The sequence below is a fragment of the Camelina sativa genome, chromosome 16 (genome assembly GCF_030686135.1).
Source record: "Camelina sativa cultivar CO46 ecotype springtype chromosome 16, ASM3068613v1".
Taxonomy (NCBI): Eukaryota; Viridiplantae; Streptophyta; class Magnoliopsida; order Brassicales; family Brassicaceae; genus Camelina; species Camelina sativa.
The window spans coordinates 21,782-1,084,606 of NC_141895.1; the positions used below are offsets into that span (position 1 = coordinate 21,782).

Consider the following 1,062,825-nt stretch of genomic DNA (forward strand, 5'->3'; position numbering starts at 1 on the left):
GTAGAGCTGTGCAACAAAGCACGCCGAGAAATCCTCAGCATGTGCCAGTTTTGAAACACATCGAGAAAGGCAAATCATTTTTCTTTTTTCTTTCTCAGTTTTCGATTGGGGCTGTATCTTCTGAATATAATAATAGACTATTGGTGTGACAATCATTTTTAAAAGAAAAACAGAGAGGGAAGAAGCAGGCTAGGCATATGGGGTATGGTCCTCACAATTATAATATTTCGTGCACATATAGTCTATGATAGATTTAATATACAACAGAGAAAAAAAAAACAAAGACATCCCCTTTCGATCAAACTAACATTCTTGTTCATCTTTCTTCTCTTTTGCTATGAACTTACTTACATGCATATATACGCATTTATAAATAACTCCATGATTAACTAAAAGATGCAAAAAAACCGAACCAAAGATAAAAAAAAAATTATGAAATGTATGGACAATGAAACGTACCGCCGTTGAGCCATAGAAGCAGAGGAGAAGAATCCTTAGACTTGGACGCTTCCACGAAATAGTAGAAAAAGGAACGGCCCGCGGATTCATTGACAGTGACATAGCCGCCGTATTGATCGAAATCAACGGGAGGCTGTCCGGGCAATCTCCGTATCAGATCTCTCTTTCTTAACTTTTCGTGATTCGAAACACTCGGCAGCGAAGACGGTTTCAAATCCTTAACCACCTTGAAATGGCTTGTATCCATGGTGGACGAACCCACCCCTCGCTTCGACAGGTACAGGCGGCTCAGAGCGTGCACTTGGTTGCTGCATTCGATTCGAGACGACATAGACAGTAGTAAGAGTAACAACACTGATGCGATTACAGAGTAGCCCTGTCCTTTCCTCGTCATCTTAAGTGAAATATAGGGTATGGGAAGAAGGAGAGAAAGAGAAAGTTTTGGTTTTGAAGAAGAGACAGTTAAATGAAACACGAGTGTGTGTGGGGGTTGGGTTTGCTTCTTTAAACAACTTTCTTCTTGTTTTTTTGGGTCAATTTTCATTTTAATTTTTATTGTTCACTCATTTATGTTTGGGTCAAAACCTCTTACTATATATATATTTGGACGTCAATTTAAATTATTGTATGTTTCATCATTTATGTAATACTGTAAGAAGTTATCTACTATTAGTATTATTTTCTCTTGGAAACTTAATCGACAGCAATGGGTGACGACCTATACTAATCTTCGTTGATATATACTACTACTGTACTGTATATGGCCTTTGATTATTGGTTTTTAGTGACTATTTCTCCTTTTTTTTTTTTTTTTCTTCTTACAAACTATAAAAGTTGGGAGGAATATGCATTCTTACCCTGATAAACTAGCTAAAACCAGATGAAAAGAAAAAAAAAAAAAAAAAAGGGAGGAGAAGATGTCAACGTCTCTGAGCGATCATGTTATGCCATGTGACCGTGACTCGATAACCTGATGTTTTCACACTTAATTATTCCCTCTATTGTTGTTTCTCTTGTAACACATATATTTGATTTTTTTTGATAACTATGTGAATTTTCATTAACTTGAAGTTGCAGAAAGATTACAAAAGCCTTGATACATCTCCCATCCCTTGCCCAGAAAAATAAAAACAAGAGAGGAAAAGCTGAAGAAATTGAGTAGGAATACCTAGTCAAACTTTAACGAGAGCAAAAGCAGATCCTTAAATTTATTTTTCCTCTTTTTTTGCCAGAATGGCATCTCTGATTTGTCTGTCTAGACCTTTGAACAAGATCTGAGCCTTCGTTGCAGAGTTGTTGTGATATCGGTTGTTTCGTTCCCTCCATATAGCTTACAGAGTTGCTTGGGCCGCTAGACGACGCAAACATCGTGGTACAGTGCGATCGTTTATATCCAGCCAGGCGGTGAATGCTTCCCAGGTGTGAAAAGAAAACGGCCTGTAACCAAGCCTCCTAGTCACTACAGACCAAATTTCCTCACTGACTTCACACCGAAGGAACAAATGCTCTCTTGTTTCTCGGTACAACCCACATAAGCAGCAGTTAGGCTCGATTTGAAGTCCCCATCTAACCAATCTATCTCTAGTTGGTAGCCTATCTTGGTGCGTTAGCCACATCATGAAAGCATGTCGAGGAATACCTCCTTTGAACCAAACCTGCTCAGTCCAATGAGGTGGATCCTGTCTTGGTCGCAAAATTTCCCATGACTTTTTGGTAGAGAAAACTGAGAGTTCCTCTGTGTCGCAGACCCAAAAGTACATGTCTGGTTCATCAGTGTCAGGTGGAACATTTATTGTTGTAAGAAAAATATGTAGTTCCTCAGCCTTTGGTGATCTTGTTGGTCTGAGATTCCATCCCATCGAGACCAAGTCTGCGCAACTTTTGCATGGATTGGAATTCCTGTTTGTGCAGGACCCGTGGGACCTAGATAATCAATTAGCGAGTCATATGGTGTCCAAGAGTCGTACCAGAAGCTAAGTGTCGAGCCATTACCCAGTCTCGCCTTTAAGAACTTTCCTGCAATGTGCCTGAGATTCAAGAGGGTCTTCCACGTCCAGGATGTAGTCTTTCTTGCATCGATGGACCAGAAACTAACATCTTTTATTTTTGTGTTTTTCATCCAGATAGCCCACAAAGAGTCTGTTGCTGTAAAGAGTCTCTAGATCAATTTTAGACACAGAGTCTTATTCCACTGAGATAAGCTTCGAAGCCCTAGACCACCTTCTTGTTTAGGGAGAGTAAGTTTGCAAGAGTAGGCGACTCTTGCTGTATCTTTTTTAGTTGCGTCCCCACCCCACGTGAAATTTAGTTGTAACACATATATTTGATGTTAACTGCAGGCAAGAAAAGCTCACCGTTAAAAAAAACCATACATAGAGTTACACGCATGATATATCCACGTTGGGATTAATGCTCTACAGTCTACAGTGAATATTTTGTTAATTTCGATCTATTTTTAGTTCCCTTTGTTATTTATTGTTTCATTCGTCTTCTCCAAGTAAAAAAAAACCTTTGATTCTACAGGAATGTATAAAACTATATATATAAATCTTGAACTGAGAAATGATACGAGTGGAACATGGGATTTTCGTGTCCGAGAACCCCACTGGCCAGATCCGATGTTTCAGCACATTCCTTGACAGTTATATTTCGATATTTTAACAAATCCCATTAAGCATTGACCACTTTTTTTAAAATGATCGATCGATGATAAAATAAGATTAAAAAAAAAATAAGACACTATTGGGCCTAGTTGTTGCGATTCAAAAACTTGGGGAGACTCCCTATGGGTTGGGCCCAAAGTAGGTGGGTCTTAGGCCTGAAAGATAAGATGGTGTGACGTGTCATGAATAGAATGGCTCACAGAACCTTAGGCGAGTGTCCGAGATTACCCTTACACTTACGAGTTACGAGGGCGAGAGTACAGTTTCAGCCCTCTGATGAGATGTTTCATTCTAATATAATATATCTATAATGGTAACTCCTCTTCCCTTGTAAATTCTTCTTCTTCTTCATCGTTTCATCAGATCCCAAAATTACAAATTCAGTCAAGTTCGCACCCCTACCCTAAATCCAATCTCCGATCGGCCGATTGATTCCACTCCTGCTCCTCCGTTATGGCTTGCATCAAGGGGGTGGGCAGATCCGCCTCCATCGCCCTGTCTCCCGACGCTCCTTACATGGCCGCCGGAACCATGGCCGGAGCCGTCGATCTCTCCTTTAGCTCATCCGCCAATCTCGAGATCTTTAAGCTCGACTTTCAGTCTGACGATCGCGACTTGCCTCTCGTGGGGGAAATCCCCAGCTCCGAGCGCTTCAATAGACTCGCCTGGGGTAAAAGCGGATCTGGATCCGAGGAATTCTCCCTTGGTCTTATTGCCGGCGGCCTTGTTGACGGAAATATAGATCTATGGAATCCTCTTTCTCTGATCGGGTGCGTTTCCTTTTTTTTTTTTTTTTAATTATCTCTATTGATGACATGAGCCGAGGAAGCATGATCAGTGTTTAAAAATAAATAAATAAATAAATTCCGAATAAAATGTTGGTTCATCTCACAATTTTTGCAGCAGCTCCCAGTCCAGTGAAAGTGCACTCGTTGGACATCTTTCAGTACACAAAGGCCCTGTGAGTAGTTGTCTCCCTGCATATTTCTGGTTGCTTAACGCCATCACTCCTCCTCATTTGATCTTTACTTTTTGGCTTTTGTATTTTTTTTTAGGTTCGTGGTCTTGATTTTAATGTTAACAACGCAAACCTTCTTGCTTCTGGGGCTGATGATGGTGAAATTTGCATTTGGGACTTAGTAAAGCCTTCAGAGCCCTCTCATTTTCCACTTCTCAAGGTATGTATACCTCCACGGAACAGCAACCTTCGGTTTTTCCATTACCTTTACTCTCACAATTGCACCCAATTCTTTCGAGCCAAATTTTGCAGGGTAGTGGTTCTGCTTCACAAGGTGAAATCTCTTTTATTTCCTGGAATAGAAAAGTTCAACAGATATTAGCTTCTACCTCATACAATGGGAATACTGGTGAGTATTCCCTTTCTCTATCTGATTTATTACTAATTTCATTTCTCTCTACTTTTTTATTATTATTATTCTGCTCCTGCTCATCCTTCTTTATTTCCCCTCCCCCCCCCCCCCCCCCCCCCCCAGTAATATGGGACTTGAGGAAGCAGAAGCCTATAATTCAGTAAGTATTCATTCAATTTTATTATCGAGGGATCTCTGTACCTGTTATCAAAACGTTTGATCTGGCCATTATCAATCAACAGCTTTGCAGATTCAGTTCGACGCCGGTGCTCTGTTTTACAGTGGAACCCTGACATCGCTACTCAGATAATTGTTGCATCAGATGACGACAGTTCACCTACTTTCAAGGTAAGGAATCATTTAATGCCTTACTTCAAGTTGTTCCGATTTGGTTCTTTTAGTGATGTAAGTTATCTGCAATCAGCTATGGGACATGAGGAATATACTGGAACCTGTGCACGAGTTTATTGGGCACCAAAGAGGTATTTTCATATCATTGCTATTACAAATTAAATTGGTTTTTGTTTTCAGTGCTTCTCTCTCTATTTTGGTATCATTTTCTATGGTGGTGAATGGGCAGCCCTGTAGATCAGCCGTTTTAGTTTTTAACAAAGCCAGTCATTTTTTGGTACCATAATATTGTAGTCCTCCTGTCTTCATTCTTTTTCTAGTGTTACGTCTTGGTGGAATGTAGTGGTAATACTTCTTATCTGTCAGGGGTAATTGCAATGGAGTGGTGTCCAAGTGACAGCTCATATCTTCTTACCTGTGCTAAGGACAACCGAACGATATGCTGGGACACAAATACTGCAGAGGTAGTGAAAAGGAATCGATAAAATGATCCAGATTTGCTAGGTCTGCTAATTAGTTAGCTATTTTCCATTTTGACTGAATTTGATCCAAACATATCAGATTGTGGCTGAGTTACCTGCTGGCAGCAATTGGAATTTTGATGTTCATTGGTACCCAAAGATACCTGGAGTTATATCAGCATCTTCATTTGATGGGAAAATTGGCATCTACAACATCGAGGTATCTTGGTAGTTTCACCTTCATTTTTTTTTCCTTATGTGAATGTAAACAATGTATGAGGCATAATAATTAATGAGCCTGTGAATATAGCCCTATTGACTGTTTTCCTTCCTACAATTAATTTTGATTTTGGTTGCCCAGTTTGTTGTTCTACTGGAGATCGAAAGCTTTAGGATTTAATTTTATGTACTTTCCATTTGAGTTTTACCTTATTAGAAGAAATACATGTCGAAACTCTTGATCTCCCATTTCCCCACCTAGAGTGAATTAAAAGATATGTATTCAACATTTTTGGTGCAGGGTTGTAGTCGCTATGGTGCTGAAGAGAATAATTTTGGTACTGGTATTTCCATTTACACATTCTGAACATTTTGTGTACTATTAATTACTTTTATCGTTTCTATGTTGGAGGATGAATAGCAAGAGAACCAAATTCTTATAATCCTCTTTCTGCAGCTCCTTTAAGAGCACCAAAATGGTATAAGCGTCCGGTTGGTGCATCTTTTGGATTTGGGGGAAAGCTTGTATCGTGTCATGCTAAGGCTCCTCCTAAGGGTGCTTCGAGCATTCTATCTGAGGTAGGTATATAGAGATAATTATTTATTCTGTTATACCCCTTTCGTCGTCAATTCTAATTTGACTAAATCCCATGGTCAGGTTTTTTTGCACAGCCTGGTAACAGAACAGAGTTTGGTGAGTCGAACTTCTGAATTTGAAGCTGCAATAGAAAATGGAGATAAGACTTCTCTAAGGGGTTTGTGCGAGAAGAAATCTGAAGAGACTGAGTATGTCCATCCTTGTGATTGATAATGTTCATATCCTCCCTTTGGAAACTCATCAAACCACTCAGTTTTGGACTGTTTTGATTCACTGGTTTTGTAGATCCGAAGAGGAGAAAGAGACATGGGGATTGCTGAAAATCATGTTTGAAGAGGAAGAAATTTCAAGGACAAAGTTGATCAGCCATCTTGGCTTTACTTTGCCTATTGAGGAGAAGGATCAGGCAGTAAATGGGCTCTCCTCAGATCTGAATGGCATAAGATTAGAGGATACTGTGGCGCATGCACTGGAGCCTGAGGACAGTAACGAGGCAGCTGCATTTGCTATGGACAATGGAGAAGACTTCTTCAACAACTTTCCTGCTAAACCGGATACACCCGTATCTACATCTGCCAAAGATTTTATGCCCCCTGACACAGATTTTTCTGTCAAAGGAGAAGAAACTCAAGAAGTGCAAGAAGAAGAGGAAGAAAGTTCTGACCCAGTATTTGATAATGCGATCCAGCGTGCTTTGGTTGTTGGAGATTACAAGGAGGCGGTGGATCAGTGTATATCTGCAAATAAGATGGCCGATGCTTTAGTTATTGCTCATGTTGGTGGTACAGCATTGTGGGAGAGTACTCGTGAGAAATATTTGAAGACAAGCAGTGCGCCGTACATGAAGGTAAATGTATATTCCTTTCCAACTTGATATGTAGGTAAGTGCCATCTGCATCCCTGTTTGTGGTCGCAAAATTTATAAAACACTGTATGTTTCAGGTTGTTTCTGCGATGGTGAACAATGATCTCAGGAGCCTTATCTATACAAGGTCACATAAGTTCTGGAAAGAGACTCTTGCTCTCCTCTGTACTGTAAGTTTCTTGAACTGAGTAAAAAATACTTTCAAAAGAAAGGGAATTTACAATCCAGTAATCCATAAAGGAAATGTGATCTGCGTTTACATGTCATACTGAACGAATTGCTATCACTTCAATTCTTTTAACTACGTAATGTGATATGTTATTTCTGTGAACTCGTGAACCAAGATGAACAACTCGTCAGCGTGACATGATGCATTCCACTGCTATGCTATTATGGTCACTATAAAACTTCTATGTAACGAATGCTGATCTTATATTCATTGGCAAACAGTTTGCACAAGGAGAACAATGGACCACGCTGTGTGATGCCCTTGCCTCAAAGTTGATGGCTGCGGGTAACACTTTGGCTGCAGTTCTGTGCTACATTTGCGCTGGCAATGTTGACAAAACAGTAGAAATTTGGTCAAGGAGCCTTGCAAATGAGCGGGATGGAAGATCTTATGCTGAGCTGCTTCAAGTGTGTATCACTTTCTATGTTTTGCGCATAAATTTTGTTGGGCTTCCCTGCTCATATTTTTTTTGCCCTTATCTTATAATAGGATCTTATGGAGAAGACTCTTGTCCTTGCTTTGGCAACTGGCAACAAAAGGTTCAGCGCATCTCTATGTAAACTCTTTGAGAGTTATGCTGAGATACTGGCCAGCCAAGGGCTTCTTACAACGGCAATGAAGTACTTAAAAGTTCTGGATTCTGGTGGCTTGTCACCTGAACTTTCTATATTACGTGATCGTATTTCTATGTCTGCAGAACCTGGTGCGTATGCAGTTGTGTTTTGATTAATGTTTAAAAGAGTTAGGATGATAATTTTAGCTTATCATTTTATATTGCATCTGCAGAGACTAACACTACGAACACTCAGCCTCAAAGCACCGTGCCATATAATCAGGTTTTTTTTTTTTAATAAAATTCTGCAAGTAGTTTTAAATTGGAACTTAGAACTCTCTTGAAATCCATTGAGCTTTTACGGATAACATACTTAGCCTTTACTTTACTGTGGCTTAGGAGTCAACTCTGGCGCAACCAAACGTTCTTGCTAACCAATATGATAATCAGTATCAGCAACCATACACGGATTCATATAACCCATACGTCCCTCAATCTTCACATCCACCCATGCAGCAACCAACTATGTTTATGCCTCACCAAGCTCAGCCAGCTCCGCAGGTTTCTAGACTTTTGACTCTGTTGCATTTCTTTTTCTCATTTTTCCTTGCATCATCATGCATTAACGATATCCTTATCTAGCAGTTCTCAGATGTGTAGATTAGAAATTTTTCCGTTTATCTCATTTATTTGTATGAGGGTATTGGTCAAGCTTTTGAGATATCACGGCATCTGTAATATGTATTTGGTGCTCAAATGCATAGTCGCTTTATTGTGTGAATTTTTGGGTCATAGTATCAGATGGATTATAGGTATCTGGTTCGGTGGCCTTAAAAACAAAAAAATACTCCTCAAAACCGAACAGCTCATTCTTAAGAAAAGGATAATGTTGATTTGCTTAGTTCAATTATGTAGACTCTAAATCCTAGGTCGTGGAATTATTTGTGGTGGGAAACCTATAACATCATTGCTTTGGCCAACTTTTTGACTATGGTGTCTATATGCAGCCATCTTTTACTCCTGCAAGCAATGCTCAGCCATCTATGAGAACTACTTTTGTTCCTTCAACCCCCCCTGCACTGAAGAATGCAGACCAATATCAGCAGCCAACCATGAGTTCTCATTCGTTCACGGTATGTGAACTTTTGACTCCAATGTGTTTGATGTTTCCCGCAGTAGTTTAACTAAGCTAACAGCTAATTCATTAGGGACCATCTCACAATGCATACCCTGCTCCCCCGGGTCATGGTCCATATGCACCTTCTGGCCCTTCACAATTTGGGCAATATTCTAACCCTCAAATTCCCCAAGTTAATGCCCCAGCACCTGGGTCCATAGGATTTACGCCCATGGCAACTCCAGGAGGAGTTGCTCCAAGATCTGTGCAACCAGCAAGTCCTCCAACACAACAGGCAGCCCCTACACCTGCAGCTCCGCCACCAACTGTTCAAACTGCAGATACTTCCAACGTTCCAGGTATGTGAACATCAGCACTATATCTGTTTCGATTCTGACAAAAGTCATATATTGACCACCTCTCACAAACTGATCCAGCCCACCAGAAACCTGTGATAGCAACGTTGACTAGGCTTTTCAATGAGACATCGGAAGCACTGGGAGGTGCACGTGCGAATCCTGCCAAGAAGCGTGAGATAGAAGACAACTCAAAAAAATTAGGTGCTCTGTTTGTGAAACTCAATAGCGGAGATATCTCCAAGAATGCTGCCGACAAACTTGCACAGCTTTGTCAGGCTCTGGACAGCAATGACTTCAGCGCAGCCCTTCAAATACAGGTAAGCTAGTGAATTCATCTCTTCTCGTTCCTTGCTATTTGGAGTTTACTAATCAGTCTTTTTTTTTATCGACTCAAAAACAGGTACTTCTGACGACCAAGGAATGGGACGAATGCAACTTCTGGCTGGCAACACTAAAGCGAATGATCAAGACCAGGCAAAATGTGCGGTGATTATTTATTTTCTGGGTTAAACGAAAATTTTATAAATCTAAAGGAGGGACGTTTGTATCAGACTCCTTTTGCTTTCTTAATTTTGTTCTTTTAAAACGGCGTTGCTGCTCCAGTCTTTCTCATTGGTGAACTCATCTGCTGCATCAGTTACTATTTTGTTTAGATAAGATAGAGATGATCAGATTGCTTAACATTCTCATGTTTTTGGATGTTACTTTACCCGACAAGTTTGTTCGTCTCTCTTTCTGTGAATTTTGTTAGATTTTTTTATTCTTGGTGTTATATTATTTCATAGAGGAGCAATATGGTTATCCACTTGTCATACTCGAAACATGAACTAAGAAAAAGAAAAAAAAAATAACGTCAACCGCTTTGTACTTCGCAAACGCCTTCTCGTTGATTTTGCACCTCTTAAATTCCGGGAAGGAGAGCAAGACCCCAGTGGCGAGCATGAACAAGACGGCAAAGTCTTGGTTAACGGTGAGGGAAGACTGTTGACGAAATTTTCTTGAGGGTAACTCTTCGGGGCTCACTGTTACCTCTATTACATAACCTTTCTCTCGTTTACAGAAGAGACATTTACAGAGGGACCCTAGGTCGATGACTCACTATAAATATCAAGGTCATTGTCAGAGCTCGGGATCAGAGAGAAAAAAGCAATTATTATCGTATTAACTGCGATTAGATCTTTGATTGTATTTTCCGTAAACTCTTACCTTCAATTCTATGTTAATAGAAGGATCAGCTCCGATTTATCCCCATTAATATTTGTATTATTTATATTGTCGATTTCATACATCAACAGTCGGGAAAGGAAGACATCGTTCCAAACGAGGGCCCATGCATTTTCCTATATACCACAAACGTCGAGAAAGCTACCGGAGCTGATACCCATTTTCTGGGGAACTCCAACCATTTTAAACTTGCCTTGTACGTGGTCGGCTGCAGGATCTCTTGACCATCAAGTTCCATCGTTTCCCTCCAAAAATCATGAAGTGAGGCGGCCATGTAGGCCTCGTTGAAGTGAGGCCCTAGCTCTAGAGACTAGACTCAAAGCATAATGGAACCAGTCTCTTTCTTTCTCAACCCATATTTTTGATAAAGATTTGACATTTATAAATTAACTCACTATTCCTTTTATTTTATAATCCAATTCGGCACGAACAAACCGGGAGGGGGGATAACGCTTCAGTCTCTTAGTACAACAATCTGATTGCGTTTTTATAAGCGCTTGATTAAACCATTCTTTAGATCTAAACAATTATTTCTTTTGTTTATCATGATTCCAACGAATATGTTTAAGTACAAATCTGCGTAATATACCTTGGGTAAGAAAACAAATTTGCAAAAGGAGGCATTTGTGATCAACGCATACATAGCCCCTCCTTGAATATACGATATGCATATGCATCATGATTCTCGGTTAGTTTTGCGGATGAATTTTTTCATAAATGTCAAAATAATACTATTTATATTGGGATTTTTAGAGTTTTTGTTTAGTTTTGATACATATATTTTAGATCAATATTTAAAATTAATATGGTTAAGATTAAAATTAAAAAAAAATTAGATCAAAGCATGGTTATTTTAGTCATTATTCTAATCAAATTCATTTAGATGAAAATGTAAATAAACCAAACAAACACATTTCCATTCAAATGCATCATCCAAATGAACCATTTTTTTCTTTGTTTGTTGAGTCATTTGACATTCAAATGATTCATTTGGATGAAGATTTTGAATGAATGATTTGAATGAAAATGCTAAATGGTGAAACGAACATGACCTAGGTAGGTCGGTGGTTCATGGATGATTAGGAAAAGAAAGGAGTATTTTTTTACTAAGTACAATATGACACTCTTAGAGCATGTACAATATGAAAGAGGTTATGAAAGTCTTCCACCAAACCTTTCAATCAAGAAAAAATATAATAATAAATTAATTTAATAAGAAGAATTCTCAAAAAAAAAAAAATTGAAAATCTCTCAAAGTCTCATGTTTGAAAGTGAAAGACTCTTAGACCCAGATGTGGAGCAGAGGAGGAATCCATCAATCATATGCTTTTCGAGTGCCCCCAGCTCGACAAGTTTGGGCCCTATCGTCAATACCATCCCCTCAAATGGTATTCCCATCATCATCCATATATACTAATTTGGACTTTCTGTATGGGACAGGGAAAGATTTCGGTGCACTAGAGCAAAATCTGAGAATTTTTCCTTGGCTGATGTGGTACATTTGGAAAGAACGAAATAAAAAGTTATATGAGAACATTTCAGAATCTCCATTTGAAACTCTTGAGAAAGCAAGCCATGAAGAGGAAACTTGGAGGTTAGCCAATAATCGACCTAGTGCACCCGTCCTGGGAGAAACTAGCGCACCCCTTTTCCACAAGATTCTCTTGTGTGCTTTATAGATGGTTCATGGCATCCGAAGGAAGAATGAAGTGGAGATGGGTGGATCTTATTTGTCGGGAATAATTTGATCCATTTGGGACTCAAGGGATCGCGCAGAAGCCTCTCCCCACTACATGCAGAGCTGGATACCCTCACTTGGGCAATGGAGTGCTTGCTGGCCTTGGATATGAAGAAAGCTTTGTTTGCCACAGATTGCATGGATCTTATCACAATGACGACTTCTGAAGAGGATTGGCCTACCTTCACTTCCGAGTTGTCGAATTTAAACTCTTTAGAGATGGTTTTCTAGATTTTAATATTAGATATATTCCTCAGAAGGAAAATACCCGGGCTGATATGCTTGTGAAATGTGCAAGAAGGCGAGGGTTTTGTTTCTCCCATGTAATTTCATCGGTACCCAATTGGCTTTCTCTCGAAGAAAGTTACTTCCGATAAGTTATTGTATGGGGTTAGATCGACAAAAAAAAGAAAAAAAAAAGACTCTTAGTGCAAGTCCAACAGCAGCAACGCTGTAAGGTTTCTTAAATATATATATATATATATATATTAATCATATATTTATATATTTATTTTTTATTAATAGTAACCATTAAAAAAGTAACACCAAACTATTTGTTAAGAGAAACGTTTCTTGACTAAGCAACTTAAGTATCAATTCTCTCATTTTTTCTTCTCTCTCATTATTATATACTCCCTCCGTTTCAAAATATAAGATGTTTTAGATAAGTTTTTTTGTTTCATAATATAAGATGTTTTCAAGTTTCTATGCAACTTTTAGATTAGTTTAGTATTTTATATTATGCAATATTGTTTCTGATTGGTTGAACTTGTTAAAAGTAAAGACTTCTTAATCTCTGTGCTTTAGTTAAAACATGAAAACATCTTATATTTTGAAACGGAGAGAGTATATATTTTTAAACAACGCTGTTGATTAGCATCTCCACTGGAGTTGCTTAATGGGTTGTTCAATATTTTTATGGTCCAAAAATAAATCAAAAACCTCTAAATATGGTTTATTTAACACATAATCGTTTTTTCAAAGAGGAATCAGAAGCAATCCATAAGACACGATAAGTGTCAAACTCTCGTTAGGTAACGAGAAAATACAAAAACAATCCCTTGAATCGATTGTTAAGATATTGATACATGGATTATACAAACTTCTTACCTAATACAAAAAACAATCCCTTGAATCGATTGTTAAGATATTGATGCATGGATTATACAAACTGCTTAACTAGGCTCCTCTTAACCCAAAAGCCAACAGAGAGAAGATGGCTCAGATCATGTTCGAGACCTTCAATTCTCCAGCTATGTATGTCGCCATTCAAGATGTTCTATCACTTTACGCCAGTGGTCGTACAACCGGTTAGTACATTGTTGACAAAGTTTTGTTTTCTGTTTTTAGTCACTATGTCCTATGTCTTATTTGATCACAGTGAAATGATGTTCTTTAAGTTTTGTGTTGGACTCTGGTGATGTTATCCTTCGTCTTGACCTTGCTTGTCGTGACCTCACTGATTACCTTATGAAGATCCTTACCGAGAGAGGTTACATGTTCACCACAACAGCAGAACAGGAAATTGTGAGAGACATCAAAGAGAAGCTTTCCTTTGTTGTTGTGGATTATGAGTAAGAGCCCCTCCTCACCAAGCGTATGACAACTTCAGAATATACACCACTCATTGAACGAATAAGAACAAAGTTTGGCAGTTGGACAGGGCGGTACCTCTCTTTCGCGGGTCGGCTCCAACTTATTAGCTCGGTAATATATAGCTTGACAAACTTCTGGATGTTTGCTTTTCGATTGCCCAGTGTATGTATAAAGGCGATAGATGGTATGTGCTCTGCTTTTTTGTGGTCGGGACCTTCCTTAAATGTGAAAAAAGCAAAGGTTTCATGGAATGATGTGTGTCTCCCCAAGGAGGAAGGAGGTTTGGGTTTACGCTCATTAAAGGAAGCTAACACGGTGAGTTGCTTAAAGTTGATCTGGCGACTTTTAGCATCAAATTCCCTCTGGGTTGTATGGCTTCGGACTTACATGCTCAGACAAGGTTCTTTTTGGTCTCTTAAGGCAAACACTACTTCTGGTTCCTGGATGTGGCGCAAGCTACTTAAATATCGCCCTTTAGCAGTCAATTTGGTTCGGTATGAGGTTAGGAATGGAGAAACAGTCTCCTTTTGGCATGATAGTTGGTTGCCACTGGGATGCTTAATTAACATTACCGGGCCAAGGGGTACTATTGATATGGGAATCACTCTCCATGCAACGGTAGCGGAAGCTCTCTGTCACCGCCAACGAACGCACATAGTGGAACACCTGAATCAGTTCGAGACAGCTCTGGCAAACATTCGCAGCAGAGGACTTGTTGAAGAAGCAGACGTAGTCCTCTGGAAAGGCAAAGGTGGTCAATTCAAGACAAAGTTCACCACCAAAGAAACCTGGGAGAATACTCGACACCCGAGGCAGAGGGTGTCGTGGGTGGCGGGAGTCTGGTTTTCTCACGCCACGCCAAAGTTCTCCTTCATTGTTTGGTTAGCCACTCTTAATCGCTTAGCAACCGGAGATAGGATGCAACACTGGCACACGCAGGTAGATATCTCCTGCTCTTTGTGTCATGCACTGCTGGAAACAAGAAACCACCTCTTCTTCTCTTGCCCCTACTCGACTGCAGTTTGGATAGGTCTCACCTCGAAGCGCCTAGCACACCAGTTCTCCACAGACTGGACAACAAACTTGGCTCTTCTCGCAGTCACTTCCTTGGAGAAGACAACTCTGTTCTTACTGCGGTATGCTTTCCAGGCATCCATCCATATTATTTGGAAAGAACGAAATAATCGCCGCCATGGGGAACCATCGATATTACCTGCTCTGTTTCTTAAACGTCTGGACAGGCTTATCCGCAACCGGTTACTCTCTCTTCCAACTAATGGAAATCACTTGGACTACATGGCTAAGTGGTTAGCAACACGCTAATTCATGATCACAAGCTGTTCTTGTTTGTAGATTACTTGTTCTGTTTTAAACTTTAAACACTTTAAACAAACACCTTAAGATTTTGTAGCACTTGATGTAAAAACGTTTTTTTCGAATAAATTTAATATTTTATTCAAAAAAAAAAGATTATGAGCAAGAGATGGAGACCTTAAAACCAGTTCCTGTATGTAAAATATTTTTGTTTAATATTTATGAATTATGTAAAAAAAAAATTAATGTAATATATAAGTAATTGAAATAATTGTTTTGTTATTTTAGATTATTTAATAATTTTAAAATTTTTTGATAAATAACAAAATTTGATATATAAAAAATAATAAAAACCTTAATAGGAATTTTCTAGTGGAAGAGTGATTTTGTTTAAAATTGTTATTGGGTTGATTTGTTTAGTTTAATATTAATTATATGATTAATTTAATTATGAGCATTTATATGAATTTCTCTAATAGAAATGGTCTTATAACAAAATAATACTATTTCATATTATTTCTTTTATGAACAATAAGTTCTTAGCAAAGATTTCCATTGCATGTAATCTTATGTGTGAGAGAGAGCGACGAAAATAAAAAGAAGTAAAATACACATATCTTATTTGGCTGGTGATAATAGAGTTTGAATGGTTGGATCAGACAAATACGTTGGTGGGATAAACAGTTTTTTTATTTACCATTAATAATGTCTGTGGTGATGTGAACCCAAAAAATAAAAGAAAATAGTTGCGGACCAATCACACACCATTTTTTACATATAAATGGAGTTTATCCGCGACAGTTTGTTGTCCAATTTTTTTTTGGTGGACACAGTTTGTTGTCCAATTAACCGCTGACGAATTTGTCTATTCCAACAGCCATAACGCCTGCAACTATTCAAACCCATAACGATGGTGGTTTCTTTCTAAAAAGTAAAAACCAAATGAGGTAAACAACGATGATAATAATGATTGCATCTGCATGGATGATAGATTGATAGTATAATGTATGTGTTGTTACTGGCGTGTGAGGATCACACCAATGGTCCGGTGTGAGAGAGAGGGGCTTGAAATTGAAAGCGAAGAGAACGTGCAAATGCATTCATCCTACTCAGATAGTCATATCTCTCTTGTTACGTTTTTTTTTTTTTTTTTTTTTTTTTTTTTTTTTTTTTTTTAATACCTTTATATTCCATTCAGTCCACAAGTTGGAATCATACAAGCAGTGCCTCCTTTGTTGAGTAACACCTACATAAAAGATAAACATTACACATCTTAAAAAGCACTACTAGTGGAAAACTCCAAACCAAGTAACTAAAAGGGTAGGAGCCGGAGGAACAATCCGTTGCTTGAGCGTAAGAGGACCCAAGTGAAGTCTGAGGATGGTTTTAATTTCAGATATCAGAACTGAGGCTGGTCTCGAGATGGCTGAGTGAAGTCGAGTGTTGTGTTCTCTCCAAATAAGATAAACCGAGGCTTGATAGGCTAACCGAAGGATAAAAGCTATGTTTTTATCCCTCAAAGGACTCTTCAACCACCGAGATCTAATCTCAAAATCAGTGGGAGAAGAGACTTGAGCCTTATCAACAAAATACTTCCATACTTCTCCAGAATACAAACAATCGAAGAACAGATGCTGACGAGTCTCATCCTGGTTGTTGCAAAGCAGACAAACTGAGAGAACCGAGAAACCCCACCTTACTAGTTTATCCCTTGTTAGGAGTCTATGACGTGCATTAAGCCAAGTGATAAATGAGTGCTTTGGAATCCTGCCTTTGATCCAAACTGATTTGAACCAATCCACTTTGATACCTGGTGGGAATAAGAAATCCCAAGTTGCCGCTGTTGAGAAGACATCAGAGGCGGGAGCTTCCCCAATTTTCCAGAGAAACCTATCATCTGCATTATCGTCAAGAGGCATCAGTGGCGGAGTGGAAGGGAGGCAAGCTTTGAGCAGTTGTATGATAGGGCTGCGACTACGGGTGTTTGAGATCCACCATTGACCGTGAACCACCGCATTCACAACGACAGAAGAGAGTGGCAATCTTGAAACTCTAGGTCCCGAGGGTCCCGTAATCTCCAGTAGAGGTCCCAAAGAAGACCAATTCTCAGTCCAGAAATTACAGGTTATCCCAGAACCAATCTCACACACGATAAACGGTCTAGCCAAAGGTCTGAGTTTACAAAGTCTCCTCCAAATCCAGCTTCCTGAGGCAGAGCCATTAAGGTCCCAAAAGCAGTGATTGCCTATTAGGTGTCTTCTTACCCATGAAACCCACAAAGAGCCCCCTTTAGCAAAGATTAACCAAATCAGCTTGGGGCTTAGAATCTTATTCCAATGAACCAATCTTTTCAACCCTAGTCCACCACTTTCCTTAGTTGTACAGACTGAATCCCAAGACACCTTCGCTCCCCTTGCTGATTCAGTTGAACCCTTCCATAGGAACGCATTGCACATAGACTCAATCTCTTCCAATAAACCATTAGGCAGAATGAATATAGATGCCCAAAAGGTGATGGTAGAATAAATAACTGACTGGATCAATTGAGTTCTACCTGCAAATGACAATCGTCTAACAGTCCAAGAGGTGAACCTGGCCGTGATCTTATCCAGGAGAGGCTGATAATCTTGTCTAGACATCTTTTTTGTTGAGAGGGGGACCCCTAAATACTTGACTGGGAATGAGCCCTGAACAAGCCCTGCATTGTCAGCTATCTGCTGATTTGCTGAGTAATCCCCTCCATCCAAGTACAACGTTGTCTTGGCTCTATTCACCCCTAATCCAGATTCAACCTTGAACTCCTCAAGAATTTGTAGAATACCCTCCAAAGAGGACTGCTGACCATCGAAAAAAATGAGGATGTCATCAGCAAAGCTCAAGTGGGTAATTATCGGGGTTGAGCACATAGGATGAAGACCAAAGCGATTATCCATAGCTCCTTTATCCAACTTCTTGGAGAGGGCATCCATTGCAAGCACAAAGAGCAGAGAGGAGATAGGGTCACCTTGACGAAGGCCTTTCTTTCCCGGGAAGAAGCCTATGAGCTCACCATTAAACGCTATACTGAAAGACGGATTGGTGAAGCATTCCTTGAGCCATCCAATGAATTGCGGAGGTAAGCCAATGGCTAACAATACATTCACCAAAAACTGCCAATTGAGATTATCATAGGCTTTAGCTAGATCCACTTGTAAACAACCTCGAGTAATGGGACCAGTAGCATGGAAGTTATCGACCAACTCTGACGCAAGGAGAACATTCTCACAGAGATGTCGACCTTGGACAAACCCCACCTGGTTTCCTTGCACTGCATCCGAAATGAAAAGCTTCAACTTTTGTTTAAGAAGTCTTGCTATGACCTTGTAAAAGGTGGTGCAACAGGAAATAGGTCTAAATAGAGGAATAGTATCTGCTCCCTGAACCTTTGGGGTAAGAGTAATAGCAGTAGCATTGAAGCTTCTTGGCAGGTGACCCGACGTAAAGAACTCCTGTACCGCTTGGACTACTGTTGGACCCTGAATATCCCATGTTTCCCATAGAAACTCTACTGGAAACCCGTCTGGTCCTGGCGCTTTAGACTTTGGCATTGAGATAATTTTCCTTCGAATATCACCAACAGATGGAAGAGACACGAGTTGATCTGCTACCTCAGACAGACACCTGAATTGAACCAAATCTCTGATCTCATCCACTGATAGTGGTTGAACCTCAGTGTTCTCTGTGCCTAAGAGCCCTTGGTAATAAGCTACTATATGATCCTTTATTTGAGCCACATTGTAGATTATCTCATCATCTTGTCCTCGAAGAAACTTAATACAGTTACGACCCTGGTTAGCAATAACCGACTTAAAGAAGAAAGCCGTGTTAGCATCCCCTTCAGCCAGCAAACGAATCCTGGACTTTTGTCGATAAAACGACTCCTGAGCACTTGCAAAGAAAATCCACTTCTGACGTGCTACAAACTCAGCTCGAAATAAGGAATCTGATGATGATCTCAATAAGTCAGCCTGAATAGACTCGAGATGCTCCAAAGATTCCTTCGCCCTCTGCTGGATATTACTAAACCCCTCTCTATTTAACTGCTTGCAAGCTTTCTTAAGATTCTTCATCTTTTGAGCCATAGTGAATAGAGCGGAACCAACAGGAACCTCCATCGACCATGCTGATGCCATAACTTCTTTGAACCTAGGGTGAGTAGATAGAAACGAGAAGTATTTAAAAGATTTTCTACCCCTCTCCAATGGAGCACATGTATTAACCAGAGCTGGAGAGTGATCGGAATCACCTGGAGGATCAAAAACAGCGATAGCTTCTGGAAAAGAGTCTCGCCAAAGGTCATTCACTAACACCCTGTCTAACTTCCTCAAAACCGGGTCATCCTCCTGATTATTCTTCCACGTATAACACACACCCCTACTAGGTAGATCTGACAAAGCATTCTCTGACAAGCAAAGGCTGAAATCCGACATACCCGAGATTGGTAAGGGATGTGGAAGGACCGAATAATGCTCATTAGCAGTAAGGATTTGATTGAAGTCCCCCATCACCAACAAAGGAGAGTCTCTGGCTGGAGATCTTTGAGCTATGGAAGTGAGTTCCTGCCAGAGGTCCCGTCTTTGTATCTGAGTATTGTAACCATACACAAAAGCAACTGCGAAGTTCTCTTTCGTCTCCGGAATGTACACACCACATAACATTAACTGAGTAGACTTATAATAGCAAATGACTGAGATAGATGGATCCCAAACCACCCAAATTCTGCCATTCTCCGCAAAAGGGTAGTTATAATCTCCTCTCCACCCTGGAAAGGAGGCCCGCAAAACTTGATCCGCATTATCCTCCGAGACATGCGTCTCCAAAATACTACCCAAAAGAGGTGTGTTTCTAGACATCCAACTTCTAACAAACCTTTGTCTAGAGAAGCTATTTAAACCTCTAATATTCCAACAAAAAACTTTCGTCATCCACAAAAACCCAAAAGTGAAGGTAGAGCTAAGCTCTTTCAAGGATTAGCAGCCACTAACCGAGGAACTACCTCGATTAGGCTGAGAACCTGACGCAGGAGAGGAAATCAAATATTTCTCTGGACAAGGCTTCCTGTATTGAAGCTTCTCCTCACTCCTTTGGATACCAAATTGTTTCTTTGACTCCATCTTGGCAAACTTTCTGACACTCATAACTCCCGGCATTGAGCTCTGCTTCTCACTTGTACCCTGAGCTTTCTTACCCTTTCTTTTCTTTTTTGAGACAGCCTCAATCCATTGATCCTCTAAAGTGAATTCGTCAACCTGCTTAACTTTCTCTTGCACTACCAGAGTCTTAGAAACATCTCTCTCCTTGATCCACGCCTTAACAATCTCCTGAGTTGTAGTTGACATGGAGTCATCACTCTTATGTTTGACAACTCGCTCGATTGGAGGGGTACTTCTACTTCTTTCTTTTGCTTTTACTGGAACAGGGACTACATTCTTTGGAAGCTTAGTAGGTCCCGGAACCTCTGTAGGAGAACCCGCAACACTAGGCTCCTCCTTAGATTCACCAGGTTTTGGTTCTAAGTTACTGCTCGTCAAACCAGCACCAAGCAGAACTTTTGATTTAGCTGTCGCAACTCCACCAGCCTTGAATCCTGCAGTAGTAGTGGATCCAGGCTTCTTCTTCATAAGCGGTTTGATACAGCGATTTAAGAGATGGCCAAACCTATCACAGTTACAACACTTCGGAGGCAAACGTGGGTATGAAACATTAACCATGACTGAGTTCATAAGCTCATCTCTTACAATAATTGTCGTAGGAGGGGACTTATCCAGAGAAATTTCCACTTTTACCTTAGTGTTTCCAAGATAATATGGATCGAGTCTTGATTTTTCCGTGTGTAGTGGCTCGCCAATAGCACTCGCAATCACGCTTACACCCGAGAATGAATACATTTGAGGCGGGACATTATGAAGTACTGCCCAAGTCGGCACCGTCGTGAGTTCTTGCGCCTGGAGAGAAGCATCAACAGACCATGGGTACACGTTAAAAGCACAATTCCCAGCCTGCCAGTAACCCACTTGAAGAACCCAATCCCGAGTCTTCACACATGGAATCAGAATGAGGCAAGACGTTTCCGAGACCTGGCGGATGGTTATGTTTCCATACTTGCCCCACACTGGATTGAGATTTGAGTAAATTTTTGCCGAAGGAGGGATTAAACCATGGAAATTAGCCACTATGTGACCCTTCCATTGATCAGCAGTCTGGAGAAGAATTGAGGCAGGGGCTTGGACCACTGGGATCCCATCTTCTATAGTAACCGGTGAGTCAATCTTTTTCAGGTTGCGTAGAGAGGCCTTAAACCGCTCCGCCTGAGTCGGAGTTGTAGACTGAAGTACAGTCTTAGAAACCGAGTTCGGAATGGAGGAGATTTGGGGAGAGATTGGAGTTGCGGTGGAAAGGGGATCTAGGGATTGCGACGAAGGAGGAGAAGAGGAGTCTGGGGGATCTGGCGGATCCGACATCCTTAGAATAGCAAGAGATGTAACGCGACAAGAAAGGAAAAGAAGGGAGAAAGTGGAAACTTCTCGGCGAACGGCATGAAACCGAACCCCGGCAACGATTTACGAAAGAATCACCAAATCGCCATAAAGGTCTCAGGCACACTTATCGAGAGAGAACTTTTTCCAAGCAAACATATCTACGTTTCTTTTTTTAGTTTTGATTTGAAGATAGAATAATAATTTGGATATAATGGCATGCATTTCATAATTCATACTACTACTATATCATACGTGCTGAGGGTGAGTGGTTATATAACAACTTTATTAACTTACGTATCGACGTCATTATAATGATTGATCTCTCTCTCTTTCTAACATTCATTCATCATTGCCAACTTTATAATACTAAAGAATACTACTCCACTGCATCATACTGACTATTGAACGCATATGCGTTTATCTTTCCAAAAGGAGAAGCATTTTTGTAGCACAAAAGAAAAAAAAAAGATAATTAAGCTTTAAGAGTATAAATTAAAATGCATGCCTCGGAATATAGTATGAAACACGACAGAAAGGTCAGATCAAATAATACGTCTGCAGAAAACTGTGTTTGCAAGTGTTAATAAATAAAAGTGTCAAAATCAGAAATACAAATTCTGTTGAATGCTGAAAAAAACAACAAGCTATACTAATTTTTCATTAAGGAAAATAAAATTTATATAAGAGAGAGAGAGAGAGGGGGGGGGATCGGAGTAATCGATTTTAAAACTCCAAAGTTTGACCACTCACTTGGGAGTTGGAGCCTAGAAGACACAGTCACTCCACACTTCAACTACTTTTAATTTCCCCAACATAACACGAGGGAGGAAGCAACTTTGATTTTTTGCAGGCAGGAAATTAGAGAGGCAGGAAGAAGCTTAGGTATGGACTATGGAGTGGAGTAGTACTGGAGTGATGATATGGTAAGGTAGTTGAGAAAGAAAGCTCTTTTAGCTTTTGCTTAAGTCCAAGACGAGAAACCAAACATCCTTTAATTTGGACACAAACACAAAGACAACAAAAGCAGTGTTTCTTTCTTTTTCCTTGCCAACCCAAAGATAAAAGAGAGAGAGAGAGAGAGAGAGAGAGAGAGAGGTGGTCTGGCCTCTCAGAGTGTGTGTGTGTTTCCATGGATGTGTACGAAGCAACTGGGATCGTGCTCTCTAGAATCCAGAGCTTAGACCCTGCTAATGCTTCCAAGATCATGGGTCTTCTCCTCCTTCAGGATCACGGAGAGAAGGAGATGATAAGGTTAGCTTTCGGGCCTCAGAATCTCCTTCATTCTGTCATAGCCAAGGCCAAGAAAGAGCTCGGTCTCAATGAGCGGCTTTCTTTCTTTGATCGGAGAAGCGGCGGTTGCATTTCCCACGATCTAGGGTTCGGATGGGGACAGTGCTCCAAGTCTGTTCCGCCGAGACTTTCCCATCAGCTCACCGGCGGCCTTCGTTTTCCATTCTCCCCCAAAAGTGTGAACTTGCAGCAGAGTGAATCACAAAGGTTGGAGTTTTTTTTTTGATAAAAATTATTCACTCTACCTTTTTTTTTTATCATATCTTGATGGGATACCTGAATGAAATTGTGTAGCCGAGCCACTGATTTGATGATGGGAGATGACCTTAAAAATTTGGGAAGATGGAGGCCAGAGCGGATCGACCTCTCGGCCATGGCCTGCTCGGCATCTAGGCAGATCTATCTGACTTTCCCGGCTGACAGTGTCTTCAGGGAAGAGGATGCTTCCAACTACTTCAGGTAAAACCTTGTTTGGAAATGGAACCCAATTCTTAATTCTTCTCGTTAGATATATTTGTCTATTTCAAAAAAAAAAAAAAAAAAAAAAACAATGTTACGTTGGTGCAGTACCTTCGGGCCAGTTCAGGACGTGAGGATTCCGTACCAGCAGAAGAGGATGTTTGGGTTCGTTACCTTTATGTATCCAGAGACGGTGAAGAGCATTCTCGCCAAAGGGAACCCTCACTTTGTGTGTGATTCCAGGGTTCTTGTTAAGCCTTACAAGGAGAAAGGAAAAGTCCCTGACAAATACAGGTACACACATACTTTTGCTCTTCCCATGACTATATAGCTTGCTTCTTAATTCTGATGCTCTGTTATCCTCTTTGTTTTCTCTTGTGCAGGACTAAGCCATCGCCGGATGGATCCCCGACTGGCCTTGATTCTATGGATATTATGGGTCTCCAGCTTGGTAAACAGCTCTTTGTCTTTCATATTCCCCTTCCCTAAGAGTTTGGTTGGTATTGATTGGATTGTGTGTAGGGGGGACTGGGAGGGTTTTTCATGACAACGCTCAAGATCTGTTGTGGAAGAGTAGGTTGGAAGAACGAGCTCTTGAGCTTCAGAGCAGAAGGCTGATGAATCTGCAGCTTCTAGACGTCAAGAAGCAAATTCAACTCAGTTACGACCAAACACTGCTTGTTTCTCCACGATTAGGTTCGGTTTTGCTCTGATTGGGCAATTTACGCTAGTCTGAAAATGTGTACTAACCTGTTCTCTCTCTCTCTCTCTCTCTCTCTCTCTCTCTCTCTCTCTCTCTCTCTCTCTCTCTCTCTCTCTCTCTCCTGCAGACAACTCTCAGCTGGCAGTTTCAAGCAACCAGAGAGTATCTACCAAAGAGAATGATGAGGATATAATCAAACTTCCAGAGAGGTATATATGTTCTAGGAGTTGCCAGTTTGATAATCTGTTTTTTGAGCTTTAAAGAAGATATGAGTATTTTTGTTTCCCGTACGTATGTTGTACAGCTTGGAGGATGATAGATTGCCAGACAGCCCATTTGCATCACCCACACACCATTTTCTGGAATTTGACAAATCTGGAGCAGCTGCAGACACTAACGGTTCAGGCTCATCGTCGCCATCTTTTGATCACGATGAGTCTACTACATTGACAGACTCTCGCAAATCCTATAACGGCCAAATGCCGAGCTTATCAATGATGGGGATGTTACCAGGCAGCAGCGGACCAGCCTGTCGCGTTGGGATCTAAACCCATTCAAAATAACTAACCAGAGGTAGGTTGTAGTCTGATGAGAGAGATAGAGAGGAGTAAATTGGTTATACTAATGAATGTGGAAAAGAGTGTACATGTAAAAAATGTCTCTTTTGGCATGTCATTACAGGAAGAGAAGAAGATTAACCCAAAAAAAAGTGATGAGCAACTACTGAGACGTGGATGTAGTAGTAAGATAGAAGAAGAGAGAAGAAGATGGGGAAGGTTGTTTGTTGTACCATTTAGAAAGACTTTAGTAGTAAATGAGTCCGTGAATGTTATGGAATGGATGGACCACAGCACAGGTGACATTTAATATTATAATCATATATCTAATAATTAGGACAAGAAGAGCGTTTGTCTTTTGACATTCAACCAATATATCTTTTTCTGTTTTTTTTTTTTTTTTTGGGACAAACATTCAATCAGTAAATGATATCTAAAAAGTATATGCTAAGTTAAGTTGTAATCACTCTCTTTATCTAAATATTATCCTATAATTTAAAAAAGTAAATCATTCAGAACATGCCATGTGGCGAGCAATCCCACTACTTTTGCACTTCAACTGAGTTGAATGTTTTCAACTGTGTTGTCTCCACCTCATCTTTTTTCTTTTCTTCAACACCCCATCGCATCTCTTCAACTATTGAATTTTTTTTTCAACGGTTTAAAACTACACCATTATAACTAGTCTTAGTTGGACTTGGAAACAAATAAATGGGTTACTTTTCTATCACAAGGTTTACTTGTCAACATGGTCTCACAGAAGCTATATAATGTAACTAGGATCTCACCCACGCTACGGGAGAAAATTTTATATACATGTTCATTCTAAATAACTGTTTAGTATAATATGGTTGTATCTCTATATTAGTCTTATTTATGATTTTACATAGAAAACATTTGGGGGATACAATATACAATTCATCCACATAATAATATAGTATGTATATTTTAAAAATGGACCAATATATTGCACTGATGTTGTGATTGGGCTTAGTTGGGCCGAAGTTTTGTTTTAGAGTTATTTAGAAATTTCCAAAAAAACAATCGGGCTTCATACGTGGGGGTTTTAGTATTAAAAAAAAAAGCTTGGAGAAGACATTAATTTCCGATCACCCTCCCCAGAAGAACCGATCGACTGCTTTACACCGTCTCTATTTCTCGAATCATTTCACAATCTCTAATCCTTTTGGAGAGAATTGATTGAACCCCGATTATTACCATCACACAGTCCAGTCCCTTTTCTGTTCTACAGTTTTGGAGACCCAGTCATACTGAAGAACAACTAAATCTGCAATTCGAAGAGAAAGGAGAAACCTTTTGCCGTTGAATGTTTTCTTACACGGCAAGCACATACATCATGATTTCGTTGTAAAGTCTGAGTATGTGCGTAAGAAAACAGATGGAGATTGATTACACAATATAGTACGTATCGAAGGACAAAAGTAGGTTAACCACGGCTTTGGTCGGAGGAATCTTTCGTAGTTCGTGTTTGTCGTTTTGTAATGGACGAGTAAGTAATTCCATTTAATCGAAAAATCTGTTTGGGAAATATTGGGCCTGAAAGTTAAAGAGTATAGGTAAGCCCAAATCAATAGAACCCAACACAAAAGGAAAGGAAATAGTGTGTACACGGCTACATCGAGTCATCGACGATGAATGTGTGTAGTAGCAATTAGGGGGGGGAGAGATATACATATACTACTGTATATTATCATCGGAATCATTATCAGTATGTACAATCTTCTTCTTCACTTATATATATATATAGAGTAATAGAGAGAGAGAGAGAGATAATTTACTAGAAAGGGTTGCTATAATCTGGGGGGTCATGATGAGGAGTAAGAAGAGAAGACTGGTGCCTTTGGAAAGATTCTGTGGCCAGGCGCAAGTATTGCCAGTGGATCATATCTAGATTTTCTCCTGACAAAATCATCCCACTTGGCACCGAAATGGGATCTCCACTCCTCTCTTGTTGTGTAATGTGGCAGATACTGCTTCAACCCTATACCTGCTGCTTCACTGAATTCTAGTATTCTTTGGTTCCGCTTCAAAATTTGTTCAACTCCATCCTCCTTGCCTGGAACTGCCGATGTTAGGATCGCCACTAGGTAGAATATCTCTTCCTCCGGTGTTACTGCTGATGTTCGGTTGTTCCACCTGCACAAACACACCCAACATTGCTTTTTCTTTTTCTTTTGTTAACAACTTAACTAACTAACTAATAGTATTTGATCCAACAATTAGTCTTTTGAGATTGAACATATTCTTATTATCTTTCTTACTTTGCTTTGTTCACCGGGTACACTATGACTGGCCCGTTGCTTGTATCGGTTAGGATGTTCCCGAATACTCCTTTTGCAAATTTTTTCACTGTGCTTCTTGGTACCAGGAGGTTCAGCCATGGATGCGGGACCTCCCATTGCCCTTTCGATCGAAGTTTCACCTCTGACACATGTACCCTGTCCAAGAATGCTTCATATGTTACCTCCGATGTAAACAGTGTCGACGAGATGTAGCTTAGTTCACTTAATGTTTCTTTGACTCCCTGGATTTTGAATGTTTCAAAAGACAAATAAATATTTAGTTTCATTGTCATCTATCCAAGATTTCTACAATTGCTTGTATGTCTTCTCACCTGGCTGATGACATCTTTGTCGTCGAGCTTGAAGTAGTACTTGGCTACCTCCAAACAATACAGAGTCCTTCCATCAGATTTGAATTGGCTGGCCTGTAAAGGGTCCTCTGGGGTGAAAGATAACCTCCAGTTGTTTAGGAGTCCCGTCCGGTTTATTATCACAAACCCTTCAACGTAGTCCAATTTGTTATCTGCAGAAATTAGACGCTCTTGGTCCTGGATAAAGGCAGAGAAATCCTGGTACAACACTCTTACCCATTTTACCTGTTCATTCAATTAGTACAGTAGCTGTATCAGTTATCACACCCCACCTCTTTTTTTGTTTTTGTTTCTTTTTTTATAAACAACTTAAGTTTACCATGGTTGGTGCTGCTTCCAGTGCTATTCTTGCCCGTGTTATGATGCCAAACTGACCTAACCCACCAAGAACACCATGAAATAAGTCGCTGTTCTGCCTCTCTGAACAGTTTAGGATCTCGCCTTTTCCTGCAGTCAATAGGACGCATCACATTAGTGAGTATACATACATTCATTTACGGCAATATCTCTCCCCTCAGTTCTGCCTCTCTGATGCTTTCGAAACAAAAATCACGATGATATGCTTTCTGCTACTTTAATCTTTTAAGTAAGAACTAACCTGTGACAACCTCCAGTTGATGAACATTGCTGATTTGTGGTCCATGTCGGAATGCCTGGCCGCTGATTCCAACATTGGAAAGAGTGCCACCTACAGTTAAATGTAGGTAATCCGTCCACGACTTTGGTGCAAGGCCGTACTTGAGGGTCTCATGCAAAATGTTTATCCACAGCTCACCACCGGACACATCAACATATGGAGCCGGAACATCATCCACACTGTGGACCTGCAGCTTCTGGGGATGGAGAGATTCCATGCGTATAACAATCCCATTTCTTGTTTGTGCTTGGCCTTGGAGTGAGTGTCCACGACCTCTCGCTGCCACTGTAAGCTGTGAATGAGGGCCCATCATCCAGATGTGCCGTATCGCTGAGGCGATGTCGCTTACCGATTTGGGATGTAAGACCGCCAGAGGAATCAACTGGTATCGATTTCCAAAATCTTTGGAGGCCTGATGGACATGTTCAAAATCCAAGTTGCCTACTAGGGGAAGGGCCTTCAAAGAAGAAATGTTGCTAGAGAAGCAGCAAGCTAACTTAAAGGCTATGCAGCTGAGAAGCAAGATGGTGAAGCTTCTTACTATAAGCATGGTTCTTTTCCTAAGGAGGCATGCATGTAGATTGCTCATATGGATGGCCTCTTGATTTTCTGAGAGACAAAGAGTATTGGAACCAAAGATGTAAAAAAGGGGTTTGATCTTATTTAAAACGCTAGTGTGACTTTGAATGGCCGAGGCAACCAATATTTTTTTTTGTTTGTTGGTTGTGAGAATCGGAATGGGGACTGACTGTCTACGAAGGGTTATAAATAGCCTTTGAAATTTCACTTTTTGAGGTGAGAGTGAGAGGCCTTTTTCTTTCTTTGTTGGTTGGCATAGAGAAGCCATAAAAGAAGGAGCCTAGTTGAAGGAAAAAGTCACAAGAAAGAAAGAAAGATCTCACGAATCTTTTTTTTTTTTTTTTTTTTGATAACAGTTACACCCACAATCTTGGCTTTTTCGAAGAAAAGGCAGACAAGATCATACCATAACACACTTTTACTTTGAAACTTACCATTTGAAGGATTACCTTATTTATCCTCTTATCTCATAGTAATATTTATCCCTTTTCCCAGTCGTCGTAGGTATAGGTACTTTGCTTTTTAGGCAGAGAGAGAGAGAGAGATGTGTATATATATATCTGTGAGTGACTGTATGCCACACTTTTTTTTTTTCAGGCTTTTGACTCGGATGAAGCGCAAAGGATTGGTGCCTGATTCATCTGACTGTGAGAAAAAGAGTGGTGATCACTCAACTGAGGACGTGTAAGGGAAAAAATCCTTGTGCTCTCTGTGGGAAATTAGGAGGCAATTTCAGTATTGTTGGGACCCAACAACACAATCCTCTGTAACCCCAAAAGCTAAATGACAGCTCAAAGCAAAGCAAAGCAACCAATGAGTAAGTCTTCCTGTTACTGATTTAAAGGCCCTCCCATTGCTGCAGCTCGCTATCTGACAAAACTAAATGAATCATCCCTTCTTTTCTTAAATTCTTTTGATCAGACATTATTATTATGATCATTAGCTTTAAAATTATGTCTTAGCTAGTTTTTTACTTTTGCTAAACATCCGGCAGGTGGATAACAGAGAGGGACTCACTGCTTCTTCAGACAGAATCATCTGGGGGGTGGTCCATGACCATTTTTGTTCGAGGGGGTTAATTTGTCCCTTTATTTTTATCCTTGGTTTTTATTAAAGGCTACTACTATCTCTTTGGCAATCAGAGAGTTACTATCAGTTTCCTCAACATTAGGATCATGGATCAATGGCGCTACGGTGTCAGTAATAGTAACCAGAAAGGTATAATGTTATGGAGGATTAAAAAAAAAAAAGAGAAGAAAAGAGAGAGAGACTGAGACTCGGTGACAAGAGGTGGCCCAGTGAAGATTGTGCACCCATAGTAGAAATCTCGGGTGTAGCAGTAGTAGGGTCAGAAAGAGATGATGATGTGTTCCAGAGTTTGACCAGTCCAGTTTTGAACAGTGAAGAAAGAAGTTGGGTTCTTCTCAACTCATTCATTGGTGCGGTGGTGGGCATTGCAGAAAGCAGAATGAGGTGTGAACTGAAAACAGAGTTGGTGGTAATGGTTGGTCTCTAGAAGCAGAGGAGAAGCGACCAGAGAGCACTAGCGGGAGAGTCGTGGGGCATAGCTTGTCCCAAGCCATCTTGGTCCCAAGATATATAAAATATGCCTTGGAACCATTTGTCAGCCAAAGGGTCGAAGGGACGGCTGTGGTGGTGTTGGAAGTGGACTGGTCCACGACTGTGACCCCTGTGCTAACTTGTCAGCTTAAACTCTAATTGGTGCGTCCTTCCCACCTTCACGTGGCTTTGTTCCCATTAACGTATAAAGTGTGTTTGTGTCTACCTCGCCTCGATTCCTATCGTTTAGAAGATATTATTATATGATTCTGTTTCTCACAAAGAAAAGAGACTAGTAGTTGGATCCGTGTCTTGCTACTATACTGCCTTTGCGTTATATTTTGAGGAAAAAATATATATATATATATATATATATATATATCACGAGTTTTTGTGTCATCTTGTGTTCTCTTTCTCTCACTCTCTCTACTCACAAATATTAATTGCGAAAAGACTAGTTAGGTCTGAATGGGTCACTAATGAAATTTTGGGATAGAATATGATTGGGAATAAACGGTCCATTTGAAGCCCACAACACTTGCAAAGTCTAGTCCGATCCGAACCTCAACACGTAAGGGACTACAAGTTGCTACAAAACATACGAGTAACGTACACACACGTAGCAGCAATCTTGAATCATAACTAAATTTTAACCGGCGGTACATATATAATTTTTTTATAATAATTTTTCTAAATTTTAAAACTGTTTAAATATTTTAAATAAAATTAGGTTTTTTTTTCTCTATTTTACTTTTATATAAAACCTTTTTATGGTAGGTATTGAATTTTTTACATTTTTCTTTTCTATAATTTTAACAAATTTAAAATTGACATGTGTCAACATCTGAATGATACAATTGATACATGTCACGATCTTGTTAATGAGTAATTTTAACATCAAACTTTATATAATAAGATGTTGTATTTATTTGTTAAATATTTGATGTTTTATAAATAGAGTAATAACTAAAATTTTCGGTTGTTGTGCGGCTAAATATTTATATTATTTTTTTACCCCGCAATACACTTCATAACTATTTGTTTGTTATATTTAGTTTGTTTTGTTTAGTGTTTGAGATTCTATTTTTATTTTTAATTATTATAACAAAACATAAGGGATCTCAATACATAATTAGTAATTTTTACGCTGTGATTAAGTAACGATTTTCCTAATGATTTAATTATTTTATACAATCTTAGTTAAATCAACTTGATTTTATGTCAAATATTCTAATATTTGTAGTCTTGATAAATAATTAAATGAAGATTTAACCTGTGTTAATACAAATTTAATAATATTTTATTAATTCCAATATGTTCTCTTTATAACTAATCTACTATACAACCACATTATATAGTATTTTAGACTTTTTTAATTTTGCGTTTTCGTAATAATTAAATTTTTTATTAAGTTTATATATGTTAATTATAAAATTTAACAAAATGTCAATCGAAATTTTTCTTACGTTAAAAATCAAAGCTCACAGGTTTTGTAAAACAAAATGAGAATCAAATTGTTGTTTTCATTGTTTGCGAAGGATTGAGATATAGAATATTTTTAAAACACAATAGAATGTGTGGTTAAATATACGATAGTTTCTATTTCCATATTTGATTGTTGTTATTTTTTAGTTGGAATGAAATGTAAAATATTAAGGAAACAAAATCTGAATTAGTAATGTTAGTTTTGGAAATTTTTTAGAGTTTAATGTTGAAAATAACTTTTTAAATAAACAAAACTAAAAAGTCATAATACAAAATATACTTCAAAAATATTACAAAAGAAAGGAAAAAATGATTGTGGCCTTTAGCATTCAGTGTATGGTTTGTCTTGTAGTCGCAAGTATGTATGATGCACGGATGATGGATAAATCACCATTAACTTTCACACATATCAATTGATAATATACTAAAAAAAAACCCAAAAAAAAAACATAAAAAGAAGCACAAATTAAGACCCATCATCACTCTCTCATGTTTTCGTTGGACTGACATGGTAGGAGGTGGGGGTTCTGTTTCAGACATTTGTGGTCTGGTCAGAGATTTAAGCCTAGTTTGTATCAGAAGAGCAGCCTCCTACGCAGCGAGTCAGAAGACCTGTTAAGAAAAGCCAAATGGCGTATGGTTTCACCAATGAGATCTTTGAATACGAGGCGTTCGATGTCAAGAACCGCTTCTGACATGTCCAGCTGACGATCTCGCCACCGGTCCTCTGATAGATCTCTTCCAAGGACACCGCACACGTATCCCACGAGGTCATCTTCCTCTGCCTCTGTGGACGATTTTGTCTTTCTTATCTTCTGATACTCGGACCAGATGACTTGCATCTTATCAGCCTCTGCCACCATCATCCACGGTGGCAACCTGCATCTCCGCCCAACAATCTCTTGCACTGCGTCGAAGATGAGCCGTCTTTCCTGAGCTGCGGCTCTGGAGGCGCATTTTCCTTTGAGGTATTGCTGCTTTTCCAGCAGGGAGAAGATGTCGGACTCCTGTGGAAGGCAATGGGAAGCTCGCAGGATATCGGAGATGTATACATATTCAGAGTCTGACGATGATGAGATGGAGCCACCCCAAGATTCGTCTTCCGATTCTGTCAGAAGATAAGGTAGAGTTAGAGTTAGTTAACGCCACAAATATTAGAGTACTGTAGATAGATAGAGAGAGAGAGAGAGAGAGAGAGAGAGTTGGCTAGTACGTACCAGCAGTGAAAGCAAGGCTGCGTTTCATGACGGGGGATGGGGAAGAGTCCTCGTGGTATAGTGATGCGTCAAGAACCGAGACGGGGCTCGGCTGTGAGTCGTCTGCGGCTTCAGCAGCCGCCATCTCGGCTATGCTGTGGAGCAGCTTGTCGCATCTCTCCAATAAAGTTTTGCCTTGTCTGTTATAATCGTCAACCTTCCACATCTGCACGAACGGATGCATCCATCAGTTAGAAGATGCAGCTAGCTAGCTAGCATAGTAGAAGCTAAAACTAGGAGGATAGGATAGGATGGTTCTGCTTTTTTACCTCTTGGGAACATACAATACTCCTGGGAGAAGACATGGAGCGTCCCGTTTGGAGAGGTTGGGGTCTCTGCCAAGGGAGGGGAGAGACTCTCCTCTGCTCCTTGAGCGTCGTCGGACTCTTGACGCTTGCTTTGCTGGCCTGATCCCGCCTGGGGCTCGGTGTGCGGGGTCTAGATCTGATGGCAGAGTGAGAGGGGGACCTAGCAGATACATCATTCACGTGGTTGTGGATTCGGGTGTGATGATGTTTGTTAGAACTAGAAGAGTGCAAGAGTCCTTTGAGCCTGAGAGCTTGGAGAAGTTGCTTCAAGGTTTCGAGATCGTTTGGGGGAGCGCTGATTTTGGAGGCTCTGTCCGAAGGGAAGAAATCACCGGAATCGAAGAAAGGCTTACGGCGTACAGCAGAGGAGGGAGGCGGGGGATCTTCAGGAGCCTTGTTGACATCATGGAAGTCGAAAAAAGTGTAGCCTCTGGAGAGCCTGGACTCGGAAGCAGATCTCTGGAGAGGTAGTTGGGGCAATGGCTCTAATCCCATGAGGCGTGCGATGACGCTGGGGGAGGAGTCGGGTGGGGCCGGTCTGGGTTTGAGGGTACCTTTGGCATCGAGGACGGCTCTGCTATCGAGGGAGAGGCGAGGAGCTTCTTTAGAGAACCTCCAGGGAGAGGAAGAAGAAGAAGGAGATCGTCCATGAACTTGATCGGGGGGAGGGAGCGGCGGGGATCTGGTGAGAAGATGAGGGGAATCAGGGGACGACGGAGAGAGGAGCAGGTCAGGGGTAGAATAGACACTCTTGTTCTTCTGATATCTCGATTTAACAACAAGAGGGGAACTCCTCTCGGAGGCGGAGTAAGATTCAGGGCTCTGGACAAAGATAGATTACATACATACATAAATAATTAGAGTAGCTTTGGTTTGTTCCTAGTTTTAATAAGTTATTTATTGTTAAGGAAAAGAAAGAAAGAAGAAGATTACTACCGGCGGAGAGGAAGAGGAGGAGGAGGAGGAGGAGAGACGCTTGGGAGAGAGGAGATGAGGCCGATCAAAGATGTTGAAGAAGCCGGCCATGCAACCGCCGATTTGCTTCTCGAGAACTTGCTCGTTCACGCCAATGCTCTTGTTGTTGTCCATCTTCTTCTTCGCATTCTTCTTCTTCTTTTTGTTCCGGCGATTCTTTGGTTACCAAAACAAAACAAAAAGGGAAAAAAGAAAACAACAACACTCTCTCTCTCTCTTTCTCCCTCACTCTCTCCCGCTTTTCGGCTCCTCCTCTTTAAAGCACGACCCAAACTAATAAACAAAACCTTTTAGTATTATTTTAATGAACTCTCTCTATTAAACCCATCTCACTCTCTCACTCTCTCTCTCTCTCTCGCAGTCTCTCTCATCAACGTCCTTGCCTTTTTTATTAGTTTACTGACAATTTTCTCTGCCTTCAATTTCCATATTATTTTAGTTGATGGCCGGAAAAGAAAACTTAGAAAAGGGTTTTTTTAGTAAATTGCACCCAGTTCTTCTAGTCAAACAACATCATCATTTATTAGATTTCGTTTATTTTTCTTCTTATTTCTTTCGAGGCATGAGAGAGAGATCGTAACCAAAAGAAAAAAAGAAAAGGTGCGAAAATAAGTAAAGGTACGGAACCGAAGATGGGAGAATAAGTAGACCCCATACAGTTGACCGACATCGACGTGGCACTCTCATTAGAAGACATGACACAACAAGTATGACCGTTAACACTCTCTCTCTCATTCCCAACTCCCAAAGGCAATGCTCTTCTTCTTTACTCTTTTTTTTACTTAAAAGTTACGGTTTCTGGCCAACCAATTGAGAGCGCTAACCCTTCCCCCTTGCCCTGAGTTTCCGTTCAGAATCGCAAGACAGACATTGTTGTTTTAGTTATTTTTAGTCCATTCCATTTCATCAAACAAGTTACTCGAGATTTACAACTTCAAAAGAGAGAGAGAGAACGGCTATCTTACTTATCCTAGTCATTTTAATTATATAAAACCAACCAAAAATCATATACTAGTATTATTATTGTATTGTTTGGCTTTATGTGATTGTTGTGAGCATGTGACTGAGTCTCTCTCTCTCTCTCTCTTTATAATGCATATATGTTTCATCACGAGCTAAGTGCTTGAATCTATACATACAATCAAATATTTTTATGTACTGTGCAGACTGCTCTCTCTCTCTCTCTCTCACTACCAGATTTCCTGCACAATGTAACGTGCTTCCTCCGTCTGCTCAATCATATTTTCTATTCGCCCAAGGCAACCCCATTTCTATCTCTTACTTTCTCCTTTCATTCACACATTATGTGTTTCATTACAGTGAACTCTCCAATGATGTCATCAGCTCTGATTTTGACCAATTAGACTAGTTGACAGATATTCAAAGGTTGTCAGAGTAGCACTATTTGTTTATTCATCTCTAAGTTGAGGAATATTTAGGAATGCATAAACTCTCTTATATCGGAATAAACAAAAACCGTAAATGATACTTTACTAATGATTCTCTATCATTTTATAAAAAGAACCCTCACAATTGTTTTTTTTGTTTGTGACACTGGAACCCAAGAGAAACAAAAAGACCAAAAGGAGGTTCTACTTTTACAGACACCTACAGGTAAAATTATCTGTAAAGATTGGAAATACATAAGTTGAGAACAGTAATAAGTGGTGAACACAGTAGTCAAAAGAGAAGAGAGGGGGAGGCATGTGCTATGTGTTCCAATTATCTTGTATCTAAAAATAGGTGCGACAGCATTTCTGAACCTCGAGAATGTGTGCGTGTGTGTGTGTGAATCTGAATTATGGAGGAGGGTGGTGGATGTGGACAAAAGTTACAAAAATATAAAAAAAGGGAGACAGACTTAACGGTCTTCAAGATCTACCCACTTATTACTCATTAGTCCCCAAAAAATCATTATGCACATTTCCAACTTCTTTCAACAAACTTAAGGAAAAGAAAGCGAGAAGCTGAAACTCCATTGCTCGCATGTCAGATTCAGATCTTATACATACACTGTAACGTACGTGCAACTAAGCCATTCTATGCCAATCCAATGCCCTCATTAATCTGTACGCTTTTTTTGCTTTTCTCTTTAAAGATATCTTAGCGAGAAACTATATGTAACATTACTCTCTCCTCCTGAATCAAAGTATTAAGCATCTGCAGCCATCTCCTCCATTTGGTCCTTCAAACCAACGGTCCCATCCTAAGTTCAAAGGTCCAATGGTTCTGCCAGCCCGACAGCATTAGTCAGAGTTATTCCGAGTCAAAAAGAAGAAGACTATAGAGTTGCAAGGTTTAGAAGCACTCACAGTGGCAACAGAGGGTCGGGTTCTTTCTCGATGGAACAGAGCAGCCTGTGAATCAAGGCAATATAAGTTTGATTGATCAGCAATCAACAGCAAAAAGTTTCCAGTCAAATCCAGAGAATAATAAACCTAGAGGAGCTAAGAAAGGACTGAGTTTCCCTAACTTACTCTTCACACACGTTTGATACAATATCGGTCTTCTCGACCTCTACCAACTCTTTCTGGATACAATATAAGATGAAATAAATTAAAAAAAAATGGAAAGAAAGAGTTAAAGGCTACTTAAATATCGGTTATTAGAAGCAAGAAGAGGTGTAAAAGCGTCCAAGGCCATCGTCTAAACTTTAACAGGGCTGGATTGGAGTACTGTATATATAATAGAACACATAACCTTATGAGATAAGTAATACTTGTAGTACATCATCCCTCAGGATAAGAGAACCATTAACAAAAAAAATATATATATAGTGGATCCAAAGAGAAATCCAGAAAGTTTCCAATAGATTTGATTTTGAGCATATTAGAGTAAAGAAATCAGAATTGTAACCACAAAAAAAAAAAAAAAAAAAAAAAAAAGAAGCTCAGATTGGAACAGATCTGCTGTGCATCTTATTAATGGAATCAAACTCTCCATCAAAGAACTAATTTTGCATTCAGAGGAAAAGGAGACTAACTTAAAAAAACAATTTTTACCTAGTTTCCAAGAAGACACATAACATACACACAAGTGTCAAATCCTCAATTAGGAGGAGGAAAGAGATGTAGTAAAGTAATACCTCTAAGAAGACGAGTTCCTGTTGAACGCGAGCAAGGTCAGCAAGGATCCTGTGCTTGCCGCCGCCGCCGCCGAGAGAAACAGCTTCCTGCTCGTAAGCCGGTGTTTCCTCCATCTATCGATATCTATCTAAGCAGTGGAATCACCAATTCTCATCGCAGATCTGACACACACAAGCCGAGAAAAGTATTCACTCCGTACAAGTTTGAATTGTCGTCGTCGTCGTCGAAAGAATAGACTCTCTCTCTCTCTTTCAATTGACTCCTCTGATTCTGCTGCTGATGATTTCACTTTTCTTTTCTTTTTTTTTTTTCTTTTTTTGAACAAAATGATTTCACTTTTCTCTTTAGCATTTTTTCTTTCTTTTCTCCAAAAGTCACGTGCTTTTTTTTGTGTTACATTGGTGGTATTAAAAAAACCCAAAAGGCCCAACCATTCTTATACATATGGGCCCATGGGCCGCAGCAAATGAGTGTGTGGTTAACGCAACAAACAACGTTACCTGTTGTAATAACGTTTTAAGTAAACAAAAGAGTGTCGGTGTATACATGTGGTTGGAGTCATCACATCATTACTGACCGACTCAGTAAGAAGTAAGAAGTAAGAAGAGGGGGGGTCTAGTCACTACTAGTAGGATAAGCTCTTTCTTCTTCTTCTTCTTCACCTAACTCACTCAACGGATCTGTCATCCATGGCTTCTTCTATGCTCAACGGGGCCATTACGTTCCCCAAAGGTTCAGCTTTCCCCGGTTCCAGATCCATTCCTCGCCCGACCTTACTCTCCGTCTCGCGCACCACCACCACCACACCCAGACTCTCCGTGGCAACCAGATGCAGCAGCGTCTCCTCCTCATCATCGCGGCCTTCGGCGCAACCTAGGTTCATCCAGCACAAAAAAGAGGCTTACTGGTTCTATAGGTTCTTATCCATCGTTTACGACCATATCATCAATCCAGGGCATTGGACCGAGGATATGAGGGACGACGCTCTCGAGCCCGCCGATCTCAGCCATCCCGACATGCGCGTGGTCGATGTCGGCGGCGGCACTGGTTTCACAACTCTGGGCATCGTCAAGACTGTCAAAGCTAAGAATGTCACCATCCTGGACCAGTCCCCGCATCAGCTGGCAAAGGCAAAGCAGAAGGAGCCCTTGAAAGAATGCAAGATCATTGAGGGAGATGCTGAGGATCTCCCTTTCCCCACCGATTATGCCGATAGATACGTTTCTGCTGGAAGGTATGCACTATCCCAATCATTGCTCCATTAATTTTAGTAGCTCCTTTCTCTTATCCATTCTCCTCTTTGTGTTGTTGTTATTATCAATCAATCAATCAATCAATCATCACAGCATTGAGTACTGGCCGGACCCTCAGCGAGGCATTAGGGAAGCCTACCGGGTTCTCAAGATCGGTGGTAAAGCCTGTCTCATTGGCCCTGTCTACCCTACCTTCTGGCTCTCTCGCTTCTTTTCTGATGTCTGGATGCTCTTCCCCAAGGAGGAAGAGTACATCGACTGGTTCACCAAAGCTGGTTTCAAGGACGTTCAGCTTAAGAGGATTGGCCCCAAGTGGTACCGTGGTGTTCGCAGGCACGGCCTTATCATGGGTTGTTCTGTCACCGGTATCAAACCTGCCTCTGGTGACTCTCCTCTCCAGGTTTTGTCCCCCGGCCCCTACCTCTCTCTCTCTCTTTTTTTATCACCTTTTTGGCTTCTTCTCTCTTTCATTGTGCTAAAAAAATTTGCTTGCAGCTTGGTCCAAAGGAAGAGGACGTTGAAAAGCCTGTCAGCAACCCCTTCTCATTCTTGGGACGCTTCCTCTTGGGAACCCTTGCGGCTGCCTGGTTTGTGCTAATCCCGATCTACATGTGGATTAAGGATCAGATCGTTCCCAAAGACCAACCCATATGATCCCCATCTGATGTAGTACATGAACAATGTATCATTGTAAACCATCTTGTGGTGAAGAAAAATTTGAGTCCTATCTATGAACAAGCGGAATATCATGAACCTTCTTTCTTTACAAAGATCGACCGATTCCCTAACTCTCAACTCTGCCAACATACTGTCTCTATCAGTTTGAATTTAATAAATGTCCACAACTTGTAAAACAACAAAGTATAGTAGTAGTAACATATCCGACCAGCATATGGAAATTACAACAAAAAAAACTTGTGCAAGTCACCAGAAACCAAATAGAAGAGTGTTCATCAATCGGCATAGCTAACCAGACCTCTCTGTCCGGATGGAGAGGTTGGGGGAGAAGGGCTGAGTGATTCTGCAGGAGAGACGGGTCCTCCTTTGATGGAGGATCTCTTTGGCCCGAGCCGGGATTTAAGGTCTTCGCTAATTGGCTGCCTCTTTCTAGGGCTCCGGCTAGGGCTACGACGCCTTGGGCTCTGGCTCCTGCTTTCTTCTCTGAAACGTCTGCGGTACCCATCTGGAATCCGAGAAGTGCTCCTTCTCCTTCGGTTATACCTATGCAAGACAACACTGCTTTCAGAGGACATCCACCATTGCTTTGAAGTCATTCTGATCAGAATGATTTGCTTGACCAGAATTAATTTCACAAAAAAAAAGGGGTAAACAATTTTAACGTAAGTGGCTCTAGGTGCTGGTTTACAAGCTATATATCGTCCCAACCCAAAGTCAGAATATAGAGAGATTATAGAGTAAACCTTGGAGGGCTCCTTCTTCTGGCTGGGCTTCTAAAGCGACCCCTCGGTGAGCGGTCAGAGTAACTCCTGTTGCTTGGATACCTTCAAAAGTAAACAAAACCAGGCTTTAGTACAATCAGCAGACCTGTCTTCCTTTGCTGTCACTTGTAAGTATGAATAGATTACGTTACCTATCCATGTTCCTGTCTTGATAGCTTCTTCTGTCCGGCCAATGTTGAGAAGGTGAACGCTCAGGAGAAGGCGTATGGTACTTCCGAGCAAAGGAATAGCGTTCGGTGAATCCACGCCCCTTTCGGATGCGCTTTGGCACACCGCTTGGAGATGGACTTCTGGTAGATTTTCCCACAATATCCGCTGTTGGCTTCTCATGAGGACTTCTGCTTCCATTCCCAAGGTCTCTCACAGGGCTCCTACTAGGACTTCTGCTCCTGCTGTTTTGGTTTCTCCTACGAATTGGGCTCCTACTCCTATATAGCAATAGGGAATGGCGAAGTTTGTCAGGCACAGCAAATCAGACACCAAAATTGCAGAAGCAAAGCTTGAAATACATAAATTCAGGGATATAAACCTTGATTTCACTGAGTCATCCAAGTCAGCGTGTTGATCAGCTTTGGTGGCCTTTCCATTACCCACAGGTTCATTGTTCTTCAGGAAGGAATCTGGTTCCTTTCTCAGAAGGCCCTTCTCTGCAGGACTAGAGTCAGCAACTTTTCCTACAAGCACAGTTGTCGAAAGTTTTCCACCATCAGTTCCAAGAAGAGTGTAAGATTCGCATATATGCATATCGGCCTACTTGCAAGAGGTAATGCATATGAACTTCGGATACAAAAAGTAGTTGCCAAATAGGTTGAAAGAACCAGGATGCATGTAACAGGCACACTTACCTTTAGCTTTCACTGACTTTCTGGCTTTATCATGGCCCACTCTCTCATCATCGGAACTGCTGCTACTCTCGGTGTCACTCGAACTGTCCGTATTTCTGTAAGGAAATACTAATAAAATCAAGCAAAACAACTGGCAGCGGATAAATTAAATTACCATGAACTAATAAGTCAAACCTGCGCCGAGGTTTTCTATCTTGCCGAGCTTTCTTTTTCCCATTTCGTCCTTTAATCTTTCTTTCCCCGCGTCGGCCTTTGTGTCTCTTTGTTGTCCTCTTCCTACGCTTCCCATCACTGGAAGAACTAGACTCATAGGAGGATGAATATGTTTCTGATTCCGAATCTGAATCTGAGTCGGAACTTGAGCTATATGAATCCGACGAGGAGTATCTTCTTTTTCGCTTTATCTTTTTCTCCTTCGATTCTTTTTTGTGTGTCCCCTTAGGTTCACGGTCAGATGCATCTCCAGAAGATATGCTCTTGTCTGATTTTTTTGATTTCCCTGAAAATCAGTAGTGTATCACCATCATTAATCTAGAAACTCCACATTCAAAGATTAACTTCATTACCTTTTTCTCTTTCATAAACATCATTCAAATATTAACTTCATTACCTTTTTCTCTTTCAGAAAAATCAGGTGCTCTTATCTAAGACGTTTCTCCTGAGTCTATTATCTCAACTGAGCTAGTAGGTTTGCCATCACTCGTCCCCACAAGTTCCATTTTCTTGATTACTGTCATTCCCTCAACAACTTTGCCAAATACAACATGCTTCCTAAAATATGATTGAAAAAAATCAGTAACCTTGACAATGCATTAAACCTTGTATGTCATTTACAATGAACTTGAATTTCACAAAACGAAAAAATGTAGGAGCAGACATATACCCATCAAGATGTGGCTGGCGTTTAAAAAGTATAAAAAATTGGGATCCGTTAGTGTTTGGGCCACAATTTGCCATCGAAAGGACTCCAGCTCCATCATGGTCTAGTCTAAAATTCTCATCTGTAAGGATAACATGGATAAATTGAGAAAAGAAGTCAACTTCACAAAGCCGGAAACAGAGAAAGCGAAAAAGCGAAATTATACCTGAAAACTTCCCACCATAGATGCTCTCCCCACCAGTGCCTGCAAAGCAACAAATTTGGGCATTACTATAGGTAAAACTGAGTACAACAGTGATAGCACTCCAAAGAGTATCTGCTGATAAAATAAACACCATTACTTCACTGTCAAACGGATGAAAGAGAACCCTAGTACATTTTTTCTTAATCACAGTGCTATTGTTTTTCATCATATGAACATATAAACTAAGCTTCTTGTGTCAATTCCTGAAACGTTTGTGTTAATTAACTACAAACTAGATAATCTCTGCGTCCACAGTGAATATATCACCAAAAAAACATATGTTACCGTAAAGAATGAATATAGTGATGTCATGTAATATATACACTGGTGTGGAAAATAAAATAAATTCATGTGTAAAGGATAACAAGTTTGAAGATTACCGTTTCCATTAGAAAAATCACCTCCCTGCAAGAAAGATAACTAAAGTGTGAACAAAGAGCTTGTTTTTAATTACAAAATGATAGAGCAAATTTTCTAGGACAGCAAAAACGAAAAAGAAAAAAAGGTAGAAAAGCATACATACTTGAGCCATAAATCCTTTGATAACTCGATGGAAAGATGATCCTTTGAAATGTAGAGGCTTGGCGGTGGTCTTTCCAACGCCGGCCTCGCCTGCAACAACAAGTAAAGAACAAATGAACTGTGAAGCCCATAATCTTACAAAAACCAAAGCAAAGCAGGGTCATTTGCAATCTGCCGAGACAGAGATAGATGTTGTGAGCAAGTCTAAGGTACCTGTACACAGGGCACGGAAGTTTTCTGCAGTCTTGGGGACAACATCAGCAAAAAGCTACCATTGACACAGGAGAAAACAAAAAAAAACATAAGAAGCTCGAGACAGAAACGAACAGGGGAAAGCAAAAACAAAAAAAGCAGAGTGCTGAAATAATAATACCTCAATAACAATCCGTTCAACTGGATCCTCACCAATTGATACATCCAAGAAAACAAAAGGATTCTTCTTTTTAGTCATCGCTACAACAAAGGAAAATATCCGTGAGAAGTAGAAAGCAATGGTGGTCTACAAAGTGTAGAATAAATCCCCAATAATTATACATTGAAGCAGGGGAGAATACAACAAAACTTAACAAGTGGTGATGAGGTGCTGCTCGATTGAAACCAAAATAGCAGATCTATCAAACTTATATCGCTCTTATTAAAGAAACTAAAACCCTAAATAAACCCTAAAAGAAGTAGAGTCAGAGAGAAAGATGAATGGAGTGCTCCTTGTTCGAGAGTCAGATATAATACTAATGAAGCCCAGTAAGAAATAAAGCGAGGTCGGGAGACACCTACCAACTCTAAGCGGAGCGAGCGAGCGAGCCTGAGACTGAAACGGAGACGGTGGTGATTGATTATGAATGAGAAACGAAGAGAGTAGAACAAAAGAGAGAGGAAAAATAAATGTATAATCTTAGTTTAAAACTTGTATTGCCACGTGTCGAATCCATTTAATGTTAAATTTTTATATAGGCTAGCTAGCGGCCTCATCATCGAGCCCGATGGGCCTCCAAATTGAAATGGAAGATGATGATGACTACTCTGCGGCCGCGACTACCCTTCTCTTCGACCGTCCGATCCCGCTGCTCGGGGGACCAGTACCCGCCGGTGTTTCTCATGTTCTAGCTTTCCGATCTCTGGATTCATGGTCAGCCGCTTTCAAGCGCTGCGAAACCCTAATCAAGGAGCAGTGCGAGGAAGGTGCTAGGATTGGGTGCGCCGTCTCCGCCTCCAAGAACTGTAAGCCGCCGTGGTGGCGGGGCTCTGGTGACATGAGGGAGAGAGACAAGTGTGAAGAGCGGGAATTTAAGGCATGTGTGGCTGCCGCCATGGGCAAGTGTGCGGGCTTCGCCAGAGACAAGTGTTCTGGAGCGTTTTTAGAGGCGCGAGTCGCGAGTGAGGTTGAGGGATTGGTGTGGCTAGCGTCAATGCCGGAGGAAAGCACGTGGCGTCATCTCATGGGGCTGGCTTCTGGTTTAGTTTGTTCAGATTCAAACCAAACTCTTAATTAGTTGCAGGCTGATGATGATTAGTTATGGTGTATTCTGGTTTAGTTTGTTCAGATTTCATTTAGATGATATGATAGGTCGTCACAAACAGGCTCTTGAGATTTTGTTAAGCTTGGTGCTACTGCTGCTACTCTAAATGACTCTTGTTTCTTAATATCCCTACACATAACTGCGTGATCAGCTTCAAATGTATGTCACTGAGCTACCAAAGCCTCTTGTGTGTTACTCTTCCTCTCTCTGTATACGTTATGTTTCGTCTACAACCTCTAGCCTTGCCAACTGCAAACTTTGATGATATTATGAGGAGTTTCTTAGTGTTTGCTTTGCCAAGAATCCTCGTTGATATATCGTCTTGATGTTGAATCTGCAGAGCTCTTTCTTTGGTGGTCAGCGGTCACGTCTAGTTTTAGTGGAGGTCAACTCATTTTGTGTTTTTACAAAGTCAACTACTGCTGCTGCTTTTTTAAGTCTTGCTGTGTGTCGTCACATGAAAAAGAAAGAGATGAGGCTCGCATTTCTTGACAACGAAAATGGAAACTGCTACGAAGTTTCGGGGATGAAACTGATGATAAGCCTTCTTCTCTGTCCTAGACGATTCTCACACGCTACTCTCTATTAATATATTCAAACAACCTCTTCTTTTTTTCTTTTGATTTCTGTAAAAATGGTTTTGTGGAAAGGTAGGAGTGACAAACTCGGTTTTGTTTCGTTCATGAATCAAGTGCATATTTGAGTAGTATTAATTCAGTTAAATAGATATAGGAAACAAGTTGGTGTAGAAGATTCAAAAGCTCTAATCCTTTTTTTCCTTTCTTTTCCTTTTGCTATTATGGCCATTACTTATATTCGTCCTTGCGGACTAAGCATTCTGCAAGTTGGTACACGCACGCTATTGCTCATCGTTCTACAATGACGGCTTGTCCACACCACACTAGATTGTTACATCATCATATGGCTGTTTTTACATAAATTACCAAATCTCAGATTACCTCTTTTCGTTTTTTTTTTTACAATGGTTCGAAACCCAAGCAAGAGCCAATAGATAAGTCAACAGACACGTACAAAAGGATGTGCGGCCCATGTCCTTTGATCGACATGCCTGCGTCTGCGTGTTTACAACGTGTTTTGAGTGGTTACACCGCCTGAACAAAAAATAAACTAGGACGAGTTAAAAATTAATACAAGAGACTTAATAGTTTTAAGCAGAAAAAGTGTAATCCAAAGGCGGCCAAAAATAGATTTAAATATTAGAGCACGAAGCTCATGGTTTTGAAGAGAAATCATTTCTAGCTTCCGAGTCTTGAGTGTCTTTCAAGTCACACCACATATAGACGAGAGACTCTTTTATTTCCCCAAAAACTCTCTCTTTCTTTACACACAAAAGCATATGAGAGACCTCCATAAATATGATTGCACTGCTCTCTTTCTCAACCTTACCACCCCCAGCCTCAACAAGGCCCAAAGGCGTTGGCGTTTTGCCTACGCTGCCATCTACTCTGTGAGGGCTATGCTTTCTCTCGTTAAGGAGACGGTTCCCGCAAGGATTGATCCAAAAATATCTGATGACTCCTTCTCTCTCTCCTACACAGCCCTCGAGTCCACTGATGGAGCAAAGGTCAACTCTATGCCTCTCTCTTATGTTCCTGACATCGATCAGGAACGACTTGTGGAGATCATGAAGGGTAAGGACTTACCTGGCATCCAAGCGCTGGGTGGCGTCGCGGGTGTCGCTACTTCCCTAAGGACAAACGCCACCAAAGGGATCCATGGGAATGAGCAAGAAATCAGCAGACGCCGTGAGCTCTTTGGCTCTAACACCTACCATAAGCCACCGCCTAAAGGACTTCTCTTTTTTGTTTATGAAGCTTTCAAAGACTTAACCATCTTGATCTTGTTGGTCTGTGCCACTCTCGCCCTTGGCTTCGGAATCAAAGAACACGGCATCAAAGAAGGTTGGTACGAAGGCGGAAGCATCTTCGTAGCAGTCTTCTTGGTCATAGTTGTCTCTGCTCTCAGCAACTTCAGGCAGGAAAGACAGTTCGACAAGCTGTCCAAGATAAGCAATAATATCAAAGTGGAAGTCCTTAGAGACAGCAGGCGGCAACATATTTCCATCTTTGACGTTGTTGTTGGTGATGTTGTCTTCTTGAAGATTGGAGATCAGATTCCGGCTGATGGTCTGTTCTTGGATGGGCATTCACTTCAGGTGGACGAGTCTAGTATGACCGGAGAGAGTGACCATCTCGAAGTGGATCTCAAGGATAATCCCTTCTTGTTCTCTGGCACGAAGATAGTTGACGGGTTTGCCCAGATGCTAGTTGTCTCCGTGGGTATGAGTACCACCTGGGGACAGACGATGAGCTCCATAAACCAAGATTCTAGCGAGAGAACACCTTTGCAGGTCCGTCTGGATACGCTGACCTCCACCATAGGAAAAGTTGGTCTTACGGTGGCTGCTCTTGTTTTGGTAGTATTATTAGTCCGTTACTTCACAGGGAACACAGAGAAAGAGGGTAAAAGAGAATACAACGGGAGTAAAACACCTATTGATACTGTGGTTAATTCCGTGGTGCGAATTGTGGCAGCTGCTGTCACCATTGTCGTGGTGGCTATCCCGGAAGGCTTGCCATTGGCTGTGACTCTGACGCTGGCTTACTCCATGAAGAGAATGATGTCTGATCAAGCTATGGTCAGAAAGCTCTCGGCGTGTGAGACAATGGGATCAGCGACAGTGATATGCACAGACAAAACAGGCACTTTAACACTGAACGAAATGAAGGTAACCAAGTTTTGGCTTGGCCAAGAGTCAATCCATGAAGACTCTACCAAGATGATCTCATCTGACGTTCTCGATCTGCTTTACCAAGGCACCGGTCTAAACACGACGGGAAGCGTCTGTGTGTCAGACTCAGGATCAACGCCTGAGTTCTCGGGCAGTCCAACAGAGAAGGCTCTTTTGTCTTGGACTGTGCTAAATCTGGGAATGGATATGGAGTCAGTGAAGCAGAAACACGATGTTCTCCGCGTAGAAACTTTCAACTCAGCAAAAAAACGAAGCGGAGTTTTGGTCCGGAAAAAATCTGACTATACAGTCCATGTACACTGGAAAGGAGCCGCTGAAATGGTCCTAGCTATGTGTTCTCACTACTACACGAGCACTGGGTCTGTTGACTTATTGGACTCCACCGCAAAGAACAGCATTCATGCAATAATCCAAGGTATGGCGGCCAGTAGCCTGAGATGCATTGCCTTCGCCCATAAAGTGTCGTCAAACGACTCGGGATTAGAGGAAGATGGCTTGAACTTGATGGGAATAGTGGGTCTGAAAGATCCATGTCGTCCTGGTGTCTCAAAAGCTGTTGAAACTTGCAAACTAGCGGGGGTCACGATCAAGATGATAACGGGAGATAATGTTTTCACTGCAAAAGCGATAGCGTTTGAATGTGGAATCCTGGACCACAATGACGAAGATGAAGAAGAGAGCGTTGTAGAAGGTGTACAGTTCAGAAACTATACAGACGAAGAGAGAATGCAGAAAGTTGAGAAGATCCGGGTCATGGCAAGGTCATCTCCCTCCGACAAGCTTCTAATGGTCAAATGTCTGAGACTTAAAGGCCACGTGGTAGCCGTCACAGGGGATGGCACCAATGATGCACCTGCACTCAAAGAAGCAGATATTGGACTGTCTATGGGAATTCAGGGCACTGAAGTGGCGAAAGAAAGTTCGGACATTGTCATTTTAGATGATAACTTCACATCCGTTGCTACAGTCTTAAAATGGGGGAGGTGTGTCTACAACAATATCCAAAAATTCATACAGTTTCAGCTAACGGTGAACGTTGCAGCTCTTGTGATCAATTTCATCGCAGCAGTTTCAGCCGGTGAGGTCCCTTTGACCGCAGTTCAACTGTTGTGGGTAAACCTCATCATGGACACTCTGGGAGCTCTGGCTCTCGCCACCGAGCGACCCACCAACGAGCTCCTGAAGCGAAAGCCAGTTGGCCGAACAGAGGTCCTGATAACAAATGTCATGTGGAGAAATCTCTTGGTTCAGTCATTATATCAAATAGCCATACTCTTGATCTTGCAATTTAAGGGTATGTCTATATTCAACGTGCCCAAGGAAGTGAAGAACACACTCATATTCAACACTTTCGTGCTCTGTCAAGTTTTCAACGAATTCAATGCAAGGGAGATGGAGAAGAAAAATGTATTCAAAGGACTTCATAGAAACAGGTTGTTCATTGGAATCATAGCGATCACTATCGTACTTCAAGTCATTATGGTGGAATTCCTAAAGAAGTTTGCGGACACAGTAAGGCTTAACGGGTGGCAATGGGGAACTTGCATAGCGATTGCATCTCTTTCATGGCCCATTGGCTTTTTCACAAAATTCATTCCTGTTTCTGAGACACCGTTCCTCAGTTACTTTAAGAATCCAAGATCCTTATTTAAGGGTTCAAGAAGCTCATCTCTCAAGAAACCTTGAGAAGACTACCATAGTAGAAGCTTACCATTTTACAAGATTCAAATTCATTAGCTGAAACTTTGATGGTTGCCCACCAAGAGGTGCATTTACGAGGTTTTGGCCACTGACTTCTAAGTTCTTCTTTCCAGTTCACTTTTATAGAAACATTAAAGAAGACTACTAGGTTGGTTTAAGAAGATATCTGGATGGCTTAAGAAAACTGAAGAAAAAACAATAGTGCGAGTTTGAATTTTGGCCTACCCATTGGTGGGTAGTAAGACTAGCCTTGGTTTATCTGCTGTACAATGGAAGGGTATATTACACCGTTTGTACTTTTAAAGCTAAACAAGTAGGGAAGTTTTGTCTTGAGGTGAGGATTACATACATAGAGCGTGCAAGTTTGTCTGGTAATGTTTGGGTGAATATGTGAGAGAGAGACCATTTTGGTTTTGTACAGTTTTCCTTTTTCTTAAGACGTTTGGCTTCTAAATTCTCTTTAAAACACTAAAAGTAGATGAATTTAGGGTAGATAAATAACGCAAAAACATGGAAATAGAAAGTGGAGAGGGTGACAAAGCAGGAGAAAACAGATATAACCCCTACAGCGGTTTCATATAGTGAAATGTGTGTTTGGGAGTTTGTTTTTCTTTCAACAGCCATGTGGAGTGTTTTATCAGTGACTGTTCCTAAACCAGGAAGGAGTGAGGCTGTCACAGCATGACCTAGCTTGGGTTTAAGCAAAATATGTTTCCACATTCCTCTATTAACCAAAGATAGATCATGCTGGCAGCTTCACTTGTTCCCTTGTGGACTTGTCTTCAAAATAATTGGACAAAAATAAAAACTTAAAAAAGTTTCGTTCGATGAGGAAGTTGTAAACGTGGAAAACTGAAACATATGTGATGGCAATGAAAGAGCATACAGGAGATGAGAGAAGAGAGGGATAATGCTTTGTGGTTTGAGGCGTTATAGATACTTATAGAAAGAGATGAGAGAGGATTTGAGGGACAGATGTTAAAAATTTAAAGAGATGGTTGGGTAAAAAGGAGAGAGACACCACGAATTAAAGAAGCCTTAAACAGTGAATTAAAAGAAGCATCATAATGCATACAGCTAAGAGAGGAAGAAAGAGAGAGAGAGAGCGAGAGACAAAATCAATAGGGCTATGAAGAGATTAGCGCCTCGGCCCTGCATACCTATATCTCCACCACCTGTGACCCTAAATATACTCCTTTATTGTGATACATCTCTTTCTTTCTCGAATATATCTCTCTCCCTCTTTCTCGCGTACACAGTGTCGTACCTGATTTTAAATCTAGACCGTCAAGAAGCTTCACCAAGGTCCATGCTTAGTTTGACTCCGCGTATCTAAAAGACCTCATCTTTAGGTTTTGCATCAACCACCCTCCTATGTTTCCTCCTGCATTAGGTATCCCACAAGGCCACAAAATAAGGCTAATAAACCATCATTCTCTTTAAGCAATGCAAATACAAAGACGTAAACAGTAAACAGCTGAGGTTTGTGGAGTGTGTTTAAATGCAGATGAATATAGGTGGAACATATGAAATATTAATCCACGGGTTTGGGTAGGTGTGGGTTTAAAAAAGCAACTAATATATAACAAGGAGAAAAGAGAGGTCAGTATCTTGGAGACATTTACTCTCAAAAGACTTACTAGGTCTCTGCTGAACAGCCTAGTTAGACGACTCTATCCCTGGCTTGGTGTCTAGGTCTCTGCTTCCTGCTTTTAATTACTGATATGCCTTTACTTTTTTCCTCTTAATCAGGTCTCCATCTTCCCTGTTACATTGAAAGTTTGAATTCCCTTGCAATTCTCTCTTTCCCTTCTATGGTTTTTTTTTGCAATCGCTCTCTTTCCCTTCTATGGTGCAATACAAAGGAGGTCATTATACTCCTCAAATGACGACTTCTTGTTGTTCTTGGTGGGACACAGGCAAATAACCATATGCAAACCTTATGAAGCTATGTGAAGCTAAGTTACATAATAATCTTCGTCTGGACTGATGAATATATGCTTTGGCAAGTTTTGGTCACCAAAAATCTCCGCAAGAACACAGTCCACTTTCAAAATGATGAAATCTATTGGCGTCCCTCATCACAATATCTCGTCTGAATAACTCAGAGACCAGCTTACAAAAAATATGGCAATCTCTACAGACACGTAAATTTTTGGTGATCCGAAGACAGGCTCTATCAGGTGTTCTGAGCAGACCAAAAGCAATTGCTAGCCTCTCACTGTGTCCATGCAGCATCTGAACCTTCTCCCCTTCATCTACATTATGCAGAACAAACTTTGTATCGGCTAAATAACCTGCTTCCTTCTCCAACTTCCTAGTAACCTCCGACAATTTCTCATATATCTCTTTGGTCTCTGGGTGAGACTTATCTCTTGCTGTAAATTTATGAACCTTGCCATCTATCTCAATCCAACTACATCCAGGGTGTTTCTCCAATCCGCTTGCTTTCATTTTTGCCCTCACTTTTTCTACATCGTCCCATCTTCCTTGTTCAGCAAAGACATTAGATATAAGCACAAGATTCCCCGGATTCTTAGGTTCTAGCTCAAGGAGCCTCTGAGCTGCTATCGCCCCAATTTCTTTCTCTGAATGAGATCGGCATGCGGCAAGGAGTGCACACCACACTTCTGTGGTCGGTTCTGTCTTCATCATTTTAACGAATTCAAAGGCTTCCACTACACAATTTGCACGACCCAGCATGTCAACCAGACACACGTAATGTTCAGGCCATGGTTCCAGTTTATATTCATGGTCCATGAGCTTGAGAAACCCTCTACCCTCTTCAAGCAGACCTGCATGGCTGCACGCATGAAGAAGAGCCAGAAATGAAATGTGATCGGGCGAGATGTTTTCATGCCTCATTTTATTGAACAACTCAACAGATGCTTTTCCACAGCCGTGCATCCCATATGCATTGATCATACTTGTGAATTGCAGTAAACCTTTCCTCTCTATCCCATCAAATACAACCTTTGCACTCTGTAAATCTCCACAGCAAGCATACATATCAACAACTGCAACTGCAATGGACTCCTCTAGGAAAAAACCCTTGCGGAGTAAGTAGCCATGTATTTCTCTACCTTTCTTGAGGGCAGATAAACTTGCTGCAGTGGACAGTATACACAACAATGCTACAGAATCAGCTGACAAACCAGTTTCAACCATGCGTCGAAAGATTTCAACAGCCTTGTTTTCGTTACCATTTAGAGCACTAGACGAAATCATGCTAGTCCAAGAGACAACATCTTTACCTTTAATTGATTCAAATATTCGAGTAGCATAGCCCATGTTCCTGCATTTTCCGTAAACATCTACCAACTCATTCTGTATCACAGTATCAAGTAAACCTTTTCTCAAGATGTGACAATGAATCTCTTTGACAATGAGCTCAGATTTCAGCAAACTACAAGCTCGGAGGATGCTTCCCAGCATCAATTCATCAATTTCCATCCTTTGCTTAGCAACATTCCGAAAGAGTTGTAAGGCTTCTACATGGCAATCATTCTGGGCATAACCAGCAATGACTGTAGTCCATGAAATAAGATCTTTTTCATGCATCCTAAGAAACACGCGGCCCATATAACATGTGCGGTTGCATTTTGAGTACATATCTATCAACGTGTTTCCAACCTGCAAATTAGAATTCCAGCCATGTTTAATGACGTAAGCATGCAATTCCATTCCTGCCAACAGATTGCTTAATCTTCCTGACGCTGCAATGACACTGGTCATCGAAACCTCGTCGGGCTTGTGGCCAGCAGCGATCATATCACAAAAGAATCCTAATGCCTCCTTGCACATGAAATTGTGAACATATCCCTTAATCAGAGAATTCAATGTCACAACGTCAGCGTTGTCCATGTGACGAAGAATCCTTCCTGCCTCGAGCATTTTACCACACCTGGTATACATTGCAATCAAGGCGTTGCAAACATATAGTTCAGTAGAAAGATTTGATTTCAGGACAGCAGCGTGGATCTCTTTGCCTGTGTATGCATATGAAAGACCTTGACAGGCTGTGAGAGCCGAAACAAAAGTGTAGCTGTTGGGGGCAGGACCAATGATCTGCATTTCTCTGAAAAGCTCTAAAGTCTCGGAAGATTGGCCAGACGAGGAAAACGAAGACATGATAGAATTCCACAGAACAGCGTCTCCTTTATCTTGGGATCCATGAAACAGACGCCTTGCAGCGCTTAGGTCATCATTCTTAGCATACATGGAAAGCAACGCATTGACAACAAAATCAGTAGAACTGTATCCAAGTTTAACGAGCAGAGAATGAAGCTCAGTGCCACTCCGGGAATCTCTAAGGTTGCCGCAGGCTTTAAGCAAGAGAGGAAAAGAGTAGAGATGGAGAGGAACGCCCTGGAGGCGGATATGGCGGTAGAGAGAAAGAGCAGACGCAGGTTCATCATTGGAAAGATAGGCTCCAATCATCGCATTCCATGCAAAGGGAGTTTTGTGAGGCATTTCGTCGAACACTTTCTCTGCGTCATCCACAGAGCGACACTTGCCGTACATAAACACAAGCTTACCGGCCAATTCAAAAGCGGGGAAAGTCTTGAAAATGCGGGAATGCAGCTGCCGGCCTTGAGAGAGAGCTCCGAATTTGCCACAGAGCTCAAGAACGGAGGCATAGGCTTCCATTGAAGGGTCGTCGTCCAGCCGTCGAAGAGCTTCGTACAGGCCACCATCGAAACAAGAGAGGTTCAGAGAAGAGACGAGTTGGGCGGGCTTTACGGGGTAACTGAGAGGAGCTGGGTTTGTCCGAAATCGGGGACGGCATGTCGGAAGATTAGCATGGGGAAGAAACGTGGGATTCGAAATCGCCGAAGCAGAGTACATGATGATTTTAGAAGAAGAGACGGGGACATTTTTGCTCAATAGCCTCATTTGTTGTTAATTATTTAAACTGCATATCTTTTGTTTTGCTCTCTTCAATCGCAGCCCGCCCGTAGATGATGATGATACAGCCGCCATGGAGGGTTCAATCAAATTCCTTCATTACGACGACTCTGCTGGGTTCCATTTAAATTTTATTCATCATCTCTTCTTCTTATTCACTCAGATAAGGTTCTGATATGGGCCAGGCCCATTAAAATACGCAATACAATCTCGGTCCCGTTTCTGTAAATTGAAAATTTTCGATAAGAAAGGACGCGTGATCCAATCAAGAAACTTTTTATTATCTAACTATCTTTTTACCCTGGTGTACGACGCGTCTATTATTTTTTTATATAAAATATTATTAATTTTTTTTTGATATAAAATGTAGTTAATTATGCCATGAATTCATTACTTAATTAATAGTATGTGATAGAAGCACATATTATAATGTTATATTAGTAATATTAAAATATGACACTAATATTAACTTGATTAATATAATTTATAATAAACACATTTTAGCATATTCTTATTTTGATTCTCAATTGATATTATTGGATTGATAGTGTACATTTAAAGCTAATACGATTTTATCAAATATGTAAATGTTTATTAAAGGCAAATTAGATTTTTCCTAAGATGTTTATTAATTTGAATTAATTGTTATATTATATGGATGTGATTAAGAGGATGTGATTACAGATTTTGTTCTATTAATTTTTTTTGTCAAACTCGCCCCTAAAAATTCGACATTGCAAATTAGATCCTAAGTTTATAAAATGCAAATTAGATATTTCCTAAATTACAATGAGCATTGATTGGTTGTTATATTATAGGTATGTAATTAATAACAAATCGTCCCAAAATATTCAGCATATTAAGTAGGATTCAAATAATTGAATCGGTTATAAACATTAACTATATATATATATATATTTAAATATTCGTTTATAAAAATTCAAATCACATAATATGATGAAAAAATCTAAATATTCTATTAACTTTATTTTTTAAATAGTAATTAAAAATTTAAATATAAGATTAAATATGTTAGATTATATTTTAATCTAACATATTGATTTAAATTAGGTAGATATATTTTAGGAAATTAATATTAGCATATAAGGAAATGATTGTGTTTGATTGCAAGGATTGTAGAAAATTTAGTTAGTACTTGTTTAGATATAAAAATTAAGAGAGAATGACACAAAAATGTACTTAAAAATGTTAAGATAGATAAAAGAGTTTGAACCAAAAAAAAACATCGATATCATAAAGGTTGGCAAATACATCACAAGATGAATTCATTTATTCGCAAGTTGTTGCTTTGACGTCGTGGGAGTGAGAGAGAGAGGTGAACGTAGATTATGTTTCTTGCACGTCATCAATTAATCATGCACCTACATCCACTTTCTCCAAAAATATTAACACTCACACCCACTTTCTACTACTCATATACTTTTCTCAAGTTTAATTATATATTACCCTTCATTCTTTCTAACCCTTTCTATTTTTTTTTCTCTCTCTCCCTCTCTCTCTCACACACAATTATTCAACCAAACAATACATATTCTTTCTTGTTTTGCTTTTGCTCATCCACTCAAAGAGAAAAGTTTATTTATGTTTCTCTATCTTTCTCTCACATTCATTTTCTAAAGTTTTCAAAAACCATTCCAACAATGGTGGAAATATAGAGAAGGTGAAATCTTTAGATCTTTTTTCTTATCACTTTAGATTATATGAAATTCGATCTGGATTTTCTTGGTTTTATTGTGATTTTGTGATTCTACTGATTAATTGTGGTCTTGTGAGCTTTTTAATATTGAATTTGTTTTAGTTCGATCTGTGAAAAAGTTTGAGTTTTGTTGTGTGAGTGTTATCCATTACTTATATTGTATCCATAAATAGTTATATATTTGGATAAGTTTGACAAATAATGTATCCACAAATATTGTATCCACAAATAGTTATCCATGTGGACAAATATTGTATCCACAAATTGCACTATAACCCCATATGTTTACATATGAACATGTTGTCATAGTCACCTAAATTGATGTGTAATACTTATATGCTGTATGAATAAACACAAGTAATTATCTATTAAAATTACTGCAATTGTCTATTCACTTATCATTGAACAAATGTTCAACGACAAATGGATACTTTATAATCTAAAATTTCATCAAAAATATAGCAATATGTATCTTAAAATGTATAAAATATATAATCATAACATATTGTATATAAATAAATAGATAATTTGTTTTATGATAACCATTTAAAGTGTTAATAACAAAAAAAAAAGAGAAAATAAGGAGAAAAAGAGGAGATGGGCAAAATTGTCCAAAAAACAAAGACACCTAAGCATGAAACTTAAAAAAGTATAGTGAGTTTGCAAAGTAAATTTTTGTGAAACAATTTGAATGCAAAGTGGGGATGGGTGGAATAAACCCTATATAATCATTAATGCGTTGATTTGTCTTTCATTTGACATCTATTATCTTTGGTGTAAAGAAGCCTAATTAAAAGTCAACGAACAAAAAATGAGGAAGATGATCAACTTCTCAGCCATTAATATCCTCGTATTGATCTTATTGGTTTCCACAGGTACGTAACATATATTCCATCACTTTCCAACTCGATCGATCTCGTTTTTACATGTTGCTGCTAATTATGTCGCACACATGGCACACCATATAGAATTGATGGAGCAAGGAGAAGCGCAAGCTCAAGGATGTGAGTGGGAGTGCAAGCATCTACCAAACTTCCCGTGTTGGTTAAAGGATGCAGGAGAACGCCTTTGCCACGACTTGTGCAAGTACGAAGGAGCCATTGGCGGCTTTTGTGTCTCTGACCCCCACCGCTGCCTCTGCCGCAAGGCCGGCTGCTCCTGATTTTAATTAATTTACCCTCATCTTGTCATATTCAAGCAGCCGTTTTACACGGAATAATATAACAACATACATATATGTCTGATATCATATCGAGTGCTATAAGGATTGGATTGTGATATTTAATAAATACGATGGTGTAATGTAACCCTATGTTGTATAACATACACATCGTTCATTTTGTTGGATCTCCACGATCACAATACTATTCTCTTATTCTCTCTAATCTCTGTATATATGTTTCGTTTGTTGATTACTAAACCGGACATGAACCCATGAAAAACCTAACTAACTTTGCTTCACATTCGCCTCTTCTTCCCCGGAGTTGTCGTTGCTCAACAGTAGCTCTTCCCAAAACCCGTCGTCGAGCTCCCTCTCCACGCCATCAATCCGTTGCCGTCCATAGCCTTGCATCTCTAGCGCCAGAGCCTCCAGCTCCGATACGTGCTCCACCGCTTCCGTTTTGACCAAGTTAGCCTGATTAATCATCGCAGCCTCCTCTATCCCTGTCATCTTCTCAAGTAGCTGTTGCAGAAGCGAAGGGTTCTGTGCCGCACGCCTCAAGAAGGACATCATATGCCTCTGTTTCTTCTCTGCACCATTAATCCTCTGCTCCATGGCTTGGATGCAGCCTCTCGCTCTCTGCTCCTCCTGTCTGAGCCTCGATATCTCCATCATTAGGACATGACTCTCTTCTCGGAGCTGCGGAGCCTCGACGCTGGGGTCATGACACTCGGATTGAGAGTGGTGGAGTGAAGGAGGGGCAGAGGAGGAGGCTCGTCGCTTTATGCTTTTGAGAAGGTCTCTTTGACCCATCAAGAATCCTTCATTCATAAACTCCCATCTCTCTGTCTCGATCTTTCTGAATCCCTGCGGGTCAATAAATAATCAATTAATTGGGTAAGTTTGGGACCTCTTCTTTCTTACTGTGCATGTCAGTCAAAAATCATTATCTTCAGTTTTCTATTTTATTATTATATCCATCCTAGTCCTAGGATAAAGAAAGTTTTCAGAATTTGCGAAAACATAATTCTCATTCAAAACTTTAGCTTATACCATTACTGAGCATAACTTTATACGGCCGGAGTTGTCGGTTTAAACAACAAAATTCACAAATTAAACAAGAGACAAATTATTTACCATTCTGCAGTAATTGGAGGCCGAACGCATCATTGAGGTCCTCCAAAACTATATATAAGATGAAGGGAACGTAAAAGTGAAAAGAAAAGAAAACGTAGCAATGTCTAGGTGGAGGAACAGAGATACTTACATAAGTGTTAAGCTGTCTGACAAAGCTGGAGAAGTTGTTGTGTTTGAAGTATAGAGGGAGGATAGTAGCCGAGAAGGAATGTGGATCCCAGACGACAAAACTGATGCCTCCCCTGCTCCAAGACACAATGTGGTTTATGTTTGGATCATTCACCATCTCGTACGTCTTTGTTATAAACGGTGAAGGCCCTGGTGGTTCCTGCATAGGCACTGGGGGCATTGACCGCGGTCTGGAGCTTGACGGCGGGTCCATCTCGTAGCAATGCTAATGCTAGATCTCAAATGATCTATGATTGGATTTTCTGTAAATTGTAATCGAAGAGAGGAAACAAATCATTTGGGTTCCTGAACTAGTGAAGACAGAAAGAAGAAGAAAAAACAAAAAGGGTCCAAGGAAAAGAGCGGGAAGTGCAGTCTTTTTTTGAAAAACAGAGTACTCTGCTTTTCGTGGTGGTTAGTTTAATGGCAGTTGAAGGAGGAGATGTGGTGGAGACAATGGCCACGTATGTAAGTTAAATACATATATATATGTATATAGTGAACCCCAAATTCTTTTTAATCACATAGTAGTGGACTTCGAACTTTCTAGAATACAAGAGGATGGGTACATATCATCCTTAGAACGTTCGGGAACATATACTTTTTGAGGAGAGTAAGGTAAGAATCCCATGATGTAGTAGTTGTCTAATCATGTTAGTATTTTTTTTTAATGATTTTAAGTTTTAAACTGATGGGTCGTGTGAGTTATTACTTAAACAAGTTTATCGTAGTAGTACAAAATTAGCCTAGGGAAGTAGAAAACACGATATACACAAAAACTGATTGGTAGAATTATGGATTTTTCCAAAAAGCAGTAGAGTCCAAAGTCCCGAACTCCCAAGTCTAAAAACGTGGCGGAAGACAAAAGTGCCACGTTGTGTTTGATGTCTTGTAGAGTGTGCTTTATGGACATAGTGACCCATGTGGCCGTGCGCTCCAGTCGATGCAACTTGGATTTAGCTGTATGAATTTATTATAGTAATTGTTAGAACTTATAGAATATGAAAAACATACATACTGGCATAGACGATTGTTGATTGTGTATTTGTGCTACTAACTTACTACTAACAAACTCAACACAAGAGAACATTCCAAAAGTTCCTCTGATCACACTACTCTCTCCTTCGTTTTTTATTTTTTTATTTTGTTCATGACAAAACTTGCGGGAACACCAACTTTATTGCCACGTAGTCCGTCCTAGTGAATTTAACAGCAAGTGGAGTGGGCTTTCAACGAACCTTTGGATCATATTAATGAGTCCAAATATCATGAAGCCCAACAGTGCCAAGGGGGTCAATTCAAACTCATCCTCCTAGTTAAGCTAGTCGTTCTTTCCAGAGATAAAAAAACTCCTACCTCCGGGCTTCGGGACGGGGTCATCTCCTTATCCTCGAGAGTTTTTCTTCAGGTAACAACAACTTCCATATATCTTGAATTATTATTGTTTATATAAGCAGTTCGTAGTTAAAAAAACAAAAAAAGAAAAGGACAATGTTGAAACGAGAAACAACAATAAAATTGATTTGGTTTTAGAGTAGGATCTGGGCGGACTTTCGGTTAAAATTGGAATAAACTAAAAAGAATTGCGAACTTGATTTTTTGTATTAGATCTTTTGTGGAAAGTAGCTATTAAATTACATTGTTCTCATTGCTTTACAGATTTTATCTATTTAAACTTGAACCCTCAACTCACCGTTCTCGCCTCCATAAAAATCTTGCTCACGATCTCTTAACTTTATTCCGTGAACGACTCAATCTTGGCAACAGAATTCTCGTCTTGGGCTCGCTGCAGGCCCACTATCAGATCCGAATAATGTTTTCCTTAACGGACTTGTTATGGGCCTGCAGGTCGGCCAAACCCAACACCAACAGACAATGACATCTTCTTATAGGCTTCAATACCTCAAGAGCAATTTGATTAGTAGAGCTTGACATTTTTGACCTTTTAAGCTGATTAACTCTTGCTCCCCTCTTATTCTTTTTTAAGCATTTGATCTCTTACATCCATAATACAGAAGATCGTTACCAGTCCTCGCTCGGCGATGCTGATTGATCTATTTTCAATTGTTTGGTTTAGCAACTTTTTGTTGGTTTTGTTAATATCCGATGATTTGGTGTGTGTGTGTGTGTCTGTCAGTCAGATGATGATGTCCAAAATCAGATCAAGTATGCTAATAAATCTAGGGTTCCTTGTGTCTGTCTTCATCGTCTTCTTCTTGGCGATTAATTGTGGAGGTGAATCACCGACGTGTTTGGCGGTCTACAAACAAGGCGGAGCACCAGCGGTTTTTCAATCACCCAAATGCCCTCGTTGGAACTGGGGCCCCCGACGAACTCCTACTACGACTGGTCTTTGCCATACGGCAGCCATCCAGGGTCGGAGAAATTACCAAGAGGATCGTCTTCTCTGTGCCCTTGATCTTCGCATTCCCTTTCCCCGTATGTACCTCCCCCGACCCCGAGAAGATCTGCTCTCGAATTATCTATTTTTCTAAGAAAAATTGTTAATTAAAACTATTGTTGTTGTTGTTGTTGATGATGGTAATTTGAGCAGGCAAGTCTGGAACCAAGGATGTTTCGGTTGGCATTGCAGCTGTTTTTGACGGTCATAATGGTGCAGAGGCCAGTGAGATGGCTTCAAACCTTTTGTTTGATTACTTTGCTTTGCATATCAACTTTCTCTTGGACGCTACTTTTTCTGCTATGACTAGCAAGTCCATTGGAAGATTACCTACTCATCCAGACCAGGGTCTTATTTTGCATGGCCTCCTTACTCACGATTTTAAATTGCAGTTGAGTTCTTTTTCCTTTTTGGTTTCTCTATCTTTTATCAAGTAGTCATTTTCCGAGATTTGTGGTTTTGTAATCTGTGGCTTGTCCTCCCCTCATTGTAGAGTCCCCATTTCCTTGCAGGTTTCCAGACTCGTTCCCACTTGATCTTGACGATTCTCTTCACTTGGATATCATCAAGGAAGCATTGCTGAGAGCCATCCATGACATTGATGCCACATTTACTAAGGTACAGTGCATATCTTCTTCTACTCATTCCCTCAAACTTTTCCTTTTCAGTATCATCATGATAAGGATATAACCAGCCACACTTTGTTGTTTTTTTCCTCCAGGAAGCATCTACCCGAAAGTTAATTTCAGGTTCAACGGCTACTGTTGCACTTATCGCAGATGGTCAACTTATGGTCGCTAGTATCGGTGACTCAAAGGCACTTCTGTGTTCTGAAATATTTGAGACTCCTGAAGAAGCTAGAGGTTTGCCAACATCTATTTCTACAACCAAGTTGCCTAATAACAAAATCATCCAGTATTTGTATTCATTTATAAACATTTTGTTGCAATGGTGTTTGTTTATCGCAGCTACTTTGGTGAAGTTGTACAGAGAGCGAAGGCGCAATCGAGGCTCCTCGCCATCAAGGTTTTCTGACTTTAAACTGGAACATGGCAATGGGCTACTGCGTTTTATTGCCAAAGAATTGACAAATGACCATCACCCAAATAGAGAGGATGAAAAGATTCGTGTTGAGGCTGCAGGAGGTTACGTCACTGAGTGGGCCGGTGTGCCACGAGTGAATGGTCAGCTGACTGTCTCCCGTTCAATTGGTGACCTTACTTATAGAAGGTAGGCATTGCTTGTTGTATCTTGGTGTCTCTCTGTACCGATGATCATGATGATTTCTGAAATTCGTGTTTCTCTTAGTATACTTACTTTGAGAGATAAAGTGAGAGTTTTGATATCTATTTCAGTTACGGTGTCATCTCGGCACCCGAGGTGATGGACTGGCAGCCTCTACTGGCCAACGACAGCTACTTGGTAGTGTCATCTGATGGCATCTTTGAGAAGTTAAAGGTGCAAGAAGTTTGTGATCGTCTGTGGGAAGTAAACAATCAAACTAGCTCTGGAGCAGGAGTGCCTTCATACTGCTCAATTTCTTTGGCACACTGCTTGGTTAATACTGCTTTTGAGAAGGGAAGCATGGACAATATGGCTGCTGTTGTTGTTCCTCTAAAATCGAATCAAGTTACCCAGCTCCAAGGGAAGGAGCAGAGTATGAATGACAAAAATGAAAAGATTGCTGCAGCACTACCCAGTAACAACTGTGCGCTTCCATGTCAGTTTCTTTGATTACAATCAGCATCCTGGTTATGAAATGTAGAGTTTGAACTTCAATGATAGTCGTTCATACAATCTCATGTTTGGCTAATCAAGTTTTTGACTTTCAACAGTGCCTAACGGTATAAATTTGGGTCCATTGCAATCGAAACAGGCTCAGCCACTTGCAACGATGTTTAACAGGTTATTGGTAGGACCAATTGACACACTGTCACTATTCCCATATTCAATTTGTTCCTAAGGCATTCTCTGATAAATGATTGTGATATGCATTATCTCACTTTTATGTATAACAATTGATTTTGATTGCAAGAATGAGTGGGCGGGTCAGCTCTACTTTTTTTCTATCAATCTTCACGAAAATTTGCATTATTGACCTGGAAAATGTTACAACTTATCTGATATGGGCCATGCTCTTATGCCAGGTTGAAGTTAAAAATGGAAGTTTTTGCCGCTTTTATATGTCAGAGAACCTTATTGGGGCGTCTCAAGGGAAACTGGATCATTTGAACGGTTACATGGGTGACTTACCTCAGGTTTTACCTGCATCTGCCGAGCCATTCTCTGGTAAATGAAAAATTTCTCAGTGGAATCCTCTTTTATACCAGAAATCTTAATGTTATTGTTTTTTGGTTCCAGTCAACTATCATTTAGTTCTTTTTGGTGCATCTGAATTTTTTTTTTGATAAAAAAGGCTGGTGTTTGCCTTCTGGAACGGCTACCAACGAGAATCGAGATCAGTGTATCAATCCTGATAGCTTTGCTACTTTCCTTGGGTTACTTGAATCTGTACCGTTACATGGGTTTGGTGCTAGTAATGGGACGGATGAGATTCCATTTCCGGACTCAAGGTGCATTTCTTTTTCCTTGGGATTGGTCAGTTTTTTTATTTCCGGACTCAAGTGTCTTCTTCTTTTCCCTTGGTATTGATAATTTATTCCTCTTTCACATCATCGTTGATGACTGAGATCCTTTTACTTGATCTTAGTAGTCCTGTGATTAGCTGCTACCTACACCGTATCATTTGTTCTTTCAAATTCTTGGTTTTTCTTCAGTGCACTTGGTAGTCATTGCAAAATTTTGGAGGGGAATTTGCCATTGTTGTACGCATGTCATGTCTTCCTGTTGCCTTTTGGTTAGATGGTTTCCTCAAAGAAACATGATGGTCTAATTTTAGTGTCTCCATATTATGGAAACAGTTATGTTTCACAATAGAAATAAAAATTCTAATAAATTGCTAATAAATTGTGTAAATTGTGTGATCATGTGATTTTTTAGCTATGTGCTGAAGAAAAAATTTGGGCGTGGTGCATTTGGTGAGGTATGGTTGGCATTTCACTGGAATTGCAATCAAGGAGATAATGGTACTAGTTGGAACAATGAAGATGTGAATACATCAAAAAATGGTGTTCATTATGATACTGATGGTCCTGATAACTCCTTCATTTTGAAACGGATTATGGTACGTGTTCTTTTTGGGATTTTTTTTTCCAAATTTTCCACCGAAAATGATGTGCCTGCAATTCTCTTCACTTTTCTCTGCCTTTGGTTTCTTAAGAGTGATGGTGACAAGACGTGTATCTGTGATGTGGGCATCACTTTGGTCATTAGGGGGTGGAAAAAGTTCTCCAGTGTTCATTGCTTATTACATAAATTGCTTCAACAGAGTGGTTCTTGCATAAATTGAGTAATTAAGATCTGATATTGGTTATTCATTACGAGAGTTTGTTCTCTGTTTGTCATGTCATCTATCGACCTATATGAGGAATGCAAATCCTTTCTCAAACTTAATTTCTACATTTTCCCACTATTTTCCCTAAACAGGTAGAAAGAGGACCAATTGTCTATCTAAGTGGTCTAAGGGAGAAGCATTTTGGTGAACTGTTTCTAAATGCATACAATAAAAGTAGGAGTTCTTCTGCAGGGCAAACGTCAAGTTCTAAACCAGCGTCATCAGAACTGGGTCTCTCTGAAGAGGGTTTGAAACATATTGCTAGATACTTAGAGTATTTTGAATCTCGATATAATGACATATGGCTTGTGTTTCACCACGAGGGTGTGTCTTTATCAAAGCTGATTTACACTGTGGAAGAAGTAGAGAATGGTTCTGCTGGTGAAAAGGCTGAAGAGGCAAGTCACGGGCAGATACTTCGTCCGTCAAAGTGGTGGACCTGGTTGAAGACGACAGAATCAGGAAAAGAAGAAATGCGGAGAATAATATGGCAATTGGTATGTGCATAGGAATTTGAGATTGTTTTGATTTTCTTCCTTTGTTTGACAGGTGCATCGTGGGAAACTAATTATATGTGTGCTTACTATATTACTTTTTGCTTTATTCTTCTTTTTCAGTTGCTAGGTCTAAAGGCATGCCATGATCGCAATATTACTCACAGAGATATCAAACCCGGTAAGAAACTTTTTGATGTTTTTGATAGTTCATAAAATGTACAATCTGTGACACTTAATTATTCTCACGAAAATTAATTTACAATGTTCCTAAGAGAATATGGTGATATGCCTTGAAGACATCAAGTCAGGCAGATGCTTAAAGGGTGTACCAAATGGAGATCATAACTTCAAAACTAAAATGTACTTAGTTACAGTTTATTTTACTAGTTTTACTCCATGTATTTCTACTTTGCTGCAGCACTTAAGCCTTTGGGTCCTCTCTTCTACAATTTCTTGTTTCCTGGTAACTGATGGTTGTATATTTTCTATTTAGGCGCATAATCGACTTTGGCAGTGCACTCGATGAATATACGGTGAAACATTTGTATGGGTCAACAGGTCCTTCAAGGTATATCCTTTTCTTTGTATATATTTGTGAAATTTTACCTCCAGTTTGTGAGTCCTGATCATTATAGTACTTTGGATTATCTTGAATTCAGAGCAGAACAAACACATGATTATGCACCACCAGAAGCCATTCTGAACAGTAGCTGGCACCGTGGGCCAACCAGCTTGACATTAAAGTATGGCAGATACAGCTATTTTTACTTAAGCGTGGCTGCAATTGGCCCCGCAAATGTAGATGTAACAACCATTTTTCTTGCAGGTACGACATGTGGAGTGTTGGGGTTGTGATGTTAGAGATGATTTTAGGATCACCAAATGTTTTTGAGATTAGTTCTGTTACACGCGCCCTTTTGGATCAACATATCAGAGGTTGGAGTGAAAACTTTAAAGAGCTTGCATACAAGTAAGTTTGATTCAGGAGTAAATAATATTGCTTGAGATTTGACCACCACAATGCTCTTTGGACAACTATTAATCTGTTTATATTTTTCGGTAACAGGCTTCGATCCTTTATGGAGATGTGCATCCTAATCCCAGGTAGCTCTTTAAAACATGGTGGCGCCAGCTCAAAGCAGGTAAAAGACAGTTTGTTCTCTTGACTGACTATCGCTATTTGATATTTATGGTTTATTTTGACACGTCTCAAAAAGTCAATTTGATCTACAATTTACGAGATTATGTTTCTGAGATATTCTTGCTAAGCACATTCAGCTTTTTGTTTGTAGTGATCCATGCATGTTTTATTGAATATATTATGTGATGTACAGGGTGGGATTTCACTTGCGTCATGGAAATGCTCTGAAGAATTTTTGGCGGAACAGATAAAGAGTAGAGACCCTCTGAAGATTGGGTGGGTTTGATGATTTCTTAACTTGATTTGTCCATTTGAAGTGTTGAAAAGGTCTTTGTTACATTGTTTGAATGTGGGAAATGCAGGTTTCCTAATGTTTGGGCTTTAAGGTTGGTGAGGGGTCTGTTACAGTGGTACCCTGTGAGATTCTCTGTCTTTCTCTATACGTTGCCGTTTGTCCTTATAGCAATGTTGTGAAATTGGGGTTGCCGTGTTGACACATTTGGATTTGATATTGTGGGAGCGCAGGAAGACAGATTAAACATAGACGAGGCTCTGCAGCACCCTTATTTTCAACCTCCTCCCGACTACTAAGTGTAAAAAATAGTAAGACATCTTCTCTTCTAATAACTAAACGCCTTGGTACATTCACCTAAAGGTGAGATGAGTCTCCTCCTTAGAAGATCGAGAGTGGTGGCTTGATAGAATGGGAAAAATGTAGGCTGTGCGTTTCTTTCGAAATTTGAAGCCAGGCGCAGCCATGGAAGGTTGTCCAGAAAGAGACGAGGAAGATTATAGAACTGTTGTAGCCTGCCTGTCTTATCCCTGTAAATAAATTTGAAAAACCAGAAATTTTCACTTCCTATGTTTGTAAATTGTTGTCCATATTATTTATTGAGAATGTGAAACTGAATCCTATATAGAATGGATCGTAACATTAGGCTAAGAAATAAATACGAAGATGACGTCGGTTTTGATATATTTCTTCTTCAACGTGTTACAAGCACCGTGGAGCTCCGGCGGTGTTCCGATGAAGAAAAAAACAACAATAATACGTGGACGCGCGGAATCATTATTTAAGTTGATGGCTTTTATTAGATGGGCCTGGCCCATATTTGAACTGAAGAAACATCATCGTTAACGTAGTTTGTTGAGATCTCTCTTCGTCGGAGAGGCCCACCCCCCCGGGGTGTAGAATATTCTGAGAATTTAATAACACGTGTCAAGATCTGAGCCGTCCAATTATTAATTTGTACATTGCTGGACGTATCGGGAAGGTTCTCCTCGCCGCCTCTTTGTTCTACATGTTGAAGAAATCGTCGGGAATCTGAAGATTAGTAGTAGTTATCGCCGGAGTTGACATACACACACGAAACAAAGAGAGAGAGAGATTGGGGAAGATGTGGAACAACAAGTATGATTTGGAGTCGGCGCAGACGCCTCTGTACCCGATGATGTTGGAGAGCCCCGAGCTCCGTTGGTCTTTCATCCGCAAGGTCTATTCCATCATCTCCATCCAGTTGCTCGTCACGATCGCCGTCGCCGCCACCGTCGTTAAGGTTCATTCGATTTCTGTCTTCTTCACCACCACCAACGCCGGCTTAGCGCTCTACATCCTTCTTATTTTCACTCCGTTGATTGGTACCTTTTTTTTTTTTTTTTTTGTTTAATTTTCTCAATCGGCTTAGCGCTCCGCATCCTTCTCTCTCGTGTTCGTGTTCCTAATATGCGTTTTGGGGTTGCAGTGATGTGTCCGTTGTATTACTATCACCAGAAGCACCCTGTCAACTATCTATTACTCGCGATTTTCACCGTCTCTCTTGCCTTTGCGGTTGGCTTGACCTGCGCCTTTACTAGCGGTATGATCCTCACTCAACTCTCGAGTACCCTAACTTGACTTGATCGATTGATTGATTGATATTTAATTTGTGGTGGAATGAATGAACAGGGAAGGTCATTCTCGAGGCTGTGATTTTGACCTCTGTTGTGGTGATATCTCTTACTCTCTACACTTTCTGGGCTGCCAAGAGAGGCCATGACTTCAACTTCCTCGGACCTTTCTTGTTCGGTGCCGTCATTGTGCTCATGGTCTTTTCTTTCATCCAGGTATCTCTTCTTTTTTATCTTCGATTTTTCCTGCTGAAATTGCTTGCTTTGCTTTACACTCTGTTTGTTTTGGTTGAGTCTTATATATGCCTTGTTGTTGTGGTGGTCTATACTATGGCTGCAGATTCTGTTCCCTCTAGGTAAGATCTCAGTGATGATCTATGGTTGTATTGCATCCATCATCTTCTGTGGCTACATTGTCTATGATACCGACAACCTGATCAAGAGGCACTCGTATGACGAGTACATCTGGGCTGCTATCTCTCTTTATTTGGATGTCATTAATCTCTTCCTCTCTCTCCTCACTCTCTTAAGAGCTGCTGATAGTTAAAGCACTCTACTTTCATCTGTTCTAATTCTTTTGTCTGCAGAAGGTAATATTTGGCTTGTAAAAAAAAAAGGTTGAACGGTTGTAAAATGACACATGAAGCCAATAATAATATATTGTACTTGTTAGCCTTTTAAAAAGTCATCTCTCTTTTAATCAATGGAATAAAAGGATATTACAAAAGGGAAAGTCTTCTCTACTCCTTGATGCTTAAACCTATTCTTATCATATGAAGTTCGACTCTATGTTGTTATTAAGGTGCCATCCATTTGGACATAGAACTTTTCTGCTTCTTCTCTGTAGCAATGGCAAGAAGCCGGGATACCCCCTGAGTCCATATATCGTATTCTCTTTGGTTTCTGCACTCAAATTCAATTACCCTCTTTGTTTCAGTCTTTAACCCGAAGTAGTGTTGATGCTTGTCTCCGTTAAAGAGATCCCTGCCAGCCCATGCAGGTATATCCTTTTTCACTTCAAGCACCATATCTGCAACACAAGTCAATATCATACAGTTATGACTTGTATTATCTTCCCAGCTTTTGTTCAAAAGCCAGCTATGGTGTAATAAAGAACTTACGTTTCTTCTTCTTTGTGAAGGTCCCTCCGACGTGTTTACTTTTCATTTTCAGCACAACTTGGCCGGCTTTGTTGATGTAGACAGAAACTATCTTCCAGTGGAGATCACCTGCTTACAAAACTTCAAGGTTAGCGACCTTTTCTGTTTAACTCTCTGCTGCTTACTAAGTCATTTATACGAGTGTAAGTACCTCCACGAGTTCGTTTGAGGAGCTCAGTGCCTTTAGCTAGTAGTTCCTGATTGCAGACTCCGAAGAAGTCTTCCCCAGCCATAGGTAATTCTCCACTAAAGCTGCTATCGCTATGCTTTGTGTCAACCTGGCCACACAATGCTGAACTTGTTCCTTTCTCGGCTGGTATCACAGCTGCTATGTTCCACACTTCTTTTAGTGCTCGTGCCTTGAGTGTAGCAGCTCCTCGCAGAGCTGCAGAAAGTTGGCGAATTCACATATGGAATCTAGACAGAAGGAAATTTGACTACGTTTTAATGCAATACCTGTTGCAGCAGCTGCAGTAAGCGTGACAATATCGTCATGGGACTTAACATTCACTGCAGAGCTCACAACGGATGCCAAATGATCCCTTTCTGCGCCCATGATTTCTGCGGCCTCCACACACTGAGCAGCCACCAGAGCAGCGGCAGAAGCCATGGCCATATCAATTCTGGCCATCTGCTCGTTTTTACCAGGTGAGGAAGCTGCTGTCGCTGCAGCTACAGCTGCCACAGCAGATGCAACCGCTGCAACTGAAACAGCTGCATGGACCTGTGCATTCTGAGCTCTACTCTCTTCTTTCTTCTTTTCCTTACGGTCTTTGAGCCACCTACCAACAGTCTTTGGGCCTGTTCCAGCCATTGGGGTACTGCTCCCGTTTCCGGTGGTACCACCACGGCTGCCTCCTGTGCCAGAGAAGAGAGGCTGTATGGTGTTGTGGGTGCGAAAATACTGCATCAGTTTTTTTGATTTAGATAAACGGAGTTAGTAAAAATGCTAACAAGTTGATCGCACTACATTTGACTAGAAATGCAAATGGAGTTGATAGCAGTTCCCGAGAACTTTCCTAAAACGAGCGAAACATGAAGGAGCTCTAGGCGTTACAGTCACATTCCTATTCTTGTGTCCAAATATGTCTTTAAAATCTTTTTTTACGTATTCCAGTTCATCGAAGTAAACGTATTCCAGTTCATCAAAGTAAATGAATTGGAGACAGAGCATTAAAAAAAACTTGGAATTGGATATCTATCAATCTAGCGATCGCTGACAGGCTTTTAGTGCGGTCTTATAGTCCCAAGACTCAGACGGCTAATCCCTGGCACTTGCTTAAATTAAGGCAACGACCCAATTTAAGGAGACGCTCTACCAACTAAAGATTGGTCACCCACCCCAATACTATATAATAAGTATATTCCCTATAATTAAATGTACATACATGGATGGATCTCAATTAGTAGTAAATTGGAGGGAAACAACATCTATCTATTAGTAGACGAATATATAATAGTACTACTGTAGTAATTTTAACTTGTGTGGGTGAATAAGTGAGTGAGACAAACTCTAAAAAAAAAAATTTAAGTGGGGGGAGTCAAAGTCAAATCTGATTTTGTCTGTACAAAAAAATTACTACTAATAAAAAAAAAAAAAAAAAAAAAAGGATTTTTCTGCGACTCTGCTTTCACTTGACTGTACTTTTTCTCTTTGACTCTTTTTTTTTTTTTTTTTTTTTTTCTGTGCTTTTGATAAATGTTAACAAACTCTAAAGCATGCGACTTTGTAAGTAAAACATACTTTATTAGCGGGACTCGTAAAAAGATAAATCTAAGGATTAGAGACACTACTGGTGTATAATGGAACAAGCTAAGTACCTTGACAACGTCGTCGAAGTCGTCAGAGGGGGAGATGGGAGGACTGTCTGTCTCCGTGAAAGAACCACCGCCGTTGAGTGGTCCGCTACTGTGTGATAGTCTCCCCGATGTTAACGGTGACACCTCCTTCATTTTCAAAAACCAAAACCAAAAACAGAAACACTCCTCATATCAAGATCGCAGCGTAGGTACAAAATTAATTCTACAAGAGTGTTGTCCAAACCTTCGTAAGCCTTACCGATTGAGACATAATGCGCTCAAGAACAAGCTGTGAAGTGGCGGAGGCAGCGAAGGAGAACTGGCTACTGACACTAGTATTGTTCTCAGGCGGCGGACATTCTTCTTTTTCAGGGTTCGTCGCTTCCTCCGGTATTGGAGTGTTGATGGAGGAGGGAGCTCTGTTGGTGGCTGAAGCTGACTTGGCGGTTTGGAGAGCCCTGGAGACTTCCAAGGCAGAGACGCTCCAGGATCTAGACAAGAACTCCATTGGGCCTCGTGGGCTTTCCGGTAGATGAGTACTACCGGCGCCTGAAGAAAACATCTCCGGACGGCGAGAGCTGTTGATTGGGTTCGGTCGTCTAAGTTCTCTCTCCATCCTCTCTCTCTCTCTTAACTTGACTCTTTCTTGACAAGGAAACTAGTCTAGTTATATGAATTGGTAGACAGAGGAACGTTTAGGTGTTTTGCCTTTTCTTTTTCTTCAAAAGAAAAAAATATAAAGTGAATTATTTCGTTGAGAGTAGGACTGGCTGGACTGACTACTCTTGACATTATTTATATATAGTCGCTGCGTAAATAATTGGATACCACAAAAAGACGTCACTTTCCAATTATAAGAGAGGCCAATTGTTTAATAAAATTACTTTAAGACATATCAACGAGTCTTGAAAAAAAAGTTCCTTGTATTTATTTGGCTTTAAATATTATATTAATCAAAATAATCACATTACTAGTGTATGTGGATTAAACAACCATCTAGATCTTACGTGGAGGTGTTCAAAGATTAAAGATGATATTACATTATGGATTGTACTCGATTATAGATCAAATTGTTGGTTAAACTAATGGATTTGGCTTAAAACTTGGTGAGAGAGAAGAGAATATGGGGAGCAGGACAAGATCCCATAACATAATAAAGAAGTGAGACGAAACGACCGTGTTTTTTGTTCAGTCTCCTATAACTTGGTCCCTCAGCCTTTACTCACTGTTCCCTTTTCCTTTGGTTTTGAAACACAAAGCTGCGAACTTTGCGTACATTCACATATGCTTCTGTTCTGCCTTCTGCTGCTTCTGCTTCGCGTGCTTTCCCTTACGTCACCTTCTTTCTTCTATTTCTCTCTCTCTCTCTTCTTCACCTCATTTGCAACCCTTATGTTATTCATTCATCCCAATACTATCAAATTATATATCCAAGGTTCTCCTCTAGACATTTAAACTTATGAATTTTCTTTTGTTTCTCTTAATACATCAATCTTAAAACGCATGTATATATGTATATATATATATATTCTGATATTCAAAGTATCATGTACAATACTTGTTTATATACCATAGGCACTTTGAAAGAAACTATAGCTAGGTGGGTGACCACTTAATAAAGATACATCCTTTATTCCCTTTTGCTCTGTCTAATTCTAGGGATACCCATATAATTTTTCCATTCTTTCTCTTTTATAATCCCTTAGAAAAATGTCATTTTGTCTCTCTGATTATTCCTTTGCCTGCAATCATTGTTCTTGTTTGGACGTTTTGTATTTTATACCAAATTTTTTAAAAATGGAATGTGTATCTGCACTTTGAATGGATGAATGATGAATCCTCTTTTCCATTTTATTGTTACTTTAAAGTACTTTTGAGCTACTATCTTCTTTTGCTTTTGATTTCCTTACACACATATATATATTACCTACACCATATCCGTTTTCTAAGGTTTTAGAGTTAGGGTTTTGAAACCAAGGTCACTTTCGATGAAAAAGCACCTCCAAGTCAAAACAAGCATCTTTGAAGGGAGAAAGTTTGAATCTTTGTTTTGAATTCACAAAAGAAAAGATTTGCGAGCAAAACCCTTTTTATCGATTTGATCTACACGTACACACCATTCATGAAAAAAACACGATAAATCACAAAATGTCAAGAAAAAAAAAAGAAAAAAAAGATTGATTCCCTAAAGGAATCTGTGAAGAGGGGATGCAGCTTTTACTTTAATTACACCACTTTATCTTAATGCGACGCTTGCAAAAGCAAACAAAGAAACAAAGAGATGTAAGAATGGAACAGCATCGGGGGAGACACAACAGGAACATAAACTGAGTCACAGAGAGAGACTAGAGAAGAGCAAACGAAAGCATGTTTGAAAGAGAGAGTTGCTTTTGACTGTGAAAACGATGTAACAGCTTTCACTGTTTTTTGGCTCCAACATCGAAGTACACAAGACGAATCCCAACTCTCACCCTTTAATCTATCTAATCTCTTTCAGAACTAACCCTCTTTGGCTCATTCTTCTTGGCTTCAACTAACTCATTACCATGAACTAATTGACCTGAAATTTGACAACCTAAAGACTTGACAACACCTATCTACCTGAGAGGAGGGGTTCATCATTTGCACATGTCTCGCTAGCTAGGACGGGCCACCTATCTATTAGATTGCAGACCACTCCCTCCGTAGTACTGCTTTGTTGTTTCTCGAGAAAACTCGGCAAATGTCATCCCATCCCTTACCCGAGACGATAGAGGTGGAACGATTTTCTGAATATCTGGATTAGGGACCTCATCCTTATCAGAGAGCTGACTCTGTAGAGAATATGACCTTAGATGTTCGATTGTATATTCTGAGACAGAGAAAGTTTGGCTCCACTTTGGCTGTAAGAAGACCACAAATGTCTCACGGCTTACGTCGTCCAGCTTCTCTGGTTTGCACACACAGCGAAGGGTCGACCGTAGCTTCCCTTTGGACAGAATATCAGCAGACTCTCCAATTTGAACAATAAAACTGTCTTGTGGAGTCTTGACCATGTACAGCTTGTTCTTGCTGGGATGATAGATCTGCAGATAAGAGTGGCCGCCCATCAAAGTGCATTCCTGGTAGGAGGAATACCAGGACAGAAACATAGGATCCGTGAGAACAGTAAAGATGCCATAATCGTAGTGCCACTGTTGCCACAGGTCGAAGTGACTCCCATTCAAACCATCCCCGTTTCTGCTCTTGCTTGATACTCGTTTACCAGATTGGTTTATCCTCTCGGCGGTTTCTCTGAGAGCACATTTATCAGCAGCAGAGTGGTAGTGTATAAGACGTGCTTTGGCTGTGCAAGAATCCAGTAAACTATCCTCAAGGAAGCCTCCACCAATCTCCCTGTCGCATAAACGAGCAATGGACAAGCCTAATTCCCTCATACAAAAACCTAATTCCTTAAAGGCAGTACCAAGATTTGTGAACTCATCATCATCATTAACCTCCTGCAAGTCCAGTGTAGCGGCAGGCTCATGGAACCACAGCTTTCCCGGTGAAGATTTAGAAGTGCGTTCATAGTTGAGCTGCATTGCAAAAGACGAGACATCTCGTAGCGGATTCTTTAGAGAAACGTCGCTACCCAACCGGTGCTCCTTCAGCCAGTAGTAAGGATGAACGGACGAACAAACAGAACCATCAGTATCACTAGGTCAAAGTTCCAATTCTTGAGAGAGAGATAGAGAGAGCAAAGCAACAATCGTACCTTGAGAATGCGAATCCGCTTGTCCGGATCAAGAAGAGCCAGCTTCCGAGCCATAGGGAGGAGTTGACGGCGGAGAACGGCGGAGCCGAGAACGCCGGTGATACAAAGCAGGCCTGGACCGGTGGGGCCAAGAGCTGACATCACGGTTCTCGAGATGCATTGGAAGCGTTTACGGTCTCTCGGAGATTGAAAGCGAGATGACAAATGAAGAAGGTCCGAGAAGGACACTTGAGAGGGTTCGAGAATCTCTGTTTCTGCCATTTCACTTTCTTTGTGTTTGTGTGGTCCTCCTTCTTTCCCCTATTTACCAAACGACCCGTATATTCTCCTCCTAATTCACAACAATGTCCAAAACAAATCCACTAACGCACGCAGTGGCCCAATACGGCCCAACAAGCTTTTGACAGCCGGATAACAACATGCCGTTTTAGGAAGTAACAATCGAAAGCATCGCCGTTTTTTTATTTATCTATATATATACATTTTTTTGAGACATTTATGAAATAAATACTGAAGTTCATACCTATTTACAAGAAATGTCATTGGCATTAAATTTTACAATTATTTTTTACTTTAAATATGAAGATTGTCATTTTTCCTTTTTTAATTAACCACCAATTTTGTTTCTCCATCATAATCTTCATTTGGTAATATATAATTTGGAAATTTATAATAAATTGTGTGATAACAATTGACAAATTTTCCGAGCAATTTTATGAAAAAAAAAAAATTATGAAAAGGATGAATGTTTTATATTTTATCTAAGAATTTACTCCATATTTTCAACTATATATATAAATTAAAGTTAAAATTAGTGATAAATTAATAAAAATTAAATCTTGATATATCAATATACTTTCTTGGTCCCAAATTTTTTTAATGGTTCTGCTTAAGAATCGGTAAATTAATAACTCTATAAGTGAACTTTATACAGTATACACTTTTAAAAAATGATGAATATGTTTTATACTTACCAAAAGTGAGAGATGCTTTGGATAACATATTATATACACATATTTTAATCAATCAATTAAAGTTTATAAAAGTAAACAATTAGTATAATTCATATAAAAAAACTAACTTACTTTTATTTTCATTGCACACATAAACTAAATATACTAAAGTGTTTGATTATTTATATATGAAACTAACAAAAATAGAAAGCCATTTATACTGTAATGATATTATTGAAAAACTACAATATAATTAAAATACTACTATCTCTACAGTGAAAACTAAAAAAAAACACTTTTTGACGATTTAAATATTTAAGAAACTGTATGATATTGTTTTTCCTATATTATCAAAAATACACGTTATACACCTAAAACATAGAAATTAGACACTACATAAAATACTGTACATTTACAAAATATAAAAATTAGTTACATATATATAATTAATCTATCAAACAAAATACATTTTGCATTTTTTTAAACAAATTTAGGCCTCGTGGCTGAATATCTAGTTTATAATATACACAGTTCACACTGATAGGGGGACGAGCAAAGGACAAGTGAGAGAAAGCGAACTTGTTGAATGTGGTTGCTTCATCTACACGGAAGCTTCTTTGAAGCTTTTTGTTAACCAGATGGCCGTCTCCCTCGGAGACACCCTCTCGGCTCCAAAGGGTTTAAGCAAAACCCCAAGCTCATCGTACCGTTCTTGTTGCAAAAGCCTTGCACTGAACTCCAGCAGTCCCTCTAGAGCCTCCGCACGCTGCTGATACGAAGACGTGTCAAACCTTCTCTGTTTTATCTCCGAAACTGACCTTTTCTGTACAGTACACTTGTCCTTTGTGATCGAACGGTTGGCATTTTCCTCACCATGATCAGGCCGAGGATGCGAAGATAATGAGCGCCGCCCACCTAGTGCTATCTCGATATCCTCAGGGAATTCAGCTATCTTGTCGAATCTTGGAGCGTTCACAGAAACATCTGGCGAGTTTAGGCCACAAAGAGCTGTGATATCCGATTCATAAGTCGTCTTAGGATTTTCCACGACCAACGGAAGAGATACTCTCCTCTTCCTGTCTTTAGGATTTGATACCTACACGACAAAGTATAGAGGTCACTCCCTGCTTGTATATATCTCAAGAACCTGAAAGCTTTTATTTTTCTTCTTACCTGCAGTTCATGTTTGGAGACAGTACGTGGCGCCGTTTCAAGCCTCTTTGACATGACAGATGCTTTGGCTGAGGTCCCTGCAGCCACTCTTGGTGTTCCGGCTGCACCTGATTGTTTCTTGACTCCCTCCTGCCTCTGAGAAACAATCCCTTCTCTGACGACTCCAACAGTTACTTCTGACACTTTTCTTACATTAAACATTGGTGAATGAGATGCTTTTCCTGAAGAAGACACATAACCTGCTTCTGTATCAGAGATACTCGGATTCAATCTTCTGTCGTTGCTAAACGAACTCCTTCTTTCCTTCACTGTAGCGCCCCTCTCAGGAAATTGGAGCGGAAAAGTGCTTCGTCTGGGACTCTCCAGCTTCAGATAAACCATACTGATGTAAGGCTGAAGATGAGGATGGTTAAGCAGCTCCTTAGCCTGCAGCGAGATAACAACGATGCTTATAACTCAATTAAAATTTAACCTTACAAAAGGACTACTCAATCATCAAAAAGCAAATAAGCTTTATAGGAGAAAACATACACTAGGCCTGAGTTGAGGATTTTTCCTCAGCATGCTTTTGATAAGGCCTCGGCTGCGCAGATAAGGGAGGGAAAGAGGTTGGTACAGCAAGCCAGCCGGTTAATGATAAAAGAGAAAAATGATTTTAGACTTACAATGAACCGGAATACATGGCAGGAATAGGATCCATTATCAACTTGTATATTTTGTTGATCAATGTCTGCACATCCTACAATCATGATACACATTTTTTAATTTACATCATGTTTTTTAATTCCTCAGAAAAATGATCAACAAACTTTAAGGATACTTACGGAAGCTTTGAATGGAGGTTTATGAGCAGCCATTTCATACATGCAGCATCCTGTTAAATGCCAGGATGATGTATTAAACGTTAATAAAAAAAAAAAGTGAAGAAGTGTATGATCATAAGTAAGAAAATGAATGAAGAATATATGGTTAATACCCAAAGACCAAATGTCCGACTTTGATCCGTAAGGTATGTCAGTAAGAAGCTCAGGGCACATGTAACTTGGAGTTCCAACAACCTATAATAAAACACAGTGTGACTCTTCATATATGTATGTGTCTCAAAAACAGCACAAAATTTGCTAGTGTCATTTATTCAGAACTTACAGAGGATGTAAGGTCATCAGAAGTCAGAATCTTAGCGAGTCCAAAGTCACCTGAGACCGGAATGGGGATGCGTTAATAGCTGACAAAGAGGCCAAGGCAAGTGAATCTAAAAAATTACCAAGCCGTATGTCTTGCTCTTTTGTCAAGAATATGTTAGAACACTGAAAAGACATGTGATTGAGAATTATTAGATGTTTGGAACAGGAAAGGAGCACAAAATTTTGGAAGTCAAATCATATCTAAGCGGGTTACCTTGACATCACGGTGAATAATATGGTTGGAGTGCAGATAATCGAGTGCCATTAAGAGTTGGACAAGCCATTGGCATAGTTTCTGATATGGTTTAGTGGGTTCTCTTCAGGGATAATGCCAGTCATAGAGTGTAAGAACGGGAAGAGATAAGCAATGAAAGACAAACCTCTTCAGGGAAATGAACACCACATGCTCTTTTTATGGTTTCTGTCCTGCAAAATTCAAATCCAAAATATATATAAGCGCCCATTTCTTCTAACTTATTGAAGTGTGGTTTATATATATAATGGGGGGAAACTATTTGTACATACATGTCTCCGCCTTCACAATATCCAATAACGATGCACACATAGCAACCCTTGAAACAAGAAAGATAGATGATAAGTAGAGAAGGCAGCCAGAGAATTTCATGAGCAAAAGGAGAGAAGGAGAAGAGACCTTTTCAACCCATGAATCTTTGTACTCTACAACAAATGGATTGCGGACAATAGAAATGAGCTCCATCTGAAACCATGAATAAGGGGGGGGGGGGGGGGGGGGGGGGGGAAGGGTCCAAACTCATACATTCATAATCTTAAACTCCAAGGAGAACAGAATAAAGGGTGGAATAATAGAAGAAAACACACAAACCTCCTGATGAGCTGATCGGCGAGCCCTATCAGACTGGCGGGCGAGACGGATCTTTTTCAATACGTATCTGTAAAACCAAAAAAAAAAACAGAATCAAAGAAACTAGAGCAAAATAGAATGACCAAAGAAATTAAGACGCAAAAGGCAGAGAAATAATAAGAAACGAGAGAGATGATACTTGTTTCGTTCTTGTTTGTGTCTGACAAGAAGAGCAGAGCCAAAGGACCCTTTCCCGATCTGCTCCAAGACTTCATACCGCTCCATAGAGAGACACGCTTGCTAATAATTTCACCACAAGACGGACGTCTTCAAACAAAACAAATTTTAGTATAACAAAACAAAAGAAAAGAAAAAAACTCTTAAGGCTGTTATTTAGATGAAGAGAACAACTCTACTGTACAGAGTCACGGAGAGAGTAGAGAGATACGAAAGTTGGCATCAATCACAGAGCTACAGAGAAGAGGGGAGGCAATCCAATCAGTGTCAAAGTCATTGCACCAAAATAAAAATATGAAAAACAAATAAAGAGTAGCTTTCAGCGAGATTTATGATTGCTATCAACAAACAGTAATCATGAAAAAAGGCGAAAACCAAAAGAAAGAGTAGGAAACAGCTCCGATGCCGTAATGATGCACAATGTCCAAAAATATTACTATATACCTCTTTTGGAGCTTCTTCAATCGTACCGACACGGCGACACCGTGGTCGATGAGCAGAGAATCAATCTATTTTGTAAAATGGAACCTTTATCAAAAAGATGAAATATATAAAAATCATTTTCTAGAGGCCAAAAGTTGCGTGTGAGAGAGAAAGAGAGAAAGAGAGAAAGTGAGAAAGAACCTAACCTGACCAGAGAGAGAGGAGACGACTCGTGGCCGTGGGAGAGCGGCAAACTTAACAGTTTCCCATCTACGTTTCGCCTTCCTTTTAAAAAAAATCAAATTACGTTTGAGATTTTCTCTGAATTTTCTCAAATCTTTTTATTAGTTTTATTTAGATAGAGAAATTAAATAAAAACAAAACTTTGCCTTTTCAGTTTTTTTTTTTTTCTTTTTTTGTTTTCTAGTAGCTAAGCTGAAGTAGTAAGGTACAACCATTTTCTTCTGTATGCGATTATTAATTATTTGTAACTGAAAAAAAAAATCATAGAGCTAAAAAGCAAATTAGTAATTCAACTACCAAAAAGAAAAGGAAAAAAGCAGTCCCAGTTAGCTACACACATCGCTACCAAAAAAAGCAAAGTATATTTCTTAAAAATAATGAACGATTTTTAAAAGTAATCTCTATTTAATTGTTGGTGTTTTAAATTAATAAATTAAAGAATCAACCTGGGCCCTATGCGATCATATTGGAAAGCCCACAGAGAGGAGTCCAGCAAGCAAAGGCTATCGACGTTTAATTCCCAATTTTACCCACTGGAGTCCGGTGCCAGTACCCACACCTCCTGGGTTTGTTGCTCTCCGATGGCTCCGGCGGTGAAGAAGAAGAAGCAGCAGCAGCAGCAGCCTTCTTCTTTGGATAATAATAAGAAGAAGAAGAAGAAGAGAATGAAGGCAGTTCCTCTGGATCCGGAGGCTATCGACTGCGACTGGTGGGACACTTTCTGGCACCGTAACTCTTCTCTCTCAGGTTTTTCAGATCTGCTCTTCTCTTCTCTGAGGATTTCATTAATTCAGTTGATCATCTCTCTCTGTTAGATGATTTTAGCTTATAGATTGCAGCTCTCTCTCTTTATATTTTCCAGTCCCGTTAGATGAAGATGATGCGTTCAAGCACTTCTTCAGGGCTTCCAAGACCACCTTTAGCTACATTTGCTCGCTCGTCAGGGAGGATCTCATCTCTAGACCTCCCTCTGGGCTCATCAACATCGAGGGTAGGCTTCTTAGCGTTGAGAAACAAGTCGCCATTGCTCTTAGACGCTTAGCTTCTGGTGATTCTCAGGTCTCCGTCGGTGCTTCCTTTGGTGTTGGCCAGTCCACTGTTTCCCAGGTTACTTGGAGATTCATCGAGTCTCTCGAGGAACGCGCCAAGCATCATCTCCGTTGGCCTGATTCCGACCGGATCGAAGAGATCAAGTCCAAGTTCCAGGATATGTACGGCCTCCCCAATTGCTGCGGAGCCATTGACACCACCCACATCATCATGACCCTCCCGGCTGTGCAAGCCTCCGATGACTGGTGTGACCTCGAGAAGAACTACAGCATGTTCCTTCAAGGTGTCTTTGATCACGAGATGCGATTCCTCAACATGGTCACCGGCTGGCCAGGCGGCATGACCGTCTCCAAGCTTCTCAAGTTCTCCGGCTTCTTCAAACTCTGTGAATCCGGTCAGATTCTAGACGGGAATGCCAAAACTCTTTTTGAAGGTGAAGAAGGATCCCAAGTCAGAGAATATGTAGTTGGAGGGATCAGTTACCCGCTGCTTCCTTGGCTTATAACTCCTCACGACGACTGCGATCATCCCTCCTCTGATCCCATGATGGCCTTCAACTACAGGCATGAGAAGGTGAGGTCAGTCGCAGCTACGGCCTTTGCGCACCTCAAAGGAAGCTGGAGGATTCTGAGCAAGGTTATGTGGAGGCCAGACAGAAGGAAACTGCCTAGTATAATACTGGTTTGTTGTTTACTGCATAACATCATAATCGACTGTGGGGATTATTTGCAAGAGGATGTTCCTTTATCTGGTCATCACGACGCAGGTTATGCAGACCGCGTATGCAAATGCAAGCAGACTGACCCGCTTGGTAGTGAGCTGAGAGGATATCTCACTGAGTATTTGCTGAGGTGAGGATCCTAACCTTCAATATATACCAGATTAACAGCATTGCTTGATTCAAATAATATAGTCAATTAGACCCTCCATGTATAAGTATAATCGACTCATCCTCAAGTGTGTGATTTATTAACTAGTCACTGTTGTTGAGAGGAGTTGATAATTTCCCAATGTAAAATACTGTAATGTTATTTTATTAGAAGTTGGAGTTTTGAGTTGTTGGGGTGCCATCAAATTATATTAGCTATATTTGTCTGACTGCGTTGAAAAGTTTTATGATTCAAAAATCCAACAAAAGAAAGAAAAAAAAGGTATATGCTGGTGGATGCGTCTCGGTTTTTGGTTATTTGTGCTCACAAGTAACGACGGACGAAGATTCCCAACATATTCACATGACAAACTATATAATCTTTAACAATTACGTAATCTAATACGAATAATCATATATCTATATAAATAAATACTAGTAATCTTGGAGAGAGTCGTGATGCGGATGCGGTCAAGTTATGAATGAAAGTGGACCTTTTTTGGGTTTCGATAGATTGCGTCAGGAACCAAAATAAGTTGTTCATTTCTCCACGTATAAAAAATGATCGGAAATTCGAATGTAAAATGTACAAGAAATATGAGATTTTGAAACTTGTCATGTTACAGACAATGTACAAACATCTATGATAGATAGGTGATCTAAAATCATGGACTAAAAGAGAGACATATATCGGAAATATAAATAAATTTTGGCAATATATATATATATATATAGTATAGTGTAACTTCTCAATAATTGGTAAACAACGAAGAAAGTATCCTGATAACAGACCGTTGCACTGCTGCGCCAAACAAGACGGTGAAAGAAAACGCGATTCAACGGCGAAAGACAGACAGGAACAAAAACTATACTACTACTAGTATGTTGTTTCGTTTGTGCCTTTTCAGAGAGTTTATTGTTTTTTAGGTTTTAATAATAAATAAATAAGTAAAAGTGGAAAAGGGCATAAAAATTGGGAGAATTTGGCCGGTGAAACAGTCAAAAAGACGTATACGGACGGAGAAGATTTGGTCTCTCGCTCACCCAAAACACTCCAGGCAGCGATCGGATTAGATTGGATTGGATCGGATCGGATCCTCTCTAATCAAACAAGTATTAAAGAGTGAGTTAGTTTGTGGAGACCACCAAAGGCACCAAACTCTTTCAATCAATATAACTTACATACTTGTGTTGGGTTCTTTCGTCTACTAATTCTTTTCTTTGTCTTCTTTTGTCTCTCGGTGATTTTCTTTTTTTCCCTGTTGTTGTTGACCCCTTTCTCTCTCTCTTTGTCTCTCCACCACATGTTTTTTGGAATTTCTCACAAACCCTAGAGAGAGCTTAGCATTTTTTGTCCTCAACTCACACTGATTGAATTGAACGAACAGCTTAATATAATTTCCTCGTCCCTTATTCTGATTCTTTTGGATCACTTCAGTTTTTATTTTCAATTATTCTTATTGGTTGGTGGGTCTTCTTCTTCTTCTTCAAGCTCCCCAGCAATGGCCTCTGGCGGCGGTGAGGCGGATAAATCTGTGGATCCCAAATTAGGCGGCGTTGGGAGCAGAAGCGCCGGTGAAGAACGATACTTCAGGGCGGATACTCTTGACTTCACTAAATGGGATTTGCATATGGGTCAAAGCTCTACTAGCGCCGCCGTCACCAACACCAGAACTCCTCCTCCTCCTCCTACTCCTACTCCTCCGGCGGCGGCTATGCAGGAATGGGAGATTGACCTCTCCAAACTCGATATGAAGCACGTCCTCGCTCACGGCACCTATGGCACTGTCTACCGCGGTGTCTACGCCGGCCAAGATGTCGCAGGTCCCTCTCTCTCTCTCTCTTCTTTTCTTTATATTCTTTCTTTAGGATACCCCTCCCAATCTGATTTTTATTTGTTTTGATGATTGCAGTCAAAGTGTTAGATTGGGGTGAAGATGGTTACGCCACTGCAGCTGAAACCAATACTCTGCGTGCTTCCTTTGAGCAAGAGGTCGCCGTCTGGCAGAAGCTCGATCATCCCAACGTCACAAAGGTAATTACATTTACAAAGCCACAAGACAACCAACCCTTTTGACTACACACTACATGTTTTGTTTTCTTTATAACAACTTCTCTCTCTCTCTCACACACACACAGTTTATAGGAGCATCCATGGGGACCTCTGATCTGAAGATCCCCCCTCCTGGTGATTCTGGCGGACGTGGTAACGGTGGTGCTCATCCTGCGCGGGCCTGTTGTGTTGTCGTTGAATATGTTGCCGGAGGCACCCTTAAGAAGTTCCTCATCAAGAAATATAGGTCTAAACTACCCATCAAGGATGTCATTCAGCTCGCTTTGGATCTCGCTAGAGGGTAGTAAATCTCTCCTCTTTTGCTTTTTCTTAATGTTTTTTAACGCCTCATTTGTGCATTCTGAAACTATTCACACAAGAAAGATCCTTTTATCTCTTCCTTGTTCTTGTCATCTCAGGATGAGTTACCTCCACTCCAAGGCGATTGTACATCGGGACGTGAAGACAGAGAACATGCTGTTACAACCTAACAAGACGCTCAAGATTGCTGATTTTGGGGTTGCTAGAGTCGAAGCTCAGAACCCTCAAGACATGACCGGTGAGACTGGAACACTTGGATACATGGCACCTGAGGTATGTATGTTTGCCCTATATATAGACCCAAAATCCCTCAGGGCATGTTTGTTATGGGGAAAAACTAAGAGGTTAGCTTCTTCTGTTTCTGGTGCATAGGTTCTTGAAGGAAGGGCTTACAACAGGAAATGCGATGTCTATAGCTTCGGTGTATGCCTCTGGGAAATATACTGCTGCGACATGCCCTACGCTGACTGTAGTTTCGCTGAGATCTCTCACGCCGTCGTTCATAGGGTTAGTTCGTCTCTCTATCTCTCTTTAAATAAAACCTCTCCGATGTTACTGTATATGTTAAAGCTATAATCAGGAAATCTAATCGCCTCACTGTTTGTTTTTGTTTGGTTGGTTGGGTGTATGTTGCTCTCAGAATCTGAGACCAGAGATTCCGAAATGCTGCCCAAGTTCGGTGGCAAATATAATGAAGAGATGCTGGGACCCGAATCCAGATAGGCGTCCGGAGATGGAGGAGGTGGTGAAACTGCTGGAAGCCGTAGACACAAGCAAAGGCGGTGGAATGATAGCTCCAGACCAGTTTCAGGGGTGCCTCTGTTTCTTCAAACCTCGTGGCCCCTGATCCCTTTGTCTGATATTCTTCTTGAGAGAGCTGCGTGATTCTTTGGGTTTTGTAACTTTTGGAACTAGTGTGGGTTTTTTTTTTGGTTGTCATAAGAATCTCTCTTTGTTTTTGTTCTGCTCTCCATGTAATTTATTACTAGTACTACACAGAGTAATCGTGTAACGTTGATTTACCATGATGTCAGTATGTAAAAACATTTGGTAAAGCGATCTGATAAGAAGAGAAACAACTAAAACTTACCACTGGAGAAGATTAACATTGAAAAAGGTCTAATAAAACATAGATTACAAAACAAATACGTAGTAGAGAAGTAGAAACAAACAGAAAAAAAAAAAAAACATAACTATATATATTTTTGGTAGGTAAGTCCAGATTTATTTGTTCACGTTTCTCGTATCACACAGAGTAGACGATTCAGTGGTTGGTAGGTGGCGAAAACTCTAGGGAAGATGATAACCGGAAGCTCGAAGGCGTCTTTTAGCTCGATGAAAGAGTTCCTGAAGGAGACGGGCGGGTATGCGGTAATAGACGGCGGGCTTGCGACGGAGTTCGAGAGACATGGAGCAGATCTCAACGATCCTCTCTGGAGCTCCAAATGCCTTATCACTTCTCCTCACCTCATTCACACCGTAAATCTCTTTTCCCGTCTTTCAGTTGGTCAAATCTGAAATCGAACCAAAAGCTTTGTGCTTTTCTTTTCGCTTTGTGTGTGAATAATGGATAATCCCTTGGATTTAGATGATTGAGGGATGAAGTAAAGCATTCTCATTTCCATTGACGGTGAATTATCAAGCACATATAGAATCCCACTTGTGTGAATCCTAAACCCTTTTGGTAGTTTTGGTTTATACTTTTATTAGATATGTGGATGGGTTTGCTTAGCTGCTTTTGTAATTCTTGATGGTGAGCAGGTGCATCTCGATTACCTTGAAGCTGGTGCTGATATCATCGCCAGCACTTCTTATCAGGTTCTTCTTTCTCCTCATCATCTCATCCTTCTCTCTTCTCCTTTCTGGACACTAATAAAACAGACTTTGTTGGATTGATCGTAAAATTTCTTAACAGGCCACGATTCAGGGGTTTCAAGCAAAGGGCTTTTCTAGAGAGGAAAGTGAATCTTTGCTTAGAAAGAGCGTCGAAATAGCTTGTCAAGCTCGGAACACTTACTACGACAAATGCGCAACTAGCTCCTCCTCCATCGATGATATCATTCTTATAAAGCGGCCTATACTAGTTGCGGCATCAGTCGGTAGCTACGGTGCATACTTGGCTGATGGATCTGAATACAGGTTTGTAGATGATTTGAGAGTTTTTGCGTTGGAGCCTGTGGATGGATTCCATATACTTTGAGCTTTAGACTTTTGCTTTCTGTGGGTTCCATTTATTTTTTATAAACTACCTTTTGTAACTACTGTTGGTGGTTTTGTTATCAGTGGAATCTATGGTGATTCCATCACGCTGGAAAAACTCAAGGACTTTCACCGCAGACGACTCCATGTTCTGGCGGAATCTGGTGCTGATCTTATAGCATTTGAGACCATTCCAAACAAGATTGAGGCTCAGGTACACTGATACTGATGGTTCCTCAGCATCATGACATGTTGGATCTTTTCATATCCCCCATTATTATTGATGCTATTTAGCTTCTGCTGGGTGTTTTAAGTTTTGGTTTTGTTTCTGTGATATGCTGCAAGGCATTTGCTGAGCTGTTAGAGGAGGGAGATGTGAAGATTCCTGGGTGGTTCTCATTCAACTCAAAGGATGGCGTGAACGTGGTTAGCGGGGATTCCATCAAGGAGTGTATCGCCATAGCTCAATCTTGTGACAAAGTAGTGGCGGTTGGAATCAACTGTACCCCTCCAAGATTCATCGAGGGCCTAGTTACTGAGATAGGAAAGGTGCGGCTTGGATCCACACTCATTAGGTATTTGTATTTGTATCTGTAGAGACACACTAAAAGGTTTTGCATAAACTTGTAGGTGACAAGCAAGCCCATACTAGTGTACCCAAACAGCGGAGAGAGCTATGATGCTGATCGGAAGGAGTGGGTGGTAAGTCATATATATATATGTATGTATATATATATATATATTCTATTTTATTTGTCTTGAGAGACGAAACGAGCAAAATGCAGAAAACAAACACACATAGACAGATCTCTTCTGAGTTGCTTAAAAACTGTTGCAGGAAAACACAGGAGTTGGAGATGAAGACTTTGTATCATACGTGGAGAAATGGATTGATGCAGGAGTGTCTCTTCTGGGAGGTTGCTGCCGCACAACACCAACCACCATCAGAGCCATCCACAAGAGACTTGTCAACCGCAGATCTCATTAGCTCTCGACAATTCCACTCTCTTACTATGAATCTCTGGAATTTTGTACCAAAATATCGTTTTCCCTTGTAGCCAAAAACAAAAACCAAAAAAATAATGTAGCCTGTTGGTGCGTGCTCCTCCTACTGATCTCTCATTTTGGCTTGCAGAAAACAAAATACTAGTCTAATGGGTTATTTGCCCAAACAAAAACAAAAAAAAAAAAATGTCTAATGGGAAATACTGGCTTGTATCTCTGATGAAGGGACCACTTCTCATCTATCATTAGAAACTTCAATAGCTTCTTTTTTTGAGATTTATATCTTTCAAGTGTTAATAAAGCTAGTTTTTATTTTCGCCAATTTGATGACTTGTAATCCTTCATAAGAATTTTTTATGTTCACGCACACCATTGTTATTGTCATTGGTGTGGTCAGAACGTTTTTTTGTTTGCCGTCAGTCACAATGTTTAGTTTAGTTTCAGATTATGTATTTAGGTTGATATATTATTCATGGGTTGGAGGAGCATTGTTTTTCTACATTCCATTGCTAGAGACCTTCAAACAATTTCAAAGTATCTTTCTTGGTGTGAGATGTTGGATGGATTAGCGTTGGGAACGAATTCCTCGTCATTCATCCATTTTGGATGGATTGTGAGGTGCCAAAGCTTCGGTTCCCTCGTTATTTGGTGTACTGATGAGAGCGTACGTATAGAAAGTCCTCAAAGGAATGGTCAGGCACGTTCAACAAGCTTGCGTCGTATGCCAAGATCATTAATTTGAGAGTAGCTTTCTTTATTCTGTTACAAACAACTCTCGGGACTTCCCAATGGCTTTGATCGAATAGAGTATAGGAGGTAGCAACTTAAGGCTTTTAAATGTAAAAAAGATAGAGATGTACACTGCACTATATACTGTTTCATCATTTTGTTCATATGTGAGAGAGATGTCAATGCGCTCGGGTTTCAGGGAGCGTTGGACTTGTAGTTGTATCGTACGGCTGGGGAATTATGAGATTTGATGAATAAGACCACACATTATTTTTGATGTGTGATCGGCTTTTCTGAATTTATACTACCAGATATACAATACAGAAAGAGATGAAAACAGTAACATCATCCTTTTTAACTTTTTACCCCTAAACCCTAGCTAATAATAACCTCCTCCATGTTCATGAAAGTGATGTTTTACCCACACATCCAAAGGACTTCAAAATTTCTTCTTTCAAAGTTAAAAACTTTCACATCGCCCCATCCTTCCTTCCAACTTTCCCCTTCGATAAAAACCTGAAAACGTGTTACTTCGTCGCATCTATCAACATTTGTTTCTTTTGCATGTGTGACATAATATACTTGGAAATTAATTTGTTTCTACCTTTAGATAACTTAGCATAATGATGAATTTAAATATATTTTAAAAAAAAAGAAAAAAAAAAAGAGAGAACGTTTCCAGCCAAAAAGTTCGTAGATAATAATTAATACTCGGATATTAATTTATCTCTACTCATTTGAGATAAATTATAATAATCCAAAAACAGGCTTACCAAATCATTCTTAATATTGTTCTAGCTAAGGTGTTATCATGAATCTTTTATGATACCCAACATGTGCCGAATATTAGACAAAGTCGCCTTCATTAACAAAATTTATTATTAATTAGTACTATATTATTCAATAGTATTACACTATTGTATTGTTTTAATACAAAGACAATTCACAACAGAGAGATAGACACACACACACAAAACAGCAACAACCTTGAAAGTTATTTTTCTCTCAGTTAAATAAATACGAGTTCGTATTTCCGGTATCTTTTAATTGCAATGTTCGAATTCTTTATTGTTGGGTGTACTTGTGTGTGTAGTTGACGTACCAGAATAAACAATGGTGACCATTAAGTATTTTAACTCTTTAACTAATCAGTACGTTTCTCTCTAATCAGAGAGGACTCATTGGCATTTAACAAAAACAAAGCGTAATTATATCATATAAGTACTTGTTACAACTGGCACAGGGTTTCGTAGAGGCAGATAAAGTAATTGAGCCTTAAATTATTTTTTAATTATAAAAGAAAAAGGAATGGCTGTTGAAATATACTCCCTCTCTATCAAGATTTTCTAGTATTTTTTCTTGTATAATGATTTTCAGTATACTTTTATCAATTAATGCTAAGAAATTATAAATTTCAAGAACCTGAAGATTTAAAAGTTTGATGAAATACTATTGGTTAATAATTATAAAATATTTTATTATAAATAGATAATATACTTATTGTTAAACATTAAATATTTTTCTTAATTCATGTAAAAATTCAACATTATCTATTGTGATATAGAGGGAGTACTAATGTGTATATCATTATTTATTATATGCTATATTTTGAAAGAATAATTAAAAAAATGAAGATAAAAATTACGCTAATTAGTAAAACTAAGTATTGGTCTGAACAAACAGAGACGGTCTCCCACATGCAGCATGTGTCATTTTAACTTTACCTTACAACATTTATACTAGTGCATAAAAACTCACCAAACAAGGTCTTAAAAGTGAAAACTCGATTTTATTATATTCATATAAATTTTAGATAAAGCAAAATCCGAGGGCATTGGTTGGTCCCTGTAAGTTAACCCTACAAGATCCTAGTATCTTTTTATGTTTATAAAATAAACAAAAGTTAGCTCATATATAGATTCATGTATAGCATTTCAATACTATTAACTTTGTGTCTTCACTGTCTTGTGTTTAGACAAATATTTCTGGATGAGACTCGAGAGTCTACCCAAACCGTAAGGCACAGTGATTTAAACCGATCTTATGTTCGTTTCGTATAGTTATATTATATATGTCACTCATAGGCTATATGTAACATGACATTGTATTCTTGCAATGGCTAATGGGGATATTACACGTTTGAATGAGATGATGGTCCCTTAGACATTTAGTCTAGATTATTGGGTCGTCAAATTAAAAGAAACCCCTCCTCTTTTCCACACAACAAAACTCAATTTTATAAAATCTCACATTTTACTAAAAAGTGCCTTACAAATAAAATTTGGTAAACGTGTTAGTGCCCTTTTCTATGACAAACACACACACACACACACAAATGTAGATGAACCCATATATATATATATATAAAGTGACATATATGTTGCTGTAGTTGTTGTCTCCCGAAACCTCAAACTTCACCCTTTAAACATGCATCTACCATATAGCTCACCAATCCACTCCCTCGATTTGCTTTTACTAAATATATGTTGGCGACATATTCCCAAGAATTGAGATATCTCGTTTTTGTTTTGTTGCGTTTGTTTGAATTGCCAAAACCGGGATTTGTATTTGCAATATGCAAAATATGGAATAGAATAAATGAAAAGTGTCCATTTCCTTTTTTTTAATAGATATCATGGATGGATTGTGTACCTAAAGTAGGCACATATATATGATATATTACTGTTTGATACCATATATATACTTGATTTGTGAATTTCTAAAAAAGTGTATAACATATATTCTTGATTATGATTTCACAATCTACAAAGAGTAAATGTTGGAGGAATTACAAAAAAAAAATACTACTTAAGTATTTGAAGACTAGAAAAACAAAAAAGGAAACATAATAGCTGGAATTGGAGGCAGTAGTCAGTAAACTAGTGAAATACCAAAAAATCAGAGCTTGGCCTTGGAGGAGGATATATATATATATATATATATATACCAAAATTAGTATTACCATAATAATAAAGATAAAGTAAACATATATTTATGGGAAGAAAATTAATAGTAATATACGACAAAATCAATGAGAGAGATATGAAAAGGAAAAAGTCTGAGGGGGGGGGAACTGCAATAACTATGGACTAGCAACTATCAAATTTATTTAGTAAAAAACAAATTAAAAAAAAAAAAAAAAACGGGTAAATGAGAAAGTTACGACCGGGTGGGTTAAAAAAACCGGAAACAGGAAAAAACGGGTACAAATCGGATTTATTAATTTTCTTTAAAAAAAAAAAAAAAAAAAGAAGGGTCGGACCCACAATTTTTAGTACTAAAGATGCAGAAGAAAGAGAGAAAGAGAAAGAAAGAAAGGAAGAAGAAGAAGAAGAAGAAGGTCTGGACTCTGGAGAGAGACAATATCGTATGGCAGTTTCATGATCCGTTCCTTTTGTTCTTTAGAGAGAAAGAGAAAATACATTTTTCCAGAAAACAACAAGAAGATCAAGAAGAGGAAAAACCGGGTTGTACCCGAATACCCATCTATCTCTCTCTCTTCACCCGGCCGGATTCCAAAGTTGTTGTCTTTCGTTTGCCTCCCCCTCTTCCCTTCCCTTTCTTGTTCTTGGAGAGAGAGTGAGAGATAACAAAACACCAAACCAACAACCTCTCTCTCTCTCTCTCTCTCTCTCTCTCTCTCTTTCTCTCTACTTTGCTCTGTGCCCTGAAACGAGGGCTCCTTTGTTTCTGCCCCTTCCTAGGATTTGCAACACTTAGATTAGATTAGATTCCCTAATCTCTCTCTCTCTCTCTCTCTCTCTCTCTCTCTGTTTTTATATAACAAGTGGTCTCTCACATTGACCTCTTTGTATTCTCATATAATTCGTCACCCATATATATATATATATATATTCAGTTTTAGTTTTTGAATCAGAAAGAGATCTATACATCTCTCTGTTGTATGAAGCTCAAGAACAATGGGTGAAGGTAGCCTCAAGAAAAGCAAGGTTTCTTTTTTATTTCTCTCTCTCTCTCTCTCTCTCAGTTGACTATGTGTTGTTAATTCTTCTTCTTCTTCTCTCTAAATTGACTACTATATGTTGTTGTTAATGCAGCTTTCATGGCCGAAAACATTGGTCAAGAAATGGCTAAACATCAAGAGCAAATTAGAAGACTTTCACGCTGACGACTTGTTCGACAGAGGAGGTAAACTAACTCTCGGGCGGAATTGTTATTATTATTAGGCTTTGTTTACTCTTATATGTTTTTTAAAAAAATTTTAATAGTACTAGTAAAAAGTTTTTGTTAACAGTAAGTAAGTAAATAAATACTAGTGTGTCTTTTTTTTCTTGTCTATGAATGTGATGAGAATGAGAGAACACACAACAGCTTTATATAACTCATCTTTTTAATATTATATATAGATAAAGGAATACCTTTTTTTTTTTATATATATATTTTTTTGCAGGTGAAGGTGGAGGAGATAGGAGGAACAATGTCATTGAAAGAGAAATTGGTATCCCCCCACTCGTCATTACAAACCAAACCAAACCAGTGCCTTTTTAAAATGGTTAATTAAAAAGAAATTGGTTTTGCAGAGACGACTCATCCACGCAAGAGGAATAGCGGAAGAGCCAGACGACGAAACAAACCCGAATTCGATCCACCACTTCCACTTGATCATCATCTTCTTAGGTAGGTATCTTTCTTTCTTTGGGAGCCTTTTTGTTTTTTGTTTTTTTTTTTTTTTTAAATAATACTAAATTTTAACACACATTGACATTATTATTATTATTATTTTTTTTTTTATATAAAAAAGGGTATTTACTGCTACATGGAATGTCGCCGGAAAATCTCCGCCGAGTAATTTAAATCTGGAGGATTGGCTTCACACTTCTCCCCCTTCCGACATTTACGTTCTTGGGTACCTCTTCTCTCTTCTTCTTCTTTCTACTCTCTTTTTATACTACTATTGTATAATCTCCATCACTCTCTCTAAAGATTTTAGTTTTTTTTTTTTTTTAAAACAGCTTCCAAGAGATCGTTCCTTTGAACGCCGGCAACGTCTTAGGCACTGAGGACAACGGCCCCGCCAAGAAATGGGTCTCTCTCATCAGACGCACCTTAAACACTCTCCCCCTCGGTACCTGCCCTACTCCTTCCCCTGTTCCCCACCCGGTCGCCGAGCTCCACTCTGACTTCGAAGCTGCTGCTAACTCCTCCCTCTACCACCGCACCAGGAGCCTTAGGATGGACACGTCTGCTTCATCCCTGCACCTTCACCGTAGGTTCAGCGTCTGTGACCGTTTCATGCCTGACGATTTCTACGACCAGAGCTTCAGGTATTGCTCCTCTGACGACGACGACGACGACGAGCCAGATTTTCCTTCTCATCATTGTCACTATTCCCCTGTCTCGAGGACTGGGTCCTTTGTAGCAGACGAGAGGGACAAGGGAAGAGACAAGTCCAAGTATTGTTTAGTCGCCAGTAAGCAGATGGTTGGGATCTTCTTGACCGTTTGGGTCAAGACTGATCTAAGGGACAGTGTCCAGAACCTCAAAGTGTCTTGTGTTGGGAGAGGCTTGATGGGTTATCTTGGAAACAAGGTACTTTTCCAGATTCCTTGAGCTTTTTTCTTTCTTTCTATTAACCTCCCAAAATCCTTCAGCTTCTCTAAAAAAAAAATGTTGGATCTTTTTTTAATGTGAAGGGCTCGATTTCGATAAGCATGTCCGTTCACCAGACGAGCTTCTGCTTTGTCTGCAGCCACTTGACATCTGGTCAGAAAGAAGGCGACGAGCTCAGAAGAAACTCTGATGTTTTGGAGATTCTAAGGAAAACCAGATTCCCTAGAGTGAACAACGCAGGGGACGACAAGTCTGAACCCCAGACGGTTTTAGAACACGAGTGAGTTATCATCAATGCTCCTTCCTCTTCACTTGTTTGACTCTTGCAATCAACTCAAAAAAAAAAAAAAAAAAAAACTTCTTTGTTGTGTGCGTGTGTTTTTCAGTCGGGTAATCTGGCTTGGAGACCTGAACTACCGTATAGCTCTTTCTTACCGGTCTGCAAAAGCCCTTGTCGAGATGAGAAATTGGAGAGCCTTGCTTGAGAAAGACCAGGTAAGTTAGTTCTACATTTCAGGCAACCTTTCAAAATCCCAAGAAGTTGGACCAATTATTGTTTTTTTTTTTTATCTAAGAGTGTCAATTTTATTGTTACAGCTACGGATAGAACAACGAAAAGGTTGTGTCTTTGAAGGCTGGAACGAAGGGACTATCTATTTTCCTCCCACTTACAAATACTCTAACAACTCAGATATATACGCGGGAGATGATCGGCTTCCCAAGGCCAAGAGACGGACTCCAGCTTGGTTAGTATACTTGTTTCTCTAGTCCTCAGCAGCATGGAAACTTGATGGCATATATAAATACTGATAGTTTGATTTATCTTAACTGAATGAAGGTGTGATCGCATACTCTGGTACGGGAGTGGTCTTCATCAGCTGTCATACGTTCGAGGGGAATCAAGATTCTCGGATCACAGACCAGTCTACAGTTTGTTCTCTGTAGAGATTGAGTCGGTATGTAGAAACCGTATAAAGAAAAGCTCCAGTTACACCAGCTCTAGGATCGAAGTTGAGGAACTTCTTCCTCAGCGGTATGGATATAACCCGTACTGATTCATCATCATCGGTCCTAAATCCGTTTGAAGACAGATCCCCGAAGGAGGTCTCAAATTAATGTTTCTAAAGCCAGAACCAAAACAAAAAATAATTGGTAAATAAATATTTGATGATCATGGAATATGTTAAGTTGTGTGTTTCTAATAATATCATCTGGTCTTGTGGGATTTTTCAGTAGTCGGAGGTTTGTGGTGGACTTTTGACATGCAGAGAGTCATGGAACAAAACGCAGATCTTCTTGGTCAAGATCTCTGTTTCTCGGGTTAGAACAGGACAAGATTCGAGTGCCAAAAAACCAAAAAGAGAGGAATAAGAGAGTAGTAATAAGGTCTATAGGTATTCAGCAGATCAAATACATATATATATATATATATATATATATCTTTAGGATTATAGAGAATTGACCAGTCATTAGCTTCTTTTCAGACCACTAGTTTTCTTCTCTAGATAGACGACACACTAGTAGTGTAGGATTCGTCAAACTTGTGCATAATGAATTATATATGTGTATGCTTGGGGATGTAAATTGTAAAATGGATTCTTTGTAAGGACCAATGGGTTTAAGAAGATTTGGAAAGTGCAGATTATCAGTTTCATGTCCTAATAAGATTTTATCACCCTGCCCATACACACCTATATATAATATTGGGATTAAACAGAGAAACATATGCAAAAAGTGTCACCACAATGTGTATTTTTTTTTTTTGGTCAACTGGAATTATATTAGAAAGGATTAAAGCTTTTTACATATTACTACTACAGATCCAAAAGGTACAGAAGCCAAAAAACACTACCCACATTTGGTCTGATACTACTCTACACTCCACTCAAGATTTAGATCTACACAAAAGAATATGCTTATCACGAAAGCCATATTACCAAAAACTTTGATTCAAGCAGCAGCCGATGCCCTTTCTTCGGCAAACAACCCATCTAACCAAAATGGAAGACTCCTAGCAACATACGATTGCAGTCTACCTTCGTCAGTCACACTTTTAGCAATCAATGCAGCTCCTCTGTTTGAAAAAAAGTTTTCCAAAAATAATTTTCACTTTTTAAAGTGTTTACACTAAAAAACCCACCTCCATAGATTGATATCTAAATGAAGGCCAAACTACCGGATTAGTGATCGCTTTAACCAGACAATCATCCTGCAGTGCGAAGATCACATTCTCTACTCTATGACTATTCATATTATCGATGGCCCACAAGAGACCTTGAAATTGAGCATCCTTTTATCATTGATCCTTGAGAAAGTTGTCTTGCTGTGTAAGAGTACCACTCCTTCATGATCTCTTAACACCCAAGCACAACCCGCCAATCTATTCCTAAGAGACCAAGAGATTCCAATATTGCATTTTAACCAATCTAAAGGTGGCCCTGACCACACCTTTTTTCCTTGGGCTACCTCTCTACTCTTAACCAACGAGTTCCTTCCTGCACTATTCGATTCCGCATCACTTTCAGTTGATTCTGGAATTTGAGCTTCTGACCATTCCAACCAATCCTCTTTACTTTTACCAATAATTTCATCCGGAGCAAAGGATTTACCATCAAAGGATACTAGGTTGCGGTTTTTCCATATCCTCCATAAAATCTAAGGAAAATTTTTCCTAAACTCCTCATGCCACAAAGGGTTTTTTAAGTTTGTCACCAAATAATGAAAGTTTGAGAAGACCGAACTGGCTTCGAAACCCCTTTCCGGAGAAGGAATTCCAGAAAGTACCCAAATTTGTCTGGAAAGGGGGTAAGAGAACAAAACATGGTTGATCGTCTCTTCCTCCACACCACAAATCTGACAAATGTCTACCATCTTCATCCCTCTTTTCTTCAGCGCAAACGTAACAGGAAGAGCACCCGAAAGAATTTTCCATAAAAACACTTTGATCTTCGGATCTGTTAGTAAAGTCCACACTTGAGCTTTTAAGGAATTTGTTGAAGGTTGTTGGGTCGCCTCTACCCTGATCTGGAGATTTGCTGAGTGAGACAATAGCCAGTACGCCGATTTAACTAAAAAATCACCACTCTTTGTTATATTTCCACGAGAAAAAATCCTCAATCTCAGTTGTCGGCTTTATTTTTTGAATTCTTTGAATATCATCTAGTAGGAAGTGGTAGAGTAGGGCTTCTTGATCCCAACCCCTTCAAACTCTATCAATCAACTCTGAAACTCTCAAGTCAGGGTTGAAAAAATTATTTCTTCTCCAAGGTGCTCTTCTACCTTCGTCCTCAATCCAGTCATCTAACCAAACTCTGATTGATTTGCCATTGCCTACATTCTTAACCAATCCCTGAGATAAAAGATCTCTTCCAAACATGATGCTTCTCCATGCATAGGAGGGTCGAGGCCTGAGAGTAGCATTTAAAAACTCACAATTTGGGAAATATCTGCTCTTCATCATCAAAGATACTCTGAGGATACTGAAGGATTCTCCATGCTTGTTTCGCCAAGAGTGCTTGGTTAAAGGACTGAATATCCCTGAAGCCTAAACCTCCCATCGCTTTAGGAAGACATAACTTTTCCCAACTTTGCCAATGAATACCCTTAGTATGCTCCGCATTACTCCACCAAAAATCTGCCATGGCACTCGATAGAGTAGAACAAGTGTATTTTGGTAATTTAAAGCAAGACATCACGAACACGGGCATTGCTAGGGCTACAGATTTGAGAAGGACTACTTTACCTCCTTGGGATAGGAACCTACCATACCAACCAGAAAATTTTGCTTTCAACCTATCTTTAATATAGCTCAATAATTCCACTTTTGAACCACTAAAGCTTTCTGGCATACCCAAATACGTTCCTGCTCCCCCTTCTTTAAAGATTCCCATTTTTGATTGGATTGCAGTCTTCGAGACCTGAGTTACCCTTGTACCAAAGGTGATTGACAATTTGTTGAGATTAATGGATTGACCAATAGCTGCCCCATACTTAACCAAAGCGTCCTGAAGAAATGAGACATGCTCCAAATCAGCCTTGCACATAAAAAGGCTGTCGTCCGCAAATAAAAGGTGATGAACTTCAGGTCTTTCCTCCGAAAATTTGATGCCTTCTAGTTTTCCTTCTCCTTGACCTTTATTAAGTAGATACGCCAACCCTTCTGTACAGAGAACAAAGAAAAAAAGTGATAAGGGGTCACCTTGGCGAAGACCTCTCTGAGGTGTGATCATACCAAAAGGCTGATCATTAATCAGTACTGAGAAGGTCATAGTTGAGATACATAACATAACCTAGTTCACCCATCTCTGATGAAACCCCAAAGCAGTCAGTAAAGCTCTCACATAACTCCACTTGACTCTATCATATGCTTTAGACATATCTGTTTTCACTGCAATGAACTGAGAGGAGATGTTTTTATCTGAATTGAGGTTGTGTACCACTTCATGGGCCACCAAGATATTATCATTAATCATTCTCTCTGAAATAAAGGCAGACTGGTTGCTGAAAAAAATCACTGGAAGTAACGGTTGCATCCTTTTGACCATAATTTTAGAGATCACTTTATAGAAAACCGAACATAGACTTATAGGACGCAGGTCACTCATTTCCTCCGGGTTCAGGGTTTTGGGGAGGAGTCATAGATGTGTATAGTTCCACTCCACTGGAAATATACCCTCTTCGAAGAAGGACTGAATTTCTTTAGTTACCTGAGCTCCAACCGTTGACCAATACTTTTGAAATAATAACACAGTCATTCCATCAGGCCCCGAAGCACTAGTTGGATCAATCGAAAAAACTGCATCTATAATCTCCTCAACCGTAATTTTTTCAACCAAGGAATCATTCATCTCCTGAGTGATTTTAGCTGGAAAACCTGAGAACCACTACTGAAATGATTGAGGATTCGAGGATTTAAAGAGTTGATTGAAATAAGTTGCGGTCACTTCACCTTTTGCCGCCTCCGATTTCTTAAAACCCCCATTGACATCTCTCAGTTGGTCAATTCTTTTGCGATCCCTATTACCTTTGACTGCCCAATGAAAGAACTTTGAGTTTCTGTTTCCAGATTTCAACCATTTCTTTCGGCTTTTTTGCCTCCAATACTCTTCTTCGTTGAAATACGCCTTTGCTAATTCCTTCTTTAGCACATGGATTCTCTGCAAATTAGGCCTACGTTGCGACTGAACTGCTTCCAACATCCTTTCTAGGTGATGATTATTCTTTTTCGAGTTGATACTGTTCTTATTTTTCCACGAGCTCAACCCCTTTCTACAATCTCTCAACCTTTGAGAAACTAGAAAGCCCCTATAAGATAAACCAGGTTTCCACGCTTCCTGATAGCCTCCTTGACTTCTTTTCTAGTAAGAAACCTTTTATCAAAACGAAATTGCCCTCTGTAAGCATCTTGAGAAGCCATTATCCCCACTAGAACCGGTCTATGGTCAGAACCTCTCAAGTCAAGAAAGGCTTGATTGGAAGCTAGGAAAACATCATTCCAGGCTTTGTTACCAAAAGCTCTATCTAACCTACACTGAATCCAATGATCCCCTCTTCTTCCCACCCAAGTAAAGTTATTTCATGAACTTGACAGCTCCATCATCCCACATGCATCCAACATCTCAGCAAAATGTTTAAAAAAGGATTCAGGTCTCCTAGGTCCACCCCTTTTTTCACCATTATTAAGAATGACATTGAAATCCCCTACCATACACCATCTCTCCTTTCTCTAAACTCCAAATCTGGACAATCTCTCCCAAATAGCATTTCTCAGGGAGTTATCCGATCACCATACACACACGAGAGGAAAAAATTAGATGCTCCATACTGAACTTGAACATCAATCAGGTTCTTATCCTCATACAAAAAGTCCAACTGTATACTACTTTTCCACATAAGAGCCAAACCACCACATTTCTCTACCGGCTCCACCGTGAATAATCTATCATACCCCAAAAGACATTGAATATAAAACAAGTTATTTCTACTATGCATAGTTTCTATTAGGAACAAGATCTCAGGAAAATGTTTTTTACGCATTTCCATGAGACGGGGAATCACCAAATCTTGAGACCGTCCCAATCGTTGGCAATTCCAGCTTAGAATGCTCATTACGCATTGGGAGATCCCTCACCTAGGATCACCACCAAAGGATTTAGCTTTAGAAATTTTGCAGAGCTGTTTCCTTCATCTTCTGCTTTTCTCTTCTCTTTTTTCCTTCTCACCAATTCCACCTGGACCATTTGATTCTTGATAGGAAGCTTAGAATTATTGGCTACATATTTTCTTAGACGAGAAGGGGGTTTATTCCTAGCTTTCGTCTTGCTTTTTGAAATAGAGCCGGAAGGGCCAGTTTCAAAAGAACCCAGTCCAGAACCCGTAGCTCTAACCTGAAATGGTTGAGACAAAGCCAAAAATTCACTAAACGCATGATTACCAGCCGATGGCTCGAATTTATCCCCCAAAGCATTCTTGACTCTCAGCAGAGTCCACCATTACAGTAGTGTCCACAAAGAAACCAAAAAACAATACCCTTATCCTTGTTTACATCCAAATGAACCACCGGGGCATTTTCCATTCGGAGAACCATTTTCTTAGCAATGGGATCTAATTCCGCTTCACTAACCGATTTCCTAATTCTGGCTATTTTGATGGCTCTATCTTCATTATTGTTCACCAAAATGTATTGCCTCATTCCTTCTAGCACTTCAGAGGCAATCCTATTCCTACCAGTGGCAGGATCAATCTCCACCTGATCCTCTCTCAAAATACCAAACAGGGGATCAGATTCTTGAAGAAACAATGGTTTTGAAAATCGTGGACTAGGGATACCCGACCTACGCGCTTCCTCTTCTAATCTCTTTCTATTCGCCAGGAGGGGGCAGGAATCCTTTTCATGAGTTAGTCTTTGACACTCGTAGCACCTTTTTTGAATTCTCTCGTACTGGAACCTCACGAAAGTAGAACCACCTCGAGGTAGACTAACTTCTTTGGATCTACGCAAAGGTCTGGCCACATCAAAAAGAACCTTAACTCGCACAAATTCTTGCAACTGAGGTTTGTCTGGATCAAAAGCTACTTCTTTTACTTCGCCAATCAGTTCACCTAAAGCCGTGATGGCTTTGAAAATATAGAAGTTTAGCGGGATATTCCAGATTTGCACCCATATTGGTATGACTTGCAAATAGTTTGCCGGAGAATGTTCATACCATCTGTCTACTGCCAACGACCAATCATTATAAGTATGGGCTCCTTTTGCTAAGACCTCAAGAAGGTCATACTCATTATCGAAAATGAATTGAAATTGTTCCTTTGAAAGAGCAACACCCCTCATTCTTCCAGGTTTCTGCCTTTTCCTAGGCATGACTCGAATTAAATTCACCATTGGCTGACAAGCTGGATTGAGAGTTCTCCCAATGAGACTTATAGCATTTCTCTCCATAGACATGTAGTCAGGAAGATCTGGCATAACAAATGGTAACTCCTCTTCTTCTTCCAACGACATCGCCATCAAAGCTTTGTCCATTGCCGACGGCATGCTTCAAAGACACCAAACACCTGTTTCACTTCACTTAGGGACTTTCCAGATCTGACCGCCCAACTATACCAGACCAAAACAACCCGCGGAACCTTAAAGAGATGGTAGAGATTTTCTTCACCCAGAAAAGTAAGAACAATCAAACACAAACAGATTACTGTGACTGAAATTTCACCAAAACAGGTTGAAACGATGGTAAACAGGAGATAGCGGCTACAAGAGAAAGTGTTTTCCGGTCTAAAAGTTCACTTTTCAACCTAATCAAAAACACTAGGTGAAGAAGAAGATATTAAACCCAAAAAAGGGTGGTTTACAAATCCTTTTTTATGTTAGTCGTAATGTCACCACAATGTGTATACTTATTGGATTCTACAAAGTGGCTTAATCTTTCCCTAAGTTTGGAAGATTATTTATTAACTAATGTTATTTTCTTGTCACAAGAGTTGTCTGTATATACAAACTTACAAAATGATTATTTAAAATTTAAAAAAAACTAAGAAAAACGTTTTAATAATTCAGATTCTCTAAAACAAAACACCAACAAAACACATAAAGAATTTCTCCTAATTTATTTGGGCAAGAAAATGACAAATAAATGATACTAGTATATATTCTTCTGTTTTTTTGAAGTTGGTAATTGGTTGCAAGTATGGGGGAAGTTTTTTGTAAAATGGTAACTAAGCATATAAATGAAGTATTCAGACGAAAAAAAAAAAAAATTCTTCTGTCAACAATAATATATCTAATGTATATATTTCCGTGCATTCCAATGTCCCTTTAATAAAAAAAAAGAGGTCTTGTTGTATTGTATTGTATTGTATTGTATTGTATTGTATTGTATTGTATCTAACAACAACGCGCCTGGTTAAAGCGAGTGAAGTAAACGCAATTATATGATTGGGAGCTCCTTTACTCTCTCACTCTCTCTCTTGGATTTGTTGGGCCTTTAAAAGTTTACAAGATTACTCACCACGTGGGTAAACTTTATTTTACGAAATTTTGAACTCAGAGATTGTCTCCTTCCCCCGCCCCACACACACATGACACACCCGCTCGGTTCAGTATCTTATCTATTCTACTAAATTGCTTTCGGCCGGAGCTTCGTTAGGGTTGTATACTGTACTCCCTCCGTTTAATAATATAGGATGTTTAGAAAAGTATTTTTGTTTTATAATATATGATGTTTCCAACTTTCTATCCAACTTTTAGATTAATTTTATATTATGCAGTCTTGTTTATGATTGGTTAAACTTTTAAAAGTAAATATTTTTTAATATGCGTGCTTTAACTAAAACATTCTATATTTTAAAACGGAAGAAGTATTATCTTTTTGAAATGATACCGACGTATGACTCGTAGATAGATTCAAACAATGAAAATACGAAGAGAAAAATATACTAATTAATATACCATGGTTTACTTACTAGTTACTAGTATTATCTTCTTAACAAGATACATATATATCGAGAAGTTTTTAAAATTAAATCGAAAATCAATTAAGGAAAGGAAGAAAACAATAAGAAAATTACAAACACATGAGGATAGAAAATAAAGTAGGTTAACCGGTGTAAGATCTTGGGCGGTGTTCTGTACGGACGGAGACGAAAGTGATGCTCTAGATCTCCGACAACAGATCTGAGCTCCTCTTGTCCTCCTTTTCTCATCTATTCAATGCTTTTCAAAGGATCTTTGCTAATTCGGCTTAGATCTACAAGTTCTTCTCCTTCTACTTCTCCAAGTACAGCTTTTATCAGAGCCGCGTCTCTCTCCTCTCAATCCTTATGAAGCAGAAGAATCACTCTAGCATTATGCTAAGCCCTATGGATGTTTCTCTAGCAAAATGCTAAGTCTTTTTCTTCATTTATTTGCCTTTGGTTCAAGGATTACCTCACCTCTCTGGTTATGGAAGGAACAAGACATGTTTGATGATAAGGATTGCACAAGTCCCCTAGGCTACTCTTACTTCCACCTTGTTTCCACCATGGTTTTTGGTGAGATCTTCCCTTACTCTGTTTTCTCCTTCTGCCGGTTAGCCAATGCAAGTCTCAGTCTGAAAATTCTCAAATGGAGACTATCTCCGCCTATCTATCTCTGGTCCCTATCACTGCAACGGAGACCTCCTAACCGGAAGATAGAGTCGTGGCCTTTTCTCCTCCCCGATTTGCCTTCACCGGCCAGATCCTTCTCAATTTATGTCTCACTTGGTGTGAAGGAATGCCATCAACCTCGTCCCAACTGCTGGCCCATGCCTCTGTTGAAGCTAAATCTCGATCTGGTGAGCTCTTCACCGGTGGACATGCCATTTCGACTGTCAACATTTTTAAGAAGGCCAGATCTGGTGAGTTCTTCACCGGTGGCGATGAAACCCGTGTTAACTCGGCTGATTCTGTCTCTCCCTTCTCATCAATCGAGCATCTGGAGCCAGTTGGTGAATCGAAGGGCTCCAACTCTAGATACACCCTCATGGAGTAACCTGAATTTCAAAGTGACGCTTCCATCGCTGAATTTCTCTAAATTATTTAGCGAACAGAAGCTTGGTCATGGGTTGGCGATGAATTGTCTCCAATATTTTCAAGTTAATTCATTTTGGTGGACCTCTACTGCAAATTATTTGGCGTGGGATAATGATGTATTAAAGAGGATGAGTTCAAAGCCCAATACCATTGGCCAATTTGTAATAACTTCCTCACTATGTGAGAGATCATTTATACAATCTTCCTATAAGGAATGCTTACTCTTCCAATGTTACTTATTATATCATGGTCTCAGTGTGCCATTGCTAGAGCTTATAATCAATCGTTCCAAAGTTAGTACGGTGGGGTTTTATTCTCCTTCTGGAACTAATAAATGAGAACAATTGCATGGAATTGCCAAGGGGCGGGAGCCAAACTGACTCGTCGCCGACTGCGTGAGATGTGTCGGATGTACTCACCAGGCTTTTTATTTCTGTCGGAAACCAAAAACGACAAGTTTTATCTGCAAAAAGTGCAAGCAGATTTAGGTTTAGATAACCTTCAAACCGTTGAGCCTGAGGGCACTAGCGGCGGTTTAGCTTTATTGTATTCGAATGATTTTCCGGTAAAGTTTTTATTACTAGATGACCGGTTAATCGATATCGAAACAATTATTAATGGAAATCGGGTCTATATGTCATTTATTTATGGTGACCCTATCCCTGGAAATCATGATTATGTTTGGGAAAGACTAATGCGTATTGGAGTCTCGAGATTTGAGCCTTGGTTTATTATTGGAGATTTCAACGAAATAACAGGGAATCATGAAAAAAGAGGGGGTAAAAAAAGATCGGAAGCCTCCTTTCTACCTTCCGTGCTATGATTGATTCATGTGGGCTCATTGATTTCCCTTACCAAGGAAACCAATTTTCGTGGATTGGTCAACGGTCAAATGGTAAGATTCGGTGTCGCTTGGATAGAGCCATGGGAAATGAAGAGTGACACAATATATTTTCCCACACTAATGTGGAGTACATGAAGATGTGGGGTTCGGACCATCGTCCCCTCCTTGCATCTATTCTTACACGTCCAAAAAAGTTTTTGAGAAGGTTTATGTTTGACAAGCGCTGGATAGACAAGCCAGGCCTCAAAGAGGCGGTGGTAGATGGATGGGGAGGGGACGACAATTCTGTTGAACGTTCCATCTTGAAAAAGATCCAAAATTGTAAAAGAGCAATCTCCATTTGGAAGAAAAATAATCAAACAAACTCAGAAAAGATGATTAAAGAACTTCAAGAAAAGATTGATGAGATATATGGAGATGATCAAGCATCGTCGGAAACTCTCCTCAACCTAAAATGGCAGCTCTGCGAAGCCTATAGGGAAGAGGAAGCTTATTGGCATCAAAAAAGCAGAGAACTTTGGCTTGCAGAAGGAGATCAAAATACAAAATTCTTCCACGCTTCCACAAAACAAAGGAGGGCAAGGAACAAGATCATTGGCATCCTTAATCAACCTGGAGTCTGGGTTGATACAGAAGAAGGAATAGAAAAAGTAGTTGTGGAGTATTTTGACAATCTCTTTTCATCCTCGAATGCGAGCGACCCTACCTTGGCCATTAAGGATGTACCTACACTGGTCACACCTGCTATGAACGAGCATCTCACTAAAGAAATATCAGAAGAGGAAGTCAAACGAGCTTTGTTCTCCCTGAATCCGGGAAAAGCTCCAGGACCGGATGGGATGACTGCTTTGTTCTTCCAAAAATTTTGGGAAACCATAAAAGGCGATCTCACTAAGATGGTGAAAAACTTCTTTAGCTCTGGAATTTTTGATAGCAAGCTAAATGAAACAAATATATGTTTAATCCCGAAAGGAGAACGACCTCGTGAAATGTCAAATTTCGCCCTATTAGCCTCTGTAATGTGAGCTATAAGGTGATCTCAAAAATTTTAAGTTTACGACTTAAGAAGTTTTTGCCGGAACTTATATCCGAGACCCAATCTGCCTTTGTAGCAGGAAGATTAATCACAAATAATATCCTCATTGCTCAAGAAAATTTCCATGCCCTCCGTTCCAACCAGGCCAACCGACAAAAATTTATGGCAATTAAGACAGACATGAGTAAAGCTTATGATAAGGTTGAATAGAATTTCCTAAGAGCTTTGATGGAAAAAATGGGGTTTGATCAAAAATGGGTGGGTTGGATAATGTAGTGCATTACTTCCGTCTCCTACCGTATTTTGATCAATGGGGATCCCAAGGTACGGATTAGGCCAACACGGGGGATTCGTTAAGGTGACCCAATTTCCCCATATATATTCATACTTTGTACAGAGGCGCTAATCGCTCAGATTAAGACTGCCGAAAAAGAGGGAAAGATCCAGGGATTAAGAATTTCAAACGCAAGCCCACGGGTTTCCCACTTACTTTTTGCAGACAACAGCTTATTCTTCTGCAAAGCCGATCCTCAGCAATGCAAGGAAATTATCGATATAATCCGCTTTTATGGCGAGGCATCTGGACAAGAAATAAACTTCTCCAAATCTTCCATCATGTTTGGAACCGAGGTCCCGTCTCATATACGTCAAGAGATCAAAACTATTGTTGGGATATCACAAGAAGGAGGCATGGGTACATACTTGGGTCTCCATGAGAAGATTCATGGGGCAAAGGCACAAGTCTTTGCATTCGTGAGGGATAGACTCCATAAGAAGGTAAACTTATGGACTTCGAAATCTTTATCCAAGGGAGGCAAGGAAGTCCTGATCAAATCAGTGGCGCAAGCAATTCCGACATATGTAATGTCGTGTTTTCTCTTACCAAAAGTTATATGCTCAAAACTAACTAGAGCGATAGCTAATTTCTGGTGGAGCAATAAAGCAGACAGTAAAGGACTACACTGGATATCATGGGAGCAAATGTGTACTCAACTTTCGGAAGGTGGGCTAGGCTTTAGAACGCTAGAAGAATTTAATCTTGCCCTTTTGGCAAAGCAACTATGGAGATTGTTGAGATATCCAGATTCCCTTCTTAGCCGAGTTCTAAAAGGGAGATACTTTCGATATTGTAGTCCATTAGAGATACAAGTATCAAATCGACCTTCATATGGTTGGAGGAGCATGTTGGCAGCAAAGCATGTTCTTTCGTATGGAATTCGCAAGACCATAAGCTCAGGTTTTAATACGTGCATCTGGACTGAACCATGGATCCCAGATACGCCAGCACGACCACCCCAAAGTTTAACTAATGAGAGAAATCCCTTGATTTGTGTTAACATCTTGATAGATTTTAACACAAAAAAGTGGAAAATTGAACGTCTTCGGGAACTCTTCTCCTTGAAAGAAATTACCCTTATTTTGGGGATTAAACCGAGCTTGAATGCCTCGAGGGACGACTATTCTTGGACTCTGACAAAGTCTGGAAATTATACCGTTAAATCTGGATACGAAGCCGCGAGAGCCATCTCTCGCCCTGCCTGCGACTTCCCTTCTCAGGGACCTAGTGTTACGACACTTAAGGCGCAAGCATGGAAGTTAAAAACATCACGAAAGCTTAATCATTTCGTGTGGCAATGTGTGACTGGGTGCTTGGCAACATGTCAACGCCTGCATTATCGTCATATTGGTAGAGATAAAGATTGTCCTAGATGTGGAGCGGAGGAGGAAACTATAAACCATATGCTATTTGAATGCCCCCCAGCACGTCAAGTATGGGCTTTATCGACAATCCCTTCCCATCCTATGGTGTTCCCTTCACCTTCCCTATATAACAACCTCGATTTTCTATATGGGCGTGGTAGAGACTCTGGTGCAACTGATCAAAACTTGAGAACGTTCCCGTGGATGTTGTGGTACATTTGGAAGGCAAGAAATAAGAAAGTATTTGAAAATATCTCCGAATCTCCGCAAGATACACTGGAGAAAGCTATCCAAGAAGAAGAAGTTTGGAGAAGAGCAAATAACAGAGACTTAGCACCAGCGGTAGTAGAAGCATGCATACCTTCGATCCCAATTCCTCAAGAATCACTTGTATGCTTTATAGATGGATCTTGGCATACGGAGGTGGATAGGAGTAGGCATGGCTGGATTGCGTCTATCGGTGATAGAATCATGCACATGGGGCTAAAAGGATCACGCAGAAGCTTATCCCCATTACATGCAAAGTTAGATACCCTTATTTGGGCTATGGAGTGTTTATTAGCGTTGAATCTGGATAAAGCTCTTTTTGCTACGGATTGTTCAGACCTCCTAAGGATGACGTCTAATATCGAGGATTGGCCGACCTTTTCATCAGAATTGAAAGACTTTATTCATTTCAAAGATAGATTTGCTAATTTTAGTATTAGATATATTCCCCGAGAGGATAATATCCGTGCCGATAAACTTGCGAAATGTGCAAGAGCACGAGGTTTCTGTTTTTCCTATGTAAGCTCGTCGGTACCTAATTGGCTCTCTCTCAAAGAGAGTCATCTCCGATAACTTAATATATGGGGTTTGACCGTCAAAAAAAAACAAGATATATATATCCGACGGTTAGATATTTTGGTCGGGGAGGAACGGCGGAGATTAGAGAGAGGCTAGGACTACCGCATATGCCACTCACTTTCACTGCCCATCCTCCTCCTTCCCTTGTTTATTTCCTTTCTTGTCTTATTATTATTTAACATTTCCTTTTTCTATAGTGGAATACAGAACTACGTCACGTACCAATATTATTATAATATGAAATTGTGTTGCTTCTATATGGTTTCTCATGGGTCTAATATATAAATCGCCAAATGGATATGATGAGGAAGATCCTATTAACTAGATCACAACCACATGCTATGTCGTAACATTACTCGACCCTTTCTGGTAATAAAAGCACCATATCATTCATTTTTCCACTTTGATCTCTATTTAGTCGCTTTCATTTTCTTTTAAGTTTTAACCATCATATATATATATATATATATATTTATTATACATTGATCCATTTGATTACAACTAATAATACACTGATCAATACATATGATAACAACATGTAATTAGAAAGACTGTGACACATTAACTAATACACCCAACATAATTATATATAGGACTCTAAGCTTGTAGGTAAGTTTCATCATAGCAATTTAGATAACGATATATATTTCCATGCTATCACTCGAAGCTTCTAATAATTGTTTTAATAACTTAGTTATACTATATTGAAACGGATGATTGATTGTTATCCTAATCAGTGTTTGATTAATGTTGTTTTAATTTGTGTTTGATCTCTTGTTTTTTCTTGTCAGAGTATTGGATCTGTTGTTATTGTTAATCACAATTATTTATATATATATATGGCTCTCTGTTATTTAAAAGCTCTTTTTTTGTCAACACTATCTATATATATATATATATATATATATATATTAGCTATGTTATCAATACTTTTTTATTTTCATAACAATCAGATTCATATATGATACATCTACCTCCATGTGAATCCCTGTCGATTGGGATTTGCGAGTTAATCAATCATAAAGTAGAAAAAACAAACAAAACACACAAAGTAAAGGCTCTTCAAATTGATTGTTCGTCAAGTTGGTCACAACTTATAGCATATGATTTTGACTCTTGGACGCTTCCAGTGACACTGATAGGCAGTAGGTTATATTGGCGATAAAAAAATGTATTTATATATACCGGTGGGTGAGTGCTGATTAATGGAAACTTAAAATAATTCATGTAATTACAAATTTGAGTTGTTGGCAGCACACACTATGTTATTATATTATATATTGTATAGTACTTTAGTTAATTAAGATTTAAGAACAAGTCGTAAATCTCATGGTAGGAAAATGCGGGGACAATGTTGATATGAACCTTCACAAAACACGATTTGACAGGTTTCCTTTTCTAATCTAGAAAGGATAGAGATAGATAAACATTTAGAACAATTCTGAATGAAGATTGATCTTTATCAAATATGAGTTTTATGACTTTCTCAAGTTGATCTTTATCTAGAAAAATTAGACCTGTTTTTCTGTTCCCATCAAAAGAGATGCATAGTTGTAAGATTAGCTTCAAAAAAGTTTGCAAACTTAATGAAAAGAAAAAAAAAATCAATCTTATATGTTAGGTGAAGCAACAAAATATACAATTAGAGAAATTAAGATATAAAAATAAGTTTTTAAAAATAGTGGTTTTATATAGTATATGTATATCATTGCCTTGGTCGAAGTTGAATAGAAGTTTTGAAGTGCCGTTCCACGTGGAGATGAAGCTCAACGTCAGCGTCTGCAAGAGACGTTGACGTCAGTGGATATAGAACTTGCATGTAAACTGAATGGGGAGTAGTCGAGAACAAGTAAGATGCGACGTGTATGTCTCTTTTTTACATATTTGTGAGCCACTACAAAATGACACCGTATCACTAGTGATAAAACAGACTTTTGAAATGGGGAGTGGTCTGAGTATAGAAGTGAGATGCAAACGTGCATGTCTCTCTTTAACAAACTATCGAGCTATTAGAATAGTAGTAATGAACAGAACGTGGCATTATATATAAATATATATATATTATATATAATACAGCTTTTGGGTATTGAAATTGACCAACGAACTAACTAATTATACTTTTGAAAGATAAATAGAAGTAAAATGGCAGAGAAGTGGTCAGAGTCGTGCATGCGTCATAGAATTGATCCAACCTTTTTTTGTCAATAGATACAGAAAATAGCAAGCATTATTACAGTTATAATTAAGAGATTACCATAACAAGTAATATAATATACATAAAACAGCAAACATTATGACGTCACCTTCTTCTATATTCAATTGCCTCGACGTTTGCTTCTGTTCCAAGTTTCCTGTCAGTGCCTAGTAATTAAACTACGTCAGATGAGATCATTTGCCTATATTATTAAGCGAATCTAACTGCACCCACACGAGGCCTAACAAATGATACGGTCCAACACTTTTTTTTTTTTTTTTTTGGGAAACCAATTAATTAAATTCTTGGATGTTTGGTCACTAAAATAAGCTGATAAAAGAAAGAAAGGGAAATTATATTGGCTATCGTCATAGGTCCAAATAACGGGAATTAACGCCATGACTCTGGCGATTTTGCCTTTGTTATGTAAGAATCTAGGATATTCTTTCATCATATAATATATCCTTACCATATTCAATACCAGCAAAGGCTATTTCTCTAAAATTCGAATAACACGCATTAACAGCCAAAGATTTAGAGGCGAAGAAATAAATGTTAATTACGCGGTTCCAGCTTTAATTAATTTGTTTACTGCAAAAACTGTATAATGTTTTTAACCGCAAAAGAAAATTAATTTTGGTATATAAAGACGGGCCAAATGTTCCAACTCGGTCGCAAAGGACTTAGGGTTGTTAAATAGTAGGTTAATTACAAGTTTTGCTTAGTACTTTGGTGGGAGAAGCGTTGGAATGATAGGCCTCAATCTTAGGATTATAGGCCAACTCAACGATGCCTCTTTTCACATATATTTGTATCTATGGGATCCAATACATACACGGCCCATTCATAAGCGCTCTTCTTCTGTTTTTGAATCTCTTTTATGTTCAGTTAGTCAGACAGTCATCATCATAAACAAAGCACGCGCGACACATAAAAATTAAAGTAGCATTCTAAAGCCTCTGTGAATGAATTCACGAGACGGCCAAAAGACTAATTAAACAAACGCCCAAGACAAGCCTTTATGATTAATAAAAGGTAAAATCAGAGGCTGTCACGGCTCAAATACACTAAAGAAAAACACCCTTGTACACCATCAATTGGTTTGTTCAACCACTTAAAGAAAAGAGAGTAGTACGTAGCTAGTCCTAGAAAGAAAGAAAAAAAAAAAGAGAAAGTTGACCGACACAGATGTAATAGTAATGCCGATGCCAACTTGGAGAGTGAGTGGTAAGCCAATAAATTCCCCCTAAAAAAAACGAGACTATATAATGGGCTTGGTGCACTCGTCTCCATCTACACTGATGAAACAATTGAACATGTACACGTGCATAGCATCACCATGACTGCATATCATATATAAAAGCGTGATGACGATGAAGTGTTCCTGTCCAAGGCTTCATCATTGGACGTTCTTCTTCCCTTCTTAGGGTTTACTTTACGTCGAGGAAATTCGATAAAGATGTCGCATGCCATCTGTTTCGCTCTGCATTCTTTGGAACAGAATGCCCCCAAGTAGCTGCATCAAATCAAGATTGTAATCGGAGTGAAGATATTAATAATTAGAAAGTGAAGATCCTCGACTATCATGTCATTTCCACGATCGAGTAAGTAAAAATATATAGTATAATCGCGGAAATTATATAAGAATGGAAACAATGAAGTAGTGCTGACCCGTACATGAAAACGTCCTGGTCGTGACGTAAGCTCTTCTTGCAGAAACGGCATAGGTCAAGAAAGTTGCTGAGGTGAACCTGATCGGCAGCCGCCATATCTCTCTGATCAGGCAACCAATCCGAAAGGGCGGCGGTGTGAGTATCATCAGGATGCTTATCGGAGAAGCTCGGGGCTCGCGGTCTCTTGCTCGGAACAATAAGATCTGTCGTCATAGCTTCCTTGGTTGGTGGGTGTGTTATGAGAGATTTCGACTGCAACAACCAAAATTAGGGTTTTTGGGAGATTCCTGCCAAAGTTTTCCTCCAACCGTGTGTCGTATTTAAAGGTACTGTAGATGTGCACCAATCAGAATCCAAAGAATAGACGCGTCATCAAATCAATTGGGTACGATCCTCTACGCCCAGGTGTACGACTACCCATGTGGTATTTCTTTTGTGAAGATTTCTTACCTTTTTTCTATTAATGGGCTTTTCTTGGAGCGAGCCAGGCCTGTGTATTAATGGGCTGATAAAAATGATGCCACGTCTCCCATTTTTTGATTTGAATCTCTAAACTCTTGATTGATTGGTGATGATTATATTCATCTACATACATATATGCATTCATTTTCCAAGTTTTATTCTTTTCTTTTTTCTTTCTATATTTTTGTTTGTTTTATGTTAGTACATTTGGTGGTGGTAATCAATTGTAATGTTTATGTCATTTTTCAGATTCTAATTAATAATAATATTCAAAAGATCATATATAGTATATGATATGTTGACTTTATTATATATAGGTTTGACTAATCACTAAACCAGAATCGGACATCCAAATAATACTATAGTAACCAACAAAGTTATAAATAAAATAACATATATTGAAATGAAAAAAGATGGAAAAATATAACAGTTTGTTATTTAATTAAAAACAAAATGCGTCCAATATATAGTAACATACTGCATTGTGTGGGATGTTTATGTCAATGTAGATGGTTAATAAAAGAAAAGCAATATTTGCTATAGGAGTAAAAAAGGTAAAATGGTACAAAAGGAAATGTTGGTAAGATGTACAGTAGTAATTGAGATTTATGACAATATATTTTGAATAGGGAGAAAGCGTATACGAATGTACCGGATCTCAGGAATATCCCAATTGGACATTCGTTTTCTTTGTATCTCAGACTTGTAACTTTTCTCAGGTGAAGTGTTAACCACCTAAAGAATGTTGATTGATGAACGAAAAGATAGGCATGTCAATTAGGGTCAAAATTCACGGGCTAACCCAGCCCGATCCTGAAAAACATCGGGGTCGTGCTTAAATATGTATGTCCAGAAAAAATCGTGCATTTTGGGCTCAGCTCGTTCGGGCTATAGAGTTTTTAGGGTTTAGTCCGTTCGAGCTATAAGGTTTTTAGGGCTTAGTCCGATCGGACTCGGACCGGCCCGAAAAGCCCTTAAATAAATATAATTGTACTTTTTGGTTAATATTTTTGTTTGATTGCAATATTTGATTAATAATTTATTGCAAATAAAGTTTATTTTATATGAATTATATATATTTTTTTATTTGGTTAAAGTATACAAATTTATTTGGTTTTAAAATATTTATTTTAGATTAAGTTGGTTTGATTATAGACGAGCTATTTAAATTTTGATTGATTTCTTTTATATTGTACCTTTAAACATTGATTTTTAAGAAATGTTAGAACCTTAGAAGTTTGATTTTTTGATACGTTAGAAAAACCCAAAAAGCCCAGTAACCCTATCTTGTTAGGGCTAGACCGAGCTTTAAAATATAGGCTCGAAAATATATTGGACCATGCCAAACAAAACTCAAATATAAGTGGGTTTGTGGGTTTTGGGCTGAGTCTGGTCGGGTCAGCCCGATTGTCACCCCTGCAAAAAGATAATAATGTTGAAACTTGAAAGGAACCAAAAAAACAAAAATAATAAATGGTAACACAAAAGGATTACTTTAAAAAAATAAAAACGGAGAAATAAGTAGAAAATATATACAAATAAAAGCACAAACGACGTAGTTTCATCCATGAAAAGAACAAGTTGTTCTTCCTTTGCTTGGCTTGCTTGTTTGTTTGGTTCCATATGAGCCTCCCTCCCTCCCTCCTCGTTCGTTTTGTAAATTGGGATTGGATTTTGTATTCTCCTCCTCGGAATCGTCTCTCCGGCATATTCATTATCTGACTCTCTCTCTCTCTCCTCCGACATCATCATCTCCCTCGTCTTCGTTGGGTTTCTTCTTCTTCAGGTAAAATATATATCCTCCCAATCGGGTTTTCGTATATTTGGGTCGGTTACTACGTTGTGCGAATTTGTTCTTCGATCTTTTCCTTTTTGTAAGTTCCCTCTATGTTTTCACTTCTCTCCCTCTGTTGCATTGGATTCAAGTCTCAATGCTCTCTCTCTGGTCCAATCTTGATCTCAAAATTTTTTAGGGTTTTCTTCTTTCTCAATCCAATTTTATTTATTTTGAAATCCAATTATTTGCTGTGTGTGATTGATTATGATTATGATAGCGCAGTGACGGTGAAAGAAAGAAAGAAAGAAAAAGATTCGCCCTTTGAGGAAAAAAAAAAAAAGCTTTACTTCACATCACCGTTTCAGTCTTTTAATTCTGATGTATCAATGTTGTTGGCATTCATATTTCATAATGTCTTGAATCTGATAGAGATGATGATGACCAAATCAATTTCTATGTATCTGTTTTCAGATTCTGTAAACAACAATGTCTGGCCTGCTCGATGGAATCCCTGACGCTGTTGCTCTTAGATGTCTTGCCTATGTGCCACTTGACCTTCATCCCAATTTAGAACTTGTCTCTCGCTCCTGGCGTGCAGCTATTCGCAGCGATGAGCTCTTCAGGGTCCGCAAAGAGCTCCGATCTTCTGAGCATCTCCTCTGCGTCTGTGCCTTCGATCCTGAGAACGTTTGGCAAGTCTACAGCCCCAACTGCGATCGCTGGCTCACTCTCCCTCTCCTCCCTTCCAGTATCCGCCACCTTGCCCATTTCGGTGCTGTCACCACTTCCGGTATGCTCTTTGTCTTGGGCGGGGGCAGCGACGCTGTCGATCCCCTTACCGGTGATCACGACGGTACCTTCGCTACCGATGAGGTCTGGTCTTACGACTTTTTACAGAGACGCTGGACTCCTCGCGCTTCAATGCTCGTTCCCCGTGCTATGTTTGCCTGTTGTGTTCTTGACGGCAAGATTGTTGTTGCTGGCGGGTTCACCACTTGCAGGAAGTCCATATCTGGAGCTGAGATGTATGATCCTGATCATGACCTCTGGACTTCGATCCCGGATCTCCACCGGACGCATAACTCTGCCTGCTCGGGTCTTGTGGTTAATGGGAAAGTTCACGTTTTGCACAAAGGCTTATCGACCGTGCAGGTTCTTGAGAGCTTTAAACTCGGATGGGCTGTGAAAGACTACGGCTGGCCGCAAGGTCCGATGGCTGTTGCTGAGGACGTGCTTTACGTGATGAGCCACGGGCTGGTGTTCAAGCAAGAAGGTGACACGTGGAAGATGATTGCGTCTGCCTCAGAGTTTAAGCGGAGGATTGGAATGGCCATGACGAGTTTGAGTGAGGAGGTACTGATCGTAGGAGGAGTGATTGGACCTGATAGGCTCAACTGGGACATCAAGCCCTTATCAGACGTAGACGCTTTGACGGTTGGGAGTGATCGTCCAGCGTGGCGGAAGGTGGCGCCGATGACAAGGTGTCGTGGGACGATCCTTGGCTGCACACAGTTGACAATATGATGTGATCATCCTTCTTTCAAGATGACATCTTTCTGTTTTGTATGTCTTTTGATTTTTCTTCCTGTTTGTTAAATGTTTTTTTATTGTTTTTGTTGAGACAGGTAAAAAACGAATAGCTCTAGTAATTAGATTTTGATAAAAATATCATCCAACCATACCGTTTGTTATATTTTCAAATAAATCTTACAGTTAGCCTGATTTTGTGTTAATATCCTTCTCTAAACAATCCTATCCCATTACGTACTATGATGATCAAAAATTTCTTTTGTTCTAAAAATAAATAAAGCAGTCCATATTTTATAGATTTTGTAATTGGCCTGTTTTAGTAAGGTTACAAATCATTGATTGGGCTTATATGTGGGGTTATTATCAGGTTATGTCTGTACACGTTGCTCATTTTATTTCGGTGTTGGGCTTAAACAACCAAAAAGAGCAATGTGGGTTTTAAACATGATATTTGTTAGATATGGGCTATGCCCCTATATGTCTACTCGGCCCAACAAAACTTGACAGGACAAAACAAGTTGGAATTCTAACCCGACAGAAGGAAGGAAGCCCAATAAACTAAATGGGCCGATCTCAAATGGCAATCTCGGAAATTTGCGATGGAAATCTAGAGAATCCTAACTCAACATTCGCTTATAAATAGCTCGAGATATTTATTGAAAAGAGGATTTAAACCTCCAACATTATCTAAAGAGCAATATTCTTCCTCAAAACCTAAGTTTATTATCTTTTTGTAATTCGCTCTTTATTTTGAGCTTGTCTTACTATGGTTGTCAACTTGCTTGTAAGTTGACGAACACAGCTCGATTCTTTGTTAGTGACGACCTTATTTCTCATTAATAAAAGGACATGCTCCGCTCTTACCCAAAAATCTTGTTTATTAATATTGTGCAAACCTCGATACAAATAATATTTTAAGCGCTGATATAAGAAAATGGACCTCTCCTTTGTTAACTTGCTCTTTCTTTGCGTCCAAAAAGTTTCTCTTTGCAAGATTAGAAAGGCCACAAGGTAGCCAATTTTTAAACCATGATCGGAAATAATTTAACATCTTCATACCAACAGGCAACAACAGAAACAAGTAATCGTAATTAACTGTAGTTTCTTTTATCGCAGTCAAGCAAAAATAATTTGCTAAAAAAAACATAATCTAGAATATAGAGCTTATACAAATTAAAAAGTAATGATTTTAAAATATAGCCTTTAACATTCTAGGTTAACGAGGAGTAAGGAGTTAAGTCAAGTTTAACGCAAAGCCCGGAATTTAGCAAAGCTTATCTTGGTATTTAGTGTGATATGACTCTGATATCCTTGATAAACACATATTCCACTTGGTCACGTAGTTAATGAATAACCATGAGTAAAAAGATGATGAGTCGTCAAAGAAATCATGGTGTTGAAAGAAATATTTGAAAATTTCTCCATTATCGAATCAAATGGATGATTAGTGCTGATCCCACCCTAATATATCTATCTATATTAATTCTAACCCCCACGTCAGGTGATTTAGAATTAAATCAATTTTAAAGAGTCACGTCTATGTATTGGATTGGGCGTCAAACTTTGCTACATTGCATATGTTTATGGTTAGTACGTCGTGTGATTAAGGGCAGCATCAGAAACGTTATTGACTGGTTATTACAAATACAAATACGGAATCGAGGGACACCTAATATTCAATGGCATATATATCTATATCGATGAGTAGTCGCTATTTGTTTCTTATTCTTTGTAAGAAATTAATCAGATCGTTATCTATAGAAAGAGAACAAAAGCAAATCCATTTGAAATAGAAATATAACAAAATGGCAGACCCATTGAGGCAACAAGTAAGAAGACCTTGAAGCAATGAAAACAACCAACATTAATTTATATCCCTGTGTAATACATAATAGACAAACAAACATAACAAACATACAAATAAATGTTGCATCGACGGGGCCTACAAATACACGAGTAGAGAAGAAAAGGCCAAACTATGATTATTGCGTCCCTAAATAATATGAATACGTACGTGTATAATAGAGAAAACGCGATTATTGATACGTGAATGAAACCGTAGAAGCTAGCTTAGCTAGGAGCCACACACACATACTCCTGTCTTTTTCATGTGGGTACCCTATTTTCTAGTAGCCCAGCCCCACTCCCTATCACTTACATACTCCCTTTATCGTAATGAATAGTTATCCGATTTCTTTGGTCAAACAAAAAGTAGAAAAAAAAAAAAGTTTCTTACTCTTTTTTTTGTTTTCTTTACCAATAGTTTCATTTTGTTTTGTGTTAGTTTAGCACTTATTAGCATTTTGTTAAATGAGATTACGGGGCCGATTGATTATAGTATAATCTTGCGAATTAAAGGACTTTTACTATCCCTTCTTGGATCTTGGTATCATTCCCAAAAAAAAAAATTATGAGGAAGAAACGAATTTATTAGTTATGTTATTATAAAAAATGTGTACATTAAAAAAGAAAAATACTAGGATTTAACTCGCAGTACACCGCGATACTATATTTTTAAAATTTTAAATACGTATATTATATTTGTTTGTTATTTTGCTATTGTTTTATTAATTTTTAAATTATATACCTATAACTATTTATTGAATCTATGGGACGATTTTAATGTTCATATATGATTTTAAATAAAATGGTTAGGTTTTTTTGTTTTTAATATAAATGTTACTATGTTATCTAAGTTTTGACCACGGTACACCGCTTGATTGTGTTTTTTAGGTAGAATCATATAGAGATATGTGAGAAGTAATAGTTATTTTATGTGTTTAATGTATATATAAATTAATTATTTTTATTTTTAATTTATCAATTAAAATTCATTTTTATAAAAGTAAACAGATCATGTTACTATGCAGTGCATCTATATATATATATATATATATATGGTGTTTAAAAGAGAATAACAATTAATTTAGCCAAGATAATTTAGGGAAACTATATTATCACATTCAACAAATGTAGAAAATATTAAATGAAAACTATTAATTAAGCCGAAATAATTTGGGGAAACTAACAGATTTTTTCTCTAAAGATCTATTAAAATAGGTTTGAAGATTTTTATGGGATTAAAAAGTTAATGTGTAGAGTTGTTTGTAGAAAAATCGAAATGTATAGTTGTCCAACTATTTATGGCAATAAACGTATCAAATTAGGTAGATTTAAATAGTTCCATTAATTGAGTTCCTACAACATATTATTTTAGGAAAATTGTTAGGGGTTAATGTTGTAAATAAGACATATTAAATAAGCAAAACTTGAAGGGCATAAACCAAAATGTACTTAAAAAATAATGATATAGATTACTACTTAATAAGAAGTTGACGAGCTTAAACAATGACAAAATGCGATAGTTAGATGGGATTCGAGAAAAACAAGATCAACCAACAATAAAAGTGGTTGCATCTTCCTTACATGGACTGGACGAGTTTTTTTATAATCAAATCAGTGTGATTAGTGGAAGTATATATTATTATACGGAGTAGTATAAAATTTGTCTTCAAAGTAAGTAATAACTAGGTTCGGACCCGCACGTGCGGGGTTATGTTTATAAACAACATTAATTTTGTATATATAATCAAACTTATACTAATTGAGATTTTAGTTTGACATTTAGTTTGGTTTATTAATGTTTGAAAATTGAAAATAATAATGATTTCACTAGTATCTTAAAATTTGGAACAACGTAACGGTTTGACTGGTAACAAACTAAATCAAATAAATGAGCTGTTAGATTCTATTAAATTTGTAAAATATCAAATTGGATATATAACCGCTAACAGCGATGAAAACCCGTTTGAAACATATACAAATATTTAGGGATGGTCGTAACTCTCTTTTCGTTTTGTCATGTTCCATTATGTCCTACACTCGTTCTCAAATTCTCGTTGCATAACAGAAAGCATTCCCAATATGGGACATTCCGGATATGAGACATTCCGGATATGGGACAAATTTCCGATTGAAAATGGGAGGGGACTAGACGGATACATAAATTCTTGTACTCCCGTATGAAATAAACATAAATATAATTCATAATATTTCTATATATCATACGTTTTAATAAAAATATTACAAAATTAATTGACCTCTTTATTCTTACTATTTTATATATGTTTCACCTATATTAGATTATGTTTTTTTAATATTTTTAACTGTAACAGAACATATTTTATGTATTTTTTATTTTTATTTTATTTTGAACTTATGCTAGTTCAATTGAAAATAGTAAGAATTATTTATTTAGTATGTGTAAACATATTTATATAGTATAACATTATTAACCCAAAATTTTGTCATTTTTATTTATGAATATTTGGGTGTTTGAGTGTTAATCTGTAATTTAAGATTTGAATTAGAAATTTGTATACTATAAGATTTACTACCATGTGTGTTTTTTGTTTTCTTTTCAATATACATTCCAAGTTATAGTGCCATTTTAATAAAGACCGTTAACATCATATATTTTGAAAAAATAAAAATAATATAATTTAATACATACAACTGATTACAATATAGTCATGGAAGATTAATTATACTTATATAGTTTATGTATACGTATCCCTTGCTGGTATCAAAAGTTAATTAATGTTAATGCAAAGCTCAACTACATACTCTAATAAGAATTTCTTACAGAGGTTTCTTAAATAAATCTATAGAAAAACTGAATAAAACAAACACTAATATAATATTTTGTGGTTTACCGGGTTCATATAAAAAAAGTGGACTTTTTTAAGCAATCAAATGTAATTTTCTTGTTTTGTAGATGCTATGTCAATTGGATGAACACCCGTTCATACCACAATCATCCCTTATACACAATCTCTAGATAGAAAATTGTATGCTTTCGAAAAAGATCTTGATTTGTATATGCTTATTATATACACAACAAAAAATTATAAATTTAACAAATCATAAGAATCATAAATCATAAACTTAATAAAGAGACATTTTTTTTTGTGCAGAAACAAAGAGATATAAACAAAAATAGTGCTAAAGTGGTGTATATGATATGTGAATGTTAGGTCGATTACTCTATTCATAAGCTCGAAAGAGTAAACATTTTTGCCTTTACGTTTAAAACTAAAAAATCTGTATAAAATCTTTTAAAAACTTATTTAGTTTTCAGTTAATGCATATACAATATGTTTGAATGTATCTGGATAATTAGATTTGTATTTTGAATTAATTGTCTAGATTTTCCTATTAAACCGATGAGAGTAAATATATAAGGTTAGTTTTAGAAATTTGGTGAATAATTACTGATTTTCTTTCAAGATTTCTTAAAATAAATCATCTATTTAAAATTGAAGTTAAGATATTTTCATAAATACTATTCGAAATTAATGAGATTCATTTGTTATAGAAATCTTGTTAAATAGTGAGTTACATTTTTGGTATGTTATAAATTGCGGAAATCTCTTATTATTTTCTAAAATTTTAATAACTTTATAAATTCAAAAAAGTATTAATAGAAATAATTTCATTTTTATTATAATATTTTTAATTTCATTTTGTAATCTTGTTGGCTTTAATTTTTTTTATAGTGACGGTATGTTCTAATTAAATTTACGGAGAAAATCATTAGTTTAATATTTAATTTTGAAAAATATTTTGAAAAGTTAATATATTCAAAATTAATTATTTATTATTTATATCCATATGAGAATAATATATGAAATCTATAACCAGTTATAAAAAAAAAAGTTAATCATTTATTTTTTTAATATTGTTACTATTGTTTTAGGGAAATTTAACTTATTTTTTTTTATTGTGTATGTAAATGGGTCTATTTGACAATAGGTATATATATTATGCTTTTTTTTTTTTAATACCTAATTCTGTTTTCTATTTAATAGTATAGATAGATGGTGTATATCAAATCAAGACCCCTTCTTCAATCAACGTTTAGTGGACAAATCACACGTGGCGCTTAAGTAGATCTTAATTATTGGATTAAGCAAAGCAGGTGCAGGTGTAGGCCCTCCCTAATTCACATTGAGTTTTTTTTATATATATCCATGCAACGGTTTAAAATTATTACTATTAGACTCATTAGGATTCCACCAATATAATTGTTTGAATAAACATTTTTAAAAATAACGTCGTCTCTGATGCTTTGATTAATCAAACAAGTAATCCAAATGAAAAATGAATTATGATTAGAGAAAGACAAACGAAATAATGACCAATATGCCGTATATATGATAATGGGTACAAATTGTAAGAATTAATACTATACTATAGAAAAGGAGAAATTATGATTTTTTTTTTAAAATAGAAAAAAGCCTGCGTTTACAGAGGCCCAAACATCAATGCACGAATAATGTAAGTGTACCTAGTAAACAAGTAAAGTGTATTGTACCACAAAAATACAAAATTGATTTATCTTTTTGCTTATGTTTTCAATCATTTAAAAAGTAAAAAAAAAAATAAAAAAAATTGTCCAGTCCACAATGTTGTTACACGAACACGACGACAGTAAAAAGTACGATATACATTCATTCAACCATATAAAAAATGTATAGAAGAATGAACGAATGGCTAGAGAAATGTGTAAATGTAAATAATAAATGTTGAAGGGTTAAATCCACAACGTCCCTTCTCTCGAGATGACTTTCTTCTCTCTGTCTATCTCTCTTTCGAATAAAGAAAAGAAAAAGAGATAAGGGGAAAGCAACTTTTAATCTGATTTTTGTGAAAGAGGAGAGGATCATCATTTCATATATCACTCCGAGTGAGAGGAGAGAGTCCCCATATGAGCAGAAGAAGCAGTCAGAATAATTGTATGTACCAAATTCTCTCTATTCACTCTTTTTCTTTCATTTAAAAGATATTTTAACTCTTACAGTTACACAACTTACAAAGCAGCACTGAAATCCTCATTTGCTTTCCATCTTCTCTTCTCTCTCTCACTCTCTACTTACTCCTCCATGGAAGCTACTGAGTTATGATCCTTGCCCTTACCGGATCTGACGGCTCTTTTTCACTATGCTGAGAAACAAACCTAGAGCAGCCGTGACGAAGAAACAACAAGCATCGTCGTCTCTAATGGCTGATCAACCCCCACCTTCTTCTTCTTCAAAACTCAACAACACTTGCCACTCTTCATCTTCCCTCTTTAGCTCCCCAAAGTTTAGGTTTTTTGCTTCAAAGATGACTCCTTTTGACTCTGATTTCTCTCTCGTCAGCCCTACCTCGATCCTCGAAGCTAGCCCATCATTCTTCTCCTCCAAAAACACTAAACCCACTCCCTATTTCGAGCCCACGATCCCTAATCCCCAAAGGTTTCACCCACCTGACACCTTTGGCCTCGCCGATCTCGTCAAATACGGAGACAGTAGCAGAGACCACTCGAGTAAACCTGTCAACAAGATGGTCCTTTTCGGCTCTAAACTCAGAGTCCAGATCCCATCAGCTGATTTTGGAACTAAAACCGGGATGAGATACCCTGCTCATGGTCATGGACAGGGACAGGGACAACTCAGTCCTTGTGTCCAGGCGAAGAAGGTCTTAGCCGTGAGCGAGGTTGACCAGACGGAGGACTACACGCGCGTCATATCTCACGGTCCAAACCCAACCATCACTCATATCTTCGACAACTCTGTTTTCGTGGAGGCTACTCCTTGCTCTGTTTCTTTACCACCACTAGTAGCCATGGCGATGGATACCGCCAAGAACACGGAGACTTTTCTAAGCTATTGCTTCACCTGCAAGAAGAATCTTGACCAGAAACAAGACATCTATATATACAGGTCCGTCCACAATCTATCTCTATCACTATATATATATATATATATATATATGGTCAGACTGACAAATCATGGAGTTGCAAAACTAAACTTAATAGCAATGGTTTGTGGGTTGCAGAGGAGAGAAAGGGTTTTGCAGCAGCGAGTGCAGGTACCAGGAGATGCTTCTTGATCAAATGGAGACCTAGTAACCCTCTCTCCATCTCTTCTACTCTCATTTTTAATGTTTTCTTGATTTTGTCACAGCATCATCCTCTTCTTCTTTTCTCTGTTTTTTTTTTTTTTTTTTTGTGTTTTTGTATTTTTTTTTGTGTTTGTTGTATTTCTTCTAGTCATAACCTTTCTCGCCTGCAGATATGTGAAAGATAGAGAGAGAGCTAAATAACTTTTTTTTTTTTTTTTTTTGGTCTCTGTGAGTGACTTGGAGAGCTGAATAATATCATAAATTTACAGAATACTGAGATCTTAATCAATAACTCGAAAGCATCAAATATTTACTATGACTCGCTCTTTGCGTTTTTTTTGCTTTTTTTCAACTTAACATTCATTCAAGATTACAATGTTTGAGACAACAAAGGCTGACTGATAGAGCCTCAACTCAACATATGAACTTTACAAAACCGGCACACAAGCCACAAAGATATGGAAGATAATCACAAAGGATTCATTGAGAGACTCCTTAGTTAGCGTACTCGTTTTGAAGATGTGCAAGTGGTTCTATGCGTCTGTTAGAGACAGTGTAGTTAATTGCTATCGAGCCATTTCCCTTCATTTTTAATTTTGTTAACCGGACCGGAAAGCAAACATCATTCTGAACCCTCAAACTCATTTTTTTATCGAGAAATGTTTCTACTTTCTAGGAAGCTAATTGAACTCTTGTTTCATTATGTCATGTGACACGCACGTTTTTCTTCATAATGAATAATCCAGTTTGGTTTAGTTTATAGAAAGATCAATTGATTCGGTAAACGAGTATAATTTTCTCATGTTAGACCCGTAGGCTTTATCATCCGTTATTAGTCCGGCCCCAAAAATACGGGCTTAATATGGGCCGTTTCTAATATAGTCGCAGGTAAATGAGGTTAGTAGAGAGTAGAGACCATATGAGAGGTTACATTAACGTTGAGGACCCCCTGATAATTTTTTGAAATAGGCTCTTAAGTTTCAGTATTAGAGCAGCTAGAAGCCCAATTTATAAATCCAATTCTGTTTTTTTTTTTTTTTTTTTTTTTTTTTTCTGTGGTTGATGAAGGGATCCAATTAAGATGATTTGATTGTAATATTAGGAACTCATATATGCAACATGGATTGTAAATATTTTGTTAATGGTGAAGTAAGTAAAGTGCCAATAAGAGTGATGAGAGGAAACTCATATGTGTTCAGTCAGGTTCCTCCATACTTCGGCATTGGTCCACAGAAACTTAAATTAAAAGTGGCAAGTCTAAGTATTCTTTGTTGTGAAAGTGATTTTGTGAATAAGGAACATATATAGGAAGAAACAAAGTTTTCGTAAGTAAATTGAAATGTACATATCCCTTTTGGGGTTCCCGTGACACCATGCATCATTGACCCTCTTTCATTTGCAGTGTTACAGATAAAGGAATATAAATCTTTTTGTAGGTAAAAAAATGATTTGTCGTAAGAAAAAAATGTTACAAACGAATATCTATCTCTCTGATGTAATGAAACTGATCTTTCAATAGAAAGATGGGCTGAATCCGCCAGAGGTTCTCTCGTCCGTATTATGTTCATTGTCGTCGCTACACGACAATAACTCTTTTTTTCCTTTGGGTGCAGTTTCTAACAAAACAGTAAGTAACACACAAGTTGCCTTTATCTTTAATTTATTAAACAAATGCTGAAAGAAAAAAAAAGAAAAAAATACTAGTACTATATATTATTCAAGAAGACAAGAAGATCTTAGCAAGATCCATGTACTATAAAAATTTGCCCCTGACTTCACTTTAAAATTACAGATTCGACTTCATTTCTCTAACCCAAAAAAAAAACTATTTAAAGCAACAAAAACTAAAAACTGAGAGAAGTACAAAAATCCACATGTGTGCGGTCAGGTCCTTATTATACACATGACGGTGGTGCCGATTTATTTTTAGTATTATTGCTTCACTTGTATTTGCTGCTTTTTTCTTCTTCTTTTTTTTTTTGTCAACCACTTGTATTTTGCTCTCTTCTCTATACAGTAATTATAAGTATGTTCTTTAGCTAACAGATGAGCTATGTTATTAATCAATTAAGAAAAAAAACAACAAAAACAAAAAACACTGTAATAGTTAGGTCGGTTCGTGTTAACCAAAGAAAAGAAAAAAAGTGGTTTGAATAAGAATATTTTATCGACGGTTCACTCATTATATATGGTCTATATAACTCGCATTATTGGATGCATCAAACATTCGACTTTATATATTTGATATTTAGTTGTTGGCTAGTTGACTCGTATTTCTTGCTTTTATTTTCTCCACCGTTTTCTTTTTACTCGCTTTGTCTCTAAAATATTAATTTCCTTTATCTCTAAAAAATTGATGTTTAGAAATTTTTATACATTTTAAGAAAACAATAATTACTGAATTTAAATATATTTTTTCTTTGACTACAAAAATATTATTTAATTTTAAAACAATAACAATTCAAAAATTTTAATCTTTTCAATAATTAACTTTTGAAATTTACAAAACATCAATTTTTGTGGGACAAAAAAATATTCTAAAATATCAATTTTTATAAAATAGAAGAAGAAGTATTTATTTATTTGGAGATTCTTGAAAGTCTCATAACCGACTTTGGTGGTGTGTGCTTTTGACGGATATGATATCTAAACACGACATCACAATTCACAGGCTTAGGGCAACCTCAATGGTAGGTTTTAGATTTGAGTGTCTTATGTACTGTTTAGAATTTTTAAACAATATATAATGTACTGTTTATAAAATAAGAATCCTTAAGCTCCTAATTAAAATTATCCCCTCCAATGGTAAGATATAATTTTAAATCCTTATTTATTTTTAAATAGCTTTTTGAAATTAAAATTTTTTAAGTACAATATTAAGAATGCAGTGATGAATCTGTGGTTATTAAAAGGGCATGATCAGTTAAGTTGTTTCTATAACGGAAGATAAACCATAGGAAGGAAACTTATGTCATACCAAAATACATGAAGAAAGGATCAAAAGTTTAAACCAAAAGGAGTTCACTAACACTACTACCTTTGTCTAAACCCAATAAGAAGAAGCAGGCTTCTTCAAATAAGAAGCAGCACTCAAGAGAGATTGCAATGTAGGACAAAGAACAAACATAACAGTTAAGAGACCAAACAAAACAGATGTCCCTATAGAACAAACATAAGTTTCTGCAGTTAAGAGACAAAACAAAACAGATGATGATATTTCAGAGTCTTTTCTCTTCTTACATAATCTCAGATGATGAGCAAAGTGAAGGTGAAGACTAATAAGAAGAGTCATGTAGAATTATCTGCAACTTACATGGTACAAAAAATTGATGGACACATAGGAAAAATTTGGGTATTGAAGTTTAGTCCTGATGGTAAATACTTAGCAACAGGAGGTGAAGATGGAGTTGTAAAGATATGGCGAATCACGCTATCGGATTCTCTACTCGCCTCTTTTATGCGACAACATGAACCAATAAGCCAACAAGAAGCATTGGTTTTGTTCCCTCAGAAAGCTTTTCATGTAGAAGAAACACCGTTTCAAGAATTTTATGGTCATACCGGAGATGTCTTGGACTTAGCATGGTCAGACTCAAACGTGAGTTAGTTTGGTCGTTTGTTCAAAATCTCTTTCTTTGTTACATTACTTATGAATCTGTCTTTGATTAGTTTGGACTTAGATGCTGATCAGTGAGGTTTGAGAATGTCTTGAGAAATGTTTGCGAGCTCGTCTTCTACCTTTTGGCGATAACCCTTGATGTGTTTCACATTCGATTCATTGCCTTTGCACTCTTCATTCTGCTTGATCGACGACATTATCCTCCACGAAGCTCTTCTCGCCTTGATTATGTGTCCATTAATCTTTTGTACCATGTAACCAACCGACAACAGATTCCTCTCTTCCACCGTCAGCTCGCTGTTCACTCTCGCCACTTTCTTCATCGTCTCCACCATCTCTGCACATTACAATATTACATCAAACCCTCAGTTTTTCCAGATATATATGTAATTAAAGTCAACATAATAAAGAGATTTTGTTACCGTCGTATCGCTCAGGTTGCTCGGAGAGCTTAGCCATATATACAAAAGTCTTTCTCTCTTTGTCGGATCATGGCGATGACATTTTGTTCCGATGATCTGTTTGAAAAACAGAGATCTTTATATAAGGGTTTGATCTCCTCCGATACAATCTCGGACTCGATTAGCCTCCACCGATTCAATCTCCGTCGCATCTCCTCCGACCCGATTGTCCTCTAATTCCATATCCTTTGATTCCATCTTCCATTGCCAATTCGGCTTTGATCTAGAGAAAGAGACAGAGAGATGGAGAGGAAGAAGAAAAATAATCAGTTGGTTTGGGCCAACAAATAAGTGACACGTAAGGTCTCTTATTCTCAAATCGAGTATACTAAATAGGAGGACCTCTTAATTTTTTTTCTTATTTCTGATTTATCTTTTTCCTTTTTTTAGTTATATACCTTCTTAAAACCCCCATTGGAGATGACCTTAATATACAATTATTGTTTGTTAAGAAAACCAAAACAAAAACTTAAACGAGAATACTTTCATCTTTAACGTTTTGAATCTCTCATTCGCCGCCAAAATTACTCGTTTCTGTAACATACACGCTGCAAACGTATTTTTTAAAACACTTTTTCGAAACTATTTGTGTTGGTTTCCACAGATTCATGTAAATGTATAAAAAAAAAAGTCAGACATGCGCGAGAACGACATTATAGCTTAAATCTTAGTATGCATAAAAGAAACTCAAAAAGTTTGTTCTACTTGAAATTGTCTTCAAAGTATAAAACAAAGATATACCCCAAAAAAATCTGTAAAATCATAATTAGCAGAAGATTATTACGTAAGCGGAAAAACCAAAAATTTACTCCTACTTTTGTCTTTAAAAAAAGTGTTAATACACATTTCACATAGATTGAAAAAAAAAACTAAGACAAATTTTTCATCAAAACAGTGTAAGAAAATTTTAAGAGATTAGTAACTTTTTTTTCTCCTATTTTTACCAATAATAACTCGTATAATTCATTATGACTATCATCAAAATCTGGATTGAACAGTGTTATCAAATTTTAATAAAATATTGTTATATGTATAATTAATACTTTAATATAATCACAGTTGGAGACTTGGAGTATTAAATACATGATGAAGAATGCCGCATTTGCATTTAACGGAAACGGACTGCGTGGAAGCACGCATTGATGAATAATCTAAACAGAAACATAACTTTAAAGCTTATCAATCACATTTGAAAGCAATCTTTTATAGTTTTGTGATTGCAGTTTACAATTCCGATTGTCATATGTTATCTTCAAAAATTTATCCCGCCTAATATCGTTATATTAGCTTTGCAGCAAAAAAAAAATGAAAAAGAAAAACGGTCGAGCTTTTAGTTTAAATTCATAGTATCACTTAGGCAAAACGCATAATTGATATGAATAATTTTTTTCTTTTCTTAAAGTGTGGCATTGGTGGGAGAATATATGGTCCCAACTAATTTGATGTTTGAATTCGTACATTCTTATTTTCTGCGTTTGTTTTAATCATTTCCTTTCTATTTATTATATCATTTACTTTGTGGAGTAAAATAAATAAATGCGAAAATATTCAACCCTATCATATTCACTTCCTTTAGCCGTACCATAGAAGATAGAACTCCAAGGAAATTTTCGAGATTTTTTTTTTTTTTTTGGGCTCAACTTCAACTTTTTCATTCACCAAAATGTTTGACCCATAGCGGCTCTATAGAGTATAATTTGGGATTATAATCCTGAAAAGAAAGTGATTCCTTTACTACTCTATCAGCCACACCATTATAAACTCTTGGAGAAAACATAATTTTAGCCTCTAAGAATCTTGGTAGCAATTCCTTGATCTCTTGAAGTATGGGAGCATACGCTGGCCAACTTTCATCATTGTTCAAACATGTTTACCACCGTTAAGGAGTCAGACTCGAAAATGATACGCACATAGTTTAATCTAGACAGCATTGATATAGCCATTCGCAGCGCTTCTAATTCCACTTCTATGACTGTCCTTGCTCGTCGAACCGCTTGTGCCCATAACCAAATGACTTCGCCACGATGATCACGAAGAACCCACCCAATACCACAACGAGTACTCTCATTATGCCAAGCTCCATCCGTGTTGCATTTAACCCAATTGTGCAGTGGAGGCATCCATTTGACAGGTTCTTTCATACCTTGTATGATTTGTCTCCTATTCGATTCCTCCTGGTCCTTTCTCGTTCGCCATTCCCCTGCATCCTCTAATGTTTTCCTCACCGTATCTTGAGTGTCATGAACCTTCCCACCGTATTTTCGAGACTTAGATGACCTCCACTTTAATTTTTATTTAACATTTAAAAAAAAACAATAAAATCGACGACAATATTAATTCCCTCGTCTTATGGAATTTTTAATTTTAAACCACTGCTAGCTATATTTAGAATAGACGACTCTATGGGTTTACCAACATACAATTTCTTAAAAGAGTTGTCTGTAATGGAGCAAAAATTATGTATAAACGAAGGTCCATCGACCATCATCGTCCATGGGTGACATTGTGATTACTTAATTAACTAAGGAAAGTTGAATAATTACGTGGTCATCATCAGAATGAACAGTGTCTTCCACCAACTTCTTTATTATATCATTAATCTTTTCATATATTTTGTTTTATTTATTTAGTTGTGCTCCTTGGTGGGATACGTTTTGCATGGCCGAACCGACAAAGTTGAAGATTAAAGATTAGTAAGCACTTCGCACTATAACTACAGTTTTAACTAATGTACAAATTACGATTATGGGTTTATGATGTTGCTGTGCCTTCAATCTACACTATTAGGGTCATGGTGGCTCTACCACCCACCCACTCAAATCTTTTAACTACCGGCTAATTAGCCAATCTCATTTCGAATAAAACTATTAAATCTGATCCGACAACTTAAAAAAATCAAATTAGGTGGGTAAGGATAATCTTGATTTATACCAAAATCAATTTAAATGAACGAGGATGGGCAAGACATGAGTTATTTAATTATACTCCTAGGTATTAAAGATGAATGATTGTTCTCCTTCAAATATTTCTTAATATCTTAGTTGTAAACCTACTGAAAAATGTCTCTGAAAAACAAGATGACAAAATTAAGTAATATGATTGATCTCAACGCAAATAAAATAAAAACAAACTTACTCATACGTCGAAAGATCTACAAAATATATAATGACACATAAACAATGGAACTTTAACATCGTACAAGTTATTTTACTATGACAGAAGAGATGTCTCATTACGTATTATATACTTCGGGCAAAGAGAGAACCGAAGGGATGAGGACAAAAAAAAAAATAAAAAAAGTTGAGGAATAGAAGGGATGAAAGTATGAAACAAACAATATTATGAAGACATTATTCCAATAATTCTCGTAATCTTATTGAGTATATAAACAATATTATCAAATAAATATATATATATATAGTGTTGTATATTGCATCTATTGAAAAAATGTAAAATTTTATTAGTCACATCCTTGTTAATTCAATGTATCTGGCTTACAAAAATAATAGTAGTGTCTAATTAATATTCGTACGTACTTCTATTTTATTTTTGTCAATCATGTGTGTGCAGATTCTGTAATCAAAATATCGAATACTTGACTTGTTTTTTAAATGCCGTAACTAATAAATAAATTTAATAAAAACATTAATTTTCTGAATCAAACGACCGACAAAGTTATACAACGGCTTTGGCAAACAAAACATTCTTGAAATTGTGGTTTGGATTTAAATACGGCATCATCAATATTATTTACAAATGAACTCAATCCAATTAATTTCAAATTTCGTCTTTTCTTAATTTTCCTTATAGTTATGTTTTGTTGACGGAGGAACAAAAATAAATAAAATAAAATAAAAATAAAATAAATAAAGAGTGTGGGATGCATTGAACATCAATAATTCCGTTGGACAAAGGGAAGCTTTCTTGTTGTATTATCCGAGATATATAATTAAAAAGCAATAATTTAGGTTGGCAGCGTATAGGACATCAAGTATTTATGCCATCAGAATTGTCTGCCAAACAATTTCCGAGATTTCGTTGTTTTTCAGGCATCTCGGTGTTCTTTTATAAGTTACCGAGATTGTTAACAGTGTTTACAGTCACATAAAATAGTATTATGTATGTCTTACATAAATTGATGTTTCCATAATTTTACACATATTAAAAAAATTAATTATTTTAAACTTTTTGTTTTTAAACTAATTTATAATTATTTTATGATAAAAAAAAAATATAATCTACTACTCATTCTGTCTCATAAAGATTAATGTTTAGAAATTTTTACACATTTTAAAAAAACAATGATTACTGAGTTTAAATATATATTTTTCTTTGACTAAAACGATATTATTTAATTTTAAACCAATAACAATTCAAAATTTTAAATATTTTTAATGATTACTTCTTGAAGTTTACAAAAGATCGATGTTTTGGGATATTTTATATTTTTAATGATTACTTCTTGAAGTTTACAAAACATCAATCTTTGTGGGACAAAAAAATATCCCAAAACATCGATTTTTATGAGACAAAAAGAGTAAATATTATGCCACTTGAAATAAAATATAAAGTAAAAAAATCATTTTAGTTTTTTAATCTAAAAGTCAATCTTTTAAAACAAAATTTTTTCTCTAAAACATCAATCTATGTGAGATATAAAAAGTATTGATTAGTAAAAATATAGATGCAAAATAATTCTAGAAATAGTAGAGTAAAATTTGGTAGAATACAGTATAGTATTTTTCCTAAGCTTATGTATATAATGTTCTAATGATAAATGAAACAACAAATCAGTTGAATTAAAAAAAAAAAAAATCAGTTGAGTTTAGTTATGGTACAACGTAAAAAGTAACTGATAAAAAGGTCAACAGTCTATAATAATAATAATTGAATGATGATGATAATATAAAATAAATAGGGAACTGAAGATTAGTGGGCGAGAGGATTACAAAAGGCACTATAAATGGAATTGATTTCATATATCTGGAGAAACAAAAGATTAAAATAATGCAAATTTGAGGAGAAAGAAATAAGAAACAAGGAGAAAGACAAGATATACATATATCTTATCACTTTTTTGGGGGGCATATATCTTATAAAAAAGAGAGATGAGAGAAGATACACGTCTGTCTTTTGTGTTTTTTTTTCCTTTTTTTTGTCATCTCAATTTTATTATTGAATTTAAAAAAGATCCTAAATTACCATTACAAGAGGCGACAGACAACTAGATATCTTCGCAGTCATAAGATAATGGACTACTGAATGTCTTCGCGGTCTTTCGTTTAAAAGAGGGAAACAAGCCTCAAAAATCGAGGATACATAATAAAATGAAAAGCAAAACACAAATATAACAAGCAAAGTCTTAGAAAACTGAAAACTAAAATCTACAATTGAACAATGGCACGAGAAACTGTCACAAAGCTTCTCTATAGAAACATTAAATGTGGGGAGCACCAATAAACAAAGTGTTTTTTTTTTTCGTTTCTTGAATTATGTTTTAATCTAATTTGTTGATGGTCAATAAATAGTTTTGAATTTTTTAAATTGGCAATGGTTAGCCAATACTTTTTTATATAATAAGATTTAATAAAGGCAAAAAATAAAGGTGAATAATGGGATGTTGTTGTGATGGGTGGGGAGGGGGGGATAGAATAAGAAAAAAAGGTGTAAATAGTAAAAGTTAGTTACAAGAATTTGGTATTAAAACAGTAAAAATAAGAAAAATGGAATAGAAAAGGCGATGGATGTGTTTATTAGACTTGCCATGTCCCCACCATCTTTACTACTCCTACTCCTCCTTCTGAATCACAACATTATCGAGCTGTATTTTTCTCTCTTTTTTTTTAATATATATATATATATATATATATATATATGTGTGTCAATGTAATTGCTTGAAAATGACAAGTTCTAGATTTGGAACACTCTGTGCTGGCTATCTAAGGAAAGAATATCTGTTTATTTTAATGCCCTTTTACTTTCTTCCCATCAGTGAGTGATTCATTCATATTTTTTATTACAAAGTTGAAAAATATATCAGAATTGCTCTTTAATTTGAAGTTGTCTCTGATCTAATTGGATATCAATATTGATCTGATTGACTTTTTTGTTTTCATGTACTTTTGGTGTCTGGAAAAATCTACTACACTTGATACAAAGGTAATTCGGTAGGAAAGCAAATGAAATGGGACAGTATTCATCGGGCCTTCTTGTTCCAAAGGGAAGATAACAAAATACAATCAAAAAGCATACTATTGCTACTACTACTAATAAGTACACTTTCATTCATTTAAGAGTATGATTATCGGGGTTGTAAGAGAGGTTTTAAGAGGAGTTTTAAGAAAAAGTAGGTGAAAAAATAAATCAGAAAGAAAAAAAAAAAGAAGAGCTCCTCTTATACAGCATACTTTGATACTGAATGGTTACTACGGACCCCACGGTTTTGTTCATTTGTGGTTTGGTCCACAGTTTGTTTACCATTCAACTAATGAACGCAGTAAAATGGACTAAAAAATATATATATATTAAAAAATTGAAAAAGTAAAAGCGGACAGAAAAATAGAAGGAACGCAGTTCAGAGCAGTCCATGCACACAAGAGCAGTGGTCCAGTCCACAGAAAAGTGGTTTGCTTTTTGACAACCAATCAAAATTTTTCTTTTCTTTTAAATTTAATTTTTTCTTATATTTGGTCTTTATAATTGGGAGAAACCAAACTTACACCATCCATTCCCATCTTTTGCTAGAGACTGAAAAATCCTCTAAAAAAAATCCTCTCAACATTTTTATTGTTTTTTTCAGCTTGTTACTATATAAAAAAAAGTTCTAACATTCATCAAGGTAAAGAATTATCCATTCAAATCATGTAAGTTTATCTTAAATATTCACTTGTTGATTAACTGTTTTTTTTTTCTTGCTTCATTATAGTGATGTCTTCTAGGAGAAGAAATACAAACACTGGATCTCAACCTTCTACAAGAATAAGGGTAAATTTCTATAAAAAAAATATTGTTTAATAATTTTTTTTCAGAAAACTTAAAGCTTGTTAGCTTGTTTTATGATAGATAAATGCTTTATACTAGCCTATTGTGAATATTTATGTATCAATAATTTATAAGTTTAGATTTTTTTTTATTCAGTTTAGAATTTTAAAATATTATCAAATAATTGATTAATGGTTCATAAAATATTATAATAAATATAACTAATACGGATTAATAAATTTTAAAATTAAAGTTTAAAATTAAACATATGACATATCTAGCTTCAATATTAAATTTAAAAAGAAAGTATATAACTTTTGAAATTTAAATGAGTAAATTATTGTATATTTTCATCTTTTATTAGTTTACAATTTCATAAATTATAATATTGATGATATAATATAAAATAATTGATGCATATCTCTTATAATATTTTAAGTTAGTGTAGCTAAAATAAAAAACTAGAGTTAAAACTTTTCAAAATATGACATATCTAATATTAAAAAACAACAATTAGAATTAATGATATATGAAATATATATGCAGAGAGTTGAACGTCGATGGTCTCCTGATGAAGAGAAAACACTACTTAACCTATACGATGAAGCATTAGGAATGAATCAATATAGGTTTAAAGATCCTGGCCAACCGGGTAGAGCATTTATAGTTCGTAAGTTCAACGAAATCTACGGTGAAAGTTTAGTATGGGAGACAATGAAAAATAAAATTGATCAATGGAAGAAAGAGTTCAAGCTTTGGAAGCAACTACAACATTATACTGGAATTTCAGTTGATAATATTACGGGAAAGATTATGGCATAAGATGGATGGTGGAATGATCGTGAACAGGTCCTTATTTTTTTCCAATAATTATTAAGATTAAAAATTTATAGAAAATTTTCTTATACAAATTTTTGATTTTAGGAGTTTAGCAAACTTGCACGTCTGAACCGAGAACCACCAAAAGATTGGGAAACCAAGTCTCGTTGCTTTGCTGTCTTAGATGTGGGTTCGCAGCGTCAGTATTCTGTGCAACAAAGAAGAGCTGAAATTCGGAATGAACAGTCACATGACGGTGATACCGATGATGGTTGGGAGCCAAATGAGGTTCCAGAAACTCAACAAAACGAGGAGACGTATCATGCGAACATTTATGATGATTCACAACCATCACATGAATTCTCACGTGAGGCTACCGAATCACAACCACCAATTCAGATACCTGATCGTAGTGGGCGACAACATTCAAGAGCTGATCCATCATCTAGCCGAAGAACTGGGTCAAGGGGACCTAGCGGAACACGAGCACCGCGTAGAAGGCAAAATTTTGAATCGACCATCCAAGAGACAATGTCGTCCATTAGAGACTTTCAAAAGGAAACCTATGAACGACTACGCCCTGGTGCCTTTGACCGCGAAGATTATACCGAGTTTGAAAAGGCGGTCGAGATACTTGAGTCATTAGATATTCCAAGATACAATGATTTCTACATTCAATGCCTCCAACTTCTGAAGACTGATCTCTTTTGGCGTAATTACTGGATGTCATCAACTTGGTTTCAGACCAATGAGGATAGGATATTGTTAATGGAGTCTCTAACAGGATTTACAAGACATGGTGAACATATAGGAACCACTCGCCCACCAAGTGGATCGTCTACACCTCGATCATCTGATCCATCATCTGCAGGCAGTATGTCTACGCATACAAGCCAAAGAACTCCAAGTATATCAATTGATCCACCTACTACTGGTTTTCGACAGTTTTTGGCACCAATAAATGTTGAGCATCGAGCATCTCCAAGATCACAAGTAGGATCTCCGAGTATAGGGATTGGTCAATATTCTCCAGGTTCAAGTTTTGGATCTCCAGGGTTAGGCTTTACCCGTTATACACCAAGACCACGAGTAGGATCCCCGAGCCTAGGGTTTCTCAATAATTCTCCAACTGGTCAAATGTTTCAAACACCAGGAGCAGTGGGACTATTTAACACTTTTGGACAAAACAACGCATCGACATCTCAACCTCTTCCTCGACAAAACTTATTTGATAATGACATGAGCGGAAATGATGAAGAGTAGTTTATTTTTTTTTCCACAAGAAGAGTAGTTTATTTCTGTGACAATTATGTTTGAAAAAAAAATTATGTTATTTATGTCAGTTTGATGAAGCACTTATGTTTTATTAATATGTTGTTTTTTTTTGATATGGTATTTGTGATAATTAAAAAAAAAAATTGGTAACTTATGTGATTTTAATGTTATTTCAGGCTTTCCGAATTTGTGAACTACATTCAAAAGGACTCCATAATTTATCTGATGTAGAACGGTTAGAATTATGGACTTTGGAAAATTAGCAAATAGAAGATCTTTTAATAAATCCAACATTGGATTATTATGAACAACAGTTTCACAAAGGACCATACCAAACCGGTGGAGGGTTAGGGTGGCAAAATCTTTGGAATCGTATTCAAAATGACCATGCTGCATGTCTACAATTATTAAGAATGTCATTTGCTGCCTTCACAGGACTATGCACTATTTTAAAAGAAAATTATGGATTACAACCTTCGATGAATGTAAGTGTTGAAGAGAGTACCGCTATGTTTCTACGAGTGTGCGGACACAATGAAGTTCAGCGAGATGTTGGCTTACGATTTGGACGAAACCAGGAAACTGTGAATAGAAAATTTGGTGAAGTGTTGCAAGCTATAGAACTTCTAGCGGCAGATTACATCAAGACACCAACAACACAACAATTACACCGGATTCCACAACGTCTACAAGCTGATAGACGATATTGGCCGTATTTCAGTGGTTTTGTTGGAGCTATGGACGGAACTCATGTGTGTGTTAAAGTAAAGCTTGAGCTACAAGCCATGTATTGGAACAGACATGACTATGCAAGCATCAACGTAATGGCAATTTGTGATATGAATATGTTATTCACATACGTATGGAATGGAGCACCGGGTTCATGTCATGATACAGCTGTCCTTTCACTTGCACAAAATGGCGATTCTGAATTTCCATTACCACCTACAGACAAGTATTATGTAGTTGACTCAGGGTATCCTAATAAGCAAGGATTTTTAGCTCCTTATAGGTCAACACGAAATAGAGTTGTGAGATATCACATGTCACAGTTCTATACTGGTCCCCCTCCGAGAAATAAGGAAGAATTGTTTAATAGGTCTCATGCATCTCTTCGATCTATCATTGAATGCACTTTTGGGGTGTGGAAGAAGAAATGGAGAATTTTAACCGATTTTCCGAGATATGATCTGGATATCCAAAAGAGAGTAATTATTGCAACAATGGGTCTTCATAATTTTATTAGAGTTTCAAATTTTACAGATGCAGATTTTGTGGAAGATTTTACAGAAACTCAAACTGAGGATCAAGACAATGCATCTTATGAGCTTGATGAAGCAGAGAATGCAGATGGACAACACATGGCAAACATTCGAGAAACTATCGCAACTATGTTATGGAAAAACCAGAGTATTTGATTTTATATTTGGGTTTGTAATTTTTTATATTTTCATCTTTTTATTATGTTGTATTAAGAAAATTTAAATTCTTAACAAAATTATAATCATATTTGAAGAATAGAATAAAAGTAGTCTAATTTGTCCGTCTTTTACCATTCGGTTCATAGAACCGCTTTTTGGGTCCGTTCCGACCGCTTTGTCCACTCTGACCGCTTTATTGCTGTTTTGTCCGCTGTGTTTGCTGTGTCCGCTCCGCTTTGACCGCAGTCACCATTCAGACCCTTTGTTTTCATATAAGAGGCGCTTACGTGTCAGTGCATGATTGGATAAAGAGTTTTATTGAGAACAAAAAAAATTTTGGCCCGATCGGTGTTCTTTCTCTTGCTCTCTCTTGCGAACCTCTCAAACCTATATGACCTGTCTTCGCCCTTTCTCTCCCCGACGAAGACACGAGCACACAAAAGAAAAAATCAAATCCTAGCTTAGCACCGTCGCCACCGAATTCGAAATTCCGGTAACCCAATCGCCGGAAAAATCCACCGCACCTGGCTACCGATATTGGTTCTCGTCGGATCTAGCTGCTTCCTTTCTTCGTCCAGATCTCGTACTCTATTCTACCTCTCAATTCGCTGTGGAAGTTACCATGGAGGCGATCGATGAGTTGTCTCAGCTTTCGGATTCGATGAGACAAGCGGCGTCGCTGCTCGCTGACGAAGATCCCGATGAGACCTCTTCTTCTAGACGGCCGGCTACTAATCTCAACGTCGTTGCCCTAGGGAATGTGGTGGGTTTCCTCTCGCTTTACCTGTTTCTTCCATGTGGTTGTATTTGGTGTTTGTGTGTTAGTTTTATGCTGTGATCGAGTGTAGATTTTGGTTGCCATATCGTGGATCTTGCGGATCTCGATGAGGTTTGTATGATTGTTCCCGTAACCTAGGAGTTTGGTAGGATGTGTTTGGTATTTGAAACTATGAGAAATCTATTTTAGAAAGTGTATGTGAACTTCTTATTAGATCGTTGTTGTACTTGTCTGTTGGAAGACAGAAGAATAGATTGCTCTGTGCTTGTGATTGGAACTTGTAAGCCTTGGAAAAGAACACTTCTTATGCTTAGAATGAAGTTATTTCACTTTTCTTGGTGGATCAGGGAGCTGGAATTGATTGATTTGCCTGGACTGGACCAGCGAATTGTAGACGATTCTATGGTAAGATTAGGAACTCCTTGATACCTTCGTCATCCCCCCAGTCCATCTGTCAACTATGGAGATTTTCAACATTTTTTTTTCCAGCATTCTGGCTGTAGGGCAACATCGATTCATTATCATCTTGTAATTTGTTTCTTTCCTCTCTTTTCAAGATTGGTGAACATGCGCAGCACAACGATGCCGTATTACTGGTTGTTGTGTTGTGTTGATATCTGATTTACAAATCTTTAACAAAACAGATGATGAACCTCTGTTTTCAAAGTTTTCAGAAACAGAAAATATAATTATATTTTTGTATGTTTGAAAATTAATTAAAATGCAATATTTTTTAATTTTATAAAATTTTAAATGTTTACACATTTATTCCACTTCTATTCTATTTAAAATTTTAAAATTTTAAAAAATAATATTTTAAAAAATAAGAGACCTAAAATAAGAATCTACCAATAAAAGAGAAAAATTTATCTAAGAGATCATAGGTTCTTATATTCCAAACAGTACACAATTAATTCATAAAAAAATTAAGAACTCCCCTTATATAAACCCCCCAATAAACTTGCTCTTAAGTCATTAAAAAAGAAAAGGCTACTTAATTAATTCGAAGATTGAAAATAAAAAAGAAAAGAAAAGGATGGTGATGTTGTGTTGGGGGGGGGTTAAAAAACTTAACCCTTGGAGTTTGGGGGTTTGATTACTAGTACTAAACATCATCATCATCACACGGACGGAGGGTTATATAAGATTTTTTTTCATATTTAAAAAAAGAAAAAGAAATAAAAAAAAAACAATTAAGTTTAACGGCCGTCAGCGAGAGGGTTAACGGCAGAATCCTTGCAAGGACTAGGAGGGAGACTTGACTTTCCCGAAGCAACAAGAAGACGTTGCACGAAACCCTCGATTCTTTCTCCGTTACTCTCCGTTAGTAACCTTTTCACTCCAAACGGCGCCGTTTCAATACCTCTCTCTTTCAGCAACTCCAACTCCTCCTCCTCCTCCTCTCCGCCGCCGCTCCTCCTCAAACCGTTCGCCTGCATGCATCAATGAACCATCAGTCCATCATCTTTATGTTATAATATGTAATACTACTAGTCTCCACTGTGAGGAGGAAGGTACCTGGATTCTGACGTAATCCGCACGGTTCCAACAGAAAGCGTTCCCGAGCATCTGATCCACTGTATCGGAAACGCCGTCTAGCACTATCTCCACCACACATGACGTCGAACACTCTCCGTTTCTCCCTTTATACGAGCTCGCCGACCCGTTTCCTAACGACAGCACCAGCAGGTCCTCCACGCCGTTTACTGTCGGGAAGTCTCCCTTGTTGTGCAGCACGTGCGTCACCGCCGCTGCCGTCGGGTTGTTCATCACCAGCCCTCCGTCCACGGCCGAGCAGCTCGTTTTCCCGTCCACCGACACCACGTTGAACGGCTTGAATAGGCTCGGTGTCGCCGACGTGGCCCGGCACACTTTCCACAGCTCGAAGTCGAAGCTCGGAGACTCAGACGCGCCGGCGCGTGAGAAAACGAATGGAGCTGAGGTGTTGAGGTCGTAGCAAGGAACCAGGAGGGGCTTACACGTATCCTTCATCGTCAGGACCTTCCCGTCCTCCCTCCTGAACGCGGCCTCCAGAACTTTCTCCATGCTCTTCCCGGAGTACCTCTTCTTCCTCCTGAAAACGCCGGTGTGCCTGACCTCAAAGAGGTCAGAGTTCTTCTCGGCGATGAAGTTGACAGCGTCTCTGGCGGTGAACATGGGTCTGCCGGAGCCGTCGTCGGCGACAAGGAGGGCGGCGAGGATGCCACCGATACCAGTGCCGGCAACAATGTCGAAGAAATCGGAGATGTGAGCGTGAGGGTCACGGGTCTGAAGGCGGATCTGGTGTTCCAGGTGAAGAAGAGAAGCAGCGGCGACAATGCCAGTGGTACCACCACCGTCGATGCTAAGGATACGAGTCTTCCTGCAGTGGGAGAGCCATTTCTGTTCAAGCTTGGTGAAAATGTCAAGAGTGACCTTGCTGAGATCCATCTCCATTTTACTAGTCTGCAGTTAGAGAGGAAACAAACCGAACAAGAAGAAGAAGTAAAGTAGTGAATGAATATTTTTGTAGAATCCTATGATATAATTGTAAACACACAAGAAAAAGGAAAGAAAACGTAAATGAGTATCACGCTTAGAAGCAGAGAGGCATTAAATTTATTCATTTGGGAGAAATAATAATGCCCTTTGCGCTCTCTCTGTCTCACTCTCTTCTCGGCAGTGAGTGACTGATGAGTAAATACAAAAGAAGAAGAGACTGTGTGTTTACTCGTCTCTCTCCTCGAGTGAGTGGATTCGAAGAGAAAGAAATGGGATTATTATGATGAGCAAGTAAGTAAGTGATTCAGAGATAATTCCGGAATTGTGAGTGGGTGGTTGTTACTTATATATATACCCCCCCCCCCCCCCCACTGACGGTGCAGTTTTTTGTTTCTTTCTTTCTCCTCCCCCCTTCTCTTTTTCTTTTTATTATTTTCCATCATTTACAAATATAATGGAGTCATGAGGATGATATTATTATTATTTTCATTCCTTTAAATGAAATACAGGATTTAAAAATATATATATATATATATATATATATATATTTTCTTCCTTTGGGCGTACAGTATAATCTAATTTTTTTTTTTGGTAAAACTAATCCAACTTATTCACGATTTATAAGGACAAAAAGAAGAGAACAAATAAACACACATAACAGGCAGGATTAAAAAAGGTAAGAAAACATTTTGATGGGGGGTGGTAGGGGACTGTCCTCGCACGTGTGAGTAGGCATGTCAGTTTGAAGGTCAAGGAGTAAGCGCGAACCTCGGCTGCATTACAGGCTCCGCTCCCGCTAATCACATTGTTGCCTCTCACTAACCCTCTTTTTTTTTTTTTTTTTAATTGATGCAAAATTTAACTCTTGCGTCTTGTCTTTTTGTATCTAGGAGGTCCATCATAAATGAAGGACGTGGAATCGACTGCGACGAACCGGCAAAACTATTAACTACACTATAAATTGATTGTTTATGATGATATCAATGGACACATTTACTTTTTAATTAAAAACCCACCCCTATCACAAATACTACAGTATTCGCTTTGATTTGGTCCATCAAATAAATACATTTCCTTTCACCTCACTGCAAAACCCAGACCATTGATTATCGTCAGTGTGCCCTATTCGACAGTGTCCTGGACTCAGGCCCAATTGTGTAGGCTCAAACCCATTTCAATATAGCCTACCATTGTTCCGTTTCTTTTCTTTTTTGGCAATTTTTATTTTAGTTTCAATTTGTATACATCACTTACCAGTGCCGGCCCGTAGGTGTATGACGCCTAAAGCACATCTGAAAATGATGCCCCTTAACTCCAAAAAAATTTCTTCTATCAAAAGTATATAACTATGTAAAAGATCACCAAAAAGTTCAGTTGTTTTAAAAACGTACATAAACCATCACGTAAATCACATGTTGTCAAAAGAAAAAGCATCGTCGGTACATGAGTCACCAAAAATAATCCTCCTTGCTTTCATGCTTGCAAAATCATCGATCAACTTTGAGTTGTCAAGCGTTTCCACCAAATCTTGTTCTATTGATAGCAACGCCAATCCATTTAATCGCTCTTGAGACATAGTCGAACGTAGATAATTTTTGATAAGCTTCAACTTCGAGAAACTTCTTTCTGCACAAGCAACTGAAATCGGAATTGTGAGCAAAATACGATAAGCAATCCATGTGTTTGGATAACAACCATCCATTCTTTTTAAAAACTCTAACACATCAACCGCTTTTGTAATCTCCTTTGGCAAGACTCCTCTTAAAAGTTTAAGTTCCACAAACAGATCCTTTCCTTCTATATCTGAATTCCCATCATGCTTGAGGGAAGCTTCAAGCTTCATACAAGATACCATTAACTCATCATCTCCTGCTGACTTTAGTTTCTTTAAACCGAACAAAAATCCAAAAATTTCTTCATAATATTGAAATTGTTCGAATCTGACCTCAAGAGACACTATAGCTTGATCCACTATGTTGATGAAGTACTCGATCCTAAAACTCTCCTCTGCACTTAATGTGTTACTTTGATCAACATGTTCTGCGTCTTCACCAAACTGTTTCTTTTTTTTTATCAAGCGTTTTGGTTTTTTATAAAAAGCTGGTTCAATATCCATTTGAATGGCAATTTCTGTAGCTTCTCCTTTTGCTTTCTGAAAACCAGTTTCTCTATAATCTTTCAGATAACCAACAAGCCCTCCTAACTGAGCAATAGCAACCTCAAGGTCCATGTCCTCTGACTGTATGGTTTTGCTTATAATATTGAAAGCAGAAAGCAAATCATACCATATTACCATTCCAAACAAGAATTCAAATCTTCCGATTCCATGTGTTTCACTCACTGCAAGAGACTCAGCTTCACTACGATGTCCTGGATTATCACTGAACTCTGCTAAGTAAAACAAAGCATCTCTTATCTTTGAAACTTGAAACCTTATTGGTTTAACACTATCAATGCGGCTTTCCCAACGAGTTTGTGACAATGGCTTAAGTGAAGTACCATTCACCATCTCTTGGTACACTTCCCAATTGTTGGTTGAAGATGCAAACAGGCAGTATATACGCTGAACAATGCCAAAAAATGAAACAGCTTTTTTGGATGATGAAGCCATATCACTAAGGGCAAGGTTGAGACTATGACATCCACATGGAGTGTAAAATGCCCTTGGATTTATATCAAGTAGTCTCTTCTGAACTCCTTTATGCTTTCCTTTCATATTTTGTCCGTTGTCATAGCCTTGTCCTCTTATGTCGTCGATATTCAAGTTAAGATCAGCCAATACATCTTGAAGAGTATTAAAAATCCCCTCTCCTCTCTTGTCTTTGATATCCAGAAATTTCAAAAAGAACTCTTCGATCTTAGGTGTCGCCGTCGAAATATCCACACATCGGATTAGAAATGTCAGCTGCTCTTTACGACTAACATCAGGAGTTGAATCCAAAATGACTGAAAAATACTTTGCATCTTAAATCTTCTTTACAATAATCATCCTTACCTCATTAGCAAGCAGTTCTATCAACTCATTCTGAATCTTATGGCTGAGATAATGGTAATGAGTTTCAACTTTTTCAATCTGTCGAATGTGTTCCTTCATTACTGCATCAAAGCCTCCAATCATCTTAATAAAAGCTACAAAATGCCCACTGTTTGGATCAGTTACCTTTTCCTTTCCACCACGAAATGCTAGATTTCTTTCCGCTAGAGTCTTTACTACAACAATTATTCTCAACAACACATCTCTCCAATGCTTCCTCTCCTTGTTAATTGCCTCCTGCAAATGCTTATCAATAGTTTCAGTTTTCTTCAATCTCACTTCTAACTCTGTCCAACGAGTCATGCAAATGATATGATGATGAGTAGTTTCATGACTTTTCAGCCTATGTGAAATATTTCTCCAATCATTGTAACCGGTACTTGCCAAAATAGTAGGATTTGCTTCTTGAGTGAATAATTTACAGCAAAAACAAAAGACCTTGTCTTTAGTTTTTGAGTAAACTAACCATTTTCTGTCTTGCTTCTCTCCATTGCTCATTTTTCTTGTATAAGTGGCATAAGTGAAACATCTATTAGCACCATCTCTTGGGAAAAGATAACCAGCGGGTGGTCTTGCGGGTGGACCCTTCTCAACCAAAAAAATTCTCATTCTCCTATCAATTTTCTCCCAGTTTCCAGGATCATCCATATCCACATTCTTATACAGACCCTTAATCTTATTACCTTTATCATGTTCTTCAGCGTGTTCATTCTCCAAGTTTTCTCCATCATCTCTTACAAGTTCTTCTACACTCTTTTCATCTGCATCTTCTTCAATAGTAACATGCTCATCAGCTTCCTTGTTTATCTCACTTCTAGCCGTCTCATCAGTTTGTGGAGGTTTAGTTCTTGTCACATACTTAAGAATATCATTGGTTTGAGATTTCACCAATTCATCTTGTCTATCTTTTCTCTTCCTATTCGCACATCCACTTGGCTGGTTCCGGATTCTATTTCCAGGCAGCATTTTCTACAAATCAAAATAAGATTTGAACAGAAATTGTCATTGAGAACACATAAAACAAAATTTAGCTTTTACTTTTAGTGGAGACTCCATGTACAGAAATTAACATAAACAGAAGTTGTAACAAATTAATGAATTATAATTAGTCTCAAGTCTTAATTACCAGTGGTGATTGATGATAGGCGGTGTGTGTTTCGGTGGAGACGGGAGATCAATGATGTTTGCTTAATTTTCTTCTGGTGAAATTTGGAAGAAGAAGAAGAAGCGGAACTGTCAAATAAAAAAAGTTTGGTGTTTTTCTTTTTAATTCAGTTGCTATTTTTAATCGTAGAATTTTTTATGTTAATATATAAGATAAAGAAATTTAGATAAAAGAGAATATTATGGTTTAGAAAAATAGGAAAAAAAATCGTGAATACAATAAACGTGGGATTTGAACCTCTACTCGAGAGAATCGAGCTAAAACAAAAAAGCACCACACCAAAGAAACTTCTACAAATTGATGCCCCTAAAATACTTATTATATTTGGCGCCTAAAGCCCTTGCTTTATGGGCTTTAGGTCAGAGCCGTCACTGTCACTTACTTTTCACACTTATAGTTGTTACAAATAGTAAAACAAAAATATTGGATAATACTAGTATTTTTTCATACGAGGCCACGCGACCGTTGCACATCAACCGACAACATAAGATCATTAATCATACCTAATACTCTTGATCATTATAAGGTTTTCAAAAAGAAGTAACAAAAGGAAGTGGCTAGGTAGAAAAAGTAAAAGTAAACCCACACACACAAAGCTGAAAATTAGGGAACCATAAGTAAAAACCAACAAAACGTGACCAAATATCTTAATCAATATTAGACCAATGCCACCAAAAACACGACAACACCACTCATAGCTGAAGACAAAGCCGTTGACACTGACGATGAAAAGGCACCGTTTTGAGCGGAATCCTCGGAAGCCCTAGCCGGAGATGGAGATGACCCGGTGGAAGGTGACGGAACAGGGGTAGAAGCCGGGCTGAGGCTGGGACTGTCTATGACGGCGCCCACTAGGACATGGAGCTTCTGAACGGCTTGGCAGTGGCCAGGAAAGCCGCAGAGGAAATAGAAGTGGCCCGGTTTTGTAAGAGCCACCATGTCGGATCCCGAAGTGTAGGTGGCCATGGCTGACGTCGCGTTGCACGAAAGGAAGTCACGGCGGCTCACTTGCTTCACGTTGTGAAACTGGCTATTGTATACAAATACTGTAAGACAAAGTGTAATATAAACCAAAGTTATCATTTGAAAGAATTCTCTAGCTAGCTATAGAATGAAAAAGAAAAAACGTAGATGATCAGTATGCAAGGTGTGATGTTAAATTACAGAGAGAATCTCCGGCGGTGAAAGTGTCGGATGAAGTCCATTTATTGTAGTCGACTTTGCCGAGAATTGTCCATCCTGCGGAGCCACCTACTTTGTGGACAGAGGCTACAGATTCTCCCAACATACCCATAAGTATTATCAACACTATTATTAAACACACACTTTCCCGAGTAAATACCATTTTTTTTCCTTGAACGATGAAAAGAAACTAGAGCTATATATGGAACCACCTTTGTTATATTTTTTTCCTAAGAAGAGAGTTGGGGAAATTTGCATGGAGCCAACGGGTACATATATACAGGAGGCCTAGCTATGAGACTCAATACCTAGACTCCCGTCCACGGTCAACGCTATGTCCGGTGGATATTGGGAGATATTTCGGGCCCATGTAAGCCCAAGAAATGATATCACTAAAGGGATTATAGTTAGCTATACATCCAAACAGGGCTCCGCCTTCCTTATCCCAAACAATTGGGTCGTCATCGTCGTCGTCTCGTCTCCCTCCCTTTCAATTTCATTGACGAACCAAAGAAAAAAAGGTTTAGTCACTTCGATTCTACGGCTACTCCCATGGCGGCTTCATTCTCTTCCACTGCTCCCACGACACCGGCCCTTCGGTTCAGAGCGAGTTACTCCAAGTCTCTCCTCTCTCTCCCAGGTAAACGGCGTCTCATGCCTTGGATTTCGTTTCTTCACTGTCCTTTTCTCATCTATTTGGCTCTGTTCGTTAATGTTCCTTGTAAACCTTCTTGGGTAGATTCGTATTTGAGGATAATCGCTTCAGCGAGATCTCCCTCCGCACGCTTAATTGCGTGTTCGTTAAAGACCGACAAGCTTGGGCTCGGTGCGGGCGTCCATCTCTCCGGTGGCCCCGTTGTTAAGCCGTCTCTACAGAAGAGGCAGGTTCCACCTTATTAATTAATTATGTAAACCAAATGTGGTTTTTGATGTTTTTGGTTTTGATTACAATCTCTCTGTATGTTCTTGTTTGGGAATTCTAGATTGGTGATAAGGTCTGCAACTATTGAAGAGATAGAAGCGGAGAAGTCTGCAATTGAGAACGATGTTGTATGTATTTCTCACATGTTTTTTTGGTTATTCTTTAGTCAGTGTGGAACGGATGAATCTCTTTGGATATGATTCTGGTTTTTTTTTTTTGTGCAATCCAGAAATCAAAGATGGAGAAGACCATTGACACGCTTCGTACCAGTTTCAATTCCATAAGGACAGGGAGATCCAATGCAGCTATGCTAGACAAGATTGAGGTATAAGCAAAGGTTATGGATCCTATTTTTACAGCCATATTTTGGTTCCACATATATAGAAATATAACTTGATGTTTTGTCTTTTGGTTTCAAGGTGGAATACTACGGAAGTCCAGTAAGTCTGAAAAGCATTGCCCAAATCAGTACCCCCGATGGAAGTTCTCTTTTGCTACAGCCTTATGACAAGTCCAGGTACATTCATTCCCAAATGGTTCTCTGTTGAAGAATTTTCATGTCTGCTTTTCTCTTTGTCGCTTCATGATACATCCCAATGTTTTAATACCCTTCCAGCTTGAAGGCTATAGAGAAGGCTATCGTCAACTCTGATCTTGGAGTGACTCCTAATAACGATGGAGATGTGATTCGATTGTCCTTGCCTCCCCTCACATCTGAGAGAAGAAAGGTATCTCTTCCTGGCAAACCTCATCTCTGTTGAATTTTCAATGTGCTGCTGCCTTACCTAATACCTTTTAATTGTGCTACTGCAGGAACTAGCAAAGGTTGTTGCAAAACAGTCTGAAGAAGGAAAGGTCAGTAGTAGTAGTGCTTACCTCTCTTTTTTTAGTCACCTAAACGTATTTGGGATTCTCAATATTTTCTAGAAAAGTTAGTTGTGCATAATTATGTGCTTAAGTGCGCTTCATGTTCCTTTAATCTTAGCCCATCTTTTTCGTTCTTATAGGTTGCACTGAGGAACATAAGGAGAGATGCCTTGAAATCTTATGATAAGCTCGAGAAGGTTCCAAGGGATTTTTAGTTTCTGTAATTTTCTCGTTGGGTATTCCTTGTGATCCTATTCTTGAGATTCGAGCTTCATTTTTTTGCAGGAGAAGAAGCTGTCAGAAGACAACTTGAAGGATTTGTCAAGTGATTTGCAGGTAAACAAACCACGCAGAAGTTTGTTTTCAATTAAAACAAAAAGGCTAGAACCAGAGAATTATTGATGTTTAAGTGTGGCTGACAAAACTTTGATGTTTTTGGTAATGGCAGAAATTAATTGATATATACATGAAGAAGATAGAAGAGCTGTGCAAACAGAAAGAGAAGGTATCAATCAGTTTTTTTTTTTTGTCAATGGCTCTGATCTACTTTAGTCTTTGATCCATCTTATAAAGTAGCCAGCCATTAATCACTACTACACACATGTATGAATCCACAGGAATTGATGAAGGTTTGACCATAATAATGGTTTGTAAGGAGGACGTAACTCAACCATCTGGTAAAGTCCTGCATTCCCAACTCCTTGGTATTAGGTTTTGTTTGTGTCAATGGCTCTGGTCTACTTAGTTTCTATTACTTTTTCTCTGATGTATCTTGGGGTACAAGAAATGCCTCTGGGAACTGAGAGCAACTTTGTTTAAGTCTACTTTCAGTTGTTGCAAAAGTTAGAAGAAGAAGCCTCATGTTTTGTTTTTATTATTAAAGGAACCCTTTTTGTACAGCAAACTTCTTGTTAATTTGGTTCAGCAACCAATTATCAAATCTTCTTGTTTTTGGCTTATTGGGTTTGGACCTAAAAATTAAAAAACACGTATATATATATTATACAATATTAAAACAATATGATAAAATAGGGCTTGGAGCGACTTCAAATGCATTTTCGTATTATTATAGTCACATGTCGCCGCATTGAGAAATCCGTCAAACCCGAAATCCATTATTCTATGCTTTCAAAGCATCGAAAATCAGTGGCTAATGAAATATTAATAAAGTACGAAACATTTGATTTGTTTAAGTCGATTATATTATTGTCTAGTTCGCTTCTTTTTTTTTTGCCTTGGTAGCTGGCGAATTTGACTTCTCTGCTGAATCTAAACCCCTACTATAATTAAAGAAAATTATTTTCTCCTTTCTTCTCGTTGTCTGTAAAACAGGAGTATTATTATTATTCATTGTTAATAATCCTTCATTTTCTAAAAAAATACTAGATCAACGTATTAAATGTTTAAGAAACATCTCTCGTTTCATACAACTTATTCTTTCTAATCTTCTAAATTGAAATGGGTTACATATTCACGTTTTTATATACATCTGGTGATTTCGGTTTTAAAAGGTCCAAACATGATTATCGGTTAGTTTATTCGTGGTTGTGACTTGTATGACATGCATGCATCAGCCGTATATAGATTTTTTTAGTCTATTCCTTGATATTATTATATGTGTAAAGATTTGCTTATTATAAGTGATCCCATAAACCGAGGTTTAAACCCATGATGAATATTTTAATCAGTAGGCTTCATGGGTGGAGTATATTTTATTTTGTTTGTGGGCATACAACAAAAAGCATCCGATATATAGTGTTATAGTATGTCAAGTGGCTGAGATGTTGGATTCCTTACATCGGAACTCCAACGAAACTTTCGTTAATTTGTGCTTTACAAAGTTAACATATACTAATAGAGGGGTAGGGTCAAAACATTATAATAAAGCACTTAAAAATTAATTATCTAACTACATGATTATAATATTTTTGTTTGATTCTCACTTCATTTAACGGCATATACAATTTTTCGTCAGTCAACACTTGATGATAATTAAATTAAACATTAGTTGAGATACCATCATGTATAGCTCTCTAGTCTCTAGACGAATATTTAATCATGCTACGTTTTTGTTTTATTTGCACTATCTTCGTCAATTACTGTATAGTCTGTATTCAAACGATTTTTTTTAATATATTATTTTATATGAGATACATTATTTGATTTTAAAGCTCGTTTGATATGATATGATATTAATAAGTAGTTTGAAATTCGGACCAGTCTCATATTTATAAATAAATAATAATACCCAAAAGTGGAATACAAAACTAGAATAATAATAAGTGCAATTGTCATAAATACCACTAAAATTAGTTTTTATTTTTAAAATATCACAATTTAGTTTTTTTTCTTCTAAAAATACGCTAATATATAATTTTTTCCAAAAATACTATATAATTGAATTAAAGTTCTAATACTAAAAACTAATCCCTAAATTCTAAATACTAAATTCTACCCCTAAAAACTATACTCTAAAACTAAATGTGTCAATGCAAACCTAAAAAAAAAAATTTACATCTTTAAAAATCAATTTTTATGTTTGTGGTAATTTTGAAAAAAAAAAAAAATTTGTGGTATTTTTGAAAACAAAAACTAAAATGTAGTATTTTTGGAAAAAAACTTTTTTAGTGATATTTAAAAGAATTTCTCTAATAATAAATAATAAAATAATATAGTTAGTTCATGACAATACTTTTATTTTAGATACTTGCTTGTGCCGTGGCCAAGGGTAATCTGAAGCCATCTCAATCCTTATGTAATTCGACACGTGGCACTATAAAATATCAAAAGTGCTGGCCTGCTTTTCAACTCGCTCGTAAGTGTATGTTTCCTCTATGGCTCTATACTCACGCGTTTTGGGTTTGCGGTGGCATCAGCATTGTTGCAATGACAAGTCAGCTAAACTCAGTGATCAAGAGTAATTAATTTACTACTAGTACTCATCTGATTATTTCATACTATATGAATGTATAAAAACGTTAGCACAATTAATATCGTTGTTAGTAGTATCAGTTTTCTTTGAAATATATATATTTTAAATTTCGTATAAAAAACAAAAATTAGCCCAAGAGTTTAGATAACTTTGTTAATGTACCGTACGTGGGTGTCGACCCGCGCGTATGGAGAGCGCGTGATGGTGATACAGGCTGTTAGCAATTTAAAAAAAAAATTAAAAAATTTGATCTTTTGAAATGTGCACTCTTTTTTTGTATTTGTTTTTTTGTTTTTAAATTAGATTTGTTAATACGATCATGGAGTGAAATAATATTATATAGAACCATGAACATTAGTATTATTCTAATGAAATGTTTTTGGGTGGGCAATGAAATCATTAATTATTATATCTGATGGACCTGGATAAAAAACAATTAATTTTTTTAAAAAAGCAAAGTCATAGAATATATGAATAGTAGTACAGTATATGATAATTAATAAATGTGTGACTAAACAACATTGAGCAGTGGCTTTATTCCCACAAGAAAGTGACGTTTCTTGCCATGCTGGCACCTCGAGATCACAGCCGTCCAACTTACGGGATGATCCAACGGCTTAGATGAAGACATTATGCTCATTTGAAGATCTGAACCGTCTCTTTACCTCCTTCCTGCCTTTTCTTCCATGGTGGGTAGGTCTTTTTTTTGCCTTTAAGCCGTGGACACAAATAAAAAAAAAAAAAGTTATAGGAGGAGACGACGAGAGATCACCGAAATATACATAAGGAAGCTTTGACGGAGTGGAAGATTTTTTCTCAGTTGATGGGAGCTTAGGTTGTTGTAGCCTTGCATGAATAATGGATAATAAAAACAGAGAAGCTCGAAGATCAACAACAACCATGGCGGCTTCTAATGGAGTAACAAGACGGAGACAGAGACTTTCAGGTATTTTTTTGTTTCCTTCCTCTTCTTCTTCTCCTTCTTTTCTCCTTGATTGTTCCCCGATTTTCTGATGGTTTTTTTTTTTTTTTGCTCTGGTGTTGTGTGTATCAGAGAATAGTCGTGAGCAGATGCATCAGGAGGTGAGGGATCGACCGGGGAAGAAAGAGCGAGATCCGGAATCGTTGAATCGGAGTAAGAGGAGACGAAGCGAGAGGTTCGCGCGGAGGAACGAGGGAGATTTAGAAGAAGAAGAAGATAGTTCGGATGAGAGTCTGGGAGACGACCATGTTCACCACAGGAAGAGCTTCCCGTCGTGTCGTATCCCGAGGCATGCGTCTTCTTTGAAAGTCGCCGATGAAATGATCGGCGTTCCTGTCCCGAGAAAAGCTCGCTCAGGTTTTTTTTTTTCTGATTCAACTTGCATTTTCGAGATAGATCCCTTCGTAAGGGTTTCTGATTCAATTCCGGCGATTGCAGCATGTATAAAGAGGTCGCATGACTGCCGGACTTCATCGGGAAGCGGTGGCGGTGGATTCGGAGAAGACCGGCGAAGACCTTCAACTTCTCCGGGGAGCTATAGCTTCGAAGTTGTTTCACCTTCTTCGAAGAAGGTCCGTTCCCGTTAACTATAACACTAACATTAGAAAATGTTTTAGATTACTAATTATAATCCGATAATCCCCAGATTGTAAACGGATCCAAATCGCGGATACCCAAGCCGCGGAAATCATCCGGCACGGTTGAGGACGACTTGGAGTTCGAAATAGCAGAGGTTCTATCCGGTTTGAAAAAGCAGCCTCTTCTTACCTCAATGAGACCTGACGATTCGGAGGTTAAAGGTATCACATTCACGCCACAGTTAGTTTCTTTGATATTAAATCTAATTCCTGAATTTTTTAGAGCACGGAATCAAATAATAGTATATATCATCGCTGCCTTGATTTAAATTTGCAGGTGCCAAGAAGTTGAAAACGGAAGGTGATGATTCCTCGTCAGGTGTAGAGATCGCTTGTATTGCTATAATCTGTGACTCATCGAACATTGATAAATCTACCACTGACGGGACTAAACCATCGTCAGCAGTCTCCGATATTCACAAGGAGAAGGAGAACGAAGTAAGGCAACAAACACGGACCATGTTGGATTCGGAGGTCTCAAAAGGGTAAATGAATCTAAGAAAAAAGATTAGATAAATTTCCTCTTTTTTATCCCATTGTTTTTGGAAATCTGACATCTGTTTTTTTTTTTCTTTTCTATTTTTGGATCTCCAGGGTATCAGAGGGTCCACAATTGGAAAACAACATAGATGAGAGTCATTCCAGTAGTAAGCTCGATATTGATCTCATGGTGAGATTTTTAAGTCCTTTTAAGTTTTTTAGCTTTATATATCGTCTGAATGCTGCAAATGTACTAAAGAAAGATCGTTGTCCTCTCAATAGGTTCCTCCAGCAGTGCCCTCCTCGCCAGGGAGAATTTCTCTTCTTCCATTGGTTTCTGACTATTGCAAGGCAAGTGTAGCTTTAAACAGCTTCTGTTGTTTAAGCATCTCCCCGTTAGGTTACTTTTTTTAACACTGTCTTGCTTAATGCAACAGGGTAATTCTTTAAACTGCAAAGACAAGATTGTTCTCAAGAATGAGAGGACTCCAGAAGAAGCCCAACAGCATAAGACTGAGAAACACGAATGGCTGAATCTCAATATAGAGAGACCTAACCAAGAGTCCGGCAGAGATTCTAACTTAAAATTACAGAATTTTGATTGGAGCCAACCCCAGCAGGCTACTTCTGGTAATCTACCTTGAATATGATTATGAATCACCAACCAAGTTCTGGTTGCTAAAGTTGATGATTTTTCTAGGATACACAAATTTACCTCGTCTGTCCTATGTCTATCTCAATTTCAGCTCAGCAGAGTTCCGTCTTACCTTTTCCGCTAGCTGTAAGCAGCTGGCCTAGCGGGCTTTCTCCCCAGGCGTGAGTTCTGAAAGTCCTAACCTGTCTTAGTTTTGTTTTGTCCTATAGCTTAATGGTCAGACCCTAAAAAGACAAAATATTTGCAGATATGTACCCGTGATACAGACCGGTAAGCCTGTGGGTGGGAGCAATGGATCGTCTACATTACTGCAGGTATATTCTGTTCTAGTTGCATTTGTTCTTCATATAATGATGATCCTGTTTCTTTTACTGGTTTAAGATCATGATTTGTTAATAATAATAGCAGGGTGCTCCTTTTTTTGCCTCTCAGCCTAGGCCTAAAAAGTGTGCAACACACTTTTTCATTGCTCGGAACATTCAGCTACATCAGCATTTCGTCAAAACAAGCCATGTCTCTACTCCAAACAAATGTTCTGTGTATCTTAGAGGTGATGACTTAAGCCCGGCCCCTGGAAACCCATCCTTGCAAGGAAGCTCTCCTGTTATCAATTTAAACTCCCAGGCACATGATGGAATTGCAGAAAATATTTCTCCGTCTGAGGAGAAAGCCTCTGAAAGAGTTCATTTTGCCTCGACCAGACAGAAGAAACCTCAACCACCCCCTCCATCAAGTAGTATAGTGGTATGTACGTCATTGCCTTTTTATCTTGTCACGAATTTGTGTTTGTCGTTGTATTTTTATCGATACTGCGAAAAGTAAAATAATTTCTCTCTTAACACAGCCTGCTCCAGCTTTCATCTTCCCCTCAAATCACCATTTGCAACCAGTCATTGTAGCTTCTAAATCACCTCTCCCAACAAAGAGCCCACGTGTGGCTTTTGGTTCAACATCGGTCAACTTCAGTCATCCAAGTTCATCAGCCAGCGAAGCTTCTTCTCCGTACTTTACAGTTCTTCCAAACAATGCATATTCCTTTCAACTGTCATCAACCATCAGAGGTGGGACTGCAAGCCAGGCGTTGCCTTACTTCAATGGGTCCTTTTATTCGCCGCAGATGTTCCAACAACCTCCTCAGCTTATGCAGAGACAAAGTCCATCTCAGAGGGAGTCAAAAGCATCAAGCTTTTCCTCATCATCCCACAGGCAACCGCAACCGCAACCACAATCGCAAGTAAGTGTGAATAGCCTTTCAGGCCAAGCTAATGTTCAGCAACACCGTCAACAGTCACAAAAGTCTGAGGCTAAAGCAGCTGGAGATAACTCTGATTCAAGGGGTAGCCACAATCAGAGTGAAGGCCCATATGGCCAGATCATGACAGCCCCTGTTCAGCAACAAAACTTTTCCATGTCATTTGCATCTTTTGCCGGCGGTGCTACCCCTGCAAATCTGAATTTCTCCTCCAATGGCTACCACATCATCACTGCACCTTCTGGTGTTCAACAGAAAAACCATCAAACAAATGACTCAAAGACTGGAGGTGCAAGCTGTTCAAGCAATGCCGAAGACCCGAAAAAGACTCTTCCTGGGAAGGCTCCAGTGATGATGAATGGACAGACGCTGGTTTTTGACAATCCATCGAGAACCCTCAACTTTGTTTCTGGTACTTGGCCTCCTCCTGCAGCAACGACAATAAATGGGGACTCTTCAGTGTTTACCCAGCATCATGCACAGAGGCAGAAGCAATCTGGTCGGAGTAAAATGATGACTCATTCGCAGGTTGACTCCGTGTCTGCCTCGTCATCCCAGTGGAAAAACCCTGCAAACTCATCACTCACGTCATGTAACCTCAAGCAGTTCCAGTCTCAGCAGCAGATAAGAACTCATGGACAGACTCAGATTTCTTTTGCAGCACCATCAAAGTCGCAACCTTCTCAGGAGCAACATGGGAGATCTAGTGGCTCTCCTTCAGTCATCGGGTCTGGTTCACATGGCAAAGCAGGAAACCACAAGGTCAGCAATAGCAAAACCTTGCCATTATCACCTATTTCTTCTTCTCCTGCACACGCACAGGAACAGACGGAGAATTCAGCTTCCGGGTCGACCAAGAAAACGTCTCCCGTTTGTGGAAGGACCGTGCCACCGATTATAAGTTCATGCCCAGGTCATCTGTCTGAGCTAAAGTACTAGTTTCATCGAAGCAGACGTATAAAGCCACAATTTTTTTGCAGTGTCTCTCTTCGAGTTTAGGCTATTCCCAGATGAGGTGATACCCTAGTAGTGGGTTAGTAAAAAAGTATCGCTTCTCCAGGGAGTTAACGCTTTGGGTCGGTATCTAAATTATTTAATGTGTTATGGGGTTTAATATCTTTTCGTTATGATTGGTCTAGTGTAGATATTTAGACTAACAAAAAAAACCCATTTCACCAAGCAATTTATTACAAATACATTCCTCAACATATATATCGTATAGAGAATCCGATAGAAAAGATGGCAAACATTGTTTTCTTCTTCTACTAGTGAACTAACTAGTTGTCGAAGGCTAGAGAAGCCACATTATCAAGAAAATCTTCTTTTGCATTCTTATCAAACGGTTCTTCACCAATGTACAAGTCTAAGATTGATCTACACAAGAGTTGGCTCTTCACACTCCCGACATGATCTCCCTCAACTGAAAAAAAAAAATGAGACAAAGAAGAGTTGTATAGAAGAATCTCTTAAGAAAGAATTAAATTCAGAAGCGAAGAGGTTTGTTTAGAAAGATAAGGCTTTACTTGCAACGCTGAGAACATGGCCTGGTTCTTTTGTCAAATCAATGGTGGAGTTTCTTGGAATCTTATACTCATCTTTGAAGAGGCTAGTGAAGCTACAGAGGGATAGATATCAAAAGTGAACTAAACTATTTCAGCAGCCAAGACACAACATACACGATGAAAAGGTGTAATTATGAGAAAACAAAAAAGTGATAAAAAAACCTTAGAAGCAACTGGTCGTTGTCAAGGCCACCGAACTTTTTGAGTCTGTTACCGACAGATTCTTGAAAAGCACTGCGGACGGAACGGATGCTGAGTTTGCCGTAGACAATCTGGAGCCTTATAGTCATCTTAATATCGGCTTGCATGAGATCATCCAAGAATGACTTGTTTCCCCTGATCTCCGAAGCTGGTAGATTTGCGTATTTCTCACCAACAAGCTTCTTCACATCATCACAATCAGCGTACACACCTGCCATCATCAACCAATCGCGAATGTAATGTAATGATCCCAAAACATATAAATCTACTAATTTCATATCGAAGAAGGAAACAAATAACTAAGAAGGAATTAAAAAAAAAAATTGAACCGAAGGCGTAGACATCGATGTTCTTTAATCCAAGTAAGCTCTTCTTCCTCAGGCCGACGCCGAGTAATCGCCGGGAATCTCCGATTGAAGCGGGGAACGAGAAACCGGTCTTGGGCTCAACAACGGATTCGGAGGTAGAGTCGGCTAGAGTTATAGATCCCCACGGTAACAGCAGAGACGAACGGTGAGAGGAGAAGGCCCACTCCAGAATCGGATGCCTGGGATTACGAGACGCCGCGATCGCAGCTCCGGCGGCTGCTGCAGCGCCAACGGTGACAGAGACTGCGACGGCGGAAACGGAGAATCCAGAGAATGACGTGGCACGCGGGGGCTGAGAAAACGAGAAAGGGAACCGAAACGAAACCATCGTCTTCTTCTTTTCTTGGTGTGAGTGAGTGTTGTTGTTGTTGTTTAGTTAACTTTCACTAAAGAAAACTCTTTTTTTATTTGACACGCCATTGATATGATTCGGCGACAATTACTGCTGCTTTTAATTCACACGTGTATTACACGTGATCTTCCTGATAGGCTCTATTTTCTTGGGCCTTCCTCGTTTACTTATTAAAAGCCTTTTCACTCGTGTGTATGTATATATTATTATGGGCTTCTACTCTCATTTTTGGGACAATTTAGAAGATATTAGCACGAGTTGGTTCTAAAAATGCCGACCAAAAAAAAAAACAAAAAACATTTTTAAAATAAAATATTATAATTGATAAAATAAGATTCCATTGCAAATATCTGAATAATAAAAAAATTAAAAAAAAAAAGCAAAAGGGTAGAAAATGAAAAAAGGGTTCTTACATGGGGTTTTATCAAAATCCAAATAAAGAAGGATATTGGAAGATGTATGTATCCACCACACTATTGGTGGTGTGGTAGCGTCTTATCTTGCTTGAACGATTGAGGTTCATTTAGAAGAAACTTATCTTTTTCATGACACCCGAGTTTTTTTTTTGTTTTCTAGTAAAAAGCCCAATTCAGCCCATAAGGCCCAATTAATGATAACCTTTCCTCTCACGAAATCTGGCCGTCGATTATTACATCGACGGTCTGAAACGCGACCGCTCGAGATATTTTGAACATTTTATTTTATCGCTGATTTTTTCTTCTTATTAAAGTAGTTGTTGAAGAAGATAAATCAGTGTGGGGGAGACAAACGAACGAGTGTTTAAGCAAAGAAGAAGAAGAAGAAGAAGAAGAAGAAGAAGAAGAAGCGATGGGGGACAAGTCAGTAGAAGCGCATTTCCCAAAGCTGGAGAAACCCACAGGAAAGAAACAGACAGCGACGGTGGTCGTGGGAGTGCTGGCGGTGGGATGGTTGGCGATAGAGCTCGTGTTTAAGCCATTGTTCAAGAAGCTGAGCTCACCAAAGGACAAACCCGATTCCGACAATACCACCGTTCCTCCTCCCCCGTCGGACGCCCTTTAATTTGTAGTTTTCTTCTACTTTTAGTTAAATGAAGCTTTGTTTACAAATCTTGTTGTGTGTTTTTTTTTCTTGCTTTTGTCTTTGTAATCTCTCCTTCGGTTCGTTTTTTTCTACTGCTTTCGATGATGCCTTTAAATTAATAATCTCCGCTTTCCCTTTTCAATAAAAATCCCCCGATAAGGATTAATCCCCTTTTTTTTTTTACTTAAATCGATTAATAATTATTAGCATTTGTTGATAGTAATTTAATAAATAATCTTTCATAAAATAATTTCATTTATTGGAGGCCCATTATGAAACAACGTTGTATTATGATGTTGGATAGAAATGAATCAATTGTTAATATTGGAGGCCCATTATGAGAGAAATCCGTGATGGCAAAGATATAAGCTTGCGGAGCACGTGTCGGGTCAACCCGAACTGATATATGGAGCACCCACGCCAGTTGAGGCCGGCAACACCATCAATATCATTCGTAGACTCGTAGATCATTTCCTTAATTCATCATCTCCGATGCTGGGTGGATTCGGTGGTAAGTCGCCTCCCGTAGGCCGTACAAGCCTCAGAATCGCCGTCGCTGGCGACAAAGGCACCGGTAAATCCAGCCTTATCTCTGCCGTCGCCTCCGAAACTTTCCCCGATAATGTCCCCCGCGTCCTTCCTCCCATCACTCTCCCCGCCGACGCTTTCCCTGACTTTATACCTATCACCATCGTCGATACTCCCTCCAGGTCTCCTCCTTCTTTCGGTTATCAAACATCATCACTCCCCTTCATTAATTGTTACTTGCATTCGAATTTTTATACGCAAATCTTACTGATATGATATCTCTCTGTGTGATGTTCCTCTGTCTGTTGCTCAGTATTGACAATAGGATTAAGCTCATTGAAGAGTTCAGGAAGGCTGATGCGGTCATTCTCACTTACGCTTGTGACCAGCCATCTACTCTTGATCGCCTGTCTTCTTATTGGCTCCCTGAGCTCCGCCGTTTAGAGGTTTTCTTCTATTGCTTCTCATTTCTATGCATAATTCATTCTTTTTTTTTTTTTTTTTTTTTTTTTTTTTTTTTAAGTAATTATTTTTCAGTCTATATAGTTATATTTATATGTATATATATACCTAGATCAAAGCACCAGTGATTGTGGTGGGCTGCAAGCTTGATCTACGGGATGAACGTACTCCCACCAGACTAGATGATATCATGGCACCAATCATGAAGGAGTACCGAGAGATTGAAACCTGTATTGAGTGTTCCGCGTTGACCCTTATACAGGTATCCGTATCTTCTTGCTTTTGCTCTCTCGCTTAAAATATCTTCTGATATATAGTTCTAAGATTAGGCTATTATTATCTTTTCGCTAAGAGGGAAAATGTTGAAAAGCCATGCAAAACCGTGCCCACAATTAGAGTTCTTGATGTGATTGAACCATTTCCACAGAGATTCGTTATTGTATGCTACTAAAACATCCGAATTATATCCTTCTTCTTTTTTTTCCAGGCCCCTGAAGTTTTCTATTATGCATCGAAAGCAGTCCTTCATCCGACATTTCCATTGTTTGATCAAGAAAAACATTGTTTGAAGCCTCGCCTCCGCAGAGCTGTACAAAGAATATTCAACCTTTGTGATCATGATTTGGATGGTGTCCTTAATGACGCGGAGTTGAATGATTTTCAGGTTTGCTTTCTCTGTTAGTCACTGATTATTGTATTCATGAAAGTTCCTCATCCTTGTGTCAATATGAATGCTGCAAATTTGGGTAACAGGTAAATTGTTTTGGTGCCCCACTTGACCCTGTTGAACTTATGGGAGTTAAGAAAGTGGTACAAGAAAGGCAACCAGATGGAGTAACTGATCTTGGTCTTACGCTTCCGGGTTTCCTTTTTCTTTTTTCTCTATTCATCGACAGAGGTCGTCCTGAGACAGCATGGACTATCCTACGGAAATGTGGTTACAATGATTCTTTAGAACTCAACACCGAGTTACTACCCGTTCCACCGAAGCAGTCTCCTGATCAGGTGTGTGTTGTTGTTTTAGATAGTACTTAACTACGATAATATCTCTCAATCGTTTTGTTACTTAAAGATATGAGAAACTGGCTGGTTGCTTTCAAATAATTTTTGCACTCTATTCCTGTATATCACTTGCAGAGCATCGAGCTAACAAACAAAGCTATGGACTTTCTGAGTGGAATCTTCCAGTTATATGATCTTGACAATGTGTGTATGATCATTTCTTCAATTAGATTTTGTTGTTCTCTATCACCTAAAACTTATTTTATCCTCAAGGAGCAGTAGTAGTTCTCTAATACTTCTTCGTTTTGTTGCTATTTAGGATGGAGCGTTGCAGCCAGCTGAGCTTGATGATTTGTTTCAAACAGCTCCAGATAGGTAATTTGCTGGTGATTACTTTTTGTGTGCTCTGTTTCCAATTCTTACCTCCGTAATCGATGGTTATCAACTGTTCCTCCAATTTATGTTTAGTCTGTGAGCTAAGCTTCTTTCGTTTGAATTTTGCTTGCCAATGTCTTCAATGCTCTTGTACATGAATGTCTAATATCTCCAGAATAAGTTCATTTTCATGTGCACTCTGCTCTTTTACAATTTCAGTCCTTGGATTGAGGCTCCTTATAAAGATGCTGCAGAGAAAACGTCTGGCGGAAATTTTACGATCAACGGGTTTCTGTCTGAGGTTTGTATGCTTGCTGTTGGGTTGACACTGAATTAGAATCAGGCTTTCATGGTCATCACTCATCATGATCAACTATCAAATTCGACATTCTTTACCATGGATAATTATGCTGTGTTATGTGTTAATGCAGTGGGCTCTAATGACTCTACTAGATCCTCGAAAAAGTTTGGCAAACCTGATATATATCGGTTACGGTCACGACCCAGCTTCAACGTTTTCTGTTACAAGGAAAAGATCAGTGGATCGTAAGAACCAGCGAACAGAAAGGAATGTGTTTCAGTGCTTTGTATTTGGCCCTAAAAAATCTGGAAAGTCTGCAATCCTAGATTCTTTCTTAGGAAGGTACACTTGTTATAAAAGTGCTAAGTATCCGTCTTATGATGTGTCATCGTCAATGGTTTGATTGTTTCTATGGGTTTACTCCTATTATATTTTCTAAGCTGTGTCTCACTTCCAGGAAATTTTCGAAAAGCTACAAGGCAACAATGGGTGAACAATATGCAGCAAATGTCGTTGATCAGCCTGGAGTTAGTAGCAATAGCCTGAACTCTTATGTAATTTGTCACACGTGGATGGTTAATGGGGTTTTTTGGTTCTAATTGTATGGACACATTTTGCAGGGTACTAAGAAAACCCTCATATTACGGGAAATACCAGAGGAGAGAGTTAAAAAGTTTTTGACAAACAAGGAATCGTTGGCAGCATGTGATGTTGCTGTGGTTGTCTATGATAGGTTAGCCCAAGAAATATTGTTGCACCTTGTATGTGTAGATGACAAGATGATGGACTTAGCAAGAAAATTTCGATTTTTTGCAGTTCGGATGTATACTCATGGAAAAAAGCTAGGGAAATATTGATGGAGGTAGCAAGGAGGGGAGAAGAGAGCGGTCATGGGACCCCTTGCCTTCTTGTTGCGGCTAAAGATGATTTGGATCCATATCCAATGTCAGTGCAAGAGTCTGATAGGGTAAGTAATGCATCATCACTTAACCCTAATACAGTATGATTCTATGCTCTTGATATGATTGATGATGATGATTCATCATAACTCGGATACCAACAGGTTTGCATGGAATTGGGTATTGATGTCCCTGTGTCATTAAGCATGAGACTTGGGGAGCCAAATAGTCTCTTCTCAAGAATCGTGAGTACAGCCGAGAACCCTCACTTGAGCATTCCAGAGACAGAGTCAGGGCGAAGAAGCAAGAACATCCGCCAATTTGTGAATAGCTCACTTCTATTTGTCTCAGGTTACTACTCTTCACAATAATCGATATTTACTTGCTTGAGTTGGGTGAAACCATTTTAAATTTTAATCATCCTTACTAAATATATTACTATATGAAATTGCAGTTGGTACAGCTGTTGGGTTTGCCGGATTGGCAGCTTACCGTGCGTATTCGGCAAGGAAGAATGCTTGAAGATTTGCATGCATATCTTCTCGTTCACCCCAAAATAATAGTACTCCGTTTTTGCGAGTAACTAACCATCCAATCTGACTGAACCTCTGCTTCTTTTTTCCGTTTTTCGTTAGTATTAAAATAATGCACATCTTTCAGGGAACTAATACTACGTTGGCATTGATGTATACAAAATAAACACAATTTTTTATACAAAATATTTTTTAGTAATTTTTGAATGAAACATAAAACGTTATTAGTGTGATAGATGTGAATTCATGTCATAATACGAAAACTAGAGCCGGATCATTTATAATGTAGTGTATTATCTTGTGCTTAAAATATATGTGTTTCAATTTACATTTTACCGAGTTAAGAGGTTTATCTAAAATACATTTATCTTGTGAGTATACATTTTTTTCCATACGATAATGAGATGGGATTTTAATAAAACTAAAAATTAACAACCATAAGACGTGGTTGTCGAAACATGAACAGAGAAATAATATTATAGACAGATTTATATTATAGTCGGTCGAAATATATTAATATGTATTTATTCTTCTAGATATCATATACATGAACCATATTTAAAATCTTTGTTTTTAATTTATGATTTTTAATTTTGTAATTTAAAATGTAACTTAACGTGTATATGTATATATATAGTTGGGTTATAATATTACAAATGTATTAATTAAATATTGGGCATGAAAGTTATTTCTAATACTTGTAAAATTGGGCTTCTTAGGTCTTTTAGTTTGATCATCTCATACCCTTCAATCTTATTCTCGAGTTTTCTTCTTCCTGAGTGAGTGAACAAATTTTTTTCCCCTCAGACAACTTCCAGTCGGTTGATCTAAATTCCAGATTTTCTCAAGCTCTCAACGTATGATTCGTAATTCATAACTTTTACTCAGATTCACCACATCTAAATTCAGGCAAATCATTTCTGGTTATATACAAAAGCGGGAAAGGAGAGAAGATTCATTTAGTCGAATCGACTCCAAGATGTGTGTGTTCGGGTAGACTAATCCGGGAATTGGCGAAATCGATTTTCACCCAAGAATTATAAGACACTGGTTAACCAATTCAATTGGGTTGGTAAGTTGTCTATGATTCGAAATTGCTTCAATTTTAGATTCTTAAACTTTAATTGATATAAACACTTTCTCTACTGTTGTTATATGTATTCAAATATCCTCCGAATACTATGTTTTTGATTGGAAGTGTTGCTTTATTTGTAAGAGGGAAAACTGATTGTTTTTCTTGTTTTCGAGAACGCATCAGGGTTTCAATTGATGACTATTTTCATTTGTAGACCGATTTAGGACCAAAGAGAGGAAAAATGAAAGGTAAGCTCCTATAACAAATTTTTGTTTTGAATTCAACATTGGTTCTTTGCAAATGTGTAAATATTCATCAAGGAGATATATTAAGATGGCAAATTTTTGGAAGATTTGAAATGATATAGCTAGGGTTCCAAAAGTTGTTCACTAATACGAATATAATGCTCTGTTTATGTATCAGCTTCGATTCGATTGTGAGGAGAATATCGCATTTACAGTTTGTGTGTCAAGTTATTCATATCAGAGTAGGAGATTTAGAAGAATACAGTTAACATGTAAGTATTTCTATATTCTAAAGGTTAGTTTATTTAACAATTAAATAGATTAAGATTCTATAATCTTCGTTATGTATTTTTAATAATAATAACATAATAAAAAAAAACTAATTCTTTGCTCATTTATTTTAGAATTCAACATGAAATGAAAACATACGAATAGGTAGTTAAAAATAAACAAAATGATTCTTCAGCAATGCAAAACACGCAAAAAATCAACCTTCTAATAATCCTCTTGCCACACATGCTTCCTTGTACGATGGATATACAACTCCATCATATGTCCTCAGATCTTCGTCACTTATTGGCCCTTTAAGAAAACGAAAAAGTAGTTTGATGCATAAGTTACCTTTAAATTTACTTGAAATAGAAGTTGTTCTTCGATTGTTGATTGTCCTTTTCCTTCTGTCAAAACATTTTCCTTTAGGATTCCATGAAAAAAACACAGGGATCTCTTCGAAAGTGAGTTGTCTTGCAACTTCACAGTTTAGGTTTAGATCGAACCAAGCCTTAAACATTGGATCTTTGATATCTTTTTTTCTCTCGGTCTTAGTCATAATGAAAATTGAAAAGATTTGCTTCGGTGCTGATTCCTGGAATGTATAAGGTAAAGAATATATATAGTTGTAAATTTTTAGGGTTTTGATATTGCTATTTTTTTCGTAATTGTTCTACAGTACTTTCTTTCCTACATATTGGGTGTGAATATTCTCATATAACTAATACACCACAACAATAGGAAAGAAAGTATTCTAAAATATCAAGAGTATTACTAAGTACTGATTTTTTATTTAAAAATGTATTTGGAAATAAAACTGTGATATTAAAATATTTGAAATAAAGAACAAATATTTTTGTGTACATTATACTATTAGTTTTTTTCAGTGGTTTTCCAAATTTAAGGACTTTTGAAATCAAAATAAGCTTCAATTTAAACTTATCAATAAAAGTTATCAATATCATAAAATAGTGTGAATAAATGTTTTTAAAAAATGGACAGAAATAAATTTAATATGATCCTTCTTTTTATAAATTTTGAAAAACTTCCTTGAACACGACGTTCATTGTTTGTCTCTAAATCTGACCATCTTCGTCAACAATAAGAACTTTCAATCTTTTCTTAGATGTCACCCTAGATAGCGCCACATATAATTGCCCATGGGAGAATACAGGTATAGGCAAATATAATCCAACTTCATTCAATGATTGCCCTTGACTCTTATTGATTGTCATAGCAAAAACTAGAGCTATAGGAAATTGCCTGCGCCGCATTTTGAATGGTAGCTTCGTATCAGATGGTTTGATAAATGTCTGAGGAATCAACACCAAATCACCACTTCGGTCCCCAATAATAACATAGCTTTCAAAACATGATCATCCATCTGTGTAATTTGAAGCCTTGTTCCATTGCATAATCCACCTTTAGGATCTAGATTTCTCAACAACATAATAGGAGCTTCGACTTTTAATCTCAAATTATGATTTGGTAATCCTGACATTCTTATACTATTTAAGAAGTCAGGAGTGAATATCGGATTATCTGCTGAATCTAAATCAGTTGGATCGATACTATCACAACTAAGATAGCTTATCTCTTCACCTGCAGAACTATGAATTAGTCCCCAATGCATTTTAAATTTTTATAACTTAAAATGAACAACGATATAATGATATTTCTAATTAGTAGATAATATAATGAGAATGATAATCGTACCAGGTAATTTGTCAAGCATGATTTGATTGATAGTATTAACGTCTTCATTCCTCGGTGCTAAAATTGCCCTCTCTTGAAAAAATTTAGGATCCTTCTTCGTTTGCAACAACTTAACATCCCCATATATTGATCTACTGATTGCTTCTATGGGATCATCAACATATGTTATTAAAAACTCAGCAGGGATATCTATTACAGCCTCTCCATCATTCGGTTATGCAACTTTCCCATCTCCGACATCTAATATCCACTTTGAAAACTCCTCAATATGTTTTGCCTCAACTTCTGTTAAATTTTCGTTTAGTAGACGCATGTTCTTAGTTAGCTTCAATAACTTGCAATGCTCCTATAAATAAGATGCATTTAAGGACGACAAAACAATCTCTGCTCGTCCTGCACCATTAATCACATGTAGGATTTGTCTGAAATCTCCTCCAAAAACAACCACCTTACCACCAAAAGGCTTCTTGCATCCTTTTCAAATACAATTATTCAGGCTTCTATCCAATAATAATTTGTGTGCGTTATTTGCGTGATAAGGAGCTAATTTAGGGATGTTTTTAGTTTTCCGGTTGAAAGAAATCAATACCCATTAAGATTCTGAATCGTGATTACCCAATACCCAAAAAAAAATCGAAAAAACGTTGAAACCGAGTAAAGTCGGATCTAATTATCCGACTGTCTAATTTCGGGTTATTTCTTTTATTTTGACCCGACCCAGTTAATTGTTAAGTCATATTTGACCTTGTTCTCTTTGTTTTAATGTTGTTGGCGTAGGGTATTTTCAGTTAAAAGGGAAGTTGTACTTCACTTTTATTATAGTAAGGATAGAGAGAAAAAGATATACTTAGACATGTTTGTTTCATGCTCATAAATGTTTTAGCCAAAACACGCATAATAAGTAATGTTTACTTTAAAAAAGTTTAATCAATCATAAACAAGACTGCATAAAATAAATAAATATAAAATATAAAATTAATCTAAAAGTTGTCTAAAAAATTGAAAACATCTTATATTATGATACAAGCAAAAATTTCTAAAACATCTTATATTATTATATTATTATGAACAGGGGGAGTATTAACTACTGCTAGCTAGTATTAGTATAAAACTGGTTTTGAAAAGAGCCCATATTGGCCCAATCTAGAAGGGGATGGTAATTAATGATATAATCACATAAAATCGCAAAGATGAGATGGACCGACCGTTAGACGTTATCTTGTACAATAGCCGTTCATATCTCTATCTTCTGGTTCTCTGAGGATCATAAAAAGAACAGACTACAAAACAAAGTCAGACCAAACAGAGCAAGGTCATCTTAACCCAACCAAAAGAAAAAAAAAAATGGCGGCTGTATCATCGTCCTCTCTGTTCTTCTCCTCAAAAACAACTTCTCCGATCAGTAACCTGCTGATCCCGCCATCTCTCCACCGCTTCTCTCTACCCTCTTCATCTTCCTCCTTTTCCTCTCTCTCTTATTCTTCTTCTTCTGCTTCTCTCTTCACATACTCTTTGAGAACTTATCGAAGGTCATCTCTTCAAGGGTTTACCGTTAAGGCCAGCTCCCTCGGTGAGAAGAAGAATGTGCTTATCGTCAACACCAACAGCGGCGGTCACGCCGTCATTGGATTTTACTTCGCCAAAGAGCTTCTCTCCGCCGGACATGGCGTCACCATCATGACCGTCGGCGATGAATCTTCCGACAAGATGAAGAAGACTCCCTTCACCCGATTCTCCGTAGGAGTTTACGAATGTCCCCTCTTTTTGTGAGTCTTTTTTTTTTAATCCGTAAGGTTCCGACCGATACATCTGTCTGTCTACATACAGGAAATTGTCAGCGGCGGAGGAAAGACCGTGTGGGGAAACCCGGCCGATGTTGCCAATGTTGTCGGAGGTGACACATTTGACGTTGTGCTTGACAACAATGGCAAGGATTTGGATACTGTTAGGTCTGCTTATTGATTCTTAGTATTCCATAAAAAAAGCCATTGCTTTTATTTTGAATTTCCCATTGATGATTTTTTTTTTTGCTGAACAGGCCAGTGGCGGATTGGGCTAAAAGCTCTGGCGTGAAGCAATTCTTGTTCATTAGCAGTGCCGGGATCTACAAGTCCACCGAAGAACCTCCTCACGTTGAAGGGGTAAAAAAACACAAACAACTTTTTTCTCAATTCTCACCACTTATGTCTCCTCCTTCTCCGATGTGCAGGACGCTGTCAAAGCTGATGCAGGTCACGTGTTAGTGGAGAAGTACTTAGCCGAAACTTTTGGGAACTGGGCATCGTTTCGACCACAGTACATGATCGGCTCTGGCAACAACAAAGACTGCGAGGAATGGTTCTTTGACCGTAAGTCTCTCAAACCCCCACTGATTGATGCTACACATCGACAAACACAAGTAAATATGGTAAATATTGTGTTCCCAGGGATTGTGAGGGACAGAGCAGTGCCAATCCCAGGATCAGGAATGCAGCTTACCAACATATCCCACGTGCGAGACTTGTCTTCCATGCTGACTTCTGCCGTGACCAACCCTGAGGCTGCCTGCTGCAACATCTTCAACTCCGTTAGCGACAGAGCCGTAACTCTTGACGGTATGGCCAAGCTCTGTGCTGCCGCTGCTGGCAAAACGGTTGAGATCGTTCACTATGACCCTAAAGCCATTGGGGTTGACGCCAAGAAGGCTTTTCCATTCAGAAACATGGTAAAACTAAACCCAATAAAAGCTCTTCTCCTCCTTCATTGATTGATTAGTTTTATAACCCTGTTATTGTATGGTCGCAGCATTTCTACGCGGAGCCTAGAGCCGCAAAGGATATATTAGGGTGGGAAAGTAAAACGAATCTACCTGAAGATCTCAAGGAGAGATTTGAAGAGTATGTGAAAATTGGAAGAGACAAGAAAGAGATGAAGTTTGAGTTAGATGATAAGATACTCGCAGCCCTCAAAACTCCAGTGGCCGCTTGATCAAAGGCCATTATGTTTCTTCCTTTGTAACTTCTACTGCAACCCTACCCTGTGCTCTCTTTTTTTCCGGCTTATATGAGATGGAGATTACTTAATCCAAAAGACCATTTGAATTCATAATCAAAAAAAGCAACAACAATTATGGTTTAGGAGCAGATAACAATTTCTTTTCAAAGGGAAATTGATTTGAAGACAGTTTAAGATCCTTACACACCTACTTCAATACGTTTATCATAGAGAGAGAGATTAAACTGAACCTACCTAGATAGCGACAAGAGCATCACATAACATGATTCTATTCCTCCTCTTGCTTGATTTTCAGACCTCCGAGTTTTGATTCCAGTTCGTTGTCTTCTTCGCCTTCCTCTTCTTCGCTTTCATCTTCAAAATCTTCTCCTTCAGGGTCATTGTCGTCCAAAAGACCAAGCTTGTCCGGACAGTCCTTGAACATATCATTTACCTCGTCAATACCTTCGTCAGATATATAGTTTCCATTAATGTTCAGCAGCTTGAAAGTGTGTTTCTTCACAAAAGTTTGTGCCAAGGCTCTTGCCCCAGCTCTTCTGATCATGTTGGTGCTCAAGTCAACTTCAAGTAACTGACCATGACCTTCTACTGCCTTTGCGATTAAGATAGACCCTTCGTCTTTGAGTTCATTCTCAGATAGATTCAGCTTTGAAAGAGACTGTTTTGAGGCGATGCAAGCTGCCAACTTTCCAGTGGAATTGACAGTAATATCGTTTCCAGCCAATTCTAGAACTTCAAGAGAAGGGGCGGACTTAAGTAGAGCTTCGGCAATCGCTTCTGTTCCCTCATCCTCCAAGTTCAGATAACTCATATAGATCTCAGTTAAATGAGTCAACACTGACAAAGTCTTGGCCAAGGCAATTCCACCTTCGACTCCAAACATGTTGTCACGAAGATCAAGTTTCTTCAAGTGGGTACAGTGTTCGAGTGCTTCAGCCAGCGCAACACCACCTTCTGAACCAATCCTTGTAGATGAACACCGGAAGTCTTCCAAAGATGGACACTGCCTGATAATCTCAGCAATGGCAATAGCTCCTTCATCTCCTGTCATGTTGTTATGGAAGTGAAGAACCCTGATTTTGTCAGTAGAAGGAAGTAGCTCACGAACTGCTCTTGCAGCATCCTCTGAAATGCCATCATTCATCAGATAAAGCTCCTCTAAGTCATGCTGAGACTTGATGAGAGAAGCAAACGCTCTAATTCCTTTTTCACCAAGAGCATTGTCCGAGAGATCCAAAAACCTAAGCTTAGAACCCTCCAAAGCAGATGAAAACATATTCATGGCTTCAAGTGCTTCAGCCTCTGGACGTCCTGCAACAACATCGGAGAGATCCACTTCAGTGAGCTGATCCTTGATGGAAGACAAAACAGTGGCAGCAAACTTGGCTGCTTCGGAGCCAAAACTCCTGTTGCTGAAACGGATCTTGGTAAAGGAGTTATGCGGGTCAGTCAAAGGCCTCAAAAGCTCACGTGCCTCGTCTTCATCAATGAATGCTCTACGGCCACATGATATATCAAACAAGACATCCCCAGTCTGCTTAGCCGAAACATCAGATTCTTCCTGTGGACCTCGCTTGATGACATCAAGCATGAGCTTACTGGATTCTTTAGCGTAGACCTGAACAGCAGAAGTGCCATCACCATCAGGCTCGTTCTGGAAGTGTTTGTTGGCGGTAGCAAAAGCCAAGTCTTCAATACGCTTGGCATCATCCTCAGCCTCTTGGAGACTCAAAAGACCGTACTTTCTGGAGAAGATGGAAGGGGTGGTGATGTTCTTGGTCATGCGCTCGACAAGCATCAGGCGGGTACTCTTACTGGGTGGCCACATCTTGACAGACAAAACACGGTTCTGCGTGGTTTTAACTGAATGATCCATGGTGCTTGCTTCTGGGATTTCAAGACAAAAGGAAAACATTACTCAATGAATCTGACATATACTTAATTCAAATTTCAAAAACAAAAAAAGAGAGGTTACGATGAAGATCCAGTCGAAAACGAAGACGGCATTGAAGAATCTAACTACATTTCCAGATGATTGTCAATAATACTAGAAAAGAGCATTTCCTAAAACTAAGGGTATAGATATAAACCCTAAAAATCAACATATGACAATGCGAAAGAGAAGTAGAAGAAACCTAATAGCGAGTGGAGAAGATGCGATAAAAGGATTAATGAAAATGAGAGAAGGAAGAAGACGGTACGTACCTGGGGGATCGAATTGGGGTTCTCTCTCTCTCTCTCTCTGCGACTACCACTACTTTGATGCCCACAATAAACGAAGCGGAAAGGAGAAATAAAAATAAGAAAAAAAGGTGAGATTTTTGTTTAAGAGAAGCGTGATTAAGAAGCAGAGTGAGAGAGAATCATTGATCCGCGTGACGGTAATGATGCCTGCCTTTCAAAATCAAATTTCAATCTTTTTTTTTTCTTCTGACAATCCCCAAAAACAAAACAAAACAAAACAAAACAAAACAATTTCAGGCATATTATTTTGAAAGAGAGAGAGAGCCAAACCACGAAGATTAGGGTTTATGCAATGACAATAAAGCCCCTGAAAATATAGCCCATAGAAAAGCCCATTAATACATGTAAGGCCTTAAGAAAGCCCAGTCTTATTTATGTATTTTCCTCAACTTCAATAATTATGCGGCGTACCTTGCTAATAATAATATTATTAAACTACATAAAAAATGCCCAGTTTTTTTAATAATTAATTTTAGGTAAATGAAAAAGACAGGCAGAGATGATGGAGGAGACGGTGGGCCACCGTCGCCAGCTGTCTCACCGACGGTGAACTGTTGTCGGCAGTCGACGCCTCTCTCTCTCTCTCTCTCTCTCTCACTCCTTGCGTTTTGTGTTTGTTTTGTTTATTTTTCTTTAATTTATTAGATTATTTAAAAAGAATAAATTAAAAGGCAAATCATATCCCTAATAATAATAATGGAAAGTTTCCTTCTTCTTCACAAATCATAAATCACAATTCATCTCGCGAGCTTCAGCAGAGCAAGCAAAACAATGGAGAAGCGCCGGAGATAGAGAGAGAGAGAGAGAGAGAGAGAGAGAGAGAGAGATCTGTCATCTTCCCAATGTCGCCCGGCATTCTCTAGTCCAAGATTCTAACTTCTTCCTGCAGCCCACTTGTTTCTCTCGTAAGTTCCTTCTTTCACAATCTGATACTGTTGTTGTTCTTGATTTATTGCTTTTTACTCTTTAAGATTTGGTTTTGGTGGTTTTAGGAGTCTAATTTAGTGTGGGGTTGTTCTCTCTCTCTCTTATATCATAATCATAGATTGCTTTCTTTGTTAGTTTGTTCCCCAACTTCCCCATTCCTGCCTATGTCTATTGCAAAACCCTAACCCCCAAGATTGGCAAAATCTTTTTTTTTATGCATCATTATCCAAGTTACCATTTTTTATACCGTTTCTGATTATTTGCAGAGATATAGTTATGGCCTCTCTCCCAACGGATCAAGGTTTCATTGATTCGGATGTATACCTCAGATTAGGACTCTTATTAGAACATGGCAAACGTTTGAAAAAGCCACCCGCAGTTCTGTCTCGTCTCGCTTCATCTCTTGAGAGATCTCTCTTGCTCTACGATGACAACAAGTTACTACCGATGATGCTTCAATCCCCTGAAGACTCTGTTGTCACCGATTTTGATGGCTCATCTCCCCCTGAGATCACCATTTCACATTACTTGGATCGCATTTTCAAGTACTCTTGCTGCAGCCCTTCCTGCTTTGTCATTGCTCATATCTACACCCATCTCTTCCTCCAGAGGACCCGATCCCTTCTCAATCCCCTTAACGTCCACCGCCTTCTCATCACTTCTGTCATGTTAGCCGCTAAAGTCTTCGATGACAGGTAACAACATCTCATCTTTCATGCTTGCTGCTGCTTGTACGAACTAATTAAGCAGGGGGTTATGGATATGTAACTATAGATTCCTCCATCTGTAGTGCAAGTTTCTTTTACTTCTTCATCTCAAGTTCGTTTTAGTAGAGAGACTAGATTGCAACTTTAAGATGTGTGTAGTTGATGCCACAACATAGATTCATTGATCTCTCTGGTGTTGTGCAGGTATTTCAACAATGCATACTACGCAAGAGTTGGAGGTGTGAGCACGAGAGAGTTAAACAGATTGGAGATGAAGCTGTTGTTCACCCTTGACTTCAAGCTTCAGGTTGATCCTCAAACGTTTCACACACACTGTTGTCAGTTAGAAAAACAATACACCGACGGCTTCCAAATCGAGTGGCCGATCAAAGAAGCATGTCGTGCCAACAAAGAGACTTGGCAGAAGGGGACACCTGACTCACTCTGCTCTCAAACGACTGCTCGCTGATCATGTGGCAAGAGTAAGATAGGATTTTTTGTGTTTTGTTAGTGGTGATTCTTTTGCAAGATTGATTGATTGATTGATTGTGACACTTTGTGTAGTAGAAAAACTTTATTAAAAAAAACCTACGAGCTCATTCTTTAAGAGGCGGTTGTTATATATAGTTTCCATTGATACTGCTTAAACTAAATAGACCTACATCAAACGGCAACTATTTCCTCTGCTGCTACAATTCACATTAGCAACCGGAGGTTCTGCTGGTTTGCTGTTACAAAGAGCATGGTTGATCTTGGATGGTGGTTCAGCAGCAGTAACAGGAGCCACCACCACCTCAACATTACCACAAGCACCTGAACCACTGGCTCCTCCATCACCGCCATTGCTACTCTTGGAGTCAGAGGACGGTGGTGCAATCGGAGACGGTGAGTCCCGCGAGTGGTCGCTACTAGGATCATCATGTGACTCCTTGAACGTTATTTTAGTGACCCTTTTCTCGATGATCTCCATATGTTTGATTCCACGTACGTTTCTATCAACCAAGTCCTGTAGATGTAATGTCTGGTCAGAGCCGTCAAAGCTGCTGACGTGGACCTGACGTTGGCAGGTTGATGGCGTGGCGAGCGGAGGAGGAGTTGCCGCTGAAATATCTTTAGGATATTCTGGTTCAGGAGGTTCCCACAAAAGCTCAGCTCTTTTGCCGGCTTTAGCTGCCATTGCGATAAGCACTTGTGGGTCGATCTCACTGTTCACTTGTATCGTCCCCTCGTTTGCATTAACCTTTATCGAATGCACCCCTGTTCATATATGCACCATATTGCTAATTGATTACAATCAAATCGACTAAAATAGTGTTACTGCATATATAGCAGAAACGGTAAATATGTGCATAAGCACCTTCAACTTTAAGCATGGCTCGTTTAACCTTCCTCGCACATCCGGTGCAACAATTGGGTTCCAGTTTCAGAACACGAGTCTGCTGAATGCAAAAAAAAAAAATGATTTACCATATCAATCAAAATAAATATTATGATCGACGATGTACAAACAAGCCTTGGTCAATCGTAAAAGGTAAAATAAGGAAGGAACCCGAAGGAGTGGGGAATGATTTGAAGAAGGATGACTTTCCATTCTTAAAAATAATGCAGTATGTATTAAGAAACACAAACGAACTATATAACGATTCTTATATTATTTGTAACATCATAATAAATATATGTATGTGTTCTGATAGCCTTGTTAGTTAGTTTTGAATGAATTTACGCGAGTACTTTTGTCAGTATCTTATACGTGTGCTATCGATATATACAATGATCTCAGCATAAATCTTTAAAGCACGCATATATATCTTCAAGATTTCTTTATTGATCATCAATGATCTAAAGCACGATATGATAATTTCTTGGAAAATTATCTATCAAGCGTGCTGGCTTGATTTACATTTTCTATGGAAAAAAAAATAAAGTTAAAGTTGATTATGACATAAAAAAAATGTTGAGACTTACGAGTGAGATTAACCGTTAAAGTTTGGATAGCTACGCTAATTATTCTATTTTTGATTTGTCGCTATTTTCTCTTTACTTGCACTACAGTGTTTCCACATTTGGAGCAACAAAATTGCAGGTTGTATCTCTTACAATGTGAATTGGGCAAATGATTACTGAAAGAGAGAGATAACAAAAATAAAGTTAATGGGCAAGGTAGGCGTGACTGCCTTATTGGTCGTCGTATAATTTACTCTCTTTTTGTAATCATGGTGGAGTAATATATATTTTTTGACAAACGTGGGTGATGGGTTAACATCAATCAATCATTAGCCTTCTTATCCCAATTTTTTTTTTTTTTTTTTGTCTTTGTATCTATCATGAACATTATAGCATAAATTAAAGAAGTGAAAAAGCTGGTGGCCACGAGTACAATCGAGCGAACTAGCACGCACATATGCATCACTTACCAGCCTAAAAAAACTTTTTGATTTGATTTTTTTAACACCGTTACCAAGTTTATTGTTAGATGAAAAACAAACGACGTAATATATATCTAAGAGTTCTTATTTTCATTTAGTTTATGAATTACTCCACATTTTAAAGTGAATAAGAATGAGAAAGATATAGCGATTATATTAATTTTATCTTAGATTTAACTTAGTAGTAACATTTTATTGATTTTAGGTTGATATATTCATTCTTTGCGTTGGACCTCTGTTATGTAAATTGATTAATCGAATGCAACTTTCTAAAAATATAAAGAAAAATTCTGAATTGTGTTGTTAATCAACTGATAAGATAAGACAACAGAAAGCTAGGAATTTAAAATAAACGCATAAGCTGGCCGGTTTAGTCCACCAATTTGATTAACACTTATTCGATTATAAATAGATAAGCATATAATACCAGAAGAGTAGATTTAGTAAACTAATGTACCGATCGGACAATGTATTGGCATTGAAGTTTATGATCAGTGAAGAGTATCTAAAATATATATAGCTCTAGTAAAATTGTATAGTTAAAATACAAGACAGCTTTAGTTTAAAATTCCCTTATTTACATATTCCCGTGTTTTTTTTTTTTGGGGTATATAGGACTGGAGGAATCAGATACGTCCATGGACGTGTAGGAGCATGCACATTGCACACATTACCAAGCTCACAAGAAGCAAAATTACATTCCAATAGCTACGACTTGTCGCTGTAAGAATAATCTTTTTAATTAAAGGCCCTTTCTCATGCCATTATATTTCTGATCTCAAGTGAATAAATTATAATGTAAAAAATAAAAATAAAAATAAGGTTCTCTTTATAAGGTTTTGCCATCTAAAGATTTATACGTAAGTGGAAGAAGGAGTAATAAAGAGACGTTCCCGGGGGTCTTTGGCCATTGCAGGTCGACAAACAATTTTGCCTCTCCGTTTCATTAATGGACGGTCCAATAGAACCTTTATATTGTTTTGTTTGTCAAACTAGAACCTTTATATTATTCTACAAGAAATAAAAAGACTCTATGATAATATCAAAATATATAAGACATAGAATCACATCTGCATCACTTTTTCTTATGAAATTTAATAAAACTAGGGCATATAGAATATCTATATCTATATAATATTTACTAGACCGATCATAAGGAATCATCATACCCTAATTTTTATTGAGTGTAATTAATTTAATAATGTCAATTCATCTAAATTAATTGCCGAGTTTTCCAAGATAACTTGTAAAAGAATATTAAAAAACCAAAACTAAGCTTAATTTTCTCTTCATATAAAACACAATTCATTTTTTTGATAAAAAATGAGACTTCTTCTTAAAAATTTCTGCCTCGGATAAAATCATTTTTTTGCAATATAAATAAATAAATCGTATCTTAACCTCACATCAAACGTAATGGAAGTTTACATTTGATTGAGACATTATCAATATATATCATCTGCACTGCAGGCGTATCAAATATTTGGCTACAGCCTAAAATAAAAATAGAGGAGAATAAAGTAAAAGAGAAAAAAAAACAACAGGTTTTGACCAATGAAAAAAAGCGAGCCAACTTGTCCTCTTATATCATTCGTACAGTGTCCAATTTCAAGTGTGTGACCCTATATATATATAAATCATATCATTCATGCAAAGTCACCTGAACATTTCATAAGTAGATATACAAGCCTACCAAACATTTCAAAATATTTAGAAAACATCGAAGGTTTGTATTGCAAAGCTTGGATATATATACCATCATGATAATGAAGATATCTATGGCTATGTGCAAACAGCCATTGCCTCCTTCTCCGGCGTTAGACTTCCCTCCGGCAAGATTTGATCGCAATATGCTAACTCTAAACCCATACGGTCCAAAGGATAAAGTAGTGGTCATCATGGGTGCTACTGGGACAGGCAAGTCACGACTCTCCGTCGATTTAGCCACACGTTTTCGGGCGGCTGAGATCATAAACTCCGACAAGATCCAAGTCCACCAAGGCCTAGACATTGTCACCAACAAGATCACGAGCGAGGAGAGCTGCGGGGTACCGCACCATCTCCTTGGGGTCTTGCCGCCTGAAGCAGACTTAACCGCGGCGAATTACCGTCAGATGGCGAATCTCTCCATTGAATCCATCCTAAACCGTGGAAAGCTTCCAATCATCGTTGGAGGTTCCAACTCTTACATGGAAGCTCTAGTGGACGACGAAGACAAACAATTCAGGTCGAGATACGACTGTTGTTTCCTATGGGTCGACGTGGCGCTTCCCGTTTTGCACGGGTTCGTGTCTGAGAGAGTTGACAAGATGGTGGAAAATGGAATGGTTGAGGAAGTTAGAGAAATTTTTGACTATTCGGATTCGAATTACTCGAGAGGGATCAAGAAAGCAATCGGAGTTCCAGAGTTTGACAGGTTTTTTAGGAATGAGCAGTTCTTGAATGTGGGAGACAGAGAAGAGCTGTTAAGAAAAGTGGTCGAAGAGATAAAGAGGAATACCTTTGGGTTGGCTTGTAGGCAGAGAGAAAAGATCGAACGGTTGAGAAAGGTGAAGAAGTGGTGCATTCAGAGATTGGATGCCACTCCGGTCTTCACAAAACGAAGGTCCAAGATGGATGCTGACGTAGCATGGGAGAGGCTTGTGGCTGGACCAAGCACCGTTGCTGTGTCGCGGTTTTTGCTGAACATTGCCAGCGGTCGACCGCTTGTGGAGGCTTCAACAGCGGTTGCGGCTGCCAGGGAACACGATATGTCGCGGTGTCTAGTGGCGTGATCAGTACTAACCACGTACGTAAAGATCGATCGATAAGGCTGGATTCGGAAATGCATGTGATTAACTTTTACGCCAAAAAGGTTTTTGAGTGATGATGACGTGGCAATTATCAGAAAAATATACACAAGACTAAAATGAGTGGGGGGAAATATACATATAAAATAAGCTAGAAAAATAAAGTTATATCTAGATATATATTATATATAAATATGCATGCATATCGTATATAGTATTGTCAGATACTGAAAATTTTGGCATAACTGTTATTCAGTATTATCATCTACTTTTTTTTGATGTAAGTGGGAATGCTATATTTGGAAAGTGAGGACTTACCCGCCTTGTAACAATTTGATTTTAATAATATAAACGACTAAGCTCTGAGTGGGGCTTATTAATATAGTTGGTACAATTTATAGTTATTGATGATACAATTTTGTTGTTTCTAAATAGGGAAATCTTATTCTTACCCGATATCAAAAAGAAGAATTGGAAAATCTTGACTGCACGCACATGTACATGCATATTCCGGAGTATAAGTTTATAGCTATAAACAATTGATACTGTCTAAACATGCTTTACAAAATGTTCAAATGGCACATAGATGATACATATTAAAGGAAGGAAGAAAAAAAAACTAATAGAAATTTAATTAGTATAGCAAGGACAAAAACTTGAAAGCCAATTACGTGTATTTCTTGTAGTAAAAAATGTTAGTTAGAAACTTGAAACTTCAAATGGTATGATATATACCATGAATAGAGTGTAAAAATATATTGTTTTTAAAAAATGATATTCGTGGTAAGGAAATCAGGAAACCTTCCAAAACATAAACCAGCTTGAGTGGGAACAAAAGAAGAAGAAGAATGAAGGAAGTAGTAGCACATTTAGCAATGACCGTACACAGTAGCACGCGCCTGAAAGCCGTACAGAGAAGGCGTTGACAAATTTGTGCAAATTATTCGAATCATGTGAGAGTGCCCACATCGCAACTTATCAATCTTCTTAGTTTTGTTTTTTTTCTTTCTTTTTAATATAATGCGTTCTTAATTGGAACCCATCCATTTTTATTTTGTTTTATATAAGGTTATTCTCTTTATGCCTCGTGTATGTGTAATTGGCGTCTCATAATGCTTTAGTAGTCTATCTAATGGCCGGCCCCCTCTCTCGCTCATTTTTGTTTATATCACCAAATTGCATTGCTAATGTTATATATATCTATATATTATATGTTTGGCAAACAAAATTCTATGGATAATAGTATTATCTTTCTTTTGGTATATCAAAAACGATATGTAGATGTGATTAATCCGTATATCTACTGTAAGTGGTTTTGAACTATATATATATAAGAGATATGTTCCATGAAAAAAAATAGATATGGAACAAAGTGCAAGAAGACAAATAACAACTTGCAGCAAGAAAAAAAAAAGGTTCGAGTAAAAGAATCACATCTTTTTTAGCATAACCCAAAAATTTAAATTCCAAAGATTGGTTTGGTCCCATCAATGCGACTTATGTAATAAAAAGTAAGATTCCAATGAATCTCCATCCTCCTTTGTTTAATATATATCATCATCATCTTTTTTTTTTTTTTTGTCATCTGTATTTTATTATTGAATCCAAAAAAAGATCCCAAGTTAACATTACAAGAGGCAACAGACAATTGGATGTTCTCGCGATCATTAGACGACGGACTACTGAATGTCCCCGCGGTCTTTAGCCGAAAAAAGGGAAACAAAGATACAAATTAAAATTAAACATAATACACAAATCTAACAAGCAAAAGTCTTGGTAAAACTGAAAACTAAGCTCTATAATTGAACAATAGCATGAAAGACTCTTACATAGCTTCCCTATAGAACCATTAAACATCGGGAGCACCGATAAAGCCGGATAGCCTCACACCGAAACATCGGGAGCACCAATCATCTTCTAGTTTTTTGTTTTTGTTTATTAGTAAGTAATACTACTACTCCATATATTATTTCTGTTGTCAACTGAAATTGCACTATATAGAAGAATTGATTCGGTTAAATTATGTCAAACGTAAAAAAATTTATATGTTAGTACTCTAGGAGACGACGTCCTTAAAAATCACCAAACGATCGATAGTAGCTAGTTTACTTACCCAAGTCCCACTCAGTGGCCAATTTTAATAAACGGGCCTGAAACAAATTTTAGAAAACTGCGATGTATAATTAAATATAAGCCTATAATAATCTCAATGCACTGCAAATTTCGGCCCATATGGAATGGAATACGAAGCAAGCGCCTACAGAGCCCAGAGCCCAATGGTGTTCACGACACCTGACTGAATGGTTTGGTTTCTTGACTTATATGACCGGTGAACGTACAACAATTAAACTAAACGGCGTGAATTAGAAAGAACTTAAATGACAACTAAGATGAAAACAAAGGTGCAGGGGTCTTGATTTTATCAAAGAAGACATGGCAGTATATATAGTTTTTAAAGAAAGGGAAGAGAATCAGCGAATGAATCGGCCTCCACAGACGAAAGTGACTATGCAGGACTCATCCACAAAGACTGTGTAGTTATGAATAGGTTTGGCTAGCAATGGCGGAAGCCGAACCAGAAGGTCGCACACGCACTCGTTATCCATTTGCTTCAACCATTTGCAGCACTCTTGTTGCGCAAATGTCTCTGCTCTGTGTCGATGATGGTGGTGGTGGTGATGGCGGCGGTGCCGGCGGCGGTGACGATCGTGGCTGTTGTCGTCGTTGTTGTGATGGTCGCCGTCATGATCATGGTCGTGATCGTGGTCATGGTGGTCACGGTCATGGTCACGGTCACGGTCATGGTCATGGTCATGGTCATCGTGATCACGGTCATGATCGTGGTCATCGTCATCGTCATGATCGTGGTCATCGTCATCGTGGTCATGGTCATCGTCATCATCGTGGTCATCGTCATGGTCGTGGTCACGGTCGTGGTCATGGTCATGGTCATGGTCGTGGTGGTCATGGTCAGGAGGTGGGGGAGCGATGGGAGGAGGAGGAGGGGTAATGGGTGCAGGTGGTGGGACTGTGTTCATTGGGAGATGGGAGCAGGCGTAGTTAGCCAGGGCGTATTGGGAAGCGCATAGTGGACGTGGTGGTGGGATCTGAATGACTCTCTGGCCTCGTGTGAGAGAGGAGAGAGCGAGAGCCAGAGTAGCTGCAAGAAAAAGTGTATCCATGGAGAGAGTGTGCATGTGTGTGTGTGTGTGCGAAGAGAGAGATCTTAGGTGAGTCTCTTTATATTATTTCAAATTCGTCGAGGAAGGCGCAAAGATGGTTGCAGAATGATTTTAGGTGATATTGAGTTATCCATTTTATTTGCGTGACTTTGATGTTAGGTTGCTTGTAGAGCTTTCTTTTAGGATGGTGTTTCACTTTGGTACAAACAACAACAGCAACAACCAACAGGACCTGTTCCAAATTCCACAACCAAATTAAAATTACTAAACTACAATTCAATAAGCTGCAACTCCAAATGCGTGACAAAAGAAATGTGATATAAGACATACTTGATTCATCAAAAGAAAACACATGCGAAGAAGAGAAAAGTTTCTTGATTAAGATCCGAAAAGATGATATACTCAAAACGAAGAACGGTTTGTGAAAATATACTCAAAACGAAGAACGGTTTGTGAATATGTATCATTTTGGTCACTGAAACTTGAGATGGAGAGGAAACAAGTGAATGATTGAGACAGATGATGATTAACATTTGATTATTTCTCTTCTTATTAGCCAAAACTCACAAACACCCTAACGAGTAGTAACGACCAAACCAGGCCAATTAAGAAGTATATGCCTAGATAAAGAAAAACAGAGGACATTTTCCAAAGGCTTGTTTGTTGATCGTTAGCTAATCACAGAGAGGCTCTATGGGTTCATTGCTTTTCCCTGCTAACAACAAGTCCCTATCTTTCTGAACTTGTTCCCTCTGTAGTTTCAGCCTATCTTTCCTTTCTTGCCATCCATCCTCTAATAAACTGAGGAAGTTATCCTTGATAGCAAGCAAAGGATCTCTAACAACAAGCTCATCGTCTTTATAAGCTTCTCTCAACACAGCAGTCTTGATCCCTCCTTTGAGCGACAAGTAGAAAATACCTGAATGGCGGGTGAAAACAGTGGAGAAGGCGTTAGAAAACCTGAATTCATCGCAGAACTTGCCAAGCGTAGGGACAGGGACCCTTTTCAACAGAGACAGAGAGAGCAACTCGTGCACAAGACCAACAGTTCGTTTCTCCATTTCCTTAGACGCTTGGTCTAAATGAGACACATCTTGATATGGTGATATGTAGTCTTGCTCTAACCAGTCCCTAGTCCACTCTCTCATCTCCTTCCTCAGGAAAAACCCAGACGGCAACTTCACATTGAAATTGGGGCGAACCCTGACACCGGTTTTGAGGGTCTCTTCTTCTGCTCTCAGCTCGATCGTAGACTTGGCGAAATCAGGGTTCCAAGAGACGAGCTCCAGAAAGGAGTTACCTTGTTCAGGCAAACCCTTAAGCCTGAAATAATTTGGGTATTTCTGAACCAAATTCACCAGAAAATCATTGGGAAACCCAAAATCCCTCTTCACGTGAACAAGCTTATCAGCAGAGATGACCTTATCTTTGGCCATCATAAGCAATTTGCAGAGCTTGGAAACAAGAAAGGGCTCGTTCTCGGCGTAAATCCTCTGTTCTTGGTCGAGGAAAGCCCTGAGACGAGGCGTGGCGCGGATGAATTGAACGAGGTCAGACTTGGGTTTGATCCGATCGTAGTAGATTTCGAACAGAGAAGGGTTCATATCAACAAAGCTCTTAGCTTTGAAAGTGAGGCGTAACCTCTCGCGGCGTTTCTCGAGGTATCTGAGAGGGATGACTTGACCTGGTTCGTTGAGCACTTCTTTCACCACACGAGCACACTGCTTGTAACGCTTGTCTTTCTCGATTGCTTCGTCTAGCCTCGTGTCTTTCTTCCACACCACTTTCAAGCTCGATATCGATCTGATGATTCCAATCCCTAAACTTGGATTTTTCTTGAGAGATTTTATGATTTCGTAAGAACTGGTTAAGCTTCTTCTCAACAACACCATTTCCTGATTTCTGATTTCGATTTCGATTTCGATTTCAGGAGAAAAACAAAATTAGCCCTTATCATCAAAACAATTTCTAAAATCCCTTCAACGATAAAAATTCTCAAATCCCCTCAACCGTAAAAAGATAATATTAACTTTAATAAAAGTTGCTAAAAGTTAAATATAATTAAAGGTTAAATATAATTAAATCAGCAAGTGTTTCCCGTCCCCTCAACTTTCCCCCGTCCCAAATTTCTCATTATGCCTCAACTAAAAAATAGAATTGGCTATAACATAACCTCGATTAGATAAATTAAGATGCTACAAATTCCAAAAATGCATTAATGTTTGCGCAGATAAAATAAAGAGAAAGAAAATTGTTGAGTCGACCTTTCATTAGTTGCGATGTCTAATTATTAATTTGTGGAATAGCTAGGTAGGTCGATTATTCACAAAATAAACCCATCAAAATGATTAATGTGAATGATCTATATGTTGTTGACTGAACTAAACAAAAAGCAAAAGAAAATGATTTGACAAGTAAAGAAGGATGATGATGAATGCATCAAAGAGTGGTCAAGCGCTCCTTCACGTACACCTTTTTCTAATATCGTACCCTCTCTTTCTTTAATTGTCTGCCACGTCTCTCTCTCTATCGTCGTTCACAAACAGAGCACGTGTGAATGATACGCCAATTATAATTGATGCATTACCGATGCAAAAAGTTCTCACTTAACACATGAGACATATTTTAGTATTTATCGTAACTGTAGTCTGTACCAAGTAAATGACGAGATCTTTCAGACTTCTAGACTAAAAAAATGTCATTTAAAAGTTCTTAAACTATTGTTAATAAACAGGTATTGGTACTTTATAAGAAATTCTGCTCATAGTTGGAAAATAATACTAAGACGAAACTATTGACGTGCTTTTGAGTGAAAATAATTAGTGTTTTGTAAACTTGCTGGTTGATGAATAATCTTAGACAGTTTTGTGTAATCTTGTTGTTTCTATATATTTATTCATAAATTTATTTACTGAGACTCTGGGAGATATATATCTTTGATCAAATTTCACAATAAGAAATTGTTTGTACCGGGAATTACACAGTTTAAACAAATAAAGATTTTGTGGGAAAGAGCAAGCAAGTTCTTTTATTAATCGGGGAAAACGTGAAATCGTCACTTAAAACGAGTCGAGATAGAGCTTGTTAGTTCACAAGCGAACTAGCAAGCTTAAAGGGACGAACTGAAAACAAGAATGAATTATACGAAAGACAATAGCAGTTTTCGATGCAAAGTGTTGCTCTGTAGGTATTGTCTGCGGGTCCGGGGTCCTTTCTCCAATAGATGTCTCGAGCTATTTATAAGCGAATGTAGAGTTAGAACACTCTAGGGTTTTCTGTGTGAAATCCCGAGATTGTCCTCCGAGGTTGGCCCATTTCCTTCTATCTCTGGTGAGTCTTTGTTGGGCCGAGTTGGCATATGGGGCAAAGCCCATATCCAACAATAGTCCCCCCCTTAGTCCGGCGAGCGAGATATTTCTGCGATCGGCGGGCGTACTTTGAGTCTTAACATATGCCTGCTCGGCGTTAGGCGTTCCAGACTGCTTCAAGAAGATCTAACTTTGTGTGGTGATGGTTAAAGCGACAGTTTTTGTTGAGCTCGGAGCTCGTTCTGATGTTGTATGCGTTGAGTGTGTTGTTCTGGAGCGCGAAGCTTGTATGAATGTTATGTGTCTTGAGCACGTCTTTGCGGAGCGTGGAGCGTTGAGCGTGGATCTCATCTAGATGTTATGCGCCTTGAGCACGTTTTTACAGAGTGTAGTGCTTGATAATGGATCTGCAATGGTTGAGGACGGAGTTGCCGCACATAGTTGGTAACCAAGGATCAAAGAAATTGAGCCAGACCGGCATGCGGAGATTGAGGTCGGCGAGCTTGAGATTGAGGTCGGCGAATGAGTTTGAGGTCTCCGAGATTGAGGTCGGCGAGCGAGAGAGTGAGATTGAGGTCGCCACCGAGAGTGAGATTAAGTTCGGCGCTGAGAGTGAGATTGAGCTCGACGCCGAGAGTGAGATTGAGATCGGCGCCGAGAGTGAGATTGAGCTCGGCTTAAAGGGAGATCACTGTCGTTGAGGTTGAGATCGTCGTCGTCAAGATTGAGATCGCCACCGAGAGTGAGATTGAGGTTTCCACCGAGAGTAAGACTGAGGTCGGCGAGAGTGAGATCGTCGTCGTCGAACGGGGTCGAAAGGTGAAGAGAGGTCGGCGGACAAGGATTGATGAGTGCTGAGGTTGGTTTTTGCGAGATCGACGGATTGAGGTCGGCGGGACGCTGCGCGATGCCGCGGAGTTCGGCAAATCCTCATTCCAGGTCGGCGCTTGTCCTACCATTGGGGCGAGCTCCGACGTCAACTCCTAAGATGGGTGTTCATGATGTGCGCTCGCATTCCACGTCCTCTCATGGGAGCGAAAAGGATAGTGCGGGAGAAGGTTTTGAGGTCAGTACCAAGCTGGAGGTAGGCATAAAACTGGAGCTCGGCACCAAACTTGAGGTAGGCGCCAAGCTGGAGGTCGGCACCGAAATTAAGGTAGGCACCTAGGTAGAGGTTGGCATCAACCTTGAGGTAGGCACCAAGCTGTAGATTGGCGCCAAGCTGGAGGTTGGCACCAAGCTGTAGGTAGGTGCCAAGAGACTCGAGTGTGAGAGCGTCGAGCGTGAGAGTGTCGAGCGTGAGAGCATCGAGCGTGAGAGTGTCGAGCATGAGAGCATCAAACGTGAGAGCGTCGATTGTGAGGGCGGCGAGCATGAGAATGGCAAGCGTAAGAGAGTTAGCGTGAGAGCGTTTGACTGTGAGGGCGTCGAGCATGATAGTGGCAAGCGTGAGTGAGTCGTGCATGAGAGCGTTTGACTGTGAGGGCGTCGAGCATGATAGTGGCAAGCGTGAGTGAGTCGTGCGTGAGAGTGGCAAGCGCGAGTGAGTCGACTATGAAGGCGTCGAGCATGAGGGCGACATGCATTTGAGCGTATGTTTGATATGCAACAAGGCTTTGTGCTTTACTGGAGTAAAGTGGTAGGCGAGACGGACTCGCCATACCTTTAGGTGTGGCTTTTGTGTCCGGCTTATTCTGTTGGTGTTTAGGGTTGGCAAGAACTTGCAAGCCGGAGCTTGGCTTATTAGTCCATGCGCCCTCAAATTAGTGCGAGACTTGCTCGGCTTTTTGCTTGGTTTCGAGATGTATTTTACGGGGCGAGACGTCTCTCGGCTTATCTTGTTACGTGTTTCGAATACCAAGTTTTAGGTTGGTAGTTGAGATGAGCTCGTCGTACCTTTTAGGTGCGGCCCTGGTGTCCGGCTTACCCTGTGGGTGTCCCGAGGTCGGCAAGAGTGTGCAAGTAAGAACTTGGCTTATTCAAACTTGACCGCCTGCTAGCTGAATGCGAGACTGGGCTCGGCTTTTTTTTGTGCGGATTATTTCACCGCTGCATCCATGTGGAACGCGTTTTTAATCGAACACCTGGCCAGGGTGACGATGTAGAAGCTGGACACTCGTTAAGACGGACTCGTTCGAGAGAGCTTATTTGACTTAGAGTACTCTTGCGAGTGTAATTTTTTTTTGTAAATGACTTCTTTTGAAGAGTTTGGTAAGTCGACAATAATCCGACTCCTACGTGGGTGGTTTGTCGTTGGATTGATGATCGGCTTGCAGGTAGTAGAGACGAGCTTGGTAAGTCGACAACATAGATAAGTTTGAAAGGTCAATTGTTTGCCAGATCGCCAAGTATGAATGTTGGGAAGATCAGAGCTAGTGAGGTCGTTTCTCGCGATATTGAAGATATCATAGGGTAGCGAATTGGTTTGGGTGAGGTCGATCTCGCCGAACTGAGCTCGGCGCCACTCTAAGGTTTCGTCAATCGAGAGACACCGTGAATATCCGACGGTCCTTCCTTTGAGCGCGGTATACGATGAATTTCCAGAAACGGGCGTGTCGCGAATCGAGGTGACGGATTATGGCAGTAAAATTTCCGTTTTACTTATTTATGTCTCCCCATCTCCACCTTTTTCTTCACTTCCTTCTCTCCATAAAAAGGTAACTTTCTCTCTCTATGCTTTTATTTTTATGCTTTTACTTCTTTCTCTCTCTACTTTTCTCTCCCCTTTGTTTGGTCACACATCCTTGAAGACCTAGCAGCCGCCGCCGCCGAGCTTCTCATGCGGAGATCGTCGATGGTCGGTGGACAGCAACATACGAGTTTTGCGAGCTCGGCCGAGAAAGGCGATGTGCGTGAATCCGGCCGATCGACGGAGATCGACGGGTCCCAACGGGGAGATTCGGAGGTCGGCGGAGAGGACGAGGTCGGCGAGAGGATGTTCGGAGGTCGGCGCCATACGAGTTTCGCCCGCCCGGCCGAGAAAAGCGGCGAGTTTGAACCTGGTTGATCGGCGGGAATCGAGTGCGGCAGAGTGAGCGAGATCGGCGCCCGGATGGTCGGCCGAGAGGACGAGGTCGGCGCCCGGATGGTCGGCCGAGAGAGCGAGATCGGCGCCCGAATGGTCGGCCGAGAGGACGAGATCGGCCCCCGGATGGTCGGCCGAGAGGACGAGGTCGGCGCCCGGATGGTCGGCCATAAGGTCGAGATCGGCACCCGGATGGTCGGCCGAGAGGACGAGGTCGGCGCCCGGATGGTCGGCCGAGAGAACGAGATCGGCGCCCGGATGGTCGGCCGAGAGGACGAGGTCGGCGCCCGGATGGTCGGCCGAGAGGTCGGCGCCCGGATGGTCTGAGATCGACGCCGTGTCGATTTCGTGAGTCCTGTTGAGAGAGGCGAAGCGTCCGTACCTGGTGGATCGGCGGAGATCGAGTGCGGCAGAGTGAGCGAGATCGGCGCCCGGATGGTCGGCCGAGAGGACGAGGTCGGCGCCCGGATGGTCGGCCGAGAGAGCGAGATCGGCGCCCGAATGGTCGGCCGAGAGGACGAGATCGGCGCCCGGATGGTCGGCCGTGAGGTCGAGATCGGCGCCCGGATGGTCGGCCGAGAGGACGAGGTCGGTGCCCGGATGGTCGGCCGAGAGAACGAGATCGGCGCCCGAATGGTCGGCCGAGAGGACGAGGTCGGCGCCCGGATGGTCGGCCGAGAGGTCGGCGCCCGGATGGTCTGAGATCGGCGCCGTGTCGATTTCGTGAGTCCTGTTGAGAGAGGCGAAGCGTCCGTACCTGGTGGATCGGCGGATCGGATCGAGAGGATTCCGGATTGAGCGGGGTGATCGGCGCTTTTCCGCCGAGAATGGTTGGATCCGGCGAGTTCGGCGTGGGAGATCTCGGATCTTGGCCTGGCGTCGGCGAGATCAGGATGAGGAATCTCGGAGCTCGGCCTGGCGTCGGTGAGATCGGTATGGAAGGCATGTCCGAGGCTGGCATAGCTGAGGGCGTTGGTCGACTTGATTCCTGTTTCGTATATATCTCCCACGAGTTTGATTCCGACGATGGCGACCCAGATCTTAGGATGGGAGGGCGCCGAAACACGGAGATATTGGGAGGTCGGCGTGATTTGAGCAAGTCCGGCACTCGCGATATTGGGTCGATTGGAGGAGATCACATTGAATTCGACTTTCGGGAGAGAGAGTGGCCGAGAGCTGTGGTCGGCCAAATATCGGGGATCGAAGATCGGCCCGCGTCAAGACCACCATCTAATGGAGTAAATTAAGTGAGTAACCATTGACCAATGTAAAATAACCAAAGAGGAAAGCAGTGAGGTTGGTCGAAGAACGCGGCACGACGACCATGTTGCGAATGGGATCACTTGTGACCCGGTTGGGATCGATGTGGGAGATCGACGAGGTCAGCATTTGTGCGCTCGACGCCGACCTTGACGAGATCGACATTACTCGCGACATTACTCGCGACACTCGCAGGGTTCGGCCAAGCGATGAGAGGGAGACGGGATATCGGCACAATAGTGTGTTCGGCACATCGATGCTCGGCGGCGACGAGCTTGGCGCGACTGATCTCCGAATTGCGGTTGGTTCTGATTTTGATGAAGGCGACGCTGATCTTATGTGTGGAGGTCTCGGTTTTTGGTCATCAGGCGATAAGGCCCCAAGCGAGAGAGATCGGCGAGGGGGTACGGACGAGGTCGGTATTTCGAACAGAAAGTAAGGTCGTCCTTCGACGAGCTCCCGAGTTCTAACGTATACGCGTGGTAAAACTCTTGCGGGAATCCAGCGTGCTTTTACCGAAGAGTTCGCGGCTTATAAAGACGTTTTTGATGATGTTAGTGTCGGTATTGGAGCGGAGTGTGGAGACTTCGATAGTTTGGCCAACGACTACAATTTTGCTGATATTCTCGAGTTCAGTGAAGATAGCGACATTGGTTTTGGTGGGAGTCCTATGGATGTCGTCCCGGCCGAGGATCCTGGTCCTCGTTCAGCTGTTTTGGGTCTTAATGCTGCGTCGATTGGTGCTAATCTTTCAGCCGGTCCGGCCGATCACGGTCCTTCGGCCGGGACGGCCACCTGCTTCCTGAAACCGGCAGTTTGCTTTGAGGGTGAGCGGTTATGCGTTAGAGTTGGCGAAATCGACACTATGGGTGAGGGGGTCGGCCAATGGAGGTCAGTGTGGCGTTGTACGGTGCCCTAGAGGTCGTCCCTGTGTGGGTGGCATATCTCCAACCCATGTCGGTACTTGTCTAACCGTTAGGGTGAACTCCGAGGTTGGCTCATAATTGGAGGTGGCAAGGTTGACTATACAAGTATATTGGAGGCGTATTGGGAGATATGAGCGAGAGAGGTCAGCAGGATATTCTCCAAAGAACAAAACCTAGTCGCCGCTCGTCACTTCTTTGCCGATAGTAGGTCGGCAGGATATTCCGTTGACCGTCGATCGAGATGACCTGATGGTGGTTGGCGGTCGCCCTGGTTCAGCCCGTGCGCACAGACTTTGAGGTCGGCATCATAAGAAACAAATCTGAGGTCGGCATAGGGCCACGAGGGGGAGAGAACTCTACAACGGGGGTCGGCGCAGGCTGCATGCGGATCTTCCTTGGAACAAGATCGAGAGGTTGAGGTTGGCGAGGATGGCCATCATGAGGTCGTCCCCAATCTCGACTTGGGCGGCGACCGCTCTCGAGGTTGGTCTCGAGGTTCGTTGGGTGGAGATGGCTCATAGGAGCAAGAGGGGAGGTCGGTATAATGAGTGTGATTCTCGCTTGGTTGGGAGCGAGGTAAAGGTCGGCTTTGCGACCAGGAGGTGAGATAGGCAAAGGGATGGTGAGCTCGAGAGTGAAGGCATGAACGCTGGTGAGATCGGCACCTCTCGTGAGATTGGTACATTTCGTGAGATCGGTATCTCTTGCGAGGCTGCCCGTGGTGATGCTTTGTTAATCGGAGGGCGGAGCGACCGAGAATCTGCCGATCTGGATCCGGCTAGCTTTGAGATCGATCGAGAGGATGTGGAGCTGAGCGGTGATGCCGACTTTGGTTGTCGCGAGCTTGGCGACACCTCTCATGAGGTCGGCACTTCTCATGGTGATGCTTTCGACGGTATCGATATTGATATTAGGGAAGAGTGGAGTTTTGGTTTCAGCAACAAGGGTTTGACCGACGATCGTGATTTTGACGACATTCTTGAGTTTGGTGAAAAGTGGTGGTTTCAGGGATCTTTCTGTGGCTAACGAGAGGCCTAATACATCACCCATGGCTGTTACTGGAGGTAGAATGGGCACTCTGAGCGCTCCCAAAGTCGATGGTGTCTCGGTGCTTGTTCTTCTATTGTTGGAGTCAGTTGATTTTATTAAGGTAAGCTTTTTTATGTTGTAGCGAGTGTGTCAAGTCGCTCGGCTGTTCGCATGTCCTGGCTAACGAGACTGTCGATGATAGTCTACATCAGATATTCGAAGTTGTTTCTGCGTCCAGCAAGCAAGGGAGCTGAGAGGGCGGCACCGTCAGTGAAAACTAGAGCCATGGTTTGGAGATGTTGGGCATGTGTGGCAACAAGAGGTTCTGATGGCGTATCGGGCGCTGGTGTAGAGGTTGTGTTGGTGACCAGCTGGTCTGCAGCAGGTCCGGCTTCAGCGTGTGCAGCTACGAGAGACTCAGAGGGCGCGTCGGGCGCTGGTGGAAAGATTGTGCTCGGCAGTGAGCCTTCGGTTGGGCTCGGCAGGGAGCCTTCGGTTGGGCTCTCCGAGGAGTTCGGCAGGGAGCTCAGCGGGGGAACTGTTCGTGTTCTCGTTCGCCCCCATCGCTGTTCCGTTGGCTACTCCGTTACTTCGTTGAGGTTTTCGCTGGGGTTCGTCATGAGTCTTGAAACTTCGAGGAAGTGAGGATCGTCGGTCTTGATTCGTCAAAAGAAGCGCTTTACTCTCGCCCCACGGTGGGCGCCAATTGTTTGTACCGGGAATTACACAGTTTAAACAAATAAAGATTTTGTGGGAAAGAGCAAGCAAGTTCTTTTATTAATCGGGGAAAACGTGAGATCGTCACTTAAAACGAGTCGAGATAGAGCTTGTTAGTTCACAAGCGAACTAGCAAGCTTAAAGGGACGAACTGAAAACAAGAATGAATTATACGAAAGACAATAGCAGTTTTCGATGCAAAGTGTTGCTCTGTAGGTATTGTCTGCGGGTCCGGGGTCCTTTCTCCAATAGATGTCTCGAGCTATTTATAAGCGAATGTAGAGTTAGAACACTCTAGGGTTTTCTGTGTGAAATCCCGAGATTGTCCTCCGAGGTTGGCCCATTTCCTTCTATCTCTGGTGAGTCTTTGTTGGGCCGAGTTGGCATATGGGGCAAAGCCCATATCCAACAGAAATGACTACATACACATAATTAAGATGTGAATAAGAGAGATAAAGTTGTTCCAAAGCAGTCCAAAAGTCTTGTTAGTGCGTGCTCTCATAATTATTGTGCAAGGGCTTTCTCGATGTCATTCTGTTTTTAATTTGCAGAAAGGAGAATATGAAGTAATCAAACGGTGGTAAAAGGGATTGATTGATATAATGAAGAGATATTATAAGAAATTAATAAGGGATGTAGAGACCTGGATGGAGAGAGGTGAAACAGTTGGGCCATAACGATCAATGACTTGACCATCTTTGGAGACCAAGAACTTGGTGAAGTTCCATTTGATCCTAGTTCCTAGAAAAGAAGGTTTCTTTGATTTGAGGAATTTGTAGACCGGTGCTGCGTTTTGCCCGTTAACACGCACCTACATAAACACGGTTACAAAACCATGCGTAAGAAGAGTATATATTACAGATGGAAGGAAAAAATTACTGTCTTGCGTTATTAAAGACTGCTTTAATCACAAAAAGGAGTTGCTACAGTCAGTATGTATAATAACAATAAGAACCTTTTGGAAAACGGGGTATTCGGCCTTAAACCGAGTACAAGCAAATTGATGAGCCTCTTCGCTGGTGCCAGGCTCTTGGTATAGAAACTGGTTGCATGGAAACGCCAAGACCACTAACCCTGCCACCACCATTCAACATATATCCAATTATTTTTGTTTTCAATGAAAAAAGAACCCCACGAGGTATGTAACCGATGAAACAAGGAAACCAAAGAGACAAAAAAATGACTGTGACCTACCTTGATCTTTATATTTCTGGTAAAGTTCCGTGAGCTGGGTGTAATTGGATTCGATGAGTCCGCTGTTCCCAAATAAACAAAATATTAGAACAGAAAGAAAAAGTAAAAAGACAGAACAGCAACAAGATCTCCAAGACGGACCACTTAGAAGCCACATTGACGACGAGAAGCACTTTCCCTTGATAAACGCTTAGGTCCGCATCCTTGCCGGAGCTATCCTAATTTCCGATCAACAAAAATCAAGAAACGATACATCTTCTCTCGATTGGATTAAAAAAAGAAACGATTCATAAATAGATAAAAAACCTTGACGGTGAACTGATGGATGGATTTCTCGGGAACTGATGATGATATAGAAGCACCCATCTAATCTCTCTATCTCGATTTCGCAAACCAAGGGAGGGAAGAAGTATTCCAGTTTTATGTTTTCCTCTTCTCTTCTTCACTCAAATCATTCATTTTTTCATCTTTTTTTTAAATCTTCCTAATCACCATTAGCTGTTAATGCGTTACAACCAAATCCCACAGCATACACACCTCATCATTTTTTTTTTAATTTTGTTTTCCTTTTTCTTCCTAACAGTTTGCTATTTTATTTAATTAAGGAACCTGTCCTGATTTTAGTTCGCGCTCCTCATTACACTTTTTAACAGAAAAAAGATGCTAGCTACACGAACTATTGGTTGGTGAATACATGGTCACACATGCCAAGTATACTATTGTATATTCAACTACATAAAGTATATGTATTCCATGGCCACATGCATGAACCATATGACGTTATGCGGTCAACATCATAGACATATAATTCAGTACACCGGTCAATTGACTTCGGCGAAGACCGATGTTGACTCCGGCGAAGACCAACGTTGACTCCAGCGTTGATCAACACTTAAAAAAAAATTCTAAATTAAAAAAAAAAATTATTATAGTAAATTATTTATGGGTTTTCATGATTAAAATAATTTTTCTATTCAATATCCAAATATTTTTTTATATATCTCTAATATATTCAATCTTATAATTAATTACTTTTTATTTTTCAAGCTAAAGTAAATAGTTAAATAAAAATAATTTATAATTATTTTCAAGATAAAAAAAATCGTTTATAATAATCTTCAAGATATAAAATCATTTCTAATGATTTTCAAGATATAAAAATAATTTATAATTATTTTCAAGATATATATATATATATATATATATATATATATATATATAAATCTCCCATAATCAGATTATTTAATTACTACAAAATCAATAAAATCAAATTCAACTACTATCATTAGAAAATAATATGCAAAATATTGAGTATATGACATTTTCATTTTTATTCTCTTTTACATAATTACAATATGTTAAATTAATTTTTAGAATTTTTTTTTAAGGTTTGGGTTCTCTATATTACATTTAGGATATATTTAGGAAATATATTTAAAAATATCTTTAGATATTGAATTAACATATAAACAACAACAACAAAAATTCACAATATTTACTTTTAACATATGAACATTTTCATTTTTACCCTTTTTAACACAATTACAATATGTTAAATTAATTTTTAGAAATTTTTTTAAGGTTTGGGTTCTCTAGTTTACATTTAAGATATATTTAGAAAATATATAAAAAATAATTAGATATTGAATAGAATATTTTTTAATTAATAAAAACCATTAATGATTTAATATAATAATTTCTAATTTTTAATTTTTAATTTTTAATTTTAGATTTTTTTTGGTCAACGCTAGAGTTAACGCCGGTCTTCACCGTAATTAATCAATCAGTGTACCAGATTGTATGTCTATGGTGTTGAGCTAGAATTAACGCCGGTCTTCACCGTAATTAATCAATCAGTGTACCAGATTGTATGTCTATGGTGTTGAACACATGACATCAAATAGTTCATACATATGACCATGTAATATATATACTTTGTGTAGTTGAATATATAATAATATAATTAGTATGTGTAACCATGTATTCACGTATACCTCATTTAGTTAGCCATCTTTTTCCCCTTTTTAACCAACATAATTTATTTATATCAATCACTTTACGTTTGTCCCTCTATAGAGGGAAATCTCCTCATAAACGCATACTAATGTTATTAGTTATTACCCACTAAAAAAAAAGTTATGTTTACAAAATTAAATGCCTAAATCAGTGTCAGGGTACTTACTAACTCTCTCTTTTTCTTTCTCAAATCTCTACAACAAATGGCTTTTACCATCTTTTTCACGACTGTTTTTTTTTTTTTGGCATTGCATTGCTCATGCTGTTTTGGTCAATATGTACACTACTCCTTTTTGTATATTAACATCTTCTCTCCAAGTGTGGCCAACAGACCAAGTATCCACCCACACCTAAATTTGTTGCTCTCTATCTTTTCCATGACTTGGAGCAGACAGCGGTTTCTGTTTTCTCCATATTCACCTTTGATGCCACGTCCCTGGATCTGCAAATCCACAAACACACTCTAACTTTATCTTCTTTTTATATATATATATATGCACGTTAAGAGCCAGCCATAGGAAATAGGATCAGATTTCCTAGACCTAAGACACAATTCCAGTTTCCGAAATGGCTGATTCAGTTTGTGGGAGAGTAAAGAATTAGTCCACTGAACAAACATGAGTTTCCATATTACCTCTCATTCCTACTGGAACTGGACCTTCCGAATGCGGCTTGTAGTGAAAAGAATGTCTATTGTTATATGCACGCGGAGAATGGCTCCACCTATTGTTCTGAAACCTTCCAGAGTCACGGTGATGGCCACTGTATGAGTCAGACTGATAAGGGCCTTTGTATCTGTCATGATATCGTGGGCCTGCAATATGAAAAACCATCCACGCCTATTAGCATGCATGAGCAAGGGCCTGTGTGCGCTGATATTTGTTCATATTTGAAAAAAAAAGAAGGTAAAAGGACTCCACCATGGGAAGAGGGCGGATGATATCTCCAATTGTCTCGATCCTCACAAGGTGCAGGCCTCATTCTCTCATGGCTATCATGGTAATTCCTTTCGTTAAATTCCGGTGTGTAATGAGATCTGTGATGGTATGATGGACCTTCTCTCCGCGACTTTATATGGTGATCTGGCTCCAGATATGAGTAATGATGTGATGGTGGAGGTGGGGGATGAGAAGATGGATAAGGCCTATGCTGGAAGTTAGAACCCTCCCCACGTGACAAAGAGCGGGAACTATAAGATGATTCAGGACTTCCGTAATGCATTGGTGGATTCATCCTTGGAGGACCGGCCTGATAATTTCCCTGGGATATTTACCAGAAATGAAATTTGTAAATCATGTCTCAATCATGGATATGTTTACCGCAAAAGATTCTAAAAGATGAAAAAGGACGCACATGCATGCTGGGATTTCTGCGGCAGTCAAAGCCATTTGAGTAGGAATCAGACATTGCACACTGAGCATTCTGCAAAGGAGGAGCTCGTCTAGATGGCGAGCTAACATTCTGATGTGAAGAGCCAGAGACAGGCTGGCAATTTCCAGACTCTGCAACATCAGCTTGATCTGTGAACGCACTGCTTCCAGCTTCCCAAGGTGGAGCCACGTCTTCCATTTCAAGCTCGCCGTCAACATCTTCCAGTATACGGGTATGCCTTTCAGTAATGGAGGGTGTAACATGTTCTTCAAGGCTTCTGGACTCATGTTCAGGGGTGACAGACTCAAAATCGCCCCCATCCGAGTCACTTCCTTCGTCTTCATCCTTAAGCATTGCAGGCATACAGAATCCATGAAGCTGGAGAGTTGAATTACTGAAACACAAAGATAAATTATGACGCTAGAGATAAAGAGATCAAGATCCCAAGACTGAATAAACTCAACTCTCACCTTCCATATTCATCCACCAGCATACCCTCCATATCTCTAACAGGGTCATCTAGCGCCCTTTCTGTTCGAGCGGAGCGCCGAGAATAGAGGCACACAGGAACGTTATTAAGTGAATCAAGTTCTCTTATATGGTGACGAACTATAGATTCAGGAAGGATCCGTCTTTCGAGCCAAACTCTCAAAACCTATATAGGGGCAGAAAGGGTGCGATTTAATATACCAAAAAGAAGATCTAAGTAAAATTATAGCATACCTTCAAGCACAACTTCCGGTTTTCTTGTGTGGTAGCTCCAGCTGGGACAGCAGCAGCCAATAGGCGAGGCAGCATAGCTTGAATGGATGAAAGATAAACACCACCAGCATCACCTGAAAAGAATAGTAATATTCACAAAGTTAACTCACCAGTGAGAAGTGCGAACCTCAATGATGCAACTAAGCAAAAACATTACATACGTTACTCACCATTTAGACCTTTGGAGCACTGAGCAATAGAATCCACAAGGAAAAATAAGTCCACCCTCCTTTGTAAATTTGACTCGCTTTCCAAAGTATGAGCCAGAATTTCCATTGCCTAATTCAAGACAGAGAGATTCTTAGAGCCTCATTAACAACATAAGGCAAAAGTCTGCAAACCTAGTGTTTTATAAATCGCACGAAAAGACAGTGCAAACAAGTTCCTTTTCTCACTAAAAAGGTAGATACGATAATAAGGCTTTCCTTAGTCCTATGCTTGGCAAGAGTGGCTGGATGCCTACAGCATCCTAAAATCAGCACACAAAACAATATACATAAGGGGTTTCTCTAATTCGTTGTAATACATAGAATTGGTTAGATTGATATGGTCTCAATTTGATTGAAGCAATTAACTATCTGGATAATGCAAATAGGTTTTTACTAAGGGACAGATCCAGGTACTATATTTAACAATCTATATGAAGAAAATTGTCTTCAATTGAATTCCACTTCTACATAACATGTGGCATCAACAAACAGATAAGATAAGAGCAGAGCACAAGCAGGGAGAACGTCACATACCTTTGTCGAAACACCAAATTTCGCCAATTCCATAGCCAAGCGAGTTGCTCGGCCAATGGTCTCCTTTGTCCTCACCAATGAGCCAAGTGCGGTCTCAAAGGAATCAATAGTGCATTGCACATCAGAATTAACAACTTTCTTCACCTGAGTTGCACCTGTTTCAACTTTGGTTTCTTCTTTGACAGTGTCATCATTCAATGATTTCTTCTCACCAAACTGAGCATTGGTCCTATGATCAGAGTTGTCCTCCATAGCACTTGCACTTTCTGCGGTAGAATTACGGCAAGCTGAGTTGCAATGCGGAATACCCCTTGCAGAAGAATCTGCAACATTAGCAGGAGATGAACTCAATCTTTCACGTGAAAGGTTCTCAGATACTGACATAGAATTGGTGGCTTGCACCTTCTCCTTCTGCTCATCAACCTCACAACTGCCAATGCACACGAACATACCATATTGTTAGTCAACCAGTTCTGTGAACTGAAAAACTAGATCAATATAGTGTCTAAAGAAACTTAATCTAATTGATGTTTGCTTAAACTCAATATGCCTATCCTCAAGATAGATTTAAAGCAATTGCAAAGTACAAAGAAAGAAAGGAATTAGAAGGAAATAGATTCTTTCTTTTTTGTGCAAAGAAAGAAATAGATTCTTATGTCAAATTTTAAAATAGTTAGATTCCTAGTCATTCTACATCAATCAAACTATGAGGACTTCATACATAAAATATTCAAATGTGTTTAGAAACAGAACACCTGATAGTAATTTCAAAAGTTATTCTAATGAGGAAAGCAATAAGAGAAACAACATACTATCAGACGTTAATATAGGAGTAGAGAAAAAATCAGTAGACTCACCTCCTTTCCAGCTCTCTGTTTTCCAAAGCCTCGTCACAGTGACTATACACAGTTTCATACTGAGGCTCCACTTCTTCAACAATCATTTCACTTTCAGTAGCAGAGAGGGCTGGATTCTGTATTGTGTGAGCTTGTTTCTCACTATCGAGGTCTTTATCCGGACTTCCTCGGGTTTCCTTCAGTAGAGTGTTTTCAGTCTCCTGCATGTTCTCAGTCTCCTGAGTGCTTTCCGCCTCCTGATTATTGACCACTGAACAGAACAATGGAGGAGGTTCTACAGCTTGGGACTTAACAACTTGGGTCATACAGTAATCAATTTTCTCACATTTATCATTAAGAGAATCTCCAACAATGACAAATGCATGGTCAAGAGAATCATACTCCTGGCTTTGATGTTGGTGGGGAGATTGAGCAGGTGCCCCTGTTGCTGTCATATCTAAACTCGAGCACAGACCAGGCGACTCAGTTGCAGATGAATCAACGATATCAGGATTTAAAGGGGTTTCGTGCTTCTCACTTTGACGTAAGCATTGCAAGCCAATAGGATCGGTCTCACTATTAAGACAGTTCCCGGTTTGTGATTCCTCATAACATCCCTGAACTACATCAGCAACATGAGCTTTTCCTTTTACCAAACTGTTAAGTTGATTAGAATGTGCTCGAGTTACTTCATCATCTAGTGTCATGGTAAACTCGTTCTCATGGAACTTGACATCAGTTTTTCTATATCCTACCGTCAAAACACCAGCCCTAGACGGAGACATTATGTCAGAAGGTTTCTCTATATGAGAAGGCACTACATCAACCATAACACCTGGGAGCTTAGCAGACACCTCAACGCTGTTAAATTCTTCGGATGCAGAAGTATCATGACCAGAAACAACATCATTTTCATGATTCACCAAAGGGTTTGTCTGCATGGCTGCACTTATTAAAGTGTTGTTTGATGATCTCTCTTCAAACCTTGAAGAGGCATTGACCTTTTCATCAGCATAAAAAGCTCTACTCATTCGGACTCTGGCTCGCTTTACCAGAGGCAAATGTTCATCACCATTATCTTCACAGGGCCTCTCAACCAGCCTTTCATGGGAATTTTGAGATCTTTGGCGGCTATCACAAGCATTGGCCCCAAGACCTTCTGCTTCAACTTTAGCAGGAGGGTCAATAACGTCACTAGTTTCACGTTTTCTGGTGGGCTTCCTCTTCTTCCTCTTAACGATGGTGCTAATTTGGAAATCAAGCCCTTGGTTGAGCTCATGACCTCCGTTACAACCCTCACCAACAGCATCAGAAAGAACGACTTTGGAACCAGAATCCACACCACTGCCTTCATTCCTACTATTATTGTCAGATTCAACTGTAGCAATTTCAGATGTGTTCTCCTCATCAGATCCGTGCAAATTTAGAGCTGATGAAACCACATCATCTGATTCAGAATGACCTGACCTTCGGATCCTCTTTCTCCTTCTTATAGCTCTGTCATCTATAGCATCGACACTCTGACCACCATCACTGCATTGAAGCATGGACCTTTCTGGTCTGTCCACTTCCAACCTCAATGAGATTTTAGAGTGCTGAACGGGTAATGTTATATTCTGCGGAGCACACTTTAGAGTCCGCACCCTTTCATTTCTTCTCCTTGAAGAGTATGTAGCTATCTCACATAAATCTTTAGCTGCTGCACTATCACAGGTTCCATTATGGGCTAGAGTGTTATGACGCAGGGCTAGCATTTGTTCAGCAGCTGAAGCATCCTCACTGAGAATAGTCAGTTCATCTCTATCATGACTAGAATTTGACTTATCAATTAGGTTTTCACAGGTCTGAGGCAGCTGTACAGTGTTCTCAGAACTTCCAACAGTTGATTCTTCAGCAGATTTAGGATCGCTAGCTTGGTCCTGATGCTTCAGCTTCTCAAAACTCTCTGTGATCTCCTTAACGGCACGGACAAAATCGGAACCTTTGGCATGCCGTTTTGTCAAAAGCGATTGCTTCTTCTCCTCAGTAAATGATTCAACATCAGCAGGATTGCAGAAAGCTCTGCGCATACACCAAAAAGTATTACTAACTGCATACGCTGGCATAAATAACATTTAAGATCTAGAAGGAAGAGAAAATAGGCACAGTTTACAACCTTGGACTGGTTCACTTAATCAATTATATTTGAAAAACAGGCAGCTGTGCTAAAATGCTTTCTTCATAATAATTAGTATGCACTTAACCGTGGGGATGGAAGATGCAACAAAAAGAACATTCACTAAATGTTGATGCTAATCTGCAAGTAAATGATCAAACAGTTTTCACTTTTCAGAGAATTCATCACACAAACTAAACAAAAGGCTTTAAGCAGGGCAAATGATAAAAAAAAGTCACCATCCAATAGATGTGAAACTCAACCAAAAATTGCTAAATATATGAAAAACAAGTATCACTGTTGCCAACTATCTGGAAAGTAGAAAATCCATCCAATCAAGTATCATTTACTAAAGAGAACACAGAAGTCCACACCAGGAATGATTCTGATTCTAAACCCAGTAAAATTAGAGTTAAGTGGTGTATGTTAGAAAAAAATTTGCCATACCCGCCGAACAAGTTAAAAAATTTATAGCCAAAACCAAGGGTACCAGCTTCTACATCCTAATCTAGTGAGACAAAAGCGACAGTTCATCACCTCATATGAGAATCATAATAAAATAAATTAAACTACTCAGTAGGACGACAATAGGAAGTCGCGGTTGAAAATGTTAGCATTTGCCAAATAAGGGAAGTATAAGCAGAAAGCAAACAGTAGATACGAGGGTGATAGTAAAGGCCTGAGAACTTACATCTGTTGTGTGCCAAAAAAGTGAACCAATACTTTCTTCCAGTCGGCTGAGTATCCCCATTTTTCCGGTTCGCTAACCTGAAATTAATTCCACAAATAAGGAGACGAGGCAGTGATCCAGAAAAATAAACTCGAACATGACAGGAAAGTGGCAAATGGGATTATCACTCGCAAGAATCAAATCATATAACAACAATTAACAAGAGCTTAAGAAGATGTTAGATTTATAACATTAAACTTGCTAAAAAGAGAGTAAAAAATGGGTGGCATCTACTAACAATAATTGAAAACGGATGTTCCTGAATCTGCTAAAAAAACTAGCCAACCATCGTCCTCAAAATATCCAAATCCCTTAGGCAATCGCTAAAATCTGACATAAACATCAACCTAGAAAAGGTCTTTCACAGGAGAAAAGGGCGAGACATGCAACTTCAAACCCTAAATTAACAGCGATCTCTACCGCCATATGATGAAACTAATGAGCAATTAAATCTAGCAGAACCAAATTACAAACAAAAAAAGAAAAAAAGAGAAAGCGCAAAGGGCAGAGAGATGCACATACCGCGGCAGGCCAAGCAGGAAAGCCTTTGACTTTGGCAAGCACGAGATCGCCAACCTTCCACTCCCGGCGAGCAGATGCAGCGGCCGCAGCTTTACCACCGCCTCTCTTGCGGCTCGGAGCCATCGGATTTCAGAAAAAAAACCCAACGAATATCAAATTAGAAAGAAAACTAAAAAAAAAAAGAGAGAGGTAAGGATTCTCTCTAACTATCGAAGTTAAGCCAAAATCGTAGGCGGAAATTAGCAGCTCGGCAGTGCCTAGGAGGGTTCTTCTCGGTGACAGATTCCACTAGAGGATTCGCAGGCATTGAAAAAAATTCCCCAACCCAATCGATACGGATTTACGCACGCAAGATTAGGGGGAAAAACAAATTGGTCTCGTAAACCCTAATTGAGATGAGCGAAAGAGAGAGAGATGAGAAGATTGATTGGGATTATATCGCTTTTGTGGAAGAGAAACATTCACACACGAAATAATCACCCCACCCCCATCGACAAAAAAAAAAAAAAGAAAAGGAAAGAAGAAGCTGGTTTGATTGGCACGAGTAAAAATATTATTATGTTTTTGTTAATCGTTCGGTCGGTGTAGGGTTTGCAAGTTTTCCATAGGCGTTGTCTAACGTGCGCCATACACGCGTAGGTTAACTTTATTTCCTTTTTTTCACAAAAGTTCCGTCTACTAGAGAGATAAGACTTAAAAGAGCGTATCTGGCTGGTTTGTACGTCTACCAGGGAGTGAGTATACTTACAACCAAAAAAAAAAACAAATCCACGTGATCCAACCACTCTTCTAAGCCCATTCAATTTGTGGAAGAGAAACATATAGGCTTCATAAGGCTTACTTGTAGCCCATTAATGGCTCAACTTCGTTATTTAAGCGTAACGTAAAGATTTTCGGAATAAAGAGAAGTTGTCGCGTGCTGCTAATTTAATTTCACTGGAAAAAGAAGAACGATATGGGGAACTCGAACCACGACTTTGACCATTTTCAAACAAACTAAAAAAATCTTCCTGTTGGATGTATCCTTGTGGGGGAGGGGGGCTCTTGCTTTCATGCGACTGCTTTGTTTGTGTGATTCAGATTGTGTCTCTTCTTAGTTTAGAAGATTACTTCGGAGAAATGCCACGTTTCTCAGCAACAAATAAACTGCGGTCTGAAGACACGTGTTCTTGTAAGATTTTTTGTTGTCCTTCTTTTGGTTTCAGAAAAAGACGTTTCGGATTCTCGTACGCGTCTCGACACGTGGCCCCTTCATCTCTTATTTTTTAGACCTTTGACACAAAACCGAGAGACGTCAGTTTTTATATATAGATTCTCTGTTGCGACGTATACGCAATCACCAATGGACACGCGTCCCACTAACCAATCAAATTTCGACACGAATTTAGTGGCTAGGAGCGCCATGGATCTCTTATTCTGGCGCAAAGCCACGTGTGTAATTCTCGAGCACCGGGCCACCGGATATAAATAAGTGAGATCACGACGCACGTGGTAGACCGCAATAAAACTCAATGCTTCTAGAGGCTAGATTCTCCGTCGTCCAGATGAACACGAATAGACGGTTGAGATCAAACCAACCGAGTCGATTGTCCAGCTCGGGTGAGTCAGGTATAGAGAACGAGCGAGTCTTGGTTCTCGTCTTCGAATCCATCAGCTGGGACATCCACATGCTATGCGCGGTCGCCTCACTCAGCCGCAGGTTTTGCGCAATCGCCAGACGAATTCTATGGCGGCGGCTCTGCGTGAACCGTGCTCCGGGGATGGTGGCGGCATTGTCCGGCGCAGATCCCAGCTGGCGAATCGACGGCGGATGGCACGCGTTAGCCAAGCTCATGTTCTTCTGCGGCGGTGGCGAGTCGACCCTGTATTTCAATCTGAGTCAACCGTCGCTAGGTCACTTCGCCTGCGAGTCCAGATTCTCCAAGACCTCCGGCAGATTCTTCCTGCCTAAGAATTGCCGGCGTGATCTCTTATACACAGGCTCGGCTCACAGGGGAAGCAAGTGAAGCCAAAGATTCGGGCCCAACATTTTAAAAACCTCTTTCATTTAAAAATCTGTTAAACAAAAGACCTTTTTTTTAAGGATATGTATAAAGTTTTTTTTTTATTACATGTAAAAGACCTTTTTCATTTGTAGAATATGTAAAAGACCTTAAAATATTAAGTGATGACCTTTTATAGAAAATCTATAACTTTTGTCATAGGTGAAAAAGACATATTTTTTAAATTTTGCGTAGGGCCCTCATTAATGTTGGGCCGACAATGCTTATACATAAGCGATCCCTGCGCGCATCACGCGGTGGGTGGAGACGAACACTTAGGGGTCTTTAGAGGGGTGTTTAGGGAATTTATGAGGTCAAAGACGAGGGAGTGTCTCGTGAGAAGACAGGCGGCGCTGGAGGAGAAGTTCAGGTGTCCGTATTGCGGAGGGCGCATGTGGAGCATGACGGCGGTGCGTCTAGTACCGAAGAGTGCAGCGCGGAGGCTGGGATCACGGGAAGGTGGGTTAGAGTTTTTCGTGTGCGTGAGCGGTCACTTGCACAGAACCTGCTGGCTCATTCCGCTTTCGTCGTCAGACAAAGAAGAGAATGGTGAAGAGGAGGACAACAGTGACGGCAATGTGATCTAGTCCAATGCCAAATGGTGGTGGCGTTTTGTCCACGTGGAATTAGGTCTCTTGGCGGGGCATTATTATATGCAAAAACCACATGAGGAGATGTCAACTATATTCATTCTCCTATGACATGTGGAGCTCACTAGTTGCTCGGATGATGGATGATGTGGATCGTGTGAGAAGATCTTCTAGCATACACTCTGTGCACCTACTGTACTAAGCTTATAATCGATTCGGTTGGTTTGAAGGTTTAGATTATCTTGGTACACTATCTGAATTTTTTGTTGTTGTAACATTAATTATTTGACTGGCCAATTATGACCAACAATGGCGCTATATACTGTATGATGTTTCAAACAACGAAAACATGGATCATATATAGGGTTATACTTTCCATATAATACTTGCTAATTTAACTGGTTTCAGTTGAGTACTTGCTTTTGGTTCTTCTTGATCACTTGCAGTAGTAAAACAATGGCTTGACACAAACAAACAAACAAAAAAAGTTGGACGATGATCGTTATTAGGTTCATTAATAGACAGGATAATATTAAACATAGCCTCTTCCCTTGTGTGAATTTTGCATACTAAAGTCGGTAGGTATAACGTGTTGTCCCGATTGCTGGAAAAGAAGCTAATACCAAAAATGCAGAGTGTTCCTCGTAAAAGTCTTAGGTCATGTTCGTTTGGTGAACCGGATGCAATATCTGGATGCAAATGCTTATTGTTGTTCGTTTAGTAACAATTAGGAACTCATCTAGATACAATATCTGGATACATTTTAAAAATTTATAAAAAAAAAACTGAATTTCTGGATGAGATTTTTTAGAGAGTTTGGATGAGTTTACTTCATCCATAATTTGTAAAAGTCAAAAATATCCCTATTTTAATTAAATAATTACAAAAATATTTTTTCTCAATTCTAATATACATACAACTCTAAAATTCCAATTCTTCACCCGCCAACTTGCAAAATCTCATTTTTCTCTAAAACCGCAAAATCTCGTTTTCCCGCCAAAACCGCAAAATTACATTTTCCCGCCAAAACCGCAAATTTTTGCTTTTTCCGTCAAACCGCAAAATCTCGTTTTCTTACCAAAAAACACAAAAACATGAAAACTCGTTTTCCTGCCAAAACTGCAAAATTTTGTTTTCCCGCCAAAACCGTGAAATTACGTTTTCCCGTTAAAACCGCAAAGTTATGTTTCCCGTTAAAACCGCAAAATTACGTTTTCCCGCCAAAACCGCAAAATTACGTTTTCCCGTCAAAACAGCAAAGTTATGTTTCCCGCTAAACTCGCGAAATCTCGTTTTCCCGCCAAAACCGCAAAATCTCGTTTTCTCACCAAAACCGCAAAATCTCGTTTTTCCCGCCAAACCGTAAAATCTCGTTTTCCCGCCAAACCGTAAAATCTCGTTTTCCGTCAAACCTGCAAAATCTCTTTTTCCCACCAAACTCGCAAAATCTTGTTTTTCCCGCCAAAATCGCAAAATCTCGTTTTTCCGTCAAAACCGCAAAATCTCGTTTTTCCGTTAAAACAGCAAAATTATGTTTTCCGCAAAAAAATGCAAAATTTTATTTTCTCGCCAAACTCGCAAAATCTTGTTTTCCCGCCAAAACTGCAAAATATTGTTTTTCTACCGAAAACACAAAATCTCATTTTTAAATATTTATTTAATATATGTGAAAATAAGCAAAAAAAACATAAGTAAATTTAAACCACTAAAACATATTCAACATAAAATAAAAGACTTTCTGGTATTTTACATATATTGTATCCAGATACAGATATCAAATTACAAAACAAACATAATTGAATCGAGATACAATTTATGGATACATAAACCAATAACACAAAAGAACATCATCTAGATGTTACGTCCAAATACTGCGTCTTGATACTGTATCCAGATATTTTGTCTAGTTCACGAAACAAACTGGACATTAATTATAAATGTGAGAATCATTTAGTTTTAAAGATCAGGTTTAATACTACACTGGTTCCAATGGATGCAGGTGTGTAAAATAACCAAATGGGGAAAAAAGAAAAAAAAAAAGCTTGATGAGATAATCGGTAGTGGAGCAGGCACTGAGGCACAGCACTAGTTCTGAGTTATGACAACAGTAGTAGTTGAAGCCTTAATAATCCTAAATCCATGAGCAGCCAATGCCACACAATGTTAACATCCATCCATGTCGATATAAATATATATAATTAGTAGAGAGGAGGAACGTTTTTGTGGACTTGTCCCTCTCCTTATCAAATGAAGATTTTACAACATTGTTACTAGATTTGGGTTTTCTTTTTGGAAGGAGTAAATATTGGATATATTTTGCTATTTAAAGAAATAGTTGAGGACAAGAAAGTAAAATAAAAAAATTGAGAGGGGGATTATTCCTTTATCGGCAAAACAAGGCAAGTCCGTTTTGTTTCTCCAAAGAAATGAAGATTTGATTTCTCGTGAAGGAATCAGTGGAAGAAGAAGATGATAGAGTTATATTTAGGTGGATTGATATGCCTAAGCGCCACCGCTCTTTATATTCTCAGTAAGCTCACAGACAGGTTAGGGCTTCTTTTTTTTTCCCTTTTGGTTACTTGTTTGTGTGAGAATGTGTATAAATTTCATCAATCTTTCCTGTGACAGTGATTTTGAGATGCTCAATCCAGCCACTAGGGTTCACCAGATCAAGGATTTGGGTATGTTCGTTCTTCCGCCATTGATTCAACTTTCTTAGTTTTGATGGGGTTTTTTTTTTTTTTGTTTGATTCAAGTCTTTGGAATCCTTCTTCTTCAGAGCAATTGCTAGCATTAGAGAGCAAGATCGTATCAGTATCAGGGATCGTTGGCTCTCAGACACCTATCAAGTGTGAGCGAAGTGGTGGCCTCTGTGTTTTTGTCAAGGAAACGGTACGTCTTATGGATTTTGATGATTTTTCATAGACACTAGAAGTTAGATACCCTTTCTCTCTCTCAGTTTCAGTGTGATTTTTGGCTTTTGTGTATGTATGTATCTTTAGGCACAACAAATTTTCTTGAAACGTAATTGGTGGTTTTCATGGGTTCAAGATAGTAACTGGATGGTTCCAATCACTAAAGAAGTCCCTTGGTACCTGGTAATCCTGTCTGTTGGATTCCAGTTTCAACTATTGAACTCGACTTGTCCTGTTTGGAATGTATTCCTTTTTTAAGTCAATTTTATCTAAAATAAGTAATAAGTGAGTAATATATGATAGTGAAATATATGGTTGTGAGATAGTTGAATAAATGGAGGGTTGTAAAATAAAGTAGAGAGTTGAATAAATGGAGGGTTGTAAAATAAAGCTTAAGGAATATTCTATGTAATATTCCCTAAGATTTGTACTATAAAAACCAAGGCTTGGTGAAGAGTTTCATACAAGTTGAAGTGAGTGAGTTTGAGGAAGAGTCTTAAGAGTTCTTGTAATCCCTTTGAGTGTTTTAATAAAATAAGTTTATCCCCTTGTATAAAAGATCTTTCTTATATTCTTACATAATCTTTGTCCAAAATACTTCCTAAACACTTAGCATTGATCCTAAAAACCTCCTAAGTGGTTGTACCACTATGTGTGTGTAATTGTGGTATCAGAGCCATGACAGTCTAAACTCTAGCTCTTCTCTTCCAGAAAGGTAATACGCCATAACGTTGTCTTCTACCATGCTAGTATGAAAGTATGCTCTGTGGTTGCCATATTAATGGATCCTCCACATCAGAAATCTAACTATGCTAAGAAAAAACGGTATGGAGAAAAATTTCTATGAGGTTGTAATGCTCGAAGTACCTTGAGGCTTTTAATGTTGCAATAGTTTTGCCTCGGTTTGCGTAGCTAAGCACCTCTTGATTGATTTCTCTATATTCGTAGTATGTAAAATAAAACAGGGAGACAACTTATGGACTGTTATTACTTCAATGGTTAGAAGAGAGTTATAGTATTCTGTCTTGGTTTCTGGTTCTATCCTATATTATGGAAAGTTCATCTTCTTTGTCTAAAACCCCTTCTTTTAGACGATCAACTTCTAAAAAGATTGATTACTTATATGAAGTAGAGTATGTGAGTGATGATAGCAAAGTTCCTATTACCCAACTCCCATTACTTAATCCTTACAAAGCTTTCACCAAACCAAATTCCACTTTTCCAAAAGTCATTCGCCAGGTGTTTGTCCCTAACAAACATAATGCAAAGGAGCTTGTTCTAGCCTCTCCGTTGGAACAACACCTTATCCCGGCGACAGAAACGGAACAGATGATTCCCCTCAGAATCAATGAAGGCATGATACATCATTGGCGAACTCAAGGATATACTCATCTTCACTATGGAGCAATACGTTTGGCGCTAACACTCCATGGCAGAAAAGGCTTACCAGTTGTAGCACGGGTAGCTCTCCTTGACACCCGATACAAGGAATACCAACATGCTTGTATTGCAACTATCCAGACAACACTAAACGCTGGCACTGTTTTTGTCACCCTCTTCCCAAATTTCAACGTGGCATTGGAAGACCCTCAAATATATCAGAACATGCAAATCCAGCTGCAAATCACAGGCGTTCCACAGATTGGAAACACATATGCGGCAACACTTCACCATCAAATGGCGTACAGAGTCCAGAATCATGCAATGGACTTAAGTCTCCCAAGAGACACTGAAGATGCACTACTCATACAATTGGAGTCACAGCATAGCCCGTCGTGCATCCATATTCCTAGACAGATTCCTAGAGATGAGCTTGTCAAGTTACTTCCAGAATCATGGGTTACCAATTACGAAAAACTCCATGACCGGAGTACCCCAATACAATCGATGGACTCTTCTATTCATAGGAGAAAAGATGGAGCTGTAGAGATTGCCTTCAAGCAACAAGAAGAAAATTCAAGACCAACGGCTTTCTGCACAGAAATCAATACAATTACTCCTTTTGAAGACACTCAAACCTTGGAGATCAATCCACGTTTAGATGGTGTTCCGATCTCATCCTTTGATTCGTTGGGAGATCCCATTTACTCTTTCCAAGATGAAACAGGCCACAAATTCTTTGATGTTTGCGATTGCCAACACTGTCAGATGAATAGTTCTGATGATGATGACACCCCAAGGCGTAGGAGAAAAAAGAAAACTACACAACAAATTCTCAAAGAACGATTTGAGTCTGGAGATCCACAAGTTGGCCTTCTCGGAGAACCAAGTGGCAAGAATTTTGAATACTATGTATTGTATTCAGGTGGCTCAACTCCCACAACACCTGAAAAAGAAGAGGTACAACTAAGTTACATGTTCGGACCTCCATCACAGCAGGATTCACCATTTCCATCCAAAGAGTTTGAAGAAAACAATATAAAGCACTCATGGAAAATCCGGAATCCAAATGTTAAGAATCCAGATGGTTCAGTAAAGCAGATCAGTGCCGCAGAAGCAACGTTAAACTGGCAGTCGGAGAACGCCGTAACCCAAAACCATCTATTAAGCCAGATTGACAAAAAGGTAACCATCATGGACCTTTCCATTAAAGAACTCACCAAAAAGATAATCTCTCTCCACCAAGAACTTCTCCACCTTGCAACTACTGTCTCCATGAACTCTCCCCTCATGTTCCAAAAAGAGTCGGAGCTAAAGTCCCTTAAAGCTCAATTACACTCCTTACAAAATGAAACTGACTTTCTTTGTGGTGTATGAATGAATGAGTATGGAATGATGATGTATGGAATGAATAGAAGTCAGGGTGTTTCAATTCCCCTTATGCAGTTGCAGTATAAGAGGTGTCAATCCTATCTGAGTGATTGTGAACAATTAAGATGTGCATATGAGTCTAAGTCAAGCCAATTGTAAAGATTGTTTGTCACTAACAATCCTAAAATGAGATATGAAATGCAGAAAGTAAAAACAACTAGAACAAGATACTAAATGCAAACAGAACAGACAAATTAAAGCTATAATGAAACTAGAACAGAGATAGATACTATGCTAATGAACTAATGCAAGACAAGTAATGAACAGGAAACTACGTGAATGCAATGGAAATGAAACAGGAATGAAACAAGACAATCACAAATCAAAAACACAAGTTCTGGGGATGAACTCGAGCAGCACTCGACCGAGTGTAGGTCGAGTACGTGGTCGAGCTAGACTTAGACGTGAAAACAGAGCAACAGAAGAAAAACAAAGCAATGCTAAAACTAATCAAACAACAAACAAGCAATGATATTTAGACTAAGATTTCAATAAACAAAGAAGGCCTTGAGGAGGGATTCATGGGCTGAGCTAATCATTGTGGTTATCTAACTTGGTCAACAAATCTCAAGCAAACTTTGAGCTGATCTCTAGACATACTATTCTAAGACATGTTTAATCCACTCTCATGGCAAGAAACAATCAAACCTATGCAATTCTAGACTTGTTCTCACAAAGTAAAGAATCTACACAAGCAGGCATTAAGCAATACATCTCAAACCAAACAAGACTCCTAATCTCTTAGCAAGCCTAATGGTAAGCTCTAGATCTAGCCTTATCTATGCTCCTTAGACATTGGTGTGATGCTAAGATGCTTGAAATCAAACCCTACCTTCTCAGATATAGGATCAGCATTAAGATCATCTAGCCTAGAAGAGATCTACAACAATCAAGCTTGACCAAATCAAATAAACCACAAGATCAACCCAGCCTAACCCATCCTCAAAGTCCTAAGCAAACTACTCACAAGTACACATGGTGAAATATGTCAAAAACCCAGAAAATAATGAAACTTGCATCATTAGAAAGATGAAACAGAGATCTACAATGTTGATGAAGAAATAAAACTCGAAATCTTAATATTTTGAAAGTTATAAAACCAACAAAATACAAGGATCTAATCTTTCTTTCTTAAACAAGTACAAAATCTAAAATAAAAGAAAGTGCAAAAGGAATAAAATCTAAAAAAGGTAAAAACTAGGTTTTAGACTCTCTAAAAAGCTGGACTCTTTGGTGGCTGCAGGTACAAGGGCTTTATATAGGAGATGAGGTGGAAGCCCTAAAAATACAAAAAGTCAAAGCAGTCAACGGCTCGGTCAACTCGACCAGTGCTCGGTCGAGTGGCTGGTCGAGCTGGCTTCTCTCGTGCATTCTCCACTCGGTCGAGTCCTCCTCAGCACACGGTCGAGTGGTGGTCGAGTGGTGCGGTCGAGTTGGACTCCGGACCTTGATTCTACAGCCTTAACTCTCTTGTTTTCTCCTCAGGACAGCTTCACTTCTCCTCAACATTGCTTCCATACTCCTTAAGCTCCAAAATCACCTGTTTATGCATGAAAAGATGCAAATGCAATGCAACTACACTCTAATGCATGATTAGTCCTAAAGCTACACAATAATGGCCTAAATGGATGGCAAAAGATGCAAAAGTTGTGAATAAACTAAGGGAAAACAAGGTAAAATATATGAACATCACAAAACCAACCCAAAACTCAACCACCAACTCCATATGACCTTTTTACACCATATCCCATCTACACACCACCTTACACAGCCCAAACACAACCTTTATCTTTTTCCCAAGACCCAAGTATTTTTGGAGCATCCTCCTTCTTACCAACAAAAGTTCTCTATGAACAACAGTCTACTAAAAAGAAAAAGCCAACAGAAAAAAGACCAGGGAAGGAAGCCATACTTAAACCACCCAAACCGCTTACCGAGACATCAAAATCTCAAGACCAACCCGAAGCCAGCAAAATGCAATTCATGGTGGAGCACGCTAATCCAATCACTGTTTTTCTCGAGAAGGTCACAAAACAAGAAAAAAGACTTTTTCAAGGAAGTATGATGAATAAGGTACCAACAACATTAAAAGATGAGAATGATGAGGCCATGATCCCACATTTTATGATGGCTTCACCTGCTGTGGTTGAAGAAGACATAGAGAGTGAAGGTGGAAACGTATATGAAGAAACCCAAGAAACTGGACAAGATCAGACAGAAGGAAACCCGCGGTTTAGTACAGAACCACATAAGGGTTTCTCTTTTGATGATGTTCCCCCTTCAAAATGGCGTGACAAAGTATATGAGATGCATGCATGGCTAACAGAACAACAACTTAACCCAGGAGCCACTTTACCTACATCGATTGATAAACTGGTGGCTAAATTCCAAGGACGTCTCAGGCAATGGTGGATAAGCCTAGGTCAATATCGACAATTACAAATCCGACAATCTCCAACAATCGATGCTTTGGTGGGACACATTCATAATGAATTTCTCGGCACATGGGATCACTATACTATCCAAGCAAGAGAAGAATATCTTAGCATGAGATGCTGTTCCTTCAAGAGGAAGGATCTTGAAAAACATTACGAGCGGATGTCAAAGAGATTCTATGCCCTAAATGGAATAGATGATGTCAACCTCAAACAGGCGTACCTGAATTCACTCCATAACCACTTGGAAATGAAACGTCAAGGGTATTGTCTCTCAAGAATATGCCTCTCAATCAAGCTTCACTCGGAGAAATATATCAAATTTCTCTGGCAGCCCTTGAAAAGCTATGCAACCACCAGAAGTTTTTCAAACAGCTTCAGGAACAAGGAAAACTTCTAGGAAAAGCATGTGATCGGCCGGAACTCAGTATCAAATGCAGAGAAAAGAAATGCCATTGTTCTACAAGTCATGGAAAAGAAAAAAGCTATAGAAGCAAGTGACAGAAGAAATATCCAAAGTTATCTTCTAGAAAGAAATGGAAATTCTTCAGGAAGAAAACTCAAAGAGGTTTCAAAAAATCAGACAGATGTTACATCTGCAAGAAGAAGGGACATTATGCGAAACAGTGTCCTAACAAGAAGAAGAGAGACAACCTCCTTGGCTACTTGGCACAAGTTGAAGATATTGACGACTCGGATATTGAATCCATCTTTTCCCTTGATGATGAACCAACTGATGATACAGGTCTTGCAATGGGTATGGAGTTTGAAGATGAATCTTCAGAAGAGGATACTGGAGATGAAAGCGATAGAGACGACCAGTTCATGTTGTTTGACCTCTACACATTCGATTTCTGCAAAGTAGAGCAATCACATCAAGAAGAATTGGTGTATCTAACCCAACCATCTCCAAATGCCAAGATCTACATCTTCCCAAGCAAGTATGATAAACCAATACCGGTCATTGCCTATTTTGACGCTGGAGCTGCTTCATCCATCATCAAATCAGACCTCCTCCCAGCTTCACATTGGAATTTATGTTCAGTCGCTTTCAAAGCAGCCAACGGCCAGATATTTCATATCTCTCTTATCAGCAAGCCAATATACATCCAACTTTTCCCCGGATACATGATTAAATCCAAAGTATTTGGTTCTGAACTCCCTGGAAAGGACTTTATACTTGGATTTGATATCCTCCATAGTCTTCGGAGAGTTTCGTGGCATCCCAAAGGTCTCAAGCACAAAAATCAGCTGCTACCTTGGACAACGGTGTCTCATCTATACCCTATGGAGATGCTTAATCCCATAAAAGAAGAAATAGCAAAAACATCTTGCGCCACCTCTCATTCGGAGTTTCTCACAAAGTGCTCATCTCCTTTATGGAAGAATCCAGATTTCTTCATATCCTTACCTTTCAAGAAGAATGAAGATATCAACCCAACTAAAGCAAGTCACCCAGGAATGAACCCAGATCACTACAATCTTGCACTCGAAGAGATTGACCAACTCCAAAAAGAAGATCTCATTGAGAAGACCACTTCACCTTGGGCATGCGAAGCATTCTACGTCAACAAACGGGCTGAACAGGTGCGAGGAAAACTCAGATTGGTCATCAACTATCAACCACTCAACCATTTCCTTGCCGATGACAAGTTTCCTTTGCCAAAGAGAGAAGTGTTATTCCAAAAACTCCCGCAAGCACAAATCTTCTCCAAGTTTGACTTAAAAGCAGGATTTTGGCAGCTTGGAATCAAACCAGAAGACAGACTAAAGACGGGATTCTGTGTACCAGATCGCCATTACCACTGGAAAGTCATGCCCTTTGGACTTAAGGTAGCTCCTTCACTGTTCCAAAAAGCTATGATCAAGATATTCGAGCCTATCCTCCCAAATGCACTGGTGTATATCGACGATATTCTGCTATTCTCCTCAAACATAGATTCCCACACTTCGTTACTGGCAAAATTTCACGATATCATACAGAAATATGGTATTATGTTATCAGAGAAGAAGATGGTGATTGGAGAAACGGAGATTGATTTTTTGGGAATGCACATATCCAAGGGAGAATACTACCTCCAACCTCACATTGCCACCCAACTCAATGAGTTTCCAGATGAAAGATTATCTTTCAAGCAAGTCCAACAGTTTTTGGGGATTGTTAACTATATGGCGGATTTCATTCATGGTCTTGCAAAACATAGATCGATTCTCTCTGCTCAACTCAAGAAAGATGCCCCTCCTTGGAGCCAGAAATGCACAGAAGCAGTGAAAGAATTGAAGAAAATTTCCACAACCTTACCAGCTCTAAAAATCCCATCAAAGGGAAGAAGAATTCTGTAGACGGACGCAAGTGATTGCTATTGGGGAGCAGTACTCTTAGAAGAAGACGAAAAAGGGAAAAGACATATTTGTGGCTACAAAAGTGGAGTCTTCAAAGATAGTGAAAAACACTATCATTCTACTTACAAGGAGATACTCGCTGTCAAAAGAGGAATAGAAAAAATTGAGTTTCATTTGGTGGGCCAACATTTCCTCATCGAAATGGACATGTTCTCCTTTCCAAAAATGATTCAGTTCAAGCAGAAGATGTTACCACAAGCTCAGTTACTCAGGTGGGCAAGTTGGTTTTCCCAGTGGAAATTCGATGTTAAACACATCAAAGGAAAAGACAACTTCCTCCCAGATTTTCTTTCAAGAACTCAGCGTCAAATCTCGTCAATAGTACCCATGATATACACCCTCAGTCCAGCCAATCCAACAGAAGATAATCTGCGGAAAATGATTGCCGATATGCCGCATGGAATAAGGGAATCATTACTCGACAATGTATTGATCTACAGAGGGATTGAGACACTGCATGGTTTTCTAAAGCTCTATATACACCGATATAGTCTTGATCAGGGTCCACTTCTTGGCCTCCCTTACCACACGGCCTATCCCTTCCTTACCACCATTCATATGAACCCTGCTCATTATGGCCGGTTTCCTATAGAGGCATACCTCCTACTTTGGTACATGGCAGATCTTTACACTATTGCGGTCCTCATCCATAAAAGTCAACTGCTCCAGTACTTGGCGAAATGCATATTGACCAGACAGAAGGCGCATTACAAATTATTATACAAATGGCTCACATTATTCCACGATGTTACCTGGTGGCAAGAACTTGTTCGTGCACAGCCTGAGTTGGATATACTTGTCACGTTCAGGATTACTACAATCCAAGAAGAACAAGACGGAGAAATCATTATCCTAAAGAAATATGATGCGAACGTTGAGACAAGCTACAATAATGATGCTTTTGCCTCGGGGAATTTCCATCAACGTGCAAAGCAAATTGCATTATTGAATGGATTTAATGAATCTGAAGTTGACCCTAATCTTCTTTGTCCTCACACAGCTCACTGGCACAACAGACACGTCTACCCGCTAGGATTCGCTGAAGAAATACGACAAGTGCTTGCAGGCTTCCATGATCAATACGCGTGGCCACAATCAAATCCAGATCATCCAGTCTATAGAGTTGAAGGAAAAACGTACAAGATAAAACGATACATTCCAGGCCAAAAGATCTACGTCACAGAAGTCGCCTCAGACAGTGAAGAAGACGACAACGGATAAGATAGACGTCGCCTCTCTTTTGGAGACAGGGGGAATACGTAATAAGTGAGTAATATATGATAGTGAAATATATGGTTGTGAGATAGTTGAATAAATGGAGGGTTGTAAAATAAAGTAGAGAGTTGAATAAATGGAGGGTTGTAAGGAGTGTAATTGAGCTTTAAGGGACTTTAGCTCCGACTCTTTTTGGAACATGAGGGGAGAGTTCATGGAGACAGTAGTTGCAAGGTGGAGAAGTTCTTGGTGGAGAGAGATTATCTTTTTGGTGAGTTCTTTAATGGAAAGGTCCATGATGGTTACCTTTTTGTCAATCTGGCTTAATAGATGGTTTTGGGTTACGGCGTTCTCCGACTGCCAGTTTAACGTTGCTTCTGCGGCACTGATCTGCTTTACTGAACCATCTGGATTCTTAACATTTGGATTCCGGATTTTCCATGAGTGCTTTATATTGTTTTCTTCAAACTCTTTGGATGGAAATGGTGAATCCTGCTGTGATGGAGGTCCGAACATGTAACTTAGTTGTACCTCTTCTTTTTCAGGTGTTGTGGGAGTTGAGCCACCTGAATACAATACATAGTATTCAAAATTCTTGCCACTTGGTTCTCCGAGAAGGCCAACTTGTGGATCTCCAGACTCAAATCGTTCTTTGAGAATTTGTTGTGTAGTTTTCTTTTTTCTCCTACGCCTTGGGGTGTCATCATCATCAGAACTATTCACCTGACAGTGTTGGCAATCGCAAACATCAAAGAATTTGTGGCCTGTTTCATCTTGGAAAGAGTAAATGGGACCTCCCAACGAATCAAAGGATGAGATCGGAACACCATCTAAACGTGGATTGATCTCCAAGGTTTGAGTGTCTTCAAAAGGAGTAATTGTATTGATTTCTGTGCAGAAAGCCGTTGGTCTTGACTTTTCTTCTTGTTGCTTGAAGGCAATCTCTACAACTCCATCTTTTCTCCTATGAATAGAAGAGTCCACCGATTGTATTGGGGTACTCCGGTCATGGAGTTTTTCGTAATTGGTAACCCATGATTCTGGAAGTAACTTGACAAGCTCATCTCTAGGAATATGTCTAGGAATATGGATGCACGACGGGCTATGATGTGACTCCAATTGTATGAGTAGTGCATCTTCAGTGTCTCTTGGGAGACTTAAGTCCATTGCATGATTCTGGACTCTGTACGCCATTTGATGGTGAAGTGTTGTCGCATATGTGTTTCCAATCTGTGGAGCGCCTGTGATTTGCAGCTGGATTTGCATGTTCTGATATATTTGAGGGTCTTCCAATGCCACGTTGAAATTTGGGAAGAGGGTGACAAAAACAGTGCCAGCGTTTAGTGTTGTCTGGATAGTTGCAATACAAGCATGCTGGTATTCCTTGTATCAGGTGTCAAGGAGAGCTACCCGTGCTACAACTGGTAAGCCTTTTCTGCCATGGAGTGTTAGCGCCAAACGTATTGCTCCATAGTGAAGATGAGTATATCCTTGAGTTCGCCAATGATGTATCATGCCTTCATTGATTCTGAGGGGAATCATCTGTTCCGTTTCTGTCGCCGAGATAAGGTGTTGTTCCAACGGAGAGGCTAGAACAAGCTCCTTTGCATTATGTTTGTTAGGGACAAACACCTGGCGAATGACTTTTGGAAAAGTGGAATTTGGTTTGGTGAAAGCTTTGTAAGGATTAAGTAATGGGAGTTGGGTAATAGGAACTTTGCTATCATCACTCACATACTCTACTTCATATAAGTAATCAATCTTTTTAGAAGTTGATCATCTAAAAGAAGGAGTTTTAGACAAAGAAGATGAAATTTCCATAATATAGGATAGAACCAGAAACCAAGACAGAATACTATAACTCTCTTCTAACCATTGAAGTAATAACAGTCCATAAGTTGTCTCCCTGTTTTATTTTACATACTACGAATATAGAGAAATCAATCAAGAGGTGCTTAGCTACGCAAACCGAGGCAAAACTATTGCAACATTAAAAGCCTCAAGGTACTTCGAGCATTACAACCTCATAGAAATTTTTCTCCATACCGTTTTTTCTTAGCATAGTTAGATTTCTGATGTGGAGGATCCATTAATATGGCAACCACAGAGCATACTTTCATACTAGCATGGTAGAAGACAACGTTATGGCGTTTAGGAAGATGGGACAGGTCGTGTGAATGTTGCCGAAGCTAACAAAATAATAAGCATTGCATTGAGGGTCGGAAGTGCAGTATTTGAAGAGTCAAAGCCGTCATCCGATTGCCTCAAAGGCCTCAAGGTCTTTCCTTTATTTCCAGTTTTACTTCAATTTGCTTTGGGTTTTCTGTTTCGTCAAGGCTAATGCAATATTGTGTGGCACCCTTCATTTGTCTACAGATGCTTGGAGTAAAACGCACTGAGCATGTCCTCCCAATTGGTACATGGGTTACAGTTGTTGGTGAGGTATGTCTGTTATCTGCCAGTGGTCCAAAATCTTCTTCTTATACTCCAATATTATGTTTTACATATCATTGTTGTTGTTACTTATCATGTTAAACAGGGTGTTAAGGACAGTATGGAGGTTTTCAGGATTCCAAAACCCGAGAAAGGACCTTTCTTTGTCTCACCTGTACCGCTCGATAAGATCACATCTTCATTGGTAATGTGGTCAAGGTTGTTTCTCTTCTCAGTATGCCTATTCCTTTCCTAAAAATCTGAGATTATAAAAGTTCTAAAACATCTTTTTGGCAGGAGGTTCAAATATGCCTCCATAGGTTAAACTGTTGTTGGTGTGATTCTGATTTCAAAGCCTGTGATTGAGTATATTCTAGAGAGAAGGCGGGGGCGATTGTTACGGATTAGGTACGTCGCATATTAACCAAACCCATATTCTTGCGCATATAATTAATTGGTCATTCCAAACTAACTGTGAAGCTATTTGTTGCAGAGTTGCTGATGCAGCTGCCAAGAGAGCCGAACTAGTAACTAGAGGTAAGTAGTATCCATTAGTGTTTGCAGTAACATGAGAATCCTTTTTTCTATGCATACGCTTGGAATTGCTCTGCTTACAAAAATGTCTCACCAGGATTGGGAACTCAGCATGAGAACAACTCAGATAGTAGTACAAGCAGAGATGGCGATGTACCAGATCTCTGTGTGATCTGCCTTGAGCACAAGAATGATGCGGCTTTTGTTAAGTAAGAATATTGTTTCTCTTTCGAAACTCATGATCCCTCTCACTGATCAGACTGTACGTAGCTTTTGATTATTCTTTTGTTTGGTTGCACTTGTAGGTGTGGTCACATGTGCTGCTGCTTAACATGCTCCTCGCACGTGAAGGCATGTCCTCTTTGCCGGAGACCAATAGAACAAGTATTGAAGATTTACCGCCTTTGAAGACATTGGACTAATCCTTCCCATCTACTATAGCCAAATTACGTACACCAACTAACAATCATTGAGTCTTGTCTATAAAATGACTTTGATTAGAACCATTTTGGCAGAACGTAACTGTAAGAGGGGAGCAAAAGCTAATGGAAAGAGTGACCTAATTACCTGAATCCCAAATGAAATTTCAATTTTTAAAAGAGAGAAATGGAATAAGAGTTGATTGATTCCGTGAAACAACATCTTGTATTGAAGAACTTGTACAAAATTTATACGTTTGTTTCCCACCCTAACGAACCTGATGGCCTCTCCGACAGAGGGCTGTCATTGACTAATTTTGTCTTTGTTAAGAGGTTGTTTTATTGTCCCACATCGGCTAGGAAGATAAATATACTCCTTTTCTCGCAAGTATAAAAGAGGGATCGAGCCCAACGACAAAATCATATCTTTCTCGGCCTTTTGGCTAAGGTCAAGTGTAGTATATGTTCTTATCAGTTTAATATCTGATATGTGGGCCATCGGCTCACACGATATTAACTCTATTTTTTTAAGGGGAAGAGTCCTCGGTATACTTGTGTAAGTCCTCGGTAACGAGAGAAACTTGCGGTGGAGAGACCCATTAGGCTGAGACGCGTGTGTGGAGCTTCTGTGGTCTCTCCTCCGATGAGATACCATGGCCGTTCGAAACACTACAGTTATTCTCACCCAAAGGACTAACTGAACGCGGCTTATGTTATGTTTCAATGACAAACCACCTTTTTGTCCTTGCGTACGTTTTGATATCTAATAGATTTAGTCAATTTCGCATCATCATTCAACACACGTGATTCACGCGATATGAAACGTGACAATAACAAAAGTGAAACATGGTGAGAAGTACTTTTATAGATCAACAAGTCTAAGTGTACAAAGAATCATTTTCAAGTTTTCGTCCACTCAAACCAAAACAAATTTCAATGATAAGGGAGCTTCATCTTTCAATAAAGAAGCGAATCTCCAGCTCCAATGGAAGAAAAACTTGCACAAAAGCAAATTGCTTTTTAGTTAAAGCAAACCAATAAAAAGAGTATGAAGAAGAAAGAAACTGTAGATAAAATTCTGTTTTCTTTTGATATAGTAAAGACAAAGACAATCACATTTTTCCAAAGCGTGGAATCAAAGCAAACCGATTGGAAAAAAAATCCATAATCCCCACTAAATATTTTCATATAAACCAAAGACCATAATTAAAACATTCATGTCAATTAAACAAAGAGAGAGGATGCACAGAGGAAAAGACGATGATGACAAGAGAGGCTTTTGTCGCTGGTTTTTCAGGTTAGTGGTCGTTAAACTCATGGCGAGTCACAAGGAAGGCAACTCTGTGACAAAGAAACTGATCAAGAACGAATCAAAATCAGATATCACTATTTATTTCAAGCAACGAGAAGACTCGGAGGACAACGCTAATCCCATCAATAATACCTCAGGCTCCGAGAAAGAGAGGGTGATCATGCTTGTTAATGGTAATAACGTCCCAAAGAAGAGCATATCATCGGGTGAGCAAAGCATTAGGCGATCTCAGAATGGAGCTGATAAATCACAGCCGAAGCCGCTTTTGAATGATATAAATAGGAAATCACATGCTTTCATTGAGAGTAGACTCGAGAAGATGCGAAAAGGCTTATAGCCAAGTTCATGATGACCTCTCTGTTTTGCACAGACAGACCCTTCTTTCTTCGCCTCATTATTCATATCATATACTATGTCTTAAGGAATCCTATCTAAGAGTTTCATCAATTCATTTATATTATTGCCTGCATATTCTCATAATTAAATTACATCTTTGTATGTATACTTGTATTTTGAAACATTATTTATTGCATACTATCAGATACTTGTATGATATAATATATAAGAACTTTTTTCAAAGGTGTTGCAGACATTTTAGTCGTCGTAAAGTGATATATATAAGAACTTGTATGTATTTTACCAACCATGATTGACAGGTTTCATTCTCCATACTGATAAGCAGGTTGGGGAATCAAATCATAGTATGGAAAATGTAACAATTTTATTATTCCCCTCAATTCGTTGTCCATGATGTGATAAGTTCATTCTTTGCCTAATTAGAGATGTTTGTACCTTAGATTCATTTCTCCATCTTTTATTACAACTGAAGAAATAAAGAACAAAGAAGAAAAAGACACCTGCAAATTCAATGCAATGATCATTTCAAGTCATTGGAACTTGTTTTGTCTCTGTTTCGTTATTTTTCTTCTTCTCTGAGTTGGATTTGGACACGACTATGTACAGGCTAAAAGCATGATGTACAAGTACAATGGCAGGAAAATCTTGACATACACGTACTCATAACACCCGCAGAATCTTGCATGTCACAAACCCCTCTATATAACACCAAATATTTTTTTATCATAAACCCATATGTAATCTTATAACCATGAGTAGTAGACGCATGGGACCAACAAAAGCGAAGGTAGTAGTCATTGCACTGATTTGGGCTATTCTGGTGTTGGGAAGTACAAAAGTGTCGAGAGTAATAGAAGATTTGGTGGTGGAACAGTGTAAGGCACCTCTGCAAACTGTGAAGATAGGTGCAAGAAAAGATGATGAGGAAGATAGAAATAGAGACAAGTGTGCAGCAAGAAGCGGAACAAAATCCCTTCTAGGAGGCATTCTACAAACCCTTTGAAGGAGTCTATCCACATTGTATGACGATTTGCCCCCCGCAAGAAGTCCATACCAGAAATGATGGCCATAAGAAAAGATGGTGTTACTAATGGGGAAAACGTTTTTCCTACACCGAATCAGAGTCCCACAAAAGATGTCTGTCCGGATGCATCACGTCCATGAGTATGGGCAACGAGCAAGTCTGCGAAACATCGCCCAGGAGGGAACTCCCCTAGCTGTAACTTGTACATAATGCTTATAATCTCTTACGAGGTGGATTTCTGAGGAAAAAGTGTTTTTAGATTGAAAACGAGTTCCTAAGCAGTCACGAGAGATCATTCCCAGCTTTCAAAAAAGTTCAAGAGATCATAAAATTTACACAAACTCCAAGAGCATTGTTATAGGGATCAGAAGAAACAAAGAAAAATGGAACAAACTGGATGAGCCGCAGAACATATATGATAATTAGTCTTGAGTCTGCTTGGAGATGGTCTTCTTAGAAGTAGCAGTAGAGGAAGCACCAATAGGAGAGGCGAGCTTAGCATCAGGAGGAAGAGTGTCTTCCATGACCTTAGGGACAGTGAAATTGAAGTCACCGAGGGGTGCGTTGTTGAATTCAGGATTGGCCTCAACGAAGGCAGCAATTTCGTTGCGACTCCTGAGCTTCTTGCCGGTAGGAGTGATGTAGTAGGTGTCCATCTTAGAGTAATCTTTCCTGAGAACTAAGCTGCGCTTGAAACCTTTAGGAGTCTTGGGGACACCAGGCTTGTCGATGACCCAAGTGCGAGAGGCATCGTAGTCGATATCAGCAGGGTCTTCACAGGAAGTGGCCTGCTTCTTGTGACAGTGGAAAGGGTCTTCGAGCATTTTGCTTCTGATGTCCTCGTACTCGTCTTGGGTATCAATGACCCTCCACTTGTGACACTTTTCGCATTGTGCAGCATAGGTATCAATCAACCTCCCTTGTGCAAATTCTTTCTGCAATCAAGTTTCAGTGTAACAACAACAACAACAACAACAAGACGACTCGTGTGTGAGAGAGAGAGAGAGAGAGAGAAAATAAGGTATTCCAGCAAGCGTCTAAGTAAAAAAGAACAAGGCTTCTTGTTAATTGAAAAGCTACGATACATCACATCACTCAAAGTCTAAAGAGGAGAGGGTGACCAAAAAGTTAATTCCAATTAAGATAAACATCGATAAAATGCTAAGACTAAACAACGAGCAGTAATTTACCCTCACAGAGTTTTTACAGACAAGAACTGTGGAGCAAAATAGTCTCACAGATCGTGAACCAAGAAAATTGAATACCCTAACGAATCCTATGGGCTTGTTTAGAATAAAATTTCTCCAACATTAAGAGATCTGAGAATCCTAGAGACTATTGAAACAAGAAACTGAAAAAAAAAAAAAAAAATTGGAGAATAGAAGAAGAAAATGAATTGGCACTCGTAAGAAAGCAAAATCTTATTAATAATATAAAGTAGAGTAGTAGTAGTAGTATCAAAGACTCTTCTTACCTTGGCTTTTGGTTTGGCTGATTTGCCGATCTCCTGCTCCATCTCTCTCACTTCCCAATTAGAGTTTTTTTTCGCAAATTACCTTCTCTTCTCTTCTCTTCTCTTCTGTCCCAAATGGTGGTATGCTTCTTCCTCTTTTTAACTCTCACAAATAAATGATAATCTCACAGCCTCTGCGAATGGGACTCACTGTAACAAACAAATCATAAATTTACACGTCGTCACAAGCGGATTGACCTTGGGCCTCAGGTCCATGTTGTTTGAAGCCCATACCTTTTCTTTTCTGCTACCCTCTTAACGGATCATCATCACCATACTTCTACAATTTCGTTTGTTTCCCCGGCAATTTTAGCATGAATCAAGTGAGAGATTTATCTTTTCCCTTTCTTTTTTTTCTTCCATTTATTGACTGACTCTCTCTCTCTCTCTCTCTCTCTCTCTCTCTCTCTCTCCACTGTTCTGATTCTGATTTTGAGTCTCTACTAAACTCTCTCTATCCATCTATCTAATGGTGACTGAGAGTGAGAGAATAAACATACACAAACACACACAAACGCAAGGGGATGATGTTGGGCTTTTAGCAAAAATATATTTATATGGGCCTATTGGTTCATAAGTAAAGCCCAATCCTTTTCCTTTCTGCTTCTAAACGGATCAGAAGACTAGTACAATCTCGTTTTCTCCCGGAAAATTAGCACCAAAATTGGAGTAAAAAAAAAAAAATCAAAGAGGAAGATCAGTGATTCTGTTGTTTATGATCATCATCATCATTATGTTGACTAATTCTCACTGTTCCAATTCTGAGTCCTTCTATTCCACGAACACTAAAGATCTCCGGTGAATCTACTGCCACGCTGGCAATCTCAAGCCTTCCTTCGCTTCTTACTCTCCTGTGATGATATCTCGGCCGTCCGTTACAATCCAGCGTCGTCAAATACGGTGGCAGATCTCGCTTCCTAGTCACGCTTCTTCCTCTCCTCTCTTCTCCTCGCCATCTCGACGAGTCTGTGAGCAGCGGCGGTCCACGCGTTCCCCACGGCGACGATATCTTTCCTCCTAGATAGAAACTGTTATAACTGTCAACATTGTTATTTACTCCAGACGCACCTCTATGTTCCCTGCACTCTTCTTCTGTATCCGGCGGCTCATCCGGATTGCTCCAGCGCCGTCGATGAGAATGTGTGGGCGTGCGGTGATCTTCTTCTTCGTCTTCTCCGGTGAGAATCGTAGATGATGACGTCATGATTAACATAACCGCACACTTTCCCTTTTCTCTCTCTCGCAACTCTACTACTACTACGTTTGATCTCACAACTCTTCTTCCGATTTTTTTTTTGTTTTTTTTTCAAGTCAAAATGTTTTGGGCCTCTAAATTTATAGTTTCTGGTGGGCCGTGTGCTAGAGGTTTTGCCAGCGTAACAGGTTTTTTTTAGTCATTAACGTAAACGCCCTTTATAACGGCGTTAAATAAGTAACTTATCTCATTACTTTGATTTTTTTTTTTTTTGTCCAACATCTCATTACTTTGATAAGCTTATAGATTGATATTGCAAAGCCCATTATGTGGCCCACAAGAATTCTTTAGACGGTCGACAAATGTCATCAACCATACTTTGATGAAAAAGCCTACCCAAACGTTATAAGTATAACCAGAAATAATACTAGTTAAACGATAATACGATATTACTATAAACGATAATATGATACGATATTACTATAAACGATAATGTGATACGATATTACTATACGATATTACTATAATAATAATTTCTCATTTTTGTTTCTTATACATTATTTTTGGTTATACGATATGCTGTGTCGTTTTATAAGAAAACGCGTTACTACAAATCCGTTTAGACAGTTAAACCGGCATGATAGTCTCCACTACTCTGGACTGATCCCTCTGAAAATCTGAATGACGAGTTGATGATGATGAATACAAAGTAATACAGTATGAGAGAGAGAGAGAGAGAGAGAGAGAGAGAGATAGGATGTATTAATGGAGTTTGGGATTTTCGAGGGGATGAAAAAGGCCTTATCTCTCGTGTCTTATTCCTTGAATCTCTAGGGGTTTACTAGGCTAAGGCTAAGCTAATAAAGACAAACGCATCGTTGTCTAATGCTTTTGTGTTTTGTCTCTTCTCTCTCTCTCTCTCTCTCTCTCTCGTTTTTCTATTTTTCTTCCATTTCCATGAAATCTCTGCACTATCTACTACACTTTCCATTCAGAGTAGCTCTGCTCTTTTAACTTCTCCCTAACATTATTAGTCTCTGATTTCTTTTATTTATATTTCCCTCTCTACCTCCTTTCTCAACTTTTACCTTTTTCTTCTTTTCTATAATCAGCTTATTTTGTTCTCAAGTGTGAATCGGATATTTTGTTTCATTTTGGTTGATATTTTGTCATTTTTATGTTCTCTTGGTTATACAAAAAGCAAAATATAAAAAGAATACTACTGAAATAGATTTATAGTTCAATCTCAGGCCAACAAAAATATCTATATGATCAGTTTAGCTAAAGTTATTCTTAATTTGTGTCGACCAAAAAAAAGAAATCAAATCATATTTACTAATACTGTTTTAGGTTCTTGATTGATTTCTTAAGCACAGTTTTGAGATATCTACGACATTGTTTGAACGAGTTTGATATATATATGCACATCATTGTTATATCTTCGTATAAATAATTGTAAACGTTCATCAATTTATTTATCTACCAGTACTAAATTTAAAACTTTTTCCTTCTTTCTTTTCTTCCCAAATAACATGATCGACACCTCCTCATTTCAACATCTCATATTTTAGTCGAACTGCCACAACCAAACGCACCACAGTCTATTAACTTCAAATGTGAACTAGAGGGAAGAAAAACAAAAAAGTAGTCATACACAAAAGCTATATTATTGATACCCTTTTGAAGCAAAATTAAAGATTCCTCATACCAAACCTTTAAGCTCAAAGTTAGTTAGATGATGAATATAATAAATTTTGTAATCTTGGATCTAAAGCATTGAATATAGTCTACAAACGACAAAGCCAATCCATTGACAAAAGAAAGAATCTTAGTGTAAACGACAAATTAATGAATTATGGAGAAATCAGAAGATGTTGATAAATCACCAAACATATTTAAGATTTTTTTGTCAGAATTAAAGACAACAAAACTAAATGGGAGCGATGCTTTGTTCCAAAATTGAAAAATCCAAAATTATTTTCCAAGCAATAAACATAAATTAATTTAGCATAAGCAAATTAACTATTAACACTAAAATAAGTTAAAAAGTAGAGACACTATCCCCAAGTAAATTGCCAAGACAAAATTCAGTACAAGACAAACGAGAGAGTCTTTGTCATACACGCATCAATGACCCAAAGTTTGGTCATAAATACTTTGACAAGATTAAAAAAAAAGGTTAAATTTTGAAAGATGCTAGGACTAAAAAAAAGTCAATGTTAATCGGGAAAAGAAAATCATATTCAGAGTAAGAAGTTACCTGTAAAATGTTTATTTATATCCTCCCTCTATGATTATTTTATTTTTTATAAAAGAAGACCATCAACTAAACAAAAGAGAAAATAAATCGCTTTTTTTCCTTTTTCTTTTCTCCAAGCCTAAAAATGTCCCTACCACTTGGCATCCATAGGAATAAGAATACAATAAAAACAATCACACATAAGCTCTGTTTATAAATAGTATATTTATAAAGAAATGTGTAAATATATAGAAACAAACATATGTAGACAAAAGAGATTGTTTTCTCTAAGTGGGGGTCCATGTTGATCCCCCCCAGTTCATAACCACTACAAGGAAACTCCAAAAATACTAAAATAAAATACATGCACATAAAAGAGGCAATAAGGCAAAAGATGCCAAGGAAAAACTAAAACTATTGAAAAAGGGAATAAATATAAAAGAGAGAAAAAAAAAAGATGGATGATTTTGACATTTTTGTCCAATCATTATTTAATATATTAATTTTGGTTGTGTAAGCTTTTTTCTTATTTTGGGTGGATGGGGAATTGGTATTGTGAAGCTTTTGCCTCAAATGCACACACAACACTTGTCTTTTCTCTTCTCTAACACTTATTTCCTCTTCTTTCTTTCTTTATACTTCACTCTAATGCCATTGCCAGTTTGCCACACGTCTCCTTAGGGTTTTCGCTTAGACCATTGGATCTTTAATTTTTTTTTCCTCTGTTTTGTTAGTTTTATATTTTTTTTTCACAATTGTAGCAAAGATAGAGCAATTGCTTGGTGAGATCGACGTTGAGAGACTCACAAGGAGATAAAAAAGAAGGTTGACTAAAAAGATTTGTCTTTTGTAAGCCAAAAAACTTTTTAATGCTTTTGAACTAAAACAAGAGGAAGGTGAGAAATTACAACAACAAACGACATGCTCGTTCTATTAATAGCATGCGAACACAAAAGGTAAATATAAACATACACAAATCCACACCAAGGATAAGTTTTTTCACAACATGTTGAAGACAAGTTAGTTGTCTTGTAATTTACCCTCTGTACCCTAGAAACCAATTAAAGTCTACCCATACTAGTACGCAAACAAAGTACCATGTCCCGGTTTTAGCCCTAAACCGATAGATGGCGATAACCGAAGTGGTCTTCCTTGAGGCGCAGCCAAGATCTCACAACAAGCCAACTTATTATGCTTCAGGAGACCGAGGAACACAAACACAAAAAACAAAAACCCTACTGAACACTAAACAATACTTGAGAAAACTGTACAAAAACCCATCATAGACAGGCAAACAAACCGATCCCTCTAGTGCTTCTTCTTCTTCTCTTAATGTATATATCAGCAACAAGTGATGAGTAGTTTGCTAGGGAGTAAGAAGCAAAGGAGTTGAGCTGGTATGAGAATCCTCAATGGAGTGCACAAACTTATTCAACTCTTCCATAAGACAGTGAAAGTGATCATTGTTAGGCAAGAAGTAAAACCCAATGGTAGCTTGCTTCAAATACAAGAGATTGACATCAAGACCAGTCTTCTTAAGGCCATCCACATAAGCCAATTGCCAATCCTGAACAAGATCTAAACCAGCAACAACGACAAGACTCTTGGGAAAGTTGACTCCTTTGAGGCTTTGACCTCTGGGGCCAAAGGGATTACATGCTGGATGATCTCTGTCTTCACCTTCGGGTAGATAAGCCCTCCAATACCAGTCACGATCTTGTATAGTGACAAAGTATTTGCCATCAAGGGTCTTCTCAGAGGGAGTCCTCTCTTGTCCACCAAACATAGGATGAAGGAGAATGTTACCCAAGACTTGGACACCTTCTTTGGTAGCCCTTACAGCAACATTGTGAGCGATGTTGCCACCAGAGCTATCTCCAGCCAAATAAACATAAACATTGGAGTGTAGACCACTCTGAAGCCAGACTCTGGACTTGACCCATTTGAGAGCATTCCAACCATCGTCGTAAGCACAAGGGTAACGGTGCTCGGGGGATCTCCGGTAATCAACGGAGACAACAACAACACCGCAGATGCTGACAAGGCGTCGGCAGAAAGTGTCGTAGATAGCGCTGTTGGCGGAGGAATGAGTGAAGCTGCCACCGTGGAAGAAAATGAGAACAGGGACGATCTCAGTAGTGCTGAGAGGTTCGGTAAGGTCGAGGGTACCGTGGCGGTGGTGGTGAGAGAGAGAAGCAGGTTGGTAGATACGGGTGAGAAGATTGGTGGAAGAGTCGACGTGGTCAAAGGAGAAGACGCCGTCGACGGGGAAAGCGTTGGCAGGAACTTTACGGTCGAGAAACTCGGCGAGATCACGGTTGAAGGAACCGTCAGGACGGCGGAGGACTTTGTAAGCAAGCTTGAAATTGGAAATGAGGACCCATGTGTTGAGTGGGACAATTCTCTACAGAAGCCCCAAATTAAAAACAAAAACAAAACAAATATTAGATAGATATGATATGATATGATATGATATGATATGATATGATGGGACGTCTTAGATTTTATTATACCCCTTCCTTCCTTCTTTGCTTCTTTGCTCATTTTTTTTTTTATAAATAAAACAAGAAATTCGTCCGTACGGGTGGGGGGGGTTGTGAATCCTATATAATTAAATATCTCTATGATCTTCAATTCAGTTAAAGGGATTTGAGCAAGAAAGAAGCAAATCTAAGGAAAACAAAAAGGAAGACTTTTTTTGTGTGTGTGTTTTGTGAGAAGGAGGAGCAAAAGAGAGAGAGAGAGAGAGAGAGAGAGAGAGAGAGAGAGAGAGAGAGAGAGAGGAAAGAAGAACCTTGCATTCGTTGAGGTTGACTTCGTTTCCACCAGCCATAGCCGCCGCCCACAGCAAAATAAAATAAAAACTTGAAACACTGCAGGAAGCAGAATTGTAATCTTCGGTGTGTAAAATCAATGAAGGGACGACCTCATTACCAATAATTACCCGTAGAGAAAGAGTAAGAAGAAGAAGAAGAAGAAGAAGAAGAAGATTTTTTAAAAAGGGGAGATGGATTTGAAACTTGAAAGAAACCCAGAATAGGAAAAGAGAGAGAGAGAGAGAGAGATTTAAATAAAGAGAAAAGAGAGAGAGAGAGAGAGAGAGAGAGAGAGAGAGAGCTGGAGAGAAAAGAGAGAGATGGGATGCAGCAGAGAGGAAGACGGAAGTACAATAGAGAGAGAGAGAGAGGGAGAGCTGAGCTGAGCTAATGGTTGGTTGGTTCGAGAGAGAGAGAGAGAGTCAAAGGTGCTGATGTTTGACAACCAAAAAAAAAAAAAACTACTGGTGATGGTTCGACTCTCTTCCTTCCTTTTTCTTTTTATTTATTTATTTACTGTTTCCGTATCTGGGTCCCACCCTCCACCCTTTTTTTTTTTTTTTTTTTGGTTGGGTTAACTTTGTTGACGATAAGGTAATTTATTGGTTTCAGTCGGCTGATTAAAAATTTTATTTGTTTATATAGTTTAATTAATTTATTTATTTTTACTAGGAAATACAGAAAATGTAAATTAAAAAAAAAAAAAAGCAAAGAAAAAGGGGGAGGCCACTGGCCACGGTGTAATACTGTAATGTGGAAGAGGGAGAGAGAGGATTGGGCAATTGGGGCACGCCAGTCCTGACACGCTCTCTCTCATAAGTGCTCCTTTTGACCATCCATTTTATTTTCTCTACCCTTTGTTTTTTCTTTTGTTTTCTCCCCCCTCTCCCCTAAAACTACTCTCTCTTTTTCTTTTTTAATTCACGTTTCATTTTTGTGAAATTCTTAGGATTATGTAAAGCTTATTAGTACTAACAAATTTTTAATTTTTTTTTGGTCATTTATAATGTTTATATTGCTCTTAATGTAACAAATGTTATTTTGCATTTTTCCTAGACTTTTGTTGTCTACTCGTATAAATACAATTATAAAATACGATCAATTGGTTCCATGTGATGGAAAATAAAAAACGAATGTAAAAAGAGAATCCATAAGCTAAGCTATATATTTGATTGCCAACAAAAAAAAAAAAAGCTAAGCTATATATTCGAGTTAAAAAGAAGAAGAAAATTTTAAAAAAGTTGCTTTAAAAGATCATTCATCATCTAATGATATAGAATACCAAAAAAAAACAAAATTAAAAAGTATGGTTAGGCAGCTTTAAACTATTTAAAAGATAAAAGACCACAAAAGTTTTTTTTTATCACTCAATGATGGTTTTTTGTTTTGGGTTTTTGTTATATAAGTGTGAATGCAAATTTGTAAATAAAATAGTAAACACAAAAAAATTAGTTGAAGGAAGGTGACAAAGAAAAATAAAAAGAGATATCCAGCGTGCGACCAACGCCATGGCATGTGGCGACAAAAGGGTTGTGCTGTTTTCTTTTGGTTAATTAAAACCCAAAAAAAAAAAAAAAAAAAAAACAGAAGACGAGATTCCTAAAGTACCCTCGTATCCTCTCTAAGATTTACGAGTAATTGCCACTATTACTGGCTTAAACGTGTTCTATTTTGGGCCGATGACATCATCCCCCTCCTTCACTCAGGGGACCCCCTCTTCTTTCAAAGTTTGGCTTTTCCACTTCTTCCTTTTTAAAAATATATATATATCTTTCTAAGATAGTACTACGATTATTTATGTGTTTTTTTTTCTTAAATACGTTAATTGGGATATATCTGTGCAGAGATAATTAATTTTAGCTATTTAGTACTACTTCTGATATAGATATATAATCGTTTATACGATTCAGAAGTAGTACTAAATTTCTTAAATACGTTAATTGGGATATATCTGTGCAGTTAACTACTTTATACGATTCTTGTATTAACTCAATTGTTGTTTCGTTATTTGTTTCTGCTTTTTTTCTTTTCTTTACTTGCCATTTGCAATGTGGCATGTTTTGTTTGACTTGTCGTTTTAAATCCTTTATCGGGTTGATATACCGAACAAAAAACATAAGTATATCGGGAGAAAATATATTTTGGAAAAAAAATAAATATACAAATTAGCCGCTCCAACCAAAATCCATGACTTTTTTTTTGGTATTACTAAAATGGGCCCATTAGGGGTAGAATGTGGGAATGGGCTTAGGATTTTGTCGTCTTTTGGACCAGAAGAGCGTGGCCATCACACGCCAGTAACTCTGTCAAAATAAAAGACAAGACCCAGATGTCGTCCTCCTTGACTTAACAAACAATAATATTAATAGTACCAAACCTTTGAATTTATTTTACTTGTGTTAATCTTAATTTTTTTAACTGCGATTCAATGCATTTGGACGTTCCCAGTAGATTATTGAACATGTAGTGATGGTTTTTTAACGAGAGTTTTTTTGCGGGTGTTTGAATCGGAACAAAAATCATCAATCAACAGATTAACACAAGTAAAATAAATTCAAAGGTTTAGTGAAGTATAGTAAACATGAAGAAGTTAAACGAATGAGAGAATTTGGGAATGGGAACGGGTCCTACTTTGATGGCTTCGCTACCCAAAAGAAACAAAAGAAACAAAAGAAACTTTGCCCAACCAACGACGTTAAATTTACAAAATATTGTTGCTTTTTAGTCTATCTTTCGGATTTGACAAATCAGAACCATGAATCTCTCTATGATGGGACCAATACAGTAGATCTCAGCCGTTGTTTTATCCCCATACATCTCTGATCTATTTTTTTTTACTGTAGTAGTAGTAGTATAATTGTACAACTACAAACATATAAAATTACCGGTTAATGAGACTTTAATTACTTTAATTACGCTATAGTCGCATGTGAATTTTCTACTGAAACAATTTTAAATCCTTGATATTTACCGAGTAGCTGAAAACAGACTGTACCAAGAACAAATTAGTACATAAGAATATAAATACATCATTGAATAAAGAAAGAACAAACATCAAAATAAGAGAACCTAATTGACTATGTTTTTTCTATAAATAACTTTTAAACGCTTACAAATCATTAAATATTATAAGATAATTGTAACGCTAGTTATCTAATATTGTTGTTGTTGTAAAATGGTTTTTATGGTTTTTTTTGAATGTAATGTTAAATTATATTCAAAAGTAAAAATACTGTTTTACAACTTGTGCATCATTCTGTTGGGAGAGTTTTAAAAAAATTTGCTACAAAATAGAATTTAATGTCTAGTGCCAAGCCAAGTGAAAAGATCAGTCTCATCACGCCTATCTCCCTTGAGACTGATTGCCAGTAGTTGATCCCTGATATGTTTGTCAATGCTTTGGATGAGTCGAAGGGCAAGTTTGGGGTTTTCACCGTGTTTCCGCCCATTTCTTTCCTGCCAGAGAGTATAAATTGTTGTTTGAAGAACAGAGGAAGCTAGAAACCTCACCATTCGGTCATTCCAGTTAAAAATTGATGTAATGATGGAAGCCCAGTTAGTGGAGAAGCAAGTCCCATACAACCGCTTTGCAATACCCTCCCAAATCTCTGAACTGAAGGTGCAGGAAAAAAACAAATGATCCTGGGTTTCAATATCATTATTGCAGAAAACACATTCTGCAGGGTTTCCCCTGTACCAGTTCGCCATCCGTTCCCCCGTGGAGAGCTTGTTTCTGATTGCAAGCCAAGTGCAGAAAGCAAATTTTGGTGTTGAATGAGTGAACCAGACACAATGGTACCATGGTACCTCGGCCGTTGCAGTGCGGATGCTGTTACAGGTTGCTTTTGTGGAGAACCGTGGATGAAATTTGTCGTTTTTACCTTTCCAAAGAAAAGCATCGGCCAAGGAAGTTCTTGCATTAAACTTCAACAAAAGTTCAGCTTCCATTTGATTATAGTGATGCAGGCGATGTCTTCTTCTACCATGTCTGTCCCACGCATCTGCAACTGTCATAGTCTTACTAATCCCCATATCAATGATACCTCGTTCCCCAGCCACATCCATCAGACACCCCATAGTAGACCAATTATCATACCAAAATGATGTGTGGTGACCGTTATTTACTTCAGATTTGCAGAAAAGAGTTGCTAGTTGTCGAAATTTGAGAAGCTTTCTCCACATCCAGGAACCAGCCATGGTAGACTGCTTTATACACCAAAAGCTTTCCTGTTTGAGGAAAGTATTTTTCACCTATTTAACCCACAAAGAGTCATCAGATGAAAAAATTCGCCAGATCAGTTTCAAACAACAAACATCATTCGTTTCTTTAAGAGACCGCAACCCCAATCCTCCCTCTCTCTTTGGTTTACAAACATCCTCCCAAGCAACCTTAGTTTTATGAGGATTCAAATCCGGGCCAGACCAGAGGAAAGCAGAGCACAACTTATTAATCTCCCTTGTACATTGTAGTGGAAGTCGAAAAGCAGAGCACCAAAAATTGCATATACTCCATAACACTGACTGAATCAAGTTTTGGCGGCCTGCAAATGAGAGAAAACGGGCTGTCCAGGAACCTATTTTCTTTTTCAAGTGCTCCAGAAGTGGTGAATAGTCTGAGAGAGTAAGACGTTTGGTGACTAAAGGCAAGCCTGAGTACCGAACTGGTAACTGGCCAACCTCAAAGCTGAACTTTTCTTTAATCTCCTAAGATGTTGTAGTAGACAAACCCCCTAGGTAAATAGTAGACTTCTCCATGCTTATCCTCAACCCCGATTGCTTAGTAAAAACGTCAAAAATTCCCACAATTCCTTTTATGGATCGAACCTTACCGTCAGAGAGAACCATAAGGTCATCCGCAAAGCTTAAGTGTGTGACACCAAGGGTTTTGCATTTTGGATGATAACCAAACTGCACTCCTGCCGCTCTGTCCAACCTCCTAGAGAGGACATCCATTATAATGACAAACAAATAAGGTGAAAGTGAGCATCCATGTCGCAAACCCCTGGAGTTGTTAAAAAAACCAGCTAGTTCCCGATTGACCTGAACCAAGAAAGAGGATGTTGTTACACAAAGCATTATCCATTGCACAAAAACAGGAGGTAGGTCCAATGCGGAGAGGACATTTCGCAGAAAAGGCCATTGAACAGAATCGAAGGCCTTGGAAATATCAATCTTAACAGCACATCGACTTGAAATTGAATCTTTGTGATAATCCTTAACTAACTCCGTAGCAACAAGCAGATTCTCAATCAGTAAACAGTCCTTAACAAAGGCCGACTGATTCCCAGTAATGAATTTTGGCAAGAGCATTTTCAGTCGATTAGCTAGGATCTTAGAGATGACTTTATAGATCACATTGCAACATGATATTGGGCGGTAGTCTTTCATTTCCCGAGTCTCAAACTTTTTTGGAATCAGAGCAAGAATAGTTGCATTTGCACTTTTGGGAAGAAATCCTTTGACAAAGAAAGATTTACCTGCAGTCACAAACTCTCCACCGAGAATGTCCCAAGTCGCCTTAAAGAACTCTGTTGTAAACCCATCAGGACCTGGGGATTTGCAGAGGGCATAGAAAACACAACCTTTTCCACCTCCTCCACTAAGACTGGTCGAACAAGTCTCTCCTTGTCCTCCAAGGAACAACGAAAAGACAAAAGATCTTGCAGCTCAGCAATTGTGGCTCCCTCAAAGTCAGTTGGAGTGAATTGTAGAAATTCTCTAAAATGTCTCGCTGCTTCCTGTTTTATCCCTATCACATCCGACACAACCCGACCATCCGGAGTTGTAATTTCCCGGATCTCTATCTGTGCTGCTCGAACCTGAACCGCACGGTGAAAGGTTTTATTATTCTGATCGCCAACTTGCAGCCAGTGAAGTTTAGACTTCTGTTTCAAGTATTTCTCTTCAAGACCAGCAACAAAAAACCAACGGTCATATGCATTCTTTTCTGCAGCCATCGCTATTGCAGAGGGATGTAGGAGGTTAAATTCCTGCTTTTCACAAAGCTGAGTATACGCCGCCTTAGTTTTAGCAACTAAATGGTTCATCGTATGCCTTGCCAAATCTCTCAGCTTTGGCTTCAAAGCCTTAAGCTTCTTAGTAAACCGAAACAGAGAAGAAGTAGACATGTGAATAGACTCTGTCTCCCCCCAAAAATCCTTCACTAAAGGCACAAATTCAGGCATGCCTACCATGGCATTAACAAATTTAAAAGGCTTACGACGCTGCCTTGGCTCCTCTGAGAATGATCGGAACATCCTCCTGCTTCAAATATACTGTAAGCCTGCGGATAAAACCCAAGCCAATCATCATTGACCAATACACAATCCAATTTTTTAGATTTTAGATCATTTTCCCTTTTGTTACACCAAGTAAACAAAGGACCTTGAGCAGTCAGATCCGAGAAAGAACATTAGTTGACAACGGACTGAAAATCACCAATCCCCTCCGTTATTCCTGGACCGTGTGCACCACGAGAGTGCTCTTCAAGAGCCAATGTTTCATTAAAATCACCAGGGCTTATCCCGCATAAGCGGTGAATCCTTATGATGACGCAAATCCTCCCATAAGGCTTTACGCTCATCCACCAAGTTCGACGCATAGACAAATGAGCAAAAAAACTCAGTCTCATCTTCCTCTAGTTTAACTGAACAGGTTATAAGTTGTCCCGTTTTATACACCGAAGTGAGTTTTACATTTTCACGCCAGACCACCCAGATGCGCCTTCTAGCGTTATGCTCATAATTTGACAGAACCGACCAATTCTTAAATAACTTTGCACCTAACCATTGTGTCTTCTGTTCTTTGACCCTTGTCTTAAAAAAACAACCAAACCGCAGTCCCGAATCACCAACCCATTTCTTAATGATAGAATGTTTTGAAGTTTTATTTAAGCCACGATCATTCCAAAAGAACCCAGACATTAAGCACGTTTGGAGGAGGTGATAATAAATACATCATCACCGGGACAAACGATTTCTATGGTTTTACCATCAAGCAAATAATATCACGCATAATTTTATTTCTTAGTAGTACTAATGAGCAATGATAATAAGAAAACAAGAGAAAAAAAAGATGTATGTATTGTTAATTTAAACTATAACAAACAAAATTTCATTTTCACAGTTAGTCTTAAAGTTACATGATGACAAAATATTGTTGTGGTATAAAGAACAAAAAAAAATATTAGTACTATAGTAAACATAAAATAAATAAATAAATAATCAAAAGGAGAACACGCTTAGGTATATGATTCGCTTGTCTATATGAGGCTTTCTTTAGTTTTGTCGTCATCTATTTTGTCTCTTTGGTACGTGTGCTCACATTTTCCACTCCTAACTTTTCCAAACTCTTGATATATTATTATAAATAAAACTTGCACTTATTAATCGTTTTCTCCCACTATTGTTTTGTGAATGGAATATCGAACTCAATTTCAAATAATCAGGTTTTGCAGGAATCATTAAACTTCGACACTTGAAGATGGATCCAAGTAAATAAATGGAGTTGAAAAATAGATAAAACGACCAAAATAAAAATATAGTAAATCATTTTGTTTTTTTATGAAAAGTTTCTGTAAGCATGATAATTAATAGGGAAAATGACACCCATACTCACTTTCTCCTAAAGTATTGTCACAAAAACCCACTTTCCACTCATGGTATATTTTCTCAAGTTTTTTGCTTATGTGTCCACTTTCTTTTTACATTTTTGCTCTTACTAAACCCTAAACCCTAAACCCTAAATCTAGGATTTAAAATTTAGAATTAAAGGGTTTTGTACTTATTTGGTCTATGTTGTGTTATGGATAATATGCTATGGATAAAGATCTAACCAAATTTATGTATGTATATTTTGTATGAATAAACACAAGTAACTATCTATTAACAATACTGCAATTGATTATCCACTTATAATTGAATAAATGTTCAACGACTGATGGATACTGTATAATCTAAAAATTCATAAAAAAATATAGCAATATGTATCTTAAAATGTAGAAAATATATAATCATAATATATTTTATATAAATAAATAGAAAATTTGTTTTATGATAACAAATAAATATATTTTACTTTGTTAAAGTGTTAACAACAAAAAAGAAGAGAAAAAGAGAGAAAAGAAGGAGAGAAAGAGAGGTAAGTTGTTAGTAAGGGCAAAAATGTAAAAGGAAAGTGGACACATAAGCAAAAAACTTGGGAAAGTATACCATGAGTGGAAAGTGGGTTTTTGTGACAGAACTCACACCCAAAGTGGATTTTCATGACATTTTCCCTAATTAATATATATATATATATATATATATATATATATATATATAAAGTTAGCTTTTTCTCACTTCTGGTGCTGCAACATCAGCAACTCCTAATTTAATTTTTGGGCCTATTGTTAAACACTTATCCACTAAATAGTTTATAATCAAATGCTTCAAAGGCCATATCAAATCCAATTTTTTAGATGCCTTAACAACAACCGTAAATCAAAGTAGTGACGATGTCGATCCTTCTTCCTCATATGTCGCCTAAATCTAATTACTACTAATAATTAAGCCATACCCTTTGATCTCTCCTCCTCCAATTTGCCGAAACGTTGTTTTCATCCCTTCTCCATTTCCTGCACCCTCTGATGAGATTGAAATCTCATTCGGTCGCAACCTAAATCCCTAGCCACAATTCAGATCGAGGTTATAGTGAAACAAAGCTCTATCGTCCTACCTTCTCCTTACAAGGTTGCTTATTTTATGTTTCCCTATGGTGTTGTTACTCAATCAAGATATGTCAAAGGAAGTGAATATTTTATATGATTGCCTTTTTATGTTTCTATTTTCAAAATTAAAACAATGATTCTTCTTTTTCCTATGTCAGAAATATAGTTCCATAAAAGAGCCACGATTCAAAGAGGAGCGAGATATAATCAAGCAAAAATAGGACCGAAGATGTAGTCAATAGAGAAAAAGTAAAAAAGTCAACAATTTAATCCTCATCTATCTACACACCCGAGACCATGGAAGATGCTGTATATCCGTGGGCTTATCGAAATTGAGACAACTATATGAGCCAACATCAGCATGCTAAATCAGGTTTATAATTACTGTCTCCTTTATTTTTTTTTTCTTTTCGATTGCAACAGTTCAGGTTTATAAATAGTCTCCTTATTATGAACATTAAAACATTAGTCTAAGAGATACACTTCAAATAACAAGTAACAAAAACTGGCTATATATATATATATATATATATATATATATATATATATATAACTAATACAAGTCATAGCTGGAAGTTTTAATATATTTTCAGTTTACAAATTTTTTTAGCTCTTAAAAAGTGGTAGCAATACACATATTTCTTGGTATTTGATAGAATTTCAAGCTCAGATAATTGTCTTTTGATGGTCTTCAGTTTTCCAAAAGATATTTTCACTATAAGCAATAAGCTCTTGGTATGTACAGTAGGCAAGTTATTTTTGTATAAAAAGCCTCCATCATGAAACAATTCCCAGTTCTATCTTCTTTGATCAATCGATCCTCTTGCCCCAACTTCTTTTCGTAATGAATTTCAATCTTCTTTGATCATTCATCTGGCATCATTATTTATTAACTTTCTTCGTTTTGCACATTTCATCTCCTCGCTACAATATACATCCAAATAGAAATTTGAAACGACCCCACATACAAAATCTCCTTCAAATCTGTTCTGCTATAGTCTCGACTGCCATCGTTGCCATTACCAATCCATTACGCATCTCAATAAATCACGTTGGGCATTCAAAGATCGAATCATATTCAAGTAAGTTTATAGTTGAAAATGAGTCTGATTAGTATGTTTTGGTAACTTGTGAGTCTCAAAGAAAGAATGCTTTCTAATGATGTGGACAAATGTGGATTACTGCAGGTTAAGGCTTAGAACTTCAAGCTTTTGTTGCCTTGATCATACATCATAGAGCATGTAAACAATATGATCCTAGACAAAAGCCCTTTACCATCGCAAGACGTTGATGATCAACAATTTATAGATCAACATGGTGAGGCTGAGATCTCTTTGCTTTTCTTTCAATTTTTTAGGCTCTGCTTTCAATATGATTGAAATTGATGCAAAGATGCAGACTTTGTTTCTTGCTTTAAGTGTTCAGCACATAATTTCCAATTTGGATGATAACCCTTCAAAATATGAGACATAGCTAACTTGATGTTTTCATAACTTTTGTGGGTTTATATAAAGTTCTCTATAATATAATTAAACATAAGCCTAATGTTTGTAACCCTGAATCAAGAAGAGCTCAAAATGAATAAGAAGAATCTATGAACTCTCTTTCGTCCTTAATATTCATTTTCTATTTTATGGTTTATGACTAGCATGCTTCATCCTACTTCCAAAAATTATGCTGGTTTATGTGTTGTCTAAGAATATAAACCTTAAATATGAACCGTCCAATTCTCTTCATTGATGCATGTACATATCAGAATATATTAGAGACCTTAAAATTGTACCATAGGTAGTAGATATAATTATTGGCCGAAAGGTCAAACCAGTTGAAATCACTGTTCACTACAAGTTCACGGTGTTAAAAAAATTGGTCAAATCAGGTAGGTCTGAGCATATAAGAAAATATAAGCATCCAGATATTGTTAAACCATTGAGAATTATTTACGAGATCATCATTATAAAGAAGAATTTTACAAAGTCTGATAACCAAATTATAATATGCAGTCATTGAAGGAAGATAAGTACCTCGCCATACTGAACGCTAGAAGACTAGGTTACCTACCGTGTATATGTAATCTAAGATACATGATGCAACAAAACCACACATGTTGTTTACAAACAATTAAAATCTCAAATATTCCACAACAAAACAAGTAATTTTGTTAAGATAAAGCGTTAGCTATAATCACATGAAAACAAGTGATTTTGTTCACTTTTATAGTAGTATATGTAGGTCATTTATATGAAAATGTTAAATACAATAAATCAATAACATCTGATTTTTATTGTAAAGTAAACTAAAACTAGATTAAATTTAAACATGAATTAACTAATTAGAAAATGTAGGTCATTTATATGAAAATGTTAAATACTGTACAATAAATCAATAACATCTGATTTTATTGTAAAGTAAACTAAAATTAAATTGAATTTAAACCTGAATTAACTAATTAAAAAATGTTAGTTGTCAAATATATTATCTAGCTCGGACTTTCTTATAGCTACTACTATTAAAAGAGACAATTTGAACCCTATAAGAGTGTCCACCTCTCCCAAATTGAAACTCATCTAAGAGTATGCCACAACACATTAAATAAATGGAAAAAAATATAAGTTCAACCCTATCATTATCACATCATTATAAATTACCAACCATCTATTACTAATCCTTAGATACAAATTTACAAACCTAAATTTAAACTAACCGACCTCTTTCGGTACAACAATTTTAAAAAAAAAAAAATGAACAAGAAGCAACCAAGTTTCTAATCAACTTAGTAGTATTAAAATACACTAAGTAAAAAAAAAACTTTAAAATGTCCAAAGTGAGTCAAGCTTTCTTTATAAACCAGCATCCCACAAGAAATATAGCTTAAAGATTTGAACTACTGAAGTTAAATTTCCAATCGTTAAGCGCAACCTCACAAAAACAACAATCAGTAGCAACCTCAGGAGAAGCAAACTAAATCAACATCTACAAAGCTTAAAGAAAGAGTTAGGAAGAAAAATTCAATTCACAGTTATGCCCACCGACTTCAGTTCAATAACAACATGTGCCTCTGCTATACTACTTCTATAACTAAACAACGAATCCTTTATAATTAAGAAATATATTTTTTTTTAAAAACTATATAATTTTAACAGGTTAATGATAATCTTGAATCAAAAACACAAACACAATTGTAATATATATATATATATATATATATATATATATATATAAAGGATTCACAGTTATGCCCACCGACTTCAGTTCAATAACAACATGTGCCTCTGCTATACTACTTCTATAACTAAACAACGAATCCTTTATAATTAAGAAATATATATTTTTTTAAAAACTATATAATTTTAACAGGTTAATGATAATCTTGAATCAAAAACACAAACACAATTGTAATATATATATATATATATATATATATATATATATAACAAACCTCTCCCAAAAACATCAACAACCTTAGCCATATCTATAACCAAATGTATAAGCTTTTGGTTGTATATAAACAATATTTGTCAAATATGTAGGGGAACAAATCTTTAAACTATAAATAAATATATAATCTTCCGATTTTGATGCAACTAATAGTAAAACATACCGCGCTACCCACGGTGTAATCTTTATATATAAAGTTTCTTTTCCTCACTCCTAGTGTTGTGACGTCAGCCACTCCCTCTGTTTAATAAGCCTAATTTTTTGACATTATCCACTAAGCAGTTTCTATTTCTTTGTCCCATATCTCTTTAAAAGCCCAATCAATTAGCAAGAAAACAAAAGATTGGGAAAAGAAATAAAGTCTGCGCTTACCATGACAACAAATTCAGAGCATACAAGATCAACATATATTGAAGAAACTTCCCACAAACCATCTTAAAATCAGGTCTCAAAGTATTACGACTACCAGGAGATAGATAAATGTAAAGAGGTTTTAGCTTCAAGGACAACTACATCATAGAAATACTCGGATTCAAAAAACTAGCCTATTAAAAAAATCAAAAGAAAAAACAAATCAAACGAGAAAATACAACCAACACTTACAGAGGATCAGGGAAACACAACTAAAACTCAATTAACATTATTCACCGGAAACTGACAAAACCATCACCAAACACAAAGAATGTAGGAGATGCACACACCATTAGTTCACAAGAAAATATGTAGAAATTCGAGTTCCACATTAAGTTCACGGTAGAACTAAATTTAATGACACAAAAAAATAAACACCCCAAAATGTAAAAAATAAGAGCACCATAGACACAAGGATTTAAGTTAACAAAACAAAATTCACATCCAATCGAAACACTCATTCTAGGGCCAACCGAAACTAAACTTACAACTAAGATCTCAAAAACAATGGATTAATTAATTAACACTCATATTAACCTGTAGATCGCAAAAATTGCTTATCTGCTATCCATTCACGAGGATATCCTATTTTCAAAGAGAACTAAGCTATTTTCACATCAATAACATACCACTAAAGACCCAATAGGCCAACACAATTTTAAGGTTTACAGAAAATAGGGCTGAACGGCTGAAACACAAAATAAAATCAATAAAAACAGAAATGTAAGTAATTGACATATTTTTCTTTTTTTAAAAAAGAAACCACTACCTAATCACTACAAACACAAAAGCATTGACAAAAAACTATACAATCTTAACTTCTAATTCTATTTTTTTTTTCAAAACAAAAAAAGATCAAGATGATTCAAATTTATTTTAAATAAAAAGTTCACTACATTATACTTGCTCCAAAAACCTAGAGGAAAAAATTAAACCAACAAAAGAACAAAAGGAAAATGTAGCAAAAAAAAATAATATACCAAAACAACCCAAAATACATCCTCATCTAACTCCAAGAAAAAAAAAGGCTTCTCTTAATACCAAAAAAAAAAGAGAAAGGCTGCTCTAGCTCCCTTCATAATGACAATAAATGATAATAATAATAAGAAGAAGAAAAAGTGACATGGACAGACTAATGTGTTTGAACGAGCTTTAACGCAAGTCTTCCCCACTATGAGACTTTCATTTTAATACGTTTTCGGACAAATATTTCAAAAGTGGAAGAAGACGACAAGAAGATATTTTGTTTGCTGTCCCCTCTTAATTTGTCGTCTTTTGTCATGAAAAGCAAAGTAACCGTCCAAGTCCAACATCGAAACGTTTTTGGATATTTTTAGAATTATGCTAGTAACAAATTGGGGATGTAGCTCAAATGGTAGAGCGCTCGCTTTGCATGCGAGAGGCACGGGGTTCGATCCCCCGCATCTCCATAGTTTGCTTTCAATTTTGTTAATTTAAGTTTTTAACGATGTGAATTTTGTATTGTTGTGGATTTGTAAAGTCACAAGCCGATAAATTTTGAAAGGGGATGTAGCTCAAATGGTAGAGCGCTCACAAATCCCCCGATTTTTTTAAAATAATAGCTTATCATGTTTTATGGTACTTGAACTGAATAAACCCATTTAGACCTTAACATTTCCAAACTTTTCTCCTTCAAATTTTCTTCATTTTATATTGCGTATAAAAAAAGATAATTTAAAGAAATAAGTAAAACTTGTACACAAAAATCTGAAGGATAGAATATGAACACACAGACTTGTAAAAAAACTAAGGAAGTGCCAAACTCTTGTAAGCTTGTCTGGTCTACGAACGAAGGCACTCACTCAAAAGTGCTAACGTTTGACAAGATCGATACTCGAGCAAGGCATACAGAAAGAGAGATAAAAGACGAAAAACTAAGAAGTAGCGGCCATGGACTCGATGAGCAACTCATAACCCTCAGGGACATGAGACTGGAGACGGACGCACTCAGCCAACGCAGGGACGTCTGATGATACGTCTAGAAACTGGGCAACAAAGAGAAGAAGATGAAAATCAGAGATCCTCTTCACAAAAGGGAGGCTCCTTGTTCGCTCCATATGTGTTTTCAAAGCCCGCATTGTTGTTTGAATGCTCCGGTTCTCTATCGGGAAGGTACACGACAGCGATCCCTGGCAGTTGAGCAACCAAAATACTCAATTATACATACAAAAAAAAAAAAAAAACTAAATTCATAATAGTCTAAAGTACAAAACACTTGTGCTTCCTCTATCAATGGCAAGCAGAAACATAATAGTTGGCAACTTATCATCCTAGCTAGTGGCTACTTAGTTAGCTAAATCAGGTGCCTAAGTATTAATCTTTCAAAACGACTCCCAGCTAAAAAATGTAAAATAGTTGTAATTTATAAAAGGGGGAGAGAAAGGAACCTGATGATCCAAGATCTTGACAACAACGAGGAAGAAATCATTATCGACTTCTTTAAGATCCTTGACACCAACAACAACCTCTTTCTTCATCTTGGAGAGCTTGGGATCATCATCAGATCCAATCTCCGTCTCAAACCATCCTTCCCTGAACAACCTAACGCACATATCACTCATCTGAAAAGCCTCGAAGTGGACATCCGCACCACCGTCCTCGTTGATCTCAAGCTTCACAACAGCAGTGACCCACTCCTTCAACTCGCTCTCAGCGTGAAGCTGAGCCGCAAGCAACACCTCAACATTGGACAAAGTGTACTCCTTCTTGTCCTGCGTCACGGTCTGGTTGAATATGAACCCAACCCTCCTCATCCCTAACCCCAAAGCAATCGCATCCACACGCTTCTCTTCAACAGCATCTCTCATGAGAATGAGCTTGTCCTCCATGCCCTGCTGCGGTGGCTCGTAGATGAAATCGACCTCAACCTGACCATCCTCAGAGACGTTCCCGTACATGAAGCCACCGCGCTTGACAGCGAAGGCGAGGGACTCGTTGACGTAATGCTGAAACGCATTGGCGCAACCGCGATCGAAGGAGACAGAGTCGCAGTGAGACGTCTCCTGGCGGCCGACGCGCATCTGACGAGCGATGAGATCTTCGACGGTCATCTTCTTACCGAAGGAGCCGGCGGGAGTGACGGCGGGACCACCGCGGATGGTACGCTCGCCTTCGTAAGCGAGGTAGAGGATAGAGCCGTGGGAGAGATTGAGAGAGGAGATAGGGAGGTTAGGATCGGTCATGTCGGTGAAGGCAAGGAATTCAGAAGGAGACTTGGCGAGGAGAAGGTTGCGATCGGTGGATAAGGTTTGGTTGTGGATTGGGATCTGAAGCTGATCTTGGATTAGGGTTTTGAGTTGGGAGACTGTTACGTGAGCTCCTCCATCTACGCTCACTCTCTCCAATCCATCTCTGCTTCGGATCCTCAGCATCGTCATCTTCTTCCTTCAATTTAGATCAAACCTAACAGATTCGACAAAAAAATCTCCAAACCTGCTTCGAGTTTTACTAATAAAAAACCCAACGAGCTTCGACTCGAATAAAACCTTGTAGGTTCAAATAGTAAGTACAAGTGCTTTTCTTCTTCCGATGGGAAACACGAAACGCTCTGAGATTCGTCGAACAAGGTTAGTTCCCAGTTCAAGGAAGAATCTAGAAGCACCCACCCCCAAATCCAATTAAAAGACAATTACCCTCAAAACGGCGGCGTTTTTTTTTTTTTGCTTCCACCCAATTAACTTTAATGGGCTTTACTAGTTAGCCCAATATGCTCGATAATGTTTTGTTGACTACTACCGGACCATTACCGTAATTAAATTTAAACTATATCTCCTGTATTAACGTTTTAGAAAAATAATTATAAATTCATATGCGTAAAATATATGTAACGACCATTAGTTATAACGAAAGCCTACCAGATGGTTTTGCTTCTTTTTAATTATATGCGGCTCTCTTTGTTTTAATTAATAAAAAAAATTATGGACGTCATGATGATGATTACATCATTTTACTTACCGACACAATTTTAAATGTACGAGTACAACACAGACAGACAGAGTTCGGAAGTTAGCTCGTGGGCTTTTTTAAATAGGCTTAGTTGACCTGATGGGCTTAGCCTTTCTCTTGCCTACTTAATTTGACTTAAGCAAAAAAAAAACGACAATAACCAGTTGGAGATGAATAAAAACGATACGTTGTGTTCGATTCAGAACAGAGTCTCTCAGTCTCAGATATGGGGAAAGAAAGACACAAAACCAAACCAATTATCATATGTCAACAACAAACGGGAAGCAAAGTACTAATTGCACCTTTGTTTCTTCTCTATTCAGATATGCCAGTTCATGTTAAGATGTTGTTCAATGTAACACCACCTTAAACGACACCAGCTTAACTGTGTATTTGGACTTGGACGAACTTCTCCGACTCGTTAGGAGATCCGTCATAATCTGAAGCTTTGTCTCATCTCTGCCTGGCTTAAGATGAATTTCCAAAAGTTCAAGACACGGCAATTTCTCCAGCATGTGCTTTATTTGCACCATCTCTCCTCTATCTCCTTTACACTCTCTTATCTTTATGACCTCAATATAGCAGGGCGATAGGAAAGTATACCCTTTCAAGCATTCGCAAACAGATTCCTCCTCATCCACACGATCATCATCCTTATCGTGCACACTTCCCTGTTAAAAAAAAAAAAAAAACGCAAGTAGAGATTGAAGATTTTACGAATACCTTTTACAGTGTCCTGTCAAGTTATTCTGTTTTTGCGGGTTTTGGGTCATACCTTGATGGTGAGAGCCTTAAAATTTTGGAGATTTCTTTAGGAGAACTTGCAAACCGTTCCAACATATGCTTCGTTCAGCTGGGATTGATAAATGGAACAGGCTTTCAAACAGATTCCTCCACCTCTTCGAGAGAAGTGCCGTGAACGCCGCGCCGCCTCTTTCGCCGACAAGAAGGACCCGATGTGGCAAATTATCTCGTCTGGTAGGATGCTGATCCTATCCATGCTTTCGCAAACCCTAGAACCCTAGTCCCTTTCGCTAAGTTAGCCCTGCTATGTAATGTACTCGAGGAGGACCGACCATCATAATTCCTCAGCACGCCTTATTAATATAGATTGATTTATTATCCTAAATTGATTTATTTGCTCTGGATTTGACTCCAAAACAAAAAAGATTTGCTTTGGACCGGTTTTCACCCCCAAATCAAATTAAATCCAATTAAAAGACAATTGATCGTCATCACCCACCCAAAAGTCACAATACCCTTAATGCGAAAGAAAACAAACAGCACCATAAGTAAGCAAAAAAAAAAAAAAAAAAAAAAAAAAACTTAGTAAACCAACTAAACCGAAATTGGCAACAATTTTGACCGAACAACTTAAAAATCGAACGGAGGAACAGACGGTTCAGGATTGTCTCTGATGAGCATCACCGTCTTCTTCTTCGCAGGAAGAGAGTGAGTTTTCTTTATGGCCAGCAAAAATCAAACCACTCCATCTCTCTCTTGTGCTCGTGGTTCCCTTTGACTTTTAAACACTTTCAATTTTATCATATCTCGACGATGGCTACACAAATCTCCCAATCGATACGGAGGTGGGAGGTGGGCTTTAAGTTGGGCTTCGTGAAATTAAGGAGTGGTGGACTTTAGTTATACAAGCCTAATAGGAGTTGTATTTAAATAGTTAACATATGATTCAAGAACGATCATAGGTCTTCTGAAGAACGGTCATAGTTCAAAAATTAAATTTAGTGTTTTTCCTAATTTTCGTTTTTTTTCTTTCTATAACGTATAGAAGAAGTTGAAAAAAGGTAAATTTCCATATTTCCATATCAGATATTTCATATAAATACTTCTCAACAATACTCGTCTTCAGTCTTCTTCACCAAATAGAAAAAAAAAAGTTTGAGCGAGCGAGCGAGCGAGAGAGAGAGAGAGAGAGAGCGTTCTCTAGCAAACGGCGTCGATCTATCATTGGGTCTCTCCCTCATCATCAAGTTTCTCTGCTCTCGTCGATGATGATTTTTGAAGGAGGAAGAACACAAATTAGGGTTAGGGTTGATGATGACTCAAACAACAACGAACGGACATCAATATGTGTAGGTTTAAAAATAAATTTATCTTCTCTTGTAAAGTAACAATCTCCTTCGTCAATTGATAAAACCTCGTCTCTTCTCTTTGTCTCAGGAGCAGAGGAGGATTTGATTGATATGATGATGATGCTCGGAGGCGTAGGAGAGCGTTTTTCATCCTCTCCACGGCGTCTCTGATTTGACCGACGACGACCCCAAATAAAAAGGTTTGAAACTTCTTCTTTTGTTTAGCCCCAAATAAATTTTGGCTCTTACAGATTAACAAACCATCTTAACGATGGCTTCTCTTAATTTTTATATGTGCAGATCGGGTATGGTTTTGAAGAATGTTGAAGAAGACGACTCAGACTGCTTTATGGTTTTCTTTCTATCATCAACTTTAAGTGAAGACTGAAATTCTGGTTCGTCCCCCATTATTACTACGGATGATGATCCCTTGTGATTCTTACTTCCCTTCAAAACTGATTCATAGCTTATTGACTCTGTTTTATTTTATCACTTGCAACTGATCTTTCTTTCTCCTTCTTCTCTCTTGCAGGAACAATGGCAAGGGATAAGCTATCAGCTCACACAGAGACATCGTATAAGCAGGTACGAAGCTTCTTTCTTTTCACCCTTGGGATTTAAGTTCTGAACTTTGTCTCTTATCTCAAATACTAACGATTGTTCTTCTGATTCATTGAGCAGATCTGAGAGAGATATGGACAAATCCTTTATCATTGACATGTAAGTTTTCTTTATTTGTTCTATTTCTTTCAAGTTTATTATTTATCCCCTAACCAATTCGTTCTGTAGTAATTGATGTAGATTTTGGCTGCTCCACCTTTGCCTGCAACACAAACAACTACACCACATCTGCTAGCTAGAATTTCAGGTATATACCATCCATCTATCACATATTATATATCATCACTTTTTAAAACAGGCAGCTCATAGCTGAATGATTATGTTTTGTTGATCTACGAGCAAATCATCTTTTATCTTCTTCTCTTTTTCTCTTTTGCAGGAATAATGGCAAGGGCTAACCAAGCCAGATCACACAGAGACGTCTTTTATTTCTTTAACGAAAAGAAGTGTTTAAGCAGGTATCAACCTTCTTTATGAATTTCTTATTCATTTTGTTGTTTAAATTCAGACTTGATAACTAACGATATTTTCTCCTGATTCATATGTGTGCAGATCGGAGATGGTTTGATGAATGATGAAGGATACTCATACTGCTTAAGGTTTTCTTTCTATCATCAACACCACAATCCATAAGTGAAGAGTGAGATTTTGGTTCACTTTCTTCCCATCATTACTACGGATGATGATTCCTTTTGTGGGTTTTCAATTTGGCTCTTACAAATTTAACTAACGATGCTTCTTCTTCTTAATTCTCTATGTGCAGATCAATGGTTTGAAGTATGAATTATGTAATTCGGACTTTGGGGATTTATTAGGGTTGATATATATTTTCTGGTTTTTCTCATTCATGTTGCTGTTTTAATTCAGAGACTTAACTAACGATGGTTTCTTCTAATTTCCCTCTTTGTGCAGTTCAGTTTGAACAACGATGAAGAGGAAGAAGACTCACACTGCCACGAACCATAATTGTTAGACTGCTTTGACGACGGCCAAGTAAAATAGGTTTTGAAATTCTTGGTTTTTTTGTTTTTAGGGTTTTCACTTTGGCGTTTTAACATCTAATTCTTATTCTATATATGTGCAGATCAGAGATGGTTTGAAGAATGATGAAGAAGACGACTCAGACTGCTTAAGGTTTCCTTTGTTGTTTCAGGGCTCTCTTTCTTCCCATTATTACCGATGATAATGATGCCTTTTTCTAGTCTTCATCACTTTAGAACAGACTGATCATAGCTTATTAGATCTGTTTTGTTAATCTACCATGAACTCATTATTTTTTCTTTCTCTTTCAGGAATTTCGTCTTTAAACATTGGCTAAGTAACCAGCCTGCAAAGAGGGAGGCAGAAATCTTCAATTGCTTTAACGAAAGATGTGTCTAACTAAGCAGGTATTATTGTGAAGCTTCTTTTCACTTGGATTTTATTACTTATACACTTGCGATTTTGGTTGTCTCTTCAGACTTCAAAAATTAACGATTGCTTTTCTGATTCATTGTGCAGATCCGAGGGGCGTGCTCACGGTTCTGATTCTTTCCTCCGATGGTAAAAATTCTCTTCTTGCCCTGTAAGTAATCTCTATATCCTCTCTTCCTTTCATTACTTAACCAATAGTAATCTTCTGATTCAATGTGCAGATCGGAGGTATGTAGTTTGGTTTGAAGAATGAAGTTCCTTTTCCTCCGATGGAGAAAAATGCTCTGTTTTCTCTGTAAGTAATCTGATATTACTAATCTCAGTTACCTCTCTTCCTTTCTTTACTTTGTTCTCTTTCAAGTTTACTCAAACCAATAGTAATCTTCTTATTCAATGTGTAGATCGGAGGTATGTGGTTTGGTCTGAAGAATGAATGGAGGAAAATTCTTTGTTTTCTCTGTAAGTAAGTTGAGATTACTAATCTCCGTTACCTCTCTGTAATTTTCTTTGTTCTGTTTCAAGTTTAGTCAACCAATAGTAATCTTCTTTTTTTTTTTTTTGGTTTATATTCAATGCAGCCAATTCTAATCCTTTTTTTTTGTTCTTACGGTTGCAGAAACTACATCTTCAAACAATGGCAAGGACTAACCAGCATGCATGAGACATCTTCAATAGCTTCAACGGAAGTTTCTAAGCAGGTACGTAGCTTCACAAGGTATCGTTTCTCCACCTATTGCAATATTTTTACTTAAAGAGTACTTGAATTCAGTGTTTTTTGTGCAACTTATGATTTGTGTATCTTTTGTTTTCAGTTGATGGTTTATTTTGCCTCTGTGTAGGATCTAAGCGGAAAGAGGATGTTGCTGCACAAGGTACATATCTTTTCAGTTGATGGTTTACTTTGAGGAATTGCGTTCAGTATTATATGCAGTTTAGGATATGTGTCTATGTCTGCTATGCATAGCTTTATTTCCGTGTTTATTGGCATCTGATTTGCTCTTATATTACCTTTCATTGTAGCCGGAATTGTTGTTAAGGAGAAAGTGAGTCAATATTTGAAGTTCTGACCCGCGGATGATGATGACCCTAACAACAACAACAACAACAACAATGTCTCTTCGTGTAAGTATAATTTGCTTCTTGTTAGATTATTTTCATTGAAAATAAAACGTACATCACCTTAGTCTCGTCTCTTGTCTTCTAACTCTTAGATGGATGATTGGAGGAGGACGACGGTACATGTTTATTTCCATGACGTTTCTATCATCTGATTTAACGAGGACCAAGTAAACAAGGTTTTTAAATTCTTGGGGTTTTTTTTTTTGTTTTTAGGGTTTTCAGTTTGGCTCTTACAGATTAACTAACGATGGTTTCTTCTTCTTATTTATCTATGAGCAGATCAGTTTGAATAAGGATGAAGAAGTAGACTCAGACTGGTTAAGGTTTTGTTTCTATTATCAACACCACAATCCATTAGTAAAATAGAACAGACTGATCATAGCATAATGAATCTGTTATGTTAATCTACCAGGAACATATTATTATTATCTTTTCCTTCTCTTGCAGGAATTTCATCTTTAAACACTGGCTAGGGAGGGCTAAGTAACCAGCCAGCATACAGGGAGACATCTTCAATTGCTTTAACGAAAGAAGTGTCTAACTAAGCAGGTATAATGAATCTTCTTTCACTTGGATTTTAATTCAGACTTTGATAACTAACGATGGTTTCTTCTAATTCTCTTTGTGCAGATCAGTTTGACTAACGATGAAGAGGAAGAAGACTCACACTTCTTAAGGTTTTGTTTCTATCATCAACACCACAATCCGTAAGTGTTAGACTGATTTGACGCAAGTAAAAAAGGTTTTGAAATTTTCTAAGGGTTTTCACTTTGGCGTTTCTATCATCTGATTTCTTATTCTATATATGTGTAGATCAGAGATGGTTTGAAAATGGTGAAGAAGACGACTCAGACTGCTTAAGGTTTTGTTTGTTGTTTCAGGGTTCACTTTCTTCCCTTTATTACGGATGATGATGCGCTTTTTTTTAGTCTTCATCACTTTAGAACAGTCTAATTAACTATGTGATCTGTTTTATTAATCTACCAGGACCTCATTATTTTTTTCTCTCTCTTTTGCAGGATTTTTATCTTTAAACAATGGCAAGGGAGGGCTAAGTAACCAGCCTGCATACAGGGAGACATCTTCAATTGGTTTAAGTAATGAAGTGTGAGTCTAATTTCCCTTTAAAGTTTATACTTTGTTACACAATTCGGATCGGATAGAAATACTGATGTTATATGGTTCCTTTCCCTCCGATGGAAAATATCCTCTTCTTGCTCTGTATGTAATCTCAATGTCTTCTCTTCCTTTCTTTACTTTGTTCTGTTTCAAGTTTATTCAACCAATAGTAATCTTGTTTTTTTTTTTTTTCAGTGCAGCCAGCTTATTGGAAGCTGTCCTAGAATTGTCGACACCACTATCATTAACAGACTTTCAGGCGTTAGGTTTTGTTCATGGTTTTCATTCATGTTGCTCTTTTCATTCAAACTTGATAATTAACGATGGTTTAAAGAATTATGAAGAAGACGACTCAGACTGCTTAAGGTTTTGTTTGTTGTTTCAGTGTACACTTTCTTCCCTTTATTACGGATGATGATTTCATCTTTTCTAGTCTTCATCACTTTAGAAATAGACTCATTAGTTATGTGAATCTGTTTTATTTATCTAACTTATTCTTTTTTTTTTTCTCTTGCAGGAATTTCATCATCTTTAAACTATGGCAAGCAAGGGCAAAGTAACCAGCCTGCATTACAGAGAGACATCTTCTATTGCTTTAACTAATGAAGTGTCTAACTAAGCAGGTTTTATGAAACTTCTTTTCACTTGGATTTAATACTTACGCATTTGCGATTTAGGTTGTTCATTGTTTCAGACTTCAATAATTAATGATGGCTTTTCTGATTTATGTGCAGATCAGAAAGATATGGTTTGAAGAATGAACGCAGTTTCATAATAAAAACTTGGCCGAGGGTCGTGCTCTCTCACGGTAGCAACATCAAACTGATTCTAGTGATTGATGGTCTTTGACTCAATACAAATTATACAATACGTCTTCCCTGTCCACATCTAATTCCCCTTTGGTAAGTGTTGGTCTAATTTGGCTTTTAAGTCAATTCTTTGTTGCGCAATTCAGATTAGATAGAGTTATTGATGTTTTTCTTTCTTTTGGAATCATGGGAGTGTTCATGCTGCTTTGTATTGTCGTACTGTTGACATTCCTCTTGACCTACTGGGCTCTGGTACACAGGTTTGATTGACAATGGACTAGACATTGTTCATTTTTGTGATTTGGTGGATACTTGAGTTTAGTTTTAATGTTTTTTTTTTTTTTTTTAATCCTTTCATTGTTAGGTATACAGGATTTGAAGAAGAAAGAGAATGAGCTTCCAAGCCAAAGAAGCTGAGCTCAAAAGACTCAAGCAGCACCTTTACAGTTTCTGAAGAAATTTTGTTTTGTTGTAGAGGCATCGTTTTAAACTTTTTGTGATTAAGGAAAGCTAAAGGTGTCTTGTGTGTTTATTTTGTTTTCAGGTGATGATTTATTTTGCCTCCGAGTAGGATCTGAAGCGGAAAGAGGATGTTGCTGCACAAGGTACTTGTCTTTTCTGCACCTGTTGCAGTACTGTTACGTAAAGGATTTGAATACAGTGTTATATGAAACTTAAGATTTGTGTCTCTGTCTTGTGTATCTTTTGTCTTCAGTTGATGATTCATTTTGCCTCTGTGTAGTATCTGAAGCGGAAGTAGGATGCTGCATGCTGCACAAGGTACATATTTTTTTGGTATCTGTTGCAATAATGTTACATAGAGGATTTGAATTCAGTGTTATATGCAACTTATGATTTGTGTCTCTGTCTTGTGTATCTTTTGATTTCAGATGATGAAATATTTTTACATATCTTTTGTTCTCTCTAATGGCGTTGATTTGTTAATCTACGATTAAATCATTATTTGTTCCTTTCTGTTGCAGGAATTTCATCTTTAAACAAGGGAGGGCAGCATACAAAAAGACATCTTCGATTGCTTTAACAAAAGAAGTGTCTAACTAAGCAGGTATTATGAAGCTTCTTTTCACTTGGATTTTATTAATTATTTACTTGCGATTTAGGTTTTCAAGTTAGGCTGTTATTTCAGACTTCAAAAAGTTAACGATGGTTCTTCTGATTCAATGTGCAGATCAAAGAGATATGGTTTGAAGAATGAATGCATTTACATAATAAAAACTTGGCCGAGGGTCATGCTCATGGTAACAACATCAGACTGATTCTAGTTATATTGATGGCCTTCGACTCAATACAATACTTCTTCCTTTCCCACTTCGAATTCCCCATCCATAAGTGTTTAGCTTCTCTAAATGGAGATAATATATGGCTCCCTATCTTTCAGTGGAAAAAATCCTTTGCTTGTTCTGTAAGTAATCTCTATATACTCTCTTCCTTTCTCTACTCAACCAATAGTAATCTTCTGATTCTGTAAGTAATCTCTATATACTCTTTTCTTTTTCCTTCAATGGAGAAAAATGCTCTTGTTTTCTCTGTAAGTAATCTCGATAACCACTCTTCCTTTTTTTTTTTTTTTTTGATAAAAATGTGAATTTATATTACCAAAAGGAACGTTTAAGTACAAAACTTAGGGGTTTAAAGAGGGCTGCTATGACCAAAAAAAAAAAAAAAAAAGCCATAGGAACTAATGAAAGTGCGTGGAGCTAGGAGTTAGAAGCCATGGGTGAACCATTGGGATAAAAGTCGTGGGCAGCCTTTGCGGTGAAGCCGAGCCAGGAGAGTGTCTCTTATACTGCGGTCAATCTGTGAGAAGAGAGCAGAGGGGGTGGCAAGTAAACCTTCGTGAAGCCTTGTATTCCTTTCCTTCCATAGCATATAGATAGTGGCTTGAACAGCTATACCTTTTAGAGTGGAGGAGAGGTTTGGAGATCGACATAGGAGCCAGGAGATCATTGTAGACCAATTGGCGAAGATACTGACATGCTGGCCAAGCCGCATTAAGATTTGTGACCAGACCGTTTCAGAGAAGGTGCAATGAAGGAATAAATGGTCTTGGGTTTCTGCTTCAGAGTTGCAGAGGAGACAAACAGGTGAGATGTTCATTCCCCAGTTCAAGTGCCTTACTTTCACTGGCAGACGGTTTAAGTTGGCAATCCAGAAGGTAAAAGCGTGTTTAGGGACACAATTTTTAAACCAGACTGCTTTGGCCCAAGCTTGAGGCTCAGCTGACGGTCTAATGAAATTCCAAGTTTTCTGGGTGGAGAAAGTGGTGGATGTATCTTCCCCCACTGTCCAGTAGTAGTTGTCTTTACCTCTTGCAACATTTGTTGGGGTCACAGTGAGGAGGTCGTTCCGCAGAGCAACAACCAAGAGGTTCCTGGTTCTATTGGAAGGAAGTCTCCATCTCTGGTTTGTACAAGCATCCGCCACTATTGCGTTAGTAGGAATGCCCAGAAGAAGCGGACCGTTTGTGCCCATACGATCACTAAGCACTCCCATGGGTGACCAGTTATCATGCCAGAAACTTGCACAGAGACCATCACCAACCTTACCTTTGAGAAGGGATTTGACGAGAGGTTTTAACTTCAGGAGTGAACACCAAATCCAACTTGAGCTGCTATGCGCAACTGCACTCCAGTAGTTTGTTCTTTTGAGATGGTGTTCCTTCATCCATGCTGCCCACAGAGAACTATTGTTGGTGAAGAGCAACCATATTAATTTCAGGTTAAGGGCTTTGTTCCACATGAGGAGATTCCGCAGACCAAGTCCTCCTTCTGTTTTTGGCAAGCAGATCTTATCCCAAGCGACTTTTGCATGAGTGCGCCTTGCTGTATCCCCCGACCATAGAAATCCATTGCAAAGCCTCTCAATGACTTTAATACAACCTTTGGGCAAACAGAAGGCTGACATCCAAAAATTAACTAACCCGTAGATAACATAGGAGATTAGTTGTAATCTGCCTCAGAAGGATAAGCATCTTACAGCCCAGCTGTTAAACCTTGCTGCGATCTTATCTGTGAGAGGGGAATAGTCAGATTTACGGAGCTTTTTGGGAAGAAGAGGCAGGCCTAGGTACCTGATTGGGAGATTTCCTCCCTTGAAACCTAGCGCTAAGAGAGATTCAGACAGCTCTTGATGTAAGCCCGCATGAAACAACTCCGTTTTATCCTTGTTCATTGCCAAACCCGAGAGACTTTGAAAGGTGTCCAAAGTGCTTGCAATAGCCTGCAAAAACGATGTCTGACCGTCGAAAAAGAGCATAACGTCATCTGCAAAAGCAAGGTGGGTGATCCGTGGGTTCCTGCCCAGAGGATGATAACCTATGTTCCCTTGTTCATATTTGGCAATGAGGAGTTTTGAAAAAGCCTCCATCACCATAACAAACAGGGGAGGGGAGAGGGGATCCCCCTGTCTGAGTCCTCTTTTGCCTTGGAAATACCCGCATAGACTACCATTGACCTTAATAGAGAAGGAGGTTGTTGTGATGCAGTTCTTGAGCCATTTCTGGAACACATGGGGGAAATCTGCGGTTTCAAGTATATCTCGAAGGAAGTCCCAGCTTACTGTATCAAAAGCTTTCCGCAGGTCAACCTTGAGCATTCCTCGGGGGGAAATTGAGTCACGATTTGATCCTTGGACCATCTCTGTTGCGAGTAAGACATTCTCAACCAGAAGTCGATCTTGAACAAAAGCCGATTGAGAGTTGCTGATCATGTCTGGGAGAAGAGCTTGGAGGCGTCGAGCCAGAATCTTGGACACTATTTTGTAAACCGCATTGCAGCAAGAGATCAGTCTAAACTCACCAATTGTATCTGCGCCAAGTCTTTTTGGGATAAGAGTGATCGCTGTGGCGTTCCATTGTTTGAGAATGTGGCCTGAGGAGAAGAATTCCTTAATCGCCATTGTAAGGTCAGGACCTATAAAGTCCCAAGTGGCTCTGAAGAATTCCCCTGTGTATCCGTCTGGTCTTGGGGATTTGCTCCTGGGAAGGGAGAAGGCTTCTCTTTTAATGTCTGCATCAGTTACACTGGCCTGTATAGAGTCTTTTGCGGCCTGGTCGCATTTAAAGGACCAGAGAGATCTTATCTGTACCTCTTCTTCCTCAGAGAGAGTGGGAGATGCAGTTCCAAGCATTCCAGAGTAAAACCGGATGCAGTGTTCCTGAATCTCTGAAATTTCCTCTATACGCTGACCAGATTCTGTCTCGAGGTAGTGGATTTGATTTATGCCTCTTCGACTATTCACCATTCTGAAGAAGTAGGCTGTGTTGCAGTCACCACTCGTTGCCCACTTAACTCGAGACCGTGGGAGGAGAAATTTCTCTTCTGCTAAGGCCAGTGTAAGCCATTTCTTCTGAGCTTGCTTCTCCAATCTAGCTAAAAGTGGATAAGGGTTTGCTAAGAGTCTTGCTTGATGGGCAGCCAGCTCAGAATGAGCTTCCTTGACGCGCTTTTCAAGGTCCGAGTAGTGTTCTCTGTTTAAGTCTTTGAGAACTCTTTTCAGGAGCTTGAGCTTCTTGGAGAATCTGAACATTGATGTTCCTTGAATGAAGGTGTTGTTCCAGAACTCAGAAACCCGCGGGAGGAATTCCTCATGCTGGAACAGGAAGTGTGACACCATAAAAGGCCCTTTGGTTCTGGTAGCAGCACCCAGTCTTAGGCAGCATGGACAATGGTCCGACATCTCCGGATCACTAAAATAGGCGTACGCCAAGGGGAACTCCATGAGCCAATTATCATTGACCAATATACGGTCTAATTTCTTGGCTAGCGGGTTGGCCTCCTGATTGTTCCACCATGTAAAGTCGTTTCCTCTGTAAGACAAGTCGGACAACCCCACATTCAGAAGGCATTATCGAAAATCCACCATGCCTTTATTGATCCTTGAACTGCCAGCAGAACTCTTGCTAGGGTTCAGAGTTTGATTAAAATCTCCCATTGCAACCCAAGGTTTACCGTTAATAGTAGGGTCCATAGCTAGCTTCTTTATCTCATCCCACAGTTGGTGCCTTCCATACTTACAATTTACAGCATAGATGAAGGAGAAGACCACCTCTTTAGGGGAGTTAGGCATGCATACAATGCAGGTGATCATTTGTCCAGATTTGGAGTGTATAGAGAGCCTGACTTTGTGGTCCTAAACAACCCAGATCCTTCCTAGCTCCCAAAATTCCAATTCGGAAAAATAGAGTCAAAATATCTTTTAGATTTCCGCAGCTTCACTTTCGTCTCTATTATGCTACCAAAAGCAGGCTTATTATGCCTGAGCCATTTCTTAAGGCTTCTACGCTTAACCGATTGATTAATTCCCCTAACGTTCCAACAAAAAGTGTCTATCATAATTATTGATTTTTGGTTTGGAGCCCTTCCCCGAAGATTTCCTGAGGATCTTTCTATCTTTTTTGGAGAGAACCTTGGAGTAAGGAGTGTCATCCTCATCACATCGCTCTGCGTCACTATCTGAGCTGTCGGAGAGGGAAGTATCAGAAGAGGAGTCCGGCTCTGAAGCATTTAGGGGCCTATCAGCAAGTGATTTCTTTGTGGGGTTCCTCTTAGAGCTGGAGGGACCCGAGACTGTACTCTTTGGGGGTGCGTTCAGTACTACCTGAAGCATTGGTTCTGAAGGTACCTTCTTCTTCTTTTTTGCCTTTTTGCTGGATCTTTTAGTCTTGCTCGAGTAATCAGAGGTATCAGACTCTTGGACAGGATGCATCTCTTCCTGTTGGGTCTTTTCCATGTGACGTTTGCCCTTTTGAGGAGTTTCAGGCCTCTTCTCAGAGGGATCGGGAACCTTTGCCTTCCTTTGCTTAGGACAGGATTCAGGAGAGTGAGCAGAGTACTTACAGGTAGAGCATGTGATTGGAGCAGTTGGGCATCGTCTGATACTGTGACCAAGTTCCTGACAATGTTTACAAATTGGAGGAAGCCAAGGGCAGGAGACTGAGACTCTGTGGAGTTCACCTGAAGAGAATTGGACATTTACTGCCTCTGGCAATGGGATTAGAGGGTTTATAACCGTGAGGACCTTACCGACCTCGAGGTCCATCATGTCGATGGTTGATTGGTGGCATCGAACCGGCTGACCTAGCATTCCAGCGATGTGTTCGAAGCCTTCTTCTGAGAAGAAATGAGGTGGGACTCCCCTGAATTCGAGCCACACTGGAACTTCGGTGAGCTCCGGCAGAACTGGGTTTAGACTGGGTTCCCAAGGAGCAACGAACATCGTTTGATCCTCGATAAGCCACATACCTTGGTTTAGAACTCTCTGTCAAGTGGTGGAGTTGGGAATGCGAATAAGAACTGTCCGCGGTCCCAATCTCGATAAAGAAATTTCCCGGAGGAGGTTGCTCCAGATTCCGTTGAGAATAGCATGGAGTGTTCCTCTTGGGGGGAGATTCCCATGGAATTGCCCAATGATGAAGGGTTCCCATCTTTTAAGATTTCGGGTGATAACTTCATTTGGGATTTTGACACACAACTCACCAGATTCAAGTGTGAACACCTCACCTTTCTTTGTCATCGTACCTGAGGGATCCTTTAACAGATCGACCCAGAGGGGTCTAGCTTTGGACTGGGCTTGGTCCTCCTGAGGGAGCGAGACTGAGTCAAGGATCTGGGTTTTAGATGTTGAATCCAAGGGAGGCGTATCTGATTTCGCCTTGGAGGCCGGGATAGCAACTCCAGAGGCAGAGCTATCCTCGAAAACCGGAGAAGTCTGGGACGAAACTGTGGGAGCTGGCGGTTCCTTCAGCGTCGGGGCACAGACTGACGGACCGATGGAACCTGCAGTCGGGGGAGGAGGGGGGCGGGAGGAAGGAGGCTTCGGTGGAGGTTTTGCCGGGGAACGACGTTTCTTTGCCATTGCGCGGAAGGAGGGATGTGCGGCCGCCGAGAACGGCAACGGCGGGAGCTAGGGTTGACTATCGCCTTTCGCCTTGAGGTGTTGAAGTATTCACTTAGTGTTTGTCCCGCCACTCTTCCTTTCTTTACTTTGTTCTGTTTAAAGTTTACCCAACCAATAGTAATCCTCTTTTTTTTTTTTTTTTTTTTTTTATATTCAATGCATCAATTCTAATCCTTTTTTTTGGTTCTTACGGTTGCAGGAACTCCATGGCAAGGACGAACCAGCATGCATGAGTCATCTTCAATAGCTTTAACGGAAGTTTCTAAGCAGGTACGTAACTTCTTTTGACCCTTAGAAAAAGTTCTATGTGTGCATAAAACACTTGATTTCATGCCATCTGACATGCATCTGTTTTCCTCGTACACAGAACAATGTTTGGAGGCCTCACCTTATGCTGCAAAAAATGCTAAGAGCTTGTCTTTATAAAGCAAAAACTACTGCGTAACTTGAGCAACAAAAAGGCAGCAAAGTTCAAAGCAATACCTTTGAACAGGAAGGTAGAAGGTAATATTGGAATGGTGTGTTTTATAAGTTTATGGTACTATTTACTGAATTTTTAATATTTATAGTGACCTTCAGTTCTACTCTTGACTGACTTTTTTATGATACCATATTTGTTTTGATTGTAGGTGGGAAGAACAGCAAAAGCTGAGGCATGTTTCTCTTGGATTCTGTGAAAGAGGTATGTGTGTGTATCTATTCCAACGATGATTTATTGACTCTCACTGATGGTTTGAAGAATGAATAAGTTTTATAACATATATATATATATATATATATATGTGATACGTAAATTTCTTACTTTTATCCTTGAATTGGTACTTGGTAATAATTATTTGATTCTTATAACAGTGGCTAGGTGCTCTTCTAGTCGCCTTTGAATTGTTATGAGTGTACAATGATTGTTTTTCTACATTCTTTTGGTATCAAGGGAGTGTTCCTTCTGGTTTGTATTGCAGCCTATCATTTTGGCTATGGTTGTACTGGTGACATTCCTCTTGACCTACTACCGGGATCTGGTACACGGGTTTGATTGAAAGTGGACTAGACATTGTTCATTTATGTGATTTGGTGGATATTTGAATTAGTTTGAATGATTTTTCGCTTTTTATCCTTTCATTGTTAGGTATACAGGATTTGAAGAAGCAAGAGAATGAGCTTCCAAGCCAAAGAAGCTGAGCTTAAACGACGAAAGCAGGTGAAACTTTACTCAAGCATCACCTTTACAGTTCCTGAAGAAATTTCGTTTTGTTCAAGAGGCATCTTTTACAACTTTTTGTGATTAAGGAAAGCCGTTGAAAGGTGTCTTGTGTATTTTTTTCAGGTGATGATTTATTTTCTCTCGTTGTACGATCCGAAGCGGAAAGAGGATATTGCTGCACAAGGTACATATCTTTTTTGCACCTTTTGCAGTACTGTTATTTGGAGAATTTGACTTTAGTGTTACATGCAACTTATGATTGATGTCTCTGTCTTGTGTATCTTTTGTTTTCGGTTGATTCTTTATTTTGCCTTTGTGTAGGATCTGAAGTAGAGAGAGGAAGCTGCTGCACAAGGTACACATCTAATATATTTTCTGCACCTGTTGCAATACTGCTACTTAGAAGATTTGAATTCAGAGTTATATGTAACTTATGATATGTGTGATGTGCTGCTGCCTAAGGTACATATCTTTTCTGCGCATGGTGCAATACTGAAAAGTGTAGAGTGAGATAATTTGGTTTTGTTTGTTTGTTTGTTGTTTCTCTATATGGATTGGATTGAAGATGATATATGCAGGGTTCCCATTATTATAGATGCTCATGTGGTTTTTTTAGTCTTCATCACTTTAGAACAGACTCGATCGTAACTATGTGAATCTGGAACTTATTCTTTTTTTTGTTTTCTCTTGCAGGAATTTTATCTTTAAACAATGGCAAGGGAGGGCTCTGTAGAGAGACATCTTCTATTGCTTTAAAGATAACATAAAATAAAGAGCTCAAATTATTCTACGTACGATGAACTGAAACACTATATATATAAACGGGAAAAAGGGAAGTAAAAAATGTCGAGAAATCACAATATTGAACAAAGGTATTTAAATCAATACATTCAAACACACACCCTGAAAACAAAGGTATTTTAAATCAATACGTTCAAACACACACCCTGAAATAATGTTATGTGTATACTACTAGTCATAAGTATCATTTTTGTTTTGTTGCTAAGTCAATCAAAAGAATACTATTAAGAAGCCAAACAAGCTTCCCAAAACACTCGGTTCTTTTCAATCTCACTAACCAATCTCTCCTCACTTCCCGTCGAAGATGAATCACGGTCTCTCCTCTCCGACCATCTCCGATAACTATTCACCTCTCCCTCTCCATCATCGTGATCCTCATTCTCTCCGGCGACTTCACCTTCTTCTTCTTTTTGACCAACCAGGTCCAGATCAGTTGACCTTCTCGTCCTTTGACTCGTTGACGACGGCTCGCACCTGCATGACTCAGCATCATCACCATGATCTTCACGACCTTTCGAATCATCGCCTTCGTGGCCATGTTCCTCCTGATGATGGCTCTCGGAATCCCCAGATGCTTCGAACAGAAAAAATGGTGACACTTCGACGACGTTGTTCTTCGTGTTCATTCTTCTTGATTTTTTTTTTCTTTTTCTTTTTCTTTGTTTCTTGGAAAATGACAAAAACACAGGCACAAAGCTTAAACAAATCTCTCTTAAATTACATGTGTAATATATATATCTAAGAAGATGGTAAAAGAAGAGATAACCTTGCTAAATCAGATTTCTTGGGCGCTTTAATAAAGTTATTATTTTTATAATCTAAAACCTAACAGAGAAATAGATTATGTGGGATTCGGTTTCTAGAAGGTATGCAATTTGTAAGTTGAAAACAGTCAAATAGAGTTGTAGTACTGTTCCATTAATTAATGGATAAACAAGCAAATTAATCTAATTCATACATATGACAATAGAAACTATTGATTTGATCCCATATATACTTGAATTGTTATCTTATTAGCAACTAGAATTATATTTTCACTCATTATCTTAATTACTATATTTCAAACAGAATAATGATCCAACAATACCTAAATTTGAGTTTCCTTTTCTTTCCTCTCTAATTTGTTTCATGTCTTCTAGAAAGTCTGAGAGACCAAATTACATGATCTGCGTACGTCCAAGTGTCAAAAATATGAGTGTTAGATTGTCTCACGCTAATAATGATGTGGCACAATAATTGACACAATCGAACGATCCATTCATTATTTAATAATACAAACATACTTTACGTGAATGCACAAATATACAAGTGTGACATTGTGAGCCTATACACGAACCCGACAATCGTGGTTTGGTAGTTAACGGTTGACTGGGCTATACTATACGCAGGCAGAAACTTGGGAGAAGATATGAATTTTGCTCACAGATTTTTTTTTTTTTTTTTTTAAATGGCTTTGCTAACTCACTGGACTTATACTTTACGGGCATATGCTAATGGGTCTCACGAGGCCCTTGTTATAATGAATACGAAACTATTATCGTTTAAAGCTTTTAGGTGATATATAAAGTAAAGTGATGATATTATCATGAATCATATGATACTAGAATAGATGGGGATGATACGAGAGACGAGTGGTCCAGTTTACATGAAATTAAATGGTCCAAAAAGAAAAGGCTGAGAAAAAATTATATGGTGTGTCTCTTGGAGGACCACATTCCTCGATCACGCCATTTATTGAATCAAATCTATTACATTATATAGTTTTGTTTTGTTTCTTTACTCAGACAAATATATTTCCAAATTAAATGCTTAAAGGTAGTATAAAGTATATACATATTTTCACAAATGAAATTGATAGTTCAGTAGCAGCAAAAGTATTAAAAGAAAAAAAAACATAAATAAGTGGTCCTATAAAAACTTTACAATAATGGCAAATGTTGTTAGCTCTCTTGCTAGTCCTCGTTATCTTCCTAAGCGCATGCAACGGTAACATATATGGCTTATACGTATTTTCATACTATATAACTAGTGATCCAGAACTTTTGTGTTTTTTTTTCTCCTTTTCTTTTCGTGTATCAAACAAACGTGGTAAATGCATTGCTTGACATCTTTCCCCTCTTTTCGTTTTCAAACAAAAAAAAATCGTAAAATCGAGTATTAAGTAATTTGTTATGTCGGTAGCTAGTTTTCATCTATTCTGGTTGTTCTTATCATAGTAATTACAATTGATATGACTCTTCTACTCCATCTGTTCCCCTGCGATTAGATGTATATACGCAGGTAATGAAATGATGAATTGATGATCCCTCTTATCAATCTATTTTGAACAAAATCTTTTATGTGAAGACAGGGTAATCAATCATATTTGACTATTTTAGTTGGATCAATAAATAGAGTTGCAATACTATATATCAAGTTTGTGTTTTTTTTTCTTTAACTTAAAATCAATTGATATTTGATAATAGATGAATTTATCTCTTGAATATTATTTTAGACCCTTCATAACTTTTAATGTGGTATCAAAAATAAAATCTCATTGCGATGTAGTATCAGTTATTCAACATGCAATATGTGATTAATAATTATGGTCCCAATGTCTTAATACGATAGATTTTCATGTTTTCTAAATCTAATATGATAATGAATATATCATATTAAGTATTGATTTCTTTTTCGTTTGTGAAAGGAATCAGGATACGTAATAAAGTTTCGAAAGGAGATTGTGAACATGTTAGCCCATCAGCATTTATAGTAGATGATGAGTGGAGGGAGTACTCCTGCTCATGGATCACGAATCGTGATTCACGATCAATAAAGCTTCCGTGATTTCGTTTGTGTGCGTTTTAAGTTGTTTTTGTTATTCAGATTACTATTGAGAAGATGGTATAGATCACATAATTCTTGGCTTCTTGCAAATGATCATAACCAGTGGCGAATCTACGTTAAGAGTAGGTTGGGCATGTGCCTTACACTGTTTATTAAATGTTCTGTAGTAGTTGTTGATATAATTATCTACTGGATCATTTGGTTATGTATTCCTCTGCATATTTTTGCTGGTGGAGTGTTTGATCCCTACATTTGTTGTTTTTTTTACTTTTTTGTATTATAATTTTTGGCCACATATTTATTAATTATTAGATATATGCCTCATACTAATAATTCTCTTGGATCCGCCCCTGATCGTAACTATATCCGGGGTTCATATTAATTTTACGATTTACAGTTTTGAGATGTCCGCAAACGCAAGCTGTTCATTTGTAACAATTTTGAAATCGTTCAATAACAAATAAAAAAAGTCAGTTAGCAAAGTTTACACGAGCCTATATTTTGGAATTTAAATATTGTTTCCTTATATAATATAGATGATGGAATCAAACATATGTTGCTCAGTCTGTTTTTTTTTTTTTCATATAGTCCGTGTGAACATAATAAAACAAAATAAATAAATTAGAAGGCTTCATAAAGGAATACAAAGTAAAAAAGAGGTAAAACATGAATTAAAAAAAAAACAATGTATTTGGTCGCTAAACCTAATACATTTGTAATTTAGTGGAACCACCAAACACTTCATCGAAATTACATCCCACCGAACCAATCAATATACACTTAATTCCTGGGGATGGATTTTGTTTATTCATTTATTTGAAAACTTTATAATCCCTGGTCTAACTCAATTTTACTTAATATTAAAATCTTAAATAAATTATAGAGTAATAAAATGATGTTTGGTTCGTTGAATCATAGAAAAACATGTTCATCTCATGGCCTGTTTTCACACTAACTTAATCTTTCACAAAACATAGGAGGAAAGAAAACTGTAGATTCTTTTTGAGATAGCCGTGAGTGATGATAATTAAGAGATGCATCTAGACACGTGTAATATAATGATTAGACATGCTTATTAAGATTTGTATTGAAAAAGTTATGATTGCTAAAAGTGTCCGTCAACGTTAAAGGAACCGACCAATGAGTTTATAACACGCACGTTAGAATTAAGATGAGAGACTGAACATTCAACATTGGATTGGATTCAAAGAAAAAAAGAAAAAAAAAAAAAAAAAAAAAAAGACAAAGATTTGTATAATAACTTTTTCGGAAAATCAACCGCAAAATTACAGTATAAAATATATGTAATAGCTTGAGGATTTCTTCAAGACCCTTACATAATTTTTTCCTTTTTCTTTTAGGCATTACTAGTTATGTTCGTAGAATACCTTAAGTTTAGTTAAAAGGGGTTTGCCGTTAAAAAAAAGGAAAAAGAATTGCATAAGCACATAACGTTTCACACATTATCCAGAATCAACACTATTCACTGTTATTTATTTTAATAAAACAAACTTTTAAAAAATTGTGATCGGACAAAACAGAAGACTCGACGTCCACCCCACCTACTCACTCCCCCCAACCCTACTTTATGGCCCCCACTAGCTCGGCCCATTGGGCCTTTCTTAACTAATGGCAAAATAATTACCGAATATTTTTCCTTTTTTTTTTTTTTTTTTTTTTGCCTGCTTTTTCTATATCAGTTTGTCGTTATTTAAAAAAACCATCCCCATCCCTTTTTTATAAAGTAAGTATTTTTTTTGTTATACCATTTATCGCTCCTTATTTAGCATTCTAACTTCTAAATAAATGGATATCTATGTATAATTATGGTAAACCAAAATGCGTTGACTAAAAAAGTATATTACATACCCACCTTAGAATGATGTGGTTTCCATGCGTAACCATGAACCATCCAATATTAATTAAAAGAAAAAAAAGTTTACAATGGAAAAGTATAGTTGCGTGACGTACATTTGCAATATGGAGAATAAAATAATACAGAAAAAGTTGGAAAACAAAAAAGTAATACTACTATAGTAGTAAAATCGTGTGATTGCGAGGGACACAAGTTAGAGAAATTATAAAGCGAACATATCACAATTTTAATTGGTCAGAATTTGACAAATCATATAAACGATATAGAGGAAGAGAACAATTAAAAATAAAATAGAAAAAAATGAAAGCGAAAAGGGAAGGATGGCTTCCACTAACGGAGAGGTCATTATATTCAACACACACATTGACACATACATAAACATAATCCAAGTTAGCTTTTCAAATCACGTGCCACTTTACTTGTACACCACCTCTTCATTAATCGCATAATCACTCATAATCATCATCTCTATCTTACATAAACACTCGTTTTTTATTATTATTCTTTTTAATGTCTACACATGCATGCCCGCCCCGCACATATACTTCTATGATTCTTAGTTTCTTACATAATGTAGTAGTATGATAGTATAATTTTTCATTCACAGTTGGATCTCTAATATCGCTTCTGAAGAAGTTTTTTATTTAATCTTAAAACATACTTAGGGAGATAATTATTACTAGTCTTATTATACAGCAAAGTGCAAGCTAGTTTGAGTACGAAACCCGAGGAGAAATAAGAGAGAGATTCGCGGGGGAGCCATGCGTGGGTTTATTATTCTAATCATATCCTTAAAATTTTAATTATTAATTAATCAATGCCCTCTAACTTTAATAGTATCCAATTACTAGAATTAATTAAATTGTAGTTTCCCTTTTCTCTGACGACATTTTTTTTGAAAACTAAATAAAATCATCGGGGTAATTACGTGCAAGACAACTCAGCTCCCCACTTCTCCCATCTGACCTCTTTGTTTTTTTTCCTAATTATCTCTCTCTCGTTACTACCTTTAATGTCCCCGAGCACTTATAAACTTAATTACACTGAAAAAATGGAAATAATCAGAATTATTTTCTTTTTAATAAAAATTATTCGTAAATACTCCAAAGTTAACTGTTGAACATTAGAAAAAAAACTAATTTTAACATTCAAAAGAAAAAAAGAGAAAAAGGTTGCCAACATTTGTTTAGAGTAGTAGAGTATGGTTAAAAGGCGGATTAACGGTCAGGATCTTGTGTAAGGTGAGGTTGAAAGAGAGGAGCATAAAACTGTTTGATTTGTGACATCTTTATTTAGAGAGGACAGACCTATCAACTCCATGCTGTGACACTGCCACCATAGCCCATCATACACTGTTTCTCCTCATCATACCCTTCCTTCGAATTTATATTTTTAACCCTGGTGGGTGGGAACGTTACATAGGCTTTGTGAGAGATGAAGAGGGGCATATTCGTCATATTTCCTAGCCTATTTCGTTTCCTTTTTTAGAGATTAAAACCGATGGACGTGCGACAAAACCCGAACTAATTTTATTTTTTTAGACCGATTCAGACAAACGAGGTATTGTATTGTATGCAATAATAATTTCAGATTAACTTATTAAGAATTGATGGTATCAACTATCAACTGCTAGTAGTAGTAGTAATTTTGTTTTAGTAACGATTGTGTGTGTGCATGTCCGTACACAGTAAAAAAGGAGTCCTAGATCTGACGGTCGTGATTAAAAAAAAAATGCGACGCTTGCACCTTTCTTCTGTACTGTTAATTTTTTATATTATTATTCAAAATTTTCAGTATCCATATTCTCTCTTTCTTTTGCGTTTTTTTTTTTATATTTTCATAAAAAGTTGCACACTTTCAATTATTGGATACTTCTTCCCTCGCGTAACTCTTTTCTTTTTACAATAATAGTACTAGTTTCGAATACAAATAATAATAAACTTTTTTTTTTCTGGACTCTGCAAAACGAAAAGATATTTATTATATATATATATAATAATTATCATATCCCACAAATTCTACGAAACAGATTTATGTTATGTTAATTAATTTCATCGTTCAACTGTGGTTATTACACTTTAGACACGTGAAAGAAACTACGACTACACTTTCTTTGGTCGAATTTTGTTACATTTGAATAAAAAATTAAGAAGTGAACAATAATAATATATCGAAGGTTAACGAAATAAATGGTGGGTAAATAAAACGTGAAATAAATAATTATATACTCCATGGACATAAAACAGTAGATTGCTCTCAGATGCTCACATCAAAGCATGATTGGACGGGTGTGATGTCATCATAAATATAACACTGTGGCTTCCTTTTTTTTTTTTTTTTGGTACCGTCAGATTCAAAAAAAGTTAAAATTATTTTAATTTTAATATTCTGTATGTGGTCCCCGCAATTTACGGGGCTTCCCCCCTCATATCCAGCCGTGCATCGCGTATCATTAGATTCCCTCTTCCCATACACCTTACCGCACCCTATCATCTTCTCTTACTCTCGCGATATAGTGAGAGACAGAGCCTACTACTACTAATATATCGTCTCTCGTATCGTCCCGTTTTCTGCGGCTGCTCCTTGTTCTTCTCTCTGGCCTGGCACAGTCGATAAGATAATCTCCCGCTTGCATTCAATCAGACGGCTGGTATTTGAAGTGTAAAAGACACGTGGCAAGATCAGAATCGACAATCACAATCACCGAAAAGGCTCACATGGATATGTTTGACCATGGTTAACCAATTTAACCCAACCATGGTTTGCTTTTTAACTTGACCTCCTCCTGCCTTCCTCCTCCTATCCCATCCTCTTCTCTTACCACTCTCTCTCTCTTCTTCTTCTTCTTCTTCTTCTTCTTCATCTTTGTTTCTTTCTTCTTTGAAACTAGTACTAGACTCTAGATTCATGGCGCCTCAGATCTAAAAACCTTTGAAACTTGTTCATCGAAGTATTTTATTCTCTGTCTGGTTTGACCGGGGGTTGGAATCGTCGCATTGAGATCTCGGGGGTTATTTGCAATGCAGAAGCGAGTAGCCTTGTCGTTCCCAGAAGAGGTGCTCGAGCACGTGTTTTCGTTTATACACCTAGATAAGGATAGGAACTCGGTGTCTCTGGTGTGCAAGTCATGGTACGAGATCGAGCGGTGGTGCCGGAGGAAAGTGTTCATCGGGAACTGTTACGCCGTGAGTCCATCGACGGTGATAAGGAGGTTCCCGAAAGTGAGATCCGTGGAGCTGAAGGGGAAGCCTCACTTCGCAGACTTTAATTTGGTGCCTGAAGGATGGGGAGGCTACGTGTACCCATGGATAGAGGCCATGTCATCGTCGTACACGTGGCTGGAAGAGATAAGGCTGAAGAGGATGGTGGTGAGCGACGAGTGCTTGGAGCTCATAGCCAAGTCGTTTAAGAATTTTAAGGTTCTTGTGCTTTCTTCCTGTGAAGGCTTCTCCACCGATGGTCTCGCTGCTATCGCTTCCACTTGCAGGTCTTCTTTCATTCTTTCTTTCTATATTTCCTCTGATTCTGATTCTCTCTTTTGTGTTTCTGTTCCCTTTTGCCTTTAGGAAGCATATAATTAATAGCAAATTGTTCGATTTGATTTTGTGAAATTCATTCATGATCTACGTAACTCTCTCGATTATAGCAAATTCTCATGTATGTGCTCTGGTCTTTGTGATGAATTCTTTTTCGGTTTGGGTCAAGATTTTGCGTATCTTATAGAAGAAAGATGTTTCTGAAGATTCTGAATAAGAAAGAGCCTCTCTTCATCTTTTTTTATATGACGGTGGTATTTTCTCGTTATATTCCTTTGGATTCATTCGCTCTCTCTAATGAATCTCCTGAGGTGGGAAATCTAGTCAATTTTTGCGATATATGTTTACTTTTCTTTTACTTTTACTTTTCCTTTTCTGGGCAACTTTTTTTTTTTTTTTTTACCTTGTTGGGAAACTTAGATATCTCTTTTTGGATTCCTCACTTTAGCTCTGTTTTAGCATCTCTGATAATGCTTCCATGTGACAAACTGATCTACATTGCATCTAATATATACAACTGCTATTAGTTATTTACGAGTGTATGCACATGAGTTTGTTTATCTATTAGGTCCCCTGTTGTTGCAATTTTAATTAATGGTCCCCAAGTTCTGTGATTGTGGCAAATCAATTAATTACATGATTCTTCTTATGCAGGAATCTTAAAGAGCTTGATTTGCGCGAGAGTGATGTTGATGATGTTAGTGGCCACTGGCTTAGCCATTTCCCGGATACATATACTTCTTTGGTGTCGCTTAATATCTCTTGCTTAGCATCTGAGGTCAGTTTCTCTGCTCTGGAAAGGCTCGTCACTAGGTGTCCCAATCTCAAGTCTCTCAAGCTTAACCGTGCTGTTCCTCTTGAGAAACTGGCTACTTTACTCCAAAGAGCTCCTCAGTTAGAGGAATTGGGCACTGGTGGGTACACTGCTGAATTGCGACCAGATGTTTACTCTGCTTTATCTGTTGCGCTTTCTGGCTGCAAGGACTTGAAGTGCTTATCTGGATTTTGGGATGCTGTTCCTGCCTATCTTCCAGCTGTTTATTCTCTTTGCAGTCGCCTCACTACTTTGAATTTGAGTTATGCAACTGTCCAGAGCTATGATCTTGTCAAGCTTCTTAGCCAATGTCCAAAACTGCAGCGCCTCTGGGTGAGTCCTTTTTAACATCCGAGTTTGGAGATTTAGGCCATTTTAGCTTATGCTCATAGGTTTCTTAAATACCGTGAATGATTTAGTGTGTAATGGTAACTGAGTATGTATCAAAGCCTCTTTGTTTTTTTTTCGTAACTGTGGTATGACTTATTGACAACAGGTGCTTGACTACATCGAGGATGCTGGTCTGGAGGTGCTTGCTTCAACCTGCAAGGACTTACGCGAGTTAAGAGTGTTTCCGTCTGAGCCTTTTGTCATGGAACCAAACGTGGCATTAACGGAACAGGGGCTTGTCTCCGTCTCCATGGGCTGTCCAAAACTCGAGTCAGTTCTCTACTTTTGCCGTCAAATGACCAATGCTGCATTGATAACCATTGCTAGGAACCGTCCCAACATGACTCGCTTCCGTTTGTGCATCATTGAGCCGAAAGCCCCCGACTATCTGACTTTAGAGCCACTGGATGTTGGATTTGGAGCCATAGTAGAGCATTGCAAAGATCTCCGTCGCCTCTCTCTATCAGGCCTCTTGACAGACAAGGTTTTTGAATACATTGGGACATATGCCAAGAAGATGGAAATGCTCTCGGTGGCATTTGCAGGAGACAGTGACTTGGGCATGCATCATGTTTTGTCAGGGTGCGATAGCCTGAGGAAACTAGAGATAAGGGACTGCCCGTTTGGAGACAAGGCGCTTTTGGCCAATGCTTCAAAGCTGGAGACAATGCGATCCCTTTGGATGTCTTCTTGTTCCGTGAGTTTTGGAGCCTGCAAGTTACTAGGACAGAAGATGCCAAAGCTCAATGTGGAAGTCATCGATGAACGGGGTCCACCAGACTCAAGACCCGAGAGCTGCCCTGTGGAGAGAGTGTTTATATACAGAACAGTGGCAGGTCCTCGGTTTGACATGCCTGGCTTCGTCTGGAACATGGACCAAGACTCAACAATGAGGTTTTCCAGGGAAATCATCACGACTAACGGATTATAAGACAAAATAAACGAGGTATATTTTTCATTAATCCTTGTTCATCATCCCGTATAATCTCGTTCCGGTTTAGGAACATGAGAGAGAGCTCGGTCGCCAATAATTTAACCATCAAGCCCCATGAGCAATGAATAAGTGGAGAGAGAGAGAGAGAAAGAGATCGAAGAGACCCTTTGCTTTTTTAATTTATGTAAGAATTTTTTATTGCTGTATGTTTGTTTGTCTACTTACTGAGAGTGGGAGATCCCTGGTGGGGTATTTTTCTTAAGAGGATAAGAGATTTCTATAAGACAATGTCAAAAATGTAACTGCTCTTCTTTGTTTGGGCTCTTTTATCCTTTTAAATGTTTTATATCTCTCTTTATCTTTGTCATTTCCTTTGTCCGCTTAGAGAAGAACTGTGTGCAGCCAGCCTCTGTTCGTTTCTGGAGCACCACCACTTCTCCAGAACCGACGAACCTTATTTTATTTTGTTTCTGAGCTTCTTAAAATTAGTAATGGCCACAGGGGATCGAATGGAGTGTTGGTCAAATGGTGGAGATGTGGGCTGTCTTTTGCTCTGCACAAGTGGAGACTCGAAACCATCTATTCTTCTCATGCTCTTATACTTCTGCAGTGGTCTGCTATTGGAAGGAATCTTTATAACACTCGGCTCACCAACAACTAGCAACAACTGGTGGATTACATCTCTGCAGATCACCCGGATCGACTTCATGGTTATTTGATAAGGAACACTTTTCAGCTTACTCTGCACTCCGTCTGGCGTGAAAGGAACGCTAGGCGTCATGGTGACCTCCCCCGCTCAGAAAATCAACTCATCGGCTGGATAGACAAACAAATTCGAGCACAGTTACTAGTTCTGGGGTCTCTTGGCGATAGACACTATACTGATGGACTCCAAGCTTGGTTTGCTACTAGGACCTAGGGGTCTTTCTTAGCTAATTCTCTACATACCTTTGGAAACTTGTTTTTAGATTCTCATTCTAAACCGCTTATGTAAAACGTTATTTTTCTTTTGAATATAATTTAACATTTTATTCAAAAAAAAAATTAGTAATGGCCCATTTGATTAAAAGAGGGCCCAAGATATTTGAGATAAAGAAACCACATGACACGAGGCGAGTGCCGGCCGAAAGAACCGGACCAAATTTTGGTTGCTCCATATCGAAGAGTATTATGTTTGACTGTGAACTACGTGACTCATTGGATCAATTTGATGTTTCGTTAAAAGTCGAAATTTTCATGTGTTATGTTACATGACTCATTAGATCAATCTGATGTAAGTTGTAACTGTTGTCTGTCAATATTGAGATACCATTTTTGATTACCACGGTGAATCCTTGTACTACTTCACATAAATACTTACGCCTGAATATAAATATTTGTCATTTCATTTCATAACGCCATATTCTGCTCTTTTGATCTTGTTATGTCCTCTCATTTGAGTTTAATAAAAGAAAAATTACAAAATTTTGCTTATGTGAAATGTTTAGTTATCATGATTTGAGTCTATTTCACATACTGGATCTTGTGGAGTTGAGATTCTACGAGTGTTGTATGAACCACAATGCCCGCACTTGTGTCCCAAAATGTGGAACATTGCTTTGCTCCCTTTGTTGCAGTCATTGCAAAGTATTGAAACCTGCAGACAGATTCTCGGTCGGATGTAAAATCATGAACACAAGGAAATCAAACCGTGAGGTGGCAAAACTTTGGATGTATAGACATTACCTCAAATTTATACTCAACGGGCATCTCTGTTGTGCTTATCTGTAAAGAGAATGTTGGTTGGTATTTACCTCACTGAATAATACATCAAATCCAAATTTTGATTGTTACCTCGAGATCTAGTAATTGCCACGAAGTAGACATATCCACCATTGACTTGGAACAAATGGGGCACCGATACCTGAGAGAGAGAGAGAGAGAGAGAGAGTATGTATATTAAGAAAGTATAAAATCCATATTGATACTGTGATGAACAAATTGGATCGGAGGAGAAGTTTCACTGAGATTATTACTGATTATTATTGATCATTCCGCTGAAGCAATCCATATGCATAGTATGCCCACAACTCATCACATGTGCAGCTTTTACCGAATCAAATAGATACTGCCAGGTTGAGTAATTTGCAAAAGTTAAATGCAATATGATGTTTTGAATCTAAATATTAGTTAGCGATATGCAGCACAATAGACCATCTAGAATTAGTTCAATTCGGACAAACCTCGCAACAGACAGGACACGAGTTCTTTGTGGAGTTCTCAATGCACGAGTGTTTATCGCGCAAGCCCACTGAATAACAAGCTCCTGCAATATTTACAAGATAAATAAAACAGGTGTAAACTCACAAATACGCACACACGATTCTATATTTGCATAAACGAATTTTGCAACCATTAAACTAGGTGTAGACTATTAAAGATCTGATACTGAGCTAGGATGGATCGAACATGTATGTGGAACGTCAAATTAAAATATCCTACTTTACCAAGAAGTAACCCAACATTACAATTGTCAGTTGTGGAGTGGAATAGATACTTATGTTCCTAGAGAACAGTTGATGGAGACAATTCGCAAAATCACACACCACCAATGTATTTGGAACTTGCTTTTTAAAGAAAGAAGCAAAACAGAATCCAACAAATGCAAGTTGATAAAGGTATATAACTACATACCACAGTTCTGGCAATGAAAGAATTTGTCAAGCCCACCAACTCTGAAAATTTAATAATACCTCAAAGATTAAGTCATGAGTTTATTATAGCAACAAGATAGACTATTATTATGTGGGACAAGTTCTTCTCAATATCTCTAAAGACCTCACCTACAAATACCACAATCAGCACAATGAAATTGCTCTTTCGAGGTCTGCAAACATAACAGGAGCCATATTACTACTGTTAGTGTGAGTCATCATAGCATTTGAAAGAAGAAAACATGTATGAAAGAAAGAAAGAAAGAAAGAAAGGATACAAAGAGCTCACATCGTCGTCAAAAAATTTGCAAATATTGCAAAAGTAGTCCCCCATAGAGACACCGCAATTAGAGCAGAATTGAGAAACCTAAAGATTTGAATTTTAGGATGATAATATCACAGATATATATATATAATTTGCAGATAATGAATAATAATACAATACAGAAACCAATCAATACTACCTCTTGCTCAGTTTGACATATTGAACAAACAACCTAAGAAACATAAAACACAGTTCTTGTTATCAGAATAGAGCCGAATCCCAATTGAGTTTTCTACTACCCTTAAAAAGGAGATTGAAACACAAACAAAGAATAAGGGTTTCAAATTCAATGAAACCTGTTTGACGTTTTGGCGGACCAAATCATGTCGTTCTTTAGGGTCAGGTAAAGAGTTCTGAAACAAACAAACAAACAAAACAAACAAGAAACCATGTTTTGTTGTGAGACAAAACACAACACACACCTCCAAAAAAAAAAAAGCCCTAGGAATGGAAAAGACAAAATAATTAGAGGAGGACAAAAGACAAACCGCTGATTCGTTATGGCAATGGCGGCATGGGAAGATGAGATTGCAGCAAGGAGCTCTGATTTTACATCGTCTCTTGTAATGTTCGCATCTGATTGAAACAAATGAAATTAGAGAGATTACTAAAATTAAAAAAAAAAAAAAAAAAAAAAAAAAAAGGAATCAGAGAAGATTCCGAGAAAAAAAAAATCAAAAAATCAGTATGGAATCTTCTGGGGAAAAATAACCCGAATAGGAATTTGCCGAAGTCTTTGTCTCTGGGAATGGTTGGAGCAGTACAAGAATCCGTCGAGTCTTCTTGGTGGAGACTAGCATTAGCACCACCCATCATCAGATTCACAGGGTTGGGATTTAGGGGTTCTTACCTTAATAACTAAAGCACCCAACCTAATTTTAAATACAGAATCAGAGACTAAAGTTTTGACTAATAATAATACACGTGTAATCTTTGTTTTGGATGTTCCCTCTTTCTCAATCTCACATACCATTCCTTCGTACCGTAACCGGCGGTACGGTTTATCACTTTATTTATCGTCTGATTTACTTTTTTTTTTTCTTTTCTTTAACAAAAAAATAAACTCCCTAGGCTAGTTACGTAAACTGTATTATTATAGCTACCAGATGAATATCCGTGCTATGAGCGACTTATGACTTACCGTTTTTTAAACAATTTTACTATTAATTTGGTTTTTTTATGTAGAATTTATCTATTTTTTAATTGTGGAAATCTTGAAAAATATAATTTTGATTTTGATATTTTTTAATACTTCAAATAGATTTTTTCATTTTGTAATTGAATGATTAGATAAATGCATGGACAACTTTGTTTTGAGAGCTTCAACATTTTACAATTCTTGTCTAAAACTTCTAAAAATATTTTTCCAAATGAAAGCTTGATATAATGAGACATATTTTGTAACAAAGAGTTTTTTAGCTTCTCACTTATATACTATGAAATACTAACATTTTAATTTATCAAGATTGCAGCTTAGTTAACTCTTTAATAGATATAATTAAAATACACATCTTCCTTCCATGTTAGCTCTTTAATTTCTTGAATATAACTCTAAAAATTTTTTATATAAGAATTTCATTTAATTTTTTTTAACAACTTCTAAATATTAGAATATGAAAACTCCTTCCTCTTTGTCTCTGTATTTTGCTAAACCAACATTCTACAATTTTATTCAATTATCTTCCATTTGATAATGAACAAAACTTCAATTTTTTTCAAAAAAATAAATTTTTAGGGACAAATTTTCAAAAATTTCTCTACATTATTAACAAATATCTCTATCACTGCTGCAACTCTTCAAACTATTGACAAAATTATAACTCCTAAACCATATATCCATAGATTCATGGTTTACGCCGAGAGGAAGAAGTGGCTCTTTGATTCAATCCCGATGCATTTTTTGTCTTTTGGTCATGCATCTACTTTCTTGGGATATGTTATAAGCCTATCTAAAAATTTTATGTAAATATTAAAACTGTTTTTATGATATAAAAAATAATAAAATACATAAATAGGTCTATTTGCTTTTAATGAGGATAGACATGTGGCACTATCTCCACTGTTGATGTGTCACTCACATGGAGAGAGTTGACCATTTTTCACAATATAGATTAGCTAGCCTAGTAGATTCAGTTTTGAGTGTTTTGTGTGGTTAATTAAAGTTGTTGGCATGAAGATCGAATCACTGAATTATCAAAAGTTAACTAGTGACCAACGTCCATGGGACGTTTAAAGATTAAGAAGATGGGTAAGTTAGTGAATATATGAATTAATGATCGTGGATGTTGTTGATCAGAGAGATATGAAGAGAGAAGGAGGAAGGAAAGGGTATGCTTTTCCCACGCGCCAGTCGTCCGAGAATATTTTGGATCCCGACAAAGACAGAAGTGAAGGTAGTTGTTACACGTCCCAAACAACTCGGAAGTTAAGTAAAGCTATTCCACACATCTTGCAAAGCCCCTCTCTCTTTTCCTTTTTCTCCCACCAATCATCCCTATTCTATCACTTTCAAGTGTATGCATGACTTATGCTGTTTTTTCTATCGATCTTATATATAGGGTTTAATTACACAATTAATACTCTTGTTTCATTAACAATTTTGTGTCAAATTCTAATAAAAATTATATATTGTAAGAAGAGCTATTCAATTTTCAAATCCAGCTTCTTAATTAGAATGAATTATTGACAAGATCAAAGGAAACAAAAAAGGCTGAAAAGAGAATTTTGTGCTTTGTTATCGTGATATAAAGTGAGAGCATGGGGAATAAAAAGTTCCTAAATATAACAACTAGATTCAGTCATACATTACATATTTCTCACGGGTTTTGTTTGTAGTTTATGAGAGATCATGAATAATTCAGATTCTGTTGAGATTTTTATATATGCCAGCTGACCTCTCAACTTCATATTATATATATCCAGTCATTGAGAGAGATGAAAAAACGTTATGGTCTTTGCGTGGTTTATAATTATTATACTTGTTTTTACATATCACAATATTCAATGGACATATTTCGTCTGCTCAGAGATAATAATACTAATTAAGTAGACAAAAAAAAAGGAGTAACAATTGATACAATACTAACAAAAATCAAGAAAATAATTACAGTCTTTACTTTTAGACGTTCTTTTCTCTTTTTTGGATATTTAACATTCTGTTCACTAGCTAGCTTTTTAAACAAATATCTTCCAATCAATATAATACATCCTTCCTAAGTATACATGTATCGTTATTTCTTGTTAGTACGTAGTTTCAAAATGTCTTCATGTTTTATCATGTGATAAATTAAGTTTGATATCATTTTCAACGACCTCCAAAATAATGTCATTAAAATCATTCAGAGAAAATGTGACTGACTAATATTATTGGGAATGCAAAAGTTAGAAGGAAACACAATACATAATAAATATATATGATCAATAATTTCCCAATAAAATAGATAAACACATCAGTACATCCACTGATTAGTTGAGCTGGAAATACAAAGCTAGCTAATTGATTTCTTAGGCATACTTAAGCTAGACAAAATATGAAAACTAGCTATATATAAATAAGAACCTGATACACATTTACGTGTGATCTTTCCATCGTTATTCTCACTATCCAGTTAACATATACTAAATATATATATATATATATATATATATATATTGTTTGAGCATATATATATCCATTGTTTTTCTAGTTGTGAAATGACTGATAGGGCTTGATCAAAGGAACGAGAGAGCCACTTAGGTGAAGCGACATGACATCGTTGGTCGAACCCACGAGCTTGCCACTTACAAAGACGGCAGGAACGGCGTTGGCGCAGCCAAGGCGGACTAAGGCCTTTTCGATCTCACGGCAGTCAGGATCGTTGTCGATCTCGTGGATAGTTGGTTGAACCCTAAGATCACGGAAAAGGATTTGCACGGCGTAGCAGAGACAACATGAGCTTTTAGTGAAGATCACAACTCCTTTCTCCGACGACATTCTCATCACCTTGTCCATGATCAGATTCTGATCCGAGGGCTAAGGACGATCGAAAAATTATACTATATCTCTAGGTATATATAGCTTTGATGTATGTTTTTTGTTCGTTAGAAACTCGATGATCTGCTTGGGCTATTTATAGGAAGGCAAGTAGTGCAAGTCTTTGGACTGGTCTTTTTTTCTTTAAACAGGTAATAGTAATTCTTTAAAAAATAGAAATTCAGATTCCCTCTGAAAAATTAAAGCGGCTTTGCGAGAAAAAGACCATTTGTTAATGTTCTGTTTTGGCTGAACAAGTTGTAATATATGATTTCATTTATTTATATTGCATAATATCGAAGAATTGGTACGATAACAGTAAATTAAGCATACGATTCGGGGGGTTATACATTGTAACGATTTCGAATCTTTGTGTCAGATAGATGAACAGTGTGGCATTACTGAATCTCATGGCAAGTGAGTGAACGCTACGCGTGTGTTTTCGTGAATGCTTTGCACATATGGGCCGTATATTGTATATGATTGTATATGTCCTACACTTTTTATGACAAATAAAGATATATTAAGATCAGCTGTAGTTAATCACGCAGCAATGAAATTAGGTAAGTTTGTTTTGATCTTGTCGACTATACAGAATTTTGAAGAGACCGACGAAAAGCTTATAGCAAAGGCATGTCTCTGTCCCTTAAATTATATAGCTTTCGTCGATATGAACGTCAATTAACGGGCACTACAAATTAGGAGTGAAGTTTTTGCTTTATTCGCTTGATATATATAGTGTCACTACAAAAATTACTTGTGCTTTAACCTTAAAACTAACAACATGCATCATGTTAAAGGCCAAAATTGTACTTGGTGTTGATAAGCATGATATTCTATTATATATTTTTAAAAAATTAATCATCTTTGAACATTCGTATTTACATTACTACTTTGTTTAATTTTTTTAATTAATAAATTTAATCTTATGATTATCTTTCAGAGTGAAGCTTATATCGAAGTGAAGTTTTTCGTTTATTCGCTTTTGATATATATATATATATATATACTTTTTTTTTTTCGGCACTAACAAATTTACTTTTGATTTAACCTTAAACTTATAACAACATCATGTAAAGTGCCAAAGTTGTACTTTCTCTCGTTTTTAAACAATTTGATTGACCGGTGTTGGTGTTGAACTGTTGATTAGCAGGATGATATACTATTTTTTCAAGAATTAGTGTTTCTCTTAACATTCGTAATTTTTTTGATATGCTTAAATTAAACCCTAGAGCTACTCTCTCAAATTAAAAGGTCACTTTAATACTTAGGGGTCGAATTCCACAAAGAATTAACTCTACACAATAAATTATAGAGTTTTATAATTAAGCTAAACAAGTTGATTTAAATAAAGAAAAGCAATGCAAAATATTAAATAAAACGGTTGTAAATTTAGAAGATCAAAAAGCTAGGTCCAGGGAATTTCTCAGAAAATTACAAAATATTAAATAAATAATTAAATAGGATTCATGCAATAAAAATCAGATCTAGAACTCTAAACTTTTTGGTAAAATAATTCAGTTCTCACTGCAATTATTATCTAAATTTAAAACCAGAAAATCCAAATCTCTTTGTAAAATTCCAAGTTAAAAATCAGCTTTAAGAACAAGTTTAGAAAAGTTCACAAAATTACTAATTCAAATCTCTTTCTAAAAAAAGTAATTTTGTTCATCTATGGTTTTAATCATGAAAAAAATTATATTCTCATATCAATTAATTCCCCTAAGATAATAATTCTAGGTGATCAATCAATAATTATTGTGAAAAACAACCAAGGATGAAGATCATAAAAGATTAAGAACCCTAAAAATCACAGATCTAATAAATCATAAAATCCCTGTGAAAAACCCTGAACCTAACAAGCAAACTACTCAAGACATATTCAATGAAGAACAAAACATGATTCTGAATAATAAGCAATTGAAATTAAAAGAGTAAAGATGGAGTTTATGAATTCTTCTCTCAAAACAGTTCAGATCTCTCTCCCAAAAGCTCTCAAAATCTCACAGGATTCCAAAAAATAAAACTTGCTAGAATAAAACTTTTGGGTTTGTAAAACCTAAAAATACTATTTATATGTCCTAAAACACGTCAGGGAATTGTGTTGCAAATATGGAAAACTTTGGCTGAATTTGTGAAACTTCCAAAACTTGATTCTCTCGTTGGCTAAACACGGTGTCGATCGATGCTAAATCAATGTCGATCGACACTCCCTCTCTGTTCTGACTCCAAGTTTGTTTCTTCGGAATTAATGCTTCAAAATGATCCGAATTGCTCCATCCTAGAAAACCTGTAACGACTCAAAAACATCCTAGAAAACAAATCAAAAGACTCTAAAATACTCCTTATATCATGGTTAAAAACCACAAAAACCATGATTATATATCATTTCTCTAATTATATTAATAAATATCTTCTTGTGATTATCGTTCAGTCTTTTTTAAAAAATAATCTGATTAGATATACCGATCGACAAATATTAATAGACACCATTGTAAAGCCAAATTAATTACTGCGAAACTATGTGGGTTTGTCAATATATTAACGCCAGATTCCTCCGATAGCTCATTAATTATAGGTCAGTGATTGAATCCTTTGGCCAAAAAAATAAGAATGAATAGCCAAAACGGGATTCGAGCTTTCGGTGATCGATCATATATATATATATATATCTATCAACTACGTAGTTGAGTATTCCCTTACTTCTTGTGCGCCCCTACCACCAACTTGCTTAAAGATTAATATTCGTTGCTCATCACACACTTACACTCATGTTTGATTCTGCTCTTGCCGTCTCTCTACAAGGACGTATCTAGTGTAGAACGGTCGTCCAGTCGCTGGTTATGTATGTATCGTATCATTATTTTGCAAAATGTTTTTTTTACCCTGACGATATCTTACGTATAAAACAGAATTAACTAACTGCAAAAGTTTGGTTTGTATATGTTTCGTATGTACTCACCAACCAAAATTTTACGATGATTTAAGTGGTCGAAACAAATTTAGAGGAGATTTCTATTTATTTATATATATGTAAATATATATATATATATCTTGCGTCACCAAATGATGGTTTAATGTGTAAACATTTTTGCAATCTTTCTATCACTCGATCAAATTTGCAATGCAACGTGAATCTTCGCCGACCACATGATTTAGACTTTTAGTTAGCGTTGTTCTATATATGTTCCGATGACTTGTGGGTGGAGCTTTTGAAGTGTATGAGATTCTCTCTTTTTTTCGATTCACCAAAGATAAGGGATCCTATAGTACTCACATACGTGTATGATTCGTTCTTGATAACCATCCTTTGTCTTGTCACGTCGTCGATCTATCAAGTTACCATCCCGATACTTTGCTATTAGATAAATATATACCCATTCGTTATAGTACGATAACACTAATCTCGATTCAGTAGTAGTGTTTGAGTTTACTTTTTACGTGGAAATCTACACTAATATTACACTGTACTTAAAGGTACAACTTGTCTTTTCTTCCGTACAACGTAAGTCAACATACATATATACATCGATACATGTATAGAAATTATTATAACATAGCAATCCATGCGAAGGAAGCAAAGCATTTTAATACATCTATGCTCCCTCCAGATTATGTATATTATAAATGCGCTTTTAGCACATCGATTAATTATTGACAGAATACATGTGCATATATACATATACATATATAGATAGGTGTATACATACATGCACGATGATCGGAAGCTATAACCATATGGCCTTAGCGTCTTTAAGCATCTGCTTGAGCGAGCCGTCGACGTGGGACGAGATGATATCTTTGGCTGATCCGATGTACCTTCCTCCAACGAAAACAGCTGGCACCGCCGGGTTTGATGAGCCGAGGGCACGTAGAGCCCGCTCCATTTCACGGCCTTCAGGGTCTTTGTCGAGCTCGTGGATCGCCGGACTAGCTCCTAGTTCGTAGAATAGCGTCTTAATGCTATGGCACATACAACATGAGCTCTTTGTGAATATCACCGCCGCTTTCTTCGACGACAAATCTCTTATTCTCTCCATTTGTGATGATCAAGAAAAGTTGGTTATCAAGTGTTGTTTTCTGTGATGAGAAAGGCTTAGGTTGTGTTGAACATATGCTTGGATCAGCCGTTATTTATAATGGTTATTGTGGAAGAATTTGGATTATTTTATTTTGGGCTTTTCTTCCGATAATAAAGATACAATGGACAAAATATATATATATATATATATAAATGTACCCCACACGAGATATATGTTGTAATTGAAGTACCCCACAAACAAAATTAAAATTTCCTAGAAAGAGGTTAAGTTCTTTGTGATATAATTTTGGATAAGAAAAAAATGCTTACCCTTGTAATGATTTCGGTGATGGAGACACTTGTTCCTGTTTAGTGATTTAGTTGATTTTTAATGAAATTGTTCTTACAATGGACTTATTATAGTAAGATGGGACTAATTAAAGTTATAATCTCACAATATATATTATATCAAAAACTAATAGAGAGACGAGTTTTATTAGTTTCGGTCCATGGCTGTCTTTGGCAGTAGCATCACGTACCCAAAACATTTATATGTTTTTCTTTTTTATAGTGGAAACGTGGAAGGTTAACAATTTGCTGTAATGTGGCATGAACAAAAAGGAGATAGTTGATGCGTTTTGTTAATAAATATAATAATGTCATTAACATAATTAATTGTATCTATAATATAAAGTCTAGTTACCTGAAAAAGATAAAGCCATTACTAGACAAAATCATCTCGTATATGTTGGCACTAAACGTGGACGACAAAAAAATCTATATGCAATAATAATTGGTAGATAGATGCATGAATTTCGTAATAGGATTAAATGTATATTATTATGATTATTAAAGCCTGAAAATGTCTATACACTATGTTTCCATATATATAGTTGTTACATTTAAAATTAAAATTTTGAAGTGTATGCAAAGAGAAAAAAAAATGAAAAGAGCAGAGATTTGGTGGTGAGTGGTGACAGTTGCGTCATCTTTGACATGGAGAAAAATCTGAGATAAGAAGTTTATCCAAATCTGACCCCACTCGACAAATCATAAATATGTATAATATCTGTGCGTGGGTAATAAGGAATAAATAATTTGACAATGTATAACAAAAAATTTATATATTCCAGTACCTAAATGATATATATGTAAATGTGTGTGTGTAAATGAAGATACTAGCCTATCCATGTGTCGCCTACTTGGTTTGTTTCACCGTAACCCATTTAGACATATATTCCTTTTTTCTCATAAACTGAAATCGACTATTTTATTGAAATTATTGGGTTGACATCTATGAAAAGAACCTTTTACGTTCATTGTTGTACAGTAAACAGTCAAACCATCGGTTCGAAAAATATATGTTTGCCAAGCCAATGCGATCCTATTACTATTGGGTTTGATTGATAACCCATAATAAGATGGCAAACACATTTTTTTTCTTGCCAAAATGGGAGTTGCCCTTTCCTAGCGTTTTATGGCCAAATATGCTTAGGCAACCAAAACTACAGTTTCAGTTTAAGACACTCACTCTCCTCCACTAGGGCCATCGAGAATCGGTCTTCAGACAAAACATATGAACATTTTTCGTATTTAAATATATTTTAATCTTATTTTAATTTACTATAAATATAAATATATATTCTTATAAATATCCTCACCTATGTAAATATAGTAGGTTAGATTTTAATATTTCCAGTTGTCGGAAAATCAAACTACGTGGCCCCTCATGCAAGTTTTTGATATTTTGTTATTTTAGGTCACACTCACATCTCGACCGTCCATATGGATTCGTTTTATCGATTGATTCTTTTTAGCTTTTTTTTTTTCTTCTTTTTTTGTAAATAACAAAAAGCGTTGACAGAATAACATATCGTCGTCACTACTTGCCAAGATTTTAGGTTCCAAACTGATTCGATAACACACGATAAATAATGATATTCTTCGTTTTTCGAAAATTCTATAAACCTTCTCACCGACAGAGAGGGCTCTGTGGATCAAGAAAGCCCACAAGGCTCGCTTTGACAAGGCCTTTTGACCCATAATTTACGTCGATCCTTAACATTAGCCCATTTTCCTTTTTTTTTTTCTTGTTCTTTTAGTAATATCTTTTGTCGCCTGAGAGCCGTAAACCCTAAATTACACTAAGCTTCTCAATTCTTCTCTCTCTCCTACGATCAAAAGGTATGAACTCGGAACCTTTCTCTCGCGTTCTCACTATTTGATATAGTCAATTCCTTTTTAATTCAACGGGTGCTCTAGCTTTTCTCTAATAGATAGAATGACATAAAGTTTGGTTATTTCATACAAAAATATATATCATTTTTTTTTGGTTCGGGGTTATGTTCTTCTAGTGTTAGGTCTCAGTGAATTTGGTGGAATACTTCTTAAGTAGTTGGGTGGTTTGGTCTTGCTTGTAGAGCTATTGTGTCCTTTGGATTGAATTTGTTTGCAGTCTAAACCAAATTACGTCTGGTTAGATAATTGGGTTTGTCTGTCACTTGTTCACTGGCTCTTCTCTGAAGGTTCTTGGTATCTCTCTTATCTTGACATTGTAGCTTATTTATCTATAGGCTTCTCATATGGCAGACAGTAATACATCTGGAGATAATGTATCCGAAGAGACCCCCTTGGATGCTTCACATGAAACTGTTGATGAGATGCTTGCCCGGCACAGGTAGCATTGTTTGGATAATTGGCAATGCGTCTTGCTTTTTCAACTTTATATCATCAAACAATATGAGTGATTGATGCTAAGTGTTGATGTTGTCTATTGCAGGCAAGAGATAAAACAACTACAGAACAAGGAGACAGAGCTGAAAAAGGCAGCTGCTAAAGGAAGCAAAGCTGAACAAAAGGCTAAGAAGAAGCAAGTCGAAGAAGACATCTCGAAACTCTCCACAAAGCTCAAGGAGAAACAGTTGAAAGAGCTCGGCTCGCAAGGTTTTAGCAGCAGCGGCAGCAGCATTGCCAAGGACGAAACTAGTGAGAAAAAAGGAGACATGGACACTCTAGTGAGAGCTATAGCCGGAGTCTCAGTCACTGCTCAGCAAGAGCACTCAAAGCCCAGCAAGAGCGTGAAGAGGCGCGAGAAACGGGCTAAGGAAGAAGCAGACAGAGAGCAGAGAATCAAAGAGGAGCAAAGCCATGTGACAAGTGATCGTATGATTGAGAACCAAAAGCTTGAGAAGAAGCTTAAACCATTGGGACTAACGATCAGTGAGATAAAACCAGACGGGCATTGCCTTTACCGTGCTGTTGAGAATCAGCTTGCCACTCGCTCAGGCGGTGCATCTCCCTACTCATACCAGAAGCTAAGAGAAATGGCTGCTTCCTACATGAGAGACCACAAACCCGATTTTCTCCCCTTTTTCTTGTCGGAAACTGTGTCCGAGTCGGAGGGATCTGCGGAAGAGCGGTTTGAGAAATACTGCAGAGAAGTCGAGTCAACCGCGGCTTGGGGAGGTCAGTTGGAGCTTGGAGCGTTAACACATTGTTTGAGGAAACACATAATGGTGTTTTCCGGATCGTTTCCAGATGTTATAATGGGCAAAGAGTATAAATCCAGTGATGACTCGAGTCTGATGCTATCGTATCACAGGCATGCTTTTGGTCTCGGGGAGCATTACAACTCCGTCGTGCCCATCCCCAACATCACCGGATGATGATGGACTTTACATCAAGCTTTTAAGAAAAGTACTTTTGTATCAAAAGTTTTACTGAAAATTCTTTCTTCGTTAAGTGTTTGTTGGATTTGCGAAAAACAATCTGTAACTTGAATTTTTTCCTTTGGTACAAGGGCGAAGCATAATCTATTATCTTCTATACAGTTGCAGGTTTTTTTTTTAATTACGTAGTAGCATTGTACGGAGAAAATGACACTGAAGAAAAACATATGATGACCTTTGAACAATATTGCGAGCCAAATTTTGGCAGACAGTTTTAGAGATCTAAAAGAGGGAATGTAAGGTACACAAGTTGTTCCTTCCGAATCTTTGGGGTTTTATCACCGCAAGAAGAAGAAAATCAAGAAAACAAGAGATGAAGAATCTATGCTTATTATCACCCATAAATTTGCTATTTCAATCATGGTGAAAAAATAGACACATGGCCTTACCACGAATCTGCCAAAGATTCTTTCATTTCTGTAGATTTCCAAATCTGGTGTCAGAATCATGCTTTCAAAACGCAATGAACAACAAAGACTCTTTGAGAGTTACTTAACCAACTCTCACATTTTAGATAAGTTGTGTGATTCAACCATGAAAAATGGTTATCACAATAGAGTAAAGCTAAAAGCAAGAACTGTGTTTGATATTACTCACTTGCTCTCTAGACTCCAGGTCATACTAGCAGAAAAGCAGCTCAAAGATGAGCCTTTTTCTTTGTTTTTCTTGCTTTCCGTTTCTTTAGAGCCTGAAACTTGTGGGGAATCTATTGTTGCTTGAAAAGATAGGCATCTAACTGGATAAACCATAATCCAATCTCCACCTCAGTGGATGCATCAAAAGCAAAAAGATATTACAAAGAAAAAAGAAAAGCACTATAGATTGTACATGATCATACTGTTGCATACTTCCCCTGGATCCGTGGATCGTGGATCATTACAAACCATATGGCAGGGATATTTCCGTAATTAGGAAAAAAAAGTGTACATGAACTGTATATGCAACTTGGTTCTGATATCAAAATCGAAAGAACCTAAGTTCATGCAGTTTTTAGAGAACGCCAAAGGACACATCACTAGTAGGGAAGTAAAGTAGTGACAAAGATCTGATTCATGCAATCTTACCATCCTCTACATATCCAACTCTATAAATAGGCTTACTTTGTAGTAGCATCAAAGCAAAAAAAACAAACATAAACATCCTTTAGTTCTCTCTCACACACAGTCACACTTAAGTCCTTACATTTGTATCATTATTACTGTACATCAAAATGGAAAGCGTTAAAAGTTTAGTTGCAGACAAACCAGTGGTGATCTTCAGCAAAAGCTCTTGCTGCATGAGCCACTCAATTCAAACACTGATCTCAGGGTTTGGGGCGAAGATGACAGTCTACGAGCTAGATCAATTCTCAAACGGTCAGGAAATCGAGAAGGCATTAGTACAGATGGGGTGTAAGCCCAGTGTACCAGCTGTGTTCATAGGACAACAGTTAATTGGTGGTGCTAACCAGGTAATGACTCTCCAAGTGAAGAACCAACTAGCAGCGTTGCTAAGAAGAGCCGGAGCCATATGGGTGTAACAGAAGACAAGAATGTTCCAAATGCAAACTAGGATAGAATAAGATGAGAGTGATATATATAGTTGTTTTTGCCTCTTCTTTGTGTTTTTGTTTTCTTTTGGGTCGGGTTTCGAGTTTCTACAATGCACGGATATGTTTTCAACAAGTGCAACTCTGTAGTTACACAACCCTAGTGCTAAGATCAAGAACTTGTATTTCTCAGTTACTATACTTGTTATTTATAACAACAATCTATGTAAAAGCACTTACGAGGAATAAAAGAGAAAGATTTGCTTTTTCATTGATTCTAGAAAGATTGTTCAACAAGAAGAAAGGCCTTTTTTATTCATCAGCCAAGAAAAAAGAAGAAACAAACAAAAGATTTGACTCACTTCTTCATCTTCACTTATAAATGTAATCTTTTAAAAGGCCATTCGCATGCTCTACCTCAGAATGTCTTCTCCAACAATCAACAGCTCTAGACACTGTAGCTTTGGCCTCCCGAATCTCTTGAGCCGAGAACTTGTGCTCTATGATTCCCAAAGGTCCAGGTTGAAGAACATTGATCACAGTTTCAGCTTCTTTCTCGAGTTGCCTGTTGTAATATTAAACCTTACTGTATTTCACCATAATAAACACACACACACAAATAGATCTTTCCTTGTACAAAGCATTACCCCAAAGTTGTAATCTAAACGAAAATAAACCTAAATTATTTCTGATAGAAATCAAAATATCCAAATCGTCAATTCGAAGAGATACACAGATAGAAATCTAATAGTACAACAAGGAAGAGAAGAGAAAACAATGGAGGAACCTGAAGCTCCCGGAGAAGGGTAATGCTCTAGCGATCCTGTAAATCGACATCGTCGCCGGAAAAAAAAAACGAAATTGACGACCTCACCACCACCGACTTTAAACAGAAACTAAAGTGGAATCAATTACCTCCGGATGTTTCAGAAGGTTTCAGTTTTGAGTCAAAGCTTCCATTGGGCCAAGTGAAACTGAGAATTAGAATTTATATGGGCTTTAAGGCCCAATAAACCATAAGGGTTTCTACTGTGGTGGCGACTGGCGAGAATGGTTTAGTACTAACAGCCAAACACATCTAAAAGGCTTTTCCTTTTTCTTATCCGGCAACTCCCGCGCCACTCGTCTTCTTCCACCTCTCTCTAGACAAACAATGAATAGCTCGATGACGACGAATCCTACGGCTCGAGCCTTCCTTCATCTTCACTCTTTACCTTTCACTTTGCGTTCGAAGCAGTCACCGGCAGGAGTATGTCTAGCCTTGTGGCCGCCTTCTCCGTCTCGCAGGACTCGGCGACTCGTCTGTATGGCCGTAAGTGATTCTTTACTCCCAATGTTCGTTTTTTTCTTTCTTTCAAAGTCTGTTATTTGTTCGATGATTTGTGTGTTGTGAATTTTAGGAACCTTACCTCATTAGGAAAATGGAGTCTGTTGAGAAGACATGGAAGGAGTTGTCGGTATGTTCTTACACTTCTTGTATTAATAATGAGTGTTTTTTTTTGTTCATCATCTTATGGGTTTTTAATTAATTGTAGGTGAAACTAGCTGACCCAGATGTTGTTTCGAATCAATCTGAATACCAAAAACTGGCACAGTCCATGTCCGAGCTTGACGAGGTATTTGCATATTCTTTTTAGTATTTCAAATTTGCAATTTTTTTCTAGGCTTTCTTAAAATTGACTACTTCAATTGTATGTAGGTTGTATCAGTCTTCAGGAGATTCAAGGACTGTGAGAAGCAGTTATTAGAAAGCAAAGGTATCTTCTTCAAGTCTTCTCCTTTATTTTTTCCTATGCTTTTGATTTTGTTTACCAGGAAGCTTGTTTTGATTGGTCTATTGCTTCAGTTTTGGCGAAAGAGGCTGGGGATGATGAAGATATGGCTGAAATGATAGGAAGTGAAATCGACTCTCTTTCTAAAGAAATTGAGGAGCTTGAAAAACAACTTAAGGTTTTGACCCTTTTTCCTTCAGCAATCTTAACTAGGTTCCATAGCTGATGTTATTTGGCAGCTAAAATTTGAATCCCTCTTTTGATTCGGATCCTTAAGTTGTATCATTGTGTTTGCTTGTGTCAGGTGTTACTTCTTCCTTCCGATCCTCTTGATGCCAGAAACATATTGCTCGAAGGTAACTGACTAATTCTGTCTTGACAAGTAGTATCATTTGTCCAACACTAGCCTTTTTTCTTGTAAAACTGCCTTTTGCTCGCACTTCCCTCCATTGTTATACTTATGACTTATCTACTTCTGGACGAGTCTGAACTTCTAGTTCCTTCTTCCTTCTGCAGTTAGAGCAGGAACTGGTGGTGATGAAGCTGCAATTTGGACTGGTGACCTTGTAGGTACATGCTTTCCTTTATTTTTTTTCTATCTGTTTCTGATGTCTTCTGATCGGGAATGCTTAGAATTTTTAAAAATTAAATGCAGTCTGATGGTAGTTCACCATTTTATTTCAACTCTATTTCATAAAAAAAAAAAATATTTCAAATGTGATTGTTCCTATATTTCATGGCTAAGAGAAGCAAGTACAATAAATGAAAACTTAGAGATTCTACAGTGAATCAATCTACCTTGTATTATTCTATTGCTTGCAGGTGCGGATGTATCAGAGGTACAGCGAGCGCAGCTCTTGGAAGTATTCAATGGTTTCATGCTCAGAGGTGAGATGCTCTGGTTTTTCTTTTGGCATTTTAAGGAGTGTGTTATAAAAATTGCAGTAGAGCATAACAACTTAGAGACATTTTACTCACACATACAGCTTTTAATCTTCTTACTTTTATAAGGCTGAACATGGGGGTTACAAGACGTGTGTGATGGAGATTAAAGGAAATCGTGTCTATAGCAAGCTCAAATATGAATCTGGTGTTCATCGAGTCCAGCGTGTTCCTCAAACAGAAACACAGGGTCGTGTACACACTTCTACAGCAACTGTAGCTATCATGCCAGAGGTAAACTAGCTTTCACATGTTGCATTTTTTGATATTATGATTTAAACTTGGTAACCAGTCCAAAACTGTCAACTCTGCTTTGTTTCTGTTGTTATTATAGGCTGATGAAGTGGAAGTGGTGATTGACCCAAAGGACATTGAACTTACATCTGCAAGATCTGGCGGCGCTGGAGGTTATGCTAAAGAAATTCACTTTCTGTTTCTCTTACATTTCACTTGCTGATAATACTGAAAAGAGGTCTTGGTACAGGGCAAAATGTGAACAAGGTGGAGACGGCTATAGATCTATTCCACAAACCATCTGGTATACGCATTTTCTGTACAGAAGAAAGGACTCAGATTAGGAACAAGGCTCGTGCTTTCCAGCTTCTGCGAGCAAAACTGTAAGCAACATTCAAGGAGCAATCTCTGTGCTCTTCTTCTTATTCCTCTATCAATTCCCACTTTAGTCTTTTCTTGTTCATACATTATATTTCTATATATTAGGTATGAAATAAAAGTAAGGGAACAACAAGAGAAGATAAGGAATGAAAGGAAATCTCAGGTCCACTTCATTTTACTATTCTTAGAGTCTATCTAAACTCAAGTTGATCATCGAATATTCATCTTATTCTGCTCTATGTCAATTCTTGTGGAAACAGGTTGGGACTGGAGCTCGTTCAGAAAAGATAAGAACATACAATTATAAGGTAATACACGGATTCAGAGCCTTGCTTTAAAACATGATGAATTCTGTTTTGCTTATGATGTCTGAAAATTACAGGACAGTAGAGTGACTGATCATAGGCTAAAGATGAACTTTGCGCTTCCAACATTTCTTGACGGTGCTTTAGAGGACGCAGTGCAGGTCCTAAACCTTAAACTTTTATGTTACCTTTATATTAGTTAATGTGGCGGACCTTAAAGAATGTTTTGTTTAATTCTTATTGCAGGCTTGTGCTGCTTTGGAGCAAAAGGAACTCATGGAAGAACTCTCGGAGTCTGTAGCTGCTTCTTCTCCTACTTAAGGATAAATCCTGAAACTATACTCAAATGAATACTTTGTACACACATGATAATTAAGATTTTTGTTTATTTATATATATCCTTGCATATGAATGATTTTATGAACAAATTAGCTGTACTGGTGAGCATAACTGATTGGACCAAACCATTCTAAAAACAAGAATTTCTAAAGTTATTACTTTTGCCGGAAACACAGTTTACAAATGTTCGGCATGCAAGTCTCGTAGCCTGATTGACATTAATCTGAAAACTGAAGAGAACTAGCTCTTTGGTTGTCTACAACAAACTGTCTTCAAAACTTTAAGCATTGGTTGGGGTCATTATAAACTAAAGTGATGACATGAGAAACATTATGATTTTGACAGCATCAATCAAAAACAGATGACAATAACGTCATAATTCACATTAAAAGGAAGCCTAAGAGAAACAAAAATAGATATTATGTTCTGTCAAGGGCATGGCTGAAGAGCAGAAACCTGCTGAAATTTCCGAACATACTTATCGACGAACACACAATCTTTAATCTTAAGAATCTGGAAATAGTTCAAATCTTCTTTCTTGACAAACCCTTTAGACAGCAGCTCAGAGATCACAACGTTCCTTGGTTTGATTCTCTTCTCCAAGCTCAGACCCAAAAGAAAAGGTTGCATAGCAATGGCACCAGGCGGGAGACCCACATTGTTAATGAGGTAATCCATGGTTCCCGTTATCTTCTCATCCGATATCTTCACACAATTTGGGAATCTCATGAGTGCCGCCACGCAATCGTCTGTGGACCAACCAAACTGTTTGTACAGTCCAAACTTGTGTTCCACAGCGAATTCACTAACATGGAAAAAAACCAACATAGCATGAACGAAATACATCTTTTTGGGGTCAAAACCAAAGTCGCGAACTCTGTTTAGGACCTCGTTGAACTTTCTCTCGGAGCAGAAGAACACGAGTGGACCATTTTGGACCAGTCTCTTGATGCTTTGGTCCCGGACTCCAAGATCCCGACAGAGGGATAGCCGTGTAGCCAAGTACTTCGCAGTGTCCAATGTGAAAATCCAATATCCACGTCTCAAGCATTTAAGAACATTTTCTTGCTCGCCGAGTATGCTCATGAGGGAATCATAGCAAGGGATCAGCCTGTTGGTCAAACTAAGGGACAGCGTTGTGGGACAATTTGAGATCAGTTTCGCCGTATCAGATCTCGATAACCCGATTGAACGGAAAAACATGAGCTTTGGTAAGAGTACAACCTCTGGGTTCACTATCAGAATACTGGGGAATGAATTGACAACCCTAATGATCTGCTCATTGGTGAAGCCACTGTTCTTGAGCAGTGTGAGTACAGAGTCTGGTCTTTCTGAAGATGACAACTTAACGAATCTGGACTTTGACTTGGCAGATTCCAATGACAACCCACATGAGTTCACGAGATATGAGACAGTAAACGACTTTAACCATGGTCTCTTATCTTTGGCAACCTCCTCTGTTTCCCCTCCTTCTGATACTGAACACAGTGTTCTTCTTCTCAGTAGAAACCTTAGCTTATGAGTGAGAAATTTCGAAACGGACACAGAGTCTCCGGAATTAAACGGACGCGAAGAAGATATCAGACAAAACCGTCGGCAGTATAACAACAAGTTTGACATGATAAATAAAACCCTAAATCCAAAAAACTCTCTTCCAAATCTCACCCTATAAAATCGAATGTGATAGCAACAAACGCCAGGGATTTAGGATACACCAAAATCACGGCCAAAACTAATGACAAAATCCTAGAAAAAAAAAACAGATCCGTTTTCTAGCCCAAATGCATTGGTTCTGGGAACAAGGAAAAGAAGAGGCTCACGGAGATGTTGACACTGCAACAGTAGATTGATCACGTTAAGAAAATCTCGCTGGCATTCGTTAAGCCCAAGTCCTGGCTGGCCTCGTGCGGTTTTAAAATCTTTCGCTGGTGTTTTTTGGCAAGCTCTCACTCAGGCCTTTTGGGTTTGGGAAGAGGAAGATGAATCAGATTGATAAGCAAATTACCATTCTACCCCTCACTGTATTGAGTAGAAAAAAAAAGAAAGAAGGAATTGGAACTATGTAATATATGAAGATAATATTATAAATTAGTAAATTACTAGGAACAATGTTAAATTGAAGAAAATAGCAACAGACAGAAAGAAACAAAAAAAAAAAAAGACACAAGTGTTAGTGAAGTTGGTGAACAATAAAAAGATGTGTTCGAGAGCGTGAGAGCACGCATTTAACGTGTTTGACTCCTTAACGTTGAGAGAAATATCTTTGACTTTGATATGAGAATTGTGCACTGTGTTGGACGAAACTACCCATTTACCGACTCGTCTGCTTTACTATTTTTGGTTCTTATCCACACGAACGATGGGGTAATTTCGTCAGTTTTTGGTCCTCAAGCTTCAGTCATATCCCCCACTTGTTGTACTTGCGTTACCTATGGTTAAATACGAAAACTATATTGTCGTGATGAAGCCAAAACTGCTTTATACAATTTACATAATTTTACAATTACTAAATGATCTTTTACTTAAAATGCGTAGATGCATATATAGAGGCGATCTTATATATTATGTGTTATAAATACGATGTACTTCCAACTTCATAGCACGTGGCATTTCCGTATATACCAGAGCTTCGCCGCTGAGTAGTGCAACCACTTTCTTACGCGTCAAAGGAGAACCCTGTTTTGTACTAGATAGTAGTTTTGTCTCTTTACGTTTTTGTTTGTTTGTTGACAACGGTCGTCTCTCTACGTTTAATTTTCTGTCTTCAGCTCTTCATTTCTTTATAGTAGTTTTTTAGTTTTCTCTCCTAACTTATTATACGAAGCAATCAGCCATCTTTAAAAAAGTGAGTGTTACGATTTATCGGAGTACATTTTTGTTCCTCATGTATTATCAAATTGGTCTCGAGATCCATAGGAATGTACCGATAAGTGATAAGTCACCTCTCTCGTATCATCATCATAATATGAAATTCGCCCCTGTTTAATGGATTACAGAAGAACCTAATGCTGTGGTTTACTAAATGAGCATAAAATAGCAAGTGGGAGATTTGCACATTTTTCTCGAAGCCATACAGAAAATAAACCATCATAATCAACGAATTAAACCATTATGCAAGACAACTTAACCAATTTTTTTATATATTTGTATGGCAGCAACCATTTTCTTGTGCATCTTATTTTCTATAATTAGAGTATGCTATGTAGATATTAATGCTGCATTTTTATGTACAAAAGTAGATTATGATAGCAGTATACTGCGAGGTAAGTTTTTTTGTTTTGTTAATATATTATTTTAATACTAATTTTGTTTATGTACTTTTTTGTTAATTTTAGTGATTTAGTATATAATCCACGGTATATCGCACACCATTTTTTGTTTAACAAAATCTTAATTAAATCAGTTTGACATATTTTATATTAGTGTTGTTAAAATAGTAAGATGAGAATTTAACCCGTATTAAAGTATCATATTAATGATATTTTATTTTTTAGTATTATTAATTCAATCTTGTGTTATTTTGAAAATTTAGTATGTTTAAACACTCATAATTTTAGACTTTTTCTTAAGTTTAGATATATCAATTATAAATTATAAACTTCTTAAAATTTTATTTACTATATACGGTAAATTTACTACATATGTATATTGAATACATACTTTTTATATCAATTGAGTAAAATATGTTTGTTTACAAAAAAAATCAAATCACATTATATGCAGAAAAAAATATATTTTTATTAATAACTTTTTTGGATGTGAATATAAATATTTTATGACATTACTGGTAAATATTTCCAAAAACATTTCTTTAAGCAAAACATGCTGCAAAAATACTAGTATAGATTCTATATACCATAATAATAAATTTAGATTGACACTGATATTTTTGAATTATTTATACGGAGATATATCCCTTATATATTAAAAGAGAAGCATTGTTACATAAAATACTGACGTGTCGCACTCACAGAGCTCGAGTCACTATTTCCTTTATTTGTCATCAGTTTCTAATAATAGAATATTTATATTTACATACTATTGTATTTTTTTAAAAATCCCTTATATATTAAAAGAGAAGCATTCTCACACAAAATGCTGACGTGTCGCACTCACAGAGCTCGATACACTATTTCTTTTATTTGTCACCAGTTTCTAATAATAGAGTATTTACATTTACATACCATTGTATTTGTTCAAAAATATAATTAACACCCAAAATTAAATTCTTATATTCTCTTTCTAACTTAATTATATCTTTTAATTACATTTTCATAAAATCTTTAAAATGAATTTTAAGAACTCTTTGTTCATATAATAAGATTGATATTATAATAATTTTTACGGGTTAAATTTTAATTATTTAAAAAAAATATATATATTTTTAAAAAAAATTATATATATATATATATACTACACAATCGAATTTTGATTCCAATTACCGATAAATAAAATAGATTTTGTAAATAAAAATTACTGTAAAAATATTTAATAATTATTTTATACCGCACATAGTGCGGGTTGTTACCTAGTAAAGTGATATCACAAAAATGCATAGTAAATGGAATATAAAGATGTCAAAATCAATGGGGGAATGTGGGTACCTTTACAAAGTTTACATGTACTTTATGAAATTTCGCCACATAACAAATACAATCTTGGAATTGAACCATAAATATATTTATATCATTAGTTTCACCTACGTGTGTTTGATTCCAAAACTAAATGAGTCTGACTATATTAGTGAAAAAAATGTGCAAGGCAAAATATTAACAGTTAAAAAAAATAAGGCACCATATATCTCTTTCACGCGCCTTTGTATAGTTACACATTTCAGACTACCAGCAAAAAGCTAGTATAGATATTTGATCTTATAAACCAAAAAAAAAAAATGAAAGTGAAAGGTCAGTTTATTTTCCATCATATTATTATTATTATTTTTGACAATATCATATACTCCTTCCGTTACAAAATATAAAATATTTTAACTAAAAGCAACGCAAATAAACTTTTTACTACATATTAGAAAATATTATATTAATATAAAAATTGGAAACTTCAAAACATACTATTATAAATCAAAAATTCTCTTTTAAAACATCTAATATTATAATATTATGAATACGAGAGGGAGGGAGTATATTTTAAATATTCTTATACATGGTTACTTTGATTATGTTTGTTACACGTATAGAAGAAAAAAATGGAAACATAATAAATAAAAATAAATAGGGAAAAAAATAAACCGCGGCTGCCCTATAACCAAAACCCGGGAGTTTCTTCTTACGTTTTTGTTTTTGGTTGGGTTGGGTTGGGTTTGGATTAGGGCTGGGGGTTGCTTAATTGATTTTACCCAGCGACAAAAGAGAGATCGATACTCCCTTTTATTTTTATTTTGTGATCCTTTTGGGGGACGCAATCAGAATATACACAATTCTGCTTTCATTCGATCCGATTGTTTTCCTTCAATTGAATTCGCCGATACTTCTGCTTAATTGTTTGTTGTTTACATCATAATAATTCTGGGTTTCTTCTACTTTTGTCTGCTGTGTATTTCGCTTTGATCGGACTTTTATAAATTCGATCCTTATTAGAGGTTGTTCGATTTGGGTTGGATTCGTTGATCCGTAAGATTACACTTTTGTGTTACGGTGTGTGTTTTTTTTCTAGGGAGGATTCGGGTCTGATTTGATTTTTTTTTTGGGGCTTTGGGTGATTGCAATGTTACAAAGGGGCTAGGGTTGTTTAACTCTAGGGTTTTCGTTCGAGGTTAAGCTACTAGAAGTATTAGATACTTAATCATGGAGGAGTCTGAACTTGAAGAAGGAGAGGCTTGCTCTTACAATATTACCAACGATTACGGTGGTGGTAGCATAGACCCTGATAGCGATCTCTCTTACATTGTGAGACCTTCTTCTCAGCTTATCTAGGATTGTATTTTGTATTTTTAATTGAGAAAACTGGAATTATGAATTGTGCAAGTGTTAATAATAATGTTGCAGTGTTTTCTGTGTTACCTAGTCTAGTCTCTTTGAATTATACATTGCATCATCACTTTGGGTAGTGATATATACTTGTGGTATGTGTATGTAGTTTATATGGTAATATACTTTGCTTGGTAGTTCCATTATGATTCAATTGCAACAAAACAACCACCTTAATTGCGCATTTTAGATTGGTCAATTGGTTAAACTTCAAGGATTACTATCTCTACCTTTTATTTGGAATTTTTTAGTTTCCGAATTCGCGCTGCGTTTATTCGATTGATTTTTTTACATCTTGTCGGTTCAAATTTTGCTGGAAATGTGTCCATAGAGAGATTTTGAAAGCCTTTTTTTTTTTTGTCTCTTTTATATTCACTTCAGTAGTATCCAAAAAACATAAGTTCCGTTAATGCGTCCTCATCTTAGAGTATAATCTATGTTTCGGCTGTTGACTTCATTTTTCTATTGTTTAATTTGAAGGATGAGAAGCTTCATCACATCCTTGGACACTTCCAGAAAGACTTCGAGGGCGGTGTTTCAGCAGAGAATCTTGGTATGTTGATGTGTGGCAGCAACTTTTCTTCTTGGTTGGTCCACAAAGTGTGAAACTAGTCCTTTGAATTTGATTACAGGGGCGAAATATGGTGGCTATGGCTCTTTCTTACCAACTTATCAGCGTTCCCCTGTTTGGTCTCACCCGAAGACTCCAGCAAAACCTCAGAGTTCTATAGGGACTAGATCCCCAAACAACTTACTAGGAGAGGTATATTGTTTCTCTTTGTCTGCGCTTTGCTCTTTGTAAATGCTGTAATGCTTACTCTCTTACCTTATTTCCTACTCTCAGTCTCAGAGTGGCAACGCAGCTTCGTCTAGTGTTCCTAAAAAGGCGAAATCTGGGCTTACTTCTTCTGGAAACCCCAAAAAATCAATGAAATCCAAGAAACCCAATTCTAGTTCCAGACAGGAATCTGCATCCAAGAAACCGGGTGTCTTCAGTAAACAGAACTCTCTGAAGCTTCGGATAAAGATGGTATCAGATGGTTTATCCACAGAAAAGAATGCTGCTGCGATATACAGTGGCCTTGGACTCGATGTCTCACCTTCTTTGTCATTAGATAATAATAGTCTTTCAGGCAGTGAAGGGATGAATGGGGAACCTCAAGGTTTTTCTCCTATGGAGTCTCCCACCAGTATTCTTAATGTGAGTTTGTTTTGTTACACCAATACTGAAACAGTCTCCTTTGTATGCTTATCGTGCTGATATGTTCGTATATGCAGGTGATGACTTCCTTTCCTGCGGATCATTGTCATTTGCTATCTCCTCTCTCTGATGATCTGATTCGATTCGTTGAAAGGGAAAAATCAGAAAAGGAATATAAGTATATATCTCCACCCAGGCTTTTCAATGAGAGTTCTTATGGTATGGCGAACGGTTTGGAACCTCAGAAGGCTGGAGAGAAACCATCAGTGGAGAAGAAGAAAAAGGTTGTGGAGAGGAGCAGTTTTTCTGCGGAGATGAATGTTCGCAGTAAGAAGGGCCTGTTCGATGGAACTGATACCACTGTCAAGGAGTCAATGGAAACAAACACATCATATCCTACTGCTGCGGAAAGAGAAACAGCCAGTAGTAAATTATTTGATGCATCCAAGGAAAACTACAATGGCACTGCTAGGGGCGAAATGGTGGGTGATGGCGACAGAAGATTGTGGGGTCTAAATAGCCATAAAGATCTTGGGACGCATCATGAGAATCCAAAGACAAGTTCTACTGGAAGTGTTCGGGAAGACAAAAAGACTAAATTTGGTGACGATGATGCTTCAGGATACCCAAGGAAAGTTGGCAAATACAAAGGAAGCAAGGCTTCTGAATTAGTCAAAAAGGAACTGAGTGCTTCAAAGCCGAAAAGTGGTCATAAGGTGGAGCCAGAACATCCTTTGAGAAAGCTGAAGTATGATAGGACAGATCAGGAGCCACAGTCTTCATCAAAGTTCAAGGAACAGCAAAGCTCTGTCGTTTTTGAGACTAAGATGAATGGTCAAGCTGAGAAGAAGGAAGTGGCAGCCTTGAAACCACAAAAAGATGGCAAAAAAGCAGAGGACACTTACAAAGACTTTTTTGGAGACATAGGGGACTCTGAAGAAGAAGAGGAACAGAATTGTTCATTTGCAGTAAAAGATAGTCGGATGTCAGAAAAGGGACTTCCGGCCTTAGAAGATATGCCTGAAAAATCAAGCTTCCCGCTGGCAGAATCTATGAATGTTGGTCCTGAGCCAGTATTGAGAACACTTGGTTCTGATGCTTCTCTTCCGAAAGATCATTGGGTTGCTTGTGACAAATGTGGACAGTGGCGGCTTCTTCCTTTTGGCGTCGTCCCAGAAGACCTTCCTAAGATATGGATGTGCACAATGCTTAATTGGCTGTGAGTTTTTTTTCTTTCTCTTTTATTGGTCCTATTATTTTGTCGGTGTGATAGATGAGGTGATCTGTTTTTGGTCCTACTTTTTTTCGGAATGAGGAACTAAGAAAAGTTGAATCTCTTTATAATAACGTGCTTTAGGCCTGGACTGAACTATTGCAATGTTCCTGAAGAAGAAACAACGAAAGCTCTGTATGCAATGTATCAGATCCCTTACCCTGAGAGTCAGGCTCCAATGCAGAGTAACCCCAGTGGCCCTAAGCTTCAGTTTAACCAGGGAGATGACAACACAAAGAAGAAGAAAAAGGGTTTCAGAAAGATAGATAATGGAAGGGATAAAGAAGGTTCTCGAACTGCAGAAACTAACAAGGCCATCCATATATCGGCAAGAAATGGTATTCAAAATTCGCATGGACTTAGCGATTTGGCCGAGGATGCGAGGCAAATAAAGAAACAGAAAGAGAAAGGAAAAACAGTGGATCACCACTCTGATGAGTCGAAAACCTTGAAGGTGAATAACAAAAGAAAAACAGATCTAGAGAGTTCTAAGCTGTCCAAAAAAATGAAGATTGAAAGTTTTCTGTTTCCTGATGAACCTGAACATGGAAATGGACGTCCTACCTCGAGTAGCGGTGTCCCTGTCACTTCCGCAGATATAAAGCCCAAGCCTCGAGTCTCCTCCAAAATGCCAAAAGAGGAAGGAGGGGCGTCAGACACGGGAAATAGCAATAGCACTGGGGGAATTAAGAAGAGGAAAGTGAGAGAAAGCCATGGTTCTAGGATCTACAGTGAGGACGAAAATCATGAGCGAAAGAAAGCTCGAGTTCGTAATGAAGAAAGAGAGCCTAGTTACTCTCAAGGAAATGGGAAGTTGGAAAAGAAAAACAGAAATAATTTGAAAAGAGAGTATGGACATGTTCAGAACTCAATCGCAGCCACCTCAAGTTCTTCTAAGATTTCTGATTCTCATAAACCCAGGAACAGCTCCCAGGAAGCTAAATGTTCGCCTGTTGAGTCGGTGTCTTCCTCACCTATGAGGATTTCCAACCCCGAGAAAGGTATATCTGCGAGAAAGAAGAAAGAAGAATCTGATGATGCTAACGTCGTTGCAGCAGGTAGTTTCAGAAGATTCTCAGATGCTGAAGGTGAAGATGGTGGTGGGAGTGATAGATCGCAAACGCGGATGAAGGACAAACATGGATCCCATGAGTCTTCCGTGCTTGATGGTTGGGATGATAAAGGATCTTTGAAAACCAAAGAGCGCGTAGATCCTTCTCTCGATGCTAATTATGAGAATGGTGGCCACAAGGATATACCTCGAAAACTGGATCATATTGTTGGTGAAGGAAAGCAGTCTAGCGATCATCATCGACGTAGCAATGATTCATTGGCAAAGAAGTCAGGAAAAGGTTCATCTTCTCGGTCCAAAGACAAGAACCAAAGCATTAGGTCTGATTTACGGGATGGTCCGAGACATATTGAAAAGAAAATATATGATGGTAGTCCTGACAGTAGAGCAGATATGGTCGTGAGACCAAACATTCCAAAACCTTACGACTCCGAAAGAGTATCAGAAAGGGGTAATAGAGATAGAGCAGATTTAGCTTCTCCATCAAGGCCACCATCCAGAGGTGTCCAAGGGGATTCGTCTATGCTTTCTGTCCGTAAGAAAGTCGATAAATGCAGCACATCAGCTGGAAATAATAATATTCAAGCTGATGATGTGACAAAGACAACATCCCAAATAAGAAGGAAAAGTGAGCCTTCTCCAAGCCCCTTACGAAAGGAAGTAACATATGCGCAGGCCGCCCATAATACTTTAAAAGAAGCTAAAGACTTGAAACATACAGCTGACCGTCTCAAGGTTTTCCTCATAATTCAGTTGCAGTGTAATCTCTTTTCTCTTTTGTATTCGCTTCTCATGGTCTTGCTTTTGTTGTTGTTGCAGGGTTCTGTATCAAACCTTGAGCAGATTGAGTTTTACTTCCAAGCTTGCCTTAAGTTTCTTCATGGTTCTTTTCTCTTGGAGATGAGTAGCAACGAGAGTGCTAGACAAGGAGAGACAATGGTCCAATCTATGAAGATTTATAGTAGCACAGCGAATCTTTGCGGGTAATTTACATTTGTGAGGAAAAAGGAAAACATCGTTCATTCCTTCTTTGCCAGTTGTAAACATTAAAATCTTTTTTCGTGATAGATTTTGTGCCCATGAGTATGAGAAGTCTAAAGATATGGGAGCCGCTGCTCTGGCTTACAAATGCATGGAGGTCGCATATATGAGAGTGGTTAATTCCTCCTACACAAGTGCTAATAGATATCGAAATGAATTGCAGACTTCTCTGCAAATGGTTCCGCCAGGTAAGCTAAGTTGGAGATAGCCAAATTAATTAGCCATGTCTTAAAATTCTTTCCCATTATAATGCTCTTGTCACTGCTGTTTAGGTGAGTCTCCTTCATCTTCGGCCTCGGATGTCGATAACGTGAACCATCCAGCAGCAGCAGACCGAGTAGGCACCTCAAGGGGCATCAGTTCTCCTTTAGTTGCTGGGAACCACGTCATTTCTGCGCAAAACCGCTCTAATATTTTACGTTTGCTTCAATTTGTAAGTGTATTAATGCCCCTTGCAAGTTCATCCCCCACAGATTTGTTTGTTAATTGAATGGAAGATGAGTGATTAAAACCAGGAAAGTCATAAACATAGGCCAGTGTGATTAATCTCGGCTACACCCTACTGTTTGTAGGCTCAGGACGTAAATCTGGCAATGGATGCCTCAAGGAAATCACGTGTGGCACTAGCAGCTTGTATTGAAAACTTGGGGGAGGCCCAACAACAAGGAGAGGGTATTCTATCCATTAAAAGCGCGCTTGATTATAACTTTCAAGATGTGGAGGGACTGCTACGTTTAGTGAAGCTTGCAATGAAGGCCAATGACCGGTGAAAGACAGAGAAAATGAGCAACTTATTTGCAAAAACTGAGAAGGGGCAAAGTTCTGATAAAAAGTCACTGCTGCCTTGCTGCTCTGGGTCCATTTCCATTCATTCACAAACGGCATTTCAGGATTTTCTTTGGATCCGGTAGTCATTTGTACAAACAAAAGAAGAGTTAAGTTGACAGAGTCCGCTTTGAAGACGTTTCTGGTAGACCAAGGAAGGATCTTGGCATTTGACTTATTCAGATGCTTCTCTTATTCTACCGAGGAAAAATCACGAAGGCAACATCATAACAAGCTTCCTTCCCAACGAATTACGCAGGAACCATGTATGGATTATACAGAGCAATGAAGATGTAACTTCTGGTACTGGATTTTCTATTTCCATGACAGTGAAAGATAGTTCTCCCAGTATCAGGTCAGTCATGGATACATCAATTGCAATATCTTTTTGGTTCAGTAAGTTCTTCTTCTGTCTGTGCTAATCTAATTTGGATGTGTTTCTGCAGATCTTAAACTGTTCTCATTCTAAATAAGCCCTGTAGGGTATTTACAAAGAAAAGATATAATAAGATTACAAGATTTGGAGTTATAGTAGCTTTCCCTGTACTGGGGATAGGCTTTCTAAATTTTAGGAGGTACGAAAGAGTTTCATCTATTCTTTTGCCATTTTTTTGAAATGATCTTATATTTATTTACTCAAACTCAACTCTGATGTTCGTTTGTTGCTCTTTCTCTTGGCAGTGTTGTCTTTTTTTTTTTGTTTGTAGATAATGAAAGTATAAGTTACAAATAGAGTTTTGCCGTCTTTCTCTGCCGGAGGAGCTTTCTCAGTCACTGGCAACTTCCCGAACTGATTTTCAGGTGAAGTTTTCTGGCAAAGTTCTGAAATAGGCTTTTTGGTTCTTGTAGCTAAAACAATGCGTTTGTTTTTGACTGGAAATTCTCGACTGAGTGTATATGTATGTATGCCTCCTCTGTTTTCAGTGGCGTTAATGTATAAATTGCACATTGTTCATCAAATATGATGGATATTTATCTCAATATAGAAAACTTATATGAGTGGGAATTTTACAATCCTTTTGATCATACACTAGATATTCTTTCTAGTTTCGTCTAACATCCAAAATTCAGTAATGTGTGTATTATTTAATCCAAACCAAACATTGGTGCCATTGTATCACCAAAAATCTCTGCAAGAGCAAGACCCGTCATTAAAATGGTGAAATCTGTTACAGTCTCTCACAACAATTTCTCTACTATAAAGCTTCGAGATCATCTTCATCACAAGATGACAATCTCCACATATTCTGAGGTTCTTGATGATTCTCACTGGAGTTCCATGCCTTGTCTTCATCAAGCAGAACGCAATTGCCAGTTTCTCACTGTGGTAAGACAAAACCATCTCTTTACCTTCCTCGTCAAGATCAAGTAAAACCTCTTTGATGTCTGAAACATATCCAGCTTCTCTTAGCCTGTGCATTATCTCATTGAGCATAGCGTAGATCTTTTCGCTCTCTTTGTGAGACTCGTCTCCTACAACAAACTCGTGAATCACTCCCTCTACTTCAACAGAGCTACATCCTGGAACTTTTTTAATGCCCTTTACCTGTAGAGAGAATCTGTAGTTACTTCAGAAACTGTTTTTAACAGTATTTAGCAAAGAGTTAAGGAGTGAGGACTATTTTTGGCTTGCCTCCATCTCGTGTCTAGTACGCTTAACTTCTATCCACCTCCCTGTTTTGGCGTAGACGTTAGAAAGAAGCACATAGGCTCCACTGTTCATAGGATCTAGCTGGATGATTCGCTTGAGTGCAGCTTCACAAGTCTTGATATCCCCAAGCATTCTCGATCCGCTTAAGAGAGACCCCCAAATGAGTACATCAGGCTCCATAGGCATAGACGCTATAAAGCTCTCTGCTTCTTCAATCAAACCAGCTCTTCCGTAGAGATCGACCATACAACCATAATGCTGGATTGATGGAGTGATACCAAATTTCTCAGTCATCATAGTAAAGTAAGATTCTCCTTCGTTTACTAGACCTTGATGTACACAAGCACCGAGAATGCCCACAAATGTGACAGAGTTTGGGTTTATGGTGTTGTTACCCGTGGCCATCTCAGAGAAGAGTTGGAAGCACTCATCTGTGAGACCGTACATAGCTAAGCAACATATCATAGCACTGTAAGCTTGGACGTCTTTCTTGGACCCCAAGGCACTGAAAACCCTTTTCGCTCTCTCGAGGCTTCCACATTTGGCGTACATATCAATGAGAGCTGTGCCTAAGACAACGTCGATCTCCACTTGGTATTTATCGATATAAGCGTGAACCCATTTCCCTTGCTGGAGCGCACCCAGTCGCCCACAAGCCGAGAGCACAGTGGACAATGTAAACTCGTTGGGCTTGACGACGAAAGCTTCGTTTGGTTTAGGTAATTGCATCTCTCGGAACAGATGAAGCGCTTCTTTGTATTTCCCACAGGTAAAGTAGCCGTTAATCAAACAGCTCCAGGAGATGACGTTTCTCTCAGGCATTTCATCGAACAGCTTCCGCGCATCATCGACCAACCCGGCTTTGGCATAGGCATTAACCAGCGAGTTCCACGCCGGTAAATCCCTCGAGACAGACTCATCAAAAACTCGCTGAGCTGAAGTCAAGTCGCCACAAGAAGAATACATATTGAGCAGAGAAGTTCGTACAAAGGGGTCTTGATCAAGTCCAAAGAGAAGAATCTGAGCATGAGTTCGGTGTCCAAGAGGGAGGTGAATAGGATTGTTAAAGGAAGGGAGAAGAAACGGAAAAGTGTGAAAATCAGGTCTGACGCAATGGTTGCGCATACGGAGGTAGACTGAGATCGGAGAATGTCGTGGAGGCGGCGAAACATTCTGAACAATGGCACGAATGATGATGTTCCATACGAAAGATTCAAGCTTTAGATTGCGAATGTGAAAAATCGGATTTGTATAAGCTATAATTATTGCCTTGCTCATATCGTCTCAACTCAAACGAGAGAGAGAGTATCAGAAATCGATTTTTAAATATCAAAACGGTTCTTGACAAAACCGAACTAAACCGGTATTTTAATTTGCAATAATGGGTTTCTCAAAACAAAAACAAAAAAAAAGGGTTTTGTTCTAATTTGGGAGAGAGGAGATGGAGGAAGAGTTGCTCTCCGCCGTGCCTTGCTCTTCCCTCGCCGTCGAATCAGTTATCCGTGTCGCGACGGTAATTAATACTTATATATACATTTGGAGTCATGTTTATGTGTGTGTGTATACATGTCTGAGATATTCAGCAGATTTTTTTTATTTTTATTTTGATGAAGCTCAGGCCGGTGGATTATATGGGTTTTGCGCCGGACCTCGTGACGCACGTAAAATAGGTATTGACATTTGCTTTTCATTGATTCAAATTATTCATCTCTTGAGTGACTTGTTGCTGATTTGCTTTCGCCAGGTTTAAGCGGCGTATCTCAGGCTTCCTATGTGGTAATAATCTAGTCTCTCTTGCTTCTTTATTTTTCCGGTTGGTTGCTGAGAACTTGAGCAATCATCTCAGAAGATTAATCTAGCTTGTGCTCTGACTTTTATAGGCCAAATCCATTGGCAGATTCGGATTTCAGTGCGGTAATTTGCTTCTTTTATCTCTCTGTGTGTGTGTTTTTTTTTACACTGCAGATTAATAATTTAGTGTTGTAAGTAACATTAGGCCTTGATACTCTTCTTGTCACTAGAATGCTGCATATGCTTCTTCTTTTTGAAAGATCATGATGATCTATGTGATATAATCTTAGCTCTAAGTTTTTGGATTAGTTGCTTGATCTGCTTCTCAGTTCCACTTTGTTCCGAATTCTTGAATTAGTGATTGCTTCTCATCTTTAGTGTAGTGATTGCTTCTCATCAGTTTCACTTTGTTTTTTTCGTTTTTTAGGTCTTGTAAGTGGTGTTTTTACTATGACCCATTGTGGGCTTCAAAGATATCGAGGCAAGAGTGATTGGGTGAATGCTTTGGTTGGAGGAGCTGTGGCTGGAGCAGCTGTTGCTATTAGCACAAGAAACTGGGCTCATGTTGTTGGCACCGCTGGACTCGTGTCTGCTTTTAGTGTTTTAGCTAATAGCACCAGGACAGAGCCTAAACAACACTAACTTAAAGGTGATTACAACAATTGGATTGTATCTATTTCGCTCTCTTCCTGAACGTGAGTGTAATTGGCTCCTCAGATCAGATTCCTTCTGATGCAGCCATAGACTAGTCACTGGATATTGAAACTATTTGTAATGCGCGACTGTTGGTTTTTGTTGCTTTCAGGTCTCTCAGACAAGTCCATTGATCAAGACACCTGTGTCTTGGGTATTGGAACGTGGAAGATCATACCGTGACTCTCTAGTTCACTCGAATTTAGGTGACTGAACCAGTGGAGGAATGAATGTTAGGGCTTTTCTATGTACCGCAATTTTGGTCTTGCCTCTCTGTTCTACAATGAAACACACCAAGTCTCTGTCAAACCCAAAACCGCATTTGCATTAGTTGCTGATTAAGTGTGCAATAGACTGAATAGTGTATACTGTTTTGCAAAGATATTTTGGTCATAAAAATAAAACTGATTTTTAACAGCCATTTTTAGCTGAATTGTATGTGTAAATTTAAAGTATTCAGAATCTAAATGTATTTTCTTCTAATTATTTGATAGCTTTTTGATGTTCGTATAATCACAATAATATTTAGGTGAAAATAAAATAAAATTACAATAATGTTACGAATTGAAGGTTTATAGTTCTTGTAGTTGTAACAAAAGATGACAAATCATTGAATTTGTTTTAAAATTAAGAGCTTAGAAAAGGTCATAAAATAAATTTATACGCTAAAAAAATTCTTCGCGTCGAGAAAAAGTAATTTACATTTTTTTAACCTTTGAGAAAGAGAGTGTCCAAAAGTGTAATTTAGCATAAATATATATAGGCTTTGAGGCAGCCAGGCCCCTTTATAAATAGAGTGTGATAACCCAAAACCCTAATTTCAGTGCTTTGCCGCTCTTCACCTCAGCCGTCTCTACCTCCAGAAGAAGAAATCGACAACTATGGTACGCCGATTCACTCCATTTTCAGCTTTCACTTCCGTTGTCGTTTGTTACATTTCGTTTGCTTTAGATCTATATGTCTCTTCGTTTCCTTTGAATCGTCATTTCTTCTTTCATAAATCTGGATTAAACTACTACTTGATTTCCCTGGAGACTGTAGCATAGATTAAGGGTGCGCTGGCTTAGTTTTGATTTCTCTAGTTTTTATTGTGGAACGCATCGAATTAGTCTCTCTTCTTCTACACACTATGATGTAGTGAGTCCTGTTTCTGATATGCTTATTTGCGTTTGTTTATGCGATGTTAGGCACCCAAAAGGGGAGTGAAAGTTGCTACCAAGAAGAAGCCGGTAAGCATTATCATTGTCTATTCTTCTCGTAATGTATCAGTTTTCGTTCGGTGGGTGGGTTCTGATTAGGTTTTGTGGTGTTTTTTTTATTTTAGGAGAAAGTTACCAACCCATTGTTTGAGAGACGTCCCAAGCAATTTGGTATTGGTGGTGCTTTGCCTCCTAAGAAGGATCTTACTCGCTACATCAAATGGCCTAAATCCATCCGTCTTCAAAGGCAGAAGCGTATCCTTAAGCAGAGGTTGAAGGTTCCCCCGGCTCTTAACCAGTTCACCAAGACTCTTGATAAGAATCTCGGTAAAAAGTCCATTTTGATTCCCATCTTGAGCAACTTGCTTTGTTATTTGTTATTAGAGACCCATGTGTTTGGTTCTTCTCTTTGGTTTTTTTGATGATCAGTTGGTTAACTTATGTCGTGTATTTGTTTGTTATTGCAGCGACCAATCTCTTCAAGATTCTTCTCAAGTACAGGCCAGAAGACAAAGCTGCAAAGAAAGATCGTCTTTTGAAGAAGGCACAAGCTGAGACCGAAGGAAGGACTTCTGATTCCAAGAAGCCCATTGTTGTGAAGTATGGACTCAACCACGTGACCTACCTCATCGAGCAGAACAAGGCTCAGCTTGTGGTCATTGCTCACGATGTTGACCCAATCGAGTTGGTTGTCTGGTTACCTGCGCTCTGCAGGAAAATGGAAGTCCCTTACTGCATTGTCAAGGGCAAATCTCGTCTTGGAGCGGTAATATAATTTGATATAGTCCCATGGATTCAAACCCCATTAGAAACAGTTTCTCTTTTCTTGACAGCCATTCTGATTAGTGTTCATTTTTTCTTGCTCCTACTTCCAGGTCGTTCACCAGAAGACTGCTGCTGCTTTGTGCTTGACCACTGTCAAGAACGAGGACAAGCTTGAGTTCAGCAAAATCCTCGAGGCCATCAAGGTAAATTAGCTTATGACTTAAGGAATAGTAGAGAAATCCTAAAAAGGGAATAACATATTCTCGTAGAGACTCCAAAGAAATCTTTTTCTAACGTGTGCTTATGTTGTTGGGGGTGGTGAATAGGCAAACTTCAACGACAAGTTCGAGGAGTACAGGAAGAAGTGGGGAGGTGGCATAATGGGATCAAAGTCTCAAGCCAAGACCAAAGCTAAGGAGAGGGTTCTCGCTAAGGAGGCTGCCCAGAGAATGAACTAAGAAGCCATCTCTTTTGTTGGTCGTTGTTATGAAACATAAGATGGTTCTGTTTAGCGATATCCTGAATACCTGTTTTATCTCCTTAACATTTCTGCTCTTATCTTTTTCGGATGTTATTTACACATTTCAGGATTTTATGCAGTTTTGTTTTCGCCTATCTCTGCTTATATTTTATTGAAACTCGTTTTGAAATTAGAACCGTATATTCTTTCTCGGGGTGGTTTGTAATTTTTGCAAGCGATAATTTTGCACAAGTGAGCGACTCATATGGGAATCGTCATCGTGGCTTTACAACTTTTCTTTCACTAATGTTTGATAAACAGATCATTATATTCATTTGAGCAGCAATATGTTTGTTGATATATGTAACGTAAGGTATTTTAGTAGATCTTGGAAATAGATTGAAAAGGCTTCTTGTAGATTTGGGTACCAATGAATGGGCTTCTCTGTCTGATTCGCGCGCCCATCATGTCAAAATGTTTTTCTAATTTTCCACTACAATTAAAGTTCTTTATTATTATTCCAAATAAAATTCTTTATTGTAACAACAAAGAAAAAAGAAAAGAAAAAAAAGTATATATAACCGCCTTCGGTCTTCCGTCTAAATCTCTCTCTCTATATATCTTAAACGCATATTCTCTCTCTCTTGATCTCTGATTGAAGCATGACGAAGCTGAGATTCGAATACGAATACGAGGAGGTTTGTTTCTTCTGTCTTTCTTTCTTTGATCGTCTCTCTTGACTATCGAGAGATTCTCTGCTATTACTCTGATAGGTTCGTACGTGTTTTTTACATGTTAAGAGTTATATATGTACACAGGAATACATTAAAAACTCGAGAGGTGTCGAGTTGTTCGCTTGCAGATGGGTTCCATCTTCTTCTCCTCGAGCTTTGGTCTTTCTCTGCCATGGTAACTTACTAACTAACTTATATAGGTTGAATCGTCCATTTTTTAAAAAAAAAATTTTTTGAGTTAAACTCTCCGAGGCTTTCTCTCTGATTTGGTCGATTCATTATATATTTCCTTCAAACAAAAAAAATAAGAAGAATTGGTCAAATTCAAATATATGTGCAGGTTACGCTATGGAGTGCAGTAGCTTCATGAGAGGTACTCTTTAATTTTTCCTTCTCTCTCTCCCACCCTCTCTCGTTTAATGCTCCTCTGCCACCCCCATACATATAATGATATCTATAGATTAAAGATACCATACTTAATATAAAAAAGGAAAAAACAAGAGACAATCATTAATTTTTCTAGTGTTTTGTTATAGTGGTATATGCGCCTATATGGCATTGGATAGAGTAATTAATTACTTATCAAATGAGATCGAGATTTTTGTTGTGGTATATTATACATTATCAACCATATTTCTGTTCATTGTATATCTCTGATCTCGCCATCTAATCCCGGATCTAATGTTATGGTAGCAAAGACAAATTAATGATATATACTAATTTTATAATTAAAAAAAAAAAAAAAAAAGTGTGCTGCAGGACTATATATATCTATGAGTATCGCCCTTTTGTCGGCTTCGTAGCTTTTGAATAACTTGTTGCTGTTGTTATCTTTTATTTTGGGGAAACGTTACACTATATCCTTATCTCTTGTTCACATTTTTTCGTATTTTTCTCCTTCCCTATAAAAGCCGGTGTGGCTGAGTTTGTTTATCTATCCCATCCCATATTCCCATGGTAAGTACTAACTTGGCGGTAACTAAATTCATACTATTAATTTATCAGATTAAGTATGGTACGTCTACTTTCTAAATTAAATTACCTCGAATAATTTATAAACGAGTGATTGTCTTTACCTAACTAGAAAAGACAGAATAGAATAGTCATAACTAGTCCCCACGGATATAATTATTAATTAGTTATGTTTCGCTTTTCCTTACACAACGAGAAACTCGTGAACCGTAATTAATTGTGATCTTTGACAACTAATTCTGCTTAACCACATTTGTCTTATTGAAATTCATATGTTGTTGTTGACTTATAATAAATAATATTTCTAACAGAATGCGGAATACGGTTGGCATCGGCGGGGTACGCGGTGTTTGGTATGGACTACGAAGGACATGGCCGGTCCAAGGGAGCTCGTTGCTATATCAAAAAGTTCAGTAATATAGTAAATGACTGCTACGACTATTACACCTTCATCTCTGGTACTTGAAAATGGAAACCAAATTACATTTTTGTTTTGAAGACTATATCGTTTTGGTTCCGTTTTGGATCATATCTCTCGGCCACATCTGTTTTTCAATGTCCAATCTCCATCAACAAGACTAATACCTAATTTTTAATGATTTTATAATAGCACAAGAAAAATACAAACAGAAAGGTAGGTTTTTGTATGGAGAATCAATGGGAGGTGCGGTTGCTTTGTTGCTTCACAAGAAAGATCCTTCTTTTTGGAACGGTGCCCTTCTCGTTGCTCCCATGTGTAAGGTCACGTCACGTCACGTTTCTTCCCTTCTTTATTTACCAAATCCTTACAATCATTCCTTTTATGATATCTAATTAAGACACTAATCTGATTAATTAAAGACAGCTTTTTCATTAGTTTGTGTGTGTGTGTGTGTTTGAGCAGATATCAGAGAAGGTGAAACCACACCCAGTGGTCATAAATCTACTAACAAGAGTTGAAGATATTATACCAAAATGGAAGATCGTTCCAACAAAAGATGTTATCGATTCTGCTTTCAAGGATCCGGTCAAGCGGGAAGAGGTATATTAATTAATCGAATTACTCAAGACATAATTCATAATTTAAAAAGTGTAGTAATAAAAAAAAACTTTGGTTTCTAAAAATGTAGATAAGGAACAACAAGCTGATATATCAAGACAAGCCAAGACTTAAAACGGCACTCGAAATGCTTAGAACGAGCATGGACCTCGAAGAAACCCTACACGAGATCACATTGCCTTTCTTTGTCCTCCACGGTGAAGCAGACATTGTGACTGATCCAGAGATAAGCAAAGCCTTGTTCGAGAAAGCAAGCACACGTGACAAAACCATCAAGCTTTACCCAGGCATGTGGCATGGGTTAACTTCTGGTGAGCCTGACGCGAACGTTGACCTCGTTTTTGCTGACATGGTGAATTGGCTTGACGTACGTACGGGAGACTCCGCTTCTCTCACTGTCACTCCCATACAAGAAGATCGTACCTGCAATGTTATTAAAGTCGTAAGTAACGGTCAAGAGAAATCTGAACGACCACAACAAGCTAGTAGTAGTCTCCTTTGTGGGTTAAACGGTGGTGGTGGACGCCGTTTGGTTCATCGATCTTCTATGTAATAATAAACTTAGAAAAACAGAGAAGAATCTGTTTTTATGTGTTTATTCTGTATTTCATATTCGTTTCCCAAAAGAAAACCATCAACCCGTGGAAAAAAGTCAAAATCTGTTTGTATTCCCCTCTCTTAGTCTTAGTAAGTCCCTTTAAATTATTATAATGGGCCAGAATAATAGTTGATAACTGAAGTATGGGCTTTACTCTAATTGGTTATATACTCTTTATGACCCAATAGTTGTATGGGCCTAAATTCAGCCCTCTTTAACCGCCGTTAATCTTGATTTCTCTTTTACGAGTCGTCGTCCTTGCAACACAGTGAGATCTTTGGAAAACGAAAGCGGGATTTAGCTTCAGCAGGTAAAACCCTAATTTCTTTCAATCTGATTTCCTCTGGAAAACAGTTTCTTAATTTTCTTCGTATTCAAACCTTTGCAGCTTCCACCGTCCTCAAGTCAACATGAGGTATTGGGTTCTCTCATCTTTGTCTCCTTATTTTTGTTCTTCTTCTTCTAGATTTTTTCTCAACACTGTTTTTTTTTTGTTGGTCGGTTTCAGTAAGCCAATGGACGAGGATACCAACGTAAGTTACTCTCTCTCTCTCTCTCTCTCTCGCTCTCTCGATCTATATGAAGCTCTTGTTTTAAACATAAAACCCTAATTTCGCTATTTGTGCCATGTCTTATGTCTAGATTTTTTAGTGCCTTTTGGTTCCTTATCCTTCTTTTTTGATTCTTACGGATTCTCAATTTGGAGATTGTTAATGAATTCCCTTTAGAAGTTTGTGTGTGCTAGTGAATAGAGAGACTCTGTCCTGAGAATTGCTAACTGATGGTCGTTTAGAGTTTTGACGATGTGAATAGTTGCTGGTTTTGAATGAGTACTTCCTGATGTTTCTTAACAAGGCAATCTTGTGTTGTTTAATTCTCTTTAGTATTCCTATAATGTGGATCTTAGTTTCTCAAAGCTTTGTACTTCTGTAGCAGGGAATGACCGAGGAATTTGTTGATGAATGAATACCTTTGCTAGTCATGTGGGTTCTGTAGTGGTTGTGCTCTACTGAACAGAGACACTGTCTTGAGAATTACTCACAGATGATCTTCTAGAGTTTTGGATGAGTACTTGCTTGATGTTCTTTATCAATGCAATTTTGTATTGGCTGCATTGTTGTTTCCACACTCTTTTCAGTTTTTTTTTTTTTTTTTTTTTTTTCAAGTGCGAATCCTAGTTTCTAATGCTTTTTGTAATTCTGTAGCAGGGAAAGACTGAGGAGGAGGAGTTCAACACTGGACCACTCTCTGTTCTTATGATGAGTGTTAAGAATAACACTCAGGTCTTGATCAATTGCCGTAACAACAGGAAACTCCTTGGGCGAGTTAGAGCGTTTGACAGGCACTGCAACATGGTTCTTGAAAATGTCAGAGAAATGTGGACTGAGGTAAAACTTCTGTATCCATTTTATGTCTCTGGTTCATGTATATAAACAAGTGCCATTCCTTACATGGGTTCTCTGGTTTTTTCAGGTCCCGAAAACTGGAAAAGGAAAGAAGAAAGCTCTTCCTGTCAACAAAGATCGATTCATCAGCAAGATGTTCCTGCGTGGAGACTCTGTCATTATCGTCCTCAGGAACCCCAAGTGAGAGTAATTGAGATGGCTGGCTCGTCGTTGTTCTTCATATGATAATTCTCGCTTCTTTTTGTTAAATTCTAATTGTTGCTTCAACGGATAAACAGGTTTTGATTACGAGCCTCAAATCTAGTAGTATTGTCTAGTATTTTTCACTTGTTCTATATTCTCGACTTCTAAAAAACGCATCGTTGAGAGTAATGACACTAAGTTTTGTAATAGCAAAAGACAAAAGTTTGTTTTAAAAATTGTAGTGAGGTCCATGAATAGTAGTAAGTAAAGGTACCAAATTCTTACTCTACGTTTACACGATTATCAAAATAGAAATCAAAAACGAAATAAATTTAAAAGAAATGAAGCTCTCCTCTCTTAATGTAGTAGTAGCTCTGCGCAAAGTCTTGCATTTTTGTTATCAACCCACACTACCAACCACAGTGGCTGCTACTTGATTCTGCGTTTGCTCAGGCTGAAGTTGTTTTGGTGGTGGTTGCAGCCGAGGAGGAGCCTTCCTTCTGGTCACCAAAGACACGTTGACGGAAATCTTTGACCATGAGAGGGAGTCCCTGACGAAGAGAGACCTTTGGTTCCCAACCTAAGAGCTCTTTGGCCTTTGTGATGTCAGGCTTTCTCTTGTGAGGGTCGTCTTCTGTGTTTGGTCTGAACTCTATGTTTGCGTTTGGATCTATCGTCTCTTGGACCACCTTCCAACAAAAACCAACCAAATCACAATATCAGAAACCGGGGTTATAGATTAGGAATCGGAAAAGGTATACATATATATATGTAGCCATAGAAAGAGACCTTAGCGAGCTCGAGCATTGTGAATTCACCAGGGTTACCGAGGTTAAAAGGCCCGACATGTTCTCCTTCCATCAATCTCATCAAACCTTCGACCTTTTGCATCACAAAACCACAAAAATCAGATTGATCTTACAAAATTAACAGCTAAAAAAATAACCAGGACAAAAGGGCAATAAAGATGAGAGACCCCATTCGGTCCTTTGTCACATGATAATGATACCCATCTTTCATAAGATTGCTGAGTGGGGACCATCTCTCAGAGATTAGGGTCTCATGTTTAAAAGCCATTGTTATTAGATCCCACGACATACTACTCACCAATTAACTACAATAACATGTGAGCTCACTTACACAAATTAACTTCCCTGTTTTCCAGCCTCTTATTCTACCCCCAGAATATGAATATGTATTGGAATTTGGAAAGGATTCTACACGCAAGTAAAATCTTTTACTCTGTGAATGTCACCCTAAACAGTAGTCTCCACTATATAGAAAAAAAGCTTAAAGGTGTAATACTTTAAGAGAATGAATACACAAGTGATTTGACATATTACCACCTATCAAGTATTTGTCTTTATTTCCTTTTCCACAAAGAAAGTAAGAATATATCTTAAATTGGACCATCCCAATAAACAATAGAAAAGAAAAAGATATTTGTATTGGCAAGCTGTAGTAGTATACTGAATAGTTATTTGAGAGGGAATGTGGGAAAGCCTTACCAGATCAGAAACAAACTGAAAACTCCTTGTCTGCTTCCCATCACCGTAAACAGTCAATGGTTCTTTCCTTAGTGCCTGTTCAATTATTATCAATTCAAACCATCATTACTCATAATGATCAACAAAAACCCTTCTTGAATGATTAATTAGTTTGTGCTACCCCACCTGTGCAACAAAGTTGCTAACAACACGTCCATCATCGATACACATTCTTGGACCGTAGGTGTTGAAGATCCTAGCAATCCTAACCTGTGACCATTCAAACAAGACACACCACAAAACTCAGTCACTGAATTCAATCTCTTCTTTGGCATCGATTACATAAAATTGGCTTGAAAGGGAGGGGAAAATGAAAAAAAAAGAAGAAGCCAAACCTCAACATTGGCACCTCTGTGATAGTCCATGGTCAACGTCTCAGCCGTACGCTTTCCTTCGTCGTAGCAACTACGGACACCTGTTCCCACAATTACAACACCAACCTCAGTCATCAATCAAAGCACAATAAAAACATGCACGTGTCGGTATAGTTACTGTGTTAGTAAAAAGAATAACTGCAAAAAGAATTATTTTCAAGCTCCTAGAAATTCAAAGTCGGTATATGAATGTTAGGCTAGAAGTTAATGTGGAGGAGGCTGCGTCTAAGGTAGAGACACGTAATAGAGCCGCACGATCACACAGACCCGTTATTTACGGTTCAATGGTTTGACCGTACAAAGATAGGGGACCAGATCTGAAAGGAACATGAGAGAAGGGGGGGGGGCGCACCATAAAACACCTGTTTTTTTCCAACCCTCTCTCTCTCCTAACGTGCGCATTTTCCGACACAGAAAAGGAAAGAAAGCACAAACGTCGTCGTGTCACGTGACGGTGGAACAATAAGGTTTGAGAAACAATCTCACTTTTCGTTTTCAGATTCCGATTTAGAGAGAACACAACCAATATGAAATAAACAAAACAGAACATTGATAAAAGAGTGAATGAATCAATTAGGGAAGATGATTACCGATGGGATTAACGTTGCCCCAGTAAGTCTCGACCTGAGGATGCTGGAGAGGATCACCGTAAACCTCACTTGTACTCGTAAGGAGAAACCTAGCACCGACTCTCTTAGCCAAACCAAGCATGTTCAGTGTTCCAACCACATTCGTCTTGTATCAATCTCTTAAGTCAAGGCAACCAAAAAAAGCAAAACCACAATTTCCCAAAAACCGAATCGAACCAAAATCAAATTAGAAAAAAAGAAGAAAGAGAAGGATATGATAGTCTTGACGGGATTGAATTTGTAATGAACAGGTGAGGCAGGGCAAGCCAGATGATAGATCTGGTCAACCTCAAGAAGGATCGGCTCGACGACATCGTGACGGATAAGTTCGAAATTAGGGTTACTGAAATGGTGCATCACGTTCTCCTTACGACCTGTGAAGAAATTGTCGACAACGATGACAGTGTCTCCTCTTGCCATCAAACGATCGACGAGATGCGATCCAACGAATCCAGCACCACCGGTGACGACGACTCGTAGTCCTTTGCGTTTCAATCCGAGTGGGATTTTCCCGCCTGTAGCTCCGATCCGGTTTAGGTACTCGAGGCTAGGTTTCCTCTGAGCCGGTACGTACGATTCGTCGGTTCTGATTCCGTAGCCGGAGAACGGATCCGAGTAAGGGGTTGATTGTGTGGGGCGAGGGAAAAGAGTGAAAACCAAAGTGGCGATTGCAATGCCAACGAGGACGAAGATAAGTCTCTGTTCACGGAGCAAGTAACGCATCGGACGAGTCACCATGAACCATGGTTTGATTGGTTTCGGGTAGTAAGCATCGGCGGTGGGTTGATCCGCCTCGTGTCTCCGATTGATCAGCTCGCTCGCCATCCGCAGCAATTGAATTCTCAAGATCTAACAATCAAAACAAAAAAACCAAATCAATCGTTAAGAAGATTTTTTAATTTTGTTTTTCTTTGTAAGGAAAAAAACAATCACCGAGTCGAACTCGCCGGGACCTGAGTCAGACCTTGAAAACGAGAGAGAGAGAGAGAGAGAGAGAGAGAGAGAGAGAGTGAAAAGCGAATCGGTCTTTGTGGTCTATTTAAGTAGCGGAAGCGTTACAGGTCAAAGGCCCCTTGCTTTTTCACTCTTATTACGATATTACCCCTCCTTTTTTAAAAAAAAATTTCATTCAACCTTTCCTTCAAAATCGGACATTAATATTATTGTTACTTAGTCCATTATTTGCAACAACAAGAAACACTCATATATAATTATATCATATGGTGTTTTTTTTTTATTATTATTAATAACTCAATTTGTAATTAAATGATTACGAAAGGTTTGTTAGGTTTGCTAATCTCACGTAAACAAAAGTCAATGCCGAACCCTAACTTAGCACTCAAAGCCAAATATTGGTGTGTGAGCTTTGAGTGATTTCGACGTTCTTTTTTTTTTTCCAACTTTAAAATTAATTTACAAACTACATAACATAACATAATATATTATATTTGTTAGTTGCGTTAAAGTATTTTAGCATCTGTCATAATGTTAAAGCATGTTTCTTCTAAATTCTAACAAACTAAACCGTTTTTTCTTTTTTTCACAAATCACATTCATAATTAACGATTTCGACGTCAGGGTTTGGGAAACGTGATCAAATAGTGCCTATGAGATTTAAATGTCATTGCCTAAAAAAGAAAAGAGACTCAAATTAATTCTGACTTAATTGTTGTTTTATTTGTGTAACTACAAGTTTCTTCCCAAGCAACCAAAAGATTAAAGGTAGTAGTAGATCCAGTTTAGTGGTAGTTCTATTTTGAGTTATTCCCTTGAGTGTACTTCTGCCTTCTGATTATAACATGAAACCTTTGCCAATTGCAAGACGCATGGTTTGGATCTAACGCGTACGTTAACCATGAGCTCCCTCCCTTGGCCACGCCTCCCAGCTCACAAAACTACATATTTTCTGAAAATCATATATATATTCCTCTAGGTACGTTGCTAGATATTTTAGACATTGATGAATCTTTGAACCAAAAAAGAAATCACATAAAACTTTGGATCCGGAGGTGATTACAAATTTTAGAAAGGGAAGAGCATATTGGCGTTTACGTTGACTTGTGATGCTAACCTGGCGGTTAGCTATGTCGCCCGCCCCACATCTCTTTCACTCTCTTGCCTAACTTTTTTTTGTATTCGCGATGGCTAGCAATAAATATAAATTATTTGTTTTTGTTCTCATCAGACCAACTTATTTGTTTTCTTATAAATAACAATTGAATTTTATTACCCATTATTTAAAACTAATGGAATAAGACTAGCTAACTATAGATTTAGGATGATCTTATCTCTCTTATATGAAACTCTGTAAGTGACAAAATAAAAGCATCTTTAAAAAAAAAAATAATATATTAGTCTTAACTTAAAGTATAAACAAATACTCTGTAGAGAATATAAAAAGGGTAGCAACTTTGAATCGGTACCCTAAACATAAGATTTGAAGCAACAATATATATGCTAACAAAACAATAAAATGAACTTTATTTGTATGTTCATCGTTTGGCGTTAGTAGTAAAGCAAAATCAATATATTTTCGTAAATATCCATTTTAAAAGGAATTAAAACAGTTTTAAGAATATCATATTATCATTCATCCTCCTACTTAGTTGAAACAAAGGCTACTACTTAGTTGAAATTAAAACGCTCTCATCTCTCTCCTAAAACAGAAAACCCTAGCCGCCTGAGTAGATCTGAGGGGGTTAAACTCTCTATTTGCCGTATGGCGACGTGATTGTTCTTCTCCCTCCCCCCAAGCAGTTTAGTTCATTTGGTCCTCACGTCAATCGGCCGAGATAGATTCATCGGAGTTTCAGAAGTGAGCAGGATTTGTTTTGCCGTCAGCGGTGGTGGGTTCTCCCTCATTGGACATAGTCGTGGATCCGGATCTGACGGAGGAGAAGTTCCGTAGTCGAGATCTGGTTTGAAGACGCCGGAGAGTAGCATCAGAGTTTCTCATGGTTCACTCGTCAAGAAGGACTTTGTGGCTATGGCGGAAGTCGGTGAAGGAGAGTTGGTGGTAGTGTTGTTAGTCTCGACGGTTAACGGTAGGTTCTTTTGGATCTTAGATGGTTGTTGCGGGTTCCGGTTGCAGAGGGTTGAAGTGAGCCGTCGGCCTCTGTAACTGCCGTGATTTGTGTCCGTCGGACCGGTCTGAAAAGATTTTGCTCATGGGAGTTCGGAGGCGCCAGATCTGAGAGAAAGAGGATAGATCCAATGTTTTCAGATTGCTAAGTTAGGATCTGTCAACGCAGAGCCGGGTTGTCGGAGAGTTGGGCATTCCGGGAAGTTTGTAGTGGGTTGGTGGCTCGTCGGAGAGGAACCTTTGACGGAAACCGGTATCTTCTGTCTTTGGTTTCTGATCCCTCGAAGTCGCCGCAAAACCGTGAACCTTGATTCCGCCGGAACTAGAGCTCTGACTCTTTGCTTCCCGGTCACATCTTTAGATTTTGAGCTTCATAGTTTAATTCAGCAGGTTCCGAGCTTTTTTCACTTTTCTGGCATGTTTTCCAGTCTCTCTGTTTTGTAACTGGATCTTCAATGTATTGTTTCCGGCCCAACCCATTAAGGAATGAATAAAAAATTTAGTTCTTGTAAAAAAAAAAAAAAAACAGTTTTAAGAAAAAAAAACTAAAACGAGTAAAATAGTCCTAGGAAAAAATATTGTCTACCAAAAATATCTTTTGTGTATTTGTTTATTACGTGTTGTCACCGACTTACTCTCACGTTTGACTTTTTATATGACAGGTTCGTCACTCGTTTGGGCGGCTTGGGCTTCGGACGCTCAAATATAAACAACAATACTGGACTAATAATATCGGCCCGGCCCAATATAATGACAATAGGCTCATAATAATATCGGCCCGGCCCAATATAATGACATCTGGCCCTTCCTGAATAAACCTTAAATAACTCAATTCAAATGAGATAGATTACACTTTTTTTTTTGTTGTTGTCTATATGATTCAACAATGAACCACCTTAATTATTAGAATCAATTACTCAAATATTATCCAAAATTTGGTTTATTACTCGTATGTTATTAATCAAAGAAAATTACTCAAATATTTAGTGTCCTGAATGTAATTATATAATTTACTCCTTTGGTTTAGTTTTTCGATTTTGATTAAAAAAATTAAAAAAAATACACATCACCAAATTAAAATACACATCATTCTTTTTTTCCACGTCACTAAGCATTTTTTTTTAGAATTCATTGTTAAATTTTTCTTGTTTATGTCAAAAAGGAAATCAAACAGTTTCCACTGTTCATAACTAAAAAAAAAAAAAACCTCTATCTCGTCTCTCTCCACCTTCATGCCCTAAATCTCTTTGTTAATCTCCAAACCCCAGTTTATCATTTCTCTTTTTGCTCTGATTTTCTCTCTTCTCTCTTCTTTCACTCTCCCTCTCCAAATCCCAAATCCTAGTTCGTCATCCCCAAAGCAAAACCAGATAGAAACTTTATTTTTTTATTTTTAGGGTTTTCAATTTTGTCCGTTATATATATATATATATATATATATATATATATCAATCAATTGTTTCGCTTTCTTTCTCTCCATCGGTTTCGTCATATCTCATTGATTTCTCGGTTGTCTTGTTACAATAGTAATTTGGAGACACTACAAGAAAAGTCCACATTGATAGCAATAGATTATAGCTCATTCTCTTCAACAGCTATGAAAAATATACTTTTTTTGTTATTACCATATAATAGCACTAGAAAAACGCTAAGATAAAAATTCATTAAATGAGAACCTAAAATCGTTTATTCCGCCAATACTTAGATGAAAATTTTCGTTTAAGCGTCTTTTAGATCCAATTTTTGTTTTTGTATCAAGAACCAAAAAATTTAAGTGCCACGTTTACAGCAAAAATAAAACATTATCCCTTCTCTGTACGAGAAGACGAACAAAACTTCTAGAAAAATTTTCTTCCCCAAATTGAAATCTAGGTCTTTTTGAGTCACCATAGACTCCACCGTGAAGCTCGTCGGCAGCCTCATTTCGCGTCCATTCCGATGTTATATCTCGGCGACAAAGTGATTAACACGAAGAGATCGAGAGCTTTTGATTCTCGTTGCTGATACCGGCGACAAAGACGATGGTTCTTCTTTCGAAGCCTTCTTCTTCTTCCTCTGCTTCTTCTCTCTTCTGTCTCGCTGAAACTTGATTCGAAACCCGTTCTGAAACTTGATTCGAAACCCGATCTAAACTCGATCCCAATTTGTTTGTCACATCTTTCACTCTCGATCCCTCTCAGTTTACAATCTCTTCTGAACTCGTCAAGGTTTCCCTTCTTCTCAATCATATTTTGCAAAGTAGTAGCTCGATCTCTCTCCGTCGGGTCGTCGCACGGTTTCAGATCCAATTTGCTTTTGATTTTCATGTTCGATTATTTGCCTATCACTTATCAGTCTTGCTATTGTAAGAACTCTTGTTGATTAGAAGTGATGACATGCCTTTTAGATTCTGTATGGAGTTGTAAGATGATATATTTCATGAGTACAATATCTATTGAAAGTGACTTGTATCTTGTTGCTCATGTTTCTTCTTTGAACCTCTGATTTTGGTTTCTCACTGTGAAACAGGGTGATACATTCAACAATTCTCATTTCACAGACTCAAGGAACAAATCTCGGTGACTCTTCTTCTTTTCCTGTTGAGAAAATTAATCGCCAAATTATATGAAGCTTTGTTATATGTATTCTTGATGGTGAAAAACTGATAATGTAAGCCATGGCTTAAACCGTGAGTCTAGCTTTGCTGATTGAGAATTTTCTGGATTTTGTGGTTTCTCTATTCATTATTGTTTTCGATTTTAGTCAATGATTCCGAGTTACTATCCAAAATTTGGCAACATAAGTTTATTGAGCCAATGAGATGGCAATGGCTATGATATCTGTTGTAGTTTCTAAAATTTGTGAAAGTTGCTGTCTGCTGACTCTTGGAATTGAGAGTTCCAGTTCTAGATTAGATTGAGGTCTTGTGATTGTTAACTGCAGGACAAGAAGTCGAGTACAAGAAGTCGAGTATAGACTTGGGATCATTGCTACAGGTTATACGTTCTGATCTCTAGTTTTTCTAACAATTTATGTCTTTGATTATGCCTTGTTGATTTAAGCTCTTTGTATAATATTTTGACTGGATGCTTTTCTTATAATATTGTCATTGGCATTCACTAGCCCTGTTTTCATCCGATGGATCTGTGATAGCATGGGTTGAAATCTTGAAGCTTTGTTATGGTCTAGGACTAGGTTTCGAAACAAGAAAAAGGCTTCGGCATGGTGATAGCTCTATGCAACATCATTTGCCAACCTTCGTGAGTGTCTTTTAGAGTTTACGGAATTTCCAACTTAGCACATTTAGTTTTGGATTTTAACGGCTTTTATCTACTGATTTTGAAACAGGAACACCAGAAAGAGAGTGAGTTCCTTTAGCAAAGAACAAGAAACATATAAATTAAGGAACTACACGAGAAGTAAGTGTCTCGCCTCATCTCCATAAACTCGTTATGTGCAACAATTTTAATGACTGTTGTTTTTCTACTGTATCTATGTGCAGCTTTGGATACTTGATTCATATATTCAAAGTGAACTAGTAGCTGTTCATTGGACTGTTTCAAGAAACGCTAAGTGAGCAGCTAAAAGAGACCCTTTGCTACAAGTAAGAAAAGCTTTGAAGGGTTACATGTACATGTCAAGTAGTGTTTCTATTCTTTTTGATGTTAGTTTTATTTTATTTAAGACTTGGTGACACTTTGTTATGTAAGACTTATTTTGGTTAATGTAATTTATGTTATGTATGTTGATTATTTTATGAAATGTAAAAATATAAATCTATTTAAATAAATTTTGAAAAAAAAAATTACAATAATAAATAAAATAGCATTAATTTTGTGATACAATAAAATATATTTATAGCATTCGATTATTGCTATGATATAGCTACGGTAGAAGCTCCTAGCATAGCGTGTAAAATGACTTATAACATTATCTTTAAAAATTTGAAAAGCGGGATAACATAGCATTTCTGTACTGCTATGGTATAATACTATACCATAGCATACGAACTTTTCGCTATCATATGTGAGGTATCTACAATAACAGTGGCCTAATATAGCGTTTGTAAAAGAGCTATGAATTACATATTATAGCGTTTCTCTCGTCCTAACAATGTACATATTTGTTGTAGTGAGAAAAATTGTTTTCCAGTAGATCTGAGATCATCTTTATATTCTTTGTCGTCTACTCTCTTGTTTTTTGTTTTTTTTTCTATAATCTCTCGTGGCTGCAAGAGAGTTACGCGATGAGAATCACTCTGTCGTAGTCTTCGAACGTGACTCAAAAGTCGGAGGTCTCTCGGTATACACACCTGAAAGCGAGGTTGACCCACTAAGCCTCGATCCAAATCGAACCGTAGTCCACTCGAGCGTCTACGACTCTCTTCGAACCAATCTCCCAAGAGAGTGCATGGGCTACAGAGACTTCCCTTTCGTGCCTCAACACGACGACGAATCTAGAGACCCGAGAAGGTACCCTACTCACAAAGAAATCTTAGCTTACCTTGAAGACTTTGCTAGGGAATTCAAACTCGTGGAGATGGTTCGATTCAACAATGAAGTGGTTCTTGCCGAGCCTGATGGTTTGAAATGGAGGGTCCAATCCAAAAACTCAGATGGGATCTCCGGTGATGAGATCTTTGATGTTGTCGTTGTTTGTAATGGACATTATACAGAACCTCGAGTTGCTGAGGATTTTTTGAAGGTATGTGATAGCATATTTTATATTCTTCAAGCTTTTGTTTATTTTTTCACATTTTCAAAATCCCATTAATTCATTCTCGGCTTGTTGATAAGCAGGCTTGCTTCAACAACTTCTCTCTTTGAAATGGACTGAGCCGGAACTTATAAAAATGCATGCACACTATCTGGATGCAATTGGTCCCTTCCTCAAGTATTTCCCAGATGCAGTTGGGAGTGTTATCAACAAATTATATATTTGAACTTCTTACCTCTCTTCCACACATTGTCAAGGTTTCCTACTATATTACATATTTTCAGTGATTGAATTTATCCATCCTTATATATACAAACAATATCCAATGTGCATTGCCTAGAGTCAAGAAGTGAATGAGTAAATTTATAGCATGTTTCCTTGGCAGGATCCAGTAACTAGTACTTCAAGAATTGCTAGAGTATGTATAAAACTATAAATTAATTAAGAAACACAGCTTATACAAATTGCCATCTTTCTATATAATATTGAATTGAGGCCATATGATTTATATCTCTGTTGTGAATTGAGGTCATATGATACACATTGAATTGAGGCCATATGATAATATTGATAAATATTAAATAAACATATATGTTATGGTTGAGTTATGTACTTCGTACGGCTGAGTTATGTACTTTGTACCACTGAGTTATGGTTGAGTTATGTACTTGGTACGACTTCGTTTGGTCTTTCGCGTAATAAATTTTCAAAAAGTGTTGTTGGGGAAACCCAAACAATAATTCTGTGCCTGCTCAGATCCACACGCGTAAAAAATTTATAAATTAGTTTTTTTCACAATATATTATACAAATTAATTAAAAAAATTGAACTCAAAATTCGAATAAAAAATAAAAAAAATTCGACGAAGTGACTAACTGATGGCTGAGTTATTGACTTACACGGCTGACTTATGAAATATTTGTAAATTTATATTATTATAACTCAATATTTAAATGTACAATTGAAATATGAATATTACAATTATTATAACCAATAAAAAGTAATAATTATATAGAAAGATTAATTTTTACACATTCTCACCTGAATGTGTTAAACATACAACACATGACGTTTAGGGGTTAGGGTTAGGGTTTGAGATGTAGGGTTCAGATGAGTAACATTATTTGTTTTTTGGTTTTTGTTCTAATGTGTTTGGTTTAAGGTGGTAATATGGATATACTAATATTATTACCATTTGAATATATTTTAAAAAAATCAAATTTTTTTTTATTATTTCTGGTTATGGGTCGGTTAGAGTAATATATAACCATAAATAACTCAAAATTTATTGTAATTAAGTAGATTAGCCTAATATAACCAAAAATAAGCCGAATATAACCGAAATTAACCAAACATACCAATTCAAAAATACCAAATTGGAAAATTATTTTTCGGTTCGGTTCGGTTTGGTCGGTTATTTAGTCATTCTAATTTGAGGGTTGACTAGGTTATGGTAAAGTTATGGCTGAGTTATGCAACAGTTATATTAATTTATTATATACCTTCTCGAGAATACGAAAAGTGTTGTTGGGGAGACGCAAACAATAATTATGTTTATTGTTAAGAACCACACGCGTAATAAATGAGATTTTAGCGATTTTTTATTTAAAAGGAATTCAAAATTTGAATTTGAATTTTAAATTTTAATTTTTTTTTAATAAAAGTATTTCTCAGACAATTGACTGATATGGCTGAGTTATCGACATAAACGGTTGACTTATGAAATATTTGTAAATTAGAATTATAATTATAACTCAAAATTAAAATATAGAATGAAAAAATGAATATTACAATCATTATAAGCAATAAAAAGTAATAATTATATACAAAGATTGATTTTTACACAGTCTGATCAAAATATGTAAAACATTCAAAACATGACATTTAGGGGTTAGAGTTAGTGTTAGGGTTAGGGTTTGAGGTTTAGGGTTCATATTTCCAACATTATGAGTTTTAATATAATAGTTTGGTTTTGGTTATATTGTGTTTGGTTTAAAGTGGTAATTTGGATATACTAATATCATAACCATTTTAAAATTTAAAATCTTTTGAAATTATTTTTCGGTTATTTCCGGTTATGGTTCGGTTAGATGAATATATAACCATAAATAATCCAAATGTTATCCAAATTAGGTCGATTAACTTAATATAACCGATAGCAAGCCGAATATAACCGTAATTAACCGAAATTAATGGAAAAAATAGTTTCTGGTTCGGTTCGGTTTGGTCGGTTATTAAGTCATTCTAATTTGAGGGTTGGCAGATTTATGGTAAAGTTATGGCTGAGTTATCGTTTAGGGTCTTCTCAATAATATGAAAACGTATTCTTCTTTCTTTCCTGGGTCTTTTGTTCTTTCAGATTCCTAATAAGTATTAAAACGTCTCTCGATGTCACAAAAAGTGTTGTTAGGGAAGCGCGAAAAATCACTAATTTTGTATCTGCTCAAATCTACACGCATAATATCATAAAGTAAGTTTTTTATCACAAGATATTATTGCAAATAATTAAATAATTATTATTGGAATTTAGAATTTTATTTTTCTAAAAGTATTTCTCCAACAATTGAATATTAAAATTATTATAACTCAAAATTTAAATTTAGAATGGAAATATGTCTATTATTAGGTTAACTGATGGTTTCCCGCCAAAATATCGCTTTACGGCTGAGTTATAATGAGTTATGGCTGAGTTATAGTGAGTTATGGCTGAGTTTTCACAAGAAACAATTTGAAAGTAAATGAATGATACATATGACTTGACGGCTGAGTTATAATATTTACAGGAAAACGAAAGGTCTCGTCGATTCATGTTACGGCTGAGTTATTGTGTTTTATGGCTGAGTTATCACGAGAAACAATATGAAAAAATGGCTGATATATATGACTTTACGGCTGAGTTATAATATTTACGGGAAGACGAAAGGTCTCGTTGACTCCACTAGTTTCTGTAGACTCTTTCGCCGAAAACTCTACACAGAGACGTAGCTGATCGGTTTTCCATAGCCCCAAAAAACATTGCAACTGTCGATCATTGGAGATAAAAACTGGTGGAGTATCATGCGCCATTAGTTTCAGTGCCTTGTTTGAGAACATGTAGCTCAGCTTTAGCTTATGGCTAAACGTGTTCAATCCTTAGTATTCAAGAACAAGTTTGTCGTGTGTTGTGCCTCCATCTATCTGCACAAATATACAACCTCTATCGTCGGTGTTAAATACATATCTCTGTGTCTTTACCCAATTACTGGAAACAACTAGAACCGGAACTGGATCCATGAAAGAAAAATGAAGAACAAGGTGAAGAAGAAGTAGAAGAACAAGGTGAAGAACAATGTGAAGAAGAAGTAGAAAGAACTAGGTGAAGAAGAAAAGTGAAGAAGAAGTATAAGAATAAAGAGTCGAACGACGTTTCGTATTGCCGGAGAAAAAAAAAAGATGACATGGAATGCTGACATGGATGCTGCGTCCGACGTGGCAAGTCATCCATCAAACAATAAATAACTCAGCCTATATAAAACTCAGCCACAACATGAAAAACATTACAGTAATTAAAAAAACATTACAGTAATTAAAAAGCATAAAAATTGATGTCAAATTCAGTCGTATCGTTTAATAAGTCAACCGTAACTGAATAACATTATAGTAATTAATTTTTTGTTAATAAGTCAACCGTCAAATGGTTGATTTGTATGATAAGTCAGCCTATCACGACTGAGTTGTACGATAAGTCAGCCTATTACGGTTGAGTTGTACGATAAATCAACCGTAACAGTTGCTCATAAGTCAGCCGTGTCGTAGTGATAACTCATCCAAACTTTTGACAACTCAACCATCGGGTGAAAACTCAGCCGTAAGGACGGTTGAGTTATAGCATAACTCAACCAGATTTTAATAAGTCAGCCGTAAGGATGGTTGAGTTATAGCATAACTCAACCAGATTTTAATAAGTCAACCGTAATGCTTGGTTGAGTTATGCTATAACTCAACCGTCCGTTCTTACTCAAATGTTTTTTTCCATAACTCATCTGCAACATTTATCTGTAACGCTTACGACTGAGTTATGGTTATACGTCAGCGATTTCTGATGTGAAATCTGACATAACAATGGTATTTTTATAATAACATTTTTTCCGGTTACATAAAAAAAAACACGCTGAGTATTTTAAAAATACCCGAAATATTCTAATAATAAATTTTTTTTTTTTGATTCTAGTAATATCACTTGGATAACAATTGAGTAAATCATCCTAATTATTATTGTTATGACAACAATTACTTGGATAACAATTGAGTAAAGCTTGGTAAAATTTTATGACTTTTACAGACCATTAGCCGCGAGTTTGTTAAGGAGTGCGAGCGAATTGCTGGAAATATACAAAGACGTGGTGACTCTCCGCCGAATCATCCTGACCGTTGATGACTTCGACGACGTCTTTTCAAACCCATCGATACACGTGTCCTTGTCCGTGAGGGAAGTGCTAAGCCACGTGGCGAGATCGCTCATCTGCTGCTGAAACTCGCTGGCTCTGAGTGTCCGGAGGCCGGCCAAGGACTTGTGGAGACTATCAAGAGAGTCTTGTAGCAGTTCTCGGCAGTCCGAAAGAGCGACGCGGTCGCGTTTCCCGACCGTTGAAAGCCGCGTTTTGAGAAGGTATCTAAGGACGTCCTTGTTGTCGGTTATGGCCACGGAGACACCGGCACGTGCCCATTTGCTGGGACTGTTCTTGGCGACTGATGCAAACGGCGATAACGTTTTAGCGCAGAGATCTCGGTAGTGTGTAACGCTACACGCGTTTTGTACGTAGCTGTTGCGTTTCGACGGTGATGATGAAGTTGGATTGAGAGAAAGGAGAAAGAAGACAAGTGCAAATGCGATAGAAGAACTCATGGAGTTTTCTTATGTGTTGTAAGAAGAAATATCTGTAATCTTTTATACAAAATTGGTGTCGACGAGAGAGATCGTATATATAGACACGTATAAATTTAATTTTGGGTTTCTGGTAGGTTTAAAAGTGAAAGTATAAAAAGTATGTATGGCGGTCCATTTTTAGTTGTCGGAGTTATGATCACAACGTTTCTAACGCTATGTTCGACGTTATAAATTGGTCGCAATTCGTTTGATTTAGTTAACTCCTAATTTGGTTACTTTTTTTTCGACAACTACTCCTTCCCAATTAGATTACTTATTAGGCACAAATATCAGATTTTTTAAAATTAAAAACCATTTTCAACAACTACTCTAACTAATAAAACTAGAGATCTCATTCAATTTGGTTTATTTATTGTTTAGGTAATCATTGGTCCGTCTAATACTCGCTCTACCAGGCGGATTTAACAAAGGTTGAAAACATTACCAGTAACTGTTTATAAATGGAAGATCATCTAGTTAAGTACGGCATAAGCTTGTAGTATCATTTACTAATGTTGTCATCGCCATGAGGCCCATGACCATATCTCGTCGGATCCTTCTTTTCTTAATTACTTTTCCCCCCTCTTCACGCCATAGCTACAATACTTTCGTAGGACGTGCGTGAGTTCTTATATACAACGTAATCACGTAATGCGTGAGCATTTATGAATACAGCTTCAAAAATTGAATTAAACTCACATGAACTGAGAGAACGAAGCATATATGGTTATGAAGGTTCACATGATTCCTATGAAACAAAAGACATGACTGAGACACTAATAAGAGAGACTTGGAACTTAAAACCATGAAGATCATAAAGGACTCCTGAGCAAAACCATGGACAGTCATGAATGGGAGGTAAGGAGAGAGAGAGAGAGAGAGGGGACTGTGTAGTGGTTTTCATTGCAAAATGAACCATACTTATGGGACCATCATGGCTTCACTCTTCTGGCATAAACTCCTTTTTTAAAACTTCCTACTAGACTCTGTGATATCACACAAGCAACTGTGACAAGGAGCACTATAGAGATAAGCCCTAAGCTGATGTTGAGGATAGTTCTATTCGAAACTTGTAGTAAGCAGTGACATGGATTTGAGTATGATACAAGAAATGGGTCTCTAAGACAATAATAATACAATGCTCCTAAGATCATTGATTCAAAAAATATGAAACTGAGTGTCTATAGGCTAACTCACACCAGTATCAAAATATAAGGCATGAACGTCAAATAAGATTCTGCAATTCTTAAACACTTAATAGAACAGAAATGGACGAGATTCATCCAAAAACGTATGTAAGGAGTTCATTTATTGATTAAATTTGGCTGTAAAGAGAGAAAACAAACTGAGGATGACAAAAAAAAAAAAGTTCCACCTTTCCGGATTAAACAAAACGAGTAAGGCTTAAGTGGCAATTTCAGAAAGTCTTTAAGTGTGGTCAAATCATTGAGACTTACTCATACAGTTTTTTTCCGAAGCATCTCCTCTGATGGAAGCTCCAAAGTAGCTCCTGCGTGATCCTGACTTGCTTTCACCTCTACAACACAGAAGCATTGGAAAAAAAATCAAGTTTCCAAGAAAAATCGAGTTTTTGCACTCACGCAATTCAACGAACAGATGGTGTGCAAGATAAAAAAGAGTGTAATGAGTAAAAAAAACGTACCGTATCCGCCGCGTTCGTTGAGTTTGGCCTGAACGATCATAGTGGAAATGAACTGCGTCGCCTCACGCGCCTCTTCGAGAAGGCGAGTAATGTCGGAGCCGGAAGCCACGTGGCGGTTTTCATCGAATTTCTTACGGATCTCGGACGCCGAAGCCTTCAGCATCTCGGTATCTCCGGCGAACGATTTCCTCGTGGCCCTGAGCAGGGCTCTGTACGCGATCAACGCTTCTCCGGTCACCATTTCTACTCCTTTCCCTTCTCAACCTTTTGTTCTCCTCCTCCGCCGTCTCCTTGAGGAATCGAAATGGTACCTTCTGATCGCGGCTTCGAGTTTCATTGGGCCTTTATGACTAAGCCTACCTTTTGGCCCATTAATGAATATTTCGGGTCATACCCGTTCTAGCTGGGTAAGAACCCGCATCGGTCGGATCCTTAGAGAATTTAATTTATCATTTACTGGGCGAATGAATGCGTATTTGCGTGTTCGTTCGTTCACTACTTCCGAGTGTCTTCACCATTCCCAAAGAGGTACGCTTTCTGAATTCGCTCATGTGTTCTAAAGCTTCAATTTCACGCCTTTTTTTTTTTTTTTGAATGATACGAAACCCTAGATCATTCAGTCTGCATCGATTCGAACAATCATTGAAATTGACCAACTCAGAAGCAGTATGTGGAGATTTGGTTTATATAAACCATACCTCTGTAAAATTAGTCATTTGAATCCTCAAATTAGCCATGCAAAAGTTTAATTGCGTTGTTAGTAATGTATAATTCGTTTTTTGGTTGTTCAAAGACTGTTAAGTATGGAAGAGGTTTGTTGAATTTGGTTTATATGCTTTTTGGCTTTATTGTTTTCTCTTTGTTGTTAATTTCTCCAGCTTTAGATAGAGATTAGAGATGGATCATGTATACAAAGGTCAGCTGCAAGCATATGCCCTCAAACAAAATCTGGAGCTACCCGCGTATGTCACTGAGCGAGAAGGGGCTCCTCATGCTCCTCGGTTTAGATCTAAGGTTACATTTTGTGGCCAGACTTTCCAGAGCCAGGAATTCTTTCCGACTCTTAAATCGGCTGAACATGCCGCTGCCAAAATAGCATTGGCTTCATTGACGCCACAGAGTCCTGAGGCTAGTTCCCCCCCACACCCTCATTTTTGGATCACAGTTTATGTGCTTTTTCAAAATCTGATTTTATCTTATCTATCATTTTTTTTTTTGTTTATTCAGGGAATTGATGTTGCATACAAGAACCTGTTACAAGAGATTGCTCAGAAAGGAAATTCTCTGTTACCAGTTTATGCAACTGTTACATCTGGTCCATCGCATTTGCCAGTTTTTACTTCAACTGTTGAGTTTGCTGGGAAGGTCTTCAGCGGAGAAGAGGCAAAAACCAAAAAGTTGGCTGAAACGAGCGCTGCTAAAGTAGCATTCATGAGTATCAAAACTGGTATGTATCTAACCTTTTAACATCCCTTGCTTTTCATTGTCTTATTTATTCCTTTAAAAATGGTCAATCAAATATTTCAAAATCAGCAAGTTATGTTATTTTTCAGTTGGTGCATGGTATGAGATAAGAAATGATCGGACTGTTTCTCATTATAGATTGTTTACCTCTGTTCTTGTGAACTGTTTTTCAAATTCCATTCAGCTGTAGACATTTTGACTAAAGTTAATCTTGTTAATTGCATCTGAGGTTCTTCTTGTCAATCTTTTGAACTTTTCTAGATCAGTATTCCTCTCATGATATTCTTCTACATGGCCCAAGTTAGAAATTGGGTCATGAGGGTGAGCAGTTTCACAACGAACAAATCATGAAACAACTTTTTTGTTTGTTTGTTTGTTTGTTTTAAAACCATTTTATTTTATTATCTTGATGCATATTCCCAATGTTAAAAAGTCAAACGAGACAAGTTGGTGATAATCTATGATGTACAGGGAACTCGAACCAGACCTCATGGCCTTCTTTGCCTTGTGAGAGACAAGAAGCTGTAAATTCAAATGTGAAGAGCATTCTACAAGAGATCCAGTCCCAACCTTCCCAGGTGGTGATGACCCCTGAAGCCCCAGCAAAGTGTATTAATGTGGATGAAAATGGTTAGTCTTCTTTAAAAGCTACCTCACATTAATAATGCTTTTGGTTTGTTTGTTATAGGGAAATCTCTCTTCCTTTGCTATGATTTGTGGTCCAGTCAGAGGGACGTATCTCCCCTTACTTAACTGCATGAAATGGATTCAAATTTATGGTAACTGGTCAAGATTGTTTATTCATTCAAAACTCATGCTCTACAATCTTCATTCTGTGCAGAATTTCCAGATCTTCATAATGCACCAGCCAGTAATGCTAAGGAGAGGAATGTTGCTTTGCGTGTGCCTAAGAATCCTACAAACGATGGCACTCTTAATGCACCAACTAGTGATTCTATGAAGATGAAAATTGCTGCTTCTTCATCGCCTATACCTCAGAATCCTACGAACCTTGTTGCTCGTAATGCACCAGCTACCAATGGTATCAAGAGGAACATTGCAGCTTGTACTTTGCGTATGCCTCAGAATCCCACAAACGATGGTAGAGAACTTTCACCATGTGTATGTGTAGATGAGAGTGAGAAGAAGAAGCTCATAATGGGAACTGGCCACCTGAGTATACCAACTGGCCAACATGTATTTTGTCGTCCGTGGAACCCGGAGATAACTCTTCCTCAAGACGCTGAGATGCTCTTTAGGGATGATAGTTTTATTGCCTATCGTGTCATGAAACCGTAAAGACATCAATATTTGATGCATAGTAAGTGTGGAGATAGAATGGTAAGCTACGCTATATCTCATCTGTTTGTAGAGAGATACAGTGTTTAATCGAATAGGTTTAGGCTTTTGTCTCTGGTTTTCTTCAGCAATAACCTAGTGCTGTGTAATGATATATAGATTCTAAGAAAATCGCAGTGAACTTACTATTTGTAAGAAAGCATCCACGGGATCCGAAAAGAACAATCTAGTCTTTGTATTATTCTCTCTAAAGTTACTAAACTGTTTTGTTGTTTATCAAAGAACACAAAAACAAGAGGGAAGAGTGAACTAACCTTTAAGTGACTGAAGAGAGGTTAGAGAATGGGAAAACCCAAAAAAAAATGCAACACGTCGGTACTGTAAGATATCTGTTATACGGTGATGGAGTCATCCAGTTCAGTTTCGTTTCGTTAGACAAGCGCAGCTGGTACTTGATTTTAATAGTGATCTGGATTCTGGAGGAATGTTCTTTTGTTTTCGTTTGTGATACTCAGTTCAGTTGTATCTTTCGCTCTAGAGGAATGTTCTTTTGTTTTCATTTTGATATTCAATTCTAAGAAGCAGAGTTTACTTTTTGATGACTCCTGTCTTTGGGTTGAGACAAACTATATATGACTGGTTTCTTGGCCAAAGTGAAGATTGATTCTTCAGCACACTTAGCTAATCTTTCTAGCAGTCGTGGTTTGGGGGTACAAGCACGATGAACGTTTCCTTGTTTTCAATCTGCTCGGTCATGGCATACCCAAGCCGAGATTCGCATCAGTAAAAATTACTGTAAAAAGAACAAGAAACAATATCAGATGGCTTAAGGAAAACAACAAAACTATTGTTGTAAGGGCTACAATAGCTTCAAAAAAGTGTGTAAGCAGGTTAGGCCTCCAATTATAATGATGCGTGCAAGGAAAATAAAGGCAATGTCAGATGGAATGAAATATAAAGTGTTTTATGCGTAGATACAACTTTTATATAGGGGTGAAAAGAAGCTTCAAATCTGCTTGCACACTTTTTTGAAGCCATTGTAGCCCTTGCCATGGTTTGAATATGAAATTCCTGCAACAGTAAGTAATGAGATACTTGCAGATTAGTCAAACAGTTTCATTAAGCTATGAGTCTGTTATATAAAGTCATGATACTCTCTCTCAGATGAAGGGTTTTTGATTTTGGGTGTTACCTTGTTATTTCTTGAGCTTGCCTTCATTTGTGTTGTAGCTACTGGTTCTAACACGGCTTTTTATCATGAAACAATAAGAAGTGTTAAAAGTAATTGACATTAAACGATAGTGATGGACGATTGTCACAAAACCTTGAGGTCTTCTCTTGGACGTTTCTCATGGTATATCATACATGGAAGTTTCACATAGTCTCTACTTTTGAGTGATGATCTCCTTGATCTGGTTCTAGGAACCGAAGCTGCACAAATAAAAAAAGATGAAATTTCTTGAATTGAGAATTTACTGGAGTCAACGCAATAACTAATTTGGAAAAAAAGCAGAGGATTTTGAGGTTACTTATAGAGTAAGCAGAGGGTTGTTTCCAACGTTGGACCATCTAGCTCTTGCCTTAGGTTAGCCCTTGCTATTGTGTAAACTTTCAAGATGAAATTTTAAGCAACAGTAAGAAATTCGATCCTTTGTAGATTAATATTAAGCTATGAATCTGTTCTAAACTGATGCTTATCTCTGATAAAGCAAGGATATGTACCTGAAAAATTGGCAGATGTGGTGTAACTTCTTTGATGGCGCAGTGCAGGCAAAGCTGGAGCAGCCAAAAGCTGCATTAAATAACAACAGAAAGCATTGGTTTCGTTTAGTTTTCTTTCTTTCTGAAGTATATTAGTACATATAAAGAAGGCATGAAATCAAGTAATATTAAGAATGATGTCACCTACCTTTTTTTGATGATTGCCTTTGGCTTGAGATAACTGTGTGACTAGTTTTATGGCCATAGTGCAGATGTATTCATCATCAGACAACTTTTAATCAACAAAAAATGATTCTTTAGTACTCATATGATCTTACATCGTCACTCTCACTCAGACCTGCAATCAAAACCATCAATGGTATCAAGAAAAACTCAGTCAATAGTTAAACTGACTATAATGAAATAATCTAACAGGGACTTTTTACTTACAAATGATGGAGCAGAGGATATAGAAGAACACGAACTTGTTGGGACACCTCTCGCTCTCTGACTTGTTTGCTCTCTTGTCGCCATTATAATGTTTCAACGTTCTGAGAGTTAGAAGAGAAGAAATTTCTGATCACACACCACAACTCAGTAGATTTAAAGCGGAATCATAGATTTAGAAGCATGAACCTCTCTTCTACGACTTGTGAATCATATTGGTAGAGCTAGCTAGCAGCTTTTCTCCTATAGAACCTCTACATGGAAAAGAGACGACACCAATTAGTTAGCCTCACTAGGAAGATCAGCAACTCGTACTTTGAACCTGAAATGAAACTTTCAATAACATGGCAAAATAATGTAGAGGAACTCCCCAGTGGCACAGTCCACCATCACAAAGCATATGAGAGGAGGAAGTACCTGAATAAACCACATGTCCAGCCTTGTGCATCAGAGGAGCCCAGACTTTGTAACAGACCCTAAAGAGACATCAAAAAGAGAAGCAAATCAGCGATCATAGCATCATCCACCAGAATGTAGTACATTAGAAGGACAAGTTAAAAAAATACAATTTCTAAAATCAAACCTCCCATAAAGTAATCCCATTGCCTCGAGGACTCTGCATCAAAGAGAGACAGAGATGTTTTCACTTGAAACCTGAAACATCCAATAAGAAAGATCAAAATCATGTTTGAAAAGTCCTTGATTAAATAATAATAAAAAAATAATAAATTGAGAGAGGGAGACCAAACAAGTAAGCAAAATCAAACCGTCGGAGGAGTGTAAATTCAGAAGCTGGTGGAGCGATGATTTGAAGTTGGATCCTCTTGTCACAAATCTAAACCAACAATACAAAAACGCCAAGTAATTAGTAACTAGAAGAAAAAAGACCAACACACCAAAGTGAAAATTCAAATTATAGAGATGCGTTTAGAGCAAGGAAACCATCAGAGCGCCTAAAGAAGTAGCATCGAGAAACAGTACCTGCAAGACGAAGAAAGAAACGGAAGGAATAAACCTATATAAAAAAAAGGTAAAAGATCTATTAAGAGGAAGAGGAAGAGCAAAACCCCTGAAGACGTAGCACAGAGAAGAAGCTTGACTATCAAAGCCATCATCCAAAACCTGAAAAGAAAAAGAAAAAAACAGAACATGTTAGAAACCAAACCCTAGAAAAAGACAAGCAAGTGAAAATACAATGATCGATTCAAAGAAAGACACCATATACTAGTTCATGCGTGTCCATCAAAGCCATCACAGATTGATTGATAAACGCATAATCCAAAACCTGAAAGTCAAAAAAAAAAAAAAACAGAGCAATTAGTTAGAAACCAAACCCTAGGAAAAATAAGCAAGTGAAACTAACAGTTTAGAAGAATCTCAAAAACAAAAGAACAAAACCTGTGAGAGCGAATCATCATAATGGGATCATCATCAACCAGAATCTACAAACAACAACACAAGGAAAAGTAAGTAAAATCAAACCGAAGAAGGAGGAGGAGGAGGATGAGTTTTGCCAATTCAGAAGCGGGTGGAGTGGAGCCTTCATAATAAAAAATGAGCGGATAAAAATCAAACCTAAAGATACATTTTAATATCGATTAGACACATGGTAGTATGGACAAAAACAAAATGAAGAGGAGAGAACATGTCACTTACCTGATTGCCAATGTTGACAGGTATGACATCACCCACCACAGTGTCATAAATTTGAAATTTCCACTCACTCGTCTTCCACCTCTTGTCACATGTGCAACAATTAAATCAATAAAGGAAAGAATTTGTGGAGCATCTCTCATCTGAATGTGTGTGTACACGACAAGAACATCTGGGAACACACAAGAAACAGAGTATTAAAATTAGCCAATATTAAGGTAACCTGAAAGTTAAACTGAGCAGAGATCATAAAGTTAAACTAAGCAGAGATCATAATGTTAAACTCCCACAATGTTTTCTATTTGAACCTCCCACGCAGTCAGTAATCCAGGTGCCTTCTCGATCTGCATCAAAAGAGAGACTGAGATGTTAATTCACGTATATGTAGAAATTAAAAAGTAAGAGATGTATTAAGACTTAAGAGGAAGAAAAAAACCCACCAAGACGTGTCACAGAGAAGAAGGAGTCCATCAAAGCCATGACTGATCGATCAAAGCATCATCCAGTACCTGAAATAACATAGCAAAGAAGTAAAAATCACATGAACATAATAAACAGCCTTGAACAATTCAATTTCGAAACTTAGAAACCAAACCCTGAAGAGAAACATTGAATGAGAGTGACAAGGATCAGTCAAAGCCATCACACGATCTGCAACAAAAGAGAGACTGAGATGTTATAAATTCACTTATATATAGAAAAAAGTAAAAGATGTATTAAGACTTGGGGAGGAAGAACAAAACCCATTAAGACGTAGCACACAGAAGAAGAGTGTCAATCAAAGCCATCACTGATCGATCAAAGCATCATCCAATACCTGAAATAACATAGCAAAGAAGTAAAAATCACATGAACAAAACAAAAAGCCTTGAACGATTCAATCTAGAAACTTAGAAACCAAACCCTGAAGAGCAAAATTGAATGAGAGTGACAAGGATCAGTCAAAGCCATCACATGATCTGCAACAAAAGAGAGACTGAGATGTTAATCCACTTATATATAGAAAAAAAGGAAAAGATGTATTAAGACTTAAGACGAAGAACAAAACCCATTAAGATATCCATGAAAGCCATCACTGATCGATCAAAGCATCATCCAATACTTGAAATAATCCAAAACCTGAAAAGAAAAAAAAAACAGAACAACAAGTTAAAAACCAAACCCTAGAAAAAGAAAAAAAAACAGAGACTAGTTCGTGTCCATCAAAGCTATCATCATCATCATCATCAAAACCTGAAAAAAAAAATGAAAAAAAAACAGAACAACAAGTTAGAAACCAAACCCTAGAAAACCCAATGATCGATTCAAAAAAAACAGCAACATCAGAAACTAGTGAAGATGCTGTATTAGAGAGTCAGAGGAACAAAACCACTGAATACGTGGCACAGAGAAGAAGCGTTTCCATCAAAGCCGTCGTCATCGATTGATAAAAGCATCATCCAAAACCTGAAAAAAGAACAGAACAACAAGTTAGAAACCAAACCCTAGAAAAAAAATAAGCAAGTTTGAAAAACTAATAGATAGATTCAAATAAAAAAAAATCAGAAACTAGTTTTAGAAGAATACTGGTCCAGCACCAACCAACGAAACGAGAGAGCTTGCGGAGAGACTTTACACTCACTACAGAGAGGAACGAGAACGAAGAAGAAACAAAATAGTGAGGAAGATGTGAATGAGAGAGCGCATTATATTTATAAACGGCCTAGATCTAATCTTATTCATGTTTTAACGGGTAAGATTAAGTCGGTAGTCAAACAAGACTCTTTTTGTCCAGCTGGCAATATTTCCTTTCCTATTTTTTGTTTTTGTAATCTAAAAGCATTCATGTTTTAACGGTCATCCGCATTAAACCTACGAATCCAGCCGTTAGCTAGAGAGATTCATGCTAAGCAGTAGTAATCAATCACCAATATAGATCAAAATTGGGCTAAATAAAAAAAAAAAAGGAAAACCTAGATTAATGAATCTAACGGTTCAAAAATAGAAAAGCAAATAATAGCTAGGTTAAATTATGACCGACATATACTAAATTCTCTATAAGAAAATTATAATGCTCCATTACTTCTTCTAATCACATCACTCATATCTTTTTTTTCTTTTTCTGGTTCTCTTTCGTTACTTCAAAAAGAAGCTGGGGTGGTAATCTTGTAATCCCGACGAGTCCATGATGTTGTTTTCGTCATTTATATGCTTTTTTCTTTGAATGTTTTATATACCGTCGGATCTAAAATACAATTGCATCTAATGGCTGTAATGAGAAAGCGGCCAAATATTATATGATGATTTGTTTTATTGTTTTAACCGTTGGGTAGTGCCACGTAGATTTAGGAAAAAATGTTTTTAGTTTTCCTTTTTGCTTTAGATATTTCCTTTCTGTTTTAACGATCTATTCACCGTCGGATCAAAAATATCAACTGCATCTAATGGCTGAGATAAAATATGATTTTTTTTTAGATATTTCTTTTTTTTGTTCAATGATGTATCCACCGTCGGATCTAAAATATAATTGCATCTAATGGCTGTGATCAGATATGAGTTTTTTCCTTTTCTTTTTTTTTTTTCTAATAAACCCGTTGGGGTTGGGGGACTTCGCTATAAATAAGCACAGAGAGGTCTTGTTGTCTTCTCATCTTCACTTTTGCTGCTGACACAAAGATTAGAGAGAGAGAGAGAGAGAGACTCTTCTTCACCACCTGAAAGAGAGACAAATAAAAAAAAGAGTAAGAGAGGCCAGGTTCGTTCTTATGCCGACAAGGAGCAAACATGTCTGAAGCGATCTGAAGATATAGCGAGAGAGCGTTGGTTGTTACGGCGACTAACTAGGGTATTGAACAGATCTGAGGTATTTTGTTTTCGCCTTCTTCTCAATTTTATCTATGAATTCGATTTTTTTTTTTTTTCTTTCTGATTTGATTGAGTTAGGGTTTGATTCGAAAGGAGTTTGATTTTTAAAAAGTTTGTATTTTTTTGATTGATTTGTTTCTCTCTTTTACAGGCAACCTGATTCTACTGATGGATGATGACTCATTCAACACGGTCTTCAAGTTACGCTCCACTGACAACAGAGTGAGTTAAAAGTCGGCTTCAAGTTTGGGTTTTTTTTTTTTTTTTTTTCATTATAGTTACGATTTAGATCGGAATGAGAGACTGATATTTTGTTGTTTTCTTTTTGCTTTCTTCATAGTATGAGAGGTGGTGATGATGCACACTATGTGACGCTGCAACAACAACGATGGAATCAAAAATTAATATCCTTTTTTTCTTAATCTCCCTGTAATTAACTGATCTCAAATTCCTTTTCTTTACTGTTTTCTTTTTCTTAACCTGTTTCAAGTTAAATCCTTTATTCAGATGTGGAGGTTATTGGATTATGATGCAGCTTGTGTGTGTGGTAAAAGTAATCTCAGAACCGTGGACAACACACTTATTATGCCCTGTGTAAGTATAATTCCAGATACTTGAATTTGCTTCTTCTTTCATTACTTACTCGTTTGATTATTTGACGTCTTGTTACGTATGGTTTTTTTACTTTTCAGGCCCTGTGTGGATCATCCCAAACCCAGTTGGAGATGTTACATGTCCTCCAAAAGGTAACACCTTTTTTTTTTTGTCTCTAATCTGCATCTGAAACAAATGAATCATGTTTACTATTCCAATGAAAGTAATGGCTCATGTTCACCTTCTTGCTTCCTCAGCCTGCAATCCAGCTTCTCTCTTTCTCTCTCCTCCACGGTTTGCCTTCCAACTTTGCTTCTTCTTCTTTTCTTTTCTTTTTTTTTCGTTTTGATCTCTATTTGGTGATTGATTTGTCTTCTTTGTGATGTTCTGTGCTGTGTAGCTAAGACGAGACCTATGGAGTTTGGTGAAACGGAAGGCTGTTGTTGGCCATGGAAGGAAGATACAAATATTCCTTGTAAGTTACTGAAAAGTTTATCATGAAACAGTGAACAACAATTATTCCTTGTAAGTAATTCCCGATACTTGAATGGCATCTCTTTACACTACTCAGTTTGATTTTCTAATGTCTTGTTACATTTTATTTTACCATGTTTCTTTCAGGCCCCCCCTGTGGATCATCCCAAAACCATTTGGAGATGTCACATGTCCTCCAAAAGGTAAAACTTTCTATCTCCAATCCACACACAGATTGAGTTAAAATTTGCTTAAAAGTTTTTTTTTCTTTGGGTCATTGTTACGGTTTAGATCAAAAGGAGACTGATATTTTTGTTTTTTTCTCTTTGTTGCTTCACTAGATGGTTCACTTTCTTTCATAGAATCCGGGATAATGCACACTATATGACGCAGCAACAACAACGATGGAATGGAGATTTACTATCCTTTTTATTGATCTCTGTAAGTGATTTAATAATCCTTTTCTTCACTGTTTCTTTTTTTTTTACATGTTTAAAGTTAATCCTTATTCAAATGTGGAAGTTATTGAATGTGCAGCTTCTGGAAATAATCATAGAACGGTAGATTCGAGGAGGCTGCTTGCTTGCATATCAAACTTAGTGGCCAAGGTTCCATTTTTTCTCTCTCTTTTTGGTAGTTGGCTTGGAAACATTTATCTTGACTGAAGTGTTGCTTATCATGGCTATGTTGCAGGTTGTACATGATGAGCTAGTGAAGTTGTGATGGCTGCTGGAGAAGTATCTGAGCTACGCTTTGCTAAACCAGGTCTTAAAGAGGAAGCCCTAGAAGACCTTTTCCTAAACAATTAAACTTGGTACTCTCTAATCTCACTCTCTCTATATCTTTCCATCCTTCTTCTTCTTCTTGTTTGCAAATTCTCATAATTTTTTTTCTGTTTTTTTGGCCATGGATTTATTTAGGTGATATTATGTTTCCATGGATGTTTGATGAGGTTCATGCCTTGAAGCCATTCAAATTTGCCGCTGATATCTTGGACAAGAAAGAAGATTTACCTCCATTATATGATAGTTGCTACATTAAAAATAATAAGGTCTGTTTCTCTGACTCTGAATCTTCATATCTTTTCTTTTTCTTGTGGATCCGACAATGTTCCATATGTTTTGGCATGTCTCTTTCTGGTAGGTGCGTGTTGTGTTGGCCATGGAAGATACATAACCCAAGGAGCCAAGTGAAGGGCCCCCAGCTGATGTTTTTTCTGTTGACTGGTGGACTCAGGAAAGAGGTTGCTTGCAGAGCCAAACTCAATTTACGTGTTTTTCTCTGCTTTCTATTTTACATGTTTTTAGTTTTCCCTCTCTCACGCAATTTCCCAGCAATTTCAGGTCCGTGATTAGAGTTCCTTGTACTCAGAGCTGAAGTCAACGGTGCTTTTCTCCATCGAGACATGTATGTATGAAGCCAGAACTTAGGAGAGATTGTGTCTGCTACATGTCGTTTTTCACACCTTCTTGCTTCCTCTACCCGCAATCCAGCTCCTCTCTTTCTCCTCCACGGTTTGTCTTCCAACTTTGCTTTTTCTTATTTTTTTCGTTTTGATCTCTGTTGGGTGGTTTTGTCATATTGTTTTTGATTTGTCTTCTTTGTGATGTTCTGTGTTGTGTAGCTGAGACGAGAGCTATGGATTTTGGTGAAACCGAAGAGTAGTGTTGTTGGCCATGGAGGATACACATATCAGATGGACCCAAGTGAATAGCCCAGATGTTTCGTTTGTTGACTGAAGTGTGGCTTATCATTGCTATGTTGCAGATTGTACATGATGATGAGCTTTTGAAACTGTGATGGCTAGTGGACTCGAGGAAGGAGGCTGCTTGCAGATAGTTATTATGCCTTGTAAGTAATTCCCGATACTTGAATGACATCTTTTAACGTCTTGCTACATTTAATTTTACAGTGAACAACAATTATGCCTTGTTTCTTTCAGGCACCATGGATCATCCCAAAACCAGTTGGAGATGTCAGATGTCCTCCAAAAGGTAAAATATTTTGTCTCCAATCTCCACACACAGATTGAGTTAAAATCAGCTTAGCGCTTTTTTTTTGGGGTCATTGTTACGATTTAGATCAGAAGGAGACTGATATATATATATATATTTTCCTTTGTTGCTTCTCTAGATGGTCCAGAACGTTGCAGCAGCTTCCTGCTCTTATCAAGGATGCATAGCCAGCGGTCTTAGAAATCCCCTGAGTAAGCTACTTAATTCATTCTATTCGATCCACTTTTTTACTTGGGAAATGATTTGATACATTGCGTGAACTTGTTTGTAGGCTTTCTCTTCCGTGTACAATGTTGATGAGTGGAAGTGGAAGTTAGGCGTTCTGTTGGCCAATGATAGCCAACAAGAAATTGTTTCCAAAGACAAAAGGGATCGATGGGATTATGAGCAAATTTCAAATCTTGCCAAGAGAATGGGAATGTACAGGTATAGAAACTAGACCTTTATCTTTTCAAAACCAATTTCGTATCTTGCACTATGTGCTAACCTGATTTCTTGTTTCATTGTGTTTTTGGTAACTTAACAGTGAGATTTATGGAAAGTGGTTGTGGCAAGCAAGGTTTCCTCTTTCCAATTACCGGCCAGATTTGGATGACAATCGACCACAACGGGAGGTAACATTGCCTCCCTTGGTTTACCAAAACCATAAGGCACAATTTATACTTGTAGTTTAATATGCTGAATTTGTAACGCATCCCATTTTGCAGGTGGTACTTCCTTTGTGTTAGCAAAGAAGGGTTCCTGCAGGAACACCTTGTGTTACTTTCTCTTAGAAGAAGTTGGTATTTGATAATATTTGGTCTCACTTCACTTAATTTTACTTCTTCTGATTCTTGGGCTCCCACCATTTGCTCCATGGCAACATTTGAAGGTATGATTGACAACTAATGTTTTGCTGCAACATTTTGGTTTCTACTCCCTTGTCTTGTTTATTTTTCTTTCTTTTTGATATGAAATCCATTTTTTGCAGTATCATATGCGGAATGCTGGTGATGCGTTCTTTAATTTGCTGAGGTCACTCGAGACAGGTTCTGAGTCTTCCTCCTTGACCACTTCAAATTCTCCTCATCCATAAGCTGTGAGTCTAAATCCGCCCTTTTAAAGTTTATTCTTCGTTACACACACAATAGAAAAACTAACAGATCTTATTTTTTAATGGTTTTTGTTGTTGCTTCTTCCTTCTCTAGATGTTGCAGTCTTACACAACGATGGTCAAATCCTATTCTGGAGATCGAATTGGCATTTTTTTCAGGAGTCAAGATCTCTATGAGTGATCTCAAAGTCCTTTTCTTTACTGTTTTTGTTTTGTTTTTTTATGTATACCCGTTTGAAGTTAATCCTTAATTCAGATGTGGAGGTTATATTGAATATGCAGCTTTTAGAAGGTTATTATGAAACCATGGACAACACACTGATACCCTGTAAGTATAATTCCCGATTCTTGAATTTGCATCTTCTTTCATTACTCGTTTATTTTTTTTGAATGTCTTGTTACATATGGTTTTACTTTTCAGGCCCTGTGGATCAACCCAAAACCAGTTGGAGATGTTACATGTCCTCCTAATGGTGAAACCTTTTTGTCTCTAATCTCCATCTAAAACTAATAAAACATGTTCACTATTCAGTTAAGGTTTCAAACTTTGATATACTTAATAGGATACTTTGGATTAACTAACCATGTGTTTTTTTCTTTTGTAGGTTGGAATGTTTCTTAAAGGTATGTGTGGAGCCTGCCTAGAATAACCAACTCTCGTGTTAGCTAAATCGTGCCAAAAGGTAAACGTATCAGATCCTAAATGCATGTACTGAATTATTTAGCTTTGTTGTCTTACTATATCAGATCCTAACTTGATTCTCCCTTACAGTGATCATTGTTTGAATTGCTGCAGCATGGCCAAGTTGTTTTTTGTAACAGATTGGAGCTCAAAACCGGACGTGGAGTTATTGAATATGATGTAGCTTCTGGAAAGATTATCATAGAACCGTGGACAACACTTATGCCCTGTAAGTAATTCCCAAAACTTGAATTGCATCTTCTTTCACTAATCGTTTGATTTTTTTTACCGTCTTGTTACATATGGTGTTACCATGTTTCTTTCAGGCCCTGTGGATCACTCAAAACCAGTTGCAGTCCAAAAGGTTAATGTATCAGATCCTAAATGTACTTAGTTATTTATCTTATTGTCTAATTGTATCAGATGCTCAACCTATTTTTTATACAGATGTTGAGTTATTGAATATGATGCAGCTTCTGGGAAGTTTATCAGAGAACCGTGGACAACACACTTATCCCATGCAAGTATAATTCCCGTTACTTGAAATGCATCTTCTTTCACTACTCGTTTGTTTTTTTCAAGTCTTGTTACATATGGTTTTATCATGTTTCTTTCAGGCCCCCTGTTGAAGATGTTACATGTCCTCATCTGCAAAGTTTGGGTTTTTTTTTTTTGTGGTCATCGTTACAATTTAGATCGGAAGGAGACTGATATTTTGGTTTTTTCTTTTGTTGCTTCTCTTGGTGGTTCACTTTCTTCACAGAATCGGGGATGATGCACTATATGACGCTGCAACAACAACGATAGAATGGAAAATTAATATCCTTTTTCTCGATTTCTGTAAGTGATTCATATATTTGTTCATTCTCAACTTACAATAATCATTAATTGTTTGAATCGCTGCTGCAGTATGTCCAAATTCACGTGTATAAGTGAAAATACTATATATTTTCTCAGTTCCAGATTTTATATGCATCACGTTTCTGTTTCAGCTCAGTTGGTTCATACTGTAGCTTTCCAGGTCCCTGTGTGTCGAAAGTAGATGGAATTTTGGGTGGTGGTTTACTCGCTGCTGGATCATATTTGAGTAAACACTTTATTACTTGTCATTTCTCATCTTTAAGCTCACAAGCATATTCGAAGTTTTTTAAGTGTTTTGTTATCTGCAGATTGAATTGTTACATGAGGCTTCCTTCAACATTGACGAATCTATAGAGGATGGAGATATTGATTCAGGATGCTAACGCAAAGGCGACAACAAATATGAGACTTCCACTGGTAATATACTAAAAGTCTTAAACTCTTTTCAAAATTTGTTTACGTCTTTACATTGAACCACATAAGAGGTTTCTCACAAAAAATGCAGGATAGAAAGTAAAATCATAATGTCATCGAAATTGACTGTCAGGAGACCTCTGAGATTGAAAGAAGAATATGTTGAAGGTTTGGTGTAATCCCCAATCGTCATTGAAAAATCAGTTTCTGAACAGCAGAACAGCTAATAGGTGCATTGAGTCAAGCTGCCAAAAAGGTGCAGCAGCTTCCTGCTCTTATACTTTAGCCAGCGGTCTTAGAAATCCCCTGAGTAAGCTATTAATTCATTTATTTTGTTCACTTTTTTAGTTGGGAAATGATTTGATACATTGCGTGAACTTGTTTATAGGCTTCATCTTCTGTGGCCAATGTTGATTAGTGGAAGTGGAAGTTAGGCGTTCTGTTAGCCAACAAGAAATTGTTTCCAGAGGCAAAATGGATCGAAGGGATTATGAGAAAATTTTAAATCTTGCCAAGAGAATGGGACTGTACAGGTATAGAAACTAGACCTTTATTTCGTTAGTAACTTATTTTGTATCTTGCACTATGTGCTAACCTTATTCTTGTTGCATTGGATTTTTGGTTCTAACTTAACAGTGAATTATACTTACAGGGGAGAAGTATGCAGAGAGCCTGTCAGGTATTACTGAATCACCTTTACCTCGTTCCACTTATCTTTCGAACAAAGAGTCTTTACTAAAAGAAATAGTTTATTTATTGATAGAATAATAGGAATCCCCTGAGGGAAGAACGATGCTGGAATTCCGGAAAAATGATTTAAGGACAAAGAAAGACTTCTTTAAGCTATTGCTCGGTACCAGGTGAAGGTACATATTTCATATATCTAGTAAATGTTTAGGTTTCTGCAAATCAGGTATCATAATTGCTTATCACCCTTGCTTCTTGGTTCCATTAGAAGGATCAAACAGGGACAGGAGCTGAAACGTTTTTTTGGTTTTGCATGTTTCCCGTCTCTGTTTTTATGAATGTGACCATCAGTTCTTTTGCTGATAGATTTTTGTTTCAACAGGGATCCTGATCTGGTTAAGAGGATTGGAGCAGCTACTGCAGTCGAAGTCAGAGCCACTGGAATTTCATACACATTTGCTCCTCGCATGGCAGTAAAGTTTCTGTATTCTGGATCTTATTATAAGTTCTCACCTTCTGCCAAAGTCTTATAGATCTTGCACTCTTTCATATCTTTGGTACTTTGGACATTTGTTAAAGTTTTTTCTCACTCGCTATTTGTAGGTTTGTAGAGATCCCAGATAGGGGTAGGTGTTATGAGAGGATCACAAAGTTGTGGAAGACTTGACAGATGTCAATCTTGTTTTACAAGGAGAGCCTCCTTCCAACAATAAGCATGGCGTTCCGTTTCTTGGTGGCAGGTAAAGCTTTTGCTAATTTGGTTGTTATATATGAGCCTTACATAAGTATGTTCTTCTTTTCATGCGTGTTATTTTGTCTGGGATAAAATTGCAGCATGTGCCAAGCATTATGTGGGAGATGGTGGGACAACCCGAGGAATAAATGAGAATTTCACGGTAACTGCTTTACCACATGCCTGCTTATGGTGATGCAATTTACAAAGGTGTTACCACAGTGATGGTTTCATAGTCAAGCTGGAATGGTTAGAAGATGCATGCAAATACTGAGCTTATCACAAGGTATCTTAAGGGTACCCTTAACATCAATGCACATGCTCTGTGTTCTGGCAGTAGTATTTCTAAATGAATATTGCCCTTTCTTGATGTATTTTGTAGAGTCGTGAAGAGAACCTTTTATAGAGCATGTGTGAATTCTTAGGTCAAGGAGTTGATTTTGAGTTCTAATTCCAACTTATCTATCATCTCTATGATTATCTGCAGGGTTCTTTTACTTCGGATTGGCACGGTGTTGATATGATTTCCTCACCACCGCATACAAACTACACATCTTCTGTCCGAGCTGCAGTTCAAGCTGGAATTGATATGGTTTGTGTTTCAAACTTCACAGACATTCCTGGACCGGGAACGGAAAATGTTACTTGTGTGCTAATGAAATAATTTTACATATGCAGGTCATGGTCCCCTTTAACTTTACTGAGTTTGCCAATGATCTTATGTCCTTGGTGATAAACAAAGTAATTCCTGTCACCCGGATTGATGATGCTGTCAGAAGAATCCTGCTTGTCAAGTTCACTGATGCTCTTTTTGGGACTTTAGTGGAAAACTTCCTGTTACATGGTTTAGAAACACTTTTTGCTTACGGGTCTGGTCTTGAAACCGAATCCGTTGGGAGCATTGTTGCTAGGTAAAATGCTTCACACAGCTTTATTGTTCCATCGTTTCAGTATGCTCTCTGACACAAGATTAAGGATCTTAACACCTTATTTTGGTTGCAAACAGGTCTACCGCAGCTTCTGCTACTAGCACAAAGCCTTGCTTGAACACAGTCCTTGTATCTGCTACAAATTGTCTACTTCTCTGCCCAAGGTATCATGACCAGTTTCAACTTCCGTTTTGATTTCTGTTAATAAATTGGTAAGATGAGGTAACTTTATATTTTTGTAGCTTAAGCCGTGTTCTGAGAAGATGAAAGCTACAAAAGCTTGGGAGTAGATAATTCATTCGGTTATCGGATCCCGGGAGTTTTTCGTAACGTAGTTTTGTTCTTCTAGCCTAGCAAAAGAGATCCTGAATCTGAGTCATTGCAACCTGGACCATCTTGAATATTTAAACGTTTCTTCTATTTACATGCTACAGAGAGTATAGACTGTTCTCTTCTTTCAATCCATCATGCTTGAAAATAAATTAAATTAACGTTGTGGGCAATAATGGTAAACAAAAGAAACGAAAGCAAGAGAACAACATTATGCTTTCTTTGTAAAAGAAGAAACATATGATGATGATGACCTGAATGAGACTAAAGAAGAGAGATTTTGATGAGCAGAAGAAGTCATAGCCGCAAAACTATGGGATTTTTAGTAAAATGTAGACATAAGCGGATCGAACCACACCTCAATAACGATGTCGAGAGACACTAGATAAGTAACCGGTATTCAAGTCGAATATTTATACCTATAAACAAAAATAATGAGAGACACAAGAGTAGAGGTAAGCAAAAAATATTAGGGAACAGCAATTCCATCCATCCAAATCACTGTTTCTGTGGAATTTGCCAAACGGAAAAGGGAAGAGAAAATGGCGTCGGGGTGTGGGAAACAAAAGGATTTCTGGATGGATTTTAGCGAAGACATGCATGTCTCATTGGAGAGAGTTCCTAAACACAACTTCTCATAATAACATCACTAGAAGTCTTGTACCTGCACACAATTTAACTACTCGATAATACACAAGAAATAAACAAACAGTAAAATTTGAAGCATGATTGTGTTTATAAGAAGAAACAAGGCGAGATTAAGTGATAAGAGGTTGTGGAAATTGGAAAAGCTTACGAGAATAAATAAAATTTAGTAAGATGTAGACATAACGGTGTGGAGAGACACTAGATAAGTAACCACCGCTATTCAAGTAGAATATTTATAACTATAACCAAAAATAACGAGAGACACAAGAGTAGAGGTAAGCAAAATATTAGGGAACATCAATTCCATCCGTCCGAAGATACTAGATATCGTAGATCGTTGCGGAGTTGTGCTAACACGTCCAGGTTGTAAATAGCTAAGTCCATATTGGTATCCAGATGTGCTGATACTCAGAACACATCTTGATTGTGAAGGAAGTGGGGCTAGATTTTCGACTAAAGGAGTTAGACCACTAATTGTCTGTATACGGATAGTATTTGAACAACCTCTTCTCACTGTCATGTAAGAAAATATTCCCTTGCTTAGAAACAGCAATGGGGGTGAACCACCTTTTCCAATATATCGGGGAAATAACTATGGTTAAAGTTATGAAGTAAGTCATAGTCCAAGTTTCTTCTTGTGCATCCATGCTCCATATCTCTAGTAGCCATTCAGGACCAAAACCTGTGTCGGAAAAGGCCAAACGGTCTTCAAGGTTCACTATCTGAGCTGCAGGGGTGTACCTAGACGGCGGAAGTGCAGAAACATCCCGGAACTCTTCTGTGTGAAGATCCGAAGCTAGTATCTTAAACCTATGCTTAAAGTCTAACCAGTAGATGGAACCATTGACACACGCCGACTTCCTTGTTGCTTCAACCTTGTAAGGAGCCGGGGTAAGTTTCCGCCATTCCCCAGTGTTAACATCAAGAATCTCGAAATCGTTGAAATCAAATAACATCCTCACTACTTTATAGCTCCCACTAACTTCATCCTTACCGAATCCCATCGCCCAGTATCCAGGGAATATGTAACGCCATACTTCTGCGATTGTAGTAAGTAATAACTTTTAAGACAAGGAAACGAATATATTCATTCTTATATAATAATAAATAAATAACGAATTTACGGGGAACGAGTTCGATCCCATAGTCAAAAGGGCCTGTAGGGAATCTAAGGAATTCTCCGGTGGAAGGGTCAAAACGTTGATTCAATCTGGTACAGGGATGCAAACCAAACAGTCACATGTCAACCAAGGTCGTGTGGTGGTTTCAAGGCGTTGTAAATAGACAATGTCGATCTCTGCGTCTCCTTGGAACCGTGGCTCTCTCCGACAGCAAGGATTTTGGGGTTCTTTTGAACACGCTTAAGCCTCTCCGCGAAACTCTTGGACTCCAGTATTTACTTCCATTGTTTTGAGACGGTTTTGCATCTGATTATTAGTTTCAAGGTCAGCCTAAGGAGTATGTCTTCCACCAGATCGGAAACTATGTAGATTGGATTAGGGTTTTCTTCTTCTTCTTCCATCTTTTTCTTGAGCAATAAGATATGTGCTGTGTAAGTGAACTCAGGGGTTTGTTGTGACAACGTCGACGAGTATTTATGTTAAAGCCCATAATACAAAGGCCCATTAAAGGATTAATTCGGGTAAACCCGAATGATATTCGGATCCTTGAAAATCAATCATCAGGCGAAGAAGAAGAAGAAGTCTCGAGAGATCTCAAGCGGAGAGAAGAAGAAGGCAAAAATGGCGTCGGGGTGGGGGATAACGGGGAACAAAGGGAGATGTTACGATTTCTGGATGGACTTCAGTGAATGTATGTCTCATTGCAGAGAGCCCAAAGATTGTACTCTTCTTCGTGAAGACTACCTCGAGTGTCTTCACCATTCCAAAGAGGTCCGTTTCTCTATCTTCCCTTTTTTTTAGGGTTCTTTCAATCCGTTCTCTGTGTTTCAGTAGTATTCAATTTCACGCTTTTGATCAGTCTTGCTGATTTTAATTTGATGATTCTTCGCCCTGTTACCAGTCGTCTTTACGAAACCCTAGATCAATCATGATTGTTTTTGAATCACCAGTTGGAACAATCCCTCAAAAACTAGTTGTTTCGTTTGCCTTATATGTCTTATTAGATGCATAAAAACATAAGCAAACTTTTTCTTGAAACTAAAAAAAGTCTCGTGGTTAACATGAATTGCATTCTCTCTCAAGTTTAAATGTGGATGCTTTCACTAGGTTGCTCGTAGAGATTAGGTTTATATTAACACCGCCGCTTCCCTTGTTTGAAATTTAGTTTTACCCCATGAACTATTTAGCTGTTAAGTTTGGAAGTTGAGGCTTACTCTTCAGCTCATGTCCCTGTTTGATCCTTCAAATGGAACCATTTGTCCAACTTTGACGTAGATGTTCTCTCTGTATTGACATCATGGACGTGTTAGAGAAGCCAATGAAACTGAATGTATAGGGTTGCTGGTGAAATTATGAGAACATCCAAAGCTTTGTAGATTCTTGGTTAGTATAAGGCTTATGGTAGATGGACTGATAAGGGAGGATGGCTTATTTGTGTATTTGTTGTAGTTCCAACGAAGAAACAGGATATACAAAGAGGAACAACGTAAACTAAGAGCAGCTTCAAGGAAAGGCGAAGATACCGGGGATGGGACTCCTACTCATCACTAATCTGAGTATTCTCCTCCTATCTCCAAAGTTTGCAGCCGAGAAGAAGAAGAATAAACAAAAAAGGGTTCTTGAAGATTTCTGTATGTTGATGTGTCAAACTTTGTTTGATCGTTTTCAGTTTGAATTTTGCAATGGATTTACTATCTTTTCTTGTCTTTTTTCCGCTGACTGAGTTGTAATATGCCTTTGGCTGTTCATCAAGCACAGACTCCTTCTTTCATGGTAATAATAATTACTCTTACAGGTATACTAAAAAATCATAATGTCAAATAGACATTAAAAACAGAACAGTAGATGGAATCATGAATTGGTCCTCTATAGATACAGTAGTTGTCATTGACTTTCTCTTAAGTCTTCTCTGCAATTTCTATATGTGTAAAGAGAAACACAAGCTTTTGTATTTTTATCTTCAGTAATAATAATTTCGAAATGGAGACGAAATCTCTAGAACTAAAGGTGATGTCAGCACAAGGGCTTAAGAAAGTCTCGAAGATGGATGTTTTCGTGGCCGTGAAGTTATCTGGCGATCCCAAATGCTCCGACCACCTTGAGCAGCGGACACAAGTGGCAAGAAACAGTGGAACAAGCCCCAAATGGAGCAATGATTTCATGAAATTCCCCATTGACCAAACCTTAGCTGAGGCTAACCGCCTTGTGATCACTTTCAAGATCAAGCGCGAGCAACGTGGAAGCGGAGAGAAAGACATCGGCGAGGTTCACGTTCCCGTGAAAGAGCTTTTGGATCATCTTGGAAACGATAAGACAGGTCAAAGATACGTCACATATCAAATCGGAAAATCCAAAGGCGATATTAGTTTCACTTATTTATTCACCGATCAGGTGGCGATTACTAGCGGTGGTGGCTTCTCACGATACCTAGCTCCCGAGCCGGTGCGTCCTGCAGCGACACACCAGCCTGTTTTGAACAGACCCGTATTGAGTCAGTTGCTTCCAAGCGTGGGATCGTTTAGCTACGATCACGTTCCTTGTCAGTCTCAGTCTCAGCCACCGTTTTATCCACCACAGGCTCAGCCGGAGATTCTTCCGCCGTCTTTCTTCCCCGGATTGTATCAGCCTCATGGATATCAGATGAGTTACATACCGGAAAGTCCACCGACAATGTATACATCTATATTTCCTGGCTTATCATGTCCGCCGCAGACACAACCGGGACTATATCCACCGACGAGCCCTTACAGATTTTAGCTTAACGGTCAACGTCTGTCTCTGAGCTAAGTCGTCGGTGAGGAGATTTGTAGACTTTTTAACTAATGATCACGTCCCCCTGCTTGTGTTTTTTTTTCAAACAATATAATGCTGTCTTTTTTATTTGTCTTTTAACAGAATCATAAAAATTGTTGCGTTATTGTAATTTTTGAAAATGTTGAAAATATTGGCATACGATTGGGAGAGTTATGTAACAAGAAGTAATTATCCTGATAACAAATTTGAGAGAGCATCATAATCTATGATACAGTTTTATTTTATTTGTAATTTTTCAAAATTTAAATATAACATAACATTTTGGAATGTGAATAGTGTAATATAATTTATATAGAAAAAGGCCAATAACATTTTTATATCATGATTCATGAGTCGAATCTTCTACTCTTTTTTTTTGGGTCGTTAAACAAAAAGAATCTAATAATTTGGTGCTATTCACAAATAAAATTAAAATTAATGAACTGTTAAAAGATTCAGTTAGAAAATTTTCCCGTAAAAATTTGGATTTTATCCAATTTTTGTTTGTTGGTTAAATAAAGAAGGTCGGAGTAGCCGCCTCAAGGAAAGATACGACGGCAACAAGCAAAGCACCAAGTCTTCTTCTTCTTCCTATTCCTCCCTCTTCACGTTTCTTCTTCCTCTTTCTCTCTTACGATTCCTTCTATTTCCGTCTTCCATGGCCACCGTCTCCTCCTCCTGGCCCAATCCCAACCCTAACCCCGATTCCACATCTTCCGATTCTACTCTTCCCTCTCACCGCGATCGTGTAGACGACACCGAGTCTCTCGATTCCTTCTCCTCCATGAGTCTCAACTCCTCCGACGACCCTAATCTTAATTCTGATCCGATTCCCAATCGCAACCACGCCGTTACTGGTCCTCCTATCTCTCCCCCTACGCCCAATTTACCGGTGACGCCTCCTCCGTCCGTGCTTCACCTCTCCTTTAACCAGGACCATGCTTGCTTCGCTGTTGGCACCGATCGTGGCTTCCGGATCCTTAACTGCGATCCCTTTCGCGAGATTTTTCGCCGTGATTTCGATCGTGGCGGTGGTGTTGCCGTCGTTGAGATGCTTTTCAGATGCAATATCTTAGCACTCGTAGGCGGTGGTCCTGATCCTCAGTATCCTCCTAACAAGGTCATGATTTGGGATGATCACCAGGGCCGATGTATCGGAGAACTCTCTTTCAGGTCCGATGTTCGATCGGTCCGGCTCAGGAGGGATCGTATTATTGTCGTTCTGGAGCAGAAGATTTTTGTTTACAACTTCTCTGACCTTAAGCTGATGCATCAGATTGAGACCATTGCAAATCCTAAGGGCTTGTGTGCTGTTTCTCAGGGTATTGGTTCTATGGTTTTGGTCTGTCCAGGTTTGCAGAAAGGCCAAGTTCGGATCGAGCATTATGCTTCTAAACGCACCAAGTTCATCATGGCTCATGATTCTAGAATAGCTTGCTTCGCTCTCACTCAGGATGGACATTTGTTGGCCACAGCTAGCTCCAAGGGTACTCTGGTTCGGGTGTTCAATACCATTGATGGCACCTTGCGGCAAGAGGTACCGTATTACGCTTTTCATTCATCAAAATCCTTTCTTTTTTTTGGTTTTCTTGCCAAATTTGTTGCTGGTTTAGTCACTGACTAGTGGTTTCTGATTCTGATTATGAAGTATGCAAAGTTGGGTAGGACTGGATTTTTATGATCTCATTTCATAGTTTCTATTATTAGCTGAAAGATGCAGAGAAGTTCGTATATATGTTCTAGGGTGACTGTTACGAGTTGGTTTACTTGCTATTGTTGGATACGTGTGTTTATTATGATAGTGGTCGATTTAGCGTTTTCTTCTCAGTGGATTTCTTTCGTTTTTAACCTCAAGTCCCAAATTTAGATGGTACACTACTCTTGATAGATTGCTGAGGGTGAAACATGTTGAAAAGGAGGCATCTTTCTCTTAGTGAGATGAACCTGTTTATAGTATCAAAACATTACTAGTTTCTTGATTAAACCCTTCAGCAAGTAATAGTTATTACAAAACATGTGGTGGTTTATGTTGCGGCTGATCTTGTTCCTTATGCTGCACAGATTCTTATATCCTTTCATTGGAGTCACTGAATTAAGTCGTTTTGCATCAATTCCTCCGTAGAAAAAAAACTCTTTATGCATTCATCTTTATCAGGATGTTGGAATCACTCATCATGTATAAGCTATGAGATTTTGTGATTCTTATTTTTAGGAAATCTCAATTCTGTTTGTGATCCTTATAACAATGCCATATGATTTTGGAGTCCATGGAACAATAATGCGAACATGATGATGTGACTGTACAGGTTAGAAGAGGTGCAGATAGAGCGGAGATCTATAGTTTGGCCTTCTCTTCAAATGCGGAGTGGTTAGCTGTCTCAAGTGACAAAGGAACCGTCCATGTTTTCGGTCTCAAAGTCAATTCTGGAGCTCAAGTGAAAGAGACATCACGTGTTGCATCTGAACTTACTCGCTCTAATTCATCTCCATCTTCGTCTCTTTCATTATTCAAAGGTAAATACTGCAAACCCAAAAGTCTGTTGCTTTCATTACTTAGCACATTGGTTGAGTAACCATGACTCTTTTGCTCGATAAGGAGTGTTGCCAAAGTATTTCAGCTCGGAGTGGTCGGTGGCTCAGTTCCGGTTGGTTGAAGGGACTCAGTACATAGCCGCCTTTGGTCATCAGAAGAACACAGTTGTTATTCTTGGCATGGATGGGAGGTAAGCAAAAAATGCTTGTAAATGCAGTTGAGTTTAGAGGAATCTTGAATTCTTTATTATTTGGTCTCTGTGTATTGCATATTTGATTTGACCGGACTTGGGTTCTTTGTTGTTTACAAACAGCTTCTACAGATGCCAGTTTGATCCGGTGAACGGCGGGGAAATGACTCAGCTTGAGTATCACAACTGCCTGAAACCGCCTTCTGTTTTCTAGAAAACTTTTATTCTCTTTTGTCCCTTTTATGTAATCTCTCTACTACTTCAGTAGTGAGATTTGGTGCTACGATGGTGTAATGTATAGTTTGTTTGTATAATAATAATCAATGGGGTCTTATAATTTGTAAAAACGTTTGATCGCTAACCAAAACTTATTCAAGCCTCATCCATTTGTGTCTTCCCCCAGCAAACTGGGAAGATTTGAGTACGTACGTTACCTACCTGAACCTGATGTCCTATTCGATATTAGTTAAAAATCCAAAAAACTATAATACAGTAGGAGGTTTCCTAGTGACATATTTGCACTTTAGTATCCAAACCGAAAGGATAAAATTCCATATAACTAAACTCAAACAAAACTGCTAGAGAATTAGCCTTTGAATGTAGTCCCTAAGTATATTGCTAGAATTCAAACATTCATATAAAAGAGTTGTCTATTATTTATCCAAAAAAACAAAAATTGTAAAACTAAACGAGAAGAATGCGCATCCAGGGAATCGAACCCTGGTCAGTACCGTGGGAGGGTACTATGATACCACTACACCAGATGCGCTTCTAAGATGATAGGCGCATAATATTGATTTTGGCTGACGTTAAATTTTGGAGCAATAGAGCTTTGTGCCCAGTCTTGGTGACTGTGTTCAAGTGTTTTATTTGTTTAACTAATTCTAGAATCCAGATTCACAAGATACACCATTTGAAAATTCACTGGGTTTTTTTCCTTATAATGGATAATTAAACCAAATCATAACATTACAGAGAAGAAGAACCAGAGAAGTTGCTTTGCAACTGAGTAGTAATATCTTGAGAAACAACATCAATCGTACCATTGAGAAAACTAGCGTACCAAGAAGCAGAGAGCTTTGGAGACCTCTTGAGACCAGGATCGCTGAAATTCACATAGTACATTCCGAAGCTCAGCTTGTATCCACCATCTATCTCATACAAATCCAACATCGACCATACGAAGTAACCTCTCGTGTCTGATCCATTCCTGATCAGTCAGAAATTGTTTTCAGAAACAGTGTGTCAAGTAAACCATTATTGAAGTGGGACATCAGACCACTAAAACAATCAATGCTAATATGATGAACTAAAAGATAAAGAAGGATAATAGTACTTGATGGCGTTGAGCACAGCACCAATGTAAGCTTGAATGTATTCAACTCTTGGTGTGTCCTGTAGCATAGAATCGTGTTTCATGGGTCTACCTATTTTAAGGAACAAAAAAGTGTGATTTCAAGAAGACAAAAACAGAGCAAGAAGACAAAATAGAATGAAGTGTTACCATTTTCAAGAATGTAGATTGGAGGATTGTTATAGCTCTGCTTTATATACTCGAGAACACCTTCGAGACCCCATGGAGTGGCATCAAATAGTGAATAATTCCCAGCGGCTGTCCAAAGAAGAATTTTTATCAGCTAAAAAGAGTTTCCAAGATGATGAAAATAAAACTATGCTTACAGATAATATATGCGCCAATGTCTGCAAAGAAGGCTTCGTTAGTACTGCTAGGAAAGATAGAAGGTGCCGGTTGGTTTGTGACGTAGACTGTTATGTAGTGAATAATTCCAATAAAGTCAGATGATCCTTTCACTTGCTCCGACTCTTCCTCTGAGAAAACCGGTAACCTCGACCCCAAGGTTCTCTTCATTTCATCCGGATAGTCCCCAAATACCAAAGGCTTCAACATCCTGAATTTTATCAACTTAGTCTTTCAGATTTTGTCCTCAAGTTATTAAAACAAAGAAAGCTTAATTCCTCACCACCCAAAGAGGAAAGCTTTAGCTCTTTCAGTTGCGGTTTCATCTTCCTTGGAGTTTGTGTAAGGAGATAACCCCAATGCAAACATACTAAGGCCTATGAATCCTCTTTGCTTCCTCTGCACCATCATTTGAACTGTGTTTATACGGGTTAAGGATTTTAAGAGCGAAAAAGATAAAAATAGGTATACCTTGTACTTTAGTTTATACAAATTGGAAGCGGAGGCATGAGCTAGCAAAATGTTATGGCCTGCAATATATGTATCCATACAAGAATTTCCGGTAGAGCAATTGGTAGGAGGAGTACAATGTCCAAACCTTCTTCCTTGGCCATAATAAGCAATGGCGAATATTGTAGCTTCGTTGATTGTAGTCCATAGCTTCACATCCTCCCCAAACTCTCTGAAGCAAACATCTGCAAAAGCAGTGAAGTCTTCTCTGCAATATAACAAATAAACAATATTTTTTAACTTTAAAAAAGTGACTTTGTTAGATCAGAATCTTCTTTGATACTTTACATGATTTTGCGGTTGATCCATCCTCCGTACTCATCTTCAAGAGACTGAGGAAGATCATAGTGGTAAAGTGTAGCGTGTGGCTCGATTCCTGTTAATAGTTTTGTCAAAAATTATCTTAGCTAGAAGCTATACTGAATTGGCTTTAGTTGGGGATCAAGTAAAAAAGCCTCACCATGATTTCGTAGTTCTTTGATGAAGTTCTTGTAAAACAATAGACCTTTTGGGTTAATGGGTCCTCTTCCATCTGGAAAAGTACGCAGCAAAAAAAAAAAAAAAAAAAAAGGGTTTTAAGAGGTCAGAAACAATCTCGTTAGTTACTAGCAAACAAAGAAACAAGGAAGAGGCATTAACTAGGTATAAGTCTTGACCAAGAGATAGAGAATCTGAATGCTTGTAAGCCCATATCTGCCATCAGCTTAACATCCTCCTGCAAAAGTCACAAAAACATCGAATTTGGAAAAACAGAGCTGATAACTTCTTTGACAAGTAAACAACAAAGAATATAAAAGAGAAACCTTGTATTTGTGATACCCATCACATGCTATATCTCCTCCAATACCTCCATCATCTGCAATTGTTTCAAAGAAGGGGTCTGCTCATATATATATATATATATAAACGCCAAATAATGGACTCAGAATTTAAAAACTAATCTAAACAATTACAACAGTGGGAGGTTGTATCCCAGACGCTAGGACTTCTTCCCTCTTCATCAGCAGCTCCTTCCCACTATTTCCAAAATTTCCCAGTATAAAAAAAAAAAAAAAAAAAACTCAATTGGTAGACAAAACAATAAAAAAGAAAAAGAAAAAAAGACAAGACAAATTGGCGGCATTGATGTAGCTGCAGAGTCGAACCTGATAAGCAGAAGTGGCTGCTCCGAAGAGAAAATCCTCTGGAAAATCGTTTCTGGTGAAGGCATCAATATTGTAGCTTGTTGCCAAAACTATGGCCAGAAGAAAACCAAAAAACAGAGATAAAGGTTTCATTTTTTATTTTCTTCTTTTAGTATGTCTGTCTTTAATTTAATTGAAAAAGGGGTTATCTTGGACCATTGAGTGACCCTATCTACATATATAGCAAAATATCTTCTTCTCTTTTTTTTGGGTGAAGTATAATATTTCCGTTATAAATTTACCAAATGTATTCCATTTTTAAATTTGCCAATATATGTTTGTAGTTTAAAAAAGAAATTTCGGGAAAAAACAAATTAGTGAAGTATAAGATTTTTTACCTTTTCGGTTCATGCTAAAATGGGTAATATTCATTGTAATTTACGAAGCAAAATGCCAATTTAGCTAAATTTTACATTTGGAAATTATTTTGAATTATTTTGTTTTTTTTTTTCCAAGATAGTTGCATTGTATGTGCCATATTGAAAGAAGAAGAGTGAGTGGAGTATGACCTCATGGACCATGGTACATCTTTGCGTTAGAATTGGTTAAGACGAGAGTCACGAGACAGTGAACCATTCTAAGTTCCAACAAAAAAAACAAGAGAATCAAATTCTACTTGGTGTGACCGAATATTTAGATTTTAACTGTTCTAGTGATTTATTTATCTTTATTTTTTGGGAACAAAAATGCTAGTTAACTTGAATTTTACACCAAATGAGCTTTATACGTTACGAGGCGCAGAATATTCTGTTTTACATATCATTTCATATCCAAATCTTATAAAAAACCATTTGCCAACTCACTTAACTGTTTCTCATAGAATAGATACATTAATTACAGTGAAGAAAAGCCTGAGAGGTTTCTCTGCAACTGAATCATACTATCTTGAGAAGCAACATCAATTGTACCATTGAGAAAAGCAGTGTACCAAGAAGCAGAGAGTTTTGGAGATCTGTTGCGACCAGGATCGCTGAAATTCACATAGTACATTCCGAAGCTGGTTCTATATCCAGCCATTAACTCATATACGTCAATCATCGACATTACAAAGTAACCTCTCGTGTCCGATCCATTCCTGATCAGACAAAAATATTGATTTGTTATATTTTAACTAAAACTAACGTTATATTGTGATATTTGACCACTTCAATGCTAATATAAGGACTAAAAGATGAAGAAGGAGAATCATACTTGACGGCGTTGAGCACAACACCGATGTAAGCTTGAATGTATACAACTCTTGGTGTGTCCTGTAGCATCGAGTCGTGTATCATCGGTTTACCTGGTGTGATTAGAATAATCTTAATTAAGAAGAAAATGGTGTGCTTTCAAACAGACAGAACAGAGCAAGAAGACAAAACAGAACGAAGTGTTACCATTTTCAAGAATGTAGATCGGAGGATTGTTATAGCTCTGCTTTAGATACTCAAGTACACCTTCAAGACCCCATGGAATAGCCTCCCACTTCAAGAAAAGCAATTGAGTAAGGAAAATTTCATGTTTCATGAAGATCAAACAAGAGTTTTTGGCATAACTATATGTATATATATACCTCGGAAAATGAAAAGTTCCCAATGGCTGTCCAAAGAAAGAAGAGTTATCAGTTAAAAAGAGTTTGATGATTTTGATGATGAAAGAAACCTAAGCTTACGGATCAAATATGCGCCCATGTCTTTAAAGAAGCCATCGTTCATGCTGGGAAAGATAGAAGGTGCCGGTTGGTTTGTGACGTAGAATGTTATGTAGTGAATAATTCCAATAAAGTCAGATGATCCTTTCACTTGCTCCGACTCTTCCTCTGAGAAAACAGGTAACCTCAACCCCAAGGTTCTCTTCATTTCATCCGGATAGTCCCCAAATACCAAAGGCTTCAACATCCTGAATTATATATCAATCTAGTCTTTCAGATTTTGTCCTCAAGTTACTAAAACAAAGAAAGCTTATATAATTCACACCAGCCAAAGAGGAAAGCTTTAGCTCTTTGAGTTGCGATTTCATCGTCCTTGGAGTTTGTATCAGGAGATAACCCGAATGCAAATATACTAAAGCCTACGGATCCTCTCTCCTTACTCTGCACCATCATATGATGAACTATGTTCATACGGAAGAATAAGGGTAAGGCTTTAAGAGCGAAGAAGAGATATCTATGTATACCTTGTACTTTAGTTTATACAACTTGGAAGCGGAGGCATGAGCTAGCAACATGTTATGGCCTGCAATATATGGTTCTGTAGAAGAATTTCCAGTAGAGCAATTGATGTATTTGTTAGGAGAACAATGTCCAGGCGGCGAGATTCCTTCGCCATAAGAACAAATTGTTGATGTCCAAATCGGTACAATTAGAGAGTTTTAGTTCGGTGTTTGGAGGATCGAAGTTCTCTTTTATATATGAATAAGTCGGGCTACAATTAATAACTACGAGCTATAAAACGACGAGAAGGAAACAATTATCAAGCTGAGAGCTCGTCGAATCGGTACTGCGAGAACCTGTTCTCTTGTACGAATTCCTTCCCCGTTTTTCGTGTCCTCTCACCGTACGCTGTACATTCACTATTTATAGATTCTTGTGTCGGTTCGTCATCTGAAAAGATCAAAATACCCTGCTCGACCTATTAATTTCCTTGGGCCTTTTCTAGACTGGACATGTTGTTGGGTTGAAATCCACCCCTAACACAAATGGCGAATATCGTAGCTTCGTTGATTGTAGTCCATAACTTCACATCCTCCCCAAACTCTCTGAAGCAAACATCTGCAAAAGCAGTGAAGTCTTCTCTGCAATATCAGAAATAAACAACATTTTTTATTTATTTAAATGTTCATATATATCTTTAAAGGTGACTTTGTTAGATCAGAGTCTTCTTTGATACTTTACTTGATTTTTCGGTTGATCCATCCTCCGTACTCATCTTCAAGAGACCGAGGAAGATCATAGTGGTAAAGTGTAACGTGTGGCTCGATTCCTGTTAATAGTTTTGTCAAAAAGAAACCTTTTAGAAGATATATATTGAATTGGCTTTAGTTGGGATCAAGTATAAAGACAGAAGGAAAATAAAGTATGTAGACATAAAAAGCTCACCATGATTTCGTAATTCTTTGATGAAGTTCTTGTAAAACAATAGACCTTTTTGGTTAATGGGTCCTCTTCCATCTGGAAAAGTACGCAACAAAAAAAAAAAGGGGGTTTAAGAGGTCTGAAACAATCTTGTTAGTTACTTGCAAACAAAGAAACAAGGAAGAGTCATTAACTAGGTATAAGTCTTGACCAGGAGATAGAGAATCTGAATGCTTCTAAGCCCATATCTGCCATGAGCTTAACATCTTCCTGCACAAAACACAATAACTCATCGAATTTGAGAAATACAGAGCCAGAGATTTTACAAGAACTTCTTTGAAACGTAAACGGCAAAGAAGAGTGAGTGAGAGAGAGACCTTATATTTGTGATAACCATCACATGCTATGTCTCCATTATCTCTACTATCTAAAATGTGATGTTTGTTGACAAGAATCAAAACAAACAAACAAAAGAAGGTAGTCATACGTACATATTAAAACAGGAAGAAAAGAAAAAGAAAAAAAGCTTACGAGAGTGGGTGAAAGTATCCCAGACGCTAGGAGTTCTTCCATCTTCATCAACAGCTCCTTCCCACTATTTCCATAATTTAAATTCCCCAACATAAAAAATGCTCTATGTTATGATAGATAGACAAAACACATTTAACATATATGAAGAACATAGAAGCAGAGTGGAACCTGATAAGCAGAAGTGGCGGCTCCGGATAGGAAATCCTCTGGAAAATCGTTTCTGGTGAAGGCATCAATACTGTAGCTTGTTGTTGCCAAAACGATGGCCACTACTAGAAAACTAAAAAACAGAGAAAAAGGTTTCATATTTCTTATTTCCCACTTCTAGTCGAAAGATTTAAGTGAAGGCAAATATGCCAAATGAATAAAATAATTGATGGGTTTTGTCGATTTTTTTGTGGAGACATGCAGACGATTAAGTAAACGAGTGACCAATCTTTTCTATTCCTTCTTCCACTCGTGGAAAAAAAAAAGCGATCTATGTGGAAGAAGACCATATCCCATAGTGACATGATTCTTGTTCGTGATGTGACCGACCTGCATTTCCATGTTTCTGTTAATTAGTAAATTTGCCAGCCCTAAATGTTAAAAATGGATTTTTGAAAACAATTTAATTGGTAAATTAAGATTTGTTTCCCCCCATTCGGTTCGAGCTAAATTCATTTGTGTTTTGCTGAACAAATAAGATATGCTAACTTTAGTTAAATTTTACATTTGGAGAATATTTTGCTTCTACGACCGTGACATGTGTGTACTAAATTAGAAAGAGAATAGTGGGTGGAGTAATAGTTACGTCTTGTTTCATTTGTGTACTAAATGTGAAGAAAAAGTAAAATATATGCGCATCCAGGGAATCGAACCCTGGTCAGTACCGTGGGAGGGTACTATGATACCACTACACCAGATGCGCTTTCTTAACCAGACTATCAAATATGCGTATTTCACTCCTGTATTTTCTTATATTGGGCCTTCATAAGGCCTACGACCATCGGACACGCAGTAACCTTTGTGAACGCTTCGTTCGAAAATACGACAACCAAGATAGAAGAATAATACTGTAGTCTGTAGGTGACAAAAACTATATATAAATTTTAATTTGAGCTAGTTTTAGATTCGTAAATCGGTTGGTACAACTTACAAATGACCACGCTCTTCATTTTACTTTCTTGACCAACGGTTGTAATTTTCCTTGACCATGCAACGATCTATACTTCTTCTTTTTTTTTAACTATCTCAACATTTTAGTTTAGGTATCCATATTTTCATTAAGTCATATTAAGTTACCACGTCTTTTTCTTTTTTAACCCTATCTTCCATTCACGTACACCTACTTGGATCGGTTGAGGGTACAGAACTATAATGTAACAAGTGGATCTATATATATTAACGTGTGATAATAACATATATTTCCATTCAGGCAAATCATGCTAATTATCTCACGCAATGACAAATGTTATATATGGTAGTTAGCGATTTCGAAAAACTTGTTATTAATATGCCATTGATACCAAAATAAGCTATTAACTTAGTACTCACGTATTACAAAAAAGAACTTAGTGTTCACGTATAGGGTCCTAAACAATTCAATTCTAACCAACATAATTATTAAATAAAAGTATTGTACTTAAGAAAAGAAGACTACGTACAACCCGATATATATATCATATAAATTGCAAAGTTCTTGCGTACATGCTTATGAAGACATAAACTAATAAAGAAAGAAAAGGAAAAAATATGTTAAATCCCTCTCTCGTTGTAGTCTTGCTTATTGCAATAGACGCAAGTCTGGTTAACTCCAGCTATCTTAGCTGCTCGGGGAATATATCAGCGAGCGATGTTGATCAAGTCCATTTCGCAATGAACTTGGAGTTCACAGAGGCCGAGTTCTTCTTAAAAGGGTCTACCGGAAAAGGACTCGATGTGTTTAACGCGACGCTTGCTCAAGGAGGACCACCCCCGGAAGGGGCAAAGAAAGCAAATCTTGATCCTATAACTAATCGAATCATCGAGGAGTTTGGTTATCAAGAAATCGGTCATCTTAGGTAAAACACGATCAAACTCGAATTTCCTTGATTGTTATGCATCATGAGATCGTTAAAATATAAAAAATTGTTGGTATTAATGAAGGGCGATCGCGGATATGGCGGGAGGAATTCCGCGTCCGTTGTTGAATCTGAGTAGAGAGAATTTCGCGGAGTTTATGGACAGAGCGGTTGGACGGAGATCTAACCCACGGTTCGACCCTTATGCCAACTCAATCAACTATCTCTTAGCTTCATACTATATCCCTTATGTTGGCCTAACCGGTTACGTCGGAACCATCCCTTACCTTTTATACTTCAATATCAAACGGGTAATCAACTATGCTTAAGTATTCTACATGTTTGTATACATGTTTTTGTTACAAGCACATGTATATACAGAGGGCTATATCCAAATAATACATGTATTATATGCACGACGTTATCGGTTTCACTTTGATTACAAGTGAGTTGAATAATTTGCTAGTACATATACGTTATTCTAGCAAAAAATCTATACATTAAATTCATATATAATAATTACGCTATAGCAATATAATAGCTAGTAATCGTTGTTATTTATATACAGTAAAACCTCTATAAATTAATACTCTATAAATTAATAATCACTATAAATTAATAAATTTTGCTGGTCCCAAGTCGGGCCAGTGTAAAAATTAACAATATTCGATAAGATAATAAGATAATAATTTTTTTGAAATCTCAATGTAAAATATGGTCCCAATAATATCATAAATTAATAATCATGTAAATTTATATATATATATATACTGATATAATAGTGTATGTTTCTCCTAAAACTCATTTCTATAGAACATTTGTAATGTTGTATTTTCAAACTATAATGATATCTCTAAAATATTTTATAACATGTCATACAAATAATTAAATTTTAAAGTTTTAATTTTTAGATATGCATCATTTACAATTTGATAATTAGACAGATTATTAAAATATGAGAATTAATATTATTATTATTCATAAATTTGAATTTATGTATGTCATGTGTATAAGTCAATTTGTTTATAGTATTTGTAATTTATTGTCAATAATGCTTTTTAAATATTACAAGTTCAATTCCTAAACCATAAAATTTATAACATCCGAAAGTTTAATCTTATTTTGCTATAATTGTTCCAATTCATAATTTAAAAAAAAAATAAACAATTAAAAATATATCTATAAATTAATAATTATTAATTTACAGTGTAAATTAATAATTATTAATTTATAGATAAATTAATATCACTATAAATTAATAAAATGTCTTGGTCCCAATATTATTAATTTATAGAGGTTTTATTGTATACAGCTTGTGGCGGGTCTATTGGGGGTAGAATCGGGTCAAGACGGAGTGATAAGGACGCTCCTGTATGAGAGACAATACGAGACGGTGGAGGAATACGGCGGAGTCACGGTGGCTGAGCTGACCAACGAGATATCTATCCTCCGTAACGAGCTTGGTATGTGCGGGATCAAGGACGAAGGCTTGTGCGTGCCGCTGTGGCTAGGTGCGGAGAATCGCACCACCAGCAACATCCTCTCTGCAGATGCTTACTCTATCTCTTATGACCGGACACCGCAAGAGATCCTCAGGGTTATGTACGGCACCGGAGATGAACACCGGCCAGGCGGGTTTTGGCCGTGTGGTGCCAACGGGAGGATCGCTAGGATGTTTCTTGATGAAGGGTCTTATGGTGATTGCGTTGCATGCTCTTCAGAGAAAGTGTTTTAATTGATACACACAACAATATAAAATAAAATCGGGATGAAGGTTGTAATATTATTCTCGGTAAGGTGATAGTGGTGATTACTGATTACTGATTACTGATTAGTCCATGTATCTTATTACTCTATCTATGTTTAATTTTAATTTTTTTTTTATAAAACCTTGTTTCTAGTTGTGTTAGATTATTCATGTGGGTCCCCACAAGCAAATTTGATGAGAGAAAAAAAAAACGCAAATTTCTTAAATCGTTCGGTGGGATCATCAGCTAAATTGAGAAAAACAAAGTAGAGATGAATGAGACAGTAGGAAAGATAACACGATTTTCCAGTAATGTATGAACTGTAATCAATAATTTCGAGTGACAATTAGGATGTAAATAACACGTATGCATTATTACGCCGCGAGACGTAAGAATACATTGTAATTGATGTGAACGAAACTTGTAGTTCTACTGATTTGTGTCATATGACTCATTTTTTATTTTAAAATAATAATAATCGTGCATTCCACAACGGAGTTCACGTGATGACCCTTAATAATAATAAAGTTAAAGAACTCCAAAGTCTTTTTTTTGTTCAAAGAACTCCAAAGTCAAAAACTAAATAAATACGCAATAATTCACCAAAAGAAATTACATCTGAAGTGGTTTGTCAACAAGAGATTGGCCCAATAACCCTATTGATCGCTCCGTACACACTGCTCCACATCAATGGGAGCTCATAAAAAGTCTCCCCAGATTATTGAATTTTGAATTAAAGGTACTACAAAACTAAAGGAAGAAAACAAAATGTGTCACACTTCAAGCAAAACTTAATAGTATTCCATTATATTATAGCACAATGTTTCCGGCTTTCAACGACTAAAACCTAAGTAGTGTACAATTTGTTAATAAACAACAAAATCTACAAGAACCAAAGAGGTTCTAGTAATTTTAACTTTACAAAAGAAAAGCTAGAAGATCATTCCCAAAGTGACTAATGATTATGATGAAATTTTAAGTCTACAATAAATTAACGAAGACAACTCATTAAAATGATTTTTACTCAACAACTAAAAGAAAACTACAAACAAATAAAAAAAATGGGATTAAACATAGCAATATATCCTCACGTCGTCGTAGTAGTAGTAAGCTTGGCAGCTTTAAACGACGGATGAAGCAGCCCGAACTCGTCCTTGGCCTCGAGCGGCCTATCCGTCTGGTTACGCGTGGGTTTCACGCGCCGGCTCCCAAGCGACTTATGCGTGAAACCATACATCTGAAGAATCTGATTGTCTCCGAAATTAAGCGCTCTATCCATCTGCCGCAGACACCGTTCAACCGGGTAATCTCCAAACTTACCGCACGGTTTACACCCGACGAAATGCGTAACGAGCGGCCAACGATGGTCTCCAAAACCCGGTTTATGATTCTCAATCATCTCCTCGTACCGGTCCACCAAAATCCCCCAGTAACCGTGCAAGTAATAGCCACTCTCTAGATACACTTTGCCTCCCCATCTCTCTCTCTCCGTCGCGAGAAGATAGACCATGGCGGACTGATCGTCAGCTTCGAAAGCGGGTCGGTCTTTAAGTTCCCGGGTCAAGACTTTACCCGCTTCTTCTCGGATCTTGCCTTTAGGGCCCATAGGAGCCCAAGCGTCAAGAAGATCAAGCGACCACTGCGAGTTCCTAAGCAAGAAACTTCCTGTGTTGAGACCAATCCAATTCTTCTGGTCATAAACCATCTCGCTCCAACCGTGCATCACCAAGTTGTAATCTTTATACCTCTCCCAGGGAAGCTCGAACACCATGTCCGTGAACATCGCGTCGCTGTCCATCCACCATAAGAACTCAATCTCAGGATGAGACAAGAGTAGTTTCCTAATCAACGGAAGCTTGGCCCAGAATCCAGCCATCTCAGCGTCGAGCAAAGCCATGTTGTAGAAGATCTCGATCCCGTGTATCCTACAGTAATCGATTTTGTTCTTAATCGATTTCAAAAGGTAATGGTCACCCACAGGATTCTCACACGGCTTAGGAGCTGAACCAGTGACAAGAAGAACCCTAGGCTTGTTTGGCGCCACGAAATTAGGGAAACTAGGGTTCTGTTTGAGCCAATCGAGCCTCTGCTCATCCCAATCAGAGATCTTTGGACCTAGAGAATACGGTTTATTATTAGTCCGGTCTTGAGATTTGTCGTCTTCATCGTCGACGAATAGCTTGTTGATGTCGAAGGTCTCGTAGCTGTTGTTCTTGTTACCATTATTGCCGTCTTCGGACGACGACGACGTCGTTTTGGAAGAGACCTCGACGAGAACACGGTGAGGCTCGCCGCGTTTACGGGTGTAGAAGAAATGCTCACGGATCTCTTCGATGTCTTGCTCCGGCGTACCGAACTTACCGGCTCCGATAGTGCCACGCAAGACGATGACGGTGAGGACGAGACAAAGAATCGTCACTTTACCTTGGCGCATGATTCTCTGCAATCTCCTAAACCGATACGCTCCTAAACACTTCTCTATCATCATATATAATCTTCTTCTTCCTCAACAGATCTGGTCTCGATTCAGACACATATAAATAAATAAAAAAGAATTAGAGGGAAATCTATCTATAATGTGTTTGTAATTTGTAATATTACGCGTTTTTGGAATTTATTTCTACCTCGTAAATGGAAAGGGATTAACGAAGAGATTTTTTTTCTTAAAAGCTTAAAAAAAGAAAAAAAAGGAAAAAGGAAAAGATGAAGATGAAATTTGGATTAAGGAAGTAAATAAATATATTGATTTAATACTAAATACAAGTATATATTATATAAATTTTTAAAAATGTCAGACAGAACATGCCTGCCTGTCTTGGACGCGTAAAAATCGGTGCCTATCGACGTATCTAATAGTATCTATCTTCTTCCCACACTAGTAGTAGTAAGCCAAGCCCCCTGTAGTAAACGAACACACACGCTCTTGAGCTTCCCTATATGATTCGTTTTATACTAATTGGGCCTTACTAATATAAAGCCCATAAAGAGTCCAATTACAATTTCTGGGCTAACATTAGGGGCATTTTTTTGTTTTTCTTCTTTTTCTCCGTAACAGAAAACGGTTAAGTCGTTGATGGAGAGGGAGTTAAAACAGGAAACAGAAGCTTTGGAAGTTCATACAAGTGTTAGGATTTAAAAAATTAGAGCACCAGGCAACTAATTGTAATTAATAATAGCCACTAAATAATTTTACGGTTCGGGATTAATTAACGGACTTTTCTAAGTAAGACAAAAGAAAAAAAAAAAAAAAATTACTAGTATAAATGATGTCTTCTTGTTAACATTTCAATTCAGGATTTAGAAAGATCATTTATATATCTTTTTAATCAATATTCTGAATTCTCTCTGAATCTAAGAAGGGTCTCCATTAACGACGGCAACAATGTACGACGTCAAGAGTTTTAACTTCTTGGCAGTGATTGTGATATTGTTTGCCTGTCGTTATGGAGACGCCACCGCTGCCAACCGAGGCTATATTAAGTACAAAGATCCTAAAGCGGCGGTGGAAGAGAGAGTGGCAGACTTGTTGTCACGAATGACGTTACCCGAGAAACTTGGTCAAATGTGTCAATTTGATCGATTCAACTACTCAACGAATGAGTTGGGGTCCAAGGGTAGCGGCGACGAAATCTTCACAAAGTACCTGATCGGTATGTGGTACTAGCTAGCTAGGAATATATATATATATATATATATATATATATATTTTTTTTTTTTTGTTTTGTTAATTATCTACCGAAGATTTCGAATGATGAACTTATTAATTGAAACTGGTGTGTACGTGCGAGATTACAGGAAGCTATTTGAGCAATCCATTTGATACCGGAAAAGATGTAGGAGAACGGATACAACTGATAAACCTTTTCCAGAAATTGAGTCTTTCGACGAGGCTCGCAATCCCTGCGCTTTACGCTATTGATGCGGTTCACGGTCACAACAATTTTATTAATGCAACCGTTTTCCCCCACAATGTCGGTATTGGCGCCACTAGGTATGTATAAATGAATCATATAGCTTATACAAAATGTGTCATTAGTTTTTTTTTTTCAAAAATTTAACGTATTTGATATGGTTCGTTTGTTGTAGGGATCCTGAACTTGTTAAAAGGATTGGAGCTATAACCGCGCTCGAAGCAAAAGCAACAGGAGTCGCTCAAGTTTTTGCACCTTGTGTTGCGGTAATTAAGTCGAAAATATACTCTGTCCACACACACACACACACACACAAAAAAAAAAAAAAGTGGAAAATAATATACATTTTATCGATCAACATAATATATATAGAGGTATATAAACCGTTTCTAACTTGGATTGAAAATTTGGATGAACAGGTTTGCAGAGATCCTAGATGGGGAAGGTGTTACGAGAGCTATAGTGAAGACACTAAGGTTGTGAATATGATGACCGAGGGTATCATCGATGGATTACAAGGAAATGCTCCTTACCTTGCTGATTCAAAGTAAAAAAAAAAAAAGAACTACTACCTAGCTAGTTTAATTTTTATCTAATTTTTTTTAATAAAGTTAACTAATGTGAAAAACGCGATTAGGATTAATGTGGCTGGGGTTGCCAAACATTTTGTCGGGGATGGAGGGACAACAAATGGAGTCAATGAGGAAAACACTGTGGCTGATAATGCTACTATCTTTGGTATCCATATGCCTCCATTTGAGATAGCGGTCAAGAAAGGGATCGCATCAATCATGGCTTCTTACTCTAGTCTTAACGGTGTTAAGATGCATGCGAACCGCGCAATGCTCACTGATTACCTCAAGAACACTCTCAAATTCCAAGGCTTTGTTATCTCTGACTGGCTGGGAATTGATAGGATAACAACGCCATTCAGAGCAAATTACACTTACTCCGTTGAAGCTTCCATTAATGCCGGCATTGATATGGTTGGTTTTTTTTTTTACTTTTGTTTCTACTTTCAATCAAGAAACGGATTCTTGGTATGTTAAATAAAACGAATTCTTGTTGCGTAGGTTATGATTCCATGGACGTATCCAGAGTTCTTGGCGACATTGACAAAACTAGTGAATGGAGGACACATCCCTATGAGCCGTATCGACGATGCTGTACGAAGGGTCTTGAGAGTTAAATTCTCTATCGGTCTCTTTGAGAACCCGTATCCAGTAGTGGAGAATGCCACAAAGCTTGGAAATGAGGTAAATCCAAAAGGACACAAGATTTTTTGTTTATATACATAATTGTTTATTAAAGAAGTTTTATTTAATTAAACATCTTAAACTGTTAATGGAAAATATATTATATATATAATACCATGTGAAATAATAAATTTAGGTACAAATTGATACATAAGCTAATTCGTCGTTTTTCATAAAGCATAAGAAGATAGATTACTACCAAAAAAAACTATCATGCAGATAGCATCAAACTATATAGTTAGTCTTATTATTGTACCTAACTGATGCGAGAATTTTTAATACAATGTTGTAGGCTCATCGGGCAGTTGCGAGAGAGGCGGTGAGAAAATCAATGGTGCTTCTAAAGAACGGGAAGCCAAACGGCGATAAAGTTGTGCCGCTCCCGAAGAAGGTGAAAAAGATCGTTGTCGCGGGACAACACGCACACAACATGGGATGGCAATGCGGCGGCTTTACTCTCACTTGGCAAGGATTCAACGGAACTGGAGAAATTATCCCCATTAACACAAAACTGCACCTTCCTACCGGTAAAATGGGAGGTAATACATACACAATGTCAGAGATGGACATTATACATATAATATCTTGGTTTTTCGGATCTTTCCTAATTATATTATATTCAAGGTTTAATAGTCTTAAGATAATATATTCACAGAAATGTCTACAAAATATATATATAGGAAGTACAATATTGGAAGCCATCCAGAAAGCAGTAGATCCCACCACTGAAGTTGTTTACGTGGAGACACCAGACCTAGAAACATCGAAGCTTCACGCCGACGCAGCATACACAATTGTGGTCGTGGGAGAAGAGCCTTACGCAGAGACGAGAGGGGACAGCAAAACGCTCGGTATATATGCACCAGGTCCGGACACGATTAGCCACACGTGTGGTAGTGGGATGAAGTGTCTAGTGGTCCTAGTCACAGGACGTCCGCTCGTGATCGAGCCTTACATGGACATGATCGATGCTCTTGTAGTCGCATGGCTTCCCGGAACGGAAGGAAATGGAGTCACTGATGTCTTGTTTGGTGATCACCCCTTTACTGGTACACTGCCTCGCACGTGGATGAGGACTGTTGACCAACTTCCGATGAACGTTGGCGACAAGAACTACGACCCTCTCTTCCCCTTCGGATTCGGAATCAAAACCTAAATCAATAACAATAACTATGTAACTATTTGAAGAAACATAATTGTATCACTTTCCCGATCAATAATTAATTACAATTTATGTTACATGCAATCCTATCCTAACTGAAAGAAACATACATATATATGGCCATGGAACTCGACATGCAACTTAACTTGTTCACAATTTGATGATTGAGCATACCTATTTCATTATGGGCTATAGCCCAATCCTTTACTTTTGTCTTCTCAATATAGAATATATGGGAACAAAAGGATTCTTATTTCGAGGGAATAAAACATAAGTCAAGGATTTTGTGAAAATGGAGAGTAGACATTAGACAAGAGACGACGTGACGGCAAAACGGGTCCAACCATGCACTATGCAATGTCGGGTACTGAGGTGGGTTGATATATTTCAGGAAAGGTGCTTTTTACAATAATAGAAATATAGGAAATTGTTTGATAAATGGTCTAATTTTTGTGTAATTAAAACGTTACAAACTCGGAAAGTTGCTATTTTAGATAGGCTATTATTTTTCCTGGATGACCTTCATAAACAATAAGTGAATAAACAAATAAAGATCCCCGTCAACTTGTAATTATGGGAGAGAAAATTATATGCAGTAATCCTAAACAATAAGTGAATAAACAAATAAAGTAATCATTTACAACCAATATAATTATGGGAGTCAGCTTTTTAAGTTGGCGAAAGTTTTGCTCTCATCAATCCTGTTTTCAACTTTTCATTCATCTATATTTGATTAAAAAATGATGATGATGAATAAATAATATCCTATGTTAAACTTTAAATATGTTGAATAAAATAGGCTTTATGTGTCTAAACGTGAATATGTTCTTCTTAATTTATTCAAAATCTTCAATAGAAGTTCATGTGAAAGACTTTTTTTCTCTCTCGCTCGCCTAAACCTAATAGCCCTCGCCGCTCAAATTTTTTCTCAGATCTGAGACCAGAGTGCGGTGGCTCCTCTAGCACCGGCTCTGGTCTCCCTGCTTTGTTTCTTCTCGTTTCTTTTTAGTTTTTGTATTAAGTTCTGGGAAGTTTTTTGGCCTTCATTTGGGGTTTCTATCTAGTTGATTCGATGTGTGATTTTGGGTGTCTTGCGGAAGCGGTCGAGTGTCTCTCATCTGTTTGGTTTGTGGCTCGTGCGAGGAAGATGGTGCCGGATCTGAGATCGACGGGGCTTTAGTCTACAGTTTAATTGCCATGATTTATCTTTTAGTCTCCCTCTTGGTTCGTCTCCTTTCTAAGAAGAGGCTCTTGTTGTGTGAAGTTTATGCTTGGTTCTATGCTTTAGATCTTTCTGCTCTTAGGTGGAAGTTGCTGGTGATGATAACTTCTGTAGATGAGTGTCGTTCTTGTTCTTGTATCAAGGCTCATCGAGGTTGTTTTGTCTCGCTCCTTGTCTTCGCGTTTCCGAATCTGGAGGATGTCGGATTGCGTTTATGGCTTCTAACTAGGCGCACCCTTGACGCATCAGTCGTCTCCGCCCCATCTGGAAATGCTTGAGGTTCTGAATTGAGCCTTTACTTGTCAGATTATGAAGTCATGGTTCTTGGTTCCGAGAGATCACCTCTCACTGTGATAGGAGGAGGCATTTGTGATCGATGTGGTGGCCGTGGGCAACATTGGTACATCTCATTCGCAGGAACTTCAGAAGAAAAGATCGATTTGTTCGTTTAGAACTAGTGTTTATCTTTTAGGTTTTATTGTTTATGCCTCTAGTTCTTAGTTGTTTGGTTTCGATCTCTTTCGTTTTGGCTTTTAATCTTTCTGTTGTGTAGTTTTAGTTGACTCCGGGGACTTATCCTTTGTCCGCCGGCCTAGCTTCCCTTATTTGGACTTAGACTCTGGGGATATATCGTTTTTCCGCCAGCAAAGTTGTATTTCTCAGTGTAACATTCCAAGTATTATCAATATAACATTAGATGACAAAAAAAAAAATTTATTCAAAATAAAATAGAAAGAAAAGACAATAGAGCAGACGAGAATCTATGTGCGTTTTCCATGAGTACATACGCATATATCCAAGAATATGGCGTTTGCCCTCAATGACATAAGTATTGATTTTATTCGTGATTAGGGTCACGCATGATGACATACCATTCTTACAAGATTGCATTGAAAAAAAACTTTAAAGTTCAAGTAATGTATTTTGACTTATCTGGGTTGTGTTAATTAGTCAAAATTAGCTAGGTTAAGAGAGTATCGTACGGACTGTGTCTTTGCCCAGATAAGGGAATGAGTCTATTGCGAGTTTCTTTACTCATGGTGCTAATCACTAACCGTGACACACCAAACATTACTGGAGCAGCTCCATGACGTTTTCCGTTTCTCTCCACATCCAAATTTGGTAGATGGGAGCTTTAAAAAACAAAAACAGACCTGTTTCTTTAATCTAGATAAAATTTTCATCAAATTATATATACACTTATTGATGATATATCATATAACCATCAAAATCATTATTATATTTTGTTAGGTTTAGACTTTTAGTGCTATTTGTTATTCAATTGTCAGAATTCATAACACAAAGAAAAAGAAAAGGAAAACACCAAAAGAACGAAACAAACGTCACATGGTCGGATGGATCATGGATAGAAATTATATTTTAAAAAAACAAGGAGAGATTTCTCCACTAAGTATAGTAGTACAAAATAATTTGTTCAGAAAGTGACATCCATTTTTCAACTCCCCGAATCAATGATTCGTTCGTGTCCACCCAAATTTATAACTGATCCCTTCTTCACACGTGTCCCTGCAAATACAGTATTCAGTGAATCTTTTATATCATGAAAAATACTAATTTAGCTACTCACTCTGAGTCACTTGTAGTCTAGTACGACTACTCTTGTCTTCTTTCTCCACTCGGCTGCCTTGTAGTTGTAACTTGCAAGTATTTTCCAACGGTTATAATTGTTTAATATATACTTGTAAGTATCATTGCATCATCGTAATAATAAATTCAGAGATAATTTTGTTGTTCGTGGAAGTTTATTGTGCGAGAGACGATGCGGTGGCTTTCGTCTTCTTGGGTCTCCGATCTCTCATGTTCTTCATCAGCAGTCATAGAGCCATCTTCATCTCTTCCAGCTCTAATCCAATGGCTAAGATTCATCTTCCTCTCTCCTTGTCCTCAGCGACTTCTCTCCTCCACCGTCGATCTTCTCTTCCTCCTCATCCTTGTCTTCTTCGCTATCCAAAAACTCTTCTCTTCTTCTTCTTCAAGAACCAACGGTGAGGCGGCTGACATCACAAAGCCTCTACTCGGAAGAAGAACACGAACCAGAACAACGGGGCTGTTGTTCAAAACGACAATCTTAGTAACAATACTCCTGTCGTTTTGCTCTGTCGTGCTCTGCGTCTTGGCTTTCACCTCTGTTTCTTCTCGGTCCAACGTCGATGCCCTCTTTTGGTTAACTCACGCCGTTACTAACGTCGTCATCGCCGTTTTGGTTCTCCACCAAAAAAGATTCGCATCTTCGACTCATCCGTTATCGTTACGAATCTACTGGGTTTGCAACTTCGTCGTCACAGCCCTCTTCGCCGTCTCCGGTATTCTCCATCTAATCTCCGACGACTCCGCCGCCGCGACTCTAAGAGCAGACGACGTCGCTTCGTTCATCTCCTTCCCTTTAACCGCCGTTCTTCTTCTCGTCTCCATCAAAGGATCCACCGGACTAGTAGTAACCACCAGCGTCACGGTCCCGGCGAAACGAAACGACGTCGTTTTAGATAAATCCGAGAACGTTTCACTGTTCGCATCAGCATCGTTCGTATCGAAAACGTTCTGGTTATGGATGAACCCGTTACTTAGCAAAGGCTACAAATCTCCGTTAAACCTCGACCAAGTCCCGACTCTTTCACCGGAGCACAGGGCAGAGAAGCTCGCGACTCTCTTCGAATCGAAATGGCCCAAACCTCAAGAGAACTCGAGAAACCCCGTCCGTACGACTCTCATCCGATGTTTCTGGAAGGAGATCGCATTCACGGCGGTTCTAGCCATCATCCGTCTCTGTGTCATCTACGTCGGTCCCGTTCTCATCCAAAGCTTCGTCGATTTCACTTCCGGCAAAGGATCGTCGCCGTCGCAGGGTTACTACCTCGTCCTCATCCTCCTGGTCGCTAAATTCGTCGAGGTCTTGTCGACTCATCAGTTCAATTTCAATTCTCAGAAGCTAGGGATGCTTATAAGATCCACTCTCATTACAGCTCTTTACAAGAAAGGGTTGAAGCTAACCGGCTCGGCTCGTCAGAACCACGGCGTTGGTCAAATCGTGAACTACATGGCCGTTGATGCACAGCAGCTCTCTGATATGATGCTTCAGCTCCACGCAATTTGGCTCATGCCTTTGCAAGTAACTGTGGCTATTGTGCTTCTCTACGGTACTCTTGGACCTTCTGTCGTGACTACTATCATCGGTCTAACCGGTATTTTCATGTTCATTCTCTTGGGGACGAAACGAAACAATAGGTTTCAGTTTAGCCTGATGATGAACCGTGACTCACGGATGAAAGCAACTAATGAGATGCTTAATTACATGAGAGTGATCAAGTTTCAAGCTTGGGAAGACCATTTCAACGAGAGGATTCTCAAGTATAGAGACATGGAGTTTGGTTGGCTATCCAAGTTTCTTTACTCCATCGCTGGGAACATCATTGTGCTATGGAGCACGCCGGTGTTGATCTCAGCGCTCACTTTCGCAACCGCGGTTTTCTTGGGTGTCAAGCTTGATGCAGGCACCGTTTTCACCACGACAACGATTTTCAAGATTCTTCAAGAACCGATCAGGACGTTTCCGCAGTCTATGATCTCTCTTTCTCAGGCTATGATCTCTCTAGGAAGACTTGACGCTTACATGATGAGCCGAGAGCTGTCGGAAGAGACTGTGGAAAGGAGCCAAGGGTGTGACGGGAATGTCGCTGTGAAGATCAAAGATGGGAGCTTTAGTTGGGATGATGAAGACGATGTGCCTGCAATTGAAAACATAAACTTTGAGGTTAAGAAAGGAGAACTCGCTGCGATTGTAGGGACAGTTGGATCAGGGAAGTCGTCACTGTTAGCTTCTGTTCTCGGCGAAATGCACAAACTTTCAGGCAAGGTTCGAGTTTGTGGGACAACGGCTTATGTAGCACAAACTTCGTGGATTCAGAACGGAACGGTTCAAGACAATATATTGTTTGGTCTTCCCATGGAGAGAGGCAAGTACAATGAAGTTCTCAAGGTTTGTTGTTTAGAAAAAGATATGCAGATTATGGAGTTTGGAGACCAGACTGAGATCGGGGAACGCGGAATTAACCTTAGTGGAGGTCAGAAGCAGAGGATACAACTTGCACGAGCGGTTTATCAGGAATCAGATGTGTATTTACTCGATGATGTCTTTAGCGCCGTGGATGCTCATACTGGTTCAGACATATTCAAGGTGTGAACACTTAATCATCTATCAGTTTTAAGTTCATCAAAATAAAATTATAAAGCATAAAACTTAATCTTCTTTCTTTATTTGTGATTATGTGTCTGCAGAAATGTGTAAGGGGAGCCTTAAAAGGAAAGACAATCTTGCTAGTAACTCATCAAGTAGACTTCCTTCACAACGTTGATCGCATCTTGGTACAATTCCAAGGAACAAAAAATGTAAACTTATTTGAGTTCAGGATTTTAGGAATTTGGTAATGAATGGTTCCATATTACAGGTTATGCGAGATGGAATGATCGTGCAGTCAGGAAGATACGACGAACTAGTGAGCTCCGGGTTAGATTTTGGGGAACTGGTAGCTGCGCACGAGACATCAATGGAGCTAGTTGAAGCTGGCTCAGCATCGTCCACTGCAGCAAATGTGCCAGTGGCATCACCAAGAACACAGAGAACTATTTCAATAGAATCTCCCCGTTTACCACCAACACCAAAATCTCCAAGTATACATAGAACTACTTCAATGGAGTCTCCAAGAATACTAAGAACTACTTCAATAGAGTCTCCTCGTTTGGGCGAGCTAAACGATGAAAGCATCAAGTCGTTTCTCGGATCCAACATCCCAGAAGATGGATCAAGACTGATCAAAGACGAAGAAAGAGAAGTCGGACAAGTGAGCTTTCAAGTTTACAAACTTTACTCAACCGAAGCTTATGGCTGGTGGGGAATAATACTTGTTCTAGTCTTCTCTGTAGCTTGGCAAGGCTCTTTAATGGCTAGTGATTATTGGCTTGCCTATGAAACATCAGCCAAAAACGAGGTTTCCTTCGACGCTACAGTCTTCATCCGCGTCTATGTAATTATAGCTGCTGTTTCCATTGTTCTTGTATGCATCCGTGCATTTTACGTCACTCACTTAGGCCTCAAGACTGCTCAGATCTTCTTCAAACAGATTCTCAACAGTCTCGTGCACGCACCAATGTCTTTCTTCGACACCACGCCATCGGGAAGAATCCTCAGTCGGGTTAGATAACTTTCTCCATTTAAAATATAGAAAACCAGAAAGATTTCAATTTAAAGACATATTAGTCTCTCATTATAATGTTTATTGCAGGCATCAACTGATCAGACCAATGTGGATATCTTCATCCCGTTCATGATAGGATTAGTAGCCACAATGTATACTACTCTGCTCAGTATCTTCATAGTAACCTGTCAATACGCTTGGCCAACTGTTTTCTTCATAATTCCGCTTGGATGGCTTAACATTTGGTACCGGGTAAGTGTGGAAAAGAGATGTTTCTGTTCTGATGCTAGTAGCTCTTTGATGTTATCTGTACAAAAACAATCTGATTGATTTTTGGATCCAACAGGGGTATTACCTTGCATCATCTAGGGAACTAACTCGTCTTGACTCAATCACCAAGGCCCCAGTAATCCACCATTTCTCAGAGAGCATAGCTGGGGTGATGACGATCCGATCTTTCAAGAAACAGCAAATGTTTAGGCAAGAGAATGTGAAGCGAGTCAACGACAATCTCAGGATGGACTTCCACAACAATGGTTCAAACGAATGGCTCGGATTTCGACTAGAGCTTATTGGGAGCTGGGTACTCTGCATCTCTGCTCTGTTCATGGTCTTATTACCAAGCAGCATTATCAAACCAGAGAATGTTGGGCTATCACTTTCTTACGGACTATCGCTGAACGGTGTTCTGTTTTGGGCGATATATCTAAGCTGTTTCATAGAGAACAAGATGGTTTCTGTTGAAAGAATCAAACAGTTCACTGATATTCCCACGGAAGCGAAATGGGAGATCAAAGAGAGCCGTCCACCTCCAAGTTGGCCGTACAAAGGTAACATTCGTCTCGAAGATGTAAAGGTGCGGTATAGACCAAACACGCCTCTTGTGCTCAAGGGACTTACAATGGACATTAAAGGAGGAGAGAAGATTGGTGTGGTTGGAAGAACAGGAAGTGGTAAATCGACTTTGATTCAGGTCTTGTTTAGACTTGTGGAACCATCTGGTGGCAAGATAATCATCGACGAGATTGATATCTGCACTTTAGGACTTCATGATCTAAGGTCAAGATTTGGTATCATTCCTCAAGAACCTGTTCTCTTCGAAGGAACCGTGAGGAGTAACAATGATCCAACTGAGAAATACTCTGATGAAGAAATCTGGAAGGTTGGTTAGCGATTTAAAAAGTTTAAACCTTTTTTTTTTCGATTCTTGATCCAACGGTTTATAAAATTTGCTCTGTTTTTTTATTTTACAGAGTCTCGAGCGATGCCAACTTAAGGATGTTGTTTCTTCCAAGCTCGAGAAGCTCGATTCTCTTGGTGAGTTAAAAAGTGATTTGTAATGAAACAGTTGACAGATTTTGTGTCGAGATGATGATTGTTAACATTGGAGAATACTTGTACTACTGTCACAGTGGCGGATAACGGGGAGAACTGGAGTGTAGGGCAAAGACAGTTACTTTGTTTAGGAAGAGTAATGCTGAAACGAAGCCGGATTCTGTTTTTGGATGAAGCAACTGCATCCGTTGATTCGCAGACTGACGCTATGATCCAAAAGATCATAAGGGAGGATTTCGCGGCTTGTACCATTATCAGCATTGCTCATAGGATTCCAACGGTGATGGACTGCGATCGCGTTCTTGTCATAGACGCAGGTAAGAAAACAAAAACGGAACACCCAAACCCAAGTTGTTTAGTTTACTTTGTGGTGGATTGTTAATAATGGAGTTGTTGTTAACGGGTGTAGGAAAAGCGAAAGAGTACGATAGCCCAGTTCGTTTGCTTGAGAGACAGTCTTTGTTTGCTGCATTGGTCCAAGAGTATGCTCTCCGGTCCGCCGGAATATGAGATCAACCTTTACTTTCTTTTTTTCTTCTTTTCGTTTCTTTTTGGTCAACTTAGTTGACTCAACTAATCTAGTAATTATGAATATGAATATGAAAACTAGTAAACGTTCTCTTTATGTAGATTTATTAAAATTCCAATAATCACAAGTTCCCTCCTTTGGCAATGCGCTGTCTAACTTTTTATGGGCGATACTCTTTTTTGTTACAAGTCTTTCAAAACTCCCTGATTGGTACTTACGAGTTGATTCAGTCAGTATCTTTGACGCCGAGAAAAGTTCTATAAGAAAATACAATAGAAGAGAGCTTGGGGACTCTTTTTATTGTGGTCGCAGAGATTCCGTAGGGAATATTCCGACGAAATAACATGATGTTAACAAGATTCATTTGAGTTTACTTTTTTTTTTTTTTTTCATTTCTTCAGCACATTATCTAGTTTTGGATTAGATCAAAAATATCCAATCCTTTATAAATTTACCTTTTTGGGTTTTCTCTATCAATAGATTTCATTAAATCCAACATACAAAAGTTACTCTTTAGTCTTTCCTTTTTCCCCACGGCTTGTTCGTTTGTTAGGTTCACGAATTTAAACTTTGGATCATTGCGTCTCCATAACCGTGTGGTGTGCTTTTTAGTTAGCGTTCAATTTGGAACTAACGAAATAATGTAAATAAACTGTAACCAAAACCGTATGTATGAAAAATATTAAGTATTTTATTGGCTTGTTCTGCATTTTTTTTTCTCTCATGGTATTGGTATCGCTTTGCCTTTCTGTTTGCTTAAAGCGGGTAACGTTTATTATTGATATATATATTCATTTTATAAATTGTTGACCAGAAAAAAAAATATGTTGCCTTACTTATTTATTCTTACAATTAAAAAATAAAATAAAAATAAAGGCAATAAAGTTAAAGTTGAAAATTTTAAATAAAGCAAATTGAAAAAGGGAGATGAATGAGCTGGCCACGACTTGTAGCGAAGTGTAACTTCACTGGCTGTTACATCATTTATTTACGACTTTCACACGGTTCGGTTGATTGTAAAATATCAGAGCTCCTTAAAAGTTGTACGTTTGTAAAATATCAGACGGCTCTGAGTTGCACTAAGTATTAAAATTCGATGTAGCTTGCACTAAAAATTACCTGGTATAAACGACAGTTTGATGTAGTGAATTTGCAGTAAAAAATAAATTAAACATTTTCTTTAAATGACTGATTGGTAACATTTTTGATGTATCAGGTGCGGTATCTATTAAAAATAAAAATAAAAAAATTATTAAGAAAAATAATATTTTTCAAATAGAATAATTTAAAATAGATAAATAAACATTTAATCTTACTAGTAAAATAGATAAATAAAATGATCCTATGTAAAAAAAATGAAAAACATTTGAGACATAGAAAATAAAAAGAGAGAAACTAATGACTACGCATTCCATAGCATATTTGCTATCTCATTTCGTACGTTATTCATATATTGGCCATCATTTGTTACCTCTTCTTCCTCAAGTCGATTAAGCTCGCCTTCTGCAAATCACTGTCCACGACTATCTCGAGCAGTGACATTTTCGTCTTCAAAATCAGCATCTGGAATTCTATGAAGCCTGATAAAATTATGAAGAACTATAGTAGCATGCACAATTTTGTTCTGAGTCTTGACATCATAACGAGGCAAATTGTCAAGAATCGTCCATTTTTGTTTCCAAACTCCGAATGTTCGTTCTGTCACAGAACGAAGTGATGCATGCCACCTATTATATAATTCTTTTTTGTTCCTCGGAGCACCTGCATCAAACTCTGAAAGATGATATCTGATGTTTTCTCTGCTGCTTCCTCTATATGGAGCTAGAAATCCCCGCTTGTTCGCATATCCAGAATCGACGAGATAATACTTACCTATAGGAGGTCTCGGGAATAAAGGATCTCCATCTATTGCATACTGCAACACCAATGAATCATGTGTGGATCCAGCCGCGCCTAGCCATGCATACTTGAAGATCATGTTTAAATCGCATATGGCCATTATGTTTAGACTTTTCTGTCCATTTCTATCAAAATACCTGAATGCATCACTACCTCCAACCATTACTTTGACATGTGTTCCATCAAGTGCTCCAACAAATCCACTAAAGAAAGGCCAATATCTTGAATCTTCTTGTAACTTACGAGGATAGTGCTGGAGTGATGTTGTTGTTGGAGTTTTTAAATACTCACATGCAAGTCTCTCTACAGCGTCCAATACCTCATGGAACTTTCGATAAGCAGTCTCTTGGGAATGACCAAAAGTCATTCCAACAAAGCGTTGAGATGCATTCTGACCGCATGTAACCAAAAATATTGCCACCATATCATCAATACTGATATTATCGGTACTTCGTAAGTTGTAACGTTGCTCCAGCGTTGTGCACAGGTTCTTGAATGCTTCCGGATGCATCCTTAACATGTTCATACAATTTACCGGCTTGTTACGAATCTGCCTTTCAAGGTTTTGCCAACCTAATCCTCGTTCTTCCGCCATTGGTTGTTTAGAAAAATAACGATTGTAATACTCCATCAAAGATTGCATTATCGTATCCATATACTCATCATCTTCTAGATTGTACAACTCTAGCAACTCGTCTTCTATAAGATTTTCTAAACCCCGAGAATACAACTCGTTTAATCGTATGACCTATAAATAGATGAGAATAAATAAAAAAAACTAGGATTAGAACTTAATTATTTTATTGATCATAAACCATGTAACATAAAGAAAAATAGAACTAATTTATTAGCATTGAACCCAAAAAAAAAAAAAAACTTAACCTAAAATGCATTAGAAAAAGGAATAGGAATATTATTAAAAGATTTTTAATCTTCTAGATTAAAAGTCTTCGTCTGACTCGATTCTCCATCACAACCCGTTTTCTTGGTTCCACCTTCATACCCTATCTCTTTGAATAATGACATGATCCATGTAAATAAAACCAGTGTTCTGATCATAGTGTATTCCAGTGAAATTTCTCAGCCTCTTATAAGCATTCCACTTATTTCTCAAAGCATCGTATTTGCTCTTGAAAGAATCCCACGGAAGATTTATCTTAGTTTGTTCCAAAAACTTTTCACAAATCCGCACTCGGCCGATTTCTTTCGGTAGCTTCTGCTTGTATCTAATTCTGGCCAATTCAACATCAAGAAGCTCCAAGAATATTCTGATATACTCATCATCCCATACAATTTGTTTCTATAATACACATTAAAAGATTAAATACTAAACATCCAACGTTTTTAAACTGCGTATGTGACATATTCATTACCTTACGGCGGGTACTTCCACTCCCACCAACATCCTCGCCACGAGCTGCACCACCTTCATTAGACATCTTCATCAAAACAAATAAAATATATTAGTAATATGAACTAATATTTTTAAAGATATATATAAACTCGATGGATAAAAAGAGTAGAAGAAAGAAAACCATACTACTGTTTCTTCAAAGTGTGCTTATTTGACAATAAGCTTTAGGCATCTATATATACAACTTAAAATTTCCGCGTACGTTTCAACGACGAATCATAGTAGGAACAACGTTTTTCGTTTGAAAGAGTTTGATGAAAACTAGAAAATTTTAGAAAAATCTTTGACCAAAGTTGTTTACGGGTGCTTAGCATAAAAAAAGAAACAAATAACAAATACTTTTTAAAAAAATAATCGTTTGAATCATTTAAAAAACTGATAACTCAACTCTAACACACGAGAATTTCCATGATGTTGAATAATCTTTTGAGTTAACAATTTTACAAAGGATATACCTCAAACTTGTACATCAACCATAACACATGATTATTCAAACTCAACTTCAAAAATATTAGTTTTGTTAGTGATTGGTAATATTTTTAAATAAAATTTGAGTTAAGTCCATAATTCAAGTTAAGTGAATGGTAACACATGTTACCAGTCAGACCCATTATCAAGTTGATGTATTTAGGGCATCTCGACTGGTGATTTGCATATGGTTGCTTTTAACTAAAATATTAAAAAATATTAAAAGTACATAACTAAAAAGAGAGAAATTAAAGCAACGTTGCTTGTATAAGCATTTTAGGAACTGAGAGAGAACGATACTCTCTTATTTCTTTCTTCTGAATGGTTAAATCTTCTTTTATTAATAAAATATTAAATATTTAATTTTAAGAAATTTAAATGAGTTGCTTATGAGTGAAAATGGTCTTAGAAGACCTTTAATCAGCCTGACACCCTAAACACTATTCCAACACCTTTTTGTGCGCTTTGTAGTACTTTAAACATTGTGAAATACTGATAAGTAATAACTCTTAATCGTTTTTTTTAATGAAACAATTCTTACTTTTTTCTGAATTATCCATTTTTTCGGTCTAACCCCTTTTCAAATGTTTCCTTTATTTTTTCTCTTTTTCATGACTATTAAGAAACCTGTCAGCTTTAATACAAATTTTGGTGGATAATCCTGTCAATAGTATTTCTTTTAATAAAAAGCTGATAATCTGTATTGCATATATTGATATTCGAATTGAAATTTTAGCTACTTTATCTGATAAACTAAAAATATAGAATATATAGTTTCTGTAGGAAAAAAAAAAAGATTGTAGTGTGCTGAAAAAATAAAGAAGAAAAAAAAGTAGAAGATGAGTAATTTTCATCAGACGTATAAAAAGTATGATATTTTCATGTTATCCCGCACGCGCACGGCACATGGGGTTGCATTAGCCTTTTTGAGTTTTTTCTCTCTCAAGTTGTAGAATGTTTTGACCAATGGCCGACCTTATCCTTTTTATTATATCGTATTTACTTTTGACTGACCAACCAAATAAAATAAAAAATACTCAACGTGGAAACAAGTCTAATTACACACCCTTTTCCACCCTAAACCAACGATATATATAAATTTTGCAATCCATGCGTTGTATTATAACTGAATATCACAACCGAAACAAGGTGAATTAGTAAGTTCTCTTTTTTTTTTTTTTTTTTTTTTTTCTGTCTGTCCTCGTTTTCAATTTATATATTGTCTAAAAGAAAAATATAAGTTACTGGTACGATAGTCAAAATGTTTATGCGTCACTTAGATCCATCCAGTCTTGGTTTGATGTACTAGTTTGCTGTTTAACCGTTGATTGATCAGCAAGGAACGCCAATGACGCCCAAAAAAATCAAACGACATATATCCACTCTCTCTCTCTATTTATAATGTTTTGTCTCCGACTATTGCCACATCGTCAAGAAAAATGAGGATTTTATGTTCTCCATCCTTTATATTTGGCGTTGCCGGATCTTGCCGCAACTACACCGAAAAGAACACACCCATGCATGTAATATTTATGTTACATATTAAGAAGCATGTGAGTGTTCGTGACTTGTGCAATCGAGTCCATCCCACTATACGCATATACGTGAAATTCCAGCCTATGTATAGTTTTGTTATATGCATGCTACTTTGTCTACCAAATGGACCACCGGTAAAGTAAGGTTAAATTGGAATATTCGTAGTGGCATGGAGGCGTCTAATCATTTTGAACCGCCAATGGCCTACGAAGTTCTTAGAAAGATGTTAGATATTCAATAGTACAATTCTCCAGAAAGAACTATTGAGTTATAAAAAAATAAATAATAGTTGTAATAGTGTTGAAAATGAAGGAAAGTGGAAATACGAATGCGAAAAAAAAAGAAAAGAAAGAAGAGTTCCAATGTTATTTAAAGGAGAAACAAGACCCAAAAAATAAAAAAGGGTGAAGGCATCAAAGGTCGTTGGCAAGGAAGGGCCATTTGAAAATCCTCTTCACGACAAAAAATTTAGTAGGTTTCTGATGTGTAAAACGGTCTTAAAGACATGTTTTGAAAGAGACTCCCCCCAAACAAAGCTATAGTGTTGACGGAAATTAAACAAAAACAAAATTAAAAATAATTATTAGAGGGAAACAAAAGAAGAAGAGCGAAATAAAGCAAAAGATTTATTATATCTATTGAAAAAAATAAAAAAGGAAGAACGAAATAAAAGAGCCGGCAGATTGGGACAGTCTTTCTCTGAGCATTTAAGCAAAACTAAAACTACTTTAAGACTTGAGTCCCCATGACTCATGGAGATCCAAAAGCTAATTCGTTACTAGATTTTATGGTTCGTTTCTGTTTATTTAGTTATGGCTTTTTTTAGTTTCGTTTCATTTGGTTTGGACCATATGCATTTTTCACTTATTACTAAGTGTGTTTATATTGCTATCTATCTACTATATCTTTTTCTTATATATATATATATATAGATTTTCAACATATGGTATTGCTGAATGTAAACTAGAATGATACATCAAAGTATATATATAAGATATATAGAAAGTCTGATATGCCTAAAATAAAAATAAAAATGACAAACCTGTAAGTTGAACAGTATTAAAATTAAAATTCTCAAAAAGAAAAAAAAGAAAAAAGGATTTGGTGAGCAAGATGTTAAAAATCATAAAGCAAACTACGGTCAAAGACTTGCTGAAAGTATGTCTCCACGATATTTTATGAAGAACTCACATCTAACAACTAACAAGTGGGTTCAAAGCTCAAGTAGCTATTACACGAATATATATATGTTCTGCGAAAACCAAAAAAAATAAAAGTCGCAACTCGTAAAAGCCTTGATCTTTTTCTCTTTTTTTTCCACTTTTTAAGTTTTATTATCTTTTTTTCTTCTTCATATTAGCAATATATACATAACTCGTATATACATATAACGTTAACTTACTTGAGTCGAAATCAACAAGAAATCCCAAACCAAAACAAACATATACATAATAGAAAAAGGAGATTACAATAAAAATAAAATAAAATAATAATAATAAAGAGGGCCCAATAATTCACATGAATATGAGTTTTGGTCGTCTATAAATAAAGAAGATTCAAACCCACAGAAGCATCAGCACATTGGAAACTTCTCACTCGCTCTTCTTCTTCTTCGTTTCACCCACTCACTTCCATCTTTCATTCTCTCTCTCTGACTCTCTCTCTCTCTCTCCCTAAAACAATGGGTGGTAACGTGTTTGACAGTAGCAAGACAATATGGGCAAACATGAACCATGGATCGTCACGTTACGCTCTTAACGGCAAAATCATGCTTGCTTCAGTCATCATCCTCTTCGTCGCCGTCATTTTAATCCTCTGTTTTCACAGCTACGCCAGATGGTTATTCCGCCGTCAAAACCGCCGTATTCGCCGCCGTATCAGTGCTCACCTCCGATCACTCTCCGCTGCTCGAGACCCCACCCAATCCTCCGCGTCCCTCTCTCCTCTCGATCCCACGGTGCTTGAGAAGATCCCGGTATTCGTCTACTCCGTCAAAACCCATGAATCTCCACTGGAGGAGTGCTCTGTTTGCTTGTCGGAGTTCGAAGAAGACGACGAAGGACGTGTCCTTCCCAAATGCGGCCACGTGTTCCATGTTGATTGTATCGACACGTGGTTCCGGTCGAGATCTAGCTGTCCCCTTTGCAGAGCTCCGGTTCAACCTGTACAACCGGTTACCGAATCCGAACCGGTTCCTGCCTTGTTTCCATCGGTTAAGCCAATTGAGGATACCGAAGCCGGGAGTTCGTCATCCTCGGACGAATCCGAGTCATCGACGCCGTCTTCATCCTCCGGTTCGCCGGTGAGATTTCCGACGGAAGCTTGTGAGAGAGCACCGCCGATTGATTTAGTCGGTATAATTGTGGAGATTCCGAGGGAATTTGAAGATTCTAATTCGGGTTTACCCGGAGATAACGGGTCGAATAATAACCGGGCTTCATTGAAAAGGCTATGGAGTATTTGATTACTTCCTCTGTTCTTGCAACATTGGACAGTGATTGAATCCGACCCGGTTCTTGGGGGGAAACGGGTGGGCATGATATTCGAGCTGGTAATTCGGACTCGGTGGGCGGGCAAAATCGTATTAGTGGCATGGAAGACGACACATGGCGTTTTGGAAATCCACGTGGCGATCACTGAGACGTTTGCTTTTACAGAGAGACGGCGTTTGGAAAAACAGAAAAAAAGCGAACGGAAGTGATGTATAAAGTAACGGAGCCGTTGATCAATGTATATACTGGACGGTGTCGTTTTAAGAGTAGGGAGAAGCAATCGCTAAGCGAATTACCCTCCCAGACCAAAATTATTCTCTTTGTTTTTTCTCCTCCTCTTAAAATGGTTGATTTGGAGACATGTAACTAAAATAAGTGAAGTGTAATCTCAACGGTTTAAGGAAGTCATGTGATCGAGATATTATCTTGTTTCTGTAATTACAAGTTTAAATCTCATTCATTAATTATTATTTTTAACCTTATGTTGGCCCTCTAATGTTTTTGTACAGATTTGTACTAAAAGATTAATAATCCATCTATTGTTTTTTAGTCAAAATGTTGTTTCAATCGTACAATGTCGGCCGTGTATAGTTGTGTTATGAGAAAATGGATACACAATGCAAATCATTCAATAATAATTTACTTGTAATAGAATAGTGGTTAATTACAATACAACTAAAGCAACTTTCCGAAATTAATTAATTGATAGTTATATATATGCAATATGTGGTATTAGGTAGGATGGAGTTTTGACTCTTGTATTGACACGTACACAAAACTGACGTGGACTCAAAGACTCGAAAAGGGGTGGACCATCCGACCGACTCGCGTGCGGTGTGCATGGGTTAAGAAAGAAAGTGGAATCTGATTCATTTCTTAGTTTCTTTTTCCTCTTAATAAACAAATTATAACGACGAGGCAGCTTTTAGTTTCAAAAGCTATTTTTTCGTGCACATGTCTCCGATTTTCATATTGATTTGTGGGGTCAAATTACCAATTACTTATTCCTTATACATGCATGTATAATGCATTGATATAACATATATGTCGACCAAAAATGTTTGATAGATGATATTTGACTCTCAATTCAACCCACACTCTTGTTAAAAGGGGGAAAAAGGGGTCGACATCCGTTACATTTAATAGACATAAGTCGAACGATTACCTAATTTCAGGTGTGAAGTCCAAAAATGCGGATTGAGTTCGGTACATAACGCATGGATTAATGATTATGACACAAATCCAAATTTATAAATTTAAATGTAGATTTTAATCGTTTATTAATCGATAAAAGTAGCCGTTACTAGTAATTGCTATTACTATAGGGCTAGTAATTTTTTTTTTTTTTTTACTAGCCTATAGGGCTAGTAATGCCGTTGCCCGTTGGTGTTATCTGGTGCCCACAACACGGCATCGCGATAAACACATATTTGAAGAGGACAAAATCAACATGTTGACACTAGACTGCAAGATCCTGCTGCACGATGTATACTAGTATTTGACAAGGCGCATAATATACGAATTTTAATTCTGTCATGTACGTAGTATACAAATGCGAGACTTTTTTTTTTATTATTAAGTGCGAGACTTGGTCGCACGACTAAAATAATGCTGCTGATTCTGTAGAGAATGTGAAAGCTTAATTCTCATTGATCAAACGTGTGTCTTATATATAGTACAAGAGATTGTGATATACTCAAATCTATACAAGAGTATCACATATATCATTTGGTATTATCCTATATTAATATGTCCCCTCCAGATGGACGCTGAGAAGAGAGTCCAATCTTGGAAATAAGCTGAAGGAAGCGCGCTCGAGGAAGCGGTTTGATCAAGGCATCAGCAAGCTGATCAGCCGAGAAGATGTGAGAGACACGAAGAGCCTTTGCCTGGACTTGTTCTCTGACGAAATGATAGTCAAGAGCCAGATGTATCATCCGGGAGTGGAAAACCGGATTGGCCGCCAAGTAAGTAGCTCCAATATTATCACAAAACATAACCGGAACAGCAGGAGATTAAAGACCAAGCTCAGTCATTAGACAGGTGAGCCACCTAACTTCAGACGCTGCATTTGCAAGAGCCATATACTCTGCTTCATTAGAGGACCGAGAGACACCGGTCTGTTTCTTCGAGGACCAGGTTGCTTGCCAAGATAGACAATGTACGCACCAGTAGAGGTGTAATCATCACGGTTGCCTCCCCAATCTGCATCAGAGTACACATGAAGAGAGAGAGAGGAGTCGAGGCTGAGAAAAAAATGCCTTTGTGAGGAGAACCAGCCAAATAACGAAAGACACGCTTCACAACAACCCAATGCACATCAGTTGGCTTATGCATAAACTAAGAAAGTCGGTTTACCGCAAAGGCGATATCAGGACGAGTGAGACCCAGATACTGTAGACTCCCAACAGTAGCACAATACTCAGTCGGATCAGAGAGAACAGTCCCGATAGCTAGCGTGAGAATATCCGAAGAGGACATAGGTGTGGCAACCGGTTTAGCATGAAACATCTTTGTTTTACGAAGTATATCAGTGATGAACTTTGTTTGAGTAAGGAGCAAACCAGCAGGAGTATGAGTAGCTTCCATCCCAAGAAAATAGGAGAGATTCCCAAGTTGCTTGAGAGAGAACTTGGCAGCGAACAGAGTGGTAATGCGAGTGATTTCAGCCAGAGACAAACCCGTGATTATGATATCATCCACGTAAACAAGAATGTAGACATAAGCAATGCGTGTGCGAAGGATGAAGAGAGATGCATCAGCAACGGAGTTCATAAAGCCAAGACCGAGAAGACAATCCTTCAGTTCGGTTCGGTTCGGTTATTTCGGTTCGGTTTAAAATCCCAGGACTAGAATTTATTCTGACCGTAGGGGCGAAGCCAAGGGTAGCAGAGGCAGCCAAAGATGCGGAGTTTGGCATAATTTGGTGTAGACTGAAACATGAGCTGGTACGGTGATGTGTTCGACAGGTTTGGAGTTGTGAGACGGTTGATCAAGTACACGGTTGTGGCAAACGAGTACGTCCAGTATGATGTCGGGATGCCGGCATGGGAGAGAAGAGCAAGTCTGGTTTCGACGATGTGACGATGACGATGCTCAGCAATGCCATTGTGTTCAGGAGTGTGTTGAGGTGTCGTTAGATGTGTGATGTCATTTGTGCCAAGGAAGTGTTTGAGAGCAATGTACTCTCCTCCATTGTCAGAGTAGAGGGTGGTGATAGTAGTCTTGAAGCGGTTTTCAACCAGAGATTTGAAGAGAGGAAATACTTGAGCGACTTGTGACTTTGTTTTCAATGGATATAGCCAGGAGTACCGGGTGAAGTGATCAACAAAAAGAACATAGTATTTGTAACCATCAACATAAGTAACTGGTGATGTCTAGACATCAGAGAAAATAATATCAAGAGGGCTTTTGAGACAAGAGTTGAGGGGGAGAAAGGCAATTTGTGAATTTTATTACTGGAACAAGAGTTGCAAATAAGAGAAGAAGACAATGCGTTTGAAAGTGGTAAAGAAAAACTAGAAATCATATGGCGAAGAGTATGAGAATGTGGGTGTCATAAGCAAGAGTGCCAATCCGCAAGAGAGGATTTGGAGCATAAAAAAGCAGAGATGGGTGAAGTGTGTTTCAGAGGCCATTCGTACACTCCCTCATTGGCCTTGCCGCTGAGTAAAGTTGTCCCCGTTTTGAGATCCTTCACCTGAAAATCAAAAGAACAAAATTGAACCAAAACATTGTTAGCTTTGCAAAGTTTGTTCACTGATATAAGATTCTTGTGTATTGATGGAACACATAGAGCATTATTAAGATAGAGGGAACGAGAGGTGGAAGGGAGAATGGTGGAGCCAGTGTGTGTGATCGGGAGAGCAACTCCATTGCCAACCGTTACACTCACACCGCCAGTGTAAGGAGAGTGTAGAGATAAACTGGAGAGATCACTAGCAATGTGGTGTGAAGCACCACTGTGCAGAAGCTACGGATACAAGTCATGAGAGGTTGCAGTCGTATGGTGTGCCTGACTAGACCATTGTGGAGACGGAAACGGGAGATGCGAAGCAGACGCAGGCCAAGGTAGAAGACCACGATAGGGAGATGCCTGATGAGGTGAGTATTGTTGGTGAGGAGAGGTGGAGATACTCTGCTGATATTGCGGTTATCGTTTGGCACCATGACCCTGCACTCCAGAAATCTGACACTTCCTAAGGTAGGGACGAGGTGGACGGAATCCTCCACGAGAGGGTGAGTAGCCACCATGAGAGTTGGAGTGGCCTCCACGATTACCAGAAAAGGAGCCACGTCCTTGCTAAGAACGGAACTGAGCATTATTTGCCGTGACACGAGCAGAGTTGGGGATGACTTCTTCACTATGCAGAGTGTTTTCACGATTGAAAAGCTTTTCATGGAGCTCATCAATGGAGATTGGGACATCACGACCATTGAACATCTCCACAATTGCTCTGTAGTCATCACCAAGACCACCGGTGATAACATCAAGCAGGTCTTCATGTTCCATGGCCGCACCTAGAAGCGCAAGTTGATCAGTTTTGTCAACGATGATTCGCATGTACTCATTAATAGACTTGTTGTCCTTGGTGAGATGCTTGATTTCTTGTTTGAGTTGTTTGATATGACCACTGGATGGTTTGCCATAGGTACGATGAAAAATCTCCCATACTTCACGAGACGTGGTTGCTCTTGCAACAATTGGTTGAACCGCAAGAGATAGTGAACCAAGAAGAGAACTATACAACATCTTGTCTTGGCGTTGCCAGGCGGCAAACTCAGGGTTAGGCACGACAGGACCGTTAGAAGGTTTGACTGTTTCTTTAGGGATACAGGAATCATCAACGATGAACCAGTGAAGTTCATCCGCCTCAAGGAGAGTACGAACCTGCAACCTCCAGGTAATGAAGTTTGTCGGGGTTAACTTGGTGATGTTTGACATATTGAGAGAGATCAGCGTGGATTTAGGACTGGAGGGGTTAAAGATCGAGGCTGATTCAGCAAATTCAGAGGAAGCTTTTTTTGCCATGAGATCAGAGAACAAAAAACAGAGGAGAAATGGAAAACAGAGGAAGTAGAACAAAGAGAAAACGAAGAGAAAAAAGTTTTTAAGATCAGATTTGCTTTAATACCATGTAAGAAATGTGAAAACTTAATTTTCATTAATCAAACGTGTATCCTATATATAGTACAAGAGATTATGATATACTCAAATCTATACAAGAGTATCACAAATATCATTTGGTATTATCACAAATATCATTTGGTATTATCCTATACTAATAGATTCATGGCGCTCTTGTAATTCATACTCCATGTATATTTAGTTAAAATAATGCTGCTGATTCATATTGTGCAATCCATCAATGGTTAATGACTAGAGCAATAAACTCGTTAACTAGACAAATCGTTGTTTATGTTTTCAGTAGACACGTGTTGTACGTAATGGCCATAAATTATCAAGTACTTTTACCATATAACTTTAATCATCCCGGAAGAATACTAATATTATTATTATGCAGTCGCATAATCAGACAATAAAATTCCCCACATAATTTAATATATAATTATATAAAATAAAAGCATAACCAAAATGATAGATTGCATTTGGGAATGCTGCGAAGCAAATGAAATCGGAAGGTTCGGAACAAACAAACAAATGAACATTTTCAAGGGAAAAAAACTCAAAACAAAAAAATATTGATTTAAGTGACCTCATATAATTAATGCATCATGAGCATGCAAGATGATCATCACGATCAATATTTGGGAGTGGCGGGAGCAGCCTTAGGACCGGTGTAGTAGAAAGGTCCGACGCTAAAGAGCTTCAAGTTTTTGTTGGAGTAGAAACGGTATCCGTACAACGACAAGGGAACTCCTGTGAGACCCTTGTTGACATTTGTCGGGTTATTGCAAGACTCGATGGGAGATGTGTAAAGCTTGACACGGCAGTAAGCTAGATCCTTGATGTCGGTCAACGACACGTGGAAGTAACCCTTAGAGTTAGTGGGATTGCTGTAGATCACAACCTCGTTCTTGTTTTTCCCATATGATGCTGGGTCGGAGCACACAATTTTTACCTTTGCTCCTACATGAATATAAATTAAAAGTTAGTATATGATTAGAGATTTTGTTGTTAATAGTAAATATTTAATCTGGAACGCTTAAGTATGTATTTTTTTATACCTAGAATAGGGTAGGTTTCGTAGCCGTTTTTGCATAGGATGATGCCATCAACCGCCTTAAGAATCTCTGGGACGTATGGTTTGGCTGGTGCAGTGTAGGTTGGTTTAGGCACATATGGAGGGGGAGGAGATGAATAGCTTGGAGACTTTTTGTAGACCGGAGCTGAAGGAGTAGGCTTGTAAACCGGTGGAGTGTAAACCGGAGGTGGGATAGTTGGCTTAGTGTAAACCGGTGGTGAGAGAGTAGGCTTGTAAACAGGTGGAGTGTAAACCGGAGGTGGGATAGTTGGCTTAGTGTAAACCGGTGGGGAGAGTGTCGGCTTGTAAACCGGTGGAGTGTAAACTGGAGGTGGGATAGTTGGCTTAGTGTAAACCGGTGGGGAGAGAGTAGGCTTGTAAACCGGTGGAGTATAGACCGGAGGTGGGATAGTTGGTTTGGTGTAAACTGGAGGTGAGAGAGTAGGCTTGTAAACCGGTGGAGTGTAGACCGGGGGTGGGATAGTTGGCTTAGTGTAAACCGGAGGTGAAAGCGTAGGCTTGTAAACCGGTGGAGTGTAAACCGGGGGTGGGATAGTTGGCTTAGTGTAGACTGGAGGAGGAAGGGTAGGCTTGTAAACCGGTGGAGTGTAAACCGGAGGTGGAAGGGTGGGTTTGTGTTCCGGTGACTTGTAAACAGGAGGAGATGAGGGAGAGTAGTAATCAGCAGTGGCAATGGTAACCAAGGAGAGGATGAGGCAAATGGAAAAGGAGGCGCGTGTGATCGCCATTGCGGAGCGTTTAGCTTGTCTTTTGCCTTAAGCTAGCTCCTTTTTTTGTGTGTTCTTTGTATATGAATTGGGATGAGTTAAACGACTTCATCAAATGGGGATTTATAAGAAAATGTTAAGAGTGATAACAATTTGAATAAATAATATATAAATGTTATCTTCGAATGTGACTAAATTAGTGATAATCATGTTTGGGATTCTCATAGTGTAATGCACGATCAAAAAACATGTTGGCCATTTACATCTTACAACCATGCACAAGCACAACACACACACGCCGACCAAAGGATCGGAGAACTGAAAAAGACGTTTAACTTTGTTTTTGTTCTAAGCATATCAAAACGTATCTGCCGTTCTACTAAATCAACATTTAAATATAAATATTTAGACAGATGATCATTGACCTTTTTGTGACATCTGAACCTAAACCCTTTAATTTTGATTTAAAAAGAAAAAGTCAAATATGCAAAAAAAAGAGAAAGATTAGACTTTGGTCTTGCAATTCGAAAGTAATCCAACAAAAAGGGCCAAATTGAACCTAAAAGCCCAAATTGAGAAGCCCAAAACATTCGAAAAATGAGAAGCCCAAAACATTCGAAAACTGGAAACCCTAATTAATGAAAAGAAAGAAACTAGTATATATATTTGTCGACGCCTCAGTTTCAAACTCAAGCCGTAGCAGCGGCCACTGACTGACTAATATATAGATCGGAGATTTGTTATTTTTATATCAAATTTCTCTCCAGTCTTTTAGGGTTCTGCTTCTTTGTCTTCAGTCGTATGCTTAGAGGAATTATTACGGCTCATAGGTAGTTTGATTTATGGTTTTTTTGAAAAAGGGCCTTTCTTAATCCCAGCTAAGTTGAATAACGTACTTATCTGATTCATGTGAGGCCTAAACCAAAGTTGCAAGTTTCGCTGATAATACCTTCTTCTTTTTTTTATATCCCAGAAGGTGTTTTATTAGTAACTCTGCTTACAATTTTTTTTTTTATTCCCGACCATTCAATCTCAATTTTAATTCAATGGTACTAAACTGTTTTGTTCTCTGTTTTTTTGTGTGATCGTATTATGCAGTTTATGGATCTGATTTTGTGATCGGTATGCATGTTGATTTTGTAGTCAAAATATTTTGATGCACTTGGAACAATACCACCATAAATTTAGACGCAATGAATATTTTTAACGAAATAGTCAAAACCATACCAGTATTTTTAACACATGTTGATGGCGTTTCAAGAATTGAGAAGTTTTGAATTTGTTTCTCAAGGAAGAAGCTATACGAATTTTATGCCTGTAAAAAATAGGGGTGGGCATATGGGTAACCCGGTCGGGTTCGGGTATTACCCATTCGGATTCGGGTATTACCCATTCGGGTTCGGGTAATGGAAAATAGAACCCATTGGGTATATTTTACTATTTGGGTTCGGTTCGGTTTGAGTATTACCGGATTCGGGTCGGTTTGGGTTATAATTTCAAAAACCCAGAAAAAACGGGTTTCATTCGGTTCGGGTAATGGATACCCGAAACCAATCAAAACCCAACCCGAAAAACCGAACCTAACCTGAAATACAAGAAAAAACCTGCACTTTACCATCAAAAAACATAAAAATCTAACAAAACATACAATGTATCTCCAAATTTATCATCCAAAGACTTAAAGAGATTAAAAAAAAGTGATAACCAATCGAAATTAGTATTACACAAATCCAATAAAAACTGAAGTTATTCAAAATGAAAATACAAGTCTGACGTGAAAGTGAAACCTAGAAGTAAAGTAAAACATAGAAACTGCAAGTTGTCTAGAAGTGAAACATGAACGATGTCTTTGATTTGATATTTCCTGAAACAAAATGAAACGAATGTCAATAACAAGATAACAAGAATGTGAATAATGACAAATGCAAAGACTATAAACTTAAACTAACCTTTCTGACTATTATAAAGATCATTTTTTGTGACTCATTCTCAAGATTAGCTGTCCAAATGTTTGAATTTTGGTTCATATTCTTTTAAAAAAAATAAAAACTGTAAGATTAAGAAGTAAAAGTAATAAAGAACAACCATTTTACAATCAAAATCAGATTCAAACTTGTAAAATCAAAAGTTCATAAAAAAATAAAACTTACCTCTCATAAATTCATCATCATACTCAGCTTCCAAAAGCAAATGTTGTACTGTAGAGACTCCTTTTTCATTGATATGAATTTCAGCTTTTAGCCATTGCTCAGTGCAGATCAACACTTCAACCATCTGGTGTGTTAAACAACTCCTATAAAGATCTAAAATTCTACCACTAGTGCTAAAAGCAGATTCTGAGGCTACCGACGACACTTGCATTGCAAGTATATCCTTAGCTATTAGTGATAGAACAGGGTATTTCCCACTATTGACCTTCCACCAAGATAACAAGTCGTATTCTGCACTTTTAGGAATACTTGGTTTCTCCACTTTATCTTTCAAGTATATTTCCAACTCATTAGAGGAACTGTGACTTCCTGTTTCCATCACAATCTCATCATATGCGTTTTTCATATCAAAAATACCTGCTTTCTTACAAAAATCAGGTGCAACTTAGTCTTGGGACTATGACTGAGAAGATAATCCTTGTGCCTGAGAAGATGACACACCACCAGTTTTGTTTAATAAGTTGTTTCTACTGTACTCATCATACAAATCCTTCAAAATATTACTCAAATCATCTGAAAGATGAGTAGACTCCACACTGCCTTTCCCATACAATGCATCAAAACAGAGCTCAGCAAATTTAGTTTTCTTTCTAGGATCAAAAACACTTGCTACTATCACAAGCCTATTCATTTCAACATGTTCTCCAAATGGATCCCAATACTTTCCCAACTTACTTAACATAGATAAAGCTTTCTTTTTCAAACCGTCTTCAGAATCTGTACTAAAGGTTAAGTCATTCAAGCTCTTGGTAACAGACACTATCTCATTATAGAGTTTATGAGAGGCAACATAATTTGAAGTTGAAAGAACCAATGTGGATTTATAAAATATGACAAGAGTAGAAACCAACCTTTCAACTTCAACCCAATCACTTGGCGTAGGTGGTCCAATCCTTTTACTTCCATCCACCTTTTCCAAAAAGTAATCGTTATACACTTTATCTTCAGCTTCCATCCTCTCAAATGCCAATTTAAACTTCATCGCTTGATCTAACATGAGATATGTCGAGTTCCATCTCGTTTTCACATCCAAAGGTACACTTTCCCTTTTAATCTTCATTGTCTCAAGACGCAAATCAAATGATTTCAGTCTGTTTGTTGTAGCTCTCACATATTGAATTCCATTGCGAATAGCAGCCACACTGTTGTCTACTTCTTGCAAACCTTCTCTAACAATCAAATTCAATATGTGAGTAGCACACCTTAAATGCATATATTCACCTTTCAATATCAATGCATCATCTCCAATCTGCTTCATTGCTTTCTTAAATTTAGTCATAGCAGAACTATTTGCTGTAGCATTATCCACTGTGATGCAGAACACTCTCTGTATATCCCACTCAGCTAGACACTCAAGAAGAACCTTACAGATTGTCTCACCCTTATGATCATCAACACTCTTGAATCCTATGACCATCTTCTTTAACTTCCACATAGCATCAACAAAATGAGCAGTTATTACCATATAACTGGCTCCAGTAGTGGTTGAAACCCATATGTCTGTAGTCAATGACAACCTCTGCCTATTATGCCCAAGAATCTTCTTCATAGCTGCTTTCTTACTAACATAAAGCTCCATAATATCTCTTGATGCTGCTCTCCTAGAAAGAGGTTTATACAACTGAGCCTTGGAACAAAAATGTCTCCAACCTAAGCACTCTATGAAAGACAAGGGTAACTCTGCGAGTATCAACATCTCATTAGTAGCTTCTCTAATTATTGCTTCTGAAACCTTACTCACTCTAAGACTACCACTAGCACTGTCAGAAGTGAAAACAGTTTGAGAAGAATTATTAGCATTCTGCCATGCCTTGTATTCTTTGCAGAACAATTCCAAATGTTTCTTCAAAGAAGAAGTGCCATTGCTAGAAGCACAACCCAAGTCTCTCCCACAATAATGGCATTTGCATTTCTCTGGTTTTTTTTTCCAGCTTGGTGAAGTGGTCCCAGACCCAAGATCTTGTCTTCGCCTTCTTAGCAGAACTAATACCTTCTGCATCATCACTAACTTGCTCTTTTCTCTTCCCTTTATTTTCAGAAGTAGGAGTCTGACAATTAACATCCGATCCATCTAATTCAACATTATCATCTGGAGGATTTGGATCATCATTAGAAGCCATCTGCATTTTACAAATATAAACAAACCAATAATCAATCTCTAGAATCTAATAATCGATAGATTAACAAAACTGTTAAAGAAAAAACAACACAACAAGATGAAAAAATAAAAAATAAAAAAATACACGACAACAACATAAGAAGTCAACAACAAGTGGACATAAAACTTTGCCACATCTTTGCCACATCCAATCTTCCGAGGCAGGAAACTTCTTTGTCTTCAAAATATATGTATAAACTATATAGGCAATATATTTTTATATAAAAAAAACAACACAACAACACAACCAATGCAACCGTGAACTGCTTGCCACCATTCATCTCTCACAGACTCACACAATGAGTTTTATTTCATATTTACGTATATATACTGAAGAAGTCTATTTTTTTCATGACTTGTGTTTAACAACAGAGAAGTAAAAAACCAAAGTATCTGCATCATTAAACTAAACCAAACAACCAAATACTGTATATGAAAAGTTTTGTGAAAAGAAAAAAGAACAAGTCTACAACAAGACTTTAACAATCTAACTTAAAAACAAAAGAATTTAATTTAGATTTAATTTCTATGATGTTTCGATTTTGTCTCACAGAGATTCAATTTCTATTCTATTTTCACAAAAATAAGAAATACAAAATTGATAACTTAACTGTAGAAAGAAGACAAACCTCTGAATGATTTCGCGACAAAGCTGACGGTGGTGAGTTTATCTCTTTCGACGGCGACGACAAGGTCTCTGACAAGTTAACACCAAGGGTTTCCAGGTTTGTTTTTGGGATTTATATAAAGATTTAAAAAGGATTGAAGCGAAGATTGAAACTGGAGAGATTTTAGGAAATTGAATCATCGACAAAATCGCAAAATCTTAACAAACTGATGAAATCCCTAAAATCCCTAAAGGCCTAAATGTTAAGTGTTTTGTTATTTCGGGTTTGTCGGGTACCCGTTTGGGTATCGGGTATTACCCGGAATTGAACCCGAACCCACGGGTTGATGAGAATGGAACCCAATAAAATTATTAAGACATACCTGTACCCAACCCAAACCGGTATTTTCGGGTCAGGTTTCGGGTTGGGTATTCGGGTACGGTTTTTATGCCTACCCCTAATAAAAAACATGGCATTACGATGATATTATTTAGCAGATGACAAGAAAGAAAATAGAACAAACAACGATTCAATTTCTCTTTAAGATGAGATTTCTCTACCAATTAACTTTGTTACTACTGTCAAAAATCAAAAGGTGATAGTTAAGTAAATATCGATCCATTCTAGCCAAAGCTCATAAATGGGAGGGTTATTACTTATTACTTTTATATTGTTTGGCATTAAAAAAATTACGACCGACAATTGTCAAAAATAAGAAGAAGAAAGATAATGGACCCAACAGCTATAATGGGGCTTAAGTCTTGGAAGCGCATCTTTAGCTCTTTCGTGCCTGTTAGTAAATAATAAGCAGACCAGGCAATGACATTCACACCAAATCATATTATCTCTCACCTCTCGTGACGTGGGATAAAAAAGAAGATGACGATTGTAAACGGTAAAAAGGTAAATACATTTTGTTACCGTTGTGACGACTAATTTTATTATATAAAGTTCCATGTCAAAATTACTAATTAACAAAATCGTGACATGTGTCAAATATATTGATAAGATATTGACACGTGTTAAAAATTAATATATCAATTATTTGATTTTTACTATTTTACTATTCCACGTGAATTAGGCACATTTCTATTTGTTGCAGTTGCAATATTTAGACTAATATTATTCTACGTGATATTGGCCACGTTTATAGAAACAAAATATGTCAATTATTTGATTTTTACTATTCTACATATTGGCCACGCTTTCTAGAAACAAAAAAAAGTTTAAAAAATATTTACCTATCACTGTAAGGAAATTGAGCATATGTCTTATTATATAAAAATGTCTACTAAGTGGTATCTCATATCAAATCAAAACTTTGAGTACAGTAGAAAATCATGAACATCAAAGAGACAGTTACAAACCATGCTAGTAAAAGAAAACGGGGTATCATGAGTGATGATTAGATTGCTATGATGGAAAATATATTTGCAGATGAACCTCATATAAAGCTGGATGTGTCAAATATATTGATTACATGTTGACACATGTCAATTTTTTTTATAAACGTAAGACGGCTAATTATATTTACAGAATTTTACATGTTTATATTTTAAAACATTTATTTCCCTAAAACAAAAAGGAAAACTAACAAACCTTATTATCTAAGCTTGATGTCAAAGTTACCCATTAACAAGATTGTGACATGTGTCAAATCTTTTGATTAGATGTTGACACATGTCAATTTTTTTTTCTGTAAACGTAGTAGGACAACTAATTATATTTACAGAATTTTACATGTTTATATTTTAAAACATTTATTTTCCTAAATCAAAAAGGAAAACTAACAAAATCAATATATTTTCCATTGTATGCTAATTATATTATATGTGGTTTCTTAATAAATTTTACAAGTGTAAGCAAAAAAATAATTTATTAAGCATGTATATTAATCAATAAATAATGAATAACAAAGTTAAAAAGAATAACATAAGTTATTTAACATAATTCGGATATAAATTGTATTTATCGTTGTAATATAAATTTTAATTGTATGTAAGTACACAAAACCTTGAAAGAATAAATAAATTAAAAAATAATTCAATACATGATTTGTATAAGTATAGTTTTACATGTTTTATTTTAATGTTTTAATGCATGTAGTAATATGAGAAACCTGAAAGAAAATAGAAAAATGCATTTGTAAGAATGAAATTTTGGTTAATTGATTAAAATTGACAAAAAGTATTACTTATGAAATTATGACATATAGAAGAATAATATTTAGGATATTTTTCGATTTCCAAAAATTTTGTCGATGTTAACTGATTTTTTTACTGATTATTTTTATTGTTAAATTTAAAATACTAACCAATATACATATTATCTCATATGTGCTCATATTATTTTTGTTATTAAAATTTTTAACTAATCCATGAAGAAGTGAATTATGGTTTTACGATGAAATATATAGTTAAATGTGATTACTAAACTGAATGTCTAACGATGAAATTTATTTTCGATTACATAGATTAAAAAATTTTCAAATATTAATATGTTTCAGTTAAAAAAAAATCATTCAAGAATATTAGTAATTTTTAATGTTTAATTTTATAATTTTAACACATGTATTTTTGTAATGCATATGTCAAAACATAAGATAATTTGAAAAAGAAATTATAAATTATAACTTCAGTTATTGAGAATTTCTCTGTATCTTTATATATGTTTTTATTTTATAAATTTTACTCATTAAAATTGATTATGACATAAGGTAAAATTAGTACTTATGAGATAACGACATAACAAATATATCTTAAATAATGTTGATTGAGTTTTTTTTTGCAAATTATATTTTGTTAATTTTTATTTATATTTTCTGTTCTTACTAAGATATAGATTTGATATGATGTATTTATTGTGTTTGATATAAAATATTTATTTCTATGCATTAAGATGAAATGTGTAACTAAACTTAAAATATTGTCCATTATGATGGTATAGATATTTAAATGGTACTTCGTATGCTATAAGAGTTTTTGGGTAAAAGCACAAGATTAATAAACAAAAAATATTATGTCATTTATAAAATTTCTACCAATAGGAAATATATTGTATAATTCAAATAGTTATAAATTGTTATATTAATAAAAATTGTATATAGAACTTTGAGAAAATATTATAAAACTCTTATATAATGGAATTGAGAGAGTTTTAATGAAATATGAGAGGTTCATATTCAATATTAAAATGTTACAAGATAAAATCTAAAAACATGTATGTTACTACTTAACTATTCTTAATAAATTTTTTAATTTTTATCCGCTTAATAACGCGGGCCTTATCTAGTAGTATACATATAAAAAAAAGAAAGAAAAAGGAAATAAGAGAAACATATCTCGTAAAATTTCACCGTTGCGATCAATAAATTTCCTTTTTTGTTTTGTTTGAAAGCCATGAGAGCTTATGACTACTGTATGTTGTGATCGCATATAATCTCAAAAGGCGTAGTAATGTCTGACAAGGATAACAGACTCTTGTACGAGATCCCTTTTCTCTTCTCAGTTCTCACCCTTTGGATCGCTCTCTTCTCTTCTCAGTACTAGAACCAAAGAGATTGATTGTGCTAACGAATCCAGACAAGGGTCTTAAAGGAGCAGTGGATAAAGCCAAAGAGATTGTTCAAACGCATATATATATATATAGAAGAAGTTGTGTGTTAGTGTTAGTTACTTAGGGAGGGATGCACAAGCAGAGAGGAGAGACAAAAGTTATATATACATATGGTATTTTTAGTTACTTACTAGGTGGGATGGGCACTAGGGGGAGAAGAATCTGCTGATCATCAAGTAGTGCTCCTTTAACAGATGTCATGTCTTTGCCTGGACTCTCTCCTGAAAGAAAAAGCCATAGCTGCTGCTGCCATCTCAATAAATATATTGGAGGTATGCATCCAATTCCTCTAGCAATTGTGGTATATGATGATGCAAGCTAAGTGTTAAAAAATTAATAAATACGTTAAGAACAAACCGTATTTAACATCCTATCTAATCTTATGGATAAGCAGTTTTGGTGTTGGAAGGCTTTACATGTATTTTTAAACTATATATTACATTTTGAAACTTAAGTGTAAATATGTTATATTGATAAGACAATTCTACTCATTTAAAATGTATATGTAAATAGAAGTTTTTTTGACAGACAACTCTAGAGACATTACATCATAATTCGTAAATAAGTAGTACAACAATGGCAATGGCTTGGCCATATCTTTATCCAACAACACATTAAATGTTTTTCTTAATTAATGTAAAAATCCTAATTTACTTATTGTTAAACATTAAATATTTTTTTAATTAATGTAAAATTTTAAAACATCATCTATTGTGATACAAAAGAAGTACTATATAAATTAGTGAGGAAATAATAAATTTGTAAAAAGAAAGATAACTTAGCTATATTTTTTCTTAATTTTGGAAAAGATAAACTAGTAACGTTAGCGAATCTATACTAATATATAGAGAAGATTTTTTTTTTTGCAAATTCTAATTATACCCTTTGAGTAACCTCCAAGGCTAAATGAGTAGCCTCCGAGTCTTTTTACAATTTTTTCTATCGGTCAAAAAAGTAGTTAAACCGTCAACCAAATATAATACTAATAAGAAGATATCAGTTTAATTTGTTGGCATTGATCCCTTAAAAGATCCCCCAATATATATTACTCATTATTGTGTTGTGTTGTGTTATGTGTATTATAATAATAATACATCATGAAATTTGATGACTACCATTTTCATCATCCAATTCCTCTAGCAATTGTGGTATATGATTATCCCCAAGTAACCCAAAAGAAGAAGTATGCAAGTGAAGATGGTACCAACTGCGTAAGCGACCGGTTCTCCAAATAGATAGCCGATTAAGCCGAGGTCAAAAAGAACCAAAAGTGTACAGATGCTAGCAACTTTGAACTTCCACTCTGACATCCCTCTTTCTACCGACACTTGCTGGATCTCTCATTCTCTCTCCATTTTCTCCTTTTTCTGTTTTCTCAGTCTCTCTGGCTCTCTCTCTCTCAAACATGTGCAAAACTATCTAGGATTGAAGTTTTTGTTTCTTATATTATATACAACAAGCGGCTCAAGTTGAAGGTAAATCATTTTTTGCAAATTCCAATTATACCCTTTGAGGAACCTCCAAAGCTAAATGAGTAGCCTCCAAATCTTTTTACAATTTTCTCTATCGATCAAAAAAATTAGTCCTGGGCGAACGGGTCGAACCGAACAAACCGATCCGAGAAACCCGACGAATTCGGTTCTCGGCACCGAGTACAGACATGAGCTGCAACCGATCAGCGAGAATGTTTTGCAATTTCGGAAGTCGGGTCGGGTCAGATCGGTAATCGGATACCGATCGGTTTTACCTAAACCGAGATTATGTTTGGTTCCCTATATAAAGCTAATGAGCTACTAACCTTATCTAATAATCGTGCCTATTTGTTTCTCCGCCTTCGTCTCTTGTTAAAGCGAGCAAAGTTCTCATTTTCCCGACATAATCAAATAGTCAGTAAGCAAAGATCATCTCGTTTCTTCTCCTTCATCAATTCTTCATCTTCTACAATCTCTTTTATTTTCTGAAACCTCTGTTATTGTGAAAGACTTGGGTTTCAATCCATAGAAGAGAATTTGTTAGAGGTAAAGCTCTTCTTCTTTCTCCTCAATCGTTTCTTCGTTTGTTTCTTTTCTGTATAATTTCTTTCTTAATCTTTATCAGCTCAGATTTTGAAGTTTAAACTCTTAAACCTAAAATTCTCCAAATCGATTTGTCAAATTTTAGAGTTAAGGGTTTAAACTTCAAAATCTGAAATTAAGATGACTTAATCTGGGGTTTGTGCTTTGTTTACTGTTCTTATTTGTTTATGTGTATCTATTAGTATTAGTACTAGTATCTATTGTAGCATTTTAGGTTTTAAGGATTGTTTTCAAACTTCCAAATGAGAGTTGATCGATTCTTCTTATGGTTTTGTAATTTGTTTATGCTCCTTGTATTGTGTAGCTGTATAAGTGTAACCATTTAGTGTTAGGGTTTATTTTAGAGTTTCTAAACTTCAAAATCAGAGATATGTCAAATGTTTTGTACTTTGATTATTGTCGTGTCTTGTATTTGTATTATATAGACAACTATTATCTATTATTGTCATTACTCTTTGCCATGAGGTACTTTGATTACTCTTTGCCACGACAACACAAGACTAATACAAAAACAACACAACTATAATACACATACAAAACCATTATTGTCGTGTCTTGTATGTGTATTATAGTTGTGTTGTTTTTGTATTAGTCTTGTGTTGACTGTTATGTCTTGTTTTTTTTTATTATTCTTGTGTTGCTTGTTATGTCTTTGTCTATTATATTTGTGATAACCCAGTTTTGTGTAACTTTTGTAGATGTCTAAAGAACACCATGAGAAAGACCCGCTGCTTGAACCTGAGGTTACTGAAGAGGTTGAAACTGGAAAGACGTGTAAAGCACCAGCATCTGCTTCTGCTAAGCCACCAAGACCACATAAGAAGTATTCTAAAAGATCAGTTGTATGGCAGCATTTTCTGCAAAGGGATGACGAACCCACAAAGAGCTACTGTATGTACTATGGTCAAGAGATGAATTGCGATTCAAAAACCATTGGCACTAGTCTGATGTTAGGCCACTTAAAAATCTGCAAGCAGTACAAGGATTATGATGACAAGGAAAAACAGAAGGTTCTAAGTGGTGATAGTGCTGGGAATTTGAAGGTAATCAAGTTTGATCTGCTGGTATTTAGAAGATCAGTTAATGAGATGGTTGTGGTAAATGAGTTGCCATTCTCCTTTGTCGAATATGAGGGCTGGAAACGCTTTTGTTCGAATGTCTTGCCTCTCTACAAGACATTTTCGAGAAGGACTTGTACACGAGATATAGTTGGACTTTATCTGCAAGAGAAAGCTGCTTTGAAGAATCTGTTTGGGGTTGAGAAACAACGGGTTTCTCTGACTACGGACATATGGACAAGTCCTGTAACCTCTTACAACTACATGGTGATCACAACTCATTGGATCAATGCTCAGTGGGAAATGCAGAAGAGGATTCTCAGCTTTAAGGTCATCACTGACCACAAAGGCGACACCATTGCAGGACAACTGATGGATTGCTTAGAAGAATGGGGTATTGAGAAGGTTTTTACAGTGACAGTTGATAATGCAAAGAGTAATGACAAGGCGCTGGATGTTTTTAAAGATGAGTTAAGGCTGAGAGAAGGAGAAGCATTAGTTATAGATGGGGATTTCTTACATATGCGTTGTTGTGCACACATTCTGAATTTGATTGTTGGAGATGGTTTGAAAGAGTCAAATCCGAGTATTGTTGCCATCAGAAATGCAATCAAGTATGTGAGATCATCTTTTTCTAGGCTTAGGTCTTTTGCAATGAGGTGTGAAACAGGAAAAGTCAATAGAGGTAGCTTGCCATTAGATGTTATCACATGCTGGAACTCGACTTATCTTATGTTAAATTCTGCTTTGAAGCTGAGAGTTGCGTTTGAGAAGATGGCGGCTGAAGACAAACTCTATTGTGATTATTTTGAGGAAATGGAGGAGAAGACAAAGAAAAAGAGAGTTGGACCACCTGTTGATTCTGATTGGGAGGAAGTTTCAAGATTGGTGAAGTTTCTGAAAATCTTCTACAAGTGTACTTTGACCTTCTCAGCTTCAAAGTCAGTCACTTCTACACTATGTTATAGTGAAATTGTGGACATCGAGAGGAGTCTCATTGCTAAGTGTGGCAGCTCCGATGAAAAGATCAGAAAGCAAGCTCATATCATGAGAGATAAGTTCGAGAAATACTGGGATGGATTGCATAACATGAATCCTCTAGTGATTATGGCAAGTGTTTTTGATCCTCGCAATAAGTTGAAGTTTGCTTCCCTCTGCTTCGATCAGCTATATGGTAAGGACACCATAGAGAGTAAGCACCTTAATTCTTCAATAGAATTGGCAATGAAGAAGTTGTATGAGGATTACAGTTCCAGGCTGAGCCAAGCAGTATACAACAAAGCTCCTACAATGTCTGACCCGCCTGTCATGTGTGACCTGTCGGATGATGAAGATTATGAGCGGATGGACACACTTTACAATCAGATGGTTGACTTAAGGAGAACTGAAGATGGCTGCAGTGAGTTGCAGATTTATTTGTCTGAAAAAACCGAGGTAAGAGCTGAAAATAGTTTGGGGTTGCCTTATGATGTTTTGAGCTGGTGGAGGTGCAATAGCTTGAAGTTTCCGATCTTGTCAGAACTTGCTAGAGATGTTCTATCAGTTCAAGTCTCATCAGTGGCTTCTGAGTCTGCTTTTAGTACAAGTGGCTGAGTGTTGGACCCTTATAGGAGTTCTTTAACTCTTTACATGGTTGAGGTTTTGATATGCACCCAACAATGGTTAAGGTGTTCATATAAATCAGAAGTACAGATAGCAAACTTGGTGCAAATGCTGGAAGAAGTTGAGTTTCTTGAATCTCTTGGTAAGTAAAATTAAGTCTCATGTATTCTGATTTTTTTGCTTTATAAAACTCTTATGTACTTATGATTTTGTTTCCTTGTGTAGATGAAAGGAATTCAGCGGCAGCTCCAACATGATTCATCATAATGGGAGTTTGGTATGTTTTCTTTACTTTTCCCTTGCATAGTTAAGGTTTAGTTTATTAAGGTTTGAACTGTTAAGAGTCTAAATCAAAACCTTACCAAGCTTAACTACCTAAGTCTCTACTCTTGTTTGATTTATGTCTTTATCAGATTCGCTAACTCTTTGTTATGGTTTTCAAATTTTCATGATGCGTAGGTAGGTAGAGGCTGCGTCTTTTGACTACTTTTTGATGCCGATAAGCAAAGCCTAATTAACAACGGACTGGGATACTACTGACTTTCATCTAAGCTGCTCTTTTGACTACTTTTGGATGTGGAGTTGCATGCTTATGTGTAATGACTAACGTGTTTGATGGTTCTATAATGATTTTTTGGTACAATGCTAGCTTAAACTTGATGCAATGCTAGCTTATCAGCTTATGTAATGGTCTCTAATGATTTTTTGGTACTTTGCTAGCTTACATATGATGTAATGCTAGCTTATCATAATGGTCTGTAATGGTTCCCAGATGTAAGACAAGGAATTGTCAAGTATTTATACTTGTTTTGGCTCTTTTATTAGGTAATTTCGGGTGGAATTAACCGAAATTTGAAATGTTTCGATTAATTTCGGAAGACAAATAAAAATCGATAACCGATCCGTATAAACCGAGTACCAACCGACCTGAACCAAAATCTGGTTCGGTTAAATTTTTTCAAACCCAAAATTACCTCAAAATCGAAAGACCCGACCCGAAAAACCCGACTTCACCGTTTGCCCAGGACTAAAAAAATAGTCAAACCGTCAATCAAATACAATACTAATAAGAAGATATCCGCTTAATTTGTTGGCATGGATCCCTTGAAAGATCCCTCAATATATATTACTCTTTATAAAAAGACTATTATTGTGTATTTGTGTTGCATTGTATGTATAATAATAATAATAATAATAGTCTCTTTGTTCCTTTGTTAAAAAAAAAAAAAAAAAGTCTCTTTGTTCAATATATATTTTTTTTCTCAAACAAAGGTGTGTGTATCTCTCTTGTTCCTAATAAATAGTACTAGATACGACGAAAAGAAGAATTAAAAAGACGTATTTTAGAGACGGTGTGTGTGTTGTCTATTCCCCAATCAAATCTCAATTCTTTTATTGGACGGAATGAAAGTATTTTAAATAAAGTATTTCTACATTTTTTACTTGCATCCCTTTTTTTATATAAAAAATATACTTTTAGGGGAAAAGAAAAAGACTACGGACAAATTGGACACCGTAACAACATCTACTTTACAACAGATGTTCAGCCGCTTGGATTATTATTACTTTCGAAAGACCAAATGTATCATCTTCTTTTTATCAAAATGACTAGTTTTACATAATCATGTATTAAAAATCTTCCAACTTACAAATCATCAATTATTAGTAACTCTGCTTACATTTTTTTAATTCCCGACTAATCATCAATCTCAGATTTAATTACTAGGTGGTACTAAACTGTTTTGTTCTCTGTTTTTTTGTGTGATCGTATTATGCAGTTTATGGGTCTGATTTTGTGATCGGTATGCATCCATGTTAGTTTAGTAGATTATTTGTATATGTTGTAGTCAAATACTTGTGATGCAGTTGAACAATACCACCAAAAATTTAGACGCAATGAATATTTTTAACGAAATAGTCAAAACCATACCAGTATTTTTAACACATGTTGATGGCGTTTCAAGAATTGAGAAGTTTTGAATTTGTTTCTCAAGGAAGAAGCTATACGAATTTTATGCTAGTAAAAAACATGGCATTACGATGATATTATTTAGCAGATGACACAAAAAGAAAATAGAACAAACAACGATTCAATTTCTCTTTTTGATGAGATTTCTCTACCTATTAACTTTGTTACTACTGTCAAAAATCAAAAGGTGAAAGTTAAGTAATATCGATCAATTCTAGCCAAAGGCCAAAGCTCATAAATGGGAGGGTTACTTATTATATTGTTTGGCATAAAAAAAACGTACAAAAAAAAGAAGAAGAAAGATAATGGACCGAACAACTATAATGGGCATTCACCTTAAACTATACTATTAAACTCAAATCATATTATCTCATCTCTCACCTCTCGTGACGTGGGTCGTGGGATAAAAAAGAAGATGACGGTTGTAAACGGTAAAAAGGTAAATACATTTTGTTACCGTTGTGACGACTAATAATAAAGAAAAAAAGGAAATACGAGAAACAGATCTCTTAAAATTTCCTTAAAAACTAAGTTTATGTGACCGTTGCAATCAAAAAATTTCCTTTTTTGTTTTGTTTGAAAGCCATGGGAGCTTATTACTACTGTATGTTGTGATTGCATATCATCTCAAAAGGCGTAGTAATGTCTGACAAGGATAACGGACTCTTGTACGAGATCCCTCTGCTCTTCTATGTTCTCACCCTTTGGATCGCTCTCTTCTCTTTTTAGAATCCACCGTGAGCTTCTCAGTTTCGTCGTCTTACGGTTTTATCACGTTTTTTTTTTAATCTCGGATGATTGATTCTCTTTAAAAGAGTTATTGTGTTTTTGATAATTTACTAATCTTAGATTTTGTGATAAAGTTTGATTTATAATGGGAGTATGTAAGCAAAAATATCTTAGGCAAAAATGGGAAAAACAAATAAATCAAAAATGGTCATTATGCTAAGAAATAGTATATCTTAAGCTAATAAATTTTTATATCTTACAGCCACGTGTTTACATGTGAATGGGTAGCGTTTTAGAGTAAAATGGTAAAAAAAAAACTTGCGCCTGATTTTTTTTTGTTTTCTTCTCTCTCTCTCTCTCTCGCGATGTCTCGTTATCTCCGATGGCGACAGAAGGGATCTTGATCTATCTCATTTGATTTTAGAGGAGAATCGAGAAGGAACTCTCTCTAATCCGCTGGTTATCATCTGCAAATCGGAGTTTGGTTGGAGAATCTAGCTTTTTGTTGCGATCGATGTCGCTGTTCTGATTCTTAGCTGTGACGAGAGACCTAACGTGCCGTTGAGAGTTTGGGTTGTTGGTTATGGGTTTCAGTGTGGTTTACATATGGCTTGTGTTTTTGTTGAGTATAGGCGGAGGAGACGGCGGCGTGGGAGAGGTTTGCGTCACCGCTCTTCTTCTTATGAGGATGATGGTCTCTTGGGTTTACGAATTCGTCGTAGCAGAATGTTTCGTTAGCTCAATTGGAGGATAGAGGAAGTACTAATATGTATTGATTTCTTTTTTAGCAGATTTGGATTAGATCTGTGCTTTGTTTGATCTGGAATCAGTGTGTATATACATTTTGAATTTGTGGAATCTAAGTTTTTTTATAGGTTAATGTTAGTTGATGCTGTATATGTATATGTGAATCCATGTAACTTTTCATGTGACCTTTTTCATACTGATCAAGAACAATGGTCGCAATTGATCTTTTTTTGCAGTGTCTTAGAGAAATTTTAGGCTATTTTGATGCTTCTTTATTATTTTTCTGAGTTTCCTATCTCTGAAATTTTTGTTTGCTGCTGTCTTGCTCATCTCCGAATCATAAAGCTTTTGGATCCCGTAGCGGTACTTGTCGTGGGTAATTAAGCTTTTTTTTTCTTCTTTCTTCTGTCCACTACTTTGGTTACTGCTTTGTTGTTTAACTTCTAATATTTGTGATCTTTTTGTTTTGTTTTGTTTAGTACTGATCTAAAACGTGAGGGTGGTGGTCGTGGAAACTGGAGAACTACTGAAGATGACATTGCTCCGTAAGCATCCTGGTCTTCAGTTTAATTTTCCATTCCATATGTCTTGAACTCTCTAGGCTGTTTAAAAACTAATATTTGTGATACATTAGAGCTACTGAGGAACCCACCATGGAGGTTGAGAAGAGCCCTGTTGCTGAGAAGCAAGGAGGTGAGGATGAAACCGCTGATGCAACCAAAGAAGCCGAAGAGCAAGCACAGAAAGAAGCTGAAGACAAGGTACCGTCATCGATTACAGCTATTGCAATATCTTATGAACTCTTATGTAAAGTTTTCATGTTTGCTAATTAGAAAAACTCATATTGTTTGTTGTAATAGGAGATGTCTCTGGAAGAGTTTCCAGAGTATGAGAAAATTCTGGAGGAGAAGAAGAAGGCTCGCAAGCCACTAAGGTCGAGGAAAGAAAAGTTGACACCAAAGTGTTTGAGTCCATGCAACAGCTTTCTAACAAGAAGACTACCGAGGAGAAAATCTTCGTCAAGCTGGTCCAAAATCTTATACAAGTTGCCGTAATGGAGCAATAGTTAATCCTTTGTATCTTTTTCAGGGATCTGACATGGACAAACGCAAAGATGCTGCCAAGAAGACCAAAAAGGTCTGCCTTTTTTCTTTTTTGCACTCTTAACGTAAATACTCCACAAGTAGTTCCCTCTGTTTAGATCTTTTTTGAAGCACAAACTGATTTAAGATTAGGAAGAACATGATTGTAAATTCATGTTTTACTTGTACTTAAAGCAAGTTTTTGAAAAATAATTAAGAACGTTTGAATTAAGAACTTTACCATTGGAGGTATATTTTCCACTTGTATCTTATGAAAGTTATTAGCTTTGAATTTGTATTTTATCTATTTAAAATAATGCTAACATATTTGTTTACATGTTTACCATTGGAGATGCCCTAACTCCTTAACAGTTTTCCCTCTCAGCAGGATTGGTCTGAGGCATCATGATCAACGATGTAGAAGACAGCAGCAGAGCTATATAAGTCTTAGGAAGGTTATTTTTGCAATAATTTCTTTTTTTGTTATTTGCATGTTCTGTGTCGCAAAGATTGTAGATTGCTAATTCGATAGTATCATCAAAGCATACGACTCTGTTAGTACTAGAACCAAAGATATATATATATATATATAGAAGCTGTGTGTTAGTTACTTAGTTAGGGAGGGATGCACAAACAGAGAGGAGAGACAAAAGTTATATATACATATGGTAGTTCTAGTTAATTACTTGGTGGGATGGGCACTAGGGGGAGAAGAATCTGCTGATCATCAAGTGGTGCTCCTTTAACAGATGTCATGTCTTTGCCTGGACTCTTTGCTGAAAGAAAGAGCCATAGCTGCTGCTGCCATCTCAATAAATATATTGGAGGTATGCATCCAATTCCTCTAGCAATTGTGGTATATGATGATGCAAGCTAAGTGTTAAAAAATTTATGTTAATGAGGATGGATTTAATTGAATCACTTTCAGGAATATGATATGGAATCCCTTAAGGCAACTGATGTGAACCGTTGACTCAGAGCAGCTATAAGGTACATATATGGTCGTGGCAGCTTCTTCATCTGATGATGATATTCCTCGGGAAATCGAAACCATATGTCAAATTGACATGCACATGTCTGAAGATGACATTGTAAGTAGTACTTTCTCCAGAGAATGTCTTTAGCAGAGACTGTGAATTCTGATGATGATCGCTGCAACAACATTACATTATGCATAGGACTAAGATTGATCAGAGCTGAAAGCATATCATCGTTCGATTGATTGAATGATCTCCATCGATCCCAAGAGAGGTATTAGCAGGTTCGTAATAGTCGTCTTTTAGTTTGATCTTGATGGGACGTAAATAAAGATGCTATCTCTGACTTTGATGCGTTTTCTTTTGTACTATGTGTAACAAACTAATGGCAGCTACTCTCTCTCGTTTATGGTGTCGAGTTTCAGAACAACCGTGACTCGCCTCAGGATGATTTTTTCAAAAATCATGTTTTGAATATTTTTTTGTTATTTCAACTAAAAGAATTTTATTTTACAAAAACGTTTTTATTAATAAAAAAAATATATTGTCAAACTTAAGTGTTAAATTTAAATATTTAACAAAAACGTTTTTTTTTGTTATTTCAATTCTACTCATTTAAAACGTATATGTAAATAGAAACACAACGTAATTCGTAAATAAGAAACATGGGGTTTTATTAAATATGGGGTTTTATTCGTAAATGAGACATTCTAGAGACATTTATAATTCGTAAATAAGTAGTACAACAATGGCAATGGCTTGGCCATATCTTTATCCAACACACACAACAACGTTCAACAACGTTGGTTGCTGCTCATAAATCATTACTAGATTTTAACCCGCGGTACACCGCGGGAAGATATATTTAAACTAAAATATGAAAATTATAAGCTGCATTTTTTTGTTAATTTTTGTTTAATTTATTTAGTATTTAAAATTGTATAAGTGTATTTTGATAGTTAATACTAGGATTTAACCCGTAGTATACAGAGAAATAATTTACTTTTACATAATCATAATTTAATCAAGTTAATTAAATATGTCTAATATTTTAATATTGATAAATACTTTTAATGAATAATTGTGTACTACCAAAATAATGATATTTCAAATTTACATTAATACTAATCCAAACCCGTGAAGCTATATAACCCTGTGAATTTGAATGATAGACCAAAAATAAAATAAGAAGTATTGAATCGAGAGAAAAGTAAACAAAAAGAGAGAGATAGACATTTATAAAGCATAAAAACTTTTAAAAAGTCAGCTATTTTAGACTGTTTTCCATCAGCAAAAGAACGTAGAGGTCACAATCTTATCTTTCAGCTGTGGCATGGGATGATGGGAGGCATAGGAACTGCTCTAGATTTGGTGATCACTCCATGACATCTCGACATATTTCATCACAGTTGTATATGTGCAGCTGCCAAATGAGCATAGCAAATAGGTCCATCTTTTTATGTTGCTGGTGATACTAACTTGAGAATAGGAGTCAACATTATTTATAGGTGGATATATTCAACTTACAGGTGGACATATTCAACTTAATCTCATTAATCACCACATTCAATTCTAAAATACTATAATTTTGTCCCAAATTTCTATATATAAAATCGTATAAAAACAAATTAATAACTATAAAATCGCATAATATATATATGGGAATATGCCAAGTTTATATTATTAGATAATTTTGATTGATTATAAGTCATTAATTTTTTTAATATGATTTTATATATAGAAATTCGGGACAAAATTATTGTATTTTAGAATTGAATGTGGTGATTAATTAGGAAGATAGAAAATCAAATGTAGCTGATTTATAGGCTCCTCATAAATTTATATTTTAAATCGATTATTGTAAAGAATTTGTAGAGAGATTTTAGGAGAATGAAATTTGGAAATTTTATTTCAGATTTAATAAAGAAACAAATTAGGAAATTTTTTTTTGTTTTATAATTTTATTAAAGAAAATATTAAATTACAATGGCATGAGATATAAATAATTCTCAACTTCAAGCCTTCTTTGCTAAAGTTGCTGTGAAAATAATAATATAGATTATTCATATTCCCTTATAAGTAGTTTAGAAAAACAATGGAGAAAAATAAAATAGTATCTCAACCCAAAACAAAACCATAAAATAACAAAAAACAAAACCATGAAAATATCAACACACTAGAAAGAAGAATACCAAACTACTAATACTAGAAGAACGAAGTCAAAGTCTTGTATTTTAGTTTGGGTACTCTTCTCCATCTCAATCCAATTTCTTCGACTCGTTTGTGGGTTCCACCACAAATTTGACCTTCATGGGGAAAACGAATACGTACGCAATTGTGAGAATGGCCCAACAAATCCTGACCACACAAGCCATCAACAAGACATAAATAAAACTTCATGTTATTATGTTTGCTGCAGATAGTTTGAATCTTTTAAATTTACTGTGTTGCCTTAAATAAAACTTCATGTTATTAGGGAGACATGGAACTCCCAACTCCCTTGACAATTCTGAGGCAATGTTGATCGTCAGTGAGAGAAATAAAATATACATATAAATTTCCAGAAAACACTCCCTTAAAATCAAACATAGAGGCGACATGGGTGATGGGTGCAACCTGTCGTTGGTATGTAGAGGAAATTAAAGGCGTTATAGAACCAAGAATAAAGAACAATTAAAAAAAAAAAAAAAAATCACATGTACAGTTGGGATCGAGAAGGTGACGAACATATATATGTACCTTCGCAATAAAATAGTTGAAGCAGTTTCTGTCGGTTTTTAGTTAGGGATTAAAGTTGGTTTAACTTCGTCTTTTATACATTTTATATTAAGGTGAACAAACGGGTATACAAATCATACAATATCGAGTGAATCGTTTTTAAAAAGGAAATATACGTAAAAATATGTGAACACACATGTGAATTTTTTTGGAAAACACACTTTTTCGTGTATATATTTTATTTTCATTTTTACATGCAGTTATATGTAATATACATATATATCATTTTTTTTTGAACTAAATATACATATATATCATTACATGTGAATTATTTGGAAAGTATAACGACCAGTTATCAATATATATAGTCTAATTGAGAAGTCAACTAATTATGCTCGCATGCATATATAGGTAAGGAAACAAGTTATATTTTTCCTTTTCTAATGCATAGATTTTTTTAACAACTTTAACAATTTTACTAAAATTCATCAATGAGATTCAAATCCTTTTTTATGTTTTTTTTTTTTTTTTTTTTTTCATTTTGACCATCCTATTTTTTATTTTTTTTTGTAGGTATATATAGTTAATTACTCGATAGTAAGATAGAGATTTTTGTCATTGTCCATTTGAATGAGAAGATGATTTATTACATGTTAACTTTAGGTAGACTATTTGACTGTTATCATTTATCACGTATCAGTTTAGAAAATGATGTAGTAAAAACTCTTAGACAAAACGAGACAAAAATAAAAGACTAGAAATGAGGTTTACCTGTCATAAATTCAGAAAAAATGGAGAGAATATGCTTTACAAAATTATGACTTACCAAAAAAGAAAAAAACGAAAATTATATTAATGTTATAAACCAGTTTACGGATGGACTCCATAATCAGCCCATACATGGTCCGTACATGGTCTGTGTCCGTCCAAGGCCATAAGGCCCATCTGCCTTATCCTTTTATCTAGGTCGGTTTAGTATTCCTAATATAATTGGGCTTTGCCCTTGACTATATATATGTAACCTCGAGTTTGATCAATGAATAAGAACAAGAGAATTCCTTCATTCGATTCTCTAGTTTACAACACGTTATCAGCACGATCGTTTCTAAAAATCCAGCTGAGTAAAACCCTAAAACCCTAACCGCTGCCGTTCATCTTTCTTCTTCCACCAAAACCCTAAACCGCCATCTTTCTCCTCTTTGTTCGAAACTAACTCCTGTTCATGAGCAAAACTGTGTTCGTGATCAAGTTCTATCCGAAACCTGTTCGAGGTTGGTTCGCGGTTCCGGGGTGAGTGCAGTACGTGAGCGGTGCAAGGAGCGGTTTGAGATCTGTTCGTAGGAAAGCTGTTTGCGGTTCTGTTCGAGGTTCGTGAGAGATATCTGAGGTCTTTAGCTCCCAGGTCAAAACCGGTCAGACCCTTTTTGGTGTTAAGGTAATATCGAAACTTATGGGACCATATAATCGAACTTGAATCTAAAACTATTGAACCTTAAAATCCTGCAACTGCACAAACTAATAAAAGGTTAAAAACTATGATTTCTATGACCCTAAAATCGGATTTGTTTGTCATGGATTGTTTGTTGCTTGTTTGTTTATTGCATGCATCATAAGTATAAAAATCAGATCATGTATACAATATCATAAAATCGGGTATTGCATAAATTGTTTATTGATGCATGAACCCTAAAATCGAATTTGGTAGACTTGTTTTAGGTTGCTAAAATTCGAACCTAGTTCCTATTAGGAGTAGGAAATTTTGCTAAGTTAAAAGAAAATTTAATCTAATGATTCTAAGAATTAAAATCGATTTAGGTGTTTGAGAAATTCAAACCCTAAACCAAAAGGTTTAAGAAAAATCGGAAATTATTATGCATAAAATAAATTTGGATAATTTCTAAATTAATTATAATTATTAACTTAAAAGTTTAAGGAAATATTTCCTAAAATTTATCATTATCCAATTTTAAGAAAAAGGAAATTTCTAAAAACATCTAAGAAAAGGAAATTGTTGCATGCTAGTTTCTATCTAGTTTTGTTTGTTTTTCATGCATACCAAAAGCCGAAAATAATAAGTGAAAGGCAAGGCATGGTTCGGTCTTAAATACCGCATAGCCTAAGGCATGGTTCGGTCTTAAATACCGCATGACCTATTAATTGATTGCATGGTTCGGTCTCAAACACCGCATGCTAATGATCGGTTGTCTATTTCTGTTCTATGCAGATGGCAAGGCTTAACAACCTAGACTATGCTGCCTTGAATGCTTCTGGAGACAACTATCTGCAATGGGCATTGGACACTAAGATCATGCTGAAGTCCAATGACTTATTTGAGTGCATTGAGGAAGGTTTTGAACCATCTGACAAACAAAAGTACAAGGCCATTATGCATATGCGCCATCACCTTGCTGAGAGTCTTAAGAACCAGTACCTCATCATAGAAGATCCTTTTGACCTTTGGACAGAGCTTAAACGCAGATACGGACACCAACGAACGGTGCTCCTACCAAAGGCTCAATTCGATTGGAAAAACCTAATGATTCAGGATTACAAATCCGTGGATGAGTATAACTCAGAGCTTTTTAGGATTGTCTCACTCCTTAGGTTGTGTGGTACTAAGGTCACCGAGAAAGAGCTACTAGAGAAGACATTGTCTACTTTTAGCCCTAACAACATATTGCTTCAACAACAATACCGATAAAAGGGTTTTGAAACCTATGGGGACCTAATCTCATGTCTACTGCTAGCTGAGCAGAACAATGAATTGTTGTTGATGAACAGTGCTATGAGACCTCCTGGTACAGCTCCATTACCAGAAGCACACAAGGTGGATGTGGTAAAGCAAAATCCGAATGAGCCTAAGGAGCCCAAAGAGACCAACTATGTCCACAGAGAAAGACACTATGGTCGTGGTCGTGGTGGCAGAGGACGTGGTGGTCGTGGGCAATTCCAGGCTAGCCGTTTTGACGGTAATGGCCGTGGAGGCCGCGGACGTGGTGGTAGGGGCCGTGGGTCCTTTAAACCACAATCCAAGGCTAAATATGTTTGTCACCGATGTGGTATGTCTAACCATTGGGCCAAGAATTGCAGAACACCTAAGCATCTTATTGATGCATATCAAGAAGTCTTGAAGAAGAACCCATAAGCCAACTATGTGCATCTTGATGGTGAAGATGACTTCGACCATGAGAATGATGATTCACTAGCATATGAGACTTCCGATTGCCTTAAAGATGATGACTAAATTTCGATTTTATTTTTGGTTTAATTTTATGATTTTATGGTAATGTATTGGATAATTATTTTGGTTTAAATTCAATGATTTTATTTCAATATTTATTTGCTTGTTTTATTAAAGTTTAAAACAAAATTATTGTCATTATAGAAATGGATGAGGATATGAATATACTAGTGGTGGACAGTGGATCCAGCCACACAATATTGAAGGATAAAAGATATTTCATAGACCTCATAATGAAAAGTGCCAATGTTAGTACAATTGCGGGTATAGCAAGCTTAATAGAAGGATACAGCCAAGCTCATATATTATTACCTAATGACACACATATTGAAATAAGTGATGCCTTGTACTCACCCAGCTCTAAGAGAAGCTTATTGAGTTTTAAAGACATTCGGTTGAATGGTTATCATATTGAAACAAAGGGTGAAGGTAGCAAAGAATTTCTATACATTACCGAAATTGTAAATGGACATAAGAAGGTCCTAGAGACTATACCTGCACTAGCCACTGGTTTATACCATGCTAAGATTAACATGATAGAAGCTAACTTGGCAAAGCACAAAATGTTCAATGAACAGTTCACTCTATGGCATGACCGGCTTGGCCATCCGGGTACGAACATGATGCGTAAACTGATTAATAGTTCAAATGGGCACAACCTTAAAGAGAGAAAAGTTATCCCTAAAAATATCACATGTATAGCATGTGCACAAGGGAAACTTATTATACGGCCATCACCAGCCAAAGTCCATAAAGAGACTTTAAACTTTCTGGAAAGGATACAAGGTGATATATGTGGACCAGTACACCCACCTTGTGGGACGTTTAGATATTTTATGGTTATGATCGATGCATCAACCAGATAGTCACACATTTGCTTGTTATCCACAAGGAACCTAGCATTTGCTAGGATGTTAGCTCAAATTATAAGACTAAGAGCACACTTTCCAGATTTTTCCCTTAAGACTATACGTTTAGACAATGCTGGTGAATTTACATCCCAAACGTTTAATGATTATTGTATGTCCATGGGCTGAGTGTGGAACATCCTGTGGCACATGTCCATACACAAAACGGATTAGCTGAATCCTTCATTAAACGAATACAATTAATTGCTCGACCATTGCTAATGAGATCGAAGCTTCCTGTGTTGGCTTGGGGACACACAGTTTTACATGCTGCAGAACTTATACGCATCAGGCCATCTAGTGAACACAAATATTCACCATCCCAATTATTAACGGGTCATGAGCCAGACATATCCCATCTCAAAACATTTGGTTGTGCCGTTTATGTACCTATTGCTCCACCACAGAGAACTAAGATAGGACTTCAAAGGAAGATGGGAATATATGTTGGATATCAGTCTTCCACCATTATAAAGTATCTTGAGCCAACCACAGGAAATTTATTTAAGGCCAGATACGCGGACTGTCAATTTACAGAATTCGAATTCCCTATGTTGGGTGGAGAGACTAGCAAGCTGGTTAAAAAATTAACATGGAATCAAACATCCTTGAATTGGCAAGATCCTCGGACTCTAGCCTGTGATGCAGAGGTCCAGAAAATCATACATTTGCAAAAGCTAGATATACAATTGCCAGATTCCTTTGTTGACCCAAAGAGAGTAACAAATTCGTACATACCAGCTTGTAATGCACCAATACGTATTGATGTTCAGAAGGAACACAATAATCAAGTTGCTACAGAGTCTAAGCCACGTTTGAAACAAGGTAGACCATTAGGTTCCAAAGATAAGAACCCTCGGAAGTCTAAAGGTGCAAAACAGACCGAGATTAAGGGAATTACAGAAAATACAGACATAGCCGCGGCAAAGCCTAAGGTACCAAATGAGGTTTGGGACGCTGAACCTCAAGATCCTGAAGGTGTTGATAATAATGAGATCTCAATAAATTATATCATGTCTGGAATTCAATGGAACCGTAAAGATGTCGACATCGATGAAATATTTGCATACAAGGTAGCACTTGAGATAAATGAGGATCATGAACCCACGTCTATATTAGAGTGCACTCAAAGTAAAGATTGGCTAAAGTGGAAAGAAGCCATTAACGTGGAGTTAAACTCTTTAAAGAAGAGAAGTGTGTTTGGTCCGATCTTAAGGACAACACCTGAAATAAAGCCAGTTGGACATAAGTGGGTTTTTGTAAGGAAGAGAAATGAGAAAAATGAAATCGTGAGATACAAAGCACGGCTTGTAGCACAAGGATTCTCTCAAAGACCAGGAATGGACTATGAGGAGACATACTCCCCTGTGATGGATGCAACAACATTTAGGTACTTAATAAATCTGGCTATAAGAGAAAAACTGGATTTGCGGTTAATGGATGTTGTAACCGCATACTTATATGGTCCACTAGATAATGAAATATATATGAGATTACCAGAGGGTTTTGAGCTCAAAGATAAGAGTGGTTCTCGAGAACAGTACTGCATTAGGCTGAACAAATCCCTTTATAGAGTGAAACAGAGTGGTCGAATGTGGTATAACCGGTTAAGTGAATATTTAGCTAAAGAAGGCTATAAGAATGACCCAATCAGTCCATGTATATTTATAAAGAAGTTTGCAAACAAAGGGTTTGTAATTATAGCAGTTTATGTGGATGATTTAAACATCCTTGGGACCTCTGGGGAAATCACCCAAACAGTCGAATATCTAAAGAAAGAATTTGAAATGAAAGACCTAGGCAAGACAAAATTATGTTTGGGATTACAGCTTGAGTACATTGGTAATGGAATCCTTGTGCATTAAAAGGCATATACAGAAAAAGTACTCAAGAGGTTTAAAATGGACCAAGCTCACCCATTGACCAGTCAATAGTTGTTAGAAGCTTAGACTTGGATAAAGATCTATTTGGTCCAAAGAAGGCCGATGAAGAAGTTCTCGGACCTGAAGTGCCATACCTCAGTGCTATAGGAGCGTTAATGTTCTTGGCTAGCCACACTAGACCGGACATATGTTTTTTCGTGAACCTCCTAGCAAGATTTAGTTCTTGTCCGACTAAAAGGCACTGGAACGGTATTAAACATGTGTTGCGTTACCTACAAGGGACGGTAGATTCTGGTTTATATTATACTAACTATAACAAAAAAGGTTTAGTTGGTTTTGCTGATGCAGGTTATCTATCCGATCCACATAATGGTAAGTCTCAAACAGGTTACGTATTTACACACGGTGGTACGGCGATCTTGTGGCGTTCTATGAAGCAAAGTATTGTGGCCACTTCGTCTAACCATGCGGAAATCCTAGCAATTCATGAAGCCGGACGAGAAAGTGTATGGTTGAGGTCGACGACTCAACACATCAGGGCGAATTGCGGTATGGTCGAGGACAAGGAACTAACCGTAATCTATGAAGACAATACGGCCTGTATCGCACAGCTCAAGGAAGGTTACATCAAGGGAGATCGGACGAAGCATATCTTACCGAAGTTCTTTTTCACACACGAACTACAAAAGGCCGGAGAAGTTCAAGTGGTGCAAGTGCAATCATGCGACAACTCAGCCGATCTCTTCACTAAGGCATTACCGACAACAACGTTCAAGAAGCTCATGCACCAGATTGGATTGCGGAGGCTTAAGGACTTAGAGTGATGCTTGGAACAAGGGGAGCAATGCGTGTTGTACTCTTTTTCCTTCACCGTGGTTTTGTCTCATTGAGTTTTCTTGGTAAGGTTTTAATGAGGCAGCACCCTCTAGCATATTGCAACGATCCCTTAGCATCGGCATGGTTATGTCATCCAAGGGGAGTGTTATAAACCACTTTACGGATGGACTCTATAACCAGACCCATACACGGCCCGTACATGGCCTGTGTCCGTCCAAAGCCATAAGGTCTATCGGCCTTATCCTTTTATCTAGGTCGGTTTAGTATTCCTAATGTAATTGGGCTTTGCCCTTAACTATATATATAACCTCGAGTTTGATCAATGAATAATAACAAGAGAATTCCTTCATTCGATTTTCTAGTTTACAATAATTAAATTATTTTTTTTGCAATCCTGATTTCTGAAAACTCCTGCAAACGGCATGAGAAACATAATGGCATCATGACTCACCATGAAGAGGTGGAAAATGTAAAATAAATTGTTGTTTTAATATCTGGTCTTTTATCCCCTATATAATAGGGTACATACTACGTACGTACGTTTATACGTGTGTAGAATTTGGATTATTTATAACGCGCATATTACACATTTTTTTTTATTATCATTAAGTCACAACTAGCCGGTCCATAAGTCAAATTCCTATATTCGTAAGAACCGGGATTCGATCCTGGGTGTGATAGTCCTTTCTACAAATGAACTTATCTCTTACTACTGCACTAAAATCACTTCACGCGCATATATACATTTATATTACATATGAATGGGGAATAAGTTTTACAAATGGAGTAATTGTTATTACAAAAGAGAAAATAATAAAAAATAAATAGCAAAAGGAAGATTTAGTAGCGTGTAAATTACACAGGGTGTAAATAATATTAATGAGCCTACGAGCATGAAGTAATGAGTGCACAGACTAGCTTCCTTACCTTTCACCGCCAATAGTCTATTGACACGTATCGTCATCGGTGCATTGAAATTGTTACGACGGCCCGGATTGAACTTTGAACGAAGGCACAGAGAGAACAAAAAAGCGAATTTTCACCTCATTGAGAATCATCCAACCACAAAATATCAGATTAAACGTCAAACCAAGCCCGGTCACAATGTGGTGGCCTCGGTAAGAGAGTTGTTTGCCGTCATGTAGGAGTAGATGATGTAGAGATAAGCATTAAACACAACAAATGACAAGAAAACCGGAGGTGGGATTGGCTTAGCGTAAACCGGTGGGGAGAGAGTAGACTTGCCAGATTTAGATTCCACAAGTTGAAAATTCAAATTTTATTTAAGTTTATGTAGTTTTAGACATATTTAAAACAATTAAGTTAGTGGAGGAATTGACTGTTTTTCCACATCCATATATTCAATTAATATTTTTAGTGAAGAATGCTACTATGTCCCTAATAGATTGATGTTATATGATTTTTTTGTGTTCCTAAAAGATTAATTTTGTAGATTAAAAACTAAAATCTCATTTTTACTTTATGTTTTTTCAAACATATCATTTATTTAATGATTCATATTTTCTCTATCTACCAAAAAGTAATTATAAATTCATTTATAAATAAAAACTAAACTTTTTTTAACATGTGTGATAATGCCAAACATCAATTTATTATGTGGAGGTTTTTGGTGTGAATAATAAATTTGTAACAAAGAAAGAAAGCTTAGCTAGAATTTTTCTTAATTTCTCAAAGTACATCCAAAGGGAAAAGATAAATAACTAGTAACATTACAAAATTTCTACTAATATATAGAGGAGAAGAAAAATTCTTAAAGAGAAATAAATTAAGACTAAATTTTTCTTAAAACTACATACTATTAGCTAGATCCTAGAGAGAGACAGACTCATCAGATCAAACAAAGAGCAGACCGTGTGTTCATTCTTGGATTTGAGACGTCTGATCATACTTATATATAATCAATCAAAATTCAAAACTATATGATCAGGAAAAGCAACATTACTAATTACTAGGTTCAGTCTTCAAATATAGGAATATCAATTGAATGTGCGTGTTGAATTCGATACTTTACTAATAAATTTCTTCAAGTATATTTTCTTGAAGTACGTACGTATACGGTACAATTTTTTCAGTCAAAGAAGTCAAACCATGAACGAGTCTGACCAACCAAATAATAGGTTTAGTTACGAACCAAATGGGCTGGGTGAATTTTAATGGACCTAATAATGACATGCATAGCCTACCAAGTTCAAGTAACGACTTAAACGGTTAAAATGATAAACGAAACGAGCTAATTAAAGAGAGGAACGCTAACAGTACACTCTCTCGTTTCTTTAATTTTTTTTATTATTAATTTGTTTTACAAAGATAAAAAATGTTATTGCCCTCCACACTTCTTTTTGCAATTCTTTTTAACAAAAAAAATTTATGGATAATTACTGAAAAAAAGGAAGTCTTTAAGCTAAAATTAATAGCAGAATATATGCTTTCCAATATTCAACTTTTCGTACGTGAACTATATACATACCTAGTTTTTTCGCACGCTCTTAAAACTCTTCTCTCTCTCATCCTTCTTTAATTCAATTTCTTTCTCTTTTTTCTTGCGCTTCAAGCATTCATAGTTTAGAATTGTTATCTTCGATGTCAGTTTCAGCTAACATACTCGATGAGAACTCTCGCAACTTGCGAAAAGAGGTTTTAGCTTGTGATGATGAAATTGAATCTCCTATCAACGATGACGACGAAGAGTTCCCGACGACGAGTATTAGGGTTCTTTTGGTCGATGCAGATTCCAATTCTTTACTCCTCATGACGAATCTCATGGCACAGTACTCCTATCAAGGTATCTAGTTCTTTGATTTAACTTTAGGGTTTCTTTTTATGTCGTTTCTTTGACGAATTAGGGTTTTTAATCAAGGGATTAGGGTTTTACTTTAAATTTTTGTTTGTGTAATTGAGGGTATTACATATATAACGGTTTACGTACGATTGTGTTTAATTTTGTGTTTCAGTAACGAAATATGACAACGGAGAAGAGGCCATGGCTTTCTTGATGAAGAGTAAGCATGAGATCGATCTGGTAATTTGGGATTTCCATATGCCCGATATCAATGGACTCGACGCTCTCAATACCATTGGTAAAGAGATGGATTTACCCGTAGTAAGTAAGTATATACAATTTATACCCACTGTCTTTCTCGATATATATAGCGCGCGTATATAATAAGGAAATCTCTAATCTTCCATATGTGAATTATTCGTGTTCAGTCATGTCTCATGACCACAAGAAGGAAACTGTTATGGCATCGACCAAGAACGGCGCGTGTGACTTTCTCGTGGAGCCGGTGAGCAAAGAGGTCGTTGCAGTTGTATGGCAACATGTTTATCGCAAGAGCATATCAAAATCTGGTTTAGATAAACCGGGTGAATCATGTACGGTTGAATCAGATTCGGACGAATACGAGGGTTTATTAGGGCAAGACAATCTACATCAGAGCCACGGAGAAGGCTCCAAGAACACTTGCGATCAAAAAGAAGACGTGTCTTCCGCCATGAAACCTCGGATGAAGTGGAGTGCTGAACTTCACCAAAAATTTGAAGCAGCTGTCGAAAAGATCGGCAGCATTGAGAGTAATTAAATTAATCACACTATATATAATCTATTTGCGTAGATAATAAGTTTCTTGATGATAATCTTACTTATTGCATTTGGCAGAGGCTTATCCGAAGCAGATTCTCAAATGCATGCAAGAAGATATGAATGTCCAGGGGCTCACTAGAAACAACGTAGCAAGTCATCTTCAGGTAATCAATATCTATATCGAATTTGTCTTTCTTTTTATCAATTATACTTTGGTTGTTTTTTTGTTTCTTCCGGGACAAGAAACCATTAGTCAGGGCTAACAATTTACAGCTATTGCGATGGCAGAAGTATCGTCAAAGTTCCAACAAAAAGACCAGCACTCCGCAGGAAACCCAAGAAGATCATTTTGACTGGTGTAACACTGGGCAAGATCCCCCTGATTTCGCAGCTTCTAATCCGCCTCTAAGCTCGACTAGAGCGCCCTATTTCATGAACGATATTCAAGCAGCTGCTATGCCTAGAACATCATATTTCACGACCGATCAAGCCGCACCACCGATCCAGTGTTTATCAAACGGTTACAACCTGCCGATGAACAACAAGAACACCTACTTCATGGCCAACCATGTGACTTATATTGACCAATTCCAGCAGCCTCTGCAACAACAGCAGTACCAATATCCTTGTCTTAATTTGCCCTCCATGCTAACCAAGCAAGAATCTGGACACGTGTCGTCAGCCATGGAAAATTCAGATACGCTCATCTATAGCTCAAGTTTCCCTAATTTTGATCACGACGATTATTTCCCACCAGCAGAATTCAATAACAACAACAATCCTGATCAGTTCCCACCTTTTGGATTAAACAACAATCGTGATCATCAGTTCCCACCTGCTGGAATGAACAGCAATCATGATCAGTTCCCACCTGCTGGATTGAACAACAACAATCGTGATCAGTTCCCACCTTCTGGATTGAACAACAACAATCGTGATCAGTTCCCACTTGCTGGAATGAACAACAACACTCGTGACCAGTTCCCACCTTCTGGATTGAACAACACTCGTGATCAGTTCCCACTTGCTGGATTCAACAACAATTTCGATCAAACTGGTCGAAATTGAATTCTCTTGTCTTAGGTGATCGTAGCATTTTCTATATCTACCCACTGATTTTTTTTGGTCTTGCACGTACGTAGGGGATCTTTTATTATATCCTACAAATGTGAATTGCAATACCTCGTTGCGATTTGCGTTTGAAGCATGCAATACTGTTTTTGTTTTCTTTTTGCTTTGGTCGAACCTATGGTTTAATATTTGAGTGATCTATATAATTTAATCACTCGCGTATATATATTATAGTTGATTTGATGATTGGGCAATGTCAATGGCAACATTCGTTGATAGTACTCACTGTTTTCGAATTACTTGCTTTTGTGTTCGGACGCTCAGAGTTTTTCAAAAGGTTTTTTTTTTAATAGTCAAAACGATATATATACTTACAAAATCCCAATCACGACGTTTGATATTGCTCTCTTTCCATCAACTATGTATCTAGATTCTAGCTAGACTGTATATCTATTGACAAGAAACAAAATTTACCTCTGTACATTGCGATTTCATTTTAGTATGTAGGCTCTGGATTTGTGTTGTTAACTTGTGAACCGTGATCATAATGAAAATTTAAGTAGTTTACTTTGAAAATTTCAGTTAAAGATACACTGTAATTTAGTCGATTAACTTTGCGATGGGCCTTGCGAGATTTTTCTGTGTGGGATAACCGGATAAGGATAAATACTATGGCCTAGTGGGGTATGTCTTATTTGGGATTAACACAAATTTTTACGATTAATTAATTGTTAAAAGGCCAAAATATAATAAACGAACCAACAAGTATTGTGTAGGTCATTCTCGATCTTGCTTATACAAGAAAAAAAAATCACCATGCAGTGTTTATCTATTTCTGCATTAAGCTTCATTAGCCGACCAAATTTTCCCAAAATTCTGATACATAGATTATGAAGAGTGAGTGTTAACGACGATTCCAATTAAGAACCAATGCAATGACCGCAAAAAGAAATTAACGATGGGGATATTGGAAGGAGAGAGTCAAAAACACAAGAGAGAAAGAGAGAGAGACAGCCTGGGAGAGTGACACGGAGCACATGGAACCAGCTGATTCCAGGAGAAGGTTACAGCAACTTGGCCACGTGGGATGCCAGGAGGTACACACACTTTTGTGTTGTGTGAGCCAAAAAAGCCAACAACAATAATAATAATAAAAAAAAAATTAACAAGCGTTAATTCATTGTTGTTTTTAATTAAAAAGTACTCAATTCCACATCACCCTCGAATACTCTATTTGTCAAAAAAGAAATATCATAAAATTTGCCCCCATTTTTTTTTTTTTTTTTTTTTTACGATTAGTATGATGATATTTGATCACCACCTTATCGTTATGGAATGGAATGGATGATTCCAAAAATCAAACCGAGTCCTTCCGTATCACATACGCAACTAAAAGGATAATCTAACCAGAACTTTTTCTTCTTTTCATTTTCTTCCCTCTCAAAACAAAGAGGAGCTGCCACCTTTGCTAATACTAGCTAGAAACTATTCAATTTAAAATAATACTACTTGCCTATGCTTCGGAAAAGAGAAAACGAATACTGAAACCAATGAATCATTCAAATAGAGATCCATCCAACTATGTTGTAACAACAACAACAAATGTCAGCACAAAAATACATATGGTGGTTTAAGTTAATTTAATCTGATTGAAAAGCAAAGTGCGTTACTTTTTGGTTAAGAACCAACCAGAGGAGGACAATCAAACAATCAAAGTGTGATCGCATACTATATCAATTTCAAAAGCTTATTATAATCAGTCCCTTCCACTAATGAAATAAGAAGAAGAGTCGAAGCACTAAAAAGAAACAAAAAAAGGTGAAGTAAGCAAAGAGACCGACACCATGTTTTATTTTTTTAAACTACGACATACTCTTGGAAGAGTCGTGTCCTTCTTCTGGCACTTTGGCTTTTGCCATGTTTTCCATCATATTCCGACTTTGAAACAAATCTTATTCCAATTTGAAAAGCATCTCCCGAAAGAAAAAAACATTATTGTAGACCAAGAAGAGGAAACAACTAGCTAGAGAGTGTCGGTGAAATCTTTTCAATCAACTTGTGTTAATTTGGATCAAACGATAAAAACTATATATATGGGAGACAGTTAAAACCATTTAGGGAAAAAAAAATGACAGAATCATATATATAAAAAACATATGGTAAAAAAGTCTGTACAACAAATCTGAATTCAGTATCTCCTATCTTCTTCTTCTTCTTCTTTTTTTATTTTTTTCATTTTTTTTTATTTCAATGCACAGAACAATCGAATAGAATACAGAGGAGGACGAAGAAACAAATTCCAAAAGTCTGTAAAAATCATAAGAGAAAGAAAAAAAATGGAGAGAAAGAAGAAAGAATTTAATTTTGTTTTCAGTGAATGAAGGAGAGAATTTACCAGCTGAGACTGAGAGAGAGAGAGAGAGACTATATAATATGTAAAAACAGAGATCATCAGCGTGAGTTGTGGTGTCCATACAAATCATAAGGTGCCCAAAGAGTATCAAGTGGACAAGGCCGTCTGGAATCTAACCGGAACCACGGTTTACCACTACCGGACCAATGAAGCAAGCTAACCGGACCTGGATGTAGATCTCTGCAGCTTCCTCTCACGTTATCTCCACCTAGCCCGTGCTGGTTCCACCGATGCTCTATCGGAGCCACCTCTCCGGCGAATACAAGCAAGAACGGTGGCAGTGACCCCAGCTCGTATATCCTCCTATCACTCTTCTTCTGGATCTCCATCCACTTCTCAATCACCTCCGTGTACCCCACGCGCCTCCATCTCTCTAGATCCATCACCATCACCCCCGTGTTGAAGTAGCACGGTTTTCTCCCCGCGAACGCTCCCGAGAACCGCTCGTCCGACCAGAACGCCGCCGTGAAATACTTCGTGAAGTTGGCGTGGCAGTACTCCGGAGCTCCGATGGTCTTCGATCCCAGCTTCGTCTTCCACAGCTTAGCTATGTCATCGACGACGACTAGATCGGAGTCTAGATAGATCACGCGGCGCACGCAGGGCTCGAGGAGACCAGCCAGGTAGTTTCTGGCGTAATTCAACGGCTGCTCGAGGGCTTGCCTGACGGAGGTCGAGATCAGGGTCCGTACGATCTCGGGATCGAAGTAGTAAACCTTGAACCTCAGCTCGGGGAAGGTCGAGCGGATCAAGGACTCAAGGCCGGTCTCGGAGACGAGGAAATGGAAGAAGACGCTCTCGGGACACGAAGAGTGCTTCAGGATCGAGTGCACGGCGGCGACCGAGCCACGGAGGTACTCGAAATCGAGAGTAATGGCGACGTGGACCAAGGAAGGGTTACAGACGCCGGAATCGATGTCGGCGGCGGGGCAATCGGCGGCATTGCGGAAGACGGGAGCTTTTCTGAAGGAGAACCTATGGGGCTGTGGATCGGAGGTTGGGAAGCGGAGGTAGGCGTCGAGATGAGAGGATCTGATGGCTTCAGCTGGTGGAAAAGATTGGAGAGAAGGAGAGAGGACGATGATGACCAAAGCGGCGGAGAATAAACCGGAGAATCTCATAATCCAAAGCATCTTCCTGAGGAGGAGATTAATATTAATATTAATATTACGTTTCTTCTTCTTCTTGGATTTGAAATCAAACCACCGATGGGCGGCGAAAGAGGCGATGGAAGACCGGAGAAAAGCTAGGGTTCCTTTGATGTCCGCCAGAGTTTTGTAGATGAATGCATCTGAAGAAGACAAGCGTAGGAATCCGATTATTATTATTATTCCTGGGGTGGGGTGGGGGGGGGGGGATCGAAAACTATATGCCGTGGGATCGAAGCGACCTGAGAGAGGAGGAGAGGAATCAAAATTATTTAGGAATCTCTTGATATCGGAAGAAGAAAAAAGGCGCAGGTTAGGAGGGGGCGGTGCTACGGTGCGCCACCGTCTGCTGTTTTAAGCCCTCCTCTCCTTCTTCTCTCTCTCTCTCTTTTAGGCTCTCTCTCTCTCTATTTTAGTAATTACAAAGAATGAAGAAGATGAATAGAAGAAGGAAGAAGCAGCAAAGGCCAAAGCGGAGAGAGAGAGAGAGATGGGCTCTCACAAAAAAGACTTATTCCTTCGATTTCTCCTTAGCCAACAACAAACAGATTTTGTGTATTCTTCTTATTATTTGTATGCCTAATCATAGAAATTTTTATGTTTTTTTTTTTTCGTTTTCTCGACAGCCTATTATTGTGACCTTATTTATATATCCATCTCTATTCAATCTTTTGATCTTGAAATCGACTTTTCTATGGAAAAATATCTTCTTTTTTTTGGTAGATAAATCTTTTTTTTTAAATGCTAATCATTACTATATCAAAATATAATCTATTCATATTTAACATACTGTAGTCTCAATATCAAAATTTAAATATTCTTAGTATGTATAATCTCAAATTTAATCATTAAATATTTTAAATTTTACTAATAACTACATTTATTAAATTAGTTTTAATAAACAGTAAATTATGGTTATTTAATATTAATAATCATTAAATTAATTTAATATAGTCTGAATATCAAAAATTACTATTCTAGTACGTATAGTCTCATAATTTTCATTAAAAATTTATTTTAATAATATTCATTTGTTTGTAATTTAGATTTCATAATCAGTAAACTATGTTAATTAACAGAGATTTACTGAATTATGCTTTATTATCTCAAATTAATAACACTTTAATATTAACTTGAATAAAATTTTCAAATTGTGTATTAATTATTCGAAATTTACTAAAGTTATGTTTTAGTCTCAAATTAATAAAACTTTAAAGTTAACAAAACCTATTTGTTTTCATTGCACGTTGATATTATGTTTTTTTTTTAAAGATAAATGGAAAACAAAAAATGCAAACCAAACGTAAACCAAAATCCTAATCAACCAGCCATCGGTTGAATTAGATATGAGGCCTATATGCATTTCTTTTTCTTATATAGCTGAACTTGATAAATAAATATAGGGTACAAGTGTCGTAAAACATTTAACTAAACCGAATAAAAAGGACAAACAAAGACTGAAAAGATTCATGAATTTATTGACAAATACGTGATTTATTACAATAAATGATAAAACTAAAATTGTTCTTCATGACATTAGCCATTTACGTGCTGAGACTACCCTGTTCGGCGGTTAATGTGTCCATCTCAACACCAAAACCATCTTTGTTTACCTTTGACCAACAACCCGGATAACCTGGTCTGGTCCGTTTAAACAAAAAGTATTATATTGATTGTTTACTTATACTAAACCAAAACAATTTAATAATTTATAACGTGGAGACGAAGTACAGTCACTAATTACTTCCCGGCTAAATACATTTGATATACAAGATTAAATAATATCCTAATCCAGTTGGAACAAGTAATTGTTAGTTAAGGATTCAGCACACAACCAAACCAATCTTTATTACTATAATTGATTGATTCGGTAACAAGATAACTTAATTACATTCATATCGCAAGCAATTAATTTGTTTTTAAAAAACTTTATATCTTTATTAATGCTGATAAAAGTGTAGATTTCCAGATCAAGTGAACCTCATGATTCATGATTTATGACTCATGAGTGGTAGATAATAGGACCGTTACTTTCCTGTGAACTTTTGAACTGTATTAATTGTTATAGATTTTTCAGATTTGGATCTTTAACCAGAAACGGGACAAAATAAAACGACTTGGATTATATATATATATATATATATATATATATATATATATATATATATATATCTGTCAATTGACTTACAAATTCGTTTATTTTGGGAAATTCTTTTAAAAATAGTTATCTAGTTTGCATATTTGACGAAACTATTATGTTAACAAATTATACACGAGATTATACGTGAGCCTCTACGTACATTTTTCATTTATCACTAAAATATCATTTTGTGATTAGCATGGAGAACACTGTCGGTAACATATATACGAAGTCTATTCAAAACCCAAAGACAATTATTTGTGTATAACCATCATATCAGGTACGTGTAGCCTACTTTACGCTTCGTCGTCACTTTCATCTTCTTCTTTTTCGAAAAAGAGATATATACTATAATTTTAATTCTATATTGTCCGAAATTATAAATAATATCCCAATATGACACTTGAAATTAGCCCTAGACATTCGGTTTGTTCGGCTAAATCGGATCGGTTTGTTCGGTTTGTTATTTATTCGGTTTTTGAGAAATTTTGTTGAATTGGACCGATAATTTATTCGGTTCGGTGTATTCGGGACTCAGATTAATCGGATCGGTTTTCTGAGAAATATTGCATTCCGAATTCAAACCGAATCTACACTACTTCGCTTATTATGCACCGAAGTAACCAAAAAAACTGAGCCTAACAAGTGTATGTATCACATCATTATAGACCCATATGCAACCATGATTTACAAAAGAATGGACCAAAAGCCCTCAGCCTAAATAACAGTTTGATTAGAATTGAATCAATACCAACTCATTGTTTAGGAGGTAGAAGCTATTGAATCAATACCATATCAAGGCTGCATTGTGCATGCTGCTTATCCGCATCAAAAAACCACAAAAGAGAGCAGCTACCACTTTCCTATTCCCGAGTTATGTTAACGCTGCTATTACACATCAAAAAGTACAAAAGAGCTACTTCCTAATTATACTACTACCTGTAAACATCAAAACAGAGAAACACAATAAGTAATCCAAGTTCCAACATTCAATAATCTAACTAGTATTTAGAAGATATAAATGGAAATACATAACTTATACCAAGCAAGAGTCACTGAGTATCATTTTTTGCATTCCGAGAATCTATACAAGCAAAACAATGGTCATAACTCATAAGTAAACAGATTGGTTATACACTTATATTAACCAAGGGATTCAAAGAATGCAACATCCTCCAACATCTGCGTCATGGAAGCAACATCAGCTTCTGCTTTAAAAGAGCACATGTACGATAGCAAAGAGAAATCAGAAGTAAACAAACCAATGCAATATAAATACAAATCAGAAGCACATTCAGAGTTAAAGTGATCACCTTAGCCATTGCTGAGTGAGCATCAATACTTCAACCATATAAGGAGTTAAAGAACTCCTATATGAATCCAATACTCGGTCACTAGTACTAAACACTAATTCTGAACCGACAGATGAGACTTGGATAGCTAGAACATCCTTAGCCATAGCAGACAAGATAAGGAATTTCTGGGTGTTACACTTCCACCATGAGAGGACATCATAAGGGAAACCCAAAGCAGTCTCCACTCTAACATTTGTTTTCTCAGTTAAGTAGATATCCAACTCACTGCAGCCAACTACTACCCCCTCACAGCCATCATCATCATTATCATCAGATAAGGCAGCCATAGTATTTGCTGCCTGTGATGCTTCGGGTTGCTCAACCTCAACAGGTATGCTAAGTCTGAAACTGTATTCCTCATACAGTTTTTTCATCACACTTGTGACTAATTTAGTAAGCTTCCTACACTCGATTGTATCCTTACCATAAAGTTGTTCAAAGCATAGACTAGCAAACTGCATCTTATTCCTAGGATCAAAGACACTACCAACAATAACTAGCGGATTCATAATTATTAACCCATCCCAATACTTCTCAAATTTATCTCTCATAATGTGAGCATGCTTCCTAACCTCCTCATCACTGTTTCCACACTTAGTAATTAAATTTCTTTCAATGTTTACAATCTCCTTGTAAGAAACAGTCGAGATCACAGTTGTGGAAGCCGAGAATGTCAAAGTGCATTTGTAAAAGACCTTGAGAAACTTCACTAACCTTGCAGCCTTTTCCCAATCAGAATACATTGGTGGTCCAACACGTGACTGCTTAGTCTTCTCATCATCTTCCAGGAAGTATTCATCGTACAACTTGTCCTCACTCAGCATCTTCTCAAAGGCTACTCTTAACTTCAAAGCTGCGGTGAGCATAAGATATGTTGAATTCCACCTTGTAACCACATCGAGAGGCAAGCTGCCTCTACACACATTTCATGTGTCACACCTGTAGAAGATTAAAGCCAAATCAGAAGCAAACAATCCAAAGTAATATAATTAGAACCAAATGGTGAAAGACTTAAAGTGTTCACCTCAATTGAAAGGACTTCAATCTCGTAAAAGAAGATCTCACATATTTGATGGCATTCCGGATAGCAACAATGCTGTTATTTGCCATTTTCAGACCATCTCCCACAATTAGATTGAGAATGTGAGCACAACACCTCATATGCATGAATTCACCATTGCTTACTAAAGCTCCAACTTCTTTCAGCATCAACGCTTCTCTAAAAACCTTCAGACCTTTGTCATTCCCCTTAGCATTATCAACCGTAACTGTGAAGACTTTCTCAATCCCCCAATCCTCTAAGCAATTAAGCAGCTGTCCTGCAATTGTCTCTCCTTTGTGATCCGTCACTATCTTGAAGCTAAGTATCCTTTTCTGCATTACCCAATTCTCATCAATCCAGTGACCAGTCACAACCATGTAGTTGACAGATGTGGATTGTGAAACCCATATATCAGTGGTTAGAGAGACTCTTTGTTTCTCAACACTAAACAAGTGTTTTAGCTCTGATTTCTCTTGCAGATACCTCCCAGCAATGTCCTTAGAACAGGTCTTTCTAGAGAAAGTCTGATATAATGGCAGAATGTTGAAACAAAACCGCTTCCACCCTTCAGATTCAACAAAAGAGAATGGCAACTCATTCACCACAACCAATTCATTAACCAATTGCCTAAACAGTTGAGGATCATACCTAATGACCCTCATATTCCCTTGATTATCAGTACCTAATGCCTTCTGACTCTCCCTCTCATTGAAATCCTTGTACAATTTGCATATACGAATGTGACCCCTCATCGAACTAGTCCCTGCTAGAACCGTATCACACCCTACTTCTGTCCTACAATACTTATAGAAACTATACTTATCATCCTCATTCCTCTGAATGAAGTGTCGCCATACCTCAGCCCTTTTAGGATACTTCCTCTTTGGCTTAGGTGGTAGAGCAGAGTCTGTTGTATTCCTTTTATTCCCAGCCTCAGCAGTCCCAGCAGCAGAGTCGACATTAGGGTCGTTCGGGTCTTGAGCATCCATCTGCAAACCATCACAGACTCTTAGCATTAGAGAAGTTCGAGCAAGTAAACCATCAAAAAATTTATACTCACAAGTCACAACAATCGATTAAAGCAACCCTAGTTTGTGTTTAAATCTCAGATGAAAACAATTACGACTAAATTTAACAACCCAGAAGACGAAATTATAAGAAACTATACCAAATTTTGGAAAATAAATCGATTTGAAAAAATTAGGGTTAGGTTTTTTTGGAAATCTGACATTAACGAGATCAGGGTACTAGAAATTAACAGAAACCCAAGGATTTAAAACGATTTCAATTATAAGAACATAGATTGAAAGGAATAAGAGTTTACCTTCTCGATTTAGGGATTAGGGTTCACCAAATCTTTCGATTTCGGGAATTTTCCAACAAAGATCTACTTATAAAAGACAACGAAGAATAACAGAAGAAGAGATTAAGAGAACGAGAGAAGAAATGATGATGATGAGTGACTGAGACGGAGTTTGGGTTTCTCGAAGAATCGCCTTCGTAGTCGGCTGCGTAGGGTTAGAAGGTTTTTTCTCGAGGGTGAAAGACTGAAAGTGATTATTAGGGTTAATGAGACACCATTTATACCTCGGTTTAGTAAAACCGATCGGAAATGAACCCCCAAACCGTAATTTCCCGAAACCGAATCCGCAAATTAATTTTCTCGATCGGTTCTCCTCATCCTTCTATCTCGGTCCCAAAAACCGAATGTTTCGGTTTACTCGGGTTGGTTTTTTCGGGTCTGACTGAAAGCCCAGGGGTAGTTAAAATGTACCACTCCTATTTGATTTTAAATTAAAAAATGGTTGTATATGACAACTATATTTGTTCCTTGTGAGGGACTAAGACGATTCATTTTACACAAGTAAACTCATATTTCACTATTGATAACAACCATGGATGGTTCATATGTCATTGTATAACTATATAGTATGTTTCAAAAAAAATATTAGAAACTGAATCGGACAATTCAGTACGAGTATGAAATGTTACGAAAATTGTAGAATCAATAAACAAATGTTTCATATTATGTAAATTGTTTTCTTATATGGACCGACCACGAAACTCCATGTGCCACACAACAAACTTTCAAGTAATTCATTCGTTCATTCACTGCTGAGCTAATGGACTTTATGCTCTTTGGTCAACTCTTTCTTGATTAATTTATATCAATTGGTTTATTAACGGGTAATTGTCATAAATACCACTAAAATAAATTTTTATTTTAAAAATACAATAATTTAATTTTTTTCCAAAAATATCATTAAAATATAATTTTTTTCCAAAAATACCACATAACTGAAATAAAGTTCTAATACTAAAAACTAATTTCTAAATTCTAAATATTAAACCCTACCCCTAAAAACTATACCCTAAAACTAAATGTGTCAACCCAAACCTAAAAAAAAAATCTATATCTATAAAAATCAATTTTTTGTGTTCGTGATAATTTTGAAAAAAAAACTTTTGTGCTATTTTTGAAAAAAAAAACAAAAATATAATATTTTTGGAAAAAAAAATATTTGTTATGGTATTTAAAGAAATTTCTCTTTATTAATTATTATATAATCAAAGATGCACATGTACATACACGTAACATAATTGAGAGAATAAACAAATTTGTAATTAAAATTCTTTTTATAATCTCGTTTTCTGGTTTCGTTAAGATGCTTTATTGAGTAAACAAAATGTTAAGATTCAACTATTTCAATATAATTAAATGTGTACAAATTTAAGAGGAAGCTATAGTGTTTTTTTTTTTTTTTTTAAAACATTAGTAGAAGTTGTAGTGCTTGTTTTATAAATTAAATAAATCTCAACGCACGGAAACGTTTAGACGCATACATTGGATCTATATATATATCGTGGGGGGACAAAATAATAAAGTCCACACTATTTATTTGCAAATGAAGCCGCTAATCACTTACTTGGGGTCACAACAACGATGGCTAATTGTATCCTAGGAACCCCGTGGAAAACTCGCTATGTTCATTGCTTGCTTGCGCCATAAGTAATGAACCTAGAAATTAGAAGTTTAGGAGTTGGCAAATTACTCTACATTTTTATTAACTTCGAGACGAAAGCATAGAGGCAATATTTATTGGGTCAGGACTTGATGTACTTCGAAGATCGATAGCAAACTTCACATCTTATGCTTACTTGAGTACATAAAGTAAGATTTAATATCAGTACAACTTTTATAATATCAATTCAGGCTTTAATGTATGAAGTGAAACTGCTACATATATGTGAATATACTCGGGGAACTAATTATAAAATAGCCATATACATATTTTGAAGGCCAATTATAGGCTCGGAACTTCATAAGCCCAAATATTTAGGATTTGACCCAATATGGTCATTTATTAAAAGAGAGTCATGCACAGTCCTAATTGTTCGCGATTAGTAGTATTGTGGTCCAATAAGTTAAAAAATAATACAAGTTGCGATTAGTATTGACGAGTCCAATAATTTTGTAAAGAATACGACTTAACGAAGTAACGGAACTATTCAAATGTATAGCACCGACAAAGATTAGCCCAAATATGGCAATATTCAAAGGTAATACTGTACTAGTGATGAATAGGTGATGAATATCCCTAACTAATTCTCCGTTTAATAGGATTCCTATATATACGTTTGTGTATCGTATTATACACGATTCGTATAGAGTATATATAGACCAAGGAGTGAATATGCTAGCTTTATCGAAAAAGGTTAGACCCACTAGTTCATAATGAACACATGATTAGGTATTTATTTAGGTTCAGGTTTTGTTAATTAATTCAATTACACATAATACGTGCCTGATTGCCGTGCTTTTCGTTGAATAAAACTACAAAAGTGGTCAACTTAATTTCCATTTAACAGTCAACAAAAATTAGATTAATTATAGGTTTAGTTTACTTATAGGGACGATTTTGATATATAAAATTTTGGACACATAAAAGACATGATTGGTATAACCGTACCGTAAATAATTACGATGTAAATGCAAAACTCTTATATTTCCAACAAAACTTTTGATAAATCAATGAAGAAAAAACGCATTAAATAAACATTACTCTTTGGACCCACACTCCACTATCTATTTATTTATCTTGTGGGGGGTACTATTTTTTTCTTCTTTATTATGTAAAATTTGATACAGATTAAAATCACAACTTCGCCCAATCAGCAATCTCGAAATAGTATTAAACAAATTTATGATTCTTCTTCTTCGTTGGAAATTTATTACTATAAATTATTTCTTTTAAGAAAAAGGATAATTGTTTGTATCATTACCTAACAAGAAACAAGAGAAGAAGAGACAGGAACAACAGCTGGTTCAGAAGCAATCTTGTTGTTGATATTATTATTAGGTGTGTCGCGGTGCACGAGATTCCCCTGAGACTGCGCCATCAATATCGACTTGTAAATCTCCACGAGCATTTTCTCATCATACTCCTTCATTGGACCCGACCCGAATACGGATCCACCGTATCCAGATGATCCGACAACCCGTGAGTTAGCCAAACGCATCATCATCTTGACATAAGAGTCACGTAGCCACACCAAAAACTTCTTGGGCGACGCCTTTTTCAGGATCCTCAGTTTCGGCACGATCTTGATCCTCCAAAACCGTTTCTTTCTTGTCGGATCCATTTTGACCCGTTTCCCTGTCCTTCGACCCGGTTTCTTCTCTGATGATGATGACCCATCAAGCTTCTCGTATCCTCTCCACCTCCGCCAGTACCTCTTCGGCGTTATCTCCATCACTCTTTCTCTCTCGCTATCTAGAGATGTGTATAAGTAATAATAATAAAAAGATAGAGTGGGGGAGACGAATGAGGAAATTAAAGAGAGGAAGATAGAGATATTGGTTGGGTTCCCTTTATAATAATGATGACTATGAGGAAGACCTTAAATGGTTTAATTAAAATCAGCTGTATAGGCAGCAGCTGCATACACGTGATTAGTTACACGCATCTATATGTATTTATTTATACGTAATAATATTCGGTATGATATTGATTGACATTTTTTTCATTCCCTTTTTAAGTTTATTATTAACATAACGATTATAATTAGTTAGCAATAAATCAAACAATGAATGATCATGTCTCGATTAATACAGTTTTTTGTGAAGAAGTTGTTATCCAAAAACGAACGGTTCGGATAGTGAAGAAGAGTGTATATCATTGATTGTTTTTGTGAACTAGCGTTGATTCCCTTTGTTGTTTAATCGACGATATGTGATTTCTTGTCATGAGGTCAACAAAAATATCTCAGCATTTGGTATTTAGTGTCTAACGAATATCGCATAATCTATATTTAAGTGTGAATCGATCACTTTTGCAATAATGGCGCTGTGTGAGTGTGACGATACTCTCATGGGCCATGTGACAAATCTTCTGCTTAATCCTAACCGTTGGATCACTCTTCTTCGTCGCAAGCCTGTTTGTAAAGAAGATTATAGAGGGTGAGATAGACACGCATGTGTCTGTTTTAGTGTAATGTATAGTCTCTTTTGTCTTGAAATTACTATATTTTACGTTAAAAATGTCTAAATCAAATAAATTGTAGCATGTTTTAGGTGAGGCTACATCGGTTTCACTCATATGTACATCAGTACAATATTAGTAATTATTTATCGTGGGAAACATTTGACTGAAGAAAACGTAATGGGAACATTAATTAATGAGATGATTGAGCTGTGATTTGATCAAATCGATAGATTCCCTCTACCACCGCATGCAGGAATTGCGTGCAACACTGTTTTCTTTACTAAAACTCATTTGCACATAGCTGCAAAATGCAATGCAACTAGTATCTTTTTCTGTTAAAGATAATTAATTAAAGTGACACATAAATAAATGATTAGAAACGAATATTACGCGCTAAGAAAACAGTTTTTGTAATCGGATGAATTTGTTGTACCCAAGACCTTGACTCTCAGACAAACAAACGTTGGCCATTTTATCCGTTTCCAATTAGTTCTGCTAAAACTATTAATGAACAGAAAACAAAAATGGTTGTGGTTTAGCAAACGTTCTCTAGCCCAAATCAGACCATGCAATTCTAGGTGGAGGGATGAAATCAGTTCTTATAAAATATACTCCCTCCGTTTCAAAATATAAGATGTTTTGGCTAAAAGCACGCATGATAAAGAATGCTTACTTTTAAAAAGTTTAACCAATCAAAAACAAGACTACATAAAACAACTAATAAAAAATATGAAATTAATCTAAAAGTTGCCAAGAAAGTTGAAAACATCTTATATTATGAAACAAACCAAAACCTCTAAAACATCTTATATTTTGAAACGGAGGGAGTATAACTAAAAACACTATAGACAAAACAACTACAATTAGTTATAGGCCATTCCATTATCCCATTCATTAGGTGGTGTCATCTGTGAATTGAAGGTTGAAAAGAAAGAAAAAAATTCGACGTGCTTGCTCTACGGCAAGGTTTTATTCTCTCGAGACGTCGATAAACTCTGATTATTTTTTTTTTTTAATTCTGTGTACACATATAATAAAAACAAGTATGTTACAACATTGTTTGAAAGTTGCTGCTGGTACAGTGGTATAATTCTGTGTACGCATATAATAAAAACACGAGTTCGACCCTTGGTGATGCATTTTTTTTTTAATTAAAAATTTCAAAACGACGTCGTATGATTTAACCTCAAATGTTAACGTGTTGCTAATGACGTTTAATTTTCTGTTAATTTTATAAACAACGTGCTAATTTGGCAAGTCAATGAAAAATTTGTTATTATATTTGAAAATCAACAAAAATTGAGTATTTATTTGGCTAGACCAGAAATTAATACTTTTTCAGGTAAATTCAGGAAAGTTTGGGTTTTTTTGGTTGAATTCTCTTTGTTTTTTGAATCAACTTGTTCTTGCTATGAGCCTAATACACTATTTAAACATTGGGCCGAATGTTGTTAAAACAAATACCCAAATGTATTATCATCGGAAGCCAGCTTACAAACCATCTAAAGATAAACTTTTCCACCTAAGATACATTACAAAGATACCATATAAATGTTATTAACATTTTGAAACTGTAAGGTAAATATATGGATTGATTCATTTTCCTTATAATTTCGTATATATACATATTTAGATGGAAAACTTGCAAAATATATATATATAGATTGTAAAGGCAAAGAAGAAGAGAATTAACAAAGTTACCATATAAATCACATTTTTTTTTCCAAGTTTTCTTTTATTTTTCTAAAATTAACCATCATTAAAAAAAAAAAAACGAGAAAGCGCCTCATCGATCGCAGAGCCTCTCACAATCTCCCCTTATTAATCTGTATCGATCCCAAAATCGAAGAATCATCCAAATCCATACTCTTACCGGTGCTTCTTCCTAATTCGGAAGGAGCTCTAGAGACAATGGACGGGTTCGGGTCGAACCAAAAAACACTAGCCGTTGATCGATGGATGCAGATCGTTAACGGTAAAGGTTACGGCGTTGGTGAATCAACAACAACACAAACCTACTCAACTCGACCCGTCTCACCAGACTTTCACCAGAGTATCCCCCCTCCTCCGGGTGCATCCACGACGACCGCTGCTCCGTGGAAATTGTTCGACGCGGAAACAAAGAGGAAGAAGAGAATCGCAACGTACAAGGCTTACGCTATGGAAGGCAAAGTTAAAGCCACCGTCAAGAAAGGGTTTCGTTGGATCAAGAACAGGTACTCTCAGATTATCCACGGATGATTTCATTGTATTCTTTGTATTTTCCGGCGAATCATGCCTTAAGCCTGTCGTCGGCGATAATCTCCGGCAACTTTTTTGTTTTGGTGAGATTTTCAAAGGAGTGTTTTTTGATGATAAAGCAAGACAACGTCGTTGTATGATTCAGGTCCAACACGGTCCAGATATGTGGCCCAAATTATGCATTTTTTAACATATTAATGAAGCCCATGGAATACTTTACTAAGGCCCATTTAAGTTAGTACGAATATATATAGAGAGGGTTTATTAAATTACACGAGCATGGGGAAGTGTGTGTTTAGTTTTTTGTTTTTATAGTGAAAGAGAGAGAAAGACCAAAGCAAAGCACCTTCTACGCACGATCATAGTTTAGCACGTGAAGCCACGTCTTCTCTTTTATTCGCTTTACCCATAATAACCTTTACTGGATTACAATAATGCCCCCCCCCCCCCCCCCCCGCTTGTGTTAATTATTTTCGTGTATTGTCTTTAATCATTTGTGATTTTCTCCAGATTCTGCACGCACTCTATTATTTTGCGCAATAAAATAAATTTGATGTAGTCATCATGTTCATGTAGAGAGAGAGAGATGTTAAGCAACAAAATTGAAGTCCAAATGAATTCATACGTTTCGAAATTTTAGTACATGAGCAAACAAATCAAATATTCAAATAGTATGATAAAAAAAATTTGAAATGGGTTTACTGATACGAAATAAATATACACGAACACAAACATGGATATTAGCTCATTTTATTTATTGAGAGATGAGCTAGATCTTCTATTTGAAAATTAAAATTGAAAAGTGAGTAGCTATAGCTTATGTCAGAGAAAAAAGTAGAAAAAGTTATATAAGCCGACTTGAATTGATTCTACTATTTATAGTGAATGTCACGATAGCATTGGTCCTTTACTCATTGAGTTATTGCCTAACAAAATAAATGTTAAAATGAAAACTAACGAGATTGGAAGGCCATAAAAGAAAACGATAAAAGAAGAACGACCTAAGATCCATCGATACCGTCGGTTGGCCTCACGTTGCCGACGAGAATCTTTCCTTTCTCTCCCCTCTTCTTTTCTGCCCTCAGAACTCCTCAATGTCACAATCTGAGTCACCAGATCCAAAGGAATTAACCTGCAAAGGACCAACCTTGATTCCAGATCTAAACAAGGTGTCTTCGGACCATTTCAGATCTGGAGCAAGTTTACTTTCGTCTTATCCACCTCCACCTCCTCCTCCATCCTTGTTGATTGAGAATGGTAATGTATCCCCTGACTCTACACCTCCAATTTCTGAATCTTTACCTCTTCCTCCTCCTGCGATTAAAACTCCACCGGTAATAGAAGATATTGAGCTAGTTTGGACAGAAAGGTTTGACACTAGTCTTAGGAATCTCACAAAGGCTGCTAAACCATCTTACACAGAGGATGGTACTCCGAGAGTTCGTGCTCCTGCTGCAGTGATACTTAAAGCTTCCGATACTTGGAAAGACCACATAGTGGCCCATTTCCATGGCAATCCTCCACCTCCTGGAAAAATATTTGTTGATCTTAATCCTATCTGGGGTAAAAATGGTCGTATAAACATTCGTTGTCTAGCGAATGGACTTGTGCTCATTTATATTCCTTCTGAAGCTACTTGGAAATGGGTTATAGAGGTGGGATGTTGGCAAGCGGGGAACTGCCTTTTCACTGTCACTGCCTGGTCTCCGACTACTTCACTCACTCCAGTTAAGCTCATATCACTCCCAATATGGGTTATTCTTAAAGACGTACCTCCTCAGCTATATTCTCTCCCATGTCTAAGTACAATTGCTTCTGGAATAGGAGAACCTCTCCATACAGAGAAGTTTCAGTTGCCTCCTCTGACTGCGGACACTAGAATCAAAGTCGAGATACTTCTCAAAAAGGAGCTCCCTCATTCAGTATTGGTGGAGGATGATGATGGAAACGAGATCAGAATTTGGGTTGAATATCCTCGGCTTCCGCCAAAGTGTGATTACTGTAGTGAGTTTGGTCATCTCTACCACCGTTGTCCTTCTGCACCAGCTATTACCGTATCAATATCAGCTCCTCCTATACCTACAAGGAGCACTGATGAAAGAACTTCGGTTGATGCTTCTAAGGTTACTGCAATCGCACCTCTGGCTAATGTTGCAACTCCTGCTATCAACTTAGGAAATCCTTCGGTGCAAGAGTTCAGACCTAAACCAACCCATCGATAGATTGAATCTCCTCCTGCAGACTCTCCATCGGAATGGACGGTGGTCAAGCGTAGATCGAACTCACCTAAGAAAACTGATACTGCGAACAAGGACAAAGCTGCTATAATACAGGAAAATAACACTGTAGTTATTGGTGAAGCTTCTATTCTAAGTCTCAGGTGCTATTGGGATCGACAGATTTGTCAAAGAAGCAGAGCACAGGAAGTTCTGTCCAGAGAGTTGGATTGACACAAGAGAAACAAGTGCATCCCGAAGGTTCTAATAGGAGGACAAGGGCTATTGGATCCTCATTGTCAGCCAATCCTAACAAGTCTAAGAAAGGGACTCAGAAGAGTGTTAAGAACTCCATCAATGGACGCCCAGGGAAGGGTCGTCCCCATCATCATGCTTGAAAGCTTAGCTTTCAACACTTTTTGCCCATTGATGATGAAGATACAACTTTTTTGTTATAATAAGGGGGTTAAATACCTCTAATAGACAACAGGAGCTTAAGAGATGAATTCAGTCTCAAAGACCTCATATAGGAGGCATTTTGGAAACTCATGTGAATCAGGAGAGTGCTAACTCTATTTTGACTAATACCTTCCCAGGGTGGAGATGGGATTCTAACTACTCATCTCAAGCAAGTAATGGAAGAATCTGGGTAGTGTGGGATCCTTCCCTTAAAGTGTTCATCTACAAAAAAACTGATCAGGTAATTGCTTGTGGCGTTTTTGATACTTCAACGAATCAGTCTTTCTCAGTTACCTTTGTGTATGGCCGGAACTGTATGATAGCTCGACGTGATCTATGGTTAACGCTTGAAGAGTTGCATCATTATAGCAGCCAACGTGATTTACCTTGGCTCGTCCTCGGTGACTTCAACCAAATTCTACAGGCACAGGACCATTACTCTATGCTTTCCTATCCGCTTCCTCTACGTGGTATGGAGGAATTCCAGGAGTGTATAGACAATTGTGGGTTGATGGATATGCCTGGTCGAGGATCTTCTCACACTTGGTACAATGGACAAGAGCTGAATCCAATGAAAAGGAAACTGGACAGAGCGATGATAAATGAAGCTTGGTTGGATACTTATCCTCAGTCAATTGCCCTTTTTGATGCTCCAGGTGGTTCTGACCATTCTCCTATTCTAGTCACAACCTCCACTGAAGTCGAGAGGAGGAAGGTACCTTTCAAGTTTTATAACTTCTTATCTACTCATCCTGACTATGCAAGTATACTTGAATCCGCATGGAACAGACCAGTTTTGAGAGGTACATCGATGTATGGACTTTGTCAGAAGCTTACGGAAGTTAAGATTGGTTGTAAGGCACTAAATCGAAACAACTTCAGCAATATTCAGGCTAGAACAACAGAAGCACATGAAGCACTATTAAGGATTCAATCTCAGGTCCTTAGCAGGCCAACTCAACAATTATTTCGTGAGGAGAAGGAACTAAAGAAAAAATGGTTGTTCTTGTCTTCGGCTGAAGAGTCATTCCTTAAGCAAAAATCGAGAATACGATGGTACTCACAGGGTGATTCGAACACGAGATTCTTTCACAAGTCAGTCAAGGCTCATCAGGCAAGGAACAGAATTTGCTACCTTCTCACTGATGATGATCACAGGATTTCAGAGGCGTTTCAGCTAAAGGAATTGATAACAGAGTACTACCAGAATTTGCTTGGAGTCAAGAATGATGCGGTACAACCGTTGTCTGTTCAGGAAATCAAAGATCTCACTCCATTCAGGTGCAACAATGAATTGGCAACCAAACTCCAACTTATTCCAACTCCTGAGGAAGTAACAAGCACGTTATTTTCCCTTCCTCGTAATAAGGCGCCTGGACCAGACGGATTCACTGCGGATTTTTTTGTTAACTCATGGGGATTAGTTGGTCATGATGTCATTGCTGCAGTCACTGAATTGTTCACAACTGGGAAGCTACTAAAGCAGACAAATGCTACCATTCTGGCGCTCATACCGAAGACTCTAACTTCAGAAAGACTGAACGAGTTCAGACCCGTTTCTTGCTGTAACACGATATACAAGATTATCTCAAGGTTGCTGGCAAGAAGACTAAAGCTCTTCACAAATCAAGCGGTTCAACGTAACCAGGTTGCATTCATCAAAGGGAGGCTGCTATGTGAGAATGTTCTCCTGGCTGCTAAATTGGTTGCAGACTTCAATAAGGAAGGACCTACCACCAGAGGATGCTTACAAATTGATATATCCAAGGCGTTTGATAATGTGGACTGGAACTTCCTGATCAACATTCTCAAGGCTTATGAGTTGCCTCTAGTTTTCATCAAATGGTTGGTTACATGCTTTACGACTCCATCCTTTTCAGTGGCTTTTAATGGTGAACTCATAGGATACTTCCCGGGGCAAAAAGGGCTAAGGCAAGGTGACTCGATATCAGCTCCTCTATTCACTCTGGTCATGGACATTCTATCAAGGAAGCTCGACTTGGCTACTACACAAGATTTGATCAAGCCTCATCCGATATGTATTGATCCTCTCATCACCCACTTAAGTTTCACGGATGATCTTCTTGTGTTCTTTGATGGGTCGGAGGTATCCCTCACTGCAATTGTACAAGTTCTGGATCAGTTCAAGAAAGCTTTGGGTTTGGGAATCAATCTGGCAAAGTCTTGCCTCTTCCTGGATGGCAACAATAGAGAGGAAACTCGGAGAATGGCATTATCTCTCAACCTAGTCCATGGATCTCTACCAGTCAGGTATCTCGGTGTTCCACTGATCACTCAGAAGCTCACTCCTTCAGACTACAGAAGCTCACTCAAGGCTCGTATCTCGGGTTGGACGCATCGCCACCTCTCCTTTGCGGGACGACTTTAGCTTCTACAATCATTTATCAACTGTACCATCAATTTCTGGGCCTCCATTTTTATTCTTCCAAACAAATGTATTGAGGAACTTGAACAAATTTGTAGTGCCTTCCTCTGGAAAGGAGTTGCAAACTCTGCTCGTGGCGCAAAAGTCTCTTGGGAAGTTGTATACACACCAAAAACTGCAGGAGGTCTAGGGCTTAGAAGGCTCATGGATTGGAACCACATATTTGGCTTGAAGCTAATTTGGTTAATCTTCTCCCAAGCTGGTTCTCTCTGGGTTTCATGGGTTAGGAAGCACCTTATTCGAGGAAGAAGCTTTTGGACTACAGATTTCAGATCCTCAGGAAGTTGGATTTGGAGGAGGTTTGTTAAATTACGTCATTTGGCAAGACCCTTCATTTCATGTGAAATAGTATCTGGCAATGAAGCCTTGTTCTGGCATGATAACTGGACATGATTGGGGCATCTCATTGATGTCATTGGAGATTCTGGTCCGAGAGTTACTGGTATAGGTCTACTCTCAAAGGTCTCCCAAGCCGTTAGGAATGGGGGATGGTCTATTACCCGAGGAAGGAATCCCCAAGTCCAACTACTGCGCGAATGTTTGCAGAATCATCATCCCCCGTTAGCTCGAACTGGTGGTGATGAGTTTGCTTGGAACCTAACTCCTGATCAATCCCTAGGTACGTTCTCCTCTCTTAAAACTTGGAGGCACTTGCATCCGCCTGGTGATACGGTTAGTTGGCACTCTCAGATATGGTTCAAGGAGAGAATTCCAAAGATGGCGTTTATGGCCTGGCTTACGGTTTTAAATAGGCTAACCACAAGAGACAGGATGCGGAGATGGAATCTTCAAGTCCCTTCCAACTGTCTACTTTGTCATTCAGGGGAGGAGTCTCGAGACCATCTCTTTTTCCAGTGTTCGTATTCAAAGGTTCTGTGGCTCGATTTTTTTGCTTCGTTCATACCATCTCAATCATCTACCTTCATGGGAACTCTGAGTTGGATCAAGAATCCTACCTCGAATAGGAAGCTCAATGTCATTTGCAAGATCGTCTACCAAGCTCTTATTTATTTCATCTGGACAGAACGCAACAGCAGACTACACTCACCCTCTTTCAAGTCCACGGATCAAATCAAGAAGGAGATACAACTATTGTTGAGGAGAAGAATCATTGAACTTGATAGCTCAAGCATTTTTACCCCAGCAAGTACTCTACAGGACATTTATCTCTATCTATGGTTCCAACATTTCCAGAATTACTAATATATTTAAGCTAGCAATCTCCTTATCTATATGGCTATTTATGTGAAGCTCTAGTGTAGAAACATTTAATCATATATAAAATAGTATCTCTTCTAAAAAACAAAATAAATATTTTTTCTCTGAAAAATGAAATAAAATATATGAAATAAAGATTGTAATGGGTAAAATCGTAAAACATAAATGTAAAAAATTCCAAAAAAACATATCGTAGATTCTTCTTCTTTATTCTATTGGATCAAGCCTGCCGAATCCTAAGCAACAACAACCATAGCATTACCTCTAATACATTATCAAATTCATCAACTAAAAAAACAATTTTATTTACCTCATAATAATAATATATAGTCATGCAAACAAACATGTCAGATAATTTAAACAAATTATGAAAAAAGATCGCGTATACTGTAATTTACTTTTCCTCTACAGGAAAATAGCATAAGAATATTATACAGAATAAATAAATTAAATAAAGGTTTTGAGAATCGCACAAAAAAAAAAATCAATAAATAGTGAGAATAAAAAATGTACAACATAAATACGTAGTATAACTCTGCTTCGTTAACCTCGCTCCTCGCGCTCTCTCTCTCTCTCTTTCTCTGCACCCAAAAAAAAAAAAACATTTTCTTGAGAAAGAAGCCACAACAGTCACAATCTTACTTAACTTACTACTACTATGGATGTTGTTGAGAGTTTTGGTCATGGCGATCCTGAAACGCCGCGTTTCAGTGACGACTTTGGTTCTGGCTCTGCTTGCTCCACCCCGTTCGTTAGTGCTCCCTCTAGTCCCGGTCGTGGTCCTCCTCCAGGATACTTCTTCAGCGCTCCGTCGAGTCCGATGCATTTCTTCCTTTGCTCTGCTTCTTCTTCTTCTTCATCCGAGAATCCTAAAAAGCTCAACTCCTCTTCTTGCGGCGACTTTGAGTTTGACTTCTCCTCGAGGTTGTCTTCGAGCAGTGGTCCTTCCATGACCTCTGCTGAAGAGCTCTTCTCTAACGGCCAGATCAAGCCCATGAAGCTCTCCTCTCATCTTCAGAGACCTCAGATCCTATCGCCGCTTCTTGATCTGGAGAACGAGGAAGACGACGAAGACGACGACGAAGATGCCAAGACACCAGACGGTGAGATGAAGCGTGGCAGAGATCTCAAACTCAGAAGCAGATCTGTTCATCGGAAAGCCAGATCTCTCTCCCCGCTACGAAACGCAGCGTATCACCAATGGAGCCAAGAGGATGAAGAAGAAGAAGAAGGAGTCGCCGGAGAGAGAGAGGTAAAGGAGTGTATTATAAGGAAGCTCCAAGAAGACGAGAACGTGCCTTCAGCTGAAACGACACCGTCTTGTTCAGCTTCATCTTCACGATCATCCTCTTACGGTAGAAACTCCAAGAAATGGATCTTTCTCAAGGATCTGCTTCATCGTAGCAAAAGCGAAGGAAGAGGCAACGCTAAAGAGAAGTTCTGGTCCAACATTTCATTCTCTCCTTCCAATTTCAAAGACAAGAAACTCAAATCTCCTCAGCCTGCTGCTGAAGAGAAACCGATTCAAGAAACTGTAGTTGACGAATCCAAGAAGCAGAAACAGAAACAACCGCCGGCGAAGAAAACTCCAACCGTCGGAAAACCAACCAACGGGATAGCTAAACGGCGAGGATCACAGCCGTCTGCTCACGAGCTACATTACACAACGAACAGAGCTCAAGCAGAGGAGATGAAGAAGAGGACATATTTGCCTTACAGGCATGGGCTCTTTGGCTGTTTAGGGTTTAGTTCCAAAGGTTACAGCGCGTTGAACGGTTTAGCCCGTAGCTTAAACCCAGTTTCATCCGGTTAAGTCATCATATCATTAGATTAAGCAAAAAAATGTTTCTTATGTATAGATTATGAATCCTCTCTTATATAGTATATGTCATTGTATTTTTCAGTTCTTAGATTTAATTACTATGATTCTCTTTTTAGTTCTTGGGAATGTATTCAGAATCTAAAAAAAATATTACAGTGATGTGTTGTAGTAAAAACAGTTTTGTGAGTTTTTTCTAGTTATCTTTTGGACAAGGTAGTTAAGGTAATGAAAACAATAATGGTGGGGTGGGGTTTTAGTTTGTTGAGACTTGAGAGAGAGAGTGCAATAATTTTTTGTAAGTACTCTGTGAGATCTGCAAAAGATAGAGATTAAAATAATTAAAATGAGAAAATTTGGAGGGAGAGGGGCCATGAGTGAGTTGTTGTGTTTTGGAGTAATGTGACTATGTGAGTGAAGGAGTTAAGAAGAGAGAGCATCTTCATCATCTACAATTCTACATGACCCATTTGTGGTTTGTCTTATTAACATTTGGTGATTGAAACTGCATCTTTCAAGTCTTATCTAATTGGCCTTTTGCTAAAATATTACTATATGCTTTATTATATTGTTAATATCACTCACTATCATCCCTACCATGAGTTTTATATGGTTTTTTCTTCCTTGTGTCCTTAGTTAAAATATCTACACTCTTGATTCAACAATAAGATATTTCATATTAGATTAGGTTGTGTTGAAATGTGAAGCAAATCTCCTTCATAACTATACTAAGATGAATTTGATTCAACAATAAGATATTTCATAATTACAATTAACAACGAATACGAACGGTGTCGTTTTTTGCTGCCACTGCTGCGGCAAAAGTTGTCGTTGAAAATAAAAACCGAATAATATATAATTTGACGTGCACGTATAGCTACTTAGCGATCCACCGCACAACATAAAGATTAGCTGTCTTATCTATCTGAAATATATTCAACCCACATGAACTTGTCTCAGTTTGGGCCCAAAGTTTATATATAAGCTCTCTGATTTTATACATTTTGCGGAATAAGAAAACGAAAGAAAAGGCCACGTGAGTTGTCGTAAGAGAAGAGTAGTAAAGAACAGAACAGAGGAGGTCCATACTTTGACATGACCCACTCCTCTGAAAAGTGAAAATCTCTCTTCATTTTTTTTGGTTTTTTGGCTTTTCTTCTCCATAAAAATCAATAAGCGTAATAATTTGCGACAGATTACATTAAAGACAGTCATGTCATGGGACCTTAATATGCTTTATAAGCAGACTAGCTTACTTGTTTTTATTTGTATCTTAACTCAGTTGATCAGAGATCATATCACAATATAATAATAACTCATGCAAAATTTTTAAAAAATATTTTATGATGAAAAAACACTATTAAAATCATTCATAGGATGGCCAGTCATAAAAAAAACATGGCCGTAATTTTTTATTTTATTATTAGACACTTTTTCCAGATAGTTTTGAAAGATATTTTTTTATTTTGTTTATTTTACTTTAGAATAATTTTATTTACAATCTATGATGTTTAACTAAAGCAATGTTTACCTATAGTAAAACTTTATAACCAACTTTATAACCACATCTTAATGATTCACGTCTAAAGTCGTACGAGTTTCAGAAATTAAACAAAAAAAAGAATATATTTAAATTAATATATTAGTGGAAAATAGTTTTATGGACAAAAACTATAAGTAACAACAAGTGGTGGAGGGTGTCACTTCAATCAATCGTCTACGTAAAGTCGTAACTACTGTACACTTCATTGCTTAGCTGTGCTGATCTGATCTGTCTCACACTGTTCCTGCGTGGGAACTTTCTATTTCCGATATCAAATGACACAAATGTAAGCTGTAATTTCTAATTTTCTTCAGTAAAATATTACTTATTTATATAGTTTACAAGTCAAAATTGGACTTTTTGAGAAAGTTTCAAATATATAGAAGCGGGTAAACCCTAGTTTTGGTATTTTTGTGTTCACGCTTCAACACGATCAGAAACTCCACCCTTCCGCTGGAGTTGTTTAAACTTACAATTAACATCGCCAACAAGAACAAAAACTTGTTTCTTTGTCAATTCTCAAATGGAAAGCTAAACGTACAGTACAGTCAAGGTTAATAATGGGCTAACCAATAAATAATAAGCTGTTTATAATGGGCCTATCATAATTAGGCCTAGACAGTCCCTTTCAGATAGGCTATCACTTGTAATAATACTTTTACTTGTTTTTTAATCTTTTCTTGATGACATAAATAGATAGCAAAACATATGAAGCCATAGAGTGGACTATGGAGATTACAAGATTGGAACCAGTGTAACTTTGGAGCACCGGAGTCCCACCACCATGACTGCATCAACACTTTGAAACATGGGGGAAGACAGTCCTTTTCACTACCGCAACACCCGCCTTAATTAACGGACTTAAAAATTTAACGCCCCCTGTAATTCATAATAGTTTCGTTACACTCCCTTACTTTTAAATTTTATCAAACCCCAATTCAATTGATTATCAAAGGAACTGCAAGACCTTAACAGATACCCAAGATCGTCATTAGGCTTCTTGGGAACATCCTAAACTAAAACCTTTAGCCCCTATCTCGAGCCATTGGATGGTTCTCCAGATGCATAACCGAATGGAGTAGAACTTCCAAGTCTTTTCCAAGGATGCGCTGCATAAGCAGATGCTTATCCAATTTTTTGCAACAGCGGGTGATTCTCAGACCCATTTCATCTTTAGAAGCTTCTTCGGCTTCTGGTAAAATCTCAGCCGTCCACTGAGAGTTATCTACCGTTGTATCTTTTAGCCTGGAAACAAAATTAGGAACAGCTTTAGGGAATTTTGTTTCAAAGAACCGAAAAAAAAAGACTTTTTATTTTCTTCAGTTTCACTTACTCTTCCAGTATAGAATCTGCCACGTTCCGTTTTTTCACTCGATATAAGACGTCAACAGTGTCCTCATTAACCCTAGCAAGACCCTCGAGAGGGCCAACCGACAAGCACATCGAGTGTATCAAAGAGTCAGCTGTTTTCGAGTTTAAATTCCCAATCCTTATAAAGACAACTGACGAGGGATGATTTGAGGTAGCAGAACCCTTGGAGCTGGATTCATTTCTCGGCTCTGAACTGGGACTGATTATGCTTTGAGACTTGGAATTGAGATCTTGAACAGGAGACGATGGCATGGTTGGCTTGGAAAATGAAACATTTGAATCCGTAACATCTCTTGCTGGTGAAGAAGTATGTGTTTCCGTCTTCCTCTTGCCATTGGTTTTCTGGTAAGAAAAATGGATTAAGCACACAATTACGAGCTTTCAATCTTCTTATATCAAAAATCTTGTCCAGAGAAAAGTTTTAACATAAATATGATAAATGTATATACCCAAGAAACTTCTGGCTTCTCAGTCAACAGCATTGGTTTGGAAACTGAATCAGAAGCTTGATCATGTTTCTTCTTCTTCTTCTTCTTCTTCGTCTTCTTGCTTTTAGTTTTCTGGAATAAAAAATAAATCAGCTCAATAAAGAAATTTTTGATATCTTTTTGGATAATAAACCATTGCAGCGAAAAGAACCTCATCCTAAGGATAGAGTGAATGAAAACTTCACTTCAGTAATATAGAAGAAAGAAGGAAATCTCAATGAAGAAGATTATATAAAGCTTACCTGAACAAGCTCTGGTTTCTTAACCTGTAGTGGCTCTGGCTTCTGAGTTAACATCTTCACAATCACATTCCGATCCAAGTCTTTTTCTACAGGACCCAACTCTGAGAATAAATCATCCTCAAGATGACTAAATAACGCAGGTGCAAGTGTTCTCACTCCTGAAAGTACTTTCACACAGATAATAAGAATCACCATTTTCAAGATCACAAAATTTATCATCTATTCTCTCAATCATCCAAGTTCTCTGGTTAACAAAAGCGTACCTACATCAGATTCTGAGGTATCAGAACACTGAGGAGAGCTATGAAATGAGCGGTTGAACAGTTTGATTCTTAGTCCATTACCAGTGCTACTCATAATCTGCTTTCCATCTCTGAATCTACCCAACAAGAAAAAAGTCCAATTGTTACTAAAAACCCTAACGAACGAAACAATGTCAAACAACCCAAAAGAGTAACAATTTACGGATTCAAACCTCACCTCTCTTGTAGAATACGTTTCGAAACCTCTGCAATTTCACCTGAGAAACACCGAATTAGACATTTCGTCAAGTTTAACATTCTCAGTGGATTCAATTATCTGAAAAAAAATCTCTAGGAAATGCAATAATTATTCAATTCAGGAAGAAGAGTAACGAGTAACGTACAATTTCTGGTCACCGAGGAGCTATTATAATACCTTCCATGGAACAAAGGATTAAGAGAAGCTCGTACTCTCGCCGCAAACATCGTCGCCGCTTCACCGGAAGCTATACACAACGGCGGATTTATATCTGGCCCTTGTTAATTGGGCCTGTAATAAAAGAAATATAAAAGACAATGCCCATTTCAGTTTTTCTTTGTGTAAAAAGTTAGTTCGACTAATTTTAATATTCATTGATTTTTCTATTTATTCAACCTAACTAAATTATAACCCGCGATACACCACAAGATTATGTATTTTTATATATTTTATATAACTTACTAAAAATACATTATGTTGGATTGAATATATGTTTTAAACTTTTTTACAATAATATTGAGATATTTGTAATTTTATTTTCTTGATCTATATAAAAATTATTATTTTCTTTTGAAATTTAATTAATAAAAATTCTTTTATTTTGGATTTTAATCAATCAAAGTTAGTTGTTGTGAAAATAAACATCTGTTAATATGTATAATACTTAGTGTAAAATTATTTAAATTTTATTCACTAATTTGAAATTAGTTAGTTTTGTCTATGAGTATGATGGAGCGGGTTAGTGTTGGTTTTTAACTTCTTTCATATAAAATTAAGTTTTAAATATTTTGTTTGTGTTTTTTGACCAACCCACAAAAATTTATAAGTGTACTAATATTAACCTAATTTCCATCATATACTTATGATTATTTTTAGTCTAAGTTTGGACCCATGGATAAAAAAATAGTTATTAAAAAATATAGTTAGTTTTGTATCTGAGTATGATGGAGCGGGTTAGTGTTGGTTTTTAACTCTTTTCATATAAAATTAAGTTTTAAAATATTTTGTTTGTGTTTCTAAATCAACCCGCAAAATATATATAAGTGTACTAATATTAACATAATTCCCATCACATTCTTATGATTATTTTTAGTTTAGGTTTGGACCCGTGGATAAATAAAATTTTCCATAAATTATTGTTGCTTTTTTAGTATTGTTATTGATATTTACACAGATTATATTATATCTATATATATATATTTGTATTTGACATCATAACTCTATAAATGACACATGTTTTTTAGTCAAAAAACATATATCATTTTGTGGAGGTTAAAACAAAAAATATATATATATATATAGTATAATAAAATCATACATTATTAGTTTATTTTTATATTTTTTCTACCCATTTTGACATCAATTGCTCTATCCATTTTAACATAGAAAATATTTTACAATTCATGTATAATGGAAAACATGTATAATGCCAAACCAATTAAAGAAAATCGAAATTGAATAAGGTAAGATACTATAGTTTTTTTTTTCATTAAAACATTTTAAAACTTGTAATTAAAAAGAAAAATAGAAATTGATGTTGTTCAGATATTTTAGGTAAATATATATTTCCATACTCGATTTTCCTAATTTAATTTTTTTTTAAAATTTTTGTATTAAATGTTTTAGTTACAATGACATATGATGTAAATATTGCCTAATTTTAAGTCTTCTTCTCAAAAATACTGTGAAAATAATAATATAGATTACTAATCAGAACATTAAAATTAATCAGATGACATAAATGATAGCAACAAAAAAAAGGAAAACCCAGTCATGGCTAAGTGGGCTAGGTTTTTTTAACCTAAGAGCAACAATATCGGTAGTATCTTAGGGAGGGGATGTTAAGCACTGTTTTAATTTTTTTATGAATTAATTGTGTTTGATTTTGAATATAAGAACCTATGATCTCTTAGTTAAAATTTTTCCATTTATTGGTAAGTTCTAATTTTGGGTCTCTTATTTTTGAAAATAATGTTTTTTTAAATTTAAAAATTTTAAATAGAATAGAAGTGGTATAAATGTGTAAACATTTAAGATTTTATAAAATTAGAAAATATTGCATTTTAATTAATTTTCAAACATACAAAACATAATAAAAACATTAATACATATTACAATAGAAGTGCAATTCATAAATGGAGAGAATGACTAATATTACAATGGTTGAGTTTTGTTTTATAACTATGAAGGGGAAGTCTTTTAATTTATAAGGTTTATGTTTTATGTACTTTTACAATTAGTTGGTTTAAATTGTGAAATTAAGTTGTACAACAACCACACATTAAACATCTCACAACCAACTAACACAAAACTTCAATGTACAACATCAATGACTAACTAGACTAATAGCTACACTAACAATTATTAAACACAAAAGCTTTAACCTCAAAAGCAAAAGAGAGAGACATATATAATAATTTGGCAAATTACTATGAATACCAAACAAACACAAGGAGTGGATACAAGAACTATACTTTGTTTTCTGTACAATCATGTTTAAACAACACAACCTAAATCGAACAAGAACTACACTTTGTTTTTTTACAATCATGTCTAAACAACACAAAACATTACTTATAAATTGGTACACAAACACAAACAACAACAAGTACTACACACAAACACAAACAATGACTAACTAGATACCTACACTAACAAGTACTAAACACATTTATCACAACCAACAAACAAAAGCTTTAATATCAATGAGTAACTCAAGTCATACTTTAACTCACATCAAAAAAATAAAGAAAGAAGAGACTGATAATTACCTTCTTTTATGGCCGAATAGGTAGCACACTCTATACTTCTCAATCCATCAATCCACTTTTGCCCATTTAGCCTAAAAACAAAAGAGAGACATATATCACAATTACACAAATTACAATGAATATCACAAGGAGTGGATACTAATACAACCTAAATCGAACAAGAACAATATACTTTGTTTTTTTACAATCATGTGTAAACCACACACAATATCACTTATCAATCGGTACACAAACACAAATAACAAAAAATATTAAACACAAACACAAACAATGACTGAACACACCTAATCGGAACACAAACATACCCAATCGGAACACATGCACACCAAGTTACCCTAATCCGTTTAAAGCTTCAATTATCAATCGGAACACAAACACACCAAGAACTCAATTTCTCGAACAAACATCAAAAACCCTAATTTGCGATCCAAAATCAAATAAACCTAACAGTTTACCTAATCATATTATTGTACTGAGAAACTTACCCTCTCAATCGAATTGATCCACTCTCTTCCGATTGAATCGCCTTCTCCTTCAATTCGCCTCTGCTACCATCTCCATGACGATTCAAATCGCTTGCCCTACAGTCGCCTCCGATAAGATCTCCGCCGATTCAAATCGTCTCCGACCCAACACTCCATTGATTCTTTCTTTAACCTCCGATTCATGGAGAAATTCCTTTGTCGGATCGAGAATTTGATCGCGACACAAAGAGAGAATGAGAGAAAGAGAGAAAGAGAGAAAGAAAAAAATTTCTGCGTCAAATATTTTTTTCCCCTTTTCTATTTTACTCTCGCCCAACCAAATAAAGACACGTACCGCCTCTTATATCCAAAATGAGTCTATTATATTAAAGGATCTCTTCTGTTTTTTCTTTCTTTCTGATTTATTTTTTCTCTACAAAACACTTAAAACCCCTCTAACAACCCTCTAAAATACTACCGATAAAGAAGCTCTAAGTAAAGTAATACTAACACCCAAGTAACTTTCTTAGGACTGTTTTTTTTTCTAATCTAAGTAAGGTAATACTAACACGGTAACACCCAAGTAACTTTCGTGGGAAGACGGAAGATGTCACACCAATTTGTTTGTAGTTCGTAGCTTTATACGATTTACATAATTTTGTATTTTAATTAGTACTACTCCTTCGAACTTTTATTAGTTATCGTCTAAAGTGGTTTCACATAGAGTAAGAAAACTATTAATTTTATTGTTTTATTTCTTTTAAATATAATTTCTAATTTTTTTATTAGTTAAAACATTAAAACAGTTGGATAAAATTGAAATATTTACAGAATATTTGCATTAATAATCTAAAATGACAAGTATTATGACACAAAATTTTAACTGACAATTAATAAAAATGGAGGGATTATTTATTTAGTAGTACGATGTCGGCACATGAAATGCGTCTGAGTTTGCAGTAAATTCGTAGGAACGGTCCATCCCATGAACTTTATAGAGATATTTTTCTATAGGCTATATAAATAAGTATTTTCTTTAAAACGTATCATACGGCTACCGGTATAAAAAGGGAAATAAATAGTAGAGACAATAGTGCATGGCATCACGTGAGGCATTATTGTAGTGACTATGTGACCAAATCTAATTACTTCTAAACGTAAGATAGTGACCCTCTTTTGTCTTCTTTTTTGGTACGTAAATACGTCTACTCTAGTTAATGAAGAAGATAACGGACCAGATCCAGCCACGTGGGGACTTTTTTAATCCGACCAATGAAAAAATGCATATGGTATCCAAGACAAAAGCCAAGCAGCCATCTTGTTTTCTTGTTCAAAATCCAACGGTTCTCCAATGTCGTTGGAGTCCTTTTGTCTGCTCTCAGATGCTTTTTCATCCCCCTGGAACAGCCACGACAAAACCGAATCAAGATCCTCTTTCTCGTCCCAAAGGGTTTCACCTTCTCTCCATACAAGGTCCCAGTCAATGAAGTCATCAGCCATCGACTCGATATTTTCATGCTCAGCGGAGGCGGAGCTCGTTCCGTATGGCTCAGAGTTTTCTACGTTGTTCGACTCAAATGAGGACACGTGGACAGCATCAGGCTCGTTTAGTGGAAAACAAGCATCGAATATGTCGTCATTGCTACACAAACCTCCATCGTCGCCATTAATGCTCGTGTTACAATAACCATCGTGTCCATAGCCACATGGTACTAAACCAGGTTCCTTGGCTCCACTGATGCTACTACTTGACAAAACCATTAATGCGTCTTCTTTGTTTCCCTCTCCATTGATCTCTATTGTTGTAGTTGGCAAAACCATTCCGTTTTTGTTTGTCTTTGTTAAGGATTTAGGGGTTTTAGAGGTCGGGATGAATTTGGGCTTCATGGCTGATCTGCTAGTTCCTCCGGGTTTACGCTTCGGAGGCAGAGGAGCATTCTCGACGACATCAGTGACAGTTGGTTTCCTGAAGTAACCGTGGAGTTTACGGCTGAGATGTGAATTCCAATAGTTTTTGATTTCGTTGTCTGTCCTTCCCGGTAGATTGCTTGCAATTATTGACCACCTGCATTTTAGCGTTAAAATTATCATATACAGTTTAGTATAAATGTTTTTATTAAAGTTTAGAACTTTAGTCATTTATTTCAAAGTACGATATAGACATAGATAAAAGTTACCTGCTTCCCAAAGTGGAATGCAACTTAACAATGAGGTCATCTTCTTGGGGAGTTATGTTTCCTCTCTTGAGGTCTGATCTCAAATAGTTAATCCATCTCAATCTACAGCTCTTTCCACATCTCTTTAGCCCTGTTTTAAAAATTTACTCAAATTCAAAAAAAATACCACGTCAGATTTTAAGGCAAAAGAAATTATAGTCAACGATTCTTCATTTTTTATCTTCTCCATGTATACAGCTGTTTTGTTTTTTTTTTTCTGTGAAGTTAGAGTGCATATATGTAAATAAACAATAATGTCTGAGAACAAGAAGGCAAGTTTGGTATATGACGACCACACAGTTGCATAACATTCTTAGAATATTACGATCCCAATATTGTTGATAGGAAAATAGTTTTTTTTTTTTTTTTAATTTTTTTATTGATAGTTCGATCGTCAGTTTTATCAACAACTAGCAAAACAGAACAGATCATTCTACATTAGCTGCAGAAAATAAAACGTTGATACATCTAAATACTTGTGTTATAATAAAGAAATTTCCTGTTCACACCTCCTACAGTCAACACCCGATACGTAAATTATTGAGATTTTAGTTCATTGAAAATTTGAAATTGATTATGAGTAAAAACCTCAAATTTTATAAATGTCAAATATACCACTTTTTTTTTATATCATCGAACCAAAATTTTTTACATTTTCTTATTTGTTAAAATCAAATTAATATGCCTTGACGAACTATTCATCAAGTATCTGCGATTACGACAACATTATATTCATTGTAGAGATTGATTAATTTCTCTATGCAAATATAAAAGGGTTAAGGGAAGATTCTCCTATATACTACTAAGTTTAAAAGAAAAAAAAAAGATACCACTTTTTTTTATATCATCGAACCAAATTTTTTTACATTTTCTTATTTGTTAAAAATCAAATTAATATGCCTTGACGAACTATTCATCAAGTATCTACGATTACGACAACTTTATATTCATTGTAGAGATTGATTAATTTCTCTATGCAAATATAAAAGGGTTAAGGGAAGATTCTCCTATATACTACTAAGTTTTAACAAAAAAAAAAAAAAAGAGGAATTCTCTTATAAGGGCATGTTTATAGGGAGATTAGTTTAGGGTGTTCTTAGAGTATAAATATTGTGAAAATAATGTAAAATCAGTAGTTAAGAACTTTTGTTAAAAAGTTAGTTATTGGGAGAACATGTTTAAGATCTTAATATTTAATAATATAATATTCTTATAGAAATTTAAGAATGTTTAATAAATACATAGATTAATGTTTAATAAAAAATTTAAGAATGTTTAATACTATTTAATAATATAATGTTTATTAATATTCTTAAACATATTACAATTATAAAAATTTATAAAATAACATTTTAATTGCAAACTTATAAAACTTTTATTAAAATTCAAAATACAATGCCATATTTTTATGAAACAAAAAAAAACATTGTAAATAAAATTTTAAAAAAAAACAAACAAACATATTACTTAATTAATTAAACAAGACAAACATTTTATTTAATTAATACATAGATTAATGTCCAAATTTATTCCATATATTTTCAACCAATCCGAAAGAGATACGTCACACAAGATCAGGCCCAAGAACAGTTCTAGAATAAGATCAGTGAGCCTGATCTTAAGTCCACTATTCAATTATTTTCATTTTTAAAATGCCTAAGAACACCCCATGTGTTCTCCCTATAAACATGGCCTAATGCATGCCTGCCTGCGATAGAGAGAGAGGGAGAGTATTGTATAGAAATAATTTACCGGCATTTTTGGGAAGAGAACGCCATGAGCCTTCGCCGTTAGACTGAATGTAGTCGGAGAGAATCTGGTCTTCCTCCGCCGTCCACCGCCCTTTTTTCATTCCTACCTTCTCACAGCACGGCGCTCTTCCCATTCTCTCCCGCGCGCGATTGTTAAGTTTCACTCACTTCACTTAACCCTTAAGAGTCAAGAGGTATTAAAGAGGAGTAAAGTGGCGACTGACGACAGCACAAAAAGTGACTGATTTGGTATTTAATACTTATATGAATAGGGGAGAGATGGGGGCTAAGGAGATGGCCGACACGTATCAAGTATTCAAGTGATAGGACGAGCCACGTTGGTCTATGTTGAAACAGAAGTCGTGGCTCATCCACTGTCGAGAGATACTAACCAGTTCAACCTGGCTCGTCCTTGTTTTACTAGCTAGATGCTATAGTTACAGTTTTTAAAATATGAATCTATACATTATATATATTTTTTTAACCTGTACCTTGTTTTAAAATTAGAGGGACTGAAACAGGATTATATGTCAAAGTTGTATGCATACGTAAATAAGACAATAGCAATTAGCAAAATAGCCATAAACTTTCCATCTTACTTTAACAAAAGAATATGTATTTCAATAGTCTCAAAACACGTGTGGGTATCTTAGATACTACTACTATATTATATTCCATCCTCTGCATCAATTATACTGTTAAATTCGGATTCAGTGGTAATCTTTTAACAATAATATCAAAATCGTACTTTTTATCAATTAGTAATTCTCTTCGAATAGTGGAAAAAACTGTGAACAACAAAAAAACTGTTGTCAGCGGTTTTTCAATGAAATGTAAATGGTATTAATGGGCTGGGACCAGTCGTGTGGAGACGTCTAATGACGACGTATAAAAAATTTCGTTCGTTGAAGACGCGAAGATTGAAAAGATCTGACATGGCATGATTGTACAAGCCACACTGTTAATGTTTCTTTGCATGCAAATTAACAAACAACAAAATATATTGATTGTACTTTAACCACTCTTTTATTTCATGTTTCAGCCTTAGCAACAAAATATATTAAGCATTTCTGTTTTTTTTTCGTTTTTTTGTATTTTGTTATTTTTTTAAAATAATTATTTAGATTTGATATTCTGTATTCATGCTCATTTTTTTTCGCTAAAGTGCAAATATTATATAATATGAAAGATGTAATGTTACAAAAGTTACAACCTAATAAGCTAGTTTCTCGGCAGAAAAAGGTTAAAAACAAGAAAGCAACAGTACAAGCTTAGATAAGCACGAACATCATTAATGATGTAACCATAATCCTATAAGCTTCTTGAAACGTTTTTTGAGGCCTCTTGCGAGGAAGGAATTCATGATTTCTCGATCAATGTCTTAGAAAATCACGGAAAGCAGCACGTGGTCTGGTTGTGGTGCAAGTTATTTCGCTGTTTCTAGATAGCATACATAATATATTGGACTATCAGCTTGCGGAGAGTAGGCCGTGACATTTTGTTCTTAATCTTTAGCCAGGAGAGCAAGTTTTACCAATTATGGAAGTTGATAGCAGATAGTTCCAACTTTCTACTCACAATGTGCCAAAGGAACAAAGCATAGTCATAGGACAAAAGCAGATGATCCCTAGTTTCCTGTTGAATGGAGCAAAGACCACAAAATGGGTTTATCTGCATACCCCAGCGATGGAGACATGAATTTGTAGGTAAACAGACAAGGGTTGCTATCCACATCATGAAAGCGTGTTTAGGCGTTGCCCCTTTGAACCAGGCAAGATCTGCCCAGTCCACCACCTCAACTCTTGGTCTTAACACGGACCATGTTAGTGAAGCTAAGAAGCCATTGCAATTTTTTTTTTCCACCATCCAAACATAATTGTCCAACCCCTCCTCCTCCCTTGGGATGGTTATGTTTATTAAGTGAATATGGATCCTCAAAGCCTAGTCAGATCTAGGATATGCAAGAACCCACCTATTAGAGCTGCAAACATCAAAGACTTTTGTGTTTAGATTTATTCTCAAGTCTCTCGGTCCGTCACTGCCAATAAACTTGATCATCGGTCCAAATGGTGTCCAGTTATCAAACCAGAAACTTGCTGACTTTCCATTACCAATGTTGCACTTGAGAAATCTCCCAGCCAATTCTCTCAACCTTAGTATACACTTCCAATTCCACGAGTAGTTTGGTTTTTCAATTTGGTTCCAAAAGCTCGTTGTGTTGTTAAAGTTGTGATGTTTGTGCCAAGCGACCCATAAGGAGCCACTAGTTGAAAACAGAAGCCAAATCAATCTTAGGCACAAAGTTTTGTTCCAGACCGCAAATCTCCTTAGCCCCAGTCCACCTTCTGTTTTTGGCAAAAAAACTTATGACCAAGCCACTTTTACTAGACCTTTCTTTTCAATGTTACCTGACCAGAGGAAGCTTGAAAATAATGATTTGATCTTTCTAATACAACCTTGTGGAAGGATGAAGGTAGAAATCCAAAAAAATGCTGTTTCAGTAATTATAGAAGCGATCAACAGTTTTCTTCCCGCGAAAGAGAAGGCTCTAGCGGCCCATGAATTGAATTTTGCTGTGATTTTCTTGAGTAAGGGAGCATATTCTGATAGTTTAAGCTTTCGACTTGTCAAAGGGAGACCCCATGTATTTTACAGGCAGAGAACCAACTGGGAATCCGTAGTTTGCCAGAGCTTCGAATTCAGCGTGATACAAGCATGCGTAATATAGGTGCGTTTTCTCGCTATTCATATGTAAACCTGACCAACCTGCAAAGTCTTCCAGCGTTTCGTATATACCATGCATCGTCTCCCATTCTCTCTATTCATATGTAAACCTGACCAACCGGCAAAGTCTTCCAGCGTTTCGTATATACCATGCATCGTCTCCCATAAAAAATATCATTACATCATTACATCGTCTCAAAACATCAAGTGAGAGATCTCCAAATATCATGCACGGGAAAAGGGCCATTTCGCACATGTACAATATCGAAAGTGCCAATTTCTACTTGTACAAACTATTGGTGCTAATTTATACATGTACTCAAATAAAATTCAAATTTCATACCCAATTTAAAAAATAGTGTCGATTTCAAAGTCAACATCAGCAAATATTAGTCAAACGCTGACTTAGATGACACGTCTATTGAGGTGGCATTGTATATCAAAACAACGTCGTTTTGATGTTATAATTTAATTCTAAAAACAAATGTACTACCACGGATCAAACTCTGGTCCATCAAGGGTTTTAAACTAACCTTTTACCATTTAATCCCACAGACTTATTCGAAAGGAAGGGGAACTTTAATGTTTATAACTATGAACCTTACTAGAAAAATTCATTGTGCTCACCGTTCTTCCATTCTCGTCGCTTCTTCCGGTGGTTTGCTCTGTTTCAGGTGCTAACCTCCATGAATCATCGACTTAAAGAGATTATTTTACTGAAAAAAATTTGTAAAATAACATGAAAGACCACCATGGGCAGATCTGGGAGAGGAGGAGCCAACGAAGCCGGATCTGGATGGAGAAGAAATCACAGCGGAGCACAACCAAGAGCAGCCATCGACGATACCAAAGAAAAAAGGAAGCGGAGCGAGAAGGATGAAGATTCTCGCCCAGTGGGTATAGTTATATACATAAAAATTACATATTATTCCGAATAAGGCTGTTGGATAATTTGGTAAAAGGTTTGCTATAAAAGCTTCTTGGACCAGGGTTCGAGTCTAGGGTCTTACTTTTAATTTTGAAACGAAATCACATCGTCAAAACGACGTCGTTTTTGATATATGATGCCACCTCACTAGCCATGTGTCATCTGAGTCAGCGTTTGACTAATATTTGTTGATGTTGACTTTGAAATCGATACTATTTTTTAAATTGGGTATGAAATTTGAATTTTATTTGAGTGCATGTATAAATTAGCACCGATAGTTTGTACATGTAGAAATTGACACTTTCCATATTGCCGAGGTCGGAAATGACTTTTTTCCCTATCATGCACATTATGTTTTTAATAAGTTTTTTTTTTATAACTATTATTACCCAGAACAAAAATCCGGTTTATTTATGATCTTAATTTTTGGTCCAAAAACCTACATAAAATTTTCGTTGATTGTATTTGGGCCGAGTAACCTAGACTTGTTGTACGTTATAATTAATCCAGAAGGATTAACATTGACGTTTTTAAGATAGCGTTACAAGCCTTCTTCAATTTTAATGGGCCTGTTTAGAGACGTAACATAAACGACGCCGTACCTTTAAAAGTCGACGAAAAGAAGAGTCAGCGGTGTTGATCCACGTGGCTGATACCTATTGGTTACGTTCGTCAGAGACTTAATCCTGATTGGTTAAGCATAGCAATGTACACGTAAACACGGCCACGATGCTCCGAATCCTAAAACTCGTTTTTGGAAGAGCTCATTCCGCGAAAGAAAGGGGAAGTGAGAGATTCGACTCCAAGGACACATCTGTGAGTAGGGATTTCATTGTTAAAACAAAAAAAAATCGAAACGAATCTCAGGTTAGGGGAGTAAGTAACCCTCGAAGCTAGGTGTCTCCTTGGGAGAGATCCGATTCTCTCTCCGTTTCTATGGCGATTCGGTGGCCGGAGCTGTGTATTCTATTGTTCGCTCTCTCTTATGCCATATGCGTTCTTGCCGGGTATATTCGAATCTTTCGAAGCATATTATTATTATTATTTAGTTAGTGCATATATAAAATGTGAATGCTTAAAAAAATATCTATATGGGTGTGATTTTCTTCAGGAAGAGTTACTACGATGTGTTGCAAGTGCCGAAAGGTGCATCGGATGAACAGATCAAGAGAGCTTATAGGAAACTCGCTTTAAAGTATCATCCAGATAAGAATCAAGGAAATGAGGAAGCTACTCGCAAATTCGCTGAGATCAACAATGGTGTGTGCAGTATTTTTTTTGTCTTGTATTGCTGCAACTTCTGATTCTGCTTGAAATTTGACGTATTGTGGTTGATGTAACCAGCTTATGAAGTGTTATCGGATGAGGAGAAGAGGGAGATATATAACAAGTATGGTGAAGAAGGACTTAAACAGTTTGCTGCTAATGGTGGAAGAGGAGGAGGAGGAGGGGGCATGAATATGCAGGACATTTTCAGCTCGTAATTTTTTGAATCTTACTGGCATTTCATTTTAACGTGCATAATGGTGACGCCTTAGGATTCAGCTAGAGGTTCAAGATTCAGGATCACTAGAATATATAATCATTCTATCTTTTCAATTAGCTGAGTTTGGGATCTGGCAAACATTGAAGTCGTGTGATTTTTATGTATGGATAGTGGATACAATTGAATTTTTTGTTATGTTTAGGGAAACTACTGTAACGTGAATAGTTCCTAATCTTGGATCATGTTTGTTTAAAGGTTGCACAATTGCTAATTTGCAGAGATTAAATGATGTGCTTAATAGGTTTTTTGGTGGAGGTTCGATGGAGGAAGAAGAGAAGGTTGTCAAGGGTGATGATGTGATTGTGGAACTTGAGGCAACTCTAGAAGATTTGTACATGGGAGGCTCTATGAAGGTATGTTAAGCTCCATGTCTGGATGCTTTTATCATCACTAATACATGGAAGTCGTCTGGAAATGGTTTCTTAGAAATTAGTGAACATTTCATAGTGTTATTTTAGACATTGTTTTACGTTCATGTGATGTTTGGTTAAAAGAGTAGATAGTTTTTTAACGTAAATGCCAAATTAAAGGACTTGCCTTAAGTTCTCAGTGAGGATGTTCCACATTGAACTATCAGGTATGGAGGGAAAAGAATGTGATTAAACCAGCTCCTGGAAAGAGAAAGTGTAACTGCAGGAACGAGGTTTACCACAGACAAATTGGTCCTGGAATGTTCCAACAGATGACAGAGCAGGTAAAGGACATATCTATTTAAGTTTCACAGATGGTCTTGTTCCTCCTAAAATCTGTTTAACGACGTATCCTCCTTTTCCTCTCAGGTCTGTGACAAATGCCCTAATGTCAAGTACGAAAGGGAGGGATACTTTGTGACAGTTGATATCGAGAAAGGAATGAAAGATGGAGAAGTAAGTCTCAAAATTATACCACCCTTGTTGTAAAATCATTCGATACTACATTTCATACTAGCTCTTAAACTCATTTATTTATGAGCTCGTCGACTTCTCCTGTTGAAGTTTCTTAATACCAAATACTTTTCAGGAAGTGTCTTTCTATGAAGACGGTGAACCCATCCTCGATGGTGAACCTGGAGACCTTAAGGTTAGGCTCTTCCCTTAATTTCACTGTCCTTTATTTCAAATTAACTTCAAAATCAGAGAGAATAAACCATTGTTGTACATTTGGCAGTTCAAAATCAGAACTGCACCACACGCTCGTTTCCGAAGAGATGGAAACGATCTACACATGACTGTTAACATAACACTGGTAAATAAATTCCACAGACTACTACTGTATCTCTACATCTTAGACCAACATTTGACTCATTTTCTGATCCTACCGAATTTCCCTTCTTTAGGTTGAGGCGCTAGTTGGTTTTGAGAAATCATTCAAACACTTGGATGATCATGAAGTTGACATCAGTTCCACGGTAACACTAATGTCCTTCACTCCTTCTCAAAACACATGAAACAGTGACCAACCGTTATATCATTTAATGGGTTAAATATTGTGTGACGACAGGGAATTACAAAGCCCAAGGAAGTGAAGAAGTTCAAAGGAGAAGGGATGCCACTTCACTACAGCACAAAGAAAGGCAACCTCTTTGTCACTTTTGAGGTTTTGTTTCCTTCTTCTCTCACTGACGACCAGAAGAAGAAGATCAAAGAAGTCTTTGCTTAGTGCTCCTCTCTCGCTTAATCTCTCTTTAGAAGTTTGGGGTTTAAAGAGGAGAACAAGCGATTGCTGGTCCCAATGTAACATGTGACTAGGTTTTAATATAGAAAGAAAGAAAAAACAATGGGGAGACAAAGACGAAGATGAGAAAAGTCACAAGGAGGTTTTGATCAATTTGTCATTTTTGTTTGCATTTGTTAATCATATTAGTGCATATTCATGAATCATCATCTACTTTGGATTATATTGATGTAAATCTTTGTCTTGAGACGACATCAATGCTTACACATACACAAAGCTACACAGCCTTTTTGGACACAACACAAACGGTCAGTTAAAATGTGGATTGATCATAAAATTTATATATTTAATATTACCCCTCCAAAGTTTTTTTTGTTTCATATATAGGATGTTCTTAAATTTTTAGATTAGTTTAGTATTTTATATTATACAATATTGTTTATGATTGATTGAACTTGTTAAAAATAAATACTTCTAATCCGTGTGTTTAGTTAAAATATGGTATATTATGAAAGGAAGGAAGTATTAATTAGGGGATGAAAGTTAGGTTTGAGTTGTTGTGATGAAACCGAAAGTCCCAACAATATCTAGATTTGTTCCAAGAAACGTGGGAGACTAAACAAGTTTCTTTAGGCGCTTTGTCATCTTCCACGTGTCCTCTCGATAAAGCCTCCACCTAGAAAAATCTCTTTAAAGTACTAAAAATTTGGGAACATTATAATATAACCCTAAAATTAATACAGCAAAGACTATGATTAACAACAACATTCCAAAGAAATAGTATAAATTATATCCAGAAATTGATACGCGCATCCATTAAGGCGTGTTAATGTTGGTTCACCTGCTTTCTCTACATCTACTACGTTGAGTATTATTTACACGTTGAGATTGAGAGAGAGAGAGATGTATCATATCTCTATCAAAGGAGAGATTGATCGGGCGAGGAGACTGAGAAAAAGACCAAAAACGACGGCATATTATTATTGCTACATTCATTCAAACTTGCACGTTACTACGCCGGTGTTTATATGTAAAGACGGGTCCGTATACGTATGTATATACGGTCTGTAACATAAAAACTAAAAAAAAGAAGAAAAGCAGAAGAGAGGGAACTCATAATCAGGTAAAAGTGTTAATGATGGAAGGTGTTTTCTTAAAAATGTCGGTGCAAGGAGTATCTCCGATGATTCCGGTGGGACCTTCTTTGATACGCGCCATCGGAGGAGGCTCTGTGAAGGAGGACAAATCAACGGCTGGATCTCTGCCGCTCAAGAAAACGGTGTCGCGTAAACGTCCTCTTGAGTTTCTTCGGATCACCGGTAAGAGAGCGGAGGAGAAGGGAACATCGGTAAGAGACGACGGCCCCGTTTTGTTGGAGAAACAGGATGATGATACAAGCGTAAACGAAAACTGGGTTTTCAAGATTTTGGAGGTTGGATCAATTTGGAATGGGAAAAGACAACGATCAGGTGGCGGTGGCGATGAAGAAGAGGAAGAGGAAGTTGCTGAATCGAAGACGAATAAGGAAGATTTATGTGAGGAATGCGATTTCTGCATGATCGATGAAGAAGAAGAAGAAGAAGAAGAAAAGGAGTTTGGTAGAGAAGAGTTCTCGGAGATGTTAAGCAAAATTCCTGTTCAAGATGCACAGATGTTTGCCAAATTGTCCTTTCTGGGGAATTTGGCTTATTCAATCCCTAAAATCAAGGTCACCAAATTCTCAATTCTGTGTTTCTGATTTGATTCTTTTTGTGTTTCTCTGACTTTGCTTTCCAATTTCCATTGTTTGTTACACAGCCTGAGAATCTGTTGAAGTATCAGAAACTGAGATTCGTGACTTCCTCCATTGAGAAGAGAACGAGTCTTATTAGGGTTGAGGAGAACAACAACATCAATAATAATGGCGAGGAAGAGGAGCAGGAGAAGAAGCTTATTAACCCAGCTGTTGCTTACAGAGTTGCTGCTTCTGCTGCATCTCGTCTCTTTTCCCAATCTAAGTCTGTGCTTCCTTTTGGATCCTCTAAACGTCATGACAATGAAGCTTCTCTCTTGGCCACTGCTGATTCCGTTACTGCAGTTGTGGCAGCCAAAGAGGAAGTTAAGCAGGCCGTCGCTGATGATCTCAAATCAAACCGTTCACCTCCTTGTGAGTGGTTCGTATGCGATGATGATAATACTGGCACCAGGTTCTTCTTTATTCAGGTAATGTTGTGATCAGAGTCTTTCATTGTCCAAAAGATGGATAGCTTAAAAAGTCTGCACTCAATATTTTTTTTGCAGGGATCAGATTCACTGGCCTCATGGCAAGCTAACCTTCTGTTCGAGCCAGTTCCATTTGAGGAGCTTGATGTGCTTGTTCACAGAGGCATATACGAAGCTGCAAAAGGCATATACGAACACATGTTACCGGAAGTTCACGCCCACCTTAATTCCCGTGGCAAGAACCGTGCTTTTCTCAGGTTTAGTGGACATTCTTTAGGAGGAAGCTTGTCACTGCTTGTGAACCTCATGCTTCTGATCCGAGGTCAAGTCCCGGCTTCTTCTCTGCTCCCAGTGATCACTTTTGGTTCACCTTGCATCATGTGCGGAGGCGACAGGCTTCTTCAGAAACTTGGTCTCCCTAAGAGTCATCTTCTCGGAATCTCAATGCATAGAGATATTGTTCCCCGAGCATTCTCCTGCAATTACCCTAACCGAGCCACAAAGCTTCTCAAGGCATTGAATGGAAACTTTCGAAACCATCCTTGTCTGAATAACCAGGTAATATATATATGAAGAAAACAAACATCTCAACTTGTCTGCTTCAGATCGTTGTTTCTTCTTGGCTTACTCTGTTTGGTTTCTTCTTATCTGCAGAATTTACTGTATTCGCCAATGGGGAAGCTTCTAATTCTGCAACCATCAGAGAGATTCTCTCCTCCACACCCCCTGCTTCCTCCAGGAAGTGGTCTCTATCTCTTAGCATCTAAGAACACCGACGAAACAGAAAAAAGACTAAGAGCTGCAAAGATTGTCTTCTTTAACTCGCCACACCCCCTAGAGATTCTCAGTGATCGTCGTTCTTACGGGTCAGAAGGAAAAATCAAAAGAAACCATGACATGAGCTCTTACCTGAAGGCCTTGAGGCATGTGATTCGGAAGGAGCTGAAGCAGATAAAGGCCGAGCGGGATCACTGGCGGCGCAAGTTCTTCATTATAAACATTTTATTTACTGGGAGAGATTCTTTGAAACTCATAACAAGATTTGTCGCATCAAGAAGTAGTCAACTAGTGATCATCTTCTTTCTCCCTATTAGATTGTTAATAATGAATGTCTATGGTGTGGTCTTTCACCATTCACAAGCACATTTTGGTTTCTTCAAGTGAAAACTTAGGCCTATTCTGTAATTGAATCTATATATATCACACATCAATTATTTTCAGAAAAGACAGGAACTATCTTAGTATAAAGAGAAAAATCGAGCATATGTTTGGAGTATTCTTGTCCAATTGACATAATCTTACAAAGGGAATGGTGAAGAAACGCAAAAGATTTATTCCATTGAGGGGGCATAAAAGCTCATCAGACCTTTGTTTGTAACAAGATGATGAGAGAATGAGGAAACTAGAGATTCAACTTCCCAGCTAGATACCAAGAATGCATAGCAAGGCTTCCAAAGGAGAAGATGTTAGCAAGTGATGATAAGCCGTGAATCATTCCAAACTTCTTGTTCATGGCAGCGAGCTTTGGGATAGTCTTTGCCTTTTCTCTGTTCTTGGACCAGCCAACTTCATCACCAATGTTATTTTCTCTCTCTACTTTGTGCCTTTGCTTCATCATCTACACACCACAAAGTAAGACCAAAATTGGTTGGTTCATAAGGATCTCTTTTTTTATTGAAGATGGTGTTTTGTGTATGATCATCACTTACATCGATGGTCATGGGAGTGAAGACGAACAAATTGGTGAGATTGAAAGCAAAAGCGGAAAGGAGGAACCCTAGCTGATACTTCTCGACCGCAGAAGATGACTTCCATGGATGCAAATAACCAAAAGCAGAGAGCGAAATCGCGCAGCAAGAACCAACCAAAGTGAAGTAAGCTGGAAACATCTTGCTCTGAAGATTACCAAACTGATGCCTCGGCAAATTCCTGATTCAATCGAAAAAAAAAAGGAATTTGATCGGATTACTACAAAGGGAGAGAATTCGATTAAAGAAGAAAGGATTCGTACTTGAACATGATGATTCCGCCGATGAAGGTAGCCCAGAGAGCAGCTCCCCAAGCAGTAGCGAAACTGAGCAGATGAGCTAACTTCAGGAAGATCGATAGCTTCGCCGAATTCTCTCCATTCGACAGTGATCCGAATGTCTCCGGCGAGAATATAACTCCAACGGCTAAGAACGCCACCGCTACTATGAAACTTGTGTACCAACCCATCGCCGATTATGTTTTTTCCGATCACTCTTTCTTTGTTCGCTGAGAACCAAAAAGACGACGACGCCGACACGTTTTTTTTGTTAACGCCAAATAATACTATTGAGTTTAGGTAGGTAGTAATTATCGCATTGACTAAAGTACCCCTTGACGTGTACATCTATCTATTAAGGGAAGACCCTTTTATTGGTTCAAGATCTTTATGTCAACTATACACTGTAATTATCGTATCAAGTTTCATTCAACGCCGCGAAAAGTATTATTCATTATTATTTTTTTTTTATAAAATGTGAATTATATTACCCAAGAGAAAGAGGTTATTTACAGAAGTTGTTACAGCCCAAAAAAAAATAAAAAATCATAGAAACAAAGATTTAGTAGATTAAGGAGGTTCTAAATGAGAACTATAAATGGGCAAACCATTGGGATAAGAGGCGACCACACCCTTTACGGTACTGTCGCTCTAAGAGAATGTCTTTGACACTTCTATCGACTTGGGAGAAAATCGAAGAAGGGAAGACCGTGATATGATCATGAATTCTGATGTTTCTTTCCTTCCATAGGTGGAACACTGTCGCTTGCACTGCAATCTTTTTCAAAGTAGTGGAGAGACCATGGGTTTTGGACAGAAGCCAAGTGATTAAGGTTGACCAAGATACAAAGCAACAAACTGGTCGACCGAGCTTCCTCAAAATAAGCTGCCAGACTTCCTCTGAGAAGGCATAATGGAGCATAAGATGATCCCTGCATTCAGTTTCAGAGTTACACAAAGGGCATTCAGGAGATACCTGCATTCCCCAGCTCAGGAGCCTTGAGCGGACTGGGAGCTTATCCAGATTTGCAACCCAAAAAGTGAAGGCATGTTTAGGCACATGGTGTTTGAACCAGACAGCTTTTGCCCAAAATTGTTGCTCCTTTGAGGGTCTTAGCTGATTCAAAGTTTTCTTTGTAGAAAATGAATTCAAAGAGCGATTATCTACTTCCCAAAGAAACTGATCATGGCCATGAGAGAGAGAGGGGGCTGGGACTGAGAGCAAATGATCTTGGATGCTGAAAACTAGCGGATTCCTGGATCTGCTAGAAGGGAGCCTCCAACCGTGAGAGTTTGTGGCAGCTACAACCTGAGCATTGATGGGGATTCCCAATAAGACTGGACCATTGTCCCCAAGCAGATCGATTAGGGGTCCTAGAGGAGACCAACGATCAAACCAGAAACTTGCAGAAGTGCCATCACCAATTTGACATCGGATCAGAGTTTTAGCCAAGGGTCTCAGGTTTAATAAGGATCTCCAGATCCAACTGGAATTGTTGTGAAGCTCAGCAGACCAAAAAGTGGCAGTTTTAATATGGCGCTCCTTCATCCATGCAACCCAAAGAGAGCCACTGCTTGAGAAGAGTAACCAAACTAACCTCAAGTTGAGAACCTTGTTCCAAGTTAGGAGATTCCTGAGCCTAAGACCACCTTCGGATTTTGGTAAACAGACATTCGCCCAAGATACTTTTGCATTGGTCCTCTTAGTAATATCCCCTGACCAAAGAAAACTATTACATAGCTTTTCCAAGGCTTTAATGCATCCTTTAGGCAAGGCAAAAGCTGACATCCAAAAGTTTATCAGCCCATAGATAACAGAGGAGATCAATTGGAGTCTGCGTGAGAAGGAGAGACACTTTACTGCCCAGCCATTAAAGCGATCAGCAACCTTGTCTATAAGGGGAGAGTAATCAGCCTTACCAAGTTTCCTGTGAAGCAGAGGGAGACCCAAATATCTTATAGGGAGAGAGCCAGATTGGAAGCCAAAGGAATGCATGGAAACTAAATCCTGTGGAGATAGGCCAGCAAGGAACAACTCAGTTTTATTTTTGTTCATTCTCAAACCTGAAAGGCGCTGGAAAGAGTCCAGAGTTTCAGTAATTTCCTGCAGAGATGAGGAGGACCCATCAAAGAAGAGCATTATGTCATCCGCAAAGGCTAGATGAGAAACCTGAGGCTGTCTTCCCAAAGGGTGAAAGCCGATTCTTCCTTGGTCAAATTTAGAAGCAAGAAGGTTTGAGAATACTTCCATGGCCATCACAAACAGAGGGGAAGATAGAGGGTCTCCTTGCCTGAGTCCTCTTTTGCCTTTAAAGTAACCACAAAGTTCACCATTAACTTTAATGTAGAAAAAAGTTGAAGTTAGACATTGCCGAATCCAGTTTGTGAAAACCGGAGGGAAATCTGCAGCCTCAAGCACCAATAGGACAAAATCCCAGTTCACTGAGTCGAAAGCTTTCCTAAGATCCATTTTTAAAAGCCCTCTAGGAGATACTGACTCCCTGTTAAAGCCCTGAACCATCTCCGTTGCTAACAGAACATTTTTCACCAGAAGCCTTCCTTTAACAAATGCAGATTGGGTATTGCTTATCATCATTGGTAAAAGCGCTTGAAGTCTTCTGGCCAGAATCTTTGAAACAATTTTGTAGATGGGCCGAAAGTCTCCAATTCTATCAGCTCCGACCCTCTTTGGTATAAGAGTAATGGCAGTTGCATTCCATTGCTTCAGAATTTGCCCTGAAAGGAAGAACTCTTTAACAGCTCTGATGAGATCATTCCCAAGAATATCCCAAGTGCACTTTAGAAACTCGCCTGTGAAGCCGTCTGGTCCAGGAGATTTGTTTCTAGGGAGAGAGAAAACTTCTCTTTTGATATCAGCATCTGAGACCTCTGCTAGTAGTACTGATTTGGTTGCAGCGTCACACTTGAAGGGAAACAGGGAACGGATTAAGTTCTTATCCTCCTCTGGAAGTGCTGGTGAGTCTCCACCTAACAGGTCCATGTAGTAGTTAACACAATGATTTTTAACATCAGCTGGCTCCTCAATCTTATGCCCTGAGTCATCTTGAAGGTAGTGAATCTGGTTGATTCCTCCTCTAGTGTTCACCATTCTGTGAAAATAAGCTGTATTTGACTCCCCACTCTCTACCCATTTTACTCTTGATTTCTGGTGCAAGAATTTTTCTTCAACCTCGGCTAGAATCTGCCACTTTCTGTGTGCTGCTTTTTCCTTTAATGCAAGCAAAGTTGAGGGATTGGCGAGAAGTCTGTTCTGACAATCTGTAAGGAACGAATGTGCTTCTTTTACTCTATTTTCCAGATCCGAGAAGTGCTCCTTATTTAAATCCTTGATGACCCTCTTGAGGTGCTTAAGCTTCTTTGAGAAAGAAAACATTTCTGTTCCCTGATGTTGGTCGAGTGCCAAAACTCAGTGACCCGAGGCAAAAACTCTGGATGTTGCAGCAGAAAGTGTGAGATCATGAAAGGCTTTTTAGAGGGTGTAGAATTACCAAACGCCAAGCTCCCAGGACAATGATCTGAGAAATCTGGATCACCAAAGTGACCATAGGATAGCGGAAAAACAAGCTTCCAAATATCATTAACGAGAATGCGATTCAGTTTTTTAGCAATGGGGTTCACTTCTCGCTTGTTCCACCATGTAAGATCATTACCTCTAAAGGAAAGGTCTGAGAGATTTGCGTTGAGAAAGCACTGCCTGAGCTGAGCCATCCCTTTAGATATCCTTGTACTTCCAGAAGAGCTCTCAGAAGGGTGTAGGGTTTGGTTGAAATCTCCCATCAGAACCCAGGGTTTGGAGTTAATAATTGGATCATGCGCTAAAGCCTCAATCTCTGTGCAAAGATCTTGTCGTCCATACTTGCAGTTCACAGCATAGATAAAAGAGAAAACCACCTCTTTTGGGATAGAAGGCAGCTTTACAATGCAGGTGATCATCTGACTTGACTTGGAATGAATAGATAACAACACTAACAAATCCCATATTACCCAAATTCTCCCAAGGTCTACAAATTCATAGTTCCCTTCAAAATTCCATCCTGGAAAAGTTGACTTTATATATTTCTGAGACTTGCGCAACTTAACTCGAGTCTCAATAATACTACCAAAAATAGGCCTATTATGCCTTATCCACTTCTTGAGGCTCCTACGCTTCAATGAGTGATTAAATCCTCTGACGTTCCAACAAAAGCTGTCTATCATAATTAATGATTTGTAGACTTTGGATTCTTCCCCGTAGAATCCTTGAGGTTTCTCCGTTCTTTCTTAGATAAGACCTTAGTGAACTGAATGTCATCATCCTCACTCTATTCTGCTTCACTTGAGCTACTGTCAGAAGAGGGTTGAGCGATTGCTTCAGAGGAGTAATCGGAATCAGATGAGGAAGAGTATTGTTTGTTCTGGTTGTTCTCCCTTTTCGAAGAAATAATACTCTTAGAAGTAGAAGCTTTAATAAGTCCCTTCTCAGATTGAGAGATGTGTCCTAGATCCAAGACAAGGTGTTTCTGGTGTTTTTTCTTCTTCTTCTTCTTCTTCTTCTTCTTCTTATGCTGGTCATCTGAGTTCCCTGTCTCTGATTGTTGCCGCTTTTCAATCCAAACGGACTTGCCAGCCGCAGTGTGGTTCATTCCCTTAGCCTTTTTAGTGGATTTCTGAGTTCCCTGGTCCTTAGCGGGTCCTTTTTTGGCCTTGGGGCAGGATTCAGCAGAATGAGCTGTATAACTACAAAGGATACAAGTGATAGGAGCAGTGGGGCATCTCTTGATACTGTGACCAAGCTCTTCGCAGTGACCACAAATTGGAAGCAGCCATGGGCATGAACCGTTACTCGATGAATCTCACCAGAGCGAAACTGAACATTAACCGCCTCTGGCAGAGGAATTAGAGGGTTAATGATGGTCAAAACCTTTCCTACCTCAAGGTTTGACATATCCAGGATAGAAGGATGACACTTGATTGGATGGCCCAATATACCCGCAACGTGCTTGAAACCCTCTTCCGAGTCGAAATAAGGTGGGACGCCTCTAAATTCAAGCCACACAGGGACTTCAGTAAGCTCTGGAATGGAGGGAGTCAGACCGGGTTCCCAAGGCGCAAAGAACATGGTTTGGCCTTCGATTTGCCACATTCCCTGACCCAAAATCCTCTGCCGGGTGTTGGAATTTGGAATGCGAATGAGGACAGTTCTTGTCCCTAGACGAGAAATGGTGATATCCCTCAGCCTGTTGCTCCAGATGCCGTTGAAGATAGCGTGGAGAGCTCCAGGTGAAGGAAGGTTGCCGTGAAATTGGCCAATGATGAACGACTCCCACCGCTTGATGTTACGAGTGATGACCTTGTCAGGGATTTGAACACAAAGTTCTCCATTTTCAAGAGTAAAGACTTCTCCTTTCCTTGTCATTGTCCCTGAGGAGCTCTTGAGCAAGTCAACCCACAAGAGTTTAGGAGGTGCCTGAGCCGAGTCTCTCAAAGAAGATGTAGCCGAGTCCAAGATTTGGGTTTTGGAACCCAGATCTGAGAAAGATGAATCCTTAGCGGTGGCTTTGAGATTCCCTGGTGTGGTTCCCGAGGAAGGGGTCTCGCCTGCTTGAGACACAGCCTTGCGAGGAGCAGAGGCAGCCGTAGCAGGGGCTGAGCTAGCCGGAGCAGGAGGGGAGCTGGTCGTCTCTTTCAGAGCTTGGATTGCCGGAGCAGCCGACAAAGTTGGGTGAGGGGAAGAGGGGGGCGGAAGAGAGGTTGATTTGGGGGTGGTGGTTTTGGGGGAAGTTTGGGAGGGAGTTTTGCCGGAGAGCAGCGCTTCTTGGTCATCGGAAAAGGTTGCCGTCTCCGAGATCGGCAACGGCGGTCGAGAAAGAAAGGGTTTTTACTTTTCGCCCTTACCTTCTGTTATAAACCGTAAGTCGCTCTTCTTTAACCATTATTCATTATTCATGTCATAATAAAATTAATCCTTTTAGCTTAAGTAATCAAAATTTACATTACGAGAAAATTAATCATAAGCTATCTAAACTTACATTACAAATAAACAAAAGAAACTTTAAAACACTTTATCGATTAAAAAAACTATTAAGATGTCCTCGATTTATTATCACTTTAAAAAATATTTAACATCCATTTTTAAAAATGATTTTTGTTAAGTCAAAACGATTTACATTAGTTTTAAAACATTTTTCTACATCAAACTTTATTTGATAAATAAATTTAAAGCTTAGCTAAATGTTAAAAAGAAACTATAATAAGTGAAAAAATCTCTTAAAGACACCAAACTCACACACCAAAAATATGAAATGCTATAAATACAATTAGTTTTCAACATATTAATATTTAACAACATTTATAGTTACTAGGAAACATATTTAAATTGTAAATGCTAAAAGTCCGGTTTATTTTTAAATTTTACGCTTAAATTTGAAAATATAATGAAAATCTCTTTTCAAAAAGATTAATTGAAAAATCTTAAGTGATAAATTTAAAATACATATAAACATGTTGAATTTATCACACCAAAACTTACGGACCCGTAAGATAGGACGGGATGTGAAGTCCAGATTGTTTCAACATATTTAAATTTTACACTTAAGTTTGAAAATATTATATATTAAAGAAAATCTCTCTTAAAACAATTTACTAAAAATTAAAATTAAAATTTTAATTGATTAATTTTAAAATACGTATAAACATGTTGAACCTACAACACCAAAGCTTACGGACCCTTGGAAGGGACAGGATGCGAGATCCGGTTTGTTTTCAACGTATTTATAAATTAATCACTTAAATTTGAAAAAAAAAATTATTTAAAAACGGTTTCTTAGAAAATAGTTGAAAAACTATATAAATTTAGTTTTAAAAATCAAAATCTAATTCTTAATTTGAAAAAGAGGTAAAAGAAAAGTGTATACCTACAAACCTCCTAGAAGATAGCCGGAACCGTACTGGTGACGTAATTGCTCAAGAACCTCTACACCAAAACTGAAGCCACCAAACTGGAAAAAAGGAAAGTTAACAGAGAGGAGTCTCACTCACTGCTCATCAAAGAATGAGTAAGATAATAATGAAAAGAAAAAGAAGAGAGAGACATAACCTGAGAGCATATATAGGCCATAGCATTGTAGGGATGGATCCGATCATCATCAGCTTATATGTTGGGGCATGGAAAATGGCTTTCTTTAGCTCAATGGACACACGTTCATCTGGATTCACAAATCGATACATGAAGAAGCTCTACCATCCAAAATACACATATCAACGCAGAAAAAAATTCCTCTAACTAACTAAAACCATCAAAGGCTGATATGCATATTCCCAAATTACAGAGCCTGAGACTACCATTTATTATTAGTAAAGGAAAAGATTAGAGAGGTAGACTTACGAGTAAGGTTCTTGGTGTCATCATCAAGCCTTTTGGTGTTGAGAGATGTGCGGCGTTGTTGGTTTCAGCATTGACAATAAACTCAACACACACATGCATACACACACAAACAAAATCAATGTTAGACGATGGAAGCAGCCGTTGTTAATTCATAACTCGAAATTGCACATAGAAAAACAAATAACAAAGATTCACGAACAAAAACCAATCCAGCAGAAGTTATCGACCTAATATTATAAACATAAACTAAATCCCCCCATGGTTTGTATTCAAATTACCATTCTGTTTTATAGAAGAGCGTTTAAAAAAAAAAAAAAAAAAAACACTAAATCACTAACCCGGTGTGATGACTCGGCAGATGGATGGAGTTCGTTACAGAGATCGATCTGATCATCAGTGATCGGCTTTTCTTTTTATATATACTTGAATGATTGATGTCTACTTTGGATTGGATGGAGACGGAGAATTCCGATGATCATCATCAGGTACATACCCTTTAAAAAAAATATAGATGAAAATTGAAAAACTTCTTTTTGGTTTAGGGTTTTGAAGAAGAAGGGAGAAACAGAGAGTTTTTTTTATTTCATTCTCTCTCAAGAAAAGGAAGAATGAATAACAAGCGTTGTTGAGAGAGAGAGAGAGAGAGAGAGAGAGAGAGAGAGAGAGAGAGAGAAAATTACAAAATTAAGAGGTTCAAAGAAAAGGGAATTGATATTAATCACAACGGTCATAACTTATTTTAAGGAAATTAAAGAGATTTCGCTCCTTGTTACTTCCTTTTTCTCTTATATATGTATTTTATATACCTCACAACGGTAACAAGATATTACTGTATTACTGTCTTGTTACCGTTTGCAAACAGTAATCTTTTTTGCTCTCTAGGAGAGAGAGAGAGAGAGAGAGAGAGATGATATGATGAGTTTAGTACACTAATAATTAATTAAGGTGAAGCTGTCTGCTTATAATTATAATGTGCACGAAAGAGCTAACTTAGCGCTTCCAAGACTTAAGGCCCATTATAGCTGTTCGGTCCATTATCCACAATACGTCCTTGTTGAAAAACAGAATAAATAATCCTCCTTTGGCTATAAATAGACTTGATCAGTTATATTGTTAGTTATAAGATTTTAATTAATTCATGATCATGTAAATTAGTCATTTTGTTAAAAGAAAATGATACTTTTGGTTTTTTCAAACCTTATAAACAATCCACGCCGTGGAACATTAGTTGTGTAAGTAGATGCTACGGAATCATCTTTTTACAGTACTACTAATGGGTAGTAGTCTATAGTACTAATGTCTTGTTTTACTAGTATAGTAGTATTAGATATATAGTATTATTTTTGGCTAAGAAAGTAGAGTCGTCATTGTTCGAAACATCATGTTTTTGGCCGTGCCATTTTTTTTTTTTTAAATGCCGTTCTCAGATGACATTTTAAATTAATATTCAAGATGGTCTTCAAATACGTACTCAGTAGTGGTTGTTGCCTGTTGGATGAGTATGACAGGTTCAACATCTTTTGCTTGTAAGTTGTAACTATTGTAAAAGGTACAATTGAGATCTGAAAAACTCGATCTAATTTCTGTCCTCCACTAAACTAAACATAACATATTTAGTTGTATTATAATACGAGCTTTGTTTTTGTTGGCTCGAGATGCGTTACTTATCATGGAAAAATAAAAATAAAACCCCATCTGTGTTCTTCTGACCAAAGTCGAGTACCTTTCTGTCCTTTATGTTATTCTTACTTTTCCATCTACTGTATTTAAAAATATCTGTTTACACACAAAATTCAAATACGATATAATAGTATTATTATTAGTACAAAAGATTTAAATAAGTAGAAATGATAAGCCTCACATGGATACACACTGACATCATCATATACAGAGATACCTGGCCACGACTGATCCTCTTTCCAATGTCTCCAACATCCTATACATCACGTGCTCTTTTTTATTTTTTATTTTTTACTCCCTCAACTTTATTATTTTCTCTCTCTTTCCCATCATGTATATATCTTTCTTAGCTCAACCACATTCGCCCAACTCAAGCTAATTTTATTTCGTAAGGTAATTTATCAAATCCTGCTCACGTACAACAAGAGTACATATATACTTAACAGATTTGTTCCCAAAAAATAAAATAAAACTCTTTCACTTTTACATATTACAACACCAAATATCCCGAAATAAACGAAACGCCAGATATGTACATGGACTTCTTATAGTCAAAATAAGTATTCTATATATATACAATACAAAAGATTGATGGTGATGTTAATTTAATGTGAGTAGGTTGCATAGTATTCCCTGTTGCATTTGTTGGATAAAACAAAATACTAATAAGTAACAGAAAAAATGTCATTAAAATCTTCTAGTTAGCATTTTAGTTGATTTAAATACCGAAGTCTTTATTTGTTGAAAAAAATCCTCATTCTTTTCTTAACTTCTATTTAAATCATGAAGTCTTGTTGATTTCGCCGTTTGAAGCACAACGTTAACTGGCTAGATGGAGATATTAAACAGGGTTAGTTAGGCGTTAATTGAGTTGGTAAAACAACGTCGTTTTTTCTTTAGTTACATCCCTAAATCAAACCTGGTTTTTATTTTCTCCCAAAATCCCCAAGTCACAAACCTTAATTTGCGATTTGGTTAAACAACGAAAGAACGCTCGACCATGATTCTCTTCGGTTCTCGATGTAAATATCCTCACACCGGCTCCACAAATGCACTTTGATAGCACTTCACGGTCGGACGAAGCAACCACCGAGCTAGAACTCATCTGAATCATAAATTAGAGTTTGTGATTTGGGGATTTTGGGAGGAAATGAGAATCGGTTTCGATTGGGGGATGTAATTGAAGAAGAAAACGACGTCATTTTACCAACTAACGGATCTCGTTAACACATAATTAACCATGTTTAATATCTCTGTTTGGCCAGTTAACGTTGTGCTTCAAATGGCGAAGTCAACAAAAATTCATGATTTAAATAGTAGTCAAGAAAATAATAAGAATTTTTTTCGATAAATAAAAACTTCGTGATTTAAATCAACGAAAATGCTAATTTCAGGATTTTAATGACATTTTCTCAATTTCCATCCGTGTGCGTGTGGTGTTCAAAATAATTGCATAGTTGTATACTTGTAGTAAGATTTTTTTTATAAATTTGGCTCCTATTTTAAAGTTTGTATGGAAGAGAAGGATGCTTGACCAAACCTAACTAAATTTCGAAATTTGGTCAAGATTCTGAGAACTAAATCCATCAGTTAACAATCGAAAAAAAATCTACCAAATTATTAAAAATACAACATCATACTATTTTCTTAAAAAATTGAATCTTACTGATTAATCCGTTACCAATGCCATTAAATGGCAGCCAAACTTTGTAGATAAGGATTCGTCGAACTAATTTAATTTCTCGTGCCAGACTCGTTTATCCATTTTAATCGTACAAATCTATGAGTGTCACCCGTTAAAATAATAAATTATCCGATCTGTATTCATATGGTATGTGTCACACTTCCAATGGAAAACTTGGTCCTAATTTTAACCTCACAATACTTTGATTTTATTATATTCGACAAGTAAAGCATTTTTCTGCACGGAAAGAAATGAAAGAGAAGATATTGGAGAAATTAAAAGGAGACGAATATTTTAAAGTGACATTAAAAGAAAAATCGTAAAGTGGAATTAAAAAAAAATCTTACATATATATACAATCAAAAAAATTCCCGGTTAACAACTGATTGCATCGTATTTCATTGGAATCGGTTGGTTAAAACCGGTCCTAGATAGTAAACTCCCCACAGCCGCAAGATCTCGGCAGAAAACTCCTTGAAACGCGTTTGAATTTCCCGGTTTAATTTCTGCACAACCGGTTTTCTTAATTGAACCGGTAGAAACAATCGGTTCATGTTCTTCAACCGTTTTCGTTGACGTTTGAGTTTGAGTCAACGCCACCATCTTCGTCCTCTGTTCCTCCTCTGCTATCGCCGCCGTCAAAGATGAATATCCTCTCTGAATCAGTCGGTAAAGCAACAAAGAAGACATCTTCGCTCGATCTTTAACGCAACTAATCTCGTTCTGGTCGAAGAAATCGCAACGTTCGACGAATGCTAAAGCCTTGTCAGGTTTATGCCTGAGACAGAGCAAGAGGTTGGCTCGATCAAGCTCCGATCTCGTGCAGCCGCGTCTAACTCCGATCAGTCCGTAATAATCAACGTTTCCGATTTCACCGTTAGCGATTTTGGCTTTGAGCTTCTTCGATTTCGTAGTCAACACGCAAAGTTTCCCGGGAATCTCTCTGTATTTCACATTGTGTCGTTTCCACGGTGGTCCGGGAAGTTTCCGATCACGTAAGATGGTGTTGTAGAGAATCTTCAAGTGCTCTAAATCGTGAAGTGAGTCTGGAAGACACCGAACTGTCTCCAGAAGAGCGGCTCTAGTCTCCAACGCGTGGATGCACGACGGCTCTAGAGCTAAGGTTTTGTTACAATCGGCGATGGCTTCCGCGATTTTCCCGGCGGATTTATAAGCGGCGGCGCGGTGCATATAGCAGTCGGCGAGGAATCCTTGCGGCGCAGGACGACGACGACCGTCGATGATTTTGGAGAAGTGACGTATCGAGTCGGAGAAAAGTCCGGCGTCAAAGGCGGCGAATCCGGCGGCGCGACGACGGAGGAGGTTTTTTGTGTGGGCGAGAAGGTTAGTGACGGTCTCGCATTCGGAGAGTTTGCGTGGAGGATAAGCATAAGAAGACGACGATGGTGATTCGGAGAGGAGGATAGAGACGCTATCATCGGACCAGCTAACACTCTGACGGCGGAACTCGGCGGTTGCTAGACGTTTCCCGGTTTGAAGTAGAACCATTGCGTCCTCCATTAATCCTAGGTGGCAACAAGCTTGTCCTAACACAACGTATCTGCAAATTCCAACAAATTAATTAATTAATTATTTATTATCAAAACTACACTCCTATTGGTCTTTAAAAAACATAAATATTTTCAAAACTGTAATCTTTTTGCATTAATAAAATTTATAATTCTGAAAAAAATGGATGAATGAACAAATTTCCTAATAATACTGAAAATTACCTCCATTGTTTATCTTTATCGCGGTTTTTAGAAATACCAGCCATGAGTTTCTTTTTTAAGTCAGAAACAGAGAAGCACTTAAAGGAGGAGTCACGGCGAGGAGGTGAGTCGGAGAGAAGTTTCCGGGAGAGCTGAGAGGAGGAGGAGGAGGCGGAGGAGGATGAAGAGTAAGAGCCGTCGTAGGAACTGGATGATCCATCAGATTCCTCGTTGTTGTTCAACATGGCAAGCTTGAGGCTTGGAATATAATCTTGAAGCATATCAACTACATCCTTGAAGCGACGAAGAAAGAGCAAAGATCTAGCTTTAAGCTCTAACGCGATTTCAGAACGCGGCGATATCGATAACGCAGCGTCTAGTAAATGAAGGGCTGAAGCAACGTCGTTTTGCTCCTCACTCGCTATTAAAGACCTTGCGTCCTTAATGTATTTATCAACAAGCTGAAACATTTTTGTAAAACAAAAAAAAGTTTTAAGTCTCTTTGAATAAATGAATGATCGATCCAGTGCCTATCATAGAAATTGAACAAAGATTTAGTGATTTGGAATGGGTTTTGTTTACCTTCTTGTGAGTGAACCACCAATGCTTCTTGTCGCCGTTAAGGACTTCAGGATAAACAGCCATTGTTTGCAGAGTTTGTCTAGAAAAAGGTTTTTGATATATATACGCTGATTGGGTCAATCAAAATTCTTTTTTTATGTGTTTCACTCTTTCCCCCAAATTCTTTGCTTCTTCTCCTCCAAGATTTGAGAAAAGAAAGAGAGCAAAGTGTTTTTATAAAGACAGAGAGAGAGAGAGAGAGAGAGAGAGAGATATGGAAACAGAGCAGTATAGGAGGAGAGAAGAGAGAGAGAGAGAGGGAGCGATGACAGCTTTGACCTGAGAGAAAAGTTTTGATCCTTCAAGTTAATAGCTGGCACCACTTCTGCTTTTATATTTATTCTCTGTTTTATTTGATATATATATTCTCTTGCCTAAAACCCTTTTAAGTTTTTTATCTATCAATCCCGTGTGTCAGAATCATATCTCTTCTAATTACTCGTTATCTTATTAGACTTTTTTTTTTTTTTTTTTTTTTGAACTAAAACTCGTTATCTTATTAGACTAATCCTCGTGTTTATCTCAGAATCATATCTCTTCTAATTACTCTTTTCTTCATGATGAATATACTTTTTTCCTAAATATATAATCTTCTAATCCTATTTCTCAATGTAGGCTGAACGTTGAGTTATCTACTTAGGCACGGTTTGGACTAATTCTATCTCAGTGAAGTAATCTCAATCAAGGTTTTGGATTTGTAGATCTATAGTAATCTCAATCAAGGTTCAGTATAGTAATTTGTGTCATGTTAACATCAAGTTTTTTCTAAAAATATATAAAGTGAGATATTTTTTACCGATTAAACAAAGATTACGAAACTTTAAAAACATTTGATTAAAATAGTAGACTGTGTGAGTTTAATATATAAATCATTGTGATTTTTGTCATATTCTGAAATCGTCATTGCGTGACGAATGATTGCATTATTTTATCACCCATCTCTTGGGTAATCATGTTCAATTATTTCTTACTATATACCTTAGCTTTTATTTTCTTCATTAGGTTCTATGGCTATTATTCTTTGCCAAACAAAATGAAAAATTTAGAATGATTATAATTAGATATTTCTAGAGATATATACATGATCGATATTTTAACTTTTTCCAATCTTATACCGTCGTGATATTACGTAACTAATTTCATCGGGTCACGTCTTGTGTGATTAATGTTTCACAGAAAATAGCATGCCATTGCAAATCATGTAGTAGAATTTAGTTTGGTCTCAAATAAATGCAATGTCAGTCAAGTCAACATGTATAGCAAGGTCTGAATTTTTTAAAATAATAATAATAATAAGGTAAATATCCAACCTTTAATTCCATAGGATTCTTTGAATAAACAAAAAAAAATTATATAGCAAGGGACGGTTAGCCATTATGATTGGGAACTGAATATAACAGCGATAATAATAATAATGCAACTCAGAAAAAAAAAAAATATTATAGGTACAACTTCCTTCTACATTTTTTTTTGACTTATAGGCAATGTATGTGTATTGGCTCCAATTTATTAGCCTTATATATAGTTTAGTTTAATCATTCGGAATTAAAATATCGATCTTTCATTATGTATTTCATTTTTCTATTCACACTTATATAAAGAAACAAATAAATAAAGTTTTTAAAAATACAGTTTTCCCGCAAAATCATATATTTTCCTGATAATTACATAAATTATAATAAATTTATATGATTTTTTATATATAATAGATGATTTTGTATATGTTTACAAACCAAAATTATATTTGTTTTCATATAATATGATCTCTTGTTTGAATTTTCCTACGAAATTGAACTAGTTGAGAAGTAGAGATAAATATCAGATGAGAACTATTATGTGTAGTAGTAATATACTATAAATAAAAGATAGTCTAAGCATATTAAATAGATACAAGCTAATTGGATGATACGACACACCGTGCCATTGGTTGGGACAACTGTGCCAGGATGGCTTTGGGTTAACAAACACTAGAAAGACGATTACGTGTTAATTTTTGTAGTTAACTAGTGTAAGTTAAAAAAGTGTGGGTCTACTTAAAGGGCAACTGTCCCCATTCTATAAACATGTTAGCATCTTATGTGGCATACCATGACGGCGTATATATATCATACTTAACGATACTGTTTATTTTTAAAATACATTTCGCATATATGAATATATGATAGTAGTGTATCATGTACCTACCCTTCATATTTTCATATATACACGTTAGTATATTTTGCTATCTGTAGTCATATATACAAGTATCTATATTAAGACCCAAAAACAAGATTTTTGCTAGTGCGACGTTTAAAAGTATTGTAGTACATGGAAACTTTCGACATTGCAGCGTATGATTGCATTGTCTATGTATGACTCTATCTCTATGGTGACTTTTACCGAGACATGGGTTTTATATAGAACCAAATGAGTGTCAAAGTTGGCGCAAACATTAAGATAAGAATCTAGTAGTATTATCAAATACTCATCCACTAGTTGTATAGTTTAAACGTCATTACTAATTTGAAATATATGACTTCGAGTAGAAAATAGAGAATATTGCGTTGGGAGATTAAACCAATCATCTAGTTTTGCTCAAATTCATACGATAGAGACCTCTTTTGGATCCAAAAGCTTTGGGTTTTGAACAAAAAATGAAACCAATCAAATTAAAAGTCAGATAGCTCAGAGGAAGGCACGTGTTCTTGGCTTAGATATCACGTGGGAATGAGTGATCCATGTGCTTCCCTTTATCCCAAAAACCAACTTAATATACTTCTTTGTGAATTTTATCTCTTCTTTTTCACCACGACGATCAGTAGTCAAAAATTTAACTTAGAGCCGATTCGATCGAATGACTTTCTTTATATTTTGGATTTTCCCATTCGAGCAGAAACTTAAAAAATCAAATTATTCGTTTGGTCACATCTTCATATGTTCATATATTCCATGGGAAAGAGAACCAGTCTCTAGCTCGGCTGTGCTTTGCTGAAAAGTGGCGAATAATAAAAAAAGAAACAGCAAGATTTGTTGTAACAAAGTATCGATCCAAGGAATAATTTTTAATAGAAATAATGCCTTTCAAAAACTGTTCATTGTTTTTAACTTTGGGTCACGTGGAAAAGAATCAATCCAATGGATAAATTCTGAAAAAGATGTACAAAAAGGGAAAGTTGCACCCTAATGAAAATTTTGTTAAAGAAAAAAAAATAATTGTTAAAAACCATACATAGTCCATAGACAGTAGTAGTATACTTGAGTCACAAAATCTAATCTATTAGCCTTATTGTGTTGCGACTTGAGCGTTTCAAAGCGGCTGAGATCAATCAAGGTGATTGGTGGGCTACTCAAAAAGCATGTGTGTTCTCTTTTGTTCTCTCAATTTTGTTGTGAACTATTATTGTTGTCTACTCTCTATTTTTAGTGAAAATAAATTCATGGTTATCCACAGATTTGTTTGTGTTCATTTCACAATACCTATAAAGAAGGAAAACAGACATAATGATAAGTTCACAAAGAGACATAACACATGTAAAACAACAATACATACGTACCACTCATGATTATGGTACATCTAAGTGTCAAATTGATTGGTCTTCAGGGTAGGACATTGTGATTGTTAAATGTCAAACTCGATTCACATGGGGTTCTTCTCCTACAGACATTATTAAAGTAGAGGTCTTCTTCATCTCTCGAATTTTCAACAAAAGCTAAGAGACAGCCATTGCCAAAGCCCCACACAGTTGTACAGTCACAGACACTTGGGTTCACACTTTTCATAGGATTCAAGTTTGGTCTGTAACTCTCTGTATACACTTCAATATTATATAATTAATAAGTAGTCAAAAATAGAAATCTTGTTGTATACAACACACACATACAATATACATTACTTATTCACATATTTCATTCTACATCTTGAATCGTAATCATACATTAGATATTAATTATAACAAGGCGATACCACTCACATTGTATATAGACAAGACTTATATATATATTTTTGATCTAGTCGATATATTGAGAAACCCATTTAAATCCTTCGCCGTAACCCATCTTTCTGACAATGCTGCACATGAACACCTCAAGGGGACGGACATTTGTTCCTGCCAAATTCACTTTACCTTTCCCCGTGGTGAAATTGGTGAGACCTAGATGATAACGGAGCTCGTCTTCTGATGCAGCGTATGGAATATCGATTTTGTTTCCAAGGATGAGGAAAGGGACATTTGCTAAAGATTCATCTGAGAGAAGGGCATCAAGCTCTTTCTTTGATTCTGCAAACCTCTCTTTGTCATATGCATCAACTAGGTATACCACTGCATCAACCTAATAGTACGAGAGACCAAAAAAATTAATGTTACAAACTTGAAGATAAAATATGAACAGGGCAGGTAGTAATTAGACATCACAGTCTATTGATCTATTCATTCAGTGGAATCACCAGCCATCAGAATGTAATCACAAGAGACCTCATGTTGAGATGCTCTATAGATACTTTAAACCTCCACATAGCAATCAATCATCATGTCATTGCAAATAATATCATCTAGAGATTTCAAACTAACATTCGCAGATTTGTTTCTTTGGGACCAAAAACTGGACTAATAAGCGAGTAGAACGCAACTAGTGGTTAGCACAGTGGCTACAGAAGAGAGTAAGGAGGTCACAACAAGGTAAGTCTATCAGTAATCAGCAAAATGTGATCAAGTGAACCTCATGATGCAACAAGAAGAAGACTATTATAGATTTGCTATCTTCTAAACTTCCAAGTTAGAGTCTTTTGAAGCTACCATTTGTAGAATTCACTTCAGCTCTACTACCATGTCAAACTGTATACGTTTTTTAGTGATTAGAGTCTACACATATATCGCTAAACTAGCATTATGAGAGAGAGTCTGAGAAGACTTGGCGAATTGATTGACCTAAAAATACTAACAATGATATAAAACAGCGAACACGAAGATGAAAAAAAACCTTAGCATAATAGTCCTTCCAGACTCTACGAGCAATCTGATGACCTCCCAAATCGAAGGCTTTGAACTTGATTTTGCCGATACTAAGCTCTTCCGATGTCGGATGCTGTGTCGGCTGATGCTGGACCAGTCTCTGAAACCCCCGAAATCAAACCACGATCAATCGATTGCTCAAATTCACTGACTAAGTAACAGAAACAAGATTTTAGAAAGCGATTACTCATCTCTGATTCGAAGAAGAAAACGAACCTCGTCCTTTAACATGTGAAGCAAGGTGGTTTTGCCGGCGTTGTCGAGACCTAGAAACAGTATCTTCGCTTCCTTCTGCCACAGTCCGAGAGTTGCCAGAACTCCATAGAACCAATCGACCAAGAACATCGCTTCTTCTTCTTCTTCTTCTTCTTCTTCGCGAAGGAAGGGGCTAGGGAGACAACTTTTCACGCAGCTTCGTGATTTTGTACATACGGCGTCCTTTTGGTTATTCTTTGTAAATAATATATAGTTTTGGGGCTTTTGTATGAAACGAACAAACAACTGGGGTTCTTTGTTGGCAAAGACAAAAGATTAAACCCGCGTCGTTTTAAGTATGAGTGCGTTGACTGGTGAGTGTTGCTGACTTGCTGTGTTGGAAACTTGGAAGTCAGATAGTATAATAACTGTATTAATTTTTAGTATTAACGACTTTATGTGACAACTAAATTGCTAAAAATATCAGCATACTGTATCTTTTTTTAAATAAAGTTATTTTCGTCGTACTGTGCCATTTACTATTCTTAAACCGTCATGTATTCATAATTGCATACGAAGATTGATTCAAATGTTACATCAAAGCAACATATATACAATTATATATAAAGAGATATGTGATGATGATAAGCTGATCAATTATCTTGAGGTTGCTTCTTGACGATAATCACAGGACACTTGACTCGTTTCGCGCAATACTCGCTCACACTCCCTAGCAATGCCCTATATATCAATGATACACATACACAAACCATATTAAATAAGGAAACCCATTAGATCAAAATGTTTTTTTTGGGTGTGTGTCTTAAAAAGATTGAATGAATTTACCTTTTGAAGAAGCCGTAGTCATGTGTACCAATCACTAACATATCAGCTCTAAGTTTCTGAACTGCGTTGCATATAACTTCTTTTGCATCTCCTCGTCCAACTCGTCTCTCTATTTTAATCTGTACATCATCAAATAACACATTTAGTTAAATTCACTTTCTATAAATGAGTAATCAAGCAAAGTGTTGAAATAATCGAAAGAAAGTAAGCTGGCTTACATCAGACTCAAAATCTTGGTACACGTTTCGAGATCGAGCCATGACTGATTCAACGAGCTCGTGTTCATATTTCATCAAGGCTGCAACCGGATCACCGGTCACTATAAACCCTAAAAAAATCGACCAAATTAAACAAAATCAATATTCTAAGCTAAACGGTATATATATATTAGGATAGTTAATAAAAAGATTAAAGGGGGCTAACCTGCGGCGTCAAGGGAAGAGTAAACGGGAAGAGGGGGCTTGACGTAGAGGAGGATGAGGGTATTGTTGGAACCATACGGAAAAAGATTGTCAAGACTCCATGAAAGAGCTTCCATACTCTCTTCGCTTTCGTCCACTGCTACGACTATCTTTCTCTCCTTCGTTTCCTCCATCTCTTTACTTTTTTTTTTATTAAAGAAAATATAGAAAGAAAAAAAAACTGTTTTCTTTTGCTTTTAATTATTATCAGAGAAGAAATATTTCGAAGAAGGCTTCTTGAGGGAAGAGGAGATTGCAGTAGTGTTTTCTATTTATACAAGTAGCTAGGCAAAACCAACTTGATTTCCCATTTCTGGAACTAAGTGTTTTAATTATTTAGATATTTGCAGACACTATATATCTTGTCTAATTCTAACATTTGAGAAATTCTTTGGTGTTAAACTTCTTTTAAATGTAAAGATAAGATATTAACTAAATATAGATAAAGACTTTATTTTGTTTGTTTTCAGATGTGAGTCCTATCTACAATTTGTGTTTTGTATAATCATGGAATTTCATGCATGACTCTTAAAAAAAAAAAGTCATATAACTTATCCACAATACGACTCTTTTTTTTTTTGGACAAACTAGTATATGACTATAAGTTATTATATATTATGAGTTCTACATTTTATTCTAAAGAAGAAATAGAACTCAATATTAATGAAAATAGAAGTCAATACTAATGAACTTAATCTGGAATTTTATTTTCCTCATATATCCCTTAGTTATATATATATATATATATGTATATATATATATATATATATATTTTAGTTAGTTATCATGGGTTATATTGATGAATGATGATTGATGATGTTACTACATTGATGATTGAGTGATCATGAATTTCAGTTTTGTAATATCCATAAATGTATACAAAGAAAAGATAACGTATACAGTAAGATAAGTTTATGATTGAAGCAAATACAAATCTCAAAATAATAATTGGTCCCCTGCCTCAAAAAAACAAAAAAAACTTGAGAAATTATCACAACCCTAAAATGAAGATAAGATGCATACAGATACCTTCCAACTCAAAAACAAAACGACACCCTTCATTAATGCTCCTTGTGAGTTTGTGACCCAAAAAGGTTTATATATGAACACGTAACCAAATTAATGGGCCGTTAATGGGTCATCCGAAGCTTCCAATCAATTAAGGCCCATATCCTCTGATTGATTTTTGCTCCGCTGTTTATCACCCAACTTCGCCATTGCTTAATCGCCGTCGAGCTTCCATGGCTTTGAGAAGAAGCTCCATTAAGACTCCTCGCAGCTTTCAACGGCTTCGTTGCCCCTTCATTCGCTCTCCTTCATCCAGCTCCGATGAATTTATTTCCGGGAGAGGAGAAGAGGAAGTTCGATTTTCCGGTGCTAGCTCTTTTCCCTTCTCTCGTCTGTTTCATTCTTCTATTTATCATCCTCCACTGCCACACTCGCTTGATATTAGTCTTGCTTTTAGAGGTTTATCTAGTGGTAGTTCTGATGTTAATGATTACGGAATTGAATCTGAAGACGAGAATGATGAAACTGAGGTCAGTTGTGCTGAGTCAAGTACTAGTAATCCGGAAGAAGTAGAGAGAGTCTGCAAAGTGATTGATGAATTGTTTGCGTTGGATAGAAACATGGAAGCTGTTCTTGATGAAATGAAGGTTGATCTATCGCACGATCTGATCGTCGAGGTTTTAGAACGGTTCCGACATGCTAGGAAACCTGCATTTAGGTTCTTCTGTTGGGCTGCAGAGAAGCCAGGGTTTGCTCATGATTCAACAACTTACAACTCCATGATGAGTATTTTAGCAAAGACTAGACAGTTCGAAACTATGGTTTCTGTTCTTGAAGAGATGGGTACGAAAGGTCTATTGACTATGGATACATTCACTATCGCGATGAAAGCTTTCGCTGCTGCGAAAGAGAGGAAGAAAGCTGTTGGTATCTTTGAGCTGATGAAGAAGTACAAGTTTAAAATTGGTGTGGAAACCATTAACTGCTTGCTTGATAGTCTTGGCAGGGGTAAGCTTGGTAAAGAAGCTCAGGTTCTGTTTGATAAGCTGAAAGAGAGGTTTACACCTAATATGATGACTTACACTGTTCTACTCAATGGTTGGTGCCGTGTGAGGAACTTGATGGAAGCAGCTAGAATCTGGAATGATATGATTGATCAGGGATTGAAACCTGACATTGTAGCTCACAACGTTATGCTTGAGGGTTTGTTGAGGAGCAGAAAAAAATCTGATACGATTAAATTGTTCCATGTCATGAAATCCAAGGGGCCTTGCCCTAATGTCCGTAGCTATACCATCATGATCCGTGACTTTTGTAAACAGTCCAGTATGGAAACTGCGGTTGAGTACTTTGATGACATGATTGATTCGGGGTTGCAACCCGATGCTGCGGTTTACACGTGTCTGATCACGGGGTTTGGGACTCAGAAGAAGCTGGATACGGTTTACCAACTGCTCGAGGAGATGCAAGAGAAGGGACATCCTCCGGATGGCAAAACGTACAATGCGCTGATCAAACTGATGGCGAACCAGAAAATGCCGGAACACGCCACAAGGGTCTACGACAAGATGATCCAGAACGAAGTTGAGCCATCAATACACACATTCAACATGATAATGAAATCTTACTTCATGGCGAGAAACTACGAGATGGGGAGAGCTGTTTGGGACGAGATGATCAAGAAAGGGATTTGTCCTGACGATAACTCCTACACGGTTTTGATCAGAGGGCTTATAGGTGAAGGGAAGTCGAGAGAGGCATGTAGATACTTAGAGGAGATGCTTGACAAAGGAATGAAAACCCCTGTGATTGATTATAACAAGTTTGCTGCTGATTTCTACAGAGGAGGACAACGAGAGATATTTGAGGAATTGGCGCAGAGAGCTAAGTTCTCTGGTAAGTTTGCTGCAGCAGAAATCTTTGCAAGATGGGCTCAGATGACTAGAAGGAAATTCAAACAGAGATACATGGAAGATTGATAACTTGGGGGGCGCATAACTGGATATTACAAGTCACTGGCTCGGAGAAAGCTTGTGCTCATTTGTAAGCTCATCTGCAAGTTTTTGTGCGAGAAATCTTGCTTCAATCAAGAACATGACTGCACTTGCACAGCTTGGATTTAACTGATCACATTTGGTAGCTGCTTCGAGCCAGCAGTTGAGGTTCTAATGTGGCACAACGGGGATTAAACTATTCAGTATTTAAATAGAGTGTCAAACATGTCTTTGCTCTTTGTATTGTAACATCTGAGTGAACAACACACCTCGTTTTTTTTTGGTGAAGGTGAAACGATTTGCTTAAAATTAATAATCAATTCACAGATTTGATTCACAGTTGTCGTGCCCTCTTATGAAATAAAGCATTCACAATGCATTCAGGACGAGAGAAGAGTTCAAAACCTCTGCAAACCATTAGATTAGAGCACACACACACAAAAAGAATAAGAGACTTTTAAGAGAAGAAAGATGAAACATCAATGTTTTCATAGGACAAACAAACACACAAAGGCTTTAGACAAAGAAGAAGAAAAAGAAGAGGATCATCTAGAAGTTAAAAAGATGGACAGGAAAACAAAGGAATCAGTTATTATGAACATCAAGGCAGGCAGGAAGGCAGGCATGGAGAAGCAAGAAGAGTGTGTATTGGGGGGGGGGGGGGGGGTCAACAAGGTTCTGAGCTTCTTATTAGGGTCTGGGGGATAGGCTTTTCCCTCAGCTGATAGGGAATTCCAAAGCACATTGAAATTTCTCCGTTTGAGCGAGGGGTAAAAGGGGATAGGGTTGTCATTTGTGATTAACATTATCGTTGAAGATTTTCCAGTATTTACAAATGCCCACCTCCCCATGCCATCTAAAAGAGCCGCACGTCTCGAATGATCGAGTCCTAACCGCGAGCCTGAAACCATAAAAGTTGGAGATCAAGATACACAACAACACATAATAATACACAAGTTAATTAAAAAAAAAAGAAAAAAAGAGAGAGATTGAATTCTTCTTCACCAACCATTTGGTACGCGATTGAGCTCGATTCCGGCGGGGTGAAATACATGATCCTGGATCTCTTGATTCGTCGCATTAATATAAGCCTTGATTGAGACCGTACCACGATGTCCCATTACCGCCAGTGCAATTTTGATGTTCCTCGAAACATCAGCAGCACTGAGACCATCAGGGATCTTGTAGAGACCTCGACGTCCCAGAAGACGCCTGCCTCTATGGAGTTTTTCCCCAATAAACCAAAGAAGGTGATAGTGACGATTTAGGAAACAAAAGACACAGTATTTGTCATTTCCAAAAAATTAAAAAAAAATTACAAGGAAAGAAATCTTACCGACGTATCCGCTACTAGCCATGGTATTGAAGGACTGATCGAGACATTTAGAGAGAAAGGGGCGGAACAATGGCAGACTAGAGTTGATCAACGGCTTAAAGCTACGGCATTGACTTATCAACATGGTGTTTTGACGACGGAGAAAGATCCGCTGCGCCGGAACAAAGGAAGACGACAGAGAGAGAGAAGCTGCTGTTGCCGCTGTGGGGTTTAGGGTTTTCTAATAGCCACCACCATTGACGACAGCGTAAAAAACTACTCCTTTAAACGGGCTATCATGTCCATTTATTTCTTAAATGGGCCTTCTTGTAGACCCTATAAGGTGAAAATGATTTGCTGCTTAAAAAATAAACAAATTCACAGATTTGCCAATTTTATTGTTTGCTCATGTGTTTGATTTGGAACCGGAGGTTTTATGAACCAGTTTGACAGAAAACATAGGATCACTTATTACTACTGTACTATATTTTAATCCGCGGAATGCCACAAACATATAATTTTTATTATAATTTATATTTTATATTATATCTATTTATTAAATATTGGATGTTTTGTAAATAGAATAATGACTAAATTTTCCGATTATTATGCGACTAAATATTTATATTGTTTTTTAACCCGCTACATATTTCATAACGATTTGTTTGTTATATTTAGTTTGTTTTGTTTAGTGTTTGATATTTTATTTGATTTTAATTATTATAACAAAAAATAAGGAATCTAAATACATAATCAATAATTTATACGTTGTGATTAAGTTACATTTTTCCTAATGATTTAATTATTTTATACAATCTTAGTTAAATCAACTTGATTTTATGTCAAAAATTCTAATATTAGTAGTATTGATAAATAATTAAGTGAAGATTTAACCCGTGTTAACACAAATTTAATAATATTTTATTAATTCCAACATGTCCTCTTTATAACTCATCTACTATAGAACCATATTATATAGTATTTCAGACTTTTTTTAATTTTACATATTCGTAATAATTAATTTTTTTATTAAGTTTATATATGTTAATTATGATATTTAAATAAATGTCAATCGAAGTTTTTCTTACGTTAAGAATCAAAGCTCACAGGTTTTAGAAAACAAAATGGGAATCAAATTGTTGTTTTCTTTGTTTGCGAATGATTCATATATTTTCAAAACACAACTGAATGTTTGGTTATATGTATAATAATTTCCATTTCCATATTGATTAATTTAATTTTTTTAGTTAGAATGAAATGAAAAATATTTAGGAAACAAAATCTGGAGTAATGTTAGTTATGAAAAATTTTAGGAGTTAATGTTGTAAATAATTTTTTAAATAAACAAAACTAAAAGGGCATAACACAAAATGTACTTCAAAAATGTTAATATAGATATAACATCCATCATCATTGAGAACCAGAGATACATTGAAGATTGATGACTTGGGGATCTTAACTGGATCTTTCAACTCATTAGTAAATGGTTCAACTTGTAACATGTTTACAATACAATACATATCTGTTATTTCATTGTAACATGTTTACAATAGTATTTTTTAAAGGAAAAGGTCTTTATTTAAACCTTCAAAACACATATACATATCTGAACATGCGTATGTGTCTATATATGTAAACCGAAGCATACTATAAGTGATAGTATTTTAGCAAAATTTTAAAAAGTAGCCAATTCTATTCTTTTAGATATAGAACTTCTGCTACACAAGTTATGGAAGAAGTATATAAACATACAAAACACAAGACTTAAAGAGACAGAAGAAGATGAAGAAGTAGGCTCAAGTGCAGAGAAAGAAAAACAAAGACATCTTTTTATGGTTTGGCACCCCTTAATAATATGTAAGCATCTCGTATCTTGCTAACATGTAAAGTATGGTCAAAGATGCTGGCTGCATTTAGCATTTGACAAACACAATATAATGAAATTTCCAACTCTCAAACAGAGAGAAACAGAAGCAGAAAAATTGCAAGTTGGAGAGTGAAAAGAACTTAACGAGAGAGAGAATAAAGAGCTTCTTGCTTGATCTATGGAGTTTTGCTAGCTTCAGCGTCCTTGTTTCTCCAGGGATTAAGAGCTTCTCTCATGGCTTGAGCTTCAGGAGAATGTTCCCAGGCCCGTTTCTCTGCTTCAATCACAGTAACCTTGTCGTCTGCAAGTTTCCATAACAAAACAATTTCATCAAAACCCAAACCAGTCTAATGTAGAAACTAAAAAAAAATGAAAGTACAAGTACACAAGAAAGTAAGAAACTTCAACATCAATAAGCTTTATTTCATCATCAAACTTGAGATTAAACTTAAAACTCCCCAGAGTTTCCAAAATCGATGAATTAAATTATTCACAGAAACCATTGCAATCAATTCTTGGTAATTCGGAAAAAAAAAAACCCTAAATTCCCAAAATCTAAGTGATTAAAATTAAAAGCGAGAAAGAATTGAAAAGATAGAGAATTTTTTACAGAAACCAGTCTTGATCATGAAGAACTCCATGCCTCCGCCTATAATAGCTGATCCAATCGCGATCTTCAAATACCAATCCAAAAATTTCGTCTTCATCATCTCCGATACTTCCCCGATGAAGAATTCAAAATCTTCAGATGAACATAAGAGATACAATTTCTCAAATACTTTCCCGATGAAGCAAAGGCTTCGAGGATTTTTAATATTTTTGCCCGGAAGGGTTTTTAGTTCATCACTGTTGATTTCTTCTTCTTCTTCTACATTTCTACTCAAAACAGCGTATTAAAAAAGGGAACATTAAAACGCTGTCGTTCGTGATTTGGTTCGACTTGTCGGTTTGGGAAAACCAAGTCAGGCCAAAAAAAAATTATAAATTTAAAGTGGCGGTTATGTTAAGAACATTTGAAGCGGCAAAACGAAATTATGGGACGCACGTGGCACGTTTTCATTGGATTAATCCGTAAAATGCATTGTAGTCCTGCGCACTGGGGGTGGAGGCTAGGGATTGAAAGAGTACAAGGGAGGGAGTGGAGGTCTCTACTTCTCTAGGGTTTGCTAAAAGTATGGATCGGATCAGCAATTTTCCAGACGAGATTATATGCCACATCGGGTCCTTTCTCTCGGCGAAGGAGGCCGCGTTCACCACGGTTCTCTCTAAGCGATGGCATAATCTGTTTACCATCGTACCAGATCTTCATTTTGATGGTTCTATTAAGGATGGAGAAACTCTTACGGATTTTGTGGACAGAGTATTAGCTCTTCCACCCACTTCTCGTGTTCACAAGTTCTCTCTTAATTGGTGCTTTGATGAGGATACCGAGCCTGCTCACTATGATCATATCAACCGTTGTCTACGTCATGTGCTCAAGCGTGGTGTCACGGTTCTTAAACTCTCGATAAATGGCGAAGAAGGTTATGCACTACCTTTTGAAGTTTTCACTTGCGAGAGACAGTTACTGATCTGTCACTAGGATGTGGTTTCGTTATTGACATTCTCCCTAAGAATTCTCTTCTTCCAGCGCTCAAGACCCTCTCTCTTTCTTACGTTCGGTTCCATGAGTTTGGTCGTTGTGCGTTCAAAACGCTTCTTGCTGCGTCTCCTGTGCTCGAGGAATTAACCATACGTGGTGTCAACTGGGAAATTTGGAAATGGTCCCGCACTGTTTCTAGTTCGAGCCTTAAGAGACTTACTATAATGCCTGAAGTGTGGGATTGTTTTGATGACTCTGATTTCAAGAGTATTAGTTTCGATACTCCGGGTCTCGCCTACTTGTATTACTCTGATTATGTTCCAAAAGAGTATCTAAATGTTAATCTCGACTCCCTTGTTGAAGCTACTCTCTATCTTTGTCCGGAAGAAAAATATATGTGGGGGACAGGGGATGAAAGGCGCTTCCATCCAATGAATCTGCTCAATTGGCTCAAAAATGTCGAGACTCTCAACTTGTACACCATTATGACTGCAAAGGTAAGTGTACTCTATTGATTTCAATTTCTATTCAAAATCTTACAACAACTTTAAAGAAACTTAAAAAGGGTTATATATATATATTCTCTATTATGGAACTATAGTGACATATAAGTATAAAAATCTTGCTAGGTATGCTTTTAATTGATTGGTTTTCTTATGTTCCAGATGTTTTATGTCTTCCGTGAAGCACTCCCAGTGTTTGAAAAGCTGTCTTATTTATATGTTAGCCTTTCTAACTTCTGTTGGTCTCCTCTGCCAATGCTGATCAAGAAATCTCCAAATCTAAAAACTCTCGACATCAACGTACGTATGACTGCAAACCCCACCAAAGATCCTTAATTAGATACTCGTGATTTTAATCTTCAATCTCAAATCTTTTCCGTCTTGTTTCAGGGTCCCTTGCACATTAAGAGATTTTATTACTGTGAAGAAGACACTGTTTGCGAGTGCGTGTCAGAGTATTCATTCTTATAGTCGAGTCCTTTGGAGGTCCTGAAGATAAATGAGTACTATGGTTCACTCGAAGAATTGATACAAATGAAACATTTCTTGGAGAAACTTTCATGTCTTAAGATGGTGGAAGTTCAGTCTCAAGCAACAGGTAAATATAAGCTGAAACTCGTAGCAGATCTGGAAAGGCTACCCAGAGCTTCATCCAAGTGCAAATTCTAGGTCCTTCCTAGATTTGCTTAAGTCTGTTGATTGATTCAACAACATAAGAACGTTTGTGTTTTTTTTGTTTTTGCATTTTCTCATCTTTAAGTGGTTGTTGTGTCGTTTTCTTTTTTCGTGAAATTAAAATACGTACCATAAAATTAGAAACCTAAACCAAAGTAAACCGGAATTTGGATTGGGAGGGGATGATTACAGCTGGCGTAAAATGATTGGCTGATAAACAATTGTATCCGAGCATTTATAAAATAGAGCAATTGATAGACAAATAAAATAGAACCTTTACTCTGCTTTCAAGAGACTCCGCTCTAGTTCTTCTCAAGGTCTCTTTGAAGATTGAATTCTGCTTCAGGGTTCTCTCGGATTTAGTCGTCTTCTACCACAATTTCTGCAAACTACGCTTCGGTGTTCTTGTTTCTGCATAAACGCGGTTTCTGGGTTTTTGGTTCGAGTCGCTAAAGGTTCCATTAGAGATTGATGGCGAAAAAGGATGGATAGGATCAGTAGTTTACCAGATGATCTTGTTGTTACTCACGTAGTCTCCTTCCTCTCGGAAAAAGCGGCTGCGTGCTTGAAGTGTACCTCCAAGAAATGGCGGAATCTGCTTACCGTCTTACCGAGTGCTGCTTTTGTTGGTTCCTACTCGTCTGAGCCACGTCTCAAAAAATTCGCTGATCGATTAGTACTCGAGATGCCATTCACCGTTTGAGGAGATTCTCTCTAAAGCTGGGGTCTTTGGATTTTGCTCAGTATAGTACTGTCAACGATTGTTTAAGAGATGCGTTCAAGTGTGGTGTCTTGGATCTTGGACTGGACGTCAACGTCGAAGGAGATTACTCACTGCCTTCTGAGATATTCACTTGCAAGAGCGTTGTGAAAATGAAGCTAGGGTCTGGCTTTGTTATTGACATTCTCCCTAGTAATGCTTTGCTTCCTGCTCTTAAGACTCTCCTTCTTGATTCAGTTCGGTTTGATGATACTGGTGGTTGTGCGTTTACAAGGCTTCTTTCTGCTTGCCCTGTTCTTGAGGAGTTAGTCATAGATGGATTTAACTGTGAACGTTGGAATTGGTCTCACACTGTGTGTAGTCAGATCCTTAGGAGACTTACTATAAGGCGTACATATTCAGAAGATGAAGATTATTATCAAGACTATGAGTTTGAGAGAATTAGTTTTGATACTCCCAGTCTTGCCTACTTAGAGTACGATGATTATATTCATGACGAGTTTCCAGTTGTTAATCTCGACTCCCTTGTTGAAGCGACCCTCCATTTTAGTCTGATGACTGCTTGGGATGGAACCGATCCAACGAATCTGTTCAAGGGTTTGAAAAATGTTCAGATTCTGCGCTTAGACACTGTTGACACGATGCTGGCAAGTGTTCTCTACTGAATCTTTCCTTACTCTTTGTGAATATGTTTCTGCAGCTTAACAAATAGTAAAGCTTAGGGAACCATCCATCATAATTTTGCTAGACACTGGAATGTTTACATTCTGATGACTGACTTGTTGTTGACTTTTTATATTCTGTTCCAGGCGTTCGAGGCCAGCATTAATACAGCCACAGTGTTTGAAAACATGTGTCATTTATATATGCCAACTGAAGCAGATATTTGCTGGCATGGTCTAAAAGTTTTTGTTACGAAATCTCCAAATCTGAAGACTCTGACCATTGAGGTATGACCGAAAGTCCCCAAAAAGTTCATTGAACAAACCTTATAATCAATACTCTTCTTATAGGTGGTAGTAGTCATAACAAACATATATATTTTCAGGCTTTGCACTATACTTATCAAAGCTATCGGGATTTAAAAACAGTTTGCGAATGCTTAGAGGACTATGCTTTCCTTTTGACCTGCCCTGTTGAGATCCTAAAGATAACCCAATTCAAAGGAAAGATCGGAGAAATGGTGCAAGTAAAGCATGTCTTGGAGAAATTGCAATGTCTGGTGCTGTTGGAAGTTCATGTCAAGGCAAGTAGTGGTGAAGAAAAGCTGCAGATTTTGGACGATCTCTTGATGCTTCCGAGAGCTTCATCCAAATGCAAAGTCGAGGTCAAGTTCGGTTTAGCAAACTAGAGTCTGTTGGCCTCACAACATGAACTTGTGAAATCACAGACGTGGTTCCTGTTTGTTGACATTAGAACTAGTGTTATTCTTTTTGCATCTTTCGTACACATGCGTGATATTTGTTCTGAATCGAACAGCTAGGTGTTTTTGACATCTCTGACTTATTAGTAGTTGTTTTGTGCCTAAAACACTCTTGAGTTTGTAAGAGACAGGCTGAACTATAGTTTCTCAGATATACTCCGGTCAAGGAGGATTTAACGTCCACAGGGATTTAGTTTTGATTGCTTGTTTTTAATTTTAAATGTCTCGATTGTTGTTATATGATCCTCTACAATTTGAATCTTGTTCAGTATGTTTGAAATTGAAACCCAGTGCAAAAAAAAAACCAATTCAGACCAAGTTAATTGGAACGATACTGTGAAGACCTGCAAAGGCTACTCAAGTTTCAATTTGTCCAAGTACAAACCTAAACCCAAATTAACCGGAGTTTGGATTGGGAGGCGATGATTACAGCTGGCGCAAAATGATTGGCTAATTAATTATTGTATCAGAGCATATAAAATCATCTCCAACGGAGGATCCAATAACGGATCTAAATCTAAAGTTAAAAAAAAAAGTAAATAAAAAAGACAAAAAACAAAAAAAAAACTTTGGAAGCGAGTCTTTAACTTTGGAGTTTTTGGAAGCGAGTCTAACTACATACGTGTCAGTTTTTGGAGGTGGGTATGTGTATTAGGCAAAAAAAAAACAAAAATATTTCGTTTCACCGTTTGCTCCGCCTCAGGCGACGGAGGAGGTTCTTATCCGTGTCCCCGGGGCTATTCTCAACCTTATCGACAAATCATACAGCGTTGAACTCGCGTGCAGTGATTTCACCATCGTTCTAATCATCCAGGGGGATAAGGTTGATGAATCGCACTAATTCTTTTCGATTCATCCGCCGAAGGAGGAAGGACATGGAACTGGGTCCCGATTCGGATGATGATATTCTCAATTACGAATTGACCACTGGTTCGGAAGGGCATGACAATGTGTTACCTGTGCTTGATCAGGTTTTGCGAGACTACAGTTGTTTTACAGAGCAAAGAATGTCTGAAAATGCAAAGGAGACGGGTGAAGAGGTGCTGGGAAGTTCAATGGTGGCACATACTTCGCCGGAGGAGCTTAAGGGTGAGAGGAAAGAAGTTGTGGAGGGTCAATTGTGTGGCGCACTGGACTACACTTGCGCTGATATGTATTGTATGGTTCAGTGGCAAATGATACTGCAGAGCAACTCCGGAACTAAAGCTAAAGACGATCTTGCTGATCCTATATGTGCTGCAGAGGTTAGTTTCTCATGGGCTGGTATGCATTGTATGCTATCTTTCTTCATTTCATTCACAAAGGATTTGCTTTTTAGTTTTTACACTCTGTCATAACACTCACTGTAATGTTATGCAGTCTCTGCGATTGAACAGCTTCAGTTTGTGACTTTTAAAAATTAGGGTTCTATGTTGAACTTAACTCCACAGGTCCTATTCTAACCCTTGCGTAAATTATTAGGTACTGAACTTTACAAAAAAACATTTCTCGTCAACTGTGTGGCTATGTTTACTTAGACCTTGTTATGAAATTGTGGATAGCTAATACCCGGTTTCCCTAAACATTTTGTGTATGTGCTTATCTTCTTGTTTCCTATGAATTAGAGCACAAAGTATGTAGTTTTACTTCAAAACAGATGTTTGTAGATACTGCAACGCTGTTAAGAAGTGTACTAAAATCTTATTATTGGTCATGCAGGTGAACCAGTTGCTTCAGGTTGCACCAAAATGCCAGAGCACGATCTCAGAGAGTGGATCAGAGGGAGTTTCTCAGCAGGATTTACAGTCCAATAGTAACATGTAAGTTGATCCTTATTTTACTTTTTGCATCCTGTATGGTGGTTGCAGACTATTCTTTTATTTTCGATCCTCTGTCATTTGTTTCTAGTGCTTTCTATCATTGTTGGGTGCTAATTTGTGTATCATACATGGAAGGTTTGCCTTTCGATTAATCTCTTCAATCTCAGTCTTTTCTATATGTCTTGTTTTGATATGAGTGAATGATGATATTTGCCTTGTGTGATAAGTATTCTATCTTTCACTTGTACACAAGTTCGTCAAAAATTTAATTTTTTAGACCCTCACTAAGTATTCTACCATTGGACTATATTAAAAACAATAAACCTTCATAAGTGTCTAACTTTTGATTTTGCATTTTTTCCAATTATAAATATAGTTGGATCTCATTTATTGGATCCAACCATTGGAAATGCTATTATAAAAGAGCAAAATTGATAGAAACATAAAAATTGAACCTTTGCTCTGCTTTCAAGAATCTAGTTCTTCATTAAGTTCTCTTTGAAGATTCAATTCTGCTTCAGGGTTCTCTCGGTTTTAGTCGTCTTCTACTCCAATTTCTGCAAACTACGCTTCGGTGTTCTTGTTTCTGCATAAACGCGGTTGCGATTATTTCTGGGTTTTTGCTTCGAGTCGCTCAAGGTTCCATTAGAGATTGAGTGAGGTCTTCTTGGTAGTGAAAAGGGTTGGCGAAAAAATATGGATAGGATCAGTAATTTGCCAGATGATTTTGTTGTTACTCACGTAGTCTCCTTCCTCTCGGCAAAAGCGGCTGCGTGCTTGAAGTGTACCTCCAAGAAATGGCGGAATCTGCTTACCGTCATACCGAGTGCTGTTCTTGTTGGTTCCTCCTCGTCTGCCATTAGTACTAAGGCAAGTCTCAAAAAATTCGCTGACCGATTAGCATCGGCTCGACATGCCATTCACCGTTTGAGGAGATTCTCTCTAAAGCTACAGTCTTTGGATTTTGCTCAGTATAGTACTGTCAACGATTGTTTACGCGATGCGTTCAAGTGTGGTGTCTTGGATCTTGAACTGGACGTCAACGTCGAAGGAGATTACTCACTGCCTTCTGAGATCTTCACTTGCAAGAGCGTTGTGAAAATGAAACTAGGGTCTGGTTTTGTTATTGACTCTCTCACGAAGAATGCCTTGCTTCCTGCTCTCAAGACTCTCCTTCTTGATTCAGTTCGGTTCAATGATACTAGTGGTTGTGCGTTTACAAGGCTTCTTTCTGCTTGCCCTGTGCTCGAGGAGTTAGTCATAGATGGATTCAACTGTGAACGTTGGAATTGGTCTCACACTGTGTATAGTCAGATCCTTAGGAGACTTACTATTCGGCGTGCATATACAGAAGAAGAAGATTATGAAGGCTATGAGTTTAAGAGAATTAGTTTTGATATTCCCAGTCTTGCCTACTTAGAATACAGTGATTATATTCATGACGAGTTTCCAGTTGTTAGTCTCGACTCCCTTGTTGAAGCGAAGCTCCATTTTAATCTGATGACTTATGGGAATGAAACCGATCCAACGAATCTGTTCAATGGGTTGAAAAATGTTCAGATTCTGCGCTTAGACTATGTTGACACGATGCTGGCAAGTGTTCTCTACTGAATCTTGCCCTTACTCTTTGTGAATATGTTTCTGCAGCTTAGGGAACCATTCATCATAATTTTTCTAGACATTGGAATGTTTACTAAAGTTTTGTTGTGCCATATATTGCATTCTGATGACTGACTTGTTGTTGACTTTTTATATTCTGTTCCAGCTGTTCGGGGTTGGCAGTGAAACAGCCACAGTGTTTGAAAACATGTCTCATTTATATATGCCAACTGAAACACATTTCTGCTGGGATGGTCTAAAACGTTTTGTTAAGAAATCTCCAAATCTGAGGACTCTCACCATTGAGGTATGACCGAAAGCCCCCAAAAAAGTTCGTTGAGCAAAGTAAAACGCCTATATATATAGGTACTCATAAAGTCTCTTTTACAGGAATTGCACTATCGGAATTTAATATCTGTCTGCGAATGCTTGAAGGAGTATTCTTTCCTTTTGACCTGCCCTATTGAGATCCTAAAGATAACCCACTTCAATGGATATATCCGAGAAATGGTGCAACTAAAGCGTGTCTTGGAGAAATTGCAGTTTCTGGTGCTGTTGGACGTTCATGTCAAGGTAAGTAGTGATGAAGAAAAGCTGCAGATCTTGGCGGATCTCTTAATGGTTCCGAGAGCTTCATCTAAATGCAAAGTCCAGGTCAAGTTCGGTTAAACAAACTAGAATTTGTTTGCCTCAACATGAACATTTAGATCTGATCAAAGAAACAGACGTGGTTCCTGGTTTGTTGACATTGAGGTGTTATTTGTTTTGCATCTTTCGTACATGATATTGTTCTGAATCGAACAGTTACATTTTTCTAGTCATCTCTTAACTTAGTAGTTGTTTTGTGCCTAAAACAGTCTTGAGTTTGTAACAGAGAGGCTAAGCTACAATATGTCTATTGTTGCTTTGATTGTTTCTATTTTTAAATGGCTCAAATCTCAAAATCAGATGAACTTAACTAACGCATACGAGAGAAACCAACGCTAATTATATCCTCCTCAATTTGAATCTGGTTCGGTTTGGTTAACTAATGTTTGAAACCCAGTGCAAATCAAACCAATTCAGACCAAGTTGTAATTGAAAAAGTTAGGGGTTTGAAAAACTCCCCTGTTTTATTTAGTTCCTCCTCGTCAGTCGTCACATTCGATCTGAAGATGCAATTTCGATTCACCAAGGCATCAACGTTCAAGGTACTAGAGATGAACAGATCGGCTCTAACGTCCTCTTTGAATCTGGTGTCCGCTCTAGTTTTCGTGTAGACAAGTAGTGGATTAAGCTGGTCTGTTTTAGGGATTATCTAGTTTTCACTCAATGTTGATTATGAGAGTTTGGATCCTCGGGGTCTTGCATATAATAACGAGAGCATTAGTTTGGTTGGATACTCAATGTTAGAGACTAGGCGCTTATTTCTCCATTGGAAACTGTAGTTTAACGGGTCGCTAGGTTATGCTAACAACTGTTGGTTTTCCCTGCCAGTTCTGCTCCACATCTAAAAACTCTCGTCATCGAGGTATTACCGAAACCCCGTAAGTTCATTGGATAAACAAAGTATTGAGAACTCTATAGGTCTCATAAATCTTGAATCTCAAATCCTTTGTTACAGGGTTCCTTGCACTATTCAACTTCTATTGATAAAGACGAATGGGGGTTAGTTTGCCCAGTGCGTGTCGAAGTATTCTTTCCTATGGTCATGCCATGTGGAGGTCCCAAAGATAAACAGGTACAGGGGAACTATCGAAGAACTGGAGCAAATGAAGCATTTATTGGAGAAACTGTCATGTCTTAAGCTGGTGCAGATTCGTGCTCAGGTAAAGGTTGACAAAAAAATGCAAGTCATGGCGGATCTACTAATGCTTCCCAGAGTTATGTCCAAGTGCAAAATCTAGGTCACCTTTTCAGAAAAAAAAGGTAACTAAGAGCACACTATATTGAGGTCATAAAGATAAGAGAGTGTAAAGGAGATAGAGGAGAGATGGTGCAAATAAAGCACATGTTGGAGAAATTGCCGTGTCTTGAACTTTTGGAAATTCATCTTAAGCCAGGAAGAGATGACACAAAGCTTCAGATTATGACGGATCTCCTAATGAGTCGGAGAAGTTCGTCCAAGTCCAAATGCACAGTTAAGGTGGTGTCGTCCAAATACACTGTTAAGGTGGAGTTACATTGAACAAAATCTTTAACATGAACTGGCATATCTGAATAGAGAAGAAACAAAGGTGCAATCAGTACTTTGCTTCCCGTTGGTTTGGTTTTGTGTCTTTCTTTCCCCATATATGAGAGACTACTGTTCTGAATCGAACACAACGTAGCGTTTTTATTAATCTCCAACTGGTTATTGTCGTTTTTTTTTGCTCAAGTCGAGTAAGTAGGCAAGAGAAAGGCTAAGCCCATTAGGTCAACTAAGCCTATTTAAAAAAGCCCACGAGCAAACTTCCGAACTCTGTCTGTCTGTGTTGTACTTGTACTTTTAAAATTGTGTCGGTAAGTAAAAATGATGTAATCATCATCATGACGTCATAATTTTTTATTAATTAAAACAAAGAGAGCCGCATATTAAGAAGAAGCAAAACCATCTCTATCTGGTAGGCTTTCGTTATAATTAATGGTCGTTATGTATATTTTAAGCATATGAATTGTGTGTTAGACATTGCTTTCGTGAAGGAAATATTCAAAATAAAGAATACTGTATATAATATACTCAATTATTAATACACGGGAGGGGAGGCGTATCTTGGGTGGGAATATTCCTTTGCGTGAAGAGACGGAGAAACTTCCCTTTAAAACAAAACGTGCTTCCCTCATAAAAATTCCAGGCTGGCGTCACAGCTAGCGTCAGTCTCCAATTTGTGTATTTTAAAAAGAAGATTAACCAAAAGTTACTATCTTCCTTTTTTAAAATTATTAAAAAAATAAACAGTGGACATCATCATCATCATCATCATCATCATCATCATCATCATCATCATCTTCGCCTTTAAAAGGATAGCTTGGGACTACTTTATCGCCTTCTTTCGTTTGCCCTTTGAATCTCATATAGAGACCTTTTATTGCGTTTTATCATCTTCTCGATTCAGCTAAGGATTCGATTGATCTATTCTTTGTTTCTCAGATTAATTCAATCTCCTCCTCTCTTTGATTCGTTTCCTTTCTTTGTTCTCTCCTCAGATCTAGATCTAGATCTAGGGTTTTCTTTTTTCGTCGGGGAATTTTGGCTGATCTAGGCTTTGGTTTTTGGGAATTCTGGTGAAAAAAATCAATAATAAAGGAATGAATATAGATTTTCTATGAACTACTCAATCCTGTTTCGTCGGATTCGAATTCTACACTCTTTCTCCGTCGTTTATCTCTACTACACCTACGTTTTCTCATGAAGTAATCGCTTTCTCCATCTTCTTTTCGTTTTTGATCCAAACTTTATTCTTTGATAGATTTAGAAATCGGGAATTTTCCAGTAAGAAGTATTTGGGGTTTTTTTTTTATAGGAGAAGAAGAAAAATAATATTTTTATTTTATTGTTTTTTTTTTTTTTTAATTTTTAATTTTCAAAAGTCAACGAAATGGGGTCGTTGCAAAGGCAGACAAGTCCAGAATCCGATAATGATCCGAGGTACGCGTCGGTGACGGATGAGAGGAAGAGGAAGAGGATGATCTCTAACAGAGAATCAGCTCGGAGATCAAGGATGAGGAAACAGAAGCAGCTCGGTGATCTCATCAACGAAGTCACTGTTTTGAAGAACGACAATGCGAAAATCGCCGAGCAGGTTGACGAAGCTTCTAAGAAGTACGTTGAGATGGAGTCTAAGAACAATGTCTTGAGAGCTCAGGCTTCGGAGTTGACGGACAGGTTGAGATCGTTGAACTCTGTCCTTGAGATGGTTGAAGAGATTAGTGGTCAGGCTTTGGATATTCCTGAGATTCCTGAATCTATGCTGAACCCTTGGCAGATGCCTTGTCCTATGCAACCCATCAGGTCTTCTGCTGATTTTGTTTGATTGCTGAGGATTGGTTCTAAAGTTAGCATTGAGATCGAGTCTTTGGTCTTCTTGTTGTTTTTTTTTTCTTGTGATGGTTCGAGTTTTGTAACAATTATTGTGTGTCATTAGTGAATGAGTCTTGTGCTGTGGATCCCTCAGCACAATTAAGTACTTTATGTCTCTTGTTTCTGCAGTTTCAATTTGTCCGGTCTTTGTTTGGTTTTGTAGCCATAGTCCTCTAGTCATGTGTCGTCTTGTCATGTAATTGGTGGCTAATGTGTTATTGGTGGCTAATGTGTTATTGGTGGCTAATGTGTTTCTTCTTATTGAATTCAAGGTTTCTTACTAATTGGTCTCTGCGCATATGGAACACCACCAAATCACAATGTTTCTTGCCCTTCGTATTGAGATTTTGTCCTTTGTATTCGTATGTGGAACACCAAATTACGATGTTTTTAGAGCTAATTAAGTCTCAAAGACAACATTCATATTACATTACATCTGCCAAATTGACAAATTTACAAAGATTTTGTAATAAAAGGAATCCTGAACATGACTGGATTACCTTTAGGTGTCGTAAGTACGGCACTCATTGGTCTCAGGATTGTCTTTGCAGTATTCCTCCAAAGGGTCTGAACCATCAGCTTTCTTCTTGTCTCTAGCATGGCTAGCTGCAGCGCTAAGCTCTTCAACCTCATCCCAAGCAGCTACACATTCTCCGCTCACTGGATCGTCTGCACAAGTCTTCTGGGCATCCTTAATGCTTTTCTCCACTACATCCGATATTCCCTTTTCCGGTCCTGCTTTAACCGGCCTAAATCTGACCATCCGGCTCGTTGTTCTTGACCCAAGATTCCACGGATTGTTCAAACGGACAGGACCTGCGAGATGAACCGGTCGATTCTCGCTGGTGAAGACAACACGTTGAGTTGCAATGTTAAGACTAGTAGCTATAGTTGCCATGTTTTGGATGGAGAAGTTACACACAGCCTTTGAATATTTTTCTTTGATAAAAGAAGATATTGGCGATAAAATGGGAGGGAACAAGATATATGAAGTGTGCATCGATTTAATTCTGTGAACACTATTTCTTATCTTTCGTTAACCAACAATAAAGCTCCACGTATTTGAATAATACCTCTTGTGATATTTATTTTTCGATGGAACTATGAAATGATATTTCTCGATAAACAATCTTTTTATGTAGCAGTACGACGTTGAAACTTTGCAGCCATCCAAGCCGTTTTCTAAGAACACTGGCGCTCGCTAGATATTTTATACTTACAAAAAAATGACTTCCTATGATCGGATCGATTGACAATGGTAAAAGAAACATAAAAAGTTGGAAAAATACTCATCCGAATGAAGGAAAAGTCAAGAAAAAGGTCTGAAAAACAATACGGCATGTTAACAAATCTCCAATCCTATCACAGATTTGTTTATTTCCTTAAAGCAACCATATTCTCAGGTCACTCATCTGAGATATCTCAAGTGAAACCATAAAAAGAAAAAACAACAGAAAAATCGAGCCAACAACAATTGAGTAAGAGCGAGTAGAGTCAGTCCCATTCACTCTTCAGCAGCGACAACACTGATCTCACCTCTCTCAAGCAAATCATAGAAAGATCTGGTTTTCCTCTGCTCATTCCAATGGTGCATCTTCCAGAGACCACCAGCAGCTAAACCAAGTGCCAAACCAATAACTAATTCCTTGACAACACTCGGGCCTTTCAGTGTGGCATGTGCAACCTTGTGTCCTGCCATTTCTTCTCAACCTACCACAAGTTTTATTAAGCATAGAGTCAATGTTAACATAATTGACAACTTCACTATGGTAGCTAAAGCTGGAAACTTTTTTGAAGAAACCCAATAAACCATCCATCTATACACACACACAAACACACTTTCTTATGGATCAGTTACGTTCTCCTAGTATGCATAAAACCTAAAGCTGGAAACTTTATTGAAGATACCCAATAAACATCCACCTATATACACACACACTCTCTCGTATGGATCAGTTACGTTCTCCTAGTATGCAATTTTGAGTCTATATATAAACATACAAATGTAAACTTCGATCAATTTACCATCGAATCTCCTCTCTGACATACTATGTTCGATGGAAGGTATCAAAGGGCACGGATTTATGACCAAAATGTTACAAGAACCCTAATTTACACAATCCAGATACTGAAACACGAAATGAAATAGGCATATCTATCCCGAAGAAATTGATTATTAATATCAAATAATCACAAGTCTACGAAAATCAAATCCAAAATTGCACCAATTTAAACTAAAAGTTTACCGATCCAAATCAGACCGATCCCAACTATAAAGAAGAGAAATCGATCCGAATCTGGTGAAAAACAAAAATCAATCGAAACTACACAATCCGCCACCAAAGATATATATATCTATCTTCATCAAGGGAAGAAATATGGACTATACCAGAGTCAGATTCTTCTTCGTCGACGAACGAGAGAGAGAGAGAGAGAGAGAGAGAGAGAGAGAGAGAGGCACGACGGAAATGGTGATTGAAGGAACCAGAGTCAGATTTTCCTCTATAATGAACTCCATTCGTGTATTATTGGGCCTACATATGGGCTTCACAAACCGAAACGTATGGGCCACTACATTCGTGTCTTATTGGGTCTCTTTTTCCAAAAAAAAATAATAAGGTGGGGTATTTATGGAAATTGAGAAAGATAAACCCTTAAAAAACTCCAGCGAGTGTCCCCACCCATGACGTTAAATTCCAAATCCAATCTGTCAAAAACAACAAACTAATTTCCTAATTGCTCACTTAATTCCAAAATTAATAAAATCATTTTATCTTTCCCTCTTTTGCTCTCTCACAGTCTCACACTCGTCTCTCCGTTTATGTCTTTAATTATTGTAATCTCATGAGCTCACGAGGTTTGTATTAGAACGTCATTATCGTTCATTTACCGAATCTCTTCTCCATACCCCACGAACTCAACCACCATTGTCGACTCCAATTTCTCTATCCTTTTCTTTCAAAATTTCAAAATCTCTGATTACAGAGATAATTAATGAGATTGTTTCCTTCACTAACTTGTTAAGAGTTATAGAAAAAAAAAAAAAAAAGAGATGGAGAGACAGAGGAGTTTCTCTGTGAAGTCCACAAGGGTTGTCTTAGCATTCATCATCATAACAATCTCTTCCGCCATTGTTTTCTTCTCCGCTTCCCTAATCAAACCCAACTCTTCTGATCTTTACTCAACCTCCACTGACTCTAACTTCCATATCTCCGATTTAAGCCCTAAAGCAGCCGTTTCCGTGGCTGACAATCTCAATTATTCAGTTTCCCCTCAAGCAAGCCCCCCGATTCTGACCTCTACCCATTTCCACCCTCCCGAAAACACTTCGAAAGTTTCCGTCTTTGAGCAGAAGATTCGCGGCGAGGGTTTGGTTGTTAAGGAAGAAGAAGAAGAAGACAAGGTGATTATCGCTAACTTAACTTCGATTAAAGTGATTGAACTACCGAGCAGCATCGGTGAAGAAGAGAAGAAGAAGAGAAGAATCGAAGAGTGTGATGTTACGAAAGGGAAGTGGGTTTACGATAGTGACTACTATCCATTGTACACGAATGCGTCTTGTCCTTTTATCGATGAAGGGTTTGGTTGTCAAACCAATGGTAGATTGGATCTTAATTACATGAATTGGAGATGGGATCCTCAAGATTGTGATGCTCCCAGGTTTTTTTTTTTTTTTTTTTTTTTTTTACTTTCTAATTTTGTTCTTTTCCTCTTTGGTTTGGGCCTTTTTAACAGCTATCTACATAGTGGGATTGTAATGATTGGTGTGATAGTGAGTGATTATGATACTAATTGGGATTCATAGTTCCCACTGAGCAGTTAATGGTTTTTGAGATAACGCTTTTAATCATGGTCGTGGTCCTGATATCGAAATTGTGGGCTATTTTTGGTATGTGTGAGTGTAGGTTCAATGCTACAAAAATGCTGGAAATGATTAGAGGGAAGAGGCTAGTGTTCGTTGGAGATTCAATTAATAGGAACCAGTGGGAATCTATGCTTTGTTTGTTGTTTCAAGCTGTTAAAGATCCCAAGAGAGTCTACGAAACGCACAACCGAAGGATCACCAAGGAGAAAGGGAACTATAGTTTCCGTTTCCTGGTACATGCATGACTATAATAATCTTAATGGACCATATAAGTGTATTTACTTACATTTGTGACTGATACGTACTAATGCTATGCGTGTGTACTTGTTGATTAGGATTATAAATGCACTGTGGAATTCTATGTTACTCATTTCTTGGTTCGTGAGGGCAGAGCAAGAATAGGAAAGAAGCGAAGAGAAACTCTTAGAATCGATGCTATGGATCGAAGCTCTTCGAGATGGAAAGGTGCTAATATCTTAGTGTTCAATACAGCACATTGGTGGTCTCATTACAAAACCAAATCGGGGTCAGTATTTTTTACTTTATTAAAACATCACAACGAAGAATGGAATCTAAGATCTTGATTGATTAGTTTGAGTTTGCAGGGTCAACTATTACCAAGAAGGAGACCAGATTCATCCGAAGCTTGATGTATCAACCGCTTTCAAGAAAGCTTTGCAGACTTGGTCATCATGGGTTGACAAAAACGTTGATCCAAAGAAAACTCGTGTTTTCTTTAGAAGCGCTGCACCTTCTCATTTCAGGTTTTGTTTTGTCCTGTCTCTCCTGTGGTTTTAAAGACCGATCATATTTCTCCGTTAGTTATCTCTATATCTCTTCTTTGGACAGTGGAGGGGAGTGGAACTCAGGAGGTCATTGCAGAGAAGCCAACATGCCGTTGAACCAAACCTTCAAACCGAGTTACTCGAGCAAAAACTCCATCGTTGAGGAAGTACTGAAGCAGATGAGAACACCAGTAACCCTCTTGAACGTTAGCGGTTTATCTCAGTACAGAATTGACGCCCACCCTTCTATTTACGGAACAAAACCTGAAAACCGGCGTTCAAAAGCTGTCCAAGATTGCAGTCATTGGTGTCTCCCTGGTGTTCCTGATACTTGGAACCACTTCCTTTATCTCCATTTGCTCAATAAACGTTAAAATACACAAGTTTGTTAAATGTAGACTAGGGAGGGATGCTCAACCCGGTTTGACCAAAGCAATACCATATTGAAAAGAACAACAATATGAAAACCGAAATGAACATACAAACAGAGAAACCTAAATTTTTTCGTTTTTATTTCATAATTGATTTGGTTTGGTTCAATTACCCGAGTATTTGAAGAATCTGCAAGTCTGTAACCGGTAATTGAACCAAACCAAAAAAAAACAAAGATAACAAATTGACTCTAGATAGAGATATATAACTAGACTTGCAGATTCTTAATATGTTTAAAACTTAATATAACTAGAATTTCTTTTTATACCAGGGCTGCTAGTTCCTGGTGTAACTACACAATGGGTTTGGGATAGCCTAGCTACTGGAAAAGACCTTATTCACCGAAACTCAAAACCTGATTTGTATGGTAACTAACTCTACTCAAGGGGTCGAAACTTCAGCGGAAGTTTGGTATCGTCATTGTGTCTTTGTTTGAAGTGAATATTTCTTTTTTTGGTTGTTTATTTGGTGTGTACTTTTGGAGTCTAAAAGATCGTTTATGTCTATCTAATGTGTTACAATATCCGGATGTGGACGTATGGGGTTTGCAGCAAGAAGGTCCCAAATGTGATGAAATGGGATAAGATTCTTTCAGTTACTATTTTAAGTATGGATGATTTAGATGCAAACTTTTGGAAACTTAGTCTACCTGCTTGTTATTTTAGGCCTATAGGTCAAGAAATGAATGTGTTGGTTTTGGGGTTTCTTCTTATTTGGTAGAGTCTACAAATGGCCAAGTTTGATATATATTGCTTTTTGAAATTTACACCTGATCGTCATCTCCTTGGTTAATGCCATCGTTGACACAAGATGGGGATATGCCACGTGGAATTTTTGCTTGCTCAAAAAGCAAGATCATTCCAACCCGAACACATCCTTTTAAGATCCTAACCACACCAATCGTCACAATCATATTATACAACCACCAGTTTACAAAATCATCTGTTCCTAAGTCAACGAGACTAGTATTCATATCGACGTCGATGGATAGCAATAACATTAAAGCTCTCTTTACCTTCGTTACGCCAACCAAAGCCTCTATTTCATCCCGAAGCTTCCACCACCATAAAGCACCGACACTAGCGGCCAAAGCCACTCTCTCTACCACTGTCTCTTCTTCTCTCCGGCCAAAACCGCTTTCCACCACCGTCTTCACGATCACTCGGTACCACTGAATCGTAGCCTCATGGAGACCAAAGAAAAACAAGAGTCTCGTCAAGAAATTGTGATTGTTACCGTTGACGACCCCGTTGACTCCTTTTGAGATCGTTACTCGAAGGCCTAATCCAACGGAGAATTGAAGAGTCAAAAGAAAAACCCACGCGATGCTGACACGTGGATAATAGAAACCGATCGTACGGTTAGTATCTGCGGAAGGTCTTCTTATTTTGGTGATCAAGCAGCTGTGGATTAGAGTATGAACGGTTACTACTGAAACAACGGCGTATAGTAGCAAATGGATTGTGTTGAGGAAGAAAGAGTCGGGGTTTTCCGGCGGCGGCGATGGTAAAGAGAGGATGAAGGCGGCGGAGGAGAGACGGCTAAGGAGGAGAAAAGAGAGAGGGAAGAGAAGGCTGAGAAGAGTGGTGGTGATTAGCCGGAATTGCTCAATCACGAGCTCCTCCGCCTCTCTCCACCGCCTTTCGCCGCCAATCATATTTGTAGACATGAGAGAAGTTAGTATAACTGTAAAAGGGACAAAGAGACAAAAAGCGGTTATATATATTTATGTTTGAAAGGGAAGATGAGGAAGAAGAGACTGTCACGTTAGGTTTTTTTTATTTAATTAGACCCATACATACCCATTATATATTGTTAATTAATAGGGTTTTCTCATCTTTTGACGTTTTAACAAATACTATATTTTGTTTAACGTGCCAATGTTATGAAAAAGGAAAAATACATTAAATATATACAAACAAACTCAAAACTCAAACGTAAACAAATTATAAAGACGTTGAGTCGTGACCCGAAATTATAGTAGAGAGTAGAGATAGTTTATGTCTATCCGATGTGCTACAGAATCCGAGTGTCAACGTATAGAGTTTGCAGCAAGAAGATCCTACTGTGTGTGAAGCGTGCAGGGATTTTTTTTTTTTTTTCAGTTAATATTTTAAGCACGAATTGTTACGCAAACTTTTGGAAGCTTCGTCTAGCTGCTTATTATTTTAGCTCTGCAGGAAGATATCCAGCTAATAATTCTTTAGATCAAGTCGCTGATGATCACTGCAGCAGCGTTTGTATCTTCTGTGGTCTATTTATCTCACTTTTAAACGACCATGAATGCTTTACATGTGTCCCTTATCATGCCCTCGCGAACGTCTTCAATCAAAGTTTTTATTTCTTTTTGGTCAACGAAGAGTTAAAAGTAATTAACATATTTTTACTTGTTCGTTGGCCACTGCATTGATGATTATTTGGGCAAGACCAACTTTCAAATCTCTATGCATACGGTTGCAACAGCCACATAAACCAACAAATCAACCCATTTCAACTATAAGCCAAAAACGAAGAACCGAACCTCTCTCTCAACATGGAACCAAAACCAAATCAGCGCAATGTGTCCAAAGGGATTAATAACCGTGTAAACCTATTGCTCCTACAGATTGTTTTCCATGGGTGTGAATGGAACGTTCCTGGGGCTAAATAGCCTATATGCAATGAAACCCGAAACAACTAGAGAAATCAGGGAAAACACAATGGCTGCAATGCTGGTTCCATCGCTAGAGCCCTTGACAGCTGAAGCAGTGAGACCCGAAGAAGATCCCGAGGAGATATCTAGCGGTATCCAATCACAGTTGATCGTGTAGTGTCCTGATCCGTGCCACGGTTTGCTTTCCATTGGGTACCAGAATGCAACTGACATTTTGGCCGGTGAGCCAAGCGTGAACTGAACATCCTGTAAATATCAATCTAGGACCTTAGCTTTAATATGAAGATGTTCTTCATAAATAACTCTATTGACCACGTTCAGTTCTACGGTATAAGATTTTTTGTTCCTAAAGTGTTTTGAGTTTTGACACATGTGGATTTGGTGTAAGATCAGTAACTACTGATTCACAGAGGTAATGCTGATTTTGAGAAAGGGCCAATGGTAACCAAACGTCATTGATCTGAGTAGAAGATTTACTGACCTGTTGGAGACGGTCCATAGTCCTCAAGGGCCTTGAGAACTCAAAATAGTAACTTCCTTTCTTGCCATCTGGTGTGTAAGGGCTGTCTTCCTCTACATAACCTGTTGAAAACATCAAAGGTTAGTAACCAGAGGAGATGCCTATGGCTAAGATATGGTTATAAACACGGAGACTTAATTTCATCTCTTTTTCCAATCAAAAGAATGATAGTATATCTCTGTTTTTGGAACATTTATGTAAGACTGACCTGATTGAGTAGTGAAGCTGCTGTGCCACCATGCTCCATGCCAGTCGTTCTGTGCGCTAGAATCATTTCCTGCCAAAAGAATATCCATGAGGATCACATATTTGTAATTTGCACAAAGAGATCACTCTCCAGTAACTAGCATCCAAATAGAAAAAAAGTAATTTATATTTTAAGGACGTCATACTTGAAGAAACACATTAGAGGGTACAAAATCTGAATTAAATACAGGAAGAGACATAAACAATTACTAAGCTTCCATGAATCAACAATTCCTAAGCAAAAGAAAAAAAGGCAGTTTCTGTTCTTGGTTAGAATTGTTTCAAAAGGGAATTACTACTCCACTAATTTCTGATCCAAAAAGTACCTGAGGGTCCAAGACCATCAAGGTAACGACAATGTGGATTCCACGCATAGATGTCAACTAAATGACCAAATCTGTTCATATGGAAAAAACACAGAGATATTCAATAAAGATGATAAACAGAGGTATAGATAAGCCACTTGATTACCATATAAAGAGCTAAACTAAATTCATTAAATTGGTACAACACCATATCAAAGTAGGAGAGAGACAGAACAAACAGTTTATATGGTAATACAAATGGATTATATTGAAACTATATTGCACTACAAATCACCTGTCACCTCCATTTCCTTCCCCGTTGTCTATTGGATTACCACCGTAAAGCCGCCCCGGAATAGCATTTCCAATGGAGAAATGCATAATATCAACCTCGAAGCCTCTGCAAGCCTTGCTGGTACAAGAGTCTGTCCCTTCTTTACAACCACCCATCTTGTGGAGCAGAAAGTTGACATCAGTTGTTTCATATAAAAAGTTCATGGATGTTAAATGAAATATTTGAACAAAACTACACTTAACCGCCTAAGAAACTTACATTGTGATAAGTAGCTTGATCCCCAATTTGGAACATGAAAGCCACTGATGGACACTTCTTGTTTTCACTGGATTTAAAGAAGCAAGCGGTTCACTACAAATAGTGGTAGACTTGCAATTGAATTATGTATAAATCAAGGATCATTGCAAAAACAATCTGAAACAGTACACAAATGTATTTTGACACCTCTGTATCTAAGAAAGTAATAGACATGCCATAGCTAGACAATTAGTGACTATATAGTAAGATTCAAGAGACCCAGGGTCTTACCATATATTACTTTTTCGTCGCAGGACACATATCCTCATAGGTCAGACGAAGTGACATCTACTAAAACAGTTACTATAGATCTCAGATAATGTATAGTTCTGAACTCCTGATAACCAGTTCTTGGATCATGCAGAGGTATAGAAAGGGGTTTTGCATTTTAGAACTGTGACTCAGATAACCAAAATATAAAAATACACACCTACCCTTTGTCATAAGCGTAATTTCCATCAATTTCCATTAGAAAGTAGATATATCGACCATCATGCAGTGCCTACAAAAAGAGATCCACCAACCAAATGTCAACAACGAAATCCAGATTTATCAATCGAATCAAAATGTCGCAATGAGGTCTGAATCACTAATCCTATGGTCAAACTCACCAAATAGATCTTGTCAAATCAGAAAATTTTCACCAAATCTTACTACAAGTAATGTCGCCAAAACCAATAAGTTAACGCAAATCCGATTCGAATCAACACATTACCTTGACCGTCATCTTCCCAGCGTCATACTCGTGATCGGCGTCTGGATCAAGTGCAGGACGGAGCGAGAACTCGGAGCCGTCAATGTCCTTCCAGTCATCGTTGCGACCATCGAGAGTGATAATCCCAGGTCTGAAATCGGCTGTGACCTGGATATCCGAGTCCGATTCACAACTCCATTCGCCGGATTCTTGGTGAGACGAGACCTTCTCCGCCGCGAAGATCAAGAGCAACGCTACAACCACGAGCTGAAGCATTTTTTGTTTTTCCGACGATTTCTCTCACTTTGGGGGGGTTGGGTGATTAGTTTCTTGTACAGTAGTTGACTGGCCAAATTTACTTGACTCTTCTTCAAACGGTAAGCAAATCCGACAGCTGTAATTAAAAAACAAAATTACAATAGTTTTAAGGCTCATTATGTTATTAACTGGCCTTATGAGGCCCATTATGTTATTAATGGTCTTTATATAAGGCCCATTTAATCATCAAGAGTCATCAAATAGAGAGAAGAGAACCAACCTTGTTGTTGTTAATAAAAACCAACAGAGATATTATTTAGATCGGGAGTCATCGGTCCGATATCTTGGATCCGTCGTGCTCCATTGACGAACAAACAAACAACACTCTTCTTTTCCTTTTTTAAGTTCAACCATTTAGCTCCTTCGCCGGAGCCTTCACATATGGCGGCTTCGAAGAAGATTTGCCATTCTCTGATCGTCTTCCTCGTAGCGATTTCGACTGTCTACGCTGTTTCCGCGGATTCTATAAAAGGCTGCGGTGGTTTTGTCGAGGTTTATCTCTCTCTTCTTTTTTTTTTCCCCTTTCCGGATTCGTTCTGATTGATTCCTGATCCGTTACTAGATAGTTTTTGGTATTGGTATATTGAGGATGTTTGCTTCCCAAAGTAGTAGATTCAGTTTAGTTGAGCCTGCTGCTTAAGTACGTTTACGCACTTCTATCTGAGATTTTGTAATTGGTGGTATGTTTTGATCTTTGGAAATTATCATGGGTTAAGTAGTGGGGGAGTACGATCGGATCTGGATTTATTAATTAACGCTGCTAAAAATTACTAAACGTGCAGGCGAGTTCGTCTTTGGTCAGGTCTCGCAAAGGAGCCGATGGGAAACTGGATTATTCTCATATCACGGTAAGTAATCATTTTGTTGACTGTTTTTTCTTTTTCTGAGTGAGTGAGGGTTTCAATGATTTGTTTTTTTTTTTATCCTCCTTCAAATTACAAGGTTGAGCTTCAAACAGTAGATGGATTGGTAAAAGACAGTACACAGTGTGCCCCTAATGGTTACTATTTCATCCCAGTATATGACAAGGTATTCATCGAACCTTATCTTTCTTTCTTCTGCGCCTGCGAGTAATGTATTTTTTTTGGGTCAATCGCTGTTGCATTCCTGCTGCAAGTGATTTATATGCTTTCTACTCGTAGGGCTCATTCATTCTCAAGATAAATGGACCTGAGGGATGGTCATGGAATCCAGATAAGGTTAATCTGTTCTCCATTTTTTTTTTCTGAGGACTATGCATCAAGAATCTTTCCAGACAAATTACAGGCTTTCTAGCTAGCTATTTACATTGAACTCTATGTGGCAGGTCCCTGTTGTCGTTGACGACTCTAGTTGCAACAATAATGAGGATATTAACTTCCGCTTCACCGGGTTCGTTTTTTTCTTTGTGTTTGCATCATCTTTTTTTCCTTTTTTCAACTTTGTTATTGGTGATTTGGTCATCTTTCTTATTTTTCATGTTTTAATCTTTTGTATATTGCAGTTTTACATTATCCGGTAAAGTCCTGGGAGCTGTTGGTGGGGAGAGTTGTGTGATTAAGAATGGAGGCCCAGCTCATGTCAATGTTGAATTGTTGTCTTTTGATGGATCAGAAGATCCCATCGCTTCTGTTCTCACATCGTCAGATGGGAGCTACTTATTCAAGAATATTATTCCAGGTAAGGAGTAAGATTTTATCATCAGTGTCTCTTTTTCTATTGATCTATCACTATGGCCTTGCATGTATGTAGTCGGAAATTTCCTACATAGTAAAATCAAATGTCAAGTGCCTAATTTCTAGGTGTCTTGTTATAATCAAATGACGAGTTTGTCTGATTGGTTGCAGGAAAATACAATATCCGTGCATCCCATCCAAATCTGCAAGTTGAAGTCCGCGGTTCTACAGAGGTCTTAGATCTTTTTGGTTTTTCTTTTTATCTTTATTGAGCTTTCCTGTCTAATATTCTCCTGGCCAACCTTTTTGCATTTGAGTACCCATGTGTTTCCCTACTCTTTTCTTTCCTATTGCATCCGATTCAATCTTGATAATTTTAATTCTACATGTTAATAGTAGAAATTCTCTGTTTACCTGTAGGTGGAACTTGGATTTGCAAATGGCAGGGTGGATGACATATTCTTTGTCCTTGGTTATGATCTCAAGGGGTCTGTTGTTGCTCAGGTAATCTCTTTATTCCTGTTTTTTTTTTTTTTTTTTCTTTGATGTTCATCAGTAAAATTTTAATGATGATCTTTGTTGGAAGTAGAGATTGGTGTATCATTGGTTTGGTTCATTTTCTTACCCATCATGCAGTTGCAGTTTATCCTCAATTTTTTGTGTTGGATAAACAATTTTGTTTCCTTTTGTAGGGAAATCCAATCCTGGGTGTTCATATATATTTGCATTCAGATGATGTTTCCATGGTAGATTGTCCCCAAGGATTTGGTGACGCTGCTGGAGAAAGGAAGCCTCTCTGCCATGCTGTAACCGATGCGGAAGGAATTTTCAGTTTCAAGTCCATCCCTTGTGGTAAATCATTACTCGACTATTCACAACCAATTCATTGGGCATTTATATGACTTTAAGCTTTAGCCTGATGAATTCTGTACTGTACAACACAAGTAAATGATATCCGGCTCTTAGTTTGTAATGAGCTATATTTTGGTCACTTTGATTTTTCTTCCTCAGGAAAATACGAACTGGTGCCACATTACAAGGGTGAGAACACGGTGTTCGATGTTTCACCTCCTGTGATGCCTGTTTCTGTAGAGCATCAACATGTCACTGTTCCCAAAAAATTTCAGGTCAGATAGAACAACTGCAAACTTTTATAACCACTTTATATATCTATTGGATTCTGCCTACATGTTTTTCCACTAAACATTGAACTGAATTCTCCTTTAGGTAACAGGATTCTCCATTGGGGGTCGTGTAGTGGACGGTAATTCAATGGGAGTTGAGGGCGTTAAAATCATAGTAGATGGTAGTCTAAGATCTGTCACGGACAAGGAAGGTTTTTACAAGCTTGACCAGGTATAATTTAATGCTACAATTTCAAGTTTATACGGTATACCTTGTTTCATCTGTAAGCCTGCTAAATTGTTTGCCACTCAACTTCTCCTAGTGAATTTTGGTACATGTTTCGAGGCTTCTAGAAACTAGAGTAATGGATATGGAAAGATTTCTTTAGTTTATGTACTAAGCAAAGCAAATGTACTTTTACATATTTCAAATATTTGCCACTTGGTTTTCTTTCCACCACCTTTCAGTCTCATTTTTTGTTGCTGTGATCAGTAGTTTTAATAGCAGGGAATGTAATATAATATTGTTTCAACTCTTAGGTTACGTCAAACCGGTATACAATAGATGCAGTCAAGGAGCATTACAAGTTCGACAAACTGAACAAGTTCATGGTATCGGTCTCACTTATTTTTTCTAGCTCGTTATATTAATTTCTCCAGATATGGCTTCACCTCACTCGTTAGAAGTTCAACAAACTAAAGTAAATTAAACTTGTTTGTGTAGGTTTTACCAAACATGGCTTCACTTCCAGATATCACTGCTGTATCCTATGATATCTGTGGTGTGGTGAGAATGTTTGGTTCTCGTCACAAAGCAAAGGTAAACTCCTGTACATAGTTATGTTTCTCTGTTACTTATCTCTCGTGTTTAACGTTTTAATATTTTAAATTTAGGTAGCTTTGACTCATGGACCCACAAATGTCAAACCACAAATGAAGCAAACAGATGACACTGGAACTTTCTGCTTTGAGGTTTGTTGATGCAGATATGTATCTCTACTAAATCTAGACAAAAGTTAGTTTTATAAAGTTACCTCCCTTGATTCTTTGGAGAGTTGTTTCTGGCTTATGTGGTTACCTCGCTCCTTTTCTGTTTATGAATGAGTTCTCTGTTTCTCACTTTATAACTTTTTTATTTATTCATTTTGGTTTTGCTATCATATATATTTCAGGTTCCACCAGGCGAATATAGGCTGTCTGCTCTGGCTGCTACACCAAAGGGTGCATCTGAGCTTCTGTTTTTGCCAGCTTATGTCGATGTTGGCGTCAAAAGTCCTTTGTTGAACATAGAATTTTCTCAGGTAATTCTCTCTGAACGACTCCACTCTTGGAACTGTTTTCGTAGAATCAAATTGATAGGAGTTGGATGAACAATAGACTTCCACGTTTTCAGGAGATTTTCTTTCTTTTAATTTCTTTTGGGTGTTAATGCAGGCCCGAGTCAATGTGCATGGTTCTGTTACTTGCAAGGAGAAATGTGGTCCTTCTGTCTCAGTGGCGCTTGTGGGAGTAGCTGGTGATCGTGAAAAGAAGACAGTTGTTTTAACCGACGAGAGCAGTCAATTTCTATTTTCAGACATATTGCCTGGAAAATACAGAGTTGAGGTGGGATGCATGGTTTCTTTTCAACTTTTTTTTCTCCTCTTGGGTACATCTATAAGAGAGACGGAAAAAGTGACGTTACTAGCCAAATACATTTACCAAATTGCTTGTCACGATTGATAAATTTAGGTCAGAAGCATTTCACCGGAAGCCACATCTGATGAAGACAGTTGGTGCTGGGACCGTAGCTCAATTGATGTGAATGTTGCAACTGAGGATATCAAAGGGATTGAATTTGTTCAGAAAGGTTACTGGATTAATATTATCTCCACCCATGAGGTGGATGCTAGAATTGTTCATCCTAATGGATCACCTACTAGTTTGAAAATCAAGGTATTCTTTTTCTGGTGGATTCTCCGTGAGTTTTGGCTGTTTAGGAAACTGTATTTAATCTCTGTCAAAACTAATCATCTTTATCATTTGTGGTAACTACAGAAAGGTTCACAGAAAATATGCGTTGAGTCACCTGGAGGACATGAGCTTCAGCTTTCTGACTCATGCATGTCCTTTGGGAGCAATTCAATAAAGATAGATGTCTCAAATCCACAGGTTTTAGTTTGTAATGTTTTCTCTTTTGTTTTAATATTCTTTGGCTTGTCCTTCATTTAGCATCTACATACTTTTCTTTCTGTAGCCTATTCATCTGAAAGCCGAGAAATACCTCCTCAAAGGTCTGATAAATGTGGAATCTAGTTCAACCGAGATTGAGTCTGAATTGCCAGAGAATTTCATTGTTGATATTCAAGACAAGGAAGGACATGTTATCAACAGTATTGCTGCCAAACTTACATCTGATGGGCGTGGCGTTTATGAGTACTATACCTGGGCCAGCCTTGGTGAAAAGATAAGCTTTGTTCCTCGAGATTCTAGGTATGATCTGCTTATTATGATGTCAGGGAAACTGTGAACTAGACTTCATATAGTTGGAGTCAAATGTCTCAGGAATGCGTCATAGTTCATAGAAGAGAAATTCTTATTTCAAAGTCCAACAACCAAAAGAGTGTTTGGGTGTTTGAATCTTTCTCTAATATTTTTGAAGCCATTTTTATTTTCAAATTACTTCAGCTATAGCTGTATTCTGTTTCAGGGGCGATGTGGAGAAGAAGATGTTGTTTTATCCTAAAAAGTATCATGTAAGTTTTAACTAGTAATGCTAGCCATAAAATATTCTATAATGGGAACATCAAGCTTAATTTGTGTTTGTCTAATAGGCTGTAGTGTCAAATGGCGGATGCCAAGCTTCAGTTTCTCCATTTACTGGTCGGCTTGGTCTTTACATACAAGGATCGGTCTCTCCTCCTCTTCCTGGTGTTCATATCATTGTTTCCGCTGCAAAAGACAGCCTGATTTCTTCACTTAAGAAAGGTGAAGTAGCTATTGAAACAAGCACGTCAGCAGATGGTTCATTTGTTGCCGGGCCATTGTATGATGATATAACATATGCTACAGAAGCTTCAAAGGTAGGTGTTTATTATACTGATAAATATTTCGTGCTCATGCAAGTGGACCTTGAGATGATGTTTTGCTTCACTTTTCTAATCTTAGTTTAGATCTCATGCATCCGGTTACGCTAAAAATCTCACTTGCATTCATTTGTTCTGAACCAATCTGTTCCTGATCTTGGCTTACATGTGCAGCCTGGCTACCATATTAAAAGGCTAGGACCATATTCCTTCTCCTGCCAAAAGCTTGGTCAGATCTCTGTGCGCGTATACTCAAAGGACAATGCCGAGACATTAATCCCTTCGTTGTTGTTATCATTAAGTGGCGATCATGGTTACAGAAATAATTCTATATCTGGCGCTGGTGGACAATTTGTATTTGATAGCCTATTCCCTGGAAATTTCTACTTGCGTCCCCTTCTTAAGGTAATTAAACCATACTCCCCTGCATTCTTAGCAAAGAAATGTTTTTAACTGCTATGACTGGCTATGATCTGATATATGAATCAGCAGCTTTCATTGGGAACATTCTGTAATGGCTTTCTCAAAACGTAAAAGTTGCCCAAAAGAGATAAAGGATGAACTTTCTGAGTATATATCGTTGTCCTCAGGAATATTCTTTCAAACCTTCAACAATGGCAATAGAACTGGGTTCTGGGGAGTCCAGTGAAGCTGTATTTGAGGCTTCTCGTGTTGCCTACAGGTTTGATCTTATTCTAAATCATTTCCCAATATTACTTCCTGGTTTTACTTACGTCAAAAGAAGTTGTTGCCTTAGTTAGACTGGAATAAGTTGTTTTCGGGCTCCTAAAACTTTCTCGGCTCATTTCTTTTAAGTATATATGATTGCACCAGGGCTCACTTCTCTGCTATAAAATTAGAGCAAAACACTTTCTTTGAAGCTTGTACGGTTATAACAATTCATAATGACCAAGTAATATCGCTCACTTCAAAATTGGTCACTTTTAAGTTTCAATTGAGATCTCATAGATCTCCACTATCAGCACATTCTGATTTTGGTCCTAAACTTCATTTTGCTGAACCATTCTCTTGCTATTTGAACCCTTAAAAGCATATTTGTAGGTTTAGACTACATTCGATATAACCTTTTTCATTTCTGTAACAATAGATACCTTGTGAATTCTGTTGCAGTGCAATTGGTAGAGTTGCTCTCCTATCTGGCCAGCCACAAGAAGGTGTTGCGATTGAAGCTCGCTCTGACTCCAAAGGATACTATGAGGAGACTACAAGCGATATTAATGGAAATTATCGACTGAGAGGCTTACATCCAGATGCAACATATGTTATCAAAGTGTCGAAGAAAATTGGTTCAAGCAACAATAAAATTGAACGTGCATCTCCAGAGTCGGTTTCTCTCAAGGTTTGTTTCTGTTTGTTCAAATAATATTCATTCTCATCATCCCCAATTCAACAACAAAATTTACCTGATTTTCTTATTATAGATTGGTTACGAGGATATCAATGGGCTCGACTTTTTGGTATTTGAACAACCAGAAACGACCATATTAACTTGCCATGTTGAAGGAAAACAAAACGAAGAACTAAACTCGAATCTGCTAGTGGAGATCAGATCAGCCATTGATAAATCTAAGATAGAGAATGTCTTCCCGCTACCACTCTCCAACTTCTTCCAAGTAAAAGGCTTACCTAGAGGTAAACACCTTGTGCAGCTTAAATCCAGTCGTCCTTTAATCTCCCACAAAGTAGAATCAGAGATTATCGAAGTTGATTTCGAGAAAAATGCCCAAATCCATATCGGTCCACTTCGGTACGGCATCGTGGCAGATCATCAGAGTCAGGTAAAATATATAATTCCCAGAAGAAAAAAAAAGTCTTCCACATTTTCATTAGACTGAATTTCTCATTGTGATTTGATTTGTATTGGTTTTAGGAAGTTACACCTGCGGCTATTTTGCCACTGGTTATTGGCGTTTCAGCAATTGCTCTGTTCCTCAGCATCCCAAGGTAATTATAATTTCCAAATTGTAACATTTGTAATATGAAAACATGTCCACAATTAGTAATCCTCACATGCTTATGAAAACAAACAAGGTTGAAAGACATATACCAAGCCACGGTTGGGATTTCGTCTCCGGGGTTCACTGCATCTGCCAAGAGAGAACCTCGAAAAGCTGTTGCTAGAAAGAAGACGTTCTGAAGAAATATTATTTTAATCTTCAGTTTTTTCCCTTCTTTTTTGTTTTGTTACATATATTTAGAGTGAATTTATTCGAAACTTGCAGAACTCAGACTTCTCTAATCCATTTACATTTTAGAGTAACATTTTGCTCAACGGTTAATTTAGTCTTTTTGTTTTTTTTACGCATTTCATTTCTTTTAAAATGTCATTTGTGCTAGAATCCTTTTCTTTCTTACTATTTCCATTCTGTTATCAGTTTCTCTCCATTACTCTGTAAGTCGGTAATAAATGAAAGAAGTTATTTAAATTTTAAATTTAGTTTCTGATATTGTACTTTTTCAAAAGTCATTAATTAATGCTCAATCCCTTATAGTTGAAAACTGATGATTAGATCACAAGATCATGTTTTTTTCTTATATATATATTTATTTTCATAATTTAATATTGTACTTTTTTCAAAGTAATTAACTCAATCCCTAATAGTTGAAAACTGATGATAGACCACCAGATCATTTTTATAAATAGTATTTATATATATAGCTGATTTAATTATAGATTTTCATAATTTTACATAAATTAATACTGTACTCTTTTTTAAAGTCAACAAATTAATTCTCAATCCCTTATAGTTGAAAGCTGATGAGTATAAGATCACTAGATAATATTTTTATCTTTAGTTTATATATATATATATATATATATATATTGATCTACAACTCTAAAATGATAATTATCGTTGGAAAAGAATGGAAGAAGACAAAATGAATCCTCAAACGATCACATCAGATGATATTTTAGTAGAGATCCTTCAATATCTTCCAATGAAACAACTTGCTAAACTCAAGGCCGTGTCGAAACAATGGAGATCGGTGATCGAAACAACCTATTTCGCCCACGAACGTCTCGTTAGATTGGGATTACCAACCCCGAACACGAAACTTCTTGTTGTACATCATCAAATGTCATCAGATTCTGACTCGACAACTTTGCTTTTGAAGACTTTTTCTAGAGATCACGACAACAACGGACGAATCAGTCTTTCTTCTTCGAGTTCTTACCCTTTCCCTGATAATCCAATCAACGTCGAATGTCGAGGCGAAACCACCCAAATCTTAGGAACCTGCGACGGATTGGTCTTAGTTGGGATCTACGGTTTTAGGTACATTTACTTAATCAATCCAACAACGGGAGTGCATCGAACACTGTCTCCACAATTATCGCAGTGGCCCAGAAATAATTATGAATTCCATACTCGCGTAAATTATCCAACGATTAGAAAGGATCGGACAGTTTTTCAAGGAGATATGAAGTTCTATCAACAAGGTACGTCGTTCTTTTTGTTCAATAATTAACTGATTATCATAGATTTGGATCTGATCATCACTATATAGTATCTGCATACAGTATATGTATAATATATGTAATGTTAAAGATGCACGATGGAGTTAAATATTAATATATCATGCATGAGAACAAAAATATCATCAAATATATATGATGATGATGATTGACGTTATTGCTTCTGCACGGACACAATTAATTAAGTAAATTGACCAAGTTTTCATTTGCTTTTTAATTTGATAAAAGAACAATTGACGAAGTTTTGTTATGTACAAGATTAATATTCATGTACATAATACTTGAAATGATAGATTACTTTACAGAGAGAGAATGTATAAAAGATATATATAGAGGATATACATATTTGACCATTCCTTTCCTTCCAACGTGTGTACATATTTTTGTTCATTTTGAAGTTAAATTATTGGCCCTAATGCCACTTTCCGTTGGATTTGGAAAAGACATTATTACAAAATCATACAAGGTCATTTCGATGTACTCGGAAAAAGACCATACACGTGAAATTCTATGTTTTAACAGCCGTTTCAATGTTAAAGTTATATCCCTTGATAATGGCGAGCAAAGAGACGTCGGTTGGTACAGATTAGATGACTACAATGTTTGCTATGAACAAACACCCGTCTACGCAAACGGATCACTCTTCTGGTTTACATTATATTGTTATACTCGGAGTTATAAAACACTTTCAGAAATACCTTCGCATCTGATAGCTATTGATCTACACACTGAACAATTTCGATGGGTATCATTACCAAAATGTTACACCCGTTACTCTCGTGGTGTGCAAATGTGGAGCCTAAATGAACGTTTGTGCTTATCAGATGTGCTAAACATACAATGTTCTTCAGGGTTAGACGTTTGGAGTTTACAAGAATCTTCTACTCAAAATTGGGAGAAATTATTTTCTTTTAATATTTTGGATATCAGTAGATTGGATGCAAAATGCTGGATGCTTGGTCTAAGAGCTGCTTACTTTAGAAGAATTGAAAAGGGTCAAGATCAAGTGTCGTCTGATATTCTAAGAACGGCTATTTGGTATTCGCCGACTATGATTTCTCCGTAAAGTTTGCTGCATTGATGTTGTTTCTACCTTCTCTTGATTTAATATATCAAAAGCTTTTGAGTTTTTGACATTAATTACAGTACATGTTGAAAGAAAAGTTGTTGATTATTTACTTGGAAAGAGGAAAACAAACAAATGTTTGCTTAGCAAAAAAGTATATTGTAAGTTCTATTTATAATTGGAATTAATTATGTGATATTTTAAAAATGTAGTATGTTTCTTATTGTATTTATTAAGAGCTACGATTGAATTCAAATTATAATTTCTACGTAAATAACCTTTAATTTTTCTACCCTATATATTTCTTTCCGCATAAAAAAAAAAAAAAAAAAAAAAAAACATTTTCCCTACGTTCATAACAAATTTGAGGACGAACAAGGTTTAACGACTACACAAAAAGAGAGGAAGAAAAAAACTCAAGAGTTAATTCGAATTTTGAATAACGTAACGTAAATAGTATCATATCAATGTCTTGACTCTTGACCTAAAGAAATTAAATAAAATAGTAATAATGTATCCCACACAATATGTAACCCCTCAAAATAAAATAAAAAATCTAACAAAATACGTAATACAGATAAAAATTAAAGCGACAAAGGTATAAGAACTGGGCATCATTTTGTATGTTTCTGAAAAGTAAGTTAAGATATATGTATTGGTGTGCACATGATCCAATGTTCGCGGTCATCCCTTTACTGGCGCACTGTGAGAAACACAGGTCGCATGTAAAACAAACGAAAGCGGATTACATACTAATCGTGTCCAAACCACACGCGCGCATTTATTAATTGGGACTGTTTTTATAACACTGTCCGTCCACCTACGATAGCCGGTCACCAGTTCAAGGTATTTTAATTAGCAAGAATCCCATGTGTTCTATATTCATCACTCCTCACTCTCTCTTAATTCTCTCTAACCCTCATTAAAAAATCTCTCTCTCCCCCTCGTTTTGTTTACTTGGGAGGTTTGGTTATGGAGAATGCTGGTGCTGGGGTGCCGTTTTACGATTTAGGGCAAACAAGGGTTTACCCACTCTTCTCTGATTTCCACCATCTATCGGCGGAGAGGTATCCGGTAGGGTTCATGGATTTACTTGGTGTTCATCGTCATTCCCTCACCCATACGCCGCTGATGCACTTTCCCACGACTACACCTAAATCGTCCTCGAGCGAAGCTGTGAATGAAGATCATGAAAAGAAGAGAGAGAACGAGGAGGAAGAAGAAGAAGAAGAAGAAGAACAGCAACATAAGACATATAAGAGGTGAGCTTGAGCGTTTGTTTTCGTTTTCCTTTTTTGAAGTTTATTTCTTTTTCACAGAGATCACTTGGTTCACATAAATTAAGAATCAGAGAAAAAAATTATATATATGATGCTTGCTGAACTATAGGGATTATAGGTTTAAAACAACTAAGACTAGTGAAAAGACGAAGTTGAAGGTGTCAAAAGTGTCATTCATCACCAAGAGTGAGGTTCTTAATCTAGATGATGGTTACAAATGGAGAAAATACGGTCAAAAACCTGTCAGAAACAGCCCTTTTCCAAGGTAATAATATTAAGCTTCCTAATTTACTGTGTGTTCTTTCGGATAAATAATTAAATTAACATTATATACGAGCTAGATTTACAAATTTTGATGGGTACTTTTTTTTTTCCCTTTGCAAGGAATTATTACCGTTGCACAACAACTTGGTGTGACGTGAAGAAGAGAGTGGAGAGATCATTCAGTGATCCAAGCAGTGTAATCACCACTTACGAAGGCCAACACTCCCATCCTCGTCCAGTACCCAAAGGAGACAGCCTTGGATTCAATGGCTCAGCTTCTAGAGCCCACTTTGGCCTCCCTACACTCCCTCCTCAGCTTTTAGATTACAACAGCCATCAACAACAAGGACAGTCTTCTTTTGGAGCTGGGTACATTATCCGGCAAGAAAAAGGATCTGATGATGATCATCATGATGATCCTGTAGTGAAGAAGAGTCGAACTCGGGATCTGCTGGATGGAGCTGGTTCAGTCAAAGAACATGGCCTTCTTCAAGATATTGTTTCCTCTCATATCATTAAGGATGAGTGTTAGTTAATCGCTTAATGAAGTATCTAGCTAGCTAGCTAGCTAGGTTTATTTTATCTAATTATCGTAAAAACAAACCATGTAGGGCAATGTTCGAGCTGTCATACGTATTTGATCATGATGAGTATTATGGGTTTTTTTTTTCTTTTCTTTTTTTTTTGTATCAAATGAGAGAAATTGAACTTATTTAATTGATATTTATTACTTTAACTTAGAGTACCCGCTTGATCAAAGATCAAAACACTGATTAAGCTTATATACTGAACCGCACCACATTTAGGTTACTTAATTATTTTCACATTTTGTGTGTACATGTATGCATGTCTTACTGATCGAGCAATTAGTAGTCACTCTAGTAGTGTGTGGATCGTCGAACTGATATCCGACCTCGAGCAATGTACAAGATTTTGAGAGCAATAACGCTATATTAGCTAGGGTTCAGTTAGGTTTTAATTCTCTATATATTATAGCTAGAGACGAGATATAAAGGTAAAGATAATTGATTGATTGATCTTTTAACAGAGAACGTAAATTCCGGGATTGATGATGCTTTTCTTAGTTATATCAATTAATTTTTGATTACTGACTTTTGAATACAGAGAAGCATATATAATAATTAGATGGTTCAAAGGGAATATTGATGTGGAAAAACAAAACTTATGTTGCATAGTATATTTTAGCTAGTATATATATATATATATATATTCATGGATCAAACAGGAAATGGGACGGATCAGTATATATCTAATTACGATGGGGAAAATAATTATTCACCACATACTTGTGTATTTCATGAAAGTCAAGTGTCAGTGTCATCTGCTATTTTAAACTTTAACGTTTTCTTTTTGGTTTTTTTTTATTCTCGTGGTTTCTTCTAAAATACCAAAACGACAATAAAGGAGTAAAACAAATTCAAATTCCGACCTAACCTCTAATTAATGATCATTTTACTTTTAAGAAAAGGACTATATATGACACTCTTCATATGCATGTTTGTTAAAATTTTGAGATTCGTTCCGTCTTCAAGCTGTTTGGAAGCAGTGTGTTTGAATTGAGTCAAACCTTATAAAGACCACATGCACACACTATATGACCATTTCTATATATAGAAATGTTTGGTTTCGTCCCCTTCTGTTCCAAATTTCATTTCGTCGATCGTGTCACATGGTCTTTAATTTGCTACAAGCTAAGTAGAGACAGACAATGGTTCGAAAAACCTAGAAAAGACAAGTACTTATCATATCACTACATATCTTCTATAAATTGTTATCAATAAAATTTAATAGTAATTAATAAGCTTTAAATAAAGATTTGAAGATTTTAAATATATAAAGTTAGTTAGATTTTATTTAATTTGATACATAGCAGTTCTGTGAATTTAAACTGGATCATTAGTAGATTAGATTTCTTAGCTATATTGTATTGTATTTTTAGTACATACAGATTTTTTCCTCTTTTATCTTTCTTATATCATATTTTTCCTAGTGCTTTTTTTTTCCTACAGTTAGCATATATATAAGAGACAGATAAGGTTTAAAGAAGGATTATTAAAAAAGTTGCAATTAACAAAAATTGAATCTTGTGTTGTCAATTGTCATACTCAAAAGAAAAAGAAAAAAAAAATGTCATACTATGTTCGTCATTGTGTCCGTCCATGGGAGCCGGAGAACATCACAATTTCTGGTTGCTTATGTTTCGGACCCAATACGGAGAAGACCAATGAAATCTTCAACAAAATTTTCACGGAAAACTACTCGGAGTCGGCTTTGAAAGAATTAAAGTCGGATCCAGAGCTAAGAGTGAATGTGATGGAAAACATCATAGCAACTTTCAATTGTCAAATCCATGATGGGATCATTAAGGAGAACATAGGTTTCGCTATATGGATGATCGGTGAATATTCATTATCGATTTCAGAGATCGAAAACGGATTATATGTTATCAGACGAAGCATTGGAGAGCTGCCTTTCCCTAATTCATCTTATAATGATGTTCTAAAATGCAATTGGTTCGAAGAGTGTCGTCGAAGGCTAGTCATCGATGGAGATGCTAAACTCCGAATGCAAGTAGCTATCGCACTAAGCAAACTTATCTATAAACAAAAAGTCTTTATTCGTGTAAGAAAACTCAGACAAGTACGAACGGAAGCTGTTAGGATAATAGCGTTGCTGCCTAAACCGGTCAATATGGGACGTGCGACTATCGATTTTTACAGCGGGGAAATAAGGAGATGCATGATATCTATATGCCATGGAGATAAAGAGCTTAAACGAATTTGTGAAAAGCTAAGTGGTGAGAATTTGATTAGCTTGCTTTCCAAGAAATTGCAAGAAGATCAACAAAAAGATTTGGATGACCAAGCGTTGTATCAGTTGGTAAGCAACCTTAATCATCCCATATTGCTTCTTCGTTATTAAACTAAATCCACACACACGTGTATATATATATATGGTTGTTTCGTTATTATTTAATTATAATTCTAATTTATTTTTTCTTAATTATTATTATGGCATAGGAAGCAATCTTTTTCGGGTCGAAGAACGATGGTCAAGCATAGGAGAGGCAATGTATGGTTTATATGTGTAATCAAGTCCCTACTAGGGAATCTCGGGTGGTGTGTTATTTTTAAAGTCGTTGTCCTTTTATATTTTAAGGCATCCTTCATGAAACATTCAATTTGATGCTTGCAATTTTAATCGATCTAATTTTCTTTAATTATTGTCTCATAATTAAGCGATTTATATTTGTTTTTTTTTCATTGCTCGTAATCGAGAGAGTTAAAGAAACAATAATTCAAAAAAAAAAAAAGAATTCGGAAATTGACGGAAAAAAACGAAACGACAACATTATGGGAAGATCCAAACCCGATCAAAATCCGATCCAAAAAACCCTATCCGAATCCGTATCCGAAATTGTAAAATACTCGAACGGGTTCTAAATCTCTAAATCCGAAAAATCGAACCCAAACCCGATCCAAACCGAAATTTGAATGGATATCTGAATATACCTACATTATTAATATACAGTAGTAATATATTAGTAATATTTATAATTTTAATAATATAAATGTCTAAAATATTCAGATTTTTAGATATTTTAGATAATTTGAAGTATTTAAACTGTTTATAGTAAATTTGAGTAAAAAATACTCTAAATTTTTCAGATATATTGCGTATTATTGAATAATTTATACTAAATTAGATACTAAAATTTTGAATTTTGTGAACTATGGGTAATCCGAATCCGAACCCGAAATACCCGAACCGAATCCGATCTGAACCCGAAATCTAGAAATACCCGAACGGGTCTTATATCCGAAATACCCGATCCGAACCCAAAAATCCGAAATACCCGATCCGAACCCAACCGAGTACCCGAATGCCTAGGCCTCTCAACAAAACGCGAAACTTAAAGCGGCGACGTTTAACTGAGGGGTATATATGTTATTTAGAGAAATCAAAGGTTCAAAAGGGAAAGAAAAAAAAAAGTTAAAATTTTTTGGAAGCAGTCAATTTCAATTCCCACAGGGCACCGAACGAACCCTAATAGCAAATCTGTATCGTTGAGTTTGAGCAAGCATCTTCTTGGGTCGCCATTAATTCGCACCTCGCAAGGTATGATAAACCCTAATTCTAGATTTTTTGGGTCTATACTCTTTCATCTTTTCTTTTCTCCGTCGCTCTTTAATTTCGTCGCATTGAGCTATGACATATGTGACAATCAGCGAGTTTGGTAATAGGGTTATTCGATTTCTCACATAATTTTTGTTTATCTCTATGAAAGATGTCACCTTTTTTTTTGATTTAATCGTATTGAGTTAATGAAGAAGTTTTCATAATTATTATGTTATGTGTGTCCTATGCAAAATGTGGCGTCTTTCTTCTTCTTCTTCTTCTTCTAATTCTTAGTGAAGTCTTCATGAGATTGATACTTGATTGAGACATTGTCTTTTCAGAGTCTTTCTGGGAATTGAAACTGAAACGTGTGTTTAAATTTTCAGATGGAAAGCACTAGATCGGACCCAGAGCTTGATGATGACTTTAGTGAAATCTACAAGGAGTATACTGGTCCTGTAAGTGCTGTCACAAACAACACTACCCAAGAAAAAGACAAACCTATTATCAAACAACGGTCTGAAGAAAGATGTGATGAAGAGGAGGAGCAACTACCTGACCCTAATTCTGTACCAACCGATTTCACTAGCCGAGAAGCTAAGGTTTGGGAGGCTAAGTCGAAAGCTACTGAGAGGAACTGGAAGAAGAGAAAAGAAGAAGAAATGATCTGTAAAATTTGTGGCGAGTCTGGCCATTTTACTCAGGTAACCCTCCTCTAATTTTTCTGCTTCTTGCTAGTAGCTAAATCCTTTTTTAGTGTTTATATATCATCTGTGTTGTGTTTCTGAATGTTGCATCATTCATATTTTGTTATATATTTTAGGGATGTCCATCAACACTTGGTGCTAATAGGAAGTCACAAGAATTCTTTGAAAGGGTACCGGCTAGGGACAAGAATGTAAGAGATTTGTTTACGGAGAAAGTTATTGAAAGGATTGAAAGGGAGACCGGCTGCAAGATTAAAATGGATGATAAGTTCATAATTGTTAGTGGCAAGGACAGATTAATCTTGAGGAAAGGTGTTGATGCTGTTCACAAGGTTAAGAAGGATGGTGAGATGAAAAGTTCTTCTGTTTCTCACAGGAGCAGATCCAGGTCACCTAGGCGAACTTCTGTTGGTCCACCACGTGCTCGAAACTCTGAACCTCAAGGACAGCACCTGCCGTCACATGGTTCATCATCAAGTTTCTCAGAGCGCTCTGGAAGGCAAGATAAGTTTGTGGATAATCGTGTGCGCGAAGAGAATCGTGTTCTTGAGAATCAGCGAAATGTTTACCGAGGATCACCACAAGGTAGGGACAGGATAGGATACCTTAGAGACCTGGTTATTGTCTCTTTTTAGTCTTGTCTTTAAGGAAGTTGATTGGTTGTTTTCCGGCTTTTCTTTTGGCCGATAATGTCATTTCCTTATCTTTATTTTGCAGCCAAAAAGGTAAGTCCTTATGTTCAAAGCATTTTGTACAGTACCGAAGTAAATAAATTATTTACTACACTTTTGCTCGATCTTCTCTCTGATTGAAGTTGAGATCATGTGTCTTACTGTAGCCGTAACCTTTCGTTTAGCCTCGTGGTCAGGCAGTTAACATTATTATTCATTTTATGAAGCTTATGGTAGTGACAGAGCTCGGAGTCGTTCCACACATTCAAAATCTCCAGGGAGACCACGTTATAGTGGATGGGATAAACCGTATGATAGGCAAAAGTCTGAGGTGAGTGGTTATAGGTCTGAAAGATGGGACCAAGAGAGAATGGGTGGCTCCAGCGACATTCAGGTGAGTCAACAGTTTGAACGGCCTCCAGTCCCACAGTCGTTAGAAGAACTAGAATTGGAATATACGAGGGATGCAATGGAGCTTGAAAAGAAACGCGATAAGGAAGAAGATGAGGAGAACATCAAGCATCGTGAGGTAAGAGATCCAGTGACTGAATGTGTTCCTCTTAGATTCCAAACCAAGTATAGGCTGGATTGAATTCTATCACCTCAGAAATCGCAATTCTTAGGAGTTTCAACTATGAAAGTTGCATGCTTTTTGCATTTTTAGTTGCTCATAGTATTTGGACGGCAGCGGATCTCTCAAAATGTAATTTAGTCCCCAGTCTCCTAGTGAAATGCAATTCCTTTTGAAGAACCTCACCTTCTGACATCAATTTGTGCGAGTTTATAGACAATCCGGGAACTGAGAGAGAGTTACATGAAGAAACAGGCTGGGCTAAGGGGTATGAATGCTAAACAATGGGACGAATTCCTTCAACTCGATGCTCAGAGACGTCAACAGCAAGCACGGCAGCAAAACTCTGGTTTGAGTTATGGTAACTATAGACAGTTTCCTCCTTATGCTGAGTTTGATGATGGATACTCCGCCAATCCTCCTCCCTATGGTGGAAACAATGTGCCAATGGATTCCCAGGGCAGATATCCAAACCATGTAAAAAACTATCCCTCAAGGAATCAAGACAACAATTATGGTACCGGTTTCCAACGCCAGAGACGTGAGGACTATGGAAAAGCCTACAATCGTTATTAGACCATCGTATCCAGATTGTGTATGGTAAGTTGTTTCTCCCATATGAAGACGAAAGTTAGTAATGTGCTGTTCTTGGAGTTTATGATTTTGATTGAGTAGCTGATCGAAGTGTTAACGGTGGATTCTTGAAAAGTCTGTCTTTGTCTCTCTGTACTTTCTGGCCTAAAATGCTATTTGAAAATTTCAGGGTCTGCTGAATGTGGATTACGACAAATGAGTCCAAATCGCACCTCCAAATATGTGGTAGGTAATCCGAATTCTGATTAGGTTGTACACATAATGTATCTTGGAGACAAGGCGCAAACAAAGTGTTGTTCCTTACTGGTGAGCCAGTCTCATATCTGGCAATGTTGAATACCGTCCTCGTCCATGCAAAAGAACATCTGTGATTGCTAGCTATCTGTTTCTCCTTTGGTTTGTCATTTTACATTAAGATATCCTGCTTAATTGTAGTGATTGAACCATTTCATAGTACTCATAGTTCGTCCTTTAGACATATTATTTTCTTTAAGATAAGTTTAAATTGGGAATCCTCTCTTTTACTTCTGTCAAAACGAATAATTTCTGGCCATGGTTTCCAAAGTTCTTAGCTTTCCAAGAGCTCACGTCGCAGAGAGATAAATTTTATTTGAGAATTTCAAAGTTGCCTTAATGTGGTGACATTGATCCCTCGTGAATCCAAAATGGCTATGCATTAGTTAAGTTTTGACTCTTCGTTTTCCTCTATAAAGGTTGCAACTTTTGCACTTCCCACTACAGATATAGAGCGCTTGGTATAGAGACTTAAATGCCTCGTGAATCCAAAAGGGTCGTAATAATTTGATGCCGTTGCAGCAATTAATTAACTATCGACTCTTCATTTTCGTTTCCAAAGGTGCGACTTTTGTAATTCCCTTCACGCCTTTATAAAGACAGACGCATCTCCCAAGCTTTACCCCACCTATCCTCTTTCTCTCCTTTTCTTTCAGATATGTCTACATCCATTGTACAAGTTGGATATCGATATGAAAGCATCAGAGCGACAGTAGCTAGAAATGACAGCGACATTAGTGATCATGTGCGGATATTCCTGTCTAATGACGAAAACAGGAACAAAATCATCGGTCTGGATACAGAACGATCGGTTTTACAATGTGGCATAGATTACCCTCCGGAGAGCAGACTCGTGGTTCTCCAGCTCTGTGATGGCCAGAATTGCCTAATAATCCCGGTTCGTTATGTATGTGGTAATAAGCTTCCCGTTTCTCTCACCAATATCCTCAATCTCCCAGAATACACTTTCATGGGTGTAGGTATTAGTAAGGCTTTGGAAATGCTGAAGAGCGAGTGTGGTTTGACCTGCAAGAATGCCGTTGATATCGGTCCTTCGTCGTGGACCTTGTTGAGCAAGTCTCTTGGTAAAATAAAACGTAAATCCCAGGAATACTTGTCGTTTAGGGAACCAATACCAGAAGCTATTTATGAAGATTGGGACAGTGGAAGTCTTAGCGAGAATCAGATCAAGCTTGCAACAGCAAATGCTCACTTGGCTTTCGAAGTTGAGAATATGATCTTAGAAAATACCTATTGAGTCAAGACGTCTGTTATCTTTTTTTATTATTATTATTTTATTATGTTAAACCGTCTGTTTGTTCTCTCCTTTGTTTTTGACTTGTTATGTTCGTAGAGTCTTTGCAATTCAATGGAATATTTTTGTCACCATCTTTAAATCCATAAGTCCACAAAGTCCTAGTATTTGGAAAGGTGGTCGTAACTTCTCAAGCATGACTCTCACAATTCTCAACGTTGGAACTACCAAGTACCAACCAAAGGGGTTGATCTTTCTCACACCACTCACAAGTCAAACTCTTTCAGGTCTAAAGCGTCTGTTATTTTTTTTTTATTGTGTTAAAGTTAAGCCGTCTGTTTGTTCTCTCCTTTGTTTTGTCTTGATATGTTCGTGAAGTATATGCAGCAATTTAATGGAAAATTTTGTCACCATCTTAAATCCATTATGGCCACAAAGTCTAATATTTGGAAAGGTGGTCGTAACTTCTCAACGTTGGAGCTACCAAAGGGGTTGATCTTTGTCACACCACTCACAACCAAAACTCTTTCATGTCCATGAAGGTACAACAAAATACTCGGCTGATAATCTCGTTATCTGTTGGGCTGAGCCTGACACTTTAAAACTTATCACAAGCCTATTATTATATTAGCCCACTTAACGAACACTTGGGCTTCTTATTTCTAATTAATAATTTGAGGGAGCTATAAGACGTTTTGTTAAGATGTAGGGTGAAATTGAAAATTATAATAAAACTTAAAGCCGCCTCTCTCTCTCTCTCTCTTTCTCTTAAATCAGGCGCTGCCGAACCCTAGCGTTAGCTTTCATAAATTCTTCCATTCTCTTCGTTCTTCTGCTTTCTGCTCTATCTCTCTCTCTTACGTTCGTTCGTAAAAGGGATGGGTACAGAGAGAAAGAGGAAAATTAGTTTGTTCGACGTTATGGACGATCCATCGGCTGCGTCAAAGAACACCAAAATCAATGGTCTTGCCGAGTCCGGAATCAGCAGTCTGGTCAATAAGTGGAACGGGAAGCCTTATTCCCAGAGGTATTATGACATTCTTGAGAAACGGAAGACTCTTCCTGTTTGGCTTCAAAAAGAAGAGTTTCTCAAAACTCTCAACAGCCATCAAACCCTTATTCTTGTCGGTGAGACCGGTAGTGGTAAAACTACTCAGGTAAAAAGTTTTCACCTTTTCATACTTTTTTGAATTTGATTCATCTCATTGGCTTATTAGAGAATGATTGATGACAAGTGTTTTGGTTTAATTTTAATTGGAGATGATTTAAAAGTTTTCATCTTTTCTTCTTCTTCTTCTCATACTTTGAATTGGATCAACTAGTTGGCTTATTAGAGGGATGATGTTAGTGTTAATTGTAGGTGATGTTTTAGAGAATGAAAAGCTAATTGTGATTTTTTGGTACAGATCCCACAGTTTGTCATAGATGCTGTGGATGCTGAAACTTCGGATAAGCGTCGGAAGTGGTTGGTTGGATGCACACAGCCTCGTAGAGTTGCAGCAATGTCTGTGTCTCGTCGTGTTGCTGAAGAGATGGATGTTACTATCGGAGAAGAAGTTGGTTACAGCATCCGTTTTGAGGACTGCAGTAGCCCCCGAACGGTCCTTAAGTAAGTATTGTTTCTCTCTCTTTTAGCTTCTCATTTATCTACTTGTGGACTTGTATCTAATTTCACTATGACCCAGGTACTTGACTGATGGTATGCTCCTGAGAGAAGCAATGACGGATCCTCTCCTTGAGAGATACAAAGTGATTATTCTCGATGAAGCCCACGAGAGAACTCTAGCCACAGATGTGCTGTTTGGTCTTCTTAAAGAAGTGTTGAAAAATAGACCTGATCTTAAGTTAGTTGTGATGAGTGCTACTCTAGAAGCTGAAAAGTTTCAGGAGTATTTTAGCGGTGCTCCTCTGATGAAAGTTCCTGGTAGGCTTCATCCAGTTGAGATCTTCTACACTCAGGAGCCTGAGAGGGACTATCTTGATTCTGCGATTAGGACTGTTGTCCAGATCCACTTGTGTGAGCCACCTGGTGATATTCTTGTTTTCTTAACTGGGGAGGAGGAGATTGAAGATGCTTGCCGCAAAATCAATAAAGAGGTTGGTAATCTTGGGGATCAGGTGGGACCTGTTAAAGTTGTGCCACTGTATTCTACTCTTCCACCTGCCATGCAGCAGAAGATTTTTGATCCTGCTCCAGAGCCGGTAACTGAAGGTGGTCCTCCTGGGAGAAAGATTGTTGTCTCCACTAACATTGCTGAGACTTCCCTAACCATTGATGGGATTGTCTATGTCATTGACCCTGGGTTTGCTAAGCAGAAAGTTTACAACCCAAGAATCCGTGTTGAGTCGTTGTTGGTATCCCCGATTTCAAAGGCAAGTGCTCACCAGAGATCTGGTCGTGCCGGTAGAACGCGGCCTGGAAAATGCTTCAGGCTTTATACAGAGAAGAGTTTCAATAATGACTTGCAACCGCAGACCTATCCAGAAATATTGAGATCAAACCTTGCAAACACAGTTCTGACCTTGAAAAAACTGGGTATTGATGACTTGGTGCACTTCGATTTTATGGATCCCCCTGCTCCTGAAACGCTGATGCGAGCCTTGGAAGTTTTGAATTACTTGGGAGCACTGGACGATGAAGGTAACTTGACAAAGACAGGTGAGATTATGAGTGAGTTCCCATTGGATCCACAGATGGCAAAGATGCTCATAGTCAGTCCTGAATTCAATTGCTCGAACGAGATTCTCTCAGTTTCAGCCATGCTATCAGGTAACCCCCTTACTTTTGTCTTTGTTGTTGTTCTTGCTAGCTCGGGTTAGGTATGTAGTTAAGGGTAGGCGTAAACTTGCTACCAGTTTCCATTCTGCAACTAGTGTCTAATGTGCATTAGAACTCATCTTTGTCTTCCATATGTATGATTGTCATTTAGAATTAATCATTAGAGTTAGGTTGTCATCAGCAGTCGCTAGTCTGGGTTCTGCAGACCCATGGTTAGGGGTATCCTAAGTAAGTGCTGATGCAGATAGTTGCAGTTTCTCAGTTATTCTCTCTCATGAAGCAAATGGTATCAGTCTCATCGCCTCTATGCATCTGCTGACCTCTTCCATGGACCTCTTCTGTTATTATATATACCAATTCTTTCTCTAGTACCGAATTGCTTTATTCGGCCTAGAGAGGCTCAAAAAGCAGCAGATGAAGCTAAAGCTAGGTTTGGACACATTGATGGAGATCACCTCACATTGTTGAATGTCTACCACGCTTTTAAGCAAAACAGTAAGTGATTACCCCTTTCTCTCCCTCTTTTGTTTGTAGTTGCTATAGACAATTAAAATTACCGTAACTGACTTGGTCATGTAAATTCTCACAGATGAAGATCCAAATTGGTGCTATGAAAACTTCATCAACAGTAGAGCGATGAAATCTGCAGACAATGTTAGACAGCAGCTAGTCCGGATAATGTCAAGGTTCAACCTGAAGATGTGCAGCACTGATTTTAACAGCCGTGACTACTACATCAACATAAGGAAGGCCATGCTTGCTGGCTATTTCATGCAAGTGGCTCACTTAGAACGCACTGGGCATTACTTGACAGTCAAAGACAACCAAGTATGTCAAAACCAATTCCGTTTATATTGTTATTTCCATTCTAGCTTTTTTTTTTTCTCTTGTTTTAATCTCATGGTTAAATTCTTGGTTGCCAGGTGGTTCATTTGCATCCATCAAATTGCTTGGATCACAAACCTGAGTGGGTAATCTACAACGAATATGTTTTGACTACCCGGAATTTCATCAGAACTGTGACAGATATTCGCGGTGAATGGTAAGTTCTTACATTTCCTGTTCTTGTTTTCTTTGGTTATTATCTCGTTGACGATTTCATTTCTGATAAATTCTTCCTTATTGACATGTGTATTCACAGGCTAGTAGATGTTGCTCGTGATTACTACGATCTTTCTAACTTTCCCAACTGTGAAGCCAAACGTGTCCTCGAGAAGCTTTATAAGAAGAGAGAAAGGGAGAAGGATGAGAGCAAGAACAGGAAGTGAAAGGAGAATCATATTCTCATATGTCCAAGTAGAACCAATCCATAAGAATTATGTCCTTATATTATAATTTCTTGTTGACCAAAAAGATTCTAGTGATTATCGTTTCTGTAGGTGTTGAGTTGAAACAGTTATTTGCATTTACTCGAAATGTTGTTCTTTTTAAGAGCTATAAAGATTCCCATTGCTTCGTCTCTTTCACGATTATCTTAGAAAAATCTGAAAGAAAAATGACTACTAATATTTAACGATTTAGGAGAAGTTATGACTTTCAGATGTGATTTGACAAATCTGAAAGATAAATGCGTTCAAGACAGTTCTACTTAACTTATTCAAAGTATGTTTTCTGCGAACATACAGAACTAGATTAGTCTTAAACACCTTTGATCTACAACTAGCTTATTTCCATGGGGCAGCGACAATTGCACGAAACTCCTGGTCTACATTCTGAACCTTCAGGTCAAGAACCTCGGCATGAGACTGCATCAGAGCTATCTCCTTGTCTAGTGCCACTTTCGCTTCCTTCATCAACACTTCTTGTCTCTGCAATTCAACAATATCTTGTTCACACTTCCTTCTTTTGTTGTCATTCTCTGTGATCTTTTCCTCAATAGCTTTTAACTCTTCCAACGCCGATGTCTGGCTTTCTTTAATGAACAAAAGCTTGGAGATCCGAGACCGATGCGTTGTAACATTGAACCCGTGTTTCTCTAGCTTGAGAAAACACTCGTCGATCCTGTTAATCGAGCTTATAGGATCGTCGACTTGTAGATTGTTGACTTTCTCTAACAGCGCAGTGAACTTCACCATTGTACCAATGGCGTCTCCTTCACGAAACTCTTCTTCGCTCTCTAGCAGTGGACTGAAATGTGGACGCTGTGGCACTGCTTTGAAGACCTCCATTGATTCAAGGACTTCCCAAAGCGGTGACTTCTTTACAAATGGCAGAGCCACTGTGGACTCGCTCGCTGGGGGAGTTTCCACAACAGAATTAAGACCTGGATCAGGAGTCGGAGATACGGATTGCCCTGAGGAATAAGATGAAAGAAAAAACACAAAATAATGAGAACTGAAAGCTAAAAGAGCATCAATTGTTTCAAAGCCGTGTATAATCCAGCCAGACCCGATGTTGAATTTCCACCGTGGATCCATGAAGCGAGAGGCCTATTATCATCAGACATATAGGCAAGTTCAATAGCCGAAGCCTTTGAACCATTACCAGCCACATCTACAAGTTATTATGCCAAGAATGTTTCAAGATTGCATTCAAACAATTGCCGCTAACTTATCCATGAAAGTTAAAGACAACATACCAGTCTTCTGCGTAGGGTCTGTGCTTATGAACTTACGTGGCTGTCCTCTTTTCCTCTTATTAACACTCTCTTTGTTTTTTGTCTCCTCAGGTGCCTGCGTAGAATCAATAGGATGAATGACCGGCAAAGTGCGATGTTTAACAGTGCGACTAACTAACTTTCACCTTCTCTCCAACAGAATCATTTGTAGAGCCATTTTGATTCTTCATTGCCTGAAGTTTCTTCCTCGGAGATGTTTTTCCTTGTGTTTTGACAGCTGGTTTCGTCAGAGTAGCTGCAGCTATGCCCAGGACCACCGATGAGTGAAACTCTTTTGCTAGAAACAGTAACACGTAGGTTCAATTTATGACACAAATAACTTCCAATAAGAATAACCAACTAACCATCATATGCGTGAAAGTAAAGAACTTCACAACACTTACTTGCTGGTATCTCCGGTTGGCTTGTGACTGGAGTGTTCTCATTCATCACAACATCAGCCAAATTACTCCCTAATTCTCTAGGTAACTGCTCCAGAAAAAAACACACAAAGTTAACCGTTATTACCCAAGATGGCTTCAAACAAGTTCAATTCTCTGAAAGTTTTAAACACACTGATTCAACTTAGGACTGTTAAAGTAGAGTGCAACTTGAAGTAGAGATGGACAGGGAGGAAATATATAACTCACAGCAACAGTTGCAGAGTGCGGTACTTCAGTCACAGTGACAGATACTCTACCAGCCTCTTCAACATCTCCATCATTGGAAGAGGCAGGAGGAGGATTCTGCATAGCAGCATTAGAAGTGCGTCTCGCCCTTCCTATAGCCAATGCTGTTTTCTCTCTCAAGGGAGTTCGAACAGTTACTCTTATGCGGGTTGAAGCAGCTGTTTCTTCTTCAATTGCATGGGAACTTTCTTCGCTATCTGAAACCTAAAAAATTTGGAACACAAAATCTGATTTCAGTGTTCTTTTCTCCCAAAAGATGAACAACACACACAATGGTGTTTTATGTAACAAAGAAGTGACTACCTTTTCTTCTTCATGCCAAACTCCATCTTTCCATTCTATTGAAGGTCTTAACTGCAAGGGGCTAAAATCTTTACTCTCCTTGTTAGGCCCCAAAACCACTGCGTAACTATTCCCAGAAAGAACTTTACTAACAACACCGGGACACCAACCAGACTCGATAAGCGCATCGACGTTCTCCATCAATTTGTAATCTCTTAACCCACAAGGCGGTGGTGAAGGTCGGATTTTGGAATAAGGAAGGCTAATCTTGTCGCAGTCGACCTTTTCATCACTCAAAGCCTTCAACTTCACCAGTAATTTCCCATCGTCGTTCTCCTTAATGGCTATAGCCGGAGCCCAAACATCCCCCAAATGGGCCACCTTGGTTCTGGCTTCTACAGACTTCCCAGCGCTAAAATCTGACTCAATCAATTGCTTCAACAACAACAAAAAAGAGGATCCTTTAGTGTTGAATCAAACATCAATGAAGAGAAAAAAACAAAAACAAAAAAAAAGAACTCAAAAGACACTTACTTGTTTCACGCATCGGAACCATTCATCACCTTTCCAAACCAAATGTGGACGCAGATCCTTCCGGTCAATCTCGATTACATCAGGTTCGAATCTGAGATACACTAAGAAACGACGATTTCCCAACGCTTTAATCACCGAACCGGACCACCAACCACCTCTATATGCAGCGTCGATGACGTCACCTTCCTCAAAATCGACCTCTGGAAACGGATCCGGCGGCGGGAGTGGACGAATCAAACGATGCACGGTGGTTTGTATCAACGGAGGAGAGTAGTCTTGCTTGAGGAGAGGATCCAAGTGACGAACAGAGAGCTTCTTCCGCTTCGATTTAGCTAGATTCTCTTCAAGCATGACACGATACCATACAGTCCCAGTAACATACTCATCATACTCGCAAGACGAGACCTCAATTTCAGAACCTTTAGAAATGGACAATTTCTCTTTTCTTCCCGTAGTTATCAACATGCCTTCCCAACAAAAACCCTAAGCAAACAAAACTAGTCTCTCGTCGAGTCGTCTTCACAAAGAACCCTAGAAGATGACCTAAGAAGAAGAAAGATAAAAGAGAGAGAGAGAGCTTTGGTGAAACCTTGAAAAATGCCGCTAAGATTAGTAAGATTTGAGTGTGTGTGTGTTAAAGATATTCCTTCCATTACTACATTAATTATTTTTGGTAAGATCCTATTAGTGCATTATTAATGTACAGTGGAAGATCTCTATAATGGTAGTTTAGTGAAGTAATTAATAATTCGTGTACGGGAATTGTAGCTGTTTGTATTTGTTTTAGTGCCGTTCATCCAATCCGATTTGTGGATCAGTTATAACTTGGCATTTTCTGTAAAAAATTAATACTACTAGACTTTTTCTCTTAAACGAAAATTTCTACTTAACCGCAATTTTTTATAAAATAATCTTCATTTAGTTCTCGTACGATTTCAGTACTGTTCAAATTTCGAAATTATATAAATAAATTTAATAAATGAAGAACCTAAGCGAAATTGCAATATCCGCCGAAATTGGGCACAAATTTTATAAGCGTCTGAATTTTAGGATGAAGAAGAAAAAAAAAACTTGTGAATTATTAAGAGCGAAGAACAAAGTATGAAGTGATGATATAAGTTTGAGACGAAAATAACAAAAGAGAGACGATAGAAGAAGACAGGACTCTCCTCGAATAGAAAAACCAAACCACATATTGGATTTTGCTCTCCCCTAAGCCTGCATTTAATTTAATCACGCATTTAGTTTAGTCTTTAACAACCAGTTTTTCACTAACAGATTTGAAAAGCTGTGAACTTTATATACCTTGTTTGCAATGTTGTTAGAGAGCCAGTCAAGTCCCTCATAAAGCCCTTCTCCGGAGGTAGCACATGTGCTCTGTATGTACCTGTTCAATTGATGATATAACATTAGTTCTTTAAGCTATCAATATTACGGCTGAATTTGGTTTAGCTCTCTTTGGCTCACCAGTGTCGTTGGCGGAGAGAGTGAAGCCCAAGCTTGTCAGTTATCTCAGCGGCGTTCATGGCGTTGGGAAGATCTTGCTTGTTAGCAAAAACAAGAAGCACAGCATCTCTCAATTCATCCTGCACAAGTCAAAAGGAAACAAAACAATGACTCCTTGCTTCATCATGTAACTAGAGAGAGAGAGAGAGACAGAGATATTTGTCTTGTTTTTTACTTCGTTCAGCATTCTGTGAAGCTCATCCCTAGCTTCCACAACACGGTCACGATCATTACTGTCCACCACAAAGATTAGTCCCTGGGTGTTCTGGAAGTAATGCCTCCACAATGGACGAATCTGAATTGAGCAATTGAAACAAAATTAATGTTATATTGGAAGAGCAAGAGTGTCATTCAGCAAAATGGGGGCACTTCATTGAGAATCAAGGATTTTAGCTTAAGTAATTTCAGAACGCTGGTAAAGGAAAATGTAATAACAATACCTTGTCTTGACCCCCGACATCCCACACGGTAAAGCTAATGTTCTTGTATTCCACAGTCTCCACATTGAAACCTAGCAATAAAAACTAGTATTGTCCATTCAACAGAACTAAAAACAATTAAGTACTCACTCTGTTAATCATACACAAAAACCATGAGTCAGAGATGAAAACACTTCAACAAGTACACACATACTAAATTGCAACTACTGTCTATTCAACATTTAAACTAGAATTCCACCATAATCCCTTGCGATAACAATGTGTCAATTTCCCATAACTACATGCGAGAAAGAAGATGCAAAAAGTCAGAAACTCACCGATCGTTGGAATCGTAGTCACGATCTCTCCGAGCTTGAGCTTGTACAAGATCGTAGTCTTACCAGCAGCATCGAGACCAACCATCAGAATACGCATCTCTTTCTTAGCAAAGAGCCTGCTGAACAACTTTCCAAAGGACAGCCCCATTTTTTCAAGCCTGTTATAGTGTTACGACATTATATCTTCAGTCTAAAAACACATACTCATTTGCAGAATTCACACAGATTCAAAGCAGTTTTGATGCATCTGAGATTACAAATTCACTCGGATCTCATTCGTATCAGGATGTATCGATCAAACAAACAACATGATTGAACAAAAAGAGAGATCTAAATTTAAAATTCAGATTTCAGGTGAACACCCGATCTGAACAAAAAAAAAAAAGATCAAATCTAGATCACTCTGTATAACAATCATGCAGATACAGATCTATGATCCCAAAGGAAACGAATCACACAAAATCATGTCACATCCATAAGGAAATCAGACGAATACGCACAGATCTGGTGACGAGGAATCACGATCGCGAGATAGATAACAGAAACAGATGATCGAGTAAGCAAAGAGAGAGGGATAGAGATAGAGATTCGTCGAAGAAGCGAGACTTACCGGAAGAGAAAAAGCAACGCCGAATAAGAAGACCTAGACTTACACTGTCGCCGATGGTCGTCCAAAGAACAAGAAAAATGGTCTTCGAACGTGAGAGGAGATTCGTGGAACGCAACAATTCTCTACTTATTGCCCAAAAAAAAAAAAAAAAAAACAAATCAGAATTATTTTTCGCGTTGTCAATTGTAAATATTTTACTATATTATCTATATGTTGGCTGATTTAAACAATTCGCGGGGATAGCTCAGTTGGGAGAGCGTCAGACTGAAGATCTGAAGGTCGCGTGTTCGATCCACGCTCACCGCATATTTGATTTTTTTGTTTAATTCGCATTCTGCTAATGAGCTAGATAAAACATTACAGTCAGGCCCATATTAAAACACAATTTTGTTAACTTTGGCCCATATAAACCATATAATATTTAGAAGTTGTACGGAATCATTTTAATACTCAAAACAAATTTTGACAAACCTTTGAGAACATAGCCGATCGGATCTAAAGATTGATTGGGGTTATTTTAAGCATTGCTTTGAGGATTTTTAACAATTATATAATGCTACTTGAAATAGTATTAGGCTATTAGCAATTTAGCATATAATTAAACATTTATAATTATTGACTTACAATTAAAGAATTTGACTTCCTAAGCCAAAGACATGGCTACATATATGTAGTACAAAAAAAAAGAGCTTAGATCTTGAATCTTGATTAAAAATTTCTAGACAGCAATAATTCAAACGAAATGGATTACGCTGTTCCTTCTCTACGATGCTTCTTCCTAACTGTATGTCTATCTCTTTTGGTTTGCTCTAACTCGGTAAACAGTTCCAAATCAAACAAGAAACTTATATTGATAAACTTCGGCGACTCAAACTCCGACACCGGAGGAGTTCTTGCTGGCGTTGGTCTTCCTATCGGACTCCCTCATGGCATTACCTTCTTCCATAGAGGCACTGGTCGTCTTGGGGACGGTCGACTCATAGTTGACTTCTTTTGTGAGTCCCATTTCTAGCTATATACGTTTCATATGTAGTGTGAATTTACTAAGTTTGGTTTAAAACATTGGATATATGATTAGGTGAACATTTAAAAATGACATATCTGAGTCCATATTTGGATTCACTCTCACCAAATTTCAAAAGAGGAGTCAATTTCGCAGTCTCGGGAGCCACCGCTCTTCCTGTCTTTTCCTTCCCTCTTGCCATTCAAATCCGCCAGTTCGTCCACTTCAAAAACCGTTCTCAAGAACTTATCTCTTCCGGTAAGTGAAATGTCACTCTAACAGTTTAATCAACCTCATATCAATAATATATTACTTAGAAGATATATGTGTTCATATTGACAGGGAGAAGAGATCTTATTGACGATAAGGGATTTAAAAACGCATTGTACATGATCGATATTGGACAAAATGATCTTTTACTTGCTCTATACGATTCAAATTTAACGTATACACCCGTTGTCGAAAAAATACCTTCCATGCTTCTAGAGATAAAGAAAGCCATACAGGTAACTTTTGTTTATTCCACGAATCTTTTAGATTTTTACATATACGTAAACTGTTGTTAGTCCCAAAACATATGTTATCATGGCTGATTTTGTAAATTGGTATACTGTGTGCTGAAGACCGTATATTTATACGGAGGGAGGAAGTTTTGGGTACATAACACAGGCCCATTGGGCTGTGCACCCAAAGAATTGGCGATTCACCCGCATAACGAATCAGATCTTGACCGGATTGGTTGTTTCCGGGTTCACAACGAGGTCGCAAAAGCCTTCAACAAAGGACTCTTGAGTCTCTGCAACGAACTGAGGTCCCAATTCAAAGACGCCACTCTCGTCTACGTTGATATTTACTCCATTAAGTACAAACTCTCCGCCGATTTCAAACGATACGGTGCGTATCGATCGCATTGATACATCTGCTTTTTAATTGCTAATGCGAAACCGGTTTTGATCGGTTTATTTGGTAATGCGAGTTTCAGGATTTGTGGATCCGTTAATGGCTTGTTGCGGTTATGGAGGAAGGCCCAACAACTACGATCGGAAAGCAACTTGTGGTCAACCCGGTTCAACTATTTGTCGTAATGTAACCAAAGCTACTGTATGGGATGGAGTTCATTATACCGAAGCTGCTAACCGGTTTGTTTTTGATGCGGTTTTGACGAATCGGTACTCTTACCCAAAAATTCCCCTCGACGGGTTTTGGTAGATCAATTTATCAAAACCAAATTCATTTATATTTAACCGGTACTGGTTTGCAAAGTTTGTTTCTCACTCATAAAAAAACTGAAAAATAAAGAGCATTATATATCGAAAAAACTTAGCCGTTCATTAATCTCATATATATATTAATCGGTCGTCCAACTATTTTTGAAGGTACTGTGATAAAATATGGCTAATTAATGATTACGTTATGAAGTGAGCCATACAATTATCACCATATTTGGCTTAAAGTCTTCTTACAAATTGAAAATTCGATTTCCCTTTTAATATAAAATTGGAAAATAATAGTTTTCCTCCTGTTGTTATTTGTATTCCGATCCTTCTTCAAGACGATGCTTTACGTTGAACATAGACTATGTATACAAATGTTATAGTGGATAATAAATGTTACGTATGGAGTCTTACTATATTTATGTATGCAGAGTCGTGCCTTATGCTTTGCAAAAAAGGCATTTATCTTAGGCCACACAGAAAAAATAATCAAACACAGATCACATTTTTATCTGTAAACTAGATAGAGCATTTTTTATGTAGTGTTTTAGGAAATTTTTGGAAACAAAACTCAACATTCACATATTTTTGTTTCTTTTTTTCCTTTACATAAGCTATTATATCTTACTCTTTAAAGTTTTTTTTTTTAAAATTAATAATTTTTCTTTCTTTTTATAACCAAAAAAAAAATCTCTCTTAAAAATAATATATGTGAAACTCCACTTTTAAAATTTGCCTTAAGCCTCTACGCACCTTGGCACGACACTGTATGTATGTATATAAATGATTTGGTGAGGGGGAAAAAAGAGTAAACAGTAAAGTTAATAATAATGTGAGATGCAAAGTGTTGTTGTTGTTGGAGTGAAGGTTGTAAAGAGTAAAAGAGAGAGCATTAGAAAGATGGAAAATGACCTACCACTTTGAGTTATTTTTGGCTTATATTAGTGTTTTGGTAAAGAATATACAATGAAATGTTCAGCTTTAGTTATATACTGTTGTCAATATATACATATCAAGGTCGACAAAAACTAATTATGATATGCTGTTGTGTTTTCTCTTTCGCCTCTCACATTTTTGTGTCTCTCCCTCAATTATTTATCGTTCGTTCATAATCAAAAGAAAAAAAAAGTCGTCTCCTACACATCATTATTTTCGGAATAAGTCTGACGGCACTTCATAAATTCACCGTACCTATAGACTATAGTATATGGTTAGTAAAATCTCTATATGGGATCGAAAGACAAAAAATTAGTACTATCGTATATATCATTTTTTGAATTTGTAAATTTGGTACAATGTTTCCATTAAATGTGAATATGGAAATGGGCGTATGATGATGAAAGTTAACGTGGTATCATTATAAGTTTCAACATGCAAGAACCTCGTATTGATGGAATGGGAAAGTGAAAGGCAAAGATTCCAGCCAGCTTGTATATAAAATATATCGGGTTGATGAAGATAAATTAAGCACATTATCAAATTTAAAACTATATACATAGTATTAAGTATAAAAATATAGCTTTGTGAAAAGAAAAAAAGTAGAAAAATATAACTTTCTGAAAACAAACAAAAGACATATCATGAGTGCATGATTGACTCTTTAATAATGTAGTTTTTGGCAATTAATATGTAAAGTTAAACAAACTAGCTAGACGACGATATTAAAAAAAGAAAGAAAATGTATGAGTTTGGTGGACAACTTTTACAAAATCTGATTAATAATCAATATGAAAGTTGTTGATCATGTAGTATATGAAATAAATATTTTGCAGCTATACGATTCTACAGAATGCATTAAATACATTTATCCACGAGGATTCTCTTGAATTCATGTTACTAACTTTAAAATTAATCGTTTTTTTCCATAAACTTTATTATGCATTATATATGTTCGTATATTAAAGACCATCTGACTGATCCCATGACAACTAATCCGTCGTTCGAAGCCTAGAATGGAAAGGTTAAGAGTACGCGAAGTTCTAATTTGGTGGTAGAGAATCTAAAATGAATTTCAATATATATTATGAGTTTACGATTAATTGTTTGTTATTTTACCAAAAGGAACTTAGGTTTACAAGAGTTTGTTACAAGCTTTTTGGGCCTAAAAGATATACAAAGCTATTACAGAGAACTAGAGAAGCTCAACTTGGATTACAACATAAAATAGTAACTTCAGAGATCAGCTAATCATTTTTGGTTTTCGTATTAATTTGCGCTATTGCATTTCAGATTTTTTATACCACAGCCCTTCACTTGGCTCGACAAAACCGTACCACCAGACCGGTATGTATACAGTTATAGTCGCCTTGTATAAACTTGATATGTCCACTCAGCAGTCCCGGCGTAAAAATATTAGATGGATGACTAAAATACCAATTAAGCACCGACTCTGATAAGTTTTTTGTGCTAATTGGTCAGTCAGAGTCTTCGATTTGTCGAAACATATAACAGCAACTCCTAAACCCGTCCAACCCAAATACTAAGTTTTCACTTTAATTAAATTACTTACTTACTTACTTTATTATTTTAATGTACGAGTAAACCAATCCACTGAAAACATTACACTAATGCCCTAAAGATGTTGAATAAGAACTCAACGTCATAGGCGATTTAATTCTTCAAATAATTGAGTTATTGACTCTCTTTTTAATCATGTCATGTATAAAGACAAGATCGAACTCAATGTCATAGACTCGTAGGCGAGTAATTTGTGGTTATTCGGTTACATGATAATCTAAATAAAATTCACGTAATATATATAACTCAATGTTACGTCATGTCCCGTCCTCGATCTTAATAATTTTAATCCGGGAGTATGGACACATATAGTAGTTGACCTTTTCTCGTATTAAGTATAAAGACAAATTTTAACAAAATACTATTTAAGATAGAACCTATATAAAGCAACATCTATTATTTATATATATATTTATATATATATTTATAAGTACATTCATTACAATATTACCAAGCAATCAAAATTTATTAATGCGTAAATTCATTTAATAATTGTGTACCTATGACTTAAAACTCGTATTCTAATGAAATTGAATAGGTTGGTTTCTCATGAAGAGCTTCAAGTGGCTGTAGTGTTTTTTAATAGATATTGTTATGAAAGTTTTCATACAACCAAAAACATGCAAATCAGCGATGCATATAATTGATGAGTTCTAATTTGTATCTATTTAAATATTATGATGATTAATCTTAACCATGGTAGTCCGAATCAAGAACACAATTACATATTTCTTATTTATTATACTGTAAATTATAGTATTAACTTTCAAAATGTATATAGTTATATTAAATATTTCGTAAATGACTAGTATATTTGCTATAAAAAAAATTGACGTTCTAAAGAATATATAACCACATCAGTATTTTTTTTTAAAAAGGTCCAAAAAATAGAAAATTGAGTTGTACATATATTTTGTTTAAATTTCTTGTCCTCTGGATAGAGAGTCTAGTTCTATAGACACTAGTTCATGATATTGTTTATTAGAAAAAAAGTTAGTTGGGAAATACGGCTGTGAATTGTAATATTCAATATTGTATTTCGTGGCTGTGAGATTGCGTAGAGGGCTAAGAAATGAGTTGTACATGGCACATGGCCCTCAACAGCTCTCTTGTTGGTTACATATACGTATCATGTATGTAACATATAATTAATGTGTAAAAAGATACAGTATACATATATATAGTATATATTAATCAATTAACCTATATTTTTTCTTGATTAATAGATTTTGATTTTATGATGATGATAATATAAGGAACAATATTACTCCGTTGCTGAATCATTGGAAGGACAACTTAACGTGTTAAAAATCCAATACCTAAAATAATTAACTAAGAGAGAGAGAGAGAGAGAGAGAGAGTTAATGAAAGCAATGCAGGTGATTGGATGATAATTAGGTCAATCCTGCTTCGTAGTTGTTTAAAGATGTTCGTATGTGTTTGGTTGAGTTTCTTACTATTACAACGTCAGTGTATGGATTAGATGTATATTATCTGCACCACCCTCCAAAAGTGACCCCCTTTACTTCTTTGTTTTTTCTTTCTCTTGCCTTTACAGAAAACATCGTACGGTTGCCTTTTTAAGAAGCAGGTAACGTATAAGTGATTCATTTCCTCACGTAGAAGATGATAAGAACTTTTTTTTTTTTTTTTGTGTTAAAGAAGATGATACGATCTTATTGTTAGTGGTCGATATATATATAACACTCCTACACTAAGACGTAGACGTAGTTTCCATCAGTTTTGGCACTTTAATTAACTATATATAGGCTATAGCTTTACCCTTATGTTAAGTATTACTGAATTAGCATATATATGACATGCATTATTTTTTCGAGAATAAACGGGTTTGAACATGAACATTGTTTGTACTCGAGATTGCACAACACTAAGTAAATAAAAAATTTCAGGGGAAAAGTGAAGTTGATTCTTTTATTAACGATAAAAACGTGAGGTCGTCACTAAAACGAGTCAAGATTGAGCTCGTCAGTTCACATGAGAACTAACAAGCTAATAATGACGAGCTCGGAAGCTAAAAGGAATTATACAGAAAATAATAACAGTTTCAAACGCAAAGTATTGCTCTCTGGGTATTGTTCGAGGGTCTCGCCCCTCTTCCAATAAATGTCCTCTCCTTTTATAGCGGATTGTTGACCTAGGGTTCCCATCGCGAAATGTCGAGGTTACCCTTGACGGAGTGTTAATGACTGTCTCCAAATTTTGTCGGGCCGAAATCACAATTAATCTATGTTGTTGGGCCGAGTGGCATATTGGGCGCAGCCCATATCCAACAATAGTCCCCCCCTTAGTCCGGAGAGCGGCAGTTCTTCCGCGATCAACGGACGTGCTTGAATTATCTATTAATATGCCTGCTCGGCACATATTACCTCGGGTCGCTTCTGGGGAACAAAATTGCTACAATGATTCTTCTGTAAATGCTAGGCTCGTCTTCTTGAGAGATACAATGAATATCCAGCGGTTTTTGCTTTGAGTGCAGTATTCAATGAATTTATGGAAAATGAGTAGATCGTAGATCGAGGTGGCGGATTTTGGTTGCTCCTATTCAAAACCCTAACAACCACTACCGAGAAAGCTTCTCATTGTGAGATCGCCTATGGTCGGTGATCGGCAGGATCTGCCGGTTAATCACCCTTGTTGGGGGCGCCGAGAGTTACAATCAGTAAATCTGAGATCGGCAGTCTCGGTGGGGTCGGCGAAGATGGTTGTTGTGAGGTATTGGAGAGCGGCAAGATGGTTCTGACGGGCATGAGAGTAGAGACGTGAATGCCAATTCTGTTTGCCCGAGCTCGGCGGAGGTCGGCACCGTTTCTGAGCGGAGGTCGACACCATTTCCACCGTTAACTTACGAGCCTTGCTTCAATTCAGTATTTGATGGTTCTGGTGAGATCGATCTGGACGAGATCGGCGTTGATTGTTTTAGGGGAATCAGAGGCGAGCTCGGCGGTAAAGTGGTTGATGGTTACGAGCTGGGCGGATCGCGGGAGAGAGGTCGAGATGGGTTGAGCGTCATTGAGCTCGGCATATAGCATGAGAGAGTTTCAGATGGGTTGAACGGCAATGAGCTTGGCGCGGTTGCTCGGCAATCTACTGGACTGAGCTCGGCGCAGTCGCTCCGCCTTAGTTGTGAGTCCGTTCTAGTGGATTTTGGAGGTTGGCGTGATTGAGAAATTGACATCGACCCAACATGTGTGATGTCAGGTCGGCAGATGGAGATTGGCAAGTGGAGATTGGTAAGTGGATCTCGGCGATATGAGCAAAAGAGGTGGTCGGTGATATGAGCGAGAGAGGAGGTCGGCGACTTGAGGTCGGCGAGTTGAGGTCAGCGAGATTGAGATTGAGGTCGGCGATGAGAGTGAGATTGTGCTCGGCGAGAGTGAGATCGTCATCGTCGAGGTTGAGATTGAGATAGGCGAGTGAGATTGAGGTCTCCACCGAGAGTGAGATTGAGGTCGGCGCCGAGAGTGAGATTGAGGTCGGCGCCGAGAGTGAGATTGAGGTCGGCGCCGAGAGTGAGATTGAGCTCGGCTTAAAGTGAGATCATTGTCGTCGAGGTTGAGATCGTCGTCGTCGAAATTGAAATCGGCGAGTGAGATTGAGATTGCCACCGAGAGTGAGATTGAGGTCGCCACCGAGAGTGAGACTGAGGTCGGCGAGAGTGAGATCGTCGTCGTCGAATGGGGTCGAGAGGTCGGCGGACAAGGATTGATGAGTGCTGAGGTTGGTTCTCGCGAGATCGGCGGATTGAGGTCGGCGGGACGCTGCGCAATGCCCCGGAGTTCGGCAAATCCTCATTCCAGGTCGGCGCTTGTCCTACCATTGGGGCGAGCTCCGAGGTCAACTCCTAAGATGGGTGTTCATGATGTGCGCTCGCATTCCACGTCCTCTCATGGGAGCGACAAGAAGATCTTTGATCGTCAATTTGAGGTCGACACATGTGATAGTGCGGGAGAAGGTTTTGAGGTTAGCACCAAGCTGCAGGTAGGCACAAAGCTGGAGGTCGGCACCAAACTTGAGGTAGGCACCAAGCTGGAGGTCGACACCAAAGTTGAGGTAGGCACCTAGGTAGAGGTTGGCATCAAGCTTGAGGTATGCGTCAAGCTAGAGGTCGACACCAAGATTGAGGTACGCACCAAGCTGTAGGTTGGCGCCAAGCTGGAGGTCGGCACCAAGCTGTAGGTAGGTGCCAAGAGACTCGAGTGTTAGAGCATCGAGCGTGAGAACGTCGAGCGTGAGAGCGTCGAGCATGAGAGCGTCGAGCGTGAGAGCGTTGACTGTGAGGGCTGCGAGCATGAGAGTGGCAAGCGTGAGTGAGTCGTGCGTGAGAGTGGCAAGCGCGAGTGAGTAGATTATGAGGGCGTCGAGCATGAGGGAGACATGCATGTGAGCGTATATTTGATATGCAGCAAGGCTTTGTGCTTTACGGGAGTAAAGTGGTAGGTGAGACGGACTCGCCATACCTTTAGGTGCGGATTTTGTGTCCGGTTTATCCTGTCGGTGTTTGGGATTGGCAAGAACTTGCAACCTTGAGCTTGGTTTATTAGTTCAGGCGCCCTCAAGCTAGTGCGAGACTTGCTCCGCTTTTTTCTTGGTTTCGAGATGTATTTTACGGGGCAAGACGTCTCTCGGCTTACCCTGTTACGTGTTTCGAATACCAAGTTTTTGGTTGGTAGTTGAGATGTGCTCGTCGTACCTTTTAGGTGCGGCCCTGGTGTCCGGCTTACCCTGTGGGTGCCCCGAGGTCGGCAAGAGTGTGCAAGTAAGAACTTGGCTTATTCAAACTTGACCGCCTGCTAGCTGAATGCGAGACTGGGCTCGGCTTTTTTTGTGCGGATTATTTCACCGCTGCATCCATGTGGAACGCGTTTTAAATCGTACACCTGGCCAGGGCGACAATGTAGAAGCTGGACACTCGTTCGTTCGACAATGTAGAAGCTGGACACCGCTGCATCCATGTGGAAGACGGACTCATTTGAGAGAGCTTATTTGTGATTAAATGTACTCTTGCGAGTGTAATTTTTATTTTTGTGTTTTGTTATAGTTGTGCCTTGTAAAAGGCTGCCTACGTACCCTTGAAAAGGGATCAAGCCATTCGTAGTTCAATTTGCGAAGAAAGAGCTCGGTATGACGAGCGTTCCTTTTTTTTTTTTTTTTTTTTGGCCTAAGGCGTCTTGTTATTTTTCGATTTGGCTGAGTTCCACGAACGGTTATATTGATGGATGGTTTGACCTTGTGTCTTTCTCTTTTTCTACCTCGATGTACTTGTTATCCCGGTGCAGTGTATCGTTGAGAGTCAGAGGCTCGTATATGATAATATCGTCCCTAAATTGAGACCCATATGCGAGAGCATTTCGGAGAGCTGATATTGCTGTGTCGTCAGCAATCGAGAGCTTCGAGACGATTCTTTTAAATTTCTCCATGAAGTCTCGGAGAGATTCGTCGTTCCGCTGGAACATGTTCCAGAGATCGGCGTTCGAGGCACCTCGAATCATAAACGTAGAGCGATGTTGGAGAAAGGCGGTGGTCAGCTCGTGATAGCTCCGTATCGAGTTCTGCGGGAGCCGGGAGAACCACCCCAGAGCTTTGTGGGCTAGATTCTCGACGAATAGCTGGCAACAGCCAGCTTCGTACTCTTCGTCGCTGAAATGAGCTCGGCTGATTGCAAAACTCATTGAAGTTAAAAACGGTTTCGGATCATTCTCGTTCGCCCCCATCGCTGCTCCGTTGGCTGCTCTGTTTCTTCGTTGAAGTTTTCGCTAGGGTACGTCATGACTCTTGAGACAGGATCGTCGGTCTTGATTCGTCAAAAGTAACGCTTTACTCTTGCCCCACGGTGGGCGCCAATTGTTTGTACTGGAGATTGCACAACACTAAGTAAATAAAGATTTTCGGGGGAAGAGTGAAGTTGGTTCTTTTATTAACGATAAAAACGTGCGGTCGTCACTAAAACGAGTCAAGATTGAGCTCGTCTGTTCACAGGAGAACTAACAAGCTAATAATGACGAGCTCGGAAGCTAAAAGGAATTATACAGAAAATAATAACGGTTTCAAACGCAAAGTATTGCTCTCTGGGTATTGTTCGAGGGTCTCGCCCCTCTTCCAATAAATGTCCTCTCCTTTTATAGCGGATTGTTGACCTAGGGTTCCCATCGCGAAATGTCGAGGTTACCCTTGACAGAGTGTTAATGACTGTCTCCAAATTTTGTCGGGCTGAAATCACAATTAATCTGTGTTGTTGGGCCGAGTGGCATATTGGGCGCAGCCCATATCCAACAGACATGTATTGACACAACGACAATACTTAATATGAACCAATAGACTACAAGCCATTAAACTATTCTATACAAAGTGAGATTTATGCATGGCCGGTTCTAGGGGTGGGCAAAAAAACCGAAATTCAAAAAACCAAACCGAACCAAACCAAATTAAATGGTTTGGTTTGGTTATAGTTAAATCTAAAAATCTGTTTGTTTTCATTTTAATTAACCATTTGGTTTAGGTTTGGTCTGGTTAAAAACCGTACAACCGAATGATTTTTTTGGTTTTTTATAAAAATTAGGATAATTAGATATAATTACTAATTAGTTTCTCAAGCTTATAAATTATTTTGTATAACAATATTGTTGGTGTTGGGTTTCAACAATCTCAAGGCCAACGGAAAAAGCCCAACATGGGCTGATTGTCTGCCGCGGAAGTGGGCCTGTCGCAAGCCCAGAAAGAGGATCCCGTAGGAGAAGGAACGTCGAGGTCAATCTCCGGAGGAAATCATGGGATACGGGCCGAGATCGTCGAAGAAAATGGAGAAGACAGTTCGAAGGCCGGATTAGTTTATATATGGGATGATAGAGATAGGAAAGAGATATGTGTAATCTTTAAGCTACGACCAACAAAAAAGTCTAATACCAAAGTCCAGTTCGTCATTCTTCTCAGTTCACTTCGATTGAAACCGAAAGTCCGCCTAGATTTTATCTCTCATTCGAATCAATTTATTTGTTGTTTCTCGTTTCAACAAATATCAATAATTTTTTTTCTTTATTGGGCTTTAATTATTGATCTCCTATTAATCTATCGAATTACAAAACCTTAACCTAAGTTTTTATTCCTTAACCTATATATATTCATAATTACTTTGATGCTAATTTTTAGTTATGTATTAACTATTTATGTTTTAAATGCATGAAATTACCGTTAAAAACCGGAACCAAACCAAAACCGAACCAAACTGTGATACATATAGTTTTTATATGGTTTCATTTCTGATGAAACCGAAAAAACCATAAACCGTAAAACTGAACCGTAACCAAACTGAATTGCATATGGTTTCTTTATGGTTTCATTTTTACAAAATCAAAAAAAACTGTAAACCAAAAAAACTGAACTGAAAAACCCAACGCCAACCCCTACCGGTTCTACAAAACTTTTGAAAACAATTAGCCGTCATTGTAACTTTCTTTTTGGAACAATGTGGACCTTACTTATACATTTTTAATACTAATATAGAAACTGAATATAATATATTAAAAGATATTATTTTTTGTAAACCACTATAAACAAGATAGACAGAAAAAAGCCGAAAATCAGAATTATATTCACTATATAGACGAACGGTATATTACCAGGAATACTAGTAATACAACCTATAAAGTATAAACTCTAAAAGAATTAAAAAAAAAAAACTATTAAATCTTGTAAAAATATGATGAATAGTATAACAATATAAAAGGTCAAAGGTAACGGTGGGCTGCATAAACAATGATTGTATTTATTGTGCAAAAAGAGTCGTCTTCGTCTACTCTCACCGTCGAAACTTTCACGCGCTTCGGCTTCGGCTAATGATTAGTTAATTAGTTTAATTTCCGTCATTATGATTAATATTAGAAGGAGGGCTATTATTATATATAACGATGCTTCGGCCTTCTTCTTCCTTGCCACCAAAGACATTACATTGCAATTCCCCCACAGCTGAAACTACTACTTTTGCCACTTTCTTGTCATCCAAACAATTTACACAGTCCCCTTTTTTTTTTTTTTTTTTTATCTTCATTATTGCTTCTCAAAGAAAACTCTCTTTATCATGTAAATTTGGTCTATGAATCGTTCCCAATCTCCATCAACGAGATTTATTCTTGTTACGAGCTCCTTAATCTTTGCTTCTGGGTCTTCTATTTGGATTTTTGTACATCTCTTTTCTATCCCCTAAACTTGTATTAGGAAATGTTCTGTAACATGGGTTTGTTCGTTTTCAAGTAGTCTCCTTTTCGTGTCTCCCCTCTCATGTCTTCTACCTCTTCCCCGGAGGTGTTTAACTAAAAGAAGCTCTCCAAGTGTTTGACGATTTGTCTGAGAGAAAAAAAACAGAGGAACTCAGAAACAGAGTATATTACAGAGAGAGAGACGCCAATCATGGAAGAGACTTTTGTTCCGTTTGAAGGTATCAAGAATGATCTTAAAGGAAGGTTGATGTGCTATAAACAAGATTGGACCGGAGGAATCAAAGCTGGATTCAGGTACTATATAGTTAGCTCAACTTTTCAAAATTTCTCTGTTTTTTCTTTTTAATGAGTTTTTTCATCTTATATGATTGATCAATACTGTAGGATTCTGGCTCCCACCACATATATCTTCTTCGCGTCTGCGATTCCTGTTATTTCATTCGGCGAACAATTGGAGCGAAGCACTGGTACTGAATCTTCTCCTCTGACATAAAGTTATCAGCTTTATGAATGTTAGCAACTTGAATCGGATTTGGTCATTTGTAGATGGAGTTCTTACTGCTGTTCAGACGCTGGCCTCTACAGCCATTTGTGGAATCATTCACTCCATCATCGGAGGCCAACCTCTGCTTATACTTGGAGTTGCAGAGCCAACTGTAATTATGTACACATTCATGTTTAACTTTGCCAAGGGGAGACCTGAATTGGGACGCAATTTGTTTTTGGCTTGGTCTGGATGGTAAAGTTTTCTCCTAATTCGATTGTTAATCTTGTTAAATAGTGAGCACGAGGTGGTGGTAATCTTGTTATATATGTGCAGGGTTTGTGTTTGGACTTCGCTGATACTGTTTGTATTGGCTATATCTGGAGCTTGTTCAATTATCAACAGATTCACCAGAGTAGCTGGAGAACTGTTTGGACTTCTTATAGCTATGCTCTTCATGCAAGAAGCCATCAAAGTAGCATGACTTCCATTTTTTTTTTCCGATACCAAGAAATTGTATTTTAATTGCCTCTAATGCTTTAATTGTACAATCCAGGGATTAGTGGATGAATTCCGCTCTCCTGAGAGAGAGGATCTGAAACTTCTGGAGTTTTTACCTTCCTGGAGATTTGCAAATGGGATGTTTGCTTTGGTTCTTTCCTTTGGACTTCTTATAACTGCACTTAGAAGCAGAAAAGCCAGGTCATGGAGATATGGAACAGGTAACGAAGCAGTTAGTCAACTTTTTTTTTCTTTAACTTTAATGATCTGGAATCTCCTTATTCTAAGGATCTTGAGCAATCAATGATCAATTAAGCAGTCATTGCTTACAAGTGGGGAGATCTCAGTCAAATATTCCTTGTTCTTGAAGACACTTAATTTCCCTTTATTAAAACACTATTCTTGGAACAGGCTGGCTTAGAAGTTTAGTAGCTGACTATGGTGTGCCACTCATGGTTCTGGTGTGGACCGGTGTCTCCTACATCCCAACAGGAGATGTTCCAAAAGGAATTCCTCGGCGACTTTTTAGCCCAAATCCTTGGTCCCCTGGCGCTTATGAGAATTGGACCGTTGTTAAGGTGTGTCTCTATCTTGAAATTTCAAACACACCCCACAAGAAAATATGACTAATGACTAGTGACTTTGATTTCTTCAGGAGATGCTTCAAGTTCCAGTTGTCTACATTATTGGAGCATTCATTCCAGCAACAATGATTGCAGTTCTCTACTACTTTGACCATAGCGTAGCATCACAACTTGCACAACAGAAAGAATTCAATTTGAGAAAACCATCTTCTTACCACTATGATCTGCTTCTTCTTGGGTTTCTGGTAAGAATCTGCAGGAAATAGTAATTGCTTCTTCTTCTTGGGCTCAATCTCCTAACTAACTCCACCATTTTCAGACCTTAATGTGTGGTCTACTTGGAATCCCTCCATCTAATGGAGTCATCCCTCAATCACCAATGCATACCAAGAGCTTAGCAACACTAAAATATCAGGTACCTTACTAACATCGATTGTTTTTTTTGGATTGTTTTCCCCTTTAGGCCTTGGATTTAAGCTTGTTGTTTGCTCTTTCCACAGCTGCTTCGGAACAGATTAGTTGCAACGGCGCGCAGAAGCATCAAGCAGAATGCGAGCCTAGGACAGTTGTATGGAAATATGCAAGATGTTTATAATCAAATGCAGACTCCATTAGTCTACCAGCAGCCTCAAGTAAAGAATCTTCTGTATAACTTTTAAAATTTTCAATGTAGTAATATGGTTAAGGGCTAAATGGAGGGTAAACTATCTCTTCCGCAGGGTTTGAAAGAGCTGAGAGAATCAACAATCCAAGCGACGACATTCACAGGGAATCTCGATGCTCCAGTTGATGAAACTCTGTTTGATATTGAGAAAGAGATCGATGATTTATTGCCAATTGAAGTCAAAGAACAAAGAGTGAGCAACTTGCTTCAAGCAATAATGGTTGGAGGATGTGTTGCAGCTATGCCTCTCCTTAAAATGATCCCTACATCAGTCCTTTGGGGCTACTTTGCTTTCATGGCAATTGAAAGCCTACCCGGAAACCAATTCTGGGAAAGAATATTGCTTCTCTTCACAGCCCCAAGCCGTAGATTCAAGTATAATCTTAATCTTTTTTATAGCCTTTTACTTTCTCAAGAATGGTTTACTCAACTACTTACCAAATTTGCAGGGTTCTTGAAGATAACCACGCGACATTTGTGGAAACTGTTCCATTCAAAACGATTGCAATGTTCACTATTTTCCAAACAACTTATCTTTTAACCTGCTTTGGTCTCACGTGGATCCCAATCGCTGGAGTTATGTTCCCTCTAATGATCATGTTTCTAATACCCGTAAGGCAATATATCCTCCCAAGATTCTTCAAAAGTGCTCATCTTCAGGACTTAGACGCAGCAGAGTATGAAGAAGCACCCGCTTTACCTTTCAATCTTGCAGTACCGGTAAAGGGCTCCATTACAAATTCAAATCAATATCCATTTTTCTTTAATTTCTTGAATAGTTGTTAACAGATTTTAGATTTTGCAGGAAGCTGAGATGGGATCAACAGCTTCGTATCCATGTGATTCTGAGATTCTTGATGAGTTTATTACAAGAAGCAGAGGAGAGTTTAGACACACATGTAGTCCTAAAGTTACTAGCTCAACTTCAACTCCAGTTTATAATCGTAATCTTTCTCAAGTGTTTAGTCCTAGAGTGAATGATTTAAGAGGTGAGATGAGTCCTAGGGTTGCCGGAAAAGGGCAAAATAGTGCAAAGCCGAGTCCGTTAAACCCATCATCGTCGTCAAAATGAGTTTAGCCATTATGGAGGCTTGATAAAACTGGAGGAGAGTATATGTTTAAAAATTAGTTGATTAACTGATCTTGGGTCTAATGCTTTCTTGGGTTTTCTCCTTTACCTATGTTTGTATGTTTGCATTTCTGCTTTTGATCTCGAATCATTGTAAAATCTCTTACTTACCCTGTGGAATGTCGGTAAATTATATACTATATATGTAGTTACTAGTAATAAAGGATCTTTTTATATTTATTTCTTCTGTGTCTGTGAAAAACAAACTATCAGTTGAACCAAGAAAAGCTAAATTAAAAGTCTAAACTTGCTTACACATTGCTTCAGGAAAACAAAGATTGAACATATCACAAATTTAACAAAAGACATATACTAACTATAGAGTATATAGCCACAACACTGTTATGTAGTAGTACAATAGCACCAAATTAACGTACTTGGAAGGGGTTTGAGGACCACACCATCATCATCATAACCTTACTTTCACGAAAAAGATAGCACCAAATCGAATGGAAACATGAAAAAGAAGAACGGCAAGAAAAAGTTAGTTATAAAGCTAAAGCAAAACCAAATATCTTTTTGGGTTCACAGAGAGTGGCTTTGGTTATGTAGTTCGAACAAGAGCGCACTTGCATGTGCTACAAAACAAGACAAGGGTCAACTTCTTGAGAAACGAATTTAAAGTAAAAATACAATTACTATTAGAACTGGAAAAAAAAAAGAGTTAAAAACTTTTGATCATTTTTGAAGTTCTCATTATTAGAACACACACAAAAAGAGTGGACTCATCGACCATTTGCTGATATCGACAGACTTGGAAATTTTATAGATCATTTTCAATAATTTTAATATAAATGTAAATATTTCAAACCATAAAAGGCTGTTATTATATAGCTAAATTTTGTTAAATACTTACAAGAACTGTTCTTGATAGAACATTTACACATTCTATAAACACTACTACATAATTTTTTGAAACAAGTTTTAGTGGCCAACAAAAGGTTGAGTAATGGAAAATTCTTGCTCATTTTTTTCATTGGAATAAGCCAAATGGACTTGACAGATCGGTGAGACTACAATAGTGATAACTAAACAGGCTTACGTCAATGTCTTTAATTCGTCAAGAGATCTTTGTCTTAAACTGTGTTTTATCCTCTGTGAGTTGGACCAATAACAGAAGTCCCATAAAAGCAAAAACCCTACGTACTCTTCAAGTCGCTTTTTGATGGTCGGAAATTAGATTAGACATTCTCGTTGACCATTTCCCACGTTTCGTCTTTGTCTATACCACAGTAACTTAACTTGATTAAAACCAGTCTAGTTTTGTCTCATGTTTTCTAGCTAGGTCCTCCGCTAATTTCTTTTTAAAAACGAAACATACTGAGTTCAATGGGCTATAAATACTTCAAGTTCAAAGTCTTATGGGCTTTCTTCTAAATTATAGCCCATCAAACGCGTTCGTGCATCGTCATCACTCATCATCAACGTGACGATACTGTCAAATGGTCTTAAGTCTTCACACCGACATAATTAACAGTAACACTGAGTCATATATGCTAATTAGTTGTTAATTGTTACTATTGTTTAGATATTTTGTTGCTAAGCTAAAAGACGAAGAGTTCTGGATCTAGATTATTTATAATTGGTTATTAGACTTTCCACGAAACACGTTTCTCATTTTAGCAACACGTTAGATCATAAGCATCTTGATTTAGTCTAAAAGAAACAATATTTAACACAAAGGCTGAAAGGCAAATAATAAAGCTTGACTAAATGCCAATTCAGATATTTTAATTTGCTTATAAGTTAGTATATAACGAAACAGTCAAATTGAGAAGAAAATAAAGACCATATATAAAATAAAGAATTAGGTGATGGCTTTTGGTCTTTGGATCATAACGAGCACTTAAACTTGTTGATCTGTATGCAAATGTGTAAAGATAGATGCCACTAAAACAAGTATAACAAAAAATAAATAAATAAAAAAAATCGAAAAAGAAAAAGGAGCAATGGCGTGGCATGACAAGTCGATAAAACTTGGGATCCGAGCACAAGTTTTAACGGTCCAGATTCATCATCTCACAGCAAAACGCCGCCGGGTGATCATACAAGTCAGGGGTAAGATCGTCAATTCACGAAAACGCAAGTGTGGACACGAACAAAGGCTTTAAAGATTCTGGTCGAGAGAGTTCTGGATTTACAAAAGTAACCCTGAATATTTAATCATATCACAGAAAGATCCCCTTTTTATTTCCAAGAGTGTCCTCTCGTCTCGGGTAAGTTCAAGGGTACGCGCGTCAAAGCTGGAATGACACGTGGCATAATTAGGGCTTAGTCTTAGCCGTGTGTGTGTAATCCACAAAACTTAAAAAGATAATATAATCTAACATAAGCAACCGACTCGGCACAGATAACCGCCACGTGTCAACTGTAATTAACCGGTTAACCAAGTCACCCACAAAATCTCCGAGTGTCTTATTTTTTTATATATTGAAAAAAAAAAAAGACCCACGCGGCTCAGAAATTTCGTCCCTGCGAGAGAAATAAAAACACACACGCCAACTTCGAAATTGTCAATCCTTCGTTGAACACAAAGTGACGAATTCGAGAGAGAACTAAAAAAAAAACTAATTTAATCAGAGATTTCGAGTAACAAAGAAAGAGAAGAAGAGGGTTTGATCTTGTTGTTGTTGTGAAATTGAAATTGAAACTGATTGTGAAGAGGAAAGAGACAGATGGTAGCAGAAGCAGAGGTTGTATTTCAACATAGTTTACCGGCGGTTCTGGAGATTGAGTTGTTCGATCGAGTTTCTTCCGCCGTTAAATCTCCCGTTTCTTCTCCTAAATTGGGTTTTACTCAGTCGGTTTCCGCAAGTTTATCGACTTCTCCTCTGGTTGTGGTATGTCTTTTGAAGTTGGTCCTTTTTTTTTTTTTTTTTTCTTTCTGGGTACTTTGTGAAAGAGAATTGAAAAGAAGCTGGTGGTTTCTGAAATCATAACCGTCAATCATTAGGAATATGGCTGAATTGTTTGGTAGGCATATAGGATTCTGTAGTATGATAAATCAGAGAAGATAGATGACCCTATAGGAATTTGAAACGGTTTAGGACACTTTCTTAGAGGACCTCTAGTTTATGTTTGTTTACGTGTCGTTGAAAAAAGTTAGATACTTGTTGTCTGAAACTTTAAAAGCTGGTGGTCTTGCTGGAGAAGCCCTCTGTTGTTTAGTTATTGTGTCTTGTCTTAACTGGTTGTGTTTCAATTATTGCTAAAATTGAGCATGCGTCTAAGAAAAAGCCTTTTAGTTTTTATTTTTTCATTAATTGGAGATTTGAGAACTCTTTTTTTTTTTTTTAAGTGTTTATAGATTTTGATTTCTTCTGTCAGGATAAGCTGTTATAATCACTGCTGAGATTTTGATCTATGTTTTCAATAACGTGTTGTATTTACCTTTTTGAAGCAGGGTGATTGTGATCCAAGTGTCTCAGATTATGTTCCGACCATCCGGTCTGGAAGCTTTGCTGATATTGGCCCAAAGAGATGCATGGAAGATGAACACATTCGCATAGACGATCTATCTTCTCAAGTTGGATGTCTCTTCGAGTTGCCAAAGCCTAGTGCTTTCTATGCGGTACTCTACAATTCTTATGTCTGATTTGTAACTTCCTTAAAAATCTTATGCTCTTTTAAGTATAAATTCTGACTTAAAGACTTCCTCTGTTCAGGTTTTTGACGGTCATGGAGGACCAGAAGCAGCAGCATATGTTAGGGAAAACGCCATTAGGTTTTTCTTTGAAGATGAGCAGTTTCCACAAACATCTGAAGTGAGTAGTGTTTATGTGGAAGAAGTTGAGAGTTCATTGAGAAACGCGTTTCTTCAAGCTGATCTTGCTTTGGCAGAAGATTGCAGCATCAGCTCTTCTTCTGGTACCACTGCGCTCACTGCTCTTATATGTGGAAGGTACGTCTTTCATTCAGTTTCTTCTCTAGTTGTCTATCCATCTCTAGGATCTTAAGAGATCGAGCTCTTGCATATAATAGATAATGACTTTTAAGTATATAACCTGTGATCTGATCAAGAAAAGTATGGGCGGTTGTCTTTGTTGTTGCTTTTGAAACTAGGTGTGGACATCGGTTGTCTGGTTAGGTTATTTTGGTTTATATATTTTGAGCGCAGTTTCATGGTTCTTGGTTTTTTTTTTTTTTTGCAGACTTTTAATGGTTGCAAATGCTGGAGACTGCAGAGCGGTTCTATGCAGGAAAGGCAAAGCGATAGACATGTCTGAAGACCATAAACCGATTAATCTACTTGAGAGAAGAAGAGTGGAAGAATCAGGCGGTTTCATCAATAATGACGGCTACCTAAATGAGGTCTTAGCTGTAACCCGGGCTCTTGGCGATTGGGAATTAAAAATGCCACACGGCTCCCAGTGTCCGCTAATTTCTGAACCAGAAATCAAGCAGATAACTTTAACCGAGGATGATGAGTTTCTTGTGATTGGATGCGACGGGATTTGGGATGTCATGACGAGCCAAGAAGCAGTTAGCATTGTTAAGCGTGGCTTAAAGCGACATAACGATCCAACAAGATGTTCGAGAGAGCTTGTGATGGAGGCTCTTAGAAGGAACTCATTTGATAACTTAACCGCGGTTGTAGTATGTTTTATGACAGCGGACCGATGGGAAGAGCCGGTGGTTCCTATGGAGAAGAGACGGTGTTTTAGTCTTACACCGGATGCATTCCGTAGCTTGAGGAATCTGTTGGATGGCTGAAACTGGTGTGCTTTTGGTGATTATATAATTGATGATGACGAATAACAAACCTCTCCCACGCTGCTATTGTATTTGACTTAAAAGGTTCTAAGCAGCAGAGAGAACTATTTCAAGATAAATTTGCATAAGATGTGTGCTTTTTGTGTGTGGAGTCTGTAATTACATTTTTGTGTACATATACTGATTATTGAGTGTGAATATAGTTCAAAAGAAGAATTGAAAAATAACATATGCAACTCAACAGATTTTAAACAGGCCGTTAAGCAAAAGAAAGTTAAGCTAAGCTATCACACATCAGTCATCACCAATTTAAGAAGTACTCTACTCATCACAAAACTTCTAAAAGAAACAACACTTCGGATCACTTAACAGTGGTGCCAAAATTTTAGAATCAAGATGTTTTCGTCTATTATCTGAGGGAGTTAACCCTGCTAAAACGCAAGTACTATAAACGAAGAATATCTTAATTTTGGATCATCATCAGCACCATTACTAAGCTAAGATAAATTACGAGCAATTGATAATTACCGTTTTAAGCATGCACAACATGGCTAGGATTTTGAATTGTTCTCAAAAACAAAATTAGCCAATTCGAAATGAAGAGATCATTCAAAAGTAATTGCAACCAACTAATTGAACGAACAGCACAATAAATATTGATTAAGAACCTAAAACATTTATCCATTCATAATCCAGAACAAACGATGTTCAACATTTGAATCCATAAACAACAAAAAAGCTTACAAAATTCCGAAATCGAAATGCTGTTTTTTAAGGATAGAGAGATAGAGAGAGAGAGAGAGATCTACCAGTAGAACAGATCATTCGTCACCTCCCTCTTTCTGGTAAACGTAGGTGAGACCACACTTACCACAGTAATGGCGATCGAAATGACTCGCCATGAAAGTACCAGCTCCACAAGTTGCGTTAGGACACTCCTTCCTCAGACGCTGAACTTTACCAGATCCATCGATTTTGTAAAACTGAAGAACCGCGAGCTTCACCTTCTTATGCTTATGCTTGATCTTCTTCGGCTTGGTGTAAGTCTTCTTCTTCCTCTTCTTAGCACCACCACGGAGACGGAGCACGAGATGAAGCGTCGATTCCTTCTGGATGTTGTAGTCGGCGAGAGTGCGGCCGTCTTCGAGCTGCTTCCCGGCGAAAATCAAACGCTGCTGGTCCGGTGGGATCCCTTCCTTGTCTTGGATCTTCGCTTTCACATTGTCGATGGTGTCGGAGGACTCGACCTCTAGGGTTATCGTCTTCCCCGTTAGGGTTTTCACGAAGATCTGCATCTTTTGAGGCTACGGCTGCACCCAAAAAAAACACTCAAAATGGGGATTTTGTAGGAGAGAAAGGAGACGCTAGGGTTTTGATGCTCAGTTACGTAACTACCCTTATTTCATTTGGGTATCTTTTTGGGCTTCGTTAGTCTCTTGGGCCATGGCCCACCAAAACTTAGAAAAGGAAAATTATAAAGGAATTTGGAGATGCAGGGACCCTGTGCCTCTCGCATGCAAAACGAACGCTCTACCATATGAGCTACATCCCCAGAGAAACAAATTGAACAAAGTTTAATTATTGGGAAAAATATCGTTAAAATCCCCAACTTTACATTTTCATCGATTTAAAGCATGAAGTTTGTGTTTGGAGGAAAAAACATCAATTATTAATCACAAATTCTCGTTGACCTAGCTTTTTGAAGTACAACGTTAAGTAGTCAGACGGAGAAATTAAACGGGGTTAATTATCCGTTAACGAGATCCGTTAATAGCAAAACGTCGCTGTTTATAACATTCTAAAACCCCCAAATTAAGAAATCGATTTTCAATTTCCCCAATTCACAAATTCTAATCGATCTCAATTTAAGAATCAAACCTCTTTCGTTTGAGACAACGCGTAGCAATCTTCTTTTACGGAGTTATTGAGAATCGATTAGAGTTTTTAATTTGGGATAATTGAAATCGATTAGGGTCGTTTAGCTATTAACGGATCTCGTTAACAATGAATTAATCCCGTCTAATTTCTCTAACATTGTGCCTCAAAAGGTTAGGTCAACGAAAGTTTGTCATCTATATATATCTATATATATATATATATATATATATTTTTGGAGACATTTAGCAAATAAATCCTGAAGTTAGAACATATTTACAATCATGCCATTGACATTAATTATTAATTTGTTTTTCTTTTAATTAATTAATATTAAGTTTTTTTTTGGAAAACAAGATTTTTCATCCTAATAAAATTTCTTAAACAATAGGAACCACTCACTTTTACATTAAATATTAAGTTTATAATTAGTTTTATGAATATTAAGTTTTCAATTTTACAAAACGATAGGAATTAATTCTATGAACACATACAATATTTTCTTTCTATAAATAACTATTTATTTAATTGTATGTTATATAGTTCCTATACTTTAAAACAATAAACCTCAAACAAAAATACTTTTTACACTAACTAATACTCTCTCTGTCTCACAAAAAGTGTCATTTTGATACATTGCACATAAATTAAGAAAAATTAGAATATACATATAAATGAATAATTTATCATTTTTAAAAAAAAAAGTTTTGGGTTAATGGTAAATTAGAAAATTTGTCACATTGGAAACAGATGGAATATACATGTATATTTGTAAAGTTGTACATTTTAAAAAATACAAATCAAATATTAGTAAGGTTGTAAATATCTAGTTTATTTGCAAATCAACAAACAATTGGTGTTTTTTCTTCTCTAAACATGATATTTTCTCTTTAATTATTAGTTTGGATTTTCCTATTTTTAATTCTTTTTCGGTATTTATTTGACTGGTCTCGATGGTTCGAAGACCTTTCATATTCTTCTTCTTCGTCTTTCGCCTTTAAGCCTGCCCTCTTTCAGAACCCTAGATCTCTCTCTTGCTCATCTCTTTGGAAACACAAATTCTCAAATTCTCAATCTCAAATTCAGGTAAGAGACATGGATGATAGCTGTGCCGTCTGCGCTGAAAACCTCGAATGGGTTGCCTATGGATCTTGTGGTCACCGAGAGGTTTGCTCAACATGTGTCGTTCGTCTCCGTTTCGTCCTTGGCGATCCTCGTTGCTGTATCTGTAAGACCGAGTCTCCTATCGTCTTCGTCACCAAGGTGATTGATTACTTTTTACTCTTCAATTATATATCCATGTTACCAATGTTATCGCAATTACTCTTTTTCTTTTTTCTTTTTCTTTTCAATCTGATAGATGGCTGGGATTTGATTATTTCTATTACAATGACTTAATAGTGAAGAAATTGTTGTAATTTTGTCATATATGTCTCCCAATGAATTGCTGTTAAGGGACTTTATGATTACAATTTTTGCAGGCATTGGGTGATTACACAAGGACGATCACTGACTTCTCCACCTTCCCAACAGCACCAAAGGAAGGTCGAGTAGTAGGATCCTTCTGGTATCATGAAGACACTCAGGCTTTCTTTGATGACTTGGATCAGTACAGGATGATCAAAGCTATGTGTAGGCTTTCCTGCGGTGTTTGTGACAAGGCTGAAGATCAACCAAGGGAAGGAGGACCTGGACCAAGACATCATCACCGGCAGCGTATTAAGAGTGTTGAACAGTTGAAGGGTCATTTATATCATAAGCACAAATTGCATATGTGCGGTTTATGTCTTGAAGGCCGAAAGGTGGGAGCTTTGAAACTTCATTATCTGCTGATTGTTTGCTATCTTGTATTTTCTCTTAAGTTTTGCTCATTTGTTTTACATCTGTGTGCGTCTCTCTCTCTCTACGTGGACAGATATTCATATGTGAACAAAAGCTGTATACTAGGGCACAACTGAACCAACACATACACACTGGTGACTCTGAAGTTGATGGTACTGAGAGCGAAAGGGGAGGCTTTACTGGACATCCTATGTGTGAGTTCTGTAGGAATCCATTCTATGGTGATAATGAATTATATACTCACATGACTACTGAGCATTACACCTGCCATTTTTGCCAAAGGTACTGGCTATTTGTATTAATGAATTTTTCATGTTTGAGAATGTGTTATCCCTATGACGACATTGAATTAACATATCCAATATAGGTCGAATTCAGGACAGTATGAATATTACAAAAACTATGATGACTTGGAGGTAACATCAACCACTTTCAGTATAGCTCAGTTAAAGTGTGGCTGCATCTGTTCTGATTCTGTTTATTTTTTGCAACAGATTCACTTCCGCAGAGATCATTTTATTTGTGAAGACGACTCCTGCCTTGCTAAGAAGTTTATAGTTTTCCAGAATGAATCAGAATTGAAAGTAAACACTTGTGGAGAATTTCTCAATTTTCTTTTCTTCAGTTTCGGTCTATGGATTTTTGTCAAGGATTTATATTTGTTTTTTCAGAGGCATAACGCTGTTGAGCATGGAGGTAAAATGTCTAGGTCTCAGCGCAGCGCTGCATTACAGGCATGTTACACCTTTTTCCATTGTTTTTGTTAATTTATCGTTATGTTTGCTTGCCTGTGTTTAACATTGCATTCCGCTCCAGATACCAACAAGTTTCCGATATCGACGTGGAAATGATCAAGAGAATCGTCGTGGAAGAGCCCGATCATTTCGTCGTGAGCCTGGTGATGATGATTATAATCATGCAGTTCATGAGGCTCTTCGTTTATCTGAGGCTGAGTATTCTCGGCAAGAGCCTGCTCCGCCACCCTCAAGTGCACCACCTGGATCCTCTGAGAACAACAATATTCACATAGATGATGCTGGTTCTCTTATTCAACCCATGGAATCTCTATCAACTACAGATATGGAACCCTCTTCACGATATCTACAAGCTGTAGGAAGCTCTGGTGGTGGTGGTTCACGTCTTGGAGAATCTGCTTTCCCTCCTCTTTCTGGTCCACCGAGATCTGGACAGAACTTGGAAAGTTTGCCTACTAACACCATGGCTGCTCGTCTAAGACGTCAAACAAATCGAACTACTACTGCTTCTGCTATTGCTAGTCCTTCTGAAGGATGGCCAGCGGTTAACCGAAGCGCAGCACAACCATCTATTACTACTGGCGGTAACTATTCTTCTTCAGGATGGCCAGCAATAGCGCGAACACCTATACAAGCCTCTAGTTCTTCAGTCCAACCTAGGTCTCATGCTAGAGTTTCCCAGCCTAGACCTCTGGCTTCTGCAGTTCCACAGGCTGTTCGTAATGCGAATAAGATTCCTCACTCATCCTCAGCCCCTGATCTATCTGATACAAGATCTCTTACGCCTTCTCCTTCTGATTTTCCTCCAGTTTCTTCTGCTGTTGTGCAAAATCGTAGGATATCACCCAGCACTACACAAGGATCTTCAAACACCCAGCCACCTCCAGATGTACAATCTGCCAACAAATCTTTGATTGAGAAAATGCGAACTGCACTTGGACATGATGAAGATGTTTTCATGGCCTTCAAAAATGTTTCAGGACAGTATCGTCAAGGTTCGATTGATGCAAGAACTTACTTGGAGTACGTGAATGGTTATGGATTGTCTCACTTGGTTATTGATCTTGCTAGACTGTGCCCTGACCCTAGAAGGCAGAAGGAACTCATTGATAACCATAATGCTAGTTTAGGTGGAGTAGGTTTAAAAGAGAATGGTCAGTCTGCTGCACAGAGCTCTTCTCAACCTAAAGACAATCAAAATTCAAAGAAGAACAAAGGAAAAGCTGTTAAGGTTGCTGAACCGAAAGAAACTGTAGCAGAGAGTTTTATGGATACAGTGAGGAGATTGCAATCTTCACAGAATCCTCATGAAGGAGAAGAGGAAGTAATTTCGAAAGATAAGAATACATATAGGTCAGATAAGGGCAAGGCACATGTAGCAAGTACCGTTGCTACGTCAACCTCAAGTAAGCAGCCACGTAAGAAAACTTCTAAGTTTCACAGAGTGCGGCTTGGGGATGGATCAATGGCTGCGTTACTAGATATTAACAATTCTAACCGTGAGGTGGAATCAGAAGCAAATGTTGGTAACATCAATAGTAACCAACAACAGTCTGGTGTTATACCAGTTCGTGGGGTTTGGCGTAAAGGAGGAGCTAATCTTTTCTCGTAAAGAAGTCTTCTTGTATGTTTCTTTTGGTTAATGACATGTGAAAGTGAAACTTCTCTCCTGTTTTTTTGGTCAGAGTGACAAAGTTTAGAGCAAAATTTTATTGATAATCGGTTTTTTTTTGGTTCGGTAATTTCTAAAAATAGTCGATTTGGTTTTGTAACATAGTAAATGATTATCAAAGACGAATGGAAATAATTTAAATTAAACGAACATACTTCTTTTTTTCCGAGTTTTATATTGAAAACTTACAATTTCATTTTTGTTCAACAGATATAAATGAAAATCAATAATAACAAATTCGAATTATTAGGTCTGAATATGAAAAATAACAATAAGTCAGGTCTTATATCTGATTTTGTTTTTAGTCAAAGTGTAAGAAGAATAGTTAATTAACTTTATTTATATAATCCTTTTTGTTTGTTTGTTTTTTTTTTTGACTAACAGCTTACAAAATTAGTTCAAACGAGCCAATGCGAAGGGAAATTGTTTACAAAGGTAACTAGATGCGGAACTGTTCGAACACGTCGAACCAAATTATCCGCTTTACCATTCTGAGTACGAGGGACATAGACTAAAGAAAACGAAGTAAACTCCTCTCTGTCCGCCTGGATGTCCTCCAGATAAGGTGTGAAAGCTGGCCACTCGGAAGGCAAAGACACCATCTTCACCAGATCAGAGCAATCAGTAAGAAAAACAACGGATTGGTTATCGGCTCCAATCATGCAACGCATTGCCCAAAGAAGAGCTTCGACCTCCGCATGAAGCGGGGAGAGACTGCGACGAAGATTTGAAGCTCCCATGGTAGTTTCATCCCCCGTGGGCGAGACACAGAACCATCCTCTACCAGCAAACGGATCCGTCGCTTTCCATGAACCATCCACAAAACAACGAAAACTCGAGGAAACTTGGATAACCTTGGGGCTCCGAATCCCCCAGCAGGAGCTAGACCCTGAAGAGGGTGATCCTCTACAGGCCCTGCGACCTCTGTCTGAGCTTGGAACCAATCTTTAGCCTCATCCTCCGCTAACCGAAAGATTGCTATTGGGTTGGAGTCCAAATTAGTGAAAAGTTTATCATTACAAGCTTTCCAAATATACCACAAAATTCATGGGAATCTATCCTGGAAAGGAACATCCTTGAACCGCCACAAAAGAAAATCCATATTTGTGAAAACCGATGCCGATGGAAAAACACCCTGGACCGTCGGGAACTGCGACAGTGCCCAGACCTGTCTGGCTGGCGGGCATTCAAAAAGTGTATGGTTTATCGTCTCCTCGTCACACACACAAAGGCCACATACTGAATCACAGTTAATTCCACGTTTCCGTAGATTAGCTGTAACCGCCACACAACCCGAAATTACTTGCCACATAAAATGACGTAGTTTAGGCGGGCATCGGATCGTCCACACGAAAGCCTCAAGAGGTACATAGTTCGGCCCGACCACCAACGGGGCAGCCGCATCCGTGGTGTTAGACCAAAGAAGGTGGTACCCTGACTTGACCGTATATTTTCCTGACTTAGTAAAATGCCAACCTAGCGAGTCCGGTTTGTCAGGCAACCGCAACGGTAAGGCAGAAATCAAGGCAACATCTTCCGGTACAAAAGTAGTCGAAAGTAAAGCCAGAATATAGGTGGTATGAGTTCTTATTTGGGAATTCCAGAAAGCCTAGGTGGCGCTAAAACGCAAATCTTTTCTTATGTTCAAATTGGACTGATGATTTCTGAAAATTTATTTGCTGGCCTGAAGCCCGTCCATACTTCTTGAGAATCTGAAGCACAACCTCACACTGCTCCTTTGTTGTTCGACAAAAGAACAAACTGTCATCCGCAAATAAAAGATGAGAAATAGCAGGACTAGCGGTAGAAACCTTAATACCCGTAATAAGCTTCATCTGCTCCGCTTTACGGAATTGTGCAATTAAAGCTTCCGTACAGAGAATAAAAAGATAGGGCGAAAGAGGATCCCCCTGCCGTAATCCCGGACAAGGGGTAATGGAACCATGGGCCTGACCATTAATCAAAACCTGATACAGGCAGAAATCAAGGCAACATCTTCCGGTACAAAAGTAGTCGAAAGTAAAGCCATGTCCCAGGAATTTGAGTTCCTGTCAATAAAATTTTGAACAGAGAGCAAAGGGTCAGACAACAACCCTGTGCCGATAGCTGGTCTCGGGGGTTGAGCAGGGATCCACAGATCATTCCACACAGAGATGGAAGCACCAGATCCTACCCGTTTAATAAGTCCTTTGTTAACCAGAGAGCGAGCTGAGATAATACTTCTCCATCCATAGGATGGTGAGTAAGATCTAATCGGATCCAAGGGATCCGAATGCCTATAATACCGACATTTAAAAACCCGTGCAAAAAGTGACTCCGGGACAGAAATTAATCGCCATAGCTGCTTGGCTAGCAGGGCGGTATTAAAATCATCCAACCCGCGAAAACCCAAACCTCCTTCTTTTTTATCAAGACATAGCTTGTCCCAAGCCACCCAATGTAAACCCCGCGATTGACCAGAGGAACTCCACCAATAATTGGAAATAGCACTAGTTAATTTCCGCGTAACCGTCTTGGGTAACCGAAAGCACGACATCACAAAGGTAGGAACTGCCGTTGCTACCGACTTAATCATTACCTCCTTTCCTCCTTTTGAAAGGAGGCGAGCTGGCCAACCACTAGCCCGTGATTGTAACCGATCCTGAACATAAGAAAAGATTTGCGTTTTAGCGCCACCTAGGCTTTCCGGAATTCCCAAATAAGAACCTATCCCACCTATATATGTGATCCCTGAGACCCCTTTTAACTCCTCCCGGAGACCATGGTCCACAGTATGTCCAAATTGGACTGATGATTTCTGAAAATTTATTTGCTGGCCTGAAGCCCGCTCATACTTCTTGAGAATCTGAAGCACAACCTCACACTAATCCTTTGTTGTTCGACAAAAGAACAAACTGTCATCCGCAAATAAAAGATGAGAAATAGCAGGACTAGCGGTAGAAACCTTAATACCCGTAATAAGCTTCATCTGCTCCGCTTTACGGAATTGTGCAATTAAAGCTTCCGTACAGAGAATAAAAAGATAGGGCGAAAGAGAATCCCCCTGCCGTAATCCCGGACAAGGGGTAATGGAACCATGGGCCTGACCATTAATCAAAACCTGATACTGGACCGAGGTAACACAACTCATAATCCAAGACACCCATTTATCACAGAAACCTAATTGCCGGAGAAGGAGATCAACAAAAGTCCATTCAACCCGATCATACGCCTTACTCATATCCGTTTTAATGGCCATGAACTTGCCCTTACAAGAAGGATTGGTGCGAAGACCATGGAACATTTCCTGAGCTATCAAGATGTTGTCCGAAATGAGACGACCCGCCACAAAGGACGACTGCATCGCAGATATTACGGACGGCAGAATCGTGCGTAACCACTGACATAAAACCTTGGAAATTATTTTATACCCAACATTACACAGACTAATCGGCCGTAATTCAGACATCCTAGTCGGCTTGTCCACTTTTGGAATGAGACAAATATTCGTCACATTCAACCTCTTATCAAAATTCCCGTCTTGCAGAAAGGAGTTTACCAATACGACCAAATCCACCTTAACCGTATTCCATGCTTTTTGATAAAAAAGAGCCGTCATCCCATCCAGATGCATCATAAATAAGGCATGTTTGATCTCCTGCTCGGAGACCTCCCGAGTTAAAAAATCATTACACTCCTGTGTTATCGTTGGATGGACCTCCGCCAGGATCTCCTCAAAATCAGAGGGATCCGAGGAAGTGAATAAATCCTCAAAATAAGAGACCGCGATATTCTGAATATCACCTTCCTCCGTCAACCAATTATCGTTCTGGTCATGAAGACCTACAATGCGATTCCGAACCAGTCGCTGCTTTGTTTGGGCGTGGAAATAACCAGTGTTATGATCACCAAACCGCATCCACCGACTCCTACTTTTTTGATACCAATAAACCTCTTCATCCCTATATGCCTCCCGCAGCCGCCAAGTGAGCTCCGCAAGCGCCTCCACCGTGGTACTGTCATTCTCTTGCACCGCTGCTAATTTCGATTTCAAATCTTCAATTGAATCCCTCCCATAAGGAACCTGCGCTTTCCGCCAACGGGAAATAGCCCGACGACATGTAATAATTTTATCCACCACCGTAGTAGTTGCTTCAGGGCCTGTGGAAGTTGCCCAGCCCTCAGCAACCACATCAAAAAAACCGTCCTTGTCAAGCCACTGGCGATCAAAACGGAAACCACTGTTACCACCCCGAAACCTATCCTCAAGAACAACGACCAGAGGTTTATGATCCGAAGCGATCATTGGTAAATACTCCGTAAAAGAGTTCTTGAACATATCATGCCACCCCTCATTCGCCAGAGCTCGATCTAATCGACAGCGAATCGGTTTCTTATCCCGCCATCCTTTCCAGGAAAGACTATCTCCAAGAGATGGGAATTCAAACAAACCACAATTTCGAATCATAGTATTAAAAGGCACGAAGGAAGAAGCATGGCGTAATTTACCACCCCGCTTTTCATGATTACCTTTAAGTTCATTAAAATCTCCAATTAAAAACCAAGGATCATCCCTGATTAAACCTATTCGTGTCAAACATTCCCAAACCAAATCACGGTTCTTGGGAACCGGATCACCATAAACAAAAGTAAGATAAATCAATTTGCCTTTGTAAACAACTTCCACATCAATAAGTCTATTGGATGCAAATAAAACTGAAACATTATTATTATTATTGTGATAAAAAAAGGCAAGACCGCCACTACAACCAACTGGTTCAACAGTTTTGAAATGAGAATAACCAAAATGACCAATAAAAAACTCTAAATGAGAAAAAGATTACTTAGTTTCAGAGAGAAACAGGAACTCTGGTCGATGCTTCTTCCATAAGTGCCTAAAATACCCAATTGTGGCTTTATTACCAAGCTCTTGACAATTCCAACTTAGAACCTTCATTTAGCAACCCTTGGAATTGGTGGCTTGGTCCCACCAGCGACCCCCTTCTCAACCTCCTGTGGCTTTGGAAGAGTAGACTGCCCAACACTAGCATTGCCCTTTATAGCTGGTCGTTTACGTGGAGTACAGACATAAACAGTCAGCTTCTTTGATCCCATGCCTTGGAGACCCAAAGCACCCTTACCTTTTCTCGTTTTTTCCACCAAGGAGGGGTCCTCATCACCCACAGCTGAAGGATCCGGATCCATCTTACCCGTATCTGCTGCCATAGTGGAGACATCCTCACCAGAGAGAGAGCTATCCCCCATGTCAGCTTCTCCCATAGTAACCTCAGCCCCAACCGCCTGCTCAGTAGCCGCTACTGGTTCAGTGACCGTGGACTTCGAACCGCCAGCAACAAACTCTGAGGAGTTGACCTCCTTATCTTCCAAACCCACCAACGCAAGCTCCTCCACCGCTAACAAAGCGCTCTCCTCACCACCGGTAGGAGAACCTTCCCCAACAGGAACATCCACCTCCATCTTCCCCAAAGTAATAACAGGTTCCGCAGAAACTGCATTTGAGTCCGAAAAAATTACCTCCTCCACTGGACGGGACAGAACCACAGGGACCGAACCATCAACCACTGGTGCAACCGGAGCAACAACCCCAATCTCCTGGAACAAAGCCCTGCGTGCCGATGGGACAATCGCAGGCACCCCCTCAACAACCTGAACCGCGGGTGGGATGTCCACTGCTGCAGACGGCACCGGAGGAGGACCGGTGGTCTCAGGAGACTCCCGGGTGGAAACCTTCTGCTGTACCTGAGGTTAAAACCGGCGCTGCTTAGTAACAGGCTCCCCAACTGCTGTGTCAGTCCTGACTTGTGAACCCCGACCCGCCTTACCCTCAAAAGGACGCTTACCATCCCCATGGGAACTCTCGCCCCTGGACCTATGTTTGCTCCCCCAACGAGAGCTCCCCTCCTGTCCAGAACCACGTTGTGCATCCGCCTTAACAGCACCTTTGTAACTCTGAAACCTTCGATCAGGCCTATCCTATGGAAGGACATTGGGACCATTGTCATTATCCTCCAAGGGTGGACAATGTTTCTCATCATGGCACATACTGAAGCACTTCCTGCAGAACCCAAAGAGACGCTCATAGCGAAGTGACACTGTGGTCTCCTCACCATTAAAGAACTCGATCTCCGTCTCAAAACACAGGGGTTTGAGCCCATTCACCGTCACTTGCACTCTGCCACCATCGATGTCTACCTCCACAACCGATCCCAGAGCCTCACCAATACCTCGAAACGTTGGAGCAGCCCAGAACTGGAATGGCACTCCCATAACATGAACCCAAAAAGTGACGGCTGACGGATAAGAAGGGTCCACCGTCGGCTTCCAACGCACCATCGAGACCATCCAGTTATCAAAGTGGAACGGAGCCATATTCATAACCTCAGCGATATCTGCCTCTTCATCAAAATCAAATTGGAACTTCCCCATCCCAAGGTCTGCACCCACCACCTTGCCTTCAAGATGCCAGAACCGTGGAAACATCACCAAAAGGGACATCATGTCTTGAGCTCGCGGATTCAAGCACCGACCAACTACTGTCTTCAATGAAACGAAAAAGGGAACAACACACACCAAGACAGAACACAGAAAGAAAAGTGAGATGATTCTGCTTTCGGGGATATGAGAGGCTTTTATACCCACACCAAGCAATAAAGCATCGAATCGCAACCATATCACAGCCATCAAGACAGAAAATCTTAATATCTCGCCAGTATCGATACCACCAGACTATTAATAGCACCCATGGACTACTCAATATACTGAAGAATCTGCGACCATAATGACTTACAATCTTCCAAGTTAGCAACAACCAAATCCACAACAGATACCAAGCCATTTGGTTTCCTTTTAAAACAAATCCGAGACCAATCAATCCCCAGACACACAACACGCAAATCCGAGTCCACCGCATTCGCCTCTGATCAAGCTTCAAACAAATCACAACCGAATCCCTTACCAGAATCTGTCGTCGCCAAGTCCGCTGTCCAACAGCTAAGTAGATCATTGGTAATAAACAACAGAATCGCTTGCCCAAAAGATCCCGAGAATCCCAATTAATACCATATCCCCAACCAGAGAGTAAGGCAACCCAATTGATACCAAAGAAATCCTCTCTCAGGATCCGAACAAAACGCAATTCCGCAGGATCCCAAATGAAACCAAATCCCCAATTTACGATTGAGACATCCCGAGTAAAACCATTAAAGCCTTCTCTCATAAACCAACCAAAACACAATCCCATAAGATCCCAAGATATCCAGTTGACATCGAATCTCCGATCCAACATTGAATTCGCCGTATTGAGACCATCATCACCTTCTCTCACCGCCCGAGTAAAACACAAGCCTAGAGTGAAAAGAGAGAGTTTGAAATTGAGTAATCGCGTCCAAATAGTTTTTCTAATCCTTTCTTTGTTTTTTTCAATTTTTTTTAATAAAAATTTTACTTGGAAAAAGAATTAATGTAGAGAAATGGAAATAAAAGTAAGCAACACATTTTTCTTTTTTCCGAGTCTTACATTGATAACTTGCAAATGTGAGATTACAAACATAGAAACCTCATTTTGTTTGAAAGATATAAATGAAAAACAACAACATATCAGGTCAGACACCCGAATTATTTTAGTGTAGAAGTATAAAAATCAACAATACATCAGGTCACACACCCGAATTATTCAGTCTTGAAATTCTTCGGGAATCCATTAGTGCAGAGATATCACTACATTCGCCGAACCTGCCTCGAACTTTGTCCCCACACGGTCGGCTTTTGCCTGGATACGGTTGAGGTGAGCAGCGCCAAGTCTCATTGGTTTATATAAATCCACCCGTTCCAGCACACGAGACATGCGAATCAAATTTTTCAGGAGCTGCATCTCATAAAATTCTCCACAGAAGTTCCAAACTTCTAAATTTTTGAGTGTGTTCTTCAAGCACGGGTGAGGTTTTCCTTCCAACCAAAATTCGTTTGCATCAATCTGCACTCTCTGCATTTGGACAGGGGTTCCAACAACGAGTTGAAAAGTCAGCGTCTCCAAATATGGACAGCTGTTGATCATGAACCTGATTCCGACAAACTCACGGGGTCGGAGTGTTGTCTTCAACACTAATCTCCTCGTTTCCATAACTGCTTTAAGGCGAATCGGGTCGACATTATCCTGAATCATTTGAATGAAGAACTGACAGATGGTAACTGTCTTAGCAGTTGCCAAACTGCAGAGGAGGTCACAAAATTGTGTTCCTAAGCCAGCATGGTATTGGCTCACCTGCCCAAAGTCCAGCGACACTTCATCCATTCCTCTGTTCACGTTCCTCAACATAAAGGAATGAACTCTGCCAGCATACTTGAAGATCAGAATGCTTGGCAGGTCAAGTGAGGTAGCCTGCACTGCGAAGACACTGTTCTTGAACACCAGCTTCATTAACCGGTTGTTAACTCCGGTTATTGCTCCTAGACCAACATTCCAGCAGTTCTTGATCTGCAGACACTCCAGAAGAGGGGCCCTTGGTAACAAAGACGTGATCATGGCAAGCGACATCCACCCGAAGTAGAGAAACTCTACTTTACCCGCTACTGCCAGCCTTGACGCATCAAAGCGGCAAGCGAGCAGTTTCAGCTTGACGAGTTCTGTTAAATGGTAGAAACTCTCAGGCATTTGAATCATGGTAGCTTCAAATGATGCTTCTACTTCATCTCTGTTCACCCAAAGCCGGTCTGAGAAATCAAGAACAAGATTTTGGACATGCGTAGCGGCTGCGAAATCTATGAGGGTCCACATCTCCACTTCATAACCAATCGGCCTGTGAAAGGAGAGTTCAAACGTATCAACGATCCCACCCGTGAAACTGGATACCCAATTCAAGGCGTAAATTACGAACTGCGCTCGTTTCTCATCTTCGTCAACCCACGCCGGATAGGTTTGAGTGATCACAGCCTCATGAAATGTGACATTTCTCGTCTCGCGACAAATGTGTCTCCAACGTTTGGACAAAACGCTGGTTCTGAGAGCTTCCTTGAACGTCAGATTGGAAATGATCAGCACGAGGAGAAAGTCCGAGAGAGTCGAGATAATGTCGAGAGCACCTCCTGAATCCATTGTTAAGAAGTTTTGGGAGAAGGATAAATGTAATCAAGGAAGTGATTTGCTGTGTTTTTTGCAAGTAAGAATTTGATGTAATCCGGGGTGAGAAAACAACGAGTGTTTCTAGTTCCTTTATATACGTATTTGAAAGGTTGCGACCGTATGTTTATTTTTTTGGCGGGTTACATTTTCACTAACCGCTCTTCTCTGTAAATTTGTCGAACGAACAGTGTTTTATTCTTGAAGAGTTGCAACTTGCAACGATACGCATTTTCTAAGCCAAAATAAATAAATAATTGTTCCCGACTGAGCCAATTATTGAATGTACTAAAAATGGGCTTTACAGTAAATATAAGAGGCCCAATAGAGAATAAATATTGATATACCACCGACCGCAGCAAGTAGCGTCAGTGGTTTTCTCGTAACACTTTACAGTAATCTTGTCTTCATCCAACGGCGTGAAGGGAACGTTGACTAGCTGTCAAACGTTGACATTTAAGTCAAGTTAGATAGAGAGAGAGAGAGCACACCACAGTCAGCCAGATAAAAAAAGAGAGCACACACCAAGCTTGCTTGCTTTTTTATACAAACTAGAAACCCTCTTCCTCGATTCCTTTAGATCTTCGAAACCTCTCTCTCTCTCTCCCTGTAATCTCTACTGGTTCCTCCTTTGGTCTCATTTGGATCTCAAGGTTTTGCTTCTCGATGATTTCTAATTCATGGTTTTCCCGATTTGATTGGATAATAGATTTCGATTTTTATTTTATTTTATCCTCTCTTTGGTTTTAGATTAGTGTTCCTCTGCCGCCCCCAACGTTTATTTTTTCTTTTTTTGAATTTGAATGTTTGTTAGCTTCGATTTCAGATTTTGGATCTTTGTTTAGATTCTCTAATCCCCGCTTTGTATTAGGTTCTTTAGCTTCTGTGGTTATGGTTTTTTTTTTTTGCTACAAGTGTGTACTAATCTGGAGATGAAATGGTTGCAGATAACAATGAGCTGTTTTGGTTGTTGCCGTGAAGATGATTTGCTTGGAGCTGCTGACTATGGAGGTCACAATATGACCAAACAATCTGGAGGTATTTATTTTGTTTCTCTCTTTTTTTTTTTTTTATCTTTATGGTGCTTATCTGTGTTCTTTGAATTGATTTTGTTTGCTTTTGATTTTGAGTGAATATAGGTAATGATGGAAGGCGCAATGGTTCTGAAACTGCTCAAAAAGGTGCTCAAAGTGTTAAGGTTCAGCCTATTGAAGTTGCTGCTATTCTCGCTGATGATCTGATTGAAGCAACCAATGATTTCGGACCTAATTCTCTTATCGGTGAAGGATCTTATGCGAGAGTGTATCACGGTGTGTTAAAGAGTGGTCAGCGTGCAGCCATTAAAAAGTTGGATTCTAACAAACAGCCTGATGAAGAGTTCCTTGCCCAGGTTTGTTTGGTTGATTATATATTTTTGTTGATGGATGATTTATATATGTCACATTGTCCGGCGGCTTTGCATTTGTATTTATGGGAGACACGACACGACCTCCTTGCAGGTTTCCATGGTTTCGAGGTTGAAGCATGCTAACTTTGTTGAGCTCCTTGGGTACTCTGTTGATGGGAATTCCCGGATACTTGTCTTTGAGTTTGCCCAAAACGGATCCCTTCATGATATTCTTCATGGTACATTGGACATGTTTTTTTTGTGTTTCACTTTCAGCTGAGATTGAGAGAGTTGTTTTGTTGATGTTATATATAACAATATCCTATGATTCCATCAGGGAGAAAAGGTGTGAAGGGTGCAAAGCCTGGTCCACTCTTGTCATGGCATCAGCGAGTGAGTATTGCCGTTGGAGCAGCTAGAGGGCTTGAGTACTTACATGAGAAGGCGAACCCACATGTCATCCACCGCGACATCAAGTCCAGCAATGTTCTTATCTTTGATAATGATGTAGCCAAAATCGCTGACTTTGATCTCTCAAATCAAGCTCCTGATATGGCTGCACGCCTTCATTCAACTCGTGTTCTTGGCACCTTCGGTTACCATGCCCCTGAGTAAGTTTCTTTTCATTTTCTTCTTCTTCTTCTATATCCCCACTGCTCAATCGCCATTCTCTCATATGCTTGTCTTCTCTTTAATAGGTATGCAATGACTGGGCAATTGAGTGCCAAGAGTGATGTGTACAGTTTTGGAGTTGTATTGCTCGAGCTTCTTACGGGTCGAAAGCCTGTTGATCATACATTGCCTCGGGGCCAGCAAAGTTTAGTCACATGGGTAAAAATACTAATCTCTTTCTTTCAAAGATGAACAATCTTGCATCTCTAACTTTTCAAAGATCTTACTAAACAGTCAAAACTGTGTTTTTGCCTTAGGCTACACCAAAGCTAAGCGAGGACAAGGTTAAGCAGTGCGTTGATGCAAGACTAGGAGGAGATTACCCACCAAAAGCTGTTGCCAAGGTATATAATAAAAAGAAACCAGTCTTCAACTAATGATTAGGACATAGCGCCAGTCTTGCTTAATTCTCAATAGTTTTGTGTTTGATGATCGTCTTTTGGTTGATAATGCAGTTAGCTGCAGTTGCTGCTTTGTGTGTACAATACGAAGCTGATTTCAGACCAAACATGAGTATTGTCGTGAAAGCTCTGCAACCATTGTTGAATGCTCGAACCGGACCTGCCGGAGAAGGAGCACATTAATCTTAACCCTTTAAGCCGTCACCGTTTAAATTGTTCTTTCTATTTATACTGGAGAAATAATTTCATATGACCATCAACATACTAGTTGTTCATAGAATTCTGACGTTGGTACTAATGATTTGACCATTAAACTATCATGTTTTGTTTTTAAAATATAAATTCAAAACAAGTGTGGGGAGTAATTGATATTTTTAAGTACACTACAAATTACAAAATTTGTGAAATGTGTAAGATAGAAAATAGGATGGACAGTGAAGACTAAAGACGTATACGTCGTGACAATTGGAAAACTGGAAAACGGAAGGAAGTTTCGTCGTTGAAAACAAAAACGCTGAGTCTTCTCCGTTGAAGTCAAGAGGTCAACGTACGTCAATTGGAGTGTAAGAGCATGGGCAATGGTGGACACTTGGTTTTGGTCCCCCAAGTTTCTTATTTTTAGTATGAGTATTAGTGTCTATTTGTATTTGGTCCCCCGAATAAATTAGTTATATTTTTAAAATTTAGAAATTTTATTCAACTTAAAAACAAAAACAAAAACAGAAAACATAAAACATAAAAAGAAAAACAAACATTTTATTCAACTCATAGAAATTTTAAAATTAATCTTCATTATCTTGAAGATGTCCAAATTTAGTCCAAATATGCTCAATCAAATCATGTTTTAGTTGGTCATGGGCTTGTTTATCCCGAAGTCTTGTTTGGCGAGTAATCGTAGTGCCGATATTTGAACCCACACCGGCGGCACCAACGGTATATGTTTGATCCACATGTTCTCCTTGTTGAAATTCAGAAACAATGTTTCGGTAACTGTATGCATGGCGTTCATCTTCGACAATCATATTATGGAGTATTATGCATGATCTTATAACATTTGCCATTTTGTATTTATCCCATAAACGAGATGGATTTTTAATAACGGCGAATCTAGCTTGCAAGACTCCAAATGCACGCTCAACATCTTTCCGCACAGCTTCTTGTTTTTTAGAAAAAAGAGAATTTTTCATACCTTGTGGAAGTCGGATAGATTGAATAAAAGTGGCCCAATTTGGATAAATCCCATCAGTGAGATAGTACGCCAAATTGTACTCCCTTCCGTTGACAACGTAGTTGACTTCCGGAGCTTGACCGGTTATTATGTCATCAAAAACATTAGATCGATCAAGAATATTAAGATCGTTCATAGTACATGGAGCTCCAAAAAAGGCATGCCATATCCAGAGGTCATATGAAGCTACCGCTTCCAACACGATTGTAGGTTTTCCGGTTGACCGTGAATACATGCCTTTCCAAGCAGTGGGACAATTTTTCCACCCCCAATGCATACAGTCAATGCTCCCAATCATCCCGAGAAATCCACGCTGTTCATTTTGATAGAGTAGTCTTTCTAGATCCTCCGGTGTAGGACGTCTTAGATATTCATCTCCAAACACTTGGATGATGCCGGCGGTAAACTCGTGCAAACATTTCCGAGCTGTCGAAGCACCAATTCGTACATACTCGTCAACACTGTCAGACGAACTACCATATGCCAATTGACGAATTGCTGCACTACATTTTTGTATAGGTGAAAGACCAGCCCGTCCGGTTGCATCCTGGGTTTGGCGGAAATATTCGATTTCGGTAGAGAGACGTTGTAAAATTCGCATGAACAATGACTTGTGCATGCGAAACCGTCGCCGGAATAAATATTCTGGCAATATTGGAGTGTCACTAAAATAATCATTCCAAAGATTATTGTGGCCTTCTTCCCGGTTTCGCTCGATAAAAATCCTTTTGTTTGGCTGGTTTGGTTCTGGAATAATATGCGAAGCATCATAAATATTTTCTAAATAAGCATCAAAATTATCACCATCATCTCCTTGGTAGTGATAATGAGCATCATCTGCTTGGTAGTGATAATGGTTTGAAGATGATCCCATTTGGAAAAAAAATTATTAGAAAAAGTAAACTTGTGTTTAAGAGATCAAGAGAGAGCTTGTATTGAGGATAAAGGAAGAAATGACTTGTATTGAGAAAAGTAAACTTGATCTTGTGATAGTGTGAATGAATTTTGCCAAATTGATATGGACGCATATATATAATGAAAGCCAAATTGATCTTGTGACTATTGATCTTGTGACTGATTCGTGGGTGTAACCCGTGATATTAAACCCCGTGAGTTACAACTTTTTCAAGTATATAATGCCAATAATCTGTGATATTAAACACGTGAAATGTGTAACCTGTGAGTTACCACTTTTACAAGTATATACTGCCAATAATCTGTGATATTAAACCCGTGAGTTACCACTTTTACAAGTATATGTCGCCAATAATCAGAACCCGTGAGTCTCAACATCTAAGTTATTACACAACACACATCCGAGGTATTACATGAACAATATAACAAGAAGACATAACACAGTAGCCATTACACCAACAACCAGGACATCATTTACATTTCTAAACCTATTCTCTTTACGTAGCTCAGAAAAAGCATTTTCTAACATAACCAGCTTCTGTTCTGTGGCATAACTCTGGTCCCTAACATGGTTGATAGCTGATTCATAGTCATTGAATAAGGTTAAATAATCTACCTTCTATGACAGCACTTCATATCGTCTATCCGCATCTCTCATCTCCTCCATTACAGCGACATCCCACCACTTGTGAATATGCATCTCTCCATCATCAACATTTGGGCATGTGAAGAACCTACAATAGATAACACAGTTATCATATATAGTTAAGCTTAAACTTCGGATACATTAAAAACAGAACATTATCGACAATCACACACCTTCTGTTGTAGGAGTTGGACAGAATAGGATGAGCTCCACAGTAGCAAACCTTGGGGAATCCATGCTCAACCTCGGGTTGAGGTGGGTATTGACTCGACTCAGCCGTGAACCTCAACGTACTCTCTGCTTCATCCATAAGAATCAAAGCCTCCGAGTACCTATCATTCTCATAAGATGAGCTCCACAGTAGAAGCATATATGATTAATACTCTCATTAATATTTAAGATGAACTAACAATCTGATTAAGTTGGTTAATACAATAGCCGAGTTACTAGAAATTAAAATACACTTATATTGATTTAGTTTGAAACAGGAAATACAAATCAAACAAACAGGAAATACAAATCAAACAAACAGGAAATACAAATCACATACATAAGCCGAGTTACTAGAAATTTAAGCAAGAAAAACAAACAACAAACACATGCTCTAATATCAGAAATACTAGGACACTATCTTGTTCATGATAACTTCTTCACTCGCATTCAAGGGTTCTTTTTTGGCTAAGAGAGTGTCTAGGATGGCCAGCTTCTGTAGTTTCTCCTTTTCAGCCAATTCCTCTTTCTTGACATCCCACATGCTCTTATACTCAGCAAGAGTCTTCATGTTTGTGGACTGAGCATTGTTCCTCTTCGCCTTCGCAGCCTTGATCCCTTCTGGCCTTTTCTCATACTCCTCAACATTGCAGCTTGATGATTGTGAACCTTCAGTAGCTTGTTTCCTCTTCGTTGCAGGCTGAGATGGGGGCGTGTTAATAGTGTTAAGGGATAGAAATTTCTGCTCAAACCTTAACCGAAACCAACAATGTTCAAGGTTAAATCTCTTCTTATGGTCAGCGAAGTAAATATCATGTGCATTCTTTAAGATATCATTTTCAGAATGACCAGAGCTGTTCAGTCTCTCTGCAGCTGCGAATGCCGCACAGAACTTGTTAGTTTGGTCATTTATCTTGTGCCAACGCTGCTTGCAATGTGTCACCAGCATCTGTTCACCACCATTTCTAGCATGAGGAGTGTCATCATAGTATTTTTGAATCCTTTGCCAGTAGCTTCCTCCCTTTTGTTGATTTGCAACGATGGCATCTTTTGAAATGTTGAGCCATGCGGAGATCAAGACTTCATCATCAGCAGGTGTCCATGTCTTTCTCTCCTTGCGCACCAATGGTGTTTCTTTAGAAAGAGTTGGCGCCTCAGAAGGTTGGGAGCTGTGAGGAGAAGGTTGGGAGCTGTGAGGAGAAGGTTGTGAGCTGCTCTGTCCAGAAGGTGGATAACTTTCCCAACGAAAGTTTTCATTTAAACCACCTTCTTCTTGACTGCTAAGCAGGTTTAAGTAAGAAGAAGACTGAAAGAAGGGATTCGTAGAATCCATATGAAGAAGCGAGTATAGAAGAGAAGTGATAAGCGAGTAAAAGTGAGAAGGGGTTACTAAATGAAAGAGATTTATGATGGAAATAGGAAGAAGATGGTTGGGGTTTAATAGGTTAAAAGGTAACTTGCAATAAGTAACAACACATAAAGACCAAACAACCAATGTCTAATCACAATTTATGACAAGTACACATTACAACTACCAAATTAAACAAGAAACTATGAACAAACCACACTAAAATAAATACAATCAACTACACAACAATCACAATTTATTAGAAGTACACATTACAACTACCAAATGAAAAACCTAATGTAAAAAATCAATGTAAAATCATTTTAGCAACCATACGAGTACTTATCACACCTAGTTCGTATACATGTCAAAGCAACCATATCAATTACACAACAATCATCAAATTTAAAACCTATAATAGAGTTTCTATATACCAATGATCCGTTAAAAATTAAGACAAAAAAACCAAAGTTTTACCAAAATCAATGTTAAAAACAATTTTAGCAACCATAAGATTTGGTAAACTATCAACGGCAAACGACACAGACACAAAGACGTTCATAAGATGAACTTCGACATACTTAACAACGAAGTTCATCTTACCAACGTCTTTGACAATAGAACAAATGTTATACTCATGTTATACAGAAACAAATCGACTTTTAGACAGAGACAAATCGATTTTTACACAGAGACAAATCGATCTTTACACATGAAAAAACAGAACGAGACCGATAACCCTAACTCAATATCCCTAATTCAATAACCCTAATTCAATAACCGTAATTCGATAACCCTAATTCAATAACCCTAATTCTCTAACCCTAATTCGATAACCCTAATTCTCTAACCATTATTCGATAATCAGTGATAATGAGAGAAATCTCCTATTGGGGGAAGAAGACAAACCTTAATTAGCACGATTGAACTGCCAGACAAGCTTCGGGAGACAGAGAAGATCGCTTCGGGAGAGAAGATCGGACCGCCGGACAAGATTCGAGACAGAAGATCGGACCGGCTTCAGGAGAAATAGAAGATCGGCTTCGGTAATTCGTCAAAAAATTCCGGTGAGAAGAACGGAACGGCTGCGTGAAATCGTCGAGGATGTGTATCGCGTTTGTCGTCGCCGTCGAGAGAAAAGAAAGAAGTTGAATAAATTTTTTGTCTCAAAATTTTTTTTTCGTTTAACCCTAAAGACACCCAATCAGAATGGAGCACGTGGCGAAGAAGACGGACGAAAAACGTTCCCAAATAAAAAGCGTTTTTTTAATTTTGGGCTTTTCTGAAATAAATTTAAAAAAATAAAAAACCAAGGACGGCCCAAATCATCACCCTTGCACATGGTCTAAGAAAGTAAACGGACGTAAACGAAACGGCGCACACGAGGGGCTTCCACTCAACCACTGCCAACAAGGCATTTAACCACGATTCTGGACCAATCAAAAACGCATGATTTGTAATTCCTAAATTACCCTTCATGATAACCGATATTTCAGGGATAAAATCGTCAAATCGCACTTGCTTCATCCGTCGCGGAATAAATAAATATAAGTAAGGAAGAGAGATACTTTAATAATAATTGAAAAAAAAAAAAAAAAAAAGCCCTGATCATTCCAAGATTCCTCTGACGATTCGAAGTAGCTAAAGCTTACTGCGGCGGAACAAGAAGATGTCGACGAACACGGCGGGGGATGGGGATTCCGGGGTGGTGGTGGCGGAGATGGCTGAAGGTCAGTACGTGAAGGCGAAGACGTCAGTGTGGTGGGATATAGGGAATTGTCAAGTCCCAAAAGGTCATGACGCTCATGGAATTGCGCAGAACGTTACATCGGCGCTTGGTAAGATGAACTACTGTGGTCCCGTTTCAATCTCTGCTTATGGAGATACCAATCTTATCCCTTTAGCCATCCAGCACGCTCTTAATTCTACTGGTATCGCTCTCAACCACGTCCCTGCCGGTATTAACTCAAACCCTAAACCCTATAAGTATCTCTCTGTGTTACTACTTCTCATCATCTTGATTTAATAATGATATCACTAATGCCTTACATACAGCCTCTGATTGGATTTTGAATTCTGTATTGAATCTTTTATTTAGGTGTGAAGGATGCGAGTGATAAGAAGATTCTAGTAGACATGTTGTTTTGGGCATTGGACAATCCTGCTCCTGCGAATTTTATGTTGATTTCAGGAGACAGAGACTTCTCCAATGCTCTTCATGGACTGAGGATGAGACGTTACAATATACTATTGGCTCAGCCTCTCAAAGCATCAGTGCCGCTTATTCATGCTGCTAGGACTGTGTGGCTTTGGACTAGCCTATCTGCTGGAGGATGTCCTCTCACGCCAAGCGAAAGCTCACAACTTGTTCTCAATTCCACTCTTCAATCTTCTTCTGTGTGTAGTTCATCAAGCCAACCTCTGGATTCTAACAACAAATCAAAGGTTAAATACGTTCCAAAATCATCAAATCAGCAGCCAAAAGTCCAGGAAAGTAAGCCTAACAATAACTACCGTCAGCAGCAACAACAACAACAACAACAGAACAACACTCAAGGGAAACCGTTTAAGAAAGCCCCACATGAGCTTTTTGCCAGTAGCCAGCAGCAGCCCTCTAGCAGACCTCCTCCCAATTTACAACCCCCTAGCAACGTTAACCCTTTCCCTGGTAATGTCATGAGTAATCATCCTCAGAATCAGTTACAGTACAACTATCCTCCTAGACCTGGTCCTCCTTTTCCTCCTAGACAACCTTACCCTAACCCTGATCCTTCTTGGAATAATAGAAATAATAGCATTCCAAATCATGCTCAAAACTATTATCCCAATGCTGTCAGGCCAGGTGCTCCTAATATGCAGCCACCTTATGGTAATGTTTTCCGCTCTTATCGCCCAGAGAACCTGCATCCTCCTACTGGTAACGGTGCCCATCCTATGCACGGGCCTAGGTTCTCGTCTCCACCTCTCTTGTCGGCACCTGATATCAGCAATCTAAGTCTGTCTCAGTATCCGAGTCAAACTCTAAATCGTCCTAACTTCAACCATCAAGTTAGGCAAGAATTCAGACCAAAGATGGAATCCTCATTCTCTCCTAGCTTAAACGGTCCAAATAACGGTTATCTTCCACGGAGTAGTAGTGCCCCAGTAACTCAGTCTACGTCCACTCCTGGAGTTTCGCCTTCTCAGCCTCCAGTGGTTACTGGGTCTGGGACCAGCAATGGTATGTGGGGAACGCAAGAGTGTCCACCACCATCTGAGTATGTTCAAGGCCTTATAGGTGTTATCCTACATGCTCTTAACATCTTGAAAACTGAAAAAGTTATGCCTACCGAGCCTAATATCTCGGATTGCATTCAGTACGGGGATCCAAAGCATCGTGGTACTGATGTAAAGAAGGCTTTGGACGGTGCATTAGAGCACCATATGATCATGGTGAATAATGTAGGTAAACTAAAGCTCTACATTGGCAGAAACGAAACTCTATGGAACTGTGTAAACCCTTTAGGGGGAAACCCTAAGAAATACCCAAAAGCAACTTGGGATAGACTACAAAAGTTTCTAACCTCATCTCCTGGGCGGGCAGCGTTTACAGCAACTCAGTGCAGGTGAGAATAGTTTTGCTTTTCTTAAAAGAACTTTAATAGTTTCTTTACCCATGTAGTATTGTAAAATCGTTTTCTAACTCTTTTCATTACATATATAGGTATGAAGCTGCACAAGTTCTGAAAAAGGAATGTCTAAAAGAGCTTACTTTAGGTGACATACTGCAGATCTTGAATATAACAGCAACCACAAAGAAATGGATTAGTCATCATCAAACAGGATGGAAACCAATTACTATTAGTCTTGATGCAGAGACCACAAACGAGACAGCAACCGAAACGGATACAGGTATCCAAACCGATGCCTAAAATTCAATCTTTGTTCCATGAAATATTGAAGGAGTAGCAGCCATAAGCAGAGCATATATGGGTACTACTTTTAATATTAGAGAGCACTAAGACATGGAAAATGGTGTTTTTCATATCTAAAACTTCAGAATGAGTTGATTCTGAAGTCTAAGTACTAGTTTTCTGAATAGTAGCAGCACTATCTTCTTTTCTTTTCATTTTACTTTGGTCGGTTTAGTCTAGAGGATAGAAGGGTAAAACAATTGGGGGTGGTTTAAGGTTTGGATCTATTAGTCATGTGTTAGTACATGGTTGGGTTCATAGAAGCCTTAAGCGTTGTCATCACCAAGAAGATTGCACAATTTCATGGTGAGAGAATGATAAACATGTGATTGGGAACCTCTGCATCACCTAAGTGTTTCTACATTAGTTACAGTTGTTTTGTTTCTTTTGGTCTTAAGAGGTTACAGTTAATTTTCGTGAAATCCCACTGTCGCTGGAGTGATAATATCTGTAATTTCTCCTCTTCTTTTCTTTTTAGTTAAATCTTATGTCTTATTCTGAACCATAAACTTCCGTTTATGTATTGTATATCATTTCTACGGGTACTTTTGATTGTTTTTAATCAAACAATTATGCGAACCAGTAGAATACCTACATGATTATTAGAAGTTGTGTATTATAAATTTATAAGCTTTATATAACATCATAATTTTTACATACAGTATCAAAGAACAATCTCAAAAAAGAGAAAAAATAAAAGAAAGGAAAAGCGTTGGAATAACAAAAATAAAATAATACAAAGCTTGCATACCCAACCAATGATTCAAAATGTAATGTTGTAAGAGAATCTGAATCATGGAAGAAAAGGATTGTGAGACGGGAACGTCTGTTTTTGAAGATTATAAGCCCTGCAAATGCCAAAAATATACCAATTGATACTAGTATTTCTAAAAAAAAGCAATATTGTTTACAATTTATACAGTATATAGCTAAGTATAATAGAATAATAAATAGGTTTGGCAACGATACACGGACCTGTTAGCTTTGACTCCACCAAGTCCGATGGTTCCTAAAACGATAAGAAGGAAAGGTGCGCCGATCAACCAAGGGTTGCCTCTTTTGGCAGATGCATATGCCCTTGGAACTCCAGTCCTGACAACCCTCGAATACACACCTTCGATGTTACAAAAACTCCAGTCTCATCAATGTGTGTGTAACCCACTAAGAAGACATTAGACATGTGAGAGTGTTGAGTAGTCTTTTTACCTGCTCTATAATATCTTTGATCCCTAACACCACCTGCAAACAGAGAGAGTGAGAGGAATGTGTTAATTACAATTAGAGACAATAGTTGAGAATGAATAGATATAAAATGCTATATTCTGTTGAAAAAAAAACAGAGTAAGCATGTCTTGATCTGCGGACTTGTAAACCCAAATGAGCTAGCATACAAGAGTGTATAGTAAGTAGTAGTATGTGATGGTCTCTTAACCACATTTTTCCAACAACAGAAGCTCCAAGGACTCTCAAAATCTGTGATATCAATAGCAAAACTATTTTAACATCTGGGGAACAAGAGAAAGATCCAGACTTGCAAGCACTACACATAATGGACCTTGTTTCATTTTTCATGCGGAAAGCTGATTTCACACGACAGGAACCTAGTAGTAGCTCTCTCATTTTGGGTAAATTGCAGACCTGTGGATTCTTCTTAACTATAACACCAAGGAAAGGTCAAATCAGAGAGAGAGAGAGAGAGAGAGAGAGAGAGATACCAGAGTCAAGGCAAGAGTAAGCTTCAGATATCTGCAAGCAAATTTAATACACTAACTTAATAAAAAGTTGTCTTGTAAGATTTGGATCCACCAACAAAACAAGAGAGAGAGATATCTGAAAGAGAGAGAATTCCTCAAACATTTATATATTAAAAAATCTATATATATATATATATATCTATATACACATTTTTGGAGACATTTATAAAATAAATCCTGAAGTTGGCACTTATTTACAATCATGTCATTGGCTTTAAATAATTTATTTAATAAACAAATTAACTCTACCTATATTCCATTTTTTATAGAAACTAAGTGTTTTGAAAGATAACAGACATAATTGCAAATGTATACAGATTTTATTTCGTTATTTTATAAGGAGGTGAAAGAAGAGATTCACTTACTTGATAAAAATTTGAAAAATTGATTGACAAAAATTGATTTTTAAACTCACATACTATATTTTACTTTCACAGGTTTCGTATGATGAGTTTTTGCGGATTAAAAATATTTGAACATGTTGCGTGATCCACCTAGCATTGCGGGTTTGGACTATAGAACCAACACTAAAACTATTAGTTTATTTTATATATTATAGATTTGTAGTCATACTTTGGAAAATTAACTGATAAATTATTTAGTGTATGAACTACCAAATATTACACATACTACAACACATTCTTAATATTCAAAAAAAAAAAAATTATACACATAAAAATTACACTAAAAACATACCATATAGACATATACCTCTATTTAATTATTGAAAACAAAACTAAGTATTTTAAAATTTTATATTCTATCTAATAACAAATTTAATGTAATTAGGTTGTAAACTGTATTAAACGTCAGAAGAAAAAAAAATATTCTAAACAAAATTATAAATTAATTTGATAAAAGTTAATTAATTAGGAATTTGAAAACTAAATAAATTAAAAATTATTATTTAAAATACAATAATTTATAATTTAGTCACACGGTGTACCGTGGGTTAAAACCTAGTATATATATATATATATATACATTTTCAGAAACATTTATGAAAAAATTCCTGAAGTTCTAATTTATTTACAATCTGCTATTCACATTTACTATTAAATCACTCACATAACACCCTACTCTCATTGAAACTATAAATAGTTCTTTTTCACGGCAGCTCATAACAACACCAAAACCAAAAGTGATAAACTTATACAGAAAAACTTTAATTAATATCAAGTGTTGTGTTTCTTATACAATCTGTACTCATTTATCTTTGTTTATAACTGTATCAGATTCAAGATCCAAAAGTATTGTCATGGTCATGTCACAACAAGTCAACAATGTAAGCATCTACACTAAAGATTTAAACTATTATAATTTGTCTCTTGATTTTATTTACAGGCTCCAAAGGAAAAGACTATCAAGAAGATGACATAACGCTAAAGAGCTTCTTTTTAATGGCTATTATGTTTTTTTATAAAATATGTTTTTGGTTAACTCTCATTCTCACTTCTAATGTTTATTTGTAGTGCAACTAAAGATGACAGATAGGTTTATTTATTTTGCATTCCACATGTAGTTTCTTACTGTACCTTTTAATTGTTTATGTTAAAAGTATGATACAATGAAGTGCATTTTTATCAACCTCCGATCATTTACAAAGCAAACATAATATTATTAGCTTTATAACGTACAAGATGAGCCAACATACTGTTTTGATTTCGAAAGGAGATTCACAGTTATTAATCTACAAAATTTGGATGAATCGAACAATGAAAGAAATCGTTGATTTCCTCTCTGACTTTTTTTTAACAGTCGGCGGATGTTTTTAAGGGAACCCAATTTTCCTTTCTTATTCATGTCTTTGAATTTTATTAATATTAATTATTTCCATATGTTTATATATCTCTCTCTTTTTATGTTAAAAATGTACATATTATACAAATTATCCTGGGGAGTAAATTATAGAATTAAAGCCTTCCAATATAAAGGAATAAATTATATATTAACTAATTTCATAAATAATAATTAGCATATCCGAATATGTGTTTGGAAATTATTCACTTGCATATTCTATCCACAGTTATATGTGCACTACATATATAATGTAAGTGTTCTACAGAGTAACATGATTTGTTTTAAAAACACACTAATGCGGTGCACGAGAACAACTAATTTAATTTATCAATTTCCAAATGAAAACAATTAATTGATATATACATCAAACCAATACTATTCTATATATTAAAAATACACAAATGTGATGGACTACGGGTCAAGACCTAAATAACATTATAACATTTATATTAAAAATCAAAGAACTTAATCATTTTATTAAAAATCATTAATATTAGTTATGAAAGGAATTTTTTCTTTTCATGGTAAAATATTGGATAAATTCAATAACTATTTATAACTATACCAAGTAAAAAATTAATAAACAACCACAAAACAACAAACAATTATAACATAAATTTAAAATTTAAATTTTTTAAAAAATATAGTCCCGCGGTGTACCGCGAGTTAAAATCTATTATATTTACAAAAAAAAAAAAAAAAATCAATGTACCAATTTAATTTGGTGTAGACAACAAAAGTGTAAAAAGATTTTTAGTCAAATTATCAAAATTATCATATTTTTCAATATACCTTTAAGACGATATATCTTATAGTATAATTTTGTTAAAGTTTTTTTCTGCCAATTTTTTTTATTTTTGTTAAAGTTTATTGGAACATACATATTGATAATTTAGGAACTGTTTAAAAAAATTCTGAGTATCATTTTCTAAACCTAAAAATTTGTAATATTATATAATTTATTTTTTGTTTATGCAAACTATTACAATTTAATCCATATTTGCATTAAATATATATATATATATATATATAGCAAAAATATATTAATTGCATAACCGTTTTAACCCTAAATCTAACGCGCAATTCACTCGCTACCATATGTAAAAATTACTAGAAATTCCTAATTAACTGCCAAATATAGAGGAACTATAAATATACAAAAGAAAACATGCATAATTCTCTATATCAAACCTCTCTTTCTCCCTCCGATCAATCCGCTCGCTCTCCTTTCCGATCCCTTTCTCCTTTCATACCAATCATCATCATCATGAACACTCCAATAATCAAACTTGTCTTTCTCTTTTTATCCCTCACCGCAACCGCAACCGCTGCATCCGTCAAACCCACTAACAACTACCTTTTCACACCTCACGCAAAAGCAGTCGCGGGAATATGATCCGTTATCCAAACTGACATGAGTCTTTGCTGCAAAACCCTCAAGCACGTTCCTACCGATGACCCCATCGAATTGATCCGAGCGTTAGCCGTTGCTGCTGAGAAGGCAGTGAAGCGAAGTGTCACTTTCCTCACCGAGAGCAAACCAAAACACAAATCAAGCGTGATCGCCACGACTGTGATCAACAGCTGCGAGAAAAACTTGAATTACGCCTTGGAAGATTTCGCTGATTTTTGGAAAGCTACGGGAAAAAACGTAACGACGTTGGCTTATAACTATTTTACTTGTAAGAAGGAGTTGATGTCAATCATGGGGTATCATTCGACTTGTTTGGATGATATTGAAGACAAGAATTTGCTCAAGGAAGTGGAGACTGGGATTGGAGCTGGGAAGAAGCTATCTAGTGATTCCTTTGATGTCTTTAATAATTTGAATACTATTTTCAAGACTTTTGGTATTAAGGTGAAGCTTAACGAGAACGACACTTCGCCCCGACCACCACCGTTGTCTGATTATTATTACTGATTTAAGGGATTCGATGTAATAATTAATTATAACCTAGAGCGATCGCGAATGGGAGTCATAGATGGCTGGTTCTGTCACGTATGATTTATTTTATGCGTTATTTGTGATGTATGTTTTATAGGTTTATTACATGTACGGACGGATTTGGTGATGATTGGAAAGGATATATTATATTAACGAATTGTGCATTTTTTTTTGTCTATATTATATTATTTATTCGACATAGTAACTAAAATATCTTCAATTTTATAAATAATGACATAACGTCGTCCACAAACAAAAAAAGTATCTAAATAGTTTGTCTTCAAATCGGTTAAAAGGTTGTAGTAACTGAGAATGTCATTCGATGCTGGCATGCACAACATCATCATAGCTCATTAGAAGAAAAACGTTTCCATTACGCAATCACCTGTTGTCCATCGACTACACCTTTCAGCCTGATCTTAGGCCCTGACTCACCCTCCGTGGACGAACCTTGCGGAGGAACCCAAGGGTTTACGGATGTCCATCGTGTATTAAAGTGGTTTACCGTTGTTAACGATTAACCGGCTGTTAAATAACCACCGTATATATATCTGGTAACTATAAAAGGGCTAACTGTATTATTAACATCTATATCGTTTTATATATATACACATTAATTTGCCTCCATGTACATTACGAGCTAGGAAGAGAATCACGACAAAGTCATTTACAAATGTGTTCTCGCTTGCTCCTTCTATTAATTATAGATTGGATCTGATTGGTAACTCATTAACAAAATGCAAGTATAGTGACAGTTAACCACATACAATAGCTCTTATTATGGTTGACAAAGTCTATTCATAGGAAGAGGTTGAATCATATTTCGTAAAATTGAGAATTTTCTACAATTATGATTTCGATTTTCACTTCATCACTTGTACAACTCTCATTTCGAATCTTTAAGAAAATTTAAGTCAAAACCCCCACAATCCTTTCGTTGTAAGAAGTAAGGACTAAAGAAAAGTATACAACTTGTGGTCACCAAAATAATATACCATTCATGCGTTGATATATACCGTCATAGACTATATATCAATATATCATAGTCTTTTACTAGCAGTATAATAGTGTCCATTTAGTTTAAAACTTTAAAGGATGAGAGCAAACTATCGACAAGAAGTTTTCGGAAATTTTAGTTTCGGATAGATCACTAAACTTAGGAATGAGTAGTCCAAAAATAAATTCACAAGATTAAAATTAGAGGATGTAAATAAACAAGTTACTGCCACACAGTTATTAATTTTCCTTCTTGAATTATTTATAGTAAATGAACTCTTGATCAGGACACAATCAAATCATCTTGTGGTCACCAATTTTCAATCTCATAGCCAATATTTTACCAGAAAATTTTCAGCCATTCAAGACCTTAAATCTCTCCCTCCATGCAAACCCCGGCCCTCTAATTTTAGAAACTACAAATCCTATAAGAATGTCTCCACAATGCACAACAATTTCCACCAGCCTCATTAATAAACCACCGGGATCTGTTTTAGTAACAAAACAATCTCCTCCCTCTCCTAGTTACCTCCTTAATAAAACCGGAGGGAGAGAAACAAAAAATTACAAAAAAAAAGGAAAAAAAATCAAAACAAAAAAAGGGAGAAATATATAAAAACCAAAAAAAAATATTGAAAAATGGCGGTTGGAAAAGTTGTGGTCTCTGTGGCATCCATCCTTCTGGTGGTGGGTGTTGCCATAGGAGTTGTCACGTTTGTTAATAAAGGCGGCAGCAATGGCGACTCCAACGGTCCCATAAACTCCCATCAGAAAGCTGTTCAGACAATTTGTCAGTCAACCACAGACCAAGGCTCTTGCGCAAAAACACTAGAGCCTGTCAAAAGTGATGATCCAAGTAAGCTCATCAAAGCCTTCATGATGGCTACTAAAGAGGCTATCACCAAGTCTTCAAACTTCACGGATTCTACCGAAGGAGGCATGGGGGCCAACATCAGCCCGACGAACAAAGCCGTTCTTGATTACTGCAAGAGAGTATTGATGTACGCTCTTGAGGATCTTGAGACCATTGTTGAAGAAATGGGTGAAGATCTACAGCAGAGTGGATCTAAGATTGACCAGCTTAAACAGTGGTTAACCGGAGTTTTCAACTACCAAACTGATTGTCTTGACGACATCGAGGAAGCTGAGCTAAAGAAGATCATGGGTGAAGGAATCGCTAACTCCAAGGTATTGACCAGTAACGCTATCGATATCTTCCATTCTGTTGTTACCGCGATGTCCCAAATGGGTGTCAAACTCGACGATATGAAGAATGTAACTGTTGGAGGGATCGGAGCCGGAGCCGGAGCCGGAGCCGGAGCCGGAGCCGGAGCCGCCCCTGCACGTCGCCTTCTTGAGGACACCGACGAAAAGGGACTACCCAATTGGTTTGCTGATAAAGACAGGAAGCTTATGGCTAATGCCGGACGCGGTGCTCCAGCCGGCGGTGCAGCTGGTGATGATGGTATCGGTGAAGGCGGTGGTGGTGGCGGTAAGATCAAGGCAACTCACGTAGTGGCCCAGGATGGAAGTGGACAGTTCAAGACCATTTCTGAGGCGGTTAATGCTTGCCCTGACAAAAACCCTGGAAGGTGCATTATCCATATCAAGGCTGGTACCTACAATGAAATGGTCAGGATCCCTAAGAAGAAGAACAACATTTTCATGTTCGGTGATGGTGCTACAAAAACCATCATTACCAACAACAAAAGTGTTAAGCTTAACCCAGGAATGACTACTTCACTCAGTGCCACCGTTCGTAAGTCCCCAAACCCTTATTTTTTTATTTGCATGGTTACATTGAGCCATTTTTACGTACTAACATTTTAATATGTACAACATGCAGAGGTTGAATCTGAGGGATTCATGGCAAAATGGATCGGGTTTAAGAACACAGCCGGTCCATTGGGACACCAAGCGGTCGCACTCCGTGTGAATGGAGACCGTGCGGTCATATTCAACTGTAGATTTGACGCTTACCAAGACACACTCTACGTCAACAACGGACGTCAGTTCTACAGGAACATTGTTGTGTCCGGTACAGTGGATTTCATCTTCGGAAAATCCGCAACTGTGATCCAAAACTCTCTAATCCTCGTCCGAAAGGGAACGCCCGGACAATCCAACTACGTTACAGCCGACGGTAATGAAAAGGGTGCAGCGGTTAAGATCGGTATCGTTCTCCACAACTGCCGTATCATGCCTGACAAGGAGCTCGAAGCTGAGAAGCTAACCATCAAGTCTTACCTAGGACGGCCCTGGAAGAAATTTGCCACGACTGTGATTATTGGAACTGAGATGGGTGATTTGATCCAACCAGTAGGATGGACCGAATGGAAAGGAGAACAAAACCACTTGACTGCTAAATACATTGAGTTCAACAACCGTGGACCGGGAGCTAACCCTAGTCAGAGGCTTCCTTGGATTAAGATCGCTAAGAATGCGGCTGAGGTTGAGCCCTACACCGTGGCTAACTGGATTGGTCCTGCTAATTGGATCCAAGAAGCCAACGTGCCCGTCCAGCTAGGATTGTAAGAAAACAAAAACGGGAAAAAAAGAAGTAAAGAATAAAACAGTATGTGATAATGTAAAGGTAACGATACGACATTGTCTACGGGGTTCAAGGCTCTTTTTGTGCTACTATATACATAAGATAAGGTTCTAGACGTGTTGACATGAAGTTTGTATAAGATTCCTTTTGTTTCACCTGCAAAAGAGAAACAACAAAGTTTGTTTCATTTAAATTATTTTTTTGGTTCTAAATCACAAATTTTCTTTATACCAATTTGATGTATTTTTTCTATATATATGTACTTGTCATTCATTCTAAAAAAAATTGATACAAAAAAAAAATATAGATAACCAGAATCATTTGCACAAATTTTCTATTTTTACACTTTTATGATTTTTTATAACTACAAAAATTAGACAAACCAAAGATTATTCCAAATTATATGTAAACATGTACTGGTTTTGACAAATGTTCATCTGAGAAAAAATATTATAAACATTTTGCATTGCTATTGTTTGTCTAGATAGATTTGCTAATTGTGGCAAATATTATTTTAATACTATGAGAAGGGTATGTTAACGAAAGCGAGCCTCCATACCGTAGCAAACTCTTAAGCCATTAGCAATTTCCGGTTTGATCAAGTCAACCATGTGAACCAATCCCATCTGTCGTGTTGGTTAGACCTGTCCTTAGTCGATAATATTCCGGTTGTTTATACATGGACTAGAGTCATACTACAAGAGGCATTGGCTAAAAGCACTTGTCTCTTACTATCCCTTCTCCGGTAGCTCGAAATTAGGGTTTTAATCAGGTGGATTATTGGTGGGGTGTTCCATAACACGTTCCTACGTTTCCTTTGCTGAAGAAAGGTGTACTTTTGAATTTTGTTGACGTAGAGTTCTTGATAATGATATAGAAGAACTAAAACCAGATCAGTTAGTTTGATATAATTCCGGTTCAGTTTGTTGAATTAAATTCAAAATTCTCTTATTTTGTTTTCGTTTCCCTGTTTCAGACAATATCTAGCATTGGTTGGAGAGAGCGGAAGCGGGAAATCAACTGTGACTGCGTTGTTGGAGAGATTTTACGACCCTGATTCTGGTCAGATAACTCTTGATGGAGTTGAGATCAAGACATTGCAGCTGGTATGGTTAAGACAGCAAACCGGGATGGTGAGCCAAGAACCGGTTTTGTTCAATGAAACGATCAGAGCAAACATTGCTTTATGGTAAAGGAGGAGATGCTACTGAAACCGAAATCGTATCTGCAGCTGAGCTATCAAAACGATCATGGCTTCATCAGTGGCCTACAACAGGTAACTTTAACCGCACCGAACCAAAATTCCAAAGACGAAAAGCTTAAACTAAGCGGAACTTGATGAAGTCAGAGCGTGGATGCATTGGACCGGGTTATCAAAATTACAACTGTATTTATTTTGCATGAGATTCAATCGTAATATCTATTTTTTCTAATACTATATATGTGGTAAACAAATAAATGATATTTTTTAAGTATATAATCATTAATATTTTTAGAAACTGATCTACTCAAAAGCTTTATTAACAAAGAAATAAAAAAAATGGGACAGATTTTTTAATTAGAGGAGGAGAAGTGTATTAGAATAATGATGGGTTCGAAAATGAATAAATTGTGTTGGAATGCGTTGGAAGATTCTTAATAACAGAGAGAGTAATACTATAATAAGATTTTTTGCTAATCATTGATAATAATAGTAAAGCGTTTATTTAATTTATAAAAAATAAAGGAGAATTTTTATGGTACGGTGTCTACTACTACTACGGTGTGATCTTGAGCTCTGTTAAGCTGTTTGTGGGACATACCGTACTACCGTAGACTGCATCTCTTTGATCAAATAATATTATATTTTAATCTGACGGTCAACATATAATAATTATTTTATTTTTTGTCAACATATAATTACAAAGAGTATACTTACTTAAATGTATTATTCAAGTCAGAAAGGGAAGAAAATAAAAACTCTAATTTCACTGTAATAAAATACTACTGTTAGTGTTAAGGCTAATTTTTAGTTTTTGTAAAACGCGAAGATTTCAGATAGTAAGAGCAAACCCATTGCACATTCTCAAATTAGCGTCTATAACTTTTAATAATATTAAAAATAGTATTAATCTAAATTTATGATCTTCATCTTTTTGTTTTTAGTTTTGACCCTCCCATTAGTCATCCCTAAATATGAGTGTCTTGATTCCAAACTCCAATTATGTATTCACAGTGTTTTAGAGACTGTGACACTACATACTGAAGAATCTTATAAACCTGCCCAAAACCAAAATCTTGTTTAGTTATAAAGATACAAAAATCATCACACAATGAAAACAGAGTTAATAATAACAAATTTTTCTACCTGTTGCAGTCTTACTATAGACAAAGTTGAATCATGAGGAAACAGCAAATGAGTATTGACAATCAAAACTTGTTGATGAGCATCGTACTGAGAGTACGAAGGAACTAATTCTACATGTAGCAACTGCGCAACTTTGTCACCACAATCGTTAAAAAGCAAATCCCTCGAGTTCACAACTCTAAAATAATCCTTATGAACAGCCGTAAGCAAACCTATCATCATCACCAAATCACAAATGAAAACGCCACATACACACGGAAACAACAAACATCAAAGCCAAGAAGATTGTCACAAAGTTAAATGCCATCGCCACGGTTATTAGTACGGCAGCAGTTTGGGACTCAAGAGCATCAGTTTCTTCACCAGCAGCTGACTCAGAACCTAACAAAAGAACATCAAACAAGAATTAACAAAAACTAGCCTTTTATGAATGCATTTTATGAACATCAATAATAGCCTTTTATGAATATTTCTCCACTAAACTCAGTTAAACATAAGAGTAAAGCAAAACGCCCAGTGAGATAATTAAGAAAGACCCATTCCACAGACCACAGAAAGCATGAAATTAACCTCATAGCCCAAAAGGTGTATGTAAGCAACAAAATCAATAAACTTTCGAGTAGAGGAAAGAAGAAAATCATGGGTTTGCTAGATAAGCTAGAAAACTCCGCAGAAGGAACCAAGACACTCGTCGAGTTCCACAAGCAATGGCGAGCAAAGCAAGCACCAATCTATATATAATAGCAAACCCATTTTTGGAGTCAACTTTAATCTAACGGATGAGATTGTTTCTATTATCTCATCTAACGGTTTAAAATTATTGATGATCCCAATAGTTGCAAGTTTTTTTCTTCCAATAATCATGTTTCTTCGTCGTACCCCCATCTTTTAAAAATCGCACCTATTAAACCCTTTGTTAATGATCTCAAAAGTTGCAATGTTTCGGTCCAACAATTGTGTTTCTTTGTTGCACCCCCAGCTTTCAATGTTGACACCGTTAGTTTTCACACCCTTTTGTTTTACACCTGTTTATTTATATAAAGTTGCAATGTTTCGGTCCAACAATTGTGTTTCTTCATTGCACCCCCCAGCTTTACATGTTGACACCGTTAGTTTTCACACTCTTTTGTTTTACACCTGTTTATTTATATAAAGTTGCAATGTTTTGTTCCAACAATTGTGTTTATTCGTCGTACTCCTAGCTTTCAATGGTTGCACTTGTTAGTTTTCACACCTTTTTGTTTCACACTTCTTTGTTTTCACACTCTTTGTTTTCACACTCTTTGTTTTTATATATATACAGATTTTTATGGACTTTGAAGAGAGTTTTTGTTCTTTGAGTATTATTAATGATCTCACCCTTTGTTAATGATCTCAAAGTTGCAAAGTTTTTGTCCAACAATTGTGTTTCTTCGTTGCACCCCCAGCTTTCCATGTTGGCACCCGTTAGTTTTCAGACCCTTTTGTTTTACACCTCTTTGTTTATATAAAGTTGCAATGTTTTGATCCAACAATTGTGTTTCTTCGTTGTACCCCTAGCTTTCAATGGTTGCACTTGTTAGTTTTAGCACTTTTTTGTTTCACACCTTTTTGTTTCACACCTCTTTGTTTTCACACTCTTTGTTTTTTATATATATATGCAGATTTTTATGGACTTTAAAAAGCGTTTTTGTTCTTTGAGTATGATTAAAGATCTCACCCTTTGTTAATGGTCTCAAAAGTTGTAAAGTTTCGGTCCAACAATTGCGTTTCTTCGTTGCACCTCCAGCTTTCTATGTTGGCACCCGTTAGTTTTCACACCCTTTTGTTTTATACCTCTTTGTTTATATAAAGCTGCAATGTTTTGATCTAACAATTGCGTTTCTTCGTCGTACCGCTAGCTTTCAATGGTTGCACTTGTTAGTTTTCGCACCTTTTTGTTTCACACTTCTTTGTTTTCACACCATTTTGTGTTTATATATATACAGATTTTTATGGATTTTGAAAAGAGTTTTTTTTTTTTTTTTTTGATAACTCAGGAGTGATCCAACAATTAATGATCACACCCTTTGTTAATGATCTCAAAAGTTTCAAAGACTCGATCCAACAATTGTGTTTCTTTGTCGCACCCTCAACTTTCCATGTAGGCACCGTTAGTTTTCACACATTTTTGTTTTACACCTCTTTGTTTATATAAAGTTGCATTGTTTTGATCCAACAATTGTGTTTCTTCGTTGTACCCCTTGATTTCAATGTTTTTACTTCTTAGTTTTTGCATCTTTTTGTTTCATAGTCTTTATTTTCATATTGTTGCATCTTTTCGTCGTACCCCCATCTTAAAAAATCGCACCTATTAGTTTTTCACTTTTTTTCCCTTCTATGTTTTACACCTTTATATTGTACACCTCTTTGTTAATTATATATAAACTTTTATAGAATACAAAAACAAGTTTCGAATTTATTGTTTTCTGAGTATTTTTTATACTTACAAGTTAATAAATAAAATCATAGATTTATATGTTTATATATTATAGCAAACTCACTTTTAGGGGTCAATTTAAATATAACTGATGAGATTATTTTTATTATCTCATCTAACTGTTTAGATTTGTTAATGATCTTAAAAGTTGCAATATTTTGATCCAACAATTGTGTTTCTTCGTCGTACTCCCAGCTTTCAATGTTCACATTAGTTAGTTTTCACACATTTTTGTTTCACACCTCTTTGATTATATATATATATATATTTTTTTCATGGACCTTGAAAAGAGTTTTTGTTACTTGACTATTGTTTAATACCTCCAAATTTGAAAATTCTGAGTATTATTTTCTTTCAATTTATTAATCACCATTAATTCACTCATCTTTGTCAAAAAAATTGGATTGTTTTATTTATTGATTCATCTAACTTTTGTTTGGTGTCGTTTTCCATCTAATTGTATTGCTCATCTCTTTCAAGTATTAATTTAGGTAATTAATTGTGATTTCTATTTTTCATAGATTTATTTTTTTAGTCAATTTGGTTGGTTGCAGTTGCAGCTATGACCTCTTTCTCCCTAATTCTCTTATTATTTTTTATAACTTTCGATAGAATAATGATTTCAATGTTATTGTATGTGAATATCTTTCAAAATTGATTATCTGAGTATGATTCGGTAAACCTAGATTTATACATCTTTAACATTATTCTCTTATTGTCACTGAATCGATTTTTCATTTATATATATATATATATTATTTTATTTAACTAATTTGGTTAAATTCATCTTAGTCATTATTTATGACTTTTATATTATACAGTTAAAAATTTACCAAAAAAATTTCACTCGAAATGTGAAATTAACAATGTTAATAATTTCAAGTTTTCACTTTCCCGTGCGGTAACGCACGGGCAGACATCCTAGTCTATAACAACATAAACACCAAGCAATGGTCAAAATAGTTGGTAATGTATTATAACACTTTTGGTGCTATAGTCGTCGCCACCACCATTGGAGCTCATTGTTTCTTCTTTACATTGCCAAGTTTCAGACCTATATATACCTTATACAGAAAAAGACCTCAATATACCTTATACTTAGCTTCAAACCTTTCAAACACATACAATTTCTACAAAACTGCAAAACGAAACACAATTATTGTTCGACTGTTGATAAAAAAAAAACAGAAACAAATAATATTATCTCCAATGTGCACAACAATAGAGAATTAGAAGAAGCTTCGTTAACAATTTAATCCTAGAACCTCTGAAAATTACAAAATTGGATACATAATTTTGAGTGAGCCTCACTATGGGATCTTATCCGACCTCTGGTTGGAGACGAAGCTGCGGCGCGACGATTGTGTCACCAAAAATTTCTGACCTAACAAAGAAGAAGTAAGCGGAATCAGAGAAGAAAAAGACGACTTGGAGAGATCCATTTTGTCTCGAAACCGATCACAACTTCGATTGGATTTTGATAAATCGATTATTGCTTTCGTCGTTTTGTTTTGTTCTGTTCGTATTGAGAGAGAGAGATGAGCAAAATGAAGAAAAGAGAAAAAACCAATGAATTCTTGACACGTTACCGTGTCTCTGAAGATCTAAAATGATGTGGGCAGAGACACGGATCACATATATTTTCGATTAAAACTTTAAACTTTTTAACTTTTATTATTAAAAAACTTGGACACATCCCAAAGGTATGACCGATGGGAGTGCTCTAATACGTATTTTTGTAAATTGTAATAAGCTATGTTCCAATGTATTCTACATGAATTATTACTTTTAGTGGGAAAGACAAAATGGTTCATCGAGAGTTACGCCACCAATCGTGCGAGTTGGTGCTTGGAGCGTTTGATGTGAATACTCTCCCCCGCATTTTAGGTTTATTGTTACAACTTAATTTAGGGGGTTATTGGATCCTTGATTTTAATGGATTTGAAATCCTTATAAGATTTGGAAATCCACATGGAATTCTATGGATTTTAAAATCAAATAATATGGATTTGAAAATTAATTAATGTGGATTTGAAAGTCAAAGAAAATGGATTTAAAAATTCTAGAGAATAGAATTCAAAAGTTAAAAAAGAAATAAAACTTATAAAAATAATCTCTCATGTAGCATTCTCAAGTGAATCAGTCCACATGTTTGATGCTATTGTCTCTCTCCACTCATTCGCATATTCTCTTTGTTGTTCTTGGGTTGTAAGTACTTCAGCATTATCATCGTCATTAATTTCTTCGACAACTTCTTCTGCACTCTCGATTTCTTCTGGAAAAATATCCGTTCGACAATACTTTCGCAGAAAATTATGTAAACCAACACATGCAAGTACAATTTCTGTTTGTGTCTTATAAGGAAAAGGAGGTGCGTGCTTAAAGATTGCAAATCGAGATTTGAAAATACCAAATATTCTTTCAACCACGTTCCTTAGGGATGCATGACGATGGTTAAACAACTCTTTTGCATTCGCTGGTTGTGAATTTTGACCAGAAAATTCTTGTAGATGATATCTGACACCATGATAAGGAGCTAAAAAGTTTCGACGATTTGGAAATCCACAATCTACTACATAAAACTTTCCTGAAGTATAATAATAATATACAGCCACTTGTCATGTTAAAAAAACATATTTACAATAGGAAGACATGTACATACCTTCTGGAACTGGTAGTCGATTAGTGTTCCTTGTCAAAGCATCATTTAATACTTTTGAGTCATGAGCTGAACCTTCCCATCCACTAAGCACATATATGAATTCAAGATCAAAATTACAAGCAGCCAACACATTTTGCGATATATCACCTTTTCTGTTACGAAAAGAAGGCGCTTTTTTTGTCGGTACCATTGCAAGGATATGTGTACCATCAATAGCTCCAACACAATCCTAAAAAAATATATAAAGTTATATTCTATGAAAGATAATGAAAAAAGCAAAAACATAATTGTATGGAAAATATACCTTAAAATACGGATAAAATCTTGTACTTTCTCTAATTTTTGTAGGCACTGTAATCTCAGACTTAGCCATTAAACTTGGAGCAATTTGATTTAGAGCCCGTAAAACTTTGTGAAAGTTTACACTTGTTGCAAACGATGACCTATGAAAAGTGTCTTTTGTACGACAATACCTTGAATTTTGGCCAACTATAAGAAGAAAAGTTGCAACCATTTCTTCAACACTAATATATTTTGTATCACATAGATTTGTATGCTCTCGGATATGAACACATAACTTTAGAAAAGTCTCGTGATACATTCGATACAACTGTTTAAAATCCGAAGGCTTTTTCTTTTGCATATTTTCTATATATATTTCACCTTCTCTTGTGATTGCACGTTGAATAGAATATTGCAATCGAGGTCGTTGGCATTTTCTCAAATATAGCATTTGAATGAAAATCAAGAACACCAAGAAAATAATATCACTATCTAATTCGTCATCATGTAATGCATCTTTTTCTCTTTCATCATGGACTTCTTGATACATGTTTGATGTACACCTGTGACAAAAAAGAGAAGGTTGAAAGAATAATTAACAGAAAACTAATAAGTTAGAAAAGACGCATTACTTTATGGATGGTGCTCTTTCTTCGTGTAGCGTCCCGAGGAAATCGAGGATATGAACGGTGCCGTAGTGAGAAAGTAACAGTTTGTTCATATAGTTATGGATTTTTTGTTTATGTACATTTTTACATTTTTCAAAGATACGAATATTCATAGAGAAAGTGTATTTTACGATGTAAGTTAAAAAGTGTAAGATTTCCAAATTTTTAATCAAAGATTCAGTGGTGATATATTACGAATTTTTTTGTGAGTCAAGGAATTGTAATATTTCTAATTTTGTAACTAAAAATATTTGTCAAATCACCAATTTTTCATATGAAATATATGGTAAAGAAAAACACTATATATTATTGGATCACCATCAATACTTCTTCATTATTATAAGAAAGAGTTAGAGCACCTACGTCTCGACCATATAGTTCTTAACTTTTTAGTTTGTAAGTGTCTTTGTTAACTTTTTTGTTTTTATATTACTTATTCTTTTAAATTTTCTTGTATTGCATGCTCACTTACGTCTCGACTATTTGTTGCTTGATTCTTTTTAATTATTATGTTATTTACTTGCAAGAAAAGATATACTAGTTATGTTTTTTTGTGTGTCACAGGTGTAGCACAAAACTTTAACCCAAAAAAAAACAATGAGTGAATCACAAGAAGATCGAGAAAAAAATCTTTACCTTCCATGGACTCCATAAGAAACAAAAACGTTAATAGAATTACTAGTAGATGGTGTTGCTGCAGGTTGGCGTGATTCAAGTGGTGCATTTAGCAAGTTTACAGTGGAAAGAAAAATATTGCATGTTATTAATGAAAAACATGGGGGTGGCAAACTTCATAAACACTACCTAAACAGAATGAAGACCTTGAAGGGAAAATACAATAGTGGTCTTGATCTTCTTCGTTGCAGTTCCGGGTTTGGATGGGATCCAAGTACAAAAAGGTTTACGGCTTCAGCTGAGGTGTGGGCTAATTATGTAAAGGTAAAGTATATAAACTTTAGCTTTTCTTATGTTTTTCTAATACAACCTTCAAAAGAATATGGAAGGTTGTATCAATTTTTTAATTATTTGGATTTATATATGGTGAAAATTTTAAGATAATAAGCAAATAAATTTTGAAATTTGTAATTATGCTAAATTATTTTTCTTTTTATTTAGGGGCATCCGAATTTCAAAAAAGTCCAAAATGAAACATTTGAAGAATTTGACGATCTCAAAATCATATTTGAGGACAACGTAGCAACCAGTGGAAATGCTATTGGATTAGGTGATGGTACGGATGCTCAAACAAGTGGAACTGCAGGAACAAAGCAAACAAGTTCTACTTAAGATTTTTCTATGGATGTTGAGGAAGATCATGAAACACCTTTGTCTTTTGTATGCAGCAATGCAAGGGGCTCTCTAAACAAACTACCTTTAAGAAAGAAGCATAGAAGCAATACTAACAATGTAAGTGAACCATCAAGTCAATCTGAAGGTTCACCAGATGTCCATGCAGAGATGAATTCATTGACAACAGTAACTCATAAACTCTTTGATCTAATACAAGAAAGAGAAACAAGACAACAAAGAGAAGCTGAACAAAGAGAGGTCGAGAAGAAAAGAAATAATGTATGGGAAGCTATCAAAGAAGTTCCTAATTTGGAAGAAAACGTTCGTTACGATGCAGTCAAAGTGGTTCACCAATTAGGAATGAAAGAAGTCTTTGTTAGCATGTCCACTGATGAGCGTTATGGTTGGATTAAGCGTAATGTGATGGAGTGATAATTATTATTAGGGGAACACCCTTTCTGCTTTCTCTTTATAAGTTGAATTATTTTTATTAGATGCTTCATGATTTTTTGTCTTCTAATATGGTTGGTTTGCTATTACGTATTGTTATGTCCGATATTATAGGTTGAATTATTTCTCATTCTTTATCATGTCCGACATTTACGTATTGTTATGTTCGTGCATGAACACTCTTTGCAAACCAACCATATTATGGAGATCATGCATGAATTGTTACAAGTATTGTTACGTATTGTTATTGTTACGTATTGTTAGTTTTTTTTTTTCCAAATCCACCCAAATAACTAGGTGGAGACCAAGGATTTCAATCTCTATTTTTATAAGTAAAATATATTTTCAAATCCATCCAAATCCAATATGAAATCAAATCCATACTCAAATCTTTAATAATGAATAAGAGGTGATTTTAATTAGGATTTAGAATTCATAGATCCAATAACACATAATTTTAATAAAGATTTTAAAATGAATGATTGAATAACACATGATTTAACTTGGATTTCTAAATCCATTAAAATCAAGGATCCAATAACCCCCTTAACATATATTCGTATATTGCACACAAACAAACATAGAAGAATAAGCTAAAATTTTGAAAAGAAAATAAGAACATGGTTTATATGACGTTGTGTTGGACTAAAAGATCAAATTTCATATCGGATAATTGATTTTTAAATTAAAATTTAGAGAATTTTTTGAATTGTATCTTGATCATAGTCTTAATTAATGCAATGGAAAAATAGTTCAACACTTCAACTCCTTACCCTACTTAGTACGGGGTTGTTGCTACTTGTTAGACTACTGAGAGGAAAAGAAGGTTTGAAGAGACCAATACAAAGAATTAAGGGTTGATCTAGTCAAGAACAACAAGTCATTGGATTTCTAGTTCAACGCAAGTTAATTAAAGGATGTTAGAAGCTGGTTAATTACCGATGACACATTTATTAAAAAGCTTCATCTTCCAAGGATAAAACAATTCAAGAACAAAACTTAATTGATCATCTTGTATTGACTTGAGAATGTTGAAGTTTTGCGGTACATTCATATTCTTGTGCAAAACAATATCGAATTGCATGGAGTAATACTCAACTTATAAAAATTAATTTATCTATTTACTCAAAAATAAATACTCATTTCTAAGCGAATTAAAATAACCATACTCCAAAAAGAAAAGAAAAGAAAAACTACCATACGTCCATACCCCAAACAAACATTGCCTTCAAAATTACTCCACAAATTTCTTAGGCTGGAATATTTTTTGTAATATTGAAGTTGTGTTTAATAAAATAAATATTTTTACATTGACTCATGAAAAGGATAAAGGAACTATATACTCTTCTTAGAAAGCAAAGAAGTTCTGAGTCATATAAAAGCTAAAATTATCATTAAGTTTTTTTTTTGGTTGAAGCATCTCCACTAAGCTTTCTCTAGAAAAAAAATGTTGTTTCATGGAAATAAATCAAAAATAATGCAAGAATATTAGAGACAAAACATTATGCATATTAACACAATAAAGTTGGGAAAATCAAATGGTCCAAAAGATACGACGCGTAACAACTCTATCAGTTGAATAATTTCGAGAATTTATTGTGAAGAAAGTTACACAACATATATTTCCAATGTTTGGTACAAAATGTCATAAACATTTTTAGATGAATCCAACTAACACCCTCGTTTATTTCTAGTACATTCTACGTTTCTTATTAGTATTTTTTAATAAATCATTTTGTAATAAAAAAAACATAGAAATAATGTAATTGGCCTCAAGAGATCGTAACTTCATTAAATTGTCCAACAAACAAGAGAATGGGACAAACTACCCATGCGTGTCCCATTTGTTTCTTTCTATGGTATTTTCGTGTTACATAAATATTTCATATGCGAACGTACACACGTATTGATGATATTTATGTTCAATCAAGTTGTTAAAAGTAAACCATTTGTTTTGTTTTTACTTAAAAGTTTTGTAAAAAGTTATGTCTCTTAGAATGTAACTGGCATTTGACAAGGGTTATAATAAAATGAAATACTTTTTCTTTGTAAATTATTTGTGGACATCCATTAAATCTTGTGTATCATTTATGTTTTGACTGCTTTATGCACTTAAAATTGGTGTATGATATAGATTATCATGGTATAAAAACGTTGTACCAGGAATATTTTCTAATCATGAATTATATATACAGTTTGGACATGAAGGTTCCCTTGTCGTCACGCCCAATGCTTACAAGCAAACATTGAGTAGATGTTAAGGGAAATTGATAGGGACCATCATGAATACACAACTTTGTGATGACATCAAATTTAAATAGGCCACTTGTTCATTCATACTTTCTATTCTAAGTATTAATCATAGTTTTTTTCCAAAGAATTTAATAATTTATTGTAGCAGCTGAATTTAAAAGACCAGGATCAATCTTATTAGTGGTTGTTGTTATCTAAGCTGGGTATGAAAATATTCAGAATAAATTGTAAAAGATTTTAATGTGTTTTAACTTTTAACTTTTTTTTTATCTGACACTATCATTTTTTGCATGAGAGAAATCTCAAATATATTCACCACCACCGTACATGTGAGAAAAAAAAGTACATTTAATGAAAATGAACAAGCCACACATCCTTTTATCTTATAAATCACAAGTCATCTGACCAATAAATATTTGCCAAATGGATTTTTAGACATTTAAAAAATTAACAAATATAAAATCAACTAAAAAAACTAAAAAAACTTCTTGACAGTTTTACAAACAATCCACGATCCTCATCCTTCTTCTTCGCTCAGGATCTCTCTTTCTATATAACCTTTATTTACCAGATTTGACACATAAACATCAAAAAAATCTCTCATTCGATCCCAATAAACCCTCTACTTCCTCTGTTTGAAAACCCTAATTCAAAATTGGGTTAGTTTATACAGTGAGTACTTTAACACTTTTTCACTCAACAATTTCAATGTTTAAGAGATTTGATTAAAAAAGAATTGATTTATGTATTGTTTGTTATAGGGGCGAGGAAGATGGAGTGTAGAAGATGATCGGAGCAAAAGTCTAAGCCAAAGTTAACAGAGGTATTTTGGCTATATATACAGTATATCTTTATCAATTGTTTGCGTTTTTTTCGGTACTTACAGATGTTTGATATAACAATAGAACAATACAATGAAAGGGAGACTCTTCAACTCCACTGCATCCTCTTGACGGGAAGAAAACATGCAAAACTCTGAAAGGTAACTTTTTCAAAATTCCTTCTGGCAAAAACAAAAAAGTTTACTTTTAAGAATGGTTGGAATAGTTTGAAATTTGATAATGCATTATGTTACCTCAAATTAATATGTGCTGCTGTGATTCTTCAACTATGCTTTCACTTCAACATGCTGTTTTGATTAGTTTATTTACTAGATGTTAGATGGTATAGTCATGTCTGATGTATCAAATTCCTCATCAATTACGGGTGAGAAGAGATAGAAAACAGAGTGATTCTGAAAACAGATGGTCAAACACGAGAACATAACACAAGCACCAGAGTGATTCTGGTTTTTTCAAATCAAACCCTTCACGCCACATACATTTTTGAGGTATCACATTTGTAATATGTCAAGATTTATATATCTTTTCGTTTTGCACATACTGTTCTGGGTCTTAATTTCAATATCATTTTGATTTATAAGTTGTGAATTTTCCAATTTTGTAGTATTGATCATGTTGTAATACATGGTTTGGTGGGAAACATTTTCGGTTGAAGAATATATGAACCACTTCAATGGAACAAATCGTGATTACTAAATTGTTAGATCGTGACCAACTCAAGGTAAACTGTCAATTAATTTTCCTTTTGTTCTCACTTATCCATGATCACATATTTGATCAAGTGGTCTATTATTGATTGTTTAAGTTTTTGAAGAAATCAAGCCATTTGCACATGTCATACATTTTGCCTTGAATACACCACTTTCCCATTCCTACGACTTATTTAAACAAAATAACATTTATAGGTTCCTTTAAGGAGCATATGAACTTATTTCTTTCCTTTGTTTTATACATCTCTTTTGTAGATTACTTGATATACACTTAATAATTTTCAAATCTCTTTGTTCTCTGTTGCAAACAGATACCTCTCTTTCTCTTTTGTATATCTCACTATCTCTACTTTTATGTATTTGTTTTTTTGGGCAGCAACAAAGTTAGACATAAGAACTCTTGGAGAATACCTGGGAAGTAACAACAAAACAGAAGAATTATTATGCATAAGATCTACAGCGTTAAGGTTCTCAAACATTTTTGTATCAAGCCGTTGAATCTGGTTCGAAGTGTGAAATCTCTAGACCATCCACCATGTTTCCGATCGCAGACACAATTGTTTCTTTTCTTACTCGCCAAGATTCGTGGGTAATATTAAGATGAGAGAAGTCCAAAAGTGAAGTTTGCCGGAAGAAAACAAACTTATCGAAAAGAAGAGTTCTCAGTGTGATTGTTTTACACTTTTACTTCTACACGTGTACTTATTCTCTACATCCCACCTAATTATATTAGCTGTCTCTTTTTTTCTCCCTCTCTTAAACGTTTTTTCATGAAATTTAATTTAAGTATTCTTCTCAAATTCTCTTAAATGTTTAGGCTTTTGTAAAAAATTTCAATTATTAATATTTAGTTAAGTATCAAATATTACGTCCGTGCATAGCACGGGCCATCGTACTTGTAATATTAATAATCGCCAAAAATCATAGAATAAATACACTTTTTGTTAATACTAGTATTTTGCTTTACTTTTTTTGTCGTTAAATTATTTTACTGGGATAGTTAGATTATTAATAAATTTTTTTCATTAAATTATTTTGACGTTCTTCTTTATATCATACATAATGGGCCTTACCTTTGGGCCTCTCTAGCTTATAGAGTTTTTGACTCGGTAAAAGAATGACGTCTCATATTGTTCCAACGTTCCGTTTGATTTGACATGTGACAGTAACACAATAGCAAAATATGAACGTTGTGAAACGGTAACATTTTCTAACGTTTGAAAATATAATATTTTACTGGGAAATAAGAACGTTGTAAAACGGTAACATTGAAAATAAAATATTGTATTGGGAAATATGAACGTTATGACTCTCTCTATAAATACTCCCCCTTCTTCGCCCTGAAATCTGAGACCTCCTACTCTAACTTGAATAACTTCTTTACAAATTTCGAATACAATCTGTTTTTAAATCCTTTTAGTTCTGTTCTTACCACTTGAGGAGCTCTCACTCGAATTTCTCCGTCTACACTTCTCATCACCGGAAGAGAAACAAAGAAAAGCATCCACGTTCTCGTACAAGGTAAATACTCTTTGTCTAATTCCTCTAGTTTATTTACCATTTAAGTGGTTCTTGACTTCTTGTGTTAGATTGTTTACCTCTTCTTCATCTTTTATGGAGTTGTTTTGTTGAACACCAAATACAAAAATGCTCTGTTTTAAAATCCATTTTACATAATATTGTTGTCTTGACTTCAACTATACGTGTGTGTCTAATGAACTTATTTTGTTGGCTATATAAGTGTCTTATTAGTTTTTTTTGTTGAACACCAAATACAAAATGCTCTGTTTTAAAATCCATTTTACATAATATTGTTGTCTTGACTTCAACTATATGCGTGTGTCTAATGAACTGATTTTTTTGGCTATATAAGTGTCTTGTAAGTTTTTAATAATCTGATTTATGTTTCTTATAGCTAGATATTATATGTTGTGTCTAAGAAAACATAGAATGAAGTTCTTTTTTTTTTTTTAACGGAAAACAAAGGAAGAATGGGTTTTGATTAGTAGAATTGACAAACGGAGAAAACGATTGTGATGAAAACTGATTTTCGTTAACTAATTTTTGCAGATGGGTTGAAGGAAACAAAGCCTTTAGGGACCGTGTCCAGCGTAAATCTTCTGCTTTGTGAAGTTGACAAGAGCAACATTCATAGCACTATTTGTATTTTTTTTTTCCTTGAATACATCCGTATGTTGTGTGTGTTTAAATGTGAATGTATAGATGTATGTATAGATGTATAGGATGTGAATATGTTTGTATAGATGTGTGTATAGGATGTGAATATGTTTGTATAGATGTATGTATAGGATGTGAATGTATAGATAGATGTATGAATAGGATGTGAATGTATAGATAGATGTATGTATAGGTGTATAGGATGTGTAGCGTAGAGAGAGAGGGACACACGAGTGTAGAGGGAATGGTTGCAGCGTAGAGAGAAGGACACACGAGTGTAGTGTCACTAAGAGTATGAATAGTTGGAGCGTATGAATAGTTGCAGCGGGGCGGATTAGTTATTTCGCATAAGAGATTGTTTGCTTACCAGGCCGTAAAATCAAAATATTTTTATAAAAAATCTAGAAATATCATATAAGAAAACGTCAAAAATGCAAAAAAAAAAAATTTAGTCGATAAAACTTTTAAATAAATGCCAAACAAACTTAGTCAAAATGAAAATGCCTAATATCAAACCAAAAATAAACTTTTAAGCAATATGACAAGCCCAAACAAACATTAGTTCAAGGTGTAATTTCAAATCTCAGGAGTACAAGGAAAATGAATGAAAATTGGCAAAAAAACAAAAAAAGGCTTAGTCAAAATGACCAAAGCAAATATGGACATCTCAAAGCAAATATGGATATCTCAATTGCTATAAAAAGAAATACAAAAAAAGACTCAAATAGGGAAAGTAAAACAAAAAAAATAGCAACTGAAGTAACTAGAAATAACTTTTTCTTGAAAAAATGGCCTATCGTCTATCATTTCATTTTTTGTATCCATAAAATAATTCATACTAATAAAAGAAAATTTAAACAACAGAAGAAAAACATTAATAATCCATTTTTCAAGTCGAGAGAGCATTTAAAAAAGTATTTTTGTAACCTATATTTCTACAAACTCCTTTTATATTTTACATAATTTCTTTTAAATAATTAACCATGCTTCTAAAGATTGAATGAACTTATAAGATTTATAAGATTTGTATTAAATGAACTTTGCTTAAAATAGATTTATAAGAAACTAGAAATAGCTTTTTCTTGAAAAAAGGGCCTATCGGCTATCATTTCATTTTTTGTATCCATAAAATAATTCATATTAATAAAAGAAAATTTAAACCATAGAAGAAAAACATTAATAATCCATTTTTCAAGTCGAGAGAGCATTTAAAAAAGTATTTTTGTAACCTATATTTCTACAAACTCCTTTTATATTTTACATATTTTCTTTTAGATAATTAACCATGCTTATAAAGATTGAATGAACTTATAAGATTTGTATTAAATGAACTTTGCATTTTGTCAAGTCAGTAAAGATTAGTTATTAGAAACTATAAATAGTTTTTTCTTGAAAAAAGGGCCTATCGGATATCATTTCAATTTTTGTATCCATAAAATAATTCATACTAATAAAAAAAAATTTAAACCACAGAAGAAAAACATTAATAATCAATTTTTCAAGTCGAAAGAGCATTTAAAAAAGTATTTTTGTAACCTATATTTCTACAAACTCCTTTTATATTTTACATATTTTCTTTTAAATAATTAACCATGCTTATAAAGATTGAATGAACTTATAAGATTTATAAGATTTGTATTAAATGAACTTTGCATTTTGTCAAGTCAGTAAAGATTAATTATTAGAAACAATCTCGTTCTTCCATGACACACGAATGAAATTCCTCAAAATTATAATCATCTCACAAAAATTCCCAACGAGTTTTAGATTATACAATTTGACTAAACCCTTTTGCCTAACCGACAAGAATGCTGATGTAATTGCGGTGGTTAAGAATAGAGTCATAGTGGAGAAAGGAAAGAATGAGACTTGAAACCAAAAAGTTTCAATGTTTGGATTCATTGAGAATGTTTACAGATTCTTGTGTCAGTAATACAAAAATGTTAATCATCGTCTTCACTTTCATCACTATATGAGACTAAGCCTAACCCTGTTAGCAGAGGTTCAGTAGTTTTACCTGTAACATTGCCTTTTACGGAATCTAAAGAAGTCCGGTCGATTTGGCTAGCTGTTTTTTCATTCCCTGGGATCTCTTCCTCTTCTTTCTCAGTCGCCTTAGCCTTCTTCAGTACTGGCTTGACTTTTACGATTGCCTTAAATGGACGAGTTGCAGGATTTCTTTTCCCGGTTGGTTTTTGTTCCTGTAAAAGAGATCAAGATATATATTATTATCTTGTGATTCAAAATGCTCAAATGAAACACTTGTACAATTCTATCGAACATTCCAATTTGAACCATTATGAGAGACACTCACCTTGGTGGTTGGAGCTGGTGGTGGCGGTGCTGGATCCTTAAGTTCGTGAATGATAGCTGATCGTGCTGCAACCGCTGCCTAAAAATTGAACCATAATACAGTCTTAATCTAGCATCTTTAACTTTGTTAATTGTGTGTTATTCAAGATTCAAAAAGAAACTTACCTGGAAACTACGAAGTTGCTCTTCTTCTTCATTTGCCATTTGCCGTTCATATTCCCTCTTTGACTATAAGCAAAAAAAAAAAAAACAAGTGCAAATGAGGCTGTTATAACCCCAAGGATTAAGTCATCAAGTCAAGAGCTTAACAATACTAACACCAATATCCACAATGGTCAAGCCATATTTAGTCCATTTACAATAAACTAGTTAAGTACTCTCACTAAACAGGCAAGAAAGTAATTAGCTATCCATGAAAAAAGAAGTTGCACACCATCTCCAGTTTATCAAGAAACTCAGTCTCATCTTCATCCAGAGCTTTAGGTGGTCCTGGAATAATCCCAAATAGAAAGAACGGCTTTAACGAGGCGTAAGGTATAGTTTCAGAAAGGAAGACTAATCCAAATTATCTCGTAAAACTACACACTACAAAGGTTCTTCTTAACATAAGAAGAACCAATCACAGCTTAAAACAACAGAATTAATACTAATACGGGTGCGCAAAAGTAATAATGAGACTCACTATGCTTGAATCGTTCATTAAACTCAGCGTCCTTCTTGTCTTTGTTCTCTTTCAAAATCTGGAATTGATATATAGGTCAAAGAACACATTTACAAGTGAGGAAGAAGAAGAACGACAATGGAGGATGGATGAAGGGAAAAAAACCTCGAAGAGAGCCCTGTCTCTCTGGAATGTTCCATCTTCAACTCTTTCACCTCCTTCTTTCTTCGATTCATCTAACTGCATCACGAAAGATTAAAAAAAAAAAAATTTTAATCGAATTTTAGAAAGCTAGGGTTTCGATCGAGACAGAGACAAGAAACAAAAAAAAAAAACCTGGTCCTCCGAGACGAAATTTAGTAACCTAATTGGTTTCGCTGTATCTTCAGCCATCTTCTTCTTCTTCCTCCTCCTCTACGCAAACAACTCAATCACACCGCAAACAACTCAATCACACCGCTTTGCGTTAAGTTCCGGTGAATCTTTTTTAACTCGCCGGATTCAACAAGACTCTTTCTCTCCGAGAAACCGCCCGATGGATGACGCGTGTCCGTCATAACTGCGCGATGGATTACACGTGGCATTATCTGATTAAAATCTCAAGAGTTTTAAATTCTCCAGAAATACCCATAGGTTTCCTCATCTATTTGGGTTTGACCCTACAGGTTTCATCTGTATCAATTTCGTACTTTTGACTCTTTACTTGAAGATTGCACTTTGAAGTAGGTGAATAAATAGACTAAGATGTCTAACGAACGAAAAGAAGAGAAAAATTATGTGTTATTACAAGTTTCAATTAAAGAAAAATTATTGGAATTTTACGAAACAATATTTGAAAGCAAGAATGTTTGAGGAATATAAAGGGGGGCATCATTTTATTTGCAATAATCATCATACAGTGCCCGTTAAACGTTTTAAAAAAACTGATAAAAAGAAAGGGCCTCTCAAGGTTATTTATTAGCTTCTTCTTCTTCTTCCATTGCAAGCCGCTCCTCCACAAGCTCATTAATAAAGTTACATCCGGAATCTTTGCCCGTGGCTCTTCCAACGCCTTATTGTTACACCGGATTCATGTGTTTGATCTATGAAAGAGTCTGAATGAGGCTCTTGTGGATTATCCACATATATCTATCTGCCACCAAACCAACATCTCTGATTAGAAGAATGCAATGGCTTAATCCCTTAATGGGTTTGATTCATATACAATCAAGCAAATATCACCTAGAACATGGAAACAGATCTAAAGTTGTTTGCTTTTACAGTCCACCATTTTACTAGATACAATACCAACAAGGTAAGAAGCTCTTGTGTTTAGAAATCTACTCTTAGAAGATAAGCAAGATTGTGAATTTGAAACATACCTGATTACTACACTGCGGAAAGGTTTTTACAAGTCATCTGATCCTTGACCAGCTCTGTTATTGCGTCTCTCAATCTCTCATAATCTTCTTGTTTATTATAAACCTGATGAGAAATCCGAACATACGCAGTAATTAGTCCACTCTCTTCGTCTTTCACTCCTTCCTCGCCATCCCTCAATCCGAGAAAATAAACAGGAACCTCGACTGAGTAATGCACCCGCAGATATGACCGCAACATAGTAGAATCTTCATCACTTTCAACACAGAGTATTGAAGGTAGACCGATCATAACCATCCCAACACACATATCAGGAGGTGACCCGAGATTTGTTCCCCAGGCATTAGCCAGCATCAAACCCATTCTAACAGCCTCATCATGGTTCCTAATCATTATCCCTTCAATCCCTCCCTCAAATCTGTTCACAAACTCCATCACAGATGGAACCACAAGCTGCGAACTGTAATCCCTAGTCCCAATCCAGGCACTCTCTATAGGCAAACCATTTCCAAACTCATGAGACACCACAGGGTGATGAACATCAGACTCAGAACTACGTTTCTTACAATAGAAAAACGCGATAGAGGGCGGGCAAAAGAACCATTTATGCAGGTTACTCACATAGTAATCAGCTCCGATATCTTTAACATCAACTTTAACACTACCAATGGCATGAGCAGCATCAACAAAAACCTGCTCCACACCTTCTTCTCTGCAGATTTGAACCAATTCTCGTACCGGCATCAAAACACACGGCATTGACGTTATATGGTCAATGATAGCTAACCTAATCGTTCTACCATTCGCCCTACCTTTCTCTAATCCTTGTCTAAACACCGAGATAATCTCCTCGTTAGAATTTACAGGAAAAGGTAGCCTAACCTCAACAGTAGAACCTCCCACACGAGAGACGTAAGCCTGAATCGACTTCTTCACACTCTGAAACGCACAGTGAAACATGACTACGGTGTCTTCCTTCTTGTAAATCCCTTCGGAGAAACACCTCCCCACTTTCTGAAGAACAATAGCAGCGGCAGTGGTGGCGTTATCAACGAGCGAGACCTCGTCAACGTCATCGGCGTTGATTAGGTCACTGATCACAGTTCGAGAAGCGAGGAGTCCACGACGGAGACCGTTGAAGTAGAACTCGTCAGGCTGACGGAGAAACCGAAGCTGCCACTCACGCTGCGCCTCGAGAACGGATCCAGGACAGCACCCGAAGCTTCCGTTGTTGATTCGAGCAATACCGGTCTGGTGGTGAGCGAACTCTGACCGGATATCTGACTCGGTTATTAACCCAGCGAGGCGCGGCTTCTTCGGTGCGCGGTGATTGTGATTCGATGAATCGCCGTTACGCCGCTCGTCCGCCTCCATCGGAAGAAGCTAGGGTTTCTTTTTCTCTGGAAATCCCCAAATCGAGAGAGACTGTGGTTGTTTTTTTTTGTGGGTCAAATCATTTCACTGTTGATACGTCATCGTCGATTTAGTGGTGCGGTAACACTTTTGCGCTTCCCGACAATTCAGAAAAAAAATTTCAAAATTTCAACATTTTATTTATTTATTTGACATGTGATGATCGTTTGCACCTTGTTAGATTTTTATTTTGTTAATCATAATATAGGTGTATAAAATTTCTCATTAATTAAAAATATTAGGATTTGGACCGTCATTTAAAATTTGGGCCTTAGTGGGCCAATATAAGGTAGGCCTACTATTAGACATACGAGATTAGCTGACGATTAATAAAATAGCTATTCATTCCATCACCTAACCATTATTATCAAATGGATCGAAGATTACGTTAGTTTATAAACTAGGGATCGGACCCGTACGTACCCTAGTGCCGGATGTTTTTTCTAAATATTTTTTTTCAAGATTTTGGATCTACACTTAGGTGTTTTGATTTATAACACATGAGTCTTATAGTAGCTTTATATTCTAAATTTAGTATAGTATTTATAATCCAAATTTTATATTGGTTTGATTTTAATCTAGTGTGCCAATATTTGAAATAAGATTGATTTCACATGGAACTTGGACTGACATAATGATGAATCCGGGTGAGTTGTTAACGAGATTGACCATTTAAATTTCTATCATACTTATAAACTATCAACGGGGAAAAAAATCGCGAAAATGAATTAAAATATCGTGAAGCAGAATAACCTAAATAGAAATATAAAAAGGATAAACCCCAACACGTTATACGGGTTGGGTTAAAAATTCACCTTATAAAAACCCGTTCCACGAGATTTAGAGGAGTAAATAGTTCCACATACTTGAATTAAAGACATGATTATAATATCGATTTTTGTTTGGACCTTAACCCACTTTTCGATTAGTTACGATTATTCTTTTTTAAAAAACAAAATACTCGAAATTAGTGTCAAAATTAGGTCTGGGCAAAATATTTGGATCCAAAAATCTGATCCAAACTCGATCCAACAAATCTGATCCGAACCCGTATCCAAAATTTTAGAATATGGTTGTAATTTCAGGTGATGGAGATTTCGCTGACGTAATCAACCATAGCAGGTTCCGAGACTACAATGTGATGCTTGTTCAAATCATACTGAAATCAAACTTGGATCTCAATCACCAGCTCCTCAACTTTCCACAGTTACCAATTACAGAACTGATTTGCCCAGCATACTCCTACTCTGTGGACTTCACCGCACCTACACCTCAAGCTCAAGCTCGCTGGAAACCAGAGTGGATCCATCACCTAACCATCATTATCAAATGGATCAAAGATTAGTTTATAAATCAACGTGATTATTTTTTTTAGCTTATTCCAAATTTTTTTATTTTTTTATTTCCTTTAATAACTAAAAAAATTGTTTACATACTCTCATTGGAGATGCCGTAAGGTACATATTTTGGCCAAAAACTCTTATCAAACTGAAAATTTACTTATATAAATATGATACTGTTTCATGTATAATTTAATGGTTACAACATAAACACAAAATTAATATTCATCCTGATCATAAATACTATTTTTCAGTGGTAAAAATTGGTTTGGTGTTCTTAAAATTATTATCATGTAATAGACTATTTGTTTCTGTCTAAATTTGTCACTCTCTTCTCTCAACTCTGTCTTTTAATGGAACCGTCGATTGTTATTAACATTGTTTCAACAATGAATACATGTGAAAAAATCTGGTGATCATTGAGTTAAAAAATGGTAAATAAATAAAACTATTAAGAAAATGGTAAACCTATAAGATTTAGGTAACATAATGATATTTTCATAATAATTTCTAACTTATATTGCTATTCGATAAAAGTCTGAACTAAAAAATCATAAGTATTTTGGTATTATATAGAAACAATTGATGGTCGTTAACTTGTTGTTAAATGAATTAATAAAAAGAGTCACTAAAGAGACTGAAATAAACAAAGTAAATTGAAGTATTTTATTAAATGATACCGGAATATTTAAAATTTAATTTTTGAAAACAATTGGATAAGTTGAGGTTGTGATTGGGAGCCATTGAAAAAGCGTTATTCAATTTTTTTTAAATCCGCACATGTGTCACCAATCAGGATTAAAACTGAAAATTTGTGTTTTAAGAAAAAAAAAATCAAATTTGCAGAATTATCCGTTGGATAATTTGATAGACCACGATTCAAAACAGAACCAGCTTTTACCCAGCGTTTTATAGAAAAACGCACCTAGTAGATAATAGAATGTTTTTTTTTAATATGCAAAATAAAGGGTCCGAATGGTAACCGCGGTTTTGGTTATGCGGGGAAAATGATATTACAGTGCAGTACGGTTCAACTGCGGTACGTGCGGGAGAAATATATTTGCGGGACAAGTGCGGTTTGTACAAAATAAGCGGTACAGAATAATGTTTGATTGGTGAAAAAAACTACTTGCGGTGTGGGATTATTAATATATATATATATATATATATTAATAATTAATTATTATTTTCCTTATTAATATCTAAACAATAACAGATATTTATAAACCACTAATACAAAAATTAATCAAAATATAAATTTAATTTTTTAACATATATATTGGTACATGCGTTGAATAGTTATATCATAAAAATGTACAATACATTAAAAAAATATTATCTATTACTTTGATTCTCCTATAACATATTTGCAATATTGTCTTTTATTTGCGTCATATGTTATCCATCTGTTATCTATGTTGCTTCTATGTCGTCTAAATCATGATCAAAATCTCTGTTGTTTATATTTGTCTCTGTCATTACACTTGTAAAATTTGCATCTAAGAATTTTGAAATTCTGATGAAATTATGTAAATCCACTGTAGCCATTACCACTCTTTTTTGAACATGAACATTATATCTTCGAAAATCAGAAAGAATCCTCCATTTTTTCTTCCAAACTCCAAAAGTTCTCTCAATAATAGAACGTAAAGATGTGTGACATTGGTTAAACAATTCATGTTTGTTTCTAAAAGGAGGACCAGAATAGAATTGAGACATATGGTATCTCACAACTCGATTTCATGATGATCTATAAGGAGCTAGAAATCTTTGTTTGTTTGGATAGCCAGAATCAACCACATAATACTTCTCTGACGGAGGCAAAGGGAACTCGGAGTCACTTTGTTGTGCTATTTGCAGAACAACTGTATCGTGGCATGAACCTGGTGCTCCATTCCAAATATATGTGAATAATATATTCAAATCACATATTGTCGTGATGTTCAATGATGCATTATCGTGTCGATTCCAATACATTCCATGTAACTCAGGCTTTACTTTTACGCATACATGAGTCACATCCATAGCTCCAACGAATCCACTAAAATATGATCAATATCTTCTGTCTACCTGGAGTTTTTCAGGTATTCGATAAAGTTCTTGTCTTGTCGGAGTTATAATATAATCGCATGCTAATAATTCAGTTGTCGTAAAGAACTTCTCTAAATTTTCTCTACACAGTTTCTTGATTTCGTCCAAATCTTAAACCAACATCTCTCTGAACTTCATTGTGCCCACATATCCGTAGAAACATCGTAACACTTTCTTCAATACTTATACTCAATGTTGGCTGTAGACCATAATTTGTTTGCAACATATTACACAATGTTGTGAAACATGGAAGTGACATCCGTAATAACTGAAGACAAGCTGCACCATCTTGATGTAGTCGACACCATATATTTCTCCATCCCAAACCTCCATCAGTTTGGACTGGTGCTCTTTGAAAATATCGGTCATAATAATTCAAAGCTGTTTGAATTACTAACTCTTCAAATTGTTCGTTTTCCAAATTCCACAGTTCAATTCTTTCTTCGTAACTTAGATTGTTAAGGTCTTGTCATCGCAACTGACATATACGAAATGCCTGAAATTCAATACAAACGATTTTTGTCATTAAACATAGATTATTTTACAAACATAAATTAAACAAAATTCAACATTAAAACTAAAATAAAACATCAATCATTTCAAAACATAAATGGATCGAAGATCCATAGTGCCGAATGTTAATAAAAAATGAAGATTAATAAAATATCTATTCATTCCATCACCTAACCATTATTATCAAATGGATCGAAGATTACATTAGTTTATAAACTAGGGATCGGACCCGTACGTACCCTAGTGCCGGGTGTTTTTTCTAAATATTTTTTTTCAAGATTTTGGATCTACACTTAGGTGTTTTGATTTATAACACATGAGTCTTATAGTAGCTTTATATTCTAAATTTAGTATAGTATTTATAATCCAAATTTTATATTGGTTTGATTTCAATCTAGTGTGCCAATGTTTGAAATAAGATTGATTTCACATGGAACTTGGACTGACATAATGATGAATCCGGGTGAGTTGTTAACGAGATTGACCATTTAAATTTCTATCATACTTATAAACTATCAACGGGGAAAAAAATCGCGAAAATGAATTAAAATATCGTGAAGCAGAATAACCTAAATAGAAATATAAAAAGGATAAACCCCAACACGTTATACGGGTTGGGTTAAAAATTCACCTTATAAAAACCCGTTCCACGAGATTTAGAGGAGTAAATAGTTCCACATACTTGAATTAAAGACATGATTATAATATCGATTTTTGTTTGGACCTTAACCCACTTTTCGATTAGTTACGATTATTCTTTTTTAAAAAACAAAATACTCGAAATTAGTGTCAAAATTAGGTCTGGGCAAAATATTTGGATCCAAAAATCTGATCCAAACTCGATCCAACAAATCTGATCCGAACCCGTATCCAAAATTTTAGAATATGGTTGTAATTTCAGGTGATGGAGATTTCGCTGACGTAATCAACCATAGCAGGTTCCGAGACTACAATGTGATGCTTGTTCAAATCATACTGAAATCAAACTTGGATCTCAATCACCAGCTCCTCAACTTTCCACAGTTACCAATTACAGAACTGATTTGCCCAGCATACTCCTACTCTGTGGACTTCACCGCACCTACACCTCAAGCTCAAGCTCGCTGGAAACCAGAGTGGATCCATCACCTAACCATCATTATCAAATGGATCAAAGATTAGTTTATAAATCAACGTGATTATTTTTTTTAGCTTATTCCAAATTTTTTTATTTTTTTATTTCCTTTAATAACTAAAAAAATTGTTTACATACTCTCATTGGAGATGCCGTAAGGTACATATTTTGGCCAAAAACTCTTATCAAACTGAAAATTTACTTATATAAATATGATACTGTTTCATGTATAATTTAATGGTTACAACATAAACACAAAATTAATATTCATCCTGATCATAAATACTATTTTTCAGTGGTAAAAATTGGTTTGGTGTTCTTAAAATTATTATCATGTAATAGACTATTTGTTTCTGTCTAAATTTGTCACTCTCTTCTCTCAACTCTGTCTTTTAATGGAACCGTCGATTGTTATTAACATTGTTTCAACAATGAATACATGTGAAAAAATCTGGTGATCATTGAGTTAAAAAATGGTAAATAAATAAAACTATTAAGAAAATGGTAAACCTATAAGATTTAGGTAACATAATGATATTTTCATAATAATTTCTAACTTATATTGCTATTCGATAAAAGTCTGAACTAAAAAATCATAAGTATTTTGGTATTATATAGAAACAATTGATGGTCGTTAACTTGTTGTTAAATGAATTAATAAAAAGAGTCACTAAAGAGACTGAAATAAACAAAGTAAATTGAAGTATTTTATTAAATGATACCGGAATATTTAAAATTTAATTTTTGAAAACAATTGGATAAGTTGAGGTTGTGATTGGGAGCCATTGAAAAAGCGTTATTCAATTTTTTTTAAATCCGCACATGTGTCACCAATCAGGATTAAAACTGAAAATTTGTGTTTTAAGAAAAAAAAATCAAATTTGCAGAATTATCCGTTGGATAATTTGATAGACCACGATTCAAAACAGAACCAGCTTTTACCCAGCGTTTTATAGAAAAACGCACCTAGTAGATAATAGAATGTTTTTTTTTAATATGCAAAATAAAGGGTCCGAATGGTAACCGCGGTTTTGGTTATGCGGGGAAAACGATATTACAGTGCAGTACGGTTCAACTGCGGTACGTGCGGGAGAAATATATTTGCGGGACAAGTGCGGTTTGTACAAAATAAGCGGTACAGAATAATGTTTGATTGGTGAAAAAAACTACTTGCGGTGTGGGATTATTAATATATATATATATATATATATATTAATAATTAATTATTATTTTCCTTATTAATATCTAAACAATAACAGATATTTATAAACCACTAATACAAAAATTAATCAAAATATAAATTTAATTTTTTAACATATATATTGGTACATGCGTTGAATAGTTATATCATAAAAATGTACAATACATTAAAAAAATATTATCTATTACTTTGATTCTCCTATAACATATTTGCAATATTGTCTTTTATTTGCGTCATATGTTATCCATCTGTTATCTATGTTGCTTCTATGTCGTCTAAATCATGATCAAAATCTCTGTTGTTTATATTTGTCTCTGTCATTACACTTGTAAAATTTGCATCTAAGAATTTTGAAATTCTGATGAAATTATGTAAATCCACTGTAGCCATTACCACTCTTTTTTGAACATGAACATTATATCTTCGAAAATCAGAAAGAATCCTCCATTTTTTCTTCCAAACTCCAAAAGTTCTCTCAATAATAGAACGTAAAGATGTGTGACATTGGTTAAACAATTCATGTTTGTTTCTAAAAGGAGGACCAGAATAGAATTGAGACATATGGTATCTCACAACTCGATTTCATGATGATCTATAAGGAGCTAGAAATCTTTGTTTGTTTGGATAGCCAGAATCAACCACATAATACTTCTCTGACGGAGGCAAAGGGAACTCGGAGTCACTTTGTTGTGCTATTTGCAGAACAACTGTATCGTGGCATGAACCTGGTGCTCCATTCCAAATATATGTGAATAATATATTCAAATCACATATTGTCGTGATGTTCAATGATGCATTATCGTGTCGATTCCAATACATTCCATGTAACTCAGGCTTTACTTTTACGCATACATGAGTCACATCCATAGCTCCAACGAATCCACTAAAATATGATCAATATCTTCTGTCTACCTGGAGTTTTTCAGGTATTCGATAAAGTTCTTGTCTTGTCGGAGTTATAATATAATCGCATGCTAATAATTCAGTTGTCGTAAAGAACTTCTCTAAATTTTCTCTACACAGTTTCTTGATTTCGTCCAAATCTTAAACCAACATCTCTCTGAACTTCATTGTGCCCACATATCCGTAGAAACATCGTAACACTTTCTTCAATACTTATACTCAATGTTGGCTGTAGACCATAATTTGTTTGCAACATATTACACAATGTTGTGAAACATGGAAGTGACATCCGTAATAACTGAAGACAAGCTGCACCATCTTGATGTAGTCGACACCATATATTTCTCCATCCCAAACCTCCATCAGTTTGGACTGGTGCTCTTTGAAAATATCGGTCATAATAATTCAAAGCTGTTTGAATTACTAACTCTTCAAATTGTTCGTTTTCCAAATTCCACAGTTCAATTCTTTCTTCGTAACTTAGATTGTTAAGGTCTTGTCATCGCAACTGACATATACGAAATGCCTGAAATTCAATACAAACGATTTTTGTCATTAAACATAGATTATTTTACAAACATAAATTAAACAAAATTCAACATTAAAACTAAAATAAAACATCAATCATTTCAAAACATAAATGGATCGAAGATCCATAGTGCCGAATGTTAATAAAAAATGAAGATTAATAAAATATCTATTCATTCCATCACCTAACCATTATTATCAAATGGATCGAAGATTACATTAGTTTATAAACTAGGGATCGGACCCGTACGTACCCTAGTGCCGGGTGTTTTTTCTAAATATTTTTTTTCAAGATTTTGGATCTACACTTAGGTGTTTTGATTTATAACACATGAGTCTTATAGTAGCTTTATATTCTAAATTTAGTATAGTATTTATAATCCAAATTTTATATTGGTTTGATTTCAATCTAGTGTGCCAATGTTTGAAATAAGATTGATTTCACATGGAACTTGGACTGACATAATGATGAATCCGGGTGAGTTGTTAACGAGATTGACCATTTAAATTTCTATCATACTTATAAACTATCAACGGGGAAAAAAATCGCGAAAATGAATTAAAATATCGTGAAGCAGAATAACCTAAATAGAAATATAAAAAGGATAAACCCCAACACGTTATACGGGTTGGGTTAAAAATTCACCTTATAAAAACCCGTTCCACGAGATTTAGAGGAGTAAATAGTTCCACATACTTGAATTAAAGACATGATTATAATATCGATTTTTGTTTGGACCTTAACCCACTTTTCGATTAGTTACGATTATTCTTTTTTAAAAAACAAAATACTCGAAATTAGTGTCAAAATTAGGTCTGGGCAAAATATTTGGATCCAAAAATCTGATCCAAACTCGATCCAACAAATCTGATCCGAACCCGTATCCAAAATTTTAGAATATGGTTGTAATTTCAGGTGATGGAGATTTCGCTGACATAATCAACCATAGCAGGTTCCGAGACTACAATGTGATGCTTGTTCAAATCATACTGAAATCAAACTTGGATCTCAATCACCAGCTCCTCAACTTTCCACAGTTACCAATTACAGAACTGATTTGCCCAGCATACTCCTACTCTGTGGACTTCACCGCACCTACACCTCAAGCTCAAGCTCGCTGGAAACCAGAGTGGATCCATCACCTAACCATCATTATCAAATGGATCAAAGATTAGTTTATAAATCAACGTGATTATTTTTTTTAGCTTATTCCAAATTTTTTTATTTTTTTATTTCCTTTAATAACTAAAAAAATTGTTTACATACTCTCATTGGAGATGCCGTAAGGTACATATTTTGGCCAAAAACTCTTATCAAACTGAAAATTTACTTATATAAATATGATACTGTTTCATGTATAATTTAATGGTTACAACATAAACACAAAATTAATATTCATCCTGATCATAAATACTATTTTTCAGTGGTAAAAATTGGTTTGGTGTTCTTAAAATTATTATCATGTAATAGACTATTTGTTTCTGTCTAAATTTGTCACTCTCTTCTCTCAACTCTGTCTTTTAATGGAACCGTCGATTGTTATTAACATTGTTTCAACAATGAATACATGTGAAAAAATCTGGTGATCATTGAGTTAAAAAATGGTAAATAAATAAAACTATTAAGAAAATGGTAAACCTATAAGATTTAGGTAACATAATGATATTTTCATAATAATTTCTAACTTATATTGCTATTCGATAAAAGTCTGAACTAAAAAATCATAAGTATTTTGGTATTATATAGAAACAATTGATGGTCGTTAACTTGTTGTTAAATGAATTAATAAAAAGAGTCACTAAAGAGACTGAAATAAACAAAGTAAATTGAAGTATTTTATTAAATGATACCGGAATATTTAAAATTTAATTTTTGAAAACAATTGGATAAGTTGAGGTTGTGATTGGGAGCCATTGAAAAAGCGTTATTCAATTTTTTTTAAATCCGCACATGTGTCACCAATCAGGATTAAAACTGAAAATTTGTGTTTTAAGAAAAAAAAATCAAATTTGCAGAATTATCCGTTGGATAATTTGATAGACCACGATTCAAAACAGAACCAGCTTTTACCCAGCGTTTTATAGAAAAACGCACCTAGTAGATAATAGAATGTTTTTTTTTAATATGCAAAATAAAGGGTCCGAATGGTAACCGCGGTTTTGGTTATGCGGGGAAAATGATATTACAGTGCAGTACGGTTCAACTGCGGTACGTGCGGGAGAAATATATTTGCGGGACAAGTGCGGTTTGTACAAAATAAGCGGTACAGAATAATGTTTGATTGGTGAAAAAAACTACTTGCGGTGTGGGATTATTAATATATATATATATATATATATATATTAATAATTAATTATTATTTTCCTTATTAATATCTAAACAATAACAGATATTTATAAACCACTAATACAAAAATTAATCAAAATATAAATTTAATTTTTTAACATATATATTGGTACATGCGTTGAATAGTTATATCATAAAAATGTACAATACATTAAAAAAATATTATCTATTACTTTGATTCTCCTATAACATATTTGCAATATTGTCTTTTATTTGCGTCATATGTTATCCATCTGTTATCTATGTTGCTTCTATGTCGTCTAAATCATGATCAAAATCTCTGTTGTTTATATTTGTCTCTGTCATTACACTTGTAAAATTTGCATCTAAGAATTTTGAAATTCTGATGAAATTATGTAAATCCACTGTAGCCATTACCACTCTTTTTTGAACATGAACATTATATCTTCGAAAATCAGAAAGAATCCTCCATTTTTTCTTCCAAACTCCAAAAGTTCTCTCAATAATAGAACGTAAAGATGTGTGACATTGGTTAAACAATTCATGTTTGTTTCTAAAAGGAGGACCAGAATAGAATTGAGACATATGGTATCTCACAACTCGATTTCATGATGATCTATAAGGAGCTAGAAATCTTTGTTTGTTTGGATAGCCAGAATCAACCACATAATACTTCTCTGACGGAGGCAAAGGGAACTCGGAGTCACTTTGTTGTGCTATTTGCAGAACAACTGTATCGTGGCATGAACCTGGTGCTCCATTCCAAATATATGTGAATAATATATTCAAATCACATATTGTCGTGATGTTCAATGATGCATTATCGTGTCGATTCCAATACATTCCATGTAACTCAGGCTTTACTTTTACGCATACATGAGTCACATCCATAGCTCCAACGAATCCACTAAAATATGATCAATATCTTCTGTCTACCTGGAGTTTTTCAGGTATTCGATAAAGTTCTTGTCTTGTCGGAGTTATAATATAATCGCATGCTAATAATTCAGTTGTCGTAAAGAACTTCTCTAAATTTTCTCTACACAGTTTCTTGATTTCGTCCAAATCTTAAACCAACATCTCTCTGAACTTCATTGTGCCCACATATCCGTAGAAACATCGTAACACTTTCTTCAATACTTATACTCAATGTTGGCTGTAGACCATAATTTGTTTGCAACATATTACACAATGTTGTGAAACATGGAAGTGACATCCGTAATAACTGAAGACAAGCTGCACCATCTTGATGTAGTCGACACCATATATTTCTCCATCCCAAACCTCCATCAGTTTGGACTGGTGCTCTTTGAAAATATCGGTCATAATAATTCAAAGCTGTTTGAATTACTAACTCTTCAAATTGTTCGTTTTCCAAATTCCACAGTTCAATTCTTTCTTCGTAACTTAGATTGTTAAGGTCTTGTCATCGCAACTGACATATACGAAATGCCTGAAATTCAATACAAACGATTTTTGTCATTAAACATAGATTATTTTACAAACATAAATTAAACAAAATTCAACATTAAAACTAAAATAAAACATCAATCATTTCAAAACATAAATGGATCGAAGATCCATAGTGCCGAATGTTAATAAAAAATGAAGATTAATAAAATATCTATTCATTCCATCACCTAACCATTATTATCAAATGGATCGAAGATTACATTAGTTTATAAACTAGGGATCGGACCCGTACGTACCCTAGTGCCGGGTGTTTTTTCTAAATATTTTTTTTCAAGATTTTGGATCTACACTTAGGTGTTTTGATTTATAACACATGAGTCTTATAGTAGCTTTATATTCTAAATTTAGTATAGTATTTATAATCCAAATTTTATATTGGTTTGATTTCAATCTAGTGTGCCAATGTTTGAAATAAGATTGATTTCACATGGAACTTGGACTGACATAATGATGAATCCGGGTGAGTTGTTAACGAGATTGACCATTTAAATTTCTATCATACTTATAAACTATCAACGGGGAAAAAAATCGCGAAAATGAATTAAAATATCGTGAAGCAGAATAACCTAAATAGAAATATAAAAAGGATAAACCCCAACACGTTATACGGGTTGGGTTAAAAATTCACCTTATAAAAACCCGTTCCACGAGATTTAGAGGAGTAAATAGTTCCACATACTTGAATTAAAGACATGATTATAATATCGATTTTTGTTTGGACCTTAACCCACTTTTCGATTAGTTACGATTATTCTTTTTTAAAAAACAAAATACTCGAAATTAGTGTCAAAATTAGGTCTGGGCAAAATATTTGGATCCAAAAATCTGATCCAAACTCGATCCAACAAATCTGATCCGAACCCGTATCCAAAATTTTAGAATATGGTTGTAATTTCAGGTGATGGAGATTTCGCTGACGTAATCAACCATAGCAGGTTCCGAGACTACAATGTGATGCTTGTTCAAATCATACTGAAATCAAACTTGGATCTCAATCACCAGCTCCTCAACTTTCCACAGTTACCAATTACAGAACTGATTTGCCCAGCATACTCCTACTCTGTGGACTTCACCGCACCTACACCTCAAGCTCAAGCTCGCTGGAAACCAGAGTGGATCCATCACCTAACCATCATTATCAAATGGATCAAAGATTAGTTTATAAATCAACGTGATTATTTTTTTTAGCTTATTCCAAATTTTTTTATTTTTTTATTTCCTTTAATAACTAAAAAAATTGTTTACATACTCTCATTGGAGATGCCGTAAGGTACATATTTTGGCCAAAAACTCTTATCAAACTGAAAATTTACTTATATAAATATGATACTGTTTCATGTATAATTTAATGGTTACAACATAAACACAAAATTAATATTCATCCTGATCATAAATACTATTTTTCAGTGGTAAAAATTGGTTTGGTGTTCTTAAAATTATTATCATGTAATAGACTATTTGTTTCTGTCTAAATTTGTCACTCTCTTCTCTCAACTCTGTCTTTTAATGGAACCGTCGATTGTTATTAACATTGTTTCAACAATGAATACATGTGAAAAAATCTGGTGATCATTGAGTTAAAAAATGGTAAATAAATAAAACTATTAAGAAAATGGTAAACCTATAAGATTTAGGTAACATAATGATATTTTCATAATAATTTCTAACTTATATTGCTATTCGATAAAAGTCTGAACTAAAAAATCATAAGTATTTTGGTATTATATAGAAACAATTGATGGTCGTTAACTTGTTGTTAAATGAATTAATAAAAAGAGTCACTAAAGAGACTGAAATAAACAAAGTAAATTGAAGTATTTTATTAAATGATACCGGAATATTTAAAATTTAATTTTTGAAAACAATTGGATAAGTTGAGGTTGTGATTGGGAGCCATTGAAAAAGCGTTATTCAATTTTTTTTAAATCCGCACATGTGTCACCAATCAGGATTAAAACTGAAAATTTGTGTTTTAAGAAAAAAAAATCAAATTTGCAGAATTATCCGTTGGATAATTTGATAGACCACGATTCAAAACAGAACCAGCTTTTACCCAGCGTTTTATAGAAAAACGCACCTAGTAGATAATAGAATGTTTTTTTTTAATATGCAAAATAAAGGGTCCGAATGGTAACCGCGGTTTTGGTTATGCGGGGAAAACGATATTACAGTGCAGTACGGTTCAACTGCGGTACGTGCGGGAGAAATATATTTGCGGGACAAGTGCGGTTTGTACAAAATAAGCGGTACAGAATAATGTTTGATTGGTGAAAAAAACTACTTGCGGTGTGGGATTATTAATATATATATATATATATATTAATAATTAATTATTATTTTCCTTATTAATATCTAAACAATAACAGATATTTATAAACCACTAATACAAAAATTAATCAAAATATAAATTTAATTTTTTAACATATATATTGGTACATGCGTTGAATAGTTATATCATAAAAATGTACAATACATTAAAAAAATATTATCTATTACTTTGATTCTCCTATAACATATTTGCAATATTGTCTTTTATTTGCGTCATATGTTATCCATCTGTTATCTATGTTGCTTCTATGTCGTCTAAATCATGATCAAAATCTCTGTTGTTTATATTTGTCTCTGTCATTACACTTGTAAAATTTGCATCTAAGAATTTTGAAATTCTGATGAAATTATGTAAATCCACTGTAGCCATTACCACTCTTTTTTGAACATGAACATTATATCTTCGAAAATCAGAAAGAATCCTCCATTTTTTCTTCCAAACTCCAAAAGTTCTCTCAATAATAGAACGTAAAGATGTGTGACATTGGTTAAACAATTCATGTTTGTTTCTAAAAGGAGGACCAGAATAGAATTGAGACATATGGTATCTCACAACTCGATTTCATGATGATCTATAAGGAGCTAGAAATCTTTGTTTGTTTGGATAGCCAGAATCAACCACATAATACTTCTCTGACGGAGGCAAAGGGAACTCGGAGTCACTTTGTTGTGCTATTTGCAGAACAACTGTATCGTGGCATGAACCTGGTGCTCCATTCCAAATATATGTGAATAATATATTCAAATCACATATTGTCGTGATGTTCAATGATGCATTATCGTGTCGATTCCAATACATTCCATGTAACTCAGGCTTTACTTTTACGCATACATGAGTCACATCCATAGCTCCAATGAATCCACTAAAATATGATCAATATCTTCTGTCTACCTGGAGTTTTTCAGGTATTCGATAAAGTTCTTGTCTTGTCGGAGTTATAATATAATCGCATGCTAATAATTCAGTTGTCGTAAAGAACTTCTCTAAATTTTCTCTACACAGTTTCTTGATTTCGTCCAAATCTTAAACCAACATCTCTCTGAACTTCATTGTGCCCACATATCCGTAGAAACATCGTAACACTTTCTTCAATACTTATACTCAATGTTGGCTGTAGACCATAATTTGTTTGCAACATATTACACAATGTTGTGAAACATGGAAGTGACATCCGTAATAACTGAAGACAAGCTGCACCATCTTGATGTAGTCGACACCATATATTTCTCCATCCCAAACCTCCATCAGTTTGGACTGGTGCTCTTTGAAAATATCGGTCATAATAATTCAAAGCTGTTTGAATTACTAACTCTTCAAATTGTTCGTTTTCCAAATTCCACAGTTCAATTCTTTCTTCGTAACTTAGATTGTTAAGGTCTTGTCATCGCAACTGACATATACGAAATGCCTGAAATTCAATACAAACGATTTTTGTCATTAAACATAGATTATTTTACAAACATAAATTAAACAAAATTCAACATTAAAACTAAAATAAAACATCAATCATTTCAAAACATAAATGGATCGAAGATCCATAGTGCCGAATGTTAATAAAAAATGAAGATTAATAAAATATCTATTCATTCCATCACCTAACCATTATTATCAAATGGATCGAAGATTACATTAGTTTATAAACTAGGGATCGGACCCGTACGTACCCTAGTGCCGGGTGTTTTTTCTAAATATTTTTTTTCAAGATTTTGGATCTACACTTAGGTGTTTTGATTTATAACACATGAGTCTTATAGTAGCTTTATATTCTAAATTTAGTATAGTATTTATAATCCAAATTTTATATTGGTTTGATTTCAATCTAGTGTGCCAATGTTTGAAATAAGATTGATTTCACATGGAACTTGGACTGACATAATGATGAATCCGGGTGAGTTGTTAACGAGATTGACCATTTAAATTTCTATCATACTTATAAACTATCAACGGGGAAAAAAATCGCGAAAATGAATTAAAATATCGTGAAGCAGAATAACCTAAATAGAAATATAAAAAGGATAAACCCCAACACGTTATACGGGTTGGGTTAAAAATTCACCTTATAAAAACCCGTTCCACGAGATTTAGAGGAGTAAATAGTTCCACATACTTGAATTAAAGACATGATTATAATATCGATTTTTGTTTGGACCTTAACCCACTTTTCGATTAGTTACGATTATTCTTTTTTAAAAAACAAAATACTCGAAATTAGTGTCAAAATTAGGTCTGGGCAAAATATTTGGATCCAAAAATCTGATCCAAACTCGATCCAACAAATCTGATCTGAACCCGTATCCAAAATTTTAGAATATGGTTGTAATTTCAGGTGATGGAGATTTCGCTGACGTAATCAACCATAGCAGGTTCCGAGACTACAATGTGATGCTTGTTCAAATCATACTGAAATCAAACTTGGATCTCAATCACCAGCTCCTCAACTTTCCACAGTTACCAATTACAGAACTGATTTGCCCAGCATACTCCTACTCTGTGGACTTCACCGCACCTACACCTCAAGCTCAAGCTCGCTGGAAACCAGAGTGGATCCATCACCTAACCATCATTATCAAATGGATCAAAGATTAGTTTATAAATCAACGTGATTATTTTTTTTAGCTTATTCCAAATTTTTTTATTTTTTTATTTCCTTTAATAACTAAAAAAATTGTTTACATACTCTCATTGGAGATGCCGTAAGGTACATATTTTGGCCAAAAACTCTTATCAAACTGAAAATTTACTTATATAAATATGATACTGTTTCATGTATAATTTAATGGTTACAACATAAACACAAAATTAATATTCATCCTGATCATAAATACTATTTTTCAGTGGTAAAAATTGGTTTGGTGTTCTTAAAATTATTATCATGTAATAGACTATTTGTTTCTGTCTAAATTTGTCACTCTCTTCTCTCAACTCTGTCTTTTAATGGAACCGTCGATTGTTATTAACATTGTTTCAACAATGAATACATGTGAAAAAATCTGGTGATCATTGAGTTAAAAAATGGTAAATAAATAAAACTATTAAGAAAATGGTAAACCTATAAGATTTAGGTAACATAATGATATTTTCATAATAATTTCTAACTTATATTGCTATTCGATAAAAGTCTGAACTAAAAAATCATAAGTATTTTGGTATTATATAGAAACAATTGATGGTCGTTACATCACTGTGATGACTTGCATTGGATCCTTGCGGAGTTCCCCAAATATTAAAGAGCCCTCCTGGTCTAGGTGTTTGTGGCATTTGTCCAGTTTCAAAATAATTTGTGAAACCGAGACTGGATGATGATGTTTGTTGAATGATCGGTGGAGTTTCTACTGTTGCACCATCTCCTTGACCTCCTTGACCTCCAACTGAAAATCCATATTGAACATTTGTTGGAGTCGTTCCGCTTGAACCTCCTTGTTGAAAATTTTGTGTTTGTCGCCATTGTGGAGCATTTGGTGGTGTCCCCACTATTGAACATTTGGTGATGTGCCCTACTGTGCATTTGGTGGTGTTCCCCACTGTGGAGCATTTGGTGGTGTTCCCCACTGTGCAACATTTGGTGGTGTGCCTCACTATGGATAAATGGGACCCCAAAAACCGGGTGAATTTTGCCCTCCGAAATTATTACCACAGAAGATGGACTTCCAGATGATATACCTCCTGAATGTGGACTCCCAAATGAATGGTCTGAACCTAACTGTTTTGGCACATCTTGGTTGTTCCGTGAAACCCCAGTCATAGCTTCTAATAGTTGTATCTTATCATCGTCGGTTCTTGCAGCTATATCAATGAAATACTTACGCCAAAATACTAGCTCCTTAAGTGCATTAATGCATGCCCAATAAAATCTAGTGTGTTTGGGAAGATCTAGCGCGATAAATATCGCTTCCGCCTTTTTAAATTCATCGTAATCATCTTGGTCAAATGCACCAGAACGAAGTTGTTGAAAACTTTGTCGTTGGAATTCTCTAAAGCCAGTGATGTTGACTTGTATTGTTGTTTCAAAGGATTGTCGTCTTCGACTTCCTCGTGAACCACTTCCAATAGAAACACGTGAGCTTCCTCCAGATCTGTGTGCACTACGTCCACGTCTATCGGTTGACTGCAAATTTACCCCACCTCGTTGTTGGCTTCAAGCAACAGAATTTTGGACTATTTCATCATCATCAATGGTAACACGATACACTTCTTCTTCTTCTTGCGTTTCAGAAATCTGTGTTTGTGGCACGTCACCGCTATCACTGTCTGAGTCATCATGGCCTTCTTCATCAATTGCATGCTCATGGATCAATTGTTCTCTTCTTTGAGGAGCAGAGTGTTGAGATTGAGACTGAACATCATGTAATGCGAGACATCGTTGTATCACAACCCAAAATTCAGGCGGCTTTTGGTTAAAGCTTTTTGTTAATTTGCATCTCTATAATTTTAAAATCAATTAGATTTTTTGATACATAAATTTTTAAACATAGGTTTATGAATAAAAAGATTTAGTGTACTTACATACTCCTGTTCCGTCCACCATGCTTCAGATGCAAATATCATGGATGTATCAGGATCAACCGTTATGCCAATTTTATGCGTAAGAAATTTCCACCTCTTGTAATTTTTTTTGAATTCATCAAGCTTGTTTTTGAAAAAAACCATAGGTTATATTCATGTTGAACGCTTGATTAAACTTTTCAACAATATACTCTCTACCGATAGCAATAAGATTTTTTAGAGTATAATTATTCATGGCAATTGCTTCATCGAACAATTGAATCAATGTTTTTTCCTGAATGTACGACCATTTGTACTTGTCTTTGTTCTACAAAATTTGTGAATACAATATTATTTAATTTTTCTGAATGTACAACTATTCTGTCAAAAATATTGTAATTTTAATTTAAAAATAAATTTAAATGTACCCGTATTGTTGTTTCCGTGGGAAGAATTGAATTGTCGGTGGGTGTTCGGTCGATGATTAGACGACATATCTACATTCAATAAAGTCCAACAATTAATTACTTGGTTTTGTTATAAATACATGATAAAACCCAATAATAAAAGTTGTTCGAAAACTATCATTATAAAAACAGCTATACAAATATTCGTTATATGTTTAACATGGTTCACTTGTTAAAATTAACAGAAAATATTAGAGTAACCACTTTCAAAATCATTTATTTAAAGTTGTAAATTTGTTTGGTTAAACAAAAAATGAAAGGACAACAAATACATACTGTTAATCTGGTCACTAAATCAAAGCCGCTTACCTTGACCGTATTTTTGACATTTTTATTTATTTATTTGACATGTAATGATCGTTTGCACCTTGTTAGATTTTATTTTTGTAGTCAGACTATATAAGTAAGTTTATGAAATTTCTCATTAATTAAAATTTAACGATTCATTTCAAATTTGGGCCTTAGTGGGCCAATATAAGGTAGGCCTACAATAAGACATGCGAGATTAGCAGGCGATTAATAAAATATTTATTTATTCCATGACCTACCCATTATTATTTTATTCAAGTTGCAAATGGATCGATTAGTTTACAAATCCATCTTTTCTCCATAACTATAGTACTGTATAATTAATTATGCCATCGAGCGTTGACTTACTGACCAAAATATGGGCTTGGCCCATGTAAATTTGGTATAGTTAAACGCTCTTTGCTCTCTCTACTTCCTTTATCTTTGCTGCTTCATTTTCATCTCCGCCGTCGTCTTCTCAGCTCCCCGGCGAAATTGGTTAGGTTCCTCCTCTGTTTAGCTCAATTGTTCTCTTATTGTTCTGTGAATCGATTGTGATTTTGGTAATCTCTCTAGGAATTTCAGTGAATCTGTACTCTTGATTGGTCTCGACACTCGTTTAGTTTCCCCTTGGACGTCTTTTAGTTTAATCCATTTGTTGTGTTTCTTATGTTCCGTAGCTTTTTAGTTTTCTCCGGCTTTTGTTTTTGTGTCAGATTGCTTGCTTACTCTGTCTGTCAGTGGAGAGTAACTCGATTTTCGTTTGACTAAAATCTCAATCGATTCACGGATCTTGAAGTAGCTTGCGATTTGCTAATTCATTTCATTAACTTGGTGGTGATTCATAACTTTGATTGTAAATGTATTTCTTTTTTGCTAATGCATTCAGAAGAAGAAGGTTGAAATGGATGGTCCAAGTGAAAAGAAAGAAAAGGTTGTAAAAGAAAAGGTTGTCAAAGAAAAGGGTGCAACGTCTGGTCCCGGTGGAAAGAAGAAGAAGGATGTCAAGAAGGAAACGGGTCTCGGACTCAGCGTTAAGAAAGATGAGAACTTTGGGGAATGGTATTCTGAGGTTTGTTTTTATGCTCAAGATGATTGTTTTGACCTTTTTTTTTTGTCCCAAAGAGGTTACATGACATCTGCTTTTCTTTATGTTTTTTTCCAGGTTTGTAAACACGAAATGATTGAATACTATGATATCTCTGGATGTTATATTCTTAGGCCATGGTCAATGGCGATTTGGGAGATTATGCATGTGAGTATCGTCACTTCTTTATTGTGTGTATCAATTACAATGATAGGAAGTGTTATCGAGAGTTGGAAATATAGAAAAGTTTGATCATTTTGATTTCATTCATTTCCATGCTCCCATTTCTAGGCTTTCTTTGATGCGGAACTCAAGAAAATGAAGGTCAAGAATTGCTATTTCCCTCTGTTTGTATCTCCTGGTGCCTTAGAGAGGGAGACGGACCATATTGAGGGATTCGCCCCAGAGGTGTGTATATCTTATATCTTAGAAGATTCTCTTTGTGACAAAAAGGCCTTCTTTTGACAGATTTGAATGTTTGTTTAGGTTGCTTGGGTTACAAAGTCGGGTAAATCTGACTTGGAAGTCCCACTTGCCATTCGTCCAACTAGTGAGACAGTGATGTACCCTTATTTCAGCAAGTGGATAAGGGGCCACCGTGACTTGCCTTTGAAACTTAACCAATGGTGCAATGTTGTTAGATGGGAGTTCAGCAACCCAACCCCATTTATCCGGTACGTCATTATCATATACTCCTTTCTACATTTTCTGTTCATCATGTTAGTACTTTTCTTCTTAAGCTAGTCATTGTTTCTGCTGTAAATATTCGACTTGGTTAGGGTTTAAATCTTCCACACAGAAGTTTGGTCGCCATAGCTTATTGCCTAACCTATTTAATTGCAGGAGCCGTGAGTTCCTTTGGCAGGAAGGACACACTGCATTCGCCACAAAAGAAGAAGCAGATGAAGAGGTAGGTGAACTTAAACACTTAAACTTTTGCATGTGATCCAGTCTCTCCCTTTTTTCCCTTCAAAAAAGGTTTATATTAAGCAGTTCAACAACATTTAGGAGAAGTCGTTTCATCGTACTGATTCTATTGTTCTTAGGTCCTTCAAGTTTTGGAGCTTTACCGTCGCATATATGAAGAGTATCTCGCAGTCCCAATTGTGAAAGGTATGAAGAGTGAAAATGAGAAGTTTGCTGGGGGACTGTACACTACAAGTATTGAGGTATGTAATCTTTGTGTTTTGTTTCAGAGACACTATCTTTTTTTTTCTTGCGGATTTACTCGTTATGAATCATTAAAACTTTGATTTTATAGGCTTTCATTCCCAACACTGGCCGTGGTGTACAAGGTGCAACCTCTCATTGTTTGGGTCAAAACTTTGCAAAGATGTTTGAGATCAACTATGAGAATGAGAAAGGAGAGACAGCAATGGTGTGGCAGAATTCATGGGCCTACACTACTAGGACGGTAAATACTTTAAATAATCTTTCCTCATCCGTTCTATAGCTGTTAACTTTTTAATTTTAAACCTTGTATAGATTGGAGTGATGATTATGACTCATGGAGATGACAAAGGCCTGATACTCCCTCCTAAAATTGCACCTGTGCAAGTTGTTGTGATCCCTGTGCCCTACAAAGATGCTAATACCCAAGGAATTTTCGATGCATGTAGTGCTACTGTATCTGCCCTGTCTGAAGCCGGGATTCGTGCTGAAGAAGATTTAAGGGACAACTACTCTCCTGGATGGAAGTATTCAAACTGGGAAATGAAGGGTGTTCCTTTGAGAATTGAGATTGGACCCAGAGATCTGGAAAATGATCAGGTCAGTCCGTTGAACATCTCCTCAATTTCTTCGAAAGTATATAGTAGTGAAGTACTTGGATTGCATGCCCATAGGCCATAGGTCAGAACTTGTAATGATGTTTGGTTTTCTAAGAAGACACTGATGTTTGGTTTGAATATGTAAACTTGTAATGTAGCTAAACGGAATTGTTGTATCTCTCGTTTGCATCCCCATAGGTCAGAACTGTGAGACGTGACAACGGAGTGAAGGAAGATATCCCAAGAGGTGGCTTAGTCGAACATGTTAAGGAACTGCTTGTGAAGATCCAGGAAAACATGTTTGAAGTTGCAAAACAAAAGAGGGAAGCATGTGTTGAAGTGATTAAGACTTGGGATGAGTTTAGCAATGCTCTTAAGGAAAAGAAACTCATCTTAGCTCCCTGGTGTGATGAAAAGGTACATTACGACAAAAAAAAAACTCTAATTCCATCTTCTGGAATCAAACTGTGAGGGAATGTAGTTATCACTCCTTTACAAATGAATTTCGTCGTTGCAGGAAGTGGAGATAGACGTTAAGGGACGTACTAAAGGTGAAACTGGAGCAGCTAAAACCCTGTGTTCTCCATTTGATCAGCCAGAACTCCCTGAAGGTTAGTGACTATTTCTTTTTGAGAAGTTTTTGTACAGAAAATTTAGTCCATCCCATTGGTACAAAAAAGCTTCAATGTATGTTTGTTTTCGATGGATGCAGGTACTCTCTGCTTTGCTTCAGGAAAGCCTGCCAAGAAATGGACTTACTGGGGCAGGAGTTACTAGTTACGAAAATGTTCATTTACTTTTTGTTGTAAAACACTCCCTCAACTCAAGTGCATTGTGCGTTGATTTGAAATTCTGAAGAAAAACTATTTGAGATTGCATTTAAGGATTTTATAATGATCTCGATAAAAATTAGTTATCCATCCGCTCTGTTTCTTCTTTTCTTTTTTTTTATCTTATTGGGTTCCTCCAAAGATTCTTCCTTTTCTTTAATACTCATGAGTCATGACCATATACATAATTTTTTCAGATGAGTATTTTAGAATCAAAACCAAACCACAAGCAAGATCATCTCTTAACTAATAGTAATTTTTGATAGAAGAAAGGAAAAAAACAATGCGTAAGCGGTGTAATACACCTGATAATCCGGTCAATGATGGTATGTTGGGTGAATTGGTTCTTAATAAAAAGGGGGTAATTAAGTACACAGTAGTAACTCCAAGTGACTCCAGTGGTTCCCCACTCCGGACCTCAGAAAGTCTCCGGTTCAACCTTCCTTTGGAATGGTTTTGTTTTTTTTCAACCTCATTATTTACACAATTGTATTTTGATCTAAACTCCTAATATAAAGCGGAAGAAGAAGAAGATGTGTAAGTAAAATTAGCAGAGTCAACTCTCACTAACGAGACACACGCCACGTGACACGTGATCCGTTATCTTCTTCTTTAAATTTTTGATATGTGAAACGACACCTTTCGTACATTATAACTGATGATGAACAAGGTGTAATAAAGATTAGTAAAATACTAATGTTAAGAAAAAAAAACTTTTCTTTTCTACAGAATCAATCAATCTTCGAATAATAGAAAATTTCATGTAAATTTTTCTCATCTTATTTTTTTTATATATAATACAATTTTCTATTAGTTCGGATCACATGAAATACGATGTTTCCTTCACCCAAAATTTAGGAAAAAAAAAAAATTGATTAGATCATAATACAGAGTGTTGAGACTAGTAGTAGTTTTCTCTCTCTCTGACCCTATTTGTCTCATTGTAACAGAACATCGAATAAGGTATTTCCAGAACTCCTAGATATCATCGAAGGTTCTTCTTCTTTAATTATGCTTTTTTTTTTAAAAAAAAGAAGTCTCTAATAAGATTTGCTCTTTAGTCTTTTCTTGGTATATCTTAATCTCGCCATTAATTATCGTACGGGAAGGAAGATAATGGGAAAGGGTACGGAGGAGAAGGTAGGAGGAGGAGATGGACCTACTGCTTGAATTTTGGCGCGGGGGGGGGGGGGCGCGGCACAAACGGTCTCTTTCAATGATTCCCTTGTCCAGTGTGGGTTCCCCAGTTTCCTCTCACCACTGTCCCATCTAATCACTCTTTCCAACTTGCCTACTCTCAAACCATGAGATAGAGATAGAGAGAGAACATTTCTTTCCAAAAGTTTTGATTTTTTTTCACCATCTCTGTGTGACTTAGAGTGAAGGAAGAAGCCTAATAAAATAAGATCTCTCAGATTGTTTGTCAAGATCTTTATTTTTTTTTTTTTTTTTTTTTTTTTTTTAATTTAGGTTTCCAGGAGAAGGAGAGAGATCACAGATCTTCTATTCATATGAAGAGATCTTTCCTTGTAAGTCTTTTTCTTTACAATTTCCCTCTTTCCTTCTTTTGACATAACTTTTGTCATCCCCAATCCTCTCTGTCTCTCTAAATCTCTTCATCTTTGTCTTCAAGATCTCAAATCTGGTCAGAAAGGTTGAGAAATTATTATCCTATTATTCACTCTTCAAAAAATTTCATCTTTCTTCCTGATTTGACGTTTCGCTTAGGTTATAGAGGTGAAAAATGTGGTTCTCACACCTAACTTTGCTTCCTCCAGTGTCTCTAGTGTGTGTCTGTTATCAGAGTTTCCATGTAGCTTGAGACTTGATAGAACATCATAGGATCACAATGTTAAATGTTCTCACTGTTTTGCTCATTGCTAAGTTTTAGAGATGAAATGTTTGGCTCTCACCCCCGAACTGTGCTTCTTATGTTTGCTATATCTATCAGAGTTTCCATTTAAAAGATTGAGATATGTTTGGTTTTGCAGTTCTTGTATGTGCTCCTAGTACATGCCTTGTATGGTGCTTGGTGTAATAGTGTTGGAGGAAGCCTGCATTGTGAATATTCCAATTTAGCGAATCTTCACCGGCCTCACAGCGTATCCATTACAGAGTTTGGAGCGGTTGGAGATGGCGTGACGCTAAACACCAAAGCCTTTCAGAATGCTTTGTTCTACCTCAATTCTTTCTCTGATAAAGGCGGTGCCAAGCTTTTTGTTCCCGCTGGTCAGTGGCTTACCGGGAGTTTCGACCTTATCAGTCACCTCACCTTGTGGCTAGATAAAGGTGCAACGATTCTAGGATCAACGGCAAGTCTCTACCACCTTTTACAATAGTTGCAAGCATATACCACTTTGTTATATGAACTGTGATCATCACTAATACAACTTTATTAAATTCTCAGAGCTCAGAGGATTGGCCCGTTGTTGATCCATTACCATCGTATGGACGTGGAAGAGAATTACCTGGTAAAAGGCATAGGAGTCTTATATATGGTCAGAATCTCACAGATGTAGTCATAACAGGTACTACTACTAGTATAGCATCTATATGAACTGAACCGATGATGTTAGCCTTCGATGTTGTCTGATGGTACCAAAAATTATAGGCGAGAACGGGACAATAGATGGGCAAGGAAGTGTATGGTGGGATTGGTTTAGAAATGGAGAGCTAAACTATACAAGACCTCATCTTGTTGAGCTCATGAACTCTACTGGTCTGATCATCTCCAACCTCACATTCCTGAATTCACCGTTTTGGAACATTCATCCTGTTTATTGCAGGTCAGCTCACTCTTATCATGATTCGATTTGTAAATTCCGCCAAATATTTCTTTTTTTTTCTAATGTTCTGATATGAAGTTTTTTTGTCTGAACAGAGATGTTGTTGTAAAGAATCTTACAATTTTGGCTCCGCTTGAATCTCCAAACACAGACGGAGTTGATCCAGGTGAGTTATCTTGTCAAATGTAGCAAAAGTACTGTTTTCAAGTCTGAAATTATTCTTCTCATTACCTTTGGGATTTTTTGTTTTGAATTTGCAGACTCATCAACTAATGTTTGCATAGAGGATTGTTACATAGTTACCGGAGATGATTTAGTGTCGATAAAAAGCGGATGGGATGAGTATGGAATATCATACGCAAGACCGAGCTCCAAGATCAAGATCAATAGGTTAACAGGTCAAACTACTTCAAGCTCAGGAGTCTCAATAGGAAGTGAAATGTCAGGAGGTGTATCTGAAGTATATATCAAAGACTTACATTTATTCAATTCGAGTACTGGGATCAGGATCAAGAGTTCTCCGGGAAGAGGAGGGTATGTCAGAAACGTTCACGTCTTCAACGTGAAGCTCGATAATGTAAAGAAAGCGATAAGGTTCACGGGCAAGTACGGTGAACATCCTGATGAAAATTTTGATCCCAAAGCGCTCCCAGTTATCGAGAAAATAACGTTTGAGAATGTTCATGGCGGTGGAATCGGTGTTGCGGGTCTTCTTGAAGGTATAGATGGAGATGAGTTCAAGAATATATGTTTCCTTAATGTCACTCTTACATTGAAGAAGAAATCGAAGAAGTCTCCATGGGAATGCTCAAATGTTAGAGGTTATTCACAGTGGGTTTCGCCGGAGTTTACTTGTGATTCTTTGAAAGAGAGTATATTCCCGGAACATCAGTCTGATTGTTTCGGGTTATCGGAAAATAATCATCTGGAGATATCAAGTGGTTTAAGTAGATCACCATGGTTGCTTTCTTGGTAAGTTACTGTCAAGTTTTGCTTGATTCTAAAGAAACCTCTTTCGATATCTCCTTCCAATTTTTTCCTTCAGAGGTTTCGTTTTCTTACAGTGATGCTTTCTTGTTTTTGTTGTTTTGTTGTAATTTGTAAATTTGTGTGCAGTGAGAAAAAATAATCAGAGTGGCTTAAGAGTTTTTGTTGTCTTTCTCTTTCTTTTTTTTTGTTTGTTTTTTTTTTGTATGGGCTTTTTAATGCTTTGGTGAGCGGAAACCAAGTGTAATATCTCCGACAGAGTCTTCTGGAATTTTTTGACAATTATTTTTCTATCTCAATTTCATTAACTATAACAAAACTTTAACTGTATATCATTGTTGTTTAATCAGTAAAAGTAATAGAAATTGATATGGAGATGGAAATTGTCTTGATTTGGTTAAACTAATTTTACTTTGTTACTTAATATTCTGTGACTAAAACTAGTACTAATGAACCAAAAACATATACATTCTGAATGATTAGTGAACTTAATTAAAAGGTCTGCATTAGCTAAAACTTGTTTGAAAAAATTGCCTCCTTACAAGTTACAACCGATTTTTATATAATGTAATTCATAGACTAGAAACGAAAATTTGAATAAAATCTTGAACAAGTGATTTACATCAGACAAAACTAACTTTTTCCCCACCACTGTATTGGTCAATCCTAGATTCAACACCTTTGCTTTTTTAAAACATCAGTAGTGGTAAGCTCTTGAGATCTTCAGTCTTCTCACGCTAGACAAGAACATCCTACAAAAATCAATTAAGTCCCCTTAATTAGATTTCTACATAATCATTATGTCCTTTGTATTAAAATTTAAATTTTTAATAAGAGATTAGTAGATAAATAAAACAGTACTTACTCCCATGGAACATCTCCAACCATCATCCAGTCACCTTCTCTGTCTGCGTACGTTAGTACATGACTCTTCTCACTACACATCTCTTCTTCTTCAGCCCCTGTTTTAACAAATTATTGCCATTAGATTTCTCTCTTATTTACCATCTTTATGATAAATAATGGTTTTGGTCTACATGCAAAGAAATATAACTAGTTGTTGGAAGGGTATCTATTATATTTAATTATATGATCTTACTCTGATCCGTTACATTCGTAATCGGGTAAATAATCAAATAATTCTCTCTTAACAATACTAAACTATAGTATTAGTCAACATGCAAAAAGATATATGTGAGTTTGTGTGTGGATATAAAGACTTACAAAGGATTGAGGCGTTGAACATGTAGTCGAGAGTTGTGATCAAATCATGGTATCCATTAAGAGATAGAAGATCGATCTTTCTTCCGATAGGAACTCCTTCCATGTTCACCTTCACGTAGAAGCTTCCGACGCTATTACACTCGTTTTGATCTTCTTCTTCCATGATCATCATTTCCTCATCAGCCGCACCCACTCCACCATATTCATGGTTTTCTCCACCGTTGTAATACTGTCCCGACGATGATCCGAAGCTGAGTCCGAGCCGCAGGTCCGTGCTTAGGTTCCGAGTATTACTCGAAGACACACCAAACGGGTTGCTTTTGCAGCTGCTCTCTATCGATGAAGACGGTGAGCTTCTCCCTCTTCCCATTTTTCTTTTCTCTCTCTCTCTCTCTCTCTATGATTTTATCTAAAACAAGTGATTAATGATTTGAACGTGTGTGTTATATATATATATATAGACGAGGAATTTTTTTTTGTTTTTGTTCGAAATAAAATATTGCTTAGAAGGAAGAAGTAATATTGTAATGGTCTTTCTGATATAAAGTGGAGTATAGGTTTTTATAGTATTAAATAAAAACTGGAGATGGTGGGATGATGAGACAGTGTTGTTAAAGATGTTGTCCATGTAGCAGACAAATTACACGTGTCAGTCGGACACTTGGTCAAAATGTTGGTTTTGACTTTGTGCTCGGATTTTTTTGCTGGGTGTGTTCTAATTTAATTTTTGATTGTTTCAATGTGTAGTAAATACTCGACTCCTAGTACTCTTTTGTTTTTTCTTACTAAAAAAAAGACGGTCTGATTTCTTATAAATACTACTAGTACTAGGATTAGTGTTGGATTTTACTAATTTAGTTATCTGATTAAATGAATTATCTGTTTTAAAAAATATGTAAATGAGTAAGATCGTGTGCTTTATTTGGCTCCATATAGCAATATATAATGAAAAATAAAAATCAAATGCTAGCCTTAGATTTTTAAAAAATTATATTGGATATATAGTATGCTGTAAACCGGATAAGAACATAATTTCTCAAATAAATACAGTATAGACCAAAGTACAAATTAAATTGTTAGAAAAACATTCATTAATCCGGCCTAAATTAATTCAAGTTCAATGCATGAGATTATCGTGACGCGCATTGATGCATTCGTGGGTTCGACAAACACCACTTCCATAATTAAGGGTTTTCATTCTTTTATAACCGAGAGACACTTTAAAACAAATGTTTTTCTCAAAGCACTAAAATACTACTCTAATTAAATGTCTGTTAGATTAATTATCAACTGCTTAACACGTCTCGTTTACGTCATCAACTCTCTAATAAGTAATGTTCTTTAATTATGACCCCAAAAAAAACAAAAAGTCTACGTGGATTCCATCGTATCCAAGCATGACAAGAGTTTGGGCTTCGCATGATTCTAATCCACGTCGCTATAGCATCAGTTTATCTTATAATCATAAAGCTATAGCATTAGCATCTATGGTCAAGTCCAACCACTACTATATTTTTTTCCAAATATTAAACCATCTTACGAACCTTTTGTGTAACAATCGACCAAAGTGAATAAAACTGTTGCTAATCTCCTACAAATCGTGATCAGAAATCTATTTTTAATTGAGGCAGATATTTTGCTTCCGTAGACTTCATCGTGTGATATGATGATTACAAATTTCATATAAAAAATTGCCAGAGACCAAAACACATCATATTGGTGTGTTATCCGTCGCTGGTATACAAAATAGTGACTTTAATAACTGTGTCTCTTTGGTTGGGATCAAGATTCTATTTGTGTATATTCATTGCATTTGGATATAAACATAAAACATATGTATATGGTATAGTCATTTTCGATTGATATATTAAACTTCGGTCACCAGAAAAAGTGCATGTTCCTTGGTTTTGTACGTTACATGTAATAAAGTAGAAGCAAAGAAACAAATAAAGAGATCGAGAAAAAAAGAAGAAGAAAGAAAAGTGAGAGAAGAGGGAGGCAAGGGAAGCATGAGTAATGAATGCGTAACCTTAAAGAGAGGAGCTAATGAGAGATGCTTCGCCTATGGACTAAGGACTGAGGATACGTCACAATTCTCACACTTGAAAACATATATTTTTGCAAGCACGAGACAGTAAACAGTAAACACCATCGACAACATTTCACATTCCCCACGTCACGTGCCTTTTTCCACGTGTTTGCTCACTTTGTCGCCTCCACTTCTACTCTTTTACAATCACTCCTTATAGCTTCTTCATGGCCAATCAATATGATTAGAACTCCTAGTTTTCTCTTTTATAATTGGAAGATTTTTTCCGAAGTTATTTTTTTACAACTAAACCTAATTCTGATTAGGTCTAAGTTAAGTCAATATATACATGCAACTAGTTTCTTATTTTTTAATTATGGTACTAAAATTTAAATTTAACAAATTACAAAACCTATATATGAATCTTAATCATCAACCGGCCTTAAGTCATATAGTGGTGTGATACGATCTTGACTCTTTTGTAAAGTGTTATTATCAATTAGCTAAATAGAAACACATACTGTACAAATCTTTTGAACCCGAAAGGCCGAAACATTAAAAGATTGACGTTAATTATCAGAATAATCGACATTTATTGCGTAGATACCGTTTGGTTTGAAGAAGCAAATATAGATTTTAGAAAGAAGGGAAAAAGAAATGGGTAGCTTGAACCAAAAAATAAAAACGGTTAACATGATTTTTAGAGAGAGGAAAAAAACAAGTGAAAAAAGATAAAGAAGAGATATGTTCCCCACCACCCCTACCAATATCATCACCATTCCTCACTTTTATTTCTTTCTTTCTTTCTTCTTCAAACCTTTCTCTACACCATTTTTTTGTCCCCTTCATTATATATACTTAATGTTATCGTCTACTCTTCTTTCGTTTTTGTTTCTAGATTACCAATATGTTTCATGTATTTGGTCAGTATTTTCTATGGATAGGTATAAACTTTATGAAAGCGAAAAGCAAAAAAAAAAAAGCAAGATATAAAGGGAAGTCGATTTATTGTAAGATTGAAGTAGATAAAAAAAGGAGTCAATTATAAGCAAATTAAATCATAGCAGTTTAAAATATAAAGAAAATGGAGAATGAGGTCTCGGAGAAAAATATTTCAAAAGGAAAACAGTAGTGACTCTCAGATTTCAAGGCACTCATAGTTTTTTAGTTTCAAGATTTAATGATAATGTCTGGTCCTTTTATAAATCATTAAGTTGTAAGATAGTTTTTCCTCTTTTTTGAGAGAAAAAAAAGATCTAATAATTTACTTTATGTTCATCATAAATTATGATAACTCGACTTTACTGCAATGTGTTTGCTTGTCAGTAAAAACATGGGCTGGCTTCAAATCAGGATGATTGCATGCCTCGTGACTCTTTTGTAGCCTCCCTTGTTAGCCAACTCATTCCATTTTCTCGTTTTCTGTTTCTTTATCTTTATAGTATTATTTTTTTTATTACAAAGTTGACCATACCAATATGCAAGACCAAATATTATACTAAGAGAAAGAGATCGATTTTGACCACTCCTCTAGTATATTTTAGGTTTAACATATAAATTATTTGCGGTTAAACAATAAGGAAAGTGTCTATATCATAAATATGTACAACACATTATACAGTACAGTGATACGCCTTCTGATCTTCTGTTTGACGAGTGATGAATGACTTCAAAACTACTCCCGTTATTTCTTTTTACGAGATATGTTTGCTCTATGTTTTTTATAGAAAATCTCTTTTCTGTTATTATGATAAAGAAATGATTGTGGAATTACGTCTACCAAATAGCGTAGTAATTAGAAATAAGAAATCAAGTAGTAAGTAGTACAGTATATACCTTATGGGAAAGTACCATTGATTTAATTAGAACCAAATAGCGTGTAGTTAAAAAAAAAAAATAGCGTGTAATTCAATTTAGAAACATCATTTAGTTTAAAAATTCAAATGCAAACAGCAAAATATTTAACCTTTTTTCCAATACTTATTGGTTGAATCTTCATCTATAATACTATTTAAAATCGCAACAAAATTTAACATTTTTTTAATTATTTATTATGAGAATAAATCGTACTACTTCCGATCCAGAAATTGTGTCTATTTCAAAACTCAACAATGTTAACTTTTGATGAAAAAAATTCTTATTACCTTTTTGACAAAAAAAAAAGGAAGAAAATGAATGTTGTAGTAGTATATATACCTAACCCCTACTAAAGTTTACAATGATCTTATTGGGTCGGTGCAAAAATCAGAAGAGGTATGTATATATCGATTTCCCCTTAAAACGGGAGCGAAAACATGTTTTGTATAATCAAATCGAAAGTTTAGAAAGTAGAGGAAGAGTTAGATATGGTCTCAAAAGTCTAAAGTAGTCTAGGAGGGCAATGTAATGAGGTAGTATTAGACTATTAGGGGGTGTATTCAAACGATGATTTTGGAGAATGTGATGGGATTTAGGAAATTTAGAATTTTGATAGATTTTAGGAAAGTTCATATGATTTTCTGTAAATTTCTTTCAAATCCCACCTAAAACCATGAAATTTGGATTTCTGTATTTTTAACTAAACAAATTCTCCAGAATCCTAAAAATTATTAAAATCCTAATCAATAGAACTGTTTTGAATAACATAGGATTTTGAAGTAGATTTTTAAATCATCAGTTCAATAACATTGGATTTTAATGGATTTTTTAAAATCTATAATTGAATAACATAAAAATTGTAAATTTCACATAAATCACTTAAAATGTCAAGTTGAATACACCCACTTTAGTGATGTTATTTTCATGTAATTAAGTATTATACTAGTAGTTTGTTTAAGCTCTAATTAATACATTAATGGTATATGAAAATGCATGGAAACTAGGTAAAAGCAAGATACGGGGTGTGTGCGTGCGTGTTACTACTATTGAGGTTTTACGTGCGTGCCTTTTGATAGAAGTATTGATACTATATTTTATTTCAATTATTTGGGGTTTTTTAGATTACGCGCTAACCCCGTGATTGATTTGGTTTTGTTTTTTTTTTGTAAAAGAAATTCCCCAAAATCTTAAAACATGATAATGATACGTGTGGGTGTGTGACATTATGTTTGCCTTTAAATTTGGACTCTTTATTGGCCTCATTTTCTTTCCAAATGACATTTGATTCTCCCCTGTCGATGCGTATTTAGTTTTCTTTTTGTTGTTTTCACATTGACAAGGTTAAAAGCCTTTATACGCCTCTATATAGGCCCAAACAATTTGTGCATGTGCTTGTTAGATGACTTTTGTTATTTACTCGTTAATATAACTTTGCAGTTTAATACAAGTCTACTGAAATACTATTATAATAATATTGAAGTACGATAAACTCTCGTTTTTTTTTTGGGAATAACTCTTTAACGGTCAAACTAGTTTTGTGTCGGCTTGGTTTGTGTTGACGACCGGTTACTACGTTGGTTAAGTGTTTGCGATGTACTTTGAAGTTCGAACCTCCGCCGAGTCTGAGAACACCAAAGATTATGTAATAGGTACAAAAAAGAGTAGATGACAGAAAGAGGGAGCACAAAAAAAAAACTGCATGGGAGTGAGTCACTGTATTGGAGAGGACAAATGTCTAAATACAAATGCAGAAGGGGACAAGGGAAAAAAAAAGGTACAAAAGAACCACGTGACTTTCACGTGAACTTCACGCTCTCCTTTTTCTTTTTTTACCACTTTTATGACTTGTCCCACTTTTCCCTTTCTGAAGAGAATAATGCTGCCAAAACACCCCCTCATGGGTCCCTCTCATATTTTTTGGTGGGCCCCGGCCCATTCCTCTTTGTCCTTGTACTGTGAATTGTTCTTCCCACAATCACGTGGGCTTTTTGGCCCGTTCTCTCTCTCTCTCTCTCTCTTCCCAACTACTGTTTTTCTTTTTTTGGTTTAAGGTGAAGATTTCATTTGAAAAGATACAACCTAAATACAATCTAGCCCATTATCATAGGAACATAAAACAGAGAAAAAATTATATATAATTACAGGGGATAGCTTAACCGACTAAAATAAAATTGGAGGAGGGAAAGACGTTGCAAGGTGGACTCCGGAAAGGAGAGGAGGCGGTTTCTCATGGTGCGGTCGACGGTGAGACGGTGGAGAAGATTCTTGCGTTTCGCTCTTGCCAGATGAGATAGATCACCGTTTGCAGGAGGAGCTTGAGAACGGTGGTAATATTGCGGGAATGCGGCTGAGTTATGTTAAGAATCCAGGTGGTAGCTGCAAGCGAGGTTGACGGAGGATGAGGAATAAATTTGGAAGCAAAAAATTCCCAGATGCTTTTCGAGTAAGAGCACTCGAAGAAGAGATGATCATGGCTTTCCACACCATGAGAGCAGAGGACACAAGCGGCTGGGATAGACATGCCCCATCTAATTAACCTGTCGCGAGTAGGAAGTCGAGCTAGCAAGACTAGCCAGGTGATGAAGGAGAATCGTGGCACATGTTCCCTAAACCATACTACCTTGGCCCAAGGAACATTTATACCATGATTCCTTATCTGCTCCCAGGTTTCCTTTGATGAAAAACAAGGTCGGAAGTTCCCTGCAGCGTTGCGCCACAGGAAGGAGTCACTACCTTTAGACGGATCAGGTGGAGACATTTATGTAAGAGCCACCATTAAAGCCTGTGAATTATCAGAACGAGCGGCAGGTAGAGCCCAGTTCCCTTGTCTTACAGCATCGATTACCTTAGCATCTCTCCTAAGGCGGAGTTGTTGTGGCCCGGATTCGCCTAGATGAGTGCTAAGCTGACCAAAGTCTGTCCAACAGTCATGCCAGAAGGACGCTGTGGCACCATCACCCACTTTGCATTTAAGATACTCAGCCACTGTGGACTTTAACTGTAGCATGCTGTTGACTACCTTGGAAAACCGACTTGCTTCGGATGTTTGCCAGTAACCCTTTCTGAGGAAAACATTCTCCTTTAGCCAAGCTACCCAAAGGGAACCTGAATTGGAGAAAAAATTCCAAATCTGCTTCAGCCTAAATACAACTTCAAAATCCTGAAGCAAGCGGATGCCAAGACCACCCTCTTCTTTGGGTTTGCATATGTCCTTCCATGCCACCCTGGCACCTGAAGCTGATCCCACTTTATTTTTCCAGAGAAAGGCCGAGCACAGAGAGTCCACCTTAGCGTAAAAGTGTTTAGGCAACACAAAGACACTGCTCCAAAAATTTACCATCCCATAAACGACAGATGAGATTAATCTGATTTTCCCAGCAAACGAAAGAGATTTAACTGTCCACGAGTGAAGTTTACTGGTAATTTTCTCCAGGAAAAGCTGTAAGGTTGCAGAGGATATCCTTGTTGGGTTTAGGGGGAGACCAAGATACCCAGATAACTACTGTTTTTCTTTTTCTTCTTTTGTCGTTCTGTATAATTTTGTTTGTTGAAAATTATCATTTTTTTTATCGATTTGTGAAACTGTGGTTTGTTGTTTCATTGATGTTTACGAAAGATATCTTGTCTTTTTTTTTTTTTTTTTGAGCAAAAAGCCCACGTGATTGATATTTTTTTTTTTGGGCAAAAGATATCTTGTTTCATTGATGTTTACAAAAGATATTTTGTCTATGTTGTGGCGCGATCTGATATTTCTGACTCATGTACATAATATATATATTTAATCTCATTTTTTTGTTTACTCTATAGTCTATAGTCTATAGTCCCTTCCCTTGCATTGAGAAATAACCCTTTTTTCTAATGCGAAATATATATATAGTAGAAAAAACTATATATATGAACAGTGGTACTACTGTACTCAGAAATTAATTGCACCTGAGAAAAATAAATTAAAAAAGATAATAATAATAACAGAAAGAAAATAAAAGGGAAAAGGAAACAAAAGCAAAATATAAGAAAGAAGAAGTGTGAAGTTGATCAACAACAACAACAAAAGAAAAGATTAGCTTTCACTTACTTCCTTTCCATTGAAGTAAAAAACAAAAAGCCTTATCATTCAACAAGACAACAACAAATATGACTTCCCCATCATCAGCCTTCATACCAAATTAAGTTCTTCTATTTTGATTCTCACACACACATGTATATATATTTATGTAGATGATCTTCTTACCTAGTGATTATTGTTTTGCAGGTTGAACGATCAACAGTATATGGAGCTTGTGTTTGAGAATGGCCAGATTCTTGCCAAGGGCCAAAGATCCAACGTTTCTTCTATCCACAATCAACGTACGAAAACAATCATGGATTTGTATGAGGCCGAGTATAACGAGGATTTCATGAAGAGTATCATCATCCATGATGATGTTGTTGGTGCCATCGGAGACGCACAGGTTGTTCCACAAAATCATGTTGTTGCTGCTCTTCCTGAAACGACCATGTTGGAAACCAATAAACATGTTGATGATTCAACTTTAATTGAGACTTTGAAATCTTCTTCATCAAAGAGGGTGATGGTTGATTATGATAACCGAAAGAAGATCAAGTTTCTACCTCCTGATGAGCAATCTGTGGTTGCTGAAAGGACGGTTGGATCGGAATTTGACGCTTCCTCCTCCGCAGGTTTCACTGAAGACAGTGAAGCATCCACGTATCTAAGCAGTGTATGTGGATTGATTCACAGATTTTGTTGGTTTGGTTTATCTGTTAGGTTCTTGTCTGTCTGAAGACAGTTTTTTTGTCTCAACGCAGAGTCTAGATGACGAGACAGATGATGCGAGGCCACGACGAGTTCCTGCAAGAACAAGAAAAGCATTGGTCAAAAGAAAACGAAATGCAGAAGCTTATGATTCACCTGAAAGAGTAAGTAATCTCATTAAGCTACAAAGCAAAATAGTGCATACTGAATCTGATACATCGGTATATAATACTATTGTGGAAAAACAGAAGCAAAGAAACGATATCAACAAGAAATTGCGTACTTTGCAGGATCTACTACCTAACTATCACAAGGTTTGTCATAAGAACCAAAATTTTTTATTTATTTCGAAAGAGATCAAAAGCTTTCTGGTTATTCCACCATTACTTACATTACCCTATATATTCAATGTTGTTCATAGGACGACAACGAATCGATGTTGGATGAAGCAATCAATTATATGACGAATCTTCAACTTCAAGTTCAGGTATAATAATAATAATAATAAATCAAATAACAAATTCAATCTAAAGAATGTTGTTTTAACCTGTATAAATCTAGGGGTTGCAGATGATGACGATGGGTAACAGATTTGTTACACCATCAATGATGTTGCCATTAGGGTCGCATTACTCGCAGATGAGTGTAGCAATGGGTATGGGAATGCAAATGGGTGCATCACAGTTTCGGCCTGCGCCTGTTTTAGGAGCAGGCTTGCCTGGGATTAATAATTCAGCTAATACGCTAACGTTTCTCAACCATCCTGGACTAATGCCAATGCAAAACTCTGCTCCTCCTTTCACTACAACGGAACAATGCTCCCCACAATCTGTCCCGCCATCGTGTGCTACTTTCCCTAACCAAATTTCAAACCCCACATTTTTGTCAAATTCAGATGGTGCAACACCCTACACAAGAAATCAAGGACCGTTAACAGATGGAGGAATTCTCTCTGATAAAAAATCTGTAAACCCGTGAGCAGATGAAGTAAACAGAGTGGTGATAGTTACCTGCTGATTCATGGCCTTCTTCTTCTCGAGAACACTAGAGCCATCTCAAGATGAATCGTACAGATCCACAAGACACTACAACATCAGAACAACTACCATGAAAGGATCTCCTCAAGTTTCTCTTTTTTGTAGTGCCAGCTTTTGTAAATCATGTAACATATATGATAGGAGCTATAAGACTAATAATCGTGACTCGCGAGTAATATTAATAAAATATGAGCTTCCGCTCTTTTTATGAAACAAGCTCTTGAGTTTTACACAAAGGAGTGAAGCTTTTGTTTCTAGGATCCCAACAAAAGACATAGCTTACAAGTACTCTAGAACGAACTTTACCCGGTTCTAATCTATTTACATGACACTGAGTGACTTTTCCTCTCATAGTACAACAGGAAGAGAAGAGATCGCACCAGAATGAAGATACTGTATATTGTTCAGCTATGCTGCTTCAAGAATCTTTTTTCCGGTATCTTTCATCCGAACTGGCTCAGTAGCTTGCTTTTCCAAAGTTTGAGCTGTATGTTCAGTTTGTTTCGTATTCCCAAGTTTAAGCTCTGATAACATCTCAGTCAGTGAATCTGCAGTATTTGAGGTCCCTGGTCCGACTTGGGAATTTTCGCTTTCAAGCTCCATCTCTAATTCCAATAATTCTTCTTCGATACTTTCTTCATCAATATCTGGATATGGAGCTGACTCTGCCACATTAACAATGAATCTAGTTAAACATAAAAGTGGATGGAGTAATCGTGTATGTATGTTTAAATGACAAAACACCACTCACCAAGAGCTTTTTCTACTTGCTTCTGTGATTCAATAGTTTCCTCAAGTTCTTCCAAATAGTCATGAACTTCATCTTCACTGATTTTGATGTCCTTCATAACCTTAGCTCCAGTTTTGATTGCTTCTGAGACCTGCCAAACACACAGAGATAGTTCTAACTCCATGATTGATACTATTACATAGACATAGACCCAAATATGACAAGTTCTCCTAAGGGTTTACCATTTTCGTCGACTCGGAATCTGTTATCGCATCCAACACTTCCTCTACTCTGTTCAGAAGTGAAGTGCATTTTTCTCTGCTCTCAGTCGCCAGCTTCAGTTGCCTTGCATGCCTTAGAGCAACTTTCTTGTGTCCAGACTTTAGAGATAACAGCGCTGATTTCTTTGACCTAAAAAAGGGGAAACGATTCAAATACACTTAAATACAATCTATTTAACCATATATGAAAAAGTAAAGCTAAAATATTTTTTCCATAGGTATGATCAATGTACGAGAAATTTAAACCATTTCGAAACAGATCAAGAATCAGAAGGTGTTACGTTTCACAACGCTGGTCCATCACTTCAAGTTGATCTTGAAGCTTTTCTGTAGTCCTTAGCAAGTGCAGAATGTCACAGTCTAATTTTGAGATGCTGGGAAGTGCTGCTTTTGATATGGACACTTTAACACCCTGCAAAGCATAAGTATATTGGTTTCGGACACTGAGCATAAGCCTTGACCTGAACAAAGTCTAATTTCCAAAACTTGTCAAATTGGTCTCTTTCTTTTATATCTTCACTGGAATGTGTAGTTAAACGAGAAACTTCTTGGACATCAAAATTCAAGCAAGATATTAACATGCCTTATTGACTAGATATATCTCAAGGAACCGTACTCATTTTAACTTCATAGATTCTATACTAATTAACTAACAAATCTCATTATCATAGATACATAAATAACCAACCTCAATCAGTTCTCCCCGATTGATAGAGATTTTATGCGCCTTTCCACACCCTGACAAGTGACTCAAAACAGCTGATGCCTCATTCGAACCGTTGCACAAACTCCGGAACTTCTTCAGAGTGACAACACAAGTAGAAGTCCAGTGTCCCTCAGATAATATATTCACCACATCAGCCGCCTTCTCCTAGACATTACAAAGACTTGCTTATATGAGCCACAGGCATGTACAATAAACTGAAAATTCTTCACCTATTAGCAAACGAGCTATACAAAGGATACTAACCACCTATAAAAGATAGCTTGAAGACTTATATAGTCAGCTCACACATTACAAGATAGCTAGTCTTTTCAATATCAATCATTACAAGACATATTCACACATAATAAATCATGTATCTAATTAAATCGCCAGACCCTTACCACACCTACATATCATTATTCCAACCAGACGCACCTTTTAAACTTCAAAACAAGAAAAAAAAAAGATGGTTAAAAGTGACAAGGAACACAGAGGCACCTTCAAGAGTGGAACAATAACAAGTTTATCTTCCAGAATCTCTCCCGGCTTCACTGACGGTTGAGCCACTAAGTTCCTTACTGTCCTAAATAAACGAGATATACGGCCACTACCGGGGTCATCAAGATCACTTATCCGCACCACATCACCTTCACTATGCATCAATAACTGAAAACGAGCAACTTGTTGTAATCAATCTCAAGAAGAAGACAAAAAAAAAAACTCTTTCGCCACTAAATACAGAAAACTCACCAGTACATGATCAACGCATAAAGGCGTCATACCTCCTCGTTCAAACCACGCGTTCTTCACCTTTGGAAACAAAAAACGATCACTTATCTCTACTAATTACGACACTAATTTCATCTAGAATCAAAAAGCGATGGACCATACCTGAACAGGATCAATGATGAACACCCCGAACTGACGCGAAACCTTGAGGATCAAATCGCGCCAAAACTGAAATTTAGGTTCCCAATCGTATCTCTGCCCGCTAAACGCCTTGAATCTGGCCGTCGACACCACCTCATCGTCCCAATCCGGAACTTCCCTTCGTATGAACTCCTTCACAGCATCCGAATCCATTTCTTTCGCTCAGATGAAAAATTTTAGGTCAAAATTAACAGCGATGCGGGATGAGAAACTTCTAAACTAGAGAATCTACAGGATCATCGACCGAATCCTTCGAATTTGAAAGTCGATTTCCCGCTGCAGTAAGTTTTTTTTATACGAAGATCGTCGTCGGAGAGAAAAGCCAAGTCCAAAAAAAAGGAGTTCTCGAATCCACATGCTCTGCTGTTTTAGATATTCGCTTTAGCACTGTGTGACGTTTTAAACAGGGTAATTAATGGGTTTATGCATCTTAAGAATTAGGCCCGGCCCATAAGTTAGAGACTAGGCTTTGACTTTCTTAACGAGACTGGTCAAAATACCGACGGCTATGGTAGCTCCGCTTGTTTCAACAACAAATCCACCATCATATAACTTAAAAATCTTAAGCTCCTCTTCTTTAATTTATCTTTTCCAAACTCAGAATTATTCAATTAACTAGAAAGCGACCAAATCATATTTTAAAAAACCTTAGTAAAACGTACAATGGGCCGGCCATTAGATGACCTAATACAAAATACACACTTGACACACGCTCATATCTTTTTCATTATTCTTTTCTAGAAAACAATTGAAAATATGAAAGTCAAGTAATACTAATTTGTCTTTTCTTTAGGTGATTATGAAAATGCTCAAAAACAATTTATAAAAGTGAGATCGGATCCACACGAAGAAGTGTGAAACTAGAAAAGAAAAGTGTGAAAGACACAAACGAGACAAGAAGGACCGTCCATGCCAAGAGTAAATGCGTTATACTAATTACGACAATGATAGTATGTTTTATCTATGCACACCACACAGCACACACCTGAGGGCTGAGGCAATCCAAATTCCATACACATATACATGTTTATCTACACACAAAAAAATATAGACGTTGTAATGGCTTAACTGATCTTGGTCTGGGATAATTATAACATGTCACGTGATTTTTGCATGTTAGTTATTGATTTGATGTTGATATCTATATCCGTTTTCAGTCCAGCTTTGTGGTCTATATCAATTATAGGTTAGCTTAATTAGTGCGTGTAGCCGCTAAACAAATATTAACAAAATTGATTTGCTTTGATTCGATTCGATTGCGACGAACTTGGTTTTGGATATCCCGAATCAATAATGTTAAACATTGGCAACAAATTTAGTCTAGCAAACCAGCTTGATATGCTCGTTGAAGCGAAATTATAGGTGTCATTAATATCAAATTATTAACTAAAAGAAAGGTAGTTTCGTGAATTTTTTTTATCTTATGCCGATACCGCGTTAACGGATAACGATATGGTTGCTTAGTGATGTTATTAACGGTCGATTAGTTAAAGCTTCCGATATTGGATTATGGCATTATGCATTTACAAGTAAGAAGGGGCCGGGTACACGTGTCACTTATTTATTTCTTCAGAGCGACGCGACGATGAACTTGGAAACTGTAGGGAATAATCAATCTCGTATTAAGGACAAGAGAGAAGACAAAAAAGGTCACTAACTACGTGATTACCTTGTTTAAACATTTAATGTTATAGAATAAAAATCTTCTTTCCGGTGGATTTTGTTTTCTGTAATAAAGAAAAGAGAGAGTCGTTCAAGCTCCGCGTTTATAAAGTAACGTTTCAATTAGAAAAAATAGTATAATTCGACCAACGTTTTTCAAATATGTATGTTGATGAGTATTTGATTTTGAGTAATGATCGAATCAAACAAAGTGAGTTTAGATAATTTACCCCACCAAAAAAAGGATTAAAGTATAAATAAACCATTGCAGTTTTCAAACAAAAAGAGGGGTAAAAGCGTAATTACCATAAATCCCGATACTTGGGGTATAAATGAAAGTGATCGTAAAGAGTTAAAGCACGAGTTGACTCAGTTTCACCATTATAAACGATACTAATATAGTGTGGACACTCCAAACGTCAGTCTCTTAAATTTTTGTTCTACTTCTTGTTCAATTCTCTCTCATGGCGTTAGAAGAGAGCTTAGTGACAGTTTCTTCTTTGTCGAGACTGTCTATATGCACGAACTCTGTTTACGTCGACGAAGACGAAGCAGCAGCAGCCACGAATAATCAGCAAGATTCGTGTGTTTTCACGTCGGTGGAGAGTTTCGTCGACGGAGCAGAGGCTGACGGAGAAGTTTCCGATGATGGAGAAGGAAAAGAGAACGTTCGAGAGTCTGATTCCGACAAAGAGTCGCGTGGGTTTTACTCTCTTCCGGTGACTCCATCTCGTCGGAGAAGGAAACTTATAGTCTCCGGCAAGTTAGATGCGAATGAGAGTAACAGCAGTAAGTGTAATTCGCGGAGGCAAAGGAGGGTAAGTAGGGAAAAGAAAATAAGAGGAGTTAACGGAGAGTGTGACGGCGGTGGGGGAGAAGGGTTGACGGTGTTAACGAGAGCTAAAGGAGGAGAGAAGTCGCTGAGGATGGGGTTAGAAGAAGTGAAAGCTTGCAGAGATCTCGGGTTCGAACTAGAAGTTCCGGTTCCGGGTCGGATCTCAGTGTCAACCGGGTCTAATTTCGATACTCAGACAAGTAGTGGCGGCAACTCACCCATCGCCACTTGGCGCATCTCCAGTCCCGGTAAATAAATAACACTACTAGTCAAATATAGATACTTTTTGTTTTATGTATGTTTTGAATTTTGTCGTCTCCGAGATAATTATTTACTAGGTGTTTGTTTGTTATTGAATTAGGTGATGATCCAAAGGAGGTTAAGGCGAGATTGAAGGTGTGGGCACAAGCTGTGGCTTTAGCTTCTGCTTCACGTCATCAAGCTTCTTAATTATATATCTTCTCTGTTTTAGTATTGATCACTTTTATCCAAGTAATAGATTATTAGGGCTTTTCATGTTTTTTTTTTTTTTTTCTTTTGCTTAGTGAGTTTTGAGAGATTTCACGAGTTCGTTTTGTGGGTTTGTAAATACGATAACAATAGTTGTGTTTCATGGACGATGGAAAAGTTTCTCCAGTCACTAGTGACATCCATTGAGCAGGTAAATTAATAACTTTGCGAAATATTATCGAGTTTGTGTATTTTAAGTAAATCTAACACTTTAGCACAAGATAGAATCTGCATTATGTTACCTCGCGTGCGCTTCAGTGTGGTGCAAAAAAGGTGAAAAGTAAAGTGATTAACAATTGGAATTTCAAAATACAACAAAAAGGGACATCTCAAAAGAAGAAGAGTTCATGATCGGTTTTTGAGATTCGGACGATTTGTGTTAAGAGTCCAATGAATAAAGGAATATGTTCTTTTTCTTTTCTCTTTTTGATATTCTATTCTATGTTATGACATGGATTTTGTCACTAACTAGATTCGACAATGGTTTATAGATAATGAGGTATGAAAAAAATGAGTGTTTCACTATACCTACTAAACTAAGAATCTGGGGATGAGTTTTGTCAACACTAGAAGGACCAGAGAGGCTCTAAAGAGAGGAAAACAAAACCTTGAAGAAGCTGAGATCTCTAGAGCTGACGGATTAAAACTGCACAAAGAATATATATGAAGAAAAAATTGATAAACATCAAAAGAAAGCTTATTACAATAGAACAACGAGGTCACAAAAATATAAATTATGATCTGAATCGATAAACAAAATGATTCTCATTTGAGATACACAAATGTTATAGATTTCGAAGTTAGGATAAATATGGAAGGATATTTCCAAGCAATAAGTTTGAAAGAATCAAAGATATGGGTTTCAACGATTTACTCACTCGAAAATCAGATTGTGACATGTTGTGTCGCACGGATAAGGACAGTCAATGGCTTTGACATCTTTTGCTCGGTCGAAGTACCAGTCACCTACAGATTCCGCGACTCTCTGATAGAAAGACAATTATGAGTAGAGTTTTAACAAACTTGTGATTAGGTGACTGCTAGTTGCTACATTGAGATAGAAAACGCATGAATGGTTTTGGAGGAGCAATGTTTACCTTTCCGTTTAGTTGGGGAGAATCTTGAGCAAACCAGGTGTCCTGTCTTTCAGTCTGACAATGCGCGAAGCAAGAGTTTATGAAAAGACCGTTCTGGTCAGATGTGGAGAATGAGTTTACAGCAAGCACCATCTGAGTTCTGAATTCTAGTTGGTGTAAGCAAAGAAAAAAGACGTGGGAACCATCAACATTGAGCAGACTCAGGATAGAGTAGAGAGTGATAACCAACAAGCGTGAATTTCAAAATTTACCTTGGAAGAATTGAATCTGTGATGAATTACAATGCAAGTGATCTGATTTGCATGCCTTCCAGATGCCGCCTGGGTCAGCAGTTGGAGGAGCTAAGCTCTCTTGGATCTGACAGAAAAAGTTTGAACATATGTTTTCTCAAGAATCAAACATTGTGGAAGAATGAAGCAATGAGCAAGATGAAAGACATGATTATTACCTGCCAAGAGTCATATGCTGTGTTGAGAAGAAACATTGGAGTTTTGATGTCCGAAATCAAGTTCTGAGGAAAGAAGCACTGAGGAAGAGAGAAAGGGCGGAAAGGATAATGTCAAAAGATTCTTTCAACCCTTGTCTACTGGAAAAATTTGCTAATGAAATAGTGATATTAATAAGAGTAAAATAGATATACCGAAGTAGGATCCAAATGGTTTGTACAAGTACTGGACAAGTCCTTTTGGAGATTCTATAAATTAACAGAGACATGGATATAAGAGTTACAGTAAGCTTAAGATAAAGTAAGTTGTATGAACTTTAGTCATGCCCATTTCATCAAATTTTGAATCTGAGATTACCTGAACCGTAACAACACCTTCGAACATATTCCTAAGCGAGTGGCCCCCAGAGACATCCACTCTGCAATTTCCATTAGAACATTTCAAATTTGGATATTTTTCTAAAGAACAAATAGTATTCCTAACAGAAAAGCCAAGTTGAATAGATTTACGCGTCCAGAAACATTCCAGCGTCACTTAAGCATTTTACTTTCGTGGAACTAGGTAATAGTTCCCTGAACTCATCACAGTGCAAGATGGAAGCTAATCCTCCAGCTGAACATCCTGAAAGCAGAGCCTGTGATGAATATTCACTTGCAACTGATTAGATAAGACAATAAACAGAACATGAACCTGAGCACAAAATGCAAAAATCTAATAAGACTCGATGAAATGCAAAGACCTGATTTGCTTGCTGCATGCCTAAAGACAAGAATTCTTGCATAGCCACTTGCCAGATTCGTTGTCCTCGATAGAAAAGTTGTGAACCCTACATAAAAGCCATTGTAACAAATCAGAAGACATGATCTAAGAAGAATTCATCAAAATCCTAGGTTTCATAGAAAAATATACTATTGAGTTTGACCAACCTCATCCTGACTATCACCAGAGAAAGAGGCACCATCGCAGTATCGCAACTTGATCCTGTTCCAATTAAAGAAGTCTGCAAGCCACAAACAGAATGAATACAATATAACGTGCATATTATACAGTTGCTTCATAGTAATAACACACATTGCACAATAAAAAAGTCATGGTGACAAACCAGGATTCTCTTCAGGTTTATTGCTCAAAATTCCAGTGAAGGCCAAAGCTTTTTCCATGAATTTAGAGGAACCACGCCGGGTAGTTTTGCGATACACACAGCTCCTATGATTATTACACCATCCTCCACCCTAAACCACTCATTGAGTTAAAAAAAAAAAAAACTGAAATCTAGCTTCTAATTACTTCCAAGTCAATCCTCAATAGCAGAAACTTGCATTGTTCACAAATCAAGCAGTAAAAAATGCACAAACCTCAAGTTGGATAAGCCAACTGTTAGCACCTGATCCAAAACCACGATCTAAATGGTAACCAGGTAGCGTCCCGTCTAAGCACACTGCACCAAATTAGAGTTGAACAAACCACTAATCATCATCAGAATTTAAATCAAACTCCATTAAATTTCAAATCCCAACTAAGAAAGCCAAAATCGAGACCGAATTGTGGATTAAGAAGGTCAATGTGATAAACATCTCTACAACAAGCATATCCTCAAATCCAATTAAAGAAGAAGGAAAGAGAGAGAGAGAGAGAGTGTGTCTACTGTACCAGCTCCTTTGGAGTCAGCTCCCTGAATCAAGGTGAGAGGCACCATAGGAACCGAAGACGCCATCAATTTATTCTCCAGCAACGATATCACAGTCTCAGTATCTCTAGGTTTCTGGAAACCATCGCTAGATCCGCTCCGAACCACCGCCGCGACTGAACATAGCCAGCACACGGCCACCGAAATCAACAGTAGACTCCTCATATCCCTCCGCCGGCGCAACAAGCCAAGTCCCGGAGCTCCGGGAGATACAGCGAAGGACGAACCGAGCGCGAAAATTTGGTTAAGAGATCGATTTCGATAGTAATGTGTTTACTCTTTTAATCAGTAGTACATAGAAGACAAAAATAATTTGAATTTGAAAATGGAAAAAAGGGTAAAAAGCAGACGAAGAAGCTTTTTTTTTTCTCTCGTGCGTCGATTTGTAATAATTTATAGTTTTATTCCGTCACGAAATATACTGAAGAATTAAATGTCTAAATCTGTATTTATTTGTTTGGAGTAGGAAGATTCATTCACTTAGGAAACTCTAATGTATGTACTATGTACCATTATTTTTTTATTTTATTTTTTTTCTTCCAGATTTGAGTATTTAATATTTTTAGATTTGATAATGGAGATTGACATTTTAAATCCCTGCATAGAACCATATGGAGGATATATATATATATATATATATATATATTTTGTTGTTGCTATTATTTGGAAAAGCAAGATACTGTTTGACTAATGTAGTTATGTGTGGCTAATTTATACAATTTCTTAGCAATTTTGTGTACAATTATTTGGCATGTACATAATATATTAATGCTTAAATCCTTAAAATAGTTATGTACTGTAATAATGGTGGCAAGTGCATGTTTGTGGATTAAAAAATCTTGTTCTTCCTCTTTTAGCGTTGTTCTCTAGATTTTTGTTCGGAAAAAAACATTCTCAATTAATTAAATTAAATACGTAAAAATAGATTAATTACGTTTGCTAGATTTTATTCGTGCCCTTCTGTCGGTCTGACGTGGCAGTCTCTCATTAAAGTAGTCCCCATGCCATTCTTACATTTTTTGTTAATGGGTTTTCCCATCAAATTAAATATATGGGACGCAAAATGTTTTGGGTCACGCTATGGGCCTTTCAAACCCAATAAAATTGATTGGAGAATTTTTTCTTGTTTTGTTTTTGTTGTCTTTTTTTGTTTTGACATCAAGATTGGAGGTTTTAAGGTTGCTAATTATAATTATATATTATATGAAAAGTTAACTAGTGTAACTTATTTTCCCCCTAATTTTGGTTATTATTTACAATATATGTTTCAACGGACGAAACCCATATCTATGAACTTTTATATGCGAGTATAATATTAGAGAACACACAAAAACAATCTTACTCTAATTAAGAAAATCAATATGTAAATTATTACACTTTTATACTGGAATGCGCATACTATAAACTTTCAGGCTTCAGCACAGTGTTACACTGAACTACGTTAGATTTACAATTGATGATTTTTTTTTTTTTTTTTTTACGGAATCTGAAAAGAAATTATAACCCGACGTAAGAAAATGAACACATGATCCATGTCAATAAATATGTTGCTAACCTAACTTCTTGGTTCTAGGTTTTTAAACCTTTTATTATAATAAAGAGTGCTCTCTGAATCAGCTAAACATTCGTTCGTTTGTATTAATTTATATGCAGATTTGATTCACTTTTATGGTGGATGATAATCATTTTTTATTTAATTTGGTTAACATACAACTATTTTTGATTTATAATCACAATACTTTTAGACTCACGTTTTTGTTATAAAAGAAAATTAAAATTATGTTTTTCATGATCAAACATTTTTTTGTTGCATGATACTTGACCTTTTTTTGTGTTCTGTCTACACTTGACATTTCAGAATATGCGACTGTTCACCTTTAATTTTACCCTTTGTGTTTGCATTATTTATAGAAAATGAAAATGGCAGGTCACGGAAAGTGGGAAATGACAAAGAAAATTATACGAATGTATACAATAAATAATAGTATATGCTAAACACATCATCTTATTATTTGCCTTTCATCAGCATATAAACAACATGGTGGATCATTATCATCATCGCCAAGTCACCTTCAACAATCATGCTTTCTGAAAATCATTTCATATTAATAATAATACACAAGCCATTGTAAACAGAAATAAAAATAGAGACAAAACCAAAAACATTTAAATAAATTATCGTATGTTTTCCAAACGATATAGATAATAATAGACCAGTGTTGAAACTCATTTCATTATTGTCTATCAGATACATTTATATTTAACTAAAAATTTATGATAATTGGCAAAGACCATAACAGATTAAGATAATAACCAAATATTTTATGTGTTATAAAAGACGTAATACATTAATATTTTTTCGAGTTGTGTATAAATACAGCCAACTCCTTCACATTGATCATAAGCTCTCTCTCACCCACACACCTTTCATTAAGTAATCTCTCGTTAACATCTTCCATTTTTTGCTAAATTAGAAAAATGGATGGATTTGCAGCCAAGTACGAGTGCTTGTTCTTTGGTAACACACATATATACACATCACCTTCAACGTCTTTTTTTTTGGTTTTTCTCTATGCAATTTCTGAAAAGTAATTAATCAAAAACGTTTTGTTCTTTAATTTGTTGTTGTTGTTGCAGATATGGACGATACTTTATACCCTTTGAGCATCGGAATCAACCTAGCTTGCCGAAACAACATCCAAGGTAAAGAGACTAACGTTTCAAGATCGAATGTTGCTTAACTATTAACGACTCAAGTTCTTATTTTGTTTGCTCTCTCTTTGTTATTTTGCAGAGTTCATGCTTAACCAACTCGGAATTGAAGAGAATGAAGTTCCAAAGATGTGTTTGGATCTTTACAAAGAATATGGAACCACCATGGCTGGTCTCAAGGTTAGCGATTTCAAAGTTCTCCATCTAAACCATACCAAGTTGTTCTTTATAACCGAACCAGACGAAATAACTACAACAGAGGCGTGTTTGCAGGTTCTTGGTTACGAGTTTGACAACGATGAGTTCCATGAATATGTCCATGGAAGACTTCCATACGAGAAACTTAAACCTGATCCAGTTCTCCGTAACCTTCTTCTCTCTATGCCTCACCGTAAAATCGTAAGTTTCTTCGAGCTTGTTCTTGTTCCTCATAATTCTCCACTGACTCCTTTTTCTCATTCTCTGTTTTTATCTTTCCCATCAGATCTTTACTAACGCAGACAAAGCTCATGCAACACGAGCACTTACCAGATTGGGTCTAGAGGATTGCTTCGAAGGAATCATTTGTTTCGAAACATTAAACCCTTCCTCTGACTCAAAGACTCAAATCCTCTGTAAACCTTCTGTTGAAGCCTTTGAAGCCGCAATTCGCATTGCAGACATTGTTGATCCACGCAAAACGGTAATAGATAAGTCACAACAAGTATCCTTCACAGTTTCCAGCTACCAAACTCAAACGTCTGTTTCTTTTTTTGTTTTCAGATGTTCTTTGATGACAGTATTCGTAACATCGCTAGTGCTAAAGCAACGGGGCTAAAAACCGTGTTTGTGGGGAACTCAGTGCTAGTTCCAGGTGCAGACTATGCACTAAGCAGCATTCATAACATAAAAGAAGCAATACCTGATTTATGGGAAGACAACAAAGATGAGAAGCTGGAGCCAATTGTTCAGCAAGCCGCAGTTGCAGCCATGGTCCATGCTTAGTCTAATAATATGAATCCCACATCGATTAAGAGAACCTTACTTGTACGTTTTAACTCATGTATCCGAAATAAAAGAAACAAAAGAACCAGAATATAAAAAATCTTTGGCTTTTTGATGGTTTAAAATTCCTCAACAGTCATCATAATAGCAAAAAACAGAACAAAGATCGCAATCACAATACACTGATCAATAGTGATTATAATCAAGCATCCATTGGGAGCTCTCCGCAAGCATAGATTCTACAACCTTTCTTGGGAACATCCATGGCGCGTGTCGGCTGAGACTCAAGAGTCCTCACAAGCTTCATACCTTCAATGACTTGTCCAAACACAACATGCTTGTTATCCAACCATGGAGTCTGCAACAAGAAGATAATCAAAGAACAAATCTGAATAAAAAAATTGTGAAGGCAAAACATATGAAAGATGAATAACTATAGATGAGGTGAAGAGTCACCTTGACAGTGCAAATGAAAAACTGGCTTCCATTAGTATTAGGACCAGCGTTTGCCATGCTCAAGATTCCAGGTCCAGTATGCTTCACTGCAAATGCGAATAATCAAAAGCATTAACACCTCTAAGAAACACAAGACAAAACCAGAACTACTTTTTGTTAATAAATCATAATACTCACGGGTGAAGTTTTCATCTTCGAACTTGGCACCGTAAATACTAATACCTCCAGTACCCTGTCAGGCCATATCGAACAAGACGATTTAGAAAGAAACATCAAATAACAAACAGTCTTATATGTAACCTTCTAAACTTACATTTCCCTCAGTGAAATCACCACCTTGAATCATGAAATCCTTAATAATACGATGGAAAGAGGAACCCTTGTACCCGTATTTTTTCTCACCTGGAAGATTATCAAAAATTCCTTTTAGACAATGGTTTTGTTTATCTACTATATAAAGTTCCAAACTTTAAACATCTCCAAAGAGACCAGCATCACACAGTTGGAAAGACAAAGAAGATCCTTTACCAGTACACAAGACACGGAAGTTTTCAACGGTTTTAGGGACAACATCTCCAAAGAGACCCATCACAATTCTTCCAGCAACCTCACCTCCAATTTCAACATCAAAGTAAACCTTGTTTGTCACTTTAGCTTGAGGTTCAATGACTTCTTCTTCTTCCTCCTATAAAACCAAGTTCAAGAATCAACAAAAATCCATAAGAAAACAGGACATTGATGATGACAAAATCAGGTTTTTTTGGGTGTGGAAATCTTACAGCAGCCATGGATTTAACACAAGCGGTTCTCTGGTGCTTGGTGGTGGTTGCACAAACTCCAGAAAATTGCTTAAGCGGGAAACTTGATGCATAGTGCAATCTCGAAGAAAATGCAATTCCAGAGGAACGAGCTCCGAAGCAAACTGATTGAGATGTTCGGTTTACGGAAGCTAATTGCGATTTAACACCGAACCCAATCTATAAAAAAAGACCAACCAAAAGAGATTTTAGACCAAAAACCCCAAAAGAACAGCAGCGAGAATATCCGATGGAGACAACTCACTCCACTTTAAACCAAAGTAGTCGCCATTGCTGGTAGAGTTAAAAATAAAATAAAAAGCATAGACTTTTACGAAAAGTATAGGATTAAGTAGGGAACCTGGGAAACAGAGCGAGAAGTGTGAACCATCTGCATTGTAGACGACGAAGCAGCCATTGATTTTGATAGAAGAATTCTTTTGTTGTTGGGGGAGTCTCTAGTTTTTGCAGATAAGAGAACCGCCTCGAGCCTTGTTTTTTTAAGTTAGTAGCAGATGTGGATTTGGTTATCCTAAGCATCTCTTACTAACTTACGCCGCATGATTACGACAATTAGGCCTTCTTTTTCATCCTTTTAGGCCCAGCCCAACAAGATATTCTCTTGGTTATTATAATAATTATACCATTTTAGTCCCGATAACTTATTACAGAACAAAGTAGGAAAATGAAACGTCCATGTTTTGAGACCGTTCATGTCTATCATCAGCTCTGCTCTTACGCTTTGTGTGATTTCGATTTTATCCGATAAAAAATTTAAGAAATTCCAGAAAATTGTTACAAAATACGTACATATTTTAACACTTTGCATATTTTACATACTTACTTAGGTCATAAGTGGAAAATTCAAGAAATTAGATTTTAGAAGATTGAAAAAAAGTTAACCTACTTGCCGCAAAATAAATAAAAAAACTAAAAAAGCCGATAAAATTAAAAATTAGTAAACAAAAAAAAAAAAAAAAAAAAAGGCCCCAAAAGTTTTGACTAAGGAAACTTTAAGCCCATTGATTTCAACATGTCAACAACACAGCTCCGATTTTGATGATTAACCCCCTCCTTGTCTTCAACCTTATTGTCACCGGAGTTTCGAAGCAGAGCTTCAATGATTTCCTTAAAAGGTATAATCTCATCACTCTCTTTCTCTTTCTTCTTCTTCTTCTTCAACTTTCTTCCGTCTTCTTTCCATTTCCCACCACCCCATTCGTACGACGGATCCATCCACGGCGGCAACACTCTCCTTCCGGCAGCAGTTGATGTCGAAGCTCCTTCCTTTTCCGAAACCCTAGATTCGATCTCTTTCGGCTGATTCGATGTCGCATCAACAGATCCCGGTGAAGTGGGAACAGAGACCATCACGATTCTTTCTTCGGAATTCGCCGGAAGAGCTGAATCCCAATCCCCCAGAATCTCTGAACTCTCTGCTTTATCTGAAGGTTTCTCCTCCTCCATTCTGACAAAAAAAAAGCTTCCGCAATTACACGAAAACCGGTGAACTGTTTTTGTAGGTTGTGTTGAAAGATGGATATAGAATGTTTTTGGGCTTTTCAACCTTTTTGGGCTTTTAAGTTGGGCCACATTTCAGATTTTGTCAGTTGATAATTTCAATTTACACTGAGATTATTTTTTTTACCTAACGGATGGGAACTTCGCAACTATTCTCGACATTCAGCTAACAACAATACATACATTTGTTTTTAGACGATTTCCATCTATTGAATTTTATGATACCCTAAGAAAAATCATATGATGATGAAAATATGTGTAACTCAATCGACTCAATCAGCAGTTTCAGTTTTTGGATTAGGTTAGATTGAGAATATTTCATAATATTTATTATGGTGGAAAAAATATACGTCCACTTCATTCTCCATTTTTACCTTTCATTTCTTCTCTGTATATTGACTAATTATAGTAAATATAGCTCAGCTATTCTCTATTGTATTATAATTTAATAATCAAATTTAATTAGTGTATAAATTTTGTAGAAAAACAAATATTTTAAAATATTATACTATATAGTAGTTGAATTTTTAATTTTTGAATTAATATTAAAAAATTTAAATGTTAAAAATTACATTTACTTGAAAAACGATTGAACTAGTGATGCCAAACTTACGAACCAAAAGCTATGCAATGGATAGGACACCAAGCTCGGTTATTCTCCATTGTATTGCAATTTTAACATTCAAATTTTTTTTATTAATCCAATCATTTATAACCATATTTAATTAGTGGGTAAAGTTTGTGATAATTTGTTTTCTAGAAATACAGTGGTTGAATTTCCTATTTTAGTTTTTTTGGTTGAATTAGTATTAAAAATTTAAATATTAAAATTACAATACTTGAAAAAAGATTGAACTAGTGATGCCAAACTTACGAACCAAAGACGATGCAATGGATAGGACACCAAGTTCGGTTATTCTCCATTGTATTGCAATTTTAACACTTAAATTTCTTTTACTAATTTGACCATCTTTTAACAATATTTAAGTAAAAATATCAAATTTGTAATAATGAATTTAAGTTCAAATAGAATCATTATAATAATATAAATGCGTGTTCAACTAACCTGAATCAACTATCTAGTAGGGAGAATGAGAAAACCTGATCCTTTCTTTCCGCGCATCCAAATTCCCTAGTAGACCTGCCAATATTTCATCATACGAGTAAATATTTGGATACATCAAACATGTAGGCCCTGTTCCGACGAGTGTTGCTGAAATAGCTGCAGCAACCGGAAAAAATGACGCAAACGAAGGCAAAATCATGATTGATCAGAAATAAAGAGTTACTGGAGATGAGATTTATTGTCGCTAGCTCCGGAAAACGAGTCGCTGCAATTTCCGGCGACCGTTTTAACTAACACGGCAACTGAAAAATCATTAATTACTCACCATTTGTTCTACGTCATGTGTCGCTCATTTCAAAAATCATTAAAAACAAAGTTATATTTGAGTAGCTGAAGCGACACTGTAACGAACAGGGTCGTAGTCTTAAAAGCATATACCACAATAATAGAAACACACCAAATTAAGCTGTGTAATAAGATGACATGACATTCATTAGTCCCTACAGATTCAAATTCACACACCCATACGGATAGTCTGATAGATCCTAATAATGCATACATATATCATCATCATTATTTCTCATTCAATACACGCACGAACTTACCTCAAACGAATAATGGAAACAGAATTGAATTGAAAGGATCGTTGAGGAATATGAGAGAACCAATTAAGACTTACGGGAGGTGAAAACGGTTTCTCCGGCGTAACGTAACCAGCTTTGCATGTTTGAGAGAAGAACCCAAGTCAACTACAATATAGCTCTAAACCTTCATCTGTCGTCCAACAGATACGATCAAAACCCGCGACGAAAAAAAGTAAAGCCCTTGACAAGACGAACTCATGCGAAAAGGATAAAGACGATGTTGTAAACAGAGTTTAGGGATGAGTGATACAAGAAAAGCTACCTCCGCCGTACATAGCTGCCGAGAACGCGGAAGGCAGAGAGCTTTTCTCTAACGGAGTTTCTATAAACGATACAGCCTCCAACAACATGGTTTGTGATACAGGCCCAACAGAACTCAGGTCCAGCTCAAGCCCATCAGCTTCTGTACCCAACTCACTCCAACGTTTACTTGCAAAAGAAGACAAAGACAGAACAGAACAAGTCAGAGGTTTGGTAAATGTTGCAGAAGACAAAAACAGAGGAAACAGAGAATCAACAGAAACTGCAGGAGGTCCCACAGTGACATTACAAAATAGGTTTGAGCTTCTAGGATCATGTGATATTGAAGACAACTCACACCAGCTGGACAAGTGTGGAAGGATCTAGACTTTAGGGGTTTAACATTGTATCCCTATATAACCACTATGTCTTTGTAAGAGAAACTTAAGGTTGAAGAAATAAGTAAACAAAGTTATTTCTATTTCTCTCTATCTTCTTCATGGTATCAGAGCCATGGATAGAAACATGGACCTCTACTCTACTCCTTCACTACACATCTCAAATTGCGTTACTCTAAAGCTCACTGAGCAAAACTATATTATCTGGAAATCCCAGTTCGAATCTTTTCTCCAAACTCAAGATCTACTTGGCTTTGTTAATGGCGCCCTCAAATCACCGGAGAAGACTATACCTATCCGCAACAAAGAAGGGAAGGTTGAAGATGTTCTCAATCCGGACTTTGAGAGTTGGTCCAGGTCTGACCAAGTCGTTAAGGCATGGCTGCTTGGCTCAATGACTGAGAATGTTCTTCGCCTAGTCGTTGGCGCTGCAACTGCTCAAGAGATCTGGGATACTCTAATTTCTCACTTCAATCGCACCTCTTCTTCCAGACTGTTCGAACTGCAATGTCGCCTGCAAAACTCTGAAAAGTTGGACAAAAACATGTCTGACTATCTTCAGAGCATTAAAGACATTTGTGATCAGTTAGCTTCCATTGGTGATCCTGTTAGTGAGAAGATGAAGATTTTTGCTGCTCTAAGAGGCCTAAGTCGTGACTATGAGCCAATAATCACTGTCATCGAAGACTCAATGGATCGAAGTCCTCAACCAACTTATGACAATGTGATCTCCCGACTAACTGGTTATGAGGATTGACTCCAAGGCTACTCCAACTCGTCTGATGTCACTCCACACCTTGCCTTTCACACCATGCGGTCATCCAACTTCTCAGGTAGAGGACGTGGTAGCAGAGGAAGAGGACGTGGAAACGGTTTCTCAACCAGAGGACGTGGCTTCCACCAACAGTTCTCAGGATCTCCTCAGTTTTCAGTCTCTTCTCAGTTTCCAAGCTCTTCTCACGGTTCCACTAAACCTGAGTTACCAGTCTGTCAAATCTGTAGCAAACGAGGACATAATGCTCTAGATTATTGGTACCGCTTTGATGAAGAGTATCAGAAACCGGAGGTTGCAGCTGCAGCTTTCTCTGCTCTTCATATCACCGATGTAACTGACGATGGTGCTTGGTATCCAGATTCCGGTGCAACAGTTCATATTACCAACACCACTCAACGTTTGCAGAAAGCTCAGCCTTACACCGGAACAGATACAGTCATGGCAGGTGATGGTAATTTTCTCCCTATAACTCACATCGGTTCAGCAAATCTACCTTCTACTTCAGGTAATCTCCCATTAAAAGATGTGTTGGTTTGTCCTGCAATAGTGAAATCTTTGCTTTCAGTTTCAAAATTGACTAAGGACTATCCTTGTGCAATCACGTTTGATTCTGATGATGTTCTTATTAAGGACAAGCAAACAAGGCATGTTCTGACAAAGGGAAAGGAAAATGATGGTCTTTACAAATTGGAGGATGGAAAGTTTAAGACGTTCTACTCTACCAGACAAATCAAAACCTCTGATGAAGTCTGGCATCGAAGATTGGGACATCCTAACACTCAAGTTCTCCAACTTCTTTCTGCGAATAAGGCGATTCAAATCAATAAAAGCACCACCAACATGTGTGAATCGTGTCGGTTAGGGAAGAGTTCGAAATTGCCGTTTGTTTCTTCTAATTTTCATGCATCCAGACCCTTAGAGAGAGTTCATTGTGATCTCTAGGGTCCTTCTCCTGTCTCTTCCATTCAGGGATTCAGGTTCTATGTAGTCTTTATTGACAACTTTTCAAGATATTGTTGGTTTTATCCTCTTAAGAGAAAGTCAGATTTCTGCTCTATATTCATCAAGTATCAGCTTCTTGTTGAAAATCTTCTTCAAAACAAAATTGGCATATTTCAGTCTGATGGTGGAGGTGAATTCATAAGTCAAAGGTTCTTGAATCAGCTGCAAGAGTCTGGTATACAGCACTATATCTCCTGTCCACACACACCACAACAAAATGGGTTGGCAGAAAGAAAACATAGGCAACTTACAGAAAGGGGTCTTACTCTTATGTTTCAAAGTAAGACACCTCAAAGTTATTGGGTGGAGGCTTTTTTCACTGCAAAATTTCTCTGCAATCTCTTACCAACAACCGCACTTGATAGTGATCATAGTCTGTATGAAGTTTTGCACGGCAAGGCCCCAAATTACTCAGCTCTACGCACCTTCGGATGTGCCTGCTACCCAACGCTTAGGCCATATGCATTAAATAAGTTTGATCCACGGTCTCTCAAGTGTATTTTTCTAGGTTACACAGAGAAATACAAGGGATATCGTTGCTATCATCCTCCTACAGGTCGTGTATATTTGAGTCGACATGTTATATTTGATGAAGCCTCATTCCCATTTGCGGATACATACTCTTCTCTGCAACATTTTGTTCCCACACCTCTGTATACAGCATGGATCAAAGGTTCTTGCAGCGGTTCTCAACTCTCTCCAGTCACTCCAGTTACTTCAGTCACTGAACAAGATTCAAGTGAACCTTTATTTTCTGCAGACTCTGCTCCCACTCTCTCAACTCCAGCTCAAGCTGATTCTGCAATTCCAGCTCCAGATGATTCTCCTCCCACTCTCTCAACAGAAAATGACTGTTCACCTGATTGCTCAACTGATAGTGATGAGGAATGTACTGAGTGTACGACAAGCTTAGACCTTGTTCCTATAGGCAACATCGTTCTCTCATCACCACCTCAGCTGACCACATTCGGTGCAACAGATCAACCTGAAACATCAACTGCAGAACTTCAACTGGCGTCGACTCATCCGATGATCACAAGATTAAAATCAGGCATTAGCAAACCAAATCAGCGCTATGCCCTTCTCTCTCACAAAGTATCTCATCCAATGCCTAAAACAGTCACTGAGGCTCTCAAAGACGAACGTTGGACTGCTGCTATGGGGGAAGAAATGGGAAATTGTACAGCAACAGGAACCTTTTCTCTTGTTCCTCCTCCATCTGATATGAATGTGCTTGGCTCAAAATGGGTTTTCCGAGTGAAACTTCATGCTGATGGTTCATTAGACAAATACAAAGCCAGATTTGTTGCTCAAGGTTTTAATCAAGAAGAAGGCATTGACTATCTTGAAATATATAGTCCAGTTGTTCGCACTCCTACAGTTCGAGCTGTTCTCCACATTGCTACTCTTCTCAATTGGGAACTCAAACAAATGGATGTCCACAATGCTTTTCTCCATGGGGACCTTACAGAAACTGTTTACATGAAACAACCTGCAGGCTTTGTGGATGAAGAACATCTTGATCATGTATGGCTAATGCACAAATCACTCTATGGACTTAAACAAGTTCCAAGAGCATGGTTTGATAAGTTCAGCAATTTTTTGCTTGAATTTGGTTTCTTTTGCAGCATTCCTGATCCTTCTCTCTTCATTTGTGCTAAAAATGGGGATGTTATCTTCCTGTTGCTTTATGTTGATGACATGGTGATCACAGGAAATTCCTCCAGCCTCCTCAACAACCTTCTTGAAGAGCTCAACAAACGTTTTCGAATGAAGGATCTCGGTCAACTGCATTATTTTCTCGGGATTCAGGCTCATTTTCACTCGGGTGGCCTATTTCTTTCTCAACAGAAATATGCGGAAGACCTTCTTATTACTGCAGCTATGTCAAATTGTTCTTCTGTTGCTACACCGCTACCACAACAACTCAACAAAGCTCCACATCAAGATCGACTCTTTGAGAATCCCAAATACTTCTGCAGTCTTGCTGGCAAACTGCAATATCTGACTCTTACAAGACCAGATATTCAGTTTTCTGTCAATTATGTGTGTCAAAAGATGCATGCCCCTACCGTTTCTGATTTTCACCATCTCAAACGTATACTTCGCTACATAAAGGGTACTGCTACAATGGGAATTTCTTTCAACAACACCACAAACTGCAAGATGAGAGTGTTTAGTGATAGTGATTATAGTGGCTGCAACAACACAAGTCGTTCCCCTGGTGGTTTTTGTACATTCCTTGGTGATAACATCATCTCCTGGTCTTCTCGCAAACAACCTACGGTCTCCAAAAGCTCCACAGAAGCCGAGTACCGAGCTATGTCCGAAGCTACCTCCGAGATCACCTGGCTTGTGAATCTTCTTCGCAGTCTTGGTGTCCCTCAGTTTGAAACACCTGAGTTGTTCTGCGACAATCTCTCTGCTGTGTACCTCACTACAAATCCGAGTTTTCATGCTCGCACAAAGCACTTCGCTAACCATTATCATTATGTTCGTGAACAAGTGGTTTTTGGCAATCTCATTGTCAATCACATCTCTGCAGATTACCAGGTTGCTGATGTCTTCACCAAGTCACTTCCGCAGGGTCCTTTTGAGGAATTGCGATTCAAACTTGGAGTCGTTGTGCCACCTACTCCAAGTTTGCGGGGGCGTATAAACGATGCAGCCTCCAATAACATGGTTTGTGATACAGGCCCAACAGAACTCAGGTCCAGCTCAAGCCCATCAGCTTCTGTACCCAACTCACTCCAACGTTTACCTGCAAAAGAAGACAAAGACAGAACATAACAAGTCAGAGGTTTGGTAAATGTTGCAGAAGACAAAAATAGAGGAAACAGAGAATCAACAGAAACTGCAGGAGGTCCGACAATGACATTACAAAATAAGTTTGAGCTTCTAGGATCATGTGATATTGAAGACAACTCACACCAGCTGGACAAGTGTGGAAGGATCTAGACTTTAGGGGTTTAACATTGTATCCCTATATAACCACTATGTCTTTGTAAGAGAAACTTAAGGTTGAAAAAATAAGTAAACAAAGTTATTTCTATTTCTCTCTATCTTCTTCAGTTTCGTCTGAGGGTCAAAGCGAAGCGGGGTTAAATAATAAAAAAAATTGGAAGTTATATCTGTCGACAAAGAAAATAAAAATGGAAATTACTCTTAATTTACAAAATATTACCGTTACATACTTCCTTTACTTTAAAAAGTTACCGTTGATACTTATTGTAAAGCAAAACCAGTTATGTATTAGTAATTAATTCCTATAAATTATAATATAAAGTATAAACCCAGACAATAGATTAGATACATCATACATAGGTCTATTTTTTGCAATGAATCAATCAAAAACAGTATAAATCTGATGAAATATGAACCCAATCCCACAAAATTATAGATATTCTGGAAACAGTTTGATCATCATCTTGAGAAGTTTTTTTGTTGTTTTAAAAAGGAAACACAAGAGATATATATATATATATATATATATATATATATTTCCATATTAATTTGATTTTACTAGTATATATATATCTCAAGTTGTATCTCTCAAAGTTTGTAATCCTATCATAGGTGGTAATGGTATGAACGAAGTTGTGAACATTTTGACCCAAAAAAGAAGAAGCAAAGGCTGAATTTAAACTGTGGGAAATCATTTTACCGTCAATCACCGTGATTAATTGTTGTCTTCTTTATTGAGTATATAAACCGTGATATGTGTAGACAATAAAATGATGCAAATCTCAATCTGATGACTCGGCAACCGGAACTACGTCGTCTCAATTTGGATTAGAGTATTACTACTACTTGGCATGATTGAAATAGACATGGCTTTCAGTTTTGGGTCTATGCTTATTATTATGTTCGAGTTTGGACTATTTTAAATTTTCCCCCCTAAAGGATCAGATTGACAGATATTATTATTGTCTACCGTTCACACTCCTGTTCTTCTTTCTTTATTGGACAAATCATTCATGAGACAAAAATTACTACAGTACCACCATTTTATACATGAAACTAGGTAACAACTCACACCTAGTGCAGTATAAAATAATTATTAAATATTTTTACTGTAATTTTTTTTTACAAAATCTATTATATTTATTGGTAATTGAAATCTAAATTTTAATTATTATACAAAATTATATCTATATATTATATTATCATATCATAAAAAGAAAGAGTTTTTAAAATTCATTTAAAAGATTTTATAAAAATGTAATTAAAGGATATAATTTAGTTAGAAAGAGAATATAATAATTTAATTTTGGGTGTTAATTGTATTTTTGGAAGAATACAATGGCATATAAATATAAATATTATAAAAAACTGATGATAAATAAAGGAAATAGTGTTCAGAGCTCTGTGAATGCGACACATCAGCATTTGTGTGAGAATGCTTCTTTTTCAATATATATATAAGGGATGTTTTTACTGTAATTTTTATTTACAAAATCTATTATATTTATTGGTAATTGAAATCTAAAAATTCGATTGTGTAATATATATAGATATATATAATTTTTGTATAGTAATTAAAATTTAACCCGTGAGAATTATTATAATATCAATCTTATATTATTATATCATAAGAACAAAAAGTTCTTAAAATTCATTTAAAAGATTTTATAAAAATGTAATTAAAAGATATAATTTAGTTAGAAAGAGAATATAAGAATTTAATTTTGGGTGTTAATTGTATTTTTGGAAGAATACAATGACATATAAATATAAATATTATTAAAAACTAATAACAAATAAAGGAAATAATGTCCAGAGTTCCGTGAATGCGACACGTCAGCATTTTGTGTGAGAATGATTCTCTTTTAATATATAAGGGATTGGGAAATTACATTTTAATACAGTTTCCAATAATCTTTATTTATATATTTGTGTGTGTTTGATAGTTTAATTACAAATATTTTCTTATTAAAGAAAAGTCTACAAATGACATTCAAGGGATATATTTTAATTTTTGAAAAGTATATTGTAACAGTTGTGCTCTTTGTTTACGAAATAAAAGAATTCTTCTTTGAGAATAAAATACCCCGTTGAGTAAAGAGAGAAATATGAAGAAAAAAAACCCCAAAACTGAGTTAAACATAACAAAGATTGAAACAAAACGTCAATGTTTTCACACACACAAAGATACTACGTACTGACTGCCGCGGGACATCATTCAAAAGTAAAAATTGATAGAAATAACACTACCGTTCCCAACACTGCATTCGTCTCAGGTAGGTTTAAAGGAAGACTTCCAACTTACAAGCATATCCAGAGCGTCCTCAGTCACATGTGGGACGCGGACAACGGCTTGAGGTGCATTTGAATCACGCCAATAACTCCATGCTAGTAAGGCTACCAAATGAGTATATTCGAACCAAGGTCCTCGAGAAGAAGCTATGGTATATAGGAGAATGTATGTTCCTTGTTGCTCATTGGGACTCTACTGGTGGTGCAAAAACTGACTTGGATGCTATCCCCATTTGGGCACATCTTAAAGGCATGCCCTTCGACCTAATGCACCAAAAAGGGATAAGTCTAGTGGCGGGCCTGGTTGGTGAACCAAAAAAAATGGATGAATTCACACGCAACTTGGTCAGTATCTCTGAAGCACATGTTAAGGTGGAAAGGAACCTAAATCAACTATTACCTTCTTCGGTTGAAATTGAATGATCAAATGGTGAAGTCATCACCATTGCAGTCGAATACCCTTGGATCCCTCCCACAAGCTCTCATTGTAAGGGGATCGGACATGTTGTTCGTTACTGCCCTAGTGTTGCCCCAACCTGGACTCCTGCACAAAATCCAAAACCAGCGTCAAATAGAAGAAGTAATGATCCTTCTGTAAAGGGTAAAGAACATGCGGTTACTTCTCCCACTACTACTGCTCCTGCGGCGGTTGATATGGCGGGTTGTTCCAGTGACCCTGCAAAGACTCCCTCAGCCCTGACAAACCACAACAACAATGCCACTCCATCAAAAACTGCTTCAATCCAGCCTTCTCAAAACTCTTTTCCTGCACCAATGGATATTTCCACCTCACCCTTGCCTCTGTCAAAGGCAACTGTCTCCAACCCTTTTGAAGTCCTTGCTGAACCAGTCTACCATATAAACCCACCCCCTCCACCTTCCTCCACAACTTCAACTAATCCGCATCCCACCCCCTCCCCTAACCCTTCCATTGTTTCCTCACCCCCGCTGGAACCTGCAAAAACTACCCCTTCTCTATCTGTGGTGTCTCCTCCCCCCATGGGGGAGACTCCTCACCACTCCTAAATCCACCCCCAACCCTTAACCACGTATATACAACCATTTTTTTGGAACATCCGAGGTCTAAACGATCTGGATAAACATCGACCTTTTTCTAACTGGCTTGCAACCCATAAGCCTCTTTTTGGTGCTATCTTAGAAACCCATATCAAGGAAACAAATTTGAACAGAGTTATGAACCTTACCTGTCCTGGTTGGCAATTTGTCTCTAACCATGCTTCTGATCTGGATGGTAGAGTAATCATCGTGTGGAAATCTCCTGCCAATATTACGGTTCTTCATCAATCGAGGCATATGATAACCACTGAAGTCACAATTCAGGGAGGGCATAGATTTATCTTCACAGCTCTATATGCTCCTAACTTAGGAGACGAACGAACTGACCTCTGGTGTGAGTTGATCAACCTTCAACAAAGACTCCAGGTGGATTCACAACCTTGACTTCTTGGAAGGGATTTCAACCAAATCATCCATCCAGCTGAGCACTCAAACCCGAATGTTGACCACTGGTCCTCGCGTATGATAGAACTTCGCGATTGCCTCCTGCAAATGGAGCTGTTTGATCTCCGTCATCAAGGTCCCTTCTTCACCTGGTCCAATAAAAATCCCTCAAACCCTATAGCAAAAAAACTAGATCGACTGCTAGTTAACAACCACTGGCTAGCTTTATACCCCAATAGTGTGGCTTCCTTCCTGGCTTCTGAAGTTTCTGATCATTCGTCTTGTCTTCTCAACCTGGAAACCTCCCTCCCTTGTGCTGGCACCAAACCTTTCAAATTCTTTAACTTCCTAACCTCTCATCCCCAATTCTTCCAAACGATTGAGACTGCATGGATCTTGGCTGGAACTTTACATCCCTTGGAAACAAGTTTAGCTGTTTTGAGTGCTAAACAGAAAACAATAAAGCGAGATATTAAAACACTTTCCAGAGATAATTTTTCGGATATTCAGACTCGAGTGCGAGAGGCTAACCTTTTATTAAACAATGTGCAGGTACAAGCGATGGCCACACCTTCTCCTGCCCTATTCCAACAAGATCGTGCTCTTCACACTCGATGGGAATTCCTCAGAAAGATTGAAGAAGCCTATTTCAAACAAAGATCTCCTATCAACTGGTTAAAAGAAGGGGACTTGAACACATCTTACTTTCATCGAGTGACTTTAACCAGAAACGCCTTCAATGCCATAAGATCCTTCTCCTCGACTTCAGGCACTATGGTGGATGACCCTCTAGAAATGAGTCGAATAGCAGTAGCACACTTCCAATCCATACTTGGTCCCCACTCTCTGCCACCAATCGCTGTCTCTCTTAACTGGCTTCAAAGTATTATCCAATACCGTTGTTCCCCTGAGCTGAAACAAACAATGATAAAGCTTCCCACGTTAGAAGAGATTAAGAGAGTGATGTTTAAAATTAATGGGAATAAGGCTCCAGGCCCTGATGGGTTCACCTCAAATTTCTACAAGACTGCTTGGGAAATTCTTGGCTCGGATGTTACTGGTAGCATTATGCAGTTCTTTCATTCAGCTTTCCTCCCGGCGGCTGTAAATGCAACTATCCTAGCCCTGATTCCCAAGTCCCCTGGTGCTTCTCTTATCTCGGACTTCAGACCCATATCCTGCTTGAATACCCTTTATAAAGTCATCTCAAAGCTCCTTGTCTCAAGGTTGAAGCCTGTTCTCCCTGACCTGATTCAAAAGAACCAAACTGCATTTATTAAAGGAAGGTTGTTAGTTGAGAATACACTGTTAGCTGCAGACTTGGTCAATGGATATCAAAAAGAAAAAGGACCTAAGCGTATCACTATCAAAGTAGACATTGCAAAAGCGTTTGATACAGTTAGATGGGAATTTATATTCGGTTGTCTGCGAGGAATAGAAGTCCCTGAACTTTACCTAAGGTGGCTAAAAGCGTGTGTCTGTACTCCGTCTTTTTCTGTGGGCTTCAATGGGTCTGTACACGGCTACTTTAAAGGATGTAGAGGTTTGCGACAGGGAGATCCACTCTCACCCTACCTCTTTGTCCTTGTCATGAATTGTTTATCAGTCATGTTAGATAAAGCAGCTGAGGAGGGTAAATTCAAATATCACTACAAATGTCAGAGGTTAAAACTCACGCACCTGTGCTTTGCTGATGACCATTTAATTTTTACTGATGGATCCCTTTCTTCTGTACTAAGTGTCCTCCAAGTACTAAAATCATTCGAAGAGGCCTCAGGACTTGCGATCAGTCTCCCCAAAATAAGTTTCTTTGCATCCGGACTGCATCAGCCTGAAATTGATCAAACCAAGGCAGCATCAGGCATTGCTCATGGCCAACTCCCTATACGCTATTTGGGTATTCCTCTATGCAACAAAAAACTTACGCTGCTTGACTGTGCTCCTCTCATCCAGCGTGTGAAAACAAAACTCAATAGCTGGTCGACCAGAACTCTCTCTTTTGCAGGCTGGTTGCAAATGCTAAATATTGTCATAGCTGGTATCACAAATTTCTGGTGCTCTGCATTGGTGCTGCCAAAGAAATGTATCGACACTTTGAACTCTCTTTGTGGAATGTTCTTATGGAAGGGTTGCCTTGAGGGACACCATTCAGCGCGAGTTGCTTGGAGCACGGTTGTCACTGCAAAATCAGAAGGAGGGTTAGGCATACGAGATCTAAAAAAGTGGAACAAGGCTTGTCTAGTTAAACTTATCTGGCTGCTTTTCTTTAGATCTGGGTCGATTTGGGTAGCTTGGTTCAAAGAAGTTGTCCTTGCTGGTAACTTGAGCAATTTCTGGGTCAGGAAACCAAATAGCCAGCACTCTTGGATAGCGAAAAAACTTTTAAAGATAAGAGAATAAGCTTACCTTTGGATAATGGTGAAGCTAGGAAATGGACGAAAGTGTCGCTTCTGGTCAGATCGTTGGTGTAAGCTAGGGCGAATGAGCGACTCCTTGAGTGGGGATCTGTCTATAGGTATTCCCAAAAGTGCAGTCCTGGCGGATCTATGGAAAAGAGGGAACTGAAGATTACCACCTGCAAGGTCGGAGGCCCAAGTTAGTTATCAAGCTGAATTATCGACTCTACAACTAACGGAGGAAGAAGACTCTCATACCTGGTGGATTAATGATCGAGTGAAGGACAGCCACTCAACCGGTAGGATCTGTTCAGCGCTAGGTGAAGAGTTGCCTTCGGTGCCGTGGCATAAGATTGTTTGGACCTCCAGAGGAATCCCCAAACACAATTTTTTAACTTGGTTGGTTGTATTGAACAGGTGCCCAACTCGTGACCGACTTTTGCAATGGGGATTGCAGGTTGACTCCCGCTGTTTACTCTGCGCGATTGGATCTGAAAGCCGTGATCATCTTTTCTTCAACTGCCCATACAGCTGGTCGCTATGGAGCAAGATCTCTCGCCGCTGCAACCATAACTCTGCACCTTCCTGGACTGGAACAATGAACGGTCGCATCAACTACAAAGGCTCCTGTGAAGCAAGGAAACTCCTACTAATCGCCTGGCAGGCACTGATATACTTCCTTTGGACTGAACGGAATCACAGGTTGCATCGGAACTGTTTTAAGCCAGCTGATCATCTCCTCCATCAGGTTGATCAGCTTGTGCGAAACAGAGCCCTTAGCTTCCGTGATTCCAACCCAACTCTCACCTCCACTCTGTTTGGCCTCTGGTTCGCTGGATCGCACAACTGAAAAGAATGTTACAAAACCCTAATCTCTCGACCTTTTGCGATCTCACCGAAGAGTCATCTCTCACCATTCAATGGATGATGACAAAGGTGGTTTGAAACGGTTTAATTGCCACCCGTTTTCTTTTGGTTTAATCGTAACTATCATGGTTCACTTATGGTTCATTTCTAATTCTTTCTCAATGGGTATTTTGTAATCGATTATATCTAATTGGACTTCCAGTATTGGGCTCTCTAGCCCTCTAAACATTTTATGTCTCAGTTTTTCAATTTGAAGACCCTTTAACAAAAAAAAAAAAAAAAAAACACTGCATTCGTCTCCATTGGGTTTTGCAACACTGCTTCGCTCCCTACACCTTCCGCTTTGCTTTTCAACTTTAGGTGATTTCGATTTTTTTATACGACATCTCCTACACTTCATCTTCAGCTTATAGGCAACACCGAGTGAGAAGCTTCTTCCTCTACAAGTGCAAGTACAACGACGACGTTTCTTCCGGTTCCGCATATTATTATTGTCCACACTTCCGCTTTGGTCGATAGGATCATCATCACCCGGTTGAATTAGGAGAACTTGGTAATTTTTCGTGGATTTCAAACGTCCAACAATCTCGACGAACTCATGAGAGGTGTCTCCCAATATTAGCATCAAAGTACACGGTTCTGGATGTTCAGCTGACCATGAAACAAGGTCTTCAAGCATCTTTTTCTGTCCCGCGTATCTGTGTCCTGAAACAAACAAACAAAACAAACATTAGAGATCTGATGATCAACATGTTAACATAATCATTAAAAAAAAATTAATTTAGAAGGAAATTAATTTATAAAACCTGCGGGGAAGTGATTGAGCTTAATGTCTCCAGCTGGAAAGTCATGACCAGTTAAATCACCATAAGCCCTTAATGAGAGAGGACCACGATGACCAAAACTCGTAAGATTCGATCTTATTTTCTCCAAAACCTCACCAGCAGGGATCTCGCACTGTTCTATGTCCCAAAAGACGTCTGTCTCAGCGGCAGCGAGATGTTTTTTTTTTAACAAAAGAAACAAATTACGAAACGGACACAACTAATCTAATCCAAATCTACAAACTTATGGAAAGAGGCAAAAAAACAAAAAATCTAACGGAGAAGATCTTACTTGCGTAATCGCCGAGGAACATATCAGACATGGTTTTTTTGCCGGATTGAACGAAAGAACTAAGAGACTATTTAGTTGGTCCGTGAGGGTTTTTTAGCTCTGTCGCTGCGGATTTTTTTTAGGGTTTTGGTGGTGTGTGCTAACTTCGATTCTACCCCCTTGGTAACACAAATACGAAACCAAGTAGCTGTGGGTAGTTTGGTAACTTCGCAAGTCAAGCATGACTCAGATTCATTCTAATTACCATAGAGAGAACAAGAGGTCGACTTGGACCAATCTTGGGTGGTGTTAACAGGCCACCTAAACTGGATTTCTCCATGGGCCTTGTTAACAGCTTGCGAATTGCAATGAACAAGCAAAAACCGACCAGAAGATAATTCAAAATATCGAATCAGAAAAATACGCAGAATGAGACCTTTTCATTCTTATTAATAACGACCGAAACTAATCTCAAGTTGCACGACCATAGGAGAGAGATTAGGAGATCCAAGCTAAATAAAAAATGATTTAAGTCTAACAAGAACCTAATGTTGTCAACTTATAAATGCTCAAAATGAAACTTAAATTTCAATCAGATTTGACTTGTTTGTTACTTTTGGACATACTACCAAAACATCTTACTTTGTTTCAAAAATCGAACATCCCATCGGTTACAATAATAAAAGCCTATACGATTTTCTATATAGAAAAGAGAACTGCGAAAAGGAGTTTGGTTGAGAAAATTAGTTTACCTTTCTTCGCTAACAAGCAAGATGATAGATGGCTGAAACTAGACTAAGTAACGTAAAAAATATGTATTCCGGGATATTCAAAATCCCAAAAAAAAAAAGCATACGTTTTCATGTTACTTAGTCTAGATCAGACATCTTAGTAACAAGTCTGAAAACCTCCACGAAAAAGTAGAAAGAGAGGGCCAGACAGAGAATAAAAGGGAAGAGATTAGGTTGAGAGGCGGCGGCTAACACTACAGAGAATGAAAGTACATCTCTGATTTTAACCTATGGACTGGTATCGTTAACACCTCCCGCTAATTTACGCCGGCGAGGATTTACCCCAAATGGGCCAATTTAATATTCTACCAGGCCCAGCCCAACAACATAAACGAACATGCTTCGTCCCGCCTCAAGAATTGGAAACTGAAACCTTTTTAAGAGTTTTTTAATCTCTGATCTGGAATACAATTCGGTGTATGTAACCTTAGAATTATAGATAACGAAAGCCAAAACTTAAAAGTTAAATTAAAATATACACTACATGTGTGTAAGAAAACGACATCACATCTCTCCAACTCTCTCAGTTTTGCTTTGCGTTTAAGTTAGTTTAGGTATGCATAATTTTCCCCCAACAAATTCAAATATATATATAACGATCCGATCGAAAACATAAACATATCATCAGAGTTGCAAATTGGAGCTTCAAAAATCTGATTTACTTGTTCTTCTACAGTAAGTAGTACATTATCAAATCATGAACTCGAGATGTTATAGCTTCTTCTTTGCTCTGTTATCATCTCTCACTGTGATTGCTCTTGCTTACGATCCTGATACGCTTCAAGATCTATGCGTTGCAGATCACACTTCAGGTATCTTCAATAATCAAACCTTGTGAATGACATAATACTATGAAAGTAATGTAAATGTCACTAATTATTTTGGATCATGTATGTGTATGTAGGGATCAAAGTGAATGGTTTCACGTGTAAACCGGAATCAAACATCACCGCCTCAGATTTTTTCTTCGCCGGGATCGGAAAACCCGCCGTCGTTAACAGCACAGCCTGGTCCGCCGTCACGGGAGCAAACGTAGAGAAGATCGCAGGGCTCAACACGCTCGGAGTCTCGCTCGCGCGTATAGACTACGCGCCTGGAGGTTTAAACCCGCCGCACACGCATCCACGCGCCACCGAAGTGATCTTCGTATTGGAAGGCGAGCTAGACGTCGGGTTCGTGACGACGGCGAACAAGCTATTCGCTAAGACGGTGAAGAAAGGAGAAGTTTTCGTATTCCCGAGAGGGTTGATTCATTACCAGAAGAACAACGACAAAGCCAAACCGGCGTCGGTGATCTCGGCGTTCAACAGTCAGTTACCGGGAACACAATCGATCGCCGCCACGCTGTTCACGGCCACTCCTACGATTCCGGATCACGTTTTAACGACGGCGTTTCAGATCGGGACTAAAGAAATCGAAAAGATCAAAACCAAGTTCGCTCCCAAAAAAGTCTAAAAATTTGTGTTAGTTATATATTTTTATTTTATTAATTGGTTTTAATAATTAATAAAGGAAAAAAATAAGAAGCTTTTTCATTAGAGTAAACCTAGCTGAATCAGCTGGAGGGTTTTAAAAGCAATCCATACGAAAGGAGCAAACCTATAAACAGAGATCTCTCTACAAAGCAAACACGGGGACATGGAGAGAAAGCTTTACAATTTTTTTATACACTAAAAGCTCTGTATAAAAACCAAACAACATAACTTTGCCTAGGTTATATATATTTTATATATGTATGTATGGACACTGAAACCCCAAAAAACACCTTTTATTTATCTATCCTGAGGTTATGACAGAGATGTCCAAGTTCCGGCCGTGACTTCATCCAATCCAAGAATTTCATTTCTTCAGGCGACGTGCAGTAGAGGTATGATCTGAATGTTATCAGGTAAAAGTAACGCCTGTACATCATATATAACAATCAGATTACTCGTTTGAATATGGAAAGAAATCGAAACTCAAGGTTTGGTTTCAATTGGTTAAAGACCGGATTGGAGTGAAAGTAACTACCAACCTTAAGGCTTTAACACCCATGTCCATGATGTACGAACGGTTTTCATCTTTTGTAATTGGAAGCTTGTTCAGTTCTTTACTGTAGTAAACGATGTCTTCTCTCAAATGTCCTGCACCAGCACACCTATAGAATGCCAAAACAAGAGAACGAAATCATGAGCCATGTAGTTAAAAGTGAAAGAAATTTGTCAAAAGAGATTGATTGATTGACTGATTCTATCGATACATACAATTCGACTATTCCATCTACGTCTGATTTGCTTTGCGGACCATGAGATAGCACTCTTATGAGACTCAGTATGTCACGGTAATCTCCCATACTCAATGCTTCTTCATCACAAGCCCATGAAGTCGAATTATCTTCTTCTAAGGTAGCAGAATTTGTGGTTAGTGTTGGTGTTGATATGAATTTCTGACCAGGTTGAAGTAGGAGACAAGTAATGGCCATTGCATACGAAACACCTCCAAAACCGGTGTGCGATACAAACAAGTAACTCCCAGCAGAACTGTGTTGAAAACGGCACCACAAGTTAAAACGGAAAAAGATTTGGTATGTATATAAAATTTGCAGATGATTGATACTTACTCGTCTTTACAGTACTGGATTGCGTCTACATCAGAAGCTAATGCGTCTTTTTCTCTGGTTAAAGGTATTCTTTGGTACGTTATGTTGAAATTTTCATCTTTCAGAGCAGCATATACTTCTGCAGGTGTCTTCACATTATCTGGTTGAATATTCTCCCAGTATCCAATAACCCGAGATTCATTTGATGCTGGGCTGTATTCTTCTCGATGCAATAGCATTCGACCTCCAGTCTCTCGAACTTCAGACAATATATCTTCTTTTAACCGTATTTCTATGCTTTCTACCTGCATTGAGGATACAAATCAATAAAACTGCTTTTGCAATTTGCATAATTTATTAGCTGCGTTTGAAACATACCACTGCACCCGTTATTCCAACATGCTTAAGGGTATCAACAGGTTTACTCAATTCTCTCAAGACAAAAGGAGTTCCATTGATGTAAACTACTGCTTCTTCTCTCAAGTCTGTTATTACTATCCTCTCTGTTGAAACCCCACCTTCTTCCTTTAGTTTGGTGCCTAAATAGGCGAGCATCTTTTTAGCGCCTGAAATTGTGGGAGTTGCCATGCTATAAACAGGGTATCTATCGACCTGAAATGAACGTTATGTCATGGTTAAGTATGATCATTTTTAAGGTTACCAGTAATCAGGAAACCACGGGTACAAACATCACATTTCCTTGAAGCCTACCTTGTATACATGAGGTGCACCGTTGATTTGCAAGCGACTTGAAGTTCTTTGGCCAGGAAAAAAGTACATTTTAAGAATAGAACCTTTTCCCAAGACAGAACCACTCCGTTCGTTGACAATTGACTCCATGACTGCATCTCCATGTTGCGATTCATGTTGTGCCCGCAGTTCCTCCTACATGAAAATATCTAAAGTTACAACACGCAAATAAATAAAAAATTATACAGTCTCCAAGCTTGAATAATGGGAAATTGGACTCACAGGAATGGTAAAAAATCGTCCAGGTCTTAGCCTTATGCTCCACTTCATTGCTTGCACCTCGGGCCTCTGATGCAACCAATTCTTGAACGTCACCTTAGATTCTCCTTCCACAAAGAATCCATCAAAAGCTTTGCTTCCTAAGTAGGCTGCAAAGGCAATCAAACGGAAGTATCTCTCCAAGTATTCAGCGCCACGTTTCAAGGCAGCACTCCTTACTCGTGGCTCAACATGTTGTTGGTTGAAAACCTTCCTGTACTGCAGAACAGCTTCACGAATATTTTGCAATGCAGAACATCTATCAATCACAGCATCTAACGCCTCACGGGATTCAACTCCATTATCGAATAACCTAGTAATTTTCCACAGCAAAAGGATGTCATCCATTCCAAATGCACGACCTTGTTCCTCCTCACTTCTTCGTCCTGAATTACGAGGTCTTTCTTCAGCGTTATTACTTCCACTTTCTTCACCACCACTTGAGGAATCTTCATCCACAATTTCATGGGTCAGAACATCATAAAGTACCTTGATAGGTCTCCCATAATTGATGCGGAGCTTCACTAGACATGCAATGACAGTTCCAGTTGTTGTTCTACCTCTCCCCATCTGTGAATGAAAAGGGAATTACTGTAAGTGGAACAGATAAGCTAAAGAGGATTACCAAACGTATCGAAATACACAAGCAGATTGGGATGAAGAAGAAAGCCCAACCTGGCAATTGAAGACAAAGGCAGTGTCTTTGGAAGCAGAAGCAATATTAGATGTCAACGTGTCAAAGTCTGAGCTTTTGGGCGCTTTACCATCAGTTATAGGTACGCGTGCATACTTAATAGGAAAACCATCAGCCTCTAAACATTTGTAGACCTCGAGGGGTGTTTGAACAGAATCAGTATCCACATTTTCCCATAAGTCAAAAATCTGTCCATCTTTAGTTTCATGAATGACCATTATTGCACCGTCGTATCGCTTAGCTTCTCTTAGAATATCCTCTTTTAGACGAGCCTCCATTCCTTCAACTCTATCTCGATCAATTCCCTACATAGACGTATTTATTCCAACCAATCCATAAGAGTTGACGATAAGTTGAGGCTAATCACACAAAGGTATTGCATCCAATAGTATCTGACATATACTTAAAACACACAGATAATTACCGTATATTCTAGCATGTTCTTATACGGTCTTTCAACTTCACGTAGAACGAATGGTTTCCCGTTGATATAGATAACAGGTTCTTCTCTCATATTGTGCCAGAAAACTGGCCGACCACCTCTAGAACTCCCAACCCTATCAATGACAGATCGAATACCATCTATAGTTGGATTAGCAACACCATATACTGGAAATCCTGGAACCTCCCTGAAATTCGGAGCTCCTTCCACCCTCTCTGGTAGATTTAAAATTTGACAGCCAGGACTATGATCGCTCTTTAGAACAGTTTGACTTCCCAGAACTGCCCCACTTCTAAGCGCAGCAACGACGCTCATCTCGTGAGGGCGCCCATCAGTAGATTCTGCAATCTTTGTCAAAGAAGGCTTCATAGCTGCATATCCAAGGGCACCCATCGGATCTCTTCTGAGCAACCTGGAAGAGGCAAATGAACTTACATAAGACATCTGAAGACACATGCATTCTGAAACACGAGTACCAGGCTAATTTTGGCATTCAAAGTCTAGTGTAAATAGGTAATGCAGGGAGCTACTTAGGAAAATTCTCTCAAATAAGTTGTTCTTCAACTGCTCCTATGGAAAACTGAGATACAACCAGATTTACAAGCAAACAGAATCATAACGAGTTACAAGCAAAAATAAACTGCTTGTCAGTACCTGCGAAGAATGCTATAGAGCTCTGGCCTAGCTCGCATCCAATCAGCAAAACTGACGTGGCCAAACGAACCAGATTGGAGGAAAGCACCCTCTGAATGAATATATACAGCAAAGCATATAAGGAAGTAATATCTCTCCAAGTACTCAACAAAAAATGAGAGTGCTGCCTCTCTCTTCTTTTCATCGGGTTGACGCAAAATACTACTGCGATAGGTTGCAATTGCCTCTCGTAAATTCTGTCAGTTAATTCATGGATAAACTTTAGACCTTTTACCCTAAGTGAAACCCCATAAGATAAAATACGGTTGCTTATACGTTAGAGTGTACTTAATTTAGGTATTAAAAACTTAACACAAATACCTGCATGGATGCACATTTGTCGATGACTTTATCAACTTGCCTTTTACCTTCTACACCACCCTAGAATCATGAAACCAATAAATTGTTAGAAGCAGCAGGACCATCAAGATAATCAGATGAAGACAAACGGAAAGGGACTAAATACCTCTAAGACTCTAATTAAACTTCTAACGACCGCATATTCCCCTCTACGAATTGCCTCCTCCGAATTCGGCAGGTTAACAGTAATATTTTCGCCAGCTTTAAAGATTCTCCCAAAAGAGTTGTTTCTTGGGAATCCTTGATCTTTATTCAACATTAAAAAGCAAAAAAAACAAAAAAAATGACAGGTTAATAGATACCATAATGAGCTGGCTTAAACACCAATCTGCCTGGACTAAACTATCTCTAAGCTATAATGTTTTCAAGAAATATGTGGTTCTTAGATATATACATAAGAACATGCTTGAGAAAGAGAGTTGAGAGATGATTATTTGGCTAATCGATCGTGTTTCATTTTTCTAAGAAAATAAACCACTTTTAGATGTGATACCCCAAAAGCGGGATAAAAGTAAACAATTCTACAATAAGGTATCCCCAATTCAGCTTCTTTTTCTGAATAACAATATAATTCACTGAAAGAGCATTCGTTATATTCTCTTCTCATATGCTTCTTCGCAAGTTGAGCGGTTGGACATGATGAAGTACCTGATGCTCCAGTACGTTTGAAATAGACCAGGGTTGCAATCACCATTCCAGTCGTAGTACGTCCACGTCCCATTTGACAATTGAAAATGATCTCCGTATTAATGTCAGCCTGAGATATCTTCCTAATCTGAAATCATACATGTGTATTAAGAAATGATTTGAGAGAAACATAGTAAGTGTAATATAGTGTTATGCTCCTAGCAAATACGAAATGGCAAGAGATAAGATCATTCAAGGTTGTCGACTTAGAGGAATGGCATAAGACTTACCAACAGATCAAAATCTGTTTCTTTTGGTGACTTTTCATCTGTTATAGGAACACGTTCATAGTCGACAAGGTATCCTTCAGCCTGCAGTTCCTCGTACACCTAGATCCAGAGTAGTGTATAAGCAAAAAGAATGATATGACCTGGAAATCCCACAAAAGGGTGTAAATATGAGGCTTCGTTCCAATGTCCTACCTCAAGCAGTGTCTTTAAAGAATCAGTAGAGACTGGCTCCCACTGGTCAACCATCTGACCATCTGGCAGTTCATCGGTGACAAGTATCTTATTCCCATATCTGTAAGGCAAATGATCAGATACACACCCAAAGCAAAAACAATTAAACAAATTTAGATCATTCAAGGGACCTAGTGGTTACCTCGATGCCTCCATGAGAATATCTTCTTTTAACCGTGCTTCCATTTGCTCTACCCTAACCCTGTTGATTCCCTGATCAGAAACATAAGCTAAAGGTCACAAATGAAAGGTTCCACAGATACACAAGTTTCTGATTTACTTTGTTAGTGGAGATAATTTGCAGCTACCCAACAAACAAATGTACAAAAGGCTATATTAATGTACAAGAAAAGTGTTTCCAAATGGAATTGAACCGTATATTAGGACAAAGCTTATGTACCGTGTATTCAAGATTGGTGAACGGTTTCTCCACATCACGTAGAACAAACGGTCGCCCATTTATGTAAACTACCTGCCAAATGATGTAGTAAATGACAAGTTAACAAGAAAGAATATTGAAGCAACAATAATGGCAGAAGCCTGGGGGGAAGATGGATTATACCGGTTCCTCCCTAAGACTAATCCAAAGAACTTTAACTTGTTTCCCGTCCTTGTGAGCTCCAATGTGCCTAAGAACATTTCGTATACCAACAGCGGTAGGGATTGCAACCCCATGTACACGTAGTGAATCAGCCTGTAACAAAGACCACAAAACCAACATCAGATAAGAAATTGAGATCACATATCTCAAAACCAGCTTTAGTAGGCAATGAGTTCTCGAGGTTTATAAGAAATCTGCATTCTGGAACACACAAGATCAAGTTCTAGAATACTATACAACCTAGCCGGAATCGAATGAAATGCCAACACATAGGACCTGTTTCTGTGATTCGATTTAGATTTTGATTCACAGATTCAGCTCACTTCATACATACAAATAAATGATTAATTAAAATTGGAGAATGGGAGGGAGAGAGAGACCTGACGGTAATTGGGAGCGCCTTCGATCTGAGGAGTCATACGCTTGTTCTGGCAACCTGGGAAATGGTCACTCTTAAGAATCGTCTTCTTCCCAAGTACCGATCCATCTCTCAGCTTCATCACCTGCTCTGGCTCCTTCGGTATCGACGACATCTCTCATCCAACAACAACAAAAACTCGTGGATTCGATCCCGTGTAATCCTCTCGACTTCTTCTTTTACACACACACTCTATAATACAATAAACTGTTGTTCGATTCCCGGTAAATAGACAAAAAAAAAGATCCTGCGCCAATGCGGATGGGAAGAAACGCTTGGAATATTCTTTGATTCGCTGACAACAAAAAGAAATCCACAAATTTTCCCCGACAGAAAGAGAGAGAGATGAAGGAAACGGATAAGGTCTGCGAGAGCGAGAGCGAGAGCGAGAAATGGAAACGAATCGGATTTTAAGAATAAACGCGGAGGATAATTCCAACCAACTTATTTAGTCTTTAGAACGGAGAGAATTATAACAAAGAAGAGACGAGCTCACACGCTAATTAGTAGTATGTACTTTCGATTTATATAGTCGTTATGTAAGATCTGATTATCTTCTATATATTGTTGATTAAAATACACAAAACAGAATTTATATAATTAAAACGATTCAGTTTTAGGAAAAGCAAAAAAAAAAAAAGCATAACGAGAGAACTATCTAGAAGCCTAGAGGGTTTTAAATAAGGAAATAGTAGTATAAATCCAAATGCTTCTTTTTTTTTTTTTTAAACGTATTTTCTTTGGGGATTCTATCCAATATCCATAACAGTATATACTATATACTACTTTTATTTGAAGTTAATTATTTTATATTTATCATGGTTCACCTTTTAAATTAATTTTTAAACATATATATATCCATATGAACCTAATGTATGTCATTTAACTTAATTTAATTAATTGTTACTGCTCTCTGGATCGGATAGATTCAATTTTATCCGGATTCAACACGTTTGTTTAAAGGCTTCAATTCAAGCCAACGATAAAAAGAGATAAGAAATAATAATTTGCTTACTTTTGTGTTGTTTATAAAGTTAACTTTTTACGTTATAACAAACAAAAAAAGAAAATATTTAAGTAACTTTACTTTAAACAAAAATATATAGAATAGTAATAAAGTAGCCTCCGAATAAGAAAGGAAACAAATTTTCGATTGGTCAGTAAATGAGTTGTGGGTCTTTGCGTCACACACAAACGTGAAAGGCGTGTCTTTTTCCTAAAATTGTTGTCTAATTATTTCCAATCCTGCGAAGATATTTATTTTCTCTAACGTGGATATTCATTCATTCATGAAACTTTCATTTATTTTCAAGACACCAGTTAATATTCCTATTTTATTTTCTAAAAATAATACTAATAATGTGGTTTAATTAATAGATATTGAGAATTTTTTAATCCTTGTTATCACTAATCGAGTTTTGAACATTTAGCATGTTAGTGTCCTGGGCGTGAGTCTGTGACCTATATATATATATATATATATGAACCATATTTATTAAAGATTTTTTTTAATTAGATTGTCGATTAGATTTATTAAAGATTACTAACATCATCTCTAAATTGAAATCTCTTTCTCCTTCGAACGTGAATATCTATCCACAAAAACAAAATTACTGATACGGATCCCTTCAAGTTATTACACAAAGAAACTTCAATTATACTGATAAGGATCTTTCGAAGATGGAATACTACACAACCGCGTGGTACCATTCAAAACGTATTGAGTATTGACAATGGATGTCAAAAGTATATACAAATGTACGTGATGTAGTATATCCTTAATGAATACATAACCATATCATTCGTAATTCATATATACATGCTCAACTATAATTTGACCAAGTACACTAAATCCATTGATATTGACAATATATAAAGTGGCAGGTCACACATATCCCTTATATATGCACAGGATTACGCAATATCAGGTATTGTTCAAGCCATATCTTCTATGTTAAGTATATATCTTGTAATACACACTTGCTGACCAAGTTTCAGCCTTGTATATATATTGTACATTGTCAGTCGTAATAGATTATCATTCTCCATTACCTTATATAGTATCAGAGCAAACGTTCCTAAACTAAATTTTCTTTTTCCGCAATCGACTTCTTTCTCTCTCTTACGCTTCTCCTTATTCATTTCTCCTTCTTGTTTCGATCATGTCTTCCACAGACACCAATATCCAAAACCCAGAAGTTGTTGCCACCACTTAAGTTGTGCCTATCACAACCGCATCGCTTCTCAACATCAACATGTCAAATGTGACCAAACTCACCACCTCCAACTACCTTATGTGGAGCCGCCAAGTTCAAACTCTTCTTGATGGCTATGATCTTGTCCCTTTTTTGGATCCAGCTACCGCCAAACCAGACTCCACCATCATCACAAATGGTGTCACCACTGCCAATCCTGCCTTCACCATATGGAAGCGTCAGGATAAGCTGATCTACATCACTCTCCTTGGAGCTATCTCCACCTCTGTTCAACCTCTTCTCTCTCGTGCCTCAACCGATGCTGACATCTGGACCACCCTGACCACCACCTACACCAACCTTAGCAGAGGCCATATTCGTCAACTCAAACAACAACTTGACGGTTGAAAGAAAGGCTCACGCAACATCGATGAGTACTTCCAAGGTCTTACAGTCAAATTTGACCAACTTGCACTCCTTGGAAAACCAGAGTCGCATGAAGATCAGATCGACTACATACTTGGTGGTCACCCTGAAGACTACAAGTCCATTGTTGACCAGACTGAAGCCCGTGACACTCCACCTACGCTCCCGGAGCTTCACGAAAAGCTTCTCAACCATGAGGTTAAGCTGCTTGCCTCTGCTCCTGCTGCTCCTCCCTCATTTCCGATCTCTGCAAACTTCACCAACCACCATAGACGTCCCTTTTCCAAGTTCAACAATCACCACCCCGTCCAGTCACAATCCACATGGCACAACTCACCGCAAAATGACAACCGCCGCTCTCCTCGTCCATACCTTGGTCGTTATCAGATCTGTGGCACACAAGGTCATTCTACCAAGCGATGTCCACAGTTCCAGTCTCCCTAGTCCCAGCGTCCCTTGCTTCCCACTCCACCATCTGCTTGGATGCCTCGTGCAAACCTTGTTCACACGTCCACCTCTAACCCGTGGATCATGGACTCTGACTCCGCCCACCACATCACATCTGATCTAGCAAACTTGTCCCTCCACCACCCATACAACGGTAGTGACGAGGTCCTCATTAACGATGGCACCGGTTTACCAATCGTCAATATGGGTTCCGCATCTCTCCCTTCTCCCACACGCTCCCTTTCGCTTACAAATATTCTTTATGTTCCTGATATTAAGAAAAATCTTATATCTGTATATCGTTTATACAACGCCAATAACGTTTGTGTTGAATTCTACCCTGCCTTCTTTCAGATAAGGAATCTCAGCTCGGGATCCGAATACTCCAAGGAAGGACTAAAAATGAACTCTACGAGTGGCCGATTACAACAGCAGGTGCAGCGTCGTACTTTGCCACTCCGACAGTCCGGTCGTCCGTCTCCGATTGGCACTCAAGACTTGGACACCCTTCTCTATCTATTCTTAAAAATGTTATTTCTAAATTTTCTTTACCGCTTTCAGATTCTGTTCAAAACCTTTGTCTTGCGTTGATTGCTTTTCAAATAAAAGTCATAAACTAACTTTCTCCGAAACGTCCATCTTCTCCACTCTCCCTTTGCAATACCTCTTTACCGACCTTTGGACCTCACCCATTACCTCTCTCGACTCCTTCAAACACTACCTCATAATAGTGGACCACTTCACTCGTTATACCTGCTTTTATCCCCTCAAACTAAAATCCCATGTCAAAGAAACCTTCATCAAATTCAAAGCACTTATTGAAAACCGGTTCCAAACCAAAATTGGAACCCTCTTTTCTGATAATGGCGGCGAATTTATCGCTCTTCGTGATTTCCTGTCCACTGCCGGAATCACTCACCTAACCACTCCCCCTCATACTCCTGAACACAACGGTCTCGCCGAGAGACGACACAAGCCACATTGTCGAAACGGGTCGCTGTCTTTTTCACAAAGCCAATATCCCAAACACTTACTGTTCTTATGCCTTTGCCACATCTGTCTACCTTATCAATCGACTTCCCACTCCCGTTCTTACACTCTCCTCTCCTTTTCACCGCTTATTTGTTACATTCCCAAACTATTCCAAACTTAAAAATTTTGGCTGCCTTTGTTTTCCCTGGCTCAGACCCTATCGCTCTCATAAACTTGAACCACGATCCACACCCTCTGTCTTCCTCGGCTACTCCTTAACCCAAAGTTCCTTCTTATGTCTTGAACCCACCATCAATCGACTATACGTTTCCCGCCATGTTCAATTCATAGAAAATCAATTCTCATTCCCTGCCCTCTCCGCGGTGCCCATCGTCTCTGAACCAGTCGCTGCTTGGACTCCCCATGTCTCGGCCGTACCGCTCACTATTGTGCCTCTCGTCGATGCCATTATGCCTTCTCCGGTCAACTCGAGCTCAGATCCCTCATCTACACCGGCGAACTCTGCTGGCGCTCCGTCTCCCGTCTCGTCCCCATCACCGGTTGTCCTAACTCCGGCTGCAACTCCTTCATCCTCCGATGTCTTGCCAATGTCTTCATCGACAAATCAAGATATCTCACCACAAAGAAGTGTCACAAATCGGCTCTCCTCTTCCAGCTCCTAAAGCCCATATACTTCCTCACATTCGTCAGGCCCATTACTGCCAAGCCCACCACCACACCCAAGTCTATCAACTTCCTCCACTCCGACCTCTCGCTCCGTGGAACCATCTGTGTCTCCCGATCCGGCGCCTCTTCCACTGCTGCAACCCGTCAATCATCTCCCTATGACCACACGCGCAAAGACAAGCATCATCAAACCCAATTCCAAGTATGCTCTTGCCATTTCTAAAGTCGATGTTGAACCACGCACTATACTTCAGGCATTGGCAGATGCCAAATGGCGAGATGCAGCATCCGACGAGTTTAATGCTCAACTACGCTACCGTACATGGTCCCTAGCCCTCCGGCTCCAGGTCAGAATCTCATTGACACCAAATGGCTGTTTTGACTCAAGTATTCACCTGATGGGTCTGTTCATCGCCACAAAGCCCGGATCGTTACCAAAGGATACAACCAACGTCTGGGAATCGATTACACTCAGATATTCAGCCCTGTCATCAAGGCAACTACCCTCTGCATTGTTCATCAGACCGTTGTGCACTATGATTGGCCGATCAAGCAGCTTGATGTTAACAATGCCTTTCTAAAAGGAACCTTAACAGAGGAGGTCTATGTTCGCCAACCAGAAGGATTCGTCGATCCCAACCAACCAAATCATGTTTGTCGCCTTCACAAGGCCCTCTATGGTCTGAAAGAGGCACCCCGGGCCTGGTACCAGGAACTGAAAATTTTTCTGTTGAGTGCAGGTTTCAAGAACTCATTGGCTGATGCATCACTATTCATTCTTCGCCGTGGAGCTGGGCTGGTCTATTTACTGGTCTACGTCGATGACATCATCGTCACCAGCAACAACAACACTCTACTGCACCAAACACTTCAGTCACTCGCAAACCGTTTTAGCATCAAAGATCCGGAAGACATTCACTATTTCCTTGAACTTGAGGCTACTCGGACGTCGCTACATACTCGATCTGCTCACGTGACACAACATGCTTTATGCCAAACATGTTGCCACTCCCATGGCCACGTCGCCGAAGCTATCACTCCACTCCGATTCAGCTCGAACGGACCCGACTGCTTACCGCACCGTTGTTGGTAGTTTACAATATCTCTCGTTCACACGGCATGACATCTCATTTGCTGTCAACCGCTTGTCTCAATTCATGCACCGACCGACAACAAATCACTGGCAAGCTGTCAAGCGGTTGCTTCGATACTTAGCCGGGACAACCGACGACGGGATTTTTCTCCATCGTCACAACATCGCATCCGTTCATGCATTCTTCGATGCAGATTGAGCTGCTGATCGAGACGACTACATCTCTACTCACGCTCACATTGTCTATATTGGTCACAATCTGGTATCCTGGTCATTCAAGAAGCAAAAAGGCATTGCCCGCTCCTCCACCGAAGCAGAATATCGTTTTGTGGCAAACACATCTGCAGAAATCCGTTGGATATGTTCCTTGCTAACAGAACTCGGCTACAACATCACGTCCCCTCCAGTCATATACTGCGACAATGTTGGTGCCACATATCTTTGTGCTAACCCTGTTTTTCACTCTCGCATGAAACACCTGGCCCTCGACTATCACTTCATCCGCAATCAGATAACCGCCGACAATCTCCTTGTCGCATACGTCTCCACAAAGGATCAATTAGCTGATGCATTGACAAAGCCTCTCGCACGTGCACCATTCCACCTGCTTACCTCCAAGATTGGTGTGTCAAAAGCCCCACCATCTTGAGGGGAGATGTAGAGGATCACCCAATATCATGTATTGTTCAATCCATATCTTCTAATTATGTTAAATATATATCCAGTGATAATAATTCACACTTGCTGACCAAGTCTCACCCTTATATATATATTGTATATTGTCAATCGTAATTGATTATCATTCTCTATTATTTTATAATATATATATATATTTATATGGTCTCCGAGACGACTCGTTTCACGCGTCCTGAGTTAAACACGATCGGATTCGTCGCTTTGTTCTATTTTTAATTTAAAAAAATGCTTCACACATGTTGTTAGATGACGATTTTCACGAATTCACGTACTAGTATACTTGATTGGTAAGAGTTTTAACAAGAACAAAAAAAACAAAAAAAAATTGGTAATAATAATAAATAAAGACGACAGCGCATTCAACACGGTCTAAGGAAATGATTTATTTTACTCTTCGGTCATTTATTAAAGAAGTTAACAACAACACAGTTGACAAGGGACATTCCAATAAGGTTTCGAATAATAGAGACGTGTCGTGCAAATGTAAAAGAAAATGCGGTGTCACTGTAGTAGTAACTAAAAGAATACTGTATATTTTCATTATCGTCGCACCGTGCTAAAAAAAGCAATTTTGTAACTTCTTTTATTGGTTCCCAGACGCATAATATTACATAAAGATTGAACTAAACTGATCGGTGTTGTTTATATTTATAAGAGTTACAACAATAATAGTAAAAGATTATAAAACTAATAATTTAGTTCAATTAAAAACATGTATATAGCATAGCTAGCTAGTAAATACAGTAGTATTTTACTATTGTACCCAAATGTCGCTATATAACATTATTATTATTTTCTGGCGCAGTAGTAGTAAATCTTTTAATAATATTAAAGAGAACATGTCAACAACTTAAGTGTGTATGACATATAGAACATGTTTAAATAATTGAAACCTGTCAGGTCACATCGAATTGATTGATTGTTTTAATTTCAAATGCGATTCTCGTGGACTTCAATATGTGGTTCACAAAGCTTTTTGTCTTTGTCCTCTTCTTCTTTTTTTTAAAATTTTAGTTTCTAGTTTAGTCATTAACAAAGTGTCAATCTAGTCATGTAGATCATTAACAAATTAAACCTGTGATCAAATGAAGAATCGAGCAATCAGTATTATTTAAATATTTGTGTTATGAACCTGTTAAATTATCTCCTATGATTTGGAAGATCGTTCCGGACCAACTGTGGACCACTTTTGTATACAAATAGAATTGGTCCGCAGCGGTCTGTAGTCCGCCCTAAAAATAGAGTGGTCCAGATTGCAGACGAATTTGGCCGTCCTGACCGCAGTTACCATTCAAACCTTTAGTTTGTTTCCAAAATACAAGGGTTATTTGATTAAAAATAACAGTTCACACTCCACCTGTGAAATGTTTTAAATACTAAGGGGTTCATATGCAAATTCTCCTAATTTAGTAAAATTATTTTTATCTTTTCAATATACACCATCGACCCGTTTCAACATCGTTTTGACCCGACCCGTTTGATTGGAGCAGACGCAGATAGATTTACGTTTTGGGTGTTGGGGGGGGGGAGCAGAAGATGGCGACCGGTTTAGCTCTGAATCGCTGTTCGATTTCGGTATGTAGAACGGCCGATACTTTACTTAACCGGCCAACGGTCTCCGTCGTCAGGAATTTGAAATTCAGCCGTCGGCTAATCGGGAACTGCTCGACGGTGGCAAATCCTTTTGTTGTTGTGGCGGATGACGACAAGTACGGTAACAAACAGGTCATCAGTCTCACTCCTCGCCTTTACGACTATGTCATCTCCAACGTACGTGAGCCTAAGGTGTGTGTAAAACTCTTATTTGGGTTTATCGTCTTCCGTTTCTCATATATGTAGAGAGCTTAAACTTGTTATCTGGTGTCTTGCTTGATTGTGTTTTAGATTTTGAGGCAACTCCGGGAAGAGACTTCCAAAATGCGAGGTAGTCAAATGCAGGTAACAATTTCACTGGATTAGGGTTCTTCTTCTGGATTCAGCTCTAGTTTATGCTATTTGTTAGAAATTTGTAAGTAGCTTCTAAAAAGAATGGACTATATATTGTTTTTGTTCTTGACACTACTGAGCTAATTTTGTAGTAAATTGCATTTGAGTTTGGCTGTAGGTGTCGCCTGATCAAGCACAATTGCTTGCAATGCTTGTACAGATTCTTGGAGCAGAAAGATGTATTGAAGTTGGAGTTTACACGGTGTTTTATCTTCTTCCTATGAGTTTCCTGAGCATTGTTACTTTGGCTTTGTGTCGTCCCTTGTGAGAATGTTGTTGAGCTTGTGGTTTTTGACAGGGGTATTCTTCATTGGCTGTGGCGTTAGTTCTACCAGAATCAGGGTGTCTTGTTGCCTGTGATAGAGATTCGAACTCTCTTGAAGTTGCTAAGAGGTACTACGACCTTGCTGGTGTCTCTCACAAGGTGAGGCCATTCAACTGTTGCGAAATTCAATGCTTTTGTATGGCACGAAACATTACTGTTTTCTACTTTTTCGTTTGCTGTTTTTAGTTACTGCTTGTATCTTATTACAACGTCAGCCCACAAGAACATTACGAACAACTGTATGATTCTTTTATTTGTTAACTCTAGTCAGGTTAATGTGAAACATGGTCTTGCAGCTGAATCATTGAAATCCATGATTCAGAACGGTGAAGGATCCAGGTATATACATTAAGCGTCTTTCATTGTAACATTGAGGGTGGCTCTATTTTAAACGATTGCCTAAGTTTTAGCTTTTATTGCTTGCAGCTATGACTTTGCATTTGTCGATGCTGATAAGAGGATGTATCAAGACTACTTCGAATTGCTTCTTCAACTTGTAAGATGATGAATAATACTAGTCTCTTTCCATAGTGGCCAAGTTAGCTTTAGCGGTTATCTCTGCTGGCGCAGGTCAGAGTTGGTGGAGTCATTGTGATGGATAATGTTCTTTGGCATGGACGAGTTGCGGATCCTATGGTATGCATCTTACACAAACACAACCATGCTCTAAAAGCTTCTCGAATAAGAAGAAATATCATAATTTACATATCCATAAATCAACAGGTGAATGATGCAAAGACCATCAGCATTAGGAATTTCAACAAGAAGTTAATGGATGATAAACGTATAAGCATCAGTATGGTTAGTGTTTTCTTGATTCTATCACTTTTTGCTCCCAAGTCCAAACACAACGAGCTCTTCAGTTTTTCACCTTTCTTTGCGCATTAGGTACCAATCGGGGATGGCATGACGATATGCCGCAAGAGATAATCATCAGGAAGAACCCACTTGAGTCACAGTAAACCTGATCCAAGAGAGAAGTTTTTAAACATGAAAGGATTGATGAAGCCGTGATACTGTATATTATTGTTCTTGTTGTATGTGTGGTTTAAAGTTTCAGGTTTTAATATGTAACTTCAGTAGCTGAATGTGTTCTTCTTATTCAGAAGTGTTTCTCCTTCGCTGTAATTTGATACTGTAATACTGTAACAGAAATTGGTGAACAAGAATCAATACAACCTCGAAATAAACGACATGATGTTTAATGGTTATAAAAAAACGGCGTGTAGTCTCTATAATATGCTTTACTCGGTGGGCGGACCAGCTGTACCACCAATTCAAAACAACACGGTTACGCAAACTCTCTTAAGAAAAATCCCCAAATCTCATGAAATTAGGGTTTCAATCATTCGAATCAGAACTTTCTACTCCTTTCACTACGAATCTCTAGGGTTCTTCTGGAGGATTAGATTTCTGGGTTTGAGAAACTCTCTCATCATCATCATCATCATCATCATCATCATCATCAATTCGATCGATTTCACGTGATGCCTTCGTTATCACTGAGCATTCCTTTCCTTTTCTTAGCTTTCTGCTTGATCGGTTTACAAGCCGCCGATGATCTCCCAGACAGATCCGGCGGCGGCGTGTGCCCCGGGGGTTCTGATCCGGGTGGATGCCCAATTAACTGTTTCCGGGCGGATCCGGTATGTGGAGCCGATGGAGTAACGTACTGGTGCGGTTGTCCTGACGCAGCTTGTCACGGCGCTCGTGTAGTCAAAACAGGAGCTTGTGACACAGGTAATGCTGGAAGTGCTTCTGTTCCAGGGCAAGCTTTGTTATTGATTCATATTGTTTGGCTTTTCTTGCTCGGGCTCTCTCTTCTCGTTGGTGTCTTCTGATCTTCTTGAGAGTTCATGGCGGAGTTAGGGAATGGAATTGATCTTATTTCTTTGTAACTTTTTAGTCATCACTTTACAGAGCATATGTGCCTTGAGATAGATGTCACACGTCCTGAGTTTTGTATGTGTAATGTTGAGTATTGTTTTGCTTTGTGTGCTATATATAAATATGTAATTGATTCTGTTTCAAATTCATTATATCAAGATATGATCAGACAGATGCTTAATACTTTCAACACCTATCAAAGTTCATTTTGGTTTCCTTTAGAGGATGAGTGTTTACTTTAGATATCTTCTTCGTTTGGTTTGTTTTCAAGTAGATACTTGATGGATCTGCAAATTGGTAGTAGTATTGGTTTGAGACCTTCTCCATGGAGGTTGAGCATATAAAGGTTTCAAGTTGTAGGCATGATTGTTCAACTTACCTTCTCTAACTCCAACAAGATGTTTCAGATTATCGGTTTTGATTGAAGGCTTTTCTTACAGTTGTTTTGAATAGTTGCTTAGCTCCCTTTCGCACTGGTAAATTGACTCCTAACCGAGTATGTAATCTAAAACATAGTAACTAATTATTGAATCAAAGTTTGTGGTTTTGGAAAGTCATTTGTCCCAATTGGTGTGTGGTTCACTGGTGTTTAACTTTATCCCACCCTCGATCAACGTCAATGCACCCGAGCTATTATAGTGAAATCTCATGATTTTACAACCTTCTGAACGTGGTATTACGAGAACTTTATCCGGACGATTGAGTTAGTAGTGTTATAGAAAATTTAAACCAAATTCCTGATCTTGGATATTCGAATTTCGAATTTTGGTTCTGATTACTGAGTTAGTAGCACTCGAGACAATGGAACGATTTACGGTTTCTTTTTAATATAAAAAGCAAAAGAAATCATTAATTTATGTCACTGTATGAATTTGGTAACACAAAAATGCCCAATAAGGAATACATTCCGTACTGTGCGTTGTACAAACAAGGTTAGTTTATAACATTAGTCGACAATAGCCATTATTCTAACTCTTATTGACCGTTAATTAACTTCCCGTTTAAACTAATCGGTGTTGAGGTGTTGTTTTAATTAGACAAGAGATCCTTAATCGAAATTGTATGTGACGCTCGACAAGCACTACGAAAGGACGATGCTCGAATGAGGTGGTGGAAGCCTGGAAGGGATGGCCGGCGAAGAACATATAGGCAGGGAGAAGTTGTCAACGATAAAATAAAAAAAAGTGTTGGTTCTAGCTAGGACTATATATAAGTTTGAACTCAATCAATTGAGAATCATTAGTTTAATACAACAAGACCGTGGCTTGATCAACGTCAAAATCACACCATGTCTAGATCATTAGCATGGCTAAACAAGAGTTAGTGTTGACGAACGGGTCTGATTAAAATGGCTTCTAAACGTCTAATGAGATAACTAGAGAGACTTGATGGCTAAATACATTATGTTAGGGATTTAGTTTTAAGGATTTAAATATTTTTACCGTTTTTTTCTCCAAATATTTATTTTTAGTGATTTTTTTGCCATGGAGACAAAAGATTGGATTTAAGGAAAATTTCATTGCCCATGTTTGCTCTCCAAAGTAGGATGCTAAAAAAACTAAGAATTTTGATAAATTTATCGCCAAGAAATGCCTTTTAAAATCGATTTGATTTCTCTTTTATTTATTGTTTTGTTTGTTTTGGGGGATACGTTGCTCATGATAAATCATTATCATTATTCGTAGCTCAGTCCTAATATCTCATATGCCCTTCACATATATAGGCAATTATACGATTACATTATGTAATCTTTAGGTACATAGCCCTCGCTGATTTCGATAGCCTTTTTTCACAGCTATGGTATGTATAGGCTGATGACTTTAGCTGACATGCTCCTGCTTTTTGCTTAGTTTAACGAACTACAAATGTTATAAATCTATAGATTTCTATCCGTTTTGCAAGTTAAGGCTCACAAAAACCAAACATGCATAAGACAAACAATGACACACAATAATAGCAATTCGTATACATACATACACATACATATATATATATATAATTAAAGAACAATTTTCTGATGATATATGGTGAAATAACGTCTTTGGCATACTTATAAGTTATAACTAAGATAACATGTTAAAACAAAGTGTTTATGTACCATACTATATCTGATCCTTGCATCGTATGTGTTCATGGTCACATATATAGGCTCACTTCTCAGTTTGCTGTTGAAATACCTAAATTTATTTCAACCCTTCAAAGAGGCTATAGTTTTTATTAATTGTCCTTATCATTCGTAAACTACCAAATTTTAATTTTATTGTGACATTCTAATATTACACTAAGGCTCAACAAATCTACTACACTACACCTATCAAAATATCTTTTTAACTCATCTTCAACTAGATATAGTGAAAGCCCTGTAGATATATAATGCACGATATATTAAGTATAATTTGTTGATGTTTGTGACTATATCTATGCACAAATAATGAAAAACAAGAACATGTATACACACATATACACTATATATAGGATATCATCAAATCAACTCGTCTATATAATCTATAACTATCATCACAATAATGTATAATATAATTAGTAGTTGAGTTAATTTCATCTTTAATTAAAACTCCTGTAATTACCAATGAAAAGCAGTTACAAGAATTAGTCATACGCATATAGTCATACCGAACAAGACCTAACATTAACAATCTCTGCCTGTATATATATGTGTGTGAATTGTGCAATGGTCCCAGACAAGAAACGAGTTTGTTAACTGAGAAAATAAATTTTAAATAAAATTCATTTACTTCTGCAAGCAACAGTTAATGCATCAGCAATCTCTGTGAAAACAGATCATACCTTTTCAATCTTACCTAGATGAAAAAAGCTCTTCTTTAAATTTTTTTTTTTTAAATCAGATATAAAAAATAAAAAAAATAGCCAATTTTGTCTCTGCCCATCTCCTGCAAGCTGCAAAATCTGTTTGACTAATTAAGCAGCAGCAACAGCTTCAGAAAATGAAAATGCAGCAGTAACAGTAACAAGACAGCAGCCATATACATATATATCAACCAAATAAAACTAAAGAAAGTAAAGAAAAATTGATAACCATTTAATGTAATTATATACACAATTCTACAATTACAATATATATATATATAGATATATATATATATACACATTTTCACTTTTTATAAGACAGCCCATATCTTCTGATTAGTTTCTGACTAGAGGGACATGGTTTTTTAAGTTTTACACTGATCCCTAGCTATCCAAAGTTCTGTTCTGTATAACACCGACCAACCAAAGCTAAATAAGAGACTGATCAAATCATAATCAAATAAAAAGACTAACTTTGTAAGAACCAAATTCGAATCTTGAACATGTAATTTCTTTGATAATACCATTAAAAAGACATTTCTTTGTGTCATATATATAATATATGTATAAATTATCATATATATATATATGTATTAAAGTAGTGATTAGTTTCATAATCATCATGTATCCAAATCAAAAGACAAAGAAGATTTCCCTTTCTTTGTAAAGAAGTGATGATCCTCAAGACTTGCAGCTTCCATTGCTACTAAAGACTCATCATCACTGCTCACTAACCTCAACTGGAGGAGAGAACCAGCACCCACCATAGACACGCTGCCACGTGGAATACTACCTCCAGAAGATGAGGACTCTTCCTCCGTACTATTCACACTTCCTCCACCGCCGCCTCCGCACTCCATGTCTACACCAAACAGCCTTAACCTCTTCTCTCCTCTCGAAGCCACTTGTGCTCGCCTTTGCATCATCACAGGCACAGATTCAATCACAGCCGTTGGATTAGTCCTCTCCATTGACCTCACATAGTAACCAATTCCTAGATCTCGTTGATGGAATCGATGATAGAGGTTGTGACTTTCGTAATTTGCCGGCATCTGAGGATGAGGGAAAGTGTAAAACCTAGGGAACATAGCTCCGGCGAACTGATGATGATGATGATGATGATCGGGAATCTTAGGTCGTCTCCTCCAATCGATGTAAAGCTTGTCTTTATTACCGGAGTCTCTCTGAAAAGAAACGATGTCTCCAGCGTCAAGCTTCTTGTCTTTGACGAAACGGCTCCAACCTTTAGTCATGACATAGCTTTGACTGCTGTTCCAATAAGAGTAACGAAACCTCCATGAGTTTCCGCTTCGATCTTCGAAGTTTAGAAGCAACCCTTTGTTGCTGTCGTTTGATGTGGAGTTGTCTAAAGGGAAGTATCTCTCCGCGTGTTGCTTCGGGATCACGAGTCGGTTTAGTTTACCAACGTCGCTTGGTGTTACTACTTTGTCGAACATGTGTTCTCTCTCCATCGATGAAGAAGCTTCTTCATTAATAGGTTTCTCTTCTTCTTGATTCATCATCATCTTCTTGTTCTTGCGGAATCGATCGATCTTGGATCTTTTCAAGATTTCCACTTCTTCACCATACCATTAATTCGAAAGAAGTCCAATCTTTTGGTAGACAAGAAAGAAGGAGAAAGAGATAAAACCCTAAAATTTCAGAATCGAGAAAAAAAGGAGGAGAATTGAGTATGGTGGTGGATGAGATTGACCTAATTATACAAAAATGGCAAGTGGGTTTCTTTTTTGGTTTTGCCTAACATCACTGAATATCACGATTCTCTCTGATCTCTCTCTTGTTTTAAAGCTTTCTCTCTCTCTCTCTCTACTGTTTATGGAGCAAGAAGCACTTCAATTCCAAGAAAGGAAAAGAAAAGTTAGGAACAATCTCTCAAGAACAAGGAAGGAGAAGAGAGAGAGAAAGAGAGAGAGAGCTCATGTAAATATAAGATTGATAGAGATATGGGTCGAGAGAAGAGAGAGAGGGAGGGAGGTGAGAAGGAAGGGGGGGGGACCCATGAACAATCTGGTTCTGTTCATGTGAGCTTCTTCTTGCCTTTTTCTACCATCCTCGTTTCAATTTTTCTCCATATGGACATATTCATTTACATTTATTTGGCCTTTTTATTTTTTTTCGTATTATGTTTTGATTTACAAACAAATATCTCTATTCGTATTTTACCATTCTCAAAATGTAAGAGAAATTTTTTTTATGACTACCCAACCAGTTCCATTAGTCATAGTCATATATCTATATATATGCAGTGAAAAATGAAAATATATAGAGGAACACAAATTATGTGTACCATCGATCTTTTTGGCTCTAACTACTATCTATATATAATTAGTAGCCTAAATAATATTTGAACTGAGAAAATGACCGAAATGGCAATACTCACAAGATCAGATTTAATAATATATGATATATAGTAATAATGTGTCATAAAATTTGTACATGAGAAAGATGTTACAGTTGTTTGGGTTGACAATTAACAGAAGACTATTGGATTTTTATGAACTGTTAATAATAAATGCTAATTATTGAGATCTGTGGTAAGGCTTTTTTTTTTTTTTTTTTTGGGATGGGTTGCCTCAGTCTGCTTTTACAAAGGACAAGATGACATGTCGTTTTATAGTTTTGGTATTTACTGTTGACTTTTTATTTGTTTACCCTCACTCTTAAAAAAAAAAAATCAAATATTCACAGTCACATCTATTTTAACTGCAAACAAATAAGTGAAAAAAAAACTCGTTTGTAAACCAGTAGGGTAGGATCTAGTGGTTTGTTAGAGCGAACAGAGGATGTGCCACATGAATCCAAGTCAGGAATCGAATTCATATTTACAAAAAAAACTGTTTAATTTTAGGTTAATTGCAGATACCTAGAATGGTAAAAAAATCATGTATACATGTGTATAGTAAGTAGTTGACAAAAAAATGTACGTTCGTTCTTATAACTGTATATGCATTATACTATGTGATGATATACAATGGCTCTCAAGTTTGAACCTAACAAGTTTACTATAAGAGAAAAGTTAGGACCTGACGACTTAAACTCATACCCATCTCTTTTGGGAACCATGATTACAATTACGGACCTAGCTAGATTCCGTTTTTTTTTTTTTAAAAAAAAAAATTTCTTTCTATATATTTGTTGTGCCTAATAGATAAGGTCTAAGTATTAAGGAGAATTGTCTTCTGTCTCCTCGAACTTTTTAAACTAGATGAAAGCGATTCATCACCATTCGCGATTGTGAAATGGTGGGCTAATTTCTTCTTTTCTTTTTTTGTCCCCAATTACTATGAATTTCTCATGCTTTCAGTTTCACTTGCAATTTCGTTGTTGTTAATTATAGTATTATTGCCTTACTTTTATGAAATGTTTGAGTTTATATTACCATGAAGCTGAAAATTGAAGAAATATTATTTACATAAAGAAAAAAAACAAGCATACAAAAGGAATACACATTTTGCATGAGATAGAAATTTATTATTACGAAGCTGCAATCTCAGAGAAGGATTTACACGTTAACATAAATCATGCTTTAATCTTTATTTATCATATCACGTGAAATATAAAAAATTACAGTGTAGTTCTCGTGGCCCGACCAGAGTATCTAGAGTTATAGGGATGAAAAATTATACAGTATAGTTCTTTTGTTATAATATTTTTCAAAACCAAACGAAAACCGATACAAATTTAGTTTTGTGTACAGCTCATTATTTAGACCGACATCACGTAACCATTACTACATAATACAGATATTGTTCTAGAACAAGACACGTGGTATACACTAACGACTTCAAATAAAAACTGTAAACTTGTTAAAGTTTCACGTAAATTCATGTTAAATCTTATCGTTATTTACGTACATGGTGAGTGGTCCTGAGAGAGACAAAGCATCATTCATGTCTCTATGGCTAATTTCGGCTTAATTAAGGGAGAACAATCAATTTAAGTAAGTCTAAATTAAGGCTTGATTTAAACAAAGGTTAAATGTTTTCTTTTTTAAAATATTGAAGAGTAGGTGAAATTCATGAAAGAACATTGATCAGTGTGGTCCAAACTCTCATCTCACACAGTCACACATTACATAATTGAGTGGTCACAAAACTTTCAGGCGATAACCTGTTCTTTTTTTGGTTTTATGGTTCTTCATTAGAGACTTAAAGTATATATCACCAATATATACATATTAATTTATAATTTATATACTAGTTTGATAGGTATATATACTAGTTTGGAATTACATGATACATTAACTCCCCAAAATTAGATTTTATTATTTCACAACAATTGAGCCGTCCATCCAAATATTACTACTCTATCTGGCTGGCGAGTGGGATTTTTTTTAGTGTTTATCTGCAAATTAATAATGACGAATAAAACAAAATTATTTCTAAATTCTGAAAACGGTGAAAAATATATATATGAATGTTAGAATTTAGGAAGAGGACGTCGTAGCGTCGCCCTTTTCAAAGCATATACCCTTGTAGCCACGGGACCTATCTATATTGTATATTTTTATTATTATTCTATAAATCATCCTTTTCATTCTAGTTTTGAATTTGAAATTGCACCCTCAGAAGCAAAAACACTTTAATTTGCCATATAGATAGATACACTATGATGCGGGCTTATCATTTATGGTGAAGACGATAACATATTGATAAACAATATATATCATAATGCAAAGTAGGAATTAGACTTAGAGAATCCGCTTTAGTCTTTTTTTTTTTCACTTCAGCTATTCACTTGTTGTTCAATACATTCGTTTCGTATGAGAAAACAATTAACGAAGTAGATACGATGCTATGCTTTAGAAGGAGAGTTATTTCACTTACTTGTTAAAAAAATTTAAAAAACGATGTGATACTCAACCCAAAAACTATTGTACAACTCAGAAATATCTGAAATCGTGCGGTTTAATTAGAAAACTAAAAAGAAAAGAAGATGGAGATTGGAGAGTGTTGAACAAAAAAAGAAAAAGATGGATAGTAATGGTGGAGGTATGAGTATGTGTGGAGATATGTGAGCTAGGGGTATTAAAAGAAGAGTTTAGGGGTAAGGACCACTACTTAACAATAGAGTAAACCCAATTAGCTTTGCATTGCACTTGACTCTTTTTTAATGTCTACTTGCTCTTTTTATATATTACCTTCTTCCACCTACACCATTACTACTAACTAACCCTATTTATTTTTATCCCACTAGAGTTTCTCCCTCATTTCAAAATTTCTATTATAAGAAAAGAAGTCTTTTATTGATCTTGTATAGTGTCTACATGTTTGTAAATCGAAGGAAGATAAGAAAGAACTAGCTAATAAATTAGGATTCGTACAAAGAAAGGAATATACAAATTTCGAAGATACTGATTTCTAACTTTCTCTATACGTATAACGTATACTATCATCGGTGATTACAATTTATTTTTGAACGATTGAATTGTGCATGTGGGGGCCGGATTTATCATAGTTCCATACATTATGTTGAAGGTAAATGAATTAGGGTTTCTCATTTTATTTTATTTTAAGTAATCAAATGTAGCTAGCTAGTGTTGGATATTTTGGACCGAAGCGACATGTAATGTACATCCGTGTTAATCAAATCTAGTATCATATGTTATATACTACCGCGACCATATTATGGGAGAGGAACGCAAAAGCAAAATAACAAAATCTTTTGATTGTATATGGATACGATAAGTCGGGATCAAAGAGGGTAGTGGTGAAATAAAATATAAAAAAGGCGGACCATTTTTATTTAATAGTAATAATAATAAATGGATGGTGCGATAATGGCGACAACATTTTCCAACTGTCATTTGCCCCCCCCCCCCCCCCCCCCCCCCCCCCAGGGTCTAGGACTCTCTTTCACATATCCCCGGCCAACCCTTTCGTCTATTTATTAAGTTAAATAGATAACTTAAATTAATTAATTTTAAACATTACTTTTATATATATATATAGCATGGGTCTCTTGGAAAATTTGTATATCGATTATAAAATCTTACCTTTGGTATCTAATTCCGAATTGCTTTTATTCTGATAGCAAAGGCTTTATACGTTTTGAACAATTATTATATCATTTCAGTGATGACCGTCAAGAATATTGTATATCTGAGAACACATCGACTAACCTAGTTAATTTTTTATATGTAGGAATCTTATATATTGAAAAGAACATATATAACCCAACGAATATATAAGACTATTATAGTTTTCTTTTATAATCAGCTAATTCCAATTGGGATATACAGTTAGAATGATCTATTAGACCCAACCAGATATTTAAGTAGTGAAACTATTCGTTTCGATATGAACAAGTGCAAACTCTATTATTAGATGGAAATAAAACCTTTAGTTATACCAATTTGAGACAGGTATTTAACAATAACAAAAAGAACAATTTTTTCATCTCTCAAACTTATCTACAAAATATCCAAAAATGACCAAGGTAAGTCTCAGTGCTACGTTGAAATTATAGACCGTCTAACTCAACATCATTAAACTCTTATTTAACACTGTTGAAATAGAGGTTGAAATTAACAACGTTTTATATAGTTTAGGTAGACAATTTGAATTTTAATACAGTCTAAATTGTTATTTGCAGGATGTTAAAGTTTAAGTATAAACAAGCGTTAGGCAAATAGTTAGGGTTGATTTTAGCTGTTTTCCGAATAAAATATAAGAAAGAAAAAAAAATAAAGATGGGATTAGAAATATATATATATATATACGTAGATGCAAAATATATGAAGGTGGGGTAAGGTTTGTATGAAAAATTGGATATTTATTATTATTTTTGGTTATATATGTATATCAAATTATTTTTAGCATTATATAAAAACATATACATATAACACGTGTTATGATCTTCACATCTACTGTTAAGAGTCTTACATATATACATACACTCCCTTTTGATATACTTACTCTGCAATAACTGCTAAAGTCAGCTGCTCATAATCCCCCAGCATCTAGCTAGCTATTTATACACATAACACATTCATGAATTATTGACTGCTTCCATAGTTAACCCCACTTACATGCACATGTCATATAACATAAGGGATGCCAATATGTAGCGTAGAGTTGGATCGGGACAAAATTCGCATTATTTTTAAGAAATTATTACTTCAGTTAAGCCTTCTACAACGCCTTTGTTTGTTTGCTAAAACCAAGTCATTATTGCAGTTTACCATGTTATTGATCGTAAATAAAACACATTTTGTTTGAAAATTGTCATTTGAATTAAGAAGTGACGTAACATACATACATTGATTGTCAACATTGGCTTCAAGTTGGAGATTCATGAATCTACTAAACACAGCTAGCTCAGATCACTTGTCACTCGCAAATTCACTACTACAAAATTCATTTGATCATGCATGGATTGTAATCTTTTTGGATATTAGTTAATAAAAAAGTTTTGATATGAAAGATTAGGGTACATATGAAAGATTGTAACGAAGAGGAAGGTGAAGGTGGTCCAACCAAATAAAGACGATAGATAAAGGATCAAAGAGAGACTCTATTGTCCCCCTTCTCAAATCTGATATATCTTTGTTTCTCAAAGTTTAGTCGCTTTCCCTTCTTCCACCAACACAACACTGCAAATTTTATATCTTTATTAGCCTTTCCATTCACTTAATTATTATTTTTCCTCTTAAGCGTAATTAGGATCCTAATGACGAGGATCTCTTACACCCCACATTTTGGTACATTCAGCTTAAAAAAAAAAAAAGAGATTGTTTCACTGGCCCAATTAATATGGGTGAACATAAAGCCCATTAGATTGTTACGTAAATAAATGTCTCCGTTTGGAAGCGATGTTTTAGTCTCGCTCTCTTCTTCTACGGCGGGTTGAATATATTATAACTCTACCCTGGTTTCCAAACAGTATTGGGCCTAATGGGCTTTTCTTATGGTTGCGTACCCAGTAGGCAGTAGCACACGTTAACGTGATAATTATTATTTTAATGACAAATTAGAGCTGGTCCCATTGACACAGATTATTATATCACCGTAGCGATAACTTTATTCATTTACATAATTCCTATAGCATATCCTTAAAATTATAAATATTCATATTATTTATACGTCCCTCAAGATCATCAACAAATCTTAGTTATATCTACGTTTTATTTTGACATTTAAACAACGTTTATGTGTAAGAAACATGTCGACTATATATCAATCCGATGGCTTCAATGGTGACAACATGATGGTTGGTGTACATAGATGTCGACTCTATATTGTAAGTTTGTAACTACATCTTTTGACAATACTGGTCTAACCCGTTTCAAAGCTTCCTTCTCTCTTCTTTTCAAAGGTGTGCTTATATCTACACTATTGTAAAAATATAAAATTTAATTATTTTCGAGTTTGATGACACATTCAACGACTAAATTATAAATTAGACGCCCATAGAATCTAGAAATATACTGGAACAAATTTTTGAAATGTTCTAAAGAGATATTCATAGAATCTATCAAACTAACAAAAATTAGTCAAAAAAAAAAAAAAAAAATAAAAGAAAGAAGAAGAAAAGAAACATATCTTGAGATATATATTGTTGAATGTTGTAATGTAAGTAACTAACTTATAGATTATTTATATAACCTTTTTAAAGAAAAGTTACAGTTTTGCTAGATTTCATAATTCTAAAATTTTAACAATTTTTATAAGGTAAGAATTAAAAAATATGAATATATTAAAAAAAGGGGTAATATTCTGAGATATTTCCTACGTATTTTTTTTTTTCTTTGTGGAATTTTGGAATTCAAGACGTCAATTTCAAAAGGTTTCTTCTGGACTACAAGTAAGAAACTCTTTGCTCATAAGCTAAAAACCAAATCTCAATCTCCTCTATACAGACATATACACACACAAACACATTAACAAAACCAAAAAAAAAAAAAATAAAAAAAATAAAAAAAATAAAGTTGATTGCTTTACTGTATATGTAATATAAAAAAAATCTCACATCGTCTCTCTCTCTCTCTCTCTCGTTAAACAAAAACAGTTCCGCTGTTCTTTAATCCGGAAAAGAAAAAAAAAAGTTTCGATTTTTCTCTGTTTTTTTCTCTGGCGACTGACTGTTTGGTTCAGGGAGGTTTAGTAGTAATAGAAACAATGGAGGTTGATTCAAGTAAGGATCCGGAAGTCTAACGGGTCAAAACCTGGGATGGAGTCGGCGCGACTTGTGGGTGACTACGAACTTGGCCCGAGAATTGGGTCAGGTTCGTTCGCTGTGGTGTGGTTAGCGAAGCATCGATCGTCTGGTTTAGAAGTCGCCGTCAAAGAGATTGATAAGAAACTTCTTAGCCCTAAAGTTAGAGATAACCTTCTTAAAGAGATTTCGATCCTTAGCACCATCGATCATCCTAATATCATCCGTTTCTACGAAGCTATCGAGGTTTTGATCCTTCTTCTTCTTGATCTAGACTCTTGTGTTAAGACTGAATCATCATCTGGGGATAATAATTGCGAGATTGTTTGTAATTTTGGGAATTTTTATTATTGTTTAGACTGGAGATAGGATCTTTCTTGTGTTGGAGTATTGTAGTGGAGGTGATCTTGCTGGTTACATCAATCGCCATGGGAAAGTACCAGAAGCTGTTGCTAAACATTTTATGAGGCAATTGGGTAAAAAACAAACAAACAATCAAAGTTATCTGCTTTTTTTTTTTCATGTTGGTGTAATTTGGAACCTTTTTGTTTGTTGATGTTTGAATCTCTGTTTCTTGTGTTGTGTATTATATAGCTTTAGGGTTACAAGTACTTCAAGACAAGCATTTTATTCACCGTGATTTAAAGCCTCAGGTAAACTTTTAAACTCTCTTATATTGTAGTTTGATGATTGCATTTGTAAAAAAACAGAGTAATTTATATCATTGTGTTCTGTTCTTCTTCAGAATTTACTTTTATCTTCCAAGGAAGTAACTCCACTGCTTAAAATAGGAGATTTTGGTTTTGCAAGGTAAGATTTAGATCTCATATCTCAAAAAAAAATATAAGGTTTGCTTTTCATGGAAAAAGGTGTTAGTTTGGTGATATATCATCCACCATTTTGGTATGTTATTTTTTTGATTTTGGTAGGTCTCTAACACCAGAGAGCATGGCTGAGACATTTTGTGGTTCTCCATTGTATATGGCTCCAGAAATTATCCGGAACCAAAAGTATGATGCTAAGGTAAGGAAAGTGAAGGAACTTCCACAATTCTTGAGAAAAGGTTTTATTACCTTTAATTTTTTTTTTTGTTTCTTCTCATTATTTTCTTGTGTCATGGATGTTTCAGGCTGATCTATGGAGTGCCGGTGCAATTTTGTTTCAACTTGTTACTGGGAAACCACCTTTTGATGGAAATAATCACATCCAGGTTTGTTAGCCTAAATCGATTGAATTGTCTCGTAATGTGAACTTATACTGACCTCCAGTATGCTTTGGTGTCTGATCTCTACAGCTTTTTCATAATATTGTGAGAGACACTGAGTTGAAATTTCCTAAAGATGCTTTAAATGAGATTCATCCAGATTGTGTTGATCTGTGCAGAAGCCTTCTCCGCCGAAACCCAAGTATGGTTATAGGATTCTCTTTTTGTCTGTTTTTTTGTATCAATCAAGTCACAACTCAAAATTTTCATTGAAAAATCTGGTCTTTTGACTGCAGTTGAACGCTTGACATTCCGAGAGTTCTTTACTCACATGTTCCTTCGAGAGCCAAGGTAATGTCTGGAAATTTTGACCAAACCACTCGCAACCTTCATTTATCAAAAAGCTTTAAACTTTCTCTGCTTAATCTTTCATACCAAATGTTGTTAGACAAGTGCCGGATGTTGAGCGTTCTGATACTACTACCTCTACGGGGAAATCATCTTTGCCCTCCGCACAACCGATTAGTACAAACCGTTTCAAATCAAGTGCAGAGAATGCATACAGACATGGGAGTTCCTCTAGTGCCTCAAATTCTCAAATTTTAATGCCACATCTCTCTTTTGAGAAGACTAGAAAAGACACTGAAGGACAAAGCTCATCAAACCAATTTGGAGGTTTGTTATTCGCATGTTGTGTCTGATCTTTGTTGCTTTCTATAAGTTCATATCACTCATAAACTCTTGCTTTCGTCTTTCGTGCAGTTGTAGACTCACTTGAGCTCATAGAGAGAGAGTATGTTCTTGTAAACCGTCCTTCTGCCTCTCTGGAAGGTTCATCAGATTGTTTTGACACATCTTTGCAAGATTCCGGGTTACCTAATTTCTTACCCAGGAATGAAAAAGTTTCATCGAGTTCACTTGAAGCACAGAGACCATTATCGGATGTGTCTGTTCCACGACCAGCAAGCGGATCATATCTGTTAACAGAAGTTCAACGCTTAACAATTGTCCATCCTCCAACTAAGCTCCAAGTTTTGCATCAGTATGCACAAGTGCTTACAGAATTAGCTCGCGAGATGGTAACTAGAACTTCTTAATTCTCGTGTCTTAAATGATTTAACATTATTAGAGCTTCTATAACACCGTTGCATACAGGGCAACACAGGACAGGTAAAGGAATCTTTTGCTGTTACTCTCGTCGTTTTAGCTGTCTGGAGAAAAGCCATAGAGATATGCGATTCTTGGATGTTATCCGTTGGAGGAGAGAATAGAATGAACCCTGATCCAACCACAGCTCCTGAGACTTCAATTCCAGATTTAAATTCACCTGCACCAGCTAAAACTTGGGTGACACAAGAGTTTGTTACAGCGTTTAACCAAGCCGAGAATACATCAACTCAACTAAACGAAACAAGTGGTTAGTACCTAACCATTAACCAAGCGATTCTCTGTTATGCTGTTTTTGCAATTACTTGAAGGCATCTCCTTCGCTTCATTGCAGCTGCCACTCATATGCCTGACGCCATGGAAACAATATACGAGAGGGCGCTAGCATACGGCAAGAGTGGTGGGGTAAGTATTAAAGATGAACATTTAGTTCTGAAGTCCAAAACTTTTGTGAAAAATTTCTCCTTTTTGACTTTAAAAACCATTGTGTTCTAAAGTGTGAAACTTTTGTGAAAAGTCTGAACTGATACTTGGTGTGTTGATTCATTTTGGTTTGTATTTCAGGCTGAAGAGTATTTGAGTAACAAAGAAAGTGCAGCAACATTATACAAGAAAGCAATTCTTCTACTCTCCTTTATAATCGAGGAAGCAGTGACCCTATCTCTAAACCCTCCTTTCTCATTAACCCCTGACGACAAGAAGAGGATTCTCTACTACATCTCTAACTTGCAGCATCGTCGGTCGCATCTTTAGCGAAAATCGGCCGCGGGCATTTGTACATAACAAAAACTTTTTGTGGCTCTGGCTTGAGTCAACAAGTCTTATAACAATTTGGGTTCCCTTGTTTTCCCTTGAAAATTTCAAAACGGTTACTACTCTATATTTGATGATGCTGTGACCAAAAAGTATTTGCCTCCTCCATTGCATAGTGCCAAGTATCAATAATACAGCTTAAAATACCCAAAAAACAAAAATGCAAACTTGTTGGTGCCAAGACTAGAGTGCCATTTCTGTTCCTACTTGGATGAGTTCGTTTAAGCATTCTAGGCTCATAAGGCTATATAGAGAGACTATATAGGTCACTATTAATTATTGACAATAATCGTGTCAAGTCAACCCTTAAAATAGAGACAAAAGTCAAAACCATAACTGATGAAATTATCATAAAAGGACACATAATAAGGTCAAACAATAACTGATCCGCCCCAATCTCACAAAATCATGATTTGAAGAACAGTCCAAGTAATATGCGGCCAACACAGAATTTAATTCCGTCAGTCAGAAAACGAAAGAACGAAAAAAAAACCCTAACTTTTTATTCTTTTTTAAATGATAAAAAAAAAGATACTACAATTTTGTTAGCTGTTTTATTTTATTTTTTTGGATTTTTATGTGTTTAATCAAATCGTCGGAATATCGAATATCTGATGCACCGCCGCCGTAATCTTATCGGCCGATTCTAACTCGCAGTCATCCTCCATCTGTTCCAAAAAACAAAAAGATTGAATTTTTCTTATCAAAGATGGGATTTTTCAATTTGGGTTAATCAAAGTAAATAAAAGAAATGGTTACCTTGAGTTGGAAGGAATAAGAAACAGAGGAGTGAGATGAAGATGTGATATTGAGATGAAGAACAGTGAGTCTAAGCTTTTCTAGTGAAACGATTCCTTCGAGAAGTTGTCCTTGTTTCTTCAGACATTCAACTTTTAGGCTGACGTGGTTTTGTATCACTGTAGCTTCGATTTTGGGGATGCAACTTTGATCTTCCCGAGTCGTCCACAACTCGTTCGACGAAATGCCTGAGAGATGATTACTCGCGTTTCCCTCACTGCTTTGTTGCCTTCTCTTTTGCGTTTCAAGAGATTGTATGATTTGCTCGAGGACCTTCACGTAGTTTATAGCTCCTCCTACTATAGACGCTTGGTCTCCCTGCAAGTACACATTTTTTGATTAGGTTTTTGACGAATAAAGGTTGAAACTTTTTTTAGGTTTTTTTTTTTTTGATTATTTACTCGTTGGATGTAGGAAGGTGGGAGAAGGGCACGGAGGGAGCTGATATGTTCGTTCATTTGACGCCGTCGGTTTCGTTCAACAGCAATGTGGTTTACTCTTTGATGCTCAATCTCTTCAATGTTTTTACTTGGTTTGGTCTTCCTCCTCCTTCTCTTTTCTCGAGCCATTTCTTGTGGGAGCAAGTTGTTGGTTTTGCGCTTTCGTCTTGAATTTGCAGTGAGTGGTGGGGATGATGTAGAAGAAGGGAGTGTCATGTTTGCTTGGCTTAAGAAAATTTCTTGGCTTGACAAAGCTTGATTTGTTCCTTCCATGGATGATGCTGAAATCGGGAAGCGAACGGGTGAATGAAACTCCGGATAGCGTTCGAGTTCCCAAGGCTCTTTGACGGTTTGAAGAGACAATAGCGTTAGAAAGTTTGGCTCTTTGATTGTAAAAAACGATGAGGGGTCTTCACTTTGCAGCATCTGTAGGAATGGAACTGTATCTTGTAAGCTTTCTTCCTCTTCTTTAATGGCAAAGCTTTGAACCTCGGCAAATCCTTGAACTTCTAGGCTTTTCACATCCGCTTTCCGATTCGAAAACTGCAAGAAACACAGGGGAATGAGGCGCATATGAATGAAAAAAGAAGTGTAATTTAGCTCTACTGCGGGTTTGTTTGAGACTTGGTGTGGGTTAGGACAGTGATAAACAAAAGTAGAAGGGAAAATGGAATGTTTTCAAAGAGAGGTGAAACAAAAATGATTGCAGAATTGTTAACAAACAACAAAAAGCATTAAATGCAGTATCTGGGCTAAGTTGGAATGAGTAAATGCAAGTCCATGTCTCTGAGTGTAGAAAAAATGATTCAAGGGAAGAGAGAAATTGAAGAAAGAGAGTAAAAATCTTTCTAAATTGAGCAAAAGATACATACACAGGGGTTGATGTGTCCTTGAAACCTCTCCATTTTGAGAGCGCTTGTTTGTTATGTAATGTAATGAACGCAGGACGAGTGAGTGATAATAAATGCTGAGAATCACCAAAGAGGCAGAAGAGGAAACTCAGGTACTATCTTCTGATTTTGAGCTTTTCTGGAATTGTAACTGTTAGCTTTATATAGAACAGTGAGTCCTTTAGTAAGCTATTGAATAGAGTGGAAACAGAGGAGCTGTAAAAAAAACAGAGAGGTAAGAAAATAGATGTATTTGGGGTACTGTAAGAGTTGGTGAGGCTGAGCAGAGCAAAGAAGAGATTATTGGTGGAGGCAGTTTTGTCTTGAAGTGAAGACAGACTTTGTGGGGACAATTCTAAATTACACAGAAGAAGAAGGTAAAAAGAGACATGTCATGGGTAAGAGAACTTCCTTTGGGTTTGTGTCATCTTTCTCATGATGTCTCAATCATTCTTTCTTCACTATTCCCATAGCATATCATAGATTACAGCACCACACACCATTCCTTTTTCTTCGAGGCTCAAAAAGCTAAACTTTATACGGAAACTATGCTGCATGCATCCATCATGTTCTAATGATTTACACCAATTAAGAGCGTTTTAATAGATGTAAGGTTTCTAAAGTCTGATAGTTTTGTCTTTTACTTTGCAACCGATACATATCTTATAGCTTGATTCAAATATAAGTTGACTCTAAACTCTAAAGATATTAAACAATAAAAGTCTTATCTATTAAATGCCTTGGGTGCTACGGCATTAAACAGTGTTTGTCCTATAAAATGTCCCAGTTTGTCTAGAATCTCACTCCAAACAGGTACCTTCATACCCGGTCTCACAAAACTTGAACAAAGAAACAAAACATTCGGCCTTTGCATACTTAACGAAGACCTTAGAAACCTTATCAACAAATTAAAACTGCAAAGAAAGTTTGGCTCATTTTTTATCAATTGTGTACTGGATCGGATATGGTTGTTAACAGTCACACACGAGCTATGGTTACTTGCTCTCAGGACAGTGATGCCCCACTCTTTTTTTGGTAGTTTATTATATTATAAAAGATATATAAACCCTAACGATCCTGATTCTTTTGTGGTATCTTAACACAAATCCCTAATCTCAAACAAAGTTGTCCTTTTAATTACTTTTTTTAAGGCAGGACAAAAAGAAACTTATTCATAAACAAAAAACAATGGCATATGTCACAACAATGTAATGGATATCACACGAGAAAGCGAAAAAAGATTGAACTTCGATCATGAAAATGACAGGAAACCAGAGAAATTAACCCCTTTTGTTGTTTTAACGCTCGATTTGTATCGTGACGTGACTGATATGGAACTCTCTCCATATGTAATCGATCACTTTGTTAAGAACCGTATCATCATCAGCTTCTGGTCTAATCTTGACATGACAAGAAACCAGAGTTTTTCCAACTGTAATTGCCCAAATGTGCAGCTCATGAACACCGACCACTTCTTCGATTTGCATCAATCCCTTTTCGAGTAGCTTCGCATCGATCTCTCTCGGTGTGCTCTCCATTAAAACTTCAAGTATGCCTCGAATCATCTTAATGGTCGTCCCTAAAACAATAACTGAAAAGACTAACGTGCAGATCAAGTCAATTACTTTCCATTTAGGGTCATACCAAATCAGACCCCCTCCAATCATCACCCCAATGCTCTGGATTAGATCACCAAGAACATGAAGATAAGCCCCTTGCACATTAATGTTCCTCCCTTTCCTTGATTTCTCCAGTAATAGCTCAGCTTTTTCCCCATCACCATGACCATGACCATGACTATAACTATGACCATGACTATGGCCATGCACATGAGTATGACTATAACCATGATCATGACTATGACCATGACCATGCACATGAGTATTACTATGACTATGGCCATGATCATGTCCAAGCACAAAAATCATTATGATATTTACAACTAAACCAAAAGAAGCAACAAGAACCATAAAGAAACCATCAACATCATCATTAGTCTCTTGAACGAGTCTAGTTACGGCTTCATAGACCAAAACCCCAGTGAGTAGCCAAATGAGCTGGATTGAGAGAAGAGCACCCAAAATCTCAATCCTGAAGAAGCCGTAACTCTGTCGGGGATTCGCTTCCCAAGAAGAAGCCCATAAGGAGAGCATAGAGATAGCAAAAGCACCAACATCAGTGAGCAAATGAGCTGCATCTGTTAGTATAGCCAAACTATTAGCCTTAAGGCCACCAACAACTTCTATGCTCATGAACAAGAGACCTAACACCGCAACGCAACAGAGCTTTTGCATCGAAGCAGCTCGTTCTTTAGCATCACTTGGAGAAGTTGAAAACCCACAAGCTGTTTCACCACAGAGTTTACTTCTTCTTGAGTCCATCTGCAGCATTAAAAAAAATGTAACTTTAGAGCTAGAATCAATGAACTATACGCAATTCTATGAATACAGTATATAGATTTGTTTACCTTACAACAAAGCAAGATAGTAGAAACTCAATTCAAGAGTGAGTTTAGAGTTTGAAACATGAAGTAGATATTTAAAGATTGGCGAAAACAGAGAAGTATAACAGGGACATGCATCCCACAACTACTACACGAGGATAGCGAGCAAAACAATATTTCACATTACAACATACGAAGAACAGAGAAGACTAATAATTAATTATAGTTAATTAGAACCCATGAAGTTAATGAATATGACAACATATTGATACCAAAAACAAAGAGTCAAACCCATAATCATGCGTAGTAGCATTATAAAATGCATATTTAAGTGAAGGCCCAATGTAACAATGACGAAATCCAAGCGACATCAGATTCTGATGTCGACCAATTCTTGATATCATCACATCGAGAGTGGAAAGAATCTGGAAACAAAAGCTATACTAATCTCTCTCTCTCTCTCTCTCTCTCTCTCTCTCTCTCTCTCTCTCTCTCTTCCCATATCGTCCACTCCACGACATTGTTTGTTTTTCCAACGAAAACTATCGAATCTAGCTGTACTTGTAATAAATAGTTAATTCATCTTTATCGTTTTCTTAAACAGGCCCATTTGAAAGTTATATAATGGGCTAATTACAAATGCTGGGCTGAGGAAGATGGATATACAGAAATAATAATAACTGCGGCTGCTATATTGCCTAGGAAAAAAAATTTGGTCTTTCTAGACGGTCTCTAACTTTGACTTTGACCAATTTTGAAAAATGCAAAAAAAAAAAACGTTTACATTATGTTATGTGAACTCAACCTCTATAGAACTACAAATCAAACTTTTAATAATCAATTCTATCTAACTAAAACCTGCTGATAACATTAATAATGTAAACGAGTTTTTTTCTAACACTTCGAAGTTGAGTTCACATAACCAAATTCCGAAATTAAGATTTACGTATATGGGATAGTTAACGTTGGTTTTATTAAAAGACTAAAAGTACAAAAACAATACATTTTTCCATTGGGTGATGCAACAGACAACAGTTTAATAGGAGTCTTTACACCTAGGCTTTGCGTAACGGAACTGCTTTTTCGTCTAAAAATTCTTTTAGAGATATCGATACAAAAGCATGATAAATAAATACTCGAACTTTTAAACAAATTGCAGGTATGTAAAACTTAAAAAAAAAAAAAACCAGAACGATAACATAATCATAGTTAAAATTCAAAGAATTTACATCAACGTAATTATATTTTACATTAGTAAAAGAAATCGATAATTTTGAAACGTCATATGTACGTAGGTGGAGTTCTTAAGAGTTACACCGTAACTGTGAATGAGCAACCGTGCGTGACCAGACAGACGTAAAAACTTAAATACATTATGATGGGTTGATCAGGGTATTTTTTGAACAGATGAAATAAATATATGAAGTTGTCGACTAGATTTGAAATTTGTCTGTAAGTTTACTAGATATTAAGATATTGAAGATGCAGTTGCAGTAGCAGAGCGCTGTTGGAACAAGGAGCTGTGAGGACACATGATTCTGTACCTAGGAACGGATGAGTGAGGTGTGACAAGGAGGCGTAGCTACGTGTCATTGTCTGTGTTGAAGATAAAGCAGAATTGAGAGAGAAGATATTCGGAAAAGATATGCGGAGAATATCTCACTCGACGGTTAAGGAATGAGAAACCTTGGCGAACAAGTATTTGCCTTAGACGAAGATTTGAAGATCTTCTCATTAGGGTTTTGAGAGGTATAGTATAAAAAGCTAAGGGAGTTTAGTCGTAAGTTTTTTAACACTAAGAAAACCTTTGGTGAGAGATTGTAAACTTCAAAGCTAATCAAACAATAGCTAAGAAGTGAGTGTTGTTTTTCTCTTAGATCTATACTAGAGTTAGTTAGATAGAATAGAGAAAAGTGCTTAGATTTGTTCTTGTAATCATTGATTTGTTTTATAAGAATAAATAAAGAAGCGTTAGCTTGGCGTTTTCCAAGCAGAGGTCTGTGGTGTAAACTTCTATACCTTTACACATATATGTGATGTTAAAGCACAATCGAATTTAATCGTTAACAATTTTTCAAAAAAATTATTGAAATTTACATGTAAATCGATCTTTAAATGCATGACACAAACATACTGTACCTTTTTGCTTCTCTTTTTTTTTTTTTTCCTTTTTACTATATAAAGAAAAACAAATATTGAAACTTAGCCTAAGTTTTGTGCATGAGATAATATGCTTTAACCAACAAAAGAAAAACAAATATTGAAAATGATCTAGAAACGTTATCAAAGTGTCGTTTATCTAAACTTTTACAGAATAGAAGACACATATATTATATTATTCCTCAGTGATGGAACCCAATCTTCGAGACACTAAGTAATTTCCACGCCGTTGCGACGGAACATCGTCACTGGAGCCAAGAACCCTTGCTGGCAAGCGACCTTCCATACATTCTTTAAGAATCAAGAAACCAATCTTACCACCGTCGTTTGATTGATCACCACGATGTGCCAAAGACATAAGCTCTTCCAGTTGATCTCTTCTCATCCTCGCTTTAACCCGTACAGTGCTTCTACGTTGTTGCGGCGACTCCTCCACGTGTCTTCCTCTTCCTCCGTCGCCAGAAGCCGGGTGTACAGCGCAGCTTCTCCTAAGAAAATTCCCCATTTCTTGATCTTCCTTGTATTTCAAGTGCTTACATTAAATGATGCGTGTATGACTTGTTTCTATATATAGGACAATAGAGAAGAGATTGAGATTGTTAGGCATTTTATATATAGGCGTGTGCAATTCGGTTTTCCTATTGTTGGGGTTGGGTATTTCGGTTTTGCCGTCAAAGTATGTCCAAACGAAAGCCGAGAAAAATGATTTAGTTTGGTTATATCCGGTTTCAATATTTGGTTTGGTTTTTGATAACCTTTTTGAAATGAAAGCAGCAATACACAGTTAACTATGTATAACCTAATATCGCCTTGATCTATTAAAAACGTACGTTATCCTTGAAAAAAACTAGTTTATTCGATTCGATTGCACTAAATTTAGTTTTGGTTCGGTGGTATATAAACTGTGGCAGTAGAATGTTATAGTAAAACCCGGTTAGTTTGAATGTGAAACCATTTGGCTTCATTTTTCAACCCGGAATTTTATAGAAAATGAGGAAGGAGTTTGAGTAAGAATGTGAACTACGATGCATGGGGCATGCGAGGTTATTAGACGGAATTATTAAGTGTTGTTCTGGTTCACGTATCTGCTGACGTGGAATCTAAGTTAATTAAATTACTATACTAAACAACACACAGGCAGGGTGTGTTTCACGCGTCAACTATCTTTAAAGTTTTCTCCGGGATTTTGTCACCTTAAGCCTCACCTATTTCTCGTTTAAAAAAAAAAAAAATCTTAGATCGAATGAAACCTCCCCTTTTTTCTGTTTGGATTTTTGTTAGGAAAAATTCTTGGGTTCATCTTTTTAATCAACCAATCAAACTGTCTGTCATATCATATTTATAAAATAAATCAAAATTAAAATAAAAAGACAAAACAAGTTAAGAAAACCAATAAATTTTTTATCAAGGAAATTATGTTGGTTTAGGTTTATAAAATAATGATTAGAGTTTAAATTTTACAATTGAACGAAATCATACGTCGGTTTGGGTTTACAAAAAAGTGGTTAGAGTTTAGTTTTAACAATTAAACAAAATTATATGCCGGTTTGGGTTTACAAAAGAGTGGTTAGAGTTTAGGGTTTAGATTTTACAATTAAATGAAATTATATGTCGGTTTGGGTTTACAAAAGAGTTACTAGAGTTTAGGGTTTAGATTTTACAATTAAACGAAATTATATATCGGTTTGGGTTTACAAAATAGTGTTTAGGGTTTAGATTTTAAAATTATGCAAAATTATATGTCGGTTTGGGTTTATAAAATAGTGGTTAGGGTTTAGATTTTACAATTAAAGAAAATTATATTTTAATTTGGATTTATAAAAAGAGTGATTTGAGTTTAAATTTTATAATTTAAAACTATAGTATAATGTTTAGAATTAATAATTTTAAAATTAATTAATATACATAATTTCATTCTTTAATCAATAATTTGTTTCCTTAAGTAAGAGGGGGTGAATAAGAGGGTTCACCCTAGGGGTGAACCCAACTATTGTTCTTTTGTTAAATTGTATCTATCTTTGTATAATTCAGGACCATTACCACTAATTAGTTAAGTCTGACCCGTTATGTAAGTGATGGTTAACCATCCTAACCGAATTAATTTTAACAAAGGAGAAAAAACAGTTTTGAGAGTTTTAAAAGAAAGAACAATTCATTACATATAAGCTCAGTTTTATTTAGGGTAAGGGTTTTCAAAAGAAAACATATAAACCAAAACAGAACCACGTTAAAATCTCAAACTTAACATTAATTCATTTCTCACTTGAAGTTTTTAAACAAAAAGAGTAAATCAAAGATGACAAAAAAAACAATAAATGAATAAAATTTCATCTGTATTTCTATAATTCATAATTCTTTGCTGGTATGTATAAATTTCAGCATGTAGTGTGAGAGACAAGTAAGCTAGTGGAATTTTAATAATATATATTCCACTATCGTGGGTTCAAAGCTCTCTTTAGTAGAACTCAAAAAACAAAAAAAATGAGAGTAAGTAAATATTATGGGCCAATGTCCGTCAGGACCCTTGAAATTAATAATGACCCGCCAAGAAATTGTTGGTACGTAATTGAGTGCACCGAAAGGTGGTGGTACTGTTTTTTTCTTTCGTCTTTCCATTATCTTTCTTTTTTGATCCTCCGTATACTATAAGAAGACAAAAATGTTATGTTGTTGTAGGACATGGATCCACAAGTTATGTGACATTACATTAATCAATTAGAGTAGAAACAACATGCAAACATATACTCTGTTTATCTTGAAAATCTTTTAAGATATACACTGTTTGGTCAATAGTTTAACACGTAAACGTTTGTTTTATAAATTTCGTGGGGTTTTCTCTAAGAATTTGGCTTCATCTGAATGTAAAAAAATAGTAAAATTCAACTGCAACTTTGATTAATCCTCCATAGTTTTATAAAGTTAAGTTTTAAAGTCTTTTTGTCTCTGTCGGCCTTTTCAACCTTTTGACCTCACGTGAACATTATTAACCCTATCACTTCCTTTTTAAAAGGGAATGGGTTAATAATAAGCATCATTTATTTTCTTTCTTGTAGTTTTGTTAGACAACCTTTCTCTATTTTGTATACAACCTTGCCAATTAATCTACAAATAAGGACTTCAAATGAAATAAGATGTGCCAAGCATTTTCAAAAATGAAAATACATTATATTGCCAAAGTACTCTACGAGTAGTCATATTACCAGGTACTCTGAAGTACCCAAAATCATAATATGATGATAATAAATTATCGCAAGTACAGGATCTTCGTTCCTTTTTAACCAAGAAAAGTGGTGGACCATCCACATTGTTTTTCTTTTTACTTCGTAATAAATTTTAATTTATACTTTATTTTTGTAATAACCTTCGTCTTAAACCCTTCTCCGTCTTGGGTTTTCTTAGGATTCCATACATTACATATACAAACAATAATAACTTGTTACTATTATATTCTCTTGTGAAAAAGAAAAGAAAAAAAACAAAATGGGTAACTGCGTATTCAAAGGCAGTGGTGGTTCTAGAAAATTGTACGACAAAGATGATTCGTTGATAAAAGTGGTGACTCCAAACGGTGGCATTATGGAGCTTCATCCTCCCATCTTAGCCGAATTCATCACCAACGAATTTTCCGGCCACGTCATCCACGACTCCTTAAGCCTTCGCCACTCATCTCCACCGCTTCTACACGGCGAAGAGCTCTTTCCCGGTAACATATACTACCTCCTCCCTCTTTCTTCCGCCGCCTCGACCACTCCACAGTACTCTTCCGAACAACTATCAACGCCGTACAGAATGTCTTTCGGGAAAACGCCCGTAGCGACGGCTATGAATGGCGGGGGAGGAGGTGGTTGTGGAGTGTGGAAGGTGAGGCTTGTGATAAGTCCGGAGCAGTTGGCGGAGATTCTTGCGGAGGATGTGGAAACCGAAGCGTTGGTTGAAAGTGTGAGGACGGTGGCAAAGTGCGGCGGAGGTGGACTTCACTCGAGGGCCAACTCAGACCAGTTAAGCGTTACGAGTAGCTTCAAAGGGTAATTAAGGTAAATTTTCCAATATGTGTAATTTTTACATGTTAATTATGTGATACTCTGTTTTCACGGTTAAGCTTTTAAATTATGTTGATTTGCGTTGGAGACTTTGAAGTGATTACATAAGTTTATAAACTATATGAAATTTCGACGACATCTCACATGAAACGATTAATTAATAAAATCCTAATTAGATTATTTAATCTTTCTCATTCAATGCTAAAACCTAAAAGAGTCTAAAAAGAGCAAAACAAACGAGAGGCACATAAATATCATATTGTTCACTCGGGTACTTTAGCTCTGTTGGGCTTATGTTGAAATGAATTGTTGTCAACTAATCATTTGAGTTTATTTCAGGCCAAAAGACCCAAATATGGCCAGAAACAGTTTAGGATTAGGTTTAAGTTATACACCCTACACAACTATTATAAGGTCCTGATATCGGTGTTATAACTAAGTACAGAAACAAGGAAACAATTGTTCCTAGACTTGACCATGTAGTTTGCTCAAAATAATTGGATCTTTTTTAGATTATCAGAACATGCCATAAGGCCCCATAACATAGGTTGCATAGAATCAAAATTGGATATGTAAAGCGTAAAAGCAGGTTTTCTCTTCCAACACATATATGTATATAGCTATGTGACTGATTCCTCTATTCTCTCGTCCAACCAAAAAGAACACTCCGGTTTGTTTATCACCTCCATGTATAATATTCTTTTTGGGTATAGTTATTTTATAATTTAATCATTTATGGGGAGCGAAAATTGATCATCATATCGTCTAGATATATCATCTATTTGAAAAGACAAACACACATGATTCAGGTTTACGATTAATAATTAAACACACATTTTTTAATTGTGAGACCAAGGTACGTACCTTTCTCTCGTGCAGGCAAAAGTATTTAACCACTTGATTACTTCGTCATGAGATACCTATTACCTAAGTGAGGAAGAATACATGTATTAGACGACAAATATTTTTTGATATCTAGCAATTTCAGCTGTGCTGGCTACATCAACAACCGGCAAACTAGGAAGGTATTAACATTTGTTTACTAAAAAATACCTTAAACGAAAAAATTCCTTCAACATTGGAAAAGATAATTTGAATTTTGGAATTCTTTTTGGTTATTATCTTCTTAGCTATCGCAATAAGATACTTAATTTCTACTTGGCCGTCCAACTGGTTAGAATCCGCATCGATAAGGCATTCACAGATTGGTAATCTTCATTATGCTCTTTAAATTCTATCATCGCAAGAGCAATGATGCAACACTGGTTCGTGGAGACTGTATTGTAACTTTTTTGTGCTTGCAACAATTGTTTTTAGACATATCCTATACACAGAGTTTCGGGTTTCTTTATGGCTTACAGTCGTTTAATTTGTTGTCTATTTCAAGGGAGGATTAGTGATGTATTTAGTTTTACATAAATGTTGTTTTTCCTATATCACCTTCGTGTATAATATAATATGTATATAACTGGCAGTACATAAATGAAGATTGTTTCGAAGTTGATCAATAAAATTAATCCCTTGGTCACTAGGTAAACAGATCGCTATCGTAACAACTACTAATATGTGAAAAGAAAAGACCAAACCAAACGAACACAATCAAAAGTCACCTTCAATCCTTCAACTTTAATATTAATTACGATTCCTAAATTTCTTAAAGTACGAATTTTTAAAGGTTTTTAAATCCACGTAAAAATTAGAATTTTGTACAACGTAACATAAAGTAACAAGAATCAAAAAAAAAAGTAACAAGAATCAAAACTGAACCACATTAATTTTTTTTTTTTTTTTAAACATAAAGTAAACAAACATAGATGCTGGATTTCCTTACATTCACTGGTTCGTACACAAAACAAAAAGGGCCATCTTCTCCACGGTCAGCTTAGTAAAGGAGACTCATGATACAATATCTGGATCAGCATTGCAATATTGGCTTGACAATGTTCGTTTCAAACTACATATTTTATAATTTACCAACCACATATAACTTTTTTCTTAATTATTCATTTTGTATATATAGCCTCTATACGCAAATACATTTTAGATTAGGCCACATGCGTTTACTCAATTTTGGTTTACTCAGAATTAAATTTAAAAAATCAAATAATATTATAAATATAAAAAGATCATCAAGATGCAAATAACATTAAGGCAACGGTAGGTCCTTTATATTTGAAGTATATAGGTATAAGTATAATCTGACAGTTCGTATGTCCATTTCACGTATTCTTCCCCACGATTTCTTACGATTTTCTCTAGCCCCACTGCTTTGATTCTACACTTTTTGGAACTTCCTGCGCAATTAGTATGCCGTAAGGAGACGTCGTCATTAGTTTATAAAACCCTTTGCAATTGTCTGCATTATGCTTGCAAGCCTGTTTTTTTTTTTTTTGGGTATCAATGTAAACATCATTCAAAGGTATTATCATAATTCATAAGTATTCTTATTATATACTCTGGATTGCAAAACCTTGACAGTGCTATATATTCACATTTTCCAAAACTATAACTTGTTAACTGTATCAGAAAGCATCCATTAACTCAATTTAATCTCATAATTTAAGTTAGTATGGCGACTGTTATCCTATTGATATCTTGTGTTTTAATGTAATTTTAGAGCTTAATTCTTTATTGTTTTGTGTATATTCATGAGCATTTAGGTTGTTTAGGTTGCATTTTGCATCAAGTTTGTTATCTCAGATGATGGAGTAGAGATGTACAAGGAAAATATGCTTTGGAGCCAAATAAATCAATAATTAGCAATATAATGACAGACACATATTTGGATGCACACAAGATGATTGATGATTCGGAACCAGTTTGCAGTCCCTCAAAGATCGACTCGTATGAAGACCTTTATTTGGGATTTAGCTCCAGATTTCTTCATCTAAGTTATTGGAAATTGAGTAAGCTTTGCAATGGAGGTGATTTCATGCCAATCAGATGTGCGTATAAAGAGTTATACCTGTTTGAGTGAGCGTATATACAGCCAAAGTGAAGACAGGAGCCACACGCGGCCAAGAGCAGCGGCCAAACGGTGGCCGAGTGAAGACCAGCGGCCATCCCAATCGGTCAAGAGCTGGCCGATGGAGTTCAGAAAGAGGAAGATCGTTTACAGCAGCGGCCAAACTCAATCGGCCAAGCCATGACCGTTGGAGCCAAGCGACCTCATCAATCGGCCAAGCCATGGCCGATGGAGCTCAAGAAGAGAAAACACCGTTTACACCAGCGGCCACCACCATCGGCCAAAGTGTGCCCGGCCATCCCAATCGGCCATCTCAATCAGTCAAAGCATGGCCGTGTGAGACCATCACCACACTTGTTTTAGTTTTGATCCGGGTTTGACCCGGTTTGAACTGGGTTGACCCGGCTCCCTTTTATTTTGCTATAAATACTCTAACCCTATTAAGGGGAGACTTATCTCTTATCTTTTATTTTTGGTTTATCTTTTGTTTATCTCTTGTTTAGCAGCCATTGAGAGTTTTTAAGATTGTTTACTCTTGGTTTGTTGAATGATGAGTACTTCTAAGTTTTTAATAGCAATTTCTCTTTCAAATCTCTTAATCTATAATCTCTGATTATGATTTCACAAAGACCAAACTCTTTCCTTTGTGTGATCATGATGATGAGTGAGTAGATCATTAGAACTTTGGGCTAGGTAGATTAGGGAGATGGATGATTGATCTTTGATGTCTAGAGCCTTATTTATGTGTTTCCTATCTTGTTTAGTATTAATAATGCTGAAAAGCCTTGATCAAGCTTGAATCTAGACATTAGGATTTCCATTGCCCAGAAGGTGTTTAATGAAATTCATGAACCAAACTATTCAAGGGCTTTGCACTCCTAGCCAATGGAAATTGATGATTAGGATGCTTAGTGGTATTAAGACTTGTTCTTAATGCATGCTAGCTTTGTGATTGCCTTTGGAAAAAGTTGATTATCACTTGATTTGTTTAAGAATCTCTACCATGGAAATGGATTGATTTGCATTAGTGTTCTTAGCCATAGGATTGTTCTTGATTGTTGCCTGGACATCTAGGATTGGTTAGCTATCTCCCAAGTCAATTACCTTGCCCAAAGTTCACTTGTTTTTGATTTAAAGTTTGTTGTTAATTGTGTTATGTTTCTTTTCTTTAATTTGTTTTGCTAGTTAAGACTGTTACAACAAACCAATTCTTGTTAAGAATAGATTAAACAACTTTGTGTATTCTTAGTGAATTGATTAATGCCGATTGTGGATTAATAATTTAATTGACTGAAATATACTACATCAATTTGACGCCGTTGCCAGAGATCGAACCCGGGTCACCCGCGTGACAGGCGGGAATACTTACCACTATACTAAGTTTTGAGTACCTGACTATTATGAATCTATATAAACTCAAAACCACGTTAAAAGAAAATCAGAAATTAAATAACCGTTTGTAAATTGGCCCCCACAAGATCTACGGCATACGTACAGACTTCTCTCACAGTTGTAAACAACTGTTCATCTAGATTAATTCACGTCGTCATCCTAACTTAAAATAATAAATACAGTAAGTTATTTTATTTTTGGCAAATCCACTTTCTTTTCTTGAACCACATGCACATAATGCGAATCTCAGACCCTTTTTTGCGATGTCAAACAAAAAAAAAGAGACCTTTTTGTGCAATGTTAATTACCTGCACATATATTCGATGAGGAGGTTGTGGATTCTCATGAGTAATATACTTCACCATTCATTAAGTCTATCGATATCTCCTCCCATCACGTTCTACGTACAAAATGGCCTCTGAAATTATTTGAACTCATATCGATAATAGTAGATTAAGCTACGGGGTTTGATGTCGTAGTTAACATCACACTTTTTCTTTGTAAATTCTTTGCAATTTATGAGAATAACAAAAGGTGGAAATGGTTGCAAAATAGCGTTCAACTCATTCATGTACTAAATAGAAGATGAAAGAGTCGAACAAATTTCATTTATAATTTGTTCATTTCTCCAGTTTTTTTAGTTGAATGGATTGAATAAATTTTCTAACTTATTCATCTCAAATGGTAAAAAATTGGATAAATGATAGTTCAACATATTCAACCCATTAATTTATGTCATCAATTTGCACCCAAAAATGACTAAAATGTCTTGTCTATAGAGATTTTTAAGGTCGGGTGTCATCGTAGCGATGTGGGCTTGCTTCCTACATTACAGTTGACAAGTGGATCCCGCGTGGACCATACTTTTACCCAATGGCTACGTGACCTGGTCCCACTGTATTTAGAAAACTATACCCTAAACAAAATTAAGGAGGACCATTACACATTTACACCGAACTAAAAGATAGCAAAATAATTTTAAATTTAAATTGCAATTAATTTTCTCTATTTTTGCATTATTGTATTTTTTACGGGTATATTACTGAATCATGCAAAAAATAGACAGTTTTTTAGTAGATTTATATAATGTGATCTCAAAAGTTGGCAAAACGAAAAGCTGAAGAAACTGGCACGAGCTACTTGGTAATAAACCGATCCACTGTTAGCCGTTTAGCCCATTGGTGGTATAGATTTCCCAAGCAAGTACAACATTCATTACGAGTTCTGTTTCCGGAATATAACAGAGATTTCAAATTATTAGAATAACCCCTTATATAGTCTTATTATGTTTATTTGTAACTGGCCGCTCATGCGTACTTACAATTTGACACCATATGAAAACACAAGATATTCGGATTAAAAAATAATACTCCCATTTTTAAAAGGAAAACTTGTTAAAAAGAGAATTAAAAATGAACACATGCATTTCATCATGCATGTACTTTTTGTTTTAACAGGTGATGTAAACAATATACACATATATTTTATTTATTTTGACATCGAGATATACACACATATATATATAAATAGACCCACTTTGGTTAGTTATAAACTCGTTATATGTTCTTCTTCTTTTTTTCTATCTTTAGCAATGAACATATCAGTAAACGGACAGTCGCAAGTGCCTCCTGGCTTCAGGTTTCACCCGACCGAGGAAGAGCTCTTGCAGTATTACCTACGGAAGAAAATCTCTAACGTCAAGATCGATCTCAACGTTATTCGTGACGTTGACCTCAACAAGCTCGAGCCTTGGGATATTCAAGGTTCATCATCTATCTTTGTTGTCTTGTTAATTATATCTTGCAATCTCGGAACGAGAGTATACATAGACTTTCTTGATTCTTGATAAAACGTAATATTACGGCTTCTATATATATTAAAGTATTCTTCCATTCACGTTGAGTCGTAGACAGAAGCTTCTACTGGTGATTTCATAATGAGAAAAAATTTGCAGTCAAAAAATACATATGCGCTGCTTAATTCACTGGATTCTTGACAATTATTAATATTTTAATTAGTTATAGTTTGTTAAAAATATATGCTATTTGGAAGAAGAACTAGAAGAACCTAACATATAACTCTTGTTTTTTCCCTGTGTAGAGATGTGTAAGATTGGAACAACGCCGCAAAACGATTGGTACTTCTTTAGCCATAAGGACAAGAAGTACCCCACGGGGACTAGAACCAACCGAGCCACCACGGTCGGGTTTTGGAAAGCTACAGGACGTGACAAGATCATATATACCAATGGTGATAGGATCGGGATGCGAAAGACGCTTGTCTTCTACAAAGGTCGAGCCCCTCATGGTCAGAAATCCGATTGGATCATGCATGAATACAGACTCGACGAGAGTAGTGTATTAATGTCCTCGAATCACGATGATGATGTCACCGTCGAACAAACATGTGAGGCCATAGGATGCGACGAAGGATGGGTGGTGTGTCGTGTTTTCAAGAAGAAGAGTCTTTGCAAAACCATGATTAGCAGCCCAGGGATATCTGTTAAAACGCCGTCGTTCAATGATGAGACTATCGAGCACCTTCCTGAAGCTATGGGGCAATCTTGTAAAGAGGAGATAGTTTTAGACCCTTTTTTGAAACTCCCCAACCTCGACAATAACTGTCATGTCAGCAAAGTTGTGGATCCGAGCTTCGTCACTAGCTGGGCCGCTTTGGATCGGCTCGTTGCCTCGCAACTAAATGGGCCTAACTCGTATTTGATCCCAGCCGTCAGTGAGACTTCAGAATCACCGTTCCATGAACTGAACCGGTCTGGTTATTATACCGGTTTAACGACGGATAATTATATACCGGAGATGGATTTGTGGAACGATGCAGAATTCGAGAGACCGACAACGTCATCGTCCAACCCATTGTGTCACGTGTCGAACGGAAGTGGATGTCGGAAAATGGAAGTGGCATACCAAAACATTGTGTAAAGATGTAATAATCATCATACCATATAGTTGTTGAAAGTTGAAAAAAATTACGATAAGAAGGGTCAGTTTGTGATAATTACAGTAGTTATGTGAAATCATTACAGATAAACAAAAGTTCTCTATGTCTGTCGTACACTTTTATATCATAATGATTCTATATTTTATAAATAGAAGAATATAGTTTTGAATTTGATTGGTCTTAGAATTTTTTTAATGTTTGAATCTTAATTATCAATCTATGACTAAAAGCAATTACATTTTCCTTTGCAACAATAATCACATGGGTTCGTCGACAAAATTAACTTTTGGAATAAGTAATTTCCAATTCCATAACATTCTTTTGTGTTTCAAACTTTCTAATTTTACTCTATTTATTAGACTGACTATTCTATTCACTAGGGAATATTTCTGCTAGGAATTGAAAGTCATATCTTTAGTTGGTAAAAATGCTTTGCTTAGTTTTGATGTTGAATAGTTTGCTCTTTTCATCATTAGAAATTGATTAATTACCAGTTAATCACCCCAACAAACATGGATTAAGATGCACCAAGGGGCTAATCATAGCTATATTAACCTACCAATCAAAGCTAATCACACTCATTAATTTATAACTATAGCATTTAAACCATATACTACATTATTCGTTCATTTTGTTGAATAATCTCTTTCAAGGTGCGGAATCTTACTTTTGAAGAAAAATGGAGGATTCTAATTATCACTTTTTTTTTTTCATCATGTGACGATGATATTAGTAAAAGGCTCGTTTTGACCTTTCATTTTCCACTTTAGCTTTATGGAATTAGATTCGATTTATTTTGATATTCGTCACGTTGTAAATATCAGACGTTACAGTTTACATGAAGATTTAAGGAAATTTTGGGGCATTAATTTTTCTTTACGATTTTCCTCAAGTGTTTTTGTTGTAATTGGGCCTTAATGTTGGAAATATCAAAACTATTTGGGCTGACCTGTAAGCTTTGTTACTTCTGGCTTGGTATTTACTGTACCAGGTGTATTAGTCCAGGCCCATTTTGCTAAAATATCAATTACGACGACGTTTCAATTGAAAGTGAGCGCAATTCCTTCTTATTACACACGCAAAGTGAGCAACCAAATTTTTGACAAAACAAGATATATCGGTTTTTATTTATAATTATTACTAAATTTTGTGCCTTTATATGATTTCCTGTCTACGAAGTCGAAGGTATGAACTAAAAATTCAAATAGGAATAAGAAAAGGCGTATTAGTATTTTTAGAGGGATACATCAATTATTGTAATCGATATACGTATTTTTTTATAAGATTGAAAAGTACCATTATTTAACAAATTAGTAAATGGGTTCCCACTAATGGTGACACACTCGACCGACAATTAAATCCTGGCCACTTGTTACAAGTCATGACTGATGATCATTTTTAGATTGAGTGGATTCGTATTTGTACTCGTTTGCTTATGGAAATTTGGGGGAATCTCCAAAAGTTCAAACAACTTCTGGCAAATATATGGTTTACTTGTTTTTTGTTCTTACTACTTTGGGTACACAGAATAAGACTGTAGTATTTTCTTTATGGATCTTAATTACAGAGATGCTCAGTTCCACATAAAAATCAATATCAGCTATTTAACCGTGTAATGATCCTAGTATTATATTTTTTTGTCATTCTGCCGGCTAGAAGCGATACACAAAGTCAAACAATAGAAATTACTAGTAACGTTGGGTGCCAATATGCAATAAAGAAATATAATACTAGCATCTTCTTGGACTTTCTTTAGTTTTCGTGCCTAGTGGTTGGTTAGATGGTAAGTATTGAAAAAGGATATAAAATCTTTGGCATTAACGCACGAGAGAGTAAAGCAAGACTCCGATTAAAAGAGAGAAGTACCCACTTTTGCCGACTTTGTTCTTTTCTTCCATATTCTTTTTCTCATCTTTTTAATTTTCAACCCTGTATTCTATAACTCTCTACGGACATGTTTTGTTTTATCTGTATTTCTGTAACTCTTCATGGACATATATATATATATATATATATATATTTGTTTTCGTGTCAATACAAATTAATGCGAGTTAGCAACTGGCCGTTACAGCAGAAAGATAAATTAAGGAGCATTATTGTCACTTTTGTTGCCAAAAAGTAACATAGTTAATTTGAAATCAACTGAGAATCTCTTCTTCTTCTGTTTCTCTTTTTTTCTTTCTTTTCTTTTTTTTCCTAACAGATACAAAATTAATTTAATAGTGACAATCCCATTGACACCTTTCAAATTTATACGTACGTCTCATTAGAAAATATCAAACGCAAATTGCCAAAACTTGTTCGTCATCTCTCGCTAGAATCATCATCACCATCGTGATCATCCTCAATCGGATAAACATATAACACTAGAAAACTTATAAATCGAACAATTAACATAACTTCACGTTTATTTATATTTATTTTTTTACACACACCACTTAAACTTCTACTCCTAATCTTGTGGGTTAGGCCGTGTTTGGCTCCACAACTCCACAAGATCAAACCCATTAAAAAAAAAACTAAATAAACCAAAGATAAAAAGGCTAGAAAATATAAAGACAATTTTTGTTTAATATCCATTTTGCTTGGTGGTTGAGTCATGATCAGGCTCATATATATCATATCATCATCAAGCTCTAAAACACCCAACAAGATGATTGTGGCTATGATGATGACGATGATCATCATGATGATTACTATGATAATCAACCGATCTCTCTCTGTCGATCATGTCTTGAACATATCGAAAAACATCCACATGGCAAGGGATTGTGATGGTACCTTTCTGCTCGAATCCATACTCTTCCTCTGCTTCCCTTAAGAGTTGCATGAACAATGGATGGTTAAAATAAAAAACAGGAACAACAAATCTTTGTTTCTCCTCTTCTTTTGATCCCACTTTGATTGCTAAACAACCTTTTGGAACATCTTTGATCCCTTGTTTGCTGTTGCTTCTCACGTTATTTGAACGATTTGAATGGAAGCTTTTGAGGGTTTTTTCTCCGGAACCCATAACTTAGAAGAGGAGCAAAAGCGAAAAGAAAAAAATGTAAAAAAAAAGTTCCGAGAAGATTTGGTTTAGGAAACAGAGGAGAAAGGCCAAGGGTCTACTAGTGGAGGTGGAGAGAATTTAAGAAGCCTTATAAAGTTTTTCATTTTTTATTTTTTTTTTCTCATAACGGAGATGACAAAATTTAGATTTAATGAGCGATGCTAACTGAAATAAAAAAGGTCAAAAGAGATTTTGTTTTTTTTTTGGTAAAGAGAAATCGGAATATTAAAATACATACCTTCCTTGCCACATATTTTGGTTACAGAATCTTTATAGAGAACTTCAGTATTCATTTTTGGTAGATCAATTCATTAAGTTGACCAAAAGAAAATATTGAATTTATTAATTAATACTAGTAAAATACTAATAAAATTATTCACAAAACTAGTAATGTCATTATAAATTAGATTTTCTCCATTAGTATGGGTCAGTTTATAGATATAGATATAATTTAAAACTAATAAGTTTGTTGTTTTTTTGGACTGCGGTATGGGTCAGTTTTACATTTTGAATATGCAAAGCTTATATAACACAACGACTTGGTCTTGATAAAAGAATTCAGTGATTCTGAAGAACTCTGTATGGTACATCATACATGAAGGCCCCTAGTTATGAGATAGCACGTACGACACAGTACATTTCCTAGGACAAACAATAATTCGCTTACTTGTTGACAGTGTGGCTTGTTGAGTCCTTAGGCCTCTTTCTAATACATCGAGTTGACCAAAAAAAAGAAGAAGAAACAAGTAAAACCAATTGAATGTTGAAGACTTGCAGAAACAACATGTGTACACTAAGGGTCGTGGCACTGGCACCAACAGTTCATGAGTTCAAATACATATTCAGTTGATCTTGCGTTACGGAGTCCTACACCATTTGAAAATTAAGCTTTTTTCCATGGGGATGTATATTGCTAATACACTACATAAATACAGAACAACATTTTTTGGTGAAGAATTAGTACTGTATAGTATTAAAGACAGAAAAACTAAACAATAAATATGTACGGAACATAAGAACAAAAAACATAATTTTCATAAAACGTAGTAAAAGTTTATATTATATTTAGTTTTTTACACGGAATCGACTTTGAAATCTTTTAGACTATATCAAAAAAAATGCTACAGTATTATACTATATAAATGTCAACGTTGATTTACATATAAATATATGAATATTATATATATAATGGTATGTCAAATTCAAATACAAGCAAAAGTGTTGAATACTAGACTAGGCCTATTGAATACATATAAAATCCAAAGTTGGGTACGATGCAATGAACAAGAAGAAACAACTTCAGGACATGCCCAAGTATGGAATTCATTTAATAATAGAGATATATGGTAAAATAGACATTTTTCAAAATATAATTGTAAAAGTAGTATAATTACTATTTATAATTAGCAAATGCCACAATTTTTACTGTTTTCTATTGTTCACAAGACTTTCCAACTCTCATCAACATTTAATATTTACAACACATATCATTGAGTCTTTTATTTTTATTTTCTTTTTAATTTTTTTCTTCTTTATTATATGCTCCATATAATCTAAAAATAAAAATGCTGACTAATTAAAAAAAATTCTAAATTTTTATAGAAAGAAAAAATTCTATGTTTTTTTCTTTATAATTGGATATTCATTTTGCTTGATGATTTATTTAATAATATTAAATATTTTTTACAGATTTTAGATTTGTACACCTAAGTAAGTGTACAAACATTTGTACACATTATCAAGTGTACAAATGAAAAATGTTTAATTCTTAGGGTTTCAAATGTTTGTACATATGCTTGTACTGCAATGTTTTTATATAAATTACATATGTAAAGTTAATAATGTGTACAAACATCTATACACATAATAATGTGTATAGACATCTGTACACATACTAAGGTATACAGATGCAAAAAATTTATATAATATATTTAAAAATTATTAAATAAAATTCATATCATATTGTAAAGAAAAAAAATATTTTTTTGTATCTAAGAAATTTTCTAAAAATAGATTATATTAACAATTATTTTCTCACCTACACATACCCATTTTTTTAATTTTCTCACAAAATCTATGCCCCACCATTTCTCTCTATCTCACAAACTCTTATACAACACCCTACTTTTCTAATTTTAAATAGTGAATGTATTAGTTTTCCAATTAACTTTCCAAAATATATTAATTTGCTAACAAACCCTTAATAATATATCTCATTAGTCATCGACTTCTTCATACGAGCTCGAGACGAATAATCCTTTCTTATTTGGTTAAATCTTATTTTCCTGCCTAAATATTTCCAGAGAATTAAGTGAAAGAGTTGGCCTAAAAGAAAATGACAATTGAAATTGCTTGGACAGAGTATTTTCGCATATACAAATGTTTTACGTTTATGTTGATTCATTTTCATGGTTAATAGTTTGGTTCACCATTGAGTGCTACATTTAACTTTAATCAGATAGTGAGTATAAAATATATAAGCAAATACATTAAGGAAAGATAAACTATAAATAACTATTTTTCGGAATGACAAAGAGTAGATATAGAATGATCAAAAAGCATTTTTTCATCGAAGTATGATTAGCTGGTTATAATGACTATAAAAGAAGACACAAGACTGGAAATAGATCATATCATTGTTTAATTTATATTCTAACAAAAAAGGACTCGAACTAACCTAACTACTTGTAAGAGTGATAGTATCAATAAATTACAAAATCTGGAGTTGGATACAAAATACATATTTTCATTCGGTAAAACGGCGAAAATATACCCCAACAATTTCTCTTTAGCTTTTCATGCCCTTGATACCCTGCAAATTACAGCCCCAACTCAAAATTAATTTAAATATCCTACATAAACTCCATCAAATTTTTCTGTTTCGACATCTGTCCAAACGGTGTTAAGCGAAAGATTAAAAGATGATTAGTCAGCTTTGACGTGGCACTTCAGCTTGACAAAACGACATCGTTTCCCACATTTCTTTCAACTCTCACTTCTTCAAATATTAAATTTTATCAAAACTGTTTCTTCCTCAAATATTTGTACTTCCTCAATTGGGGGATTTAATATCGATTTCTTCCCCAAATCGATTTGAGGAAGTGAGAGTTGAAAGAAATGTGGAAAACGACGTCGTTTTGTCAAGCCGAAGTGCTACGTCAAAGCTGACTAATCAACTGTTAATCTTTCGCTTAACACCGTTTGGACGGATGTCAAAACAGAAAAATTTGATGGACTTTAGATAGGATATTTGAATTAATTTTGAGTTGGGGCTGTAATTTGCAGGATATCAAAGTTGGGGTATGAAAGCTAACGAGAAATTGTTGGGGTATATTTTCGCTGTTCTCCCTATTTTCATTATGTGAAACATCTTTGTGAATTTGTATAGGACAATTCAAAACACAAAATATTTATGCCTAACATAAGTTGCAGATTATTATGCTAGTAGATTAGCAACTTGATTTTTTGTGGATTAGTTTTTTTTTGGTAGAATTTTTAAAATTTTTTTTTTTTTGGTAGAATTTTTGTGGATTAGTTGAGACTTGAGACAACGAATTTTTTTCACCAAAAAAATGGAGGAACTCAACCCAAAGCTGAAAGGCCAATGGGCGATGTGGAATTGTGGGAAAAAAATTAATTAGGCCCACTGGATGGATCAAACTGGGCCTTTGCCTTTACTTTAAAGTTCCGATGTTCGTAATATAAGGTATTGTTGACATTGTAGTTTCTTTATTACTTCTGTGAGTCTGTCTCTTTAAGATTTTGTTTTTTTAAAGTATGGGACATAGCAAGATACACACTGTACTTTTTATTCAGAACCAAAATTTATAAGAAAATATTTTCGGTAAAGTTAGTAGAGCATGGGTGTGTATATTGGCTTATTGAGGATTTTTGTCTTCCAAAATAATTCAATTTATTTTTTTTTGGCATAATGATGCGTACAATAGAAGAAAGAAACGTAATTACGAAATGGAACAAAGATTTAGATTAGACATCAAATCCTAGAGGTAGCTATAAAGATAGACACTGAAACCGTGGTTAGACGGAGAAAAAAAAAGAGAGGTCAAAGTCTTCGTTAATAAAGCCACATAGTAACTTGTTAAAAGAATACAAAGTCAAAAAAGACAAAATGTAAAAGTCATGGTAATTTGTGTAATCAGTCACTAGTGAAAAGATATCTTTTGGAATTCAAAAGGCAATTTTTTTTTTTTTTTTGAACTTAAAGGTTAAACTCTATCACAGACTGGTGTTAATTTTTAATATTTATCCATTTTATTTAATTATCTGTTTCTTTCTGTTCTGATCCAGCGAATGTCTAAAAGAAAAACATTCCATCGTTCCACCACACTTTTATATCCGTTCACTTTGTAAAAATTTTATTTTTGTCACAGAGGTAATGAAAATCAAAGAGTTTCACTTTCACTTGCACACTACATTAAACCAAGCGTGCAACAAATCAGTAATTTTTTGTCATTTTTATATAACTTGATCTTGTCATTTCTTAACATAAATTGTTGATTCTTGGGTTTGACGGTACTTGGTTCATACCTCCAATGTAGTTGACTTCGATTGATAGCATACAAAGTTTTTAAAAGTTGTAACTTATAATAGCACGATTTACTACTATTTACGGTATATTTTTTTGCTAAACTAAAAGTGGAGTTCCTGATACTGGGTGATGTATTAAAATTCGTCTTACGTTCAAAAAAAATACATAAGTGACTGTGGTATACGATAAGTCAATCAAACGAATAGATCAGAACAACATTATTACATATTACAATATTGGAAAATGTGAAAATATCCGATTAAGTTTCTTGATCGTCCATCCATGCTTGAAGCAACTGCTGAAGGCAAAGTGTTAGTGTGAATAGAACAAAACAATCACCCTGAAAGAAAAGAAGGAAATGTGGGAATCTAGAAATTTTAATTATCAAAATTTGAAGTAGCTAGATATGGTTAATGGAATGACGGAACCTAGTCTATGAGTTGTGTACCCACAAGAAACATAAATATATAGTATAGTACTAGTTTGAAAGATTCAGATCTAGCTTTCAGATCTAGTAGATCTGGTTTAGTTTTAGAGAAATGGGCGGATCTGAAACTAAAATAACCCTCATCATTAATAACAACCATGAATAGATCTACTCTCTGAATGCTAACTCGTTCCTGACATCATTAAAAAAACAAAACAAAACAAATCATTACAAAATCATAGGCAGAGGAAAAAAAACGAGAAAAAGTTAGTAATGATGAAAGACTTTTTCAGTTTATCACATGAGTCAGATTCCTTCATCATTACACCAATCTGTAACAAACAAAAAAAAAGAATCAAACACACCTGAAACTCAGAAGATCTAGAAGACGTATAATACGAAAAAAGTTTTGAACCAACATCAAAACTTTTTTCACATTGAACTAAATATAGATTGGATTAAGAAAAAAATGGAAACCCTAGATACGCAGCTGAAGAAAGGGACGAAACTTCTTAGTTGGTTCGGATTGAGAGGGAGTAATAATTGGGGGGAATGAAGCCTGGTCCGACGACACCAAAGCCCTAATCAATCATCAGATCTGAAACTATCCAAATAATGAGATTGTATTAGAACAAGAGTCCTCGAGCCAGACAACAGTCCCCTCAAAAGAGAAATCCCTCTATCCTTTTTTCAATTAGGGTTTTTTTTTCTAGAAATTTCTTATATATTTTTTCTATCTCTCCTGTGTTCGTCCCCCATCAGATCCGGCTGAGATCAAGGAAGAGAAAGAGAGAGAGAGATGAGTGAATGTGTTGATGAAGAGAATGATGAGAGGGATAAGTAAATAAGAAGTGGACTCAAGAGAGAGAGAGAGAGAGTAAGTAGTGGAGAGAGAGCCAAAGCTATACAAGACAAAATAAACATGGGTTCTGGGTGGCTAGGTCCTACACCTATTTACTTGTTTGTATATTTTGTATTTATGTTTTGGTCAAACTGTGTAAAAAATATTTCAAGTTTCAAGATTTCAACGTAAACATTTGGATTTACTTTTTGAGACATGTTAATGGATTTCTCATTTTACCATGGTTTTTTACTTGTTAAAGCAAAATCAATAACGTAGTCCATGTCCCTCATTGTCCTTGAATCTTTTTATATCTTTTTTTTTTTGTCAAACGAATCTTTTTATATCATACCCATAATATAATGAATGATGTAGAAGAATTCATTTTCTCTTTTACTTAAGCTTTCGTGACGACGATTTGACCAAATCAAAGGGGGGAAAAACAAGGAAGATGATAATCAGTGAGCGTGAAAAGGAAACAAAGAAGGGTATAGAAAAACGATCAAATCATAAAGATAAAAAAAATGGAATAGTAATATTAGCTAGTATACAAAGATAATAGTAGTAGATGAAAAGAAATGGAAAAGGGAATCAAAAGGAGAAAAAGGGGTTTGTCTATAAAAGTTAGTCAGAGGAGTGGTTGTGTTATTGATCTGCCCAATATCACCATTCTTCATTTATTGTCTCTCAACTTAATATTTTTCCATTTTCTTTCTACTTCCGAAATTAATTTTGCCATCGTTTCCTTTTCACTCTCCTGTTTCATTCAACTTTTATTACTCCATAAGATTATTAAAAAAACATTATTTAAATTCTCTTGATTATTTTCTAGCACATTTATCCTTTTTAGTTGCACACATACTGACTTACTGAGTATATATATCATATAGGCGAAAAAGTACGCGAGTTACATTTCATATATATTGGTAAATTTCCACATTTATTAAGACTAGCAGTTAATTAGACATAAATAAATTAACTAGTGTCAGCAAAATCTACTTAAAATTTAAACTATATCTTCCATAACGGTAGTTACTCTAAAAACGGGGAACAACAAAAAAGGAACTTTTCGAAGAAATCCTTTTTGCGAGACCAAAAAGTCTTTCCTTTTGTCAACCAGTATCTGCCTGTATTTGTGTGTATATAAATAATACTACTGCTTAAGAAATAACACGATAATTCATGCCAGTTGTTATATATAATTGATGAAAAGTATTACTATATCTATAAGATTTAACTATACTTTAGTTTTACGATATAAAGACTACAAATAATGTATGTGTGTAACATATAAATAAACTGTAGCAATCTTTGATTTAAATTACATGAGCGATCGTTATAGCATAATTAGAAGAATTCATTTCTTTTGGACCTCGTGATGCATTCATTTTTGTTATAGAAAAAGTCTTAACGTATTTATTGTCTTTTCATACATCACCAAATACAAACAGAAAACTTACTATAAATATTTTTTATAATTAACAGAGATTGTAGCGCTAGAGAGTGCCCGCGACATGTGCTGCGACATTTTGTTGGTTTCCTAATGTCCAAGATACCTAATGAAAAATCTTCCCGTTATATATATAAACAGGGGAAAATTATATTGCATTATATAACCAAAAAAATTTTTTAAACTATAATTTCAAAATTCGCATGGTCTATAATTATATGCAAAATTATTTCACCGTAGCCTCTTAATTAATATAGAGTTATTGACAAAAAAATGTAAGAAATGATATCAGTAATTTTATTAACAAGTACCTCGCATACATATAATATATATAACATATCATCTATAAATTCCTGTATAGTGCAAAAAAAGTTATTAGAGAAAACCAAACATCTCCTACGTACTGCAACCCGACTATCGATGGAAAGACACGTGACTAAACCACAAAAAAACAGGTATATGAGTTGGATTTCATCCGGTTCTTCAAGTTGTCAACGTAGAATCGAGATGTTTATAGTCTTTTTACACATATATGTACAAAAAAATGAAATGCATGCGTATGTTAGTAGTGTAAGCGTGGGGAAATACGTAGACTGTGCATGAGAATGACAAATGGAGAAGACGATTCTTACAGCTCCAATTTCAACGTTGTTGACAGTCTTCGAGAGTTGTGTTGTGTCTTGAAAGAGAGAAACCAAGAGGAAAACGTCAAATCCCCACGTTATCCCGCTCCTGCGTACATTCCTTTTTAATTTCGTATAAGCAAACAATTATACATCTTCTAGTATGCTAATCATCTGTTATACCTTACACATATATACGTGTCTGTCTCATTTGTGAAAAAAGAGTATCCCTTTCTAATAAGACTTAGCTTGTGACTTCGTCCAATATACATTACATAGGAAAAAAAAGTAGGAAATTTTTACGTTTTTGATCTAATCCTCAATTTTGCATCATAGCATTATAAATATGCACAAAGTGAATGAAATTTCCAGACAATAGAGCATACGTTTTATAATTATTTTGTTTACTTTATTTACGACATAATTTTGAAATTTCAAACTATCAACAACAACAGTTAAAGTAGTTTTACTCTTGATTCATATAGAACTGCGGAAATTTAGTACTATAATACTACCTTCTGTATTATTTATCAGTACTATACAAATATATAAATAAATACAGTATAAAACTCTAGTCCAGCTGCACTTTAAATCTGCAATTCCTTAAATTAAGAGAAAAAGGCAAAAAGAAATTACTAGTAAAATAGGGTAGGGGTAGCATTGTAATTAGGGAAAAAAGAAGGAAGAGCGAGAGAGTACAATAGCATTTAACGCCTCTTTGTTCGTATTCTCTGCCACTCCCCTTCTTCTCTCATTAATTACTCTCTCTCGCCTCAGATTCCAAACTCCTTAAATGATTTTTTTTTTAAATTGCACCTAATTCATTTTTAAAAAAATTAATGTCTTTGTGGTCACTATGAAAAGATTGGAAATTTTCATACTGGTAAAAATTAAAAATAGTACTATACTATATTATACTATATATTATAAGAAACATTCAAAGGTCTTTTGATAAGACGCTTGTCATAGCACTTTTTTACTGTTCTTTTTACCATGTCCTCTAAAACATCTCCATCACTCTTTTCATCTTTTACTTGTCTTCTTTTTAATACTAATATTTTAATAAGCATATCTACATTACAGTACTTGTAATCATTTTTATTTTGTGTGGGGTGTGTACGCGCAAAACAGTACTTGTAATCTTAAACCTAATAATGAATGAAAATTGTTACCAAGAAAGCCCATTTAGTCCAATGATTCAAGTTACCGCTGTTTTGCAATTGGTCCAGACAAGCTAAATGGGCTTTTAACTTAAATAGCTTCTCCTTTGGGTCTTATAGTACAATAATAGTCCGAATCCTAGAAGATTGTATAACCATACTCGATTCTAAGTGTGTTGCTGACATTCAAATATTTCATTTACAAAGAAGTGGCAAACGCACCGAACGCATCCCAACGGGCCAAAATGCCAATTTTGACGTGAGTTGTTTGTCAAGCCTAAAAAATGTTTGAATGTTTTTATCATATGTTTTGGTCACCTTAAAATGTAAAAGTTGCCAGTCTTTAAACCTTTTCAACGACATGATAAGAAACCTCTGCTAAGTACGATCTTAAACCTACTCAACAACCATGCCTTGCACGTGAGCCGAACACAGTTTCCTTTTAAACCTTCTAGACGAATCCTAAGCTTTCCGACACTCAAAAGTCGTTAAATAAGTAGCGCAAGATCGTGATAGAGAATTTAATCTTAAATTATACTCTATATGGTCTGTAGATAACAACAACAATAAACTGAAATATTAATCAAAAGTTCTTTTTATAAACTTTCACTTTTATTATAATTTCTTTGTAAAGGTTACTATCATCACATATAATTTGTTTTTTTAAAGACGGTGGTGAAATAAGTGTCTCTTCCTCATTGGATTGGCATCTTATCATGAACCCTACCTTGTCTTGAACAAGGTGAATTATATTAATTTGCATATGTATATAATATGTGTATCGGTAAGCTTTAAATCGATCCGCCTTTTTCTGTCTTTCATAACACCGAGCTTAGTCAACAATGTTTTAGTATCACATTCTATTGACGACACTTAGGGTTTTTTCAGCAGAAGCAATAAAATGTATAATACTTCAAACACTATATATCTCGAAATCAAAATTCATATTTTTCTCTTTCATAACCCCGAGCTTAGTCAACAATGTTTTAGTATCACATTCTACACTTGGGGTTTTTTTCAGCAGAAGCATTAAATGTATATTACTTCAAACACTATATATCTCGAAAAAAATTCATATTTTGTAGGAGAGATCCAAAAAAAGAAATAAAAAATTGATAGATGTTTCATAAGCTTTACACGCGGCTAGACGAAGAGGTTGGAAGAATATACAAAATACAAACAAGTCATGACAAGGCGCCTTTGAGAAAAAGTAATTAAACAAATATGGTGTAATTCAAACGTTTTTTGATGTTCGATTGGTTCGATGAATGAAAACTATATGTTTAAAATCCATAAAGAAAAAACAAATTTCGCTATATTTTTTTCATATTCCAAATGCCCACTATTGAAATTGCTCTTTAAATTTACCAAACTAAAAAAAAATTGCTCTTAAAATTATAAACTACTAAAAACGTAACTGGATTAAGAACCGGGCTGTATCTAAACTCGATCGAATTTAATTTCTTAAGGTTTTAACAAAAACAAAAACCATAACCAATTCATTAGGAAATCAAAAACTGGAAACAGAATTAGATCTCTCTTCGAAAAATGAAAAAAAAAAAAAAAAAAAAAAGGGTAAAGACATCTTCTCTTACGCATCTTATCAACAACGGCTAACATTTAATCTAACTTCGACACGTGATAACATTTCTCGGACGCAATATTCAGAGACAACCACAAAGTAACCACCACGTCATTTTTTTTAAAGTTTTCTTTATCAACTTAGCTTTCTGAATGGTGCCAAATGGCAATGGAACAGTGGTTGATCTTGACAACTTTGATTGCTACTTGTGTGAAATTACATTATCTTAATTCATTACATTGTATATACCAAAAAAATCGTCCTTTCCTTAGTCATTCTCTCCAAAATCAAAGTTTTCTGGAAGCACATTAATATGTATGAGTTTTTTTTTTTTTTTTTTTTTTTTTTTTTTCACTTTTTAATGAATGGCTCAAGTGACGTTGGATCGATGAAGCCGCCGGAGTTCACAAATGGCCAACTTTAATTTGTTGTTTGTGTTTAATAAGTCAAAAGAAATTTCCGAGAAGCAAGGTGAACGTAACCTTAAACTAATCATTAAAACATTTATTATATAAGTTGCGTTTGTCATAAATATTAGTAGTACTAGTTGCTTAAACTACAATTTGTCAAATGCCACGGTTGAGATAAGTATAAATATCGTATACACTCGTTACTCGTTAGTACTTATAGGAAGAATGCAAGAAAAGTTTAAATAAATAATAGGAACAAAACATTTGGTTCTATTTTTTTCTTCTTCTGAATGGATACATAATTGTTTGAAGAAAAAAAAAACTAAAAACGGCCATGGTAAAAGGAAACCAAAACTATATTAAGGACAGTTTACTTCTTTTAAGAATTAATCAAAATTGAGTTTACTTTTCCTTTGCCCAAAAAAAGAGTTTGCTTCTCAAATACAGTATTTCCTTTGTCTCATTGATGTTTTGGTATATTTTTTTGTCCCACAAATATTGAGGTTTTGTAAACTTCAAAAAATAATTATTGAAAATATTTAAAATTTTGAATTATTATTGGTTTAAAATTAAATAATACTTCCACTGTCTTATAAAGATTGATGTTTTGGAATATTTTTTTGTCCCACAAAGATTGATGTTTTGTAAACTTTAAAAAGTAATCATTGAAAATATTTAAAATTTTGAACTGTTATTAGTTTAAAATTAAATAATATTTCATTCGTAAAAAAAATATATATTTAAATTCAATAATCATTGTTTTTTTAAAATATATAAAAACTTCTAAACATCGATATTTATAAAACAGAAGGAATATATTTTTAATTAAAGGAAAGATAGATTTAAATTTAGTAATCATTATTTTTTAAAAATATATAAAAACTTTTAAACATTAATCTTTACCGGACATGACAAAGAGGATATAAAACAAAAAAAACTTTGAAAAGCCATGATCTCGTGATCATTTCTTGTTTTCCGTGTAAAGAAAGTAAACGTGTAGAGCATCGCGTAAACTTCAGTACGATATGTGAGGTGCAAAATATATCTTTTTGTTTTCTTTCTTTCTGTCAGCTATAAGCCTATAATTAAGAATATAAAGCCTGAAAGATAGTGAATCTAAATAAATTGAAGAGTTAAACAATACTTTTTGTCAACTTAATTATACCGCATACAATCACGAAATTAACTATGATTAGTCTTCTTTTGGGATAAGCGAGATAAATCAAGATTAGGTTAAATTTATATAATACTCTGATGAAAAGTCACGTTTAAACGTGTTTCACGTAACCGACCTCCAAACTCCAAAGGATGGCGTGCGAGTGACGACAAATTAAATCTCAAACGAAAATGAATAAATATTAAATCGTATTATGATTCGTGATGTATTCTAACACCCGTCGAACATCCTAATACGTGAACGTGGAATCTCGTTACACAATCGAATAAAATTATTGTTTAATAGATATGACTTTCTCTCTCTCTTTCGTAATGATTATCTATCAAATATTATCTTGACTACAAAAGTATCACAAGGCATTGGTATCACATGTGTTGTTGGTGCATGTTAAAAACATAGTACAATGATTTTAAATACCTTTTTCTACCCTTTTAGTTTATTTTAGCAAACGGTAGAAGATGAATCTAGTTATAATAAGATTGCTTAACACGACCTGAACGATACTTATTAAACAAATGCACATAGTAATCACTTCCACAAATGATAAAACATATGATAACAGATTAAATCTTTAAAAGAAAAAAGTTGGAAATTTTTTTCACTAATAGTTAGATGATTAGTTCACATCGAAATGAAATACGACTTAAACTGAAAGAGACATGAGACAATTCGTGTCGAGCCACAAATTTTGGACCTATATATTTTTCGCCCGTTGTTCCACAATATTTGTAAGGTACTTAATGAATTTTTTTCGTCTTGGTAAAAAAATTAATGGAATTTCCAAATCAAAAATAATAACAATCTGAGGCCCTACACTACAAAGCACACACAGTAACTCCCACATATATATAAAATGGCCAATATCAGCAACACAGAGATTCCAAAAATAAAAGAAACAAATAAATTCCAAAACCTTCTCTCCTAATTCGCAATCAAGAAACTTGCAAGATCTGGTAAAAACCATGGAAGAAGGAGATTTTTTCAATTGTTGCTTCAGCGAGACTAATAGTGGCATGACTATGATGAATAAGAAGAAGATGAAGAAGAGCTATAACCAGAAGAGGTTTAGCGAGGAACAGATCAAGTCACTTGAGCGTATATTTGAGTCTGAGACGAGGCTCGAACCGAGGAAGAAGGTGCAGGTAGCTAGAGAGCTAGGGCTGCAACCAAGACAAGTGGCTATATGGTTTCAGAACAAGAGGGCTCGTTGGAAAACAAAGCAACTTGAGAAAGAGTATAACATTCTCAGAGCCAATTACAGCAATTTGGCTTCACAATTTGATATCATGAAGAAAGAAAAGCAAGCTTTGGTCTCTGAGGTACATAATGATTCTATTGTCATCTTTATCTTTAATAATTTAAAATAGTGATGAAAACAAAAAAAATTGACATGATATATTTTTATAAAGTATAAACAAGAATATATGAATGTTGTGGTGATATTAACTAATCTCTATTTTTGCAGTTGCAGAGACTAAATGAAGAGATACATAATAAGCCTAAAGAAGAAAGGGATCATGAGTGTTGTGGTGAACAAGGGGTGGCTCTAAGCAGCAGCACAGAGTCGCATAATGGAAAGTGTGAGCCAGAAGTGAGGTTAAATCAAGGGATTGTTCTATGTAATGATGATGGTGATAACAACAACATCAAAACAGAGTATTTTGGGTTCGAGGAAGAGACTGATCACCATGAGCTCATGAACATTGTTGAGCAACCTGATGATAGTTGCTTGACATCTTCTGATAACTGGGGAGGTTTCAATTCTGATTCTCTCTTAGACCAATCTAGCAGCAATTACCCCAATTGGTGGGAGTTTTGGACATAAAAAGCATATAAGAAAATAGAAAAGTGATTAGAAAGAGTGTGGATAGTTTTGTAGGATGTTCTGTAATAAAAAAATATCTTGTTTTCGATCTATGTTTTGCTATGTTCAATAAAGCTAAAATATAAGTAGTAAAGTCAAAACACTTTCACATTAAAGTAAACAAACTAGATCACTGGAGATGAGCTTCAAGAAACTATTGAGAAGAAAAATAAGTTGCTTATGATGAGACGAAAGGAAAGTTTTGAACGAATCAATTGCAAATTCCAAATTCTTCTTATAACCATGTAGACAACACTACACTGCAATAACAGATATTTAAATGAGGATGAAGAACAGACGGGAACAAAAGTCAGAAGTAAGTATGTTATTGTTGCATCGGAGCTTCTTCGGGGGTGACATGATCATTGGTTTAAGTAAATTTTCTGACTCAACCCTCTACTACGCACAAACAAATAAGCTAAAAAGCATATTGATAATAAAAAATCCTAGTAAATCGATCCAATGCTGAATATTTATTACGGTGATTGATTCACACTTAACCTAAAATCTCTACGATATAACATCACGAAAAAGAGTAATAATGGTCAGTCACACTTACAAGATACTTTTAAGCGCATCGGTTTTTTACTTTTATCTCAAAACAGAGTAAGGAAGAGAACATCGGATTCTCGGGAGACAAGTTTAAGAGTCCGAAGACGAGAGAAACGCAGAAACCACGACAAGAGAAATCGAAAGCAGTTTATTTTACAAAGCGTTTTTATATAGTAAAATCTTCATAGTTAAAGACAAAAAAAATTACTTAAAAGTTAAACTTAACATATACTTTAAAGCTTAATTGAAATGTAAAATGTACATAAAAAGTATATCAAACTTATGAAACTAAAAATGACGAAGCCGAAAAACACTACATAAAAATGACAAAGCCGAAAAAATAACACTTAAGCTTAAAACTATTTTTATTAATAAAAATGTTTTGTATAATAAAAAATACTTAGTTGGAAATATATTTTTGTTATAGATAAACATGTTAAACTTATACACCAAAATTACAGACTCGTAAGTTAGAAATTACAGACCCGTAAGTTAGAACAGGATGCTAAGTCAGATTTGTCTTCAATATATGTAAATTTAACACTTAAGGTAGTTGAAAATATTTTTATTTGAAAATAACAAAAGAAAAATACTCAAAACTCAAAAACTTTAGGTGTTATATTTAAAATATGTATACACATGTTGACCTTATACACCAACTGACGGATCCGTAAGATGGACCGGATGCTAAGTCCGGTTTGTTGTCAACATATTTAAATTTTAACACTTATGTTTTAAGTTTTAATTTTTAGTTGAAAGTAACAAAAAAAACTTAAAACATGTTTTTTGAAAAAAAAACAAAAAACCTTAATTGTTCAATTTAAAATATGTGTAACCATGTTGAACTTATACACCAACTGACGGACCCTTAAAATGGGACGAGATGCTATATCCGGTTTGTTTTTAACATATTTTAAATTTAACATTTAAGTTAAAAAAAAATTTCTGAAATTTAGACAAAATTGATTTTTAAAACGAATTATTAAAAAATAGTTGAAAACCTCCTTTAAATTTAGTTTAAAATTTGAAAACGAAAAGAAAAAAACATTTCATTTTTTTTTGGAAAAAATCAAATATTAATAAGAAAGCAATACCTGCATGGCTGCATACAGCTTCTGATATGGATCAAAAACAAACCGGGACAGCAATTATAACTTGGCTGTGTACAAGCAATTAATAACTCGGTTTCCTTCCTTCAGCCCATCCATCCAGCTTCTTTGGAGTACTATACAACAAGTTAGAAACAAGGCGGTATTAAAACCTGCGGGCAAAAAAACAAGACGATTCTGCTAATGATTGGATTGAAGATAATCTACAGCTTATTGAAAATTAGAAAAATGGAAATTAAGAAATGAATTAATTACCTGCAGGCTGGCAGCTTCTTGTGATATGGACGAAAAACAAACGTGGACAACGTAACGTCTTGGTTGTGATTTTCTCTTCTTTCACCCAAGTTTGATGTAATTATCAAACCCACCAAATCTCATCTCAGTGTTGGCTTTAAGACGATTATAACAAACAGATATAAACTATAGTTAGATCGATCTTGTGATATGCTCATGAAGATTATGATTTATGATGATGCAAAATGTTACTTACTGAGATCATATCTTTAGCCCTGAGGTAGTAGTTTTGGCAGAATTGGGATGAGTTCACAGTGAAGATGTGTATTTCATGTCGATGAGTCTTTGAAAGGAGTTTGATGAGGCAATTCATCAGATAAAAGGACTATCCTTGTGTCTGGATATCGATACAAGACGTTGAGATTACCGGCTTCATGATCAAATCTTCCCCCGAGTGCTCCACAGTGGCAAGAATCTGGAACTGGCATAGGGAATAAAGAACAAAGTAAAAAATGTTCAAATCAATCTTTTCATAGAAACTATATAGTAAGAAGACAAACAAAAGCACATAGCATTATTGAAAGACAGGAGTGATGTTGAAAGATGAAGTTACTTTCTTGATTGGAAGCAGAGTCAAAAGATATACAAAAATGCATTTATAAGTATCTTGATCATCAGATTCATCTATGAATGACCCTTTGGTCCCCTGAAAAGGCACAAAAGGTACAAGAATCAAAAACAGAGAAGCCATGTTAGATCTAACAAAGACACAAGTTACACGTATTGGCTGATTACATTAAGAAGAACTCGATCTCCTTGAGCACATCCATCCAGCTAGCTTATTTGACGTACTACAACATATTTAGAAACAAAGCGGTATCAAAACTTGCGGGCAAGAACACACGAAGACTATCTAGATATGCTAGTGATTAAATTGAAGATAACTCCTATCAAAATTTGCCTATTGGTCTAAAGAAGCCTGAAATTAGAAAAAGCTAGGGCAAAGAAGAAATAAAACCTTTACCGTCTCGCCAACGATGATGGATGGTGGTATGATAGGCACCCAATACAGAGAATCTCTCTGTTCTGTACTTGTATCGCTTCTGGGAATCTCTGTCTTTGCTTCTCTATATTCGCATATACTGTAAACCCATAACAACAACAAGTTTCGAACTTATAATATAATCATCAATGGCGAAACGAGTACTACCAGCAACAATTAAAGGGAGAAGAAGCTGGGATACCTAGAAGCAGAAGAAAAGAGGATCCGAGATTTGGTGTTTGGACATGAGAACACTATGTCTTCTTCTTCGCAACGAGGTGTCTCCGTATGACATTCTCAGAGCTTATAACAAAGAGAGCATTTGGTTTTGATTGAAGAATGCAAATAAACAAAAGTTTCCTTTTTTCCTCGACGGTTATTTTCTTTTCCTTATTTGGGTTTGCAATTTAAAACGAAAAAAAAATTGGAAAAAGTTATTGTAGTTGAGAACGGTCAGGAGATCTGAAGCGTTTATTTTCATTGCGTTGCAACAACTGTGAGAGATCGGACGGACGGTGATTAATGTAAAATCTAAACGGTAAGTTTGAAAAGATTACGTTGTGGGACCGGGATAATCATCAAGTTTAAAGACTTTTCATCAGAAGACGAGAGAGAGATTGCTGATAACCGCGTTTCGCGAATTTAATTGATCACCGGTCCAAATTCGTAAATCCGGTTAATCTCTGAAACGGATATTGGGCCTATTTAAAATGGGCTTTTATTTCTTATTTTATAAAACTGAACCCTTCTGGCTTCTATGTTCGTGTTTCTCCTTCTCCTTCTTTAGTTCTACGGGAATGTTAATTATGTACTTCTGTTTGGATTTGTTCTTCTTAAATAATAAAAACAGAGTTTGAACAAAAAATAATAATAATAATAATATAACAGAGTTGGCACACTCAGAGAGATTAAGAGAAAAAGGCGTATCAGTTATATTTTTCTTTCTTTTTTTGTCTCCGGATTAATTCGAAATCTTGGACTACGTATATTAGATACGTAAGTGAATAAAATATGAAAACCACTGTTAAAAAAATCTAACCTTACACGTATATGACCTTACACATTTACCTTCAATAGAAGAAAAGATTAAAACCTTTATTGAATGAGAATAATTTACACAAATTATTATTGATGGGTGGGGAATGAGCAATTTAGCGTCCTCTCGTAATCCAAAAGGATAATTCTTACATGCACGCATTTGTAGTATATTTTGTTTTGTTGTTTAATCAGGATGTAGATTGATTGGTTATTTCTCTACTTTGATAAACTCCAAAGTTTAGGATTCTTTGTGTTATTTTTCCTTTTTCTTGTTTTTTGTTTGCTTTCTCCTAGTGACAAAGACTGTCAAAAAAGTTTATGATTCAACTCCTAGATTCGACATCAATGTTGTTTATATTTATATTTAATTTTCATAGCCCCCGAATATATATGACTCGGTATTTAATATTGTCATAAACCGCCAAAAATATATTATTGTAATTTATAAAACATAAAGGTGTCATCACTGGTGGACCTGAGTAAACTAGTGAAGTTCGAAGTGTGTGACATTACTGACATATGTGGATTCTGATTGTATGTAAATCTTAATAATATGTGCAATCCAGTTGCTTGGGATAACAAGAAGAGTCACACAGACTTGTATGCAAGTTGCGCCTGCAGTGTATATATGGCACCATGCTTTGACTTATCACATTTATCAAAAGTTCAGAATCAAATCTTCATATCTTCACGCAGAGACCGAATCTGAACCTAAAAAGCATGTGACTTAGGAGTTAGGAGTGGAACTGCCGAACTGTGGAAGAGAGCTGTGGACTCTTAATTTCTCGTTCTAATAACAACCTCTATATAGTGTACATCTCGATTTGCAAATGGGAATGTCAACTTCCTCCAGTACTTGCCTCAAGAAGTTGACCTATATACTATATATCTCTATATATAAAGGTAGACAAACAGTCAACAAACAATTCAAGAGAAAAAAGTTATCACACAATAATAGATACGATCCACATTATTAGTTTATAAAAAAAAAAGTGATGGAACTAGCTTAATGAAAACAAATTATATCAATTTTTAGCAAATGTTTGTGATTGTTTTTTACTCAATATAACAACTTCGAAATCATTTTTTCTTACTTAACTTAAAATTTTACATATGGTTTCACACGAAGCTGGGGTTATTCAAATCAAATTAGTGGTATTATATACAGTTTTTAAGCTTAAGATAAATAAAAATGAAAATCTAAAAAATGCTCTAACTATATATATTTCATCATTCACTAATAAGTTTAGCCAACCATTTTATTATGGATTATTTGTTTCGTCAAGTCAAAACTTCACATCATATAGTGGCGACATAAGAATTAATGTAAACATCTGAACAAGTGTAGACTTCCATATATTCTCTCATAATATAAATAATTATTTTGGAACTATTACAGAACCTTTCTGAGTTTTGACCTATTATTATATATCACACACACACCCACAAAGGAAATAAAGCGATTAAAAAATTCTTTGATTATTGATTAACATCATATAGAGAATCGAATATATTATCATTCAAGTTAATAAGCAAAAGTGGGTTAGGTCATCGAATATATATATGCTCATTGAGATTGAGGTAATAATTAATGCGTGAACTAAAAATAATATTAATTAATTATGAAATCTTCATTTGCAGTATTCTTCAGTACGTATTTCTCATGCTTCTCTTATTTGTCGTTAAGAGTCAAGTAGTCAATAGAAATTTTAAGTCATATGTTACGAAAAGAGTTCATGAATGTTGAATTGTACGGTGCGCGTGTATTTAAACTATTGGTTATAGATAAGTATGGTCTTAAGGGAATACATGAACCCTAAATCAGTTATAAAATAATATATTTTAAATTTTTTTTTGACCGGCAAAGTAAAACCAAATCAACAGATTATTCGATAAATCTAGGATATTGTATTCCCACATAAATTGGGCAAATCGATTGGCATTAATCTATGCAAAAGTATATATATATATATATATATAGGCTGTATAGCCAACTTTCTAAAGTACAAGGATGCTGTGTACCTAGCTACGACTGTCCACTGAGGTACCATATGAAATAAAAAAAAATAAAGTTAAATTACTCTTTGAAAGGCATGGTTTATGGTTTAAAAAGTTTAATTAATATCTAATCATATGATTATGCAATCATATGACCAACGGATTAAGGTATCAGTGCAAATTGCTCGTAGATTTTAGTCGTCACCTTTTGTACAAGTGGATCACTTATACATATTTGTAAACTATATAGCGTACCCACCATCACCAGTTGAATTATAATTTTTGCTTCTTCTGCATCTTTTATGCTATCTCGTGTCTCAATCAATTTATGATGAGTTATTATGGTATCGATTCTATCTACAATATATATATTTTAAACCCCTCGATATATAGTGGTAGTTTTGTAATCAACATGAACCAATATTAATCTACCTTAACATAGTTGTGATTATCACAAATGGTGGCACACTTGCAAATACTAAATAATGGTCCAGAGCGAAGATATGAATTGCTAAACAGAGAAAACAACATGTTTTTAAGAATTTGCCCCTCATGATATTGCAACAAAACTGAGACACATTTTGGTTGTTACTGTTTGGGCGTTGCAAATTTGCATTTGTTGCACATATGTTGCAAAATTTACAATGAACTAACTTCTTGCTATATATGTAGTACTAATGCAACTTAGTATCATAGTAAATATATCGCATAATTGTAACACACGTTTGCAACTCTAAATGGTTGCAACTTATTGCCACATAAAACGTGTAACAAATAACATTACAATTTTCCAACAAATTAATTTATTACTATATGTGTTGTAATATTGTAATGTTATTTATGTAGCAAATTAGTGGTGTAATTACAACGTTTCAGTGCAACTATAAATCATCGTAAATAAAAACTACGAAAATATGAAACAATTATTGTTCCATTGCATATTCGTAAGACAATTCATTTTACAACATTAATTTTAATTGCAGTATTTTGCTATTTCATTTGTTCAGCGAATTAGCTATTAATATAATATTTTTTATTTATTTTTTTCCAAAGTAAAATATATATCTTCATGATTAAAGTAAAAGGCATAACTCATTTTATTAGATAATCAAATATTAAAATATTACAGCAATGCATAAATAAAAAATAAGTACACAAATGATGTGAAATAGTCTTTCTAAAATATTTTTATTTCTTCTTATCACAGATGAGGTGTTCTTGATGGGTAAAAACACCTTAATCGGCCGCAATCCCTCCTTGAGCTTAGCCTTCATTTTCCATAAGACTCATCTAAATATATTTGTTAAAAGTAACAAAGTCAGTATATAATAATACAACAAAACTTATACCAATTACGACAAAACTCAATACTAATCAGAACCAATAATAAAATTGCGGGTTAATGGAGAACTGTGTTTACCTTTGGAGAAGAAATGTTGCTTGCTAACGTGTTGTAATGATAGTCAAGCACCTTCTTAAGCTATATATAAGCAAGATAAAATAAAATCGTATCTTTGATACTGAACTAGTAGATTAGACCAAATCTGTTAAAGTATTATTCAAAAATAAAATAAAAAAAATAATAACAAGACGAGCCGAAGAGGCCGCAACATTACTTTTAAATTCCACGCACAACGTAAATTTGAATTTGTATAGTTATCCAAATTATTAAGATAGGTGTGTAACGGTTGTGGGTGAGTAATGAGGACAAATACTAGCTATCATACTGATTATACTTTTTTTTTTTGGTAATGAAATATTGATTATACTTTATATGTATATATTAGTTTAAAGGAAAGGGAATGTGATTATATATACATATACGTATATGATTATAATGTTTGAGATGTTAAAGAAGATGGCATATTCGGGTGACTAACGTGGACCACTAAAGATGATTAATTGATTATACATATACAATATATGGTTATAGTGTTTGAGATGTCATAAAATTTATATTGCTTTTAGATACTAGTATGTTGTAATTCAAATATACAGTGATAAAATCATGACAACTATATTAGTCATAACATTAGTTTAGTGAGGGAAATATAAACTCTAGTTAAAAACTTATTTTAAAATAAAATAAATTGATTACAGGTTTAGCTTTTATTAATTATCCTTCAAAACTTAAAATGGTTTCATTGTTTGAAAAGCAGATAAGTGTTTAAAACTTATAATTAAAATCCATCATAAGCTTGTTTCAAGTCTATCCATTTCATTTCTACCACTTAATACCTGAAACAACATGAATATAAATAAAACGTTTTCTTAGTAACACTTCATGATTTTCCAAGTATAAGCAAAACGAATAATTGATATATTTAGATGTTAGTTTACCTTCTACAGTTGTTATTGAAACTAACAAAAGAGTTAATTGATTTAAGAAGAAGTAACATAGAAGTCCATTCAAAAAAAAAATGTAATATATATTTATATACATAATTTTTATAAAATATATATGTTGCGAAAGAGTTATAAATTGTTGTAAATACTTTGATAAAGATGTCACATATTTTGTCACATGTATATACTAAAATATTCTTGCAAAATAATCACAACTCATAATCGTGGAATATTTTTTGTAAATTTTGCAAGACATTTTCGGATGTCACAATAATATTGCTAATTTGTAACGGAAAAACGACACAAAAACTTTTGGTGTTATTTTGTAATAAAATTGTAATGAAATTGTGAGTAGATTCATCATTGTAAAAATATAGCAAAATTTGTTGTAAAATCTTAACAAATACAATTCTTGCAAAAATATTGTTACAATAGCACTATTTTGTTGTAGTGATACATTATCATTATCATGTAACGTTGAGTTCTTGATAAAAAGATGTGCCCCAGCCCCCTAATAATTAAGTAATAATATGACTTATCATAGTCATCAAATGACAAATTTCAGACAATTGTTATAATGTCTTCCCGTTTTAAGAGAATTACAAAACACGTTCGTTTAAAATGTAATTTGGTCCAAATATTTCCATATTAGATGGTAATTAATTATATAGAATTACCAAATTTTGCTCGTTGATATCACCTAAAAAAAACATGTTCTCTCAATATTTTATAATTATGAATCATATTTGTTAATATAGGGTGGAAAGTTGCAAACTTTATTTTCTATCCTTAGGACCTTACAACGCGGTATTAGACAAGGCGATCCCATCTCTCCCTTCATTTTCATCCTGTGCAGTGAGGTACTATCAAGATTATGTCTCAAAGCCCAAGCTAAAAGCAAGTTAACAGGAATAAAAGTGAGAAAGGAAAGCCCCAGAGTCAATCACCTGCTGTTTTCTGATAATACAATGTTCTTTTGCAAATCGGACATAGATGAGTGCTCAACCCTCCTACATGTCCTACACTAGTATGAAGTAGCATCTGGACAGCTGATTAACCCGCAAAAGTCAGCAATAACTTTTTCTGCAAGGACTGATATGGGGATTAAAACAAGAGTTAAAGACCAACTTGGTATACAAAAAGAGGGAGGTTTGGGAAAATACCTGGGACTACCGGAACTCTTTGGTAGGAAAAAGAGAGATCTATTCACCAGCATAGTTAACAAAATCCGACAAAAAGCTTGCAGCTGGTCCTCAAGATTCCTATCGTCTGTTGGAAAGTTAGTCATGCTGAAGTCAGTTCTAGCGGCAATGCCAACATATACCATGTCTTGCTTCAAGCTACCAAACTCACTCTGCAAACGAATCCAATCAGCATTAACAAGATTCTGGTGGGACAAGAATGAAGAAAAGAAAAGTATGTGCTGGGTTTCATGGAAAAACCTAACAAAATCAAAGGAGGAAGGGGGACTAGGCTTTAGAGACATCCAATGCTTCAATGATGCACTTCTAGCAAAAATAAGCTGGCGGCTATTGAACAACCCATCATCCTTGCTAGCTCGAATCTTATTGGGTAAATACTGCCATAGTACCCCTTTTCTTGAATGCCAACCACCGGCTAACACCTCTCATGGCTGGCGAGGACTCTGTGCGGGGAGAGATCTGCTAAAAGCTCACCTAGGAAAAGTTATAGGCCATGAAAATCAAACTTCCCTGTGGTATGAACCATGGCTATCCCTTGACACCCCAACCACTCCAATGGGACCACCGACAGAATCGTCTCAGAACTTCAAGGTCTCCAATCTTCTTCTCCCCTCGGGAGACTGGGACTTGAACCAAATACGACAACTGCTACCAATGTATGAATCTGACATCCTAAACCTCAGACCAAGCAAACTTGGAGCACCAAATTATTTTGCTTGGCTCCCAAAAAAAAACAGGTATATACTCAGTCAAGTCTGGCTACCACACTTGGCGAGCAACAGTATCAGAACCACCCCTGCAATCACCAGAAAATGAGATCTTTAAGTGGAAAAACGAGATTTGGGACATGAAAACTTCCCCTAAAACAAAGGTTTTCTTATGGAAAGTCATGAGCGGAGCCTTACCCATGGGAGAAAACTTGAAACAACGCAACATCAACCCAGATGCCCAATGCCCTTTCTGTGGGGAAGATGAAACAGGCACTCACCTCTTTGCGAACTGCTCTTTTGCAACACAGGTTTGGAAAGCAGCGCCTTTCAAGATCGCACCCGTTACACAAGGCATAACCTCCATTCGGGCCCTGATTGAGCAATCTAAAACCCTCATATGCCTTCCCCCTTGTGGAATCAGTCAAGGACCCCTTACCCCGTGGATCATATGGTCGATCTGGCTTGCTAGGAACAACTTGGTCTTCAATGGGAAACACATAAATCCAATGGAGGTTCTATCCCAAGCTATATTCGTGGCTCGGGAATGGCACCAAGCACAAACGACTACTCTGAAGCCTCCAATCAGGAACCCACCCATCCCAAACCATAGAACTAATCCGAGCGAGATTACTTGTCACACCGATGCCGCCTGGAACATCGAAACAAAAGCTGCTGGCTTGGACTGGATCTTCAACCCAATTGAACAACGATCGACCACACAAGGATCAACATACGCCAGAAATGTTCGCTCGCCATTGGTAGCAGAAACCTTGGCAATCCTCCACGCAGTCCAAATGGCTGCAGATCTAGGAATGATAAACCTCCACATAGCTTCTGATTCTAAACAAGCAATAGAAGCCATCAATTCGGGATCTCCAATCAAGGAAATCCATGGGATGCAGTACGACATCCTCATCTTATCGTCAAAATTTCAGAAAATTTGTTTCTCTTTTATTCCCCGATCTTGTAACAGAGAAGCTGATGCAATAGCTAAGTTTGCTCTAAACCAAGTTGTAGTGAACCCGGTTTAATTTCTAATCGAAAATCATCTTTTGAACAAAAAAAAATCCTTAGGGCCTCACCTGATTAGTACAATTTCACTTTTTATTGACTAGCTTCCATGCATTTACTATGTCTAAAATACTAAAAAAAATTCTATGATAATGCAACTTCGTCATTCGGAATGGAATGATATATCCGATCGAACATGTACGATCGAGAACAAATTATTTATGTTATTCCTAAACTGGTCGTAGCTGATATAGCTAGTCCATATTAAATATCAATGTTGATCCTGTTTGGACAATCAATGAACTGGCATCGACAATGTGACTTTGGACACAGCTTTTCTCTGCCCAGGTCCGGTATTCATAACTCTCTACCAATCAGTGGCGGATCTAGAATAATATATGGTCTGGGGCACAAATGATATTTAAATTATATAATAAAACATAATAAATAAATTTATATTTTTGATAATTTGAAAGCATATTTTGCATTTTCAATGAGCCAAAATTTTATAAGTATTTTTCTATCGGTAAAGAAAAATATTAGAAAAAATTAAGTAGACAAATGCACAGTTACATACTTACTATTGACAATGAAAATAATATTTAAAATTACTTATCTAACCATATCACACAAATTAAACCCTAAAATAAGAAATTAATTTAAAAATGATAATAGTTTTTAGTGTTACTAATTAACTAAATGCATTGGTAAAAAAACATAGAAGTTGAACAAATATAAAATTAACCCAAAAAGGAGAAAATAAATAGTTCAAAAACGGAACGGAGGTTTAAACTCACGACCATATAGTGTCACATAAGTGCCTATTTACCAAATGAACTAAAGGATACATGTAAAGCATTGCTAATGGTTAATTTATAAAAAGTAGTATGGGGCACGTGCCCCACCTTCTTAGACCCTAGATCCGCCCCTGCTACCAATCTCACCCCTGTTACTACCTCATATTGCTGCTTTGGCTGGTCTTTCCTATGCTAGAAGAGTGTTGGTTGTTTTAGGTCGGTTTGATGGTTGCTTGTGTGGCGGTTCTTTTTATGTGTTGACAAGGAACGACATTATGACCAAACCTCCAAGAAGCGTTGGTTACCGTTGCCTTAGCAACCATCCACCTCTGTACACCTGCCTCCTGAATCAATTGTTGTGATAATCTTATACCTCAGGGATACTTCTCTTACAAGGGTTAACATCTTTAGAAATAATTAACTCTGCTTGGTCTAGTCGGGTAATCCTCGGTAGCAGAACATTAATTTATTTAGATTGGATTGAGAGACAACTTGGTAGAGGCCAGTTGGATAATTTTGTTTGGATGGCTATAGTGCTGAGCGGTAACCTCTATTTCGATCCGACAGTTTACTTGAATCCGCTAGTTGATCCCTTTGTTCCCACATGCCACCTTCCGCCAATAGATCAAAAGCTCGAGTCTGATACTAAATCTCAGTGTCAAACCGACTACAAACTTTGTGTGGAATTCCTTAACTTCCATGACCATGAGCTTCATGTGAGGGAGAATCCACGTACTATGTTATGATTTGAGACTTTTCTCTTGCGATTCTGATTTGAAGCATCGTCTAGAGTCATGAGGTGCATCCCTAAATGCTTCAAGGAATTTGCTCCACAGTTGCTGAACTCTCTCATGTTGGCGAGAAACTCTTTAAGCGTCCTACCCATGGACCACTCATCTTAAAGCTCGATTGCATTGTCCGCTAGAACCCTTTATGACCATTCATTGGTTGAGGATTTCCCAAAGTTTGTCTTTATGGGCGAATCCAATCTGGTCCCAGTTCTCTAAACATTGGTAACCCCTCAAAAGTTGAAATCTCTTTGAAGAACTCATGGAGCCTTTATCTATATTTTAGTGTGTTTTCTTTGATTGTAAGTTGTATAAATTCACCTCTCTCGTGATGTTTTAATTTGAATGGAAGTGTTTTGACCAAAAAAAAAATCATGTTTTTCACAAGACAAAAATAGATGAAAAAAAACTTTAGTACCTGTTAACTAGATCAATGGTTAGGCACATCTCATACTACGAGCAGGAAATCCTGAACGCTGATAAAAAAGCATTGACAAGTACTTAACAGTTAACAACGAACCAAATTGCGGGGACCAGGTGGATACGAGTCATGTGACTTGTCTGATTCCTAACTAGACATTTATGCCCCTCCCTCAAATTGTCATGGGTCGAATCCTTCTATCATAGAGTTTGGGTATCTTGGTAATAAACACTCTCAAAGAAGACACGCCAAGTGCGCATTTTTAAATTGACCCACCATACTGCAAGAAGCCAAGAACCACGACGATCAAGCTCGTGGGACGTTTTGCATGAATCTAGCACGTGGCTAATTAATAAGCGAATGTTCGTGTGATTATTGATATAGGAAACGAGATCCAACGGCTAAAGTCTAGGAAGTGCAGTTGTGTGCATTGCACCACCCCCAGTGGTACAATATCTCAAACCGACAATGAAATCCACATACATAATCTATTTGTTGCCGAAAAAGAACGTCAAGGTCAATTTGTGTCCTAAGCCCTTACCTAAAGGTCAATTACATTGTTCTTTAATCTTTATTGAATAATTATATTTATTTATTTGTTAATCTCTATATTAACCATTTGTTTTTTGTTTGGTGCCTGTTGGACATTTAATTAAATCGCCATTTGTTGAAATTATTAAAGATACATGTAAATAACAATAGTTGATTTGTTTTTTCTTCTTCTTTTCTTTTCGAATTCAAGCTATGAATAACAAATCAGAATGTTCATTCACAAAACTAATTAATTTGGAATCTTTCTCTGAATATAGGAATATACTAAAATATAGTACTTTTCAGTTTCTACACTTGATTAGATGTCGTTTTCTACTCGTTTTTAAATAATAATCGATGAGACCCATGCTATTAATTATAACTTCAGCATAATTAGCAGATATGGGTCTGACCAACGGTTAAAGAAATACGAGAAACTAACTTGACGAAAAATGACATTTCAGTTTTATTTTATGTAGTTTTTAATTCTAAGTCTTGTAACTATATTTAGGATGTCGGAATTCGGAAATGTGACAGTGTATTGGACCATTGGTAATTGAGTATATATTAGTTAGAAGACCAGTCCTAGATAAAACCTATGCTAAATTTAGATGACAGAGTTATAATGTTTTCTATTGATCTGTTTCGAGTGATTAGAGAATACAATTTGGTCGTTTAAAATGATATTATTTTATTAGTTCATATAATAATACTTACAAATATAATAATAGATGTGGACAAACCATTGTTCAAGTCCTTGATTGCCCCCACGTCTTCGATAAGAAAAATAGGTTGAAAGGGTCAACAAGTTCGTTGATAACTTGAAATGATTAAGCTCTTGGAATAGTATACTTAATTCGAACTAGATATATAAAACGAATTATAATAAGATAGTTGATTTTCTATTCATAAATCTTGATCAAGAGCAGTTAAATGTTGATTTAGTTACATTCAACTTGAACATTGTATATATATATATTCTCTGTATATTATTATAACGTTATATGCTTAGTATCTTCTAAAAATCCTCTGAACAGTTGACTTCTATAATATAAATCGATTATCGAGCAGTCTCACAAAGGAATTTATATGGTTACATAATTTTTTTTTTTTTTTAATTGGGCTAACAATTACATAATGGTTTAAGAGAGCTCTTCTTCGATTACGACGTCGTCCGAAGGATTATACAAAGCGTAAGTGTCACGCGCCCTAACTTAACCTGCCATTTTACACATCTCTAGCGCATGGCATTGGCGGCGCTAGTAGCCGTTATATCTCATTTGGCAACGACGCAACTCAACAACGGTTATGATTTGTCTTCTACATTTACACTTTATTGTTTCTTTTTGGTGATATATTTATAATTAACATCAACAAAAGTAAAACTAACTACACTTCATATTACGAGTGAAAAAGTTTTATAATGCATAACAACGTTACGATCATGGAAAATATTATTCTTAAATGTTCAACATGCTTACTGTTGGTAAATTAATAAATAGTATGTAGTACTGCAACCGTGCAACATACAGATTATATTATTGTTGTTCTTATAAAAAAATCATCAAGTATCAAATATTAAAACTTGATGTCGTATGCTATGATCGAATATTTATATTAACTTGCACCGAGACTTCGGAATTTAGATATGCATTGTAACTTTCACTACAAGAAAACATGGATTTTACGACTACAATTGGCGACTATATATGTAGTCGTCATTTTTGGCGACTAAGTAGTGACTATTTAGCGACTATTTTACGACTACAAATATTTGGTCATATATTAGTCATTTTTTAACGACTGCATATGTTAGTCGCTAGTTTAGTCGTAATTTAGCGACTATTTTATGACTATATTGCACACCAAAATATGTAGTTGCTAAATAGTCACCAATTTAGCGACTAATATGCGACTTATAGTAAACGGTCGCTAAGAAGTCGCATATCAGTCGCTATTTAAGAAAATCATAATTTTCAAAATTTAATCCCAAACCATTAACCAAACCCCAAGACCTAAATCATAAACTCTAAATCTTAGAAATTAATTCATAATTCATAAATTCAAAACTTAACCCCAAATCATAAACCTATACACCAAACCCTGTACTTTAAACCCTATATCTTAAATTTTAAACTTTTATAATGTATAGTATATAGAAATTAAATTATAAACCATTTAACCAAAATATAACCATTATGTGTATAAAATTAAATCTAATCTAAAACTATTTAGTGTATATATATAATTTAATACTTCCAAAAACTATTTACTTATAAAATTTATTAAATTAGTCATTGTAAAATCTGAAACTAATTGTTGATAAAAAAAAAACATAAAACTATATCATTTAGTCTGGGCTTTGAGAGGCTTTTGTACCACTTTGGATTTTGATATGAATTGAAAATTGGCCAACAAAAAAAAGAAATAAAAATCAACAAACAAAGAAACCTTCACCAACCTGTGCCTCTATTCCTCACACTACACTTAGAAAAAAAAAATCATCATCACTCTCGAAACTCTTTCGGAGAAACTCTCACTCTCATTTCTTCGAATCGCGATGACTCTGTCCGGCCAAACCTCCGACCGTATCTCCAGATCTAGAAGGGAAACTGGTTTCCGTGGGAGAAGGTTAGTTTGTTCTATCTCTATTTCCCCCTTTAAATCTGATTTTGGGATTAGGGTTTCTGGTCTACGTTTGTAATGACCTTAATCTTCGAATTGGTTTGAAGACGACATATAAGAAGCAGAAGCTGAGAGGTGAAGCGGAGGAAGACGGCATAGAAGACGAAAAAGCTAAGCCGTGGATTTATCGACGAAATTAGAAGTTGGGATCTCAAAACCGGGAAAGATCTGCTTCGATTCAAGTCGTGTGCTTCTCCGGCGCACAGCCGAAAACTTGGGTCGACTAAAGAATCAATTTTTCTATCAAGCAACAATGGGTCAAGTTCTCTTTTGCTCTCACACCTATCCTCTCCGACGTTCTTGAAGGCTTAGTAGTTGCTTTCATTTGTTATCCCTTCTTTTTTTTTTTTTTTCTTGTTCCGCTGTAGGAGCATAGATTTTCACTTTGATTCTGCTGAAAACGAGTTTGATTTATCTGCTTGATATCGGTAGCCAATGCTGATGTGATCCACTTAGTTGCCTTTTCGCGTTTCTCATCCCCTGTGTGATTGCAGATGAGGGAGGATAAGAAGTAGAAGAATGATGAAGGAGAAGTGAGGGAAGGAGTAGCGCATCAATAGCTTTGTTGCCACGCGGGTATATCTCTTGTCATTTCTTTCAAATGTCTAGCTCCATCTGTTTTGGTCTCCATGGAGGTGGGTTTCTTTTCTTTCAAAAATCCTGGAACTGCTTTGTTATTTCATCTTTTCAGAATTCTTGAGTACTTATGTGCAAAATTGTTTTGTTTTTTTTTTGCTTTCTTTGGTGGGTTTCTCTCAGATCAAGTGTCAGCTGTTTTGGTTGAGTCTTGTGGCTTAAAGAACTTAAGGCTCAACTCGGCTCTCCTCAGTGTCACCAAAGTCACCGAAGGTACTCAAACTAAGCTCTCTAAAAGCATATCACTTCTTTCACAGAGTCACCTCAGTTTTGGTGATTTTATATGATAAAATCTGGTATGTGTGTGTGTTGGTGTTTGTGTTTGTGTCTTTGAAGCTTATGGTTTGAACATGTGATTTTTGTTTACTATATTATTTTGTTGTTTGTGATCAATAGACTGGATTTGGAGAAGCTTGAAAGCGGTTGGCTGGAAGAAGATAGGTAAAACCCTTATGTTTATTTTATTACTCTTGTATTACTCTTCAATTCTTTGAAGTCACATTGTTGCATGCGTAAACCATCTTAGGTCGAAGATGATGTTTGGCTTACAGAGAAAGCCACAGCCAAGCACACTCTTAGACAGAGCTCATGATGTACAACTTTATTTCAGAGCGTAAGGTAAACTTTCATTGGTTAAGACATTTTCTTATCCTATTGTATCTTTCGCTATTAAGGTACAATATATATACTTTGCTACTTATTGTTGTGAGACTTTTATTAAATCTGTCAAAGAGTCATTTGTTTAGAAGCCTCTGTTGTAATTTTTGTGAGGCTTTTTGTTGAATTTGTCAAGAGTTATTTGGTAATACCGATCTCTAGACACCTGTTTTATATGCACTCTTTAACTTGAGTCACCATTGTCGATCTTCTTACTCACACTCACGTTTTTAAGCTAGAAGACATGTTAGTTATAGTGAATTGCTTGTCCCGATTGTTTCTCATTTCTAGTCTCGATTTTGAAATTGTGTTATATTGATAATGGGAAATGAGTCCCCATGATACATTTTTTGTTTGTTTGTTCTGAAGAAATGAGTTGCTCTTGGAACATTAATGGGAACTACCTAGGCTTTAATGATGGAATACAAAGCAATTGAGAATGTGCTACAAACCATTTATTATGTAGTTTTTCATCTATTCTTATTTTTAGTTATGATTTTTAATTTTATTTTGTAATACAATTTTTTTGTAATCATGGTTTATAATAATAAATATAGTACTCAAAAAATAATGTTTTAAAACATTATTCATAATTTAAATATATTTAAAACAATTAATAAAATATATGTAATTTGTATAAATACTGTATAAATACTGTATAAATACAATAATGTATAAATACTTGAATACAACTATAGTCAGTAATTAGTCGTTAATTAGTCACTAAATTTGGTGACTACATTATGACTATTTTGCGTTGTCGTAAAATAGTCGTAACGTGGTCGCTAAATTTAGTGACTATATTATGACTAAATTTACGACTACGCAAAATAGTCGTAATGTAGTCGCTATTTGGCGACTAATTTTACGACTATTTATTTTAGCGACTCTCGATTTACGACTACTAGTTTTAGTCGCTATTTAGTCGTAACACACCGTTTAGCGACTAAATAGTGACTAATAGTGCAGTCGCTATTTGCCTGTTTTCTTGTAGTGTTTGTAAGTAAAAAGTAAACGTTGTTTTTGACAGCACACTCACTTGAAATTAATTCCATAACAAAACTATGACGTTAAAACTGTAAAAATGAAAAATTTTAGAAAACTATACGAAATATGGATATATATAATTTACACAAGGTACGTCAGTAAGCTAACAAAGATTACAATTTACAGATACAATGAATTCACAAGAGTGGGTCTATCAAGTTTCATCAGTTTTATTTAACGGCCACGAGAAGTCAAGTTAATTGCTATATGCATTACTGCCATTGCATTTACACCTCTCGATATTACGTTTTCAAATTTGTAACTGATTTTGTCAATAATTTCTCGAAATGAAGATTCATTTCACAGTCAAAATCTATCTCACATATAGAAGAGGAAGACGAAAAAAACCCGGAGCATATATATACCTTGTTTTATTAAAGGATAAGTTTTGTAAGTGGTGTGAAATCTTAATCACTTTTAAATTTTGCACTTTTATGTTTGATGTGTATTTGTCGAATAGATTGGTGAATAAAAGAGCCTATTAATTCATTGCATTTAATCAACTTTTTTTCTTGTGGTTGAAAGGACTCGCTTTTTAAAAAAAAAATATCTTAAATAAATTTGGTTTATGTTTAATCAAATAAAATAATTATCAGAACCCATGTTATAACACGATATTTCGGTAAACTTCAATTAAACAAAATTTTGGATACATTACATCAACATACGTTGCATATATTATTGTCTTTTTACTTTTAAATCTGGAAATAAATCAAAATAGCAGTTCTTGAAACACACATAAATACAATATTTAGCATTTCTGTAGCTAATTAATTAATATGAAAATTTTCAAATAAAAAAAACCTCCAACTTCAAATTTTATGTATTATATATATATATTTCTTTTCTTTTGATCAAATGTATTTTATATATTTCAAGTGAGCAAGCAAACGCAAACTTGCCCATATAATAATCAAATAGAAAGTACAATACTAAGAGCAAAAAAAGAATGAAGTAGACACAAAAATTAACATAAAAGACAACACTCGCCTTCAAATATTAAATTTTAGTTTTATAATTATTTAAAAAAAAAATAACAAGAGAGGATTCTAACTTTTTGGTCTATATAAATACCTGAAGGCACCGTTTCATCTTATAAACCCCACAGCAAAAAAAGACACTCTCCTTTCTCTCCCTATCTCTCTCTCTCTCTTTTTCCGCTGTTTCAATGGCCACTGAGCTCGACACCAGTAGCTTACTTTTGGCCCTCTTGTCCAAATGTAGCCTCCTTACTCAAACCAATCTCGCTCTCTCTCTTATCGTAGCCTCCCTTGCTTGTCTTGCCGTCTCTCTCTTCTACTGGTCTCATCCCGGAGGACCCGCATGGGGAAAATACTTCTCCCACCGCCGCCACCAAACCACCGTGATCCCTGGACCAAGAGGCTTACCTTTTATCGGAAGCATGTCTCTCATGTCAAACACTCTTGCTCACCGTTGCATAGCCGCGACCGCAGAGAAGTTCGGAGCCAAACGGTTAATGGCGTTTAGCTTGGGAGAAACTCGCATGATCGTCACTTGCAACCCTGATGTAGCTAAAGAGATTCTCAACAGTTCTGTTTTTGCTGACCGTCCGGTTAAAGAATCAGCTTATTCCCTCATGTTTAACCGAGCTATCGGTTTCGCACCTTACGGCGTTTACTGGCGAACCTTGAGAAAGATCGCGTCTAACCATCTTTTCAGCCCGAGACAGATCAAACGCTCCGAAACGCAAAGAAGCGTGATCGCGAATCAGATCACGAGGTGTCTCGTGAAACAGAGTAGCACCGAAGGTCTCTGTTTTGCACGTGACTTGATCAAAACGGCATCGCTTAACAACATGATGTGCTCTGTTTTCGGGAAAGAATACGAGCTTGAGCACGAGCATGAAGAAGTCAGGGAGCTTAGTGAATTGGTTGACGAAGGTTATGATCTTCTCGGAAAACTCAACTGGACCGATCATCTCCCGTGGCTCTCAGAACTTGATCCTCAACGAATCCGGTCTAGATGCTCAACTCTCGTACCGAAAGTAAACCGATTCGTGAACCGGATTATCTCTGACCACCGTGCTCAGGCTCGTGACTCGCCTAGTGACTTCGTTGACGTATTGCTCTCTCTCGATGGTCCGGATAAATTATCCGACCCGGATATGATCGCCGTTCTTTGGGTATGTACACGTGGCTTTTGTTGTTTTTTACTAAACATAGACAAGAGAAAAAAAAAATAAACACAAGAAACATTTTTATTTAGGTTTCGGATAATTTAATATGCCATTTTAAGTAATACTGTACGATGGATGGAACTAGAGTATTTGCAATTTGTGGTTTTTTTTTTTTTTTTTTTTTTTCAATAGGAGATGATATTCAGAGGAACTGACACGGTGGCTGTTCTGATCGAGTGGATTCTTGCTAGGATGGTCCTTCATCCAGATGTTCAATCGACGGTCCACAGAGAGCTTGATCAGATCGTGGGGAGATCAAGAGCCGTTGAAGAGTCTGACGTGGCGTCTTTGGTGTATCTAACGGCTGTGGTGAAAGAAGTCTTGAGGCTTCACCCGCCAGGTCCATTACTCTCATGGTCCCGTTTAGCAATCACAGATACGACCATCGACGGTCACCGTGTTCCGGCGGGGACCACCGCGATGGTGAACATGTGGGCTATATCACATGATCCACAGGGGTGGGAGAATCCCTTGGAGTTTAAACCTGAGCGGTTTGTAGCCAAGGAAGGCGAGGTTGAGTTCTCGGTTCTTGGGTCGGATTTGAGGCTTGCACCGTTCGGGTCGGGTCGTCGGATCTGTCCAGGGAAGAATCTTGGTTTGGCCACCGTGACGTTTTGGACTGCGACGCTTTTGCACGAGTTTGAATGGCGACCACCGTCCGATGAGAAGACCGTTGACTTGTCCGAGAAACTGAGGCTCTCGTGTGAGATGGCTAATCCTCTTGCTGCTAAGTTACGCCCCAGGCGCAGGTTTAGCGTGTGATCCTTCAAGATATTCACAGATACACTGGTAACTAAAGTGAAGAAATTAGTGTGAGACAAAAAAATAAAAAAAGAACAAACAAGGTGAAGCATACACAAAAAAAAAAAAAAGATACAAATAAAATAAAATTAAAAAGAAAAGAAAAGAATGGTTATGAAGTTTTAGAGTATTATAAACTTATAACATCTTGATACGTATTATTAAAGAAAAAAAGAAAAAAAAAATATTGATACGCGAAGTGTTTGGTGGTGTGAGGAGTGATATTTTGTAAATATGATTATAAACATTATTGTTACAAAGAAAGTTAATATTATTGCTTAATAATACTACTTGGTTATTATATTTTCTTCTCGTTTTTCCTTTTGCATTGTGGTTTTATATCATAATAGTACTTCATTTCCTCGTTTCGATAGTATTATCTAAAAACTTAATGGTTGTAATGTGGAGTATTATTAACTCCGAAATTGTGGGAAACGATCTTTGTTTGAACACGAACAAACCCGATCAAAAGCAAACATATAATAAAATCATCCTTTCATCCGGCCTGATCATAATACCAAAAACACATAATCGTAATAATGTGCCTATTTGAACAACAAAAAAAACAGTGATATTACATTATACCAATTCATCATAACAAAAGTAAATTCTTACATACCAAAAATTATATACGGGAAATTCAAATCCCATGTAACCTTGAATATTCAAAATATACCAAAAATGTTAACAAAAATAAATGTTTGCCGAATAAATCGAAGGAGTTGTTTTCACATTTTTTTTGCCCCAGCCAAAATTTATAAAAGATTCGTCTTTATAAAAGTTGCAGATTTGACATACCCTGTCCCTTATTTGTCTTTGTTTATATCTTTCTTTTTATGCGTAACGACCAATCAAAATTCTATTTGTCTCGTCACATTACAAAAACTATATAACGTGTGTATCTATTTACCTACAAAAGTACTCTATATATATAATTTATTTCCTTTTTTTTTGTCCAACATAAAGAAATCAACTCAAATGAGCTTCCTTTTTATTCATTAATAGAGTGGTCAGCGTTCACTCTATATAACTAAACAACCAAATTCAATGTAATAAATTCAACTCAATTTACGGTAACTTAATTTATAGGACGGACCGGCATGCCTTTATAACATGCCCAAAACTACTAAACATTTATAAGAGAATGGATTAATTACAGAATAGGGACTTTATTCTAGAAATTTTATTGAATGATGTCATTCTGTCTGGACTTACAGAAGTAGGTCTTTTAATTCAACTGAAATGATGAAACTGTCCCTATTTCACATAACCCTAAAATCTCTCTTTCTCTCTTCTTTCTGCTTCTCGACGCCGTGAATCAGTTTTTCTTTTCAGACTCTCAGTTCTACTCTCCGACAACTACATCTTCCTGGCCGCCAGCCATGGTTAAAAGGAAGAACCCTTTCTTCTGAAGCTTTCTCGGCCATAAAGCATTAGAATCTCAGGCTGTTGGATCTCGTCGCAGATCTGAACTCCGGTCATGAAAAGCTTCATCCGGCGTAAGTCAGCTTGTGTTTTCCACAACGATTCATCCTCTCTTTGGCTTCCAAACGAATAAGAAGACAAACCAATTACCTTCTAATTTAATTCATGATTTGTTAATCATAAAACTTGTAATTTTCGGATTTGGATTAGATTTGTAGATGAATTGAAAGTTTTAATTCAATTTGTGTTTATAATTGAATCTCTTGGGTTCTCTATCTATCATCCCCTTAGGGTTTAGTGTTTATGATTTGAAACCCTTGGGTTTACTAGATACTATCCCCTTAGGGTTTAGATTTCTTCATGCAAAACAAAATAGAGATTGAGAGAAGTTTTGAGTTTAATGGACTGCTATGGTTTTGGATTTATTGGATCAGAGAAACCATATTTTTGGTTCAAAGAGGTTTTGTGTTGATCGGCGGCAAAAAAATTTTTGGTTGTTGTTGCGTCGTGAAGAGAGGAAAGAGAAGATACAGAGGGACAAAACTGAAATTTTATCTAAAACAAAAAGACCTATATTTGAGAGTCTGGATGATCATACCTTTTTTTCAAAGTTTTGGGCTAACAAAACCTCTTTTCTGTAATAATCCCACATGTAAATAGATCTTAGACATATATCTTATATAATAAGAGAAGGTTTCTTTTAAACTTTGTTTGAGATGATGACATTTGGCGCTTTATATAGCTGACACGTGTCCTCATATTAATTTCATTTTATAATTTATTATACACAAATATTTAAGATCCATTGCTAATTAAATATGGCCATAATTGTCAACTTAATCCCTTGGTAATTAAAAAATTTACCTTAACAAACAAACAAATGAAATCTGAACTTGCAGCCCTTGTGTTTCTCTTCCTCTCATACGGTATTTAAATTAAAGCTTGAATTTAATTTTAGTTTTGCATTATGTTCTTGAAAATATAACCTCTTGCCATCAAAGTAAAATAAGCAATTTAATCATTGCTTTCTTATTTATTTTTAATTAAATATTAGTAATATGTTTTCCATAAAATTATACAATATAATTCAATCTCTGATTACTTTTATTATTATTATTATTTATTTATACTAGGAATCAACACTCCCACACACTAACTATGATTTAAAAAATGATACAACTTTAAAACAATTGCTCTCTACTCTACTCTAGAGTCACACTCTACTCTAGAGTCACAACAATCTAAAAATAGGATTGTTTTAGGGAAGCTCCATACTTTAGAAGAAACAATCTCTTAAGCTCCATACTTTAGAAGAAACAATCTCTTACTCAGCTTTAAAGATCTAGACGAAAATGTAAATCAACTACCTAATCCACACCACACCTATCTCACCTACTGAATATTAAAAATTTCCACTCTAACTAATTTTTTACTTGCTTTCAGGCATGCAACTCGCCTATCTAAGTTCGAAGATCTATTGATTCGGGAAAAGTAGTGTCTCTCTTTGGGAAAAAATTGTCATTGAAAGACATGTCAAACTTCTTACACTCTGGGCAGACTATTTATATTTGAATGCAACATCGTCAACCCAAATATTTTTTTAACTCCAACAATTCCACAAAAGATATTATATTTCATATATATCTGGTTAATTCTGTATTTGTTTTTTCCCTATTCTCCCACATGTAATATATATTGCTTCCAATTAAATCAATTTCTGTCTTACTTTTCACATCAGTTTTTCTTAATATTCTTAAAATAATCTTCTAAAATGAACAACAATCTTATAGTCTTTAATATTTTCCCCAGTAACTATTTCAAGTCAAGTAATGTCCCGTCAATTTTAGTTGGCAAAATTTATTTAGACCCAAAAGATTTGTACGTGATTGACCAAATAGAGACTTACGTCAGACAACAAGGATGGAGGCCAGGTAATATGACCAATTTTTATTTTATTTTTACTACTATTTGTATTACTTAAAACATCGTCTTAATATTTTTAAGGAACATTTTGTTTTTGGTGTCAAGCAAAAGTGGTTGAAGTTGTGTATTGCGCAATGGGTGGCATTACATTTCATGCACTAACTGTAATTTGAAAATGAAAAAATCTGGCTCGACCTTGACATGTCACACTTTCCCTCCATCCGAAGCTATGGGAATACTCCGGTGTGTTGTTTTCAATGAGTCCGGAGTGTGGCAAACCATTGTTTCATAGTTTTTTTCATATGTTATTTATTTTATTTTGTGTACGTACTAATTATTTGAAGGTACTATTCAAACTGAAATTCCCAACCCAAGTCACTTTTTTATTCTTAGGCCAACTTAGATGAATTGGACAACGAGGTGGCTCAGCTCATCAAAGACTTAATAGGGAAGAAATTGTATTCCAATGTCAAAGAGTCTACATACAGTTTCACGGCTCTATGTACCAGAGTTTCACTGTCAGTCTGTCACATCCATCAAAGACGATCAACACCACTTTCTCCTAGAACCTGAGACACACATGTGGAAAAAATTTCAACACGAAATCATAAACCATATACGCTTGAATTTTAACATTTACAATTTGACATTTTTCATAAACCATATACACTTGAATTTGCAAGGGATAAAGCATTGAAGAAACAAAGTTTTGCCAGATATTAAAATAAAAAACATATCTGTAATACAAATTTTGTTGTTGAAAAAAAAATGTAATTTATATTTATTTTAAATTTTAGTTTTGCCTTCACTCACTCAACATGAAAAACAAAGATGAAGGTGATTTGGCCCTTATCAATGTCGAAGAAAGAACTCCCCAAAAGGTGATTATCTCTAAGTATATTTAATATATTCACTAAATAAATAAAAGCCACTAAATAGGGTTTGATTGGTTTTTAACATTACTGGTCTAATGTTGACAGGAAATACAACAACAAAAGTAAAACAACTTTTGATGTTGGGAGAAACCAGCAAGCAAATCACTTGTCATTTCATCTCCAAAGGAAAGACAAATACAAGTCACATAAAAAAAAGACAGTACATATTTCAAATTTCACCGTATATGTATTACAAATTAGTAGCATCGCAAAACAACACATTCTAACTGTAGAATAGAGAGATATTTTACTCTTTTCTACATTTTGTTATTTAATAAATTAAACAAGACTAATAAATAAAATTAAACATCAAGGTTTGCTTTTAGTAATGGTGTGACACCCCAGTTTTAGAGACTTACGGAGAGGTTTAAAAGATTTGATTTGGCCACCTATGTCACCAAAGTGCACTTATTTTTTCGGTCAAGGGTCCTGAGAGAACTCCACAGTTAAGCGTGCTTATGCTGAAGTAGTCTCAGGATGGGTGACTTTCCGGAAAGTGATTGTTCGAACTGTGCGAGTGAGGAAAAAACACAGGAAAAGATCATGTGGTGATTTGTAGGGACAGTAACAAGTCTTTAAAGCCTCTCGGATATAGCAAACCGACCGTCGGATATGGATGGGCTCAAGGGCCTAATGAGAGGACGTGAGGCTCATTAAGGAAGGTGGGCCCATGGACTGGGATTGGACATGAGGCTCACTAATAGGTGGCGGTCGGAGCGTTACAAGTGGTATCAAAGCCGAACCTAGATAAGTGTGGAGTTGAGTTGGCTCACACTGTCGGTGTGACGGTCTTGATGCGCAATGAGGACGTTGCGATATGTTAGTGGGGGTGAATTGTGATACCCCGGTTTCAGAGACTTGCGGAGAGGTTTAAAAGAATTGATTTGGCCACCTATGTCACTAAAGTGAACTTATCTTTTCGGTCAAAGGTCCTGAGAGAACTCCACAGTTAAGCATGCTTATGATGGAGTAGTCTCATGATGGGTGACTTTTCGGGAAGTGATTGTCGGAACTGTGCGAGTGAGGACAAAACACAGGAAAAGATCATGTGGTGATTTTTAGGGATGATAACAAGTCTTTAAAGTCGACGTAGCAAACCGGCTGTCGGATATAGATAGGCTCACGGACCTAATGAAAAGACGTGAGATCCAGTAAGAAAGGTGGGCCCAGAGACTAGATTAGACATGGAATCCACTAAGAGGTGGCGGTCGGGGCGTTACAAATGGAGTATCGATTGGAGTTTTTTCAATAATTCAATACTGTATATAGGATTTGATTGTAAAACAAAAGTAAAAATAAATCCGTGCGTAGCACGAGGTAACTTGTAACTTCTAGTATATCAAGATGGAAACCCTAATCTATTTTTTGATTTTGGTCACATGGTTAATTTATCAAATCAAACAAACTAACCACTATTTACTACTAGTCTACTAGTCGACTACTAAATCTGAAAAAGAACAAAAAAAATAAAAAAATGCTATATGATTTTGTTTAATAAGGGAATATATTGACTGAAACACTTTCAAAGTGCGTGGTCGAACATAAAATAATTATAATAAGAGTTACAGAATTTATATTTATATATTACAAAGATTGTGACACATGAATTATTAAAGGCTGGTGATATTTTTGATCCAGTGAGAAGCAGGCACATAAGCATTAGGAAAGAACAAAATATCACAAGATTTGAAATTTTATTGGTCTAATCGTATATACAATTGAGAGATCTTAAAAGTAGACAAAGTATCTATAAAGAAACTTTTTATGGTCGAAGCATCTTCAATGGTTGCTTAGAGGTCTTCACAATGATGTCATGTATCAATAAAAGTGATCGTAAAAACTATAATGCCCATATACGTATTCCTAGAGCAAAACTAATCTTGTATGACAATTTTGTTTGCTTTTAGTCCAAGTATCTACAAAAAACCGACTTATGTGTATGAACAGATATTGGGCTTGAACGAGAGTTGATAAACAGTCTAGGCCATCAACGTAAACATTATCACATTTATTTACAAAGTTTTAGATCAAACGGGTTTAGACAAAGGGGTTTTAAATTAAGTGGGCAGGATATAAACGGACAGGGTGTAAACAGGCGGGGTCTAAACGGGTCTGGGCTACCCGTTTTAACATCACTATGGACATAGTGGTTAAACGGTTGTTTTTTTCTCCTGGGATTAAACTCTTATTTGTGGGCTTCAGAAAGAAATTAATCAGGCCGATTTCTAAAGCCTATGTAATTTTGATATTTTTAGTGGAAGACCCATTAAACATTATAAGCATATATATTAGAGATTTTTTTAAAAAAAAATTTAATTTCGTACTTTCATTAATCACGGACATAATGAAACAACAAATGAACATTTGCTTTCACTAAAAACGTAAAGAAATTAGGGTTGAAGAGGCCATAATGACACACGGACTACACTAAAACCTCTATAAATTAATAATGTTGGACCAAAACATTTTATTATTTTATAGTGATATTAATTTATCTATAAATTAATAATTATTATTTTATAGTATAAATTAATAATTATTATTTTATAGTATAAATTAATAATTATTAATTTATAAATATATTTTTAATTGTTTAAATTTTTTAAAATTATGAATTGGAACAATTATAGCAAAATAAGATTAAAATTTCGGATGTTATAAATTTTATGGTTTAGGAATTGAAATTGTAATATTTAGAAAGCATTATTGACAATAAATTACAAATACTATAGACAAATTGACTGATATACATGACATACATAAATTCAAATCTATGAATGATAATATCAATTCTCCTATTTTAATTATCTATCAAATTATCAAATTGTAAATGATGCATATCTAAAAATTAAAACTTTAAAATTTAATTATTTGTAAGACATGTTATAAAATATTTTAGAGAAATCATTATAGTTTGAAAATACAACATTACAATTGTTCTATAGAAATGAGCTTTAGGAGAAACATAAACTATTATATCAGTATATATATATATATATATTTACAAGATTATTAATTTATGATATTATTGGGACCAGATTTTACATGGAGATTTCAAAAAAATTATTATCTTATTATCTTATCGAATATTGTTAATTTTTACACTGGCCCAACTTGGGACCATCAAAATTTATTAATTTATAGTGTTTATTAATTTATAGAGTATTAATTTATAGAGGTTTTATTGTATATAAAATATATATTAGTACGTTACATTTACACAGACAACATAGAGACATCAAATTAAATTAAAGGAAGACGTCCGATAAAGTCATGGGTCATTTAATAATTTATGAAATGGTTTCGTTTCCATCCATAAGAAACTAAACTAGTAGTGAGAGAGCTCGTGGAATATATGCAGACTCAGAATAAAAAACACGTAACATTTAATCATTTTGATTGGTTTTATGATTTGATATAAACAGAATTTATAATTATCGTTTGTATATGACTATATGTTGTGTGATTTTTTACAATTATTATTATTACAGGCATAATAATTTAAAAAAATTAAAAGACAGGTTTAAATTACGAAAACAGCCCTGAGATTGAGAGAGAGAGAGGCTGAGATTGCCCGGAATTGGCTATCCTCGTCACCAAACACTCCCACTTTTTTCTCCTCCTCGACCAAAAAAAAATATCAACAGAAGATAAACGAAAAAAAAAAAAAAACCTAATCAATCAATCACAATATATACATACATCTTTTGGTCTATGTCTTCTTCTTCTTCATCTTCATCATCATCATCATCATCTTCTTCCGCACGATTTCAGTCCGCCAGTGTACCCTTTGATCAATCTCTCGCATTTGCCTCTCGATTCTTCGTTACTGCTATATTTGCTCTCGATTTATCCTCTAGGGTTCTTATTGATTTCCGCCCTTTCTGTTTTTAGAATCTTGCTCCCTTCGTCTCCCTCCTCGCTCCTCCTCCTCCTCCTAGGGTTCCCCGTCTGCGATTTCTTCTTTTTTGCCCAATTTTACGGTGCCTGAATTAGATTCTTACAAATTGTATTTGTTTCCTCTGGGGTTAATTTGTTAGATTAGCTAAGGTAGATCGAATCTTCTTTATTAGGTTCTCGGTAGCTATTAGATTTTGAAAGCGGCGATAGATAGATAGATAACAACGGAGGTTGCTTAATAGCAACCGTTAAAAAGCAAAACGTAACGGGTTGGTAAAAAAGGTCTTTTGTTTGGATTTGAGGGAGAGAGAGAGAGAGATAGGTTTCCTCCGAAGTTGGTGACTGTGACGGGAGAGACCTAATTTTTTGTTTGCATGGGTGAGCATGATTCATGGGCGGCTTCTCCGCCGTCACCACCTACTCTCTTATTTCCCAACGGTTTGTTGCCAGGCAAAGCTGCATCTGTCACAAGGCCGCTCGATGCTGAGCGATGGGCCAAGGCCGAGGATAGAACTGCTAAGCTCATTGCTTGCATCCAGCCTAATCCCCCTTCCGAAGATCGCCGCAATGCTGTTGCCAGTTACGTTAGGAGGCTTATCACAGAATGCTTCCCTCAAATTCATGTGAGTTTCGTTTCCTTTGGGGGAGGGGGGATTCTTGCTTTTGTTTAAGTTTACCCTGATGAGAAAAATGTGTTCTTTATCCATATCTGATCCTTTGACTTCAAATCCGTGTCTTACCAGATCTTTACTTTTGGATCTGTACCTCTGAAGACTTATTTGCCTGATGGAGATATCGACTTAACTGCTTTTAGCCCTAACCAAAATCTTAAGGATTCTTGGGCGAATTTGGTTCGCGATATGCTGGAAAAGGAAGAGAAGAATGAGAATGCTGAATTTCATGTCAAAGAAGTCCAGTATATCCAGGCTGAAGTATGCTTCTTTTATCTCCGCTTCTTGTTCTGGCCTTGATATTATTACAAGTAAGGTTCAGTCTCTTGATTGTCTAATTATTTTTTTACTGGTAAAATGTTTCAGGTAAAGCTAATTAAGTGTTTGGTGGAGAATATTGTGGTGGATATATCATTCAATCAGATTGGAGGGCTGTGTACATTATGCTTCCTTGAGGAGGTTAGCTGTCCACCAAAGACAACATACCACTTACTTTCTCTTGCTGAGTGATGTAGATCTTCTGATTTCTTTACCTCTGTGTTTTCTTTTCATATGCAGGTTGATCACTATATTAACCAGAACCATTTATTCAAGCGTAGTATCATATTGATTAAAGCCTGGTGTTACTACGAGAGCCGTATATTGGGAGCTCACCATGGGCTTATTTCAACATATGCCCTGGAAACCTTGGTTCTTTACATATTCTATCTTTTCAACAACTCATTTTCTGGACCCCTTGAGGTAGTGTCATTACAAAGCTGTCTTTATTCTGTCAAGATTGCTTCTTCAGTTTTCCTGACTGGATTGCTTGCATTTGTAGGTCCTCTATCGTTTTCTTGAGTTCTTTAGTAAGTTTGACTGGCAGAATTTTTGTCTTAGCCTCTGGGGCCCTGTTCCTGTTAGTTCACTACCAGATGTAACAGGTATATACGAACTGCTGCCCATCTTACTTTTGCATTACTTATGCATCATCACTTTTTCAAGTACTGATTGTCATGCTATGCAATTTTTGGCAGCTGAGCCTCCTCGAACGGATGTTGGAGAGTTACGAGTTAGTGAAGCATTTTATAGAGCTTGTAGTAGAGTTTATGCAGTTAATATAGCTGCCCAAGAGACACAGGGGCAGCCTTTTGTTTCCAAACATTTCAATGTTATAGACCCTTTGCGTGAGAACAACAACCTTGGACGCAGTGTCAGTAAAGGTACTTGCTTGGGTTGAGTGCTGCTGCCTATTCTTTATAAACGGGTATCATTGAATGCTAATTTGTGAATCTGCAATATGCATTCTGTGCAACTTGTGCCTTATTGCTTACTGGACTTGTTCTTTTCTTTATAAAGTATGAAGCAGAAGAGGCACAAACATGTTGACTTACGTACATGCTTGGCTTTTGTTTTTGTTGTCTCAGGTAACTTCTTTAGGATACGAAGTGCATTTACCCTTGGTGCCAAGAAGTTGGCTAGGTTACTTGATTGCCCTAAGGAGAATTTGATCTATGAGGTTAACCAATTTTTTATGAATACATGGGAAAGACATGGCAGTGGTCGACGTCCTGATGCTCCTGGAAATGACATATGGCTATCAAGACTTGGAGAGCCTGAGCCATATCAACAAGCTATAAATGTTAGTAATTTTTCAAGCAACGAAAGAAACCAAAATGCTGCCCGTCTTGGTGGGATTCATGGAGCTCGGAGTATGCCCTCTCAACAGAACAACGGTGGAACAGAAGTTATATCTGGAGTAACATATCAAACGCAAAAGAGTCGAGGCAACTCTTACCAACCTGCCAAGGAAGTAAACTCCAATCAAAGTGCTATAAATGATAAGCTTCAGCAAACTGCTAAGCCAGAAATTGTGGTGAATAATTTTCATGGTAGGCACCTTTTTGCCAGGACCCGGTCTAGTCCTGAGCTTACTGAGACATATGGTGAAGCTCTTTTACAATCACGTCGTAGTAGAGCCCCCGAAGCTGGGAAACGCCAAAGTAATACCAGGGTTGATAATATCAGGAAGAAGAATCTGGAGTCTGAAACTTTGTCAAGCAGTGTCAGATATTCGGCCGACTCAGCGTCAGTCAGGCATACTCCATCCCCTCGAAGTCCTGATAGTACTGCTGACATGGGCAGTGCAGTGAACAGTTACTATGATGAATTAGGGTCAGTTTCCGTGAATGAAGACTTCTCTGTTGCAGGGGAACAGGAAGACCAAGATTTTGTTAACTCGATGACATCTGTTACTGGGCAAGGTTTTAATGGACACTTTCCTTTCCCTTTTAATATCTCAACGGGTCATTTACCGTTTCCAATTACACCTTCTATCTTAGCTTCAATGGGATATGGTCAGAGGAATGTGCCTGGTATTGTTCCTTCTAACCTTCCTTTCGTCGAGACACCTTGGAGTACTAATGTGCAGTTTCCGCAAAACTCTGTTTCTTCACCATTTACCCATTATTTTCCCAGTGGATCCCACCCAATGTCAGAAAAGCCAAGCAACCCTGGTATTGACGACATGGGGTCTACAGAAGTAAATGTCGACGAGTCTGACAATGATCTGTGGCACGAACAAGAAAGGAGAACTCATAGTTTTGGACTTGAAAATGGTGGTTATCGAATGCATCAGGCAGATGATAAACATCTGTCATCTTCTGCAGAACGCAGTTATGTACCCTCAAGTAGGAAAAACCGGCCGACAAGGGGAGATGATTTAGAAAATTCACACTCTCCAGTCAGAGGAAGCAGTCAAATTCAGAGTGAGGAGAGAACTGCAGGCTCTAGATCTGTGTCTGGTGCTAGTTCCGTCCGAAGCAGGACTTCATCTGAAAGCTCTTGGGATGGGTCAACTACAAGGGGGTCAAAGCCAGCTAAAGATAGACGGAACAGGAAAGTAGTGTCTGGGGCTGCATCTGCACTGTATGGAAAAGGAAAGAGTGTTCCTGAGCACTCAATCCAGATTGATGATGATAACAGAGAATGGATTCCTGTATCTAGCAATGAAATATCAGATAGAGATGTGGGGCCTCGTGCTACTGTCCCTTCATTTCAAGTTCAGAGGAATCAAATACATGGTCATGAACTAGCTCAGGCAAGTGGATCAGAGTGTTCAGTGACCCTTGCTCCATTTCTCCTAGGCGGCATGCAACAAAACGAGGTTGATAATTCTGGATACACGTTTTATCCCACAGGGCCACCTGTCCCGATAGTTGCAATGCTTCCAATGTATAATTATCAAGCTGGTGGTAATGCGCCATCAGATGCTCTGGCAAGCCACAACAGTGTGGATGGAGGAGTAGAGAATCATGATCCGGGTAAAAGTTTTGACTCTTTCAGGGGACTTGATCAGTCTGATATAGTAGCTTCTTCGCACTCCACTAGACTTGGCTCTTCTGCAGAACAAACGGAGCACAAAATTGATATCCTCAATGGTGATTTTATAAGCCATTGGCAAAATTTGCAGTATGGCCGCTCTTGCCAGAATTCTCAACATTCGCCTGTGTTGTACCCTGCTCCTGTTGTAGTGCCACCTGCTTATCTTCAGGGGCGTTTACCATGGGATGGTCCTGGAAGACCTCTTGCCTACACCAATGTTGTAAATCAACTCATGACCTACGGACCTCGTCTTGTACCTGTTGCTTCTGTACAACCTGTTTCAACTAGGCCACCCAACATTTACCCTCGTTACACTAATGAAACTCTCAGATATCGAAGTGGGACGGGGACATATTTTCCAAATCCTGTAAGAAATTAATACCTTCCTTGAGCTTCCGTTATACTTGTGTGCATGTTGTGGTTAATCGAGGGGCAAATTTCATTTTATTTTTTGGTCTTGTGATGTGTTGATCTCTGTCCAATGGTCTTTTGAATTTCAACAAACCTGAGATATTTTCTAATGCTAAAACGGAGAGCTTTTACCTTGCGCTAAACATCTTTAATGAATATACAGCATGATCTGTCAGCTTCCCCCTAATCCCATCCAAGTCTGCAACTAATTTGGTCATGTTGCAGGCTATATGGTTCTGTATCTTTTCCATTCCATATATACCTGCCTTGCTTGTTATGCTATGCTCATATTGATGGCACGTTTTTGTTGTCTCCTTAACTGATTCTGTCCTGTCTTTCCTGTTTCTTTTATCTCCTGATCTAAAACTCATGACGGTTTTGGTTTGCCACACTTCTCTAAATTTGTGCTGAATTTGTTGCAGAAGATTTCTCCTAGGGAACAGCGGCCTACATCTGGCATGAGGCGTGGGAATTATGGGCATGACAGAAACGACCATCACAGCGAGAGAGAAGGGAGTTGGATTGCTGGTACAAAGACACGGGGTTCTGGACGTAACCACAACAATCGTAACCAAGCTGATAATAAGCCAAGCTTAAGACAAGACCGATCTGATAGGCATTGGGGGTCGTCGTATAGGCATGAATCGTCCTCATATTCTTCTCATCATTCTCAAAACGGTCCAGTTCGCACAAACACATCACAAGATGCTTCTGGAAATATTGCTTATGGCATGTACCGATTGCCGCCGGGCATGAAGCAAAACAGTGTGACGTCTTCAGAGGGACACAACGTTCCATCTGTCATGATGATTTATCCATATGATCAACACCATGAGTTTGGGTCTCTTGGACCAGCAGGTGAAGCGCCGCATATAAATGAAGAGGATCAACCAAGGTTTCGTGGTGGTGCTGCTTCTGCTGCTCATATGTCTTCACCTGATGACCCTTCCTCGCCTCACTTCCCCAGGTAATTTTGGTTATAAAGAATTCCGATTGCAGACAAATATTAGGCACTACAGCTGTGGAACAACATTCTTAATTAAATTAAGTATTTTAGACCTCAGATTTGCCTCTTGATTTTCACTAAACAGGGGGAAGTAACATTAATGCTTGCTCAAGTTTAGCTGCAATAAACTCAAGAACCTAGAAGAAACTGGAAGATCACATCACTAGGGTCTTGGAAATCAAAAGAAGGCAAAAGGTTGAGAAGCCGTGAAAGAAGAGTCAGGACAGGAGAGAGACTTCTGTTCAAGTCTGGCCGTGAGAGCAACAAAGAAGGAAACCAAGTCAAAGAGGAATCGGTAAGCGATCCAAGCCTGGTTTGTTCTTTGTATGTACACTACTATCAATCAAGCCATTACCGCCATGATGCTCGGTTTAATCATCAATTTCAAGGAGACTGCTGCTTGTTTTAGTAAAGCCCATATGGATGAAAAAACGCAGGAACTCTTTATCTCAGACATACGGTTAGGTAACGTTTCTCTTTTGGGTTTTTTTAGATTTCTTTCAATAGAAAATGTAACCCTTTTTTTTTGCCCACATAGAAACGATTAGAATTCAGGGCTCATCGTCAATGTTTCTACAAATTCAAAAAATGATTTCTCTAGTATTTTTAGAAAAAGCAAACAGTACATTTTTTTAGCTGTACGTGTAGCTTTATTTTGAAAGTTATCGACTTATCATTTTGACTTATGATAGAAATTTTTAAGAAATAATTTGTTGACTTTACCCACTTAAGCTTTGCTCTTGATGCTCTTGTATAGCAGAAAACTGTCCGTATACGGCGCCGTTTAAATGAAAATTAGTGAGGGTATTTTGCTTTTCGTTATAATTTGGGCCATTACTGGGCTTTTAGTAGACACAGGAAATATTTTAATAAATTTATCTCGGTTCGCCTCGAACTTGCAATTTTCATAATTTTCTTCTCAACTGACTGACTACAGTATATGGGAGATAATGCCAAAAACAATAAGTGTACGTCACTTTAACGTCTGAATTGATTACTCTAATACTACAAAGCAATAAATAATTTAAATATCCACATCAGAAATATGAGCCTAATTAATTAGTAATTTCGACGATGAATTAACTGGTCTCGTCACATTTGCAGATTAGATTGATTCACTTGTTTGTTCTCGCTAGATTGAGCTGAACGTGTATGATTTTTGGTTAAAAGAAGAAAAAGAAAAAAAGTCGGGGAAAAGCAAGTCTGTCAAACATTGCAAAACTATGTTATGTAGCTCGCAATCAGAAGATCTTTTTTGGTGCCTATTGACACACAACCTCTTTTGTTTTATATTTTAATGCATGATTTTTGTAGTTTCTCAAGGTCAGACGGACCACTCGTTGTAAGGGAATCAAATTTGATATCAATTAATATAGAGAGACTTCTCCATTAGCTAAAAAAAAGAAGAAGGTGGTCCTGGTGAAGAAACTGTATAATAATGGCATTCCCAGAAAGTTCCACAGAGCAGGCCATGCCCATGCCTATGCCTTCTCGTAACGCAACAAATCAAACAACTTGACGACCACTACACTACGGATGTCACGGTTTAATCCGATTTTATTCTCTTGGTTCGGTTTGATTTTGGTTTTTTTTTTTTTTTTGGCAATTTCACGTATTTTACCGTTTTACCATTTTTTTTTTCCTTTCCCTTTGTCTAGTCTAGTAAAGTCTTGATTTTGTTTTTTTTTTAACTGAGAAAGCAGATAGATAGACATAAATAAAAAAAGGGGGAAATATATTAACTGAGAAAGCGTTTTTATCTTTTATTTTCCTGTCTTCTACGAGTCTAGTCTACTCTTTTGGTTTGCTGCTCTCTTTTTGTAAAAAGAAAAATTAATTAAACTCTTATCTCTGCAACTTGGTCTCTCTCTCTCTCTCGATAATGGCGTACGGATACCTTCTCTCAGTCTCCGTCATCGGAGGTTTTGTTTGAACCGTCGGATCTTGTTTTACACTTATCTTCTTAGTGGATTTCCAAATCTTAGTCCATAAGAGTTGTGTCTCTCTCGTTTAGTCATCTATCGCTTCTCAGTGTTTATAAGAAAGAGAGACTCGTTCCGTGATTTGTTGGCCTTTTTTTTTTGTATAATTAATCAAAAATTCGTCGAGATAACTTTTGTTTTTGCGAGTGTGTGTGTGAGAGATTTTTTAGGGTTCGCTTAATCGCTACAGGCTTCGAGTTCGCGGGAAGGTGAGATTCGATTGGATCCTTTTCTTATTAGTTCGATTTTGATTTGGTTTGCTGCTCATTTATATATATATATAAACTTTTTACGCTTTTTATTTTATTTTACTACAATATTATATTTCTGAGTTCTTCTGTTCATGTGTGGTGGGGGGGGGGGTGTTTGTTCTAATTTTTAATTTTATTGTTCTTCTTTATGTTCATCATCTTCCCTGAAGCAGGTGATGATGCTGAGTAACTCAAATGCATGAATCTGTTCTATGTTTCTCTAAGATTTCATTAGCAAAATTAGAATTTGTTCTTTTTAGCACATGTTTTCTAGTTTTGCGGGATTAGGTTTTATAGTTTTGTTCTTTGTTTTGGATATTCTCATAATTCTTTGTTCTGATGATTTTTTTTTTTATTGTGAAAGAGTGGAGATGAACTATTTTGTTTAGTTTAGATATACTTTAGAATCTTGGGGGAACCTTTTTATGAAACAGTTTTACTATTTAATTAGATTAAGAGATTCTGTAGAGTGTGTGCTTAATTGGGATCTGAAACCCTTACTATTAAACAATGTTTGAGGAAGACTCACTTTTCCATGCTTGCTTGTTTCAATATTAATTTAACAAATTCACTGTGCCTAATGCTTTCACTTTATATATTATACTCTTCCTTTTTTTTTTAGCTTTGCTAATTTGTATTGTTGTTGCCCTACTAACTATGTGAATGAGAAACTATGGTCTAAGTATGCGCTATGGATGGCTAAAATGTTTTTTTTTTTTTTGTTTCCCCTTGTTACTCAGGTTTATATTTGGTTCAAAATTGAAACAAACTGGCCAAGATGTTGTTGACCTCCATGGCCTGCATTGTTGTAAATGTTGCTTAAGATAACAATTCTGATTGAAGAAGGAGGATGCAATCACTTTACATTCAGCAGTAATGAAGAACGGACAGGTTCTTCTTTTATACAGTCTTCTCTACTACCTTTTGTTATTTCTCTTGTTTTGGCTTTGTGCGCTTCAAAACCTTTGTACCTTCTGCTATATTTTCTTTTTGCAATTCCTTGCTTAAGGGTTTGGAAAATGTATCAGTTTCTTTACTAGCTATATACTAGTTCTAGCAATAGTTAAGCTGTCTCAGTACTTGCAGATTCTGATTATGAATTAAGTTTTTTTTTTTATTAGAAAATAGTTATTATCTAATAACAGTGTGCACAGGAGCTACAATCTTCCACTCAAGCTTCACATGAGTCTCAAGGTGAACAGAAACCCAACCAATCAATAGATGCACCTATACAAGATTCTGGTTCTGTATCTGCTTCAAGCAATGACAGTAGGAAAGTTTCAAGACAAGATATCGAACTTGTAAGTGCTCCTCCATGTCATTTTAACTAAAGAAAGCAGGCTTTACCTCTCGCTCTCTCTCACTATTTTCGTGTGTATATATATATATATGTGTGTGTGTTTCCTCTCCTCGGATATGTGTGACATACTACTAACATCTGATGATGATATACACTTTGGAACTGATTGATATAGGTCCAAAATTTGATAGAAAGATGTCTTCAGTTGTACATGAACAGAGATGAGGTCGTGAAGACCCTTTTGACTCGTGCAAGGATAGACCCTGGCTTTACAACCTTGGGTAAGCTTCTTAAGGCTCTTATCTATTTTTCTTCCCTTGGTTTCATTGCATCATAACGTTTATCTCAGTCTTGTAGTTTTGTTTTCATATTCTTATTAGCTTCATAGGATACTAGGTTGTTGAAGAGTGACACAATTTTGCATGTTCTATATTGTTGAAAGTGTAAATTAGATATATCATTAGCAACGTGAATCATCAGATGAAATTTGCATTTCTGACTCTCTCTCTCTCTTTTTTCTCTTTTTTCTTTGTGAAACCAGTTTGGCAGAAATTGGAAGAAGAGAACGCAGACTTTTTCAGAGCTTATTATATCAGGTTGAAACTTAAGAAGCAAATAATATTGTTCAATCATTTGCTTGAGCACCAGTATCATCTCATGAAGTTTCCACCTGGACCTCCAAAAATTCCTCTGGCACCGATACAAAACGGAATGCATCCCATGGCACCTGGTAATAAGTCTGAAACCCTATATCACCTGAAAACTTGTTTATTATTTATGAAATCACAACTAAAAGTTTTATAGATAACTTCACTGTTATTTAACACTGTTGTTTCGCAGTGCAGTTAACATGCCAATGGGATACCCAGTACTACAACATCCTCAAATGCATGTTCCAGGCCATCCCCATCTTGATCCAATGGGAGTAACGAGCTGCCATGTTGTAAATGGAGTCCCTGCCCCTGCGAATTTCCATCCTTTGCGGATGAATACAGCGAATGAGTAAGAACTAACTCGCAGTACAAGTTAACTTATTTTGGGTAGAATGATTAGTATCAGTTGATGGCATGTCCTAACCTAAATCTCCATTTTTCTTAATTAGTATGGTGATCGATACAACTGCGAATGATGCAACTCCTCAAGTGATTCCACCAAGCAGTGGTGGGATGCCTGAGATGGCAGCGAGTCCTGCTTCTGTGGCATCAAGTGGACACTTTCCATTTGCTGCTTCAGACATGTCGGGTATGGTAATGGACACTTCAGTGCTCGATTCTGCATTCACAGCTGACGTTGGACCGGATGAAGGAGGAGCTGGGAATTCCAGAGATTCCCTCAGGTCATTTGATCAGATTCCTTGGAACTTTAGCCTTTCTGATCTCACCGCAGATTTGTCAAATCTGGGAGGTAAGTTTCAATAACATCCATTATATTTTTCAGGGTCTAATCAGGAATTCTCAGATTCATAACGAGCTGATTATCAGATAAAGATATGTATGTTGCAGATTTAGGAGCCTTAGGAAACTATCCAGGCTCTCCATTTCTGCCATCTGATTCAGAGATTTTCTTGGATTCTCCTGAACAAGAGGGCATAGGTAACTCTCGTTTTCAACTTCTTCTTCTTCTTGCAGTGTCACCAGTCTTCATACATATCAGTAAAAATCCAAACTGGAACACTAATGGATATCATACAGAATCAGATTGAACTAAATTTGGGGCACCGTAAAACTGTAAAAATTGAAAGAAAGAAAAAACCCGAGCCTGAACGTCAAGTTTGGTTGTTGATATATTGCCATGCTCTATGATCATATTATCTCTTCTACTTTGATTATGATTGATATTTTGTAATTTTCTGCATGAATAGAGGAGTTTTTCGTGGATTCTGTGCCTGGACCTCGTTCTAATTCAGACGAAGAGAAGCCTTGAATTTGAAGGTAAAGGACCATACGCATAATCATCTTCAGAAAGACACCAAGCAGTATTAAAATAACAAATATATAGTTATTGATATCTCATATAAATCAAAGTTTTATGAATAAAAATGAGCCTGTGGGTGTAGTCTCCTTGTACCTCTATGACAGTTTAGTTGAATGAAGAATTAGGCTTAAACTTAGTTTCTTTTGTATTGTTTCAATTCTATCATGTAGTCGTATTTTATCTTAAATAGATGTTTAATTTTAGTTTTAGACAGAATGTGTGTTTTTTTTCTTTTCTTACATTCCGCGTCAAACCGGATGACATAATAAGGTTCGACTAGAATACAAAAATGGTACAGTGCAAGTGTCGTTGAAGTGAGATTTTTGTTTAATAACATCACAGTAGCTTAAAGGTTCCAAACTCTTCTTATTAAGAGAAAACAATACCAAAGTACTGCGTATAGTTCTACATAATGGGCCTAAGGGGCCGACTGCAAAAAACATCTTGTTCGATACCTTCCTTGTTCGTAGGTCAAAAGAGAACCATTTTGTTGGAGACTATTTGAAAAGATCATGACGACTACAACAAAATCATTATTTGTTCTTACAAATTTCCATCATATCCACGTAATGAAATTTCATTTCAATATTATTGGTCAAAATAAAGGGTTACTGCAATGGTTTAGTATGCATCTACCAATCTGAGAACATTTGTGTAACAAACCCCGTGACAAGAAATTTGCGAGAGTGTACATGCTTACCAGGTACGAAACACTCTTTTATTTAATAGTTGATTTTTGTGGTGCTAACCAATTCTTTTTGCAAAGAACATAAATATACTATACTAAAAGACTCAACAAATTAAAGAATCAAAATCTAAAGAATAGTGTAAATTAAATAATGTTTAATTACTTTCAATATATGTAGATTTATTCTGTTTTTGCTGTTGTCTTTTATTTTTTTCTTATTGTAAATCGATTCTTCCCTAGTTGTGAAAAGTAAATAGAATATATACAAAAGCTGGAATAAAATATTTTCCAGACTAAATGTTTTAGTATTAAGTCGAATGTATCTAAATGGAATTTTTTTTCGAAGGGCATGCATGTGCTACGATCATGAATCATATATATGTGCACACACTACAAAAGTTAATGAGTACAGAATTTTAAACCGACGTTAGGCCATGCAGCTCTTCTTTTCCTTTTTATTCTTCTTTTCATACAGCATTACAGCTCTTCGATCTTGTTTAAGAGTATACGAATTAAGAAATCTATAGCAATTGTGTGCCCAGTTTATGACTATCGCAGAAATCACATCTAGTGAAAACTCTTGTCTTGTCTCTGGTAGATTGGAATGATCTTGATTCAAATGTGATGTGATTCATAATGACGTTTGTGATTTCTAAGTTTCTAACTTGTGTTGGTAAATTCCGCATGGTTTGATATTTGATAATGTTGGCTATGGCAGAGAAAAGGTGTTTATTATATTTATTTCTTTTAGTATAAAAGTGAAAGATTAATGTATACAAAAGTATTTTCCAGAAAATGTATAAAGTTTTAGCCTTAAATATTTATTTTAGCTTAATAAAAGTGAAATACATTTATAGTATTTACTTCTTCTTTTTTGTGTTTTTTTAACCACAATCTACTACTCCCTATGTTCCAAAATATAGAATTGTTTGGCTAAAAGCACGCTTATTAAGAAAAAATTTAACACAAAATAACTCATTAATTGAACACATTAATTGACCACAAAAAAAGAAAAAAATAGAATGGATAATTAAGAATATTAAGAGACACATTTTATTCCACTTAAATAGGGGTTGTTAACAAATTACAAGAAAAAAATTTAAGATGCGAGCCATTTTTTTGTAAACACTTTGAAACTAAAGTTCAAATTTTTCACTATGGAGCCATATGAACCAAGAAACTCCAATTGTTTATCTCTATATAATTTCTTTGGTCTAACAATGATTTACCAAATTTTTCATGGATTACAATATTGATTTGAATTTTCCAATCCTAAATCATGAGGCAGAAGTTTTGATTGATTTAAACCAAATTCCAAGGATAGAAGAAGATGATCTTAGTCACGGCGATGAAGTTTTTGATCATCCTATTAATCATAATCCAGGTGAGAATCTTTTTCCATGTTTTTAAATTAGTTAATTTAAAAGTTTAAATAAACCAGAGATAATGCTTTTTGTATACGCATGAGTTTTTAGAGTTACAATAATTTTACAAGTGCTGTTCATCTTCTACATAGTTTTGTTAAATATTTTCTCTTACATACGGTAATTTTACAAGTGTTGTTTTTGTAATTTTAATTAGATTGAGTTACGTAGCATGACAGTGACTTTTTTTAATTATTGCAGAAAACGATGATCAGTTTCAAGGTGATACGATTCTACCAAGCGGTAGAAGAAATGTTTCTAATCAAGAGAGATGGGCAATTTTCAGTGCTTTGCTAGCAAGAAGTGATAATGGTAATCTCAACAGATATCATACAAAAGAAGTTTCAGATCTTTTTTCAGTGCCTATACAAATCGTACGGAAGATTTGGCGAAGAGCAAAAGAAACAGCTAAAGATGGAAAAGTTGATGTATCTCATAGAAGAACTGGAAATTGTGGTCGTAAGAAAATTGCACTTGATGTGGATAAAGTTGCCACCATTCCATTACAGAAGCGCACAACTTTGAGAACGTTTGCCGTAGCTATGGACATGAGTCTTGGAACATTACATAGGCGTAAGAAAGAAGGAGCTATTCGACGTCATACCAATCCGATCAAACCACATTTGAAGGAAGCAAATCTGAAAGGTAGACTAGAATTTTGCATTTCTATGCTCGATAAGAATACTCTACCTCATGAACCGAAGTTTGTTGATATGTACAATATTGTGCATATCGATGAAAAGTGGTTTTATATGACGAAGAAGACCGCGAAATATTATCTACTTCCGGTTGAAGACGATCCACATCGTACATGCCAAAGTAAGAATTTTATTGGGAAAGTAATGTTTCTAGCGGCGATGGCTCGTCCAAGATTTGATGAGGAAGGAAATGAGGTATTTTCTGGAAAAATTGGTATCTTTCCATTTGTTACTTTGGAAGCAGCTAAGAGGCGGAGTAAGAATAGAGATGCAGGAACTTTGGAACTAAAAGCATCAACTTCTGTTAAGAGGGAGGATATAAAGGCATGCTTGATTGAAAAAGTTCTTCCCAAAATTTATGAAAAGTGGCCAAGAGAAGATAGGGGAAAGACTATTTTTATCCAACAAGACAATGCGAGGACACATATCGCATGCTCGGATACAGATTTTCAAGAAGCAGCGTCAAGATATGGCTTTGACATACAGTTGAAGTCTCAACCACCGAACTCGCCAGATCTAAATATTTTAGATCTTGGATTTTTTAGTGCCATTCAATCGCTGCAACATAAAGCATGTCCAAAAACCATAAAAGATCTTGTTTGTGCGGTAGAAGAGTCATTTGAAAGGTATCCTACAAATCAGGTAAACCGTATCTTTTTGACTCTTCAATCTTGTATGCTAGAGATCATGAAAGTTGGAGGATCAAACAAGTACAAGATACCGCATATGAAGAAATCTACATTGGAAAGAAATGGTCTTCTTCCAAACAATTAAGTTGTGATGCTATGTTGCTGGAACAGGTGTTGAACATTCTCAGGTCGTCAAATTAGTAGAAATGGTCTTCTTTTGTCTATGTTTTTTTTCTGTTTGTGAACATTCTCAGATCGGATTTTATTGGTTGTAAACTCTTGATGATACCTCTGCAGTTCTAAGGATTTTATTACTTCAGCGACACTCTAAGGATTTTGTGTTCTTTTGTATACATGTATTGGGTTGTGATGAGTGAGAGAAGCTTATCCAAATATAGAAAAATACTCCACTAGTCCTCTACGTTCATAGCAAGTGGAACAATATCTAAAGAGAAAAAAACAAAAAACAAAAAAAAAATGAGAAAGAAAGAAGCATAGCCATCACACGAACCATACTTATTTGTATTGATGCATAACTACAAGTCTACACCAATAAAATCACAGTAAAAAATTGAGAAATAAGTAGATTTTAACTACTGTGGACTTGAATTGAAAAGCTATCAGCTGTCTTGAGAAATATTTGATGTTGATTTCCCCTGTTTCGATCCAATACAAAATCTTCAGCAATACAAAAGAAAGCAAAGCAATTTATCAACGGACTAGTCACTTTTTCTGCAAAAAAAAATCAATAAGATTATCTACTGCATCAAACTGCATCACATGAAATTTTAATTATGATACAAACCTTAGAATATGCAGGGAGCAATATCTTCAGCATATCCAATTTAATTTCTTCCCATGACTTTTCCAGATGAGAGGCTACTTCGTCGTAATACGGTTCGTCCAGATCGAATTGATGAATGGTCCCATAAACTGCCTTTTGATCGATTTAAGTTTTTTTGCTATGCTTTCTTTTTGTTCTGGTATTTCGGTGGGAGGAGTTTCTTCTTTGTTGTCATGAAAATATTTGTTTAAATCAAATTTGTGAGGATTTGATTTGCTAATGGGTTGAACTTCTTTTGATTTGCTTTCTCTATTTTCCATTTTTTTGTCTCAGATTTTTTTTTTTAATGAAAAAATCAGTTTCTAAACCCATGAATTTGAAAGACGATAAGTTTTGCAAAAATGGAATAATGACACGATAAGTTTCACATAAAATTGTTTGACCAAAATTGTTTTAATACTTGCATAGAAATCTGAAAAAAATCTATATTTTGGAACAAAGAGAAAAGCTAAACAATTCTATATTTTGGAATTGAGGGAGTATATTATTTGGAAAACATAAATTTAAATGTATATACGCTTATTGAGTTTTCCTGGTCTAGTTATTATTTTAAAATTATTTTTTGGGCTGTTTAAACTATTTGTTATAATGGGGGCTGGATAATTTACATGGGCCTGTACAATAATAATGGTATACCTTACCAAAGATATGGTTTTTAGTGGGTTTACCGTATTTGATATGAACATATTTAATAGCCAATATATATATATATATGTATAGTATAACATATAGTACAAAAACAATGTAAACTTAAAATTATATACTTTAAAAAGACTAAAATAAATTAGCAAACTTCCACGACAAACAAATGAATTAATGTATTTTTTTTTTTTTTTAATTTTAACTTTCAAATTAATTACTGCAAGAAAAAATCACTCATTACTATATGCAAGTGTTACGTCTAACATCACCCACACAACATGTGGTATCTCTCCCAAGAACATCCTCTGATTTGCATCTTAAATAAAAATAGTTCAGTTTATCCTAACATTTTAATCCTATATAGATAACATTATTATAGCATAGCATTCATAGACGATCACATTAACCATTAAAAAGATAAAATCCAAAATATAAAGTATTGCAAGTGATTAATTTTGTTTGTTACACAAATGTTCTTAGATTAATTCTATAAAACAAGTTTGGTTCAAAAAAAAAAAATGTTCCACAGTATTTTAATCACTTGCAATACTTTATATTTTGGATTTTATCTTTTTAATGGTTAATGTGATCGTCTATGAATGCTATGCTATAATAATGTTATCTATATAGGCAGCCCCATCTTAAATTAATATGGGACCTCTGTCAAAATTTAAAAAAACCTAAAAACCCTTAATAATTTTTTTTTTTGAAAAAATTGGACTTTTTTGCTTAAAGAATTTTTTTAATATTTGGGATGGACCCATGGCATTTGCCTACTCTGCCATGGGGTAGAGACGGCCCTGTATATAGGATTAAAATGTTAGGATAAATTAAACTATTTTTTGGTTTTAGTTTAAGCTCCTGTATAGATAACATGATAGTCAAATGTGATCGTCTGACTTTAAGCTCCTTAAATTTCTTCTTATCTACGCTTTTTGGTTTTAGTTTCTCCGATGATGAAGGGCTACCATGGCGGACTTGAAATCTCGATCTCCCATGGTGGACTCAAACGTATCTTCAGAAATGGTGGGTGATTTGGTGGTTTTGTTTAAGCTCTTTATGTTTCGTTTCTTTTTTCGTGTTTAAGGAGAAAAACAGAGACTGTAAGCTCCTTTAGTTTCTTCTTATCTACGCTTTTTGGTTGTAGTTTCTCCAATGATGAAAGGCTACCATGTGGACTTGAAATCCCGATCTCCCATGGTGGACTCGGACGTATCTTCAATGGTGGGTGATTTGGTGGTTTTGTTTACATAAATAAATGGAAGAATAATTTTCCTTTTTCCCTTTTGGTCATATGCGTGAAAAAAAATGTTCATTTTTACATGACTTTTATTATAATATTTTTTCTTATCTCCAACTTTATCTAAGAAAAATAAAATAAATATATATATATATATATATATATATATATATATATAAATTGGACCAATATAGTAATTTCACAATTTCTTTTGGATAATTGATTTAATTTTTATACACATGTGGAGTTTTTCTTTTCTTGTGTCTACGAATGAAACTGAAATTGGCATTTTTCTTGTGATATGTTTTATTATCGTGTATTATTATTATTTCCTATTCTTGGATATATAGAGGGTTGAAAGAAAAATTCTTGTGGACAAAAGAGGAGAAGGAAAATTGGTAAGATTCTCTAGATAGTTAATAATATTTTTACATTATACATACCTTAAGAGATATAGCGGCAAATTCACGGTTGAAAACAATGAAGAAAGACATATATAACTGATCCAAAAGCTAGCGGAGCTGTGTCAAATGATATACTAGAAGAAAAAATTCTCAAACATTTCCCAGCCAAGAAACATCTTGTTCGATATTTTTTCCAAAAAAAAAAGAAAAACATCTTGTTCGATACCCTCCTTGTTCTTCGGTCGGAACTACCTAGTGATTCTTTTTTTTGTTAAAATGATTGCTGTTCAAGAACCATTTTGTTGGAGACTATTTCAAAAGATCATGACGACTACAACAAAATTAATCTTTATTTGTTCTTACAAATTTCAATCATATCCACGTAGTGAAATTTCATTTCAATAATATTGGTCAAAATTCGGAATATTTTCTTATGTTGTTTTGCGAGAGTGCACATGCCTACCAGATACGAAACACTCTTTTATTTAATAGTTGATTTTTGTGGTGCTATTCAATTCTTTTTGCAAAGAACATAAATCTATATTAAAAGACTCAACAAATTAAAGAATCAAAATCTATAGAATTGTGTAAATTAAATAATGTTTAATTACTTTAAGCTCCTAGTTTCTCTGTGCAAACAAATCCAATCCGTCCTCATCCAGTTCTGGTGGGACGACAAGCCGGAGAAAAAGAAGATTTGCTGGGTGGTTTGGGATACTCTCACCTTACCGAAGTACGCAGGAGGTTTAGGCTTTCGAGATGTGGAAGTGTGCAATGATGCCCTCTTAGCGAAGTCTGCCTGGAAGCTCTTGAGCCAACCCACCTCCCTACTTGCGCGGGTTCTCTTAGGCAAATATTGCAATTCCTCTAGCTTTGTAGATTATTCATCTTCTCCAAAAATAGCATCTCATGATTGACGCAGTATAATGGTGGGTAGGGATCTGCTTCTCAAAGGACTAGGCTGGGCTGTGGGGACGGGAGATTACATAAAGGTTTGGGAGGATCCATGGCTATCCCTCTCTCAACCAAAGACTCCTTTTGGTCCTCCTACTGCAGCTACAACTGACTTAACAGTTCAAGAGCTCCGCTGCCCTGAATCCAATGACTGGAATGTGGATGTTATTCGTCAGATTTTACCTCAATATGAGGAGGATATAAGAATACTAGCTCGGTTCCTTCGAGGGTTTTTTTTTGTCTGGCTACCTGAAAAATCAGGCTCTTACTCGACAAAATCCGGGTATGCTCTTGCAAAAACGTTTCCCCAGAAGGATGATTGCACCAGGTTTGAGTGGCTTAAGCTTGTTTGGCAACCAAAAATTGTCCCCAAACTGAATCACTTTCTCTGGAAACTCGCCTCTGGGGCATTACCAGTTGGGTCAAACCTAACTAAAAGAGGTGTCCAAGGCGTTGCTGGTTGTAAACGTTATGGAGGCTATGAAGATGAGGTTCATTTGTTTGCGGGATGTGCCTTTGCAGGTGAAGTGTGGGGACTAGCTCCCTTTGTGAACCAACCTGATCATAGCTTGATCACATCCACTCAACAGCTACTGTAGGGTTTTAACCGACTGACATGCCTACTCCCTGTGGGAGTGTCTCATACCCCACTGACTCCATGGATTCTCTGGAACATTTGGACTGCTCGTAACCTCCTACTCTTTGAAGATTGTTCCTGCTCGGCAAAAGAAGTCCTCCTCAAAGCCATCGTAGCAGCTAGACAGCCAAGAAGCTCAAATTGTCATTCCCAAGACAGTACCACGCACCCTTGTGGCTTCTTTCACTCCTGACCCCCCTGACACACACATATGTTTTGCCGATGCAGCTTGGTGCTCGATGAAAGGTATGTGTGGCGTGGGATGGATTCTCCAGGACCCTTCTGGCCTGCAACTCTCTCAGGCGTCTTCCTCATGTTCTTTTGTGCCTTAGTAGCAGAGGTGTTGGCGATTCGCAATGCTCTGGCTGACATCACTTCAATCGCTCATCTCCATTCAATCCGATCCTTGAAGATCTTCTCAGACTCACAGTCTCTTATTAAGCTTATTAATACTGATGGAAGCCTTAAGGAACTCAGGGGTATCCTCCATAATATCTCCCGCCTAAAAGCTCTCCTTCCTGCTATCTCCTTTTCTTTTATCCCTAGACTTGATAATTCAGCTGCTGACTCTCTAGCTAAGGCTGCTCTTTATTCTTCCTTGTGTGTAATCAATTCATCCCCTAGTGGAGTGTAAACTTCCCAACTTTTAAGATTAATCTACGCGTTTGACCAAAAAAAAAATGTTTAATTACTTTCAATATATGTAGATTTATTCTGTTTTTGCTGTTGTCTTTTTTTTTTCTTAATGTAAGTCGACTCTTCCCTAATTGTGAAAAGTAAATAGAATATATACAAAAGCTGGAATAAAATATTTCCCAGACTAAATGTTTTAGTATTAAGTCGAATATATCTAAATGGAATTTTTTTTCGAAGGGCATGCATGTGTGCTACAATCATGAATCATATATACAGTATGTGCACACACTACAAAGGTTAATGAGTGCAGAATTAGAAACCGACGTTAGGGCCATGCAGCTCTTGTTTTCCTTTTTATTCTTCTTTTCATACAACATTACAGCTCTTCGATCTTGTTTAAGAGTATAAGAATTGAGAAATCTATAGCAATTGTGTGCCCAGTTTATGACTATCGCAGAAATCACATCTAGTAAAGACCCTTGTCTTGTCTCTGGTAGATTGGAATGATCTTGATTCAAATGTGATGTGATCTCATAATGACGTTTGTGATTTCTAAGTTTCTAACTTGTGTTGGTAAATTCCGCATGGTTTGGTATTTAATTATGCTCGCTATGAGCCTGGCAGACAAAAGGTTTTTGTTATATATATATATATATATATTTTAAAAATATAAGTGAAAGATTGATGTATACAAAAGTATTTTCCAGAAAATGTATAAAGTAAGCCTTAAATATTTATTTTAGCTTAATAAAAGTGAAATACATTTATAGTATTTACTTCTTCTCCTTTTTGTTTTTTTTTCTTTTACCGCAATTTACTATATTATTTGGAAAACGTAAATTTAAATGTGTATCGATATATGTTTATTGAATTTTTTGGTCTAGCTATTATTTTTTAATTATTTTTGAGCCGTTTAAACTATTTGTTATAATAGAGCTGGGTAATTTACATGGGCTTGTAAAATAATAATTGTGTACCGTACCAAAGACATGGTTTTAGTGGGTTTATCGTATTTGATATTTACATATTTAATAGCCAACATATATATTGTATAGTACTATAACATAGTAGTAAAAAACAATGTCAACTTAAAAAATATACTTTAAATAAACTAAAAGAAATTAGCAAACTTCAACGACAAAAAAAATGAGTTAATGTATTTTTTTGTCTGTTTTTGTTTTTTTAATTCTAACTTCCAAATTAATTACTGTAAGAAAAAACCACTCATTACTACATGTAAGTGCCACGTCTAACATCACCCACACAACATGTGGTATTTCTCCGTGGAACATCCTCTGATTTGCATCGTAAATAAAAACAGTAAGCAAGAGATGACACGTGTAAACAATAGAAAATGATCTGATGGTTCTGTGCATAAAACAAATCATCATTAATTAGCTTTAGCTCATAGGGCAATTCCACCTACGTTATATAGTCTATCTCTCCTCTCCAGTAGAGCCCGAGAAACAACATGTACAAATTGTGTGCGTCTGGGATTTATATATGGAGGAGTCACTTCCTAATTTTTTATGGGCTTTACCTGAAATTATACGAGGAACTTGATTTTTAAAATCTCTCACTCTTGCATTACTCACACAACATTACTTACTATATAATGATTTACTTACTATAGAAAGAAATATAATTACTTTTTTTATTCCTATTTAAAACCTAACGTTAAGAATATTTTTAATTAACATACTTATGTATTTATTTTAGATACTAACATAGTAACATATGTTGTTAAAGTTGATAAACATTTATATTAATTAAAAGTAAGCAAATCCAACATATACATATATATATATATATTATAAAAAACAACCTTAATGGCCTTATGCTATACTAGCTAATTAATGATTTGAATTCATTTACAGACATATAACAAAGTCTTGATTCACGCGCGTTCATACATATAAAAACAAGCAACTTTAGATGCGTTTAACGGTTCACCGCATACAAAAATATAATCAGACTTTGTAGTTTGACCTACTACCATACAACCCATAGGATAATAAAAGCTTGTGAAAACAAATTATTAAAAGTTATATTACTAATGAGTATGACGAAAATTCATTCAGCAAGTCAAGTGAGTGACTGATAAAGTAATCATACTTTGGGTTGAACAAAATTAAATGATAGGAGAGTGAGTGACCGTATGTATAGATGTGGTCAAATAATCCCATTGCCTCTCATTAGTAATTAGTACTATAGAAGATGAGGAGGATCGGAGACCAACTATTTTTGTATTAGTCCGCATAAATATTTACACTGTACGTTTGTAATGAGTCCCTTGTGCATATCTTGAAAATTCTGTTTTGTCTCTATTATTTGTTTGCTTTTGAGTTTGTATATATGTTTAATTATTGTTTATTCATTACTTTTGAATATAATAAGATTAGGCGCAAAAATTATCTATTTCCGTCAAAATAATAATCATATGTTAGTTTTTAATCAGTAAAACGCAGAAGGTAAAATAAAAGTCTATAACTTACGTCTAGCTAAAAGTTATCGATAAAGAATTAATGTATTTTTTTTTTCTGTTTTTGTTTTTTTTAATTCTAACTTCCAAATTAATTACTGCAGGAAAAAACCATTCATTACTACATGTAAGTGCCACGTCTAACATCATCCACACAACATGTGGTATCTCTCCGTGGAACATCCTCCGTATCTCTCCGTGGAACATCCTCTAATTTGCATCTTAAATAAAAATAGTTCAATTTATCTAACATTTTAATCCTATATAGATAACATTAATATAGCATAGCATTCATAGACGATCATATTAACCATTAAAAAGATAAAATCCAAAATATAAAGTATTGCAAGTGATTAAAATACTGTGGAACATTTTTTTTTTTTAAACCAAACTTGTTTTATAGAAACCAAATACAAAGATAATAGGAATCTCAGTTCTAAAAGTTTAAAGTACAACAGAAAAAATATTGTGGAACATAATATTTAGTCACCACGAAGGGTAATATTAAGTAGAGAGACTAATTAAAATATCTAATTCAAACAAAACATAAAGTCTGAAACACAAAAAACAATTGATTAAACTAAAGATGATTAGGATTAATTAAGCATTAAAGTAAACAACATCTTAGATCATCAAACACATTTTTCCATTGACTGGTTTAATCTTTGTGACAATGTGCTCACATATAGTCTTTGTCTTGCCAATATTCTTACATAGGACATAGCAAAATGGTATAACATATAGACGTCACTTTGTCTTCTTTCTAATAGAGATTTATAGACGTCATTACAAACACTAACCACTTTGCTACTTCTTGTTATATATGCAATTCACTTTTAGCTTTAATTTGTACTCTTCAAGCGTGATGGAATAGCTGCTTTATAATGCCTTATCTTCCATTGATATGTGTGGTAAGTTCTTCGTTAATTTCTTTCATTCTTTGTATATATAGTGTTTAAGGCTTAGTTATTTTGTTCATGTGTTTCTTCAAAATCATCTAAATAGGTGTTATATATTTTGCTCTTGGTGATTCTCTTCAGAGTTCTACAATACTTGTTAGGACCACTGGATTTGGTAGCTGAATCATATACTTCGACTTCACAAATTATTTAGTCTTTGTCTGTTCCTTTTTATGTGATAATCTTCTTGGACTAGCTAGTCCGCCATTCTGATTGATCAATGTTCATTCAGAATTATAAATACGCTATGAAGCTCATCACCTTTTTCTGACTTTTAGGTAAACTTTCATTTGACAAAGAAAAAAAGAAAAGAAGGTAAACTTTCTTTATACTTAAGACTTTTAGTATTAATTATGACTTCTTGACAAGAATGATCGAGGTAATAAGTGATTTACATTTTTCCCAATAATACTGGAGTTTGGATAAACATTATTTTCATTATAGAATGTTAATTATTTTATTTCAGGAAATAGTCTTACAAGAGTTGCAATTCGAAAGGCTTTGAAGAGTCACATATGGGCATAAATTATGTATTATGTATATATCATATTTTCTTAGACATTTATCTTTGTGTTATGATATTTGATTAACCAAATTTTTAATGGTTCGATTTTCTGTTTGTAATGTTTTAGTTAACTACAGTTTATTTTTTATTTAAAAAGTCTAATATATATATAAACCAACGTTTGCACATAAGGTCAGTTGAATAAGTGACTTTATAATGTATTCTTGCTTCTTGGAGACTTGGAGTTACATAATAATTAATCACGTTAACTAGTCGCTAAACATAAGGTTGACTAATTGACACAATGTTTTAGTCTGTTTATAACCGACATTAACCCCGCGTTGTGATCTAATGGACCAAACAGCTCTGTGTATTCAATATGAATGCGATGAAAGTATGACCGATCGTATCTAGACCCAATCATTTTCGTCGCACGGCAAGGTATACGCTCATAAGGTTTGGCTCGTTCTGGACCCAATCAGTACTTCTCTCAACGGCACGCATCATGCATGGCATCAAAGCTCATGTGTCTTGGGATCCAAGAAACTCAAATAATTTATCTGAATCACACTTTTGACGAAATTAGTGTTTACTGAATTCCCTTTTGTTTATGTCAAGCATAACTATTATATATGTGATGTTGCAACGGAAGTCAAGAGTCAAGAAACAAATATATATATGTGTGATGTTGCTCGTATCTAGTTTTTTGGCTCTCGAAAGTTAGAGTTCTGATTTTACGTACTGTTATATGGGATGAATCTCTAAAAAGATTAACTTTTTTATAAAACTTACACATGAAGTCAGTAGAAGGATGACAAATATATATATATATATATATATATATATATATATATATATGTTAGTAAGCTAAAGATACGTGTTTCAAAATTACAATGGCCATCTTTGCCTGGCCCTAGCTAACTGGATAATCAAAGGCCAAATATTATGGTTTATAAATATATACTGTATATGTATACCAAATTTTGTTTCAAACATGTATAAAGTTACCTTAATTTTTTGTTTTGAACAAATTCGTTGAGATAAATAGTATGTCAACATGTTGATTGAATTTTCTTTCTTACAAAAAATCTTTAAAGGAAGATATATTACAAGGAAAAGGATGGGAATGCATGCATATATGTGGAAGTTTTTCTTAAATGATTTTTTTTTTCTTTTTCAAATGTTGATATAATTTTCCTTAAATTTTCCTTTATATATTACAGAATATTTCCCTGATTCGTCTCTATTAAAAGGAAAGATATATTACAAGGAAAAAGCTGAGATGCATATATATATGGAAATAATACTTAAATGAGTATTTTTTCTTTTTCAAATATTGATATAATTTTCCTTAAATTTTCCTTTATATATTATTACAGAATATTTCCCTGACTCAGTCTCTATTAATAGGAATACGTAAGATACATGACGAATTCACTCAGTTGCAAACAATGAAGACAGGCATAACAAATCCAAACACTTGCGAAGTTGATAACATAGAAGAGATTCTTGAGCGTCTTCCGGTAAAATCTCTCTTCCGATTCAAATCCGTGTCGAAGCTATGGAGATTGATGATCGAATCTAACTATCTCGCCGAGAAACGTCTTCTCCGACACCCAAATCCAAAACTCCTTGTTCTTCGATTGGAAATATCTAGTGACCGTTGTTCAAGAACCATATTTTTGGCGACTAATTCAAAAGATGATCACAACGACCATATAAAAATCTTCATTCATTCTTACAAATCTCCACTTCCATATCCCATATATTCAATGTACGATATAGCTGGTCAAATAATGGGGTATTGCAACGGTTTAGTCTGCATCTTCGATCTCGGCTACATTTATCTGATTAACCCCGCAACAAGAAAACTCCGGATTCTTTCTCCCGAGTTTTTGCGAGCGTATACAGACCGAACGGGTACGAAACACTTTTTATTTATAGCTATAGATCAAATTTATAAATTACAAATAAACAAATGTAGTTGACTACTTGTCATAACAAACAAACAATGAGTATTTTTTTTCTTTCTTAGGTTGGTCGAATGAATTGCCAATTAGTGTGGGATTTGGAAGAGACATGGTTACAGGAACATACAAAGTAATTTTGATGTATTTATACGATCGTCATTTTATCAAGACCGAAGCCTTAAACCTCGAAAGTGGTGAACGAAGATACGTACACTTCCCCATTTTATACGATGAACTTGGCGATGATAAAAGATCAATATTTGCAAATGGATCGCTTTATTGGTTGCCAAAGCCACTTTCTCTTTTCACTAATAAATTAATAAAGCTGGCAGCCATAGATCTTCACACAGAAACATTTCGTTATGTGTCACTACCGAGTTGGTACACCAAATACTCCAAAAGTGTCTACTTATGGAGTCTGAAAGATAGTTTATGTCTATCTGATGTGCTACAGAATCCGAGAGTAGACGTATGGAGTTTGCAGCAAGAAGATCCTAGTGTGAAGTGGGAAAAGATTTTTTCAGTTAATATTTTAAGCACGAATTGTTTAGACGCTAACTTTTGGAAGCTTGGTCTAGCTGCTTATTATTTTAGCTCTACAGGAAGATATCCAGCTAATAATCCTTTAGATCAAGTCCCCAATGATCACTGCAGCAGCGTTTTGTATACGGAGAAATTGGGTTCTTCAGTCTAGTTTTTATGGTCCATGCTTTAAACAAATAGGATTCTCTATTTCTTATTTAGTTCAGAAAAAAAAAAAAAAAAAAATAGGATTCTCTATTTCTTCAACTAGGATGTCGGTGCGGGGAAAATGAAAACCTAAAATGACTAATATTCTTAATTTCACATTTTGAGTGGAAACTTTATGCTAATTTTTTAACTGTATAGTATAAAAGTCAAAATTAATCAACCAATTTAATTAAATAAATTTTTTGTTGTATATATAAAATCGATTCAGTGACAATAAGAGAATAATGTTAAAGATATATGAATCAAACCTTGCTGAATCATACCCAGATAATCAATTTTGAAAGATATTCACATAAAACAAAATTTAAATCATTATTCTATCGAAATTTACAAAAAAATAATAAGAAAAACAGAGAGAAAGGGCTCATAGCTGCAAAATATGATCAATGTGGGTATTAGATGGAAAATGACACCGAAAAAAGTTAGATGAATGAATCAATAAATAAAACAATCCAAATTTTAACAAAGATGAGTGAATCAATGTTAATTAATGAATTGAAAGAAAATAATACTCAAATTTTTTAAATTTGGAGGTGTTATCAAAGAACAAAACTCTGTTCAAAGTCCATAAAAATCTATATATATAAATAAAGAGGTGTAAAACAAAAATGTGCGAAACAAACAAGTTAAGTGATTATTAACAAATCTAAACATTGCAACTTTTGAGATTATTAACAAATCTAAACAGTTAGATGAGATAATAAAAATAATTTCATCTGTTAAATTTAAATTGACCCCTAAGAGTGGGTTTGCTATAATATATAAACATATAAATCTATGAAAAATTAGAAATCACAATCAATTACCTAGATTAATACTTGGAAGAGATGATTGCTACGGTATAAATGGAAAAAGACCCCAAACAAAAGTTAGATGATGAAATCAATAAATAAAACAATCCAAATTTTAACGAAGATGACTGAATCAATATTAATTAATAAATTGAAAGAAAATAATACTCAGAATTTTTAAAACTTGGAGGTGCAAAACAGTACTCAAAAAAACAAAAACTCTTTTCAAAGTCCATAAAAAACTATATATTTATAAAAATAAAGAGGTGTGAAAACAAAGAAGTGTGAAATAAAAAGGTGTGAAACAAAAATGTGCGAAATTAACAAGTGCAAACATTGAAAGCTAGGGGTACGACGAAGAAACACAACTGTTGGATCAAAACATTGCAACTTTGAGATCATTAACAAATCTAAACCGTTAGATGAGACAATAAAAACAATCTCATCCGTTTGATTTAAATTGACCCTTAAAAGTGGATTTGCTATTATATATAAAAATTTTAAAAAAAACACTCCAATAAATCAATTCTTTGATTTTTATTTATTAACTTGTAAGTTTAAAATTAAAATAATACTCAGAAAACAATAAAATCGAAACTTGTTTTAATAGTCCTTAAAAATCTATATATAATAAACAAAGAGGTGTAAAATACAGAGTTGTAAAACATAGATGTGTGAAACAAAAATGTGTAAAAATTAATAGGTGTGATTTTTGAAAGATGGGGGTACGACGAAGAAATACGATTATTGGAAGAAAAAAACTTGCAATTGTTGGGATTATTAATAATTCTAAACCGTTAGATGAGATAATAGAAATAATCTCATCCGTTAGATTAAAGTTGACCCCCAAAATTGGGTTTATTAGAAATAGAACAATACAAAAAAGAATAAAATAAACTTTGTATGCATGAAGGTTTATGTCTTTTTAGATCATTAATGTTATACTCTTTCCCAACTATATGTTCACACATATAATAATAATAATCTAATAGAGAATAAATTAACTTTATTCGTATTTAACCAAATGGACACTAACAAGTTCATAAGTAGACACTAACAGGTTCATTCGTAAGCTTTTGTCATTAGTTCGTTGAGTTCATAAATCTATTATATCTATTACAACGCAGTAGATATAAATACCTTGAATTGAAGATTGATGCAAGTTAATTAAAACCACTCCAATAAAACAATTCTTTGTTTTTATTTATTAACTTGTAATTTTTAAAAATACTTTGAAAACAATAAATTTGAAACTTGTTTTGTAGTCTATAAAAATTTATATATAATACATAAAGGGGTGTAAAATATAAATGTATAAAACATAGAGGTGTGAAACAAAAAGGTGCAAAGATAATAGATTTTTGAAAAATGGGGGTACGACGAAGAGATGCAAAAATTAATAGGTGCGATGTTTTGAAAGATTGGGGTACGACGAAAAGACATGATTATTTAAAAGAAAAAAATTTGCAATTATTAGAATCATTAATAATTTTGAACCGTTAGATGGAATAACAGAACTAATTTCATCCGTTGAATCAAAATTAACACGCAAAAAAGTGAGTTTGCTATTATATATAGATTAATAAATTTAAATTGGTTTTTTGATGTTTTTTACTTGTTACTTTTGTTAGTCTCTTTCAGTGTCCGATGTTTATCTCACTTTTGGACGACCATGCTCCATGCATGAATGTTTTACATGTGTTCCTTATCCATGAACTCGAAGGACGTCTTCACTCGGAGTTAAAAAAAACCTAGTAATTAACATATTGATTTCTACTTGTTGGCCACTGCTTTCATGATTAATACTTGGTAGGATTTCTCTACATATCGGTCCAACCTATATCCAAATTGGTCAAAAAAATCTCACATTCTCACTTTTAAAAGTTTTACATTAATTTGTTTAGTATAAAATAAATACCTTTAAAATACAACTAGAAAATCTTAATAAGATTGACATGGTCCACATATATATTTCGTTTCAATATCAATTATCTTTGCGAACATAAACGAAGTAAAAAGGCTTACACAATAACACGAGATAAGAATCTGTACAAAAATAGATTGTAAACATTGGTGTTCTTATTATTAGATGTTTTATAACCTAAATGCTTAAAAACTATTCACACAAGTCGCTGATTTTAGTTCAATTTCTCACAAGTTTCTTTGGTTTTTACCAGACGGCTTATTGTTAGAATCAGGACCCCGCTTGGCGTACAAGGAACCAGCCGCTGATACATCAGAAGGCAAAGAGACCGTAGCAGAGAGAGGTTGGAAATTAGTGTTTCCAACGAACCAGTAGAGAGCCCATTTGAGGTTGCAGAGAGTATACTTCAGTGCTTTTGTCCAACTCTCTTTCTTGTTGAAGCTCTGTGTTATCGAATACCCCTCCACTTTGTCATTTTCGATCCTGCCAAAAAATTGTTATATGAGAGAAACTTCAATGGTTTTGGGTTCGATCAGTGACGCAAAAGATTTTAGTTTTAGGAGAGTGGGGACTTGCTTGAATGGAAGTTTGAGGCATTTCTCTGGTGGGATATTGTTCTCTTGGTCCTTTGAATTTGCGAAATCAGTGAAGTCTTTAAGACACATCAAATACAGTGTCATGGCTTTATCGTACCGAGTGCTCCAAAACAAGTTTACAGGGCCAAACCTGACAGAGATCATTGAATAGTTTTTAGTTATAAAACGCTGAATAAACTACCAAGACAAAACTCACCAAAAGACTCGCGTAAAATCAGCACAAGACATATGTTTTAAGTTCAACTACAGTACAAGACTATGCCAATTAAGCAATGAAAATTACTTACAGCTCATAAGTCTCGTTGTTGCTGTCTACAATTCTAGGATAGCTCCCCATCGGCTGTATCTTAACTCGACATCTTAAAAAGGGGGTTACTGGTTAAGAATAAAACTTCATGAACAGTAAATAGTATCCAACAACAAGATTACGATAAGGAAAAGAATTGTGAGAAGATAGTAACAAGGATACTGAAATTTTGGCCGGAAATAGTTACACATCGTGTGGAGGAGAAGACAGGCTTGGCCCCAAGCAGCATTGATCTCATCCCACTCAACCTAATAATGTTTCATATGACCTAAGTTAACACTTTATATGAGCAGAAAGAGGTTATAGCGTATAAACATGCAACTTAACTTGCAAAGCTTACCTTTATGTTCGGGAGTAATCCAAGTCGAAAATTGTTAATTGTACCAAAGTCTCCATCATACCGTATGGGGAAGGCATCAATCAGTACGTTTGTCTTATTTAATAACTCTAAATGTGCTTGTGAAACTTCAATCTTTGCCAAGATTGCATCTCTCTCTTCCTGTTAACAAGACGTATATATAAATCTAAGAAACGAGTACTGTTACGCTGATAAAGCCTAAACCTTCACAGATACAACATGACTACAAAAACCTAATCAATTGCTATAAACACTAATACCACAATGAGAGAGAACTATTATCAAGAATCTGTGAAGCAAACGAACGAAAGCTCTGGACTCTCTAAAGTATCATTTAGTAATGAAATGAGGGAGGACACTAGGAATATCACCAGCAACGCACCTGATGGGCTATTAGTTGAAACTGAAAATTATTGAACTCTTGCCAATACCTATTACCAGAAAAGTCATAAAATCATGTGATAAAAAAAGAGATAGCAATATAAATGTATCGTTGGCCAATAAGGAAACAGTGAGAGAGCTTAACCGATCTTCGAGTTCGTTAAAGCGATTTCCCTTTGATTCGAGCTCCTTCAGTTGATGGTTCAACTCAGCATTTTGTTTCTCTGTTTCTTCTATAGCTGCAACAAGTTTTCTTTCTTCTTCCTCAATCTAAACAGAGCAGGAAAACAACAACAACAACAACAAACTTGTCACTTAAAAAACTATCTGCAATTCATCATAGAGTTACTTAAAACAATATGCTGAAACCTGAAAAAGTAAGTACCTTCTTTTTTTCCTTGAGAAAATCAGATTCACTAAGAACATCTCGTGTCTCCCCTTCTAACCGCTGAACGCAAGCTTCGTAAGCTTCCACGTCCCTCGTCACATCCTCAACTTCTTTTTCAAGTTTATCAGACAAAACCCTCATGCATTCTAAGCACAATGGCTGTTCAACCTAATAAAATAACTCACAAGCAAGAAAAGTATTATCATGATGACTTCAGTTTTATCCAGGAGATACAATACAACACTCTACAATACCAAGAATACAAAAACATCATATACCTGAGTCTGAGTTCTAGCAATATCAAAAGCTCGTGTCAAGACATTGATAGTGGCATTAAAGCCAGAATTATTCGAATGCAACGGACCGTTTTGGCCGACTTCAAGGTTGTGAGAAGCGGGTGAATCAGAAGCAGGCTCAGACTTATACACAACAACAAACGAGTCTTCCATAGCCTTTCCAGATTGGTTAGCATCAGCACCACGAGGACGTGGAGGAATGCCCTGAGCTTGAGGAGGCTTGTGTCGAGGTAAGACAACAAAGGAGTTGTCCATACGTGTTGAACCAACAACACTGTTAGCTCCATATCCTTGTCCCTGCATTGTTGCTGTATGTAACCAATCATATTAAGTTTTATAAACTAGAGAGACTTCTTATTAGATAGACTTATAAGTTTTATGAACACTGAAACTAACTAACCGGAAGCGGAAGGAGGAGAATCGGAGAAGAACTTGGCGGCGTAGGAATCGACGACGCCGACGATTGTAAGGGAGTGGTGACAGTTTTGGCAGACCCATTTAGGGAGACTCGGGTCCATCAGGATGCTCCGGGTTTTATCTGGGATCTCTTCTTTTCTCATCTCGCTTCCCAATTTTGAAATCAAATCTCTCTCTAGGGTTTGGATTTTCACCTTGCTCTCAATCAATCTGTGAAACAACAGTAAAGATTAAAAAAAAAAAGGATTGGATAAATCCAAATCCGAGCTTCACCCGAGAACCCGGAGATCGGCAAAATCAAAGCCTAGGAGGGAGGGGATAATCACCAAGGAACAAGGATCGAACCGAAGAACAGAGATAAAAGAGAGATTACTAAAGTCTCGTATTTGATTGGATTTTTAGGTTTGTAGAAGACATAATTAAACCAGAAATCTTAATTAATTAAACCAGATAGTATGAGAGATTGCCCCCAAAAAAAAATATATATATATATATATATCAAAATAAGTATGAACCGTCCAAATCTTAAAGAAAAGAAAAAAAACAAAAAGAGAATATCTCAAAAACCAAAACAAATAGGAGGATCCGAAAAACAAAACAAAAAAAATCCTAAAAGAGAACTTGTCCTCAAACGGGGTCTTCGTTGGTCGGCAGTCTTCTGAAGAAGTTCTGGAATGCGTTGGGCAAATCGTTGCGAGTACACGGGAATTTAAGCCACCAGATCATAACTACGCAAAAGGCAATCCTAAACGGGTTCAAATACCAAGCAATGTTAACGATGTACAGGATGATGTAACAGACGAGAGCCGAAACAACCGAAAGAAGTGGATGCCCAATTAGCAAATCAACAAGCGCTAGAAACCGTTCCCCTTGTTTCGCAGCATCCCCCAATAGTGACATCACCTGCTCCATAATCTTCCTCAACCTATCGTACCTCATCTTAAGAATGTTCACATCCATCTCCCCCGATGGAAATGAGTCCAACTCTTCTGCTAACTCGTCTCGTCTAGGTTGATTACCTCCAGTCCCCATAGCTTCAAATCCACGGAAATCAACGGAGGAGGAGGAGTGCCGTTCCGATAGCGCATTATTGTCTTGACCCCTGACGTAACAGCTAGAAGCACAATCAAAATCACAGCTAGCCACGAACTCGCCAAACACAACATCCAGTACTCCCAAAAAATAAACACTAAAATGATTCCAAATGCACCGGCTTTCGGAGGTAACTCTTTCCCGGATCTGATCAACTCAAGGGTCGAAACCCACCACGTTAACCTCTTATAGACTATGCAAAGCCTTCCATAATTAGCTTTCGTTCTTCTCATACTGAAATTCTTACTCTTCGGCTTCAACATATCCGACACGACTTCGCTTCCCAGAGGCGGCAAAGTATTCTCAAGATTCGCACAGTTCAAATCCACAGCTTGTGCTCTCATCTTGTCGACCTGATACATGGACACTGGAGACTTGTAATGAGTTTTAGGTAACATCCAACGGAAAGGAGCCGAAAACCATACGTACAATTCAGCACAATTAACATAGCGAATCGCGAGCTGAAGCTCTCCCATTTTCTTCAGCCCGCTGCTTCCCAAATTCATTATCGGATACGAGCAAGTGTAAATCCAGTCACAATGTACACGATTCAATGGGATCCTCACTTTCCCGATCGGGACATCTTTCCCTATAACCTGGTAGATTTTTCGGTTATCGTAGATCCCAAGCGTTACCACCGTACACTTTTCATAGACATCCCACGAATACTGCTCGTTCCACTTGGGTGCGACATTATTAACCACGGTTCGAGTCCTCGCCCATTTATTCCCATATTTAGCCACCACATAACTGTCGATGCCCGTTTTTTTCTCGTCTCTTCCCTTTAAACCGGTTGCCCCCAAAATCCCGATTTCCAATTTCCCGAGCACACCCGGCCATAGCCCTTAAACATAAGCTCTGAAGTCACTCGCGTATTCGACGCATTCCTCAGCGACGTGATAAGCCTGATCAGTCTCTAGTTTCATCTTGAGTCTGCTTGCGAACCTCCTCGAATCTCCTGCCGGTTCGACCTTAACCGGCATTTCAAGGTCATAGAACAAAACCGGTGCGGAACTTGGAATTTTAAGCGGAGTCATCTCTGAGAGCTTCTTCGTTAACATCCCTATGCATTCTTCGTGTTGTTCGTCGACTCTGTCCATCACCTTAATGATGACGGTTCCTTCTAACGGCTCTGATGCAACTAATATTAGATCTTGGTTCCATGACGGGTTCCTACCGGGAGAAACTCCGGTTTTGAGACGTACTTTATCTAGAGCTGCCGTCACGTATGCCGAAGGAGTCCGCTTAATATCGGAAGGTATCAAATCGTGACCTGAAACAATGGTAATCCTAACGTAACAGAGCCTTGGGGCTAGGTAGACCTTAGGTCGCGTGTTGATCACGTTACGTGGACTCACTTCAGAGGCGTCTGAAAACCAAGCCTCTGAATAAACCTCGTCAACTTGTGTACCAAACCAAGCCAACATCAGCAAATCCATGTGATGACCTGTTTGGGCATTCTGCATAGAGTACCACTGAGGCGCGATTCTTGCGTCGGGAGGAACCCTACTCGGAATCTCCGAGGCCAGTTTGAAGTTTCGCTTGCCAATTACGGTTTTGGTCGCATCGTCTATGAGAGTAATGGACAAGACATCACCTTTGGTTTTGTCGAAAGCGAACACTTGATTCCACTCCATATTTTGTCCCATTGGCAGATCTTTGGTCGAGGATTTGTAGTTTCCGAGAGTGATTCGACGATGGGGATTACAACAGTGTCGGCTACTTTTTTCTTGGCTTGGATTACTTCTAAGTAAAGAAACTCCATCTGCTCGACGAGGTCATGTGAAGATGTTGGGCCGCGAGGGTTCCGAGCTCCTCTTTCTCCCCCAAGCTTTGGAGAGATTTGCTTGACGAAGAAATCATCTTTCTTGGCAGCCATCTCTGAAACAACAAAAAAGAGAAAAAAAAAGAAATGAATATATAATACTTAAAAAAAAAAAAAGTTAGGAAAAAATCGAAAAAAACGACTCTTGCTTTTAATAAAAAACTATAACAAATTCTATTACGCATAATTTTAAATTTTATATTAATACTATTTTAAATAATATTAGTTGATACAATAAAATATTATATAATTAAACAAATTCTAAGATTTGAAAAATATGTCGTATTATTAGTATTAATAATTTTATTACTGATAGTATGATTAAAAACATAACTAGTCAATAAAATTAAAATATCTAATAAGTAATTTAATATGTTTAAAATATCTAAATAGATAATTTTATAATTTAAGATAAAATACAAAACGAAATCCTTTATATTCTAAAGGACAAGACACTCTATCAATAATCCTTGACATATATAAGTCAAAAATATATATATTTTGGAAATAATTATATATAAAAAAAAGGAATCGTGGAGAAGAAAACGTAAAAAGTAATACTACATAAATTCAGTTATAATAGGTCAAAAAAATTATAGGAATATTGACATTTTTCTATAATACTACATAAATTTAATTATTGTTAACTTAAATTCTACACAAATTAATTATAGTTAATTATAGGAATATAATACTACATAAATTAATCATAGTTAATTATAGGAATATATTACATATTAAATTTAGGGTTATAGGAATATAATACTCTCTACATTAATTATAGTTAATTAACTTTATGTAGTATAATTAATTTAATATATAGTATAATTAACTATAATTAAATTTAGTAGTATTAAATTTATGTAGTATAATTTAATTTAAAATTTTATGTTTTCTACGAAAATTAAATTCCTATAATACTACATAAATTTTAATTATAGAAAAAATGTCAATATTCCTATAATTAACTAGGTTTTTTTGTGTGGAATATTTGTGACATATTTTTTAGTTAATTAATGTGTGCCATGAAATTTTTAAATCGAGTACGTTAACTATAAGAAAAAAATTTCTAGATTCAGTTTATTTTTGCAAATTTTGGAATGCAATTAAAGATTTAGAACAAAAAAAAAAAAAAAAAACTTTGCTGTGCATCGGGTATAAATATAATGCTAGTAAAATAGTAAGTAGGAAGTGGAGTTACCTTTAGGACAGATCAAGAACGTGTTCGTCGCCGGAGATTATGTAACAGTCTTCGATCCTCGAGTTAGTGCGTGAATCTGACCACATCAAAACTAATTAAAATGGTAACCCAAATACTATAGGATTAATGGGATTATAGTGTTATGGTCGACCAAGATACAAGATTTACACAATATTTCCTAATATGTCGTATAAATTTTCTATAATCCCAAATTCACAATGTTCCAATCTATTGAAAAAGGACGAAATACGTGTGGAAATCATGCAAAAAAGATCAGCTCTTTCACACGTTAAGTCATATGTGACACAATGTCGATATACTCCTTAGTGAATTTCCGGAGATTGTGACCATCAAAATATTGAAACTAACGATTCGATTTACGAACCTGGATTGATACAGTCGGTGTTCGGAGATTTCACCGGAGCAGAGGAGCGATGATCCTAACCCTTTTCACGATGTTCCACGTACGATGGCTCTGAAGGATGCAATAACGTTATCTTCCTTAGGACAGATCAAGAACGTGTAGTTAGATCGCTAAACAAGTCACAAGGAGTTACACTACTAAACATAAACCCTGAAGTCTTGATCCTCTGACCGATATCAATACTTACACTTCATCAAGAGCACACAAAAAAAAAAAAAAGAAAAAAAAGAAAAAAATCATCACAAACCTGTGTGTCTGGATACAATGAAGCAGCGTATCAACAGTTTTTGGCTTTGATTATTCCTTATGATTACACATGCACGCATGCATTATATATATACATATAAAATATACACACAGTGTTGGATATAGAAACAGAATTTAGAGAAGTGGAATATTCATACATATAAAATATAAGCAAAGTGTTGAATATAGAAACATAATTTAGAGAAAAATGGAGTATTTTCATATTTTACATTAAGACTATGTTCAACCGTGATTTTAAAGGGATTTTAAAGAGATGCTTAACATTAAAAATAAATCAAAATACATTATAAATGTTAAAATCGATCCTAAATCGATACATTAAAAATAAAGGACCTTTTTTCTTCCTTTTCAGGATTTTGGCCAAACCAGATGATCAGGCCAGTTTTTTAAAAGCTCCTCTCTGGGAGGGAAGGCGGCTTATTCCACCTCATTCATTTGAGATCTTGCTTCGGCTTACATTCCCTGCTTCATCCGAGGTACGTTTTACTGTTTTGCAACTTACAAAACATAAACCTTAATGCGTCTGTCGCTTCTAATCACGAGTGTGGTCTTTAATTTGTGTGCACACAGCCTACTACAAGTAGGTTTAAGGCAATTTTTAAGTGCTATGTTTCTGTTTAGGATTGATTGCTTCACTGAATTTGTCAAGGCATTAATTGTATACTAAAATTCTCTTTTTGATCGTTGATTATGTAGAGAACCATAGAATCTCCATCTTCAGCTTCAGTTTCCTGCAAGCCCAAAACCTGTGAAAGAATCTGGAAATGTCCACGATGATAAGTTTAGTAGAGATGGTAAACACAACAATAGTGGATAGAAGCCATCTGTGAAATGGAATGATGTTGGTGAGTGTTATTGTTATGCTTATCTTCTTGTTTCCCTTTTTGATGCAATATGTGGAAACACACTTATGCTTAATTATTGCAGCTGGACTTGATGGAGCTAAACAAGCTTTACTGCAGATGGTGATACTACCGAGAGAACTCTTCATACAAATGTCTTATACCTGGACTTGATGGAGCTAAACAAGCTTTATTTTGTAGGATGCCGTCTCTCATACAAATGTCAAAACCTTGCAACTGTAAGACTCGAGAGTACTCTTTATAATTCATTTTTTTTAGGGTCTGATTTTAGCTAATGCCCTGTTTTTCTTCATCATCTTTGTTAATCTTATACATTCCTCTTGGTTTTTCTGGCAGCAGCGAGACATTCTCTGCTCTCCAGGATCATATAAAGCTTGCTCTCAAGTATTCAGGATCTTATACATTTCTTACTTATTTTTCTGTTTTTTTTCCAGGTTTTGGATGATGATGTTTATATCAATCAATGATGCTTTGTACTTAACATATTATAATTCTCAAAATATATTTTTTTAAATTTTAAGAACCCAGAATTATGATATACCATTGGAGCATACCATTTTACAGTTTTTCAAAAAAGTTTTTAACTTCATTATTTCTAAAAATTATAATTATAAACATACTTAAGCATCTTCTTATTGAACATGCTCTTAAGAAAGTGAAATCCTCTGTAATATAATCTTCTTTCCTCATCGCCCTTCAACTTTCCCAATTTTCTGAATTTGGTGTTTTGGCTTCGTTTCGACAGTTTGGAGATGCATCAAAAGAATATCTTTTAGCAAATCCAAGACTTTATATACATTCATGCATACAAAAGTTAATTGCACCCTTCATGGGTCGGAGAGGGATTACTCCGACAAACCGGGCAAGAACTATGCAACTTGAGCCACGCATCAATACATTCCGTATGGAAGCAATGTTCACATTCCGGTAAACACCTAACACTTTCTTTGGTTGCATATTCTGACAAACAAATGGAACATACAACATCATTTGACCCGGTCGGGAGTCTCCTACTCTCCCCTAACTCAACTTTCTTGTACGACTCAATAGTAGACTCATCGAGACCCGTCCTTGTGACTTCGTCGCTTGGCTGTGGCCTTACCGTTACAGATCCGGAAAGCCTTGCAACCACTGCGTGTTGTATCTGGGACGAGACTCTCTCAGAACTGCACATGACAAGACCGACACAAAAGGTCAAGGCGGTGAGCGGTCCGACTAGGGAGAGGCAGATTATCTTTAGTACTTGTAAGCCTGTGTTGTGAAGTCCTGTTTCGAAACAACAAAACGGGTCAACGGTGTAAGTTGTATGTACATATATAAATTCCAATGTTACGACATTCTCTCATGTTTGTTGCTATTTGAAATATATGATTGCTTTAATTAATCAAAGTCAATGATTTGATGTCATTATTTAAAGCCAACTAGTTTCATTTCTTTGATTAACACAACTCCTTGGATTTGAAGATTTCCACCATTCATTAATGGACTCTTTCGGAAAGAATATTCTCAAAAGTAGATGAAGTCGTTTCAAGTAGGAAGGTTGTGAAGGACAAAAGAAGAGAGAAGAATTGAGAATAATACGCACCAGAGTTAACAGAACTGAAGCATTGGACTTGGAGGGAAGTATTGTTTTTGAATCCACATCTCGAATTAGTCCTCCTCTCACAATCTCTGCAATCAGGGGAGTCCCATTTGAGCCACAGGTCTCGACTGTTTTGGCCACCAGGGAACGCCGTGTAGGCGACAGACCAAGAAAACGGAAGAGGTAACGTCTTAAAGATCTGACAAGAAGACGGCATCAAGCTGACAAGCTCCAACTGAACAACGAAGAAGGAGGAAGTGGAGTTACCAAGGCAATCGATGGCACTGAAAGATGCGGTGACGTTATCTTCCTTAGGACAGATCAAGAACGTGTAGTTACGAGGACGAAGAGGAGAGAAAGGAGATCTAGAGGCGTCAAAGTTAAGAAGCCGTCTAGCCAAGCAGTTATCAGGGTCGTTAAGGCGAATACGCTGCGTTTCATAATCAATCTCTCTGACCAGAAATGGTTCCGACATAGGAGGAAGCTTTAAGGCAGTCTTGCCACCATCTGTGCATAAAAGATTATATCCCGTGTAGCCACAGGACTCAGGATGATAAGGGAACAGCGAGAAAGGGAAACGGACATCGACGTAACCTTGTCCACATGAGGAAGTGTAGCAAGGTTTTGGTTGTGATGCGTTGAGGAGAGGGAAGATGATGAAGAAGAAGAAGATGAGATGAAGGAGGAGAGGGAGTTGTTGCGTCGAGAAGGTCATAATTGTGGTCCGGCACTAAGGGATAGGAAGATGAATAACTTACACTACTTATACAGACTAATGGAAAAAGTCAAAAAGACTAATTTGGCAATAGAAAATATATATATATATATATATTCTCTTGTATTCTATAACTATATGCAAATGGTATGAGTTAAGATAGAAGAAGAAGCTCTCTCAAGTCAATTCTCAGATAAGTCTAGCAACATATATTACATTGAAGAAGACAAGAGAATTAACATACCAGAAGCTAAAAGCTTTTTGATGGCGTAGAATCATAGCTGCTTCTGGGATCACGCAATCTTCAACCACATCGCTCTCTACACAAAAGAACATATTCGTATCCAAAAAAATAAAACAAAACAATCAACACATCAATGCAATATCCTAATCCCGAGATTCTCAACAAAGAGGGGGCAAGAGGACAGGAAGAAGCCTAACCGGAATGAGAAGAATCATCGATGAACTTTCCGGCGTAGGAATCGGCTCCGACGATTCGGATCCACCGCTTATGAATTTTCATCAAAAAGAAAAATCCCTAGATTGCGGACGGACTTCCGATCAACTAAACCCAATTTACTGAAAACAAATCCGTCCAAAATCTAGGGATTCTTCGTCTGATTTCCAAGGATGCTCGTTTCGTTTCTGATCCGTTTACCGCCTAACCGGGATGCGACTGATCAGTCATCAGTGGGTTCCGTCCGAATCTGGGGGTGAAATACTATACTAGTCTTCGTATTTTTGACTTGAAAATGGATTTTAGGCCCATATTAGTTTAAAGCCCGTTAGTATTATTGCCCTCTATTAGGTGACGCTGAAAACTACAACATTCACTCACTAAGAAAACGCGTACTTCTTGAAGATTTGACAAGACTTTAGGAACCGGCGAGATCTGATTCTGAAGTTGTGACGAAGGAGGTCATGGAGTTACCAAGGCAAATGAATGGGTTAGATTTCGAAGGAGGAGGATTTGACGTCTTCGTTAGGACAGCTCAACTCAAGAAGGTCAAGAGGAGAAAGAGGAGACCCTGAAGCCTCAAAGCTGAGGAGCCGTCTGCCTAAGCAGTTTATCAGGGTCGTTGAGGCGAATTCGCTGCGGTTTTATTTCTCGGACGAGACACATGATCCAGGGGGGGGGGGGGGGGGGGGGGTTTGAAGCTTTAAGTTAAGGCTGTCTCATTAAGATCGATGCAACGGAGGTTGATTCCTGGATAGCCACAGGACGAAGACTGCTTGGGAAATATCCAGAAAGGGAAGCTGACGTCAAGGTCCACATGAGGCACTGTAGCAACCAACGTTTTGGTTCTGAGGCATCTAGGTGAGGGAAGAGGAAGACGAGGAGAACGAATTGTTTTGAGAAAGTCATAAAATGTGTGTGGCTAGGCACTAAAAGGGAATTGTAAATTTGTAACTACTTGTAGATATATAATTAGAAAAAGTCAGAGAACAGTAATCAATATCTAATTTGGTAGTAATAGAATATGGTCGACATAAATCTTCTTATATTCATTGGTATGTGTTTCTTATACAAGAAGTTCAGTAACCCTGTCATACTTTTCTTATAAACAACTGTGAAGTTGTAAACTTATAATGAGCTAATTTATGTTTATCTTTATTTTACTGAAGAGAAAAGGATTGGAATACCAGATATACTTAAAAGCTTTGTGTGACTTGAAGACAAAGCACTGTGAAGGAATCAGAGAAGCTGCTGGGAGATTCTGATGGAAACAATGTCACCGTCTGTTCCTGCTTTCATTGTGTGGTACTTCACAAGGATTCCTGCAATTTAGATTAATTTGTTGAAGAATTGTAATTGTGTTTCTTTCTTCCTAGATAAAGATGGTTGATTATGTAATGTGATTTGGACTTGATACCTTCGTTTTGTTGCAGTCTCGTGTGAACAGCGACAGCGTGGGGTGCGATAACTGCTTTAGGTTGGGAATCATCTGGCTCTCCGGTCCAAGACTTGAGGTTGAGAATACCTATATATATAGAGGTTTCATGTGAGATGGAGAATGATTGAGGATGAAGCATAAGAGTGTAATTAAGTTACCTGAGGATGACGACTCTTTAAGGTGTTTGAGATCAAATATGGCTCCACAAGCTGCACTTGCGTCTTTCTGTAACTTATGAGATCCAATAAGATTGTAATCCCAGCTTCCATCTTTGTAGCCTTCACTGAGGAACAGTTCCATGTGCCTAGCATCAAGTGTTTGCATTGTTCCTACACAATAAATAGAAACACTCTTAATTAGTTGTAATTTCGTTGTACTAAATAGAGTAACATCAAATACTAAAGTTTCAGCAACAGATTAGAGTTGATTAGTATCTTTTACCATCACAGGTACTGAGGTCACAAACAGGGCAACGCACAAGCTGTAAATCTAAAAAAAAAAAGATAAGCCATGTTACAGTTTTTTTCCTGTAGTTTGACAAGATTCTGCAGATCATGAAAAAGAAAAGTTTGTTACCTGCAATCCAAATACCACTTTTGATGTCGTTGATGACACATGAACCACTGGATTGTAACATTCGGTCTATGGTTCCATCCCTTGGGACTTTCAGATGACCACTCAAACTCTCAGTCAGGAGCGAGCTTCGAGAGTCAAGTAGAAAGGCACCAATCCGCATCCAATCTATAATTACAGTGTCAAAACAAGATAGAAATGAGGCTGTGATCATCAAATGAAGAAGTTCAAAGTCAAAAGAGATCTGGACAGGCATGGTCGTTAATTTCAGTTTCCATAGAGAATCAACATATATATGGCCTGGTATCTATAATGAACATGATGACTTTTTGACAAATCAGTAGACTAAAGAGAGTATATGATGAACCCAACCCAATTCAGGGACTAACCAATATGCTTCTCCTTCTGACGGAACAAGTAAGAGTGACTCCCATCTGCAGTTTCCCATATTGTTTTTTTAGTTTACAATTGTATCAGAATGTAAAATTCGGAAGTTGATGTGAAGGTCATACTTACCAAAAGCTGAAGCATATATCTTAATCCAGCTGGAAGAAACGGGAAACGTCTCAGGGACCTGAAGATCACGCAAGCAGGCAAACCTCCAAACAATATCCTCCATTACGAGCTTGTTGAACCATTTGTTCGTTGCTCCCAGCATCACCAAGGATTTACCATCCAAAAACCTTGTTATGTATGTCCATACATCTTGCTCAAACCTGATTCAGCAGAGAAAATTATAAGATACGCTGAGTATAGGGACTTAGATCTAAGAAACTTGATTCGAAATTGGAAGAAATAGCGATTGATTTTTAAATTCTTTCTCAGTGGTATCTGGATTCGATTTTCGAAAACTGAAAGCGAAGGAACATGAAGAAAAACTCAAATCCCAGTTTCTATCAACCACACAATCAAGTAGAGAGATTGATATAAGCATCTGATTTACATACAAATCAAATTGATTCCGCGATTTCGTTCCCAGAAGGTAACGAAGAAGATTGATCGAACTCCATATCCTAGATCCATCCAATAGAGTAAGATTAAACACCGTACAAGCATTTCAAATTCAAATTGGAGCTCAACCCAAACTCGCACACAAAAACTATCCGAGAACAGATCTATTACGCTCATCAAATCCAAATTTCGCGAAGTATAGAGAGAGAGGTGGGGAAGAAAATTACCATGAGAAGCGAGGCTGGTAAGTATGAGCAGAGCACCGAGGAGATACACAGCCATGGATCCCTCTGAGGATCTTCCCGTTCTTCAGTTCGTTGCCATGAACGATTCTTCTCTTCACTCTACCATCTTCATCTCTCTGAAGATCGTTCTTATTTTCGTTGCTCTCGACCGATCGTCTCTTCAGTCCACCATTATCGTCTCCCTCCGGAGCTTTCCTCTTCCTACTCTCTCCTACAATTTCACCAGATCTCAACTTCATCTTCGTCTCTCTCTCTCTCCCTATCTCTCTCTGCTCACTCACTAGTCACTAGTTTGTTAAGAATTTGTTTCAAAATTTGGTTTTAGCTCTGAACCGTGTAGCTGTGATATATACCAAGCGAGGGAGACACAGCGAATTTTGAAAATTTTCATGTTAAATGACGTCTGTACCCCTGTAACAAACTTTGTGGGGCCGCCTCTTTACATTTCGAAATCGGCTTGAACTTAGATTCCGGTTTAGTATCAGCAGACGAAACCTAAACCAAGTTCTATATTTTTCTTTTTACCCAGTATGATTTGGCCTTGTTCATTAAAAATTAAGATCGGCATAGTAAATTCGACATAATTTGTAGAAACTTCGGTCTCGAAACTATATTCTGTGAAATGTTAAGAAGCTATAAACACTTGAACATTCTGGACCTAAACTAGGGTCGAAGTAAAGTCTTCTTTAGTTGCCTATAGAAGTTTTTCCCTTGAATTCTAGAAATTTACAAAATTTCCACGCCGGGAAATGTAGGCAGCGTGCACGCTTTAAACGGTGTAACTAATGAATCAATCGGAAAGAAGTCAGCATGAGCTAGCCACCGAGGGAAAAAACGGTTAACTTCCCATCACCGTCAGTTACTGCTCAAATTTGCAGCAAGTTTGAACGTTTGCAAGAATGGTTTAGACTTAAAAAAGACCTCTAGTTCATGAATTTGCGGCAGTTTGGAGCTTTACAAAGGCAAGGCACTTTGATTTCTTCAGATTCATCAACCTCAAAGAGATAATCATACCTGTAGAAAAATGGGTTTTCATTATTAAAGTAATCAATGTCGAAAAATCTGAGAATTCTATGAGAAGAGTAGCTGAATTGTTTTTTACGTAAGCTCTTCGCCAGCTGAGACAATGGTCTTTGCAATAAGGACGATTCTGTTGTCTTCGCCATCACCCATACTCACTATACGGGCATAGCAATTGGGCTTACACTGCACACGACATGACCATCGTTAATATTATTAGTTACCAGGCTTTGGTATCATGTGTCAGTTTACGGAACTTACTGAATGATTGATCAAGCGTGCTATGTTTCCAGAGTCTGTGGCATCAATCACTATCTCTTCACTTATCTTAAATAGCTGCGTTGTTAGACAATAAGTTAACCATTAGATGCAGCCAGCGGATAATGTTGAATGTAAGCAAGCAAATCACAACTTACGTAACAATCTTTGCCTTGAGAACGGTACTTTGCCTCTCTCAGATCTGCAACACTTCTCCTAACTTTCACCCCACGATACTCGATAATCTACACAAGAATTACAGTATCAGTAGTTTGTTTAAGATGCACATCAATTTGGCCATCGAAATCATGCATTATACAACATAAACTAAGTACCATTTGTCCTTCTTGAATATTTTTCTTTGCAAACAGACCCCATCCATGTATGCCAGATTTACCAAAGCAGACCCGCAAATTTTCCGTCCTCTGAAGAAGACATATTGTTAATAATGTTCTAGGATAATAAGATGAAGAAATTTTAACTCTTCTTGAGTCAATGTTTACCTGCAAATGTTTTAGCCGTTCTCTGAATGAGATAAAATCTGCTTCCTAGTGTAACAAGGTAAAAGGAAATTAAGATCTTGCTGAGATATCCAGAAAAAATGACCCAAGAAAGCAAAACACTGACATGAATCTAGCTCTGAATGAGAAACTTGCCTTAAAAGAGTTTAGATTCTCGATTTCACCCAAAGAATGATGGCTTGGTCCCTTAAGCCTATGGTATATCGCCTCCAGATCAATCTTCTGAAACATCAGCAGTAACAGGGATGAAATAGTACCATTGCCATGGAATACTTAAGAATGAAAGACTCTCCAATGTCCAAGAATAAACAAGATCCCCAGACGCATACCTTTGTGTTTGATCTACTATATATACGGCATCTTGCTGCATATTGAGAATCAATTACATGAGTCTGTTCGGATTGTGTTTGGATTTCGGAACCTGGAAGCTTTATCTTCTTAGTCATAACGAGTCTTGAACCTTTGGTGCGCCCATTTTGATTCTGAAGCAAATTTCTAGACCCAAATACTCCTGAGGGAGTGTGCACAACTACAACACTATTTGGATCTGGCTTCCTACATGGTGGGTAAATTGATACAGGCAATTAGTAGGTCCTCATATCACATAACAGATCAATTAAAGAACATGTCGGAAAAACAAATAACAAACCTGTGAAAAGAACAGTAAACGGATTTCCTGGTTCTCTGCAAACCATTTTTCTCCAGGCAGTGCAACTAAATTTCCACAGACAACAGTATCAGTTACATATCCATAAGAAGATTTTTTAAAAGAACACCTTTGTAAGGGAACTAAGGTGAAAAATGAAGATTATCATAAGCACACAGAGACCAAGCAGGTTAAGGACTAACCTCCATGTTGTAACCTGCCCGTGACGCACACATTGCGTGGAAGTGAGTGGCACACTTGCAGCAATGCACGCAGGAACCATGTGTCTGCTTACAAATTGTGCAAACCTAAAAGGTATTTTCAAAAAATATCAGATGTATATATATTATTAGATTCTAATAAAACATGTTCGTTATAATTTCCACATCTAGCATTTCGTTATACCTTTAAAAATGAATTAGCTGGAATTTTGAAAAGTCCAACAGCAGGCTCCATATTTTCATGATTCAGAAACCCAACTTCCGGTCGGAACCAAGCACATGTGACATGAACCCACAAACCCTCGACATCGCTTGGTTTTAAAGCACCGCCTGCATAAATGGAAGAGAAATTGTGTTTGAATATCATGACGGAAATAGAGATATGCAAATGAGTTAAATTTAAAGCACCTTTGTACCCAAAGAGAAATCTATGACTGAGTTTACTTAACTTGACCTTGTGACAGGACAGTCAATAATAAACCATTAATATTGCAAGATGGGGGGAAAATCGTAAAGAGAGCTAATTCTGCAGTAATACCTTTTACAGGACAAAGACAACACTCTCTCTCAATATCTGGTGTTTCACATGCTCTGCATACCCAGGAGGTGAGGTCCTGAGATTTGCTTACCCCATAGCATTCTTGGTGCACAGCCACCTGACATCTGAAGACATATTCATAAGATTGGTCAGACTTTCATATTTATGACCCCATGTTTGGTTATAAAACCGCTGTAGAATTCAGTATAACCAAAAATGCCAAAAATTAACCTGTTACAGATGATCATTTTATTTTCTTCCCAGTCTTCTACCCATCTGCATACAGCACACCTTTCAGTCGTCCACTTAGCACTGACTGGCTCATACTTTTCTGTGCATACAAAATAACGAGTAAGCAAGTTTCCAACCAAATTTGAATTCCAAAAGTAGGGAGCAGAGAGCTGAGCTTTAATCTACCTTGCAGCAAAGAGAGCATCTGGGTTTCTATAGTGTAGGTACTAAATTCTGCAATCTGTAATATATTGTTGTCAGTATTAAATCTCTTACATGCAAATTTCAGGGGTATATAAGGGCAACTTAATGAGAGAGTATAGCATAAGGGATGTACCCATTTTTCTAGAGGTAGCATTGTGTCTTTCACTCTTACGCTACACTTCCACTTTTTTGCTCTGCAGCCCGTATGCCGTTCCCATTCACTTGGTGACTGCTTCCTTGACCCACATGAACCACACTTGCACTCAATTCTGAAAACAATAGTTCCAAGATAAATATGTTGGTCTAATCTCTAAAACAACATTAGAATGATAACAAAAGCCTAGGATAAACGTGGAATAATAGTTTTCAGAGAAAAATTAGTTTTCCGATATTGTGTTTTGTAGTCATGAACATAGAAGATCCTTTCTAAATGAAGAAACTAAAATAAGGCTGAGATATATAAGACATACGCATGAAATTTTCTGATATATGTTCCTTCCATGCCATTACAGACTACAGTAACCTCATCAGGCAGCTCAGTCTCTGTCGCCTTTTCTGTAGACCTGTCCCAAAGAGGTAGTGAAAAGGAAATTTCGAAGATTAAAGAATTAGCAATAGAGAAATGCGAACAATCAAAGCAGGAGAGCATGAGATGTTAACAACATACTTGAACACTGAGTTATGTTCTTCTAATATTGTTGGCGAAAGCTCATGCTGCACCTTACAATTAGGGCAATAGTAATTGTTGTGCTCCAGTTCCTTAAGATAATAACCAAATCAGTGCAAACGTTCGATAGGTGTCTTATAATACTTAGAATCAAAAGTTAAAGATGCACGGAGATGCACCTTAATGCGTTTATTTGAAATGTTGTCGCATTCAGCATGTACCCATACATCACACCCATCACAACAAACCTAATACATCAAATCAAGTCAGCTACATAAATAAAATAGTTTCTAATCAGCTCCATATTTCACCAAACATGGTCACATATATATATTCTCACCCAATCTCCATCATCTGAAGGGTGCCATATTCTCTTGCAAATGCCACAACACTGATTGGATTTCCGCAACTGAAACAACAAATTTGGATTATTCCTTTTGGTAAGAGAAAACCAAAGGCGAAGAGTGAAGACATTTAAATACCTTTGAACAGTGTTTGCATAAAAGCTCTTCAGGTTGTGACCCTTTTGTCCTTTTTAGAGATTTTAATGGCATTACTGAGCCACAGCCGTCGCATGTCGTTATGTCTGCATGACATGAACCCTACAGAAATAAAATCAGCATATCGTTTTAGGGGACGCAACCCAATAACCGTTGAAGTGTCGGATACAAGTACATCATCACCAGATGTAGGTGGATATGAATTACACAAGATGCTTATGAAACTGACTGGTGATAGTGAAAGTAAGAACCTGTCCTTAATTAATTTACTTTGTCTTCCTAAATCACTAAAACAGCAAACTTGAAGATCTGACCCAAAAAAAAGAAGAACATGTGTCAAGGAAACGTACCTGAATTCTAGAAGCAGGCCCATACTCCTGGTCGGATTCCGTAGCAGAGGAATCTGGGCAGCTAATTTCAGGACGCTCGACCCCATTTTCAGCTAAAACTGCTTCCTCTAGTGCCTTCTTAAATTCACTTGGTTTGTAATTGTACAAGTTTGTCTGATCCTGAAATCTGAAGAGATGAATTCGAGATTAAGGAACAGACGCAAACAAACAATTAATTATGAAAGAATCAAGAAAGAGCGTCTCATGTACTTACTTGTCCATAAATTCCGTAAATGGATACATCATTCCTTGCCTGACCCATGCGTAGTCCTGTTAATGACCATAAGTTTCAGAAGAATTAAAGATCCGTACAAAAAAAGAGCATCAAACGCGAGCTAGAAAACACAGAGAGAGATTAAAGAATAGATACCCTCTGAGTTCCATTCTTGGAGTACCCAAAAAACATGACACATATTGCTCCAGGGACGCAATGTTTCAAGACCGGAGTAGGCGCTTGTGATAATGGATCGATCACCACAGCCGGCCATGCTGGGAATTTTTTCCCACACTTGGCCCAGACAAGATCGCCGACTGTAAAGTCCTCTGGTTTATACACGCCCTTACGCGTGGCGTCGGACTTCTTCTTGAGCATTCCAGAATTAGCGTCGTCGGAGGAAGACACCATGGGAATTTGAACATCCCAGCCATCAAAATCTACTTCGCTGCTGTCTCCGTTATCCTTACGAGGAACCACCAGCTTCGCGGCTTTGCTGCGATTCAATTTCGAGCTTCCACTGAAACCTTTGGCCTTCTTCCCCGAATACATGTCGTCATCATGGCTAGACTCCGTCGTCGACTCGACCTTACGACTGCTGACTTTCCATGAACCAACAACCGAATCGTTAAACCTTGAAGGAACCACTCGAACTCTGCCCCGCGAAGACTTGGACTGGTCTGAGCCCGGTTGAGTGGTCAAGCAGCTTGAGCTACTACTGGTAAGACCTTCGGGCTCTGAACATGGTTGATCTACGCTTGCTCTTTGTCTCTTCTTATACACCATAATCTCACCCTTTTTGCTCCCATAATCAATTTCTGAATCAATTTTGCACCTCTTCAGATTCTGATTCTCGAAGGTCTTCAAGGTTCGTTTCAAAATCATGTCCTAACTCAAAACGATTCTGGCCTACTCAACATACGCGACCATCCAAATTCCGATTCCAAAACCCTAATTTCATCAAACAAACAAATTCGCCGCTCGGACCTCCGGAAACAAAACAAAAAACAAAAACCTCGAAACGTATATCCAATAATACCTCTCGCAAATCGGCTCTAGTATATGAACCCAATGCGAAACCGCTTCTTAAACCCTAAATTCGAAAACGAAATCAAAATCCTCGGAATTCGTACGTGACGATAGAATTAAGAAATCGAACGACGGAGAAACAGACGACGGAGGAACAGACCAAAATACTCGTCGCGAAATTCTGGAGAATTATAAGTGTGTATCACTACGGAGAAGATAAAAAAAAACCTAAAAGCTCCTTATAAAAAAATCGACGGCGAAGGGAAACAAAAGAGGAGGAGGAGGAGGAGGAGAAGGATCTTTGTTAGTTTTGGGTTTTGAGAGCGTGTGTTCTGGTGAAGGAGACACAGACACCGTCGGTTTAATATTTTTTCCCAATTATTTTACGCTTAAACCGTGAAATCAATTCGCTTAAACAATAATGGACAATTGTTATAGGTTTTTGTTCGAAATAGACCACAATTTAGTTTTTTTTCCAAAAATATTATAAAAATATATTTTTTGTCAAAAATGTAACATAATTGAACTAAAATTTTAATACTAAAAACTAATTTATAAATTTTAAATACTAAATCCTACATCTAAAAACTATATTCTAAAACTAAATATATCAACCCAAACTTTTAAAAAAAAATTTTACATCATTAAAATTCAACTTTTATATTTATGGTAATTTTGGAAAAAAAACTTTTATGATATTTTTGGGTAAAAAATTATAACGTGGCATTGTTGGAAAAAAAAAATTCAGTGGTATTTAAAAGAATTTTTCATAAGTAAAACGAAAATTAGAAATCGAGTAATGCTGACGTGGCGGTTCGATGAAACAGTGTTTGGCTCCAGGGATTGGGGACGGAGGGAAGACTACGAAAATTTCAGGCCTACAAGAGCGCCAAGTCGAAAACTTCCTTTTCAGTTTATCCGACGTGGCACTTCACTAAATTTTTTTTTTTTGGTCACAAATTATGAGAAAAAAATCAAAAGCTTGTTGGGCCTATATACAGTATATGCGTGAGATACTTGGGTGCATATTGGGTCTATGCTTTTTCTTTTATTAATTAATTTTTTTAATTAATTTTATTTCCTTTTATTAATTGGGACTATAAACATGTGAGATTATTTATCTCATGATCAAAGTTTCTCATCTTTAGGGCAAGTCCATCAAAGAATTTTAACAGTTTCTTAAGAGTTACTAAAGTATTAGATGTGATTAAATTTAATTGTTTTTGTATGTTTTAGTTTAGAATCGTTGTTTAGATAAGATGTTTTTGGTAAGTTTAGAAACTGAGGTGTGTCAGTTTCTGATTGGGTGAGAGAAAAATACAATTTTCTTTTATTTTTTTTGTTAATTGAATTTCTCTTTCATCTCTCTCTCGTCTTTTTTTTTTCGAACCACCTCTCTCGTCTCTCTCCTTTGTTCGACAGAGAAAACAACAAGACTCTCGATTTGGATTTTACCGGCGGTGATTCAGTCATCAATCATATTAGGTATGGGAGTGATGCATGCAGGAGATTGTTGTGAAGAAGGACATGATCTTGGTTCATCGATCCGGCAGCCCTTTGTTGACCCAATCGGATTTTAAATCTCCAACGGAGTAAGTTTTTTTTCTTGGTCATAATCCAATTGATTTCCTTTGGATCGACATGCATCAGAATTTTAGGGATGTGAGAAGAAATTAGGTTTCAAGAAATTAGAATCGATATTAGCAAAGTTTGAAGGTGATAAAATTGATTTATGGTTCTATGATGGGAAGTTATTAACTGGTAACAAGTCAGTTGAAGATTCCGGGTTTGTGAGGTAGTTTGTTTCTGGTTTCTCAATTTTACTTCATTCGTGAAACTGAGTTGATGTAGTTTTGTGTCAGCGTGTAACACCACAAGAGGTATTTGAAGATGAATGGTTCAAAAAAGATTACAAGCCTCCAGTGTTCGAGGATAAGGATGATTCAAACATGGAGGATATTGCTGCTGTTTTCAAGGACTCCGAGAGGTGAGGATAATTTCATTTCTTGTTCCATTTTTAAAATTTTTATATTAAGAATAACATCATATATAAGGCGGCTTGTGATGATCATGTACAAGAACATCATGTTACTGAGAAGAAAGAAGAGCAACCAGCGGGAATCATTGCATTTGAGATCATCGCAGTGTCAAGGGGGCATAACCTAGAGAATCTCTTGGATCCAGAACAGGTTTGTGTTTCGATATAAAGAACCGGCACTCTTTGTATTTGTAATCTTCTGTTAGTGAAATGTTTGCTTAAAAACAAGAAACAGGAGTTTAAGAGGGAAACAAGGATAACACTGAGAGGAGGCGCGAATGAGATCATCGAGAAGATAGAAAGAAGCTGCAAAACCAAAGCCTCTCGGTTTTGATGTGCAAAAGAAAAACTACAAGGTTAGTTAGTAAAAACTCTGAAACAGGAAAGGAAATGAAATGAAAATAATCAATAACTAAGACAACTTGATATATCTCAGATGAGGCGCGGCTTGAGAATGTCAAGGCTGGGAGAAAAGGAAATCTCAATGTGGCGACAGAGGTATGTTATATGAGACTGGACATTCAAGAAAGTGTTGGTGAATTATCATTGGTTTATCAGTTTCTGATCTGATCTAGAGTGTCCTGTTTGTATGGTGTGTGACAAGTAGCGCCAAGTCTTCTTTTAATTGTTTTTACCATGTAAGAAATTTATAAACTCTCTCACTTTACCTTCTTATTTATTACAGTGTGTGTTGTGTGGAGAAGTCACATAGAGACAATGTAGGTTGGAGCCCTTGGTCTCTTCAATCGTATGATGGCGTATGGTTCTGCAGCGGATGCGTATGACGAATACCTCCGTCTTGCTGAAAGCACCGCTATGTTATGTTTGGAAAAGTTTGTTGAAGGAATAGTTCATTTATTTGGAGATGAGTATCTACGCAGACCCACACCAGAAGATGTTCAACGACTACTCGATATTGGAGAGATACGCGGATTTCCCAGGATGATAGGAAGCATAGATTGTATGCATTGGGAGTGGAAGAATTGCCCGATTGCATGGAAAGGTCAATATACACGTGGATCTGGAAAGCCAACAATTGTTTTCTAGGTTGTAGCTTCACAAGACCTCTGGATATGGCATGCATTTTTTGGAGCTCCAGGTACATTAAACGATATCAATATTCTCGATCGCTCACCAGTTTTTGATGACATATTACAAGGTGTAGCTCCCAAAGTAAAATACATTGTCAACGGACGACAATATCATATGGCTTACTATCTCACCGATGGTATTTATCCAAAATGGGCTACTTTTGTCAAATCAATTTCAATGCCACAAGATCCGAAAGAATCGTTATTTGCTACATAACAAGAAGTTGTACGTAAAGATGTCGAGCGTGCTTTTGGAGTCTTGCAAGCTCGATTTGCCATAGTCAAAAACCCAGCTCTTATGTTGGATAAGGTAAAAATTGGAAACATAATGAGAGCATGTATCATATTGCACAACATGATTGTAGAAGATGAACGTGATGGGTATACTCAGTATGATGAGGCCACATTTGCACAAGTAAATCAAACCGAACTTCAGAAGTGGATTTCACGTATTCTATAGACATCCCTTCAAATCTCATAAATATGATGGGCGATACGATAACCATTCGAAATGAAGTTCGTGAGAAGAAAATACATGACTGACTACAAGCGGATTTGGTTGAGCATATATGGGAAAAGTTTGGCACAAATCAATATTAAATTAATCATTTCGTAATCTATTTTTAATATGCTTTTATGTAATGTTTATTTAAATTTTTATTGAATGCAATATTTTTAAGTTTTTTAAAAGTATACAAATCTTATGAATTTAAACAAAATACCATAATAATTTACAATAAAAATATATATACACTTTTTTAAGAACCTAAAATTTAACAACCTTCAATGGACCCATAAAATATCCAAGTTTCTTAAGAAGTTCTTAATTTCATTTTTTTCAAAATTAAGAATAAAATATGTTTTAAGATACTTTGCTTAAATCCTTTGATGGCAATGTCCTTACAATACTGCAAGTTGAAATTTTTCTAGTTTAGAGTCCATTGTACGCTTTGTTTTCAATTTTCGATATTTGCTAATTTTTGATAAAAGTATATTTAAAAGAAGAAAAAAAATCATCTCAAACTTTACGAGGAAAAAAATATTTATTTGTCTTCCACAACCAATTTAGCACAGCCCCAAATTTGTATTTACTATATTATGATTGAAAGGGACACTAAATTTGCAATTGAACAAAAATGGACAATACTTTTGTTAATCCGATTAACTTAATCGTTTAGGGCCTCCATAATGTTATTAACGTCTGTGTACCTGTACAAACTCCCATATATACTCAAGGAAATAAATAAGGGTATGATACTATGGTTTCACTTTTCAGGAACAACAACCTTCAAAACTCAACTTACATCTTAAATGAGAACAAATTAAGATCCAAAAATAAACAAACCTTGTAAGAAAAGAAAAAAAAACAATCATATGGCCGCCAAAAAACAATTCACTTATCGACTATAAAATTCAATGACCATAATGACTTTAGCCAAGATTTTTTTTTTTTGAAGTGTCTTTATATATGTACAAGAAACAAATCAATGACAAAAACAGATGATCTTGAATCAGACACTAGTAGAAGAACTTGGATGTGCCTCAAAAGAGGGAGGGGTGTGAGAAGATGGTGAACCAATGGAGCCACGGATCCTTAATATTTCAAGAACAACAAAAGCAAGTAACGTCAATGACAACACAAATCCATATCCAATTTTCCATCCATCTCCTCCGTTATTCGCCATTCGAATCCCAAGAACAATGTTCACTGCTCCAAAAAAGAGAGAGATTCTCCCAATCCAATGATGATACCAATTCCAATATCTCCTCATCTTCGTCTCTTTCTGTGGCCGTGCAAAGAAAGCCAAAACCTACAAAATAGAACCCCATATATGTTTCAGCCAAAACTTAAAACCCTTATTTGGACGGATTCTTCTTAAACTCGAAAGACTTCTCAAACCTGAAGAATGCTAAGGACTAGAAGAAAGATCCCAATGCCTCGATGTGCAGGTATATTCGGATGGATCCTATTGTAAAGCTGAATCCCAAGAATAACAGCGGCTAAACCGAAGATAAACCCCGTAAACTGTAAACCGATATGTAGATAGTACCAAAGAGGGTCTTTATGTCTAAGATATCTCGCCAGGATTGCCCCTACGGGAAGTAAGAAACCCCATCCGAGTATCGCCATTACTCCATGCTTTGTCTTCTCCGTAGAAGTCGTCGTCTTTGTAGAGGTTGCTCCACTCGCTGCTGCACAGACCAAGAAAACACAAGACACACTAAGTATTGGATCGTCCCCTGTGTTTTAACTTGTCTAGACTAGTATTATGGACATTAACGTTATAAAAGCTTGCACGTAAAACATTAGTGTCACAACATTTTTAGTGTTTTGCATATATACCTTTGGAGAAATCGACGATGACTGTAGTTTTATCATCGTGCTTAGTCAAACGGCCTAGCTTGGAAGGATAAGCGGTGCTAAACGCTAGAATGACAGCTCTACGAGGAACTCTAACGGCGAACTTAACCTGAAAAGCCAAGTAAATCATTGCTCCGTGAAGAGCCACCACAGGAGGCACTTTTTGTAGTTGCAATTCTCCTTGATCCGGCACAACTTGGTCTCTCTCCGTTCCTTGGAGATAGTATTGTATGATTTTGGCGTGACCCTTTTTCGAAATCCACCCGATCATCGCGCTTGATCCAACCATTCTCCCGTCTTTCGAGAATCCTATCCCAACCCATCCGGTTGCGTATAAAGCTGATACTATGATCGTCATCACATTGTCTCTGCTTTCTGAGTACTGCAAAACAGAGACATTAGAAATCAAAATCATGGATTGGTTTGAAAAGCAAAGAAAGTAAAAATCAAAATGTGTTATGGTAATGTTTTACCCGTAAGACGAACGTGTTCCAAAGAGGAGTACATGGCATGTTATCGGAGATATTGCTGTACGGTGGTGGGAGAAAATCAGATAATCGGTTAGCAAAACAGAGATTCTGGTTAGAGTCGTTTATGGCATTGACGTCATCTGCGACTAGAAAGGGAAGATCTTGTCCGATAAAGAGACAGAGGATGTAAAACCCTAAGAAGGCTCTCATGGTAGGAATCGAAGCAGAGGCGAATAGGAGCAAGCGTGGAGTGAGGTACGATGTGGAGGGTGTGTTTTGGTGTTGGTTGCTTGAAGAGGAAGAAGAAGAGTGATTGAGAGTTTGGTGGTGAAAGTGGTTGAAGATGGCGATCAATCATAATCATCAAATTGTTTTTAAATCAGCTAGCTCCTTCGATTGGATTTTGAGAGAGATACTGGAGTTGATGTTTCACTGGTTAAGTATCGGACAATTTATGTCCCCCCAGTCACAAAAACCGACAAAAATTTAAAATATACCAAGAGATGCGATGAAATAATTGCTTTTTGCCAGTTAAAACAATTGTCAATTGCTATTTGTGGTTGAGAAATTATATGAAAATACTTTTTAAGAATCTGGAGTTCTCTTTTTTTTTTTTTTTTTTTTTTTTTTTTAACTTTGCTTATTTGAGGGGAAGAAGAAGAAGGCAGAGATGGGAGAGAGAATATGGTCGTAAACTGGACCAAGTGGGAAGTGGACTAGTCTTAATCTGAATCATTACTCATTAGGTATATTTGGTCAGGATGGTGCCACGCTCATCAACATCATCTTTTCTTCTTTTCTTTTTTTCATGGGAGGAGATATTGGAACAGAACTTAGAAACAAAGTCACCAATTAACCCCAAGTTCTTTCTTTACTTTAATTTTTTAAACTTTCATTATTGTGGTACGAACCTTTACAGCTTCAATGAGTACCAATCACACAAACAAAAAAAATATTTATTATTTGGTGACAAGTTATCTTTTTTCGCATGCAAAAGAATTTAAACATATTCAAACAATCAAACCTATTGGAGTAACGGAACAGAAAATATAGATATATGTTTAAATTATACCGGAACATAAGACAACATGGGGATGTAGCTCATATGGTAGAGCGCTCGCTTCGCATGCGAGAGGCACGGGGTTCGATTCCCCGCATCTCCACAATTTTTGTGTTTTGTTTTTTGACCGCCTCATAATTCATAATTCTTCTTGTCTAGTTCTCGCGGTTGATTGAAACAGGAGACTAGGAGAGCTTCACATCTATTTATTTTTGTAATAATAATTTGATCAACCATACTCCTGCCCCAGTTATCCTCCTCTTACAAAACTTATTCAGAATCAATGTCAATTCCAACAAAAAATAAAAAGACAAAAAGAGAAAAAAATGAAGAAGGAAACGTATCCTAAATGAAACAAAAAAATGGAGTGTGAAGACTGAAATAAAGAGGCCTCTCTACTTGGACCAAGCAACTGCTTCAATATCCGTCTGAGCACTTCTATACAACTCCAGCCTCTTTGCAATTGAAGTTCTTCGCTGCTGAACCGCAGGATCCTCATCCAACAATTTCGACAATTTGCTCATCTATTTTCAACACCAAACCATTTTACTCATATGTTAATACAATTGTCAAATTGCTCATATAGGTTTAGGATAATGGCTGTTGTTTACCTCTTTCTGGCCAAGTTCGGTGAAGAAGAAGTCAAGAAGGCATCGTTTTGCTTCACGGACTTGACAGTAAACAATGGATTTCGGAATGGAGTTTCTCAACCCAGCGCAGACCATGTTCACATAAGACAACACATTCGAACCGATTCTTCGGAGATAAGCATCGTTGTATCTGTCGAATATGGAATGTGTCGGATTCCCACCTTTTTCAGAGTCTTGTGGGAGTTTCCTGAAGAACTCGACCGTTAGGTAACCAGACTCCATGTCCACTAGTAACAGAGTTGCTTTCCTGCTCTCATCTCTCATTCGATCCAATGAATCCACGGCTGCACCTGATACTTCCACTCTAAGCGTTGGATATTGTTTCAGTTCCTGTCGTGATGTTGAAACAGATAATCATGGGTCAAAAGTGATTATCATTTTGAACTCTGTTGAGACCTGAAAGAGATATTCTTACAGATGTTTCGCCTATGGATTTGTGGATAAGATCCTTGAGAATAGAATGAACCGCATCGACAGCTGCTTCAGCAGGGCCTCTAATGGAGACTAAGCATGATTCTATGAGACGGCGATATCCTTGTTCAGGAGCTATGAGATGCGGTTGATATCCATCAGCTTCAGTGATCAGCTTCCGTACATTTTCCATGGAGAGATGTTTGTCGAATTGCAGCCTTTTGATGGCAGCTGGGAATTGATTGTCGAACACAGAATTTATCTTTTCACCACCTGAGCGCCTGTGAGGTTGTTAGTGGTAAATTGGTAATCATAAAGCCAGAAAATTGCATTAGAAACAATCCAGAAACATGCGGGTGACTTACGTGCCATCGAGGTGTTCTTTAAAAGTTTGATCAAAGGCACGGCAAATTTCCATGATCATATAAAGTTTTCCCTGCATTCAAGAGAATGAGTATTAACAAAGGAGGGAATTGAAATGAGAGAAGATTCCGTAGAATGAAAAGCAAAAAAATTCCTAAAGATATAAGATCCTTACACCAGCATCAGCTGCTACAGGCTTGCCAAGACGGCTTAGCTCTGTCTCTAACTCAGAGATTGTCTTTGTGATAAGAGACTGAAGTCCTGGGATTCTCGACTTGATAACAACTTCTAAATGCTGAAAAAGGTATAGCTAGTTTTAGAGCAACTACCAAATATTTTATGTTAGAAGCTTCATATACAGAAACTATATACCTTAGAGAGCATTTTTCCTAAATATTCTGAACCCATTCTCTCAGTTAAATGTCTGTATTCGGAGCTAGACTGGAAGTAATCACGTTCACGCCGACGAGCAGCAATCATATCAACACTTTTATTGATGTCAGCTTGAGACCGGTTTACAACACCAACCCAAGGATATCTTAATTTGTATCCCCTTCCTTCAAGTATCTGAAATCTCCAAACATATATAGAAAAAATTTAGGGACAGTTAAATATTTACTCACCACTATTTAGTGAGATTCTCATATTTAATCTTCATTGTGTCTTTTTCATATTGCACTCAAAGATAAATTGTTGTCTGAATATAAACTTACATCAACAGCATTAGTGCCTTGGTCCATGAGATCAATTTTAGTTAAAACTCCAAAAGTCCTGTCTCCTGAGAACAGCAAGTACAACGAAGCAACATGAATCAATCAATTCAAAATAATATCAAGATATATTCGTTGCAAGGATCATCGTCTTCGTTTACTATAGATAATTTCATAATAAGATTACCACTAGGCACCGACCACGCAACTCAATCATATATACAAAGCGCCATAGAACTTAAACCATATTTACTATGTCCCAGTCGCTTATAACCACAGAAAAAAAAACTCGAAGTGAATTCAGAGAGCAGTTGTATCAAAATATAAAGAGGGAAGAATCCGGCACCTTTTGGATCAACTTCACGAGAGATCTTAATGGCATAAGATGTAGCAAGATCCTGATTTGCAGGGGAAATAGCTAGTATGATGCAGTTGGGCTGTCAAAAAATGAATGATCAATCTTCGTTACTTTGCTTGAACACACAACCCTTAGAGAATAGGAAAGCATCATTATTCTACAGTTGTATTCTGCTACACACAAATAATAGTTACCTTCTCAATAAACGATCTGACCATGTTCTCGATGTCTTGAACAATGCTTTCAGGCTGACCATCTAGAACAGCAATGGCACCAACGTATATATATTATAGAGTATATGATCTTTTATGGTTAGAGACATTAGATAGTGAATTATAGTTTTTTTCTTTGTTATTTCTGCCAATTTCTCTAAAATATTTAGAAGAAAAAAACATGTAAAAGAAAAATATAATACAAGTGTCGCACAAAAATCCGACGACTTCATATATATTGTTTGAAAGTAATTGGACTAAAAGAATTTGTGTGGGCTGGCTTGTTTGTTTTGGTATAATATATATTTTAATAACATGAGACACTTATTATTTTTAGTTTAGTTAGTAGATTTGCATTGTTTATTAGATGATCATATATACAACGTTGATTTCATTTTATAGTGGTGGGTTCCGTGATAAGATTAAAAATAAAATAAAAAAGAATGAAGGAAATAGCTAACTTCTATTGTCTATTGAACAAGTCATGCACAAAATGGAGGTTGTATTTAGTTATTTAGTAGGTAATATCCCGCGCATATACGCAAGTTGTTATATTAGTTATGTTAATTCATTTTAGATTAATAGAGATGGTTCTATTATTATTTTTATTTTTTTTTATTCTTAAGTACTTGCTTAATTTACCTTATGCGAGATCGGGAGTTCATCATGTCAACCATGGTACGAGTAGCCCCTCTTCATCATGAGAGATGAAGAAACTACAAACACACAAAACAAAAAAAAAGATCAAGTCTTTGATATATATAACCAAACACTTAAAGTCTCTTCAACAAAACCACCAAATCCATAGCCCTTCATTAAGTCTCTGTTTTTAAGGTTTTCAAAGGTAATCATTACCATGGGAGATCGGTTCAAGTCCATGGGAGATCGGGATCATCCGAGACACTAAAAACAAAAAAGAAGATTAAAGGAGCTTAAATCTCTGATTTTCTTCTCAAAACACGACAAAGAAAACGAAACAGGGAAAGCATAAACAGGTTGTATTTAGTTATTTACTAGGTAATATCCCGCGTATATGTGCGGGTTGTTATATTAGTTATGTTAATTTATTTTAGGTTATAATAATCATAAAATTATGAGAAATTTCTGAGAAGATTTTTTTAATAAAGTTTTTTTCGAATGTTATTTCTGAGTGGTATTGAAAAAGATGTATTTTTGAAATTCTTCCTAAAAATACATATATAACAAATAAATTTTCTAAATGTCAATAATACACTTTATTTAGTCAAATTATACAATATCAAAATATACCAGCTATTTAAAAAATATTGTTAATGATAAAAATAGAAATTTACTATGATATTCAAAATTTACCTAAAACATTTAATAATTAAATTGCATAATTATTTTTTAAAGTATCAATTAAATATATTTCCTATAAAATTATATGAAATGCAATAAAAATCCCAAAGATTAATTTAATTTTTAATCTCTTTTATATTCACCTTAATTTAAGCTATATTGCTAGGTTAAATTCTAATGATTTCCTCTTTGTAGTAAAAAATTTTGGAAATAGAGTATCAAATTTTTTTTTATATAGAAAATCAGTAAATTACAAAATTTTGAATTAAATAAACATTATAATGATCTTTATATAAGTATATTTTGGGTCACAAAAATTAAATATAATGATGAGTATACCAAAAAGTGTACTACAATTTTTTTTGGAGGCAAGAGAGAGTTAAAAAAATTGATTTAATAATTCTATTATAATAGTTTATTTTGTTAAAATATTGAATACTTTAAGAAAATAAAATAAATATACATGAATGAAGATGATTTTTTTAGCTTAATTTCCTCATTGGGCTTTGATCAAAATTAGTGTTGTTGAATCTGCATCAATAAATTTTCTTACAGCCACCAAAATTTTATTATATATGTAACTGAAAATTGAACATAATAAGAAGAAAAAGAAGGAAGGAAGAAATACATAAAAACAAAGAAATAAAGTTGAACAAAATATAAGATAAATCTAACAAAATATATAATTACACTATTACCATGAGTTTTGAACCCATGCAAGAACATAAACAAAACAAAGAAAATATTTAGAATGTGAGATATGGTGGATGATGATGTGAGAATAGTTATTTATAGTATTTGAAGGGATGAAAGTTAAATTTCTAAAATTATTAAAAAAATAATTAAATAGAAGAGTTAATTATTTATTTTTAGTGTTTTTGAATGAAAATGAATGAAAAAAATAGTCAATTCACAATTTATGTAATTTCAGTTAAAATTTAGTAGTAAAGTATGATTTAAAGTATAGATTAATGTACATTATTATATTTTTATTAAATAAAAAATAAATATGATTCTTTTAGAAATAAAATGCTAAATGAACCAATAAGGAGAGAGTGAAACTTTATATATATATATATACAATGTAAGATATACATATCATACAAACATTAAAACTAAAATTTAGAATTACGTGTTTACAATGATATTTGAATTAATTTTTTTTAACCTATACAACAACAATAACAAAAAAACACAAAAAAAAAAAATTGAGATATAGTGGAAAAGGATGAGAGAATGAAAGAATGAGAGAATAAGAGAATGAGTATTTATATGAAGAGAAGTGATTCAAAAATTATATTTTAAAAATGAGAGTTACAATTCTAATTTATTATTTTTTTTAATACAATTGAGTGGAGAAATATAGTTAATGCATAATTTATATGATTTCAATTTTATATTAATATGTGAGTTAAATGTCAAGATTAATTTTTTTTTAATATGTGATTTAATATAAATAAATATTTTAATTTGTTTTGATTTAAGGAAAAGGAATACTAAGGGGCTCAAAATTTTAACTTACACATGATTTGATTGTTTTGTTGATATAAACTCAACAATCACACATAATTTTCAAATTGAAAATATTACTTTTAAAGTGACAAACTAAATTAGTTTTCTTATAAAATTTTATGTACTTCAATCCAAAAAATTTTAAAAACCCCGAGGAGAACTTCTATCTTTTTGGTTTTGTTTTTTTTGTTTTTCACCCATCAGTTTAATTTATAGTGCTAGATTTCATACTAATGGTTTCATCTTTGGAGGATTTAGTTAAATGGTGTTAAATTATATTGTGTTTTCTATATTTTATTTCCAGTTAAATATGATTTCTTTTTGGGATAATTTTTTCATTTTTCTTAAATCACAAAGACCAATTTTTTTTAATTGAAGTTCTTTTTGTTTTCAAAAACCTCAAATTTTAAATAAAATAAATATTATATTGATCTTTACATATTTATCTCTTGGATCACAAAACAAAATAGAGTTTATAAATAGAGTTTATAGACTTTAAACAAAATAGACTTTATAAATTGAGAATTTTATTGATCTTTAAATATTATTATATTGATTCACACCAAAAAAAAAATTATTATATTGATCTTTACAAATTATTAAAAATGATACATGAATATGTGAGATAATCAGAGTAAAGAATAGAGAATTAGAGATGAATCTTTTCAACTTCATGACTTATTGTGTGGTGAATATTGTAGAAGAGTATGAAAAATAATAACTTATTAGATGTTAATCTAATATAGACAATGGAGATAAACCTTTTAAAACATTAAAGTAAACAATGTAAGCTATACATATCATACAAACTCAATGATATTTGAATTGAATTTTTTTAACTCATACAACAACAATAACAAAAAAACACAAAAAATAAAAAGAGTTATAGTGGGAAAGGATGAGAGAATGAAAGAATGAGAGACTAAGAGAATAAGAGAATGGGTATTTATAGGAAGAGAAGTGATGGAAAATTACATTTAGAACGATAGGAGTTACAATTCTCATTTATTATTTGTTTAAATACAATTGAATGGAGAAATAAAGTTAATGTATAATTATATGATTTCGGTTTTATCTGAAAATGTGAGTTAAATGTGAAGATTAAATGTGTTTTAATTTGTGATTTAATATAAATATTTTTTTTTTGTTAAAGTTGAGAAATAAAGTTAATGCATAATTTATATGATTTCAGTTTTGTATGAAATGTTAGTTAAATGTGTTTTAATTTGTGATTTAACATAAATATTTTTTGTGTTAAAAGTGAATTACCAAGTGGGCCAATTATGATTTTTTTGATTTTTTTTATATTTTTGTTTTATCTTTTATATGATTTATTACCCTAATTTGTAATTCTTACTTTAATTTTCAGGAGAAAGCTTCGTTGTGACCGGCCGCCGTTTCCAGGTAAGAGTTAGCCCATAGATGCTGCAAAAGCTATCAAGATTGGCTGGCTAGCCTTTGTCATTGTTTCAGAGAGAACCAAAGTCATTAAGATAACTAAATCTCACCAAGGTCAAAATTGCAATATTTAGAAAACTGAAGTTAACGTTTCTAATACTTTTCATTGCGTGTCCCAAGACACCAGAAAGCATACACATTTGATTCATTTTTTAACGTCTTAATTATAAGTATTTGTTGATATTTAGCATTTTAAAGACGTATATTTTTAGGCAGTCTTGTTAGAAATTCTGGTTTAATAGAATACATGTGTCGCACAAAAATCCGACGACTTCATATATATTGTTTGAAAGTAATTGGACTAATGAGAGTAAGTAACCAAAACTTGACGATATATTGTCTTTGTATATATCATTAAGAGCTATAATTAAATTTCGTTAAACAAGTATAATCCAACCTCAGTTACAACTTTAATATCAGATAAGACATCAAAATAAAATAAAAATTGGTTTAACAAATGGTACAAACATCCTACGACTTCATATCGTTTTCTGAAGTAACTGGACTATAAACGATTTGTGTGGGCTTGTTATTATCGAGAAACATGTATATCAGTATAATAAAACATCAAAACAAAAACAAACATTTTATTCAACTCATAGAAATTTTAAAATCAATATTCATTATCTAGAAGATGTTCAAAGTTAGTCCAAATATGCTCAATCAAATCTTGTTTTAGTTGGTCATGGGCTTGTTTATCCCGAAGTCTTATTTGACGAGTAATCGTACTGCTGATATTTGAACCCACATTGCTGTCTATTTATATTTGTTCTGTCATATAAAATAATAATATTTTGAAAATTTGCTGAATCCGGACTTGGTGAAATTGATCGGTCCATCTTAGCAATTGACTTAATGTCAAACTGTTTTTTGTCTTGCAAGATGGTCTCAAGAGGCGAAAAACTCTGTTGGAGAAGATGATGCTATGATGAAACTAAGTCAAGATATTGGAGAAATGTGGCTCAGACTTGTGGAAAACCTCAAGGGAGTTTGTCTTGATCAACCCGACCAAGTGAGAAACCACGCAATTTTAATGTTGCAGCGAGCTATAGCCGGTGCAGAAGGGATCATGTTACCACAACCTCTATGGTTCAAATGCTTCGATTCCTCAGTCTTCCCATTGCTAGACGATTTGCTCGCTTTTTCGATCGAGAATTCAAAAAAGACTTTTAAGAAAACAGTTGAAGAAAGAGGATGATTCTAAATCACAAAAGTAACAGCAAAAAGGGATGAACCCAAATCAATCCTCGTTACAAGTTAAGTCCTAAATCAATGCAACAAACCCACAACACGGTAAAGAAAATGGAGAAGCAGAAGTAAGTCTAGTCCCCGTACGGTAACATTTGATGCACATGGCATGGCAACAGTTGGGCAACACCATCTTCGTGCATGGCTCTAAGCATATCCCGCATTCGTCTTCTCTTTCCAAGTCAATGCTATTCATGAATCTGCTGCCTTCAATGTCATACTGCTGCTTTTTGGTTATGGACTTTGGATTCGGATACCACATGCTTTCTTCTGGTAAGTCAGCAAAGTTATATGAAGTCGCTCAAGTGATGGTAATATAACACCTGCACTTAGCATGTTATAAGATTAAAGCCAGTAATAATGGTAGCTTTCCTTCCGTACCTGGATAGATTCCACCGCCCATCAGGCCGTACCTGTACAAGACAAAGAAGACACCTATAAAACAAACAAGCCAAGAGGAAAGGGGGAAAAACTATCAGGGAATCTACCCATCTACACACACACACACAGAGGCAAGTCGTGTAAACAGAGGACTATATATATGGTAACAACCTTGTATATGAGGATGTGGAAGAAATCAAAATATCTTGGAAGCAAACATGAGAAATCCATCCATTGTAGCAGGAATATGAAGAATGGAGCCAAATTGCTACACACCAATTTCATCTGTAGACGCACACCGCTCTTTCCCATTGGAATCTCAGCCGCCCTGAATCAGTTTTGAGACAAATCAAGTTACTTTACTAATCCTTCTTATCACATAGAGTCATTCATAGACCCATTTCGAGACTAATCAGTGCCTATCCTTTTAATCACATAAACCATTTCTTCATATAACATATGCCTCGAGAACATACCACACATACACCAATTCTGAGACTAATCAAGTACTAATCTATTTCTTCTAATCACATACACTATTTCTTCAGACAACATATGCATCAAGACCACACAGACATATACCAATTGTGAGTCTGGTTTTCTAACTCACATTTTCCCAGTAAAATCACACAAATCAAGAACAAAACTGACCAAATCCACCATCCAAATTCGAATTTGTTCCTATTCTACAGCCAAAAGGTATTCTGAGATCTGCGACCGAGTCGTAAACAAAAAATATACTGACCTCGAGCTGAGCTGAGGGTCAATCATCGAGAGATCGCCAGAGTAATTCATAAACATTAGCGCGTGGAACTGATGTGGCCATGGCGTCGGAATCGGCTCAACCGCGGTGGCCGTCGAGAGAGAAGAGAGAAGTCGAGAACTTTCTCTCGCGAAATTGTTTTGTGTTAACCCTACACAAAATCTTCTACCAATCACAACCAACCACGTGTCTAAGTAGACGGACAAAAAACGTTCCCTTTAAAAATACGTTTCTTCATTATTGAGCCTTTTTTTATTTATTTTTAAAAGACAAATGCTGGGGACGGCCAAATACACGGCGATGCACATGGTCTGAGGCGATTAAAACACGGCTTTTAAATGACCGAAACTGGTTCATGATTTCATCTCTCTCCTTTTGACGTTTGTCTCCATGCATTAATGAGACTACGAAATTGCTACTCCTTATCTTCTCAGTAAGCCAATCCACCTTTTATTTATACTTAAATTTCAGATCAAAGCTTTCAGATTATCAACAAAAGATTATAGGGACGAAATCTTACGAACACGAGTAATTGTTTTTATACCTTTTGTCGTTTGTCCAAAAAAAAAAAAATACCTTTTGTCTCGTGTTGCAGAAGATAATAGCCTGATTAATGACAAGCCTTCCATAAATATCGCAAAGAGTATTGAACTTCCACTCTTCTTTATCAACATCAACATAGTATTGTTTGATTCCCTGAAAACTTAAGAAGTTGTAATTTATGCTTTTCATGATGAAACTAAAACTTAAAGCATGAAAATGTCAGAAGAACAAAACTCACTTCGAGAGTCAATTCATCAGGTTTCACAAATATCCTCACAAGATCTGTCATAAACTTTTCTTGCATCTCAAAAATCTCTTGAGGTAGAGTAGCAGAAATCAAGCAAACCTATTATAGCAACCAACTTGATTAGATTCATATTATCAACAGAAACTGGAGTTAATCAAAGTACTAATATTCATACAATTGAGACTGTGAAACCCAAATATCATGTGGAAGAGATCTATTATAGTCAAATTCAAAAACTCACTATATAATCCATCTAACTCTTGGGAAAAACATTATAGGTATTTTTATTAAATTTTTTATATTTACAATTAACTAAAAGTTGTAAATTAGATTCATCATTCTAAAAGTATTTTGTTAAATAAAAAATTGGAAGAATTTCTATACTATTAAAAGAATAAATGCTAGAGAATAATTTAGAAAGCTATAAAAACCGTTGAGATCGAAATTTTATATTATTTTGTGTGATGGTAAGAAAATAAAAACAGTTCAAACAGACAAATATATATAGACTAGTATTATGACCCATGCATACGCACGGTAATATATATTAATTGTAATTATAAAAGATGAAAATAAGATATTATTAAAGCTTCATAAAGATTACAGATATTAATCAATGCTAGTTTAGATGTATCGAAGTTATATATGAACAGAAAACAAATCAAATATATATATATATATATATATATATATATCAAATTAATAAAAATATTTTGTTTAGAAAACTCATTAATTCATTTTCTAAAAATAATATCTGGTTTTCAGAAACAAACAAAAATTAAGAAAATTACTGAAAAATCACAAACAGAATATACTAACTGGACTTTCTCTTAAATTTTAAAAGAGTAATGCATTTAATTACATATCACCTACATATGTAAATCGAAACAAAGATATTTGGTTGCCAAACTATAAAAGCTTAAGGAAGTTGTTGCTAACCTTTTCTTCCACGACATGTGTAGTTCTCTATTCTTTTTTGTGTAGAAAGATTTCTCGAGCACTTGTTGCTCTTCATACGAAGAGCAAACAGTTCATCGTCATTTATATAAATTGTTCAAGAAAGCGCTAGGTGGTATCTGGGCGGTAATCCAATACCTAACGTCTAGAACGCTTAGTCGGGGCCTAGACGGTTTTTAGGCGGTTTAGGCGTTTACAACATAAAATATTATATATATATATAATTATATTAAAATACATGTTATAAAAATAAAAAATTTATAAATTATAAACAACGGTAAGAAAAATACATTTATTTAAGTTATATTAACAACATATAAATGTTTATAATTACGAATATAGATATAAAACATAATAATTTAATTATATGTAATTTAAAAATCAAAAATAAATATTAAAATAAAATGTATGTAATTTTAAGCGGGTTAAGCAGTCATCTAGGCGTCTGTTGAGCGCCTAGCGCCTAGACGGCGCCTAGGCGGCCGCCTAGAGCGCTGAACACTGATATTAATAGAGAGAGATATTAAACAGTTTCAAAAATATTGGAATCGTGATGAGAAAATTTTGGGATTTTTTAGCATTTTGTTTTTTTTTCACTAAAAGGTAATTTTAAACCACTCACGTTTCATTTAAAAAAACAACACATGGAAAAATATAAAACGTAAAATATTTGCTTTTCTTGATTTCTTCCATTTAATTTTATTATATGGAAGAAATTAAATTGCCATGTGTCAGATTTTTATTTGCCTAGTGACTTGTGTTTTATAAGATAAAGGATTTTAAAAGATACTAATATTCGAATAAACATAACTCTACAATGAACAGTTGTAACTTTACAAAAAAAAACGTTACAATGAACAATCACAACTTTTTGTAAAACACACAATTTAGATTTTTTTCAGATTTTTTTTGGAAAATTATTCAAAAAGTACCATTGAAAAAACACGGTGGCATTTATTCGGATTGCTATTATATATAGATTAGTGCTATTACATTTACAACTACGAAAAAAACAAAAAATAACCATAGAACACTACCAAATATTTTATTAATTATGGTTTGGATCCCAAACAACATAAAATATTTATATTCGAGAATGTACAAAACAAAAAAAAAATTATAAAATAAAAAAATTTAAAACAATCCGCGGCATAGCGCGGATACTAACGTAGTACTTTTAATAACATGTTAGACATGTTAATTATAGTTTGATCAGTAGATTTGCATTGTTAATTTTAAAACCATCATATCAAGTAATCAAATTTATTTACAACGTTCGTTTCTTTTCATAGTGGTTTCCGTTGAATAAACCTTATTGCAAGGGCCAAGGCCCAATATGTAACATTGAGCCCATAATTATGAATGATTTAAGACAAGTATACAGTATATTCTTTTTTTAATGTTCTTGAGTAGTCGAATGGTATTTTCCGTTACTATAATTTACGAAAACAATGTCTCTAGGTTTTCTCTACCACCACACAATTTCTATGTTAATTACCAAAAAAGAGTGTGTTTTTAATTAAATTAGCTAAACTAATCTTTTTCTGCTAAAAGAGTTTAAGATTATGGAGAGAAATTAGGCCCACTTGGTTTGAAGAAATCTCCAATCTTTCTTCGCCAAGTCTCCCACACAGACACAAGTGTGTTCCTTCTTCTTCTTCTTCTTCTTCTTCTTCTTCTTCTTCTTCTTCTTCTTCTTCTTCTTCTCTATGTATGTCGGAGAGTAGCAGCAACTTTAATTATTCTCTCTCTCATTCATCATCATGGAGTCTCTTACTACATCAAATCCTTCCTTCGTTTGTTTCTCTAAAACCATATCTCATTATCCTTATCGTCTAACTTGTATCCAAAAGTTCGAAGCTTCCAACAACAACAACACCTTATCCTTATTTTGCTGTAAATCATCGAATCCGAAACCAGATTGCAATCGTCGTATCAAGAAGCTAAACCCATTTTGTGTATTGCGCCCAATCGTTCGAACAATAAAGGGTTTGGTCTCTTCTCAATCAAGGCTATGGATGTCTCGTTTTCGAGCTTACAGAGACGAAACGGCGGCGTTTTCATCAGAGGACTTCGTCGGGGATTTGAAGCACAACGGTGGGTTAGGTATTGCCCTTTTGAGCGTTACGGCTTCCGCTAAGATCAAGATTAGCCCTTTCGTTGCGACGCTCTCGTCCAATCCAACCTTCGTTTCAGCTGTGTTCGCGTGGTTCTTTGCGCAGTCGAGTAAAATGGTTATCAATTTCTTCATTGAGAGGAAATGGGATTATCGTTTGCTGTATGCTTCTGGTGGGATGCCTTCCTCTCACTCGGCTCTATGTATGGCTTTGACGACCTCTGTGGCGCTTTGTCACGGAGTAGCAGATTCGTTGTTTCCTGTTTGTTTAGGTTTTAGCTTGATTGTGATGTATGATGCTATCGGTGTTAGACGCCATGCCGGTATGCAAGCTGAGGTAAACATACCATTCTCAAGTTTTGTGTTTTGGAGAGAATTTAACTGAGTTTGACTTTGGTCTTCTTGAAGTGCTTGTGTATGGCTTATGTAAATGCTGGTCTACTTGAGGTTGTGTTATCATTAGATATGGAAGTATTGGAGATTCAGGCTAAAGTTCATGTCTGTTCTTGGTTCTTGAATTGAAGAAAGATTCCAGAACAGAAGGGTTGGAGAGAATTCTTCTTATAGATGGTTTTGCATTGTTAAGGACTATAGAAGTTTCTTTAGGTTATGGATATTAGGCACATGTTGATGATAACTGTTTTTGGTCCTAGAATGATATACAGTGATCTTGACAATATTTCAGAGAATGAAGAGTTTTTCGAAAGAGAATTTTGTAAATTTTGTTTGTTTTTGTGAGTTAAGATGACAATGTTGTCTTTGTTTATGTCAGGTTCTCAACTTGATCATTAGGGACTTGTTCGAAGGACATCCCATTAGTCAAAGAAAGCTAAAGGAATTGCTCGGTCACACCCCTTCGCAGGTTCTTGCTGGAGCATTAGTTGGTGTGGTGATTGCTTGCTTTTGTTGCCAAGGTTATCTAGCCTCAGCCTAAGATCTCGTTAACAATTTCCTCATAAGTTTTCTGGTTGGTTTTTTCATTTGGTTCCAAGTTCGCATTAGCAGAAAAAACTCATGCTTTGAGTATTTGATTTTGGCTTAAGACCCGTGGTTGTATTATATGTTGTGTTCAGCAATAGAGAAAAACTCGTGATTCTTCTTTCTGATATTTTTTCAGTTTTTGTAATCTCCCATAAATACATTGGTAACTGGAAGAAGACACTACTACTGTATCTTCTACCTTATCCCGGGTTCTGACTTTCTAACCAAGTTTCTTTTTTTAGTTAATCTATCTGTTTGTTACAAGTTTTATACAGTTGAAATACTCCCAATGGCTTCTTGCTATTTGCAATCAAAACAGGTACTTGATGCTGTAAGCAGACTAGTAAAGTATGGCTTTGGTCAAGCCTATCAGTTGGCTTCGACGAGGACATGGACACTGATTCTGAGGACTAGTCATTACGCCCCAATTTAACAATCTGTCCTAGTTGTTCTTCTCTTGTGGGGTACGTTAGTGTTTTAAGCGTTACTACGATTTCTAGTTTAAAACACCATACGCCACAATCAATCCCCAATACTCTGCTTCCTTCTTATACCTAGTACGCCAATCTTCAAAAGATAGATAAATCCAATCCAGAGGTTCACCGAGATCATCCCTGAGAACAAAGATTCAATGGTGGATGATGTTTATGATGATAGATAGAATATAGATTGAAGAAGGTTTTGTTATTATTATTCATTGGTCTTGTGTTTGGCCGTAGCCTTACATATATAAAGAGGGACTTTCTATAAAGAGATCAAGTAAAAACCTAAATTACTTAACCGGAGGGAATTAAAACCAAATTGCATACTACAGTAAGATAGAGGTGAGAGTAGTATACTAGTATCGAGAATCCTGTCACACATTCAGCAAATTTAAGCTTGAGAAACCCTATCTTTCAATCCCTCGGTGCTACTTAACTCGACCAAATCACCACGGACTTAACAGCCGGCGTTACAGAATCATTTGGTTCAATTTCGAGCAACAATAATGGTTGTGCTTTAGTGACCAGTTCCTTGAGATATACCCAAATCAGTGCAAACGTTCGACAACAGTCTTACAATACTTAGAATCAAAAGTAACTTAAAGATGCACATTGCATTCATAGGCAACAGTTTTTGATTAAAAGCAAAAGATTTCACAAATTTTCACTAATTCCAAAGACTAATCAATAAAAACACTAATCACAAATTTTCTCACTTATTTATAACCGATACAAAATATTTAATTTAGCATCAATTACAATGAGTGATGCCATGCCAATTAATTTAAATTGATACTAATTTATCTTAATTTGCATCACTTAACAGAAAAAATACTAGTGTTCAAGAAAGCAGTCTAGGCGGCCGCCTAGGCGCCGTCTAGGCGCTAGGCGCTCAGCAGACGCCTAGATGACCGTCTAACCCGCTTAAAATTACATACATTTTATTTTAATATTTATTTTTAATTTTTAAATTACATATAATTAAATTATTATGTTTTATATCTATATACGTAATTATAATCATTTATATGTTGTTAATATAACTTAAATAAATGTATTTTTCTTACCATTGTTTATAATTTATAAATTTTTTATTTTTATAACATATATTTTAATATAATTATATATATATATAATGTTTTATGTTGTAAACGCCTAAACCGCCTAAAAACCGTCTAGACCCCGACTAAACGTTCTAGGCGCTAGGCGTTGGGTCACCGCCTAGATTCCGCCTAGCGCTTTCTTGAACACTGAAAAATACAAAACAAATATTAGCATCAATTTTCCACATGCTAGCAAATTTATAAATAATATTTATTTATAAAAAAGTCTAATAAAAATATTAAAAAATCTAAGTAATATTAGCATCAATTGTTTACAAGGGAGCAATTTTAACATCAATTATACAAAAATGCTACAACTATGTAGCATCTATTGTTAGAATCATAACATATATTAACATCATTTATATTAATTGATGTAAAACTAACATCATTTGTAATAATTGATGCAAATATATAAATAAGTGATGCGGTACACCTTTTTTATTTGTAGTGATCATTTAAAATGCTACAGAGTGAGTATATTATATAATTGAAACTACTAATCATCACTAATAACATTGTATCAGCAAAACAAACTTTGTGCAAACGATTGTTATTTGATATTATTTTTTTAATTTAATATTTGATTTTTTTGGATACGACAATGGAATGCCATTTGTTTTCAAGATTTTTTTTTACAATGTCATTATAATGTATATTAAGAAATAGAACAATGAAAATACTTTCATATTATTTTGACAAATAAAATATGTATTCCATACATATACATATATTCGTTTGTGCATGTTGAACAAAGTAATGGAAGATTTAAATAGATTATGCGTTAATAACATTGTCTAATTTTCATTATTATTGCTTTTAGGCTCCTCGTGAACTTTGGGGACTACTCCTTCACGCACCACAATAAATATGTATCGTTCAACTAGGCTGCTTCAAGAATCTTTTTTCCACTATCTTTCATCGGAAGTGGCTCAGTAGCTTGCGCTTTCAATTTTTGTTTCGTATTGCCAAGTTTAAGCTCTGATAACATCTCAGTCAGTGAAAACTGACAACAAGAGAGAGTTTATCATGATCCTATCCATTGATATGACAATTTTCTTCAAAACAATATACAGTCATGCAGACTAAGACCATCATTAGTGGAGCAACCCTCCTAAATTACTCTCATATTAAATAATTATATAATTAATATTAAATTAATTAAAGCAATCCTAAGAGAACTTAAGCAAAATCACCCCTCCACTAGAGAACCCCAAAGAAGGTTGCTCAAGCATTTAAATAATAATTTTTTAATTTGTGTTTATTAATTATCAAATTTTAATTATCTAAAATGACAAAACAATTATTTCAATTTTTTATATTATATAAAACTTTGAAATATTAAACATATTTTACAAATTTTAGAATATTATACATATTTTACAAAATTCGAAATATTAAATATATTTTACAAAATTCAGATTAACTTTCATATAAGATTAGAAATACTGTATAACATGTATTAATTTTATGTTTGGATTCATTTATCTATGTTTTAAGTTTCTTGATGAATGGTTAGATAAAAATTTAAAACAAACATTGCATTGCATGATGGATGGATTAACAGAACACAATCAAGAACATTCATAATAGAGAAGTTGAATTGTAATTCAGTTTATTTTGTTGATTGCAGCGATAGCTTGATGGTCATAATTCTAACAAAAGAGTAAAAGAGTTTCCGATCAAATATCTAATGGCAAATATGAAATATCTAACCAAGTTTCTAAGCCAAATTTTTTTTAAAAAATCAGTGAACTTGTTTTACAAGCAACAATCAAACAAACCAAAACCATTTTCCATTTAACTCTCAAACATTCTCTCATTGCACAACAACAAGCTATTTGTAGAGGAAGACTGTAAAACAAAAGAAAACAGATCATTTCAAGCTATTTGCAAAGAATCAGATCATTTCCTTCATGTGTTTGGCAGCAACAGCTATGATACCATTCTCCAAAACTATTGTCTTTTAACCTCTCTCCACAAGAACTTGTCTTGAGAGATTCTGACACTCTTACAAAATTCTCCACAGTAAACCTCTGCTTCGCCGCTTGCTGAGCAATGCTGTCGTCCTTGGGTTTCTCCTCACGACGTGGCTGAAGCTGATCAAGTTCAGACCAGTTTTGCAGGTAAGGGCTAAAATGCTCTATGAGTGCTTCCATAGCTGCAGGCTCGCCAAGTAAGGCAAGATTCTAGCAACCATCTCTGTGTTCCTTTGCTGTTTGTTCGACTTCTGGATTTACGTGGAGATTCTCAACCATAGGCTTTAACATCTTCACGTGAGAATACTCTTGTTTCTCTTAAAACATCTCCCACTTTAAGTAGTGTCTTTGAAGTAACTGATGAGAAACAACACCTTGAAACATGATGTGTAGAAAGAAACGTTTTCCTCAGCATGGTTTCACCTGAAGCAAGAAAGGGGACGAATCAAACTTAATATCTGTCTAAATAACAAAAACCTTGAGTTATTTACTGGCAATTCTTCTCATTGAGTCATTTTGTCGAACAGCTTATAGACACACCGTTGAAAGTAAAAAAGATTCAAACTTTGCAAATTTTATTCCCCAATTGCTAACAATATATGACCCATCTGGCTTTACCATCAACCGAAGAAGCTCTAACATCAAGCAGCTTCAGGCTTGAGCTGCTCTTGAGCCAGCCATGAACACGATCACAGCAAGAACTTCCAAATGAATGGATTCTAAGTCTAAAGACTTGCGAGATTGAGACACACATCAGACCCTCTCTTTTTCTCTCCCTAAATAAGCTCAAGAAGAATCAAAGAGACAATGTCTCCTCTGTTCGTGAAGACAACTGCCTCCAGAGACGACTATTCCAATCTGTAGATCCACAAGAATCGAAAATTGGAACGAAGCACATATAAACACACATTGGATACAACTTCAACAGTTTCATTTATATAATTCCCTTCGGATTCTAAAGACGAGCAGTTTTCACAACATCATAACAAAGTTTGTTCAAAACCCCATAGAAAAGTTAATAACTTTGACTCAAATTTTGAGTAACTCGGTAGAGATAAAGAAGGGAACAAGCTAAAGACAGTAGAACACGAGTTAATCTAGATCTCAGCATAAGAAAGAAGAAAGCAAAGCAGAGAAAACGTCATCCAAAAGCATGAATTTTAAAATTCCAATCAGAAAAATGAAAAACAAAAACGACTCTTTAATCAATTTCAGAGACTCGATTCAAGCCGATAAGAGTAGTCAAAAGCTTCAAAACTCAAATCTTTAGCATCGTTTGAACATCTACGAAGCGAATACAAATCATATCTTTCCCCTAATTGTGTCAAAAAAAAATTTTGCTTTTATATTTACGATACAACTAATGATAAAACGCCAAGTAGCGTTTTTAAGGGGTTGCTTCAAATGCTTCCCACAGTAACGATTCTCTCTTATTTGGACCATTAATGAGTTTTTTAGTCTGTAATTGGGGCCCAACAGTAACCCACAGAGAATCTCCAACTAATGATGCTCTAACGAACATGGCCTTAATTCATTTTTAAGTTTGCCTACAAACTCTCTTCTGTTGCTATACCCTTTGCTGTGACTTGGTGCCTCAGTTACTTTTCTTGTTAGAATCTTCAAGAGCCCGCTTGGATCGTTTTCTTCTTTTTTGTCTTGAGGTTGAAGACACCTTTCATCAACGAGCTTATATCCACAGATCGATCTCCCATGATTTTGTCATGGTACATCTTGCTTCCTATCTCACATATCTCTTCCTCTACTTCTTCTAGTGGCTCGTCTATATTCAACTTCAATTCTCCTTTCCTAATAACCGTTACACCAAACCCGTTCGCCTTGGCTTCTCTAAATGCATCCTGTATACATATATATATATATATGTTAGAGAGAACAACAACCTTAATAAATTACGAGTACAGAGAGGTAAGGTAGTTTCCACTTCCTTACCTTTGGCGGGCGCGGAACAATGAAAACGTTTCCACTTCGTAGCATATCCAAATGAGCTTGAATAATGTAACAGAGGTTCCGACAGTCCGCAGCGTTCTCGAAAGCAATCACGTGATGTGGTTTGGGTTCTAACTCGAGATCTGTTGCCATCTCCAATGTGTAGAACCCTACTTGCTGCTCTCCATTGGCATCAACTGTGTACAACTCAAGGCACTGAAACACGAAAAGACAATTAGTTTTTCAAGGACTTTTGAGTTTCTTTAATGTCAAATGTTTAGCAACAAAACATACCAGTACATGCGGAAGGTCCAGCCACCATAGATAATCTTCTTCCTTGTCTTCTCCATACTCGCGGTATTTGCTCACAACAGCTTGAGGACCAAACAACTCCATCTCTCTCTTGAGTTTGTTCAGTTTCTTTTCCATGAACTTCTTGTTCCTCTTTGGCAGCTTTTCCATTATATCAGCTGCGTCTTTGATTTCATCTTCTGTAATCCACCGATCCAAGTCTTTTCCCATGTCTCTCATAACAGCTTTCACTTCTGGATCAGTCTCTGCATTGTACAACTCGAGGAACCCACGAGACCATTTCTTCGTGTGCTCCCAATACTCCTTTCCTGATTTTTTTCCAGGTCTAACAGATCCATCGCTTCCTTCTACAACAATCTTTGGCTGGCTTGAGGTAATTTCAGATGAAGGGGTGAGAGTGTTCTCAGAGGAAGCAGACTCTGATAATTCCTGATGAGAGCTCTGTTCTTCTAATTTCACAGGAGATACAGATGCAGCTTTTCCAGAAAACAATGCTTCGCGCTGCTCATGATAGTTATTGAGAAACTCGGGGTTCTTATCAAGAGAAGGCCCTTTCCATCTCGGTATGATTTTTTCTGGTGGATCATACAGACTGATGCCATCTGAATAATAATAATAAGAGGAAGGGAGATAACTGAGATATATTTTGACAAGCTCATTAACGCATAAACTGTGAATATCTAAGATATTGAGCAAACTTAGTCTCAATCAAAGTTGTAGAGAAGATTACCTACTCCGTAGTCCAGGTTTTCAACGTTTGAATGAATCCACTGATGCAGATGAGACAGTTTCTCATTTTCTTTCTCAACTTTCTTCTCCAAGCCTTGCAAAAACATAGCTTTGTCTTCAGCATCAATCAGGTGAAACGGATCCCTACCAGCCAGCTCATTATCTCGAACAAGGAAGACAATGTCTCTTAGCTTTTCGTCCTTCATCCACTCAAGCTCATCATTATACTCACTGCGGTAAAGTTCTGCAATTTCAGCAATTGTACCTGGCTCCTGAGTTTCACCCTCTCTTGCAGCCATATAATTATCCCTAAATCCTGCTCTCATTTTTTCAACGACTGGCTTAAATTCATGGTAGTTTTTCTCTATCCAATTCCCATTCCCCTTCTCTGATGGTTCTTCCTTCTCTATATGTTCAGTACCACCAGAAGAACTTTTGGCTGATTTGGAAAAACTTGTTTTGCACTCTTCTAATTCATTTATAAAATTTCTTTGCTTGCTGGATCCCTTATCTGCATTCCCAGGTTCTGAGAGTCTTTGGTAATCATTCTTTAGGGGTTGAGAATCAACATCCTCCCCCAACGCTTCAGAAGAAGTAGAATCAAGTGCAGATCTCAAGTCTCCATTGACAGCTGCACCGAAGATTTTATTATTGTCAACCGATTCGTGTTTTCTAGCCTTACCACGCTCTTCATCGCTCAGCTTTGAGAAGATTTCAACACTGTCTTGGGCTATCGTCTGAGACAGTTCCTGAGTTAGCTCTTTCTCACCACGTCTTCTTGAAAGGAACTCTTTAGCCTCTTTTACAGACCGTATGACCCGTAGCTTACGACCAGTGCTAATCTTCTTCATACTTAACTTGTCCTTAGAAACAACATCAGGAGACTGGATGACTCCATTGGTAGGAACTAGTGGTACCACAGTACTCAACTTTTCTGCGTCAGATGCTGCCATTTGATGATTTGGAAAACCAGAACCTATCAAAGCCCCATTCAGCATTGGAATAGCAAAATCAGAAAGTTCAATGTTTTCAGTTTCAGTCGAAGTCCCCAAGCTCTCATCTTTATCATCATCATCTTCACTGTGTGTCAAACCTTCATCATCGTCGTCCATTTCATTGTTCGCATCGCACTTCTCCTTTTGATTAAGTTGTATGCCAGCTTCTATCTCCCGCGCCCGTCTAGCCATTGCTTTGATTTCATGGATCTTATTATCAAAGTCCAAGGATTCACCACTCTCAACCTGAAAAGAATTCAAGAGTTCCAATTTCTTCTCTGGACCCTTTACTTTAGATATGCTACTCATAAGTTCTTTCCGATCAAACTTAGGCTTCTCAAACGAAACCAATGATGGCTTTTCCAAACCCTTGTGTAAAACTTCCACAGTACCACCTTTCTTCTCCGCCCTTTCTTTTTCCTTCCAAGCTTTCATCTTTCTCCTCATCATCTCCTTCTCTAACTCTAACTCTGTACACTCAACCTCATTACTCTTCTTGTTAAACACAAGCACCGTCTTCAGAAACCAGAGTCCAATGTAACCACACAAAACAGCTCTTCCAATAGCCGGCAACTTTGGAACTAAGTCAAGACGAAGAATAGCGTTTTGGATTGAGCTAACGAAACGAAACTCTTCCTCTGAAGAAGAAGAAACAAACTTGACAAGAGAAGTATTTTTAAGGATCACAGTTTCCCCATTCTCCATCTGTGCAGCTAATTTCTTGGCATATAGAAGAACACTAGAAGTAGAACTCACTGATTCCAAATCCTCGAGACCTAATCTTGTTCTTCTACTCAAGACCTCGTTTTCATCAACCTCAACCCTGACCACGTTTCCAAAAGAATCCTGATGGACAGTGAAAATGGGATTCGAACCAATCCCCCAATATCCCTAATAGTAGTATCTTCAAGCTCATTCACTAAATTCGAAACCCTATCTTTCTTCAATCCCTCCTCGGTGCTACTAAAATCGAACTTATGGCTTTCGTTTGGAGGTTTCGTACCTGTGGGGTTCGGAGTCGAACGCCAATTCTCATCACCGATGATCTTCTTCCTCAGAGAATTGCGTCGCCTCGAGGTCTCTCCAAAACGAGCCGAGACTCGGAGAATTGAGTACTGGAATTTGAATCGATGCTGCTTTCTCTTGTTTGTGAGTCTCCTCCTTATGGTCGAATTAGACGAGAAATTGAAGAAAAAATCTCCATTTAGAAGAACCTCCATTGATGGGGATAAAGCTTCGAAGAACAATGGTTGTTTGACAAAAAAAAAAAAAAAAAAAAAAAAACAAACAATTTAAAGAACAATGGTTCAAACGTTACATAAAGAAGAGTCCTAACGGAGTCGTCGTGGCTGTGTAACAACGCAAAATCTCCAATTGTGCTATTAACACTTTTAACAAAGTAATTGACCAAAACGTTACTTATATTGTATTTACGTAGTCTTATGTACCTGTTTTTTGCACTTTATTTTTCCTTAAATCATTTCATGCAAACATTAATCTAATTTATCTCTTTTTCCATACATATACATACATATTTCACATGTATTCGTTTGTGCATGTTGAACAAGCTAATGAAAAATTCATTTTCAATTTTTTTTTATTTAAGTTTTTATTTCATATTCGATTGTTAACGATTATCTCTACATTATTTTTTTTCAATCTTTTTTTATTGTCAACAGTTATCTCTAGCTGAAATTATTTTTGCAGAATACACAACAACCAATTATGAGAAACCCATTTTTAAAAACTATTTTGAAAATTATTAATATGGTTAATATGCATATTTTGAAAGTCTATAAAATGCAATAAAATTTATAAAATCAATTATGAGGAGCTGGTGACAGAAGTCACATTGATCAAAGGAGTGTGGTGGTTACTCGTATCCATCAACGTTGTAATTTTAACTTGTAAGAATGTGAGTTCGAATCCAAACACTTTCCACTGAAGAGGAAGAAGAATAAACGAACTTGACAAGACTAGAGAACTATGACTATCCTTGTGAATCACACATTTGTTCCATTTTCCATTTGTTCAGCTAATTTAAGGCATATAGAAGCCTAGAACTCACTAATTCCAAATCCTCAAAACCTGATCATGTACTCAAGATCTCGTCCTGTCCTCTCCTTTCTCTCCAGTCTCCACGTTTCCAACCGAATCCTGATAGACAGTGAAAATGGGTTTAACAGGATACAATGTTAACGTCGTCGCTCCCTAAACAAAGCTAACGCTTTTGGAGACGCATCAAATGAGAATTATAAACATTTTTACATATTTCAGATACAGCAGAATTGTAATGAACTCTATATATATATATATATATAACCCTCCATGACATGATAAAGAGAAAGATGTATAAGAACAACACAAGTTTATCGTCAGATAATAACCCCTAATCCTTTATCCTATAAAACACAAGTCTGTCTAATAATATAAAGCCACATCAGATTTTATTTTATTTTTAATTAATAAAAAATCAAAAACAAATGTACACACGATTCTCTACAAATATTAAAAAACCTTAACCAATTGTCAAAACCTTTGGACTATTATTAATAAGGTTCTAATTTTCTATATTAAATTTAATTTATAACCAATAGAACAAAGTTGAAAGTAATATTTTTGAATAAATTATTTTGTTAGATGATAAATATGAGACAATTTATGTTTATTTAGAAGTGGGTATTTACAAAATTTAGAATTAATAAATAACTATATATTTTCCTTAATCCCATTTATTTTTATTTTTGTAGAATTAATAACTTAAAATTAAAATAACTAAATAATGTTATAATTTCGAATTTGTGAAATAAATATTTATATATACATATATAATCTCTTTATAATTATTTGAAAAAAAACTTTAATTTTTTTAATTTTTTGATAATTATCTTTTTACATTATTAATATTGTTTAAAACAAAATATTTTGTTTTTTTTGTTGTAATCTTAAAATCTCAGATTGATATAAACTTGACACCTGTCAAAATTTTGTTAATGGCTAATTTTTAAAACCCAACTTTATATAATAAGAGAAGTTTCTAATTTTCTATATTAAATTTAATATATATATATACATTCTAAAATACAAAAGTCTTCTAAAATACTCCTAAATATTCTCACACGAACACCACGTTTTGATCTCACGATGACACGATCTTTAAAACCATCTCACGATTTCAAACTATTTCATCTTCCATTTAATCACACCGATGAACTCATTATTGTTCATTCTTTGCTTTCTCTTGCTCTGCGTTGGCATTTTTGCTAATTCTACTTTTTCATATAGTTCATCTGAGTTTGAGAAAGACAGCTGTCGATCGAGATATATGCACGTTTCTTTTATATTTGATTCATCGTCTCTGATCCTTTTGCATCAAGCAGGTAATTTCATAGAGACTCATATATAGTCATCTAGAAAATGTTATTGCATTACTTGGATTGACGATAGTTTTTGGTACACATAGTAATGAAATTTAGATATGTATACATATATGAATCTGTTCGTTAAGAGTGTCATAATTGCATTTTCTCTACAATCATTGAAGTGGTGAAGTTAACATAGATTGATTTTTTTTTTCTTTTTTCTGATCAGGTTCTTTTGTGATAAAACTTTGAAATTGAGATTCTTACCGAAGAAAGCATTTAGTCACTCAAAATTTACCACGGGTGGGTTCTTCTTTCTTCTATAATTCATGTTCATAATATGATGATGCCTTTCATTGTATATTTTAGACTAAGTATTCTCTAGAATTCTGTAAAAGTATTTTATTTGTGAGACGAGAATGTTTCAACATCTGACATTAGATTTCATGTAGGAGTTGCAAGATATGACCGTGAAGACATTGTTACACAGTTATACTTCTTTCTTTTGAAGGTGTTGTAAATCTTCTTACTACATACCTAGCACCAATATGTACTGCCTACTTACCTCTCATTTGTTTACTCTTTTGAATTATTATGTTACACGGTTTGCTTGACAAAAATTACTCAGGCTGATCAAGAAGTAGATAATATGACATTAAAACAAATAAACTACTCAATCTAAATAAAGCATACAAATTTAAAGGTATCCCTAATTTCTTTGTTTTGGCTCTTGATTTTTACATTACTAACTTAGTCATATGTGGTTTTTTTTTTGTTGATGAAAGGCAAGTAGAGTCATGATAATACACTACTCTGCTTGGATATATGTTAGAGCTGTCAATCTTCACAAGTAATACTTCCACAAAGTCTTCAAGCCTATATGAAAATATGGAATCATGAGCAAGTGTACAAGTCAAAGCTGGTAAAGTACGGTTCGAAACGATGGGAAATCAACTAAATTAATCAATGGCCATAGAAGCTTACTTCAGCGGTTCAACCAGTACATGACCACACGCCAGTCTTGATTCTTTCTGGAATCTTACGTGTTCTCTACAAAGTGGTACAAGGCTTTTTAAGGAAGCGAAAAAGATATCTGATTGAAGGATTTGTATTTAAGCTTAGAATTTTGTTTGATAAAGTCTGTTATGCCTTTGAACCTTCTTCTTGTGTTCTCCAAATTCATACCGTCTAACAAGGTACAAACTTCTGACTTACAATCTATAAATGAATTTTTTTTTTTTTGACAACAATCTATAAATGAATTTGAATGGCTAAATTATTCAATCATGTATTAATGTCTACCAAGAGAGATCGCACATGTTAAGAGTTTTGTTCAATTTTGTTGTTCAGGTAAATAAATAATTTTTTTCCTAGATTCGGTGTAATTATAAATTTTGGAATGCAATTAAAATAGGATAAAATATTTTCGGTGCATAGCACCGGGTGAATACTAGTTACAGATATATCACTACCAAGAGAAAAATAATTTTTCAAAATCAATTTGATTTTTTCTCTTTTTTTAGTTTCAGGACAAGTTTGGGATACAAGATCCTCCTCCACCTTCACCACTTTGTTGTTGCTCTTTCCAGATCCTTCCAGTGACTCGGAGTTTCAGCTCTTTCCTATCTCCACCTGAGAAGAAGAGAGCCATGTTTCTTTGTATAATTAGTCCATCATGACTGTCTCTAACTTTCCTGTGGCTGTCTCTTACGCTTCTCGGTGTTCCTTCCCATATCAGCTTCCGACCATAACCTCCCACTTCTAAACTGTAATTGTAGTTCCTAGCTTCTGTCTCGTCCCCCATGAAACGCAGGAAGGCCATGTAGACTGGAGCCATTCCGAGCTGGAAAGCCTCAAAGTGAAGACAGAAGTATTGACCAAAGCAGTGAAAGACCTAAGTTATAGATTCGAACCAGCAACGAAACCAAAAGAGAGGAACTTTGATAAGCATATGTGACAATTAAAGTATAATAACTTATTTATTATGTCTAGAGAGATAAGGAAGATTCACAATCATTGATCTTGCAGAGCAGAACAAATGTACATATAATATGGAAGAGAAACCGAAATATGACATTTATAAGCAACACGATTGAAACTAACTCGCAACAGAAGCAAAACTTGACTCATCTGATTGCTTCACATCACAGTTTGTACCAGAAAAATCAATTCATTGACATAAATAATCCTTAAACAAAGCCTCACAAATTATCTAAGCTTATATATAGATAGAGGTAGAGCTATGAAGCAGGAGGAATCATATGTACTTACAGTTAACATCCATGTGGCGTTTTCGACTTCACGAGGATTAGACTTGACATAACGATGGTTGAAAGTACAGCCAGAATGCATATCAACCTTATGATCATCCCTCAGGTGAGCAACTAGGAAAGGGATATCGCCCGTAACAGAACACTCGGATCCAGCATAAGGACAGTTATAAGGCCTGAAGTTACATACAGTCTCATGTTTGAGCTTACTGTAATAAGGGAAGATTTCAGGACATCCAAGTGACATGTGTTTACAGGGTAGTTCAAGTGATTCAGCTACTTTTTCCAGTGCCAAACAACGGATATCACCAAGCTCTTGTCTACAAGTTGGGCAGCGGTTGTGAACCCTGGTTTTACAGGTTGAACACAGAGTATGTCCATTGTGACACTGCCGGGAAAAAAACAAACAATTGTGTAAAAATGTTATTCCATAATTCTCTAAAAGAGACAAAAGCTAATTTGCAGACAAAATTCCACAATACTAATCAGTGAGGATTGTTAAGTGGAACCAAATCAATGGAGGATCATTCAAAGACAGATGATAGTGAGTGAATGATGAACATAATTTAGTCAAATCAGAGTATTAAGAACTGGTTAAGTCATAAGTAGAAACTCAGATGAAGGAAGGAAGGAAGGAATGGATAAAACTCAAAAAGTTCAAGTTAGAGCTATCTTACAAAGACCAACACAACCACTGGTTCAAAATCTAAATCCATATGGTAATCATCAGAAACTCACTCACAAGTCACAACTCACGACACAATCCCCCTTGGAATCAATCAACAAATTAAAGATCCGGGCGGGGAAACAAAATCACACACCTGATGAATGGGAGGGTACATAGAATTGGTGCAGACAGGACATTCGAGAAGCTCATGAACACTGGTGGTGGTGGGAAGAAGACCAGAAGCAGCAGCAGCATTGGTGTGATTACTACTAGTATGATGATGATGATGCTTGGAAACGGAAGCGTAAGAAGAATGGCGATCTTGGTGGATCTCTTCATCATCTGTCACATCCATCATGGTTGATGTACAGTCCATCATGCTTTCCAAATCCATTTTCGAAATAAAAGGCGTATTCTTTCGATCGAAACGAAGAAGATCAAATCCAGGGACCTTACAGAGAGAGAGAGAGAGATGGGTATGAACACCACCGAACGAAACAGGTCAACCCTCGTATTGTTCAATTTCAAAATCAAAAAAAAAGTTAGATGCTTTTCTTCATCAATTCTAGAGAGAGAAGAGAGAGAGAGAGAGTTGCCGTCAAATGAACCGGAAACGCTGATTTAAAATCGGACGGTCGCGAAGGGCGGCTGTGTGGTACAGAGAAAGAAGAATGTTTATTTGGAAACTAAAGATTGAATTAAATAACAATTTACTGGATTTGGAAAATTTTTAATCATTTTATTATTATTATTAATCACTCAATGATTTCTTCGTTTCTAATTAAAATGTTTTTTAATTAAAATTAAGGGCCCTGGTCCAGTTAAGATGGGCCTAAACATGTACATGGTGCACATGATTACCTTTTTATTATGTTTTTCTCCGGTTTTTACATTACGATTCTAATCAATTTTGTAATAAAAATGTTTTATAAACGATTAATCAAAATTTAGTATTTTAAATTAGTTAAAGAAAAAACTAACGTAGATCGACCACTAAAATAAACTTCAAAGATTAATGAGAAAAAACATACTCATCTTCCTTTTTACTTTAATAAAAACTTAAAGAGATGTGTTTAGATAAACTTTAGACGCCTTAAGTAGTATATTATGAAATATCATAAGATGAAATATATAAGTAATGCGATGTGGCTTGGGTTCAAAGTCACTTCAGAGACCAATGATTATGTAAAAGAACATTTTACTCTTCTTCCTCTCAAGCAAACTCTCCCAATCTAATAAAAGCAAATTATTCCATAAATAGTTGGTCCTCGTGAGTGATCGGCCTCATGAGTGAATCATCCTTAAGACACAACGCATAAAAGAGAAAAAAGCGAACAACAACGACCCATCCAGCTCTCATGATCGATTTGTCATTGCTTTTTTAACACAACATGTTATTGTACTATTCTCTTTTTGGGTTTTGTCTGAGAAACATGTAAAAACTTCACAGAATCTGAGACATGACTTAAGAACTGTTTGTTTCTACATACTTTTCGCAGCTAAAAGAAATCACTAAAGAATCTGATTATTCATCAAATATTTCGTTAGCTTTTTTACTCCCCTATTTGCATCAAACAATCAAGTTTAAGGCCTTTCTGAATCAAAACTAGAATGATTTTAGTTATTTGTTACCACTGGTTAGCTGATGTTTCCCGGCACTTCTCATCATTTCCCTGAGCCAACTGTTGTGGATTAGTAGTACCTTTTACCCGATTACTTAACAGTCTCTGCGATATTCTATCTTTAGCCGATGTTTTCTTACGCCGCATTGAGGAAAAGGTTTGTTTCTTGTTTTTTCTTGCAGCAAAAACTCTATCAAACTCTTCATCGATAACATTTGATCTAGAAGTTGAGGCTATAGCAGCATCACGCAGAACTTCTTGATTATGTTCCTTAACCTTTACCTTCACAAGCTTTGCTCTTTTCCTCATCACTTCTTTGTCTTTCTCCCTGATATTTTTCAGAGCCTGTTTCGCTATTTGCCTAGCTAACTGATTAGGATCAGAGTCTGAAGTTGTTACATCCATAGGCACATCCTGGTTGATCCCTGTAGTTGAAGATGTTTGGTTTTCAATCTCATCTACTGGAGAATCCTGGATTACGGGGTTCCCTTCATCATCCCGAGGTACAATGGGTCCGTGAAACGGACAGGTTCGCAGATCTCTTCTCTGGCAAAGACCACCTTTCTTTAGAGGAGCGCGGCATGGAGGTGTCTCTGTTCTCTCCTCTCTATAAACAGTTGCCTGAAGATTCAGTTCTGCGATTTTCTCAGCCGGAATAACAGCATCTTGATCCACCCTGCCCCAGTGGCTCTCAAGCTCTAAACCCCGGTAATTAGCTCGAACTTCCGCAGTTGAGTCCCAATTACTCAAGTGTGATCCCCAATTCACCACGGGCGCTTCAGAAATTAGCTTATCCCTAAGAGAGTCTCCACTGCTTCCAACTTTTTTAGTGGTCGACACTTTATTGGACCTATTTGCGTTACTTGATGATGGTAAAGACGAAGTCTCGCTCTGCTGACTTAACGCCACAGGAGCCACCTTCTTGACTGAATCAGTTCTGACCTTGCCATCATCCTCCTCCCAGATATCTTCTTCTTCATCCTCGTTTGTTTCTTCATTCTCATGACAACCAGGCATACTTGAAATTGTAAAACCAGCTTCTTCCCATTTCTTTTGAGCTGCCAATATGTTATTCCTGATATTGATCAAGTCTTTCAACATGGAATCTCTCGTTCTGTTATCACTCACGTCAACCCTGATGAGAAGAGAGATCCCTTCTTGAACCGAGATCAGATGCTTTGTCACTAGAAGCTTGCACTGTTCCCTCAATACATCGAATACAACTCTGTTCTCACTAGTTTCCTCAACTTTTTCTGATTGCTTCAATGAATCAAGACGAATTTGCCTAAGATGAGAACAACGGATCTCCTCAAAATCTTCCTCATCTAAGATGGCAAGTGGAACACCATCATCCCCTCTCCACTGAACAATTTCCATACACTCCTTGATCTCTTTAATCGTTACATCAATCTCATGCTTCAAGAGTCCAAAACTATCCTTCAAGGAATCAAACTTGCCACGCAAAATCTCTCTAGTCTTCATCTCCCTCTCCTGTCTCTCTCGTTGAACCCGTGCAGCATTAGCCTGGAGATCAGGGAACTTCAACTTGCGGGTGTTCTTAAGGTAATCAAAACCAAGCCTAAGCTCCTTGTAATGTAACCCAAAAGACAAATTCCACTTCTCTAAGAACTCAATAGCCTTAGAACGCAACATAGTGGCAACAGCGGGAGGTGCAGGAAGAGGCATATTGCTTCTAAAACCAACACTTAAACTCAAAAGCTGATCAAGATTCTCAATTATAAGATTTCTAAAGAGCTTTGACCTCATGAAGAGCTCGTCGATGATGAAAAGCGTCAGATACCGAACCTGCCAAAACAAATTACCACCGCGTTCGTTATTTGATCAATCAATCGCCACCATTGAAAGGATCGGAAAAAAAAAAAAAAAAAAAAAAAAAAAAAAAAAAAAACCTGGGAGTGGTTATGTCTCATGAGCTCCATTAGGGTTTGCGAAGCGAAACGGACCTCCGAATCAGAATAGCGAACAATAGATTTGATGACCTTGAGTAGCCTCGGGCCAATCTCTTGAGCAGTTGATTTCGTCGCTTTCTCTATCAACCCCTGAACTTTTCCCCCGCCGTCATCTCTCCCTTCCATCGCCGGCAATCAGAAGATATTCAGATGAATGACGAAAATAAAATAAATAAATGAAAAAAAATCGATTTGTGTTGGTTTAATAGATTATTGTATCCACTGTGATAGTCGGTTTACTCGGTTATTGAAATGACTTATTTGCCCATTCGTTCCCCCCCCCCCCCCCCCCCCCATTCCACTGGGCGTAGTCGGTTTAACTTCTTCTCTCCTTTTGTAATCGTAACAACAAGAAGAATATTATCAACGATAACTTTATAAAAACGGTAAGGGAAGTACTGTATATGTAACGGTTATATTTTGTAAGTTTAATTAGGATAATTTCTATTCTTATTTTGTTGGTCAATCATAGATGATTAAATCTTTTTTTTTGTCAAACAAGTGGAACTTTCGTTCAAATCAGATCCTCATAAAAAGGTAAGTTCTTACAACATACACCAAAATAGATAAAGAAGAAAAGGGATAAGGGCTCCATGAGTTCTTCAAGAGAATTTGTTGGATCCAGGGTAGATTCGACCATGAAGCCAAGCTTCGCGAGATCCTTGACCACCAAGTGGTCAACAGTAGCTTTAGCGACAAACGCAATCGAGCTTTGAAAAGGGGGTCTAAAGGGTTGCTTTGAGACCCAAAGCATAAGGAGTGGATCTCTTCAATAAAACGCAAAAGAATCTAAAACGCAAAAGAATCTATGTGGTATGGGATCCGGTTAATGAGAGTGATTGGAGATCGATGCTTGACATCATCAAATGACCAGCTGAAGTGATAATCGTCATTGAACATATCTAGTTCAAGACATTGACTATCATTTTGGCTATAGCGATTCAACATACTTAGACCATAAACGTGCAGGCTTAAGAACTTATACCGCAAGTCGCTAATATCAACTAAATTCGGGGTTGACATGATATATGAATAACCATAGCAACATTGTTGATACTTTTCTCCCATGGAATCTTCGACCATTGAGAAGAGGAGATCGATACAACGTTTGACTTCGACAAAGCATAGACGTTGGACCGCTGGACCTGGATTTTGTCGGTTTATTACTTTTGTTAAGGCTTAAGGACTTGGGCCTTGTGATGGGAAGTGGGCCGATATGAGAAATTAGGTCCACTAGGGAAAACCCTAATTTCTCAAGAGGACGCCAAGAGCGGGATTGGGTGCAGCGGCTGACCGGAGTTTGCATAGAGATTCGCAGTGGGAGGACCATCTCCGGTGAGTAAAAGATCGGCGATAAGAGGCGATGGTTGTGGTTTGATTCGAGATTGAAAATCAGGTCCACTAGGGAAAACCCTAATTTCACAATCGTTTGCCAAGTTGAGTATTGAAAGTGGTGGCTGCCCGAGATTGACGGTGGGATTTGCGGTGTAGAGAGCGCCTCCGGTGCGTGAAAGGTTAGCGGGAGCCAACGGTGGCCATGGAAAGGATCTAATCTAGAAACTAGGTCCACTCGGAAAAACCCTAATTTCTCAAACAAAAGCCAAGTTGAAGGGCGAGTGAGACTGCTTCCCAAGTTTTGCAGAGAAACTTCCTGAGCAAGGAGAAACTCCGGTGAGTGAGAGATCGGCGGAAGCAGGCCATGGTCTTGGTTTGGTGTGGAGGCAGAGGTTATTAAGAGTTGAAAAGGGTTATAAAAAAGGGGGAAAAGAGAAAAAGACTTGCAAGAAAGAAAACTAATAGACTCGGATCTAGGACAAACAAGTAATAGAATGGTAAGATCCCGACGCCGGCGAGCAACAGCACCGCCGGCGCCGGAGGGATTTGTTGGAGGAGTCTTCTCGATAATTGTGTCTGGGAGGTTTTTACTTTTTTAGAAGATTTTTCGTCGTTAATTAAACATATGTGTAGATGATTAAATCTATATATACATTTTTGTAGACATTTATGAAATAAATCCTGAAGTTCACATTTATTTACAGGCATGTCATTGACAGTAAATAATTTTAATTTTAATTTATAAAATGAAATTTAAAGCCAAAACTTTGTGCAGAACAAAATTCCTAAAATATCTCCTTAATCAATCAACGGCTAATTACAATATCTCATTAAATATTTGTTTTTTAAAATTCCTAAATATTTCCTAAAATATCTCATTAATTCATTACAATATTTAATGCTAACAATAAAAATGTATGTGCAAATCCCAAATTAATCTTTATGTCAATACAGTAAAACCTCTATAAATTAATAAGGTCGGGACCATGAAATTTTATTAATTTATAGAGGTTTTAATTTATCGATAAATTAATAATATATTAATTTATGAAGTTGTTGTTCATGAACTTGATGATTTGATTAATAATCTTGGCTATTGTAATAGGATAGATGTCAATAATTTACTAGATTATTCAAGTGAAAATGAAACATTTAGAAGTTCGTAGTTTAGAAGAAATCGATGCTACTATTTTTCATGGTGATGATGAAGTTCAAGAAGATATTACGGTACATTTAGAACCAATTAAACGTAAGGAATAAATTATCGCGTATATAACTCTCTACAATTTTTTGATGTGATTTACAAAATAACACTAGAAGTTTTGATACAGTCAGAAAGATTAGAAATGAGCTCCAACAAGAATCTAAATTCAATTTAGGCTAATAACAATATAATCATATATTTCACTAGATTATATATATATATATATATATATATATATTAGTTTATATGAATATTAATTTAGGATATTGATGGGACCATATTTTTATACTAGATTTCCAAAAATATTATTATTTTATCGAAATGTGTCATTTTTTACACCGCCCCAACTTGGGACCGGAAGAATTTATTAATTTATAGCGAGTATTAATTTAAAGAGTATTAATTTATAGAGGTTCGACTGTACATATTTTTCCGTTTTATCTGTCAAAAAAGGAAAAATAAAAAGAGTTATCATATTTCATAACTTATTTCTGAATCATATGTAAACAATTCTAAAATTAAGATAATGATATTTGATTATCAAGATTTTTGGTACTATATCTTTTTGCTTTTTTAGTTATTTGGATTTTGAAAAATGTGCATGTTGTACTTAATCAATACGATTGTGAATGTCACAACTCTATTAGGAAGGCTTTAAAAATATTGATTTGAGTTTTTTCATTTTTTTATATATGTCTGTGATGGTAAATTCTATTTGCGATCAATATTACATTTACCCAAACGCCAAAATTTGTGATTAGGATGAATAGTAATTTTGTGTTTATGTACAATTAAAGTATATATGAAACAGTACCATATTTAAAGTAATAAAAGTTGTAAATTTGACATATTAGTTAAATGTTTGTGATATTAGTGCGTACGTTTTTAAAGATTATTCCATACTCATGACAATCAATACAACAGTTAAAACAGTTAGCCAATCAAATTATAAGAATTAATACAACTCAATATTTTTATCCAATAATAATATTTCTCCATTCCACATCATTCCTTCTGACTTCTGTTATGAGCCCAACCAATTACGATAGTATCCAATAAAACAGTAAAAGAACCCAAATTAACATGTGTATGGCAACTGAAGAAGGTGACGATTAAGGGACACAAGGTTCTTTAAACATAATTGGTTACGTATTATTTGAATATTTGTAATCTAACATCATTTTGGCAGTTTATTTTATTCTAAATAACAATCCGTACTATGTGCAAAATAAAATAGTTAATAAATAATTTTACTGTAATTTAGATATACAAAATCTATAATATTTATCGATAAAATTATTAGTTGGGATCTAAAATTTCTTTGTGTATTATATATTTTTTAGTTTTATTTGAATATATAAAATTCTCGTATAATTAAGATTTAACTTATAGAAATTATTATAATATGAATTTTATATTATCTCACCATATGAATCAAAAGTTCTTAAAATTTTATGGAAATGTAAGTAAGTGATACAATTAAGTTATAAAAAATAAAATAATTAAATTTTGGGTGTCATTTAAAATAAATATACAGTGGTATGTAAATAGAAATACTATTAAAAACTGAGGACAAATAAAGAAATCATTTCTCTAACTTTGTGAGCGCAACATGTCAGTACTTTTTTTTTTGTTAGAAAATTTATACATATAAGGGATATGAACCAAAATAGAGTAATCTCTCAAGCGTGATTGGAGGATAAACTCTCTTTCTGAAGCATACATAAACTAGAGTAAATTAGTTACGTATTATCAAACAAAAATTCTCATGTGTCTATCTTATTGCTTATGCATTTACTATGTGATTCCTTTTCACAGTGATGATTGTAGTGTTTGAATTTTTGCGTGTGATAACAAAGGTTCCTTGCCTCTCAAGATTTACATATAATAACACCAGTGACAAATTAAACAATATTTAAGATCGAAAACCAAATGTAATCATCTATAACTTTTAAAATAACTTTAACAATTAACATAATCCTTATAAATGTTGTATACAATTTAACATAAGTATAATATTAAAATAATAACACAAAACCAAGATAAAGTAAAAATATGTCTATTTACTTTGACATATGTGGACTTGTTATAAAAAAAATAGGTAATTTACAAAAAAAACAAACAAATAATAACGTAACAACAACACAAACTATATAAACTTAGATGATTAAATTTGTAAACTACAAAAAATACACCACAAAATAACACTACACTAATATATCTCCAATAATAATAGGAGAAAAAAACAAAGCATATAGTAGAGTTAAGCCAATTATACGAGTAAATGATTGTAATAACGAATACTACGGAGTTACAAACTATTGTAGGTTTTTTTGGTTCATTTCTATATCTTAGCATTGTGTAAACCATAATATTCATAATTTCAAAATATTAAAAATCATACTTTGAATATCAAATGTATTTCAAAATGTATAGAATAACATTTCGCGGCATCGCGCGGGTCTAACCTAGTAGATAACAATAACAAAAAAATTATGAGTATAGCAGCTTTTGTTTGTGTGTGTGGGTTTTGTGGCACTAGTCCCCATCATTGTCTTATTATAATGTATACATTTACATATCAAGACTCTAACATATACATGTATTACTAGTATGTATGTACATACGGTCTTATATTGAATATGTTCTAAGTCTCTCTAAATTTCTTCGTATGTAAATATTGAAACTGTTTGTGATATATTAAAAAAAAGTTTAGGTCTGTTTGCTTTTAATTAAGATAGACAGGTGACACTCTCTCCACTGCTTAAGTGTTACTCAAACAGAGAAAGTTAGTTATCTTTTATAGTATAGATAATAGAGTTCGTGGAAAAAACTTTATAAGTTTTCCACTACTAATAATTATATGTTATTGTCTCAGTGATGGGAAAGAAAGACACAGCTGGCAAACATTGCATCGCGCTGATGACATCATGAGCTCAGAAACAACTGAGAGATGGAAAGAAGTCTGGCCTTGTCGTCCCCGTAACCGGGGACATTGACTTTCTCAATATTTTCCAGAAATTGGCATGCTTGGATTTCAAGGTAATCCTTGGCTACGGGGACAAGGAAAAGACATCCTTTGCACTCAAGCGTCAGACGTTCAAGACTGTGCCATGGAGGAAGCTTTGTACTGGACAGCTCAAAGCATAAAACTTCGTCTCAAAGCAATGCACGAACGTAATTATCAGTTATCTGGTTTCCTTTGAATCTTATTGCATTAAATAATGTTGAAATGTATTGAAAATTCCGAGATTTTTGCTTCCTTTTCGCCCTCTGTTGTCTCAAAACATGAATATTGATTTTGCCGTTTTCACTCATTTGCTAAAACTTAGCGGAAGGCCGGATTATAAAAATGTGTTCCGTTTTCATTTTGCACTTGTGTCTATATTCTGTCATAAAGTCTTACGTTTGTGTGCGCACATATATGGAAAAAGAATATGTGGTTGTTTTCATCTATTTATCTATATTATTTATAGTTTAATAAGAATTTTTGTTCAAAATATGTTTGTAAATGTGACTCCTTCGAGTTTCCCATATCTAAGTCCCCTCCAACGAATTAAAACCTATTCATTTTTGTTTTGTAGCATCTGATTTCAAAGGGTAAAAGTGTAAAATTTACTCATTAATTAAATTTTTTTTTCAGCAAAAATGATTTATATTAATGAATTGTGAAGGTCATTATACAAATAGCTTGTTAGCCATGCTGGAGGAAGAAATTGTTCAAAGTAAAAATTACTAGATGTACAACCATGCTTTGCTAAATTATGAGCTACTGAATTACAATCTCTTGGTGAGTAAACAAATTTACAATTCTGCATCTGTGAATCCCAATACTTGACGTCAAGAGTGATGCTCTCTATAGATTGATCAAATGTCTTAGTGTTTAGCATACTTGTGAGCGAATCATTATCCCCTTCAAATATCATTGAGTTGAAACCCCGAATCCATGTATGTTGGAGTGCTATTAGGAGAGCCTTGGCTTCCGCCTCTAGAGGAGACATAGCGTATCCTATGATAGTAGCTCCCCATCCATAAGTACTGCCATTATGATCCCGTAAAACCCATCCACATTTTGCTTGATGTGTAAGAGGATCAAATGCTGCATCATAATTACATTTTATTATACCAGGGGGTGGTCTTGTCCATGTCGTCCTTCTACTCCGTGTTCTGTCTTGTATTTGTTTGTTGGACAAGAAATGTACTCGCTGGCACCATTCACGCATATCCGATCGGGCTCGTATGACAATCGTGTTTGGATATTCCTGTAGGCCTTCAAAAATAAACTTATTCCGAGATTTCCAAAGATGTCATAATATCCAAAAAGGAAGGAACTTGATGTTAGATGGCGTATTGTTGTTCTCATAAAACTCAAAAATTAATGCCAATAGAGTGTCAGTGTTTACGCTAGAGTAATATAAGAAATTAGCCTGTATATTGCTTTGTTGCCAAATTGAAGCAGCATAGGGGCATAAAAACAAGATGTGTTCTATTGTTTCATCATTCTGGAAGCACCTTGGGCATATTGGATCTAAGTTCATTCCTCTTGTCATTAACCTAGTCAATGATGGCAATGCTTTCGATAAGATTCTCCATAAAATATAATATGAGAATCTATATATAATAGCAAACCCACTTTTTGTATCAATTTTAATCCAACGGATAAGATTAGTTCTACTTTTCCATCTAGCGGTTTAAAATTATTAATGATCCCAACAGTTGCAAATTATTAATCGTGCCTTTCGTCGTGTCCCTATCTTTCAAAAATCACACCTCTTAAGTTTTGCATCTCTTTGTTGTACCTCCATGTTTCAAAAATTACATCTATTTATTTTTACACTTTTTTTATTTCACACCTCTATGTTTACATCTCATGGTTGTACCTCCATGTTTCAAAGATCATATCTATTAATTTTTACACCTTTTTATTGCACACATCTATGTCTTACACCTCTTTTTTTATTATATATAAACTTTTCTGGACAACATAAACATGTTTCGAAAAATTGTTTTCAGAGTATTTTCAAAACTTACAAGTTAATAAATAAAACTAAAGAATTGTTTTATTGAAGTGTTTTTTTTTAAATATAATAGCAAACCCACTTTTTGTGTCAACTTTAATCAAACAAATGAGATTTATTCCACTTTTCCATCTAACGGTTTAAAATTATTAATGATCCCAACAGTTGCAAATTATTAATCGTGTCTTTTCGTCGTACCTCCATCTTTCAAAAATCACACCTCTTAATTTTTGCATCTCTTTGTTGTACCTCCATGTTTCAAAAGTCACATCTATTTATTTTTACACCTTTTTTATTTCACACCTCTTTGTTGTACCTCCATGTTTCAATATCACATCTATTAATTTTTACACTTTTTTATTTTACACATCTTTGTCTTACACCTTTTTGTTTATTATATATAAACTTTTCTAGACAACATAAACAAGTTTCAAAAAATTGTTTTCTGAGTATTTTCAAAACTTACAAGTTAATAAATAAAACTAAAGAATTGTTTTATTGAAGTGTTTTTTAAATATATAATAGCAAACCTACTTTTTTGTGTAAACTTTAATCCAACGGATGAGAGTAGTTCTACTTTTCCATCTAGCGGTTTAAAATTATTAATGATCCCAACAGTTGCAAATTATTAATCGTGTCTTTCGTCGTGTCCCTATCTTTCAAAAATTACACCTCTTAAGTTTTGCATCACTTTGTTGTACCTCCATGTTTCAAAAATTACATCTATTTATTTTTACACTTTTTTTTATTTCACACCTCTATGTTTACACCTCTTTGTTGTACCTCCATGTTTCAAATATCACATCTATTAATTTTTACACCTTTTTATTTCACACATCTATGTCTTACACCTCTTTGTTTATTATATAGAAACTTCTGGACAACATAAACAAGTTTCGAAAAATTGTTTTCTAAGTATTTTCAAAACTTACAAGTTAATAAGTAAAACTAAAGAATTGTTTTATTGAAGTGTTTTTTAATTTTTTAAATATATAATAGGAAACCCACTTTTTGTGTCAACTTTAATCCAACGGATGAGATTAGTTCCACTTTTCCATCTAATGGTTTAAAATTATTAATGATCCCAACAGTTGTATATTATTAATCTTGTCTTTTTGTCGTGTCCCCAACTTTCAAAAATCATACATCTTAAGTTTTGCATCTCTTAGTTGTACCTCCATATTTCAAAAATCACATCTATTTCTTTTTATACCTTTTTATTTCATACCTCTATGTTTACACCTCTTTGTTGTACCTCAATGTTTCAAATATCACATCTATTAATTTTTACATTTTTATATTTCACAGCTTTTTGTTTTTGTTTTACACATTTTATATAAAGTTGTAATGTTTTGATCCCACAAATGTTTTGTTCCGTTTTTTTACAGATTTATGATTCTTAGTCTTAAACAAAACAAAAAAAAAAACTTTTTAGTTATCATATGTTTTGCTTATACTAAATGACTTTTTTTTCTTTTTTTATAAAGGGTTATGACTAATGTTAACTACTCACTCATCAGATTCAAGAATGTACTCGTAGCCAATTGAATCATATGTGATTGTAGCCTTTGTAGGTGTGTGTATCTAAGCAATTTCCTTTAAGATGTTCATTATTGTTATTTGTTAAACACATCAGAGACACTTGCAGCCGATAACTGAAACGCCGTTAGAAAAACACATTACATTGCCGAAAAAAATAAAATTAAATACATTACAATATTTTTGGTTATCTATCTTCAAAAGATTACACAAATCGATTAGATTGCATATATTGATAAGTTGACTCGACTTTTCCCGTAGTACTGTTTCTTGCTTTTTTTTTGTTTGGCAAAACGATATAATTAATTAAATTCCCACTATAAAACAAAAATTAAGAATGTAGTAGTACTATAAACAACCCCCCCCCCCCCCCCCCCCCCCCCCCCAACATGTCTCTTCATCGATTAACATTTAACTATCAAAGAAAGGCAAATCTCCTATCTCCTTCTTCCTCTCTATTTTTGGCTAATTAATGTCTCTTTGAATCTATTAACTTCCACCTAGATTTCTTAATTACTGGCCTCATCGATCTCCAAAGAAGCGAGGAAAGTGTAAAAGATCTTCCCACGGAGCCCTCACCATTATCTTTTCTTCCTCCACACGTAGCCATACAAATTTCAAAAAAGAGATGGATCCGACAGAGCTAAAACGTGTGTTCCAAATTGTCGACAAAAATGGGGACGGGGCGATCACGGGGAAAGAGCTAAGCGAGACACTACGAAGCCTCGGAATATACATTCCTGACAAGGAGTTGACTCAGATGATCGAGAAGATCGACGTGAATGGTGACGGGTGTGTGGACATAGACGAGTTTGGGGAGCTTTACAAGACGATAATGGACGAGGAAGACGAAGAAGAAGAGGACATGAAGGAAGCTTTCAATGTATTTGATAAGAATGAAGATGGATTTATAACGGTGGATGAACTGAAGGCAGTTTTGTCTTCCTTGGGTCTAAAGCAAGGTAAGACATTGGACGATTGTAAGAAGATGATAAAGCAAGTGGATGTTGATGGTGATGGTAGAGTTAACTACCAAGAGTTTAGACAAATGATGAAAGGCGGTGGTCTTTGTTCTTTGAGTTAAATAATTTATTTATTTTTGGCATTTTTTTGTGTTTTTCTTTTTGTATTCTTGATTTAATTCTATTGTTTTAGGAATGAAAGAAAAAAAAAATATATGGCTTCGTCTTGGGGAAAATATTATCATAATTAAGAATATGTTTAACGTACGTAATGAGAATCTGCATCGTGGAAAAGTGCAACGAAATCAAGAGATAGGTTGGTTTAATTCGGTTTTACAAAATTAAATATACTGGTTTTTAAATTCCGGTTTAATTTTTATTAAAACCAGATCGGTTACCACGATTCTTTTTCGGACTAAAATTTCATATCCCTTTTCATCAAAACAATTTCTCAAAACCTCTCAATGGTAAAAAGCTGTTTTAGCTTAAATATAATTAAACCAATAACTGTTCAACGAAAAACACAGTAGTTCAGTGGTTGCAAGCTCCATACGCACACGCGCGCGCCCAGGGTTCGAATCCCACTATGTGGGGTGCAACTGGGTACAACTAGGAAATTCATTAAAGAAGAGATAGTGAGAATAAGCAGGGGGTTTTTGAGAAATTGTTTTAAGGAAAAAGGGATATGAGATTAAAATTCCTTCTTCTTCCTCACTCTCTCTTGTCGAGTCTAGAACTTGAAATCTAAAAAAGTCTCTTTGACATTTTACTCTCTAAATTGAGAGAGAGAGGACATATCCATCGCTTTCAAGCTCACTGAGTCTCCCTTTGAAATCGAAAAAGATATCTTTTGTTCTCTCTTAGCTATTTCCCTGATCCTTTCTATGTATCTGTTTCCGTTCCAAACCTTGTCACATTTGCTCAATATCGCTTATCACTTAATATTAGATATTACTACAAAAAAATATATCACTCTTATGTCCATCAAAAGAATTAATCTGAAGAAAAACATCAAAAATTGCATCTTAGAAGAGAATGAACGTAAACAATGAACTGAACTCTAAATTAAAACTTGTAATCTTATACTATTATTTATGCTAAAAGAGATGCGCTTTTTTTGTACACTAAGGGCATCATGTAAAACAAAGTTGTTAAAACATATTGTATTATTAATTTTGAAAAAATATTAAATTAAGAACTTCTTAATAAACTACTAGGTAGTAACCCATGCTGTAGCACGGGATAAAATATTTTTATAAACGTTATTTTCATGTAAATTAAAAAAAACCCTAGTCGTGTTTACTTTGGAACGGAAAATACGTCCTATCCTATTTTGTCCCCTCACGTCCCAACCCATCTCCTCTCGTTCCGTCTCATCCGTTTCATCTCGTCTCGTCTCATCCAGTCTCGTCTCGTCCCGTATCCATCAGAATTTTTTGTCTGATGTTCTTTCTCTTTTAAATAATTACTCGGTAGACAATTTTACTAAACAATTTAGGTAAGAAATTTAGACGGGATAGCAGAGTCTCCGTTGAATATTTTTTTATTTAGTTAGTTGAAATTATCCAAAATTATAATTTTTAAAAATATAATTGTTTTCAAAATTAGCAAAATTTTCAAAGTGCCCATTCCAAAGTGGTTAATTATCTGTCACATAGTCAATCCTTACCTAAATTAGTGAAAACTTGACAATTGAATTTATCTACCTATATTTTCTGATTTGTACTTTTATCTAAAATTTATGTCTCTCTTTTTCAAAAAAAAAATGATCAAAATATTTTTTTTCATTATTCTAACTACCCTTTTCAGTTTACTTATACTATTTATGTATATGTACTTAATTAATAAATTAAATTACTTAAAAACACTGATAAAACATATATTCAGTCAAATAATAAACATTTTTAGGTTATAAAATTTTAATTATATAATATTAATATTTTCCATAAAAATTAGTTTGCCACTCTTTTACTGTGTTTTGTTAATATTTTGGTGTATATGTAGAATACTCCAACCCGTAGCGAAAATAAATATGATCATCATATTCATCAGCTGGAAAATATACATTTTTTGCAATCCATCCATAATAATCAAGCACAAACCGTGTTTGTTAAAAATGTTAAAGTAATTTTGTTACGGGTATTAAATCTCATCCCGTCCCGTCCTGATCCATCCCGTTATAAATTTTATGTCACATAACTATTTCCTTTTAAATAATTTCTCATATAATAATTTATTAATAAATTTTGACTAAAAAATTAAGACAAAATACATGTATTCTCCATTTGAGTGTTTAATATATATATATATATATATATATATAGTTACAATTCCATTTGGGCTGAAATTTTTGTTTTTAAATATGGTTTAGAAGAATTTTATTTTAAGTTGTGAAAATTATTGACCATGGATCCATACGTACATGCAAGATTATATTTATAAATTTATTTATTTGGTATAATATTTATAATACAAAATTATATTAGTTTAAGAATGTTTTAATCTAATAATCCTCTCGCCATGAGCTTTGGATTGACATGATGGAGAATCTGGATCGAATGTCAACCAAATTAGCGATCATTAAAAACTTGAATTATCAAATAAGATAAAAGCCGCAAAAAAAAATTAAAACTTCCTGAACCAAATGATCTAAATAAAATTGGCAAACGTGTCAAACCTATTTGCTAAGTCTGCCCCAAAAAAATTTTTTTTTTTGTGGAATAGTTTGTAATTTATTTGACAGAAACAAAAATATATATCAAAGAACATAGATATCAAATTATTTAAAATGTAAATCAGAAATAAAAGAGTGGAATATATAGAAAAAAAAAGAAAACATTAAACATGAAATATTTATCGAGTGTAAATATATATGATGCATTTTAGTAACAAACTTTGAAACAAATATAAAACATATAAAAAATCATATGTTGAAAAAATTAGGTCAGTTGTTGAAAAAAGGTTATAAAAAACAAAATAGAATAAAAAAAGTTAACTAAAAGAACTATAAAACACAATTGTACAAAAAGTTAAAAACGTTAAACAATGTGTATCAAGGATTGAAATAATATTTATTTATATAGATGAATGAAGAGTACTCGAGAAGTTTAGCTTTAACAAAAAAAATCTAAACGAATATATTAAGATATATTACGAAGATTGATAACTAAATTTCCAAGATTCTCAAAATAAAATGAAGGGAATTATAACTTGTTAATTGGAACTATAACTGGTAAATTTAAAAATAAAATTTCGGATATGATTTCAGCACAAATTGGTAATTGAAATTATAATTGGTAAGAATTAAAGCTATTTTTTAGAGAAATATTCAAGTTGAATTTTGTTTGTATTATAAATCGGGATACAAATATAGCAACCTCTTTAAGATTTGTATCCCTACTTAATTACATTTCCATAATTTTCGTTTTTTTAAGTTACAAAAATATTTAATATATGGCAAAAATGTAATCCTTACATTTAAGCATAATAAATCAGGTTATTTGAGAAATAATTGTATCAATCAATATCATTAATTTTAATCATAATAACAATATTTTAATAATTTTGTTGTTGATACTTTAATCGACATATCTTATTAAGTGTAGGTCAAATCAATGATACATTTGAATCCAAGATTTATATAGTTATTTGTTTAAATAAATAGAAGTTCAATTTTAATGTTAAAAAGAGAATAAAATAACTAACCCGTTCTACAATGTTCATATATTAATTTTTAAATAATAATAATATAGAGATGCTTTCTTTTAATCCATAGAATGAAATTAGTATGAGTTTGATACATTATAAAACTTATTTTTGTCGTATTTAGAATTACTTTTATTGTTATTTAGTTCATATAATCACTCGCAATTATACATATGATTTCTAATTTAAGTATGTAACATCGTTAATTTGACAAATAACATTATATTCTTACCATAATTCTAAAGACTAAATATAGAAAATATAATTGTAAAAAAGAAACCAAATTAATCGAATCAAAACTTGTTGCGGATTGTCAAATCCTTTTCCTTGGTTTGAAAACAAAAAATTTAGTTCATCCAAAAATGTGCATTGTCGATTTGTTCAACAGAGAACATTTACAATATACCCAACAAAAACATGTCACACAAATTGATTTTGTACACAAAATTAAAAACAAAGAACGTAAGAAGAAACAACATGGATGTTATCTACCAAACTGACGATTCTATAAGAGTCCATCTGGTTGCTAAAACTAAACAAATTTCAACTTATCCAATAACTAAGATTCTTAATAAAAAAAAAAATTAATAGAAAAAATCATGTACTAACTGAGAGTAGATAGATATTTCAGATGTCAGTAAACCTTGATTCTTGCTACTGTTAGGGAGAAACAGTAGAGAAATGTGTTGAAATCTGATCAAAGAGAAGACATTACAAAATATGACATGTCTGGTTCTCATAAAGGATCATGTCTTCTTAGCTTGTTGTTAGCAGCTGCATGTTCACATACCAACTGAATGGATTATGGTGATATACTGTGACGAAGAATCCATCAATGTAGTAGAACTTAGCATTCCCAACTACCAAAAAAGAAACATGTTTCACAAAATCTCAGCAGATTCCAACATATGAAAGTATCAAATCTCATAAAGTAAACTCTTTAAAAAAAAAGGCAGTAGATGAGATTTCTTTTTACCTAGAACCCAGTACTCATGCTTATGCAAGTGTTCAACCTTGTAGCAGCTTGCAGCAGAAAGATTTGCAATGAGCGACCTACAAAAAAAGGGAGACACGCCTCAATACAACTCAACAGAAGGACATCTTATTAAGAAAATATTCAAAAGCAAATATAAAGATTGATTGTAACCTAACCTTTCTCCACCAAGAACACATACACGGCAAGTTCTGGTAGGTTTTGACTCATCTCCAAAATAGTGGACCTGGATATAGAACAATAGGTAATAAACAGTTTATAGCACCCGTTGATATGCACTTAAATCAGAACCAAACACCAATAACTAAACCTAAAGAAGACTCACATTGACACCAGCTGCGGTAGCATCCTTCATTGCCTCTCCTTATTTGTCCTTTCCAATGGATCCCATGTAACTGGTTGCCTAAAGAGTTTGAAGCATCCACTGCAGTAATCAAATAACTTGTAAGATTAAGCAACAAAGGTACTAACATTTAAAAATAGTTATGAGGATAAGCTTTAACAGTTGTTTACCTGGGTCAGTTTGATTGAGTTATGGGTAGCACCTGAAAAAATGAAACCAAATCAAGAAGATATCACAAATTCTTCTAATAATGCACATAAACACCAAATATAGAATAATAGCACAAGAAGATGATGAATTTACCTCCAGCAATGTATTCGATTAAACTTCTGCCTCATTTCATTGTACCTAAACAATGCCAATTATGATGTGAATTAACAAAAGAGAATGTGAAAGGTAGCCATCTTAAAATCATGATGATGACCATCAAACATCCGATGGTTTAATATTCTTATAGTTACTCTGATCACGAAAGTCATATTATTACCAGCTCGATCAGGTGAAACCTTTCCTTCAATCATAAACGATTTTGCAGTATTATGAAGTTTTTTCTTCACCAAATGATCATACATATATATAAACGTCAATCCTACAAAACCCAAAAACATGAAACTAAGAAGAAATAAAAATCTGGGAAATGAACAAAATAAGGTCTCATTAAAATACAAAAACAACTTACATCTTGTAAGCTTCCCAATTACTTTGTGCCATAGCTTCAGCCCAATTACTTTGTGCTATAAAAAAAGAGTATATCAATTGTCTTCATGTTTAAATAAGCAAAAATGATATATCACTTGGTTTCCATTCTACCACAAGATTCAGAAACAAAATTCCAATTACACTTGGTTTTAATCATCAAACATAGATTCAAAATCTAAACTTAATTAAAAGATAAAAGAAACAAAATACCTTAGCATATACACGATGCTTTAACAAAACTCTTTGCCTTCTTCTCTTCCTCTTATCATCTCTTCGATTTTGTCCACAAACAGGAAAAAAAATTCTTTAACTCTCCATTTGGGAGAGACGGCGAGAGAAAGAGAGCATAGGCGAAAGAAAAATAAAATTTAGGTTTAGTACACTCAGTCAATTGAACGGTTCAGATTTATTCTCAAAAATATAATAAACGGTTGAGATTAAAAGCTAAAACCGGGTCAGATTAATGGGTAAAAGGATCCGCGTGTTTATCCGATTTCAGAACTAATATAATTACGCTTTTATCCTTATCGCAAATAAATTATTTTGTCTTATTTCCAATAGCATTGTATTGTAAATTTTTACAAAACTAAGGTTTCTTTGTTTTACGATTAATAGTAGGGATTAAATTTGATGGGTTCATTGATGATTGTTGAATTTGGAATTCTTAATACAATAGTTCTTTTATTTTCATAAATTTAAAAAATTTCCTTTTTCTAAAAATTCTGAATATAGAAAATTTTGGAAATTTAAAAAATGTTAATGAATGACATGTTAAGTCTTGATAGGTTGTTTAAAATAATTTTTAATATAGAAAATTCTGGAAATTTAAAAAATGTTAGAGGGAAATAATTGGTTCTATGATTTTAATGGATTTGGAAATCCAAACAAAAATCATGTGTTATTCAATCATTGATTTTAAAATACTTATCAAAATTATGTGTTATTGGTTCTATGATTTACAAATACTTGTTAAAATCCTATGTTATTCATTTAATGATTTGTTTTTGTATTTCAAAATCCGAATTATGTTTTAAATGGATTTGAATAGATTTGAAAGTGTAAAATAGAAGGATTCAAATCCAAAGATAAAACATGTTATTTCAAAATCCATGTATTTTGATTTTTAGAATTTACAATTCCATATGGATTTAGAAATCACATCTCCAATAACAGCCTCTTAATGAGTGACATATCAAATCCCAATAGGTTGTTTAACATTCTCTGCCATCTCTTTAGTCTCCATCTCAATGAGGACACCAGTTAGAAACTCTTTTGGACCCAAGAAGTTTTAAACAAAGCTGACACTCTTGACCGTTCCGAACTGGTTCATAGCAGATTCAACAACGGGGACTGCGGCAAGAGGCGTGAGATCGTCTATATACACAGTACGCTCAATTCTCTCTCGAAAATTTTCATACTCTACTTCTCCCGGAGTAGCCATCACTAAACCAAATTAAAAAAAAAAAAAAAAAAAAAAAAAAAAGAAACTCAGAGAAGCACCAAATTGATTCGACATAATTCGTAAAATCAGGGATGAAAATCTAGGGTTTGTATATTACTTCATTTACTTAAAGACTCAATTTTAATTTTTTAATTAAACAACTTAAAACTACAGAAGATGTAAGATTTACAACATATAATGAATAACTTAAGTCCAATTTTTTAATCAATTTAAACCACAAAATAATCAAATATGTAATCTTAAGTTACAAAGTAAATATAGTTGATAAAGAAATAATATCAATCAATTCGTTGTTTACAAATACTATTACCAATTACTTCAAATTAATCATTCATTAAAATTAAAACAGTAATTTTATGAAAATATAGAATTTGTTTCACTTAAACACCGTATATTACGGATTTTCATTTTCCGCGCGGCAACGCGCGGGTTTGAATCCTAGTGTAGAATAATAGAAAGAAAAAAAATTAATGCTATAAAAATTTTAGTCTTTTGGTTAGTAAGTTTTAATATCACCAAGCTGAATATCAATAATTTAATATTTTTGTAAACTTTTAACCATTATTGCAAAGTATACTCACTAATTAAATATAATTGTCTTGATAAGATATCCATTTCATTGTCTTTAAATAATAAATGTCTTGTGCTGAGTAACGCTGACTCAATTATCATAAACCGGTTACGTACGGTTATATATGCGAACCATTCCCCGATTCCACTGGGCGTAGTCGGTTAACTTGGTTCTCCCCCAGTCCATTCAAAATGACTTATTTGCCCCTCTTTCTCTAACCTCTGTACAACAGATTCAATGGGTGTTTATGTAATTCTCGTAAAGAAAATCTCGTTTATATAGTTATGAGTTAGTTACAAAGATCCAGTAGTTCCCACCAAAATCACTCAACACAAATCGAGAAAGAAAAAAAAAGAAAAAGGAAGAGAGAAGATGATCATGACGATGACGACGATGCAAATGCAATACGCTTTCTGGATTCTCTTGATCGTTTCCATCTCAATCGCTTCTTCCTCCACGGTTCCATCTCTTGAAGGTATAACTAATCAAACACGATTCTGTTTCCCGAGAAAGTTGAATCAAACAATGCTCCTCAATTCAGTGCGTTTCTTGATTCGTTTTTTGGCTGCAGGTCCAGTGATCGGGATCAACTACGGTCGTTACGGCTCAAACCTTCCTCCACCAGAAGCATTACCATCACTCATCAACTCACTCTCAATCAAACACGTCAAAACCTTTGACTTAGATCCAAGAATCACCAAATCTTTCGCCAACACAGGGATCACTCTCTCCCTCTGTATCCCCAACGACAAGATCCCATCTCTATCAACCAATCTCTCCGAATCCGAATCAATCATCAGAAACTTCATCTTACCTTACCACAAGAATACAATCATCACATCAATCTCTGTAGGTAACGAAGTCTCTTTACTCCCGCAGTTCTCAACCAACCTTGTCTCAGCTATGGTCAACGTTCACAGATCACTCAAGAGATACAGATTACACAATAAGATCAAAGTCTCCACAACGCATTCCCTCGCGATTCTCTCCAGAAGATTCCCTCCTTCAACCGCTAATTTCCACAAATCGATCTCTGAGACAGTCTTGAAACCGCTCATAAGGTTTCTACAACGAACAGAGTCACCTCTCATGGTGAATGTGTACCCTTACCTCGCTTATAAACAATCGTTCCCTTCGATTCCGCTCGACTTCGCTTTGTTTCAGCCGATGAACAGCCCCAAGCGACGGAGATACATCGATCCGTACAGTGGAGTCGCATACACCAATCTGTTCGACATAATGTTGGATTCTGTTGACTCCGCCGTGAAATCATTGGGATTACCTAAAATTCCGGTGGTCGTATCGGAGATCGGGTGGCCGACGAGTGGAGAACCGGGAGAAACAGCTGCGAGTTTGGAGAACGCTAGGGTTTTTAACCAGCGGCTGATTGAGCATCCGAGAAGGAGATGGAATAAGGTCCCTGTGTATATCTTTGCTCTGTTCGACGAAGATCAGAAAACTGGAGCCGCCGTGGAGAAACACTGGGGATTGCTTTACGGTAACGGATCGAGGAAGTACGATCTGAAGCTTTGAACGGCAAATTGGTCATTTTCGTGTATAGGCTTTTTGATTTTGTAATGGGCCTAAGGCCTTATTAATCCACCGATTTTTTCCGTAAATAAAAAATAATTGGAGATAATTGAGTCATGTTTTAATCTTACATTGTCTGGATATGTCACATGCACTATGATAGATTCATGGACTTTCGAGTCAGATCTCTTATATCTAAGAAACAAAGACATTTGTCTCCGAATAAATCGGTAATGCAAAATTGTCATCATGTTCCGGAAAGTTGTCGTACATTTTAAAATTGGGCAGTGACGTTAGAAAGGTCAGTCTTGTTTTGATGGCTATTTATATCTTAGACCAATATGTTAAAGTCACATAATTTCCTGAGGAAGTATATTATATTATCTAATTAATGGTATACTAGGTGATACCCCGTGTTACAGCACGGGATTATATATTTTGTTAGTTATTTTTTTTGTAATTTGTATTTTTGTAATGTAGTTTTTTATTTTGACTTATTTTCTTTGTTTATATAGTGCTAATTTATATATTTGGGGTTATACAGTAAATTGAAAATCCTAATAGAGTAAAAAGTTTGTAAAATATAACTTTTCACGGAAACAGACACACCGCAATATTGTATAGTAGTTTTGTAAGAAAATAGACACTCTGCAATATCGGATAGTAGTTTTGTAAGAGGATAGACACACCGCAATATCGAATAATAGTTTTGTAAGAGTATGAGTTTTTCTTTATTTTAGTATGAGATATTTCAATGGTTAGGAAACCATTGTATTTATAGTGAGATTAAGTATATTTAGGTTATCATTTAGAAGTTAATATTTGATATATCAAATCTCAGCAAAATTGTAAAAAACCAATTTAATTTATAGTTTGATAAAAATACATGTTTTAATGGGTTTAACTCAAACTTTTTTTTTATATTTTAAAAATTTAAAGAGTAAAAATATATATATATATATATATTACTTAAATATTTTATAGACTTAAGTATATTATAATATTTTAAACTTTTGACGGAGTTCAAATATTTATAATAATTTAAACATTCTATAAAAATTTAAATATTTATAATCTCTTAAACTTTAAAAAAAAACATAAATATATTATAATATATTTACGTTTTTTAAAAAAGTTTAAATATGCTCAAATATATAATCAAATTAAACTGTTAAATTTGGATACCTGATAAATCAAGTTTTCTACTCATTTGTACTCAAAACATATTAGTCATATATTTATAGTGATTATGAACCATATTCCAAAATATTTAGTCGATGTGGGATATACAATACATATTTTCTGTAAATTAGTTTACAACTTTACATATATATAATTTCTGCATTTTTTATTCTTTCCATCTATACTAATTATAATTAATTAGTATAATTTCGTTAAGGAAATATTAAAAAATCTAAACTAAATGATTATTTGTTTTTATTTAATTGTATTAAATTGATTTGTTGTTTCTGTAAATATCTCACAATATAAAAGTAAATCAAATAAGTTTATATTTATATACAATTTCGTATTTAATCTATTGATTGTTTTGGAAGTAAGCAAGTCACAATTTATAAGTATTAAAGATTTCTCATTATTATTAATATTCATAATAATTATAGGGATTAAGTATGGTATTAGTTAATATTTGATATTACTGAACCCATTAAATAGTCGGATACCAATTTCCATATATAGGGATTATACCTATGTTTGGTGACAGAAATAACTATTCTTGAACCAAATCAAAAACATGATCCGAATATTATAAATCTGGAGTACAAACAGATCCGCAAGTTTTTTTTTTCTATTTCCGGATTAAAGAGGATCCGCGTCCTGACCCGGTCGTAATTTAGTTGTCGACCGAAAGGTATAATGGTCATTAAGCAAAATCATAACTATAGGTTAATTTAATTAAATTAAGTAATTTTTTAATTATTTTTAATGAAAAACCTACCAAAATAAAGTCATCATCCAATTTGAATGTAGATAACTTTTCTAGAAGGTAGGCTGCATTTTTTTGGATAAGCGGAGCATAATAAAATTGACTCATCATCACATATATCCACTAAAGACGCAAGTGACTGAGTGATCGGAGATATTTGCGGAGGAAAGAGCGGTAAAGGGAGTGGGTATAAAAACCGGTGGATCGTCCGTTGGTTGCATTATTCTGACCATGTGGGCCAACGTGCCGCACTTTGTCTCTGTATAGTCATTGAGGATGTTTCTCACTTCTCTCAAACACTTATGATTACTATATTTATTGATTTGTTACTTACTGATGAAATTATTTTGCTTTTGACTTGTCACAGTTGAGACTGCTTCTTATATATATATATAACGCATAAAGCCAAGAACTGCCGTCCGATATGGCGATATCCACACAGTGCCGTGCCCAGATTTACGGGGGCTTAAGGCGAAATTGAAATTGAAAATTTTTCTTAAAAAAAAATGTAAATAAAATAAATGTAAAAATCATTTTAAAACATAGAAATTATTGAAAACAAAACAATAATCTTTAAAAACTAAGATATAGTCTTTTTCCTTGTATTTAAATAATGTTTTCACCAAATTCTCATCATCTAAGTTCTTACTTAGTTCTTTTCTTAACTATTTGATAGCAAACTGATCATGATTTCACAAACACAAAAAATATATGAAAGAATGGTGGGGGCTTGAGGCAAATGCCTTTTTTATTGCCCATAGGCACGGCTCTGTATCCACACTCTCTCACTCACATGGAGAGCCAAACACCAAGAACGTACCTCCACCTTACATTAACGATACCATGTGTGGTTTACGATATTCACATTATACATAATGTACGTTTATATCAAAATATCCTGATGCACTGAACCGTTGGTATTTATGTCTATCACATGAGCACAAAAATTGATAAATTTGACAAAAAAAAAAGTAAAAAAAAAAGTAGCTAGTTCTGTAAAGTTAGTGGTCGAGCAGAACGAGAAGATTCATTGAATTTCATCTTACAACTAATCGATGGGTACTAAACATTAGATCCATACAAAGTAGGTGAGCTAGATCGATCATTACCTTTATATATCGTCATCATTGATGTATATATATTAATTGTGAACAAGTTCTATATAGCTAGTTATATCAATTCCGGCGAGTTAGTCTAGTGACATAATTGAGGTAAACATGTAACTCGTAGTCCTCATTACCTTTGTAAGCATGTATTTTGGTCCTTTTGGATTAGTTGTTAAGTTGGTTAGTGCCTCAATCTTAAGTGCTATACAGTTGGAGGATTGCAAATTGTTTTCTTTTGTATAAAGATTCATTAGTGAAACGAACACTTTTATGTTTATAAAAAAAAAACAAAATTAAAATGCTAGACTGTTAACAATAATTTCATTTTTGCTTTATGAAATTTCCAACAGGAAAACAATAGTACAAATTACTTCTCTTTGACTTGAGTGTATGTAAACAAGTACAATTTTTAAAAACGAATCTACTACAACCACTCGAGATGAAAATATATCTATCTCGGGATCATCATTAATGAAATGACTAAATGGGTAGTTTGATGAATCGATGATTGATAGATGAATAACAATGTTTTTGCTTTTTGTTTATTTTGTTTGCTCCCATAGAGACTTTATGGGAATAAATCATCAGTCAACTCAAACTCAAATTATCTAACACGCGCGAGACAGAAACCCGATACGTGACCCGACCAAGTCATAAGCGACCCGGAAACCCTGTTGCTGTATGTTTCCAATGATCGACAAGCTCCCCATTGTTCCGGCGAACGCAAAACAGAACCGTCCTTGAGTGTTCACCGGAATCAGATAATTACTCGCCGGAAGCGAAACCTCCCCGCCTCCGAAATGAAACACAACCGTCGGAACCTTTACCGTCGTCATCCCCGAGAGATCGAAACACGTGTCGAACAGAGAATACGACGGAGCACGTTTAAGGCTCCTAGCTCCGAGACGAAACGCGTCTCTAAGCGCCACGTAAGCAGGTTGCGCCAGCCGAGTAACCGAGGTACCTGAATCGATGATAACTCCGCCGCTTCCGGTGGAGTCAAGCTTGAACTGCGACTCCGAAACTCCCCGAACGCGCGAGCCGCCAACGCTGATTCCAAGAAGCTGCAAATAGTAAAACGTGTCGAGTTTCGGGTTCGTCAGCAACGGCGTGAAAACGGAGGTCTTCGGAACGGCGTCGTTTCCGAAAACGATGGTTGACGGCGGTTTAGAAGATGAACCGGAACTCGTCCGGTCAACCAAACAGTAAGAGAATTTCCCGTTATAACGGGTTTTCGTCTGCGACGGAAACGATAACCCACCACGGCCCAAGCCCAACAGCCCAGCCGCACCAACGAACAAGCCTTCGTTATCGTGACCGCATCCCAACGGCACGTGATCAACACGCGCACCGTGAAACGTCAGCGTTTCGGTTGCGAAGTCTCCTTCGGTGAATGATCCGTCACCGTAGGATACTTGGTAGAGACAAGTCTTGCTTCGACGTGTGACACATTCCGACGAGTCGTCTAGTCTCCGGCAGAGGCGAGACCCACATGGGACGGTTGCGTACGTTTTGGATCTCTTCGGGTCAAAGATCGGGTCGGACTGGTTGTAACAAGCTTTGCAAGGAGAGCATTGGAGCCAAACGACGTCGCTTCCTGTGTCGAGCACCATGTAAACGTTGGTCGCCGGAGTTCCAACGCCTAACCGCATAAAATACTCTCCGCTTCCTTGCGAGAGACCGGAGATAACGGCGCCGCTAAAACCACCGGCGGAACGTGGAGTTCTTCTCGTGACATTACGTCCGGTTGATACGGCGGCGAGGCTGGATATGGATTCGACGCGGAGAGAGTCTCGTTGGAGACGGAGGTTGAAAAGAGCCGTCGGAGACGCGTCGGAGAAGGAATAGAGGGCATCGACGTGCGATAAATGGACAGAGAGAGAAGAAGTAGTGGACTCGGGTTGGGATTCACCGGTTAAGGATTCGGAGTCGGGCCATGAGAGGGTTGAGGCGGATGGGAGAGTGTTGACGACGAGAGTTTGGTATTGGGAAGAGGAGGAGGAAGAAGCAGAGGTGGTGAAGAAGAAGAGAACGGAGAAGATGAGGGTATTTAGGACTTTTCGCTCCATCGGGAAAATGAAAAATGAGGATTTGAACTCTATAGTATATAGTCACATGGATCGTCTTATATAGACTCTATACTCCAAAGTAGTATACTGTATTATTATGAAGGCCAAATGAAGCTCGTGTGTGAAAGCACTTAGTTTAACTTTTAGTTATGGCCTGACTTTGTTTTTGTTTTTTCTTTTTTCTTTTTTTTTTTCCTTTTTCTTTCCCAAGTAAAATCATCATTACGAAATCCCCTTTTTAATAAAAGACAAGTAAACAACATTATTTTTTGGTAGACTTTATAATTTTAATAAATGATTATAAATAGTTACAAATAGGTTATAGATTAATCCATATATTAATTGGTTACAAGTTAATAGTTCATATATTAATGGTAACAATTAAAACCTTGATTGTAACCGAAAATCTTAAACGGGATATTCCAAATTGATAGTTTATAAATTTTCCAAACTTTATTTTTGGAAGATCACGTTATTTCCAAATATCTATAATTACAATATTACCAATTTATTTTTATGAGATTTTATTGATAGACCACAATGTTAACCAAGTTATTAAAGGGGATAAAAATATACTCTCAATCATAAAAATAAAGTACACAATTTTTTTTGTATAATAAAACGGAAGTACACAACTTTTTTTGTAGAATATATAATTTTTATAAGTTGGTTACAAAATAGATAATATATTAAATATAGGTTGGTTACAAAAAAAAATTTATAAATGAAATCAGTGAGCTATATGAAATTACGAATACACTTAAAAATATCTAAAAAAATCCTCTTAAATATAATATTCCAATGATTTATACAATTTTTTTAAAAAAATCTTGATTATTCCATATATTATTACACCATATATAGTGTTATGTATAAAAATTTATTGTTAGGCGTAACAAGGAATAAAATCTTGGCAATTAATCACACTTAATCGTGATTTTCGAGATTTTATTCTGGATTTCAAAATAAAATATGACCTAACACCCTTCCAAGCTTTTAATATAAATCAATGTCTTTAAAACCAGACCGGAAAGTGAACCGGAAGTCTTTCGAGTCATTGGGTCAACAAGTCGGACCGATTGAATTACAGGTCAATTAGTTTATTAGTTTAATTACATTTTATGAATATAACATCTACTTTTTTATAAATATATGAACAAAACATACATAGTTAAGTACTTAACAACTAAAATTAAACTTTTAAATGATTAGATAAAATAACTAACTGATTCTTTTATAAATAACAACATTTATTTTTAATTTGGTTTGATTTTAAAGTGTGACCAAAATAAAATATTTTGGTCACAGACCGACAACCCGGTCTGACCCGCCGGTTCAACTACCGGTTCACGTTTTTTTAGCGGGTTTTATTTGTTAGGTTTTTAGAGGTTACCCGGACCGGAATACCTATCGGATTGTGGTTGGATCAAACCGGCCGGTCCAGTCCTGGTTAAAAAATATTTATATAGATCATTCGGATCTCCATTCACCAAAATACATCTCTCATATTCATAAAAGAAAAATAATAATAATAATAATAATCGTTTCTCAATTTACAATGCTAAACCGTCTTATAAATTATATTTTATTTTAAAATTATAATACAGATAAAAGAAATTTCAATCCGTGTTCTAGCATGGATCCAAATATAGTTATTGACTTTATTCCACATTTCCCTACTAACGAAGTAATAACGAAATCCGTTTAATTCGATAATTTCAAAGAGTACTGTGCGGAACCGTGCAAAATGGTTCCATGGTCTAGTGGTCAGGACATTGGACTCTGAATCCAGTAACCCGAGTTCAAGTCTCGGTGGAACCTTATCTCTATTGATTTTTTCTTTTTTTCCATTTTTACACTTTTTATTATTCTTGTTGAGAAGTTAGCCCATGGTGTTTTAGGATATAATGGCCTAAAAGGCCTAACCAGAAATGTCTAAAAGGGCCTCATTTGAGTAGTGCCAATAAGAATTTAGATAACAATGCGAGCTCGTTGACATCTTCCCTTGTTGTGGCCCATGTCTTGTAAATATGGACTACCGCAACAAACAGTTTGATAATTTTAGTTTTGTTAGAACTTAGGAAGATTGATTATGTATTTTATGTGGGAAGAATACTTAAAACTATGAAGATCAAATAATTGGATTTGTATACCTTGAAGGAGTAATTTGTAAAAGAGTTAACCACACATACACATTAAGTTTACTCTTTTTTTTTTTTTGCCTAAATGTAGCACCAAACATTAACATAAATTGAGGGAAGCGCCATTATTCCAATTGTAAAAACCAATTGTGGTATTTAGTGATATTTCTTCAATTTTAAAAGTTAGTTTGAAACTTTTTTAAATGTATTTCCTCAACGACCTAATAGAATAACTACGAAGCTTGAAACCGTGTTGTAGGAGAAGTAGGTGGCTCGCATGCTCTCCATAATTGAAAATAAATTTTGGCCAGGACTTTGATATTAAAACTCTTCAGAAATGAAAAAGGTAAATATCAAGTGGAAAAGTGAGGAGGACATGAGATAGTATATAGTTAATGACAAATGAGAATGGGAGCATAAATGAACACCTATCTACTAATCTAGTCGAGTTTATAATTTAATTCTTCCAATTCATTACACTTAAACTAATTGCATGCCTCCATTTCTCATTGTCATCTCTCAATAATTTCGGTTCCTCGGAAGTCCATATAGCCTAGAAACTCTCCTCCTCACTTGGTCCCTACCCTCTTTCAATAATTGTCATTCTTTAAGCTCACTGAGATATTCTAAATTTACATTTTTAGTTACTATATGTTGGAATATGTTCTAGTTCGAACATTTATTGTTAAGGCTGTTACTTGCTAAAATGTTAATTTTCAGCAATACCATTTTTTAAAGAAAATAAACGTCTGAGTAAGGAGGACTTATCCCGAACCAGAAGGTTAATGCAGGGACAAATAATGGGGGAGGAAGAGAAATTGAGGCCCGTCTTCGCAGTCTGATCAAGAAGAAGATCATGTGATTACTGTATCTATCTTTATGGTCCCCTCTTCTCTTATATGATTATTATTCACCTTTTTCACATCAATCTAAAACTGAATTTATTATATCAGTCACTCACTCACTCTCGGATTCATCCAAAGCCACACATAAATTTTACAGCGTTATAATAATTAATTTCAGAATCAAAGATATACATATGTTATGTTTTTGTCTTTTGGCTGTTCTTTACTTTCCATTTACAATGATAAGTTGATAACATCAAATCCATTGTCGAAATTGTGATGTAACTTTTACATTTGATTAGCCGAATAAGAAAATGAGAACAATAAATAAATATATATTGGGGAATCCTTTGAGTCATATATACCCCAACTACTTTAAACCTATTTAATAAAAGAGAACAATAATGGATGAAAATATATATTGGAGAATATTTGGGTTGTAAATATTCTCAGTTGGGGAAACTTCTATTTGTTCACCGTTAATTGACTTGCCTGACATCAACAATGAGTCAGCCAAGGATAAGAAAATTGGTTCCTGCGAATCCATCAAACTGGTGGATAAAGTTGCGGCAATCGAAATCCCTAGATCCCCAAAATCTAGAAACGAAGCTATAGTGACCAACATTTTGGTAATTGTACCTCTGACTGCAAATCTGGGTATAGTTGCTGAGCAACATGTCATCGCCTCGGATTCGACCAAGACAGTTCCAGCTCCCGGAGCTCCCCGCATTAGTGAAGACCAACCCTGGAAGGCTTTGGTTGCTGGTAACTCGATTCAGCTAGAAAAGAAAGGTACTCCTTACACTCTTGAATCTGGTGAAGCGTGTGTTACTATCCCTAATTCGGTCATTGAAAAGAATAAGAAGGCATGGAATAGCTTCATATTAGGACAGTTCTACGAAGAACCCCCTGCTCGAGGGGCAGTTCATGCTATAGTAAATGGGATCTGGAGCAAACAGCGTCGAGACATTACAATCTCAAAAATGGAAGGACACTCGTTCCTGTTTAGGGTCCCTTGCCCGAATGCGCGGAGGAGAATACTCAGTCAAAGTCTCTGGCAGGTGGACGGACAGACAATGTTCGTAGCCAAGTGGTCCCCAGATACCACCCCTAAGAAGCCTGAACTGACCCTGGTTCCGGTTTGGCTTGAGTTTCATGGAGTTCCTCTTGAATTCTTCAACAGAGAAGGGCTCGAACACATTGCAGGCCTAGTTGGACATCCGGTCTGTCTTCACCCGCACACAGAAAAGCTAACTAACATAGAAGTAGCTAAAGTCTACACGGTCATCAACCCACGCAAGCCTCTGCCAGAAGCTGTTAATGCAAGGTTCGAATCCGGACAGATCAAACGAATCCAAGTATCTAGCCCATGGCTGCCATCACTATGCAGTCATTGCAAAAGAGTAGGTCACACTGTATCCCGCTGTACAAGTGCCCCACCCCTGTGTACCCTATGCGGCTCGGTCAAGCATACTACGGTGACCTGTCCTAGAGCAAAGAAAGACAAACAAGCTGGTAAGGCACCCATTCAGAGTCAGCTGCCTATTGTCGAAGTAAATGCAGTTTCTTCTGCTGCAAACAAAGACAAAGCCATATCTGGGACCTCAGTACCTCCATCGACTCACGTACTAAACAAGCCAGGACAAAATGAGGCTCTCGCTGGCGTAACAAGTAACAGGAAGGTGCATTATAGTAAGGAGACCAACTATCTTCCTCAGGAAATTGCAAAGGACTTCCAGTTGAACCTTGATGAAGGTAAACTCTGTATCGACTTAACTGCAAACCTGTTCTCTCATCTATCACCAAGTGCGAATTTGGCCAGAGAAGAGGGGGAAGTTTCAGAAAATGATTCCATTCCCGGGGATGATGACAATCCTGATGAGGACTCTGACCGCTTCCTCAAGGTCATATCCAAGCGGCTGAAGAAGAAGAAGGATTCTCGAGTAAGGGCTGGAGGCCCTTTAAACCTCTAATTCAATATCCCATATATGGATATTTTTTGTCGTAATGTAAGAGGTCTAAACGACCCTGCAAAGCGGAGAAGCCTTAAAAAATGGATAAAGGTACATAAACCTCTATTTGGTGGTGTAATAGAAACTCATGTAAGACCGGAGAAGACGCAGCGTGTCTGTTCTACTGTGGCTCCGGGTTGGTTTTTTGCGGATAATAATGAGTACTCAGACCTTGGGAAGATCTGGTTAATCTGGCATCCTACGGTAAAGGTGACAATTTTGTCTAAATCCCTTCAGATGATAGTCTGTTTGGTGCAGTTGCCTTTTGTGCAAAGGGAGATAGTGGTATCTCTTGTATATGCATCATCGAGCAGTAGTGAAGAGAGGAAGCTTTTGTGGTCAGAAATTCAAACATTTGCCTCCTCACCTGAGCTTCTGAACAAACCTTGGACTGTTCTTGGGGACTTCAATCAAGTCCTGCATCCCCACGAACATTCAAATCCACTCTTCAATACTTACACCAGAGCAATGCGAGAAATGAGTCAAGCACTGATCAACTCATACCTCTCTGACCTCCCATTTTGTGGTAACACATACACATGGTCAAACAGGCAAGAACCCGGTGCGATCACGAAGAAGTTGGACAGAATCTTGGTAAACGACGAATGGATGTCTGCTTTTCCGCAATCACTTGGAGTTTTTGGTGAACCAGGCTTCTCTGATCACAGCCCTTGTTGTCTCTTTCTGGATATCAACAAGCCGAAGATCAACCTGCCTTTCAAATTCCTGACCATGCTGAATCAACACCCTGATTTTGCACCTCTTATCAAGACGTGGTGGACAGCACTAAACTTTGATTGCTCAAGAATGTTGAAATTCTCGAAGAAGCTGAAGGAATTAAAGGCAGTCATAAGTGAATTCAGGAAAAATAACTACTCAGAGTTGGAAAAGAAAGTGCTTCACGCTTATGAAGATCTTCTTGCCTGTCAGCAAATCCTTCTAAGTGATCCTCTGACCAAGCAATGCAAAGAGAAAAACAAGCACATCAAACTTGGTGTCTACTGGCAAAAGCAGAGGAGATTTTTTTAAGACAGAAATCAAGGATTTGTTGGCTTGAAGAGGGCGACAAGAATTCAAAGTTTTTTCACAGGGTGGTGTTATCTAGACAAGCTCAAAATCAAATCCTCTTTCTCACTGACGAAACTGATCGTATTGTCGACACGAAGGTTGGTATCCAGAGCTTAGCTGTCGAGTTTTTTCAGAATACCCTAGGATCAAGTTCAAATGCAACGCCCTTGTCTGTTGAGGAGCTCCAGCTGCTTCTCCCTCAGAGATGCTCTGTTGAGGCATTACAAGTCCTATCTGCTCCCGTTTCACCAGAGGAGATCAAAGCAGTGGTTTTCTCCCTTCCAAAAAACAAGGCTCCTGGACCAGATGGTTACTCTGTAGAATTTTTCACGGCTCACTGGGAAGTTGTTGGATCTGATCTAATCTCTGCAGTCTTGGAATGCTTTAACTCTGGATGTATCCTCAAGCAATGGAACTCTACCATTCTCACGCTCATCCCGAAGTCGCAAAATGCATCACGGATGACAGACTTCAGACCAATTGCCTGCTGTAATACGATATACAAAGTAGTGTCAAAGTTGTTGGCTAACAGGTTAAAGACGGTATTGTCTGAGCTCATAGCCAACACCCAGTCCGCTTTCATCCTGGGTGTCTCTTGGTAGAAAATGTACTCTTTGCTACGGAACTGGTCCAAGGGTATAATCTGAAAAATATTTCTCCAAGGGGAATGCTTAAAGTAGACCTCAAAAAGGCCTTCGACTCCGTTCACTGGGATTTCATTATCGCTACTCTGAAGACACTGAACTTTCCTGAACATTTTGTCAAACTCATCACTGAATGCATCACGACTCCTCGTTTCTCAGTCTCTGTAATTGGTGAATCCTGTGGTTTCTTTAAGGGTGCAAAAGGGCTTCGACAAGGTGATGCCATATCTCCTTACCTGTTTACTCTGGCTATGGAGGTTTTCACGCAAATCCTGAACAGTTCATACAGCAGAGGACTCATTGGTCATCATCCCAACGCTGAAAACCCTCAAGTAACCCACCTGGCCTTCGCAGATGACATCATGAATTTCTTTGATGGTCAAAAAGACTCTTTGGATAACATCACGAGGGCACTTCAAGGTTTCGCTGATAACTCTGGACTCTCTATGAATAAGTCGAAGACTGATCTTTTCGTTGCAGGAGTGAACCAAACTGAAACCTCTAGGATGGCTTCCCTTGGTTTCAGCTTCGGCTCACTTCCTATCAGATATCTGGGCTTGCCACTTATGCACAGGAAGCTGCGTGTTGCAGACTATGGGCCTCTGATTGACAAGATTACTTCGAGATTCACAAGTTGGTCCGCCAGGGCACTCTCATATGCGGGGAGAAGGGAGCTGATCTCAACTGTTATCTATGGCACGATAAATTTCTGGGCCTCTGCGTTTATTTTACCACAAGCCTGCATCAGACAAGTTGAGAGCTTATGCGCTAGATTTCTTTGGTCTGGGGATATTACAAAGAAACCTCACGCAAAAGTAGCCTGGAAATTGATATGTTTACCTAAGGAGGAAGGAGGTCTGGGTCTTCGTTGCTTCTCAATGTGGAATAAAGTCCTCTGTCTTAAATTGATTTGGAGGCTTTTCTCTGCAGATGACTCGCTCTGGGCAAAATGGCTAAGGAATAATAAGATCAAAGATGGAGTTTTTTGGCTGATAGATGAAAAGAAAACAGACATCTTGGACGTGGAAAACACTTCTGCAGCTGCATCCCCTTGCAAGTCGTTTCTTACGATCTGAGATGGGAAATGGGAAACGGGTAAGCTTTTGGCATGATTGGTGGACGCCTTTTGGACCGCTCATCAACTTCCTGGGGCCAACGGGACCAAGTCAAACTGGCATCCCTCTACACTATTCTGTAGCCATGGCATGCTCCCAGAGGTCATGGAGGCTAAGACCAGCCCGATCGCCACAAGCAGAGCAACTGCACATTCAATTAACAACAGTGCAACTTCCAGCTTCCACAAACGAACTGGACTCATTCCTCTGGCAAACTAAAGGTGAACGCTCAAACAAATTCAATATTCAGAAAACCTGGGAGGCTCTCCGTTACAGACAAGGGTCTGTACCGTGGTCAAAGCAAGTTTGGTACAAAGGCGCTATCCCAAGACATGCATTTCTTCTGTGGATCACTCATCTAAACCAGCTCCCAACGAGATCTAGATTGGCTACCTGGGGAATGCAGATCGATACATCTTGTTGCATATGCGGGCTCTATCCTGAAACCAGGGATCATCTATTCCTCCACTGTGACTATAGTGAGGTATTATGGGCTGAGGTTACAAAACGGCTAGGCTATAGACCTTTTGTGTTTCAAACTTGGGAAGCTCTTTTGGCCTGGATGGATTGTTCAGACGCTAGTTCTACTCAAACGCTAAGGAGGCTAGTTTCACAGGCTGTTATTTACGCCTTGTGGAATGAAAGGAATAACCGGCTGCACAATAATAACTTCACACCATCACATGTGCAATTTAAGGTTCTGGATAGACAAGTCAGAGACGCCATTCTTGAAAAGGGTCATAGGAAAAACTTCAAATATCTTTTGGGACAATGGTTGAAGCACCTATAGCGAGTAATATTTGCACTCGTGTATTCTTCAGTTAGCCCTTGTTTTTCTAATTTTTTTGGCAAGGCCTAATATGTATAACAATTATTGTAGTATCCTACAATCCTTTTCTTCAATAAAAATTCACAAATTTTTTTAAAAAAAAAAAAAAAAAAAAATTGATGAAAACACAAAATCTCACCTAAGTTAGTCCTATATTGGTCAGAGGAACAATGTTTTGGATTTTATAACTACTGGATTTGAATGTGGTGCCATGCAGAATATGTATTAATGTTTTACCATGTTCCGTGAAAATTATACAACTAAGAAAATCACAAATTGTCTCCATATTTATATAAGAAAAAATTATGTTTTCTAAAGAGAAAAAAAAAAATATACGGAGTTTTTATTTTTTATATTTTTTTTTAAAAGAGATTAAAAAAACATGGATCTCAAAAATATTCTCTCCCAGATGGGAGCTTGACCTAACGGTTTAAGTGGGAGTGAAGTAGGTCGAAAGCGACCCTTTGAGTGAGAGTGTACGGACGATTTTGTTTAAATTACCAAAATACCCCTTTAATAATAATAATTGACAAAGGAGAGTGCGAATGATATGATTACTACACCATTTGATTTCTCTCTTCCTTTTTAAAAAAAAAATTATATTATGTGTGTAATGCTGCTAACTCCCACTTTTCATATTTGGAAAGTTTGTATTTTTCAATTCTTAATCTTATAATATATCCTTTGCTGATAAAAACACAAAGCCTTGTTATAATCTTTTTTATTGCGTATTACATGTACACTATCAGATATGAGAGCCAGTCAAACATAAAACAACATTGCTATTAATTAGTATCATCACTAGATCTCGAACCAATGGATAATACGTATGAAATTTCTACAAAACCTATGTCCTTAACATTATGGATGTAATTTCAATGTGTTTATATTTGACCAACTTCTAACTGGGTGAACTAACCGTATCTAAATATATATTCGAAGTTATAATACCAGTGTATACGTACCTTCCTAATTAGAAAAGTAATGATCATAAGTTCCAAATACAATGTAATCATACGGAGTAAAAGAAAGACATAAAAAAACAAGAAAACGTTATCATTTAGTCCAACTAACAACACTACATAAATATTGTTGAGTATATATATATATATACGCACATGTGTTTACAATTATGTAAATAAGTCACACTCACACAACATATATAAAAACTAAAATCTGAACAGTGAAACAACGATATCAATAATACAAAGCACTAAATTATAAGTAATTGCTTTTGTTTATACTAAAAACAGATTATTATGAAATCATCTTTAACAGTTGATAATATATACAGTACTATAGCTCTTTATTTCCAAGTTACGTATGGTAACAAGGAAGAATCTGATTTCTTACCCTAATCGAATCAACGGACCCGCTGCATACGCATCAAGAGCTTTTAATTTGTAGATTAGCATTATTGACGACATAGATAATTAATCATACTTAAATTAAATTAATTAGAATTACTTATATTATTAGCGAACTTAGAGTTTTAAGACACTACAAGCTTACCCTTTAGAGGAGGGAAGAGTCGTTTCTATGATTTTAGCACAGCTTAAAATTTAGGTTTTTTTTAAAAGAACTCAGTCTTCTTCGATCGACATAATAGTACTCCACAGAGATACTTAACAAATATATAATACAACATGAGTGCGGAATAATAATCTATGTTTTTTACATTTGTTTATTGTCTAACAAGACCTATGCTGCAAGTTATTAATACAATCACCCCTAAAATGCTCTTGTTTATATTAGACCTTCTCGATCGGGGTTGTTAGTGGGGTTGTTAGAGTTTAGTAGAAAAAAAATAAATCAGAAGAAAAGAAAAAATTGAAGGGAACCTCTTATTTAATAGCCTGAACTCAGTTTTAAGGGACACTACGTGTCATTATTTCGTTGGTTGGGCTGTAAAATACAAAAGGGTAAAAAAAAATTAAGATACAAACCACCATTTTTTCGTCTCTCACTTTCTCTCATTCTCCCTTTCTCTCCTTCACTCGCGATCGAAGTCTTGATCCAACAAAGGATGTTTGCTTTAATTGGAGGTTATAGAATCAGTCTCGTGTTTGGTCGGAGGCGATTTGACACGGCTGAGATCTTGGTGGAGGCGACTGTAGCGGCAGCGAAGTGAATCGTCGTGGAGGTTGTATTGGAGCCGCTGCAAACGGGAAGGCGATTCAATGCTGGAATCAATCCGATTGAGAGTGTAAGTTTTTCAGTTCAATTGTAAGATTAGGTTTACAGTTAGGTTTATTTGATTTTGGATCGCAAATTAGGGTTTTTGATGTTTGTTCAAAAATTGGATTCTTTGTGTGTTTGTGTTCCGATTTATAATTGATGGTTTACACGGATTAGTGTTCTTGGTTCTTTGTATTCCGATTTGGTCTGTTTGTGTTTCGAGTTGGTGTGTTGTATAACAATTGATAAGTGATGCTTAAATTGGGATTAGGGTTCTTGAGAACCATGTGATCCGTTTGTGTTCAGTTTTTTGGTTTGTTAGTGTTCTGATTAGGTGTGTTTGTGTTCAGTTTTTTGGTTTGTTAGTGTTCTAATTAGGTGTGTTTGTGTTCCGTTTTGGTGTGTTCAGTTTGTGGTCTGTTTGTGTTCTGTTATTGGTCTTATTGTGTTATGTTATTGGTCTGTTTGTGTTATGTTATTGGTGTGATTGTGTTTTGTTATTGGTGTGATTGTGTTCTGTTATTGGTTTGATATTCATTGTAATTTGCGGATTGTGATATATGTCTCTATTTTGTTTTGAGGTTAAATGGGGACAAATGGATTGATGGAAGTACATGAGTATAGAGTCTGCTACTTGTTCGGCTATGAAGGAAGGTATTTTAGCATCGTCCTCTTTTTCTTCATTTAATTTGGTGTTATTTTAGGTAAGAGTCGAGTCTCACATTGATGATATTGCTTTGTTTGTTGGTTGTTATTAATACGTTTAGTACTTGCCTATTAGAGAGGTCTACATCAAAATTTAACTATGATGGTTTGTGTTATGGTTGTGAAGATGTTTATTGTGTGGTTGTTGTAGTGTAGGTTAAAACATAAATACAAAATTTAAAGCAACTAGTTGTGAAAGTTAAATTCACCTAACTAACAATATAAATTGAAAGACTTAATTCTCATAGTAAAAACACCAAGTAAACACACACCACACTATTAACCGTAAAAACTTCTTCTTCAATATCCTTTTAACACACAATATGGATTCAGACGACTCCATGAATCCATATCGTCCGACCCCAAGCTTCTTCAATCTGTTAACCAGTCAACTTGAAACCCAAAACCTCGAATACACTCATTGTGAGAGTCCATGTTCGGAGGCTCCATCTGAACCTGCATCTCCTCTAGAAAACCGGAAGTCAAGGAATGCATGGTTACCTTCTGATGATGTCATGCTTGTTAGTGCATGGCTTAACACTAGCAAGGATCCGATCAGATCCAATGAGCAAAGACGTGGAGCATTTTGAGAGAGGATTGAGGATTACTATGCGGAATGTCCGAATGCTGAAGGTCGGCCAAAAAGAGAGGCTCATCATTGTAAACAGAGGTGGGGGAGGATAAACGACTTGGTGTGCAAGTTTGTTGGTTGTTTCGAAGCTGCAACAAGAGAGAAGTCTAGTGGACAAAACGAAGATGATGTGATGAAGCTAGCACACCAAAGTTACTTCAATGATCAGAATCAGAGAATTACCTTGGAGCATGCTTGGCGAGAGTTAAGATATGATCAAAAATGGTGTGCTAGCACATCATCTAAAGTTAATGGAGTGAAAAGGGGAAGGGTGGTGGGTGAGGATGTGTCCGCACAACCTGTGGTTGATGTCGAAGATGAACCACAGCCCCCTCCTCCTGGTGTTAAGGCTGCAAAGGCTGCAAAGAGGAAGGCTAAACCGGCTGTGGAGGAGGATGGAAAAGCTTTCTTGGAGTTTCAGCTGGAACGTGTTACGCGGATGTATGAGATGAAGCAAGAGGATTTCGCTATGAAGGAGAAGGAGTTTGCTATGAAAAAGGAACATAGCTTACATGTGATGCTTGAAGCTCTCATTGCTAAAAAGGATTCAATTACTAAAACTGAAAAAGCCCTTAAGGAAAAACTAATTAATGATTTGATGTCATCGGGTTGAATCTTTGTGTTTTATTAACTATGTTTGTAGTGTTCTATGCTTATGTTGAAACATAACATGAATCGGATGTATGCTTATGTTCAAGGAATCAGATGTATGCTTTTGTTGAATATGTTATGTTTTATGAATCGAATTAAGTTTGTTTGTTGAATATGTTCTGTTTTATGAATCAGACTAAGTTTGTTAGTTGAATATATTCTGTTTTATGAATCAGGTCGACCAAGAAGGTTATCTCCGTGACAGTCCCTCCATGTTCCCATGAAGCGTAAAGGACAAGTCTATGACAGTCCCTCCATGTTCCCGTGAAGCCATTGTACTTTACCACATATTGCTTACAATTTTTGTGTACCACATATTGTCAAGTTCGTGACACAAATATCTCATGTACTCACACATTTTTTGTACTTCTACCACAAGTTTAAAGTTTCTTTTTATACCACATATTATTTACAATGTTTGTGTACCACACATTTTTTGTACTCAAGCTATCATCTTTTTCTATATAATGATCAACCCTTCATAACAATACATATCACAAGCATTTTCCTATTACTCTCAAAACCAACAAAAAAAATTCCTTCTCTTTAGTTTCCTTTTTTTTACAATGGCTTCTTCTTCCCATTATTCTTCCCAAAATGATGTTGATGACATACTTGATGAATGTTTTAATCAAACATGCGATCAAATCACCAATCATGTATGGTAAAATCTTCTTACTCCACCAATCCAAAGTCAACCACCACCTAAACCAAGAAAAAAGCGAATTCACATTGAAAGGAATCGAGAAGTCGGAGCTGAGCACTTGTGGAATGATTATTTCAGTGAGGATGCTACTTACCCTCCCAACATGTTCCGTCGCCGTTTTAGAATGAACAAGTCATTATTCATTCGTATTGTGGAGAAGCTTGCAAATGAAGTTCCCTATTTTCAACAAAGAAAAGATGCTACTGGAAGGTTGGGTCTATCTACATTGCAAAAGTGTACAACAGCAATTCGTATGATGGTATATGGTGCTGGAGCTGATGCGTTTGACGAATACCTCCGACTTTCTGAAACCGTGGCGCTATCATGCTTGGAAAATTTTACAAATGCAATCGTAAATTTATTTGGAGATGAGTACTTGAGAAGACCCACATCAGCAAATCTTCAAAGACTACTCGACATTGACGAGTTTCGCGGATTTCCCAGCATGATAGGAAGCATCGATTGTATGCATTGGGAGTGGAAGAATTGTCCCACCGCATGGAAAGGTCAATACACCCGCGGATCTGGAAAGCCCACAATCGTTTTAGAGGTGGTGGCTTCTTATGATCTCTGGATCTGGCATGCTTTCTTTGGACTACCAGGTACATTAAACGATATCAATATTCTTGACCGATCTCCAGTCTTTGATGATATTTTGCATGGTCGAGCTCCTAAAGTTAAATACAGTGTCAACAGACATGAGTATAAATTGGCTTACTATCTGACGGATGGTATTTATCCAAAATCGTCTACTTTTATCCAATCTATTCCACTACCACAAACTCCAAAAGCCTCTTTATTTGCAAGACAACAAGAAGCTGTGCGTAAAAATGTAGAGCGTGCTTTTGGAGGTTTGCAGGCTCGATTTGCCATAGTCAAAAACCCGGCTCTTATTTGGGATAAGGAAAAAATTGGGAAAATAATGAGAGCGTGTATCATACTACACAATATGATAGTAGAGGACGAACGAGATGGATACACTCTGTTTGATGAAACTGAATTCGCACAAATGGAGTCAAGTAGAGCTTCAGAAGTTGACTACACGCTTCCAACATCCAGGCCTTCATTTGTCTCTACTATGCTCAAGAATCGAAAGGATGTTCGTGATCGAGAAAAAAATAAATGCTTGCAAGATGATTTGATTGAGAATATTTGGGCAAAATTTGGAGCAAATCAGTATTAAAATTAATCATTCTCTCCATTTATGAATTGCATTTCTGTTGTAATATGTATTAATGTTTTTCTTATGTTTTGTATGTTTGAAAATTAATTAAAATGCAATATTTTCTAATTTTATAAAATCTTAAATGTTTACATATTTATACCACTTCTATTTTATTTAAAATTTTTAAATTTTCGAAAACAATATTTTCAAAAATAAGAGACCCAAAATAAGAACCTACCAATGGAAGAGAAAATTATATCTAAAAGATCATAAGTTCTTATATTCAAAACAATACACAATTAATTCATAAAAAAAATTTAACAACCCCCTTATAATATCCTGCCGATATTGATGCTCTTAGGCTCCACCCAAAAGCAAAAGAAAGCAATATACACAAATTAGTTTCTGTTTAAATTAAAACTCTACAAATCTCTGATATTACCCTATTTTATACTCGCAATAAGAATAATGGAAGACACGGAAGATACAGATGTGGTGTACGGTCAAATAGTGAGATTGTACAGAATAATATTTAAATAATTATAGCTTGTAGAAAGTTAAATTATCGCAAGGCTGAAGATATATACGACCTTGGAATCAAATCTTTAATTATTTCTTGACTGGGGTTGTCATCTTGAGCCAGCCAGTAGTTTAGTTCTTAAATCAAGAACCATAACCTTATAAGATAGGACCACATTGTGATATATAATTATAATCATACAGAAAGATAGAACCATGATGGTATTTTTCCACAGCTTTTTTCGTTTTTATTTTTACAATATAGTACTACTATATAACAAAAGAGTACCGTTGATTAGTTCAATATGTGCAAATATAAAATTTACGAATATTCTTTTATTCTTGTTTAATGACGTGGCGACTATGACTAAACAGGTGATTAACTATATTATCAAATATATATCAATGGAATATAAGAGTGATTAAGAAGAATAAACAAATTTTTATAAAGATTGCCCGTAATGGATTCCACTACACCACTAATCCCCTTTTTAATAGAAAGGAAGTACACAACATTATTTTCGTAGACTTTATAATTTAAATAAATGATTATAAATGGTTATAAATAGGTTATACATAAGTTATATATTATTAATCCATATATTAATTGGTTACAAGTTGATAGTTTATATATTAATAGTAACAAATAAAACATTAATTGTAACCGAAAATCTTAAACGGGACATTCCAAATCTCACCAAACACCTTCCAAGCTTTTAATATAAATCAATGTCTTTAAAACCGGACCAGAAGGTGAACCGGAAGTGTTTTGGGTCACTGGGTCAACAAGTCGGACCGATTGAATTACAGATCAATTAGTTTATTAGTTTGATTACATTTTATGAATATAACATCTACTTTTCTATAAATATATGAATAAAACATACATAATTAAGTACTAAACAACTAAAATTAAACTTTTAAATGATTAGATAAAATAACTAACTGATTCTTTTATAAATAACAACATTTATTTATAATTTGGTTTAAGTTTAAAGTGTGACCAACATAAAATATTTTAATTTGAGACTGACTATCCGGTCCGACCCGCCGGTTCAACCACCGGTTCATGGGTTTTAGCGGGTTTTTTCTGGTTTTTTGCGGGTTTTATTTGTTAGATTTTTAGAGGGTACCCGGACCGGAATACCTATCGGGTTGTGGTTGGATCGAACCGACCGGCCGGTCCGGTCCTGGTTAAAAAATATTGATATAAATCATTCAGATCTCCATTCACCAAAATACATCTCTCATATTCATACAAAAAAAAATAACTATCGTTTCTCAGTTTACAATGCTAAACCGTCTTATAAGTTATATTTTATTTTAAAATTATAATACAGATAAAATGAATTTTAACCCGTGCTTTAGCACGGATCCAAATCTAGTCAAGTATGTTAAACAAGAAAAATAATAAACAAATGTATAGTTATTTATTCCAATCCATGGGTTGATATTCACTTTGAATGATGTTCGGATGTTCCTAATCCTATTTATTTATTTAATTTTGCTCTATGAACCTTTTTGTGTTTAAATACTTTCAACTTGAGAGAATATCCGTAATCAGCTAATTAAAAAATTAGTCACTGACTTAGAAAAGATATTCAAAATTTTCACCCAAAAACAAAAAAATGACGATCAAATTTGGCATGAAAATCCATGCATGGTCAGGATAAGAATCTTTGTGAAAATTATTTGATTCCGTTAAAAATCTTCTTATTATGGTAATCTCATCCTCTTCTTGCCTTTTCTAGAAATTATGTTTCTATACTCTTTAATTAATTAAAAATATTTGGTGATGAAATTCGATTCTTATTTCAAATCTCTCCTCTCTGCCTTGCAAAGGATTTGTCCGTACAGTCGTTTTGCACTGTTTAAGAAAAGTTATTTAAGATAGAATTGAATCAATTGATAATTACTTTACCCTCCTCAAGATTCAATGGTTTATGTTAAAACTAGTTTAAGAAAAGTGAGACTAATACGAATCCGATCAATAACAGTATATAGTTTTTGAGTTTGTAACGCGTTCACATATTTTTAATCAACGATGCGTAATAATATTTTGTAATAGCTAGTGTTTCGTGATGCAAAATACACTAACATTTCGTATGCCTTGTGTTATTTGTTTAACTAGAGAAACATTCACTATATTTTTGAGTGGTATAACAATACAACTATACATAAATCAAAACTCAATAATACATTTTATTTTTTTTTGAACAAAGAAACTCAATAATAGTTTTGTGATTCTTTTCGCGTCGGTAAATGAAGAAAAATGAGTAAGACAAGTCAGCATTAGACACGTGTCAGTCAAGAATACGACATAACAGCGTGGCAATTTCTCTAACTCTGACGTGTCCGTATGTAGGGACCACTTTCTCGACACTTCGGCATGGCTTCTCCACTTTTTTTCTTCTCACTCTTTTCCACCACTCTCATTTTAACCGCGCGTGTCATCTACACTATATATCTCTCTCTCTCTCATTAATCATTCCCCGGTTAATTTTTATTTAACGTTACAAAATTATAATCATGCACTCTAAAAAAATCCGTAAGCATGATTTGTTATTGTGTTCATATAGTTTCAGGGATTTTAAATTTACTGTGAGAGCTTTATATAAAGCGCGTGAAGAAGAAGAAGAAAGAAAAAAAAGTGTAGAAAAATGAATGAACACGCGCTTGAGGCTTGACTCAGGGGGCACGTGCTAACATAACTAACACGACTCCCAAGACGCTCGTCCGATAAAGAGAAGTCATGGCTGTGGCCTGTGGCCTTGTGCGAGTGTGGGTCTAAGCCATTGATGTGGGGTCCTCTCCTAATTACCATCAATGGCACATTGTGTAATATTATGACTCCATTCCTATATTATTAAAAAAAAAAAAAATTAAAAATCTGGCTGGGGTACAATAGAGAAGCCGACACGTTTGCCTGCCACGATCCAGACATACGAAGAAAAAAATAGACGATGTGGGTTAACGGCACCGTCAAGTCTTAACGGCAACGGTCTCAGTTATAGTACATATAAAGGCTTTGTGCTTCACGCGCTTTCGTGTAGGTAGTAGTATAGTAGTAGGAGGGTTAGGCTTATTTAATTACATACACAATCGTCATTATCGGACGGCTGAGATTGGCCCTCTCCGTTTTTAATGCACCGTACGTTCTTTTAGAAAACTAAAAAAGTAAAATTTAAGCACGGTTAAATTAAAATTAATGTAATTAATTATGGTTAAATTAATTTGAAGATCAACTGATAACGTCGTGACTGACGACGATTCGTTTGCCTTTGAATATACATTAAATTTTTGTTTTTGGTAACAAAATCGAGTTTCCTTTTAAGCGGTGACATGATAAATAAAATTAAAATAAATAAAAGGTAACAAATTTAGAAAAATAGGGAGATTCAACTGAAGTTACTGTAGGGTGAGAAATGACAGGTCTCCAGGATCTGAACTAAAGAGAGAGAACTAGTATCTCTTCTCTTTATATATATATAGAGAGAGAGAGAGAGTGTGTGAATATATATGTATTGCGCCTGATACCGTGAAACTTCTTCAAAAAAGGAAGCAGCTTTGGTTTGCTGCAGATCGAGGTTAGGTATGGAGAAGAAGTAAATAAAAACTAAAAAACGGCGAGAAGTTTGTGATTGTTGAGGCAAAACAACACGGAATCTGAGAGAGAAGAGGAGAAGACAAAAAGAGAGAGAGAGAGAGAGAGAGAGATCGGTTTCGTGGCTGAAGGAGAGATTGTTTTTTAATTATTCTCTCAATCAATACGGACATAACCGTCCGTTGTGTTGTTGTGTGTCCTTTGTTTTATAAAGCAAATAAAGTTTTGCTTTTTATTTTTGGGGTTGCTCCATTGATGGGCCTTTTCTTTCTTCTCTCTCGTGTTTCTTTCATGGGGTGGGGGGGGGGGGGGGGGGGTTTAGTTAAAAGACTAGTGTTTACTGCGTGTGCCTGAAAGGTTTTTTTGTTTTCTTTCTTCTACTGCTCTCTCATCTGGGGTTCTTCTTCAATGGCGAGTGTTGAAAGTGATGATGATTTCAGAACTTCATTGTCAAGTGAGTAAGAGGCAGATGATACTTGAGAGAAAATTTTCAATTTTTTTTTGTTTTGTTTTGAGTTTTAACGGTGACTCTGTTTTGGGGTTTTGCTGTATAGAATCAAAATCAGCTTTGTAAAAGTTTCAAATTTTTTCTCGGGAAACGAGCTTTAAAAGAAAAAGCAAAAAAACCCACTTCGTTATCTCTCTATAAGCTTCAAAGTTTACATTTTTTTTGGTTTTTGTTAATGGTTTTTGCCGCGGAAATGTGACTGGTTAGGGTTTGTTTGTTTGATGTTAGGGTCTTATGAGGATCAACTATACACAGAGCTATGGAAAGCTTGTGCAGGTCCATTAGTTGAAGTTCCTCGTGCTGAAGAACGAGTTTTCTACTTCCCTCAGGGTCACATGGAACAAGTAATTCATTCACCCCCTAAACAAATTTCATTTCTTTTCTTTTTTTACTTCCAATTTTGTTTTTTTACATCTAAATTCTGGATTTTTTTTGTTGTTGCAGCTTGTGGCTTCTACTAATCAGGGAATCAAATCAGAAGAAATTCCTAAATTTATATTTCCTCCAAAGATACTTTGTCGAGTTCTTAATGTCACATTGAAGGCGGGGCATGAGACTGATGAAGTTTACGCTCAGATCACATTAAAACCAGAGGAACATGTAACTTCTTCTTTACCCAAACCAAAAAAGGAAAAAAAATTTTGGGGTGGGATTAGTATTGATTGACTCAGTTTGTTGTGTTATATGCAGCAAATTGAACCCACAAGTCTTGATCCACCTCTGGTTGAACCAGCTAAGCAAATGTTCCATTCGTTTGTTAAGATTTTAACGGCTTCAGATACAAGCACTCATGGTGGATTCTCTGTTCTTCGTAAACACGCCACTGAATGCTTGCCTGCCTTGGTATATATTATTCTTGCTTATAAAAGTCTTCTCAATTAAAGATTCTGTGGTTTGATGTCTCACTCAAATTTACACTGTTTAGGATATGACTCAAGCTACTCCTACTCAAGAACTTGTGACTAGAGATCTTCATGGCTTTGAGTGGAGGTTTAAGCATATTTTCAGAGGTATTCACACTAATCTTTAGTATCTTTTGTTTTTTTTTGGTTTGAGACTAAACGAGTCATGAGGGTTGTTTGGGGTTTAGGACAACCTAGGAGACATTTGCTTACAACGGGTTGGAGTACATTTGTATCCTCGAAAAGACTTGTAGCTGGAGATGCGTTCGTGTTCTTGAGGTACTTCTCAAACTGAAATTGAGTCTGAAACTTCACTGGTCGTGTTTTAGCTTCATGGATTTAATGTAATGCCTTTGTGTTTTCAGGGGTGAGAATGGAGATTTACGGGTTGGAGTGAGGCGATTAGCTCGACATCAAAGCACGATGCCTACTTCGGTTATCTCAAGTCAGAGCATGCATTTGGGAGTTCTTGCTACAGCTTCTCATGCTGTGGGTTCAAAAACAATGTTTGTTGTGTTTTACAAGCCTAGGTATATTATTTCTTTCGATCATTTTGCTTTATTTACACATAGATTGTTTACGAGTCGTTAGGTTGAAGAAAAGTTTTCTGTCTTTGCAGGATAAGCCAATTCATAGTTGGTGTGAACAAGTATATGGAAGCTATAAAGCATGGCTTTTCTCTTGGTACACGATTCAGAATGAGATTTGAAGGAGAAGAGTCTCCTGAGAGAATGTATGTACTCATTTCTTCTGATCATTCTTTTACAGTGTTCTTTGATTCTGAAATCTGGAGCGTCTTCAGATTTACAGGTACGATTGTGGGAACTGGTGATCTATCTTCAGAGTGGCCAGCTTCTAAATGGAGGTCATTGCAGGTTCAGTTAACCATTCCTCGTTCTTTAACTTAACCGGTTTACTTGTTACATGATCTTTATATAACGTTCTGTCTCCCCCTCTTTCTTAGGTGCAATGGGATGAGCCAACAACAGTTCAGAGACCAGACAAAGTCTCACCATGGGAGATCGAGCCTTTCTTGCCAACATCCCCAATTACAACCCCTGCTCAACAACCACAATCGAAATGCAAGAGGTCAAGACCCATCGAGCCATCGGTTATAACACCAGCTCCACCTAGTTTCTTGTACAGCTTCCCTCAGAGCCAAGATCCTGCCAATGCATCCCTTCAACTGTTCCAAGATCCATCACTTGAGAGAAGTTCAGGTGGATACTCCTCGAACAACAGCCTCATAGCCGAGACTCCTCCTCCTCCAACGAGTGGTTGCTATAGGTTGTTTGGATTTGATCTCCCAAGCAATCCCCCTGCTCCAATCTTTTCAGACAAACAACTAAACGATACTTATGGAACTGCCAAGTGTCAAGAACCCATCACTCCAACCTCAAAGAACGAGCAGAAGAAGCAGCAAACATCCAAAAGTCGAACTAAAGTAATCAATCTCTAACACTTTCAAAAATCTCATAATAGAATAACAACAATGTTTTGCAAAACTGATATTTCTATGAATCTTTGGGATTGGAAAGGTGCAAATGCAAGGGATTGCGGTTGGCCGTGCGGTTGATTTAACGCTGTTGAAGTCATACGATGAATTGATAAAGGAGCTTGAGAGGATGTTTGAGATTCAAGGACAGCTTCGTCCTCGAGACAAATGGGTCGTTGTCTTCACAGATGATGAAGGTGATATGATGCTTGCTGGAGATGATCCATGGAAGTAAGTAAACCAGTTTCCTTGTTTAGCTCCTCAAACCAACTAATGTGAACTAAACCGGAACTGGTTTAACATGTGATTAGTTTAATCTCTTTCTCTCTTTACCTTACGATGTATAATATGTCCTGTTTTGTGTATGTGAAATTGTGCAGTGAGTTTTGCAAGATGGCCAAGAAGATATTTATATATTCCAGCGATGAAGTTAAGAAGATGACAACAAAACGGAAGCTTTCTTCGTCGTTAGAGAATGAAGAATGATGTTAATCATCGAAGTAGGTGGTGAGGGTTTAGCTGTTAATTAAGGTTTAGTCCGGCGACGTCGTTTTTAGTACGTAAGGTTCCATAGAGACTCGGTCTGTGTATATAAAGTCTCTTCTTTCTTTTCATGTCAATTTTTTCGGTTGGCGATTTTAAATATTTCGGTTTTGGGACAGTGGTTGATGGGTCGGTTCACATCTTTATGTACTTTGTTGTGTTCCATAACCATTCAATTTTTCAAAACCAAGTATGTACATCAGTTAGTTATGGGTTCGAAGATTCTAGTGATCAAATTAATTGAAAATATAAACTCGCTCAAACTGAAAGCGTGGAAATCGATTATAGAGAAACAAGGGATCGACCCGCATATACGTGCGGAATTAATTTCAAAAACTAATTTTGATAATCGGTTTGTGAACATACTTTTCTTAGGAATTATATTAACTTGTTTTAATTTGACTTAGACAAAAAGAATGATTTAATCAATTTTTGGTATCAGTAAAAAGTAAAGATAACTACAATAAAATATAGTAAGAAAAATATGGCAAGTTTATTCAGGACAAAAAAACCCGTCCCGTCCTATCATAATGGATATAAAACCATTAAACCCCGTTAAAGACAAACACAAATCTTTTAAGGATGAAAATAATTCGTGTTTCCTTTCATCATGTCTCATTTTGTCATATACGCGTTTTCAAATGCATTTCGCATGAAACAGTGCATTTCTAATATGGGAAACATTTTGTATTCCTTAAAAATATGACAAACCGAAAACAAAAATTTCTGAAATATTGTTTCGGACAAAAACAATATAATATACAGTATATAGTATATTTATATACCATATGTCGTAGTAAAAATATCACAAGACTAATGACTTCTTTTTTCTTATTACTTTATATTTGATTTATTTATATAATATTACATTTCTTTTAGTTTTGTTTTTAAGTATTAAAAAATATCATTTTATGTATTTTATTTTTATAATTTTTATCACTTTATAATTTTTATTTATTTTTATTATTTAAGATTCGATCAAATTAATTGAAAATATAAACTCGCTGAAACTGAAAACGTGGAAATCGATTATAGAGAAATATAATAAAATAAACAGAACCTACACTAAACATTAAATTTAATTTATTGTTCATATGAGGAACTGAGGAAGCATCATATCGTTCTCTATCAAGTTCTTCCTTTAGTCGAACTTTAAATTTCCAACCTTATTATAATTGCAGCGGATTTTTCTTTAACAAAATTCAGATTTCGAAAGAAATAAATTTTATTTTTAGTTTGATTAAAACCATATATGAAGTATAATTAATAATACTTTCGTTAATAATTGTCTATATCTTCGTTTAATTTAGATTTGACTTATGAAGAAAAAAACCAATACAAATTTGTCAAACTTAAGTGTTGGTTTGGTGGTCAAAACAGTTTTGTAGGGAGAGAGAGAGCCGACTAAACCTAAAACCAGCCGCCGCCCTTCTAGATCTGATTTTCGTTTGCCCTCTCCGATGACCGGCGCTCCTCGCCGCAGCCGTGAGAGGGTCCCCAGTATTTTCCTTTTCGTTTAGTTGATGTCTCCTTCGATTCGTCTTAGCTCTGGTGGTTAAGTAGAGAAGAGTTTCGTCAGGCTGTGATGGTGGTTCTTCTCGGCGAGCTCTAGAGGCATGGCAGGTGGTCAGCTTCTCCAGAGAGAGTTGTCTGGTTGGGCTTCCGGATCTGTAGATCTTCTGGTTGCTCTGTCTTAGAAAGGGATTTGCGAATCTGTGACCTTTTGTCTCGCTCCAGCTCTTTGGTCCGGTAAACCGACTATCCTGCCTTTCTTCTTTGCTGTTTTGCTAGGTTTAGATGGAATCGATTTGGTTGTTTCAATTAGTAGGCTAGTTCAGGCTGGTTCAGAGTTAGAGATGGTGTCTTTACCTTTTCTTCTTCTCCCACGGTATGGGATGTGGAAAAGGCAATATCTTCCCGGAATTAGTTGATTAGGTTTCGTTTTGTCTCTTAACTGTTTTGGATAGAAGCTGAGGTTCCTGTTTTATGCTTGTTGATGAGCAAACGAATCCTCGTCGTGGTGATTGTCAAGCCTACAAGTTCTTATGTGTCCTTTAGAGTTCTCTTTGAGTTCATTCTGGTTCGATCTTCTGCTGTCCTTGATTGTGATTGGTGGTACCCAGTGTGGACTGTTCGCTCCTTGTCTCTGCTTTTCAGATATGATTGATATCTGGTCCTATGGGTTTTGCTTCTACCTAGGTGCAAAAAAAGTCGCCTTGTATACGACGTCGCCGTATCCGGAAGAAAGTGTGAAGAACTTAGAGTGGTTCTATCTTTGCGGATTATGAAGATTAGCGTAGGAGTTCTGTTACTTTTAGGTAGTTTCTTAGAGGAGGAATGGATTTTCGAAGGTTGGCCGAGGGCATCTTCGATTTGTACAAGCAAAGGATCTCTTGAAGTTAGCATTCCTTGTTGGGTTTGGTTTAATCCCTCTTTATGAGGTTTTCGTTTTGGTATGTTTCTGTTATGGGTTTCTCCTTCGATCTCTGTATTAGTCATGTATTTGCAGTTGTTAGCTTCCCTTACATAGGGTTTTAGACTCCGGGGATATCTTGTTCTTCCGCCGGCTTTAGACTTCGGGGATATTATGTTTTTCCTCCGGTTTAGTTTGTAATCCTAAGTTGTAATGGTTCCAATTATAAAATTCTAGATGACAAAAAAAAAAAAAAAGTGTTGGTTTGGTGGTTATGTACTACTGTAGACTGTTGTAGACTATGATGGAGCAACTGTTTTACTTGCTCAGAACAATAAAACCTTGGAGCTATCGTATACAAAACATCTCTACTTAATTGAGGAAAAACATGTTAAAGAACACTCGTACTCAAATAATATTATACGAGATACAACTATTATATTCCCTTAACATACAATCAAACAAAATCTTATAATCGTTATACATTAAAAACTAATAGGTGACAGAAAACAAAATTAAATAAGGTGTTGTAGTTGTAGTTGTATTATATACCATACTATACATGCGAATTTATTCTGACTAATTTTCCTCAACAACAATAAGGCTATGGTTTGACTTTCAGTTCGAGCAATGGTTGCATAGTAGTCTAGTCGACAAATACTAAATTATCGAGCGTTGGATGTTCAATGACAATTACATACATTTAATCCTTTGTCTTCTTTTTAATTCTTCCTACGAATCATTAAGCAGAAAACAAGAACGATATAGAGATCAACAAGGAAGACGATATGGGGATTGACGAAGAGAATAAGGAGGCGATGATCACATCGAAACTTCAACATATCTTAGCCGCGAAATCGAGAAGGCTACAGTACATGTCATCACCATTAGTAAACCACGTGTCAGCGTCGTCACACTTGTCGTCGTCGTCTCCGAACCCTGATGATGTCTCATTCTCTCGAGCTTCGGTTCCTTTCTCATGGGAAGAAGAACCTGGCAAGCCTAAACACCGTATTCGTCATCCTTCTTACTCCAAGTGTCTTGATTTGCCTCCGAGAATGCTCCTTCCTGGTGACTTTACCAAAATGCACCTGGCAGAGAAACATCGTCGCCGTCTCGCGGGGTGGAAACGATGGTTCCGGTGGAAGAAAGAGAGTGACGATGGTGAAGGTTATGTGGCCGGAAAGAGTAGATTTGTCTATCAATCGGATGATGAAGATGAAGATGATATGAAGACGTACACAAGAAGAACTGGAGGTCTCCACTGTTTCTCTTACGTCACTAGTTGTTACTTCTCGGTAAAATTACCTTTTTATATAGTTCATTCACTCTTATGCCTTAAAATGTTGCCCTGTCTTGCCTCAGAAGAAACCATAGATTTTCCATATGTGTTGTTTGTTTTGCAGGAAGTTCCATGGAAGAACAATAAGCTACAAAAATATTGCTTTTGAGTTTTGAGAGACGTTTTTTACTTTTTATAAATACCAGTGGTTAATAATATTAATACAGTACGTCGTCTTTATATACTTGTAACAAATACTATCGAGACTCGAGTTATGGGCTTTTCTGGACCTAATGTAATCGCCACGATATCATAATGTAGTTATCGAATAAAACGAATTACTTCTATATTCTATGGTGATCGGAGCTGGATTCAATTGTATAAAATTTTAATATAATATGATATCTCTCACATGGAAGATAGAATGTTGCTAAAAAGGTAATGTGGAGCATAGATAATGGAGAAATTAGTGGCTAGGATGCGATCTTACTTCCATATGCGATAATCATTACATCAAATGGTCCTACAAATTATTTCTTTTGTATAAAGAGTTTCGAAATCTGATGGCTAAAATTTTCAAACTAACTGTTTGTGTTTTCATTCGTGTATACACATTTTGTCAGTTTTTGAAAACAAAAAGCAATTTCACAACTGTTGAGTGAATCGTTTGTTTGATGAAGCTGTTCCCTGTTGGAGGTTTAACCGGTTCAAATTCGTTGATTCCTTTATACCAAATTAGTTGGTGGAATTCTTGACCAAAAATTATATGCTGTTAAGCCCAATTAAATTAATGGGCCATATATTAGAAAAGGCCGGAGAATGGATCAACGGAAGCTTCTTCTAGGTGAACGATTTGGTAGAACACGTGGACCGTGGTAGGTCGTTCAAGACTGAAGAAAACGGCAGACAAGGTAAAGCTAGAATAACAAAACGACAAGAGAAGTGGAGATGATAGATTGGGTAGGAAAAGACAGTTGTCAACATCTTAAAAAATAACAGTCTCTTAGATTTCAAAAAAGCTAATCACGCCCCAAAAATGGGTTCCACCATCATCCTTTTTGTCGCTTCCTGTCGGTCCTGATCCCAATTCTTTTCCAACCCCTCATCTTTTGACTATATACATAAATAACCGTTTTACTTTCTTTTGTTAATGTTAGACCCAAAAATTCTATAATTGTATCGATGTGAATGTTAGTTATAAATAATAAACGTATAAGTTCTAACCGGTTAATATTTGTATGCTTAAGTAACTAGTACTGTTTAGTTAGATTCCACAACGGTCATCTGATTACATGAATGTGATTTTAATCATTCTTAGTACGTAAAGGAAGTTGCACGTTGGGTAATTAACGTTTTAATAACACGTGATTTTAATATCTTAAGGATGATTACCATTTATAAACGAAAAAGCTATATATATAACATAGTATAAGTCGTGCAGTATTGTTTGTTTGATGAAAAGTTTCTTTGGTTTCTTATAATTGGCCTCGATTTTCAGTTTATGTGCTTTTACAAAGTTTTTTATTTTAGTTATCTGATTAACGCGACATTTGTTGTGTAGCTTTGCCGATTTAAGAATAAAATCGTATTAACTTTATGAAGCCATGTGTGGTGTCATGTATAGTGGTCCTTTCACGAAGAAAAAAGCAGATCACAATTCAAATAAAGGGTGAAAATTTTGGTGTACCTTTTTCTTCGTCGAAACAAAATAATTAAAATAAGAGAAAGCATTATTTGCGTCCGAAGAATACTCCATATTCCTGTAAATACAGTCAACATATATATTGTACTTTATATAAAGTTAGAAATAAAAAACGTTATATGTTTTATCGACCATATTAAGTCACAACTTTATCATAGATTAATCAGTAATTAGAATTTCAAGTTCACCACCGAATTTCGTAACCTAATCTACATATAAAAGATAAAATATCGAGTAATTATGATATCTATGTGGATCTTGAAATTGCCAAGGTATGACGGATCGTAACCCAACATATAATATTAATTACAAAATGGGTGGGCGGGAATAGTATACAACTCATAATTCCACTCACATTTTGTATTATTATGATATGAAAATAAATCAACATGCATAAGATAATATATTCATCTGTATATTATCGTATCAAAGATTTATTTGAAAATATATACAGTATCATCTTTGAAAACATAATTTACACACATGGTTTAGTCTTTAGTGACACATTTCAGTCGCAAATCATGAAATGACAAGTGATTCAAACAAATTTTAAACACCACTATGCGTATAACACTGTAATTGAGCCAACCAATTCGTTAAATAGTGTAATCAATATTTTAGCCAGATATTTTTTTCCTTTAAAAATATATAAAAGAGGGACCAGAAAAGAACCAGAGAGGGAGGCCATGAGACATTATTATCACTAGTCAAAAACAACAAACCCTCCTTTTGCTTTTTTCATGTAAATTATTATTATATTTCAATTTTGCAGGTTTCTTCTCTTCTTCTTCTTCTTCTTCATCTTGGCTGCTTTCTTTCATCATCCATAAAGTGAAAGCTAACGCATAGAGCCATATCGTCCCAAAAAAAGCAAAAGTCCAAAAGAAAAACCATCTCCAAAAACATTCTCTCTTTGTTCTTTACTAGCTCTTTAGTTTCTCTTTTCTCTCTCTCTCTGCCTTTCTCTTTGTCGAAGCTCATGGATGCTACGAAGTGGACGCAGGTACGTAAAAAGGATCTCTCTTAATTGCTATATCTGTTTGTTTCTTCTCTCTAACTCTTACTTCTCTCTCTCTCTATCTCTCTCTTTATATCTCTACGCACATATAAATATATACATGTTTGTATATGCATGTATGTATGATGCAAGTTTTTGTTATGATGCGTCTTGGTTTATATATATATATATATACAGTTTTATATCTAGATCATGTTTATATATGATGGGTTTTAATTTGGACTTTTATATATGAAAAATGCATGGGGAATTTTAATTTCCGTTTGAAATTTTCCCAAGTTAAGGGACTTTTGTTCTTTATAAGTTCACCTTTTCATGTGACTAATTTTATAAATTCTGATAACTTATGGATAAAAAGGTATGATTTGTTAGTTACCTTTTGTTCTTGGTGCTCTGGTCATAACATTTTTTTCTTAAATTGTAATTTAATTAGTCTCCTTTTCTTGAATTATCTTTTCTTTTTTAACGTACCAATTATTTAACCTTTTGAAAACCTAGTATACATATATATATATACATGTATATTTATGTTCGTTTGAGTATATTAGTGCTTCAATTTAATTGATCTCATGGCGAGAATCAAGACTCCGTTTTGCTTGTGGTCTATAGTTTTGGCATGGTTAGTGATTAATTAAGGACTATCTTAATTTTTAGGGGTTTCAAGAAATGATAAACGTAAAACCAATGGAGCAAATGATTTCTAACGTCACCAACAACAACACATCACAGCAACAGCCAACATTCATCGCCACTAACACAAGGCCAAACGCCACCGCATCCAACGGTGGTTCCGGGGGAAATAACAACAGCACGGCCACGACGATGGAAACTAGAAAGGCGAGGCCACAAGAGAAAGTAAACTGTCCGAGATGCAACTCAACTAACACAAAGTTCTGTTATTACAACAACTACAGTCTCACGCAACCAAGATACTTCTGCAAAGGTTGTCGAAGGTATTGGACCGAAGGTGGCTCTCTCCGTAACGTCCCTGTCGGAGGTAGCTCAAGAAAAAACAAGAGATCCTCAACACATTTAGCTTCACCTTCCAATCCCAAGCTTCCAGATCTAAACCCACCGATTCTTTTCTCAAGCCAGATCCCTAATAAGTCAAAAGATCTCAGCTTGCTATCTTTCCCGGTCATGCAAGATCATCATCATGGTATGTCTCATTTTCTTCAAGTCCCCAAGTTAGAGAACAACAATACTTCATCCTCAATCTATGCTTCATCATCTCCTGTATCAGCTCTCGAGCTTCTAAGATCTAATGGAGTCTCTTCAAGAGGCATGAACACGTTCTTGCCTGGTCAAATGATGGATTCGAACTCAGTCCTTTACTCATCTTTAGGGTTTCCAACAATGCCTGATTACAAACAGAGTAATAATAACCTTTCATTCTCCATTGATCATCATCAAGGGATTGGACATAACACCATCAACAATAACCAAAGAGCTCAAGATAATAATGATGACATGAATGGAGCAAGTAGGGCTTTGTTCCCTTTTCCAGACATGAAAGAGCTTTCAAGCACAAACCAAGAGAAGGGTCATGGTAATAATACATATTGGAGTGGAATGTTCAGTAATACAGGAGGATCTTCGTGGTGAAAAAAAAAAGGTTAAAAAGAGATCTTGGTTTTCTTTCTCTTTTTCACCTTTTACCTCCTTTTTTAATTATATTTTTTACTTTGATGATCTTTTGTTTTTCTCACATGGGGTACTTTAGTTAAAGTTGTCAGAACTTAGTTTACAGAATGTCTTTTTATTCCTTTTTTCTGGGGTTTTTCCTTTTGTTTTAGTATTTCATAATTGGGTTGATGGTAATTTATATTTTTAGTAATCGATCATATAGGGTCTACGTTCATGAGGAGTGCCAAGGGATATGAGTAGGGTAGAAGAATAAGTGAATACGAGGGCTTCATGTGTAATCAGTGAAATCTGTATTCATCATTTCTTCTATTTAATTTCGAGAAGTATTTGTGTAAACATATTCCGATCTATATTTTAAATTGTGTAAACCTAAAATTTTATACATTTTCTCCTTGAGTATTTTCTGTATTTGCAGCTTTTAGACTTTTATATATTTACCATCCAGTGTTGTCACTTGTCATTGTGAGTAACACCTAATATATTACTTATCACCGTTAAGAAGTGAATTGTTTTTACACAGGTTTATAAACGGTATTAGTGGAGTCTGACAGAAACAAAAATTATGGTAGTATAGTTTAATATGTTGATACCGACGGATTTCATAATTAGATAACTTACAGATGAATTACAAATTATATGATGGTGTAATACAACAGTGTGACACAGTTCCATAAAGGCACACTAATTTGTTAGTGAATTATTCAAAAAGTTATATAGTTTGTTATTTCAGATAACTATTCTACTTATTTTTAAACACAGTTAATGTTTAAAACAGCACGGAAACACTAAAATAAAATCCCTACAACTAAAATTAAAATATAGTACTTAATTAACAAACTAACGTTCCTACCAAAAAAAAAAAAAAAAACTAATGTAGTTTATCAAACGTGCCAAATCTGTCAAAATATGAAAATAAAAAAAAAATCTATAGAAAAATATGTGTATTATTTATTTTCGCCAATAATTTTTACTTTTCTTTGTCAATTAGTAATTAATTAGAAATTAAACGATTATCAGCCTAAAACTATTGATGTCATATTATATATGCAGATAAAAATAAAGATGATCGGAATCATTATCCACGAATAGTCATGATTATCAAATCCCAAAGCATCGTATTTTGGGGACACTAATATAAATATACTTATAGAGCTCCTTAGCTTTTTGACTTTTGTGCCCGTGCGTGAACGTAGCAATGTTTATCTTCTTTCATGTGAATATTTAGTTACTTGGAAAGGTGTTAAATAATTTATATGATTATGTACAAACTAGCTAGATAATTTGTTATGAAAACTTACATTAGAATTTGTGAACATTCCTTTTTAATCAAAAATATACTAGCTAGAACGATAATTATTTTTGCTTTTAAAAAGATAGTTTTCTAATCATTTTAAACTAAGAAGTTTTATTTTATTTTATATAGCAAACACCCACTAAGATTCGGGAGACGACGGCACGGTTTCCTTGAATTCTCGTTATTACCAGATTTACCGCAATGTCACATTCCACTCGACATTATTGTTTCCTTTCTTTAGTATATAAATATAAGAATAATAATTAAACCATACCTTCACGGTTCATTCACCTAATCCGCTAATTAATCTTCTTCCAATTAGTAGGAAAAAAAATGTATTTCAGTTGATTCATTCATATACTGTATATACACAATTATCGTAGGTTATGCAATCTAGGTAACGACATACTATCGGCATACCGCATACATTTTGAAGCAAAAATTACACTTTGACCTCTCTTTTTTTAATCCACGAATGCGATTAATGTTAGTTTACATATGATTAAGTTTCCAAATAAAAAGTGTCTATATATTATTTAATAAACAAACGTAAACTATGGTACGTATTACGTATATATTTGTGTCGGAATAGGAAATGTAATTATGTAAATACTGAGTATGAACACATGATGATTAGTAGCTGGCTTGAAATGCGGAAGTAGATGCCCACTTTATAGTGCCCGCCAACCAAACATGAAATTTTCATTGGGGTTTGTGCGTTGTGTTTTTGATTATTTATTTGCTGGACTATACTGTATTTGAATAATATACTCTCTTTCTTTGTTCACCATTTAATTATTAAAATCAAACGCGATATTCTCCTAGTCTATAAGAAATCTAGATTTATCAGCGCGTATGGTCGCTTTATTCACAAAAATAATTTAAGAAGAAAACAATAACGCAACGGATCGATGTCATGGAGTCAACTTCATTTATATAAAATTAATATAGAAAAGCTGTTGTTATCTTCAGGCCAAAGAAATCGAAGGAATAAAAAGACATATCTCATAAAAAAATTAAAATCAGTCAATATACGAATTAACTAATGGAAAAGTTTAAAAGACGAATTAACTACACACTGATTCTCAATCGCTTTTTTTCTTTTGCTTTTCAGATCATAAATTTCACATAATGACGAATCAAAAGAATTATTAGTACATGAACCAAGTACTAATCAACCAAATCGTAAGCGCAATCAAATTCAAAGCAAGGCTTTCAGCTTATCTCTGATAATATCTCCAACTCTAAAGGATTAATTAATAGTCACACCATAGCACAAGATCATAGCCCATAAAAGTACTTTCAAACTTGTATCATGCAATTCAAAACACGACATAGCAAAATCTAGCCTTCTACTACTTGTCACAGACATTCTTGGTAGCTTCTGTTTCTTAGTTGTACTATCTTCTTCATGGTCTTCCTCTTGGGACTGGAGAGCGACTGTTCAATCAGAAAACATTACAGGGACATCAATGAGAGAGTTGTGGAGTAAAAAAGAGTAAGAAGCCAAAGCCATTGTTAATTTTTACCTTCTGTAACGGTCATAACCAGGACTCCTTTGTCTACCATAATCCGAACTCCTACGTCCATAATCTGGACTCCTGCGTCTTTCATAAGCTGCTGGACCTTTGTACCTGTCGTACTCTGGGCTTCGAGGACGACCATACTCTGGACTTGGACGCCTACCATAATCAGGGCTTGGACGCCTACGGTACACAGGACTACGAGATCTTCTCGGGCTACGACCACCGCCATATCGATCATTTCTTTCATCACCACCCTTCGCATACTCCACAGTGACAACCCTATCCAATATTTCGCTGAGGAAACAAAGGCGGTTTTTTTGGTGAGGCAAACATATTGGATGTTTGGCAGAAAAAAAAACGTAACAAGAGAAAAGTGTTGTTATTACCTTTTATTAGTAGCTTCAAGGGCTTTTGTGGCATCTTCTTGTGTTTCAAACTGAACGAATGAGAAGTTGCGCCTGATACGCACATTAACGACCTTACCATAGGGTTCAAAGTGCTTTTCAATGTCGTGCTCTTTTGTTCTTATGGGGTCAAAGTTAATGACAAACAGTGTATTCGTAGCCCTAGGCTTCTGATATAAAGCAGCCTTGCTATCACCACGAGACCTGGTACGTTCACCCTGAAAACCGGAATAAACTTAAGCAGTATTCCTAAATTCCATGAGGCAAAGTGAAAGCTTCAAATCAAAAGCATTAAAAAAAAAAGGAATACCTTTGCCCACTCGACTGATAACCTGCGTTTCTCATATCCAAAAGGAAAATTGTCAAGCTTGCGAATTGCGTCTTCAGCATCACGTTCATCCTCAAAGTACACAAAAGCAAATCCTGCAACCAAAAGAAGAAACATACAAGAATCACAAAATGCAACACAGATAGTGACAATCCTCCAGTCCATTAACCTGCAATGCTATAAAGATCAGCCAACAGAGCAAATCTTGTCCCCCCCCCCCCCCTAGAAAATAACTAAATAGATATACAACACCTGCATATATGTGAAGGCTGGTTGTACATGATGAGATGTAGAGTCGTTCCATGATGTAGTAGAAAAATCAAGATTTGTAGCATAACAACGGATTAAAAAAACACCAGTTTTCAAAAAAAAACAATTCTGAATCATTTGCTAGGCATGCTGAGTGTAGGAGTTCAGATAAGGCCAATGGCATGAGCAAAGGCATGATGGATTCAATAGACTTCCATCTGAACCATCGGTATAGACAAGACAAATTCCAAAGTATCTCAAGAATCATCCAAGATTGGTAGGCACAACATGATAAAGGCAGGCATGAAAATGTAGAAATTGTATATTGCAGGAAGAAGTAGAAGAAGAAGAAGAAGAAGAAGAGTGGCAATTTCTTGTTCCTTTCGAAGAAATGTTCCTGCGACCAAATAAACACTCAATACAAAGGCTCCTCTACTCGATTAAAACCCCTAAATCTTTAACAACTATACTAAACCTGAAAACAAAGGCTAGAATCCTAGTTGAACAAGATAATCACACTAAATCTTCATAACAAGTATACACTAAAACCTGATAACAAAGCCTAGAATCAGAGTCACCGGCGCAGAAATTAGAAGACACTATACCAGTTTTCATGTCAACTCGGTCGACTCTCCCATACTTTCCGAACAATTTTTCCAATTCCGACTGGCGAGTTTCGTACTCGAAATTGCCGACGAACACTGGCTTCATCTTTTCACCTCAATCCGCAAAGTCCTAACGAGAGATCCAATAACACGAAAATTAGAAAGAGATAGTCTAGATGAGAAGGTAGACCGATAAGAGCAAGTAGAATCATCGGAAATTTTTTTTTTACCTTGGAAGAAGCAAACCCTAGACGACGACGACGACGACGACGACACTCGGCGAAGAAAAAGCAGAGTCTCTTGGTTGACTTAAAAAAAACCCCCAACATGCTATCAGGGTTAAATTCGGAATTTCAATAATTATAATGGGCCTTATCTAGGATCTCGTATTAAAAGTACATCCATAATTTTAGAAAGCCCAACCGACTTTTCGTAGGCCCGTTATATATAAGTAATTTTTGTGTAGTATTTGTCAACACACTGTTACAAAAACATGTGAAATTGATGTAGCGTCCAGTTTTGTGACACGTGCAGCGTCCACAGAGTTCTCTTATCTGTTTGGTTTTTGCGGTCCTTGTTACTTGGCTCTTTTGCAATATCTCTCTTGTCTCAAGTTTGCGAGAGAGAGAGAGAGAGAGTGAGTATGGCGACCACACTTCATTGTCTCTCCACACTTCATCTTCTTCCTCGCTCCCACCACCCTAAAACCCTAAACTCTCTCAAACCAATCACCAAATCACAACCATGCAAAATCCCAGATATACTCTCCAGTCCCGATGCTCTCCAACTCCTTAAATCTTCCTCTCTCCCTCTCGCAGTCGTCGCATTGCCTTTATTCGTCGATCCACAGGTAAGTTTCAACATCTTTTTCCCCAGTAGTAGTAGTTTCACATTTTAACAAAACAGCCCATAATTCAAGATTTCTCTGTTTTAAAAAAGGATGCGGCAGCAGTTGGAGGAGAGTTTGGGATTTTGGAAGGAAGATCATTTGCGTTGATACACCCAATCGTGATGGGAGGTTTGTTCGCGTACACTCTATGGGTTGGTTACTTAGGTTGGCAATGGAGACGTGTCCGCACCATACAGAGTGAGATTAGTGATCTCAAGAAACAGCTTAAACCAACTCCTGTTTCTCCTGATGGATCCACAGCCGTTGATTCTTCTTCGTCTCCTCCTTCTGAGACTGAGCTTCAGATCAAACTGCTGACGGAAGAGAGGAAAGAGTTGGTCAAAGGGTCTTATCGAGACAAACACTTTGACGCTGGCTCTGTTTTGCTAGGCTTTGGTGTTTTGGAATCTGTCTTTGGTGGGCTTAACACTTATCTTCGTACCGGTAAACTCTTCCCCGGTCCTCATCTTTACGCCGGTGCAGGTACCTTAACCAAATCTCTCGTTTGTATATTTTTCACATTCTGTGACTGATAGTACTGAACAAAATTGTATGATCTTGGAATATGCATAGAAAGGTTACCAAAATTGATGTTTGGTTTGATGTGGTTTAAGTTTTGATCCGAATTTTTGGTATTCAATAGTGTCGTTTATATTTGTCTAGTATGTGTATAGAAGTAGTGAGATTTGAGTTGATGGGTCGGTGCTGGTGGCAGGAATAACGGTGCTATGGGCTGCGGCGGCGGCATTGGTGCCGGCGATGCAAAAGGGGAACGAGACAGCGAGGAGTCTACACATAGCGTTGAACACGGTGAATGTTCTTCTTTTCATTTGGCAAATCCCAACAGGTTTTGATATCGTTCTTAAGGTCTTTGAGTTCACTAAATGGCCATAGATCCCATATTTTGGGGGATGTGTTATTATGAGTCTTGACTCGATTATATATGCAACTTTTTTCCTTGAGGTTTGTAAATGATGGATTGTAAAAATCATGCAAATTAGAATGTTAGAATAATGGTGGAACATGGTTCAGTAATACTCTTTCTTTCACATGGTACTGTTTAAGAGTTTTTGTAATGATTTTTATGTACAAGGAATCTAGTCATTTTGTTAAACATGTTGAAAATATTATTTTCATTATGTTCGTTTAGAATGACATCTTACTATGTTTGCTTTTAATCTGGCTACAATTGATTTACCGCAAAACAAAACACAAAACAGGGATATTTACTAATAAGATTGGGAGTTGTCATGGTCGAATTTGTGAGATCCAAAATTCGTGTTTTGCTTATTAAGTTTGGCATCAACTGTATTCACTCCAAAACTTCTAAAAGTTCGGTTTTATATTTTCAATTCAGGAAAGCCAATACAGAAAGAAAATAAATATTATGCCTCGTTGAGCTGCAATGAACAAATAAAGAGTATCTACCAATCATATATATAAACATACAAATAAATAAATAAAATGCTTCAATATATCTACAATTGATGATACTAGTCGTGAATTGTGGTTTTCAAAGCTGCATCTGATACCTTCCTGTTCACATTGTTTTATTTTTTCTTTTCTTGTAATTATGTCATAACACGACGACGCCTATAAATATAAAACGACCCTAAGCTATACCTAAATCCAACACCATTGCTTTTAATCTTTATAATTTATCAAATCAAATAGCATAATTTACAAAAACCAACTAATGTCGAACCGTCGATCAGGTCGTTCCTGGTACCGTCTCTCTAGCATCGTTCGACCCACAGCATACTCATCACGCGACCCATCCTCTCCCAACTACGTCAGCGAACAACCACTGTCTCCGACTGCTTCACCTTCACTTCCTCCGCCACCAAGATCTCCACCAAAGGTAGTCCGAGAGGCTAAACCGAGTCCAGTTCTATCGCCACGGCCGTCTATAAACTACGAATCACCTAAGCGAAGGCACGAACGCGAGACCACTAATCAGAAAATACTTACATTTTCGGACAATACAAACCTCGTGCATGGACCAAAAAAGGAACAACAACGCGACGATAAACCGTCTCTGGCTGCTCCACATTCACCTCCTCCGCCGCCTCGATCTCCACCAAATGAAGTCAGAGAGACTAAACCGAGTCCGGGTTTATTGTCACGGTCTATAAAATATGAACCACCTAAGGAACAAGAACAACAATCCTCGTATATGGACAAACCAAGGAACAACAACAACAACATGATGATGTCTCCGGCTGCACAACCTTCACATCCGCCGCCTCAAATGATGTCCCCGCCATTACGTCCTCCGTCGCCAGAGGAAATCCAAGAGGCTAAACCGACTCTGGTTACGTCGTCACCTTCCTTAAATCACGAACCACCTAAGCCTAGACAGGAGCGCAAGAACACTCATCAGAAAAGCATACTTACATTATCGGAGAAAACAGAGATCGTACACGGACCAAAAGAAACGTTATTTCCTGAGTCTGATGATGACGTCATAATGGGCACACAAAGCGTCATAACTATTTCAGGTGAAAACAAAGGAGCTGTGATGGAGATACTACGGTCATCGAACAAGACACGTGGACCATTTTTATTTAATAACGACGCCAAGAAAAGTGCGGAGGAAAACTCAAAATCAAAGTCAAAGTCAAAGTCAAAGTCAAAGAACCAAAACAATAATGGTGAAAGTCGTTTCGTGAACAGTAATGTTCAGATCATAAACGGCTCAGTCGTTTACAACTCGTCGGAGATTCATCATGATCCCGGCGTTCATCTTAGCCTTTGCCGGGAACCTAGCTCCGGCAATGGTTTTATAAACAAGGACCATGGAAATGGCTACACCAGCTCAATCAACTAAACAATGAACAAATACTAAATTAAATAATTTAAACGGTGATTACTATTGAAAATAAGCTATATGATTGTGTCAAATAATACTGGACTTTAATATTTACTTCTTAATGTTTATCAGTTTGATCTAAAACTTTGTAAATAAATGTGATAGTGTTTACGTAACTACGTTGATGGCCTAGACTGTTTATCAACTCTCGTTCAAGCCCAATTTCTGCTTATACACATAACACATAAGTCGGTTTTTGTAGATACTTGGACTCAAAGCAAACAAAATTGTCTTACAAGATTTGGTTTTGGTCTATTGTCATACAAGATTTGGTTTTGGTCTAGGAATACTTATGTGGGCATTATATTTTTCTACGATCACTTTTATTGAGAAACATACATGACGTCATTATGAAGACCTCTCTCAGCAACCAGTGAAGATGCTTCGACCATAAAAAGTTTCTTTATAGATACTTTGTCTACTTTTAAGATCTCTCTATATTGTATATACGATTAAACCATAATTTTTCCAAATCTTGTCATATTTTGTTCTTTCCTAATGCTTATGTGCCTGCTTCTCACTGGATCGAAAATATCACCACCCTTTAATAATTCATGTGTCACAGTCTTTGTAATATATAAATATAAATTCTGTAACTCTTATTATAATTATTTTATGTTCGACCACATACTTTGAAAGTGTTTCAGTCAAATATCTTACCTTCCGTAACGGCCATAACCAGGACTCCTTTGTCTACCATAATCAGAACTCCTACGTCCATAATCTGAACTCCTGCGTCTTTCATAAGCTGCTGGACCTTTGTATCTGTCGTACTCTGGGTTTCTAGGACGACCATAATCTGGACTTGGACGCCTACCAGTACCATAGTCAGGGCTTGGACGCCTATGGTACACAGGACTACGAGATCTTCTCGGGCTACGACCACCGCCATATCGATCATCTCTTTCATCATCACCCTTCGCATACTCTACAGTGACAACTCTATCCAATATTTCGCTGAGGAAAAAAAAGGGGTTTTGGTGAGGCAAACATATTGGATGTTTTGGCAGAAAAGAAGTAACAAGAGAAAGTGTTGCTTTTACCTTTTATCAGTAGCTTCAAGGGCTTTTGTGGCATCTTCTTGTGTTTCAAACTGAACAAATGAGAAGTTGCGTCTGATACGCACATTAATGACCTTACCATAGGGCTCAAAGTGCTTTTCAATGTCGTGCTCTTTTGTTCTTATGGGGTCAAAGTTAATGACAAACAGTGTATTCGTAGCCCTAGGCTTCTGATATAAAGCAGCCTTGCTATCACCACGAGCCCTGGTACGTTCACCCTGAAAACCGGAAGACCAATAAATGGTGGGATATTATGGTTCAGTCTTCCTTTCACATGGTACTGTTTCAGAGTTTTTGTAATGATTTTAATGTACAAGGAATCTAGTCATTTGGTTCATGTTGAAAATATTATTTTCATTATTTTCGTTTAAAATGACTTCTACTGATTTTGCTTTTAATCTGGTTATAATTAGATAGATGTCATTTTAAACGAAAATAATGAGATTGGGAGTTGTCATGGTCGAATTTGTGAAATCCAAAATTCCTGTTTTGCTTATTAAGTTTGGCATCAACTGTATTCACTCCAAAACTTCTCAACATTTCGGTTTTATATTTTCAAATCAGGAAAGCCAATACAGAAAGAAAAGAAGGAAGGTACATCGGATCAGCCAAAGACGTCATCTCGTTACACGTCGACGGGTCGCTCAAGTAGATGCTTAAAGACGCTATAAGGCCATATGGTTATAGCTTCCGATCATCGTGCATGTATGTATACACCTATCTATATATGTATATGTATGCACATGTATTCTGTCAATAATTAAGATGTGCTAAAAGCGCATTTATAATTAATATACATAATCGATCAGGAGGGAGCATAGATGTATTAATAAATGGTTTTCTTCCTTCGCATGGATGCTATGTTATAATAAGTTATATACATGTATAGAAGCATATATGTATGTTGACTTACATTGTACGGAAGAAAAGACAAGGTGTACCTTTAAGCACTGTGTAACATTAGTGTAGATTTCCACGTAAAGATAGTAAACTGAAATACCACTACTGGAATGGAGATTAGTGTTATCGTACTATAACGAATGAGTATAAATTTATCTAATAGCAAAGTATCGGGATGATGATTTGATAGATCGACGTACGACGTGACAAGACAAAGGATGATTATCATCAAGAACGAATCATACACGTAGGTGCGTACTATAGGATCCTTATCTTTGGTGAATCGAAGAAAAGAGAGAATCTCAATATATATCTCATACACCTTCAAACGCTCCACCCACAAGTCATCGGAACATAGAACAACGCTAACTAAATCATGTGATCAGCTAAGATTCACGTTGCATTACAAAATTTTATCGAGTGAGAACAATTTCAAAAATGTTTAGACATTAAACCATCAGTTGGTGACGCAAGATATATAAATAGAAATCTCCCCTAAATTTGTTTTGACCACTAAAATCATCGTAAAATTTTGGTTGGTGATGGTGAGTACATATGATACCTACAACCAAGCTTTTGCACTTAAGTTAATTCTGACCACTCTATTAATGAATAAAAAGGAAACAAATCATATATATAGAGTACTTTTGTAGGTAAATATATACACACGTTATATAGTTTTTGTAAAGTGACGAGAAAAATAGAATTTTGATTGGTCGTTACGCATAAAAAGAAAGATATAAACAAAGACAAATAAGGGACAGGGTATTTCAAATCTGCAACTTTTATAAAGACGAATCTTTTATAAATTTTGGCTGGGGCAAAAAAATGTGAAAACAGCTCCTTCGATTTATTCGGCAAAATTCTTAGCAAACATTTATTTTTGTTAACATTGTCGGTCGATATTTTGAATATTTAAGGTTACATGGGATTTGAATTTCCCGTATATATTTTTTGTATGTAAGAATTTACTTTTGTTATGGTGAATTGGTATAGTGTAATATCACTGTTATTTTTCTTGTTAATATAGGTACATTATAATTACGAGTACGTATTTTTGGTATTATGATCAGGCCGGATGAAAGGATGAGTTCGTGTTCAAACAAAGATCGTTTCCCACAATTTCGGAGTTAATAATATAGTCCACAGTACCATTTAAGTTTTCATAAGATAATATTATCGAAACGAGGAAATGAAGTTTCATGATATAAAACCACAATGCAAAAGGAAAAACGAGAAGAAAATATAATAACCAAGTAGTATTATTAAGCAATAATATTAACTTTTCTTTGTAACAATAATGCTTTAATCATATTTACAACATATCACTCCTCACACCACCAAACACTTCGCGTATCAATATATATATATTTTTTTTTTAAGTAATACGTATCAAGATGTTAGTTTAATATAAAACTTCATAACCATTCTTTTCTTTTCTTTTTGATATGTTTTACCTTTTATTTTATTTGTATCTTTTATTTTTATTTTATTTGTATGCTTCACCTTGTTTGTTCTTTTTTCTTTTTTTTTGCCTCACACTAATTTCTTCACTTTAGTAACCAGTGTATCTGTGTATAAATCTTGAAGGATCACACGCTAAAACTGCGCCTGGGGCGTAATTTAGCAGCAAGAGGATTAGCCATCTCACACGAGAGCCTCAGTTTCTCGGACAAGTCAACGGTCTTCTCATCGGACGGTGGTCGCCATTCAAACTCGTGCAAAAGCGTCGCAGTCCAAAACGTCACGGTGGCCAAACCAAGATTCTTCCCTGGACAGATCCGACGACCCGACCCGAACGGTGCAAGCCTCAAATCTGACCCAAGAACCGAGAACCCAACCTCGCCTTCCTTGGCTACAAACCTCTCGGGTTTAAACTCCAAGGGACTCTCCCACACCTGTGGATCGTGTGCTATAGCCCACATGTTCACCATCGCGGTGGTCCCCGCCGGAACACGGTGACCGTCGATGGTCGTATCTGTGATTGCTAAACGAGACCATGAGAGCAAAGCCATTGGTCATACTTAGGAGATGTCTTTAATTAAAAAATAATAAAAGTCAATCAAAGTAAATATTTGTTTGATGCACAGTTGTGACTCGTGTCTGGGCAGAGATTATTTTAGATCTCTTCAGACCCTTTACGTGTCACAATCCAATTGGTGAGTGATAAAATCTTTTTTCTTTTTGCAAAAAGAGCAGATTTTTCTTCTCCTTCAACACAAAACTCTCTCTCATGTCGAGATACCCATTTAAAGATCACCAATGAGAGGAACAAAATTAATACAAAGTAACGAAGATCTGTAGATTAAAATAGTATTAATTTTCTAATAATTTATAGTTAAGACATTGTGGTGATGGTCACCGATGGCTTTGCTCTGAGAGTAATGGACCTGGCGGGTGAAGCCTCAAGACTTCTTTCACCACAGCCGTTAGATACACCAAAGACGCCACGTCAGACTCTTCGACAGCTCTTGATCTCCCCACGATCTGGATGAAGGACCATCCTAGCAAGAATCCACTCGATCAGAACAGCCACCGTGCCAGTTCCTCTGAAGATCATCTCCTATTTAAAAAAAAAAAAAAACCACAAATTGCAAATACTTTAGTTCCATCCATCGTACAGTATTACTTAAAATGGCATATTAAATTATCCGAAACCTAAATAAAAATGTTTTCTTGTGTTTATTTTTTTCTCTCTCTCTGTTTAGTAAAAAATAACAAAAGCCACGTGTACTTACCCAAAGAACAGCGATCATGTCCGGGTCGGATAACTTATCCGGACCATCGAGAGAGAGCAATACGTCAACGAAGTCACTCGGCAAGTCACGAGCCTGAGCACGGTGGTAAGAGATAATCCGGTTCACGAATCGGTTTACTTTCGGTACGAGAGTTGAGCATCTAGACCGGATACGTTGAGGATCAAGTTCTGAGAGCCACGGGAGATGATCGGTCCAGTTGAGTTTTCCGAGAAGATCATAACCTTCGTCAACCAATTCACTAAGCTCCCTGACTTCTTCATGCTCGTGCTCAAGCTCGTATTCTTTCCCGAAAACAGAGCACATCATGTTGTTAAGCGATGCCGTTTTGATCAAGTCACGTGCAAAACAGAGACCTTCGGTGCTACTCTGTTTCGCGAGACACCTCGTGATCTGATTCGCGATCACGCTTCTTTGCGTTTCGGAGCGTTTGATCTGTCTCGGGCTGAAAAGATGGTTAGACGCGATCTTTCTCAAGGTTCGCCAGTAAACGCCGTAAGGTGCGAAACCGATAGCTCGGTTAAACATGAGGGAATAAGCTGATTCTTTAACCGGACGGTCAGCAAAAACAGAACTGTTGAGAATCTCTTTAGCTACATCAGGGTTGCAAGTGACGATCATGCGAGTTTCTCCCAAGCTAAACGCCATTAACCGTTTGGCTCCGAACTTCTCTGCGGTCGCGGCTATGCAACGGTGAGCAAGAGTGTTTGACATGAGAGACATGCTTCCGATAAAAGGTAAGCCTCTTGGTCCAGGGATCACGGTGGTTTGGTGGCGGCGGTGGGAGAAGTATTTTCCCCATGCGGGTCCTCCGGGATGAGACCAGTAGAAGAGAGAGACGGCGTGACAAGCAAGGGAGGCTACGATAAGAGAGAGAGCGAGATTGGTTTGAGTAAGGAGGCTACATTTGGACAAGAGGGCCAAAAGTAGCTCAGTGGCCATGGAAACAGAGGATAAAGAGAGAGAGAGAGAGAGAGAGAGAGAGAGAGAGTGTCTTTTTTTGATACTTGATGATTTTTTTATAAGAACAACAATAATATAATCTGTATGTTGCACGGTTGCAGTACTATATATTTATTCATTTACCAACAGTAAGCATGTTGAACATTTAAGAATAATATCTTCCATGATCGTAACGTTTTTATGCATTATAAAACCTTTTCTTTCGTTATATGAAGTGTAGTTATTTTTACTTTTGATGATGTTAATTATCTATTAAATATGTCACCAAAAAGAAACAATAAAAGTGTAAATGTAGAAGACAAATCATAACCGTTGTTGAATTGCGCCGTTGGCAAATGAGATATAACGGCTACTAGCGCCGCCAATGCCATGCGCTAGGGATGTGTAAAATGGCAGGTTAAAGTTAGGGCGCGTGACACTTACGCTTTGTATAATCCTTCGGACGACGTCGTAATCGAAGAAGAGCTCTCGTAATTGTTGGCCCAAAAAAAAGAAAAAATAATATTATGTCACTATATAAATTCCTTTGTGAGACTGCTCCATAATCCATTTTGTATCATAGAAGTGAACTGTTCACAGGATTGTAAGAAGATACTAATTACCATATAACGTTATAATAATATACAGAGAATACATATATGTATATATATATACAATGTTCAAGTTGAATGTAACTAAATCAACATTTAACTGCTCCTGATCAAGATTTATGAATATAAATCTTCAGCAAAGAAGGTATCAGCTTCAGCAAACTCGGCATGACTAGCACGCCTGTTAATATAAAACGGCTTGACGTTTTCTGGAATGAAGTCACCAATCAGGGTAGGATCCATGTGTGTCGCCTTCCGATCTGCTTCCTTTCGGCACTTGTTGCAATACGCAACCAGGCATGGCGGCAGGGCCGCTATCCTCTCGAATCCATTCTCGATCCAATCTTTTGGGTGGGATTCGAGCATCTCAAGCTTGAACAGCAAGTCGATCGCGGTACTCCGTGTGACGGTCTTCCACCTGATGAAGAAATTCTTCCAGGTCACGTCTCTCTTCTGGTTTGACGCGGAACATCAGCATCCAAAGAGCTCAGATGTTCGGGTAGTAGGCCATTCCCCTTTCGATAGCTTCGGCATTCGAGAACGTCGGGACACCATTCCCGATAAGAGGGGATTCCACGCTGCTAATAGAGTTCGACATCGCTCTGGTTTAAAGTTTTTCAAGAATTGTTTAGTTCGGAGACCGCGCTGGATCATTTATATGCACACTGGGGGTGAAATTTCCATAGTCTGTGCAAAATGGCAAAAGTGCAAATTTCGAGAATTCGTTGAGTTTTCCTTTTTCGCAAAAGGAAAAATTCCGGCACAAAAAAAGAAGAAAAAGCTTTAAAAGGGAGAGTGGGCCGAACAAGTCGGCAATGTTTTACAAGGGTATTCAAACCCACACATAATAAAGTTTGGGGCAAAAACAAAAAATTAAAGATTAGCGTCCAAAGCACCGGTCAAATCGGCTTGGAAGCTCTCGACATTGGAGCCATACGGATGATAGACGGAGTCCGGAGCCATCGTTCCGGGGTGAAGAAGTCCGTAGCCCAGCTGATCAGGGGACATGACGAGGTCGTTTTCATTCAGTTCGAGGACGTCGATCGCTTGGATAGTTTCCTCGGCTTTGGCCTTGTTCATATCAATCTCCGCGATTTGGCCTTGTTCATATCAATTTCCTCGGCTTTGGCCTTGTACTGTTTTCTAAAACTAAATAAAGAAATGACTAATGGAAATCAACAACGTTATTTCACATTTTTTTTTTGACTTCTACTGCATTATAGATAGCATAAGTTTTTTTTAATCACATTTACATATATACATTTTTTTTTTCAAACTCAAAATACATATAAAATGGATATTACTACTCTTAAACCTTAACTCACTATGGATCCATTTATCTGCTCACAGCCCATTATGCCCATTATATCATTGAAAATATGATGTTAATTAAATATTTCGTTGAACTTTTTTTACACAAGTATTGTACACAGAAACGTAAAAAAAAAGTTAATGTAGATTTAGGCTCTTGGTTGGTTAAAAAGATTTGCTCTACACAACCTCAATGATCATGGACAAAAAATAGGTTTTTATTATATCTCATCTATTTTTTATTTGGAAGTTTAAATTCCCGATTTATTAAGTAGAAAAAATAATATTTATATTAATAAAAACGTGCAATTTAATATCCAAAAAAATAAATGTTGTCGTTTTTATATCTACGATATCTCAACAAAAAAAATTATTCCAATCTTACCCTTATTCATTTATATTAATTATTAATATATAAATGATATGGAATTAGTTTTAGTTTTAATTTTATTTGGACAAAAATAATTATTATTAATATTTCATTTTATCATTATTTTATTGCTTTAACTAAAATTATATTACATTTTATTACCAAATAAAAAATCTTTGAAATTTTTAAAACCATCATCCAAAACCTGAAAAAGAAGAGAACAAAAAGTTAAAACAGAATCCTAGAAAAAAAGCAAGTGAAAATCACAATAATCATTGTCACCACCAACGCAACGAACGAAGAGACTCTGATGCAGAGAAGAGCGAGGAAAATAATATAATAAGGAAATTGTGACTGACAGAGTATTATTTTATAGATGAGGTGAAAGCTATTGACGGTCAAGATCGGATCATGCAATTTTTAACGATCAAGATTAAAACTACAAAGTCGGTAGTCAAACAACTTTGACTATTTTATCCAGCTTGTAAATTTCCTTTTTTTCTTTTATGAAATTTCCTCTTTCTAATTTTGCAAAATTCGTTTATTTTTATTTGGTAAATTTCTAAAGTGACCGTTAGAGAGATTCATTTAGAGAGAGAAAGCAAAATCGATTTCGTCGTCCCGTTTAGTCGGGCTTCCGTCTGATATCGCTGGTTTTTTTTACGGTGATGATCAGCTTTCGTCCAATAATGGTGGGTTCACATAATCATCGGCTCGTCGTGGCTCCCATAGCCTTCAGATCTAATCCGTTTCATGTTAGACTACATAGTACTGCATGTCTCATCTTCCGACGTTTTCCGGTGTTTCTCATGGCCTTCAACCAATCATCCCATGGCCATCCATAATTGTTTTTGTGGGTGGGGCTATGGTTAATGCGACTTTTTCTAAGCTTCCTCCACTCGAACCATTCTTCAGATCTGGGTGAAATCTGATGGTTCTTGGCTCCTTCATACCGGATCCAGTCAATTGAATTATTAACATCACCGGCCCAGGCAGCTTTCGACGGTTTTAATGTCTTCTTTTGAAGCTCCGTCTTGCCAATCGTTGGTAGCCCAAGATATCTCACTATCGAAGTCTCCACATAATCAAGAGAGGACTATGTGACCAGAAGTTTAGCTATGATGGTGTCCGCTTATCGAAGATGCAGAATCAAGCTTCAGGTTACAGAAATTAACTGGAAAATTGAATAAGTAAGAGGCAAGGTGATAATCTTTGTAGCTTTGTTGTAGATTTGATCTTCTATCTTGATTTTCGGATGGTTGTTTCCGTTAATCAATCCTTTGAATCCGGAAGTTTTCTTAAAACTTGCCGGCTTATGTCCGAAGGGGTTTCAACCCTTGTCGCCTTAGTATCCGGAAGGTGTCAATTTGAACCTTGCCGGCTTTGTTGTTATACTTTTGTGTTCAGTCTTAAAACTAGGGAAAGTTTGTTTCCGCTGGTAAAATTCCGGGGAGTTAAATGTCTCCCCCGGCTTTATAACATGTCGTTTCTCTTTTTTCGTTTGAAGGTAAAGTTAATAAATATCTCTTATGAGAAAAAAGAAAAAAAAATTCATGTAAAGTTATTTCCTATTTTTTGGTCCATCATACGATCTTCTTCATGAAAAATAAATAAAATAAAAATCAACGTCACACACCTACATGCCTTAAGAAAATGTACCAAAAGCCCATTAAATTATTAATGGTTGGGTCGAAGTCGATTCTTGGAAGCAATCAATAATATATCATTACTAGATTAAGACTGAACATACAAATGGATTGAAATTTATTTTATTTATATTATAATTTTTATATAAAATATAATTTATGTGATTGTTTTTAAAAGTTTTTTAGATAAAATATTATGTAATAAAATCATATGCTAAATATGATGGTTTGAAAAAAGACACATATTTTGTAAGTTTTATATTCTTAATGATTTTAGATAAATATTCGTGCTATAACAGTGGTTAAGTTTTGTTTTATACAAAATTTGATATATTTCTATTTTAAAATAAAATTTTAATATATTGTATTAGTTTATGTATGTGAAGATACTTCAACAATGTATATTCTACATCATGACTTGAATGTAATTATAATACATAATTTTGTAAATTTGGTTTTTAAAAGCGAGTTATTATATTATGAGTAATTTAATATATTGTTATACTTTTTGTTTTAATATACTTGGTTTCTTGAAATTCTTTCATATTATAGTGACATATTATTGACATTGTTATAACAAATCATTTTAGAGTGTTTATAGTTTCTACCTTTTATATCAAGTTTCATATTTTAAAATTATTTCAAAATAAATTATTTAAAGTTTATTATATTATGTAAAATTATAAAATTCAACAAAAAATATGAAATTGAATTAAAATATTCAAATTTTGACTATTTACTCAGTAAATTTTTTAATTCAATAGATCTTACTTTTAAAGAATAATATTACTAAAGCTTGAATATTTTATAGATTAAACAATTTATATTTGTTTTTAAAAATTCAACTTATGGTATAACCGGAAATAAATAATATCATAATTTATTTGTTTCACAAAATCGACTCATAGATAAAAATGAGAGGTGAAGTATAATGATAATTAACAAATTAATATGTTAAATTAGATATCAAAAGATTTTAATATAGATTAATAATTTTATAAAGAAAATTAATATGATAAGTTAGATTATGTCAAATGATTCTTTAGAATATTCTCATTAATATTTTCTGAAATAAATTAAAGTTTCATCCACTATTTAACTTGTAACCAATTAATCTATATCTTATTTATAACGAACTTATTAAAATTATATAGTTTATTTGTGTACTTGTGTTTTATTATAAAGTATCAATTAGATGTTAGTTTCGGTATAATAGACGGTTTAAGATGAATCGGAGTAAACCGGATAGGAGATTCGTAAATTGTAATCGATCCCATAAAATAGAGATCTGTGTCGTCAAGTAGGCTTGAGGTTCTTCCGCAAACAATTTTCCTGGCGTTGATAGCGATTGGTTCATTGTCGGTGAATCAACAACGCTTTCTATTGTTGCAAATCATTATCAATCATCTTCTTCATACTCTCTTCTTCCTCCTCGTAGCTTCAATTCCGAGTTCTCGTCGCTGTTGTGTGCTTAGATCTCGCCGGGAGTAATGGCGTTTTAGTCTGTTCGTTACCTGTGAGGCCTTCACGTGAACGCTGGATTTTTTTTCTTCTTCTCAAATCGAACTTGATCTCTCTCTTATTAGATTCCGAGTACGTGTTTGTTTTTATCTCTCTCTCTCTATCTATCTCCTCCATTATTACCGGTTGCTTCCATGGTTCGTTGCTTGATTTAGGGTTTTCTTTTCGAATTTTGGTAGGGATGGCGCTGAAGCGAGGGCTATCAGGAGTTAACCGGATTAGAGGAAGTAGTGGTGGATCTCGATCTATCCTTGTGCTCCTCATCTTTTTCTGTGTTTTCGCACCACTTGTCTTCTTTGTTGGCCGAGGTGTATACATCGATTCCTCTAATGGTATGCCTCTTTTTTTTTTTTTCTTTATACGTTTGCAGATTCATGTAGAGATTTAGAGATTGCTATTAGGGATTAAGGATTGATAGCTTTAGAATAATCTAATACAACTACTCTTCTTTTGTGAAGCCTTTAATTATCTCGATATTTAAGTTACATTGCCGTTTAACTATTTTGCTTTGATTTGACACTGATGTTCTTCGTAAGAGTGCTATTTTCTAGACTGAAAAAGTTGGTCCTTGTCTCTAACAATTAGTGTCTTTTCAATTTTGTGATATATATAATTTCTGATGGAGCTTACTTTTCATTACTGCAGATTATTCAAATGCTTCTGTGAAGCAGGTGGGCTGATACTCTATTTAATTTTCTGCTTTCTATGTTTGGTTTCTCATAATTCTAAGGATGTTGTTTAATTAGGCTGTGTTTTTTTCTTTCTTGGGGCAGAATCTTGACTGGAGAGAACGTTTAGCAATGCAATCTGTTAGATCTCTTTTCTCGAAAGAGGCAAGTGTAATCTTTAATCTCGCTGGTGGGTTTTATGTGATTGGGATCGTTTCTTACTAAAATTTTATGTCCAGGTACTAGATGTTATCGCAACTAGCACAGCTGATTTGGGTCCTCTTAGCCTTGATTCTTTCAAGAAAAACAATTTGTCTGCATCATGGCGGGAAGTTGGAGCAGACATTTCTTTTAGACATTCTGAGGTGTGATTTAGTTAATGACCTGATTCACTTGTTTCTTTGTGTCGATCCTCAATATTTTGTTTGCTCATAGTTATATCTTTTGATCTACTTGAAGCAGAATCAAACAACTGCAGATGTCAAATCTAATATCCTGAATGAAAAACGTGACAAGACTTCTAAAGGTAGGGGCTTTTTATGTAAGTGGCATTCTGATTTATTTTGACGTTTTCTATCTCTGATTCTTCTATATAACGCTGATGCAGATGGTAGCCATCAGAAAGTTGAGACACCTGCGAAGATTCACAGAAGGGTAACTATTTTGATGCATCTAATATTTTTTGGAGACTTCTCTGTTTTGAGTGTTCATTACCAACATTCTATTTTTTCCATCTTGAAATTTCAGCAACTAAGAGAGAGAAGGCGTGAGATGCGAGCAAATGAATTGGTTCAGCACAATGATGACACGATTTTGAAACTCGAAAATGCAGCCATTGAACGTTCTAAGTCTGTTGATTCTGCAGTCCTTGGAAAATACAGTATTTGGAGAAGAGAAAATGAGAACGACAACTCCGATTCAAATATACGCTTGATGCGGGATCAAGTAATAATGGCTAGAGTCTATAGTGGTCTTGCAAAATTGAAAAACAAGAACGATTTGTTACAAGAACTCCAGGCCCGACTTAAGGACAGCCAACGGGTTTTGGCGGAATCAACATCTGATGCTGATCTTCCTCGGAGGTAAATTGCTCCATTTGTTTCTGTTATTCACCCAGAGATGCTTTCTACTACTTGCCTTCTTTTTTCTGCTCGTGTACATCTTAAAGTAACATTCTCTATAATTTATTTTTTCATAAAGTGCACATGAGAAACTCAGAGCCATGGGTCAAGTCTTGGCTAAAGCTAAGATGCAGTTATATGACTGCAAGTTGGTTACTGGAAAGCTGAGAGCAATGCTTCAGACTGCCGACGAACAAGTCAGGAGCTTAAAGAAGCAGAGTACTTTTTTGGCTCAGTTAGCAGCAAAAACAATTCCAAATCCTATACATTGTCTATCGATGCGCTTGACCATTGATTACTATCTTCTGTCTCCGGAGAAAAGAAAATTCCCTCGGAGTGAAAACCTAGAGAACCCTAATCTTAATCATTATGCCCTCTTTTCGGACAATGTATTAGCTGCATCAGTGGTTGTTAACTCAACCATCATGAATGCCAAGGTATTAGCTCTTATCACTTAATTCGTCCTTCGTATCTGTATGTTTAATTTTAGATATGAATGGCAGAGCTGAAATTTAAAATGTTTTTATTCTCTGTTTGCGCAGGATCCTTCTAAGCATGTCTTTCATCTTGTCACTGATAAACTCAATTTCGGAGCAATGAACATGTGGTTCCTCCTAAACCCACCCGGAAAGGCAACCATACATGTGGAAAACGTTGATGAGTTTAAGTGGCTTAATTCATCTTACTGCCCTGTCCTTCGTCAGCTTGAATCTGCAGCAATGAGAGAATACTATTTTAAAGCAGACCATCCGACTTCAGGCTCTTCGAATCTGAAATACAGAAACCCAAAGTATCTATCCATGTTGAATCACTTGAGATTCTACCTCCCTGAGGTTTATCCCAAGCTGAACAAAATCCTCTTCCTGGACGACGACATCATTGTTCAGAAAGATTTGACTCCACTCTGGGAAGTTAACCTGAACGGCAAAGTCAATGGTGCAGTTGAAACCTGTGGGGAAAGTTTCCACAGATTCGACAAGTATCTCAACTTTTCGAATCCTCACATTGCGAGGAACTTCAATCCAAATGCTTGTGGATGGGCTTATGGAATGAACATGTTCGACCTAAAGGAATGGAAGAAGAGAGACATCACTGGTATATACCATAAGTGGCAAAACATGGTAAGTTACTCTTTAACTCTGTGCAACTAATATATATCTCATGATAGTTTATTGTGGTCTGCTCATTATGGTTTATTGTTGTTTAGAATGAGAACAGGACACTATGGAAGCTAGGGACACTACCACCAGGGTTAATAACATTCTACGGATTAACACATCCTTTAAACAAGTCGTGGCACGTGCTGGGACTAGGATATAACCCGAGTATAGACAGGAAAGACATTGAGAATGCAGCGGTGGTTCACTATAACGGGAACATGAAGCCATGGTTGGAGTTAGCAATGTCCAAGTACCGACCGTATTGGACTAAATACATCAAGTTTGATCACCCTTATCTTCGTCGATGCAACCTTCATGAATAAAAATCAAATCTTTGTTAGATGGATTTGAGGTAATTACTTCTAATATTATGTTGTTCCCATCTCATTCCTCTTTATTCCACACATTGTTAATTGTTTATTCATATCTTTGTTTAGTCATTCTTTTCTTCTTCATCTTCTTCTTCCTTCGGGTTAAAAACACTTTTGTGTTATTTTTGAGGTTTTAGTTTTCTAATGATAATATGTTTATGGAGATTTTGTTCAAGGTCCTGTGGAAAAAAATAAACCATTCTGTCTCTCTAATTTACTGTTTATAACTTCTGCAAGTTCAAACATGGATCAGTTACTTTTCTTTTTTTTAAGTCTTATCTATTGAAAAAGTTAAACATCTAAAAATCCCAGCTTATTAACAACAACAAATGGTTCATATTTTGTTGATCTGTCAATATTTAAGAATAATAATAGATTTGATTGGCTTCACATCCTAGATTTTCTGATTTTTGAGTATCCAGTATTCGTATCTCTCTTCTTTTATTTTCATTATTTCTTGTTGTTATCTTAATTCATTATTATTACGGTCATATTATTTTCTTGTAGTCAATGTATGAAGAACATCTACATACTATATTATATTCATTCTGTTGTCAACAAAGTATTGTATATCTTTTTATAATTTTAATTATTTTTATTTATGTGGTTCTCTTGTTTTATAAGCAACTATTTTATGGAAAATATGAAATATTATAATTTAATCATATATTAGACAGCATTAGTGGAAAATATTAAACAATATAATTACAAAGAAAAAAGAAATCCTTTTTATGACAGAAACTAGAATCTTATTATATAAACCCCAAATTGAGTGAATAATAAATAGAAGATGGGCTTAAATTGGACCGACGCTTATTGCCTACTACTTATACATATCGCCCCCTCCGTATAAGTCCAAAGACAAAAAAAATCCCAAAGCAAAAAAACCCTAACCCGACGAATCAATGGAGCGAGACGACGAAGCGAGTGGACCGATGATGGAGATGTGCACTAACGGAGGCGAAGAGACGTCTAATCGAAGACCTACTATCATAAGTGGCGAACCGCTTGACATCGAGGCTTACGCGACGCTCTACAAAGGTCGCACGAAGATCATTCGGCTTCTCTTCATCGCTAACAACTGCGGAGGAAACCACACGATTCAGCTTGAAGCATTGAGGATGGCTTACGATGAGATCAAAAAGGGTGAGAATACGCAGTTGTTCAGAGAAGTCGTCAGTAAGATTAATGGCAAGCTTGGGGACAAGTATGTGATGGATTCGGCTTGGTGTGAATCCGTCGAGCGTCGTGCTGAACAGAAGAAAACAAAGCTGGAGAATGAGCTCAGTTCGTATCGGGTAATTAGGTTTTCCTTTTCCCAAACGAGATTTTTGACCTAATTCCTTTTATCTGCGTTCCTTGCTTATTGCGTGTATAATGATGACTGCCTAGTGCTTGATTTCGATGACACTGTTTCTCGAATCTCGATTAGTTTCTTAGAGAATGAAGTATGTGGTGTTGTTTTGTTGATTACTGTGCACATAGCTCGTTTCACTGGCTTACTTGATTTTGTAGTTGCATAAGTATTGACTTATCTTCTTAGTATGAGTATAAAGACAAAGCTTTTCGTGGTTATCTGTATAATGATTAATGATGACTCTTTTACTGCTGATTTTGATGATTCTGTTTAGGTTCTCAATTAATTGCCTAAAGAATGAAGTGGGTGGTTTTGTTTATGTGTTCTTTGGCGTGTGCATAGCTTTTTCTCGTCAATCACTTGCTTGATTCAGTAATTGCATAATTGTTGATTCATCTTCTTCATATGAGTATACTATACATACAAATTTGGTCAAGGAAAGCATAAGAATTAGCTCATGGTTTATCTGTATAATAACAACTCTGTAATGCTGATTTCGATGGTATTGTTTATCAATTGATTGCTTAAAGATTGAAGTATGTGGTTTTGTTTGTGTGTTGCTCAGCTTGTTCATTCTACATAGCTCTTTTCTGGTTAATAGCTTGCTGGATTGTTTAATTACTTGAATGGTGATTCATCTTCTTGATATGTGTATACAGACAAATCTAATCAAGGAGAGCATTAGAATGGGTTACAATGACTTTGGAGATTTCTATTATGCGTGTGGTTCGCTTGGAGATGCTTTCAAGAACTATATCCGAACACGGGACTACTGCACTACGGCGAAGCACATCATTCATATGTGTATGAATGCGATTCTTGTCAGCATCGAGATGGGTCAGTTTACTCATGTTACAAGTTATGTGAACAAGGCAGAGCAGAATCCAGAAACCCTTGACCCTATTGTAATTGCAAAACTGCGATGTGCATCTGGATTGGCTCATTTGGAGCTTAAGAAGTACAAGCTAGCTGCTCGTAAGGTCTGGTGTTTGTCATATTTTCTCTTGTGTTTATGGATCCTATTCATATTATATCTGAAATTTAATCTTTGAACTTGAATATTGTCTTGTGCAGTTCTTAGATGTTAATCCAGAACTGGGAAATTCCTATAACGAGGTCATTGCTCCTCAAGATGTTGCCACCTATGGTGGACTCTGTGCCCTGGCAAGTTTTGATCGATCAGAATTGAAGGCATGTCTTATTTAGCTTTTATTTTACTCTGCCAGTTTGTTCCCAATGTTTTGGTCTATAACGTAGTCTAATGTGCAGCAAAAAGTCATTGACAATATCAACTTCCGGAATTTCTTGGAGCTAGTGCCTGAAGTGAGGGAACTTATCAACGATTTCTATTCAAGGTATCCTTTTTTTAACAAGACTGACACCTGAATCAGGGATTATTTAGAGTGAATACCCACTAAGATCAAATTTAACCAACTATGTCCCTACTAAGATCAGATATAACCAACTATGTCCCTACTAAGATCAGATATAACCAACCGTGTTCCCCATGACTATTAAGTCCTTTGAATGCATTATATATTCTAACCGCTCACTGATTAGCTGTTTGTGACGTTGGATTTTAATCTGTATAGTTTACTGAGGCTTACCATGTTTCCCTCTTTATAGGACATCCGAAACCAACATTTTAAACTGCATTCTCGTTGAATCTAATCTTTAAGTTTGCTTGTTGCAGCCGCTATGCTTCCTGTCTGGAATATCTAGCAAGTCTGAAAGCGAATTTGCTGCTGGACATCCATCTTCATGACCACGTTGACACACTGTATGATCAGATACGGAAGAAGGCACTGATCCAGTACACACTGCCATTTGTGTCTGTTGATTTGAGCAGGATGGCTGATGCATTCAAGACAAGTGTCTCTGGTCTAGAGAAGGAACTAGAAGCCCTGATCACAGACAACCAGATTCAGGTCCGTTCTGTTTCCAGAAAGAACTTTGTATTGTATCACTGTAATTTTAAAATCTTACAATAGAGCAAACCTTTTCTCCATCGCAGGCACGGATTGACTCACACAACAAAATCCTCTACGCAAGACATGCGGATCAGAGGAATGCAACTTTCCAAAAGGTACTTCAGATGGGAGACGAATTCGATAGAGATGTCAGGGGGATGCTGATAAGAGCCAACCTCCTGAAACATGAGTATAATGCCAAAGTTTCAAGAAAACACTGAAACCGATGACATCGGCTTGGCTAATCTGAGAGGTAAATGGCCTATTCCAAGATCATAATATGCATGTGAAAATTTGATTTGGTTTAGTTATTGGTTAGGTTTGTCTAATCTTCCCTGGTCTCTAGTTCTTGCTATGGTTTGTCAACTTTTAGTTTAAGATTCTTTAAATTATCTTTGGACTTTGAATGGAATCCTGAGTGTGAATCTATAAACGCATGAATCTCATTGAAAGTGAAATGGTCAACGAGTACAGACATATGTACACTGTACACACTTGGTTTCCATGGGCCAATATAATTTATGAGATGCTCGTCTTTTTATGAGATGCTCGTCTTTGTGATGCATGTGGGTGGGAGCAAATCTCATCTCCCAACTAATATCCATTACATTTTGTCAACGTATTATATGTTAGGTTGTGCACAGATGTCACTCTATGTAGTTCATGACTTCTTTTTCTTATCTACATATAAATAATAATCAAAACGGTAAGGTCTTATTTTATATAAGTACAATCTCGAAAATTAAAAAACTAAGATTTGATGTCGGCAACAGGCATCATGTGTTGGTTAAGTGTGAACTTTTGATTTTCTTGTGTCAAAGAACTTTTGGTATTAATCACTCGATAGCTACGTTTCTTATTATTAATTTCTTCAATATCACTGAAAGGGATAATATTCATATTATCAGTACTAGTTTTATTTATTTAATTATTATGATTATGAGTAGTTCTTCTCTATAAAATTCTTTGAAGTCGTTGTCTTTATAGTTTGAGGTTACTTATATATACTTTTCTATATGTTTTGTCTCTCACAGAATTTTCAAGGGTGTTCTTTTTTCAAGATCGGAGCAAAACGAGAAATTGGGCAGATTACTTTATTATGTAAGAACCTATTGTGTTTCTCTAAGAGAGTCGATGGCATTTTTGAGAAAGTAAAGGTATTATGCTAAAGATGAGACTGTCCATTATTAATCAACTATTGAATGATATTGGCTTTTAAATGAGTCTTAGGTAGTATCGCAATAACTTCCATATGTTTACTCAAAACTCACAAACCATGAGAGTTAAGATTCCGCCAAATTTGGAAGATGGGCCAACTCTAAATTAATTCACCCCAGTAGTCCATTTATTTTGAGGTTGTTTTGGTTAAAAGTATTATAAATACGAACTTAATTGATATGTAGTTGTAAATCATAAATCGAATCTCGTCATTTACAATAATGATATGTTCAAAAAGTGACACGTTTTTTTATATGGATTGAAGCAGACTATATGATATACACCGTAACATACAGTTTTTGTCAATGAACATTTGCAAGTGTGTTTGGTATAAATAAAGTTGAATTAGTTGTTCCTAAAGACTAATAATAAGCCATACACTATTACTAAACTGTGATCGATAGAAACAGACTTGCACTAATAACTCCATAATATATGATTTAAATAACTACTTCTGTTCGGCACCAACAACAAAATCCATCGTGAAGAAACATGTTAAAAAAGAAGCATATGAAAACGAATTAACAAATAAAACACGCTCAACTAACGAAGAAATCAATCGAACTCACACATCCCAAAAACACAAACCTGTAAAATATACTACAACAAAGAAGAGAAGGGGGGGCTAAAACAGTAAACTTGAAATAAATAAAAAAGTCAGGCTTGCTTGAATCACCACTGGAAGGAAGTGGACTTTTATGGCAAAAGTAACGTCAAAAGAGTCAAACCCAACTTTTCAAAGGCTTTCCATGACTCCACATCTCCCCCTCTTTTCCCTTTTTTACCCCTTTCTCTTCTTTGTCGTTTGTGTCGTCTTCTTTTTCCCTTTGCATTTATTATCTTCTCTCTCTCTCTCTCTCTCTTCTATCTCTCTATCTTCTTTCTGTTCATGGACATGCACACCGAAGCGACAAAAGCTTTCTCTAACAGTTAGGGCTTTTTCCACCTTCCATGGCTGATTTTTTCTAATTCGTTTTCAACTTTTCCTCATTCTATCATCAAAAATTTTCATGAATTTCAACGGTTTTCTCGACAATACTTCCTCCGGCGTCGACGGTGCCGGAGCCTCGAAGCTTCTCTCCGATGTTCCGTACAATAATAACCACCACTTCTCTTTCTCCGCCGTTGACACCATGCTCGGAACCACCGCCGCCATTACTCCTTCTCTCCACAGCCGTACACCTAACTCTCGCCCTTTCTCTTCTCATGGCCTCTCCCTCGGACTCGTAAGCTCTCTAAATCTTCGATTTCTTCTTCCTTCTCCTTAAGAGCTACTACTAGTTTATAATCTCTAAATTTTTGGCAGCAGCAGACAAATGGAGAGATGAGTAGAAACGGAGAGGTACTATTGGAGTCGAATGTAACTCGCGAGAAGAAGACTAGTAGAGGAGGAGGAGAAGATGTAACAACAGAAAGCAGATCTGAAAGTGATAACGCTGAAGCTGTCTCCGGTGACGATTTAGATACCTCCGATGATAGACCTCCTTTCAAAAAGAAGAAACGTTACCATCGTCACACCCCTAAACAAATTCAAGACCTCGAATCGTATTACTAAAACAAAATCCCTTTTTTTTTTTACTTCTTCTTCTTCTTCTTCTACGAGTTTGTTTTGATTTTGAATCCTCAAATTTTTGATTATTTTAGGGTTTTTAAAGAGTGTGCACATCCAGACGAGAAGCAACGTCTTGATCTTAGCCGTCGACTTAACTTAGATCCTCGTCAAGTCAAGTTCTGGTTCCAGAATCGTCGGACTCAGATGAAGGTTCTAAATCTCTCTTTCTCTTAGTTTTTTTTTTTTTAATAGAATAAATTTAAACTTTTGATTTGTGGTTTACAGACCCAGATTGAGCGGCATGAGAACGCTTTGTTGAGGCAAGAGAACGACAAGCTTCGAGCTGAGAATATGTCAGTACGCGAAGCTATGAGAAACCCTATGTGCGGTAACTGCGGCGGACCTGCCGTTCTCGCCGACATCTCCATGGAAGAGCAACATCTTCGCATCGAAAACTCCCGTCTTAAAGATGAGCTTGACCGTGTCTGTGCCTTAACCGGTAAATTCCTTGGCCGGTCTAACGGTTCTCATTATATACCGGACTCCGCACTTGTTCTCGGTGTTGGTGTTGGCTCTGCTGGATGTAACGGTGGTGCTGGTGGTGGGGGTTTCACTCTCTCGTCTCCTAGATTTGAGATTTCTAATGGAACCGGTTCTGGTTTGGCTTCGGTTAACCATCATCAACCATCGGTTAGTGTTAGTGATTTTGATCATAGATCGAGGTATTTGGATTTGGCTCTTGCCGCTATGGATGAGCTTGTCAATATGGCTCAGACACGTGACCCGCTCTGGGTTAGGAGTTCGGATACTGGTTTTGATGTGTTGAACCGGGAAGAGTATGACACAAGTTTCAGTCGGTGTGTTGGACCTAAACCAGATGGGTTTGTCTCAGAAGCTTCTAAAGAATCTGGGACTGTTATCATCAATAGCTTAGCCCTCGTTGAAACTTTGATGGACTCGGTTAGTAACACTAAAACACTTAATAATTGTAGTAATGCCGAATCCAACAAAAGTTTTAAAAAAGTACTAATCTTTTGTTACAATGGTTGTTTTTTTTTTTTTTTAGGAACGATGGGCGGAAATGTTTCCAAGTATGATCTCAAGAACTTCAACCACTGAGATTATCTCTAGTGGCATGGGAGGGACACGAAATGGTGCACTTCACCTGGTATATATAATATAATATATGCATTTACATACACAAAACTCTTAATTGACCAAATAGGTCTTTCTTTAATGTTGTTATTGGTTTTGGTTAATTAGATGCAAGCAGAGTTTCAACTGCTGTCTCCACTAGTGCCGGTTAGACAAGTCTCGTTCTTGCGGTTCTGTAAACAGCACGCAGAAGGTGTTTGGGCGGTCGTGGATGTCTCAATTGATTCCATTAGAGAAGGATCTTCTTCGAGCTGTAGAAGGTTACCGTCCGGTTGCCTCGTACAAGACATAGCCAATGGCTACTCTAAGGTAATATATGATACTTTCTGGGTGATTATTATTATTTTTAAAACTTAAGGAGAGTAAAAAAGTAGAACATACTGAATTAGTAGACAATTTGGAAGTTTCACTATTCACCTTTAGGATTGACCCTAGTAGTGTTCACGCTTCTCTAGGAAACGGGCAAGCTCTTTGTTTTTGTCCGGGAAATTATAATAAAGGTCTCTTATGCATTGGGTTTATAACTTTAATTATGCATGTAAAAAAAAAACACTTTTATTTTATTGATCAGAAGCATCTAAAAATCTCCGACTACTGTGCCCTTGGATCGTGCATAAAGTTTCTCCCTTTTCTTACGATTAATTATTTGTTTAAATTAAGCTCACATTATACCTAAAAAAACGATTGTGATAAATGAAGTCTAACGCAAAATGGGTTTATGCAAATTTGCAGGTAACATGGATAGAGCATACGGAGTATGACGAAAACCGCACCCACCGTTTATACCGACCGTTACTCAGCTGTGGCCTAGCGTTTGGCGCACATCGATGGATGGCTGCGTTACAACGTCAATGCGAATGCCTAACCATTCTCATGTCCTCCACTGTTTCCCCTTCCCCTAGCCCAACCCGTAAGCTCCCTACAACACCTGCATTTCTGATTTAATTCTAAAATGAATCTCTTTGTTAAAACTCTTCTCTTATCTTTCTAGAATGTTGTTGACGTGACTCTCATCTTATCTACCAGAAAAAAAGAAGATTATATAATAATTAACACGACTGTTGACTGAGTCAACAAGAAAACATGATAGTTGTTCATTATGTAATTATCAAACAGTAATCTTGATATCAATTGAGTCACATTTGTTAAATTAATTTTATGTTAATCTTTTGTTACTTATATTAATGGGCACAGCCATAAACTGCAATGGGAGAAAAAGTATGCTAAAGCTAGCGAAGAGGATGACTGATAATTTCTGCGGGGGAGTCTGTGCTTCATCATTACAGAAATGGAGCAAACTTAACGTAGGTAACGTGGACGAGGACGTTAGGATCATGACTAGGAAGAGCGTAAACATTCCCGGGGAACCGCCAGGGATCGTACTGAACGCAGCGACGTCGGTGTGGATGCCGGTTTCTCCACGGCGGTTGTTTGACTTCCTAGGAAATGAAGGGCTGAGATCCGAATGGGACATCTTATCTAACGGTGGACCAATGAAAGAGATGGCCCATATAGCTAAAGGACATGACCATTCCAACTCCGTCTCCCTCCTCCGTGCCAGCGTAAGCATCGAAATTATCTATCTTTACACTTCTACTGTATAATGCATGCGTTAACTAAGCTAATTTTTTTAAAAAAAAATCTGGTTTCGTTTGTTACAACTTTGGTTTGGTGAATTTAGTATTTCGTTGAATATTGTAGTTTAAGTCGGTTAAGTTTTGAGTTTTAAATCAATGGAACCGGGCTAATGTGGACATTAAATGTTTTTATATTAAGAACTACAGTGTGTGAAAGGACTTGTGGTGTAGTGTGACCCAAGGATGGTGTTGTCATATGAATCTTGTCGCGTGTGATTGGAAAGTGACAAATCTAGAATTTGGAAGTATTGCAGGGGAAACAAAAAAAGTCAATATTAATAAGACATTTTTGACCTTTTTCTTTCCTTTTTGGCTCTGACGTTTTGAAAAATAAAATCTTTATTTTTCCTTTTATTTTTTTTTTTAACTGAATTATTGGTGTCTTTTCTCCATTTTTTTTTTTTACCCGTAAGCTTTCTCTGGCTTGTGACGGTGACACTTTTGAAAAAGCCACTCAGCTTTTAATTTATTGTTTCCTTTTCGAGCCTTCTAATTTTTATTTTTAATCTTTAATTTGAAGGCTGTAAATGCGAACCAGAGTAGTATGCTGATACTACAAGAGACGAGCATAGACGCAGCAGGAGCGGTTGTGGTGTACGCGCCTGTTGATATCCCCGCAATGCAAGCTGTGATGAACGGTGGTGATTCTGCTTACGTTGCACTCCTTCCCTCGGGATTTGCCATCCTCCCGAACGCTCAGGCCGGTACGCAACGCTGCGCCACAGAGGAACCTAACGGTAACGGAAACGGAAACGGAGGGATGTGCATGGAGGAAGGAGGGTCGTTACTAACGGTGGCGTTTCAGATACTGGTGAATAGTTTGCCTACGGCTAAGTTGACGGTGGAATCTGTAGAGACGGTTAATAATCTGATATCGTGCACGGTTCAGAAGATTAAAGCTGCTCTTCATTGTGATAGCACCTGATTTGAGGGAGATTTGGATTACGGGGTGGAGATTTGAGTCAAGAACGAACCTCATTTTGTGAGGTATCCGTTTTTTTTTTTTTGTGATGGTTCGGGTATTGACTCGATGAGATTTGATCAACATACAAAAACAAATGTTGTATTTTGGGTTATCATGTTTGATGAAATGTAAGTGTTGATTTGTTTTAGTAAGTATGACCAACAAAAACGTTTATAATTTTATTTGGCTTTTGGTTACATAAATCATGAAGACAAACGATATGCTCTATCCGTATTATACTTTTGTGGTAGTTCATAATGTGAAAGGAAGGCAAGTTTGGACCTAAGATGTTTCCATAAGAAAAAGAGAAGGAAGGTTGGACCATTTTTATTTAATTAATGGTCAAGTAAAAAGTAGCTATGCTGCTATTGTACTTGCACATTGAAAAAAGATACAAAAAGGAACCAAACGAAGAAGAATGAAACACGTGATTGCATCAATTTAGTTTCAAGCACACTTACAGGTTACACACACACAAAAAAACAAAAAACAAAAACACTTACAAAAATGGCCGCCATTAGAACTACTACTATGTTATGGGCTTTAAGAAAATAAGCCTTTTAAATAGTCCATTACAAACTAATAGTTTTGGGCTCAAAATTTAGTCCATTGGATCTAACACCTTTATAGAGAGACTTTGAGTATCATTATTAAAAAGATTACAAACGGCCGAAAAGGAAAAGAGTCAAAACTCCCGAAGAATCCGCGGGAATCAATGATCGTATGTAATGAAGTATGATGAAACCGATCACCACCGTTGAATAAAACAAACGGTCACGCTCGTCATTCTTTCTTTTGCTTTTGTGACCTTCTTTGTGTACAGAAATTAAGGAAAAATGTTAGAGAATGATTGGTTGGTCTTTGGATTGTGTGTGTGTGTGTGTGTGTATTTGACCAATGATGGGTGATCTGTTTTTTTTTTTTTGCCTGTTGGTGTAAGCTATATCCGCTCCGCCGCAGATATATTAATAGATGTTTCTATAAATATGCTTTTTGTATATATAATACAGAGTTTTGTCAGTTTTTAACGTGAAGAAACCTTTTGATCTTCTTCTTCTTCTGTTCGGTTCGTTTTCTTACAGAGAAGGGAAGAAGGAGAGAGGACAAAAGTGGCAATTGATTCTCTCTCTCTTTCTCTCTTTCTCCTCAAAACACAAAACAAAAAATTTTTTGTTTTTCTTGATTTTTTTGTTAATTCGTTTTGTTTTTTTGGATACATTCTGCTGTTTTTTTTTTCTTTGAAAACGATGAATGTGGTACGTAGATTGACGAGTATTGCCTCTGGACGCAATTTCATCTCTTCTGATAATAATAATAATAACGTAAGCATTTTTTTTGTTTGTAATTACTTCTCTCTTGATTTGGGTTTGGTTTAAAGAAAGCTTGAACCTTTCTTTATTTATTTATCTTTTCGGTAAAACGTGCGTAGGTAGGAGGAGAAACTGAGACGCCGAGATCGAAGCCTAACCAGAACCGTGAAGAAACAGATTCTACGGTAACTACGACGACTTACCAGAAAGACTCTCTCTCTTCTTCTTCTTCTTCTTCTACCACTGACCATCAAAAGGACATGGGTATTGGAGATGACAAGGTTTTCATTCAAACTTGTTTTCTTTGTAATTTTCACTATTTGCGTTTAATCTTTGGACCTAATGAATGATCTTTGGTCATAGGATACGGACGGTGTGATTATCAAGGGTAATGGGACTGAATCTGGACGAATTATCACCACCAAGAAGAAGGGTTTGAATGATCAAAGAGACAAGGTGCCTTTTTATCAGATTTTGCTTCTCTTCTCTCTATATGACGACACTTTTCTATATATAAATTCTGATTTTTTTTTTTCTTCTTGTTTCTTCTTTATCCAGACAATCTCCTACAGAGCTGAACATGTAATTGGGACTGGCTCCTTTGGTGTTGTCTTCCAGGTAAAATAAAAATAAACAGACCAACTGATCATCAAGACATTTTAAAATGTGATTGATTGATATGTTCATTAATTACGTGTTTTTATGTATAGGCTAAGTGCTTAGAGACAGAAGAAAAAGTAGCAATCAAGAAAGTGTTACAGGACAAGAGATACAAAAACAGAGAACTTCAGATCATGCGAATGCTCGAACATCCTAATGTCGTTGAGCTCAAGCATTCTTTCTTCTCTACCACTGAGAAAGACGAGCTTTATCTTAACCTTGTTCTTGAGTATGTTCCCGAGACTATATACCGTGCTTCGAGATCTTACACCAAGATGAATCATCATATGCCTTTGATTTATATTCAGCTCTATACCTATCAGGTAAAGGATCGAGCTCTAGTTGTGAATTCTACTCTCTAGTTTTTGGGATTATGAGAGAAACGTTTGTTTGTTGAAACCAGATTTGTCGTGCTATGAATTATCTGCATGGAGTAGTTGGAGTGTGTCACCGTGACATTAAGCCGCAAAACCTATTGGTAAGTAGCATTTTTAAAGTAGTTCTTGCGAGGCAGTGAGGGTAGTATAGTAGTACTTCTCTGACTTTTGTAATTTTGGGAAATTATCGATGCATTTGGCAGGTCAATAATGTTACGCATGAGGTTAAGATCTGCGATTTTGGGAGCGCTAAAATGCTGGTATGTTTCATAGCTGTAAATGTGGTTTTTAGATTTCACCGTCTGTTATAGAAAACATGAGTAGTGATGTCTTCTTGGTTACAGATTCCAGGAGAACCCAATATATCTTACATATGCTCAAGGTATTACAGAGCTCCTGAACTCATATTTGGAGCAACAGAGTACACAAGCGCGATCGATATGTGGTCTGTAGGTTGTGTCATGGCTGAACTTTTTCTTGGACATGTAAGAAAATTCTTTGGTTCGGAGTTTAAACTTTTGATTTCAGACATTTTCCTTGAACCTATCTCTTGCTTTTAATGTCTACAGCCTCTATTCCCTGGAGAGACCAGTGTTGATCAATTGGTGGAGATAATTAAGGTAACAACAGATCGTTTTTCTTTTCTTGTCTTCATCTGTTTTACTTAGGAGGGTCGCAGATTCTCAGAGCTGTGTTCTGCAATTTTTCTTCTGTATAACCAGATTTTGGGGACACCTGCAAGAGAAGAGATAAAGAACATGAATCCTCGTTACAATGATTTTAAGTTCCCCCAGATAAAAGCTCAGCCATGGCACAAGGTATATATATATAAATTCACTAAGAGATTCTATAGAATGACTATGTTTTGCTTACAAAAGAATCTAAAGCTTTTTACGGTTTTTTCCTAGATTTTCCGGAGACAGGTATCTCCAGAAGCAATGGATCTTGCCTCTAGATTGCTTCAGTATTCACCAAACCTGAGATGCACAGCGGTAAGAGAGAAACCCAGTTGATTTCTGACATCACTAAAATGGCTTCTTCAACTCTTCTAATTTAACTCTGGTTTCAGCTTGAAGCTTGTGCACATCCGTTCTTCGATGATCTAAGAGACCCGAGAGCATCCTTGCCTAATGGAAGAGCACTTCCTCCATTGTTTGATTTCACAGCTCAAGGTTTTGCCAACAACACTCAGCTTTCCTTTATAACTTGCCTATGACCCGGAAAATGCTCATCTTTCTCTTATTGCAGAACTTGCTGGTGCATCTGTTGAACTACGTCATCGCTTAATACCTGAGCATGCAAGGAAATGACCATTTTGTTTTTGATTTCCAGAGACTTCTTGATCACACGGATAGCATTGTTCTGGTTATGAACCCTCTCACTGACCTCTGCAATCACATGGCCTAGCAGTTTGAAAGTGTATAATTGTAAGGTTGTAACTTTGTAGCTTCCATTGTTGCAGACAGAAATGCAGAATTTTCCGAGTTTTTTCTTCTAATGCAAAATGTTTACCAATAGTCTCCGCAAGAACAGTTTCCATCTCTAAAGTGATGAAAGCAGTTAGAATCTCTTAAGATGATATGCCGAAGATATACTCTCGATATGTACTTCATTGCATTGTGGCAATCCCCACAGACACGAAGGTTCTTGATGATCCGGATTGGAGCTCCAGATGGTACAACAAGTAGACCAAACGCTACAGCTAATTTCTCACTATGGTAAGCCAAACCAAGCTCTTTGCCTTCCTTATCCAAGTCATGGAGGGCAAAACTCATATCCGCTATATAACCAGCCTCTTTAATCAAAAGCATCATTTCATCAACCTTGGCATATATCTCAACCATTCTCGGATGTCTTCTATCTTCAGACATAAAGCTATGAACTTTACCTTTCTCTTCAACCCAACTGCAACCAGGCTCTTTGCTTATATTACGAGACTTCATCAATCTACGAACATTTGCAGCTTCGTCTTGTCTTCCTGCTGCAGCATACATGTTTGATAACAAAACATAAGGAACAGCATTGTTTGGTTCCAATTCCATGAGAGTTTTCGCTGCTCTTTCCCCATTCTCAATATTCCCATGCTTCCGACTCGCAGCCAAAATCGCTTTCCATACAGTTGCATCTGGTTCAACCTCCATTTGATTCAGCAATTCCTCTACTTTAACGAAATCACCAGATCTACCAAAGAGATCAATCATACAGGCATAGTGTTCAGGTCCTGGTCTGATACCATAAACTGCTCTCATCGAATCAAAGTAGCTTTGAGCTTCTTCTATGAGACCGGCATGACTACAAGCAAATAGTAACCCGATAAAGGTAATGTAATCTGGTGTTATGCCATTGCCTATCATTAGATAGTATAACTCTAGGGAGTCCTTAGCTTTGCCGTTTTTCGCGTAACCCACAATTAGAGCAGTCCATGTTATCAAATCTCTGATTTCCATAGAGTTGAATATAACATTCGCATCTTCTAAGCTTCCGCACTTTGTGTACATTGTCACAAGAGAGTTGTTTACTGACAAAGATGATGGAAAACCAGATTTAATATAATTCCCATGTACCTGTTGCCCAAACTCCAGAAGCGTTAACTCTGCCGAGGCACTTAATACACTCGATGTAACAATCTGATCAGGCAAAATGCCTTCAACTATCATTTTACAGAACAACTTCAATGCCTCTTCATAACATCCGTTATGTGTATTGCCTGTGACTAGAGCCGTCCAAGATATCACATCCTTCTCAATCATCCCTTCAAAAACTTTCAACGCTGAATCCATAATTCCTCTTTTAGCATACATATCCACAAGAGCGTTATTCACAAGTTTGTAAGTCCCATACCCGGTTTTCACAATCAGACAATGCGCAGAAGAAGCTATCTTTATTTCTGTCCTAGACAAAGCAAAACAATTTAAGATGGATGGGATTGTGAAATCATCTATTTTCATATCTCGCTCATGCATTCTTCCGAAAAAGGACAGAGCTTCTTCTATAAGACCTTGCCTAACACACCCTACAATCATCGAGTTCCAAGAAACCACATCATCGGCTTCCATACCTTCTAACAAAGCTCTTGCCGTTTCCAAGTCTCTGCATTTAGCATACATATCAATCAATGCGCTCTGAACATAGATATTGGTCTTGAAACCACTCTTAACTATGCAGCCATGTACCTGGACCCCTACCCTGCGAGCAGAAACCGAGGCACAAGCAGTCAAAACACTAGGAAATGTAAACTGATTCGACTGGTTTCCTTCTCTAGTCAAATCCCTAAAACACTCGATTGCCTTGAAAGCAAATCCATTTTGAGAGTAACCAGTGAGCATAGAAGTCCATGTAACATTATTTTTCTCACCTGACATAGTCTCAAAGAGGTATTCAGCTTTAGAGATGCGTTTGCATTGTGCATACATAGCGAGAAGACCATTCACCACATTAACATCCAAATCAAACCCAGTTTTTATTGTATGCCCATGAATCTCTTCACCTCTCAGAAGCAAAGCAAGCGAAGTACACAACCTAATAACACTCCCCAAAGTGTACTCGTTAGGTTTCATCCCATCAAACTGCATTTCCCAAAACAAACCCAAAGCTTCATCTTCAAGTCCATGCTTGCAATACCCAGAAATCAGAGCATTCCATGAGATTGTATTCTTCACTGGGTTGCTACGAAAAATCTGGTCTGCATCAGAAAGTCTCCCTGACTTGGAGTAAGCAACGATCATAGTGTTCCAGGTAAACTCATCCCTCTCAGGCATTTTATCGAACACTTGGCGGGCTTCGTTGACCCGACCGGATTTAGAAAAATCTCCCAAAACCAGATTCGAGTGAAGTTTCGTTCGATCAGCATTTCTGTGAATGTAATTAGTAAACGGTTTCAAATGTAGACGTAAGCTTCTGATATTCAATTTGTGCATCACGACGACGAAGACGACGGGACCAAAATTAAAGTTTAACTCTTTCACGACGACGAAACGTCGTGATGCAACCACCACTCTCTCTAGACAAAACGATGCGTTTTATAAATTATAAAATAATATTCACTCTCTCTTGACAAAACGATGCGTTTTATGAAACAACCAACCCAATAAGATTACACATTTACTTGTAGGACTTGTAGTCTTGTGCTAACTGCTAAACTACACGGCAAAGTAAAAGTTTCACATTTAAGATGGATATTTATGTTTTTCCATGAGATTGCAAGAAATTTTTACTATTTATTATTACGGATTGATGAAAGGTTGATGCCTGATGGGTAGACAAGAAGAACAAACAGGTCTCAAGGTCTGCAAATATAATTACAGATGCATATAAGTCGTCTGTCAACAGTCATGTAACACTGGCCAGTTCCTTGCAGCTGCTTGTCACACAGATCTGTGCATGTTGGTCCATCACAATGGTCATTTAGTAGAACCTGATGACATATATGTTGCCCTTGCGTCTCTTTTGCCACCATCCCTACATATTTATTATATATAAAAAAAAAAAAAAACATGAAGTCTCAATAGAAAATGCGTAAAAACGTGAGAAAATCATTTGATTAATCTCTTACTGATTTTATAATAATACTTAGAGAATGTTAAAATGTTAAACAAACCTAGGAAGAAAACAATGAAGATAGCAACAATGGTGATTTTAGTCATCATAAAATGATTTAACAGGATATATCAGAATTTGTATTGTACATGTAAATATCATCTCTATACATGTGTATATATATATACATGAATTGTATGTATACGTATCTAATGTACTATCAGTGCTATGTTTGACTAGCAAAAAAAAATGGAATCATTTGATTTGGAAAGCAATCAGATGTTAATTAGCAAGAAAGAAGAGAAAAAAAAAAGTCAAATAAAATGATAGTTATATCCATAATAAGCTTATGGTTTTACAAGCTAGCCAAAGGGATATTGATATGGAAGCATTTGATTTGGAAAGCAATCTCTTCTAATGATGTAAAAAAAAAAAATTATGAGAAAAATAAAAAGAAAAGAAGAAGCAATCTCTTCAAATAGAACAAAATATAATTGAATTCACATATCATTTTTAAGATTGAATACCGTAATATTTTTTTTCTTTTTTCATGTCATTATAATATTTTATTATTATTATTATTGTTTATAGATAACAATTGATAAAAAAACAAAAACATAACAAAAATCAAGATTTGCAAGGAAACATGCAGAGGCAGCTCTTAATTTGTCCGTTTGGGAAGCATAAGCCACTTCCATTCCATTTTTGCTTACAGAAAGTGGCACAAGTGTGAGCGACACAGTTTTGACCTCTCATTGCAACATCACGACACATTTCTTGTCCTTGCGTCTCTCCCATCATCATTCCTGATAAATATTTAAAAAAAAAACATTATCTTTAAAACAATTCTTATAGAATAAAAATGTTGAGACAAACAATAACTACAAATATTTTAATATGTTTATAGAATGGTAGATGTGTAAAAATCAAACCTAAAACGAGGACGATCATAAAGATAGCAAGAACTATGGCTTTAGTCATCTTTGATGATTTTATATAAAAAAAATGAAAGTTACGTGAAAAAAACCAGGAATGTTAATGGTAATGTACACATGTAGAGACATTATATATATATATATATGAAGAATTTATTACTAGCATATCTATTTCCGATCATAAAAATATACGATGAGAAGGATATATACAACAAAATCAATTTAAATGAAAGCAAATAAGAACACAATAAGCAACGTATATAACTAATAATTAAAAAACAAAAATTGTATACATTTAATGGTCGAAGATGCAGATCTCGTAGATTTTTTATTTATAAATTATATAACGTAACAAAATCAAATTGATTATCTTATGATTCTGAAATTCATGTAAGATAGCCTATATGGGTTAATTGGGGGGGGGGGGGGGGTATTGGACAAAAATATTTTTATGTAATTTGATCGAATATAAATAATATCATAAATTACAAAATTTTAAGTATTATAAAAGATTTGAAAAAAAAAATCTTTTTTTGTTTCTAATGATTATAGTTTACAACATTTTAATAATAATAAAAAAGAATAGATGAATTCTTCTAAAGTCTCATTTGTTCCCACTACGTTAAAAACAAACGAAGGTATACAATATTTTATCGAGGATATTATTTAATTGAATCCAAATAATATTTTATCGGTTCCCAAACGGACAATATTTGAAAGATGTATATGTTTGAAGATTTTTTGTTTCACTGTAAAATTATTATTTTGTTTTGTATATTTTTTTCATTACCAATTGAATTTAGTAATTGCTCTATCCATGATCCATTTCTACATGGCACATAAGCTCAAGTAGTAGCTTGTTATAATAGCTCTTTTTGTCCAAATTTTTTTTTTTATAATAGCTCATGTCATATAAAAAAAAATGTGAAATCAGAATTCATATAAGATTGAATACTGTAACATTTTTTTTTCCTTTTTCATATCATTATAATATTTTATTTTTATTCTTGTTGTTTATAGATAACAATTGATAAAAACGAAAAATAAATAAATCAAGATTTGCAACGAAACGTGCAGAGGCAGCCCTTAGTTTGTCCGTTAAAGTCTGGGACGCACAAGCCACTTCCATTCCAGTTTTGCTTACAGAGAGTGGCACAGGTGTCAGCGACACACTTTTGACCTCTCATTGGAAGATCATGACACATTTCTTGTCCTTTCGTCTCTAACGCCATCATCCCTGATAAATATTTAAAACATAATCTTTAAAACAATTCTTATAGAATAAAAAATGCTGAGACAAATATAACTATAAATATTTTAATATGTTAAGAGAATGGTAGATGTAAATCAAACCTAAAACAAGGACGATCATAAAGATAGCAAGAACTGTAGCTTTAGTCATCTTTGATGATTTTATACAATAAAAATGAAAGTTAAGTACAAAAAAACAGGAATGGTAATGGCAATGAACACATGTAGAGAGACGACATATATATATATATATATATTGAAAAATTATTACTGGCATATCTATTTCCCATCATAAAATATTAAAATACATGAATAGGGAGGATATATACAACAAAATCAATTAAAAATAAAAGTTTAGTAAAAAAAATCAAGAATGTTAATTAATGGTAATGTACAAATGTAGAGGCTTCATAAATATATATATATATATATATATATTGAGAATTTATTACTAGCATATCTATTTCTCATCATAAAATATTTGAATAGGAAGGATATATATATCTACAATAAAATCAATTATATATATATATATATAGGAAGAATATATACAACAAAATCAATTAAAAATAAAAGTTAGTAAAAAAAAACCAGGAATGTTAATGTATATATATATTGGACAATAATATTTTTATGTGATTTGATCCAATAGAAATAGTATCATAAATTACAGATTTTCAAGTATTGTAAAAGATTTGAAGTCTCTTTTGTTCCCCACTACGTTAAAATCAAACGAAGGTAAACAATATTTTATCGAGTATATTATCGTAACACATGCATATAACACCAACATCAAATTTTTGTATACATTGATTGGTCCACAAGATGCGTTCTCATAAATTTTTATCTATAAAATATACAACTTAACAAAATCAAATAGATTATCTTACAGTTCTGAAATTCATGTAAAATAAGCTGCATGGGTTAATTAGTCAATCATATGTTTGAATAGCAAAAAAAATGTCATTAGAAATACTAATCATCTTAATTACTAATTAGCAAGAAAGAAGAGATAAAGGTCAAATAATTGATGGGTTACACCATAAGCTTATGTTTTGACAAGCCAAAGGGATAAATGATATGGAAGCATTTGCTTTGGAAAAGCAATCTCTTCAAAGTTAAAATGATGTAAAAATAATAATAACAATATAATGAGAGAAAAAAAAAGATAAAGCAATCTCTTCAAATAAAACAAAACAGAATTGAATCCAAATACCATTTATTATTTTTTAAACTTCTGATATAATAATTAAAGAAATACTCATTCTACTTTGAAAGATTTATGTTTGATGATTTGTTTGTTTCACTGTAAAATCATTGTTTTTTTTTCCATTCATTTTGTTGTCAATTATCATAAGATTTAATATAATAATTAAATACTCATTCCACTTTGAAAGATGTACATGTTTGAAGTTTTTTTTGTTTCACACTAAAATTATTGTTTCGTTTTGTATTTTTTTTAGAACCAATTGAATTTAATTATTGCTCTATCCATGATCCATTTCTACATGGCACATAAGCTCAAGTAGTAGCTTATTATAATAGCTCATGTCATATAAAAAAAGTGAAATCAGAATTCATATAAGATTGATCGTAACATTTTTATTCTTTTTCATGTCATTATTATATTTTATTTTTATTATTATTGTTTATATAGATAACAACTGATAAAAACGAAAAATAAATAAATTAAGATTTGCAAGGAAACGTGCAGAGGCAGCCTTTAATTTGTCCGTTAAAGTCTGGGAAGCACAAGCCACGTCCATTCCATTTTTGCTTACAGACAGTGGCACAGGTGTCAGCGACACACTTTTGACCTTTCATTGGAAGATCACGACACATTTCTTGTCCTTGCGTCTCTCCCGTCATCATTCCTAATAAATATTTAAAACATAATCTTTAAAAATAATTCTTATAGAATAAAAATTGCTGAGACAACACAATAACTATAAATATTTTAAAATGTTTAGAGAATGGTAGATATAAATCAAACCTAAAACGAGGACGATCATAAAAATAGCAAGAACAGTGACTTTAGTCATCTTTTGATGATTTTATAAAATAAAAATAAAAGTTAAGTAAAAAAACCAGGAACGTTAATGGCAATGTACACACATGTAGAGACGCCGTCATATATATGTATTGAGAATTTATTACTGGCATATCTATTTCTCATCATAATATATATGAATAGTGTTGGTGTTGGGTTTCAACGATCCAAGGCCAACGGAAAAAGCCCAACATGGGCTGATTGTCTGCCGCGGAAGTGGGCCTGTCGCAAGTCCAGAAAGAGGATCCCGCAGGAGAAGGAATGTCGAGGTCAATCTCCGGAGGAAATCGTGGGATACAGGCCGAGATCATCGGAGGAAATGGAGAAGACAGTTCGAAGGCCAGATTAGTTTATATATGGGAGGATAGAGATAGGAAAGAGATATGTGTAATCTTTAAGCTACGACCAACAAAAAAGTCTAATACAAAAGTCCAGTTCGTAATTCTTCTTAATTCACTTCAATTTAAACCGAAAGTCCGCCCAGATTCTATCTCTCACTCGAATCAATTTATTTGTTGTTTTTCGTTTCAACAAATAGGAAGGATTTTATTTTTTTTCCCACAAGAATAGGAAGGATTTATACAACAAAATCAATCAAAAATCAAAGTTAAGTAAAAAAACCAGGAATGTTAATGGCAATGTACAAATGTAGAGACTTCATTTATTGTATATATCCTTCCTATATATATATAATTGATTTTGTTGTATATATATATATATATATTGAGAATTTATTACTAGCATATCTATTTCCCATTATAAAAATATATGAATATATTGGATATATACAACAAAATCAATTAAAATGAAAGCAAATAAGAACATAACTAGGATTTAACCCACATGACACTTATTTAATTTTATTTATAATGATGTTTGACTTTAGCGGTATTTAATTTAGTAATAAAATTATATATTTTTAATTTTTAATCTTTTTATATTTAGTGATACAATTATTCTTAAAGTATTATAATTTTATCATGAAAAACACTAAAATTATGAATTATAACTGTTTGTATAATGTATATTTAATCAGAATAATTAACTGTTTTCTTTATTTAAAATAATACTATTTGTTTGATATATAATTATTTAATTTAATTGATTGTTTATTTTTCAGTGTATACAGTTTAATAAGTGATTTTTCTATTTTTTTTTTATTTTGGAATACATATATAGAAAAGAAATTTGCTATTAATAAGAAATTTAAGTAGAATTAATTAGTTTCTATAAAAAATTAATTTTGTCAATTTACCATATTTTACTTCTTGCTTTTAGTGCAATTTTGTAGGGACTAAAATTTTAAATAAGCAAAATCAAAAGGGTAGAACCCAAAAATGTATATATAGATAAGCAACGTATAACTAATGATTAGAATTAAAAAAATTATATACATTGAATATGCAGATCTCGTAGCGTTTTTATCCATAAATTATACAACTTAACAAAATCAAATTGATTATCTTTTATTTTTTAACAAAGAATCATCAAATTGATTATATTAAGATTCTGAAATTCATGTAAGATAAGCTATATGGGTTAATCGAGTGGGGTGGGGGTGGGGGTATATTGGACAAAAATATTTTTATGTGATTTGATCGAATAGAAATAATATCATAAATTTCAGATTTTCAAGTATTATAAAAGATTTATCGAGTATATAATTGTAACACATGCATTATGCATATAACACCAACGTAACATCAAATTTTTGTATACACTGAATGGTCCACACGATGCATTCTCATAAATTTTTATCTATAAAATATACAACGTAACAAAATCAAATAGATTATCTTACAATTCTGAAATTCATGTGAAATAAGCTGCATGGATTCATTAGTCAATCCTATGTTTGAATAGCAAAAAAAAAATGTCATTATAAATACTAATCATCTTAATTACTAATTAGCAAGAAAGAAGAGAAAAAGGTCAAATCTATATTAACATTTTCACATCATCAGAAGAAGGCTTCAGACTTATTTACAGACAATGTCATTATAATTAATATTAGAAAAAAATGAAAAAAAAAACACAGCTTCGTTGCCCGAAAATATAGAAACTATATTACATCTTAACTTCCTTCGACTTCAAGCCGTGTTTTCTGCAAATTCAACAATCAATCATAATCAATCTATATTATTTTGATATCAATCTTCAAGATATCGCAACCATAACATCCCCTAATATTCCTAAAAATCCGCAAATTACTGAACGTGATTTGCTAAATCCTATCAGCAGAAAAATCTAAACTTCCCAACAATAGAGAATCCCATATATTCTTTCTTCTTTATACGCAATCATAACAATTCCCAATTGCAGACTATATAAACACAGTCTCACCAATGATAGTGATCCTAAGTCTGACTCAAACTTCCTGAGCTTGACAAAGTTTGCAAGAGTTGAGGATTCAGACCTTAACACTAACATGTTGATGGGTAAATGTTTTTGATTTCTTATTATACTAGATTAGGATCTCCCCGATGTGCGGGTTTAAAGTTATATAAATTAAATTAAAATTTAACAAAAATATATTAAAATTTGTTGTATGTTATTTATAAATTTTATTTTTGTTATAATACACTGATTTATATCCATTTACAAATATTTTATGTATGTTACTATTAAAAGTGCATTTTTACACCTAAATATACTCTATGTTACAAATATATTCTTTATCACCACCTACAAAATGTATATATGAACACATTAAGCCAACTATTTTACTTTCACTTCTGCATAGTTTTTATTACTAAAATTATTGGCTCAAAAAATATTTTGAATAAAAAATATATTACATAATATACTAATCAGTGATGTATCATCACAATAATGTATGACCACCATGGAGAAAACCTCGACGCCGCCCTCATCCTTTATGGAGAGAACCTTGCGTCCAACCTCTTCCACCATGGAGAGAACCTTGGTTGTGCCTTCCTCTTTTGGGGAGATAACCTTGCATCCAACCTCCTCCACCTTCCTCCCTTGGGTAGATAACCTTGTGTCCAACCTTCTCAGCCATAGAGAAAACCTCGGCTCTGCCCTCATACTATGTGGACAGAACATGTTCATGTCTTTTTGCTATCTCAAAATGGCTTGCTCTGACAACCAATGAAAATAAAAACATTTTTCTAAGGTCACAAAATCTATTGATAGTAACTAATGTTAAATTTCCCAATGTATTCGTGATAGTAACTATGCAGAAATGAAAGTAAAATAGTTGGGTTAATGTGTTTATATATTACAAATATACTAATCAATGATGTATCATCACAATAATATATGACCACCATGGAGAGTACCTCGGCTCTGCCCTCATCCCTTATTAAGAGAACCTTGCGTCCAACCTCCTCTACCGTGGAGAGAACCTTGGCTCTGCCTTCCTCCACCGTGGAGAGAACCTTGGCTCTGCCTTCCTCCCTTGGGGAGATAACATTGCGTCCAACCTCCTCCACCTTCTTCCCTTGGGGAGATAACCTTGTGTCCAACTTTCTCCACCATAAAAAGAACCTCGGATCTGCCCTCCTCCTGTGTGAAAAGAAAATGTTCACGTCTTTTTGCTATCTCAAAATGGCTTGCTCTGACAACCAATAAAAGTAAAAATCTTTTTCTAACGTCACAAAATCATTTAATAGTAACTAATGTTAAATTTTCCAATGTATTCCCGGAAGTGTCTTTAACATACCATGATATAGTCTCTATCTTTGTAACGCCTCAACCGCCACCTTGCTTAGTGAGCCCATGTCCACTCGCAGACCATGGGCTCACATCCTAAGTGGGTCCTACATTTATTCCCGGCCTGTGGACCGACTCATATTTGATGGCCAGTTTGTTACGTTTCAAAAGCTTTAAAAACTTGTCCTTTCCACAAACCAGGGTGTCACTGTCTTTGAACTCCTATGGATCTATCAACAACGATTTATGTTTTTCCAATCTATCTATCTATGTTTGTTGTAAGCTTGTGTTTGATTAGCCTATTTTATCCATCCATTAGATTGATGAGCTTTTACTCTTTATCTCCCTTTGGGATTAAATGAATAATGGTAACACTTATGTTTGCAAAAAGAAAGAAGGATTTACGATCAACCAATCAAGGTTGAGAAATTAGAAGAAAATTAATTTGATATAATATAAGAAACAATAGAAAATTATAAGCACGGTAATATATGAATCCCAAATAATTCAAAGATGAAAATATAAATTAAATAAAACAATCTAAAAATACTAAAATAAATTTTAAAATACAGTATTAGTAAAAGAAGATGCATATATTAATCTTTTTTTGGGTCAACATATTAATCTTACTTATATTTCCAACTGAAAAAGGAGAAAGTAGGAAGAAATTTTGGTTAAAAAAAATAAGAAAAATTTACTTTTCCATTAAAAAACAATTTCCCAATTAAAAAAAAGTTAAAAACATTGTTTTTGAATAAAAAATTTAAATATGAGACGATCTATGTTTATATAGAAGTGAGTATTTACAAAATTTAGAATTAATAATTAACTATGTATTTTCCTTAATCCCTTTTTCTATATTATTTTTTGAATTAATAACTTAAAATTAAAAATAATTAAATAATATTATAATTTCTAATTTTATGAAATATATATATATATAGGTAATCTCCTTATAGTTATTTTAAAAAACTTTGTATTTTTATAAATTCTGTAATTTTTGATAATTATCTTTTTACAATATTAATATTTTTTAAAACAAAATATTTATTTTTGTTGTAATCAAATTCTTCCTATTAAATATTAACTTTTACACATGTCAAAATCTGAGATTAATAACTTCACATGTTAAAATCTTGTTAATGACTAACTTTCAAAACCCAACTTTATATAATAAGATTTTTAAAGTATCTATGGTTTCAAAACATTTACTTCCTCTACTGGTTTCTATTTGTGGTACAACATTTTCAGACGTGATCGGTCAAGTGGTGAACATTGGTGATGTGGAGACAGTTGGATTTAACAACAAGCCGACGCATAAACTTGTGTTTGAGATGCGGGACAAAAGGTTACATTTATGTGCCTAATTTTAAGCCTCTATTCAAAAAAAACATGAATTAAAAATAGATTTTTATTGACAGAGACGAGAGGGTATGTGTACCTTGTGGGGCTCATTCGCTGACAGAGTTTTTGGAGCCTGCGAGGCATCAAATGGTGTCATTTTGGCATCAAATGGTGTCATTTTGGTTTGTCAAAGTGAAAACATACAAAGGTAATATTCGGCTCACATCTTCCTAAATAAAACAAATATATATGAAAATATATTTTGGTTTATATCAAATATTTAAAACAAAGAAATAACAGGAAGTAGATACCTGTCTAATTCCTATGATGCATCACAAGTGCATATCAACCCTGTTTGGATAGAAGCTCAGAATTTCATTAAAGACAAAGATCCGTCAGATTTATAGAAGTTTTTGAACAAAACCCAGAACGCAGTTGGAGTAATAAGAATGTCATTTAGAATTCTAAAATTTCCTTGGTTCAACAATATTCAATCCCAAAACCCGATTTTGGAAAACAGAAAATTGATTGCATCAAATCATATATAATAGCAAACCGAAAGACTCATAAAGCAAACCTAAAGAGTCGCAGTACAATTATTGATCAAAAAATACCTTCATGACTTTATAATTCCGGAGATTATGACCAACTTCAATCTCATCGGACACTGTATGGACTTTAATCGTTTTGATCGGGAAAAAAACGAAATTCAAAAGGACATCTGGACAGACAAAAAATTATCCAGATATGTTCTTCATATCCAAAAAAAAACATACAGACAAAAACGACGAGAGAGTGTGAGAGAACATGGGTCAAAACGATTAAATTTGTGATGTCCAGGGCCACACAATTTTAGACTCATTAATATTTGATGGTCAATTTGTCTTTCTTTTTATGGGCCTCTACAGACCCAATGTGATTTTTGTTTTTTTTTAGAAAAATGGGTGTACAAGTAATACATAGAATAAGTTATAAAAACATAGATTATATAACTTATACACTAACATTACGAGGAAACATTGTTTTGCTGATAGTGTCTAGAATTGTAGATAATATACTCCAATCAAAATTAAAAATAAAAATTATACAGTTATTATACAAGAACAAGAAACTGTATGTCACAAAAATTACAAGAAATAGAGTCGGATCCGCACATGAAGAAAATAAATCCTAAATCTTAAAAAAATATATAAAAATATAAAAAGAAAATTTATTTCCTGAAATAAATATACATAATTTTAGTTAGAGAAAAAATCATATTTGTATTTACCTTCATACACTTATTTATATTTATACATTTTTAATATATTATAAAAATTATTACAATAATTTAAAGCTAAATTATATCCCACCAAATTTTTTGCCAAATACTCATCATTACGAATATTATTATTGTCAAATTTTAAAAACGTTACCGAACTTATTCACAAAATATTTTATATGCAAAGAGTTCATCAAAGCAACATCTAATTAGTAAGCATATACAATTTTACTCTATATTTTACCATTAAAAATATGTTCTTACACCCAAAATAATTTTATTGTTAAAATATGCTCTTTATCACCATTCACCACTTATAAAATATCTTCTGAACACATTAAACAAATTTTATGTTGCTTTACTTTCATTTTGGCATAATTATAGTTCTTATAATTACTAAATTGTTTTGTGGCTTAATTTCTTTAACCATGAATTGTTTTTTACTCCAAATATATTTTAGATGAACAATTGGTGGAAATTATCTACTTTATTACAATGATTTTATAACCAACCTAATAAATGTTGAGAAACTGAGAAAATGTTAATATAACATAATAAAAATAAAAATTTAAAAATTGTAATCACGATGGTATATATAAGTCTTAGATAATTCAAATATACAAAATAAAAACTTTATTAACAATCCAAAATATGACATATGTCATAATCACGTTAAGGATCGACGACCTATTTACTCCTTAGAAGTATCGCATTGAACCAAAACTACTTAAAACTATGACCTCATCCCAAATATTCTCGAATCGTAAATTTTCAACTTATTTCTATATGAATCAAAAGTTTGGACCCACACGTACGTGCGGACATAATATACTCCATTGTACGTGAATCAAAAGTCGGACCCGCATTGTTTTGCTGATAGTGCCTAGAATTGTAGATAATATACTCCAATCAAAATTAAAAATAAAAATTATACAGTTATTATACAAGAACAAGAAACTGTATGTCACAAAAATTACTAATTTTACTAATTTCAAGATTATACATTATACAATCTTACATTTCTTAATTTTTAAGAATTAACTCATTTTAAAACAATTATTATAAAATTGGCCCGCAGTGTACCGCGGGTTAAAATCTAGTATTGATGATAGTTACAGCCTTATGTTTTGACAAGCCAAAGGGATAAAGGATATGGAAGCATTTTGCTTTGGAAAGAAATCTCTTCAAAGTTCAAATGATGTAAAAATAATAATAACAATAATGAGGAAAAAAAAAAGAATACTCATTCTACTTTGAATAAATTCTTAGAACAAAATAGAATTGAATCCAAATACCATTTTTTTTTTTCATTTTTAAACTTCTGATATAATAATTAAATAAATACTCATTCTACTTTGAAAGATTTATGTTTGAAGATTTGTTTGTTTCACTGTAAATCATTGTTTCTTTTTTTTTTGCATTAAATTTCTAATTTATGCAACATGCCAATTAAATTTAATTATTTGTTCTATCAATGATCTATCACTACATGGCACATGCGCTTAGCTTATAATAGCTCATATCATAAAATATAAAAGGAGAAATCAGAATTCATATAAGATTGAAAACCGTAACATGTTTATGTTTATTTCGCGTCAATATTATTTTTATTACTATTATTAATATTTATAGATTACAAATTTTAAAACAAAAAATAAATAAATCAAGAATTGCAAGGAAACGTGCAGAGGCAGCTCTGAGTAAATCCGTTTGGGAAGCACTTGCCACTTCCTTTCCATTTTTGCTTACAAAGAGTGGCACAGGTGCCAGGGACACAAGTTTGACCTTTCATTAAAATATCATGACATATTTCTTGTCCTTGCGTCGACTCTGCCGTCGCCATCCCTGATGAATATTTAAAACATAAATTTTAAAAACAATTCTTATAGAATACAAAATGCTGAGACAAATAATAATTATAAATGTTTTAATATGTTTAGAGGATGGTAGATGTAAAACAAACCAAAAACGAGGACGATCATAAAGATAGCAAGAACTGTGGCTTTAGTCAATTTTGATGTTTTATACAAAAGAAATGAAAGTAAAAAAAACTAGCTGGAATGTGTTAATGACTTAATGGCAATGTACACATGCAGAGAGTCACATATATACACTAAGAATTTATTACTAGCATATCTATTTCCCAACATCAAAAATAGTAGTAATATATGAATAGGAAGGATATAAAAATGTTGGGAAAGGAAACAAAATCGTTGAAAGAAAAAAGGAACGGAAACAAAATCATAAAAATATATGAATAGGAAGGACTGCAATAAGCAACGTATAACTAATAAAGTCATAAAATACAGATTTTAAAGTGGTATTATACTCCCTCCGTTTCAAAATATAGAATGTTTTAACTAAAACACACAGATTAAGAAATCTTTACTTTTAACAAGTTCAACCAATCAGAAACAATACTGCATAATATAAAATATTAAACTAATCTAAAAGTTCTATGGAAACTTGAAAACATTATATATTATGAAACAAAAAACTTCTCTAAAACATCTTATATTTTGAAACGGCGGGAGTAAAAGATTTGAAAAACATTCTTTTTTAATTCTAATGATTATTTTTTGCAACATTTTAATAGAAAAGAATAGTATTTTAATAGAATTAAAAATATATGAATTCTTGTTCCCACTACGTTAAAAAAAACAAATAAAGGTACGCAATGTATTAATTATCGAGGATTATTGTTTCATATGCATATCACACCCACATCAAATGTTTGTATACATTATACATTGAATGGTCCAAGATGCATGCATTCTCATAGATTTTTATCTATAAAATATACAATGTAACCAAATTAAAGTGATTGTCTTACAATTCTGAAATTCATGTAAAATAAGCTACACGGGTTAACTAGTCTTTTGAAAACAAGGTGTAAGAAGATCCTTTAGATATACTATGTCCATTTCTAACTACATCATATCTATACATGTTTATGAAGTTTGAACTCTTAAATTTAGATATTTTGACGGATATTGTATTTCAGTTAGTTTGCCAACGTCAAATGTGTTATCTTATCACTTATACTTGTTTTTCAAGTACTGTATATGTCCACTTTTAAAATATGTCTATGAAATCAAAATGAGTGTACAAAAGTCAAATATTAAGATATGAAATGGTAGACAAATTTATTTGCTTAATAATTTAGTACAAATTTATAATAGATTTCCAAATTTCACCAATTTTGTTTTTGGTTTAGAAAAATATATTATATTTCAACCGATAGCTTTAATATTTTTAAATAATACATTTAAATAGTTTTATTAGATCTAATAGTTGATTTTTTCTAATTTGATTTTAGCGGTGTGAATTTATAGTGTGTCCAAACATAATTTTCTACACAAAACTCTCATTTGACCGAATGTTCTATTGGTTGATGTTTTTTTGAAATCAAAAAACAAACATGTTTCAAACAAAAAAAGTAATGCCATAAATAGATTGTCTGATAAATAATGTAAAATATTTTGCACAGAACAGAAAAAGTATAAGTACTAGAGAGTAATTCCCTTAGTACAAAAAAAAAGAAGAAATAGATCAGTTTTCATCAAAAGACCAAAATGAATAAGTTGATAAGTTTGATGATGGTAGTCACTGCAATGTGCTTTGGGTTGAATGAAGCTTGCACACTTGCAGGTTCTGTAAACGTTGTTAACAAGCTTCATGATGGTCTAGTTCACAATGTTCATTGTCGTCAAAAGAACCCAACAAATAATTTAGCACCATTAACACTAAAAAATGGTCAAGTATATGATTTACCATTCGACGAGCCATTAATCATTTGGAAAAGGAAGGTAATCAGCTGTTACATATCGTACAGGGGTAAAGATAATAAGGAATATTATCGTGATATATTTCGAGCATACCGATCAGCCGCTACTTCTCTATGTGGTCAGCTACGTGAATACACTGCTGGCAAAGATGGGATTTATTTTACCAGAAAGACTGGAGTTGCACCAACATTTTTATTTCCTTGGGTACCCAAATAGCCGTGGGGGTCGTCAATATATATATATATATATTTTTAACTATTTTCTAATTGTCGCTTATAAAAATAAATAAATTTATATATTTTTGTAAATTCATAGACTTTAAATAAACTCATTGCATATTTTTCAATATCATAATTGGTAATGGTATGTAATTAAAAATATATATATACAGTAAAATATCTATAAATGAATACTCTATAAATTAATAAACACTATAAATTAAAAAATTTTACTAGTCCCAAGACGAGACGGTGTAAAAAATAACAAAATTCAATAAGATAATAAATTATAATTTTTTTGAAATCTCTATGTAAAATATGGTTCCAATATTATCATAAATTCATAATTTATGTAAATTTACATGATATTTTTGTTGATTTTAATAGATAAACTACACTAACTTAGTATTTTTAAGTGGGGCACAACCTTAAGAAACTAAAGAAACTTCTTGATTTTAATAGGTATACATATACCATACAACTTAACTAATATTTACAAGAATTAAGAAACGAGTATGGTGCACTTGCTCCACCCCTCATAAGCCTTGAACCGCTCCTGTATGTCCACTTTTTAAAAATGTTTGATGAGTCAAAATGAGTGTACAAAAGTCAAATATTAAGATATGAAATGATAGACAGATTTATTTGCTTAATAATTTTAGTACAAATTTATTATAGATTTCCAAATTTCAGCAATTTAAATTTTGATTGAGAAAAATAATATATATATGTTAAACTTCTATAATATATTTCAACCGATAGCTTTAATATTTTTAAATAAAACATTTAAATAGGTTTATTGGATCTGACAGTTGATTTTTTTTTTAATTTGATTTTAGCGTTGAATTTATAGTGTGGCGAAGCATAATTTTCTACACGAAACTCTTATTTAACCAAGTGTTCTATTGGTTAATGTTTTTTTAAATCAAAAAATGTTTCAAAAAAAAAGTGCCATAAATAGATTAATGTCTGTAAATAAATGTAAAATATTTTGCACAGAACAAAAAAAGAAGTATAAATACTAGATCAGATTGATTCCCTTATTATTCAAAAAAAAAAAAAAAAAACAAAGAAATCATTTTTCATCAAAAAAACAAAAATGAATAAGTTGATAAGTTTGACGATGTTAGTCATTGCAATGTGTTATGGGTTGAATGAAGCTTGCATGCCTAGTTATGTAAACGTTATTAACAAGCTTCATGATGGTCTAGTTCTCAATGTTCATTGTCGTGGAAAGAACCCAAGCAAAGATTTCACATTAAGAAAATTAATAACTGGCAAAGTATATGAATGTCTATTCGACGAGCCAACAATCATCTGGAAAAGGTTTGTAATCAGCTGTTACATATCGTACAAAGGTAAAGATAATAAGGAATATTATCGTGATATATTTCGAGCATATCGATCAGCCGCTACATATCGATGTGGTCAACTACGTGAATACACTGCTAAAAAAGATGGGATTTATTTTACCAGAAAGACTGGAGTTGCACCAACACTTTTACATCCTTGGATACCCAAATAGCCGTGGGGGTCGTCAATAACTATATATACTTTTTAACTATTTTCTAATTTTTGCTTATAAAAAAAAATATATATATAGATATATATACTCCTACACAATATTATTATATTAATAAAATCATTTGCATTTTTTTCAATATTGTAATTAATAAATGATATGTAATTTAGAAAAAGAAAAAAAGTACATCTGTATGTATCTTGCCGTGTTTACAATTATCGAGAAACAAAAAAACAAAAAGTGGTTCGGTCCTCCTCCTCCTCCTCCGATCCTCTCAACTCCAAAACCAAGCCTCGAGAATTCATCCATTCTACACCCGTTCGATCGATTTGATTTCCTCCTGGGAATTGAAGCCCGACGACCCATCAAGATTCTGGATCAACCCGATTGATTGATTTACCCAAGATCCAAAATCTTTTTCTTTTTTTCCCGGCGATGGACGTTTCGCCGCTTCTTGGCCGGAACAGACGACGGTCCTCTCAGCAGCTTCGTGGCGCAGCGTCGAGACTTATCCGCCGTGCAAGCAACCGTCGGATGATGCTCCGTGAGCCATCCGTTAGAGTCCGTGAGGTTGCCGCTGAGCAGCTTGAGGAACGCCAGAGTCAATGGGCTTACTCTAAGCCCATTATTGTTCTCGATATACTTTGGAATTTCGTCTTTGTGGTTGTCTCTGTCGCGATTCTAGGGTTTACTTCTCAACAAGAAGATCCTCTTGTTCCTCTTAGGGTTTGGATTGTTGGGTACAATCTCCAATGTTTGTTTCACGTTGCCTGTGTCATCGCTGAGTACAAACGTCGCCGCCGAGAAGCTAATATTAATGATGATGATTCCTCCAATCACGGATCTCTCAGCGGCGGAAGTGAAGAAGACGAAGAATCTGATGATGATGATGGCTATATCATTAACGATGCTGATGGAACTAGGTTTAATTTCTTATTCTCTCTCTCTCTCTTTCTCTCTCATCTTTAGGATTGTTGTTGTATATACAAAACTTCAATAGATGATGGGATCCTCTATGTGTTTCAGCTTCACCAAGCACCTTGAATCTGCGAATACCATGTTCTCTTTTGTCTGGTGGATCATTGGGTTTTATTGGGTCACAGCTGATACTGAGGGACTACCTCAATCTTCCCCTCAGCTCTACTGGTTTGTTTCTTGATTGTTTGTTTGTTTAGTTTGTTTGTTGTGATTCCTCAATGATAGATTTTGTTTCTTGATTTGAACTTTTGCAGGCTCTGTGTTGCATTCCTTGCCTTTGATGTTATGTTTGTTGTCATTTGCGTTGCGGTTGCTAGTCTTATCGGTATTGCTGTTTGTTGCTGTTTGCCTTGCATCATCGCCATCTTGTACGCATTAGCAGATCAGGTAAAAAAAAGATAACAACAACACTATGAGGATGAAGAACAAATGTTTCTTGATGGAATGAATCCCTAATAATAACTAGCAATTTTTTCTATATGTATTGTCAGGAAGGTGCAGCGGATGAAGAGATAGAAAGACTTTTAAAATTCAAGTTCCTCACAGTTAAGAATTCCGAGAAAGTGAATGGCGAAATCCGGGAAACTCAAGGTGGGATCATGACTGGGTTAGGTGCCGAGTCTCAAACCGAACGTGTGTTATGTAGCGAAGATGCTGTAAGTAACCAACCATAAACCAAACCTCTGTCGAATTTTTTTTTGGATAAAGATACTGAAATGATTTGAGGGAAAAAAAAAAACGATTGCAGGAATGCAGCATTTGTCTATGTGGTTATGAAGATGGAGTAGAACTAAGGGAACTTCCTTGTAGACACCATTTCCACAGTTTATGTGTAGACAAATGGCTAAGGATCAACGCCACTTGCCCTCTCTGCAAATTCAATATTCTCAAAAATGGCGAACCTAGTGGTAGTGAGCAAGTGTGAGTAGGAGAAAGATTTTGTTGCTGCTCGCTCAATCTTTGTGGAATGTGATAAGAGTATTCTTTGGCCATTACAGAGGCATGAACAAGAAAGAAGACCTCGAGATTTGTTTCGAGACGAAGCTGCATGTCTTGTCTTTTTTTTTTTGGATATATAATATATATTTGTAAAATGCAATAAGTAGTATATAGTTCGGTTGGAAATTGTTCTTCAGGGAGTCAGGTGTGATGAGAACCGTTTGGGGTTTTAAGTTTTTCAGTCAACGGCTTGATTAGATCCGAATTAGATAAGTTAATACGGTGATGAAACCATGTTTATATTGTTGTGTGTGAGGTGACGTCATTGCTATTGTAGTAAGAGGTCAAAAAGAGAAAAAGATCATATTATCTAAATCGAACTTGTCAACTTGAGAACGAAAGAAAACAATTGTTTATTTTTCAAAACAGGATTTCATTATTTTTTCCTTTATGACTAGTATAATTTTCGAAAAATATAGTATTGAATTCGTAACCATTTCAGATTGCTTTTATCAGAATCAAGATCAGAATTGGGATCACTGACCGTATCCGGTTTTTTAGAAGAGTCAGATTTGAATCAGGAGAAGGGGCCATGATAGGTTTTGAGTATGAGAAACTTATAAGGATCTGCACCAATTGTTGCCGTATCAATCATAACTCAGATCATTGTCCGTATCTTGCTCCCCCGATCGTTCATGACGAGTGTTTAGAGGTTCCAGCAGTTCCTGTTAGGGAAGAAGGTGTGGGTTCCAATCACCACTGTGCTCCTGAAGGAACTCACTCGGATCAAAGCTCTGAGCTATCCTCCTATTCTCCCATCTCGCAACCTCCAAGACATGTTAATCCTGGACCGAATCTGGAGGAATTTCTTGCTGTTAACCCTCTCCAAAGGGGTCCTTCCTCACGCTCAGGTTCGTTAAAACAACGCTCAGGTGTGCCCTGCGGTTGTTTTTTGATGAAGGATAAAGGTCGTGGAAGAAATTCATAAAGACCTTTAGTTGAAAACTTTTTGGCAGATGAGGAGATGGTGTTTAAGAATCGATCATTACTCCTGCTCATGATGTATGCTTTAAGACTAGGTACAATGATCTTCATTGTATGAGAGGTCTTACTGTGAAGTGATGGCGATGGACTTACTTCATCTTCTTCCATCTAATTATAATGGTTATGTTGTAACTTAAAGATAATTTGGTTTCCAGTTGGCTGTAATAACTTAGACTCCCCTAAATGCTTCTGTTTGGATGATGATGGAAGTTGATATCATATATATAAAATGAACTTTTTGGGAAAAAAAAAAGAATTCGTAACCATTTATAATTAATACCAACCATCTAACTAACGTTACAATATCCCAATACGATCCAAGACTATTTTTTTATTTCTTTTCTCTATGCAATTATTGGCTTCTCTTCTTACAATTGTTATACAATTTAAACCGATTAAATTGATTATTTGCCTTTTCTATTCGATATTTTATTTAAATTAAAAAGTCGTATTTTAATATTCATGCTCCATTCATCGCTACTTTGAATCATACGAATTAGGCATAATAATATGCTAGAGTATCAGTTTATAGCGTTCTTTTTTCTTTTTTTTTTTGGGGGGGGGGGGGGGGGGGGGAATATCAGTTTATAGAGTTCATGTCAAATATTTAATCAGTACTCACACTCGAGCAACAACACCAACAAAAACTATAAAAGACTGAAATAATATATTATTTTATTCAACGTATTAATTTAAAATACCAAGATTGATGATAACAGTTTAGGTGTGTGATGACAAATCAAACATTGCAATTATAAGCGCAGATGCAAGTCTTGCTCTTAGTATCATAACACACGCCGTTTCCATTATACTTTAAAGTACAGTCATATGCACACACCAAACCTTCGCAGTTTTCCTTCGGTGTAATGAAATATGTATAACACTTTTTTACTTCTCCTCCTTGCGTTTCCTTTGTAACCATCCCTAATTCAAAAAAAAAAAAATAGTAAAATATAATCTCAGTTTCTTTTTAATAGAAAACTAATTGAAAGGTGTTTGAACAAAACCGACAATAGATAAAAGAGAAGAAACGTAGGAACATAAAATATATTTAACAAACCTAAAACGAGGATGACCATGAAGACAGTAAGAGTGATGGCTTTAGTCATTTTTTATAATACAGTAGGAAAAAATGACAATGAGTGTAATGATCAATATACACGTGAATGTCAAATTGTATGTATAAGCTATCAAATGATATCACAAAATCTTAAACTAGTTAAGAATCAACGAGTAATTAAGTAGATATTGTAAGGGGACGAAGATCTAATCAAACCACTAATAAATTAACTAAAAGTGGAACATATAAAACGTAAAAAAGAAAAATATCATATTATGATTATTTAACATTTTAAGACAATATTTGGGTTCATTCCACTTCTTTATTCACTAAACAAAATCTGTATACATTATTATAAAATAAAAAAATCCAAACCGTTCTTTTATAAAACGAAACGATAGATAATTTTGTTTTCTAACTGTAAAATCTAAATCCTAATCACCTTATTTGTAATTTGTAAACCCAAACAAATATATACTTTCGTTCTAATTGTACCCTAACCACTTCATTTGTAAATCCAAACTTACATATAATTTTGTTTTAATTTAAAAAAAAAAGTAAATAAAAGGATTCATCTCTAGAGGTGAGCTTAAGTATTTGTCAACATTTTATTGAGTTAATTCTGTAATCGTAAGTAACCTTAGAGAAGCGAGCGGGCGGGTTTAGTTAAAAAACCTTAAAGCCAATGTTGCTATTTTAAAAGTTCGACGAAAATAGAGAGCCCAGCGTGACGCCCACAAACTTTTTACTTTGGTTGAAAGTTGAAACATGTACAAGAAAAAGAAAAAAACGATTACAGAGGAACGAGACGCAGTTGCATTTCTTGTCTTTTTTGGGGGTATAATATAATTTACAACTTCTATGAACTCTTTTTTGAAATCGTAATTAACAAAAAAAATAAAGCAAAGTAGCAATTAGTTCCTGTTAAACAATTTAAATCAGAATTCAAAACAAATATAAAACTATAAACTAATTCATTATAAGAAGCAAATGTGTAACATAATATAAATAGAGGTAAAAATGTTTTCCGCACAAAAATATATAAACACTGCACATTGAATAATCGCATATTAGTCTAAAAATGATATATTTCATCTAACAAAGATAAATCACTTCATAGGATTAATGGTGGTCAATGCTATGATATTTTGGGTTGAATGAAAGCTTTTGTAAATACAAGAATGTAGAAATTCATAAACCACCTCCCTCCTGGTACACTTTTTCCAAGTTCATTGTCGTAGTTGAACATTTGAATGGTTGGTTAGTGGCTTAGTTAGTGCTGTATACTTGTAAACGAGAAAGAATATACGACAAAAAAAAACAAAAACAAAAACAAAAACAAAAAAAATGATAGAACGAGAATGAAACGTGTGAATAAAGAAGTAGGTAAAAGGCTTTAGAGCCAATGGCCGGTATTATAAAAGTCGGCCGTAAACAGAGACTTAAAGCCCAGCGGCGCCCACAAACTTTTACCAAAAATGGTGGGTTTGGTCCACGTGAAGAAACATCGAACGTACAGAGCACAACTTTGTTGTATTGTATTGTAATTGTATCCGTGGAAGTCTTATCTCTCTTCTTCTCTAACGATTGTTTAACGCATATGGTTGTTTATTTGAAAATTTTCATCTTTCTTTTTTTTTTTTGTTTTGGTAACTCGTCATTTCTAATCTGGACTAGTAGTACTTAAACAACATTTTAATAAATCTCTTTTTTTATTCTTTTTCTTTTATTTTCTGACTCGTGGCGAATCCTTCTTTTATTTAACAAGGATTGAATATTATAGGATTATCCACAGAAATGACAAAACATTCTCAAATATTATTACAAAAATGCTACTAGTAATAAAAATATTTTCTTTATTAATTTTTCTTTTGTATTCTTTATTTAAAATTGCATTGAGCCAACAAACCGAGCAAGCCACGTTACAAATTATAGTAACTAGTAACCCATAGGCATAAATACAAACTAAGAATTAAGGGAGAAGACTTTTTTCTATTTTCTTTTTGTTTCTTCCTTCTTCTTATTCTTTAACAAACAAGACACACAACGAACATAGACAGTAACACCAAGTTCTCTTATTAGATTCATCATCATACAAATTTCGATTTTTATTTTATTTTTTCAACCTTGAAATAAATCTTTTTTTTTTTTTTTGTGTATTTCCTGAATACCAAAAAAAAAAAAAAGAATCAAAACATCTTTGTTAGTTTTGTTCCGAAAATTCAAAAATTGGGAATCATCAACGGAACAAAAGACAGAAGAATCAATAATAAGAATCTGTGCAGAGCAAAGCCCAAAACCCAAAAACATTTTTTTTAATAAGGCCGTTGGTACAGACCCCAAACCGGAACTCCGGTTACAATCCGACCACCATACCCATCAATCGATGGCGTATCCGATCTCGGTCTCCACAAACCAGTATCCCTCGCTTGCGACGAACACGCGTCGTAATCCCTCACAGCCTTCGGATCCGATTTAACAAGAATCGAAAAGTTGACGATCCCACACTTATCACCAAACTCATCTCTCAATCTATAGCTCAAGCAATTCAAATGGCCTTCAGGCGAATATTTTCCCATGAAATCGCTCGTCGGGATTTTAGCCTTTCCGACGCTTTTATCTTGCCCAGAACGTGTTCGATATAATACCTCAATGAAGATAAACTGTACATTACCGTTGATGGGCATATCTGCTTTAAAGTTCCATGTTGGGTTGCTTACTCTCGATTCGTCAGGTTTAGATGTTCGTTTTTTCTCGCCGATACTTACGACGGCGAGAGTCTTTTTCTTGAGCGCTCTTCGGTTTAGCTTGAGCCCTTCTGCTGATCTTAGATGAATCTCCAATGTTTTTGTCATTGTTGTTGTTGTAGTATAGTGATGATCAATTGATCTACCAAAATATATCATTTGGGTTATATTAGTTTTTGTATATGGTTGTTTTGTTTATTGGTCTAATCATTAACTTAGAATGAAGGATCATGTATATATATATATAAACGACGAAGCTGACAAGGAAGTTAGCAAAGAAGACTCGAGGAGTTTTCTTCTCTTTTTCCGGACACCTCATTATCGATGTCGACCAAATAAACATTTTTTTTTTTTTTAAGGAGAAAACTTTTTACATTTTAATTTTTTTTTTAATTGTTCCTTTTAAATAAAAAAATTTGAATTAAATATTAATTAAAATCCGGTTTTATAGTTTGAAAAAATGTTTTTAATAAATATTTAAACAAAAGTTGAATTTTTTTTTTCTCATTAACTATCTTTTGTGTATATCAGTTTCTTGTATTCGTTCAAATTTTTATTTTAATTTTCAGCCTAATAAAAAAAAAAATAGTGTTTATTTACAACAAAAAAAAAATTATGTTTTTACGCCATAAATTCTGGTTTATTTGGATTGATCACCAACTAGAAATTTCCAAAACAACAATAGTACTGTATTAACTTTAGTTTTTTTGTGAATTGTGATTATGACTTTTCGAATCTCACGAGTCACGACTAACTTATTTTAACGTAACATCAACCTCAAGACTTAGTATATACTCAAAAGATTGAGAATAGTAATGTTTTATTACTTAACTGAAACCAATAACAATAAAAATAAAGAACGTGGCAGAAGCCAGTTGAATACAGCATGCAGCAGCGTGATAAACGCGGCGGGAACGTTCGTTACTTCGTTCGTCGTCAAATAAACCGCGCGTTCCAACAGCTATGGAACAGGGAGCAATAAAGGAAATTACTCGTTTATTTCTTCTTCCTTAGTTTCAATTCAAACCTAATTATTCATTTAATTTATGTATTGTGCTCGTGATCTTTTCAATGAAATTGGTTCTTAATTTTTTCCTCAAGTCTAGCTCAAGATTTCCTAGCATACCTAACTTTTTTTTTTTTTTCATTTGATATTATTATTTAAACTTGAAAAGATACATTATAAAATACATCTTAAGCAGACGGAAAACAGAGACATCCTCCAAGTTTAAAGCCCAAAAGAGGAAGGCTAAGAGGACGGACAAATGATAAGTCCTATCATACCTAACTACATATGTACTTTTGTAGTATAGAATCAATCAAGTATGGTACAGTTCTTTAGAAGTTTTGGCATTCTAAGTTTTAACTTTTTCTTATATATAAATTTTACATATATCATCATCTCATATATATTATACACATATTTATTCTAAATATAAATTATAAATTGTCAATATTTATCTCATATTATATAGTGTATAAGATTTACTTTATTTTAGTTTGCTCAATATGTGGCCTTGATATTGTGTTGTCAACTGAGTCTTATATACATATTTAAATATTAATTTGAACTTACAATAGTATTAAAATACTTTTCTTGATGTTCAAAAATCTAACTTGTGAGAAAAATACAAATGTGGAAATTCCCTTTTCAAAACGTTTATTCGAATGGAAACTATAGTTAGTTTTACACTAAATTGAACAAAGATTGTTCAACTCCTTTAAATATTTATCGTATGACGTTTTAATTAGTAAATGGAGTTAAATTTCTTTTGTTTTTAAAAGGTTAGAATTTACTTAGAAATTCAAATACGTACAGATTATTTTTGTGGTTTCTTTTTTGTTCTTTCTTTTTAGCGAGTGGACCGAAAGCTAGTGGAATAACAAAAGTCCATGCATTACTAGTACGGTTGTGCACTTGTACCATTCCTTTTTTTTTTTTTTTGCATGTACCGTTCCTTAATTTTTTTGAAATAACTTGATTTAAAGAAAAACATGGGTGATCAGTTTCGTTTAAAACTCAAAACGGAATCAATGAATAGTTTAGCTAGGGACTACTCTTTATTAAATTGCCTCGTTCTCTTTCTATAACTTTGCTTATAAATTCTCAACAATCCTCACTCTTTAGGCCATAAGTTATCTCTCTCTCTATACATGTAAACACGAATTCTCCTCTCTTTGCTTTTTTGGTCTTATTACTTTTGATCACATTTTAAAACCAACAGACCCGCCATGAAAGAGAATCACATGAACAATACCATTAATGTAACAAACAATAAACTCCCAAACTTCCTCTCGTCGGTACGCCTCAAAAACGTTAAACTCGGTTACCATTACCTAATCTCTAACGCTTTCTACATCCTCCTCCTCCCCGTCTTGTTCGCCGCAGCCTCCTCCTTCAATCTCTCCGATCTCACTTTCTTATTCACCCACCTCCTCAATTTCCACTTCTTATCTTTCACTCTCTTTGGTGCTCTTCTTATCTTTCTAACCACCCTCTACTTTACAACTCGTCCTCGCAAAATTTTCCTCCTCGATTATTCTTGTTACAAACCTGACTCTTCTCTTATATGCACACGAGAAATATTCATGGACCGGGCTCAACGTCTCGGTTTCTTCACAGAAGAATCCCTCGTTTTCCAACAAAAGATCCTCGAACGCTCCGGTATTGGTCAAAAGACTTACCTCCCGGAGGCTCTCTTACGTGTCCCGCCGAATCCATGTATGTCCGAGGCGAGGAAAGAAGCCGAGACGGTTATGTTTGGAGCTATAGACGCAGTGCTTAAAAAAACCGGTGTGAAACCTAAGGATATTGGAATACTTGTGGTGAATTGCAGCTTGTTTAATCCGACGCCTTCTCTATCGGCTATGATCGTGAATAAATATAAGCTTAGAGGAAATATTTTGAGCTATAGTCTTGGTGGAATGGGTTGTAGTGCTGGCATTATCTCCATTGATCTCGCTAAACAGCTTCTTCAGGTAATTTATTTATTCAATGAAGTCGTTTAATTTCATTACAAATTTAAAACTCAACTATCTGATAAGAAATAAGAATCTCGTGACAAACTGACAAAGAGAAAATTTAATTGAACCATATTATATATATATATATATATATATACATATGAATTTTGATACGCATGCAGGTCCAACCAAACTCATATGCACTAGTAGTGAGCACAGAGATCATAACCCTAAACATGTACTTAGGCAACGAGCGGTCAATGCTTCTCTCAAACTGCCTCTTCCGAATGGGCGGCGCCGCAGTTCTCCTTTCTAACCGCTCCTCGGACCGCCGCCGCTCCAAATATCAACTCATCCACATTGTCCGTACACACAATGGAGCTGATGACAACGCCTTCAGCTGTGCTTACCAACGTGAAGACAACAATAAAAAAATCGGTGCCTCGCTTTCCAAAAACTTAGTGGCCATCGCCCGAGAAGCTCTCAAAACGAACATAACAACTCTCGGACCACTAGTCCTACCAATGTCCGAACAAATTCTCTTTTTGGCAACACTGGTCGCGAGAAAAGTCTTCACTGTCAAGAAAATCAAACCTTACATTCCTGATTTCAAGCTAGCATTCGAGCACTTCTGCATCCACGCGGGAGGCAGAGCATTGCTCGATGAGATTGAGAAGGATTTAGATCTTTCTGAGTGGCATATGGAGCCTTCGAGGATGACTTTGAACAGGTTTGGGAATACTTCGAGTAGCTCGCTTTGGTATGAGCTTGCGTATAGTGAGGCTAAAGGGAGGATCAAGAGAGGAGATAGGACTTGGCAGATTGCTTTTGGATCAGGTTTTATGTGTAATAGTGCGGTTTGGAGAGCTTTGAGAAGTATTAATCCAGCCCAGGATAAGACTACTAATCCATGGATTGATGAGATTCATGAGTTTCCCGTTCCAGTTCCAAAGTGACATCTTCGTCGGAATCTCGATAGTTGTTTTTTCTCCATTTCCTTTTCTTTTCTCCATGTATAATAAGATAATGTTTTTTAGTTAAATTAGTATGGATGAATAAATTTTTTTTGGATTGAATATTATTTTTTTTTTTAAATGTTTTTACGCCATTAATTCTGGTTTATTTGGATTGATCACTAACTAGAAATTTCCAGAACAACAATAGTACTTACTGTATTAACTTTCGTTTTTGTGATTAAGACTTTTCGAATCTCACGAGTCACGACTAACTTTTTTTTAACGTAACATGCTAACATCAATCTCAGACTTAGCAAAAATAATTTAAAGATTGAGAATAGTAATGTTTTTTAATTTGCTGAAACCAAAAATAAAAATAAAGAACGTGGCAGAAGAAGCCAGTTGAATATCCTGTAGCAGCGTGAAAAACGCGGCGGGAACGTTCGTTACTTCGTTAATAAACCGCGCGTTCCAACAGCTATATGGAACAGGGAGAGCAATAAAGGAAATTACTCGTTAATTTCTTTATCCTTAGTTTCAATTCAAATATAATTTAGTCATCCGCAATTGTCATAAATATCACTAAAATAGGTTTTTATTCCAAAAATACCACAATTTAATTTTTTTTTTCCAAAAATATCATTAAAGTGTAATTTTTCCAAAAATACCACATAATTTAATTAAAGTTCTAATACTAAAAACTAATTCCTAAATTCTAAATACTAAACCCTACCTCTAAAAACTATACCCTAAAACTAAATGTGTCAATCCAAACCTAAAAAAAAAGTTTTACATGCTTAAAAATCAATTTTTTGTGTTTGTGGTAATTTTGGGAAAAAAAAAATTTGTGGTATTTTTGGAAAAAAAAAACTAAAATGTGGTATTTTTGGAAAATAGTGGTATTTAAACGAATTTATCTTTATTCATTTAATTTAATGTGCTCGTGGTTTTTCGATGCGGCTGTTTTTTTCTCAAGATTTTCGTATAAAATCAAATGTGGTAAGTTAACAGTTGTTTAGAAGTTTTAATTTTCTTCTTTTTCTTAAATTATATATAAATTGCACATATTTTATGATTTTTATCTCATATATATTATACACCTTTATTCTAGTTATAAATTATGAATTGTATAGTGTATTAGATTTCTTTTATTTTAATTATGCTCAATATGGCCTTGATATTTTGTTGTCAACAGTCTTATAAATATATTTTTAAATATTAATCAGAACTTACAATACCATCAAAAATACTTTTCTTGATGTTCAAAAAGCTAACTTGTGAGACAAATATAAATGTGGAAAATGCCCTTTCCAAAACGTTTATTTGAATGGAAACTATAGTTAGCTTTACACTAAATTGAACAAGAATTGTTCAACTCATTTGAATATTTTTTTTCGTACGACTTTTACTAAATTAGAATTTACTTAGAAATTCAATTACATATAGAGTACTTTCCTAGTTTTTTTTTCTTTTTTCTTTTTGCTAATGGACCGAAAGCTCATAAAAAATATCGAGGACACCGTTGGCTCCATGCCCTACTAGCTTGTACACTTGCACCATTCCTTTTTATTTATTTTTTGGTATGAACTGTTTCTTAATTCTTGGACTGTGTGTATATTAATGTTAGCAAGTTTAATATTCAAAATAGAGTGAAGTTAGAGAAAACAAATAGTGAAGAAAATTCTGGTTTCTTATGGTGATTATATATTGATCATGTATTCTTTTTTTTAAAACACTATTGATCATGTATTCTTGTTTAAGGATTATGTGCTCAAGTCTACACGTAAGGTGCAAGTACAACTAGCTAATAAGTCTTCACCACGTTATATACGCATTGTGACCATAAATATATATATATATATATATATATATATATGCTATTTTTTTCATCTTCGGGTCAATTTCAGTTTATCGTAGCTTCTAGTTGTGAATTCCAATCCGCTCAGCGGCTACTCTTATTATTTTGTTTATTTTAGTAATTTATGGTCTTTAACTCTTTATCTATTATTTGACTATTTCTATATACTTTATAAGTTTTTATTAGAAATGTTAAAAATGTTAAAATTCATAGTTTCATACTATATTTGTATATATATACGTACGCATTTTATCAAAACTACCATTTATCTAAAAACTCAATTTCGGATATCTCGTACGTATTGGAAACACCTGTTTGAGTTGCGTGTAAATAACTACTTTCGATGAAACCTTTCTGGTTAATTTCCATAGAACTTATTTGTATTTTGTTTCTTGTCACATTGTATATATATTTCAAGTATAAATAAATGGGTGTAGAAGAAAATATTTCAATATTCCAATTTTTGCGTGAATGTTTTTTTAAGTAGTCTTCTCATAATCTGAAAAGCTACATTTACGGCCATTCGATTTGGAGGAAGAACAACTTAACGTCCCACAACACCTCGAGAGCCGCACACTGACCATAGTCGCATATATACGATTCTATATATGTGCATATGAAAATTTTTAGTATCAGATGAGTAAACTTTTTATTTATCAAAATCGTAAATTTGTATTAAATTAAAACCGATTTCTGTTTTAATAAGTCGTATGTGTGTGCTACATGTTCGTAAAAAATTAATAAACAAAATAGTTTGTATAACAGAAGTTACGTTGCCTAATTAATCGTTTTGTAGTTTGTCTTGGATACATCATGCATGCATACACTGGATGACGTTAGCATGCATGTGTCCTCACTCGATCGTTAGCATACTTTGTGGAATAAAACTTCATCTGATCATGAACCAGTTATTTATTATATATAGTGCGATCTATCAACATAATAATACTCGCGTGTAAAATATTCTGACACTGAAGATATTTGTTGTTTATTTTCTTGACGAAACAATGATATCGAATCATTATAATAATCGATTAATCTTATTCGTAGCTTCGTAGCTAGGTTTGCAAATTTATTTCTTATCTTACAATAAGTCTAATTTGCTACCGAAGTAATCGACTTATCATCCAGCCATCTAAACTAAATCAATTTGAGTATTTCTATGAATTTGTTGTGAAGTTGGGAAGTGAGCTCTATACGGCTGGACTAAAACGGATAAATTGGTCTCCGTTTACATTGCTAAGTCTGTTGACTTCATATCTAAAAATTATTTAGTCACCCGAATCGAAGCCACTCTCAACTCTCAAGTGTTCCGATCCTGACAACGAATTTAATGGTTTTTTACATATACGACAAATGTAATGATAAGATATCGACATATGGTTGAGATTTCCATTTTGATTCCGATTCTTGGAAATTTTTTACAAATTTAAAAAAGCAGTGGCTGGGAAACCGACTACAGGACTCGATAAAGAGTGTAATCAAGACTTGGTCCAAAAAAAAAGAAGACAGTGTAATCAAGACAAAAGCCTCGCTAGTCGCTAAATTTGTCTTCGTTATTACTTATTAGTATATACTAGGATAGTACTCTGGTTACGCCGCGCATGATTATTTTTTATTTTTTATATTACTTTTTAGATTATTTTGTATGATGTTATTTGTAATTAAAAATCATTATTAATATAGTTTTTGACAAAATGTTCATTGGTTATTTTTTATGTTGTTTTTGTTTTTGTTATAATTTTTAGCTGGTTTTTTTTATTATTATTGTCATAGAATTGTAAAATATAATCAGTTTTGTTTTTTATTGTATTAGGATATATTGGAGGACCATTTGTACCGTTAGTTGTTTTGTTTTGTTTTAATTAATTTTGGATGTTAATTTTAATTTAGTGGTATCTACTCTGTTGGTTTTTTTGTGTATGCTTTTTATTATTGGTAAAATAGCTAAATCACATTGTTTATGTAACGTAAAATACCTACTTGGATTTAGAATAATTGTTTGCTTTTTGAGAAATTCCTCAAAATAACACTAAAAATATTTTTTTTTCCAAAAATACCATACTTTAGTTTTTTTTCTCCAAAAATATCACAAATTTTTTTTGTTCCAAAAATACCACAAACACAAAAAAATATTGATTTTGAAGGGTGTATATTTATTTAGGTTTGGGTTGATAAGTTTAGTCTTAGGATATAGTTTTTAGGGGGTATGGTTTAGTATTTAGATTTTAGAAATTAATTTTTAGTATTAACACTTTATTTTAATTTTTGGTACTTTTGGAAAAAATACATTTTAGTGTTATTTTTGGAAAAAAAATTAAAGTGTGGTATTTTTTGAAAAAAATACCTATTTTTAGTGGTATTTATAAGAATTGCCATTGTTTTTTTTACATAAGACCGTAGATTATGAAATGAGTTTTATAATCGAGAATAGTTGTTTGGAAAATATGAAATGTTATTTTTTCCGACTTCATTTTCTTCTTTCTTGGTTATCTTCACCTGCATTATATTTTTGTTTCATTTTGGTTTTATTGGAGATATTTAATGGGTAAAGTATTACTATTATGTTTGTTTTGTTTGGAAATACATGTGTCTTTGTCGTGAAAATTGTTGAATATCTCTTTGTAAATGACATTTTTGATTGAGTTATCTGTATACATGTGTTTTGTTGGTGGTACCTTGTAATCATTAAAATAAAAAAACATGATTGATGATTCACGTAAGCTCATGATAATTTGAACGTCTTGAATGATTTTCGTCATAATCCGTTGGAAATTTTTGTAATATTTGTTGAACTATTTTTTGAATTAATTGATTTTATACTGTTTCTCTTTTTGTTTTTATTTTCCTGGTTAAAAATCCAGTTTGCATAAACTCATTTGTTCTTATTGTACTTCCATATTTAATTTATGGAAAATAATTCAGTAATTTATTTTACAACGGTTTATGCAATAACGTAGATATAAATAATTAGGTAGTTGCTAAATACATTGAACTTCTTACTTTAGTACTTAGTAACAAAGATATAGTATTTCTTACATGGTACTTAGTACTTGGTACTACATATTTCATTTCCGTCAAAGAAAAGACGGTATCGAAAAGAAGCTTTGATATGTCTTTACATTTGATCATCCCAATTGAGTAATCTAAATCATGCAAATTGGAGACATCCACATCTGGAACTACTCTCCCACATTTATCCTCATCATCAACATTATTCTCCCATTCATCGTAATTTCTATAAGCAAACATCAATTGATGAAGCTTACGGTCCGTGTGAGTTTCATTGAGAGCAGAAGACACCATGGTTTTCGGTTCACATAATCTTCTGCCACTGCGTCAACTTGTAAGCACATAACGAAGAAGTTTCCTGATTTTGGATAACCTATCTAGATTAGTGATTGTACAGCAGGTTTCTTCTTCTGTTACTTGCAAAACCGCTGCTGCTTTTTCTTTATGCGTCCATATCTCAACATCTACTACATTGGATTGCAGATCCGTCAGAACAACGAAAGCTCAGAAAACAAACCAGGTCTGTCAGTTCTTGTAAGCTCAATCACAGAGAAATCGACATAATGTTTGACACCAATAGATGATCTCGTTGATGGACTGAAGCAAGAAGACTCATTAGGACAAAGAGACTGCAACAATCACACACCAATAAAAGATTTGATAACCGTATTATCAAAACTAACCAAAACTGAATATAAACCAAGAAAATGATCGCTATTACTTAATGTACAAATATATTCAAGAACGATATCATTGGTGACTTTGTTCCCTTCATGATCAATAACACTGAAAACATCCATGAACCAGCCACCATCAAATGAGATATAAGCTTTCTTAATGGTGAGATTAAGCTCAGTTAGAACTTGAACAACCTCTAGAAGTATTCAATGTTTATTCATACTATCCACCTATAACAAAACACAGAATGTTTATACTCATTTCTTCCATTCTACTCAAACCAAACCTAACCTGGTGAAAGTTTTGATTACCTTAATGACAATGACATCCTTGCATACCTCGTTATCGATCACAACCCTAAAATGAAAATCAAATGAAAAACTCAGCCTAAAATTGAAAAGATAGATCATAACTTATGGAAGAAGAATAAAACAAAGTCAATTTACCTTGGTGGATTCACTCTTTTAATGAACTTTGCAATCTCATCATCCATATTATATGAATATCTCAATCAAAAATCTGGAAAAAAAAACTGATATTAACACGAACCGAAAACACAATTGATTCAATCAAAACGAAGACCCCTTTCAAAAGGGAAATAAAAACAAAGACTAAACCCTAGAAAGATTAAAAAACAAAGCAAAGACAAAAAATGCCTAAAATTGAACAAAACCCAGTTCTGGAAACTAATCAACAAAGACGAATCCAGAAAAAATCAATCATCAAAATGGAATTAAACAGAAACAGAGACAAGTAAACGAACCCATTCTCGATTTGTTTGGTGATTTTTGTAAAAGAGAATCAAAAGGAGAAAAACTAAATAGGTAAGAAATAAGAAACTCGATCAACATAATGAAATTGAGAACTAACCTGGTGGATGAGGGAAGTCAGATCGGAGGTGAGCTTGTTGTTGTTCTCTGCAAGCGGATCGCTCGTCCAAACCGATGCAGAAGAAGAACTCGACAAAGTTATTTTTTAATTTAAAATCGTGAATATTTTAGAATGTTGCCAGGTAAGAAAAAACTGGGCTGAGCTGTTTTAATTGTCTTAATTTAATTGGTCACATGTTTTAACTGATGTGTCACCTCTAAAATTGTTCTCAATGCTGATCTGTCAAACTCTGGAGAGAAACCAAAGACTTTTATTGTATTGATATATATAATGTATCTGTGTATATGAGAAATTTTGAACTTATTACGCTAAAATTATGAAAATGATAGATTCCAACATGGTTTCCCACCTAGATTTGGTATATGTTTTAAATACACCTAGTTAGTTAATAGACATCATAAAAAAAACACTTTCAAAAACTTAAGGTTAAATTGCTAACATGTTTTTCCAGCATATAGTAGAGCCAATTAAGCTTATCTAAGTGATTCAACTGGCAGAATATTTTTTCAATGCTTAAAAAAAATCATTTGCCTTAAGAAAAAATTCATAATTTAAATTATCTATGCCAACATCATTTTTCATTTTTAAGCGTATAATTTGGCATATTCCTCCATATGATATATTTTCAGTGGTACCGGTTAGCGCCTATAAAGTAATTAGTACATCTTTTTTGTTGCCTAGTCATTTCATAATCTAATCAATTATTCGTGATAAAGTTTGGTGAACGGATTTATTAGGATTAATTGTTGGAAAGAAATTAAAATTGTGCGTTGTGCCTGACGTTGCATATATATCCGAAAAACTATCACTATGAAGAAGTTGACCTATAAAAGACCTAATAGCAAGTCTATGGATACCAAAATTTCCATGAACTTCCTCATCTTTATAGCTTTTAATGTTAGTTTGCATCTCTGTCAGATCATGCAGAGTCATGTGCGTGACACGATACTCCATGACCTCATAACACACATCCTACCAATCTTTCACTAGTAGTTGTCATTGGATATTTGGAATGCGGTGTGGTGTGTATACCAGTTGACATTTACTGATCTTATAATTCGGAAAGAAACAATAGTTGCATGCATTATATTGTATTACAAGATAAACTTGGACATATATATCTCGATAATAGATATTATGTAGTAGTAATTAAGGAGTTGCTATTGTTTTGGCGAATGTCACAAACCAGTGATATAATAGACTAATAGAGAAATACAATTGTGTTTTGTAGCCAATTCATGATAGGATTCACCAAAATTTGTTTCGAACATTCTTGTTGCGTTTTCTATAATTCTTCCTTATTTCATGTGAGTTTATCACAAAAAAATATCAAAAAGTGTTATCGTCTATAATTCGTACATATATATTCACAGTTTCACACTATCTAAAGTTGTAAAGTAACACATGGATACGACAAAACAGTAGAATACATGTCAAGGTTGACTTTTCCTATTTAACTGAATGAAGTATGTAAAACTCTGAGTCTGAGATGGGTGAGAACACAATAATGACGAAATAATCTTGAAATTAAGAGGAGTAGGGACCTTCATTAATGATCAACGGAAACGGACCGATTTCATTCTGATGAGATGGAACAAAACATGAATTTCCGTTACATGTAAAATTTTCATGTGGTATTTGTGTCTGATTCAGACACAGAGATACGATTTAGAAGTGGATACGAGATTGTTGTGGCAAAAGGAGAGAACGCTCAAGCATCATCAGTTTTGTTTGTGGTAAGTGCTCTAAAAGCAGCATACGTTATTTAAAGGAACTGGAGCTCAGTAATCATTATCAAGCATTAGCAGTCTCCGTTTTCAGGAGCTCCCTACTTGTGTCTTTTATGAAAACACACTGGTCTGCATAAGCTAGAGAATCCATTTGAGTACGATGATGATGAGGCCTTTTCAAAGAAATATTCTCCTGACGTGTAAGCTCATGAGTGCCTGAATGCTCCTTCGATATAGTTCTATCCCTCCTACAGGGTACACAAATGGTATTCATTTTAGGATCCATGATTTGATATTTTATAAAATCAAATCAGCTTTAATGAAGAAGGGTTATCGTGGTCATGATAATGATATGATCAATGCCTTTGGTGACAAGGAAACGTTCTCGGATGAATCGTATCACGACTATCTTGGTGCCGGAATCTGTGTCACAGGTGAGTGATCTTTACTCAAACACTCGTTAATTTTCTCTCTAAATTCTTTTTTTTTGTAAATGTCTGTATTCTAAATTTTCTCCTTTGATATATAGTTGCCGAGCGTGAACGTGTGAGTGTTGACAAGATATAGTACTGGACATTCTTTTCTGGGCAATGAACAATCGTGCTGCAATATCAAATTTGGTGGTCATCTCAGACTTCCCACAAGACAAAAAGGAGTTCGTCAGCGTTCTTCAAGCTTTAAAAGTGAGAGGTTACCATGTTTTCTTAGCACCGCCTGATGATACCGTCGAACTAGGAGTGCTGCGTGCGTGATACGGTAAGCTCAGTATGGCCATGTGCTAGCCTAATAGATGGAGGATACCCAGAACAGAAAGAGCAGAGGGGATGCTCACTGTGGCCTTGTGCTAGCGTATTAGATAAAACCGGATATCCACAACAGAAAGCAGAGAGGAGACTGTAGTCATTGTGGCGCACCCGTAGGGCTACAAAAGCGGAAGCCAAACTATTTTAAGCTCTGTTTTGGGTTCTAATTGGAACACCAATGATATATTTGTAATAGAGGAAAATACAGCGATCTTATATATCAAATCAAAGATTTGCTGACCCCAAAAAAAAAGACCTAATTCCATATGAATGCATATCAAGCTCTCTGTTTCAAAACCAAAACATGTGAGCAAGAGTAAATGTCGTAATTAATATCAAATCTATGAAATGTATTTTTGGATCTTGGAATTTTTGGTTTTTGATCTGCTAGTGTGAAATATAAGATGTTTAGATAAACTAATCTGCAGCAGAGTACTATACATAACTGTAATAAGAAAGCTTGGAGAGGAATCAAACCAAATAATTAAATTAATTAATGCCCTAATTTCAACACGTTTTAAATTTGGTTTGTCGGTTATATAACGTTGAGAAAACTAATGAAAACCCAACTCACTAATAGAATATCCTAACCCTTAATAAGAAACCCAACCTTTCGCCTTCTAAGTTCTAACCCTAGTTTACTGCTTTGAGTCACTACGTTGAAACGAAACGAAACTTGTCGATGGACAGAAATATCCCAATGGACGGCAAATTCGCTGCGGTTGGTAAGAGAAGCGTGTTCTGGGACGTGGATCCTTTCTCGATTCAACAGAACATCTAATCAGCTCTTGCGAGCATATCGGTTACGATGGTGAGGTGTCTTCAATATGGGCTTATGTTGTTGATAAGAAAACGTTCACTGATGATGATGATGATGATAAATATCTTGATGCCGGAATCACAATCCTTTCACAAGGTTAACTCCTTTACTTACTCAACACTCTATTTTTTTTCTTTTTCTTATATATATATACAGTATATATATATATATATATATATCTTAACATGTTTTTTCTAACTTCACCTATAGATGCGTTCTATTTTGCCGACACGTGTACTTTACGTTAATTTTAAGTTTGATCTTTTAAATGTAAATTTATTTACTAAGAAAAGTGTTCATTTCTTTTATCTTCTACCAAATCTTTAATTATTTTGGGTTTGTATTATTTAGTATTATTTCATAGCAATACTCTATATAGTTTACTTTGGTAAAAAAAACAGTAATCCATCTTACAAGAATATATCTATTTTAATTTATAAAATTTGTAAATGATTCACTAATTTTCCTTTAAATTTCTTTACTCTTTGTTTACCAAATCTTTAATTATTTTTGGTTTTTTATTTAGTATTATTTCATAAAAATATTAATAGTTTACTTTTGTTAAAGAAAAAGTAATATACTTTAAAAGAATATATTTATTCTATTTTGTTTTTATGATTTATAAATTCTTCACTAATTTTTTTATCACAACAGTAACTTTATTAATTAACTATTTTTATCGGTTTCACTTGTCAATATATACTTATATATTAAACTATAATAAAATAGAGTTCTGAGAAATTGTCCGCACCACTCTATTTTATTAACATGTGTCATTTTTTTTCCAATTTTAATGAAATAAAAGACACATTATTGCTGATCTAAAACTAAATTGTCTACACACATTTTTTAATTTGAGACATTTTACTTTTTCAGTTTCTTTAGGTTACATTTACCTCGCTCAATCAATAACCTTTAAGACATTATAGGTGAACGTTTTTTTTGTTCAAACTACTCATGTTGCAATAATGCATATGACAGAATTTATTACAATTATTATGCTTTATAACTGTATTTATTGTCATGAATGTATTTACTCAGAATAATGTGTCAATGCAATTTCTTACAAACTTCATAAAATGTTTAGTGTATTATATAAGATCTAATGCTCACATGACTAATAACGAAGAAAACGATCATGCACATATATGTCTTTGTTTTCCCATCATTTGCCATGGTACTTTATTTTATTTTTTTTCTTATGAAGTTTTTTTATAAAAAAAATGTCTTACAGTATGATGATTAACAGATTAATATATCGATGACTATTTGAATAAATCATTTACAAAACAATGTCAATATTTTTTTTTTTTGGGTATAAGAGTATTGTCAATATTTATTAGCCTCTTTCAAAGGATTATGTTTTATGATAGTCATGATTTAAAGTTTTTGCATTGTTTTGTAATGTATTTTTTTTTTTTCAAACTATAGTTGGAAGTCTTCAGTGATGAAGATGAGCCCAAAGCTAAAGCACAATATCTTTGGCTTTGAACATTCACTCATAATATTATAGTTTTAGGTCCCTTAGATTCCTCTCTTAAGTCCTCTGATCTTCAACTACAATATATTTCTAAGTTTATGTTTCGTAAATTTGCTTTCTTTTTTGTTTTTATAAGTTTTTTTATCCCCATTACAAAAATATTTTACTTTGCCTAATTTTACCGTGTAATGCATATATACATGGTAAAAAATCACGTACTTCGTTATGCCTCTTTGAAATCACTTCCCAAACTTGACAACATCTTTTCACATTACACGGAAAATCATTTCAGAGACCTATTGAAAATAATTAATATATATATATATATATATATATATATATGTACATATTGTAATCTCAATACCTTTATCATAGATATATGTCAATCGTTAAAAGTGGTATAAATTAACACGTAGATTAACTTGTACAAAAACAAGACTACTTTTATATCGCACTGGTATTGTTTGAGTTACCAATCATACCTCATGTCTATTTTCCTGTAACCCTTGCTACATCCGTCATTATGCCAAAAAAAAAGCTTACACCATTTCCAATAGTTATCTATATTTTTTTGGTTTGAATTTCTATTTTATATTTATGGTATAATTTTGAAGAGATATGATTTAGTATTTAGAGTATACGATTAAAAGTATGATGCAATTTTAGTATTTTAAAATTTTTAAAAATGATGTGCTAAGTTTAAAACGAAAACTTATTTTTATGCAATTTGTGAAAATTGTCCTTTTAACATGCACACTTCATAATTATAAACTTATAAATATATATATTTAAATTCTTTTCAAGGCATATATAAATAATATCATGTACATTTTATATATAATTTAATGAAAATTTGATTTTACATACAAAATATTTGATTTTATAACCCATGCATCGCGTGGGTAACTTTCTAGTATATATATATGTCTGATCTAATCTATGTTTGGACATTCTTTTCTGGGCACTGGACAATCCTGACCAGTGTGATAGGGGCCAAATATCAAAAAACATCAAAGAAGAAACCGACTTCATCCTATTATTGAAGCTTTGAGAGATAGGTCTTTCAATGTTTTCTTATCACAGCCAGATAAGGTCCAACCAGAAGTGCTACGTCCTCTGGTAAACTCAGTATGGCATTGGAGCAGCCTATCATCTGGAGGAAAGCCTATCGACCAAACTCCAATCTTAAAACGTCTTAAGCTCTGTTTTGGGTCCTAATATTGCATTCTCCATTGCGTGTCTATAAAGGAATGCTAGATGATATCATTAGAGGACACATATGTACCTGTTATCAATTCCAGTTTATGATAGATGAATATATAGTTAGCTCTTACATCAAAATCAAAGTTTGCTAATCCAGACAGAGCCTAGATTCCAAATGCATATTAAAACCCTATGTTTTAGAATCAAACACTTGAGCAACAATAATCTTACAATAGCAACAAGATGTCACTTTTTTACTTGTATTCTAATTATGTTTGGTTTGCTCTATAGATGTTATCAAGAACTCAATACTAAGAAAATCTATTATTGGAGAAAACTAGTTGAGAATCTGATGAGACATTTGAAAGTTGTTGCTGATGTTCCGAGCATTTAAAATGATATGTTCTTCAGGACCTTGCAAACTGTGATAGATGCTAATGGAAGCAGGTGAATACATTTTGAGCAGCAGCGACCATTTAATAGAAGACCTGTATGTGAGATTGTTATAGCACAAGGACTGAGGTCACTATCAATTCAAACATTGGCTTTTTTTTTTGTACTTCTCTCTCACAGGCTGTGAAAGCTGAAAAGATTAAAGGAGAAACGGCACAATGGTGTCCTGTGTGACACACTATAACCTTTTTATGAATATTTTTGGTGGTCTTGATCTAATTACAGCTTGATGAATGAGTTGATTTCGTGTAAGAAAGAAGTAGGTAAGGTGCACCAAATGTGAGCTTTTCTAATTTTCCCCACTCTGTTTCTTCCTTGTAAGTCACCACTTTCAAAAGATCCTACTTGGTGTACTTGATGGAAAGACTGGTGTGGCAATGCTTCAATCAAGACGAGGTCTTTTTTGTAAGCAATATTCGCCTGAGGCCTAAACCAGGTTCCCGGATGCTCTTTCATAGATCTATTCCTCCAAGGCTCCAACACAAACTGCTTTCATTCCTGTATCTATAATGTCAAACCACTGCAGTTGATAGCTTTAGAGACTTCAGGGATCTCACCTTGTTTATACTTTCCTAAATGCGGGTGCAAGTCTCTTCTTAGTGTTGTAATAAAGTGATTAAAGACTTATGAAAAGTAGTAATGCTTATTACATATATCTCAAGGCTAATCTCTGTATACAGAATCTTATTTTATTGGATAGAGAATATAAAGAAACAACATAGAGCTTATAAGAAGAAGATCTCTGAGCAATTCAAAAAGCTTAAAGCCTAGAGATGGGAGAATGGTAAAAAGTAGCACGAGATAGATAAGTGACTTTCATGGTCTCCTTGATCTTGAACTCAACAGTCACCACCGACAGATTCCTCCCAGTCCTCACTACCGATGCCTCCACAACCAATTCAGACTGCAAAATCTCTCACACAAATTAAGCTTCTTCTCTTGATTCGAAGATCCAAAAACTTGAAAAGAAAACGAGGAACGAATAACTGAATAGCTTACCGAGATAGGAGCAGAAGAGAGATAAGACGTACTCAATTCACCAAGGAAGAGATGTTTATCTTCAGAGACAACAGTTTTCACACAAGCCATAGCTACTCTCTCTGCAATTGATGCGACTGCTCCTCCATGTAACCCATTAAAGAAATTCTAATCATTCACAACAAAACCCCAAATCAAAGATCGAAACTTTAATTTTCACAACAAACAAAAAAACAGAAAAGATCGAAACTTTACGAAACCCATTTGATTCAATTGAAAAAAAAAAAAACAGAGAGAAGAAGAAGATTACGGATAAGGATGGTGTGACGATGACGGAACAAGAGACACGGCCGCGTGAGATGGAGAGAGCTTTGGTGTTGCTTTGAAATAAGATTGAGAAAGAGTCGGATTCGGTGAAATCGTTGACAGATGAGTCAGGGGCGATAGCTTTGAAGAAATCAGCAACCATCAATACGCTATTTGGATCGATCTCTTTGGATGCCGTCGTCGCCTCTGATGACACCGGAGGAGACGGCATCGTCGTGTCTGTGGTTCCACTCCCAGTTTCTCGGAATTTTTCCCACTTCATTTTTTTTTTCTTTAACCTTTTATCTGATTTTTCCAAATTGATTATTATTTTTTTTCGTTCGTACAGTGTTGATTTTTTTTTTGGCTCTTTTGTAATCAAACTTTTTCCTATTTTTAGAAAGTTATTACCAGTAAGAAAAAATTAAGCTTATGTGTATAAAATTACAGCCACATTTTTTCTTTTTTGGTGACCGATTTATTAGTTTCTCATTATCTTTTTTTTTTCAAAAATGAATTAAAAATAAAAATATTCTCCATAAAATATTCAACTGGATTTACGATCAATTGGTGAAAAGAAAGTTTTTTAAAAAAAATAATATGAGCATATGGCTTGCAATAATACACATTTATGAATTATGATATATCCAACTTATATTATTTATTATATTTATATATACTGTTTTTTCGAGAGAAATATTTTTGCTATTAAAATGAAGAAAGAACATTGCTGCATCTTGGCATATCAGTTCATCATTGGCTGGTGCAAATGGATTGCGAGGAATCATCAAGGTAAAGTATTGTATCACGCTAGACAGGCAATACAGGCTACAGAATCACATGTGCTAACTTTCTTGAGATGTTCCTTATGGGCACTTGAGGCACTGCAGGCTCTACATGTGGATCGGATTGAAGTGGTGTTGGATAATATTACGGCTATTGAGGCTATAAACAATCCACAAGAGTGGCTACGGTATGGTTTCTTATTGCGGGATATCCAGAACTTATTGTCAAGCTTTAATGTCTGGGAGTGTGCCACCAAGTTGTGGCTTCAGCAAATAAAGTGGCAACGGCTATCGCGAACAGTGTTACACATGATGGGCGTCTGCAGTCGTACTTATCACTTGGGGGTCCTTCTTGATTACTTGACCAGGTGCGCAATGAGGCAGATGCTTAAATGTTTCGACATAATCTTACAACGGAGGGAATGAGCAGTGGCTTGGTCATGCTGGGTGTAGCTCCGCTGTTTCAACTGGTGCACTTGGAGGATCTTTTGATCTCAGTATCAAGTGAGAACTGGTGGCTTTTTTCTCGTTAAAGTTTTCACGCCTTCTTATTTCCATTTTCTAGTTGTAAGCACTACCATATTTTGTTCTATTAGATGACAAAAAAAAAAATTGAAGAAAGAAAAAAAATACTAAAATAAAAATAAAAAACCAGCCCTGACTTCAGTACAAGTAGTGACTACTAAGACAAAAGAACATAGTATTAACTAATAAGCCCGTACCAGGATGCTCTCGAAACCTGTTTTAAACATATGAGTTAAATGTTTTAATACGATTGACATTTCACATTTGTGTAAAAAACACTCCGACTTCTCCCGTTGACCATTCATATAAAGAGGCATCCCGCAAGAAAAATGACCACGATTAAAAGAGCGATTAAAAGAGCAACACATAGGCAAACTTGCCGATAATCCAACTTCTCCTGGTAATCAATCATATAAAAGAGGCATCCCGCAAGAAGAATGACCACGATTAAAAGAGAAACCCATAGGCAAACTTGCAGATACTCCAACTTCTTCTGGTAACCAATCATACGAAAGAGGCATCCCGCAAGAAGAATGACCATGATTAAAAAACCAACCCATAGGCAAACTTGCAGCAGATACATTCTTCTTTACTTATTTTCAAAGATCCTATTCCTATATATGCCTTAGTTTTTTTTCTTTATAATGTCAAAGAATTCGAGAAGTTAATAAGACTATATCTATATAGATGCGGACTGGGAGAATCATATCATAGAATATAAATTAAAGGATGTGGTCTCATGAATGCCATTTTTTAAACTTAAACGTAGATGTATACATGGTATATGTATTTTCTGTTATATACAGTATCATATTATCTTTACATTTTTAAAAAATTATGTATTTTTTTTTCTATATAACTAGATTTTAATCTGTGGTACACCGCGTGCATATAATTTTATTATTATTTATATTTTATACTGTATTTGTTTGTTAAAAATTGAATATTTTACAAATAGAAGAATAACTAAATTTTCGGACCGTTTGTGCAGCTAAATATTTATATCATTTTTTTACCTGTAATATACTCCATGATCATTTGTTTGTTATATTTAGCTTATTTTGTTTAGTGTTTGATATTCTATTTTGATTTTAATTATTATAAAAGTAAATAAATGATCTAAATACATAGTAAGGCATTTATACGCTATGATTAAGTCATATTTTTCCTAATGATTTAATTATTTTACACACTTTTAATCAAATCAACTTAATTTTTATGTGTCAAATATTTTAATATTAATAGTGTTGACAAATAATAAAATGGGTATTTAACCTGTCTTATCACAAATTTAATGATATTTTATTAATTCCGACATATCCTCTTTATAACTCATCTACTATATAACCATATTATATAGTATTTTAATTTTCTAATATTATATATTTGTAGTATTTTAAAATTTTATTAAGTTTATATATATATTAATTATAATATTTAAATAAATATGAATCGAAGCTTTTAGTTTGCTTACAGCATCATTTCCAGCAACAAAGGCTCCTGAAATCGCAGTGATACTGATACCAACAATAAAGCTCACTGGTAATGCAAGCTTCTTCACTTTATCTGCTCCCCGAACCCAGGCCAGTGACTCAGCTGGTGGTTCAGGCATAACAACCGAGAGAGTGGTCCAGTAATAGTCCACAGTAAATGGCAAAAGCTGCAAGACGGTATGGACTTACCAATTGGTTGAGAATATTCAGACGACGACTTCTACATGACAAAACTGATTACTGGTTACACAATATTCTGGACTTGACATCTAATAAGATCATCTCTGATTACCCTAATTGCTTACCTCTAAACCACTTTTAACCATCCACCAACCAATGAAGCCTTGTCCGGCACCAAGTGCAAATAAACCAGAGAGCTGAACTCCAAGACTTAGTGTAATATACCCTTTACGCAGAAAAAACGAAAATGACAAAGCAAACATGATCCCCAATCCTCTTCCTCACATTCGATGAGCTTAAAATCTTCAAGATTGATCCCTTTGTTCAAGATTGATCTCTTTGTTCACACTGCCAAAACACCAAATACCAAAACACAAACATCATTTTCAACCCATTTCATCAGTTCATGCAATGACAGAAAAACACAATGCAAGCAACCAAATTGCTCGTATTCAGGTGACTGCTTGTATTTCTCAAACTCCTTAGCCCAAGCTTCATCTGATAGAGGAGGGAATCCACCGGTGAATTTCCAATCAGTCATCGATAAACCAGATCGAGTTAATCCACCATGCTGTAAACCCAAGCAGCCGAACCGAAAAGCCAAATTCCAACCCATTTCCGAGCTTGAGGTCCTCCATTGACGAGAAGATTCAAACCCTCTTTACTTTCTAAGCTAATCGACGCAACAGTTGACATATTCCTAAACAATGAAGCGTGACTGTTGACCCTACAGAAAACAGAATCTTGATCAATCCCAATCTCAGAATCGTCTGAGCTACTTCCTGGTTTGATAACCAAAGTATGGCTTTGGAGTAGCCTATCATCCGAGGGAAATCCTATCACTAAACCCTAATGAGCCTTTTAATTGGTTTCTGCTTGAATTTGTACTTAATTGGTTTGCTTTGTAGCTCTTATCAGGAACTCAATATTATGATTAGTTGATGAATTTCTTATGAGGCATTTGAAAGTTGTTGCTGAATTCAGTCTTACCATTTTCCAAGTTATGTTCATCAGACATCTTGCGATGAACTGTGTGATAAAGGAAGTGAAAAAATAAAACTGTAGTTACAAGTCAAAATAATTGGAAACTCTACTAAAATCATAAAGGAGAAAGAAAAGCATCATGCATGAGAGAAACTCTACAAAATAAATATAGCTTTTTCATTCAAAACATTGCTACACCAACTTCTCAATGAGTCCAAAGAAGGTAAAGTTAAGGCAAAAAAAAAATTGGGCTAACTTTATATCAGCTTAGATGGTTTTAAAGGCCAGTCCGAACGGTTACACGAGGTCGAGGATCTTGGCGAAGAAAGATCTACGGTTTGTCCAAAAATTTGTCAAGAAGGATATGAAGTTCAAGACTGGAGTTTTGTTCTTGGAAGGAGCATCAAGTCCTGTGAACTTGGCTTTACTTCCGCTTCAAGAAACTCCTTCTCACTCTTTCTTTAGGCGCAATCACGTTTTCAGAGTTCTGAATTTTTGTGTGTGTTAGACGTAATTAATACTATTAAACCAAAATATACTTATGTAGTGAGAGAATAATCGTTTGAATGTTCTCGAGATATTAAAACTTTATTAATGATTGAAAATAGTCCCATACTATAAACTCCTTTCGAGGAATCAAGAAGAAGAAACCAAACACATAGTAAGGAACAAGACGATTAGCAAAAAACTTAATATCATCATCCTAAGAGCTCTAGATAAGATAAACCAACAACCATAATTATGTAAATAGCTTTCTGTTTAAACATCTGGCCTCTCCTGCATATTCTCTTAATCATTACGAAAGACGCATCCCGCAACAAGAATGATTGCGACTAAAAGAGCACCCAATATGCAAGCATACAGATATTCCGCCATTCTTATTTTCAAAACTCCTATGTCTTAGTTTTATTTTTTATTTTTTTCTTATGTAAAAAGAATTCGAGAAGTTAATAAGACTATATAAATAGATGTGGACCGGGAGAATTATTTCATAGAATATAAATAAAAGGTGAAATATTGAGATCAACGAAGTTTTACTTTCTATGGGATGTGAAAAGAAACATTTTGTGTGTGTAAAACTTTATTCTAATCTATTAATTGTGGTATATTTTTGTTATATAGAGTATCATATTATCTTTACATTTTTTAAAAAAATGATCTCTTCTCTTTTCTATATACTTTCATTGTTTCCAAATTAATTTCTTCAAAAGAAAAATGTAGTAAAAAATAAGATAACATCCTACATCCACATTTTAGATTAACAAATTTCCTCAATTCTATACTAGTATTTTTGCTTGGAAACATTAACCATTTAATGTCATTAAATGCTTATATTCATATCTAAAGAAGTTTAGTTAACTTTGTCTAGTGTCCTTATAACCAAAAACAATTAAAATATTTTAAATATATATATATATATATACATATAATGTTCTACAATTAATATAGATATTTAGAAAATTTATTCCAGATTAAAAGAAAATTACTTTCCTATCATCTCTTTCTGATTTTAAAATTTAAATGTAATGAATCATCATATAATACATAAAGTTAATAAAAATGTATATTTACTGCATATATTTTGATTTGAATTTTATTAAATAAACATATATTACTCAACTAATATAAAAAATTTGTGTTCAACATACATATATAGTAAATTTACTGTATATTGTAAATTATAAAATTTTAAGAAGTTTATAATTTATAAATGATATATCTAAACTTAATAAAAAGTTTTAAATTATGAATATTTAAACATATTAAATTTCAAAAATAACACAAACGATTTATATTACATGAAAAGTTATACGACATGACATGATTGAATTGATAACACTAAAAATAAGATATTATTAACATGATACTTCAATACGGGTTAAATCTTCATTTTATTATTTTAATAATATCAATTAAAATATGTTGAATCAAAATGATATAATTAAGATTGTGTTAAAAAAATTGATGTGTGGTATACAGTGGATTATATACTAAATCACGAAAATTAACACACATTAGCAAAATTAGTATTAAAATAGTATATTAACAAAAAAAATTTTGAATTTAATAATCTAGTACATATTAAGATATAACACACACCTGAATTTCTCTGATCCAGGCACCAAGGAGTAATGGACCTGAATTATTTATGTGGCTACAAACTGGATCTAAAACATTACTTGTAAACTTGAATAAAATACTTTACAAATATATAATATTATATAATATTATGCAGTTCCATAAAAAAAGTAACAAAAACAGAATTTGGATCTACTTCGTTGCATTAGTTAAGAAAATTCGTTGCATTAGTTAAAAAAAACTGTGGCTCTTTTAACAATTTATGTTGATATATTTCATTAAAAAAAACTCTCCCGGATCATCTTAGGACTCCTGTTCTTCACTTGCTGCTGCATCAGAAGTTTCTTCTTCCGTGGGGTTAGGGTTAGGGTTAGCTTCATCTTCTTTGGGTTCGGCTTTGTCTTCCTCCTCCCCCGTGCGACGGTTGTTAGCGGCGGCTTGGAGGACGTGACTGTAATTACCTTTCTCAAGGAAAAGCTGGCTGAAGTGGACTTTACAGTAAAGGATGCCGTCGAGAGCAGCATATGAAGAGTGTGTTAATGGACAACCACTATGTGCACATCTGAAGCAAGTCTTGTGGTAAGATTCTCCTTCCATTGTCATCTTCTCTAGAGGATAAACTGTTTTCTTACAAGCTGCACATTTGTCTTGTGTTCCGCTAAAGAAGGAAGATAACCTGTTTGGAGCCCTCGACTATGCAGATGATCACACCAAGAAAACATATTAGAAAAAGATGGAAGAAATAACAAAAAAAAAAAAAAAAAGAGGAATGTATGTTGAAGAATTGTCGTTCATACCGTTTCATTCGATTTCTCGGTCTTTCCTGCTGTAAAAAAGATCAATCAAGAAGACGAAGTATCCACTAGATTAAAAGATTTCAACAAAAGATTAAAAGAACAGAGCTAAAAAAAAAACAGAGGATTTGACAAACCTGTTTGAAAATTCTTGCTGAAATTTCCAGATTCTTTGAAGAGCTGTTCAAAATGGGTCTTGCAATACAAAACTCCATCCATGGATGAGTAGTTACTTATCTGTAAAATACAAGACATGTTTTTTTATCATAGAAACAAAGAGGAACAACAAATGGAGACAGAAGAAGAAGAAGGTAGATATATATATATATATATATACCACGAGAGTGCCATTGCAATGGCTGCACCTGAAGCATGACTTGTGATAAGGCATTCCTTCCAACGTCATCAAGTCCATAACGTATACCGTCTTGTCACACGCCTTGCATTTGTCTAGTGTCCCTGTAAACGCCATTGTTATCTATCTCTCTCTCTCCCTTCTTCTTCTTCCAAATTTACGAAAGAGTTCGAAGATGGATCAATGTTTTTCTTTTTTTTTTACCCATCTATGAGCTCTCTGCCTTTTTATTATATCAAAAACCTAGGGGCCGGGCAAAATTGTTTGTTCTGATGGTTGAGATTCGAGTGAGGAGAACCCTTAAAAATATGTCTAATCAAATCCAATATTCTATAATCTAATTATGGGTAAGCAAAGGGGACACACGAAAAAACGCTATCATCAAAAAAGAAAAACACTATTTACGCCCATTACAAAGCTTATATATAACCTTTTCCGATTTTAAGATGTTATTATTAATGAAGATATCCTTATACAACATAGACAAAACCTAACCTAACCTAACATTACAAGACTGCGCCTTATAACCATCATAGTTTATATACCTACCTACCCATCACCATCAGTAGAAAATGATTTTGTTATGTAACTAGAAGAAAAAATGTTACATTATCAGAAGAACTCAATTAAGAAATTGAAAAATGGGTGTCACATATGCCAAAACAATAAAACATAGGGTGAATCGAAAAGAAAAGGAAACTATGGGTTATTGATGTAAACAATAGAAACAAAAAGGTCGTTTTCATAAATAACAGATAATAAAGTGAGAGAGTCTGTGAAAGAAGGAAAGAGGAGAAAATCCATTGACGCCCTAAACAAAAATAAGACGCCGGCGAGTGTGTGGATTCGTCACTTTCCTCCTTTTGTAACCGAACCACTCCAATAAAAGAAAATTTCCCGAGAAAATAATTTTCTCTTTAATTCACTTTCTCTCTCTCGTTTCATCTCTTCTCTTCTTCGGATTTGTGTTGTGATAATATCAATCGGAACTCTCGATTCGTTTTTTTTTTTGTTTCTTTCTGGCGGACCGGTTTGTGGTTTTATTTGAGCATTCCCGATCTTGCCTAGAGTTTGTTCCACGGATCAGTTTCTTTTAAACCCTTCTCTAGGTTTTGAATAGCATTCTCTATCTCTCTTTCTTCTGTAAACTCCTCAGATTCTTTCGTAGTTTTTGTAAAAGGTCGATTTAGGGTTTGTCTTGTGTCTTAATAAGTTTTCGAGATCGAGATTTGTGATGAATAATAATAACAGAGGAAGGTATCAACCGGGGGTTGGAACCGGACGTGGTGCGCCGCCGAGTCCAGATTATCATCAGTCGTATCGTCAGCAACAGCCTCAAGATCAGCAGCAGCAGTATGTTCAGCGCGGCTATCCGCAGAACCCTCAGCAGATGCAACTGCAGCATCAACAACAACAGCACCAGCACCAGCAGCAACAGTGGTCAAGACGCCCTCAGATTCCTGGTAACGCCAATAACGCTAATGAGGTTCAGAAGACGTCTCAGTCCGAAGCTACCAGCGAACCTAAGTAAGTTCCTCCTGTTCTTGATAACAAGTATTGATTACGTTTTTGGTTGCAAATAGTGGTGATGCTGAAGTGGTTGTTATGGATAGATTTGGATTGCAGTGAGTAATGATTGGTGCTGTGTAATGTGATTTTTGTTTTCTGATGGATTATCTGTTACTCTCAGTGGCCAAGATTGGAAGGCTACGTTAAGGCTCCCACCTCCTGACACACGTTATCAGACTGCGGTATGGCTTCCTTTCTAAACTTCCTACCGAGTGATTATGAATCTTGAGCATTAGTTGTTCTTTTTCAGAAACAAAGCTTTCTTGAGGATTGTTGTTCGTGATGAACATTGTCTTTGATATTGTCTGCAGGATGTGACAGCTACTAAAGGAAATGAATTCGAAGATTACTTTCTGAAAAGAGATCTGTTAAAGGGAATTTATGAGAAGGGTTTTGAGAAGCCATCTCCAATTCAAGAAGAGAGCATTCCAATTGCTTTAACTGGTAGTGATATTCTTGCTAGAGCCAAAAACGGCACAGGAAAGACTGGTGCCTTCTGCATTCCAGTCCTCGAGAAAATTGATCCAAATAACAATATTATTCAAGGTATGCTGCTACCCTTTTTATTGTTGAGTTGTTGAGTTGTTGTGTGATCAGTTGTCTATGCCCAGTAGAGTGAAACCAATGACTGGGTTCTTTTTATATTGTGGAAAAGAGTTACTGACTGACTGTGTTTGTCTTTGCAACACTTGTTGTTCCATCTTCTTATGCAGCCATGATTCTAGTGCCAACGCGAGAACTGGCCCTTCAGACATCACAGGTCTGCAAAGAGCTTTCCAAGTATTTGAATATCCAGGTAATGGTCACCACTGGCGGTACTAGTCTGAGAGATGATATCATGCGACTACATCAACCTGTACATCTGTTGGTTGGAACTCCTGGAAGAATATTGGATCTTACAAAAAAGGGTGTGTGTGTTTTGAAAGACTGTGCAATGCTTGTAATGGATGAGGTGAGCCCCTGATAGCTTTTGGTAATATCGTGATCGTAACTATATCTTTGTGATATGGCTCCCCAAGTATATGTTCTTCATGTCATTATTGCTAAAATCGATGAAGAAAAAATTGTGGGATTACTGCTAAAAGGAACTTTCGTAATTTTGCCTTGCATTCTCTCTGTTGAAGATTCAACAGAATTGATTGTATCGTTTAATACTTATGCATGTTAATACTTACTACTGCTAACAGTCATTTACCCCTTAAGCCTTCTTTCTTCTATTTCTGTATCTACCTGACGTTGATTATGTTTCATTGCGTCATAAGCTTCAATGTTTCTGACTCCTTACAAATGACTTTTTACAGGCCGACAAGCTTTTGTCTGCAGAATTCCAACCTTCTCTAGAGGAATTGATACAGTTTCTGCCACAAAATCGTCAATTTTTGATGTTTTCCGCCACATTTCCTGTCACTGTCAAGGCTTTTAAGGATCGCCATCTCCGGAAGCCCTATGTTATCAATCTCATGGATCAACTCACGCTTGTGGGTGTCACACAATATTATGCCTTTGTTGAAGAAAGACAGAAGGTTCACTGCCTCAACACACTTTTCTCTAAGGTCTGATGTCTAGACATATCCCTGTAACTACAGAAGTAGTTGGCACTTGATTTGGATGTTCTAAACTAGTAATGTTTTTTCTTTAATCCCAGCTGCAAATAAATCAATCGATAATCTTTTGCAATTCTGTCAATCGAGTGGAGCTGTTGGCTAAGAAAATCACAGAACTTGGTTATTCATGCTTCTACATTCATGCAAAGATGGTTCAAGACCATAGAAACAGAGTGTTCCACGAGTTCCGCAATGGCGCTTGCAGGAATCTCGTCTGCACTGGTATGCTTTGTGTTTGTCAAGCATGTACTTTAAGCTATGGCCACGTGTAGTTTGATAATGATGATGATGATGATTTGACTTATTGTGAACTGACTTGACTTTTGCAGATCTTTTTACTCGTGGAATAGACATTCAAGCTGTGAATGTAGTGATCAACTTTGATTTTCCTAGGACTTCTGAGTCGTATCTACACAGGGTAGGTCTCAACAAAAATTGTTTATGATCAATCTAGCTTCTCTCAAGGACATTTCTTAATTCATGTTGTGAAATGCTCAGGTGGGACGATCAGGACGATTTGGACACCTTGGATTGGCTGTGAATTTGGTGACATACGAGGACCGCTTCAAAATGTATGTCTTTCCTTCTTTCCACTGGTTTAACTGGATTTTGTCTCGGTATAGTTTTCTTAGTCATTTATCATGTTATGAAAACAGGTATCAGACTGAGCAGGAACTTGGGACTGAAATCAAACCAATTCCTTCTAATATCGATCAAGCAATCTACTGTCAGTAAACTTGTAACCGTGCATGAAACGTTTCTCCACCTGGAGAGAGACACGGGTTGATTAAAATGGTAAAGACTAATCTCTCTCTTAGCTTGTCAAGACAATATTGAAACAGAATAAAAAAGCTAGTAGATTTCATCTTTAAGACCAAGGTGCCCAATGTTTCAGGTGTTTCTCAAAGCTCGATGGGGAGGAGATGAGGCAACAAGTACTTTGGCGGTTCATGTAAAGACTTGTGTTTACAGAGTTGGTTTGGTTTCTCTGATCTCTCTAGACTTTTTTTATATTTCCTGGTTCAATGAAACCTTTTTACGTTGCACTTTATGACTCCTCTTTGACTTGGCTAGTAATAAAAGATAGAACGTATGACCCTCCTCTCTGTTTTGTTTTTGTGTTGGGCTTTGTTTGGAATTATGGGCCTCAGCGCATTTAGGATTTCTAAATCATGAAAGTTGCACTTTGTTTAATTTATATTTGTACTTCCATAAGAAAATTATTTTGATTTTTCCAAAAGAGTTTCTTTCTTCCACATGCTTGTTGTTCTTCTAGATTGGTTTGGTTTGTTCACCAAATATTTTATGTCTCAGTAAATATTTTACAGAATCGTAAAGCCTATATTTCATCCGTAATGTTTATAACTAAGTGTTGGCAATCATGTTTGTAAGTGTTATCTCAATTCGGAATCTAAACTATTATTCACGTAAAATCTGATTGCTGTGGAGATCTCTCCCTACTTGATGAATAGATATGATTCATTTAATTCTTTCATGAAAATAAACATTTATGAAACATATGTAGCAGAAAAAAGAAGCGTATTTACGAAACAACAACACATAGTAGTAGTAGTAGTAGTAGTATACGGGGCTTTGACTTGTAGCTGACCACATTTATTTTATGATTGGACCCCACTGATATGTCAGCAAGGTCCCTTACACAAACAGTATCTTTTGCTTCTCTATCTTTGACTCTTTGTGATCCCTAAGCCTACACATACGTTACGTGTCCACATTCTATTGGATTCTTTTATGACTCTGTAATTAATTTCTTATAAGAAAACTAGTAATAGTGAAATTTGGGGTAAAAAACTCAGCACAGAAACTTCGACAAAAATAACTCTCACAGAATAAATAATACTGTACCAAAGAACATATCTCAAATATATAAAAATAGTCAATAGTTCATAAATGAACCATGTTTTCGTTTTTTAGTTTATAATTTTTTCATTAAAACGTGTTTGTCACATCACATTTCATTTCTTCCGGCTAGCTCTTACAACAAGTCACTGTCCTCTCCATTACTTCCACTTCCTGCTCATTTCTTTATTAACTTCTCCATGATGTATTTTTTTTTTCTTCTAAGATGACAATAAATGTTTCTCTCTGTTTTTTATTTCCCGGCTAAAGAGGGATGTCTCGTATTATCCGCCATTAATGCTCTTTTATTTCCTGTTTCTTGCAATTTTCAAACCCTAGCCCACTTCTTCTTTACTTTTTCCCCTTAGCTGTTTTCGACATCAAACTTGGGTCATACTCATCATATCAATCATAATTTACACACCTTCAAGATAAAAATGAATCCCCTCCTAATTCACAAAATATTCACATGCTTTATTTTTTTTGTTTGACAATGAAACTCTGGAGCTTTATAAGAATTACTAGGATTTATTTACAAAAACACACTATAGGCAACCCTTTTTTTTATTTGCAAAATTTGGAAAAAAGTTAAACAAAAGGGTCCAAATATTTGCAATCATGATTTTTTGTTGTTGTTGTTTGAACGACCTGTTGTTGCTGTCATGAACATTAAATACAAATCTAATAAATGTTTGTACGAATTTTGCGTGTATTAAATGCTCAGGGCCGGCTCGAAGCTCGCTGATCGTCCTTTTTTCGTGTCTCTATTGCACACACAATCGTATTTATTTCTTTTTCCTTTGTCTTCCTCTTTCTTTTTCATTTTCTTTAATACTAGTACTACTATACTATATAGGTATCAAAGAAACATAGATCGTAAATTCATTGCTTCCTTTGGCTTTTTATTTCATCTAGACGACATTAAAACCAGACCAAATAAAAAAACATTCATATACTTTTCCCATATTTTCGAAAATTCTCTCTTTGATCCTCCTATCTTCTCCTCTTTATTTTCACTTTGGGGTTTGTCTGTCTCTTCTATAATGAGTCTAAAAGTCGACTAGCTGTTTCAACTGTTTCGTCTCTCTCTCTCTCTCTCTGTGAATTTTGATTAAAAAGAAAAGAGCTATTGTTAGCGAGGTGAAGGACAACAAAATGGGAAGAACACCTTGTTGTGATAAGAAAGGTTTGAAGAAAGGTCCATGGACGGCTGATGAAGATGAGATTCTTGTTGCTCATATCCAGAAAAATGGCCATGGAAGCTGGAGATCACTCCCTAAGCAAGCTGGTAAACCAAAAAAAAAAACTCTTCTTCCTCTTCCTCTTCTTTTCTTCTTTGTTAGATTCTTGAGAGAAAGATTCTTTTGGAGAAAGTTTTCATCTTTACATCAAGCTTTTTACTGAAAATTCCATGATTTCTTTAATCTTTAAAAGTGCTTTTGGCTTTTGGAGAACCTTGACAACTAGGGTTCTTGAGTGGTTTCATGGAGAAAGCGTTTCATCTTATTTAGTTTTGTTTTGGCTTATGGGAAATTAAACAGGTTTACTTCGCTGTGGAAAGAGTTGTAGACTGAGATGGACAAACTATCTAAGGCCAGACATAAAGAGAGGTCCGTTCACTGCTGAGGAAGAGAAACTTGTTGTCCAGCTTCATGCCATTCTCGGAAACAGGTCTTTTAGTACTTGTTCTCCACCTTCTTCTTCTCTAGCTTCTTTAACATTGTCTGATTTCTGTTCTTTCTTGTTTTTTTTCTCAGGTGGGCTGCTATTGCAGCACAGCTTCCAGGAAGAACAGACAATGAGATCAAGAACTTATGGAACACTCATTTGAAGAAGCGTCTTTTATCTATGGGTCTTGATCCTAAAACTCATGAGCCAATAACTTCATTCGGGTTACCTAAACAAGCTCCACCTTCTCCCACAACTCGCCACATGGCTCAATGGGAAAGCGCTAGAGTTGAAGCTGAGGCAAGGCTTTCTAGAGAATCGATGCTCTTCTGCCCTTCTTCCTCTGGTGGAGGTGTTAAAACTGACTGCGATCACTTCTTACGCATATGGAACTCTGAGATTGGTGAAGCTTTCAGGAACCTTGCTCCTATAGACGAACCATCTACTAGTCAAAGCCCTTGCTCTCGGACAACATCTTCCTCATCTGCACTTCAAAAGAGCTCAACAAAGTCTTTTGGAGGGAAAGAGGTTACTGTGGCGATTCATGGTTCTGATTATTCCCCATGTTCAAATAATCTCGAGGATGACTCAACAGACTCTGCTCTTCAACTTCTGCTTGATTTCCCAATAAGTGATGACGATATGAGCTTCTTGGAAGAGAACATTGACAGCTACACACAGACTCATGTTGGTGTCGTTTCCATGGATTCTAAATTCTAATCATCTTATGAAAGTGTAGTAAGAAAAAGTTTTAAACTTTGGTTCTTTTTGGTCTTCTGAAGTAGAGATAATCTATGTAAATTAGCGTTAGTTAGTAGAAGAACTTAAAAGAAGAAAAAACCTTCTTGATCCTTAATGAGTTTGTGCATCAATCTTCTCTTCATGATTTTGATAATGCTTAAGAAAATAGCACAAGAGAAACAATGAACAAATATTTCACTCTGATGTTTTTTCACACACAAAATTAATATACAAACGAGATCAATACAAAGCCATATGAAGAGAAGACGACACAAATTGTAACACTTTACAGTTGAAAAACACACAAGAAACATGTATAGCAAATTCAAGATTAGAAACATCCACAAGTAGCCTTTGGAACAATTCCAGTGGCTCTGTATTTAGCAGCAGTTTCTTCAGCTTTGAGAATGTCTTCACCACGCTTAGCTTCAATCATTGCTCTCCTCTCTTCTGCTTCCTTGTGAATCGCTGCAACCTTATTCTTCATCCTCTCTGCATACTCTGCTTTCTTCTTCTCTAGTTGCTCCTACATTCCAAAACACGTTTCAAATTAATAACACTTTCCATCTCAATCACATTAAAACAGTTATATCTCTATAATCCCAAGTTTTTACTATATACCTCAATTTTCTTGAGCTGCGCTTCAACAGCGGCTTTCTTGCTGTTTTCCCAGGCAAGAACATCAGAGATCTTCTTCTCAGCTCTGTTCCATGTCAATTTGTTAGCAAAAATCAGACAAAGAACCTAAAAGATCATTAAAAAATATCTCTTACTTACTTGTTCTCTGCTTTGCTCTTTTCGCTATCTTCCCAGGCTCTGACGAAAGACAATCTCTTCTCCTTTGACAAATCAGCTAGCTTAACATCTACAATACAACACAAATGAAAAGCTCAGTAACAACTTCCACAAAACATTCATGCACAACCAGAAAGTAGTCACTAGTCACATAGTTTAATCGTTGTTGTTTGAAGCTCACCTCTATCGAGAGAAGCAGACGAAGATTTGGTGGGTTCAGGCTCTATAGGTTCTGCAAGAATTTCATTCCATTAGAACAAAACATAAACAACAAAAGAAACCCCAAAACTTGACACAAAGAGAGTCACGAGCAGATTCATTCAGATCATATAAACATAGAATTATACAAGTGTATGACAACAAAACAAAAAAATCCCAAAAAGAACCAACTAAGAACAATTTAAAGGCGTTTCATTTCACCAATTGCCAAAAGAAATCTCGAGATTGCCATATTCTCTAATATTTAATCGTTTTGCAAGAACCAATTTTTATCTCTGGGGAAACAGACACAATCCCAATAATCTAATTCTCTGCAGAAAGCTCTAAAACCAATAAATCCAAACTTAACCCCAAAAACCCATAATTTATCATCAAAGAAGAAGCATATCAAAGAGCACTAATCATCAGTATTATTATGCCTAAAGAGAAAACAAAAAAAATTACTCTCAACTACGGTAAGGGCTTTGGAGTCATCAGTAATATGCTCCGGAGATGGGTTTTGAACTTTCTCCTCCGTAACAACGGCCGGAGTCGGAGCCGGAACAGGGGCTGGTGTAGGAACATCCGCCGGAGCCGGAGCCGGAGCTGGAACAGGATCTGGAGTCGGAGCTGGAGCCGCAACCTTGGCCGGAGACTCTGTCTCTAACGCTATCTTCTGTTCCTCCGCCATAGTCTCTACAGCCGAAGAAACAGAGAGAAAAAAAAATAAAAATTAAAAAAAAGTAGTAAAATGGAAAATGACAAAAATGAATAATTCGATATACTTATATTTTATTTTTTTCAAAGCAACAGAAAGAGGTTTATACTGTATTCTACCGTGTAGCGTATTTACAGCGTTTTCTTTTGTTTAAAATTATCTTATTTTCACATCCGTTGATCTTTATAAAGTCATCAGATCCTACGGCTTGAACACAAAAGTCAGCATGCCGACAGACAGGTAATTACGGTTAAACAAATACTACCACGTAATAAATCATGTCAAACAGTTTTGTAACAAAGCATTTTTTTAATAATTTAAAAATTCTAAAAATACAGACTGTTTTGAGAATAATCAAACAATAATTAAGTGGATCTTCTATGGTTTAAATAATAATAATATTATGTCGGGACAAAAGCATGACGTGGAGGAAGACACGCTGGAGACAGATACGTTAAGAAGATGCAAGAGTGCAGCATGTCTTTCTGAGTTGTTTTGCTTGGCGCGTGGAGTCCTATTTTTTTTAGTTTCCATCGGCTGAGTGCGTGTATAATACGCGCAATAGTAAATGGGTCTGATTTGATTGGGCCTACTTCACAATAGTTAGGAGATTTTGATTATCCATTTCGAAAAAGATAACATAGAGCTACCGGACAAAATTTGTTGACCAAATGACAACTAACTACTCTCGACAAGATTTGTTGACTTAAACTACACGAAACTCTCTCAAGTCACCAAAAATTTATAGTTTGTTTCTGTATATATATATATATATATATATAACCTTATAGAGAGGCTTCATAATTTTCATGATTTTGTAGTACTGGGGCTTCCATCTAGTTCCAACGAAATATTAAACGGTTTTAGTACCATTCGTCTTGTAACCGTATAGAACATGTCTACTATTATTACGAAAATGTTATTTTTTAATTTGGGGGGGGGGGGGGGGGGAAGAAGCAACGAAGCTCTGTAAAAAGGCCTAATCACAGATTTAGCTCCTAGATCCAGCGTATACCTCATGATAATTTAAAGGACTTTTAAAAGATTTATTTATTTTGTAATAATTACAATCTTAATGCCTCTATATATGAGACTGAGACTTGCTGAAGTTAGAATCAGATACGTTACTACTTATAGGGCCGGCCACGGTAACTCGTATTTTTGGGCAGTTGGAACTTAGAATATATTGACTTCGTTAGAACGAGCCAAGAAGAAGACGAAGAAGAAGAATAAGAGAAGAAAAAAAAGAAGAGAACCAGTGGAAGAAAGGCTAGCTAGAGTTTGGTCAAGGAAGGAGACTACTGGAAGTGGCTGAAGGAGTCAGAAGAAGATCGTGAGGAGAACCTCTTGGAGAAATAGAGGGTTCAATAATAAGTCAATCTTGTGAATGAACAGTAATCATTTCCTTGTATCTCTCTCTTTATTCTACGGCCGCAGAGGTCGTTATCTCTTCTCAGCTCATTTCTCTATCTTTTTCTTATCTTCTTATCTTCCAGTTCTAACACCACGTTAAATTAAGGGAGGGGACTTGCCGACTAGCTCACGAGAAATTGTAGTCTAGTGAGTATTAAAAAACTATATATTAGGGTTTTTATTGATGTCGGTAACCTAAAATATTTCAGGAGTTGAAGAAACGTGCATAAGTGAGCCAACGAAAACCCATAATTAAATCACAAATCAACACATAAAAGAAAAAAGAAAAATCCAAAATGCTTCGAGACTCGATGGTATAGTACTCGTAATAAATTAAATTAGTCTTTTGCTCGATTCTTTCTCCAATCTTCCTTCTATCACATATATTAAAAGAGTGAACATATTAATTTGTGCTTCAACAACAGAAAGAAACAAAATGCAGATGAATAACAACGAAGAACGACGACATAACACGGTGTCGTCGTCGTCCCCTGGGAAAGGCATCATGAAACCAACTGTTTTCATCGTCGTTTCTCTATTCATTTCAGCTGCCCTCTTAAACTTCTTGGGCTTTCACGACTTTGTGAGTTTAGATTTCATTTTTTTCTTCTTTTCAATACAAATCTCAGTACGTAGCTAAAGTATAATCGTTGACCTTCTCTCTTTCAGAATGTTCTTGCAGGTTCCAAGCTAATAACAAAGAAACACCAACCTACATTCCCATACCAATGCGACGCCGTACAGAACCAATCACATCAAACTCAGTATCATTACTCTCAGAATAATGGCGCCTCGAGATTCAATCCAAACCGTTCAAAACAACGATCCACGTGTCCTTCTTATTTCCGTTGGATCCACGAGGATCTGAAGCCGTGGAAAGAAACGGGGATAACTAGAAGGATGGTCGAAGAAGCGAGCAGGACGGCGCATTTTAGATTGGTCATCCGTAACGGGAAAGCGTACGTTAAGAGATATAGGAAGTCAATCCAAACTCGAGACGATTTTACTCTGTGGGGAATCCTACAGTTGTTACGGAGGTACCCTGGGAGATTACCTGATCTCGACCTTATGTTCGACGCTGATGATCGTCCCGTCGTCCGATCTGATGACTTTATAGGTCAACCAGACAAGGAACCACCTCCAGTTTTCCGTTACTGTTCTGATGACGCCAGCTTGGACATTGTCTTCCCTGATTGGTCCTTTTGGGGCTGGTAAGCTAACCCAAACCACATTACTGGGCTTATATTCATTTTTAATACTATTAATATGGGCTTTTAATGGGCCAGGGCTGAAGTTAACGTAAAGCCATGGGAAAAATCGCTGGAGGCGATTAAAGAAGGGAACAATATGACGCAATGGGAAGATCGCGTGGCGTACGCTTATTGGAGAGGCAACCCTTATGTTGATCCTACGAGAGGAGATCTTCTCAAGTGTAACGTTTCAGAACATGAAGAGTGGAATACTCGTCTCTATATTCAGGTTTGCCCAAATTTCAATTCCAAAAGGTTATGACATATATTAATAGTTATCTGAATTTGAATAATGGTTGTTAAAGGATTGGGATAAGGAATCAAAAGAAGGATACAAGAACTCCAAACTAGAGAACCAGTGCACCCACAGGTAATTAAAAACAGAAGTATTACTGATACACGTTTAGGACGTTTTAGGTATGAATACATGATTTGATTTTTCTAAGCATGGTTTTAATTGGGGGATATGTTACAGATACAAGATATATATAGAAGGATGGGCATGGTCCGTTAGTGAGAAATACATAATGGCATGCGACTCAATGACATTATATGTAAAACCAAGATTCTACGATTTCTATATACGAGGAATGATGCCATTGCAACACTATTGGCCAATAAGAGATAATTCCAAGTGTACTTCTCTCAAATTCGCCGTACATTGGGGGAATACCCATGTGGAAAAGGTCAAATTTAACTGACGATTTATTACATTTAACCTTGAAGTTTGATTTGTATCAAGTTAACCCTGATTCTTTTGGTGTTGTATAGGCTCGTGAGATAGGAGAGATGGGGAGTAGGTTTATAAGAGAGGAGGTGAATATGAAGTATGTGTATGACTACATGTTTCATTTACTCAAAGAGTATGCCAAGCTCTTGAAGTTTAAGCCTGAGGTTCCTTTGGATGCCGAGGAGATCACGCCCGATAGTATGGGATGTGCCGCGACGGAACGGTGGAGAGATTTCATGGCTGAGTCTATGGTAACGTCTCCAAGTGAAGAATCCCCTTGTGAAATGCTTCCTCCTTATGACCCTCTAGATTTAAAATAGGTTCTTGAGAGAAAAGCTAATTTAACACGTCAAGTTGACTTATGGGAGGACCAATACTTTCAAGATCTTACCAAGAAACCTTAATTTTTTTTTTTTTTTTGTAAATATCAAAATCGAATTAAATTACGAGTTATAAAGCAAGATTTGGTTATAGAAAACAAATTATGATTTTCGTCGATCTCCCAATACTGATTTTGGTCTATCTTCTTAATTAAAGAATACATATAATTTATAAACTATGTGATACCCGTGCTACAACACGGGATGACACATGTTGTAATTAGTTTATTTATATTTTGAATAAATAAAATGTTTGGGTTTATGTGCTTTTTATAATTATAAAATTTTAAATAGTGTTAAGTAGTATAGTTGGTTTACTTACATGTAAATGTTAAAACATATTTAGATAAGTATGTTGTTTAAACATCGTTAATCCTTTGTACAGTAACAAGTAACAAATATACAATGTACACATAACTATTTTAGAAAGTCAAAAACATCTCGTTCCATTTCGTCTTATTCTTTCCCGTCCTGTTTCATCAAATCCCCTATTTTATTTTATGTGATGTGTATTATTATTGTGTGAGGCGAAGGTTTTGGATGCCCTTGTCCATATATCCTTTTTGCTATTATTCTATTTTTGTACGAAATTATTGCCAAGATAGGTGAAACATGTCTATTAATTAAATTATACATTTGTTATACCTGTCAAAATATTTTATTTTTCTTTGTAAAAAAGGTTTACCGTAGAGTTATGAATTTATTATCAGCCTAACCCCTTTTTCTAAATGTATGATAATGTTTTTGTCAACATTCTTTCACAACCTCGTAAGTTGTAACTAATAAAATCGGGTGGGTTGAAATTAAGTAGTAGAAATGTTGATGTTATCAAACACCCTATAATTAAAATTCACATCAAAATTCCATTTTAAGATTACACACTTATTGCCTAAAACACTGTGTTTAGTTAGTCATAACACTCGCGTATATATTGAAATATTGATTTACTACGAAATATGCATGATTGGGGACATATATAATAAATAATACTAAATAGAAGTTGATCAATTATCAGTGTGACTATAATAAATAGTAGAAGGCCGATTTTAAAATGTTTAAGGTTTGGCAAAGAAAAAAAAAATAACAGATTTGGTAAGATGAATATTCATTTTCAAAAATTTTAACTGAATCACAAAATATCTCTTTTAAAAAATTATACTGAAAGATTAATTGATAAGATCAATTTCGGTAATTAAACAATTAGCTTAAATTTTGGTAATTAACATATATGATTTTAATTTAGATACCTTAAAAACAATTAAATCGGAGTGTTTGCCTCTAACGAATAACTCTGTTTGGTAAAGGAAATAACTATTCTTGAACCAAATCAAAAACATGATCCGAATATTTTAGAAATAGATTACAAACAGATCCGTTAATTTTTTTTCTTCTGTTTCCGGATCATACAGGATCCGCGTCCCGGCCCGGCAGATATTTAGTGATTGAATGGAGGATATAATGGTCATTACGGAAAATGGTAATCATAGGTTAATTTAATTAAATTAAGTGATTTTATAATCATTTTTATTTGTTTTGGTCCAATTTTAGTCTAATGAGTACTTCAGCTTTAATATAACAGATTTAGTAAACATAATATATGTATACTACCATGCGTAAGTAATGTATAAAGTCTTTCAAGTAATGTAGTTAACGAGGGGTTGACAATCTTAAGCTTAGTATTACGGATTCCTATACCTTAATCACGTGTCGGTGACATAATTATAAAATATAAATCCGGGCCTCGGTTTTACTTTTAATCATGCTAAAACGGGAGTATTACATTACAAATTACGAGTGGAAGTATTGGCCGACTCCTTGACCTTTCTGCTTAGCTTGTTGATTAACTTAGTTGCAACGACTCTTAGTTAAATAAGAAAAGATACATGAAAATAAACTTAACATCGAACAATATTCTATAATGGTGAAAATAAAACAAAAATAAAGTTAGTTGACACGCAACGTTAGAGGCTGAAAGAGTTACTTAATTAGGCTTCGCTTTAGTTCTCCTTAAAGTCTTCATAACTTCCGCACTAATCAGTGATCCTAATCCCATAAGCATAGGCTTAAACTTATCTTTGTGTATTGATTCAACCCCAAAAGTTATTAATTAATTTATTTTCAACCTCATAAAGATACCCGTGAGAAGTGAGCTATGTGTTCACTTTAACACGCTAAATTTTCCTAGTCTTCTCTAGCTCTCTCTCTAGATCTTATTATCTTTCTTTTCGTCTTCTGTTCGATGGGAGAGAGCATACATGTGGCTCCATCCACAGGATATCATCATCAGAGACAACAAAACCAAGTTGTGGGCTCTAAATTAGCAAAGACATGGGTCACAACGACAATCTTCATCTTCGTTTTCTTCATCATTTTCTTTGGCGCTTCACTTTCGTGGTTAGATATGGTATACAATTTTATCTCTTTGTTAGAATGATATGGTATAACAATGCATCAAATTATTTCAGGAATATATTTTGAATTGCCTTTGAAAAATAATGTATATGAATAAATGACAATGTCCTGTTAATGTACTGAATTGCAAAAAAAAAAAAAATATGTTACCGTTATTTAGACCAAAGAGGCTTGAGAGAACACAGAAACACACCATTGAAAAAGAGTTGGTACCTATCAGTTTGTGATTCTTATCTTACGTTATTTTTTATTTGAATTACGCATCGATATATAATGCCTACGATTTCTTTAGTTTGTATTAGGTACCGAGAGTAGAATCCAAATATCGCCAATATCCACAAGAAACACCAATAAGACAACTATCCCCAAGATCATCATCAAGATCCCATTAAACTGCACATCACTCAACAGTAACACCACACAAACATGTCCTTCAAACTATCCAACCAAGCTCGATCCAGCGATATCTTCCTCTGAAACTTGTCCTGACTACTTCAGATGGATCCAACAAGACCTAAAGGTATGGGAAGGGACAGGAATCACAAGGGAAACACTAGAGAGAGCAAAACCAATTGCTCATTTCAGATTAGTTATAAAATCAGGGAGATTGTATGTTCTTAAGTATGATAAGGCATTCCAAACAAGAGATGTGTTCACTATTTGGGGGATCCTTCAGCTCATGAGAATGTATCCTGGTCAAGTCCCTGATCTTGAGCTTCTCTTCCTCTGCCATGATAAACCCGGTATCTGGAAAAGAGACTTTAAACAAGAGGACAACGCCACGTGGCCTCCTCCGCCTTTGTTCCATTACTGTGGCCACCGTGATGCATACGACATCGTGTTCCCTGATTGGAGCTTTTGGGGTTGGTACGTAAGTGTTTTTAGAATCAAATCAAAAAAAAAATTCGGATTAGGAGCTCCCCTGATCTAACCAGTTATATATATATATAGTACATATAGCCTAATAAATAAATCATAATAGCAATTAATTAATAATAGCGAAAATATATGTATAAATCAATCATTTCTAAATCAAAATAGTCAATTTAAAGATATTTTTAATCAGTTAACTAATTAATCCTTAAGCCCCCAAAAAATATTAGGTTTATTTTTATATCATTTATAGTAATTAAAAATGAACAAAAACTGAAAACTAAAGTTAGTAAGATTAATTATAGGCCGGAGGTGAACCTAAAGGAGTGGAACAAGTTATCAGAGGCGATAAAAGAAGGGAACAAAAAGGTAAAATGGGAAGATAGGGTTCCGTACGCTTACTGGAAAGGGAATCCTATGGTTTCTATTTCAAGAAGAAACTTTATGAAATGTAACTTTTCGGACAAGTATAATCCCATGGTTCGTCTCTATGTCCAGGTACATATCTCTATCTATCTATATCAAACATATTGGAATATTTTATCGAGTTTGATCTCAAAAACCAACCGTAGATGAAAAAAACTTACTCATGATAAGTCAGGATCATAAGACGTTGATGATCATGTAAATGTCTATCAATTATTTTTTATCTAAAATAAAGAACATTTGATTTTATATACATGGAGATTTAGATTTCTTTCTCGTGTTTATTTCAGGACTGGAAAAGGGAGAGTAGGGCAGGGTTCAAAGGATCAAAGTTAGAAGATCAATGCACCCACAGGTGTGTATATATATGTTTGCAATATGATCGATTTGAAAAATTTTAGTTGATTTTAGAATATATAGTACCGTTTTTGAGATATAGATATGGTAATGAAGGTACAAGATTTATATAGAAGGGAATGCATGGTCGGTGAGCGAGAAGTACATATTAGCATGCGATAGCATGACCCTACTGATTAAACCAGAGTTTTATGATTTCTTCGGAAGAAGTATGATCCCACTGAAGCATTACTGGCCCATCAGACCTCACCATTGTGGTGATCTCAAGTTTGCTGTTGAATGGGGCAACAACAACACCGATAAGGTAAGTAAACGATAGTATCCAAAATCTAATCTGAATATTAACAGTTCTTTATCTTAATTGCAATTATAATATTTTATATATGTATTGCCATGATCTTATAAAATCGATATACATAGGCACAAGCAATTGGAAGAGAAGGAAGTGAGTACCTGATGAAGAGCCTAGAGATGAAGTATGTATATGACTACATGTTGTATGTGTTGCAAGGCTATGGTAAATTGATGAAGTTGGATGTGACAGTGCCTGAAAATGCCACGGAAGTTTGTTCGGAGACGATGGCTTGTCCGATCACTGACGGTGGACTGATTAGGCAGTGCATGGACGACTCGTTGATTATGTCTCCGAGCGTCAAGGCGGCTTGTGACCTGCCGCAACCCTATGGTGACGATGAGATGAAGAGTTTTCTTGAGAAACAAGAAACTGCGGAGAGAGAGACTGGGAAGTGGACCGATGAGTATTGGGAAGTTCAAAACAAGATTTTTCAGCAGTAAACTTATAATTGAGTCGTTAAATTATTAAAATGTTTGTTAATTGTCCAATTTTTTAGTTAGTTTGGTTTGGTTTAGCTTGTCTCTAAATTGAGCAATAAAAGTGTGAATTAGATTTATCATTGATACAACATGAAATTAAGCAAAATACTATATTTTAATGACAATGTAATAAATTTTTAATCTCTAGCCGATTGATAGAATGCTGACACATTAGAATCTGACAAATGTATCACTTCTCTAGTTCTCTTATTCAGATGTGGAAGAACCAATACTTTCATGATTTGACCAATAAACCTAGATTCTTTTTTTTTTTTTAATATCATTAGCATTTGTATGTAATATAATTTTCAATTTATACTTTAATCGTACTATTCTTTTAGGCCATTATTAATGGGAGAACACTTTGGTGTTCTAAGCCCAAAAAATTATAAAAATAATGAATAGTGGCTTAGAACACTTTTTTTAGTTCTTTATGTAGAACTGATTTAAGCACAGTTCTTATTTGACGTGGCTTCATGTGATTGGACGAGATTTTTTGGAAAAAAAGAAAATATTTTATTTATATAAGTATACAATTTAAATGTTAATTTATAAGTTTTTATAATTGTAATATGTTTAAGAATATTATATTAATTTATAAGTATATAATTGCTTTTATATAAGTATGCAATTTAAATGTTAATTTATAAGTTTTTATAATTGTAATATGTTTAAGAATATTATATTAATTTATAAGTATACAATTGCTTTTATATAAGTAAGCAATTTAAATGTTATTTTATAAGTTTTTATAATTTGTAAAATGTTTATGAATATTATATTAATTTATAAGTATACAATTGCTTTTATATAAGTAAGCAATTTAAATGTTATTTTATAAGTTTTTATAATTTGTAAAATGTTTATGAATATTATATTAATTTATAAGTATACAATTGCTTTTATATAAGTAAGCAATTTAAATGTTATTTTATAAGTTTTTATAATTTGTAAAATGTTTAAGAATATTATATTAATTTATAAGTATACAATTGCTTTTATATAAGTAAGAAATTTAAATGTTATTTTATAAGTTTTTATAATTTGTAAAATGTTTATGAATATTATATTAATTTATAAGTATACAATTGCTTTTATATAAGTAAGCAATTTAAATGTTATTTTATAAGTTTTTATAATTTGTAAAATGTTTATAAATATTATATTAATTTATAAGTATACAATTGCTTTTATATAAGTAAGCAATTTAAATGTTATTTTATAAGTTTTTATAATTTGTAAAATGTTTATAAATATTATTTCACTATATCTTTATTCTAAGAACACCATAATTAGTTCTCCCATTTTTTTTACTTATGATTTTAACAACTGATCTAACATTATTTTTACTATATATTTAATCTAAAAACACAAAAAAAAGTTCTCCCATTAATGATGTCCTTACGGTTTTACAGTTAACGATGATGTTTATGATCTTATTCTATGCTCATCTTGATTCTTTTAAAATAAGATTATCAGAAGAGATAACATATTAAATATTTTTCTTTCAATTATGTAATTAATGAGGGGGTAATCGAATGTACAGCTAATTACAGTATACAGATTATTTATACCTTAATCAAATGACATCGCAATGACAAGACTTGAAATATTAACCCGGTCCCCAGCATGGTCTAATTATGTTATCGTGGAAAATTATTAAAATGGATCTTGAAAAGTATTTAATTTACGAGTGCTGTAGAGCAGCAAAAGTGGCCGTCATGTGACGTTTTCTTCTTCTTTTTTCGCCTATGCGTTTTTATTAACTTAATTAGTTGCAAATCAAATTAATGACTTTTAGTTCGTTAGTTACATATTTACAAAAAAGGATATGGAACGTTACAAACGCTCGATCGATTCTAGTTTGTATATGTAGTAAGTACGATGATGTGATTTTTGTTTTTAATTTTGTTTTGGCATGAAGTAAAAAACTTTAATTAACTAAGGAACTTTCGATAGGTATAGTAAAACCTCAATAAATTATTATTTGGAAAATTAATAATCTTTATAAATTGATAAATTTTTTTGGTTAGACAGTGTAACTTTGGACACAATTCAATAATATAATAAAATAATACTTTTTTGAATTTTTTTTGTTAATATATGATCTCATTAATAATATAAATTAATAATTATATAAAATTATCAAAAAATATATATATACACATTAATTTTTAATAGATTTCCTTTCTAACATTTTACTATAATTAAATCTTTGAGAGTTATCTTCAAACATGATAATTGTTATTTTTCTTGTATTTGTTTCTATAAAAAATAGTTATAATGATTAAATCTTTTTTTTAATGATTTTTTTACCAAATTAAAAATTTTCTATATAAATTAATAGATTTCTGTGGTCCAACATTATTAATTTATAGAAGTTTTAGTGTAATATTATTATAGTAAGATGGAAACTAGTCTTCAGTTTGGCTTATATCATATCAAACTTTTTTTCTTTTTCTAATATCTTATCCTGAATGTAACCAATTGAATTTTATTTCACTTTTTTTTCCTTTCATAGAAATTTCAAACTTTTGGCCCATCTTGACTTATCTCATCTTTTATAAAAAATCGTCAAAAGTATAGAATAACTTTTTCAGAATATATTTGGCTCTTGAAAAAATGCATGATTTCGAATTTCTAACCTTGCTGCTAATTTATTATTAAGACCCCCACGGGTTCCATGAGTCTATTTCATTTTTAAAAAAAAAACATAGGCAGAATTAGTTATCTCAAAATTAATAAAAACGAAATATAATATTATATATATGTAACGAGACTTAGGTGGTTTGACTTAATTAGGCGTGCACGCACTGTGGTTCCCTTTCAAGCCTTCATAAAACAATTACTAAATATCATGTCATGATCATCGAATCGAACTTATAGTTACAGGCTGAAACCTTTTGTCTTGTGCATCAAACTTAGAATCAGGCTAATATAGTTCCAAAAACCCTTAAATTAATTCCTTTTTCTACCCTATAAAAGAGTCCTTGACCAGCTGTGAGCTCTGCATCACAAGTTTTTCTTAATTTGTCTCTCTATTTCTTGTGTTCTTGTTGTGAATTTTGTTCAATGAGGGAAAACGCGCACGTGGTTCAGTCCACAGAAGATCATCATCATCAGAGACATCATAACCCAATAACGAGTTTAAACTCTAAACTTGCAAAGACATGGGCCACCACCAAAGTCTTCATCTTCGTACTCTTCATCATGTTCCTTAGTGCCTCTGTCTCTTGGATGTATACGGTACATATTTTTCTCTTTCTCATGATTTTTTTTTTTGTTTGGCTTAATCAATACAAGTAACACGTTAAACAGAAAGATTAGGCTATGAAATAGTTTAACATATATGTGGGATACTCTTCGAACCATTTAATTAATTACATGCATATTTTGATACTTCCAAAACTTTTTTTTTCAAGTTTTTCTTTGGAAGTTGGATCTTTAATTATATAACATGGTGTTGTTAATAGTCTGTATTAGGTGAGAATCGATTCCAAGTAACATCAATATTCATAAGAAACACCAACAGAACCCCTACTACCACAACAACAAAAACAATTACAGATATTCCCAAGATCATCATCAAGATCCCGTTGAACTGCACATCACTCAACAGCACCACAACACAGACATGTCCTTCAAATTACCCAACCAAGTTCGAACCAGCGATCTCTTCCTCGGAGACATGTCCTGACTACTTTAGGTGGATCCATCGAGACTTAAAGGTATGGCAAAAGACAGGGATCACAAGGGAAACACTAGAGAAAGCAAGACCGAATGCTCACTTCAGGGTAGTGATAAAGTCAGGGAGATTATACGTTCATCAATACGAGAAAGCATTCCAAACAAGAGATGTGTTCACTATTTGGGGGATTCTTCAGCTCCTAAGAATGTATCCTGGTCAAATCCCTGATCTCGAGCTTCTCTTCCTCTGCCATGATAGACCCGCCATTTGGAAAAGAAACTTTAAGAAAAACAGTAAAGACACGTGGCCTCCTCCGCCGTTGTTTCACTACTGTGGTCACCGTGATGCCTACGACATCGTATTCCCTGATTGGAGCTTCTGGGGATGGTATGACCAAATTCATCAGGATTATTATAATAATATCTAAACTGGTCAATATATAAAGTAGATGACCCGTAAGGCCGTAACAAACAAGTTATTATATAAACATTGACTTTTTTATTTTTTTCTTTTTAATTACTTTATAGGCCAGAGCTAAATATTAAGGAGTGGAATAAGTTATCTGTGGCACTAAAAGAAGGGAACAAAAGAGTGAAATGGGAAGATAGAGTTCCGTCCGCTTATTGGAAAGGAAACCCTCATGTTTCTCCTATAAGAGGAGATCTTATGAGATGTAACTTCTCCGACAAGTATGATCCTATGGTTCGTCTCTATGTCCAGGTATTATAGTATATCTTTACACGCATTCTCTAATAATGAGTTTTATTTCATAACATGTACTTGTAACAAGTGTTCTGTAGGATTTCATAATTCATTGTGATCCTCTGTTTCATATGTTGCCTTAGGATTGGAGGAGTGAGATAGAGGCAGGATTTAGAGGATCAAACCTTGAAGATCAATGCACTCACAGGTACATATGCAGAATACATTCTATAGAGATATATACAACTTATATCCAGCTAATTTTGTTTGCTTGTCATATTAATCATTTTAATAAACATTTTTGGATTTGACATTTAGATATAAGATCTACATAGAAGGAAACGCGTGGTCAGTGAGCGAAAAGTATATACTTTCGTGTGATAGTATGACTCTATTGGTTAAACCAGAGTACTACGATTTTTTTATTCGAAGTATGGTTCCAATGAAGCACTTCTGGCCCATTAGACCAAATAACAAATGTAGTGACCTCAAATTCGCAGTGGAATGGGGTAATAACAACACGGAAAAGGTAAGCAATAATTATCTAAATATAAAATCAAAATAGTTTTTAATTTAAGTAAATCACTGTCACCACTCGGTTAGTTTTTTCGCAGTTCTATGTCGACTCATAATTATTTTGTGATGGTTTTAATCTCTATATATACAGGCACAAATCATAGGGAGACAAGGAAGTGGGTACATGATGAAGAACCTAGAGATGAAGTATGTGTATGATTACATGTTGTATGTGTTGCAAGGCTATGGAAAACTGATGAAGTTGGATGTGACAGTACCTGTAAATGCGACAGAAGTATGTTCTGAGACGATGGCGTGTCCAATCACTGATGGTGGTCTCATCAGGCAGTGCATGGACGACTCATTGGTTATGGCTCCGAGCGTCAAGGCTGCATGCGATATGCCTCCTCCTTATAGAGATTATGAGCTCAAGAAGCTACTTAAGAAACAAGTAAGTGCGGAAAGAAAAGTTGAGAAGTGGACCGATGAGTACTGGAACTTGAGAGGTCCTAAATAAGATTGATTTACACAATAGTGAAAGTATAGCTTGCATGAAAATATTAAAGATAATCCAATTTAGCCAACTGACTCATACAATGTGTGTTGTCTCTTCTTTTTTTTTTTGTTTCTCATATACTATTCACAGGCATATTCTCAAATTTGAACTAGGATTATGACATGGGGCAACATTAGACCAGTAAGTATTGTTTAAATTAAGGAGATAATTGGTTACTAATAATAATGGCATCTAATCAATTCCTAAATACTATGCTTTACTAGTAAATCGGCATTAGTAAATATATGTGTAGGTATAAATACTTAATTAATTAATTTTGTTATCTAATAAATTGTTAATAATATCTGGAAAAGATACTTTAATATCTGCATAATCGAACTATTCGCTGTTAAACAAAAAAAAAATAACTATTCAAAAACAGAACATAATCAGTTGCACGAAAATTCATCTCTAAGTTTACACGTACTGAAAATAATTTATGATTCATGAGATTATAATAAGTGTTAAAAAGATGATTTGCATCCTATTTAGTGTATTGGCAATCTATATTTTCCAGAAATATGCAGATATTATTAACATGTATGTAAATAAATGTAGTAAACACATTTTTAATAGAAAATAATAATATAATATGGAAGTTATATTAATTGGTGAATATCATATATGCCATTACTGTATTGCCAATAAAGTTAAGATATATGTACACTTGTTATTCTAAAATGTAATATACTTAAATACTAATGTTTCATTACATCACATTACAACAAATAATTCAAATCTCTTCTTTAATATGGGGGTTCCACTGGGAAATTAAACAAAGTCATCTGAATCAGACAAGTAACTATGAAGATGAACAACAGAATTTTTAATCAGAAGGCAAGAACATATCATCAAAAACAGAGTTCCCATTCGAAATTAGCCATCATCACTATCGTCATCATCGTCTTCATCCTCATGCTCGGTGCTTGGATGGATATGGTACTAACTACACTAAGACTCTTTTTCTCATTTCTTTTGTCATTTTAGTCATGCAGACATATATATTGACTTTTTCACTGTTTATATAGTTTGTAATAATGTGTAAGAGTATAATCCACATGAACATGATGACGACATCAATATCGACATTTACAAACACAAACATCACGTACCCATTAAACTGCAACACCACACAAACATGTCCTATAAACTACCCAGACGGATTCAAACCAGCAATTATCTCTTCCTCGGAAACTTGTCCTGACTACTTCAGATGGATCCAACAAGACCTAAAAGTATGGGAAGAGACAGGGATCACAAGGGAAACACTAGAGAGGGCAAAACCAAAGGCTCACTTCAGGCTAGTGATTAAATCAGGGAGATTGTATGTTGATCAGTACGAGAAGGCTTATGAGTCAAGAGATGTGCTCACAATCTGGGGGATACTTCAGCTTCTAAGAACGTATCCTGGCCAAGTCCCTGATCTCGAGCTTCTCTTCTTCTGTCATGATAAACCCGCTATCTGGAAACGAGACTTCGGGCAAGCAGAGCCAAATGCCACGTGGCCTCCTCCGCCGTTGTTTCAGTATTGTGGTCATCGTGAAGCATACGGCGTTGTTTTCCCTGATTGGAGCTTCTGGGGCTGGTACGTGTTTTGTTTATATTAATTTACATATATCGTAAATTCCTAATTATAATTTACGTATTAGTGTTATATGTTTTTAGCTACTTTTCAATTTTAATAATTAATAATTTTCGGATTGATTTTACCTTTTCCGGATAATGATTTAAGCGGTCTTACATGGCATATATATAGAAAATCGGATATTTTTACCACCCTACAGTGAAAATAAAATTTTCTAACTCTTATTTTGTTGTTGTTATATAGGCCGGAGGTGAATATAAAGGAGTGGACTAAATTATCTGTGGCGATTAGAGAAGCCAACAAAAGGGTTAAATGGAAGGACAGAGTTCCATATGCTTACTGGAAAGGGAACTCTGGGGTTTCCCTGAAGAGAATAAACTTTATGAAATGTAATTTTTCCGATAAGTATGATCCCATGATTCGTCTCTATGAGCAGGTATATAATATGCCCATTTATTTTCTGCATCGAGTTAAAGTTTAAAATTTGTGGATAGTTTCTATATCCTAAAAAGCTAACTCATGACTTTACTACAAATTAAATCTGATACTATGTTATTGTAATGTCGCGCGGTTTCAGGATTGGGAGAAGGAAAGACATATAGGGTTCAAAAGTTCCAACTTAGAAGACCAATGCACCCATAGGTATATACTATATGCAGTGACTATCTATTTAATACTTTTATGTTTAAAAACTTTTGGATAATTATAAACATTTTCGGAGATTTGGATTTGGATATTTAAGGTACAAGATTTACATAGAAGGTCGAGCATGGTCGGTGAGCAAAAAATATATATTAGCCTGTGACAGTATGACCCTACTGATTAAAGAAAAGTACTACGATTTCTTCGCAAGAGGTATGAATCCATTAGAACATTACTGGCCCATTAAATCGCACGAGAACTGTGGTGATCTCAAGTTCGCCGTGGAATGGGGTAACAACAACACTGACAAGGTAAGCAACATACAGTGTCCAAGATCTTATATTTGTCTCAATCATGGATGATCTTAGTTATAAATCTATATATAGGGAGACAAGGAAGTGAATACGTGATGAAGAACCTAGAGATGAAGTACGTGTATGATTACATGTTGTATGTGTTGCAAGGCTACGGGAAACTCATGAAGTTGGATGTGACTGTGCCTCAAAATGCGACCGAAGTGTGTTCAGAGACGATGGCTTGTCCGATCACTGACGGTGGTCTGATCAGGCAATGCATGGACGACTCGTTTGTTATGTCTCCGAGCGTCAAGGTGGCTTGTGATTTGCCGCCGCCTTATGGAGATGATGAGCTCAAGAGGTTTTATGAGAAACAAGATAGTGCGGAGAGACAGGTTGAAAAGTGGGGCAATGAGTATTGGGAAGTCAAAAACAAGACACTTCTACAAAGATAGTATGTATAATCTTACCCGGGAGTAACTGGTATACTAGCGAATTCTTTAAACTAGAGTGCTTTAGAACAGAGTTATTTTTGAAGTCAGGATTTTGAAATCTTGGCGGTGAAATCAGTTAACAACTTTTGTTCTCCAATTCGGAATTTAGTATATCAAATTTATAAGTTTTTCAAAAGTTATAAGTCAGTCGTATAACACCAACTATTTTTTTTTTATCAAAATTAATATGGTATTTATATCAGTAATTGTTATTTTTTTTGTAACTATCATTATTGGTTAGACGTCGTCCTATTTTCACATATCTTATATATAATTTAAACAATGCAAGCATAATAATCGGAACCTCATTTTGTTGTTGCTAATAATTCAAACAAATAAAATAACTACAACTTACAAGTTTAAGAAAAAACATTGAATAATTGACCCCCAAAACTGAATAAAGAAGGACTAATGAGACACAGCGACGACATGAAAACAGAGTATAATACCTTAAATAGACAAATTACATTATGACTTATTAATCCATTATATAATAAAATGGAAGTACACAAATTTTCTGTGTAGACTATACAATATGGATTATAAGATTAATTATTTAATTATTTGATAGGTTATATGAGTTGTAACCATTAGTTAAATCTCAATTTCAGATCCTCTTAACAAGGATATTCCAAAAAAAAAATCTCCACAGAATATTTAATTAACCATATATAGACAATAAAATCTCAAAAATTAATCATTCTTCCATGGATTAAGAGTGATTTTTGATTATACTAGCAACAAAATCTCAAAAAAAATTGGGCAATTGACAAAAATAGCACAATTTTAAGTTTTTCTTCCACATTTAGCACATGTTTTCAAATGTTCCAAAACTAGCACAAATTTCTATATCCTCAGTTTTGGAAAAAACCTAAATTATTAATAAAATTAAAGTTTATTTAGTTTCTTTTGAGCCTCTACAAACCCAGATCTCAATCTGAACACCATCTCAATCTGAAACCCACAATCCTCTCTCTCTCTCGATCATTCTCTCTCTATCTATCATTCTCTCTCTCTCTCTATATATATATATCATTGTCCCTCTCTCTCTCGATCATTGTTCCTCTCTCTCTCTCTATCATTGTCCCATGTTCCCATGAATTTCTTCTTCCTCCTTTGAATCTTGTTCCTTTTTGTCCGTTGATTCACCATCTTTACTTGATTCACCGACTGTTTTATTCTATTAATACGTGGAACACACTTAGGTTTTTTTTCTGATTTCTATTCTCTAGGTTCTCTAATTTCAGGAAGGATTATATGAAATCCAGGAAGGATTATATGAAATCCAGGGAAGGTTGTATGAAATTCGGGAAGGATTCTATAAAATTCAGGAAGGATTGTATGAAATTTGAAAAGAATTCTATAAAATTCAGGAAGGATTTTCTTGAACTTCATGATGACTTTCATAAAAAAAGTTTAGATTTCCAAACATCATAATGATGTTGAACATTCATGATGGCTTTCATAAAAAAATAAAAAGGTGAACTTCTTGAACTTCATGATGGCTTTCATAAAAAAAAATAAAAAGGTGAACTCTTTAACATTTGCCAAGATTCAAATCTGATGCCTATCTTTACGAACGGTCTAAGAGAGTGTACCAAGCCAAGCTATTCATTCGTAGAAAATATAATAACAAACACTAATTTAGGTTAAACACTAAGCTGGATGCAAACAAATTATTTATGAAGGATTGAATGATGTTTAAGAAGGATACTTTAAAAATTATGATGGCTTTCATAAAAAATAACACAATAGCTATAGCACCAACCGTATACATATCATTTTACCCAGAACCATCAGAGAGGATATATGTTATGTACTGTAATGAGCTTAATTCAAGACACGTTAGTCCAACTATGTCCCCCAATGATTTTACTGTAAATTTAGGAAGGATTTCATAATATTTATAAAGACATCCTTGAAATTTATTAAGCTTTTCCTGAATATTCATAAATCCCAAAAATGGTTATGACCAGAACGAGAAGATCCTCTCCCACTGTACTCTGCCTCATCAACACTACTAGCCAACTCCATAACCGACGAAGTATAACCCGAAGAAGCCAAAGACATCAAAACCAACTAATTTTCTTACTATTTACCAACTTCGTTGTTCTCAATGGCATTATATCAAACACTTGGTATACAACATTTTTGTTGTCAAGATAAGAAGATAGCACTCAAATACATATTTTAGCTTCAAGATTACCCATGCTTTTCCATTTCATTTACAGTTCAAATTCCAATACCCAAAAATTCAAGCCACCACTCATAATCAGATTTCTTTTATTACCTAACAATTCCCAACAGTTCCAACATTCAACAGTACCCAGCAATTCCAATACCCAACAATACTGAACAATTCCCAATCAATACAATAAAAGTCCCTTGTTTTTCACCATGTGAAGACACATCAGCTTTAACATTCAAGCTGGTGTTGACACATCAAGTAAAATCAATAGCCAATAAAAATATTTGAATTAATACAACTAAGATTTCTAAACCAATAAAAAAACTATGTGACACTAGACATATCAATTAGGCCCTCCGGCCCGACCCGACTTTGAAAAACACTGAGCTCGGACTTAAATATATGTCCAAAAAATTGGGCTTTTTTGGACTCAGCTCGTTCGGGCTTAAGAGTTTTAGCACACCGGCCCGAAAAGCCCGAGAGCCTGAAGGCTGGTCCGGCTCGACCCGACTTTGAAAAACACTGAGCTCGGACTTAAATATATGTCCAGAAATTTGGGCTTTTTGGACTAAGTCCGTTCGGGCTTAAGAGTTTTAGGACTTAGCCCAATGGGCTCAGACCGGCTCGAAAAGCCATTATACAAATATAATTTTTTTTTGTTTTAACAAGATTGTTTGATTGTAATATTTGATTGTAAATAAAGTTTAAAACTCTAATCTTAGTTTTCATATTTACTTAATACCCTTACATAATATTTTTAAAATCTTTATTTGTGATATTTTATATGAATTATATATATATTTTTGGTTAAAGTATAAAAATTTATTTGGTTTTAAGTTATTTATTTGTTTTAGATTAAGTTGGTTTTAGTGAATATAGACTAGAGAGAGAGAGAGAGAGAGAGATAGTGATGTGAAGATGAAGGAAGAAGAGAAGAAAGAATATCAATTTCTCAAGTAAGCCTCTCCCTAACCACACAATTGTCGTATGATATACAAAAGATTAATAAAATTCACGAAAGAGCAACTTAGGCATGACAAAGTTCATTAATTTCTTTTAGAATCGCATGTTTAATTAAGGTAAAGATGTCGTTTGTGTAAATTGACTCACCTCTTTTTTGCTGACTTAGGTCTTGAATGAAGATGATATTGAGCAAAATGATGCTTTGGACTAGAACGTTTTTTTTCAAGGTTTAGAACAAAAAATGCTACTTACTACTACTCCAGAACTCTCTATATGATTTGTAAATTTCAAAAGCTTCATCTTTGATTTGTATCAAACAACAGATGATACATTGGAATCATGGTTATGTAGTTGCAATATCTAAAATGGTTGGAGGCGTGCTTCAATATATGAGTTATGGACAAAATGAAACAACTAACACATGCCATATAGAGAACACCATTAAAAACAGAATCGCCACCTTCATATGAGAAAGTGATTCAAGATGTTTGGTTCAAACCGTTGGTTCTCCTAAGCATGGCCAAGACTTCAAAGCTTTATAAAGGATATCTTGTGGAGAAG

The 1,062,825-nt window shown here is 36.4% G+C and overlaps 195 protein-coding genes, 23 long non-coding RNA genes, 9 other non-coding genes and 30 pseudogenes across 451 annotated transcripts in view; 139 read left to right on the forward strand and 118 right to left on the reverse strand.

The window, feature by feature from the left end:
* The window catches only part of LOC104748969 (serine carboxypeptidase-like 40), a 2,632-nt gene extending 1,608 nt beyond the window's left edge, over positions 1–1,024 (reverse strand). The window contains exon 1 of the mRNA XM_010470537.3: positions 460–1,024. Coding sequence (XP_010468839.2) covers positions 460–1,003 — 544 coding nt within the window. The 5' untranslated portion in view covers positions 1,004–1,024. The remainder of the gene's footprint in view (positions 1–459) is intronic.
* Positions 1,025–1,790: 766 nt separating this feature from the next.
* On the reverse strand, positions 1,791–2,318 carry LOC147924970 (uncharacterized). Its single transcript, XM_087490618.1, has one exon. The coding sequence runs from the start codon at positions 2,316–2,318 to the stop codon at positions 1,791–1,793; it is 528 nt and encodes a 175-aa protein (XP_087346744.1).
* Positions 2,319–3,315: 997 nt separating this feature from the next.
* On the forward strand, positions 3,316–10,004 carry LOC104748973 (protein transport protein SEC31 homolog B). Of its 8 annotated transcripts, none has more exons than XM_087491281.1 (22): positions 3,316–3,892; positions 4,026–4,083; positions 4,178–4,300; positions 4,393–4,489; positions 4,616–4,652; positions 4,735–4,840; positions 4,917–4,974; positions 5,210–5,307; positions 5,405–5,524; positions 5,825–5,867; positions 5,981–6,102; positions 6,182–6,309; positions 6,407–6,968; positions 7,064–7,156; positions 7,437–7,622; positions 7,705–7,918; positions 8,002–8,051; positions 8,168–8,329; positions 8,776–8,901; positions 8,977–9,244; positions 9,323–9,561; positions 9,645–10,004. In XM_087491281.1, the coding sequence occupies exons 1-22, from the start codon at positions 3,576–3,578 to the stop codon at positions 9,732–9,734; spliced, it is 3,297 nt and encodes a 1,098-aa protein (XP_087347407.1). In that variant the 5' UTR covers positions 3,316–3,575; the 3' UTR covers positions 9,735–10,004. The 8 variants fall into 8 exon arrangements, 4 of the variants coding, with proteins under 4 accessions (XP_087347407.1, XP_087347408.1, XP_087347410.1 ...); XM_087491282.1 differs by having other exon boundaries at positions 4,029–4,083; XM_087491284.1 differs by having other exon boundaries at positions 4,029–4,083; positions 5,825–5,861.
* Positions 10,005–22,253: 12,249 nt separating this feature from the next.
* On the forward strand, positions 22,254–25,109 carry LOC104748974 (zinc finger CCCH domain-containing protein 46-like). Of its 2 annotated transcripts, none has more exons than XM_010470543.3 (8): positions 22,254–23,131; positions 23,219–23,383; positions 23,492–23,677; positions 23,767–23,834; positions 23,906–24,079; positions 24,214–24,295; positions 24,391–24,659; positions 24,768–25,109. In XM_010470543.3, the coding sequence occupies exons 1-7, from the start codon at positions 22,764–22,766 to the stop codon at positions 24,632–24,634; spliced, it is 1,287 nt and encodes a 428-aa protein (XP_010468845.1). In that variant the 5' UTR covers positions 22,254–22,763; the 3' UTR covers positions 24,635–24,659; positions 24,768–25,109. The 2 variants fall into 2 exon arrangements, with proteins under 2 accessions (XP_010468845.1, XP_010468846.1); XM_010470544.3 differs by having other exon boundaries at positions 22,764–23,131; positions 23,906–24,043.
* A 1,039-nt stretch (positions 25,110–26,148) lies between these two features.
* Positions 26,149–29,057, reverse strand: LOC104748975 (cytokinin dehydrogenase 6). 3 transcript variants are annotated; one of them, XM_019237624.2, is made up of 6 exons: positions 27,916–29,057; positions 27,637–27,764; positions 27,279–27,542; positions 26,926–27,188; positions 26,443–26,800; positions 26,149–26,200 (listed from the first exon to the last, which is right to left on the reverse strand). In XM_019237624.2, the coding sequence occupies exons 1-5, from the start codon at positions 28,799–28,801 to the stop codon at positions 26,470–26,472; spliced, it is 1,872 nt and encodes a 623-aa protein (XP_019093169.2). In that variant the 5' UTR covers positions 28,802–29,057; the 3' UTR covers positions 26,149–26,200; positions 26,443–26,469. The 3 variants fall into 3 exon arrangements, with proteins under 3 accessions (XP_019093169.2, XP_010468848.2, XP_087347411.1); XM_010470546.3 differs by lacking the exon at positions 26,149–26,200 and having other exon boundaries at positions 26,208–26,800; XM_087491285.1 differs by lacking the exons at positions 26,149–26,200; positions 26,443–26,800 and having other exon boundaries at positions 26,825–27,188.
* LOC147924971 (uncharacterized) lies at positions 29,028–30,381 on the forward strand. Its single transcript, XR_015584391.1, has 2 exons — positions 29,028–29,350; positions 29,528–30,381. It is a non-coding gene; the product is annotated as an uncharacterized LOC147924971 (long non-coding RNA).
* Positions 30,382–31,802: 1,421 nt separating this feature from the next.
* Positions 31,803–34,521, reverse strand: LOC104753157 (uncharacterized). Its single transcript, XM_019237424.2, has 4 exons — positions 34,079–34,521; positions 33,104–33,964; positions 32,796–33,000; positions 31,803–32,686 (listed from the first exon to the last, which is right to left on the reverse strand). The coding sequence occupies exons 1-4, from the start codon at positions 34,229–34,231 to the stop codon at positions 32,154–32,156; spliced, it is 1,752 nt and encodes a 583-aa protein (XP_019092969.1). The 5' UTR covers positions 34,232–34,521; the 3' UTR covers positions 31,803–32,153.
* Positions 34,522–35,978: 1,457 nt separating this feature from the next.
* On the reverse strand, positions 35,979–37,583 carry LOC104748976 (guanine nucleotide-binding protein subunit gamma 1). Its single transcript, XM_010470547.2, has 4 exons — positions 37,203–37,583; positions 36,595–36,647; positions 36,430–36,474; positions 35,979–36,346 (listed from the first exon to the last, which is right to left on the reverse strand). The coding sequence occupies exons 1-4, from the start codon at positions 37,314–37,316 to the stop codon at positions 36,262–36,264; spliced, it is 297 nt and encodes a 98-aa protein (XP_010468849.1). The 5' UTR covers positions 37,317–37,583; the 3' UTR covers positions 35,979–36,261.
* Positions 37,507–39,226, forward strand: LOC104748980 (2-methyl-6-phytyl-1,4-hydroquinone methyltransferase, chloroplastic). The gene is made up of 3 exons (XM_010470551.3): positions 37,507–38,437; positions 38,550–38,856; positions 38,952–39,226. The coding sequence occupies exons 1-3, from the start codon at positions 37,893–37,895 to the stop codon at positions 39,108–39,110; spliced, it is 1,011 nt and encodes a 336-aa protein (XP_010468853.1). The 5' UTR covers positions 37,507–37,892; the 3' UTR covers positions 39,111–39,226.
* Positions 39,227–39,254: 28 nt separating this feature from the next.
* LOC104748979 (Cyclophilin-like peptidyl-prolyl cis-trans isomerase family protein) lies at positions 39,255–43,322 on the reverse strand. Its single transcript, XM_010470550.3, is given in 14 exon segments — positions 39,255–39,677; positions 39,878–39,958; positions 40,048–40,344; positions 40,446–40,590; positions 40,762–40,856; positions 40,936–41,260; positions 41,372–41,532; positions 41,645–41,762; positions 41,847–41,885; positions 42,266–42,290; positions 42,409–42,497; positions 42,621–42,675; positions 42,781–42,860; positions 43,182–43,322. Coding segments are annotated over 13 exon segments (1,776 nt in total). The 5' UTR covers positions 42,859–42,860; positions 43,182–43,322; the 3' UTR covers positions 39,255–39,409.
* Positions 43,323–43,370: 48 nt separating this feature from the next.
* On the forward strand, positions 43,371–44,119 carry LOC104748978 (uncharacterized). The gene has a single exon (XM_010470549.3). The coding sequence runs from the start codon at positions 43,388–43,390 to the stop codon at positions 43,895–43,897; it is 510 nt and encodes a 169-aa protein (XP_010468851.1). The 5' UTR covers positions 43,371–43,387; the 3' UTR covers positions 43,898–44,119.
* Positions 44,120–45,120: 1,001 nt separating this feature from the next.
* On the forward strand, positions 45,121–48,852 carry LOC147924972 (calcium-transporting ATPase 12, plasma membrane-type). The gene has a single exon (XM_087491286.1). The coding sequence runs from the start codon at positions 45,282–45,284 to the stop codon at positions 48,381–48,383; it is 3,102 nt and encodes a 1,033-aa protein (XP_087347412.1). The 5' UTR covers positions 45,121–45,281; the 3' UTR covers positions 48,384–48,852.
* A 573-nt stretch (positions 48,853–49,425) lies between these two features.
* Positions 49,426–53,471, reverse strand: LOC104748982 (pentatricopeptide repeat-containing protein At3g63370, chloroplastic). The gene is made up of 2 exons (XM_010470553.3): positions 50,039–53,471; positions 49,426–49,782 (listed from the first exon to the last, which is right to left on the reverse strand). Exon 1 carries the CDS (start codon positions 53,292–53,294, stop codon positions 50,415–50,417), a length of 2,880 nt encoding a protein of 959 aa, XP_010468855.1. The 5' UTR covers positions 53,295–53,471; the 3' UTR covers positions 49,426–49,782; positions 50,039–50,414.
* Positions 53,472–55,736: 2,265 nt separating this feature from the next.
* LOC109129655 (defensin-like protein 11) lies at positions 55,737–56,408 on the forward strand. The gene is made up of 2 exons (XM_019238180.2): positions 55,737–55,898; positions 55,992–56,408. Exons 1-2 carry the CDS (start codon positions 55,835–55,837, stop codon positions 56,183–56,185), a joined length of 258 nt encoding a protein of 85 aa, XP_019093725.1. The 5' UTR covers positions 55,737–55,834; the 3' UTR covers positions 56,186–56,408.
* On the reverse strand, positions 56,223–57,881 carry LOC104748983 (heat stress transcription factor A-7b-like). Its single transcript, XM_010470554.3, has 3 exons — positions 57,453–57,881; positions 57,323–57,370; positions 56,223–57,052 (listed from the first exon to the last, which is right to left on the reverse strand). Exons 1-3 carry the CDS (start codon positions 57,702–57,704, stop codon positions 56,471–56,473), a joined length of 882 nt encoding a protein of 293 aa, XP_010468856.1. The 5' UTR covers positions 57,705–57,881; the 3' UTR covers positions 56,223–56,470.
* Positions 57,882–58,817: 936 nt separating this feature from the next.
* Positions 58,818–65,900, forward strand: LOC104748984 (putative inactive protein kinase At3g63330). 8 transcript variants are annotated; one of them, XM_010470556.3, is made up of 21 exons: positions 58,818–58,898; positions 59,150–59,929; positions 60,045–60,282; positions 60,404–60,509; positions 60,613–60,754; positions 60,860–61,121; positions 61,247–61,611; positions 61,727–61,803; positions 62,039–62,180; positions 62,308–62,464; positions 62,892–63,075; positions 63,438–63,842; positions 63,963–64,020; positions 64,115–64,202; positions 64,336–64,410; positions 64,502–64,585; positions 64,669–64,812; positions 64,909–64,984; positions 65,177–65,259; positions 65,346–65,400; positions 65,509–65,900. In XM_010470556.3, exons 2-21 carry the CDS (start codon positions 59,533–59,535, stop codon positions 65,572–65,574), a joined length of 3,204 nt encoding a protein of 1,067 aa, XP_010468858.1. In that variant the 5' UTR covers positions 58,818–58,898; positions 59,150–59,532; the 3' UTR covers positions 65,575–65,900. The 8 variants fall into 8 exon arrangements, 7 of the variants coding, with proteins under 7 accessions (XP_010468858.1, XP_087347413.1, XP_087347416.1 ...); XR_015584392.1 differs by having other exon boundaries at positions 58,863–58,898; positions 61,727–61,796; positions 64,507–64,585; XM_087491290.1 differs by lacking the exon at positions 58,818–58,898 and having other exon boundaries at positions 59,407–59,929; positions 61,727–61,796; positions 65,509–65,586; positions 65,702–65,900.
* A 179-nt stretch (positions 65,901–66,079) lies between these two features.
* On the forward strand, positions 66,080–67,554 carry LOC147924973 (protein LIFEGUARD 2). Its single transcript, XM_087491292.1, has 4 exons — positions 66,080–66,621; positions 66,726–66,839; positions 66,929–67,086; positions 67,211–67,554. The coding sequence occupies exons 1-4, from the start codon at positions 66,381–66,383 to the stop codon at positions 67,415–67,417; spliced, it is 720 nt and encodes a 239-aa protein (XP_087347418.1). The 5' UTR covers positions 66,080–66,380; the 3' UTR covers positions 67,418–67,554.
* LOC104748985 (VAN3-binding protein) lies at positions 67,512–70,602 on the reverse strand. Of its 2 annotated transcripts, none has more exons than XM_010470560.2 (6): positions 70,090–70,602; positions 69,852–69,977; positions 68,487–68,934; positions 68,182–68,415; positions 67,992–68,099; positions 67,512–67,900 (listed from the first exon to the last, which is right to left on the reverse strand). In XM_010470560.2, the coding sequence occupies exons 1-6, from the start codon at positions 70,444–70,446 to the stop codon at positions 67,668–67,670; spliced, it is 1,506 nt and encodes a 501-aa protein (XP_010468862.2). In that variant the 5' UTR covers positions 70,447–70,602; the 3' UTR covers positions 67,512–67,667. The 2 variants fall into 2 exon arrangements, with proteins under 2 accessions (XP_010468862.2, XP_087347417.1); XM_087491291.1 differs by having other exon boundaries at positions 70,075–70,596.
* LOC147924974 (uncharacterized) lies at positions 68,126–69,044 on the forward strand. The gene is made up of 2 exons (XR_015584393.1): positions 68,126–68,265; positions 68,356–69,044. It is a non-coding gene; the product is annotated as an uncharacterized LOC147924974 (long non-coding RNA).
* A 1,299-nt stretch (positions 70,603–71,901) lies between the features above and the next one.
* Positions 71,902–73,879, reverse strand: LOC104748986 (uncharacterized). The gene is made up of 2 exons (XM_010470562.3): positions 73,567–73,879; positions 71,902–73,456 (listed from the first exon to the last, which is right to left on the reverse strand). The coding sequence occupies exons 1-2, from the start codon at positions 73,825–73,827 to the stop codon at positions 72,485–72,487; spliced, it is 1,233 nt and encodes a 410-aa protein (XP_010468864.2). The 5' UTR covers positions 73,828–73,879; the 3' UTR covers positions 71,902–72,484.
* Positions 73,880–74,833: 954 nt separating this feature from the next.
* LOC104748987 (serine/threonine-protein kinase Nek4-like) lies at positions 74,834–80,702 on the reverse strand. 9 transcript variants are annotated; one of them, XM_087491293.1, is made up of 17 exons: positions 79,049–80,702; positions 78,566–78,644; positions 78,381–78,464; positions 77,899–78,170; positions 77,721–77,787; positions 77,529–77,594; positions 77,402–77,448; positions 77,257–77,302; positions 77,091–77,171; positions 76,957–76,999; positions 76,839–76,888; positions 76,669–76,750; positions 76,517–76,566; positions 76,358–76,431; positions 76,224–76,275; positions 75,693–76,118; positions 74,834–75,615 (listed from the first exon to the last, which is right to left on the reverse strand). In XM_087491293.1, exons 4-17 carry the CDS (start codon positions 77,982–77,984, stop codon positions 75,121–75,123), a joined length of 1,665 nt encoding a protein of 554 aa, XP_087347419.1. In that variant the 5' UTR covers positions 77,985–78,170; positions 78,381–78,464; positions 78,566–78,644; positions 79,049–80,702; the 3' UTR covers positions 74,834–75,120. The 9 variants fall into 9 exon arrangements, with proteins under 9 accessions (XP_087347419.1, XP_087347420.1, XP_087347424.1 ...); XM_087491294.1 differs by having other exon boundaries at positions 78,381–78,445; positions 79,049–79,187; XM_087491298.1 differs by having other exon boundaries at positions 77,899–78,026; positions 79,049–79,187.
* Positions 79,072–80,710, forward strand: LOC104748988 (protein ANTAGONIST OF LIKE HETEROCHROMATIN PROTEIN 1-like). Its single transcript, XM_010470565.3, has 2 exons — positions 79,072–79,349; positions 79,465–80,710. Exons 1-2 carry the CDS (start codon positions 79,184–79,186, stop codon positions 80,505–80,507), a joined length of 1,209 nt encoding a protein of 402 aa, XP_010468867.1. The 5' UTR covers positions 79,072–79,183; the 3' UTR covers positions 80,508–80,710.
* Positions 80,711–81,106: 396 nt separating this feature from the next.
* LOC104748989 (serine/threonine-protein kinase 52) lies at positions 81,107–83,949 on the forward strand. Its single transcript, XM_010470566.3, has 6 exons — positions 81,107–82,344; positions 82,434–82,555; positions 82,660–82,874; positions 82,993–83,167; positions 83,267–83,401; positions 83,535–83,949. Exons 1-6 carry the CDS (start codon positions 82,023–82,025, stop codon positions 83,739–83,741), a joined length of 1,176 nt encoding a protein of 391 aa, XP_010468868.1. The 5' UTR covers positions 81,107–82,022; the 3' UTR covers positions 83,742–83,949.
* A 107-nt stretch (positions 83,950–84,056) lies between these two features.
* On the forward strand, positions 84,057–86,237 carry LOC104748990 (homocysteine S-methyltransferase 2). Its single transcript, XM_010470567.3, has 7 exons — positions 84,057–84,373; positions 84,656–84,712; positions 84,810–85,033; positions 85,178–85,307; positions 85,439–85,642; positions 85,724–85,795; positions 85,932–86,237. Exons 1-7 carry the CDS (start codon positions 84,194–84,196, stop codon positions 86,079–86,081), a joined length of 1,017 nt encoding a protein of 338 aa, XP_010468869.2. The 5' UTR covers positions 84,057–84,193; the 3' UTR covers positions 86,082–86,237.
* Positions 86,238–90,085: 3,848 nt separating this feature from the next.
* LOC104748991 (type I inositol polyphosphate 5-phosphatase 4-like) lies at positions 90,086–94,046 on the forward strand. Its single transcript, XM_010470568.2, has 11 exons — positions 90,086–90,777; positions 90,886–90,976; positions 91,239–91,286; positions 91,369–91,465; positions 91,590–91,694; positions 91,801–92,377; positions 92,482–92,678; positions 92,785–92,893; positions 92,996–93,144; positions 93,237–93,550; positions 93,632–94,046. The coding sequence occupies exons 1-10, from the start codon at positions 90,748–90,750 to the stop codon at positions 93,451–93,453; spliced, it is 1,620 nt and encodes a 539-aa protein (XP_010468870.1). The 5' UTR covers positions 90,086–90,747; the 3' UTR covers positions 93,454–93,550; positions 93,632–94,046.
* Positions 94,047–95,826: 1,780 nt separating this feature from the next.
* LOC147924975 (uncharacterized) lies at positions 95,827–99,932 on the reverse strand. The gene is made up of 7 exons (XM_087490619.1): positions 98,922–99,932; positions 98,510–98,784; positions 98,223–98,336; positions 97,768–97,947; positions 97,347–97,681; positions 97,105–97,271; positions 95,827–96,636 (listed from the first exon to the last, which is right to left on the reverse strand). Exons 1-7 carry the CDS (start codon positions 99,930–99,932, stop codon positions 95,827–95,829), a joined length of 2,892 nt encoding a protein of 963 aa, XP_087346745.1.
* A 2,777-nt stretch (positions 99,933–102,709) lies between these two features.
* LOC147924976 (uncharacterized) lies at positions 102,710–106,866 on the forward strand (annotated as a pseudogene).
* A 3,249-nt stretch (positions 106,867–110,115) lies between these two features.
* On the reverse strand, positions 110,116–111,012 carry LOC104753158 (FCS-Like Zinc finger 16-like). The gene is made up of 2 exons (XM_010475446.2): positions 110,738–111,012; positions 110,116–110,582 (listed from the first exon to the last, which is right to left on the reverse strand). The coding sequence occupies exons 1-2, from the start codon at positions 110,950–110,952 to the stop codon at positions 110,417–110,419; spliced, it is 381 nt and encodes a 126-aa protein (XP_010473748.2). The 5' UTR covers positions 110,953–111,012; the 3' UTR covers positions 110,116–110,416.
* A 1,667-nt stretch (positions 111,013–112,679) lies between these two features.
* LOC104748992 (F-box/kelch-repeat protein SKIP30) lies at positions 112,680–114,700 on the forward strand. The gene is made up of 2 exons (XM_010470569.3): positions 112,680–112,987; positions 113,450–114,700. Exon 2 carries the CDS (start codon positions 113,465–113,467, stop codon positions 114,500–114,502), a length of 1,038 nt encoding a protein of 345 aa, XP_010468871.1. The 5' UTR covers positions 112,680–112,987; positions 113,450–113,464; the 3' UTR covers positions 114,503–114,700.
* A 6,332-nt stretch (positions 114,701–121,032) lies between these two features.
* Positions 121,033–122,726, forward strand: LOC104753159 (protein MARD1-like). 2 transcript variants are annotated; one of them, XM_087493517.1, is made up of 3 exons: positions 121,033–121,305; positions 121,460–122,274; positions 122,390–122,726. In XM_087493517.1, the coding sequence occupies exons 2-3, from the start codon at positions 121,511–121,513 to the stop codon at positions 122,457–122,459; spliced, it is 834 nt and encodes a 277-aa protein (XP_087349643.1). In that variant the 5' UTR covers positions 121,033–121,305; positions 121,460–121,510; the 3' UTR covers positions 122,460–122,726. The 2 variants fall into 2 exon arrangements, with proteins under 2 accessions (XP_087349643.1, XP_087349642.1); XM_087493516.1 differs by having other exon boundaries at positions 121,066–122,274.
* Positions 122,727–125,641: 2,915 nt separating this feature from the next.
* Positions 125,642–126,835, reverse strand: LOC104748994 (14-3-3-like protein GF14 iota). Its single transcript, XM_010470573.3, has 2 exons — positions 126,497–126,835; positions 125,642–126,411 (listed from the first exon to the last, which is right to left on the reverse strand). Exons 1-2 carry the CDS (start codon positions 126,531–126,533, stop codon positions 126,143–126,145), a joined length of 306 nt encoding a protein of 101 aa, XP_010468875.1. The 5' UTR covers positions 126,534–126,835; the 3' UTR covers positions 125,642–126,142.
* A 1,553-nt stretch (positions 126,836–128,388) lies between these two features.
* LOC147924977 (uncharacterized) lies at positions 128,389–133,269 on the reverse strand. The gene is made up of 2 exons (XM_087490627.1): positions 133,255–133,269; positions 128,389–128,817 (listed from the first exon to the last, which is right to left on the reverse strand). Exons 1-2 carry the CDS (start codon positions 133,267–133,269, stop codon positions 128,389–128,391), a joined length of 444 nt encoding a protein of 147 aa, XP_087346753.1.
* A 4,181-nt stretch (positions 133,270–137,450) lies between these two features.
* Positions 137,451–138,556, forward strand: LOC147924978 (uncharacterized). Its single transcript, XR_015585120.1, has 3 exons — positions 137,451–137,794; positions 138,157–138,214; positions 138,367–138,556. It is a non-coding gene; the product is annotated as an uncharacterized LOC147924978 (long non-coding RNA).
* Positions 138,557–138,674: 118 nt separating this feature from the next.
* On the reverse strand, positions 138,675–140,754 carry LOC104774273 (putative inactive patatin-like protein 9). The gene is made up of 2 exons (XM_010498915.3): positions 139,328–140,754; positions 138,675–139,242 (listed from the first exon to the last, which is right to left on the reverse strand). Exons 1-2 carry the CDS (start codon positions 140,243–140,245, stop codon positions 139,009–139,011), a joined length of 1,152 nt encoding a protein of 383 aa, XP_010497217.2. The 5' UTR covers positions 140,246–140,754; the 3' UTR covers positions 138,675–139,008.
* A 944-nt stretch (positions 140,755–141,698) lies between these two features.
* On the reverse strand, positions 141,699–144,290 carry LOC104753163 (uncharacterized; annotated as a pseudogene).
* Positions 144,291–144,982: 692 nt separating this feature from the next.
* Positions 144,983–145,915, reverse strand: LOC104748995 (mavicyanin-like). The gene is made up of 2 exons (XM_010470575.3): positions 145,654–145,915; positions 144,983–145,535 (listed from the first exon to the last, which is right to left on the reverse strand). Exons 1-2 carry the CDS (start codon positions 145,832–145,834, stop codon positions 145,147–145,149), a joined length of 570 nt encoding a protein of 189 aa, XP_010468877.1. The 5' UTR covers positions 145,835–145,915; the 3' UTR covers positions 144,983–145,146.
* Positions 145,916–146,059: 144 nt separating this feature from the next.
* LOC104748996 (ribosome-recycling factor, chloroplastic) lies at positions 146,060–148,417 on the forward strand. Its single transcript, XM_087491303.1, has 11 exons — positions 146,060–146,311; positions 146,411–146,552; positions 146,655–146,721; positions 146,823–146,918; positions 147,013–147,110; positions 147,210–147,321; positions 147,407–147,448; positions 147,601–147,657; positions 147,746–147,796; positions 147,909–147,965; positions 148,078–148,417. The coding sequence occupies exons 1-11, from the start codon at positions 146,224–146,226 to the stop codon at positions 148,093–148,095; spliced, it is 828 nt and encodes a 275-aa protein (XP_087347429.1). The 5' UTR covers positions 146,060–146,223; the 3' UTR covers positions 148,096–148,417.
* A 2,480-nt stretch (positions 148,418–150,897) lies between these two features.
* Positions 150,898–155,605, forward strand: LOC104748997 (protein TIME FOR COFFEE). Of its 4 annotated transcripts, none has more exons than XM_087491306.1 (12): positions 150,898–151,338; positions 151,447–151,731; positions 151,813–151,946; positions 152,021–152,174; positions 152,290–152,497; positions 152,607–152,682; positions 152,775–152,843; positions 152,930–153,122; positions 153,239–153,308; positions 153,395–153,461; positions 153,580–153,891; positions 153,992–155,605. In XM_087491306.1, exons 1-12 carry the CDS (start codon positions 151,251–151,253, stop codon positions 155,336–155,338), a joined length of 3,003 nt encoding a protein of 1,000 aa, XP_087347432.1. In that variant the 5' UTR covers positions 150,898–151,250; the 3' UTR covers positions 155,339–155,605. The 4 variants fall into 4 exon arrangements, with proteins under 4 accessions (XP_087347432.1, XP_087347431.1, XP_087347430.1 ...); XM_087491305.1 differs by having other exon boundaries at positions 150,911–151,338; positions 153,556–153,891; XM_087491304.1 differs by having other exon boundaries at positions 150,958–151,338; positions 153,553–153,891.
* On the reverse strand, positions 155,547–156,966 carry LOC147924979 (fatty-acid-binding protein 1). The gene is made up of 4 exons (XM_087491308.1): positions 156,492–156,966; positions 156,124–156,373; positions 155,923–156,014; positions 155,547–155,819 (listed from the first exon to the last, which is right to left on the reverse strand). The coding sequence occupies exons 1-4, from the start codon at positions 156,856–156,858 to the stop codon at positions 155,677–155,679; spliced, it is 852 nt and encodes a 283-aa protein (XP_087347434.1). The 5' UTR covers positions 156,859–156,966; the 3' UTR covers positions 155,547–155,676.
* A 645-nt stretch (positions 156,967–157,611) lies between these two features.
* LOC109129624 (outer envelope membrane protein 7) lies at positions 157,612–158,114 on the forward strand. The gene has a single exon (XM_087491309.1). It carries the CDS (start codon positions 157,711–157,713, stop codon positions 157,921–157,923), a length of 213 nt encoding a protein of 70 aa, XP_087347435.1. The 5' UTR covers positions 157,612–157,710; the 3' UTR covers positions 157,924–158,114.
* Positions 158,115–158,258: 144 nt separating this feature from the next.
* On the forward strand, positions 158,259–162,243 carry LOC104699564 (mitochondrial Rho GTPase 2). The gene is made up of 14 exons (XM_010470579.3): positions 158,259–158,654; positions 158,786–158,918; positions 159,047–159,196; positions 159,422–159,598; positions 159,688–159,939; positions 160,072–160,140; positions 160,256–160,311; positions 160,531–160,612; positions 160,743–160,954; positions 161,070–161,139; positions 161,233–161,345; positions 161,429–161,579; positions 161,676–161,862; positions 161,966–162,243. The coding sequence occupies exons 1-14, from the start codon at positions 158,437–158,439 to the stop codon at positions 162,031–162,033; spliced, it is 1,938 nt and encodes a 645-aa protein (XP_010468881.1). The 5' UTR covers positions 158,259–158,436; the 3' UTR covers positions 162,034–162,243.
* Positions 162,244–166,512: 4,269 nt separating this feature from the next.
* LOC104749000 (chloroplast stem-loop binding protein of 41 kDa a, chloroplastic) lies at positions 166,513–170,414 on the forward strand. Its single transcript, XM_010470580.3, has 6 exons — positions 166,513–167,087; positions 167,178–167,299; positions 167,389–167,491; positions 167,560–167,698; positions 167,777–168,054; positions 168,135–170,414. Exons 1-6 carry the CDS (start codon positions 166,695–166,697, stop codon positions 168,315–168,317), a joined length of 1,218 nt encoding a protein of 405 aa, XP_010468882.1. The 5' UTR covers positions 166,513–166,694; the 3' UTR covers positions 168,318–170,414.
* On the reverse strand, positions 168,409–170,220 carry LOC104749001 (RAN GTPase-activating protein 1). The gene has a single exon (XM_010470581.2). It carries the CDS (start codon positions 170,218–170,220, stop codon positions 168,613–168,615), a length of 1,608 nt encoding a protein of 535 aa, XP_010468883.1. The 3' UTR covers positions 168,409–168,612.
* Positions 170,415–171,025: 611 nt separating the features above from the next.
* Positions 171,026–172,829, forward strand: LOC104749002 (cyclin-U3-1). The gene is made up of 3 exons (XM_010470582.3): positions 171,026–171,493; positions 171,782–172,210; positions 172,427–172,829. The coding sequence occupies exons 2-3, from the start codon at positions 171,792–171,794 to the stop codon at positions 172,689–172,691; spliced, it is 684 nt and encodes a 227-aa protein (XP_010468884.1). The 5' UTR covers positions 171,026–171,493; positions 171,782–171,791; the 3' UTR covers positions 172,692–172,829.
* LOC147924980 (uncharacterized) lies at positions 172,784–173,655 on the reverse strand. The gene is made up of 2 exons (XM_087491311.1): positions 173,580–173,655; positions 172,784–173,479 (listed from the first exon to the last, which is right to left on the reverse strand). The coding sequence occupies exons 1-2, from the start codon at positions 173,593–173,595 to the stop codon at positions 172,881–172,883; spliced, it is 615 nt and encodes a 204-aa protein (XP_087347437.1). The 5' UTR covers positions 173,596–173,655; the 3' UTR covers positions 172,784–172,880.
* Positions 173,656–176,266: 2,611 nt separating this feature from the next.
* LOC104749004 (adenylate isopentenyltransferase 3, chloroplastic) lies at positions 176,267–177,821 on the forward strand. The gene has a single exon (XM_010470584.2). The coding sequence runs from the start codon at positions 176,409–176,411 to the stop codon at positions 177,420–177,422; it is 1,014 nt and encodes a 337-aa protein (XP_010468886.2). The 5' UTR covers positions 176,267–176,408; the 3' UTR covers positions 177,423–177,821.
* A 1,776-nt stretch (positions 177,822–179,597) lies between these two features.
* Positions 179,598–180,655, reverse strand: LOC147924981 (uncharacterized). Its single transcript, XM_087493479.1, has one exon. The coding sequence runs from the start codon at positions 180,632–180,634 to the stop codon at positions 179,909–179,911; it is 726 nt and encodes a 241-aa protein (XP_087349605.1). The 5' UTR covers positions 180,635–180,655; the 3' UTR covers positions 179,598–179,908.
* Positions 180,656–181,142: 487 nt separating this feature from the next.
* Positions 181,143–183,026, reverse strand: LOC104749006 (protein WHAT'S THIS FACTOR 1 homolog, chloroplastic). The gene has a single exon (XM_010470586.3). It carries the CDS (start codon positions 182,509–182,511, stop codon positions 181,294–181,296), a length of 1,218 nt encoding a protein of 405 aa, XP_010468888.1. The 5' UTR covers positions 182,512–183,026; the 3' UTR covers positions 181,143–181,293.
* A 7,887-nt stretch (positions 183,027–190,913) lies between these two features.
* On the reverse strand, positions 190,914–192,593 carry LOC104749007 (putative glutathione peroxidase 5). Of its 3 annotated transcripts, none has more exons than XM_010470587.3 (6): positions 192,385–192,593; positions 192,220–192,296; positions 192,079–192,140; positions 191,840–191,958; positions 191,528–191,695; positions 190,914–191,302 (listed from the first exon to the last, which is right to left on the reverse strand). In XM_010470587.3, exons 1-6 carry the CDS (start codon positions 192,442–192,444, stop codon positions 191,147–191,149), a joined length of 642 nt encoding a protein of 213 aa, XP_010468889.2. In that variant the 5' UTR covers positions 192,445–192,593; the 3' UTR covers positions 190,914–191,146. The 3 variants fall into 3 exon arrangements, with proteins under 3 accessions (XP_010468889.2, XP_010468890.2, XP_087347440.1); XM_010470588.3 differs by having other exon boundaries at positions 190,914–191,418; XM_087491314.1 differs by lacking the exon at positions 190,914–191,302 and having other exon boundaries at positions 191,569–191,695; positions 191,878–191,958.
* Positions 192,594–194,099: 1,506 nt separating this feature from the next.
* Positions 194,100–201,877, reverse strand: LOC104753164 (protein HUA2-LIKE 3). 2 transcript variants are annotated; one of them, XM_087491313.1, is made up of 12 exons: positions 201,214–201,750; positions 200,653–200,729; positions 199,962–200,102; positions 197,828–199,867; positions 196,971–197,400; positions 196,398–196,506; positions 196,189–196,301; positions 195,936–196,120; positions 195,448–195,859; positions 195,015–195,354; positions 194,729–194,908; positions 194,100–194,536 (listed from the first exon to the last, which is right to left on the reverse strand). In XM_087491313.1, exons 4-12 carry the CDS (start codon positions 199,558–199,560, stop codon positions 194,511–194,513), a joined length of 3,528 nt encoding a protein of 1,175 aa, XP_087347439.1. In that variant the 5' UTR covers positions 199,561–199,867; positions 199,962–200,102; positions 200,653–200,729; positions 201,214–201,750; the 3' UTR covers positions 194,100–194,510. The 2 variants fall into 2 exon arrangements, with proteins under 2 accessions (XP_087347439.1, XP_087347438.1); XM_087491312.1 differs by lacking the exon at positions 199,962–200,102 and having other exon boundaries at positions 201,214–201,877.
* An 847-nt stretch (positions 201,878–202,724) lies between these two features.
* Positions 202,725–203,842, forward strand: LOC104749009 (EID1-like F-box protein 3). The gene is made up of 2 exons (XM_010470590.2): positions 202,725–203,178; positions 203,475–203,842. The coding sequence occupies exons 1-2, from the start codon at positions 202,725–202,727 to the stop codon at positions 203,840–203,842; spliced, it is 822 nt and encodes a 273-aa protein (XP_010468892.2).
* A 2,219-nt stretch (positions 203,843–206,061) lies between these two features.
* Positions 206,062–210,575, forward strand: LOC147924982 (uncharacterized). Its single transcript, XM_087489855.1, has 4 exons — positions 206,062–206,391; positions 206,474–206,526; positions 206,625–206,737; positions 206,848–210,575. The coding sequence occupies exon 4, from the start codon at positions 207,811–207,813 to the stop codon at positions 209,515–209,517; it is 1,707 nt and encodes a 568-aa protein (XP_087345981.1). The 5' UTR covers positions 206,062–206,391; positions 206,474–206,526; positions 206,625–206,737; positions 206,848–207,810; the 3' UTR covers positions 209,518–210,575.
* Positions 210,576–217,130: 6,555 nt separating this feature from the next.
* Positions 217,131–219,277, forward strand: LOC104749010 (E3 ubiquitin-protein ligase SP1-like; annotated as a pseudogene). The gene is made up of 8 exons (XR_015584009.1): positions 217,131–217,193; positions 217,780–217,902; positions 218,001–218,066; positions 218,164–218,276; positions 218,355–218,465; positions 218,551–218,594; positions 218,689–218,800; positions 218,897–219,277. The product of XR_015584009.1 is annotated as an E3 ubiquitin-protein ligase SP1-like (transcript).
* Positions 219,278–219,432: 155 nt separating this feature from the next.
* On the forward strand, positions 219,433–219,611 carry LOC147924983 (U2 spliceosomal RNA; annotated as a pseudogene).
* A 532-nt stretch (positions 219,612–220,143) lies between these two features.
* Positions 220,144–220,901, forward strand: LOC104749011 (uncharacterized). Its single transcript, XM_010470591.3, has one exon. It carries the CDS (start codon positions 220,228–220,230, stop codon positions 220,657–220,659), a length of 432 nt encoding a protein of 143 aa, XP_010468893.1. The 5' UTR covers positions 220,144–220,227; the 3' UTR covers positions 220,660–220,901.
* Positions 220,902–221,938: 1,037 nt separating this feature from the next.
* Positions 221,939–223,750, reverse strand: LOC104749012 (methyl-CpG-binding domain-containing protein 4). The gene is made up of 3 exons (XM_010470592.3): positions 223,451–223,750; positions 223,178–223,366; positions 221,939–222,638 (listed from the first exon to the last, which is right to left on the reverse strand). The coding sequence occupies exons 2-3, from the start codon at positions 223,217–223,219 to the stop codon at positions 222,126–222,128; spliced, it is 555 nt and encodes a 184-aa protein (XP_010468894.1). The 5' UTR covers positions 223,220–223,366; positions 223,451–223,750; the 3' UTR covers positions 221,939–222,125.
* LOC104753167 (uncharacterized) lies at positions 223,744–224,429 on the reverse strand. The gene has a single exon (XM_010475455.3). It carries the CDS (start codon positions 224,427–224,429, stop codon positions 223,914–223,916), a length of 516 nt encoding a protein of 171 aa, XP_010473757.2. The 3' UTR covers positions 223,744–223,913.
* Positions 224,430–227,495: 3,066 nt separating this feature from the next.
* LOC104749013 (gibberellin receptor GID1B) lies at positions 227,496–229,943 on the reverse strand. Its single transcript, XM_010470593.2, has 2 exons — positions 229,445–229,943; positions 227,496–229,054 (listed from the first exon to the last, which is right to left on the reverse strand). The coding sequence occupies exons 1-2, from the start codon at positions 229,481–229,483 to the stop codon at positions 228,017–228,019; spliced, it is 1,077 nt and encodes a 358-aa protein (XP_010468895.2). The 5' UTR covers positions 229,484–229,943; the 3' UTR covers positions 227,496–228,016.
* Positions 229,944–237,914: 7,971 nt separating this feature from the next.
* On the forward strand, positions 237,915–239,789 carry LOC104749015 (uncharacterized). Its single transcript, XR_761279.3, has 4 exons — positions 237,915–238,195; positions 238,332–238,546; positions 239,119–239,255; positions 239,361–239,789. It is a non-coding gene; the product is annotated as an uncharacterized LOC104749015 (long non-coding RNA).
* A 3,590-nt stretch (positions 239,790–243,379) lies between these two features.
* TRNAA-UGC (transfer RNA alanine (anticodon UGC)) lies at positions 243,380–243,452 on the forward strand. Its single transcript has one exon. It is a non-coding gene; the product is annotated as a tRNA-Ala (tRNA).
* Positions 243,453–243,666: 214 nt separating this feature from the next.
* On the reverse strand, positions 243,667–245,714 carry LOC104749016 (NPL4-like protein B). The gene is made up of 2 exons (XM_010470594.3): positions 244,431–245,714; positions 243,667–244,172 (listed from the first exon to the last, which is right to left on the reverse strand). The coding sequence occupies exons 1-2, from the start codon at positions 245,418–245,420 to the stop codon at positions 243,918–243,920; spliced, it is 1,245 nt and encodes a 414-aa protein (XP_010468896.1). The 5' UTR covers positions 245,421–245,714; the 3' UTR covers positions 243,667–243,917.
* A 445-nt stretch (positions 245,715–246,159) lies between these two features.
* On the reverse strand, positions 246,160–247,498 carry LOC104749017 (uncharacterized). The gene is made up of 2 exons (XR_761280.3): positions 246,764–247,498; positions 246,160–246,659 (listed from the first exon to the last, which is right to left on the reverse strand). It is a non-coding gene; the product is annotated as an uncharacterized LOC104749017 (long non-coding RNA).
* Positions 247,499–247,866: 368 nt separating this feature from the next.
* LOC104749021 (uncharacterized) lies at positions 247,867–254,715 on the forward strand. The gene is made up of 32 exons (XR_015584614.1): positions 247,867–248,081; positions 248,170–248,281; positions 248,382–248,476; positions 248,614–248,666; positions 248,763–248,801; positions 248,871–248,949; positions 249,082–249,160; positions 249,255–249,342; positions 249,466–249,518; positions 249,615–249,704; positions 249,787–249,836; positions 249,995–250,090; positions 250,203–250,244; positions 250,337–250,410; positions 250,517–250,574; positions 250,732–250,813; positions 250,928–250,987; positions 251,136–251,237; positions 251,327–251,410; positions 251,514–251,557; positions 251,682–251,783; positions 251,865–251,941; positions 252,048–252,096; positions 252,254–252,341; positions 252,549–252,739; positions 252,871–252,976; positions 253,088–253,255; positions 253,356–253,422; positions 253,527–253,767; positions 253,905–253,942; positions 254,146–254,228; positions 254,352–254,715. It is a non-coding gene; the product is annotated as an uncharacterized LOC104749021 (long non-coding RNA).
* A 4,151-nt stretch (positions 254,716–258,866) lies between these two features.
* On the reverse strand, positions 258,867–259,423 carry LOC147924984 (uncharacterized). The gene is made up of 2 exons (XM_087490628.1): positions 259,021–259,423; positions 258,867–258,925 (listed from the first exon to the last, which is right to left on the reverse strand). Exons 1-2 carry the CDS (start codon positions 259,421–259,423, stop codon positions 258,867–258,869), a joined length of 462 nt encoding a protein of 153 aa, XP_087346754.1.
* A 2,695-nt stretch (positions 259,424–262,118) lies between these two features.
* LOC104749020 (uncharacterized) lies at positions 262,119–262,845 on the reverse strand. The gene has a single exon (XM_010470597.3). It carries the CDS (start codon positions 262,706–262,708, stop codon positions 262,307–262,309), a length of 402 nt encoding a protein of 133 aa, XP_010468899.1. The 5' UTR covers positions 262,709–262,845; the 3' UTR covers positions 262,119–262,306.
* Positions 262,846–269,036: 6,191 nt separating this feature from the next.
* LOC104749022 (protein TRANSPORT INHIBITOR RESPONSE 1) lies at positions 269,037–272,825 on the forward strand. Its single transcript, XM_087491684.1, has 3 exons — positions 269,037–270,271; positions 270,975–271,467; positions 271,631–272,825. Exons 1-3 carry the CDS (start codon positions 269,805–269,807, stop codon positions 272,453–272,455), a joined length of 1,785 nt encoding a protein of 594 aa, XP_087347810.1. The 5' UTR covers positions 269,037–269,804; the 3' UTR covers positions 272,456–272,825.
* Positions 272,826–273,814: 989 nt separating this feature from the next.
* LOC104699585 (E3 ubiquitin-protein ligase MIEL1) lies at positions 273,815–276,442 on the reverse strand. Its single transcript, XM_010470599.3, has 12 exons — positions 276,189–276,442; positions 275,965–276,052; positions 275,773–275,829; positions 275,616–275,648; positions 275,441–275,518; positions 275,281–275,324; positions 275,132–275,172; positions 274,681–274,763; positions 274,474–274,565; positions 274,292–274,361; positions 274,184–274,222; positions 273,815–274,094 (listed from the first exon to the last, which is right to left on the reverse strand). The coding sequence occupies exons 1-12, from the start codon at positions 276,290–276,292 to the stop codon at positions 273,942–273,944; spliced, it is 882 nt and encodes a 293-aa protein (XP_010468901.2). The 5' UTR covers positions 276,293–276,442; the 3' UTR covers positions 273,815–273,941.
* A 2,434-nt stretch (positions 276,443–278,876) lies between these two features.
* LOC104749024 (glutaredoxin-C14) lies at positions 278,877–279,568 on the reverse strand. Its single transcript, XM_010470600.3, has one exon. The coding sequence runs from the start codon at positions 279,465–279,467 to the stop codon at positions 279,159–279,161; it is 309 nt and encodes a 102-aa protein (XP_010468902.1). The 5' UTR covers positions 279,468–279,568; the 3' UTR covers positions 278,877–279,158.
* Positions 279,569–282,959: 3,391 nt separating this feature from the next.
* LOC104749025 (glutaredoxin-C11 pseudogene) lies at positions 282,960–283,658 on the reverse strand (annotated as a pseudogene).
* Positions 283,659–285,435: 1,777 nt separating this feature from the next.
* LOC104749026 (OVARIAN TUMOR DOMAIN-containing deubiquitinating enzyme 5) lies at positions 285,436–287,338 on the forward strand. Its single transcript, XM_010470602.3, has 3 exons — positions 285,436–285,693; positions 286,083–286,186; positions 286,289–287,338. The coding sequence occupies exons 2-3, from the start codon at positions 286,092–286,094 to the stop codon at positions 287,172–287,174; spliced, it is 981 nt and encodes a 326-aa protein (XP_010468904.1). The 5' UTR covers positions 285,436–285,693; positions 286,083–286,091; the 3' UTR covers positions 287,175–287,338.
* A 1,026-nt stretch (positions 287,339–288,364) lies between these two features.
* Positions 288,365–288,986, forward strand: LOC104749027 (monothiol glutaredoxin-S6). The gene has a single exon (XM_010470603.3). It carries the CDS (start codon positions 288,448–288,450, stop codon positions 288,754–288,756), a length of 309 nt encoding a protein of 102 aa, XP_010468905.1. The 5' UTR covers positions 288,365–288,447; the 3' UTR covers positions 288,757–288,986.
* A 25-nt stretch (positions 288,987–289,011) lies between these two features.
* LOC104749028 (uncharacterized) lies at positions 289,012–289,689 on the reverse strand. The gene is made up of 2 exons (XM_010470604.3): positions 289,553–289,689; positions 289,012–289,330 (listed from the first exon to the last, which is right to left on the reverse strand). Exons 1-2 carry the CDS (start codon positions 289,600–289,602, stop codon positions 289,138–289,140), a joined length of 243 nt encoding a protein of 80 aa, XP_010468906.1. The 5' UTR covers positions 289,603–289,689; the 3' UTR covers positions 289,012–289,137.
* A 158-nt stretch (positions 289,690–289,847) lies between these two features.
* On the forward strand, positions 289,848–292,827 carry LOC104749029 (peptide chain release factor APG3, chloroplastic). 2 transcript variants are annotated; one of them, XM_010470605.3, is made up of 15 exons: positions 289,848–290,077; positions 290,166–290,222; positions 290,301–290,381; positions 290,465–290,522; positions 290,612–290,715; positions 290,842–290,893; positions 291,054–291,103; positions 291,360–291,425; positions 291,549–291,713; positions 291,814–291,886; positions 291,964–292,096; positions 292,200–292,257; positions 292,355–292,402; positions 292,477–292,560; positions 292,646–292,827. In XM_010470605.3, exons 1-15 carry the CDS (start codon positions 289,919–289,921, stop codon positions 292,718–292,720), a joined length of 1,263 nt encoding a protein of 420 aa, XP_010468907.1. In that variant the 5' UTR covers positions 289,848–289,918; the 3' UTR covers positions 292,721–292,827. The 2 variants fall into 2 exon arrangements, 1 of the variants encoding a protein (XP_010468907.1); XR_015584615.1 differs by having other exon boundaries at positions 289,856–290,077; positions 291,054–291,107.
* Positions 292,828–293,012: 185 nt separating this feature from the next.
* On the reverse strand, positions 293,013–294,897 carry LOC104749030 (transcription termination factor MTERF15, mitochondrial-like). Its single transcript, XM_010470606.3, has one exon. It carries the CDS (start codon positions 294,356–294,358, stop codon positions 293,168–293,170), a length of 1,191 nt encoding a protein of 396 aa, XP_010468908.1. The 5' UTR covers positions 294,359–294,897; the 3' UTR covers positions 293,013–293,167.
* Positions 294,898–297,919: 3,022 nt separating this feature from the next.
* On the forward strand, positions 297,920–304,335 carry LOC104749033 (cysteine-tryptophan domain-containing zinc finger protein 3). The gene is made up of 10 exons (XM_019238290.2): positions 297,920–298,641; positions 299,203–299,275; positions 299,355–299,485; positions 299,567–299,923; positions 300,001–301,142; positions 301,281–303,003; positions 303,088–303,251; positions 303,337–303,497; positions 303,582–303,742; positions 303,882–304,335. The coding sequence occupies exons 1-10, from the start codon at positions 298,540–298,542 to the stop codon at positions 304,077–304,079; spliced, it is 4,212 nt and encodes a 1,403-aa protein (XP_019093835.2). The 5' UTR covers positions 297,920–298,539; the 3' UTR covers positions 304,080–304,335.
* Positions 304,336–304,576: 241 nt separating this feature from the next.
* On the forward strand, positions 304,577–305,148 carry LOC147924985 (uncharacterized). Its single transcript, XR_015584616.1, has 2 exons — positions 304,577–304,709; positions 304,842–305,148. It is a non-coding gene; the product is annotated as an uncharacterized LOC147924985 (long non-coding RNA).
* LOC104789854 (pentatricopeptide repeat-containing protein At3g62890-like) lies at positions 305,083–307,283 on the reverse strand. Its single transcript, XM_010515493.2, has 2 exons — positions 305,768–307,283; positions 305,083–305,680 (listed from the first exon to the last, which is right to left on the reverse strand). Exons 1-2 carry the CDS (start codon positions 307,061–307,063, stop codon positions 305,252–305,254), a joined length of 1,725 nt encoding a protein of 574 aa, XP_010513795.2. The 5' UTR covers positions 307,064–307,283; the 3' UTR covers positions 305,083–305,251.
* Positions 307,166–308,755, forward strand: LOC104749031 (outer envelope pore protein 16-4, chloroplastic). The gene is given in 6 exon segments (XM_087491685.1): positions 307,166–307,298; positions 307,404–307,514; positions 307,517–307,561; positions 307,666–307,699; positions 308,004–308,225; positions 308,382–308,755. Coding segments are annotated over 5 exon segments (477 nt in total). The 5' UTR covers positions 307,166–307,226; the 3' UTR covers positions 308,219–308,225; positions 308,382–308,755.
* A 259-nt stretch (positions 308,756–309,014) lies between these two features.
* Positions 309,015–310,848, forward strand: LOC104749034 (large ribosomal subunit protein eL8y). The gene is made up of 6 exons (XM_010470610.3): positions 309,015–309,153; positions 309,457–309,498; positions 309,594–309,795; positions 309,936–310,234; positions 310,344–310,436; positions 310,560–310,848. Exons 1-6 carry the CDS (start codon positions 309,151–309,153, stop codon positions 310,689–310,691), a joined length of 771 nt encoding a protein of 256 aa, XP_010468912.1. The 5' UTR covers positions 309,015–309,150; the 3' UTR covers positions 310,692–310,848.
* Positions 310,849–311,229: 381 nt separating this feature from the next.
* Positions 311,230–314,177, forward strand: LOC104749035 (caffeoylshikimate esterase). The gene is made up of 7 exons (XM_010470611.2): positions 311,230–311,391; positions 311,512–311,602; positions 311,768–311,800; positions 312,711–312,857; positions 313,010–313,140; positions 313,283–313,420; positions 313,509–314,177. The coding sequence occupies exons 1-7, from the start codon at positions 311,356–311,358 to the stop codon at positions 313,989–313,991; spliced, it is 1,059 nt and encodes a 352-aa protein (XP_010468913.2). The 5' UTR covers positions 311,230–311,355; the 3' UTR covers positions 313,992–314,177.
* Positions 314,165–315,861, forward strand: LOC104749037 (uncharacterized). Of its 2 annotated transcripts, none has more exons than XM_087491688.1 (5): positions 314,165–314,346; positions 314,425–314,451; positions 314,545–314,569; positions 315,245–315,424; positions 315,510–315,861. In XM_087491688.1, the coding sequence occupies exons 2-5, from the start codon at positions 314,447–314,449 to the stop codon at positions 315,624–315,626; spliced, it is 327 nt and encodes a 108-aa protein (XP_087347814.1). In that variant the 5' UTR covers positions 314,165–314,346; positions 314,425–314,446; the 3' UTR covers positions 315,627–315,861. The 2 variants fall into 2 exon arrangements, with proteins under 2 accessions (XP_087347814.1, XP_087347813.1); XM_087491687.1 differs by having other exon boundaries at positions 314,207–314,346; positions 315,242–315,424.
* LOC104749038 (UDP-glucuronic acid decarboxylase 2) lies at positions 315,825–319,352 on the reverse strand. 4 transcript variants are annotated; one of them, XM_010470614.3, is made up of 8 exons: positions 319,129–319,352; positions 318,392–319,024; positions 318,137–318,284; positions 317,508–317,587; positions 317,299–317,382; positions 317,134–317,208; positions 316,415–316,507; positions 315,825–316,314 (listed from the first exon to the last, which is right to left on the reverse strand). In XM_010470614.3, exons 2-8 carry the CDS (start codon positions 318,998–319,000, stop codon positions 316,075–316,077), a joined length of 1,329 nt encoding a protein of 442 aa, XP_010468916.1. In that variant the 5' UTR covers positions 319,001–319,024; positions 319,129–319,352; the 3' UTR covers positions 315,825–316,074. The 4 variants fall into 4 exon arrangements, with proteins under 4 accessions (XP_010468916.1, XP_010468915.1, XP_010468914.1 ...); XM_010470613.3 differs by having other exon boundaries at positions 319,140–319,311; XM_010470612.3 differs by having other exon boundaries at positions 319,109–319,234.
* A 3,684-nt stretch (positions 319,353–323,036) lies between these two features.
* Positions 323,037–324,988, forward strand: LOC147924986 (uncharacterized). Its single transcript, XR_015584026.1, has 6 exons — positions 323,037–323,464; positions 323,766–323,906; positions 324,180–324,232; positions 324,360–324,496; positions 324,585–324,655; positions 324,739–324,988. It is a non-coding gene; the product is annotated as an uncharacterized LOC147924986 (long non-coding RNA).
* Positions 324,989–330,043: 5,055 nt separating this feature from the next.
* LOC104749039 (pectinesterase inhibitor 6) lies at positions 330,044–330,928 on the reverse strand. The gene has a single exon (XM_010470615.3). The coding sequence runs from the start codon at positions 330,835–330,837 to the stop codon at positions 330,268–330,270; it is 570 nt and encodes a 189-aa protein (XP_010468917.2). The 5' UTR covers positions 330,838–330,928; the 3' UTR covers positions 330,044–330,267.
* A 282-nt stretch (positions 330,929–331,210) lies between these two features.
* LOC104749040 (mitochondrial zinc maintenance protein 1, mitochondrial) lies at positions 331,211–332,762 on the reverse strand. 5 transcript variants are annotated; one of them, XM_087491697.1, is made up of 4 exons: positions 332,522–332,762; positions 332,316–332,395; positions 331,558–331,606; positions 331,211–331,455 (listed from the first exon to the last, which is right to left on the reverse strand). In XM_087491697.1, exons 1-2 carry the CDS (start codon positions 332,760–332,762, stop codon positions 332,316–332,318), a joined length of 321 nt encoding a protein of 106 aa, XP_087347823.1. In that variant the 3' UTR covers positions 331,211–331,455; positions 331,558–331,606. The 5 variants fall into 5 exon arrangements, with proteins under 5 accessions (XP_087347823.1, XP_087347821.1, XP_087347822.1 ...); XM_087491695.1 differs by lacking the exon at positions 331,558–331,606; XM_087491696.1 differs by lacking the exon at positions 331,558–331,606 and having other exon boundaries at positions 331,211–331,463.
* LOC104749041 (double-stranded RNA-binding protein 4) lies at positions 332,552–335,576 on the forward strand. Of its 2 annotated transcripts, none has more exons than XM_010470618.3 (5): positions 332,552–333,049; positions 333,400–333,649; positions 333,749–333,968; positions 334,457–334,615; positions 334,827–335,576. In XM_010470618.3, exons 2-5 carry the CDS (start codon positions 333,419–333,421, stop codon positions 335,282–335,284), a joined length of 1,068 nt encoding a protein of 355 aa, XP_010468920.2. In that variant the 5' UTR covers positions 332,552–333,049; positions 333,400–333,418; the 3' UTR covers positions 335,285–335,576. The 2 variants fall into 2 exon arrangements, with proteins under 2 accessions (XP_010468920.2, XP_087347815.1); XM_087491689.1 differs by lacking the exon at positions 332,552–333,049 and adding an exon at positions 333,052–333,187.
* Positions 335,577–335,820: 244 nt separating this feature from the next.
* Positions 335,821–340,780, reverse strand: LOC104749042 (uncharacterized). 4 transcript variants are annotated; one of them, XM_087491692.1, is made up of 23 exons: positions 340,652–340,780; positions 340,455–340,531; positions 340,134–340,318; positions 339,989–340,044; positions 339,829–339,902; positions 339,681–339,736; positions 339,526–339,594; positions 339,376–339,429; positions 339,089–339,257; positions 338,831–338,874; positions 338,651–338,717; positions 338,500–338,554; positions 338,375–338,413; positions 338,182–338,267; positions 338,016–338,086; positions 337,850–337,908; positions 337,622–337,686; positions 337,436–337,536; positions 337,194–337,343; positions 337,007–337,076; positions 336,814–336,892; positions 336,477–336,715; positions 336,154–336,355 (listed from the first exon to the last, which is right to left on the reverse strand). In XM_087491692.1, the coding sequence occupies exons 12-16, from the start codon at positions 338,545–338,547 to the stop codon at positions 337,880–337,882; spliced, it is 273 nt and encodes a 90-aa protein (XP_087347818.1). In that variant the 5' UTR covers positions 338,548–338,554; positions 338,651–338,717; positions 338,831–338,874; positions 339,089–339,257; positions 339,376–339,429; positions 339,526–339,594; positions 339,681–339,736; positions 339,829–339,902; positions 339,989–340,044; positions 340,134–340,318; positions 340,455–340,531; positions 340,652–340,780; the 3' UTR covers positions 336,154–336,355; positions 336,477–336,715; positions 336,814–336,892; positions 337,007–337,076; positions 337,194–337,343; positions 337,436–337,536; positions 337,622–337,686; positions 337,850–337,879. The 4 variants fall into 4 exon arrangements, with proteins under 4 accessions (XP_087347816.1, XP_087347818.1, XP_087347817.1 ...); XM_087491691.1 differs by having other exon boundaries at positions 336,477–336,532; positions 336,609–336,715; positions 337,194–337,234; positions 337,324–337,343; positions 338,200–338,554; XM_087491690.1 differs by lacking the exons at positions 339,089–339,257; positions 339,376–339,429; positions 339,526–339,594; ... (4 more) ...; positions 340,455–340,531; positions 340,652–340,780 and adding an exon at positions 335,821–336,077 and having other exon boundaries at positions 336,266–336,355; positions 336,477–336,532; positions 336,609–336,715; ... (3 more) ...; positions 338,375–338,554; positions 338,831–339,015.
* Positions 340,781–341,713: 933 nt separating this feature from the next.
* On the forward strand, positions 341,714–350,914 carry LOC147924987 (uncharacterized). 50 transcript variants are annotated; one of them, XM_087491728.1, is made up of 43 exons: positions 341,714–341,927; positions 342,081–342,151; positions 342,270–342,332; positions 342,418–342,523; positions 342,622–342,675; positions 342,781–342,817; positions 342,924–343,048; positions 343,145–343,200; positions 343,339–343,438; positions 343,535–343,605; positions 343,691–343,811; positions 343,918–344,048; positions 344,141–344,240; positions 344,341–344,511; positions 344,622–344,848; positions 344,940–344,991; positions 345,131–345,203; positions 345,284–345,438; positions 345,539–345,626; positions 345,720–345,883; positions 345,983–346,090; positions 346,200–346,293; positions 346,388–346,433; positions 346,527–346,578; positions 346,711–346,788; positions 346,878–347,016; positions 347,114–347,151; positions 347,235–347,311; positions 347,405–347,442; positions 347,551–347,627; positions 347,780–347,874; positions 347,957–348,065; positions 348,154–348,372; positions 348,451–348,595; positions 348,699–348,741; positions 348,826–348,928; positions 349,132–349,222; positions 349,353–349,489; positions 349,584–349,768; positions 349,970–350,074; positions 350,161–350,393; positions 350,489–350,575; positions 350,654–350,914. In XM_087491728.1, exons 2-7 carry the CDS (start codon positions 342,102–342,104, stop codon positions 343,022–343,024), a joined length of 411 nt encoding a protein of 136 aa, XP_087347854.1. In that variant the 5' UTR covers positions 341,714–341,927; positions 342,081–342,101; the 3' UTR covers positions 343,025–343,048; positions 343,145–343,200; positions 343,339–343,438; positions 343,535–343,605; positions 343,691–343,811; positions 343,918–344,048; positions 344,141–344,240; positions 344,341–344,511; positions 344,622–344,848; positions 344,940–344,991; positions 345,131–345,203; positions 345,284–345,438; positions 345,539–345,626; positions 345,720–345,883; positions 345,983–346,090; positions 346,200–346,293; positions 346,388–346,433; positions 346,527–346,578; positions 346,711–346,788; positions 346,878–347,016; positions 347,114–347,151; positions 347,235–347,311; positions 347,405–347,442; positions 347,551–347,627; positions 347,780–347,874; positions 347,957–348,065; positions 348,154–348,372; positions 348,451–348,595; positions 348,699–348,741; positions 348,826–348,928; positions 349,132–349,222; positions 349,353–349,489; positions 349,584–349,768; positions 349,970–350,074; positions 350,161–350,393; positions 350,489–350,575; positions 350,654–350,914. The 50 variants fall into 50 exon arrangements, with proteins under 50 accessions (XP_087347854.1, XP_087347862.1, XP_087347855.1 ...); XM_087491736.1 differs by having other exon boundaries at positions 347,801–347,874; XM_087491729.1 differs by having other exon boundaries at positions 346,902–347,016.
* An 831-nt stretch (positions 350,915–351,745) lies between these two features.
* On the reverse strand, positions 351,746–352,941 carry LOC109129688 (F-box/kelch-repeat protein At2g43270-like; annotated as a pseudogene).
* Positions 352,942–353,034: 93 nt separating this feature from the next.
* Positions 353,035–354,218, forward strand: LOC104749046 (NADH dehydrogenase [ubiquinone] iron-sulfur protein 5-B). Its single transcript, XM_087491749.1, has 2 exons — positions 353,035–353,281; positions 353,960–354,218. The coding sequence occupies exons 1-2, from the start codon at positions 353,042–353,044 to the stop codon at positions 354,059–354,061; spliced, it is 342 nt and encodes a 113-aa protein (XP_087347875.1). The 5' UTR covers positions 353,035–353,041; the 3' UTR covers positions 354,062–354,218.
* A 272-nt stretch (positions 354,219–354,490) lies between these two features.
* LOC147924988 (protein SRC2 homolog) lies at positions 354,491–355,548 on the forward strand. The gene has a single exon (XM_087491698.1). It carries the CDS (start codon positions 354,491–354,493, stop codon positions 355,265–355,267), a length of 777 nt encoding a protein of 258 aa, XP_087347824.1. The 3' UTR covers positions 355,268–355,548.
* Positions 355,549–355,760: 212 nt separating this feature from the next.
* LOC104749047 (autophagy-related protein 18a) lies at positions 355,761–358,408 on the forward strand. The gene is made up of 4 exons (XM_087492926.1): positions 355,761–356,840; positions 357,610–357,817; positions 357,900–358,026; positions 358,150–358,408. The coding sequence occupies exons 1-4, from the start codon at positions 355,962–355,964 to the stop codon at positions 358,238–358,240; spliced, it is 1,305 nt and encodes a 434-aa protein (XP_087349052.1). The 5' UTR covers positions 355,761–355,961; the 3' UTR covers positions 358,241–358,408.
* A 316-nt stretch (positions 358,409–358,724) lies between these two features.
* On the reverse strand, positions 358,725–358,795 carry TRNAG-CCC (transfer RNA glycine (anticodon CCC)). The gene has a single exon. It is a non-coding gene; the product is annotated as a tRNA-Gly (tRNA).
* Positions 358,796–358,938: 143 nt separating this feature from the next.
* LOC104749048 (beta-glucosidase 8) lies at positions 358,939–361,579 on the reverse strand. 6 transcript variants are annotated; one of them, XM_010470622.3, is made up of 12 exons: positions 361,381–361,579; positions 361,189–361,252; positions 361,039–361,091; positions 360,875–360,950; positions 360,696–360,767; positions 360,524–360,611; positions 360,197–360,443; positions 360,009–360,124; positions 359,707–359,936; positions 359,531–359,638; positions 359,363–359,453; positions 358,939–359,236 (listed from the first exon to the last, which is right to left on the reverse strand). In XM_010470622.3, exons 1-12 carry the CDS (start codon positions 361,510–361,512, stop codon positions 358,996–358,998), a joined length of 1,518 nt encoding a protein of 505 aa, XP_010468924.2. In that variant the 5' UTR covers positions 361,513–361,579; the 3' UTR covers positions 358,939–358,995. The 6 variants fall into 6 exon arrangements, with proteins under 6 accessions (XP_010468924.2, XP_019093144.2, XP_087349032.1 ...); XM_019237599.2 differs by having other exon boundaries at positions 359,363–359,421; positions 361,381–361,571; XM_087492906.1 differs by having other exon boundaries at positions 359,363–359,421; positions 361,039–361,115; positions 361,381–361,552.
* Positions 361,580–362,233: 654 nt separating this feature from the next.
* On the reverse strand, positions 362,234–365,308 carry LOC104753172 (beta-glucosidase 10-like). Of its 5 annotated transcripts, none has more exons than XM_087492407.1 (14): positions 365,171–365,308; positions 365,003–365,066; positions 364,849–364,889; positions 364,666–364,741; positions 364,496–364,567; positions 364,292–364,379; positions 364,100–364,191; positions 363,574–363,737; positions 363,375–363,490; positions 363,071–363,297; positions 362,972–362,997; positions 362,796–362,883; positions 362,611–362,701; positions 362,234–362,494 (listed from the first exon to the last, which is right to left on the reverse strand). In XM_087492407.1, the coding sequence occupies exons 1-14, from the start codon at positions 365,306–365,308 to the stop codon at positions 362,254–362,256; spliced, it is 1,524 nt and encodes a 507-aa protein (XP_087348533.1). In that variant the 3' UTR covers positions 362,234–362,253. The 5 variants fall into 5 exon arrangements, with proteins under 5 accessions (XP_087348533.1, XP_087348534.1, XP_087348530.1 ...); XM_087492408.1 differs by having other exon boundaries at positions 363,574–363,716; positions 364,085–364,191; XM_087492404.1 differs by having other exon boundaries at positions 364,849–364,898.
* A 533-nt stretch (positions 365,309–365,841) lies between these two features.
* TRNAG-CCC (transfer RNA glycine (anticodon CCC)) lies at positions 365,842–365,912 on the reverse strand. The gene has a single exon. It is a non-coding gene; the product is annotated as a tRNA-Gly (tRNA).
* A 685-nt stretch (positions 365,913–366,597) lies between these two features.
* Positions 366,598–368,933, forward strand: LOC104749050 (ferritin-like catalase Nec2). Its single transcript, XM_010470623.3, has 3 exons — positions 366,598–367,044; positions 367,130–367,355; positions 368,357–368,933. The coding sequence occupies exons 1-3, from the start codon at positions 366,737–366,739 to the stop codon at positions 368,777–368,779; spliced, it is 957 nt and encodes a 318-aa protein (XP_010468925.1). The 5' UTR covers positions 366,598–366,736; the 3' UTR covers positions 368,780–368,933.
* Positions 368,934–369,735: 802 nt separating this feature from the next.
* LOC104749051 (xyloglucan 6-xylosyltransferase 1) lies at positions 369,736–371,615 on the reverse strand. The gene is made up of 2 exons (XM_010470624.2): positions 371,417–371,615; positions 369,736–371,307 (listed from the first exon to the last, which is right to left on the reverse strand). Exon 2 carries the CDS (start codon positions 371,278–371,280, stop codon positions 369,880–369,882), a length of 1,401 nt encoding a protein of 466 aa, XP_010468926.1. The 5' UTR covers positions 371,281–371,307; positions 371,417–371,615; the 3' UTR covers positions 369,736–369,879.
* Positions 371,616–372,003: 388 nt separating this feature from the next.
* On the forward strand, positions 372,004–375,198 carry LOC104753173 (uncharacterized). Its single transcript, XM_087491750.1, has 8 exons — positions 372,004–372,442; positions 372,588–372,783; positions 372,879–372,969; positions 373,123–373,250; positions 373,341–373,689; positions 373,777–373,959; positions 374,252–374,498; positions 374,640–375,198. The coding sequence occupies exons 1-8, from the start codon at positions 372,175–372,177 to the stop codon at positions 375,113–375,115; spliced, it is 1,938 nt and encodes a 645-aa protein (XP_087347876.1). The 5' UTR covers positions 372,004–372,174; the 3' UTR covers positions 375,116–375,198.
* Positions 375,199–377,872: 2,674 nt separating this feature from the next.
* LOC104749052 (ABC transporter C family member 14) lies at positions 377,873–383,561 on the forward strand. The gene is made up of 9 exons (XM_010470626.2): positions 377,873–378,004; positions 378,106–380,535; positions 380,637–380,723; positions 380,807–381,550; positions 381,641–381,805; positions 381,900–382,715; positions 382,807–382,870; positions 382,966–383,205; positions 383,298–383,561. The coding sequence occupies exons 2-9, from the start codon at positions 378,124–378,126 to the stop codon at positions 383,396–383,398; spliced, it is 4,629 nt and encodes a 1,542-aa protein (XP_010468928.2). The 5' UTR covers positions 377,873–378,004; positions 378,106–378,123; the 3' UTR covers positions 383,399–383,561.
* A 6,604-nt stretch (positions 383,562–390,165) lies between these two features.
* On the forward strand, positions 390,166–391,706 carry LOC104749053 (RING-H2 finger protein ATL5). Its single transcript, XM_010470627.3, has one exon. The coding sequence runs from the start codon at positions 390,416–390,418 to the stop codon at positions 391,196–391,198; it is 783 nt and encodes a 260-aa protein (XP_010468929.1). The 5' UTR covers positions 390,166–390,415; the 3' UTR covers positions 391,199–391,706.
* Positions 391,707–396,772: 5,066 nt separating this feature from the next.
* On the reverse strand, positions 396,773–398,296 carry LOC104749054 (proline-rich protein 3-like). The gene is made up of 2 exons (XM_010470628.3): positions 397,416–398,296; positions 396,773–397,317 (listed from the first exon to the last, which is right to left on the reverse strand). The coding sequence occupies exons 1-2, from the start codon at positions 398,179–398,181 to the stop codon at positions 396,989–396,991; spliced, it is 1,095 nt and encodes a 364-aa protein (XP_010468930.2). The 5' UTR covers positions 398,182–398,296; the 3' UTR covers positions 396,773–396,988.
* A 735-nt stretch (positions 398,297–399,031) lies between these two features.
* LOC147924989 (small nucleolar RNA snoR83) lies at positions 399,032–399,165 on the forward strand. Its single transcript, XR_015585526.1, has one exon. It is a non-coding gene; the product is annotated as a small nucleolar RNA snoR83 (small nucleolar RNA).
* Positions 399,166–415,236: 16,071 nt separating this feature from the next.
* Positions 415,237–417,542, forward strand: LOC104749056 (RGG repeats nuclear RNA binding protein A-like; annotated as a pseudogene). The gene is made up of 9 exons (XR_015585103.1): positions 415,237–415,307; positions 415,411–415,476; positions 415,566–415,692; positions 415,792–416,068; positions 416,399–416,468; positions 416,763–416,840; positions 416,942–417,104; positions 417,192–417,274; positions 417,383–417,542. The product of XR_015585103.1 is annotated as an RGG repeats nuclear RNA binding protein A-like (transcript).
* An 11,636-nt stretch (positions 417,543–429,178) lies between these two features.
* LOC104753176 (putative two-component response regulator ARR20) lies at positions 429,179–431,372 on the forward strand. The gene is made up of 5 exons (XM_010475464.3): positions 429,179–429,380; positions 429,550–429,702; positions 429,806–430,168; positions 430,254–430,342; positions 430,467–431,372. The coding sequence occupies exons 1-5, from the start codon at positions 429,179–429,181 to the stop codon at positions 431,244–431,246; spliced, it is 1,587 nt and encodes a 528-aa protein (XP_010473766.2). The 3' UTR covers positions 431,247–431,372.
* A 1,990-nt stretch (positions 431,373–433,362) lies between these two features.
* On the reverse strand, positions 433,363–435,532 carry LOC104749057 (putative galacturonosyltransferase-like 7). Its single transcript, XM_010470630.3, has one exon. The coding sequence runs from the start codon at positions 434,793–434,795 to the stop codon at positions 433,701–433,703; it is 1,095 nt and encodes a 364-aa protein (XP_010468932.2). The 5' UTR covers positions 434,796–435,532; the 3' UTR covers positions 433,363–433,700.
* Positions 435,533–438,259: 2,727 nt separating this feature from the next.
* LOC104753177 (zinc finger BED domain-containing protein RICESLEEPER 2-like) lies at positions 438,260–440,363 on the reverse strand. Its single transcript, XM_010475467.2, has 2 exons — positions 439,330–440,363; positions 438,260–439,220 (listed from the first exon to the last, which is right to left on the reverse strand). Exons 1-2 carry the CDS (start codon positions 440,361–440,363, stop codon positions 438,260–438,262), a joined length of 1,995 nt encoding a protein of 664 aa, XP_010473769.2.
* A 3,033-nt stretch (positions 440,364–443,396) lies between these two features.
* LOC104749059 (uncharacterized) lies at positions 443,397–444,361 on the reverse strand. The gene has a single exon (XM_010470631.3). It carries the CDS (start codon positions 444,100–444,102, stop codon positions 443,632–443,634), a length of 471 nt encoding a protein of 156 aa, XP_010468933.1. The 5' UTR covers positions 444,103–444,361; the 3' UTR covers positions 443,397–443,631.
* A 2,191-nt stretch (positions 444,362–446,552) lies between these two features.
* On the forward strand, positions 446,553–447,297 carry LOC104749060 (uncharacterized). Its single transcript, XM_010470632.3, has one exon. The coding sequence runs from the start codon at positions 446,745–446,747 to the stop codon at positions 447,072–447,074; it is 330 nt and encodes a 109-aa protein (XP_010468934.1). The 5' UTR covers positions 446,553–446,744; the 3' UTR covers positions 447,075–447,297.
* Positions 447,298–453,771: 6,474 nt separating this feature from the next.
* Positions 453,772–455,410, forward strand: LOC104749061 (uncharacterized). The gene has a single exon (XM_010470633.3). It carries the CDS (start codon positions 454,072–454,074, stop codon positions 455,224–455,226), a length of 1,155 nt encoding a protein of 384 aa, XP_010468935.1. The 5' UTR covers positions 453,772–454,071; the 3' UTR covers positions 455,227–455,410.
* A 2,190-nt stretch (positions 455,411–457,600) lies between these two features.
* On the reverse strand, positions 457,601–459,686 carry LOC104749062 (uncharacterized). Its single transcript, XR_015584618.1, has 7 exons — positions 459,523–459,686; positions 459,357–459,396; positions 459,140–459,255; positions 458,877–459,034; positions 458,596–458,706; positions 458,109–458,488; positions 457,601–458,020 (listed from the first exon to the last, which is right to left on the reverse strand). It is a non-coding gene; the product is annotated as an uncharacterized LOC104749062 (transcript).
* A 4,059-nt stretch (positions 459,687–463,745) lies between these two features.
* Positions 463,746–466,786, reverse strand: LOC104753178 (transcription factor MYB11-like). Its single transcript, XM_010475468.3, has 3 exons — positions 466,581–466,786; positions 464,790–464,919; positions 463,746–464,677 (listed from the first exon to the last, which is right to left on the reverse strand). Exons 1-3 carry the CDS (start codon positions 466,711–466,713, stop codon positions 463,873–463,875), a joined length of 1,068 nt encoding a protein of 355 aa, XP_010473770.2. The 5' UTR covers positions 466,714–466,786; the 3' UTR covers positions 463,746–463,872.
* Positions 466,787–467,870: 1,084 nt separating this feature from the next.
* On the reverse strand, positions 467,871–469,550 carry LOC147924990 (uncharacterized; annotated as a pseudogene).
* Positions 469,551–470,927: 1,377 nt separating this feature from the next.
* Positions 470,928–473,706, forward strand: LOC104749063 (dnaJ protein ERDJ3B). Its single transcript, XM_010470641.3, has 10 exons — positions 470,928–471,238; positions 471,343–471,491; positions 471,576–471,711; positions 472,019–472,130; positions 472,355–472,471; positions 472,557–472,643; positions 472,777–472,836; positions 472,924–473,001; positions 473,093–473,164; positions 473,257–473,706. The coding sequence occupies exons 1-10, from the start codon at positions 471,168–471,170 to the stop codon at positions 473,413–473,415; spliced, it is 1,041 nt and encodes a 346-aa protein (XP_010468943.1). The 5' UTR covers positions 470,928–471,167; the 3' UTR covers positions 473,416–473,706.
* A 473-nt stretch (positions 473,707–474,179) lies between these two features.
* LOC104749064 (phospholipase A1 PLIP3, chloroplastic) lies at positions 474,180–476,857 on the forward strand. Its single transcript, XM_010470642.3, has 4 exons — positions 474,180–475,138; positions 475,228–475,632; positions 475,711–476,190; positions 476,287–476,857. The coding sequence occupies exons 1-4, from the start codon at positions 474,566–474,568 to the stop codon at positions 476,794–476,796; spliced, it is 1,968 nt and encodes a 655-aa protein (XP_010468944.2). The 5' UTR covers positions 474,180–474,565; the 3' UTR covers positions 476,797–476,857.
* Positions 476,847–478,204, reverse strand: LOC104749065 (uncharacterized). Its single transcript, XM_010470643.3, has 3 exons — positions 477,644–478,204; positions 477,342–477,561; positions 476,847–477,250 (listed from the first exon to the last, which is right to left on the reverse strand). The coding sequence occupies exons 1-3, from the start codon at positions 477,847–477,849 to the stop codon at positions 477,035–477,037; spliced, it is 642 nt and encodes a 213-aa protein (XP_010468945.1). The 5' UTR covers positions 477,850–478,204; the 3' UTR covers positions 476,847–477,034.
* A 6,368-nt stretch (positions 478,205–484,572) lies between these two features.
* On the reverse strand, positions 484,573–485,388 carry LOC104749067 (uncharacterized). The gene is made up of 3 exons (XR_761314.3): positions 485,043–485,388; positions 484,755–484,863; positions 484,573–484,656 (listed from the first exon to the last, which is right to left on the reverse strand). It is a non-coding gene; the product is annotated as an uncharacterized LOC104749067 (long non-coding RNA).
* A 3,300-nt stretch (positions 485,389–488,688) lies between these two features.
* Positions 488,689–491,094, reverse strand: LOC104749068 (uncharacterized). The gene is made up of 3 exons (XM_010470645.2): positions 490,701–491,094; positions 490,140–490,579; positions 488,689–489,967 (listed from the first exon to the last, which is right to left on the reverse strand). Exons 1-3 carry the CDS (start codon positions 490,761–490,763, stop codon positions 488,782–488,784), a joined length of 1,689 nt encoding a protein of 562 aa, XP_010468947.1. The 5' UTR covers positions 490,764–491,094; the 3' UTR covers positions 488,689–488,781.
* Positions 491,095–494,529: 3,435 nt separating this feature from the next.
* LOC104749069 (small COPII coat GTPase SAR1A) lies at positions 494,530–496,319 on the reverse strand. The gene is made up of 3 exons (XM_010470646.3): positions 495,944–496,319; positions 495,696–495,827; positions 494,530–495,047 (listed from the first exon to the last, which is right to left on the reverse strand). Exons 1-3 carry the CDS (start codon positions 496,070–496,072, stop codon positions 494,727–494,729), a joined length of 582 nt encoding a protein of 193 aa, XP_010468948.1. The 5' UTR covers positions 496,073–496,319; the 3' UTR covers positions 494,530–494,726.
* Positions 496,320–496,464: 145 nt separating this feature from the next.
* Positions 496,465–497,885, reverse strand: LOC104749070 (universal stress protein A-like protein). 2 transcript variants are annotated; one of them, XM_010470648.3, is made up of 4 exons: positions 497,192–497,885; positions 496,987–497,087; positions 496,769–496,887; positions 496,465–496,663 (listed from the first exon to the last, which is right to left on the reverse strand). In XM_010470648.3, exons 1-4 carry the CDS (start codon positions 497,361–497,363, stop codon positions 496,576–496,578), a joined length of 480 nt encoding a protein of 159 aa, XP_010468950.1. In that variant the 5' UTR covers positions 497,364–497,885; the 3' UTR covers positions 496,465–496,575. The 2 variants fall into 2 exon arrangements, with proteins under 2 accessions (XP_010468950.1, XP_010468949.1); XM_010470647.3 differs by having other exon boundaries at positions 496,987–497,096; positions 497,192–497,829.
* A 473-nt stretch (positions 497,886–498,358) lies between these two features.
* Positions 498,359–500,568, forward strand: LOC104749071 (pentatricopeptide repeat-containing protein At3g62470, mitochondrial). Its single transcript, XM_010470649.3, has one exon. It carries the CDS (start codon positions 498,471–498,473, stop codon positions 500,214–500,216), a length of 1,746 nt encoding a protein of 581 aa, XP_010468951.1. The 5' UTR covers positions 498,359–498,470; the 3' UTR covers positions 500,217–500,568.
* A 50-nt stretch (positions 500,569–500,618) lies between these two features.
* On the reverse strand, positions 500,619–501,811 carry LOC104749072 (uncharacterized). Its single transcript, XR_015584631.1, has 3 exons — positions 501,568–501,811; positions 501,241–501,449; positions 500,619–501,132 (listed from the first exon to the last, which is right to left on the reverse strand). It is a non-coding gene; the product is annotated as an uncharacterized LOC104749072 (long non-coding RNA).
* A 1,542-nt stretch (positions 501,812–503,353) lies between these two features.
* LOC104749073 (uncharacterized) lies at positions 503,354–504,289 on the reverse strand. Its single transcript, XM_010470650.3, has 2 exons — positions 504,024–504,289; positions 503,354–503,714 (listed from the first exon to the last, which is right to left on the reverse strand). Exons 1-2 carry the CDS (start codon positions 504,121–504,123, stop codon positions 503,590–503,592), a joined length of 225 nt encoding a protein of 74 aa, XP_010468952.1. The 5' UTR covers positions 504,124–504,289; the 3' UTR covers positions 503,354–503,589.
* Positions 504,290–504,587: 298 nt separating this feature from the next.
* On the forward strand, positions 504,588–505,991 carry LOC104753179 (F-box/LRR-repeat protein At3g62440). Its single transcript, XM_010475469.3, is given in 5 exon segments — positions 504,588–504,968; positions 504,971–505,492; positions 505,661–505,798; positions 505,889–505,893; positions 505,895–505,991. Coding segments are annotated over 5 exon segments (1,143 nt in total).
* Positions 505,992–506,522: 531 nt separating this feature from the next.
* On the forward strand, positions 506,523–508,498 carry LOC104749074 (F-box protein At3g62430-like; annotated as a pseudogene). Its single transcript, XR_015584625.1, has 3 exons — positions 506,523–507,541; positions 507,704–507,844; positions 507,943–508,498. The product of XR_015584625.1 is annotated as an F-box protein At3g62430-like (transcript).
* A 323-nt stretch (positions 508,499–508,821) lies between these two features.
* Positions 508,822–512,659, forward strand: LOC104749075 (F-box protein At3g62430). Of its 29 annotated transcripts, none has more exons than XM_087491771.1 (7): positions 508,822–509,140; positions 509,289–509,561; positions 509,677–509,747; positions 510,016–510,116; positions 510,621–511,709; positions 511,882–512,022; positions 512,106–512,659. In XM_087491771.1, the coding sequence occupies exons 5-7, from the start codon at positions 510,813–510,815 to the stop codon at positions 512,382–512,384; spliced, it is 1,317 nt and encodes a 438-aa protein (XP_087347897.1). In that variant the 5' UTR covers positions 508,822–509,140; positions 509,289–509,561; positions 509,677–509,747; positions 510,016–510,116; positions 510,621–510,812; the 3' UTR covers positions 512,385–512,659. The 29 variants fall into 29 exon arrangements, 24 of the variants coding, with proteins under 24 accessions (XP_087347897.1, XP_087347896.1, XP_087347892.1 ...); XM_087491770.1 differs by having other exon boundaries at positions 510,638–511,709; XM_087491766.1 differs by having other exon boundaries at positions 509,289–509,580; positions 509,677–509,778; positions 510,016–511,709.
* A 206-nt stretch (positions 512,660–512,865) lies between these two features.
* Positions 512,866–514,036, forward strand: LOC147924991 (uncharacterized). Its single transcript, XR_015584632.1, has 2 exons — positions 512,866–513,225; positions 513,319–514,036. It is a non-coding gene; the product is annotated as an uncharacterized LOC147924991 (long non-coding RNA).
* Positions 514,037–514,676: 640 nt separating this feature from the next.
* LOC104749077 (bZIP transcription factor 53) lies at positions 514,677–516,713 on the forward strand. The gene is made up of 2 exons (XM_010470655.3): positions 514,677–515,087; positions 515,265–516,713. The coding sequence occupies exon 2, from the start codon at positions 515,273–515,275 to the stop codon at positions 515,705–515,707; it is 435 nt and encodes a 144-aa protein (XP_010468957.1). The 5' UTR covers positions 514,677–515,087; positions 515,265–515,272; the 3' UTR covers positions 515,708–516,713.
* LOC104749078 (calvin cycle protein CP12-2, chloroplastic) lies at positions 516,155–516,784 on the reverse strand. The gene has a single exon (XM_010470656.3). It carries the CDS (start codon positions 516,752–516,754, stop codon positions 516,257–516,259), a length of 498 nt encoding a protein of 165 aa, XP_010468958.2. The 5' UTR covers positions 516,755–516,784; the 3' UTR covers positions 516,155–516,256.
* A 245-nt stretch (positions 516,785–517,029) lies between these two features.
* On the reverse strand, positions 517,030–518,277 carry LOC109129692 (putative cytochrome c oxidase subunit 5C-1). The gene is made up of 2 exons (XM_019238338.2): positions 518,144–518,277; positions 517,030–517,464 (listed from the first exon to the last, which is right to left on the reverse strand). Exon 2 carries the CDS (start codon positions 517,451–517,453, stop codon positions 517,259–517,261), a length of 195 nt encoding a protein of 64 aa, XP_019093883.1. The 5' UTR covers positions 517,454–517,464; positions 518,144–518,277; the 3' UTR covers positions 517,030–517,258.
* Positions 518,278–518,492: 215 nt separating this feature from the next.
* Positions 518,493–520,944, forward strand: LOC104749079 (protein trichome birefringence-like 6). Of its 2 annotated transcripts, none has more exons than XM_010470657.3 (5): positions 518,493–519,414; positions 519,660–519,852; positions 519,955–520,145; positions 520,225–520,383; positions 520,469–520,944. In XM_010470657.3, exons 1-5 carry the CDS (start codon positions 518,807–518,809, stop codon positions 520,776–520,778), a joined length of 1,461 nt encoding a protein of 486 aa, XP_010468959.1. In that variant the 5' UTR covers positions 518,493–518,806; the 3' UTR covers positions 520,779–520,944. The 2 variants fall into 2 exon arrangements, 1 of the variants encoding a protein (XP_010468959.1); XR_015584623.1 differs by having other exon boundaries at positions 518,622–519,414; positions 520,212–520,383.
* Positions 520,945–521,566: 622 nt separating this feature from the next.
* Positions 521,567–522,575, reverse strand: LOC104749081 (uncharacterized). The gene has a single exon (XM_010470659.2). It carries the CDS (start codon positions 522,503–522,505, stop codon positions 521,600–521,602), a length of 906 nt encoding a protein of 301 aa, XP_010468961.2. The 5' UTR covers positions 522,506–522,575; the 3' UTR covers positions 521,567–521,599.
* A 729-nt stretch (positions 522,576–523,304) lies between these two features.
* On the reverse strand, positions 523,305–526,166 carry LOC104749082 (uncharacterized). 4 transcript variants are annotated; one of them, XM_087491778.1, is made up of 9 exons: positions 525,868–526,008; positions 525,587–525,654; positions 525,384–525,440; positions 525,114–525,180; positions 524,856–525,010; positions 524,582–524,652; positions 524,218–524,286; positions 523,971–524,071; positions 523,305–523,735 (listed from the first exon to the last, which is right to left on the reverse strand). In XM_087491778.1, the coding sequence occupies exons 3-9, from the start codon at positions 525,419–525,421 to the stop codon at positions 523,436–523,438; spliced, it is 801 nt and encodes a 266-aa protein (XP_087347904.1). In that variant the 5' UTR covers positions 525,422–525,440; positions 525,587–525,654; positions 525,868–526,008; the 3' UTR covers positions 523,305–523,435. The 4 variants fall into 4 exon arrangements, with proteins under 4 accessions (XP_087347904.1, XP_087347906.1, XP_087347905.1 ...); XM_087491780.1 differs by having other exon boundaries at positions 525,384–525,489; XM_087491779.1 differs by having other exon boundaries at positions 525,384–525,502.
* Positions 526,167–526,222: 56 nt separating this feature from the next.
* On the forward strand, positions 526,223–534,334 carry LOC104749083 (uncharacterized). 2 transcript variants are annotated; one of them, XR_015584619.1, is made up of 27 exons: positions 526,223–526,656; positions 526,947–527,012; positions 527,107–527,193; positions 527,307–527,363; positions 527,471–527,535; positions 527,648–527,823; positions 527,991–528,052; positions 528,240–528,323; positions 528,512–528,671; positions 528,831–528,946; positions 529,047–529,175; positions 529,484–529,555; positions 529,668–529,763; positions 529,838–529,915; positions 530,116–530,244; positions 530,378–530,548; positions 530,675–530,878; positions 530,981–531,094; positions 531,180–531,415; positions 531,633–531,678; positions 531,757–532,005; positions 532,183–532,413; positions 532,501–532,690; positions 533,140–533,368; positions 533,451–533,807; positions 533,900–533,973; positions 534,061–534,334. XR_015584619.1 is itself a non-coding variant. In XM_087491753.1 (27 exons), the coding sequence occupies exons 1-27, from the start codon at positions 526,546–526,548 to the stop codon at positions 534,164–534,166; spliced, it is 3,597 nt and encodes a 1,198-aa protein (XP_087347879.1). In that variant the 5' UTR covers positions 526,223–526,545; the 3' UTR covers positions 534,167–534,334. The 2 variants fall into 2 exon arrangements, 1 of the variants encoding a protein (XP_087347879.1); XM_087491753.1 differs by having other exon boundaries at positions 532,599–532,690.
* Positions 534,335–534,827: 493 nt separating this feature from the next.
* On the forward strand, positions 534,828–536,784 carry LOC104753180 (putative F-box protein At1g71320). The gene is made up of 2 exons (XM_087491777.1): positions 534,828–535,471; positions 535,906–536,784. Exons 1-2 carry the CDS (start codon positions 534,895–534,897, stop codon positions 536,571–536,573), a joined length of 1,245 nt encoding a protein of 414 aa, XP_087347903.1. The 5' UTR covers positions 534,828–534,894; the 3' UTR covers positions 536,574–536,784.
* Positions 536,785–537,453: 669 nt separating this feature from the next.
* On the forward strand, positions 537,454–538,857 carry LOC104749084 (WRKY transcription factor 68-like). The gene is made up of 3 exons (XM_087491781.1): positions 537,454–537,835; positions 537,963–538,118; positions 538,238–538,857. Exons 1-3 carry the CDS (start codon positions 537,546–537,548, stop codon positions 538,647–538,649), a joined length of 858 nt encoding a protein of 285 aa, XP_087347907.1. The 5' UTR covers positions 537,454–537,545; the 3' UTR covers positions 538,650–538,857.
* Positions 538,858–540,180: 1,323 nt separating this feature from the next.
* On the forward strand, positions 540,181–541,358 carry LOC147924992 (coatomer subunit beta-2-like). Its single transcript, XM_087491782.1, has 2 exons — positions 540,181–541,018; positions 541,159–541,358. The coding sequence occupies exons 1-2, from the start codon at positions 540,266–540,268 to the stop codon at positions 541,198–541,200; spliced, it is 795 nt and encodes a 264-aa protein (XP_087347908.1). The 5' UTR covers positions 540,181–540,265; the 3' UTR covers positions 541,201–541,358.
* A 751-nt stretch (positions 541,359–542,109) lies between these two features.
* Positions 542,110–545,312, forward strand: LOC104749085 (uncharacterized). The gene is made up of 6 exons (XM_010470664.2): positions 542,110–542,257; positions 542,644–542,961; positions 543,081–543,549; positions 543,863–544,164; positions 544,423–544,806; positions 544,970–545,312. Exons 2-5 carry the CDS (start codon positions 542,644–542,646, stop codon positions 544,780–544,782), a joined length of 1,449 nt encoding a protein of 482 aa, XP_010468966.1. The 5' UTR covers positions 542,110–542,257; the 3' UTR covers positions 544,783–544,806; positions 544,970–545,312.
* LOC104753181 (uncharacterized) lies at positions 544,423–546,524 on the forward strand. Its single transcript, XM_087491783.1, has 3 exons — positions 544,423–544,806; positions 544,970–545,656; positions 545,751–546,524. The coding sequence occupies exons 2-3, from the start codon at positions 545,605–545,607 to the stop codon at positions 546,350–546,352; spliced, it is 654 nt and encodes a 217-aa protein (XP_087347909.1). The 5' UTR covers positions 544,423–544,806; positions 544,970–545,604; the 3' UTR covers positions 546,353–546,524.
* Positions 546,525–547,046: 522 nt separating this feature from the next.
* LOC104749086 (putative pre-mRNA-splicing factor ATP-dependent RNA helicase DEAH2) lies at positions 547,047–550,589 on the forward strand. Of its 4 annotated transcripts, none has more exons than XM_087491754.1 (7): positions 547,047–547,506; positions 547,756–547,958; positions 548,035–549,119; positions 549,498–549,623; positions 549,718–549,956; positions 550,052–550,170; positions 550,270–550,589. In XM_087491754.1, exons 1-7 carry the CDS (start codon positions 547,228–547,230, stop codon positions 550,394–550,396), a joined length of 2,178 nt encoding a protein of 725 aa, XP_087347880.1. In that variant the 5' UTR covers positions 547,047–547,227; the 3' UTR covers positions 550,397–550,589. The 4 variants fall into 4 exon arrangements, 1 of the variants encoding a protein (XP_087347880.1); XR_015584620.1 differs by having other exon boundaries at positions 547,050–547,506; positions 549,373–549,623; XR_015584622.1 differs by having other exon boundaries at positions 547,050–547,506; positions 549,383–549,623.
* Positions 550,590–550,613: 24 nt separating this feature from the next.
* Positions 550,614–554,020, reverse strand: LOC104749087 (DUF724 domain-containing protein 7-like). Of its 2 annotated transcripts, XM_010470666.3 has the most exons (8): positions 553,230–554,020; positions 552,717–553,130; positions 552,375–552,617; positions 552,129–552,213; positions 551,871–552,022; positions 551,707–551,800; positions 551,517–551,621; positions 550,614–551,421 (listed from the first exon to the last, which is right to left on the reverse strand). In XM_010470666.3, the coding sequence occupies exons 1-8, from the start codon at positions 553,692–553,694 to the stop codon at positions 550,793–550,795; spliced, it is 2,187 nt and encodes a 728-aa protein (XP_010468968.2). In that variant the 5' UTR covers positions 553,695–554,020; the 3' UTR covers positions 550,614–550,792. The 2 variants fall into 2 exon arrangements, with proteins under 2 accessions (XP_010468968.2, XP_010468969.2); XM_010470667.3 differs by lacking the exon at positions 551,517–551,621 and having other exon boundaries at positions 553,230–553,986.
* Positions 554,021–554,281: 261 nt separating this feature from the next.
* On the reverse strand, positions 554,282–556,376 carry LOC104749088 (ADP-ribosylation factor 1). Its single transcript, XM_010470668.2, has 7 exons — positions 556,103–556,376; positions 555,493–555,650; positions 555,176–555,246; positions 554,911–555,030; positions 554,697–554,815; positions 554,535–554,616; positions 554,282–554,447 (listed from the first exon to the last, which is right to left on the reverse strand). Exons 2-7 carry the CDS (start codon positions 555,638–555,640, stop codon positions 554,442–554,444), a joined length of 546 nt encoding a protein of 181 aa, XP_010468970.1. The 5' UTR covers positions 555,641–555,650; positions 556,103–556,376; the 3' UTR covers positions 554,282–554,441.
* On the forward strand, positions 556,336–556,408 carry TRNAF-GAA (transfer RNA phenylalanine (anticodon GAA)). Its single transcript has one exon. It is a non-coding gene; the product is annotated as a tRNA-Phe (tRNA).
* Positions 556,409–556,694: 286 nt separating this feature from the next.
* LOC104749089 (GDSL esterase/lipase At3g62280-like) lies at positions 556,695–558,440 on the forward strand. Its single transcript, XM_010470669.2, has 5 exons — positions 556,695–557,097; positions 557,181–557,363; positions 557,448–557,611; positions 557,729–557,999; positions 558,088–558,440. The coding sequence occupies exons 1-5, from the start codon at positions 556,845–556,847 to the stop codon at positions 558,312–558,314; spliced, it is 1,098 nt and encodes a 365-aa protein (XP_010468971.2). The 5' UTR covers positions 556,695–556,844; the 3' UTR covers positions 558,315–558,440.
* A 7,621-nt stretch (positions 558,441–566,061) lies between these two features.
* On the reverse strand, positions 566,062–566,568 carry LOC147924993 (uncharacterized). The gene has a single exon (XM_087490641.1). It carries the CDS (start codon positions 566,566–566,568, stop codon positions 566,062–566,064), a length of 507 nt encoding a protein of 168 aa, XP_087346767.1.
* A 2,024-nt stretch (positions 566,569–568,592) lies between these two features.
* On the forward strand, positions 568,593–572,609 carry LOC104749090 (putative boron transporter 2). Its single transcript, XM_010470670.2, has 12 exons — positions 568,593–569,361; positions 569,452–569,534; positions 569,614–569,806; positions 569,888–570,026; positions 570,108–570,273; positions 570,464–570,630; positions 570,708–570,881; positions 570,956–571,051; positions 571,137–571,268; positions 571,356–571,675; positions 571,750–572,020; positions 572,106–572,609. The coding sequence occupies exons 1-12, from the start codon at positions 569,258–569,260 to the stop codon at positions 572,370–572,372; spliced, it is 2,112 nt and encodes a 703-aa protein (XP_010468972.2). The 5' UTR covers positions 568,593–569,257; the 3' UTR covers positions 572,373–572,609.
* Positions 572,610–574,828: 2,219 nt separating this feature from the next.
* LOC104749091 (putative protein phosphatase 2C 49) lies at positions 574,829–577,366 on the forward strand. Of its 2 annotated transcripts, none has more exons than XM_010470672.3 (4): positions 574,829–575,269; positions 575,833–576,000; positions 576,095–576,330; positions 576,581–577,366. In XM_010470672.3, the coding sequence occupies exons 1-4, from the start codon at positions 575,105–575,107 to the stop codon at positions 577,140–577,142; spliced, it is 1,131 nt and encodes a 376-aa protein (XP_010468974.2). In that variant the 5' UTR covers positions 574,829–575,104; the 3' UTR covers positions 577,143–577,366. The 2 variants fall into 2 exon arrangements, with proteins under 2 accessions (XP_010468974.2, XP_010468973.2); XM_010470671.3 differs by having other exon boundaries at positions 574,838–575,269; positions 575,830–576,000.
* A 409-nt stretch (positions 577,367–577,775) lies between these two features.
* LOC104749093 (ubiquitin-ribosomal protein eS31y fusion protein-like) lies at positions 577,776–578,526 on the reverse strand. The gene has a single exon (XM_010470674.3). It carries the CDS (start codon positions 578,435–578,437, stop codon positions 577,964–577,966), a length of 474 nt encoding a protein of 157 aa, XP_010468976.1. The 5' UTR covers positions 578,438–578,526; the 3' UTR covers positions 577,776–577,963.
* Positions 578,527–579,829: 1,303 nt separating this feature from the next.
* LOC104749092 (uncharacterized) lies at positions 579,830–583,333 on the forward strand. Its single transcript, XM_010470673.2, has 7 exons — positions 579,830–580,280; positions 580,499–580,819; positions 580,933–581,141; positions 581,227–581,275; positions 581,354–581,443; positions 581,531–581,593; positions 581,676–583,333. Exons 1-7 carry the CDS (start codon positions 580,113–580,115, stop codon positions 583,224–583,226), a joined length of 2,451 nt encoding a protein of 816 aa, XP_010468975.2. The 5' UTR covers positions 579,830–580,112; the 3' UTR covers positions 583,227–583,333.
* A 7,446-nt stretch (positions 583,334–590,779) lies between these two features.
* LOC147924994 (F-box protein At3g62230 pseudogene) lies at positions 590,780–592,565 on the reverse strand (annotated as a pseudogene). Its single transcript, XR_015584624.1, has one exon. The product of XR_015584624.1 is annotated as an F-box protein At3g62230 pseudogene (transcript).
* Positions 592,566–592,741: 176 nt separating this feature from the next.
* Positions 592,742–595,226, forward strand: LOC104749094 (protein CYTOSOLIC ABA RECEPTOR KINASE 2). The gene is made up of 8 exons (XM_010470675.3): positions 592,742–593,054; positions 593,349–593,439; positions 593,541–593,791; positions 593,901–594,027; positions 594,126–594,399; positions 594,487–594,619; positions 594,718–594,804; positions 594,916–595,226. Exons 2-8 carry the CDS (start codon positions 593,355–593,357, stop codon positions 595,042–595,044), a joined length of 1,086 nt encoding a protein of 361 aa, XP_010468977.1. The 5' UTR covers positions 592,742–593,054; positions 593,349–593,354; the 3' UTR covers positions 595,045–595,226.
* Positions 595,227–598,205: 2,979 nt separating this feature from the next.
* LOC147924995 (glutathione S-transferase T3-like) lies at positions 598,206–599,347 on the reverse strand. Its single transcript, XM_087491784.1, has one exon. The coding sequence runs from the start codon at positions 599,191–599,193 to the stop codon at positions 598,270–598,272; it is 924 nt and encodes a 307-aa protein (XP_087347910.1). The 5' UTR covers positions 599,194–599,347; the 3' UTR covers positions 598,206–598,269.
* Positions 599,348–600,733: 1,386 nt separating this feature from the next.
* LOC104749096 (uncharacterized) lies at positions 600,734–603,737 on the forward strand. Its single transcript, XM_087493121.1, has 3 exons — positions 600,734–601,166; positions 601,307–602,813; positions 602,912–603,737. Exons 1-3 carry the CDS (start codon positions 600,878–600,880, stop codon positions 603,117–603,119), a joined length of 2,004 nt encoding a protein of 667 aa, XP_087349247.1. The 5' UTR covers positions 600,734–600,877; the 3' UTR covers positions 603,120–603,737.
* A 14-nt stretch (positions 603,738–603,751) lies between these two features.
* Positions 603,752–605,119, reverse strand: LOC104753183 (uncharacterized). Its single transcript, XM_010475473.3, has 5 exons — positions 605,114–605,119; positions 604,877–604,907; positions 604,368–604,400; positions 604,137–604,275; positions 603,752–604,009 (listed from the first exon to the last, which is right to left on the reverse strand). Exons 1-5 carry the CDS (start codon positions 605,117–605,119, stop codon positions 603,955–603,957), a joined length of 264 nt encoding a protein of 87 aa, XP_010473775.1. The 3' UTR covers positions 603,752–603,954.
* Positions 605,120–607,893: 2,774 nt separating this feature from the next.
* Positions 607,894–608,813, forward strand: LOC104749097 (putative pectinesterase/pectinesterase inhibitor; annotated as a pseudogene).
* A 1,291-nt stretch (positions 608,814–610,104) lies between these two features.
* On the forward strand, positions 610,105–612,537 carry LOC147924996 (putative pectinesterase/pectinesterase inhibitor VGDH2). Its single transcript, XM_087491785.1, has 2 exons — positions 610,105–611,415; positions 611,503–612,537. Exons 1-2 carry the CDS (start codon positions 610,296–610,298, stop codon positions 612,189–612,191), a joined length of 1,809 nt encoding a protein of 602 aa, XP_087347911.1. The 5' UTR covers positions 610,105–610,295; the 3' UTR covers positions 612,192–612,537.
* An 8,900-nt stretch (positions 612,538–621,437) lies between these two features.
* On the forward strand, positions 621,438–622,002 carry LOC104749099 (uncharacterized protein At2g29880-like; annotated as a pseudogene).
* A 3,101-nt stretch (positions 622,003–625,103) lies between these two features.
* On the forward strand, positions 625,104–626,969 carry LOC104749100 (uncharacterized). 3 transcript variants are annotated; one of them, XR_761323.2, is made up of 6 exons: positions 625,104–625,289; positions 625,379–625,440; positions 625,523–625,599; positions 625,832–625,947; positions 626,064–626,180; positions 626,546–626,969. It is a non-coding gene; the product is annotated as an uncharacterized LOC104749100 (long non-coding RNA). The 3 variants fall into 3 exon arrangements; XR_761321.3 differs by having other exon boundaries at positions 625,108–625,289; positions 625,772–625,947; XR_761322.2 differs by having other exon boundaries at positions 625,108–625,289; positions 625,779–625,947.
* Positions 626,970–627,516: 547 nt separating this feature from the next.
* Positions 627,517–628,831, forward strand: LOC104749101 (uncharacterized). Its single transcript, XR_761324.2, has 2 exons — positions 627,517–627,690; positions 628,240–628,831. It is a non-coding gene; the product is annotated as an uncharacterized LOC104749101 (long non-coding RNA).
* Positions 628,832–630,216: 1,385 nt separating this feature from the next.
* On the reverse strand, positions 630,217–632,026 carry LOC104749102 (uncharacterized). 2 transcript variants are annotated; one of them, XM_010470678.3, is made up of 7 exons: positions 631,658–632,026; positions 631,487–631,561; positions 631,343–631,400; positions 631,094–631,149; positions 630,826–630,888; positions 630,662–630,739; positions 630,217–630,548 (listed from the first exon to the last, which is right to left on the reverse strand). In XM_010470678.3, the coding sequence occupies exons 1-7, from the start codon at positions 631,712–631,714 to the stop codon at positions 630,291–630,293; spliced, it is 645 nt and encodes a 214-aa protein (XP_010468980.1). In that variant the 5' UTR covers positions 631,715–632,026; the 3' UTR covers positions 630,217–630,290. The 2 variants fall into 2 exon arrangements, with proteins under 2 accessions (XP_010468980.1, XP_087347912.1); XM_087491786.1 differs by lacking the exon at positions 631,094–631,149 and having other exon boundaries at positions 631,658–631,901.
* Positions 632,027–632,084: 58 nt separating this feature from the next.
* LOC104749103 (L-cysteine desulfhydrase pseudogene) lies at positions 632,085–634,269 on the reverse strand (annotated as a pseudogene). Of its 2 annotated transcripts, none has more exons than XR_015584634.1 (2): positions 632,683–634,269; positions 632,085–632,449 (listed from the first exon to the last, which is right to left on the reverse strand). The product of XR_015584634.1 is annotated as an L-cysteine desulfhydrase pseudogene, transcript variant X2 (transcript). The 2 variants fall into 2 exon arrangements; XR_015584633.1 differs by having other exon boundaries at positions 632,085–632,453.
* A 17,494-nt stretch (positions 634,270–651,763) lies between these two features.
* On the reverse strand, positions 651,764–652,631 carry LOC104749105 (uncharacterized; annotated as a pseudogene).
* An 831-nt stretch (positions 652,632–653,462) lies between these two features.
* LOC104749106 (proline--tRNA ligase, cytoplasmic) lies at positions 653,463–656,906 on the forward strand. Its single transcript, XM_010470681.3, has 12 exons — positions 653,463–653,628; positions 654,020–654,202; positions 654,296–654,385; positions 654,509–654,625; positions 654,704–654,891; positions 655,061–655,127; positions 655,264–655,386; positions 655,479–655,631; positions 655,703–655,987; positions 656,185–656,403; positions 656,504–656,597; positions 656,699–656,906. The coding sequence occupies exons 2-12, from the start codon at positions 654,035–654,037 to the stop codon at positions 656,761–656,763; spliced, it is 1,569 nt and encodes a 522-aa protein (XP_010468983.1). The 5' UTR covers positions 653,463–653,628; positions 654,020–654,034; the 3' UTR covers positions 656,764–656,906.
* Positions 656,907–657,495: 589 nt separating this feature from the next.
* LOC104749107 (putative polygalacturonase) lies at positions 657,496–660,908 on the forward strand. 8 transcript variants are annotated; one of them, XM_087491789.1, is made up of 8 exons: positions 657,496–657,779; positions 657,878–658,050; positions 658,287–658,345; positions 658,808–659,128; positions 659,224–659,344; positions 659,428–659,602; positions 659,698–659,768; positions 659,863–660,908. In XM_087491789.1, the coding sequence occupies exons 3-8, from the start codon at positions 658,328–658,330 to the stop codon at positions 660,576–660,578; spliced, it is 1,422 nt and encodes a 473-aa protein (XP_087347915.1). In that variant the 5' UTR covers positions 657,496–657,779; positions 657,878–658,050; positions 658,287–658,327; the 3' UTR covers positions 660,579–660,908. The 8 variants fall into 8 exon arrangements, with proteins under 8 accessions (XP_087347915.1, XP_010468984.1, XP_087347919.1 ...); XM_087491790.1 differs by having other exon boundaries at positions 657,641–657,779; positions 657,930–658,050; XM_010470682.3 differs by lacking the exon at positions 657,878–658,050 and having other exon boundaries at positions 657,639–657,779.
* Positions 660,909–661,077: 169 nt separating this feature from the next.
* On the reverse strand, positions 661,078–662,347 carry LOC104749108 (auxin-responsive protein IAA30-like). Its single transcript, XM_010470685.3, has 3 exons — positions 661,814–662,347; positions 661,455–661,551; positions 661,078–661,341 (listed from the first exon to the last, which is right to left on the reverse strand). The coding sequence occupies exons 1-3, from the start codon at positions 662,181–662,183 to the stop codon at positions 661,287–661,289; spliced, it is 522 nt and encodes a 173-aa protein (XP_010468987.1). The 5' UTR covers positions 662,184–662,347; the 3' UTR covers positions 661,078–661,286.
* A 7,377-nt stretch (positions 662,348–669,724) lies between these two features.
* LOC104749110 (transcription factor PIF6-like) lies at positions 669,725–671,705 on the forward strand. Of its 4 annotated transcripts, none has more exons than XM_087491795.1 (6): positions 669,725–669,869; positions 669,952–670,420; positions 670,509–670,619; positions 670,704–670,769; positions 670,877–670,942; positions 671,017–671,705. In XM_087491795.1, the coding sequence occupies exons 2-6, from the start codon at positions 669,971–669,973 to the stop codon at positions 671,431–671,433; spliced, it is 1,110 nt and encodes a 369-aa protein (XP_087347921.1). In that variant the 5' UTR covers positions 669,725–669,869; positions 669,952–669,970; the 3' UTR covers positions 671,434–671,705. The 4 variants fall into 4 exon arrangements, with proteins under 4 accessions (XP_087347921.1, XP_087347922.1, XP_087347920.1 ...); XM_087491796.1 differs by having other exon boundaries at positions 671,026–671,705; XM_087491794.1 differs by having other exon boundaries at positions 669,737–670,420.
* LOC104749109 (uncharacterized) lies at positions 671,671–674,513 on the reverse strand. Its single transcript, XM_010470686.3, has 8 exons — positions 674,101–674,513; positions 673,960–674,019; positions 673,708–673,875; positions 673,192–673,374; positions 672,785–672,915; positions 672,465–672,633; positions 672,244–672,373; positions 671,671–672,157 (listed from the first exon to the last, which is right to left on the reverse strand). The coding sequence occupies exons 1-8, from the start codon at positions 674,290–674,292 to the stop codon at positions 671,901–671,903; spliced, it is 1,290 nt and encodes a 429-aa protein (XP_010468988.1). The 5' UTR covers positions 674,293–674,513; the 3' UTR covers positions 671,671–671,900.
* Positions 674,514–676,160: 1,647 nt separating this feature from the next.
* Positions 676,161–677,319, forward strand: LOC104749112 (uncharacterized). The gene is made up of 2 exons (XM_010470688.2): positions 676,161–676,884; positions 676,998–677,319. The coding sequence occupies exons 1-2, from the start codon at positions 676,266–676,268 to the stop codon at positions 677,084–677,086; spliced, it is 708 nt and encodes a 235-aa protein (XP_010468990.1). The 5' UTR covers positions 676,161–676,265; the 3' UTR covers positions 677,087–677,319.
* Positions 677,320–677,458: 139 nt separating this feature from the next.
* On the reverse strand, positions 677,459–680,831 carry LOC104749111 (pectin acetylesterase 6). Its single transcript, XM_010470687.3, has 13 exons — positions 680,340–680,831; positions 680,045–680,127; positions 679,792–679,921; positions 679,616–679,689; positions 679,429–679,515; positions 679,199–679,323; positions 679,047–679,107; positions 678,884–678,937; positions 678,692–678,769; positions 678,495–678,600; positions 678,244–678,389; positions 678,025–678,131; positions 677,459–677,792 (listed from the first exon to the last, which is right to left on the reverse strand). Exons 1-13 carry the CDS (start codon positions 680,539–680,541, stop codon positions 677,678–677,680), a joined length of 1,368 nt encoding a protein of 455 aa, XP_010468989.1. The 5' UTR covers positions 680,542–680,831; the 3' UTR covers positions 677,459–677,677.
* A 1,602-nt stretch (positions 680,832–682,433) lies between these two features.
* Positions 682,434–684,182, forward strand: LOC104749114 (uncharacterized protein C24B11.05-like). Its single transcript, XM_010470690.3, has 6 exons — positions 682,434–682,894; positions 683,014–683,079; positions 683,171–683,268; positions 683,362–683,487; positions 683,573–683,770; positions 683,851–684,182. The coding sequence occupies exons 1-6, from the start codon at positions 682,855–682,857 to the stop codon at positions 684,070–684,072; spliced, it is 750 nt and encodes a 249-aa protein (XP_010468992.1). The 5' UTR covers positions 682,434–682,854; the 3' UTR covers positions 684,073–684,182.
* LOC104749113 (peptidyl-prolyl cis-trans isomerase CYP20-3, chloroplastic-like) lies at positions 684,166–685,871 on the reverse strand. The gene is made up of 7 exons (XM_010470689.3): positions 685,687–685,871; positions 685,308–685,505; positions 685,057–685,213; positions 684,842–684,930; positions 684,706–684,760; positions 684,529–684,614; positions 684,166–684,430 (listed from the first exon to the last, which is right to left on the reverse strand). The coding sequence occupies exons 1-7, from the start codon at positions 685,741–685,743 to the stop codon at positions 684,275–684,277; spliced, it is 798 nt and encodes a 265-aa protein (XP_010468991.1). The 5' UTR covers positions 685,744–685,871; the 3' UTR covers positions 684,166–684,274.
* Positions 685,872–686,081: 210 nt separating this feature from the next.
* On the reverse strand, positions 686,082–686,975 carry LOC104749115 (uncharacterized). Its single transcript, XM_010470691.3, has one exon. It carries the CDS (start codon positions 686,790–686,792, stop codon positions 686,328–686,330), a length of 465 nt encoding a protein of 154 aa, XP_010468993.1. The 5' UTR covers positions 686,793–686,975; the 3' UTR covers positions 686,082–686,327.
* A 9,091-nt stretch (positions 686,976–696,066) lies between these two features.
* Positions 696,067–700,006, reverse strand: LOC104749116 (uncharacterized). 2 transcript variants are annotated; one of them, XR_015585416.1, is made up of 11 exons: positions 699,614–700,006; positions 699,369–699,519; positions 699,144–699,272; positions 698,699–698,936; positions 698,220–698,600; positions 697,920–698,133; positions 697,632–697,837; positions 697,433–697,506; positions 696,848–696,923; positions 696,628–696,771; positions 696,067–696,527 (listed from the first exon to the last, which is right to left on the reverse strand). It is a non-coding gene; the product is annotated as an uncharacterized LOC104749116 (long non-coding RNA). The 2 variants fall into 2 exon arrangements; XR_761325.3 differs by lacking the exon at positions 696,848–696,923.
* Positions 700,007–700,119: 113 nt separating this feature from the next.
* On the forward strand, positions 700,120–700,934 carry LOC147924997 (uncharacterized). The gene is made up of 3 exons (XM_087490657.1): positions 700,120–700,155; positions 700,204–700,283; positions 700,502–700,934. Exons 1-3 carry the CDS (start codon positions 700,120–700,122, stop codon positions 700,932–700,934), a joined length of 549 nt encoding a protein of 182 aa, XP_087346783.1.
* An 8-nt stretch (positions 700,935–700,942) lies between these two features.
* LOC104753187 (uncharacterized) lies at positions 700,943–703,035 on the reverse strand. 3 transcript variants are annotated; one of them, XM_087490470.1, is made up of 3 exons: positions 702,068–703,033; positions 701,758–701,931; positions 700,943–701,656 (listed from the first exon to the last, which is right to left on the reverse strand). In XM_087490470.1, exons 1-3 carry the CDS (start codon positions 702,096–702,098, stop codon positions 701,082–701,084), a joined length of 780 nt encoding a protein of 259 aa, XP_087346596.1. In that variant the 5' UTR covers positions 702,099–703,033; the 3' UTR covers positions 700,943–701,081. The 3 variants fall into 3 exon arrangements, 2 of the variants coding, with proteins under 2 accessions (XP_087346596.1, XP_087346597.1); XM_087490471.1 differs by having other exon boundaries at positions 701,074–701,656; positions 701,758–701,913; positions 702,068–702,913; XR_015583826.1 differs by having other exon boundaries at positions 701,086–701,656; positions 701,758–701,908; positions 702,068–703,035.
* A 300-nt stretch (positions 703,036–703,335) lies between these two features.
* On the forward strand, positions 703,336–704,375 carry LOC104774570 (germin-like protein subfamily 2 member 4). The gene is made up of 2 exons (XM_087491798.1): positions 703,336–703,649; positions 703,742–704,375. Exons 1-2 carry the CDS (start codon positions 703,535–703,537, stop codon positions 704,290–704,292), a joined length of 666 nt encoding a protein of 221 aa, XP_087347924.1. The 5' UTR covers positions 703,336–703,534; the 3' UTR covers positions 704,293–704,375.
* Positions 704,356–711,477, reverse strand: LOC104753188 (uncharacterized). The gene is made up of 19 exons (XM_087491797.1): positions 710,742–711,477; positions 710,323–710,454; positions 710,161–710,232; positions 709,903–709,973; positions 709,722–709,821; positions 709,530–709,628; positions 709,261–709,387; positions 708,719–708,858; positions 708,574–708,633; positions 708,214–708,449; positions 707,542–707,971; positions 707,099–707,422; positions 706,388–706,993; positions 706,127–706,300; positions 705,794–706,027; positions 705,437–705,720; positions 705,081–705,356; positions 704,852–704,974; positions 704,356–704,738 (listed from the first exon to the last, which is right to left on the reverse strand). Exons 1-19 carry the CDS (start codon positions 710,892–710,894, stop codon positions 704,606–704,608), a joined length of 3,774 nt encoding a protein of 1,257 aa, XP_087347923.1. The 5' UTR covers positions 710,895–711,477; the 3' UTR covers positions 704,356–704,605.
* A 6,913-nt stretch (positions 711,478–718,390) lies between these two features.
* On the forward strand, positions 718,391–720,825 carry LOC104749118 (uncharacterized). Of its 2 annotated transcripts, none has more exons than XM_010470694.3 (9): positions 718,391–719,080; positions 719,180–719,233; positions 719,400–719,483; positions 719,580–719,705; positions 719,878–719,945; positions 720,033–720,102; positions 720,177–720,242; positions 720,330–720,407; positions 720,495–720,825. In XM_010470694.3, exons 1-9 carry the CDS (start codon positions 718,832–718,834, stop codon positions 720,534–720,536), a joined length of 837 nt encoding a protein of 278 aa, XP_010468996.1. In that variant the 5' UTR covers positions 718,391–718,831; the 3' UTR covers positions 720,537–720,825. The 2 variants fall into 2 exon arrangements, 1 of the variants encoding a protein (XP_010468996.1); XR_015584635.1 differs by having other exon boundaries at positions 718,699–719,080; positions 719,874–719,945.
* Positions 720,826–720,948: 123 nt separating this feature from the next.
* On the forward strand, positions 720,949–721,678 carry LOC104749120 (uncharacterized). Its single transcript, XM_010470695.3, has one exon. The coding sequence runs from the start codon at positions 721,094–721,096 to the stop codon at positions 721,445–721,447; it is 354 nt and encodes a 117-aa protein (XP_010468997.1). The 5' UTR covers positions 720,949–721,093; the 3' UTR covers positions 721,448–721,678.
* A 3,130-nt stretch (positions 721,679–724,808) lies between these two features.
* Positions 724,809–726,393, reverse strand: LOC104749121 (B3 domain-containing transcription factor NGA2). Its single transcript, XM_010470697.3, has one exon. The coding sequence runs from the start codon at positions 725,843–725,845 to the stop codon at positions 724,940–724,942; it is 906 nt and encodes a 301-aa protein (XP_010468999.2). The 5' UTR covers positions 725,846–726,393; the 3' UTR covers positions 724,809–724,939.
* Positions 726,394–733,152: 6,759 nt separating this feature from the next.
* On the forward strand, positions 733,153–736,788 carry LOC104749122 (serine/threonine-protein kinase ATG1a). Its single transcript, XM_010470699.3, has 13 exons — positions 733,153–733,742; positions 733,855–733,972; positions 734,091–734,149; positions 734,242–734,306; positions 734,426–734,519; positions 734,626–734,706; positions 734,791–734,902; positions 734,997–735,051; positions 735,149–735,375; positions 735,463–735,779; positions 735,856–736,117; positions 736,202–736,272; positions 736,432–736,788. Exons 1-13 carry the CDS (start codon positions 733,512–733,514, stop codon positions 736,618–736,620), a joined length of 1,881 nt encoding a protein of 626 aa, XP_010469001.1. The 5' UTR covers positions 733,153–733,511; the 3' UTR covers positions 736,621–736,788.
* Positions 736,789–737,003: 215 nt separating this feature from the next.
* LOC104749123 (transcription factor bHLH67-like) lies at positions 737,004–739,381 on the reverse strand. Its single transcript, XM_010470700.3, has 4 exons — positions 738,791–739,381; positions 737,880–738,461; positions 737,440–737,796; positions 737,004–737,348 (listed from the first exon to the last, which is right to left on the reverse strand). Exons 1-4 carry the CDS (start codon positions 738,821–738,823, stop codon positions 737,268–737,270), a joined length of 1,053 nt encoding a protein of 350 aa, XP_010469002.2. The 5' UTR covers positions 738,824–739,381; the 3' UTR covers positions 737,004–737,267.
* A 537-nt stretch (positions 739,382–739,918) lies between these two features.
* On the reverse strand, positions 739,919–741,788 carry LOC104749124 (metal tolerance protein A1 pseudogene; annotated as a pseudogene). Its single transcript, XR_015583817.1, has 2 exons — positions 741,276–741,788; positions 739,919–741,189 (listed from the first exon to the last, which is right to left on the reverse strand). The product of XR_015583817.1 is annotated as a metal tolerance protein A1 pseudogene (transcript).
* A 1,497-nt stretch (positions 741,789–743,285) lies between these two features.
* On the reverse strand, positions 743,286–743,999 carry LOC104749125 (uncharacterized). Its single transcript, XM_010470702.3, has one exon. The coding sequence runs from the start codon at positions 743,914–743,916 to the stop codon at positions 743,587–743,589; it is 330 nt and encodes a 109-aa protein (XP_010469004.1). The 5' UTR covers positions 743,917–743,999; the 3' UTR covers positions 743,286–743,586.
* Positions 744,000–746,802: 2,803 nt separating this feature from the next.
* Positions 746,803–747,449, forward strand: LOC104749126 (uncharacterized). Its single transcript, XR_015583772.1, has one exon. It is a non-coding gene; the product is annotated as an uncharacterized LOC104749126 (transcript).
* A 5,909-nt stretch (positions 747,450–753,358) lies between these two features.
* LOC104749127 (NAC domain-containing protein 66-like) lies at positions 753,359–754,935 on the forward strand. The gene is made up of 2 exons (XM_010470704.2): positions 753,359–753,571; positions 753,909–754,935. The coding sequence occupies exons 1-2, from the start codon at positions 753,400–753,402 to the stop codon at positions 754,745–754,747; spliced, it is 1,011 nt and encodes a 336-aa protein (XP_010469006.2). The 5' UTR covers positions 753,359–753,399; the 3' UTR covers positions 754,748–754,935.
* A 2,221-nt stretch (positions 754,936–757,156) lies between these two features.
* Positions 757,157–758,022, reverse strand: LOC104749128 (auxin-responsive protein SAUR32 pseudogene; annotated as a pseudogene). Its single transcript, XR_015583731.1, has one exon. The product of XR_015583731.1 is annotated as an auxin-responsive protein SAUR32 pseudogene (transcript).
* A 4,453-nt stretch (positions 758,023–762,475) lies between these two features.
* LOC104749129 (uncharacterized) lies at positions 762,476–763,611 on the reverse strand. Its single transcript, XR_761326.3, has 2 exons — positions 763,160–763,611; positions 762,476–762,662 (listed from the first exon to the last, which is right to left on the reverse strand). It is a non-coding gene; the product is annotated as an uncharacterized LOC104749129 (long non-coding RNA).
* A 7,148-nt stretch (positions 763,612–770,759) lies between these two features.
* Positions 770,760–772,002, forward strand: LOC104749130 (homeobox-leucine zipper protein ATHB-12). The gene is made up of 2 exons (XM_010470706.2): positions 770,760–771,356; positions 771,503–772,002. The coding sequence occupies exons 1-2, from the start codon at positions 771,000–771,002 to the stop codon at positions 771,860–771,862; spliced, it is 717 nt and encodes a 238-aa protein (XP_010469008.1). The 5' UTR covers positions 770,760–770,999; the 3' UTR covers positions 771,863–772,002.
* A 10,309-nt stretch (positions 772,003–782,311) lies between these two features.
* On the forward strand, positions 782,312–783,163 carry LOC104753190 (uncharacterized). The gene has a single exon (XM_010475479.2). The coding sequence runs from the start codon at positions 782,312–782,314 to the stop codon at positions 783,161–783,163; it is 852 nt and encodes a 283-aa protein (XP_010473781.2).
* A 4,180-nt stretch (positions 783,164–787,343) lies between these two features.
* Positions 787,344–790,280, forward strand: LOC104749132 (uncharacterized). Of its 6 annotated transcripts, none has more exons than XR_761330.3 (7): positions 787,344–788,311; positions 788,413–788,622; positions 788,860–789,000; positions 789,125–789,214; positions 789,398–789,442; positions 789,528–789,619; positions 790,028–790,280. It is a non-coding gene; the product is annotated as an uncharacterized LOC104749132 (long non-coding RNA). The 6 variants fall into 6 exon arrangements; XR_015585387.1 differs by having other exon boundaries at positions 788,091–788,311; positions 789,125–789,297; XR_015585389.1 differs by having other exon boundaries at positions 788,091–788,311; positions 788,860–788,941.
* A 1,359-nt stretch (positions 790,281–791,639) lies between these two features.
* On the forward strand, positions 791,640–794,006 carry LOC104753191 (cytochrome P450 78A9). Its single transcript, XM_019238481.2, has 2 exons — positions 791,640–792,848; positions 793,035–794,006. The coding sequence occupies exons 1-2, from the start codon at positions 791,874–791,876 to the stop codon at positions 793,662–793,664; spliced, it is 1,605 nt and encodes a 534-aa protein (XP_019094026.2). The 5' UTR covers positions 791,640–791,873; the 3' UTR covers positions 793,665–794,006.
* Positions 794,007–801,546: 7,540 nt separating this feature from the next.
* LOC104753192 (uncharacterized) lies at positions 801,547–808,043 on the forward strand. 2 transcript variants are annotated; one of them, XM_087491799.1, is made up of 9 exons: positions 801,547–802,509; positions 802,630–802,818; positions 802,924–803,016; positions 803,116–803,298; positions 803,378–803,480; positions 803,574–803,759; positions 803,964–806,287; positions 806,754–807,298; positions 807,423–808,043. In XM_087491799.1, the coding sequence occupies exons 1-9, from the start codon at positions 802,261–802,263 to the stop codon at positions 807,430–807,432; spliced, it is 3,882 nt and encodes a 1,293-aa protein (XP_087347925.1). In that variant the 5' UTR covers positions 801,547–802,260; the 3' UTR covers positions 807,433–808,043. The 2 variants fall into 2 exon arrangements, with proteins under 2 accessions (XP_087347925.1, XP_087347926.1); XM_087491800.1 differs by having other exon boundaries at positions 801,573–802,509; positions 806,757–807,298.
* Positions 808,044–808,481: 438 nt separating this feature from the next.
* On the forward strand, positions 808,482–813,057 carry LOC104749133 (uncharacterized). Of its 12 annotated transcripts, none has more exons than XM_087491804.1 (9): positions 808,482–809,528; positions 810,311–810,461; positions 810,725–810,871; positions 811,046–811,151; positions 811,412–811,600; positions 811,716–811,872; positions 811,973–812,274; positions 812,358–812,462; positions 812,732–813,057. In XM_087491804.1, exons 2-9 carry the CDS (start codon positions 810,447–810,449, stop codon positions 812,791–812,793), a joined length of 1,083 nt encoding a protein of 360 aa, XP_087347930.1. In that variant the 5' UTR covers positions 808,482–809,528; positions 810,311–810,446; the 3' UTR covers positions 812,794–813,057. The 12 variants fall into 12 exon arrangements, 11 of the variants coding, with proteins under 11 accessions (XP_087347930.1, XP_087347932.1, XP_087347931.1 ...); XM_087491806.1 differs by having other exon boundaries at positions 808,658–809,528; positions 812,373–812,462; XM_087491805.1 differs by having other exon boundaries at positions 808,736–809,528; positions 810,716–810,871; positions 812,373–812,462.
* A 1,714-nt stretch (positions 813,058–814,771) lies between these two features.
* On the forward strand, positions 814,772–816,484 carry LOC104753193 (uncharacterized; annotated as a pseudogene).
* Positions 816,485–818,601: 2,117 nt separating this feature from the next.
* LOC147924998 (uncharacterized) lies at positions 818,602–819,123 on the forward strand. The gene is made up of 2 exons (XR_015583533.1): positions 818,602–818,795; positions 818,917–819,123. It is a non-coding gene; the product is annotated as an uncharacterized LOC147924998 (long non-coding RNA).
* Positions 819,124–820,339: 1,216 nt separating this feature from the next.
* On the forward strand, positions 820,340–821,638 carry LOC147924999 (uncharacterized). Its single transcript, XM_087490659.1, has 2 exons — positions 820,340–820,962; positions 821,233–821,638. The coding sequence occupies exons 1-2, from the start codon at positions 820,340–820,342 to the stop codon at positions 821,636–821,638; spliced, it is 1,029 nt and encodes a 342-aa protein (XP_087346785.1).
* A 5,444-nt stretch (positions 821,639–827,082) lies between these two features.
* LOC104749134 (putative F-box protein At1g71320) lies at positions 827,083–828,250 on the forward strand. Its single transcript, XM_010470715.2, has 2 exons — positions 827,083–827,506; positions 827,622–828,250. Exons 1-2 carry the CDS (start codon positions 827,158–827,160, stop codon positions 828,248–828,250), a joined length of 978 nt encoding a protein of 325 aa, XP_010469017.2. The 5' UTR covers positions 827,083–827,157.
* A 2,818-nt stretch (positions 828,251–831,068) lies between these two features.
* Positions 831,069–834,445, reverse strand: LOC104753195 (beclin-1-like protein). Its single transcript, XM_087492042.1, has 11 exons — positions 834,091–834,445; positions 833,748–833,974; positions 833,330–833,655; positions 833,049–833,219; positions 832,809–832,933; positions 832,665–832,713; positions 832,265–832,423; positions 832,087–832,172; positions 831,905–831,976; positions 831,598–831,747; positions 831,069–831,504 (listed from the first exon to the last, which is right to left on the reverse strand). Exons 2-11 carry the CDS (start codon positions 833,905–833,907, stop codon positions 831,249–831,251), a joined length of 1,554 nt encoding a protein of 517 aa, XP_087348168.1. The 5' UTR covers positions 833,908–833,974; positions 834,091–834,445; the 3' UTR covers positions 831,069–831,248.
* LOC104704149 (multiple C2 domain and transmembrane region protein 12 pseudogene) lies at positions 834,392–836,735 on the reverse strand (annotated as a pseudogene).
* Positions 836,736–840,189: 3,454 nt separating this feature from the next.
* On the reverse strand, positions 840,190–842,422 carry LOC104699712 (RING-H2 finger protein ATL22). 4 transcript variants are annotated; one of them, XM_087491816.1, is made up of 4 exons: positions 842,175–842,422; positions 841,978–842,053; positions 841,022–841,748; positions 840,190–840,702 (listed from the first exon to the last, which is right to left on the reverse strand). In XM_087491816.1, the coding sequence occupies exons 3-4, from the start codon at positions 841,731–841,733 to the stop codon at positions 840,251–840,253; spliced, it is 1,164 nt and encodes a 387-aa protein (XP_087347942.1). In that variant the 5' UTR covers positions 841,734–841,748; positions 841,978–842,053; positions 842,175–842,422; the 3' UTR covers positions 840,190–840,250. The 4 variants fall into 4 exon arrangements, 3 of the variants coding, with proteins under 3 accessions (XP_087347942.1, XP_087347944.1, XP_087347943.1); XM_087491818.1 differs by having other exon boundaries at positions 841,022–841,253; positions 842,175–842,315; XM_087491817.1 differs by lacking the exon at positions 841,978–842,053 and having other exon boundaries at positions 841,022–841,253; positions 842,175–842,325.
* Positions 842,423–842,569: 147 nt separating this feature from the next.
* LOC147925000 (uncharacterized) lies at positions 842,570–844,041 on the forward strand. 2 transcript variants are annotated; one of them, XR_015584644.1, is made up of 3 exons: positions 842,570–843,051; positions 843,360–843,495; positions 843,624–844,041. It is a non-coding gene; the product is annotated as an uncharacterized LOC147925000 (long non-coding RNA). The 2 variants fall into 2 exon arrangements; XR_015584643.1 differs by having other exon boundaries at positions 842,885–843,245.
* LOC104749135 (putative F-box protein At3g61730) lies at positions 843,216–845,749 on the reverse strand. Its single transcript, XM_087491819.1, has 8 exons — positions 845,380–845,749; positions 844,718–844,917; positions 844,591–844,635; positions 844,205–844,369; positions 844,070–844,117; positions 843,787–843,957; positions 843,608–843,715; positions 843,216–843,512 (listed from the first exon to the last, which is right to left on the reverse strand). Exons 1-8 carry the CDS (start codon positions 845,634–845,636, stop codon positions 843,430–843,432), a joined length of 1,077 nt encoding a protein of 358 aa, XP_087347945.1. The 5' UTR covers positions 845,637–845,749; the 3' UTR covers positions 843,216–843,429.
* A 232-nt stretch (positions 845,750–845,981) lies between these two features.
* LOC104749137 (histone-lysine N-methyltransferase ATX3) lies at positions 845,982–852,345 on the reverse strand. 7 transcript variants are annotated; one of them, XR_015584641.1, is made up of 24 exons: positions 851,846–852,169; positions 850,963–851,757; positions 850,807–850,862; positions 850,554–850,719; positions 850,186–850,305; positions 850,044–850,112; positions 849,883–849,951; positions 849,704–849,795; positions 849,507–849,599; positions 849,170–849,305; positions 849,019–849,073; positions 848,833–848,932; positions 848,602–848,726; positions 848,248–848,393; positions 848,046–848,150; positions 847,846–847,910; positions 847,526–847,751; positions 847,332–847,415; positions 847,179–847,216; positions 847,011–847,100; positions 846,834–846,920; positions 846,679–846,753; positions 846,500–846,603; positions 845,982–846,411 (listed from the first exon to the last, which is right to left on the reverse strand). XR_015584641.1 is itself a non-coding variant. In XM_087491814.1 (24 exons), the coding sequence occupies exons 2-24, from the start codon at positions 851,689–851,691 to the stop codon at positions 846,321–846,323; spliced, it is 2,931 nt and encodes a 976-aa protein (XP_087347940.1). In that variant the 5' UTR covers positions 851,692–851,757; positions 851,846–852,248; the 3' UTR covers positions 845,982–846,320. The 7 variants fall into 7 exon arrangements, 4 of the variants coding, with proteins under 4 accessions (XP_087347940.1, XP_087347941.1, XP_087347939.1 ...); XM_087491814.1 differs by having other exon boundaries at positions 847,179–847,223; positions 847,332–847,418; positions 851,846–852,248; XM_087491815.1 differs by having other exon boundaries at positions 847,179–847,223; positions 851,846–852,198.
* Positions 852,346–854,604: 2,259 nt separating this feature from the next.
* On the forward strand, positions 854,605–855,564 carry LOC104753197 (uncharacterized; annotated as a pseudogene).
* Positions 855,565–856,233: 669 nt separating this feature from the next.
* Positions 856,234–858,452, reverse strand: LOC104788479 (cytochrome b561 and DOMON domain-containing protein At3g61750-like). 2 transcript variants are annotated; one of them, XM_010514245.3, is made up of 4 exons: positions 857,800–858,452; positions 857,309–857,708; positions 856,865–857,157; positions 856,234–856,775 (listed from the first exon to the last, which is right to left on the reverse strand). In XM_010514245.3, exons 1-4 carry the CDS (start codon positions 858,004–858,006, stop codon positions 856,476–856,478), a joined length of 1,200 nt encoding a protein of 399 aa, XP_010512547.2. In that variant the 5' UTR covers positions 858,007–858,452; the 3' UTR covers positions 856,234–856,475. The 2 variants fall into 2 exon arrangements, with proteins under 2 accessions (XP_010512547.2, XP_010512548.2); XM_010514246.3 differs by having other exon boundaries at positions 856,865–857,154; positions 857,800–858,301.
* A 434-nt stretch (positions 858,453–858,886) lies between these two features.
* Positions 858,887–858,959, forward strand: TRNAA-CGC (transfer RNA alanine (anticodon CGC)). The gene has a single exon. It is a non-coding gene; the product is annotated as a tRNA-Ala (tRNA).
* Positions 858,960–859,061: 102 nt separating this feature from the next.
* LOC104753198 (phragmoplastin DRP1B-like) lies at positions 859,062–867,231 on the reverse strand. Its single transcript, XM_087490660.1, has 10 exons — positions 867,138–867,231; positions 861,543–861,604; positions 861,337–861,427; positions 860,994–861,058; positions 860,653–860,847; positions 860,456–860,575; positions 860,283–860,353; positions 859,922–860,198; positions 859,468–859,836; positions 859,062–859,380 (listed from the first exon to the last, which is right to left on the reverse strand). The coding sequence occupies exons 1-10, from the start codon at positions 867,229–867,231 to the stop codon at positions 859,252–859,254; spliced, it is 1,473 nt and encodes a 490-aa protein (XP_087346786.1). The 3' UTR covers positions 859,062–859,251.
* On the reverse strand, positions 867,032–868,456 carry LOC147925002 (uncharacterized). Its single transcript, XM_087491820.1, has 4 exons — positions 868,225–868,456; positions 867,651–867,807; positions 867,512–867,533; positions 867,032–867,421 (listed from the first exon to the last, which is right to left on the reverse strand). The coding sequence occupies exons 1-4, from the start codon at positions 868,278–868,280 to the stop codon at positions 867,333–867,335; spliced, it is 324 nt and encodes a 107-aa protein (XP_087347946.1). The 5' UTR covers positions 868,281–868,456; the 3' UTR covers positions 867,032–867,332.
* Positions 868,457–871,390: 2,934 nt separating this feature from the next.
* On the forward strand, positions 871,391–873,332 carry LOC104749139 (uncharacterized). The gene is made up of 2 exons (XM_010470720.3): positions 871,391–872,442; positions 872,878–873,332. Exons 1-2 carry the CDS (start codon positions 871,753–871,755, stop codon positions 873,037–873,039), a joined length of 852 nt encoding a protein of 283 aa, XP_010469022.1. The 5' UTR covers positions 871,391–871,752; the 3' UTR covers positions 873,040–873,332.
* A 4,772-nt stretch (positions 873,333–878,104) lies between these two features.
* Positions 878,105–881,897, reverse strand: LOC104749140 (uncharacterized; annotated as a pseudogene). The gene is made up of 4 exons (XR_015584638.1): positions 879,637–881,897; positions 878,889–879,508; positions 878,598–878,810; positions 878,105–878,506 (listed from the first exon to the last, which is right to left on the reverse strand). The product of XR_015584638.1 is annotated as an uncharacterized LOC104749140 (transcript).
* A 1,844-nt stretch (positions 881,898–883,741) lies between these two features.
* LOC147925003 (uncharacterized) lies at positions 883,742–885,731 on the forward strand. The gene is made up of 5 exons (XR_015585186.1): positions 883,742–884,010; positions 884,222–884,295; positions 884,445–884,695; positions 884,778–885,188; positions 885,516–885,731. It is a non-coding gene; the product is annotated as an uncharacterized LOC147925003 (long non-coding RNA).
* On the reverse strand, positions 885,375–887,952 carry LOC104699704 (E3 ubiquitin-protein ligase SINAT3). Its single transcript, XM_087493113.1, has 3 exons — positions 887,084–887,952; positions 886,264–886,650; positions 885,375–885,886 (listed from the first exon to the last, which is right to left on the reverse strand). The coding sequence occupies exons 1-3, from the start codon at positions 887,321–887,323 to the stop codon at positions 885,518–885,520; spliced, it is 996 nt and encodes a 331-aa protein (XP_087349239.1). The 5' UTR covers positions 887,324–887,952; the 3' UTR covers positions 885,375–885,517.
* A 210-nt stretch (positions 887,953–888,162) lies between these two features.
* LOC104749141 (UV-stimulated scaffold protein A homolog) lies at positions 888,163–890,816 on the reverse strand. Its single transcript, XM_010470721.3, has 2 exons — positions 890,462–890,816; positions 888,163–890,357 (listed from the first exon to the last, which is right to left on the reverse strand). The coding sequence occupies exons 1-2, from the start codon at positions 890,645–890,647 to the stop codon at positions 888,558–888,560; spliced, it is 1,986 nt and encodes a 661-aa protein (XP_010469023.1). The 5' UTR covers positions 890,648–890,816; the 3' UTR covers positions 888,163–888,557.
* Positions 890,817–900,242: 9,426 nt separating this feature from the next.
* Positions 900,243–900,701, forward strand: LOC104749142 (calmodulin-like protein 7 pseudogene; annotated as a pseudogene).
* Positions 900,702–904,768: 4,067 nt separating this feature from the next.
* On the reverse strand, positions 904,769–907,761 carry LOC104749143 (adenosine kinase 2-like; annotated as a pseudogene).
* Positions 907,762–908,611: 850 nt separating this feature from the next.
* LOC104753203 (glucan endo-1,3-beta-glucosidase 12 pseudogene) lies at positions 908,612–909,996 on the forward strand (annotated as a pseudogene). Its single transcript, XR_015585340.1, has one exon. The product of XR_015585340.1 is annotated as a glucan endo-1,3-beta-glucosidase 12 pseudogene (transcript).
* A 3,247-nt stretch (positions 909,997–913,243) lies between these two features.
* Positions 913,244–915,266, reverse strand: LOC104749144 (aspartyl protease family protein 2). Its single transcript, XM_010470723.3, has one exon. The coding sequence runs from the start codon at positions 915,001–915,003 to the stop codon at positions 913,543–913,545; it is 1,461 nt and encodes a 486-aa protein (XP_010469025.1). The 5' UTR covers positions 915,004–915,266; the 3' UTR covers positions 913,244–913,542.
* Positions 915,267–916,750: 1,484 nt separating this feature from the next.
* LOC147925004 (uncharacterized) lies at positions 916,751–919,962 on the forward strand. Its single transcript, XM_087490662.1, has 2 exons — positions 916,751–916,769; positions 918,443–919,962. Exons 1-2 carry the CDS (start codon positions 916,751–916,753, stop codon positions 919,960–919,962), a joined length of 1,539 nt encoding a protein of 512 aa, XP_087346788.1.
* Positions 916,753–916,824, forward strand: TRNAQ-CUG (transfer RNA glutamine (anticodon CUG)). Its single transcript has one exon. It is a non-coding gene; the product is annotated as a tRNA-Gln (tRNA).
* Positions 919,963–922,790: 2,828 nt separating the features above from the next.
* On the forward strand, positions 922,791–923,618 carry LOC104753204 (uncharacterized). Its single transcript, XM_010475492.2, has one exon. It carries the CDS (start codon positions 922,791–922,793, stop codon positions 923,616–923,618), a length of 828 nt encoding a protein of 275 aa, XP_010473794.1.
* A 3,245-nt stretch (positions 923,619–926,863) lies between these two features.
* On the forward strand, positions 926,864–927,784 carry LOC104753205 (uncharacterized). Its single transcript, XM_087490663.1, has 2 exons — positions 926,864–927,065; positions 927,174–927,784. Exons 1-2 carry the CDS (start codon positions 926,864–926,866, stop codon positions 927,782–927,784), a joined length of 813 nt encoding a protein of 270 aa, XP_087346789.1.
* Positions 927,785–933,569: 5,785 nt separating this feature from the next.
* LOC104749146 (auxin response factor 18-like) lies at positions 933,570–937,450 on the forward strand. Of its 2 annotated transcripts, XM_010470724.3 has the most exons (12): positions 933,570–934,270; positions 934,553–934,668; positions 934,769–934,924; positions 935,015–935,167; positions 935,250–935,334; positions 935,415–935,505; positions 935,592–935,756; positions 935,846–935,959; positions 936,029–936,101; positions 936,191–936,670; positions 936,765–936,952; positions 937,102–937,450. In XM_010470724.3, exons 1-12 carry the CDS (start codon positions 934,225–934,227, stop codon positions 937,205–937,207), a joined length of 1,773 nt encoding a protein of 590 aa, XP_010469026.1. In that variant the 5' UTR covers positions 933,570–934,224; the 3' UTR covers positions 937,208–937,450. The 2 variants fall into 2 exon arrangements, with proteins under 2 accessions (XP_010469026.1, XP_019093933.1); XM_019238388.2 differs by having other exon boundaries at positions 933,697–934,270; positions 935,846–936,101.
* Positions 937,451–938,394: 944 nt separating this feature from the next.
* LOC109129698 (uncharacterized) lies at positions 938,395–940,040 on the forward strand. Its single transcript, XR_002036014.2, has 2 exons — positions 938,395–939,013; positions 939,422–940,040. It is a non-coding gene; the product is annotated as an uncharacterized LOC109129698 (long non-coding RNA).
* A 304-nt stretch (positions 940,041–940,344) lies between these two features.
* LOC104753207 (uncharacterized) lies at positions 940,345–941,306 on the forward strand. Its single transcript, XM_010475495.3, has 2 exons — positions 940,345–940,975; positions 941,084–941,306. The coding sequence occupies exons 1-2, from the start codon at positions 940,466–940,468 to the stop codon at positions 941,126–941,128; spliced, it is 555 nt and encodes a 184-aa protein (XP_010473797.2). The 5' UTR covers positions 940,345–940,465; the 3' UTR covers positions 941,129–941,306.
* Positions 941,307–943,334: 2,028 nt separating this feature from the next.
* On the forward strand, positions 943,335–945,710 carry LOC104749147 (dof zinc finger protein DOF3.7-like). 2 transcript variants are annotated; one of them, XM_010470728.3, is made up of 3 exons: positions 943,335–943,664; positions 944,334–944,838; positions 944,923–945,710. In XM_010470728.3, the coding sequence occupies exons 1-3, from the start codon at positions 943,641–943,643 to the stop codon at positions 945,282–945,284; spliced, it is 891 nt and encodes a 296-aa protein (XP_010469030.1). In that variant the 5' UTR covers positions 943,335–943,640; the 3' UTR covers positions 945,285–945,710. The 2 variants fall into 2 exon arrangements, with proteins under 2 accessions (XP_010469030.1, XP_010469027.1); XM_010470725.3 differs by having other exon boundaries at positions 943,338–943,664; positions 944,334–945,710.
* A 2,110-nt stretch (positions 945,711–947,820) lies between these two features.
* On the reverse strand, positions 947,821–950,059 carry LOC104749148 (serine/arginine-rich splicing factor RS31). 2 transcript variants are annotated; one of them, XM_010470729.3, is made up of 6 exons: positions 949,963–950,059; positions 949,733–949,862; positions 948,861–948,973; positions 948,533–948,768; positions 948,150–948,440; positions 947,821–948,060 (listed from the first exon to the last, which is right to left on the reverse strand). In XM_010470729.3, the coding sequence occupies exons 2-6, from the start codon at positions 949,836–949,838 to the stop codon at positions 948,030–948,032; spliced, it is 777 nt and encodes a 258-aa protein (XP_010469031.1). In that variant the 5' UTR covers positions 949,839–949,862; positions 949,963–950,059; the 3' UTR covers positions 947,821–948,029. The 2 variants fall into 2 exon arrangements, with proteins under 2 accessions (XP_010469031.1, XP_087347740.1); XM_087491614.1 differs by having other exon boundaries at positions 949,131–949,862; positions 949,963–950,043.
* A 182-nt stretch (positions 950,060–950,241) lies between these two features.
* LOC104749149 (uncharacterized) lies at positions 950,242–951,735 on the forward strand. The gene is made up of 3 exons (XM_010470730.3): positions 950,242–950,582; positions 950,672–951,104; positions 951,337–951,735. Exons 1-3 carry the CDS (start codon positions 950,376–950,378, stop codon positions 951,513–951,515), a joined length of 819 nt encoding a protein of 272 aa, XP_010469032.2. The 5' UTR covers positions 950,242–950,375; the 3' UTR covers positions 951,516–951,735.
* Positions 951,736–954,149: 2,414 nt separating this feature from the next.
* LOC104753209 (serine/arginine-rich splicing factor RS31 pseudogene) lies at positions 954,150–954,793 on the reverse strand (annotated as a pseudogene). The gene is made up of 2 exons (XR_015584027.1): positions 954,537–954,793; positions 954,150–954,450 (listed from the first exon to the last, which is right to left on the reverse strand). The product of XR_015584027.1 is annotated as a serine/arginine-rich splicing factor RS31 pseudogene (transcript).
* A 1,957-nt stretch (positions 954,794–956,750) lies between these two features.
* On the reverse strand, positions 956,751–959,167 carry LOC104749150 (cytochrome P450 78A9-like; annotated as a pseudogene). The gene is made up of 3 exons (XR_015584646.1): positions 958,193–959,167; positions 957,842–958,017; positions 956,751–957,465 (listed from the first exon to the last, which is right to left on the reverse strand). The product of XR_015584646.1 is annotated as a cytochrome P450 78A9-like (transcript).
* A 5,073-nt stretch (positions 959,168–964,240) lies between these two features.
* LOC104749151 (polygalacturonate 4-alpha-galacturonosyltransferase) lies at positions 964,241–968,094 on the forward strand. Its single transcript, XM_010470732.2, has 11 exons — positions 964,241–964,683; positions 964,791–964,943; positions 965,257–965,282; positions 965,385–965,444; positions 965,519–965,644; positions 965,742–965,805; positions 965,887–965,933; positions 966,027–966,361; positions 966,480–966,837; positions 966,943–967,521; positions 967,608–968,094. Exons 2-11 carry the CDS (start codon positions 964,793–964,795, stop codon positions 967,881–967,883), a joined length of 2,022 nt encoding a protein of 673 aa, XP_010469034.1. The 5' UTR covers positions 964,241–964,683; positions 964,791–964,792; the 3' UTR covers positions 967,884–968,094.
* Positions 968,095–968,714: 620 nt separating this feature from the next.
* Positions 968,715–972,478, forward strand: LOC104788396 (COP9 signalosome complex subunit 1). The gene is made up of 7 exons (XM_087491822.1): positions 968,715–969,229; positions 969,948–970,268; positions 970,363–970,479; positions 970,558–970,643; positions 970,982–971,216; positions 971,303–971,511; positions 972,293–972,478. Exons 1-6 carry the CDS (start codon positions 968,837–968,839, stop codon positions 971,477–971,479), a joined length of 1,329 nt encoding a protein of 442 aa, XP_087347948.1. The 5' UTR covers positions 968,715–968,836; the 3' UTR covers positions 971,480–971,511; positions 972,293–972,478.
* A 675-nt stretch (positions 972,479–973,153) lies between these two features.
* LOC104749153 (homeobox-leucine zipper protein HDG1) lies at positions 973,154–977,932 on the forward strand. 3 transcript variants are annotated; one of them, XM_010470735.3, is made up of 9 exons: positions 973,154–973,702; positions 973,786–974,021; positions 974,121–974,238; positions 974,314–974,988; positions 975,095–975,196; positions 975,292–975,492; positions 975,916–976,093; positions 976,378–976,745; positions 977,341–977,932. In XM_010470735.3, exons 1-9 carry the CDS (start codon positions 973,487–973,489, stop codon positions 977,743–977,745), a joined length of 2,499 nt encoding a protein of 832 aa, XP_010469037.2. In that variant the 5' UTR covers positions 973,154–973,486; the 3' UTR covers positions 977,746–977,932. The 3 variants fall into 3 exon arrangements, with proteins under 3 accessions (XP_010469037.2, XP_010469036.2, XP_010469038.2); XM_010470734.3 differs by having other exon boundaries at positions 973,277–973,702; positions 973,783–974,021; XM_010470736.3 differs by having other exon boundaries at positions 973,284–973,702; positions 973,789–974,021.
* A 620-nt stretch (positions 977,933–978,552) lies between these two features.
* Positions 978,553–981,646, forward strand: LOC104749156 (shaggy-related protein kinase beta). Its single transcript, XM_019237547.2, has 13 exons — positions 978,553–979,106; positions 979,214–979,375; positions 979,458–979,550; positions 979,653–979,712; positions 979,805–980,077; positions 980,158–980,232; positions 980,335–980,391; positions 980,476–980,616; positions 980,701–980,751; positions 980,854–980,949; positions 981,040–981,123; positions 981,201–981,303; positions 981,380–981,646. Exons 1-13 carry the CDS (start codon positions 979,032–979,034, stop codon positions 981,439–981,441), a joined length of 1,332 nt encoding a protein of 443 aa, XP_019093092.1. The 5' UTR covers positions 978,553–979,031; the 3' UTR covers positions 981,442–981,646.
* Positions 980,397–984,217, reverse strand: LOC104753210 (pentatricopeptide repeat-containing protein At4g33170 pseudogene; annotated as a pseudogene). 2 transcript variants are annotated; one of them, XR_015584648.1, is made up of 3 exons: positions 983,487–984,217; positions 981,005–983,317; positions 980,397–980,866 (listed from the first exon to the last, which is right to left on the reverse strand). The product of XR_015584648.1 is annotated as a pentatricopeptide repeat-containing protein At4g33170 pseudogene, transcript variant X2 (transcript). The 2 variants fall into 2 exon arrangements; XR_015584647.1 differs by having other exon boundaries at positions 981,005–984,173.
* Positions 984,218–984,328: 111 nt separating this feature from the next.
* Positions 984,329–984,809, reverse strand: LOC109129654 (putative defensin-like protein 128). The gene is made up of 2 exons (XM_019238177.2): positions 984,729–984,809; positions 984,329–984,589 (listed from the first exon to the last, which is right to left on the reverse strand). The coding sequence occupies exons 1-2, from the start codon at positions 984,775–984,777 to the stop codon at positions 984,411–984,413; spliced, it is 228 nt and encodes a 75-aa protein (XP_019093722.1). The 5' UTR covers positions 984,778–984,809; the 3' UTR covers positions 984,329–984,410.
* Positions 984,810–985,138: 329 nt separating this feature from the next.
* LOC109129657 (putative defensin-like protein 119) lies at positions 985,139–985,698 on the reverse strand. Its single transcript, XM_019238183.2, has 2 exons — positions 985,600–985,698; positions 985,139–985,473 (listed from the first exon to the last, which is right to left on the reverse strand). The coding sequence occupies exons 1-2, from the start codon at positions 985,646–985,648 to the stop codon at positions 985,295–985,297; spliced, it is 228 nt and encodes a 75-aa protein (XP_019093728.1). The 5' UTR covers positions 985,649–985,698; the 3' UTR covers positions 985,139–985,294.
* A 5,127-nt stretch (positions 985,699–990,825) lies between these two features.
* Positions 990,826–994,760, reverse strand: LOC104749157 (uncharacterized). Of its 8 annotated transcripts, none has more exons than XR_015584651.1 (5): positions 994,537–994,760; positions 994,234–994,273; positions 992,589–994,055; positions 992,206–992,431; positions 991,436–992,004 (listed from the first exon to the last, which is right to left on the reverse strand). It is a non-coding gene; the product is annotated as an uncharacterized LOC104749157 (long non-coding RNA). The 8 variants fall into 8 exon arrangements; XR_015584649.1 differs by having other exon boundaries at positions 991,562–992,004; positions 994,020–994,055; XR_015584653.1 differs by having other exon boundaries at positions 991,562–992,004; positions 994,020–994,148; positions 994,537–994,721.
* A 2,027-nt stretch (positions 994,761–996,787) lies between these two features.
* Positions 996,788–998,972, reverse strand: LOC109129422 (putative defensin-like protein 119 pseudogene; annotated as a pseudogene).
* A 1,879-nt stretch (positions 998,973–1,000,851) lies between these two features.
* On the forward strand, positions 1,000,852–1,002,928 carry LOC104749158 (E3 ubiquitin-protein ligase At4g11680-like). The gene is made up of 5 exons (XM_010470740.3): positions 1,000,852–1,001,634; positions 1,001,738–1,001,857; positions 1,001,944–1,002,076; positions 1,002,181–1,002,345; positions 1,002,438–1,002,928. The coding sequence occupies exons 1-5, from the start codon at positions 1,001,147–1,001,149 to the stop codon at positions 1,002,612–1,002,614; spliced, it is 1,083 nt and encodes a 360-aa protein (XP_010469042.1). The 5' UTR covers positions 1,000,852–1,001,146; the 3' UTR covers positions 1,002,615–1,002,928.
* Positions 1,002,929–1,003,220: 292 nt separating this feature from the next.
* On the forward strand, positions 1,003,221–1,003,886 carry LOC147925005 (uncharacterized protein At4g02000-like). Its single transcript, XM_087490666.1, has 3 exons — positions 1,003,221–1,003,539; positions 1,003,645–1,003,707; positions 1,003,828–1,003,886. Exons 1-3 carry the CDS (start codon positions 1,003,221–1,003,223, stop codon positions 1,003,884–1,003,886), a joined length of 441 nt encoding a protein of 146 aa, XP_087346792.1.
* A 445-nt stretch (positions 1,003,887–1,004,331) lies between these two features.
* On the reverse strand, positions 1,004,332–1,004,860 carry LOC109129663 (defensin-like protein 125). Its single transcript, XM_019238195.2, has 2 exons — positions 1,004,733–1,004,860; positions 1,004,332–1,004,596 (listed from the first exon to the last, which is right to left on the reverse strand). Exons 1-2 carry the CDS (start codon positions 1,004,779–1,004,781, stop codon positions 1,004,412–1,004,414), a joined length of 234 nt encoding a protein of 77 aa, XP_019093740.1. The 5' UTR covers positions 1,004,782–1,004,860; the 3' UTR covers positions 1,004,332–1,004,411.
* A 1,927-nt stretch (positions 1,004,861–1,006,787) lies between these two features.
* LOC104749159 (BON1-associated protein 1) lies at positions 1,006,788–1,007,720 on the reverse strand. The gene has a single exon (XM_010470741.2). The coding sequence runs from the start codon at positions 1,007,636–1,007,638 to the stop codon at positions 1,007,048–1,007,050; it is 591 nt and encodes a 196-aa protein (XP_010469043.1). The 5' UTR covers positions 1,007,639–1,007,720; the 3' UTR covers positions 1,006,788–1,007,047.
* A 1,886-nt stretch (positions 1,007,721–1,009,606) lies between these two features.
* On the forward strand, positions 1,009,607–1,011,538 carry LOC104749160 (3-ketoacyl-CoA synthase 2-like; annotated as a pseudogene). Its single transcript, XR_015584655.1, has 2 exons — positions 1,009,607–1,010,458; positions 1,010,626–1,011,538. The product of XR_015584655.1 is annotated as a 3-ketoacyl-CoA synthase 2-like (transcript).
* A 4,689-nt stretch (positions 1,011,539–1,016,227) lies between these two features.
* LOC104753212 (ACT domain-containing protein ACR5 pseudogene) lies at positions 1,016,228–1,017,915 on the reverse strand (annotated as a pseudogene). The gene is made up of 4 exons (XR_015584028.1): positions 1,017,818–1,017,915; positions 1,017,394–1,017,466; positions 1,017,259–1,017,304; positions 1,016,228–1,016,898 (listed from the first exon to the last, which is right to left on the reverse strand). The product of XR_015584028.1 is annotated as an ACT domain-containing protein ACR5 pseudogene (transcript).
* A 1,438-nt stretch (positions 1,017,916–1,019,353) lies between these two features.
* On the forward strand, positions 1,019,354–1,020,737 carry LOC147925006 (uncharacterized). The gene is made up of 2 exons (XR_015585121.1): positions 1,019,354–1,020,002; positions 1,020,098–1,020,737. It is a non-coding gene; the product is annotated as an uncharacterized LOC147925006 (long non-coding RNA).
* Positions 1,020,738–1,020,938: 201 nt separating this feature from the next.
* On the forward strand, positions 1,020,939–1,024,012 carry LOC147925007 (uncharacterized). The gene is made up of 2 exons (XR_015585122.1): positions 1,020,939–1,021,287; positions 1,023,654–1,024,012. It is a non-coding gene; the product is annotated as an uncharacterized LOC147925007 (long non-coding RNA).
* Positions 1,024,013–1,024,951: 939 nt separating this feature from the next.
* On the reverse strand, positions 1,024,952–1,025,981 carry LOC104749161 (uncharacterized). The gene is made up of 3 exons (XM_010470743.3): positions 1,025,616–1,025,981; positions 1,025,327–1,025,473; positions 1,024,952–1,025,231 (listed from the first exon to the last, which is right to left on the reverse strand). The coding sequence occupies exons 1-3, from the start codon at positions 1,025,892–1,025,894 to the stop codon at positions 1,025,088–1,025,090; spliced, it is 570 nt and encodes a 189-aa protein (XP_010469045.1). The 5' UTR covers positions 1,025,895–1,025,981; the 3' UTR covers positions 1,024,952–1,025,087.
* A 1,118-nt stretch (positions 1,025,982–1,027,099) lies between these two features.
* LOC104753213 (heme A synthase COX15-like) lies at positions 1,027,100–1,029,305 on the reverse strand (annotated as a pseudogene).
* Positions 1,029,306–1,031,730: 2,425 nt separating this feature from the next.
* Positions 1,031,731–1,033,145, reverse strand: LOC104749162 (LIM domain-containing protein PLIM2c-like). Of its 2 annotated transcripts, none has more exons than XM_010470744.3 (4): positions 1,032,789–1,033,145; positions 1,032,589–1,032,688; positions 1,032,455–1,032,483; positions 1,031,731–1,032,350 (listed from the first exon to the last, which is right to left on the reverse strand). In XM_010470744.3, the coding sequence occupies exons 1-4, from the start codon at positions 1,032,921–1,032,923 to the stop codon at positions 1,031,961–1,031,963; spliced, it is 654 nt and encodes a 217-aa protein (XP_010469046.1). In that variant the 5' UTR covers positions 1,032,924–1,033,145; the 3' UTR covers positions 1,031,731–1,031,960. The 2 variants fall into 2 exon arrangements, with proteins under 2 accessions (XP_010469046.1, XP_010469047.1); XM_010470745.3 differs by having other exon boundaries at positions 1,032,455–1,032,480; positions 1,032,789–1,033,080.
* Positions 1,033,146–1,033,449: 304 nt separating this feature from the next.
* LOC104749164 (DEAD-box ATP-dependent RNA helicase 12) lies at positions 1,033,450–1,037,219 on the forward strand. The gene is made up of 10 exons (XM_010470746.2): positions 1,033,450–1,034,333; positions 1,034,497–1,034,557; positions 1,034,687–1,034,921; positions 1,035,089–1,035,327; positions 1,035,677–1,035,928; positions 1,036,021–1,036,201; positions 1,036,309–1,036,397; positions 1,036,478–1,036,551; positions 1,036,636–1,036,774; positions 1,036,875–1,037,219. The coding sequence occupies exons 1-9, from the start codon at positions 1,034,041–1,034,043 to the stop codon at positions 1,036,712–1,036,714; spliced, it is 1,503 nt and encodes a 500-aa protein (XP_010469048.1). The 5' UTR covers positions 1,033,450–1,034,040; the 3' UTR covers positions 1,036,715–1,036,774; positions 1,036,875–1,037,219.
* A 1,363-nt stretch (positions 1,037,220–1,038,582) lies between these two features.
* LOC104749166 (transcription factor MYB17-like) lies at positions 1,038,583–1,040,363 on the forward strand. Its single transcript, XM_019237433.2, has 3 exons — positions 1,038,583–1,039,127; positions 1,039,381–1,039,510; positions 1,039,597–1,040,363. Exons 1-3 carry the CDS (start codon positions 1,038,995–1,038,997, stop codon positions 1,040,225–1,040,227), a joined length of 894 nt encoding a protein of 297 aa, XP_019092978.1. The 5' UTR covers positions 1,038,583–1,038,994; the 3' UTR covers positions 1,040,228–1,040,363.
* A 63-nt stretch (positions 1,040,364–1,040,426) lies between these two features.
* Positions 1,040,427–1,042,140, reverse strand: LOC104749165 (uncharacterized protein At3g61260). Its single transcript, XM_010470747.3, has 5 exons — positions 1,041,707–1,042,140; positions 1,041,225–1,041,275; positions 1,041,026–1,041,113; positions 1,040,870–1,040,951; positions 1,040,427–1,040,774 (listed from the first exon to the last, which is right to left on the reverse strand). Exons 1-5 carry the CDS (start codon positions 1,041,930–1,041,932, stop codon positions 1,040,580–1,040,582), a joined length of 642 nt encoding a protein of 213 aa, XP_010469049.1. The 5' UTR covers positions 1,041,933–1,042,140; the 3' UTR covers positions 1,040,427–1,040,579.
* A 936-nt stretch (positions 1,042,141–1,043,076) lies between these two features.
* Positions 1,043,077–1,045,834, forward strand: LOC104749167 (uncharacterized). Of its 6 annotated transcripts, none has more exons than XM_087491825.1 (8): positions 1,043,077–1,043,353; positions 1,043,456–1,043,686; positions 1,043,798–1,043,955; positions 1,044,042–1,044,583; positions 1,044,659–1,044,851; positions 1,044,928–1,044,992; positions 1,045,098–1,045,308; positions 1,045,394–1,045,834. In XM_087491825.1, the coding sequence occupies exons 3-8, from the start codon at positions 1,043,809–1,043,811 to the stop codon at positions 1,045,670–1,045,672; spliced, it is 1,437 nt and encodes a 478-aa protein (XP_087347951.1). In that variant the 5' UTR covers positions 1,043,077–1,043,353; positions 1,043,456–1,043,686; positions 1,043,798–1,043,808; the 3' UTR covers positions 1,045,673–1,045,834. The 6 variants fall into 6 exon arrangements, with proteins under 6 accessions (XP_087347951.1, XP_019093689.1, XP_087347949.1 ...); XM_019238144.2 differs by having other exon boundaries at positions 1,043,815–1,043,955; XM_087491823.1 differs by having other exon boundaries at positions 1,043,077–1,043,686.
* A 2,054-nt stretch (positions 1,045,835–1,047,888) lies between these two features.
* On the forward strand, positions 1,047,889–1,050,777 carry LOC104753215 (uncharacterized). Its single transcript, XM_010475501.2, has 6 exons — positions 1,047,889–1,048,136; positions 1,048,437–1,049,011; positions 1,049,323–1,049,515; positions 1,049,734–1,049,798; positions 1,049,897–1,050,104; positions 1,050,221–1,050,777. The coding sequence occupies exons 1-6, from the start codon at positions 1,047,972–1,047,974 to the stop codon at positions 1,050,593–1,050,595; spliced, it is 1,581 nt and encodes a 526-aa protein (XP_010473803.1). The 5' UTR covers positions 1,047,889–1,047,971; the 3' UTR covers positions 1,050,596–1,050,777.
* Positions 1,050,778–1,053,321: 2,544 nt separating this feature from the next.
* LOC104749169 (uncharacterized) lies at positions 1,053,322–1,056,282 on the forward strand. Of its 2 annotated transcripts, XM_019238261.2 has the most exons (7): positions 1,053,431–1,053,880; positions 1,054,108–1,054,709; positions 1,054,850–1,055,042; positions 1,055,168–1,055,232; positions 1,055,343–1,055,553; positions 1,055,692–1,055,991; positions 1,056,187–1,056,282. In XM_019238261.2, the coding sequence occupies exons 1-7, from the start codon at positions 1,053,707–1,053,709 to the stop codon at positions 1,056,202–1,056,204; spliced, it is 1,563 nt and encodes a 520-aa protein (XP_019093806.1). In that variant the 5' UTR covers positions 1,053,431–1,053,706; the 3' UTR covers positions 1,056,205–1,056,282. The 2 variants fall into 2 exon arrangements, with proteins under 2 accessions (XP_010469054.1, XP_019093806.1); XM_010470752.3 differs by having other exon boundaries at positions 1,053,322–1,053,880; positions 1,055,692–1,056,217.
* Positions 1,056,283–1,056,777: 495 nt separating this feature from the next.
* On the forward strand, positions 1,056,778–1,059,310 carry LOC104749168 (uncharacterized). 2 transcript variants are annotated; one of them, XM_019238263.2, is made up of 6 exons: positions 1,056,778–1,057,035; positions 1,057,125–1,057,681; positions 1,057,925–1,058,117; positions 1,058,259–1,058,323; positions 1,058,424–1,058,634; positions 1,058,710–1,059,310. In XM_019238263.2, exons 1-6 carry the CDS (start codon positions 1,056,901–1,056,903, stop codon positions 1,058,731–1,058,733), a joined length of 1,185 nt encoding a protein of 394 aa, XP_019093808.2. In that variant the 5' UTR covers positions 1,056,778–1,056,900; the 3' UTR covers positions 1,058,734–1,059,310. The 2 variants fall into 2 exon arrangements, with proteins under 2 accessions (XP_019093808.2, XP_019093809.2); XM_019238264.2 differs by having other exon boundaries at positions 1,058,424–1,058,650; positions 1,058,692–1,059,253.
* The last annotated feature ends 3,515 nt before the right edge of the window (positions 1,059,311–1,062,825 follow it).

What these genes read in the sequence shown, in the direction of transcription:
- LOC104749026 (XM_010470602.3), top strand. Translation starts at nt 286,092, where the DNA reads ATGGCAGACAGTAATACATCTGGAGATAATGTATCCGAAGAGACCCCC. An exon ending in GAGATGCTTGCCCGGCACAG is followed by an intron (nt 286,187 to 286,288) that starts GTAGCATTGTTT and finishes TGTCTATTGCAG; the next exon opens with GCAAGAGATAAAACAACTAC.
- LOC104749022 (XM_087491684.1), top strand. Translation starts at nt 269,805, where the DNA reads ATGCAGAAGCGAGTAGCCTTGTCGTTCCCAGAAGAGGTGCTCGAGCAC. An exon ending in GCTATCGCTTCCACTTGCAG is followed by an intron (nt 270,272 to 270,974) that starts GTCTTCTTTCAT and finishes CTTCTTATGCAG; the next exon opens with GAATCTTAAAGAGCTTGATT. An exon ending in CAAAACTGCAGCGCCTCTGG is followed by an intron (nt 271,468 to 271,630) that starts GTGAGTCCTTTT and finishes TATTGACAACAG; the next exon opens with GTGCTTGACTACATCGAGGA.
- LOC104753167 (XM_010475455.3), bottom strand. Translation starts at nt 224,429, where the DNA reads ATGTTAATCATGACGTCATCATCTACGATTCTCACCGGAGAAGACGAA.
- LOC104749007 (XM_010470587.3), bottom strand. Translation starts at nt 192,444, where the DNA reads ATGGGTGCTTCTATATCATCATCAGTTCCCGAGAAATCCATCCATCAG. An exon ending in CCAGAAATATAAAGATCAAG is followed by an intron (nt 191,959 to 192,078) that starts GTAGGTCACAGT and finishes TGGTGGTGGCAG; the next exon opens with GGTTAGTGGTCTTGGCGTTT. An exon ending in AATACCCCGTTTTCCAAAAG is followed by an intron (nt 191,696 to 191,839) that starts GTTCTTATTGTT and finishes GTGTTTATGTAG; the next exon opens with GTGCGTGTTAACGGGCAAAA.
- LOC104749169 (XM_010470752.3), top strand. Translation starts at nt 1,053,707, where the DNA reads ATGAGGGAAAACGCGCACGTGGTTCAGTCCACAGAAGATCATCATCAT. An exon ending in TGGTTCGTCTCTATGTCCAG is followed by an intron (nt 1,055,043 to 1,055,167) that starts GTATTATAGTAT and finishes ATGTTGCCTTAG; the next exon opens with GATTGGAGGAGTGAGATAGA. An exon ending in GAAGATCAATGCACTCACAG is followed by an intron (nt 1,055,233 to 1,055,342) that starts GTACATATGCAG and finishes TTTGACATTTAG; the next exon opens with ATATAAGATCTACATAGAAG.
- LOC104749041 (XM_010470618.3), top strand. Translation starts at nt 333,419, where the DNA reads ATGGATCATGTATACAAAGGTCAGCTGCAAGCATATGCCCTCAAACAA. An exon ending in TGACGCCACAGAGTCCTGAG is followed by an intron (nt 333,650 to 333,748) that starts GCTAGTTCCCCC and finishes TTGTTTATTCAG; the next exon opens with GGAATTGATGTTGCATACAA. An exon ending in TATTAATGTGGATGAAAATG is followed by an intron (nt 334,616 to 334,826) that starts GTTAGTCTTCTT and finishes CATTCTGTGCAG; the next exon opens with AATTTCCAGATCTTCATAAT.
- LOC104749012 (XM_010470592.3), bottom strand. Translation starts at nt 223,219, where the DNA reads ATGGAGCAGGAGATCGGCAAATCAGCCAAACCAAAAGCCAAG. An exon ending in CAGCCAAACCAAAAGCCAAG is followed by an intron (nt 222,639 to 223,177) that starts GTAAGAAGAGTC and finishes ACTTGATTGCAG; the next exon opens with AAAGAATTTGCACAAGGGAG.
- LOC104748996 (XM_087491303.1), top strand. Translation starts at nt 146,224, where the DNA reads ATGGCGGCTTCATTCTCTTCCACTGCTCCCACGACACCGGCCCTTCGG. An exon ending in AAGCCGTCTCTACAGAAGAG is followed by an intron (nt 146,553 to 146,654) that starts GCAGGTTCCACC and finishes TGGGAATTCTAG; the next exon opens with ATTGGTGATAAGGTCTGCAA. An exon ending in CTATGCTAGACAAGATTGAG is followed by an intron (nt 146,919 to 147,012) that starts GTATAAGCAAAG and finishes TTTGGTTTCAAG; the next exon opens with GTGGAATACTACGGAAGTCC.
- LOC104749065 (XM_010470643.3), bottom strand. Translation starts at nt 477,849, where the DNA reads ATGGGTTGGTACACAAGTTTCATAGTAGCGGTGGCGTTCTTAGCCGTT. An exon ending in GGCGGAATCATCATGTTCAA is followed by an intron (nt 477,562 to 477,643) that starts GTACGAATCCTT and finishes CGATTGAATCAG; the next exon opens with GAATTTGCCGAGGCATCAGT. An exon ending in TCACTCCCATGACCATCGAT is followed by an intron (nt 477,251 to 477,341) that starts GTAAGTGATGAT and finishes TGTGGTGTGTAG; the next exon opens with ATGATGAAGCAAAGGCACAA.
- LOC104749039 (XM_010470615.3), bottom strand. Translation starts at nt 330,837, where the DNA reads ATGAGTTCTTCTATCGCATTTGCACTTGTCTTCTTTCTCCTTTCTCTC.
- LOC104749063 (XM_010470641.3), top strand. Translation starts at nt 471,168, where the DNA reads ATGGCGATTCGGTGGCCGGAGCTGTGTATTCTATTGTTCGCTCTCTCT. An exon ending in ATTCGCTGAGATCAACAATG is followed by an intron (nt 471,492 to 471,575) that starts GTGTGTGCAGTA and finishes TGATGTAACCAG; the next exon opens with CTTATGAAGTGTTATCGGAT. An exon ending in ATGCAGGACATTTTCAGCTC is followed by an intron (nt 471,712 to 472,018) that starts GTAATTTTTTGA and finishes TGTGCTTAATAG; the next exon opens with GTTTTTTGGTGGAGGTTCGA.
- LOC104749088 (XM_010470668.2), bottom strand. Translation starts at nt 555,640, where the DNA reads ATGGGGCTGTCCTTTGGAAAGTTGTTCAGCAGGCTCTTTGCTAAGAAA. An exon ending in GACTACGATTCCAACGATCG is followed by an intron (nt 555,247 to 555,492) that starts GTGAGTTTCTGA and finishes TTTTATTGCTAG; the next exon opens with GTTTCAATGTGGAGACTGTG. An exon ending in TTCACAGAATGCTGAACGAA is followed by an intron (nt 554,816 to 554,910) that starts GTAAAAAACAAG and finishes TGACTTGTGCAG; the next exon opens with GATGAATTGAGAGATGCTGT.
- LOC147924979 (XM_087491308.1), bottom strand. Translation starts at nt 156,858, where the DNA reads ATGGTTTCGTTTCGGTTCCCTTTCTCGTTTTCTCAGCCCCCGCGTGCC. An exon ending in AACGACCAGTTGCTTCTAAG is followed by an intron (nt 156,015 to 156,123) that starts GTTTTTTTATCA and finishes ATCCCTCTGTAG; the next exon opens with CTTCACTAGCCTCTTCAAAG. An exon ending in CCATGTTCTCAGCGTTGCAA is followed by an intron (nt 155,820 to 155,922) that starts GTAAAGCCTTAT and finishes TTTTTTTTTCAG; the next exon opens with TTGAGGGAGATCATGTCGGG.
- LOC104748973 (XM_087491281.1), top strand. Translation starts at nt 3,576, where the DNA reads ATGGCTTGCATCAAGGGGGTGGGCAGATCCGCCTCCATCGCCCTGTCT. An exon ending in AATCCTCTTTCTCTGATCGG is followed by an intron (nt 3,893 to 4,025) that starts GTGCGTTTCCTT and finishes CAATTTTTGCAG; the next exon opens with CAGCTCCCAGTCCAGTGAAA. An exon ending in GGGACACAAATACTGCAGAG is followed by an intron (nt 5,308 to 5,404) that starts GTAGTGAAAAGG and finishes CAAACATATCAG; the next exon opens with ATTGTGGCTGAGTTACCTGC.
- LOC104753188 (XM_087491797.1), bottom strand. Translation starts at nt 710,894, where the DNA reads ATGTCGTCGATACCGAAGGAGCCAGAGCAGGTGATGAAGCTGAGAGAT. An exon ending in GTTTAATTAGAGTCTTAGAG is followed by an intron (nt 708,634 to 708,718) that starts GTATTTAGTCCC and finishes TCATGATTCTAG; the next exon opens with GGTGGTGTAGAAGGTAAAAG. An exon ending in CTCTATAGCATTCTTCGCAG is followed by an intron (nt 707,972 to 708,213) that starts GTACTGACAAGC and finishes TGCCTCTTCCAG; the next exon opens with GTTGCTCAGAAGAGATCCGA.
- LOC104749158 (XM_010470740.3), top strand. Translation starts at nt 1,001,147, where the DNA reads ATGGACGTTTCGCCGCTTCTTGGCCGGAACAGACGACGGTCCTCTCAG. An exon ending in TCTTCCCCTCAGCTCTACTG is followed by an intron (nt 1,001,858 to 1,001,943) that starts GTTTGTTTCTTG and finishes GAACTTTTGCAG; the next exon opens with GCTCTGTGTTGCATTCCTTG. An exon ending in TGTACGCATTAGCAGATCAG is followed by an intron (nt 1,002,077 to 1,002,180) that starts GTAAAAAAAAGA and finishes ATGTATTGTCAG; the next exon opens with GAAGGTGCAGCGGATGAAGA.
- LOC104789854 (XM_010515493.2), bottom strand. Translation starts at nt 307,063, where the DNA reads ATGAGCAAGGCAATAATTATAGCTTATACAAATCCGATTTTTCACATT. An exon ending in GTACTAGACACGAGATGGAG is followed by an intron (nt 305,681 to 305,767) that starts GCAAGCCAAAAA and finishes TTCTCTCTACAG; the next exon opens with GTAAAGGGCATTAAAAAAGT.
- LOC104749162 (XM_010470744.3), bottom strand. Translation starts at nt 1,032,923, where the DNA reads ATGGCGTTTACAGGGACACTAGACAAATGCAAGGCGTGTGACAAGACG. An exon ending in ATTGCAATGGCACTCTCGTG is followed by an intron (nt 1,032,689 to 1,032,788) that starts GTATATATATAT and finishes TGTATTTTACAG; the next exon opens with ATAAGTAACTACTCATCCAT. An exon ending in CCGAGAAATCGAATGAAACG is followed by an intron (nt 1,032,351 to 1,032,454) that starts GTATGAACGACA and finishes TCATCTGCATAG; the next exon opens with TCGAGGGCTCCAAACAGGTT.
- LOC104748980 (XM_010470551.3), top strand. Translation starts at nt 37,893, where the DNA reads ATGGCTTCTTCTATGCTCAACGGGGCCATTACGTTCCCCAAAGGTTCA. An exon ending in AGATACGTTTCTGCTGGAAG is followed by an intron (nt 38,438 to 38,549) that starts GTATGCACTATC and finishes CAATCATCACAG; the next exon opens with CATTGAGTACTGGCCGGACC. An exon ending in CTGGTGACTCTCCTCTCCAG is followed by an intron (nt 38,857 to 38,951) that starts GTTTTGTCCCCC and finishes ATTTGCTTGCAG; the next exon opens with CTTGGTCCAAAGGAAGAGGA.
- LOC104753159 (XM_087493517.1), top strand. Translation starts at nt 121,511, where the DNA reads ATGCTGAGAAACAAACCTAGAGCAGCCGTGACGAAGAAACAACAAGCA. An exon ending in CAAGACATCTATATATACAG is followed by an intron (nt 122,275 to 122,389) that starts GTCCGTCCACAA and finishes TGTGGGTTGCAG; the next exon opens with AGGAGAGAAAGGGTTTTGCA.
- LOC104748992 (XM_010470569.3), top strand. Translation starts at nt 113,465, where the DNA reads ATGTCTGGCCTGCTCGATGGAATCCCTGACGCTGTTGCTCTTAGATGT.
- LOC104749106 (XM_010470681.3), top strand. Translation starts at nt 654,035, where the DNA reads ATGGATGGTCCAAGTGAAAAGAAAGAAAAGGTTGTAAAAGAAAAGGTT. An exon ending in TTGGGGAATGGTATTCTGAG is followed by an intron (nt 654,203 to 654,295) that starts GTTTGTTTTTAT and finishes GTTTTTTTCCAG; the next exon opens with GTTTGTAAACACGAAATGAT. An exon ending in GAGATCTGGAAAATGATCAG is followed by an intron (nt 655,988 to 656,184) that starts GTCAGTCCGTTG and finishes GCATCCCCATAG; the next exon opens with GTCAGAACTGTGAGACGTGA.
- LOC104748994 (XM_010470573.3), bottom strand. Translation starts at nt 126,533, where the DNA reads ATGGCTAAGCTCTCCGAGCAACCTGAGCGATACGACG. An exon ending in GCAACCTGAGCGATACGACG is followed by an intron (nt 126,412 to 126,496) that starts GTAACAAAATCT and finishes TGTAATGTGCAG; the next exon opens with AGATGGTGGAGACGATGAAG.
- LOC104749070 (XM_010470647.3), bottom strand. Translation starts at nt 497,363, where the DNA reads ATGGAGGAAACGAAGGAGAGAAAGATAGTCGTAGCAGTGGACGAAAGC. An exon ending in CTCTTCCCTTGACGCCGCAG is followed by an intron (nt 497,097 to 497,191) that starts GTTAGCCCCCTT and finishes CGATTTTTTTAG; the next exon opens with GGTTTATAGTGACCGGTGAT. An exon ending in ACCAAGATTTTGAGTCTGAT is followed by an intron (nt 496,888 to 496,986) that starts GTAAGCCAGCTT and finishes GATGATGTACAG; the next exon opens with ATTAAAATAGAGAGACGAGT.
- LOC104749054 (XM_010470628.3), bottom strand. Translation starts at nt 398,181, where the DNA reads ATGGCGATCACACGCGCCTCCTTTTCCATTTGCCTCATCCTCTCCTTG. An exon ending in CGAAACCTACCCTATTCTAG is followed by an intron (nt 397,318 to 397,415) that starts GTATAAAAAAAT and finishes ATATTCATGTAG; the next exon opens with GAGCAAAGGTAAAAATTGTG.
- LOC104749091 (XM_010470671.3), top strand. Translation starts at nt 575,105, where the DNA reads ATGGTAGCAGAAGCAGAGGTTGTATTTCAACATAGTTTACCGGCGGTT. An exon ending in AGCCTAGTGCTTTCTATGCG is followed by an intron (nt 576,001 to 576,094) that starts GTACTCTACAAT and finishes TCCTCTGTTCAG; the next exon opens with GTTTTTGACGGTCATGGAGG. An exon ending in ACTGCTCTTATATGTGGAAG is followed by an intron (nt 576,331 to 576,580) that starts GTACGTCTTTCA and finishes TTTTTTTTGCAG; the next exon opens with ACTTTTAATGGTTGCAAATG.
- LOC104749130 (XM_010470706.2), top strand. Translation starts at nt 771,000, where the DNA reads ATGGAAGAAGGAGATTTTTTCAATTGTTGCTTCAGCGAGACTAATAGT. An exon ending in AGCAAGCTTTGGTCTCTGAG is followed by an intron (nt 771,357 to 771,502) that starts GTACATAATGAT and finishes CTATTTTTGCAG; the next exon opens with TTGCAGAGACTAAATGAAGA.
- LOC104753191 (XM_019238481.2), top strand. Translation starts at nt 791,874, where the DNA reads ATGGCCACTGAGCTCGACACCAGTAGCTTACTTTTGGCCCTCTTGTCC. An exon ending in ATATGATCGCCGTTCTTTGG is followed by an intron (nt 792,849 to 793,034) that starts GTATGTACACGT and finishes TTTTTTCAATAG; the next exon opens with GAGATGATATTCAGAGGAAC.
- LOC104749114 (XM_010470690.3), top strand. Translation starts at nt 682,855, where the DNA reads ATGGATGGATTTGCAGCCAAGTACGAGTGCTTGTTCTTTG. An exon ending in GTACGAGTGCTTGTTCTTTG is followed by an intron (nt 682,895 to 683,013) that starts GTAACACACATA and finishes TTGTTGTTGCAG; the next exon opens with ATATGGACGATACTTTATAC. An exon ending in TTGCCGAAACAACATCCAAG is followed by an intron (nt 683,080 to 683,170) that starts GTAAAGAGACTA and finishes GTTATTTTGCAG; the next exon opens with AGTTCATGCTTAACCAACTC.
- LOC104749108 (XM_010470685.3), bottom strand. Translation starts at nt 662,183, where the DNA reads ATGGGAAGAGGGAGAAGCTCACCGTCTTCATCGATAGAGAGCAGCTGC. An exon ending in GTTCAACGCCTCAATCCTTT is followed by an intron (nt 661,552 to 661,813) that starts GTAAGTCTTTAT and finishes TTGTTAAAACAG; the next exon opens with GGGCTGAAGAAGAAGAGATG. An exon ending in GTTGGAGATGTTCCATGGGA is followed by an intron (nt 661,342 to 661,454) that starts GTAAGTACTGTT and finishes TGATTTTTGTAG; the next exon opens with GATGTTCTTGTCTAGCGTGA.
- LOC104749085 (XM_010470664.2), top strand. Translation starts at nt 542,644, where the DNA reads ATGGAAAGCACTAGATCGGACCCAGAGCTTGATGATGACTTTAGTGAA. An exon ending in AGTCTGGCCATTTTACTCAG is followed by an intron (nt 542,962 to 543,080) that starts GTAACCCTCCTC and finishes TATATATTTTAG; the next exon opens with GGATGTCCATCAACACTTGG. An exon ending in AGAACATCAAGCATCGTGAG is followed by an intron (nt 544,165 to 544,422) that starts GTAAGAGATCCA and finishes GCGAGTTTATAG; the next exon opens with ACAATCCGGGAACTGAGAGA.
- LOC104753192 (XM_087491799.1), top strand. Translation starts at nt 802,261, where the DNA reads ATGGGTGAGCATGATTCATGGGCGGCTTCTCCGCCGTCACCACCTACT. An exon ending in TCCAGTATATCCAGGCTGAA is followed by an intron (nt 802,819 to 802,923) that starts GTATGCTTCTTT and finishes AAAATGTTTCAG; the next exon opens with GTAAAGCTAATTAAGTGTTT. An exon ending in TGGACGCAGTGTCAGTAAAG is followed by an intron (nt 803,760 to 803,963) that starts GTACTTGCTTGG and finishes TTGTTGTCTCAG; the next exon opens with GTAACTTCTTTAGGATACGA.
- LOC104753205 (XM_087490663.1), top strand. Translation starts at nt 926,864, where the DNA reads ATGGATTCAGACGACTCCATGAATCCATATCGTCCGACCCCAAGCTTC. An exon ending in TGATGATGTCATGCTTGTTA is followed by an intron (nt 927,066 to 927,173) that starts GTGCATGGCTTA and finishes CGAATGCTGAAG; the next exon opens with GTCGGCCAAAAAGAGAGGCT.
- LOC104699704 (XM_087493113.1), bottom strand. Translation starts at nt 887,323, where the DNA reads ATGGATTTGGAAAGCATGATGGACTGTACATCAACCATGATGGATGTG. An exon ending in TGTACCCTCCCATTCATCAG is followed by an intron (nt 886,651 to 887,083) that starts GTGTGTGATTTT and finishes TTTTCCCGGCAG; the next exon opens with TGTCACAATGGACATACTCT. An exon ending in ACGCCACATGGATGTTAACT is followed by an intron (nt 885,887 to 886,263) that starts GTAAGTACATAT and finishes TCTATAACTTAG; the next exon opens with GTCTTTCACTGCTTTGGTCA.
- LOC104748982 (XM_010470553.3), bottom strand. Translation starts at nt 53,294, where the DNA reads ATGAGGCTATTGAGCAAAAATGTCCCCGTCTCTTCTTCTAAAATCATC.
- LOC104749166 (XM_019237433.2), top strand. Translation starts at nt 1,038,995, where the DNA reads ATGGGAAGAACACCTTGTTGTGATAAGAAAGGTTTGAAGAAAGGTCCA. An exon ending in ATCACTCCCTAAGCAAGCTG is followed by an intron (nt 1,039,128 to 1,039,380) that starts GTAAACCAAAAA and finishes GAAATTAAACAG; the next exon opens with GTTTACTTCGCTGTGGAAAG. An exon ending in CATGCCATTCTCGGAAACAG is followed by an intron (nt 1,039,511 to 1,039,596) that starts GTCTTTTAGTAC and finishes TTTTTTTCTCAG; the next exon opens with GTGGGCTGCTATTGCAGCAC.
- LOC104749137 (XM_087491812.1), bottom strand. Translation starts at nt 851,691, where the DNA reads ATGATTTTGAAACGAACCTTGAAGACCTTCGAGAATCAGAATCTGAAG. An exon ending in TTTCAAATAAACGCATTAAG is followed by an intron (nt 849,796 to 849,882) that starts GTGCATCTCCGT and finishes TATTATCTTAAG; the next exon opens with GAACTGGAGCACAACAATTA. An exon ending in AAAATGATCATCTGTAACAG is followed by an intron (nt 848,727 to 848,832) that starts GTTAATTTTTGG and finishes ATATGTCTTCAG; the next exon opens with ATGTCAGGTGGCTGTGCACC.
- LOC104749040 (XM_087491695.1), bottom strand. Translation starts at nt 332,762, where the DNA reads ATGGTGACCGGAGAAGCGTTGATCGCGTACAGAGCCCTGCTCAGGGCC. An exon ending in CAACGAACGCGGCGGATACG is followed by an intron (nt 332,396 to 332,521) that starts GTACGTTTTTTT and finishes TCTGTGTTGTAG; the next exon opens with AGGTGAAAGCAAGTCAGGAT.
- LOC104749120 (XM_010470695.3), top strand. Translation starts at nt 721,094, where the DNA reads ATGCCTTCGTTATCACTGAGCATTCCTTTCCTTTTCTTAGCTTTCTGC.
- LOC104749089 (XM_010470669.2), top strand. Translation starts at nt 556,845, where the DNA reads ATGGATTACGCTGTTCCTTCTCTACGATGCTTCTTCCTAACTGTATGT. An exon ending in AGATAAAGAAAGCCATACAG is followed by an intron (nt 557,612 to 557,728) that starts GTAACTTTTGTT and finishes TGTGTGCTGAAG; the next exon opens with ACCGTATATTTATACGGAGG. An exon ending in CGCCGATTTCAAACGATACG is followed by an intron (nt 558,000 to 558,087) that starts GTGCGTATCGAT and finishes TGCGAGTTTCAG; the next exon opens with GATTTGTGGATCCGTTAATG.
- LOC104753204 (XM_010475492.2), top strand. Translation starts at nt 922,791, where the DNA reads ATGGGAAATGGGAAACGGGTAAGCTTTTGGCATGATTGGTGGACGCCT.
- LOC104749093 (XM_010470674.3), bottom strand. Translation starts at nt 578,437, where the DNA reads ATGCAGATCTTCGTGAAAACCCTAACGGGGAAGACGATAACCCTAGAG.
- LOC104753215 (XM_010475501.2), top strand. Translation starts at nt 1,047,972, where the DNA reads ATGGGAGAGAGCATACATGTGGCTCCATCCACAGGATATCATCATCAG. An exon ending in GATTGGAGCTTTTGGGGTTG is followed by an intron (nt 1,049,012 to 1,049,322) that starts GTACGTAAGTGT and finishes GATTAATTATAG; the next exon opens with GCCGGAGGTGAACCTAAAGG. An exon ending in GCAACAACAACACCGATAAG is followed by an intron (nt 1,050,105 to 1,050,220) that starts GTAAGTAAACGA and finishes CGATATACATAG; the next exon opens with GCACAAGCAATTGGAAGAGA.
- LOC104749013 (XM_010470593.2), bottom strand. Translation starts at nt 229,483, where the DNA reads ATGGCTGGTGGAAACGAAGTCAACCTCAACGAATGCAAG. An exon ending in TCAACCTCAACGAATGCAAG is followed by an intron (nt 229,055 to 229,444) that starts GTTCTTCTTTCC and finishes GGGCTTCTGTAG; the next exon opens with AGAATTGTCCCACTCAACAC.
- LOC104749068 (XM_010470645.2), bottom strand. Translation starts at nt 490,763, where the DNA reads ATGGCTGTTTATCCTGAAGTCCTTAACGGCGACAAGAAGCATTGGTGG. An exon ending in GGTGGTTCACTCACAAGAAG is followed by an intron (nt 490,580 to 490,700) that starts GTAAACAAAACC and finishes AAAATGTTTCAG; the next exon opens with CTTGTTGATAAATACATTAA. An exon ending in GATAAAGATAAACAATGGAG is followed by an intron (nt 489,968 to 490,139) that starts GTAATTTTCAGT and finishes TGGAATTTGCAG; the next exon opens with ATACGTTGTGTTAGGACAAG.
- LOC104749002 (XM_010470582.3), top strand. Translation starts at nt 171,792, where the DNA reads ATGGCCTCTCTCCCAACGGATCAAGGTTTCATTGATTCGGATGTATAC. An exon ending in GCTAAAGTCTTCGATGACAG is followed by an intron (nt 172,211 to 172,426) that starts GTAACAACATCT and finishes GGTGTTGTGCAG; the next exon opens with GTATTTCAACAATGCATACT.
- LOC104749087 (XM_010470666.3), bottom strand. Translation starts at nt 553,694, where the DNA reads ATGTTGATAACTACGGGAAGAAAAGAGAAATTGTCCATTTCTAAAGGT. An exon ending in GGTTCCGATGCGTGAAACAA is followed by an intron (nt 553,131 to 553,229) that starts GTAAGTGTCTTT and finishes TTGTTGTTGAAG; the next exon opens with CAATTGATTGAGTCAGATTT. An exon ending in AGACCCTACGCAGAAGACTG is followed by an intron (nt 551,622 to 551,706) that starts GTATGTTGTCTT and finishes AATAACTTGTAG; the next exon opens with ATGTGGCTGGTAATGGTTCA.
- LOC147924999 (XM_087490659.1), top strand. Translation starts at nt 820,340, where the DNA reads ATGGTGGGTAGGGATCTGCTTCTCAAAGGACTAGGCTGGGCTGTGGGG. An exon ending in ACATCCACTCAACAGCTACT is followed by an intron (nt 820,963 to 821,232) that starts GTAGGGTTTTAA and finishes TTGCCGATGCAG; the next exon opens with CTTGGTGCTCGATGAAAGGT.
- LOC104749135 (XM_087491819.1), bottom strand. Translation starts at nt 845,636, where the DNA reads ATGAAGTTGAGATCTGGTGAAATTGTAGGAGAGAGTAGGAAGAGGAAA. An exon ending in TACCAGCCTCGCTTCTCATG is followed by an intron (nt 844,918 to 845,379) that starts GTAATTTTCTTC and finishes CTGCTGAATCAG; the next exon opens with GTTTGAGCAAGATGTATGGA. An exon ending in AAGTGGTATTTGGATTGCAG is followed by an intron (nt 844,118 to 844,204) that starts GTAACAAACTTT and finishes TTTTTTTTTTAG; the next exon opens with ATTTACAGCTTGTGCGTTGC.
- LOC104748975 (XM_019237624.2), bottom strand. Translation starts at nt 28,801, where the DNA reads ATGGCTTCTCTATGCCAACCAACAAAGAAAGAAAAAGGCCTCTCACTC. An exon ending in TCAACTGGAGGTTGTCACAG is followed by an intron (nt 27,765 to 27,915) that starts GTTAGTTCTTAC and finishes TATTGACTGCAG; the next exon opens with GAAAAGGCGAGATCCTAAAC. An exon ending in ACAAAGATGTCATCAGCCAG is followed by an intron (nt 27,189 to 27,278) that starts GTGAGAAGACAT and finishes TTCAAAATCCAG; the next exon opens with GGAGTCAAAGAAACATTAAG.
- LOC104748974 (XM_010470543.3), top strand. Translation starts at nt 22,764, where the DNA reads ATGGATGTGTACGAAGCAACTGGGATCGTGCTCTCTAGAATCCAGAGC. An exon ending in GCTTGTTTCTCCACGATTAG is followed by an intron (nt 24,080 to 24,213) that starts GTTCGGTTTTGC and finishes TCTCTCCTGCAG; the next exon opens with ACAACTCTCAGCTGGCAGTT. An exon ending in ATAATCAAACTTCCAGAGAG is followed by an intron (nt 24,296 to 24,390) that starts GTATATATGTTC and finishes TATGTTGTACAG; the next exon opens with CTTGGAGGATGATAGATTGC.
- LOC147924992 (XM_087491782.1), top strand. Translation starts at nt 540,266, where the DNA reads ATGTCATACTATGTTCGTCATTGTGTCCGTCCATGGGAGCCGGAGAAC. An exon ending in ACCAAGCGTTGTATCAGTTG is followed by an intron (nt 541,019 to 541,158) that starts GTAAGCAACCTT and finishes ATTATGGCATAG; the next exon opens with GAAGCAATCTTTTTCGGGTC.
- LOC104749148 (XM_010470729.3), bottom strand. Translation starts at nt 949,838, where the DNA reads ATGAAGCCAGTGTTCGTCGGCAATTTCGAGTACGAAACTCGCCAGTCG. An exon ending in TATCAGTCGAGTGGGCAAAG is followed by an intron (nt 948,769 to 948,860) that starts GTATTCCTTTTT and finishes TCCGGTTTTCAG; the next exon opens with GGTGAACGTACCAGGTCTCG. An exon ending in GGTTATGACCGTTACAGAAG is followed by an intron (nt 948,061 to 948,149) that starts GTAAAAATTAAC and finishes CTGATTGAACAG; the next exon opens with TCGCTCTCCAGTCCCAAGAG.
- LOC104749006 (XM_010470586.3), bottom strand. Translation starts at nt 182,511, where the DNA reads ATGGTGTTGTTGAGAAGAAGCTTAACCAGTTCTTACGAAATCATAAAA.
- LOC104749030 (XM_010470606.3), bottom strand. Translation starts at nt 294,358, where the DNA reads ATGTCAAACTTGTTGTTATACTGCCGACGGTTTTGTCTGATATCTTCT.
- LOC104753195 (XM_087492042.1), bottom strand. Translation starts at nt 833,907, where the DNA reads ATGAGAAAAGAAGAGATCCCAGATAAAACCCGGAGCATCCTGATGGAC. An exon ending in TTCTCAAGGAAAAAAAGAAG is followed by an intron (nt 832,934 to 833,048) that starts GTACTTACTTTT and finishes TGCTCTGTTTAG; the next exon opens with ATTGAGGAAGAAGAAAGAAA. An exon ending in TATTTCCGGCCAAAATTTCA is followed by an intron (nt 831,977 to 832,086) that starts GTATCCTTGTTA and finishes CCCCTTTTTAAG; the next exon opens with ATGTCGAGTTAAGATACAGC.
- LOC104748984 (XM_010470555.3), top strand. Translation starts at nt 59,533, where the DNA reads ATGCTGATTGATCTATTTTCAATTGTTTGGTTTAGCAACTTTTTGTTG. An exon ending in TTGATGCCACATTTACTAAG is followed by an intron (nt 60,510 to 60,612) that starts GTACAGTGCATA and finishes TTTTTCCTCCAG; the next exon opens with GAAGCATCTACCCGAAAGTT. An exon ending in GGTGACCTTACTTATAGAAG is followed by an intron (nt 61,122 to 61,246) that starts GTAGGCATTGCT and finishes TATCTATTTCAG; the next exon opens with TTACGGTGTCATCTCGGCAC.
- LOC104753198 (XM_087490660.1), bottom strand. Translation starts at nt 867,231, where the DNA reads ATGGTGTTGCCCAACTGTTGCCATGCCATGTGCATCAAATGTTACCGT. An exon ending in AAGGCACTAATGCTGTTGAT is followed by an intron (nt 860,848 to 860,993) that starts GTAAGTTTATAT and finishes TGGAGATTTCAG; the next exon opens with ATACTTGAAGGAAGGGGATA. An exon ending in CCGAACTTGGCCAGAAAGAG is followed by an intron (nt 859,381 to 859,467) that starts GTAAACAACAGC and finishes TGTTGAAAATAG; the next exon opens with ATGAGCAAATTGTCGAAATT.
- LOC104748989 (XM_010470566.3), top strand. Translation starts at nt 82,023, where the DNA reads ATGGCCTCTGGCGGCGGTGAGGCGGATAAATCTGTGGATCCCAAATTA. An exon ending in CGCCGGCCAAGATGTCGCAG is followed by an intron (nt 82,345 to 82,433) that starts GTCCCTCTCTCT and finishes TGATGATTGCAG; the next exon opens with TCAAAGTGTTAGATTGGGGT. An exon ending in GCTTTGGATCTCGCTAGAGG is followed by an intron (nt 82,875 to 82,992) that starts GTAGTAAATCTC and finishes TTGTCATCTCAG; the next exon opens with GATGAGTTACCTCCACTCCA.
- LOC104749115 (XM_010470691.3), bottom strand. Translation starts at nt 686,792, where the DNA reads ATGGAGGAGGAGAAACCTTCAGATAAAGCAGAGAGTTCAGAGATTCTG.
- LOC104749064 (XM_010470642.3), top strand. Translation starts at nt 474,566, where the DNA reads ATGATGGAAGGTGTTTTCTTAAAAATGTCGGTGCAAGGAGTATCTCCG. An exon ending in CCAGGTTCTTCTTTATTCAG is followed by an intron (nt 475,633 to 475,710) that starts GTAATGTTGTGA and finishes TTTTTTTTGCAG; the next exon opens with GGATCAGATTCACTGGCCTC. An exon ending in ATCCTTGTCTGAATAACCAG is followed by an intron (nt 476,191 to 476,286) that starts GTAATATATATA and finishes TCTTATCTGCAG; the next exon opens with AATTTACTGTATTCGCCAAT.
- LOC104749075 (XM_087491766.1), top strand. Translation starts at nt 510,813, where the DNA reads ATGGATAGGATCAGTAATTTGCCAGATGATTTTGTTGTTACTCACGTA. An exon ending in ACTATGTTGACACGATGCTG is followed by an intron (nt 511,710 to 511,881) that starts GCAAGTGTTCTC and finishes ATTCTGTTCCAG; the next exon opens with CTGTTCGGGGTTGGCAGTGA. An exon ending in TGAGGACTCTCACCATTGAG is followed by an intron (nt 512,023 to 512,105) that starts GTATGACCGAAA and finishes TCTCTTTTACAG; the next exon opens with GAATTGCACTATCGGAATTT.
- LOC104788479 (XM_010514245.3), bottom strand. Translation starts at nt 858,006, where the DNA reads ATGAGAGCCTTCTTAGGGTTTTACATCCTCTGTCTCTTTATCGGACAA. An exon ending in GGAACACGTTCGTCTTACGG is followed by an intron (nt 857,709 to 857,799) that starts GTAAAACATTAC and finishes TCTGTTTTGCAG; the next exon opens with TACTCAGAAAGCAGAGACAA. An exon ending in TAGTCCTTAGCATTCTTCAG is followed by an intron (nt 856,776 to 856,864) that starts GTTTGAGAAGTC and finishes TCTATTTTGTAG; the next exon opens with GTTTTGGCTTTCTTTGCACG.
- LOC104749161 (XM_010470743.3), bottom strand. Translation starts at nt 1,025,894, where the DNA reads ATGAAGTGGGAAAAATTCCGAGAAACTGGGAGTGGAACCACAGACACG. An exon ending in TCGTCACACCATCCTTATCC is followed by an intron (nt 1,025,474 to 1,025,615) that starts GTAATCTTCTTC and finishes GTGAATGATTAG; the next exon opens with AATTTCTTTAATGGGTTACA. An exon ending in TCTCTTCTGCTCCTATCTCG is followed by an intron (nt 1,025,232 to 1,025,326) that starts GTAAGCTATTCA and finishes GAGATTTTGCAG; the next exon opens with TCTGAATTGGTTGTGGAGGC.
- LOC104699585 (XM_010470599.3), bottom strand. Translation starts at nt 276,292, where the DNA reads ATGATGGGTGGTGCTAATGCTAGTCTCCACCAAGAAGACTCGACGGAT. An exon ending in ATTGCCATAACGAATCAGCG is followed by an intron (nt 275,830 to 275,964) that starts GTTTGTCTTTTG and finishes TGTTTGTTTCAG; the next exon opens with AACTCTTTACCTGACCCTAA. An exon ending in CTTTCATTGCCAGAACTGTG is followed by an intron (nt 274,764 to 275,131) that starts GTATGTAGTTAT and finishes TAAATATTGCAG; the next exon opens with GAGCTTGTTATTCAGTGGGC.
- LOC104749082 (XM_010470661.3), bottom strand. Translation starts at nt 526,122, where the DNA reads ATGCTTCAGCTCGTGGTTGTAGCGTTGCTCTTGATCTTCGCGGCGGAG. An exon ending in CTGGGAAGATGACGGTCAAG is followed by an intron (nt 525,655 to 525,867) that starts GTAATGTGTTGA and finishes CTCTTTTTGTAG; the next exon opens with GCACTGCATGATGGTCGATA. An exon ending in CAGCTTCACTACTCAATCAG is followed by an intron (nt 524,072 to 524,217) that starts GTCAGTCTTACA and finishes TGTTTTCAACAG; the next exon opens with GTTATGTAGAGGAAGACAGC.
- LOC104749144 (XM_010470723.3), bottom strand. Translation starts at nt 915,003, where the DNA reads ATGGAGCGAAAAGTCCTAAATACCCTCATCTTCTCCGTTCTCTTCTTC.
- LOC147924973 (XM_087491292.1), top strand. Translation starts at nt 66,381, where the DNA reads ATGTGGAACAACAAGTATGATTTGGAGTCGGCGCAGACGCCTCTGTAC. An exon ending in TATTTTCACTCCGTTGATTG is followed by an intron (nt 66,622 to 66,725) that starts GTACCTTTTTTT and finishes TTGGGGTTGCAG; the next exon opens with TGATGTGTCCGTTGTATTAC. An exon ending in TGGTCTTTTCTTTCATCCAG is followed by an intron (nt 67,087 to 67,210) that starts GTATCTCTTCTT and finishes CTATGGCTGCAG; the next exon opens with ATTCTGTTCCCTCTAGGTAA.
- LOC104749090 (XM_010470670.2), top strand. Translation starts at nt 569,258, where the DNA reads ATGGAAGAGACTTTTGTTCCGTTTGAAGGTATCAAGAATGATCTTAAA. An exon ending in TTTTTGGCTTGGTCTGGATG is followed by an intron (nt 569,807 to 569,887) that starts GTAAAGTTTTCT and finishes ATATATGTGCAG; the next exon opens with GGTTTGTGTTTGGACTTCGC. An exon ending in TAGCAACACTAAAATATCAG is followed by an intron (nt 571,052 to 571,136) that starts GTACCTTACTAA and finishes CTCTTTCCACAG; the next exon opens with CTGCTTCGGAACAGATTAGT.
- LOC104753158 (XM_010475446.2), bottom strand. Translation starts at nt 110,952, where the DNA reads ATGACGACAGATCTTATTGTTCCGAGCAAGAGACCGCGAGCCCCGAGC. An exon ending in CAGGACGTTTTCATGTACGG is followed by an intron (nt 110,583 to 110,737) that starts GTCAGCACTACT and finishes GATTTGATGCAG; the next exon opens with CTACTTGGGGGCATTCTGTT.
- LOC104749121 (XM_010470697.3), bottom strand. Translation starts at nt 725,845, where the DNA reads ATGATGATGAATCAAGAAGAAGAGAAACCTATTAATGAAGAAGCTTCT.
- LOC104749042 (XM_087491690.1), bottom strand. An exon ending in GAATTTACACTCCTCCGACG is followed by an intron (nt 338,087 to 338,199) that starts GTTTGATTTTGC and finishes TGGATGTTTCAG; the next exon opens with GTTTCAAGTGAAAACATCTC. An exon ending in ATGGGATTACTTTATGGGAG is followed by an intron (nt 337,909 to 338,015) that starts GTTTGATTTTAG and finishes ATGTCTCTTTAG; the next exon opens with GGTCTGTTACAAAGTCTGGG.
- LOC147924984 (XM_087490628.1), bottom strand. Translation starts at nt 259,423, where the DNA reads ATGTGGCTTATCGAGGATCAAACGATGTTCGTTGCTCCTTGGGAACCC. An exon ending in TCCAATCACATGCTCTACCT is followed by an intron (nt 258,926 to 259,020) that starts GTAAGTACTCTG and finishes ACTCCTCAAAAG; the next exon opens with GGCAAACGTCACATGGAAAA.
- LOC104749139 (XM_010470720.3), top strand. Translation starts at nt 871,753, where the DNA reads ATGGAGTCTCTTACTACATCAAATCCTTCCTTCGTTTGTTTCTCTAAA. An exon ending in ATGCCGGTATGCAAGCTGAG is followed by an intron (nt 872,443 to 872,877) that starts GTAAACATACCA and finishes TGTTTATGTCAG; the next exon opens with GTTCTCAACTTGATCATTAG.
- LOC147924997 (XM_087490657.1), top strand. Translation starts at nt 700,120, where the DNA reads ATGGACGAAAGTGTCGCTTCTGGTCAGATCGTTGGT. An exon ending in CTTCTGGTCAGATCGTTGGT is followed by an intron (nt 700,156 to 700,203) that starts GTAAGCTAGGGC and finishes ATCTGTCTATAG; the next exon opens with GTATTCCCAAAAGTGCAGTC. An exon ending in CTGCAAGGTCGGAGGCCCAA is followed by an intron (nt 700,284 to 700,501) that starts GTTAGTTATCAA and finishes TGTATTGAACAG; the next exon opens with GTGCCCAACTCGTGACCGAC.
- LOC104753183 (XM_010475473.3), bottom strand. An exon ending in TCAAAGATATTATAGAGCAG is followed by an intron (nt 604,276 to 604,367) that starts GTAAAAAGACTA and finishes GTAACATCGAAG; the next exon opens with GTGTGTATTCGAGGGTTGTC. An exon ending in GGTGGAGTCAAAGCTAACAG is followed by an intron (nt 604,010 to 604,136) that starts GTCCGTGTATCG and finishes TGGCATTTGCAG; the next exon opens with GGCTTATAATCTTCAAAAAC.
- LOC147924996 (XM_087491785.1), top strand. Translation starts at nt 610,296, where the DNA reads ATGGCGGTTGGAAAAGTTGTGGTCTCTGTGGCATCCATCCTTCTGGTG. An exon ending in TTCACTCAGTGCCACCGTTC is followed by an intron (nt 611,416 to 611,502) that starts GTAAGTCCCCAA and finishes TACAACATGCAG; the next exon opens with AGGTTGAATCTGAGGGATTC.
- LOC104749165 (XM_010470747.3), bottom strand. Translation starts at nt 1,041,932, where the DNA reads ATGGCGGAGGAACAGAAGATAGCGTTAGAGACAGAGTCTCCGGCCAAG. An exon ending in GTCTGCTTCTCTCGATAGAG is followed by an intron (nt 1,041,114 to 1,041,224) that starts GTGAGCTTCAAA and finishes GTTGTATTGTAG; the next exon opens with ATGTTAAGCTAGCTGATTTG. An exon ending in AAGAGCAAAGCAGAGAACAA is followed by an intron (nt 1,040,952 to 1,041,025) that starts GTAAGTAAGAGA and finishes GACATGGAACAG; the next exon opens with AGCTGAGAAGAAGATCTCTG.
- LOC104749057 (XM_010470630.3), bottom strand. Translation starts at nt 434,795, where the DNA reads ATGCTTTGGATTATGAGATTCTCCGGTTTATTCTCCGCCGCTTTGGTC.
- LOC104749096 (XM_087493121.1), top strand. Translation starts at nt 600,878, where the DNA reads ATGTCGACGAACACGGCGGGGGATGGGGATTCCGGGGTGGTGGTGGCG. An exon ending in TCTCAACCACGTCCCTGCCG is followed by an intron (nt 601,167 to 601,306) that starts GTATTAACTCAA and finishes TCTTTTATTTAG; the next exon opens with GTGTGAAGGATGCGAGTGAT. An exon ending in TTTACAGCAACTCAGTGCAG is followed by an intron (nt 602,814 to 602,911) that starts GTGAGAATAGTT and finishes TTACATATATAG; the next exon opens with GTATGAAGCTGCACAAGTTC.
- LOC109129657 (XM_019238183.2), bottom strand. Translation starts at nt 985,648, where the DNA reads ATGACTAAAGCCATAGTTCTTGCTATCTTTATGATCGTCCTCGTTTTA. An exon ending in TATGATCGTCCTCGTTTTAG is followed by an intron (nt 985,474 to 985,599) that starts GTTTGATTTTTA and finishes AATATTTATCAG; the next exon opens with GAATGATGATGGGAGAGACG.
- LOC104749118 (XM_010470694.3), top strand. Translation starts at nt 718,832, where the DNA reads ATGGCGACCGGTTTAGCTCTGAATCGCTGTTCGATTTCGGTATGTAGA. An exon ending in TTGCTGGTGTCTCTCACAAG is followed by an intron (nt 719,706 to 719,877) that starts GTGAGGCCATTC and finishes AACTCTAGTCAG; the next exon opens with GTTAATGTGAAACATGGTCT. An exon ending in AACGTATAAGCATCAGTATG is followed by an intron (nt 720,408 to 720,494) that starts GTTAGTGTTTTC and finishes TTTGCGCATTAG; the next exon opens with GTACCAATCGGGGATGGCAT.
- LOC147924972 (XM_087491286.1), top strand. Translation starts at nt 45,282, where the DNA reads ATGAGAGACCTCCATAAATATGATTGCACTGCTCTCTTTCTCAACCTT.
- LOC104749061 (XM_010470633.3), top strand. Translation starts at nt 454,072, where the DNA reads ATGGATGTTGTTGAGAGTTTTGGTCATGGCGATCCTGAAACGCCGCGT.
- LOC104749109 (XM_010470686.3), bottom strand. Translation starts at nt 674,292, where the DNA reads ATGGATTCGGATGCTGTGAAGGAGTTCATACGAAGGGAAGTTCCGGAT. An exon ending in TATGCGTTGATCATGTACTG is followed by an intron (nt 673,876 to 673,959) that starts GTGAGTTTTCTG and finishes GCTCGTTTTCAG; the next exon opens with TTATTGATGCATAGTGAAGG. An exon ending in ATGGACCAGCGTTGTGAAAC is followed by an intron (nt 672,634 to 672,784) that starts GTAACACCTTCT and finishes CCCCTTTTTTAG; the next exon opens with GTCAAAGAAATCAGCGCTGT.
- LOC104748991 (XM_010470568.2), top strand. Translation starts at nt 90,748, where the DNA reads ATGGGTGAAGGTAGCCTCAAGAAAAGCAAG. An exon ending in GTAGCCTCAAGAAAAGCAAG is followed by an intron (nt 90,778 to 90,885) that starts GTTTCTTTTTTA and finishes TTGTTAATGCAG; the next exon opens with CTTTCATGGCCGAAAACATT. An exon ending in CTTGATCATCATCTTCTTAG is followed by an intron (nt 91,466 to 91,589) that starts GTAGGTATCTTT and finishes TATATAAAAAAG; the next exon opens with GGTATTTACTGCTACATGGA.
- LOC104753172 (XM_087492404.1), bottom strand. Translation starts at nt 365,308, where the DNA reads ATGAAACCTTTTTCTCTGTTTTTTAGTTTTCTAGTAGTGGCCATCGTT. An exon ending in CCGCCACTTCTGCTTATCAG is followed by an intron (nt 365,067 to 365,170) that starts GTTCCACTCTGC and finishes TTATGGAAATAG; the next exon opens with TGGGAAGGAGCTGTTGATGA. An exon ending in CATGGGCGCATATTTGATCC is followed by an intron (nt 362,998 to 363,070) that starts GTAAGCTTAGGT and finishes TTCTTTGGACAG; the next exon opens with CCATTGGGAACTTTTCATTT.
- LOC104749092 (XM_010470673.2), top strand. Translation starts at nt 580,113, where the DNA reads ATGGATGATAGCTGTGCCGTCTGCGCTGAAAACCTCGAATGGGTTGCC. An exon ending in ACCTGCCATTTTTGCCAAAG is followed by an intron (nt 581,142 to 581,226) that starts GTACTGGCTATT and finishes TATCCAATATAG; the next exon opens with GTCGAATTCAGGACAGTATG. An exon ending in AAAACTATGATGACTTGGAG is followed by an intron (nt 581,276 to 581,353) that starts GTAACATCAACC and finishes TTTTTGCAACAG; the next exon opens with ATTCACTTCCGCAGAGATCA.
- LOC104749048 (XM_087492903.1), bottom strand. Translation starts at nt 361,512, where the DNA reads ATGAAACCTTTATCTCTGTTTTTTGGTTTTCTTCTGGCCATAGTTTTG. An exon ending in CATTGGCGCATATATTATCT is followed by an intron (nt 359,639 to 359,706) that starts GTAAGCATAGTT and finishes TTCTTTGGACAG; the next exon opens with CCGCTGGGAATTATTCACTA. An exon ending in GCTGTGCTCAACGCCATCAA is followed by an intron (nt 359,237 to 359,362) that starts GTACTATTATCC and finishes CTGACTGATCAG; the next exon opens with GAATGGATCAGACACGAGAG.
- LOC104749107 (XM_087491787.1), top strand. Translation starts at nt 657,970, where the DNA reads ATGGACCTACTGCTTGAATTTTGGCGCGGGGGGGGGGGGGCGCGGCAC. An exon ending in CAACGATTCTAGGATCAACG is followed by an intron (nt 659,129 to 659,223) that starts GCAAGTCTCTAC and finishes TTAAATTCTCAG; the next exon opens with AGCTCAGAGGATTGGCCCGT. An exon ending in ATTCATCCTGTTTATTGCAG is followed by an intron (nt 659,603 to 659,697) that starts GTCAGCTCACTC and finishes TTGTCTGAACAG; the next exon opens with AGATGTTGTTGTAAAGAATC.
- LOC104749111 (XM_010470687.3), bottom strand. Translation starts at nt 680,541, where the DNA reads ATGAGGAGTCTACTGTTGATTTCGGTGGCCGTGTGCTGGCTATGTTCA. An exon ending in TAAACCTGAAGAGAATCCTG is followed by an intron (nt 679,690 to 679,791) that starts GTTTGTCACCAT and finishes TGTGGCTTGCAG; the next exon opens with ACTTCTTTAATTGGAACAGG. An exon ending in CTCCCCAACTAAACGGAAAG is followed by an intron (nt 678,132 to 678,243) that starts GTAAACATTGCT and finishes TCTTTCTATCAG; the next exon opens with AGAGTCGCGGAATCTGTAGG.
- LOC104748995 (XM_010470575.3), bottom strand. Translation starts at nt 145,834, where the DNA reads ATGGTATTTACTCGGGAAAGTGTGTGTTTAATAATAGTGTTGATAATA. An exon ending in CACCGCCGGAGATTCTCTCT is followed by an intron (nt 145,536 to 145,653) that starts GTAATTTAACAT and finishes TTTGTCTTACAG; the next exon opens with TATTTGTATACAATAGCCAG.
- LOC104753207 (XM_010475495.3), top strand. Translation starts at nt 940,466, where the DNA reads ATGGGGATTGACGAAGAGAATAAGGAGGCGATGATCACATCGAAACTT. An exon ending in TCACTAGTTGTTACTTCTCG is followed by an intron (nt 940,976 to 941,083) that starts GTAAAATTACCT and finishes TTTGTTTTGCAG; the next exon opens with GAAGTTCCATGGAAGAACAA.
- LOC104749073 (XM_010470650.3), bottom strand. Translation starts at nt 504,123, where the DNA reads ATGATGAAGACGAAATTTTTGGATTGGTATTTGAAGATCGCGATTGGA. An exon ending in CATGATCAAGACTGGTTTCT is followed by an intron (nt 503,715 to 504,023) that starts GTAAAAAATTCT and finishes GGAAACTTGCAG; the next exon opens with ACGACAAGGTTACTGTGATT.
- LOC104749094 (XM_010470675.3), top strand. Translation starts at nt 593,355, where the DNA reads ATGAGCTGTTTTGGTTGTTGCCGTGAAGATGATTTGCTTGGAGCTGCT. An exon ending in TTCGGTTACCATGCCCCTGA is followed by an intron (nt 594,400 to 594,486) that starts GTAAGTTTCTTT and finishes TCTCTTTAATAG; the next exon opens with GTATGCAATGACTGGGCAAT. An exon ending in CACCAAAAGCTGTTGCCAAG is followed by an intron (nt 594,805 to 594,915) that starts GTATATAATAAA and finishes TTGATAATGCAG; the next exon opens with TTAGCTGCAGTTGCTGCTTT.
- LOC104749020 (XM_010470597.3), bottom strand. Translation starts at nt 262,708, where the DNA reads ATGAACACGAAGAACAACGTCGTCGAAGTGTCACCATTTTTTCTGTTC.
- LOC104748986 (XM_010470562.3), bottom strand. Translation starts at nt 73,827, where the DNA reads ATGGCAGAAACAGAGATTCTCGAACCCTCTCAAGTGTCCTTCTCGGAC. An exon ending in AGCGGATTCGCATTCTCAAG is followed by an intron (nt 73,457 to 73,566) that starts GTACGATTGTTG and finishes TACTGGCTGAAG; the next exon opens with GAGCACCGGTTGGGTAGCGA.
- LOC104748997 (XM_087491304.1), top strand. Translation starts at nt 151,251, where the DNA reads ATGGATAATAAAAACAGAGAAGCTCGAAGATCAACAACAACCATGGCG. An exon ending in ACGGAGACAGAGACTTTCAG is followed by an intron (nt 151,339 to 151,446) that starts GTATTTTTTTGT and finishes TGTGTGTATCAG; the next exon opens with AGAATAGTCGTGAGCAGATG. An exon ending in TGACGATTCGGAGGTTAAAG is followed by an intron (nt 152,175 to 152,289) that starts GTATCACATTCA and finishes TTAAATTTGCAG; the next exon opens with GTGCCAAGAAGTTGAAAACG.
- LOC109129624 (XM_087491309.1), top strand. Translation starts at nt 157,711, where the DNA reads ATGGGGGACAAGTCAGTAGAAGCGCATTTCCCAAAGCTGGAGAAACCC.
- LOC104749083 (XM_087491753.1), top strand. Translation starts at nt 526,546, where the DNA reads ATGGCGGCTTCGAAGAAGATTTGCCATTCTCTGATCGTCTTCCTCGTA. An exon ending in GTTCTCGTCACAAAGCAAAG is followed by an intron (nt 529,764 to 529,837) that starts GTAAACTCCTGT and finishes TTTTAAATTTAG; the next exon opens with GTAGCTTTGACTCATGGACC. An exon ending in TTTGTTCCTCGAGATTCTAG is followed by an intron (nt 531,416 to 531,632) that starts GTATGATCTGCT and finishes ATTCTGTTTCAG; the next exon opens with GGGCGATGTGGAGAAGAAGA.
- LOC104749001 (XM_010470581.2), bottom strand. Translation starts at nt 170,220, where the DNA reads ATGGATCATTCAGTTAAAACCACGCAGAACCGTGTTTTGTCTGTCAAG.
- LOC147924982 (XM_087489855.1), top strand. Translation starts at nt 207,811, where the DNA reads ATGGAAAGTTCATCTTCTTTGTCTAAAACCCCTTCTTTTAGACGATCA.
- LOC104749149 (XM_010470730.3), top strand. Translation starts at nt 950,376, where the DNA reads ATGGCGACCACACTTCATTGTCTCTCCACACTTCATCTTCTTCCTCGC. An exon ending in CTTTATTCGTCGATCCACAG is followed by an intron (nt 950,583 to 950,671) that starts GTAAGTTTCAAC and finishes GTTTTAAAAAAG; the next exon opens with GATGCGGCAGCAGTTGGAGG. An exon ending in TCATCTTTACGCCGGTGCAG is followed by an intron (nt 951,105 to 951,336) that starts GTACCTTAACCA and finishes TGCTGGTGGCAG; the next exon opens with GAATAACGGTGCTATGGGCT.
- LOC104749159 (XM_010470741.2), bottom strand. Translation starts at nt 1,007,638, where the DNA reads ATGATATATTTTGGTAGATCAATTGATCATCACTATACTACAACAACA.
- LOC104749112 (XM_010470688.2), top strand. Translation starts at nt 676,266, where the DNA reads ATGGCGTTAGAAGAGAGCTTAGTGACAGTTTCTTCTTTGTCGAGACTG. An exon ending in TTGGCGCATCTCCAGTCCCG is followed by an intron (nt 676,885 to 676,997) that starts GTAAATAAATAA and finishes TTATTGAATTAG; the next exon opens with GTGATGATCCAAAGGAGGTT.
- LOC147924970 (XM_087490618.1), bottom strand. Translation starts at nt 2,318, where the DNA reads ATGGGATGGAATCTCAGACCAACAAGATCACCAAAGGCTGAGGAACTA.
- LOC104749050 (XM_010470623.3), top strand. Translation starts at nt 366,737, where the DNA reads ATGTTAAATCCCTCTCTCGTTGTAGTCTTGCTTATTGCAATAGACGCA. An exon ending in CAAGAAATCGGTCATCTTAG is followed by an intron (nt 367,045 to 367,129) that starts GTAAAACACGAT and finishes GTATTAATGAAG; the next exon opens with GGCGATCGCGGATATGGCGG. An exon ending in TATACTTCAATATCAAACGG is followed by an intron (nt 367,356 to 368,356) that starts GTAATCAACTAT and finishes TATTGTATACAG; the next exon opens with CTTGTGGCGGGTCTATTGGG.
- LOC104749000 (XM_010470580.3), top strand. Translation starts at nt 166,695, where the DNA reads ATGGCGGCTGTATCATCGTCCTCTCTGTTCTTCTCCTCAAAAACAACT. An exon ending in AACCTCCTCACGTTGAAGGG is followed by an intron (nt 167,492 to 167,559) that starts GTAAAAAAACAC and finishes TCCGATGTGCAG; the next exon opens with GACGCTGTCAAAGCTGATGC. An exon ending in CTTTTCCATTCAGAAACATG is followed by an intron (nt 168,055 to 168,134) that starts GTAAAACTAAAC and finishes GTATGGTCGCAG; the next exon opens with CATTTCTACGCGGAGCCTAG.
- LOC104753164 (XM_087491312.1), bottom strand. Translation starts at nt 201,336, where the DNA reads ATGGCTCCGAGCCGCAAGAGAGGCGGTGGTAAAGCTGCGGCCGCTGCA. An exon ending in TTTTTTGGCACACAACAGAT is followed by an intron (nt 199,868 to 200,652) that starts GTAAGTTCTCAG and finishes GTGTATGCGCAG; the next exon opens with AGCTTTCTGCAATCCTGCTG. An exon ending in GCAGAAATCCCAGCATGCAT is followed by an intron (nt 195,355 to 195,447) that starts GTGCGTCCTTTT and finishes TAAATATCCCAG; the next exon opens with GGAAATTATCAGGCCGGTCC.
- LOC147924975 (XM_087490619.1), bottom strand. Translation starts at nt 99,932, where the DNA reads ATGCCGTCGGCAATGGACAAAGCTTTGATGGCGATGTCGTTGGAAGAA. An exon ending in CAATTTCGTTTTGATAAAAG is followed by an intron (nt 97,682 to 97,767) that starts GTTTCTTACTAG and finishes AGTTTCTCAAAG; the next exon opens with GTTGAGAGATTGTAGAAAGG. An exon ending in GAAATCGGAGGCGGCAAAAG is followed by an intron (nt 97,272 to 97,346) that starts GTGAAGTGACCG and finishes AGTGGTTCTCAG; the next exon opens with GTTTTCCAGCTAAAATCACT.
- LOC104749052 (XM_010470626.2), top strand. Translation starts at nt 378,124, where the DNA reads ATGCGGTGGCTTTCGTCTTCTTGGGTCTCCGATCTCTCATGTTCTTCA. An exon ending in ACAACGTTGATCGCATCTTG is followed by an intron (nt 380,724 to 380,806) that starts GTACAATTCCAA and finishes TCCATATTACAG; the next exon opens with GTTATGCGAGATGGAATGAT. An exon ending in CGAGAAGCTCGATTCTCTTG is followed by an intron (nt 382,871 to 382,965) that starts GTGAGTTAAAAA and finishes CTACTGTCACAG; the next exon opens with TGGCGGATAACGGGGAGAAC.
- LOC104748983 (XM_010470554.3), bottom strand. Translation starts at nt 57,704, where the DNA reads ATGGACCCGCCGTCAAGCTCCAGACCGCGGTCAATGCCCCCAGTGCCT. An exon ending in TCAGACAGCTTAACACTTAT is followed by an intron (nt 57,371 to 57,452) that starts GTAAGTATCTCT and finishes TCTTATATATAG; the next exon opens with TTTTGGAGGACCTCAATGAT. An exon ending in CCTCCAATTACTGCAGAATG is followed by an intron (nt 57,053 to 57,322) that starts GTAAATAATTTG and finishes ATTGACCCGCAG; the next exon opens with GGATTCAGAAAGATCGAGAC.
- LOC109129654 (XM_019238177.2), bottom strand. Translation starts at nt 984,777, where the DNA reads ATGATGACTAAAATCACCATTGTTGCTATCTTCATTGTTTTCTTCCTA. An exon ending in CTTCATTGTTTTCTTCCTAG is followed by an intron (nt 984,590 to 984,728) that starts GTTTGTTTAACA and finishes ATAAATATGTAG; the next exon opens with GGATGGTGGCAAAAGAGACG.
- LOC104749047 (XM_087492926.1), top strand. Translation starts at nt 355,962, where the DNA reads ATGGCCACCGTCTCCTCCTCCTGGCCCAATCCCAACCCTAACCCCGAT. An exon ending in ATGGCACCTTGCGGCAAGAG is followed by an intron (nt 356,841 to 357,609) that starts GTACCGTATTAC and finishes GTGACTGTACAG; the next exon opens with GTTAGAAGAGGTGCAGATAG. An exon ending in GTCTCTTTCATTATTCAAAG is followed by an intron (nt 357,818 to 357,899) that starts GTAAATACTGCA and finishes TTGCTCGATAAG; the next exon opens with GAGTGTTGCCAAAGTATTTC.
- LOC104749134 (XM_010470715.2), top strand. Translation starts at nt 827,158, where the DNA reads ATGATCGAATCTAACTATCTCGCCGAGAAACGTCTTCTCCGACACCCA. An exon ending in AGCGTATACAGACCGAACGG is followed by an intron (nt 827,507 to 827,621) that starts GTACGAAACACT and finishes TTTCTTTCTTAG; the next exon opens with GTTGGTCGAATGAATTGCCA.
- LOC104753181 (XM_087491783.1), top strand. Translation starts at nt 545,605, where the DNA reads ATGCCGTTGCAGCAATTAATTAACTATCGACTCTTCATTTTCGTTTCC. An exon ending in CTTCATTTTCGTTTCCAAAG is followed by an intron (nt 545,657 to 545,750) that starts GTGCGACTTTTG and finishes CTTTTCTTTCAG; the next exon opens with ATATGTCTACATCCATTGTA.
- LOC104749034 (XM_010470610.3), top strand. An exon ending in TTGCTACCAAGAAGAAGCCG is followed by an intron (nt 309,499 to 309,593) that starts GTAAGCATTATC and finishes TTTTTATTTTAG; the next exon opens with GAGAAAGTTACCAACCCATT. An exon ending in AAATCCTCGAGGCCATCAAG is followed by an intron (nt 310,437 to 310,559) that starts GTAAATTAGCTT and finishes GGTGGTGAATAG; the next exon opens with GCAAACTTCAACGACAAGTT.
- LOC104753180 (XM_087491777.1), top strand. Translation starts at nt 534,895, where the DNA reads ATGGAAGAAGACAAAATGAATCCTCAAACGATCACATCAGATGATATT. An exon ending in TATGAAGTTCTATCAACAAG is followed by an intron (nt 535,472 to 535,905) that starts GTACGTCGTTCT and finishes TTCATTTTGAAG; the next exon opens with TTAAATTATTGGCCCTAATG.
- LOC104749060 (XM_010470632.3), top strand. Translation starts at nt 446,745, where the DNA reads ATGGACGGGTTCGGGTCGAACCAAAAAACACTAGCCGTTGATCGATGG.
- LOC104749069 (XM_010470646.3), bottom strand. Translation starts at nt 496,072, where the DNA reads ATGTTCTTGGTCGATTGGTTCTATGGAGTTCTGGCAACTCTCGGACTG. An exon ending in TTCACATGTTAAAGGACGAG is followed by an intron (nt 495,828 to 495,943) that starts GTTCGTTTTCTT and finishes CGGGGGTTTCAG; the next exon opens with AGACTGGTCCAGCATCAGCC. An exon ending in GGAAGGACTATTATGCTAAG is followed by an intron (nt 495,048 to 495,695) that starts GTTTTTTTTCAT and finishes TCGTACTATTAG; the next exon opens with GTTGATGCAGTGGTATACCT.
- LOC104749078 (XM_010470656.3), bottom strand. Translation starts at nt 516,754, where the DNA reads ATGCACACTTCATATATCTTGTTCCCTCCCATTTTATCGCCAATATCT.
- LOC104749141 (XM_010470721.3), bottom strand. Translation starts at nt 890,647, where the DNA reads ATGGAAGGGAGAGATGACGGCGGGGGAAAAGTTCAGGGGTTGATAGAG. An exon ending in TGAGACATAACCACTCCCAG is followed by an intron (nt 890,358 to 890,461) that starts GTTTTTTTTTTT and finishes TTGTTTTGGCAG; the next exon opens with GTTCGGTATCTGACGCTTTT.
- LOC104749146 (XM_019238388.2), top strand. Translation starts at nt 934,225, where the DNA reads ATGGCGAGTGTTGAAAGTGATGATGATTTCAGAACTTCATTGTCAA. An exon ending in CATTAAAACCAGAGGAACAT is followed by an intron (nt 934,925 to 935,014) that starts GTAACTTCTTCT and finishes TGTTATATGCAG; the next exon opens with CAAATTGAACCCACAAGTCT. An exon ending in CTGAATGCTTGCCTGCCTTG is followed by an intron (nt 935,168 to 935,249) that starts GTATATATTATT and finishes TACACTGTTTAG; the next exon opens with GATATGACTCAAGCTACTCC.
- LOC104749059 (XM_010470631.3), bottom strand. Translation starts at nt 444,102, where the DNA reads ATGGAGATAACGCCGAAGAGGTACTGGCGGAGGTGGAGAGGATACGAG.
- LOC104788396 (XM_087491822.1), top strand. Translation starts at nt 968,837, where the DNA reads ATGGAGCGAGACGACGAAGCGAGTGGACCGATGATGGAGATGTGCACT. An exon ending in ATCAACGATTTCTATTCAAG is followed by an intron (nt 970,644 to 970,981) that starts GTATCCTTTTTT and finishes TGCTTGTTGCAG; the next exon opens with CCGCTATGCTTCCTGTCTGG. An exon ending in TCACAGACAACCAGATTCAG is followed by an intron (nt 971,217 to 971,302) that starts GTCCGTTCTGTT and finishes TCTCCATCGCAG; the next exon opens with GCACGGATTGACTCACACAA.
- LOC104749113 (XM_010470689.3), bottom strand. Translation starts at nt 685,743, where the DNA reads ATGGCTGCTTCGTCGTCTACAATGCAGATGGTTCACACTTCTCGCTCT. An exon ending in CTTCTCGCTCTGTTTCCCAG is followed by an intron (nt 685,506 to 685,686) that starts GTTCCCTACTTA and finishes CTTTTTTTATAG; the next exon opens with ATTGGGTTCGGTGTTAAATC. An exon ending in GTGTTAAATCCATGGCTGCT is followed by an intron (nt 685,214 to 685,307) that starts GTAAGATTTCCA and finishes TTGGTTTTATAG; the next exon opens with GAGGAAGAAGAAGAAGTCAT.
- LOC147924993 (XM_087490641.1), bottom strand. Translation starts at nt 566,568, where the DNA reads ATGGGGGCGAACGAGAATGATCCGAAACCGTTTTTAACTTCAATGAGT.
- LOC104749011 (XM_010470591.3), top strand. Translation starts at nt 220,228, where the DNA reads ATGTCAATTAAACAAAGAGAGAGGATGCACAGAGGAAAAGACGATGAT.
- LOC104749009 (XM_010470590.2), top strand. Translation starts at nt 202,725, where the DNA reads ATGCTTCTAGAGGCTAGATTCTCCGTCGTCCAGATGAACACGAATAGA. An exon ending in GCCTAAGAATTGCCGGCGTG is followed by an intron (nt 203,179 to 203,474) that starts ATCTCTTATACA and finishes TGTTGGGCCGAC; the next exon opens with AATGCTTATACATAAGCGAT.
- LOC104749024 (XM_010470600.3), bottom strand. Translation starts at nt 279,467, where the DNA reads ATGGACAAGGTGATGAGAATGTCGTCGGAGAAAGGAGTTGTGATCTTC.
- LOC109129692 (XM_019238338.2), bottom strand. Translation starts at nt 517,453, where the DNA reads ATGGCAGGACACAAGGTTGCACATGCCACACTGAAAGGCCCGAGTGTT.
- LOC147925002 (XM_087491820.1), bottom strand. Translation starts at nt 868,280, where the DNA reads ATGTTTATGAATTACTCTGGCGATCTCTCGATGATTGACCCTCAGCTC. An exon ending in GACCCTCAGCTCAGCTCGAG is followed by an intron (nt 867,808 to 868,224) that starts GTCAGTATATTT and finishes AAACTGATTCAG; the next exon opens with GGCGGCTGAGATTCCAATGG. An exon ending in GTCTTCTTTGTCTTGTACAG is followed by an intron (nt 867,422 to 867,511) that starts GTACGGCCTGAT and finishes TGCTAAGTGCAG; the next exon opens with GTGTTATATTACCATCACTT.
- LOC104753177 (XM_010475467.2), bottom strand. Translation starts at nt 440,363, where the DNA reads ATGCTAAGAGTCTGTGATGGTTTGCAGATGGATGCTCAAGACCCGAAC. An exon ending in TTGAAGTCCTTTCAATTGAG is followed by an intron (nt 439,221 to 439,329) that starts GTGAACACTTTA and finishes AAATGTGTGTAG; the next exon opens with AGGCAGCTTGCCTCTCGATG.
- LOC104749147 (XM_010470725.3), top strand. Translation starts at nt 943,641, where the DNA reads ATGGATGCTACGAAGTGGACGCAG. An exon ending in ATGCTACGAAGTGGACGCAG is followed by an intron (nt 943,665 to 944,333) that starts GTACGTAAAAAG and finishes CTTAATTTTTAG; the next exon opens with GGGTTTCAAGAAATGATAAA.
- LOC104749156 (XM_019237547.2), top strand. Translation starts at nt 979,032, where the DNA reads ATGAATGTGGTACGTAGATTGACGAGTATTGCCTCTGGACGCAATTTC. An exon ending in CCTTTGGTGTTGTCTTCCAG is followed by an intron (nt 979,713 to 979,804) that starts GTAAAATAAAAA and finishes TTTTATGTATAG; the next exon opens with GCTAAGTGCTTAGAGACAGA. An exon ending in AATTGGTGGAGATAATTAAG is followed by an intron (nt 980,752 to 980,853) that starts GTAACAACAGAT and finishes CTGTATAACCAG; the next exon opens with ATTTTGGGGACACCTGCAAG.
- LOC104749133 (XM_087491801.1), top strand. An exon ending in AGATTTGTCAAATCTGGGAG is followed by an intron (nt 812,275 to 812,351) that starts GTAAGTTTCAAT and finishes GCTGATTATCAG; the next exon opens with ATAAAGATATGTATGTTGCA. An exon ending in TCCTGAACAAGAGGGCATAG is followed by an intron (nt 812,463 to 812,731) that starts GTAACTCTCGTT and finishes CTGCATGAATAG; the next exon opens with AGGAGTTTTTCGTGGATTCT.
- LOC104749029 (XM_010470605.3), top strand. Translation starts at nt 289,919, where the DNA reads ATGAATAGCTCGATGACGACGAATCCTACGGCTCGAGCCTTCCTTCAT. An exon ending in CAATGGTTTCATGCTCAGAG is followed by an intron (nt 291,426 to 291,548) that starts GTGAGATGCTCT and finishes TACTTTTATAAG; the next exon opens with GCTGAACATGGGGGTTACAA. An exon ending in CAGCTTCTGCGAGCAAAACT is followed by an intron (nt 292,097 to 292,199) that starts GTAAGCAACATT and finishes TCTATATATTAG; the next exon opens with GTATGAAATAAAAGTAAGGG.
- LOC147924981 (XM_087493479.1), bottom strand. Translation starts at nt 180,634, where the DNA reads ATGCACACTCTCTCCATGGATACACTTTTTCTTGCAGCTACTCTGGCT.
- LOC104753178 (XM_010475468.3), bottom strand. Translation starts at nt 466,713, where the DNA reads ATGGGAAGAGCGCCGTGCTGTGAGAAGGTAGGAATGAAAAAAGGGCGG. An exon ending in TTCTCTTCCCAAAAATGCCG is followed by an intron (nt 464,920 to 466,580) that starts GTAAATTATTTC and finishes TTTTTAAAACAG; the next exon opens with GGCTAAAGAGATGTGGAAAG. An exon ending in CATTCCACTTTGGGAAGCAG is followed by an intron (nt 464,678 to 464,789) that starts GTAACTTTTATC and finishes GCTAAAATGCAG; the next exon opens with GTGGTCAATAATTGCAAGCA.
- LOC104748985 (XM_087491291.1), bottom strand. Translation starts at nt 70,446, where the DNA reads ATGGAGAGAGAACTTAGACGACCGAACCCAATCAACAGCTCTCGCCGT. An exon ending in ACTTCGACGACGTTGTCAAG is followed by an intron (nt 68,935 to 69,851) that starts GTACTTAGCTTG and finishes AAACTGATGCAG; the next exon opens with TATTTTCGCACCCACAACAC. An exon ending in CTTCACAAAGAAGAAGAAAC is followed by an intron (nt 67,901 to 67,991) that starts GTAAGTTCTTTA and finishes CTTGTGTTGCAG; the next exon opens with ATATGGTGCTTGAAGTGAAA.
- LOC104749127 (XM_010470704.2), top strand. Translation starts at nt 753,400, where the DNA reads ATGAACATATCAGTAAACGGACAGTCGCAAGTGCCTCCTGGCTTCAGG. An exon ending in CGAGCCTTGGGATATTCAAG is followed by an intron (nt 753,572 to 753,908) that starts GTTCATCATCTA and finishes TTCCCTGTGTAG; the next exon opens with AGATGTGTAAGATTGGAACA.
- LOC104749110 (XM_087491795.1), top strand. Translation starts at nt 669,971, where the DNA reads ATGGAGCTTGTGTTTGAGAATGGCCAGATTCTTGCCAAGGGCCAAAGA. An exon ending in CATCCACGTATCTAAGCAGT is followed by an intron (nt 670,421 to 670,508) that starts GTATGTGGATTG and finishes GTCTCAACGCAG; the next exon opens with AGTCTAGATGACGAGACAGA. An exon ending in TACTACCTAACTATCACAAG is followed by an intron (nt 670,770 to 670,876) that starts GTTTGTCATAAG and finishes TGTTGTTCATAG; the next exon opens with GACGACAACGAATCGATGTT.
- LOC104749004 (XM_010470584.2), top strand. Translation starts at nt 176,409, where the DNA reads ATGATAATGAAGATATCTATGGCTATGTGCAAACAGCCATTGCCTCCT.
- LOC104753187 (XM_087490470.1), bottom strand. Translation starts at nt 702,098, where the DNA reads ATGTCTGATATGTTCCTCGGCGATTACGCAA. An exon ending in GTTCCTCGGCGATTACGCAA is followed by an intron (nt 701,932 to 702,067) that starts GTAAGATCTTCT and finishes CCGCTGAGACAG; the next exon opens with ACGTCTTTTGGGACATAGAA. An exon ending in GCTCAATCACTTCCCCGCAG is followed by an intron (nt 701,657 to 701,757) that starts GTTTTATAAATT and finishes TGTTTGTTTCAG; the next exon opens with GACACAGATACGCGGGACAG.
- LOC104749071 (XM_010470649.3), top strand. Translation starts at nt 498,471, where the DNA reads ATGGCTTTGAGAAGAAGCTCCATTAAGACTCCTCGCAGCTTTCAACGG.
- LOC104749153 (XM_010470734.3), top strand. Translation starts at nt 973,487, where the DNA reads ATGAATTTCAACGGTTTTCTCGACAATACTTCCTCCGGCGTCGACGGT. An exon ending in GAAATGGTGCACTTCACCTG is followed by an intron (nt 975,197 to 975,291) that starts GTATATATAATA and finishes TTGGTTAATTAG; the next exon opens with ATGCAAGCAGAGTTTCAACT. An exon ending in CCCTTCCCCTAGCCCAACCC is followed by an intron (nt 976,094 to 976,377) that starts GTAAGCTCCCTA and finishes TAATGGGCACAG; the next exon opens with CCATAAACTGCAATGGGAGA.
- LOC104748987 (XM_087491293.1), bottom strand. Translation starts at nt 77,984, where the DNA reads ATGGAGCGGTATGAAGTCTTGGAGCAGATCGGGAAAGGGTCCTTTGGC. An exon ending in AGAGCAAGACATACGGCTTG is followed by an intron (nt 76,889 to 76,956) that starts GTAATTTTTTAG and finishes TTCCGGTCTCAG; the next exon opens with GTGACTTTGGACTCGCTAAG. An exon ending in GTCGGACATTTGGTCTTTGG is followed by an intron (nt 76,567 to 76,668) that starts GTATTAACCATA and finishes GGCATTTAACAG; the next exon opens with GATGCTGCATGTATGAAATG.
- LOC104749122 (XM_010470699.3), top strand. Translation starts at nt 733,512, where the DNA reads ATGGAGTCGGCGCGACTTGTGGGTGACTACGAACTTGGCCCGAGAATT. An exon ending in ACCGTGATTTAAAGCCTCAG is followed by an intron (nt 734,150 to 734,241) that starts GTAAACTTTTAA and finishes GTTCTTCTTCAG; the next exon opens with AATTTACTTTTATCTTCCAA. An exon ending in CAGAATTAGCTCGCGAGATG is followed by an intron (nt 735,780 to 735,855) that starts GTAACTAGAACT and finishes CGTTGCATACAG; the next exon opens with GGCAACACAGGACAGGTAAA.
- LOC104748988 (XM_010470565.3), top strand. Translation starts at nt 79,184, where the DNA reads ATGGCTCCGGCGGTGAAGAAGAAGAAGCAGCAGCAGCAGCAGCCTTCT. An exon ending in CCGTAACTCTTCTCTCTCAG is followed by an intron (nt 79,350 to 79,464) that starts GTTTTTCAGATC and finishes TATATTTTCCAG; the next exon opens with TCCCGTTAGATGAAGATGAT.
- LOC147925005 (XM_087490666.1), top strand. Translation starts at nt 1,003,221, where the DNA reads ATGATAGGTTTTGAGTATGAGAAACTTATAAGGATCTGCACCAATTGT. An exon ending in GGGTCCTTCCTCACGCTCAG is followed by an intron (nt 1,003,540 to 1,003,644) that starts GTTCGTTAAAAC and finishes ACTTTTTGGCAG; the next exon opens with ATGAGGAGATGGTGTTTAAG. An exon ending in GATGTATGCTTTAAGACTAG is followed by an intron (nt 1,003,708 to 1,003,827) that starts GTACAATGATCT and finishes TTTGGTTTCCAG; the next exon opens with TTGGCTGTAATAACTTAGAC.
- LOC109129655 (XM_019238180.2), top strand. Translation starts at nt 55,835, where the DNA reads ATGAGGAAGATGATCAACTTCTCAGCCATTAATATCCTCGTATTGATC. An exon ending in GATCTTATTGGTTTCCACAG is followed by an intron (nt 55,899 to 55,991) that starts GTACGTAACATA and finishes CACACCATATAG; the next exon opens with AATTGATGGAGCAAGGAGAA.
- LOC109129663 (XM_019238195.2), bottom strand. Translation starts at nt 1,004,781, where the DNA reads ATGACTAAAGCCATCACTCTTACTGTCTTCATGGTCATCCTCGTTTTA. An exon ending in CATGGTCATCCTCGTTTTAG is followed by an intron (nt 1,004,597 to 1,004,732) that starts GTTTGTTAAATA and finishes TTTTTGAATTAG; the next exon opens with GGATGGTTACAAAGGAAACG.
- LOC104749084 (XM_087491781.1), top strand. Translation starts at nt 537,546, where the DNA reads ATGGAGAATGCTGGTGCTGGGGTGCCGTTTTACGATTTAGGGCAAACA. An exon ending in CAACATAAGACATATAAGAG is followed by an intron (nt 537,836 to 537,962) that starts GTGAGCTTGAGC and finishes GCTGAACTATAG; the next exon opens with GGATTATAGGTTTAAAACAA. An exon ending in AGAAACAGCCCTTTTCCAAG is followed by an intron (nt 538,119 to 538,237) that starts GTAATAATATTA and finishes TCCCTTTGCAAG; the next exon opens with GAATTATTACCGTTGCACAA.
- LOC104749125 (XM_010470702.3), bottom strand. Translation starts at nt 743,916, where the DNA reads ATGGGGAATTTTCTTAGGAGAAGCTGCGCTGTACACCCGGCTTCTGGC.
- LOC104749123 (XM_010470700.3), bottom strand. Translation starts at nt 738,823, where the DNA reads ATGGAGAGGTTTCAAGGACACATCAACCCCTGT. An exon ending in CACCTTCCTACATCCAACGA is followed by an intron (nt 737,797 to 737,879) that starts GTAAATAATCAA and finishes GTGTACTTGCAG; the next exon opens with GGAGACCAAGCGTCTATAGT. An exon ending in CTTATTCCTTCCAACTCAAG is followed by an intron (nt 737,349 to 737,439) that starts GTAACCATTTCT and finishes TTTTTGGAACAG; the next exon opens with ATGGAGGATGACTGCGAGTT.
- LOC104774570 (XM_087491798.1), top strand. Translation starts at nt 703,535, where the DNA reads ATGAACTCGAGATGTTATAGCTTCTTCTTTGCTCTGTTATCATCTCTC. An exon ending in CGTTGCAGATCACACTTCAG is followed by an intron (nt 703,650 to 703,741) that starts GTATCTTCAATA and finishes ATGTGTATGTAG; the next exon opens with GGATCAAAGTGAATGGTTTC.
- LOC104749033 (XM_019238290.2), top strand. Translation starts at nt 298,540, where the DNA reads ATGGAGGAGTCTGAACTTGAAGAAGGAGAGGCTTGCTCTTACAATATT. An exon ending in ATAGCGATCTCTCTTACATT is followed by an intron (nt 298,642 to 299,202) that starts GTGAGACCTTCT and finishes TTTAATTTGAAG; the next exon opens with GATGAGAAGCTTCATCACAT. An exon ending in CTCCCACCAGTATTCTTAAT is followed by an intron (nt 299,924 to 300,000) that starts GTGAGTTTGTTT and finishes TCGTATATGCAG; the next exon opens with GTGATGACTTCCTTTCCTGC.
- LOC104749086 (XM_087491754.1), top strand. Translation starts at nt 547,228, where the DNA reads ATGGGTACAGAGAGAAAGAGGAAAATTAGTTTGTTCGACGTTATGGAC. An exon ending in GTAGTGGTAAAACTACTCAG is followed by an intron (nt 547,507 to 547,755) that starts GTAAAAAGTTTT and finishes TTTTTGGTACAG; the next exon opens with ATCCCACAGTTTGTCATAGA. An exon ending in TGACAGTCAAAGACAACCAA is followed by an intron (nt 549,957 to 550,051) that starts GTATGTCAAAAC and finishes CTTGGTTGCCAG; the next exon opens with GTGGTTCATTTGCATCCATC.
- LOC104748990 (XM_010470567.3), top strand. Translation starts at nt 84,194, where the DNA reads ATGATAACCGGAAGCTCGAAGGCGTCTTTTAGCTCGATGAAAGAGTTC. An exon ending in TCGCCAGCACTTCTTATCAG is followed by an intron (nt 84,713 to 84,809) that starts GTTCTTCTTTCT and finishes ATTTCTTAACAG; the next exon opens with GCCACGATTCAGGGGTTTCA. An exon ending in CAAACAAGATTGAGGCTCAG is followed by an intron (nt 85,308 to 85,438) that starts GTACACTGATAC and finishes ATATGCTGCAAG; the next exon opens with GCATTTGCTGAGCTGTTAGA.
- LOC104749077 (XM_010470655.3), top strand. Translation starts at nt 515,273, where the DNA reads ATGGGGTCGTTGCAAAGGCAGACAAGTCCAGAATCCGATAATGATCCG.
- LOC104749028 (XM_010470604.3), bottom strand. Translation starts at nt 289,602, where the DNA reads ATGTCGATTTACAGGATCGCTAGAGCATTACCCTTCTCCGGGAGCTTC. An exon ending in CCCTTCTCCGGGAGCTTCAG is followed by an intron (nt 289,331 to 289,552) that starts GTTCCTCCATTG and finishes ATATTACAACAG; the next exon opens with GCAACTCGAGAAAGAAGCTG.
- LOC104749053 (XM_010470627.3), top strand. Translation starts at nt 390,416, where the DNA reads ATGGGTGGTAACGTGTTTGACAGTAGCAAGACAATATGGGCAAACATG.
- LOC104749037 (XM_087491687.1), top strand. An exon ending in CAATGGACGAGGATACCAAC is followed by an intron (nt 314,570 to 315,241) that starts GTAAGTTACTCT and finishes GTAATTCTGTAG; the next exon opens with CAGGGAAAGACTGAGGAGGA. An exon ending in TCAGAGAAATGTGGACTGAG is followed by an intron (nt 315,425 to 315,509) that starts GTAAAACTTCTG and finishes TGGTTTTTTCAG; the next exon opens with GTCCCGAAAACTGGAAAAGG.
- LOC147924988 (XM_087491698.1), top strand. Translation starts at nt 354,491, where the DNA reads ATGGAGACGAAATCTCTAGAACTAAAGGTGATGTCAGCACAAGGGCTT.
- LOC104749102 (XM_010470678.3), bottom strand. Translation starts at nt 631,714, where the DNA reads ATGGCTGAAGATACAGCGAAACCAATTAGGTTACTAAATTTCGTCTCG. An exon ending in AGCAACTTCGTAGTTTCCAG is followed by an intron (nt 630,740 to 630,825) that starts GTAAGTTTCTTT and finishes TTCAATTTTTAG; the next exon opens with GCAGCGGTTGCAGCACGATC. An exon ending in CACCAGCTCCAACCACCAAG is followed by an intron (nt 630,549 to 630,661) that starts GTGAGTGTCTCT and finishes TCTCTTTTACAG; the next exon opens with GAACAAAAACCAACCGGGAA.
- LOC104749051 (XM_010470624.2), bottom strand. Translation starts at nt 371,280, where the DNA reads ATGATGATAGAGAAGTGTTTAGGAGCGTATCGGTTTAGGAGATTGCAG.
- LOC104753190 (XM_010475479.2), top strand. Translation starts at nt 782,312, where the DNA reads ATGAGCGGAGCCTTACCCATGGGAGAAAACTTGAAACAACGCAACATC.
- LOC104753173 (XM_087491750.1), top strand. Translation starts at nt 372,175, where the DNA reads ATGTACGACGTCAAGAGTTTTAACTTCTTGGCAGTGATTGTGATATTG. An exon ending in GTCGGTATTGGCGCCACTAG is followed by an intron (nt 372,784 to 372,878) that starts GTATGTATAAAT and finishes CGTTTGTTGTAG; the next exon opens with GGATCCTGAACTTGTTAAAA. An exon ending in TTAATGCCGGCATTGATATG is followed by an intron (nt 373,690 to 373,776) that starts GTTGGTTTTTTT and finishes CTTGTTGCGTAG; the next exon opens with GTTATGATTCCATGGACGTA.
- LOC104753176 (XM_010475464.3), top strand. Translation starts at nt 429,179, where the DNA reads ATGTCAGTTTCAGCTAACATACTCGATGAGAACTCTCGCAACTTGCGA. An exon ending in GGCACAGTACTCCTATCAAG is followed by an intron (nt 429,381 to 429,549) that starts GTATCTAGTTCT and finishes TTTGTGTTTCAG; the next exon opens with TAACGAAATATGACAACGGA. An exon ending in GATGGATTTACCCGTAGTAA is followed by an intron (nt 429,703 to 429,805) that starts GTAAGTATATAC and finishes ATTCGTGTTCAG; the next exon opens with TCATGTCTCATGACCACAAG.
- LOC104749046 (XM_087491749.1), top strand. Translation starts at nt 353,042, where the DNA reads ATGATATTCGGATCCTTGAAAATCAATCATCAGGCGAAGAAGAAGAAG. An exon ending in GTCTTCACCATTCCAAAGAG is followed by an intron (nt 353,282 to 353,959) that starts GTCCGTTTCTCT and finishes TATTTGTTGTAG; the next exon opens with TTCCAACGAAGAAACAGGAT.
- LOC147924987 (XM_087491710.1), top strand. Translation starts at nt 342,102, where the DNA reads ATGATGACTCATTCAACACGGTCTTCAAGTTACGCTCCACTGACAACA. An exon ending in ACACACTTATTATGCCCTGT is followed by an intron (nt 342,524 to 342,621) that starts GTAAGTATAATT and finishes TTTACTTTTCAG; the next exon opens with GCCCTGTGTGGATCATCCCA. An exon ending in GGAAGATACAAATATTCCTT is followed by an intron (nt 342,999 to 343,144) that starts GTAAGTTACTGA and finishes TGTTTCTTTCAG; the next exon opens with GCCCCCCCTGTGGATCATCC.
- LOC104749081 (XM_010470659.2), bottom strand. Translation starts at nt 522,505, where the DNA reads ATGTCTACAAATATGATTGGCGGCGAAAGGCGGTGGAGAGAGGCGGAG.
- LOC104748976 (XM_010470547.2), bottom strand. Translation starts at nt 37,316, where the DNA reads ATGGAGGAAACACCGGCTTACGAGCAGGAAGCTGTTTCTCTCGGCGGC. An exon ending in AGGAACTCGTCTTCTTAGAG is followed by an intron (nt 36,648 to 37,202) that starts GTATTACTTTAC and finishes TATTGTATCCAG; the next exon opens with AAAGAGTTGGTAGAGGTCGA. An exon ending in GTATCAAACGTGTGTGAAGA is followed by an intron (nt 36,475 to 36,594) that starts GTAAGTTAGGGA and finishes CTTGATTCACAG; the next exon opens with GCTGCTCTGTTCCATCGAGA.
- LOC104749038 (XM_010470614.3), bottom strand. Translation starts at nt 319,000, where the DNA reads ATGGCGAGCGAGCTGATCAATCGGAGACACGAGGCGGATCAACCCACC. An exon ending in ACAGAGGTGCCAATGTTGAG is followed by an intron (nt 317,383 to 317,507) that starts GTTTGGCTTCTT and finishes GAATGGTCACAG; the next exon opens with GTTAGGATTGCTAGGATCTT. An exon ending in CAATGCTCGAGCTCGCTAAG is followed by an intron (nt 316,315 to 316,414) that starts GTCTCTTTCTAT and finishes TTTTGTTGGAAG; the next exon opens with GTGGTCCAAGAGACGATAGA.
- LOC104749035 (XM_010470611.2), top strand. Translation starts at nt 311,356, where the DNA reads ATGACGAAGCTGAGATTCGAATACGAATACGAGGAG. An exon ending in TCGTTGCTCCCATGTGTAAG is followed by an intron (nt 313,141 to 313,282) that starts GTCACGTCACGT and finishes GTGTTTGAGCAG; the next exon opens with ATATCAGAGAAGGTGAAACC. An exon ending in ATCCGGTCAAGCGGGAAGAG is followed by an intron (nt 313,421 to 313,508) that starts GTATATTAATTA and finishes CTAAAAATGTAG; the next exon opens with ATAAGGAACAACAAGCTGAT.
- LOC104748978 (XM_010470549.3), top strand. Translation starts at nt 43,388, where the DNA reads ATGGGCCTCCAAATTGAAATGGAAGATGATGATGACTACTCTGCGGCC.
- LOC104699712 (XM_087491816.1), bottom strand. Translation starts at nt 841,733, where the DNA reads ATGACCTTCTCGACGCAACAACTCCCTCTCCTCCTTCATCTCATCTTC. An exon ending in CTTCAGTTCTGTTAACTCTG is followed by an intron (nt 840,703 to 841,021) that starts GTGCGTATTATT and finishes GTTTCGAAACAG; the next exon opens with GACTTCACAACACAGGCTTA.
- LOC104749167 (XM_019238144.2), top strand. An exon ending in GATTGGTCCTTTTGGGGCTG is followed by an intron (nt 1,044,584 to 1,044,658) that starts GTAAGCTAACCC and finishes TTAATGGGCCAG; the next exon opens with GGCTGAAGTTAACGTAAAGC. An exon ending in ATACTCGTCTCTATATTCAG is followed by an intron (nt 1,044,852 to 1,044,927) that starts GTTTGCCCAAAT and finishes TGGTTGTTAAAG; the next exon opens with GATTGGGATAAGGAATCAAA.
- LOC104749164 (XM_010470746.2), top strand. Translation starts at nt 1,034,041, where the DNA reads ATGAATAATAATAACAGAGGAAGGTATCAACCGGGGGTTGGAACCGGA. An exon ending in CAATGCTTGTAATGGATGAG is followed by an intron (nt 1,035,328 to 1,035,676) that starts GTGAGCCCCTGA and finishes GACTTTTTACAG; the next exon opens with GCCGACAAGCTTTTGTCTGC. An exon ending in TCAACACACTTTTCTCTAAG is followed by an intron (nt 1,035,929 to 1,036,020) that starts GTCTGATGTCTA and finishes CTTTAATCCCAG; the next exon opens with CTGCAAATAAATCAATCGAT.
- LOC104749079 (XM_010470657.3), top strand. Translation starts at nt 518,807, where the DNA reads ATGGAGAGACAGAGGAGTTTCTCTGTGAAGTCCACAAGGGTTGTCTTA. An exon ending in CAAGATTGTGATGCTCCCAG is followed by an intron (nt 519,415 to 519,659) that starts GTTTTTTTTTTT and finishes GTGTGAGTGTAG; the next exon opens with GTTCAATGCTACAAAAATGC. An exon ending in GCTGCACCTTCTCATTTCAG is followed by an intron (nt 520,384 to 520,468) that starts GTTTTGTTTTGT and finishes TTCTTTGGACAG; the next exon opens with TGGAGGGGAGTGGAACTCAG.
- LOC104749151 (XM_010470732.2), top strand. Translation starts at nt 964,793, where the DNA reads ATGGCGCTGAAGCGAGGGCTATCAGGAGTTAACCGGATTAGAGGAAGT. An exon ending in CAACCATCATGAATGCCAAG is followed by an intron (nt 966,838 to 966,942) that starts GTATTAGCTCTT and finishes CTGTTTGCGCAG; the next exon opens with GATCCTTCTAAGCATGTCTT. An exon ending in ACCATAAGTGGCAAAACATG is followed by an intron (nt 967,522 to 967,607) that starts GTAAGTTACTCT and finishes ATTGTTGTTTAG; the next exon opens with AATGAGAACAGGACACTATG.
- LOC147924995 (XM_087491784.1), bottom strand. Translation starts at nt 599,193, where the DNA reads ATGGATTCTACGAATCCCTTCTTTCAGTCTTCTTCTTACTTAAACCTG.
- LOC104753157 (XM_019237424.2), bottom strand. Translation starts at nt 34,231, where the DNA reads ATGGACAACAACAAGAGCATTGGCGTGAACGAGCAAGTTCTCGAGAAG. An exon ending in GTATTGTATGTTCCCAAGAG is followed by an intron (nt 33,001 to 33,103) that starts GTAAAAAAGCAG and finishes CCGTTCGTGCAG; the next exon opens with ATGTGGAAGGTTGACGATTA. An exon ending in CAGCCTTGCTTTCACTGCTG is followed by an intron (nt 32,687 to 32,795) that starts GTACGTACTAGC and finishes ATCTTCTGACAG; the next exon opens with AATCGGAAGACGAATCTTGG.
- LOC104749027 (XM_010470603.3), top strand. Translation starts at nt 288,448, where the DNA reads ATGGAAAGCGTTAAAAGTTTAGTTGCAGACAAACCAGTGGTGATCTTC.
- LOC104749016 (XM_010470594.3), bottom strand. Translation starts at nt 245,420, where the DNA reads ATGACGATGCTGAGGATCCGAAGCAGAGATGGATTGGAGAGAGTGAGC. An exon ending in TCAAGATCTTGGATCATCAG is followed by an intron (nt 244,173 to 244,430) that starts GTTCCTTTCTCT and finishes CTCAACTGCCAG; the next exon opens with GGATCGCTGTCGTGTACCTT.
- LOC104699564 (XM_010470579.3), top strand. Translation starts at nt 158,437, where the DNA reads ATGCTGGGTGGATTCGGTGGTAAGTCGCCTCCCGTAGGCCGTACAAGC. An exon ending in CGGAGTTGAATGATTTTCAG is followed by an intron (nt 159,599 to 159,687) that starts GTTTGCTTTCTC and finishes TTTGGGTAACAG; the next exon opens with GTAAATTGTTTTGGTGCCCC. An exon ending in TCAACGGGTTTCTGTCTGAG is followed by an intron (nt 160,613 to 160,742) that starts GTTTGTATGCTT and finishes GTGTTAATGCAG; the next exon opens with TGGGCTCTAATGACTCTACT.
- LOC104749168 (XM_019238264.2), top strand. Translation starts at nt 1,056,901, where the DNA reads ATGAAGATGAACAACAGAATTTTTAATCAGAAGGCAAGAACATATCAT. An exon ending in GATTGGAGCTTCTGGGGCTG is followed by an intron (nt 1,057,682 to 1,057,924) that starts GTACGTGTTTTG and finishes GTTGTTATATAG; the next exon opens with GCCGGAGGTGAATATAAAGG. An exon ending in GAAGACCAATGCACCCATAG is followed by an intron (nt 1,058,324 to 1,058,423) that starts GTATATACTATA and finishes TGGATATTTAAG; the next exon opens with GTACAAGATTTACATAGAAG.
- LOC104774273 (XM_010498915.3), bottom strand. Translation starts at nt 140,245, where the DNA reads ATGGAGATGGATCTCAGCAAGGTCACTCTTGACATTTTCACCAAGCTT. An exon ending in CGGATTACGTCAGAATCCAG is followed by an intron (nt 139,243 to 139,327) that starts GTACCTTCCTCC and finishes TGATGCATGCAG; the next exon opens with GCGAACGGTTTGAGGAGGAG.